General features: G+C 38.2%; 33 protein-coding genes, 6 long non-coding RNA genes and 1 other non-coding gene across 50 annotated transcripts; 34 read left to right on the forward strand and 6 right to left on the reverse strand.

Moving 5' to 3' along the window:
* The first annotated feature begins 27,438 nt into the window (after nucleotides 1-27,438).
* Nucleotides 27,439-34,106, forward strand: LOC139936167 (E3 ubiquitin-protein ligase TRIM33-like). Its single transcript, XM_071930923.1, has 3 exons — nucleotides 27,439-27,518; nucleotides 29,021-30,283; nucleotides 31,152-34,106. Exons 2-3 carry the CDS (start codon nucleotides 29,026-29,028, stop codon nucleotides 31,763-31,765), a joined length of 1,872 nt encoding a protein of 623 aa, XP_071787024.1. The 5' UTR covers nucleotides 27,439-27,518; nucleotides 29,021-29,025; the 3' UTR covers nucleotides 31,766-34,106.
* Nucleotides 34,107-55,801: 21,695 nt separating this feature from the next.
* On the forward strand, nucleotides 55,802-101,033 carry LOC139936576 (uncharacterized). Its single transcript, XM_071931418.1, has 6 exons — nucleotides 55,802-55,914; nucleotides 57,366-57,550; nucleotides 81,684-81,744; nucleotides 95,771-95,879; nucleotides 99,666-99,776; nucleotides 100,597-101,033. Exons 4-6 carry the CDS (start codon nucleotides 95,805-95,807, stop codon nucleotides 100,738-100,740), a joined length of 330 nt encoding a protein of 109 aa, XP_071787519.1. The 5' UTR covers nucleotides 55,802-55,914; nucleotides 57,366-57,550; nucleotides 81,684-81,744; nucleotides 95,771-95,804; the 3' UTR covers nucleotides 100,741-101,033.
* LOC139936575 (uncharacterized) lies at nucleotides 83,410-95,158 on the forward strand. 2 transcript variants are annotated; one of them, XM_071931417.1, is made up of 4 exons: nucleotides 83,410-83,784; nucleotides 85,239-85,451; nucleotides 88,800-89,291; nucleotides 90,478-95,158. In XM_071931417.1, the coding sequence occupies exons 3-4, from the start codon at nucleotides 88,805-88,807 to the stop codon at nucleotides 91,092-91,094; spliced, it is 1,104 nt and encodes a 367-aa protein (XP_071787518.1). In that variant the 5' UTR covers nucleotides 83,410-83,784; nucleotides 85,239-85,451; nucleotides 88,800-88,804; the 3' UTR covers nucleotides 91,095-95,158. The 2 variants fall into 2 exon arrangements, with proteins under 2 accessions (XP_071787518.1, XP_071787517.1); XM_071931416.1 differs by lacking the exon at nucleotides 85,239-85,451.
* An 18,250-nt stretch (nucleotides 101,034-119,283) lies between the features above and the next one.
* On the forward strand, nucleotides 119,284-129,269 carry LOC139936082 (uncharacterized). The gene is made up of 3 exons (XR_011785896.1): nucleotides 119,284-119,382; nucleotides 120,815-120,917; nucleotides 129,191-129,269. It is a non-coding gene; the product is annotated as an uncharacterized lncRNA (long non-coding RNA).
* Nucleotides 129,270-129,841: 572 nt separating this feature from the next.
* On the forward strand, nucleotides 129,842-146,714 carry LOC139936648 (E3 ubiquitin-protein ligase TRIM33-like). The gene is made up of 3 exons (XM_071931503.1): nucleotides 129,842-130,167; nucleotides 141,117-142,379; nucleotides 143,195-146,714. Exons 2-3 carry the CDS (start codon nucleotides 141,122-141,124, stop codon nucleotides 143,806-143,808), a joined length of 1,872 nt encoding a protein of 623 aa, XP_071787604.1. The 5' UTR covers nucleotides 129,842-130,167; nucleotides 141,117-141,121; the 3' UTR covers nucleotides 143,809-146,714.
* A 3,855-nt stretch (nucleotides 146,715-150,569) lies between these two features.
* Nucleotides 150,570-158,900, forward strand: LOC139936071 (E3 ubiquitin-protein ligase TRIM56-like). The gene is made up of 3 exons (XM_071930796.1): nucleotides 150,570-151,529; nucleotides 152,666-153,928; nucleotides 154,791-158,900. Exons 2-3 carry the CDS (start codon nucleotides 152,671-152,673, stop codon nucleotides 155,402-155,404), a joined length of 1,872 nt encoding a protein of 623 aa, XP_071786897.1. The 5' UTR covers nucleotides 150,570-151,529; nucleotides 152,666-152,670; the 3' UTR covers nucleotides 155,405-158,900.
* A 4,834-nt stretch (nucleotides 158,901-163,734) lies between these two features.
* LOC139936068 (E3 ubiquitin-protein ligase TRIM33-like) lies at nucleotides 163,735-175,479 on the forward strand. Of its 2 annotated transcripts, XM_071930793.1 has the most exons (3): nucleotides 163,735-163,860; nucleotides 171,239-172,501; nucleotides 173,392-175,479. In XM_071930793.1, the coding sequence occupies exons 2-3, from the start codon at nucleotides 171,244-171,246 to the stop codon at nucleotides 174,006-174,008; spliced, it is 1,875 nt and encodes a 624-aa protein (XP_071786894.1). In that variant the 5' UTR covers nucleotides 163,735-163,860; nucleotides 171,239-171,243; the 3' UTR covers nucleotides 174,009-175,479. The 2 variants fall into 2 exon arrangements, with proteins under 2 accessions (XP_071786894.1, XP_071786893.1); XM_071930792.1 differs by lacking the exon at nucleotides 163,735-163,860 and having other exon boundaries at nucleotides 171,169-172,501.
* Nucleotides 175,480-203,444: 27,965 nt separating this feature from the next.
* On the forward strand, nucleotides 203,445-211,455 carry LOC139936080 (uncharacterized). Its single transcript, XR_011785894.1, has 3 exons — nucleotides 203,445-203,528; nucleotides 209,856-209,962; nucleotides 211,082-211,455. It is a non-coding gene; the product is annotated as an uncharacterized lncRNA (long non-coding RNA).
* A 4,211-nt stretch (nucleotides 211,456-215,666) lies between these two features.
* LOC139936075 (E3 ubiquitin-protein ligase TRIM56-like) lies at nucleotides 215,667-221,240 on the forward strand. The gene is made up of 2 exons (XM_071930801.1): nucleotides 215,667-216,924; nucleotides 217,764-221,240. The coding sequence occupies exons 1-2, from the start codon at nucleotides 215,667-215,669 to the stop codon at nucleotides 218,372-218,374; spliced, it is 1,869 nt and encodes a 622-aa protein (XP_071786902.1). The 3' UTR covers nucleotides 218,375-221,240.
* A 38,570-nt stretch (nucleotides 221,241-259,810) lies between these two features.
* LOC139936174 (E3 ubiquitin-protein ligase TRIM56-like) lies at nucleotides 259,811-279,668 on the forward strand. The gene is made up of 3 exons (XM_071930937.1): nucleotides 259,811-259,890; nucleotides 273,464-274,726; nucleotides 275,598-279,668. Exons 2-3 carry the CDS (start codon nucleotides 273,469-273,471, stop codon nucleotides 276,224-276,226), a joined length of 1,887 nt encoding a protein of 628 aa, XP_071787038.1. The 5' UTR covers nucleotides 259,811-259,890; nucleotides 273,464-273,468; the 3' UTR covers nucleotides 276,227-279,668.
* An 8,335-nt stretch (nucleotides 279,669-288,003) lies between these two features.
* Nucleotides 288,004-293,578, forward strand: LOC139936177 (E3 ubiquitin-protein ligase TRIM33-like). Its single transcript, XM_071930940.1, has 2 exons — nucleotides 288,004-289,261; nucleotides 290,101-293,578. The coding sequence occupies exons 1-2, from the start codon at nucleotides 288,004-288,006 to the stop codon at nucleotides 290,712-290,714; spliced, it is 1,872 nt and encodes a 623-aa protein (XP_071787041.1). The 3' UTR covers nucleotides 290,715-293,578.
* A 7,075-nt stretch (nucleotides 293,579-300,653) lies between these two features.
* Nucleotides 300,654-308,556, forward strand: LOC139936108 (E3 ubiquitin-protein ligase TRIM33-like). Its single transcript, XM_071930830.1, has 3 exons — nucleotides 300,654-301,351; nucleotides 302,485-303,747; nucleotides 304,905-308,556. The coding sequence occupies exons 2-3, from the start codon at nucleotides 302,490-302,492 to the stop codon at nucleotides 305,519-305,521; spliced, it is 1,875 nt and encodes a 624-aa protein (XP_071786931.1). The 5' UTR covers nucleotides 300,654-301,351; nucleotides 302,485-302,489; the 3' UTR covers nucleotides 305,522-308,556.
* A 40,978-nt stretch (nucleotides 308,557-349,534) lies between these two features.
* On the forward strand, nucleotides 349,535-357,308 carry LOC139936076 (uncharacterized). The gene is made up of 3 exons (XM_071930802.1): nucleotides 349,535-349,763; nucleotides 354,573-355,835; nucleotides 356,690-357,308. The coding sequence occupies exons 2-3, from the start codon at nucleotides 354,578-354,580 to the stop codon at nucleotides 357,295-357,297; spliced, it is 1,866 nt and encodes a 621-aa protein (XP_071786903.1). The 5' UTR covers nucleotides 349,535-349,763; nucleotides 354,573-354,577; the 3' UTR covers nucleotides 357,298-357,308.
* Nucleotides 357,309-390,564: 33,256 nt separating this feature from the next.
* Nucleotides 390,565-393,294, forward strand: LOC139936577 (E3 ubiquitin-protein ligase TRIM33-like). Its single transcript, XM_071931419.1, has 2 exons — nucleotides 390,565-391,822; nucleotides 392,684-393,294. Exons 1-2 carry the CDS (start codon nucleotides 390,565-390,567, stop codon nucleotides 393,292-393,294), a joined length of 1,869 nt encoding a protein of 622 aa, XP_071787520.1.
* Nucleotides 393,295-403,398: 10,104 nt separating this feature from the next.
* On the forward strand, nucleotides 403,399-411,579 carry LOC139936637 (E3 ubiquitin-protein ligase TRIM33-like). Its single transcript, XM_071931491.1, has 3 exons — nucleotides 403,399-403,875; nucleotides 405,981-407,243; nucleotides 408,083-411,579. Exons 2-3 carry the CDS (start codon nucleotides 405,986-405,988, stop codon nucleotides 408,694-408,696), a joined length of 1,872 nt encoding a protein of 623 aa, XP_071787592.1. The 5' UTR covers nucleotides 403,399-403,875; nucleotides 405,981-405,985; the 3' UTR covers nucleotides 408,697-411,579.
* A 7,192-nt stretch (nucleotides 411,580-418,771) lies between these two features.
* On the forward strand, nucleotides 418,772-427,019 carry LOC139936168 (E3 ubiquitin-protein ligase TRIM33-like). Its single transcript, XM_071930924.1, has 3 exons — nucleotides 418,772-419,333; nucleotides 420,468-421,730; nucleotides 422,888-427,019. The coding sequence occupies exons 2-3, from the start codon at nucleotides 420,473-420,475 to the stop codon at nucleotides 423,502-423,504; spliced, it is 1,875 nt and encodes a 624-aa protein (XP_071787025.1). The 5' UTR covers nucleotides 418,772-419,333; nucleotides 420,468-420,472; the 3' UTR covers nucleotides 423,505-427,019.
* Nucleotides 427,020-459,460: 32,441 nt separating this feature from the next.
* Nucleotides 459,461-468,068, forward strand: LOC139936070 (E3 ubiquitin-protein ligase TRIM33-like). Its single transcript, XM_071930795.1, has 4 exons — nucleotides 459,461-459,751; nucleotides 461,254-462,516; nucleotides 464,016-464,653; nucleotides 468,019-468,068. The coding sequence occupies exons 2-3, from the start codon at nucleotides 461,259-461,261 to the stop codon at nucleotides 464,627-464,629; spliced, it is 1,872 nt and encodes a 623-aa protein (XP_071786896.1). The 5' UTR covers nucleotides 459,461-459,751; nucleotides 461,254-461,258; the 3' UTR covers nucleotides 464,630-464,653; nucleotides 468,019-468,068.
* Nucleotides 468,069-483,556: 15,488 nt separating this feature from the next.
* LOC139936067 (exosome complex exonuclease RRP44-like) lies at nucleotides 483,557-684,954 on the forward strand. Of its 4 annotated transcripts, XM_071930788.1 has the most exons (24): nucleotides 533,748-534,065; nucleotides 534,973-535,102; nucleotides 542,308-542,392; nucleotides 604,817-604,879; nucleotides 605,948-606,042; nucleotides 607,297-607,484; nucleotides 609,359-609,447; nucleotides 610,907-611,080; nucleotides 612,187-612,342; nucleotides 613,507-613,629; nucleotides 614,747-614,884; nucleotides 617,836-617,982; nucleotides 619,837-619,953; nucleotides 621,271-621,372; nucleotides 621,979-622,128; nucleotides 622,638-622,765; nucleotides 623,911-623,997; nucleotides 624,379-624,535; nucleotides 626,127-626,347; nucleotides 627,175-627,265; nucleotides 628,393-628,470; nucleotides 661,037-661,195; nucleotides 678,136-678,258; nucleotides 680,812-684,954. In XM_071930788.1, the coding sequence occupies exons 2-24, from the start codon at nucleotides 534,978-534,980 to the stop codon at nucleotides 680,908-680,910; spliced, it is 2,895 nt and encodes a 964-aa protein (XP_071786889.1). In that variant the 5' UTR covers nucleotides 533,748-534,065; nucleotides 534,973-534,977; the 3' UTR covers nucleotides 680,911-684,954. The 4 variants fall into 4 exon arrangements, with proteins under 4 accessions (XP_071786890.1, XP_071786889.1, XP_071786891.1 ...); XM_071930789.1 differs by lacking the exons at nucleotides 533,748-534,065; nucleotides 534,973-535,102; nucleotides 542,308-542,392 and adding an exon at nucleotides 483,557-483,617; XM_071930790.1 differs by lacking the exons at nucleotides 533,748-534,065; nucleotides 534,973-535,102; nucleotides 542,308-542,392 and adding an exon at nucleotides 595,943-595,983.
* Nucleotides 488,726-498,717, forward strand: LOC139936081 (uncharacterized). The gene is made up of 3 exons (XR_011785895.1): nucleotides 488,726-488,824; nucleotides 490,257-490,359; nucleotides 498,639-498,717. It is a non-coding gene; the product is annotated as an uncharacterized lncRNA (long non-coding RNA).
* Nucleotides 499,503-515,972, forward strand: LOC139936697 (E3 ubiquitin-protein ligase TRIM33-like). Its single transcript, XM_071931570.1, has 3 exons — nucleotides 499,503-499,615; nucleotides 510,375-511,637; nucleotides 512,454-515,972. The coding sequence occupies exons 2-3, from the start codon at nucleotides 510,380-510,382 to the stop codon at nucleotides 513,065-513,067; spliced, it is 1,872 nt and encodes a 623-aa protein (XP_071787671.1). The 5' UTR covers nucleotides 499,503-499,615; nucleotides 510,375-510,379; the 3' UTR covers nucleotides 513,068-515,972.
* LOC139936621 (E3 ubiquitin-protein ligase TRIM56-like) lies at nucleotides 520,468-528,375 on the forward strand. The gene is made up of 3 exons (XM_071931469.1): nucleotides 520,468-520,787; nucleotides 521,923-523,185; nucleotides 524,048-528,375. Exons 2-3 carry the CDS (start codon nucleotides 521,928-521,930, stop codon nucleotides 524,659-524,661), a joined length of 1,872 nt encoding a protein of 623 aa, XP_071787570.1. The 5' UTR covers nucleotides 520,468-520,787; nucleotides 521,923-521,927; the 3' UTR covers nucleotides 524,662-528,375.
* On the forward strand, nucleotides 528,804-531,388 carry LOC139936078 (uncharacterized). The gene is made up of 3 exons (XR_011785892.1): nucleotides 528,804-528,912; nucleotides 529,862-529,955; nucleotides 531,025-531,388. It is a non-coding gene; the product is annotated as an uncharacterized lncRNA (long non-coding RNA).
* Nucleotides 557,205-565,153, forward strand: LOC139936147 (tripartite motif-containing protein 2-like). The gene is made up of 3 exons (XM_071930890.1): nucleotides 557,205-557,320; nucleotides 559,350-560,612; nucleotides 561,448-565,153. Exons 2-3 carry the CDS (start codon nucleotides 559,355-559,357, stop codon nucleotides 562,059-562,061), a joined length of 1,872 nt encoding a protein of 623 aa, XP_071786991.1. The 5' UTR covers nucleotides 557,205-557,320; nucleotides 559,350-559,354; the 3' UTR covers nucleotides 562,062-565,153.
* On the forward strand, nucleotides 574,691-581,007 carry LOC139936678 (E3 ubiquitin-protein ligase TRIM56-like). Its single transcript, XM_071931544.1, has 2 exons — nucleotides 574,691-575,896; nucleotides 576,737-581,007. The coding sequence occupies exons 1-2, from the start codon at nucleotides 574,813-574,815 to the stop codon at nucleotides 577,348-577,350; spliced, it is 1,698 nt and encodes a 565-aa protein (XP_071787645.1). The 5' UTR covers nucleotides 574,691-574,812; the 3' UTR covers nucleotides 577,351-581,007.
* Nucleotides 581,492-586,791, forward strand: LOC139936079 (uncharacterized). Its single transcript, XR_011785893.1, has 3 exons — nucleotides 581,492-581,522; nucleotides 582,472-582,565; nucleotides 583,635-586,791. It is a non-coding gene; the product is annotated as an uncharacterized lncRNA (long non-coding RNA).
* LOC139936083 (uncharacterized) lies at nucleotides 649,055-671,950 on the reverse strand. Its single transcript, XR_011785897.1, has 3 exons — nucleotides 671,881-671,950; nucleotides 652,184-652,270; nucleotides 649,055-649,274 (listed from the first exon to the last, which is right to left on the reverse strand). It is a non-coding gene; the product is annotated as an uncharacterized lncRNA (long non-coding RNA).
* Nucleotides 665,295-665,487, forward strand: LOC139936764 (U2 spliceosomal RNA). The gene has a single exon (XR_011786019.1). It is a non-coding gene; the product is annotated as a U2 spliceosomal RNA (small nuclear RNA).
* A 2,291-nt stretch (nucleotides 684,955-687,245) lies between the features above and the next one.
* On the forward strand, nucleotides 687,246-716,420 carry LOC139936065 (UDP-N-acetylglucosamine--peptide N-acetylglucosaminyltransferase 110 kDa subunit-like). 2 transcript variants are annotated; one of them, XM_071930785.1, is made up of 21 exons: nucleotides 687,246-687,461; nucleotides 691,986-692,278; nucleotides 694,963-695,113; nucleotides 696,115-696,358; nucleotides 696,898-696,966; nucleotides 700,864-700,980; nucleotides 702,001-702,080; nucleotides 703,011-703,100; nucleotides 703,647-703,994; nucleotides 704,541-704,694; nucleotides 706,150-706,251; nucleotides 707,019-707,198; nucleotides 707,995-708,150; nucleotides 708,589-708,678; nucleotides 709,125-709,250; nucleotides 709,859-710,185; nucleotides 710,767-710,931; nucleotides 711,619-711,771; nucleotides 712,612-712,864; nucleotides 713,730-713,853; nucleotides 714,673-716,420. In XM_071930785.1, exons 2-21 carry the CDS (start codon nucleotides 692,248-692,250, stop codon nucleotides 714,875-714,877), a joined length of 3,165 nt encoding a protein of 1,054 aa, XP_071786886.1. In that variant the 5' UTR covers nucleotides 687,246-687,461; nucleotides 691,986-692,247; the 3' UTR covers nucleotides 714,878-716,420. The 2 variants fall into 2 exon arrangements, with proteins under 2 accessions (XP_071786886.1, XP_071786887.1); XM_071930786.1 differs by lacking the exons at nucleotides 687,246-687,461; nucleotides 691,986-692,278; nucleotides 694,963-695,113 and adding an exon at nucleotides 698,987-699,066 and having other exon boundaries at nucleotides 696,288-696,358.
* Nucleotides 716,421-718,633: 2,213 nt separating this feature from the next.
* Nucleotides 718,634-825,356, forward strand: LOC139935647 (phosphopentomutase-like). Of its 2 annotated transcripts, XM_071930129.1 has the most exons (17): nucleotides 718,634-718,721; nucleotides 755,580-755,686; nucleotides 770,904-771,003; nucleotides 801,315-801,382; nucleotides 803,116-803,204; nucleotides 804,454-804,538; nucleotides 804,966-805,073; nucleotides 809,139-809,308; nucleotides 810,980-811,103; nucleotides 812,575-812,842; nucleotides 813,793-813,869; nucleotides 814,932-815,025; nucleotides 815,523-815,652; nucleotides 816,917-817,016; nucleotides 818,753-818,839; nucleotides 819,751-819,881; nucleotides 821,386-825,356. In XM_071930129.1, exons 3-17 carry the CDS (start codon nucleotides 770,907-770,909, stop codon nucleotides 821,483-821,485), a joined length of 1,728 nt encoding a protein of 575 aa, XP_071786230.1. In that variant the 5' UTR covers nucleotides 718,634-718,721; nucleotides 755,580-755,686; nucleotides 770,904-770,906; the 3' UTR covers nucleotides 821,486-825,356. The 2 variants fall into 2 exon arrangements, with proteins under 2 accessions (XP_071786230.1, XP_071786229.1); XM_071930128.1 differs by lacking the exons at nucleotides 718,634-718,721; nucleotides 755,580-755,686 and adding an exon at nucleotides 765,866-766,142.
* Nucleotides 718,650-742,800, forward strand: LOC139935650 (alpha-N-acetylgalactosaminide alpha-2,6-sialyltransferase 3-like). The gene is made up of 6 exons (XM_071930132.1): nucleotides 718,650-719,290; nucleotides 726,016-726,104; nucleotides 728,486-728,914; nucleotides 732,160-732,560; nucleotides 733,621-733,728; nucleotides 738,114-742,800. The coding sequence occupies exons 2-6, from the start codon at nucleotides 726,060-726,062 to the stop codon at nucleotides 738,379-738,381; spliced, it is 1,251 nt and encodes a 416-aa protein (XP_071786233.1). The 5' UTR covers nucleotides 718,650-719,290; nucleotides 726,016-726,059; the 3' UTR covers nucleotides 738,382-742,800.
* LOC139935648 (DNA-directed RNA polymerase I subunit RPA49-like) lies at nucleotides 755,941-766,333 on the reverse strand. 2 transcript variants are annotated; one of them, XM_071930131.1, is made up of 11 exons: nucleotides 766,176-766,333; nucleotides 764,327-764,448; nucleotides 763,665-763,741; nucleotides 763,018-763,171; nucleotides 762,111-762,264; nucleotides 760,702-760,785; nucleotides 760,082-760,184; nucleotides 759,544-759,689; nucleotides 759,021-759,117; nucleotides 758,295-758,417; nucleotides 755,941-757,631 (listed from the first exon to the last, which is right to left on the reverse strand). In XM_071930131.1, exons 1-11 carry the CDS (start codon nucleotides 766,183-766,185, stop codon nucleotides 757,463-757,465), a joined length of 1,239 nt encoding a protein of 412 aa, XP_071786232.1. In that variant the 5' UTR covers nucleotides 766,186-766,333; the 3' UTR covers nucleotides 755,941-757,462. The 2 variants fall into 2 exon arrangements, with proteins under 2 accessions (XP_071786232.1, XP_071786231.1); XM_071930130.1 differs by lacking the exon at nucleotides 766,176-766,333 and adding an exon at nucleotides 765,611-765,678.
* A 1,707-nt stretch (nucleotides 825,357-827,063) lies between the features above and the next one.
* On the forward strand, nucleotides 827,064-904,109 carry LOC139935778 (inverted formin-2-like). The gene is made up of 19 exons (XM_071930358.1): nucleotides 827,064-827,225; nucleotides 830,057-830,530; nucleotides 859,262-859,377; nucleotides 862,003-862,196; nucleotides 864,775-864,789; nucleotides 868,861-869,014; nucleotides 870,776-871,760; nucleotides 873,979-874,002; nucleotides 876,661-876,815; nucleotides 885,458-885,625; nucleotides 887,383-887,468; nucleotides 888,911-889,011; nucleotides 889,580-889,650; nucleotides 890,525-890,703; nucleotides 892,395-892,515; nucleotides 893,568-893,732; nucleotides 894,468-894,641; nucleotides 895,530-897,323; nucleotides 903,653-904,109. Exons 2-19 carry the CDS (start codon nucleotides 830,152-830,154, stop codon nucleotides 904,094-904,096), a joined length of 5,325 nt encoding a protein of 1,774 aa, XP_071786459.1. The 5' UTR covers nucleotides 827,064-827,225; nucleotides 830,057-830,151; the 3' UTR covers nucleotides 904,097-904,109.
* Nucleotides 904,110-911,939: 7,830 nt separating this feature from the next.
* LOC139935776 (uncharacterized) lies at nucleotides 911,940-919,431 on the reverse strand. Its single transcript, XM_071930355.1, has 4 exons — nucleotides 919,294-919,431; nucleotides 917,098-918,244; nucleotides 913,084-916,627; nucleotides 911,940-912,494 (listed from the first exon to the last, which is right to left on the reverse strand). The coding sequence occupies exons 2-4, from the start codon at nucleotides 918,147-918,149 to the stop codon at nucleotides 911,940-911,942; spliced, it is 5,151 nt and encodes a 1,716-aa protein (XP_071786456.1). The 5' UTR covers nucleotides 918,150-918,244; nucleotides 919,294-919,431.
* Nucleotides 919,432-919,557: 126 nt separating this feature from the next.
* On the forward strand, nucleotides 919,558-925,318 carry LOC139935777 (uncharacterized). The gene is made up of 2 exons (XM_071930357.1): nucleotides 919,558-919,943; nucleotides 920,584-925,318. The coding sequence occupies exons 1-2, from the start codon at nucleotides 919,653-919,655 to the stop codon at nucleotides 921,715-921,717; spliced, it is 1,425 nt and encodes a 474-aa protein (XP_071786458.1). The 5' UTR covers nucleotides 919,558-919,652; the 3' UTR covers nucleotides 921,718-925,318.
* A 155-nt stretch (nucleotides 925,319-925,473) lies between these two features.
* On the reverse strand, nucleotides 925,474-943,421 carry LOC139935775 (uncharacterized). Of its 3 annotated transcripts, XM_071930352.1 has the most exons (3): nucleotides 943,194-943,421; nucleotides 941,677-941,937; nucleotides 925,474-933,457 (listed from the first exon to the last, which is right to left on the reverse strand). In XM_071930352.1, exons 2-3 carry the CDS (start codon nucleotides 941,763-941,765, stop codon nucleotides 925,852-925,854), a joined length of 7,695 nt encoding a protein of 2,564 aa, XP_071786453.1. In that variant the 5' UTR covers nucleotides 941,766-941,937; nucleotides 943,194-943,421; the 3' UTR covers nucleotides 925,474-925,851. The 3 variants fall into 3 exon arrangements, with proteins under 3 accessions (XP_071786453.1, XP_071786454.1, XP_071786455.1); XM_071930353.1 differs by lacking the exons at nucleotides 941,677-941,937; nucleotides 943,194-943,421 and adding an exon at nucleotides 940,823-941,226; XM_071930354.1 differs by lacking the exons at nucleotides 941,677-941,937; nucleotides 943,194-943,421 and adding an exon at nucleotides 936,208-936,314.
* Nucleotides 943,422-945,171: 1,750 nt separating this feature from the next.
* On the forward strand, nucleotides 945,172-969,160 carry LOC139935847 (START domain-containing protein 10-like). The gene is made up of 6 exons (XM_071930446.1): nucleotides 945,172-945,544; nucleotides 948,937-949,084; nucleotides 950,026-950,129; nucleotides 957,167-957,284; nucleotides 959,295-959,347; nucleotides 960,667-969,160. Exons 1-6 carry the CDS (start codon nucleotides 945,380-945,382, stop codon nucleotides 960,889-960,891), a joined length of 813 nt encoding a protein of 270 aa, XP_071786547.1. The 5' UTR covers nucleotides 945,172-945,379; the 3' UTR covers nucleotides 960,892-969,160.
* Nucleotides 969,161-975,117: 5,957 nt separating this feature from the next.
* Nucleotides 975,118-984,861, reverse strand: LOC139935973 (PDZ domain-containing protein 11-like). The gene is made up of 7 exons (XM_071930640.1): nucleotides 984,803-984,861; nucleotides 983,406-983,505; nucleotides 982,719-982,805; nucleotides 982,391-982,447; nucleotides 981,721-981,819; nucleotides 980,964-981,024; nucleotides 975,118-979,728 (listed from the first exon to the last, which is right to left on the reverse strand). The coding sequence occupies exons 2-7, from the start codon at nucleotides 983,475-983,477 to the stop codon at nucleotides 979,667-979,669; spliced, it is 438 nt and encodes a 145-aa protein (XP_071786741.1). The 5' UTR covers nucleotides 983,478-983,505; nucleotides 984,803-984,861; the 3' UTR covers nucleotides 975,118-979,666.
* On the forward strand, nucleotides 984,844-989,307 carry LOC139935972 (small ribosomal subunit protein eS1-like). Its single transcript, XM_071930639.1, has 6 exons — nucleotides 984,844-984,994; nucleotides 985,392-985,495; nucleotides 986,267-986,454; nucleotides 987,022-987,230; nucleotides 987,919-988,028; nucleotides 988,856-989,307. The coding sequence occupies exons 1-6, from the start codon at nucleotides 984,933-984,935 to the stop codon at nucleotides 988,984-988,986; spliced, it is 804 nt and encodes a 267-aa protein (XP_071786740.1). The 5' UTR covers nucleotides 984,844-984,932; the 3' UTR covers nucleotides 988,987-989,307.
* A 3,379-nt stretch (nucleotides 989,308-992,686) lies between these two features.
* On the reverse strand, nucleotides 992,687-1,006,470 carry LOC139936408 (uncharacterized). Its single transcript, XM_071931227.1, has 20 exons — nucleotides 1,006,373-1,006,470; nucleotides 1,005,235-1,005,378; nucleotides 1,004,564-1,004,611; nucleotides 1,003,835-1,003,981; nucleotides 1,003,545-1,003,616; nucleotides 1,002,930-1,003,009; nucleotides 1,002,428-1,002,547; nucleotides 1,001,771-1,001,856; nucleotides 1,001,493-1,001,523; nucleotides 1,000,924-1,001,023; nucleotides 1,000,350-1,000,487; nucleotides 999,878-999,994; nucleotides 999,054-999,158; nucleotides 998,589-998,681; nucleotides 998,273-998,369; nucleotides 997,120-997,262; nucleotides 996,675-996,836; nucleotides 995,694-995,900; nucleotides 995,071-995,221; nucleotides 992,687-994,381 (listed from the first exon to the last, which is right to left on the reverse strand). The coding sequence occupies exons 1-20, from the start codon at nucleotides 1,006,373-1,006,375 to the stop codon at nucleotides 994,299-994,301; spliced, it is 2,127 nt and encodes a 708-aa protein (XP_071787328.1). The 5' UTR covers nucleotides 1,006,376-1,006,470; the 3' UTR covers nucleotides 992,687-994,298.
* Nucleotides 1,006,471-1,006,713: 243 nt separating this feature from the next.
* Nucleotides 1,006,714-1,028,400, forward strand: LOC139936228 (pleiotropic regulator 1-like). The gene is made up of 14 exons (XM_071931010.1): nucleotides 1,006,714-1,006,865; nucleotides 1,008,396-1,008,502; nucleotides 1,009,303-1,009,436; nucleotides 1,010,433-1,010,489; nucleotides 1,011,299-1,011,395; nucleotides 1,012,729-1,012,816; nucleotides 1,013,990-1,014,205; nucleotides 1,015,181-1,015,318; nucleotides 1,016,187-1,016,381; nucleotides 1,017,072-1,017,190; nucleotides 1,018,561-1,018,700; nucleotides 1,019,966-1,020,159; nucleotides 1,021,229-1,021,296; nucleotides 1,024,902-1,028,400. Exons 1-13 carry the CDS (start codon nucleotides 1,006,860-1,006,862, stop codon nucleotides 1,021,286-1,021,288), a joined length of 1,551 nt encoding a protein of 516 aa, XP_071787111.1. The 5' UTR covers nucleotides 1,006,714-1,006,859; the 3' UTR covers nucleotides 1,021,289-1,021,296; nucleotides 1,024,902-1,028,400.
* Nucleotides 1,028,401-1,037,741: the final 9,341 nt, after the last annotated feature.

The following is a 1,037,741-nucleotide window of genomic DNA, read 5'->3' on the forward strand; positions in this document are numbered from 1 at the left end:
AGGAGAAATGTGAACATTAAACCAGATGTTTATATCTCAGTGTGAGGCAAGGAAGGTCAAGTGGAAGAGAGCAATTGGAGTACATCAGGTACGTGAATCAAATTCAATTTGTAGACATGTGCGCGCGCTCGGTTAACAGCAACAATTAAGGGCGCCCTCTGTTATTCTTGTGTATGTCCTTTCCGTAACCAAGGCTTGGGAACTGTAGCCCCTCGTATCTAATTGGAAACCTGTACCGAATGTGCACGTTTTCAAACTTACCGAAAGAAAGCCGAGCTTTTCAAAATGACCCTAGAGTGTTTATCTATAAGTGTGTATCTTAGTAGCGCTAAAAACAACAGGAAGTACATAACGTCAGATGCTGGTCTTGTTTAGAGTAAAGCAGCTTTGTCCTTAGGTTAGTTTCCTCGCTAAGCATGCTACGGAACAGGGGGTAACTTTTTAGCTTAGTGGTGGTCACTGACGTAACCAAACATTTCCAATCGGAAGGGGGGTGCAAGTAGGGGCAAAAACATAACTCACGGGGTGGGGCTAAGTATTGAACCATTCATTTTGAGGTGTTTTATGATCTCTTTTGGGTGGGTGGGGCTAGGGTTCTGGTACCGCCCTCACCCCCATTGCGCCACGGGTGCTGGTGGTTAACATTTTGTATTAATGTTTGAAATTGCCTCAAAAGACGTGATATTAGAGAATCAAATCCTAAAGCGAAAACTTAAAGTCATATTTGTGTAGACATAAGTGCGTGGACAGACATTTTATTTGCTGTTAAAACATTAGTTTGCAAGAAATAAGACCATGGACAAACTAAACAATTCTGGAAAGAATTACTTCAAAAATAAATAGGCCTACTTCAGTTCAATAAATTAGTACTAAACATTGAAATCTTTTAAAAACTCTTGTCCATTTTGAAGTATTTTTTCTGCTCCAGTATGGCTATTTTGGTTGTTAATTGGTTGATTTATTTCAAGTAAAAAAAAAAATTACTGTAATTTAAAATGAAAATCTGATCTTTTGTGTCGAGTCCGGCATTCGAACTCGGACATGACGTCTGAAATATGTCATCTACTGCACCTTAACTCACTGAGCTAGTGCGGTAGTGCTTCTATCAGAGAATAATTTAAGTCAGTTGTGGTCTGTTGTTCACGTCCAAGTGATCAAACGACCGTCCCACAATGCACGTGGATTTATTTTGCCTTATAAGAATTAAAATCGGATCTGGCAAGCACCAACGTGCTAGGGCGATTCGTTAGGCGCTGGTACTGTCTCTGAATTCCGGATCGGTATGAGCCACTGGTCCCGAGTTCGATCCCGGCCCCTCGCAATATTACGAAACAAGGCATTAATTACTGGGAAAGACACCAGTATGGTTTGGGAGCCGCTTTGTTTACCCTGAGCGAGGGGGGCAAGGACTGCTAGGGTTGAGAGATAGGGAAGGATATACTGTGAAGTCGGTTGTCATACCAGAAGGGTGCTATATGGAAGCCGGTAAGGGGCCTCTGTTAGTGGTGTATGTGTTGCGCGGACCATACATTGCAATGGGGGAATAACCCGAATCGCGGCTCCTGAATACCTGACAAATCGCAGAGTAACTTTTTGTTTTTTATTTTGATAGTGTTTTTTTTTTTTTTATTCCAAGTTGTATGTTTTATTTAATCAGAAACATCGACGGCAAAGAGAGGCACTCTCCCAAACATACAAATAATTGACGGGGATGATATTAAAACAAATCAAATAATAATATATCTCGTCGCGACAATTTATTTGTAATATTTGTTTGATCAATTAGGCGCTTACCACCTCAAGTAATATCCAACAAATAGATGTTTAAAGGCCTTGTAATCCTCAGGTGTTTCGGACAGTTTGAATCGTAATAAAGTATAAAAGAGTAAGTACTGAGTATACAGTGTAACACACATCGATTTGGAAGGGTAAAAATCAAAATTATTATTCTTTATCCCCCGATGCAAATTTAACATTTATTAAATTGTTTGTAATGCCCGCTGCTAAAATATAGGATTCGAACTGCCTCATCTTTCGAGCAGTCTCAGTGGTCTAGTTGGTAAGACACTGTCCTAGGATAGCTTAAGTCGTGGGTTCGAATCCCACCGGGGTCGTTTGATTTTTTTTCTTTTCACAAAACTTGGGTAAGTACTGATTATACAGTGCTAAATCATTATTTACCCCGATGCAAATTTAACATCTGTGAACGTTTTATTTCGACTTGTGTTTTCGCTTTTGAGTTATCCTCGAAACTCTGGTGCTAGTAATGTCCACGCAGAAAGAATAATCCCTTGAGGAATACGCAATCCGAGACGCGTTTGAAAACAAACTCATGGGGAGAATAAGTAATAATATCTGTTTCCATAACTGCAGTACTTCGTACTTTCTCAAAAAGATATACTATCAAAGCTGCTTTACGTCTCTTTATACCACGTACGTTTTCATGCTCATATTTTATGAGCATAATACTCACATTCCGTTTTCTATACTTTCCGCCCAGGTAGTAGTTAAAAATCAGAACAGTTATTTTCCGAACTTAGAAGTCTCCCGAAAATCCGATAAATCTACTCTGCGTTAGTAAAATAATAGCAAGGCAGTTCTCTAAAGAACAAACTCCATCTGGCATGTAGATACACACATGATGTTACAGCAAACCAAATTGATACCTCATCACCATGCAATGCCTCAAATCATATATTTTATTTGTTCATAATAATATTTCCAACAGATTTACTCATCAATGAATAATTATTTTGGCATTGCCGTAACAAGCAGAAACTACTTGACTATGACCACCAAAATCCTATACGTCCCCCCCCCCCCCAACCCACTTTCAACCGCGATTCTTCGAGCTAATAACGCTGTCCTAAACAAAAATTTATGTTGTCAAAATTAACCTTCTCATCAGCTCAAGTTAATTGTAGCACTTTTATTACAGGGGGAATCTAGCATGCTAGACTGTAGCCGGCAAAAACTTAAACCAAGTGGTTAACAACAGTACAACATGTAAGGACTGAATCTGTCTATGTCCCCGCTAGATACCCCGTATAGCGAAGTAAAAATGAGACCGTTAAGTTGGCATAGCGCCCTCACTTTGCTCTGTGATCCTCGATTTATGTATTGTTCTTTTCAGTCGTAGGGAGTCATAGAGTTGTAGGAGTCCTACAATGACCCAAATGTGATGTTGCTTTGAAATCATATCTTATTTAATTAATCACAGTTTCTATTGTGCGCTGTTGCCAGTCCAAACAGGCTTTACACATATTATTGGGGGGGGGGGGGGGTTGAGCTTTGAAAATGTTTTCGCATAGCTGGCCTCTGGACTTGGCATCTCTGGAAATGTGTATGGTTGTGTATATTCCCATTGACTTGTGTATGGTTGTGTAGTTTCCCATTGACTTGTGTATGATTGTTTAGTTTCCCATTGACTGGTGTATGGTTGTGTCAATTCCCATTGACTTGTGTATGGTTGTATAGTTTCCAATTGACTGGTGTATAGTTGTGTCAATTCCCATTGACTTGTGTATGGTTGTGAAGTGTCCCATTGACTTGTGTATGGTTGTGTAGTTTCCCATTGACTTGTGTATGGTTGTGTAGTTTCCCATTGACTTGTGTATGGTTGTGTAGTTTCCCATTGACATGTGTATGGTTGTGTAGCTTCCCAATGACTTGTGTATGGTTGTGTAGTTTCCCAATGACTTGTGTATGGTTGTGAAGTGTCCCATTGACTTGTGTATGGTTGTGTAGTTTCCCATTGACTTGTGTATGGTTGTGTAGTCATTAACCATCGACATATTCTGTGTACTTCATGTTAGTTTTAATTACTCTGAAGAGGTTTTTGATGCATTTTGGCACACTCTTATGTCCACAATTAAATTTCTGATTTTTTTTCATTAAAAAAAGAAAAAAAGTTGGGCGGCGATTCCGAAAGGCCTTCTACAACTGGCAATTTTTTTTCGGGGGGGGGGGGTTGAGCTTTGAAAAATGTCACGCATAGCTGGCCTCTGGACTTGGCATCTCTGGATGTCATGTGTATGTGCACGGAAAGTAAGGTGTTACATTGCCCTCATTGTAATGACTTTGCTGCCAATATTAACAATAAAAATCTCCCGGAGAAACTGAAAATCACTTTATTTACACCCTGAAATTATTTTATTAGAAGGGGAAGCTGTCAGACAACTTCGCGATCTCCCTTATCACAACCCGACTTCACGCCGTACACAACGCAAAACGGCGCTTGAGCTCGCTCAAATCTCAGTAATTTACGTTTAGTCTAGCCATACTCTCAAAAGAAAACCTCTTTTTAAGTAGAATACTGGAAATATCACACAGCAAATTTGATTTAAATCATTGTCACATAAAAAATAACAAAAAACTATTTGACTATGACCATCAAAATCCAAACAACGTTACCCCTCCCCCTTTTTCGGTTGCAAGTTTGAACAGGCTAAAACGCTGTCCCAAACAAATGTTTTTAAACCTTCTCATCGGCTTATGCTCATTTTTCGCACTTTAATTACATCGGGAATCTAGCATCCTAGACTGTAGTCAGCAAAATCTTAATCCAAGTAGTTGATAACATTACAACATGTAAGGACTGAATCTGTCTATGTCCCCGCTAGATACCCCGTATAGCGAAGTAAAAATGAGACCGTTAAGTTGGCATAGCGCCCTCACTTTGCTCCGTGATCCTCGATTTATGTATTGTTCTTTGCAGTCGTAGGGAGTCATAGAGTTGTAGGAGTCCTACAATGATCAATGTGATGTTGAATTCTGGAATTCTATTTTATTTAGTTATTCACAGTTTAGCACACGCGGTTACATTGAGTTGCAAGGACGGACCGAGGACAAAACTAACCATTGACTTAGTTGTGTTATACACAAAATTAGAACTATAATTTTTTAAAGGAAGAATATTCCGGAGTTTGTAACATGAGACCTTACCGGTCGCTGACGATGCCCGTAGTGAGTAAACACAGTTTGACCAATGTTCACTCGTTGTCATGTGTTTGTGCACGAAAAGTAAGGTGTTATGTTCCTCATTGTAATGGTTTTGCTGCCAATATTTTCAATACAAATGTCCAGAAAAAGCTGAAAATCCCTTTATTTACACCCTCAAATTAATTTATTAGAAGGGGAAGCTGTCAGACAACTTCGCGATCTCCCTCATCACAACCCGACTTCACGCAGTACACAACGCAACAAACCCGGCGCTTGAGCTCGCGCAAACCTCAGCAATTTACGTTATGTCTAGCCATACTCTCAAAGGAACCTCTTTTGAAGTAGTAAGCTGGAAATATCAAACAGAAAAAAAAAAAAACTACTTGACTATGACCACCGAAATCCAAACAACCTTACCCCTCCCTTCTTTTTTGTCGCAAGTTTCAACCGGCTAAAACGCTTTCCAAAACAAATTTGTCAAAACCTTCTCATCAGCTCTTGTTAATTAATAGTTTAGCACTTTAATCACAGAGGGAATCTAGTATCCTAGACTGTAGCCGGCAAAACTTAAACCAAGTGGATGACAATATTACAACATGTAAGGACTGAATCTGTCTATGTCCCCTGTATAGCGAAGTAAAAATGAGACCGTTAAGTTGGCATAGCGCCCTCACTTTGCTCTGTGATCCTCGATTTATTTATTGTTCTTTTCAGTCGTAGGGAGTCATAGAGTTGTGTGAGTCCTAAAATGACCAATGTGATGTTGAATTGAAATTCAGGAACTCTATACTATTAAATTGCTCACAGTTTATATTGTGCACTGTTGCCAGTCCAAACGAGCTTCACACAAATAATTGTCAGTTAATTAAACCAAGTATACCCTGGAGAGGATGCTAGTTGCAACGACGGGCCGAGCATTAAACAAACCATTGACGTAGTCTAGTCGCGTTATACACCGACTTAGAACTAGAATTCTAGAGTGAAAGAATATACACAGTAGCTAATTAATGTGCGACAATATATGAGTATTTCCACGCTAACAACTATTTCTTTTTCAACACGACCTGCCAAGTCCAAGACTATGAGCACCAAAAATTACACAATCGTTGGCCTTTATCACGAAATGATTATAGCATTTTCTTAGTAAGGAAAAAATTAAGTTCCTGACAATGTTCTCCAAAGTTCGAATAAAGTAACCAAGTTGAGCCCGCTAAGTTTGTTGTATAACGCTATTATTTTTTTAAGATTAAAACACTGTCCAAAACAGTTCATTTTGTCCACAAAACCTTCTCATCAGTGTATAATATTAACTTTAAGCATTTTAGAAGAGTTGGGGAAACAGGCATGCTAGACTAAAGCCGGCAAACCCTAAACAAGGCGTTGACATACATAAACATATATTATACTTGAATTTACGTCCCTGCATAACTCCACAGTAAGCGGAAGCGTGGAATTAGACCATGTATTTAATTGCCATCGCTAAGCTCACTCCACGAATTAAAAACTCTGGCTTACAATCTTAAACGTATCAGTTCATTCTTGTTTTTGTTTTGTTTCAAGAAGTCCTTTCAAGAAGTACGTGTCATCTTGAAGCGGCTAAGTTTCCCACCAGACATACCGACCTTCCAGGGCCCCTTACTCCCGGTCACGGAAATACTGTCGCTTTTTGAGATTCTCGGGGCAGAAAATCGAAGAGTTAGATGTCTCGACGAGATAGTCGTACTTTTTTGTCACCGTTAAACTGACATAGCGCCCTCACCGGGCTAGGTCATTATTCATTGTGCTTGTCGGTGCTTTTTGTTCAAGAAGTTGATGGAGTCCCATGAGGTCCAACTTGATTTGGACTTTTAAATTAAATCTCATTCCAAGGGAAATCCTTTGCTTGACCTCCATTGTATTTTCCTCTCAGCCTCGATATGAAGGTTCGCATAACGAGTGCAAAGATTGTTGTTTATCAGAAGTAAATGAAGAAGTGGGAAATGTTTTGTAATGTGAAATGGAATATATGCCAACTGTATGCGTGTGTGTTCCTCTGAAGGATTTAACTTGTATTTGACAAACTTATTGTTCACGCCTTAGAAGAAAACAAAATTAAATTAAAGTAAACAATATTGTGCTCATCAGCAAAGTAATACTGGGCGACTCTTCGTATCCTTATTCGTTTTACCAAGATGTAAACTCATGTGGTAGGCCTACCATTTTAATATTCTTTTGAAGTGTTATGTTCCCTATAGAGAAAACCTTTATTGGCTTTCCCTTTTACGACGTTGCAGTACAACTAATAATAATTAAAACTAACTCACTCATTTACAGAGTATCATGTAATTGCATTTTCAAGCTAATAATTGCAAGTTTACCGCTGGTAGTACTTAAAAACCATACCAATCGAATAGTTAGAAACTAGTGCCACTATTTGTTTCTCTACTATGAAACTCAATGTAACCAAACCGAGGCTGGAAGGGAAATTATTCTGGTCCCTTAGTTCTAACTAAACAATCCGTATGTTTTATTGTGAACGCAGATATAGGAACACGGGACGGCAAAGAATGATGGAAGGTGCTTCGATTACGGCTCAGTGGAAGATTGAAATGTTGGCTGTTGTAGTGGTAAGTAAAACAAGATTTGTTTTACATTAGCTAATTCGAAAGCTCTAAGTACGCTTTCTGGTCAATTGAATGGTTTAGAAAACAACTACATGACTTGTTTTTTGTACTCGGTGGCAATCACCTTTTCCATGTGCGTTTAGGGACTGTGAATAATTATGGACAGTAGCAGCTATGCATAGACCCTAGAACCAAACGATGAATCTTGCATTCATTCTTGTAGGCAAAGGAAATTATGTAACACTACAAAGGTTGGTTGCAGTTGGCATTGTTCTGATGTAGTAGTCAATCTGTACAAGTCTGAAATCGTACAGCAACCTATGGTTAGCTTGGTATGCAATAGGTTCATAGTGAATAGCATCCAGTGTAAAAGTATTGTATTTTAACTATTGTCTGTTTGCCAAGTGCTTCTGCCAGCTCGTCATTGCTTCCCGTAGCTATGTCAACCACTGCAGTACAGAAAAGGCACTTTGGCTGGTCCTTTCTTATTGGACTGGCTAAGATGTTTTGACCCTTAACCTCGACAGAACACATTCCATCTATAAATATCACATATGACATCCATTTACACCGAAAAGGGAAATAAATCATTTTCAAAATTGTTGAAAAAGCATTTGAAAAAATTGGCTAATAATATTATTCCTATAGAGAAGCGTGCCTTCTTTTTTCTAAAGCAGATTGCTGCAAGGGACCGTGTCCACATAGGGACCGTAACAAATTTTGTTGGATATGCTTACAGCTGGCTATAACTTGGAATTGTACTGGTCTGGTCTGTTATGTAATAATATAGAAAGGATGGTTTTAGTTGGCATGGTGATGCAGTACTCAATCTATAGAATTCCGAAAACGTACAGCAACATGTAACCCTATGCGTTTTCCTAGGATCTGATGTGCCTTGGTTCATTGTGAACGCAATCTAGTGACGAAGTATTGTTTTTAAACAATGGTGTGGTTGACAGTTCCCTCTAGCTAGTCTTTGCTTCCCATAGATATGTAGATCACTGCAAATAGTACAGAAAGGCACTTTGGCAGGCTTGGATATAATAACATAAAAAGAAAGAAACCAGTTTCCATTGATAAAAACTCTGAAAATTAATTGCATACAAAAATATTGAATTGTACAGTTAGCTTTAATAAGAAAGACTTTTACTCTTGGGACATAACTTTTTTGTTTTATCCGATAACAAAATGTACCTAAACCTATATGAAAGGGATATTGTCTGGCCCTTTTTGGTTCAGTATTTGACACTTTCATTTGCTGCGAGGGACTGTGTCCACGCAGGGACCGTAACAAACTTTTTGGATATGATTAAAGGTTGCCTGAACTTAGCATTGCACTGGTCTGAATTTGTTATATAATGCTAACAAAGGATGGTTTTAGTTGGCATGGTGATGCAGTACTCAATCTATAGAATTCCGAAATCGTACAGCAACATGTAACCCAATGGGTTTGCCTAGGATCTGATATGCCTTGATTCATTGTGAACGCAATCTAGTGACGAAGTATTGTTTCTAAACAATGGTGTGGTTGCCAGTTCCGTCTAGGTAGTCTTTGCTTCCCATAGATATGTAGATCACTGCAAATAGTACAGAAAGGCACTTTGGCAGGCTTGGATATAATAACACAAAAAGGAAGAAACCAGTGGCCATTGATAAAAACTTTGAAAATTAACTGCATACAAAAAATATTGAATTGTACAGTTCAGCTTGCCTTTCAATTTTAAATTCCATTAACAAAAGAATAAATGTTAATATATATAGATAATTTATTTTCATAAAAGCTTGAACTACTTTTTATTATGTATAATAATAATTATATGAAAGGGCTATTGCTAGGCCCTTTTGGTTCAGTATTTGACACTTTCATTTGCTGCGGGGGACTGTGTCCACGCAGGGACCGTAACAAACTTTTTGGATATGATTAAAGGTTGCCTGAACTTAGCATTGCACTGGTCTGAATTTGTTATATAATGCTAACGAAGGATGGTTTTAGTTGGCATAGTGATGCAGTACTCAATCTATAGAATTCCGAAACCGTACAGCAAGATGTAACCCTATGGGTTTGCCTAGGATCTGATGTGCCTTGGTTCATTGTGAACGCAATCTAGTGACGAATTCTACACAATGGTGTAGTTGCCAGTTCCCTCTAGCTAGTCTTTGCTTTCCATAGATATGTAGATCACTGCAAATAGTACAGAAAGGCACTTTGGCAGGCTTGGATATAATAACATAAAAAGGAAGAAACCAATTTCCATTGATAAAAACTCTGAAAATTAACTGCATACAAAAATATTGAATTTTACAGTTAGCTTTACTAAGAAAGAACTTAACTCTTGGGACATAACTTTTTTGTTTTATCCGATAACAAAATGTACCTAAACCTATATGAAAGGGATATTGCCTGGCCCTTTTTGGTTCAGTATTTGACACTTTCATTTGCTGCGAGGGACCGTGTTCACATAGGGACCGTAACAAACTTTGTTTGGATATGATTAAAAGTTGCCTGAACTTAGCATTGTACCGGTCTGAATTTGTTATATAATGCTAACAAAGGATGGTTTTAGTTGGCATGGTGATGCAGTACTCTGTAGATATCCGAAATCGTACGGCAACATGTAACCCAATGGGTTTCCCTAGGATCTGATGTGCCTTGGTTCATTGTGGACGCAATATAGTGACGAAGTATTGTTTCTTAACAATGGTGTGGTTGCCAGTTCCGTCTAGGTAGTCTTTGCTTCCCATAGATATGTAGATCACTGCAAATAGTACAGAAAGGCACTTTGGCATTTAAATTTTAAATTCCATTAACAAAAGAATAAATGTTAATTTATATAGATATTTTATTTTCATAAAAGCTTGAACTACTTTTTATTATATATAATAATAACTATATGAAAGGGCTACTGCTTGGCCCTTTTGGTTCAGTATTTGACACTTTCATTTGCTGCGAGGGACCGTGTCCACATAGGGACCGTAACAAACTTTTTGGATATGATTAAAGGTTGCCTGAACTTAGCAATTTACTGGTCTGAATTTGTTATATAATGCTAACAAAGGATGGTTTTAGTTAGCATGGTGATGCAGTACTCAATCTATAGAATTCCGAAATCGTACAGCAACATGTAACCCTATGGGTTTGCCTAGGATCTGATGTGCCTTGGTTCATTGTGAACGCAATCTAGTGACGAAGTATTGTTTTTAAACAATGGTGTGGTTGCCAGTTCCGTGTAGGTAGTCTGTGCTTCCCATAGATATGTAGATCACTGCAAATAGTACAGAAAGGCACTTTGGCAGGCTTGGATATAATAGCACAAAAAGGAAGAAACCAGTGGCCATTGATAAAAACTTTGAAAATTAACTGCATACAAAAATATTGAATTGTACAGTTTGCTTTATTAAGAAAGAACTTAACTCTTGGACATAACTTTTTTGTTTTCTCCGATAAAATATGTACCTAAAGCTATATGAAAGGGATATTGCCTGGCCCTTTTGGTTCAGTATTTGACACTTTCATTTGCTGCGAGGGACCGTGTCCACATAGGGACCGTAACAAACTTTTTGGATATGATTAAAGGTTGCCTGAACTTAGCATTTTACTGGTCTGAATTTGTTATATAATGCTAACAAAGGATGGTTTTAGTTGGCATGGTGATGCAGTACTCTGTAGATATCCGAAATCGTACGGCAACATGTAACCCAATGGGTTTCCCTAGGATCTGATGTGCCTTGGTTCATTGTGGACGCAATATAGTGACGAAGTATTGTTTCTTAACAATGGTGTGGTTGCCAGTTCCGTCTAGGTAGTCTTTGCTTCCCATAGATATGTAGATCACTGCAAATAGTACAGAAAGGCACTTTGGCATTTAAATTTTAAATTCCATTAACAAAAGAATAAATGTTAATTTATATAGATATTTTATTTTCATAAAAGCTTGAACTACATTTTATTATATATAATAATAACTATATGAAAGGGCTACTGCTTGGCCCTTTTGGTTCAGTATTTGACACTTTCATTTGCTGCGAGGGACCGTGTCGACATAGGGACCGTAACAAACTTTTTGGATATGATTAAAGGTTGCCTGAACTTAGCAATTTACTGGTCTGAATTTGTTATATAATGCTAACAAAGGATGGTTTTAGTTGGCATGGTGATGCAGTACTCAATCTATAGAATTCCGAAATCGTACAGCAACATGTAACCCTATGGGTTTGCCTAGGATCTGATGTGCCTTGGTTCATTGTGAACGCAATCTAGTGACGAAGTATTGTTTTTAATCAATGGTGTGGTTGCCAGTTCCGTGTAGGTAGTCTGTGCTTCCCATAGATATGTAGATCACTGCAAATAGTACAGAAAGGCACTTTGGCAGGCTTGGATATAATAGCACAAAAAGGAAGAAACCAGTGGCCATTGATAAAAACTTTGAAAATTAACTGCATACAAAAATATTGAATTGTACAGTTTGCTTTATTAAGAAAGAACTTAACTCTTGAACATAACTTTTTTGTTTTCTCCGATAAAATATGTACCTAAAGCTATATGAAAGGGATATTGCCTGGCCCTTTTGGTTCAGTATTTGACACTTTCATTTGCTGCGAGGGACCGTGTCCACATAGGGACCGTAACAAACTTTTTGGATATGATTAAAGGTTGCCTGAACTTAGCATTTTACTGGTCTGAATTTGTTATATAATGCTAACAAAGGATGGTTTTAGTTGGCATGGTGATGCAGTACTCAATCTATAGAATTCCGAAACCGTACAGCAACATGTAACCCTATGGGTTTGCCGAGGATCTGATGTGCCTTGGTTCATTGTGAACGCAATCTAGTGAAGAAGTTTTGTTTTTAAACAATGGTGTGGTTGCCAGTTCCGTGTAGGTAGTCTGTGCTTCCCATAGATATGTAGATCACTGCAAATAGTACAGAAAGGCACTGTGGCAGGCTTGGATATAATAACACAAAAAGGAAGAAACCAGTGGCCATTGATAAAAACTTTGAAAATTAACTGCATACAAAAATATTGAATTGTACAGTTTGCTTTATTAAGAAAGAACTTAACTCTTGGACATAACTTTTTTGTTTTCTCCGATAAAATATGTACCCAAACCTATATGAAAGGGATATTGCCTGGCCCTTTTTGGTTCAGTATTTGACACTTTCATTTGCTGCAAGGGACCGTGTTCACATAGGGACCGTAACAAACTTTTTTGGATATGATTAAAGGTTGCCTGATGAACTTAGCATTGTACTGGTCTGGTCTGTTATATAATGCTAACAAAGGATGGTTTTAGTTGGCATAGTGATGCAGTACTCAATCTATACAATTGCAAGGGACCATGCTCATTTATGGACCGTAACAAACATTTTGGATATGGTTAAAGGTTGCTTACACTTAGCATTGCACTGGTCTGTCGTGAATCATTTGAATCGTACAAATCCCTTACATATACAACAATGAGACTTCTACAATGGATGGTTCTATATGTTGTCATTGATATGCAGCCTGTATTTAATTCACAAAACTCCAACAAGTAAATCTATGTGTTGACCTTTGACATGGCATGGCTTGGTTCATTGTGGATATCATCAAGTGATAAAGAATTGAATTTTAACAATGGTGTGTATGTAAACCATGGCTAGATACAAAAGGCACTTTGGCAGGCTAGCGTATTATTTATCCTCATCCCCGCCCGAAAAAAAGATCAAATACGATATATTATATCGACCATAATTATTATCTTGGTTCATTGTTAATAATATCAAACAACGATGTTCATCCAAACCAGTGAAATCATTATCTTTACGTGTTCTTGTTTGCTAGTCCATATTAACCCCTAAATACAAATTTCAAGCTCTTTGCAGAGTTATTTTTCTTGGGTTTACAAAGTTCGTCTCCATTTTGTCAGCCCTTTTTGTTTGAGAAATCTCGTCCCGTATACGGAGCCTGTTTTTCTTTATCTGAAAGTCCAAACACAAAGCAAATTGTAAAACTACTTAATACAATGATATTTAATTCTTTAAGCCCATTAAATTTAAACTTGTTTAACTTGCTGACAACTACTTGATTTATGATTTAGTTTCGATAGCTAAGGTCATCTTCAAATCGGTGATAAACGTGACCGCCCCCACCCCTAATGAATGGTTGCAGGTTCACCACCACTCAAAATAAACTTTCATATCAACCAACGCTTAATGATACTCAAAAATATTCAACCAATATTTAAAGTGCCCCAGCCTTTAGGAAACCTATCGAACATTATTTTCCGACAAATAAACTTCAAATTTCCTTTAAACTTTTTGGGGTCAGCCGTTTTCAATATTTTATTTTGCTAATTACCCCGACACAATTTTTTGAAAACTTTCAAGTCTAAACTATGTATCCAGTCTCCTCAAACGTTGAAGCACAGAACGTCTTCAGGTTTGGATATATTGTTGTAAATATGACCCCAAAACGTTACTACTAAAACTCTTGTTTGTTTTGGTTTGGTGCGCCCCTGGATGGAAGATCCAGGCAAACTCATTATACCTCCCTCTAGTGGCGCAGCAAGGCCATGGGCAGGGGAACAGTCTACTGTCAGATGTGGTACCCAGCCTCTCTTGTCTAGCTTGTTAACATTACACTACTACCCAATGGTCATGTACAACTAATTAATGTATGTACATGTAAATCTACATGTACATGTGCGCAAACAGAAAATCACGGAACAAATGACTCCAAAACACACCTCTGTTTTGTGAGTTTTGGCGCTGAGTTGAGAGACAAACATTCAACAAAGTAACAGGTAAATTGTCACTTGAAATGGTAATGTACATGTACTTCAATTTGTTCATAATTCTCTGTTCCTTGCCTCTCTTTGTCACGTTTTTTAGTTTTTATTAGTTAGCTGTTTAGTTGGACTACCGGCCAAGTCCGTTGCATAACGCGTCAGTGGCAGGGTATGGGTCAGTGTATCTAGCCCCGGTCCAGTACTTACTGCATACAATACAATACATGGAGATGTAGTGGCCTGGTATTGGTAGGCTAGTCGGACGTCAATGCCATCGCACTGACATTCTAAGAATAAATATTCTCTACAATGTTAACACACAATTTTGTCCGCAATTTGTTTATGTTTGTACCTGTTTGAGAAGGTTAACATTTTGCATACTATAGGCATGCATCTTTTTTTTTATGTATGGACCGATTGATGTAAGTCTTAAATTCAGACCCTGATATTTTCATAAGTGAAAGCTATTTTGTTTATTTATGTAATAAACTAGAGGTACCTGGCATATGATATCTTACACAATTTTGACAGCCCATGCCTTTCAACTAAGTTGAGGTAAAACATTTTGAGTATGGAACGTCAGCATCAACACTGGTCAGCATTGTTGATGGACCTCAACAACCACTTAGAAAATACAGGCTAGGTATATTGGCAGGTAGTGAATATGTTTACAAATAATTAAACAGCAAAAGAAAATCAAAATCCCACAATTACAAACAAAAATGCTAACTTCCCTTCTGTATTTGTTTTTCTTAAACATTTCAACAATTAAGAGACATGTAAATTAATTAATTTGTTTACAATTAATAAGTTAAAAAAAAATCTGATGAAAGGTTCAAATAGGGATTGTTTTATAACAACAACAGCTGCAATACCTAGTCAACAACAAGAGTAATCAGTGTTTCAATTTTCCAGCGGAGTAATATTTTTCCTTGTACGTCAATGTTTTTGCGCGATGTCCCTGGATTTTCCAATTGACATGTAAGTTAAATGTTTGACACGAGTCGTACCCCCAGCCCTCTGTTGTCCTCTGGCAGTAAGGCCCGCTTCAATTTGTTAATGGATGAGTGCTGTGATTACAGGAATGATAGCGCCCTCTAGCTGTGACAAGGTTTTTTCATCTCGGTGATCATGAGACGTAGCTTGTTTTTGTGCTCATGTAAAAGCTTAATTTCATGGCATTGTTTTACTCATTTCTCAAACACTACAGCACCTCAGCAAGTAAATGTTTCCAGGGAAGCTTTCTACATCATTATTTTAAAACTGTGTAAGTTTAATGTAAATCTGTCAACATTGTGTTTTGTGTGCTACAAAAAGGACATAGACCGTTTAAATAAAACAAATGTTTTCGAGCGATAAAATAAGACAAAACTTGACACCTTTGTTGCTCACTGGTTTGTGTGACCTTCACAACAAGTAGCAAAATCTTTCATATTTTGACCTATTTTTGTCAACGTTGTTGTTTTCATAGGTGAGCTTGGTTGTCAGTTTGATGTACATTTTCTGCATCTGGAATGGGTGAGACTCGAGAGACTGTGGACTGGTGTTGGGCGCTTCAATACCAAGATGTGAATGTGGAACCTTGCTGAGGATCCAGCCTGTGACTCACACAATCGTACCATCGTATTAACCAGCAACATCTCCTGCGTACCTCAGGTGAGTTTAAAATATTTCATTATTTATTTCTTTAACATGTTTAATGACACTGGACACTATTGGTAATTGTCAAAGACTAGCCTTTACAGTTGGTGTATCTCAACATATGCACAAAAAAGTAAACCTGTGACAATTTGAGCTCAATCGGTCGTTGAAGTTGCGAGATACGAATGAAAGAAAAAACACCTTTGTCACACGAAATTGTGTGCTTTCATATGCTTGAGTTTGGGACTTCAAATTCTAAATCTGGGGTCTCAAAATCAAATTTGTGGAAAATTAGTTCTTTCTCTAAAACTACATTACTTCAGAGGGAGCCGTTTCTCACAATGTTTTATACTATCAACCTCTCCCCCAAACGTTTTATGCTAATAATTATTTTGAGTAAATACCAATAGTGTCCACTGCCTTTAAGGGTTTGGGGCCGTTTGTTTTAGGGACAGTTACAGGAATAGAGGAAAACCAATGAGAGATTGGTCAAAGGTTTACAAATGACAGTGGACGAGAAGATCCAACAAACAACTAACAAACAAACAAGGTAACAAACAAACAAGCAAACAAGGTAAGCACATTAAAACTAGTAGTGGGTGCCACGATTGCGTTCCCGGGGGCTAGAGGCAGTTTGAATCCTATGTGTTAGTAGTGGGTGCCAGGATTGCATTCCCGGGGGCTAGAGGCAATTTGAATCCTATGTGTTAGTAGTGGGTGCCACGATTGCATTCCCGGGGGCTAGAGGCAATTTGAATCCTATGTGTTAGTAGTGGGTGCCAGGATTGCATTCCCGGGGGCTAGAGGCAATTTGAATCCTATGTGTTAGTAGTGGGTGCCACAATTGCATTCCCGGGGGCTAGAGGCAGTTCGAATCCTATGTGTTAGTAGTGGGTGCCACGATTGCATTCCCGGGGGCTAGAGGCAGTTCGAATCCTATGTGTTAGTAGTGGGTGCCAGGATTGCATTCCCGGGGGCTAGAGGCAGTTCAAATCCTATGTGTTAGTAGTGGGTGCCACGATTGCATTCCCGGGGGCTAGAGGCAGTTTGAATCCTATGTGTTAGTAGTGGGTGCCACGATTGCATTCCCGGGGGCTAGAGGCAGTTTGAATCCTATGTGTTAGTAGTGGGTGCCAGGATTGCATTCCCGGGATAAAGTTATTGAATTTTGTTTTACTTACACTGTAAGCACTGTATACTCAGATGGTACATTGTACATGTACAATATCCAACCAATAGCATCAAAAGGTTGCAGGTCCTGTGCTGTGTCTGGTAATGTAAGTAAAACCCAGCAGCTTATGTTATGAAATGCTAGGATTAATCCTATCTCGAGTTAGGACGAGTTTTAGGATACATGCGTTCTATGATACGGAACTGAACTCGTCTGAAAGCCTATGTCTAATCATAAGTTAGGAAGAGTTTGATGAAATCAAAGGCAGTTACACTCAAAGCTAAGCTAAGAGAAGGGATTTGCCCCGGTGTTTCTAGCAGTGGCTGCTGAGTGCACCACAGAATCTAAAATACCCAATAGTCCTATCAGTACTGTATAAAAACATGAGCGTCAATCAGGGGGGGGGGGGGAGGGGGACAGTGGTTGGAGACATAATATCAAGTGTCCAGCCCATAATTTTGACCACCTTATCATGAAGCTCATGGGCACCATTCCCGGGGGGTGTCCCCACCCCACTTTTTGAATGTGGGGGACACTTTATCAAGTGCCCCCCTCAATTTGGCCTATGATTGCTCAACAAAGCATCCTACATGCAAAAATTTCCCGAGCCCTTCAGACATTCAGCGGGGCCCCGTATGCATACATGTACCCACCGCTGTATAAGGCCTTACGCCTGAATGTTCTTTTGTTAATAGATTTGCCCACCCCCCCTGCCTACTGGGGGGGGGGTGAAGAGTGGGGGACACTATATCAAATGTTCCCTTCCCCCCATGTTTGTCAGTTCAGGTGGGAAACGAACCCACAACCTTTGCATTGATAATTCAGATGGCTTACCACTAGACTATTGAGCTAGCCTGTAACATGACGGCTAGAGGCAGTTCGAATCCTACATAGTGTTAGCAGTGAGTGCCTCAATTGTATCTACAATTCTGGGATAAAGATAATGAATTTTATTTACCTCACACCGCTGTGTATTAATTACTCAGTAAAATGCCTCACCCATAGCAACAAAAGGTCGCAGGTCCTGTGCTTACTAATGTAAAAAGAGCCAAGCAGCCGATTTTATGAAATGCTCGACTTAAGACGAGTTATTGGTCCTAAATTATGATGGTTCAATGTATCCTAACTCTATGGTTACAAATTTTAACTTGTATGAAAGCCCAAGTCTAATCATAAGTGAGTTTGATGAAATCGAAGGCAGTTACACTTCGATCAGCTTTAACATTATGCTGAAGTATTGCACTGTGTAAGAGCAACCCTGTGTCCTGCCCTGGGCATCAATCCTGGGGGCGACAGGGGACACGTCCCTCACTTTTTAACGGATGTGGGAAACTATATAAAATGCCCACCCCCCAGTTTTTGATCACCTTTAACATGATACTCAAGTATTGTACTGTGTAAGACCAACCCTATGTCCTGCCATGGGCATCAATCCTGGGGGCGTCGGGGGACACATCCCATACTTTTTAAAGGGTGGGGTGACACTATATCAAATGCCCACCCCGGCCAGTTTTTGATCACCTTTAACATGATGCTCAAGTATTGCACTGTGTAAGACCAACCCTGTGTCCTGCCCTGGGCATCAATCCTGGGGGCGCTGGGGGCCACGTCCCTCACTTGTTAAAGCGTAGGGTGACACTATATCAAATGCCCACCTAATGTCCGTCGATATATCAAAAATACTCAAAAACTCGATATTTTTTTGACATCAAAATCACGATGTCACTTTTATAATCATATCGTAATATCGGATTTTAGATATATCGAAAATTTTGATGTTTTTAAAATTTCGATGTTCTTAAATGATATCAAAAATACCAAAAGAGTGTCCGATTATTTAAGAGAAATCTGTGTTTGAGTATTAGAAAAGCCGTCGTCGTTATGTAGTTTCATCATTTTGAGTTGCCGTATGAAATAAAACACGTTTTACAACCAAGTATGTCTGCTTGTTCTTTGGGATTTCGCCATCAGCCGCTAGCCCGCCGCAGAAGTTCACGACCCCGTGGCGAGCGTCGGTAAAACCTCAAAAGAAACCACCGCTACTTTGCAACAATACCCCGCAAAAATTTCCCCGAATCAACAAGACATAACAAAATAAGGAAGAAAACAATCTTACATTGTACAGAAAAATAATCTTTCTGTCAATCCAAGGTATCGTAATGGCGTCATTTTGGTCAAATCAAGCCTACACGTTGTGTTCGTAAACAAGCTAACATTTCCGAGGAACTATGCTTCGCAGACCACGTTGTCGGCGGCTATTGCGTGTGTACCCGCGAAGACTATGGTGTTGTACGGTTTAAGCGTGCACACCAGCGTGTGTGGTTATTTCAATTCGGGGGGAAAACCCGTTTGCCCAAGCATGCACAGACAAGTGCAGTCTTTTGTCAACGCGGTATCACGTGATGCACTGCGTTATTTTGACAATAGAGGGCGTTCTAGCATTCAATGTTTCATGCCTTTATAGAATGCTAAGTGCTACCAGCCTTTATTGGAGACTATGTGACTGCATGCTGTTTGCGTTGTATATTGTGAGCGCGGAATGGTAGGTCAGTGTTTTGCGGGACTTTCTAGTGATTTTTTTTTTGATGATTATCTCAACCATTTTCAACCGTAAAGGTAGTGTAACATACTAGCGGACATTTATAATGTATCTAACAATATTGCCGTGAATTGTCGTTATTTTTTAGGGCATTAGACTCTGAAAAAGTTTAGTAACTAATTCATTTAGTGTTGAAATTTGAAGCGCCACGCTCCCCTAACACACTTCACTCTCCACATAGAACAGCGGGCCTGTCGCACCAATTGTTTTTTCCACATCGTACCAAAGATCTCAACCCAAAGCTGCCCGCCCGCGCGCCCGTCAGACAACTTGATTGACACTTTTACGTCAATGCATCGGGAACTGACACCTTAATGTCGGCGACTCACGCCACTCACAAAGGCTGTGTGTCATTTTGAGACGGTCAATCATGGCACAATCACGAATCGAGAATTGTGGTGAGCGTTCACCAATATTGGCCAAGCCAGCGGTAGCGGCGATCATACTTTGTTGTAAACCAGAAATAATCGGGGCGCGGGACTACCCAATTTGAAATTTTTGAACTACAAACAAGGTCGGGGCCCCCCAAAACAGGTTTAAATGTAACCCTATTAAACTGTCAGTCTACGGTGTATATATTTCTACTCGCCATGAGTATACCAAGTGCTGTTTTTAGGCTTCATCTTGCGCGCAGGAAATACTCGATATATCGAGTATACTCGATATTAAATTTTCGATATATAGGTAATGGGAAAAACCATTATCGACGGATGTTATGCCCACCCCTCAGCTTTCGATCACCTTTAACATGATGCTCAAGTATTGAACTGTGTAAGATAAAACCCTGTGTCCTGCCCTGGACATCAATCCTGGGGGCGATTGGGGACACACCCCTCACTTTTTAAAGGGTGGGGTGACACTATATCAAATGCCCACTCCCAGATTTGACCAGCTTTATCATGAAGATTGCACTGTGTGAGGCCAAACCCTACCCTGCCATGGTAATTAATCCTGGGGCGATTGGGGACACCAATCAAAATGTCCCATCAGTTTTTGTTAACTCTTGGTATTATTCGGCAACTGCCATCACCAGAATATTTACTTTCAAAGTCTCAGTGTAGATACTGTATGTTATAAACAAATCATATTTTGAAGTTAAAATAGCATTTTTGTTAAAAATATTCTGCTCAAGTAGCTGTTTAAAGATGCTGGTATTCTAAGAGGCTCTACTGCTGCTTAAGTAGAAGATGCTCATGTTCTGTTTATTCAATTATGCGTCTATAAATGGCCTAAGATTGCACCTCAGAGCATCTACATTAGAATGCCACATTTTATCCCGGCCCTTAAATAGACCCAAACCCCAATCCGCAAAAGGCTTTGGTTCTGCACATACTCTGACACATGCTCCATCTTCTTGGCACAATCTCCGCCCACCCCGACCCCCCCCCAAACAAACAAAAAATAATAATAATAATAATTAAAAACTTCGTCCTGGAATCCCCCCCTCCCCCCCCCCCCCCCCCTTGGTGATGATTGGTACTAAACGCCGTCTGAGCACTAAATGCGCAAAAATAATATGGATACAAAGCTATAAATGAGTTGTTTTTCAAATATAATAACCAACATCATAGCAAAATGCTTTTGGCTTACAATAGACCTTAAATCCAAAAACTAAACCTTCTGAGGGAGGCAAATCACCCCATCAGACTCATCATCACTTTTGTGCACAGATTATATCAAAACAAAAAACAAAACAAAGACATGTTCAAACCATGTTTTTCTCAATGAATTTGCAATAGCACCCCCTGTTGAACATCACACCAAACGAAAGCTCAACAATTACTGTTTTGGTGGACGCTAGCGACCGTCTTGGTGCACCAAAGGGTTAAATCATTTCAGATGAATTGAAAGGGTCAAAAGATGTCTGAAAGGGTCTAGATTGCACCAGAGAGCATCTACGACCTAAACATCTTCAGGGCCTTAAAGCGGGCCTCGGGCCCCATGCCATAACTGCTATGACTAACGATGTCCCCCCCCCCTCTTTCAAGTCAGATTGGTACCCATGCATACAAAAAATTTCTTAATTCAAACATTAAACACATTAAAACTGTTGTGCTACATGTAAATGAGACTCCAGTTTGGGGTTTAAAGGGAACCCAAGATGCCTCATATAGCATCACTGCTATGACTTGATGTGTGGTGTGTCCCCCCCCCCCCCCTTCCCAATATTTCAACACAGATTGACACCCATTCATAAATAGATCTCTTACTTAAACATTTCAAAACACCTGTTGTGCTTAATGAGACTCCAGGTTTGGGTTTAAAGCGAGCCCCAGATGCCTCATTTAGCATCACTGCTATGACTTGTTGGTGTGTGGTGTCCCCCCCCCCTCATCTTTCAAGACAGATTGACAGTTTGACACCCATGCATAAAAAGATCTCTTAATTGAAACATTTAAAAAATACTGTTGTGCTAAATGAGACTCCAGTTTGGGGTTTTATTTTCTTCCTATGTTAATTTTCAAATGGTATTCAAGATGAGGTGGTGCTGTCTCTTAGATTTCCCAACTGTGGTTTTTCCAGTCATGATAAATTCAACAAATAAATAAGACGTAATATAGGTACAGGGCTAATGGTGTACAAACTGTGCACTAGAGCTACTTGCTGTTATAGTCAAAGATCAAACAAACAACCATTTATAATGATCAATGGCCAGATTATCCGTTTATTGGAGTATGGCTATTGATAATGGACTTGGACTTTAAACACGAAAACAGTTTGAAGTATGTCTAGCTTTGTTGCTACTGTCAGAGCACATCCAGTGAATATTGTATACATTGGATTAAAGTATAGGCACACTCTTTAGAATACTGATTTGAAGATATCCCATGATTTCAGTTTGTAGTTTTTTGTTTTTGTTTTTTTGTCAAGCTGTAACTTACATGTAGAGTGCGTTCGCTTAGCTTCCCTGGGTCGACCCGCGGTGTTCACTCGGGTGAGCCCCTGACAAGAGCAAATCAAAACGATCACTCACCCTCTCGTGGTGACATCCATGCACCTTGGGCCAGCCCAGAGTGACCTATCCACAAGCAGGGCACTTGGGGCTGACCCAGGGAAGCTAATCAAACGCAGTCATTAAAGGAACATTACAGATTCTTTTTTTGCTAATGAACTTAAACAGTTGCTGGCAGTGTAAGCACTTTATGTGATCCACCATGAACATGAACTGACACACCTGTAGAAGTTTGGCATCGATCGGCCATCTTTGACATGAGAAAATAGTGGAAAAATGATTATTTAAACAAAACTGAACAAAACGCCCACTGAGTTATTAACTCAAAACATGTAATTAGTTTTATTTATTTCTCATCAAAGATGATATTTCAGACAGTATATTTCAAGGGATGTTTTATTGTACATGTACATGTACCGTCATGATAAGTTTTGACCGTGTAAGTTTTTCGTAAATCTGTGAATTTAGGCGATTTTTGTTCCGACCAACCACATTTAAGCGTGACAAACAAACTAATTGGGTTCACACACAAAAAGAAATCAACAGGTTAGGCCCTATAATGGAATTTCATTTTAGAGGGTTTTTCCAAACTCGTTTAAAATGTTGAACACACAAGATGTATGTATAATCGATAATGGGCATCTTTTATAACAGGGATGCCAGTTTTCCGGCTATTGCCGGAATTCCGTTTTTTTTCAGATTTTCCCCGAGTTTTTCCGGCGCTCCGTGTTTCATCAGGCCGGAAAAAATATATTGATGTTCGCCGTCTAACATGTTTATTTTTATTTTTTTTGGGGGGGGGGGGGGGGTAACGTCCGTCGATATATTGAAAATACTCAAAAACTCGATATTTTTTTGACATCAAAATCGCCGATGTCACTTTTATAATCATATCGTAATACCGGATTTTCGATATATCGAAAATTTCAATGATTTGAAAATTTTGATATTCCTAAATGATATCGAAAATACCAAAAGAGTGTCCAATTATTTAAAAGAAATCTGTGTTTGAGTATTAGAAAAGCCGTCGTCGTTGTGTAGTTTCATCATTTTGAGTTGCCCTATTAAACAAAATAAATTTTACAACCAAGTATGTCTGCTTGTTCTTTGTGTTTTCGCCATCAGCCGCCGGCCCGCCGCAGAAGTTCACGACCGCGCGCCGAGTGCACAGTAAAACCTCAAAAGAAACCGCCGCTGCTGCCCCAGCCTATTGGCTGTTTAAGATGCAACTTCCCATTGCGCATGTGATCAAAATCAATGCGTCTTCATCACAGCATTATTGATTTTTGACTAACAAACCGAGGAACTATATGCTTCGCAGACCACGCTGTGGGCGGCTATTGCGTGCGTACCAGCGTAGACTATGCTGTTGTACGGTTTAAGTATGCACAGACATCTGCAGTCTTTGGTCAAGGCGGTATCGCGTGATGCACTGCGTTATTTCGACAATAGAGGGCGTTCTAGCATTCAATGTTTCTTGCCTTTATTATAGAATGCAAAGTAAAAAGACTACGAGCCTTTATTGGAGACTTTGTGACTGCATGCTGCGTGCGTTGTATATTGTGATCACGGCGTTGGTAGGTCTGTGTTTTGCTGGACTTTCTAGTGATTTTTTTTCGATGATTATCTCAACCATTTTCAACCGAAAAGGTAGTGTAACATACCAGCGGACATTTATTATGTATCTAACAATATTGCCGTGATCTGTCGTTATTTTTGAGGGCATTAGACTCTGAAAAAGTTTAGTAACTAATTCATTTAGTGTTGACAAATTTTGAAGCGCCACGCTCCTAACACACTTCACTCTCCACATAGAACAGCGGACCTGTCTACCTAATTGTAGTTCTAACCGCACCAAATTAGATTTTTTTCCACACCTTACCAAAGATCTCAACTCAAAGCCGCCCGCCCGCGCGCCCGTCGGACAACTTGATTGACACTTCCCTGTCATTGCATCGGCAACTGACACCTTAATGTCAGCAAGTCGATGACGCAACTCACAAAGGCTCTGTGTCATTTTGAGACAAGGGCTGCAATGTAAGCACTCGAGAACAGTCCCGGACTTGGAAACAACCATTTATAATGATCAGTTATCAAGATTATAAGTTTATTGGAAAATGGCAGTTAGTAATGAACAATTGTGGACTTTAAATACGAAACTTTAGTTTTGAAGTACTTTTACATTTAGGTCTGTTATCAGCTACTGTACATGTTATTGCATCCAGTGATTATTGTGTACATTAGATAAAAGTAGCGCCTACGTGTACTCTTTGGAATACTGATCGTAATGTTTCTCTTGTTTTCAGTATTATACGCTTCTTTACCTGATTTCAAATTTTATAAATAGTTTCATCATAATCCATTTAGTTTAGCAAGAGTTTTACACGTTCCAGCAAGCTCCAGGGTTCCTTTTTCATTCTTGTTGCATTCAATTATTTTGTTTTGGGGGGCAATAGAAACTCACATTGTAACATTTTGCCACTCAGTTTTTCACACAATGTTCAAAACATTGGGTGCGTAAGATTAGCTTCCCCGGGTTGACCCACGTTCATCCTGGAAGAAAAAAAACTGTCACACACCGGAGTCGACCCAGGGAAGCTAAACGAACACACTCATTGAGAGACTTAACCCAGTGTATCTGGCATGGTCTACTGCAGGTTATATAGGATGTTATATACATCTATAGAGCAAGGCCCAGCTTGCTCTATGGTACATCACATAGGTCTAATAGTTCAACAACTTAACATGCCTGTCTTACAAGGTAATAAGCACTGTGAGGCACCCATATAAAAGGTGCTGAAAAAGACCTTGATAAAACCTGAAATGATTGAAAATTAAAGTCCCCCCCCCTCCCCTTATGCTGCTTCCCGGTTGTATCGCAAAGTCATCCCCCACCCCTTTTAAGTTGAGTTGTATCGCAAACTTGGGTGTATTGCAGGTTGTATCGCAAACTTGGGTGTAATCCATTGGCTATACGGCAGTTAAAGGTTGTATGGCTTATGACTGGCACCCACAAGCAAAGGATATTGACAAAATAGGGAGACTACCACCTACATGTAGCTCAGTTGGTAGAGGGGGTTGCATTTTTTTCTGTGGTCATTGGTTCAATTAGCGCTCTATAGGCACTTTGTTTTTGTTCGTCTTAAACGAATGAAATGAAAGAACTGTTGTTCACTGTACAATGTATATTGTAAATGTACATGTATGTATATGAAACTCATATAATTAATTAAACGTTGTAAATTAAAAGAACATAATTTCCACAACCTTTGCCACACTTGCTGGAGTTCATTGGTTCCAGCTCCAAATGGTCCTTCAAATTCATAATTTAATCTTCATCCAATCTTTAGACAAAAATAAATAATGTCTGTCTTGAATGTTTCAAATATAACACCATTTACATTTAGGCTTGTTGTCTAGATTCACAATTTGTCCTCTTTTTAGGATTTCTGTTCATCACCTTCTTCATCAGTCTTGAAACTTGGAAGATAACACTTCAATTTCTTTCCAAAGAAGTGAATTAAACTTACCAAACATCTCTTTTATAAGTAACATTATAGAATACCTACATGTACAGTGTTTTAATCACAACTTCAATCAATTCAACGTTGATTTATTGTTCTTTTTGATTTGTTTCAAAGACTTGGTGCCGGAAGGAACTAAAGTAAAAGTAAAGGAACAAGAAGAAAGCTCCTCTTTATATTTGCACATTGAATGGTAAGTGCCATACAAATGAATCTTACATTTGAAGTAGTGATGAATTGGTTCACTCTGAATAAGTGTATCTTGACACATTCTTGCCTTTACCTCTTTAAAACATATTGAAGGGAATTTCAGTTTCCACTGTTCATTTAAAGGCACTGTACACTTTGGGTAAATGTCAAAGACCAGTCTTCTCACTTGGTGTATCTCAACATCAGCATAAAATAACAAACCTGTTAAACTGTTAAAAATAAAACTCAATGGGGTGTCGAAGTTGTGAGAGAATAATAGAAGAAGAAAAAAAAAACCTTGTCACACAAGTTGTGTGCTTTCAGTTCAGATGCTTGACTTCGAGACCTCAGCTAAAGTCTCGAAATCAATTCAAGTATTTTAGTGAGCATTTACTTTTTTCTCAAAAACTGTGTTACTTCACAAGAAGACGTTTCTCACATGGTTTTGTATTATCAACAACTTTCTTTGCTCATAACCAATTAAGTTTTTACGCTTACAATTATTTTGAGTAATCATCAATAGTGTCCAGTGTCTTTAAGTGTACAGTATCTTTACAAATCCTTGTCGTTGTCTCTTTAAAACATCAAAGGGAATTTCAGTTTCTACCGTTCATTCAAAAAGTTTTAGAAAACAAGAAATGATGAAACATCTTAAAGTACCCATAACATCAAATACGTGACCAGACAATGGACAAGTTGTTATCTGTCTTGCTTACTTTTAATATTTGCATTACACCTATATGCATGTTATAGATAACAAATCTTGTTGCGCAGCGCAGGCAAACAGCAAGGGTAGCTTCATGAAAGTTCACATCAAGTTTAGTTAAAAGTTCATGTACAAACACACCACAATAGGTTTAGCTTCAAGTCTTTTAATCTTCACGGATGTACCAAGTTGAAAGTCCACTACTGGATTGTTTGTTGTTTATTTGCTGTACCCGGCTGTACCAGACATCCAACTCTAGGGACCTTTTGTAAATATCTGCTACGTGACTCTTGGAGTCAAAAGGTAAAACAATTTGTCGCCAGTGCCATTTTCGCTTGGAACATTGTTCTTGAGAAGACCTCAGTAGTACGCATAGATGTGAGCAGCGATATTTGACAGTGTTTACAGTACACAGGGACAAGGTAAGTACAAACCATTAACAAAATTAAACCTTTGCTCAAAACTCTGGGCTTTGATAGGCCATGTACACGTAGTTATTTATTTATTTCAGGAATTAGCCTTTAACAATGTACTCAGCTTTTTTTGTGTAAATCAGAGGTGTCATGGGTGTCTTGTAGACTCTCTGGTTTGAATTTCGAAACTCAATCTCATCTTCAGTTTACATGTGCCTCATGTCATGGTGTTAGTCAGAGGGGTGTCTGGGTGTCTTGTAGACTCTCTGGTTTGAATTTAGAAACTCAACCTCATCTTCAGTTTACATGTGCCTCATGTCACGGTGTTAGTTAGAGGGGTGTCTGGGTGTCTTGTAGACTCTCTGGTTTGAATTTAGAAACTCAATCTCATCTTCAGTTTTTATGTGCCTCATGTCATGGTGTTAGTCAGAGGGGTGTCTGGGTGTCTTGTAGACTCATTGGTTTGAACTTTACATGTACACCATCTTTTGTTATACAAGTCTCAATATTTATTTAAAGTTTATTGAAGAAAACAGTTTGTGTAACTGGTATAGACAAGACTTATGTATATTTAATTTGTCATTTCTGTTTAAATATTCTCTTGACATTTCATGGTTAGCTTTGATCAAATGTTAATTACATCTTAGGCATAGGTACATTATTTGTTCTGGACACAATTGTAAAAAATTTAAGAGTTTGGACAAATACCCAGAAAGATATTATAACTTTAACTTTAATTTTAGGTTGATGTGTTTAACCAAACACTGATGTGTGATCGGCATTAATTAGGCATTCATAAATACCTTAGACAGTTTTGCTATTCCAATTGGTGGAGAGCGCGTCACGTTGGGGTGTATAAACCTTTGATAATGACCAGTAATTATAACCAGCTGGCTTCCGCGTGTCGTGTGCGCAAGATTATCATGCGGATCGCAATTCATAGCTGTAGTAACAGCTCGTAATCTAAGCACGTGCGCATACACACAACCCACACACATCAAACAGATTCTTCACAAAGTTTTTGAAAAAAATATTTCAAACCTTGAATTTTCAGTTATTAAAATGTCTATCATTGTATTTTTGAAATGTTTTTTAACAAAAGGGCATTTATGAAAGGGAATAAAAGAGTAGTGACTCGTTCTTAAACGTCCGTTTAAAACCGTGCAGGGTTGTTGCCATGCGATAAAGGCCCATCACAAGACCGCCGACTCTGCCGGCTTTTAACGGCCGTTGAAGAACTCGTCGCTACCCTTTTATTCCCTTATTAATTACAGGATTCTCATCACTCTGTGCTGGGATGCTCAGCGGGCTAGTAGTTTAGTTATCAGCTCTAGGATGCTGTGGGTCATGGGTTTGAATCCAACCTGAGTAGGTTGCTTGGGATTTGTTTCTGCATCACTCCGGGGAAAGCACTGAGTATACAGTGCTTATCACACATTGGTGAATGGTGAAGTACTGAATGCTTAATCTTATTTTATAGTAGTGTTTTGCTCCTTTGTCCCTGTTTTCAGATAAAATGGCTTTGTCAAACCCACCAAAGGTTTCAGCTCTTCAGAAAATTGTCCAGAATCATCTGGAGTGTGGTATTTGCTTCGAGCAATATAATGATCCCAGAGTTCTTGACTGTCTTCACAGCTTCTGTAAAATCTGTTTGCAGAATTACCAGTCTACCAACTACAAAGATGCTACGATGCTTATTTGTCCTCTGTGTCGAAAAAAGACACAACTTCATCAGAAAGATGTTCAAGCTCTCAAGACTAACTTCAACATAACTGGTCTTGCAGATCAACTGAAGCTGGTCAGCTTATCTGAAGACAACCAGTGGGTTTGTAAACTATGTAAGGACAAAAATGAGGCAACTCATTTCTGTTTTGACTGCCCGGCGATCTTTTGTGCAAACTGCTTCAAAGTGCACCAGAAAAGCCACACAGTAAACACTTTGAAAGACATAAGTGATGGGAAGATTGCAAGCAAAGACAGAAAACCAAAACGCCGTCCAGAATGCCAAACTCATGAAGGTGAAGTGATGAGGTTCTACTGTACAACATGTGATGTGATGATTTGTAGAGATTGCACTGTCATAGATCACCGTAATCCACAACATGAGTATATTGACTGCAACCAAGCCTCATCCACATACAAACAGTCAATGGCTCAACTCTTTACTCCCCTTGAAGAAACCATGAAGAAGCTTGAACAATCTCAAGCAACTGCCTCAACAATGAAAGACAACCTAAACATTGCAGTTAAGAGAACCATGGCAGACTTGAAGAACAGAGCTGATGAAATCAGGGCTGAGGTAACAGCTCAAGAGAGTCGCATCATGGATGAAATAAAAACCATCCTTAAAGATCGGAACAAGAAACTGGAGGAATTTGAGCAAGCAGTGAGTGTACACTTGCAGCAAATACAGCAATCACTGCAGAGCGCCAAAGATGTCAGCAAGAATTCATTAGCTCCTGACTTCCTTGCAGTCTATTCTACTATCAGTCAGGACTTGAAGGAACTTAGAGATCAAAATCAACCCAAGATAGATCCGACCCTTTCCCATCTGAGATTCACTCCAGGGGTTTGTAACATCTCCCTGGGTAATCTGATTAAGAAGGAGCCAAGGTGGGAGCTTTGTTTGGAGTATGATGTAGGAAATGATGGGGCTTGGGACATTGACGCCTCTTTACCTGGGGATGAGATGGCCGTGGCAGACTTTAGGAACAGCAGAGTGTTAATCTATGACACTAAGGGATGCCAGAAGAAAGCTATCAACCTACCAAAACGTAAGTGCTTTAAAATTTGAGTCTTTAGTTAGAGGTGTATTAATGCTGTAACTCTCAGTTCAAACAGTTTTTAAAACTGCAGTTGATTAGTTGTCAGTCGAACAGTATTCCGTGAAAATAAGCAGTCATTACTCTCCAAAACTGAAACCAAATCTGAGAAAGTTTAATCAAACTTGTCAACTCAAATCAATCAATAAAACCCTGCAGTGAGGGACCTGTTTGGTTGCAAGGCCCCTTTGGTCATTGTCATGCTGACATTTGTCCCCCACATAGGTTTTAAATGTTAGTTTTTTAAATTTATTTATTCAAACAATTGTAATATCTCAGTGTTTTGTTCACTCCTCCAGGTATTGCCTGGGTTCATTTTATTTTGTTTTAAATCAGTTCCAATATATGAGATTGATTAAATGACCTTGCAGGCTAGTGCTGTTGTTATACTTACTTTCTACATGATCCCTGAATCCACTCTATCTACTGTCATTCTGAATATTTACATTCTTCTATTCAACACCATCAACAAAGAAGTTTCTATTTTTAAATGAATGAATAAATAATTAATGAAATTTAAGTAAAGACAGGAAATAAGAGTTTACAAGACTATCTTCAAAACCAGAGTTCACTTGATAGTAGTCACCTTGCTAGTATGAACAGATTCCTGTTTATTATCCTACTGTATTTCAAAGTTGCACGTAGGTGCTTTGTGAGTTATTAGCAAAGTGATACTGACTTTTCTAATATAGGACAAAATTTAATAAAGCAAAGGTCTCTTTTGCATTTTTCACAATCATAAAATTAAACAGATTGAAAGTAATTTGCGAATTAATTATCATTGTATTGAGTCCTATTCATTTGTTCATTTGTTTTTCAGGTCCATTGGATGTTGCTGCATTCAAGAATCAGTTAGTGATTGTAGATCAGACCAACTCTGTCAAGATGTACAATAGGAATGGCAAGAAGATGTTTGAATTCCGCACAGTGCCTCATAGTGAAGTGGGCAAGACATCAGTAGACCTCCGCAGTGTAGCAGTCATAAAGGATACAATCATGGTCGGGGATGTGATGAGGTCAGTTATAACTAAACACAGATCCAGTGATGGTTCACTGATAGACACTGTTTTAATTCAAACTAAACCTTTCTTCTTGACCAATGACAGCAAGGACAGAGTTGTAGTCACTGGTGGGGAGAAAAAACAAGTACGCATTGTTGAACTCACTGGTACTACACTATTTAGCATCAATCCAAAGATCGATAGTCAACAAGTTGAATCCTGCAATGGTGTATGCTGTGACAGCTCAGCTATCTACATTGCAGTGTGCAATGAGATAGGCACTGGTCATATTCATCAGTATGACACTCAGGGTAGATTTCTCAGCTGTATTGCTCAGGGTCTGTACATTCCATGTGGAATCTCATTGACATCAGATGGTCAGCAGCTTGCAGTGGCTGACTGGGAATCAGTGAAGATTTATAACAAGGTGTAATGTTGTCTGATTATGATGATACTGGTAAGAGAAACAAATGCTACAAGTACAACATGTACATTGACATGTAATGACCACAGAGTGTCCATACAGCTCAATAAAAATAAATCAAGAATTAAAAAAGATGTGTGTTATTCATTCTTTAATCAAACAAACATCTTGTCAGTTTAAATTTGAAACTCACATTTAGTTTAATTGATCAATAATATCAGTAATACATTCACACAATTGTTTTATTTCGAATCACGATGTGAACTCTTAATGTTTAATAAACTCTTCTTAAAACACTTACAAATGTTTGGACATGTGAATGGACATGCAGGCTTTCACTGGAAATAATTTGATTTGATTCATTTGATGTGTTTACAGTTTTTTTTTTTTTCCTAAGTCACCCTCAGATTCTTCCATGAGAAATGTTACCAGCCTTTGCCCTCCCGTTTTTTATGAAATTGGAGAGTAATTTATTCGTTTCAGTATAAGCTTACATGTCCTTTCCAACATTTATGGGTGGTTTGAGGTTCTGAAAAGATTTACAACTGCTCTGAAAAAGTGTTAATGTAACGGTAGAAGAGTGGTCCCTTTATTGTTGTTCCTGTCTATTCACGATTGACCATGTATACTTTAATGACTTGTAATCTGAAAATAACACCTCTGTTAGTTGAGTAGAATTTGTTATTATAATATCATAGATGATTTGTAAAAGAACAACTACTTTTTTCCCCTTATCTTCCTCTGTTGTACTGTTTAACCAATCTTAACTTCAGGATTTTATATGACTGCGTTTTTTTGTTGTAAAATGCCAACAAATTGTCCCATGCATGGACCATAAAATTGTGAGGTAGAAATTGTCTATTCAAGATTGACAAGTCTACTTCATTGATTTGTAATCAGAAATATAACATGCTTTGCTAGTTGAGCAGAATTCGTTTTATAAACAACATGGTTTACTTGCAAAGGAACAATGGTTTACTTTGTTTATTGTTGTTCTTATAATGCTCTATGGCCTAATTGTATTGTATTGCAAATGTAATACATTTGTAGTATTTGTTGTTGTATAAATACATGTAGTAAGCAAACAAATTGCAGATCAGCCAAAATAACAAGGAACATTGAAAGGTCAACTCTGATACCAATTTTTCAACAAATACCGGAAAGACTTTGCAACAGACATCAGCTGAAAACACATTTAGAATTGTTTCTAACCTGTTGCTAGCGGGCTCTTGGGTTATTTATGACAGATATTTTTAGTTCATCAAACTTAACTTGATTGTAGCTCTGATATACAAAGTTTGAAATCCTATTTGTATGTAGTTGTTGACCAACTTACTGACATTACAATCTGAGAATGAGTAAATATGGAGGTTCCAACTTCCCTGGTAAGCTGGATGGCTTTATACTAAGCACTTTAAATACTCCTGGATGACCCTGAATGTGGGTCAGATTGATCCAAACATTGGTCAGGTCTAATTGGATCTAGAGTCAGGGTCAGTTCTGAGTCGGGAGTTCTTAGAGTACAGGGCAACTGTGAAGTAGGTTTACTCTTGTAGACACAATTAATAGTCTGATCATGGTGTGGAAAAAGTAGATCTAGAAATATTTGACTCTGAATCAATAAACACCATTGGTCACGGAATTGATCAAAGTTTCTGATGACATAACTTCTTAATGGTCTATGTAGATTGTTATGTTCCTATATCTTCATTTGACAATTGAACTTGTTATTATAAATGATTCTTCCAATTGACTGTGATTGCTTTGATGTTAAGAAACAAGTGTACATTATGATCAAGTCATATAAATATAAACATTTGTTTGGTATTAACCAATGAAGGAAGTTAAGTCTATTTTCTATAATCAAGATTTTTTTATGTAGTTAGTAAAAAGAAGTTTGGACTGATGTGTTAAACTTTCTGAATTTGCTTTGATGTTAAGGGACATGTGTAAAGTGATGTAAAGATAAATATAATGTTTTTCTTGTTTGACATTTATTGGGAGTAAATTTTACTGGACTAAGATTGTTTATCTGTAGTTAGTTCATATAAACAGTAGTTTAGTTAATGTTTCAAATTAAGTTTGATCTGTGTTTATATGTTTTATATACTGGAAACTATTGGTAATTACTAAAAATGTAGATTGTTGTATTCCTATATCTTCATTTGACAACTGAACTTAACTGCCGAGCGGTTATGAGCACCGAATTCAGACTCTGGTGTTTCTGATCAGCAGAGTGTGGTTTTGAATCCCCAGCCGCGACACCTGTGTCCTTAAGCAAGACACTTAAAGGAACACGATGCCTTGGATCGGTCGAGTTGGTCTTTGAAAAGCGTTTTTTAACCGTTTTTTTATAAAATGCATATGATTAGAAAGATAATTTAATAGTAGAATATAATGATCCACACAAATATCACTCGAAATTGCGTGGTTTTCCTTTTACCTTGTCGACTAACACCGTCGGCCATTTATGGGCATGATGGGAGTCAAATTTTTGACTCCATAAATGGCCGACCGTGTTAGTTCGCAAAGTAACAGGAAAACCACGCAATTTCGAGGCAAATTTGTGTGGATCATTGTATTCTACTTTTAAATCATCTTTCTAACCATATGCATTTTATAACAAACGGTTACAATTGCTTTTCAAAGACCAACTCGACCGATCCAAGGCAACGTGTTCCTTTAACCATTGCTTCGTCCTTCGGATGGGACGTAAAAGTCGTTGGTCCCATGTGTTGTGTAACGCATGTAAAAGAACCCGGTGCACTAATCAAATAGAGAAGGGGTTCGCTCCGGTGTTCCTGGTTGTGGCTGCCATTTGCGCCGTAGCACCTTGTATAGACCCTTATATGCTGCTAACTAATTGGTTCTGAGACTTCATCACTGTTATAACCTATCTTTCTGAAAGTTTGTATAAACTCAGCGCCTTGAGTACCTTGTTTGGTTGATTTGTGCGCTATATAAGACTTTGATATTATTATTATTAATGATTCTTCCAATTAACTATAATTGGTTGATCTTAAGAAACATGTGTACATTATGATCAAGTCATATAAAAACAAATACTACATACATCATACATGTATATGAGTTTGATATTAACCTATGAAAGGAGTTTACTTAAGTTTCATTGTATAATCAAGATAGTTTTCTATAGTTAATAGTGGAAGCAATTTTATTACTTCCAAGTTCCAACTATCTTGATTTGCTTTTATGTTAATTGCACTGGACACTTTTAGCAATTACTCAAAAAAATTGTTGGCATAAAATCTTACTTGGTAACGAGCAATGGAGAGCTGTTGATTGTACAAAACCTTGTGGGTAACAGATCCCTCTGAAGTAACATGGTTTTAGAGACAGAGGTATTTTTTCTCTCTAAAATACTGAACTACTTCAGGTCTAAAGCCTTGTTTTACGCATCTGAAAGTATGCAAAGTGTTGCAACAAGGGTGCATTTTCTTTCTTTATTCTCTTGCAAATTCGATGACCAGTTGAACCCAAATTTCCACAGGTCTGTTTTGTTATGCATGTGTTGGGATACACCAAGTGAGAATACTGGTCTTTAACATTTTACAAAACGTGTCCAGTGCCTTTAAGGAACAGGTGTACATTATAATCAAGTCATATAAATACAAACACTTTATACATCATTTATATGAGTTTGGTATTTACCTAAAATAAAGGGGTAACTTTAGTTTCATTGTATAATCAAGATTGTTTTCTGTAGAAGTGTCTTGGCCAAGTGGTTAAGAGCAAAGATTTCAAACTCTGGTGTTTCTGATTAGCAGAGTGTGGGTTCGAAATCCCCCAGTCGTGACACTTGTGCCCTTTACCAAGACACTTAACCATTGCTTCATTTTTCGAATGGGACGTAAAGCCGTTGGTCCCATGTGTTGTGTTCGCATGTAAAAGAACCCAGTGCACTTATCAAAACGAGAAGGGGTGTACCACGGTGTTCCTGACTGTGGCTGCTTTTATGCACCGTAGCACCTTGTAAACCTTTATAAGGTGCTACATAATTCATGATTTTCTATATAAAAAAGTTGGAAGTTAACTTTAGTTTCATTGTATATTCAAGATTGTGTTATAAAGCTACTGTGTTATAAAGCTATTAGAAGTAGTTGTATTGCTGATAGTTCCAATTATCTGGATTTGCTTTTATGTTAAAGGGAAGGTACACGTTTGGTTATTTTCAAAGACCAGTCTTCTCACTTGGTGTATCCCAACATAGGCATAAAACAACAAGCCTGTGAAAATTTGGGCTCAATCGGTCATCGAAGTTGCCAGAAAATTATGAAACAAAAAACACCCTTGTTAGACGAATTTGTGTGCTTTCAGACAGGAATAAAAGACTTCTAGCTAGAAGTCTTTTATTATTTAAGTGAGAAAATACCTCTTTCTCAAAAACTCAGTTACTTCAGAGGGTGTCGTTTTCCACAATGTTTTATACTATCAACTGCTCTCCAATGCACGTTACCAAGTCAGTTTTTAAGTTAACATTTGTTTTGAGTAATTACCAAACGTGTACCTTCCCTTTAAGAGACAGGTATGTTTTCTGATCAAAAGTGATTTAAAGACTTACTGTATGAGTTTGCTTTTTGACCCATATTGGGAGTACATTTTACTTGATAATCAAGACTGGTTAACGCTGTTGATAGTGCATACAAAAAGTAGTTTAGTTTGAGTTTGTTTGAGTAAGTTTGATTTGTATACTAAGCTTGTAATTGCAGTGGATTATGGCTTATGTAAAATTGCTTGGACCCTTTCGGTTCAGAAAAAAAAAAAAGTTCACAGATTTACAAATAACTTACAGGGTTTACAGAAGGCAATGTGAAAGACTTCTCTTGAAATATTCCACGAAATGCTTTACTTTTTGAGAAAACAGCAAAACAATATAAATTCTCGTTAACGAGAATTACGGATTTATTTGAAACACATGTCATGACACGTCGAAACGCGCGGAAACAAGGGTGGGTTTTCCGTTGTTTTCTCCTGACTCCGATGACCGATTGAGCCTAAATTTTCACAGGTTTGTTATTTGATATAGAAGTTGTGGTACACAAAGTGTGGGCCTTGGACAACACTTTTTACCGAAAGGGTCCAATGGCTTTAATGCTACTCTAACTTAAAAGCAAAGTATATTCAACTTTTGACATTGTCAATAAATCTTGAGATGATTCTTACTCTATTATTATTTCTGTCTAATGAAGATTTATTCCATTTTCTTTCTCCCTCATTTTGACTGTCTTGTACGAACTGCTCTGAGCTAAGAGATAATTCCTTGCTATAATTGAAGTTACTGGATCTTGAAGGAGCTCAAATCTTTACTGAAGTAAAAAAATGAAATTTAAAAATTTGAATAGTTACATACTTATATTTGTTGTCTGAAGTACAAACACCAATGGAAATTTTGCCTTGTAATATTTTATATGGATTTTGTTAGTAATGGCAGATTTGGAAAGCTTGTGCAATTTCCTTTCCAAAGACACCAATTTCAACCAATTTGACCAAGTGTTTATTGATTTATGATCAATTGAATTTTGGCGGTCGTGCACATTTTGACCGAAATCAGCAAGATAGAGTGTGCCGTAGCGCGAAAACTTTATCAGATTGAGCTAAAATTTGAAATTTGAGCTTATTGAACTGAAGTTAGACTATAAACCAATTCAAATGTAGCCATTCATTGATGTTTTGCAGCTCATCCCTTCCTTGGGTTTAGTGATGAGAAGTATCAATACAGCGCTGCCCATGATAGCCAGGCTGGGATAATGAATAATCTTGTTTTAGTTTGACCCTCTCATTGATGTGTGATAAGCGCTGTATACTCACTGCTTTCAGAGTCCTGTGGAGAGACAAATGAACCTCAGACAGAAGATGGTTCTCATGAATAAGATCCTGAACTCGGTGTAAGGATCATCATTGGTTGGATTCTACTGGATTTCACTTTCACATCATCTATCCTCTTTCTCATCTTTGTTCTTTACAGGAGAACTCAAGTCTAGTTCAGTGTCTTTAGGATGAGGAGTGTTGGGAGTCTAAAGTTGAAGCAGATGATGTCACTGCTGGAGCATGAACTAAACCAAAGTAATCAGGTATGAGATGAGAGGAACCATGAGGTGTGTCTTAGAGTCAAGAAATAGAAGTGCAGACAAATCCACTGCCAAATAATGTCTGCTAATGACAGTATTGCTTACAAATACTCTTTAAGCATAGATCTTAACTGCTAGGCCAATCAGCTCACCCAGTGACAAGAAGCAAGTTTGAATCATATTGAAATACTGAAGCAGTTGAGATGGTAGTCCACCTTCCTCATTCTAGAGTAGATCTTAATTGCTAGGCCAATGAGCTCACCCAGTGACAAGAAGCAAGTTTGAATCATATTGAAATACTGAAGCAGTTGAGATAGTAGTCCACCTTCCTCATTCTAGAGTAGATCTTAATTGCTAGGCCAATGAGCTCACCCAGTGACAAGAAGCAAGTTTGAATCATATTAAAATAGTGAGGCAGTTGAGATGGTAGTCCACCTTCCTCATTCTAGAGTAGATCTTAACTGCTTGGCCAATGAGCTCACCCAGTGACAAGGAGCAAGTTTGAATCGTATTGGTTAACTGTGGATAATGATTATTCTTTATATAACAAAAGGTGGCATTTGGTCTTATCGTTGTGGTGCACACACTCATTGGATATCGCTTTGTTCTAAGTTAAGAAAAATCATATTCTTCAACGTTGTAAAAATTACTGTGTTGACATTTGAAATCCGTGAAGCTTCGATGCTATACATTATGTGGACCTCTTTTGTTCCTCGCTGTTGAAGCTTGTACCACAAACTATCTCTGTCTTGGTTTTTATTCTTGTTGTCAAACATTATTGTGCCAACTCATCATTAAAGTCTACTAGTCTAACCCCATTCCCAAACCTCTTGACCCCAACAGTTAATATCAATGCATCATACCATCAGCGAGAAGAAGGATGTGAACTATCAGACAGATGATGAAGTATGAGGAGACTGCATCACGAAATTGATGAGGTAAATATATCCACAATTAATGCTCATTTTGTGGAAAACAAAGTTCATTTCTGTAGAAAAGAATACACAATAACTATGGATTTATTGCATCAGTGGGACCCAGGGTGGATTTCACAAAGAGTTAAGACTAGTGTTATCTCGAGTTGGCACGATTTACTCTTCCTAACTTATGACTGGGCTTAAGTGTTAAATATCTCCTAGGACATGGTCCTAAGTTAGGACTAGTCCTGACTCTTTGTGAACTTGAGCCCAGGTCATGTGATGAGGTATGAACTTGTGACAGTTGCAATGTCATACTTATATAGTAAAGGTTTGGAGTAACACCATGTAATCTCTAAATGAGTTGGGATGGTTCTGAAAAGCACCCATGGTTTTAACTCTGACGATTCGATCATTTAGAGATTATCATTACATGGTGTTAACCACAAATCTGTACTAATCTGTAAAATCCTACTTAATGTCATACTTGTTTTCTTATCACAATAAAAATGAATACACGAAACTGTTAAATTAAAACTGTCGTCTTTTCTAATAAAGACACTGGACACTATTGGTAATTGTCAAAGACCAGTCTTCTCACTTGGTGTATCTCAACACGTGCATAAAATAAAAAAAACCTGTGAAAATTTGAGCTCAATTTGTTGTCGAATTTGCGAGATAATAATGAAAGAAAAAACACCCTTGTCACACTAAGTTGTGTTCTTTTAGATGGTTGATTTCAAGACCTCAAATTCTAAATCTGTGCGCTATATAAGACTTTAATATTAATATTAATATAAATGCTTCTCTATGTTCACAGGTTGACAGAGAAACTGATAGTATCAAGAATGAGATAAATCACCACACTAAGTATGGTTGTCAGGGAACCAAGCAGGCTGTGGACTGTGGTGCCAGGGGTACTCATTGGTTGCAACTCCGGCCAGAAGTCCAACGAGATGGCTGAGATTATTGCTGCAGTTTAAGTGAGAGGAGAGCACCAGGGCATGAGTGTCTGACTGGAATCTGGATGAAGCTGTTCATGAATCAACAATCTCAACTGAGGTCAATGATGCAGACACCTCTGATATTACAGTAGCAGTGAAGGCGTACCGTGGACCCCAAAGTACTCCACAGCCATTGCTCAGAAAACTACTGTAGCTGAGAAGGCCACTGCAGCAACAGGATCCTAACCATCTCAACCAAAGTTAATGATGCAGACACCTCTGATATTACAGTAGCAGTGAAGCAGTGAGTATTTAATAATGAGTATTGAGTGTTGATCCCATGTATGCCACTTGCAGCTACTGTCTGCAGCACTCACCCTAGCCCTAGGAGGACTCTTTCTCTGTACACAGATACAGAGTCTTATTTTGGGGCGGAAAATTTTCAAAGCCTCATATCTCAAATCTTACCTGCATTAAGCCACTAGTTTCAAGATATTCACATTCCATGGCGGCATACATTTTTCTGCGGTGGGTTTTGGTCCTCATATATTTCTCCCAAATCCGGCATTTTGGAAATAATGCAGCTCCCAACGCTAAAAAATTTCCGTTTGATCATACTCTCTCACAGTGTTGTCTGCTGCCCTGCGTATGCGTATACATTCGCATGCAAGACGCAAGAACAGACGCATGAATTCAAAGTTTTGGTTTGCCATGAACGCGGTAAAAATTTCATGTTCGAAAGGCGACGCATATAAAATGAACACATGAGATAGGTTGGACTCGCTAAATGTCAAGTGCTGACGGCAACAAGTCACGTTCTGCCGGCAACGCACATAAATGAACACAGTAGATGGGCCAATGGCGGTCCCATGCCAGAACCGGCGTATGTACGCGCAGCCGATCTAGTTATTTTAATTCTATATTTATGGTCATTGTAGATTGACTGCACAGCGTTAACACGCAAATGCAACGCTGCTCTGGGTCTTGCGTATACACGGCAGACTGTGAGTGTACGAACAAATATGGGAATTCCTTTGACTACAAAAAGGCACAACCAATATTATTGTGATGATGACATCGGGTGAATTGGGCTAAAAGGGCAACTTTTCGAATGTTCAAATTTAAACAGTTATTGATCCAAAGGTGACTTTATGAAGAACATAATATTATACAAGCAGTGTTTGATCATGAGAACAAAGTTTATTGACAAATATATGTAAATTTAAGGCAGCTGATGATCAATAATGTTTTGCATTATAGCACAGTGCTGTAATATTTGTTGATGTGCAGGGCATTGTGCACCCCTTTGTGCCCATCTAAAATTTAACCCTAGTTTCGGTGTTGAATAATAAAGGCCTATATTTTGAGAATTCTTATAACTTATATGTTTCTTGAATACTAGAGGATTGGAATGGTGTACTCTTCCAATAACTAAATGATGTACCATCCCTTCACGATATGTGTTTTGAAACCTAGAGGATTGGAATTACTGTTCTCTTCCAATAACCATTGATGTGCAACCCCTTTAAGATGATGTGCCACCCCTTTAAGATATGTTTGTTGAAAACAAGAGAATTTGAATGAACATACTCTTCCAATAACCAACGATGTACCATCCCTTTAAGATATGGTTCTTTAATACTAGGGGATTGGAATGACCATCTCTTCCAATAACCAATGATGCACCATCCTTTTATGATATGTTTCTTTAATACTAGAGGACCAAATGTTCATGAAATCTAGAACATTTGACTACCCCCCCCCCCCATTAAAAACCTTGTACATAATCAGTCTTGTATGTATGCTAATGTTTATGTACTATTGGAAAGGCGTGTTTAAAATTTCAATGAACATTTTGAGGGTGTAAAGTAATTAAATGTTGCTTTATTTACACACGAGGTAACAATTGTTTGTGCATTGTAGCTGTTGTTCTAAAAAGGGCCCTTTTTTAGCCTGAATGTTCTCCGACTTTATCTATGGCTTATTCCAAATCTATTGAGGATAGATCTTGAACCAACTGCATTAAGCCTGTAAGCATGAACAGTTGCCAAGCACAGAAAAAGCTTGCTTAACAGAAACTGGTTACCAGCCAAAATTACACAAGGTTTCATTGCTGGTGTTAATCACTGGAGTTAATGTTACCTTCAGGGCCCAACTTCATAAAGCTGTTGAGCAGAAAAACTGCCAGACAAAATTGTTTGCTAAGCATAAATTGAGTAAGGCAACAGGCTGTCTAAACCTATTTCTAATGTAACTTTGGCTGGTGATATTTTTTTGCTAAACAATACTTTTCTGTTCTTAGCTAATTTTGTTGTGCCTTGCTCACTTTTGAATTAATTGTACTGCAGTTTTATTGTTGCTGTTACTAGTAACTACCACTATGTTTGGGGTAGAGGTTAAATCAATAAGCAATCCATCATGACACAACCATTTTATTTGTCTTTAATTCAAACCACAGTAACCAATAACAAGACAAACCAGACTTAATGAAATCAGCATAAGAACTGTCATTGTCACTGTGGGCGTCGGGGACCCGACTGTTGCAGCAAAGTCAATAATGTCAAGATGTCTGTATAAACATTCTCAGGTTGGTCTCAATTTAAACAAACAAAGTTCATTTATTCAACAGTTTTCTTTTATTTAACCCTGTTGGGTTTCTTTACCAGCTTGTTTGAAGTAGCGATAACTTTTTTATATTGCTGTGCCGAAATGATTGAGTTACAAATAAATAAGAATGACACAAGTTGTTTTTGTTTTCCCCTCGTGGTTATTTTCTGTTGACCAGTAGTGGCAAGCCAAGCCCCATTTTGTTATTCCGTTTTTGTTGATCTTTATTGTTGATCTTGTTTTACTTTTTAGTTAAAATTTCATTATACTTAGTTCCTTTTTTACTACTCTATTGTTTGGTTGTTGAGATTGTTGGTGTTTTTTGACTGGTTCTGGGTTTTGACGTTTCGTTCTCGCTTTTGTTTCGGTCATTGGGGAGGAGTAGAAACGTCGTCTGGGAAAAAATGCAAGAGACTTTTTTTCGTCGAGCATGCACAGAGGAAGCAAAAAGGATCAGTTGAATTTTAAAACCTTTAAATATTTCGATTGTTCCAAGAACACTCGATATAATTCATCACTACAACTTGACTATAGATTTAACTGTACGTTATTGATGACTTGAATACACAACTAAGTCAGCCTGTTTGTGTGTTTTTATTTAAACAAGGACTAAGTCAAATCTGAAAAATATCACTTATATATTACAACGATTTAATGTATACACTGTATGCTATTTAAATGAAACTTGCTAATCATCAACTTGGGGAATGGGTTTCAAAATTCGTCAAAGTAAAGTATTACCATAGATTCCTACATGTCTATAGCTTGGCCCCCTTCATTGTCATTTAGACCCTTTCCCATCACACATGCGTAGGGAACCAGACCCAGCGTTCTATGGCCACATTGTAAACACAACGTGCCTGCATCCTGTCTGTTAATTTTCGTACAGAATGCATGACTTTCTGAGCTGAAGAAGTGTTCAACTGGGAGGAGGAGAAATGTGAACATAAAACCAGATGTTTATATCTCAGTGTGAGGCAAGGAAGGTCAAGTGGAAGAGAGCAATTGGAGTACATCAGGTACGTGAATCAAATTCAATTTGTAGACATGTGCGCGCGCTCGGTTAACAGCAACAATTAAGGGCGCCCTCTGTTTTTCTTTTGTATGTCCTTTCCGTAACCAAGGCTTGGGTTCCAACTGTAGCCCCTCGTATCTAATTGGAAACCTGTACCGAATGTGCACGTTTTCAAACTTGCCGAAAGAAAGCCGAGCTTTTCAAAATGACCCTAGAGTGTTTATCTATAAGTGTGTATCTTGGTAGCGCTAAAAACAACAAGTACATAACGTCAGATGCTGGTCTTGTTTAGAGTAAAGCAGTTTTGTCCTTGGGTTAGTTTCCTCGCTAAGCATGCTACGGAACAGGAGGTAACTTTTTATCTTAGTGGTGGTCACTGACGTAACCAAACATTTCCAATCGGAAGGGGGGTGCAAGTAGGGGCAAAAACATAACTCACGGGGTGGGGCTAAGTATGAACCATTCATTTTGAGGTGTTTTATGATCTCTTTGGGGTGGGTGGGGATAGGGTTCTGGTACCGCCCTCACCCCCATTGCGCCACGGGTGCTGGTGGTTAACATTTTGTATTAATGTTTGAAAGTGCCTCAAAAGACATGATATTAGAGAATCAAATCCTAAAGCGAAAACTTAAAGTCATATTTGTGTAGACATAAGTGCGTGGACAGACATTTTATTTGCTGTTAAAACATTAGTTTGCAAGAAATAAGACCATGGACAAACTAAACAATTCTGGAAAGAATTACTTCAAAAATAAATAGGCCTACTTCAGTTCAATAAATTAGTACTAAACATTGAAATCTTTTAAAAACTCTTGTCCATTTTGAAGTATTTTTTCTGCTCCAGTATGGCTATTTTGGTTGTTAATTGGTTGATTTATTTCAAGTAAAAAAAAAAATTACTGTAATTTAAAATGAAAATCTGATCTTTTGTGTCGAGTCCGGCATTCGAACTCGGACATGACGTCTGAAATATGTCATCTACTGCACCTTAACTCACTGAGCTAGTGCGGTAGTGCTTCTATCAGAGAATAATTTAAGTCTGTTGTGGTCTGTTGTTCACGTCCAAGTGATCAAACGACCGTCCCACAATGCACGTGGATTTATTTTGCCTTATAAGAATTAAAATCGGATCTGGCAAGCACCAACGTGCTAGGGCGATTCGTTAGGCGCTGGTACTGTCTCTGAATTCCGGATTGGTATGAGCCACTGGTCCCGAGTTCGATCCCGGCCCCTCGCAATATTACGAAACAAGGCATTAATTACTGGGAAAGACACCAGTATGGTTTGGGAGCCGCTTTGTTTACCCTGAGCGAGGGGGGCAAGGACTGCTAGGGTTGAGAGATAGGGAAGGATATACTGTGAAGTCGGTTGTCATACCAGAAGGGTGCTATATGGAAGCCGGTAAGGGGCCTCTGTTAGTGGTGTATGTGTTGCGCGGACCATACATTGCAATGGGGGAATAACCCGAATCGCGGCTCCTGAATACCTGACAAATCGCAGAGTAACTTTTTGTTTTTTATTTTGATAGTGTTTTTTTTTTTTTATTCCAAGTTGTATGTTTTATTTAATCAGAAACATCGACGGCAAAGAGAGGCACTCTCCCAAACATACAAATAATTGACGGGGATGATATTAAAACAAATCAAATAATAATATATCTCGTCGCGACAATTTATTTGTAATATTTGTTTGATCAATTAGGCGCTTACCACCTCAAGTAATATCCAACAAATAGATGTTTAAAGGCCTTGTAATCCTCAGGTGTTTCGGACAGTTTGAATCGTAATAAAGTATAAAAGAGTAAGTACTGAGTATACAGTGTAACACACATCGATTTGGAAGGGTAAAAATCAAAATTATTATTCTTTATCCCCCGATGCAAATTTAACATTTATTAAATTGTTTGTAATGCCCGCTGCTAAAATATAGGATTCGAACTGCCTCATTGTCGAGCAGTCTCAGTGGTCTAGTTGGTAAGACACTGTCCTAGGATAGCTTAAGTCGTGGGTTCGAATCCCACCGGGGTCGTTTGATTTTTTTTCTTTTCACAAAACTTGGGTAAGTACTGATTATACAGTGCTAAATCATTATTTACCCCGATGCAAATTTAACATCTGTGAACGTTTTATTTCGACTTGTGTTTTCGCTTTTGAGTTATCCTCGAAACTCTGGTGCTAGTAATGTCCACGCAGAAAGAATAATCCCTTGAGGAATACGCAATCCGAGACGCGTTTGAAAACAAACTCATGGGGAGAATAAGTAATAATATCTGTTTCCATAACTGCAGTACTTCGTACTTTCTCAAAAAGATATACTATCAAAGCTGCTTTACGTCTCTTTATACCACGTACGTTTTCATGCTCATATTTTATGAGCATAATACTCACATTCCGTTTTCTATACTTTCCGCCCAGGTAGTAGTTAAAAATCAGAACAGTTATTTTCCGAACTTAGAAGTCTCCCGAAAATCCGATAAATCTACTCTGCGTTAGTAAAATAATAGCAAGGCAGTTCTCTAAAGAACAAACTCCATCTGGCATGTAGATACACACATGATGTTACAGCAAACCAAATTGATACCTCATCACCATGCAATGCCTCAAATCATATATTTTATTTGTTCATAATATTTCCAACAGATTTACTCATCAATGAATAATTATTTTGGCATTGCCGTAACAAGCAGAAACTACTTGACTATGACCACCAAAATCCTATACGTCCCCCCCCCCCAACCCACTTTCAACCGCGATTCTTCGAGCTAATAACGCTGTCCTAAACAAAAATTTATGTTGTCACAATTAACCTTCTCATCAGCTGAAGTTAATTGTAGCACTTTTATTACAGGGGGAATCTAGCATGCTAGACTGTAGCCGGCAAAAACTTAAACCAAGTGGTTAACAACAGTACAACATGTAAGGACTGAATCTGTCTGTGTCCCCGCTAGATACCCCGTATAGCGAAGTAAAAATGAGACCGTTAAGTTGGCATAGCGCCCTCACTTTGCTCTGTGATCCTCGATTTATGTATTGTTCTTTTCAGTCGTAGGGAGTCATAGAGTTGTAGGAGTCCTACAATGACCCAAATGTGATGTTGCTTTGAAATCATATCTTATTTAATTAATCACAGTTTCTATTGTGCGCTGTTGCCAGTCCAAACAGGCTTTACACACATTATTGGGGGGGGGGGGGGGGTTGAGCTTTGAAAATGTTTTCGCATAGCTGGCCTCTGGACTTGGCATCTCTGGAAATGTGTATGGTTGTGTATATTCCCATTGACTTGTGTATGGTTGTGTAGTTTCCCATTGACTTGTGTATGATTGTTTAGTTTCCCATTGACTGGTGTATGGTTGTGTCAATTCCCATTGACTTGTGTATGGTTGTATAGTTTCCAATTGACTAGTGTATAGTTGTGAAGTGTCCCATTGACTTGTGTATGGTTGTGAAGTGTCCCATTGACTTGTGTATGGTTGTGTAGTTTCCCATTGACTTGTGTATGGTTGTGTAGTTTCCCATTGACTTGTGTATGGTTGTGTAGTTTCCCATTGACATGTGTATGGTTGTGTAGCTTCCCAATGACTTGTGTATGGTTGTGTAGTTTCCCAATGACTTGTGTATGGTTGTGAAGTGTCCCATTGACTTGTGTATGGTTGTGTAGTTTCCCATTGACTTGTGTATGGTTGTGTAGTCATTAACCATCGACATATTCTGTGTACTTCATGTTAGTTTTAATTACTCTGAAGAGGTTTTTGATGCATTTTGGCACACTCTTATGTCCACAATTAAATTTCTGATTTTTTTTTCATTAAAAAAAGAACAAAAGTTGGGCGGCGATTCCGAAAGGCCTTCTACAACTGGCAATTTTTTTTCGGGGGGGGGGGGGTTGAGCTTTGAAAAATGTCACGCATAGCTGGCCTCTGGACTTGGCATCTCTGGATGTCATGTGTATGTGCACGGAAAGTGTGCTTTTACATTGCCCTCATTGTAATGACTTTGCTGCCAATATTAACAATAAAAATCTCCCGGAGAAACTGAAAATCACTTTATTTACACCCTGAAATTATTTTATTAGAAGGGGAAGCTGTCAGACAACTTCGCGATCTCCCTTATCACAACCCGACTTCACGCCGTACACAACGCAAAACGGCGCTTGAGCTCGCTCAAACCTCAGTAATTTACGTTTAGTCTAGCCATACTCTCAAAAGAAAACCTCTTTTTAAGTAGAATACTGGAAATATCACACAGCAAATTTGATTTAAATCATTGTCACATAAAAAATAACAAAAAACTATTTGACTATGACCATCAAAATCCAAACAACGTTACCCCTCCCCCTTTTTCGGTTGCAAGTTTGAACAGGCTAAAACGCTGTCCCAAACAAATGTTTTTAAACCTTCTCATCGGCTTATGCTCATTTTTCGCACTTTAATTACATCGGGAATCTAGCATCCTAGACTGTAGTCAGCAAAATCTTAATCCAAGTAGTTGATAACATTACAACATGTAAGGACTGAATCTGTCTATGTCCCCGCTAGATACCCCGTATAGCGAAGTAAAAATGAGACCGTTAAGTTGGCATAGCGCCCTCACTTTGCTCCGTGATCCTCGATTTATGTATTGTTCTTTGCAGTCGTAGGGAGTCATAGAGTTGTAGGAGTCCTACAATGATCAATGTGATGTTGAATTCTGGAATTCTATTTTATTTAGTTATTCACAGTTTAGCACACGCGGTTACATTGAGTTGCAAGGACGGACCGAGGACAAAACTAACCATTGACTTAGTTGTGTTATACACAAAATTAGAACTATAATTTTTTAAAGGAAGAATATTCCGGAGTTTGTAACATGAGACCTTACCGGTCGCTGACGATGCCCGTAGTGAGTAAACACAGTTTGACCAATGTTCACTCGTTGTCATGTGTTTGTGCACGAAAAGTAAGGTGTTATGTTCCTCATTGTAATGGTTTTGCTGCCAATATTTTCAATACAAATGTCCAGAAAAAGCTGAAAATCCCTTTATTTACACCCTCAAATTATTTTATTAGAAGGGGAAGCTGTCAGACAACTTCGCGATCTCCCTCATCACAACCCGACTTCACGCAGTACACAACGCAACAAACCCGGCGCTTGAGCTCGCGCAAACCTCAGCAATTTACGTTATGTCTAGCCATACTCTCAAAGGAACCTCTTTTGAAGTAGTAAGCTGGAAATATCAAACAGAAAAAAAAAACTACTTGACTATGACCACCGAAATCCAAACAACCTTACCCCCTCCCTTCTTTTTTGTCGCAAGTTTCAACCGGCTAAAACGCTTTCCAAAACAAATTTGTCAAAACCTTCTCATCAGCTCTTGTTAATTAATAGTTTAGCACTTTAATCACAGAAGGAATCTAGTATCCTAGACTGTAGCCGGCAAAACTTAAACCAAGTGGATGACAATATTACAACATGTAAGGACTGAATCTGTCTATGTCCCCTGTATAGCGAAGTAAAAATGAGACCGTTAAGTTGGCATAGCGCCCTCACTTTGCTCTGTGATCCTCGATTTATTTATTGTTCTTTTCAGTCGTAGGGAGTCATAGAGTTGTGTGAGTCCTAAAATGACCAATGTGATGTTGAATTGAAATTCAGGAACTCTATACTATTAAATTGCTCACAGTTTATATTGTGCACTGTTGCCAGTCCAAACGAGCTTCACACAAATAATTGTCAGTTAATTAAACCAAGTATACCCTGGAGAGGATGCTAGTTGCAACGACGGGCCGAGCATTAAACAAACCATTGACGTAGTCTAGTCGCGTTATACACCGACTTAGAACTAGAATTCTAGAGTGAAAGAATATACACAGTAGCTAATTAATGTGCGACAATATATGAGTATTTCCACGCTAACAACTATTTCTTTTTCAACACGACCTGCCAAGCCCAAGACTTTGAGCACCAAAAATTACACAATTGTTGGCCTTTATCACGAAATGATTATAGCATTTTCTTAGTAAGGAAAAAATTAAGTTCCTGACAATGTTCTCCAAAGTTCGAATAAAGTAACCCAGTTGAGCCCGCTAAGTTTGTTGTATAACGCTATTATTTTTTTAAGATTAAAACACTGTCCAAAACAGTTCATTTTGTCCACAAAACCTTCTCATCAGTGTATAATATTAACTTTAAGCATTTTAGAAGAGTTGGGGAAACAGGCATGCTAGACTAAAGCCGGCAAACCCTAAACAAGGCGTTGACATACATAAACATATATTATACTTGAATTTACGTCCCTGCATAACTCCACAGTAAGCGGAAGCGTGGAATTAGACCATGTATTTAATTGCCATCGCTAAGCTCACTCCACGAATTAAAAACTCTGGCTTACAATCTTAAACGTATCAGTTCATTCTTGTTTTTGTTTTGTTTCAAGAAGTCCTTTCAAGAAGTACGTGTCATCTTGAAGCGGCTAAGTTTCCCACCAGACATACCGACCTTCCAGGGCCCCTTACTCCCGGTCAAGGAAATACTGTCGCTTTTTGAGATTCTCGGGGCAGAAAATCGAAGAGTTAGATGTCTCGACGAGATAGGCGTACTTTTTTGTCACCGTTAAACTGACATAGCGCCCTCACCGGGCTAGGTCATTATTCATTGTGCTTGTCGGTGCTTTTTGTTCAAGAAGTTGATGGAGTCCCATGAGGTCCAACTTGATTTGGACTTTTAAATTAAATCTCATTCCAAGGGAAATCCTTTGCTTGACCTCCATTGTATTTTCCTCTCAGCCTCGATATGAAGGTTCGCATAACGAGTGCAAAGATTGTTGTTTATCAGAAGTAAATGAAGAAGTGGGAAATGTTTTGTAATGTGAAATGGAATATATGCCAACTGTATGCGTGTGTGTTCCTCTGAAGGATTTAACTTGTATTTGACAAACTTATTGTTCACGCCTTAGAAGAAAACAAAATTAAATTAAAGTAAACAATTTTGTGCTCATCAGCAAAGTAATACTGGGCGACTCTTCGTATCCTTATTCGTTTTACCAAGATGTAAACTCATGTGGTAGGCCTACCATTTTAATATTCTTTTGAAGTGTTATGTTCCCTATAGAGAAAACCTTTATTGGCTTTCCCTTTTACGACGTTGCAGTACAACTAATAATAATTAAAACTAACTCACTCATTTACAGAGTATCATGTAATTGCATTTTCAAGCTAATAATTGCAAGTTTACCGCTGGTAGTACTTAAAAACCATACCAATCGAATAGTTAGAAACTAGTGCCACTATTTGTTTCTCTACTATGAAACTCAATGTAACCAAACCGAGGCTGGAAGGGAAATTATTCTGGTCCCTTAGTTCTAACTAAACAATCCGTATGTTTTATTGTGAACGCAGATATAGGAACACGGGACGGCAAAGAATGATGGAAGGTGCTTCGATTACGGCTCAGTGGAAGATTGAAATGTTGGCTGTTGTAGTGGTAAGTAAAACAAGATTTGTTTTACATTAGCTAATTCGAAAGCTCTAAGTACGCTTTCTGGTCAATTGAATGGTTTAGAAAACAACTACATGACTTGTTTTTTGTACTCAGTGGCAATCACCTTTTCCATGTGCGTTTAGGGACTGTGAATAATTATGGACAGTAGCAGCTATGCATAGACCCTAGAATCAAACGATGAATCTTAATTCATTCTTGCAGGCAAAGGAAATTATGTAACACTACAAAGGTTGGTTGCAGTTGGCATTGTTCTGATGTAGTAGTCAATCTGTACAAGTCTGAAATCGTACAGCAACCTATGGTTAGCTTGGTATGCAATAGGTTCATAGTGAATAGCATCCAGTGTAAAAGTATTGTATTTTAACTATTGTCTGTTTGCCAAGTGCTTCTGCCAGCTCGTCATTGCTTCCCGTAGCTATATGTCAACCACTGCAGTACAGAAAAGGCACTTTGGCTGGTCCTTTCTTATTGGACTGGCTAAGATGTTTTGACCCTTAACCTCGACAGAACACATTCCATCTATAAATATCACATATGACATCCATTTACACCGAAAAGGGAAATAAATCATTTTCAAAATTGTTGAAAAAGCATTTGAAAAAATTGGCTAATAATATTATTCCTATAGAGAAGCGTGCCTTCTTTTTTCTAAAGCAGATTGCTGCAAGGGACCGTGTCCACATAGGGACCGTAACAAATTTTGTTGGATATGGTTACAGCTGGCTATAACTTGGAATTGTACTGGTCTGGTCTGTTATGTAATAATATAGAAAGGATGGTTTTAGTTGGCATGGTGATGCAGTACTCAATCTATAGAATTCCGAAAACGTACAGCAACATGTAACCCTATGCGTTTGCCTAGGATCTGATGTGCCTTGGTTCATTGTGAACGCAATCTAGTGACGAAGTATTGTTTTTAAACAATGGTGTGGTTGACAGTTCCCTCTAGCTAGTCTTTGCTTCCCATAGATATGTAGATCACTGCAAATAGTACAGAAAGGCACTTTGGCAGGCTTGGATATAATAACATAAAAAGAAAGAAACCAGTTTCCATTGATAAAAACTCTGAAAATTAATTGCATACAAAAATATTGAATTGTACAGTTAGCTTTAATAAGAAAGACTTTAACTCTTGGGACATAACTTTTTTGTTTTATCCGATAACAAAATGTACCTAAACCTATATGAAAGGGATATTGTCTGGCCCTTTTTGGTTCAGTATTTGACACTTTCATTTGCTGCGAGGGACCGTGTTCACATAGGGACCGTAACAAACTTATTTGGATATGATTAAAGGTTGCCTGAACTTAGCATTGTACTGGTCTGGTTTGTTACATAATGCTAACAAAGGATGGTTTTAGTTGGCATGGTGATGCAGTACTCAATCTATAGAATTCCGAAATCGTACAGCAACATGTAACCCAATGGGTTTGCCTAGGATCTGATATGCCTTGATTCATTGTGAACGCAATCTAGTGACGAAGTATTGTTTCTAAACAATGGTGTGGTTGCCAGTTCCGTCTAGGTAGTCTTTGCTTCCCATAGATATGTAGATCACTGCAAATAGTACAGAAAGGCACTTTGGCAGGCTTGGATATAATAACACAAAAAGGAAGAAACCAGTGGCCATTGATAAAAACTTTGAAAATTAACTGCATACAAAAAATATTGAATTGTACAGTTCAGCTTGCCTTTCAATTTTAAATTCCATTAACAAAAGAATAAATGTTAATATATATAGATAATTTATTTTCATAAAAGCTTGAACTACTTTTTATTATGTATAATAATAATTATATGAAAGGGCTATTGCTAGGCCCTTTTGGTTCAGTATTTGACACTTTCATTTGCTGCGAGGGACCGTGTCCACGCAGGGACCGTAACAAACTTTTTGGATATGATTAAAGGTTGCCTGAACTTAGCATTGTACTGGTCTGAATTTGTTATATAATGCTAACGAAGGATGGTTTTAGTTGGCATAGTGATGCAGTACTCAATCTATAGAATTCCGAAACCGTACAGCAAGATGTAACCCTATGGGTTTGCCTAGGATCTGATGTGCCTTGGTTCATTGTGAACGCAATCTAGTGACGAATTCTACACAATGGTGTAGTTGCCAGTTCCCTCTAGCTAGTCTTTGCTTTCCATAGATATGTAGATCACTGCAAATAGTACAGAAAGGCACTTTGGCAGGCTTGGATATAATAACATAAAAAGGAAGAAACCAATTTCCATTGATAAAAACTCTGAAAATTAACTGCATACAAAAATATTGAATTGTACAGTTAGCTTTACTAAGAAAGAACTTAACTCTTGGGACATAACTTTTTTGTTTTATCCGATAACAAAATGTACCTAAACCTATATGAAAGGGATATTGCCTGGCCCTTTTTGGTTCAGTATTTGACACTTTCATTTGCTGCGAGGGACCGTGTTCACATAGGGACCGTAACAAACTTTGTTTGGATATGATTAAAAGTTGCCTGAACTTAGCATTGTACCGGTCTGAATTTGTTATATAATGCTAACAAAGGATGGTTTTAGTTGGCATGGTGATGCAGTACTCTGTAGATATCCGAAATCGTACGGCAACATGTAACCAAATGGGTTTGCCTAGGATCTGATGTGCCTTGGTTCATTGTGGACGCAATATAGTGACGAAGTATTGTTTCTTAACAATGGTGTGGTTGCCAGTTCCGTCTAGGTAGTCTTTGCTTCCCATAGATATGTAGATCACTGCAAATAGTACAGAAAGGCACTTTGGCATTGAAATTTTAAATTCCATTAACAAAAGAATAAATGTTAATTTATATAGATATTTTATTTTCATAAAAGCTTGAACTACTTTTTATTATATATAATAATAACTATATGAAAGGGCTACTGCTTGGCCCTTTTGGTTCAGTATTTGACACTTTCATTTGCTGCGAGGGACCGTGTCCACATAGGGACCGTAACAAACTTTTTGGATATGATTAAAGGTTGCCTGAACTTAGCAATTTACTGGTCTGAATTTGTTATATAATGCTAACAAAGGATGGTTTTAGTTGGCATGGTGATGCAGTACTCAATCTATAGAATTCCGAAATCGTACAGCAACATGTAACCCTATGGGTTTGCCTAGGATCTGATGTGCCTTGGTTCATTGTGAACGCAATCTAGTGACGAAGTATTGTTTTTAAACAATGGTGTGGTTGCCAGTTCCGTGTAGGTAGTCTGTGCTTCCCATAGATATGTAGATCACTGCAAATAGTACAGAAAGGCACTTTGGCAGGCTTGGATATAATAGCACAAAAAGGAAGAAACCAGTGGCCATTGATAAAAACTTTGAAAATTAACTGCATACAAAAATATTGAATTGTACAGTTTGCTTTATTAAGAAAGAACTTAACTCTTGAACATAACTTTTTTGTTTTCTCCGATAAAATATGTACCTAAAGCTATATGAAAGGGATATTGCCTGGCCCTTTTGGTTCAGTATTTGACACTTTCATTTGCTGCGAGGGACCGTGTCCACATAGGGACCGTAACAAACTTTTTGGATATGATTAAAGGTTGCCTGAACTTAGCATTTTACTGGTCTGAATTTGTTATATAATGCTAACAAAGGATGGTTTTAGTTGGCATGGTGATGCAGTACTCAATCTATACAATTGCAAGGGACCATGCTCACTTTATGGACCGTAACAAAATTTTGGATGTGGTTAAAGGTTGCTTACACTTAGCATTGCACTGGTCTGTCGTGAATCATTTGAATCGCATAAATCCCTTACATATACAACAATGAGACTTCTACAATGGATGGTTCTGTATGTTGTCATTGATATGCAGCCTGTATTTAATTCACAAAACTCCAACAAGTAAATTTATGTGTTGACCTTTGACATGGCATGGCTTGGTTCATTGTGGATATCATCAAGTGATAAAGAATTGAATTTTAACAATGGTGTGTATGTAAACCCCGGCTAGATACAAAAGGCACTTTGGCAGGCTAGCGTATTATTTATCCTCATCCCCGCCCGAAAAAAAGATCAAATACGATCTATTATATCGACCATAATTATTATCTTGATTCATTGTTCATAACATCAAACAACGATGTTCATCCAAACCAGTGAAATCATTATCTTTACGTGTTCTTGTTTGCTAGTCCATATTAACCCCTACATACAAATGTCAAGCTCTTTGCAGAGTTATTTTTCTTGGGTTCACAAAGTTCGTCTCCATTTTGTCAGCCCTTTTTGTTTGAGAAATCTCCTCCCGTATACGGAGCCTGTTTCTCTTTATCTGAAAGTCCAAACACAAAGCAAATTGTAAAACTACTTAATACAGTGATATTTAATTCTTTTAGCCCATTAAATTTAAACTTGTTTAACTTGCTGACAACTACTTGATTTATGATTTAGTTTCGATAGCTAAGGTCATCTTCAAATCGGTGATAAACGTGACCGCCCCCACCCCTAATGAATGGTTGCAGGTTCACCACCACTCAAAATAAACTTTCATATCAACCAACGCTTAATGATACTCAAAAATATTCAACCAATATTTATAGTGCCCCAGCCTTTAGGAAACCTATCGAACATTATTTTCCGACAAATAAACTTCAAATTTCCTTTAAACTTTTTGGGGTCAGCCGTTTTCAATATTTTATTTTGCTAATTACCCCGACACAATTTTTTGAAAACTTTCAAGTCTAAACTATGTATCCAGTCTCCTCAAACGTTGAAGCACAGAACGTCTTCAGGTTTGGATATATTGTTGTAAATATGACCCCAAAACGTTACTACTAAAACTCTTGTTTGTTTTGGTTTGGTGCGCCCCTGGATGGAAGATCCAGGCAAACTCATTATACCTCCCTCTAGTGGCGCAGCAAGGCCATGGGCAGGGGAACAGTCTACTGTCAGATGTGGTACCCAGCCTCTCTTGTCTAGCTTGTTAACATTACACTACTACCCAATGGTCATGTACAACTAATTAATGTATGTACATGTAAATCTACATGTACATGTGCGCAAACAGAAAATCACGGAACAAATGACTCCAAAACACACCTCTGTTTTGTGAGTTTTGGCGCTGAGTTGAGAGACAAACATTCAACAAAGTAACAGGTAAATTGTCACTTGAAATGGAAATGTACATGTACTTTAATTTGTTCGTTTGTTCCTTGCCTCTCTTTGTCACGTTTTAGTTTTTATTAGTTAGCTGTTTAGTTGGACTACCGGCCAAGTCCGTTGCATAACGCGTCAGTGGCAGGGTATGGGTCAGTGTATCTAGCCCCGGTCCAGTACTTACTGCATACAATACAATACATGGAGATGTAGTGGCCTGGTATTGGTAGGCTAGTCGGACGTCAATGCCATCGCACTGACATTCTAAGAATAAATATTCTCTACAATGTTAACACACAATTTTGTCCGCAATTTGTTTATGTTTGTACCTGTTTGAGAAGGTTACCATTTTGTATACTATAGGCATGCATCTTTTTTTATGTATGGACCGATTGATGTTAGTCTTAAACTCTCATAAGTGAAAGCTAATTTGTTTATTTTTGTAATAAACTAGAGGTACCTGGCATATGATATCTTACACAATTTTGACAGCCCATGCCTTTCAACCAAGTTGAGGTAAAACAAAAGTTGGTGTAATGTTTCTTGAAAGGATGCTTTGCCTTTGCCGACTATAAAATTCAGATTCAGATTCAGAACATTTTGAGTATGGAACGTCAGCGTCAACACTGGTCAGAGCATTGTTGATGGACCTCAACAACCACTTAGAAAATACAGGCTAGGTATATGTGCAGGTAGTGGGGATGTTTACAAATAATTACGGCAAAAGAAAATCAAAATCCTACAATAACAAACTAAAATGCTAACTTCCCTTCTGTATTTGTTTTCCTTAAAAAATTTCAACAATTAAGAAACATGTAAATTAATTAATTTTTTTTACAATTAATAAGTTTAAAAAAAATCAGGTGAAAGGTTCAAATAAGGATTGTTTTATAACAACAACAGCTGCAATACCTAGTCAACAATATGAGTAATCAGTGTTTCAATTTTCCAGCGAAGTAATACTTTTCCTAAAACGTCAATGTGTTTGCGCGATGTCCCTGAATTTTCCAATCGGCATGTTAGTTAAACGTTTGACTTGAGTCGTACCCCCTCTGTTGTCCTCTGGCAGAAAGGCCCACTTCAATTTGTTCACGGATGAGTGCTGTGATTACAGGAATGATAGCGCCCTCTAGCTGTGACAAAGTTTTTTCATCTCGGACATTGTTTTATTCATTTCTCAAAAACTACAGCACCTCAGCAAGTAATATTTCCAGGGAAGCTTTCTACATCATTATTTTAAAACTGTGTAAGTTTAATGTAAATCTGTCAACATTGTGTTTTGTGTCCTACAAAAAGTACATAGACCCTTCAAATAAAACAAATGTTTTTTGAGCAATAAAATAAGACAAAACTTGACACCTTTGTTGCTCACTGGTTTGTGTGACCTTCACAACAAGTAGCATAATCTTTCATATTATGACCTATTTTTGTCAACATTGTTGTTTTCATAGGTGAGCTTGGTTGTCAGTTCGATGTACATTTTCTGCATCTAGAATGGGTGAGACTCAAGAGACTGTGGACTGGTGTTGGGCGCTTCAATACCAAGATGTGAATGTGGAACCTTACTGAGGATCCAGCCTGTGACTCACACAATCATACCATCATTTTAACCAGCAACGTCTCCTGTGTACCTCAGGTGAGTTTAAAATGTTTCAAAATTTATTTCTTTAACATGTTTAAAGACTCTGGACACTATTGGTAGTTGTCAAAGACTAGCCTTCACAGTTGGTGTATCTCAACATATGCACAAAAAAGTAAACCTGTGACAATTTGAGCTCAATCGATCGTTGAAGTTGCGAGATATAAATGAAAGAACAAGCACCTTTGTCACACGAAATTGTATGCTTTCATATGCTTGAGTTTGGGACTTGAAATTCTAAATCTGAGGTCTCGAAATCAAATTTGTGGAAAATTAGTTCTTTCTCTAAAACTACATTACTTCAGAGGGAGCCGTTTCTCACAATGTTTTATACTATCAACCTCTCCCCTTTACTCATAACCAACAAACGTTTCATGCTAATAATTATTTTGAGTAAATACCAATAGTGTCCACTGCCTTTAATGGTTTGGGGCCGTTTGTTTTAGGGACAGTAACAGGAGTAGAGGAAAACCAATGACAGATTGGTCAAAGGTTCACAAATGACAGTGGATGAGAAGTGTGTAGGATAATCAGTTAGAGCTGCAGCCAAAGAGTGAAAAGGGGGACAACAAGGCCCCCATTGAAAGTGAATATACTTCTGGGTGTTCAGACATTCTGTGATGTAAATGAGTGAATTCCATTTTTTGTACCATTTGGGTAATAACTGGGTGTTATTTCAAGATAAAGGAAACACAAGCCAATTGTGACACATTGAAACCAACAGAGTGTGCGTAGTTACAGTAACCAGGCTCTTGTACTTTGTGCTTAGATAGCCAGATACTAGCATTGTTCATGGCACTGTCGTCTGTATCTAATGTATCTGGATCCCAGGAAAGCTAAACCTTACTCATATATGGCAAAGAACACACAGACTGAAACACATACATGTAGTGCATGTATGTACATGTAGACCAGGGTTTTCCTGATTACCTTTAAAAGGCAGTGGATGGACACTATTGGTAAATACTCAAAATAATTATTAGCATAAACCCTAACTTGGTAACGAGTAAAGGGGAGAGGTTGATAGTATAAAACATTGTGAGAAACGACTTCCTCTGAAGTAACATAGTTTTTCGAGAAAGAAGTAATTTTCCACGAATTTGATTTTGAGACCTCAGATTTAGAATTTAAGGTCTCGAAATCAAGCAACTGAAAGCACACAATTCTGTGTGACAAGGGTGTCCCACCTCCAATTGGCCTATGATTGCACCACAAAGCATCATTTAAAAATGCAAAAATTTTCCCGGGCCCTTCAGCGGGGCACCGTGGCCCTTCAGCAGGGCCCTGCATGTACCCACCGCTGTAAAGGCTTTACGCCTGAATGCTCTTTCGTTGACAGATTTGCTCCACCCTGACTACAAAAAGGGGGGGGGGGGGTGTGAAGTGTGGGGGACACTATAAAATGTTCCCCTTACCCCCCATATTTTTCATTTTAGGTGGGAATTGAACCCACAACCTTTGCATTGATAATTCAGATGGCATACCACTAGACCATTGAGCTAGCCCATAAGCCCGATGGCTAGAGGCAGTTCAAATCCTGTTAGCAGTGAGTGCCACAATTGCATCTGGGATAAAGATAATGAATTTTATTTACCACACACCGCAGTGTATTAAATACTCAGTACAATATGCCTCACCCATAGCAACAAAAGGTCGCAGGTTCTGTGCTAACTAATGTATGGAGAGCCCAGCAGCCGATTTTATGAAACGCTCGAGTTAGGACGAGTTATTCGTCCTAAATTATGATGGTTCAATGTTTTCTAACGCTAATCTTAACTCGGCTAAGTCTAATCGTAAGTGAGAAAGAGTTTGATAAAATTGAAGGCAGTTAATAAACCTAAAACTTAGAGAAGGGGTTTGCCCCGGTGTTTCTGGCAAATGGCTTCTGAGTTCACCACAGAATCTTAAATTCCCTTCTCAGTGCTGCATAAAAATATGGGCGTCAATCAGAGGTTGGGCGGACAGTAGTAGGGGACATAATATCAGATGTCCCGCCCATGTTTTGGATCACCTTTATCATGAAACTCGAGGGCATCATTCCACTATGTCCCCCTTCAAATTGGGCTATGATTGCACCACAAAGCATCTTAGTGCAAAATGTTCCCAAATGAACCACACGCTGTAAAGGCTTCACGCCTGAATGCTCCAGCGCTGGCAGATAAAAAAGGAGGGTGTGCAGGGCGGGGGACACTACATGTATATCAAATGTCCGCCCCCCCCCCCCCCATGTTTGACCATCTTTATCTTGAAGCCCAAGTATTGCACTGTGTCGAACGAAACCCTTTGCCATGGGTATCAATACTACTGGGGCCGTCGGGGGACACGTTCCCCACTTTTTAAAGGGTGTGGGAAACTATATCAAATGCCCCCCCCCCCAGTTTTTGACCAGCTTTATCATGAGGCTCAAGTATTGCACTGTGTAAGACCAAACTCTGTGTCTTGCCCTGGGCATCAATCCTGGTGGCGACGGGGGACATGTCCCCCCCTTATGTGGGTCGACGGGGGACACGTTCCCCACTTTATAAAGGGTGGTAAAACTATATCAAATGCCCCCCCCCCTAGTTTTAACCAGCTTTGTCATGAAGCCGAAGTATTGCACTGTGTAAGACCAAACCCTGTGTCCTGCCATGGGCATCAATCTTTTGGCAGACGGAGGACACGCCCCTCACTTTATAAAGGGTGTGGGAAACTATATCAAATGCCCCCCCCCTAGTTTTTGACCAGCTTGATCATGAAGCTCAAGTATTTCACTGTGTAATTGACCAAACCCTGTGTCCTGCCATGGGCATCAATCCTGCTGGGGCCGTTGGGGGACACGTCCCAACTTTTTAAAGGGTGGGGGACGTTATATCAAACGCCCCCTCAGTGTTTATTAACTGGTATACTGTATATATCCAGCACGTGCCATTACCAGACTGTACTTCTAAAGTCTTGTAGATAGTGTATGTTCCTTATAAGGAACTGTCATGCCCCGAGTCTTTCCCCGACCTCGGCGGCCATGACCTTCGGTAGTTGTTGGACAAACAGAGAATTGAAGGCAAAGGAAACAAGTTTGTATATTACAAGAAAATATACAGATTTATTTACAATTTACATTAAGCGTGTCTTCACAAAATTAATAAAATAAACATTGTCCTATTAATGACTTTCAATAATGTTTGCCGGTTATTACGATCTTCTCTTGCTCTCTGTGTGTGTCTTTTTCTGTTCCTAGCTTAACATCACTCCCATCACGCCTTCCGAGTCTTCTTTAAGTTTAGATTAGTCTTTGGCACTGGGTCGTATCTCTGCCCGGCCTTCTGTTAGCCCTCAGTTTAGCACATCAACTTCAAGTATGGCGTTTTAACCCTTGCGGGAAAAACCCTGCAATAAGCAAATACACCCAAATCTACATTTACAAAACTTTAAGTAACATAACACAATATCAACTTATGATCAATGTTTTCTTTACGGTAGTTCAACAACGCACTTCCAATCTTTAAATTCAAATCAATGCTATGTACAAAACGTTCTTTCCACGACTTCCTCGAACCATTAAATCAAAGTAAATCACAGTTCTATTGAGAAGGGGTTCCACAATATAACAAAACTGAATTTCATTAACACAATCTCTTTGCAATAAATAACATTATCAATAGCTACTTACAGGTCGATTTGTCAATCCTGGTTTCTACAGTGGCTGGTCTCTTCAACAAAATTTCGGTGTGTCTCACTCGCCAGAGTAAACTGCTTTTGCAAAAACTCAGCAACTAAGGCTGGATGACTGTATACTTAGGGCTCTCAATAACCCATAAGGGCGATTCCATGGTTAGTCGCATTACACTTTTTAGTGTCATTTCTTGATCTTGGTGCTAGTAGTTCTATGTGAGATATTATTTCCACTAAGTTTATAGACTGATTTGTATTTGACACCCAAGGCTTTGAAGTGATGATATTAAAAATGTTGTGGGCGTTGTACTCTGGATGTTATAGCTTTGTAAAAAGCGGTTAGTCGCATTACACAAAAAGGACATGATAAAAAATACACTTGTCTCAATTCAAAAGTTTCCTCAAACTAAAAAACTTTAAAGGTTTTACTACGTTTAGCACACATCTCTTATACATTAGTATCCAACAGGATACTTATAAATAGTCAGCAACTTGAACTTTTAGGTTTACGTGGCAAAACCATGGTTAGTCGCATTACGGTTAGTCGCATTACAGTTTGTCCGGCCACTTAAGCCAAGCCCAATGGAGCCTAAACTGAGTTCTTGTTTGGCAAAATTGGGTTCATTCCTTATCAACAAACAAAATAAATTAATTTCACTTGTTTTTTACTAAAATAATAACGCCTTTTCTCTTAAAAATCATAGAAACAAGGCTGAAATGTGTATTTTTAGAAAAGCAAACTTACATTTTTTCGGAAATATTATTATTTCCCATTTTACTGACCACCTTTATTTTCAGAGTTGTGCATTCAACATAAAATGTTAAATATCTTGCCGAGTATGTACGAACTGAACAAAAATAAAATCGCAGATTTAAAGTGACTTACACACTGTACATAACATGTAACCATGTCCCTGAAAAATCAAAGTTTGGGTTATTGTTTAAAAGTGGACTGTGAATTTAAAATGGCCTTGTTGGTTATCACAAGTTCCTCAATGCAACAAACAATTTATTTTGTGTCGAAAAAGTGTATAAAACAAAACAAAAAACCTTCTTGATCACCCATCTCCTCGACTTTACCTGGATACATTTCACTGCATGTTACACCACACACCACTGACCATGCATTGCTACCCTTGCATCACTACCCTGGTTTGTAAGGCAGCATTTTGTAGTTATCATGTTTCTTCTTTCTAAAGGAAAATGGTGGCAAGAGGACATCAGCTTTTTGCTTTTGTTTGCTCTTTTTGGAGATTTTTCTGTGCTCTTCTTGAATTCCTTGTATTTTAACATCATTCTGCTTTTTCAGCCTAGGCAATGGTACAACATGTACATATGTCCACAATTTGTGAAGTAAATTAGTTCCATTACTTCACTTTTCTACTCAAAATTCTCAGAAATGTTGCTTTTTCTTTATTTTGTTTCATATGTTAATGATGAAACTAGATTGGAGTGGCACATGTACAACACATGTTATAGTTTTCAGCATGGAAAAATGCATTGTGGGTAGGGCATGAGTGGCATCTGCAGAGCCCCAGATCTCTTAATTCATGTAATATTGTCCTCTAGTAAGTCAAAACCAAGATATCCAGCTTTGCTGACCTCTTAGCGTCCTCCTCTTAAAAAAATATTTGGTTAGTCGCATTACATTGCATGGTTAGTCGCATTACCGGTTAGTCGCATTACACTTTTTGATAACTCGTTATTAAAATACACCAACTAGAGTGTTGATTTCTTTACTCATTTCAGACTTGGTAATAACGGTAGAAGCATATTTTGAATTGCCATGAGGAAAGTCAGTGGATTTTTCGTGCAATTGAAATAACTTCATCTCTCGGTTAGTCGCATTACGCCCTGTGGAAGCTCCCACAAGTACACTCACATATTGCTTAAATGAGAAACACAAGTTACAATTCATTCTGGATTTTAAATAGTTGTACCTGCTGCTAATCACAACTATTAAAGTTTTGCTGGAAGAACCTTTGCGGGGGACAATATTTAACTTTGAAGAAATCACCTTAATGTGCTCACTTTTTAGGGTCTGTTCACAGCTTGTGCAAACATGAGCTGAATTTGTACAAAATGGTACAGAGTGTGTAAAAAAAGTTAATGTCTGTTTCCTTTCATATGTTAGCTATAACTTTTACGTGGAAAGAAAGTTGTAACACAATTTTTATTTTTTGGTGTCATGTCCATGTTTGCTTGGAATCGCCCATAAGCAAAAATACAGGATTTCTCAATAACTCGATCGTCGAGGCTGACAGAGTCCTCTCCTCGGGAATCTCAAAATGCAAAGTGACACACCTAAATTTCTGTTCCCCTTAGATTAACACAAAATAACTTCCCGCTGTAAGATCTCGTGACTTGCACACATTCCAAACCTTTAACATAAAGGAACTATTGGTCAGATGCCTTCTTGGCCAATCATAACCTTTAAACTGCCCCAAAAGTTTACTAACCCTTACAGAACTTCAACACAATGAAAAGAAAATGCCCAATTCACGATTGTGGCACTTTGGCCATAACTATTTAGAACATTGTTTCTTCCTGTATTTTACATAACGGCCAGCAAACTGAGGAAACTTAAGTAATTCTTTAAAAGACTTATATCACTCCGTGACAGGAACAGTGATGCTCTTTTTCTGTCAGTCACTGCCGCTCTGTAGCCCCCATTGCTACACACACAATGTAGTTTGAGTAATGTTGGTCATTTCTTACCCAAGTGACTTCATGCCCAAGGCTGTTTTTTACTGTGTTCCTTTTAAAGGCAGTGGACGCTATTGGTAATTACTCAAAATATTTATTAGCATAAAACCTTTCTTGGTGACAATTAATGGGGAGAGGTTGATGGTATAAAACAATGTGAGAAATGGCTCCCTCTGAAGTGCCATAATTTTCGAGAAAGAAGAAATTTTCCACGAATTTGATTTCGAGACCTCAGATTTAGAACTTGAGGTCTCGAAATCAATCATCTAAACGCACACAACTTTGTGTGACAAGGGTGTTTATTTCTTTCATTATTATCTCGCAAGTGCGATAACCGATTGACCTCAAGTTTTCACAGATTTGTTATTTTATGCATATGTTGAGATACACCAACTGTGAAGGCTAGTCTTTGACAATTACCATTAGTGTCCACTGCCTTTAAGTCAATATTCATTGAGATGTTAAAATTAGAAAATTAAAGTTATTCCAAAATCTGAAAGGCGCAAATTATACTGCTCATATTTCTAATGCATATGATTCTGTTTCGTTCTGCTTTGATCAATTAGGCCTTTAATTGGCCTAAGATTGCACCACGGAGCACTTATTATGAAAAATATTTTCCCAGGCCCTTAAGCAACCCAAACCCATGACATAAAGGATTCACGCTCGCATGCTCTGTACAGATTTTGCCCCTCCCCCCTAAAATTTGTGTATAGTTCCACCCTTGAACATGCTGGTAATCTATAAGAGGCTCTACTGCTGCTCTAATTTGTGAGGCTTCATATTCTGTTTTGTTAATCAATTATTCATCTATAATTGGCCAAAGATTGCACCACATTATTTTCCCTGGCCCTTGTGTAGGCCTCATTTCTCCATCTTTAACAGATTTTCCCCAATCTTCCAAATCTCCCGCCCCAACCCACCCCCCCCCCCCCCGACCCTTGGCGAGCACTAAAATATGCAGAATTAATATGGATACAAAGCTGTAACTGAGTTGTTTTTTTGTGGAAGTGTCGTGGCCGAGCGGGTAAGAGCACCGCATTCAAACTGATCAGCAGAGTGTGGGTTTGAATCCCCAGCCGTGAAACTTGTGTCCTAAGCAAGACTCTTAACCATTGCTTCGTCCTTCGGATGGGACGTTAAGCCGTTGGTCCCATGTGTTATGTAACGCTTGTAAAAGAACCCAGTGCACTTATAGAAAAGAGAAGGGGTTCGCCCCAGGTGTTTTTGGTCCGATCGGCAGCAAACTGCGCCACAGCATCTTGTTAAGCATTACATGGTGCTATCAGAATTAGGTCTCATACTTTAAACATCTGGCAGGAAAAACTGTATGTTACGGCGCCAGGAGCGTCACTGGGTGACGGATAAGTGTGCTATTATATAAGAAGCCACAATTCTTATTCTTATTTTATATCATAGCAAAATGGTTTACCAAGTGGCTTACAATAGACTTTCCCAAAAACTCCAACTTCTGAGGGACTAACTTGTACTGCAACATTTTTACTACTGTACATGTGTACTACTGTACATGTGTACTTTTAAATCATGTCAGATGAATTGAAAGGGTCAAAAGATGTCTCTAAAAAGGTCTAGATTGCACCAGAGAGCATCTACGAGCTAAACATCTTCAGGGCCCTAAAGCAGGCCTCGGGCCCCACGCCATAACTGCTATGACATAACAATGTCCCCCCTTTCAAGACAGATTGACACCCATGCTTAAAAAAGTTACTTATTCAAGAAAAAACTAGATATAGTGTTTGTAAAAACAAACACTAGGTGTTCGGCTATTGTTGGGTCAGTGTTTGAATAAATGAAACGAGTATTGTAAGTATCCCGTCAAATTACAAAGAAATCAAAACCAAATAGTTTTCTTGATGTGTAATAATTTTATGGAAAAAGCATCAAAAAGTGTACATTTCAACCTAAAAGCCTTTAAATAATGCCTTTTCAAAGCATTTTACAGGCTCTTCCAGTTTAAAAAGGTCAAAAAGTCAAGTGAAGGTCACCAACATACCCAATTTTGTGGAATACGTGAGGCCCTTTCATATGATGTATATATTGTCAAAATAGCTTTTGTGTTTGAGGAAACGTGAACTGATGAATAATGACGACTGGAAAAGAGACTAACTAACCAGAAGGGAAATGTTTGCTGAAAACGCCTTGAAAACAGACTACGTACGTAAAGCCCTTTCATATGATGTATAGATTGTCAAAATAGCTTTTGTGGTTGAGGAAATGTGAACTGATGAATAATGACGACTGGAGAAGAGACTAACTAACCGGAAGGGAAATGTTTGTTGAAAAGCCTTGAAAACAGACTACGTACGTAGAGCCCTTTCATATCATGTACAGATTGTCAAAATAGCTTTTGTGGTTTAGGACATAGGAACTATGCATAATGACGACTGGAGAAGAGACTAACTAACCGGAAGGGAAGTGTTTGTTGAAAACACCTTGAAAACAGACTACATACGTAAAGCCCTTTCATATGATGTATAGATTGTCAAAATAGCTTTTGTGGTTGAGGATATAGGAGCTTAATGCATAATGACGACTGGAGAAGAGACTAACTAACTGGAAGGGAAATGTATGTTGAAAACGCCTTGAAAACAGACTAAAAACGAGGCCATTTATAGGAGAAAAAAAAAATTAAATACAAAAACAAACAGTTCAAATTTTGGTCGCCACGTGGTCTCCCATCGAAATACTGACTGGGCCCGATTTTGCTTAACCTCAGTGACCGGACGAGAACCGGTGTTATCAACGCAGTATGGTCGTAGATAAAACTAATAATTACTTTTGAAGAAAACTGACATTATGTTGAGAACGCCTCGAACGCAGACTAAAACGATCAAAACGTGGTGCAGAGCATGACTATGCTCCTCAATGCACCGCATACTTACACATAGTGACCGCAATGCACCGCATGCTTACACGTGGTGACAAAGTACGTGTACATGTAATCGTAAAATCTTTACGCGCAATCAATGGGGAAATTTGTAGTTCTTTATACATGAATTTTGAAATGTTCAACCTCTCTTTTGAGCCGGAAGACAAAATCAAAAAGGGGTCATGTCTGTGAGGTGGTTACGGAGTTTTTAATGCCCTTTCAGATGATGTATTGATTGTAAAAATCCCTCATGGAGATCAAAAGTTATGATTTTTTGAAATAATAAACTTTGAATTAGTGTATCTCGTCAACTGATTACGTCATCGTGACGTAACAACCTTTGCATCATCTACTGGTTATTGTCTACCTGTGTGCAAAGTTTTAACTTAATGCAAGCTTGGCATCTATGCTTTTTCTTGCGGACAATCGACAGCGAGAAGAATAAGAAAAAAAAAAAAAAAAAAAAAAAAAAAAAAAAGAACAAAATCAAAGAGTTGTTCGGACTGTTGCCCGAACACCTAAAAAAAAAACTGTTGTGCTAAAAGGTTTAAAGCGAACCCCAGATGCCTCATATAGCATCACTGTTATGACTTGTGTGGTGGCCCCCCCCCCCCCCCAATCTTTCAAGGCAGATTGACAGTTTGACACCCATGCATAGAAAGATCTCTTAATTGAAACATCAAAAAACTGATTGTGTGAAATGAGACTCCAGTTTTGGGTTTTATTTTCTTCCCACTGTTTGTTAACTTTCAAATGGTATTCAAGATTAGGTGGTGCTGTCTCTTAGATTTCCCAACTGTGGTTTTTCCAGTCCAGATAAAATCAACAAATAAATAACACGTAATATAGGTACAGGGCTAATGATGTACAAACTGTGCACAGAGCTACTTGCTGTTATAGTCAAAGATCAAACAAACAACCATTTATAATGATCAATGGCCAGATTATCAGTTTATTGGAGTATGGCTATTGATAATGGACTTGGACTTTAAATACAAAAACAGTTTGAAGTATGTCTAGGTTTGTTGCTACTGTCAGAGCACATCCAGTGAATATTGTATACATTGGATTAAAGTACATGTATAGGCGCACTCTTTAGAACATCGATTTAAAGATATCCCATGATTTCAGTTTGTAGTTTTTTGTTTTTGTTTCTTTGTCAAGCTGTAACATACACTACATGTAGAGTGCGTTTGATTAGCTTCCCATCGGTGTATGGGTCAAAATCAAAAATTAATGTTTTTTATCCCCGATGCAAATAACATCTCTTATATCCTTGCGATACCCGCTGCCAAAACATGTAAGTAAGATGTAAACATGTTGGTTAGATACTGCTCTAGAATGGCAAGGTTCGAGGGTTCGAATCCCATCCGAGTAACATGCCTGTGATATTTTTTCACAGGACTCTGGAAAGTACTGAGTATACAGTGCTAACACACATCGGTGTATGGCTAAAAACCAAAATAAATATTCTTTATCCCCGATGCAAATTAAACATCTCTTATAGATTCCCTTGGTCGACCCCGCGGTGCTCACTTGGCTGAGCCCCTGACAAGAGCAAATCAAATGATCACTCACTCTCTCGTGGTGACGTCCATGCACCTCGGGCCAGCCCAGAGTGACCTATCCACAAGCAGGGCACTTGGGGCTGACCCGGGTGAACCCCTGGAATGAGGTCTAAGCTATTCCAATGTACCGGGGACAGATCAGGGTCCACCCAGGGAAGCTAATCGAATGCAGCCATTACAGGAACATTACAGATTTGTTTTCTTGCTAACAAAACAGTTGCTGGCAGTGTTAGCACTATTATGTAATCCGTCGCTGTACATTTAACTAGACAAACCTGTAGAACGAGAAGTGAAAAACGCTAATGCATTTTGCATGACATATGTTTATAAAAAAAAATGAATAAAACTATCACTTAGTGATTAACTCAAAATGGGAATGAAGCTCAAGTATTGCACTGTGTCAGACCAAACCCTGTGTCCTGCCATGGGCATCAATCCGGCAGGCGACAGGGGGACACGTCCCTCACTTTTTAAAGAGTGGGGGACACTATATCAAATGCCCCCACCCCCCCCCCCCCCAATTTGACCAGCTTCATCAACAGTAAGCTCAAGTATTGCACTGTGTTAGACCAAACACTGTGTCCTGCCCACCGCTGTATAAAAGGCCCTGTGAGCGACATACGGTTTGCGCGCATGCGCGAGAATTCTGCGAGGTCACTGGGAAATTCAGCGTATTTTCGCCTTTACTTCATTGATCAAAAACGCCCTTTACATACTGAATATTCATACTAAAGACGAAATTAACCAATAGGATCATGAAGAAATGATATCCTCTGCATATTATGTAGTAAAGAAACATCAGATATGACGGAACCCCGCGAAATTCGGGGAAATCTGTGCCGAAGTTTGTGTCCAAACGAGACATGCGCAGTCTGAAAATTTACAGATTTGGAGGTGGATTTTCTTCATGAAGATGAGTTTTCCTTAATACGTGGAAAGTGACATATAAGAAATTAAACCTTCCTACACCAAACTGTAACTTTTTATAAGAGCAAACCCCGTACTTTGTCTTAAAATGGTGGGATTCCCCCTCGGGTTTTACCACGGCAAAACAAGATTTCTAGGTATTCCGTTGTGCGTTGCCCATACATTTGTACACAATCTCCAGGCCCTACGACATGTACCGTTTGTGTGTACAAAACTGCTCACTGTGCATTCGTTCCGACTTTCAGGGGAAAATTTTGATTTCTTTAAATATAAAATTAGGGTCAGCTGGTTTATATTAGATTTAGACCATGTTCGCCAGGATTTGGATGGTTGTTTCTAATATTCAAATTCACATTAAACTTCAACAAGTCATCAGATAAAACACTGTTGGTACTGTAGGCCTAATAAGTTTTTATTAAACAAATAGGGGCAGGATGGGGAAGAGAAAAAATTCCTGAAAAAATTGTTGGTGTTTTTTTCTAGTACACCTACACACTAGGTATGTTTAAAAGAGTCAACTGGATGTTCAAGTTACAATGTAGTGTATTCACGAGCCTCGTAGTCGTTGTGTGAGGTCAGATGTTCAGGCTAGGTTGGCAGCATGGTCGGAGGTTTAAAGACCGCTCCATTTATTTCAATCTTAGTTAACCCTTGATTTAAAAATTAATAACAACACATCAGTTAGAAAAATTACAAAATTTTAAATAAGTTATGGCAGACAAAATGCACAATTTATTCACTCAAAAACCAAACTCTACTGAAAGTTTGTTACATATTTTTTAAACACCAAGACAAGAAAGACCATACGTTAACTATTTTACTATTTTGAGGGCAAACAAGTCATCAGATACTATAACAATTCTTTGAATATTAACTGTTCACATTTTACCAAAATGTTGTCAGATCAAATCTCCATTAGCCCTGAATCTCAACAATTGAAGATCACATCAACAATTAGAAAAACAATTATGCAGAGTTTGTGGCAACCGGGACACATTCAGAGACAGTGGACACTATTGGTAATTGTCAAAGACCAGTCTTCTCACTTGGTGTATCTCATTATATCAGAAAATAACAAACATGTGAAAATTTGAGCTCAATTGTTCGTCGAAGTTGCGAGATAATAATAATAGAAAAAACACAGAAAGCTGTGTGTTCAGATGCTTGATTTCGAGACCTCAAGTTCTAAATCTAAAGTCTCTAAATCAAATTCATGGAAAATTACGTCTTTCTCGAAAACTACTCCACTTCTGAGAGAGCCGTTTCTCACAATGTTTTATACTACCAACCTCTCCCCATTACTCGTAATCAAGAAAGGTTTCATGCATTACCTAGTAAGGATTTGTGCTATTAATTATTTTGAGTAATTACCAATAGTGTCCCCTGTTCACGATATGCAGATAAAATTAACGTGAAGTACCAATTCAATTCAATTCAATTCAATTCAATTCAATTGACGTGACTTGAGATGAAAGTCTTCGCCATCCCCTTTTTATCTGCCACCTTTGTCCTTCTAATTTATTTCTACCTACATCATGGGTCATGCCCAATGACTGGAGTGTTCATCCAGTCAAAAGTGAATGCAGTGTTTGCAATGGAGTGGTGTGTAACAGAGGTGGTCGGCCAGCCAACACAAATAACGGAGACTGGATGAGCTATCTAGAAGAGACGGAAGAGAAAAACAAAGAAGAGGTGTTGGCTAGGTTTCATGAATTGTCTGAGATAACCTCTCCATACCCCAATCTGAACTTCTTTACTGATGACGCATTGTTTGTTTGCAAATGGAGAATAATTTGTGAAAACTTTTTTTTGCTTATCGTGCCTGTAGAGTATTTTTGTCTCAACATCATCTTGCGCTATTAAATGCACTGTATGCCAAAGCAATTTCAGTCTGAAAGAAATTAACCCCCCTAAACAATACTTCATGCATGTGCTACAAAATTTAAGGGTTAAATGCACAATGTGTAAGATGAGTAGCTGGTTAAGAACCGAACGAAGCATGGTTTGGGGCTGCTTGGTGAAGAGGGGGGGGGGGTTCATGCCTGCTGCATTCAACATTCTAAACAGACGATTCAATGGTGCCAAAAATTTAACTGAATCCCAACCTTCACAAACTCCTCTGTGTCATATGCGGGAACATCACCTGTGCGTCAACCCCATCCAAAACAAGTCTCCGTCCCAAGTCACGACCACGCAAGCGCTGCTCACAACCTGAAATCAAGAAGGTACATAGCTTTAAATAAATACCTCAACAAAATCCAAGGGAATAAAATATCTGTGAAAAGTAGGCAAGTCTGAATGTACTATATAGTATTTATATTTTGTCAGAACATTGTGACTTGAGTTGACATGAATTTATACACATACTCATCATCATCAGATGGTGTGTTTTGTTATTTAAATGCTTGTGTATATATATAGAACTGTTTTTATACCCGTGGCTTTAGGATAATTTATGATATAATAAGGTGAACTAAAAAATTGTTGATTATATTTCTGTGGGGGAAAGCTATTATTATACTCAAATTATAGTACATGTAGTAAATATGTCTGTTGGAGAAATTATTAACAATCAATAATAGAACCCCAAATAGTTCAAAACATTTAAAAGTCAAGCGTACTTCTACTTCTACTTCGCTACTAGGCAAAGTCCCATGATGGGATATCACGCCAAGAAGGACCAACATTACACGTTTGTAACCCACGTATACTGTGTCTTAAATAGAAAATTCATCAACAACAGTGAAAACGCGACCACGGTCGTGTAAAAATCCCTTTTTCTAAATGGCTGCCCACGAGGCTCCATTTTAGGTTTGCTCAGTGCTACCTATCATGTACGTGTTCACAATGAGTCAGTCTTCCCTCCAGAACTGATTATTTCACCAGGAAAACTCATTATCAACCCTTATAAACGCCAACAAATGTACCAATAATTACCTTGTTCCTCGATGCATCAAAAGCTCGCGGATCGCAACATATTTTTGGTGTAGTTTCAAGATCAGCTGTGCACCCCGGACATCGTCAAATGAAGCCATGCCTGGTGTCATTGTCTCCCCAGCTAATCAAACTATGACCTTTGTTGAATATTCATGAGACCGTCTTGCTTTAAATACGAGGCCGAATGACATCATCCGGTTGACTGGTCGACAACAAAACGCGATCGTGTTTACTCATAACCAAACCTAGCCACGAGAGGGTGCTAGATAGAACTAAAAATGCCGCGCGGGCGCGCAACCGCTTGTCGCACTGCAAACAGCGGTGTGCCGTGGGCATCAGACCTACCCCCACTATTTAATGGCTGGCGGACACTATACCAAAGATGTAAGACCAAAGCCTGTGTCCTGCCATGGGCATCCATCCTTCCCACTTTTTAAAGGGTGGGGAACACAATATCAAATGCACCCCCACAGTTTTTGATCAGCTTGACCAAGTATTGCACAGTGTAAGGCCAAAGCCTATGTGCTGCCATGGGCATCAATCCTGGGGTGACACATATCCCTCACTTTGTAAAAGGTGAGGGACACTACATGTATATCAAACGTCCCCCCCCCCTCCCCCCGCCCAATTATTGACACGCATTATCATGAAGCTATTTCACTTAGTAAAACCAAACCCTGTGTCCTGCCCTAGTCCTGCCATCGGCATCCTGGTGCCGAGTGGGGACATGTCCGCGACTTTCTTAAGGGTGGGGGACACTATATCAAATGCCCCCCACAGTTTTTGACGAGCTGTATTATGAAGCTCAATATTTCACTTTGTAAGACCAAAGCCTGTGTCCCGCCATAAGCATCAATCCTGGGGGCGACGGGGGACATGTTTACAACTTTTTAAGGGTGGGAGACACTAGGCCTATATTTGGTTTTTGAGGGTTTTTAGTCCATTCTATGTTTTTTTATTTTTTTATTGTTGTTCCTTACTCTTATTGCTACGGTGTTTTGTTGTGGGTGCGTTTTTTTTCCTTCCCAATAATGTGGATTTGCTCGTGTTTTAATGTTTTCTTTTGTGTGATTTTTAATGTTGCAGTGCAATCTCCTTTTATATTGTATAATTATATTTTGATCGAGAAAGATCGTTGGCAGGGGTCTGGTTTTACACATCTTTTGATGACATTTTTTATACTTTTGTTTTTACCTTGACAGCCCCTGTACAACTTGTAACTATTGTGTATGTCTAAAGATTTAAAATAAATAAAATAAAATAAATAAGTATATCAAACGTCCCCCCCCCAAAAAAAAAAAAAAAAAAACAGTTTTTGACCAGCTTTATCATGAAGTATGTCACTGTGTAAGACCAAAGCCTGATGTGTCCTGCCATGGACATCAACCTTTGGCGTGATGTGTCCCTTTTTAAAGGGTGGGGAACACCAAATCAAATATTCCCTCAGTTTTTGTTATGGTGTATATCTTATTCGGCACATGCCATCACCAGAATATTTACTTCAAAAGTCTTGTAGTTACTGTAGGCCTATGTTTATTTTACGTCCCCCAACTTTTTAAGGGTTGGGGGACACTCCTCCCAGTATTAGACAATATAAGACCAAACCCTGTGTCCTGCCCTGGGCATCAATCCTGCTGGGGCTGTCGAGGGACACGTCCCTCACTTTTTAAAGGGTGGGGGACACTATATCAAATGTGCCCCCCCCCCAATTTTTGACCAGCTTCATCATCAGGAAGTTCAAGTATTGCACTGTGTAAGACCAAACCCTGTGTCCTGCCATGGGCATCAGACCTACACGTCCTTCACTATTTAATGGATGGCGGACACTATACCAAATATGTAAGACCAAAGCCTGTGTCCTGCCCTGGGCATCTATCCTTCCCATTTTTTTAAAGGGTGGGGAACACAATATCAAATGCACCCCCACTTTTTTTGATCAGCTTGACCAAAGCCCAAAGCCTATGTGCTGACATGGGCATCAATCCTGGGGTGACACATATCCCTCACTTTGTAAAAGGTGGGGGACACTACATGTATATCAAATGTCCCCCCTCCCCCCGCCCAATTATTGACACGCATTATCATGAAGCTATTTCACTTTTAGTAAGACCAAACCCTGTGTCCTGCCCTAGTCCTGCCATCGGCATCCTGGTGCCGAGTGGGGACATGTCTGCGACTTTCTTAAGGGTGGGGGACACTATATCAAATGCCCCCCCCCCCCACAGTTTTTGACAAGCTGTATTATGAAGCTCAATATTTCACTTTGTAAGACCAAAGCCTGTGTCCTACCATAAGCATTAATTCTTGGGGCGACGGGGGACATGTTTACAACTTTTTAAGGGTGGGAGACACTAGGCCTATATTTGGTTTTTGAGGGTTTTTAGTCCATTCTATGTTTTTTATTTTTTTATTGTTGTCCCTTCCTCTTATTGCTACGGTGTTTTGTTGTGGGTGCATTTTTTTTCCTTCCCAATAATGTGGATTTGCTCGTGTTTTAATGTTTTCTTTTGTGTGATTTTTAATGTTGCTGTGCAATCTCCTTTTATATTGTATAATTATATTTTTATCGTTGGCAGGGGTCTGGTTTTACACATCTTTTGATGACATTTTTTATACTTTTGTTTTTACCTTGACAGCCCCTGTACAACTTGTAACTATTGTGTATGTCTAAAGATTTAAAATAAATAAAATAAGTATATCAAACGTGTCCCCCCCCCCAAAAAAAAAAAAAAAAAAAACATTTTTTGACCAGCTTTATCATGAAGTATGTCACTGTGTAAGACCGAAGCCTGTGTCCTGCCATGGACATCAACCTTTGGCATGATGTGTCCCTTTTTAAAGGGTGGGGAACACCAAATCAAATATTCCCTCAGTTTTTGTTATGGTGGATATCTTATTCGGCACATGCCATCACCAGAACATTTACTTCAAAAAGTCTTGTAGTTACTGTAGGCCTATGTTTATTTTACGTCCCCCAACTTTTTAAAGGTTGGGGGACACTCCTCCCAGTTTTGACCACCTTTATCATGAAGCTAAAGTATTAGACAATATAAGACCAAACCCTGTGTCCTGCCATGGGCATCAATCCTGGGGGCGACAGGGGACACATCCCCTACTTTTTAAAGGGTGGGGAAAACTATATCAAATGCCCCCCTCCCCCAGTTTTTGACCAGCTTTGTCATGAAGCTCAAGTATTGCACTGAGTAAGACCAAACCCTGTGTCCTGCCCTGGGCATCAATTCTGGTGGCGACGGGGGACATGTCCCCCAATTTTTAAAGGCAGTGGACACTATTGGTAATTACTCAAAATAATTATTAGTATAAAACCTTACTTGGTGACGAGTAATGGGGAGAGGTTGATCGTATAAAACGATGTGAGAAACGGCTCCCTCTGAAGTGCCATAGTTTTCGAGAAAGAAGTCATTTTCCACGCATTTGATTTCGAGACCTCAGATTTAGAACTTGAGGTCTCGAAATCAACCATCTAAACGCACACAACTTAGTGTGACAAGGGTGTTTATTTCTTTCATTGTTATCTCGCAAGTGCGATGACCGATTGACCTAAAATTTTCACAGGTTTGTTATTTTATGCATATGTTGAGATACACCAACTGTGAAGGCTAGTCTTTGACAATTACCAATATTGGCCACTGCCTTTAAGTCAATATTCATTGAGATGTTAAAATTAGAAAATTAAAGTTATTCCAAAATCCGAAAGGCGCAAATTATACTGCTCATATTTCTAATGCATGATTCTGTTTCGTTCTGCTTTGATCAATTAGGCCTTTAATTGGCCTAAGATTGCACCACAGAGCATCTATTATGAAAAGTATTTTTCCAGGCCCTTAAGCAACCCAAACCCATGACATAAAGGATTCACGCTCGCATGCTTTGTACAGATTTTGCCCCTCCCCCCTAAAATTTGTATTTAGTTCCACCCTTGAACATGCTGGTAGTCTGTTTTGGTAATCAATTATTCATCTATAATTGGCCAAAGATTGCACCACAACATTTTCCCTGGCCCTTTTGTAGGCCTCATTTCCCACGCCAAAAAAGGCTTCGCGTCCGCACACATGCTCCATCTTTAACAGATTTTCCCCAATCTTCCAAATCTCCCGCCCCAACCCCCCCCCCTACCCACCTAAAAAAAGTTGCAATGATTGGGATGAAACACTGATCCCCCCCCTTGGCGATGATTGGTATTAAACGCCGTCTGAGCACTAAATATGCAGAATTAATATGGATACAAAGCTGTAACTGAGTTGTTTTTTTGTGGAAGTGTCCTGGCCGAGTGAGTAAGAGCACCGAATTCAAACTGATTAGCAGAGTGTGGGTTTGAATCCCCAGCCGTGAAACTTGTGTCCTAAGCAAGACTCTTAACCATTGCTTCGTCCTTCGGATGGGACGTTAAGCCGTTGGTCCCATGTGTTATGTAACGCTTGTAAAAGAACCCAGTGCACTTATCGAAAAGAGAAGGGGTTCGCCCCAGGTGTTTTTGGTCCGATCGGCAGCAAACTGCGCCACAGCATCTTGTTAAGCATTACATGGTGCTATCAGAATTAGGTCTCATACTTTAAACATCTGGCAGGAAAAACTGTATGTTACAGCACCAGGAGCGTCACTGGGTGACAGATATGTGTGCTGTTATATAAGAAGCCACAATTCTTATTCTAATTCTATATCATAGCAAAATGGTTTACCAAGTGGCTTACAATAGACTTTAAATCCCCAAAACTCCAACTTCTGAGGGACTCGTCATATCACAGCAAAAAAGGTCAAACAATATAAATCGGGACTAACTTGTACTGCATCATTTGTTCTATTAAATCATTTCAGATGAATTGAAAGGATCAAAAGATGTCCCTGAAAAGGCCTAGATTGCACTCGAGAGCATCTAAGACCTACACATTTTTAGGGCCCTAAAGCAGGCCTCGGGCCCCACGCCATAACTGCTATGACATAACAATGTCCCCCCCATCTTTCAAGACAGATTGACACCCATGCTTAAAAAAATTACTTATTCAAGCATAAAAAAAAACCTGTTGTGCTAAAAGGTTTAAAGTGAACCCCAGATGCCTCATATAGCATCACTGTTATGACTTGTGTGGTGCCCCCGCCCCCCATCTTTCAAGGCAGATTGACAGTTTGACACCCATGCATAAAAATATCTCTTAATTGAAACATACAAAAAAAACTGATTGTGCTAAATGAGACTCCAGTTTTGGGTTTTATTTTCTTCCTATTGTTTGTTAACTTTCAAATGGTATTCAAGATGAGGTGGTGCTGTCTCTTAGATTTCCCAACTGTGGTTTTTCCAGTCCAGATAAAATCAACAAATAAATAACACGTAATATAGGTACAGGGCTAATGGTGTACAAACTGTGCACAGAGCTTCTTGTTGTTATAGTCAAAGATCAAACAACCAACCATTTATAACGATCAATGGCCAGATTATCAGTTTATTGGAATATGGCTATTGATAATGAACTTGGACTTTAAACACGAAAACAGTTTGAAGTATGTCTAGCTTTGTTGCTACTGTCAGAGCACATCCAGTGAATATTGTATACATTGGATTAAAGTATAGGCGCACTCTTTAGAATACCGATTTAAAGAAATCCCATGATTTCAGTTTGTAGTTTTTTGTTTTTGTTTCTTTGTCAAGCTGTAACATACAGTACAAGTAGAGTGTGTTTGATTAGCTTCCCATCGGTGTATGGGTAAAAATCAAAATTAATGTTTTTTATCCCCGATGCAAATAACATCTCTTATATCCTTGCGATACCCGCTGCCAAAACATAGGATTTGATATGCTTCTAGCTACCGGGCAACCTCGGTAGTCTAGTTGGTAAGATACTGCTCTAGAATTGCAAATGTTGTGGGTTCGAATCCCACCCGAGTAACATGCCTGTGATATTTTTTCACAGGACTCTGGGAAAGTACTGACTACACAGTGCTAACAAACATCGGTGTAAGGGTAAAAAACCTAAATTAGTGTTGTAGTTTTTTTGTTTTTTTTGTCAAGCTGTAACATACATACATTGTAGAGAGCGTTCGTTTAGCTTCCCTGTGATATTTGTTCACAGGACTCGGGAAAGTACTGAGTATACAGTGCTAACACACATCAGTGTATGGGTAAAAACCAAAATTAATATTCTTTATCCCGATGCAAATTAAACATCGCTTATAGCTTCCCTTGGTCGACGCGCGGTGCTCACTTGGGTGAGCCCCTGACAAGAGCAAATCAAATGATCACTCACCCTCTCGTGGTGACGTCCATGTACCTTGGGTCACCCCTGAGTGACCCAATCCACAAGCAGGGCACTTGGGGCTGACCTGGGTGAACCCCTGGAATGAGGTCTAAGCTATTCCAACATACCGGGGCAGATCAAGGTCGACCCAGGGAAGCTAATCGAACGCAGCCATTACAGGAACATTACAGATTTGTTGTCTTGCTTACAAAACAGTTGCTGGCAGTGTTAGCACTATTATATAATCCGTCAATGTTCATCTTACTGGACAAACCTGTAGAACGAAAAGTAAAAAACGCTAATGCCTTTTGCATGACATCTATTTATATAAAAAAAAAGTTAATAAAACGCTCACCGAGTGATAAACTCAAAACGGGAAATTAGTTTTATTTATTTCTCATCAAATATGACTTTTTATTTTAGACAGTAATATTTCAAGGGATGTTTGTTACTATCATCTTCATTAGACTGTGTAAGTTTTATGTAAATCTGTGATCTTAGACGATTTTGGAATTTCATTTTAGAGGGTTTTTCCAACCTCGTTTAAAATGTTGAACACACAAAGATGTATAATCGATAAGGGGCATCTTTTATAAGAAGGCTCACGTAAATTTTTTTTAAAAATCTTTGTAAAGGCTGCCAATGACTGCAATTAAATCGCTCGAGAACAGTCCCGGACTTGGAAACAACCATTTATAATGATCACCCAGCAGGCACAAGATGGTCATAGTAACGCTAAACCGACGTCAAATCCCGACGTCGGATGACGGTCGGCTCATGGTTCTATGTGAAAGTTTGTAGGACGTCTGTTACCGACCGTGATACAACGTAATTTTCCGACCGCAAACCGACGTCGACAGACCGTAAATAAATAAACGTCATTTGGACGTCGGCAAATTTCCCAAAACATGACGTCAAATCCCGACGTCGGATGATGGTCGGTTTATGGTTCTATGTGAAAGTTTGTAGGACGTCTGTTATCGACCATGATACAACGTAGTTTTTCCGACCACAAATCGACGTCGGCATATTGTCAATTAATGACATCGTTTAGAAGTCATTGGAATACACTGCAAATGATGTCGTGACGGTAAATTGCCGTCACAAGCTGACCATAATATGACGAAATACTGATGTACATATTATGACGTCATAATGATGTCACAGGTTGACCAAAATATAATGACGCTACTAACTGGTTATGATACAAACAATAATATGGCGTTTGTTTATGGTCGGCTTATGGTAATACAATTATGGTTACAAAGGGACATACAAAAAACGTCTATGCAACGTCTGCTCAATGACCTTACTATCTGGTTAAAATACAAATATTAATGCGACGTCTTATTATGGTCAGACTGTTGTAATAAAACGATGGTTAGACTATGACAATAAAATTACGTCTAAGCAACGTCTGGTCAATGACGTTACTATTAAGTTATAAATCTACCTAAAATGTAACGTTCATTTTCAGTTACATTTTAGCTATTATAGTCATGACCATCTTACGACGTCCATACGATGTTATTAATTTACGTTTGATTCTTGTCGCCAATCTGACGTTGTATTTTAGTCACTTTTTGGTAATCTGACGTTGCGACTCAAAATCAACCATAATATGACGTCAGAAAGACGTCGTGTGCCTGCTGGGCAGTTATCAAGATTATAAGTTTATTACAATATGGCTGTTGGTAATGAACAATTGTGGACTTTAAATACGAAACTTGAGTTTGAAGTACTTGTACGTTTAGGTCTGTTCTCAGCTACTGTACATGTTATTGCATCCAGTGATTATTGTGTACATTAGATAAAAGTAGCGCCTACGTGTACTCTTTGGAATACTGATCGTAATGTTTCTCGTGTTTTCAGTATTATACGCTTCTTTACCTGATTTCAAATTTTATAAATAGTTTCATCATAATCCATTTAATTTAGCAAGAGTTTTACACGTTCCAGCAAGCTCCAGGGTTCCTTTTTCATTCTTGTTGCATTCAATTATTTTGTTTTTGGGGGCATTAGAAACTCACATTGTAACATTATGGCACTCAGTTTTTCTCACAATGTTCAAAACTTTGGGTGCGTTCAATTAGCTTCCCCGCGTCGACCCCGGTGTATGGCATTTTCTTTTTCCAGGAGGAACATGTGCAGATAATTACCCATTTTTTTTCTGGAGAAAAAAACGCCACACACCGGGGTCAACCCAGGGAAGCTAAACGAATGCACCCATTGAGAGACTTGCCCCAGTGTATCTGGCATGGTCTACTGCAGGTTATATAGGATGTTATATACATTACATCTATAGAACAAGGACCAGCTTGCTCTATGGTACATCACATAGGTCTAATAGTTCAACAACTTAACATGCCTGTCTTACAGGTAATAAGCACTGTGAGGCACCCATATAAAAGGTGCTGAAAAAGACCTTGAAAAAACCTGAAATGTTTGAAGAATAAGGTCCCCCCCCCCTATGCTGCTTCCCGGTTGTATCACAAACTTGTGTGTAATCCATTGGCTATACAGCAGTTAAAGGTTGTATGGCTTATGACTGTCACCCACAAGCAAAGGATGTTAACAAAACAGGGAGACCGCCACCTACATGTATAGCTCAGTTGGTAGAGGGTGTTGCATTTTTGCAGAGGTCATTGCGTTTTTGAAGAGGTCATTGGTTTAATTACCTTTAAAGTCACTTTGTTTTTGTTCGTCTAAACGAATGAAATGAAAGAACTGTTGTTCACTGTATTTTGCAAATGTACATGTACATGTTATAAACTTAATATAATTAAGTAAACGTTGTAAATTAAAAGAACATCATTTCCACAACCTTTGCCACACTGGCTGGAGTTCATTGGTTCCAGCTCCAAATGGTCCTCCAAATTCATAATTTAATCTTCATCCAACCTTTAGACAAAAATAAATAATGTCTGTCTTGAATGTTTGGAATATAACACCATTTGCATGTAGGCTTGTTGTCTAGATTCACAACTTGTCCTCTTTTTAGGATTTGTGTTCATTACCTTCTACATCAGTCTTGAAACTTGGAAGATTACACTTCAATTTCTTTCCAAAGAAGTTAATTAAACTTTTCAAACATCTCTTTAATAAGTAACATTATAGAAATACCTACATGTACAGTGTTTTAATCACAACTCCTTTCAATCAATTCAACGTTGACTTATTATTCTTTTTGATTTGTTTCAAAGACTTGGTGCCGGAAGGAACTAAAGTAAAAAATAAAGGAACGAGAAGAAAGCTCCTTGAATGGTAAGTGCCATACAAATGAATCTGACATTTGAAGTAGTGATGAATTGGTTCACTCTGGAGAAGTGTATCGTGACACATTCTTGCCTTTACCTCTTTTAAACATATTGAAGGGAATTTCAGTTTCCACTGTTCATTTAAAGGCACTGTAAACCTTTGGTAATGTCAAAGACCAGTCTTCTCACTTGGTGTATCTCAACTCAGCATAAAATGTTAAACCTGTTAAAAATTAAACTAAATGGGTCGTCAAAGTTGCAAGAGAATAATTGAAGGAAATAACACACTTGTCGCACAAGTTGTGTGCTTTCTGTTCAGATGCTTGATTTCGAGACCTCAGCTGAGGTCTCAAAATCAATTCAAATGTTTTAGTGAGAGCTAACCTCTTTCTCCAAAACTATGTTACTACAGTCAAGACCCAAAAGCTAGATACACCTGTAGGTCATCACTTCAATCTTCCCAATCACTCAATTTCTGACATGATCTTACAGGGCATAGAGGCACTAGGCAACCACAGAGAGACTGTGCGTTTGAGTAGGGAGAAACTCTGGATTAGACGCCTCCAGACTATTCAACCCCATGGTCTGAACATCCAGGAAGGAAACGACTAATAAACCTTTTGTTTTGCCGTCTCCTTTTTTCCCCACAGCCTTTTAGCCTGAGCCTCATTCACTAATTAATTACTGTTTACCCAACCTCACCACCCTTGATGTTGTCCTTTGTGTTTCCATCCTCTTGCTTGTGGTCAAGCCAGTCCCTTCCCTTCAACCCCCCCCCCTTTTTGTCCCCCTATTCATTATTTACCCCCCTGCTTTTTTATGTATGCTTTCTAACCCCATTCATGTATTTCCACTTCACTGCTTATGTTTCACTTAGTTACCTGTTCATGTTTGTTGTGTTGTCATTTAGCCTTCGAGAAAGACTCTGCTAGGGTCGAAACGTCAGGCCATTAACTATTTTTTGCATTTATACTCTCGGTCCATTTGGTTGGTAAGTTGTTTGCAACAGCTAATTCTATTTTCTCAAGGTTTTATACTATCATCAGCTCTCTTTGCTCATAACCAAGTACATGTAAGTTTGTGCTAACAATTATTTTGAGTAATAACCAATAGTGTCCAGTGTCTTTAAGTGTGTCTACACATATTCTTGCCTCTATCTCTGTAAAACATATCAAAGGGAATTTCACTTTCCACTGTTCATTTAAGAAATTTTAGAAAACAGCAAATTATGATGAAACATAACATTAAATACGTGACCAGACAATGTACATGTGTTAGCTGCCTTACTTTTAATATTTGCATTACACCTATATATACATGTGATAGATAACAAATGTTGTTGCGCAGCGCAGGCAAACAGCAAGGGTACATACAATGTCAGTTCATGTACAAACACACCACAATAGGTTTAGCTTCAAATCTTTTAAAGACACTGGACACTATTGGTAATTGTCAAAGACCAATCTTCTCACTTCGTGTATCTCAAGATATGCATACAAAAACAAACCTGTGGAAATTTAAGCTCAATTAATTGTGGAATTGCAAGATAATAATAACAGAAAAAACACCCTTGTCACACGAATATGTGTGCGTTGAGATGGTTGATTTCGAGACCTCAAATTCTAAATCTGAGGTCTCAAACTCAAATTCAGGGAAAGTTACTTCTTTTCTCGAACACTACGTTTTTTCAGAGGGAGCCTTTTCTCACAATGTTTTATACTATCAACAGCTCACCATTGGTTGTTACCAAGTAAGTTTTTATGCTACCAATTATTTTGAGTAATTACCAATAGTGTCCAGTGCCTTTAAACTTTACGGATGTACCGAGTTGAAAGTCCACTTCTTTATTTGCTGTACCCGGCTGTACCAGACATCCAACTCTAGAGACCTTTTGTAAATATCTGCTATGTGACTCTTGGAGTCAAAAGGTAAAACAATTTGTCGCCAGCGCCATTTTTGCTTGGAACATTGTTCGTGAAAAGACCTCAGTAGTACGCATAGCTGTGATCAGCCATATTTGACAGTGTTTACAGTACACAGGGACAAGGTGAGTACAAATAATAAAACAAATTAAACCTTTGCTCAAAACTCTGGGCTTTGATAGGCCTACATGTAAGTTTTTATTTATTTCAGTACTCAGTCTTTTTAAAAAGTTATTAATTCACAGGTAACGTTATTGTGTAAATCAGAGGTGTGCATGGGTGTCATGTTGGTCTACTTCACTCATACTTACCTGTAGAGCACAATACTATTTTTGCATATTTCCCTATACCCAGGGCCCGAATTCGGGGAAAAAATCCACAAGACCGCAGGACTTGTTGCTCAGAATTTTTACTGGAACGGAAGATTTTTTACAAGACCAAAGTTTTATTATTATTAGAAGAAAAAAAGTTAGCACGACCGAACAGCAGGCCTTTTTCATCCCTTAGGCTTAGGAGGGGTTTTTTGGCTGTGAAACCCAATCAAGAAATTTCCACATACCTACTTCACGTCATTCTCGCTGCCTCAAAAAAAAATCATTCCGATTTGACAGACAAATTAACAACAAAACACTGCAACGTGCAGCAGCATTCATAAAAAGATCGTCATTTATATCATAAAAAGATTGACTGAAAATTTGACAGCAGTAGTCAGAAGCTCATCACTGTTGGTAGACATACTGAGCACGATGTTTGGCAACAAGACCTTACTTTTAATCCATGCAACACAGGGATTTGTGGTATTGCAACCAGACGTTCTTAATGCAAATTCAACACTCGTTTGTAAGGTATCAGACTTTACACATGGTCAGTGGTAAATCACATAGCACTGACTAAGGTGTGCTGCTGCGCCGGGTACCAACACATCACTCCCTCGTCCCCGCTCGCTCACTCCCCGCTCACATAAACATAAATGGTTTGAGCCCAGATGTACAAGGTGTGGGCATGAGTAAACTGAATGGAAAACTTGTATGCAGCCTGATGCACGTGAAAAACGGACAGATTGACGTTCCGCAGGCGCGCCCTGCTATACCGGCAGGTAATATCGCTAAGACGTAAATAACGCCCTCTATTGGCCACCCCATAGCACCCCGCGGCGCACCACGTGATCTTCCTCTTTTCTCTTAGCGGCAGGAAGGGTGAGACGCGGTTGTTTTAATAACTAGCAAAGATTTATTCTTAAACGTCCCAATAATTGTTTTGAGAAGCTTTATAAATAATACCCTACGACCATAACAGTTCGTGGAACTAGTTTGTGTTTTTTTATTGACATAGTTGTGTGAGAAGTATCAAGCGTTCTGTTCCCCCCCTCTTGCCCCCCCCCCCATATGAAATCAGAGAAAAGTAAATTCTTATAGGCCTAATGTATGAATCGTTTAAGGCTGCATAAAATGCTGCCGTAAAAAGGAAAACTTGTATTCACATCAGTAGGCCCTATGTGGACTATAACATGAAAAAATGCATGGAAACGCGCACGCGATCATATTGGCAGTAAATGTTTGTTGTGGTTTTGCGGTTACAGAGAGTGCAGGACGTGACAAAGTTCTGTTAAATACGTGGTGGTCTGAACGCAGACCAATAGCTCTGTTAACACAACTTAGTCAGATCATGGAGGTAGAAGTTTCAACCTCCATGGTCTGATGCACTACAGAGAAATTTACTACAGCAAAATGGCCAGCGAAAAAGGTTGCTTAGACCATTTCTTCTCCTTTGAAGCAAGCGGTGCAATTGAGAGGTAGGCCTGTTTTAAATATCCGTTTCATAACTAAAATGTGATTATTAAATACCCACAATTTCAATCCTGTATATTTTTTTTTGATGGCTTACATTTGCTACAATAAGGCCAAGTGAAAAAAAGAAACATGTTTAGTGTCTGGGTTTCTCAAAAAAGGAAGGAGGAGGGGCTTTTTATTTTTTATTTCAAGATTGCAGCCATGAATGTCAAATATCAATTGTTTTTTTCTGCTGCTGAAATACACAAAACATTAATGAAACAGTTTGGTCAAGGCATTCAGACAAAACATTCAGAATTTTTTTTTGCTGAGATCATTTAAAATAACCCTTTTCCTAAAAAATAAAATAAAAAATGTGCATAAAAAAAACTTCAGAAAAGAAAAAGGAGGTGTCCTGTAAAAAGGATGCGGGCGGGGACGCTAACAGTTTCTATTTTTCTATTTTTACTTGGCCTAATGTTATTATGTTTTGGGTATTTACACACCAACAAAGCCTATTTTAGAATGCCGTGTACAACTCTAAATTGGTACTTCCATGGTAATCACAGTTGGTAATTTAATCCTTTTATACAGTCGAAAAGTTTTATCTTATACAAAATGACAAGTTCTCTAAGATTTTGTTGTTTTCGCAATCTGTTGTTACCTTCTGACTATGTAGACTGTTTTAGAACTGCATTGGTGTGTATCAACTATATCAGTTAACATATTTAATAATAATCTTGCACTTCTTTGGCCCCCCCAAATTTAATCTTTGCCCCCACTTGCCCCACCAAATGAAAATGTCTAGTTACGCCGCTGGCTGCGGGTGCTGGCAGCCCCACTGGTGATGTTGCAGGGCCGAGTACTCGGTCTGTGGCATCGGCCAAGGATAGTGGGGCTGGCAAACGCAAGGCTGTTTCGAAGGGGCGAGTTACCCGAGCCCCCAAGACGGAACTTAAGCCTAAGAAAGGTCGAGTTGGTAAGCAAGACGTTGTACCGGGTCTGATCTTTGCCACCGATCAAACCCAGAGTACCGGGCAGCCCATTGTGGCTACCCGTCATGGCTCAATGGGTTCTGGCCTCTCGGGCCCCCCTGGCACAGTGCAATACAGCACGGGTGACCGGGGTGGAATGTTAACCACAGTGCCCGCCAACCCGATGGGTGTGGGGGCGTCGCTGGCCGGAGGGGCTAGACAGACTATTGTCCCTGAGAGGGTCACACTCTGACGGGCGCTCCACAGCATTGGGTTTCCGGTGTTCGGGGGTGCCCGTTCAACAGCGTCGGCTTTTTTGACCGAGGGGGTGGGGCCTCATGTGCGGGACCGGGACGCTGCTCAAACGAGTTCACACGGCTCCCAATCCCTGGTGTCGACCCATGCATCTCGCTCCGGCGACTCGGCTGGGGAGGATGAGGTGGCACAGCTGCAACAGTTATCCATAACAGAAACAGAGTTGCGCTTGGTACAGCCGGATATGGTAAAGGTGCTAGATCTCCCCACTGCAGACGAGTGGCCGTTGCCGACAAAGAAGTCATTCAAACGTCGCACTCGACTGGCGGCAGGAAAGGATAAAGTTTTTCCAAAACTGCCGCTAGATCAAGTGTGCATTGACCGGATGCAGTCAATCAAGGCCAATAACAAATGGCATCCATATTCATTGCTCGAGAGTGAATACTACCAACTTCTTTAGGCAGACTTCGAGGAGTTCTTTTCCTTGCCAGTGTTACATGACTCGGTGAAAGATAAATTAGTCGCCGATGCCAGGGCCACCGCATCCAGACAAGGTACATGATAAGTTTTAGGAGACTTTGAAAAAAGTCGATGTCGCCTCTAGATTTGGTATGCGGTCAACATAATTTTTGCTGCTCTTGACCGAATACTTGGCCATGGGATGCGAAGAAGACAGTGATGTTCCTGCGGACATGTTGCGGACATGTTGCGGCGCTATTTAATTGTTAACGATATTACCTGCCGATATAGGGAAATATGCAAAAATAGTATTGTGCTCTACAGGTAAGTATTCCCTCATAGACCCCACCCACACTTCTGTGGGGGGGGGGGATTTCTGGTTTGATTTTAGAAACTCAATCTCATCTTCAGTTCACATGTGCCTCCTTGGTTTGAATTTTACAACCCAAGATTTTTTTTTTTTTTTTTTTTACAAGTCTCAACATTTATTTAGAGTTTATTTGAGAAAAAGATGATTTTGTATTAGACTGGTATAAACAAAACTAATGTATATTTATAATTTCTCCATTGTCTCAGGACATTTCATGTTTTAGCTTTGGTCAAATGTTGCCATTTTCTGATTACATCTTAGGCTTAGGTAGTAGTTTTTTTTTTCTTGATACAATTGTACACAATATTGATGAGTTTAGACAAAAACCTGCATACAATAATGACTTTAAACTGATTTGTGTTTCATTAGGTTGATGGGTTTGACCAAACACTGATGTGTGATCAGCATTAACTAGGCATTCATAAAAACCCCAGACAGTTTCTCTACTCCTATTGGTGAAGAGCGCGTCACGTGGGTGTGCATAAACCTTTTGTTAATGCACACTGGAGCTTTGTTTATGCACAATGAAACATGGGCATGACATGCGAGGTTGCACCTCCCTGTGCTTATAAGACAGTTTCTTCATTCCTATTGGTCGAGAGCAACAGCCCGGATAGTTGTGCCACATCACGCGATACACAGCAATCTCCTTATAAGGAGTTGTTTACCCGGGGGTCTTACCATTTCATAGTTGGAGGGGTGTTGTGTTGAAAGAAATTATTGAACAATTATAATTTTTGCATTTATTTTACTTTTTGACCAACAAGTGTTGATGTTTTTTGACCAAAAAGGTATTTATGAATGGGAATAAAAGTGTGTTGAATCAGTTTTCAACTAGTCGACTTCGTCTCGGTAAAATTATCAAGAACCAGGCCTCTCTGGGTTTAAACCACTAGTTGAAAGCCTCTTCACCACACATTGATTCCCTTATTTAAAAAACTCGTCGCTACCCTTTTATTCCCTTATTAATTACAGGATTCTCATCACTCTGTGCTGGGATGCTCAGTGGGCTAGTAGTTTAGTTATCAGCTCTAGGATGCTGTGGGTCATGGGTTTGAATCTAACCTGAGTAGGTTGCTTGGGATTTGTTTCTGCATCACTCCGGGGAAAGCACTGAGTATACAGTGCGTATCACACATTGGTGAATGGTGAAGTACTTTTCTTTAGAAATTCAAACTGCTGAGTACAAGTGTGTTATTTGTATTGATGCCATGATCTATAAGTTTACAGTTGTGTACTGAAAGTGGTTCTAATAAACTGAATGCTTAATCTTATTTAAAAGTAATGTTTTGCTCCTTTGTCCCTGTTTTCAGATAAAATGGCTTCGTCAAACCCACCAAAGGTTTCAGCTCTTCAGAAAATTGTTCAGAATCATCTGGAGTGTGGTATTTGCTATGAGCAATATAATGATCCCAGAGTCCTTGACTGTCTGCACAGCTTCTGTAAAACCTGTTTGCAGAAGTACCAGTCTACCAACTACAAAGATGCTACGATGCTTATTTGTCCTGTGTGTCGAAAAAAGACACAACTTCATCAGAAAGATGTTCAAGCTCTCAAGACTAACTTCAACATAACTGGTCTTGCAGATCAACTGGAGCAGGTTTGTGACATCTCCCTGGGTAATCTGATTATGAAGGAGCCAAAGTGGGAGCTTGGTTTTGAGAGGTTTGAAGGACTCAATGGGGCTGTGGGTGTTGACGCCTCTTTACCTGGGGATGAGATAGCAATGACAGATCAAAGGAATAGCAGAGTGGTAATCTACGACACTACAGGACACCAGAAGAAAACTATCAAACTACCACAATGTAAGTCTTTTACAATTTAAGTCTTTAGTTTGAGGTGTATTAATGCTGTAACTAATGCTGCAGTTGAGTAATGCTGCAGTTGAGTAGTTGTCAGTCGAACAGTATTTCGTGAAATTAAGTCATTACTCTCCAAAACTGAAACCAAATCTGAGAAAGTTTAATCAAACTTATCAACTAAAATCAATCATTAAAACCCTGCAGTGAGGGACCTGTTTGTTTGCAAGGCCCCTTTGGTCATTGTCATGCTGACATTTGTCCCCCCACATAGGTTTTAACTGTTAGTTTTTTATTTTTTATTCAAACAATTGTAATATCTCAGGAAATCTGTTCACTCCTTCAGGTGTTGCCTTGGTTAATTTATTTTGTTACAAGTCGGGATCATAATTGAGATTGATAAAATGACCTTGCAGGCTCTAGTGCTGTTGTTATACGTACATACTTTCTACATGATCCCTGAATCCACTCTATCTACTGTCATTCTGAATATTTACATTCTTCTATTCAACACCATCAACAAAGAAGTTTCGATTTCTAATATAAATGAATGAATAAATATCAACAGTTAACATAGTTAATGCAATTTTACAAAAGACTGAAAATAAGAGTTAACGAGACTATCTTCAAAATCAGAGTTCTCTTGATAGTAGTCACCTTGCTAGTATGAACTGATCATAGAGTTATATATAAGAACTAGAGCGCGCACTGGCCTATATACGCGCCCCGGTATGCGAGCAGGCAGCCATTTTCTAAGTTGACAAAACAGCTGTCTCACAGCATATGTTTGTGCAGCCATTTTGTAAGTTGAACAAACAGCATCGCGTGAACGTTCAATAAAAAAAACCTCAAACGTGTATTTCATATTCAACGCGCTTGCAGTATGACGCGCTTGTCATCTTGCGGTCCCGTGGCGTTTGTGCACGAAGCATCACTCGTGCGCCCTCTAGTTCTTATATATAACTCTATGGAACAGATTCATGTTTATTGTCCTACTGTATTTCAAAATTGCACGTAGGTGCTTTGTGAGTTATTAGCAAAGTAATACTGACTTTTCTAATATAGGACAAAATTTAATAAGCAAACATCTCTTTTGCATTTTTCACAATCATAAAATTAAACAGATTGAAAGTAATTTGCGAATTAATTATCATTGTATTGAGTCCTATTCATTTGTTCATTTGTTTTTCAGGTCCATGGGATGTTGCTGCATTCAAGAATCAGTTAGTGATTGTAGATGAAACCAACTCTGTCAAGATGTACAATAGGAATGGCAACAAGATGTTTGAATTCCACACAGTGCCTCATAGTGAAGTGGGCAAGACATCAGTAGACCTTCAGAGTGTAGCAGTCATAAAGGATACAATCATGGTCGGGGATGTGAGAAGGTCAGTTATAACTAAACACAGATCCAGTGATGGTTCACTCATTAGCACGGTTTCAGTTCAGACACGACCTTGGTACTTGGCCATTGACAGCAAGAACAGAGTTGTAGTCAGTGGTGGGAGCAGACATCGAGTAGACATATTTAGAGTTGATGGTGCTACACTATTCAGCATCAATCCAAAGATCGATAGTCAACCGGTTCAATCCTGCAGAGGTGTATGCTGTGACAGCTCAGCTATCTACATTGCAGTGAACATTGGGTATCACTACATTGCTCATATTCATCAGTATGACACTCAGGGTAGATTTCTCAGCTGTATTGTTCAGGATCTGAACAACCCATGTGGAATATCATTGACATCAGATGGTCAGCAGTTTGCAGTGGCTGACGGTGATTCAGTGAAGATTTATAATAAGGTGTAATGTTAACTGATTATGATGATACTGGTAAGAGAAACAAATGCTACAAGTACAACATGTACATTGACATGTAATGACCACAGTGTGTCCATACAGCTCAATAAAAATCAATCTAGAATTAAAAAAGATGTGCGTTATTCATTCTTTAATCAAACAAACATCTTATCAGTTTAAACTTGAAACTCACAATTAGTTCAATTGATCAATAATATCAGTGAGGCATCCACACAATTATTTTATTTTGAAAGTGGACTCTGAAACACCTTCAAATGTTTGGACATGTGAACAGACATGCAGGCTTTCACTGGAAATAGTTTGAGTTGATTCATTTGATGTTTTTACAGTTTATTTTTTTTCTAAATCCCCCTCGGATTCTTCCATGAGAAATGTTACCAGCCTACGCCCTCTGCTGTTTTTTTAACGAAATTGGAGAGTAATTCAACACTTTCCAGTATAAGCCGGCATGTCCATTCAAACATTTACTGGTGGTTTGGCAACCACGTGGAAAAAGTGTTAATGTAACGGTAGAAAAGTGCTCCCTTTATTGTTGTTCCTGTCCCATTCAAGATTGACCATGTATACTTTAATGACTTGTAATCAGAAAATAACATCTCTGCTAGCTGAGTAGAATTGGTTTTCATACTATCAACGTTGATTTGTAAAAGAACAACTGTTTTACCTTGTTACTCTTTATCTTTCTCGACTGTTGAACCATTTTTAGCTTCAGGATTTTGTATGATTGCGATTTTATGTAAAATGCCAACAAATTGTCACATGCAGGGACCATAAAATTGTGATGGTAGAAATTGTCTGTTCAAGATTGACAAAGAGTCTACTTCATAGATTTGTAACGAGAAATATAACATGCTGTGCTAGTTGAGCAGAATTCATTTTATTTTGCAAAGGAACAATGGTTTACCTTGTTTATTGTTTATGTTCTTATGATGCTGTATGGCCTAATTGTATTGTATTGCAAATGTAATAAATTTCTAGTATTTGTTGTTGTATAGTAAGCAAACAAGGAGCATTGAAAGGTCAGCTCTGATACCAATTTTGAAACAATTACCAGAAAGACTTTGCAACAGACATCAACTGGAAACACATTTGGAATTGTTTCCAACCTGTTGCTAGTCGGCTCTTTGGTAATTTATGACTAGACAGATATTTTTAGTTCATCAAATTTAACTTGATTGTAGCTCTGATATACAAAGTTTGAAATCCTTGTATGTAGTTGTTGACCAACTTACTGACACTACAATCTGAGAATGAGTAAATACGGAGTTCCCCCAACTTCCCTGGTAAGCTGGATGGCTTTATACTAAGCACTCTAAATACTCCTGGATGACCCTGAATGTGGGTCAGATTGATCCAAACATGGGTCAGGTCTAATTGAATCTAGAGTCAGGATGAGTAAATATAGAGTTCCTCCAACTTCCCTGGTAAGCTAGATTGCTTTATACTAAGCACTCTAAATACTCCTGGATGGTCCTGAATGTAGGTCAGATTGATCCAAACATGGGTTAGATCTAATTGAATCTAAAGTCAGGGTCAGTTTTGAGTTTGGAGTTCTAATGGCAACTGTGAAGTATGTTTGCTCTTGTAGACACAATTAATAGTCTGATCATGGTGTGGAAAAAGTAGATCTATAAATATTTGACTCTGAATCAATAAACACCATTGTTCACTGACTTGATCAAAGTCTCCGATGACATAACTTCTTAATGGTAGATTGTTGTATTCCTATTGTCAATTGAACTTGTTATTATTAATGGTTCTTTCAATTAACTGTAATTTGATGTTAAGAAACATGTGTATATACTAGATCAAGTCATATAAATATAAACACTTGTTTGGTTTTAACCGATGAAGGAAGTTAAGTCTATTTTCTTTGTATACAATTTTTGGACTGATTTGTTGAACTATCTGAATTTGGTTTGATGTTAAGGAACATGTGTAAAGTGATTTAAAGATAACTTTAACGTTTTTGCTGCTTGACTTTTATTGGGAGTAAATTTTACTGGATAACCAAGATTGTTTAGTCAATGTTTCAAATTAAGTTTGATCTTTGTTTATATGTTTTCATGTACTGGACACTATTGGTAATTACTAAAAAAGAATTGTTAGCATAAAAAAGTCACTTGGTAATGAGCAATGGTGAGCTGTTGATACTTCAACAAATTGTGAGAAACTGCACCCTCTGAAAGAAAATAGTTTCTGAGAAGAGGTAATTTCTCAATACAATAATGAAGTACTTCAGGTCTGAAGCCTTTTATAACCTATCTGGAAGTACACAAATTGGTGCAACAAGTGTTTTTTTCTTTCTTTTATCAATTTCATGCAGTTTCGGTGACCAACCGAGCCCAAGTTTTGACATATTTTTTTAATGCATATGTTGGGATACACCAAGTGAGAATACTGGTCTTTGACAATTACAAGACGTGTCCAGTGCCTTTAAGGAACAGGTGTACATTATAATCAAGTCATATAAATACAATCACTTTATATATCATTTATAGGAGTTTAGTATTACCTATAATAGAGGAGTTAACTTTAGTTTCATTGTATAATCAAGATTGTTTTCTGTAGAAGTGTCTTGGCCAAGTGGTTAAGAGCAAATATTTCAAACTCTAGTGTTTCTGATCAGCAGAGTGTGGGTTCGAATCCCCCAGTTGTGACACTTGTGTCCTTAACCAAGACACTTAATTATTTCTTCATTTTTCGGATGGGACGTATAGCCGTTGGTCCCATGTGTTGTGTTCGCATGTAAAAGAACCCAGTGCACTTATCAAAACGAGAAGGGGTGTACCCCGGTGTTCCTGACTGTGGCTGCTTTTATGCACCGTAGCACCTTGTAATCCTGTATAAGGTGCTACATAATTCATGATTTTCATTATAGAAAAGTTTGCAGTTAACTTTAGTTTCATTGTATAATCAAGATTGTGTTATAAAGCTATTGTGTTATAAAGCTATTAGAAGTAGTTGTATTGCTGATACTTCCAATTATCTGGATTTGCTTTTATGTTAAAGGGAAGGTACACGTTTGGTTATTGTCAAAGACCAGTCTTCTCACTTGGTGTATCCCAACATAGGCATAAAATAACAAGCCTGTGAAAATTTGGGCTCAATCGGTCATCGAAGTTGCGAGTAAATTATGAAACAAAAAACACCCTTGTTAGACAGATGTGTTTGCTTTCAGACAGGAATAAAAGACTTCTAGCTAGAAGTCCTTTATTATTTAAGTGAGAAAGTACCTCTTTCTCAAAAACTACGTTATTTCAGAGGGAGTCGTTTTCCACAATGTTTTATACTATCAACTGCTCTCCAATGCACGTTACCAAGTCAGTTTTTAAGTTAATATTTGCTTTGAGTAATTACCAAACGTGTATCTTCCCTTTAAGAGACAGGTTTGTTTTATGATCAAAAATTTTTGGAAAGGCAGTGGACACCATTGGTAATTGTCAAAGACTAGCCTTCACAGTTGGTGTATCTCAACATATGCAGAAAATAACTAACCTGTGAAAATTTGAGCTCAATCGGTCATAGAAGTTGTGAGATAATAATGAAAGAAACAAACACCCTAGTCACGCGAAGTTGTGTGCGTTTAGATGGTTGATTTGAGACCTCCAGTTCTAAACTTGAGGTCTCGAAATCAAATTCGTGGACAATTGGTCTTTCTCGAAAAACTATGGCACTTCAGAGGGAGCCATTTCTCACTTTGTTTTATATCATCAATCTCTCCCCATTACTTGTCACCAAGAAAGGTTTTATGCTAATAATTATTTTGAGTAATTACCAATAGTGTCCACTGCCTTGAAGACTTACTGTATGAGTTTGCTTTTTGACCCATATTGGGAGTACATTTTACTTGATAATCAAGACTGGTGGATGCTGTTGATAGTGCATGCAAAAAGTAGTTTAGTTTGAGTTTGTTTGAGTAAGTTTGATCTGTATGTTAAGACGTTGCAGTGGATTATTGCGCATGAAAAATTGGTTGGATTAATGCTACTCTATCTCTAAAGCAAAGTATATTCCAAACTTTTGACATTGTCAATAAATCTGCAGATGATTCTTACTCCATTATTGTTTCTGTCAAGTGAAGATTTTCTTTCTCCCTCATACACTTTGATTGTCTTGTACAAACTGCTCTGAGCTTAGAGATATTTCCTTAATTAAAAATGTTTAGGAATTATTGAAGTTACTTTATAGATCTTGAAGGAGCTCACATCTTTTCTGAAGTAAAACAAATCTAAGTAATAAATTACAATGAGGAAGAGTGTGCCGTAGCGCGACCAATCAGCAGATCAAGCTAAAATTTAGAAATTTGAGCTTATTGAACCGAAACTACCCTACAAACAGATTCAAATGTAGCCATTCATCGATGTTTTGCAGCTCATCCCTTCCTAGGGTTTAGTGATGAGAAGTATCAATATAGCGCTGCCCGTGATAGCCTGGCTGAGATAATGAATAATCTTATTGTAGTTTGACCCTCTCATTGATGTGTGATAAGCGCTGTATACTCACTGCTTTCGGAGTCCTGTGGAGAGTCAAATAAACCTCAGACAGAAGATGGTTCTCATGAACGAGATTCTGAACACGGTGTAAGGATCATCAATGGTTGGAATTCTACTGGATTTTACTTTCTAATCATCTACCCTCTTTCTCATCTTTATTCTTTACAGAAGGAGAACTCGAGTCTAGTTCAGTGTCTTGAGGATGAGGAGTGTTGGGAGTCTAAAGCTGAAGCAGATGATGTCACTGCTGGAGCATGAACTAAACCAAAGTAATCAGGTATGAGAGGAACCATGTGGTGTGTCTTAGAGTCAAGAAATAAGAGTGCAGACAAATCCACTGTCAAATAACATTCTGCTGCTTAGGGTATTGCTTACAAATATTCTTTAAGCATAGATCTTAACTGCTAGATATTAACTGCTAGGCCAATTAGCTCACCCAGTGACAAGGAGCAAGTTTGAATCATATTGAAATACTGAAAAAGATGAGATAGTAGTCCACCTTCCTCATTCTAGAGTAGATCTTAACTGCTAGGCCAATGAGCTGAACCAGTGACAAGGAGCAAGTTTGAATCATATTGAAATACTGAGGCAGTTGAGATGGTAGTCCACCTTCCTTATTCTAGAGTAGATCTTAACTGCTACACTGTAAACAAATTGGGTAAAAAAATGCCCAACCTTTTACCCAATTAAGGGCGAATAGTGAACTCCAACTTTTGGGCAAAATATTACCCATCAAAGTTGGGCACTCTGATTGCCAAATAACTGGGTAATATTTCCTCATCAATAGTTGGGTATATTTTGCTAACCAACAGTTGGTTAATATTTTGTTTACCCATTTTCTGGGTATTTAATACATTATCAATAACCCACTTATTGGGCGATGATTTTATTAATGATTTAACCCTTTTCGGTGTTATCCAACAAATGGTGAATATATTTAACCCTTTGATTTACAGTTTCTCCTGTGATACGTCATACAACCAGGCATAGAAAATATCTTTTCCACGATGGCTAACGGTAGTGAGCTGTGACCTCGACATCTCTCTCAAAATCGAGAGGGTGCTCAGTGGTTTGTAGATGCTTTGGAAGGTTAGTTTTTAACTAAATACAGTTTGTTTCCTGTTCAGTTGTTGTACACAGTCGTGACAGTTGCAGCGCAAGCACACGCATACATGCCAAAACCGGCATTGCACATAATGGCATGATGAAACTGAAACTAAAAACTGAAACTAATTCAACAGTTGTGTCACTGTGTTGCTCCCTCTGCAACTGTCACGACTATGCACGACTGAATAGAAAACACAACTTCATATTTAGTTAAAAACTAACCTTCAAATTGGATCTATATCTACTGGACAACCCCACTCGTCACAGCCACTCCTCCACTCGCCATGTTGGAAAATATCGCTATGTTTTTTATACCATACCCAACTTTTGGGCAACTCTTTGATCGTAGTGCGCATGATCGGATGATTTTGACCAACTAATGTGCATCATTTTAACCAACAATCAAAGTTAATTAAAATTACCCAAAAAGTTGCCCAATAAATAAGCAAAAGTGTAACCAACAGTTATGATAAATTCAGATTACGAATTATTTGCCCAACACTTGGCCAACCTTTGTTCCGCTTTACAAATTGGCAAACAAAATGTTTGCCCAACAACACCAATTATTGGTGTTGTTGGGCAATTATCGACCAATAATTGTTGAAGTTACTTTGCCCAACAAATAATTTGACCAACGTTTTTGCAGTGTAGGCCAATGAGCTCACCCAGTGACAAAGAGCAAGTTTGAATCATATCGAAATACTGAGGCATGTGAGATGGTAGTCCTCCTTCCTCATTCTAGAGTAGATCTTAACTGTCAGGCCAATGAGCTCACCCAGTGACAAGGAGCAAGTTTGAATCATACTAAAATACTGAGGCAGTTGAGATAGTAGTCCACCTTCCTCATTCTAGAGTACATCTTAGCTGCTAGGCCAATGAGCTCACCCAGTGACAAGAAGCAAGTTTGAATCGTATTGAAATACTGAGGCAGTTTAGATGGTAGTCCAACTTCCTCATTCTAGAGTAGATCTTAACTGCTAGGCCAATGAGCTCTCCCAGTGACAAGAAGCAAGTTTGAATCCTATTGAAATACTGAGGCAGTTCAGATGGTAGTCCAACTTCCTCATTCTAGAGTAGATCTTAACTGCTAGGCCAATGAACTCACCCAGTGACAAGAAGCAAGTTTGAATCGTATTGAAATACTGAAGCAGTTGAGATAGTAGTCCACCTTCCTCATTCTAGAGTAGATCTTAACTGCTAGGCCAATGAGCTCACCCAGTGACAAGGAGCAAGTATGAATCATTTTGAAATACTGAGGCAGTTGAGATGGTAGTCCACCTTCCTCATTCTAGAGTAGATCTTAACTGCTAGGCCAATGAACTCACCCAGTGACAAGAAGCAAGTTTGAATCATATTGAAATACTGAGGCAGTTGAGATGGTAGTCCACCTTCCCCATTCTAGAGTAGATCTTAACTGCTAGGCCAATGAGCTCACACAGTGACACTGAACAAGTTTGAATCGTATTGAATAACTGAGGCAGTTGAGATGGTAGTCCACCTTCCTCATTCTAGAGTAGATCTTAACTGCTAGGTCAATGAGCTCACCTAGTGACAAGGAGCAAGTTTGAATCATATTGAAATACTGAGGCAGTTGAGATGGTAGTCCAACTTCTTCATTCTAGAGTAGATCTTAACTGCTAGGCCAATGAGCTCACCCAGTGACAAGGAGCAAGTTTGAATCATATTGAATAGTTGAGGCAGTTGAGATGGTAGTCCACCTTCCTCATTCTAGAGTAGATCTTAACTGATAGGCCAATGAGCTCACCCAGTGACAAGGAGCAAGTTTGAATCATATTGAATAGTTGAGGCAGTTGAGATGGTAGTCCACCTTCCTCATTCTAGAGTACATCTTAACTGATAGGCCAATGAGCCCACCCAGTGACAAGGAGTAAGTTTGAATCGTATTGGTTAACTGTGGATAATGATAATTCTTTATATAACAAAAGGTGGCATTTGGTCTTATCTTTGTGGTGCACACACTCATTGAATATCGCTTTGTTCTAATTTAAGAAAAATCATATTCTTCAACATTGTAAAAATTACTGTGTTGACATTTGAAAGTCCGTGTAGCTTCAATGCTATACATTATGTGGACCTCTTTTGTTCCTCACTGTTCAAGCTTGAATCACAATCTGTCCCTGTCTTAGATTTGACTCAAGTCCCAATCCCAAGCCATCCCCAGGAAACTACTGTTTTGTGATGCTCTGAATTCCAAAACCTGTTCCGCATGCGGGACAGGGACTTGACGATGTCGCAGTCGCCTGGTATATAAATGTATTCACTTATGAATATGTAACATTGTTACGTGATACGTTTTGACCAATTAAACGCACCCAAAAATATTACTAGTTCATTTGTCATTTGTGGGTTAAGTATTAAGTTGATGATTGAAATACGTTTTTTAATAACCAATTAATTATAAAAAAGAAAGCACTAAATGCTCATTTGAATTTAAGTAATATGTTGTAACATACATTGGGGTCGGTTTTGTTTGCAAAATTTGAATTTTGGGAAGTGCAATAAAACGACTTATGACACCGACACCCCCTTGCCTGCTAATGAGTTTACCCGCCCCACTGTCTTCCACACTGTGATGTCACAGAGTATAATGAATATTTTACCGACAGGGCAGCGCTTTCACGCTCCCATTGGTTTTGTATATCTCCTCATTTGGGGAGATTTTCCATTAACAACGTGCAGAGTATTAAACGACCTCGTCAAGTCCCATTCTCGGGACCACACTTTGACGGCGAGCGCGCACTGTACTGTGTATGCTACATGTACGTGTTGTTTTATAGTAAGTTGGGGTGTATGCTTAGGGACCTCTCACACGAGAATGGGACTTGAATCAAGTCTATCCCTGTCTTAGTTATTATTGTTGTCAAACAGTATTGTATCAACTCATCATTCTAGTCTACCAGTCTTACCTCATTCCCAAACCTCTTGACCCCAACAGTTAATGTCAATGCATCATACCATCAGCGAGAAGAAGGATGTGATCTACCAGACTGATGATGAAGTATATGAAGATGTGGTGGTGAGGAAACTGTATCACGAAATTGATGAGGTAAATATATCCACAATTAATGCTCATTTTGTGGAAAACAAAGTTCATTTCTGTAGAAAAGAATACCCAATAACTATGGATTTATTGCATCAGTGAGACCCAGGGTGGATTTCACAAAGAGTTAAGAATAGTCTTATCTCGAGTTGGGACGAGTTACTCTTCCTAACTTGGGACTCGCCTTAAGTTTTAAATATCTCCTAGGACATAGTCCTAAGTTAGGACTAGTCCTGACTCTTTGTGAACTTGAGCCCAGGTCATATGATGAGGTATGAACTTGTGACAGTTGCAATGTTATATAGTAAAGGTTTGCGGTAACACCATGTAATCTCTAAATGAGTTGGGGTGGTTCTGAAAAGCACCCATGGTTTTAACTCTGACGATTCGATCAGTATGCTCATTCAGAGATTATCATTACATGGTGTTACCACAAATCTGCACTATATCGTGTTTCCACTATGCAAAGTTTAAAATCCTACTTAATGTCATACTTGTTTTCTTATCACAACAAAAATGAATACACGAAACTGTTAAATTAAAACTGTCGTCTTTTCTAATAAAGACACTGGACACTATTGGTAATTGTCAAAGACCAGTCTTCTCACTTGGTGTATCTCAACATGTGCATAAGATAAAAAAACCTGTGAAAATTTGAGCTCAATTTGTTCTCGAATTTGCGAGATAATAATGAAAGAAAAAACACCCTTGTCACACAAAGTTGTGTTCTTTTAGATGGTTGATTTCGAGACCTCAAATTCTAAATACGTGCGCTATATAAGACTTTAATATTAATATTAATATAAATGCTTCTCTATGTTCACAGGTTGACAGAGAAACTGATAGTATCAAGAATGAGATAAATCACCACACTAAGTATGGTCGTCAGGGAACCAAGCAGGCTGTGGACTGTGGTGCCAGGGGTACTCATTGGTTGCAACTCCAGCCAGAAGTCAAACGAGATGGCTGAGATTGTTGCTGCAGTTTAAGTGAGAGGAGAGCACCAGGGTTTGAGTCTCTAACTGGAATCTGGATGAAGCTGTTTATGCATCAACCAATAACTGAGTTTGTGCTGCTGGAGTTTGATTTGAAATCTCAACAATCTCATCTGAGGTCAATGATGAAGACATCTCTGATATTACAGTGGCAGTGAAGGCGTACCATGGACCCCCAAAGTACTCCACAGCCATTGCTCAGAAAACTACTGTAGCTGAGAAGGCCACTGCAGCAACAGGATCCTAACTATCTCAACCAAAGTTGATGATGTAGACACCTCTGATATTACAGTAGCAGTGAAGGCGTACCATGGACCCCCACAGTACTCCACAGCCATCGCTCAGAAAACTACAGTAGCTGAGAAGGCCACTGCAGCAACAGGATCCTAACTATCTCAACCAAAGTTGATGATGTAGACACCTCTGATATTACAGTGGCAGTGAAGGCGTACCATGGACCCCCAAAGTACTCCACAGTCATCGCTCAGAAAACTACTGTAGCTGAGAAGGCCACTGCAGCAACAGGATCCTAACTATCTCAACCAAAATGGATGATGCAGACACCTCTGATATTACTGTAGCAGTGAAGCAGTGAGTATTTAATATTGAGTATTGAGTGTTGATCCCATGTATGCCACATGCAGCTACTGTCTGCAGCACTCACCTAGCCCTATTTATAGGACTCTTCCTCTGTACACAGATTCAGAGTCTTATTTTGGGGCGGAAATTTTCAAAGCCTCGTAACTCAAATCTTACCTGCATTAAAGCCATTGGACCCTTTCGGTTCAGAACAAAAAATAAAAGTTCACAGATTTACAGATAACTTACAGGGTTTACAGAAGGCAACGGTGAAAGACTTCTCTTGAAATAATTATTCCATGAAATGCTTTACTTTTTGAGAAAACAGCAAAACAATATAAATTCTCGTTAATGAGAATTACACATGTCATGACACGGCGAAACGCGCGGAGACAAGGGTTGGTTTTCCGTTGTTTTCTCCCGACTCTTATGACCGATTGAGCCTAAATTTTCACAGGTTTGTTATTTGATATAGAAGTTGTGGTACACAAAGTGTGGGCCTTGGACAACACTGTTTACCGAAAGGGTCCAATGGCTTTAAGCCACTAGTTTCAACAGATTCACATTCCATGGCAGCATACATTTTTCTGTGGTGGGTTTTGGTCCTCATATATTTCTCACAAATCGGGCATTTTTGTGAAATATAATGCAGCTCCCAACGCTAAGAACTTCCCGTTTGATTTCACGTTCGAAAGGCGACGCACATAAAATGAACACAGGAGATAGGTTGGACACGCTAAATGTCAAGTGCTGACGGCAGCAAGTCACGTGCTGCCGGCGACGCACATAAAATGAACATGGTAGATGGGCCAATGGCGGTCCCATGCCAGAACCGGCGTTTGTACGCGCAGCCGATCTAGTTATTTTAATTCTATATTTAAGGTCACCGTATCTTGACTGCACAGCGTTAACACGCAAACGCAACGCTGCTCTGCGTCTTGCATACACACGGCAGACTGTGAGTATACGAACATATGGGAATTCCTTAACGTTGGGAGCTGCATTATTTCATGAAAATGACGGATTTGTAAAGAATATATGGCGATCAAAACCAACCGCAGAAAAATATATGCTGCCATGGAATGTGAATCTGTTGAAATTAGTGGCTTCTTGCGGGTAAGATTTGAGTTATGAAGCTGTGACAATGTTTCACCCCAGAAATGTACCCTGATAACCAGGTCGTCACTGTAGTACAATACGAAAGTGTAAGACTACCAATCAAATTGCACATACAAGTTAAGGTAATACTGTAAAGGCCTCATTGCCTTAAGTGCACAGTGTATTGTGTAACAAACAGGAACACGGACTACAAAAAGGCACTACCAATATTATTGTGATGATGACATCGGGTGAATTTGGTCAAAAGGGCAACTTTTAGAATGTTCAAATTCAAACAGTTATTGATCCAAAGGTGACTTTATAAAGAACAAAATAATATTATACAAGCAGTGTTTGATCATGAGAATAAAGTTTATTGACAAATATATGTAAATTTAAGACAGCTGATGATCAATAATGTTTTGCATTATTGCACAGTGCACCCCTTTGTGCCAATCTAAAATTTAACTCTAGTTTCGCTGTGAATAATAAAGGCCTATATTTTGAGAATTCTTATAACTTATATGTTTCTTGAATAATAGAAGATTGGAATGGGAGAGTACATTGTACTCATTCCAATAACCAACGATGTACCATCCCTTCATGATATGTTTCTTTAAAACTAGAGAATTGGAATTGTGAACACTTCCTGTCTCCCAATAACTAATGATGTACCATCCCTTCATGGTATGTTTCTTGAAAACTAGAGGATTGGAATGAATGTACTCTTCCATTAACCAATGATGTACCATCCCTTCATGGTATGTTTCTTAAAAACTAGAGGATTGGAATGAATGTACTCTTCTAATATTAAACCAACGATGTGCCACCCCTTTAAGATATGTTTCTTGAAAACAAGAAGATTGGAATGAGCGTACTCTTCCATTAACCAATGATGTACAACCCCTTTAAGATATGGTTCTTGAAAACTAAAGGATTGGAATGAATGTACTCTTCCAATAACCAATGATGTACCATCCCTTCATGGTATGTTTCTTGAAAACTAGAGGATTGGAATGAATGTACTCTTCTAATATTAAACCAATGATGTGCCACCCCTTTAAGATATGTTTCTTGAAAACAAGAAGATTGGAATGAACGTACTCTTCCATTAACCAATGATGTACAACCCCTTTAAGATATGTTTCTTCAAAACTAGAGGATCGTATGAATGTACTCTTCCAGTAACCAATGATGCACCATCCCTTTATGATGTTTCTTTAATACTAGAGGATTGGAATGAATGTATTCTTCAAATAACCAAATGTTTCATGAAGTCTAGAACATTTGACTACCCCCCCCCCTTCCATTAAAAACCTCGTACATAATCAGTCTTTATGTATGCTAATATTTATGTATTATTGGAAAGGCGTGTTTAAATTTTCAATGAACATTTTGAGGGTGTAAAGTAATTAAATGTTGATTTATTTACACACTAGGTAACAATTGTTTGTGTACTGTAGCTATTGTTATAAAAAGGGCCCTTTTTTTGCCTGACTGTTCTCCGACTTTATCTCTGGCTTATTCCAAATCTATTGAGGATAGATCTTGAACCAATTGCATTAAGCCTGTAAGTATGAACAGTTGCCAAGCACAGAAAAAGCTTGCTTAACAGAAACTGGTTACCAGCCAAAAATCCACAAAGTTTCGTTGCTGGTGTTAATCACTGGTGTTAATGTTACCTTCAGGGCCCAACTTCATAAAGCTGTTGAGCAGAAAAACTGCTAGACAAAATTGTTTGCTAAGCATAAATTGAGTGGGGCAAAAGTCTGTCTAAACCTATTTATAATGTTACTTTGGCTGGTTATATTTTTTGCTAAGCAATACTTTTCTGTTCTTAGCTCATTTTGTTGTGCCTTGCTCACTTTTGAATTAATTGTACTGCAGTTTTATTGTTGCTGTTACTAGTAACTACCACTATCTTTGGGGTAGAAGTTAAATCAATAAGCAATGACACAACCATTTTTTTTGTCTTTAATTCAAACCACAGTAACCAATAACAAGGCAAACCAGACTTAATGAAATCAGCATAAGAACTGTCATTGTCACTGTGGGCGTCGGGGACCCGACTGTTGCAGCAAAGTCAATAATGTCAAGATGTCTGTATAAACATTCTCAGGTTGGTCTCAATTTAAACAAACAAAATTTAACCCTGTTCGGTTTCTTTACCAGCTTGTTTGAAGTGGCGATAACTTATTGCTGTGCCGAAATGATTGAGTTACAAATAAATAAGAATGACACAAAGTTGTTTTTGTTTTCCCCTCGTGGTTATTTTCTGTTGAGTAGTGGCAAGCCAAGCCCCTTTTGTTATTCCGTTTTTGTTGATCTTTATTGTTGATCTTGTGTTACTTCTTAGTTAAAATTTCATTATACTTAGTTCTTTTTTACTACTCTATTGTTTGGTTGTTGAGGTTGTTGGTGTTTTTTGACTGGTTCTGGGTTTTGACGTTTCGTTCTTGCTTTTGTTTCGGTCATTGGGGAGGAGTAGAAACGCCGTCTGGGAAAAAATGCAAGAGACATTTTTTTTTCGTCGAGCATGCACAGAGGAAGCAAAAAGGATCAGTTGAATTTTAAAACCTTTAAATATTTCGATTGTTCCAAGAACACTCAAAATAATTCATCACTACAACTACACTATAGATTTAACTGTACGTTATTGATGACTTGAATACACAACTAAGTCAGCCTGTTTGTGTGTTTTTATTTAAACAAGTACTAAGTCAAATCTGAAAATATCACTTATATATTACAACGATTTAATGTATACACTGTATGCTATTTAAATGAAACTTGCTAATCATTAACTTGGGGAATGGGTTTCAAATTTCGTCAAAGTAAAGTATTACCATAGATTCCTACATGTCTATAGCTTGGCCCCCTTCATTGTCATTTAGACCCTTTCCCATCACACATGTGTAGGGAACCAGACCCAGCGTTCTATGGCCACATTGTAAACACAACGTGCCTGCATCCTGTCTGTTAATTTTCGTACAGAATGCATGACTTTCCGAGCTGAAGAAGTGTTCAACTGGGAGGAGAAGAAATGTGAACATAAAACCAGATGTTTATATCTCAGTGTGAGGCAAGGAAGGTCAAGTGGAAGAGAGCAATTGGAGTACATCAGGTACGTGAATCAAATTCAATTTGTAGACATGTGCGCGCGCTCGGTTAACAGCAACAATTAAGGGCGCCCTCTGTTTTTCTTGTGTATGTCCTTTCCGTAACCAAGGCTTGGGTTCCAACTGTAGCCCCTCGTATCTAATTGGAAACTTGTACCGAATGTGCACGTTTTCAAACTTACCGAAAGAAACCTGAGCTTTTCAAAGTGACCCTAGAGTGTTTATCTATAAGTGTGTATCTTGGTAGCGCTAAAAAAAAACAAGTACATAACGTCAGATGCTGGTCTTGTTTAGAGTAAAGCAGTTTTGTCCTTAGGTTAGTTTCCTCGCTAAGCATGCTAAGGAACAGGAGGTAACTTTTTAGCTTAGTGGTGGTCACTGACGTAACCAAACATTTCCAATCAGAAGGGGGGTGCAAGTAGGGGCAAAGACATAACTCACGGGGTGGGGCTAAGTATTGAACTATTCATTTTGAGGTGTTTTATGATCTCTTTGGGGTGGGTGGGGCTAGGGTTCTGGTACCGCCCTCACCCCCATTGCGCCACGGGTGCTGGTGGTTAACATTTTGTATTAATGTTTGAAACTTGCCTCAAAAGACATGATATTAGAGAATCAAATCCTTAAGTAAAAACTTAAAGTCATATTTGTGTAGACATAAGTGCGTGGACAGACATTTTATTTGCTGTTAACAATATTTAGTTTGCAAGAAATAAGACCATGGACAAGCTAAACAATTCTGGAAAAAACATTACTTCAACAATAAATAGGCCTACTTCAGTTCAATAAATTAGTACTAAACCTTGAAATCATTTAAAAACTCTTGTCCATTTTGAAGTATTTTTTCTGCTCCAGTATGGCTATTTTGGTTGTAAATTGGTTGATTTATTTCAAGTAAAAAAAAAATTACTGTAACTTAAAATAAAAATCTAACCTTTTGTGTTAAGGCCTGCATTCGAACTCGGACATGACGTCTGAAGTAAGTCATCTACTGTACCTTAACTCACTGAGCTAGTGCGGTAGTGCTTCTGTCAGAGACTAATTTAAGTCTGTTATGGTCTGTTGTTCACGTCCAAGTGATCAAACGACCGTCCCACAATGCACGTGGATTTATTTTGCCTTATAAGAATTAAAATCGGGTCTGGCAAGCACCAACGTGCTAGGGCGATTCGTTAGGCGCTGGTACTGTCTCTGAATTCCGGATTGGTATGAGCCACTGGTCCCGAGTTCGATCCCGGCCCCTCGCAATATTACGAAACAAGGCATTAATTACTGGGAAAGACACCAGTATGGTTTGGGAGCCGCTTTGTTTACCCTGAGCGAGGGGGGCAAGGACTGCTAGGGTTGAGAGATAGGGAAGGATATACTGTGAAGTCGGTTGTCATACCAGAAGGGTGCTATATGGAAGCCGGTAAGGGGCCTCTGTTAGTGGTGTATGTGTTGCGCGGACCATACATTGCAATGGGGGAATAACCCGAATCGCGGCTCCTGAATACCTGACAAATCGCAGAGTAACTTTTTGTTTTTTATTTTGATAATTTTTTTTTGTATTCCAACTTGTATGTTTTATTTAACCAGAAACATCGACGGCAAAGAGAGGCACTCTCCCAATCATAAAAATAACAAATGAAATAATAATATATCTCGTCGCGACAATTTATTTGTATTTGTTTGATATGTTTGGTGTAAAACAAATCAATTGGGCGCATACCACCTCAAGTAATATCCAACAAATAGATGTTTAAAGGCCTTGTAATCCTCTGGTGTTTTGGACAGTTTTAATCATAATAAAGTATAAATAGTAAGTACCGAGTATACAGTGGTAACACACATCGATTTGTAAGGGTAAAAATCAAAATTATTATTCTTTATCCCCCGATGCAAATTAAACATCTATTAAATTGTTTGTAATACCCGCTGCTAAAATATAGGATTTGAACTGCCTCATCTCTCGAGCAGTCTCGGTGGTCTAGTTGGTAAGACACTGCTCTAGGATAGCGTAGGTCGTGGGTTCGAATCCCACCAGGGTCTTTTGATTTTTTTTTCTTCACAAAACTTGGGTAAGTACTGAGTATACAGTGTTAAATCATTATTTACCCCGATGCAAATTTAACATCTGTTATATATAATAGAATTGTACAACTGTGAACATTTTATTTCAACATGTGTTTTTGCTTTTGAGTTATCCTCGAAACTCTGGTTCTAGTGTCCATGCAGAAAGAATAATCCTCTGAGGAATACGCAATCCGAGAAGCGTTTGAAAACAAACTCATGGGGAGAATAAGTAATAATATCTGTTTCCATAACTGCAGTACTTCGTACTTTCTCAAAAAGATATACTATCAAAGCTGCTTTACTTCTCTTTATACCACGTACGTTTTCATGCTCATATTTTATGAGCATAATACTCACATTCCGTTTTCTATACTTTCCGCCCAGGTAGTAGTTAAAAATCAGTGGTGGATTTCACAAAGAGTTAGGACTAGTCTTATCTCAAGTTAGGATGAGTTACTCGTCCTAACTTAGGACTAGCTGTACGTTTATGATATCTCTTAGGACTAGTCCTAAGTTAGGACTAGTCCTAACTCTTTGTGAAATCGACCCCAGAACAGTTATTTTCCGAACTTAGAAGTCTCCCGAAAATCCGATAAGTCTACTCTGCGTTAGTAAAATAATAGCAAGGCAGTTCTCTAAAGAACAAACTCTATCTGGCATGTAGACACACACATGATGTTACAGCAAACCAAATTGATACCTCATCACCATGCAATGCCTCAAATCATATATTTTATTTGTTCATAATAATATTTCCAACAGATTTACTCATCAATGAATAATTATTTTGGCATTTCCGTAACAAGCAGAAACTACTTGACTATGGCTACCAAAATCCTATACGCCCCCCCCCCAACCCACTGTCAATTGCGATTCTTCGAGCTAATAACGCTGTCCCAAACAACAATTTATGTTGTCAAAATTAACCTTCTCATCAGCTCAAGTTAATTGTAGCACTTTTATTAGAGGGGGAATCTAGCATGCTAGACTGTAGCCGGCAAAAACTTAAACCAAGTGGTTGACAACAGTACAACATGTAAGGACTGAATCTGTCTATGTCCCCGCTAGATACCCCGTATAGCGAAGTAAAAATGAGACCGTTAAGTTGGCATAGCGCCCTCACTTTGCTCTGTGATCCTCGATTTATTTATTGTTCTTTTCAGTCGTAGGGAGTCATAGAGTTGTAGGAGTCCTACAATGACCAAATGTGATGTTGCTTTGAAATCATTATCTTATTTAATTAACCACCGTTTCTATTGTGCGCTATTGCCAGTCCAATCCAGCTTCACACACATTATTTTCAGTAAATTAACCAAGTTTACCTTTGACAAGATGTACCATGAGCTAAGCACACGCGGTTACATTGAGTTTGGGACCTACCGAGCACAAAACAAACCATTGACCTAGTCGTGTTATACAAAAAATTAGAACTATAATTTTGAAAAGGAAGAATATTCCGGAGTTTGTGACATGAGACCTTACCGGTCGCTGACGAAGCCAGTAATGGGTAAACACAGTTCCACCAACCAGGTCCACGAGAATTTCACTTGATGTCATGTGTTTGTGCACGGAAAGTGTGCTTTTATATTGCCCTTATTGTAATGACTTTGCTGCCAATATTAACAATAAAAATCTCCCGGAGAAGCTGAAAATCCCTTTATTTACACCCTGAAATTATTTTATGAGACGGGGAAGCTGTCAGACAACTTCGCGAACTCCCTTATCACAACCCGACTTCACGCCGAACACAACGCAAAAAGCCCGGCATTTGAGCTCGCTCAAACCTCAGTAATTTACGTATAGTCTAGCCACACTCTCAAAAGAGACCTCTTTTGAAGTAGAATACTGAAAAAATAAAACAGCAAATTTGATTTAAATCATTATTGCAAAAAAAGCACCATAAACTACTTGACCACTAAAATCCAAACAACGTGACCTCCTCCCCCCTCTTTTTCGGTTGCAAGTTTCAACAGACTTAAACGCTGTCCCAAACAAATGGTGTCAAAACTTTTTCATCAGCTTATGCTCATTTTAGGACCTTTATTACAGGGGGGTCGGGAATCTAGCATCTTATTAGACTGTAGCCGGCAAACACTTTAACCAAGTGGTTGACAACATTACAACATGTAAGGACTGAATCTGTCTATGTCCCCGCTAGATACCCCGTATAGCGAAGTGAAAATGAGACCGTTAAGTTAGCATAGCGCCCTCACTTTGCTCTGTGATCCTCGATTTATGTATTGTTCTTTTCAGTCGTAGGGAGTCATAGAGTTGTAGGAGTCCTACAATGACCAAATGTGATGTTGCTTTGAAATCATATCTTATTTAATTAATCACAGTTTCTATTGTGCGCTGTTACCAGTCCAAACAGGCTTCACACACATTATTGGGGGGGGGGGGGGTGGGGGGGGGGGGGTTGAGCTTTGAATATATTTTCGCATAGCTGGCGTCTGGACTTGGCATCTCTAGGAAATGTGTATGGTTGTGTATATTCCCATTGACTTGCGTATGGTTGTGTAGTTTCCCATTGACTTGTGTATGGCTGTTTAGTTTCCCATTGACTGGTGTATGGTTGTGTCAATTCCCATTGACTTGTGTATGGTTGTATAGTTTCCCATTGACTGGTGTATAGTTGTGTCAATTCCCATTGACTTGTGTATGGTTGTGAAGTGTCCCATTGACTTGTGTATGGTTGTGTAGTTTCCCATTGACTTGTGTATGGTTGTGTAGTTTCCCATTGACATGTGTATGGTTGTGTAGTTTCCCAATGACTTGTGTATGGTTGTGTAGTTTCCCAATGACTTGTGTATGGTTGTGTAGTTTCCCATTGACATGTGTATGGTTGTGTAGTTTCCAATTGACTTGTGTATGGTTGTGTAGTCATTAACCATCGACATATTCTGTGTACTTCATGTTAGTTTTAATTACTCTGAAGAGGTTTTTGACGCATTTTGGCACACTCTTTTGTCCACAATTAAATTTCTGATTTTTTTATATAAAAAAAAAATGACAGTTGGGCGGCGATTCCGAAAGGCCTTCTACAACTGGCAATTTTTTTCGGGGGGAGTGGGGGGGGGGGGGGTTGAGCTTTAAAAAAATGTCACGCATAGCTGGCCTCTGGACTTGGCATCTATGGATGTCATGTGTTTGTTCACGGAAAGTGTGCTTTTACATTGCCCTCATTGTAATGACTTTGCTGCCAATATTAACAATAAAAATCTCCCGGAGAAGCTGAAAATCACTTTATTTACACCCTGAAATTATTTTATTAGAAGGGGAAGCTGTCAAACAACTTCGCGATCTCCCTTATCACAACCCCACTTCACGCCGTACACAACGCAAAAACGGCGCTTGAGCTCGCTCAAACCTCAGTAGTTTACGTTAAGTCTAGCCATACTCATTTAAATCATTGTCACATAAAAAATAATAAAAACTAGGTGACTGTGACCACCAAAATCCAAACAACGTTACCCCTCCCCCTTTTTCGGTTGCAAGTTTGAACAGGCTAAAACGCTGTCCCAAACAAATGTTTTTAAACCTTCTCATCGGCTTATGCTCATTTTTATGCTCATTTTTCGCACTTTAATTACAGGGGGAATCGGGAATCTAGCATCCTAGACTGTAGTCAGCAAAATCTTAAACCAAGGAGTTGATAACATTACAACATGTAAGGACTGAATCTGTCTATGTCCCCGCTAGATACCCCGTATAGTGAAATAAAAATGAGACCGTTAAGTTGGCATAGCGCCCTCACTTTGCTCTGTTTTCCTCGATTTATGTATTGTTCTTTGCAGTCGTATGAAGTCATAGAGTTGTAGGAGTCCTACAATGATCAATGTGATGTTGAATTCTGGAATTCTATTTTATTAAGTTATTCACAGTTTAGCACACGCGGTTACATTGAGTTGCAACGACGGACCGAGCACAAAACTAACTATTGACTTAGTCGTGTTATACACAAAATTAGAACTATAATTTTGGAAAGGAAGAATATTGCGGAGTTTTTGACATGAGAGTAGTGAGTAAACACAGTTTGACCAATGTTCACTCGATGTCTTGTGTTGATGCACGAAAAGTAAGGTTTTATATTCCTCATTGTAATGGTTTTGTTGCCAATATTTTCAATAAACATTTCCAGAAAAAGGTAAAAATCCCTGTATTTACACCCTCAAATTATTTTGTTAGAAGGGGAAGCTGTCAAACAACTCCGCGATCTCCCTTACCACAACCCGACTGCACGCCGTACACAACGCAACAAACCCGGCGCTTGAGCTCGCTCAAACCTCAGTATTTACGTTAAGTCTAGCCATACTCTCAAAAGAAACCTCTTTTGAAGTAGAATACTGGAAATATCAAACAGCAAAAAACAAAAACTACTTGAAAAAAACTACTTGACTATGACCACCAAAATCCAAACAACGTTACCCCCCCCCCTTCTTTTTGGTCGCAAGTTTCAAACGGCTAAAACGCTTTCCAAAACAAATGTTATCAAAACCTTCTCATCATCTCTTGTTAATTAATAGTATAGCACTTTAATCACAGGGGGAATCTAGCATTCTAGACTGTAGCCGGCAAAACTTAAACCAAGTGGATGACAATATTACAACATGTAAGGACTGAATATGTCTATGTCCCCTGTATAGCGAAGTAAAAATGAGACCGTTAAGCCGGCATAGCGCCCTCACTTTGCTCTGTGATCATCGATTTTTCAATTGTTCTTTTCAGTCGTATGGAGTCATAGAGTTGTAGGAGTCCTACAATGACCAATGTGATGTTGAATTGAAATTCTGGAATTCTATATTATTTATTTGCTCACAGTTTCTGTTGTGCACTGTTGCCAGTCCAAACAAGCTTCACACAAATAATTGTCAGTAAATTAAACCAAGTATACCCTGGAGAAGATGCTAGTTGCAACGACGGGCCGAGCATTAAACAAACCATTGCAGTGTCAAACGTGCCCACTGGCCCGATCCCCATTTATGAGTATTTCCACGCTAACAACTACTTCTTTTTCAACATGACCAGCCAAGTCCAAGACTATGAGCACCAAAAATTACACAATTGTTGGCCTTTATCACGAAATGATTAAAGCATTTTCTTATTAAGGAAAAAAACTAAGTTCCTGACAATGTCCTCCAAAGTTCGAATAAAGTCACCCAGTTTAACCGCTAAAGTTTGTTGTACAGCGCTATTATTTTGTTTAAGATGAAAACACTGTCCAAAACAATTCATTTTGTCAACAAAACCTTCTCATCAGCGTATAATATTAATTTTAAGCATTTAAGAAGGGTAGGGGAAACAGGCATGCTAGACTGCAGCCGGCAAACCCTAAACAAGGCGTTGACATACATACACATAATACTTGAATTTACGTCCCTCCACAGTAAGCGGAATCGTGGAATTAGACCATGTATTTTATTGCCATCGCTAAGCTTACTCCATGAATTAAAAACTCTTGCTTACAATCTTAAATGTATAAGTTCATTCTTGTAATTGTTTAATTCCAAGAAGTCCTTTCAAGAAGTACGTATCATCTTGAAGCGGCTAAGTTTCCCACCAGACATACCGATCTTCCAGGCCCTTTACTCCCGGTCAAGGAAATACTGTCGCTTTTTGAGATTATCGGGGCAGAAAATCGAATAATCAGATGTCTCGACTAGATAGTCGTACTTTTTTGTCACCGTTAAACTGACATAGCGCCCTCACCGGGCTAGGTCATTATCCATTGTTCTTGTCGGTGCTTTTTGTTCAAGAAGTTGATGGAGTCCCATGAGGTCCAATTTGATCCGGACTTTTAAATTAAATCTCATTCCAAGGGAAATCCTTTGCTTGACCTCCATTGTATTTTCCTCTCAGCCTCGGTATGAAGGTTCGCATAACGAGTGCAAAGATTGTTGGTTATCAGAAGTAAATGAAAAAGTGGGAAATGTTTTGTAATGTGAAATGGAATATATGCCAACGGTATGTGTGTGTGTTCCTCTGAAGGATTTAACTTGTATTTGACAAACTTATTGTTCACGCCTTAGAAGAAAACAAAATTAAATTAAAGTAAACAATATTGTGCTCATTAGCAAAGTAATACTGGGCGTCTTCGTATCTTATTCGTTTTACCAAGATGTAAACTCATGTGGTAGGCCTACCATTTTAATATTCTTTTGAAGTGTTATGTTCTCTACAGAGAGAAAACCTTTATTGGCTTACCCTTTTACGACGTTGCAGTACAACAAATAATTATTAAAACTAAATCACTCATTTACAGAGTATCAAGTAATTGTATTTTGAAGCTAATTATTGCAAGTTTACCGCTGGTAGTACTTTAAAAACATACCAATCGAATAGTTAGAAACTAGTGCCACTATTTGTTTCTCTACTATGAAACCCAATGTAACCGAACCGAGGCTGGATGGGAAATTATTCTGGTCCCTTAGTTCTAACTAAACAATCCGTATGTTTTATTGTGAACGCAGATATAGGAACACGGGACGGCAAAGAATGATGGAAGGTGCTTCGATTACGGCTCAGTGGAAGATTGAAATGTTGGCTGTTGTAGTGGTAAGTAAAACAAGATTTGTTTTACATTAGCTAATTCGAAAGCTCTAAGTACGCTTTCTGGTCAATTGAATGGTTTAGAAAACAACTACATGACTTGTTTTTTGTACTCAGTGGCAATCACCTTTTCCATGTGCGTTTAGGGACTGTGAATAATTATGGACAGTAGCAGCTATGCATAGACCCTAGAACCAAACGATGAATCTTACATTCATTCTTGCAGGCAAAGGAAATTATGTAACACTACAAAGGTTGGTTGCAGTTGACATTGTTCTGATGTAGTAGTCAATCTGTACAAGTCTGAAATCGTACAGCAACCTATGGTTAGCTTGGTATGCAATAGGTTCATAGTGAATAGCATCCAGTGTAAAAGTATTGTATTTTAACTATTGTCTGTTTGCCAAGTGCCTCTGCCAGCTCGTCATTGCTTCCCGTAGCTATGTCAACCACTGCAGTACAGAAAAGGCACTTTGGCTGGTCCTTTCTTATTGGACTGGCTAAGATGTTTTGACCCATAACCTCGACAGAACACATTCCATCTATAAATATCACATATGACATTCATACATGCACCAAAAAGGGAAATAAATCATTTTCAAAATTGTTGAAAAAGCATTTGAAAAAATTGGCTAATAATATTATTCCTATAGAGAAGCGTGCCTTCTTTTTTCTAAAGCAGATTGCATCGAGGGACCGTGTCCACACAGGGACCGTAACAAACTTTGTTGGATATGGTTACAGCTGGCTATAACTTGGAATTGTACTGGTCTGGTCTGTTATGTAATAATAAAGAAAGGATGGTTTTAGTTGGCATGGGTATGCAGTACTCAATCTATAGAATTCCGAAACCGTACAGCAACATGTAACCCTATGGGTTTGCCTAGGATCTGATGTGCCTTGGTTCATTGTGAACGCAATCTAGTGACGAAGTATTGTTTCTAAACAATGGTGGGGTTGCCAGTTCCGTCTAGGTAGTCTTTGCTTCCCATAGATATGTAGATCACTGCAAATAGTACAGAAAGGCACTTTGGCAGGCTTGGATATAATAACACAAAAAGGAAGAAACCAGTGGCCATTGATACAAACTTTGAAAATTAACTGCATACAAAAATATTGAATTGTACAGTTTGCTTTATTAAGAAAGAACTTAACCCTTGGACATAACTTTTTTGTTTTCTCCGATAAAATATGTACCCAAACCTATATGAAAGGGATATTGCCTGGCCCTTTTTGGTTCAGTATTTGACACTTTCATTTGCTGCAAGGGACCGTGTTCACATAGGGACCGTAACAAACTTTTTTGGATATGATTAAAGGTTGCCTGATGAACTTAGCATTGTACTGGTCTGGCCTGTTATATAATGCTAACAAAGGATGGTTTTAGTTGGCATGGTGATGCAGTACTCAATCTATAGAATTCCGAAACCGTACAGCAAGATGTAACCCAATGGGTTTGCCTAGGATCTGATGTGCCTTGGTTCATTGTGGACGCAATATAGTGACGAAGTATTGTTTCTAAACAATGGTGTAGTTGCCAGTTCCCTCTAGCTAGTCTTTGCTTTCCATAGATATGTAGATCACTGCAAATAGTACAGAAAGGCACTTTGGCAGGCTTGGATATAATAACATAAAAAGGAAGAAACCAATTTCCATTGATAAAAACTCTGAAAATTAACTGCATACAAAAATATTGAATTGTACAGTTAGCTTTACTAAGAAAGAACTTAACTCTTGGGACATAACCTTTTTGTTTTATCCGATAACAAAATGTACCTAAACCTATATGAAAGGCATATTGCCTGGCCCTTTTTGGTTCAGTATTTGACACTTTCATTTGCTGCGAGGGACCGTGTTCACATAGGGACCGTAACAAACTTTGTTTGGATATGATTAAAAGTTGCCTGAACTTAGCATTGTACTGGTCTGAATTTGTTATATAATGCTAACAAAGGATGGTTTTAGTTGGCATGGTGATACAGTACTCAATCTATAGAATTCCGAAACCGTACAGCAACATGTAACCCTCTAGGTTTGCCTAGGATCTGATGTGCCTTGGTTCATTGTGAACGCAATCTAGTGACGAAGTATTGTTTCTAAACAATGGTGTAGTTGCCAGTTCCGTGTAGGTAGTCTGTGCTTCCCATAGATATGTAGATCACTGCAAATAGTACAGAAAGGCACTTTGGCAGGCTTGGATATAATAACACAAAAAGAAAGAAACCAGTGTCCATTGATAAAAATTTTGAAAATTAACTGCATACAAAAATATTGAATTGTACAGTTAGCTTTATTAAGAAAGAACTTAACTCTTGGGACATATCTTTTTTGTTTTATCTGATAACAAAATGTACCTAAACCTATATGAAAGGGATATTGCCTGGCCCTTTTTGGTTCAGTATTTGACACTTTCATTTGCTGAGAGGGACCATGTTCACATAGGGACCGTAACAAACTTATTTGGATATGATTAAAGGTTGCCTGAACTTAGCATTGTGCTGGTCTGGTCTGTTATATAATGTTAACAAAGGATGGTTTTAGTTGGCATGGTGATGCAGTACTCTGTAGAATTCCGAAATCGTACGGCAACATGTAACCCAATGGGTTTGCCTAGGATCTGATGTGCCTTGGTTCATTGTGGACGCAATATAGTGACGAAGTATTGTTTCTTAACAATGGTGTGGTTGCCAGTTCCGTCTAGCTAGTCTTTGCTTCCCATAGATATGTAGATCACTGCAAACAGTCCAGAAAGGCACTTTGGCAGGCTTGGATATAACACAAAAAGGAAGAAACCAGTGTCCATTGATAACAAATTTGAAAATCAACTGCATACAAAAATATTGAATTGTACAGTTCAGCTTGCCTTTAAATTTTAAATTCCATTTACAAAACAATTAATGTTAATATATATAGATATTTTATTTTCATAAAAGCTTGAACTACTTTTTATTATATATAATAATAACTATATGAAAGGGTTATTGCTTGGCCCTTTTGGTTCAGTATTTGACACGTACATTTGCTGCGAGGGACCGTGTCCACATAGGGACCGTAACACACTTTTTTGGATATGATTAAAGGTTGCCAGAACTTAGCATTGTACTGGTCTGATTTTGTTATATAATGCTAACAAAGGATGGTTTTAGTTGGCATGGTGATGCAGTACTCAATCTATAAATTCCGAAATCGTACAGCAACATGTAAATCAATGGGTTTGCCTAGGATCTGATGTGCCTTGGTTCATTGTCAACGCAATCTAGTGACGAAGTATTGTTTCTAAACAATGGTGTGGTTGCCAGTTCCCTCTAGGTAGTCTTTGCTTCCCATAGATATGTAGATAACTGCAAATAGTACAGAAAGGCACTTTGGCAGGCTTGGATTTAATAACACAAAAAGGAAAAAACCAGTGTCCATTGATAAAAACTTTGAAAATTAACTGCATACAAAAATATTGAACTGTACAGTTAAGCTTGCCTTTAAATTTTAAATTCCATGAACAAAATAATACTTTTTAATATATATATATTTTTTTCTTCTTAAAAGCTTGAACTACTTTTTAATATATTTTGCTGTCATGTTTTTTGTCTGCCGTTAAAACAAATGTATCCAAACCTATGAAAGGGGTTATGCCTATCCCTTTTTGTTCAGTATTCGACACCTTCACTTGCTGCGAGGGACCGTGTCCACATAGGGACCGTAACCAACTTTGTTTTGATATGATTAAAGGTTGCCTGAACTTAGCACAGTACTGGTCTGGTCTGTTCTGTTCTGTTATATAATACTACATTGGCATGGCTATGCAGTACTCAATCTATACAATTGCAAGGGACCATGCTCACTTTATGGACCGTAACAAAATTTTGGATGTGGTTAAAGGTTGCTTACACTTAGCATTGCACTGGTCTGTCGTGAATCATTTGAATCGCATAAATCCCTTACATATACAACAATGAGACTTCTACAATGGATGGTTCTGTATGTTGTCATTGATATGCAGCCTGTATTTAATTCACAAAACTCCAACAAGTAAATTTATGTGTTGACCTTTGACATGGCATGGCTTGGTTCATTGTGGATATCATCAAGTGATAAAGAATTGAATTTTAACAATGGTGTGTATGTAAACCATGGCTAGATACAAAAGGCACTTTGGCAGGCTAGCGTATTATTTATCCTCATCCCCGCCCGAAAAAAGATCAAATACGATCTATTATATCGACCATAATTATTATCTTGATTCATTGTTCATAACATCAAACAACGATGTTCATCCAAACCAGTGAAATCATTATCTTTACGTGTTCTTGTTTGCTAGTCCATATTAACCCCTACATACAAATTACAAGCTCTTTGCAGAGTTATTTTTCTTGGGTTCACAAAGTTCGTCTCCATTTTGTCAGCCCTTTTTGTTTGAGAAATCTCCTCCCGTATACGGAGCCTGTTTCTCTTTATCTGAAAGTCCAAACACAAAGCAAATTGTAAAACTACTTAATACAATGATATTTAATTCTTTTAGCCCATTAAATTTAAACTTGTTTAACTTGCTGACAACTACTTGATTTATGATTTAGTTTCGATAGCTAAGGTCATCTTCAAATCGGTGATAAACTTTCATATCAACCAACGCTTAATGATATTCAAAAATATTCAACCAATATTTAAAGTGCCCCAGCCTTTAGGAAACCTATCGAACATTATTTTCCGACAAATAAACTTCAAATTTCCTTTAAACTTTTTGGGGTCAGCCGTTTTCAATATTTTATTTTGCTAATTACCCCGACACAATTTTTTGAAAGCTTTCAAGTCTAAACTAAAATGTATCCAGTCTCCTCAAACGTTGAAGCACAGAACGTCTTCAGGTTTGGATATATTGTTGTAAATATGACCCCAAAACGTTACTACTAAAACTCTTGTTTGTTTTAGTTTGGTGCGCCCCTGGATGGAAGATCCAGGCAAACTCATTATACCTCCCTCTAGTGGCGCAGCAAGGCCATGGGCATGGGAACAGTCTACTGTCAGATGTGGTACCCAGCCTCTCTTGTCTCGCTTGTTAACATTACACTACTATACAATGGTCATGTACAACTAATTTATGTATGTACATGTAAATCTACATGTACATGTGCGCAAACAGAAAATCACGGAACAAATGACTCCAAAACACACCTCTGTTTTGTGAGTTTTGGCGCTGAGTTGAGAGACAAACATTCAACAAAGTAACAGGTAAATTGTCACTTGAAATGGTAATGTACATGTACTTCAATTTGTTCGTAATTCTCTGTTCCTTGCCTCTCTTTGTCACGTTTTTTAGTTTTTATTAGTTAGCTGTTTAGTTGGACTACCGGCCAAGTCCGTTGCATAACGCGTCAGTGGCAGGGTATGGGTCAGTGTATCTAGCCCCGGTCCAGTACTTACTGCATACAATGCATGGAGATGTAGTGTCTTGGTTTTGGTAGGCTAGTCGGACGTCAATGCCATCGCACTGACATTCTAAGAATAAATATTCTCTACAATGTTAACACACAATTTTGTCCGCAATTTGTTTATGTTTGTACCTGTTTGAGAAGGTTACCATTTTGTATACTATAGGCATGCATCTTTTTTTATGTATGGACCGATTGATGTTAGTCTTAAATTCAGACCCTGATATTTTTATAAGTGAAAGCTATTTTGTTTATTTATGTAATAAACTAGAGGTACCTGGCATATGATATCTTACACAATTTTGACAGCCTTTCAACTAAGTTGAGGTAAAACATTTTGAGTATGGAATGTCAGCATCAACACTGGTCAGAGCATTGTTGATGGACCTCAACAACCACTTAGAAAATACAGGCTAGGTATATGTGCAGGTAGTGGGGATGTTTACAAATAATTATACAGCAAAAGAAAATCAAAGTACCACTATTACAAGCAAAAATGCTAACTTCCCTTCTGTAATTTCTTTCCGTAAAAATGTAAACAACAAGAGACATGTAGTTAACAAATTTGTTAACAATTAATAAGTTTAAAAATCTGATAAAAGGTTCAAATAGGGATTGTTTTATAACAACAGCTGCAATACCTAGTCAACAATAAGAGTAATCAGTGTTTCAATTTTCCAGCGAAGTAATATTTTTCTTTATATGTCAATGTTTTTGCGCGATGTCCCTGATTTTTTCAATCAACATGTAAGTTAAACGTTTGACACGAGTTGCACCCCCTCTGTTGTCCTCTGGCAGTAAGGCCCACTTCAATTTGTTAATGGATGAGTGCTGTGATTACAGGAATGATAGCGCCCTCTAGCTGTGACAAGGTTTTTTCATCTTGGTGATCATGAGACGGAAACTATTGTAGTGCTCATGTAAAAGCTTAATTTCATGGCATTGTTTTACTCATTTCTCAAAAACTACATCCCCTCAGCAAGTAATATTTCCAGGGAAGCCTTCTACATCATTATTTTAAAACTGTGTAAGTTTAATGTAAATCTGTCGACATTGTGTTTTGTGTCCTACAAAAAGTACATAGATCGTTTAAATAAAACAAATGTTTTTCGAGCTATAAATTAAGACAAAACTTGACACCTTTGTTGCTCATTGGTTTGTGTGACCTTCACAACAAGTAGCAAAATCTTTCATATTTTGACCTGTTTTTGTCAACGTTGTTGTTTTCATAGGTGAGCTTGGTTGTCAGTTTGATGTACATTTTCTGCATCTGGAATGGGTGAGATGCAACAGACTGTGGACTGGTGTTGGGTTGCAGGTCCTGTGCTGTGTAATGTAAGTAGAACCCAGCAGCTTATGTTATGAAATGCTAGGATTAATCCTATCTCGAGTTAGGACAAGTAACTTGTCCTATATTAGGATACATATGTGTTCTATGAGTATGATACGGAACTGAACTCGTCTGAATGCCTACGTCTAATCATAAGTTAGGAAGAGTTTGATGAAATCGAAGGCAGTTACACTTCAAGCTAAGAGGAGGTGTTTGCCCTGATGTTTCCAGCAGTGGCTGCTGAGTGCACCACAGAATCTAAAATACCCAATAGTCCTATCAGTACTACATAAAAACATGAGCGTCAATCAGGGGGGGGGGGGGGGAGGGGGACAGTGGTAGGGGACATAATATCAAGTGTCCAGCCCATAATTTTGATCACCTTATCATGAAGCTCATGGGCACCATTCCCGGGGGGTGTCCCCACCCCACTTTTTTAATGTGGGGGACACTTTATCAAGTGCCCCCCTCAATTTGGCCTATGATTGCTCAACAAAGCATCCTAAATGCAAAAATTTCCCGAGCCCTTCAGCCATTCAGCGGGGCCCCGTATGCATACATGTACCCACCGCTGTATAAGGCCTTACGCCTTAATGTTCTTTTGTTAATAGATTTGCCCCCCCCCCCCTGCCTACTGGGGGGGGGGGGGGTGAAGAGTGGGGGACACTATATCAAATGTTCCCTTCCCCCCATGTTTGTCAGTTCAGGTGGGAAACGAACCCACAACCTTTGCATTGATAATTCAGATGGCATACCACTAGACTATTGAGCTAGCCCGTAACATGAAGGCTAGAGGCAGTTCAAATCCTACATAGTGTTAGCAGTGAATGCCTCAATTGTATTTACCATAATCTGGGATAAAGATAATGAATTTTATTTACCTCACACCGCTGTGTATTAATTACTCAGTAAAATGCCTCACCCATAGCAACAAAAGGTCGCAGGTCCTGTGCTTACTAATGTAAAAAGAGCCAAGCAGCCTGTCACGGAGTGATATAAGTTTTTTAAAGAATTACTTAAGTTTCCTCAGTTTGCTGGCCGTTATGTATAATACAGGAAGAAACAAGGTTTTAAATAGTTATGGCCAAAGCGCCGCCATCATGACTTGGCATTTTCTTTTCATTGTGTTCAAGTTCTGTAAAGGTTAGTAAACTTTTGGGGCAGTTTAAAGGTTCTGATTGGCCAAGAAGGCATCAGACCAATAGTTCTTTTATGTTAAAGGTTTGGAATGCGTGCAAGTCACGAGATCTTACAGCGGGAAGTTATTTTGTGTTAATTTAAGGGGAACAGAAATTTAGGTGTGTCACTTTGCATTTTGAGATTCCCGAGGAGAGGACTCTGTCAGCCTCGACGATCGAGTTATTGAGAACTCCTGTATTTTGCTTATGGGTTATTGAGAGCCCTAAGTATACAGTCATCCAGCCTTAGTTGCTGAGTTTTTGCAAAAGCAGTTTATTCTGGCGAGTGAGACACACCGAAATTTTGTTGAAGAGATCCGCCACTGTAGAAACCAGGATCGACAAATCGACCTGTAAGTAGCTATTGATAATGTTATTTATTTCAAAGAGATTGTGTTAATGAAATTCAGTTTTGTTGTATTTAATTGTGGAACTTCTTCTCAATAGAACTGTGATTTACTTTGATTTAATTGTTCGAGGAAGTCGTGAAAAGAAAGTTTTGTACATAGCATTGATTTGAATTTATGCGTTAAAGATGGAAGTGCGTTGTCGAACTTCCGTAAAGAAAACATTGATCATAAGTTGATAATGTGCTATTTTACTTTAAGTTTTGTAAATGTAGATTTGGGTTTATTTGCTTATTGCAGGGTTTTTCCCGCAAGGGCTAAAACACCACACTTGAAGTTGATGTGCTAAACTGAGGGCTAACAGAAGGCCGGGCAGAGATACGACCCAGTGCCAAAGACTAATCTAAACTTAAAGAATACTCGAAAGACGTGATGGGAGTGATGTTAAACTAGGAACCGAAAGAGACACACAGAGAGAGCAAGAGAAGATTGTAATATTAACCGGCAACCATTATTGAAAGTCATTGATAGGACAACGTTTATTTTATTAATTTTGTGAAGACACACTTAATGTAAATTGTAAATAAATCTGTATATTTTCTTGTAAATACAAACTTGTTTCCCTTGCCTTCAATTCTCTGTTTGTCCAACAACTACCGAAGGTCATGGCCGCCGAGGTCGGGGAAAGACTCGGGGCATGACACAGCCGATTTTATGAAATGCTCGAGTTAGGACGAGTTATTGGTCCTAAATTATGATGGTTCAATGTATCCTAACTCTATGGTTACAAATTTTAACTTGTCTGAAAGCCCAAGTCTAATCATAAGTGAGTTTGATGAAATCGAAGGCAGTTACACTTCGATCAGCTTTAACATGCTCAAGTATTGTACTGTGTAAGACCAACCCTATGTCCTGCCATAGGCATCAATCCTGGGGGCGTCGGGGGACACGTCCCATACTTTTTAAAGGGTGGGGTGACACTATATCAAATGCCCACCCCGGCCAGTTTTTGATCACCTTTAACATGATGCTCAAGTATTGTACTGTGTAAGACCAACCCTGTGTCCTGCCCTGGGCATCAATCCTGGGGACTGCTGGGGACACGTCCCATACTTTTTAAAGGGTGGGGTGACACTACATATATCAAATGCCCAGCCCGGCCAGTTTTTGATCAGCTTTAACATGATGCTCAAGTAATGCACTGTGTAAGACCAAACCCTGTGTCCTGCCCTGGGCATCAATCCTGTGGCAGACAAGGGACACGTCCCTCACTTTTTAACGGGTGTGGGAAACTGTATCAAATGCCCACCCCCCAATTTTTGATCAGCTTTAACATGATGCTCAATTATTGCACTGTGTAATACCAACCCTGTGTCCTGCCCTAGGCATCAATCCTCTGGGCGACGGGGGACACGTCCCTCATTTTTTGACGGGTGGGCTGACACTATATCAAATGCCCACCCCCCAGTGTTTGATCAGCTTTAACATGATGCTCAAGTATTGCATTGTGTAATACCAACCCTGTGTCCTGCCCTGGGCATCAATTCTGGGGGCGAGGGGGGACACGTCCCTTACTTTTTAACGGGTGTGGGAAACTCTATCAAATGCCCACCCCTCAGTTTTTGATCACCTTTAACATGATGCTCAAGTATTGCAATGTGTAAGACCAACCCTGTGTCCTACCCTGGGCATCAATCCTGGGGGCGACGGGGGACACACCCCTCACTTGTTAAAGCGTAGGGTGACACTATATCAAATGCCCACCTAACGTCCGTCGATATATCGAAAATACTCAAAAACTCGATATTTTTTTGTGACATCGAAATCGCAGATGTCACTTTTTTAATCATATCGTAATATCGGATTTTCGATATATCGAAAATTTTGATGTTTTGAAAATTTCGATGTTCTTAAATGATATCGAAAATACCAAATGCCAAAAGAGTGTCCGATTATTTAAGAGAAATCTGTGTTTGAGTATTAGAAAAGCCGTCGTCGTTATGTTGTTTCATCATTTTGAGTTCCGTATTAAATAAAATACGTTTTACAACCAAGTATGTCTGCTTGTTCTTTGGGATTTCGCCATCAGCCGCTGGCCCGCCGCAGAAGTTCACGACCCCGTGGCGAGCGTCGGTAAAACCTCAAAAGAAACCACCGCTACTTTGCAAAAATACCCCGCAAAAAATTTCCCCGAATCAACAAGACATAACAAAATAAGGAAGATAACAATCTTACATTATACAGAAAAATAATCTTTTCTATCAATCCAAGGTATCGTAATGGCGTCATTTTGGTCAAATAAAGCCTACACGTTGTGTTCGTAAACAAGCTAACATTTCCGAGGAACTATGCTTCGCAGACCACGTTGTCGGCGGCTATTGCGTGCGTACCAGCAAAGACTATGGTGTTGTACGGTTTAAGCGTGCACACCAGCGTGTGTGGTTATTGCAATTCGGGGGGAAAACCCGTTTGCCCAAGCATGCACAGACAAGTGCAGTCTTTTGTCAACGCGGTATCGCGTGATGCACTGTGTTATTTTGACAATAGAGGGCGTTCTAGCATTCAATGTTTCTTGCCTTTATTATAGAATGCAAAGTAAAAAGAACCACACAATGGGTCGTCCGTTGTGAGTTAAAACCGGAGGTCATTCTGTCCACACGCAGTTTTAAAAGATAAACCCGAACTGGTTTAGACTTAGACCGCCTCGCTGGACGATTAAGTTTTGGGGTTTAGACCCGATCCGGTCTAACTTTATTTGCGTTCACACGCACAAAAGTTGAACCCGAACCGGTCTAAGTGGACTTAGATCAACTTTAGTACGGCGTGTGAACGACCTCTTAGATTTCCCAACTGTGGTTTTTCCAGTCCAGATAAAATCAACAAATAAATAAGACGTAATATAGGTACAGGGCTAATGATGTACAAACTGTGCACTAGAGCTACTTGCTGTTATAGTCAAAGATCAAACAAACAACCATTTATAATGATCAATGGCCAGATTATCAGTTTATTGGAGTATGGCTATTGATAATGGACTTGGACTTTAAACACGAAAACAGTTTGAAGTATGTCTAGCTTTGTTGCTACTGTCGGAGCACATCCAGTGAATATTGTATACATTGGATTAAAGTATAGGCGCACTCTTTAGAATACCGATTTAAAGATATCCCATGATTTCAGTTTGTAGTTTTTTGTTTTTGTTTTTTTGTCAAGCTGTAACTTACATGTAGAATGCGTTCGCTTAGCTTCCCTGGGTCGACCCGCGGTGTTCACTCGGGTGAGCACCTGACAAGAGCAAATCAAAACGATCACTCACCCTCTCGTGGTGACATCCATGCACCTTGGGCCAGCCCAGAGTGACCTATCCACAAGCAGGGCACTTGGGGCTGACCCAGGTGAACCCCTGGAATGACGTCAAAGCTATTTGAATGTACCGGGGGCAGATCTGGGTCGACCCAGGGAAGCTAATCAAACGCAGTCATTAAAGGAACATTACAGATTCTTTTTTTGCTAACGAACTTAAACAGTTGCTGGCAGTGTAAGCACTTTATGTGATCCACCATGAACATGAACTGACACACCTGTAGAAGTTTGGCATCGATCGGCCATCTTTGACATGAGAAAATAGTGGAAAAATTATTATTTAAACAAAACTGATAAAACGCCCACTGAGTTATTAACTCAAAACATGAAATTAGTTTTATTTATTTCTCATCATAGATGATATTTCAGACAGTATATTTCAAGGGATGTTTTATTGTACATGTACATGTACCGTCATGATAAGTTTTGACCGTGTAAGTTTTTCGTAAATCTGTGAATTTAGGCGATTTTTGTTCTGACCAACCACATTTAAGCGTGACAAACAAACTAATTGGGTTCACACACAAAAAGAAATCAACAGGTTAGGCCCTATAATGGAATTTCATTTTAGAGGGTTTTTCCAAACTCGTTTAAAATGTTGAACACACAAGATGTATGTATAATCGATAATGGGCATCTTTTATAACAGGGATGCCAGTTTTCCGGCTATTGCCGGAATTCCGGCTTTTTTCAGATTTTCCCCGAGTTTTTCCGGCGCTCCGTGTTTCATCAGGCCGGAAAAAATATATTGATGTTCGCCGTCTAACATGTTTATTTTTATTTTTTTTGGGGGGGGGGGTAACGTCCGTCGATATATTGAAAATACTCAAAAACTCGATATTTTTTTGACATCGAAATTGCCGATGTCACTTTTATAATCATATCGTAATACCGGATTTTCGATATATCGAACATTTCGATGTTTTGAAAATTTTGATGTTCCTAAATGATATCGAAAATACCAAAAGAGTGTCCAATTATTTAAAAGAAATCTGTGTTTGAGTATTAGAAAAGCCGTCGTCGTTATGTAGTTTCATCATTTTGAGTTGCCCTATTAAACAAAATAAATTTTACAACCAAGTATGTCTGCTTGTTCTTTGTGTTTTCGCCATCAGCCGCCGGCCCGCCGCAGAAGTTCACGACTGCGCGGCGAGTGCACAGTAAAACCTCAAAAGAAACCGCCGCTGCTGCCCCAGCCTATTGACAATAGAGGGCGTTCTAGCATTCAATGTTTCTTGCCTTTATTATAGAATGCAAAGTAAAAAGACTACGAGCCTTTATTGGAGACTTTGTGACTGCATGCTGCGTGCGTTGTATATTGTGATCACGGCGTTGGTAGGTCTGTGTTTTTCGGGACTTTCTAGTGATTTTTTTTCGATGATTATCTCAACCATTTTCAACCGAAAAGGTAGTGTAACATACCAGCGGACATTTATTATGTATCTAACAATATTGCCGTGAATTGTCGTTATTTTGGAGGGCATTAGACTCTGAAAAAGTTTAGTAACTAATTCATTTAGTGTTGACAAAGTTTGAAGCGCCACGCTCCTAACACACTTCACTCTCCACATAGAACAGCGGACCTGTCTACCTAATTGTAGTTCTCACCGCACCAAATTAGATTTTTTTTCCACACCTTACCAAAGATCTCAACTCAAAGCCGCGCGCCCGTCGGACAACTTGATAGACACTTCTACGTCAATGCATCGGCAACTGACACCTTAATGTCAGCGAGTCGATCACGCAACTCACAAAGGCTCTGTGTCATTTTGAGACAAGGGCTGCAATGTAAGCACTCGAGAACAGTCCCGGACTTGGAAACAACCATTTATAATGATCAGTTATCAAGATTTTAAGTTTATTGGAAAATGGCGGTTAGTAATGAACAATTGTGGACTTTAAATACAAAACTTGAGTTTTGAAGTACTTGTACATTTAGGTCTGTTATCAGCTAGGGGATACATGTTATTGCATCCAGTGATTATTGTGTACATAAGATAAAAGTAGCTCCTACGTGTACTCTTTGGAATACTGATCGTAATGTTTCTCTTGTTTTCAGTATTATATGCTTCTTTACCTGATTTCAAATTTTATAAATAGTTTCATCATAATCCATTTAATTTAGCAAGAGTTTTACACGTTCCAGCAAGCTCCAGGGTTCCTTTTTCATTCTTGTTGCATTCAATTATTTTGTTTTGGGGGGCAATAGAAACTCACATTGTAACATTTTGCCACTCAGTTTTTCACACAATGTTCAAAACATTGGGTGCGTTCGATTAGCTTCCCCAGGTCGACCCACGTTCATCCTGGAAGAAAAAAAACTGCCACACACCGGAGTCGACCCAGGGAAGCTAAACGAATACACCTATTGAGAGACTTGCCCCAGTGTATCTGGCATGGTCTACTGCAGGTTATACATGTATAGGATGCTATAAACATCTATAGAGCAAGGCCCAGCTTGCTCTATGGTACATCACATAGGTCTAATAGTTCAACAACTTAACATGCCTGTCTTACAAGGTAATAAGCACTGTGAGGCACCCATATAAAAGGTGCTGAAAAAGACCTTGATAAAACCTGAAATGATTGAAAAATAAAGTCCCCCCCTGCTGCTTCCTGGTTGTATTGCAAAGTCATCCCCCACCCCTTTTAAGTTGAGTTGTATCGCAAACTTGGGTGTATTGCAGGTTGTATCGCAAACTTGGGTGTAATCCATTGGCTATACGGCAGTTAAAGGTTGTATGGCTTATGACTGGCACCCACAAGCAAAGGATATTGACAAAATATGGAGACTACCACCTACATGTAGCTCAGTTGGTAGAGGGAGTTGCATTTTTTTCTGTGGTCATTGGTTCAATTAGCGCTCTATAGGCACTTTGTTTTTGTTCGTCTTAAACGAATGAAATGAAAGAACTGTTGTTCACTGTACAATGTATATTGTAAATGTACATGTATGTATATGAAACTCATATAATTAATTAAACGTTGTAAATTAAAAGAACATAATTTCCACAACCTTTGCCACACTGACTGGAGTTCATTGGTTCCAGCTCCAAATGGTCCTTCAAATTCATAGTTTAATCTTCATCCAATCTTTAGACAAAAATAAATAATGTCTGTCTTGAATGTTTCAAATATAACACCATTTACATATAGGCTTGTTGTCTAGATTCACAATTTGTCCTCTTTTTAGGATTTGTGTTCATCACCTTCTTCATCAGTCTTGAAACTTGGAAGATAACACTTCAATTTCTTTCCAAAGAAGTGAATTAAACTTACCAAACATCTCTTTTATAAGTAACATTATAGAATACCTACATGTACAGTGTTTTAATCACAACTTCAATCAATTCAACGTTGATTTATTGTTCTTTTTGATTTGTTTCAAAGACTTGGTGCCGGAAGGAACTCAGCTAAAAATAAAGGAACAAGAAGAAAGCTCCTCTTTATATTTGCACATTGAATGGTAAGTGCCATACAAATGCATCTGACATTTGAAGTAGTGATGAATTGGTTCACTCTGAATAAGTGTATCTTGACACATTCTTGCCTTAACCTCTTTTAAACATATTGAAGGGAATTTCAGTTTCCACTGTTCATTTAAAGGCACTGTACACTTTTGGTAATTGTCAAAGACCAGTCTTCTCACTTGGTGTTTCTCAACTCAGCATAAAATATTAAACCTGTTAAAAATTAAACTCAATGGGTCGTCAAAGTTGCAAGAGAATAATTGAAGGAAATAACACAGTTGTCGCACAAGTTGTGTGCTTTCTGTTCAGATGCTTGATTTCGAGACCTCGGCTGAGGTCTCAAAATCGACTCAAATATTTAAGTGAGAAATATCTTCTTTCTCCAAAACTACCTTACTTCAGAGGGAGCATTTTCTCACAATGTTTTATGCTACAGAGACAATGGACAATGGACAATGTGTTATATAGCTGTCTTGCTTACTTTTATTATTTGCATTACACCTATATGCATGTTATAGATAATAAATCTTGTTGCGCAGCGCAGGCGAACAGCAAGGGTAACTTGCTTCATGAAAGTTCATGTCAAGTTTAGTTAAAAGTTCATGTACAAACACACCACAATAGGTTTAGCTTCAAGTCTTTTAATCTTCACGGATGTACCAAGTTGAAAGTCCACTACTGGATTGTTTGTTGTTTATTTGCTCTACCCGGCTGTACCAGACATCCAACTCTAGGGACCTTTTGTAAATATCTGCTACGTGACTCTTGGAGTCAAAAGGTAAAACAATTTGTCGCCAGCGCCATTTTTGCTTGGAACATTGTTCGTGAGAAGACCTCAGTAGTACGCATAACTGTGATCAGCGATATTTCACAGTGTTTACAGTACACAGGGACAAGGTGAGTACAAATCATTAAAAAAATTAAACCTTTGCTCAAAAGTCTGGGCTTTGATAGGCCTACATGTAGCTATTTATTTATTTCAAAAATTAGCCTTTAACAATGTACTCAGCTTTGTTAAAAAGTTATTAATTCACAGGGAACTTTTTTGTTTAAATCAGAGGTTTGCATTGGTGTCATGTAGACTCTCTGGTTTGAATTAAGAAACTCAATCTCATCTTCATTTTACATGTGCCTCATGTCATGGTGTTAGTCAGAGGGGTGTCTGGGTGTCTTGTAGACTCCTTGGTTTGAATTTAGAAACTCAATCTCATCTTCAGTTTACATGTGCCTCATGTCATGGTGTTAGTCAGAGGGGTGTCTGGGTGTCTTGTAGACTCCTTGGTTTGAATTTAGAAACTCAATCTCATCTTCAGTTTACATGTGCCTCATGTCATGGTGTTAGTCATAGTGGTGTCTGGGTGTCTTGTAGACTCCTTGGTTTGAATTTAGAAACTCAACCTCATCTTCAGTTTACATGTGCCTCATGTCATGGTGTTAGTCAGAGGGGTGTCTGGGTGTCTTGTAGACTCCTTGGTTTGAATTTAGAAACTCAATCTCATCTTCAGTTTACATGTGCCTCATGTCATGGTGTTAGTCAGAGTGGTGTCTGGGTGTCTTGTAGACTCCTTGGTTTGAATTTAGAAACTCAATCTCATCTTCAGTTTACATGTGCCTCATGTCATGGTGTTAGTCAGAGGGGTGTCTGGGTGTCTTGTACTCTCTCTGGTTTGAATTTAGAAACTCAATCTCATCTTCAGTTTACATGTGCCTCATGTCATGGTGTTAGTCAGAGGGGTGTCTGGGTGTCTTGTACACTCTCTGGTTTGAATTTAGAAACTCAACCCCATCTTCAGTTTACATGTGCCGCATGTCATGGTGTTAGTCAGAGGGGTGTCTAGGTGTCATGTAGACTCTGGTTTGAATTTAGAAACTCAACCTCATCTTCAGTTTACATGTGCCTTATGTCATGGTGTTAGTCAGAGGGGTGTCTGGGTGTCTTTTACACTCTCTGGTTTGAATTTAGAAACTCAACCCCATCTTCAGTTTACATGTGCCGCATGTCATGGTGTTAGTCAGAGGGGTGTCTAGGTGTCATGTAGACTCTGGTTTGAATTTAGAAACTCAACCTCATCTTCAGTTTACATGTGCCTTATGTCATGGTGTTAGTCAGAGGGGTGTCTGGGTGTCTTTTACACTCTCTGGTTTGAATTTAGAAACTCAACCTCATCTTCAGTTTACATGTGCTTCATGTCATGGTGTTAGTCAGGGGGTTTCTGTGTGTCTTGTACACTCCCTGGTTTGAATTTTACAACTCAATATCATTTGTATTATAAAAGTCTCAACATGTATTTCAAGTTGATTGAAGACAAAAAGTTGTGTGTATTTGTAGACTGGTATTTAAACAGAATTATTGTATATTTTATTTATTATTAATTTGTTTAATATTTTTACATTGTCTTTGGACATTTCATGGTTAGCTTTGGTCAAATGATGCCATTTTTTGATAACATCTTATGCTTAGGTACATAGTTGTTGTTTTTCGATACAATTGTACAAAATATTTAAGAGTTTGGACAAATACCCTGAAAGATGTTATAACTTTAATTTAGTTGGTGTTTCATTAGGTTGATGGGTTTGACCAAACACTGATGTGTGATCAGCATTAGTTGGGCATTAATTACAGGAGTCTACTTCACTCTACTTACCGGTAGAGTCGAATTACTAATTTGCATATTCCCTATGCCGCGAGGCAGAAATGCTAAGACTTTTACACACAATAGCGCCCTCCACCGTCCTACCCATAACGCCCCGCAACATGCCCGTCACGGAGTCAGCCTCTTTTCACTTAGCCGCGAGTGGGTGAGGTTGTGTTTTAAATCTGTTCCACAGTTCAACCGTTATCTAAACCTTTCCTCGCTAAGAGTGCTTAAAAAGACTTGAAAAATTGTAGAGTTGTAGTTGTTGTTGTTGTTGTAGTGAGTTGTGAAATAAAATATAGTTTGATTTCGTTGATAAAATAATGAGCAGTGTAAAGAAACTGGGGAGGGCTTCGGCTGTCACTACTGGGGTTACATCCGTTTCCCCGGACAGTCGGAGCTCTCGGGGGGCTGCGCCGGCGGCACTCTGTCGCCCGGCTTGCAGTCCTCCAGCCGGCCTACGCAGCCTCTGTCCGCTGCGTCGGCCGGAATACCCACCGATCAAAGAGGGGTTGCTTCCCGCTCCCCCTCTTCGGTCAGTGTGCGTGGGTCGACCCAGTCGAAGGTCAAACATCCCGGCAAGGCCAAGAAAACCGGTGCCGGGGCAGCGACCAAGAGAGGCAGGGCAAAAGGTGGCTCCGTTCCGGAGCGCACCGCCCACTCTCCCAGCACCGCCTCGGGGTCTCTGAAGCCGGAGGGCATCCCCCCTCCGCATGGCTCAGAATACCCGGCCTGCACCGACACCGTGGATTCCCCCACGACGGTTGGTGACGGCCTTTTGCGAGGCTTTAAGACCCACAAGGCACCTGCCCACGCCATAGGCTGTGGGGCGCTGGCCATGGGGAGAAGGATTATGGGTGCGGAGTCGGGTACCTGGGACTCCCCCGGGATACCCCACTCACAGGGCCCGCCCTCGTCTTCGGGTTTCACCCGTTGTTCGGGCATCCCTGTCACTCAGGTTTCGTCCCGTGAGCGGGTACCAAATAAGCGGCAGAGGATCAGAAAAGACCGTCATCTTCGGTCGTCTGACGACTCCTCACCTGACGGCCATAGGAAGCATCATTGGGGTAGGGAGCCGCTGTCCCGAAACGAATTCCTCACGGCTTTCCAGACCTTAGCGGCCTCAATATCCGGCTGGCGCGAGGTTCAGGAATTTTCCCAGTTTTCACGACCGTACACCCAGCCCGACCAGTCCGGTGGTGGCTGGGTGCGCCAGGATCGAGGCGGCGTACCGTGCACGGTCAGCTGGCCACCGGCCTCCCCTCCCAGCCATCGTCCCACAGTCACCACACAGGAGGTTGCATGGGGTGTGATGGATCAGGGTGATGTGCGGTCACGCACGGGTGCACGTCCACAATCCCAGACGGGGATTAGCATACACCCCTCTGGATTCTAACCGATCGGGATGCAGAACACCATGATTTGTTAGGCACAGCCCTGCCTTTGGGTGAACAATCAGTGAGTGTATCCGACCCCCCCGGGTCCGGCGACTCGTCCCCGGAAGAGGACGAGTTGACCGCGACAGTTCAACGGCTTTCGATTGCCGAAACTGAATTGCGCCTTGTCCACCGAGGAAGCGGGGGACGCCCCCGAGGAACGGCGGTCTTTTACGAGGAGGACTGGCCCTGCTCCGAGGAGTGGGAATATTTTCCCGGCTATGCCACTCGACCGTGTATGCGCTGACCGCATCGAGGGCATTATGTCGGCATCCTCTTGGACGGCCTACCCCAAGCGGGCGGATTTATATTACCGATTTCCCCCCGGGGATTTCGATAAATATTTTTCGACCCCAGTTCTAACGGACTCCGCGGCGGACAAGCTGACCGCAGACAGGGGGTCAACCTCTTCCAAACTTCCCTTCACCGACAAAGCGCGGGGGAAGATGGAGGAAGTAGCCAGGAAGATAGACTCAGCATCGCGCTTTGGCATGCGAACATCATTTTTTTTGCTCCTCTTGTCCGAGTACCTCACGCTTGCCGGCGACGAGGACTCGGCGATCCCAGCGGACATGATGGTGGCGGCCCTCCATTGCCTGGATAATGGCCTGCGCACTGTCCTAGATCAGTTTACGAGAGTATCCACCCTAGCAACATCTGCCCGTAGGACAAACGTCCTAGACGCTCTGTTCCTCTCGTCCGTCGGGGCTCGCAAACGACTTGATGCGCTCCCCCTAACGGGACGAGACCTGTTTGCAGGGAAATTCCAAGAGTCCATGGAGGCCGAAGCCAGGCGCCTCAAGGCCACGGATGAAATCAACTTAAGGAAGCCGCGAACCTCTGTACCGGCGGCAAGGAAAAGCAAGCAAGCCTCCTTTGTGATTCCACGTAGGTGCCCACAGAGACCCGCCCGTGGCTGTTTTCGTGGGAACCAAGGACCGCCAAACGCACGCACGCCGGCCCAAGGCCAACAGCGGGCCCAGCCGGGCCGTGGTTGTCGTGCCTCTAATCCCCTCTCATGTGCCCACCTTTCTCGGTGCGGCTCTCGACCTACAGAGGGGGCTAGCCCGCCCTTCGGCGGAACGGGTACAGAACCTACGTCGATGCGTGGCCCTTTTCCTGGGGGCTACGGTGGCGCCGGCGGTAGCCTGGCTCAAGTTACTCGGTCTTATGGCCAGCATGGTAGACCTAGTAGATTTCTGCAGGCTGAGGATGAGACCTATCCAGCTCCATCTCCTCTCCTACTTTTGGCCTAGCCGTCATTCGGTCAACCTCCCGGTGCCTACCACGCCTTGGCTGACCCCCCACCTTCAATGGTGGGTGGAGGACGCCAACACCCCGACCGTCAGCGACCGTCGTCACTGACGCATCTCTGTACGGCTGGGGGGCGACCCTCGACCCCCGCCAGATAGCGGGGGTGTGGAGCCCGGAACACCACTCGACCAACATCAATGTCCTGGAAATGCTGGCAGTCCGGAATGCCCTCCAGCACTTCCGGGCACAGCTAGTGGGGCAGGCCGTCCTGGTGCGCTCCGACAACGCTACAGTGGTAGCGTATATCAATCACCAGGGGGGCACCAGGTCGGCCCGGCTGTGTGCACTAGCCTGGGACCTAATCCACTGGTGCATACAGCAGGGGATCGTCCTGTCGGCGGTGTACATCCCGGGGAAGGAGAATGTCATGGCCGACGCTCTTTCCTGGGGCTGGATAAGCCCGACAGAGTGGTCCCTCCGCCCCTGTGTGGCCCAGTCGCTCTTCCTGCTTATCGACCGACCTCATGTGGATCTGTTCGCCTCTCGGACGAACAATCAACTGCCAATCTACTGCGCCAGGGGTCCCAACCCCGGGGCATGGCGGATCGACGCTCTGACTATGCGATGGGAGGGGCTGTTGGCATAAGCCTACCCGCCCATCTCCCTCATTCCACTGGTGCTGACAAAGATCGAGCAGGATCCCTGCAAAGTTCTCTTGATCGCCCCTTTTTGGCCCCAACAGCCCTGGTTCCCACGGCTGGTCAGGCTCCTGGTGCACAGGCCGGTAGTTCTCCCACAACGTCCGGACCTCATATACCAGCCCGGGTCCGGAGTGGTTCATCCGACTCCAAGGGACCTGCACCTGACGTGCTGGGTGCTGTTACACGATCCCTCAGAGCAGCGGGCCTTTCGAGACGGGCTGCGGAAGTTGCCGCCCAGTCCCGAAGGGCCTCAACCTGAAGAGTTTATGACTGCCGAATACGCCATTTCTTTAAATGGTGTAGGCGGCGAGCTATTCATCCCGTCGATACTTCTGTAGAGGAAGTCGGGGATTTCCTCCTAAATTTTTTTGATAGTGGCAACGGCCACGGTGAAAAATTACCGTTCGGCCATTGCGGCAGTCCAAGGAGGATCCGCCGACGGCTCACCAGTCTCGGATAACCGGGCGATTGGGCAGCTGACTAAGGGGATGTTTGTCACCCATCCCCCTGTGCGCAAACTGGTCCCATCCTGGGACCTCTTTAGGGAGCGTCTCAAAAGTCGGGCACGTTCCTAGCACAAAAGAACGTTCCTGCGGGCATATGCCCGCAGGATCGCAACATCATGACAAAGTATACGCGGAGCGTTCCAAAAGACCGGTCCTGTAGAACGAACAAAAGCGGCGGGGATACTCTTGCGATCCAAAAAGAACGTTCCTACCATTCCGACTTTTGAGACGCTCCCTTAGCGTGCTGTCAGCACTAACAAAACCCCCTTTCGAGCCACTGAGTGGGGCCACGCTGCTACATCTAACCGTCAAGGTGGCCTTTTTGTTAGCGGTCGCTGCGTCTCGCTGACGTAGCGAGCTACACTCCCTTACAGTGGCGGCGGGGCACATCCGGTGGGAACCCGGAGGAGTCCGCCTGATCCCTACGGCGGGGTTTTTAGCCAAAAATCAATCCAGTGCTTTCGAACCCCAGATATTTTTGTTCCCGACCTTAAAGCCTTTTTCGGCGGTTGTGGCGGACAAGCTTTGGTGCCCGGTACGGGCGCTAAAGTGGTACATTGATCGCACAAAGTCACTCCGAACTGTTCGTGTCCATGGTTCCACCATTCCGTCCAGCATCCTGCGATACAATCGCGCGTTGGATAGTTACAGCCATCCGCTCTGTGCCGGGCGGATGGCCAGCGACCGATGGTCCAGTTCATGCCCACGAGGTACGGGGAGTGTCGGCCTCATGGGCTTTCTTTAAAGGGGTCTCCATGAGTGACATAACAAGGGCGGCCTCCTGGAAGAGCCCGTCCACGTTCTCTGACTGCTACCTGAAGGATGTTCTACAGGTGGATGGGAGAGCGGGTAGAGCGGTTTTACAGGCGGCCAGCCAAGCTGCAAAGCCAGAACTAGCTCCACCTCGTCAGTCACGTGTTTAGGTGAGTTTTTTTCACGATAATACAGTGCTAACAATACTTATAATGTTTTGTTCACCCGTGGGACGATGCCCCCTGTACGTTTTGGGCATGGATCACTATCGGGCCTAGCGGCCGCGAAGCGTTCTCTGAATTTTGAGCGCGCCGGGGTCCTACCCCCCTTAAGACATGCAGTAGCACCGCGTATACCCACCGCCTTTCCTCGGTGCGAGTCTATGCAAATTAGTAATTCGACTCTACCGGTAAGTAGAGTGAAGTAGGCTCCCCCCCCCCACAGTAGTGTGGATGGGGTCTACGAACAAATACTTACCGGTAGAGTATCCCTCCCTCCTTCCCCACATACTTGGTCCTTGGGTGCTTACATTTAGTAGGGCTCATCGAAAAGAGGACGACTCCGTGACGGGCATGTCGCGGGGCGTTATGGGTAGGACGGTGGAGGGCGCTATTGTGTGTAAAAGTCTTAGCATTTCTGCCTCGCGGCATAGGGAATATGCAAATTAGTAATTCGACTCTACCGGCAAGTATTCGTTCGTAGACCCCATCCACACTACTGTGGGGGGGGATTCTCATCACTCTGTGCTGGGATGCTCAGTGGGCTAGTAGTTCAGTTATCAGCTCTAGGATGCTGTGGGTCATGGGTTTGAATCCAACCTGAGTAGGTTGCTTGGGATTTGTTTCTGCATCACTCCGGGGAAAGCACTGAGTATACAGAGCTTATCACACGTTGGTGAATGGTGAAGTATTTGTCTTTAGAAGTTCAAACTGCTGAGTACAAGTGCTTTCTTTGTTTTGATGCCATTATTTATAAGCTTAAAAATGTGTACTGAAAGTGTTGTTGGTAAGCTCATAGAGCTAGGGTAAGCTGAATGCTTAAAGTCACCTGGAAGTATTATTTTGTCAAAATAAAGCCTTGTCACTAAAATATGTGTTTTGATGAGTAGAATATGAATAAACAGTTAACTAAGGTTCTAAAAATTTAGTTTCCATTTTATTCAATCAATCAATCAATCAATCAACATTTATTTCCATACAAACACAATATACAAATACAAACAATAGGATGTTACAAGACTGAAAACTGTATGGAGGCATGGCCCATTAAAGCAAAGCTTGTAAGCTGGGATGCCTTTACAAAACAAAGGAAGGTAATAAGATCATTTAAATTATAAAACAATGCGTATAGTAACAACAATAACATCAAAACGAGACGGATAAACGAAACGCAAAAACAAAACACCCAACAAGACAAACAAACACCTCAAACTAACACCTCAAACAAAACCAAACAAACAAACAAACAAACAAACAATATAATTACCATAAGACGGCCACGACGATAGAACTAAACCAAAATAATGACAGAATCACAACTATGTTACATAATGGGAGACAATGTGTTTTTTGAAGGATTCTTTGAATCGACCAACAGAGGACTGCGAGCGAATTCGCCTATCAGTTGAATTCCAGAGGCGGGGCCCATGATAGCGAAGAGTGTTCATTGTGTAAGAAGTACGTGCAAAAGGGATATAGAGATTGTTACAGGAACGTGTGTTATAAAGGTGCGTGTTGCTGACAGAAGGAAAGTAATTGGAGAAAGTGTGGGGCAGAAGATTTTTTGTGTATTTGAACATGAAAATGGCTGTTTGAAGTTTGTTGATATCCGTGAGTGTGAGTGTGTTCAAGTTAGCAAACAAGGGCGCGGTATGGTCACGACGATGAGACATAGAAGCGATACGGATAGCCCTTTTTTGGATTAAGAACAGAGAATGAAGTTTGCTAGTGCTTGAATGAGCCCAAACAATATTGCAATAGTTAAGATAAGGAAGAATAAGAGTGTTGTAGAGAGAAAGTAATGTGTGTGTGGGAAGAAAGGAACGAAGCTTAGACAAAACGCCTGTGTTGCGAGAAACAATTTTCGAAACAGAGGATATGTGATCTTTCCAGGTCAGCTTATCATCAATTAAAACTCCTAAAAACTTTGTCGAGTGAACCTGTTCGATTGGAGTTTCATTAATACTGATGGTGAAGTTGTCGTTAGCGTTGCGAGTCCTGCTGAAAAACATGTATTTGGTCTTGCTCGAATTGAGTGACAGCTTATTAGATCTAAACCAAGACGAGGCCAGACTTAGTTCCCTGTTGATGATATTGCTTAAAGAAGATATATTAGAGTGAGAAAAAAGGATAGTGGTATCATCAGCAAATAGAATAAAAGACAAGACGGATGAGCAATGATAAAGATCATTTACATACAAAAGGAACAGTAACGGTCCAAGAATGGAGCCTTGTGGAACACCGCAGTCAATTGTCTTTAGAGGGGAATCACAGTTTTTGAAAACTGTATATTGTTTCCTGTCAGACAGATAATTAGCGAACCATTGGTTAGCCACACCACGCACTCCATAGTGATCTAATTTGGAGAGAAGAATGCTATGGTCAATGGTGTCAAAAGCTTTGGAAAGGTCTATAAAGACACCAATAGTAAACATTTTCTCAGTGAAAGAGTTGTTAAGATGATCAACAAGTTTAATTAGCGCCATATCTGTCGAGAATTTGCTACGAAAACCAAATTGAAGATCATAAAGAAGATGAAAGTCAGAAAGGAATTTAAAGAGTCGTTTGTAGACAAGTTTTTCAAGAATTTTAGAGAAACAAGGAAGAACTGAAATAGGGCGGTAGTTCCGCAAGTCATGGCGATCACCACTTTTAAAGATAGGAGTGACTCTAGCAATTTTGAGCTGAGAAGGCACCGAGCCACACAGAAAGGACAGATTGAAAATATGGGCAAGAGGCCAAGAGATAAAAGAAATTACAGATTTCACCACAGTTGAACTAATTCCATCAAAGCCACAGCTTACACCATTGTTGAGTTGTTTGCACACCTCATTGATTTCAAAGCGATTCGTTGGTACAAGAAAGAAAGAATGATTGTTTGAGGTTGTCAGGTAATCAGAGAACAATGCCTGTGTAGGTGAGATTTTGTGGGTGTTTCCTTGGTTGACCGATACGATGGGAACGGTCAATGTCATCCTGTTTGATGTTTAAGTTCAGCTTATCATTGATGGTCTGTATGATGAGCTTGTCAGTAACCTCGGTGGTGGATTCTCTAATGCCATGTAATAAAAGGCAGTTACGACGGCTGTACTGCTCCATGTTGTCAAGATCATCCGCCAGTTTACGGTTGAGTTTGGAGATTTCTTGGTGCTGGCGATCAAGTTTGGTGATATCTTTACGTTGGATCTCTGTATCCATAGAGGTGGCTTCATAAACCTCCTGAGCAATGGCATCGTGTACAGATGATGAAATGGATGCCAAAAAAGTCTTGTTTGTTACCAGATTATTGGCCAAATTGCTGATCAACTTGCTGCAGCTTGTACTGATAATTTTGTCCGCAACCATGGTGGCAATTGGCTCAATAATGGACTGCAAAAATGAAGGATCATTGACGATCACCGAAGAAATATGGTCCCTCAGTTCTTGAGCATTTTGGAGCGGGTTGGTGTTGTCATGAATAGGCGTCATTGGCAACGAGTCCATCGGGATAGACGGGGCAGGTCTTATTGTTGCACTTACGTCTTTCTTTTGTTTTGTTGCGTCACTGGAATGCGATGCCTTTGTGTTCTGCTGGTCAAGACATGGCGATCGTCCACTAGCTTCTAGATCTGTAGGTTCACTTTCAACTGACACAGTTTTTGATGGATTTCTGTGTCTTTTGGGTCTCATGTTGCAAGCCAAAGTGTCCTGGTGTGACGTTGGTAAGCAGATCTAACAGCTGGTAGCTTCAAAACAAAAGAATCCCGCTCCAAATATGAAAATTTAATGAGATTCTCGAGAGCTCGATAAGTGTGCTACATCAAGTCAGCCATAGCTTTCAAATATACAAGTAGGCACGACCCGAGAGGGCGCTGTTTGTGACGTCAATCAACGCGCGATATTTGAAGCACGACGACTCGAAGTGTTTGCTGCACAGGGCTGGAAAAGATGTCGGACCGGACCACTTTGCAAATTGACCCCGCTTTTGGTTGTTTTGCTGCCTCCAGCAGCAATACACCAGCAGCAATACACCTGGTCGATATTGCCGGAAAAATGAAAGAAATAAAACTTTTTTTGAAACATACAGACTCACGACTAGGACTTGCATGTACTTACATGTACGTGTGTTCAATGTTCGATCGACGCAAAGTCTGCCTCGATTGACATCACAAAAGGGGTAGGCGGAGTCAACCCCAAACAACTTTATCTATTTTTTAAACGTATAAATCGTTACAAACAATTACTCAAAAAATTGTATTGTTCATAAACATATACTCTTATGTTTGAAGAAACAAAAATTCTATTTCCAGGTGACTTTAATCTTATTTAAAAGTAATGTTTTGCTCCTTTGTACCTTTTTCAGATAAAATGGCTTCTTCAAATCCACCAAAGGTTTCAGCTATTGAGAAAATTGTCCAGAATCATCTGGAGTGTGGTATTTGTTTTGATCCATACAAGGACCCTAAAATACTTGACTGTCTACACAGCTTCTGTAAAATCTGTTTGCAGAAGTACCAGTCTACCAACTACAAAGATGCTACGATGCTTATTTGTCCCGTGTGTCGAAAAAAGACACAACTTCATCAGAAAGATGTTCAAGCTCTCAAGACTAACTTCAACATAACTGGTCTTGCAGATCAACTGAAGCTGGTTAGCTTATCTGAAGACAACCAGTGGGTTTGTAAACTATGTAGGGACAAAAATGAGGCAACTCATTTCTGTTTTGACTGCCCGGCGATCTTTTGTGCAAACTGCTACAAAGTGCACCAGAAAAGTCACACAGTAAACACTTTGAAAGACATTAGTGATGGGAAGATTGCAAGCAAAGACAGAAAACCAAAACGCCATCCAGAATGCCAAACTCATGAAGGTGAAGTGATGAGGTTCTACTGTACAACTTGTGATGTGATGATTTGTAGAGATTGCACTGTAATAGATCACTGTAAACCACAACATGAGTATATTGACTGCAACCAAGCCACATCCACATACAAACAGTCATTAGCTCAACTCTTTACTCCCCTTGAAGAAACCATGAAGAAGCTTCAACAATCTCAAGCAACTGCCTCAACAATGAAAAACAATCTAAACATTGCAGCTAAGAGAACCATGGCAGACTTGAAAAACAGAGCTGATGAGATCAGGGCTGAGGTAACAGCTCAAGAACGTCGCATCATGGATGAAATACAAACCACCCTTAAAGATCGTAACCAGAAATTGGAGGAATTTGTGCAAGCACTGAGTGTACACTTGCAGCAAATACAGCAATCATTGCAGAGCGCCAAAGATGTTAGCAAGAATTCATTAGCTCCTGACTTCCTTGCAGTCTATTCTACTATCAGTCAGGACTTGAAGGGACTCAGAGATCAAAATCAACCCAAGATAGATTCAACCCTTTCCCATCTGAGATTCACTCCAGGGGTTTGTGACATCTCCCTTGGTAATCTGATTAAGAAGGAGCCAAGGTGGGAGCTTTGTTTGAAGAATGATGAAGGAATCGGTATGGTTTGGGATATTGATGCCTCCTTACCTGGGGATGAGATAGCAGTGGCAGACAACAGGATTGGCAAAGTGGTAATCTACGACACTACGGGACACCAGAAGAAAATAATCAACCTACCACAATGTAAGTCATTTACAATTTAAGTCTTTAGTTAGAGGTGTAATAATGTTGTAACTCTCAGTTCAAACAGTGAACAAAATTACAGTTGATTAGTTATAAGGGTGACTGTCGGAGAGTATTCCATGAAAATAAGTAGTAATGTTCAAAACTGCAGTCAAATCTGAGAAAATTTAATTAAACTTATCAATTCAAGTCAGTCATTAAAACCCTGTATTGAGGGACCTGTTTGGTTGCAAGGCCCATTTGGTCATTGGCTCATTGCCATGCTGACATTTGTCCCCCACATAGGTTTTAATTTTTTTTTTTTTTTTTGTATTCGAACAATTGTAATATCTCAGGAAATTTGTTCACTCCTCCAGGTGTTGCCTTGGTTAATTTATTTTATTTTAAGTCGGATCATAATTGAGATTGATTAAATGACCTTGCAGGCTCTAGTGCTGTTGTTATACATACTTTCTACATCTACTGTCATTCTGAAGATTTATATTCTTCTATTCAACACCATCAATAAAGAAGTTTCTATTTCTAAATGAATGGTTAAATAACAACAAGTAATGCAATTAAAAAGTTTCTCTTGATATTAGTCACCTTGCTAGTATGAATAGATTCATTTTTATTGTCCTACTGTATTTCAAAATTGCACGTAGGTGCTTGTGAGTTATTAGCAAAGTAATACTGACTTTTCTAATATAGGACAGAATTTAATAAAGCAAACATATCGTTTGCATTTTTCACAATCATCAAATTAAATAGATTGAAAGTAATTTGCGAATAAATTATTGTATTGAGTCATATCCATTTGTTCATTTGTTTTTCAGGTCCAAAGTCTATTGCTGCATTCAAGAATCAGTTAGTGATTGTAGATGAGACCAACTCTGTCAAGATGTACAATAGGAAAGGCAACAAGATGTTTGAATTCCACACAGTGCCTCATAGTGAAGTGGACATGACATCAGTAGACCTCCGCAGTGTAGCAGTCATAAAGGATACAATCATGGTCGGGGATGTGAAGAGGTCAGTTATAACTAAACACAGATCCAGTGATGGTTCACTCATTGGCACTGTTTCAGTTCAGACACAACCTTGGTTATTGGCCATTGACAGCAAGGACAGAGTTGTAGTTAGTGATGGGGACAGACAACAAGTAGACATTGTTGGAATCGATGGTACTACACTATTCAGCATCAATCCAAAAATCAATAGTCGACCAGTTGGAGACTGCAATGGTGTATGCTGTGACAGCTCAGCTATCTACATTGCAGTGTGCAATGGGTTTGACACTGGTCATATTCATCAGTATGACACTCAGGGTAGATTTCTCAGCTGTATTGCTCAGGGTCTGTACCTTCCACGTGGAATCTCATTGACATCAGATGGTCAGCAGCTTGCAGTGGCTGACTGGAAATCAGTGAAGATTTATAACAAGGTGTAATGTTATCTGATTATGATGATACTGGTAAGAGAAATAAATGCTACAAAAACATGTACATTGACATGTAATGACCACAGTGTGTCTATACAGCTCAATAAAAATCAATCTAGAGTTGAAAAAGTTGTGTGTTATTCATTCTTCAATCAAATAAATAATCTTATCATTTTAAATTAGAAACTCACAATTAGTTAAATTGATCAATAGTATCAGTGAGACATCCACACAATTGTTTTATTTCAAATCATGAAGTGAACTCAATACCTTTGTAGTATTTGTTGTTGGATATAGTAAGCAAACAAATTGCAGATCAGCCAAAATAATGAGGAACATTAAAAGGTCAACTCTGATACCAATTTTAATACAATTACCAGAACAAATTTGCTACAGACATCCACTGAAACACATTTTCAATTGTTTCTAACCTGTTGCTAGCGGTCTCTTTGGTAATGTATGCCTAGCCAGATATTTTAGTTCATTAAACTTAACTTGATTGTAGCTCTGATATACAAAGTTTGAAATCCTACTTGTATGTAGTTGTTGACCAACTTACTGACATTACAATCTGAGAATGAGTAAACATGGAGTTCCCCCAACTTGCCTGGTAAGCTAGATGGCTGTATACTAAGCACTCTAAATACTCCTGGATGACCCTGAATGTGGGTCAGATTGATCCAAACATTGGTCAGGTCTAACTGGATCTAGAGTCAGGATGAGTAAACATGGAGTTCCCCCAACTTGCCTGGTAAGCTAGATGGCTTTGTACTAAGCACTCTAAATACTCCTGGATGACCCTGAATGTGGGTCAGATTGATCCAAACATGGGTCAGGTCTAATTGGATCTAGAGTCAGGATGAGTTATCATGGAGTTCCTTCAACTTGCCTGGTAAGCTGGATGGCTTTTGCTAAGCACTCTTAATACTCCTGGATGACCCTGAATGTGGGTCAGATTGATCCAAACATGGGTCAGGTCTAATTGGATCTAGAGTCAGGATGAGTTATCATGGAGTTCCTCCAACTTGCCTGGTAAGCTGGATGGCTTTTGCTAAGCACTCTTAATACTCCTGGATGACCCTGAATGTGGGTCAGATTGATCCAAACATTGGTCAGGTCTAATTGGATCTAGAGTCAGGGTCAGTTCTGGGTCAGGAGTTCTTAGAGTACAGGGCAACTGTGAAGTAGGTTTGCTCTTGTAGACAAAATTAATAGTCTGATCATGGTGTGGAAAAAGTAGAACTAGAAATATTTGACTCTGAATCAATAAACACCATTGATCACGGAATTGATCAAAGTTTCTGATGACATAACTTCATAATGGTCTATGTAGATTGTTGTATTCCTGTATCTTCATTTGACAATTGAACTTGTTATTATAAATGATTCTTCCAATTGACTGTTATTGCTTTGATGTTAAGAAACAAGTGTACATTATGCTCAAGTCGTATAAATATAAACACTTGTTTGGTATTAACCAATGAAGGAAGTTAAGTCTATTTTCATTGAATACTCAAGATTTTTTTCTGTTTGATTTGTTGAACTATCTGAATTTGGTTTGATGTTAAGAACATGTGTAAAGTGATTTAAAGATAAACATATTGTTTTTGCTGTTTGACCTTTATTGGGAGTAAATTTTACTGGATAACCAAGATTGTTTATCTGTAGTTAGTTCATATAAACAGTAGTTTAGTTAATGTTTCCAATACAGTTCGATCTGTGTTTATATGTTTTTATGTACTGGACACTATTGGTAATTACTAAAAAAGGTTGTTAGCATAAAAAACTCACTTGGTTATGAGCAATGGAGAGCTGTGGATAGTATAAAACATTGAGAGAAATGGCTCCCTGAAAGAAAATAGTTTTTTAGAAAGAGGTAATTTCTCAATAAAATGCTTAAGTGTTTGAGGTCTGAAGCCTTTTATTACCTATCTGAAAGTACACAAACTGTTGAAACAAGTGTGTTTTTTTTTCTTTTATCATTTTCTTGCAATTTCGGTGACCAACCGAGCCCAAATTTTGACAGTTTTTCCTATGCAAATGTTGGGATACACCAGTTTAGAATACTGGTCTTTGACATTTTACCAAACGTGTCCAGTGTCTTTTTATGGAACAGGTGTACATTATAATCAAGTCATATAAATACAAACACTTTATATATCATTTATAGGAGTTTGGCATTTACCTATAACAGAGGAGTTAACTTTAGTTTCATTGTATAATCAAGATTGTTTTCTGTAGAAGTGTCTTGGCCAAGTGGTTAAGAGCAAAGAATTCAAACTCTGGTGTTTCTGATCAGCAGAGTGTGGGTTCGAATCCCCCAGTCGTGACACTTGTGTCCTTAAGCAAGACACCATTGCTTCATCCTTCGGATGGGACATACATGTAAGGCCGTTGGTCCCATGTGTTGTGTAATGCATGAACCCAGTGCACTTATGAAAACAGGGTGTTCCTGCCTGTGGCTGCTTTATGCACCATAGTACCTTGTAAACCCTTATAAGGTGCTACATACATGTAATTTGGTCTCAGAATTCATAACTTTCAATATAGAAAAGTTTGGAGTTAACTTTGTTTTCATTGTATAATCAATGTTGTGTTATGAAGTTATTATATTTAGTTGTATTGCTGATACTTCCAATTATCTGGATTTGCTTCTATGTTTTATGATCAAAAATGATTTAAAGACTATTACTGCTTTTTGTTCCATATTGGGAGTACATTTTACTTGATAATCAAGACTGGTTGACGCTGTTGATATTGCATACAAAAAGTAGTTTAGTTTGACTTAGTTTGAGTGAGTTTGATCTGTATATTAAGAGGTTGCAGTGGATTATTGCTCATGAAAAGTTGCTTGGAGTAATGCTACTCGATCTCTAAAGCAAAGTATATTCCCAACTTTTGACATTGTCAATAAATCTGGAGATGATTCTTATTATTATTGTTGTCAAGTGAAGATTTATTCCATTTTCTTTCTCCCTCATATACTTTGATTGTCTTGTACAAACTGCTCTGAGCCTAGAAGTATTTCTTTAATATAAAAATGTTTAGGAATTATTGAAGTTACTTTATAGATCTTGAAGAAGCTCACATCTTTTCTGAAGTAAAACAAATCAAGTTATACAATTAGAATGGTTACTTACTTATATTTGTTGTCTTGTTCAAAAGTACAAACACCATCCAAACTTTTGCCATTAGATATTTTTTATACAGAGAAAGTAGTGGCAGATTTGGAAAGCTTGTGCAATTTCCTTTCCAAAGACACCAATTTCAACCAATTTGACCAAGTGTTTATCGATTTATGATTAATTGAATTTAGGCGGTTCTTGCGCATTTTGACCAGAATCAGCAAGAAAGAGTGTGCAGTAACGCGAAAACTCTTATCAGATTGAGCTAAAATTTGAAATTTGAGCTTATTGAACTGAAATTAGCCTACAAACCAATTCAAATGTAACCAATCAGCAATGTTTTGCAGCTCATCCCTTCCTTGGGTTTAGTCATGAGAAGTATCAATACAGCGCTGCCCATGATAGCCAGGCTGGGATAATGAATAATCTTATTTTAGTTTGACCCTCTCATTGATGTGTGATAAGCGCTGTATACTCACTGCTTTCAGAGTCCTGTGGAGAGACAAATGAACCTCAGACAGAAGATGGTCCTCATGAATGAGATTCTGAACATGGTGTAAGGATCATCATTGGTTGGAATTCTACTGGATTCCACTTTCACATCATCTACCTTCTTTTTCATCTTTGTTCTTTACAGAAGGAGAACTCAAGTCTAGTTCAGTGTCTTGAGGATGAGGAGTGTTGGGAGTATAAAGCTGAAGCAGATGATGTCACTGCTGGAGCATGAACTAAACCAAAGTAATCAGGTATGAGATGAGAGCAACCATGTGGTGTGTCTTAGAGTCAAGAAATAGGAGTGCAGACAAAACCACTGGTAGTTGAGATGGTAGTCCACCTTCCTCATTCTAGAGTAGATCTTAACTGCTATGCCAATGAGCTCACCCAGTGACAAGGAGCAAGTTTGAATCATATTGAAATACTGAGGCAGTTGAGATGGTGGCCTTCCTCATTCTAGAGTACATCTTAACTGCTAGGCCAATGAGCTCACCCAGTGACAAGGAGCAAGTTTGAATCATATTGAAATACTGAGGCAGTTGAGATGGTAGTCCACCTTCCTCATTCTAGAGTAGATCTTAACTGCTAGGCCAATGAGCTCACCCAGTGACAAGAAATAGGAGTGCAGACAAATCCACTGGTAGTTGAGATGGTAGTCCACCTTCCTCATTCTAGAGTAGATCTTAACTGCTATGCCAATGAGCTCACCCAGTGACAAGGAGCAATTTTTAATTGTCAATAATCCATGTATTTTTTTTAACCTACTATTAATGCTTGCAATGTGTAACAATGTTTTGTATTTGAGATTTTAGACCTAATTGCTTTTTAATACTTTGGGATTTCTATTGATTAAGTTTGTTGTTGAATGTTTTTAAGAATGTTTACTCCCGTTGTTATAATTCTGTATTTTCTTATGTTTTAGTTGTCCATTTTTCCATGTTCAGCGCCCTAGAGCATGTTTACACATGATTAGGGCGCTATACAAGTTTTGGTATTATTATTATTATTAAGAAGCAAGTTTGAATTGTATTGAAATACTGAGGCAGTTTAGATGGTAGTCCACCTACCCAAGTAACTTTATACCCACGGCTGTTATTAACTACCTGTACAGTATGTTCCCTTTAAGTCCATATTCATTAAGACAATTGTGAGATTGTTTTCCCTATAAACATTGTGTTCAAACATTGCAAGCATTCAGCTGCCTGAAGATACTTGTTTTGTCCCTGATGGATGATGTCTGGTTGTAATGTGTTCCAGTCTTTAACAAACTGTTTTGGGTATGAATGAATATTTGAAGCAGTCTTTGCTTGTAGGGAACAGTTGGTATGTCTCTTGCATGCTGTGAATTGTATCTGGATTGGCGTGTTACCCGTTGTTATGTAGAACATTCCTGCCAGGACATCAGCCTGACCATGGCATGGTGGAGAGTCAAGCCAATATTCCGTCTGCCATTACAGACAATAAGACTTTTTAAGGAGTTGTTATAACCCACCTACATGAATTGAAGCAACTAAAAACTATCCCGTGCACAGAAGTGACAGAACGTCAAGGATAATCACGTACCCAGAAAGTAAAATCATATTTTTAAGAGCGCCCTCACATGGTAAAAAAAACTTGGGAATTTAAAGCTGAATGGTTTGTGTAACCTAGACTTGGCCCCTGTCTTTCAGGTCCCTGCTTGCAGATCCAGTGATTCCATTGGATACAACGATCATTTGATAACCGTGCAGTGACATGAGCTTTCCATATACATGCCCAAATAGTACACTGCTGTCACGTCTGAAATAGAACTTGACTGCGTATCTCTATGTGAAATGACCGAGGTCAAAGGTGAAAATACACGCTGGTTTGGAGGTAGGTCTCTGGCGTTATTCACGAGCCTCAAAGCGTGATGTCAGATGTTCAGGCTATATGTAACCTTGCACAACAATTAGCAAACCTTTTATTTGATGAGTTTCTTTGTAAACATTGTTGTTTCCATAGGCGAGTTTGGATGTCAGTTTGATGCATCTGGAATGGGTGAGACTCGAGAGACTGTGGACTGGTGTTGGGCGCTTCAATACCAAGATGTGAATGTGGAACCTTGCTGAGGATCCAGCCTGTGACTCACACAACCGTACCATCATATTAGCCAGCAACATCTCCTGCGTACCTCAGGTGAGTTTAAAATATCAAACAGCTGTCTTTGATGGATTTTTGAACAATTTTGGTCACACCCTGGTTTATTATTTAGAATAGTGAACATTGGTACCAAGAAACGAATGAGGGTTCAATCAAAACCTACATGCGCCAGATAAAGTCAAAAATATTTATAAAAAAAAGTTTAGTTTGATGTACTTTGAGTTGATGAATTGGAACAGTATTGCTGTATTTGTTTATTTTGGCCAGCTTTCATGCAAATAGCAAGTTTTCTTTCAAAGCAAGGATAAAGACAGGTCCCTGCTCCTTAGATCCAGTGATTCCATTGGATACAATGATATTATTGGATAAACGTGCAGTGACATGAGCTTTCCATAGATGCCCAAACAGTACACTGCTGTCACATCCGCAATAGAATTTCAGGCCTTCATTTTAAAGGAGCGCGATGGCTCACGCTTCTCCGCGCTCCTTACAGTTTTTTAACTAGAGCATTTTTAAAGACAGTGGACACTATTAGTAATTGTCAAAGACTAGCCTTCACATTTGGTGTATCTCAACATATACATAAAATAACAAACCTGTGAAAATTTGAGCTCAATCGGTCATCGAAGTTACGAGATAACATTGAAAGAAAAAAACACCCTTGTCACACGAAGTTGTGTGCATTTAGATTGTTGATTTCGAGACCTCAAGTTCTAAACCTGAGGTCTCGAAATCAACTTTGTGGAAAATTACTTCTTTCTCGAAAACTATGGCACTTCAGAGGGAGCTGTTTCTCACAGTGTTTTATACCATCAACCTCTCCCAATTACTCGTCACCAAGAAAGGTTTTATGCCAATAATTATTTTGAGTAATTACCAATAGTGTCCACTGCCTTTAATTTCAATTTGCAGTATATATTTTGCAGCATTTATGCTTGAAACATGTACTAAAAATTGAAAATAAATATGTTTTAAATCTCGTTAAATTTAATTATCTCATTTTCAAATATTGGTACCTCGTTCCTTTAACCAAAGTGCTCTGGGCTGCCGGTCTATACTGTTTAAAGGCACTGATATGAACATGTTTGGTATTTACCCAGAATATATTTTAGTGTAAACTTACTTTGTACCAAGCCATGGAGGTATTAATGTCTATGGAGATAAAATGAAGATAAAATGTATAGTGTTAAAACATTGTGAGAAAAACTCCTTCTGAAGTAAAATAGTTTTTAAAAAAGAGTTAATTTTTCCATTAAAATATTTGAATCTGAGTAAGACTTCAGGCCTGAAGCCTTTTTTCAGGCATCTGAAAAGCACATAAATTTGTGCATCCAGGAACGCTTTTTTGACATAATTATTTTGCAACTTTGATGAAAAGCTGAGCCCAAAGTTTCACAGAATTGTTAGTTTATGTTGGGATACACCAATTGAGAATGATGGTCTTTGACAATTACCAAACATGTCTAGAGTCTTTAAGCAAATTACCATATATTTATGATTACTACATAACTCTGTGTGTAGGATTTCAGTACAGTTTAAGAGCAACACAGACAGGTAACAATGATAACTTGCAAACTGAAAGTTGATATAAAGTTCAATAGTCACCATACAATACACCTACACAGACAGACACCAATGGTACATGGAGCTTCCTGTACACTTGCAGTACATACAGACAACAATAGTAGCTATACATATATTCAAGTTCACTATTCACTACTAGGGTCAGTGGTTTCTCTGTATGCTGTGCCCTGTGGTAGCTGCAAAGTCAGCTAACTTAAGGGTGTGTGACGTACATGTACATGAACCTGCTGCATGACTCTAGGAGGAAGTAAACGCTTCATTTCCAGCGCCATTTTGGGAGGGACAAGCTCTGGTGTTACATGCTGCTGCAAAAAATTGTTCAAAATTCAGCAAGAAAACTTGACTTCATTTTGTGTTTATTCAATTTGGACAGTACTTCAGACATATTTACTAAGGAGAGTTGAGGTGAGTACAGATTACAAATGAATAATTTTGTTCAAGTCTCTTAGCTTGAGATAGGCCTACACCTACATGTAATTTGTATTGTGCAGTATGTACACACTTCCATAAGTGTTTAACTTTGTAATAGAATATGATACATTGTTAGTCAAGACTTTGCAAGGGTTTTTTGTACACAATAACTCAATATCGGTTTTTTTCTATACAAGTCTCAACATTCATTTAAAGTTAATTTAAGAAAAAAGTATTGGGTATGTATGATGTGTGATCAGCATTTAATTAGGCATTAATTACAGGATTCTCATCACTCTGTGCTGGGATGCTCAGTGGGCTAGTAGTTTAGTTATCAGCTCTAGGATGCTGTGGGTCATGGGTTTGAATCCAACCTGAGTAGGTTGCTTGTAATTTGTTTCTGCATCACTCCGGGGAAAGCACTGAGTAAACACCAATTCAGGGGCGCACCGGGCGAGCAGTTGCCAAGGTGTACATGAGCCTAGTTTTGTGTACAAAGACAAGATGAAATCATGTTTCTTTTCACTCTTTATGGAAATTAAATGTTTTCCTCAACGACTATCACAATTTCCTTAACAGGACACCATGATATACCATTGTAGATCACTGACCACAAATATTTGCAACTAAATAGAAACCGAATCATCTTGAAAACGGTGCATGTCTTAGGTTATTTAAGGGGAAAAGACGCGGAAACTGTAAAAAAAAGTCACTAAAATGAGATTTGGTCAGAAGATCAGTATTTTCCTCTGTGCTTAATTTTAAACAAAAGTATCAAGAATGTAGAAATCGCAAATATTGTCGAAGAAGACATTAAATTTCCATATTAGAGAAAAGGGAAACGATTTTCTCGTGTCTTTGTGCACAAAATTAGGCACAAGTACACCAAAGCAGTGGCGCGCGCTGCCCAGCACTTGTGCGCCTTAATTGGTGTATACACTGCTTATCACAAATTGGTGAATGGTGAAGTACTGTTTTTTTAGAAATTCAAACTGCTGAGTACAAGTGTGTTATTTGTTTTGATGCCGTTATCATCTATAAGTTTAAAGACGTGTACTGAAATGGTCTTGGTCAGCTGAATGCTTAATCTTATTTAAAAGTATTTTTTTGCTCCTTTCTACCTTTTTCAGATAAAATGGCTTCTTCAAACCCGCTAAAGGTTTCAGCTATTGAGAAAATTGTCCAGAATCATCTGGAGTGTGGTATTTGTTTTGATCCATACAAGGACCCTAAAATACTTGACTGTCTACACAGCTTCTGTAAAATCTGTTTGCAGAATTACCAGTCTACCAACTTCAAAGATGCTACGATGCTTATTTGTCCTCTGTGTCGAAAAAAGACACAACTTCATCAGAAAGATGTTCAAGCTCTCAAGACTAACTTCAACATAACTGGTCTTGCAGATCAACTGAAGCTGGTCAGCTTATCTGAAGACAACCAGTGGGTTTGTAAACTATGTAAGGACAAAAATGAGGCAACTCATTTCTGTTTTGACTGCCCGGCGATCTTTTGTGCAAACTGCTACAAAGTGCACCAGAAAAGCCACACAGTAATCACTTTGAAAGACATAAGTGATGGGAAGATTGCAAGCAAAGACAGAAAACCAAAACGCCGTCCAGAATGCCAAACTCATGAAGGTGAAGTGATGTGGTTCTACTGTTCAACATGTGATGTGATGATTTGCCAAGCTTGTACTGTCATAGATCACTGTAAACCACAACATGAGTATATTGACTGCAACCAAGCCTCATCCACATACAAACAGTCATTGGCTCAACTCTTTACTCCCCTTAAGGAAACCATGAAGAAGCTGGAACAATCTCAAGCAACTGCCTCAACGATGAAAGACAATCTAAACATTGCAGCTATGAGAACCATGGCAGACTTGAAAAACAGAGCTGATGAGATCAGGGCTGAGGTAACAGCTCAAGAGAGTCGCATCATGGATGAAATACAAACCACCCTTAAAGATCATAACCGGAAATTGGAGGAATTTGAGCAAGCAGTGAGTGTACACTTGCAGCAAATACAGCAATCATTGCAGATCGCCAAAGATGTTAGCAAGAGTTCATTAGCTCCTGACTTCCTTGCAGTCTATTCAACTATCAGTAAGGACTTGAAGGAACTTAGAGATAAAAATCAACCCAAGTTAGATCCGACCCTTTCCCATCTGAGATTCACTCCAGGGGTTTGTGACATCTCCCTGGGTAATCTGATTACAAAGGAGCCAAGGTGGGAGCTTTCTTTGAAGTATGATGAAGGAATCGGTTGGGCTAGGGATATTGACGCCGCTATTCCTGGGGATGAGGTGGCAGTGGCAGACTACGAGAATAGAGGAGTTGTAATCTACGACACTACGGGACACCAGAAGAAAACTATCGACCTACCACAAGGTAAGTCCTTTACAATTTAAGTCTTTAGTTAGAGGTGTATTAATGCTATAACTCTCAGTTCAAACAGTTTTAAAAACTGCAGTTGAGTAGTTGTCAGTCAAACAGTATTTCATGAAATTAAGTCATTACTCTTCCAAAACTGCAGTCAAATCTGAGAAAGTTTAATCAAACTTATCAACTCAGAGCAATCATTAAAAACTGCAGTGAGGGACCTGTTTGGTTGCAAGGCCCCTTTGGTTATTGTCATGCTGGCATTTGTCCCCCACATAGGTTTTAAATGTTTTTTTTTATATTTAGTATTCAAACAATTGTAATATCTCAGGAAATTTGTTCACTCCTCCAGGTGTTGCCTTGGTTAATTTATTTTATTTTAAGTCAGATCATAATTGAGATTGATAAAATGACCTTGCAGGCTCTAGTGCTGTTGTTATACAAACTTTCTACATGATCCCTAAATCCACTCTATCTACTGTCATTCTGAATATTTACATTCTTCTATTCAACACCATCAATAAAGAAGTTTCTATTTCTAAATGAATGAATAAATAACAACAATTAATGCAATTTTTAAGTAAAAACTGAAAATAAGAAAAAACTTCAAAACCAAAGTTCTCTTGATAGTAGTCACCTTGCTAGTATGAACAGATTACTGTTTATTGTCCTACTGTATTTCAAAGTTGCACGTAGGTGCTTTGTGAGTTATTAGCAAAGTAATACAGACTTTTCTAATATAGGACAAATTTTAATAAAGCAAACATATCTTTTGCATTTTTCACAATCATAAAATTAAACAGATTGAAAGTAATTTGCGAACTAATTATCATTGTATTGAGTCCTATCCATTTATTCATTTGTTTTTCAGGTCCATTGGCTGTTGCTGCATTCAAGAATCAGTTAGTGATTGTAGATGAGACCAACTCTGTCAAGATGTACAATAGGAAAGGCAACAAGATGTTTGAATTCCATACAGTGCCTCATAGTGAAGTGGGCAAGACATCAGTACACCTCCGCAGTGTAGCAATCTTAAAGGATACAATCATGGTCGGGGATGTGATGAGGTCAGTTATAACTAAACACAGATCCAGTGATGGTTCACTCATTGACACTGTTTCAGTTCAGACTGAACCTTACTACTTGGCCATTGACAGCAAGGACAGAATTTTAGTCAGTGGGGAGAGACAACAAGTAGACATTGTTGGACTTACTGGTACTACACTGTTCAGCATCAATCCCAATATCAATAGTCGACAAGTTACATACTGCAGAGGTGTATGCTGTGACAGCTCAACTATCTACATTGCAGTGGACAATGGGGATTACAACACTGGTCATATTCATCAGTATGACACTCGGGGTAGATTTCTCAGCTGTATTGTTCAGGGTCTGTACGACCCAGGTGGAATCTCATTGACATCAGATGGTCAGCAGCTTGCAGTGGCTGACTGGAAATCAGTGAAGATTTATAACAAGGTGTAATGTTATCCGATTATGATGATACTGGTAAGAAAAATAAATTCTACAAGTACAACATGTACATTGACATGTAATGACCACAGAGTGTCCATACAGCTAAATAAAAATCAATCAAGAATTCAAAAAGATGTGTGTTATTCATTCTTCAATCAAATAATAATCTTATCAGTTTAAATTGGAAACTCACAATTAGTTTAATTGATCAATAATATCAGTAAGACATCCACACAATTGTTTTATTTCAAATCATGAAGTGAACTCTTTATGTTTAATAAACTCTTCTTCAAACACTTACAAATATTTGGACATGTGAATGGACATGCAGGCTCTCACTGGAAATAATTTGATTTGGTCCATTTGATGTTGTTACGGTTTATTCTTTTCCTAAATCACTCTCAGATTCTTCCATGAGAAATGTTACCAGCCTTTGCCCTCCTGTTTTTTATGAAATTGGAGAGTAATTCAACTCTTTTCAGTATAAGCCTGCATGTCCAGTCCAACATTTATGGGTTGTTTGAGGTTCTGAAAAGATTTACAACTACTCTGAAAAAGTGTTAATGTAACGGTAGAAGAGTGGTCCCTTTATTGTTGTTCCTGTCTATTCACGATTGACCATGTATACTTTAATGACTTGTAATCAGAAAATAAAATCTCTGTTAGTTTAGAATTTGTTTTCATACTATCAACGTTGATTTGTAAAAGAACAACTGTTTTAGCTTGTTACCCTTTATCTTTCTGTATTGTACTGTTTAACCAATCTGAACTTCAGGATTTTATATGATTTCGTTTTTATGTTTTAAAAATGCCAACAAAATGTTCCACACAGGGATCATACAATTGTGACGGTAGACAAGTCTACTTCATTGATTTGTAATCAGAAATATAACATGCTGTGTTAGTTGAGCAGAATTTATTTTATAAACATCATGGGTGACTTGTAAAGGAACATTGGTTTACTTTGTTTATTGTTTATGTTCTTATGATGCTCTATGGCCTAAGTGTATTGTATTCTAATGTAATATGTATGTAGTATTAGTTGTTGAATATAGTAAGCAAACAAATTGCAGATCAGCCAAAAATAATGAGGAACATTGAAAGGTCAACTCTGATACCAATTTTGAAACAATTACCAAAAAGACTTTGCAACAGACATCAACTGAAAACACATATTACATTGTTTCTAACCTGTTGCTTGTCGGCTCTCGGCTAATTTATGACTGGACAGATATGTTTAGTTCATCAAACTTAACTTGATTGTAGCTCTGATATACAAAGTTTGAAATCCTACTTGTATGTAGTTGTTGACCAACTTACTGATACTACAATCTGAGAATGAGTAAATATGGAGTTCCCCCAACTTGCCTGGTAAGCTAGATGGCTTTATACTAAGCACTCTAAATACTCCTGGATGACCCTGAATGTGGGTCAGATTGATCCAAACATGGGTCAGGTCTAATTGGATCTAGAGTCAGGATGAGTAAATATAGAGTTCCTCCAACTTCCCTGGTAAGCTAGATGGCTTTATACTAAGCACTCTTAATACTCCTGGATGACCCTGAATGTGGGTCAGATTGATCCAAACATGGGTCAGGTCTAATTGGATCTAGAGTCAGGATGAGTAAATATAGAGTTCCTCTAACTTCCCTGGTAAGCTAGATGGCTTTATACTAAGCACTCTGAATACTCCTGGATGACCCTGAATGTGGGTCAGATTGATCCAAACATGGGTCAGGTCTAATTGGATCTAGAGTCAGGATGAGTAAATATAGAGTTCCTCCAACTTCCCTGGTAAGCTAGATGGCTTTATACTAAGCACTATAAATACTCCTGGATGACCCTGAATGTGGGTCAGATTGATCAAAGCATGGGTCATGTCTAATTGAATCTAAGTCGGGGTCATTTTTGAGTTTGGAGTTCTTAGAATACATGGCAACTGTGAAGTAGGTTTGCTCTTGTAGACACAATTAATAGTCTGATCATGATGTGGAAAAAGTAGATCTAGAAATATTTGAATCAACAAACACCATTGAGTTTCCGATGACATAACTTCTTAATGGTATATGTAGATTGTTGTATTCCTATTGTCAATTGAACTTGTTATTATAAATGGTTCTTTCAATTAATTGTTATTTGATGTTAAGAAACATGTGTACAATACGATCAAGTCATATAAATATAAACACTTGTTTGGTATTAACCACTGAAGGGAGTTAAGTATATTTTCTTTGTATACAATTTTTGGACTGATTTTTTTAAATTATCTGAATTTGGTTTGATGTTAAGGAACATGTGTAAAGTGATTTAAAGATATTTTTAACTTTTTGCTGCTTGACCTTTATTGGGAGTAAATTTTACTGGATAACCAAGATTGTATAGTCAATGTTTCAAATTAAGTTTGATCTTTGTTTATATGTTTTTATGTACTGGACACTATTGGTAATTACTAAAAATAATTGTTCGCATAAAAAACTCACTTGGTAATGAGCAATGGTGAGCTGTTGATACTTCAACAAATTGTGAGAAACTGCACCCTCTGAAAGAAAATAGTTTTTGAGAAAGAGGTAATTTCTCAATACAATAATGAAGTACTTCAGGTCTGAAGCCTTTTATAACCTATCTGGAAGTACACAAATTGGTGCAACAAGTGTTTTTTTCTTTCTTTTATCATTTTCTTGCAGTTTCGGTGACCAACCGAGCCCAAGTTATGACATATTTGTTTTATGCATATGTTGGGATACACCAAGTGAGAATACTGGTCTTTGACATTTTACCAAATGTGTCCAGTGCCTTTAAGGAACCAGTGTACATTATGATCAAGTCATATAAATACAAACACTTTACACATCAATTATAGGAGTTTGGTATTTACCTATAACAGAGGAGTTAACTTTAGTTTCATTGTATAATCAAGACTGTAGTTGTTAGAAGTAGTTTTATTGCTGAAACTTCCAACTACCTGGATTTGCTTTTATGTTAAAGGAACACGTTGCCTTGGATCAGACGAGTTGGTAGTAAAATACAATGATCCACACAAATTTGCCTCAAAAATTTGACTCTCATAGATGGCTGACCGTGTTAGTCAAAGAGGTAAAAGGAAAACCACACAATTTCGAGGCATATTTGTGTGGATCATGGTATTTTACTTTTAAAACATATTTCCAACCATATACATGTATGCATTTTATAACAAACGTTTAAAAACCTTCTCTGTTTTTTTAGACCAACTCGACTGGTCCAAGGCAACTGGTTCCTTTAAAGACAAATACTGTATGAGTTTGCTTTTTGACCCATATTGGGAGAACATTTTACTTGATAGTCAAGACTGGTTAACGCTGTTGCTAATGCATTCGAGAAAAGTAGTTTAGTTTTAGTTTGTTTGAGTAAGTTTGATCTGTATATTAAGACGTTGCAGTGGATTATTGCTCATGAAAAGTTGCTTGGATTAATGCTACTCTATCTCTAAAGCAAAGTATATTCAACTTTTGACATTGTCAATAAATCTGGAGATGATTCCTACTCTATTATTATTTCTGTCAAGTGAAGATTTATTTCATTTTCTTTCTCCCTCATACACTTTGACTGTCTTGTATGAACTGCTCTGAGCTTAGAGATATTTCCTTCATTTAAAAATGTTTAGGAATTATTTAAGTTACTTTATAGATCTTGAAGAAGCTCAAATCTTTTCTGAAGTAAAACAAATCAAGTTATACAATTAGAATGGTTACTTACTTATATTTGTTGTCTTGTTAAAAAGTACAAACACCATCCAAACTTTTGCCATTAGATATTTTTTATACAGAGAAAGTAGTGGCAGATTTGGAAAGCTTGTGCAATTTCCTTTCCAAAGACACCAATTTCAACCAATTTGACCAAGTGTTTATCGATTTATTATTAATTGAATTTAGGCGGTCTTGCACATTTTGACCGGAATCAGCAAGAAAGAGTGTGCAGTAACGCGAAACCGTTTATCAGATCGAGCTAAAATTTGAGCTTATTGAACTAAAATTACCCTATGAACCATATCAAATGTAGCCAATCAGCGATGTTTTGCAGCTCGTCCCTTCCTTGGGTTTAGTAATGAGAAGTATCAATACAGCGCTGCCCATGATAGCCAGGCTGGGATAATGAATAATCTTATTGTAGTTTGACCCTCTCATTGATGTGTGATAAGCGCTGTATACTCACTGCTTTCAGAGTCCTGTGGAGAGACAAATGAACCTCAGACAGAAGATGGTCCTCATGAATGAGATTCTTAACATGGTGTAAGGATCATCATTGGTTGGAATTCTACTGGATTCCACTTTCACATCATCTACCTTCTTTTTCATCTTTGTTCTTTACAGAAGGAGAACTCAAGTCTAGTTCAGTGTCTTGAGGATGAGGAGTGTTGGGAGTCTAAAGCTGAAGCAGATGATGTCACTGCTGGAGCATGAACTAAACCAAAGTAATCAGGTATGAGATGAGAGCAACCATGTGGCGTGTCTTAGAGTCAAGAAATAGGAGTGCAGACAAAACCACTGGTAGTTGAGATGGTAGTCCACCTTCCTCATTCTAGAGTAGATCTTAACTGCTATGCCAATGAGCTCACCCAGTGACAAGGAGCAAGTTTGAATCATATTGAAATACTGAGGCAGTTGAGATGGTGGCCTTCCTCATTCTAGAGTAGATCTTAACTGCTAGGCCAATGAGCTCACCCAGTGACAAGGAGCAAGTTTGAATCATATTCAAATATCATATCATCTCAACTGCCTCAGTATTTCAATATGATTCAAACTTGCTCCTTGTCACTGGGTGAGCTCATTGGCCTAGCAGTTAAGATATACTCTAGAATGAGGAAGGTGGACTACCATCTCAACTGCCTCAGTATTTCAATATGATTCAAACTTGCTCCTTGTCACTGGGTGAGCTCATTGGCCAAGCAGTTAAGATCTACTCTAGAATGAGGCAGTTGAGATGGTAGTCCACCTTCCTCATTCTAGAGTAGATCTTAACTGCTATGCCAATGAGCTCACCCAGTGACAAGGAGCAATTTTTAATTGTCAATAATCCATGTATTTTTTTAACCTACTATTAATGCTTGCAATGTGTAACAATGTTTTGTATTTGAGATTTTAGACCTAATTGCTTTTTAATACTTTGGGATTTCTATTGATTAAGTTTGTTGTTGAATGTTTTTAAGAATGTTTACTCCCGTTGTTATAATTCAGTATTTTCTTATGTTTTAGTTTGTCTATTTTTTCCATGTTCAGCGCCCTAGAGCATGTTTACACATGATTAGGGCGCTATACAAGTTTTGGTATTATTATTATTATTAAGAAGCAAGTTTGAATTGTATTGAAATACTGAGGCAGTTTAGATGGTAGTCCACCTACCCAAGTAACTTTGTACCCACGGCTGTTATTAACTACCTGTACAGTATGTTCCCGTTAAGTCCATATTCATTAAGACAATTCTGAGATTGTTTTCCCTATAAACATTGTGTTCAAACATTGCAAGCATTCAACTGCCTGAAGATACTTGTTTTGTCCCTGATGGATGATGTCTGGTTGTAATGTGTTCCAGTCTTTAACAAAACTGTTTTGGGTATGAATGAATATTTGAAGCAGTCTTTGCTTGTAGGGAAAAGTTGGTATGTCTCTTGCATGCTGTGAATTGTGTCTGGATTGGCGTGTTACCCATTGTTATGTAGAACATTCCTGCCAGGACATCAGCCTGACCATGGCATGGTGGAGAGTCAAGCCAATATTCCGTCTGCCATTACAGACAATAAGACTTTTTAAGGAGTTGTTATAACCCACCTACAAGAATTGAAGCAACTCAAAACTATCCCGTGCACAGAAGTGACAGAACGTCAAGGATAATCACGTACGCAGAAAGTAAAATCATATTTTTATGAGCGCCCTCACATGGTAAAAAATACAGCGGAATTTAAAGCTGAATGGTTTGTGTAGCCTAGACTTGGCCCCTGTCTTTCAGGGCCCCTCTGGCAGCTCCAGTGATTCCATTGGATACAATGATATCATTTGATAAACGTGCATTGACATGAGCTTTCCATAGATGCCCAAACAGTACACTGCTGTCACGTCCGAAATAGAATTTGACTTCGTATCTCTATGTGAAATGACCGAGGTCAAAGGTGAAAATACACGCTGGTCTTGAGGTAGGTCTCTGGCGTTTCTCACTAGCCTCAAAGTGTGATGTCAGATGTTCAGGCTATATGTAACCTTGCACAACAATTAGCAAACCTTTTATTTGATGAGTTTCTTTGTAAACATTGTTGTTTCCATAGGCGAGTTTGGATGTGAGTTTGATGCATCTGGAATGGGTGAGACTCAACAGACTGTGGACTGGTGTTGGGCGCTTTAATACCAAGATGTGAATGTGGAACCTTACTGAGGATCCAGCCTGTGACTCACACAATCATACCATCATATTAACCAGGAACATCTCCTGCGTACCTCAGGTGAGTTTAAAATATTAAACTTTGATGGATTTTTAAACAATTTTGGTCACACCCTGGTTTTATTTTTTAGAATAGTGTACATTGGTACCAAGAAACGAATGAGGGTTCAATCAAAACCTACATGCGCCAGATAAAGTCAAAATATAAATAAAAAAAAGTGTAGTTTGATGTACTTTGAGTTGATGAACTGGAACAGTATTGCTGTCAGAATATTTTGAAGTATTAAAGATCTACTTCAACAGCAAGATTGTTTAAACTTTCCTGAAATTCAATTAATTTGTGTTTCATGATTAGTGTATGTGATGGAAAATCCTTAGTGGTTGTTGAGTAATACATAATTTGTTTATTTTGGCCAGCTTTCATGCAGATAGCAAGTTTTTTTTCAAAGCAAGGATAGGCTCCTTAGATCAAGTGATTCCATTGGATACAATGATATCATTGGATAAACGTGCAGTTACATGAGCTTTCCGTAGATGCCCAAACAGTACACTGCTGTCACATCCGCAATAGAATTTCAGGCCTTCCATTTTAAAGGAGCGCGATTGCTCGCGCTTCTCCGCGCTCCTTAAAGTTTTTTAGGAGAGCAAAAAAAAAATCGCTCCTTAACTAGAGCATTTTTAAAGACAGTGGACACTATTAGTAATTGTCAAAGACTGTTGCGAGATAACATTGAAAGAAAAAAACACCCTTGTCACACAAAGTTGTGTGCGTTTAAAAGGTTGATTTCGAGACCTCAAGTTCTAAACCTGAGGTCTCGAAATCAAATTTGTGGAAAATTACTTCTTTCTTGAAAACTATGGCACTTCAGAGGGAGCTGTTTCTCACAGTGTTTTATACCATCAACCTCTCCCAATTACTCGTCACCAAGAAAGGTTTTATGCCAATAATTATTTTGAGTAATTACCAATAGTGTCCACTGCCTTTAATTTCAATTTGCAGTATATATTTTGCAGCATTTATGCTTGATACATGTACTAAAATTGAAAATTAATATGTTTTAAATCTCGTTAAATTTAATTATCTCCTTAAATCATTTTCAAATATTGGTACCTCGTTCTTTTAACCAAAGTGCTCTGGGCTGCCGGTCTATACTGTTTGGTATTTACCCAGAATATATTTTAGTGTAAACTTACTTTGTACCAAGCCATGGAGGTATTAATGTCTATGGAGATAAAATGAAGATAAAATGTATAGTGTTAAAACATTGTGAGAAAAACTCCTTCTGAAGTAAAATAGTTTTTAAAAAAGAGTTAATTTTTCCATTAAAATATTTGAATCTGAGTAAGACTTTAGGCCTGAAGCCTTTTTTTCAGGCATCTGTAAAGCACATAAATTTGTGCATCAAGGAACGTTTTTTGACATAATTATTTTGCAACTTTGATGAAAAGCTGAGCCCAAAGTTTCACAGAATTGTTAGTTTATGTTGGGATACACCAATTGAGAATGATGGTCTTTGACAATTACCAAACATGTCTAGAGCCTTTAAGCAAATTACCATATATTTATGATTACTACATAACTCTGTGTGTAGGATTTCAGTACAGTTTAAGAGCAACACAGACGGGTAACAATAATAACTTGCAAACTGAAAGTTGATAAAAAGTTCAATATTCACCATACGATACACCTACACAGACAGACACCAATGGTACATGGAGCTTCCTGTACACTTGCAGTACATACAGATAACAATAGTAGCTATACATATATTCAAGTTCACTATTCACTACTAGATTCAGTGGTTTCTCTGTATGCTGTGCCCTGTGGTAGCTGCAAAGTCAGCTAACTTAAGGGTGTGTGACGTACATGTACATGAACCTGCTGCGTGACTCAAGGAGGAAGTAAACGGTTTATTTCCAGCACCATTTTGGGAGGGACAAGCTCTGGTGTTACATGCTGCAATTTTTTTTTCAAAATTCAGCAAGAAAACTTGACTTCATTTTGTGTTCATTCAATTTGGAAAGTACTTCAGACATATGTACGAAGGACAGTTGAGGTGAGTACAGATTACAAATGATTAAATTTTGTTCAAGTCTCTTAGCTTGAGATAGGCCTACATCTACATCTACATGTAAATGAAATTGTGAAATATGTACAAACTTCCATGAGTGTTCACTGTGTAGTGAAGCGTATGATAAGTCAAGACTTTGACGATGGATCTGGGTCATGTGTTCTGTGCAATAACACAAAGAAGTTGCCAGAATGATTGTTTTTCACAGAAATTGGGAAATTCTAAATACACATTTGGGCACATTTGGACGTTTGTGTTTGTTGCCACACATTTCTTTCTTTACTTGTCTTCTTTTTACAAGAACGTTTCAAGGGTTTCTTTATGAAATGACTGATCAATATCTTATTCATAAAAACTGTTTCATCGGGTTTACCACCCATAGGGAAACCTCTGGCAATTTTTAATAAGGCTATTGTTTTGCCTTCTCTTTTTTGAAATGTTTGGCCTTGGTCATGTTGGTGCCCCCCAAAATTTGGCCTACTCGCTCCATGGCCAAAGTGGCCTTGCCCTAACAAATTGAAGTCCATGCCGGTACATGTGCCTCATGTCATGGTGTTAGTCAGAGGGGTGTCTGGGTGTCTTGTAGACTCCTTGGTTTGAATTAAGAAACTCAACCTCATCTTCAGTTTACATGTGCCTCATGTCATGGTGTTAGTCAGAGGTGTCTAGGTGTCTTGTAGACTCCTTGGTTTGAATTAAGAAACTCAACCTCATCTTCAGTTTACATGTGCCTTATGTCATGGTGTTAGTCAGAGGGGTGTCTGGGTGTCTTGTAGACTCCTTGGTTTGAATTTAGAAACTCAACCTCATCTCCAGTTTACATGTGCCTCATGTCACGGTGTTAGTTAGAGGGGTGTCTGGGTGTCTTGTAGACTCTCTGGTTTGAATTTAGAAACTCAACCTCATCTCCAGTTTACATGTGCCTCATGTCACGGTGTTAGTTAGAGGGGTGTCTGGGTGTCTTGTAGACTCTGGTTTGAATTTAGAAACTCAACCTCATCTTCAGTTTACATGTGCCTCATGTCATGGTGTTAGTCAGAGGGGTGTCTGGGTGTCTTGTAGACTCCTTGGTTTGAATTAAGAAACTCAACCTCATCTTCAGTTTACATGTGCCTCATGTCATGGTGTTAGTCAGAGGTGTCTAGGTGTCTTGTAGACTCCTTGGTTTGAATTAAGAAACTCAACCTCATCTTCAGTTTACATGTGCCTTATGTCATGGTGTTAGTCAGAGGGGTGTCTGGGTGTCTTGTAGACTCCTTGGTTTGAATTTAGAAACTCAACCTCATCTCCAGTTTACATGTGCCTCATGTCACGGTGTTAGTTAGAGGGGTGTCTGGGTGTCTTGTAGACTCTCTGGTTTGAATTTAGAAACTCAACCTCATCTCCAGTTTACATGTGCCTCATGTCACGGTGTTAGTTAGAGGGGTGTCTGGGTGTCTTGTAGACTCTGGTTTGAATTTAGAAACTCAACCTCATCTTCAGTTTACATGTGCCTCATGTCATGGTGTTAGTCAGAGGGGTGTCTGGGTGTCTTGTAGACTCCTTGGTTTGAATTAAGAAACTCAACCTCATCTTCAGTTTACATGTGCCTCATGTCATGGTGTTAGTCAGAGGTGTCTAGGTGTCTTGTAGACTCCTTGGTTTGAATTAAGAAACTCAACCTCATCTTCAGTTTACATGTGCCTTATGTCATGGTGTTAGTCAGAGGGGTGTCTGGGTGTCTTGTAGACTCCTTGGTTTGAATTTAGAAACTCAACCTCATCTCCAGTTTACATGTGCCTCATGTCACGGTGTTAGTTAGAGGGGTGTCTGGGTGTCTTGTAGACTCTCTGGTTTGAATTTAGAAACTCAACCTCATGTTCAGTTTATATGTGCCTCATGTCATGGTGTTAGTCAGAGGGGTGTCTGGGTGTCTTGTAGACTCCTTGGTTTGAACTTTACATATACACCATCTTTTGTTATACAAGTCTCAACATTTATTTAAAGTTTATTGAAGAAAACAGTTTTGTGTAACTGGTACAAACAAGACTTATGTATATTTAATTTGTCATTTCTGTTTAAGAGTCAGTTCAGGTAAATAATTGACATAGTTGCTCACGGTCAAAAAATGAATTTTTTTTATACTTTGTTGGTGGAAGGGCCTATATAGCCCGTTGCCATGGTTACAGCTCATTTTGTTTTTTGGCCATTTTAGGCCGATTTTGAGGTCTGAAAAACTGGTTTTTAGCTCATACTTACAACTCCACCCCACCAAAATGCAAAATTATTTCAAAAAACCTTTTATATCACTACAAAGTGTCATCCTTGGCCTTCCTTGAGAAAAAAGAATTATTGCTTTAAATATCACCCTTGTGCTATTTTTGCATCATGCATTACAGTATGGTTTTTGAACTTGCAAAATCGACATTTTTACCCTATTTTTGGACCCCAAAATGTCAACTTGCCAGGGGTCTCAGAAAACTCTCCTTTCGGCTGTGATTAGGGCAAACATTGGTCTTTCCATATCTGGTGTCAAAAACTTGGGCAATTGTATCCTGTTGTGACAGTACTGCCTCAAAACTAGACTTTTTTCCCCAAAACGTGAAAAATGCCTTGTTAAGGGTCTTTTCACATAATATCGACATATGTGTCCACGGTAAAAAAAAAGAGTATTTTTATTTTACTTTGTGGATGGTAGGGACTTGGGGTCCAAATAAACAGCATTTACATTTCAAATCATAATATAACACGTTGCCATGGTAACCGTTCATTTGTGTTTAGGCCACTTTAGTCCAATTTTGGGGTCTGAAATAACTTTTTTTTAGTTATTATTTACAACTCCACCCCACCAAAATAAAAAATATTTCATAAAACTTTTTCCATCATTACAAAGTATCATCCTTGGCTTTACTTGGGACAAAAAATATTGCTATAAAATTCACCGTTTTGTTATTTTTAGAACATGCATTAGATAGGTTTTTAGAACTTGCAAAATCAACATTTTTACCATATTTTTGTTCCTCAAAATTTCATTTTTTTCAGGGGTCTCAGAATATTTTCCTTTTGGTTTTGATCAGGTCCAAAATTTGTCCTTTTTTTCTGATAGAAAAACTTGGGCAAGTGTGTCCTGATGTTAACAGTACTGTCTCAAAAATAGACAGAAAAATGCACTTTGAACTGTTTTTTTTTCTTCATACTGAATTTTGAACATTAAAAAGTAATAATTCTATCAATCTTGAAGCTTTTCCTAAGCACTCTATAGGCTTAATGGATTACCCAACATTGATCAGGAACGAGTGATGACCTTAATTTGAGAATTTGCCCCGGCCCAGCCCCAATCATATATCTTAACATTGCATAATACAATGTTTTGTGAATAGCGCCTCTATTTTTAAAGTGTTCCCTTTCGGTTGTATTGGTATTTTCATGCCTTCTGGGTAGAAACACTGTGTTTATTGTATCCTGTTGTGACTGATCATGCCTTAAGTATAGTAATTTTTCCAAAAGCAATGCATGCTTCTTAAAAATCTGGCACTGTTTCCATGCCCTTTGAGTAATGAATACAAAGTTTGTATTTAAACATAATGGTATCCAACAAAACCATAACCAATGCTTTGCCACTGAGAGTTCTTGATTTGGCTACTTTACCTATTGTACAGGTATGATTCCCATTGCAAGTAGAGTGCGATGAGCATTCTCTACAAGTTGTCTTTAGTACAGGGCCTACTCACCTTGGTCCCTGCCTGCTACCAAATGTAAAACTTTTCATAGAGATAGAGATCATAAACAATGTAGTTTCTGTGCTTGAGCAAGATGGTTTGGAGCATCCAATCATGTCCAACACAAATGTGGGAAATTAAAAAGCCTGCTTAAAAGTGTTGGAAAAGTTTGCCAAGATCTTATTAAAAACAATGATACTAACGATTTGCATGACGAGCGTAAGAGATCATTTAAAAGGAACACGTTGCCAGGGATCAGTCAAGTTGGTCTTTGAAATGCGTTTGTAACCGCTTGTTATAAAATGCATGGTTAGAAAGATGTTTTTGAGTGATACTTGTCTGGATCATTATATTCTACTTTTAAAATATCTTTCTAATCATATGCATTTTGTAATAAACGTTTACAAACGCTTTTCAAAGACCAACTCGACCTATCCAAGGCAACGTGTGTTCCTTTAATGAAACAACACGGATAGAAGTTGTAAATACTTGCACCTGCTCAACATAAATAAGTAAGATGCATTTGCAGTGACAAAAGTTTGTTCGGGCTAGTTTGATTATTTTTTCCATTCACTATCTTACTAGTTCATAATTAGCATATATGTCTCTGAGAACGATCAACAAAAACATTGTCAAACATTACCTGCTGAACTCTTTTATTGTTTGCAACAGTACAATTGAAAGGAACCCCACCATGGTTGGGGGAACTGTTTACAGAAGGCCAAACCAGGTGAATTTGGAAACAGTACTTGCTCACCTTTAGAGCCTCTTTGTTCTGATAGGGATGAAAATGTTTAGTTTGTTAGCGGGCAGGGGACCAAGAAGACTGTTAAAAGGCTGTGTACAAATGTATAGACAAGAATAGTAAAGAATGCTCATCGCACTACTTCTCTTCTTGCTATGTGAATCATACCTGTACAACTAGGTAAAGTAGTCATGACAAAACAAGAACTCTGGCAAAGCATGGTTATAAACTTTTTATATGTTACTTAAAGAATATGGAAACAGTGCCATATTTTTTTAACAAGCATGCTCGTTTTTGTTTTTTATCAATTCAAACTAAGGGATAACTTCAAAATGCATTTTTATTGTTTTTGGAAAAATTACCATGTTTGAGGCAGAAGTGTCACAATAGGATACAATAAACCAAAGTGTTTCTCCCCAGCAGACATGCAAACCAAAATGATAGCCCAATCACAACCAAAGGGGAAATATTCTGAGGACCAATAATAAATTCAGACAGTACAAACTTTCTTGATGTGCAAGGGAAATTAAAAAATGTGACTTTCAAAAAAGAGGCGCTGTTCACAAAACTTTTTTATTTTTTTATGCAATGTCAAGAAATATGATTGGGCAGGGGCCGGGGTGGGGCCGGGGCAAATTCTAAGATTTAGGTCATTAACAAGTCCTGATCAATGTTTGGTAATGCACTAAGCCTACAGAGTGCTTATGAAAAGCTGCCAGATTGATGGAATTATTACTAACTTCTTAATGTTTTAAATTCAAAATGAAGCAAATATTTCAAAATGCATTTCTCTATGTTTTCGGGGAAAAGGGTTTTTTTTTGAGACAGTTCTGTTACATCAGGATACAATTGCCCGGGTTTTTCTTAAAAGAAATAAAAAGACAAGTTTTGGCCCTGATCAAAACCGAAAGGAAAATATTCTGAGACCCCTGCAAAAATGAAATTTTGAGGGCAAAAAATTTGGTAAAAATGTTGATTTTGCAAGTTCTAAAAACATACTCTAATGCACGATCTTAAAACACCACAAGGGTGAAATTTATAGCAATAATTTTTTGTCTCAAGTAAAGCCAAGGATGATTATTTGTAGTGATGGAAAAGGTTTTATGAAATATGCTTGTTTTTTGGTGGGGTGGAGTTGTAAATATTAACTAAAAAACAGTTTTTCAGACCCCCAAATCGGCCTAAAGTGGCCTAAAAACAAACAAACTGTTACCATGGCAACGTGTTATATTATGATTTGAAATGTAAATGCTGTTTATTTGGACCCCAAGTCCCTACCATCCACAAAGTATAAGAAAAATTCCTTTTTTTTTTTACCGTGGACACGTTTATCGATATTATGTGAAAAGACCCTTAAAAAGGCATTTTTCACGTTTTGGGGAAAAAAGTCTAGTTTTGAGGCAGTACTGTCACAACAGGAAACAATTGCCCAAGTTTTTGACACCAGATATGGAAAGACCAATGTTTGCCCTAATCACAGTCGAAAGGAGAATTTTCTGAGACCCCTGGCAAGTTGACATTTTGGGGTCCAAAAATAGGGTAAAAATTTCGATTTTGCAAGTTCTAAAAACATACTGTAATGCATGATGCAAAAATAGCACAAGGGTGATATTTAAAGCAATAATTCTTTTTTCTCAAGGAAGGCCAAGGATGATACTTTGTAGTGATATAAAAGGTTTTTTGAAATAATTTTGCATTTTGGTGGGGTGGAGTTGTAAATATGAGCCTAAAATGGCCAAAAAACAAAATGAGCTGTAACCATGGCAACGGGCTATATATGGAATTGAAAATGCAATTTTGTTTACTTGCACCCCAAGGCCCTTCCAACCACAAAGTATAAAAAAAATTCATTTTTTGACCCTGAGCAACTATGTCAATTATTTACCTGAACTGACTCTTAAATATTCTCTTGACATTTCATGTTTAGCTTTGATCAAATGTTAATTACATCATAGGCATAGGTACATTATTTGTTCTGGACACAATTGTAAAAAAATTAAGAGTTTGGACAAATACCCAGAAAGATATTATAACTTTAACTTTAATTTTAGGTTGATGGGTTTTACCAAACACTGATGTGTGATCGGCATTAATTAAGCATTCATAAATACCTCAGACAGTTTTGCTATTCCTATTGGTGGAGAGCGCATCACGTTGGGGTGTATAAACCTTTGATAATGACCAGTAGTTATAACCAGCTGGCTTCCGCGTGTCGTGCGTGCAAGATTATCATGCGGAACGCAATTCATAGCTGTAGTAACAGCTCGTAATCTAAGCGCGTGCGCATACACACAACCCACACACATCAAACAGATTCTTCACAAAGTTTTTGAAAAAAATATTTCAAACCTTGAATTTTCAATTATTAAAGTGTCTATAATTGTATTTTGGAAATGTTTTTTAACAAAAGGGCATTTATGAAAGGGAATAAAAGAGTAGTGACTCGTACTTAAACGTCCGCTTAAAACCTTGCAGGGTTGTTGCCATGCGATAAAGGCCCATCACACAACCGCCGACTCTGCCGGCTTTTAATGGCCGTTGAAGAACTCGTCGCTACCCTTTTATTCCCTTATTAATTATAGGATTCTCATCACTCTGTGCTGGGATGCTCAGTGGGCTAGTAGTTCAGTTATCAGCTCTAGGATGCTGTGGGTCATGGGTTTGAATCCAACCTGAGTAGGTTGCTTGGGATTTGTTTCTGCATCACTCCAAGGAAAGCACTGAGTATACAGTGCTTATTACATATTGGTGAATGGTGAAGTACTTTTCTTTAGAAATTCAAACTGCTTGGTACAAGTGTTTTATTTGTATTGATGCCATGATCTATAAGTTTAAAGACGTGTACTGAAAGTGGTTCTAATAAACTGAATGCTTAATCTTATTTAAAAGTAATGTTTTGCTCCTTTGTCCCTGTTTTCAGATAAAATGGCTTCGTCAAACCCACCAAAGGTTTCAGCTCTTCAGAAAATTGTCCAGAATCATCTGGAGTGTGGTATTTGCTTCGAGCAATATAATGATCCCAGAGTTCTTGACTGTCTGCACAGCTTCTGTAAAATCTGTTTGCAGACATACCAGTCTACCAACTACAAAGATGCTACGATGCTTATTTGTCCTGTGTGTCGAAAAAAGACACAACTTCATCAGAAAGATGTTCAAGCTCTTAAGACTAACTTCAACATAACTGGTCTTGCAGATCAACTGAAGCTGGCCAGCTTATCTGAAGACAACCAGTGGGTTTGTAAATTATGTAAGGACAAAACTGAGACAACTCATTTCTGTTTTGACTGCCCTGCAATCTTTTGTGCAAACTGCTACAAGGTGCACCAGAAAAGCCACACAGTAAACACTTTGAAAGACATTAGTGATGGGAAGATTGCAAGCAAAGACAGAAAACCAAAACGCCATCCAGAATGCCAAACTCATGAAGGTGAAGTGATGAGGTTCTACTGTACAACATGTGATGTGATGATTTGTAGAGATTGCACTGTCATAGATCACCGTAATCCACAACATGAGTATATTGACTGCAACCAAGCCTCATCCACATACAAACAGTCATTGGCTCAACTTTTTACTCCCCTTGAAGAAACCATGAAGAAGCTTGAACAATCTCAAGCAACTGCCTCAACAATGAAAGACAACCTAAACATTGCAGTTAAGAGAACCATGGCAGACTTGAAGAACAGAGCTGATGAAATCAGGGCTGAGGTAACAGCTCAAGAGAGTCGCATCATGGATGAAATAAAAACCATCCTTAAAGATCGGAACAAGAAATTGGAGGAATTTGAGCAAGCAGTGAATGTGAAGTTGCAGGAAATACAGCAATCACTGCAGACTGCCAAAGATGTCAGCAAGAATTCATTAGCTCCTGACTTCCTTGCAGTCTATTCTACTATCAGTCAGGACTTGAAGGAACTTAGAGATCAAAATCAACCCAAGATAGATCCGACCCTTTCCCATCTGAGATTCACTCCAGGGGTTTGTGACATCTCCCTGGGTAATCTGATTATGAAGGAGCCAAGGTGGGAGCTTTGTTTGGATTCTGATGTCGGAATCGATGGGGCTGTGGATATTGACGCCTCTATTCCTGGGGATGTGATGGCAGTGGCAGACTACATGAAAAGGAGAGTGGTAATCTACAATACTATGGGACACCAGAAGAAAACTATCAAACTACCACAACGTAAGTCCTTTACAATTTAAGTCTTTAGTTAGAGGTGTATTGATGCTGTAACTCTCAGTTCAAACAGTAAACGAATTTATAGTTGATTAGTTATCATGGTGACAGTCGGAGAGTATTCCATGAAAATAAGTAGTTATGTTCAAAACTGCAGTCAAATCTGAGAAAATTTAATCAAACTTATCAATTCAAGTCAGTCATTAAAACCCTGCAGTGAGGGACCTGTTTGGTTGCAAGGCCCCTTTGGTCATTGTCATGCTGACATTTGTCCCCCACATAGGTTTCATTTGCTGAATTTTATTTTGTATTCAAACAGATGTAATATCTCAGTGTTTTGTTCACTCCTCCAGGTGTTGCCTTGGTTAATTTATTTTGTTTTAAATCAAATCACATTTGAGATTTATTATAATGACCTTGCAGGCTAGTGCTGTTGTTATACATACTTTCTACATGATCACTGAATCCACTCTATCTACTGTCATTCTGAATATTTACATTCTTCTATTCAACACCATCAATAAAGAAGTTTCTTTTTCTAATATAAATGAATGAATAAATATCAACAGTTAACATGGTTAATGTCATTTTAGTAAAGACTGAAAATAAGAGTTAACAAGACTATCTTCAAAACCAGAGTTCTCTTGATAGTAGTCACCTTGCTAGTATGAACAGATTACTGTTTATTGTCATACTGTATTTCAAAGTTGCACGTAGATGCTTTGTGAGTTACTAGCAAAGTAATACCGACTTTTCTAATATAGGACAAAATTTAATAAAGCAAACGTACCTTTTGCATTTTTCACAATCATCAAACTAAATAGATTGAAAGTAATTTGCAAATTAATTATTATTGTATTGAGTCATATCCATTAATTTGTTCATTTGTTCTTCAGGTCCAAAGGCAATTGCTGCATTGAAGAATCAGTTAGTGATTGTAGATAAGACCAACTCTGTCAAGATGTACAATAGGAATGGCAATAAGATGTTTGAATTTCACACAGTGCCTCATAGTGAAGTGGGCACGACATCGGTAGACCTCTGCAGTGTAGCAGTCATAAAGGATACAATCATGGTCGGGGATGTGAAGAGGTCAGTTATAACTAAACACAGATCCAGTGATGGTTCACTCATAGACACTGTTTCAGTTCAGACTAGACCTCGCTACTTGGCCATTGACAGCAAGGACAGAATTTTAGTCAGTGGTGGGGAGAGACAACAAGTATACATTGTTGGACTTACTGGTACTACACTGTTCAGCATCAATCCCAATATCAATAGTCGACAAGTTAAATCCTGCAGAGGTGTATGCTGCGACAGCTCAGCTATCTACATTGCAGTGGACAATGAGGATAGCAACACTGGTCATATTCATCAGTATGACACTCAGGGTAGATTTCTCAGCTGTATTGCTCAGGGTCTGAACAACCTAGGTGGAATATCATTGACATCAGATGGTCAACAGCTTGCAGTGGCAGACTACGAATCAGTGAAGATTTATCACAAGGTGTAATGTTATCTGATTATGATGATACTGGTAAGAGAAATAAATGCTAAAAGTACAACATGTACATTGACATGTTATGACCACAGTGTGTCCATACAGCTCAATGAAAATCAATCTAGAATTCAAAAAGATGTGTGTTTAATCAAGCAAAAATCTTATCAGTTCAATTGATCAATAATATCAGTAAAACATCCACACAATTGTCTTATTTCAAACCTAAATGTAGGGAATTCTTAGTAATGTTTAATTAACTTTTCTTAAAACACCTACAAGTTATTTGTTTTCCTAAATCACCCTCAGATTTTTCCATGAGAAATGTTACCAGCCTTTGCCCTCCTGTTTTTATGAAATTGGAGAGTAGTTCAACATGTACATTGACATGAAATGTCCATACAGAATGTCCATACAGCTCAATTAAAAATAAATCTAGAGTTGTAAAAGTTGTGTGTTATTCATTCTTTAATCAAACAATAATCTTATCAATTTAAATTAGAAGCTCACATTCAGTTCAATCAATTTATCAGTAAAACACCCACACAATTGGTTAATCCAAACCTAAACGTAGTGAACTCTTAAAGTTTATTTAACTTTTCTTAAAACACCAACAAATATTTGGACATGTGAATGGACATGCAGACTTTCACTGGAAATAATTTGAGTTGATTTATTTGATGTTTTATGGTAAATTTTGTCTTAAATCACCTTAAAATTTCAATAATAAATGTTTAATACCGGCCTTTGCCCTCTATTGTTTATGAAATTGGAGAGTAATTCAAAGCTTTTCAGTATAAGCTTGGACGTCATTCAAACAGTTATGGGTAGTTTGTGGTTCTTAAAAGATTTCTGACCACTCGGAAAAGTACTAATGTGACATTAGACAAGTGTCTATTAAAAAGATTGACAAAGTCTACTTCATTGATTTGTAATCAGAAATATAACATGCTGTGCTAGTTGAGCAGAATTCATTTTATAAACATCATGGTTGACTTGTAAAGGAACAATGGATTACCTTGTTTATTGTTTATGTTATGCTGTATGGCCTAATTGTATTGGATTCTAATGTAATACGTGTGTAGTGTTAGTTGTTGAATATAATAGTAAGCAAACAAATTGCAGATCAGCCAAAATAATGAGGAGCATTGAAAGGTCAACTCTGATACCAATTTTTAAACAATTACCAGAACGACTTTGCAATAGACATCAACTGAAAACACATTTGGAATTGTTTCTAAAGTGTGGCTAGTCGGCTCTTTGGTAATTTATGACTAGACAGATATTTTTTAGTTCATCAAACTGAACTTGATTGTACATGTAGCTCTGATGAAATCCTACTGGTATGTAGTTGTTGACCAACCGACTGACATTACAATCTGAGAATGAGTAAACATGGAGTTCCCCCAACTTCACTGGTAAGCGGGATGGCTTTATACCAAGTACTCTAAATACTCCTGGATGAATGTGGGTCAGATTGATTCAAACATGGGTCAGGTCTAATTGGATCTAGAGTCAGGATGAGTAATCTTGGAGTTCCTCCAACTTCCCTGGTAAGCTAGGTGGCTTTATACTAAGCACTCTAAATACTCCTGCATGACTCTGAATGTGGGTCAGATTGATCCAAACATGGGTCATGTCTAATTGGATCTAGAGTCAGGGTCAGTTTTGAGTTTGGAGTTCTTAGAGTACAGGGCAACTGTGAAGTAGGTTCGCTCTTGTAGATACAACCCTCCTACAATCGGTGCCTTTTTATAACAAGTTGATACACCATTTGAAACAATTCAAGTGAATGGTTTGGAATGGTATGATAACTGTGCACACAGTTGGTTCCCCAAATGGTTTTGAATGGTGGTGCAGCTGGTACAGAATCCTATGAGGATTGTTTTAAGTGGTGCATCAAGGATCCCACTATGTCATGACTGAGAAATACCAGGCGGTGTGGGGGTGACCAATCTGTCCCTGGCTAGGAGGTTACCATACACTATGTCATAGACACTACAGGATTTGTTTAACAGCTTGCTGACCATCTGAAACCATTCGGCTATGGTAATGCACACAGGTACAGTGTATGCACAGCTCAAAACCATCTGAATGGTTTTGAGTGGTAGTATAGCTTATTATCATCAACCCTGCTAAAATGGTACTGCCATGTGTGTACAAAAACGATGGGGTTCGTGAATTTTGAATGGTTTTCAATGGTATATCAGTAGGAGGGTTGTCTGATCATAGTGTGGAAAAAGTAGAAGTAGAAATATTTGACTCTGAATCAATAAACACTATGAACTCAAAACCCTGCATTTTTGTGTGAAAAGTGCGTGAAAGGAAATACCCTGGTTAAAAAGTGTTTGAAAAGTGTGTCAAAGCTGTTTTAAAAATGTGTGTTTATTTTTTCACGCAGCAAAACTGCGTGAAACTGCTAAACTGTGTTTAAAATAAGTGAAAACTGCGTGAATTTAATGAGGGTAAGTAGGTTCTTATCAGTGTGTGAAACAGTTGACTGGCAGCATACATATGCAAGTTAATGGACTTTCTAACAGCCGTTGGCAATGGTGGCAGCAAGAGCAGGCTCTGTTTACACTGAGCGTGCATGAGTGAGCTAATTCCTGATAACAGAAAAAACCAAAGTTTAGAACAACCCACAGCTGCATAGACTCCCATTCACAGCCAGCCTACTATACATAGGCACCATGTAACCAAGCTAGTGTAAAAATAATGAAGGACGATTTCTCACCACAACATATAGGCCTACTTGAGTACTTTCCCCTGTAGTAATACCATGGAGCAATAAACTAGTAAAATAAACTAGTAAAATAAAAAGTTTATTGCTCCATGGTTATACCTCAATGGTCATACATCGTTTTAGGTTGTCCAAAACCAAAGAAAATCAAAATCACAATTTAGTGTTATGTATTATTATTGCTAATGCAATCAACATATTATACGATGTAGTTTGTCGAAGTCCAAATCATGACGATATTTTTTGATTAAGTACATCATTTATGCTGCAGTACTCGCATTCAGCATGCTATTGAGTGTTTTATTGACTGAAGGAAGTGAGAACCATAATCCAATATTAAATCTCTCATTTAAATTACAACCAATTATTATTTGTAACCGAATCCCAAATGTGTGTCATTGAAAACTTGTTTTGCTTTTGAAACATTAAAGATCCTGCCACTATTGATAATTGTCAAAGACCAGTTTTCTCACTGAGCGCATCGCACCATACATGTATAACATGACAAACCCGTGAAAATTTGACCTCAAATACGTCGCCAAAGTTGCTAGATAATAATGAAAGAAAAAAAAAACATCTTGTAAGTTGCGAGATAATGAAAGAAAAAAACCCATCTTGTAACACAAAGTTGTGTGCTTTTAGATGGTTGATTTCAAGACCTCAAATTCTAAATCTGAGGTCTCGAAATCAAATTTGCGGGAAAATAACTTCTTTCTCAAAAGTTATGTCACTACAGAGGGAGCCGTTTCTAACAATGTTTTATACTATCAACCTCTCCAAATTACTCTTTACCAAGTAAGGTTTTATGCTGAGAATTATTTTGAGTCATACCAATATAGCCTTTATTCTTTAATAAGCCTATAACATTTTTGGTGCAGTCTGTTGGTGGTTCACATTTATTTTCACATACATCAAGAATGGATAACAAGTAAATTAAAGGCATTAACCACTTGTTTTTCAAAACTAAAAGCATCTCTTCCGGCCGTAATCCAATCCATGGAATCTTACAAAGAGCACGGATCTCTGCTAGATCTACACATTGATTAGAAACGGTTTCTGTTGTAAATGAACTGCGTAATTACTATACAAAATTATTATGAAAGAAACAAATTGACTGAGTAAAACCATGGTAAAACCGAGTCGGAGGTGTAAACAATTACATTGATTCTGTAATAAAAGATTTTGATATTCCACTACTGATGTGCTGTGAAAACAATATAACGTTTAACGATCCATAAGAAAAGTATGCTAGTTGAAAAAAAGTTCAGAGTTAAAGCTTATTAAATTCTTAAAAGTTCTGAAACAACAAACGCAGAAATAGAGTTTTTAAATTGGTTGAAAAAAGGGGGAAAAAACAATAAGTAACAATAAATAAAAATCACAACCACAGGGCATTTTAGTTTAGCAAAAATTATAATTGCTCACAGGAAGGAGAGGTCAAGTTTTTTAATTCATTCCCAGTGCACAGTGTGATCAGTAGCTACCCTGTATAGCGACGCACCTGAGTTCCAATGGTTGTAAATACAACCATGCACCCGAGTTGCATAGGGGAATGGTACACTCAGTAGCTACCCTGTATAGCGACGCCCCCGAGTTCCAATGATTGTGAATACAGCCATGCACCCGAGTTGCATAGGGGAATGGTTACACTGTAGTTTCAATGCCCAGTGCACAAGCAGTGTATCAGTAGCTACCCTGTATAGCGACGCCCCCGAGTTCCAATGATTGTGAATACAGCCATGCACCCGAGTTGCATAGGGGAATGGTTACACTGTAGTTTCAATGCCCAGTGCACAACAGTGTATCAGTAGCTACCCTGCCCTGAATAGCGACACACTTGGGTTGAGGCCAGTTGCTCAGAGTGGCTCAATTGGCCCAATGTGAGCCAATCGTGGCTCATTTTGAGCAAGTATTTTGAGGCATTTGTAAGCACAAAGAGTATGCCTGCCTGTTTCATCAATTTTGACACTGCATTGTCAACAGTGTTGTAGTCATTTGTAATGTTATAAGCCTTTAATCTGTTTATCTTTAATTGTCAATGTCAAGCATGTTCTTACTTGCTTAACGTGTTAATATAATGTATTGGTCATTTGTAAACTTTCTTCAACACTTTTAATACGTTTTTTTTTCTTAATCTGCTTTTCCTTACATTGGTCTGTAATTGCTTAATATTATATTATTTTAGTGATTCTCAATCATGTAAAAAAGCATGACCGGCAAAAAATTATGAAGCCCCGTCACACAACTCCTTTCAACAATGTCAACAAATAGAAGGGTCTACGAGAATGTTCACACGATGTCCTGTCTTTGGGCACGGAAAGTGTGGTTCTACGCATTGCTCTCATTGTAAAGGTTTTGTTGCCAATGTTTTCAATACAAATCTCCTGAAGAAGATGCACAATCGTTGGATTAGAAGGGGGTCGGACAACTTCTCGGTCTTCCTTTTGCACAGCCGACTTCACGCCATCCACAGCGCAAATACCGCTGCGCGCGAGCTCGCTTAAACCTCAGTAACTCTCGGTAACTCTGTTTTGTATTACATAGATAACACAGCAAATGTGATTTAAATCACTGTCACAACATTAAACCTTAACAAAAAGAATCTATTTTAATCGTAAAAAGCCGATTGTGGTACATCGGTCGGTACAACTCCGAGTATACCCATCAAAACTAAATGTTATTATGATTGATTGATCTATCAAAGAGCAAGTATAAGGATGTAGCTTACCAAGATAATAAAATATTTCTTCCACTGTGACCAGCTAGTTTGCTGGATACATGCAGATCAGTGCATAGGTGACCATGATAACATGTCACTCCTGCAATGCCTGAAGCTGTGGTCAGTGTTTAGTATCAATTACATACATTAGTCAAGCTCCACCCGCCATCAAGCCCAAAGGGCAACCTCACTGATAAGGCTTCCACTACATGCTAATTTGTCTACTTTGGCCAAGATAAGGTGCATAAAGCTGCATAAAGGGGCCGGGCTTAAAAGATCAAATTCAAACACTTTACACCCAACATTCACACACTTTTAACCCATTGTTTCTTTTTCACACACTTTCAAAACCAGGTTGTTTCACGCACTTTGATTCATAGTGAAACACCATTGTTCACTGAATTTATCAAAGTTTCTGATGACATAACTTCTTATTGGTCTATGTAGATTGTTGTATTCCTATATCTTCATTTGACAATTGAACTTGTTATTAAAAATGATTCTTCCAATTGACTGTGATTGCTTTGATGTTAAGAAACAAGTGTACATTATGATCAAGTCATATAAGTATAAACATTTGTTTGGTATTAACCAATGAAGGAAGTTAAGTCTATTTTCTATAATCAAGTTTTTTTCTGTAGTTAGTAAAAAGAAGTTTTTGGATGGTTTGTTGAACTATCTGAATTTGGTTTGATGTTAAGGAACATGTGTAAAGTGATGTAAAGATAAATAAACTGTTTTTGCTGTTTGACCTTTATTGGGAGTAAATTTTACTGGACTAAGATTGTTTATCTGTAGTTAGTTCATATAGACAGTAGTATAGTTAATGTTTCAAACTAGGTTTGATCTGTGTTTATATGTTTTTATGTACTTGACACTATTGGTAATTACTAAAAATGTAGATTGTTGTATTCCTATATCTTCATTTGACAACTGAACTTAACCGCCGAGCGGTTATGAGCACCGAATTCAGACTCTGGTGTGTCTGACCTGCAGAGTGTGGTTTTGAATCCTCAGCCGCGACACCTGTGACCTTAAGCAAGACACTTAACCATTGCTTCGTCCTTTGTTGGGATGTAAAAGTCGTTGGTCTCATGTGTTGTGTAGCGCATGTAAAAGAACCCAGTGCACTTATCGAAAAGAGAAGGGGTTCGCCCTGGTGTTCCTGGCTGTGGCTGCTGTATGCGCTGTAGCACCTTGTAAACCCTTATAAGGTGCTACATAATTGGTTCTCAGAATTCATCACTGCAATAACCTATCTCTCCGAAAGTTTGTATAAACTCAGTGCCTTGGATATTATTATTATTATTAATGATTCTTCCAATTAACTATAATTGCTTTGATCTTAAGAAACATGTGTACATTATGATCAAGTCATATAAATACAAATACTACATACATCATACATGTAGCAATTTTATTACTTCCAAGTTCCAACTATCTTTATTTGCTTTTATGTTAATTGCACTGGACACTTTTAGCAATTACTCAAAAAAATTGTTGGCATAAAAACTTACTTGGTAATGAGAAATGGAGAGCTGTTGATTGTACAAAACCTTGTGGGTAACAGATCCCTCTAAAGTAAACATAGTTTTAGAGAAAGAGGTATTTTTTCTCTCTAAAATACTTAACTACTTCAGGTCTAAAGCCTTTTTTTACGCATCTGAAAGTACGCAAAGTGTTGCAACAAGAGTGCATTTTCTTTCTTTATTCTCTTGCAAATTCGATGACCAGTTGAGCCCAAATTTCCACAGGTCTGTTATGTTATGCATATGTTGGGATACACAAAGTGAGAATACTGGTCTTTAACATTTTACAAAATGTGTCCAGTGCCTTTAAGGAACAGGTGTACATTATAATCAAGTCATATACATACAAACACTTTATACATCATTTATAGGAGTTTGGTATTTACCTATAACAGAGGAGTTAACTTTAGTTTCATTGTATAATCAAGATTGTTTTCTGTAGAAGTGTCTTGGCCAGGTGGTTAAGAGCAAAGAATTCAAACTCTGGTGTTTCTGATTATTAGAGTGTGGGTTCGAAATCCCCAGTCGTGACACTTGTGCCCTTAACCAAGACACTTAACCATTTCTTCATTCTTTGGATGGGACGTAAAGCCGTTGGACCCATCTGTTGTGTTCGCATGTAAAAGAACCCAGTACACTTACCAAAACGAGAAGGGGTGTACCCCGGTGTTCCTGACTGTGGCTGCTTTTATGCACCGTAGCACCTTGTAAACCTTTATAAGGTGCTACATAATTCATGATTTTCTATATAGAAAAGTTTGAAGTAAACTTTAGTTACATTGTATAATCAAGATTGTGTTATAAAGCTATTGTGTTATAAAGCTATTAGAAGTAATTGTATTGCTGATACTTCAAATTATCTGGATTTGCTTTTATGTTAAAGGGAAGGTACACGTTTGGTTATTGTCAAAGACCAGTCTTCTCACTTGGTGTATCCCATCATAAGCATAAAATAACAAGCCTGTGAAAATTTGGGCTCAATCGGTCATCAAAGTTGTGAGAAAATTATGAAACAAAAAACACCCTTGTTAGAAGAATTTGTGTGATTTCAGACAGGAATAAAAGACTTCTCGCTAGAAGTCTTTTATTATTTAAGTGAGAAAATACCTCTTTCTCAAAAACTACGTTACTTCAGAGGGAGTCGTTTCCCACAATGTTTTATACTATCAACTGCTCTCCAATGCACGTTACCAAGTCAGTTTTTAAGTTAATATTTGTTTTGAGTAATCACCAAACGTGTACCTTCCCTTTAAGAGACAGGTATATTTTATGATCAAAAGTGATTTAAAGACTTACTGTATGAGTTTGCTGTTTGACCCATATTGGGAGTACATTTTACTTGATAATCAAGACTGGTTAACGCTGATGATAGTGCATACAAAAAGTAGTTTAGTTTGAGTTCGTTTGAGTGAGTTTGATCTGTATATTAAGACGTTGCAGTGGATTATTGCTCATGAAAAGTTGTTTGGATTAATGCTACTCTATCTCTAAAGCAAAGTATATTCCCAACTTTTGACATTGTCAATAAATCTGGAGATGATTCTTACTCTATTATTATTTCTGTCTAATGAAGATTTATTCCATTTTTTTTTCTCCCGCATACACTTTGATTGTCTTGTACAAACTGCTCTGAGCTTAGAGATATTTCCTGAATTTAAAAATGTTTAGGAATTATTGAAGTTACTTTATAATTCTTGAAGAAGCTCACATCTTTTCTGAAGTAAAACAAATCAGGTAATAAACAACAATGAGGAAAAGTGTGCCGTAGTGCGAAAACCAATCTTCAGATCAAGATAAAATCAAGATTGAAATTTGAGCTTATTGAACCGAAACTACCCTACAAACCAATTCAAATGTAGCCATTCATTGATGTTTTGCAGCTCATCCCTTCCTAGGGTTTAGTGATGAGAAGTATCAATACAGCGCTGCCCGTGATAGCCTGGCTGGGATAATGAATAATCTTATTGTAGTTTGACCCTCTCATTGATGTGTGATAAGCGCTGTATACTCACTGCTTTCAGAGTCCTGTGGAGAGAAAAATGAACCTCAGACAGAAGATGGTCCTCATGAGTGAGATTCTTAACATTGTGTAAGGATCATCATTGGTTGGAATTCTACTGGATTTCACTTTCTTATCATCTACCCTCTTTCTCATCTTTGTTCTTTACAGGAGAACTCAAGTCTAGTTCAGTGTCTTGAGGATGAGGAGTGTGAGAGTCTAAAGCTGAAGCAGATGATGTCACTGCTGGAGCATGAACTAAACCAAAGTAATCAGGTATGAGAGGAACCATGTGGTGTGTCTTAGAGTCAAGAAATAGGAGTGCAGACAAATCCACTGTCAAATAACATTCTGCTGCTTAGAGTATTGCTTACAAATATTTTTTAAGCATAGATCTTAACTGCTAGATATTAACTACTAGGCCAATCAGCTCACCCGGTGACAAGGAGCAAGTTTGAATCATATTGAACTACTGAAGCAGTTGAGATAGTAGTCCACCTTCCTCATTCTAGAGTACATCTTAACTGCCAGGCCAATGAGCTCACCCAGTGACAAGGAGCAAGTTTGAATCGTATTAAAATACTGAAGCAGTTGAGATAGTAGTCCACCTTCCTCATTCTAGAGTAGATCTTAACTGCTAGGCCAATGAGCTCACCCAGTGACAAGAAGCAAGTTTGAATCAAGTTGGTTAACTGTGGATAACGCTAAATATTTATTTTAATAAAGGGACCTTTGCATTGATAATTCAGATGTCTTGCCCGATGGCTAGAGGCAGTTTGAATTGTAGGTGTTAGCAGCGGGTGCCACAATTGCATCTTTTATAGGGATTAACACTGATTTTACCTTACACCAATGTGTATTGAGCACTTCAGTACAATGCCTCACCCCTAGCAACAAAGGGTCAGGTCCTGTGCTAACTAATGTAAGAAGAGCCCAGCAGCTGACAAATATGAAACTCCTACCAAATTATGATGGTTCAACATCTATGGTTACGGAACTTAAAAGGTCTGAAAGCCTATGTCTAATCATAAGTTAGAAAGAGTTTGATGAAATCGAAGGCAGTTACACTTAAAGCTATATGAGAAGGGGTTTGCCCCGGTGTTTCTAGCAGTGTCTGCTGAGTGCACCACAGAATCTTATAAACCCTTAGGCCTACATGTATCAGTACTGCATAAAAATCAATCAAAGTGGGAGGGGGGACAGTGGTAGGGGACATAATATCAAATGTCCCGCACATGTTTTTGACCACCTTTATCATGAAGCTCATGGGCATCATTCCTGGGGGTGCCCCCCAACTTTTATCAAGTTTCCCCCCTCAAGTTGGCCTATGGTTGCACCACAAAACATCTAAAATAAAGGTGGATTTGAGTTTTATCTTTGTGTGTGCTTTGTTCTTCATTTATCCTTAAACATTGTAAAAGTTACTGTGTTGAAAGTCCTGGTAGTTTTTCAATGCTGTACATTATGTGGACCTTTTTTGTTCCTGACTGTTCAAGCTTGTATCACAATCTGTCCCTGTCTTAGTTATTATTCTTGTTGTCAAACTATATTGAACCAACTTATCATTCTAGTCTACTAGTCTATAACCTCATTCCCAAACTTCTAGACACCCAACAGTTAATGTCAATGCATCATACCATCAGTGAGAAGAAGGATGTGAACTACCGGACTGATGATGAAGTATATAACGATTTGGTGGTGTGGAGACGAAGCTGCATCGCACATTGATGAGGTAAATACATCCACAATTATTGCTAATTTTGTGGAAAACAAAGTTCATTTCTGTAGAAAAGAATACACAATAACTATGTACATGTATTTATTACATCATGGAGTTAAGGTCATATAATGAGGTATGAACTTGTGAGAGTTGCAATGTCATACTTATATAGCAACGGTTTGCGGTAACACCATGTAACCTGTAAATGAGTGTGGGTGGTTCTGAAAGGAACCTGTGGAAGTGTCGTGGCCGAGCGGTTAAGATCACCGAATCCAAACTCTGGTGTTTCTAATCAGCAGAGTGTGGGTTCGAATCCCCAGCCGTGACACTTGTGTCCTTTAGCAAGACACTTGACCACTGTTTCGTCCTTCGGATGGGATGTAAAGCTGTTGGTCCCATGTGTTGTGTAACGCATGTAAAAGAACCCAGTGCACTTATCGAAAAGAGAAGGGGTTCGCCCCGGTGTTCCTGGCTGTGGCTGCTTAATGCGCCGTAGCACCTTGTAAACCCTTATACGGTGCTAACTAATTGGGTCTCAAAATTCATCACTGCAATAACCTATCTTTCTGAAAGTTTGTGTATACTCAGCGCCTTGAGTACCTTGTTTGGTAGATACGTGCACTATATAAGATTTGATCAGTATGCTCATTTAGATATTATCATTACATGGTGTTGCCTCAAACCTTTACTATAATTGTGTTTCCACCATGCAAAGTTTCAAATCTTACTTAAAGGCAGTGGACACTATTGGTAATTGTTTAAAGACTAGCCTTCTCACTCGGTGTATCTCAACATATGCATACAATAACAACCTTGTGAAAATTAGAGCTCAAACGGTTGCTGAAGTGGCGAGATAAAAATGGAAGAAAAAACACTTTTGTCACACGAGTTTGTGTGCTTTCAGATGCTTGATTTCGAGACCTCAAATTCTAAATGTGATGTCTCGAAATCAAACTCATGGAAAGTTACTTATTTCTCAAAAACTATGTTACTTCAGAGGGAGCCATTTCTCACAAAGTTTTATACTACCAACCTCTCCCTATTACTCGTTACCAAGTAAGTTTTATGCCAATACCTATTTGGCGTAATAACCAATAGTGTCCACTGCCTTTAATGTCATACTTGTTTTCTTATCACAACAGGAATGAATACACAAAACTGTTAAATTAAAACTATCGCCTTTTCTTTACATCAGTAAACAGTACTGTCCAATGGCCCACACTTCCTGTATCACAACTTATATATAAAATAACAAACCTGTGAAAATTTAGGCTCACTCGGTCATCGGAGTCGGGAGAAAATACCGGGAAAACCCGTTCTTGTTTCCGCACGTTTCGCTGTTTTATGACATGAGTTTAAAAGAAATCAGTTATCCTCAATATGAAGAATTGATAACTGTTGTATTGTTTTCTCAACAAGTAAAGCATTTTATGTAAAAATATTTCAATGGAAGTCTTTCACCATTACCTTCTGTAAACCCTTCTGTAAAGTTATTTGTAAATCTGTGAACTTTTAATTTTTGTTCTGTTCAGAAGTTGAATCTTTAGAATTTTAAAACACTTTTTTTTTGAGCTAGTTTTAGTCGATGGAAGTGTCGTGGCCGAAGGGTTAAGAGCACCGAATTCAAACTCTGTTGTTTCTGATCAACAGAGTGTGGGTTCGAGTCCCTGTCGTAACACTAGTGTCCTGAAGCAAGTCACTTGCTTCATCCTTCAGATGGGACGTCATGCCGTTGGTTAAGTGTGTTGTTTAATGTCACGCAAAAGAACTCGATGCACTTGTTAAAAAGAGACGGGGTTCACTCCGGTGTTCATGGCTGTGGCTGCTGTATGCCGTGTAGCACCTTGTAAACCCTTATAATGTGCTACATAATTGGGTCTCAGAATTCATAACTTCAAAACCTATCTTTCTTTTAAAATGTATATCACAAGTGCCTTGAATTCCTTGTTGGTAGATACGTGCGCTATATAAGACTTTAATATTAATATTAATATAAATGCTTCTTTAACTTCACAGGTTGACAGAGAAACTGGTAGTATCAAGAATGAGATAAATCACCATACTAAGTATGGTCGTCAGGGAACCAAGCAGGCTTTGGACTGTGGTGCCAGGGGTACTCATTGGTTGCAACTCCGGCCAGAAGTCCAACGAGATGGCTGAGATTATTGCTGGAGTTTAAGTGAGAGGAGAGCACCAGGGTGTGAGTCTCTAACTGGAATCTGGATGAAGCTGTTCATGCATCAACCAATAACTGAGTTTGTGCTGCTGGAATTGGATTTGAAATCTCAACAATCTCATCTGAGGTCAATGATGCATACATCTCTGATATTACAGTAACAGTGAAGGCGTACTATGGACCCCCAAAGTACTTCACAGCCATCGCTCAGAAAACTACTGTAGCTGAGAAGGCCACTGCAGTAACAGGATCCTAACTATCTCAACCAAAGTTGATGATGCAGACACATCTGATATTACAGTAGCAGTGAAGCAGTGAGTATTTAATAATGAGTATTGAGTGTTGAGTATTAAGTTTTGAGTGTTGATCCCATGTACAAGTGTCACATGCAGCTACTGTCTGCAGCACTCACCCTTGCTTTTGGGAATCAAATTGCACATACAAGTTATGGTAAGACTGTAAAGGCCTCATTTCCTAAAGTGCACAGTGCATTGTGTAACAAACAGAAACATTGACTACAAAAAGGCACAATCGGGGGAATTGGGTCTAAGAGAAAATTTGTAGATTGTTCAAATTCAAACACCCATCGATCCACAGTTGAATTTATAAAGGACAAAATGATATTATAAAAGCAGTGATTGGTTATTAGAATAAAATTTATTGACAAATAGATGTAAATTTAAGACAGCTGATGATCAAGTTCGTTTTGCATTGATAGCATCAGGCCTGCTACTTCAGGGAGACAACAAAGGCGATTGCCTCCATGCCCCTGGTCATTGTCTTGGTGCCCTTGAAATGCTCCAGTACAAATTTCCTTGTAGGGTGCCCTTTACCAAGGAGAAAATGCCTTAGTGCCCTTGCCCTTTCCAAAACAAATCATACAGGTCTGTATCATGATGCTGTAATATGCATAGATATGCTTAACTAGCAAATTTGCTGATCTTATGTTCCATTCCCAAACCAGGGCATTGTGCACCCCTTTATACCCATCTAACATTTAACCCTAGTCTTGGTGTTGACTGATTTAGGCCTATATTTTGAGAATTCTTAACATACTATAACATAATTTTTGTTTAAATTCACCCATATACATGTACACCGACCTGTGTTGGCATTGTATATGCTTTCCTGAGTTCTGTGAAAAAAATCACAGGCATATTACTTGGTTGGGATTAGAACCCAGAACCTTTTCAAATCTAAAGCAGTGTCTTACCAACTAGACCACTGAGATAAGACCACTGAGATAGCCGGGTAGCTAGAGGCAGGTTGAATCCTATATATTTATACAGCGAGTATGATTTCATAGAGGGAAACTCGGATAAAAGGATACTATTTTGTTGTTTACCCATAAACACTGATTTGTGTTGGCCCTTTGCTTACCCAAGCTCTGTAAGAAGAAAATCACAGGCATATTACTTGCGTAGGAATCGATCCCACGACCTTTTCAATTCTTAAGCAGTGTCTTACAAGTGTCTTGCCTCTGATTTTTTTTTTCACCAAGCTCCCGTAGGCACTGAGTATACAGTGCTAACTAGTGCTGGGCGAATAGTAAAATTTTGTTATTCGGATACCGCTGGCCAACTATCCGAAATTAACCGGATATTCAAATAATTTTTTCGCCGCTAGAGGGCGCTATTTAATAAAAAATAAAAAATAAAAAATAAAAAACTCGGTTCATTCATAAAAATGACCGGATCTAATTTAAAGATGGCGATTTGCTTTTTCTTTTGATCGTGATTGACTCTACGTGAAGGAAAACTTTTGTAATCTTTGAACAAATTACGTCAGAAATGTCATTGTTTTAAATCTTCACGGAGGTGAGCATAGTTAAATACTTAATATATGCTGTTTTATGCTATTTTAAAGGACGTTTCATAAGGATTCAGAGAAAACATTCATGTCAGTTGTCGCCCGACGTCCGCGGATATTCGGATATTAAAGAATATCCGGTTACTCGGTTGTAATTACAGAAATATCCGGTTTGTAAATAGGTATTCGCGCCCTATGCGGATATCCGGTTAAGAAAAAAAAGGCATTCGCGGTTACGGATAGGAAAACCTATTCGCCATTAACCGGATATTCGAATAATTCGCCCAGGCCTAGTGCTAACACACATCGGTTTTTATGGGTTAAAATATATTATATTAAAAAAACGAAAATTGAATTATTATAAGGTTTAAAACATCAATTATACCAATAACCAATGATGTGCCATCCCTTTTCGATATTTCTTGAAAACTTGAAGACTTGATGTATGTTAATACATGTATGTATGTATGGAAAGGCAGGTTTAAATTAAGAAGGGACAGTTGGGGGATCTAAAGTAATTAAGTGTTGATTTGTTTACACACTAGTTAACCATTGTTTGTGTAGCTCTTGTTCTAAAAAGGGCCATTTCTGACCCTCAGTGGTGTCTGACTTGAGCTCTGACTTGTTCTTAACCTAAAAAAGATGGATATTGATCCCATTGCATAAAGCCTGTAAGCATACAAAGTTGCTTAGCACAAAAAAGCTTGCTTAACAGAAACTGGTTACCAGCCAAAATTCCTAAAGTTTTGTTGCTGTAACTTGTGCCCAAATCGTGTTTTGCTTAGCAGCTTTATACAGTTCGAAACTGTAAGTTGAAAGGATTATAGTTAGGGCTGTGGTTTAGGAATGCTTACCAATAAGTTTCATATTAGACAACAAAGGACACAACACTGGTGTTAATCACTGGTGTTAATGTTACCATCAGGGCCAAACTTCATAAAGCTGTTAAAGACACTGGACACTGTTGGTAATTGTCAAAGACCAGTTTTCTCACTTGGTGTATCTCAACATATGCATATTGCATAAAACAACAAACCTGTGAAAATTTGAGTTTAATCAGTCGTCGAAGTTGCAAGATAATAATGAAAGAAAAAACACCCTTGTCACACGAAGTTGTGTGCTTTCAGATGCTTGATTTCGAGACCTCAATCTAAACCTGAGGTCTCGAAATCAACTTTGTGGAAAATTACTTCTTTCTCAAAAACTATGTTACTTCAGAGGGAGCCGTTTCTCACAATGTTTTATACTATCAACCTCTGCCCATTACTCGTTACCAAGTGAGGTTTTATGCTGATAATTATTTTGAGTAATTACCAATAGTGTCCACCGCCTTTAAGCATAAAAAAAACTGCTTAACAAATTGTTTTGCTAAGCATAAATTGAGTGGGGCAACAGTCTGTTTAAACCTAATGTAATTTTGGCTGGTGACCTTTTTTTGCTAAGCAATACTAATTTTGTTGTGCATTGCTCACTTTTGAATTAATTATACTGTAGTTTTAATGTCGCTGTTACTGGTAACTACCACTAGCTTTGGGGTAAAGGTCAAATCAATAAGCAATTCATCATGACACAACCATTTTATTTGTCTTTAATTCAAACCAGAGTAACCAATAACAAGACAAACCAGACTTAATGAAATCAGCATAAGAGCTGTCATTGTTACTGTGGGCGTCGGGGACCCGACTGTTGCAGCAAAGTCAATAATGTCAAGATGTCTGTATAAACATTCTCAGGTTGGTCTTAGTTTATACAAAGTACATTTATTCAACAGTTTTCTTTTATTTAACCCTGTTGGGTTTCTTTACCAGCTTGTTTGAAGTAGCGATAACTTATTGCTGTGCCGAAATGATTGAGTTACAAATAAATGAGAATGACACAAAGTTGTTTTTGTTTTCCCCTCGTTGTTATTTTCTGTTGACCAGTAGTGGCAAACCAAGTCGTTTTTTGTTGTTCCGTTTTTGTTGATCTTTATTGTTGATCTTCTTTTATGTAAAATTTCATTATACTTAGTTTTTTTTTACTACTCTATTGTTTGGTTGTTGAGATTGTTGGTGTTTTTGACTGGTTCTGGGTTTTGACGTTTCATTCTCGCTTTTGTTTCGGTCAATGGGGAGGAGTGGAAACACCGCCAGGGAAAAAATGCAAGAGAAAAAAATCGTTGAGCATGCACAGAGGAAGCAAAAAGTTTCAGTTGAATTTTAAAAAACCTTTCAATATTTCGATTGTTCCAAGACCACTCAATATAAAGCTTCACTACAACTTGACTATAGATGTAACTGTACGTTATTGATTACTTGAATACACAACTAAGTAAGCCTTTTTGTGTTTTTATTCAAACAAGGACTAAGTCAAATCTGAAAAAATATCACTTGTATACTAGCACGATTTGATGTATACATTGTATGCTATTTAAATGAAACTTTCTAATCATCAACTTGGGAAATGGGTTTCAAAATTCGTCAAAATAAAGTATTACCGTAGATTCCTACATAGTTTGGCCCCTTCATTTTCATTTAGACCCTTTCCCATTACACATGCGTAGGGAACCAGACCCAGCGTTCTATGGCCACATTGTAAACACAACGTGCCTGCATCATGTCTGTTAATTTTCGTACAGAATGCATGGCTTTCCGAGCTGAAGAAGTGTTCAACTGGGAGGAGGAGAAATGTGAACATAAAACCAGATGTTTATATCTCAGTGTGAGGCAAGGAAGGTCAAGTGGAAGAGAGCAATTGGAGTACATCAGGTACGTGAATCAAATTCAATTTGTAGACATGTGCGCGCGCTCGGTTAACAGCAACAATTAAGGGCGCCCTCTGTTTTTCTTGTGTATGTCCTTTCCGTAACCAAGGCTTGGGAACTGTAGCCCCTCGTATCTAATTGGAAACCTGTACCGAATGTGCACGTTTTCAAACTTACCGAAAGAAAGCCGAGCTTTTCAAAATGACCCTAGAGTGTTTATCTATCAAGTGTGTATCTTGGTAGCGCTAAAAACAACAAGTACATAACGTCAGATGCTGGTCTTGTTTAGAGTAAAGCAGTTTTGTCCTTAGGTTAGTTTTCTCGCTAAGCATGCTAAGGAACAGGAGGTAACTTTTTAGCTTAGTGGTGGTCACTGACGTAACCAAACATTTCCAATCGGAAGGTGCAAGCAGGGGCAAAAACATAACTCACGGGGTGGGGCTAAGTATTGAACCATTCATTTTTAGGTGTTTTATGATCTCTTTTGGGTGGGTGGGGCTAGGGTTCTGGTACCGCCCTCACCCCCTTGCGCCACGGGTGCTGGTGGTTAACGTTTTGTATTAATGTTTGAAACTTGCCTCAAAAGACATGATATTAGAGAATCAAATCCTAAAGCGAAAACTGAAAGTCATTTTTGTGTAGACATAAGTGCGTGGACAGACATTTTATTTGCTGTTAATAAATTAATATTTAGTTTGCAAGAAATAAGACCATGGATAAACTAAACAATTCTTGAAAAAATTACTTCAAAAATAAATAGGCCTACTTCAGTTCAATAAATTAGTACTAAACCTTGAAATCTTTTAAAAACTCTTGTCCATTTTGAAGTATTTTTTCTGCTCCAGTATGGCTATTTTGGTTGTTAATTGGTTGACTTATTTCAAGTAAAAAAAAAATTACTGTAATTTAAAATGAAAATCTGATCTTTTGTGTCGAGTCCGGCATTCGAACTCGGACATGACGTCTGAAGTATGTCATCTACTGCACCTTAACTCACTGAGCTAGTGCGGTAGTGCTTCTATCAGAGAATAATTTAAGTCTGTTATGGTCTGTTGTTCACGTCCAAGCGATCAAAGGACCGTCCCACAATGCACGTGGATTTATTTTGCCTTATAAGAATTAAAATCGGATCTGGCAAGCACCAACGTGCTAGGGCGATTCGTTAGGCGCTGGTACTGTCTCTGAACTCCGGATTGGTATGAGCCACTGGTCCCGAGTTCGATCCCGGCCCCTCGCAATATTACGAAACAAGGCATTAATTACTGGGAAAGACACCAGTATGGTTTGGGAGCCGCTTTGTTTACCCTGAGCGAGGGGGGCAAGGACTGCTAGGGTTGAGAGATAGGGAAGGATATACTGTGAAGTCGGTTGTCATACCAGAAGGGTGCTATATGGAAGCCGGTAAGGGGCCTCTGTTAGTGGTGTATGTGTTGCGCGGACCATACATTGCAATGGGGGAATAACCCGAATCGCGGCTCCTGAATACCTGACAAATCGCAGAGTAACTTTTTGTTTTTTATTTTGATAGTGTTTTTTTTTTATTATTCCAAGTTGTATGTTTTATTTAATCAGAAACATCGACGGCAAAGAGAGGCACTCTCCCAAACATAAAAATAATTGACGGGGAAGATGTTAAAACAAATGAAATAATAATATATCTCGTCGCGACAATTTATTTGTAATATTTGTTTGATATGTTTGGTGTCAAACAAATCAATTAGGCGCTTACCACCTCAAGTAATATAACAAATAGATGTTTAAAGGCCTTGTAATCCTCTGGTGTTTTGGACAGTTTGAATCATAATAAAGTATAAAACAGTAAGTACTGAGTATACAGTGGTAACACACATCAATTTGGAAGGGTAAAAATCAAAATTATTATTCTTTATCCCCCGATGCAAATTTAACATCTATTAAATTGTTTGTAATGCCCGCTGCTAAAATATAGGATTCGAACTGCCTCATCTTTCGAGCAGTCTCGGTGGTCTAGTTGGTAAGACACTGCCCTAGGATAGCTGATGTCGTGGGTTCGAATCCCACCGGGGTCGTTTGATTTTTTTTTCACAAAACTTGGGTAAGTACTGATTATACAGTGCTAAATCATTATTTACCCCGATGCAACCTTAACATCTGTGAACATTTTATTTCGACTTGTGTTTTCGCTTTTGAGTTATCCTTGAAACTCTGGTGCTAGTAATGTCCACGCAGAAAGAATAATCCCTTGAGGAATACACAATCCGACAAGCGTTTGAAAACAAACTCATGGGGAGAATAAGTAATAATATCTGTTTCCATAACTGCAGTACTTCGTACTTTCTCAAAAAGATATACTATCAAAGCTGCTTTACTTCTCTTTATACCACGTACGTTTTCATGCTCATATTTTATGAGCATAATACTCACATTCCGTTTTCTATACTTTCCGCCCAGGTAGTATTTAAAAAATCAGAACAGTTATTTTCCGAACTTAGAAGTCTCCCGAAAATCCGATAAATCTACTCTGCGTTAGTAAAATAATAGCAAGGCAGTTCTCTAAAGAACAAACTCCATCTGGCATGTAGATACACACATGATGTTACAGCAAACCAAATTGATACCTCATCATCACCATGCAATGCCTCAAATCATATATTTTATTTGTTCATAATAATATTTCCAACAGATTTACTCATCAATGAATAATTATTTTGGCATTGCCGTAACAAGCAGAAACTACTTGAATATGACCACCAAAATCCTATACGTCCCCCCCCCCCAAACCACTTTTAACCGCGATTCTTCGAGCTAATAACGCTGTCCCAAACAAAAATTTATGTTGTCAAAATTAACCTTCTCATCAGCTCAAGTTAGTTGTAGCACTTTTATTCCAGGGGGAATCTAGCATGCTAGACTGTAGCCGGCAAAAACTTAAACCAAGTGGTTAACAACAGTACAACATGTAAGGACTGAATCTATGTCCCCGCTAGATACCCCGTATAGCGAAGTGAAAATGAGACCGTTAAGTTGGCATAGCGCCCTCACTTTGCTCTGTGATCCTCGATTTATGTATTGTTCTTTTCAGTCGTAGGGAGGCATAGAGTTGTAGGAAGTCCTACAATGACCCAAATGTGATGTTGCTTTGAAATCATATCTTATTTAATTAATCACAGTTTCTATTGTGCGCTGTTACCAGTCCAAAAAGGCTTCACACACATTATTGGGGGGGGGGGGGGTTGAGCTTTGAATATTTTTTCGCATAGCTGGCCTCTGGACTTGGCATCTCTAGGAAATGTGTATGGTTGTGTATATTCCCATTGACTTGTGTATGGTTGTGTAGTTTCCCATTGACTTGTGTATGGTTGTGTAGTTTCCCATTGACTTGTGTATGGCTGTTTAGTTTCCCATTGACTGGTGTATAGTTGTGTCAATTCCCATTGACTTGTGTATGGTTGTATAGTTTCCCATTGACTGGTGTATAGTTGTGTCAATTCCCATTGACTTGTGTATGGTTGTGAAGTGTCCCATTGACTTGTGTATGGTTGTGTAGTTTCCCATTGACTTGTGTATGGTTTTGTAGTTTCCCATTGACTTGTGTATGGTTGTGTAGTTTCCCATTGACATGTGTATGGTTGTGTAGTTTCCCAATGACTTGTGTATGGTTGTGTAGTTTCCCAATGACTTGTGTATGGTTGTGTAGTTTCCCATTGACATGTGTATGGTTGTGTAGTTTCCAATTGACTTGTGTATGGTTGTGTAGTCATTAACCATCGACATATTCTGTGTACTTCATGTTAGTTTTAATTACTGTGAAGAGGTTTTTGATGCATTTTGGCACACTCTTTTGTCCACAATTAAATTTCTGATTTTTTTATATAAAAAAAAAAAGACAGTTGGGCGGCGATTCCGAAAGGCCTTCTACAACTGGCAAATTTTTTCGGGGGGGGGGGGTTGAGCTTTAAAAAATGTCACGCATAGCTGGCCTCTGGACTTGGCATCTATGGATGTCATGTGTTTGTTCACGGAAAGTGTGCTTTTACATTGCCCTCATTGTAATGACTTTGCTGCCAATATTAACAATAAAAATCTCCCGGAGAAGCTGAAAATCACTTTATTTACACCCTGAAATTATTTTATTAGAAGGGGAAGCTGTCAAACAACTTCGCGATCTCCCTTATCACAACCCCACTTCACGCCGTACACAACGCAAAAACGGCGCTTGAGCTCGCTCAAACCTCAGTAGTTTACGTTAAGTCTAGCCATACTCATTTAAATCATTGTCACATAAAAAATTATAAAAACTAGGTGACTGTGACCACCAAAATCCAAACAACGTTACCCCTCCCCCTTTTTCGGTTGCAAGTTTGAACAGGCTAAAACGCTGTCCAAAACAAATGTTTTTAAACCTTCTCATCAGCTTATGCTCATTTTTATGCTCATTTTTCGCACTTTAATTACAGGGGGAATCGGGAATCTAGCATCCTAGACTGTAGTCAGCAAAATCTTAAACCAAGGAGTTCATAACATTACAACATGTAAGGACTGAATCTGTCTATGTCCCCGCTAGATACCCCGTATAGTGAAGTAAAAATGAGACCGTTAAGTTGGCATAGCGCCCTCACTTTGCTCTGTTTTCCTCGATTTATGTATTGTTCTTTGCAGTCGTATGAAGTCATAGAGTTGTAGGAGTCCTACAATGATCAATGTGATGTTGAATTCTGGAATTCTATTTTATTAAGTTATTCACAGTTTAGCACACGCGGTTACATTGAGTTGCAACGACGGACCGAGCACAAAACTAACTATTGACTTAGTCGTGTTATACACAAAATTAGAACTATAATTTTGGAAAGGAAGAATATTGCGGAGTTTTTGACATGAGAGTAGTGAGTAAACACAGTTTGACCAATGTTCACTCGATGTCTTGTGTTGATGCACGAAAAGTAAGGTTTTATATTCCTCATTGTAATGGTTTTGTTGCCAATATTTTCAATAAACATTTCCAGAAAAAGGTAAAAATCCCTGTATTTACACCCTCAAATTATTTTGTTAGAAGGGGAAGCTGTCAGACAACTCCGCGATCTCCCTTACCACAACCCGACTGCACGCCATACACAACGCAACAAACCCGGCGCTTGAGCTCGCTCAAACCTCAGTAATTTACGTTAAGTCTAGCCATACTCTCAAAAGAAACCTCTTTTGAAGTAGAATACTGGAAATATCAAACAGCAAAAAAACAAAAACTACTTGAAAAAAACTACTTGACTGTGACCACCAAAATCCAAACAACGTTACCCCCCCCCCCCTTCTTTTTGGTCGCAAGTTTCAACGGGCTAAAACGCTTTCCAAAACAAATGTTGTCAAAACCTTCTCATCATCTCTTGTTAATTAATAGTTTAGCACTTTAATCACAGGGGGAATCTAGCATTCTAGACTGTAGCCGGCAAAACTTAAACCAAGTGGATGACAATATTACAACATGTAAGGACTGAATATGTCTATGTCCCCTGTATAGCGAAGTAAAAATGAGACCGTTAAGTTGGCATAGCGCCCTCACTTTGCTCTGTGATCATCGATTTTTCAATTGTTCTTTTCAGTCGTATGGAGTCATAGAGTTGTAGGAGTCCTACAATGACCAATGTGATGTTGAATTGAAAATCTGGAATTCTATATTATTTAATTGCTCACAGTTTCTGTTGTGCACTGTTGCCAGTCCAAACAAGCTTCACACAAATAATTGTCAGTAAATTAAACCAAGTATACCCTGGAGAAGATGCTAGTTGCAACGACGGGCCGAGCATTAAACAAACCATTGCAGTGTCAAACGTGCCCACTGGCCCGATCCCCATTTATGAGTATTTCCACGCTAACAACTACTTCTTTTTCAACATGACCAGCCAATTCCAAGACTATGAGCACCAAAAATTACACAATTGTTGGCCTTTATCACGAAATGATTAAAGCATTTTCTTATTAAGGAAAAAAACTAAGTTCCTGACAATGTCCTCCAAAGTTCGAATAAAGTCACCCAGTTTAACCGCTAAAGTTTGTTGTACAGCGCTATTATTCTGTTTAAGATGAAAACACTGTCCAAAACAATTCATTTTGTCAACAAAACCTTCTCATCAGCGTATAATATTAATTTTAAGCATTTAAGAAGGGTAGGGGAAACAGGCATGCTAGACTGCAGCCGGCAAACCCTAAACAAGGCGTTGACATACATACACATAATACTTGAATTTACGTCCCTCCACAGTAAGCGGAATCGTGGAATTAGACCATGTATTTTATTGCCATCGCTAAGCTTACTCCATGAATAAAAAACTCTTGCTTACAATCTTAAATGTATAAGTTCATTCTTGTAATTGTTTAATTCCAAGAAGTCCTTTCAAGAAGTACGTATCATCTTGAAGCGGCTAAGTTTCCCACCAGACATACCGACCTTCCAGGCCCTTTACTCCCGGTCAAGGAAATACTGTCGCCTTTTGAGATTCTCGGGGCAGAAAATCGAATAATTAGATGTCTCGACTAGATAGTCGTACTTTTTTGTCACCGTTAAACTGACATAGCGCCCTCACCGGGCTAGGTCATTATCCATTGTTCTTGTCGGTGCTTTTTGTTCAAGAAGTTGATGGAGTCCCATGAGGTCCAATTTGATCCGGACTTTTAAATTAAATCTCATTCCAAGGGAAATCCTTTGCTTGACCTCCATTGTATTTTCCTCTCAGCCTCGGTATGAAGGTTCGCATAACGAGTGCAAAGATTGTTGGTTATCAGAAGTAAATGAAAAAGTGGGAAATGTTTTGTAATGTGAAATGGAATATATGCCAACGGTATGTGTGTGTGTTCCTCTGAAGGATTTAACTTGTATTTGACAAACTTATTGTTCACGCCTTAGAAGAAAACAAAATTAAATTAAAGTAAACAATATTGTGCTCATTAGCAAAGTAATACTGGGCGTCTTCGTATCTTATTCGTTTTACCAAGATGTAAACTCATGTGGTAGGCCTACCATTTTAATATTCTTTTGAAGTGTTATGTTCCCTACAGAGAAAACCTTTATTGGCTTTCTCTTTTACGACGTTGCAGTACAACAAATAATTATTAAAACTAAATCACTCATTTACAGAGTATCATGTAATTGTATTTTGAAGCTAATTATTGCAAGTTTACCGCTGGTAGTACTTTAAAAACATACCAATCGAATAGTTAGAAACTAGTGCCACTATTTGTTTCTCTACTATGAAACCCAATGTAACCGAACCGAGGCTGGATGGGAAATTATTCTGGTCCCTTAGTTCTAACTAAACAATCCGTATGTTTTATTGTGAACGCAGATATAGGAACACGGGATGGCAAAGAATGATGGAAGGTGCTTCGATTACAGCTCAGTGGAAGATTGAAATGTTGGCTGTTGTAGTGGTAAGTAAAACAAGATTTGTTTTACATTAGCTAATTCGAAAGCTCTAAGTACGCTTTCTGGTCAATTGAATGGTTTAGAAAACAACATGACTTGTTTTTTGTACTCAGTGGCAATCACCTTTTCCATGTGCGTTTAGGGACTGTGAATAATTATGGACAGTAGCGGCTATGTATAGACCCTAGAACCAAACGATGAATCTTACATTCATTCTTTTAGGCAAAGGAAATTATGTAACACTACAAAGGTTGGTTGCAGTTGGCATTGTTCTGATGTAGTAGTCAATCTGTACAAGTCTGAAATCGTACAGCAACCTATGGTTAGCTTGGTATGCAATAGGTTCATAGTGAATAGCATCCAGTGTAAAAGTATTGTATTTTAACTATTGTCTGTTTGCCAAGTGCTTCTACCAGCTCGTCATTGCTTCCCGTAGCTATGTCAACCACTGCAGTACAGAAAAGGCACTTTGGCTGGTCCTTTCTTATTGGACTGGCTAAGATGTTTTGACCCTTAACCTCGACAGAACACATTCCATCTATAAATATCACATATGACATTCATTTACACCGAAAAGGGAAATAAATCATTTTCAAAATTGTTGAAAAAGCATTTTAAAAAATTGCCTAATAATATTATTCCTATAGAGAAGCGTGCCTTCTTTTTTCTAAAGCAGATTGCATCGAGGGACCGTGTCCACATAGGGACCGTAACAAACTTTGTTGGATATGGTTACAGCTGGCTATAACTTGGAATTGTACTGGTCTGGTCTGTTATGTAATAATATAGAAAGGATGGTTTTAGTTGGCATGGGTATGCAGTACTCAATCTAAAGAATTCTGAAATCTTACAGAAACATGTAACCCAATGGGTTTGCCTAGGATCTGATATGCCTTGGTTCATTGTGAACGCAATCTAGTGACGAAGTATTGTTTCTAAACAATGGTGTGGTTGACAGTTCCGTCTAGGTAGTCTTTGCTTCCCATAGATATGTAGATCACTGCAAATAGTACAGAAAGGCACTTTGGCAGGCTTGGATATAATAACACAAAAAGGAAGAAACCAGTGTCCATTGATAAAAACTTTGAAAATTAACTGCATACAAAAATATTGAATTGTACAGTTTGCTTTATTAAGAAAGAACTTAACTCTTGGACATAACTTTTTTGTTTTCTCCGATAAAATATGTACCCAAACCTATATGAAAGGGATATTGCCTGGCCCTTTTTGGTTCAGTATTTGACACTTTCATTTGCTGCAAGGGACCGTGTTCACATAGGGACCGTAACAAACTTTTTTGGATATGATTAAAGGTTGCCTGATGAACTTAGCATTGTACTGGTCTGGTCTGTTATATAATGCTAACAAAGGATGGTTTTAGTTGGCATGGTGATACAGTACTCAATCTATAGAATTCCGAAACCGTACAGCAACATGTAACCCTCTAGGTTTGCCTAGGATCTGAGGTGCCTTGGTTCATTGTGAACGCAATCTAGTGACGAAGTATTGTTTCTAAACAATGGTGTGGTTGCCAGTTCCCTCTAGCTAGTCTTTGCTTCCCATAGATATGTAGATCACTGCAAATAGTACAGAAAGGCACTTTGGCAGGCTTGGATATAATAACACAAACAGCAAGAAACCAGTGTCCATTGATAAAAAATTTGAAAATTAACTGCATACAAAAATATTGAACTGTACAGTTAGCTTTAATAAGAAAGAACTTAACTCTTGGGACATAACTTTTTTGTTTTATCCGATAACAAAATGTACGTAAACCTATATGACAGGGATATTGCCTGGCCCTTTTTGGTTCAGTATTTGACACTTTCATTTGCTGCGAGGGACCGTGTTCACATAGGGACCGTAACAAACTTTGTTTGGATATGATTAAAAGTTGCCTGAACTTAGCATTGTACTGGTCTGAATTTGTTATATAATGCTAACAAAGGATGGTTTTAGTTGGCATGGTGATACAGTACTAAATTTATAGAATTCCGAAAACGTACAGCAACATTTAACCCAATGGGTTTGCCTAGGATCTGATGTGCCTTGGTTCATTGTGAACGCAATCTAGTGACGAAGTATTGTTTCTTAACAATGGTGTGGTTGCCAGTTCCGTCTAGGTAGTCTTCGCTTCCCATAGATATGTAGATCACTGCAAATAGTACAGAAAGGCACTTTGGCAGGCTTGGATATAATAACACATACAGGAAGAAACCAGTGGCCATTGATAAAAACTTTGAAAATTAATTGCATACAAAAATATTGAATTGTACAGTTCAGCTTGCCTTTAAATTTTAAATTCCATTAACAAAAGAATAAATGTTAATATATATATGAATTTTATTTTCATAAAAGCTTGAACTACTTTTTATTATATATAATAATAACTATATGAAAGGGTTATTGCTTGGCCCTTTTGGTTCAGTATTTGACACGTTCATTTGCTGCGAGGGACCGTGTCCACATAGGGACCGTAACAAACTTATTTGGATATGATTAAAGGTTGCCTGAACTTAGCATTGTACTGGTCTGAATTTGTTATATAATGCTAACAAAGGATGGTTTTAGTTGGCATGGTGATACAGTACTCAATCTATAGAATTCCGAAACCGTACAGCAACATGTAACCCTATGGGTTTGCCTAGGATCTGATGTGCCTTGGTTCATTGTGAACGCAATCTAGTGACGAAGGTTTGTTTCTAAACAATGGTGCGGTTGCCAGTTCCGTCTAGGTAGTCTTTGCTTCCCATAGATATGTAGATCACTGCAACTAGTACAGAAAGGCACTTTGGCAGGCTTGGATTTAATAACACAAAAAGGAAAAAACCAGTGTCCATTGATAAAAACTTTGAAAATTAACTGCATACAAAAATATTGAATTGTACAGTTAAGCTTGCCTTTAAATTTTAAATTCCATGAACAAAATAATACTTTTTAATATATGTATATTTTTTTCTTCTTAAAAGCTTGAACTACTTTTTAATATATTTTGCTGTCATGTTTTTTGTCTGCCGTTAAAACAAATGTATCCAAACCTATGAAAGGGGTTATGCCTAGCCCTTTTTGTTCAGTATTCGACACCTTCACTTGCTGCGAGGGACCGTGTCCACATAGGGACCGTAACCAACTTTGTTTTGATATGATTAAAGGTTGCCTGAACTTAGCACAGTACTGGTCTGGTCTGGTCTGTTCTGTTATATAATACTACATTGGCATGGCTATGCAGTACTCAATCTATACAATTGCAAGTGACCATGCTCACTTTATGGACCGTAACAAACATTTTGGATAATGGTTAAAGGTTGCTTACACTTAGCATTGCACTGGTCTGTCGTGAATCATTTGAATCGTACAAATCCCTTACATATACAACAATGAGACTTCTACAATGGATGGTTCTATATGTTGTCATTGATATGCAGCCTGTATTTAATTCACAAAACTCCAACAAGTAAATCTATGTGTTGACCTTTGACATGGCATGGCTTGGTTCATTGTATATATCATCAAGTGATAAAGAATTGAATTTTAACAATGGTGTGTATGTAAACCATGGCTAGTTACAAAAGGCACTTTGGCATGCTAGCGTATTGTTTATCCTCATCCCCGCCCGAAAAAAGATCAAATACGATCTATTATATCGACCATAATTATTATCTTGGTTCATTGTTCATAACATCAAACAACGATGTTCATCCAAACCAGTGAAATCATTATCTTAACGTGTTCTTGTTTGCTAGTCCATATTAACCCCTACATACAAATTTCAAGCTCTTTGCAGAGTTATTTTTCTTGGTTTCACAAAGTTCGTCTCCTTTTTGTCAGACCTTTTTTGTTTGAGAAATCTCCTCTGGTATACGGAGCCTGTTTCTCTTTATCTGAAAGTCCAAACACAAAGCAAATTGTAAAACTACTTCATACAATGATATTTAATTCTATAGCCCATTAAATTTAAACTTGTTTAACTTGCTGACAACTACTTGATTTACGATTTAGTTTCGATAGCTAAGGTCATCTTCAAATCGGTGATAAACGTGACCGCCCCCACCCCTAATGAATGGTTGGAGGTTCACCACCACTCAAAATAAACTTTCATATCAACCAACGCTTAATGATATTCAAAAATATTCTACCAATATTTAAAGTGCCCCAGCTTTTAGGAAACCTATCGAACATTATTTTCCGACAAATAAACTTCAAATTTCCTTTAAACTTTTTGGGGTCAGCCGTTTTCAATATTTTATTTTGCTAATTACCCCGACACAATTTTTTGAAAACTTTCAAGTCTAAACTAAAATGTATCCAGTCTCCTCAAACGTTGAAGCACAGAACGTCTTCAGGTTTGGATATATTGTTGTAAATATGACCCCAAAACGTTACTACTAAAACTCTTGTTTGTTTTAGTTTGGTGCGCCCCTGGATGGAAGATCCAGGCAAACTCATTATACCTCCCTCTAGTGGCGCAGCAAGGCCATGGGCATGGGAACAGTCTACTGTCAGATGTGGTACCCAGCCTCTCTTGTCTAGCTTGTTAACATTACACTACTACCCAATGGTCATGTACAACTAACTAATGTATGTACATGTAAATCTACATGTACATGTGCGCAAACAGAAAATCACGGAACAAATGACTCCAGAACACACCTCTGTTTTGTGAGTTTTGGCGCTGAGTTGAGAGACAAACATTCAACAAAGTAACAGGTAAATTGTCACTTGAAATGGTAATGTACATGTACTTCAATTTGTTCGTAATTCTCTGTTCCTTGCCTCTCTTTGTCACGTTTTTTAGTTTTTATTAGTTAGCTGGTTAGTTGGACTACCGGTCAAGTCCGTTTCATAACGCGTCAGTGGCAGGGTATGGGTCAGTGTATCTAGCCCCGGTCCAGTACTTACTGCATACAATACAATACATGGAGATGTAGTGTCCTGGTATTGGTAGGCTAGTCGGACGTCAATGCCATCGCACTGACATTCTAAGAATAAATATTTTCTACAATGTAAACACACAATTTTGTCCGCAATTTGTTTATGTTTGTACCTGTTTGAGAAGGTTACCATTTACTATAGGCACGCATCTTTTTTTATGTATGGACCGATTGATGTTAGTCTTAAATTCAGACCCTGATATTTTTATAAGTGAAAGCTAATTTGTTTATTTATGTAATAAACTAGAGGTACCTGGCATATGATATCTTACACAATTTTGACAGCCCATGCCTTTCAACCAAGTTGAGGTAAAACAAAAGTTGGTGTGACGTTTCCTGAAAGGATGCTTTGCCTTTGCCGACTATAAAATTCAGATTCAGATTCAGAACATTTTGAGTATGGAACGTCAGCGTCAACACTGGTCAGCATTGTTGATGGACCTCAACAACCACTTAGAAAATACAGGCTAGGTATATGTGCAGGTAGTGGGGATGTTTATAGTTGCGATAACGTAACCCCTTCTCCCGACGGCCGCCCAGGCCGGAGGGTTACGAGTCTCTTTCGAGCGGAAACGGTTGATCTGGTCCAACACAAACAATTTGGACAGCTAGTCACCAGATTTGCCCCATTTTTACCACTTTCAAAAATCATGACACAAATTCTGAGGGTACTACCTTAATCCGCAATGTCTAATGCAGCCTGCCATAACACTCAAAACACCATTGAGGAACTATTTCGAAGAAAAATGGACAAAAACTTACCAGAATCGGAGCGAAATTCACAGGTTCAAATGTCGAAGAAACAACTAACAAACAAACAAGGAAACAAACAAACAAGCAAACAAGGTATGCACGTTAAAACTATGGACCTTTAATAAACGAGACCGTTAGGGTGACTCTCTAGTTTTGATGAAATACCCTAGTTGGAAAGTGTGTAGGATAATCAGTTAGAGCTGCATGTGATGTAAATGAGTGAATTCCATTTGTTGTACCATTTGGTTAATATACTAGAGTGTTATTTCAAGATCAAGGAATCACAAGCCCTTTGCTTAGTTGCCATTGTGACCCATTGAAACCAACAGAGTGTGCGTTGGTACAGTACCCAGGCTCTTGTACTTTGTGCTTATATAGCCAGATACTAGCATTGTTCATGGTACTGTATCTAATGTATCTGGATCCCAGGATAGCTAAAGTCACCTGGAAGTGGTATTTATTTTTTTAATAAAGCTTTTGTCACTAAAATATGTGTTTTTACGAGAGGAATGTGAATAAAAAGTTAACTAAGGTTTAAAAATATTAGTTTAGATTGTACATTACCCAGGCTCTTGTACTTTGTGCTTATCTGGCAAGCCAGATACAAGCATTGCTCATGGCACTGTATCTAATGTATCTGGATCCCAGGATAGCTAAACATTTACTCATATTATGGCAAATAAAGAACACACAGACTGAAATTCATGTACTTGTATGAAGCCCCTGAGGGCTTTCCTGATTACCCTAATAGAAGCTTGAGTAAAGTCATTAAGTCAAAGGTAGGAGCAGAGAACTGTTGCATCAAAAAACCACCCTCGACCAGTGAACTTACAAAGCAAGATGGTATTGTCTATAAAGTAAAGCACATGTGAAAGTCAACTGCTGTTAAGCTTGGGCGATATCGATTTATTTTATTCACGATATATCGCCGACAATATATCGCGATATTCGATATAATCGCGATTAATGAAATTTGACATCATCAGTCTTAAAACTCCAAGTGAAAGTTGTAGAAGAGACAGTCCTAGTATAAGAGAGGTGTTCTAATGACCTACTCTTCTGGTTTTACTCCAAACCTATGGGGTATCAGCTAGCAAATACATCGCGATATTTAATCGATATATCGATATATCGCAATTATCGCGATGTATCGCGATATATCGATATTTCGATGAAAACCAAATCCATCCGATATCGAAATCGTGTCCAAATTAATATCGCGATATTCGATAATATCGTGATATCGCCCAAGCTTAACTGCTGTCGCATGTCACAAATATAGAAATGTACAAAATCAATTGCTGTTGCATGACTTGTGTTTACCAATAAGTCACTACAGACTTTTAGGGAAACTACTAGCCTCTTACTCATTGGTTTTATTAATATTACAAATTGTTCCAATACCCTTACACCGATGTGTATCAAGCACTCTATACTCAGTACTTTCTTGAATGCTGAGAAAAAAAGTTCATTGGCAAATCTGTCAGACGGGATTTGAATCCAGGACCTTTGCATTGTTAGATCAGATGTCTTACCACTAGACCATTTAGTTAGCCTGGTGGCTAGAGGCAGTTCAAATCCTATGTGTTAGTAGCAGGTGCCACGATTGCATTCGGGCTCAAGATAATGAATTTTGTTTACCTTACACCGATGTGTAGTAAGCACTGTATATTCAGTCTGTACAATGCCTTACCCATAGTCTTACTCACAGTCACAGGTTCTGTGCTTTACATCATATGTAATGAGAACAGAGCCCAGTAGCCAATTTCATCAAACACTAGTATAAATCCAATCTCGAGTTAGAATATTTTCCATCCCTACCCTTTGCCTATCGTTGCTTTGTTCTTAACGTACCTCCCACCTCGTATCCCCATAGCCGGCACCAGGGTACTCTGTTTGGACCTAGAATATTTTCCATCCCTACCCTTTGCCTATCGTTGCTTTGTTCTTAACGTACCTCCCACCTCCTATCCCCATAGCCGGCACCAGGGTACTCTGTTTGGACCTAGAATATTTTCCTTCAGTTCCTCTTGCCTATGCATTGCTTTGTTCTCAACATACCTCCATCCCTGTATCCCCGTAGCTGGCACCAGGGTACTCTGTTTGGACTTAGAATATTTCCCATCCGTTCCCATTGCCTTTGTATTACATCGTTCTTATCGCACCTCTCAATCCGTATCCCTGTAGCCGGCACCAGGGTACTCTGTTTGGACTTATTTTCCATTCGTTCCTATTGCCTTTGTATCACATTGTTCTAAACGTACCTCCCACCCCGTATCCCCAGAGCCGGCACCAGGGTACTATGTTTGGACTTGGAATATTTTCCATCCGTTCCTATTGCCTTTGTATCACATCGTTCTTAACATACATCCCGTTCAGTTCCTGAAGCCGGCACCAGGGTACTCTGTTTGGACCTAGAATATTTTCTTTCAGTTCCCCTTGCCTTTGCATTGTTATTGCTTCAGTCTTAACATACCTCCCACCTCGTATCCCCATAGCTGGCACAAAGGTACTCTGTTTGGACATAGAATATTTTCCTTCAGTTCCCCTTGCCTATGCTTTGCTTCGTTCTCAACATGCCTCCAACCCTGTATCCCGTAGCCGGCACCAGGGTACTCTGTTTGGACTTAGAATATTTTCTATCCGTTCCCATTGCCTTTGTATTACATCGTTCTTATCGCACCTCTCATTCTGTATCCCTGTAGCCGGCACCAGGGTACTCTGTTTGGACTTAGAATATTTTCTATCCGGTCCTGTTGCGTTTGTTTCAGATAGTTCTTAACGTACATCCCACTCCGTATCCCCAAAGCCAGCACCAGGGTATTCTGTTTAGACTTTTTCTGTTTTAGAATATTTTCCTTCAGTTCCCCTTGCCTATGCATTGCTTCATTCTCAACATACCTCCCACCCCGTATTCCTGTAGTCGGCACCAGGGTACTCTGTTTGGACTTGGAATATTTTCCATCCGTTCCTATTGCCTTTGTATCACATCGTTCTTAACATACATCCCGTTCAGTTCCTGTAGCTGGCACCAGGGTACTCTGTTTGGACTTAGAATATTTTTTATCCGTTCCCATTGCCTTTGTACTACATCGTTCTTATCGCACCTCTCATTCCGTATCCCCGTAGCCGGCACCAGGGTACTCTGTTTGGACTAAGAATGTTTTCCATCCGTTCCCATTGCCTTTGATGGTTTGATTTCTGCCAGTGTCTTCATTGACTTATCTAAAGCTTTTGACACCATCGACCATAAAATCATGCTAGCTAAGCTCCACCATTATGGCATCCGAGGTATCGTCCTTTCATGGTTTTAAGACTACCTTAACAACCGGAAACAGTTCACTACATGTAAACAGAAGGATTCTTCCATGAATGATATCACCCACGGCGTTCCTCAGGGTTCTATTCTTGGTCCTCTCCTTTTTCTTATTTATTTCAACGATCTTCACCATTGTTGATCCAAATTGTCTTTTACTCTCTTTGCAGATGACACCACTATTCTTTTTTCTCATTCTGACTTGCCTACTTTGGCTAAAGGGCTGAACAATAAACTTGATGAACTAGTGAAAGTTTCCTCCTGGTTCAGTACAAACAAACTCTTTTGAAGGATTTGGGTACTTTTTCAAAATGTCCACAGATTTACATTAAACTTACAGGGTTTAAAGATAATGATAGTAGAAAGCTTCCCTTCAAATATTATTTACTGAGGTGCTGTAAAAACAATGTCATGAAAATACGTTTTTACATGCTTCAAATAAATTTCGTCTCATGATCTGTGAGACAAAAATTATTTTCATTACATTGTTTTACTCATTTCCCAAAAAATACAACACCTCAGCACGTAATATTATCAGGAAAGCTTTCTACTATCATTATCTTCAAACTGTGTAATTCTCAAAAAACTATATACATGATCTTTTCCAAATCTAAGTCTACCACCAATGACGCCAATATCAGCATTAACCATGTTCCTATTGAAAGGGTACATTCAACCAAATTCCTTGATGTTGTTATCGATGACAAACTTTCTTGGACTCAGCACATTTCCCACATCTCGAAAATTACTTCCCGCAATATTGGCATCATGTCTGAGCTTCGCTCCTTTCTACCCTCTGTTGCCATGGTCTCTCTTTACAACACTTTAGTTCTTCCTGATCTTAATTATTGTAATATTGTTTGGGCACGCACTAGCACCAGTAAACAACACTCTCCAAACCCTGTGATCACACATTACCTCTTTTCATCAAATTACACACCCTTACACTCTCAGATATTAATAAATCTCAAACAGGCACCTTCATGTACAAATACACTCACAACCTCCTCCCTCACCTTTTCACCTCTTACTCCACCTATAATAAAGACGTTCACAACCACAACACTAGATCTAGTAACAACATGGATGTCCCATTTGCATGCACATCATACACATCCAATACTCTCCGCCACTATGGTCCTCGTCTTTGGAATTCGGTTGACCAGACTATCAAAGCCTCATCCTCTGTGGCTAGGTTCAAAATATCTTATAAAAAGTTCCTTATTTCCCAGTATGTAACATAGTTTCTATACCTATATTCTCATTGAAGTTTTTGCTTACTTTGTCATTGTCAATTTCTCCAGTAGTTTGTTTGTATGTATGTATGTATGTCTGTTTGTCTGTCCGTCTGTCTGTCTTTTTGTCTGTCGGTCTGTCTGTCTGTCTGTTTCGTCTGTGTTTTGTCCTAAGCATGTACATTTAGTTTATGTATTTTTTAATGTAAAGGCAAGCGGCTACAAGCTATCTGGCTTATTTTGGGCCTTGCCTCCACGCGCTTCCAGCCAGTTTATTCTTTTTTTTGTCTTTTATATATACCCGTATGTATTACTATAATATTGTGGAAATGTTTTGAGGAAATAAATGTATATTGAATTGAATTTAATTGAATATTTGAAGCAGTCTTTGCTTGTTGGGAACAGTTGATACAATGTCTCTGGCACGCTGTGAATTGCATTTGGATTGGCGTGTTACCAGTGTTTTAATGTAGAACATTCCTTCCAGGACAACAGCCTGACCATGGCATGGTGGAGAGTCAAGCCACTTTCTGTATGTCATTACAGACAATAAGACTTTTTAAGGAGCCGTTATAACCCACCTACTTGAATTGAAGCCACTTAAAACCATCCCATGCACATAAGTGACAGAACTCCGACAATAATCAAGTACCCCGGAAGTAATAGCATATTTTAAAGAGCATCCTCACAGGGTAAAAATTACAGCGACAAACTAAATGGTTTGTGTAACCTTGCACCATACTTAGAAAACCTTTTGTTTGCTAACCTTTTTTGTAAACATTGTTGTTTCCATCTATAGGCGAGTTTGGATGTCAGTTTGATGCATCTGGAGTGGGTGAGGATCCAGCCTGTGACTCACACAATCGTACCATCATATTAACCAGCAACATCTCCTGCGTACCTCAGGTGAGTTTAAAATATTTAAGTTTAACAGCTGTCTTTGATGGATTTTGGAGCAATTTCGGTCACACTTTTATTTTATTATGTTGAATAGTGAATATTGGTACCAAGAAACAAATGAGAGTTCAATCGAAACCTACATGCACCTGATGAAGTCAAAATATTTTTTTTTAAAGTGTAGTTTGATGTACTTTGATTTGATGAACTGGAACAATATTGCCGTATGAATATTTTGAAGTATTAAAGATTTACTTCAACAGCAAGATTGTTTAAACTTTCCTGAAATTCAATCAATTTTTGTTTCCTGATTATGTGATTGGAAATCCTTAGCGGTTATTGAGTAATACACATTTTGTTTATTTTGACCAGTTCATGCAGATAGCAATTTTTTTTTAAAGCAAGGATAAAGATAGGTCCCTGCTCCTTAGATCCAGTGATTCCATTGGATACAATAATATCATTGGATAAGCGTGCAGTTACATGAGTTTTCCGTAGATGCCCAAACAGTACACTGCTGTCACATCCGCAATATAATTTCAGGCCTTCATTTTAAAGGAGCGCGATCTGCCCAAACAGTACACTTCTGTCACATAAAAATACTAGTTTTGATTGTATTTACAAATTTACGATTAGGCCCCGACCCGAGAGGGCGCTGTTCGTGACGTATTTCAAGGCGCAATATTTGAAGAGAAAATTTGTAGTCGGAGGCCCCCGTACATTACGTCTGGGATCATGGCACATCAAAACAAATTTAGACACGATTTTACACACATACGTACATTGAAACTTGAACATGTTGAACGCCTAGTGGTTTTTACAAAAGCTATTGCTGCTATTTTTATTTAACTATGCGACTTTTTAGTGACCAAATGGGTTGTAAGATGTGGGTCTGCCTACGTATTATTATAGAAATACGGCCACGGAGCAGACTGCACGCAAGCACTATGGCTGCTGTATAATGTGCGGACGGTCACATAGGACCTGCACGCACGGTGAATCGCATGCGGTACCAAAAAAAAAAATCGTGTCACTTGGCAAAAGCTAAAAACATACCCTCAAAGTTCAAACTTACCCAAATTTTTTCACGTTAAGCAAATGCTCCTCTGGGTTCGTCACGTTTTTCAGATACCTTCTTCGATTTCCCACTAGCTGGAAAAATTGTTGGGACGGCGTCGTGTTTAAGAATGGCTCTTCTCGTCATGTCAAATGAGTGGTGTATCCCGGATTCGAAGCACGACGGCTCAAAGTGTTCGCTGCATAGCGCTGAAAAAGACGTCGGACCGGACCACTTTGCTCTAGTTAATCTGACTTTCGCAGCCCACAACCGCCTATACTTGGGATCTGCAGGAAATAGATGAAGACTGACCCCATCTTTAGTTGTTTTGCTGCATCCAGCAGCAATACAACTGGTCGGCATTGCCGGAAAAATGCCAGAAAAAAAAACCTTTTTCGCAGCGTACAAACTCAAGTCTTAGAATTACATGTACTTTTGCACGTGTGTTTATCTACGCATCGAGGAAAAAGTCTTCCTTTTCCTACGTCACAAAAGGGGTAGGCGGAGTCAACCCCCAAAGCACTTAATTATTTTGTTTAACATATAAATCGTGACAAACAATTACTCAAAAAATTGTTTTATTGTTAATAAACATATACTCTTATGTTTAAAAGAAAAAAAATCCTATTTCCAGGTGCCTTTAAGTTGAAAATTTATATGTTTTAAATCTCGTTAAATTGATCTCCTTAAATCATTTTCTTGATTTAAGGAGAGCGATGTACAGCTCTCCTCAATTTTTCTAAAATGGATGCCTGGAATTTGACTGGGTATCTCTATGTGAAATGAATGTAGGTCAAAGGTGAATCATGCCTGTATCGAGGCAGGTCTCTGGCATTATTCACAAGCCTCGAAGTTTGACGTCAGATGTTCAGGCTAACTCTGATGAAGTACTTGGGTTGAAATAGCTTATTTACACCCTTGCAGCATAGTGTGATTATTGTACGCTATTCCCAAAGTAATGAAACAATGTCCAATACTCTATCGGACCGTGGAAGGAACACAGTGTGGACGAGCCTCATTGAGGAAGATTTCAAAGTAGATGATAATCTTGATAGTGGGAATAGCTCCGACTCCAAGGGTATTATACCGAAAACTCAAACACCTTAGTGTCTGAATAGATGACAGTTGTAATTACTATTCTACTTATTGAAATTTCAACTGTGAGTATACAAATTCAAATCATCAGAATACCTAATACCAGTTGATTCAACTACTAGACCGGCCCAGAGCACTTTGGTTAAAGGAACGAGGTACCAATATTTGAGAACAGGATTATTTAGTGGATAACCGGACATGGTCAGATATGGATGTCTGCCGGGGACCCCCCCATTGCGTGTGGCGCATGGACCCCCAACAAAGAGGCAAAATAATTTGTGAGAAGGGGGGGGGGGGTCAGAATTTTCTTTTTCTTTATGTTGTATTAAAAAAGTGCTGTTATGTGTTTTTTTTATAGTTTTTTGGTCTGGGGGGGGGGGGGCGGTGACCCCTTTTCCTCCAAAAAAATTGTTCAGGCTCTGAAGGAAAGAGCCACTGGCATCCCTGAAAATGAAGATACAATGTATAGTGTTAAATTATTGTCAGAAAAACTCCTTCTGAAGTAAAATAGTTTTTAAAAAAGAGTTAATTTTTCAATTAAAATATTTGAATCTGAGTAAGACTTCAGGCCTTAAGCCTTTTTCAGGCATCTGAAAAGCACATAAATGTGTGCACCAAGGATCGTTTTTTGACATAATTATTTTGAAACTTTGATGAAAAGTTGAGCCCAAAGTTTCACAGAATTGTTAGTTTATGTTGGGATACACCAATTGAGAATGATGGTCTTTGACAATTACCAAACATGTCTAGGGGTGGATTTCACAAAGGTAGTCCTAACTTAGGACTAGTCTTAGGCAATGCTAAGAGATAGGACCAGTCCTAAGTTAGGATGAGTTACTGGTCCTAACTTAGGACTTGTCCTATCTCTTAGCATTGCCTAGGACTAGTCCTAAGTTAGGACTACCTTTGTGAAATAGATAGGACCAGTCCTAAGTTAGGATGAGTTACTGGTCCTAACTTAGCACTTGCCCTATCTCTTAGCATTGGCTAGGACTAGTCCTAAGTTAGGACTACCTTTGTGAAATCCACCCCAGAGCCTTTAAGCAAATTACCATATATTTATGATTACTACATAACTCTGTGTGTATGATTTCAGTACCGTTTAAGGGCAACACAGACAGGTAACAATGATAACTTGCAAACTTAAAGTTGATATAAAGTTCAATATCCACCATATAATACCACTACACAGACAGACAACAATGGTACATGGAGCTACCTGTACACTTACAGTACATACAGACAACAATGGTAGCTATACATATATTCAAGTTCACTATTCACTACTAGGAACAGTGGTTTCTCTGTATGCTGTGCCTATGTGTAGCTGCACAGTCAGCTAACTTTAGGGTGTGTGACGTACATGTACATGAACCTGCTGCGTGACTCTAGGAGGAAGTAAAGGCTTCATTTCCAGCGCCATTTTGGGAGGGACCAGCTCTGGTGTTACATGCAGGAAAAAATTGTTCTAAATTCAGCAAGAAAACTTGACTTTATTTTGTGTTCATTCAATTTGGACAGTACTTCAGACATACTAAGGACAGTTGAGGTGAGTACAGATTACAAATGATTCAATTTTGTTCAAGTCTCTTAGCTTGAGATAGGCCTATATCTACATGTAAATTAAATTGTGAAATATGTACAAACTTCCATAAGTGTTCACTGTGTAGTGTAGCGTATGATAAGTCAAGACTTTGACGATGGATCTGGGTCATGTGTTCTGTGCAATAACACAAAGAAGTTGCCAGAATGATTGTATTTCACAGATCTCGGGAAATTCTAAATACACATTTGGGCACATTTGGACATTTGTGTTTGTCGCCACACATTTCTTTCTTTACTTGTCTTCTTTTTACAAGAACGTTTCAAGGGTTTCTTTATGAAATGACTGATCAATATCTTCTTCATAAAAACTGTTTCATCGGGTTTACCACCCATAGGGAAACCTCTGGCAATTTTTAATAAGGCTATTGTTTTGCCTTCTCTTTTTTGAAATGTTTGGCCTTGGTCATCTTGGTGCCCCCAAAAATTTGGCCTACTTGCTCCAAGGCCAAAGTGGCCTTGCCCTAACAAATTGAAGTCCATGCCGATACATGTGCCTCATGTCATGGTGTTAGTCAGAGGGGCGTCTGGGTGTCTTGTAGACTCCTTGGTTTGAATTTAGAAACTCAACCTCATCTTCAGTTTACATGTGCCTCATGTCATGGTGTTAGTCAGAGAGGTGTCTGGGTGTCTTGTAGACTCCTTGGTTTGAATTTAGAAACTCAACCTCATCTTCAGTTTACATGTGCCTCATGTCATGGTGTTAGTCAGAGGGGTGTCTGGATGTCTTGTAGACTCCTTGGTTTGAATTTAGAAACTCAATCTCATCTTCAGTTTACATGTGCCTCATGTCACGGTGTTAGTCAGAGGGGTGTCTGGGTGTCTTGTAGACTCCTTGGTTTGAACTTTACATGTACACCATCTTTTGTTATACAAGTCTCAACATTTATTTAAAGTTTATTGAAGAAAACAATTTTGTGTAACTGGTATAATCAAGACTTATGTATATTTAATTTGTCATTACTGTTTAAATATTCTCTTGACATTTCATGTTTAGCTTTGTTCAAATGTTAATTACATCGTAGGCATAGGTACATTAGTTTGAGTTGGACAAATACCCAGAAAGATATTATAACTTTAACTTTAATTTTAGGTTGATGGGTTTAACCAAACACTGATCGGCATTAATTAGGCATTCATAAAAACTTCAGACAATTTTGCTATTCCTATTGGTGGAGAGCCCGTCACGTTGGGTGTATAGACCTTTGATAATGACCAGTAATTATAACCAGCTGGCTTCCGCATGTCGTGGGCGCAAGGTTATCATGCGGAACGCAATTCATAGCTGTAGTAACAGCTCGTAATCTAAGCGCGTGCGCATACACACAACCCACACACATCAAACAGATTCTTCACAAAGTTTTTGAAAAAAATATTTCAAACCTTGAATTTTCAATTATTAAAGTGTCTATAATTGTATTTTGGAAATGTTTTTTAACAAAAGGGCATTTATGAAAGGGAATAAAAGAGTAGTGACTTGTTCTTAATTGTCCGTTTAAAACCTTGCAGGGTTGTTGCCATGCGATAAAGGCCCATCACACGACCGCCGACTCTGCCGGCTTTTAACGGCCGTTGAAGAACTCGTCGCTACCCTTTTATTCCCTTATTTATTACAGGATTCTCATCACTCTGTGCTGGGATGCTCAGTGGGCTAGTAGTTTAGTTATCAGCTCTAGGATGCTGTGGGTCATGGGTTTTAATCCAACCTGAGTAGGTTTCTTGGGATTTGTTTCTGCATCACTCCAAGGAAAGCACTGAGTATACAGTGCTTATTACATACTGGTGAATGGTGAAGTACTTTTCTTTAGAAATTCAAACTGCTGAGTACAAGTGTTTTATTTGTATTGATGCCATGATCTATAAGTTTAAAGACGTGTACTGAAAGTGGTTCTAATAAACTGAATGCTTAATCTTATTTAAAAGTAATGTTTTGCTCCTTTGTCCCTGTTTTCAGATAAAATGGCTTCATCAAACCCACCAAAGGTTTCAGCTCTTCAGAAAATTGTCCTGAAACATCTGGAGTGCGGTATTTGCTATGAGCAATATAATGATCCCAGAGTTCTTGACTGTCCGCACAGCTTCTGTAAAACCTGTTTGCAGAAATACCAGTCTACCAACTGCAAAGATGCTACGATGCTTATTTGTCCCGTGTGTCAAAAAAAGACACAACTTCATCAGAAAGATGTTCAAGCTCTCAAGACTAACTTCAACATAACTCGTCTTGCAGATCAACTGAAGCTGGTCAGCTCATCTGAAGACAACCAGTGGGTTTGTAAACTATGTAAGGACAAAAATGAGGCAACTCATTTCTGTTTTGACTGCCCTGCGATATTTTGTGCAAACTGCTACAAAGTGCATCAGAAAAGCCACACAGTAAACACTTTGAAAGACATTAGTGATGGGAAGATTGTAAGCAAAGACAGAAAACGAAAACGCCGTCCAGAATGCCAAACTCATGAAGGTGAAGTGATGTGGTTCTACTGTACAACATGTGATGTGATGATTTGCCAAGTTTGTACTGTCATAGATCACTGTAAACCACAACATGAGTATATTGACTGCAACCCAGCCTCATCCACATACAAACAGTCATTGGCTCAACTCTTTACTCCCCTTGAAGAAACCATTAAGAAGCTTCAACAATCTCAAGCAACTGCCTCAACAATGAAAGACAACCTAAACATTGCAGCTGAGAGAACCATGGCAGACTTGAAAAACAGAGCTGATGAGATCAGGGCTGAGGTAACAGCTCAAGAGAGTCGCATCATGGATGAAATACAAACCACCCTTAAAGATCGTAACCGGAAATTGGAGGAATTTGAGCAAGCAGTGAGTGTACACTTGCAGCAAATACAGCAATCATTGCAGAGCGCCAAAGATGTCAGCAAGAATTCATTAGCTCCTGACTTCCTTGCAGTCTATTCTACTATCAGTAAGGACTTGAAGGAACTTAGAGATCAAAATCAACCCAAGATAGATTTGACCCTTTCCCATCTGAGATTCACTCCAGGGGTTTGTGACATCTCCCTGGGTAATCTGATTATGAAGGAGCCAAGGTGGAAGCTTTGTTTGGATTCTGATGTCGGACCTGGTTGGGCTACGGATATTGACGCCTCTATTCCTGGGGATGAGGTGGCAGTGGCAGACGCAATAAATAGAAGAGTTGTAATCTACGACACTATGGGACACCAGAAGAAAACTATTGACCTACCACAAGGTAAGTCCTTTACAATTTAAGTCTTTAGTTAGAGGTGTATTAATGCTATTAATCTCAGTTCAAACAGTGAACAAAACTGCAGTTGATTAGTTGTCAGTCGAACAGTATTCCGTGAAAATGAGTAGTCATTACTCTCCAAAACTGAAACCAAATCTGAGAAAGTTTAATCAAACTTATCAACTCAGATCAATCATTAAAACCTGCAGTGAGGGACCTGTTTGGTTGCAAGGCCCCTTTGGTCATTGTCATGCTGGCATTTGTCCCCCACATAGGTTTTAATTGTTTGTTTTTTATTTAGTATTCAAACAGTTGTAATATCTCAGGAAATTTGTTCACTCCTCTAGGTGTTGCCTTGGTTAGCTTATTTTATTTTAAGTTGGATCATAATTGAGATTGATTAAATGACCTTGCAGACTCTAGTGCTGTTGTTATACATACTTTCTACATGATCCCTGAATCCACTCTATCTACTGTCATTCTGAATATTTACATTCTTCTATTCAACACCATCAATAAAGAAGTTTCTATTTCTAAATGAATGGATAAATAACAACAAATAATGCAATTAAAAAGGAGTTAACCAAAGTTCTTTTGATAGTAGTTACCTTGCTAGTATGAACAGATTACTTTTTATTGTCCTACAGTATTTCAAAATTGCACATAGGTGCTTTGTGAGTTATTAGCAAAGTAATACTGACTTTTCTAATATAGGACAAAATTTAATAAAGCAAACATATCTTTTGCATTTTTCACAATCATCAAATTAAATAGATTGAAAGTAATTTGCGAATAAATTATCATTGTATTGAGTCATATCCATTTGTTCATTTGTTTTTCAGGTCCAAAGTCTATTGCTGCATTCAAGAATCAGTTAGTGATTGTAGATAAGACCAACTCTGTCAAGATGTACAATAGGAATGGCAACAAGATGTTTGAATTCCACACGGTGCCTCATAGTGAAGTGGGCAAGACATCAGTAGACCTCCGCAGTGTAGCAGTCATAAAGGATACAATCATGGTCGGGGATGTGGGGAGGTCAGTTATAACTAAACACAGATCCAGTGATGGTTCACTGATTGACACTGTTTCAGTTCAAACTAAACCTTTCGTCTTGACCAATGACAGCAAGGACAGAGTTGTAGTCAGTGGTCGGGACAGACAAGTAGTCATTGTTGGAGTCGATGGTGCTACACTATTCAGCATCTATCCAAAGATCGATAGTCAACATGTTAAATCCTGCAGAGGTGTATGCTGTGACATCTCAGCTATCTACATTGCAGTGTGCAATGGGTTTGACACTGGTCATATTCATCAGTATGACACTCAGGGTAGATTTCTCAGCTGTATTGCTCAGGGTCTGCACAACCCAGGTGGAATCTCATTGACATCAGATGGTCAGCAGCTTGCAGTGGCAGACTTTAAATCAGTGAAGATTTATAACAAGGTTTAATGTTATCTGATTATGATGATACTGGTAAGAGAATTAAATGCTACAAGTACAACATGTGCATTGACATGTAATGACCACAGAGTGTCCATACAGCTAAATAAAAATCAATCAAGAATTCAAAAAGATGTGTGTTATTCATTCTTCAATCAAATAATAATCTGATCAGTTTAAATTAGAAACTCACAATTAGTTCAATTGATCAATAATATCAGTTAAACATCCACACAATTGTTTAATTCAAACCTTAACATAGTGAACTCTTAGTAGTGTTGAATTAACTTTTCTTAAAACACCAACGAATGTTTTGACATGTGAATGGACATGCAGGCTTTCACTGGGAAGAATTTTAGTTGATTCATTTACAGTTTTTTCTCCCTAAACCACCCTCAGGTTCTTCCATGAGAAATGTTACTAGCCTTTGCCCTCCTGTTTTTTATGAAATTGGAGAGTAATTCAACACTTTTCAGGATAAGCCTGCATGTCCGTTCCAACATTTATGGGTGGTTTGAGGTTCTGAAAAGATTTACAACTACTCTGAAAAAGTGTTAATGTAACGGTAGAAGAGTGGTCCCTTTATTGTTGTTCCTGTCTATTCACGATTGACCATGTATACTTTAAAGTCACCTGGAAGTGGTATTTTTTCAAAATAAAGCTTTTGTCACTAATATATGTGTTTTGATGAGTGGAATGTGAATGAACAGTTAACTAAGGTTTTAAAAATTCAGTTCTTATGTTATTTACAAATTTAAGAGTAGACCCCGACCCGAGAGGGCGCTGTTCGTGACGTCAATCGAGGCAGACTTTGCCTGTAATGCGTAGAGTAAACACTATTGCAAAGTACATGTACGGACCAAGTCGTGAGTTTGTACGTTTCAGAAAGAAGAAAAAAATGTTTTTTTCCGGCAATGCCGACCAGGTGTATTGCTGCTGAATGCAGAAAAACACTTTTTGAAATGTACCAACGCACGACTTGGACGCACATGTACTTTGCATGTGTGTTTACTATACGCATTGCAGGCTCGATTGACGTCACAAGAGGGGTAGGCGGTGTCAGCCCCCCAAACAACTTTATATATTTTTTAAACATAAATCGTGACAAACAATTACTAAACAAAATGTTTTATTGTCCGAAGCATATACTCTTATGTTTGAAAGAAAACAAATTCTATTTCCAGGTGACTTTAATGACTTGTAATCAGAAAATAACATCTCTGCTAGTTGAGTAGAATTTGTTATTTCAATATCATAGTTGATTTGTAAAAGAACAACTTCTTTTTCCCCTTATCTTCCTCTGTTGTACTGTTTAACCAATCTTAACTTCAGGATTTTATATGACTGCGTTTTTTTGTTGTAAAATGCCAACAAATTGTCCCATGCAGGGACCATAAAATTGTGAGGTAGAAATTGTCTATTCAAGATTGACAAGTCTACTTCATTGATTTGTAATCAGAAATATAACATGCTGTGTTAGTTGAGCAGAATTTATTTTATAAACATCATGGGTGACTTGCAAAGGAACAATGGTTTACTTTGTTTAATGTTGTTCTTATAATGCTCTATGGCCTAATTGTATTGTATTGCAAATGTAATACATTTGTAGTATTTGTTGTTGTATAAATACATGTAGGAAGCAAACAAATTGCAGATCAGCCAAAATAACAAGGAACATTGAAAGGTCAACTCTGATACCAATTTTTCAACAAATACCGGAAAGACTTTGCAACAGACATCAGCTGAAAACACATTTAGAATTGTTTCTAACCTGTTGCTAGCGGGCTCTTGGGTTATTTATGACAGATATTTTTAGTTCATCAAACTTAACTTGAATGTAGCTCTGATATACAAAGTTTGAAATCCTACTTGTATGTAATTGTTGACCAACTTACTGACATTACAATCTGAGAATGAGTAAATATGGAGTTCCCAACTTCCCTGGTAAGCTGGATGGCTTTATACTAAGCACTTTAAATACTCCTGGATGACCCTGAATGTGGGTCAGATTGATCCAAACATTGGTCAGGTCTAATTGGATCTAGAGTCAGGGTCAGTTCTGAGTCGGGAGTTCTTAGAGTACAGGGCAACTGTGAAGTAGGTTTACTCTTGTAGACAATTAATAGTCTGATCATGGTGTGGAAAAAGTAGATCTAGAAATATTTGACTCTGAATCAATAAACACCATTGGTCACGGAATTGATCAAAGTTTCTGATGACATAACTTCTTAATGGTCTATGTAGATTGTTGTATTCCTATATCTTCATTTGACAATTGAACTTGTTATTATAAATGATTCTTCCAATTGACTGTGATTGCTTTGACGTTAAGAAACAAGTGTACATTATGATCAAGTCATATAAATATAAACATTTGTTTGGTATTAACAAATGAAGGAAGTTAAGTCTATTTTCTATAATCAAGATTTTTTTATGTAGTTAGTAAAAAGAAGTTTGGACTGATGTGTTAAACTTTCTGAATTTGCTTTGATGTTAAGGAACATGTGTAAAGTAATGTAAAGATAAATATAATGTTTTTCTTGATTGACATTTATTGGGAGTAAATTTTACTGGACTAAGATTGTTTATCTGTAGTTAGTTCATATAAACAGTAGTTTAGTTAATGTTCAAATTAAGTTTGATCTGTGTTTATATGTTTTTATATACTGGAAACTATTGGTAATTACTAAAAATGTAGATTGTTGTATTCCTATATCTTCATTTGACAACTGAACTTAACTGCCGAGCGGTTATGAGCACCAAATTCAGACTCTGGTGTTTCTGATCAGCAGAGTGTGGTTTTGAATCCCCAGCCGCGACACCTGTGTCCTTAAGCAAGACACTTAAAGGAACACGTTGCCTTGGATCGGTCGAGTTGGTCTTTGAAAAGCGTTTTTTAACCGTTTTTTTTTTTAAAATGCATATGATTAGAAAGATAATTTAATAGTAGAATATAATGATCCACACAAGTATCACTCGAAATTGCGTGGTTTTCCTTTTACCTTGTTGACTAACACCATCGGCCATTTATGGGCATGATGGGAGTCAAATTTTTGACTCCATAAATGGCCGACCGTGTTAGTTCGCAAAGTAACAGGAAAACCACGCAATTTCGAGGCAAATTTGTGTGGATCATTGTATTCTACTTTTAAATCATCTTTCTAACCATATGCATTTTATAACAAACGGTTACAATTGCTTTTCAAAGACCAACTCGACCGATCCAAGGCAACGTGTTCCTTTAACCATTGCTTCGTCCTTCGGATGGGACGTAAAAGTCGTTGGTCCCATGTGTTGTGTAACGCATGTAAAAGAACCCAGTGCACTAATCAAAAAAGAGAAGGGGTTCGCCCAGGTGTTCCTGGTTGTGGCTGCCGTATGCACCGTAGCACCTTGTATAGACCCTTATAAGGTGCTAACGAATTGGTTCTCAGAATTCATCACTGTTACAACCTATCTTTCTGAAAGTTTGTATAAACTCAGCGCCTTGAGTACCTTGTTTGGTAGATTTGTGCGCTATATAAGACTTTGATATTATTATAAATGATTCTTCCAATTAACTATAATTGCTTTGATCTTAAGAAACATGTGTACATTATAATCAAGTCATATAAATATAAATACTACTTACATCATACATGTATATGAGTTTGATATTAACCTATGAAAGGAGTTTACTTTAGTTTCATTGTATAATCAAGATAGTTTTCTGTAGTTAATAGTGGAAGCAATTTTATTACTTCCAAGTTCCAACTATCTTGATTTGCTTTTATGTTAATTGCACTGGACACTTTAAGCAATTACTCAAAAAAATTGTTGGCATAAAAACTTACTTGGTAACGAGCAATGGAGAGCTGTTGACTGTACAAAACCTTGTGGGTAACAGATCCCTCTGAAGTAACATGGTTTTAGAGACAGAGGTATTTTTTCTCTCTAAAATACTGAACTACTTCAGGTCTAAAGCCTTGTTTTACGCATCTGAAAGTATGCAAAGTGTTGCAACAAGGGTGCTTTTTCTTTCTTTATTCTCTTGCAAATTTGATGACCAGTTGAACCCAAATTTCCACAGGTCTGTTATGCTATGCATATGTTGGGATACACCAAGTGAGAATACTGGTCTTTTACATTTTACAAAACGTGTCCAGTGCCTTTAAGGAACAGATGTACATTATAATCAAGTCATATAAATACAAACACTTTATACATCATTTATATGAGTTTGGTATTTACCTAAAATAAAGGAGTAACTGTACTTTCATTGTATAATCAAGATTGTTTTCTGTAGAAGTGTCTTGGCCAAGTGGTTAAGAGCAAAGATTTCAAACTCTGGTGTTTCTGATTAGCAGAGTGTGGGTTCGAATCCCCCAGTCGTGACACTTGTGCCCTTAACCAAGACACTTAACCATTGCTTCATTTTTCGGATGGGACGTAAAGCCGTTGGTCCCATGTGTTGTGTTCACATGTAAAAGAACCCAGTACACTTATCAAAACGAGAAGGGGTGTACCCCGGTGTTCCTGACTGTGGCTGCTTTTATGCACCGTAGCACCCTGTAAACCTTTATAAGGTGCTACATAATTCATGATTTTCTATATAGAAAAGTTTGAAGTTAACTTTAGTTTCATTGTATAATCAAGATTGTGTTAGAAAGCTATTGTGTTATAAAGCTATTAGAAGTAGTTGTATTGCTGATACTTCCAATTATCTGGATTTGCTTTTATGTTAAAGGGAAGGTACACGTTTGGTTATTGTCAAAGACCAGTCTTCTCACTTGGTGTATCCCAACATAGGCATAAAATAACAAGCCTGTGAAAATTTGGGCTCAATCGGTCATCGAAGTTGCGAGTAAATTATGAAACAAAAAACACCCTTGTTAGACAGATGTGTTTGCTTTCAGACAGGAATAAAAGACTTCTAGCTAGAAGTCCTTTATTATTTGAGAAAGTACCTCTTTCTCAAAAACTACGTTATTTCAGAGGGAGTCGTTTTCCACAATGTTTTATACTATCAACTGCTCTCCAATGCACGTTACCAAGTCAGTTTTTAAGTTAATATTTGCTTTGAGTAATTACCAAACGTGTATCTTCCCTTTAAGAGACAGGTTTGTTTTATGATCAAAAATTATTGGAAAGGCAGTGGACACTATTGGTAATTGTCAAAGACTAGCCTTCACAGTTGGTGTATCTCAACATATGCAGAAAACAACTAACCTGTGAAAATTTGAGCTCAATCGGTCATAGAAGTTGTGAGATAATAATGAAAGAAAAAAACACGCTAGTCACGTGAAGTTGTGTGCGTTTAGATGGTTGATTTTGAGACCTCAAGTTCTAAACTTGAGATCTCGAAATCAAATTCGTGGACAATTGGTCTTTCTCGAAAAACTATGGCACTTCAGAGGGAGCCATTTCTCACTTTGTTTTATATCATCAATCTCTCCCCATTACTTGTCACCAAGAAAGGTTTTATGCTAATAATTATTTTGAGTAATTACCAATAGTGTCCACTGCCTTTAAGACTTACTGTATGAGTTTGCTTTTTGACCCATATTGGGAGTACATTTTACTTGATAATCAAGACTGGTTGACGCTGTTGATAGTGCATACAAAAAGTAGTTTAGTTTGAGTTTGTTTGAGTAAGTTTGATCTGTATATTAAGACGTTGCAGTGGATTATTGCGCATGAAAAATTGGTTGGATTAATGCTACTCTATCTCTAAAGCAAAGTATATTCCCAACTTTTGACATTGTCAATAAATCTGCAGATGATTCTTACTCCATTATTGTTTCTGTCAAGTGAAGATTTTCTTTCTCCCTCATACACTTTGATTGTCTTTTACAAACTGCTCTGAGCTTAGAGATATTTCCTTAACTAAAAATGTTTAGGAATTATTGAAGTTACTTTATAGATCTTGAAGGAGCTCACATCTTTTCTGAAGTAAAACAATTCAAGTAATAAATTACAATGAGGAAGAGTGTGCCGTAGCGCGACCAATCAGCAGATCAAGCTAAAATTTTGAAATTTGAGCTTATTGAACCGAAACTACCCTACAAACCAATTCAAATGTAGCCATTCATCGATGTTTTGCAGCTCATCCCTTCCTTGGGTTTAGTAATGAGAAGTATCAATACAGCGCTGCCCGTGATAGCCAGGCTGGGATAATGAATAATCTTATTTTAGTTTGACCCTCTCATTGATGTGTGATAAGCCCTGTATACTCACTGCTTTCAGAGTCCTGTGGAGAGTCAAATAAACCTCAGACAGAAGATGGTTCTCATGAACGAGATTCTGAACATGGTGTAAGGATCATCATTGGTTGGAACTCTACTGGATTTCACTTTCTAATCATCTACCCTCTTTCTCATCTTTGTTCTTTACAGAGGGAGAACTCAAGTCTAGTTCAGTGTCTTGAGGATGATGAGTGTGGAAGTCTAAAGCTGAAGCAGATGATGTCACTGCTGGAGCATGAACTAAACCAAAGTAATCAGGTATGAGAGGAACCATGTGGTGTGTCTTAGAGTCAAGAAATAGGAGTGCAGACAAATCCACTGTCAAATAACATTCTGCTGCTTAGGGTATTGCTTACAAATATTCTTTAAGCATAGATCTTAACTGCTAGATCTTAACTGCTAGGCCAATTAGCTCACCCAGTGACAAGGAGCAAGTTTGAATCATATTGAAATACTGAAAAAGATGAGATAGTAGTCCACCTTCCTCATTCTAGAGTAGATCTTAACTGCTAGGCCAATGAGCTGAACCAGTGACAAGCAGCAAGTTTGAATCATATTGAAATACTGAGGCAGTTGAGATGGTAGTCCACCTTCCTTATTCTACAGTAGATCTTAACTGCTAGGCCAATGAGCTCACCCAGTGACAAAGAGCAAGTTTGAATCATATTGAAATACTGAGGCATGTGAGATGGTAGTCCTCCTTCCTCATTCTAGAGTAGATCTTAACTGTCAGGCCAATGAGCTCACCCAGTGACAAGGAGCAAGTTTGAATCATACTAAAATACTGAGGCAGTTGAGATAGTAGTCCACCTTCCTCATTCTAGAGTAGATCTTAGCTGCTAGGCCAATGAGCTTACCCAGTGACAAGAAGCAAGTTTGAATCATATTGAAATACTGAGGCAGTTTGAGATTGGAATTCCACCTTCCTCATTCTAGAGTAGATCTTAACTGCTAGGCCAATGAACTCGCCCAGTGACAAGGAGCAAGTTTGAATCATATCGAAATACTGAGGCAGTTGAGATGGTAGTCCACCTTCCTCATTCTAGCGTAGATCTTAACTGCTAGTCCAATGAGCTCACCAAGTGACAAGGAGCAAGTTTGAATCAAATTGAAATACTGAGGCAGTTGAGATGGTAGTCCACCTTCCTCATTCTAGAGTAGATCTTAACTGCTAGTCCAATGAGCTCGCCCAGTGACAAGGAGCAAGTTTGAATCGTATTGAAATACTGAGGCAGTTGAGATAGTAGTCCACCTTCCTCATTCTAGAGTAGATCTTAACTGCTGGGCCAATGAGCTCACACAGTGACAATAAGCAAGTTTGAATCGTATTGGTTAACTGTGGATAATGATAATGATTTATATAACAAGAGGTGGCATTTGGTATTTACTTTGTGGTGCACAAACTCATTGGATATCGTTTTTTTCTAGTTTAAGAAAAAACATATTCTTGAACATTGTAAAAATTACTGTGTTGACATTTGAAAGTTCGTGTAGCTTCAATGCTATACATTATGTGGACCTCTTTTGTTCCTTGCTGTTCAAGCTTGTATCACAATCTATCCCTATCTTAGTTGTTATTCTTGTTGTCAAACATTATTGAACCAACTTATCATTCTAGTCTACCAATCTAACCTCATTCTCAAACATCATGACCCCAACAGTTAATGTCAATGCATCATACCTTCAGCGAGAAGAAGGATGTGAACTACCAGACAGATGATGAAGTATGAGGAGACTGCATCACGAAATTGATGAGGGAAATATATCCACAATTAATGCTCATTTTGTGGAAAACAAAGTTCATTTCTGTAGAAAAGAATACACAATAACTATGGATTTATTGCATCAGTGAGACCCAGGGTGGATTTCACAAAGAATTAAGAATAGTCTTATCTCGAGTTGGCACGATTTTCTCTTTCTAACTTATGACTGGCCTTAAGTGTTAAATATCTCCAAGGACAAAGTCCTAAGTTAGGACTAGTCCTGACTCTTTGTGAACTTGAGCCCAGGTCATATGATAAGGTATGAACTTGTGACAGTTGCAATGTCATACTTACATGTATAAAGTAAAGGTTTGCGGTAACACCATGTAATCTCTAAATGAGTTGGGGTGGTTCTGAAAAGCACCCATGGTTTTAACGACGATTCGATCAGTATGCTCATTTAGAGATTATCATTACATGGTGTTACCGCAAATCTGTACTATATCGTGTTTCCACTATTTTCTGTTTTCTTATCACTGTTTTCTTATCACAACAAAAATGAATACACGAAACTGTTAAATTAAAACTGTCGTCTTTTCTATTAAAGACATGGACACTATTGGTAATTGTCAAAGACCAGTCTTCTCACTTGGTGTATCTCAACATGTGCATAAAATTTAAAAAAAACTGCTCAATTTGTTGTCCAATTTGCGAGATAATAATGAAAGAAAAAACACCCTTGTCACATAAAGTTGTGTGCTTTTAGATGGTTGATTTCGAGACCTCAAATTCTAAATCTGAGGTCTCGAAATCAACTTCATGGAAAATTACTTCTCTCTCAAAAACTATGTCACTTCAGAGGAAACCGTTTCTCACAATATTTTATACCATCAACCTCTCCGCGTTACTCGATACCAAGTCGGGGGATTGTCAGGGGATTGTCCACTGCCTTTAAGGTACAAAGTTGAATCTTTAAAATTTTAAAATGTTTTGTTTTTAAGCTAGCCTTTAGTCCATGGAAGTGTTGTGGCCGCATGGTTAACAGCACGAAATTCAAACTCTGTTGTTTCTGATCAACAGAGTGTGGGTTCGAGTCCCTGTTGTGACACTTTTGTCCTTAAGCAAGACAATTAACCATTGCTTCGTCCATGGGATGGGACGTAAAGCCATTGGTTCAGTGTGTTGTTTAATGCATGTAAAAGACCCCAGTGCACTTGTTGATCAGAGACGGGGTTCACCCTGGTGTTCCTGGCTGTGGCTGCTGTATGCCGTGTAGCACCTTGTCAACCCTTATAAGGTGCTACATAGTAGGCCTGGGCGAATTATTCGAATATCCGGTTAATGGCGAATAGGTTTTCCTATCCGTAACCGCGAATGCCTTTTTTTTCTTAACCGGATATCCGCATAGGGCGTGAATACCTACTCACAAACCGGATAATTCTGTAATTACAACCGAGTAACCGGATATTCTTTAATATCCGAATATCCGCGGACGTCGGGCGACAACTGATATGAATGTTTTGTCTGAATCCTTATGAAACTTCTATTAAGACAACATAAAACAGCATATATTAAGTATTTAACTATGCTTACCTCCATGAAGAGTTAAAACAATGACCTTTCTGACGTAATTTGTTCAAAGATTACAAAAGTTTTCCTTCACGTAGAGTCAATCACGATCAAAAGAAAAAGCAAATCGCCATCTTTAAATTAGATCCGGTCATTTTTATGAATGAACCGAGCGACACTGTCTGAAACTAATATCAATCCGCCCATAAGATCTCATTCACAAACGAACAGCGCCCTCTAGAGGCTTTTTTTTTTTAATTGTTTTTTTAAATAGCGCCCTCTAGCGGCGAAAAAAAAACTATTTGAATATCCGGTTAATTTCGGATAGTTGGCCAGCGGTATCCGAATAACAAAATTTCACTATTCGCCCAGCACTACTACATAGTTGGGTCTCAGAATTCATAACTTCAAAACCTATCTTTCTCTTAAAATGTATATCACAGGCGCCTTGAATTCCTTGTTGGTAGATACGTGTTCTATATAAGACTTTAATATTAATATTAATATAAATGCTTCTCTATTTTCACAGGTTGACAAAGAAACTGATAGTATCAAGAATCTAAGTATGGTCGTCAGGGAACCAAGCAGGCTGTGGACTGTGGTGCCAGGGGTACTCATTGGTTGCAACTCCGGTCAGAAGTCAAACGAGATGGCTGAGATTATTGCTGCAGTTTAAGTGAGAGGAGAGCCCCAGGGTTTGAGTCTGTGACTGGAATCTGGATGAAGCTGTTCATGCATCAACCAATAACTGAGTTTGTGCTGCGGGAATTGGATTTGAAATCTCAACAATCTCATCTGAGGTCAATGATGCAGACATCTCTGATATTACAGTAGCAGTGAAGGCGTACCATGGACCCCAAAGTACTCCACAGCCATTGCTCAGAAAACTGCTGTAGCTGAGAAGGCCACTGCAGTAACAGGATCCTAACTATCGCAACCAAAGTTGATGATGCAGACACCTCTGATATTACAGTAGCAGTGAAGGCGTACCATGGACCCCAAAGTACTCCACAGCCATCGCTCAGAAAACTGCTGTAGCTGAGAAGGCCACTGCAGTAACAGGATCCTAACTATCTCAACCAAAGTGGATGATGCAGACACCTCTGATATTACAGCAGCAGTGAAGCAGTGAGTATTTAATATTGAGTATTGAGTGTTGATCCCATGTATGCCACATGCAGCTGCTGTCTGCAGCACTCACCCTAGCCCTATTTTTAGGACTCTTCCTCTGTACACAGATACAGAGTCTTATTTTGGGGGCGGAAAATTTTCAAGGCCTCATAAGTAAAATCTTACCTGCATTAAGCCACTAATTTCAACAGATTCACATTCCATGGCGACATACATTTTTCTGTGGTGGGTTTTGGTCCTCATATATTTCTCACAAATCCGGCATTTTTGTGAAATAATGCAGCTGCCAACGCTAAGAAATTCCTGTTTGATCGAACTCTCTCACAGTGTTGTCTGCTGCTGTGCATACGCGTATACATTCGCGTGCAAGACGCAAGAAGAGACACATGAATTCTTGGTCACCGTCATAGATATAGAATAGAATAACTAGATCAGCCGCGCGTACACATGCGCCATTGCCTGTCTAGAAAAAGTTTTGGTTCGACATGGACGCGATAAAAAAGTCACGTTCGAAAGGCGACGCACATAAAATGAACACAGGAGGTAGGTTTGGACGCGCTAAATGTCAAGTGCTGACGGCAACAAGTCGCGTGCTGCCGGCAACGCACATAAAATGAACACGGTAGATAGGCCAACGGCGGTCCCATGCCAGAACCTGCGTATGTACGTGCGGCCGATCTTATTATTTTAATTCTGTATCTGTGGTCACCGTATCTTGACTGCACAGCATTAACACGCAACAGAACGCAATATATGCGCGTCATGCTGTTCTGCGTCAATTGCATACACCAGCAGACTGTGAGTGTACGAACAAAAATGGGATTCCTTAACGTTGGGAGCTGCATTATTTCATGAAAATGACGGATTTGTGAAAATATATTGGGATCAAAACCCACCGCAGAAAAATATGGAATGTGAATCTTTTGAAACTGGCTTCCTGCAAGTAAGATTTGAGTTATGAAGCTGTGAACATTTTCTGCCCCAGAAATGTACCCTGATATCCAGGACGTCACTGTAGTACAATACGAAAGTGTAAGACCGCCAGGGCTACACTCACCCTTGCTTTTGGGAATCAAATTGCACATACAAGTTATGGTAAGACTGTAAAGGTCTCATTGCCTAAAGTGCACAGCGTATTGTGTAACAAACAGGAACATTGACAACAAAAAGGCACAACCAATATTATTGTGATGATGACATCAGGTGAATTGGGCTAAAAGGGCAACTTTTAGAATGTTCAAATTCAAACAGTTATTGATCCAAAGGTGACTTTATAAAGAACAAAATAATATTATACAAGCAGTGTTTGATCATGAGAATAAAGTTAATTGACAAATATATGTAAATTTAAGGCAGCTGATGATCAATAATGTTTTGCATTATAGCACAGTGCTGTAATATTTGTTGATGTGCAGGGCATTGTGCACCCCTTTGTGCCCATCTAAAATTTAACCCTAGTTTCGGTGTGAATAATAAAGACCTATATTTTGAGAATTCTTATAACTTATATTTTTCTTGAATACTAGAAGATTGGAATGGATGTACTCTTCCAATAACCAATGATGTACCATCCTTTTATGATATGTTTCTTTAATACTAGAGGATTGGAATGGTGTACTCTTCCAATAACTAACCCTTCATGATATGTTTCTTGAATACTAGAGGAGTGGAATAAATGTATTCTTCCAAAAACTAACGATGTACAACCCCTTTAAGATATGTTTCTTGAAAACTAGAGGATGGGAATGAATGTACTCTTCCAATAACCAATGATGTACAACCCCTTTAAGATATGGTTCTTGAAAACTAGAGGATTGGAATGAATGTACTCTTCCAATAACCAATGATGCACCATCCCTTTATGATATGTTTCTTTAATACTAGAAGATTGGAATGAATGTATTCTTCAAATAACCAAATGTTTCATGAAATCTGGAAGATTTGACTACCCCCCTTCCTTTAAAAACCTTGTACATAATCAGTCTTTATGTATGCTAATATTTATGTATTATTTGAAAGGCGTGTTTAAGTTTTTAATGAACATTTTGAGGGTGTGAAGTAATTAAATGTTGATTTATTTACACACGAGGTAACAATTGTTTGTGTATTGTAGCTGTTCTAAAAAGGGCCTTTTTTAGCCTGAATGTTCTCCGACTTTATCTCTGGCTTATTCCAAATCTATTGAGGATAGATCTTGAACCAATTGCATTAAGCCTGTAAGCATGAACAGTTGCCAAGCACAGAAAAAGCTTGCTTAACAGAAACTGGTTACCAGCCAAAAATCCACAAAGTTTCGTTGCTGGTGTTAATCACTGGTGTTAATGTTACCTTCAGGGCCCAACTTCATAAAGCTGTTGAGCAGAAAAACTGCTAGACAAAATTGTTTGCTAGGCATAAATTGAGTGGGGCAAAAGTCTGTCTAAACCTATTTCTAATGTTACTTTGGCTGGTGATATTTTTTGCTAAGCAATACTTTTCTGTTCTTAGCTCATTTTGTTGTGCCTTGCTCACTTTTGAATTAATTGTACTACAGTTTTAATGTCGCTGCAATCAATAAGCAATCCATCATGACACAACGGTTTTATTTGTCTTTAATTCAAACCACAGTATACCAATAACAAGGCAAACCAGACTTAATGAAATCAGCATAAGAACTGTCATTGTCACTGTGGGCGTCGGGGACCCGACTGTTGCAGCAAAGTCAATAATGTCAAGATGTCTGTATAAACATTCTCAGGTTGGTCTCAATTTAAACAAACAAAGTTCATTTATTCAACAGTTTTCTTTTATTTAACCCTGTTGGGTTTCTTTACCAGCTTGTTTGAAGTAGCGATAACTTATTGCTGTGCCGAAATGATTGAGTTACAAATAAATAAGAATGACACAAAGTGGTTTTTGTTTTCCCGCCGTGGTTATTTTCTGTTGACCAGTAGTGGCAAGCTAAGCCCCTTTTGTTATTCCGTTTTTGTTGATCTTTATTGTTGATCTTGTTTTACTTCTTAGTTAAAATTTCATTATACTTAGTTCTTTTTTACTACTCTATTGTTTGGTTGTTGAGATTGTTGGTGTTTTTTGACTGGTTCTGGGTTTTGACGTTTCGTTCTCGCTTTTGTTTCGGTCATTGGGGAGGAGTAGAAACGCCGTCTGGGAAAAAATGCAAGAGACATTTTTTTTTCGTCGAGCATGCACAGAGGAAGCAAAAAGGATCAGTTGAATTTTAAAACCTTTAAATATTTCGATTGTTCCAAGAACACTCAATATAATTCATCACTACAACTTGACTATAGATTTAACTGTACGTTATTGATGACTAGAATACACAACTAAGTCAGCCTGTTTGTGTGTTTTTATTTAAACAAGGACTAAGTCAAATCTAAAAAAATATCACTTATATATTACAACGATTTAATGTATACACTGTATGCTATTTAAATGAAACTTGCTAATCATCAACTTGGGGAATGGGTTTCAAAATTCGTCAAAGTAAAGTATTACCATAGATTCCTACATGTCTAGTGCTTGGCCCCCCTTCATTGTCATTTAGACCCTTTCCCATCACACATGTGTAGGGAACCAGACCCAGCGTTCTATGGCCACATTGTAAACACAACGTGCCTGCATCCTGTCTGTTAATTTTCGTACAGAATGCATGACTTTCCGAGCTGAAGAAGTGTTCAACTGGGAGGAGAAGAAATGTGAACATAAAACCAGATGTTTATATCTCAGTGTGAGGCAAGGAAGGTCAAGTGGAAGAGAGCAACTGGAGTACATCAGGTACGTGAATCAAATTCAATTTGTAGACATGTGCGCGCGCTCGGTTAACAGCAACAATTAAGGGCGCCCTCTGTTTTTCTTTTGTATGTCCTTTCCGTAACCAAGGCTTGGGTTCCAACTATAGCCCCTCCTATCTTATTGGAAACTTGTACCGAATGTGCACGTTTTCAAACTTACCGAAAGAAAGCCGAGCTTTTCAAAGTGACCCTAGAGTGTTTATCTATAAGTGTGTATCTTGGTAGCGCTAAAAACAACAAGTACATAACGTCAGATGCTGGTCTTGTTTAGAGTAAAGCAGTTTTGTCCTTAGGTTAGTTTCCTCGCTAAGCATGCTAAGGAACAGGAGGTAACTTTTTAGCTTAGTGGTGGTCACTGACGTAACCAAACATTTCCAATCGGAAGGGGGGTGCAAGTAGGGGCAAAAACATAACTCACGGGGTGGGGCTAAGTATTGAACCATTCATTTTGAGGCGGTTTATGATCTCTTTGGGGTGGGTGGGGCTAGGGTTCTGGTACCGCCCTCACCCCCTTGCGCCACGGGTGCTGGTGGTTAACGTTTTGTATTAATGTTTGAAACTTGCCTCAAAAGACATGATATTAGAGAATCAAATCCTAAAGCGAAAACTGAAAGTCATTTTTGTGTAGACATAAGTGCGTGGACAGACATTTTATTTGCTGTTAATAAATTAATATTTAGTTTGCAAGAAATAAGACCATGGATAAACTAAACAATTCTTGAAAAAATTACTTCAAAAATAAATAGGCCTACTTCAGTTCAATAAATTAGTACTAAACCTTGAAATCTTTTAAAAACTCTTGTCCATTTTGAAGTATTTTTTCTGCTCCAGTATGGCTATTTTGGTTGTTAATTGGTTGACTTATTTCAAGTAAAAAAAAAAATTACTGTAATTTAAAATGAAAATCTGATCTTTTGTGTCGAGTCCGGCATTCGAACTCGGACATGACGTCTGAAGTATGTCATCTACTGCACCTTAACTCACTGAGCTAGTGCGGTAGTGCTTCTATCAGAGAATAATTTAAGTCTGTTATGGTCTGTTGTTCACGTCCAAGCGATCAAACGACCGTCCCACAATGCACGTGGATTTATTTTGCCTTTTAAGAATTAAAATCGGATCTGGCAAGCACCAACGTGCTAGGGCGATTCGTTAGGCGCTGGTACTGTCTCTGAATTCCGGATTGGTATGAGCCACTGGTCCCGAGTTCGATCCCGGCCCCTCGCAATATTACGAAACAAGGCATTAATTACTGGGAAAGACACCAGTATGGTTTGGGAGCCGCTTTGTTTACCCTGAGCGAGGGGGGCAAGGACTGCTAGGGTTGAGAGATAGGGAAGGATATACTGTGAAGTCGGTTGTCATACCAGAAGGGTGCTATATGGAAGCCGGTAAGGGGCCTCTGTTAGTGGTGTATGTGTTGCGCGGACCATACATTGCAATGGGGGAATAACCCGAATCGCGGCTCCTGAATACCTGACAAATCGCAGAGTAACTTTTTGTTTTTTATTTTGATAGTGTTTTTTTTTTATTATTCCAAGTTGTATGTTTTATTTAATCAGAAAAATCGACGGCAAAGAGAGGCACTCTCCCAAGCATAAAAATAATTGACGGGGAAGATGTTAAAACAAATGAAATAATAATATATCTCGTCGCGACAATTTATTTGTAATATTTGTTTGATATGTTTGGTGTCAAACAAATCAATTAGGCGCTTACCACCTCAAGTAATATAACAAATAGATGTTTAAAGGCCTTGTAATCCTCTGGTGTTTTGGACAGTTTTAATCATAATAAAGTATAAAACAGTAAGTACTGAGTATACAGTGGTAACACACATCAATTTGGAAGGGTAAAAATCAAAATTATTATTCTTTATCCCCCGATGCAAATTTAACATCTATTAAATTGTTTGTAATGCCCGCTGCTAAAATATAGGATTCGAACTGCCTCATCTTTCGAGCAGTCTCGGTGGTCTAGTTGGTAAGACACTGCCCTAGGATAGCTGATGTCGTGGGTTCGAATCCCACCGGGGTCGTTTGATTTTTTTTTTCACAAAACTTGGGTAAGTACTGATTATACAGTGCTAAATCATTATTTACCCCGATGCAACCTTAACATCTGTGAACATTTTATTTCGACTTGTGTTTTCGCTTTTGAGTTATCCTTGAAACTCTGGTGCTAGTAATGTCCACGCAGAAAGAATAATCCCTTGAGGAATACACAATCCGACAAGCGTTTGAAAACAAACTCATGGGGAGAATAAGTAATAATATCTGTTTCCATAACTGCAGTACTTCGTACTTTCTCAAAAAGATATACTATCAAAGCTGCTTTACTTCTCTTTATACCACGTACGTTTTCATGCTCATATTTTATGAGCATAATACTCACATTCCGTTTTCTATACTTTCCGCCCAGGTAGTATTTAAAAAATCAGAACAGTTATTTTCCGAACTTAGAAGTCTCCCGAAAATCCGATAAATCTACTCTGCGTTAGTAAAATAATAGCAAGGCAGTTCTCTAAAGAACAAACTCCATCTGGCATGTAGATACACACATGATGTTACAGCAAACCAAATTGATACCTCATCATCACCATGCAATGCCTCAAATCATATATTTTATTTGTTCATAATAATATTTCCAACAGATTTACTCATCAATGAATAATTATTTTGGCATTGCCGTAACAAGCAGAAACTACTTGACTATGACCACCAAAATCCTATACGTCCCCCCCCCCCCCCCCAAACCACTTTCAACCGCGATTCTTCGAGCTAATAACGCTGTCCCAAACAAAAATTTATGTTGTCAAAATTAACCTTCTCATCAGCTCAAGTTAGTTGTAGCACTTTTATTACAGGGGGAGTCTAGCATGCTAGACTGTAGCCGGCAAAAACTTAAACCAAGTGGTTAACAACAGTACAACATGAAAGGACTGAATCTGTCTATGTCCCCGCTAGATACCCCGTATAGCGAAGTGAAAATGAGACCGTTAAGTTGGCATAGCGCCCTCACTTTGCTCTGTGATCCTCGATTTATGTATTGTTCTTTTCAGTCGTAGGGAGGCATAGAGTTGTAGGAGTCCTACAATGACCCAAATGTGATGTTGCTTTGAAATCATATCTTATTTAATTAATCACAGTTTCTATTGTGCGCTGTTACCAGTCCAAAAAGGCTTCACACACATTATTGGGGGGGGGGGGGGGGGGGGGTTGAGCTTTGAATATTTTTTCGCATAGCTGGCCTCTGGACTTGGCATCTCTAGGAAATGTGTATGGTTGTGTATATTCCCATTGACTTGTGTATGGTTGTGTAGTTTCCCATTGACTTGTGTATGGTTGTGTAGTTTCCCATTGACTTGTGTATGGCTGTTTAGTTTCCCATTGACTGGTGTATAGTTGTGTCAATTCCCATTGACTTGTGTATGGTTGTATAGTTTCCCATTGACTGGTGTATAGTTGTGTCAATTCCCATTGACTTGTGTATGGTTGTGAAGTGTCCCATTGACTTGTGTATGGTTGTGTAGTTTCCCATTGACTTGTGTATGGTTGTGTAGTTTCCCATTGACTTGTGTATGGTTGTGTAGTTTCCCATTGACATGTGTATGGTTGTGTAGTTTCCCAATGACTTGTGTATGGTTGTGTAGTTTCCCAATGACTTGTGTATGGTTGTGTAGTTTCCCATTGACATGTGTATGGTTGTGTAGTTTCCAATTGACTTGTGTATGGTTGTGTAGTCATTAACCATCGACATATTCTGTGTACTTCATGTTAGTTTTAATTACTCTGAAGAGGTTTTTGATGCATTTTGTCACACTCTTTTGTCCACAATTAAATTTCTGATTTTTTTATATAAAAAAAAAAAGACAGTTGGGCGGCGATTCCGAAAGGCCTTCTACAACTGGCAAATTTTTTTCGGGGGGAGTGGGGGGGGGGGGGGGGTTGAGCTTTAAAAAATGTCACGCATAGCTGGCCTCTGGACTTGGCATCTATGGATGTCATGTGTTTGTTCACGGAAAGTGTGCTTTTACATTGCCCTCATTGTAATGACTTTGCTGCCAATATTAACAATAAAAATCTCCCGGAGAAGCTGAAAATCACTTTATTTACACCCTGAAATTATTTTATTAGAAGGGGAAGCTGTCAAACAACTTCGCGATCTCCCTTATCACAACCCCACTTCACGCCGTACACAACGCAAAAACGGCGCTTGAGCTCGCTCAAACCTCAGTAGTTTACGTTAAGTCTAGCCATACTCATTTAAATCATTGTCACATAAAAAATAATAAAAACTAGGTGACTGTGACCACCAAAATCCAAACAACGTTACCCCTCCCCCTTTTTCGGTTGCAAGTTTGAACAGGCTAAAACGCTGTCCAAAACAAATGTTTTTAAACCTTCTCATCGGCTTATGCTCATTTTTATGCTCATTTTTCGCACTTTAATTACAGGGGGAATCGGGAATCTAGCATCCTAGACTGTAGTCAGCAAAATCTTAAACCAAGGAGTTCATAACATTACAACATGTAAGGACTGAATCTGTCTATGTCCCCGCTAGATACCCCGTATAGTGAAGTAAAAATGAGACCGTTAAGTTGGCATAGCGCCCTCACTTTGCTCTGTTTTCCTCGATTTATGTATTGTTCTTTTCAGTCGTAGGGAGGCATAGAGTTGTAGGAGTCCTACAATGATCAATGTGATGTTGAATTCTGGAATTCTATTTTATTAAGTTATTCACAGTTTAGCACACGCGGTTACATTGAGTTGCAACGACGGACCGAGCACAAAACTAACTATTGACTTAGTCGTGTTATACACAAAATTAGAACTATAATTTTGGAAAGGAAGAATATTGCGGAGTTTGTGACATGAGAGTAGTGAGTAAACACAGTTTGACCAATGTTCACTCGATGTCTTGTGTTGATGCACGAAAAGTAAGGTTTTATATTCCTCATTGTAATGGTTTTGTTGCCAATATTTTCAATAAACATTTCCAGAAAAAGGTAAAAATCCCTGTATTTACACCCTCAAATTATTTTGTTAAACCTCTTTTGAAGTAGAATACTGGAAATATCAAACAGCAAAAAAAACAAAAACTACTTGAAAAAAACTACTTGACTGTGACCACCAAAATCCAAACAACGTTACCCCCCCCCCTTCTTTTTGGTCGCAAGTTTCAACGGGCTAAAACGCTTTCCAAAACAAATGTTGTCAAAACCTTCTCATCATCTCTTGTTAATTAATAGTTTAGCACTTTTATTACAGGGGGTATCTAGCATTCTAGACTGTAGCCGGCAAAACTTAAACCAAGTGGATGACAATATTACAACATGTAAGGACTGAATATGTCTATGTCCCCTGTATAGCGAAGTAAAAATGAGACCGTTAAGTTGGCATAGCGCCCTCACTTTGCTCTGTGATCCTCGATTTATTTATTGTTTATTTCAGTCGTAGGGAGTCATAGAGTTGTGTGAGTCATAAAATGACCAATGTTATGTTGAATTGAAATTCAGGAACTCTATACTATTAAATTGCTCACAGTTTATATTGTGCACTGTTGTCAGTCCAAACGAGCTTCACACAAATAATTGTCAGTAAATTAAACCAAGTATACCCTGGAGAGGATGCTAGTTGCAACGACGGGCCGAGCATTAAACAAACCATTGACGTAGTCGCGTTATACACCGACTTAGAACTAGAATTCTAGAGTGAAAGAATATACACAGTAGCTAATTAATGTGCGACAATATATGAGTATTTCCACGCTAACAACTATTTCTTTTTCAACACGACCTGCCAAGTCCAAGACTTTGAGCACCACAAATTACACAATTGTTGGCCTTTATCACGAAATGATTATAGCATTTTCTTAGTAAGGAAGAAAACTAAGTTCCTGACAATGTCCTCCAAAGTTTGAATAAAGTCACCCAGTTGAGCCTGCTAAGTTTGTTGTATAACGCTATTATTTTTTTAAGATTAAAACACTGTCCAAAACAATTCACTTTGTCCACAAAACCCTCTCATCAGTGTATAATATTAATTTTAAGCATTTTAGAAGAGTTGGGGAAACAGGCATGCTAGACTAAAGCCGGCAAACCCTAAACAAGGCGTTGACATACATAAAAATATATTATACTTGAATTTACGTCCCTGCATAACTCCACAGTAAGCGGAAGCGTGGAATTAGACCATGTATTTAATTGCCATCGCTAAGCTCACTCCACGAATTAAAAACTCTGGCTTACAATCTTAAACGTATCAGTTCATTCTTGTTTTTGTTTTATTTCAAGAAGTCCTTTCAAGAAGTACGTATCATCTTGAAGAGGCTAAGTTTCCCACCAGACATACCGACCTTCCAGGGCCCCTTACTCCCGGTCAAGGAAATACCGTCGCTTTTTGAGATTCTCGGGGCAGAAAATCGAAGAGTTAGATGTCTCGACGAGATAGTCGTACTTTTTTGTCACCGTTAAACTGACATAGCGCCCTCACCGGGCTAGGTCATTATCCATTGTTCTTGTCGGTGCTTTTTGTTCAAGAAGTTGATGGAGTCCCATGAGGTCCAATTTGATCCGGACTTTTAAATTAAATCTCATTCCAAGGGAAATCCTTTGCTTGACCTCCATTGTATTTTCCTCTCAGCCTCGATATGAAGGTTCGCATAACGAGTGCAAAGATTGTTGTTTATCAGAAGTAAATGAAGAAGTGGGAAATGTTTTGTAATGTGAAATGGAATATATGGCAACTGTATGCGTGTGTGTTCCTCTGAAGGATTTAACTTGTATTTGACAAACTTATTGTTCACGCCTTAGAAGAAAACAATATCAAATTAAAGTCAACAATATTGTGTTCATCAGCAAAGTAATACTGGGCGACCCTTCGTATCCTCATTCGTTTTACCAAGATGTAAACACATGTGGTAGGCCTACCATTTTAATATTCTTTTGAATTGCTATGTTCCCTATAGAGAAAACCTTTATTGGCTTTCCCTTTTACGACGTTGCAGTACAACAAATAATTAGTAAAACTAAATCACCCATTTACAGAGTATCAAGTAATTGTATTTTCAAGCTAATAATTGCAAGTTTACCGCTGGTGGTACTATAAAAACATACCGATCGAATAGGTAGAAACTAGTGCCACTATTTGTTTCTCTACTATGAAACCCAATGTAACCAAACCGAGGCTGGAAGGGAAATTAGTCTGGTCCCTTAGTTCTAACTTCACAATTCGTATGGTTTTTTTTGCGAACGCAGATAGAAACACGGGACGGCAAAGAATAATGGAAGGTGCTTCGATTATGGCTCAGTGGAAGATTGACATGCTGGCTGTTGTACTGGTAAGTCAAACAAGAGTGTTTCAATATTATACAGTGCGAAAGCTCTAAGTAAGCTTTCTGGTCAATTGAATGGTTTGAAAAACAACTGCATGACTTGTTTTTTGTACTCGGTGGCAATCACCTTTTCCATGTGCGTTTAGGGACTGTGAATAATTATGGACAGTAGCGGCTATGCATAGACCCTAGAACCAAACGATGAATCTTACATTCATTCTTGTAGGCAAAGGAAATTATGTAACACTACAAAGGTTGGTTGCAGTTGGCATTGTTCTGATGTAGTAGTCAATCTGTACAAGTCTGAAATCGTACAGCAACCTATGGTTAGCTTGGTATGCAATAGGTTCATAGTGAATAGCATCCAGTGTAAAAGTATTGTATTTTAACTATTGTCTGTTTGCCAAGTGCTTCTGCCAGCTCGTCATTGCTTCCCGTAGCTATGTCAACCACTGCAGTACAGAAAAGGCACTTTGGCTGGTCCTTTCTTATTGGACTGGCTAAGATGTTTTGACCCTTAACCTCGACAGAACACATTCCATCTATAAATATCACATATGACATTCATTTACACCGAAAAGGGAAATAAATCATTTTCAAAATTGTTGAAAAAGCATTTGAAAAAATTGGCTAATATTATTCCTATAGAGAAGCGTGCCTTCTTTTTTCTAAGGCAGATTGCATCGAGGGACCGTGTCCACATAGGGACCGTAACCAACTTTTTTGGATATAATTAAAGGTTGCCTGAACTTAGCATTGTACTGGTCTGGTCTGGTCTGTTTTTTATATAATGCTAACAAAGGATGGTTTTAGTTGGCATGGTGATACAGTACTCAATCTATAGAATTCCGAAATCGAACAGCAACATGTAACCCAATGGGTTTGCCTAGGATCTGATATGCCTTGGTTCATTGTGGACGCAATCTAGTGACGAAGTATTTTTTCTACACATTGGTGTGGTTGCCAGTTCCGTCTAGGTAGCCTGTGCTTCCCATAGATATGTAGATCACTGCAAATAGTACAGAAAGGCACTTTGGCAGGCTTGGATATAATAACACAAAGAGGAAGAAACTAGTGGCCATTGATACAAACTTTGAAAATTAACTGCATACAAAAATATTGAATTGTACAGTTAGCTTTAGTAAGAAAGAACTTAACTCTTGGGACATAACTTTTTTGTTTTATCCGATAAAATATGTACCTAAACCTTTATGAAAGGGATATTGCCTGGCCCTTTTGGTTCAGTATTTGACACTTTCATTTGCTGCGAGGGACCGTGTTCACATAGGGACCGTAACAAATTTATTTTGATATAATTTAAGGTTGCCTGAACTTAGCATTGTACTGGTCTGTTCTGGTCTGTTTTATAATTCTAACAAAGGATGGTTTTAGTTAGCATTGTGATGCAGTACTCTATAGAATTCCGAAATCGAACAGCAACATGTAACCCAATGGGTTTGCCTAAGGATCTGATGTGCCTTGGTTCATTGTGGACGCAATATAGTGACGAAGTATTGTTTCTTAACAATGGTGTGGTTGCCAGTTCCGTCTAGCTAGTCTTTGCTTCCCATAGATATGTAGATCACTGGAAATAGTACAGAAAGGCACTTTGGCAGGCTTGGATATAATAACACATACAGGAAGAAACCAGCGTCCATTGATAAAAACTTTGAAAATTAACTGCATACAAAAATATTGAATTGTACAGTTCAGCTTGCCTTTCAATTTTAAATTCCATTAACAAAAGAATAAATGTTAATATATATAGATATTTTATTTTCATAAAAGCTTGAACTACTTTTTATTTTATATAATAATAATTATATGAAAGGGCTATTGCTTGGCTCTTTTGGTTCAGTATTTGACACTTTCATTTGCTGCGAGGGACCGTGTCCACGCAGGGACCGTAACAAACTTTTTGGATATGATTAAAGGTTGCCTGAACCTAGCATTGTACTGGTCTGAATTTGTTATATAATGCTAACGAAGGATGGTTTTAGTTGGCATGGTGATGCAGTACTCAATCTATAGAATTCCGAAACCGTACAGCAAGATGTAACCCTATGGGTTTGCCTAGGATCTGATGTGCCTTGGTTCATTGTGAACGCAATCTAGTGACGAAGTATTGTTTCTAAACAATGGTGCGGTTGCCAGTTCCCTCTAGGTAGTCTTTGCTTCCCATAGATATGTAGATCACTGCAAATAGTACAGAAAGGCAACTTTAGCAGGCTTGGATATAATAACACGTAAAGGAAGAAACCAGTGTCCATTGATAAAAACTTTGAAAATTAACTGCATACAAAAATATTGAATTGTACAGTTAGCTTTAATAAGAAAGAACTTAACTCTTGGGACATAACTTTTTTGTTTTATCCGATAACAAAATGTACCTAAACCTATATGAAAGGGATATTGCCTGGCCCTTTTTGGTTCAGTATTTGACACTTTCATTTGCTGCGAGGGACCGTGTTCACATAGGGACCGTAACAAACTTTGTTTGGATATGATTAAAAGTTGCCTGAACTTAGCATTGTACTTGTCTGAATTTGTTATATAATGCTAACAAAGAATGGTTTTAGTTGGCAGGGTGATACAGTACTGTGTAGAATTCCGAAATCGTACGGCAACTGTAACCCAATGGGTTTGCCTAGGATTTGATGTGACTTGGTTCATTGTGAACGCAATATAGTGACGAAGTATTGTTTCTAAACAATGGTGTGGTTGCCAGTTCTGTCTATGTAGTCTTTGCTTCCCATAGATATGTAGATCACTGCAAATAGTACAGAAAGGCACTTTGGCAGGCTTGGATATAATAACACATAAAGAAAGAAACCAGAGGCCATTGATAAAAACTTTGAAAATTAACTGCATACAAAAATATTGAGTTGTACAAAAGAATAAACGTTAATATATATATATATATATTATTTTCATAAAAGCTTGAACTACTTTTTGTTATATATCATAATAATTGTATGAAAGGGCTATTGCTTGGCCCTTTTGGTTCAGTATTTGACACTTTCATTTGCTGCGAGGGACCGTGTCCACATAGGGACCGTAACCAACTGTTGTGGATAATTATGCTTAAACGTTGCCTGAACTTAGCATTGTACTGGTCTGGTCTGTTATATAATGCTAACAAAGGATGGTTTAAGTTTGCAACTTGTTTCTAAACAATGGTGTGGTTGCCAGTTCCCTCCAGCTAGTCTTTGCTTCCCACAATTATGTAGATCACTGCAAATAGTATAGAAAGGCACTTTGGCAGGCTTGGATATAATAACACAAACAGGAAGAAACCAGAGGCCATTGATAAAAACTTTGAAAATTAACTGCATACAAAAATATTGAATTGTACAGTTAGCTTGCCTTTAAATTTTAAATTCCATGAACAAAAGAATAAATGTTAATATATATATAGATATTTTATTTTCATAAAAGTATGAACTACTTTTTATTATATGTAATAATAACTATATGAAAGGGCTATTGCTTGGCCCTTTTGGTTCAGTATTTGACACTTTCATTTGCTGCGAGGGACCGTGTCCACATAGGGACCGTAACCAACTTTTTTGGATATGATTAAAGGTTGCCTGAACTTAGCATTGTACTGGTCTGGTCTGTTATATAATGCTAACAAAGGATGGTTTTAGTTGGCATGGTGGTACAGTACTCAATCTATAGAAATCCGAAATCGTACAGCAACATGTAACCCAATGGGTTTTTCTAAGATCTGATATGCCTTGGTTCATTGTGGACGCAATCTAGTGACGAAGTATTGTTTCTACACAATGGTGTGGTTGCCAGTTCCCTTTAGGTAGTCTTTGCTTCCCATAGATATGTAGATCACTGCAAATAGTACAGAAAGGCACTTTGGCAGGCTTGGATATAATAACACAAAGAGGAAGAAACTAGTGGCCATTGATACAAACTTTGAAAATTAACTGCATACAAAAATATTGAATTGTACAGTTAGCTTTAATAAGAAAGAACTTAACTCTTGGGACATAACTTTTTTGTTTTATCCGATAACAAAATGTACCAAAACCTATATGAAAGGGATATTGCCTGGCCCTTTTTGGTTCAGTATTTGACACTTTCATTTGCTGCGAGGGACCGTGTTCACATAGGGACCGTAATAAATTTATTTGGATATGATTTAAGGTTGCCTGAACTTAGCATTTTACTGGTCTGGTCTGGTCTGTTATATAATTCTAACAAAGGATGGTTTTAGTTGGCATGGTGATGCAGTACTCTATAGAATTCCGAAGTCGAACAGCAACATGTAACCCAATGGGTTTGCCTAGAATCTGATGTGCCTTGGTTCATTGTGGACGCAATATAGTGACGAAGTATTGTTTCTAAACAATGGTGTGGTTGCCAGTTCCGTCTAGGTAGTCTTTGCTTCCCATAGATATGTAGATCACTGCAAATAGTACAGAAAGGCACTTTGGCAGGCTTGGATATAACAACACATACAGGAAGAAACCAGTGGCCATTGATAAAAACTTTGAAAATTAACTGCATACAAAAATATTGAATTGTACAGTTCAGCTTGCCTTTAAATTTTAAATTCCAGTAACAAAAGAATAAATGTTAATATATATAGATATTTTATTTTCATAAAAGCTTGAACTACTTTTTATTATATATAATAATAACTATATGAAAGGGTTATTGCCTGGCCCTTTTGGTTCAATCAGTATTTGACACGTTCATTTGCTGCGAGGGACCATGTCCACATAGGGACCGTAACAAATTTATTTGGATATGATTAAAGGTTGCCTGAACTTAGCATTGTACTGGTCTGAATTTGTTATATAATGCTAACAAAGGATGGTTTTAGTTGGCATGGTGATGCAGTACTCAATCTATAGAATTCCGAAACCGTACAGCAACATGTAACCCAATGGGTTTGCCTAGGATCTGATGTGCCTTGGTTCATTGTGGCTCAATATAGTGACGAAGTATTGTTTCTTAACAATGGTGTGGTTGCCAGTTCCGTCTAGGTAGTCTTTGCTTTCCATAGATATGTAGATCACTGCAAATATTACAGAAAGGCACTTTGGCAGGCTTGGATATAATAACACAAAAAGGAATAAACCAGTGTCCATTGATAAAAACTTTGAAAACTAACTGCATACAAAAATATTGAGTTGTACAGTTAAGCTTGCTTTTAAATTTTAAATTCCATGGACAAAATAATACTTTTTAATATATATATATATTTTTCTTCTTAAAAGCTTGAACTACTTTTTAATATATTTTGCTATCATGTTTTTTGTCTGCCGTTAAAACAAATGTATCCAAACCTATGAAAGGGCTTATGCCTAGCCCTTTTTGTTCAGTATTCGACACCTTCACTTGCTGCGAGGGACCGTGTCCACATAGGGACCGTAACCAACTTTGTTTTGATATGATTAAAGGTTGCCTGAACTTAGCACAGTACTGGTCTGGTCTGTTCTGTTATATAATACTACATTGGCATGGCTATGGACCGTAACAAACATTTTGGATAATGGTTAAAGGTTGCTTACACTTAGCATTGCACTGGTCTGTCGTGAATCATTTGAATCGCACAAATCCCTTACATATACAACAATGAGACTTCTACAATGGGTGGTTCTATATGTTGTCATTGATATGCAGCCTGTATTTAATTCACAAAACTCAAACAAGTAAATCTATGTGTTGACCTTTGACATGGCATGGCTTGGTTCATTGTGGATATCATCAAGTGAAAAAGAATTGAATTTTAACAATGGTGTGTATGTAAACCATGGCTAGATACAAAAGGCACTTTGGCAGGCTAGCGTATTATTTATCCTCATCCCCGCCCGAAAAAAGATCAAATACGATCTATTATATCGACCATAATTATTATCTTGGTTCATTGTTAATAACATCAAACAACGATGTTCATCCAAACCAGTGAAATCATTATCTTTACGTGTTCTTGTTTGCTAGTCCATATTAACCCCTAAATACAAATTTCAAGCTCTTTGCAGAGTTATTTTTTCTTGGGGTTCACAAAGTTTGTCTCCATTTTGTCAGCCCTTTTTGTTTGAGAAATCTTCTCCCGTATACGGAGCCTGTTTCTCTTTATCTGAAAGTCCAAACACAAAGCAAATTGTAAAACTACTTAATACAATGATATTTAATTCTTTTAGCCCATTAAATTTAAACTTGTTTAACTTGGTGACAACTACTTGATTTATGATTTAGTTTCGATAGCTAAGGTCATCTTCAAATCGGTGATAAACGTGACCGCCCCCACCCCTAATGAATGGTTGCAGGTTCACCACCACTCAAAATAAACTTTCATATCAACCAACGCTTAATGATAATCAAAAATATTCAACCAATATTTAAAGTGCCCCAGCTTTTAGGAAACCTATCGAACATTATTTTCCGACAAATAAACTTCAAATTTCCTTTAAACTTTTTTGGGTCAGCCGTTTTCAATATTTTATTTTGCTAATTACCCCGACACAATTTTTTGAAAACTTTCAAGTCTAAACTAAAATGTATCCAGTCTCCTCAAACGTTGAAGCACAGAACGTCTTCAGGTTTGGATATATTGTTGTAAATATGACCCCAAAACGTTACTACTAAAACTCTTGTTTGTTTTGGTTTGGTGCGCCCCTGGATGGAAGATCCAGGCAAACTCATTATACCTCCCTCTAGTGGCGCAGCAAGGCCATGGGCAGGGGAACAGTCTACTGTCAGATGTGGTACCCAGCCTCTCTTGTCTAGCTTGTTAACATTACACTACTACCCAATGGTCATGTACAACTAATTAATGTATGTACATGTAAATCCACATGTACATGTGCGCAAGCAGAAAATCACGGAACAAATGACTCCAAAACACACCTCTGTTTTGTGAGTTTTGGCGCTGAGTTGAGAGACAAATATTCAACAAAGTAACAGGTAAGTTGTCACTTTATATGGTAATGTACATGTACTTCAATTTGTTCGTAATTCTCTGTTCCTTGCCTCTCTTTGTCACGTTTTAGTTTTATTAGTTAGCTTGGTTGGACTACCGGTCAAGTCCGTTGGATAACGCATCAGTGGCAGGGTATGGGTCAGTGTATCTAGCCCCGGTCCAGTACTTACTGCATACAATACAATACATGGAGATGTAGTGTCCTGGTATTGGTAGGCTAGTCGGACGTCAATGCCATCGCACTGACATTCTAAGAATAAATATTCTCTACAATGTTAACACACAATTTTGTCCGCAATTTGTTTATGTTTGTACCTGTTTGAGAAGGTTAACATTTTGTATACTATAGGCATGCATCTTTTTTTTATGTATGGACCGATTGATGTTAGTCTTAAATTCAGACCCTGATATTTTTATAAGTGAAAGCTATTTTGTCTATTTATGTAATAAACTAGAGGTACCTGGCATATGATATCTTACACAATTTTGACAGCCCATGCCTTTCAACCAAGTTGAGGTAAAACAAAAGTTGGTGTGATGTTTCCTGAAAGGATGCTTTGCCTTTGCCGACAATAAAATTCAGATTCAGGTTCAGAACATTTTGAGTATGGAACGTCAGCATCAACACTGGTCAGAGCATTGTTGATGGACCTCAACAACCACTTAGAAAATACAGGCTAGGTATATGTGCAGGTAGTGGGGATGTTTACAAATAATTACGGCAAAAGAAAATCAAAATCCCACAATAACAAACTAAAATGCTAACTTCCCTTACTGTATTTGTTTTCCTTAAAAAATTTCAACAATTAAGAAACATGTAAATTAATTAAATTTTTTACAATTAATAAGTTCAACAAAAATCAGGTGAAAGGTTCAAATAGGGATGTTTTATAACAACAGCTGCAATACCTAGTCAACAATATGAGTAATCAGTGTTTCAATTTTCAATGTCCCTGAATTTTCCAATCGGCATGTTAGTTAAACATTTGACTTGAGTCGTACCCCCTCTGTTGTCCTCTGGCAGAAAGGCCCGCTTCAATTTGTTCACGGATGAGTGCTGTGATTACAGGAATGATAGCGCCCTCTAGCTGTGACAAGGTTTTTTCATCTCGGACATTGTTTTATTCATTTCTCAAAAACTTCAGCACCTCAGCAAGTAATATTTCCAGGGAAGCTTTCTACATCATTATTTTAAAACTGTGTAAGTTTAATGTAAATCTGTCAACATTGTGTTTTGTGTCCTACAAAAAGTACATAGACCGTTTAAATAAAACAAATGTTTTTCGAGCGATAAAATAAAACAAAACTGGACACCTTTGTTGCTCACTGGTTTGTGTGACCTTCACAACAAGTAGCATAATCTTTCATATTATGACCTATTTTTGTCAACGTTGTTGTTTTTTATAGGTGAGCTTGGTTGTCAGTTTGATGTACATTTTCTGCATCTGGAATGGGTGAGACTCAAGAGACTGTGAACTGGTGTTGGGCGCTTCAATACCAAGATGTGAATGTGGAACCTTGCTGAGGATCCAGCCTGTGACTCATACAATCATACTATCATATTAACCAGCAACATCTCCTGCGCACCTCAGGTGAGTTTAAAATATTTCATTATTTATTTCTTAAAGCCATTGGATCCTTTCGGTAAACGGTGTTGTCCAAGGCCCACACTTTGTGTACTACAACTTCTATATCAAATAACAAACCTGTGAAAATTTATGCTCAATCCGTCATCGGAGTCGGGAGAAAACAATGGAAAAACCCACCCTTGTTTCCGAGCGTTTCGCCGTGTCATGACATGTGTTTCAAATAAATCCGTAATTCTCATTAACGAGAATTTATATTGTTTTGCTGTTTTCTCAAAAAGTAAAGCATTTCATGGAATAATATTTTAAGAGAAGTCTTTCACCATTGCCTTCTGTAAACCCTGTAAGTTCTTTGTAAATCTGTGAACTTTCTTATTTTTGTCTGAACCGAAAGGGTCCAATGGCTTTTTAAAAACATGTTTAAAGACACTGGACACTATTGGTAATTGTCAAAGACTAGCCTTCACAGTTAGTGTATCTCAACATATGCACAAAAAAGTAAACCTGTGACAATTTGAGCTCGCTCAATCGATCGTTGAAGTTGCCTGATATAAATGAAAGAAAAAACACCTTTGTCACACGAAATTGTGTGCTTTCATATGCTTGAGTTTGGGACTTCAAATTCTAAATCTGAGGTCTCGAAATCAAATTTGTGGAAAATTAGTTCTTTCTCTAAAACTGCATTACTTCAGAGGGAGCAGTTTCTCACAATGTTTTATACTATCAACCTCTCCCCTTTACTCATTACCAACAAAAGTTTCATGCTAATAATTATTTTGAGTAATTACCCATAGTGTCCACTGCCTTTAAGGGTTTGGGGCCGTTTGCTTTAGGGACAGTTACAGGAGTAGAGGAAAACCAATGAGAGATTGGTCAAAGGTTTACAAATGACAGTGAACGAGAAGATCAAACAAACAACTAACAAACAAACAAGGAAACAAACAAACAAGCAAACAAGGTATGCACATTAAAACTAGGGACCTTTAACAAACGAGACCGTTAGGGTGACTCCCTAGTTTTGATGAAAGGCCCTAGTTGGAAAGTGTGTAGGATAATCAGTTAGAGCTGCAGCCAAAGAGTGAAAAGGGGGACAATAAGGCCCCCATTGAAAGTGAATATACTTCTGGGTGTTCAGACATTAGAAAGTTCTGTGATGTAACTGAATGAATTCCATTTTGTGTACCATTTGGGTAATAACTGGATGTTATTTCAAGATTAAGGAAACACAAGACCCATTGAAACCATCAGAGTGTGCATAGGTACAGTACCCAGGCTCTTGTACTTTGTGCTTAGATAGCCAGATACTAGCATTGTTCATGGCACTGTATCTAATGTATCTGGATCCAAGGATAGCTTAACATTTACTCATATATGGCAAAGAACGCACAGACATAACAGGTACATGTATGTACATGTACATGTAAATGGGTTTTCCTGTTTACCCTAAACGAAGCTTGAATAAGTTATAAAGTCAAAGGTAGGAGCAGATAACTGTTGCATCCAAAAACCATCCTTGACCAGTGAACTTACAACACAAGATTAACGTCCGTCGACATATCGAAAATACTCAAAAACTCGATATTCTTTTGACATCGAAATCGCCGATGTCACTTTTATAATCATATCGTAATACTGGATTTTCGATATATCGAAAATTTCGATGTTTTTGAAAATGTCGATGTTCTTAAATGATATCGAAAATACCAAAAGAGTGTCCGATTATTTAAGAGAAATCTGCGTTTGAGTATTAGAAAAGCCGTCGTCGTTATGTAGTTTCATCATTTTAAGTTGCCGTATTAAATAAAATACATTTTACAACCAAGTATGTCTGCTTGTTCTTTGGGCTTTCGCCATCAGCTGCTGGCCCGCCGCAGAAGTTCACAACCCCGCGGCGAGCGTGCGGTAAAACCTCAAAAGAAACCACCGCTTCTTTGCAAAAATACCCCGCAAAAAATTTCCCCGAATCAACAAGACATAACAAAATAAGGAAGAAAACAATCTTACGTTATACAGAAAAATAATCTTTCTATCAATCCACGGTATCGTAATGGCGTCATTTTGGTCAAATAAAGCCTACACGTTGTGTTCGTAAACAAGCTAACATTTCCGAGGAACTATGCTTCGCAGACCACGTTGTCGGCGGCTATTGCGTGCGTACCAGCGAAGACTATGGTGTTGTACGGTTTAAGCGTGCACACCAGCGTGTGTGGTTATTGCAATTCGGGGGGGGAAATCCGTTTGCCCAAGCATGCACAGACAAGTGCAGTCTTTTGTCAACGCGGTATCGCGCGATGCACTGCGTTATTTCGACAATAGAGGGCGTTCTAGCATTCAATGTTTCATGCCTTTATAGAATGCTAAGTGCTACGAGCCTTTATTGGAGACTATGTGACTGCATGCTGTTTGCGTTGTATATTGTGAGCGCGGAATGGTAGGTCAGTGTTTTGCGGGACTTTCTAGTGTTGTTTTTTTCGATGATTATCTCAACCATTTTCAACCGTAAAGGTAGTGTAACATACCAGCGGACATTTATAATGTATCTAACAATATTGCCGTGAATTGTCGTTATTTTTGAGGGCATTAGACTCTGAAAAAGTTTAGTAACTAATTCATTTAGTGTTGAAGTTTGAAGCGCCACGTTCCCCTAACACACTTCACTCTCCACATAGAACAGCGGGCCTGTCGCACCAATTGTTTTTTTCACATCGTACCAAAGATCTCAACCCAAAGCCGCCCGCCCGCGCGCCCGTCAGACAACTTGATTGACACTTTTACGTCAATGCATCGGCAACTGACACCTTAATGTCGGCGAGTCACGCCACTCACAAAGGCTGTGTGTCATTTTGAGACGGTCAATCATGGCCAATCACGAATCGAGAATTGTGGTGAGCGTTCACCAATATTGGCCAAGCCAGCGGTAGCGGCGATCATACTTTGTTGTAAAACCAGAAATAATCGGGGCGCGGGACTACGCAATTTGAAATTTTTGAACTACAAACAAGGTCGGGGGCCCCAAAAACAGGTTTAAATGTAACCCTATTAAACAGTCAGTCTACGGTGTATATATTTCTACTCGCCATGAGTATACCAAGTGCTGTTTTTAGGCTTCATCTTGCGCGCAGGAAATACTCGATATATCGAGTTTACTCGATATTAAATTTTCGATATATCGGTAATGGGAAAAAAACATTATCGACGGACGTTATGCCCACCCCTCAGCTTTTGATCACCTTTAACATGATGCTCAAGTATTGCACTGTGTAAGACCAAACCCTGTGTCCTGCCCTGGGCATCAATCCTGGGGGCGATTGGGGACACACCCCTCACTTTTTAAAGGGTGGGGTGACACTATATCAAATGCCCACTCCCAGTTTTTGATCAGCTTTAACATGATGCTCAAGTATTGCACTGTGTAAAACCAACCCTGTGTCCTGCCCTGGGCGTCAATTCTGGGGGGGGGGAAGGGGGACACGTCCCTCACTTTTTGCTGGGTGGGGTGACACTATATCAAATGCCCACCCCCCAGCTTTTGATCAGCTTTAACATGATGCTCAAGTATTGTACTGTGTAAGACCAACCCTATGTCCTGCCATCTGGCCATGGGCATCAATCCTGGGGGTGTCGGGGGACACGTCCCATACTTTTTGCTGGGTGGGGTGACACTATATCAAATGCCCACCCCCCAGTTTTTGATCAGCTTTAACATGATACTCAAGTATTGCACTGTGTAAGACCAACCTTATGTCCTGCCATGGGCATCAATCCTGGGGGCGTCGGGGGACACGTCCCATACTTTTTAAAGGGTGGGGTGACACTATATCAAATGCCCACCCCCCAGTTTTAATCAGCTTTAACATGATGCTCAAGTATTGCACTGTGTGAGACCAACCCTGTGTCCTGCCCTGGGAATCAATCCTGGGGGTGACGGACCAACCCTGTGTCCTGCCCTGGGCATCAATCCTGGGGGTGACGGGGGACACGTCCCTCACTTTTTGACGGGTGGGGGGGGGGGGGGGGGGGAGGGCACTAGATCAAATGCCCACCCCCCAGTGTTTGATCAGCTTTAACATTATGCTCAAGTATTGCACTGTGTAAGACCAACCCTGTGTCCTGCCCTGGGCATCAATCCTCAGGCAGACAAGGGACACGTCCCTCACTTTTTGACGGGTGAGGGACACTATCAAATGCCCCACTCCCAATTTTTGACCAGCTTTATCATGAAGATTGCACTGTGTGAGGCCAAACCCTATCCTGCCATGTAGTGCTGGGCGAATAGTGAAATTTTGTTATTCGGATACCGCTGGCCAACTATCCGAAATTAACCGGATATTCGAATAGCTTTTTTGCCGCAAGAGGGCGCTATTTAAAAAAAAAAAATTTTTTTTTTTTTTTTTTTTTGCCGCTAGAGGGCGCTGTTCGTTTGTGAATGAGATCTTATGGAAGGATTGATATTAGTTTTAGACAGTGTCACTCGGTTCATTCATAAAAATGACCGGATCTAATTTAAAGATGGCGATTTGCTTTTTGTTTTGATCGTGATTGACTCTACGTGAAGGAAAACTTTTGTAATCTTTGAACAAATTACGTGTGAAATGTCATTGTTTTAACTCTTCACGGAGGTGAGCATAGTTAAATACATAATTTATGCTGTTTTATGCTGTCTTTTAATAGAAGTCTCATAAGAATTCAGACAAAACATTCATATCAGTTGTCGCCCGACGTCCGCGGATATTCGGATATTAAAGAATATCCGGTTACTCGGTTGTAATTACATAATTATCCGGTTTGTAAATAGGTATTCGCGCCCTATGCGGATATCCGGTTAAGAAAAAAAAGGCATTCGCGGTTACGGATAGGAAAACCTATTCGCCATTAACCGGATATTCGAATAATTCGCCCAGGCCTACTGCCATGGCCATTAATCCTAGGGCGATTGGGGACACGTCCCCAGTTTTTAAAGGGTGGGGAACACCAAATCAAATGTCCCATCAGTTTTTGTTAACTCTTGTATCATTCGGCAACTGCCATCACCAGAATATTTACTTTCAAAGTCTCAGTGTAGTTACTGTATGTTATAAACAAATCATATTTTGGAAGTTAAAATAGCATTTTTGTTAAAAATATTCTGCTCAAGTAGCTGTTTAAAGATGCTGGTATTCTAAGAGGCTCTACTGCTGCTTAAGTAGAAGAGGCTCATGTTCTGTTTCATCAATTATGCGTCTATAAATGGCCTAAGATTGCACCTCAGAGCATCTACATTAGAATGCACAATATATCCCGGCCCTTAAATAGACCCCAAACCCCAATCCGCAACAGGCTTTGGTTCTGCACATACTCTGACACATGCTCCATCTTCTTGGCACAATCTCCCCCCCCACCCCCCCCCCAAAAAAAAAAAATAATAATAATAATAATAATAATTAAAAACTTCGTCCTGGAATCCCCCCCCTCCCCCCCCCTTGGTGATGATTGGTATTAAACGCCGTCTGAGCACTAAATGCGCAAAAATAATATGGATACAAAGCTATAAATGAGTTGTTTTTCAGATATAATAACCAACATCATAGCAAAATGCTTTTGGCTTACAATAGACCTTAAATCCAAAAAACTGAACCTTCTGAGGGAGGCAAATCACCCCCTCAGACTCAACATCACTTTTGTGCACAGATTATATCAAAAACAAAAAACAAAACAAAGACATGTTCAAACCATGTTTTTCTCAATAATTTGCAATAGCACCCCCTGTTGAACATCACACCAAACGAAAGCTCAACAATACTCTTTTGGTGGACGCTAGTGACCGTCTTGGTGCACCAAAGGGTTGAATCATTTCAGATGAATTGAAAGGGTCAAAAGATGTCTGAAAGGGTCTAGATTGCACCAGAGAGCATCTACGACCTAAACATCTTCAGGGCCTTAAAGCGGGCTTTGGGCCCCATGCCATAACTGCTATGACTAATGATGTCCCCCCCCCCTCTTTCAAGTCAGATTGGTACCCAGCATACAAAAATTTCTTAATTCAAACATTAAACACATTCAAACTGTTGTGCTACATGTAAATGAGACTCCAGTTTGGAGTTTAAAGGGAAACCAAGATGCCTCATATAGCATCACTGCTATGACTTGATGTGTGGTGTGTCCCCCCCCCCTTCCCAATATTTCAACACAGATTGACACCCATTCATAAATAGATCTCTTACTTGAAACATTTCAAAACACCTGTTGTGCTTAATGAGACTCCAGTTTTGGGTTTAAAGCGAGCCCCAGATGCCTCATTTGGCATCACTGCTATGACTTGTTGGTGTGTGGTGTCCCCCCCCCCTCATCTTTCAAGACAGATTGACAGTTTGACACCCATGCATAAAAAGATCTCTCAATTGAAACATTTAAAAAAACTGTTGTGCTAAATGAGACTCCAGTTTGGGGTTTTATTTTCTTCCTATGTTAACTTCCAAATGGTATTCAAGATCAGGTGGTGCTGTCTCTTAGATTTCCCAACTGTGGTTTTTCCAGTCAAGATAAATTCAACAAATAAATAAGACGTAATATAGGTACAGGGCTAATGATGTAAAAACTGTGCACTAGAGCTACTTGCTGTTATAGTCAAAGATCATAACAATCAATGGCCAGATTATCAGTTTATTGGAGTATGGCTATTGATAATGGACTTGGACTTTAAATACAAAAACAGTTTGAAGTATGTCTAGGTTTGTTGCTACTGTCAGAGCACATCCAGTGAATATTGTATACATTGGATTAAAGTATAGGCGCACTCTTTAGAATACCGATTTAAAGAAATCCCATGATTTCAGTTTGTAGTTTTTTTAGAACATGCAAATATAATATCTCTTACAATATATCGATGCTTATATCGATGCAAATTTAACATCTCTTATGTTGTTGCGGTACTGGCTGCCAAAACATAGGATTTGAACTGCCTCTAGCTACCGGGCAACATTGTAGTCTAGTTGGTAAGACACTGCTCTAGAATTGCAAATGTTGTGGGTTCGAATCCCACCCGAGTAACATGCCTGTGATATTTTTTCACAGGACTCGGGGAAAGTACTGACTATATTGTACACAGTGCTAACACACATCGGTGTATGGGTAAAAAAACAAAATTAGTGTTGTAGTTTTTTTGTTTTTGTTTTTTGTCTAGCTGTAACATACATACATCGTAGAGTGCATTCGATTAGCTTCCCTGGGTCGACCCTGCGGTGCTCACTCGGGTGAGCTCCTGACAAGAGCTCGACCCGCGGTGCTCACTCGGGTGAGCTCCTGACAATAGAAAATCAAACGATCACTCACCCTCTTGTGGTGACGTCCATGCACCTTGGGCCAGCCCAGAGTGACCTATCCACAAGCAGGGCACTTGGGGCTGACCCAGGTGAACCCCTTGAATGACGTCAAAGCTATTTGAATGTACCGGGGGCAGATCGGGGTCGACCCAGGGAAGGTAATCAAACGCAGTCATTAAAGGAACATTACAGATTCTTTTTTTGCTAAGGAACTTAAACAGTTGCTGGCAGTGTAAGTATGTGATCCACCATGAACATAAACTGACACACCTGTAGAAGTTTGGCATCGATCGGCCATCTTTGACATGAGAAAATAGTGGAAAAATGATTATTTAAACAAAACTGAATAAAACGCCCACTGAGTTATTAACTCAAAACATGAAAATAGTTTTATTTATTACTCATCAAATATGACATTTCAGACAGTAATATTTCAAGGGATGTTTTTTATTCTACATGTACCGTCATGATTAGACCGTGTAAGTTTTTCATAAATCTGAGAATTTAGGCGAGTTTTGTTCTGACCAACCACATTTAAGCGTGACAAACAAACTAAGTGGGTTTACACACAAAATGAAATCAAAAGGTTAGGCCCTATAATGGAATTTCATTTTTGAGGGTTTTTCCAAACTCGTTTAAAATGTTGAAAACACAAAGAGGTATAATCGCTAAGGGGCATAGTTTTAGGCTCATGTGAATTGTTTTAACAAATCTTTCTAAAGGCTGCCAAGGGCTGCAATTAAATCGCTTGAGAACAGTCCCAGACTTGGAAGCAACCATTTATAATGATCAGTTATCAAGATTATAAGTTTGTTACAATATAGCTGTTAGTAATGAACAATTGTGGACTTTAAATACAAAACTTGATTTTGAAGTACGTTTACATTTAGGTCTGTTATCAGCTACTGTACATGTTATTGCATCCAGTGATTATTGTGTACATTAGATAAAAGTAGCGCCTACGTGTACTCTTTGGAATACTGGTCTTAAAGGAACACGTTGCCTTGGATCGGTCGAGTTGGTCTTTGAAAAGCGTTTGTAACCGTTTGTTATAAAATGCATATGGGTTGAAAGATGTTGTAAAAGTAGAATACAATGATCCACACAAACATGCCTCGAAATTGCGTGGTTTTCCTTTTACCTCGTGAACTAACACGTCGGCCATTTATGGGGGTCAAAATTTTGACTCCCATAAATGGCCGACCATGTTAGTCAAAGTAGAAGGAAAACCACGCAATTTCGAGGCTAACTTGTGTGGATCATTGTATTCTACTTTTAAAACATCTTTCCAACCATATGCATTTTATAAAAAACAGCTTTTGTTTTGACCAACAGCTTTTGTTTTGACCAACTCGTCCGATCCAAGGCAACGTGTTCCTTTAATGTTTCTCTTGTTTTCAGTATTTCTTTGCCTGATTTCAAATTTTATAAATAGTTTCATCATAATCCATTTAATTTAGCAAGAGTTTTACACACTCAAGCAAGCTCCAGGGTTCCTTTTTCATTCTAGTTGCATTCAATTATTTGGTTTTGGGGGGCATTAGAAACTCACATTGTCCATTTTGACACTCAGTTTTTCCCACAATGTTCAAAACATTTAGAGACTTGCCCCAGTGTATCAGGCATGGTGTACTGCAGGTTATATGGGATGCTATAAACATCTATAGAGCAAGGCCCAGCTTGCTCTATGGTACATCACATAGGTCTAATAGTTCAACAACTTAACATGCCTGTCTTACAAGGTATAAGCACTGTGAGGCACCCATATAAAAGGTGCTGAAAAAGACCTTGATAAAACGTTTGAAGAATAAAGTCCCCCCCCCCCCATTGCTGCTTCCTGGTTGTATCACAAACTTGTGTGTAATCCATTGGCTATACGGCAGTTAAAGGTTGTATGGCTTATGACTGTCACCAACAAGCAAAGGATGTTAACAAAACAGGGAGACTACCACCTACATGTGTAGCTCAGTTGGTAGAGGGTGTTGCATTTTTGCAGAGGTCATTGCGTTTTTGAAGAGGTCATTGGTTCAATTACCGCTCTATAGTCACTTTGTTTTTGTTCGTCTAAACGAATGAAATGAAAGAACTGATGTTCACTGTATATTGTAAATGTACATGTTAGAAACTTAATATAATTAAGTAAACGTTGTAAATTAAAAGAACATAATTTCCACAACCTTTGCCACACTGGCTGGAGTTCATTGGTTCCAGCTCCAATTTGTCCTCTTTTTAGGATTTGTGTTCATTACCTTCTTCATCAGTCTTGAAACCTGGAAGATTACACTTAAATTTCTTTCTAAAGAAGTTAATTAAACTTACCAAACATCTCTTTCTTTTCAGTAACATTATAGTAAGACCAACATGTACAGTGTTTTAATCACAACTCCTTTCAATCAATTCAACGTTGATTTATTATTCTTTTTGATTTGTTTCAAAGACTTTATGCCTGAAGGAACTAAAGTAAAAGTAAAGGAACAAGAAAGCTGCTCTTCATGTTTGTACATTAAATGGTAAGTGCCATACAAATGAATCTGACATTTGATGTAGTGATGAATTGGTTCACTCTGGAGAAGTGTATCCTGACACATTCTTGCCTTTACCTCTTTTAAACATATTGAAGGGAATTTCAGTTTCCACTGTTCATTTAAAGGCACTGTAAACCTTTGGTAATGTCAAAGACCAGTCTTCTCACTTGGTGTATCTCAACTCAGCATAAAATGTTAAACCTGTTAAAAATTAAACTCAATGGGTTGTCAAAGTTGCGAGAGAATAATTGAAGGAAATAACACACTTGTCGCACAAGTTGTGTGCTTTCTGTTCAGATGCTTGATTTCGAGACCTCAGCTGAGGTCTCAAAATCAATTCAAATGTTTTAGTGAGAGCTAACCTCTTTCTCCAAAACTATGTTACTTCACAGGGAGCCGTTTCTCACAAGGTTTTATACTATCATCAGCTCTCTTTGCTCATAACCAAGTACATGTAAGTTTGTGCTAACAATTATTTTGAGTAATAACCAATAGTGACCAGTGTCTTTAAGTGTGTCTACACATATTCTTACCTCTATCTCTGTAAAACATATCAAAGGGAATTTCACTTTCCACTGTTCATTTAAGAAATTTTAGAAAACAACAAATTATGATGAAACATAACATCAAATACGTGACCAGACAATGTATATGTGTTAGCTGTCGTACTTTTAATATTTGCATTACACCTATATTTATATACATGTGATAGATAACAAATGTTGTTGCGCAGTGCAGGCAAACAGCAAGGGTACATAAATTCATGTACAAACACACCACAATAGGTTTAGCTTCAAGTCTTTTAAAGACACTGGACACTATTGGTAATTGTCAAAGACCAATCTTCTCACTTGGTGTATCTCAAGATATGCATACAAAAACAAACCTGCGGAAATTTAAGCTCAATTAATAGTGGAAGTTGCAAGATAATAATGAAACAAAAAACACCCTTGTCACATGAAGTTGTGTGCGTTGAGATGCTTGATTTCGAGACCTCGAATTCTCAATCTGACGTCTCAAAATCGAATTCGTGGAAAGGCACTTCTTTCTCGAACACTACATTTTTTTCAGAGGGAGCAGTTTCTCACAATGTTTTATACAGCTCACCATTGGTTGTTACCAAGTAAGTTTTTATGCTACCAATTATTTTGAGTAATTACCAATAGTGTCCAGTGCCTTTAAACTTTAGGGATGTACCGAGTTGAAAGTCCACTTCTTTATTTGCTGTACCTGGCTGTACCAGACATCCAACTCTAGGGACCTTTTGTAAATACCTGCTACGTGACTCTTGGAGTCAAAAGGTAAAACAATTTGTCGCCAGCGCCATTTTTGCTTAGAACATTGTTCATGAGAAGACCTCAGTAGTACGCATAGCTGTGATCAGCGATATTTGACAGTGTTTACAGTACACAGCGACAAGGTGAGTACAAATTACAAAATTTATTAAACCTTTGCTCAAAACTCTGGGCTTTGATAGGCCTACATGTAATTCGCTGTTCCGACCATCCGTCGGAACAGGTATTGTTTTCGTCGAGATTTTTATTAGCTGTTCCGACCGTCCGTCGGAACAGGTATTGTTTTCGCTAGGTTTTTTATTATTTTTATTATTATTATTATTATTATTATTATTATTATTATTATTATTATTATTATTATTATTATTATTATTATTGTTATTGTTATTGTTGTTGTTGTTGTTGTTGTTGTTGTTGTTGTTGTTGTTGTTGTTGTTGTTGTTGTTGTTGTTGTTGTTGTTGTTGTTGTTGTTGTTGTTGTTGTTGTTGTCGTCGTCGTCGTCGTCGTCGTCGTCGTCGTCGTCGTCGTCGTCGTCGTCGTCGTCGTCGTCGTCGTCGTCGTCGTCGTCGTCGTCGTCGTCGTCGTCGTCGTCGTCGTCGTCGTCGTCGTCGTCGTCGTCGTCGTCGTCGTCGTCGTCGTCGTCGTCGTCGTCGTCGTCGTCGTCGTCGTCGTCGTCGTCGTCGTCGTCGTCGTCGTCGTCGTCGTCGTCGTCGTCGTCGTCGTCGTCGTCGTCGTCGTCGTCGTCGTCGTCGTCGTCGTCGTCGTCGTCGTCGTCGTCGTCGTCGTCGTCGTCGTCGTCGTCGTCGTCGTCGTCGTCGTCGTCGTCGTCGTCGTCGTCGTCGTCGTCGTCGTCGTCGTCGTCGTCGTCGTCGTCGTCGTCGTCGTCGTCGTCGTCGTCGTCGTCGTCGTCGTCGTCGTCGTCGTCGTCGTCGTCGTCGTCGTCGTCGTCGTCGTCGTCGTCGTCGTCGTCGTCGTCGTCGTCGTCGTCGTCGTCGTCGTCGTCGTCGTCGTCGTCGTCGTCGTCGTCGTCGTCGTCGTCGTCGTCGTCGTCGTCGTCGTCGTCGTCGTCGTCGTCGTCGTCGTCGTCGTCGTCGTCGTCGTCGTCGTCGTCGTCGTCGTCGTCGTCGTCGTCGTCGTCGTCGTCGTCGTCGTCGTCGTCGTCGTCGTCGTCGTCGTCGTCGTCGTCGTCGTTGTTGTTATTATTATTATTATTAGCTGTTCCGACTGTCCGTCGGAACAGGTATTGTTTTCGTCTAGATTTTTATTGTTTTTATTATTATTATTCTTTGTTTCTCCCCTTAATCCCATAGCGTTTGTACACGTTTTTGCGGCAGCCTAATCTCCTAAACCATAATTTGAAAGAGTGAGTTTATTATACCAAATTGAAGCTTAGAACATAAGCTTAATTCTTATCGTAAAAAAAATTAAAATTGTCAATTAATAAGCCTTAATTAAGCTTATGAATATTTAATTAGCAAACCGAGTTATCACCATATCTCAAAAAGTAGACCGCCAATCCTGAAACTTTTTTCAGCTATACACTAGTCAGGTCCTGTTAATGTGATTTCCGACATAAAATTCTGGATGACATCACCATGACGTCATGTAGGGCAGCTTTTGTGTCTGTGCACAAACACAATGGCTCTTGAAGTGTAAACAAACCCAGCTTTCGGAAACATAATTTATTCGATTAAAATTAAACTACATGTTGTACACTTCCCAAAACTGCTCTAGATTAAGATATATTTTATTGATGGTCATTTTAAAAGCATCAGAACTTATAGAAACAGAGTAATTATTTTTAAAAACCTGTATTTCCGGGGAAGTTTTTTCAAAGATCAAGGGTACGGCGTAAAATTTGATTTGAATAGTCAAAATTGTAAACTGTTAACTTGACCAAGTCCTTATCCCATTTTCGACCGGTGTTATTGCGTTTTTTTGTTCAATATACATAGATTTCTTACGGTCACTGACTAGCACAAGTCTAAACTTGTTCCCAAAATTTGACAAGCCTGAGCATGGTGCGTCGTGGACCAGGTTCATTTCAGGCGACGAGCGTGGACGACGAAAATAGACCGCCCGGGATTTGGAGTTATTTACGGGTAAAGTCACCTTGTTCAAGCCGGGGACCATTTGCCGAAACTAATTGTAGTATTTTGCGTTATGTTCGGAAATTAGACCGTGACAAACAAAAACGCTTTGACAGGAATACAAAAGCATAGATTTTTTTATGGTGACGTTTCTCTGGTGGTTGAGTGGCTCAGTTTTATAGAGCTGCTTATAATAAACAGGGAAATTATTTTGCTTTACAAAAAGTGCAGAAATTGAGCAGAACATCTGGATTCACAACTTGAACATGAGGCATGGTTAAGCTGTTTTTGTGTTTAAAAAGCTATTATGTAGTTTGGTCCTGGGCCAATGGCTTTTAAAGGAAAGAATCGCAGCGCTTACGTAATCAGGGAACTGTGCTTACGCTAAGCGTATTTTACAGCTTAGCAGGGAATGAGTTCTTCACGTCACAATTCGCATCAACAAATTTGCTACAGTTGACTAATTGTGCTCAACTCCTGCAAAACTTTCACTGCGAAAACAGTGACTAAAAATTTGATTTGCATTCGCAGGAAAAACCGTGCTTTACTTTAGACAAAAGTAGGCAGGGACGACTAGTGTGCTTGGTGTTAAAGTCGCGACTACAAATTATTATTTGAGTCGCGACTACTGTTTTTCTCTACTCCCGTTATAATCGTGTCCACACATCGACTACAAAATTTGTCCGGACTACCTGTTTGGTGAACCAGTTGTGTTGCTTAAATTAATATTGCCCTTGCGGCATAGCTGCACAAATCTTGAGAATCAGTACTTTATCTCGACAAGTGTCATAGTTAGGTTTGAAGTGCGGCTAGTCGAGTAGTAAATTTCACTAGTCACACCCACTCGCAACATAATTAATATTGCCTTTGCGGCACATAGCGGCACAAATCTTGACAATCCGTATTTTATCTCGACAAGTGTCGTAGTCAGGTTTGAGGTGCGACTAGTCGAGTAGTAAAATTCACTAGTCACACCCATTCGCAACATAATTAATATTGCCTTTGCGGCACATAGCGGCACAAATATTGACAATTCGTATTTTATCTTGACAAGTGTCGTAGTCGGGTTTGAGGTGCTACTAGTCGAGTAGTAAAATTTACTAGTCACACCCATTCGCAACATAATTAATATTGCCTTTGCGGCACATAGCGGCACAAATCTTGAGAATCTGTATTTTATCTCGACAAGTGTCGTAGTTAGGTTTGAGGTGCGACTAGTCGAGTCATGATGGGAATTTGCTTAATGAAAAAGATTCAGTGCTCTGCAGAAGAATTGAATTCTGCGCTTACGTCAAGCGAAATAGACTGCTTATTATAGCAGGGATTTCTTTTGTTTGACTGCTTTTCTAAGCTCGCATATTTCACAGCTTAGCAGGGATATTTTTGCTTGTGCGCGGGGAAACTTATCATATGTAATCTTTGCTTTGAACTAATTGCACAGATATTTCAGCGCCTGCACAGTAGTAGAATGGATGGTTGTATAATAAATGGGCAGAGTTTGGTTGAAGCAGACAGAGCCATAAAACTGGGCCGTGTTCTATAGGGGAAATTATTACTTGACATTTTATGACAGTTTTGGGCTTTGCGACGTACACATACAAATATAGTCTTGGTGCAAGAGATTTCTCTTTTTCTTTTATCATGCACACCGCGGCAAATGGGAAACTTTACACTATCTGCCATTCACCAAGAGAGGGCGCTCTTCACCAGGTAATGTCAACAACTTAGGAATAGGAGAAGCATGAGTGACGGTCACTGACAGCAAATACCATGTGTTTTGCGTGTTTTTGATTTTGTATTTAGATTTAGCCAAACTGTATTTTGTTTTTCATAACACAATGCCAGCATAAACCGCACTGTTCTGGAACAGGACGTACTGGACACGAGTTCCCCTATGATAACAAGCGGTGTGCATGAGGTTTTGGGAGTGTTTCTTCTTGGGTATTTAGCAAAAACTCCAAAATGCTGACCTACAAAAAAATTGAGAAGAAATCTAAAGTTTAGTGTATGACAATGTATGCGATTTAGTTTTCAAGAGGCTGAGAGACTTCTAAATATTTTTTGAGCATTTTTGAATTTTTAGCATTTACCATTGTTTGGTATAGGAGTTGTGCACCCTTACCTGGTATTTCTGCTGCCCTCTTGTGGCAGAGCTTTCGAAAAGTCTCCCATTCACCGACACCGCGCGCACTGACTCACCTGACTTATAGTCCACTCACCGCCGGAGAAACGTCTTGGTCCGTGTACATGTTTGAGTTATGTGACCTCACATACATATTCAACGTGTGGGTCAACAAAATACTACGCACGCGCACAACTGGAAACAGACAAGCGGGCCAGTCTGGTAACTTGCATGCACCCGACGTGTCAAGTGAAAGCCTCGCTCTATCATGCTACGGCGGGAACCCGGGAATATTCACCATGTGCGTTTTGTTGTGCATGCAAAGCTAGGCAATCACTGATCTTTATGTTATTATTAATTAGAGATCAGCGGTTGCGATCGATTGTTAGAGGGAAGAAATTGTCAGTCAATTAAAAAATACTATTACAATATTGCTGACCGCATCGGCAATACTCGAGGAGTCGAGTGTTTTATTTGCGGATGAGAGAACTTGTAACTTGTATGGGTATATTTGCACATTATTTCGAAAATAAAGAAATCTGCACTTTACTATAAAGCACAGTTTTGGGCGACAATTGTTATTCATTTCACGTCACGTCTAATTGTGGCCAAGTGTGTTGGCAAAGGATATGTCTGACATGTACATGTACCTTCTTGTACACATGCACACAGTACACAACCTAATGCCAACGTGGTGTTGTGGCTGGGCTTCTTATCTTCGCGCGAAGACGTGTCAAATTACTCGTAGGCTTAGATATAATGGTGGTCGACCACCGGTTGATTTTGACCAAGCTGTTAGCCTTGCTCAAGGCAGTCGAATTATTCACTCCAAAAAAAGACCGCCGCTGTATAAAAACCCACCCGTATTCACTGTGCGTAAAACCCACCCGTATTCACTGTGCGTAACATCACACGACACGATGCCCCCGTACACTATCCGCATCCCATGCGGAGGCCATAAGGCCGACAGCCTTGTAGGATCTGTGTTGAAGCCACTGACCTCATTACTATAATAAGCGAAGAGTTCCCACGGTCAGCTCATTACCATAATGCCCGCGAAAGACGAAACATGTTTACCTCACACACCACCACCACGGACGCATGATAGGGTCCAAAGGTCGTGATAAGGGAAGTGCGTGATTGGACGTCAAAATGAATTAATCATTTGCCTCACATCCTGTGTTGTCTGATAGGTCTGACGAACGATATACATATTCATGAGCTGCATATTAGCATATCCTCGAGCCCCCCCAATTTCGTCCACTATTGGAATTTTTTCAATACAACACATTAAAACGGGAAGATACAGACCCGACAAGGCTGTCGGCCTGACGGCCTCCACATGCGGTTAGTGGTGTACGAGTGCAATGACTTGTGTGAACAGTATTCGTGCGATGTCACAGTGTGTATACGGGTGGGTCATTCGGTGTGATCGCACACACCATGCACAGGGTATACGGCGGGTGGGTTTACAGCTGCGTCTTTTCGGAGCGAATAATGCGACTGCCTTGAGCAAGGCTACCAAGCTGTGTGAGTATGATACGGAAGTTTCGGGTGTAGTGTTTATTCTTTTCTGCATAAAAAGTACTTTCAGGCACTGTGACCCTATAATTAGTTGTACCTACAAAGTTACCATTTGGACTAAGACTAAAAATGCCAGAAAATCCCATGTTCGTGTACATCGATCTATTTTTGTTAGCTCTGTTGCTAATAAACATCCTCGTTCATAACATTTTAAGATTCCATTCCCCTCAATTAATTGCACTTACAAAAATTCTCAAAATCTCTCCTAAAAACAAATTTTAGGGCAAACTAAAATTCGCACATCGTTCAGCAGCAATCATGTTTACAAAAGTTAAAAGACGAACGTAAATTTACAAGCCCTACACACCAACATACGAGGAAGCCTGGCTGTTTCTGGTTGCATTGCACCGAAGACGTACAGATACCAGACTGTGGGAAATTGTGCTGATACTGCTACATCAGAGTTATGCAGGCCTAGCGCAGCATGGCATGATTGGAATGTGCTCGGAATTTCCCGAGCGATCTGTACACGGACCAAGACGTTTCTCCGGCGGTGAGTGGACTATAAGTCTGGTGAGTCGTTGCGCGCGCTGTCGGTGAATTGGCCGCGGTGTGTGAGAAAAGGAAACGAGAAACGTCTTGCACCAAGACTAATACAAATACAGAGTCAGATACAGACATTACCGTGCAGAAATCGTGCAATTGAAATGTCTCATAAGCGCCCCCTATCGGCAGGAGTAGGAAAATAAAGGAGTATCCTACAAATTAATAATGTGTTTTTAAACACGTCAAATAATATCAAATGGAAGCTTTAGGATGTTTAGCTTAATTCCTATCATAAAACATATTAAAATTCTTTATTAATTAACCACCAGTGACCCTCATTTGCATGTTAATTAGGAAATCTTTGCAGCATCATATCTCAAGAACCTCACGGCCGACATTTCAACTGTTTGTTCATAAAGACTGCTTGGGGGTTGGAGATTAATTTGAAAAAACTGTGACCTCAAGTTGACCTCTACTTCCGCGTCAACCGGAAGTGTCACCATATCTCAAGAACTATACAGCAGATTTTCAAAATATTTTCAGTTTTAAACTCCTTAGGCATAAAATATTAACTTTTAAAAAAACCGTGACCTCAAGTTGACCCCTACTTCCTGGTCAACCGGAAGTGGGACCATATCTCAAGAATTATTCAACAGATTATCAATTTTTGTTCAGTTATAGACTCCTTGGGCATTCACGATTAGTTTGAAACAACTTTGACCCCATGTTGACCTTTACTTCCGGGTCAACCGGAAGTGAGCTCATATCTAAAAAAGTAAAAAGCTAATGTTCAAACTTCAGTTATAGACTCTAAGGCAATAAATAATAGCTTTGGAAAACTGTGACCCCAAGTTGACACCAACTTCTGGGTCAACCGGAAATGGGACTGTATATCAAGATCTACACAACCGATTTTATAGAATCCTTGGCATTGCAGATTAATCTTTGGTAGCTGTAGGCCCATGTTGACCTTTACTAACGTGTCAACCGGGAAGTAAGACTTTATAACAAAAGCTACACAACTTTTTTGAAACTTTTTTTCAGTTGTATATTCCTTGGGCAATGAAGCACATAATCCAAGCAAAACAACTCGGAACAGCTTCGTGTTTGTTCACAAACACTTAAGAGTCAGTTCAGGTAAATAATTGACATAGTTGCTCACGGTCAAAAAATGAATTTTTTTTATACTTTGTGGGTGGGAGGGCCTTGGGGTGCAAGTAAACAAAATTGCATTTTTAATTCCATATATAGCCCGTTGCCATGGTTACAGCTCATTTTGTTTTTTGGCCATTTTAGGCCGATTTTGAGGTCTGAAAAACTGGTTTTTAGCTCATATTTACAACTCCACCCCACCAAAATGCAAAAATTTTTCAAAAAACCTTTTATATCACTACAAAGTATCATCCTTGGCCTTCCTTGAGAAAAAAAATTATTGCTTTAAATATCACCCTTGTGCTATTTTTGCATCATGCATTACAGTATGTTTTTAGAACTTGCAAAATCGACATTTTTACCCTATTTTTGGACCCCAAAATGTCAACTTGCCAGGGGTCTCAGAAAATTCTCCTTTCGGCTGTGATTAGAGCAAACATTGGTCTTTCCATATCTGGTGTCAAAAACTTGGGCAATTGTATCCTGTTGTGACAGTACTGCCTCAAAACTAGACTTTTTTCCCCAAAACGTGAAAAATGCCATTTTAAGGGTCTTTTCACATATATCGACATACGTGTCCACGGTAAAAAAATAAGGAACATTTTTGTTATACTTTGTGGATGGTAGGGACCTGGGGTCCAAATAAACAACATTTACATTTCAAATCATAATATAACACGTTGCCATGGTAACAGTTTATTTGTTTTTAGGCCACTTTAGGCCGATTTGGGGGTCTGAAAAAACTGTTTTTTAGTTAATATTTACAACTCCACCCCATCAAAATCAAAAATATTTCATAAAACCTTTTCCATCACTACAAAGTATCATCCTTGGCTTTACTTGGGACAAGAAAATATTGCTATAAAATTCACACTTTTGCTATTTTTAGAACATGCATTAGAATATGTTTTTAGAACTTGCAAAATCAACATTTTTACCATATTTTGGCCCTCAAAATGTCTTTTTTTTTTCAGGGGTCTCAGAGTATTTTCCTTTCGGTTTTGATCAGGTCCAAAATTTGTCTTTTTTTCTGGTAGAAAAACTTGGGCAAGTGTATCTTGATGTTAACAGTACTGTCTCAAAAATAGACTTTTTTCCCCAAACAGAAAAATACACTTTGAATTTTGTTTTCTTCATACTGAATTTCGAACATTAAAAAGTAATAATTCTATCAATCTTGCAGCTTTTCCTAAGCACTCTATAGGCTTAGTGGATTACCCAACATTGATCAGGAACGATTGATGACCTTAATTTTAGATCTTGCCAGGCCCAGCCCCAATCATATTTCTTGACATTGCATAAAACAATGTTTTGTGAATAGCGCCTCTTTTTGTGAAAGTGTTCCCTTTCGGTTGTTATTGGTATTTTCATGTCTTCTGGGTAGAAACACTGTTTATTGTATCCTGTTATGACTGATCATGCCTTAAGTATAGTAATTTTTCCAAAAGCAATGCATGCTTGTTAAAAATCTGGCACTGTTTCCATGCCCTTTGAGTAATGAATACAAAGTTTGTATATAATGGTATCCAACCAAACCATAACCAATGCTTTGAAACTGAGAGTTCTTGATTTGGCTACTTTACCTATTGTACAGGTATGATTCCCATTGCAAGTAGAGTGCGATGAGCATTCTTTACAGGTTGTCTTTAATACAGGGCCTACTCACCTTGGTCCCTGCCTGCTACCAAATATAAAACTTTTCATAGAGATAGAGATCATAAACAATGTAGTTTCTGTGCTTGAGGCAGATGGTTTGGAGCATCCAATCATGTCCAACACAAATGTGGGAAATTAAAAAGCCTGCTTAAAAGTGTTGGAAAAATTTGCCAAGATCTTATTAAAAACAATGATACTAACGATTTGCATGACGAGCGTAAGAGATCATTTAAAAGGAACACGTTGCCAGGGATCGGTCAAGTTGGTCTTTGAAATGCGTTTGTAACCGCTTGTTATAAAATGCATGGCTAGAAAGATGTTTTTGAGTGATACTTGTCTGGATCATTATATTCTACTTTTAAAATATCTTTCTAATCATATGCATCTTGTAATAAACGTTTACAAACACTTTTCAAAGACCAACTCGACCGATCCAAGGCAACGTGTGTTCCTTTAATGAAACAACACGGATAGAAGTTGTAAATACTTGCACCTGCTCAACATAAATAAGTAAGATGCATTTGCAGTGACAAAAGTTTATTCGGGCTAGTTTGATTATTTTTTCCATTCACTATCTTACTAGTTCATAATTAGCATATATGTCTCTGAGAACGATCAACAAAAAACATTGTCAAACATTACCTGCTGAACTCTTTTATTGTTTGCAACAGTACAATTGAAAGGAACCCCACCATGGTTGGGGGAACTGCTTACAGAAGGCCAAAGCAGGTGAATTTGGAAACAGTACTTGCTCACTTTTAGAGCCTCTTTGTTCTGATAGGGATGAAAATGTTTAGTTTGGTAGCGAGCAGGGGACCAAGAAGACTATTAAAAGGCCATGTACAAATGTATACACAAGAATAGTAAAGAATGCTCATCGCACTACTTCTCTTCTTGCAATGTGAATCATACCTGTACAACTAGGTAAAGTAGTCATGACAAAACAAGAACTCTCAGTGGCAAAGCATGGTTATAAACTTTTTATATGTTACTTAAAGAACATGGAAACAGTGCCATATTTTTTTAACAAGCATGCTCGTTTTTGTTTTTTATCAATTCAAACTAAGGGATAACTTCAAAATGCATTTTTATTGTTTTTGGAAAAATTACCATGTTTGAGGCAGAAGTGTCACAATAGAATACAATAAACCAAAGTGTTTCTCCCCAGCAGACATGCAAACCATAATGATAGCCCAATCACAACTAAAAGGGAAATATTCTGAGGACCAATAAGAAATTAAGACAGTACAAACTTTCTTGATGTGTAAGGGAAATTAAAAAATGTGACTTTCAAAAAAGAGGCGCTGTTCACAAAACTTTTTAATTTTTTTATGCAATGTCAAGAAATATGATTGGGCCGGGGCCGGGGCAATCTCTAAGATTTAGGTCATTAACAAGTCCTGATCAATGTTTGGTAATGCACTAAGCCTACAGAGTGCTTATGAAAAGCTGCCAGATTGATGGAATTATTACTAACTTCTTCATGTTATAAATTCAAAATGAAGCAAATATTTCAAAATGCATTTCTCTATGTTTTCGGGGAAAAGGGTTTATTTTTGAAACAGTTCTGTTGCATCAGGATGCAATTGCCCGGGTTTTTCTTAAAAGAAATAAAAAGACAAGTTTTGGCCCTGATCAAAACCGAAAGGAAAATATTCTGAGACCCCTGCAAAAATGAAATTTTGAGTGCAAAAAATATGGTAAAAATGTTGATTTTGCAAGTTCTAAAAACATACTATTACTATAATGCACGATCTTAAAACACCACAAGGGTGAAATTTAAGTAAAGCCAAGGATGATAATTTATAGTGATGGAAAAGGTTTCATAAATATGCTTGTTTTTTGGTGGGGTGGTGTGGAGTTGTAAATATTAACTAAAACACAGTTTTTCAGACCCCCAAATCGGCCGAAAGTGGCCTAAAAACAAATAAACTGTTACCATGGCAACGTGCTATATTATTATTTGAAATGTAAACTCTGTTTATTTGGACCCCAGGTCCCTACCATCCACAAAGTATAAGAAAAATGTTCCTTATTTTTTACCGTGGACACGTTTATCGATACCATGTGAAAAGACCCTTAAAAAGGCATTTTTCACGTTTTTGGGAAAAAAGTCAAGTTTTGAGGCAGTACTGTCACAAGAGGATACAATTGCCCAAGTTTTTGACACCAGATATGGAAAGACCAATGTTTGCCCTAATCACAGCCGAAAGGAGAATTTTCTGAGACCCCTGGCAAGTTGACATTTTGGGGTCCAAAAATAGGGTAAAAATGTCGATTTTGCAAGTTCTAAAAACATACTGTAATGCATGATGCAAAAATAGCACAAGGGTGATATTTAAAGCAAAATTTTTTTTTTCCCAAGGAAGGCCAAGGATGATACTTTGTAGTGATATAAAAGGTTTTTTGAAAAAATTTTGCATTTTGGTGGGGTGGAGTTGTAAATATGAGCTAAAATCCAGTTTTTCAGACCCCAAAATTGGCCTAAAATGGCCAAAAAACAAAATGAGCCGTAACCATGGCAACGGGCTATATATGGAATTGAACATGCAATTTTGTTTACTTGCACCCCAAGGCCCTTCCACCCACAAAGTATAAAAAAAAATCATTTTTTGACCGTGAGCAACTATGTCAATTATTTACCTGAACTGACTCTTAATGTCTAGTTATTTAATTATTTCAGCAATTAGCCTATAACAATGTACTCAGCTTTGTTAAAAAGTTATTATATTGCAGGCAACGTTTTTGTGTAAATCAAAGGTGTGCATGGGTGTCATGTAGAATTTTGAATTAGTTTGAATAGGTTTGAATTTAGAAACTCAACCTCATCTTCAGTTTACATGTGCCTCATGTCACAGTGTTAGTCAGAGGGGTGTCTGGGTGTCTTGTAGACTCCTTGGTTTGAATTTAGAAACGCAATCTCATCTTCAGTTTACATGTGCCTCATGTCATGGTGTTAGTCAAAGGGGTGTCTGGGTGTCTTGTAGACTCCTTGGTTTGAATTAAGAAACTCAATCTCATCTTCAGTTTACATGTGCCTCATGTCATGGTGTTAGTCAGAGGGGTGTCTAGGTGTCTTGTAGACTCCCTGGTTTGAATTTAGAAACTCAACCTCATCTTAAGTTTACATGTGCCACATGTCATGGTGTTAGTCAGAGGGGTGTCTGGGTGTCTTGTAGACTCCTTGGTTTGAACTTAGAAACTCAACCTCATCTTCAGTTTACATGTGCCTCATGTCATGGTGTCAGTCAGAGGGGTGTCTAGGTGTCTTGTAGACTCCTTGGTTTGAATTTAGAAACTCAATCTCATCTTCAGTTTACATGTACCTCATGTCATGGTGTTAGTCAGAGGGGTGTCTGGGTGTCTTGTAGACTCCTTGGTTTGAATTTAGAAACTCAAACTCATCTTCAGTTTACATGTGCCTCATGTCATGGTGTTAATCAGAGGGGTGTCTGGGTGTCATGTAGACTCCTTGGTTTGAATTTAGAAACTCAACCTCATCTTCAGTTTACATGTGCCTCATGTCATGGTGTTAGTCAGAGGGGTGTCTGGGTGTCTTGTAGACTCCTTGGTTTGAACTTAGAAACTCAACCTCATCTTCAGTTTACATGTGCCTCATGTCATGGTGTCAGTCAGAGGGGTGTCTAGGTGTCTTGTAGACTCCTTGGTTTGAATTTAGAAACTCAATCTCATCTTCAGTTTACATGTACCTCATGTCATGGTGTTAGTCAGAGGGGTGTCTGGGTGTCTTGTAGACTCCTTGGTTTGAATTTAGAAACTCAAACTCATCTTCAGTTTACATGTACCTCATGTCATGGTGTTAATCAGAGGGGTGTCTGGGTGTCATGTAGACTCCTTGGTTTGAATTTAGAAACTCAACCTCATCTTCAGTTTACATGTGCCTCATGTCATGGTGTTAGTTAGAGGGGTGAAGTTTAGAACCCAATTAACAATCAACATTTATTTGAAGTTTATTGAAGAAAAAAAGGTTGTGTAGGATAGGCTGGCATTAACAAAATTACTGTATATTTCATTTTTTAACATTCTCTGGACATGTCGTGTTTAGCTTTGGTCAAATGATGTCCTTTTGATAATATCTTAAACGTAGGTACATTTTTTTTCTTGATACAAATGTACACAAAGTTTAAGAGTTTGGACAAATACCCAAAATAATAATTATAACTTTAAATTGATTGGTGTTTCATTAGGTTGATGGGTTTTACCAAAAACTGTTGTGTGATCAGCATTAATTAGGCATTAATTACAGGATTCTCATCACTCTGTGCTGGGATGCTCAGTGGGCTAGTAGTTTAGTTATCAGCTCTAGGATGCTGTGGGTCATGGGTTTGAATCTAACCTGAGTAGGTTGCTTGGGATTTATTTCTGCATCACTCCGGGGAAAGCACTGAGTATACATTGGTTATCACTCATTGGTGAATGGTGAAGTACTTTTCTTTAGAAATTCAAACTACTGAGTACAAGTGTTGTTTTTTTTGTCTTATGCTAATATCTGTTAGTTTAAAGTCGTACGGTGAAAGTACGTCTGGTAAACTAAATGCTTAATCTTATTTAAAAGTAATGTTTTGCTCCTTTGTCCCTGTTTTCAGATAAAATGGCTTCGTCAAACCCACCAAAGGTTTCAGCTCTTCAGAAAATTGTCCAGAATCATCTGGAGTGTGGTATTTGCTTCGAGCAATATAATGATCCCAGAGTTCTTGACTGTCTGCACAGCTTCTGTAAAATCTGTTTGCAGAAATACCAGTCTACCAACTACAAAGATGCTACGATGCTTATTTGTCCTGTGTGTCTAAAAAAGACACAACTTCATGAGAAAGATGTTCAAGCTCTCAAGACTAACTTCAACATAACTCGTCTTGCAGATCAACTGAAGCTGGTCAGCTTATCTGAAGACAACCAGTGGGTTTGTAAACTATGTAAGGACAAAAATGAGGCAACTCATTTCTGTTTTGACTGCCCGGCGATCTTTTGTGCAAACTGCTACAAAGTGCACCAGAAAAGCCACACAGTAAACACTTTGAAAGACATTAGTGATGGGAAAATTCCAAGCAAAGAAAGAAAACCAAAACGCCGTCCAGTATGCCAAACTCATGAAGGTGAAGTGATGAGGTTCTACTGTACAACATGTGATGTGATGATTTGTAGAGATTGCACTGTCATAGATCACTGTAAACCACAACATGAGTATATTGACTGCAACCAAGCCTCATCCACATACAAACAGTCATTGGCTCAACTCTTTACTCCCCTTGAAGAAACCTTGAAGAAGCTTGAACAATCTCAAGCAACTGCCTCAACAATGAAAGACAACCTAAACATTGCAGTTGAGAGAACCATGGCAGAGGTGAAGAACAGAGCTGATGAGATCAGGGCTGAGGTAACAGCTCAAGAACGTCGCATCATGGATGAAATACAAACCATCCTTAAAGATCAGAACAGGAAATTGGAGGAATTTGAGCAAGCAGTGAGTGTAAACTTGCAGCAAATACAGCACTCATTGAAGAGCGCCAAAGATGTCAGCAAGAATTCATTAGCTCCTGACTTCCTTGCAGTCTATTCTACTATCAGTCAGGACTTGAAGGAACTGAGAGATAAAAATCAACCCAAGATAGATCCGACCCTTGACCACTTGGGATTCACTCCAGGGGTTTGTGACATCTCCCTGGGTAATCTGATTACGAAGGAGCCAAGGTGGGACCTTTTTTTTAAGTTTGATGAAGCATTCGATCGGGCTTTGGATATTGACGCCTCTTTACCTGGGGATGAGATAGCAGTGGCAGACAACAGGAATAGAAGAGTTATAATCTATGACACTACGGGACACCAGAAGAAAACTATCAACCTACCACAAGGTAAGTCCTTTACAATTTAAGTCTTTAGTTAGAGGTGTATTAATGCTGTAACTTTCAGTTCAAACAGTTATAAAGATTGCAGTTGAGTAGTTATCAGGGTGACAGTCAAAGAGTATTCCATGAAAATAAGTAGTTATGTTCAAAACTGCAGTCAAATCTGATAAAATTTAATCAAACTTATCAATTCAAGTCAGTCATTAAAACCCTGCAGTGAGGGACCTGTTTGGTTGGAAGGCCCCTTTGGTCATCGTCATGCTGGCATTTGTCCCACACATAGGTTTTAATTGTTTTTGTTTTTTATTTTGTATTCAAATAATTGTAATATCTCAGTGTTTTGTTCACTTGTTCAGGTATTGCCTGGGTTCATTTTATTTTGTTCTAAATCAGATCATAATTGAGATTGATTAAATGACCTTGCAGGCTAGTGCTGTTATACATACTTTCTACATGATAACTGAGTCCACTCTATCTACTGTCATTCTGAAGATTTACATTCTTCTATTCAACACCATCAATAAAGAAGTTTATATTTCTAAATGAATGAATACATAGCAACAATTTATGCAATTTAAGTAAAGACAGGAAATAAGAGTTAACAAGACTACCTTTAAACCAGAGTTCTCTTGATAGTAGTCACCTTGCTAGTATGAACAGATTACTGTTTATTGTCCTACTGTACTTCAAAGTTGCACGTAGGTGCTTTGTGAGTTATTAGCAAAGTAAAACTGACTTTTCTAATATAGGACAAAATTTAATAAAGCAAATATTTCTTTTGCATTTTTCACAATCATCAAATTAAACAGATTGAAAGTAATTTGCGAATTAATTGTCATTGTATTGAGTCCTATCCATTTACTCATTTGTTTTTCAGGGCCATTGGCTGTTGCTGCATTCAAGAATCAGTTAGTGATTGTAGATGATACCAACTCTGTCAAGATGTACAATAGGAAAGGCAAGAAGATGTTTAAATTCCACACAGTGTCTCATAGTGAGGTGGGCAAGACATCAGTACACCTCCGCAGTGTAGCAGTCATAAGGGATACAATCATGGTCGGGGATGTGGGGAGGTCAGTTATAACTAAACACAGATCCAGTGATGGTTCACTCGTAGACACTGTTTCAGTTCAGACACAACCTTGGTACTTGGCCATTGACAACAAGGACAGAGTTGTAGTCAGTGGTGGGAGCAGACATCAAGTAGACATTGTTGGAGTCGATGGTGCTACACTATTCAGCATCAATCCAAAGATCGATAGTCAACAAGTTGAATCCTGCAGAGGTGTATGCTGTGACAGCTCAGCTATGTACATTGCAGTGTGGAATGGGTTTGACACTGGTCATATTCATCAGTATGACACTCAGGGTAGATTTCTCAGCTGTATTGCTCAGGGTCTGTACCTTCCATGTGGAATCTCATTGACATCAGATGGTCAGCAGCTTGCAGTGGCAGACGGTAGATCAGTGAAGATTTATAACAAGAGAAACAAATGCTACAAGTAAAACATGTACATTGACATGTAATGACCACAGAGTGTCTAGAATTGAAAACGTTGTGTGTTATTCATTCTTTAATTCAAACAATAATCTTATCAGTTTAAATTAGAAGCTCACATTTAGTTTAAAGACACTAGACACTATTGGTAGTTGTCAAAGACCAGTCTTCTCACTTGGTGGATCTCAGCACATGCACAAAATAATAAACCTGTGAAGATTTGAGATCGATTGGTCGTTGGAGTTGCGAGATAATAATGAAAGAAAAAACACCAAGTTGTGTGCTTTCAGATGCTTGATTTCAAGACCTCAAATTTTAAATCTGAGGTCTCGAAATCAACTTCGTGGAAAGTTACTTCCTTCTCAAAAACTACATTACTTCAGAGGGAGCTGTTTCTCTCAATGTGTTATACTATCAACAGCTCTCCATTACTTGTAACCAAGTAAGTTTTTATGCTAAAAACTATTTTGAGTAATTACCAATAGTGTCCACTACCTTTAATTGATTCATAACTTAAGTAAAACATCCATGCAATTGTTTTATTCAAACCTAAACGTAGTGAAATCTAGTTGTGTTTAATTATCTTTTCTTAAAGCACCTACAAATGTTTGGACATGTGAATGGACATTTTTTGTTTTTACATTTAAAGACACTGGACACTATTGGTAATAAATTGTCAAAGACCGGTCTTATCAATTAGTGTATCTCAAAATATGCATAAAATAACAAACCTGTGAAAATTTGAGCTCAATTGCTTGTCGAAGTTGTGAGATAATAATGAAAGAAAAAAAAAACCCTTGTCATATGAAGTTGTGTGTTTTCAGATGCTTGATTTCCAGACCTCAAAATCTAATTCTGAGGTCTTGAAACCAAAATCGAGGAAAATTACTTATTTCTTAAAAACTACGTTAATTTAGAGGGAGCCGTTCCTCACAATGTTATATACCATCAACCTCTCCCCATTACTCGTTACCAAGTATGGTTTTATGTAATAATTATTTTGAGTAATTACCAATAGTGTCCACTGCCTTTAAGGAACATGTGTACTTTATGGTAAAGTGATTTAAAGATAAGTATTACGTTTATGCTGTTTGACCTTTATTGGGAGTAACTTTTACTGGATAACCAAGATTGTTTATCTGTAGTTAGTTCATATTAACAGTAGTTTAGTTAGTGTTTCAAAACTAAGTTTGATATGTGTTTATGTACTGTACACTATTGGTAATTACTCAAAATAATTGTTTATATAAAAAAACTCATTTGGTAAGGAGCAATGGAGAGCTGTTGATAGTACAAAACATTATTAGAAACAGCTCCCCCTGAAAGAAGATACTTTTTACTTTTAGGTGTGCAGCCTTTTATTACCCATCTAAAAGATCACAAATTGGTGATGTTATGCTTGTGTTGGGATACACCAAGCGAGATTACCGTTTGTTTGATATTTTAACAATTGTGTCCAGTGTCTTTTAGGAACAGGTGTACAATATGAGGATTGCAACACTGGTCATATTCATCGATATGGCACTCAGGGTAGATTTCTCAGCTGTATTGCTCAGGGTCTGTACCATAATGTTGAATCTCATTGACATCAGATGGTCAGCAGCTTGCAGTGGCTGACTGTTATTCAGTGAAGATTTATAACAAGGTGTAATGTTATCTGATTATGATGATACTGGTAAGAGAAACAAATGCTACAAGTACAACATGTACATTGACATGTAATGACCACAGTGTGTCCATACAGCTCAATAAAAATCTATCTAGAATTCAAAAAGATTTATTGATTCATTCTTAAATCAAACAATAATCGTATCAATTTAAATTAGAAACTCACAATTAGTTCGTTCAATTGATCAATAATACCAGTAAAACACCCACACAATGGTTTTATTTCAAACCTAAACGTAGTGAACTCTTAGTTATTTTTAATGAACTGTTCTTAAAACACCTACACATATCTGGACATGTGAATGGACATGCAGGCTTTCACTGGAAATAATTTGATTTGATTCATCTGATGTTTGTACAGTTTATTTTTTTCTAGTAAAACTAGAAATATTTGACTCTGAATCAACAATAATATTTATAATAGCATAAAAACTTACTTGGTAATGAGCAATGGTGAGCTGTCGATACACGTAGTACAAAATATTGTGAGACGCAGCTCCCTCTGAAGTAACATAGTTTTAGAGAAAGACGTAATTTTTCTCTCTACAATACTGAACTACTACTAGAGCCTTTTATTATGCATCTGAGAGTACGCAAATTGTTGCAACAAGGGTGTACTATTCTCTTGCAAATTCGGTGTCCAGTTGAACCCAAATTTTCACAGGTTTGTTATGATATGCTTGAATTGGGATACACCAAGTGAGAAGTCTGGTCTTTGACATTTTACAAAACGTGTCCAGTGCCTTTAAGGAACAGGTGTACATAATGATCAAGTCATATAAATACAAACACTTTATACATCATTTATATGAACTTGGTTTTTACCTACAATGAAAGGAGTTAACTTTACTTTTATTGTTTAATCAAGATTGTTTTCTGTAATTGTTAGAAGTAGTTTTATTGGTGATACTTCCAACTGTCTTGATTTGCTTTTATGGTAAGGGACAGGTGTGTTTTATGATCAAAAATGATTTAAAGTCACCTGGAAGTGGTATTTTTTCAAAGTAAAGCTTTTGTCACTAATATATGTGTTTTAATGAGTGGAATGTAAATAAACAGTTAACTAAGGTTTTTAAAAATCAGTTCTTATGTTATTTACAAATTTAAGAGTAGACCCCGACCCGAGAGGGCGCTGTTCATGACGTCAATCGAGGCAGACTTTGCCTGTAATGCGTAGAGTAAACACAATTGCAAAGTACATGTACGGACCAAGTCGTGAGTTTGTACGTAACAAAAAACAAAAAAAAGTTTTTTTCCGGCAATGCCGACCAGGTGTATAGCTACTGAATGAAAAAAAAAACACTTTGAAATGTACCAACTCACGACTTGGACGTACATGTACTTTGCACGTGTGTTTACTATACGCATTGCAGGCATAGTCTGCCTCGATTGACGTCACAAAAGGGGTAGGCGGAGTCAGCCCCCAAACAACTTTATATATTTTTTAAACATATAAATCGTGACAAACAATTGTTTTATTGTTGGTAAGCATACACTCTTATGTTTGAAAGAAAAAAAATTATATTTCCAGGTGACTTTAAAGACTTACTGTATGAGTTTGCTTTTTGACCCATATTGGGAGTACATTTTACTTGATAATCAAGACTGGTTAACGCTGTTGATAGTGCATACAAAAAGTAGTTTAGTTTGAGTTTGTTTGAGTAAGTTTGATCTGTATATTAAGACATTGCAGTGGATTATTGCTCATGAAAAGTTGCTTGGATTAATGCTACTCTATCTCTAAAGCAAAGTGTATTCCAAACTTTTGACATTGTCAATAAATCTGGAGATGATTCTTACTCTATTATTATTTCTGTCAAGTGACGATTTATTCCATTTCTTTCTCCCTCATACACTTTGACTGTCTTGTATGAACTGCTCTGAGCTTAGAGATATTTCCTTCATTTAAAAATGTTTAGGAATTATTGAAGTTACTTTATAGATCTTGAAGAAGCTCAAATCTGTTCTGAAGTAAAACAAATCAAGTTATACAATTAGAATGGTTACTTACTTATATTTGTTGTCTTGTTAAAAAGTACAAACACCATCCAAACTTTTGCCATTAGATATTTTTTATACAGAGAAAGTAGTGGCAGATTTGGAAAGCTTGTGCAATTTCCTTTCCAGAGACACCAATTTCAACCAATTTGACCAAGTGTTTATCGATTTATGAGTAATTGAATTTTGGCGGTCTTGCGCATTTTGACCGGAATCAGCAAGAAAGAGTGTGCAGTAACGCGAAAACTGTTTATCAGATCGAGCTAAAATTTGAGCTTGTTGAACTGAAATTACCCTATGAACCAATTCAAATGTAGCCATTCAGCGATGTTTTGCAGCTCATCCCTTCCTAGGGTTAGTGATGAGAAGTATCAGTACAGCACTGCCCATGATAGCCAGGCTGGGATAATGAATAATCTTATTGTAGTTTGACCCTCTTATTGATGTGTGATAAGCGCTGTATACTCACTGCTTTCAGAGTCCTGTGGAGAGACAAATGAACCTCAGACAGAAGATGGTCCTCATGAATGAGATTCTTAACATGGTGTAAGGATCATCATTGGTTGGAATTCTACTGGATTCCACTTTCACATCATCTACCTTCTTTTTCATCTTTGTTCTTTACAGAAGGAGAACTCAAGTCTAGTTCAGTGTCTTGAGGATGAGGAGTGTTGGGAGTCTAAAGCTGAAGCAGATGATGTCACTGCTGGAGCATGAACTAAACCAAAGTAATCAGGTATGAGATGAGAGCAACCATGTGGTGTGTCTTAGAGTCAAGAAATAGGAGTGCAGACAAATCCACTGGTAGTTGAGATGGTAGTCCACCTTCCTCATTCTAGAGTAGATCTTAACTGCTATGCCAATGAGCTCACCCAGTGACAAGGAGCAAGTTTGAATCATATTGAAATACTGAGGCAGTTGAGATGGTAGCCTTCCTCATTCTAGAGTAGATCTTAACTGCTAGGCCAATGAGCTCACCCAGTGACAAGGAGCAAGTTTGAATCATATTGAAATACTGAGACAGTTGAGATGGTAGTCCAACTTCCTCATTCTAGAGTAGATCTTAACTGCTAGGCCAATGAGCTCACCCAGTGACAAGGAGCAAGTTTGAATCATATTGAAATACTGAGGCAGTTGAGATGGTAGTCCACCTTTCTCATTCTAGAGTAGATCTTAACTGCTAGGCCAATGAGCTCACCCAGTGACAAGGAGCAAGTTTGAATCGTATTGAAATACTGAGGCAGTTGAGATGGTAGTCCTCCTACCCAAGTAACTTTGTACCCACGGCTGTTATTAACTACCTGTACATTATGTTCCCTTTAAGTCCATATTCATTAAGACAATTCTGAGATTGTTTTCCCTATAAACATTGTGTTCAAACATTGCAAGCATTCAACTGCCTGAAGATACTTGTTTTGTCCCTGATGGATGATGTCTGGTTGTAATGTGTTCCAGTCTTTAACAAAACTGTTTTGGGTATGAATGAATATTTGAAGCAGTCTTTGCTTGTAGGGAACAGTTGGTATGTCTCTTGCATGCTGTGAATTGTATCTGGATTGGCGTGTTACCCGTTGTTATGTAGAACATTCCTGCCAGGACATCAGCCTGACCATGGCATGGTGGAGAGTCAAGCCAATATTCCGTCTGCCATTACAGACAATAAGACTTTTTAAGGAGTTGTTATAACCCACCTACATGAATTGAAGCAACTCAAAACTATCCAGTGCACAGAAGTGACAGAACGTCAAGGATAATCACGTACCGAGAAAGTAAAATCATATTTTTATGAGCGCCCTCACATGGTAAAAAATACAGCGGAATTTAAAGCTGAATGGTTTGTGTAACCTTGACTTGGCCCCTGTCTTTCAGGTCCCTGCTTGCAGATCCAGTGATTCCATTGAATACAATGATCATTTGATAAACGTGCAGTGACATGAGCTTTCCATATACATGCCCAAACAGTACACTGCTGTCACGTCCGAAATAGAATTTGACTGCGTATCTCCATGTGAAATGACCTAGGTCAAAGGTGAAAATACACGCTGGTCTGGAGGTAGGTTTCTGGCGTTTCTCACTAGCTCAAAGCGTGATGTCAGATGTTCAGGCTATGTGTAACCTTGCACAACAATTAGCAAACCTTAATTATTTGGTAACATTCTTTATAACATTGTTGTTTCCATAGGCGAGTTTGGATGTGAGTTTGATGCATCTGGAATGGGTGAGACTCAAGAGACTGTGGACTGGTGTTGGGCGCTTCAATACCAAGATGTGAATGTGGAACTTTGCTGAGGATCCAGCCTGTGACTCACACAATCGTACCATCATATTAACCAGCAACATCTCCTGCGTACCTCAGGTGAGTTTAAACTATTTAACAGCTTTGTTTGATGGATTTTGGAGCAATATTTGTCACACTTTGGTTTTATTATTTACATGTAGAATAGTGAACGTTGGTACCAAGGAACAGGCATAAGAATCTTCCGGTTTAAACCGGAATTCCGTTTTTTTTTTCCTTTCAAAATTGTGGTCTCCGAGTTCGATGTGAATTTGCTATAAAGTTCGGGGGGTAGGTTTTTGGGGGTATACATTTGGATTTCTCTAATCCCTCTTCTGTAGTCAGACAATGTAAGTTTACCTTTGTAATTGTTATTATCGCGGATCCCCACACGTCGTTCATGAAATACCGGCACCTAAACAATAAATTGCCGTCCAGCAGCTGGCCCAATTTACGGCTTGTTGTCTTCCTGGCATCGCGCATGCATGCAGCAGCAGCGACAGATGTATAAACTTGCCTCATTCCTTGCTTCGTTTATAGTGGTACGGTTCAATAATTTTTGCGTGTAATGCGCTTGCCGCTGCAGCAAAGATAACACGTGTGGAGACATTTAATTGCAAAAGAATTTCTTTTACACAACCGAATTTCAAATCAAGAACCTATAAAAATGGTTGTTGGTGAGAAAAAAAGCATTTTCAAGGGCAGAAATAAGGGATAAGATCGTCAACAAAATAAAAATATTATTACTATTATTTTTTTCCCCCTTTCTTTTTCTGGAATTGTAACAAAATCGCAGGCGAACCCAAAATTGTTTGAATTGTTTGAGCTTTACATTCCTTATTTTCCCTTAAACCTATTATTAAAAAAAAAAAGGAAAAATCACACAAAAGTAGCTCATTTCTACCTGGAAAAATAGGTATCAGAGAGGGAAGGGGACGGGGCGGAGACCAGAGACCACCACAGAGCTTCTAAAATACCCAGAGCTCCCAGGGCCCTTAAGTGGGCCCTGGACCCCGGCCGTAAAGGACTTCGCGCTGCGCTCGTGTTGTGTGCTTCGCACACAAAAATGATGGAATATTGACATGTCCAATCAACTTAATTTTTTTTCCTGTTTTTTAATCATCACCCATTCTCATGCCTGCAAGAAAGGAATGAGGGTTCAATTGGAACCTACATGAGCCAGATAAAGTCAAAGTATGAAGGGGGAAAAAAATGTAGTTTGATGTTCTTTGAGTTGATGAACTGGATCAATATTGCCGTCAGAATATTTTGAAGTGTTTAAGATCTACTTCAACATCAAGATTGTTTAAACTTTCCTGAAATTAAAATCATTTGTGTTTCATGATTAGTGTATGTGATGGAAAATCCTTAGTGGTTGTTGTGTAACACACAATTTTATTTATTTTGACCAGTTCATGCAGATAGAATTTTTTTTTGTAAAGCAAGGATAAAGATGGGTCCCTGCTCCTTAGATCCAGTGATTCCATTGGATACATTGATATTATTGGATAAACGTGCAGTTACATGAGTTTTCCGTAGATGCCCAAACAGTACACTGCTGTCACATCCGCAATAGAATTTCAGGCCTTCATTTTAAAGGAGCACGATCGCTCACGCTCCTCCTCGCTCCTTGAAGTTTTTTAGGAGAGCAAAATAAAATCGCTCCTTAAAAGTTTAACTAGAGCATTTTTAACTTCAATTTGCAGTATATATTTTGAAGCATTTATGCTTGATACATGTACTTAAGTTGAAAATTAATATGTTTCAAATCTCGTTAAACTTATCTCCTTAAATCATTTTCTTGATTTAAGGAGAGCGATGTACAGCTCTCCTCAATTTTTTTTTAAAATGAAGGCCTGGAATTTGACTGCGTATCTCTATGTGAAATGAATGTAGGTCAAAGGTGAATCACGCCTGTATCGAGGCAGGTCTCTGACCTTATTCACAAGCCTCGAAGTTTGACGTCAGATGTTCAGGCTAACTCTGATGAAGTACTTGGGTTGAAATAGCTTATTTACACCCTTGCAGTGTAGTGTGATTATTGTTCGCTATTCCCAAAGTAATGAAACAATGTCCAATACTCTATCTGACCGTGGAAGGAACACAGTGTGGACGAGCCTCATTGAGGAAAATTTCAAAGTATATGATAATCTTGATAGTGGGAATAGCTCCGACTCCAAGGGTATTATACCGAAAACTCGAACACCTTAGTGTCTGAATAGATGACAGTTGTAATTACTATTCTACTTATTGAAATTTCAACTGTGAGTATACAAATTCAAATCATCAGAATACCTAATACCAGTTGATTCAACTACTAGACCGGCCCAGAGCACTTTGGTTAAAGGAACGAGGTACAAATATTTGAGAACAGGATTATTTAGTGGATAACCGGACATGGTCAGATATGGATGTCTGCCGGGGACCCCCCCATTGCGTGTGGCGCATGGACCCCCAACAAAGAGGCAAAATAATTTGTGAGAAGGGGGGGGGGGTCAGAATTTTCTTTTTCTTTATGTTTTATTAAAAAAAGTGCTGTTATGTTTTTTTTATAGTTTTTTGGTCTGAGGGAGGGGGGGGGGGCGGTGACCCCTTTTCCTTCAAAGAAATTGTTCAGGCTCTGAAGGAAAGAGCCCCTGGCATCCCTGAAAGTGAAGATAAAATGTATAGTGTTTAATTATTGTCAGATAAAAAATAGTTTTTAAAAAAGAGTTAATTTTTCAATTAAAATATTTGAATCTGAGTAAGACTTCAGGCCTTAAGCCTTTTTCAGGCATCTGTAAAGCACGTAAATTTGTGCATCCAGGAACGCTTTTTTGACATAATTATTTTGCAACTTTGATGAAAAGTTGAGCCCAAAGTTTCACAGAATTGTTAGTTTATGTTGGGATACACCAATTGAGAATGATGGTCTTTGACAATTACCAAACATGTCTAGGGGTGGATTTCTTAAAGGTAGTCCTAACTTAGGACTAGTCTTAGGCAATGCTAAGAGATAGGACCAGTCCTAAGTTAGGATGAGTTACTGTCCTAACTTAGGACTTGTCCAAACTCTTAGCATTGCCTAGGACTAGTCCTAAGTTAGGACTACCTTTGTGAAATAGATAGGACCAGTCCTAAGTTAGGATGAGTTACTGGTCCTAACTTAGCACTTGTCCTATCTCTTAGCATTGCCTAGGACTAGTCCTAAGTTAGGACTACCTTTGTGAAATCCATCCCAGAGCCTTTAAGCAAATTACCATATATTTATGATTACTACATAACTCTGTGTGTGATTTCAGTACAGTTTAAGGGCCACACAGACAGGTAACAATGATAACTTGCAAACTGAAAGTTGATATAAAGTTCAATATTCACCATACGATACACCTACACAGACAGACAACAATGGTACATGGAGCTACCTGTACACTTGCAGTACATACAGACAACAATGGTAGCTATACATATATTCTAGTTCACTATTCACTACTAGGAACAGTGGTTTCTCTGTATGCTGTGCCCTGTGGTAGCTGCACAGTCAGCTAACTTTAGGGTGTGTGACGTACATGTACATGAACCTGCTGCGTGACTCTAGGAGGAAGTAAAGGCTTCATTTCCAGCGCCATTTTGGGAGGGACCAGCTCTGGTGTTACATGCAGGAAAAAATTGTTCTAAATTCAGCAAGAAAGCTTGACTTTATTTTGTGTTCATTCAATTTGGACAGTACTTCAGACATACTAAGGACAGTTGAGGTGAGTACAGATTACAAATGATTCAATTTTGTTCAAGTCTCTTAGCTTGAGATAGGCCTACATCTACATGTAAATAAATTTTGAAATATGTACAAACTTCCATAAGTGTTCACTGTGTAGTGTAGCGTATGATAAGTCAAGACTTTGACGATGGATCTGGGTCATGTGTTCTGTGCAATTACACAAAGAAGTTGCCAGAATTATTGTTTTTCACAGATCTCGAGAAATTCTAAATACACATTTGGGCACATTTGGACATTTGTGTTTGTCGCCACACATTTCTTTCTTTACTTGTCTTCTTTTTACAAGAACGTTTCAAGGGTTTCTTTATGAAATGACTGATCAATATCTTCTTCATAAAAACTGTTTCATCGGGTTTACCACCCATAGGGAAACCTCTGGCAATTTTTAATAAGGCTATTGTTTTGCCTTCTCTTTTTTGAAATGTTTGGCCTTGGTCATCTTGGTGCCCCCAAAAATTTGGCCTACTCGCTCCAAGGCCAAAGTGGCCTTGCCCTAACAAATTAAAGCCCATGCCGATACATGTGCCTCATGTCATGGTGTTAGTCAGAGGGGTGTCTGGGCGTCTTGTAGACTCCTTGGTTTGAATTTAGAAACTCAACCTCATCTTCAGTTTACATGTGTCTCATGTCATGGTGTTAGTCAGAGGGGTGTCTGAGTGTCTTGTAGACTCCTTGGTTTGAACTTAGAAACTCAACCTCATCTTCAGTTTACATGTGCCTCATGTCATGGTGTTAGTCAGAGGGGTGTCTGGGTGTCTTGTAGACTCCTTGGTTTGAATTTAGAAACTCAATCTCATATTCAGTTTACATGTGCCTTATGTCATGGTGTTAGTCAGAGGGGTGTCTGGGTGTCTTGTAGACTCCTTGGTTTGAATTTAGAAACTCAACCTCATCTTCAGTTTACATGTGCCTCATTTCATGGTGTTAGTCAGAGGGGTGTCTGGGTGTCTTGTAGACTCATTGGTTTGAACTTTACATGTACACCATCTTTTGTTATACAAGTCTCAACATTTATTTAAAGTTTATTGAAGAAAAAAGTTTTGTGTAACTGGTATAAACAAGACTTATGTATATTTAATTTGTCATTACTGTTTAAATATTCTCTTGACATTTCATGTTTAGCTTTGATCAAATGTTAATTACATCGTAGGCATAGGTACATTAGTTTGAGTTTGGACAAATACCCAGAAAGATATTATAACTTTAACTTTAATTTTAGGTTGATGGGTTTAACCAAACACTGATGTGTGATCGGCATTAATTAGGCATTCATAAATACTTCAGACAGTTTTGCTATTCCTATTGGTGGAGAGCCCGTCACGTTGGGGTGTATAAACCTTTTATAATGACCGGTAATTATAACCAGATGGCTTCCACGTGTCGTGCGCGCAAGATTATCATGCGGAACGCAATTCATAGCTGTAGTAACAGCTCTTAATCTAAGCGCGTGCGCATACACACAACCCACACACATCAAACAGATTCTCCACAAAGTTTTTGAAAAAAATATTTCAAACCTTGAATTTTTTTATATGTCTATAATTGTATTTTTGAAATGTTTTTTAACAAAAGGGCATTTATGAAAGGGAATAAAAGAGTAGTGACGCGTTCTTAAACGTCCGTTTAAAACCTTGCAGGGTTGTTGCCATGCGATAAAGGCCCATCACACGACCGCCAACTCTGCTGTCTTTTAACGGCCGTTGAAGAACTCGTCGCTACCCTTTTATTCCCTTATTTATTACAGGATTCTCATCACTCTGTGCTGGGATGCTCAGTGGGCTAGTAGTTTAGTTATCAGCTCTAGGATGCTGTGGGTCATGGGTTTGAATCCAACCTGAGTAGGTTGCTTGGGATTTGTTTCTGCATCACTCCAAGGAAAGCACTGAGTATACAGTGCTTATTACATACTGGTGAATGGTGAAGTACTTTTCTTTAGAAATTCAAACTGCTGAGTTCAAGTGTTTTATTTGTATTGATGCCATGATCTATAAGTTTAAAGACGTGTACTGAAAATGGTTCTAATAAACTGAATGCTTAATCTTATTTAAAAGTAATGTTTTGCTCCTTTGTCCCTGTTTTCAGATAAAATGGCTTTGTCAAACCCACCAAAGGTTTCAGCTCTTCAGAAAATTGTCCAGAATCATCTGGAGTGTGGTATTTGCTATGAGCAATATAATGATCCCAGAGTTCTTGACTGTCTGCACAGCTTCTGTAAAACCTGTTTGCAGAAATACCAGTCTACCAACTACAAAGATGCTACGATGCTTATTTGTCCCGTGTGTCAAAAAAAGACACAACTTCATCAGAAAGATGTTCAAGCTCTCAAGACTAACTTCAACATAACTCGTCTTGCAGATCAACTGAAGCTGGTCAGCTCATCTGAAGACAACCAGTGGGTTTGTAAACTATGTAAGGACAAAAATGAGGCAACTCATTTCTGTTTTGACTGCCCTGCGATATTTTGTGCAAACTGCTACAAAGTGCACCAGAAAAGCCACACAGTAAATACTTTGAAAGACATTAATGATGGGAAGATTGCAAGCAAAGACAGAAAACGAAAACGCCGTCCAGAATGCCAAACTCATGAAGGTGAAGTGATGAGGTTCTACTGTACAACTTGTGATGTGATGATTTGTAGAGATTGTACTGTCATAGATCACTGTAAACCACAACATGAGTATATTGACTGCAACCAAGCCTCATCCACATACAAACAGTCATTGGCTCAACTCTTTACTCCCCTTGAAGAAACCATGAAGAAGCTTGAACAATCTCAAGCAACTGCCTCAACAATGAAAGACAACCTAAACATTGCAGCTAAGAGAACCCTGGCAGACTTGAAGAACAGAGCTGATGAGATCAGGGCTGAGGTAACAGCTCAAGAGAGTCGCATCACGGATGAAATACAAACCACCCTTAAAGATCAGAGCCGAAAATTGGAGGAATTTGAGCAAGCAGTGAGTGTATACTTGCAGCAAATACAGCAATCATTGCAGAGCGCCAAAGATGTCAGCAAGAATTCATTAGCTCCGGACTTCCTTGCAGTCTATTCTACTATCAGCAAGGACTTGAAGGAACTTAGAGATCAAAATCAACCCAAGATAGATTTGACCCTTTCCCATCTGAGATTCACTCCAGTTGTTTGTGACATCTCCCTGGGTAATCTGATTACGAAAGAGCCAAGGTGGAAGCTTTGTTTGGATTCTGATGTCGGACCTGGTTGGGCTACGGATATTGACGCCTCTATTCCTGGGGATGAGGTGGCAGTGGCAGACACAATAAATAGAAGAGTTGTAATCTACGACACTACGGGACACCAGAAGAAAACTATCGACCTACCACAAGGTAAGTCCTTTACAATTTAAGTCTTTAGTTAGAGGTGTATTAATGCTATTACTCTCAGTTCAAACAGTGAACAAAACTGCAGTTGATTAGTTGTCAGTCGAACAGTATTCCGTGAAAATGAGTAGTCATTACTCTCCAAAACTGAAACCAAATCTGAGAAAGTTTAATCAAACTTATCAACTCAGATCAATCATTAAAACCTGCAGTGAGGGACCTGTTTGGTTGCAAGGCCCCTTTGGTCATTGTCATGCTGGCATTTGTCCCCCACATAGGTTTTAATTGTTTGTTTTTTATTGAGTATTCAAACAATTGTAATATCTCAGGAAATTTGTTCACTCCTCCAGGTGTTGCCTTGGTTAACTTATTTTATTTTAAGTTGGATCATAATTGAGATTGATTAAATGACCTTGCAGGCTCAAGTGCTGTTGTTATACATACTTTCTACATGATCCCTGAATCCACTCTATCTACTGTCATTCTGAATATTTACATTCTTCTATTCAACACCATCAATAAAGAAGTTTCTATTTCTAAATGAATGGATAAATAACAACAAGTAATGCAATTAAAAAGGAGTTAACCAAAGTTCTCTTGATAGTAGTCACCTTGCTAGTATGAACAGATTACTGTTTATTGTCCTACTGTATTTCAAAATTGCACGTAGGTGCTTTGTGAGTTATTAGGAAAGTAATACTGACTTTTCTAATATAGGACAAAATTTAATAAAGCAAAGATATCTTTTGCATTTTTCACAATCATCAAATTAAATAGATTGAAAGTAATTTGCGAATAAATTATCATTTTATTGAGTCATATCCATTTGTTCATTTGTTTTTCAGGTCTAATGTCTATTGCTGCATTCAAGAATCAGTTAGTGATTGTAGATAAGACCAACTCTGTCAAGATGTACAATAGGAATGGCAACAAGATGTTTGAATTCCACACAGTGCCTCATAGTGAAGTGGGCAAGACATCAGTAGACCTTGAGAGTGTAGCAGTCATAAAGGATACAATCATGGGCGGGGATGTGGGGAGGTCAGTTATAACTAAACACAGATCCAGTGATGGTTCACTCATAGACACTGTTTCAGTTCAGACTAGACCTCGCTTCTTGGCCATTGACAACAAGGACAGAGTTATAGTCAGTTGGGGCATTCAACCACAAGTAGACATTGTTGGAGTCGATGGTGGTACAATTATCAGCATCTATCCAAAGATTAATAGTCAACCAGTTCAATACTGCAGAGGTGTATGCTGTGACAGCTCAGCTATCTACATTGCAGTGTGCAATGGGTTTGACACTGGTCATATTCATCAGTATGACACTCGGGGTAGATTTCTCAGCTGTATTGCTCAGGGTCTGCACAACCCAGGTGGAACCTCATTGACATCAGATGGTCAGCAGCTTGCAGTGGCAGACTTTAAATCAGTGAAGATTTATAACAAGGTGTAATGTTATCTGATTATGATGATACTGGTAAGAGAAATAAATGCTACAAGTACAACATGTTTATTGACATGTAATGACCACAGAGTGTCCATACAGCTCAATAAAAATCAATCAAGAATTAAAAAAAGATGTGTGTTATTCATTCTTCAATCAAATAATAATCTGATCAGTTTAAATTAGAAACTCACAATTAGTTCAATTGATCAATAATATCAGTTAAACATCCACACAATTGTTTAATTCAAACCTTAACATAGTGAACTCTTAGTAGTGTTGAATTAACTTTTCTTAAAACACCAACGAATGTTTTGACATGTGAATGGACATGCAGGCTTTCACTGGGAAGAATTTTAGTTGATTCATTTACAGTTTTTTCTCCCTAAACCACCCTCAGGTTCTTCCATGAGAAATGTTACTAGCCTTTGCCCTCCTGTTTTTTATGAAATTGGAGAGTAATTCAACACTTTTCAGGATAAGCCTGCATGTCCGTTCCAACATTTATGGGTGGTTTGAGGTTCTGAAAAGATTTACAACTACTCTGAAAAAGTGTTAATGTAACGGTAGAAGAGTGGTCCCTTTATTGTTGTTCCTGTCTATTCACGATTGACCATGTATACTTTAAAGTCACCTGGAAGTGGTATTTTTTCAAAATAAAGCTTTTGTCACTAATATATGTGTTTTGATGAGTGGAATGTGAATGAACAGTTAACTAAGGTTTTAAAAATTCAGTTCTTATGTTATTTACAAGTTTTAGAGTAGACCCCGACCCGAGAGGGCGCTGTTCGTGACGTCAATCGAGGCAGACTTTGCCTGTAATGCGTAGAGTAAACACTATTGCAAAGTACATGTACGGACCAAGTCGTGAGTTTGTACGTTTCAGAAAGAAGAAAAAAATGTTTTTTTCCGGCAATGCCGACCAGGTGTATTGCTGCTGAATGCAGAAAAACACTTTTTGAAATGTACCAACGCACGACTTGGACGCAAATGTACTTTGCATGTGTGTTTACTATACGCATTGCAGGCTCGATTGACGTCACAAGAGGGGTAGGCGGTGTCAGCCCCCCAAACAACTTTATATATTTTTTAAACATAAATCGTGACAAACAATTACTAAACAAAATGTTTTATTGTCCGAAGCATATACTCTTATGTTTGAAAGAAAACAAATTCTATTTCCAGGTGACTTTAATGACTTGTAATCAGAAAATAACATCTCTGCTAGTTGAGTAGAATTTGTTATTTCAATATCATAGTTGATTTGTAAAAGAACAACTTCTTTTTCCCCTTATCTTCCTCTGTTGTACTGTTTAACCAATCTTAACTTCAGGATTTTATATGACTGCGTTTTTTTGTTGTAAAATGCCAACAAATTGTCCCATGCAGGGACCATAAAATTGTGAGGTAGAAATTGTCTATTCAAGATTGACAAGTCTACTTCATTGATTTGTAATCAGAAATATAACATGCTGTGTTAGTTGAGCAGAATTTATTTTATAAACATCATGGGTGACTTGCAAAGGAACAATGGTTTACTTTGTTTAATGTTGTTCTTATAATGGTCTATGGCCTAATTGTATTGTATTGCAAATGTAATACATTTGTAGTATTTGTTGTATAAATACATGTAGTAAGCAAACAAATTGCAGATCAGCCAAAATAACAAGGAACATTGAAAGGTCAACTCTGATACCAATTTTTCAACAAATACCGGAAAGACTTTGCAACAGACATCAGCTGAAAACACATTTAGAATTGTTTCTAACCTGTTGCTAGCGGGCTCTTGGGTTATTTATGACAGATATTTTTAGTTCATCAAACTTAACTTGAATGTAGCTCTGATATACAAAGTTTGAAATCCTACTTGTATGTAATTGTTGACCAACTTACTGACATTACAATCTGAGAATGAGTAAATATGGAGTTCCCAACTTCCCTGGTAAGCTGGATGGCTTTATACTAAGCACTTTAAATACTCCTGGATGACCCTGAATGTGGGTCAGATTGATCCAAACATTGGTCAGGTCTAATTGGATCTAGAGTCAGGGTCAGTTCTGAGTCGGGAGTTCTTAGAGTACAGGGCAACTGTGAAGTAGGTTTACTCTTGTAGACAATTAATAGTCTGATCATGGTGTGGAAAAAGTAGATCTAGAAATATTTGACTCTGAATCAATAAACACCATTGGTCACGGAATTGATCAAAGTTTCTGATGACATAACTTCTTAATGGTCTATGTAGATTGTTGTATTCCTATATCTTCATTTGACAATTGAACTTGTTATTATAAATGATTCTTCCAATTGACTGTGATTGCTTTGACGTTAAGAAACAAGTGTACATTATGATCAAGTCATATAAATATAAACATTTGTTTGGTATTAACAAATGAAGGAAGTTAAGTCTATTTTCTATAATCAAGATTTTTTTATGTAGTTAGTAAAAAGAAGTTTGGACTGATGTGTTAAACTTTCTGAATTTGCTTTGATGTTAAGGAACATGTGTAAAGTGATGTAAAGATAAATATAATGTTTTTCTTGATTGACATTTATTGGGAGTAAATTTTACTGGACTAAGATTGTTTATCTGTAGTTAGTTCATATAAACAGTAGTTTAGTTAATGTTCAAATTAAGTTTGATCTGTGTTTATATGTTTTTATATACTGGAAACTATTGGTAATTACTAAAAATGTAGATTGTTGTATTCCTATATCTTCATTTGACAACTGAACTTAACTGCCGAGCGGTTATGAGCACCAAATTCAGACTCTGGTGTTTCTGATCAGCAGAGTGTGGTTTTGAATCCCCAGCCGCGACACCTGTGTCCTTAAGCAAGACACTTAAAGGAACACGTTGCCTTGGATCGGTCGAGTTGGTCTTTGAAAAGCGTTTTTTAACCGTTTTTTTTTTAAAATGCATATGATTAGAAAGATAATTTAATAGTAGAATATAATGATCCACACAAGTATCACTCGAAATTGCGTGGTTTTCCTTTTACCTTGTTGACTAACAACGTCGGCCATTTATGGGCATGATGGGAGTCAAATTTTTGACTCCATAAATGGCCGACCGTGTTAGTTCGCAAAGTAACAGGAAAACCACGCAATTTCGAGGCAAATTTGTGTGGATCATTGTATTCTACTTTTAAATCATCTTTCTAACCATATGCATTTTATAACAATTGGTTACAATTGCTTTTCAAAGACCAACTCGACCGATCCAAGGCAACGTGTTCCTTTAACCATTGCTTCGTCTTTCGGATGGGACGTAAAAGTCGTTGGTCCCATGTGTTGTGTAATGCATGTAAAAGAACCCAGTGCACTAATCAAAAAAGAGAAGGGGTTCGCCCAGGTGTTCCTGGTTGTGGCTGCCGTATGCACCGTAGCACCTTGTATAGACCCTTATAAGGTGCTAACGAATTGGTTCTCAGAATTCATCACTGTTACAACCTATCTTTCTGAAAGTTTGTATAAACTCTGCGCCTTGAGTACCTTGTTTGGTAGATTTGTGCGCTATATAAGACTTTGATATTATTATAAATGATTCTTCCAATTAACTATAATTGCTTTGATCTTAAGAAACATGTGTACATTATAATCAAGTCATACAAATATAAATACTACTTACATCATACATGTATATGAGTTTGATATTAACCTATGAAAGGAGTTTACTTTAGTTTCATTGTATAATCAAGATAGTTTTCTGTAGTTAATAGTGGAAGCAATTTTATTACTTCCAAGTTCCAACTATCTTGATTTGCTTTTATGTTAATTGCACTGGACACTTTAAGCAATTACTCAAAAAAATTGTTGGCATAAAAACTTACTTGGTAACGAGCAATGGAGAGCTGTTGACTGTACAAAACCTTGTGGGTAACAGATCCCTCTGAAGTAACATGGTTTTAGAGACAGAAGTATTTTTTCTCTCTAAAATACTGAACTACTTCAGGTCTAAAGCCTTGTTTTACGCATCTGAAAGTATGCAAAGTGTTGCAACAAGGGTGCATTTTCTTTCTTTATTCTCTTGCAAATTCGATGACCAGTGGAGCCCAATTTTCCACAGGTCTGTTATGTTATGCATGTGTTGGGATACACCAAGTGAGAATACTGGTCTTTTACATTTTACAAAACGTGTCCAATGCCTTTAAGGAACAGGTGTACATTATAATCAAGTCATATAAATACAAACACTTTGTACATCATTTATATGAGTTTGGTATTTACCTAAAATGAAGGGGTAACTTTAGTTTCATTGTATCATCAAGATCGTTTTCTGTAGAAGTGTCTTGGCCAAGTGGTTAAGAGCAAAGAATTCAAACTCTGGTGTTTCTGATCAGCAGAGTGTGGGTTCGAATCCCCCAGTCGTGACACTTGTGCCCTTAACCAAGACACTTAACCATTGCTTCATTTTTCGGATGGGACGTATAGCCGTTGGTCCCATGTGTTGTGTTCGCATGTAAAAGAACCCAGTGCACTTATCAAAACGAGAAGGGGTGTACCCTGGTGTTCCTGACTGTGGCTGCTTTTATGCACCGTAGCACCTTGTAATCCTGTATAAGGTGCTACATAATTCATGATTATAGAAAAGTTTGAAGTTAACTTTAGTTTCATTGTATAATCAAGATTGTGTTATAAAGCTATTGTTTTATAAAGCTATTAGAAGTAGTTGTATTGCTGATACTTCCAATTATCTGGATTTGCTTTTATGTTAAAGGGAAGGTACACGTTTGGTAATTGTCAAAGACCAGTCTTCTCACTTGGTGTATCCCAACATAGGCATAAAATAACAAGCCTGTGAAAATTTGGGCTCAATCGGTCATCGAAGTTGCGAGAAAATTATGAAACAAAAAACACCCTTGTTAGACAAATTTGTGTGCTTTCAGACAGGAATAAAAGACTTCTAGCTAGAAGTCTTTTATTATTTAAGTGAGAAAGTACCTCTTTCTCAAAAACTACGTTACTTCAGAGGGAGTCGTTTTCCACAATGTTTTATACTATCAACTGCTCTCCAATGCACATTACCAAGTCAGTTTTTATTTGTTTTGAGTAATTACCAAACGTGTGTCTTCCCTTTAAGAGACAGGTATGTTTTATGATCAAAAATTATTTGAAAGGCAGTGGACACTATTGGTAATTGTCAAAGACTAGCCTTCACAGTTGGTGTATCTCAACATATGCAGAAAATAACTAACCTGTGAAAATTTGAGCTCAATCGGTCATAGAAGTTGTGAGATAATAATGAAAGAAAAAAACACCCTAGACACGCGAAGTTGTGTGCGTTTAGATGGTTGATTATGAGACCTCAAGTTCTAAACTTGAGGTCTCAAAATCAAATTCGTGGACAATTGGTCTTTCTCGAAAAACTATGGAACTTCAGAGGGAGCCATTTCTCACTTTGTTTTATATCATCAATCTCTCCCCATTACTTGTCACCAAGAAAGGTTTTATGCTAATAATTATTTCGAGTAATTACCAATAGTGTCCACTGCCTTTAAGACTCACTTTATGAGCTTGCTTTTTGACCCATATTGGGAGTACATTTTACTTGATAATCAAGACTGGTTAACACTGTTGATACTGCATACAAAAAGTAGTTTAGTTTGAGTTTGTTTGAGTAAGTTTGATCTGTATATTAAGACGTTGCAGTGGATTATTGCTTATGAAAAGTTGCTTGGATTAATGCTACTCTATCTCTAAAGCAAAGTGTATTCAACTTTAGACATTGTCAATAAATCTGGAGATGATTCTTACTCTATTATTATTTTTGTCAAGTGAAGATTTATTCCATTTTCTTTCTCCCTCATACACTGTCTTGTATGAACGGCTCTGAGCTTAGAGATATTTCCTTCATTTAAAAATGTTTAGGAATAATTGAAGTTGCTTTATAGATCTTGAAGAAGCTCAAATCTGTTCTGAAGTAAAACAAATCAAGTTATACAATTAGAATGGTTACTTACTTATATTTGTTGTCTTGTTAAAAAGTACAAACATCATCCAAACTTTTGCCATTAGATATTTTTTATACAGAGAAAGTAGTGGCAGATTTGGAAAGCTTGTGCAATTTCCTTTCCAAAGACACCAATTTCAACCAATTTGACCAAGTGTTTATCGATTTATGATTAATTGAATTTTGGCGGTCTTGCGCATTTTTACCGGAATCAGCAAGAAAGAGTGTGCAGTAACGCGAAAACCGTTTATCAGATCAAGCTAAAATTTGAGCTTGTTGAACTGAAATTACCCTATGAACCAATTCAAATGTAGCCATTTATCGATGTTTTGCAGCTCATCCCTTCCTAGGGTTAGTGATGAGAAGTATCAGTACAGCACTGCCCATGATAGCCAGGCTGGGATAATGAATAATCTTTTTTTAGTTTGACCCTCTCATTGATGTGTGATAAGCGCTGTATACTCACTGCTTTCAGAGTCCTGTGGAGAGAAAAATGAACCTCAGACAGAAGATGGTCCTCATGAATGAGATTCTTAACATGGTGTAAGGATCATCATTGGTTGGAATTCTACTGGATTCCACTTTCACATCATCTACCTTCTTTTTCATCTTTGTTCTTTACAGGAGAACTCAAGTCTAGTTCAGTGTCTTGAGGATGAGGAGTGTTGGGAGTCTAAAGCTGAAGCAGATGATGTCACTGCTGGAGCATGAACTAAACCAAAGTAATCAGGTATGAGATGAGAGCAACCATGTGGTGTGTCTTAGAGTCAAGAAATAGGAGTGCAGACAAAACCACTGGTAGTTGAGATGGTAGTCCACCTTCCTCATTCTAGAGTAGATCTTAACTGCTATGCCAATGAGCTCACCCAGTGACAAGGAGCAAGTTTGAATCATATTGAAATACTGAGGCAGTTGAGATGGTGGCCTTCCTCATTCTAGAGTAGATCTTAACTGCTAGGCCAATGAGCTCACCCAGTGACAAGGAGCAAGTTTGAATCATATTGAAATACTGAGGCAGTTGAGATGGTAGTCCAACTTCCTCATTCTAGAGTAGATCTTAACTGCTTGGCCAATGAGCTCACCCAGTGACAAGGAGCAAGTTTGAATGATATTGAAATACTGAGGCAGTTGAGATGGTAGTCCACCTTCCTCATTCTAGAGTAGATCTTAACTGCTAGGCCAATGAGCTCACCCAGTGACAAGAAATAGGAGTGCAGACAAATCCACTGGTAGTTGAGATGGTAGTCCACCTTCCTCATTCTAGAGTAGATCTTAACTGCTATGCCAATGAGCTCACCCAGTGACAAGGAGCAATCCATGTATGTTTTTTTAACCTACTATTAATGCTTGCAATGTGTAACAATGTTTTGTATTTGAGATTATAGACCTAATTGCTTTTTAATACTTTGGGATTTCTATTGATTAAGTTTGTTGTTGAATGTTTTTAAGAATGTTTACTCCCGTTGTTATAATTCAGTATTTTCTTATGTTTTAGTTTGTCTATTTTTCCATGTTCAGCGCCCTAGAGCATGTTTACACATGATTAGGGCGCTATACAAGTTTTGGTATTATTATTATTATTATTAAGAAGCAAGTTTGAATTGTATTGAAATACTGAGGCAGTTTAGATGGTAGTCCACCTACCCAAGTAACTTTGTACCCACGGCTGTTATTAACAACCTGTACAGTATGTTCCCTTTAAGTCCATATTCATTAAGACAATTCTGAGATTGTTTTCCCTATAAACATTGTGTTCAAACATTGCAAGCATTCAACTGCCTGAAGATACTTGTTTTGTCCCTGATGGATGATGTCTGGTTGTAATGTGTTCCAGTCTTTAACAAAACTGTTTTGGGTATGAATGAATATTTGAAGCAGTCTTTGCTTGTAGGGAACAGTTGGTATGTCTCTTGCATGCTGTGAATTGTATCTGGATTGGCGTGTTACCCGTTGTTATGTAGAACATTCCTGCCAGGACATCAGCCTGACCATGGCATGGTGGAGAGTCAAGCCAATATTCCGTCTGCCATTACAGACAATAAGACTTTTTAAGGAGTTGTTATAACCCACCTACATGAATTGAAGCAACTAAAAACTATCCCGTGCACAGAAGTGACAGAACGTCAAGGATAATCACGTACCCAGAAAGTAAAATCATATTTTTAAGAGCGCCCTCACATGGTAAAAAAAACTGGGGAATTTAAAGCTGAATGGTTTGTGTAACCTAGACTTGGCCCCTGTCTTTCAGGTCCCTGCTTGCAGATCCAGTGATTCCATTGGATACAACGATCATTTGATAAGCGTGCAGTGACATGAGCTTTCCATATACATGCCCAAATAGTACACTGCTGTCACGTCTGAAATAGAACTTGACTGCGTATCTCTATGTGAAATGACCGAGGTCAAAGGTGAAAATACACGCTGGTTTGGAGGTAGGTCTCTGGCGTTATTCACGAGCCTCAAAGCGTGATGTCAGATGTTCAGGCTATATGTAACCTTGCACAACAATTAGCAAACCTTTTATTTGATGAGTTTCTTTGTAAACATTGTTGTTTCCATAGGCGAGTTTGGATGTCAGTTTGATGCATCTGGAATGGGTGAGACTCGAGAGACTGTGGACTGGTGTTGGGCGCTTCAATACCAAGATGTGAATGTGGAACCTTGCTGAGGATCCAACCTGTGACTCACACAACCGTACCATCATATTAGCCAGCAACATCTCCTGCGTACCTCAGGTGAGTTTAAAATATCAAACAGCTGTCTTTGATGGATTTTTGAACAATTTTGGTCACACCCTGGTTTATTATTTAGAATAGTGAACATTGGTACCAAGAAACAAATGAGGGTTCAATCAAAACCTACATGCGCCAGATAAAGTCAAAAATATTTATAAAAAAAAGTTTAGCTTGATGTACTTTGAGTTGATGAATTGGAACAGTATTGCTGTATTTGTTTATTTTGGCCAGCTTTCATGCAAATAGCAAGTTTTCTTTCAAAGCAAGGATAAAGACAGGTCCCTGCTCCTTAGATCCAGTGATTCCATTGGATACAATGATATTATTGGATAAACGTGCAGTGACATGAGCTTTCCATAGACGCCCAAACAGTACACTGCTGTCACATCCGCAATAGAATTTCAGGCCTTCATTTTAAAGGAGCGCGATGGCTCACGCTTCTCCGCGCTCCTTACAGTTTTTTAACTAGAGCATTTTTAAAGACAGTGGACACTATTAGTAATTGTCAAAGACTAGCCTTCACATTTGGTGTATCTCAACATATACATAAAATAACAAACCTGTGAAAATTTGAGCTCAATCGGTCATCGAAGTTACAAGATAACATTGAAAGAAAAAAACACCCTTGTCACACGAAGTTGTGTGCATTTAGATGGTTGATTTCGAGACCTCAAGTTCTAAACCTGAGGTCTCGAAATCAACTTTGTGGAAAATTACTTCTTTCTCGAAAACTATGGCACTTCAGAGGGAGCTGTTTCTCACAGTGTTTTATACCATCAACCTCTCCCAATTACTCGTCACCAAGAAAGGTTTTATGCCAATAATTATTTTGAGTAATTACCAATAGTGTCCACTGCCTTTAATTTCAATTTGCAGTATATATTTTGCAGCATTTATGCTTGAAACATGTACTAAAAATTGAAAATAAATATGTTTTAAATCTCGTTAAATTTAATTATCTCCTTAAATCATTTTCAAATGTTGGTACCTCGTTCCTTTAACCAAAGTGCTCTGGGCTGCCGGTCTATACTGTTTAAAGGCACTGATATGAACATGTTTGGTATTTACCCAGAATATATTTTAGTGTAAACTTACTTTGTACCAAGCCATGGAGGTATTAATGTCTATGGAGATAAAATGAAGATAAAATGTATAGTGTTAAAACATTGTGAGAAAAACTCCTTCTGAAGTAAAATAGTTTTTAAAAAAGAGATAATTTTTCCATTAAAATATTTGAATCTGAGTAAGACTTCAGGCCTGAAGCCTTTTTTCAGGCATCTGAAAAGCACATAAATTTGTGCATCCAGGAACGCTTTTTTGACATAATTATTTTGCAACTTTGATGAAAAGCTGAGCCCAAAGTTTCACAGAATTGTTAGTTTATGTTGGGATACACCAATTGAGAATGATGGTCTTTGACAATTACCAAACATGTCTAGAGTCTTTAAGCAAATTACCATATATTTATGATTACTACATAACTCTGTGTGTAGGATTTCAGTACAGTTTAAGAGCAACACAGACAGGTAACAATGATAACTTGCAAACTGAAAGTTGATATAAAGTTCAATAGTCACCATACAATACACCTACACAGACAGACACCAATGGTACATGGAGCTTCCTGTACACTTGCAGTACATACAGACAACAATAGTAGCTATACATATATTCAAGTTCACTATTCACTACTAGGGTCAGTGGTTTCTCTGTATGCTGTGCCCTGTGGTAGCTGCAAAGTCAGCTAACTTAAGGGTGTGTGACGTACATGTACATGAACCTGCTGCATGACTCTAGGAGGAAGTAAACGCTTCATTTCCAGCGCCATTTTGGGAGGGACAAGCTCTGGTGTTACATGCTGCTGCAAAAAATTGTTCAAAATTCAGCAAGAAAACTTGACTTCATTTTGTGTTTATTCAATTTGGACAGTACTTCAGACATATTTACTAAGGAGAGTTGAGGTGAGTACAGATTACAAATGAATAATTTTGTTCAAGTCTCTTAGCTTGAGATAGGCCTACACCTACATGTAATTTGTATTGTGCAGTATGTACACACTTCCATAAGTGTTTAACTTTGTAATAGAATATGATACATTGTTAGTCAAGACTTTGCAAGGGTTTTTTGTACACAATAACTCAATATCGGTTTTTTTCTATACAAGTCTCAACATTCATTTAAAGTTAATTTAAGAAAAAAGTATTGGGTATGTATGATGTGTGATCAGCATTTAATTAGGCATTAATTACAGGATTCTCATCACTCTGTGCTGGGATGCTCAGTGGGCTAGTAGTTTAGTTATCAGCTCTAGGATGCTGTGGGTCATGGGTTTGAATCCAACCTGAGTAGGTTGCTTGTAATTTGTTTCTGCATCACTCCGGGGAAAGCACTGAGTAAACACCAATTCAGGGGCGCACCGGGCGAGCAGTTGCCAAGGTGTACATGAGCCTAGTTTTGTGTACAAAGACAAGATGAAATCATGTTTCTTTTCACTCTTTATGGAAATTAAATGTTTTCCTCAACGACTATCACAATTTCCTTAACAGGACACCATGATATACCATTGTAGATCACTGACCACAAATATTTGCAACTAAATAGAAACCGAATCATCTTGAAAACGGTGCATGTCTTAGGTTATTTAAGGGGAAAAGACGCGGAAACTGTAAAAAAGTCACTAAAATGAGATTTGGTCAGAAGATCAGTATTTTCCTCTGTGCTTAATTTTAAACAAAAGTATCAAGAATGTAGAAATCGCAAATATTGTCGAAGAAGACATTAAATTTCCATATTAGAGAAAAGGGAAACGATTTTCTCGTGTCTTTGTGCACAAAATTAGGCACAAGTACACCAAAGCAGTGGCGCGCGCTGCCCAGCACTTGTGCGCCTTAATTGGTGTATACACTGCTTATCACAAATTGGTGAATGGTGAAGTACTTTTTTTTAGAAATTCAAACTGCTGAGTACAAGTGTGTTATTTGTTTTGATGCCGTTATCATCTATAAGTTTAAAGACGTGTACTGAAATGGTCTTGGTCAGCTGAATGCTTAATCTTATTTAAAAGTATTTTTTTGCTCCTTTCTACCTTTTTCAGATAAAATGGCTTCTTCAAACCCGCTAAAGGTTTCAGCTATTGAGAAAATTGTCCAGAATCATCTGGAGTGTGGTATTTGTTTTGATCCATACAAGGACCCTAAAATACTTGACTGTCTACACAGCTTCTGTAAAATCTGTTTGCAGAATTACCAGTCTACCAACTTCAAAGATGCTACGATGCTTATTTGTCCTCTGTGTCGAAAAAAGACACAACTTCATCAGAAAGATGTTCAAGCTCTCAAGACTAACTTCAACATAACTGGTCTTGCAGATCAACTGAAGCTGGTCAGCTTATCTGAAGACAACCAGTGGGTTTGTAAACTATGTAAGGACAAAAATGAGGCAACTCATTTCTGTTTTGACTGCCCGGCGATCTTTTGTGCAAACTGCTACAAAGTGCACCAGAAAAGCCACACAGTAATCACTTTGAAAGACATAAGTGATGGGAAGATTGCAAGCAAAGACAGAAAACCAAAACGCCGTCCAGAATGCCAAACTCATGAAGGTGAAGTGATGTGGTTCTACTGTTCAACATGTGATGTGATGATTTGCCAAGCTTGTACTGTCATAGATCACTGTAAACCACAACATGAGTATATTGACTGCAACCAAGCCTCATCCACATACAAACAGTCATTGGCTCAACTCTTTACTCCCCTTGAAGAAACCATGAAGAAGCTTGAACAATCTCAAGCAACTGCCTCAACAATGAAAGACAACCTAAACATTGCAGTTAAGAGAACCATGGTAGACTTGAAGAACAGAGCTGATGAGATCAGGGCTGAGGTAACAGCTCAAGAAAGTCGCATCATGGATGAAATACAAACCATCCTTAAAGATCGGAACAAGAAATTGGAGGAATTTGAGCAAGCAGTGAGTGTACACTTGCAGCAAATACAGCAATCATTGCAGAGCGCCAAAGATGTCAGCAAGAATTCATTAGCTCCTGACTTCCTTGCAGTCTATTCTACTATCAGTCAGGACTTGAAGGAACTTAGAGATCAAAATCAACCCAAAATAGAACTGACCCTTTCCCATCTGAGATTCACTCCAGGGGTTTGTGACATCTCCCTGGGTAATCTGATTACAAAGGAGCCAAGGTGGGAGCTTTGTTTTAAGTATGATGAAGGAATCAGTATTGCTGTTGATACTGATGCCTCCTTACCTGAGGATGAGATAGCAGTGGCAGACTACGGGAATAGCAGAGTGGGAATCTACAACACTACAGGACACCAGAAGAAAACTATCAACCTACCACATGGTAAGTCTTTTACAATTTAAGTCTCTAGTAATGCTGTAACTAATGCTGCAGTTGAGTAGTTGTCAGTCGAACAGTATTTCATGAAATTAAGTCATTACTCTCCAAAACTGAAACCAAATCTGAGAAAGTTTAATCAAACTTATCAATTCAAGTCAATCATTAAAACCCTGCAGTGAGGGACCTGTTTGTTTGCAAGGCCCCTTTGGTCATTGTCATGCTGACATTTGTCCCACACATAGGTTTTAATTGTTTGTTTTTTATTTTGTATTCAAACAATTGTAATATCTCAGGAAATTTGTTCACTCCTCCAGGTGTTGCCTTGGTTAATTTATTTTGTTACAAGTCGGGATCATAATTGAGATTGATAAAATGACCTTGCAGGCTCTAGTGCTGTTGTTATACGTACATACTTTCTACATGATCCCTGAATCCACTCTATCTACTGTCATTCTGAATATTTACATTCTTCTGTTCAACACCATCAACAAAGAAGTTTCGATTTCTAATATAAATGAATGAATAAATATCAACAGTTAACATAGTTAATGCAATTTTACAAAAGACTGAAAATAAGAGTTAACGAGACTATCTTCAAAATCAGAGTTCTCTTGATAGTAGTCACCTTGCTAGTATGAACTGATCATAGAGTTATATATAAGAACTAGAGCGCGCACTGGCCTATATACGCGCCCCGGTATGCGAGCAGGCAGCCATTTTCTAAGTTGACAAAACAGCTATCTCACAGCATATGTTTGTGCAGCCATTTTGTAAGTTGAACAAACAGCATCGCGTGAGCGTTCAATAAAAAAAACCTCAAACGTGTATTTCATATTCAACGCGCTTGCAGAATGACGCGCTTGTCATCTTGCGGTCCCGTGGCGTTTGTGCACGAAGCATCACTCGTGCCCCCTCTAGTTCTTATATATAACTCTATGGAACAGATTCATGTTTATTGTCCTACTGTATTTCAAAATTGCACGTAGGTGCTTTGTGAGTTATTAGCAAAGTAATACTGACTTTTCTAATATAGGACAAAATTTAATAAGCAAACATCTCTTTTGCATTTTTCACAATCATAAAATTAAACAGATTGAAAGTAATTTGCGAATTAATTATCATTGTATTGAGTCCTATCCATTTGTTCATTTGTTTTACAGGTCCAAGGGCTGTTGCTGCATTCAAGAATCAGTTAGTGATTGTAGATCAGACCAACTCTGTCAAGATGTACAATAGGAACGGCAACAAGATGTTTGAATTCCACACAGTGCCTCATAGTGAAGTGTGCAAGACATCAGTAAACCTCTTCAGTGTAGCAGTCATGAAGGATACAATCATGGTCGGGGATTTGATGAGGTCAGTTATAACTAAACACAGATCCAGTGATGGTTCACTCATTAGCACGGTTTCAGTTCAGACACCACCTTGGTACTTGGCCATTGACAGCAAGGACAGAGTTGTAGTCAGTGGTGGGAGCAGACATCAAGTAGACATTGTTGGACTTACTGGTACTACACTGTTCAGCATCAATCCCAATTTCAATAGTCGACAAGTTAGATACTGCACAGGTGTATGCTGTGACAGCTCAGCTATCTACATTGCAGTGGACAATGGGGATTGCAACACTGGTCATATTCATCAGTATGACACTCAGGGTAGATTTCTCAACTGTATTGCTCGGGGTCTGTACAACCCATTCGGAATCTCATTGACATCAGATGGTCAGCAGCTTGCAGTGGCTGACAACAAATCAATGAAGATTTATAAAAAGGTGTGATGTTATCTGGTTATGATGATACTGGTAAGAGAAACAAATGCTACAAGTACAACATGTACATTGACATGTAATGACCACAGAGTGTCCATACAGCTAAATAAAAATCAATCAAAAATTCAAAAAGATGTGTGTTATTCATTCTTTAATCAAACAAACATCTTATCAGTTTAAACTTGAAACTCACAATTAGTTCAATTGATCAATAATATCAGTGAGGCATCCACACAATTATTTTATTTTGAAAGTGGACTCTGAAACACCTTCAAATATTTGGACATGTGAATGGACATGCAGACTTTCACTGAAAATAGTTTGAGTTGATTCATTTGATGTTTTTACAGTTTATTTTTTTTCTAAATCACCCTCGGATTCTTCCATGAGAAATGTTACCAGCCTACGCCCTCTGCCGTTTTTTTAATGAAATTTGAGAGTAGTTCAACACTTTCCAGTATAAGCCGGCATGTCCATTCAAACATTTACTGGTGGTTTGGCAACCACTTGGAAAAAGTGTTAATGTAACGGTAGAAAAGTGCTCCCTTTATTGTTGTTCCTGTCCCATTCAAGATTGACCATGTATACTTTAATGACTTGTAATCAGAAAATAACATCTCTGCTAGTTGAGTAGATTTGGTTTTCATACTATCAAGGTTGATTTGTAAAAGAACAACTGTTTTACCTTGTTACTCTTTATCTTTCTCTACTGTTGAACCATTTTTAGCTTCAGGATTTTGTATGATTGCGATTTTATGTAAAATGCCAACAAATTGTCACATGCAGGGACCATACAATTGTGATGGTAGAAATTGTCTGTTCAAGATTGACAAAGTCTACTTCATTGATTTGTAACGAGAAATATAACATGCTGTGCTAGTTGAACAGAATTCATTTAATTTTGCAAAGGAACAATGGTTTACCTTGTTTATTGTTTATGTTCTTATGATGCTGTATGGCCTAATTGTATTGTATTGCAAATGTAATACATTTGTAGTATTTGTTGTTGTATAGTAAGCAAACAAGGAGCATTAAAAGGTCAACTCTGGTACCAATTTTGAAACAATTACCAGAAAGACTTTGCAACAGACATCAACTGGAAACACATTTGGAATTGTTTCTAACCTGTTGCTAGTCGGCTCTTTGGTAATTTATGACTAGACAGATATATTTAGTTCATCAAACTTAACTTGATTGTAGCTCTGATATACAAAGTTTGAAATCCAACTTACTGACACTACAATCTGAGAATGAGTAAATACGGAGTTCCCCCAACTTCCCTGGTAAGCTGGATGGCTTTATACTAAGCACTCTAAATACTCCTGGATGACCCTGAATGTGGGTCAGATTGATCCAAACATGGGTCAGGTCTAATTGGATCTAGAGTCAGGGTCAGTTCTGAGTCAGATGTTCTTAGAGTACAGGGCAACTATGAAGTAGGTTTGCTCTTGTAGACACAATTAATAGTCTGATCATGGTGTGGAAAAAGTAGATCTAGAAATATTTGACTCTGAATCAATAAACACCATTGATCACAGAATTGATCAAAGTTTCTGATGACATAACTTCTTAATGGTCTATGTAGATTGTTGTATTTCTATATCTTCATTTGACAATTGAACTTGTTATTATAAATGATTCTTCCAATTGACTGTGATTGCTTTGATGTTAAGAAACAAGTGTACATTATGATCAAGTCATATAAATATAAACATTTGTTTGGTATTAACCAATGAAGGAAGTAAGTCTATTTTCTATAATCAAGATTTGTTTTCTGTAGTTAGTAAAAAGAAGTTTGGACTGATGTGTTAAACTTTCTGAATTTGGTTTGATGTTAAGGAACATGTGTAAAGTGATTTAAAGATAAATATACTGTTTTTCCTGTTTGACATTTATTGGGAGTGAATTTTACTGGACTAAGATTGTTTATCTGTAGTTAGTTCTAAAACAGTAGTTTAGTTAATGTTTCAAATTAAGTTTGATCTGTGTTTAAATGTTTTTATGTGCTGGACACTATTGGTAATTACTAAAAATGTAGATTGTTGTATTCCTATATCTTCATTTGACAACTGAACTTAACCGCCGAGCGGTTATGAGCACCGAATTCAGACTCTGGTGTTTCTGATCAGCAGAGTGTGGTTTTGTAAAAGAACCCAGTGCACTTATCAAAAAGAGAAGGGGTTCCCCCCAGTGTTCCTGGTTGTGGCTGCTGTATGCGCTGTAGCACCTTGTAAACCCTTATAAGGTGCTACATAATTGGGTCTCAGATTCATCACTGCAATAACCTATCTTTCCGAAAGTTTGTATAAACTCAGTGCCTTGGATATTATTATTATTATTAATGATTCTTCCAATTAACTATAATTGCTTTGATCTTAAGAAACATGTGTACATTATGATCAAGTCATATAAATACAAATACTACATACATCATACATGTATATGAGTTTGGTATTAACCTATGAAAGGAGTTTACTTTAGTTTCATTGTATAATCAAGATAGTTTTCTGTAGTTAATAGTGGAAGCAATTTTATTACTTCCAAGTTCCAACTATCTTGATTTGCTTTTATGTTAATTGCACTGGACACTTTTAGCAATTACTCAAACAAATTGTTGGCTTAAAAACTTACTTGGTAACGAGCAATGGAGCAATGGAGAGCTGTTGATTGTACAAAACCTTGTGGGTAACAGATCCCTCTAAAGTAAACATAGTTTTAGAGAAAGAGGTATTTTTTCTCTCTAAAATACTGAACTACTTCAGGTCTAAAGCCTTTTTTACGCATCTGAAAGTATGCAAAGTGTTGCAACAAGGGTGAATTTTCTTTCTTTATTCTCTTGCAAATTCGATGACCAGTTGAACCCAAATTTCCACAGGTCTGTTATGTTATGCATGTGTTGGGATACACCAAGTGAGAATACTGGTCTTTAACATTTTACAAAACGTGTCCAGTGCCTTTAAGGAACAGGTGTACATTATGATCAAGTCATATAAATACAAACACTTTATACATCATTTATAGGAGTTTGGTATTTACCTAAAATAGAGGAGTTTGCTTTAGTTTCATTGTATAATCAAGATTGTTTTCTGTAGAAGTGTCTTGGCCAAGTGGTTAAGAGCAAAGAATTCAAACTCTGGTGTTTCTGATTAGCAGAGTGTGGGTTCGAAATCCCCAGTCGTGACACTTGTGCCCTTAAGCAAGACACTTAACCATTGCTTCATTCTTTGGATGGGACGTAAAGCCATTGATCCCATGTGTTGTGTTATGCATGTAAAAGAACCCAGTGTACTTATCAAAAAGAGAAGGGGTTCACCTCGGTGTTCGTGGCTGTGGCTGCATTATGCACCGTAGCACCTTGTAAACCCTTTAAGGTGCTACATAATTTGGTCTCAGAACTCATAACTTTCAGTATTGAAAAGTTTGCATTTAACTTTAGTTTCATTGTAAACTGCTCACAAAAAGTAAGGAAACATTTTTCAATCCAGTATATTTGTTAATATTTAATACTCGTTTTGTATATGATATATATCAATGCAAAGCGGAACTCTTCCTCTTTAAAATGATACCACATTTGCAATGATTACATTTTGCTGGACTTGGCTACACGAATAACAATGAGCAAAGTCACAAATCAAATGTGCCAAAAATACCGTTGTCTGTGAATGGTCAATAGGTAATGCTCAATAATCAAGCTTTTCAGAACCATGAATGGTTTACACAATGATTTGCACCAGTGAGCTCACCAGACACAAATTAACCCTAACCTCTTGAAAAACACCTTGTTTGATGGGTATTTGCAAGACGATATTCTACAGCCGGATGCAGTCCCATACTTGCAGACTCTTGTACCAAATGCCATCTTTCAAGAGGACAACGCTCGCCCCCATCGAGCCCGACTGGTGACTGACTACCTGAACAATGTTGGATGCACCGGATGGATTGGCCCGCTAACAGTCCAGATCTGAATCCCATGGAACATCTGTGGGACCATCCACTCGTTACTGAACTTCTTGTATCAATAAAGTGCATTAATATCAGCTAAGTTGTCTTGCTCTATACCAAACTTCTTGTCTCAATAAAGTGGATTAAGATCAGTAAGTAATGTCTTGCTTGTTTGAATTACAGTGTCAATTTGATTGTTCACCCATAACACAAATTGCAAATTTTGGCACATTTGATTTCTGACTTTGTCTCGTTCTCATTAGCGTGGTCAAGTTGAGCAACATGTAATCGTTGCAAATGTGGTGTCATTTTAAAGAGGAACAGTTCAGCTTTGCATTGATATATATCATATACAAAAAGAGTATTAAATAATGACAAATATACTGGATTTCCTTACTTTTTGTGAGCAGTTTATATAATCAAGATTGGTTTTATGAAGTTATTAGAAGTAGTCGTATTGCTGATACTTCCAACTATCTGGATTTGCTTTTATGTTAGGAGACAAGTATGTTTTATGATCAAAAATGATTTAAAGACTATTACTGTATTGGCTTGCTTTTTGACCAATATCGGAAATACAAATGCTGTTGTTACTGCATACAAAAAGTAGTATAGTTTGAGTTTGTTTTGAGTAAGTTTGATCTGTATATTAAGATTGACATTGCAGTGGATTATTGCTCATGAAAAGTTGCTTGGATTAATCTCTAAAGCAAAGTGTATTCCCAACTTTTGACATTGTCAATAAAACTGGAGATGATTCTTACTCTTATTATTTCTGTCAAGTGGAGATTTATTTCATTTTCTTTCTCCCTCATTTTGACTGTCTAGTACGATCTGCTCTGAGCTAAGAGATAATTCCTTGCTTTAAAAATGTTAAGAAATAATTTAAGTTACTTTATGGATCTTGAAGGAGCTCAAATCTTTTCTGAAGTAAAACAATGAAATTGAAGAATTTGAATGGTTACATACTTATATTTGTTGTCTGAAGTACAAACACCATCGGACATTTTGCCTTTAGATATTTTTTATACGGAAAAAGTAATGGCAGATTTAGAAAGCTTGTGCAATTTCTTTTCCAAAGACACCAATTTCAACCAATTTGACCAAGTGTTAATAGATTAATGATCAATTGAATTTTGGCGGTCGTGCGCAATTTGACCGAAATCAGCGAGAAAGAGTGTGCCGTAGTGCGAAAACCGTTATCAGATTGAGCTAAAATTTGAGCTTGTTGAACTGAAATTACCCTATTAACCAATTCAAATGTAGCCATTCAGCGATGTTTTGCAGCTCATCCCTTCCTAGGGTTAGTGATGAGAAGTATCAATATAGCGCTGCCCATGATAGCCAGGCTGGGAAAATGAATAATCTTATTGTAGTTTGACCCTCTCATTGATGTGTGATAAGCGCTGTATACTCACTGCTTTCAGAGTCCTGTGGAGAGAAAAATGAACCTCAGACAGAAGATGGTTCTCATGAATGAGATTCTGAACATGGTGTAAAGATCATCATTGGTTGGAATTCTACTGGAATTCAGTTTCACATCATTTACCCACTTTCTCATCTTTATTCTTTACAGAAGGAGAACTCAAGTCCAGTTCAGTGTCTTAAGGATGAGGAGTGTGGGAGTCTAAAGCTGAAGCAGATGATGCCACTGCTTGAGCATGAACTAGACCAAAGAAATCAGGTATGACATATGAGATGAGAGGAACCATGTGGTGTGTCTTAGAGTCAAGAAATAGGTGTGCAGACAAATCCACTGCCAAATAACATTCTGCTGCTGAGAGTGTTGCTTACTCATATTCTTTAAGCAAATATCTTAACTTTAAGATCTTAACTGCTTGGCCAATGAGCTCGCCCAGTGACAAGCTTGGCCAATGAGCTCACCCAGTGACAAGGAGCAAGTTTGAATCATACTTAAATACTGAAGCAGTTGAGATGGTAGTCCACCTTCCTCATTTTAGAGTAGATCTTAACTGCTCGCCAATGAGCTCACCCAGTGACAAGGAGCAAGTTTGAATCATATTGAAATACTGAAGCAGTTGAGATGGTAGTCCAACTTCCTCATTCTAGAGTAGATCTTAACTGCTAGGCCAATGAGCTCACCCAGTGACAAGGAGCAAGTTTGAATCATATTGAAATAGTGAGGCAGTTGAGATGGTAGTCCACCTTCCTCATTCTAGAGTAGATCTTAACTGCTAGGCCAATGAGCTCACCCAGTGACAAGGAGCAAGTTTGAATCATATTGAAATACTGAGGCAGTTGAGACGGTAGTCCACCTTCCTCATACTAGAGTAGATCTTAACTGCTAGCCAATGAGCTCACCCAGTGACAAGGAGCAAGTTTGAATCGTATTGGTTAACTGTGGATAATGATTATTCTTTATATAACAAAATGTGGCATTTGGTCTTATCTTTGTGGTGCACACACTCATTTGATATCGCTTTATTCTATTTTAAGGAAGTCATAATATCAACATTGTAAACATTACTGTGTTCAAGCTTGTATCACAATCTGTCCCTGTCTTAGTTGTTATTCTTGTTGTCAAACAATATTGAACCAACTTATCATTCTAGTCTACCAATCTAACCTCATTCTCAAACATCATGACCCCAACAGTTAATGCCAATGCATCATACCTTCAGGGAGAAGAAGGATGTGAACTACAAGACAGATGATGAAGTATATGAAGTATGAGGAGACAAAATTGCATCACAAAATTGATGAGGTAAATATATCCACAATTAATGCTCATTTTGTGGAAAACAAAGTTCATTTCTGTAGAAAAGAATACACAATAACTATGGATTTATTGCATCAGTGAGACCCAGGGTGAATTTCACAAAGAGTTAAGAATAGTCTTATTTCGAGTTGGCACGATTTTCTCTTCCTAACTTATGACTGGCCTTAAGTGTTAAATATCTCCTAGGACATAGTCCTAAGTTAGGATTAGTCCTGACTCTTTGTGAACTTGAGCCCAGGTCATATGATGAGGTATGAACTTGTGACAGTTGCAATGTTATACTTACATGTATAAAGTAAAAGTTTGCGGTAACACCATGTAATCTCTAAATGAGTTGGGGTGGTTCTGAAAATTACCCATGGTTTTAACTCGACGATTCGATCAGTATGCTCATTTAGAGATTATCATTACATGGTGTTACCGCAAATCTGTACTATATCGTGTTTCCACTATGCAAAGTTTAAAATCCTACTTAATGTCATACTTGTTTTCTTATCACAACAAAAATTAATACACAAAACTGTTAAATTAAAACTGTCGTCTTTTTTTATAAAGACACTGGACACTATTGGTAATTGTCAAAGACCAGTCTTCTCACATGGTGTATCTCAACATGTGCATAAAATAAAAAAACCTGTGAAAATTTGAGCTCAGTTTGTTGTCGAATTTGCGAGATAATAATGAAAGAAAAAACACCCTTGTCACACAAAGTTGTGTTCTTTTAGATGGTTGATATCGAGACCTCAAATTCTAAATACGTGCGCTATATAAGACTTTAATATTAATATTAATATAAATGCTTCTCTATGTTCACAGGTTGACAGAGAAACTGATAGTATCAAGAATGAGATAAATCACCACACTAAGTATGGTCGTCAGGGAACCAAGCAGGCTGTGGACTGTGGTGCCAGGGGTACTCATTGGTTGCAACTCCGGCCAGAAGTCAAACGAGATGGCTGAGATTGTTGCTGCAGTTTAAGTGAGAGGAGAGCACCAGGGTTTGAGTCTCTAACTGGAATCTGGATGAAGCTGTTTATGCATCAACCAATAACTGAGTTTGTGCTGCTGGAGTTGGATTTGAAATCTCAACAATCTCATCTGAGGTCAATGATGAAGACATCTCTGATATTACAGTAGCAGTGAAGGCGTACCATGGACCCCCAAAGTACTCCACAGCCATCGCTCAGAAAACTACTGTAGCTGAGAAGGCCACTGCAGCAACAGGATCCTAACTATCTCAACCAAAGTTGATGATGTAGACACCTCTGATATTACAGTAGCAGTGAAGGCGTACCATGGACCCCCACAGTACTCCACAGCCATCGCTCAGAAAACTACAGTAGCCGAGAAGGCCACTGCAGCAACAGGATCCTAACTATCTCAACCAAAGTTGATGATGTAGACACCTCTGATATAACAGTAGCAGTGAAGGCGTACCATGGACCCCCAAAGTACTCCACAGCCATTGCCCAGAAAACTACTGTAGCTGAGAAGGCCACTGCAGCAACAGGATCCTAACTATCTCAACCAAAGTTAATGATGCAGACACCTCTGATATTACAGTAGCAGTGAAGCAGTGAGTATTTAATTTTGAGTATTGAGTGTTGATCCCATGTATGCCACATGCAGCTACTGTCTGCAGCACTCACCTAGCCCTATTTATAGGACTCTTCCTCTGTACACAGATACAGAGTCTTATTTTGGGGCGGAAAATTTTCAAAGCCTCGTAACTCAAATCTTACCTGCATTAAAGCCATTGGACCCTTTCGGTTCAGAACAAAAAATAAAAGTTCACAGATTTACAGATAACTTACAGGGTTTACAGAAGGCAACGGTGAAAGACTTCTCTTGAAATATTATTCCATGAAATGCTTTACTTTTTGAGAAAACAGCAAAACAATATAAATTCTCGTTAAAGGAACACGTTGCCTTGGATCGGTCGAGTTGGTCTTTGAAAAGCGTTTTGTAACCGTTTGTTATAAAATGCATATGGTTGGAAAGATGTTGTAAAAGTAGAATACAATGATCTACACAAGAATGCCTCGAAATTGCATGGTTTTCTTTTTACCTAGTCCAATAACACGGTCGGCCATTTATGGGAGTCAAAATTTTGACTCCCATAAATGGCCGACCGTGATAGTTCGCGACGTAAAAAGAAAACCGTACAGTTTTGAGTTATACTCGTGTGGATCATTATATTCTACTTTTAAAACATCTTTCTAACCATATGCATTTCATTACAAACGGTTTCAAACCCTTTTTAAAGACCAACTCGTCCGATCCAAGGCAACGTGTTCCTTTAATGAGAATTACGGATTTATTTTAAACACATGTCATGACACGGCGAAACGCGCAGAGACAAGGGTTGGTTTTCCGTTGTTTTCTCCCGACTCTTATGACCGATTGAGCCTAAATTGTCACAGGTTTGTTATTTGAAATAGAAGTTGTGGTACACAAAGTGTGGGCCTTTGACAACACTGCTTACCAAAAGGGTCCAATGGCTTTAAGCCACTACTTTCAACAGATTCACATTCCATGGCAGCATACATTTTCTGTGGTGGGTTTTGGTCCTCATATATTTCTCACAAATCGGGCATTTTTGTGAAATATAATGCAGCTCCCAACGCTAAGAACTTCCCGTTTGATTTCACGTTCGAAAGGCGACGCACATAAAATGAACACAGGAGATAGGTTGGACACGCTAAATGTCAAGTGCTGACGGCAGCAAGTCACGTGCTGCCGGCGACGCACATAAAATGAACATGGTAGATGGGCCAATGGCGGTCCCATGCCAGAACCGGCGTATGTACGCGCAGCCGATCTAGTTATTTTAATTCTATATTTAAGGTCACCGTATCTTGACTGCACAGCGTTAACACGCAAACGCAACGCTGCTCTGCGTCTTGCATACACACGGCAGCCTGTGAGTGTACAAACATATGGGAATTCCTTAACGTTGGGTGCATTATTTCATGAAAATGACGGATTTGTAAAGAATATATGGCGATCAAAACCAACCGCAGAAAAATATATGCTGCCATGGAATGTGAATCTGTTGAAATTAGTGGCTTCTTGCAGGTAAGATTTGAGTTATGAAGCTGTGACAATGTTTCACCCCAGAAATGTACCCTGATAACCAGGTCGTCACTGTAGTACAATACGAAAGTGTAAGACTACCAATCAAATTGCACATACAAGTTAAGGTAATACTGTAAAGGCCTCATTGCCTTAAGTGCACAGTGTATTGTGTAACAAACAGGAACACGGACTACAAAAAGGCACTACCAATATTATTGTTATGATGACATCAGGTAAATTTGGTCAAAAGAGCTACTTTTAGAATGTTCAAATTCAAACAGTTATTGATCCAAAGGTGACTTTATAAAGAACAAAATAATATTATACAAGCAGTGTTTGATCATGAGAATAAAGTTTATTGACAAATATATGTCAATTTAAGACAGCTGATAATCAATAATGTTTTGCATTATTGCACAGTGCACTCCTTTGTGCCAATCTAAAATTTAACTCTAGTTTCGCTGTGAATAATAAAGGCCTATATTTTGAGAATTCTTATAACTTATATGTTTCTTGAATAATAGAAGATTGGAATGGGAGAGTACATTGTACTCATTCCAATAACCAACGATGTACCATCCCTTCATGATATGTTTCTTTAAAACTAGAGAATTGGAATTGTGAACACTTCCTGTCTTCCAATAATCAATGATGTACCATCCCTTTATGATAGGTTTCTTTAATACTAGAGGATTGGAATGAATGTACTCTTCTAATATTAAACCAATAATGTGCCACCCTTTAAGATATGCTTCTTGAAAACTAGATGATTGGAATGAATGTACTCTTCCAATAACCAATGATGCACCATCCATTTATGCTATGTTTCTTTAATACTAGAGGATTGGAATGAATGCAATCTTCAAATAACCAAATGTTTCATGAAATCTAGAACATTTGATTCCCCCCTTCCATTAAAAACCTTGTACATAATCAGTCTTTATGTATGCTAATATTTATGGTGTGTTTAAATTTTCAATGAACATTGTTAGGGTGTAAAGTAATTAAATGTTGCTTTATTTACACACTAGGTAACAATTGTTTGTGCATTGTAGCTGTTGTTGTAAAAAGGGCCCTTTTTTAGCCTGAATGTTCTCCGACTTTATCTCTGGCTTATTCCAAATCTATTGAGGATAGATCTTGAACCAGTTGCATTAAGCCTGTAAGCATGAACAGTTGCCAAGCACAGAAAAAGCTTGCTTAACAGAAACTGATTACCAGCCAAAATTCCACAAAGTTTCGTTGCTGGTGTTAGTCACTGGTGTTAATGTTACCTTCAGGGCCTAACTTCATAAAGCTGTTGAGCAGAAAAACTGCTAGACAAAATTGTTTGCTAAGCATAAATTGAGTGGGGCAAAAGTCTGTCTGAACCTATTTGTAATGTTACTTTGGCTGGTTATATTTTTTTGCTAAGCAATACTTTTCTGTTCTTAGCTAATTTTGTTGTGCATTGCTCACTTTTGAATTAATTATACTGCAGTTTTATTGTTGCTGTTACTAGTAACTACCACTATGTTTGGGGTAGAGGTTAAATCAATAAGCAATCCATCATGACACAACCATTTTATTTGTCTTTAATTCAAACCAGAGTAACCAATAACAAGACAAACCAGACTTAATGAAATCAGCATAAGAAGTGTCATTGTCACTGTGGGCGTCGGGGACCCGACTGTTGCAGCAAAGTCAATAATGTCAAGATGTCTGTATAAACATTCTCAGGTTGGTCTTAATTTAAACAAAGTTCATTCATTCCACAGTTTTCTTTTATTTAACCCTGTTGGGTTTCTTTACCAGCTTGTTTGAAGTAGCGATAACTTATTGTTGTGCCGAAATGATTGAGTTACAAATAAATAAGAATGACACAAAGTTGTTTTTGTTTTCCCCTCGTGGTTATTTTCTGTTGACCAGTAGTGGCAAGCCAAGTCGTTTTTGTTGTTCCGTTTTTGTTGATCTTTATTGTTGATCTTGTTTTACTTTTTAGTTAAAATTTCATTATACTTAGTTCTTTTTTACTACTCTATTGTTTGGCTGTTGAGATTGTTGGTGTTTTTTGACTGGTTCTGGGTTTTGACGTTTCGTTCTCGATTTTGTTTCGGTCATTGGGGAGGAGTGGAAACGCCGTCTGGGAAAAAATGCAAGAGAAAACAACATTTCGTTGAGCATGCACAGAGGAAGCAAAAAGTTTCAGTTCAATTTTTAAAACCTTTAAATATTTCTATTGTTCCAGAACACTCAATATAATTTATCACTACAACTTGACTATAGGTTTAACTATAACGTTATTGATGACTTAAATACACACCTAAGTCAGCATTTTTGTGTGTTTTTTATTCAAACAAGGACTAAGTCAAATCTGAAAAATATCACTTATGTACGACCACGATTTAATGTATACACGGTACTCTATTTAAATGCAACTTGCTAATCATCAACTTGGGGATGAGTTTCAAAATTCGTTAAAATCAAGTATTACCATAGATTCCTACATAGTTTGGCCCCTTCATTTTCATTTAGACCCTTTCCCATTACACATGCGTAGGGAACCAGACCCAGCGTTCTATGGCCACAATGTAAACACAACGTGCCTGCATCATGTCTGTTAATTTTCGTACAGAATGCATGGCTTTCCGAGCTGAAGAAGTGTTCAACTGGGAGGAGGAGAAATGTGAACATAAAACCAGATGTTTATATCTCAGAGTGAGGCAAGGAAGGTCAAGTGGAAGAGAGCAATTGGAGTACATCAGGTTCGTGAATCAAATTCAATTTGTAGACATGTGCGCGCGCTCGGTTAACAGCAACAATTAAGGGCGCCCTCTGTTATTCTTGTGTATGTCCTTTCCGTAACCAAGGCTTGGGTTCCAACGGTAGCCCCTCGTATCTAATTGGAAACCTGTACCGAATGTGCACGTTTTCAAACTTACCGAAAGAAAGCCGAGCTTTTCAAAATGACCCTAAGAGTGTTTATCTATAAGTGTGTATCTTAGTAGCGCTAAAAACAACAGGAAGTACATAACGACAGATGCTGGTCTTGTTTAGAGTAAAGCAGCTTTGTCCTTAGGTTAGTTTCCTCGCTAAGCATGCTACGGAACGGGGTAACTTTTTCGCTTAGTGGTGGTCACTGACGTAACCAAACATTTCCAATCGGAAGGGGGTGCAAGTAGGGGTAAAGACATAACTCACGGGGTGGGGCTAAGTATTGAACTATTCATTTTGAGGTGTTTTATGATCTCTTTGGGGTGGGTGGGGCTAGGGTTCTGGTACCGCCCTCACCCCCATTGCGCCACGGGTGCTGGTGGTTAACATTTTGTATTAATGTTTGAAACTTGCCTCAAAAGACATGACATTAGAGAATGAAATCCTAAAGCGAAAACTTAGAGTCATATTTGTGTGGACATAAGTGCGTGGACAGACATTTTATTTGCTGTTAAAACATTAGTTTGCAAGAAATAAGACCATGGACAAACTAAACAATTCTGGAAAGAATTACTTCAAAAATAAATAGGCCTACTTCAGTTCAATAAATTAGTACTAAACCTTGAAATCTTTTAAAAACTCTTGTCCATTTTGAAGTATTTTTTCTGCTCCAGTATGGCTATTTTGGTTGTTAATTGGTTGATTTATTTCAAGTAAAAATTTCAAGTAAAAATTACTGTAATTTAAAATAAAAATCTAACCTTTTGTGTCGAGGCCGGCAGTCGAACTCGGACATGACGTCTGAAGTATGTCATCTACTGCACCTTAACTCACTGAGCTAGTGCGGTAGTGCTTCTATCAGAGGATAATTTAAGTCTGTTATGGTCTGTTGTTCACGTCCAAGTGATCAAACGACCGTCCCACAATGCACGTGGATTTATTTTGCCTTATAAGAATTAAAATCGGATCTGGCAAGCACCAACGTGCTAGGGCGATTCGTTAGGCGCTGGTACTGTCTCTGAATTCCGGATTGGTATGAGCCACTGGTCCCGAGTTCGATCCCGGCCCCTCGCAATATTACGAAACAAGGCATTAATTACTGGGAAAGACACCAGTATGGTTTGGGAGCCGCCTTGTTTACCCTGAGCGAGGGGGGCAAGGACTGCTAGGGTTGAGAGATAGGGAAGGATATACTGTGAAGTCGGTTGTCATACCAGAAGGGTGCTATATGGAAGCCGGTAAGGGGCCTCTGTTAGTGGTGTATGTGTTGCGCGGACCATACATTGCAATGGGGGAATAACCCGAATCGCGGCTCCTGAATACCTGACAAATCGCAGAGTAACTTTTTGTTTTTTATTTTGATAATTTTTTTTTTGTATTCCAAGTTGTATGTTTTATTTAACCAGAAACATCGACGGCAAAGAGAGGCACTCTCCCAATCATAAAAATAACAAATGAAATAATAATATATCTCGTCGCGACAATTTATTTGTAATATTTGTTTGATATGTTTGGTGTAAAACAAATCAATTAGGCGCATACCACCTCAAGTAATATCCAACAAATAGGTGTTTAAAGGCCTTGTAATCCTCTGGTGTTTTGGAAACAGTAATTACTGAGTATACAGTGGTAACACACATCAATTTGGAAGGGTTAAAAATCAAAATTATTATTCTTTATCCCCCGATGCAAATTAAACATCTATTAAATTGTTTGTAATACCCGCTGCTAAAATATAGGATTTGAACTGCCTCATCTTTCGAGCAGTTTCGGTGGTCTAGTTGGTAAGACACTGCTCTAGGATAGCTTAGGTCGTGGGTTCGAATCCCACTAGGGTCTTTTGATTTTTTTTTTTTTTATAAAACTTGGGTAAGTACTGAGTATACAGTGCTAAATCATTATTTACCCCCGATGCAAATTTAACATCTGTTATATATAATAGAATTGTACAACTGTGAACATTTTATTTCAACATGTGTTTTTGCTTTTAAGTTATCCTCGAAACTCAGGTGCTAGTAATGTCCACGCAGGAAGAATAATCCCTTGAGGAATACGCAATCCGAGAAGCGTTTGAAATCAAACTCATGGGGAGAATAAGTAATAACATATTTTTCCATAACTGCCGTACTTCGTACTTTCGCAAAAAGATTACTATCAAAGCTGCTTTAATACTTATCCTTATACCACGTACGTTTTCATGCTCATATTTTATTAGCATAATACTTACATCCCGTTTTCCGCCCAGGTAGTAGTTGAAAATCAGAACAGTTGTTTTCCGATAAATCTATTCTGCGTTAGTAAAATAATAGCAAGGTAGTTCTGTAAAGAACAAACTCCATCTGGTATGTAGATACACACATGATGTTACAGCAAACCAAATTGATACCTCATCACCATGCAATGCCTCAAATCATATATTTTCTTTGTTCATAATATTATTTCCAACGGATATACTCATCCATGAATATTTATTTAGCATATCCGTAACACGCAGAAACTACTTGACTCTGACCACCAAAGTCCTTTACGTCCCCTCCCCCCCCCACGCCCATTTGGCCGCGATTCTTCGAGCTAAAAACGCTGTCCCAAACAACAATTAATGTTGTCAAAACCTTCTCATCATTAATTGTAGCACTTTTATTACAGGGGGAATCGAGCATAATAGACTGTAGCCGGCAAAAACTGAAACCAAGTGGTTGCCAACAGTACAACATGTAAGGACTGAATCTGTCTATGTCCCCGCTATAGCAAAGTATTAATGAGACCGTTAAGTTGGCATAGCGCCCTCACTTTGCTCTGTGATCCTCGATTTATGTATTGTTCTTTTCAGTCGTAGGGAGTCATAGAGTTGTAGGAGTCTTACAATGACCAAATGTGATGTCGCTGTGAAATCATATCTTATTTAATTAACCACAGTTTCTATTGTGCGCTGTTGCCACTCCAAACCAGCTTCACACACACATTATTTTCAGTAAATTTAACCAAGTTTACCTTTGACAAGATATACCATGAGCTTAGCACACGCGGTTACATTGAGTTGCAACGACGGACCGAGCACAAAATAAACCATTGACTTAGTCGTGTTATAGTCAAAATTGGAACTATAAGTTTAGAAAGGAAGAATATTCCGGAGTTTGTGACATGAGACCTTACCGGTCGCTGACGAAGCCAGTAATAGGTAAACACAGTTCCACCAACCAGGTCCACGAGAATTTCACTTGATGTCATGTGTTTGTGCACGGAAAGTGTGCTTTTACATTGCCCTTATTGTAATGACTTTGCTGCCAATATTAACAATAAAAATCTCCCGGAGAAGCTGAAAATCCCTTTATTACCACCCTCAACATATTTTATGAGAAGGGGAAGCTGTCAGACAACTTCGCGAACTCCCTTATCACAACCCGACTTCACGCCGTACACAACGCAAAAAGCCCGGCACTTGAGCTCGCTCAAACCTCAGTAATTTACGTATAGTCTAGCCACACTCTCAAAAGAGACCTCTTTTGAAGTAGAATACTGAAAAAATAAAACAGCAAATTTGATTTAAATCATTATTGCAAAAAAAAAAAACTACTTGACCACCAAAATCCAAACAACGTGGCCCCTCCCCCTCTTTTTCGGTTGCAAGTTTCAACAGGCTAAAACGCTGTCCCAAACAAATGGTGTCAAAACCTTCTCATCAGCTTATGCTCATTTTAGCACTTTTATTACGGGGGGGGGGTCGGGAATCTAGCATCTTATTAGACTGTAGCCGGCAAACACTTAAACCAAGTGGTTGACAACATTACAACATGTAAGGACTGAATCTGTCTATGTCCCCGCTAGATACCCCGTATAGTGAAGTAAAAATGAGACCGTTAAGTTGGCATAGCGCCCTCACTTTGCTCTGTTTTCCTCGATTTATGTATTGTTCTTTTCAGTCGTAGGAAGTCATAGAGTTGTAGGAGTCCTACATTGACCAAATGTGATGTTGAATTTAAATCATATCTTATTTAATTAATCACAGTTTCTATTGTGCGCTGTTGCCAGTCCAAACAAGCTTCACACACATTATTGGGGGGGGGGGGGGCGTTGAGCTTTGAAAAATTTCACGCATAGCTGGCCTCTCGACTTGGCATCTCTGGAAATGTGTATGGTTGTGTATATTCCCATTGACTTGTGTATGGTTGTGTAGTTACCCATTGACTTGTGTATGGTTGTGTCAATTCCCATTGACTTGTGAATGGTTGTGAAGTGTCCCATTGACTTGTGTATGGTTGTGTCAATTCCCATTGACTTGTGTATGGTTGTGAAGTGTCCCATTGACTTGTGTATGGTTGTGTAGTTTCCCATAGACTTGTGTATGGTTGTGTAGTTTCCCATTGACATGTGTATGGTTGTGTAGTTTCCCAATGACTTGTGTATGGTTGTGTAGTTTCCCAATGACTTGTGTATGGTTGTGTAGTTTCCCATTGACATGTGTATGGTTGTGTAGTTTCCAATTGACTTGTGTATGGTTGTGTAGTCATTAACCATCAATATATTCTGTGTACCTCATGTTAGTTTTAATTACTCTGAAGAGGTTTTTGATGCATATTGGCACACTTTTTTGTCCACAATTAAATTTCTGATTAACAAAAAAAAAAAAAAGTTGGGCGGCGTATTCGAAAGGCCTTCTACAACTGGCAATTTTTTTCGGGGGGGGGGGGGGTTGAGCTTTGAAAAATGTTACGCATAGCTGGCCTCTGGACTTGGCATCTCTGTACACAACGCAACTAACCCGGCGCTTGAGCTCGCTCAAACCTCAGTAATTTACGTTAAGTCTAGCCATACTCTCAAAAGAAAACCTCTTTTTAAGTAGAATACTGGAAATATCACACAGCAAATTTGATTTAAATCATTGTCACATAAAAAATAATAAAAACTATTTGACTATGACCATCAAAATCCAAACAACGTTACCCCTCCCCCTTTTTCGGTTGCAAGTTTCAACAGGCTAAAACGCTATCCCAAACAAATGTTTTTAAACCTTCTCATCATCTCTTGTTAATTAATTGTAGCACTTTAATCACAGGGGGAATCTAGCATTCTGGACTGTAGCCGGCAAAAGTTAAACCAAGTGGATGACAATATTATAACATGAAAGGACTGAATCTGTCTATGTCCCCTGTGTAGCGAAGTAAAAATGAGACCGTTAAGTTGGCATAGCGCCCTCACTTTGCTCTGTGATCCTTGATTTATTTATTGTTCTTTTCAGTCGTAGGGAGTCATAGAGTTGTGGGAGTCCTACAATGACCAATGTGATGTTGAATTGAAACTCTCGAATTCTATATTACTTAATCACTCACAGTTTCCGTTGTGCACTGTTGCCAGTCCAAACAAGCTTCACACAAATAATTGTCAGTAAATTAAACCAAGTTAGACTGGAGAAGATGCTAGTTGCAACGAAGGGCCCAACATTAAACAAACCATTAACATAGTCGCGTTATACACCAATTTAGAACTAGAATTCTAGAGTGGAATAATAATATACACAGTAGCTAATTAATGTGCGACAATATAAGAGAACAGTTGCAGTGTCCAACGTGCCCGCTGGCCCGATCTTCGTTTATGAGTATTTCCACGCTAACAACTATATCTTTTTCAACATGACCTGCCAAGTCCAAGACTATGAGCACCAAAAATTACACATTTGTTGGCCTGTATCACGAAATGATTATAGCATTTTCTTAGTAAGGAAAAAACTAAGTTCCTGACAATGTCCACCAAAGTTTGAATAAAGTAACCCAGTTTAGCCGCTAAAGTTTGTTGTACAACGCTATTATTTTGTTTAAGATTAAAAAACTTTCCAAAACAATTCATTTTGTCAACAAAACCTTCTCATCAGCGTATAATATTAATTTTAAGCATTTTAGAAGGGTAGGGGAAACAGGCATGCTAGACTGTAGCCGGCAAATCACAAACAAGGCGTTGACATACATTAATATATATTATACTTGAATTTACGTCCCTACATAACTCCACAGTGAGCGGAATCGTGAAATTAGACCATGTATTTTATCGCCATCGCTAAGCATACTCCATGAATTAAAAACTCTGGCTTACAATCTTAAATGTATCAGTTCATTCTTGTTATTGTTTAATTTCAAACAGTCCTTTTAAGAAGTACGTATCATCTTGAAGCGGCTAAGTTTCCCACCAGACATACCGACCTTCCAGGCCCCTTACTCCCGGTCAAGGAAATACTGTCGCTTTTTGAGATTCTCGGGGCAGAAAATCGAAGAGTTAGATGTCTCAACTAGATAGTCGTACTTTGTTGTGACCGTTAAACTGACATACCGCCCTCACCGGGCTAGGTCATTATCCATTGTTCTTGTCGGTGCTTTTTGTTCAAGAAGTTGGCGGAGTCCCATGAGGTCCAACTTGATTTGGACTTTAAATTAAATCTCATTCCAAGGGAAATTCTTTGCTTGACCTCCATTGTATTTTCCTCTCAGCCTCGGTATGAAGGTTCGCATAACGAGTGCAAAGATTGTTGTTTATCAGAAGTAAATGAAGAAGTGGGAAATGTTTTGTAATGTGAAATGGAATATATGCCAACTGTATGCGTGTGTGTTCCTCTGAAGGATTTAACTTGTATTTGACAAACTTATTGTTCACGCCTTAGAAGAAAACAAAATCAAATTAAAGTAAACAATATTGTGCACATCAGCAAAGTAATACTGGGCGACTCTTCGTATTCTTATTCGTTTGACCAAGATGTAAACTCATGTGGTAGGCCTATCATTTTAATATTCTTTTGAATTGTTATGTTCCCTATAGAGAAAATCTTTATTGGCTTTCCCTTTTACGACGTTGCAGTACAACAAATAATTATTAAAACTAACTCACTCATTTACAGAGTATCAAGTAATTGCATTTTCAAGCTAATAGTTGCAAGTTTACCGCTGGTAGTACTTTAAAAACATACCAATCGAATAGTTAGAAACTAGTGCCACTATTTGTTTTTCTACTATGAAACCCAATGTAACCAAACCGAGGCTGGAAGGGAAATTAGTCTGACCTCTTAGTTCTAACTTCACAATCCCTATGTTTTATTGTGAACGCAGATAGGAACACGGGACGGCAAAAAATGATGGAAGGTGCTTCGATCAGTGGAAGATTGACATGTTGGCTGTTGTAGTGGTAAGTCAAACAAGATTTGTTTTATATTATACAATACGAAAGCTCTAAGTAAGCTTTCTGTTCAATTGAATGGTTTGGAAAACAACTGCATGACTTGTTTTTTGTACTCAGTGGCAATCACGTTTTCTATGTGCGTTTAGGGACTGTGAATAATTATGGACAGTAGCGGCTATGTATAGACCCTAGACCCAAACGATGAATCTTACATTCATTGTTAAAGGCAAAGCAAATTGTGTAACACTACAAAGGTTGGTTGCAGTTGGCATTGTTCTGATGTAGTAGTCAATCTGTACAAGTCTGAAATCGTACAGCAACCTATGGTTAGCTTGGTATGCAATAGGTTCATAGTGAATAGCATCCAGTGTAAAAATATTGTATTTTAACTATTGTATTGTCTGTTTGGCAAGTGCTTCTGTCAGCTCGTCATTGCTTCCCGTAGCTATGTCAACCACTGCAGTACAGAAAAGGCACTTTGGCTGGTCCTTTCTTATTGGACTGGCTAAGATGTTTTGATCCTTAACCTCAACAGAACACATTCCATCTATAAATATCACATATGACATTCATTTACACCGAAAAGGGAAATAAATCATTTTCAAAACTGTTGAAAAAGCATTTGAAAAAATTGGCTAATAATATTATTCCTATAGAGAAGCGTGCCTTCTTTTTTCTAAAGCAGATTGCATCGAGGGACCGTGTCCACACAGGGACCGTAACAAACTTTGTTGGATATGGTTACAGCTGGCTATAACTTGGAATTGTACTGGTCTGGTCTGTTATGTAATAATATAGAAAGGATGGTTTTAGTTGGCATGGGTATGCAGTACTCAATCTATAGAATTCTGAAATCTTACAGAAACATGTAACCTAATGGGTTTGCCTAGGATCTGATATGCCTTGGTTCATTGTGAACGCAATCTAGTGACGAAGTATTGTTTCTAAAAAGTGGTGTGGTTGCCAGTTCCCTCTAGGTAGTCTTTGCTTCCCATAGATATGTAGATCACTGCAAATAGTACAGAAAGGCACTTTGGCAGGCTTGGATATAATAAGACAAAAAGGAAGAAACCAGTGTCCATTGATAAAAACTTTGAAAATTAACTGCATACAAAAATATTGAATTGTACAGTTAGCTTTAATAAGAAAGAACTTAACTCTTGGACACAACTTTTTTGTTTTATCCGATAACAAAATGTACCTAAACCTATGTGAAAGGGATATTGCCTGGCCCTTTTTGGTTCAGTATTTGACACTTTCATTTGCTGCGAGGGACCATGTTCACATAGGGACCGTAACAAACTTATTTGGATATGATTAAAGGTTGCCTGAACTTAGCATTGTACTGGTCTGAATTTGTTATATAATGCTAACAAAGGATGGTTTTAGTTGGCATGGTGATGCAGTAGTCAATCTATAGAGTTCCGAAACCGTACAGCAACATGTAACCCTATGGGTTTGCCGAGGATCTGATGTGCCTTGGTTCATTGTGAACGCAATCTAGTGACGAAGTATTGTTTCTAAACAATGGTGTGGTTGACAGTTCCCTCTAGCTAGTCTTTGCTTCCCATAGATATGTAGATCACTGCAAATAGTACAGAAGGGCACTTTTATTGAATTGTACAGTTAAGCTTGCCTTTAAATTTTAAATTCCATGAACAAAATAATACTTTTTAATATATATATATATTTTTTTCTTCTTAAAATTAACTGCATACAAAAATATTGAATTGTACAGTTCAGCTTGCCTTTCAATTTTAAATTCCATTAACAAAAGAATAAATGTTAAGATATATAGATATTTTATTTTCATAAAAGCTTAAACTACTTTTTATTATATATAATGATATTTATATGAAAGGGCTATTGCTTGGCCCTTTTGGTTCAGTATTTGACACTTTCATTTGCTGCGAGGGACCGTGTCCACATAGGGACCGTAACAAACTTATTTGGATATGATTAAAGGTTGCCTGAACTTAGCATTGTACTGGTCTGAATTTGTTATATAATGCTAACAAAGGATGGTTTTAGTTGGCATGGTGATGCAGTAGTCAATCTATAGAATTCCGAAACCGTACAGCAACATGTAACCCTATGGGTTTGCCTAGGATCTGATGTGCCTTGGTTCATTGTGAACGCAATCTAGTGACGAAGTATTGTTTCTAAACAATGGTGTGGTTGCCAGTTCCCTCTAGGTAGTCTTTGCTTCCCATAGAAATGTAGATCACTGCAAATAGTACAGAAAGGCACTTTAGCAGGCTTGGATATAATAACATAAAAAGGAAAATAACCAGTGTCCATTGATAAAAACTCTGAAAATTAACTGCATACAAAAATATTGAATTGTACAGTTAGCTTTAATAAGAAAGAACTTAACTCTTGGGACATAACTTTTTTGTTTTATCCAATATTAACAAAATGTACCTAAACCTTTATAAAAGGGATATTCCCTGTCCCTTTTTGGTTCAGTATTTGACACTTTCAATTGCTGCGAGGGACCGTGTTCACATAGGTACCGTAACAAACTTTGTTTGGATATGATTCAAAGTTGCCTGAACTTAGCATTGTACTGGTCTGAATTTGTTATATAATGCTAACAAAGGATGGTTTTAGTTGGCATGGTGATGCAGTACTCTGTAGAATTCCGAAATCGTGCGGCAACATGTAACCCAATGGGTTTGCCTGGGATCTGATGTGCCTTGGTTCATTGTAGACGCAATATAGTGACGAAGTATTGTTTCTAAACAATGGTGTGGTTGCCAGTTCCCTCTAGGTAGTCTTTGCTTCCCATAGATATGTAGATCACTGCAAATAGTACAGAAAGGCACTTTGGCAGGCTTGGATATAATAACACAAAGAGGAAGAAACCAGTGGCCATTGATAAAAACTTTGAAAATTAACTGCATACAAAAATATTGAATTGTACAGTTAGCTTTAATAAGAAAGAACTTAACTCTTGGGACATAACTTTTTTGTTTTATCCGATAACAAAATGTACCTCAACCTAAATGAAAGGGATATTGCCTGGCCCTTTTTGGTTCAGTATTTGACACTTTCATTTGCTGCGAGGGACCGTGTCCACGCAGGGACCGTAACAAATTTATTTGGATATGATTTAAGGTTGCCTGAACTTAGCATTGACTGGTCTGGTCTGGTCTGTTATATAATTCTAACAAAGGATGGTTTTAGTTGGCATGGTGATGCAGTACTCAATCTATAGAATTCCGAAATCGTACAGCAACATGTAACCCAATGGGTTTGCCTAGGATCTGATGTGCCTTGGTTCATTGTGAACGCAATCTAGTGACGAAGTATTGTTTCTAAACAATGGTGTGGTTGACAGTTCCCTCTAGCTAATCTTTGCTTCCCATAGATATGTAGATCACTGCAAATAGTACAGAAAGGCACTTTGGCAGGCTTGGATATAATACCATAAAAAGGAAGAAACCAATTTCCATTGATAAAAACTCTGAAAATTAATTGCATACAAAAATATTTAATTGTACAGTTCGCTTTAATAAGAAAGAACTTAACTCTTCGGACATAATTTTTTTGTTTTATCCGATAACAAAATGTACCTAAACCTATATGAAAGGGATATTGCCTGGCCCTTTTTGGTTCAGTATTTGACACTTTCATTTGCTGCGAGGGACCGTGTCCACATAGGACCGTAACCAACTTTTTGGATATGATTAAAGGTGGCCTGAACTTAGCATTGTACTGGTCTGAATTTGTTAACAAAGGATGGTTTTAGTTGGCATGGTGATGCAGTACTCATTCTATAGAATTCCGAAACCGTACAGCAACATGTAACCCTATGGGTTTGCCAAGGATCTGATGTGCCTTGGTTCATTGTGAACGCAATCTAGTGACGAAGTATTGTTTCTAAACAATGGTGTGGTTGCCAGTTCCCTCTAGGTAGTCTTTGCTTCCCATAGATATGTAGATCACTGCAAATAGTACAGAAAGGCACTTTGGCAGGCTTGGATATAATAACACAAAAAGGAAGAAACCAGTGTCCATTGATAAAAATTTGAAAATTAACTGCATACAAAAATATTGAATTGTACAGTTAAGCTTGCCTTTAAAATTTAAATTCCATGAACAAAATAATACTTTTTAATAATTTTATAGTTTTTTTTCTTCTTAAAAGCTTGAACTACTTTTTAATATATTTTGCTGTCATGTTTTTTGTCTGCCGTTAAAACAATTGTATCCAAACCTATGAAAGGGCTTATGCCTAGCCCTTTTTGTTCAGTATTCGACACCTTCACTTGCTACAAGGGACCGTGTCCACATAGGGACCGTAACCAACTTTATTTGGATATGATTAAAGGTTGCCTGAACTTAGCACAGTACTGGTCTGGTCTGTTCTGTTATATAATACTACATTGGCATGGCTATGCAGTACTCAGTCTATACAATTGCAAGGGACCAAGCTCACTTATGGACCGTAACAAACATTTTGGATATGGTTAAAGGTTGCTTACACTTAGCATTGCACTGGTCTGTCGTGAATCATTTGAATCGCACAAATCCCTTACATATACAACAATGAGACTTCTACAATGGATGGTTCTATATGTTGTCATTGATATGCAGCCTGTATTTAATTCACAAAACTCCAACAAGTAAATATATGTGTTGACCTTTGACATGGCATGGCTTGGTTCATTGTGGATATCATCAAGTGATAAAGAATTGAATTTGAACAATGGTGTGTATGTAAACCATGGCTAGATACAAAAGGCACTTTGGCAGGCTAGCGTATTATTTATCCTCATCCCCGCCCGAAAAAAGATCAAATACGATCTATTATATCGACCATAATTATTATCTTGGTTCATTGTTCATAACATCAAACAACGATGTTCATCCAAACCAGTGAAATCATTATCTTTACGTGTTCTTGTTTGCTAGTCCATATTAACCCCTACATACAAATTTCAAGCTCTTTGCAGAGTTATTTTTCTTGGGTTCACAAAGTTCGTCTCCATTTTGTCAGCCCTTTTTGTTTGAGAAATCTCCTCCCGTATACGGAGCCTGTTTCTCTTTATCTGAAAGTCCAAACACAAAGCAAATTGTAAAACTACTTAATACAATGATATTTAATTCTTTTAGCCCATTAAATTTAAACTTGTTTAACTTGCTGACAACTACTTGATTTATGATTTAGTTTCGATAGCTAAGGTCATCTTCAAATCGGTGATAAACGTGACCGCCCCCACCCCTATTGAATGGTTGCAGGTTCACCACCACTCAAAATAAACTTTCATATCAACCAACGCTTAATGATATTCAAAAATATTCAACCAATATTTTAAGTGCCCCAGCCTTTAGGAAACCTATCGAACATTATTTTCCGACAAATAAACTTCAAATTTCCTTTAAACTTTTGGGGTCAGCCGTTTTCAATATTTTATTTTGCTAACTACCCCGACACAATTTTTTGAAAACTTTCAATTCTAAACTAAAATGTATCCAGTCTCCTCAAACGTTGAAGCACAGAACGTCTTCAGGTTTGGATATATTGTTGTAAATATGACCCCAAAACGTTACTACTAAAACTCTTGTTTGTTTTAGTTTGGTGCGCCCCTGGATGGAACTCCAGGCAAACTCCCTCTAGTGGCGCAGCAAGGCCATGGGCATGGGCACAGTCTACTGTCAGATGTGGTACCCAGCCTCTCTTGTCTAGCTTGTTAACATTACACTACTACCCAATGGTCATGTACAACTAATTAATGTATGTACATGTAATTCTACATGTACATGTGCGCAAACAGAAAATCACGGAACAAATGACTCCAAAACACACCTCTGTTTTGTGAGTTTTGGCGCTGAGTTGAGAGACAAACATTCAACAAGTAAATTGTCACTTGAAATGGTAATGTACATGTACTTCAATTTGTTCGTAATTCTCTGTTCCTTGCCTCTCTTTGTCACGTTTTTTAGTTTTTATTAGCTGTTTAGTTGGACTACCGGCCAAATCCGTTGCATAACGCGTCAGTGGCAGGGTATGGGTCAGTGTATCTAGCCCCGGTCCAGTACTTACTGCATACAATACAATACATGGAGATGTAGTGGCCTGGTATTGGTAGGCTAGTCGGACGTCAATGCCATCGCACTGACATTCTAAGAATAAATATTCTCTACAATGTAAACACACAATTTTGTCCGCAATTTGTTTATGTTTGTACCTGTTTGAGAAGGTTACCATTTTGTATACTATAGGCATGCATCTTTTTTTATGTATGGACCGATTGATGTTAGTCTTAAATTCAGACCCTGATATTTTCATAAGTGAGAGCTATTTTGTTTATTTATGTAATAAACTAGAGGTACCTGGCATATGATATCTTACACAATTTTGACAGCCTTTCAACTAAGTTGAGGTAAAACATTTTGAGTATGGAACGTCAGCATCAACACTGGTCAGTGCATTGTTGATGGACCTCAACAACCACTTAGAAAATACAGGCTAGGTATATGTGCAGGTAGTGGGGATGTTTACAAATAATTATACAGCAAAAGAAAATCAAAGTACCACTATTACAAGCAAAAATGCTAACTTCCCTTCTGTAATTTCTTTCCGTAAAAATGTAAACAACAAGAGACATGTAGTTAACAAATTTGTTAACAATTAATAAGTTAAAAAATCTGATAAAAGGTTCAAATAGGGATTGTTTTATAACAACAGCTGCAATACCTAGTCAACAATAAGAGTAATCAGTGTTTCAATTTTCCAGCGAAGTAATATTTTTCCTTATACGTCAATGTTTTTGCGCGATGTCCCTGATTTTTTCAATCAACATGTAAGTTAAACGTTTGACACGAGTTGCACCCCCTCTGTTGTCCTCTGGCAGTAAGGCCCACTTCAATTTGTTAATGGATGAGTGCTGTGATTACAGGAATGATAGCGCCCTCTAGCTGTGACAAGGTTTTTTCATCTTGGTGATCATGAGACGGAAACTATTGTAGTGCTCATGTAAAAGCTTAATTTCATGCAATCGTTTACTCATTTCTCAAAAACTACATCCCCTCAGCAAGTAATATTTCCAGGGAAGCTTTCTACATCATTATTTTAAAACTGTGTAAGCTTAATGAAAATCTGTCAACATTGTGTTTTGTGTCCTACAAAAAGTACATAGATCGTTTAAATAAAACATATGTTTTTCGAGCTATAAATTAAGACAAAACTTGACACCTTTGTTGCTCATTGGCAAGGTTGTAGCTACCACGGTCGGAGCCGGTCGGCTATCACCGGCCCCAGCTTTTGCCGACCGGGATCCAACAAAAAATATCAAACTCCGACCGGCATAAATTAATGTAAAACTGTTTTAAATGCCATTGAAATAAGTGAAAAATAAAGAAAACAATCATGTAAAACTCCTAATTAGATGTGTATTTTATTTCTGTAAAAACAATCAAAACAATTTTCTCTCCAAAACCGCGATCTTCTCCGTGATTGTTGCTTAAAAATAAGCCGCTTGGATGCTGCGAGTTCATGGAGTACTAAAAAAAGCACGCACAATCTCCGGCGTGCGTGAAGTATCCATGATGCACAAAGCCACATGGTAATACTCACACGGTCACCCACTGGTTCATGCAGCATGCACAGCACATAACACACAAAGTCCGAAGTCCATCTTAACCAAGATTCCGCACGCTGTGATTGGCCATTGATGGCTGTTAATAAATCCATATTCATGATCTTCTTGGCTAGCCTTCTTCACAACACACGCTCACGAACGGAGTAAAGAATTGGCGAACGTTGTGCATCACGCCTGCAGACTGTATGCACAATGCACAGCCTTGGAGGAATTCTAGTAACATGGACAACTTCTGCCAACAGAGACGTTGCGGGCCAAAGTTCATTGAATTATTTCTCAATGTGTGTTGTTGACCGATCGTTGATTCACGAAGATTTTGTTGCAAACGGAGATCAGAACATGTTCAAAACAAACAATTCTCAAACAACAAGTTCATTCAAATGGTTGTTGATAATTTAGGGCATAAATTAAGAGATAAAGTCGTCCAATTTTAGGGACTTCACTTCCGTGTTTTTTTAAATAATCTTTTTAGTTTCATTTTTTTGTACCATACATGCAGCAGGCTAGTGAAAAAACCTGCGGGCGATCAAGAATTTTGGTTGACTCGCCTGGCGGGCGGTTGAAAACAAAGTTATTCTGATGGGCGGACAATGTTGGTGGAGTCGTCGAAGTTGCATTAAATTTTTTTTTTTTTTTGGTTTTTCTTATTCTTCTCGCTGTCGATTGTCCGCAAGAAAAAGCATAGTTGCGAAGCTTGCATTAAGTTGAAATTTTGCACACAAGTAGACAAAGTTGTTACGTCACGATGACCTCATCAGTTGACGAGATACACTAATTCAAAGTTTATTATTTCAAAAAACCATAACTTTTGATCTACATGAGGGATTTTTACAATCAACACATCATCGGAAAGGGCATTAAAAACTCTGTAAACGCCTCACAGACATGACCCCATTTTGATTTTGTCTTCCGGCTCAAAAGAGAGGTTGAAAATTTCAAAATTCATGTATAAATAACTACAAAATTCCCCCATTGATTGCACGTAAAGATTTTACGATTACATGTACATGTACTTTGTCACCACGTGTAAGCATGCGGTGCATTGCGGTCACCACGTGTAAGTATGCGGTGCATTGAGGAGCATAGTCACGCACTGCACCACGTTTTGATCGTTTTAGTCTGCGTTCGAGGCGTTCTCAACATAATGTCAGTTTTCTTCAAAAGTTTTAGTTTTATCTACGACCATACTGCGTTGATAACACTGGTTCTCGTCTGGTCACTGAGGTTAAGCAAAATCGGGCCCAGTCAGTATTTCGATGGGAGACCACGTGGGGACCAAAATTGGTACTGTTTATTTTTGTATTTATTTTTTGTCTCCTAAAAATAGCCTCGTTTTTAGTCTGTTTTCAAGGCGTTTTCAACAAACATTTCCCTTCCGGTTAGTTAGTTTCTTCTCCAGTCGTCATTATGCATTAAGCTCCTATATCCTCAACCACACAAGCTATTTTGACAATTTATACATCATATGAAAGGGCTTTACGTACGTAGTCTGTTTTCAAGGTTTTTTCAACAAACATTTCCCTTTCGGTTAGTTAGTCTCTTCTCCAGTCGTCATTATGCATAAGTTCCTATGTCCTCAACCACAAAAGCTATTTTGACAATCTATACATCATATGAAAGGGCTTTACGTACGTAGTCTGTTTTCAAGGCGTTTTCAACAAACATTTCCCTTCTGGTTAGTTAGTCTCTTCTCCAGTCGCCATTATTCATCAGTTCACGTTTCCTCAAACACAAAAGCTATTTTGACAATCTATACATTATATGAAAGGGCCTCACGTATTCCACAAAAATGGGTATGTTGGTGACCTTCTCTTGACTTTTTGACCTTTTTAAACTGGAAGAGCCTGTAAAATGCTTTAAAAAGCCATTATTTAAAGGCTTTTAGGTTGAAATGTACACTTTTTGATGCTTTTTCCATAAAATTATTACTCATCGAGAAAACTGTTCGGTTTTGATTTCTCTGAAATTTGACGGGATACTTACAATACTTGTTTCATTTATTCAAACACTGACCCAACAATAGCCGAACACCTAGTGTTTGTTTTTACAAACACTATATCTAGTTTAGAATTTTATTTAGATGATTTTCCTGTCTATTAATACTTGTTGAAAAAAAAATGAAATGACAAGAAACAATTTTTGAGTTTGTTGAATGCACTTCATTGAGAAATTGTCAATGAATACAACTCAGTGAAACATGGCTTTTCTATTTTACTGATGTGCTCCTTTTTGAAATGGAATAGTCTAGATTTTGCGGCAGTGTGTCCCGTCATCCTGTGTTTTTGAACTTGTCTCTCCACTCTGCATTGCCTTCTGATTAATATATGCAACTGCAAGCTTTTCAATTGATAAATTCAACACTCACAAATTCTGCCTAGTAGTCTACCTACCCTATTTTGAGATGGGATTTAAATCGTAAACAGAATATTAATTTTATTTATTTTACCCTAACATTTTACTTTAAAACTTAATAAGTATTTATTTTCTATGGCTCCCTGGACATGTTTTTTCCTTTGACAATAGCTATGTCAAGGCACAAATAGGCAAGAGAGAGCCTGGGGAACCCATCAAAGCTTAAACAAAACCTAAAAATCTTCAGCTTCCAAAGACGCTGCCCCTGTTGATCCCACCGGGTTGTGAGGCGCTACGCTGCCCCTACATGTACACCCACCCTCTCGACCATGCTCTCGACAAAATTAGCCGGCATCCAATTTGCCCTAGCTACAACCTTGCTCATTGGTTTGTGTGACCTTCACAACAAGTAGCAAAATCTTTCATATTTTGACCTGTTTTTGTCAACGTTGTTGTTTTCATAGGTGAGCTTGGTTGTCAGTTTGATGTACATTTTCTGCATCTGGAATGGGTGAGATGCAACAGACTGTGGACTGGTGTTGGGGGCTTCAATACCAAGATGTTAATGTGGAACCTTGCTGAGGATCCAGCCTGTGACTCACACAATCATACCATCATATTAACCAGCAACATCTCCTGCGTACCTCAGGTGAGTTTAAAACATTTCATTATTTATTTCTTTAACATGTTTAAAGACACTGGACACTGTTGGTAATTGTCAAAGACTAGCCTTCAAAGTTGGTGTATCTCAACACATGCACAAAAAAGTAAACCATGTAGTGACAATTTATGATATATGAGGTATAAATGAAAGAAAAAACACCTTTGTCACACGAAATGCTTTCATATTCTTGAGTTTGGGACTTAAAATTCTAAATCTGAGGTCTCGAAATCAAATTGTGGAAATTAGTTCTTTCTCTAAAACTACACTTCAGAGGGAGCCGTTTCTCACAATGTTTTATACTGTTAGTCTGTCCCCTTTACTCATTACCAACAAACGTTTCATGCTAATAATTATTTTGTGTAAATACCAACAGTGTCCACTGCCTTTACGGGTTTGGGGCTGTTTGCTTTAGGGACAGTTACAGGAGTAGAGGAAAACCAATGAGAGATTGGTCAAAGGTTTACAAATGACAGTGGACAAGAAGATCAAACAAACAACTAACAAACAAACAACTAACAAACAAACAAGCAAACAAGATATGCACATTAAAACTAGGGAACTTTAACAAACGATACCGTTAGGGTGACTCCCTAGTTTTGATGAAAGGCCCTAGTTGGAAAGTGTGTAGGATAATCAGTTAGAGCTGCAGCCAAAGAGTGAAAAGGGGGACAATAAGGCCCCCATTGAAAGTGAATTTACTTCTGGGTGTTCAGACGTCAGAAAGTTCTGTGATGTAAATGACTGAATTCCATTTGTTGTACCATTTGGGTAATAACTGAGTGTTATTTCAAGATAAAGGAAACACAGGCCCATTGTGACACATTGAAACCAACAGAGTGTGCGTGGGTAGAGTACCCAGGCTCTTGTACTTTGTGCTTATATAGCCAGATACTAGCATTGTTCATGGCACTGTCGTCTGTATCTACATGTAATGTATCTGGATCCCAGGATAGCTAAACATTTACTCATATCCATGGCAAAGAACACACAGACTGAAAAAAAGGTACATGTACATGTATGTACATGTAAATGGATTTTCCTGTTTACCCTAAACGAAGCTTGAATAAGTTCTAAAGTCAAAGGTAGGAGCAGATAACTGTTGCATCAAAAAACCACCCTCGACAAGTGAACTTACAAAACAAGATGGTATTGTCTATGAAAAAGTAAAGCACATGTGAAAGTCACTGCTGTTGCAAGTCACAAATATACAGAAATTACAAAATCAACTGCTGTTGCATGACTTGAATTTACCAATAAGTCGCTACAGACTTAAAGGGAAACTACTAGCCGCTATAACTCATTGGCTTTATTAATATTACAATTTGTTCTAATACCCTTACAACGATGTGTAATAGGCACTCTATACTCAGTACTTTCTTGAATGCTGTGCAAAAAAGCATTGGCAAACAATTAACCAGATGGGATTTGAACGCACAATCTTTGCATTGTTAGGTCATATGTTTTTACCAATAGCTGGCCCGGGGGCTAGAGGCAGTTTGAATCCTATGTGTTAGTAGTGGGTGCCACGATTGCATTCCCGGGGGCTAGAGGCAGTTCTAATCCTATGTGTTAGTAGTGGGTGCCAGGATTGCATTCCCAGGGGCTAGAGGCAGTTTGAATCCTATGTGTTAGTAGTGGGTGCCACGATTGCATTCCCGGGGGCTATCGGCAGTTCGAATCATATGTGTTAGTTAGTAGTGGGTGCCAGGATTGCATTCCCAGGGGGCTAGAGGCAGTTCGAATCATATGTGTTAGTAGTGGGTGTTACGATTGCATTCCCGGGGGCTATCGGCAGTTCGAATCATATGTGTTAGTTAGTAGTGGGTGCCAGGATTGCATTCCCAGGGGGCTAGAGGCAGTTCGAATCATATGTGTTAGTAGTGGGTGCTACGATTGCATTCCCGGGGGCTAGAGGCAGTTCGATTTCTATGTGTTAGTAGTGGGTGCCACGATTGCATTCCCGGGGACTAGAGGCAGTTCGAATCCTATGTGTTAGTAGTGGGTGCCACGATTGCATTCCCGGGGGCTAGAGGCAGTTCGAATCCTATGTGTTAGTAGTAGGTGCAAGGATTGCATTCCCGGGGGCTAGAGGCAGTTCGAATCCTATGTGTTAGTAGTGGGTGCCAGGATTGCATTCCCCGGGGCTAGAGGCAGTTCGAATCCTATATGTTAGTAGTGGGTGCCAGGATTGCAGTCCCAGGGGCTAGAGGCAGTTCGAATCCTATGTGTTAGTAGTGGGTGCCACGGTTGCATTCTCAGGGGCTAGAGGCAGTTCGAATCCTATGTGTTAGTAGTGGGTGCCACGATTGCATTCCCGGGGGCTAGAGGCAGTTCGATTCCTATGTGTTAGTAGTGGGTGCCACGATTGCATTCCCGGGGGCTAGAGGCAGTTCGAATCCTATGTGTTAGTAGTGGGTGCCACAGTTGCATTCCCGGGGGCTAGAGGCAGTTCGAATCCTATGTGTTAGTAGTAGGTGCAAGGATTGCATTCCCGGGGGCTAGAGGCAGTTCGAATCCTATGTGTTAGTAGTGGGTGCCACGATTGCATTCCCGGGGGCTAGAGGCAGTTCGAATCCTATGTGTTAGTAGTGGGTGCCATGATTACATTCCCGGGGGCTAGAGGCAGTTCGAATCCTATGTGTTAGTAGTGGGTGCCACGGTTGCATTCCCGGGGGCTAGAGGCAGTTCGAATCCTATGCGTTTGTAGTGGGTGCCACAATTGCATTCGGGATAAAGTTATTGAATTTTGTCTTACATACACGGTAAGCACTGTATACTCAGATGGTACATGTACAGTATCCAACCAATAGCATCAAAAGGTTGCAGGTCCTGTGCTGTGTAATGTAAGTAGAACCCAGCAGCTTATGTTATGAAATGCTAGGATTAATCCTATCTCGAGTTAGGACAAGTAACTTGTCCTAAATTAGGATACATATGTGTTCTATGAGTATGATACGGAACTGAACTCATCTGAAAGCCTACGTCTAATCATAAGTTAGGAAGAGTTTGATGAAATCGAAGGCAGTTACACTTAAAGCTAAGAGAAAGGGATTTGCCAGGTGTTTCTAGCAGTGGCTGCTGAGTGCACCACAGAATCTAAAACACCTAATAGTCCTATCAGTACTACATAAAAACATGAGCGTCAATCAGGGGGGGGGGGGGGAGGGGGACAGTGGTAGGGGACATAATATCAAGTGTCCAGCCCATAATTTTGACCACCTTATCATGAAGCTCATGGGCACCATTCCCGGGGGGTGTCCCCACCCCACTTTTTGAATGTGGGGGTCACTTTATCAAGTGCCCCCCTCAACTTGGCCTATGATTGCTCAACAAAGCATCCTAAATGCAAAAATTTCCCGAGCCCTTCAGCCATTCAGCGGGGCCCCGTATGCATACATGTACCCACCGCTGTATAAGGCCTTACGCCTGAATGTTCTTTTGTTAATAGATTTGCCCCCCCCCCTGCCTACTGGGGGGGGGGGGGGTGAAGAGTGGGGGACACTATATCAAATGTTCCCTTCCCCCCATGTTTGTCAGTTTAGGTGGGAAACGAACCCACAACCTTTGCATTGATAATTCAGATGGCATACCACTAGACTATTGAGCTAGCCCGTAACATGAAGGCTAGAGGCAGTTCAAATCCTACATAGTGTTAGCAGTGAGTGCCTCAATTGTATCTACCATAATCTGGGATAAAGATAATGAATTTTATTTACCTCACACCGCTGTGTATTAATTACTCAGTAAAATGCCTCACCCATAGCAACAAAAGGTTGCAGGTCCTGTGCTTACTAATGTAAAAAGAGCCCAGCAGCCGATTTTATGAAATGCTCGAGTTAGGACGAGTTATTGGTCCTAAATTATGATGGTTCAATGTATCCTAACTCTATGGTTACAAATTTTAACTTGTCTGCAAGCCCAAGTCTACTCATAGGTGAGTTTGATGAAATCGAAGGCAGTTACACTTCGATCAGCTTTAACATTATGCTCAAGTATTGTACTGTGTAAGACCAACCCTATGTCCTGCCATGGGCATCAATCCTGGGGGCGTCGGGGGACACGTCCAATACTTTTTAAAGGGTGGGGTGACACTATATCAAATGCCCACCCCGGCCAGTTTTTGATCACCTTTAACATGATGCTCAAGTATTGTACTGTGTAAGACCAACCCTGTGTCCTGCCCTGGGCATCAATCCTGGGGACTGCTGGGGACACGTCCCATACTTTTTAAAGGGTGGGGTGACACTACATATATCAAATGCCCAGCCCGGCCATTTTTTGATCAGCTTTAACATGATGCTCAAGTAATGCACTGTGTAAGACCAAACCCTGTGTCCTGCCCTGGGCATCAATCCTGTGGCAGACAAGGGACACGTCCCTCACTTTTTAACGGGTGTGGGAAACTGTATCAAATGCCCACCCCCCAGTTTTTGATCAGCTTTAACATGATGCTCAATTATTGCACTGTGTAATACCAACCCTGTGTCCTGCCCTCTAGAGGCATCAATCCTCTGGGCGACGGGGGACACGTCCCTCATTTTTTGACGGGTGGGGTGACACTATATCAAATGCCCACCCCCCAGTGTTTGATCAGCTTTAACATGATGCTCAAGTATTGCACTGTGTAATACCAACCCTGTGTCCTGCCCTGGGCATCAATTCTGGGGGCGAGGGGGGACACGTCCCTTACTTTTTAACGGGTGTGGGAAACTCTATCAAATGCCCACCCCTCAGTTTTTGATCACCTTTAACATGATGCTCAAGTATTGCACTGTGTAAGACCAACCCTGTGTCCTGCCCTGGGCATCAATTCTGGGGGCGAGGGGGGAAAGGTCCCTTACTTTTTAAAGTGTGGGGTGACACTATATCAAATGCCCACCCCCCAGTTTTAATCAGCTTTAACATGATGCTCAAGTATTGCACTGTGTAAGACCAACCCTGTGTCCTGCCTGGGCATCAATCCTGGGGGCAACGGGGGACACGTCCCTCACTTTTTAAAGCGTAGGGTGACACTATATCAAATGCCCACCTAACGTCCGTCGATATATCGAAAATACTCAAACACTCGATATTTTTTTGTGACATCGAAATCGTCGATGTCACTTTTATAATCATATCGTAATATCGGATTTTCGATATATCGAAAATTTTGATGTTTTGAAAATTTCGATGTTCTTAAATGATATCGAAAATACCAAAAGAGTGTCCGATTATTTAAGAGAAATCTGTGTTTGAGTATTAGAAAAGCCGTCGTCGTTATGTTGTTTCATCATTTTGAGTTCCGTATTAAATAAAATACGTTTTACAACCAAGGTTGTCTGCTTGTTCTTTGGGATTTCGCCATCAGCCGCTGGCCCGCCGCAGAAGTTCACGACCCCGTGGCGAGCGTCGGTAAAACCTCAAAAGAAACCACCGCTACTTTACAAAAATACCCCGCAAAAAATTTCCCCGAATCAACAAGACATAACAAAATAAGGAAGAAAACAATCTTACATTATACAGATAAATAATCTTTTCTATCAATCCAAGGTATCGTAATGGCGTCATTTTGGTCAAATAAAGCCTACACGTTGTGTTCGTAAACAAGCTAACATTTCCGAGGAACTATGCTTCGCAGACCACGTTGTCGGCGGCTATTGCGTGCGTACCAGCGAAGACTATGGTGTTGTACGGTTTAAGCGTGCACACCAGCGTGTGTGGTTATTGCAATTCGGGGGGAAAACCCGTTTGCCCAAGCATGCACAGACAAGTGCAGTCTTTTGTCAACGCGGTATCGCGCGATTCACTGTGTTATTTTGACAATAGAGGGCGTTCTAGCATTCAATGTTTCATGCCTTTATAGAATACTAAGTGCTACCAGCCTTTATTGGAGACTGTGACTGCATGCTGTTTGCGTTGTATATTAGGAGCGCGGAATGGTAGGTCAGTGTTTTGCGGGACTTTCTAGTGATTTTTTTTTCGATGATTATCTCAACCATTTTCAACCGAAAAGGTAGTGTAACATACCAGCGGACATTTATTATGTATCTAACAATATTGCCGTGAATTGTCGTTATTTTGGAGGGCATTAGACTCTGATAAAGTTTAGTAACTAATTCATTTAGTGTTGAAGTTTGAAGCGCCACGCTCCCCTAACACACTTCACTCTCCACATAGAACAGAGGGCCTGTCGTACCAATTTTTTTTTCCACATCGTACCAAAGATCTCAACTCAAAGCCGCGCGCCCGTCGGACAACTTGATTGACACTTTTACGTCAATGCATCGGCAACTGACACCTTAATGTCGGCGAGTCACGCAACTCACAAAGGCTCTGTGTCATTTTGAGACAGTCAATCATGGCCAATCTCGAATCGAGAATTGTGGTGAGCTTTCACCAATATTGGCCAAGCCAGCGGTAGCGGCGATCGTACTTTGTTGTAAAACCAGAAATAATCGGGGCGCGGGACTACGCAATTTGAAATTTTTGAACTACAAACAAGGTCGGGGCCCCCAAAAACAGGTTTAAATGTAACCCTATTAAACTGTCAGTCTACGGTGTATATATTTCTACTCGCCATGAGTATACCAAGTGCTGTTTTTAGGCTTCATCTTGCGCGCGGGAAATACTCGATATATCGAGTATACTCGATATTAAATTTTCGATATATCGGTAATGGGAAAAAAACAATATCGACGGACGTTATGCCCACCCCTCAGCTTTTGATCACCTTTAACATGATGCTCAAGTATTGCACTGTGTAAGACCAACCCTGTGTCCTGCCCTGGGCATCAATCCTCAGGCAGACAAGGGACACGTCCCTCACTTTTTGACGGGTGAGGGACACTATCAAATGCCCGACTCCCAATTTTTGACCAGCTTTATCATGAAGATTGCACTGTGTGAGGCCAAACCCTATCCTGCCATGGCCATTAATCCTAGGGCGATTGGGGACACGTCCCCCGTTTTTAAAGGGTGGGGAACACCAAATCAAATGTCCCATCAGATTTTGTTAACTCTTGTATTATTCGGCAACTGCCATCACCAGAATATTTACTTTCAAAGTCTCAGTGTAGTTACTGTATGTTATAAACAAATCATATTTGGAAGTTAAAATAGCATTTTTGTTTAAAAATATTCTGCTCAAGTATCTGTTTAAAGATGCTGGTATTCTAAGAGGCTCTACTGCTGCTTAAGTAGAAGAGGCTCATGTTCTGTTTCATCAATTATGCGTCTATAAATGGCCTAAGATTGCACCTCAGAGCATCTACATTAGAATGCACAATATATCCCGGCCCTTAAATAGACCCCAAACCCCAATCCGTAAAAGGCTTTGGTTCTGCACATACTCTGACACATGCTCCATCTTCTTGGCACAATCTGAGTGCCTCATGCCCTGGATGATCATCAGAACATATTATCGGATAAAAATGGCTCGATCGAACGCGGAAAACAGTTTTACCGCTGGGAGGATATGGGCACTTAAAACAAACATGAACACGACTCGAATTCTTTTTTTAAAAAAACAAAATATTGATACAAACCGGAGAGAAAACTCACCAAAATATTGTCCATATTCCATGAAACAGAACACGTTCATTTATGTGTTTTATACCACTGTTTCCGATTTAATAAATACTTTTAGTTTGTACTTAAATCGATTGGAAGTTGCGATCTCTCAAAAGCTGGTGCCGCGATTTTTATTCCGATTCGTTCATAAACATAACTACACACGTGCAAGTTACGTAAATACATGTACTTTGCAGTATTTTCCCAACTTCCCAACAACGTGGTGATATTGCTGGCGAAGGGAATTTCCCCTACACCCAGCCTCGCACCCACTGCAGTTCATTCTCCTAGATTGAAAGTACAGCACGCTAGTAACGGTGACGGCAATAGAGAGGCACATCCACGGGATCGGTGATGGATAACTATGGGATATCAGAGAGTGATCACTATGGGATGGCAGCTGTGCATGTGAGAAACATTAAAAAATATGCTTCTTCGCTGCGCTCGTAGTATACGCATGAAAAACAGTTTCAATTTAATGTTGGCAACAAAAAAAGCTTGGAAAATATAATTTTGTTTCAGAATTTAATAAATCATGGGCGTGGGCCTGTGTTAAACTGCGTACACCGATCGAGAGGGTCTCGCCAACTCGGTAAGCGGCAAGAAAGTAATATAATTATAAATACTCGGTGCTTTTCGGCATCAGAGACAACAGAAACCGTATACAAGCACTCCGGGTCCCGGGCGTGTGCATTGAACCACACAATGGGTCGTCCGTTGTGAGTTAAAACCGGAGGTCATTCTGTCCACACGCAGTGTTAAAAGATAAACCCGAACTGGTTTAGACTTAGACCGCCTCGCTGGACGGTTTAAGTTTTGGGGTTTAGACCCGATCCGATCTAACTTTATTTGCGTTCACGCGCACAAAAGTTGAACCCGAACCGGTCTAAATGGACTTAGACCAACTTTAGTACGGCGTGTGAACGACCTCTTAGATTTCCCAACTGTGGTTTTTTCAGTCCAGATAAAATCAACAAATAAATAAGACGTAATATAGGTACAGGGCTAATGATGTACAAACTGTGCACTAGAGCTACTTGCTGTTATAGTCAAAGATCAAACAAACAACCATTTATAATGATCAATGGCCAGATTATCAGTTTATTGGAGTATGGCTATTGATAATGGACTTGGACTTTAAACACGAAAACAGTTTGAAGTATGTCTAGGTTTGTTGCTACTGTCGGAGCACATCCAGTGAATATGTATACATTGGATTAAAGTATGGGCGCACTCTTTAGAATACCGATTTAAAGATATCCCATGATTTCAGTTTGTAGTTTTTTGTTTTTGTTTTTTTGTCAAGCTGTAACTTACATGTAGAGTGCGTTCGCTTAGCTTCCCTGGGTCGACCCGCGGTGTTCACTCGGGTGAGCCCCTGACAAGAGCAAATCAAAACGATCACTCACCCTCTCGTGGTGACATCCATGCACCTTGGGCCAGCCCAGAGTGACCTATCCACAAGCAGGGCACTTGGGGCTGACCCAGGTGAACCCCTGGAATGACGTCAAAGCTATTTGAATGTACCGGGGGCAGATCTGGGTCGACCCAGGGAAGCTAATCAAACGCAGTCATTAAAGGAACATTACAGATTCTTTTTTTGCTAACGAACTTAAACAGTTGCTGGCAGTGTAAGCACTTTATGTGATCCACCATGAACATGAACTGACACACCTGTAGAAGTTTGGCATCGATCGGCCATCTTTGACATGAGAAAATAGTGGAAAAATTATTATTTAAACAAAACTGATAAAACGCCCACTGAGTTATTAACTCAAAACATGAAATTAGTTTTATTTATTTCTCATCATAGATGATATTTCAGACAGTATGTTTCAAGGGATGTTTTTTATTGTACATGTACATGTACCGTCATGATAAGTTTTGACCGTGTAAGTTTTTCGTGAATCTGTGAATTTAGGCGATTTTTGTTCTGACCAACCACATTTAAGCGTGACAAACAAACTAATTGGGTTCACACACAAAAAGAAATCAACAGGTTAGGCCCTATAATGGAATTTCAAGATGTATGTATCATCGATAATGGGCATCTTTTGTAACAGGGATGCCAGTTTTCCGGCTTTTGCCGGAATTCCGGCTTTTTTCAGATTTTCCCCGAGTTTTTCCGGCGCTCCGTGTTTCATCAGGCCAGAAAAAATATATTGATGTTTGCCGTCTAACATGTTTATTTTATTTTTTTTTTTGGGGGGGGGGAGGTAACGTCCGTCGATATATCGAAAATACTCAAAAACTCGATATTTTTTTGACATCGAAATCGCCGATGTCACTTTTATAATCATATCGTAATATCGGACTTTCGATATATCGAAAATTTCGATGTTTTGAAAATTTTGATGTTCCTAAATGATATCGAAAATACCAAAAGAGTGTCCAATCTAAAAGAAATCTGTGTTTGAGTATTAGAAAAGCCGTCGTCGTTATGTAGTTTCATCATTTTGAGTTGCCCTATTAAATAAAATAAATTTTACAACCAAGTATGTCTGCTTGTTCTTTGTGTTTTCGCCATCAGCCGCCGGCCCGCCGCAGAAGTTCACGACCCCGCGGCGAGTGCACAGTAAAACCTCAAAAGAAACCGCCGCTGCTGCCCCAGCCTTTCGGCTGTTTAAGATGCAACTTCCCATTGGCATGTGATCAAAATCAATGCGTCTTCATCACAGCATTATTGACTTTTGACTAACAAACCGAGGAACTATATACTTCGCAGACCACGCTGTCGGCGGCTATTGCGTGCGTACCAGCTAAGACCATGCTGTTGTACGGTTTAAGTATGCACAGACATGTGCAGTCTTTGGTCAAGGCGGTATCGCGTGATGCACTGCGTTATTTCGACAACAGAGGGCGTTCTAGCATTCAATGTTTCTTGCCTTTATTATAGAATGCAAAGTAAAAAGACTACGATCCTGTATCGGAGACTTTGTGACTGCATGCTGCGTGCGTTGTATATTGCGATCGCGGAGTTGGTAGGTCTGTGTTTTGCGGGACTTTCTAGTGATTTTTTTTCGATGATTATCTCAACCATTTTCAACCGAAAAGGTAGTGTAACATACCAGCGGACATTTATTATGTATCTAACAATATTGCCATGAATTGTCGTTATTTTGGAGGGCATTAGACTCTGAAAAAGTTTAGTAACTAATTCATTTAGTGTTGACAAAGTTTGAAGCGCCACGCTCCTAACACACTTCACTCTCCACATAGAACAGCGGACCTGTCTACCTAATTGTAGTTCTAACCGCACCAAATTAGATTTTTTTTCCACACCTTACCAAAGATCTCAACTCAAAGCCGCCCGCCCCCGCGCCCGTCGGACAACTTGATTGACACTTCTACGTCAATGCATCGGCAACTGACACCTTAATGTCAGCGAGTCGATCACGCAACTCACAAAGGCTCTGTGTCATTTTGAGACAAGGGCTGCAATGTAAGCACTCGAGAACAGTCCCGGACTTGGAAACAACCATTTATAATGATCAGTTATCAAGATTATAAGTTTATTGGAAAATGGCGGTTAGTAATGAACAGTTGTGCACTTTAAATACAAAACTTGAGTTTGAAGTACTTGTACATTTAGGTCTGTTATCAGCTACGGGATACATGTTATTGCATCCAGTGATTATTGTGTACATTAGATAAAAGTAGCGCCTACGTGTACTCTTTGGAATCGTAATGTTTCTCTTGTTTTCAGTATTATACGCTTCTTTACCTGATTTCAAATTTTATAAATAGTTTCATCATAATCCATTTAATTTAGCAAGAGTTTTACACGTTCCAGCAAGCTCCAGGGTTCCTTTTTCATTCTTGTTGCATTCAATTATTTTGTTTTGGGGGGCAATAGAAACTCACATTGTAACATTTTGCCACTCAGTTTTTCACACAATGTTCAAAACATTGGGTGCGTTCGATTAGCTTCCCCGGGTTGACCCACGTTCATCCTGGAAGAAAAAAAAACTGCCACACACCGGAGTCGACCCAGGGAAGCTAAACGAACACACCCATTGAGAGACTTAACCCAGTGTATCTGGCATTGTCTACTGCAGGTTATATAGGATGTTATATACATCTATAGAGCAAGGACCAGCTTGCTCTATGGTACATCACATAGGTCTAATAGTTCAACAACTTAACATGCCTGTCTTAAAAGGTAATAAGCACTGTGAGGCACCCATATAAAAGGTGCTGAAAAAGACCTTGATAAAACCTGAAATGATTGAAAATTAAAGTCCCGCCCTCCCCTTATGCTGCTTCCCGGTTGTATCGCAAAGTCATCCCCCATCCCTTTTAAGTTGAGTTGTATCGCAAACTTGGGTGTATTGCTGGTTGTATCGCAAACTTGGGTTTAATCCATTGGCTATACGGCAGTTAAAGGTTGTATGGCTTATGACTGGCACCCACAAGCAAAGGATATTGACAAAATAGGGAGACTACCACCTACATGTAGCTCAGTTGGTAGAGGGGGTTGCATTTTTTTCTGTGGTCATTGGTTCAATTAGCGCTCTATAGGCACTTTGTTTTTGTTCGTCTTAAACGAATGAAATGAAAGAACTGTTGTTCACTGTACAATGTATATTGTAAATGTACATGTATGTATATGAAACCCATATAATTAATTAAACGTTGTAAATTAAAAGAACATAATTTCCACAACCTTTGCCACACTGACTGGAGTTCATTGGTTCCAGCTCCAAATGGTCCTTCAAATTCATAATTTAATCTTCATCCAATCTTTAGACAAAAATAAATAATGTCTGTCTTGAATGTTTCAAATATAACACCATTTACATATAGGCTTGTTGTCTAGATTCACAATTTGTCCTCTTTTTAGGATTTCTGTTCATCACCTTCTTCATCAGTCTTGAAACTTGGAAGATAACACTTCAATTTCTTTCCAAAGAAGTGAATTAAACTTACCAAACATCTCTGTTATAAGTAACATTATAGAATACCTACATGTACAGTGTTTTAATCACAACTTCAATCAATTCAACGTTGATTTATTGTTCTTTTTGATTTGTTTCAAAGACTTGGTGCCGGAAGGAACTAAAGTAAAAGTAAAGAAACAAGAAGAAAGCTCCTCTTTATATTTGCACATTGAATGGTAAGTGCCATACAAATGAATCTTACATTTGAAGTAGTGATGAATTGGTTCACTCTGAATAAGTGTATCTTGACACATTCTTGCCTTTACCTCTTTAAAACATATTGAAGGGAAGTTCAGTTTCCACTGTTCATTTAAAGGCACTGTACACTTTTGGTAAATGTCAAAGACCAGTCTTCTCACTTGGTGTATCTCAACATCAGCATAAAATAACAAACCTGTTAAACTGTTAAAAATAAAACTCAATGGGGTGTCGAAGTTGTGAGAGAATAATAGAAGAAGAAAAAAAAACTTTGTCACACAAGTTGTGTGCTTTCAGTTCAGATGCTTGACTTCGAGACCTCAGCTAAAGTCTCGAAATCAATTCAAGTATTTTAGTGAGCATTTACTTTTTTCTCAAAAACTGTGTTACTTCACAAGAAGACGTTTCTCACATGGTTTTGTATTATCAACAACTTTCTTTGCTCATAACCAATTAAGTTTTTACGCTTACAATTATTTTGAGTAATCATCAATAGTGTCCAGTGTCTTTAAGTGTACAGTATCTTTACAAATCCTTGTCGTTGTCTCTTTAAAACATCAAAGGGAATTTCAGTTTCTACCGTTCATTCAAAAAGTTTTAGAAAACAAGAAATGATGAAACATCTTAAAGTACCCATAACATCAAATACGTGACCAGACAATGGACAAGTTGTTATCTGTCTTGCTTACTTTTAATATTTGCATTACACCTATATGCTTGTTATAGATAACAAATCTTGTTGCGCAGCGCAGGCAAACAGCAAGGGTAGCTTCATGAAAGTTCACATCAAGTTTAGTTAAAAGTTCATGTACAAACACACCACAATACATTGTAGGTTTAGCTTCAAGTATTTTAAACTTCACGGATGTACCAAGTTGAAAGTCCACTACTGGATTGTTTGTTGTTTATTTGCTGTACCTGGCTGTACCAGACATCCAACTCTAGGGACCTTTTGTAAATATCTGCTACGTGACGCTTGGAGTCAAAAGGTAAAACAATTTGTCGCCAGCGCCATTTTCGCTTGGAACATTGTTCTTGAGAAGACCTCAGTAGTACGCATAGATGTGATCAGCAATATTTGACAGTGTTTACAGTACACAGGGACACGGTAAGTACAAATCATTAACAAAATTAAACCTTTGCTCAAAACTCTGGGCTTTGATAGGCCTACATGTAATTATTTATTTATTTCAGGAATTAGCCTTTAACAATGGTCTGAGCTTTGTTAAAAAGTTATTAATTCACAGCCAACGTTTTTGTGTAAATCAGGTGTCATGGGTGTCATGTAGACTCTCTGGTTTGAATTTCGAAACTCAATTTCATCTTCAGTTTATATACATCATGGAGGAATAACCTTTTATATCATTACAAAGTATCATCCTTGGCCTTCCTTGAGAAAAAAATTATTGCTTTAAATATCACCCTTGTGCTATTTTTGCATCATGCATTACAGTATGTTTTTAGAACTTGCAAAATCGCGATTTTTACCCTATTTTTGGACCCCTAAATGTCAACTTGCCAGGGGTCTCAGAAAACTCTCCTTTCGGCTGTAATTAGGGCAAACATTGGTCTTTCCATATTGGGTGTCAAAAACTTGGGCAATTGTTTCCTGTTGTGACAGTACTGCCTCAAAACTAGACTTTTTTCCCCAAAACAGGAAAAATGCCTTTTTAAGGGTCTTTTCACATAATATCGATAAATGGTCCACGGTAAAAAAAAAAGGAAAATTTTTCTTATACTTTGTGGATGGTAGGGACTTGGGGTCCAAATATACAGCATTTACATTTCAAATCATAATATAACACATTGCCATGGTAACAGTTTGTTTGTTTTTAGGCCACTTAAGTCCAATTTGGGGGTCTGAAAAACTGTTTTTTAGTTAATATTTACAACTCCACCCCACCAAAAAACAAGCATATTTCATAAAACCTTTTCCATCACTACAAATTATCATCCTTGGCTTTACTTGAGACAAAAAATTATTGCTAAAAATTTCACCCTTGTGGTGTTTTAAGATCGTGCATTAGAGTATGTTTTTAGAACTTGCAAAATCAACATTTTTACCACATTTTTTGCCCTCAAAATTTCTTTTTTGCAGGGGTCTCAGAATATTTTCCTTTCGGTTTTGATCAGGGCCAAAACTTGTCTTTTTATTTCTTTTAAGACAAACCCGGGCAATTGTATCCTGATGTAACAGAACTGTCTCAAAGATAAACCCTTTTCCCCGAAAACATAGAGAAATGCATTTTGAAATATTTGCTTCATTTTGAATTTAAAACATTAAGAAGTTAGTAATAATTCCATCAATCTGGCAGCTTGTCATAAGCACTCTGTAGGCTTAGTGCATTACCAAACATTGATCAGGACTTGTTTATGACCTAAATCTTAGAATTTGCCCCGGCCTCACCCCGGCCCCGGCCCAATCATATTTCTTGACATTGCATAAAAAAATACAAAAGTTTTGTGAACAGCGCCTCTTTTTTGAAAGTCACATGTTTTAATTTCCCTTGCACATCAAGAAAGTTTGTACTGTCTTAATTTATTATTGGTCCTCAGAATATTTCCCCTTTGGTTGTGATTGGGCAATCATTATGGTTTGCATGTCTGCTGGGGAGAAACACTTTGGTTTATTGTATCCTATTGTGACACTTCTGCCTCAAACATGGTAATTTTTCCAAAAACAATAAAAATGCATTTTGAAGTTATCCCTTAGTTTGAATTGATAAAAAACAAAAACGAGCATGCTTGTTAAAAAAATATGGCACTGTTTCCATATTCTTTAGGTAACATATACAAAAATTATAACCAAGCTTTGCCACTGAGAGTTCTTGTTTTGTCATGACTACTTTACCTAGTTGTACAGGTATGATTCACATTGCAAGAAGAGAAGTAGTGCGATGAGCACTCTTTACTATTCTTGTCTATACATTTGTACATGGCCTTTTAACAGTCTTCTTGGTCCCCTGCCCGCTACCAAACTAAACATTTTCATCCCTATCAGAACAAAGAGGCTCTAAAAGTGAGCAAGTACTGTGTCCAAATTCAACTGCTTTGGCCTTCTGTAAGCAGTTCCCCCAACCATGGTGGGGTTCCTTTCAATTGTACTGTTGCAAACAATAAAAGAGTTCAGCAGGTAATGTTTGACAATGTTTTTGTTGATCGTTCTCAGAGACATATATGCTAATTATGAACTAGTAAAATAGTGAATGGCAAAAATAATCAAACTAGCCCGAATAAACTTTTGTCACTGCAAATGCATCTTACTTATGTTGAGCAGGTTCAAGTATTTACAACTTCTATCCGTGTTGTTTCATTAAAGGAACACACGTTGCCTTGGGTCGGTCGAGTTGGTCTTTGAAAAGTGTTTGTAAACGTTTATTACAAAATGCATATGATTAGAAAGATATTTTAAAAGTAGAATATAATGATCCAGACAAGTATCACTCAAAAACATCTTTCTAACCATGCATTTTATAACAAGCGGTTACAAACGCATTTCAAAGACCAACTTGACCGATCCCTGACAACGTGTACCTTTTAAATGATCTCTTACGCTCGTCATGCAAATCGTTAGTATCATTGTTTTTAATAAGATCTTGGCAAACTTTTCCAACACTTTTAAGCGGGCTTTTTAATTTCCCACATTTGTGTTGGACATGATTGGATGCTCCAAACCATCTGCCTCAAGCACAGAAACTACATTGTTTATGATCTCTATCTCTAAGAAAAGTTTTACATTTGGTAGCAGGCAGGGACCAAGGAGAGTAGGCCCTGTATTAAAGACAACTTGTAAAGAATGCTCATCGCACTCTACTTGCAATGGGAATCATACCTGTACAATAGGTAAAGTAGCCAAATCAAGAACTCTCAGTGGCAAAGCATTGGTTATGGTTTTGTTGGATACCATTATGTTTAATTACAAACTTTGTATTCATTACTCAAAGGGCATGGAAACAGTGCCAGATTTTTAACAAGCATGCATTGTTTTTGGAAAACTTACTATACTTAAGGCATGATCAGTCACAACAGGATACAATAAACACAGTGTTTCTACCCAGAAGGCATGAAAATACCAATACAACCGAAAGGGAACACTTTACAAAAAAGAGGCGCTATTCACAAAACATTGTTTTATGCAATGTCAAGATATATGATTGGGGCTGGGCCGGGGCAAATTCTCAAATTAAGGTCATCAATCGTTCCTGATCAATGTTGAATAATCCACTAAGCCTATAGAGTGCTTAGGAAAAGCTGCAAGATTGATAGAATTATTACTTTTTAATGTTCAAAATTCATGATGAAAAAAAACACAATTTAAAATGCATTTTTCTGTCTATTTTTGAGACAGTACTGTTAACATCTGGATACACTTGCCCAAGTTTTTCTACCCGAAAAAAAGGACAAATTTTGGACCTGATCAAAACTGAAAGGAAAATATTCTGAGACCCCTGAAAAAAATGAAATTTTGAGGCACAAAAATATGGTAAAAATGTTGATTTTGCAAGTTCTAAAAACATATTCTAATGCATGTTCTAAAAATAACAAAACGGTGAATTTTATAGCAATTTTTTTTTGTCCCAAGTAAAGCCAAGGATGATACTTTGTAGTGATGGAAAAAGTTTTATGAAATATTTTTGATTTTGGTGGGGTGGAGTTGTAAATAATAACTAAAAAAAAGTTTTTTCAGACCCCAAAATTGGACTAAAGTGGCCTAAACACAAATGAACGGTTACCATGGCAACATGTTATATTATGATTTGAAATGTTAATGCTGTTTATTTGGACCCCAAGTCCCTACCATCCACAAAGTATAAGAAAAATATTCCTTTTTGTTTTACCGTGGACACGTACGTCGTTATTATGTGAAAAGACCCTTAAAAAGGCATTTTTCACGTTTTGGGGAAAAAAGTCTAGTTTTGAGGCAGTACTGTCACAACAGGATACAATTGCCCTAGTTTTTGACACCAGATATGGAAAGACCAATGTTTGCCCTAATCACAGCCGAAAGGAGAGTTTTCTGAGACCCCTGGCAAGTTGACATTTTGGGGTCCAAGATGGTAAAAATGTCGATTTTGCAAGTTCAAAAACCATACTGTAATGCATGATGCAAAAATAGCACAAGGGTGATATTTAAAGCAATAATTTTTTTTCTCAAGGAAGGCCAAGGATGATACTTTGTAATGATGTAAAAGGTTTTTTGAAATGATTTTGCATTTTGGTGGGGTGGAGTTGTAAATATGAGCTAAAAACCAGTTTTTCAGACCTCAAAATCGGCCTAAAATGGCCCAAAAAAAAAATGAGCTGTAACCATGGCAACGGGCTATATATGGAATTAAAAATGCAATTTTGTTTACTTGCACCCCAAGGCCCTTCCACCCACATAGTATAAAAAAAATTCATTTTTTGACCGTGAGCAACTATGTCAATTATTTACCTGAACTGACTCTTAAACGTCCGTTTAACACCTTGCAGGGTTGTTGCCATGCGATAAAGGCCCATCACACGACCGCAGACTCTGCCGGCTTTTAACGACCGTTAAAGAACTCGTCGCTACCCTTTTATTCCCTTATTAATTACAGGATTCTCATCACTCTGTGCTGGGATGCTCAGTGGGCTAGTAGTTTAGTTATCAGCTCTAGGATGCTGTGGGTCATGGGTTTGAATCCAACCTGAGTAGGTTGCTTGGGATTTGTTTCTGCATCACTCCAAGGAAAGCACTGAGTATACAGTGCTTATTACATATTGGTGAATGGTGAAGTACTTTTCTTTAGAAATTCAAACTGCTGAGTACAAGTGTGTTATTTGTATTGATGCCATGATCTATAAGTTTAAAGATGTGTACTGAAAGTGGTTCTAATAAACTGAATGCTTAATCTTATTTAAAAGTAATGTTTTGCTCCTTTGTCCCTGTTTTCAGATAAAATGGCTTCGTCAAACCCACCAAAGGTTTCAGCTCTTCAGAAAATTGTCCAGAAACATCTGGAGTGTGGTATTTGCTATGAGCAATATAATGATCCCAGAGTTCTTGACTGTCCACACAGCTTCTGTAAAACCTGTTTGCAGAAATACCAGTCTACCAACTACAAAGATGCTACGATGCTTATTTGTCCCGTGTGTCTAAAAAAGACACAACTTCATCAGAAAGATGTTCAAGCTCTCAAGACTAACTTCAACATAACTCGTCTTGCAGATCAACTGAAGCTGGTCAGCTCATCTGAAGACAACCAGTGGGTTTGTAAACTATGTAAGGACAAAAATGAGGCAACTCATTTCTGTTTTGACTGCCCTGCAATCTTTTGTGCAAACTGCTACCAAGTGCACCAGAAAAGCCACACAGTAAACACTTTGAAAGACATTAGTGATGGGAAGATTGCAAGCAAAGACAGAAAACGAAAACGCCATCCAGAATGCCAAACTCATGAAGGTGAAGTGATGTGGTTCTACTGTACAACATGTGATGTGATGATTTGCCAAGTTTGTACTGTCATAGATCACTGTAAACCACAACATGAGTATATTGACTGCAACCAAACCTCATCCACATACAAACAGTCATTGGCTCAACTCTTTACTCCCCATGAAGAAACCATGAAGAAGCTTGAACAATCTCAAGCAACTGCCTCAACAATGAAAGACAACCTAAACATTGCAGCTAAGAGAACCATGGCAGACTTGAAGAACAGAGCTGATGAGATCAGGGCTGAGGTAACAGCTCAAGAGAGTCGCATCATGGATGAAATAGAAACCATCCTTAAAGATCGGAACAAGAAATTGGAGGAATTTGAGCAAGCAGTGAGTGTGAACTTGCAGCAAATACAGCAATCACTGCAGACTGCCAAAGATGTCAGCAAGAATTCATTAGCTCCTGACTTCTGTGCAGTCTATTCTACTATCAGTCAGGACTTGAAGGTACTCAGAGATCAAAATCAACCCAAGATAGATCTGACCCTTTCCCATCTGAGATTCACTCCAGATGTTTGTGACATCTCCCTTGGTAATCTGATTATGAAGGGGTCAAGGTGGGAGCTTTCTTTGGAGTATGGTAAAGAAATCGGTATGCTTGTGGATGTTGATGCCTCCTTACCTGGGGATGAGATGGCAGTGGCAGACTACATGAATAGCAGAGTGGTAATCTACGACACTACAGGACAACAGAAGAAAATAATCAACCTACCAAAACGTAAGTCCTTTACAATTTAATTCGTTAGTTAGAGGTGTATTTATGCTGTAACTCTCAGTTCAAACAGTTATAAAAGCTGCAGTTGATTAGTTGTCAGTCGAACAATGAAAATAAGTCACTTCTGTCCAAAACTGAAACCAAATCTGAAAAAGTTTAATCAAATTGATCAACTCAAGTCAATCTTTAAAACCCTGCAGTGAGGGACCTGTTTGGTTGCAAGGCCCCTTTGGTCCCCCACATAGGTTTTAAATGTTTTTTTTATATTTATAATTCAAACAATTATAATATCTCAGTTTTTTGTTCACTCCGCCATGTATTGCCTGGGTTCATTTTATTTTGTTTTAAATCAGTTCCAATGTTGAGATTGATTAATTGACCTTGCAGGCTAGTGCTGTTGTTATACATACTTTCTACACGATCACTGAATTCACTCTTATCTACTGTCATTCTGAAGATTTACATTCTTCTATTCAACACCATCAACAAAGAAGTTTCTATTTGTAAATGAATGAATAAATAACAACAATTAATGTTATTAAGGTAATTCATTTTAAGTAAAGACTGGAAATAAAAGTTAACAAGACTATCTTCAAAACCAGAGTTCTCTTGATAGTAGTCACCTTGCTAGTATGAACAGATTACTGTTTATTGTCCTACTGTATTTCAAAGTTGCACGTAGGTGCTTTGTGAGTTACTAGCAAAGTAATACTGACTTCTCTAATATAGGAAAAAAATTAATAAAGCAAACATCTCTTTTGCATTTTTCACAATCATCAAATTAAATAGATTGAAAGTAATTTGCGAATGAATGATCATTGGATTGAGTCCTATCCATTTGTTTATTTGTTTTTCAGGTCCAAAGTCTATTGCTGCATTCAAGAATCAGTTAGTGATTGTAGATGTGACCAACTCTGTCAAGATGTACAATAGGAAAGGCAAGAAGATGTTTAAATTCCACACAGTGCCTCATAGTGAGGTGGGCAAGACATCAGTACACCTCCACAGTGTAGCAGTCATAAAGGATACAATCATGGTCGGGGATGTGAAGAGGTCAGTTATAACTAAACACAGATCCAGTGATGGTTCACTCATAGACACTGTTTCAGTTCAGACTAGACCTTTGTACTTGGCCATTGACAACAAGGACAGAGTTGTAGTCGGTGGGGGCATTCAACCACAAGTAGACATTGTTGGAGTCGATGGTGGTACACTTAGCATCTATCCAAAGATCGATAGTCAACCAGTTCAAAACTGCAGAGGTGTATGCTGTGACAGCTCAGCTATCTACATTGCAGTGTGGAATGGGTTTAACACTAGTCATATTCATCAGTATGACACTCGGGGTAGATTTCTCAGCTGTATTGTTCAGGGTCTGTACAACCCAGGTGGAATATCATTGACATCAGATGGTCAGCAGCTTGCAGTGGCTGACAATTCAGTAAAGATTTATAACAAGGTGTAATGTTATCTGATTATGATGATACTGGTAAGAGAAATAAATGCTACAAGTACAACATGTACATTGACATGTAATGACCACAGTGTGTCCATACAGCTCAATGAAAATCAATCTAGAATTCAAAAAGATGTGTGTTTAATCAAGCAATAATCTTATCAGTTCAATTGATCAATAATATCAGTAAAACATCCACACAATTGTCTTATTTCAAACCTAAACGTAGTGAACTCTTAAAGTTTTATTTCAAATCATGATGTGAACTCTTAATGTTTAATAAACTTTTCTTAAAACACCAACAAATATTTGGACATGTGAATGGACATGCAGGCTTTCACTGGAATTAATTTGATTTGATTTATTTGATGTTTTTACAGTTTATTTTTTCCTAAATCACCCTCAGATTCTTCCATGAGAAATGTTACCAGCCTTTGCCCTCCCGTTTTTTATGAAATTGGAGAGTAATTCAACACTTTTCAGGATAAGCCTGCATGTCCATTCCAACATTTATGGGTTGTTTGAGGTTCTGAAAAGATTTACAACTACTCTGAAAAAGTGTTAATGTAACGGTAGAAAAGTGCTCCCTTTATTGTTGTTCCTGTCTATTCACGATTGACCATGTATACTTTAAAGACTTGTAATCAGAAAATAACATCTTTGTTAGTGGAGTAGAATTTGTTTTCATACTATCAACGTTTATTTGTAAAAGAACAACTGTTTTACCTTGTTGTCCATTATCTTTCTCTACTGTCTAATCATTTTTAACTTATGTATTTTATATGATTGCTTTTTTTGTTGTAAAATTCCAACAAATTGTCCCATGCAGGGACAATTAAATTGTGACGGTAGAAATTGTCTATTCAAGATTGATAAAGTCTACTTCATTGATTTGTAATCAGAAATATAACATGCTGTGCTAGTTGAGCAGAATTCATTTTATAAACATCATGTGTGACTTGCAAAGGAACAATGGTTTACCTTGTTTATTGTTATGTTCTTATGATGCTGTATGGCCTAATTGTCTTGTATTGCAAATGTAATACATTTGTAGTATTTGTTGTTGTATATACATGTAGTAAGCAAACAAATTGCAGATCAGCCAAAATAACAAGGAACATTGAAAGGTCAACTCTGATACCAATTTTGAAACAATTACCGGAAAGACTTTGCAACAGACATCAGCTGAAAACACATTTAGAATTGTTTCTAACCTGTTGCTAGCGGGCTCTTGGGTTATTTATGACAGATATTTTTAGTTCATCAAACTTAACTTGATTGTAGCTCTGATATACAAAGTTTGAAATCCTACTTGTATGTAGTTGTTGACCAACTTACTGACATTACAATCTGAGAATGAGTAAATATGGAGTTCCCCCAACTTGCCTGTTAAGCTGGATGGCTTTATACTAAGCACTCTAAACACTCCTGGATGACCCTGAATGTGGGTCAGATTGATCCAAACATAGTCAGGTCTAATTGGATCTAGAGTCAGGATGAGTAAATATAGAGTTCCTCCAACTTCCCTGGTAAGCTGGATGGCTTTATACTAAGCACTCTTAATACTCCTGGATGACCCTGAATGTGGGTCAGATTGATCCAAACATTGGTCAGGTCTAATTGGATCTAGAGTCAGGGTCAGTTCTGAGTCAGAGTTTTTAGAGTACATGGCGACTGTGAAGTAGGTTTGCTCTTGTAGACACAATTAAAAGTCTGATCATGGTGTGGAAAAAGTAGAACTAGAAATATTTTACTCTGAATCAATAAACACCATTGATCACAGAATTGATTGAAATTTCTGATGACATAACTTTATAATGGTCTATGTAGATTGTTGTATTCCTATATCTTCATTTGACAATTGAACTTGTTATTATAAATGATTCTTCCTTGCTTTGATGTTAAGAAACAAGTGTACATTATGATCAAGTCATATAAATATAAACATTTGTTTGGTATTAACAAATGAAGGAAGTTAAGTCTATTTTCTATAATCATGATTTTATTTCTGTAGTTAGTAAAAAGAAGTTTGGACTGATGTGTTAAACTTTCTGAATTTGCTTTGATGTTAAGGAACATGTGTAAAGTGATTTAAAGATAAATATAATGTTTTTCCTGTTTGACATTTATTGGGAGTTAATTTGACTGGACTAAGATTGTTTATCTGTAGTTAGTTCATATAAACAGTAGTTTAGTTAATGTTTCAAACTAGGTTTGATCTGTGCTTATATGTTTTTTATGTACTGGTTACTATTGGTAATTACTGAAAATGTAAATTGTTGTATTCCTATATCTTCATTTGACAATTGAACTTAACCACCGAGCCGTTAAGAGCACCGAATTCAGACTCTGGTGTTTCTGACCTGCAGAGTGTGGTTTCGAATCCCCAGCTGCGACACCTGTGACCTTAAGCAAGACACTTAAAGGAACACGTTGCCTTGGATCAGTCGAGTTGGTCTTTGAAAAGCATTTGTAACCGTTTTTTATAAAATGCATATGACTAGAAAGATAATTTAAAAGTAGAATATAATGATCCACACAAGTATCACTCGAAATTGCGTGGTTTTCCTTTTACCTTGTCGACTAACACCGTCGGCCATTTATGGGCATGAGTAAATGGCCGACCGTGTTAGTTCGCAAAGTACCAGGAAAACCATGCAATTTCGAGGCAAATTTGTGTGGATCATTGTATTCTACTTTTAAATCATCTTTCTGAATTTGCTTTCTAACCATATGCATTTTATAACAAACGGTTACAAACGCTTTTCAAAGACCAACTCGACCGATCCAAGGCAACGTGTTCCTTTAACCATTGCTTCCTCCTTCGGATGGGACGTAAAAGTCGTTGGTCCCATGTGTTGTGTAACGCATGTAAAAGAACCCAGTGCACTAATCAAATAGAGAAGGCGTTCGCCCCGGTGTTCCTGGTTGTGGCTGCCGTATGCGCCATAGCACCTTGTATAGACCCTTATAAGGTGCTAACTTATTGGTTCTCAGAATTCATCACTGTTATAACCTATCTTTCTGAAAGTTTGTATAAACTCAGCGCCTTGAGTACCTTGTTTGGTAGATACGTGCGCTATATAAGACTTTGATATTATTATTACTAATGATTCTTCCAACTAACTATAATTGCTTTGATCTTAAGAAACATGTGTACATTATGATCAAGTCATGTAAAAATAAATACTACATACATCATACATGTATATGAGTTTGATATTAACCTATGAAAGGAGTTTACTTTAGTTTCATTGTACAATCAAGATAGTTTTCTGTAGTTAATAGTGGAAACAATTTTATTACTTCCAAGTTCCAACTATCTTGATTTGCTTTTATGTTAATTGCACTGGACACTTTTAGCAAATACTCAAACAAAATTTTGGCATAAAAACTTACTTGGTAACGAGCAATGAAGAGCTGTTGATTGTACAAAACCTTGTGGGTAACAGATCCCTCTGAAGTAACATAGTTTTAGAGAAAGAGGTATTTTTTCTCTCTAAAATACTGAACTACTTCAGGTCTAAAGCCTTGTTTTACGCATCTGAAAGTATGCAAAGTGTTGCAACAAGGGTGCATTTTCTTTCTTTATTCTCTTGCAAATTCGATGACCAGTTGAACCCAAATTTCCACAGGTCTGTTATGTTATGCATGTGTTGGGATACACCAAGTGAGAATACTGGTCTTTAACATTTTACAAAACGTGTCCAGTGCCTTTAAGGAACAGGTGTACATTATAATCAAGTCATATAAATACAAACACTTTGTACATCATTTATATGAGTTTGGTATTTACCTAAAATAAAGGAGTAACTTTAGTTTCATTGTATAATCAAGATTGTTTTCTGTAGAAGTGTCTTGGCCAAGTGGTTAAGAGCAAAGAATTCAAACTCTGGTGTTTGTGATCAGCAGAGTGTGGGTTCGAATCCCCCAGTCGTGACACTTGTGTCCTTAACCAAGACACTTAACCATTTCTTCATTCTTTGGATGGGACGTAAAGCCGATGGTCCCATGTGTTGTGTTCGCATGTAAAAGAACCCAGTACACTTATCAAAACGAGAAGGGGTGTACCCCGGTGTTCCTGACTGTGGCTGCTTTTGTGCACCGTAGCACCTTGTAAACCTTTATAAGGTGCTACATAATTCATGATTTTCTATATAGAAAAGTTTGAAGTTAACTTTAGTTTCATTGTATATTCAAGATTGTGTTATAAAGCTATTGTGTTATAAAGCTATTAGAAGTAGTTGTATTGCTGATACTTCCAATTATCTGGATTTGCTTTTATGTCAAAGGGAAGGTACACGTTTGGTTATTGTCAAAGACCAGTCTTCTCACTTGGTGTATCCCAACATAGGCATAAAATAACAAGCCTGTGAAAATTTGGGCTCAATCGGTCATCGAAGTTGCGAGTAAATTATGAAACAAAAAACACCCTTGTTAGACAGATGTGTTTGCTTTCAGACAGGAATAAAAGACTTCTAGCTAGAAGTCCTTTATTATTTAAGTGAGAAAGTACCTCTTTCTCAAAAACTACGTTATTTCAGAGGGAGTCGTTTTCCACAATGTTTTATACTATCAACTGCTCTCCAATGCACGTTACCAAGTCAGTTTTTAAGTTAATATTTTCTTTGAGTAATTACCAAACGTGTATCATCCCTAAGAGACAGGTTTGTTTTATGATCAAAAATTATTGGAAAGGCAGTGGACACTATTGGTAATTGTCAAAGACTAACCTTCACAGTTGGTGTATCTCAACATATGCAGAAAATAACTAACCTGTGAAAATTTGAGCTCAATCGGTCATAGAAGTTGTGAGATAATAATGAAAGAAAAAAACACCCTAGTCACGCGAAGTTGTGTGCGTTTAGATGGTTGATTTTGAGACCTCAAGTTCTAAACTTGAGGTCTCGAAATCAAATTCAGAGACAATTGGTCTTTCTCGAAAAACTATGGCACTTCAGAGGGAGCCATTTCTCACTTTGTTTTATATCATCAATCTCTCCCCATTACTTGTCACCAAGAAAGGTTTTATGCTAATAATTATTTTGAGTAATTACCAATAGTGTCCACTGCCTTTAAGACTTACTGTATGAGTTTGCTTTTTGACCCATATTGGGAGTATATTTTCATGATAATCGAGACTGGTTGACGCTGTTGATAGTGCATACAAAAAGTAGTTTAGTTTGAGTTTGTTTGAGTAAGTTTGATCTGTATATTAAGACGTTGCAGTGGATTATTGCGCATGAAAAATTGGTTGGATTAATGCTACTCTATCTCTAAAGCAAAGTATATTCCAAACTTTTGACATTGTCAATAAATCTGCAGATGATTCTTACTCCATTATTGTTTCTGTCAAGTGAAGATTTTCTTTCTCCCTCATACACTTTGATTGTCTTTTACAAACTGCTCTGAGCTTAGAGATATTTCCTTAATTAAAAATGTTTAGGAATTATTGAAGTTACTTTATAGATCTTGAAGGAGCTCACATCTTTTCTGAAGTAAAACAAATCAAGTAATAAATTACAATGAGGAAGAGTGTGCCGTAGCGCGACCAATCAGCAGATCAAGCTAAAATTTTGAAATTTGAGCTTATTGAACCGAAACTACCCTACAAACCAATTCAAATGTAGCCAATCAGCGATGTTTTGCAGCTCATCCCTTCCTAGGGTTTAGTGATGAGAAGTATCAATACAGCGCTGCCCATGATAGCCAGGCTGGGATAATGAATAATCTTATTGTAGTTTGACCCTCTCATTGATGTGTGATAAGCGCTGTATACTCACTGCTTTCAAAGTCCTGTGGAGAGTCAAATAAACCTCAGACAGAAGATGGTTCTCATGAACGAGATTCTAAACATGGTGTAAGGATCATCATTGGTTGGAACTCTACTGGATTTCACTTTCTAATCATCTACCCTCTTTCTCATCTTTGTTCTTTACAGAGGGAGAACTCAAGTCTAGTTCAGTGTCTTGAGGATGATGAGTGTGGGAGTCTAAAGCTGAAGCAGATGATGTCACTGCTGGAGCATGAACTAAACCAAAGTAATCAGGTATGAGAGGAACCATGTGGTGTGTCTTAGAGTCAAGAAATAGGAGTGCAGACAAATCCACTGTCAAATAACATTCTGCTGCTTAGGGTATTGCTTACAAATATTCTTTAAGCATAGATCTTAACTGCTAGATCTTAACTGCTAGGCCAATTAGCTCACCCAGTGACAAGGAGCAAGTTTGAATCATATTGAAATACTGAAAAAGATGAGATAGTAGTCCACCTTCCTCATTCTAGAGTAGATCTTAACTGCTAGGCCAATGAGCTGAACCAGTGACAAGCAGCAAGTTTGAATCATATTGAAATACTGAGGCAGTTGAGATGGTAGTCCACCTTCCTTATTCTAGAGTAGATCTTAACTGCTAGGCCAATGAGCTCACCCAGTGACAAAGAGCAAGTTTGAATCATATCGAAATACTGAGGCATGTGAGATGGTAGTCCTCCTTCCTCTTTCTAGAGTAGATCTTAACTGTCAGGCCAATGAGCTCACCCAGTGACAAGGAGCAAGTTTGAATCGTACTAAAATACTGAGGCAGTTGAGATAGTAGTCCACCTTCCTCATTCTAGAGAAGATCTTAGCTGCTAGGCCAATGAGCTTACCCAGTGACAAGAAGCAAGTTTGAATCATATTGAAATACTGAGGCAGTTTGAGATTGGAATTCCACCTTCCTCATTCTAGAGTAGATCTTAACTGCTAGGCCAATGAACTCACCCAGTGACAAGGAGCAAGTTTGAATCATATCGAAATACTGAGGCAGTTGAGATGGTAGTCCACCTTCCTCATTCTAGCGTAGATCTTAACTGCTAGGCCAATCAGCTCACCCAGTGACAAGGAGCAAGTTTAAATCATATTAAAATATGAGGCAGTTGAGATGGTAGTCCACCTTCCTCATTCTAGAGTAGATCTTAACTGCTAGTCCAATGAGCTCACCCAGTGACAAGGAGCAAGTTTGAATCGTATTGGTTAACTGTGGATAATGATAATGATTTATATAACAAGAGGTGGCATTTGGTATTTACTTTGTGGTGCACAAACTCATTGGATATCGCTTTTTTCTAATTTAAGAAAAAACATATTCTTGAACATTGTAAAAATTACTGTGTTGACATTTGAAAGTTCGTGTAGCTTCAATGCTATACATTGTGTGGACCTCTTTTGTTCCTTGCTGTTCAAGCTTGTATCGCAATCTATCCCTGTCTTAGTTGTTATTCTTGTTGTCAAACATTATTGAAGCAACTTATCATTCTAGTCTACCAATCTAACCTCATTCTCAAACATCATGACCCCAACAGTTAATGTCAATGCATCATACCTTCAGCGAGAAGAAGGATGTGAACTACCAGACAGATGATGAAGTATGAGGAGACTGCATCACGAAATTGATGAGGGAAATATATCCACAATTAATGCTCATTTTGTGGAAAACAAAGTTCATTTCTGTAGAAAAGAATACCCAATAACTATGGATTTATTGCATCAGTGAGACCCAGGGTGGATTTCACAAAGAGTTAAGAATAGTCTTATCTCGAGTTGGGACGAGTTACTATTCCTAACTTATGAGTGGCCTTAAGTTTTAAATTTCACCTAGGACATAGTTCTAAGTTAGGACTAGTTCTGACTCTTTGTGAACTCGAGCCCAGGTCATATGATGAGTTATGAACTTGTGACAGTTGCAAAGTCATACTTACATGTATAAAGTAAAGGTTTGCGGTAACACCATGTAATCTCTAAATGAGTTGGGGTGGTTCTGAAAAGCACCCATGGTTTTAACTCGACGATTCGATCAGTATGCTCATTTAGAGATTATCATTACATGGTGTTACCGCAAATCTGTACTATATCGTGTTTCCACTATGCAAAGTTTAAAGTCCTACTTAATGTCATACTTGTTTTCTTATCACAACAAAAATGAATACACGAAACTGTTAAATTAAAACTGTCGTCTTTTCTATTAAAGACATGGACACTATTGGTAATTGTCAAAGACCAGTCTTCTCACTTGGTGTATCTCAACATGTGCATAAAATTTAAAAAAACTGCTCAATTTGTTGTCGAATTTGCGAGATAATAATGAAAGAAAAAACACCCTTGTCACATAAAGTTGTGTGCTTTTAGATAGTTGATTTCGAGACCTCAAATTCTAAATCTGAGGTCTCGAAATCAATTTCATGGAAAATTACTTCTCTCTCAAAAACTATGTCACTTCAGAGGGAACCGTTTCTCACAATATTTTATACCATCAACCTCTCCGCGTTACTCGATACCAAGTCGGGGGATTGTCAGGGGATTGTCCACTGCCTTTAAGGTACAAAGTTGAATCTTTAAAATTTTAAAATGTTTTATTTTTAAGCTAGCCTTTAGTCCATGGAAGTGTTGTGGCCGCATGGTTAACAGCACGAAATTCAAACTCTGTTGTTTCTGATCAACAGAGTGTGGGTTCGAGTCCCTGTTGTGACACTTTTGTCCTTAAGCAAGACAATTAACCATTGCTTCGTCCATGGGATGGGACGTAAAGCCATTGGTTCAGTGTGTTGTTTAATGCATGTAAAAGATCCCAGTGCACTTGTTGATCAGAGACGGGGTTCACCCTGGTGTTCCTGGCTGTGGCTGCTGTATGCCGTGTAGCACCTTGTCAACCCTTATAAGGTGCTACATAGTTGGGTCTCAGAATTCATAACTTCAAAACCTATCTTTCTCTTAAAATGTATATCACAGGCGCCTTGAATTCCTTGTTGGTAGATACGTGTTCTATATAAGACTTTAATATTAATATTAATATAAATGCTTCTCTATTTTCACAGGTTGACAAAGAAACTGATAGTATCAAGAATCTAAGTATGGTCGTCAGTGAACCAAGCAGGCTGTGGACTGTGGTGCCAGGGGTACTCATTGGTTGCAACTCCGGCCAGAAGTCAAACGAGATGGCTGAGATTATTGCTGCAGTTTAAGTGAGAGGAGAGCCCCAGGGTTTGAGTCTGTGACTGGAATCTGGATGAAGCTGTTCATGCATCAACCAATAACTGAGTTTGTGCTGCGGGAATTGGATTTGAAATCTCAACGATCTCATCTGAGGTCAATGATGCAGACATCTCTGATATTACAGTAGCAGTGAAGGCGTACCATGGACCCCAAAGTACTCCACAGCCATCGCTCAGAAAACTGCTGTAGCTGAGAAGGCCACTGCAGTAACAGGATCCTAACTATCTCAACCAAAGTGGATGATGCAGACACCTCTGATATTACAGCAGCAGTGAAGCAGTGAGTATTTAATATTGAGTATTGAGTGTTGATCCCATGTATGCCACATGCAGCTGCTGTCTTCAGCACTCACCCTAGCCCTATTTTTAGGACTCTTCCTCTGTACACAGATACAGAGTCTTATTTTGGGGGCGGAAAATTTTCAAGGCCTCATAAGTAAAATCTTACCTGCATTAAGCCACTAATTTCAACAGATTCACATTCCATGGCGGCATACATTTTTCTGTGGTGGGTTTTGGTCCTCATATATTTCTCACAAATCCGGCATTTTTGTGAAATAATGCAGCTGCCAACGCTAAGAAATTCCTGTTTGATCGAACTCTCTCACAGTGTCGTCTGCTGCTGTGCATACGCGTATACATTCGCGTGCAAGACGCAAGAAGAGACACATGAATTCTTGGTCACCGTCATAGATATAGAATAAAATAACTAGATCAGCCGCGCGTACACATGCGCCATTGCCTGTCTAGAAAAAGTTTTGGTTCGACATGGACGCGATAAAAAAGTCACGTTCGAAAGGCGACGCACATAAAATGAACACAGGAGGTAGGTTTGGACGCGCTAAATGTCAAGTGCTGACGGCAACAAGTCGCGTGCTGCCGGCAACGCACATAAATGAACACGGTAGATAGGCCAACGGCGGTCCCATGCCAGAACCTGCGTATGTACGTGCGGCCGATCTTATTATTTTAATTCTGTATCTGTGGTCACCGTATCTTGACTGCACAGCATTAACACGCAACAGAACGCAATATATGCGCGTCATGCTGCTCTGCGTCAATTGCATACACCAGCAGACTGTGAGTGTACGAACAAAAATGGGATTCCTTAACGTTGGGAGCTGCATTATTTCATGAAAATGACGGATTTGTGAAAATATATTGGGATCAAAACCCACCGCAGAAAAATATGGAATGTGAATCTTTTGAAATTGGCTTCCTGCAGGTAAGATTTGAGTTATGAAGCTGTGAACATTTTCTGCCCCAGAAATGTACCCTGATATCCAGGACGTCACTGTAGTACAATACGAAAGTGTAAGACCGCCAGGGCTACACTCACCCTTGCTTTTGGGAATCAAATTGCACATACAAGTTATGGTAATACTGTAAAGGCCTCATTGCCTAAAGTGCACAGCGTATTGTGTAACAAACAGGAACATTGACAACAAAAAGGCACAACCAATATTATTGTGATGATGACATCAGGTGAATTGGGCTAAAAGGGCAACTTTTAGAATGTTCAAATTCAAACAGTTATTGATCCAAAGGTGACTTTATAAAGAACAAAATAATATTATACAAGCAGTGTTTGATCATGAGAATAAAGTTAATTGACAAATATATGTAAATTTAAGGCAGCTGATGATCAATAATGTTTTGCATTATAGCACAGTGCTGTAATATTTGTTGATGTGCAGGGCATTGTGCACCCCTTTGTGCCCATCTAAAATGTAACCCTAGTTTCGGTGTGAATAATAAAGACCTATATTTTGAGAATTCTTATAACTTATGTTTTTCTTGAATACTAGAAGATTGGAATGGATGTACTCTTCCAATAACCAATGATGTACCATCCTTTTATGATATGTTTCTTTAATACTAGAGGATTGGAATGGTGTACTCTTCCAATAACTAACCCTTCATGATATGTTTCTTGAATACTAGAGGAGTGGAATAAATGTATTCTTCCAAAAACTAACGATGTACAACCCCTTTAAGATATGTTTCTTGAAAACTAGAGGATGGGAATGAATGTACTCTTCCAATAACCAATGATGTACAACCCCTTTAAGATATGGTTCTTGAAAACTAGAGGATTGGAATGAATGTACTCTTCCAATAACCAATGATGCACCATCCCTTTATGATATGTTTCTTTAATACTAGAAGATTGGAATGAATGTATTCTTCAAATAACCAAATGTTTCATGAAATCTGGAAGATTTGACTACCCCCCTTCCTTTAAAAACCTTGTACATAATCAGTCTTTATGTATGCTAATATTTATGTATTATTTGAAAGGCGTGTTTAAGTTTTTAATGAACATTTTGAGGGTGTGAAGTAATTAAATGTTGATTTATTTACACACTAGGTAACAATTGTTTGTGTATTGTAGCTGTTCTAAAAAGGGCCTTTTTTAGCCTGAATGTTCTCCGACTTTATCTCTGGCTTATTCCAAATCTATTGAGGATAGATCTTGAACCAATTGCATTAAGCCTGTAAGCATGAACAGTTGCCAAGCACAGAAAAAGCTTGCTTAACAGAAACTGGTTACCAGCCAAAAATCCACAAAGTTTCATTGCTGGTGTTAATCACTGGTGTTAATGTTACCTTCAGGGCCCAACTCCATAAAGCTGTTGAGCAGAACAACTGCTAGACAAAATTGTTTGCTAGGCATAAATTGAGTGGGGCAAAAGTCTGTCTAAACCTATTTCTAATGTTACATTGGCTGGTTATATTTTTTGCTAAGCAATACTTTTCTGTTCTTAGCTCATTTTGTTGTGCCTTGCTCATTTTTGAATTAATTGTACTACAGTTTTAATGTCGCTGCAATCAATAAGCAATCCATCATGACACAACGGTTTTATTTGTCTTTAATTCAAACCACAGTATACCAATAACAAGGCAAACCAGACTTAATGAAATCAGCATAAGAACTGTCATTGTCACTGTGGGCGTCGGGGACCCGACTGTTGCAGCAAAGTCAATAATGTCAAGATGTCTGTATAAACATTCTCAGGTTGGTCTCAATTTAAACAAACAAAGTTCATTTATTCAACAGTTTTCTTTTATTTAACCCTGTTGGGTTTCTTTACCAGCTTGTTTGAAGTAGCGATAACTTATTGCTGTGCCGAAATGATTGAGTTACAAATAAATAAGAATGACACAAAGTGGTTTTTGTTTTCCCGCCGTGGTTATTTTCTGTTGACCAGTAGTGGCAAGCTAAGCCCCTTTTGTTATTCCGTTTTTGTTGATCTTTATTGTTGATCTTGTTTTACTTCTTAGTTAAAATTTCATTATACTTAGTTCTTTTTTACTACTCTATTGTTTGGTTGTTGAGATTGTTGGTGTTTTTTGACTGGTTCTGGGTTTTGACGTTTCGTTCTCGCTTTTGTTTCGGTCATTGGGGAGGAGTAGAAACGCCGTCTGGGAAAAAATGCAAGAGACATTTTTTTTTTCGTCGAGCATGCACAGAGGAAGCAAAAAGGATCAGTTGAATTTTAAAACCTTTAAATATTTCGATTGTTCCAAGAACACTCAATATAATTCATCACTACAACTTGACTATAGATTTAACTGTACGTTATTGATGACTAGAATACACAACTAAGTCAGCCTGTTTGTGTGTTTTTATTTAAACAAGGACTAAGTCAAATCTGAAAAATATCACTTATATATTACAACGATTTAATGTATACACTGTATGCTATTTAAATGAAACTTGCTAATCATCAACTTGGGGAATGGGTTTCAAAATTCGTCAAAGTAAAGTATTACCATAGATTCCTACATGTCTATAGCTTGGCCCCCTTCATTGTCATTTAGACCCTTTCCCATCACACATGTGTAGGGAACCAGACCCAGCGTTCTATGGCAACATTGTAAACACAACGTGCCTGCATCCTGTCTGTTAATTTTCGTACAGAATGCATGACTTTCCGAGCTGAAGAAGTGTTCAACTGGGAGGAGAAGAAATGTGAACATAAAACCAGATGTTTATATCTCATTGTGAGGCAAGGAAGGTCAGAAAGTGGAAGAGAGCAACTGGAGTACATCAGGTACGTGAATCAAATTCAATTTGTAGACATGTGCGCGCGCTCGGTTAACGGCAACAATTAAGGCGCCCTCTGTTTTTCTTGTGTATGTCCTTTCCGTAACCAAGGCTTGGGTTCCAACTGTAGCCCCTCTTATCCAATTGGAAACTTGTACCGAATGTGCACGTTTTCAAACTTACCGAAAGAAACCTGAGCTTTTCAAAGTGACCCTAGAGTGTTTATCTATAAGTGTGTATCTTGGTAGCGCTAAAAACAACAAGTACATAACGTCAGATGCTGGTCTTGTTTAGAGTAAAGCAGTTTTGTCCTTAGGTTAGTTTCCTCGCTAAGCATGCTACGGAACAGGAGGTAACTTTTTAGCTTAGTGGTGGTCACCACGTAACCAAACATTTCCAATCGGAAGGGGGGTGCAAGTAGGGGTAAAGACATAACTCACGGGGTTGGGCTAAGTATTGAACCATTCATTTTGAGGTGTTTTATGATCTCTTTGGGGTGGGTGGGGATAGGGTTCTGGTACCGCCCTCACCCCCATTGCGCCACGGGTGCTGGTGGTTAACATTTTGTATTAATGTTTGAAATTGCCTCAAAAGACATGATATTAGAGAATCAAATCCTAAAGCGAAAACTTAAAGTCATATTTGTGTAGACATAAGTGCGTGGACAGACATTTTATTTGCTGTTAAAACATTAGTTGGCAAGAAATAAGACCATGGACAAACTAAACAATTCTGGAAAGAATTACTTCAAAAATAAATAGGCCTACTTCAGTTCAATAAATTAGTACTAAACCTTGAAATCTTTTAAAAACTCTAGTCCATTTTGAAGTATTTTTTCTGCTCCAGTTTGGCTATTTTGCTTGTTAATTGGTTGATTTATTTCAAGTAAAAAAAAAAATTACTGTAATTTAAAATGAAAATCTGATCTTTTGTGTCGAGTCCGGCATTCGAACTCGGACATGACGTCTGAAGTATGTCATCTACTGCACCTTAACTCACAGAGCTAGTGCGGTAGTGCTTCTATCAGAGAATAATTTAAGTCTGTTATGGTCTGTTGTTCACGTCCAAGCGATCAAACGACCGTCCCACAATGCACGTGGATTTATTTTGCCTTATAAGAATTAAAATCGGATCTGGCAAGCACCAACGTGCTAGGGCGATTCGTTAGGCGCTGGTACTGTCTCTGAATTCCGGATTGGTATGAGCCACTGGTCCCGAGTTCGATCCCGGCCCCTCGCAATATTACGAAACAAGGCATTAATTACTGGGAAAGACACCAGTATGGTTTGGGAGCCGCTTTGTTTACCCTGAGCGAGGGGGGCAAGGACTGCTAGGGTTGAGAGATAGGGAAGGATATACTGTGAAGTCGGTTGTCATACCAGAAGGGTGCTATATGGAAGCCGGTAAGGGGCCTCTGTTAGTGGTGTATGTGTTGCGCGGACCATACATTGCAATGGGGGAATAACCCGAATCGCGGCTCCTGAATACCTGACAAATCGCAGAGTAACTTTTTGTTTTTTATTTTGATAGTGTTTTTTTATTCCAAGTTGTATGTTTTATTTAATCAGAAACATCGACGGCAAAGAGAGGCACTCTCCCAAACATACAAATAATTGACGGGGATGATATTAAAACAAATCAAATAATAATATATCTCGTCGCGACAATTTATTTGTAATATTTGTTTGATCAATTAGGCGCTTACCACCTCAAGTAATATCCAACAAATAGATGTTTAAAGGCCTTGTAATCCTCAGGTGTTTCGGACAGTTTGAATCGTAATAAAGTATAAAAGAGTAAGTACTGAGTATACAGTGTAACACACATCGATTTGGAAGGGTAAAAATCAAAATTATTATTCTTTATCCCCCGATGCAAATTTAACATTTATTAAATTGTTTGTAATGCCCGCTGCTAAAATATAGGATTCGAACTGCCTCATCTTTCGAGCAGTCTCAGTGGTCTGGTTGGTAAGACACTGTCCTAGGATAGCTTAAATCGTGGGTTCGAATCCCACCGGGGTCGTTTGATTTTTTTTCTTTTCACAAAACTTGGGTAAGTACTGATTATACAGTGCTAAATCATTATTTACCCCGATGCAAATTTAACATCTGTGAACGTTTTATTTCGACTTGTGTTTTCGCTTTTGAGTTATCCTCGAAACTCTGGTGCTAGTAATGTCCACGCAGAAAGAATAATCCCTTGAGGAATACGCAATCCGAGAAGCGTTTGAAAACAAACTCATGGGGAGAATAAGTAATAATATCTGTTTCCATAACTGCAGTACTTCGTACTTTCTCAAAAAGATATACTATCAAAGCTGCTTTACGTCTCTTTATACCACGTACGTTTTCATGCTCATATTTTATGAGCATAATACTCACATTCCGTTTTCTATACTTTCCGCCCAGGTAGTAGTTAAAAATCAGAACAGTTATTTTCCGAACTTAGAAGTCTCCCGAAAATCCGATAAATCTACTCTGCGTTAGTAAAATAATAGCAAGGCAGTTCTCTAAAGAACAAACTCCATCTGGCATGTAGATACACACATGATGTTACAGCAAACCAAATTGATACCTCATCACCATGCAATGCCTCAAATCATATATTTTATTTGTTCATAATAATATTTCCAACAGATTTACTCATCAATGAATAATTATTTTGGCATTGCCGTAACAAGCAGAAACTACTTGACTATGACCACCAAAATCCTATACGTCCCCCCCCCAACCACTTTCAACCGCGATTCTTCGAGCTAATAACGCTGTCCTAAACAAAAATTTATGTTGTCAAAATTAACCTTCTCATCAGCTCAAGTTAATTGTAGCACTTTTATTACAGGGGGAATCTAGCATGCTAGACTGTAGCCGGCAAAAACTTAAACCAAGTGGTTAACAACAGTACAACATGTAAGGACTGAATCTGTCTATGTCCCCGCTAGATACCCCGTATATATAGGTAAGATTCGCAAGTACTTGGACAAAAGTGCCACTGAAAAGGTCATTCACGCATTTGTTACTTCTCGTCTTGACAACGGCAATGCTCTTCTCTACAGTCTTCCTAACAACCAGATTTCCCGACTTCAACGGCTCCAAAATACTGCTGCCCGCATTGTGACACTGTCTAGAAAATCCTGTTCTATCACCCCCATTCTGAAACAACTACACTGGCTCCCTATCTCTCAACGAATCATCTTCAAGCTGATGCTCATTGTCCACAAAGCTCTAAATGGCAAGGCTCCCCACTATATTTCTGAACTGCTTCAAGTTTACACTCCATCAAGGAATCTTCGATCAAGTTCCATGCTTCTCCTCATTGAACCCAAGTCTCGACACTCATGGGGTGACAGGTCTTTTTCTGTAGCCGCGCCACGCATCTGGAACTCTCTACCACTTAATCTTCGATCTTGTCTTTGTACCGCAAAATTCAAGTCTCTTCTCAAAACTTATCTTATGTCACAGGTTTTCAATGACTAATTTTGTTGTGTCTGTTTTTCTTTGTGTTGTGTTTTTGTTTTGTTTTGTTTTGGTTTACTGCGCCTTGAACACCCAGCAGGGTGGATATGTGCGCATTACAAGTCTTATTATTATTATTATTTAGCGAAGTAAAAATGAGACCGTTAAGTATAGTCGTACTTTTTTGTCACCGTTAAACTGACATAGCGCCCTCACCGGGCTAGGTCATTATCCACTGTTCTTGTCGGTGCTTTTTGTTCAAGAAGTTGGTGGAGTCCCATGAGGTCCAACTTGGTTTGGACTTTAAATTAAATCTCATTCCAAGGGAAATCCTTTGCTTGACCTCCATTGTATTTTCCTCCCAGCCTCGCAATGAAGGTTCGCATAACGAGTGCAAAGATTGTTGTTTATCAGAAGTAAATGAAGAAGTGGGAAATGTTTTGTAATGTGAAATGGAATATATGCCAACTGTATGCGTGTGTGTTCCTCTGAAGGATTTAACTTGTATTTGACAAACTTATTATTCACGCATTCAAGAAAACAAAATCAAATTAAAGTCAACAATATTGTGTTCATCAGCAAAGTAATACTGGGCGTCTTCGTATCTTATTCGTTTTACCAAGATGTAAACTCATGTGGTAGGCCTACCATTTTAATATTCTTTTGAATTGTTATGTTCCCTATAGAGAAAACCTTTATTGGCTTTCCCTTTTACGACGTTGCAGTACAACAAATAATTATTAAAACTAACTCACTCATTTACAGAGTATCAAGTAATTGCATTTTCAAGCTAATAGTTGCAAGTTTACCGCTGGTAGTACTTTAAAAACATACCAATCGAATAGTTAGAAACTAGTGCCACTATTTGTTTTTCTACTATGAAACCCAATGTAACCAAACCGAGGCTGGATGGGAAATTATTCTGGTCCCTTAGTTCTAACTAAACAATCCGTATGTTTTATTGTGAACGCAGATATAGGAACACGGGACGGCAAAGAATGATGGAAGGTGCTTCGATTACGGCTCAGTGGAAGATTGAAATGTTGGCTGTTGTAGTGGTAAGTAAAACAAGATTTGTTTTACATTAGCTAACTCGAAAGCTCTTAGTACGCTTTCTGGTCAATTGAATGGTTTAGAAAACAACTACATGACTTGTTTTTTGTACTCAGTGGCAATCACCTTTTCCATGTGCGTTTAGGGACTGTGAATAATTATGGACAGTAGCAGCTATGCATAGACCCTAGAACCAAACGATGAATCTTACATTCATTCTTGTAGGCAAAGGAAATTGTGTAACACTACAAAGGTTGGTTGCAGTTGGCATTGTTCTGATGTAGTAGTCAATCTGTACAAGTCTGAAATCGTACAGCAACCTATGGTTAGCTTGGTATGCAATAGGTTCATAGTGAATAGCATCCAGTGTAAAAGTATTGTATTTTAACTATTGTCTGTTTGCCAAGTGCTTCTGCCAGCTCGTCATTGCTTCCCGTAGCTATGTCAACCACTGCAGTACAGAAAAGGCACTTTGGCTGGTCCTTTCTTATTGGACTGGCTAAGATGTTTTGACCCTTAGCCTCGACAGAACACATTCCATCTATAAATATCACATATGACATTCATTTACACCGAAAAGGGAAATAAATCATTTTCAAAATCGTTGAAAAAGCATTTGAAAAAAATGGCTAATAATATTATTCCTATAGAGAAGCGTGTTTTGTTCTAAAGCCGATTGCATCGAGGGACCGTGTCCACATAGGGACCGTAACAAATTTTGTTGGATATGGTTACAGCTGGCTATAACTTGGAATTGTACTGGTCTGGTCTGTTATGTAATAATATAGAAAAGGATGGTTTTAGTTGGCATGGGTATGCAGTACTCAATCTATAGAATTCTGAAATCTTACAGAAACCCAATGGGTTTTCCTAGGATCTGATATGCCTTGGTTCATTGTGAACGCAATCTAGTGACGAAGTATTGTTTCTAAACAATGGTGTGGTTGACAGTTCCGTCTAGGTAGTCTTTGCTTCCCATAGATATGTAGATCACTGCAAATAGTACAGAAAGGCACTTTGGCAGGCTTGGATATAATAACACAAAAAGGAAGAAACCAGTGACCATTGATAAAAACTTTGAAAATTAACTGCATACAAAAATATTGAATTGTACAGTTAGCTTTAATAAGAAAGAACTTAACTCTTGGGACATAACTTTTTTGTTTTATCCCATAACAAAATGTACCTAAACCTATGTGAAAGGGTTATTGCCTGGCCCTTTTTGGTTCAGTATTTGACACTTTCATTTGCTGCGAGGGACCGTGTTCACATAGGGACCGTAACAAACTTATTTGGATATGATTAAAGGTTGCCTGAACTTAGCATTGTACTGGTCTCAATTTGTTATATAATGCTAACAAAGGATGGTTTTAGTTGGCATGGTGATACAGTACTCAATTTATAGAATTCCGAAAACGTACAGCAACATGTAACCCAATGGGTTTGCCTAGGATCTGATGTGCCTTGGTTCATTGTGAACGCAATCTAGTGACGAAGTATTGTTTCTAAACAATGGTGGGGTTGCCAGTTCCGTCTAGGTAGTCTGTGCTTCCCATAGATATGTAGATCACTGCAAATAGTACAGAAAGGCACTTTGGCAGGCTTGGATATAATAACACAAAAAGGAAGAAACCAGTGTCCATTGATAAAAACTTTGAAAATTAACTGCATACAAAAATATTGAATTGTACAGTTTGCTTTATTAAGAAAGAACTTAACTCTTGGACATAACTTTTTTGTTTTCTCCGATAAAATATGTACCCAAACCTATATGAAAGGGATATTGCCTGGCCCTTTTTGGTTCAGTATTTGACACTTTCATTTGCTGCAAGGGACCGTGTTCACATAGGGACAGTAACAAACCTTTTTGGATATGATTAAAGGTTGCCTGAACATATCATTGTACTGGTCTGAATTTGTTATATAATGCAAACAAAGGATGGTTTTAGTTGGCATGGTGATGCAGCACTCAATCTATAGAATTCCGAAACCGTACAGCAACATGTAACCCTATGGGTTTGCCGAGGATCTGATGTGCCTTGGTTCATTGTGAACGCAATCTAGTGACGAAGTATTGTTTCTAAACAATGGTGTGGTTGCCAGTTCCCTCTAGCTAGTCTTTGCTTCCCATAGATATGTAGATCACTGCAAATAGTACAGAAAGGTACTTTGGCAGCCTTGGATATAATAACACAAAAAGGAAGAAACCAGTGGTCATTGATAAAAACTTTGAAAATTAACTGCATACAACAATATTGAATTGTACAGTTCAGCTTGCCTTTAAATTTTAAATTCCATTAACAAAAGAATAAATGTTAACATATATAGATATTTTATTTTCATAAAAGCTTGAACTACTTTTTATTATATATAATAATAACTATATGAAAGGGCTATTGCTTGGCCTTTTTGGTTCAGTATTTGACACTTTCATTTGCTGCGAGGGACCGTGTCCACATAGGGACCGTAACCAACTGTTGTGGATATGCTTAAACGTTGCCTGAACTTAGCATTGTACTGGTCTGGTCTGTAATATAATGCTAACAAAGGATGGTTTAAGTTTGCAACTTGTTTCTAAACAATGGTGTGGTTGCCAGTTCCCTCCAGCTAGTCTTTGCTTCCCATAGATATGTAGATTACTGCAAATAGTACAAAGGCTTTTGGCAGGCTTGGATATAATAACACAAAAAGGAAGAAACCAGCGTCCATTGATAAAAACTTTGAAAATTAACTGCATACAAAAATATTGAATTGTACAGTTAGCTTGCCTTTAAATTTTAAATTTCATGAACAAAAGAATAAATGTTAATATATATATAGATATTTTATTTTCATAAAAGTATGAACTACTTTTTATTATATATAATAATAACTATATGAAAGGGCTATTGCTTGGCCCTTTTGGTTCAGTATTTGACACTTTCATTTGCTGCGAGGGACCGTGTCCACATAGGGACCGTAACCAACTTTTTTGGATATGATTAAAGGTTGCCTGAACTTAGCATTGTACTGGTCTGGTCTGTTATATAATGCTAACAAAGGATGGATTTAGTTGGCATGGTGATACAGTACTCAATCTATAGAATTCCGAAATCGTACAGCAACATGTAACCCTTTGGGTTTGCCTAGGATCTGATGTGCCTTGGTTCATTGTGAACGCAATCTAGTGACGAAGTATTGTTTCTAAACAATGGTGTGGTTGACAGTTCCCTCTAGCTAGTCTTTGCTTCCCATAGATATGTAGATCACTGCAAATAGTACAGAAAGGCACTTTTATTGAATTGTACAGTTAAGCTTGCCTTTAAATTTTAAATTCCATGAACAAAATAATACTTTTTAATATATATATATATTTTTTTCTTCTTAAAATTAACTGCATACAAAAATATTGAATTGTACAGTTCAGCTTGCCTTTCAATTTTAAATTCCATTAACAAAAGAATAAATGTTAATATATATAGATATTTTATTTTCATAAAAGCTTGAACTACTTTTTATTATATATAATAATAATTATATGAAAGGGCTATTGCTTGGCCCTTTTGGTTCAGTATTTGACATGTTCATTTGCTGCGAGGGACCGTGTCCACATAGGGACCGTAACAAACTTATTTGGATATGAGTAAAGGTTGCCTGAACTTAGCATTGTAGTGGTCTGAGTTTGTTATATAATGCTAACAAAGGATGATTTTAGTTGGCATGGTGATGCAGTACTCAATCTATAGAATTCCGAAACCGTACAGCAACATGTAACCCTATGGGTTTGCCTAGGATCTGATGTGCCTTGGTTCATTGTGAACGCAATCTAGTGACGAAGTATTGTTTCTTAACAATGGTGTGGTTGCCAGTTCCCTCTAGGTAGTCTTTGCTTCCCATAGATATGTAGATCACTGCAAATAGTACAGAAAGGCACTTTGGCAGGCTTGGATTTAATAACACAAAAAGGAAGAAACCAGTGAGTGTCCATTGATAAAAACTTTGAAAATTAATTGCATAGAAAAATATTGAATTGTACAGTTAAGCTTGTCTTAAATTTTAAATTCCATGAACAAAATGATACTTTTTAATATATATATTTTTTTTTCTTCGTGGATATCATCAAGTGATAAAGAATTGAATTTTAACAATGGTGTGTATGTAAACCATGGCTAGATACAAAAGGCACTTGAACAAAACTTGAACTACTTTTTAATATATTTTGCTGTAATGTTTTTTGTCTGCCGTTAAAACAAATGTATCCAAACCTATGAAAGGGGTTATGCCTAGCCCTTTTTGTTCAGTATTCGACACCTTCACTTGTTGCGAGGGACCGTGTCCACATAGGGACCGTAACCAACTTTGTTTTGATATGATTAAAGGTTGCCTGAACTTAGCACAGTACTGGTCTGGTCTGTTCTGTTATATAATCCTCTATTGGCATGGCTATGCAGTACTCAATCTATACAATTGCAAGAGACCATGCTCACTTTATGGACCGTAACAAACATTTTGGATATGGTTAAAGGTTGCTTACACTTAGCATTGCACTGGTCTGTCGTGAATCATTTGAATCGTACAAATCCCTTACATATACAACAATGAGACTTCTACAATGGATGGTTCTATATGTTGTCATTGATATGCAGCCTGTATTTAATTCACAAAACTCCAACAAGTAAATCTATGTGTTGACCTTTGACATGGCATGGCTTGGTTCATTGTGGATATCATCAAGTGATAAAGAATTGAATTTTAACAATGGTGTGTATGTAAACCATGGCTAGATACAAAAGGCACTTTGGCAGGCTAGCGTATTATTTATCCTCATCCCCGCCCGAAAAAAAGATCAAATACGATATATTATATCGACCATAATTATTATCTTGGTTCATTGTTAATAATATCAAACAACGATGTTCATCCAAACCAGTGAAATCATTATCTTTACGTGTTCTTGTTTGCTAGTCCATATTAACCCCTAAATACAAATTTCAAGCTCTTTGCAGAGTTATTTTTCTTGGGTTCACAAAGTTCGTCTCCATTTTGTCAGCCCTTTTTGTTTGAGAAATCTCGTCCCGTATACGGAGCCTGTTTCTCTTTATCTGAAAGTCCAAACACAAAGCAAATTGTAAAACTACTTAATACAATGATATTTAATTCTTTAAGCCCATTAAATTTAAACTTGTTTAACTTGCTGACAACTACTTGATTTATGATTTAGTTTCGATAGCTAAGGTCATCTTCAAATCGGTGATAAACGTGACCGCCCCCACCCCTAATGAATGGTTGCAGGTTCACCACCACTCAAAATAAACTTTCATATCAACCAATGCTTAATGATATTCAAAAATATTCAACCAATATTTAAAGTGCCCCAGCCTTTAGGAAACCTATCGAACATTATTTTCCGACAAATAAACTTCAAATTTCCTTTAAACTTTTGGGGTCAGCCGTTTTCAATATTTTATTTTGCTAATTACCCCGACACAATTTTTTGAAAACTTTCAATTCTAAACTAAAATGTATCCAGTCTCCTCAAACGTTGAAGCACAGAACGTCTTCAGGTTTGGATATATTGTTGTAAATATGACCCCAAAACGTTACTACTAAAACTCTTGTTTGTTTTAGTTTGGTGCGCCCCTGGATGGAAGATCCAGGCAAACTCCCTCTAGTGGCGCAGCAAGGCCATGGGCATGGGCACAGTCTACTGTCAGATGTGGTACCCAGCCTCTCTTGTCTAGCTTGTTAACATTACACTACTACCCAATGGTCATGTACAACTAATTAATGTATGTACATGTAATTCTACATGTACATGTGCGCAAACAGAAAATCACGGAACAAATGACTCCAAAACACACCTCTGTTTTGTGAGTTTTGGCGCTGAGTTGAGAGACAAACATTCAACAAGTAAATTGTCACTTGAAATGGTAATGTACATGTACTTCAATTTGTTCGTAATTCTCTGTTCCTTGCCTCTCTTTGTCACGTTTTTTAGTTTTTATTAGTTAGCTGTTTAGTTGGACTACCGGCCAAGTCCGTTGCATAACGCGTCAGTGGCAGGGTATGGGTCAGTGTATCTAGCCCCGGTCCAGTACTTACTGCATACAATACAATACATGGAGATGTAGTGGCCTGGTATTGGTAGGCTAGTCGGACGTCAATGCCATCGCACTGACATTCTAAGAATAAATATTCTCTACAATGTTAACACACAATTTTGTCCGCAATTTGTTTATGTTTGTACCTGTTTGAGAAGGTTACCATTTTGTATACTATAGGCATGCATCTTGTTTGTATGTATGGACCGATTGATGTTAGTCTTAAATTCAGACCCTGATATTTTTATAAGTGAAAGCTATTTTGTTTATTTATGTAATAAACTAGAGGTACCTGGCATATGATATCTTACACAATTTTGACAGCCCATGCCTTTCAACCAAGTTGAGGTAAAACAAAAGTTGGTGTAATGTTTCCTGAAAGGATGCTTTGCCTTTGCCGACTATAAAATTCAGATTCAGATTCAGAACATTTTGAATATGGAACGTCAGCATCAACACTGGTCAGCATTGTTAAATGGACCTCAACAACCACTTAGAAAATACAGGCTAGGTATATGTGCAGGTGGTGGGGATGTTTACAAATAATTACGGCAAAAGAAAATCAAAATCCTACAATAACAAACTAAAATGCTAACTTCCCTTCTGTAATTTCTTTCCGTTAAAAATGTAAACAATAAGAGACATGTAGTTAACAAATTTGTTAACAATTAATAAGTTCAAAACAAATCTGATGAAAGGTTCAAATAGGGATTGTTTTATAACAACAGCTGCAAACCCTAGTCAACAATAAGAGTAATCAGTGTTTCAATTTTCCAGCGAAGTAATATTTTTCCTTGTACGTCAATGTTTTTGCGCGATGTCCCTGGATTTTCCAATCGACATGTAAGTTAAACGTTTGACACGAGTTGTACCCCCTCTGTTGTCCTCTGGCAGTAAGGCCCGCTTCAATTTGTTAACGGATGAGTGCTGTGACTACAGGAATGATAGCGACCTCTAGCTGTGACAAGGTTTTTTCATCTTGGTGATCATGAGACGGAAATTATTTTAGTGCTCATGTAAAAGCTTAATTTCATGACATTGTTTTACTCATTTTTAAAAAACTACAGCACCTCCGCAAGTAATATTTCCAGGGAAGCTTTCTACATCATTATTTTAAAACTGTGTAAGTTTAATGTAAATCTGTCAACATTGTGTTTTGTGTGCTACAAAAAGGACATAGACCGTTTAAATAAAACAAATGTTTTTCGAGCGATAAAATAAGACAAAACTTAACACCTTTGTTGCTCACTGGTTTGTGTGACCGTCACAACAAGTAGCAAAATCTTTCATATTTTGACCTATTTTTGTCAACATTGTTGTTTTCATAGGTGAGCTTGGTTGTCAGTTTGATGTACATTTTCTGCATCTGGAATGGGTGAGACTCAACAGACTGTGGACTGGTGTTGGGCGCTTCATCACCAAGATGTGAGAGTGGAACCTTGCTGAGGATCCAGCCTGTGACTCGCACAATCGTACCATCATATTAACCAGCAACATCTCCTGCGTACCTCAGGTGAGTTTAAAATATTTCATAATTTATTTCTTTAACATGTTTAAAGACATTGGACACTACTGGTAATTGTCAAAGACTAGCCTTCACAGTTGGTGTATCTCAACATATGCACAAAGTAGTGCTGGGCGAATAGTGAAATTTTGTTATTCGGATACCGCTGGCCAACTATCCGAAATTAACCGGATACTCGAATAATTTTTTTTGCCACGAGAGGGCGCTATTTAAAAAAATATATAAACAAAATATTTTTTTTTTGCCAATAGAGGGCACTGTTTGTTTGTGAATGAGATCTTATGGGCGGATTGATATTAGTTTAAGACAGTGTCACTCGGTTCATTCATAAAAATGACCGGATCTAATTTAAAGATGGCGATTTGCTTTTTCTTTTGATCGTGATTCACTCTACGTGAAGGAAAACTTGTGTAATCTTTGGACAAATTACATCAGAAATGTCATTGTTTTAACTCTTTACGGAGGTGAGCATAGTAAAATACTTAATTTATACTGTTTTATGCTGTCTTAACAGAAGTTTCATAAGGATTCAGACGAAACATTTATATCCGTTGTCGCCCGACGTCCGCGGATATTCGGATAGTTAAAGAAACACGTTGCCTTGGATCGGTCGAGTTGGTCTTTGAAAAGCGTTTGTAACCATTTTTTATAAAATGCATATGAGTAGAAAGATGTAAAAGTAGAATACAATGATCCACACAAACATGCTTTGAAATTGCGTGGTTTTCCTTTTACCTCGTCGACTAACACATCGGCCATTTATGGGGGTCAAAATTTGGACTCCCATAAATGGCCGACGGTGTTAGTTCGCACATTAGAAGGAAAACCAAGCAATTTCGAGGCAAACTTGTGTGGATCATTGTATTCTACTTTTAAAACATCTTTCCAACCATATGCATTATATAAAAAACGGTTACAAACGCTTTTGTTTTGACCAACTCAGACGGCAAAAAATCTCTTACGTAATTCAAATATGAAAAAACCAAAAACTGTTGTGCAAATGAGACTCCAGTTTTGGGTTTAAAGCGAACCCCATATGCCGCATATAGCATAACTGCTATGACTTGGTGTGGGGTGTCCCCCCCCCCCCCATCTTTCAAGATTCAACTATGTAAAAAAATCAAAAACTGTTGTGCTAAATGAGACTCCAGTTTTGGGTTTAAAGCGAACCCCAGATGTAAGCTTGGGCGGTTCCAGAAATTTGGGGCTCGGTTCCGGTTTCGAAAAAAAGCTCGGTTCTGAGACATACCCGGTTCCAATTCAATAAAAAACATAAGCCGCCCGTCCAGAGCTCACACACACACACAAATGAGCCGATCTATTTGAACTGAAAATAACCAAGTTAATCAGACATCGGTTCCGAGCTCACACACACACAATTGGAGCCGATCTATTTTTAACGAAAATACCAGAATACCCACCCCAATGATCAGACATCGTGCCACCGAGCACCTATTTTCCCTGCTCTGTCCTTACTCTACGATTTAAACAAGTCTTTGATTTAGCCGGCAGTACGATCGTTGTGTAGCAGTATGTCCGTAGTGTAGTACATCCGTAGTGCAGTACATCCGTAGTGCATGCAGTGTGTCGTCTCTGTACATACAAGTGTACTATGCCTGTACATGCCTGTACATACATACCTACAGCACTGTGTGTTTTGTGCACGGGGCTAGCTTTTATGAATATGGATATATCGGCAGCCAATCACAACGTGCTGTCTATACATGTACATGTGTATGCATGACATGTACATGCATACATGTGGTGGTTGTAGAAGATGCCTATGTGTGTGCACTGTGTATGCAGCAGCCACATGTGATAGTTGATACTCATGTCGGCTTGAAGCCTTTGCACACTGTATCTGCGGTCACCGCTTTCAACATCAAGCCTCAATTTCTAGAGCCGGTTCGTCGCAGGATCGGCTCCACAGAGCCTTTTTTAATTGGGACTCGGTCTTTTAAAATCGGAACCGACAAAAGCGGGTACCCGGTTCCACAGAAGAGTGGAACCGCAAGTCCGGTTTTCAACTTGGAACCGGGTAGAACCGGGTAACCGAAGGGACCGCCCAAGCTTACCCAGATGCCGCATATAGCATAACTGCTATGACTTGGTGTGTGGTCCCCCCCCCCATCTTTCAAGACAGATTGACACCCATGCATAAATACCTCTCTTACTTGAAACATTTCAAAAAACTGTTGTGCTAACCAGTGAGTGGTTAATTTTCTTCCTATTGTTTGTTAACTTTGAAAGTGTGTTCAAGATGAGGTGCTGCTGTCTCTTAGATTTCCCAAGTGGTTTTTCCAGTCAAGATAAAAATCAGCAAATAAATAACACTAAATATAGGTACAGGGCTAATGATGTACAAACTGTGCACAGAGCTACTTGCTGTTATAGTCAAATACCAAACAAATAACCATTTACAATGATCAATGGCCAGATTATCAGTTTATTGCAGTACGGCTATTGATAATGAACTTGGACTTTAAATACGAAAACAGTTTGAAGTACGTCTAGGTTTGATACAAGCTACTGTCAGAGCACATCCAGTGAATAGTGTTGGATTATGAATACTGATTTAAACATATCCCATGATTTCAGTTATTGGTTTTTTTGTGTCAATCTTTAACATACATGTGGAGTGCGTTCGATTAGCTTCCTTGGGTCGACCTCGCGAGAACACTTGGGGTAAGTCCCTGACAAGAGCCAATCAAAACGATCACTCACCCTCTCGTGGTGCTGTCATGCACCTCAGGCCAGCCCCAAGTGACCCGTTCCACAAGCAGGGCACTCGGGGCTGACCCGAGTGAGCCCCTGGAATGACGTCTCTTAGCTATTCGAACGTACCGGGGCAGATCGAGGTCGACCCAGGGAAGCTAATCAAATGCAGCCATTAGAGGAACATTACATATTTTGTTGTTGCTAACAAAACAGTTGCTGGCAGTGTAAGCACTTTTATGGTCCACCGCATACATATACACAAGCTGAATAACCTGTAGAAGTTTGAGATCGATCGGCCATCTGGGTCACGAGAAAAAAGTGAAAAAAACGATTATGCATTTTGCATGATATCTACATGTATTTAACAAAATTTATTTAATGTTATTTTATGGATATGTTGATATACAGCAAGTGAGGAGACTGGTCTTTGACAAAATACCAATAGTGTCCAGTGACTTTAAGGCTGCCGAGGGCTGCAAATAAAGAAGAATTGAGAACGGTTCCGGACTTAGAAACAACCATTTATAATGATCAGTTATCAAGATTATAAGTTAATTGGAAAATGACTGTTGGTAATGAAAAATGGTGGACTTTAAAAACGAAACTTGAGTTTGAAGTACTTCTACATTTAGGTCTGTTATCAGCTACTGTACATGTTATTGCATCCAGTGATTATTGTGTACATTAGATAAAAGTAGCGCCTACGTGTACTCTTTGGAATACTGATCGTAATGTTTCTCTGCCTACTTCAAACTTTTATAATAAATTTCATTATGATTCATTCAGTAAAGCAAGACTTTAACACATTCATGCAAATGAGGGTTCCTTTTTCATTCTTTGTTGCATTAAATTTTGTTTTGGGGGCATTAGAAACTCACACTGTAAAATTTGTACACAAAGTTTTTCTCACAGTGTTAAAAACATTGAGAGACTTGCACACACTTTTGGCATGGTCTACTGCAGGTTATACGTATAGGATGCTATGTGTATCACATAGGTCTTATAGTTCAACAACTTAACATGCCTGTCTTACAATGTAATAAGCACTGTAGGGAAACATGAAATGTGTGAAGATTTTACCCAGTCAGTTTTCCTTGAGGTTTTAAAAAGTCGTAACCCCCCCCCCCCCTTTAAGGTCAGTTGCTGCTTCCCAGGTTGTATCGCAAACTTGGGTGTAACCCATGGCTATACGGCAGTTAAAGGTTGTATGGCTTATGACTGGCACCAACAAGCAAAGGATATTGACAAAATAGGGAGACTACCACCTACATGTATAGCTCAGTTGGTAGAGGGGGTTGCGTTTGGGCAGGGGTCATTGGTTCCAATCCCCCTTAGTCATGTTTTCTTTGTCATCTTAAAAGAATGAACTGAAAGAAAAGAACTTTTGTCCACTGTATATTGTTAGGGTTAGGGTAGGGAGACCACCACCTATAGCTCAGTTGGTAGAGGGGGTTGCGTTTTTGCTGAGGTCATTGGTTCCAATCCCGCTGTAGTCTTCTTCTCTCTGGTCATCTTAAAAGAATGAAATGAAAGAACTGTTGTCCACTCTATATTGTTAGTGTACATGTGAGAAACTCATAATTCATTAAAAAGGGAATAAAAGGGTAGCGACGAGTTCTTAAACGGCCGTTTAAAGACGGCAGGGTCCAGTTGCCGTGTGATAAAGCCTTTAGCGCACGACAGCGACCTTGCAAGGTTTTAAACGGACGTTTAAGAAGGAGTCACTACTCTTTTATTCCCATTCATAAATGCCCTTTTGTTAAAAAACGTTACAAAAATACAATTACAGACACTTCGACAGTTACAAATATTTTTTTCAAAAACTTTGTGAAGGGTATGTTGCGCGTGGGTTGTGTGTATGCGCGTGCGCGCTCAGAAGTAGGTTACGCGCTGTTACTAAATGCTATGAATTGCATTCCGCGTGATAATCTTGCGCGCCTGACAGACACGCGGAAGCCAGCCGGTTATAAACACTGGTCATTATCAACCGTTATTAACACCCCATGTGTGTGCGCTCTCCACCAATAGGAGTAGAGAAACTGTCTGGGGTATTTATGAAATGTTATTAATTAAAAGAACAACATGTTTTCCACAACCATGGCCACGCTGGCTGGAGTTCATTGGTTCAAGCTCAAATGTTACTTCAAATTCATAATTTATTTATCAGTCTTGAAACTTGAAAGACTACACTTAAAAGTAACATAGAAAGACCTACATTATAATCAGATTTTAATTTTGACATTTTAAATTGAAATACATTTGGCATAGTTTGCATAATAAAAACTCATTTCAATCAATTTCAAGGTTGATTTATTATTCTTTTTGATTTGTTTGAAAGACTTGCTGGCAGAAGGAACTACATGTAAAGTAAAAGTAAAGGAACAAGAAGAAAGCTCCTCTTTATGTTTGCACATTGAACAGTAAGTGCCATACAAATGAATTTGACATTTAAAGTAGCGATGAATTGGTTCACTCTGAATAAGTGTATCTTGACACATTCTTGCCTTTTCCTCTTTAAAACATATTGAAGGGAATTTCAGTTTCCACTGTTCATTTAAAGGCACTGTACACTTTTGGTAATTGTCAAAGACCAGTCTTCTCACTTGGTGTTTCTCAACTCAGCATAAAATGTTAAACCTGTTAAAAATTAAACTCAATGGGTCGTCAAAGTTGCAAAGAATAGTTGAAGGAAATAACACCCTTGTCGCACAAGTTGTGTGCTTTCTGTTCAGATGCTTAATTTCGAGACCCAACTGAGGTGGAAATCAACTCAAATATTTTGGTGAGAAATTTTGTTTTTCTCAAAAACTACGTTACTTCAGAGGGAGCCATTTCTCACAATGTTTTATACTATCAACAGCTTTCTTTGCTCACAACCAAGTAAGATTTAATGCTAACAATTATTTTGAGTAATAATTATTTTTAAGTAACCAATAGTGTTCAGTGTCTTTATGTGTATCTTCATAAATTCTCACACATTCTTTATCTCTTTAAAACATATCAAATGGAATTTCAGTTTCCACTGTTCATTTAAGAAATTTTTGAAAACAACAAATGATGAAAGATCTTAAAGTACCCATAACATCAAATACGTGACCAGACAATGGATATTGTGTTACTTTTAATGTTTGCAATACAACTATATACATGTTATAGATAACCAATCTTGTTGCCTTCGCAGGCAATCAGCAAGGGTAACTTGCTTCATGAAAGTTCACATCAAGTTTAGTTAAAGTCACCTGGAAGTGGTATTTTTTCAAAATAAAGCATTTGTCACTAATATATGTGTTTTGATGAGTGGAATGTGAATAAACAGTTAACTAAGGTTTTAAAAAATCAGTTCTTATGTTATTTACAAATTTAAGAGTAGACCCCGACCCGAGAGGGTGCTGTTCGTTACGTCAATCGAGGCAGACTTTGCCTGTAATGCGCAGAGTAAACACAATTGCAAAGTACATGTACGGACAAAGTCGTGAGTTTGTACGTTTAAAAAAAAAAAAAAAATGTTTTTTTTTTCGGCAATGGCGACCAGGTGTATTGCTGCTGAATGCAGAAAAACACTTTTTGAAATGTACCAACTCACGACTTGGACGTACATGTACTTTGCACGTGTGTTTACTATACGCATTGCAGGCAAAGTCTGCCTCGATTGACGTCACAAAAGGGGTAGGCGGAGTCAGCCCCCAAACAACTTTATATATTTTTTCAACATATAAATCGTGACAAACAATGACTAAAAAAATTGTTTTATTGTTTGAAAGAAAAAAAAATCTATTTCCAGGTGACTTTAAAAGTTCATGTACAAACACACCACAATAGGTTTAGCTTCAAGTATTTTAAACTTCACGGATGTACCAAGTTGAAAGTCCACTACTGGATTGTTTGTTCTTTATTTGCTGTACCCGGCTGAACCAGACATCCAACTCTAGGGACCTTTTGTAAATATCTGCTACGTGACTCTTGGAGTCAAAAGGTAAAACAATTTGTCGCCAGCGCCATTTTAGCTTGGAACATTGTTCGTGAGAAGACCTCAGTAGTACGCATAGCTGTGATCAGCGATATTTGACAGTGTTTACAGTACACAGGGACAAGGTGAGTACAAATCATTAAAAAAATTAAACCTTTGCTCAAAACTCTGGGCTTTGATAGGCCTACATGTAACTATTTATTTATTTCAGGAATTAGCCTTTAACAATGTACTCAGCTTTGTTAAAAAGTTATTAATTCACAGGCAACGTTTTTGTTTTAAATCAGAAGTTTGCATGGGTGTCATGTAGACTCTGGTTTGAATTTAGAAACTCAATCTCATCTTCAGTTTACATGTGCCTCATGTCATGGTGTTAGTCAGAGGGGTGTCTGGGTGTCTTGTAGACTCCTTGGTTTGAATTAAGAAACTCAATCTCATCTTCAGTTTACATGTGCCTCATGGCATGGTGTAGTCAGAGGGGTGTCTGTGTGTCATGTAGACTCCTTGGTTTGAATGTAGAAACTCAATCTCATCTTCAGTTTACATGTGCCTCATGTCATGGTGTTAGTCAGAGGGGTGTCTAGGTGTCTTGTAGACTCCTTGGTTTGAATTTAGAAACTCAACCTCATCTTCAGTTTACATGTTTCTCATGTCATGGTGTTAGTCAGAGGGGTGTCTGAGTGTCTTGTAGACTTATTGGTTTGAATTTTAGAACCCAATTATTTTTTTTATATACAAGTCTCAACATTTACTTAAAGTTTATTGAGGAAAAAAGTGTTGTGTAGGATAGACTGGCATAAAAAAAATCAATGTACATTTAATTTTTTAACATTCTCTGGACATTTCATGTTTAGCTTTGGTCAAATGATGTCCTTTTTGATAACATCTTAAACATAGGTACATTTTTTTCTGGATACAAATGTACACAAAATTTAAGAGTTTGGACAAATACCCAAAATAATATCATATCTTTAAATTGGTTGGTGTTTCAATAGGTCGATGGGTTTGACCAAACACTGATGTGTGATCAGCATTTATTAGGCATGAATTACAGGATTCTCATCACTCTGTGCTGGGATGCTCAGTGGGCTAGTAGTTTAGTTATCAGCTCTAGGATGCTGTGGGTCATGGGTTCGAATCCAACCTGAGTAGGTTGCTTGTGATTTGTGTCTGCATCACTCAGTGGAAAGCACTGAGTATGCAGTGCTTATCACATATTGGTGAATGGTGAAGTACTTTTCTTTAGAAATTCAAACTACTGGGTACAAGGTGCTTTTTTTGTCTTATGCTTATATCTGTTAGTTTAAAGTCGTACAGTGAAAGTGGTTCTGGTAAACTAAATGCTTAATCTTATTTAAAAGTATTGTTTTGCTCCTTTGTCCTTGTTTTCAGATAAAATGGCTTCGTCAAACCCACCAAAGGTTTCAGCTCTTCAGAAAATTGTCCAGAGTCATCTGGAGTGTGGTATTTGCTTCGAGCAATATAATGATCCCAGAGTTCTTGACTGTCTGCACAGCTTCTGTAAAATCTGTTTGCAGAAATACCAGTCTACCAACTACAAAGATGCTACGATGCTTATTTGTCCTGTGTGTCTAAAAAAGACACAACTTCATCAGAAAGATGTTCAAGCTCTCAAGACTAACTTCAACATAACTGGTCTTGCAGATCAACTGAAGCTGGTCAGCTTATCTGAAGACAACCAGTGGGTTTGTAAATTATGTAAGGACAAAAATGAGGCAACTCATTTCTGTTTTGACTGCCCTGCAATCTTTTGTGCAAACTGCTACAAAGTGCACCAGAAAAGCCACACAGTAAACACTTTGAAAGACATTAGTGATGGGAAGATTGCAAGCAAAGACAGAAAACCAAAACGCCATCCAGAATGCCAAACTCATGAAGGTGAAGTGATGAGGTTCTACTGTACAACATGTGATGTGATGATTTGTAGAGATTGCACTGTCATAGATCACCGTAATCCACAACATGAGTATATTGACTGCAACCAAGCCTCATCCACATACAAACAGTCATTGGCTCAACTCTTTACTCCCCTTGAAGAAACCTTGAAGAAGCTTGCAAAATCTCAAGCAATTGCCTCAACAATGAAAGACAACCTAAACATTGCAGTTAAGAGAACCATGGCAGACTTGAAGAACAGAGCTCATGAAATCAGGGCTGAGGTAACAGCTCAAGAGAGTCGCATCATGGATGAAATAAAAACCATCCTTAAAGATCGGAACAAGAAATTGGAGGAATTTGAGCAAGCAGTGAATGTGAACTTGCAGCAAATACAGCAATCATTGCAGAGCGCCAAAGATTTCAGCAAGAGTTCATTAGCTCCTGACTTCCTTGCAGTCTATTCTACTATCAGTCAGGACTTGAAGGAACTCAGAGATCAAAATCAACCCAAGATAGATCTGACCCCTTCCCATCTGAGATTCACTCCAGGGGTTTGTGACATCTCCCTTGGTAATCTGATTATGAAGAAGCCAAGGTGGGAGCTTTGTTTGGAGTATGATAAAGGAATCGGTGCGGCTAGGGATATTGACGCCTGTATTCCTGGGGATGAGATAGCAGTGGCAGACTTAGGGAAAAGCAGAGTGGTAATCTACGACACTGAGGGACACCAGAAGAAAACTATCAAACTACCACAACGTAAGTCCTTTATAATTTAAGTCTTTAGTTAGAGGTGTATTTATGCTGTAACTCTCAGTTCAAACATTTTTAAAAGCTGCAGTTGATTAGTTGTCAGTCGAACAATATTTCGTGAAAATAAGTCACTACTGTCCAAAACTGAAACCAAATCTGAAAAAGTTTAATCAAATTGATCAACTCAAATCAATCATTAAAACCCTGCAGTGAGGGACCTGTTTGGTTGCAAGGCCCCTTTGGTCATTGTCATGCTGACATTTGTCCCCTGCATAGGTTTTAAATGTTTTTTTTTATATTTATAATTCAAACAATTATAATATCTCAGTTTTTTGTTCACTCCGCCATGTATTGCCTGGGTTAATTTTATTTTATTTTAAATCATTTCCAATGTATGAGATTGATTAAATGACCTTGCAGGCTAGTGCTGTTGTTATACATACTTTCTACATGATCCCCGAATTCACTCTATCTACTGTCATTCTGAATATTTACATTCTTCTATTCAACACCATCAACAAAGAAGTTTCTATTTTTAAATGATTGAATAAATAACAGCGATTAATGCAATTTAAGTAAAGACTGAAAATAAGAGTCAACGAGACTATCTTCAAAACCAAAGTTCTCTTGATAGTAGTCACCTTGCTAGTATGAACAGATTCATCTTTATTGTCCTACTGTATTTCAAAGTTGCATGTACATGTAGGTGCTTTGTGAGTTATTAGCAAAGTAATACAGACTTATCTAATATAGGAGAAAATTTAATAAAGCAACTGTATCTTTTTCATTTTTCACAATCATCAAATTAAATAGATTGAAAGTAATTTGCGAATAAATTATCATTGTATTTGTTCTTTTATTTTTCAGGTCCAATGGCTGTTGCTGCATTCAAGAATCAGTTAGTGATTGTGGATGTGACCAACTCTGTCAAGATGTACAATAGGAATGGCAACACGATGTTTGAATTCCACACAGTGCCTCATAGTGAAGTGGGCAAGACACCAGTAAACCTCTGCAGTGTAGCAGTCATAAAGGATACAATCATGGTCGGGGATGTGGGGAGGTCAGTTATAACTAAACACGGATCCAGTGATGGTTCACTGATAGACACTGTTTCAGTTCAGACAAAACCTTGCTTCTTGGCAATTGACAGCAAGGACAGAGTAGTAGTCAGTGATGATGACAGACAAGTAGACATTGTTGGAGTCGATGGTGCTACACTAATCAGCATCTATCCAAAGATTGATAGTCAACAGGTTAAATCCTGCAGAGGTGTATGCTGTGACAGCTCAGCTATCTACATTGCAGTGGGCAATGGGTATAAGAGCAGTGGTCATATTCATCAGTATGACACTCAGGGTAGATTTCTCAGCTGTATTGTTCAGGGTCTGTACAACCCAGGTGGAATATCATTGACATCAGATGGTCAGCAGCTTGCAGTGGCTGACAATTCAGTAAAGATTTATAACAAGGTGTAATGTTATCTGATTATGATGATACTGGTAAGAGAAACAAATGCTACAAGTACAACATGTACATTGACAATAAAAATCAATATAGAATTAAAAAAAGATGTGTGTTATTCATTCTTCAATCAAATAATAATCTGATCAGTTTAAATTAGAAACTCACAATTAGTTCAATTGATCAATAATATCAGTAATACATTCACACAATTGTTTTATTTTGAATCATGAAGTGAACTCATCTGCATCTGCATCTGCCAGCTACTGTACAAACGCCTGTTGTGGCTATCCCGTACAGATGCTTTATTAACTTTTCTTCAAACACCTCCAGGCTTTCACTGGAACTAATTTGATTCGATTTTTTTCATGTTTTTACAGTTTAATTTTTTTCCGAAATCACCCTCGGATTTTTCCATGAGAAATGTTACTAGCCTTTGCCCTCCCCCGTTTTTATGATATTGGAGAGTAATTCAAACATTTTTTAGTATAAGCCTGCATGTCCATTCAAACATTTACTGGTGGTTTGACAACCACTTTGAAAAAGTGTTAATGTAACGGTAGAAGAGTGGTCCCTTTATTGTTGTTCCTGTCTATTCACGATTGACCATGTATACTTTAATGACTTGTAATCAGAAAATAACATCTCTGCTAGCTGAGTAGAATTGGTTTCCATGCTGTCATGGTTGATTTGTAAAAGAACAACCGTTTTGTCTTGTTACTCTTTATCTTTCTCTACTGTTGAACCATTTTTAGCTTCAGGATTTTGTATGATTGCGATTTTAGGTAAAATGCCAACAAATTGTCACATGCAGGGACCATATAATTGTGATGGTAGAAATTGTCTGTTCAAGATTGACAAGTCTACTTCACTGATTTGTAATCAGAAATATAACATGCTGTGCTAGTTGAGCAGAATTCATTTTATAAACATCATTGTTGACTTGCAAAGGAACAATGGTTTACCTTGTTAATTGTATGTTCTTATGATGCTGTATGGCCTAATTGTATTGTATTGCAAATGTAATACATTTGTAGTATTTGTTGTTGTATAGTAAGCAAACAAGGAGCATTGAAAGGTCAGCTCTGATACCAATTTTGAAACAATTACCAGAAAGACTTTGCAACAGACATCAACTGGAAACACATTTGGAATTGTTTCTAACCTGTTGCTAGTCGGCTCTTTGGTAATTTATGACTAGACAGATATTTTTAGTTCATCAAACTTAACTTGATTGTAGCTCTGATATACAAAGTTTGAAATCCTTGTATGTAGTTGTTGACCAACTTACTGACATTACAATCTGAGAATGAGTAAATATGGAGTTCCCCCAACTTGCCTGGTAAGCTGGACGGCTTTATACTAAGCACTCTAAATACTCCTGGATGACCCTGAATGTGGTTCAGATTGATCCAAACATGGGTCAGGTCTAATTGGATCTAGAGTCAGGATGAGTAAATATAGAGTTCCCCCAACTTGCCTGGTAAGCTGGATGGCTTTATACTAAGCACTCTAAATACTCCTGGATGACCCTGAATGTGGGTCAGATTGAACCAAACATGGGTCAGGTCTAATTGGATCTAGAGTCAGGATGAGTAATCATGGAGTTCCTCCAACTTGCCTGGTAAGCTGGATGGCTTTATACTAAGCACTCTTAATACTCCTGGATGACCCTGAATATGGGTCAGATTGATCCAAACATTGGTCAGGTCTAATTGGATCTAGAGTCGGGGTCAGTTCTGAGTCAGGAGTTTTTAGAGTACATGGCAACTGTGAAGTAGGTTTGCTCTTGTAGACACAATAGTCTGATCATGGTGTGGAAAAAGTAGAACTAGAAATATTTGACTCTGAATCAATAAACACCATTGATCACAGAATTGATTGAAATTTCTGATGACATAACTTTATAATGGTAGATTGTTGTATTCCTATATCTTCATTTGACAATTGAACTTGTTATTATAAATGATTCTTCCAATTGACTGTGATTGCTTTGATGTTAAGAAACAAGTGTACATTATGATCAAGTCATACAAATATAAACATTTGTTTGGTATTAACCAATAAAGGAAGTTAAGTCTATTTTCTATAATCAAGATTTTTTTTTCTGTAGTTAGTAAAAAGAAGTTTGGACTGATGTGTTAAACTTTCTGAATTTGCTTTGATGTTAAGGAACATGTGTAAAGTGATTTAAAGATAAATATAATGTTTTTCCTGTTTGACATTTATTGAGAGTTAATTTTACCGGACTAAGATTGTTTATCTGTAGTTAGTTCTTAAACAGTAGTTTAGTTAATGTTTCAAACTAGGTTTGATCTGTGTTTATATGTTTTTATATACTGGACACTATTGGTAATTACTAAAAATGTAGATTGTTGTATTCCTATATCTTCATTTGACAATTGAACTTAACCGCTGAGCGGTTAAGAGCACCAAATTCAGACTCTGGTGTTTCTGACCAGCAGAGTGTGGTTTTGAATCGGTCGAGTTGGTCTTTGAAAAGCGTTTGTAACCGTTTTTTTATAAAATGCATATGATTAGAAAGATAATTTAATAGTAGAATTTAATGATCCACACAAGTATCACTCGAAATTGCGTGGTTTTCCTTTTACCTTGTCGACTAACACTGTCGGCCATTTATGGGCATGATGGGAGTCAAATTTTTGACTCCCATAAATGGCCGACCGTGTTAGTTCGCAAAGTAACAGGAAAACCACGCAATTTCGAAGCAAATTTGTGTGGATCATTGTATTCTACTTCTAAATCATCTTTCTAACCATATGCATTTTATAACAAACGGTTACAAACGCTTTTCAAAGACCAACTCGACCGATCCAAGGCAACGTGTTCCTTTAACCATTGCTTTGTCCTTCGGATGGGATGTAAAAGTCGTTGGTCCCATGTGTTGTGTAACGCATGTAAAAGAACCCAGTGCACTAATCAAAAAGAGAAGGGGTTCGCCCCGGTGTTTCTGGTTGTGGCTGCCGTATGCGCCATAGCACCTTGTATAGACCCTTATAAGGTGCTAACTAATTGGTTCTGAGACTTCATCACTGTTATAACCTATCTTTCTGAAAGTTTGTATAAACTCAGCGCCTTGAGTACCTTGTTTGGTAGATTTGTGCGCTATATAAGACTTTGCTATTATTATTATAAATGATTCTTCCAATTAACTATAATTGCTTTGATCTTAAGAAACATGTGTACATTATAATCAAGTCATATAAATATAAATACTACTTACATCATACATGTATATGAGTTTGATATTAACCTATGAAAGGAGTTTACTTTAGTTTCATTGTATAATCAAGATAGTTTTCTGTAGTTAATAGTGGAAGCAATTTTAGTACTTTCAAGTTCCAACTATCTTGATTTGCTTTTATGTTAATTGCACTGGACACTTTTAGCAATTACTCAAAAAAATTGTTGGCATAAAAACTTACTTTGTAACGAGCAATGGAGAGTGGTTGATTGTACGAAACCTTGTGGGTAACAGATCCCTCTGAAGTAACATGGTTTTAGAGAAAGAGGTATTTTTTCTCTCTAAAATACTGAACTACTTCAGGTCTAAAGCCTTTTTTTACGCATCTGAAAGTACGCTAAGTGTTGCAACAAGGGTGCATTTTCTTTCTTTATTCTCTTGCAAATTCGATGACCAGTTGAACCCAAATTTCCACAGGTCTGTTATGCTATGCATGTGTTGGGATACACCAAGTGAGAATACTGGTCTTTAACATTTTACAAAACGTGTCCAGTGCCTTTAAGAAACAGATGTACATTATAATCAAGTCATATAAATACAAACACTTTGTACATCGTTTATATGAGTTTGGTATTTACCTAAAATAAAGGGGTAACTTTAGTTTCATTGTATAATCAAGATTGTTTTCTGTAGAAGTGTCTTGGCCAAGTGGTTAAGAGCAAAGAATTCAAACTCTTGTGTTTCTGATCAGCAGAGTGTGGGTTCGAATCCCCCAGCCGTGACACTTGTGCCCTTAAGCAAGACACTTGACCATTGCTTCGTCCTTCAGATGGGACGTAAAGCCATTGATCCCATGTGTACTTATCAAAAGGAGAAGGGGCTCACCTCGGTGTTCGTGGCTGTGGCTATTACATTATGCACCGTAGCACCTTTTAAACCCTTTAAGGTGATACACAATTTGGTCTCAGAACTCATAACTTTCAGTATTGAAAATTTGCATTTAACTTTAGATTCATTGTATATAATCAAGATTTGTTTTATGAAGTTATTAGGAGTAGTTGTATTGCTGATACTTCCAACTATCTGGATTTGCTTTTATGTTAGGAGACAGGTATGTTTTATGATCAAAAATGATTTAAAGACTATTACTGTATTGGCTTGCTTTTTGACCAATATTGGAAATACATTTTACTTGATAATCAAGACTGGTTTACGCTGTTGTTACTGCATACAAAAAGTAGTATAGTTTACATGGTTTAAGTTTGTTTTGAGTAAGTTTGATCTGTATGTTAAGATTGACATTGCAGTGGATTATTGCTCATGAAAAGTTGCTTGGATTAATCTCTAAAGCAAAGTGTATTCCCAACTTTTGACATTGTCAATAAATCTGGAGATGATTCTTACTCTATTATTATTTCTGTCAAGTGGAGATTTATTTCATTTTCTTTCTCCCTCATTTTGACTGTCTAGTACGAACTGCTCTGAGCTAAGAGATAATTCCTTGCTTTAATAATGTTTAGGAATAATTGAAGTTACTTTATGGATCTTGAAGAAGCTCAAATCTTTTCTGAAGTAAAACAATGAAGTTAAAGAATTTAAATGGTTACATACTTATATTTGTTGTCTGAAGTACAAACACCATCGGACATTTTGCCTTTAGATATTTTTTATCCGGAGAAAGTAATGGCAGATTTAGAAAGCTTGTGCAATTTCTTTTCCAAAGACACCAATTTCAACCAATTTGACCAAGTGTTAATCGATTAATGATCAATTGAATTTTGAGGTCGTGCGCATTTTGACCGGAATCAGCAAGAAAGAGTGTGCAGTAACGCGAAAACTGTTTATCAGATCGAGCTAAAATTTGAGCTTGTTGAACTGAAATTACCCTATGAACCAATTCAAATGTAGCCATTCAGCGATGTTTTGCAGCTCATCCCTTCCTAGGGTTAGTGATGAGAAGTATCAGTACAGCACTGCCCATGATAGCCAGGCTGGGATAATGAATAATCTTATTGTAGTTTGACCCTCTTATTGATGTGTGATAAGCGCTGTATACTCACTGCTTTCAGAGTCCTGTGGAGAGACAAATGAACCTCAGACAGAAGATGGTCCTCATGAATGAGATTCTTAACATGGTGTAAGGATCATCATTGGTTGGAATTCTACTGGATTCCACTTTCACATCATCTACCTTCTTTTTCATCTTTGTTCTTTACAGAAGGAGAACTCAAGTCTATGCCAATGAGCTCACCCAGTGACAAGGAGCAAGTTTGAATCATATTGAAATACTGAGGCAGTTGAGATGGTAGCCTTCCTCATTCTAGAGTAGATCTTAACTGCTAGGCCAATGAGCTCACCCAGTGACAAGGAGCAAGTTTGAATCATATTGAAATACTGAGACAGTTGAGATGGTAGTCCAACTTCCTCATTCTAGAGTAGATCTTAACTGCTAGGCCAATGAGCTCACCCAGTGACAAGGAGCAAGTTTGAATCATATTGAAATACTGAGGCAGTTGAGATGGTAGTCCACCTTTCTCATTCTAGAGTAGATCTTAACTGCTAGGCCAATGAGCTCACCCAGTGACAAGGAGCAAGTTTGAATCGTATTGAAATACTGAGGCAGTTGAGATGGTAGTCCTCCTACCCAAGTAACTTTGTACCCACGGCTGTTATTAACTACCTGTACATTATGTTCCCTTTAAGTCCATATTCATTAAGACAATTCTGAGATTGTTTTCCCTATAAACATTGTGTTCAAACATTGCAAGCATTCAACTGCCTGAAGATACTTGTTTTGTCCCTGATGGATGATGTCTGGTTGTAATGTGTTCCAGTCTTTAACAAAACTGTTTTGGGTATGAATGAATATTTGAAGCAGTCTTTGCTTGTAGGGAACAGTTGGTATGTCTCTTGCATGCTGTGAATTGTATCTGGATTGGCGTGTTACCCGTTGTTATGTAGAACATTCCTGCCAGGACATCAGCCTGACCATGGCATGGTGGAGAGTCAAGCCAATATTCCGTCTGCCATTACAGACAATAAGACTTTTTAAGGAGTTGTTATAACCCACCTACATGAATTGAAGCAACTCAAAACTATCCAGTGCACAGAAGTGACAGAACGTCAAGGATAATCACGTACCGAGAAAGTAAAATCATATTTTTATGAGCGCCCTCACATGGTAAAAAATACAGCGGAATTTAAAGCTGAATGGTTTGTGTAACCTTGACTTGGCCCCTGTCTTTCAGGTCCCTGCTTGCAGATCCAGTGATTCCATTGAATACAATGATCATTTGATAAACGTGCAGTGACATGAGCTTTCCATATACATGCCCTAACAGTACACTGCTGTCACGTCCGAAATAGAATTTGACTGCGTATCTCCATGTGAAATGACCTAGGTCAAAGGTGAAAATACACGCTGGTCTGGAGGTAGGTTTCTGGCGTTTCTCACTAGCTCAAAGCGTGATGTCAGATGTTCAGGCTATGTGTAACCTTGCACAACAATTAGCAAACCTTAATTATTTGGTAACATTCTTTATAACATTGTTGTTTCCATAGGCGAGTTTGGATGTGAGTTTGATGCATCTGGAATGGGTGAGACTCAAGAGACTGTGGACTGGTGTTGGGCGCTTCAATACCAAGATGTGAATGTGGAACTTTGCTGAGGATCCAGCCTGTGACTCACACAATCGTACCATCATATTAACCAGCAACATCTCCTGCGTACCTCAGGTGAGTTTAAACTATTTAACAGCTTTGTTTGATGGATTTTGGAGCAATATTTGTCACACTTTGGTTTTATTATTTACATGTAGAATAGTGAACGTTGGTACCAAGGAACAGGCATAAGAATCTTCCGGTTTAAACCGGAATTCCGTTTTTTTTTTCCTTTCAAAATTGTGGTCTCCGAGTTCGATGTGAATTTGCTATAAAGTTCGGGGGGTAGGTTTTTGGGGGTATACATTTGGATTTCTCTAATCCCTCTTCTGTAGTCAGACAATGTAAGTTTACCTTTGTAATTGTTATTATCGCGGATCCCCACACGTCGTTCATGAAATACCGGCACCTAAACAATAAATTGCCGTCCAGCAGCTGGCCCAATTTACGGCTTGTTGTCTTCCTGGCATCGCGCATGCATGCAGCAGCAGCGACAGATGTATAAACTTGCCTCATTCCTTGCTTCGTTTATAGTGGTACGGTTCAATAATTTTTGCGTGTAATGCGCTTGCCGCTGCAGCAAAGATAACACGTGTGGAGACATTTAATTGCAAAAGAATTTCTTTTACACAACCGAATTTCAAATCAAGAACCTATAAAAATGGTTGTTGGTGAGAAAAAAAGCATTTTCAAGGGCAGAAATAAGGGATAAGATCGTCAACAAAATAAAAATATTATTACTATTATTTTTTTCCCCCTTTCTTTTTCTGGAATTGTAACAAAATCGCAGGCGAACCCAAAATTGTTTGAATTGTTTGAGCTTTACATTCCTTATTTTCCCTTAAACCTATTATTAAAAAAAAAAAGGAAAAATCACACAAAAGTAGCTCATTTCTACCTGGAAAAATAGGTATCAGAGAGGGAAGGGGACGGGGCGGAGACCAGAGACCACCACAGAGCTTCTAAAATACCCAGAGCTCCCAGGGCCCTTAAGTGGGCCCTGGACCCCGGCCGTAAAGGACTTCGCGCTGCGCTCGTGTTGTGTGCTTCGCACACAAAAATGATGGAATATTGACATGTCCAATCAACTTAATTTTTTTTCCTGTTTTTTAATCATCACCCATTCTCATGCCTGCAAGAAAGGAATGAGGGTTCAATTGGAACCTACATGAGCCAGATAAAGTCAAAGTATGAAGGGGGAAAAAAATGTAGTTTGATGTTCTTTGAGTTGATGAACTGGATCAATATTGCCGTCAGAATATTTTGAAGTGTTTAAGATCTACTTCAACAGCAAGATTGTTTAAACTTTCCTGAAATTAAAATCATTTGTGTTTCATGATTAGTGTATGTGATGGAAAATCCTTAGTGGTTGTTGTGTAACACACAATTTTATTTATTTTGACCAGTTCATGCAGATAGAATTTTTTTTTGTAAAGCAAGGATAAAGATGGGTCCCTGCTCCTTAGATCCAGTGATTCCATTGGATACATTGATATTATTGGATAAACGTGCAGTTACATGAGTTTTCCGTAGATGCCCAAACAGTACACTGCTGTCACATCCGCAATAGAATTTCAGGCCTTCATTTTAAAGGAGCACGATCGCTCACGCTCCTCCTCGCTCCTTGAAGTTTTTTAGGAGAGCAAAATAAAATCGCTCCTTAAAAGTTTAACTAGAGCATTTTTAACTTCAATTTGCAGTATATATTTTGAAGCATTTATGCTTGATACATGTACTTAAGTTGAAAATTAATATGTTTCAAATCTCGTTAAACTTATCTCCTTAAACCATTTTCTTGATTTAAGGAGAGCGATGTACAGCTCTCCTCAATTTTTTTTTAAAATGAAGGCCTGGAATTTGACTGCGTATCTCTATGTGAAATGAATGTAGGTCAAAGGTGAATCACGCCTGTATCGAGGCAGGTCTCTGACCTTATTCACAAGCCTCGAAGTTTGACGTCAGATGTTCAGGCTAACTCTGATGAAGTACTTGGGTTGAAATAGCTTATTTACACCCTTGCAGTGTAGTGTGATTATTGTTCGCTATTCCCAAAGTAATGAAACAATGTCCAATACTCTATCTGACCGTGGAAGGAACACAGTGTGGACGAGCCTCATTGAGGAAAATTTCAAAGTATATGATAATCTTGATAGTGGGAATAGCTCCGACTCCAAGGGTATTATACCGAAAACTCGAACACCTTAGTGTCTGAATAGATGACAGTTGTAATTACTATTCTACTTATTGAAATTTCAACTGTGAGTATACAAATTCAAATCATCAGAATACCTAATACCAGTTGATTCAACTACTAGACCGGCCCAGAGCACTTTGGTTAAAGGAACGAGGTACAAATATTTGAGAACAGGATTATTTAGTGGATAACCGGACATGGTCAGATATGGATGTCTGCCGGGGACCCCCCCATTGCGTGTGGCGCATGGACCCCCAACAAAGAGGCAAAATAATTTGTGAGAAGGGGGGGGGGGGGTCAGAATTTTCTTTTTCTTTATGTTTTATTAAAAAAAGTGCTGTTATGTTTTTTTTATAGTTTTTTGGTCTGAGGGAGGGGGGGGGGGCGGTGACCCCGTTTCCTTCAAAGAAATTGTTCAGGCTCTGAAGGAAAGAGCCCCTGGCATCCCTGAAAGTGAAGATAAAATGTATAGTGTTTAATTATTGTCAGATAAAAAATAGTTTTTAAAAAAGAGTTAATTTTTCAATTAAAATATTTGAATCTGAGTAAGACTTCAGGCCTTAAGCCTTTTTCAGGCATCTGTAAAGCACGTAAATTTGTGCATCCAGGAACGCTTTTTTGACATAATTATTTTGCAACTTTGATGAAAAGTTGAGCCCAAAGTTTCACAGAATTGTTAGTTTATGTTGGGATACACCAATTGAGAATGATGGTCTTTGACAATTACCAAACATGTCTAGGGGTGGATTTCTTAAAGGTAGTCCTAACTTAGGACTAGTCTTAGGCAATGCTAAGAGATAGGACCAGTCCTAAGTTAGGATGAGTTACTGTCCTAACTTAGGACTTGTCCAAACTCTTAGCATTGCCTAGGACTAGTCCTAAGTTAGGACTACCTTTGTGAAATAGATAGGACCAGTCCTAAGTTAGGATGAGTTACTGGTCCTAACTTAGCACTTGTCCTATCTCTTAGCATTGCCTAGGACTAGTCCTAAGTTAGGACTACCTTTGTGAAATCCATCCCAGAGCCTTTAAGCAAATTACCATATATTTATGATTACTACATAACTCTGTGTGTGATTTCAGTACAGTTTAAGGGCCACACAGACAGGTAACAATGATAACTTGCAAACTGAAAGTTGATATAAAGTTCAATATTCACCATACGATACACCTACACAGACAGACAACAATGGTACATGGAGCTACCTGTACACTTGCAGTACATACAGACAACAATGGTAGCTATACATATATTCTAGTTCACTATTCACTACTAGGAACAGTGGTTTCTCTGTATGCTGTGCCCTGTGGTAGCTGCACAGTCAGCTAACTTTAGGGTGTGTGACGTACATGTACATGAACCTGCTGCGTGACTCTAGGAGGAAGTAAAGGCTTCATTTCCAGCGCCATTTTGGGAGGGACCAGCTCTGGTGTTACATGCAGGAAAAAATTGTTCTAAATTCAGCAAGAAAGCTTGACTTTATTTTGTGTTCATTCAATTTGGACAGTACTTCAGACATACTAAGGACAGTTGAGGTGAGTACAGATTACAAATGATTCAATTTTGTTCAAGTCTCTTAGCTTGAGATAGGCCTACATCTACATGTAAATAAATTTTGAAATATGTACAAACTTCCATAAGTGTTCACTGTGTAGTGTAGCGTATGATAAGTCAAGACTTTGACGATGGATCTGGGTCATGTGTTCTGTGCAATTACACAAAGAAGTTGCCAGAATTATTGTTTTTCACAGATCTCGAGAAATTCTAAATACACATTTGGGCACATTTGGACATTTGTGTTTGTCGCCACACATTTCTTTCTTTACTTGTCTTCTTTTTACAAGAACGTTTCAAGGGTTTCTTTATGAAATGACTGATCAATATCTTCTTCATAAAAACTGTTTCATCGGGTTTACCACCCATAGGGAAACCTCTGGCAATTTTTAATAAGGCTATTGTTTTGCCTTCTCTTTTTTGAAATGTTTGGCCTTGGTCATCTTGGTGCCCCCAAAAATTTGGCCTACTCGCTCCAAGGCCAAAGTGGCCTTGCCCTAACAAATTAAAGCCCATGCCGATACATGTGCCTCATGTCATGGTGTTAGTCAGAGGGGTGTCTGGGCGTCTTGTAGACTCCTTGGTTTGAATTTAGAAACTCAACCTCATCTTCAGTTTACATGTGTCTCATGTCATGGTGTTAGTCAGAGGGGTGTCTGAGTGTCTTGTAGACTCCTTGGTTTGAACTTAGAAACTCAACCTCATCTTCAGTTTACATGTGCCTCATGTCATGGTGTTAGTCAGAGGGGTGTCTGGGTGTCTTGTAGACTCCTTGGTTTGAATTTAGAAACTCAATCTCATATTCAGTTTACATGTGCCTTATGTCATGGTGTTAGTCAGAGGGGTGTCTGGGTGTCTTGTAGACTCCTTGGTTTGAATTTAGAAACTCAACCTCATCTTCAGTTTACATGTGCCTCATTTCATGGTGTTAGTCAGAGGGGTGTCTGGGTGTCTTGTAGACTCATTGGTTTGAACTTTACATGTACACCATCTTTTGTTATACAAGTCTCAACATTTATTTAAAGTTTATTGAAGAAAAAAGTTTTGTGTAACTGGTATAAACAAGACTTATGTATATTTAATTTGTCATTACTGTTTAAATATTCTCTTGACATTTCATGTTTAGCTTTGATCAAATGTTAATTACATCGTAGGCATAGGTACATTAGTTTGAGTTTGGACAAATACCCAGAAAGATATTATAACTTTAACTTTAATTTTAGGTTGATGGGTTTAACCAAACACTGATGTGTGATCGGCATTAATTAGGCATTCATAAATACTTCAGACAGTTTTGCTATTCCTATTGGTGGAGAGCCCGTCACGTTGGGGTGTATAAACCTTTTATAATGACCGGTAATTATAACCAGATGGCTTCCACGTGTCGTGCGCGCAAGATTATCATGCGGAACGCAATTCATAGCTGTAGTAACAGCTCTTAATCTAAGCGCGTGCGCATACACACAACCCACACACATCAAACAGATTCTCCACAAAGTTTTTGAAAAAAATATTTCAAACCTTGAATTTTTTTATATGTCTATAATTGTATTTTTGAAATGTTTTTTAACAAAAGGGCATTTATGAAAGGGAATAAAAGAGTAGTGACGCGTTCTTAAACGTCCGTTTAAAACCTTGCAGGGTTGTTGCCATGCGATAAAGGCCCATCACACGACCGCCAACTCTGCTGTCTTTTAACGGCCATTGAAGAACTCGTCGCTACCCTTTTATTCCCTTATTTATTACAGGATTCTCATCACTCTGTGCTGGGATGCTCAGTGGGCTAGTAGTTTAGTTATCAGCTCTAGGATGCTGTGGGTCATGGGTTTGAATCCAACCTGAGTAGGTTGCTTGGGATTTGTTTCTGCATCACTCCAAGGAAAGCACTGAGTATACAGTGCTTATTACATACTGGTGAATGGTGAAGTACTTTTCTTTAGAAATTCAAACTGCTGAGTTCAAGTGTTTTATTTGTATTGATGCCATGATCTATAAGTTTAAAGACGTGTACTGAAAATGGTTCTAATAAACTGAATGCTTAATCTTATTTAAAAGTAATGTTTTGCTCCTTTGTCCCTGTTTTCAGATAAAATGGCTTCGTCAAACCCACCAAAGGTTTCAGCTCTTCAGAAAATTGTCCAGAATCATCTGGAGTGTGGTATTTGCTATGAGCAATATAATGATCCCAGAGTTCTTGACTGTCTGCACAGCTTCTGTAAAACCTGTTTGCAGAAATACCAGTCTACCAACTACAAAGATGCTACGATGCTTATTTGTCCCGTGTGTCAAAAAAAGACACAACTTCATCAGAAAGATGTTCAAGCTCTCAAGACTAACTTCAACATAACTCGTCTTGCAGATCAACTGAAGCTGGTCAGCTCATCTGAAGACAACCAGTGGGTTTGTAAACTATGTAAGGACAAAAATGAGGCAACTCATTTCTGTTTTGACTGCCCTGCGATATTTTGTGCAAACTGCTACAAAGTGCACCAGAAAAGCCACACAGTAAATACTTTGAAAGACATTAATGATGGGAAGATTGCAAGCAAAGACAGAAAACGAAAACGCCGTCCAGAATGCCAAACTCATGAAGGTGAAGTGATGAGGTTCTACTGTACAACTTGTGATGTGATGATTTGTAGAGATTGTACTGTCATAGATCACTGTAAACCACAACATGAGTATATTGACTGCAACCAAGCCTCATCCACATACAAACAGTCATTGGCTCAACTCTTTACTCCCCTTGAAGAAACCATGAAGAAGCTTGAACAATCTCAAGCAACTGCCTCAACAATGAAAGACAACCTAAACATTGCAGCTAAGAGAACCCTGGCAGACTTGAAGAACAGAGCTGATGAGATCAGGGCTGAGGTAACAGCTCAAGAGAGTCGCATCACGGATGAAATACAAACCACCCTTAAAGATCAGAGCCGAAAATTGGAGGAATTTGAGCAAGCAGTGAGTGTATACTTGCAGCAAATACAGCAATCATTGCAGAGCGCCAAAGATGTCAGCAAGAATTCATTAGCTCCGGACTTCCTTGCAGTCTATTCTACTATCAGCAAGGACTTGAAGGAACTTAGAGATCAAAATCAACCCAAGATAGATTTGACCCTTTCCCATCTGAGATTCACTCCAGTTGTTTGTGACATCTCCCTGGGTAATCTGATTACGAAGGAGCCAAGGTGGAAGCTTTGTTTGGATTCTGATGTCGGACCTGGTTGGGCTACGGATATTGACGCCTCTATTCCTGGGGATGAGGTGGCAGTGGCAGACACAATAAATAGAAGAGTTGTAATCTACGACACTACGGGACACCAGAAGAAAACTATCGACCTACCACAAGGTAAGTCCTTTACAATTTAAGTCTTTAGTTAGAGGTGTATTAATGCTATTACTCTCAGTTCAAACAGTGAACAAAACTGCAGTTGATTAGTTGTCAGTCGAACAGTATTCCGTGAAAATGAGTAGTCATTACTCTCCAAAACTGAAACCAAATCTGAGAAAGTTTAATCAAACTTATCAACTCAGATCAATCATTAAAACCTGCAGTGAGGGACCTGTTTGGTTGCAAGGCCCCTTTGGTCATTGTCATGCTGGCATTTGTCCCCCACATAGGTTTTAATTGTTTGTTTTTTATTGAGTATTCAAACAATTGTAATATCTCAGGAAATTTGTTCACTCCTCCAGGTGTTGCCTTGGTTAACTTATTTTATTTTAAGTTGGATCATAATTGAGATTGATTAAATGACCTTGCAGGCTCAAGTGCTGTTGTTATACATACTTTCTACATGATCCCTGAATCCACTCTATCTACTGTCATTCTGAATATTTACATTCTTCTATTCAACACCATCAATAAAGAAGTTTCTATTTCTAAATGAATGGATAAATAACAACAAGTAATGCAATTAAAAAGGAGTTAACCAAAGTTCTCTTGATAGTAGTCACCTTGCTAGTATGAACAGATTACTGTTTATTGTCCTACTGTATTTCAAAATTGCACGTAGGTGCTTTGTGAGTTATTAGGAAAGTAATACTGACTTTTCTAATATAGGACAAAATTTAATAAAGCAAAGATATCTTTTGCATTTTTCACAATCATCAAATTAAATAGATTGAAAGTAATTTGCGAATAAATTATCATTTTATTGAGTCATATCCATTTGTTCATTTGTTTTTCAGGTCTAATGTCTATTGCTGCATTCAAGAATCAGTTAGTGATTGTAGATAAGACCAACTCTGTCAAGATGTACAATAGGAATGGCAACAAGATGTTTGAATTCCACACAGTGCCTCATAGTGAAGTGGGCAAGACATCAGTAGACCTTGAGAGTGTAGCAGTCATAAAGGATACAATCATGGGCGGGGATGTGGGGAGGTCAGTTATAACTAAACACAGATCCAGTGATGGTTCACTCATAGACACTGTTTCAGTTCAGACTAGACCTCGCTTCTTGGCCATTGACAACAAGGACAGAGTTATAGTCAGTTGGGGCATTCAACCACAAGTAGACATTGTTGGAGTCGATGGTGGTACAATTATCAGCATCTATCCAAAGATTAATAGTCAACCAGTTCAATACTGCAGAGGTGTATGCTGTGACAGCTCAGCTATCTACATTGCAGTGTGCAATGGGTTTGACACTGGTCATATTCATCAGTATGACACTCGGGGTAGATTTCTCAGCTGTATTGCTCAGGGTCTGCACAACCCAGGTGGAACCTCATTGACATCAGATGGTCAGCAGCTTGCAGTGGCAGACTTTAAATCAGTGAAGATTTATAACAAGGTGTAATGTTATCTGATTATGATGATACTGGTAAGAGAAATAAATGCTACAAGTACAACATGTTTATTGACATGTAATGACCACAGAGTGTCCATACAGCTCAATAAAAATCAATCAAGAATTAAAAAAAGATGTGTGTTATTCATTCTTCAATCAAATAATAATCTGATCAGTTTAAATTAGAAACTCACAATTAGTTCAATTGATCAATAATATCAGTTAAACATCCACACAATTGTTTAATTCAAACCTTAACATAGTGAACTCTTAGTAGTGTTGAATTAACTTTTCTTAAAACACCAACGAATGTTTTGACATGTGAATGGACATGCAGGCTTTCACTGGGAAGAATTTTAGTTGATTCATTTACAGTTTTTTCTCCCTAAACCACCCTCAGGTTCTTCCATGAGAAATGTTACTAGCCTTTGCCCTCCTGTTTTTTATGAAATTGGAGAGTAATTCAACACTTTTCAGGATAAGCCTGCATGTCCGTTCCAACATTTATGGGTGGTTTGAGGTTCTGAAAAGATTTACAACTACTCTGAAAAAGTGTTAATGTAACGGTAGAAGAGTGGTCCCTTTATTGTTGTTCCTGTCTATTCACGATTGACCATGTATACTTTAAAGTCACCTGGAAGTGGTATTTTTTCAAAATAAAGCTTTTGTCACTAATATATGTGTTTTGATGAGTGGAATGTGAATGAACAGTTAACTAAGGTTTTAAAAATTCAGTTCTTATGTTATTTACAAATTTTAGAGTAGACCCCGACCCGAGAGGGCGCTGTTCGTGACGTCAATCGAGGCAGACTTTGCCTGTAATGCGTAGAGTAAACACTATTGCAAAGTACATGTACGGACCAAGTCGTGAGTTTGTACGTTTCAGAAAGAAGAAAAAAATGTTTTTTTCCGGCAATGCCGACCAGGTGTATTGCTGCTGAATGCAGAAAAACACTTTTTGAAATGTACCAACGCACGACTTGGACGCAAATGTACTTTGCATGTGTGTTTACTATACGCATTGCAGGCTCGATTGACGTCACAAGAGGGGTAGGCGGTGTCAGCCCCCCAAACAACTTTATATATTTTTTAAACATAAATCGTGACAAACAATTACTAAACAAAATGTTTTATTGTCCGAAGCATATACTCTTATGTTTGAAAGAAAACAAATTCTATTTCCAGGTGACTTTAATGACTTGTAATCAGAAAATAACATCTCTGCTAGTTGAGTAGAATTTGTTATTTCAATATCATAGTTGATTTGTAAAAGAACAACTTCTTTTTCCCCTTATCTTCCTCTGTTGTACTGTTTAACCAATCTTAACTTCAGGATTTTATATGACTGCGTTTTTTTGTTGTAAAATGCCAACAAATTGTCCCATGCAGGGACCATAAAATTGTGAGGTAGAAATTGTCTATTCAAGATTGACAAGTCTACTTCATTGATTTGTAATCAGAAATATAACATGCTGTGTTAGTTGAGCAGAATTTATTTTATAAACATCATGGGTGACTTGCAAAGGAACAATGGTTTACTTTGTTTAATGTTGTTCTTATAATGGTCTATGGCCTAATTGTATTGTATTGCAAATGTAATACATTTGTAGTATTTGTTGTATAAATACATGTAGTAAGCAAACAAATTGCAGATCAGCCAAAATAACAAGGAACATTGAAAGGTCAACTCTGATACCAATTTTTCAACAAATACCGGAAAGACTTTGCAACAGACATCAGCTGAAAACACATTTAGAATTGTTTCTAACCTGTTGCTAGCGGGCTCTTGGGTTATTTATGACAGATATTTTTAGTTCATCAAACTTAACTTGAATGTAGCTCTGATATACAAAGTTTGAAATCCTACTTGTATGTAATTGTTGACCAACTTACTGACATTACAATCTGAGAATGAGTAAATATGGAGTTCCCAACTTCCCTGGTAAGCTGGATGGCTTTATACTAAGCACTTTAAATACTCCTGGATGACCCTGAATGTGGGTCAGATTGATCCAAACATTGGTCAGGTCTAATTGGATCTAGAGTCAGGGTCAGTTCTGAGTCGGGAGTTCTTAGAGTACAGGGCAACTGTGAAGTAGGTTTACTCTTGTAGACAATTAATAGTCTGATCATGGTGTGGAAAAAGTAGATCTAGAAATATTTGACTCTGAATCAATAAACACCATTGGTCACGGAATTGATCAAAGTTTCTGATGACATAACTTCTTAATGGTCTATGTAGATTGTTGTATTCCTATATCTTCATTTGACAATTGAACTTGTTATTATAAATGATTCTTCCAATTGACTGTGATTGCTTTGACGTTAAGAAACAAGTGTACATTATGATCAAGTCATATAAATATAAACATTTGTTTGGTATTAACAAATGAAGGAAGTTAAGTCTATTTTCTATAATCAAGATTTTTTTATGTAGTTAGTAAAAAGAAGTTTGGACTGATGTGTTAAACTTTCTGAATTTGCTTTGATGTTAAGGAACATGTGTAAAGTGATGTAAAGATAAATATAATGTTTTTCTTGATTGACATTTATTGGGAGTAAATTTTACTGGACTAAGATTGTTTATCTGTAGTTAGTTCATATAAACAGTAGTTTAGTTAATGTTCAAATTAAGTTTGATCTGTGTTTATATGTTTTTATATACTGGAAACTATTGGTAATTACTAAAAATGTAGATTGTTGTATTCCTATATCTTCATTTGACAACTGAACTTAACTGCCGAGCGGTTATGAGCACCAAATTCAGACTCTGGTGTTTCTGATCAGCAGAGTGTGGTTTTGAATCCCCAGCCGCGACACCTGTGTCCTTAAGCAAGACACTTAAAGGAACACGTTGCCTTGGATCGGTCGAGTTGGTCTTTGAAAAGCGTTTTTTAACCGTTTGTTTTTTAAAATGCATATGATTAGAAAGATAATTTAATAGTAGAATATAATGATCCACACAAGTATCACTCGAAATTGCGTGGTTTTCCTTTTACCTTGTTGACTAACAACGTCGGCCATTTATGGGCATGATGGGAGTCAAATTTTTGACTCCATAAATGGCCGACCGTGTTAGTTCGCAAAGTAACAGGAAAACCACGCAATTTCGAGGCAAATTTGTGTGGATCATTGTATTCTACTTTTAAATCATCTTTCTAACCATATGCATTTTATAACAATTGGTTACAATTGCTTTTCAAAGACCAACTCGACCGATCCAAGGCAACGTGTTCCTTTAACCATTGCTTCGTCTTTCGGATGGGACGTAAAAGTCGTTGGTCCCATGTGTTGTGTAACGCATGTAAAAGAACCCAGTGCACTAATCAAAAAAGAGAAGGGGTTCGCCCAGGTGTTCCTGGTTGTGGCTGCCGTATGCACCGTAGCACCTTGTATAGACCCTTATAAGGTGCTAACGAATTGGTTCTCAGAATTCATCACTGTTACAACCTATCTTTCTGAAAGTTTGTATAAACTCTGCGCCTTGAGTACCTTGTTTGGTAGATTTGTGCGCTATATAAGACTTTGATATTATTATAAATGATTCTTCCAATTAACTATAATTGCTTTGATCTTAAGAAACATGTGTACATTATAATCAAGTCATACAAATATAAATACTACTTACATCATACATGTATATGAGTTTGATATTAACCTATGAAAGGAGTTTACTTTAGTTTCATTGTATAATCAAGATAGTTTTCTGTAGTTAATAGTGGAAGCAATTTTATTACTTCCAAGTTCCAACTATCTTGATTTGCTTTTATGTTAATTGCACTGGACACTTTAAGCAATTACTCAAAAAAATTGTTGGCATAAAAACTTACTTGGTAACGAGCAATGGAGAGCTGTTGACTGTACAAAACCTTGTGGGTAACAGATCCCTCTGAAGTAACATGGTTTTAGAGACAGAAGTATTTTTTCTCTCTAAAATACTGAACTACTTCAGGTCTAAAGCCTTGTTTTACGCATCTGAAAGTATGCAAAGTGTTGCAACAAGGGTGCATTTTCTTTCTTTATTCTCTTGCAAATTCGATGACCAGTGGAGCCCAATTTTCCACAGGTCTGTTATGTTATGCATGTGTTGGGATACACCAAGTGAGAATACTGGTCTTTTACATTTTACAAAACGTGTCCAATGCCTTTAAGGAACAGGTGTACATTATAATCAAGTCATATAAATACAAACACTTTGTACATCATTTATATGAGTTTGGTATTTACCTAAAATGAAGGGGTAACTTTAGTTTCATTGTATCATCAAGATCGTTTTCTGTAGAAGTGTCTTGGCCAAGTGGTTAAGAGCAAAGAATTCAAACTCTGGTGTTTCTGATCAGCAGAGTGTGGGTTCGAATCCCCCAGTCGTGACACTTGTGCCCTTAACCAAGACACTTAACCATTGCTTCATTTTTCGGATGGGACGTATAGCCGTTGGTCCCATGTGTTGTGTTCGCATGTAAAAGAACCCAGTGCACTTATCAAAACGAGAAGGGGTGTACCCTGGTGTTCCTGACTGTGGCTGCTTTTATGCACCGTAGCACCTTGTAATCCTGTATAAGGTGCTACATAATTCATGATTATAGAAAAGTTTGAAGTTAACTTTAGTTTCATTGTATAATCAAGATTGTGTTATAAAGCTATTGTTTTATAAAGCTATTAGAAGTAGTTGTATTGCTGATACTTCCAATTATCTGGATTTGCTTTTATGTTAAAGGGAAGGTACACGTTTGGTAATTGTCAAAGACCAGTCTTCTCACTTGGTGTATCCCAACATAGGCATAAAATAACAAGCCTGTGAAAATTTGGGCTCAATCGGTCATCGAAGTTGCGAGAAAATTATGAAACAAAAAACACCCTTGTTAGACAAATTTGTGTGCTTTCAGACAGGAATAAAAGACTTCTAGCTAGAAGTCTTTTATTATTTAAGTGAGAAAGTACCTCTTTCTCAAAAACTACGTTACTTCAGAGGGAGTCGTTTTCCACAATGTTTTATACTATCAACTGCTCTCCAATGCACATTACCAAGTCAGTTTTTATTTGTTTTGAGTAATTACCAAACGTGTGTCTTCCCTTTAAGAGACAGGTATGTTTTATGATCAAAAATTATTTGAAAGGCAGTGGACACTATTGGTAATTGTCAAAGACTAGCCTTCACAGTTGGTGTATCTCAACATATGCAGAAAATAACTAACCTGTGAAAATTTGAGCTCAATCGGTCATAGAAGTTGTGAGATAATAATGAAAGAAAAAAACACCCTAGACACGCGAAGTTGTGTGCGTTTAGATGGTTGATTATGAGACCTCAAGTTCTAAACTTGAGGTCTCAAAATCAAATTCGTGGACAATTGGTCTTTCTCGAAAAACTATGGAACTTCAGAGGGAGCCATTTCTCACTTTGTTTTATATCATCAATCTCTCCCCATTACTTGTCACCAAGAAAGGTTTTATGCTAATAATTATTTCGAGTAATTACCAATAGTGTCCACTGCCTTTAAGACTCACTTTATGAGCTTGCTTTTTGACCCATATTGGGAGTACATTTTACTTGATAATCAAGACTGGTTAACACTGTTGATACTGCATACAAAAAGTAGTTTAGTTTGAGTTTGTTTGAGTAAGTTTGATCTGTATATTAAGACGTTGCAGTGGATTATTGCTTATGAAAAGTTGCTTGGATTAATGCTACTCTATCTCTAAAGCAAAGTGTATTCAACTTTAGACATTGTCAATAAATCTGGAGATGATTCTTACTCTATTATTATTTTTGTCAAGTGAAGATTTATTCCATTTTCTTTCTCCCTCATACACTGTCTTGTATGAACGGCTCTGAGCTTAGAGATATTTCCTTCATTTAAAAATGTTTAGGAATAATTGAAGTTGCTTTATAGATCTTGAAGAAGCTCAAATCTGTTCTGAAGTAAAACAAATCAAGTTATACAATTAGAATGGTTACTTACTTATATTTGTTGTCTTGTTAAAAAGTACAAACATCATCCAAACTTTTGCCATTAGATATTTTTTATACAGAGAAAGTAGTGGCAGATTTGGAAAGCTTGTGCAATTTCCTTTCCAAAGACACCAATTTCAACCAATTTGACCAAGTGTTTATCGATTTATGATTAATTGAATTTTGGCGGTCTTGCGCATTTTTACCGGAATCAGCAAGAAAGAGTGTGCAGTAACGCGAAAACCGTTTATCAGATCAAGCTAAAATTTGAGCTTGTTGAACTGAAATTACCCTATGAACCAATTCAAATGTAGCCATTTATCGATGTTTTGCAGCTCATCCCTTCCTAGGGTTAGTGATGAGAAGTATCAGTACAGCACTGCCCATGATAGCCAGGCTGGGATAATGAATAATCTTTTTTTAGTTTGACCCTCTCATTGATGTGTGATAAGCGCTGTATACTCACTGCTTTCAGAGTCCTGTGGAGAGAAAAATGAACCTCAGACAGAAGATGGTCCTCATGAATGAGATTCTTAACATGGTGTAAGGATCATCATTGGTTGGAATTCTACTGGATTCCACTTTCACATCATCTACCTTCTTTTTCATCTTTGTTCTTTACAGGAGAACTCAAGTCTAGTTCAGTGTCTTGAGGATGAGGAGTGTTGGGAGTCTAAAGCTGAAGCAGATGATGTCACTGCTGGAGCATGAACTAAACCAAAGTAATCAGGTATGAGATGAGAGCAACCATGTGGTGTGTCTTAGAGTCAAGAAATAGGAGTGCAGACAAAACCACTGGTAGTTGAGATGGTAGTCCACCTTCCTCATTCTAGAGTAGATCTTAACTGCTATGCCAATGAGCTCACCCAGTGACAAGGAGCAAGTTTGAATCATATTGAAATACTGAGGCAGTTGAGATGGTGGCCTTCCTCATTCTAGAGTAGATCTTAACTGCTAGGCCAATGAGCTCACCCAGTGACAAGGAGCAAGTTTGAATCATATTGAAATACTGAGGCAGTTGAGATGGTAGTCCAACTTCCTCATTCTAGAGTAGATCTTAACTGCTTGGCCAATGAGCTCACCCAGTGACAAGGAGCAAGTTTGAATGATATTGAAATACTGAGGCAGTTGAGATGGTAGTCCACCTTCCTCATTCTAGAGTAGATCTTAACTGCTAGGTCAATGAGCTCACCCAGTGACAAGAAATAGGAGTGCAGACAAATCCACTGGTAGTTGAGATGGTAGTCCACCTTCCTCATTCTAGAGTAGATCTTAACTGCTATGCCAATGAGCTCACCCAGTGACAAGGAGCAATCCATGTATGTTTTTTTAACCTACTATTAATGCTTGCAATGTGTAACAATGTTTTGTATTTGAGATTATAGACCTAATTGCTTTTTAATACTTTGGGATTTCTATTGATTAAGTTTGTTGTTGAATGTTTTTAAGAATGTTTACTCCCGTTGTTATAATTCAGTATTTTCTTATGTTTTAGTTTGTCTATTTTTCCATGTTCAGCGCCCTAGAGCATGTTTACACATGATTAGGGCGCTATACAAGTTTTGGTATTATTATTATTATTATTAAGAAGCAAGTTTGAATTGTATTGAAATACTGAGGCAGTTTAGATGGTAGTCCACCTACCCAAGTAACTTTGTACCCACGGCTGTTATTAACAACCTGTACAGTATGTTCCCTTTAAGTCCATATTCATTAAGACAATTCTGAGATTGTTTTCCCTATAAACATTGTGTTCAAACATTGCAAGCATTCAACTGCCTGAAGATACTTGTTTTGTCCCTGATGGATGATGTCTGGTTGTAATGTGTTCCAGTCTTTAACAAAACTGTTTTGGGTATGAATGAATATTTGAAGCAGTCTTTGCTTGTAGGGAACAGTTGGTATGTCTCTTGCATGCTGTGAATTGTATCTGGATTGGCGTGTTACCCGTTGTTATGTAGAACATTCCTGCCAGGACATCAGCCTGACCATGGCATGGTGGAGAGTCAAGCCAATATTCCGTCTGCCATTACAGACAATAAGACTTTTTAAGGAGTTGTTATAACCCACCTACATGAATTGAAGCAACTAAAAACTATCCCGTGCACAGAAGTGACAGAACGTCAAGGATAATCACGTACCCAGAAAGTAAAATCATATTTTTAAGAGCGCCCTCACATGGTAAAAAAAACTGGGGAATTTAAAGCTGAATGGTTTGTGTAACCTAGACTTGGCCCCTGTCTTTCAGGTCCCTGCTTGCAGATCCAGTGATTCCATTGGATACAACGATCATTTGATAAGCGTGCAGTGACATGAGCTTTCCATATACATGCCCAAATAGTACACTGCTGTCACGTCTGAAATAGAACTTGACTGCGTATCTCTATGTGAAATGACCGAGGTCAAAGGTGAAAATACACGCTGGTTTGGAGGTAGGTCTCTGGCGTTATTCACGAGCCTCAAAGCGTGATGTCAGATGTTCAGGCTATATGTAACCTTGCACAACAATTAGCAAACCTTTTATTTGATGAGTTTCTTTGTAAACATTGTTGTTTCCATAGGCGAGTTTGGATGTCAGTTTGATGCATCTGGAATGGGTGAGACTCGAGAGACTGTGGACTGGTGTTGGGCGCTTCAATACCAAGATGTGAATGTGGAACCTTGCTGAGGATCCAACCTGTGACTCACACAACCGTACCATCATATTAGCCAGCAACATCTCCTGCGTACCTCAGGTGAGTTTAAAATATCAAACAGCTGTCTTTGATGGATTTTTGAACAATTTTGGTCACACCCTGGTTTATTATTTAGAATAGTGAACATTGGTACCAAGAAACAAATGAGGGTTCAATCAAAACCTACATGCGCCAGATAAAGTCAAAAATATTTATAAAAAAAAGTTTAGCTTGATGTACTTTGAGTTGATGAATTGGAACAGTATTGCTGTATTTGTTTATTTTGGCCAGCTTTCATGCAAATAGCAAGTTTTCTTTCAAAGCAAGGATAAAGACAGGTCCCTGCTCCTTAGATCCAGTGATTCCATTGGATACAATGATATTATTGGATAAACGTGCAGTGACATGAGCTTTCCATAGATGCCCAAACAGTACACTGCTGTCACATCCGCAATAGAATTTCAGGCCTTCATTTTAAAGGAGCGCGATGGCTCACGCTTCTCCGCGCTCCTTACAGTTTTTTAACTAGAGCATTTTTAAAGACAGTGGACACTATTAGTAATTGTCAAAGACTAGCCTTCACATTTGGTGTATCTCAACATATACATAAAATAACAAACCTGTGAAAATTTGAGCTCAATCGGTCATCGAAGTTACAAGATAACATTGAAAGAAAAAAACACCCTTGTCACACGAAGTTGTGTGCATTTAGATGGTTGATTTCGAGACCTCAAGTTCTAAACCTGAGGTCTCGAAATCAACTTTGTGGAAAATTACTTCTTTCTCGAAAACTATGGCACTTCAGAGGGAGCTGTTTCTCACAGTGTTTTATACCATCAACCTCTCCCAATTACTCGTCACCAAGAAAGGTTTTATGCCAATAATTATTTTGAGTAATTACCAATAGTGTCCACTGCCTTTAATTTCAATTTGCAGTATATATTTTGCAGCATTTATGCTTGAAACATGTACTAAAAATTGAAAATAAATATGTTTTAAATCTCGTTAAATTTAATTATCTCCTTAAATCATTTTCAAATGTTGGTACCTCGTTCCTTTAACCAAAGTGCTCTGGGCTGCCGGTCTATACTGTTTAAAGGCACTGATATGAACATGTTTGGTATTTACCCAGAATATATTTTAGTGTAAACTTACTTTGTACCAAGCCATGGAGGTATTAATGTCTATGGAGATAAAATGAAGATAAAATGTATAGTGTTAAAACATTGTGAGAAAAACTCCTTCTGAAGTAAAATAGTTTTTAAAAAAGAGATAATTTTTCCATTAAAATATTTGAATCTGAGTAAGACTTCAGGCCTGAAGCCTTTTTTCAGGCATCTGAAAAGCACATAAATTTGTGCATCCAGGATCGCTTTTTTGACATAATTATTTTGCAACTTTGATGAAAAGCTGAGCCCAAAGTTTCACAGAATTGTTAGTTTATGTTGGGATACACCAATTGAGAATGATGGTCTTTGACAATTACCAAACATGTCTAGAGTCTTTAAGCAAATTACCATATATTTATGATTACTACATAACTCTGTGTGTAGGATTTCAGTACAGTTTAAGAGCAACACAGACAGGTAACAATGATAACTTGCAAACTGAAAGTTGATATAAAGTTCAATAGTCACCATACAATACACCTACACAGACAGACACCAATGGTACATGGAGCTTCCTGTACACTTGCAGTACATACAGACAACAATAGTAGCTATACATATATTCAAGTTCACTATTCACTACTAGGGTCAGTGGTTTCTCTGTATGCTGTGCCCTGTGGTAGCTGCAAAGTCAGCTAACTTAAGGGTGTGTGACGTACATGTACATGAACCTGCTGCATGACTCTAGGAGGAAGTAAACGCTTCATTTCCAGCGCCATTTTGGGAGGGACAAGCTCTGGTGTTACATGCTGCTGCAAAAAATTGTTCAAAATTCAGCAAGAAAACTTGACTTCATTTTGTGTTTATTCAATTTGGACAGTACTTCAGACATATTTACTAAGGAGAGTTGAGGTGAGTACAGATTACAAATGAATAATTTTGTTCAAGTCTCTTAGCTTGAGATAGGCCTACACCTACATGTAATTTGTATTGTGCAGTATGTACACACTTCCATAAGTGTTTAACTTTGTAATAGAATATGATACATTGTTAGTCAAGACTTTGCAAGGGTTTTTTGTACACAATAACTCAATATCGGTTTTTTTCTATACAAGTCTCAACATTCATTTAAAGTTAATTTAAGAAAAAAGTATTGGGTATGTATGATGTGTGATCAGCATTTAATTAGGCATTAATTACAGGATTCTCATCACTCTGTGCTGGGATGCTCAGTGGGCTAGTAGTTTAGTTATCAGCTCTAGGATGCTGTGGGTCATGGGTTTGAATCCAACCTGAGTAGGTTGCTTGTAATTTGTTTCTGCATCACTCCGGGGAAAGCACTGAGTAAACACCAATTCAGGGGCGCACCGGGCGAGCAGTTGCCAAGGTGTACATGAGCCTAGTTTTGTGTACAAAGACAAGATGAAATCATGTTTCTTTTCACTCTTTATGGAAATTAAATGTTTTCCTCAACGACTATCACAATTTCCTTAACAGGACACCATGATATACCATTGTAGATCACTGACCACAAATATTTGCAACTAAATAGAAACCGAATCATCTTGAAAACGGTGCATGTCTTAGGTTATTTAAGGGGAAAAGACGCGGAAACTGTAAAAAAAGTCACTAAAATGAGATTTGGTCAGAAGATCAGTATTTTCCTCTGTGCTTAATTTTAAACAAAAGTATCAAGAATGTAGAAATCGCAAATATTGTCGAAGAAGACATTAAATTTCCATATTAGAGAAAAGGGAAACGATTTTCTCGTGTCTTTGTGCACAAAATTAGGCACAAGTACACCAAAGCAGTGGCGCGCGCTGCCCAGCACTTGTGCGCCTTAATTGGTGTATACACTGCTTATCACAAATTGGTGAATGGTGAAGTACTTTTTTTTAGAAATTCAAACTGCTGAGTACAAGTGTGTTATTTGTTTTGATGCCGTTATCATCTATAAGTTTAAAGACGTGTACTGAAATGGTCTTGGTCAGCTGAATGCTTAATCTTATTTAAAAGTATTTTTTTGCTCCTTTCTACCTTTTTCAGATAAAATGGCTTCTTCAAACCCGCTAAAGGTTTCAGCTATTGAGAAAATTGTCCAGAATCATCTGGAGTGTGGTATTTGTTTTGATCCATACAAGGACCCTAAAATACTTGACTGTCTACACAGCTTCTGTAAAATCTGTTTGCAGAATTACCAGTCTACCAACTTCAAAGATGCTACGATGCTTATTTGTCCTCTGTGTCGAAAAAAGACACAACTTCATCAGAAAGATGTTCAAGCTCTCAAGACTAACTTCAACATAACTGGTCTTGCAGATCAACTGAAGCTGGTCAGCTTATCTGAAGACAACCAGTGGGTTTGTAAACTATGTAAGGACAAAAATGAGGCAACTCATTTCTGTTTTGACTGCCCGGCGATCTTTTGTGCAAACTGCTACAAAGTGCACCAGAAAAGCCACACAGTAATCACTTTGAAAGACATAAGTGATGGGAAGATTGCAAGCAAAGACAGAAAACCAAAACGCCGTCCAGAATGCCAAACTCATGAAGGTGAAGTGATGTGGTTCTACTGTTCAACATGTGATGTGATGATTTGCCAAGCTTGTACTGTCATAGATCACTGTAAACCACAACATGAGTATATTGACTGCAACCAAGCCTCATCCACATACAAACAGTCATTGGCTCAACTCTTTACTCCCCTTGAAGAAACCATGAAGAAGCTTGAACAATCTCAAGCAACTGCCTCAACAATGAAAGACAACCTAAACATTGCAGTTAAGAGAACCATGGTAGACTTGAAGAACAGAGCTGATGAGATCAGGGCTGAGGTAACAGCTCAAGAAAGTCGCATCATGGATGAAATACAAACCATCCTTAAAGATCGGAACAAGAAATTGGAGGAATTTGAGCAAGCAGTGAGTGTACACTTGCAGCAAATACAGCAATCATTGCAGAGCGCCAAAGATGTCAGCAAGAATTCATTAGCTCCTGACTTCCTTGCAGTCTATTCTACTATCAGTCAGGACTTGAAGGAACTTAGAGATCAAAATCAACCCAAAATAGAACTGACCCTTTCCCATCTGAGATTCACTCCAGGGGTTTGTGACATCTCCCTGGGTAATCTGATTACAAAGGAGCCAAGGTGGGAGCTTTGTTTTAAGTATGATGAAGGAATCAGTATTGCTGTTGATACTGATGCCTCCTTACCTGAGGATGAGATAGCAGTGGCAGACTACGGGAATAGCAGAGTGGGAATCTACAACACTACAGGACACCAGAAGAAAACTATCAACCTACCACATGGTAAGTCTTTTACAATTTAAGTCTCTAGTAATGCTGTAACTAATGCTGCAGTTGAGTAGTTGTCAGTCGAACAGTATTTCATGAAATTAAGTCATTACTCTCCAAAACTGAAACCAAATCTGAGAAAGTTTAATCAAACTTATCAATTCAAGTCAATCATTAAAACCCTGCAGTGAGGGACCTGTTTGTTTGCAAGGCCCCTTTGGTCATTGTCATGCTGACATTTGTCCCACACATAGGTTTTAATTGTTTGTTTTTTATTTTGTATTCAAACAATTGTAATATCTCAGGAAATTTGTTCACTCCTCCAGGTGTTGCCTTGGTTAATTTATTTTGTTACAAGTCGGGATCATAATTGAGATTGATAAAATGACCTTGCAGGCTCTAGTGCTGTTGTTATACGTACATACTTTCTACATGATCCCTGAATCCACTCTATCTACTGTCATTCTGAATATTTACATTCTTCTGTTCAACACCATCAACAAAGAAGTTTCGATTTCTAATATAAATGAATGAATAAATATCAACAGTTAACATAGTTAATGCAATTTTACAAAAGACTGAAAATAAGAGTTAACGAGACTATCTTCAAAATCAGAGTTCTCTTGATAGTAGTCACCTTGCTAGTATGAACTGATCATAGAGTTATATATAAGAACTAGAGCGCGCATTGGCCTATATACGCGCCCCGGTATGCGAGCAGGCAGCCATTTTCTAAGTTGACAAAACAGCTATCTCACAGCATATGTTTGTGCAGCCATTTTGTAAGTTGAACAAACAGCATCGCGTGAGCGTTCAATAAAAAAAACCTCAAACGTGTATTTCATATTCAACGCGCTTGCAGAATGACGCGCTTGTCATCTTGCGGTCCCGTGGCGTTTGTGCACGAAGCATCACTCGTGCCCCCTCTAGTTCTTATATATAACTCTATGGAACAGATTCATGTTTATTGTCCTACTGTATTTCAAAATTGCACGTAGGTGCTTTGTGAGTTATTAGCAAAGTAATACTGACTTTTCTAATATAGGACAAAATTTAATAAGCAAACATCTCTTTTGCATTTTTCACAATCATAAAATTAAACAGATTGAAAGTAATTTGCGAATTAATTATCATTGTATTGAGTCCTATCCATTTGTTCATTTGTTTTACAGGTCCAAGGGCTGTTGCTGCATTCAAGAATCAGTTAGTGATTGTAGATCAGACCAACTCTGTCAAGATGTACAATAGGAACGGCAACAAGATGTTTGAATTCCACACAGTGCCTCATAGTGAAGTGTGCAAGACATCAGTAAACCTCTTCAGTGTAGCAGTCATGAAGGATACAATCATGGTCGGGGATTTGATGAGGTCAGTTATAACTAAACACAGATCCAGTGATGGTTCACTCATTAGCACGGTTTCAGTTCAGACACCACCTTGGTACTTGGCCATTGACAGCAAGGACAGAGTTGTAGTCAGTGGTGGGAGCAGACATCAAGTAGACATTGTTGGACTTACTGGTACTACACTGTTCAGCATCAATCCCAATTTCAATAGTCGACAAGTTAGATACTGCACAGGTGTATGCTGTGACAGCTCAGCTATCTACATTGCAGTGGACAATGGGGATTGCAACACTGGTCATATTCATCAGTATGACACTCAGGGTAGATTTCTCAACTGTATTGCTCGGGGTCTGTACAACCCATTCGGAATCTCATTGACATCAGATGGTCAGCAGCTTGCAGTGGCTGACAACAAATCAATGAAGATTTATAAAAAGGTGTGATGTTATCTGGTTATGATGATACTGGTAAGAGAAACAAATGCTACAAGTACAACATGTACATTGACATGTAATGACCACAGAGTGTCCATACAGCTAAATAAAAATCAATCAAAAATTCAAAAAGATGTGTGTTATTCATTCTTTAATCAAACAAACATCTTATCAGTTTAAACTTGAAACTCACAATTAGTTCAATTGATCAATAATATCAGTGAGGCATCCACACAATTATTTTATTTTGAAAGTGGACTCTGAAACACCTTCAAATATTTGGACATGTGAATGGACATGCAGACTTTCACTGAAAATAGTTTGAGTTGATTCATTTGATGTTTTTACAGTTTATTTTTTTTCTAAATCACCCTCGGATTCTTCCATGAGAAATGTTACCAGCCTACGCCCTCTGCCGTTTTTTTAATGAAATTTGAGAGTAGTTCAACACTTTCCAGTATAAGCCGGCATGTCCATTCAAACATTTACTGGTGGTTTGGCAACCACTTGGAAAAAGTGTTAATGTAACGGTAGAAAAGTGCTCCCTTTATTGTTGTTCCTGTCCCATTCAAGATTGACCATGTATACTTTAATGACTTGTAATCAGAAAATAACATCTCTGCTAGTTGAGTAGATTTGGTTTTCATACTATCAAGGTTGATTTGTAAAAGAACAACTGTTTTACCTTGTTACTCTTTATCTTTCTCTACTGTTGAACCATTTTTAGCTTCAGGATTTTGTATGATTGCGATTTTATGTAAAATGCCAACAAATTGTCACATGCAGGGACCATACAATTGTGATGGTAGAAATTGTCTGTTCAAGATTGACAAAGTCTACTTCATTGATTTGTAACGAGAAATATAACATGCTGTGCTAGTTGAACAGAATTCATTTAATTTTGCAAAGGAACAATGGTTTACCTTGTTTATTGTTTATGTTCTTATGATGCTGTATGGCCTAATTGTATTGTATTGCAAATGTAATACATTTGTAGTATTTGTTGTTGTATAGTAAGCAAACAAGGAGCATTAAAAGGTCAACTCTGGTACCAATTTTGAAACAATTACCAGAAAGACTTTGCAACAGACATCAACTGGAAACACATTTGGAATTGTTTCTAACCTGTTGCTAGTCGGCTCTTTGGTAATTTATGACTAGACAGATATATTTAGTTCATCAAACTTAACTTGATTGTAGCTCTGATATACAAAGTTTGAAATCCAACTTACTGACACTACAATCTGAGAATGAGTAAATACGGAGTTCCCCCAACTTCCCTGGTAAGCTGGATGGCTTTATACTAAGCACTCTAAATACTCCTGGATGACCCTGAATGTGGGTCAGATTGATCCAAACATGGGTCAGGTCTAATTGGATCTAGAGTCAGGGTCAGTTCTGAGTCAGATGTTCTTAGAGTACAGGGCAACTATGAAGTAGGTTTGCTCTTGTAGACACAATTAATAGTCTGATCATGGTGTGGAAAAAGTAGATCTAGAAATATTTGACTCTGAATCAATAAACACCATTGATCACAGAATTGATCAAAGTTTCTGATGACATAACTTCTTAATGGTCTATGTAGATTGTTGTATTTCTATATCTTCATTTGACAATTGAACTTGTTATTATAAATGATTCTTCCAATTGACTGTGATTGCTTTGATGTTAAGAAACAAGTGTACATTATGATCAAGTCATATAAATATAAACATTTGTTTGGTATTAACCAATGAAGGAAGTAAGTCTATTTTCTATAATCAAGATTTGTTTTCTGTAGTTAGTAAAAAGAAGTTTGGACTGATGTGTTAAACTTTCTGAATTTGGTTTGATGTTAAGGAACATGTGTAAAGTGATTTAAAGATAAATATACTGTTTTTCCTGTTTGACATTTATTGGGAGTGAATTTTACTGGACTAAGATTGTTTATCTGTAGTTAGTTCTAAAACAGTAGTTTAGTTAATGTTTCAAATTAAGTTTGATCTGTGTTTAAATGTTTTTATGTGCTGGACACTATTGGTAATTACTAAAAATGTAGATTGTTGTATTCCTATATCTTCATTTGACAACTGAACTTAACCGCCGAGCGGTTATGAGCACCGAATTCAGACTCTGGTGTTTCTGATCAGCAGAGTGTGGTTTTGTAAAAGAACCCAGTGCACTTATCAAAAAGAGAAGGGGTTCCCCCCAGTGTTCCTGGTTGTGGCTGCTGTATGCGCTGTAGCACCTTGTAAACCCTTATAAGGTGCTACATAATTGGGTCTCAGATTCATCACTGCAATAACCTATCTTTCCGAAAGTTTGTATAAACTCAGTGCCTTGGATATTATTATTATTATTAATGATTCTTCCAATTAACTATAATTGCTTTGATCTTAAGAAACATGTGTACATTATGATCAAGTCATATAAATACAAATACTACATACATCATACATGTATATGAGTTTGGTATTAACCTATGAAAGGAGTTTACTTTAGTTTCATTGTATAATCAAGATAGTTTTCTGTAGTTAATAGTGGAAGCAATTTTATTACTTCCAAGTTCCAACTATCTTGATTTGCTTTTATGTTAATTGCACTGGACACTTTTAGCAATTACTCAAACAAATTGTTGGCTTAAAAACTTACTTGGTAACGAGCAATGGAGCAATGGAGAGCTGTTGATTGTACAAAACCTTGTGGGTAACAGATCCCTCTAAAGTAAACATAGTTTTAGAGAAAGAGGTATTTTTTCTCTCTAAAATACTGAACTACTTCAGGTCTAAAGCCTTTTTTACGCATCTGAAAGTATGCAAAGTGTTGCAACAAGGGTGAATTTTCTTTCTTTATTCTCTTGCAAATTCGATGACCAGTTGAACCCAAATTTCCACAGGTCTGTTATGTTATGCATGTGTTGGGATACACCAAGTGAGAATACTGGTCTTTAACATTTTACAAAACGTGTCCAGTGCCTTTAAGGAACAGGTGTACATTATGATCAAGTCATATAAATACAAACACTTTATACATCATTTATAGGAGTTTGGTATTTACCTAAAATAGAGGAGTTTGCTTTAGTTTCATTGTATAATCAAGATTGTTTTCTGTAGAAGTGTCTTGGCCAAGTGGTTAAGAGCAAATAATTAAAACTCTGGTGTTTCTGATTAGCAGAGTGTGGGTTCGAAATCCCCAGTCGTGACACTTGTGCCCTTAAGCAAGACACTTAACCATTGCTTCATTCTTTGGATGGGACGTAAAGCCATTGATCCCATGTGTTGTGTTATGCATGTAAAAGAACCCAGTGTACTTATCAAAAAGAGAAGGGGTTCACCTCGGTGTTCGTGGCTGTGGCTGCATTATGCACCGTAGCACCTTGTAAACCCTTTAAGGTGCTACATAATTTGGTCTCAGAACTCATAACTTTCAGTATTGAAAAGTTTGCATTTAACTTTAGTTTCATTGTAAACTGCTCACAAAAAGTAAGGAAACATTTTTCAATCCAGTATATTTGTTAATATTTAATACTCGTTTTGTATATGATATATATCAATGCAAAGCGGAACTCTTCCTCTTTAAAATGATACCACATTTGCAATGATTACATGTTGCTGGACTTGGCTACACGAATAACAATGAGCAAAGTCACAAATCAAATGTGCCAAAAATACCGTTGTCTGTGAATGGTCAATAGGTAATGCTCAATAATCAAGCTTTTCAGAACCATGAATGGTTTACACAATGATTTGCACCAGTGAGCTCACCAGACACAAATTAACCCTAACCTCTTGAAAAACACCTTGTTTGATGGGTATTTGCAAGACGATATTCTACAGCCGGATGCAGTCCCATACTTGCAGACTCTTGTACCAAATGCCATCTTTCAAGAGGACAACGCTCGCCCCCATCGAGCCCGACTGGTGACTGACTACCTGAACAATGTTGGATGCACCGGATGGATTGGCCCGCTAACAGTCCAGATCTGAATCCCATGGAACATCTGTGGGACCATCCACTCGTTACTGAACTTCTTGTATCAATAAAGTGCATTAATATCAGCTAAGTTGTCTTGCTCTATACCAAACTTCTTGTCTCAATAAAGTGGATTAAGATCAGTAAGTAATGTCTTGCTTGTTTGAATTACAGTGTCAATTTGATTGTTCACCCATAACACAAATTGCAAATTTTGGCACATTTGATTTCTGACTTTGTCTCGTTCTCATTAGCGTGGTCAAGTTGAGCAACATGTAATCGTTGCAAATGTGGTGTCATTTTAAAGAGGAACAGTTCAGCTTTGCATTGATATATATCATATACAAAAAGAGTATTAAATAATGACAAATATACTGGATTTCCTTACTTTTTGTGAGCAGTTTATATAATCAAGATTGGTTTTATGAAGTTATTAGAAGTAGTCGTATTGCTGATACTTCCAACTATCTGGATTTGCTTTTATGTTAGGAGACAAGTATGTTTTATGATCAAAAATGATTTAAAGACTATTACTGTATTGGCTTGCTTTTTGACCAATATCGGAAATACAAATGCTGTTGTTACTGCATACAAAAAGTAGTATAGTTTGAGTTTGTTTTGAGTAAGTTTGATCTGTATATTAAGATTGACATTGCAGTGGATTATTGCTCATGAAAAGTTGCTTGGATTAATCTCTAAAGCAAAGTGTATTCCCAACTTTTGACATTGTCAATAAAACTGGAGATGATTCTTACTCTATTATTATTTCTGTCAAGTGGAGATTTATTTCATTTTCTTTCTCCCTCATTTTGACTGTCTAGTACGATCTGCTCTGAGCTAAGAGATAATTCCTTGCTTTAAAAATGTTTAGGAATAATTTAAGTTACTTTATGGATCTTGAAGGAGCTCAAATCTTTTCTGAAGTAAAACAATGAAATTGAAGAATTTGAATGGTTACATACTTATATTTGTTGTCTGAAGTACAAACACCATCGGACATTTTGCCTTTAGATATTTTTTATACGGAAAAAGTAATGGCAGATTTAGAAAGCTTGTGCAATTTCTTTTCCAAAGACACCAATTTCAACCAATTTGACCAAGTGTTAATAGATTAATGATCAATTGAATTTTGGCGGTCGTGCGCAATTTGACCGAAATCAGCGAGAAAGAGTGTGCCGTAGTGCGAAAACCGTTATCAGATTGAGCTAAAATTTGAGCTTGTTGAACTGAAATTACCCTATTAACCAATTCAAATGTAGCCATTCAGCGATGTTTTGCAGCTCATCCCTTCCTAGGGTTAGTGATGAGAAGTATCAATATAGCGCTGCCCATGATAGCCAGGCTGGGAAAATGAATAATCTTATTGTAGTTTGACCCTCTCATTGATGTGTGATAAGCGCTGTATACTCACTGCTTTCAGAGTCCTGTGGAGAGAAAAATGAACCTCAGACAGAAGATGGTTCTCATGAATGAGATTCTGAACATGGTGTAAAGATCATCATTGGTTGGAATTCTACTGGAATTCAGTTTCACATCATTTACCCACTTTCTCATCTTTATTCTTTACAGAAGGAGAACTCAAGTCCAGTTCAGTGTCTTAAGGATGAGGAGTGTGGGAGTCTAAAGCTGAAGCAGATGATGCCACTGCTTGAGCATGAACTAGACCAAAGAAATCAGGTATGACATATGAGATGAGAGGAACCATGTGGTGTGTCTTAGAGTCAAGAAATAGGTGTGCAGACAAATCCACTGCCAAATAACATTCTGCTGCTGAGAGTGTTGCTTACTCATATTCTTTAAGCAAATATCTTAACTTTAAGATCTTAACTGCTTGGCCAATGAGCTCGCCCAGTGACAAGCTTGGCCAATGAGCTCACCCAGTGACAAGGAGCAAGTTTGAATCATACTTAAATACTGAAGCAGTTGAGATGGTAGTCCACCTTCCTCATTTTAGAGTAGATCTTAACTGCTCGCCAATGAGCTCACCCAGTGACAAGGAGCAAGTTTGAATCATATTGAAATACTGAAGCAGTTGAGATGGTAGTCCAACTTCCTCATTCTAGAGTAGATCTTAACTGCTAGGCCAATGAGCTCACCCAGTGACAAGGAGCAAGTTTGAATCATATTGAAATAGTGAGGCAGTTGAGATGGTAGTCCACCTTCCTCATTCTAGAGTAGATCTTAACTGCTAGGCCAATGAGCTCACCCAGTGACAAGGAGCAAGTTTGAATCATATTGAAATACTGAGGCAGTTGAGACGGTAGTCCACCTTCCTCATACTAGAGTAGATCTTAACTGCTAGCCAATGAGCTCACCCAGTGACAAGGAGCAAGTTTGAATCGTATTGGTTAACTGTGGATAATGATTATTCTTTATATAACAAAATGTGGCATTTGGTCTTATCTTTGTGGTGCACACACTCATTTGATATCGCTTTATTCTATTTTAAGGAAGTCATAATATCAACATTGTAAACATTACTGTGTTCAAGCTTGTATCACAATCTGTCCCTGTCTTAGTTGTTATTCTTGTTGTCAAACAATATTGAACCAACTTATCATTCTAGTCTACCAATCTAACCTCATTCTCAAACATCATGACCCCAACAGTTAATGCCAATGCATCATACCTTCAGGGAGAAGAAGGATGTGAACTACAAGACAGATGATGAAGTATATGAAGTATGAGGAGACAAAATTGCATCACAAAATTGATGAGGTAAATATATCCACAATTAATGCTCATTTTGTGGAAAACAAAGTTCATTTCTGTAGAAAAGAATACACAATAACTATGGATTTATTGCATCAGTGAGACCCAGGGTGAATTTCACAAAGAGTTAAGAATAGTCTTATTTCGAGTTGGCACGATTTTCTCTTCCTAACTTATGACTGGCCTTAAGTGTTAAATATCTCCTAGGACATAGTCCTAAGTTAGGATTAGTCCTGACTCTTTGTGAACTTGAGCCCAGGTCATATGATGAGGTATGAACTTGTGACAGTTGCAATGTTATACTTACATGTATAAAGTAAAAGTTTGCGGTAACACCATGTAATCTCTAAATGAGTTGGGGTGGTTCTGAAAATTACCCATGGTTTTAACTCGACGATTCGATCAGTATGCTCATTTAGAGATTATCATTACATGGTGTTACCGCAAATCTGTACTATATCGTGTTTCCACTATGCAAAGTTTAAAATCCTACTTAATGTCATACTTGTTTTCTTATCACAACAAAAATTAATACACAAAACTGTTAAATTAAAACTGTCGTCTTTTTTTATAAAGACACTGGACACTATTGGTAATTGTCAAAGACCAGTCTTCTCACATGGTGTATCTCAACATGTGCATAAAATAAAAAAACCTGTGAAAATTTGAGCTCAGTTTGTTGTCGAATTTGCGAGATAATAATGAAAGAAAAAACACCCTTGTCACACAAAGTTGTGTTCTTTTAGATGGTTGATATCGAGACCTCAAATTCTAAATACGTGCGCTATATAAGACTTTAATATTAATATTAATATAAATGCTTCTCTATGTTCACAGGTTGACAGAGAAACTGATAGTATCAAGAATGAGATAAATCACCACACTAAGTATGGTCGTCAGGGAACCAAGCAGGCTGTGGACTGTGGTGCCAGGGGTACTCATTGGTTGCAACTCCGGCCAGAAGTCAAACGAGATGGCTGAGATTGTTGCTGCAGTTTAAGTGAGAGGAGAGCACCAGGGTTTGAGTCTCTAACTGGAATCTGGATGAAGCTGTTTATGCATCAACCAATAACTGAGTTTGTGCTGCTGGAGTTGGATTTGAAATCTCAACAATCTCATCTGAGGTCAATGATGAAGACATCTCTGATATTACAGTAGCAGTGAAGGCGTACCATGGACCCCCAAAGTACTCCACAGCCATCGCTCAGAAAACTACTGTAGCTGAGAAGGCCACTGCAGCAACAGGATCCTAACTATCTCAACCAAAGTTGATGATGTAGACACCTCTGATATTACAGTAGCAGTGAAGGCGTACCATGGACCCCCACAGTACTCCACAGCCATCGCTCAGAAAACTACAGTAGCCGAGAAGGCCACTGCAGCAACAGGATCCTAACTATCTCAACCAAAGTTGATGATGTAGACACCTCTGATATAACAGTAGCAGTGAAGGCGTACCATGGACCCCCAAAGTACTCCACAGCCATTGCCCAGAAAACTACTGTAGCTGAGAAGGCCACTGCAGCAACAGGATCCTAACTATCTCAACCAAAGTTAATGATGCAGACACCTCTGATATTACAGTAGCAGTGAAGCAGTGAGTATTTAATTTTGAGTATTGAGTGTTGATCCCATGTATGCCACATGCAGCTACTGTCTGCAGCACTCACCTAGCCCTATTTATAGGACTCTTCCTCTGTACACAGATACAGAGTCTTATTTTGGGGCGGAAAATTGTCAAAGCCTCGTAACTCAAATCTTACCTGCATTAAAGCCATTGGACCCTTTCGGTTCAGAACAAAAAATAAAAGTTCACAGATTTACAGATAACTTACAGGGTTTACAGAAGGCAACGGTGAAAGACTTCTCTTGAAATATTATTCCATGAAATGCTTTACTTTTTGAGAAAACAGCAAAACAATATAAATTCTCGTTAAAGGAACACGTTGCCTTGGATCGGTCGAGTTGGTCTTTGAAAAGCGTTTTGTAACCGTTTGTTATAAAATGCATATGGTTGGAAAGATGTTGTAAAAGTAGAATACAATGATCTACACAAGAATGCCTCGAAATTGCATGGTTTTCTTTTTACCTAGTCCAATAACACGGTCGGCCATTTATGGGAGTCAAAATTTTGACTCCCATAAATGGCCGACCGTGATAGTTCGCGACGTAAAAAGAAAACCGTACAGTTTTGAGTTATACTCGTGTGGATCATTATATTCTACTTTTAAAACATCTTTCTAACCATATGCATTTCATAACAAACGGTTTCAAACCCTTTTTAAAGACCAACTCGTCCGATCCAAGGCAACGTGTTCCTTTAATGAGAATTACGGATTTATTTTAAACACATGTCATGACACGGCGAAACGCGCAGAGACAAGGGTTGGTTTTCCGTTGTTTTCTTTCGACTCTTATGACCGATTGAGCCTAAATTGTCACAGGTTTGTTATTTGAAATAGAAGTTGTGGTACACAAAGTGTGGGCCTTGGACAACACTGCTTACCAAAAGGGTCCAATGGCTTTAAGCCACTACTTTCAACAGATTCACATTCCATGGCAGCATACATTTTCTGTGGTGGGTTTTGGTCCTCATATATTTCTCACAAATCGGGCATTTTTGTGAAATATAATGCAGCTCCCAACGCTAAGAACTTCCCGTTTGATTTCACGTTCGAAAGGCGACGCACATAAAATGAACACAGGAGATAGGTTGGACACGCTAAATGTCAAGTGCTGACGGCAGCAAGTCACGTGCTGCCGGCGACGCACATAAAATGAACATGGTAGATGGGCCAATGGCGGTCCCATGCCAGAACCGGCGTATGTACGCGCAGCCGATCTAGTTATTTTAATTCTATATTTAAGGTCACCGTATCTTGACTGCACAGCGTTAACACGCAAACGCAACGCTGCTCTGCGTCTTGCATACACACGGCAGCCTGTGAGTGTACAAACATATGGGAATTCCTTAACGTTGGGTGCATTATTTCATGAAAATGACGGATTTGTAAAGAATATATGGCGATCAAAACCAACCGCAGAAAAATATATGCTGCCATGGAATGTGAATCTGTTGAAATTAGTGGCTTCTTGCAGGTAAGATTTGAGTTATGAAGCTGTGACAATGTTTCACCCCAGAAATGTACCCTGATAACCAGGTCGTCACTGTAGTACAATACGAAAGTGTAAGACTACCAATCAAATTGCACATACAAGTTAAGGTAATACTGTAAAGGCCTCATTGCCTTAAGTGCACAGTGTATTGTGTAACAAACAGGAACACGGACTACAAAAAGGCACTACCAATATTATTGTTATGATGACATCAGGTAAATTTGGTCAAAAGAGCTACTTTTAGAATGTTCAAATTCAAACAGTTATTGATCCAAAGGTGACTTTATAAAGAACAAAATAATATTATACAAGCAGTGTTTGATCATGAGAATAAAGTTTATTGACAAATATATGTCAATTTAAGACAGCTGATAATCAATAATGTTTTGCATTATTGCACAGTGCACTCCTTTGTGCCAATCTAAAATTTAACTCTAGTTTCGCTGTGAATAATAAAGGCCTATATTTTGAGAATTCTTATAACTTATATGTTTCTTGAATAATAGAAGATTGGAATGGGAGAGTACATTGTACTCATTCCAATAACCAACGATGTACCATCCCTTCATGATATGTTTCTTTAAAACTAGAGAATTGGAATTGTGAACACTTCCTGTCTTCCAATAATCAATGATGTACCATCCCTTTATGATAGGTTTCTTTAATACTAGAGGATTGGAATGAATGTACTCTTCTAATATTAAACCAATAATGTGCCACCCTTTAAGATATGCTTCTTGAAAACTAGATGATTGGAATGAATGTACTCTTCCAATAACCAATGATGCACCATCCATTTATGCTATGTTTCTTTAATACTAGAGGATTGGAATGAATGCAATCTTCAAATAACCAAATGTTTCATGAAATCTAGAACATTTGATTCCCCCCTTCCATTAAAAACCTTGTACATAATCAGTCTTTATGTATGCTAATATTTATGGTGTGTTTAAATTTTCAATGAACATTGTTAGGGTGTAAAGTAATTAAATGTTGCTTTATTTACACACTAGGTAACAATTGTTTGTGCATTGTAGCTGTTGTTGTAAAAAGGGCCCTTTTTTAGCCTGAATGTTCTCCGACTTTATCTCTGGCTTATTCCAAATCTATTGAGGATAGATCTTGAACCAGTTGCATTAAGCCTGTAAGCATGAACAGTTGCCAAGCACAGAAAAAGCTTGCTTAACAGAAACTGATTACCAGCCAAAATTCCACAAAGTTTCGTTGCTGGTGTTAGTCACTGGTGTTAATGTTACCTTCAGGGCCTAACTTCATAAAGCTGTTGAGCAGAAAAACTGCTAGACAAAATTGTTTGCTAAGCATAAATTGAGTGGGGCAAAAGTCTGTCTGAACCTATTTGTAATGTTACTTTGGCTGGTTATATTTTTTTGCTAAGCAATACTTTTCTGTTCTTAGCTAATTTTGTTGTGCATTGCTCACTTTTGAATTAATTATACTGCAGTTTTATTGTTGCTGTTACTAGTAACTACCACTATGTTTGGGGTAGAGGTTAAATCAATAAGCAATCCATCATGACACAACCATTTTATTTGTCTTTAATTCAAACCAGAGTAACCAATAACAAGACAAACCAGACTTAATGAAATCAGCATAAGAAGTGTCATTGTCACTGTGGGCGTCGGGGACCCGACTGTTGCAGCAAAGTCAATAATGTCAAGATGTCTGTATAAACATTCTCAGGTTGGTCTTAATTTAAACAAAGTTCATTCATTCCACAGTTTTCTTTTATTTAACCCTGTTGGGTTTCTTTACCAGCTTGTTTGAAGTAGCGATAACTTATTGTTGTGCCGAAATGATTGAGTTACAAATAAATAAGAATGACACAAAGTTGTTTTTGTTTTCCCCTCGTGGTTATTTTCTGTTGGACCAGTAGTGGCAAGCCAAGTCGTTTTTGTTGTTCCGTTTTTGTTGATCTTTATTGTTGATCTTGTTTTACTTTTTAGTTAAAATTTCATTATACTTAGTTCTTTTTTACTACTCTATTGTTTGGCTGTTGAGATTGTTGGTGTTTTTTGACTGGTTCTGGGTTTTGACGTTTCGTTCTCGATTTTGTTTCGGTCATTGGGGAGGAGTGGAAACGCCGTCTGGGAAAAAATGCAAGAGAAAACAACATTTCGTTGAGCATGCACAGAGGAAGCAAAAAGTTTCAGTTCAATTTTTAAAACCTTTAAATATTTCTATTGTTCCAGAACACTCAATATAATTTATCACTACAACTTGACTATAGGTTTAACTATAACGTTATTGATGACTTAAATACACACCTAAGTCAGCATTTTTGTGTGTTTTTTATTCAAACAAGGACTAAGTCAAATCTGAAAAATATCACTTATGTACGACCACGATTTAATGTATACACGGTACTCTATTTAAATGCAACTTGCTAATCATCAACTTGGGGATGAGTTTCAAAATTCGTTAAAATCAAGTATTACCATAGATTCCTACATAGTTTGGCCCCTTCATTTTCATTTAGACCCTTTCCCATTACACATGCGTAGGGAACCAGACCCAGCGTTCTATGGCCACAATGTAAACACAACGTGCCTGCATCATGTCTGTTAATTTTCGTACAGAATGCATGGCTTTCCGAGCTGAAGAAGTGTTCAACTGGGAGGAGGAGAAATGTGAACATAAAACCAGATGTTTATATCTCAGAGTGAGGCAAGGAAGGTCAAGTGGAAGAGAGCAATTGGAGTACATCAGGTTCGTGAATCAAATTCAATTTGTAGACATGTGCGCGCGCTCGGTTAACAGCAACAATTAAGGGCGCCCTCTGTTATTCTTGTGTATGTCCTTTCCGTAACCAAGGCTTGGGTTCCAACGGTAGCCCCTCGTATCTAATTGGAAACCTGTACCGAATGTGCACGTTTTCAAACTTACCGAAAGAAAGCCGAGCTTTTCAAAATGACCCTAAGAGTGTTTATCTATAAGTGTGTATCTTAGTAGCGCTAAAAACAACAGGAAGTACATAACGACAGATGCTGGTCTTGTTTAGAGTAAAGCAGTTTTGTCCTTAGGTTAGTTTCCTCGCTAAGCATGCTAAGGAACAGGAGGTAACTTTTTAGCTTAGTGGTGGTCACTGACGTAACCAAACATTTCCAATCGGAAGGGGGGTGCAAGTAGGGGCAAAAACATAACTCACGGGGTGGGGCTAAGTATTGAACCATTCATTTTGAGGCGTTTTATGATCTCTTTGGGGTGGGTGGGGCTAGGGTTCTGGTACCGCCCTCACCCCCATTGCGCCACGGGTGCTGGTGGTTAACATTTTGTATTAATGTTTGAAATTGCCTCAAAAGACATGATATTAGAGAATCAAATCCTAAAGCGAAAACTTAAAGTCATATTTGTGTAGACATAAGTGCGTGGACAGACATTTTATTTGCTGTTAAAACATGAGTTTGCAAGAAATAAGACCATGGACAAACTAAACAATTCTGGAAAGAATTACTTCAAAAATAAATAGGCCTACTTCAGTTCAATAAATTAGTACTAAACCTTGAAATCTTTTTAAAACTCTAGTCCATTTTGAAGTATTTTTTCTGCTCCAGTATGGCTATTTTGCTTGTTAATTGGTTGATTTATTTCAAGTAAAAAAAAAATTACTGTAATTTAAAATGAAAATCTGATCTTTTGTGTCGAGTCCGGCATTCGAACTCGGACATGACGTCTGAAGTATGTCATCTACTGCACCTTAACTCACAGAGCTAGTGCGGTAGTGCTTCTATCAGAGAATAATTTAAGTCTGTTATGGTCTGTTGTTCACGTCCAAGCGATCAAACGACCGTCCCACAATGCACGTGGATTTATTTTGCCTTATAAGAATTAAAATCGGATCTGGCAAGCACCAACGTGCTAGGGCGATTCGTTAGGCGCTGGTACTGTCTCTGAATTCCGGATTGGTATGAGCCACTGGTCCCGAGTTCGATCCCGGCCCCTCGCAATATTACGAAACAAGGCATTAATTACTGGGAAAGACACCAGTATGGTTTGGGAGCCGCTTTGTTTACCCTGAGCGAGGGGGGCAAGGACTGCTAGGGTTGAGAGATAGGGAAGGATATACTGTGAAGTCGGTTGTCATACCAGAAGGGTGCTATATGGAAGCCGGTAAGGGGCCTCTGTTAGTGGTGTATGTGTTGCGCGGACCATACATTGCAATGGGGGAATAACCCGAATCGCGGCTCCTGAATACCTGACAAATCGCAGAGTAACTTTTTGTTTTTTTATTTTGATAGTGTTTTTTTTTTTTATTCCAAGTTGTATGTTTTATTTAATCAGAAACATCGACGGCAAAGAGAGGCACTCTCCCAAACATACAAATAATTGACGGGGATGATATTAAAACAAATCAAATAATAATATATCTCGTCGCGACAATTTATTTGTAATATTTGTTTGATCAATTAGGCGCTTACCACCTCAAGTAATATCCAACAAATAGATGTTTAAAGGCCTTGTAATCCTCAGGTGTTTCGGACAGTTTGAATCGTAATAAAGTATAAAAGAGTAAGTACTGAGTATACAGTGTAACACACATCGATTTGGAAGGGTAAAAATCAAAATTATTATTCTTTATCCCCCGATGCAAATTTAACATTTATTAAATTGTTTGTAATGCCCGCTGCTAAAATATAGGATTCGAACTGCCTCATCTTTCGAGCAGTCTCAGTGGTCTAGTTGGTAAGACACTGTCCTAGGATAGCTTAAATCGTGGGTTCGAATCCCACCGGGGTCGTTTGATTTTTTTTCTTTTCACAAAACTTGGGTAAGTACTGATTATACAGTGCTAAATCATTATTTACCCCGATGCAAATTTAACATCTGTGAACGTTTTATTTCGACTTGTGTTTTCGCTTTTGAGTTATCCTCGAAACTCTGGTGCTAGTAATGTCCACGCAGAAAGAATAATCCCTTGAGGAATACGCAATCCGACAAGCGTTTGAAAACAAACTCATGGGGAGAATAAGTAATAATATCTGTTTCCATAACTGCAGTACTTCGTACTTTCTCAAAAAGATATACTATCAAAGCTGCTTTACGTCTCTTTATACCACGTACGTTTTCATGCTCACATTTTATGAGCATAATACTCACATTCCGTTTTCTATACTTTCCGCCCAGGTAGTAGTTAAAAATCAGAACAGTTATTTTCCGAACTTAGAAGTCTCCCGAAAATCCGATAAATCTACTCTGCGTTAGTAAAATAATAGCAAGGCAGTTCTGTAAAGAACAAACTCCATCTGGCATGTAGATACACACATGATGTTACAGCAAACCAAATTGATACCTCATCACCATGCAATGCCTCAAATCATATATTTTATTTGTTCATAATAATATTTCCAACAGATTTACTCATCAATGAATAATTATTTTGGCATTGCCGTAACAAGCAGAAACTACTTGACTATGACCACCAAAATCCTATACGTCCCCCCCCCCAACCACTTTCAACCGCGATTCTTCGAGCTAATAACGCTGTCCTAAACAAAAATGTATGTTGTCAAAATAAACCTTCTCATCAGCTCAAGTTAATTGTAGCACTTTTATTACAGGGGTAATCTAGCATGCTAGACTGTAGCCGGCAAAAACTTAAACCAAGTGGTTAACAACAGTACAACATGTAAGGACTGAATCTGTCTATGTCCCCGCTAGATACCCCGTATAGCGAAGTAAAAATGAGACCGTTAAGTTGGCATAGCGCCCTCACTTTGCTCTGTGATCCTCGATTTATGTATTGTTCTTTTCAGTCGTAGGGAGGCATAGAGTTGTAGGAGTCCTACAATGACCCAAATGTGATGTTGCTTTGAAATCATATCTTATTTAATTAATCACAGTTTCTATTGTGCGCTGTTGCCAGTCCAAACAGGCGTTACACACTTTATTGGGGGGGGGGGGGTTGAGCTTTGAAAATGTTTGCGCATAGCTGGCCTCTGGACTTGGCATCTCTGGAAATGTGTATGGTTGTGTATATTCCCATTGACTTGTGTATGGTTGTGTAGTTTCCCTTTGACATGTGTATGGTTGTGTAGTTTCCCATTGACTTGTGTGGTTGTGTAGTTTCCCATTGACTTGTGTATGGTTCTGTAGTTTCCCATTGACTTGTGTATGGTTGTTTAGTTTCCCATTGACTGGTGTATGGTTGTGTCAATTCCCATTGACTTGTGTATGGTTGTATAGTTTCCAATTGACTGGTGTATAGTTGTGTCAATTCCCATTGACTTGTGTATGGTTGTGAAGTGTCCCATTGACTTGTGTATGGTTGTGTAGTTTCCCATTGACTTGTGTATGGTTGTGTAGTTTCCCATTGACTTGTGTATGGTTGTGTAGTTTCCCATTGACATGTGTATGGTTGTGTAGCTTCCCAATGACTTGTGTATGGTTGTGTAGTTTCCCAATGACTTGTGTATGGTTGTGAAGTGTCCCATTGACTTGTGTATGGTTGTGTAGTTTCCCATTGACTTGTGTATGGTTGTGTAGTCATTAACCATCGACATATTCTGTGTACTTCATGTTAGTTTTAATTACTCTGAAGAGGTTTTTGATGCATTTTGGCACACTCTTATGTCCACAATTAAATTTCTGATTTTTTTTTCATTAAAAAAAGAAAAAAAGTTGGGCGGCGATTCCGAAAGGCCTTCTACAACTGGCAATTTTTTTCGGGGGGAGGGGAGGGGGTTGAGCTTTGAAAAATGTCACGCACAGCTGGCCTCTGGACTTGGCATCTCTGGATGTCATGTGTTTGTTCACGGAAAGTGTGCTTTTACATTGCCCTCATTGTAATGACTTTGCGGCCAATATTAACAATAAAAATCTCCCGGAGAAGCTGAAAATCACTTTATTTACACCCTTAAATTATTTTTTTAGAAGGGGAAGCTGTCAGACAACTTCGCGATCTCCCTTATCACAACCCGACTTCACGCCGTACACAACGCAAAACGGCGCTTGAGCTCGCTCAAACCTCAGTAATTTACGTTAAGTCTAGCCATACTCTCAAAAGAAAACCTCTTTTTAAGTAGAATACTGGAAATATCACACAGCAAATTTGATTTAAATCATTGTCACATATAAAATAATAAAGACTATTTGACTATGACCACCAAAATCCAAACAACGTTACCCCTCCCCCTTTTTTCGGTTGCAAGTTTCAACAGGCTAACACGCTGTCCCAAACAAATGTTTTTAAAACTTTCTCATCGGCTTATGCTCTTTGTAAGCACTTTAAATACAGGGGGAATCGGGAATCTAGCACCCTAGACTGTAGTCAGCAAAATCTTAAACCAAGGAGTTGATAACATTACAACATGTAAGGACTGAATCTGTCTATGTCCCCGCTAGATACCCCGTATAGCGAAGTGAAAATGAGACCGTTAAGTTGGCATAGCGCCCTCACTTTGCTCCGTGATCCTCGATTTATGTATTGTTCTTTGCAGTCGTAGGGAGTCATAGAGTTGTAGGAGTCCTACAATGATCAATGTGATGTTGAATTCTGGAATTCTATTTTATTTAGTTATTCACAGTTTAGCACACGCGGTTACATTGAGTTGCAAGGACGGACCGAGGACAAAACTAACCATTGACTTAGTCGTGTTATACACAAAATTCCTATAATTTTTTAAAGGAAGAATATTCCGGAGTTTGTAACATGAGACCTTACCGGTCGCTGACGATGCCCGTAGTGAGTAAACACAGTTTGACCAATGTTCACTCGTTGTCATGTGTTTGTGCACGAAAAGTAAGGTGTTATATTCCTCATTGGAATGGTTTTGCTGCCAATATTTTCAATATAAATGTCCAGAAAAAGCTGAAAATCCCTTTATTTACACCCTCAAATTATTTTATTAGAAGGGGAAGCTGTCAGACAACTTCCCGATCTCCCTTATCACAACCCGAATTCACGCAGTACACAACGCAACAAACCCGGCGCTTGAGCTCGCTCAAACCTCAGCAATTTACGTTAAGTCTAGCCATACTCTTTTGAACCTCTTTTGAAGTAGAAAACTGGAAATATCGAACAGAAAAAGAAAAAAAAACTACTTGACTATGACCACCGAAATCCAAACAACCTTACCCTTCTTTTTGTTCGCAAGTTTCAACGGGCTAAAACGCTTTCCAAAACAAATTTGTCAAAACCTTCTCATCAGCTCTTGTTAATTAATAGTTTAGCACTTTAATCACAGAGGGAATCTAGTATCCTAGACTGTAGCCGGCAAAACTTAAACCAAGTGGATGACAATATTACAACATGTAAGGACTGAATCTGTCTATGTCCCCTGTATAGCGAAGTAAAAATGAGACCGTTAAGTTGGCATAGCGCCCTCACTTTGCTCTGTGATCCTCGATTTATTTATTGTTCTTTTCAGTCGTAGGGAGTCATAGAGTTGTGTGAGTCCTAAAATGACCAATGTGATGTTGAATTGAAATTCAGGAACTCTATTACTATTAAATTGCTCACAGTTTATATTGTGCACTGTTGCCAGTCCAAACGAGCTTCACACAAATAATTGTCAGTAAATTAAACCAAGTATACCCTGGAGAGGATGCTAGTTGCAACGACGGGCCGAGCATTAAACAAACCATTGACGTAGTCGCGTTATACACCGACTTAGAACTAGAATTCTAGAGTGAAAGAATATACACAGTAGCTAATTAATGTGCGACAATGTATGAGTATTTCCACGCTAACAACTATTTCTTTTTCAACACGACCTGCCAAGTCCAAGACTATGAGCACCACAAATTACACAATTGTTGGCCTTTATCACGAAATGATTATAGCATTTTCTTAGTAAGGAAGAAAACTAAGTTCCTGACAATGTCCTCCAAAGTTTGAATAAAGTAACCCAGTTGAGCCCGCTAAGTTTGTTGTATAACGCTATTATTTTTTTAAGATTAAAACACTGTCCCAAACAGTTCACTTTGTCCACAAAACCTTCTCATCAGTGTATAATATTAATTTTAAGCATTTTAGAAGAGTTGGGGAAACAGGCATGCTAGACTAAAGCCGGCAAACCCTAAACAAGGCGTTGACATACATAAACATATATTATACTTGAATTTACGTCCCTGCATAACTCCCCAGTAAGCGGAAGCGTGGAATTAGACCATGTATTTAATTGCCATCGCTAAGCTCACTCCACGAATTAAAAACTCTGGCTTACAATCTTAAACGTATCAGTTCATTCTTGTTTTTGTTTTATTTCAAGAAGTCCTTTCAAGAAGTACGTGTCATCTTGAAGCGGCTAAGTTTCCCACCAGACATACCGACCTTCCAGGGCCCCTTACTCCCGGTCAAGGAAATACTGTCGCTTTTTGAGATTCTCGGGGCAGAAAATCGAAGAGTTAGATGTCTCGACGAGATAGTCGTACTTTTTTGTCACCGTTAAACTGACATAGCGCCCTCACCGGGCTAGGTCATTATTCATTGTTCGTGTCGGTGCTTTTTGTTCAAGAAGTTGGTGGAGTCCCATGAGGTCCAACTTGATTTGGACTTTTAAATTATATCTCATTCCAAGGGAAATCCTTTGCTTGACCTCCATTGTATTTTCCTCTCAGCCTCGATATGAAGGTTCGCATAACGAGTGCAAAGATTGTTGGTTATCAGAAGTAAATGAAAAAGTGGGAAATGTTTTGTAATGTGAAATGGAATATATGGCAAGTGTATGCGTGTGTGTTCCTCTGAAGGATTTAACTTGTATTTGACAAACTTATTGTTCACGCCTTAGAAGAAAACAAAATCAAATTAAACTAAACAATATTGTGCTCATCAGCAAAGTAATACTGGGCGACCCTTCGTTACCTTATTCGTTTTACCAAGATGTAAACTCATGTGGTAGGCCTACCCATTTTAATATTCTTTTGAAGTATTATGTTCCCTATATGGAAAACCTTTATTGGCTTTCCCTTTTACGACGTTGCAGTACAACAAATAATTATTAAAACTAAATCACTCATTTACAAAGTATCAAGTAGTTGCATTTTCAAGATAATTGCAAGTTTACCGCTGGTGGTACTTTAAAAACATACCAACTGAATAGTTAGAAACTAGTGCCACTATTTGTTTCTCTACTTAAACCCAATGTAACCAAACCGAGGCTGGAAGGGAAATTAGTCTGGTCCCTTAGTTCTAACTTTGCAATCCGTATGTTTTATTGTGAACGCAGATAGGAACACGGGACGGCAAAGAATGATGGAAGGTGCTTCGATCAGTGGAAGATTGACATGTTGGCTGTTGTAGTGGTAAGTCAAACAAGATTTGTTTTATATTATACAATACGAAAGCTCTAAGTAAGCTTTCTGGTCAATTGAATGGTTTGGAAAACAACTGCATGACTTGTTTTTTGTACTCAGTGGCAATCACCTTTTCCATGTGCGTTTAGGGACTGTGAATAGTTATGGACAGTAGCGGCTATGTATAGACCCTAGAACCAAACGATGAATCTTACATTCATTGTTAAAGGCAAAGCAAATTGTGTAACACTACAAAGGTTGGTTGCAGTTGGCATTGTTCTGATGTAGTAGTCAATCTGTACAAGTCTGAAATCGTACAGCAACCTATGGTTAGCTTGGTATGCAATAGGTTCATAGTGAATAGCATCCAGTGTAAAAGTATTGTATTTTAACTATTGTATTGTCTGTTTGGCAAGTGCTTCTGCCAGCTCGTCATTGCTTCCCGTAGCTATGTCAACCACTGCAGTACAGAAAAGGCACTTTGGCTGGTCCTTTCTTATTGGACTGGCTATTCGACAGAACACATACATCTATAAATATCACATATGACCTTTGTTTACACCGAAAAGGGAAATTAATCATTTTAAAAATTGTTGAAAAAGCATTAAAAAAAATTGCCTCATAATGTTATTCCTACAGAGAAGCGTGCCTTCTTTTTTCTAAAGCAGATTGCATCGAGGGACCGTGTCCACATAGGGACCGTAACAAACTTTGTTGGATATGGTTACAGCTGGCTATAACTTGGAATTGTACTGGTCTGGTCTGTTATGTAATAATATAGAAAGGATGGTTTTAGTTGGCATGGGTATGCAGTACTCAATCTATAGAATTCTGAAATCTTACAGAAACACGTAACCCTATGGGTTTGCCTAGGATCTGAAATGCCTTGATTCATTGTGAACGCAATCTAGTGACGAAGTATTGTTTCTAAACAATGGTGTGGTTGCCAGTTCCGTCTAGGTAGTCTTTGCTTCCCATACATATGTAGATCACTGCAAATAGTACAGAAAGGCACTTTGGCAGGCTTGGATATAATAACACAAAAAGGAATAAACCAGTGGCCATTGATAAACACTTTTAAAATTAACTGCATACAAAAATATTGAATTGTACAGTTTGCTTTATTAAGAAAGAACTTAACTCTTGGACATAACTTTTTTGTTTTCTCCGATAAAATATGTACCCAAACCTATATGAAAGGGATATTGCCTGGCCTTTTTTAGTTCAGTATTTGACACTTTCATTTGCTGCAAGGGACCGTGTTCACATAGGGACCGTAACAAACTTTTTTTGATATGATTAAAGGTTGCCTGATGAACTTAGCATTGTACTGGTCTTAATTTGTTATATAATGCTAACAAAGGATGGTTTTAGTTGGCATGGTGATGCAGTACTCAATCTATAGAATTCCGAAACCGTACAGCAACATGTAACCCTATGGGTTTGCCTAGGATCTGATGTGCCTTGGTTCATTGTGAACGCAATCTAGTGACGAAGTATTGTTTCTAAACAATGGTGTGGTTGCCAGTTCCCTCTAGCTAGTCTTTGCTTCCCATAGATATGTAGATCACTGCAAATAGTACAGAAAGGCACTTTGGCAGGCTTGGATAGAACAACACAAAAAGGAAGAAACCAATTTCCATTGATAAAAACTCTGAAAATTAACTGCATACAAAAATATTGAATTGTACAGTTAGCTTTAATAAGAAAGAACTTAACTCTTGGGACATAACTTTTTTGTTTTATCCGATAACAAAATATACCTAAACCTATATGAAAGGGATATTGCCTGGCCCTTTTTGGTTCAGTATTTGACACTTTCATTTGCTGCGAGGGACCGTGTTCACATAGGGACCGTAACAAACTTTGTTTGGATATGATTAAAAGTTGCCTGAACTTAGCATTGTACTGGTCTTAATTTGTTATATAATGCTAACAAAGGATGGTTTTAGTTGGCATGGTGATGCAGTACTCAATCTATAGAATTCCGAAACCGTACAGCAAGATGTAACCCTATGGGTTTGCCTAGGATCTGATGTGCCTTGGTTCATTGTGAACGCAATCTAGAGACAAAGTATTGTTTCTAAACAATGGTGTGGTTGCCAGTTCCGTCTAGGTAGTCTTTGCTTCCCATAGATATGTAGATCACTGCAAACAGTACAGAAAGGCACTTTGGCAGGCTTGGATATAATAACATAAAAAGGAAGAAACCAGTGGCCATTGATAAAAACTTTGAACATTAACTGCATACAAAAATATTGAATTGTACAGTTTGCTTTATTAAGAAAGAACTTAACTCTTGGACATAACTTGTTTGTTTTCTCCGATAAAATATGCACCCAAACCTATATGAAAGGGCTATTGCTTGGCCCTTTTGGTTCAGTATTTGACACTTTCATTTGCTGCGAGGGACCGTGTCCACATAGGGACCGTAACAAACTTATTTGGATATGATTAAAGGTTGCCTGAACTTAGCATTGTACTGGTCTGAATTTGTTATATAATGCTAACAAAGGATGGTTTTAGTTGGCATGGTGATGCAGTACTCTGTAGAATTCCGAAATCGTACGGCAACATGTAACCCTATGGGTTTGCCTAGGATCTGATGTGCCTTGGTTCATTGTGAACGCAATCTAGTGACGAAGTATTGTTTCTAAACAATGGTGTGGTTGCCAGTTCCCTCTAGGTAGTCTTTGCTTCCCATAGATATGTAGATCACTGCAAATAGTACAGAAAGGCACTTTGGCAGGCTTGGATTTAATAACACAAAAAGGAAAAAACCAGTGTCCATTGATAAAAACTTTGAAAATTAACTGCATACAAAAATATTGAATTGTACAGTTAAGCTTGCCTTTAAATTTTAAATTCCATGAACAAAATAATACTTTTTAATATATATATATTTTTTTCTTCTTAAAAGCTTGAAATACTTTTTAATATATTTTGCTGTAATGTTTTTTGTCTGCCGTTAAAACAAATGTATCCAAACCTATGAAAGGGGTTATGCCTAGCCCTTTTTGTTCAGTATTCGACACCTTCACTTGCTGCGAGGGACCGTTTCCACATAGGGACCGTAACCAACTTTGTTTTGATATGATTAAAGGTTGCCTGAACTTAGCACAGTACTGGTCTGGTCTGTTCTGTTATATAATACTACATTGGCATGGCTATGCAGTACTCAATCTATACAATTGCAAGGGACCATGCTCACTTTATGGACCGTAACAAAATTTTGGATGTGGTTAAATGTTGCTTACACTTAGCATTGCACTGGTCTGTCGTGAATCATTTGAATCGCATAAATCCCTTACATATACAACAATGAGACTTCTACAATGGATGGTTCTGTATGTTGTCATTGATATGCAGCCTGTATTTAATTCACAAAACTCCAACAAGTAAATCTATGTGTTGACCTTTGACATGGCATGGCTTGGTTCATTGTGGATATCATGAAGTGATAAAGAATTGAATTTTAACAATGGTGTATGTAAACCATGGCTAGATACAAAAGGCACTTTGGCAGGCTAGCGTATTATTTATCCTCATCCCCGCCCGAAAAAAGATCAAATACGATCTATTATATCGACCATACTTATTATCTTGGTTCATTGTTAATAACATCAAACAACGATGTTCATCCAAACCAGTGAAATCATTATCTTTACGTGTTCTTGTTTGCTAGTCCATATTACAACCCCTACATACAAATTTCAAGCTCTTTGCAGAGTTATTTTTCTTGGGTTCACAAAGTTCGTCTCCATTTTGTCAGCCCTTTTTGTTTGAGAAATCTCCTCCCGTATACGGAGCCTGTTTCTCTTTATCTGAAAGTCCAAACACAATGCAAATTGTAAAACCACTTAATACAATGATATTTAATTCTTTTAGCCCATTGAATTTAAACCTGTTTAACTTGCTGACAACTACTTGATTTATGATTTAGTTTCGATAGCTAAGGTCATCTTAAAGTGCTTTTAAAAACCGTATCTTCAAATCGGTGATAAACGTGACCGCCCCACCCCTAATGAATGGTTGCGGGTTCACCACCACTCAAAATAAACTTTCATATCAACCAACGCTTAATGATATTCAAAAATATTCAACCAATATTTAAAATCTCTCAGCCTTTAGGAAACCTATCGAACATTATTTTCCGACAAATAAGCTTCAAATTTCCTTTAAACTTTTGGGGTCAGCCGTTTTCAATATTTTATTTTGCTAATTACCCCGACACAATTTTTTGAAAACTTTCAAGTCTAAACTAAAATGTATCCAGTCTCCTCAAACGTTGAAGCACAGAACGTCTTCAGGTTTGGATATATTGTTGTAAATATGACCCCAAAACGTTACTACTAAAACTCTTGTTTGTTTTAGTTTGGTGCGCCCCTGGATGGAAGATCCAGGCAAACTCATTATACCTCCCTCTAGTGGCGCAGCAAGGCCATGGGCATGGGAACAGTCTACTGTCAGATGCGGTACCCAGCCTCTCTTGTCTAGCTTGTTAACATTACACTACTACTCAATGGTCATGTACAACTAATTAATGTATGTACATGTAAATCTACATGACAGGTACATGTACATGTGCGCAAAGTGAAAATCACTGAACAAATGACTCCAAAACACACCTCTGTTTTGTGAGTTTTGGCGCTGAGTTGAGAGACAAACATTCAACAAAGTAACAGGTAAATTGTCACTTGAAATGGAAATGTACATGTACTTTAATTTGTTCGTTTGTTCCTTGCCTCTCTTTGTCACGTTTTAGTTTTTATTAGTTAGCTGTTTAGTTGGACTACCGACCGGTCAAGTCCGTTGCATAACGCGTCAGTGGCAGGGTATGGGTCAGTGTATCTAGCCCCGGTCCAGTACTTACTGCATACAATACAATACATGGAGATGTAGTGGCCTGGTATTGGTAGGCTAGTCGGACGTCAATGCCATCGCACTGACATTCTAAGAATAAATATTTTCTACAATGTAAACACACACTTTTGTCCGCAATTTGTTTATGTTTGTACCTGTTTGAGAAGGTTACCATTTTGCATACTATAGGCATGCATCTTTTTTTTTATGTATGGACCGATTGATGTAAGTCTTAAATTCAGACCCTGATATTTTTATAAGTGAAAGCTATTTTGTTTATTTATGTAATAAACTTAGAGGTACCTGGTTTATGATATCTTACACAATTTTGACAGCCCATGCCTTTCAACCAAGTTGAGGTAAAACAAAAGTTGGTGTGATGTTTCCTGAAAGGATGCTTTGCCTTTGCCGACTATAAAATTCAGATTCAGATTCAGAACATTTTGAGTATGGAACGTCAGCATCAACACTGGTCAGAGCATTGTTGATGGACCTCAACAACCACTTAGAAAATACAGGCTAGGTATATGTGCAGGTAGTGGGGATGTTTACAAATAATTACGGCAAAAGAAAATCAAAATCCTACAATAACAAACTAAAATGCTAACTTCCCTTCTGTATTTGTTTTCCTTAAAAAAATTCAACAATTAAGAAACATGTAAATTAATTAATTTTTTTAAAAATTAATAAGTTAAAAAAAAAATCAGGTGAAAGGTTCAAATAGGGATTGTTTTATAACAACAACAGCTGCAATACCTAGTCAACAATATGAGTAATCAGTGTTTCAATTTTCCAGCAAAGGAATATTTTTCCTAAAACGTCAATGTGTTTGCGCGATGTCCCTGAATTTTCCAATCGGCATGTTAGTTAAACGTTTGACTTGAGTCGTACCCCCTCTGTTGTCCTCTGGCTGAAAGGCCCACTTCAATTTGTTCATGGATGAGTGCTGTGATTACAGGAATGATAGCGCCCTCTAGCTGTGACAAGGTTTTTTCATCTCGGACATTGTTTTATTCATTTCTCAAAAACTTCAGCACCTCAGCAAGTAATATTTCCAGGGAAGCTTTCTACATCATTATTTTAAAACTGTGTAAGTTTAATGTAAATCTGTCAACATTGTGTTTTGTGTCCTACAAAAAGTACATAGACCCTTCAAATAAAACAAATGTTTTTCGAGCGATAAAATAAGACAAAACTTGACACCTTTGTTGCTCACTGGTTTGTGTGACCTTCACAACAAGTAGCATAATCTTTCATATTATAACCTATTTTTGTCAACGTTGTTGTTTTCATAGGTGAGCTTGGTTGTCAGTTTGATGTACATTTTCTGCATCTAGAATGGGTGAGACTCAAGAGACTGTGGACTGGTGTTGGGCGCTTCAATACCAAGATGTGAATGTGGAACCTTACTGAGGATCCAGCCTGTGACTCACACAATCATACCATCATATTAACCAGCAACGTCTCCTGTGTACCTCAGGTGAGTTTAAAATGTTTCAAAATTTATTTCTTTAACATGTTTAAAGACTCTGGACACTATTGGTAGTTGTCAAAGACTAGCCTTCACAGTTGGTGTATCTCAACATATGCACAAAAAAGTAAACCTGTGACAATTTGAGCTCAATCGATCGTTGAAGTTGCGAGATATAAATGAAAGAAAAAACACCTTTGTCACACGAAATTGTATGCTTTCATATGCTTGAGTTTGGGACTTGAAATTCTAAATCTGAGGTCTCGAAATCAAATTTGTGGAAAATTAGTTCTTTCTCTAAAACTACATTACTTCAGAGGGAGCCGTTTCTCACAATGTTTTATACTATCAACCTCTCCCCTTTACTCATTACCAACAAACGTTTCATGCTAATAATTATTTTGAGTAAATACCAATAGTGTCCACTGCCTTTAAGGGTTTGGGGCCGTTTGCTTTAGGGACAGTTACAGGAGTAGAGGAAAACCAATGACAGATTGGTCAAAGGTTCACAAATGACAGTGGATGAGAAGTGTGTGTAGGATAATCAGTTAGAGCTGCAGCCAAAGAGTGAAAAGGAGGACAATAAGGCCCCCATTGAAAGTGAATATACTTCTGGGTGTTCAGACATTAGAAAGTTCTGTGATGTAAATGAATGAATTCCATTTTTTGTACCATTTGTGTAATAACTGGGTGTTATTTCAAGATAAAGGAAACACAAGCCCATTGTGACACATTGAAACCAACAGAGTGTGCGTAGTTACAGTAACCAGGCTCTTGTACTTTGTGCTTAGATAGCCAAATACTAGCATTGTTCATGGCACTGTCGTCTGTATCTAATGTATCTGGATCCCAGGAAAGCTAAACCTTACTCATATATGGCAAAGAACACACAGACTGAAATACATACATGTAGTGCATGTATGTACATGTAGACCAGGGTTTTCCTGATTACCTTTAAAAGGCAGTGGATGGACACTATTGGTAATTACTCAAAATAATTATTAGCATAAACCCTAACTTGGTAACGAGTAAAGGGGAGAGGTTGATAGTATAAAACATTGTGAGAAACGACTTCCTCTGAAGTAACATAGTTTTCGAGAAAGAAGTAATTTTCCACGAATTTGATTTTGAGACCTCAGATTTAGAATTTGAGGTCTCGAAATCAAGCAACTGAAAGCACACAATTCTGTGTGACAAGGGTGTCCCACCTCCAATTGGCCTATGATTGCACCACAAAGCATCATTTAAAAATGCAAAAATTTTCCCGGGCCCTTCAGCGGGGCACCGTGGCCCTTCATCAGGGCCCTGTATGTACATGTACCCACCGCTGTAAAGGCTTTACGCCTGAATGCTCTTTCGTTGACAGATTTGCCCCACCCTGCCTACAAAAAGGGGTGGGGGTGTGAAGTGTGGGGGACACTATCAAATGTTCCCCTTACCCCCCCATATTTTTCATTTCAGGTGGGAATTGAACCCACTACCTTTGCATTGATAATTCAATTTTCCCGGGCCCTTCAACGGGACCCTGATACCCATCGCTGTAAAGGCTTTATGCCTGAATGGTCTTTCATTGACAGATTTGTGTGTCCCCCCCCCCCCCCCCCGCCTACAAAAGAAGGGGGTTGTGAGTGGATGTGGGCACTATCAAATGTTCCCTTCCCCTCCATGTTTGTCAGTTCAGGTGGGAACTGAACCCACCACCTTTGCATTGATAATTCAGATGGCATACCACTAGACCATTGAGCTAGCCCGAAGCCCGATGGCTACAGGCAGTTCAAATCCTGTTAGCAGTGAGTGCCACAATTGCATCTGGGATGTCCGCCCCCCCCCCCATGTTTGACCATCTTTATCTTGAAGCCCAAGTATTGCACTGTGTCGAACCAAACCCTGTGCCATGGGCATCAATACTACTGGGGCCGTCGGGGGACACGTCTCTCACTTTTTAAAGGGTGTGGGAAACTATATCAAATGCCACCCCCCCCCAGTTTTTGACCAGCTTTATCATGGGGCTCAAGTATTGCACTGTGTAAGACCAAACTCTGGGTCTTGCCCTGGGCATCAATCCTGGTGGCGACGGGGGACATGTCCCCCCCTTATGTGGGTCGGCGGGGGATACGTTCCCCACTTTATAAAGGGTGGGAAAACTATATCAAATGCCCCCCCCCCCCCTAGTTTTTGACCAGCTTGATCATGAAGCTCAAGTATTGCACTGTGTAAGTCCAAACCCTGCGTTCTGCCCTGGGTATCAATCCTGCTGGGGCTGTCGGGGGACACGTCCCAACTTTTTAAAGGGTAGGGGACATTATATCAAATGCCCCCTCAGTTTTTGTTAACTGGTATACTGTATATATTCAGCACATGCCATTACCAGACTTCTAAAGTCTTGTAGATAGTGTATGTTCATTATACAGTGATGCTCTTTTTCTGCACAATACTGTGCTAAAAGGTTTAAAGCGAACCCCAGATGCCTCATATAGCATCCCTGTTATGACTTGATGTGTGGTGGCCCCCCCATCTTTCAAGGCAGATTGACAGTTTGACACCCATGCATAAAAAGATCTCTTAATTGAAACATCTAAAAAACCTGTTGTGCTAAATGAGACTCTAGTTTTGGGTTTTATTTTCTTCCTATAGATTGTTTGTTAACTTTCAAATGATATTCAAGATGAGGTGGTGCTGTCTCTTAGATTTCCCAACTGTGGTTTTTCCAGTCCAGATAAAATCAACAAATAAATAACACGTAATATAGGTACAGGGCTAATGATGTACAAACTGTGCACAGAGCTACTTGTTGTTATAGTCAAAGATCAAACAAACAACCATTTATAACAATCAATGGCCAGATTATCCGTTTATTGGAGTATGGCTATTGATAATGAACTTGGACTTTAAGCACGAAAACAGTTTGAAGTATGTCTAGGTTTGTTGCTACTGTCAGAGCACATCCAGTGAATATTGTATACATTGGATTAAAGTATAGGCGCACTCTTTAGAATACCGATTTAAAGAAATCCCATGATTTCAGTTTGTAGTTTTTTGTTTTTGTTTCTTTGTCAAGCTGTAACATACAGTACAAGTAGAGTGCGTTTGATTAGCTTCCCATCGGTGTATGGGTAAAAATCAAAATTAATGTTTTTTATCCCCGATGCAAATAACATCTCTTATATCCTTGCGATACCCGCTGCCAAAACATAGGATTTGATATGCTTCTAGCTACCGGGCAACCTCGATAGTCTAGTTGGTAAGATACTGCTCTAGAATTGCAAATGTTGTGGGTTCGAATCCTACCCGAGTAACATGCCTGTGATATTTTTTCACAGGACTCGGGAAAGTACTGACTACATTGTACACAGTGCTAACACACATCGGTGTATGGGTAAAAAAACAAAATTAGTGTTGTAGTTTTTTTGTTTTTGTTTTTTGTCTAGCTGTAACATACATACATCGTAGAGTGCATTTGATTAGCTTCCCTGGGTCGCCCCTGAGGTGCTCACTCGGGTGAGCTCCTGACAAGAGCTCGACCCGCGGTGCTCACTCGGGTGAGCTCCTGACAATAGAAAATCAAACGATCACTCACCCTCTCGTGGTGACGTCCATGCACCTTGGGCCAGCCCAGAGTGACCTATCCACAAGCAGGGCACTTGGGGCTGACCCAGGTGAACCCCTTGAATGACGTCAAAGCTATTTGAATGTACCGGGGGGCAGATCGGGGTCGACCCAGGGAAGGTAATCAAATGCAGTCATTAAAGGAACATTACAGATTCTTTTTTGCTAAGGAACTTAAACAGTTGCTGGCAGTGTAAGTATGTGATCCACCATGAACATAAACTGATGACACACCTGTAGAAGTTTGGCATCGATCGGCCATCTTTGACATGAGAAAATAGTGGTAAAATGATTATTTAAACAAAACTGAATAAAACGCCCACTGAGTTATTAACTCAAAACATGAAAATAGTTTTATTTATTACTCATCAAATATGACATTTCAGACAGTACTATTTCAAGGGATGTTTTTTATTCTACATGTACCGTCATGATTAGACCGTGGAAGTTTTTCATAAATCTGTGAATTTAGGCAAGTTTTGTTCTGACCAACCACATTTAAGCGTGACAAACAAACTAATTGGGTTCACACACAAAATGAAATCAAAAGGTTAGGCCCTATAATGGAATTTCATTTTTGAGGGTTTTTCCAAACTCGTTTAAAATGTTGAAAACACAAAGAGGTATAATCGCTAAGGGGCATAGTTTTAGGCTCATGTGAATTGTTTTAACAAATCTTTCTAAAGGCTGCCAAGGGCTGCAATTTAATCGCTTGAGAACAGTCCCAGACTTGGAAACAACCATTTATAATGATCAGTTATCAAGATTATAAGTTTGTTACAATATAGCTGTTAGTAATGAACAATTGTGGACTTTAAATACAAAACTTGAGTTTGAAGTACTTTTACATTTAGGTCTGTTCTCAGCTACTGTACATGTTATTGCATCCAGTGATTATTGTGTACATTAGATAAAAGTAGCGCCTACGTGTACTCTTTGGAATACTGGTCTTAATGTTTCTCTTGTTTTCAGTATTTCTTTGCCTGATTTCAAATTTTATAAATAGTTTCATCATAATCCATTTAATTTAGCAAGAGTTTTACACACTCAAGCAAGCTCCAGGGTTCCTTTTTCATTCTTGTTGCATTCAATTATTTGGTTTTGGGGGGCATTAGAAACTCACATTGTCCATTTTGACACTCAGTTTTTCCCACAAAGTTCAAAACATTGAGAGACTTGCCCCAGTGTATCAGGCATGGTGTATTGCAGGTTATATGGGATGCTATAAACATCTATAGAGCAAGGCCCAGCTTGCTCTATGGTACATCACATAGGTGTAATAGTTCAACAACTTAACATGCCTGTCTTACAAGGTAATAAGCACTGTGAGGCACCCATATAAAAGGTGCTGAAAAAAACCTTGATAAAACCTGAAATGTTTGAAGAATAAAATCCCCCCCCCCCCCCATTGCTGCTTCCTGGTTGTATCACAAACTTGTGTGTAATCCATTGGCTATACGGCAGTTAAAGGTTGTATGGCTTATGACTGTCACCCACAAGCAAAGGATGTTAACAGAATATAGACCGGCAGCCCAGAGCACTTTGGTTAAAGGAACGAGGTACCAATATTTGACTACGGGAACTTTTAGTGGATAACCTGACATAATCAGATATGGAGGTCTGCCGGGGACCCCCCGCTGCATGTGGCGCATGGACCCCCAACAAAGAGGCAAAATAATGGGCTGAATCAAACATTCTAGGTACCACATGAAACCAAGTGGAAATGGTCATTACCATGATACTAAGTAAACAAAATCAACCGCCAGACAAATTTTCTGCTGCATTAGGCCTGCCAGACACCCCCTTCCCCAAATATTTAGTGTACAAACCTATGGGTTGAAAATAACCAGTTGTCAAATTACCTTAGATTTACATGAAACTTTGTTTAACTGTTCCACTATGGCTAAAATGAACACAAACCAAAAATTAAATCCATACTCCATGTCGTTTCTGAGATACAGCCTCTTACAATATACTAAAATCTCCCCCTTTTGGAGCTCCCCCCCCCCCCCCCCCGGCCGACACCGCGAGTCGTGGTGGTATTCTTTCAAACGTTAAGCCCGTAATTTAATAACGACACCAGCTGTGCGGCTGAAAGGTGTATACTTTTTAAGTTGTGGCCCTTGATTCATAATTTGGCTGCATTGGGCCTACCAGACACCCCACCCCCGGGGTTCAACATCGGAGGAACAACCTAAAACCAAGTTGAAATTACCAATAGGCCTATTCTTAACACAAGACAATATCAGGTGCCGGACAAATGTTTTGCGCGGCAGACACCTCCCTTACCCAGGTTAAACATCAAAGGAATCACCTGAAACCAAGTAATGACCAACCACACTATTCTTTGACGTCCAGTATCAATCACCAGACGAAAGTTTTGCTGCATTGGGCCCTGCAGACACCTCCCTTCCCCCGGGTTAAACATCTGAGGAACCACTGAAACCAAGTTGAAATGTGACCAATACAATATTATTCTTAATACAAGTATCAACTGCCAGACGAAAGTTTTGCTGCATTGGGCCCGGCAGACAACTCCCTCCCCCTGGGTTAAACATCAGAGGAACCCCCTGAAACCAAGTTGAAATGATCAATAACAATATTCTTTAGTATCAACTGCCAGACAAAAGTTCGGCTGCATTGGGCCTGGCAGACAACTCCCCCCCCCCCCCCCCCCCCCCCGGGGTTAAACACCAAAGGAACCACCTGAAACCAAGTTGAAATGGCCAATAACAATATTCTTAATACAAGTATCAACTGCCAGACGAAAGTTTTGCTGCATTGGTCCCGGCAGACAACCCCACTCCCTCTGGTTTTAGAAGAACCGCCTAAAACCAAGTTGAAATAACCAATAACAATATTCTTAATACAAACGGAAGTATCAACCGCCAGACATATGTTTCTTCATTGGGCCCGGCAGACACCTCCCAAACACTGAGGTTAAACTTCGAAGGAACGACCTAAAACCAAGTTGAAATTACCAATAACAATTATCTTAAACCAAGGGGGTGGGGGTGTCTGGCGTGCCCAATGCACCAATTTTTTTGTCTGGCGTGTTGTTATGATACTTGTATTAAGAATAGTGTAAATTGGTCATTTCAACTTGGTTTGAAGTGGTTTCTCTGATGTTAACCCGGGGAGGGAAGGTGTCTGCCGGGCCCAATGCAGCAAAACTTTCGTCTGGTGATTGATACTGGTATTAAGAATATTGTTATTGGTCATTTCAACTTGGTTTCAGGTGGTTCCTCTGATGCGTAAAACCCGGGGGAGTGGGGTTGTCTGCCGGGCCCAATGCAGCAAAACTGTTGTCTGGCAGTCGATAATGGTATTAAGAATATTGTTATTGGTCATTTCAACTTAAATTCAGGTGGTTCCTTTGATGTTTACCCCGGGGGAGGGGAGGTGTCTGTCGGGCCCAATGCAGCAAAACTGTTGTCTGGGAGTTGATACTTGTATTAAGAATATTGTTATTGGTCATTTCATCTTAAATTCAGGTGGTTCCTTTGATGTTTACCCCGGGGGAGGGGAGGTGTCTGTCGGGCCCAATGCAGCAAAACTGTTGTCTGGCAGTTGATACTTGTATTAAGAATATTGTTATTGGTCATTTCATCTTAAATTCAGGTGGTTCCTTTGATGTTTACCCCGGGGGTGGGGGTGTCTGTCAGGCCCAGTGCAGCCAAATTATGAATCAATGGCCACAACTTAAATAGCATACAATTTTTAGCCACACAGCTGATGCCGTTATTAAATTACGGGCTCTTAACGTGTGAAAAGAATACCACCACGACGCGCGATGTCGTTCGGGGGCGGAGCGCCAAAAGGGGGAGATTTTAGCATTTTTTAAGAGGCTGTATCTCGGAAACGATATGGAGTATGGATTTAATTTTTGGTTTGTGTTCATTTTAGCCATAGTGGAACAGTTAGACAAAGTTTCATGTAAATCGGAGGTAATTTGACAACTAGTTAATTTCAACCCATAGGTTTGTACACTAAATATTTGGGGAAGGGGGTGTCTGGCAGGCCTAATGCAGCAGAAAATTTGTCTGGCGGTTGATTTTGTTTACTTAGTATCATGGTAATGACCATTTCCACTTGGTTTCATGTGGTACCTAGAATGTTTGATTCAGCCCATTATTTTGCCTCTGTGTTGGGGGTCCATGCGCCACATGCAGCGGGGGGTCCCCGGCAGACCTCCATATCTGATTATGTCAGGTTATCCACTAAAAGTTCCCGTAGTCAAATATTGGTTACCTCGTTCCTTTAACCAAAGTGCTCTGGGCTGCCGCTCTAATAGGGAGACCACCACCTACATGTGTAGCTCAGTTGGTAGAGGGTGTTGCATTTTTGCAGAGGTCATTGCGTTTTTGAAGAGGTCATTGGTTCAATTACCGCTCTATAGTCACTTTGTTTTTGTTCGTCTAAACGAATGAAATGAAAGAACTGATGTTCACTGTATATTGTAAATGTACATGTTAGAAACTTAATATAATTAAGTAAACGTTGTAAATTAAAAGAACATAATTTCCACAACCTTTGCCACACTGGCTGGAGTTCATTGGTTCCAGCTCCAATTTGTCCTCTTTTTAGGATTTGTGTTCATTACCTTCTTCATCAGTCTTGAAACTTGGAAGATTACACTTCAATTTCTTTCCAAAGAAGTTAATTAAACTTACCAAACATCTCTTTCTTTTCAGTAACATTATAGTAAGACCAACATGTACAGTGTTTTAATCACAACTCCTTTCAATCAATTCAACGTTGATTTATTATTCTTTTTGATTTGTTTCAAAGACTTTATGCCGGAAGGAACTAAAGTAAAAGTAAAGGAACAAGAAAGCTCCTCTTCATGTTTGCACATTGAATGGTAAGTGCCATACAAATGAATCTGACATTTGATGTAGTGATAAATTGGTTCACTCTGGAGAAGTGTATCCTGACAAATTCTTGCCTTTACCTCTTTTAAACATATTAAAGGGAATTTCAGTTTCCACTGTTCATTTAAAGGCACTGTAAACCTTTGGTAATGTCAAAGACCAGTCTTCTCACTTGGTGTATCTCAACTCAGCATAAAATGTTAAACCTGTTAAGAATTAAACTCAATGGGTCGTCAAAGTTGCAAGAGAATAATTGAAGGAAATAACACACTTGTCGCACAAGTTGTGTGCTTTCTGTTCAGATGCTTGGTCTCAAAATCAATTCAAATGTTTTAGTGAGAGCTAACTTCTTTCTCCAAAACTATGTTACTTCACAGGGAGCCGTTTCTCACAAGGCTTATACTATCATCAGCTCTCTTTGCTCATAACCAAGTACATGTAAGTTTGTGCTAATAATTATTTTGAGTAATAACCAACAGTGTCCAGTGTCTTTAAGTGTGTCTACACATATTCTTGCCTCTATCTCTGTAAAACATATCAAAGGGAATTTTACTTTCCACTGTTCATTTAAGAAATTTTAGAAAACAACAAGTTATGATGAAACATAACATCAAATACGTGACCAGACAATGTACATGTGTTAGCTGTCTTACTTTAATATTTGCATTACACCTATATATACATGTGATAGATAACAAATGTTGTTGCGCAGCGCAGGCAAACAGCAAGGGTACATAAGTTCATGTACATGTACAAACACACCACAATAGGTTTTGCTTCAAGTCTTTTAAAGACACCGGACACTATTGGTAATTGTCAAAGACCAATCTTCTCACTTTGTGTATCTCAAGATATGCATACAAAAACAAACCTGTGGAAATTTAAGCTCAATTAATTGTCGAAGTTGCAAGATAATAATAAAAGAAAAAACACCCTTGTCACACGGACTTGTGTGCATTGAGATGGTTGATTTCGAGACCTTGAATTCTAAATCTGAGGTCTCAAAATCATTCGTGGAAAGTTACTTCTTTCTTGAACACTACGTTTTTTCAGAGGGAGCCGTTTCTCACAATGTTTTATACTATCAACAGCTCACCATTGGTTGTTACCAAGTAAGTTTTTATGCTACCAATTATTTTGAGTAATTACCAATAGTGTCCAGTGCCTTTAAACTTTGCGGATGTACCGAGTTGAAAGTCCACTTCTTTATTTGCTGTACTCCGCTGTACCAGATATCCAACTCTAGGGACCTTTTGTAAATATCTGCTACGCTACTCTACGTGATTCCAAAGGTAAAACAATTTGTCGCCAGCGCCATTTTTGCTTAGAACATTGTTTGTGAGAAGACCTCAGTAGTACGCATAGCTGTGATCAACGATATTTGACAGTGTTTACAGTACACAGCGACAAGGTGAGTACAAATCATTAAACAAAATTAAACCTTTGCTCAAAACTCTGGGCTTTGATAGGCCTACGTACATGTAACTATTTATTTATTTCAGGAATTAGCCTTTAACAATGTACTCAGCTTCGTTAAAAAATGATTAATTCACAGGCAATGTTTTTGTGTAAATCAGAGGTGTCATGGGTGTCATGTAGACTCTCTGGTTTGAATTTCGAAACTCAATCTCATCTTCAGTTTATATTCATGTACCTCATGTCATGGTGTTAGTCAGAGGGGTGTCTTGGTGTCTTGTAGACTCTCTGGTTTGAATTTAGAAACTCAACCTCATCTTCAGTTTACATGTGCCTCATGTCACGGTGTTAGTCAGAGGGGTGTCTTGGTGTCTTGTAGGCTCCTTGATTTGAATTTATAAACTCAACCTCATCTTCAGTTTACATGTGCCTCATGTCATGGTGTTAGTCAGAGGGGTGTCTGGGTGTCTTGTAGACTCTGGTTTGAATTAAGAAACTCAACCTCATCTTCAGTTTACATGTGCCTCATGTCACGGTGTTAGTCAGAGGGGTGTCTGGGTGTCTTGTAGACTCTCTGGTTTGAATTTAGAAACTCAATCTCATCTTCAGTTTACATGTGCCTCATGTCATGGTGTTAGTCAGAGGGGTGTCTGGGTGTCTTGTAGACTCCTTGGTTTGAATTTAGAAACTCAACCTGATCGTCAGTTTACATTTGCCTCATGTCATGGTGTTAGTCAGAGGGGTGTCTGGGTGTCTTGTAGACTCCTTGGTTTGAATTTAGAAACTCAACCTGATCGTCAGTTTACATTTGCCTCATGTCATGGTGTTAGTCAGAAGGGTGTCTGAGTGTCTTGTATAATCATTGGTTTGAGTTTTAGAAAAAAATGTTTTGTAGGATAGACTGGCATAAACAAAATTAATGTAAATTTAATGTTTTAACATTCTCTGGACATTTCATATTTACCTTTGGTCAAATGATGTTCTTTTTTGATAATATCTTAAACATGTGTACTTTTTTTTTCTTGACACAAATGTACACAAAATATAAGAGTTTGGACAACTACCCAAAACAATGTTATAATTTCAAATTGATTGGTGTTTCATTAGGTCGATGGGCTTGACCAAACACTGATGTGTGATCAGCATTAATTAGGCATTAATTACAGGATTCTCATCACTCTGTGCTGGGATGCTCAGTGGGCTAGTAGTAGTTATCAGCTCTAGGATGCTGTGGGTCATGGGTTTGAATCCAACCTGAGTAGGTTGCTTGGGATTTGTTTCTGCATCACTCCAAGGAAAGCACCGAGTATACATTGGTTATCACACATTGGTGAATGGTGAAGTACTTTTCTTGTCCTATCTTCCAGTCCTATCTTCCAGTGTTTTATTTGTGCCATTATCTGTTAGTTTAAAGACGTGTACTGAAAGCGGTTCTAATAAATTTAATGCTTGATCTTATTTAAAAGTAATGTTTTGCTCCTTTGTCCCTGTTTTCAGATAAAATGGCTTCGTCAATCCCACCAAAGGTTTCAGCTATTGAGAAAATTGTCCAGAATCATCTAAAGTGCGGTATTTGTTTTGATCCATACAAGGACCCTAAAATACTGGACTGTCTGCACAGCTTCTGTAAAATCTGTTTGCAGACATACCAGTCTACCAACTACGAAGATGCTACGATGCTTATTTGTCCTGTGTGTCGAAAAAAGACACAACTTCATCAGAAAGATGTGCAGGCTCTCAAAACTAACTTCAACATAACTGGTCTTGCAGATCAACTGGAGCAGGTCAGCTTATCTGAAGACAACCGGTGGGTTTGTAAATTATGTAAGGACAAAAATGAGGCAACTCATTTCTGTTTTGACTGCCCAGCGATCTTTTGTGCAAACTGCTACAAAGTGCACCAGAAAAGCCACAGAGTAAACACTTTGAAAGACATTAATGATGGGAAGATTGCAAGCAAAGAAAGAAAACCAAAACGCCATCCGGAATGCCAAACTCATGAAGGTGAAGTGATGTGGTTCTACTGTACAACATGTGATGTGATGATTTGCCAAGTTTGTACTGTCATAGATCACTGTAAACCACAACATGAGTATATTGACTGCAACCAAGCATCATCCACATACAAACAGTCATTGGCTCAACTCTTTACTCCCCTTGAAGAAACCATGAAGAAGCTTGAACAATCTCAAGCAACTGCCTCAACAATGAAAGACAACCTAAACATTGCAGTTAAGAGAACCATGGCAGACTTGAAGAACAGAGCTGATGAGATCAAGGCTGAGGTAACAGCTCTAGAGAGTCGCATCATGAATGAAATAAAAACCATCCATAAAGATCGGAACAAGAAATTGGAGGAATTTCAGCAAGCAGTAAGTGTGAACTTGCAGCAAATACAGCAATCATTGCAGAGCGCCAAAGATGTCAGCAAGAATTCATTAGCTCCTGACTTCCTTGCAGTCTATTCTACTATCAGTCAAGAGTTGAAGGAACTCAGAGATCAAAATCAACCCAAGATAGATCCAACCCTTTCCGATCTGAGATTCACTCCAGGGGTTTGTGACATCTCCCTGGGTAATCTGCTTATGAAGGAGCCAAGGTGGGAGCTTTGTTTGGAGTATGATGAAGGAATCGATGGGGCTAGGGATATTGACGCCTCTTTACCTGGGGGTGAGATGGCAGTGGCAAACTCTGGGAATAGCAGAGTGGTAATCTACGACACTACAGGACACCAGAAGAAAACTATCAAACTACCACAACGTAAGTCCTTTACAATTTAAGTCTTTAGTTAGAGGTGTATTTATGCTGTAACTCTCAGTTCAAACAGTTATAAAAGCTGCAGTTGATTAGTTGTCAGTCGAACAATATTTCGTGAAAGTAAGTCACTACTGTCCAAAACTGAAACCAAATCTGAAAAAGTTTAATCAAATTGATCAACTCGAGTCAATCTTTAAAACCCTGCAGTGGGGGACCTGTTTGGTTGCAAAGCCCCTTTGGTCATTGTCATGCTGGCATTTGTCCCCCACATAGGTTTTAAATGATTTTTTTATATTTATAATTTAAACATTTACAATATCTCAGGTTTTTTTTTTCACTCCTCCAGGTATTGCCAGGGTAATTTATGTTGTTTTAAATCAGGCTGTAGTGCTGTTATCCATACTTTCTACACGATCACTGAATCCACTCTATCTACTGTCACTCTGAATATTTATATTCTTCTATCCAACACCATCAACAAAGAAATTTCTATTTCTAAATGAATGAATAAATAATGTAGCGGATTCACCTTGGTATCTCGCAGGGTACCTCTGGACTTCGGCCCCTGGATGAGCGGTTACCACAGAGACCAGTGGGGCGGACTCGTTTCGGGTGAAATCTACCCCCAGGCGCCTAGATAAATCACCCACACACACACACCACACACAGGGCTAAGACTCCAATTAGTTCACACTTGACACTGATTAATATTCGGAATTGGGCTGGTTTATTGAATCATTACTGGCGTTGCTAAGGGTTCCTGATTAGGTGCTAAGGCTGATTGGTTGTTAAATGAGAGACAATCTATAGAATCACTAGAACTTGGTTATTAATCATGAATGGACATCGGGACTGATTTACGAGGTGCAGCTACTCACCCTAGTCCGGCAGCGCTTCCAATGCAACAATTTGGTCCATAACTTGCTCCCGGACAACTAAACAGAACACCACCAAGCAGCAACACAGCCGGCAGCAGAAACAGCAGAGATCGAAGCAGCTACACTAAATGAACAGCAGGGAGAGAAGCCATGAGTGAGCACGTGCGACGCGCTTGTATACCCGCGCGAGGTACCCGCAACGCTATCTGATGCACGGACCGCAGCCCAAGCACCAGCGCCAAGCAAAAGGGAAATTCCCTCTAGCACGCAATGCATATTCCGCTACAATAACAACAATTAATGTTATTAAGGTAATTCATTTTAAGTAAAGACTGGAAATAAAAGTTAACAAGACTATGTTCAAAACCAGAGTTCTCTTGATAGTAGTCACCTTGCTAGTATGAACAGATTCATGTTTGTTGTCCTACTGTATTTGAAAATTGCACGTAGGTGCTTTGTGAGTTATTAGCAAAGTAATACAGACTTTTCTAATATGCGACAAAATTTAATAAATCAAATGTATCTTTTGCATTTTTCACAATCATCAAATTAAACAGATTGAAGTAATTTGCGAATTAATTGTCATTGTATTGAGTCCTATCCATTAAATCACTTATTTTTCAGGTCCAAGGGTTGTTGCTGCATTCAAGAATCGGTTTGTGATTGTTGATAAGACCAACTCTGTCAAGATGTACAATAGGAATGGCAAAAAGATGTTTGAATTTAACACAGTGCCTCATAGTGAAGTGGGCAAGACATCAGTATACCTCCGCAGTGTAGCAGTCATGAAGGATACAATCATGGTCGGGGATGTGAGAAGGTCAGTTATAACTAAACACAGATCCAGTGATGGTTTACTCATTGGCACTGTTTCAGTTCAGACACAACCTTGGTTCTTGGCCATTGACAGCAAGGACAGATTTGTAGTCAGTGGTGGGGACAGACAACAGGTAGACATTGTTGGAATCAATGGTACTACACTATTCAGCATCAATCCAAAGATCAGTAGTCAACCAGTTGGAGACTGTAATGGTGTATGCTGTGACAGCTCAGCTATCTACATTGCAGTGTGGAATGGGTTTAACACTGGTCATATTCATCAGTATGACACTCAGGGTAGATTTCTCAGCTGTATTGCTCAGCGTCTGTACCTTCCATGTGGAATCTCATTGACATCAGATGGTCAGCAGCTTGCAGTGGCAGACTGTAAATCAGTGCAGATTTATAACAAGGTGTAATGTTATCTGATTATGATGATACTGGTAAGAGAAACAATTGCTACAAGTACAACATGTACATTGATATGTAATGACCACAGTGTGTCCATAAATCAATCTAGAATTGAACAGAGACGTGTGTTATTTATTTCTTAATTCTAACAATAATTTTAATCAGTTTAAATTAGAAGCTCACATTTAGTTTAATTGATTCGTAACATCAGTAAAACATCCACGCAATTGTCTTATTCAAACCTAAACGTAGTGAACTCTAGTAGTGTTTAATTATCTTTATTTTTAATTAACTTTTCTTAAAACACTCACAAATATTTGGACATGTGAATGGACATGGAGGCTCTCACTGGAAATAATTTGAGTTGATTTGGAGTAACTTTGACTGGATAACCAAGTTTGTTTCTCTGTAGTCAGTTCATAATAACAGTAGTTGAGTAAGTATTTCAAATAAAGTTTGATCTGTGTTTATACATGTACTGTACACTATTGGTAACTCCTCAAAATAATTGTTTATATAAAAAGCTCACTTGGTAAGGAGCAATGGAGAGCTGTTGATAGTACAAAACATTATTAGAAACAGCTCCCCTTGAAAGAAAATGCTGTTTAAGAAAGAGGTAATTTTTCACTTTAATAATAAAAAAGCATCAGGTCTATTACGGATCTAGAAGATCACAAATTGGTGCAAAGAGGGTGTTTTTTTATTCCATTTGTTTTGTATTGCAATTATGTGACCAACAGAGCCCAAGTTTGCACAGGTTTTTTATGTTATGCTTGTGTTGGGATACACCAAGTTAGAATACTGGTCTTTGATAATTTACCAAATGTGTCCAGTGTCTTTCAGAAACAGGTGTACATTAAAATCAAGTCATATAAAAACAAACACTTTACACATCAATTACAAGAGTTTGGTATTTACCTATAACAGAGGAGTTAACTTTAGTTTCATTGTATAATCAAGATCGTTTTCTGTAGAAGTGTCTTGGCCAAGTGGTTAAGAGCAAAGAAATCAAACTCTGGTGTGTGTGATCAGCAGAGTGTTGGTTCAAATCCCCCAGTCATGACTTTTGTGTCCTTAAGCAAGACACTTAACCATTGCTTCGTCCTTGGGATGGGACGTACATGTAAAGCCATTGGTCCAATGTGTTGTGTAACGCATGTAAAAGAATCCAGTGCACTTATCAAAACAAGAAGGGGCTTGCCCGGTTTTCCTAGTTGTGGCTGCTTTATGCATCGTAGCCCCTTGTAAACCTTTATGGTGCTACATTTTCAGAATTCATAACTTTAAATTTTGAAAAGTTCAAAGTTAACTTTAGTTTCATTGCATAATCAAGTCTGTTTTTGTAGTTGTTAGAAGTAATTTTATTGCTGATAATTCCAACTACCTGGATTTGCTGTTATGTTAAAGCCATTGGACCCGTTCGGTTCAGAAAAAAATAATAAAGTTCACAGATTTACAAATAACTTACAGGGTTTACAGAAGGCAATGGTGAAAGACTTCTCTTGAAATATTATTCCATGAAATGCTTTCCTTTTTGAGAAAACAGCAAAACAATATAAATTCTCGTTATCGAGAATTATGAATTTATTTGAAACGTATGTCATGACACAGCGAAACGCGCAGAAACAAGGGTGGGGTTTTTCCGTTGTTTTCTCCCGACTCCGATGACCGATTGAGCCTAAATTTTCACAGGTTTGTTATTTGTTAAAGAAGTCGTGGTACACAAAGTGTGGGACTTGGACAACACTGTACTGAAAGGGTCCAATGGCTTTAAAGGAATATGTGCCTTGGATCGGAGAGTTGGTCTATAAAAAACATTTGCAACCGTTCGTTATAAAATGCATATGGTTAGAAAGATGTTATACAAGTAGAATACAATGATCCACTCAAATTTGCCACGAAATTGCGCGATTTTCCTTTTGCTCTGTGAACAAACACGGTCAGCCAAGTTCGACTCCCATAAATGGCCGACCGTGTTAGTCAAGAGGTAAAAGGAGAACCATGCAATTTCGAGGCAAATTTGTGTTTATAGACCAACTCGACCGGTCCAAGGCAATGTGTTCCTTTAAAGGCAGTGAACACTATTGGTAATTGTCGAAGACTAGCCTTCACAGTTGGTGTATCTCAACATATGCATAACATAACAAACCTGTGAAAATTTGAGCTCAATCGGTCATCGAAGTTGCGAGATAATAATGAAAGAAAATTAACTCTTGTCGCAAAAAGCTGTGTGCATTTAGATGGTTTATTTCGAGACCTCAAGTTCTAAATCTGAGGTCTCAAAATAAAATTTGTGGAAAATTACTTCTTTCTCAAAAACTGTGGGACTTAAGATGTAAGAGGGAGCCGTTCCTCACAATGTTTTATACCATCAACCTCTACAAATAACTCGTCACCATGAAAGGTTTTATGCCAATAATTATTTTGAGTAATTACCAATAGTGTCCACTGCAGGTGTGTTTTTAAAGTTTGCTTTCTGAGCTATATTGGGAGTACATTTTGCTTGATAATCAAGACTGGTTAACGCTGTTGATAATGCATACAAAAAGTAGTTTAGTTTGACTTAGTTTGAGTAAGTTTGATCTGTATAGTAAAGACATTGCAGTGGATTATTGCTCATGAAAAGTTGCTTGGAGTAATGCTACTCTATCTCTAAAGCAAAGTATATTCAACTGTTGACATTGTTAATAAATCTGGAGATGATTCTCACTCTATTGTTATTTTTTTCAAGTGAAGATTTATTTCATTTTCTTTCTCCCTCATTTTGACTGTCTAGAAGAACTGCTCTGAGCTAAGAGATAATTCCTTGCTTTAACAATTTTTAGGAATAGTTGAAGTTACTTTATGGATCTTGAAGAAGCTCAAATCTTTTCTGAAGTAAAACAATGAAATTGAAGAATTTGAATGGTTACATACTTTTATTTGTTTTCTGAAGTACAAACACCATCGGACATTTTACTTTTAGATGTTTTTTATACAGAGAAAGTAATGGCAGATTTAGAAAGCTTGTGCATTTAGCGCAAACACTGTTATCAGATTGAGTTAAAATTTAAAATTTGAGCTCGTTGAACTGGAATTACCCTGTGAACCAATTCAAATGTACCCAATCAGCGATGTTTTGCAGCTCATCCCTTCCTCGGGTTAGTGATGAGAAGTATCAATATAGCGCTGCCTGCAATAGCCTGGCTGGGATAACGAATAATCTTATTGTAGTTTAACCCTCTTATTGATGTGTGATAAGCGCTGTATACTCACTGCTTCCAGAGTCATGTGGAGAGAAAAATGAACCTCAGACAGAAGATGGTCCTCATGAATAAGATTCTGAACATGGTGTAAGGATCATCATTGGTTGGAATTCTACTGGATTTCACTTTCTCATCATCTTTGTTCTTTACAGAAGGAGAACTCAAGTCCAGCTCAGTGTCTTGAGGATGAGGAGTGTGGGAGTCTAACGCTGAAGCAGATGATGTCACTGCTTGAGCATGAACTAGACCGAAAAATCAGGTATGAGATGAGAGTAACCATGTGTTGTGTCTGAGAGTCAAGAAATAGGATTGCAGACAAATCCACTGTCAAATAACATTCTTCTGCTTAGAGTATTGCTTACAAATATTCTTAAACATAGATCTTAACTGCTAGATCTTAACTGCTAGGCCAATCAGCTCACCCAGTGACAAGAAGCAAGTTTGAATCATATTAAAATAGTGAGGCAGTTGAGATGGTAGTCCACCTTCCTCATTCTAGAGTAGATCTTAACTGCTAGGCCAATGAGCACACCCTGTGACAAGGAGCAAGTTTGAATCATAATGAAATACTGAGGCAGTTGAGATGGTGGTCCACCTTCCTCATTCTAGAGTAGATCTTAACTGCTTGGCCAATGAGCTCACCCAGTGACAATAAGCAAATTTGAATCATATTGAAATACTGAAGCAGTTGAGATGGTAGTCCACCTTCCTCATTCTAGAGTAGATCTTAAAAGCTAGGCCAGTGAGCTCACCTAGTGTCAGGGAGCAAGTTTGAATCATATTGAAATAGTGAGGCAGTTGAGATGGTAGTCCACCTTCCTCATTCTAGAGTACATCTTAACTGCTATGCCAATGAGCTTACCCAAAGCCAAGAAGCATGTTTGAATCATATTGAAATACTGCGGTGTTGAGATGGTAGTCCACCTTCCTCATTCTAGAGTAGATCTTAACTGATAGGCCAATGAGCTCACCCAGTGACAAGGAGCAAGTTCGAATCGTATTGGTTAACTGTGGATAATGATTATTCTTTATATAACAAAAGGTGGCATTTGGTACTATCTTTGTGGTGCACACACTCATTGGATATCGCTTTGTTCTAATTTAAGGAAGTCATATTATCAACATTGTAAAAATTACTGTGTTGACGTTTGAAAGTCCTGGTAGTTTTTCAATGCTGTACATTATGTGGACCTAATTTTTTCCTCGCTGTTCAAGCTTGTATCACAATATTGAACCAACTTATCATTCTAGTCTACCAATCTAACCTCATTCTCAAACATCATGACCCCAACAGTTAATGTCAATGCATCATACCTTCAGGGAGAAGAAGGATGTGAACTACCAGACTGATGATGAAGTATATGAAGATGTGGTGGTGAGGAAACTGTATCACGAAATTGGTGAGGTAAATATATCCACAATTAATGCTCATTTTGTGGAAAACAAAGTTCATTTCTGTAGAAAAGAATACACAATAACTATGGATTTATTGCATCAGTGAGACCCAGGGTGGATTTCACAAAGAGTTAAGAATAGTCTTATCTCGAGTTGGGACGAGTTACTCTTCCTAACTTAGGACTGGCCTTAAGTTTTAAATATCTCCTAGGACATGGTCCTAAGTTAGGACTAGTCCTGACTCTTTGTGAACTTGAGCCCAGGTCATATGATGAGGTATGAACTTGTGACAGTTGCAATGTTATACTTACATGTATAAAGTAAAGGTTTGCGGTAACACCATGCAATCTCTAAATGAGTTGGGGTGGTTCTGAAAAGCACCCATGGTTTTAACTCGACGATTCGATCAGTATGCTCATTTAGAGATTATCATTACATGGTGTTACCGCAAATCTGTACTATATCGTGTTTGCACTATGCAAAGTTTAAAATCCTACTTAATGTCATACTTGTTTTCTTATCACAACAAAAATGAATACACGAAACTGTTAAATTAAAACTGTCGTCTTTTCTAATAAAGACACTGGACACTATTGGTAATTGTCAAAGACCAGTCTTCTCACTTGGTGTATCTCAACATGTGCATAAAATAAAAAAACCTGTGAAAATTTGAGCTCAATTTGTTGTTGAATTTGCGAGATAATAATGAAAGAAAAAACACCCTTGTCACACAAAGTTGTGTGCTTTTAGATGGTTGATTTCGAGACCTCAAATTCTAAATCTGAGGTCTCGAAATCAACTTCATGGAAAATTACTTCTCTCTCAAAAACTATGTCACTTCAGAGGGAACCGTTTCTCACAATATTTTATACCATCAACCTCTCCGCGTTACTCGATACCAAGTCGGGTTTGATGCTAATAATTATTTTGAGTAATTGCCAGGGGATTGTCCACTGCCTTTAAGGTACAAAATTGAATCTTTAGAATTTTAAAATGTTTTATTATTAAGCTAGCCTTTAGTCCATGGAAGTGTTGTGGCCGCATGGTTAACAGCACGAAATTCAAACTCTGTTGTTTCTGATCAACAGAGTGTGGGTTCGAGTCCCTGTTGTGACACTTTTGTCCTTAAGCAAGACAATTAACCATTGCTTCGTCCATGGGATGGGACGTAAAGCCATTGGTTCAGTGTGTTGTTTAATGCATGTAAAAGACCCCAGTGCACTTGTTGATCAGAGACGGGGTTCACCCTGGTGTTCCTGGCTGTGGCTGCTGTATGCCGTGTAGCACCTTGTCAACCCTTATAAGGTGCTACATAGTTGGGTCTCAGAATTCTTAACTTCAAAACCTATCTTTCTCTTAAAATGTATATCACAGGCGCCTTGAATTCCTTGTTGGTAGATACGTGTGCTGTATAAGACTTTAATATTAATATTAATATAAATGCTTCTCTATTTTCACAGGTTGACAAAGAAACTGATAGTATCAAGAATCTAAGTATGGTCGTCAGGGAACCAAGCAGGCTGTGGACTGTGGTGCCAGGGGTACTCATTGGTTGCAACTCCGGCCAGAAGTCCAACGAGATGGCTGAGATTATTGCTGCAGTTTAAGTGAGAGGAGAGCCCCAGGGTTTGAGTCTCTGACTGGAATCTGGATGAAGCTGTTCATGCATCAACCAATAACTGAGTTTGTGCTGCTGGAATTGGATTTGAAATCTCAACAATCTCATCTGAGGTCAATGATGCATACATCTCTGATATTACAGTAACAGTGAAGGCGTACCATGGACCCCCAAAGTACTCCACAGCCATCGCTCAAAAAACTACTGTAGCTGAGAAGGCCACTGCAGTAACAGGATCCTAACTATCTCAACCAAAGTTGATGATGCAGACACCTCTGATATTACAGTAGCGATGAAGGCGTACCATGGACCCCCAAAGTACTCCACAGCCATCGCTCAGAAAACTACTGTAGCTGAGAAGGCCACTGCAGTAACAGGATCCTAACTATCTCAACCAAAGTTGATGATGCAGACACCTCTGATATTACAGTAGCAGTGAAGCAGTGAGTATTTAATATTGAGTATTGAGTATTAAGTATTGAGTGTTGATCCAAGCTACTGTCTGCAACACTCACCCTTGCTTTGGGGAATCAAATTGCATATACAAGTTATGGTAAGACTGTAAAGGCCTCATTGCCTAAAGGGCACAGTGTATTGTGTAACAAACAGGAACATTGACTACAAAAAGGCACCATCGGGGGAATTGGGTCAAAGAGAAAATTTGTTAGATTGTTCAAATTCAAACATCCATGGATCCGCAGTTGACTTTATAAAAGACAGTGTTTGGTCTTAAGAATAAAGTTTATTGACAAATAGATGTAAATTTAAGACAGCTGATGATCAAGTTCGTTTTGCATTGATAGCATCAGGCCTGCTACTTCAGGGAGGCAACAAAGGCGATTGCCTCCATGCCCCTGGTCATTGTCTTGGTGCCCTTGAAATGCTCCAGTAAACATTCACAATTTCTTTGTAGGGTGACCTTTACCAAGGACAAAATGCCTTGGTGCCCTTGCCCTTTCAAAAACAAAGCAAACAGGTCTGTAGCACAATGCTGTAATATTTATAGATATGGGCAATTCCAAGCAAACAATAGACATGACACCAAAAAATCTAGTTTTCTTTCCACTTAGATGTTATAGCTAACATATGAAACCAATTTATTTTTAGTTGTTGACAAGGAATGAACTCAATTTTGCCAAATAAGAACTCAGCTTGGGCTCCATGTAGACGTGGCTTAATTGACTGGAAAACTGTAATGGGACTGACCGTAATGCGACTGACCATGGTTTTGCCATGTATACCTAAAAGTTCAAGTTGCTGACCATTTATAAGTATCCTGTAGGATACTCATGTATAAGAGTTGTGTGTTATAAATAGCAACATTTTCGCAAGCTTTTTGGTTAGAGGAAATTTTCGAATTGTACAAGTGTTTTTTTACCATGTCCTTTTGTGTAATGCGACTGACCGCTTTTAACAACGTTATAACATCCAGAGCACAAAGCCCACAACATTTCTAATAATCAATTAAAAGCCTTGGGTGTCAAGTACAAATCAGTCTATAAGCCTAGTGGAAAAAATATCTCACATAGAACTACTAGCACCAAGATCAAGAAATGACACAGAAAAGTGTAATGCGACTGACCATGGAATTGCCCATATGCTTAACTAGCAAATTTGCTGATCTTATGTGATGTTCCATTCCCAAACCAGGGCATTGTGCACCCCTTTATACCCATCTAAAATTTAACCCTAGTTTTTGGTGTTGACTGATTTAGGCCTATATTTTGAGAATCATTCACATACTATAATTTTTTTTATTTTTTTATTCACCCATATACATCAATGTTTGTTAGCATTGTAAATGCTTTCCTGAGTTCTGTGGAAAAAAATCACAGGCATATTACTTGGGTGGGATTAGAACCCAGGACCTTTTCAATTCTAGAGCAGTGTCTTACCAACTAGACCACTTACATGTAGATAAGACGACTGAGCCTGGTAGCTAGACGTAGAGGCAGTTTGAATCTTATATATTTAAGCAGCGAGTACGATTTAATAGAAGGAAATTTGCATCAGGGATAAAGGATACTATTTTGTTGTTTACCCATAAACACTGATGTGTGTTAGCCCTGTGCTTACCCAAGCTCTGTAAGAAGAAAATCACAGGATATAGGAATATTACTTGCATATTATAGGCGTAAGTGTCTTGCCTTATTTTTGTTTTCACAAAGCTCGCGTAGGCATTGAGTATACATCCCTTTTGGATGTTTCTTGAAAACTAGAAGATTTGATGTATGTTAATACATGTATATATGTATGGAAAGGCAGGTTTAAATTAAGAAGGGACAGTTGGGGGATCTAAAGTAATTAAGTGTTGATTTGTTTACACACTAGTTAACCATTGTTTGTGTAGCTCTTGTTCTGAAAAGGGCCATTTCTGACCCTCGGTGGTTTCTGACTTAAGCTCTGACTTATTTTTAACCTAAAAAAGATGGATCTTGATCCCATTGCATAAAGCCTGTAAGCATACAGAGTTGCTTAGCACAAAAAAAGCTTGCTTAACAGAAACTGGTTACCAGCCAAAATTCCTAAAGTGTTGTTGATGTAACTTGTGCCCAAATCGTGTTTTGCTTAGCAGCTTTATACAGTTCGAAACTGTAAGTTGAAAGGATTATAGTCAGGGCTGTGGTTTAGGAATGCTTACCAATAAGTTTCATATTAGACAACAAAGGACACAACACTGGTGTTAATCATGGTGTTAATGTTACCATCAGGGCCAAACTTCATAAAGCTGTTAAAGACACTGGACACTATTGGTAATTGTCAAAGACCAGTTTTCTCACATGGTGTATCTCAACATATGCATAAAATAACAAACCTGTGAAATTTTGAGCTTAATCAGTCGTCGAAGTTGCAAGAAAATAATGAAAGAAAAAACACCCTTGTCACATGAAGTTGTATGCTTTCATATGCTTGATTTCGAGACCTCAATCTAAACTTGAGAGGGAGCCGTTTCTCACAATGTTTTACAGGGTGTCTCAAAAAAAAGGTAATCCTACTTTAAATGGTTTTTATGGCCAGACTATTATGTTTACCAGCAGAAAGCATGGCATCATCTTAAAGCTGAAACCTTGTGCTTTCCAATGATACATTTGGTTACATTCCAGGGTCATGCATCAGCGAGCACCATTGTCTTGAAAATGTGGTGCAAAAATGCAGTTGGTTCACTTTTAAACCCTTGTCATTCTGGCCTTCAGACAGTGTGTAAACCTTAGGTTGTCACAATGGTTCAGCTAACGGCAGAACAGAGAATATTTGTGGTCAAGAAATGGTATGAAACCAGAACTTTTTGCAGGCTACACAGGATGCATTTGGAGAACAATTCCCAGATCGTCAACCACCAGCAAAGAAACAATCTGGGCCAACAATGTGAGAAAGTGTGAAGCACATCAGGAACCAGCCTCAATCGCAACAAAGGAAGTTTATCAAGGCCAAGGACAGCGATATCTCAGGAAAACATCGCTATCCTACGACAGCAACTGATTGACCACCCACGGGAGACAAGTGCAAGACGGAATGGTGTTGGACTGAACCGCACCACTTTTAATCGGATCACTCATCTTGACCTTCACTTCCATCTGTTCCACATCTTCACATCCGTCATGAACTTCTGCTTCCTGATTTTGCAAGAAGACACACTTTCTGTGAGTGGCTTCTTGAGCGGTGTGAGAGAGATCCCAGCAAACTTCTGGTTTCATACCTTTTCTTGACCACTCTGCTGTTATTAGCTGAACCATTTGTGACAACCCGAGGTTTACACTCTGTCTGAAGGCCAAAATGACATGGGTTCAAAAGTGAACCAACTGCATTTATGCACCACAACTTCAAGACGATGGTGCTCGCTGATGCATGACCCTTGAATGTAACCAAATGTATCATTGGAAAGCACAAGGTTTCAGCTTTAAGATGATGCCATGCTTTCTGCTGGTAAACATAATAGTCTGGCCATAAAAACCCTTTAAAGTAGGATTACCTTTTTTTTGAGACACCCTGTATACTATCAACCTCTCCCCATTACTCGTTACCAAGTGAGGTTTTATGCTGATAATTATTTTGAGTAATTACCAATAGTGTCCACCGCCTTTTGTTTTGCTAAGCATAAATTGAGTGTGGCAACAGTCTGTTTAAACCTATTCCTAATGTAATTTTGGCTGGTGACCTTTTTTTGCTAAGCAATACTTTTCTGTGCTTAGCTAATTTTGTTGTGCATTGCTCACTTTTGAATTAATTATACTGTAGTTTTAATGTCGCTGTTACTAGTAACTACCACTATCTTTGGGGTAAAGGTTAAATCAATAAGCAATCCATCATGACACAACCATTTTATTTGTCTTTAATTCAAACCAGAGTAACCAATAACAAGACAAACCAGACTTAATGAAATCAGCATAAGAACTGTCATTGTCACTGTGGGCGTCGGGGACCCGACTGTTGCAGCAAAGTCTATAATGTCAAGATGTCTGTATAAACATTCTCAGGTTGGTCTTAATTTAAACAAAGTTCATACATTCAACATTTTTCTTTTATTTAACCCTGTTGGGTTTCTTTACCAGCTTGTTTGAAGTAGCGATAACTTATTGCTGTGCCGAAATGATTGAGTTACAAATAAATAAGAATGACACAAAGTTGTTTTTGTTTTCCCCTCGTGGTTATTTTCCGTTTTTGTTGTTCCGTTTTTGTTGATCTTTATTGTTGATCTTGTTTTACTTTTTAGTTAAAATTTCATTATACTTAGTTCTTTTTTACTACTCTATTGTTTGGCTGTTGAGATTGTTGGTGTTTTTTGACTGGTTCTGGGTTTTGACGTTTCGTTCTCGATTTTGTTTCGGTCATTGGGGAGGAGTGGAAACGCCGTCTGGGAAAAAATGCAAGAGAAAACAACATTTCGTTGAGCATGCACAGAGGAAGCAAACAGTTTCAGTTCAATTTTTAAAACCTTTAAATATTTCGATTGTTCCTAGAACACTTAATATAATTCATCACTACAACTTGACTGTAGGTTTAACTACGTTATTGATGACTTAAATACACACCTAAGTCAGCCTTTTTGTGTGTTTTTTATTCAAACAAGGACTAGGTCAAATCTGAAAAAAAAATATCACTTATATACTACCACGATTTAATGTATACACTGTATGATATTTAAATGAAACTTGCTAATCATCAACTTGGGAAATGAGTTTCAAAATTCGTTAAAATAAAGTATTACCATAGATTCCTACGTAGTTTGGCCCCTTCATTTTCATTTAGACCCTTTCCCATCACACATGCGTAGGGAACCAGACCCAGCGTTCTATGGCCATATTGTAAACACAACGTGCCTGCAACATGTCTGTTAATTTTCGTACAGAATGCATGGCTTTCCGAGCTGAAGAAGTGTTCAACTGGGAGGAGGAGAAATGTGAACATAAAACCAGATGTTTATATCTCAGTGTGAGGCAGGGAAGGTCAAGTGGAAGAGAGAAATTGGAGTACATCAGGTACGTGAATCAAATTCAATTTGTAGACATGTGCGCGCGCTCGGTTAACAGCAACAATTAAGGGCGCCCTCTGTTATTCTTGTGTATGTCCTTTCCGTAACCAAGGCTTGGGAACTGTAGCCCCTCGTATCTAATTGGAAACCTGTACCGAATGTGCACGTTTCCAAACTTGCCGAAAGAAACCTGAGCTTTTCAAAGTGACCCTAGAGTGTTTATCTATAAGTGTGTATCTTGGTAGCGCTAAAAACAACAAGTACATAACGTCAGATGCTGGTCTTGTTTAGAGTAAAGCAGCTTTGTCCTTAGGTTAGTTTCCTCGCTAAGCATGCTACGGAACAGGGGGTAACTTTTTAGCTTAGTGGTGGTCACTGACGTAACCAAACATTTCCAATCAGAAGGGGGGTGCAAGTAGGGGCAAAAACATAACTCACGGGGTGGGGCTAAGTATTGAACCATTCATTTTGAGGTGTTTTATGATCTCTTTGGGGTGGGTGGGGATAGGGTTCTGGTACCGCCCTCACCCCCATTGCGCCACGGGTGCTGGTGGTTAACATTTTGTATTAATGTTTGAAATTGCCTCAAAAGACATGATATTAGAGAATCAAATCCTAAAGCGAAAACTTAAAGTCATATTTGTGTAGACATAAGTGCGTGGACAGACATTTTATTTGCTGTTAAAACATTAGTTTGCAAGAAATAAGATCATGGACAAACTAAACAATTCTGGAAAGAATTACTTCAAAAATAAATAGGCCTACTTCAGTTCAATAAATTAGTACTAAACCTTGAAATCTTTTTAAAACTCTAGTCCATTTTGAAGTATTTTTTCTGCTCCAGTTTGGCTATTTTGGTTGTTAATTGGTTGATTTATTTCAAGTAAAAAAGAAATTACTGTAATTTAAAATGAAAATCTGATCTTTTGTGTCGAGTCCGGCATTCGAACTCGGACATGACGTCTGAAGTATGTCATCTACTGCACCTTAACTCACTGAGCTAGTGCGGTAGTGCTTCTATCAGAGAATAATTTAAGTCTCTTATTGTCTGTTGTTCACGTCCAAGTGATCAAACGACCGTCCCACAATGCACGTGGATTTATTTTGCCTTATAAGAATTAAAATCGGATCTGGCAAGCACCAACGTGCTAGGGCGATTCGTTAGGCGCTGGTACTGTCTCTGAATTCCGGATTGGTATGAGCCACTGGTCCCGAGTTCGATCCCGGCCCCTCGCAATATTACGAAACAAGGCATTAATTACTGGGAAAGACACCAGTATGGTTTGGGAGCCGCTTTGTTTACCCTGAGCGAGGGGGGCAAGGACTGCTAGGGTTGAGAGATAGGGAAGGATATACTGTGAAGTCGGTTGTCATACCAGAAGGGTGCTATATGGAAGCCGGTAAGGGGCCTCTGTTAGTGGTGTATGTGTTGCGCGGACCATACATTGCAATGGGGGAATAACCCGAATCGCGGCTCCTGAATACCTGACAAATCGCAGAGTAACTTTTTGTTTTTTATTTACATAATTTTATTTTTGTGTATTCCAAGTTGTATATTTTATTTAACCAGAAACATCGACGGCAAAGAGAGGCACTCTCCCAAACATACAAATAATTGACGGGGATGATATTAAAACAAATTAAATAATAATATATCTCGTCGCGACAATTTATTTGTAATATTTGTTTGATATCTTTGGTGTAAAACAAATCAATTAGGGGCTTACCACCTCAAGTAATATCCAACAAATAGATGTTTAAAGGCCTTGTAATCCTCTGGTGTTTTGGACAGTTTTAATCATAATAAAGTATAAAAGAGTAAGTACTGAGTATATAGTGGTAACACACATCAATTTGGAAGGGTAAAAGTCTAAATTATTATTCTTTATCACCCGATGCAAATTTAACGTATATTAAATTGTTTGTAATACCCGCTGCTAAAATACAGGATAAGAACTGCCTTAACTTTCGAGCATTCTCGGTGGTCTAGTTGGTAAGACACTGCTCCAGGATAGCTTGGGTCGTGGGTTCGAATCCCACTGGGGTCCTGTGATTTTTTTTTCTTTACAAAACTTGGGTAAGTACTGAGTATACAGTGCTAAATCATTATTTACCCCCGATGCAAATTTAACATCTGTTATATATAATAGAATTGTACAACTGTTAACATTTTATTTCAACATGTGTTTTTGCTTTTGAGTTATCCTCGAAACTCAGGTGCTAGTAATGTCCACGCAGGAAGAATAATCCCTTTAGGAATACGCAATCCGAGAAGCGTTTAAAATCAAACTCATGGGGAGAATAAGTAATAACATATTTTTCCATAACTGCCGTACTTCGTACTTTCTCAAAAAGATTACTATCAAAGCTGCTTTAATACTTATCCTTAAACCACGTACGTTTTCATGCTCATATTTTATTAGCATAATACTTACATCCCGTTTTCCGCCCAGGTAGTAGTTAAAAATCAGAACAGTTGTTTTCCGATAAATCTACTCTGCGTTAGTAAAATAATAGCAAGGTAGTTCTGTAAAGAACAAACTCAATCTGGTATGTAGATACACACATGATGTTACAGCAAACCAAATTGGTACCTCATCACCATGCAATGCCTCAAATCATATATTTTCTTTGTTCATAATATTATTTCCAACAGATATACTCATCCATGAATATTTATTTAGCATATCCGTAACACGCAGAAACTACTTGACTCTGACCACCAAAGTCCTATACGTCCCCTCCCCCCCCCCACGCCCATTTAGCCGCGATTCTTCGAGCTAAAAACGCTGTCCCAAACAACAATTAATGTTGCCAAAACCTTCTCATCATTAATTGTAGCACTTTTATTACAGGGGGAATCGAGCATAATAGGCTGTAGCCGGCAAAAACTGAAACCAAGTGGTTGCCAACAGTACAACATGTAAGGACTGAATCTGTCTATGTCCCCGCTATAGCAAAGTAAAAATGAGACCGTTAAGTTGGCATAGCGCCCTCACTTTGCTCTGTGATCCTCGATTTATGTATTGTTCTTTTCAGTCGTAGGGAGTCATAGAGTTGTAGGAGTCCTACAATGACCAAATGTGATGTTGAATTGAAATCATATCTTATTTAATTAATCACAGTTTCTATTGTGCGCTGTTGCCAGTCCAAACAAGCTTCACACACATTATTGGGGGGGGGGGGGGGGTGAGCTTTGAAAAACTTCATGCATAGCTGGCCTCTGGACTTGGCATCTCTGGAAATGTGTATGGTTGTGTATATTCCCATTGACTTGTGTATGGTTGTGTAGTTTCCCATTGACTTGTGTATGGTTGTGTATGGTTGTGTAGTTTCCCAATGACTCGTGTATGGTTGTGTAGCTTCCCAATGACTTGTGTATGGTTGTGTAGTTTCCCATTGACATGTGTATGGTTGTGTAGTTTCCAATTGACTTGTGTATGGTTGTGTAGTCATTAACCATCAACATATTCTGTGTACCTCATGTTAGTTTTAATTACTCTGAAGAGGTTTTTGATGCATTTTGGCACACTTTTTTGTCCACAATTAAATTTCTGATAAAAAAAAAAAAAAAAAAAGTTGGGCGGCGTATTCGAAAGGCCTTCTACAACTGGCAATTTTTTTTCGGGGGGGGGGGGGGGGTTGAGCTTTGAAAAATGTCACGCATAGCTGGCCTCTGGACTTGGCATCTCTGGATGTCATGTGTATGTGCACGGAAAGTGTGCTTTTACATTGCCCTCATTGTAATGACTTTGCGGCCAATATTAACAATAAAAATCTCCCGGAGAAACTGAAAATCACTTTATTTACACCCTGAAATTATTTTATTAGAAGGGGAAGCTGTCAAACAACTTCGGGATCTCCCTTATCACAACCCGACTTCACACCGTACACAACGCAACAACCCGGCGCTTGAGCTCGCTCAAACCTCAGTAGTTTACGTTAAGTCTAGCCATACTCTCAAAAGAAAACCTCTTTTTAAGTAGAATACTGGAAATATCACACAGCAAATTTGATTTAAATCATTGTCACATAAAAAGTAATAAAAACTACTTGACTATGACCACCAAAATCCAAACAACGTTACCCCTCCCCCTTTTTCGGTTGCAAGTTTCAACAGGCTAAAACGCTGTCCCAAACAAATGTTTTTAAACCTTCTCATCGGCTTATGCTCATTTTTCGCACTTTAATTACAGGGGGAATCGGGAATCTAGCATCCTAATCTGTAATCAGCAAAATCTTAAACCAAGGAGTTGATAACATTACAACATGTAAGGACTGAATCTGTCTATGTCCCCGCTAGATACCCCGTATAGCGAAGTAAAAATGAGACCGTTAAGTTGGCATAGCGCCCTCACTTTGCTCTGTTTTCCTCGATTTATGTATTGTTCTTTGCAGTCGTATGAAGTCATAGAGTTGTAGGAGTCCTACAATGATCAATGTGATGTTGAATTCTGGAATTCTATTTTATTTAGTTATTCACAGTTTAGCACACGCGGTTACATTGAGTTGCAACGACGGACCGAGCACAAAACTAACTATTGACTTAGTCGTGTTATACACAAAATAGAAATATAATTTTGGAAAGGAAGAATATTCCGGAGTTTGTGACATGAGACCTTATGGCAGATGGTGCCAGTAATGGATAAACATTGTTTGACCAATGTTCACTCGATGTCTTGTGTTTGTGCACGAAAAATAAGGTTTTATAATCCTCATTGTAATGGTTTTGCTGCCCATATTTTTAATAAAAATCTCCAGAAAAAGCTGAAAATCCCTTTATTCACACCCTGAAATTATTTTATTAGAAGGGGAAGCTGTCAGACAACTTCGCGATCTCCCTTATCACAACCCGACTTCACGCCGTACACAACGCAACAAACCCGGCGCTTGAGCTCACTCAAACCTCAGTAATTTACGTTAAGTTTAGCCATACTCTCAAAAGAAAGCTCTTTTGAAGTAGAATACTGGAAATATCAAACAGCAAAACAACAAAAACTACTTGACTATGACCACTAAAATCCAAACAACGTTACCCCCCCCCCCTTTCTTTTTGGTCGCAAGTTTCAACGGGGGCTAAAACGCTTTCCAAAAGAAATGTTTTCAAAACCTCATCAGCTCTTGTTAATTAATAATTTAACACTTTAGTCACAGGGGGAATCTAGCATCCTAGACTGTAGCCGGCAAAACTGAAACCAAGTGGATGACAATATTACAACATTCAGGACTGAATCTGTCTATGTCCCCTGTCTAGCGAAGTAAAAATGAGACCGTTAAGTTGGCATAGCGCCCTCACTTTGCTCTGTGATCCTCGATTTTTTAATTGTTCTTTTCAGTCGTAGGGAGTCATAGAGTTGTGGGAGTCCTACAATGACCAATGTGATGTCGAGTTGAAATTTTCGGATTCTATATTAATATTTAATTGCTCACAGTTTTTGTTGTGCACTGTTGCCAGTCCAAACAAGCTTCACACACAAAATTGTCAGTAAATTAAACCAAGTATACCCTGGAGAAGATGCTAGTTGCAACGACGGGCCGAGCATTAAACAAACCATTAACGTAGTCGCGTTATACACCGACTTAGAACTAGAATTCTAGAGTGGAATAATATACACCGTAGCTAATTAATGTGCGACAATATAAGAAAACAGTTGCAGTGTCCAACGTGCCCGCTGGCCCGATCCCCATTTATGAGTATTTCCACGCTAACAACTATATCTTTTTCAACATGACCTGCCAAGTCCAAGACTATGAGCACCAAAAATTACACATTTGTTGGCCTTTATAACGAAATGATTATAGCATTTTCTTAGTAAGGAAAAAACTAAGTTCCTCACAATGTCCTCCAAAGTTCGAATAAAGTCACCCAGTTTAACCGCTAAAGTTTGTTATACAGCGCTATTATTTTGTTTAAGATTAAAACACTGTCCAAAACAATTCATTTTGTCAACAAAACCTTCTCATCAGCGTATAATATTAATTTTAAGCATTTTAGAAGGGTAGGGGAAACAGGCATGCTAGACTGTAGCCGGCAAATCACAAACAAGGCGTTGACATACATTAACATGATACTTGAATTTACGTCCCTACATAACTCCACAGTGAGCGGAATCGTGAAATTAGACCATGTATTTTATCGCTATCGCTAAGCATACTCCATGAATTAAAAACTCTGGCTTACAATCTTAAATGTATCAGTTCATTCTTGTTATTGTTTAATTTCAAGCAGTCCTTTTAAGAAGTACGTATCATCTTGAAGCGGCTAAGTTTCCCACCAGACATACCGACCTTCCAGGCCCCTTACTCCCGGTCAAGAAAATACTGTCGCTTTTTGAGATTCTCGGGGCAGAAAATCGAAGAGTTAGATGTCTCAAGTAGATAGTCGTATTTTGTTGTGACCGTTAAACTGACATACCGCCCTCACCGGGCTAGGTCTTTATCCATTGTTCTTGTCGGTGCTTTTTGTTCAAGAAGTTGGCGGAGTCCCATGAGGTCCAACTTGATTTGGACTTTAAATTAAATCTCATTCCAAGGGAAATCCTTTGCTTGACCTCCATTGTATTTTCCTCTCAGCCTCGATATGAAGGTTCGCATAACGAGTGCAAAGATTGTTGGTTATCAGAAGTAAATGAAAAAGTGGGAAATGTTTTGTAATGTGAAATGGAATATATGCCAACTGTATGCGTGTGTGTTCCTCTGAAGGATTTAACTTGTATTTGACAAACTTATTGTTCACGCCTTAGAAGAAAACAAAATTAAATTAAAGTAAACAATATTGTGCACATTAGCAAAGTAATACTGGGCGACCCTTCGTATTCTTATTCGTTTGACCAAGATGTAAACTCATGTGGTAGGCCTACCATTTTAATATTCTTTTGGAGTGTTATGTTCCCTATAGAGAAAACCTTTATTGGCTTTCGCTTTTACGACGTTGCAGTACAACAAATAATTATTAAAACTAACTCACTCATTTACAGAGTATCAAGTAATTGTATTTTCAAGCTAATAATTGCAAGTTTACCGTTGGTGGTACTTTAAAAACATACCAATCGAATAGTTAGAAACTAGTGCCACTAATTGTTTCTCTACTATGAAACCCAATGTAACCAAACCGAGGCTGGAAGGGAAATCAGTCTGGCCCCTTAGTTCTAACTTCACAATCCGTATGTTTTATTGTGAACGCAGATAGGAACACGGGACGGCAAAGAATGATGAAAGGTGCTTCGATTACTTCTCAGTGGAAGATTGACATGTTGGCTGTTGTAGTGGTAAGTCAGACAAGATTTGTTTAATATTATACAATACGAAAGCTCTAAGTAAGCTTTCTGGTCAATTGAATGGTTTGAAAAACAACTGCATGACTTGTTTTTTGTACTCAGTGGCAATCACCTTTTCCATGTGCGTTTAGGGACTGTGAATAATTATGGACAGTAGCGGCTATGCATTGACCCTTGAACCAAACGATGAATCTTACATTCATTCTTGTAGGCAAAGGAAATTATGTAACACTACAAAGGTTGGTTGCAGTTGGCATTGTTCTGATGTAGTAGTCAATCTGTACAAGTCTGAAATCGTACAGCAACCTATGGTTAGCTTGGTATGCAATAGGTTCATAGTGAATAGCATCCAGTGTAAAAGTACTGTATTTTAACTATTGTCTGTTTGCCAAGCGCTTCTGCCAGCTCGTCTTTGCTTCCCGTAACTATGTCGACCACTGCAGGCACTTTGGCTAGTCCTTTCTTATTGGACTGGCTAAGATGTTTTGACCCATAACCTCGACAGAACACATTCCATCTATAAATATCACATATGACATTCATACATGCACCAAAAAGGGAAATAAATCATTTTCAAAATTGTTGAAAAAGCATTTGAAAAAATTGGCTAATAATATTATTCCTATAGAGAAGCGTGCCTTCTTTTTTCACAAGCAGATTGCATCGAGGGACCGTGTCCACACAGGGACCGTAACAAACTTTGTTGGATATGGTTACAGCTGGCTATAACTTGGAATTGTACTGGTCTGGTCTGTTATGTAATAATAAAGAAAGGATGGTTTTAGTTGGCATGGGTATGCAGTACTCAATCTATAGAATTCCGAAACCGTACAGCAACATGTTATCCTATGGGTTTGCCTAGGATCTGATGTGCCTTGGTTCATTGTGAACGCAATCTAGTGACGAAGTATTGTTTCTAAACAATGGTGGGGTTGCCAGTTCCGTCTAGGTAGTCTTTGCTTCCCATAGATATGTAGATCACTGCAAATAGTACAGAAAGGCACTTTGGCAGGCTTGGATATAATAACACAAAAAGGAAGAAACCAGTGGCCATTGATACAAACTTTGAAAATTAACTGCATACAAAAATATTGAATTGTACAGTTTGCTTTATTAAGAAAGAACTTAACCCTTGGACATAACTTTTTTGTTTTCTCCGATAAAATATGTACCCAAACCTATATGAAAGGGATATTGCCTGGCCCTTTTTGGTTCAGTATTTGACACTTTCATTTGCTGCAAGGGACCGTGTTCACATAGGGACCGTAACAAACTTTTTTGGATATGATTAAAGGTTGCCTGATGAACTTAGCATTGTACTGGTCTGGCCTGTTATATAATGCTAACAAAGGATGGTTTTAGTTGGCATGGTGATGCAGTACTCAATCTATAGAATTCCGAAACCGTACAGCAAGATGTAACCCAATGGGTTTGCCTAGGATCTGATGTGCCTTGGTTCATTGTGGACGCAATATAGTGACGAAGTATTGTTTCTAAACAATGGTGTAGTTGCCAGTTCCCTCTAGCTAGTCTTTGCTTTCCATAGATATGTAGATCACTGCAAATAGTACAGAAAGGCACTTTGGCAGGCTTGGATATAATAACATAAAAAGGAAGAAACCAATTTCCATTGATAAAAACTCTGAAAATTAACTGCATACAAAAATATTGAATTGTACAGTTAGCTTTACTAAGAAAGAACTTAACTCTTGGGACATAACTTTTTTGTTTTATCCGATAACAAAATGTACCTAAACCTATATGAAAGGCATATTGCCTGGCCCTTTTTGGTTCAGTATTTGACACTTTCATTTGCTGCGAGGGACCGTGTTCACATAGGGACCGTAACAAACTTTGTTTGGATATGATTAAAAGTTGCCTGAACTTAGCATTGTACTGGTCTGAATTTGTTATATAATGCTAACAAAGGATGGTTTTAGTTGGCATGGTGATACAGTACTCAATCTATAGAATTCCGAAACCGTACAGCAACATGTAACCCTCTAGGTTTGCCTAGGATCTGATGTGCCTTGGTTCATTGTGAACGCAATCTAGTGACGAAGTATTGTTTCTAAACAATGGTGTAGTTGCCAGTTCCGTGTAGGTAGTCTGTGCTTCCCATAGATATGTAGATCACTGCAAATAGTACAGAAAGGCACTTTGGCAGGCTTGGATATAACAACACAAAAAGAAAGAAACCAGTGTCCATTGATAAAAATTTTGAAAATTAACTGCATACAAAAATATTGAATTGTACAGTTAGCTTTATTAAGAAAGAACTTAACTCTTGGGACATATCTTTTTTGTTTTATCTGATAACAAAATGTACCTAAACCTATATGAAAGGGATATTGCCTGGCCCTTTTTGGTTCAGTATTTGACACTTTCATTTGCTGAGAGGGACCATGTTCACATAGGGACCGTAACAAACTTATTTGGATATGATTAAAGGTTGCCTGAACTTAGCATTGTGCTGGTCTGGTCTGTTATATAATGTTAACAAAGGATGGTTTTAGTTGGCATGGTGATGCAGTACTCTGTAGAATTCCGAAATCGTACGGCAACATGTAACCCAATGGGTTTGCCTAGGATCTGATGTGCCTTGGTTCATTGTGGACGCAATATAGTGACGAAGTATTGTTTCTTAACAATGGTGTGGTTGCCAGTTCCGTCTAGCTAGTCTTTGCTTCCCATAGATATGTAGATCACTGCAAACAGTCCAGAAAGGCACTTTGGCAGGCTTGGATATAACACAAAAAGGAAGAAACCAGTGTCCATTGATAACAAATTTGAAAATCAACTGCATACAAAAATATTGAATTGTACAGTTCAGCTTGCCTTTAAATTTTAAATTCCATTTACAAAACAATTAATGTTAATATATATAGATATTTTATTTTCATAAAAGCTTGAACTACTTTTTATTATATATAATAATAACTATATGAAAGGGTTATTGCTTGGCCCTTTTGGTTCAGTATTTGACACGTACATTTGCTGCGAGGGACCGTGTCCACATAGGGACCGTAACACACTTTTTTGGATATGATTAAAGGTTGCCAGAACTTAGCATTGTACTGGTCTGATTTTGTTATATAATGCTAACAAAGGATGGTTTTAGTTGGCATGGTGATGCAGTACTCAATCTATAAATTCCGAAATCGTACAGCAACATGTAAATCAATGGGTTTGCCTAGGATCTGATGTGCCTTGGTTCATTGTCAACGCAATCTAGTGACGAAGTATTGTTTCTAAACAATGGTGTGGTTGCCAGTTCCCTCTAGGTAGTCTTTGCTTCCCATAGATATGTAGATAACTGCAAATAGTACAGAAAGGCACTTTGGCAGGCTTGGATTTAATAACACAAAAAGGAAAAAACCAGTGTCCATTGATAAAAACTTTGAAAATTAACTGCATACAAAAATATTGAACTGTACAGTTAAGCTTGCCTTTAAATTTTAAATTCCATGAACAAAATAATACTTTTTAATATATATATATTTTTTTCTTCTTAAAAGCTTGAACTACTTTTTAATATATTTTGCTGTCATGTTTTTTGTCTGCCGTTAAAACAAATGTATCCAAACCTATGAAAGGGGTTATGCCTATCCCTTTTTGTTCAGTATTCGACACCTTCACTTGCTGCGAGGGACCGTGTCCACATAGGGACCGTAACCAACTTTGTTTTGATATGATTAAAGGTTGCCTGAACTTAGCACAGTACTGGTCTGGTCTGTTCTGTTCTGTTATATAATACTACATTGGCATGGCTATGCAGTACTCAATCTATACAATTGCAAGGGACCATGCTCACTTTATGGACCGTAACAAAATTTTGGATGTGGTTAAAGGTTGCTTACACTTAGCATTGCACTGGTCTGTCGTGAATCATTTGAATCGCATAAATCCCTTACATATACAACAATGAGACTTCTACAATGGATGGTTCTGTATGTTGTCATTGATATGCAGCCTGTATTTAATTCACAAAACTCCAACAAGTAAATTTATGTGTTGACCTTTGACATGGCATGGCTTGGTTCATTGTGGATATCATCAAGTGATAAAGAATTGAATTTTAACAATGGTGTGTATGTAAACCATGGCTAGATACAAAAGGCACTTTGGCAGGCTAGCGTATTATTTATCCTCATCCCCGCCCGAAAAAAGATCAAATACGATCTATTATATCGACCATAATTATTATCTTGATTCATTGTTCATAACATCAAACAACGATGTTCATCCAAACCAGTGAAATCATTATCTTTACGTGTTCTTGTTTGCTAGTCCATATTAACCCCTACATACAAATTACAAGCTCTTTGCAGAGTTATTTTTCTTGGGTTCACAAAGTTCGTCTCCATTTTGTCAGCCCTTTTTGTTTGAGAAATCTCCTCCCGTATACGGAGCCTGTTTCTCTTTATCTGAAAGTCCAAACACAAAGCAAATTGTAAAACTACTTAATACAATGATATTTAATTCTTTTAGCCCATTAAATTTAAACTTGTTTAACTTGCTGACAACTACTTGATTTATGATTTAGTTTCGATAGCTAAGGTCATCTTCAAATCGGTGATAAACTTTCATATCAACCAACGCTTAATGATATTCAAAAATATTCAACCAATATTTAAAGTGCCCCAGCCTTTAGGAAACCTATCGAACATTATTTTCCGACAAATAAACTTCAAATTTCCTTTAAACTTTTTGGGGTCAGCCGTTTTCAATATTTTATTTTGCTAATTACCCCGACACAATTTTTTGAAAGCTTTCAAGTCTAAACTAAAATGTATCCAGTCTCCTCAAACGTTGAAGCACAGAACGTCTTCAGGTTTGGATATATTGTTGTAAATATGACCCCAAAACGTTACTACTAAAACTCTTGTTTGTTTTAGTTTGGTGCGCCCCTGGATGGAAGATCCAGGCAAACTCATTATACCTCCCTCTAGTGGCGCAGCAAGGCCATGGGCATGGGAACAGTCTACTGTCAGATGTGGTACCCAGCCTCTCTTGTCTCGCTTGTTAACATTACACTACTATACAATGGTCATGTACAACTAATTTATGTATGTACATGTAAATCTACATGTACATGTGCGCAAACAGAAAATCACGGAACAAATGACTCCAAAACACACCTCTGTTTTGTGAGTTTTGGCGCTGAGTTGAGAGACAAACATTCAACAAAGTAACAGGTAAATTGTCACTTGAAATGGTAATGTACATGTACTTCAATTTGTTCGTAATTCTCTGTTCCTTGCCTCTCTTTGTCACGTTTTTTAGTTTTTATTAGTTAGCTGTTTAGTTGGACTACCGGCCAAGTCCGTTGCATAACGCGTCAGTGGCAGGGTATGGGTCAGTGTATCTAGCCCCGGTCCAGTACTTACTGCATACAATGCATGGAGATGTAGTGTCTTGGTTTTGGTAGGCTAGTCGGACGTCAATGCCATCGCACTGACATTCTAAGAATAAATATTCTCTACAATGTTAACACACAATTTTGTCCGCAATTTGTTTATGTTTGTACCTGTTTGAGAAGGTTACCATTTTGTATACTATAGGCATGCATCTTTTTTTATGTATGGACCGATTGATGTTAGTCTTAAATTCAGACCCTGATATTTTTATAAGTGAAAGCTATTTTGTTTATTTATGTAATAAACTAGAGGTACCTGGCATATGATATCTTACACAATTTTGACAGCCTTTCAACTAAGTTGAGGTAAAACATTTTGAGTATGGAATGTCAGCATCAACACTGGTCAGAGCATTGTTGATGGACCTCAACAACCACTTAGAAAATACAGGCTAGGTATATGTGCAGGTAGTGGGGATGTTTACAAATAATTATACAGCAAAAGAAAATCAAAGTACCACTATTACAAGCAAAAATGCTAACTTCCCTTCTGTAATTTCTTTCCGTAAAAATGTAAACAACAAGAGACATGTAGTTAACAAATTTGTTAACAATTAATAAGTTTAAAAATCTGATAAAAGGTTCAAATAGGGATTGTTTTATAACAACAGCTGCAATACCTAGTCAACAATAAGAGTAATCAGTGTTTCAATTTTCCAGCGAAGTAATATTTTTCTTTATATGTCAATGTTTTTGCGCGATGTCCCTGATTTTTTCAATCAACATGTAAGTTAAACGTTTGACACGAGTTGCACCCCCTCTGTTGTCCTCTGGCAGTAAGGCCCACTTCAATTTGTTAATGGATGAGTGCTGTGATTACAGGAATGATAGCGCCCTCTAGCTGTGACAAGGTTTTTTCATCTTGGTGATCATGAGACGGAAACTATTGTAGTGCTCATGTAAAAGCTTAATTTCATGGCATTGTTTTACTCATTTCTCAAAAACTACATCCCCTCAGCAAGTAATATTTCCAGGGAAGCCTTCTACATCATTATTTTAAAACTGTGTAAGTTTAATGTAAATCTGTCGACATTGTGTTTTGTGTCCTACAAAAAGTACATAGATCGTTTAAATAAAACAAATGTTTTTCGAGCTATAAATTAAGACAAAACTTGACACCTTTGTTGCTCATTGGTTTGTGTGACCTTCACAACAAGTAGCAAAATCTTTCATATTTTGACCTGTTTTTGTCAACGTTGTTGTTTTCATAGGTGAGCTTGGTTGTCAGTTTGATGTACATTTTCTGCATCTGGAATGGGTGAGATGCAACAGACTGTGGACTGGTGTTGGGTTGCAGGTCCTGTGCTGTGTAATGTAAGTAGAACCCAGCAGCTTATGTTATGAAATGCTAGGATTAATCCTATCTCGAGTTAGGACAAGTAACTTGTCCTATATTAGGATACATATGTGTTCTATGAGTATGATACGGAACTGAACTCGTCTGAATGCCTACGTCTAATCATAAGTTAGGAAGAGTTTGATGAAATCGAAGGCAGTTACACTTCAAGCTAAGAGGAGGTGTTTGCCCTGATGTTTCCAGCAGTGGCTGCTGAGTGCACCACAGAATCTAAAATACCCAATAGTCCTATCAGTACTACATAAAAACATGAGCGTCAATCAGGGGGGGGGGGGGGGGGGGGAGGGGGACAGTGGTAGGGGACATAATATCAAGTGTCCAGCCCATAATTTTGATCACCTTATCATGAAGCTCATGGGCACCATTCCCGGGGGGTGTCCCCACCCCACTTTTTTAATGTGGGGGACACTTTATCAAGTGCCCCCCTCAATTTGGCCTATGATTGCTCAACAAAGCATCCTAAATGCAAAAATTTCCCGAGCCCTTCAGCCATTCAGCGGGGCCCCGTATGCATACATGTACCCACCGCTGTATAAGGCCTTACGCCTTAATGTTCTTTTGTTAATAGATTTGCCCCCCCCCCCCTGCCTACTGGGGGGGGGGGGGGTGAAGAGTGGGGGACACTATATCAAATGTTCCCTTCCCCCCATGTTTGTCAGTTCAGGTGGGAAACGAACCCACAACCTTTGCATTGATAATTCAGATGGCATACCACTAGACTATTGAGCTAGCCCGTAACATGAAGGCTAGAGGCAGTTCAAATCCTACATAGTGTTAGCAGTGAATGCCTCAATTGTATTTACCATAATCTGGGATAAAGATAATGAATTTTATTTACCTCACACCGCTGTGTATTAATTACTCAGTAAAATGCCTCACCCATAGCAACAAAAGGTCGCAGGTCCTGTGCTTACTAATGTAAAAAGAGCCAAGCAGCCTGTCACGGAGTGATATAAGTTTTTTAAAGAATTACTTAAGTTTCCTCAGTTTGCTGGCCGTTATGTATAATACAGGAAGAAACAAGGTTTTAAATAGTTATGGCCAAAGCGCCGCCATCATGACTTGGCATTTTCTTTTCATTGTGTTCAAGTTCTGTAAAGGTTAGTAAACTTTTGGGGCAGTTTAAAGGTTCTGATTGGCCAAGAAGGCATCAGACCAATAGTTCTTTTATGTTAAAGGTTTGGAATGCGTGCAAGTCACGAGATCTTACAGCGGGAAGTTATTTTGTGTTAATTTAAGGGGAACAGAAATTTAGGTGTGTCACTTTGCATTTTGAGATTCCCGAGGAGAGGACTCTGTCAGCCTCGACGATCGAGTTATTGAGAACTCCTGTATTTTGCTTATGGGTTATTGAGAGCCCTAAGTATACAGTCATCCAGCCTTAGTTGCTGAGTTTTTGCAAAAGCAGTTTATTCTGGCGAGTGAGACACACCGAAATTTTGTTGAAGAGATCCGCCACTGTAGAAACCAGGATCGACAAATCGACCTGTAAGTAGCTATTGATAATGTTATTTATTTCAAAGAGATTGTGTTAATGAAATTCAGTTTTGTTGTATTTAATTGTGGAACTTCTTCTCAATAGAACTGTGATTTACTTTGATTTAATTGTTCGAGGAAGTCGTGAAAAGAAAGTTTTGTACATAGCATTGATTTGAATTTATGCGTTAAAGATGGAAGTGCGTTGTCGAACTTCCGTAAAGAAAACATTGATCATAAGTTGATAATGTGCTATTTTACTTTAAGTTTTGTAAATGTAGATTTGGGTTTATTTGCTTATTGCAGGGTTTTTCCCGCAAGGGCTAAAACACCACACTTGAAGTTGATGTGCTAAACTGAGGGCTAACAGAAGGCCGGGCAGAGATACGACCCAGTGCCAAAGACTAATCTAAACTTAAAGAATACTCGAAAGACGTGATGGGAGTGATGTTAAACTAGGAACCGAAAGAGACACACAGAGAGAGCAAGAGAAGATTGTAATATTAACCGGCAACCATTATTGAAAGTCATTGATAGGACAACGTTTATTTTATTAATTTTGTGAAGACACACTTAATGTAAATTGTAAATAAATCTGTATATTTTCTTGTAAATACAAACTTGTTTCCCTTGCCTTCAATTCTCTGTTTGTCCAACAACTACCGAAGGTCATGGCCGCCGAGGTCGGGGAAAGACTCGGGGCATGACACAGCCGATTTTATGAAATGCTCGAGTTAGGACGAGTTATTGGTCCTAAATTATGATGGTTCAATGTATCCTAACTCTATGGTTACAAATTTTAACTTGTCTGAAAGCCCAAGTCTAATCATAAGTGAGTTTGATGAAATCGAAGGCAGTTACACTTCGATCAGCTTTAACATGCTCAAGTATTGTACTGTGTAAGACCAACCCTATGTCCTGCCATAGGCATCAATCCTGGGGGCGTCGGGGGACACGTCCCATACTTTTTAAAGGGTGGGGTGACACTATATCAAATGCCCACCCCGGCCAGTTTTTGATCACCTTTAACATGATGCTCAAGTATTGTACTGTGTAAGACCAACCCTGTGTCCTGCCCTGGGCATCAATCCTGGGGACTGCTGGGGACACGTCCCATACTTTTTAAAGGGTGGGGTGACACTACATATATCAAATGCCCAGCCCGGCCAGTTTTTGATCAGCTTTAACATGATGCTCAAGTAATGCACTGTGTAAGACCAAACCCTGTGTCCTGCCCTGGGCATCAATCCTGTGGCAGACAAGGGACACGTCCCTCACTTTTTAACGGGTGTGGGAAACTGTATCAAATGCCCACCCCCCAGTTTTTGATCAGCTTTAACATGATGCTCAATTATTGCACTGTGTAATACCAACCCTGTGTCCTGCCCTAGGCATCAATCCTCTGGGCGACGGGGGACACGTCCCTCATTTTTTGACGGGTGGGCTGACACTATATCAAATGCCCACCCCCCAGTGTTTGATCAGCTTTAACATGATGCTCAAGTATTGCATTGTGTAATACCAACCCTGTGTCCTGCCCTGGGCATCAATTCTGGGGGCGAGGGGGGACACGTCCCTTACTTTTTAACGGGTGTGGGAAACTCTATCAAATGCCCACCCCTCAGTTTTTGATCACCTTTAACATGATGCTCAAGTATTGCAATGTGTAAGACCAACCCTGTGTCCTACCCTGGGCATCAATCCTGGGGGCGACGGGGGACACACCCCTCACTTGTTAAAGCGTAGGGTGACACTATATCAAATGCCCACCTAACGTCCGTCGATATATCGAAAATACTCAAAAACTCGATATTTTTTTGTGACATCGAAATCGCAGATGTCACTTTTTTAATCATATCGTAATATCGGATTTTCGATATATCGAAAATTTTGATGTTTTGAAAATTTCGATGTTCTTAAATGATATCGAAAATACCAAATGCCAAAAGAGTGTCCGATTATTTAAGAGAAATCTGTGTTTGAGTATTAGAAAAGCCGTCGTCGTTATGTTGTTTCATCATTTTGAGTTCCGTATTAAATAAAATACGTTTTACAACCAAGTATGTCTGCTTGTTCTTTGGGATTTCGCCATCAGCCGCTGGCCCGCCGCAGAAGTTCACGACCCCGTGGCGAGCGTCGGTAAAACCTCAAAAGAAACCACCGCTACTTTGCAAAAATACCCCGCAAAAAATTTCCCCGAATCAACAAGACATAACAAAATAAGGAAGATAACAATCTTACATTATACAGAAAAATAATCTTTTCTATCAATCCAAGGTATCGTAATGGCGTCATTTTGGTCAAATAAAGCCTACACGTTGTGTTCGTAAACAAGCTAACATTTCCGAGGAACTATGCTTCGCAGACCACGTTGTCGGCGGCTATTGCGTGCGTACCAGCAAAGACTATGGTGTTGTACGGTTTAAGCGTGCACACCAGCGTGTGTGGTTATTGCAATTCGGGGGGAAAACCCGTTTGCCCAAGCATGCACAGACAAGTGCAGTCTTTTGTCAACGCGGTATCGCGTGATGCACTGTGTTATTTTGACAATAGAGGGCGTTCTAGCATTCAATGTTTCTTGCCTTTATTATAGAATGCAAAGTAAAAAGAACCACACAATGGGTCGTCCGTTGTGAGTTAAAACCGGAGGTCATTCTGTCCACACGCAGTTTTAAAAGATAAACCCGAACTGGTTTAGACTTAGACCGCCTCGCTGGACGATTAAGTTTTGGGGTTTAGACCCGATCCGGTCTAACTTTATTTGCGTTCACACGCACAAAAGTTGAACCCGAACCGGTCTAAGTGGACTTAGATCAACTTTAGTACGGCGTGTGAACGACCTCTTAGATTTCCCAACTGTGGTTTTTCCAGTCCAGATAAAATCAACAAATAAATAAGACGTAATATAGGTACAGGGCTAATGATGTACAAACTGTGCACTAGAGCTACTTGCTGTTATAGTCAAAGATCAAACAAACAACCATTTATAATGATCAATGGCCAGATTATCAGTTTATTGGAGTATGGCTATTGATAATGGACTTGGACTTTAAACACGAAAACAGTTTGAAGTATGTCTAGCTTTGTTGCTACTGTCGGAGCACATCCAGTGAATATTGTATACATTGGATTAAAGTATAGGCGCACTCTTTAGAATACCGATTTAAAGATATCCCATGATTTCAGTTTGTAGTTTTTTGTTTTTGTTTTTTTGTCAAGCTGTAACTTACATGTAGAATGCGTTCGCTTAGCTTCCCTGGGTCGACCCGCGGTGTTCACTCGGGTGAGCACCTGACAAGAGCAAATCAAAACGATCACTCACCCTCTCGTGGTGACATCCATGCACCTTGGGCCAGCCCAGAGTGACCTATCCACAAGCAGGGCACTTGGGGCTGACCCAGGTGAACCCCTGGAATGACGTCAAAGCTATTTGAATGTACCGGGGGCAGATCTGGGTCGACCCAGGGAAGCTAATCAAACGCAGTCATTAAAGGAACATTACAGATTCTTTTTTTGCTAACGAACTTAAACAGTTGCTGGCAGTGTAAGCACTTTATGTGATCCACCATGAACATGAACTGACACACCTGTAGAAGTTTGGCATCGATCGGCCATCTTTGACATGAGAAAATAGTGGAAAAATTATTATTTAAACAAAACTGATAAAACGCCCACTGAGTTATTAACTCAAAACATGAAATTAGTTTTATTTATTTCTCATCATAGATGATATTTCAGACAGTATATTTCAAGGGATGTTTTATTGTACATGTACATGTACCGTCATGATAAGTTTTGACCGTGTAAGTTTTTCGTAAATCTGTGAATTTAGGCGATTTTTGTTCTGACCAACCACATTTAAGCGTGACAAACAAACTAATTGGGTTCACACACAAAAAGAAATCAACAGGTTAGGCCCTATAATGGAATTTCATTTTAGAGGGTTTTTCCAAACTCGTTTAAAATGTTGAACACACAAGATGTATGTATAATCGATAATGGGCATCTTTTATAACAGGGATGCCAGTTTTCCGGCTATTGCCGGAATTCCGGCTTTTTTCAGATTTTCCCCGAGTTTTTCCGGCGCTCCGTGTTTCATCAGGCCGGAAAAAATATATTGATGTTCGCCGTCTAACATGTTTATTTTTATTTTTTTTGGGGGGGGGGGGTAACGTCCGTCGATATATTGAAAATACTCAAAAACTCGATATTTTTTTGACATCGAAATTGCCGATGTCACTTTTATAATCATATCGTAATACCGGATTTTCGATATATCGAACATTTCGATGTTTTGAAAATTTTGATGTTCCTAAATGATATCGAAAATACCAAAAGAGTGTCCAATTATTTAAAAGAAATCTGTGTTTGAGTATTAGAAAAGCCGTCGTCGTTATGTAGTTTCATCATTTTGAGTTGCCCTATTAAACAAAATAAATTTTACAACCAAGTATGTCTGCTTGTTCTTTGTGTTTTCGCCATCAGCCGCCGGCCCGCCGCAGAAGTTCACGACTGCGCGGCGAGTGCACAGTAAAACCTCAAAAGAAACCGCCGCTGCTGCCCCAGCCTATTGACAATAGAGGGCGTTCTAGCATTCAATGTTTCTTGCCTTTATTATAGAATGCAAAGTAAAAAGACTACGAGCCTTTATTGGAGACTTTGTGACTGCATGCTGCGTGCGTTGTATATTGTGATCACGGCGTTGGTAGGTCTGTGTTTTTCGGGACTTTCTAGTGATTTTTTTTCGATGATTATCTCAACCATTTTCAACCGAAAAGGTAGTGTAACATACCAGCGGACATTTATTATGTATCTAACAATATTGCCGTGAATTGTCGTTATTTTGGAGGGCATTAGACTCTGAAAAAGTTTAGTAACTAATTCATTTAGTGTTGACAAAGTTTGAAGCGCCACGCTCCTAACACACTTCACTCTCCACATAGAACAGCGGACCTGTCTACCTAATTGTAGTTCTCACCGCACCAAATTAGATTTTTTTTCCACACCTTACCAAAGATCTCAACTCAAAGCCGCGCGCCCGTCGGACAACTTGATAGACACTTCTACGTCAATGCATCGGCAACTGACACCTTAATGTCAGCGAGTCGATCACGCAACTCACAAAGGCTCTGTGTCATTTTGAGACAAGGGCTGCAATGTAAGCACTCGAGAACAGTCCCGGACTTGGAAACAACCATTTATAATGATCAGTTATCAAGATTTTAAGTTTATTGGAAAATGGCGGTTAGTAATGAACAATTGTGGACTTTAAATACAAAACTTGAGTTTTGAAGTACTTGTACATTTAGGTCTGTTATCAGCTAGGGGATACATGTTATTGCATCCAGTGATTATTGTGTACATAAGATAAAAGTAGCTCCTACGTGTACTCTTTGGAATACTGATCGTGATGTTTCTCTTGTTTTCAGTATTATATGCTTCTTTACCTGATTTCAAATTTTATAAATAGTTTCATCATAATCCATTTAATTTAGCAAGAGTTTTACACGTTCCAGCAAGCTCCAGGGTTCCTTTTTCATTCTTGTTGCATTCAATTATTTTGTTTTGGGGGGCAATAGAAACTCACATTGTAACATTTTGCCACTCAGTTTTTCACACAATGTTCAAAACATTGGGTGCGTTCGATTAGCTTCCCCAGGTCGACCCACGTTCATCCTGGAAGAAAAAAAACTGCCACACACCGGAGTCGACCCAGGGAAGCTAAACGAATACACCTATTGAGAGACTTGCCCCAGTGTATCTGGCATGGTCTACTGCAGGTTATACATGTATAGGATGCTATAAACATCTATAGAGCAAGGCCCAGCTTGCTCTATGGTACATCACATAGGTCTAATAGTTCAACAACTTAACATGCCTGTCTTACAAGGTAATAAGCACTGTGAGGCACCCATATAAAAGGTGCTGAAAAAGACCTTGATAAAACCTGAAATGATTGAAAAATAAAGTCCCCCCCTGCTGCTTCCTGGTTGTATTGCAAAGTCATCCCCCACCCCTTTTAAGTTGAGTTGTATCGCAAACTTGGGTGTATTGCAGGTTGTATCGCAAACTTGGGTGTAATCCATTGGCTATACGGCAGTTAAAGGTTGTATGGCTTATGACTGGCACCCACAAGCAAAGGATATTGACAAAATATGGAGACTACCACCTACATGTAGCTCAGTTGGTAGAGGGAGTTGCATTTTTTTCTGTGGTCATTGGTTCAATTAGCGCTCTATAGGCACTTTGTTTTTGTTCGTCTTAAACGAATGAAATGAAAGAACTGTTGTTCACTGTACAATGTATATTGTAAATGTACATGTATGTATATGAAACTCATATAATTAATTAAACGTTGTAAATTAAAAGAACATAATTTCCACAACCTTTGCCACACTGACTGGAGTTCATTGGTTCCAGCTCCAAATGGTCCTTCAAATTCATAGTTTAATCTTCATCCAATCTTTAGACAAAAATAAATAATGTCTGTCTTGAATGTTTCAAATATAACACCATTTACATATAGGCTTGTTGTCTAGATTCACAATTTGTCCTCTTTTTAGGATTTGTGTTCATCACCTTCTTCATCAGTCTTGAAACTTGGAAGATAACACTTCAATTTCTTTCCAAAGAAGTGAATTAAACTTACCAAACATCTCTTTTATAAGTAACATTATAGAATACCTACATGTACAGTGTTTTAATCACAACTTCAATCAATTCAACGTTGATTTATTGTTCTTTTTGATTTGTTTCAAAGACTTGGTGCCGGAAGGAACTCAGCTAAAAATAAAGGAACAAGAAGAAAGCTCCTCTTTATATTTGCACATTGAATGGTAAGTGCCATACAAATGCATCTGACATTTGAAGTAGTGATGAATTGGTTCACTCTGAATAAGTGTATCTTGACACATTCTTGCCTTAACCTCTTTTAAACATATTGAAGGGAATTTCAGTTTCCACTGTTCATTTAAAGGCACTGTACACTTTTGGTAATTGTCAAAGACCAGTCTTCTCACTTGGTGTTTCTCAACTCAGCATAAAATATTAAACCTGTTAAAAATTAAACTCAATGGGTCGTCAAAGTTGCAAGAGAATAATTGAAGGAAATAACACAGTTGTCGCACAAGTTGTGTGCTTTCTGTTCAGATGCTTGATTTCGAGACCTCGGCTGAGGTCTCAAAATCGACTCAAATATTTAAGTGAGAAATATCTTCTTTCTCCAAAACTACCTTACTTCAGAGGGAGCATTTTCTCACAATGTTTTATGCTACAGAGACAATGGACAATGGACAATGTGTTATATAGCTGTCTTGCTTACTTTTATTATTTGCATTACACCTATATGCATGTTATAGATAATAAATCTTGTTGCGCAGCGCAGGCGAACAGCAAGGGTAACTTGCTTCATGAAAGTTCATGTCAAGTTTAGTTAAAAGTTCATGTACAAACACACCACAATAGGTTTAGCTTCAAGTCTTTTAATCTTCACGGATGTACCAAGTTGAAAGTCCACTACTGGATTGTTTGTTGTTTATTTGCTCTACCCGGCTGTACCAGACATCCAACTCTAGGGACCTTTTGTAAATATCTGCTACGTGACTCTTGGAGTCAAAAGGTAAAACAATTTGTCGCCAGCGCCATTTTTGCTTGGAACATTGTTCGTGAGAAGACCTCAGTAGTACGCATAACTGTGATCAGCGATATTTCACAGTGTTTACAGTACACAGGGACAAGGTGAGTACAAATCATTAAAAAAATTAAACCTTTGCTCAAAAGTCTGGGCTTTGATAGGCCTACATGTAGCTATTTATTTATTTCAAAAATTAGCCTTTAACAATGTACTCAGCTTTGTTAAAAAGTTATTAATTCACAGGGAACTTTTTTGTTTAAATCAGAGGTTTGCATTGGTGTCATGTAGACTCTCTGGTTTGAATTAAGAAACTCAATCTCATCTTCATTTTACATGTGCCTCATGTCATGGTGTTAGTCAGAGGGGTGTCTGGGTGTCTTGTAGACTCCTTGGTTTGAATTTAGAAACTCAATCTCATCTTCAGTTTACATGTGCCTCATGTCATGGTGTTAGTCAGAGGGGTGTCTGGGTGTCTTGTAGACTCCTTGGTTTGAATTTAGAAACTCAATCTCATCTTCAGTTTACATGTGCCTCATGTCATGGTGTTAGTCATAGTGGTGTCTGGGTGTCTTGTAGACTCCTTGGTTTGAATTTAGAAACTCAACCTCATCTTCAGTTTACATGTGCCTCATGTCATGGTGTTAGTCAGAGGGGTGTCTGGGTGTCTTGTAGACTCCTTGGTTTGAATTTAGAAACTCAATCTCATCTTCAGTTTACATGTGCCTCATGTCATGGTGTTAGTCAGAGTGGTGTCTGGGTGTCTTGTAGACTCCTTGGTTTGAATTTAGAAACTCAATCTCATCTTCAGTTTACATGTGCCTCATGTCATGGTGTTAGTCAGAGGGGTGTCTGGGTGTCTTGTACTCTCTCTGGTTTGAATTTAGAAACTCAATCTCATCTTCAGTTTACATGTGCCTCATGTCATGGTGTTAGTCAGAGGGGTGTCTGGGTGTCTTGTACACTCTCTGGTTTGAATTTAGAAACTCAACCCCATCTTCAGTTTACATGTGCCGCATGTCATGGTGTTAGTCAGAGGGGTGTCTAGGTGTCATGTAGACTCTGGTTTGAATTTAGAAACTCAACCTCATCTTCAGTTTACATGTGCCTTATGTCATGGTGTTAGTCAGAGGGGTGTCTGGGTGTCTTTTACACTCTCTGGTTTGAATTTAGAAACTCAACCTCATCTTCAGTTTACATGTGCTTCATGTCATGGTGTTAGTCAGGGGGTTTCTGTGTGTCTTGTACACTCCCTGGTTTGAATTTTACAACTCAATATCATTTGTATTATAAAAGTCTCAACATGTATTTCAAGTTGATTGAAGACAAAAAGTTGTGTGTATTTGTAGACTGGTATTTAAACAGAATTATTGTATATTTTATTTATTATTAATTTGTTTAATATTTTTACATTGTCTTTGGACATTTCATGGTTAGCTTTGGTCAAATGATGCCATTTTTTGATAACATCTTATGCTTAGGTACATAGTTGTTGTTTTTCGATACAATTGTACAAAATATTTAAGAGTTTGGACAAATACCCTGAAAGATGTTATAACTTTAATTTAGTTGGTGTTTCATTAGGTTGATGGGTTTGACCAAACACTGATGTGTGATCAGCATTAGTTGGGCATTAATTACAGGAGTCTACTTCACTCTACTTACCGGTAGAGTCGAATTACTAATTTGCATATTCCCTATGCCGCGAGGCAGAAATGCTAAGACTTTTACACACAATAGCGCCCTCCACCGTCCTACCCATAACGCCCCGCAACATGCCCGTCACGGAGTCAGCCTCTTTTCACTTAGCCGCGAGTGGGTGAGGTTGTGTTTTAAATCTGTTCCACAGTTCAACCGTTATCTAAACCTTTCCTCGCTAAGAGTGCTTAAAAAGACTTGAAAAATTGTAGAGTTGTAGTTGTTGTTGTTGTTGTAGTGAGTTGTGAAATAAAATATAGTTTGATTTCGTTGATAAAATAATGAGCAGTGTAAAGAAACTGGGGAGGGCTTCGGCTGTCACTACTGGGGTTACATCCGTTTCCCCGGACAGTCGGAGCTCTCGGGGGGCTGCGCCGGCGGCACTCTGTCGCCCGGCTTGCAGTCCTCCAGCCGGCCTACGCAGCCTCTGTCCGCTGCGTCGGCCGGAATACCCACCGATCAAAGAGGGGTTGCTTCCCGCTCCCCCTCTTCGGTCAGTGTGCGTGGGTCGACCCAGTCGAAGGTCAAACATCCCGGCAAGGCCAAGAAAACCGGTGCCGGGGCAGCGACCAAGAGAGGCAGGGCAAAAGGTGGCTCCGTTCCGGAGCGCACCGCCCACTCTCCCAGCACCGCCTCGGGGTCTCTGAAGCCGGAGGGCATCCCCCCTCCGCATGGCTCAGAATACCCGGCCTGCACCGACACCGTGGATTCCCCCACGACGGTTGGTGACGGCCTTTTGCGAGGCTTTAAGACCCACAAGGCACCTGCCCACGCCATAGGCTGTGGGGCGCTGGCCATGGGGAGAAGGATTATGGGTGCGGAGTCGGGTACCTGGGACTCCCCCGGGATACCCCACTCACAGGGCCCGCCCTCGTCTTCGGGTTTCACCCGTTGTTCGGGCATCCCTGTCACTCAGGTTTCGTCCCGTGAGCGGGTACCAAATAAGCGGCAGAGGATCAGAAAAGACCGTCATCATCGGTCGTCTGACGACTCCTCACCTGACGGCCATAGGAAGCATCATCGGGGTAGGGAGCCGCTGTCCCGAAACGAATTCCTCACGGCTTTCCAGACCTTAGCGGCCTCAATATCCGGCTGGCGCGAGGTTCAGGAATTTTCCCAGTTTTCACGACCATACACCCAGCCCGACCAGTCCGGTGGTGGCTGGGTGCGCCAGGATCGAGGCGGCGTACCGTGCACGGTCAGCTGGCCACCGGCCTCCCCTCCCAGCCATCGTCCCACGGTCACCACACAGGAGGTTGCATGGGGTGTGATGGATCAGGGTGATGTGCGGTCACGCACGGGTGCACGTCCACAATCCCAGACGGGGATTAGCATACACCCCTCTGGATTCTAACCGATCGGGATGCAGAACACCATGATTTGTTAGGCACAGCCCTGCCTTTGGGTGAACAATCAGTGAGTGTATCCGACCCCCCCGGGTCCGGCGACTCGTCCCCGGAAGAGGACGAGTTGACCGCGACAGTTCAACGGCTTTCGATTGCCGAAACTGAATTGCGCCTTGTCCACCGAGGAAGCGGGGGACGCCCCCGAGGAACGGCGGTCTTTTACGAGGAGGACTGGCCCTGCTCCGAGGAGTGGGAATATTTTCCCGGCTATGCCACTCGACCGTGTATGCGCTGACCGCATCGAGGGCATTATGTCGCCATCCTCTTGGACGGCCTACCCCAAGCGGGCGGATTTATATTACCGATTTCCCCCCGGGGATTTCGATAAATATTTTTCGACCCCAGTTCTAACGGACTCCGCGGCGGACAAGCTGACCGCAGACAGGGGGTCAACCTCTTCCAAACTTCCCTTCACCGACAAAGCGCGGGGGAAGATGGAGGAAGTAGCCAGGAAGATAGACTCAGCATCGCGCTTTGGCATGCGAACATCATTTTTTTTGCTCCTCTTGTCCGAGTACCTCACGCTTGCCGGCGACGAGGACTCGGCGATCCCAGCGGACATGATGGTGGCGGCCCTCCATTGCCTGGATAATGGCCTGCGCACTGTCCTAGATCAGTTTACGAGAGTATCCACCCTAGCAACATCTGCCCGTAGGACAAACGTCCTAGACGCTCTGTTCCTCTCGTCCGTCGGGGCTCGCAAACGACTTGATGCGCTCCCCCTAACGGGACGAGACCTGTTTGCAGGGAAATTCCAAGAGTCCATGGAGGCCGAAGCCAGGCGCCTCAAGGCCACGGATGAAATCAACTTAAGGAAGCCGCGAACCTCTGTACCGGCGGCAAGGAAAAGCAAGCAAGCCTCCTTTGTGATTCCACGTAGGTGCCCACAGAGACCCGCCCGTGGCTGTTTTCGTGGGAACCAAGGACCGCCAAACGCACGCACGCCGGCCCAAGGCCAACAGCGGGCCCAGCCGGGCCGTGGTTGTCGTGCCTCTAATCCCCTCTCATGTGCCCACCTTTCTCGGTGCGGCTCTCGACCTACAGAGGGGGCTAGCCCGCCCTTCGGCGGAACGGGTACAGAACCTACGTCGATGCGTGGCCCTTTTCCTGGGGGCTACGGTGGCGCCGGCGGTAGCCTGGCTCAAGTTACTCGGTCTTATGGCCAGCATGGTAGACCTAGTAGATTTCTGCAGGCTGAGGATGAGACCTATCCAGCTCCATCTCCTCTCCTACTTTTGGCCTAGCCGTCATTCGGTCAACCTCCCGGTGCCTACCACGCCTTGGCTGACCCCCCACCTTCAATGGTGGGTGGAGGACGCCAACACCCCGACCGTCAGCGACCGTCGTCACTGACGCATTTCTGTACGGCTGGGGGGCGACCCTCGACCCCCGCCAGATAGCGGGGGTGTGGAGCCCGGAACACCACTCGACCAACATCAATGTCCTGGAAATGCTGGCAGTCCGGAATGCCCTCCAGCACTTCCGGGCACAGCTAGTGGGGCAGGCCGTCCTGGTGCGCTCCGACAACGCTACAGTGGTAGCGTATATCAATCACCAGGGGGGCACCAGGTCGGCCCGGCTGTTTGCACTAGCCTGGGACCTAATCCACTGGTGCATACAGCAGGGGATCGTCCTGTCGGCGGTGTACATCCCGGGGAAGGAGAATGTCATGGCCGACGCTCTTTCCTGGGGCTGGATAAGCCCGACAGAGTGGTCCCTCCGCCCCTGTGTGGCCCAGTCGCTCTTCCTGCTTATCGACCGACCTCATGTGGATCTGTTCGCCTCTCGGACGAACAATCAACTGCCAATCTACTGCGCCAGGGGTCCCAACCCCGGGGCATGGCGGATCGACGCTCTGACTATGCGATGGGAGGGGCTGTTGGCATAAGCCTACCCGCCCATCTCCCTCATTCCACTGGTGCTGACAAAGATCGAGCAGGATCCCTGCAAAGTTCTCTTGATCGCCCCTTTTTGGCCCCAACAGCCCTGGTTCCCACGGCTGGTCAGGCTCCTGGTGCACAGGCCGGTAGTTCTCCCACAACGTCCGGACCTCATATACCAGCCCGGGTCCGGAGTGGTTCATCCGACTCCAAGGGACCTGCACCTGACGTGCTGGGTGCTGTTACACGATCCCTCAGAGCAGCGGGCCTTTTGAGACGGGCTGCGGAAGTTGCCGCCCAGTCCCGAAGGGCCTCAACCTGAAGAGTTTATGACTGCCGAATACGCCATTTCTTTAAATGGTGTAGGCGGCGAGCTATTCATCCCGTCGATACTTCTGTAGAGGAAGTCGGGGATTTCCTCCTAAATTTTTTTGATAGTGGCAACGGCCACGGTGAAAAATTACCGTTCGGCCATTGCGGCAGTCCAAGGAGGATCCGCCGACGGCTCACCAGTCTCGGATAACCGGGCGATTGGGCAGCTGACTAAGGGGATGTTTGTCACCCATCCCCCTGTGCGCAAACTGGTCCCATCCTGGGACCTCTTTAGGGAGCGTCTCAAAAGTCGGGCACGTTCCTAGCACAAAAGAACGTTCCTGCGGGCATATGCCCGCAGGATCGCAACATCATGACAAAGTATACGCGGAGCGTTCCAAAAGACCGGTCCTGTAGAACGAACAAAAGCGGCGGGGATACTCTTGCGATCCAAAAAGAACGTTCCTACCATTCCGACTTTTGAGACGCTCCCTTAGCGTGCTGTCAGCACTAACAAAACCCCCTTTCGAGCCACTGAGTGGGGCCACGCTGCTACATCTAACCGTCAAGGTGGCCTTTTTGTTAGCGGTCGCTGCGTCTCGCTGACGTAGCGAGCTACACTCCCTTACAGTGGCGGCGGGGCACATCCGGTGGGAACCCGGAGGAGTCCGCCTGATCCCTACGGCGGGGTTTTTAGCCAAAAATCAATCCAGTGCTTTCGAACCCCCAGATATTTTTGTTCCCGACCTTAAAGCCTTTTTCGGCGGTTGTGGCGGACAAGCTTTGGTGCCCGGTACGGGCGCTAAAGTGGTACATTGATCGCACAAAGTCACTCCGAACTGTTCGTGTCCACAGTTCCACCATTCCGTCCAGCATCCTGCGATACAATCGCGCGTTGGATAGTTACAGCCATCCGCTCTGTGCCGGGCGGATGGCCAGCGACCGATGGTCCAGTTCATGCCCACGAGGTACGGGGAGTGTCGGCCTCATGGGCTTTCTTTAAAGGGGTCTCCATGAGTGACATAACAAGGGCGGCCTCCTGGAAGAGCCCGTCCACGTTCTCTGACTGCTACCTGAAGGATGTTCTACAGGTGGATGGGAGAGCGGGTAGAGCGGTTTTACAGGCGGCCAGCCAAGCTGCAAAGCCAGAACTAGCTCCACCTCGTCAGTCACGTGTTTAGGTGAGTTTTTTTCACGATAATACAGTGCTAACAATACTTATAATGTTTTGTTCACCCGTGGGACGATGCCCCCTGTACGTTTTGGGCATGGATCACTATCGGGCCTAGCGGCCGCGAAGCGTTCTCTGAATTTTGAGCGCGCCGGGGTCCTACCCCCCTTAAGACATGCAGTAGCACCGCCTATACCCACCGCCTTTCCTCGGTGCGAGTCTATGCAAATTAGTAATTCGACTCTACCGGTAAGTAGAGTGAAGTAGGCTCCCCCCCCCACAGTAGTGTGGATGGGGTCTACGAACAAATACTTACCGGTAGAGTATCCCTCCCTCCTTCCCCACATACTTGGTCCTTGGGTGCTTACATTTAGTAGGGCTCATCGAAAAGAGGACGACTCCGTGACGGGCATGTCACGGGGCGTTATGGGTAGGACGGTGGAGGGCGCTATTGTGTGTAAAAGTCTTAGCATTTCTGCCTCGCGGCATAGGGAATATGCAAATTAGTAATTCGACTCTACCGGCAAGTATTCGTTCGTAGACCCCATCCACACTACTGTGGGGGGGGATTCTCATCACTCTGTGCTGGGATGCTCAGTGGGCTAGTAGTTCAGTTATCAGCTCTAGGATGCTGTGGGTCATGGGTTTGAATCCAACCTGAGTAGGTTGCTTGGGATTTGTTTCTGCATCACTCCGGGGAAAGCACTGAGTATACAGAGCTTATCACACGTTGGTGAATGGTGAAGTATTTGTCTTTAGAAGTTCAAACTGCTGAGTACAAGTGCTTTCTTTGTTTTGATGCCATTATTTATAAGCTTAAAAATGTGTACTGAAAGTGTTGTTGGTAAGCTCATAGAGCTAGGGTAAGCTGAATGCTTAAAGTCACCTGGAAGTATTATTTTGTCAAAATAAAGCCTTGTCACTAAAATATGTGTTTTGATGAGTAGAATATGAATAAACAGTTAACTAAGGTTCTAAAAATTTAGTTTCCATTTTATTCAATCAATCAATCAATCAATCAACATTTATTTCCATACAAACACAATATACAAATACAAACAATAGGATGTTACAAGACTGAAAACTGTATGGAGGCATGGCCCATTAAAGCAAAGCTTGTAAGCTGGGATGCCTTTACAAAACAAAGGAAGGTAATAAGATCATTTAAATTATAAAACAATGCGTATAGTAACAACAATAACATCAAAACGAGACGGATAAACGAAACGCAAAAACAAAACACCCAACAAGACAAACAAACACCTCAAACTAACACCTCAAACAAAACCAAACAAACAAACAAACAAACAAACAATATAATTACCATAAGACGGCCACGACGATAGAACTAAACCAAAATAATGACAGAATCACAACTATGTTACATAATGGGAGACAATGTGTTTTTTGAAGGATTCTTTGAATCGACCAACAGAGGACTGCGAGCGAATTCGCCTATCAGTTGAATTCCAGAGGCGGGGCCCATGATAGCGAAGAGTGTTCATTGTGTAAGAAGTACGTGCAAAAGGGATATAGAGATTGTTACAGGAACGTGTGTTATAAAGGTGCGTGTTGCTGACAGAAGGAAAGTAATTGGAGAAAGTGTGGGGCAGAAGATTTTTTGTGTATTTGAACATGAAAATGGCTGTTTGAAGTTTGTTGATATCCGTGAGTGTGAGTGTGTTCAAGTTAGCAAACAAGGGCGCGGTATGGTCACGACGATGAGACATAGAAGCGATACGGATAGCCCTTTTTTGGATTAAGAACAGAGAATGAAGTTTGCTAGTGCTTGAATGAGCCCAAACAATATTGCAATAGTTAAGATAAGGAAGAATAAGAGTGTTGTAGAGAGAAAGTAATGTGTGTGTGGGAAGAAAGGAACGAAGCTTAGACAAAACGCCTGTGTTGCGAGAAACAATTTTCGAAACAGAGGATATGTGATCTTTCCAGGTCAGCTTATCATCAATTAAAACTCCTAAAAACTTTGTCGAGTGAACCTGTTCGATTGGAGTTTCATTAATACTGATGGTGAAGTTGTCGTTAGCGTTGCGAGTCCTGCTGAAAAACATGTATTTGGTCTTGCTCGAATTGAGTGACAGCTTATTAGATCTAAACCAAGACGAGGCCAGACTTAGTTCCCTGTTGATGATATTGCTTAAAGAAGATATATTAGAGTGAGAAAAAAGGATAGTGGTATCATCAGCAAATAGAATAAAAGACAAGACGGATGAGCAATGATAAAGATCATTTACATACAAAAGGAACAGTAACGGTCCAAGAATGGAGCCTTGTGGAACACCGCAGTCAATTGTCTTTAGAGGGGAATCACAGTTTTTGAAAACTGTATATTGTTTCCTGTCAGACAGATAATTAGCGAACCATTGGTTAGCCACACCACGCACTCCATAGTGATCTAATTTGGAGAGAAGAATGCTATGGTCAATGGTGTCAAAAGCTTTGGAAAGGTCTATAAAGACACCAATAGTAAACATTTTCTCAGTGAAAGAGTTGTTAAGATGATCAACAAGTTTAATTAGCGCCATATCTGTCGAGAATTTGCTACGAAAACCAAATTGAAGATCATAAAGAAGATGAAAGTCAGAAAGGAATTTAAAGAGTCGTTTGTAGACAAGTTTTTCAAGAATTTTAGAGAAACAAGGAAGAACTGAAATAGGGCGGTAGTTCCGCAAGTCATGGCGATCACCACTTTTAAAGATAGGAGTGACTCTAGCAATTTTGAGCTGAGAAGGCACCGAGCCACACAGAAAGGACAGATTGAAAATATGGGCAAGAGGCCAAGAGATAAAAGAAATTACAGATTTCACCACAGTTGAACTAATTCCATCAAAGCCACAGCTTACACCATTGTTGAGTTGTTTGCACACCTCATTGATTTCAAAGCGATTCGTTGGTACAAGAAAGAAAGAATGATTGTTTGAGGTTGTCAGGTAATCAGAGAACAATGCCTGTGTAGGTGAGATTTTGTGGGTGTTTCCTTGGTTGACCGATACGATGGGAACGGTCAATGTCATCCTGTTTGATGTTTAAGTTCAGCTTATCATTGATGGTCTGTATGATGAGCTTGTCAGTAACCTCGGTGGTGGATTCTCTAATGCCATGTAATAAAAGGCAGTTACGACGGCTGTACTGCTCCATGTTGTCAAGATCATCCGTCAGTTTACGGTTGAGTTTGGAGATTTCTTGGTGCTGGCGATCAAGTTTGGTGATATCTTTACGTTGGATCTCTGTATCCATAGAGGTGGCTTCATAAACCTCCTGAGCAATGGCATCGTGTACAGATGATGAAATGGATGCCAAAAAAGTCTTGTTTGTTACCAGATTATTGGCCAAATTGCTGATCAACTTGCTGCAGCTTGTACTGATAATTTTGTCCGCAACCATGGTGGCAATTGGCTCAATAATGGACTGCAAAAATGAAGGATCATTGACGATCACCGAAGAAATATGGTCCCTCAGTTCTTGAGCATTTTGGAGCGGGTTGGTGTTGTCATGAATAGGCGTCATTGGCAACGAGTCCATCGGGATAGACGGGGCAGGTCTTATTGTTGCACTTACGTCTTTCTTTTGTTTTGTTGCGTCACTGGAATGCGATGCCTTTGTGTTCTGCTGGTCAAGACATGGCGATCGTCCACTAGCTTCTAGATCTGTAGGTTCACTTTCAACTGACACAGTTTTTGATGGATTTCTGTGTCTTTTGGGTCTCATGTTGCAAGCCAAAGTGTCCTGGTGTGACGTTGGTAAGCAGATCTAACAGCTGGTAGCTTCAAAACAAAAGAATCCCGCTCCAAATATGAAAATTTAATGAGATTCTCGAGAGCTCGATAAGTGTGCTACATCAAGTCAGCCATAGCTTTCAAATATACAAGTAGGCACGACCCGAGAGGGCGCTGTTTGTGACGTCAATCAACGCGCGATATTTGAAGCACGACGACTCGAAGTGTTTGCTGCACAGGGCTGGAAAAGATGTCGGACCGGACCACTTTGCAAACTGACCCCGCTTTTGGTTGTTTTGCTGCCTCCAGCAGCAATACACCAGCAGCAATACACCTGGTCGATATTGCCGGAAAAATGAAAGAAATAAAACTTTTTTTGAAACATACAGACTCACGACTAGGACTTGCATGTACTTACATGTACGTGTGTTCAATGTTCGATCGACGCAAAGTCTGCCTCGATTGACATCACAAAAGGGGTAGGCGGAGTCAACCCCAAACAACTTTATCTATTTTTTAAACGTATAAATCGTTACAAACAATTACTCAAAAAATTGTATTGTTCATAAACATATACTCTTATGTTTGAAGAAACAAAAATTCTATTTCCAGGTGACTTTAATCTTATTTAAAAGTAATGTTTTGCTCCTTTGTACCTTTTTCAGATAAAATGGCTTCTTCAAATCCACCAAAGGTTTCAGCTATTGAGAAAATTGTCCAGAATCATCTGGAGTGTGGTATTTGTTTTGATCCATACAAGGACCCTAAAATACTTGACTGTCTACACAGCTTCTGTAAAATCTGTTTGCAGAAGTACCAGTCTACCAACTACAAAGATGCTACGATGCTTATTTGTCCCGTGTGTCGAAAAAAGACACAACTTCATCAGAAAGATGTTCAAGCTCTCAAGACTAACTTCAACATAACTGGTCTTGCAGATCAACTGAAGCTGGTTAGCTTATCTGAAGACAACCAGTGGGTTTGTAAACTATGTAGGGACAAAAATGAGGCAACTCATTTCTGTTTTGACTGCCCGGCGATCTTTTGTGCAAACTGCTACAAAGTGCACCAGAAAAGTCACACAGTAAACACTTTGAAAGACATTAGTGATGGGAAGATTGCAAGCAAAGACAGAAAACCAAAACGCCATCCAGAATGCCAAACTCATGAAGGTGAAGTGATGAGGTTCTATTGTACAACTTGTGATGTGATGATTTGTAGAGATTGCACTGTAATAGATCACTGTAAACCACAACATGAGTATATTGACTGCAACCAAGCCACATCCACATACAAACAGTCATTAGCTCAACTCTTTACTCCCCTTGAAGAAACCATGAAGAAGCTTCAACAATCTCAAGCAACTGCCTCAACAATGAAAAACAATCTAAACATTGCAGCTAAGAGAACCATGGCAGACTTGAAAAACAGAGCTGATGAGATCAGGGCTGAGGTAACAGCTCAAGAACGTCGCATCATGGATGAAATACAAACCACCCTTAAAGATCGTAACCAGAAATTGGAGGAATTTGTGCAAGCAGTGAGTGTACACTTGCAGCAAATACAGCAATCATTGCAGAGCGCCAAAGATGTTAGCAAGAATTCATTAGCTCCTGACTTCCTTGCAGTCTATTCTACTATCAGTCAGGACTTGAAGGGACTCAGAGATCAAAATCAACCCAAGATAGATTCAACCCTTTCCCATCTGAGATTCACTCCAGGGGTTTGTGACATCTCCCTTGGTAATCTGATTAAGAAGGAGCCAAGGTGGGAGCTTTGTTTGAAGAATGATGAAGGAATCGGTATGGTTTGGGATATTGATGCCTCCTTACCTGGGGATGAGATAGCAGTGGCAGACAACAGGATTGGCAAAGTGGTAATCTACGACACTACGGGACACCAGAAGAAAATAATCAACCTACCACAATGTAAGTCATTTACAATTTAAGTCTTTAGTTAGAGGTGTAATAATGTTGTAACTCTCAGTTCAAACAGTGAACAAAATTACAGTTGATTAGTTATAAGGGTGACTGTCGGAGAGTATTCCATGAAAATAAGTAGTAATGTTCAAAACTGCAGTCAAATCTGAGAAAATTTAATTAAACTTATCAATTCAAGTCAGTCATTAAAACCCTGTATTGAGGGACCTGTTTGGTTGCAAGGCCCATTTGGTCATTGGCTCATTGCCATGCTGACATTTGTCCCCCACATAGGTTTTAATTTTTTTTTTTTTTTTTTGTATTCGAACAATTGTAATATCTCAGGAAATTTGTTCACTCCTCCAGGTGTTGCCTTGGTTAATTTATTTTATTTTAAGTCGGATCATAATTGAGATTGATTAAATGACCTTGCAGGCTCTAGTGCTGTTGTTATACATACTTTCTACATCTACTGTCATTCTGAAGATTTATATTCTTCTATTCAACACCATCAATAAAGAAGTTTCTATTTCTAAATTTATGGTTAAATAACAACAAGTAATGCAATTAAAAAGTTTCTCTTGATATTAGTCACCTTGCTAGTATGAATAGATTCATTTTTATTGTCCTACTGTATTTCAAAATTGCACGTAGGTGCTTGTGAGTTATTAGCAAAGTAATACTGACTTTTCTAATATAGGACAGAATTTAATAAAGCAAACATATCGTTTGCATTTTTCACAATCATCAAATTAAATAGATTGAAAGTAATTTGCGAATAAATTATTGTATTGAGTCATATCCATTTGTTCATTTGTTTTTCAGGTCCAAAGTCTATTGCTGCATTCAAGAATCAGTTAGTGATTGTAGATGAGACCAACTCTGTCAAGATGTACAATAGGAAAGGCAACAAGATGTTTGAATTCCACACAGTGCCTCATAGTGAAGTGGACATGACATCAGTAGACCTCCGCAGTGTAGCAGTCATAAAGGATACAATCATGGTCGGGGATGTGAAGAGGTCAGTTATAACTAAACACAGATCCAGTGATGGTTCACTCATTGGCACTGTTTCAGTTCAGACACAACCTTGGTTATTGGCCATTGACAGCAAGGACAGAGTTGTAGTTAGTGATGGGGACAGACAACAAGTAGACATTGTTGGAATCGATGGTACTACACTATTCAGCATCAATCCAAAAATCAATAGTCGACCAGTTGGAGACTGCAATGGTGTATGCTGTGACAGCTCAGCTATCTACATTGCAGTGTGCAATGGGTTTGACACTGGTCATATTCATCAGTATGACACTCAGGGTAGATTTCTCAGCTGTATTGCTCAGGGTCTGTACCTTCCACGTGGAATCTCATTGACATCAGATGGTCAGCAGCTTGCAGTGGCTGACTGGAAATCAGTGAAGATTTATAACAAGGTGTAATGTTATCTGATTATGATGATACTGGTAAGAGAAATAAATGCTACAAAAACATGTACATTGACATGTAATGACCACAGTGTGTCTATACAGCTCAATAAAAATCAATCTAGAGTTGAAAAAGTTGTGTGTTATTCATTCTTCAATCAAATAAATAATCTTATCATTTTAAATTAGAAACTCACAATTAGTTAAATTGATCAATAGTATCAGTGAGACATCCACACAATTGTTTTATTTCAAATCATGAAGTGAACTCAATACCTTTGTAGTATTTGTTGTTGGATATAGTAAGCAAACAAATTGCAGATCAGCCAAAATAATGAGGAACATTAAAAGGTCAACTCTGATACCAATTTTAATACAATTACCAGAACAAATTTGCTACAGACATCCACTGAAACACATTTTCAATTGTTTCTAACCTGTTGCTAGCGGTCTCTTTGGTAATGTATGCCTAGCCAGATATTTTAGTTCATTAAACTTAACTTGATTGTAGCTCTGATATACAAAGTTTGAAATCCTACTTGTATGTAGTTGTTGACCAACTTACTGACATTACAATCTGAGAATGAGTAAACATGGAGTTCCCCCAACTTGCCTGGTAAGCTAGATGGCTGTATACTAAGCACTCTAAATACTCCTGGATGACCCTGAATGTGGGTCAGATTGATCCAAACATTGGTCAGGTCTAACTGGATCTAGAGTCAGGATGAGTAAACATGGAGTTCCCCCAACTTGCCTGGTAAGCTAGATGGCTTTGTACTAAGCACTCTAAATACTCCTGGATGACCCTGAATGTGGGTCAGATTGATCCAAACATGGGTCAGGTCTAATTGGATCTAGAGTCAGGATGAGTTATCATGGAGTTCCTTCAACTTGCTGGTAAGCTGGATGGCTTTTGCTAAGCACTCTTAATACTCCTGGATGACCCTGAATGTGGGTCAGATTGATCCAAACATGGGTCAGGTCTAATTGGATCTAGAGTCAGGATGAGTTATCATGGAGTTCCTCCAACTTGCCTGGTAAGCTGGATGGCTTTTGCTAAGCACTCTTAATACTCCTGGATGACCCTGAATGTGGGTCAGATTGATCCAAACATTGGTCAGGTCTAATTGGATCTAGAGTCAGGGTCAGTTCTGGGTCAGGAGTTCTTAGAGTACAGGGCAACTGTGAAGTAGGTTTGCTCTTGTAGACAAAATTAATAGTCTGATCATGGTGTGGAAAAAGTAGAACTAGAAATATTTGACTCTGAATCAATAAACACCATTGATCACGGAATTGATCAAAGTTTCTGATGACATAACTTCATAATGGTCTATGTAGATTGTTGTATTCCTGTATCTTCATTTGACAATTGAACTTGTTATTATAAATGATTCTTCCAATTGACTGTTATTGCTTTGATGTTTAGAAACAAGTGTACATTATGCTCAAGTCGTATAAATATAAACACTTGTTTGGTATTAACCAATGAAGGAAGTTAAGTCTATTTTCATTGAATACTCAAGATTTTTTTCTGTTTGATTTGTTGAACTATCTGAATTTGGTTTGATGTTAAGAACATGTGTAAAGTGATTTAAAGATAAACATATTGTTTTTGCTGTTTGACCTTTATTGGGAGTAAATTTTACTGGATAACCAAGATTGTTTATCTGTAGTTAGTTCATATAAACAGTAGTTTAGTTAATGTTTCCAATACAGTTCGATCTGTGTTTATATGTTTTTATGTACTGGACACTATTGGTAATTACTAAAAAAGGTTGTTAGCATAAAAAACTCACTTGGTTATGAGCAATGGAGAGCTGTGGATAGTATAAAACATTGAGAGAAATGGCTCCCTGAAAGAAAATAGTTTTTTAGAAAGAGGTAATTTCTCAATAAAATGCTTAAGTGTTTGAGGTCTGAAGCCTTTTATTACCTATCTGAAAGTACACAAACTGTTGAAACAAGTGTGTTTTTTTTTCTTTTATCATTTTCTTGCAATTTCGGTGACCAACCGAGCCCAAATTTTGACAGTTTTTCCTATGCAAATGTTGGGATACACCAGTTTAGAATACTGGTCTTTGACATTTTACCAAACGTGTCCAGTGTCTTTTTATGGAACAGGTGTACATTATAATCAAGTCATATAAATACAAACACTTTATATATCATTTATAGGAGTTTGGTATTTACCTATAACAGAGGAGTTAACTTTAGTTTCATTGTATAATCAAGATTGTTTTCTGTAGAAGTGTCTTGGCCAAGTGGTTAAGAGCAAAGAATTCAAACTCTGGTGTTTCTGATCAGCAGAGTGTGGGTTCGAATCCCCCAGTCGTGACACTTGTGTCCTTAAGCAAGACACCATTGCTTCATCCTTCGGATGGGACATACATGTAAGGCCGTTGGTCCCATGTGTTGTGTAATGCATGAACCCAGTGCACTTATGAAAACAGGGTGTTCCTGCCTGTGGCTGCTTTATGCACCATAGTACCTTGTAAACCCTTATAAGGTGCTACATACATGTAATTTGGTCTCAGAATTCATAACTTTCAATATAGAAAAGTTTGGAGTTAACTTTGTTTTCATTGTATAATCAATGTTGTGTTATGAAGTTATTATATTTAGTTGTATTGCTGATACTTCCAATTATCTGGATTTGCTTCTATGTTTTATGATCAAAAATGATTTAAAGACTATTACTGCTTTTTGTTCCATATTGGGAGTACATTTTACTTGATAATCAAGACTGGTTGACGCTGTTGATATTGCATACAAAAAGTAGTTTAGTTTGACTTAGTTTGAGTGAGTTTGATCTGTATATTAAGAGGTTGCAGTGGATTATTGCTCATGAAAAGTTGCTTGGAGTAATGCTACTCGATCTCTAAAGCAAAGTATATTCCCAACTTTTGACATTGTCAATAAATCTGGAGATGATTCTTATTATTATTGTTGTCAAGTGAAGATTTATTCCATTTTCTTTCTCCCTCATATACTTTGATTGTCTTGTACAAACTGCTCTGAGCCTAGAAGTATTTCTTTAATATAAAAATGTTTAGGAATTATTGAAGTTACTTTATAGATCTTGAAGAAGCTCACATCTTTTCTGAAGTAAAACAAATCAAGTTATACAATTAGAATGGTTACTTACTTATATTTGTTGTCTTGTTCAAAAGTACAAACACCATCCAAACTTTTGCCATTAGATATTTTTTATACAGAGAAAGTAGTGGCAGATTTGGAAAGCTTGTGCAATTTCCTTTCCAAAGACACCAATTTCAACCAATTTGACCAAGTGTTTATCGATTTATGATTAATTGAATTTAGGCGGTTCTTGCGCATTTTGACCAGAATCAGCAAGAAAGAGTGTGCAGTAACGCGAAAACTCTTATCAGATTGAGCTAAAATTTGAAATTTGAGCTTATTGAACTGAAATTAGCCTACAAACCAATTCAAATGTAACCAATCAGCAATGTTTTGCAGCTCATCCCTTCCTTGGGTTTAGTCATGAGAAGTATCAATACAGCGCTGCCCATGATAGCCAGGCTGGGATAATGAATAATCTTATTTTAGTTTGACCCTCTCATTGATGTGTGATAAGCGCTGTATACTCACTGCTTTCAGAGTCCTGTGGAGAGACAAATGAACCTCAGACAGAAGATGGTCCTCATGAATGAGATTCTGAACATGGTGTAAGGATCATCATTGGTTGGAATTCTACTGGATTCCACTTTCACATCATCTACCTTCTTTTTCATCTTTGTTCTTTACAGAAGGAGAACTCAAGTCTAGTTCAGTGTCTTGAGGATGAGGAGTGTTGGGAGTATAAAGCTGAAGCAGATGATGTCACTGCTGGAGCATGAACTAAACCAAAGTAATCAGGTATGAGATGAGAGCAACCATGTGGTGTGTCTTAGAGTCAAGAAATAGGAGTGCAGACAAAACCACTGGTAGTTGAGATGGTAGTCCACCTTCCTCATTCTAGAGTAGATCTTAACTGCTATGCCAATGAGCTCACCCAGTGACAAGGAGCAAGTTTGAATCATATTGAAATACTGAGGCAGTTGAGATGGTGGCCTTCCTCATTCTAGAGTACATCTTAACTGCTAGGCCAACGAGCTCACCCAGTGACAAGGAGCAAGTTTGAATCATATTGAAATACTGAGGCAGTTGAGATGGTAGTCCACCTTCCTCATTCTAGAGTAGATCTTAACTGCTAGGCCAATGAGCTCACCCAGTGACAAGAAATAGGAGTGCAGACAAATCCACTGGTAGTTGAGATGGTAGTCCACCTTCCTCATTCTAGAGTAGATCTTAACTGCTATGCCAATGAGCTCACCCAGTGACAAGGAGCAATTTTTAATTGTCAATAATCCATGTATTTTTTTTAACCTACTATTAATGCTTGCAATGTGTAACAATGTTTTGTATTTGAGATTTTAGACCTAATTGCTTTTTAATACTTTGGGATTTCTATTGATTAAGTTTGTTGTTGAATGTTTTTAAGAATGTTTACTCCCGTTGTTATAATTCTGTATTTTCTTATGTTTTAGTTGTCCATTTTTCCATGTTCAGCGCCCTAGAGCATGTTTACACATGATTAGGGCGCTATACAAGTTTTGGTATTATTATTATTATTAAGAAGCAAGTTTGAATTGTATTGAAATACTGAGGCAGTTTAGATGGTAGTCCACCTACCCAAGTAACTTTATACCCACGGCTGTTATTAACTACCTGTACAGTATGTTCCCTTTAAGTCCATATTCATTAAGACAATTGTGAGATTGTTTTCCCTATAAACATTGTGTTCAAACATTGCAAGCATTCAGCTGCCTGAAGATACTTGTTTTGTCCCTGATGGATGATGTCTGGTTGTAATGTGTTCCAGTCTTTAACAAACTGTTTTGGGTATGAATGAATATTTGAAGCAGTCTTTGCTTGTAGGGAACAGTTGGTATGTCTCTTGCATGCTGTGAATTGTATCTGGATTGGCGTGTTACCCGTTGTTATGTAGAACATTCCTGCCAGGACATCAGCCTGACCATGGCATGGTGGAGAGTCAAGCCAATATTCCGTCTGCCATTACAGACAATAAGACTTTTTAAGGAGTTGTTATAACCCACCTACATGAATTGAAGCAACTAAAAACTATCCCGTGCACAGAAGTGACAGAACGTCAAGGATAATCACGTACCCAGAAAGTAAAATCATATTTTTAAGAGCGCCCTCACATGGTAAAAAAAACTTGGGAATTTAAAGCTGAATGGTTTGTGTAACCTAGACTTGGCCCCTGTCTTTCAGGTCCCTGCTTGCAGATCCAGTGATTCCATTGGATACAACGATCATTTGATAACCGTGCAGTGACATGAGCTTTCCATATACATGCCCAAATAGTACACTGCTGTCACGTCTGAAATAGAACTTGACTGCGTATCTCTATGTGAAATGACCGAGGTCAAAGGTGAAAATACACGCTGGTTTGGAGGTAGGTCTCTGGCGTTATTCACGAGCCTCAAAGCGTGATGTCAGATGTTCAGGCTATATGTAACCTTGCACAACAATTAGCAAACCTTTTATTTGATGAGTTTCTTTGTAAACATTGTTGTTTCCATAGGCGAGTTTGGATGTCAGTTTGATGCATCTGGAATGGGTGAGACTCGAGAGACTGTGGACTGGTGTTGGGCGCTTCAATACCAAGATGTGAATGTGGAACCTTGCTGAGGATCCAGCCTGTGACTCACACAACCGTACCATCATATTAGCCAGCAACATCTCCTGCGTACCTCAGGTGAGTTTAAAATATCAAACAGCTGTCTTTGATGGATTTTTGAACAATTTTGGTCACACCCTGGTTTATTATTTAGAATAGTGAACATTGGTACCAAGAAACGAATGAGGGTTCAATCAAAACCTACATGCGCCAGATAAAGTCAAAAATATTTATAAAAAAAAGTTTAGTTTGATGTACTTTGAGTTGATGAATTGGAACAGTATTGCTGTATTTGTTTATTTTGGCCAGCTTTCATGCAAATAGCAAGTTTTCTTTCAAAGCAAGGATAAAGACAGGTCCCTGCTCCTTAGATCCAGTGATTCCATTGGATACAATGATATTATTGGATAAACGTGCAGTGACATGAGCTTTCCATAGATGCCCAAACAGTACACTGCTGTCACATCCGCAATAGAATTTCAGGCCTTCATTTTAAAGGAGCGCGATGGCTCACGCTTCTCCGCGCTCCTTACAGTTTTTTAACTAGAGCATTTTTAAAGACAGTGGACACTATTAGTAATTGTCAAAGACTAGCCTTCACATTTGGTGTATCTCAACATATACATAAAATAACAAACCTGTGAAAATTTGAGCTCAATCGGTCATCGAAGTTACGAGATAACATTGAAAGAAAAAAACACCCTTGTCACACGAAGTTGTGTGCATTTAGATTGTTGATTTCGAGACCTCAAGTTCTAAACCTGAGGTCTCGAAATCAACTTTGTGGAAAATTACTTCTTTCTCGAAAACTATGGCACTTCAGAGGGAGCTGTTTCTCACAGTGTTTTATACCATCAACCTCTCCCAATTACTCGTCACCAAGAAAGGTTTTATGCCAATAATTATTTTGAGTAATTACCAATAGTGTCCACTGCCTTTAATTTCAATTTGCAGTATATATTTTGCAGCATTTATGCTTGAAACATGTACTAAAAATTGAAAATAAATATGTTTTAAATCTCGTTAAATTTAATTATCTCATTTTCAAATATTGGTACCTCGTTCCTTTAACCAAAGTGCTCTGGGCTGCCGGTCTATACTGTTTAAAGGCACTGATATGAACATGTTTGGTATTTACCCAGAATATATTTTAGTGTAAACTTACTTTGTACCAAGCCATGGAGGTATTAATGTCTATGGAGATAAAATGAAGATAAAATGTATAGTGTTAAAACATTGTGAGAAAAACTCCTTCTGAAGTAAAATAGTTTTTAAAAAAGAGTTAATTTTTCCATTAAAATATTTGAATCTGAGTAAGACTTCAGGCCTGAAGCCTTTTTTCAGGCATCTGAAAAGCACATAAATTTGTGCATCCAGGAACGCTTTTTTGACATAATTATTTTGCAACTTTGATGAAAAGCTGAGCCCAAAGTTTCACAGAATTGTTAGTTTATGTTGGGATACACCAATTGAGAATGATGGTCTTTGACAATTACCAAACATGTCTAGAGTCTTTAAGCAAATTACCATATATTTATGATTACTACATAACTCTGTGTGTATGATTTCAGTACAGTTTAAGAGCAACACAGACAGGTAACAATGATAACTTGCAAACTGAAAGTTGATATAAAGTTCAATAGTCACCATACAATACACCTACACAGACAGACACCAATGGTACATGGAGCTTCCTGTACACTTGCAGTACATACAGACAACAATAGTAGCTATACATATATTCAAGTTCACTATTCACTACTAGGGTCAGTGGTTTCTCTGTATGCTGTGCCCTGTGGTAGCTGCAAAGTCAGCTAACTTAAGGGTGTGTGACGTACATGTACATGAACCTGCTGCATGACTCTAGGAGGAAGTAAACGCTTCATTTCCAGCGCCATTTTGGGAGGGACAAGCTCTGGTGTTACATGCTGCTGCAAAAAATTGTTCAAAATTCAGCAAGAAAACTTGACTTCATTTTGTGTTTATTCAATTTGGACAGTACTTCAGACATATTTACTAAGGAGAGTTGAGGTGAGTACAGATTACAAATGAATAATTTTGTTCAAGTCTCTTAGCTTGAGATAGGCCTACACCTACATGTAATTTGTATTGTGCAGTATGTACACACTTCCATAAGTGTTTAACTTTGTAATAGAATATGATACATTGTTAGTCAAGACTTTGCAAGGGTTTTTTGTACACAATAACTCAATATCGGTTTTTTTCTATACAAGTCTCAACATTCATTTAAAGTTAATTTAAGAAAAAAGTATTGGGTATGTATGATGTGTGATCAGCATTTAATTAGGCATTAATTACAGGATTCTCATCACTCTGTGCTGGGATGCTCAGTGGGCTAGTAGTTTAGTTATCAGCTCTAGGATGCTGTGGGTCATGGGTTTGAATCCAACCTGAGTAGGTTGCTTGTAATTTGTTTCTGCATCACTCCGGGGAAAGCACTGAGTAAACACCAATTCAGGGGCGCACCGGGCGAGCAGTTGCCAAGGTGTACATGAGCCTAGTTTTGTGTACAAAGACAAGATGAAATCATGTTTCTTTTCACTCTTTATGGAAATTAAATGTTTTCCTCAACGACTATCACAATTTCCTTAACAGGACACCATGATATACCATTGTAGATCACTGACCACAAATATTTGCAACTAAATAGAAACCGAATCATCTTGAAAACGGTGCATGTCTTAGGTTATTTAAGGGGAAAAGACGCGGAAACTGTAAAAAAAAGTCACTAAAATGAGATTTGGTCAGAAGATCAGTATTTTCCTCTGTGCTTAATTTTAAACAAAAGTATCAAGAATGTAGAAATCGCAAATATTGTCGAAGAAGACATTAAATTTCCATATTAGAGAAAAGGGAAACGATTTTCTCGTGTCTTTGTGCACAAAATTAGGCACAAGTACACCAAAGCAGTGGCGCGCGCTGCCCAGCACTTGTGCGCCTTAATTGGTGTATACACTGCTTATCACAAATTGGTGAATGGTGAAGTACTTTTTTTTAGAAATTCAAACTGCTGAGTACAAGTGTGTTATTTGTTTTGATGCCGTTATCATCTATAAGTTTAAAGACGTGTACTGAAATGGTCTTGGTCAGCTGAATGCTTAATCTTATTTAAAAGTATTTTTTTGCTCCTTTCTACCTTTTTCAGATAAAATGGCTTCTTCAAACCCGCTAAAGGTTTCAGCTATTGAGAAAATTGTCCAGAATCATCTGGAGTGTGGTATTTGTTTTGATCCATACAAGGACCCTAAAATACTTGACTGTCTACACAGCTTCTGTAAAATCTGTTTGCAGAATTACCAGTCTACCAACTTCAAAGATGCTACGATGCTTATTTGTCCTCTGTGTCGAAAAAAGACACAACTTCATCAGAAAGATGTTCAAGCTCTCAAGACTAACTTCAACATAACTGGTCTTGCAGATCAACTGAAGCTGGTCAGCTTATCTGAAGACAACCAGTGGGTTTGTAAACTATGTAAGGACAAAAATGAGGCAACTCATTTCTGTTTTGACTGCCCGGCGATCTTTTGTGCAAACTGCTACAAAGTGCACCAGAAAAGCCACACAGTAATCACTTTGAAAGACATAAGTGATGGGAAGATTGCAAGCAAAGACAGAAAACCAAAACGCCGTCCAGAATGCCAAACTCATGAAGGTGAAGTGATGTGGTTCTACTGTTCAACATGTGATGTGATGATTTGCCAAGCTTGTACTGTCATAGATCACTGTAAACCACAACATGAGTATATTGACTGCAACCAAGCCTCATCCACATACAAACAGTCATTGGCTCAACTCTTTACTCCCCTTAAGGAAACCATGAAGAAGCTGGAACAATCTCAAGCAACTGCCTCAACGATGAAAGACAATCTAAACATTGCAGCTATGAGAACCATGGCAGACTTGAAAAACAGAGCTGATGAGATCAGGGCTGAGGTAACAGCTCAAGAGAGTCGCATCATGGATGAAATACAAACCACCCTTAAAGATCATAACCGGAAATTGGAGGAATTTGAGCAAGCAGTGAGTGTACACTTGCAGCAAATACAGCAATCATTGCAGATCGCCAAAGATGTTAGCAAGAGTTCATTAGCTCCTGACTTCCTTGCAGTCTATTCAACTATCAGTAAGGACTTGAAGGAACTTAGAGATAAAAATCAACCCAAGTTAGATCCGACCCTTTCCCATCTGAGATTCACTCCAGGGGTTTGTGACATCTCCCTGGGTAATCTGATTACAAAGGAGCCAAGGTGGGAGCTTTCTTTGAAGTATGATGAAGGAATCGGTTGGGCTAGGGATATTGACGCCGCTATTCCTGGGGATGAGGTGGCAGTGGCAGACTACGAGAATAGAGGAGTTGTAATCTACGACACTACGGGACACCAGAAGAAAACTATCGACCTACCACAAGGTAAGTCCTTTACAATTTAAGTCTTTAGTTAGAGGTGTATTAATGCTATAACTCTCAGTTCAAACAGTTTTAAAAACTGCAGTTGAGTAGTTGTCAGTCAAACAGTATTTCATGAAATTAAGTCATTACTCTTCCAAAACTGCAGTCAAATCTGAGAAAGTTTAATCAAACTTATCAACTCAGAGCAATCATTAAAAACTGCAGTGAGGGACCTGTTTGGTTGCAAGGCCCCTTTGGTTATTGTCATGCTGGCATTTGTCCCCCACATAGGTTTTAAATGTTTTTTTTTATATTTAGTATTCAAACAATTGTAATATCTCAGGAAATTTGTTCACTCCTCCAGGTGTTGCCTTGGTTAATTTATTTTATTTTAAGTCAGATCATAATTGAGATTGATAAAATGACCTTGCAGGCTCTAGTGCTGTTGTTATACAAACTTTCTACATGATCCCTAAATCCACTCTATCTACTGTCATTCTGAATATTTACATTCTTCTATTCAACACCATCAATAAAGAAGTTTCTATTTCTAAATGAATGAATAAATAACAACAATTAATGCAATTTTTAAGTAAAAACTGAAAATAAGAAAAAACTTCAAAACCAAAGTTCTCTTGATAGTAGTCACCTTGCTAGTATGAACAGATTACTGTTTATTGTCCTACTGTATTTCAAAGTTGCACGTAGGTGCTTTGTGAGTTATTAGCAAAGTAATACAGACTTTTCTAATATAGGACAAATTTTAATAAAGCAAACATATCTTTTGCATTTTTCACAATCATAAAATTAAACAGATTGAAAGTAATTTGCGAACTAATTATCATTGTATTGAGTCCTATCCATTTATTCATTTGTTTTTCAGGTCCATTGGCTGTTGCTGCATTCAAGAATCAGTTAGTGATTGTAGATGAGACCAACTCTGTCAAGATGTACAATAGGAAAGGCAACAAGATGTTTGAATTCCACACAGTGCCTCATAGTGAAGTGGGCAAGACATCAGTACACCTCCGCAGTGTAGCAATCTTAAAGGATACAATCATGGTCGGGGATGTGATGAGGTCAGTTATAACTAAACACAGATCCAGTGATGGTTCACTCATTGACACTGTTTCAGTTCAGACTGAACCTTACTACTTGGCCATTGACAGCAAGGACAGAATTTTAGTCAGTGGGGAGAGACAACAAGTAGACATTGTTGGACTTACTGGTACTACACTGTTCAGCATCAATCCCAATATCAATAGTCGACAAGTTACATACTGCAGAGGTGTATGCTGTGACAGCTCAACTATCTACATTGCAGTGGACAATGGGGATTACAACACTGGTCATATTCATCAGTATGACACTCGGGGTAGATTTCTCAGCTGTATTGTTCAGGGTCTGTACGACCCAGGTGGAATCTCATTGACATCAGATGGTCAGCAGCTTGCAGTGGCTGACTGGAAATCAGTGAAGATTTATAACAAGGTGTAATGTTATCCGATTATGATGATACTGGTAAGAAAAATAAATTCTACAAGTACAACATGTACATTGACATGTAATGACCACAGAGTGTCCATACAGCTAAATAAAAATCAATCAAGAATTCAAAAAGATGTGTGTTATTCATTCTTCAATCAAATAATAATCTTATCAGTTTAAATTGGAAACTCACAATTAGTTTAATTGATCAATAATATCAGTAAGACATCCACACAATTGTTTTATTTCAAATCATGAAGTGAACTCTTTATGTTTAATAAACTCTTCTTCAAACACTTACAAATATTTGGACATGTGAATGGACATGCAGGCTCTCACTGGAAATAATTTGATTTGGTCCATTTGATGTTGTTACGGTTTATTCTTTTCCTAAATCACTCTCAGATTCTTCCATGAGAAATGTTACCAGCCTTTGCCCTCCTGTTTTTTATGAAATTGGAGAGTAATTCAACTCTTTTCAGTATAAGCCTGCATGTCCAGTCCAACATTTATGGGTTGTTTGAGGTTCTGAAAAGATTTACAACTACTCTGAAAAAGTGTTAATGTAACGGTAGAAGAGTGGTCCCTTTATTGTTGTTCCTGTCTATTCACGATTGACCATGTATACTTTAATGACTTGTAATCAGAAAATAAAATCTCTGTTAGTTTAGAATTTGTTTTCATACTATCAACGTTGATTTGTAAAAGAACAACTGTTTTAGCTTGTTACCCTTTATCTTTCTGTATTGTACTGTTTAACCAATCTGAACTTCAGGATTTTATATGATTTCGTTTTTATGTTTTAAAAATGCCAACAAAATGTTCCACACAGGGATCATACAATTGTGACGGTAGACAAGTCTACTTCATTGATTTGTAATCAGAAATATAACATGCTGTGTTAGTTGAGCAGAATTTATTTTATAAACATCATGGGTGACTTGTAAAGGAACATTGGTTTACTTTGTTTATTGTTTATGTTCTTATGATGCTCTATGGCCTAAGTGTATTGTATTCTAATGTAATATGTATGTAGTATTAGTTGTTGAATATAGTAAGCAAACAAATTGCAGATCAGCCAAAAATAATGAGGAACATTGAAAGGTCAACTCTGATACCAATTTTGAAACAATTACCAAAAAGACTTTGCAACAGACATCAACTGAAAACACATATTACATTGTTTCTAACCTGTTGCTTGTCGGCTCTCGGCTAATTTATGACTGGACAGATATGTTTAGTTCATCAAACTTAACTTGATTGTAGCTCTGATATACAAAGTTTGAAATCCTACTTGTATGTAGTTGTTGACCAACTTACTGATACTACAATCTGAGAATGAGTAAATATGGAGTTCCCCCAACTTGCCTGGTAAGCTAGATGGCTTTATACTAAGCACTCTAAATACTCCTGGATGACCCTGAATGTGGGTCAGATTGATCCAAACATGGGTCAGGTCTAATTGGATCTAGAGTCAGGATGAGTAAATATAGAGTTCCTCCAACTTCCCTGGTAAGCTAGATGGCTTTATACTAAGCACTCTTAATACTCCTGGATGACCCTGAATGTGGGTCAGATTGATCCAAACATGGGTCAGGTCTAATTGGATCTAGAGTCAGGATGAGTAAATATAGAGTTCCTCTAACTTCCCTGGTAAGCTAGATGGCTTTATACTAAGCACTCTGAATACTCCTGGATGACCCTGAATGTGGGTCAGATTGATCCAAACATGGGTCAGGTCTAATTGGATCTAGAGTCAGGATGAGTAAATATAGAGTTCCTCCAACTTCCCTGGTAAGCTAGATGGCTTTATACTAAGCACTATAAATACTCCTGGATGACCCTGAATGTGGGTCAGATTGATCAAAGCATGGGTCATGTCTAATTGAATCTAAGTCGGGGTCATTTTTGAGTTTGGAGTTCTTAGAATACATGGCAACTGTGAAGTAGGTTTGCTCTTGTAGACACAATTAATAGTCTGATCATGATGTGGAAAAAGTAGATCTAGAAATATTTGAATCAACAAACACCATTGAGTTTCCGATGACATAACTTCTTAATGGTATATGTAGATTGTTGTATTCCTATTGTCAATTGAACTTGTTATTATAAATGGTTCTTTCAATTAATTGTTATTTGATGTTAAGAAACATGTGTACAATACGATCAAGTCATATAAATATAAACACTTGTTTGGTATTAACCACTGAAGGGAGTTAAGTATATTTTCTTTGTATACAATTTTTGGACTGATTTTTTTTAACTATCTGAATTTGGTTTGATGTTAAGGAACATGTGTAAAGTGATTTAAAGATAATTTTAACGTTTTGCTGCTTGACCTTTATTGGGAGTAAATTTTACTGGATAACCAAGATTGTTTAGTCAATGTTTCAAATTAAGTTTGATCTTTGTTTATATGTTTTTATGTACTGAACACTATTGGTAATTACTAAAAAGAATTGTTAGCATAAAAAACTCACTTGGTAATGAGCAATGGTGATCTGTTGATACTTCACAAAATTGTGAGAAACTGCACCCTCTGAAAGAAAATAGTTTTTTGAGAAAGAGGTAATTTCTCAATACAATAATAAAGTACTTAAGGTCTGAAGCCTTTTATTACCTATCTGGAAGTACACAAATTGGTGCAACAAGTGTTTTTTTCTTTCTTTTATCATTTTCTTGCAGTTTCGGTGACCAACCGAGCCCAAGTTTTGACATATTTTTTTAATGCATATGTTGGGATACACCAAGTGAGAATACTGGTCTTTGACATTTTACCAAATGTGTCCAGTGTCTTTAAGGAACAGGTGTACATTATAATCAAGTCATACATATGCAAACACTTTATATATCATTTATCGGAGTTTAGTATTACCTAGAATAGAGGAGCTAACTTTAGTTTCATTGTATAATCAAGATTGTTTTCTGTAGAAGTGTCTTGGCCAAGTGGTTAAGAGCAAATAATTAAAACTCTGGTGTTTCTGATCAGCAGAGTGTGGGTTCGAATCCCTCAGTCATGACACTTGTGTCCTTAAGCAAGACACTAAACCATTGCTTCATTCTTCGGATGGGACGTAAAGCCATTGATCCCATGTGCTGTGTTATGCATGTAAAAGAACCCAGTGCACTTCTGAAAACAAGAAGGGGTGGGCCCCGGTGTTCCTGGCTGTGGCTGCTTGTAAACCCTTATAAGGTGCTACATAATTTGGTCTCAGAATTCATGAATTTCAATATAGAAAAGTTTGAAGTTACCTCTAGTTTCATTGTATAATCAAGATTGTGTTATAAAGCTATTAGAAGTAGTTGTATTGCTGATACTTCCAATTATCTGGATTTGCTTTTATGTTAAGAGATAGGTATGTTTTATGATCAAAAATGATTTAAAGACTTACTGTATGAGTTTGCTTTTTGACCCATATTGGGAGTACATTTTACTTGATAATCAAGACTGGTTAAGGCTGTTGATAATGCATACAAAAAGTAGTTTAGTTTGACTTAGTTTGAGTAAGTTTGATCTGTATATTAAGAGGTTGCAGTGGATTATTGCTCGTGAAAAATTGCTTGGAATAATGCTACTCTAGCTCTAAAGCAAAGTTTATTCCCAACTTTTGACATTGTCAATAAATCTGGAGATGATTCTTACTCTATTATTATTTCTGTCTGATGAAGATTTATTCCATTTTCTTTCTCCCTCATACACTTTGATTGTCTTGTACAAACTGCTCTGAGCTTAGAGATATTTCCTTCATTTAAAAATGTTTAGGAATTATTGAAGTTAATTTATAGATCTTGAAGGAGCTCACATCTTTTCTGAAGTAAAACAAATCAAGTAATAAATTACAATGAGGAAGAGTGTGCCGTAGCTCATCCCTTCCTAGGGTTAGTGATGAGAAGTATCAATACAGCGCTGCCCATGATAGCCAGGCTGGGATAACGAATAATCTTATTTTAGTTTGACCCTCTCATTGATGTGTGATAAGCGCTGTATACTCACTGCTTTCAGAGTCCTGTGGAGAGTCAAATAAACCTCAGACAGAAGATGGTTCTCATGAATAAGATTCTGAACATGGTGTAAGGATCATCAATGGTTGGAATTCTACTGGATTTCACTTTCACATCATCTATCCTCTTTCTCATCTTTGTTCTTTACAGAAGGAGAACTCAAGTCTAGTTCAGTGTCTTGAGGATGAGGAGTGTGGGAGTCTAAAGCTGAAGCAGATGATGTCACTGCTGGAGCATGAACTAAACCAAAGTAATCAGGTATGAGATGAGAGGAACCATGTGGTGTGTCTTAGAGTCATAAATAGGAGTGCAGACAAATCCACTGTCAAATAACATTCTGCTGCTGAGAGTGTTGCTTACTAATATTCTTTAAGCATAGATCTTAACTGCTAGGCCAATCAGCTCACCCAGTGACAAGAAGCAAGTTTGAATCATATTGAAATACTGAAGCAGTTGAGATGGTAGTCCACCTTCCTCATTCTAGAGTAGATCTTAATTGCTAGGCCAATGAGCTCACCAGTGACATGGAGCAAGTTTGAATCATATTAAAGTAGTGAGGCAGTTGAGATGGTAGTCCACCTTCCTCATTCTAGAGTAGATCTTAATTGCTAGGCCAATGAGCTCGCCCAGTGACAAGAAGCAAGTTTGAATCGTATTGAAATACTGAAGCAGTTGAGATGGTAGTCCACCTTCCTCATTCTAGAGTAGATCTTAATTGCTAGGCCAATGAGCTCACCCAGTGACAAGAAGCAAGTTTGAATCATATTAAAATAGTGAGGCAGTTGAGATGGTAGTCCACCTTCCTCATTATAGAGTAGATCTTAACTGCTAGGCCAATGACCTCACCCAGTGACAAGGAGCAAGTTTGAATCGTATTGGTTAACTGTGGATAATGATTATTCTTTATATAACAAAAGGTGGCATTTGGTCTTATCGTTGTGGTACACACACTCATTGGATATCGCTTTGTTCTAAGTTCAGAAAAATCATATTCTTCAACATTGTAAAAATTACTGTGTTGACATTTGAAATCCTTGAAGCTTCGATGCTATACATTATGTGGACCTCTTTTGTTCCTCGCTGTTGAAGCTTGTATCACAAACTATCTCTGTCTTGGTTTTTATTCTTGTTGTCAAACATTATTGTACCAACTCATCATTAAAGTCTACTAGTCTAACCCCATTCCCAAACCTCTTGACCCCAACAGTTAATATCAATGCATCATACCATCACGAGAAGAAGGATGTGAACTACCAGACAGATGATGAAGTATGAGGAGACTGCATCACGAAATTGATGAGGTAAATATATCCACAATTAATGCTCATTTTGTGGAAAACAAAGTTCATTTCTGTAGAAAAGAATACACAATAACTATGGATTTATTGCATCAGTGAGACCCAGGGTGAATTTCACAAAGAGTTAAGAATAGTCTTATCTCGAGTTGGCACGATTTTCTCTTGCTTACTTATGACTGGCCTTAAGTGTTAAATATCTCCTAGGACATAGTCCTAAGTTAGGACTAGTCCTGACTCTTTGTGAGCTCGAGCCCAGGTCATATGATGAGGTATGAACTTGTGACAGTTGCAATGTCATACTTACATGTATAAAGTAAAGGTTTGCGGTAACACCATGTAATCTCTAAATGAGTTGGGATGGTTCTGAAAAGCTCCCATGGTTTTAACTCGACGATTCGATCAGTATGCTCATTTAGAGATTATCATTACATGGTGTTACTGCAAACCATTCACTATATTGTGTTTCCACTATGCAAAGTTTCAAATCCTACTTAATGTCATACTTGTTTTCTTATCACAACAAGAATGAATACACAAAACTTTTAAATTAAAACTAGAGTCTTTTCTATTAAGGTACAAAGTTGAATCTTTAGAATTTTAAAATGTTTAATTTTTGAGCTAGCTCTTAGTCCATGGAGGTGTCGTGGCCGAAGGGTTTAGAGCACCGAATTCAAAACTCTGTTGTTTCTGATCAACAGAGTGTGGGTTCGAGTCCCTGTCGTAACACTAGTGTCCTCAAGCAATTTATTAAACCATTGCTTCGTCCTTCAGATGGGACGTCATGCCATTGGTCAAGTGTGTTGTTTAACGTCACATAAAAGAACTCTGTGCACTTGTCAAAGAGAGACGGGGTTCACCCCGGTGTTCATGGCTGTGGCTGCTGTATGCCGTGTAGCACCTTGTAAACCCTTATAATGTGCTAAATAATTGGGTCTCAGAAATCATAACTTTAAAACCTATCTTTCTATTAAAATGTATATCACAGGCGCCTTGAATTCCTTGTTGGTAGATACGTGCGCTATATAAGACTTTAATATTAATATTAATATAAATGCTTCTCTTTTTTTCACAGGTTGACAGAGAAACTGATAGTATCAAGAATGAGATAAATCACCACACAAAGTATGGTCATCAGGGAACCAAGCAGGCTGTGGACTGTGGTGCCAGGGGTACTCATTGGTTGCAACTCTGGCCAGAAGTCCAACGAGATGACTGAGATTATTGCTGCAGTTTAAGTGAGAGGAAAGCACCAGGGCACGAGTCTCTGACTGGAATCTGGATGAAGCTGTTCATGAATTAACCAATAACTGAGTTTGTGCTGCTGGAATTGGATTTGAAATCTCAACAATCTCAACTGAGGTCAATGATGCAGACACCTCTGATATTACAGTAGCAGTGAAGGCGTACTATGGACACCAAAGTACTCCACAGCCATCGCTCAGAAAACTACTGTAGCTGAGAAGGCCACTGCAGTAACAGGATCATAACTATCTCAACCAAAGTTGATGATGCAGACACCTCTGATATTACAGTTGCAGTGAAGGCGTACCATGGACCCCCAAAGTACTCCACAGCCATTGCTCAGAAAACTACTGTAGCTGAGAAGGCCACTGCAGCAACCGGGTCCTAACTATCTCAACCAAAGTTAATGATGCAGACACCTCTGATATTACTGTAGCAGTGAAGCAGTGAGTATTTAACAATGAGTATTGAGTGTTGATCCCAGTTATACCACATGCAGCTACTGTCTGCAGCATTCACCCTAGCCCTATTTATAGGACTCTTCCTCTGTACACAGATACTGAGTCTTATTTTGGGGCGCAAAGCCTCATAACTCAAATCTTACCTGCATTAAGCCACTAGTTTTAACAGATTCACATTCCATGGCGGCATACATTTTTCTGTGTTGGGTTTTGGTCCTCATATATTTCTCACAAATCTGGCATTTTTGTGAAATAATGCAGCTCCCAACGCTAAAAAATTCCTGCTTGATCATACAGTGTTGTCTGCTGCCGTGTGTATACATTTGCCTGCAAGACGCAAGAACAGACGCATGAATTCTTGGTCATAGAATAGAGTAGAAAAAGTTCCATGGACGCAGTAAAAATTTCGCGTTCGAAAGGCCACGCACATAAAACGAACGCAGGAAATTGGTTGGACTCGCTAAATGTCGAGTGCTGACGGCAACAAGTCATGTTCTGCCGGCAACGCACATAAAATGAACACGATAGATGGGCCAATGGCGGTCCCATGCCAGAACCGGCGTATGTACGGCAGCTGATCTAGTTTTTTTAATTCTATATTTATGGTCATCGTTTCTTGACTGCACAGCGTTTGTACACTCAGTCTGCACGGCAGACTGAGTGTACAAACAAATATGGGAATTCCTTAACGTGGGGAGCTGCATTATTTCATGAAAATGACGGATTTGTAAAGAATATATTATGGCGATCAAAACCCACCGCAGAAAAATTTACGCTGCCATGGAATGTGAATCTGTTGAAATTAGTGGCTTCTTGCAGGTAAGATTTGAGTTATGAAGCTGTGAAAATTTTCCGCCCCAGAAATGTACCCTGAGAGAGTAAGTTTATTTACAAATATATGTAAATTTAAGACAGCTGATGATCAATAATGTTCGGCATTATTGCACAGTGCTTTAATGTTTGTTGATGTGCAGGGCATTGTGCACGCTTTGTGCCCATCTAAAATTTAACCTTAGTTTCGGTGTTAAAGGCAGTGGACACTATTGGTGAAAAATTATTAGCATAAAACCTTTCTTTGTGACGAGTAATGGGTAGAGGTTGATGATATAAAACATTGTGAGAAACGGCTCCCTCTGAAGTGCCATAGTTTTCTTCCACGAATTTGATTTCGAGACCTCAAGTTTAGAACTTGAGGTCTCAAAATCAACCATCTAAACGCACACAACTTCGTGTTGCAAGGGTTATTTTTCTTTCGTGATTATCTTGCAACTTCAATGGCCGATTGAGCTCAAACTTTCACAGGTTTGTTATTTCATTCAAATGCTGAGATACACCAACTGTAAAGGCTAGTCTTTGACAATTAACAATAGTGTCCATTGCCTTAAATAATAAAGGCCTATATTTCTTAACTTAAATGTTTCTTGAATACTAGAATATTAGAATGGATGTACTCTTCCAATAACCAATGATGTACCATCCCTTTATGATATGTTTCTTGAATACTAGAGGATTGGAATGTATGTATTCTTCAAATAACAAAATGTTTCATGAAATCTGGAAGATTTGACTACCCCCCCCCCTTCCATTAAAAACCTTGTACATAATCAGTCTTTATGTATGCTAATATTTATGTATTATTGGAAAGGCGTGTTTATATTTTCAATGAACATTTTGAGGGTGTAAAGTAATTAAATGTTGATTTATTTACACACTAGGTTTAACAATTGTTTGGGTACTGTAGCTGTTGTTCTTAAAAGTGCCCTTTTTTGTAGCCTGAATGTTCTCCGACTTTATCTCTGGCTTATTCCAAATCTATTGAGGATAGATTTTAAACCAATTGCATTAAGCCTGTAAGCATGAACAGTTAGTTGCCAAGCACAGAAAAGCTTGCTTAACAGAAACTGGTTACCAGCCAAAATTCCACAAAGATTGGTTGCTGGTGTTAATCACTGGTGTTAATGTTACCTTCAGGGCCCAACTTCATAAAGCTGTTGAGCAGAAAAACTGCCAGACAAAATTGTTTGCTAAGCATAAATTGAGTAAGGCAACAGGCTGTCTAAACCTATTTCTAATGTAACTTTGGCTGGTGATATTTTTTTGCTAAACAATACTTTTCTGTTCTTAGCTAATTTTGTTGTGCCTTGCTCACTTTTGAATTAATTGTACTGCAGTTTTATTGTTGCTGTTGCTAGTAACTACCACTATGTTTGGGGTAGAGGTTAAATCAATAAGCAATCCATCATGACACAACCATTTTATTTGTCTTTAATTCAAACCACAGTAACCAATAACAAGACAAACCAGACTTAATGAAATCAGCATAAGAACTGTCATTGTCACTGTGGGCGTCGGGGACCCGACTGTTGCAGCAAAGTCAATAATGTCAAGATGTCTGTATAAACATTCTCAGGTTGGTCTCAATTTAAACAAACAAAGTTCATTTATTCAACAGTTTTCTTTTATTTAACCCTGTTGGGTTTCTTTACCAGCTTGTTTGAAGTAGCGATAACTTTTTTATATTGCTGTGCCGAAATGATTGAGTTACAAATAAATAAGAATGACACAAGTTGTTTTTGTTTTCCCCTCGTGGTTATTTTCTGTTGACCAGTAGTGGCAAGCCAAGCCCCATTTTGTTATTCCGTTTTTGTTGATCTTTATTGTTGATCTTGTTTTACTTTTTAGTTAAAATTTCATTATACTTAGTTCTTTTTTACTACTCTATTGTTTGGTTGTTGAGACTGTTGGTGTTTTTTGACTGGTTCTGGGTTTTGACGTTTCGTTCTCGCTTTTGTTTCGGTCATTGGGGAGGAGTAGAAACGCCGTCTGGGAAAAAATGCAAGAGACTTTTTTCGTCGAGCATGCACAGAGGAAGCAAAAAGGATCAGTTGAATTTTGAAACCTTTAAATATTTCGATTGTTCCAAGAACACTCAATATAATTCATCACTACAACTTGACTATAGATTTAACTGTACGTCATTGATGACTTGAATACACAACTAAGTCAGCCTGTTTGTGTGTTTTTATTTAAACAAGGACTAAGTCAAATCTGAAAAATATCACTTATATATTACAACGATTTAATGTATACACTGTATGCTATTTAAATGAAACTTGCTAACCATCAACTTGGGGAATGGGTTTCAAAATTCGTCAAAGTAAAGTATTACCATAGATTCCTACATGTCTATAGCTTGGCCCCCTTCATTGTCATTTAGACCCTTTCCCATCACACATGTGTAGGGAACCAGACCCAGCGTTCTATGGCCACATTGTAAACACAACGTGCCTGCATCCTGTCTGTTAATTTTCGTACAGAATGCATGACTTTCCGAGCTGAAGAAGTGTTCAACTGGGAGGAGAAGAAATGTGAACATAAAACCAGATGTTTATATCTCAGTGTGAGGCAAGGAAGGTCAAGTGGAAGAGAGCAACTGGAGTACATCAGGTACGTGAATCAAATTCAATTTGTAGACATGTGCGCGCGCTCGGTTAACAGCAACCATTAAGGGCGCCCTCTGTTTTTCTTGTGTATGTCCTTTCCGTAACCAAGGCTTGGGTTCCAACTGTAGCCCCTCTTATCTAATTGGAAACTTGTACCGAATGTGCACGTTTTCAAACTTACCGAAAGAAACCTGAGCTTTTCAAAGTGACCCTAGAGTGTTAATCTATAAGTGTGTATCTTGGTAGCGCTAAAAAAAAAAAAAAAAGTACATAACGTCAGATGCTAGTCTTGTTTAGAGTAAAGCAGTTTTGTCCTTAGGTTAGTTGCCTCGCTTAGCATGCTAAGGAACAGGAGGTAACTTTTTAGCTTAGTGGTGGTCACTGACGTAACCAAACATTTCCAATCGGAAGGGGGGGTGCAAGTAGGGGCAAAAACATAACTCACGGGGTGGGGCTAAGTATTGAACCATTCATTTTGAGGTGTTTTATGATCTCTTTGGGGTGGGTGGGGCTAGGGTTCTGGTACCGCCCTCACCCCCATTGCGCCACGGGTGCTGGTGGTTAACATTTTGTATTAATGTTTTAAACTTGCCTCAAAAGACATGATATTAGAGAATCAAATCCTTAAGTAAAAACTTAAAGTCATATTTGTGTAGACATAAGTGCGTGGACAGACATTTTTTATTTTTATTTTTTTGCTGTTAAAACAATTTGCTGTTAAAACAATATTTAGTTTGCAAGAAATAAGACCATGGACAAGCTAAACAATTCTGGAAAAAAAATTACTTCAACAATAAATAGGCCTACTTCAGTTCAATAAATTAGTGCTAAACCTTGAAACCTTTTAAAAACTCTTGTCCATTTTGAAGTATTTTTTCTGCTCCAGTATGGCTATTTTGGTTGTAAATTGGTTGATTTATTTCAAGTAAAAAAAAAATTACTGTAATTTAAAATAAAAATCTAACCTTTTGTGTCGAGGCCGGCATTCGAACTCGGACATGACGTCTGCAGTATGTCATCTACTGCATCTTAACTCACTGAGCTAGTGCGGTAGTGCTTCTGTCAGAGAATAATTTAAGTCTGTTATGGTCTGTTGTTCACGTCCAAGTGATCAAACGACCGTCCCACAATGCACGTGGACTTATTTTGCCTTATGAGAATTAAAATCGGAACTGGCAAGCACCAACGTGCTAGGGCGATTCGTTAGGCGCTGGTACTGTCTCTGAATTCCGGATTGGTATGAGCCACTGGTCCCGAGTTCGATCCCGGCCCCTCGCAATATTACGAAACAAGGCATTAATTACTGGGAAAGACACCAGTATGGTTTGGGAGCCGCTTTGTTTACCCTGAGCGAGGGGGGCAAGGACTGCTAGGGTTGAGAGATAGGGAAGGATATACTGTGAAGTCGGTTGTCATACCAGAAGGGTGCTATATGGAAGCCGGTAAGGGGCCTCTGTTAGTGGTGTATGTGTTGCGCGGACCATACATTGCAATGGGGGAATAACCCGAATCGCGGCTCCTGAATACCTGACAAATCGCAGAGTAACTTTTTGTTTTTTTATTTTGATAATGTTTTTTTTTTGGTATTCCAAGTTGTATGTTTTATTTAACCAGAAACATCGACGGCAAAGAGAGGCACTCTCCCAAACATACAAATAATTGACGGGGATGATATTAAAACAAATGAAATAATAATATATCTCGTCGCGACAATTTATTTGTAATATTTGTTTGATATGTTTGATGTAAAACAAATCAATTAGGCGCTTACCACCTCAAGTAATATCCAACAAATAGATGTTTAAAGGTCTTGTAATCCTCTGGTGTTTTTGGACAGTTTTAATCATAATAAAGTATAAAAGAGTAAGTATTGAGTATATAGTGGTAACACACATCAATTTGGAAGGGTAAAAATCAAAATTATTATTCTTTATCCCCGATGCAAATTTAACATATATTAAATTGTTTGTAATACCCGCTGCTAAAATATAGGATAAGAACTGCCTTAACTTTCGAGCAGTCTTGGTGGTCTAGTTGGTAAGACACTGCTCCAGGATAGCTTGGATGCGTGGGTTCGAATCCCACTGGGGTCCTGTGATTTGTTTTTTCTTTACAAAACTTGGGTAAGTACTGAGTATACAGTGCTAAATCATTATTTACCCCCGATGCAAATTTAACATCTGTTATATATAATAGAATTGTACAACTGTGAACATTTTATTTCAACATGTGTTGTTGCTTTTGAGTTATCCTCGAAACTCAGGTGCTTGTAATGTCCGCGCAGGAAGAATAATCCCTTTAGGAATACGCAATCCGAGAAGCGTTTGAAATCAAACTCATGGGGAGAATAAGTAATAACATATTTTTCCATAACTGCCGTACTTCGTACTTTCTCAAAAAGATTACTATCAAAGCTGCTTTAATACTTATCCTTAAACCACGTACGTTTTCATGCTCATATTTTATTAGCATAATACTTACATCCCGTTTTCCGCCCAGGTAGTAGTTAAAAATCAGAACAGTTGTTTTCCGATAAATCTACTCTGCGTTAGTAAAATAATAGCAAGGTAGTTCTGTAAAGAACAAACTCCATCTGGTATGTAGATACACACATGATGTTACAGCAAACCAAATTGGTACCTCATCACCATGCAATGCCTCAAATCATATATTTTCTTTGTTCATAATATTATTTCCAACAGATATACTCATCGATGAATATTTATTTAGCATATCCGTAACACGCAGAAACTACTTGACTCTGACCACCAAAGTCCTATACGTCCCCTCCCCCACGCCCATTTAGCCGCGATTCTTCGAGCTAAAAACGCTGTCCCAAACAACAATTAATGTTGTCAAAACCTTCTCATCATTAATTGTAGCACTTTTATTACAGGGGGAATCGAGCATAATAGACTGTAGCCGGCAAAAACTGAAACCAAGTGGTTGCCAACAGTACAACATGTAAGGACTGAATCTGTCTATGTCCCCGCTATAGCAAAGTAAAAATGAGACCGTTAAGTTGGCATAGCGCCCTCACTTTGCTCTGTGATCCTCGATTTATGTATTGTTCTTTTCAGTCGTAGGGAGTCATAGAGTTGTAGGAGTCCTACAATGACCAAATGTGATGTTGAATTGAAATCATATCTTATTTAATTAATCACAGTTTCTATTGTGCGCTGTTGCCAGTCCAAACAAACTTCACACACATTATTGGGGGGGGGGGGGGTTGAGCTTTGAAAAACTTCATGCATAGCTGGCCTCTGGACTTGGCATCTCTGGAAATGTGTATGGTTGTGTATATTCCCATTGACTTGTGTATGGTTGTGTAGTTTCCCATTGACTTGTGTATGGTTGTGTATGGTTGTGTAGTTTCCCAATGACTTGTGTATGGTTGTGTAGCTTCCCAATGACTTGTGTATGGTTGTGTAGTTTCCCATTGACATGTGTATGGTTGTGTAGTTTCCAATTGACTTGTGTATGGTTGTGTAGTCATTAACCATCAACATATTCTGTGTACCTCATGTTAGTTTTAATTACTCTGAAGAGGTTTTTGATGCATTTTGGCACACTTTTTTGTCCACAATTAAATTTCTGATAAAAAAAAAGAAGAAGTTGGGCGGCGTATTCGAAAGGCCTTCTACAACTGGCAATTTTTTTCGGGGGGGGGGGGGGTTGAGCTTTGAAAAATGTCACGCATAGCTGGCCTCTGGACTTGGCATCTCTGGATGTCATGTGTATGTGCACGGAAAGTGTGCTTTTACATTGCCCTCATTGTAATGACTTTGCGGCCAATATTAACAATAAAAATCTCCCGGAGAAGCTGAAAATCACTTTATTTACACCCTGAAATTATTTTATTAGAAGGGGAAGCTGTCAAACAACTTCGGGATCTCCCTTATCACAACCCGACTTCACGCCGGACACAACGCAACAAACCCGGCGCTTGAGCTCGCCCAAACCTCAGTCATTTACGTTAAGTCTAGCCATACTCTCAAAAGAAAACCTCTTTTTAAGTAGAATACTGGAAATATCACACAGCAAATTTGATTTAAATCATTGTCACATAAAAAATAATAAAAACTATTTGACTATGACCACCAAAATCCAAACAACGTTACCCCTCCCCCTTTTTCGGTTGCAAGTTTCAACAGGCTAAAACGCTGTCCCAAACAAATGTTTTTAAACCTTCTCATCGGCTTATGCTCATTTTTCGCACTTTAATTACAGGGGGAATCGGGAATCTAGCATCCTAATCTGTTATCAGCAAAATCTTAAACCAAGGAGTTGATAACATTACAACATGTAAGGACTGAATCTGTCTATGTCCCCGCTAGATACCCCGTATAGCGAAGTAAAAATGAGACCGTTAAGTTGGCATAGCGCCCTCACTTTGCTCTGTTTTCCTCGATTTATGTATTGTTCTTTGCAGTCGTATGAAGTCATAGAGTTGTAGGAGTCCTACAATGATCAATGTGATGTTGAATTCTGGAATTCTATTTTATTTAGTTATTCACAGTTTAGCACACGCGGTTACATTGAGTTGCAACGACGGACCGAGCACAAAACTAACTATTGACTTAGTCGTGTTATACACAAAATAGAAATATAATTTTGGAAAGGAAGAATATTCCGGAGTTTGTGACATGAGACCTTATGGCAGATGGTGCCAGTAATGGATAAACATTGTTTGACCAATGTTCACTCGATGTCTTGTGTTTGTGCACGAAAAATAAGGTTTTATACTCCTCATTGTAATGGTTTTGCTGCCCATATTTTTAATAAAAATCTCCAGAAAAAGCTGAAAATCCCTTTATTTACACCCTGAAATTATTTTATTAGAAGGGGAAGCTGTCAGACAACTTCGCGATCTCCCTTATCACAAGCCGACTGCACGCCGTACACAACGCAACAAACCCGGCGCTTGAGCTCACTCAAACCTCAGTAATTTACGTTAAGTTTAGCCATACTCTCAAAAGAAAGCTCTTTTGAAGTAGAATACTGGAAATATCAAACAGCAAAACAACAAAAACTACTTGACTATGACCACTAAAATCCAAACAACGTTACCCCCCCCCCCTTTCTTTTTGGTCGCAAGTTTCAACGGGGGCTAAAACGCTTTCCAAAAGAAATGTTTTCAAAACCTCATCAGCTCTTGTTAATTAGTAATTTAACACTTTAGTCACAGGGGGAATCTAGCATCCTAGACTGTAGCCGGCAAAACTGAAACCAAGTGGATGACAATATTACAACATTCAGGACTGAATCTGTCTATGTCCCCTGTCTAGCGAAGTAAAAATGAGACCGTTAAGTTGGCATAGCGCCCTCACTTTGCTCTGTGATCCTCGATTTTTTAATTGTTCTTTTCAGTCGTAGGGAGTCATAGAGTTGTGGGAGTCCTACAATGACCAATGTGATGTCGAGTTGAAATTTTCGAATTCTATATTAATATTTAATTGCTCACAGTTTTTGTTGTGCACTGTTGCCAGTCCAAACGAGCTTCACACACAAAATTGTCAGTAAACTAAACCAAGTATACCCTGGAGAAGATGCTAGTTGCAACGACTGGCCGACCATTAAACAAACCATTGACGTAGTCGCGTTATACACCAATTTAGAACTAGAATTCTAGAGTGGAATAATATACAAAGTAGCTAATTAATGTGCGACAATAATATAAGAAAACTGTTGCAGTGTCCAACGTGCCCGCTGGCCCGATCCCCATTTATGAGTATTTCCACGCTAACAACTACTTCCTTTTCAACATGACCTGCCAAGTCCAAGACTATGACCACCAAAAATTACACAATTGTTGGCCTTATCACGAAATGATTATAGCATTTTCTTAGTAAGGAAAAAACTAAGTTCCTGACAATGTCCTCCAAAGTTTGAATAAAGTAACCCAGTTGAGACGCTGAAGTTTGTTGTATAGCGCTATTATTTTTTTAAGATTAAACACTGTCCAAAACAATTCATTTTGTCAACAAAACCTTCTCATTAGCGTATAATATTAATTTTAAGCATTTTAGAAGGGTAGGGGAAACAGGCATGCTAGACTGTAGCCGGCAAACCCTCAAACAAGGCGTTAACATACATTAACATATTATACTTGAATTTACGTCCCAGCATAACTCCACAGCAGGCGGAATCGTGGAATTAGACCATGCCATCGCTAAGCTCACTCCACGAATTAAAAACTCTGGCTTACAATCTTAAATGTATCAGTTCATTCTTGTAATTGTTTAATTTCAAGAAGTCCTTTCAAGAAGTACGTATCATCTTGAAGCGGCTAAGTTTCCCACCAGACATACCGACCTTCCAGGCCCCCTTACTCCCGGTCAAGGAAATACTGTCGCTTTTTGAGATTCTCGGGGCAGAAAATCGAATAATTAGATGTCTCGACTAGATAGTCGTACTTTTTTGTCACCGTTAAACTGACATAGCGCCCTCACCGGGCTAGGTCATTATCCATTGTTCTTGTCGGTGCTTTTTGTTCAAGAAGTTGGTGGAGTCCCATGAGATCCAACTTGATTTGGACTTAAATCTCATTCCAAGGGAAATCCTTTGCTTGACCTCAATTGTATTTTCCTCTCAGCCTCGCAATGAAGGTTCGCATAACGAGTGCAAAGATTGTTGGTTATCAGAAGTAAATGAAGAAGTGGGAAATGTTTTGTAATGTGAAATGGAATATATGCCAACTGTATGCGTGTGTGTTCCTCTGAAGGATTTAACTTGTATTTGACAAACTTATTGTTCACGTCCAAGAAGAAAACAAAATCAAATTAAAGTAAACAATATTTTGCTCATTAGCAAAGTAATACTGGGCGACCCTTCGTATCCTTATTCGTTTGACCAAGATGTAAACTCATGTGGTAGGCCTACCATTTTAATATTCTTTTGAAGTATTATGTTCCCTATGAAGAACATCTTTATTGGCTTTCCCTTTTACGACGTTACAGTACAACAAATAATTATTAAAACTAACTCACTCATTTACAGAGTATCAAGTAATTGTATTTTCAAGCTAATAATTGCAAGTTTACCGCTGGTAGTACTTTGAATAAACATACCAATCGAATAGTAAGAAACTAGTGCCACTATTTGTATTTCTACTATGAAACTCAATGTAACCAAACCGAGGCTGGAAGGGAAATTATTGTGGTCCCTTAGTTCTAACTAAACAATCCGTATGTTTTATTGTGAACGCAGATATAGGAACACGGGACGGCAAAGAATGATGGAAGGTGCTTCGATTACGGCTCAGTGGAAGATTGAAATGTTGGCTGTTGTAGTGGTAAGTAAAACAAGATTTGTTTTACATTAGCTAATTCGAAAGCTCTAAGTACGCTTTCTGGTCAATTGAATGGTTTAGAAAACAACTACATGACTTGTTTTTTGTACTCAGTGGCAATCACCTTTTCCATGTGCGTTTAGGGACTGTGAATAATTATGGACAGTAGCAGCTATGCATAGACCCTAGAACCAAACGATGAATCTTACATTCATTCTTGTAGGCAAAGGAATTTATGTAACACTACAAAGGTTGGTTGCAGTTGGCATTGTTCTGATGTAGTAGTCAATCTGTACAAGTCTGAAATCGTACAGCAACCTATGGTTAGCTTGGTATGCAATAGGTTCATAGTGAATAGCATCCAGTGTAAAAGTATTGTATTTTAACTATTGTCTGTTTGCCAAGTGCTTCTGCCAGCTCGTCATTGCTTCCCGTAGCTATGTCAACCACTGCAGTACAGAAAAGGCACTTTGGCTGGTCCTTTCTTATTGGACTGGCTAAGATGTTTTGACCCTTAACCTCGACAGAACACATTCCATCTATAAATATCACATATGACATTCATTTACACCGAAAAGGGAAATAAATCATTTTCAAAATCGTTGAAAAAGCATTTGAAAAAAATTGGCTAATAATATTATTCCTATAGAGAAGCGTGTTTTGTTCTAAAGCAGATTGCATCGAGGGACCGTGTCCACATAGGGACCGTAACAAACTTTGTTGGATATGGTTACAGCTGGCTATAACTTGGAATTGTACTGGTCTGGTCTGTTATGTAATAATATAGAAAGGATGGTTTTAGTTGGCATGGGTATGCAGTACTCAATCTATAGAATTCTGAAATCTTACAGAAACATGTAACCCTATGGGTTTGCCTAGGATCTGATATGCCTTGATTCATTGTGAACGCAATCTAGTGACGAAGTATTGTTTCTAAACAATGGTGTGGTTGCCAGTTCCGTGTAGGTAGTCTTTGCTTCCCATAGATATGTAGATCACTGCAAATAGTACAGAAAGGCACTTTGGCAGGCTTGGATATAATAACACAAAAAGGAAGAAACCAGTGGCCATTGATAAAAACTTTGAAAATTAACTGCATACAAAAAATATTGAATTGTACAGTTCAGCTTGCCTTTCAATTTTAAATTCCATTAACAAAAGAATAAATGTTAATATATATAGATATTTTATTTTCATAAAAGCTTGAACTACTTTTTATTATGTATAATAATAATTATATGAAAGGGCTATTGCTAGGCCCTTTTGGTTCAGTATTTGACACTTTCATTTGCTGCGGGGGACCGTGTCCACGCAGGGACCGTAACAAACTTTTTGGATGTGATTAAAGGTTGCCTGAACCTAGCATTGTACTGGTCTGAATTTGTTATATAATGCTAACGAAGGATGGTTTTAGTTGGCATAGTGATGCAGTACTCAATCTATAGAATTCCGAAACCGTACAGCAAGATGTAACCCTATGGGTTTGCCTAGGATCTGATGTGCCTTGGTTCATTGTGAACGCAATCTAGTGACGAATTCTACACAATGGTGTAGTTGCCAGTTCCCTCTAGCTAGTCTTTGCTTTCCATAGATATGTAGATCACTGCAAATAGTACAGAAAGGCACTTTGGCAGGCTTGGATATAATAACATAAAAAGGAAGAAACCAATTTCCATTGATAAAAACTCTGAAAAATAACTGCATACAAAAATATTGAATTGTACAGTTAGCTTTACTAAGAAAGAACTTAACTCTTGGGACATAACTTTTTTGTTTTATCCGATAACAAAATGTACCTAAACCTATATGAAAGGGATATTGCCTGGCCCTTTTTGGTTCAGTATTTGACACTTTCATTTGCTGCGAGGGACCGTGTTCACATAGGGACCGTAACAAACTTTGTTTGGATATGATTAAAAGTTGCCTGAACTTAGCATTGTACCGGTCTGAATTTGTTATATAATGCTAACAAAGGATGGTTTTAGTTGGCATGGTGATGCAGTACTCTGTAGATATCCGAAATCGTACGGCAACATGTAACCCAATGGGTTTGCCTAGGATCTGATGTGCCTTGGTTCATTGTGGACGCAATATAGTGACGAAGTATTGTTTCTTAACAATGGTGTGGTTGCCAGTTCCGTCTAGGTAGTCTTTGCTTCCCATAGATATGTAGATCACTGCAAATAGTACAGAAAGGCACTTTGGCATTTAAATTTTAAATTCCATTAACAAAAGAATAAATGTTAATTTATATAGATATTTTATTTTCATAAAAGCTTGAACTACTTTTTATTATATATAATAATAACTATATGAAAGGGCTACTGCTTGGCCCTTTTGGTTCAGTATTTGACACTTTCATTTGCTGCGAGGGACCGTGTCCACATAGGGACCGTAACAAACTTTTTGGATATGATTAAAGGTTGCCTGAACTTAGCAATTTACTGGTCTGAATTTGTTATATAATGCTAACAAAGGATGGTTTTAGTTGGCATGGTGATGCAGTACTCAATCTATAGAATTCCGAAATCGTACAGCAACATGTAACCCTATGGGTTTGCCTAGGATCTGATGTGCCTTGGTTCATTGTGAACGCAATCTAGTGACGAAGTATTGTTTTTAAACAATGGTGTGGTTGCCAGTTCCGTGTAGGTAGTCTGTGCTTCCCATAGATATGTAGATCACTGCAAATAGTACAGAAAGGCACTTTGGCAGGCTTGGATATAATAGCACAAAAAGGAAGAAACCAGTGGCCATTGATAAAAACTTTGAAAATTAACTGCATACAAAAATATTGAATTGTACAGTTTGCTTTATTAAGAAAGAACTTAACTCTTGAACATAACTTTTTTGTTTTCTCCGATAAAATATGTACCTAAAGCTATATGAAAGGGATATTGCCTGGCCCTTTTGGTTCAGTATTTGACACTTTCATTTGCTGCGAGGGACCGTGTCCACATAGGGACCGTAACAAACTTTTTGGATATGATTAAAGGTTGCCTGAACTTAGCATTTTACTGGTCTGAATTTGTTATATAATGCTAACAAAGGATGGTTTTAGTTGGCATGGTGATGCAGTACTCAATCTATAGAATTCCGAAACCGTACAGCAACATGTAACCCTATGGGTTTGCCGAGGATCTGATGTGCCTTGGTTCATTGTGAACGCAATCTAGTGAAGAAGTATTGTTTTTAAACAATGGTGTGGTTGCCAGTTCCGTGTAGGTAGTCTGTGCTTTCCATAGATATGTAGATCACTGCAAATAGTACAGAAAGGCACTGTGGCAGGCTTGGATATAATAACACAAAAAGGAAGAAACCAGTGGCCATTGATAAAAACTTTGAAAATTAACTGCATACAAAAATATTGAATTGTACAGTTTGCTTTATTAAGAAAGAACTTAACTCTTGGACATAACTTTTTTGTTTTCTCCGATAAAATATGTACCCAAACCTATATGAAAGGGATATTGCCTGGCCCTTTTTGGTTCAGTATTTGACACTTTCATTTGCTGCAAGGGACCGTGTTCACATAGGGAACGTAACAAACTTTTTGGGATATGATTAAAGGTTGCCTGATGAACTTAGCATTGTACTGGTCTGGTCTGTTATATAATGCTAACAAAGGATGGTTTTAGTTGGCATAGTGATGCAGTACTCAATCTATACAATTGCAAGGGACCATGCTCACTTTATGGACCGTAACAAAATTTTGGATGTGGTTAAAGGTTGCTTACACTTAGCATTGCACTGGTCTGTCGTGAATCATTTGAATCGCATAAATCCCTTACATATACAACAATGAGACTTCTACAATGGATGGTTCTGTATGTTGTCATTGATATGCAGCCTGTATTTAATTCACAAAACTCCAACAAGTAAATTTATGTGTTGACCTTTGACATGGCATGGCTTGGTTCATTGTGGATATCATCAAGTGATAAAGAATTGAATTTTAACAATGGTGTGTATGTAAACCCCGGCTAGATACAAAAGGCACTTTGGCAGGCTAGCGTATTATTTATCCTCATCCCCGCCCGAAAAAAAGATCAAATACGATCTATTATATCGACCATAATTATTATCTTGATTCATTGTTCATAACATCAAACAACGATGTTCATCCAAACCAGTGAAATCATTATCTTTACGTGTTCTTGTTTGCTAGTCCATATTAACCCCTACATACAAATGTCAAGCTCTTTGCAGAGTTATTTTTCTTGGGTTCACAAAGTTCGTCTCCATTTTGTCAGCCCTTTTTGTTTGAGAAATCTCCTCCCGTATACGGAGCCTGTTTCTCTTTATCTGAAAGTCCAAACACAAAGCAAATTGTAAAACTACTTAATACAGTGATATTTAATTCTTTTAGCCCATTAAATTTAAACTTGTTTAACTTGCTGACAACTACTTGATTTATGATTTAGTTTCGATAGCTAAGGTCATCTTCAAATCGGTGATAAACGTGACCGCCCCCACCCCTAATGAATGGTTGCAGGTTCACCACCACTCAAAATAAACTTTCATATCAACCAACGCTTAATGATACTCAAAAATATTCAACCAATATTTAAAGTGCCCCAGCCTTTAGGAAACCTATCGAACATTATTTTCCGACAAATAAACTTCAAATTTCCTTTAAACTTTTTGGGGTCAGCCGTTTTCAATATTTTATTTTGCTAATTACCCCGACACAATTTTTTGAAAACTTTCAAGTCTAAACTATGTATCCAGTCTCCTCAAACGTTGAAGCACAGAACGTCTTCAGGTTTGGATATATTGTTGTAAATATGACCCCAAAACGTTACTACTAAAACTCTTGTTTGTTTTGGTTTGGTGCGCCCCTGGATGGAAGATCCAGGCAAACTCATTATACCTCCCTCTAGTGGCGCAGCAAGGCCATGGGCAGGGGAACAGTCTACTGTCAGATGTGGTACCCAGCCTCTCTTGTCTAGCTTGTTAACATTACACTACTACCCAATGGTCATGTACAACTAATTAATGTATGTACATGTAAATCTACATGTACATGTGCGCAAACAGAAAATCACGGAACAAATGACTCCAAAACACACCTCTGTTTTGTGAGTTTTGGCGCTGAGTTGAGAGACAAACATTCAACAAAGTAACAGGTAAATTGTCACTTGAAATGGTAATGTACATGTACTTCAATTTGTTCATAATTCTCTGTTCCTTGCCTCTCTTTGTCACGTTTTTTAGTTTTTATTAGTTAGCTGTTTAGTTGGACTACCGGCCAAGTCCGTTGCATAACGCGTCAGTGGCAGGGTATGGGTCAGTGTATCTAGCCCCGGTCCAGTACTTACTGCATACAATACAATACATGGAGATGTAGTGTCTTGGTATTGGTAGGCTAGTCGGACGTCAATGCCATCACACTGACATTCTAAGAATAAATATTCTCTAGGACATTCTCTACAATGTAAACACACAATTTTGTCCGCAATTTGTTTATGTTTGTACTGTTTGAGAAGGTTAACATTTACTATAGGCATGCATCTTGTTTATATGTATGGACTGATTGATGTAAGTCCTAAATTCAGACCCTGATTTTTTCATAAGTGAAAGCTATTTTGTTCATTTATGTAATAAACTTAGAGGTACCTGGCATATGATATCTTACACAATTTTGACAGCCCATGCCTTTCAACTAATTTGAGGTAAAACAAAAGTTGGTGTGATGTTTCCTGAAAGGATGCTTTGCCTTTGCCGACTATAAAATTCAGATTCAGATTCAGAACATTTTGAGTATGGAACGTCAGCGTCAACACTGGTCAGCATTGTTGATGGACCTCAACAACCACTTAGAAAATACAGGCTAGGTATATGTGCAGGTAGTGGGGATGTTTATAGTTGCGATAACGTAACCCTCCTCCCGACGGCCGCCCAGGCCGGAGGGTTACGAGTCTCTTTCGAGCGGAAACGGTTGATCTGGTCCAACACAAACAATTTGGACAGCTAGTCACCAGATTTGCCCCATTTTTACCACTTTCAAAAATCATGACACAAATTCTGAGGGTACTACCTTAATCCGCAATGTCTAATGCAGCCTGCCATAACACTCAAAACACCATTGAGGAACTATTTCAAAGAAAAATGGACAAAAACTTACCAGAATCGGAGCGAAATTCACAGGTTCAAATGTCGAAGAAACAACTAACAAACAAGGAAACAAACAAACAAACAAACAAGGTATGCACGTTAAAACTATGGACCTTTAATAAACGAGACCGTTAGGGTGACTCTCTAGTTTTGATGAAATACCCTAGTTGGAAAGTGTGTAGGATAATCAGTTAGAGCTGCATGTGATGTAAATGAGTGAATTCCATTTGTTGTACCATTTGGTTAATATACTAGAGTGTTATTTCAAGATCAAGGAATCACAAGCCCTTTGCTTAGTTGCCATTGTGACCCATTGAAACCAACAGAGTGTGCGTTGGTACAGTACCCAGGCTCTTGTACTTTGTGCTTATATAGCCAGATACTAGCATTGTTCATGGTACTGTATCTAATGTATCTGGATCCCAGGATAGCTAAAGTCACCTGGAAGTGGTATTTTTTTTTAATAAAGCTTTTGTCACTAAAATATGTGTTTTTACGAGAGGAATGTGAATAAAAAGTTAACTAAGGTTTAAAAATATTAGTTTAGATTGTACATTACCCAGGCTCTTGTACTTTGTGCTTATCAGGCAAGCCAGATACAAGCATTGCTCATGGCACTGTATCTAATGTATCTGGATCCCAGGATAGCTAAACATTTACTCATATTATGGCAAATAAAGAACACACAGACTGAAATTCATGTACTTGTATGAAGCCCCTGAGGGCTTTCCTGATTACCCTAATAGAAGCTTGAGTAAAGTCATTAAGTCAAAGGTAGGAGCAGAGAACTGTTGCATCAAAAAACCACCCTCGACCAGTGAACTTACAAAGCAAGATGGTATTGTCTATAAAGAGTAAAGCACATGTGAAAGTCAACTGCTGTTAAGCTTGGGCGATATCGATTTATTTTATTCACGATATATCGCCGACAATATATCGCGATATTCGATATAATCGCGATTAATGAAATTTGACATCAGTCTTAAAACTCCAAGTGAAAGTTGTAGAAGAGACAGTCCTAGTATAAGAGAGGTGTTCTAATGACCTACTCTTCTGGTTTTACTCCAAACCTATGGGGTATCAGCTAGCAAATACATCGCGATATTTAATCGATATATCGCAATTATCGCGATGTATCGCGATATATCGATATTTCGACTAAAACCAATTCCATCCGATATCGAAATCGTGTCCAAATTAATATCGCGATATTCGATAATATCGTGATATCGCCCAAGCTTAACTGCTGTCGCATGTTACAAATATAGAAATGTACAAAATCAATTGCTGTTGCATGACTTGTGTTTACCAATAAGTCACTACAGACTTTTAGGGAAGCTACTAGCCTCTTACTCATTGGTTTTATTAATATTACAAATTGTTCCAATACCCTTACACCGATGTGTATCAAGCACTCTATACTCAGTACTTTCTTGAATGCTGAGAAAAAAAGTTCATTGGCAAATCTGTCAGACGGGATTTGAATCCAGGACCTTTGCATTGTTAGATCAGACGTCTTACCACTAGACCATTTAGTTAGCCTGGTGGCTAGAGGCAGTTCAAATCCTATGTGTTAGTAGCAGGTGCCACGATTGCATTCGGGCTCAAGATAATGAATTTTGTTTACCTTACCCCGATGTGTAGTAAGCACTGTATATTCAGTCTGTACAATGCCTTACCCATAGTCTTTCTCACAGTCACAGGTTCTGTGCTTTACATCATATGTAATGAGAACAGAGCCCAGTAGCCAATTTCATCAAACACTAGTATAAATCCTATCTCGAGTTAGAATATTTTCCATCCCTACCCTTTGCCTATCGTTGCTTTGTTCTTAACGTACCTCCCACCTCGTATCCCCATAGCCGGCACCAGGGTACTCTGTTTGGACCTAGAATATTTTCCATCCCTACCCTTTGCCTATCGTTGCTTTGTTCTTAACGTACCTCCCACCTCCTATCCCCATAGCCGGCACCAGGGTACTCTGTTTGGACCTAGAATATTTTCCTTCAGTTCCTCTTGCCTATGCATTGCTTTGTTCTCAACATACCTCCAACCCTGTATCCCCGTAGCTGGCACCAGGGTACTCTGTTTGGACTTATTTTCCATTCGTTCCTATTGCCTTTGTATCACATTGTTCTAAACGTACCTCCCACCCCGTATCCCCAGAGCCGGCACCAGGGTACTATGTTTGGACTTGGAATATTTTCCATCCGTTCTTATTGCCTTTGTATCACATCGTTCTTAACATACATCCCGTTCAGTTCCTGAAGCCGGCACCAGGGTACTCTGTTTGGACCTAGAATATTTTCTTTCAGTTCCCCTTGCCTTTGCATTGTTATTGCTTCAGTCTTAACATACCTCCCACCTCGTATCCCCATAGCTGGCACAAAGGTACTCTGTTTGGACATAGAATATTTTCCTTCAGTTCCCCTTGCCTATGCTTTGCTTCGTTCTCAACATACCTCCAACCCTGTGTCCCGTAGCCGGCACCAGGGTACTCTGTTTGGACTTAGAATATTTTCTATCCGTTCCTGTTGCGTTTGTTTCAGATAGTTCTTAACGTACATCCCACTCCGTATCCCCGTAGCCAGCACCAGGGTATTCTGTTTAGACTTAGAATATTTTCCTTCAGTTCCCCTTGCCTATGCATTGCTTCATTCTCAACATACCTCCCACCCCGTATTCCTGTAGTCGGCACCAGGGTACTCTGTTTGGACTTGGAATATTTTCCATCCGTTCCTATTGCCTTTGTATCACATCGTTCTTAACATACATCCCGTTCAGTTCCTGTAGCCGGCACCAGGGTACTCTGTTTGGACTTGGAATATTTTCCATCCGTTCCCATTGCCTTTGATGGTTTGATTTCTGCCAGTGTTTTCATTGACTTATCTAAAGCTTTTGACACCATCGACCATAAAATCATGCTAGCTAAGCTCCACCATTATGGCATCCGAGGTATCGTCCTTTCATGGTTTTAAGACTACCTTAACAACCGGAAACAGTTCACTACATGTAAACAGAAGGATTCTTCCATGAATGATATCACCCACGGCGTTCCTCAGGGTTCTATTCTTGGTCCTCTCCTTTTTCTTATTTATGTCAACGATCTTCACCATTGTTGATCCAAATTGTCTTTTACTCTCTTTGCAGATGACACCACTATTCTTTTTTCTCATTCTGACTTGCCTACTTTGGCTAAAGGGCTGAACAATAAACTTGATGAACTAGTGAAAGTTTCCTCCTGGTTCAGTACAAACAAACTCTTTTGAAGGATTTGGGTACTTTTTCAAAATGTCCACAGATTTACATTAAACTTACAGGGTTTAAAGATAATGATAGTAGAAAGCTTCCCTTCAAATATTATTTACTGAGGTGCTGTAAAAACAATGTCATGAAAATACGTTTTTACATGCTTCAAATAAATTTCGTCTCATGATCTGTGAGACAAAAATTATTTTCATTACATTGTTTTACACGTTTCCCAAAAAATACAACACCTCAGCACGTAATATTATCAGGAAAGCTTTCTACTATCATTATCTTCAAACTGTGTAATTCTCAAAAAACTATATACATGATCTTTTCCAAATCTAAGTCTACCACCAATGACGCCAATATCAGCATTAACCATGTTCCTATTGAAAGGGTACATTCAACCAAATTCCTTGATGTTGTTATCGATGACAAACTTTCTTGGACTCAGCACATTTCCCACATCTCGAAAATTACTTCCCGCAATACTGGCATCATGTCTGAGCTTCGCTCCTTTCTACCCTCTGTTGCCATGGTCTCTCTTTACAACACTTTAGTTCTTCCTGATCTTAATAAATGTAATATTGTTTGGGCACGCACTAGCACCAGTAAACAACACTCTCCAAACCCTGTGATCACACATTACCTCTTTTCATCAAATTACACACCCTTACACTCTCGGATATTAATAAATCTCAAACAGGCACCTTCATGTACAAATACACTCACAACTTCCTCCCTCACCTTTTCACCTCTTACTCCACCTTTAATAAAGACGTTCACAACCACAACACTAGATCTAGTAACAACATGGCTGTCCCATTTGCACGCACATCATACACATCCAATACTCTCCGCCACTATGGTCCTCGTCTTTGGAATTCGGTTGACCAGACTATCAAAGCCTCATCCTCTGTGGCTAGGTTCAAAATATCTTATAAAAAGTTCCTTATTTCCCAGTATGTAACATAGTTTCTATACTTATATTCTCATTGAAGTTTTTGCTTACTTTGTCATTGTCAATTTCTCCAGTAGTTTGTTTGTATGTATGTATGTATGTCTGTTTGTCTGTCCGTCTGTCTGTCTTTTTGTCTGTCGGTCTGTCTGTCTGTCTGTTTCGTCTGTGTTTTGTCCTAAGCATGTACATTTAGTTAATGTATTTTGTAATGTAAAGACAAGCCGCTACAAGCTATCTGGCTTATTTTGGGCCTTGCCTCCACGCGCTTCCAGCCAGTTTATTCTTTTTTTTTCTTCTTTTATATATACCCGTATGTATTACTATAATATTGTGGAAATGTTTTGTGGAAATAAATGTATATTGAATTGAATTTAATTGAATATTTGAAGCAGTCTTTGCTTGTTGGGAACAGTTGGTACAATGGGCCAGATAAATAAAAACTAGCATTTGCTTTTACTAGTCTTTTACTTAAATCCTTATAAATAAAAGTAAGCCTTAATATTGCTAGTAATTGGTCGAACTAGTAGGTAAAATCAATGCTTGAGGAACTCTTCTTATTGAGATGTAAATAAAACCGAAATTTTACTATTACCTGATGGTTTCACAAGATACTGGGCCGTGTACAGGCCAGCATTAACAAAATGTCGACAAGTTTAAGATCAGGCATGAGAATTTGCTAAAATCTCTATAAATAACCTTTTACTGGAAAAACACCATTTACTTGAACGGATTAGTAAATGGTCAGAGAAAAGCACAATAGCGGGGTATTCAGGAGTATAACAATAGAGGCATGGACTCGCTGATCAATAGCGATTAACTGAAATGCAGGCAGGGCAGTTTCCACTTAGTCAAGTTTTTGATTGCGGCAGTGGCTATGATGAGGAAACAGCCAGCCTCTCCACGCCAGCGCTCCAGAGATGGTTCTTTTAGAGCAATTAAAGTACACAACAAATTTATAAGTAACATTTATCGTTGGATCATGAGACCAAGGGAAAAATAACACTTTAATACTGACCCGATACCGAGCCATATATGCAACACTGTTGTTCAAGTAAAATCTCAAGCTCCTCATGCAGTAGCTTGTAAAAATACAAGTAATTGCTACAGTATGTTAGTAAACTGTCGTTTTTATTTATATGTCTATAAGTGAAAGGTAATCCAGCGAGCAAAATGTTCATGCCTGATCTTTTACTTTTCAGTCTTCTTTCTAATGCTGAACCTTTAACTTGATAAGTAATTGCTAGTTTTTATTTATCCGGCCCAATGTCTCTAGCACGCTGTGAATTGTATTTGGATTGGCGTGTTACCAGTGTTTTAATGTAGAACATTCCTTCCAGGACAACAGCCTGACCATGGCATGGTGGAGAGTCAAGCCACTTTCTGTATGTCATTACAGACAATAAGACTTTTTAAGGAGCCGTTATAACCCACCTACTTCAATTGAAGCCACTTAAAACCATCCCATGCACATAAGTGACAGAACTCCGACAATAATCACGTACCCCGAAAGTAATAGCATATTTTAAAGAGCATCCTCACAGGGTAAAAATTACAGCGACAAACTAAATGGTTTGTGTAACCTTGCACCATACTTAGAAAACCTTTTGTTTGCTAACCTTTTTTGTAAACATTGTTGTTTCCATCTATAGGCGAGTTTGGATGTCAGTTTGATGCATCTGGAGTGGGTGAGGATCCAGCCTGTGACTCACACAATCATACTGGATCATATTAACCAGCAACATCTCCTGCGTACCTCAGGTGAGTTTAAAATATTTAAGTTATATATTAAGCTGTCTTTGATGGATTTTGGAGCAATTTCGGTCACACTTTTGTTTTATTATGTTGAATAGTGAATATTGGTACCAAGAAACAAATGAGAGTTCAATCGAAACCTACATGCGCCTGATGAAGTCAAAATATATTTTTTTAAAGTTTAGTTTGATGTACTTTGATTTGATGAACTGGAACAATATTGCCGTATGAATATTTTGAAGTATTAAAGATTTACTTCAACAGCAAGATTGTTTAAACTTTCCTGAAATTCAATCAATTTTTGTTTCCTGATTATGTGATTGGAAATCCTTAGCGGTTATTGAGTAATACACATTTTGTTTGTTTTGGCCAGCTTTCATGCAGATAGCAATTTTTTTTTAAAGCAAGGATAAAGATAGGTCCCTGCTCCTTAGATCCAGTGATTCCATTGGATACAATAATATCATTGGATAAGCGTGCAGTTACATGAGTTTTCCGTAGATGCCCAAACAGTACACTGCTGTCACATCCGCAATATAATTTCAGGCCTTCATTTTAAAGGAGCGCGATCTGCCCAAACAGTACACTTCTGTCACATCCGCAATAGAATTTCAGGCCTTCCATTTTAAAGGAGCTCGATCTGCCCAAACAGTACACTTCTGTCACATCCGCAATAGAATTTCAGGCCTTCATTATAAAGGAGTGCGATCGCTCGCGCTCCTCCACGCTCCTTGAAGTTTTTTCGGAGAGCAAAAGAAAAATCGCTCCTTAAAAGTTTAACTAGAGCATTTTTAATTTTAATTTGCAATATATATTTTGCAACATTTATGCTTGATACATGTACTTAAGTTGAAAATTTATATGTTTTAAATCTCGTTTAATTTATCTCCTTAAATCATTTTCTTGATTTAAGGAGAGCGATGTACAGCTCTCCTCAATTTTTTTTTAATTGAAGGCCTGGAATTTGACTGCGTATCTCTATGTGAAATGAATGTAGGTCAAAGGTGAATCACGCCTGTATCGAGGCAGGTCTCTGGCATTATTCACAAGCCTCGAAGTTTGACGTCAGATGTTCAGGCTAACTCTGATGAAGTACTTGGGTTGAAATAGCTTATTTACACCCTTGCAGCGTAGTGTGATTATTGTACGCTATTCCCAAAGTAATGAAACAATGTCCAATACTCTATCGGACCGTGGAAGGAACACAGTGTGGACGAGCCTCATTGAGGAAGATTTCAAAGTATATGATAATCTTGATAGTGGGAATAGCTCCGACTCCAAGGGTATTATACCGAAAACTCGAACACCTTAGTGTCTGAATAGATGACAGTTGTAATTACTATTCTACTTATTGAAATTTCAACTGTGAGTATACAAATTCAAATCATCAGAATACCTAATACCAGTTGATTCAACTACTAGACCGGCCCAGAGCACTTTGGTTAAAGGAACGAGGTACCAATATTTGAGAACAGGATTATTTAGTGGATAACCGGACATGGTCAGATATGGATGTCTGCCGGGGACCCCCCCATTGCGTGTGGCGCATGGACCCCCAACAAAGAGGCAAAATAATTTGTGAGAAGGGGGGGGGGGTCAGAATTTTCTTTTTCTTTATGTTTTATTAAAAAAGTGCTGTTATGTTTTTTTTTTATAGTTTTTTGGTCTGAGGGAGGGGGGGGCGGTGACCCCTTTTCCTCCAAAAAAATTGTTCAGGCTCTGAAGGAAAGAGCCACTGGCATCCCTGAAAATGAAGATACAATGTATAGTGTTAAATTATTGTCAGAAAAACTCCTTCTGAAGTAAAATAGTTTTTAAAAAAGAGTTAATTTTTCAATTAAAATGTTTGAATCTGAGTAAGACTTCAGGCCTTAAGCTTTTTTCAGGCATCTGAAAAGCACATAAATGTGTGCACCAAGGATCGTTTTTTGACATAATTATTTTGCAACTTTGATGAAAAGTTGAGCCCAAAGTTTCACAGAATTGTTAGTTTATGTTGGGATACACCAATTGAGAATGATGGTCTTTGACAATTACCAAACATGTCTAGGGGTGGATTTCTTAAAGGTAGTCCTAACTTAGGACTAGTCTTAGGCAATGCTAAGAGATAGGACCAGTCCTAAGTTAGGATGAGTTACTGTCCTAACTTAGGACTTGTCCTAACTCTTAGCGTTGCCTAGGACTAGTCCTAAGTTAGGACTACCTTTGTGAAATAGATAGGACCAGTCCTAAGTTAGGATGAGTTACTGGTCCTAACTTAGCACTTGTCCTATCTCTTAGCATTGCCTAGGACTAGTCCTAAGTTAGGACTACCTTTGTGAAATCCACCCCAGAGCCTTTAAGCAAATTACCATATATTTATGATTACTACATAACTCTGTGTGTATGATTTCAGTACAGTTTAAGGGCAACACAGACAGGTAACAATGATTACTTGCAAACTTAAAGTTGACATAAAGTTCAATATTCACCATACAATACACCTACACAGATAGACAACAATGGAACATGGAGCTACCTGTACACTTACAGTACATACAGACAACAATGGTAGCTATATATATATTCAAGTTCACTATTCACTACTAGGAACAGTGGTTTCTCTGTATGCTGTGCCTATGTGTAGCTGCACAGTCAGCTAACTTTAGGGTGTGTGACGTACATGTACATGAACCTGCTGTGTGACTCTAGGAGGAAGTAAAGGCTTCATTTCCAGCACCATTTTGGGACGGACCAGCTCTGGTGTTACATGTAGGAAAAAAATGTTCTAAATTCAGCAAGAAAACTTGACTTTATTTTGTGTTCATTCAATTTGGACAGTACTTCAGACATATGTACTAAGGACAGTTGAGGTGAGTACAGATTACAAATGATTAAATTTTGTTCAAGTCTCTTAGCTTGAGATAGGCCTATATCTACATCTACATGTAAATTAAATTGTGAAATATGTACAAACTTCCTTAAGTGTTCACTGTGTAGTGTAGCGTATGATAAGTCAAGACTTTGACGATGGATCTGGGTCATGTGTTCTGTGCAATGACACAAAGAAGTTGCCAGAATGATTGTTTTTCAAAGATCTTGGGAAATTCTAAATACACATTTGGGCACATTTGGACATTTGTGTTTGTTGCCACACATTTCTTTTTTTACTTGTCTTCTTTTTACAAGAACGTTTCAAGGGTTTCTTTATGAAATGACTGATCATTATCTTATTCATAAAAACTGTTTCATTGGGTTTACCACCCATAGGGAAACCAATTTTTAATAAGGCTATTGTTTTGCCTTCTCTTTTTTGAAATGTTTGGCCTTGGTCATGTTGGTGCCCCCCAAAATTTGGCCGACTCGCTCCAAGGCCAAAGTGGCCTTGCCCTAACAAATTGAACTCCATGGCGGTACATGTGCCTCATGTCACGGTGTTAGTCAGAGGGGTGTCTGGGTGTGTTGTAGACTCCTTGGTTTGAATTAAGAAACTCAACCTCATCTTCAGTTTACATGTGCCTCATGTCATGGTGTTAGTCAGAGGGGTGTCTGGGTGTCTTGTAGACTCCTTGGTTTGAATTAGAAACTCAATCTCATCTTCAGTTTACATGTGCCTCATGTCATGGTGTTAGTCAGAGGGGTATCTAGGTGTCTTGTAGACTCCTTGGTTTGAATTAAGAAACTCAACCTCATCTTCAGTTTACATGTGCCTCATGTCATGGTGTTAGTCAGAGGGGTGTCTGGGTGTCTTGTAGACTCCTTGGTTTGAACTTTACATGTACACTATCTTTTGTTATACAAGTCTCAACATTTATTTAAAGTTTATTGAAGAAAACAGTTTTGTGTAACTGGTATAAACAAGACTTATGTATATTTAATTTGTCATTTCTGTTTAATTATTCTCTTGACATTTCATGTTTAGCTTTGATCAAATGTTAATTACATCGTAGGCATAGGTACATTATTTGTTCTGGACACAATTGTACAAAATTTAAGAGTTTGGACAAATACCCAAAAAGATATTATAACTTTAACTTGAATTTTAGGTCGATGGGTTTAACCAAACATTGATGTGTGATCGGCATTAATTAGGCATTCATAAATTTTGCTATTCCTATTGGTGGAGAGCGCATCACGTTGGGGTGTATAAACCTTTGATAATGACCAGTAACTATAACCAGCTGGCTACCGCGTGTCGTGCGCGCAAGATTATCATGCGGAACGCAATTCATAGCTGTAGTAACAGCTCGTAAACTAAGCGCACGCGCATACACACAACCCACACACATCAAACAGATTCTTCACAAAGTTTTTGAAAAAAATATTTCAAACCTTGAATTTTCAATTATTAAAGTGTCTACAATTGTATTTTGGAAATGTTTTTTAACAAAACGGCATTTATGAAAGGGAATAAAAGAGTAGTGACTCGTTCTTAAACGTCCGTTTAAAACCTTGCAGGGTTGTTGCCATGCGATAAAGGCCCATCACACGACCGCCGACTCTGCCGGCTTTTAACGGCCGTTGAAGAACTGGTCGCTACCCTTTTATTCCCTTATTAATTACAGGATTCTCATCACTCTGTGCTGGGATGCTCAGTGGGCTAGTAGTTTAGTTATCAGCTCTAGGATGCTGTGGGCAATGGGTTCGAATCCCACCTGAGTAAGTTGCTTGTGATTTGTGTCTGCATCACTCAGTGGAAAGCACTGAGTATACAGTGCTTATCACATATTGGTGAATGGTGAAGTACTTTTCTTTAGAAATTCAAACTACTGGGTACAAGGTGCTTTTTTTGTCTTATGCTTATATCTGTTAGTTTAAAGTCGTACAGTGAAAGTGATTCTGGTAAACTAAATGCTTAATCTTATTTAAAAGTATTGTTTGCTCCTTTGTCCCTGTTTTCAGATAAAATGGCTTCGTCAAACACACCAAAGGTTTCAGCTCTTCAGAAAATTGTCCAGAATCATCTGGAGTGTGGTATTTGCTGCGAGCAATATAATGATCCCAGAGTTCTTGACTGTCTGCACAGCTTCTGTAAAATCTGTTTGCAGAAATACCAGTCTACCAATTACAAAGATGCTACGATGCTTATTTGTCCTCTGTGTCGAAAAAGGACACAACTTCATCAGAAAGATGTGCAAGCTCTCAAGACTAACTTCAACATAACTGGTCTTGCAGATCAACTGAAGCTGGTCAGCCTATCTGAAGACAACGAGTGGGTTTGTAAACTATGCATGGACAAAAATGAGGCAACTCATTTCTGTTTTGACTGCCCTGTGATCTTTTGTGCAAACTGCTACAAAGTGCACCAGAAAAGTCACACAGTAAACACTTTGAAAGACATAAGTGATGGGAAGATTGCAAGCAAAGAAAGAAAACCAAAACGCCGTCCAGAATGCCAAACTCATGAAGGTGAAGTGATGTGGTTCTACTGTACAACATGTGATAAGATGATTTGCCAAGCTTGTACTGTCATAGATCACCGTAATCCACAACATGAGTATATTGACTGCAACCAAGCCTCATCCACATACAAACAGTCATTGGCTCAACTCTTTACTCCCCTTGAAGAAACCATGAAGAAGCTTGCACAATCTCAAGCAACTGCCTCAACAATGAAAGACAACCTAAACATTGCAGCTAAGAGAACCATGGCAGACTTGAAGAACAGAGCTGATGAGATCAGGGCTGAGGTAACAGCTCAAGAGAGTCGCATCATGGATGAAATACAAACCATCCTTAAAGATCGGAACAAGAAATTGGAAGAATTTGAGCAAGCAGTGAGTTTACACTTGCAGCAAATACAGCAATCATTGCAGAGCGCCAAAGATGTCAGCAAGAATTCATTAGCTCCTGACTTCCCTGCAGTCTTTTCTACTATTAGTCAGGACTTGAAGGAACTTAGAGATCAAAATCAACCCAAGATAGATCCGACCCTTTCCCATCTGAGATTCACTCCAGGGGTTTTTGACATCTCCCTGGGTAATCTGATTACAAAGGAGCCAATGTGGGAGCTTTCTTTGAAGTATGATGAAGGAATCAGTTGGGCTAGGAATATTGACGCCTCTATTCCTGGTGATGAGGTGGCAGTGGCAGATGTACGGAATAGAAGAGTTGTAATCTACGACACTACGGGACACCAGAAGAAAACTATTGACCTACCACAAGGTAAGTCCTTTACAATTTTAGTCTTTAGTTAGAGGTGTATTAATGCTGTAACTCTCAGTTCAAACAGTTTTAAAAACTGCAGTTGAGTAGTTATCAGTCAAACAGTATTTCGTGAAATTAAGTCATTACTCTTCCAAAACTGCAGTCAAATCTGAGAAAGTTTAATCAAACTTATCAATTCAAGTCAGTCATTAAAACCCTGTAGTGAGGGACCTGTTTGGTTGCAAGGCCACTTTGGTCATTGTCATGCTGGCATTTGTCCCCCACATAGGTTTTAATTGTTTGTTTTTTATTTTGTATTTAAACAATTGTAATATCTCAGGAAATTTGTTCACTCCTCCAGGTGTTGCCTTGGTTAATTTATTTTATTTTAAGTCGGATCATAATTGAGATTGATTAAATGACCTTGCAGGCTAGTGCTGTTGTTATACATACTTTCTACATGATCCCTGAATCCACTCTATCTACTGTCATTCTGAATATTTACATTCTTCTATTCAACACCATCACAAAGAAGTTTCTATTTCTAAATGAATGGATAAATAACAACAAGTAATGCAATTAAAAAGGAGTTAACCAAAGTTCTCTTGATAGTAGTCACCTTGCTAGTATGAACACATTCATGTTTATTGTCCTACTGTATTTCAAAGTTGCACGTAGGTGCTTTGTGAGTTATTAGCAAAGTAATACTGACTTTTCTAATATAGGACAAAATTTAATAAAGCAAAGGTCTCTTTTGCATTTTTCACAATCATAAAATTAAACAGATTGAAAGTAATTTGCGAATTAATTATCATTGTATTGAGTCCTATTCATTTGTTCATTTGTTTTTCAGGTCCATTGGATGTTGCTGCATTCAAGAATCAGTTAGTGATTGTAGATCAGACCAACTCTGTCAAGATGTACAATAGGAATGGCAAGAAGATGTTTGAATTCCACACAGTGCCTCATAGTGAAGTGTGCAAGACATCAGTAAACCTCCGCAGTGTAGCAGTCATGAAGGATACAATCATGGTCGGGGATGTGGGGAGGTCAGTTATAACTAAACACAGATCCAGTGATGGTTCACTCATTGACACTGTTTCAGTTCAGACACAACCTTGGTACTTGGCAATTGACAGCAAGGACAGAGTTGTAGTCAGTGGTGGGGACAGACAACAAGTAGACATTGTTGGACTTACTGGTACTACACTGTTCAGCATCAATCCCAATATCAATAGTCGACAAGTTAAATCCTGCAGAGGTGTATGCTGTGACAGCTCAGCTATCTACATTGCAGTGTGGAGTGGGCTTAACACTGGTCATATTCATCAGTATGACACTCAGGGTAGATTTCTCAGCTGTATTGTTCAGGGTCTGTACAGTCCATGTGGAATCTCATTGACATCAGATTGTCAGCAGCTTGCAGTGGCTGACATGATATCAGTGAAGATTTATAACAAGGTGTAATGTTATCTGATTATGATGATACTGGTAACAGAAATAAATGCTACAAGTACAACATGTACATTTACATGTAATGACCACAGAGTGTCCATACAGCTAAATAAAAATCAATCAAGAATTCAAAAAGATGTGTGTTATTCATTCTTCAATCAAATAATAATCTTATCAGTTTAAATTGGAAACTCACAATTAGTTTAATTGATCAATAATATCAGTAAGACATCCACACAATTGTTTTATTTCGAATCATGAAGTGAACTCTTAATGTTTAATAAACTCTTCTTAAAACACTTACAAATATTTGGACATGTGAATGGACATGCAGGCTTTCACTGGAAATAATTTGAGTTGATTCATTTGATATTTTATGGTAAATTTTGTCTTAAATCACGTTAAAATTTCAATAATAAATGTTTAATACCAGCCTTTGCCCTCTGTTGTTTATGAAATTGGAGAGTAATTAAAAGCTTTTCAGTATAAGCTTGGACGTCATTCAAACATTTATGGGTAGTTTGTGGTTCTTAAAAGATTTCTGACCACTCGGAAAAGTACTAATGTGACATTAGACAAGTGTCTATTTAAAAGATTGACAAAGTCTACTTCATTGATTTGTAATCAGAAATATAACATGCTGTGCTAGTTGAGCAGAATTCATTTTATAAACATCATTGTTGACTTGTAAAAGAACAATGGTTTACTTTGTTTATGTTCTTATGATGCTGTATGGCCTAATTGTGTTGGATTCTAATGTAATACGTTTGTAGTATTAGTTGTTGAATATAGTAAGCAAACAAATTGCAGATCAGCCAAAAATAATAAAAACATTTAAAGGTCAACTCTGATACCAATTTTGAAACAATTACCAAAAAGACTTTGCAACAGACATCAACTGAAAACACAATTTACATTGTCTCTAACCTGTTGCTTGTCGGCTCTCGGCTAATTTATGACTAGACAGATATTTTTAGTTCATCAAACTGATATACAAAGTTTGAAATCCTACTTGTATGTAGTTGTTGACCAACTTACTGATACTACAATCTGAGAATGAGTAAATATGGAGTTCCCCAACTTCCCTGGTAAGCTGGATTGCTTTATACTAAGCACTTTAAATACTCCTGGATGATCCTGAATGTGGGTCAGATTGATCCAAACATGGGTCAGGTCTAATTGAATCTAGAGTCAGGGTCAGTTTTGAGTTTGGAGTTCTTAGAGTACATGGCAACTGTGAAGTAGGTTTGCTCTTGTAGACACAATTAATAGTCTGATCATGGTGTGGAAAAAGTAGATCTAGAAATATTTGACTCTGAATCAATAAACACAATTGATCACAGAATTGATTGACATTTCTGATGACATAACTTTATAATGGTCTATGTAGATTGTTGTATTCTTATATCTTCATTCGATAATTGAACTTGTTATTATAAATGATTCTTCCTATTAACTGTAATTACTTTGATGTTAAGAAACAAGTGTACATTATGATCAAGTCATATAAATATAAACATTTGTTTGGTATTAACCAATGAAGGAAGTTAAGTCTATTTTCAATAATCAAGATTTTTTTCTGTAGTTTGTAAAAAGAAGTTTTGGGCTGATTTGTTGAACTATCTGAATTTGGTTTGATGTTAAGGAACATGTGTAAAGTGATGTAAAAACAAATATACTGTTTTTGCTGTTTGACCTTTGTTGGGAGTAAATTTTACTGGACTAAGATTGTTTATCTGTAGTTAGTTCATATAAACAGTAGTTTAGTTAATCTGTGTTTATATGTTTTTATGTACTGGACACTATTGGTAATTACTAAAAATGTAGATTGTTGTATTCCTATATCTTCATTTGACAATTGAACTTAACCGCCGAGCGGTTATGAGCACCGAATTCAGATTCTGGTGTTTCTGATCAGCAGAGTGTGGTTTTGAATCCCCAGCCGCAACACCTGTGTCCTTAAGCAAGACACTTAACCATTGCTTCGTCCTTTGTTGGGACGTAAAAGTCGTTGGTCCCATATGTTGTGTAGCGCATGTAAAAGAACCCAGTGCACTTATTGAAAAGAGAAGGGGTTCGCCCCAGTGTTCCTGGTTGAGGCTGCTGTATGCGCTGTAGCACCTTGCTGTAAACCCTTATAAGGTGCTACATAATTGGTTCTCAGAATTCATCACTGCAATACTCCAATAACCTATCTTTCTGAAAGTTTGTATAAACTCAGCGCCTTGAGTACCTTGTTTGGTAGATTTGTGCGCTGAATAAGACTTTGATATTATTATTATTAATGATTCTTCCAATTAACTATAATTGCTTTGATCTTAAGAAACATGTGTACATTATGATCAAGTCATATAAATATAAATAATACATACATCATACATGTATATGAGTTTGATATTAACCTATGAAAGGAGTTTACTTTAGTTTCATTGTGTAATCAAGATAGTTTTCTGTGGAAGTGTCTTGGCCAAGTGGTTAAGAGCAAAGATTTCAAACTCTGGTGTTTCTGATCAGCAGAGTGTGGGTTCGAAATCCCCCAGTCGTGACACTTGTGCCCTTTACCAAGACACTTAACCATTGCTTCATTTTTCGGATGGGACGTAAAGCCGTAGGTCCCATGTGTTGTGTTCGCATGTAAAAGAACCCAGTGCACTTATCAAAACGAGAAGGGGTGTACCCCGGTGTTCCTGACTGTGGCTGCTTTTATGCACCGTAGCACCTTGTAAACCTTTATAAGGTGCTACATAATTCATGATTTCTATATAGAAAAGTTTGAAGTTAACTTTAGTTTCATTGTATAATCAAGATTGTGTTATAAAGCTATTGTGTTATAAAGCTATTAGAAGTAGTTGTATTGCTGATACTTCCAATTATCTGGATTTGCTTTTATGTTAAGAGATAGGTATGTTTTATGATCAAAAGTGACTTAAAGACTTACTGTATGAGTTTGCTTTTTGACCCATATTGGGAGTACATTTTACTTGGTAATCAAGACTGGTTAACGCTGTTGATAGTGCATACAAAAAGTAGTTTAGTTTGAGTTTGTTTGAGTAAGTTTGATTTGTATACTAAGCTTGTAATTGCAGTGGATTATTGCTCATGAAAAGTTGCTTGGTTTAATGCTACTTGATTTCTCAAAGTATATTCCCAACTTTTGAAATTGTCAATAAATCTGGAGATGATTCTTACTCTATTATTATTTCTGTCAAGTGGAGGTTTATTCCATTTTCTTTCTCCCTCATACACTCATAAAATGTTCAGGAATTATTAAAGTTACTTTATAGATCTTGAAGAAGCTCACATCTTTTCTGAAGTAAAACAAATCAAGTTATAAAATTAGAATGGTTACTTACTTATATTTGTTGTCTTGTTAAAAAGTACAAACACCATTTAAAATTTTGCCATTATTTATTTTTTATACAGAGTAGTGGCAGACTTGGAAAGCTTGTGCAACTTCCTTTCCAAAGACACCAATTTCAACCAATTTGACCAAGTGTTTATCGATTTATTATTAATAGAATTTTGGCGATCTTGCGCATTTTGACCGGAATCAGCAAGAAAGAGTGTGCAGTAACACGAACCCATTTATCAGATCGAACTAAAATTTGAGCTTGTTGAACTGAAATTACCCTATGAACCAATTCAAATGTAGCCAATCAGCGATGTTTTGCAGCTCATCCCTTCCTAGGGTTAGTGATGAGAAGTATTAATACAGCACTGCCCATGATAGCCTGGCTGGGATAATGAATAATCTTATTGTAGTTTGACCCTCTCATTGATGTGTGATAAGCGCTGTATACTCACTGCTTTCAGAGTCCTGTGGAGAGTCAAATGAACCTCAGACAGAAGATGGTTCTCATGAATGAGATTCTTAACATGGTGTAAGGATCATCATTGGTTGGAATTCTACTGGATTCCTCTTTCACATCATCTACCTTCTTTTTAATCTTTGTTCTTTACAGAAGGAGAACTCAAGTCTAGTTCAGTGTCTTGAGGATGAGGAGTGTTGGGAGTCTAAAGCTGAAGCAGATGATGTCACTGCTGGAGCATGAAGTAAACCAAAGTAATCAGGTATGAGATGAGAGCAACCATGTGGTGTGTCTTAGAGTCAAGAAATATGAGTGCAGACAAATCCACTGGTAGTTGAGATGGTAGTCAACCTTCCTCATGCTAGAGTAGATCTTAACTGATATGCCAATGAGCTCACCCAGTGACAAGGAGCAAGTTTGAATCGTATTGAAATACTGAAGCAGTTGAGATGGTAGTCCAACTTCCTCATTCTAGAGTAGATCTTAACTGCTAGGCCAATGAGCTCACCCAGTGACAAGGAGCAAGTTTGAATCATATTGAAATACTGAGACGGTTGAGATGGTAGTCCAACTTCCTCATTCTAGAGTAGATCTTAACTGCTAGGCCAATGAGCTTACCCAGTGACAAGGAGCAAGTTTGAATCGTATTGAAATACTGAGGCAGTTTAGATGGTAGTCCAACTTCCTCATTCTAGAGTAGATCTTAACTGCTAGGCCAATGAGCTCACCCAGTGACAAGAAGCAAGTTTGAATCGTATTGAAATACTGAGGCAGTTGAGATGGTAGTCCACCTTCCTCATTCTAGAGTAGATCTTAATTGCTAGGCCAATGAGCTCACCCAGTGACAAGCAGCAAGTTTGAATCATATTGAAATACTGAAGCAGTTGAGATAGTAGTCCACCTTCTCTCATACTAGACATGCTAGAGTAGATCTTAACTGCTAGGCCAATGAGCTCACCCAGTGACAAGCAGCAAGTTTAAATCATATTGAAATACTGAAGCAGTTGAGATGGTAGTCCACCTTCCTCATTCTAGAGTAGATCTTAACTGCTAGGTCAATGAGCTTACCCAGTGACAAGAAGCAGGTTTGAATCATATTGAAATACTGAGGCAGTTGAGACGTTAGTCCACCTTCCTCATACTAGAGTAGATCTTAACTGCTAAGCCAATGAGCTCACCCAGTGACAAGAAGCAAGTTTGAATCATATTGAAATACTGAGGCAGTTGAGACGGTAGTCCACCTTCCTCGTACTAGAGTAGATCTTAACTGCTACGCCAATGAGCTCACCCAGTGACAAGAAGCAAGTTTGAATCATATTGAAATACTGAGGCAGTTGAGATAGTAGTCCACCTTCCTCATACTAGAGTAGATCTTAACTGCTAAGCCAATGAGCTCACCCAGTGACAAGAAGCAAGTTTGAATCATATTGAAATACTGAGGCAGTTGAGATGGTAGTCCAAATTCCTCATTCTAGAGTAGATCTTAACTGCTAGGCCAATGAGCTCACCCAGTGACAAGAAGCAAGTTTGAATCGTATTGAAATACTGAGGCAGTTGAGACGGTAGTCCACCTTCTCTCATACTAGAGTAGATCTTAACTGCTAGGCCAATGAGCTCACCCAGTGACAAGGAGCAAGTTTGAATCATATTGAAATACTGAGGCAGTTGAGATGGTAGTCCAACTTCCTCATTCTAGAGTAGATCTTAACTGCTAGGCCAATGAGCTCACCCAGTGACAAGGAGCAAGTTTGAATCATATTGAAATACTGAGGCAGTTGAGATGGTAGTCCACCTTTCTCATTCTAGAGTAGATCTTAACTGCTAGGCCAATGAGCTCACCCAGTGACAAGGAGCAAGTTTGAATCGTATTGAAATACTGAGGCAGTTGAGATGGTAGTCCTCCTACCCAAGTAACTTTGTACCCACGGCTGTTATTAACTACCTGTACATTATGTTCCCTTTAAGTCCATATTCATTAAGACAATTCTGAGATTGTTTTCCCTATAAACATTGTGTTCAAACATTGCAAGCATTCAACTGCCTGAAGATACTTGTTTTGTCCCTGATGGATGATGTCTGGTTGTAATGTGTTCCAGTCTTTAACAAAACTGTTTTGGGTATGAATGAATATTTGAAGCAGTCTTTGCTTGTAGGGAACAGTTGGTATGTCTCTTGCATGCTGTGAATTGTATCTGGATTGGCGTGTTACCCGTTGTTATGTAGAACATTCCTGCCAGGACATCAGCCTGACCATGGCATGGTGGAGAGTCAAGCCAATATTCCGTCTGCCATTACAGACAATAAGACTTTTTAAGGAGTTGTTATAACCCACCTACATGAATTGAAGCAACTCAAAACTATCCAGTGCACAGAAGTGACAGAACGTCAAGGATAATCACGTACCGAGAAAGTAAAATCATATTTTTATGAGCGCCCTCACATGGTAAAAAATACAGCGGAATTTAAAGCTGAATGGTTTGTGTAACCTTGACTTGGCCCCTGTCTTTCAGGTCCCTGCTTGCAGATCCAGTGATTCCATTGAATACAATGATCATTTGATAAACATACAGTGACATGAGCTTTCCATATACATGCCCAAACAGTACACTGCTGTCACGTCCGAAATAGAATTTGACTGCGTATCTCCATGTGAAATGACCTAGGTCAAAGGTGAAAATACACGCTGGTCTGGAGGTAGGTTTCTGGCGTTTCTCACTAGCTCAAAGCGTGATGTCAGATGTTCAGGCTATGTGTAACCTTGCACAACAATTAGCAAACCTTAATTATTTGGTAACATTCTTTATAACATTGTTGTTTCCATAGGCGAGTTTGGATGTGAGTTTGATGCATCTGGAATGGGTGAGACTCAAGAGACTGTGGACTGGTGTTGGGCGCTTCAATACCAAGATGTGAATGTGGAACTTTGCTGAGGATCCAGCCTGTGACTCACACAATCGTACCATCATATTAACCAGCAACATCTCCTGCGTACCTCAGGTGAGTTTAAACTATTTAACAGCTTTGTTTGATGGATTTTGGAGCAATATTTGTCACACTTTGGTTTTATTATTTACATGTAGAATAGTGAACGTTGGTACCAAGGAACAGGCATAAGAATCTTCCGGTTTAAACCGGAATTCCATTTTTTTTTTCCTTTCAAAATTGTGGTCTCCGAGTTCGATGTGAATTTGCTATAAAATTCGGGGGGGTAGGTTTTTGGGGGTATACATTTGGATTTCTCTAATCCCTCTTCTGTAGTCAGACAATGTATGTTTACCTTTGTAATTGTTATTATCGCGGATCCCCACACGTCGTTCATGAAATACCGGCACCTAAACAATAAATTGCCGTCCAGCAGCTGGCCCAATTTACGGCTTGTTGTCTTCCTGGCATCGCGCATGCATGCAGCAGCAGCGACAGATGTATAAACTTGCCTCATTCCTTGCTTCGTTTATAGTGGTACGGTTCAATAATTTGTGCGTGTAATGCGCTTGCTGCTGCAGCAAAGATAACACGTGTGGAGACATTTAATTGCAAAAGAATTTCTTTTACACAACCGAATTTCAAATCAAGAACCTATAAAAATGGTTGTTGGTGAGAAAAAAAGCATTTTCAAGGGCAGAAATAAGGGATAAGATCGTCAACAAAATAAAAATATTATTACTATTATTTTTTTCCCCCTTTCTTTTTCCGGAATTGTAACAAAATCGCAGGCGAACCCAAAATTGTTTGAATTGTTTGAGCTTTACTTTCCTTATTTTCCCTTAAACCTATTATTAAAAAAAAAAAGGAAAAATCACACAAAAGTAGCTCATTTCTACCTGGAAAAATAGGTATCAGAGAGGGAAGGGGACGGGGCGGAGACCAGAGACCACCACAGAGCTTCTAAAATACCCAGAGCTCCCAGGGCCCTTAAGCGGGCCCTGGACCCCAGCCGTAAAGGACTTCGCGCTGCGCTCGTGTTGTGTGCTTCGCACACAAAAATGATGGAATATTGACATGTCCAATCAACTTAATTTTTTTTCCTGTTTTTTAATCATCACCCATTCTCATGCCTGCAAGAAAGGAATGAGGGTTCAATTGGAACCTACATGAGCCAGATAAAGTCAAAGTATGAAGGGGGAAAAAAATGTAGTTTGATGTTCTTTGAGTTGATGAACTGGATCAATATTGCCGTCAGAATATTTTGAAGTGTTTAAGATCTACTTCAACAGCAAGATTGTTTAAACTTTCCTGAAATTAAAATCATTTGTGTTTCATGATTAGTGTATGTGATGGAAAATCCTTAGTGGTTGTTGTGTAACACACAATTTTATTTATTTTGACCAGTTCATGCAGATAGCAATTTTTTTTGTAAAGCAAGGATAAAGATGGGTCCCTGCTCCTTAGATCCAGTGATTCCATTGGATACATTGATATTATTGGATAAACGTGCAGTTACATGAGTTTTCCGTAGATGCCCAAACAGTACACTGCTGTCACATCCGCAATAGAATTTCAGGCCTTCATTTTAAAGGAGCACGATCGCTCACGCTCCTCCTCGCTCCTTGAAGTTTTTTAGGAGAGCAAAAAAAAATCGCTCCTTAAAAGTTTAACTAGAGCATTTTTAATTTCAATTTGCAGTATATATTTTGAAGCATTTATGCTTGATACATGTACTTAAGTTGAAAATTAATATGTTTCAAATCTCGTTAAACTTATCTCCTTAAATCATTTTCTTGATTTATTTATGGATGTACAGCTCTCCTCAATTTTTTTTTTAAAATGAAGGCCTGGAATTTGACTGCGTATCTCTATGTGAAATGAATGTAGGTCAAAGGTGAATCACGCCTGTATCGAGGCAGGTCTCTGACCTTATTCACAAGCCTCGAAGTTTGACGTCAGATGTTCAGGCTAACTCTGATGAAGTACTTGGGTTGAAATAGCTTATTTACACCCTTGCAGTGTAGTGTGATTATTGTTCGCTATTCCCAAAGTAATGAAACAATGTCCAATACTCTATCTGACCGTGGAAGGAACACAGTGTGGACGAGCCTCATTGAGGAAAATTTCAAAGTATATGATAATCTTGATAGTGGGAATAGCTCCGACTCCAAGGGTATTATACCGAAAACTCGAACACCTTAGTGTCTGAATAGATGACAGTTGTAATTACTATTCTACTTATTGAAATTTCAACTGTGAGTATACAAATTCAAATCATCAGAATACCTAATACCAGTTGATTCAACTACTAGACCGGCCCAGAGCACTTTGGTTAAAGGAACGAGGTACCAATATTTGAGAACAGGATTATTTAGTGGATAACCGGACATGGTCAGATATGGATGTCTGCCGGGGACCCCCCCATTGCGTGTGGCGCATGGACCCCCAACAAAGAGGCAAAATAATTTGTGAGAAGGGGGGGGGTCAGAATTTTCTTTTTCTTTATGTTTTATTAAAAAAGTGCTGTTATGTTTTTTTTTTTAGTTTTTGGGTCTGAGGGAGGGGGGGGGGGCGGTGACCCCTTTTCCTTCAAAGAAATTGTTCAGGCTCTGAAGAAAAGAGCCCCTGGCATCCCTGAAAGTGAAGATAAAATGTATAGTGTTAAATTATTGTCAGAAAAACTCCTTCTGAAGTAAAATAGTTTTTAAAAAAGAGTTAATTTTTCAATTAAAATATTTGAATCTGAGTAAGACTTCAGGCCTTAAGCCTTTTTCAGGCATCTGAAAAGCACATAAATGTGTGCACCAAGGATCGTTTTTTGACATAATTATTTTGCAACTTTGATGAAAAGTTGAGCCCAAAGTTTCACAGAATTGTTAGTTTATGTTGGGATACACCAATTGAGAATGATGGTCTTTGACAATTACCAAACATGTCTAGGGTGGATTTCACAAAGGTAGTCCTAACTTAGGACTAGTCTTAGGCAATGCTAAGAGATAGGACCAGTCCTAAGTTAGGATGAGTTACTGGTCCTAACTTAGGACTTGTCCTATCTCTTAGCATTGCCTAGGACTAGTCCTAAGTTAGGACTACCTTTGTGAAATAGATAGGACCAGTCCTAAGTTAGGATGAGTTACTGGTCCTAACTTAGCACTTGTCCTATCTCTTAGCATTGCCTAGGACTAGTCCTAAGTTAGGACTACCTTTGTGAAATCCACCCCAGAGCCTTTAAGCAAATTACCATATATTTATGATTACTACATAACTCTGTGTGTATGATTTCAGTACAGTTTAAGAGCAACACAGACAGGTAACAATGATAACTTGCAAACTGAAAGTTGATATAAAGTTCAATATTCACCATACGATACACCTACACAGACAGACACCAATGGTACATGGAGCTACCTGTACACTTACAGTACATACAGACAACAATGGTAGCTATACATATATTCAAGTTCACTATTCACTACTAGGAACAGTGGTTTCTCTGTATGCTGTGCCTATGTGTAGCTGCACAGTCAGCTAACTTTAGGGTGTGTGACGTACATGTACATGAACCTGCTGGGTGACTCTAGGAGGAAGTAAAGGCTTCATTTCCCAGCGCCATTTTGGGAGGGACCAGCTCTGGTGTTACATGCAGGAAAAAATTGTTTTTAAATTCAGCAAGAAAGCTTGACTTCATTTTGTGTTCAATCAATTTGGACAGTACTTCAGACATACTAAGGACAGTTGAGGTGAGTACAGATTACAAATGATTCAATTTTGTTCAAGTCTCTTAGCTTGAGATAGGCCTACATCTACATCTACATGTAAATAAATTGTGAAATATGTACAAACTTCCATAAGTGTTCACTGTGTAGTGTAGCGTATGATAAGTCAAGACTTTGACGATGGATCTGGGTCATGTGTTCTGTGCAATAACACAAAGAAGTTGCCAGAATTATTGTTTTTCACAGATCTCGAGAAATTCTAAATACACATTTGGGCACATTTGGACATTTGTGTTTGTCGCCACACATTTCTTTCTTTACTTGTCTTCTTTTTACAAGAACGTTTCAAGGGTTTCTTTATGAAATGACTGATCAATATCTTCTTCATAAAAACTGTTTCATCGGGTTTACCACCCATAGGGAAACCTCTGGCAATTTTTAATAAGGCTATTGTTTTGCCTTCTCTTTTTTGAAATGTTTGGCCTTGGTCATCTTGGTGCCCCCAAAAATTTGGCCTACTCGCTCCAAGGCCAAAGTGGCCTTGCCCTAACAAATTAAAGCCCATGCCGATACATGTGCCTCATGTCATGGTGTTAGTCAGAGGGGTGTCTGGGTGTCTTGTAGACTCCTTGGTTTGAATTTAGAAACTCAACCTCATCTTCAGTTTACATGTGTCTCATGTCATGGTGTTAGTCAGAGGGGTGTCTGAGTGTCTTGTAGACTCCTTGGTTTGAACTTAGAAACTCAACCTCATCTTCAGTTTACATGTGCCTCATGTCATGGTATTAGTCAGAGGGGTGTCTGGGTGTCTTGTAGACTCCTTGGTTTGAATTTAGAAACTCAATCTCATCTTCAGTTTACATGTGCCTCATGTCATGGTGTTAGTCAGAGGGGTGTCTGGGTGTCTTGTAGACTCCTTGGTTTGAATTTAGAAACTCAACCTCATCTTCAGTTTACATGTGCCTCATTTCATGGTGTTAGTCAGAGGGGTGTCTGGGTGTCTTGTAGACTCCTTGGTTTGAACTTTACATGTACACCATCTTTTGTTATACAAGTCTCAACATTTATTTAAAGTTTATTGAAGAAAACAGTTTTGTGTAACTGGTATAAACAAGACTTATGTATATTTAATTTGTCATTACTGTTTAAATATTCTCTTGACATTTCATGTTTAGCTTTGATCAAATGTTAATTACATCGTAGGCATAGGTACATTAGTTTGAGTTTGGACAAATACCCAGAAAGATATTATAACTTTAACTTTAATTTTAGGTTGATGGGTTTAACCAAACACTGATGTGTGATCGGCATTAATTAGGCATTCATAAATACTTCAGACAGTTTTGCTATTCCTATTGGTGGAGAGCCCGTCACGTTGGGGTGTATAAACCTTTTATAATGACCAGTAATTATAACCAGCTGGCTTCCACGTGTCGTGCGCGCAAGATTATCATGCGGAACGCAATTCATAGCTGTAGTAACAGCTCTTAATCTAAGCGCGTGCGCATACACACAACCCACACACATCAAACAGATTCTTCACAAAGTTTTTGAAAAAAATATGTCAAACCTTGAATTTTTTTATTTGCTATAATTGTATTTTTGAAATGTTTTTTAACAAAAGGGCATTTATGAAAGGGAATAAAAGAGTAGTGACTCGTTCTTAAACGTCCGTTTAAAACCTTGCAGGGTTGTTGCCATGCGATAAAGGCCCATCACACGACCGCCGACTCTGCTGGCTTTTAACGGCCGTTGAAGAACTGGTCGCTACCCTTTTATTCCCTTATTAATTACAGGATTCTCATCACTCTGTGCTGGGATGCTCAGTGGGCTAGTAGTTTAGTTATCAGCTCTAGGATGCTGTGGGTCATAGGTTTGAATCCAACCTGAGTAGGTTGCTTGGGATTTGTTTCTGCATCACTCCAAGGAAAGCACTGAGTATACAGTGCTTATTACATACTGGTGAATGGTGAAGTACTTTTCTTTAGAAATTGAAACTGCTGAGTTCATGTGTTTTATTTGTATTGATGCCATGATCTATAAGTTTAAAGACGTGTACTGAAAATGGTTCTAATAAACTGAATGCTTAATCTTATTTAAAAGTAATGTTTTGCTCCTTTGTCCCTGTTTTCAGATAAAATGGCTTCGTCAAACCCACCAAAGGTTTCAGCTCTTCAGAAAATTGTCCAGAAGCATCTGGAGTGTGGTATTTGCTATGAGCAATATAATGATCCCAGAGTTCTTGACTGTCTGCACAGTTTCTGTAAAATCTGTTTGCAGAAATAACAGTCTACCAACTACAAAGATGCTACGATGCTTATTTGTCCTGTGTGTCGAAAAAAGACACAACTTCATCAGAAAGATGTTCAATCTCTCAAGACTAACTTCAACATAACTGGTCTTGCAGATCAACTGAAGCTGGTCAGCTTATCTGAAGACAACCAGTGGGTTTGTAAACTATGCATGGACAAAAATGAGGCAACTCATTTCTGTTTTGACTGCCCTGCGATCTTTTGTGCAAACTGCTACAAAGTGCACCAGAAAAGTCACACAGTAAACACTTTGAAAGACATAAGTGATGGGAAGATTGCAAGCAAAGAAAGAAAACCAAAACGCCGTCCAGAATGCCAAACTCATGAAGGTGAAGTGATGTGGTTCTACTGTACAACATGTGATAAGATGATTTGCCAAGCTTGTACTGTCATAGATCACCGTAATCCACAACATGAGTATATTGACTGCAACCAAGCCTCATCCACATACAAACAGTCATTGGCTCAACTCTTTACTCCCCTTGAAGAAACCATGAAGAAGCTTGCACAATCTCAAGCAACTGCTCCAACAATGAAAGACAACCTAAACATTGCAGCTAAGAGAACCATGGCAGACTTGAAGAACAGAGCTGATGAGATCAGGGCTGAGGTAACAGCTCAAGAGAGTCGCATCATGGATGAAGTACAAACCATCCTTAAAGATCGGAACAAGAAATTGGAGGAATTTGAGCAAGCAGTGAGTGTACACTTGCAGCAAATACAGCAATCATTGCAGAGCGCCAAAGATGTCAGCAAGAATTCATTAGCTCCTGACTTCCTTGCAGTCTATTCTACTATTAGTCAGGACTTGAAGGAACTTAGAGATCAAAATCAACCCAAGATAGATCCGACCCTTTCCCATCTGAGATTCACTCCAGGAGTTTTTGACATCTCGCTGGGTAATCTGATTACAAAGGAGCCAATGTGGGAGCTTTCTTTGAAGTATGATGATGGAATCGGTTGGGCTAGGGATATTGACGCCTCTATTCCTGGTGATGAGGTGGCAGTGGCAGATGTAGAGAATAGTAGAGTTGTAATCTACGACACTACGGGACACCAGAAGAAAACTATTGACCTACCACAAGGTAAGTCCTTTACAATTTTAGTCTTTAGTTAGAGGTGAATTAATGCTGTAACTCTCAGTTCAAACAGTTTTAAAAACTGCAGTTGAGTAGTTGTCAGTCAAACAGTATTTCGTGAAATTAAGTCATTACTCTTCCAAAACTGCAGTCAAATCTGAGAAAGTTTAATCAAACTTATCAATTCAAGTCAGTCATTAAAACCCTGTAGTGAGGGACCTGTTTGGTTGCAAGGCCACTTTGGTCATTGTCATGCTGGCATTTGTCCCCCACATAGGTTTTAATTGTTTGTTTTTTATTTTGTATTTAAACAATTGTAATGTCTCAGGAAATTTGTTAACTCCTCCAGGTGTTGCCTTGGTTAATTTATTTTATTTTAAGTCGGATCATAATTGAGATTGATAAAAATGACCTTGCAGGCTCTAGTGCTGTTGTTATACATACTCTCTACATGATCCCTGAATCCACTCTATCTACTGTCATTCTGAAGATTTACATTCTTCTATTCAACACCATCAATAAAGAAGTTTCTATTTCTAAATGAATGGATAAATAACAACAAGTAAATGCAATTAAAAAGGAGTTAACCAAAGTTCTCTTGATAGTAGTCACCTTGCTAGTATGAACACATTCATGTTTATTGTCCTACTGTATTTCAAAGTTGCACGTAGGTGCTTTGTGAGTTATTAGCAAAGTAATACTGACTTTTCTAATATAGGACAAAATATAATAAAGCAAACATCTCTTTTGCATATTTCACAATCATCAAATTAAATAGATTGAAAGTAATTTGCGAATAAATTATCATTGTATTGAGTCCTATCCATTTATTCATTTGTTTTTCAGTTCCATGGGATGTTGCTGCATTCAAGAATCAGTTAGTGATTGTAGATGAAACCAACTCTGTCAAGATGTACAATAAGAATGGCAACAAGATGTTTGAATTCCACACAGTGCCTCATAGTGAAGTGGGCAAGACATCAGTACACCTCCACAGTGTAGCAGTCATAAAGGATACAATCATGGTCGGGGATGTGATGAGGTCAGTTATAACTAAACACAGATCCAGTGATGGTGCACTCATTAGCACGGTTTCAGTTCAGACACCACCTTGGTACTTGGCCATTGACAGCAAGGACAGAGTTGTAGTCAGTGGTGGGGACAGACAACAAGTAGACATTGTTGGGCTTACTGGTACTACACTGTTCAGCATCAATCCCAAGATCAATAGTCGACAAGTTAGAAACTGCACAGGTGTATGCTGTGACAGCTCAGCTATCTACATTGCATTGTGGAATGGGTTTGACACTGGTCATATTCATCAGTATGACACTCAGGGTAGATTTCTCAGCTGTATTGCTCAGGGTCTGTACAGTCCATGTGGAATCTCATTGACATCAGATGGTCAGCAGCTTGCAGTGGCTGACTGGAAATCAGTGAAGATTTATAACAAGGTGTAATGTTATCTGATTATGATGATACTGGTAACAGAAATAAATGCTACAAGTACAACATGTACATTTACATGTAATGACCACAGAGTGTCCATACAGCTAAATAAAAATCAATCAAGAATTCAAAAAGATGTGTGTTATTCATTCTTCAATCAAATAATAATCTTATCAGTTTAAATTGGAAACTCACAATTAGTTTAATTGATCAATAATATCAGTAAGACATCCACACAATTGTTTTATTTCAAATCATTTCACTGGAAATAATTTGATTTGGTCCATTTGATGTTGTTACAGTTTATTCTTTTCCTAAATCACTCTCAGATTCTTCCATGAGAAATGTTACCAGCCTTTGCCCTCCTGTTTTTTATGAAATTGGAGAGTAATTCAACTCTTTTCAGTATAAGCCTGCATGTCCAGTCCAACATTTATGGGTTGTTTGAGGTTCTGAAAAGATTTACAACTACTCTGAAAAAGTTTTAATGTAACGGTAGAAGAGTGGTCCCTTTATTGTTGTTCCTGTCTATTCACGATTGACCATGTATACTTTAATGACTTGTAATCAGAAAATAAAATCTCTGTTAGTTTAGAATTTGTTTTCATACTATCAACGTTGATTTGTAAAAGAACAACTGTTTTAGCTTGTTACCCTTTATCTTTCTGTATTGTACTGTTTAACCAATCTGAACTTCAGGATTTTATATGATTTCGTTTTTATGTATTAAAAATGCCAACAAAATGTTCCACACAGGGATCATACAATTGTGACGGTAGAAATTGTCTATTCAAGATTGACAAGTCTACTTCATTGATTTGTAATCAGAAATATAACATGCTGTGTTAGTTGAGCAGAATTTATTTTATAAACATCATGGGTGACTTGTAAAGGAACATTGGTTTACTTTGTTTATTGTTTATGTTCTTATGATGCTCTATGGCCTAATTGTATTGTATTCTAATGTAATACGTGTGTAGTATTAGTTGTTGAATATAGTAAGCAAACAAATTGCAGATCAGCCAAAAATAATGAGGAACATTGAAAGGTCAACTCTGATACCAATTTTGAAACAATTACCAAAAAGACTTTGCAACAGACATCAACTGAAAACACATATTACATTGTTTCTAACCTGTTGCTTGTCGGCTCTCGGCTAATTTGTGACTGGACAGATATGTTTAGTTCATCAAACTTAACTTGATTGTAGCTCTGATATACAAAGTTTGAAATCCTACTTGTATGTAGTTGTTGACCAACTTACTGATACTACAATCTGAGAATGAGTAAATATGGAGTTCCCCCAACTTGCCTGGTAAGCTAGATGGCTTTATACTAAGCACTCTAAACACTCCTGGATGACCCTGAATGTGGGTCAGATTGATCCAAACATGGGTCAGGTCTAATTGGATCTAGAGTCAGGATGAGTAAATATAGAGTTCCTCCAACTTCCCTGGTAAGCTAGATGGCTTTATACTAAGCACTCTTAATACTCCTGGATGACCCTGAATGTGGGTCAGATTGATCCAAACATGGGTCAGGTCTAATTGGATCTAGAGTCAGGATGAGTAAATGTAGAGTTCCTCCAACTTCCCTTGTAAGCTAGATGGCTTTATACTAAGCACTCTGAATACTCCTGGATGACCCTGAATGTGGGTCAGATTGATCCAAACATGGGTCAGGTCTAATTGGATCTAGAGTCAGGATGAGTAAATATAGAGTTCCTCCAACTTCCCTGGTAAGCTAGATGGCTTTATACTAAGCACTATAAATACTCCTGGATGACCCTGAATGTGGGTCAGATTGATCAAAGCATGGGTCATGTCTAATTGAATCTAGAGTCGGGGTCATTTTTGAGTTTGGAGTTCTTAGAATACATGGCAACTGTGAAGTAGGTTTGCTCTTGTAGACACAATTAATAGTCTGATCATGATGTGGAAAAAGTAGATCTAGAAATATTTGAATCAACAAACACCATTGAGTTTCCGATGACATAACTTCTTAATGGTATATGTAGATTGTTGTATTCCTATTGTCAATTGAACTTGTTATTATAAATGGTTCTTTCAATTAATTGTTATTTGATGTTAAGAAACATGTGTACAATACGATCAAGTCATATAAATATAAACACTTGTTTGGTATTAACCACTGAAGGGAGTTAAGTATATTTTCTTTGTATACAATTTTTGGACTGATTTTTTTTAACTATCTGAATTTGGTTTGATGTTAAGGAACATGTGTAAAGTGATTTAAAGATAATTTTAACGTTTTGCTGCTTGACCTTTATTGGGAGTAAATTTTACTGGATAACCAAGATTGTTTAGTCAATGTTTCAAATTAAGTTTGATCTTTGTTTATATGTTTTTATGTACTGAACACTATTGGTAATTACTAAAAAGAATTGTTAGCATAAAAAACTCACTTGGTAATGAGCAATGGTGATCTGTTGATACTTCACAAAATTGTGAGAAACTGCACCCTCTGAAAGAAAATAGTTTTTTGAGAAAGAGGTAATTTCTCAATACAATAATAAAGTACTTAAGGTCTGAAGCCTTTTATTACCTATCTGGAAGTACACAAATTGGTGCAACAAGTGTTTTTTTCTTTCTTTTATCATTTTCTTGCAGTTTCGGTGACCAACCGAGCCCAAGTTTTGACATATTTTTTTAATGCATATGTTGGGATACACCAAGTGAGAATACTGGTCTTTGACATTTTACCAAATGTGTCCAGTGTCTTTAAGGAACAGGTGTACATTATAATCAAGTCATACATATGCAAACACTTTATATATCATTTATCGGAGTTTAGTATTACCTAGAATAGAGGAGCTAACTTTAGTTTCATTGTATAATCAAGATTGTTTTCTGTAGAAGTGTCTTGGCCAAGTGGTTAAGAGCAAATAATTAAAACTCTGGTGTTTCTGATCAGCAGAGTGTGGGTTCGAATCCCTCAGTCATGACACTTGTGTCCTTAAGCAAGACACTAAACCATTGCTTCATTCTTCGGATGGGACGTAAAGCCATTGATCCCATGTGCTGTGTTATGCATGTAAAAGAACCCAGTGCACTTCTGAAAACAAGAAGGGGTGGGCCCCGGTGTTCCTGGCTGTGGCTGCTTGTAAACCCTTATAAGGTGCTACATAATTTGGTCTCAGAATTCATGAATTTCAATATAGAAAAGTTTGAAGTTACCTCTAGTTTCATTGTATAATCAAGATTGTGTTATAAAGCTATTAGAAGTAGTTGTATTGCTGATACTTCCAATTATCTGGATTTGCTTTTATGTTAAGAGATAGGTATGTTTTATGATCAAAAATGATTTAAAGACTTACTGTATGAGTTTGCTTTTTGACCCATATTGGGAGTACATTTTACTTGATAATCAAGACTGGTTAAGGCTGTTGATAATGCATACAAAAAGTAGTTTAGTTTGACTTAGTTTGAGTAAGTTTGATCTGTATATTAAGAGGTTGCAGTGGATTATTGCTCGTGAAAAATTGCTTGGAATAATGCTACTCTAGCTCTAAAGCAAAGTTTATTCCCAACTTTTGACATTGTCAATAAATCTGGAGATGATTCTTACTCTATTATTATTTCTGTCTGATGAAGATTTATTCCATTTTCTTTCTCCCTCATACACTTTGATTGTCTTGTACAAACTGCTCTGAGCTTAGAGATATTTCCTTCATTTAAAAATGTTTAGGAATTATTGAAGTTAATTTATAGATCTTGAAGGAGCTCACATCTTTTCTGAAGTAAAACAAATCAAGTAATAAATTACAATGAGGAAGAGTGTGCCGTAGCTCATCCCTTCCTAGGGTTAGTGATGAGAAGTATCAATACAGCGGATAACGAATAATCTTATTTTAGTTTGACCCTCTCATTGATGTGTGATAAGCGCTGTATACTCACTGCTTTCAGAGTCCTGTGGAGAGTCAAATAAACCTCAGACAGAAGATGGTTCTCATGAATAAGATTCTGAACATGGTGTAAGGATCATCAATGGTTGGAATTCTACTGGATTTCACTTTCACATCATCTATCCTCTTTCTCATCTTTGTTCTTTACAGAAGGAGAACTCAAGTCTAGTTCAGTGTCTTGAGGATGAGGAGTGTGGGAGTCTAAAGCTGAAGCAGATGATGTCACTGCTGGAGCATGAACTAAACCAAAGTAATCAGGTATGAGATGAGAGGAACCATGTGGTGTGTCTTAGAGTCATAAATAGGAGTGCAGACAAATCCACTGTCAAATAACATTCTGCTGCTGAGAGTGTTGCTTACTAATATTCTTTAAGCATAGATCTTAACTGCTAGGCCAATCAGCTCACCCAGTGACAAGAAGCAAGTTTGAATCATATTGAAATACTGAAGCAGTTGAGATGGTAGTCCACCTTCCTCATTCTAGAGTAGATCTTAATTGCTAGGCCAATGAGCTCACCAGTGACATGGAGCAAGTTTGAATCATATTAAAGTAGTGAGGCAGTTGAGATGGTAGTCCACCTTCCTCATTCTAGAGTAGATCTTAATTGCTAGGCCAATGAGCTCGCCCAGTGACAAGAAGCAAGTTTGAATCGTATTGAAATACTGAAGCAGTTGAGATGGTAGTCCACCTTCCTCATTCTAGAGTAGATCTTAATTGCTAGGCCAATGAGCTCACCCAGTGACAAGAAGCAAGTTTGAATCATATTAAAATAGTGAGGCAGTTGAGATGGTAGTCCACCTTCCTCATTATAGAGTAGATCTTAACTGCTAGGCCAATGACCTCACCCAGTGACAAGGAGCAAGTTTGAATCGTATTGGTTAACTGTGGATAATGATTATTCTTTATATAACAAAAGGTGGCATTTGGTCTTATCGTTGTGGTACACACACTCATTGGATATCGCTTTGTTCTAAGTTCAGAAAAATCATATTCTTCAACATTGTAAAAATTACTGTGTTGACATTTGAAATCCTTGAAGCTTCGATGCTATACATTATGTGGACCTCTTTTGTTCCTCGCTGTTGAAGCTTGTATCACAAACTATCTCTGTCTTGGTTTTTATTCTTGTTGTCAAACATTATTGTACCAACTCATCATTAAAGTCTACTAGTCTAACCCCATTCCCAAACCTCTTGACCCCAACAGTTAATATCAATGCATCATACCATCACGAGAAGAAGGATGTGAACTACCAGACAGATGATGAAGTATGAGGAGACTGCATCACGAAATTGATGAGGTAAATATATCCACAATTAATGCTCATTTTGTGGAAAACAAAGTTCATTTCTGTAGAAAAGAATACACAATAACTATGGATTTATTGCATCAGTGAGACCCAGGGTGAATTTCACAAAGAGTTAAGAATAGTCTTATCTCGAGTTGGCACGATTTTCTCTTGCTTACTTATGACTGGCCTTAAGTGTTAAATATCTCCTAGGACATAGTCCTAAGTTAGGACTAGTCCTGACTCTTTGTGAGCTCGAGCCCAGGTCATATGATAAGGTATGAACTTGTGACAGTTGCAATGTTATACTTACATGTATAAAGTAAAGGTTTGCGGTAACACCATGTAATCTCTAAATGAGTTGGGATGGTTCTGAAAAGCTCCCATGGTTTTAACTCGACGATTCGATCAGTATGCTCATTTAGAGATTATCATTACATGGTGTTACTGCAAACCATTCACTATATTGTGTTTCCACTATGCAAAGTTTCAAATCCTACTTAATGTCATACTTGTTTTCTTATCACAACAAGAATGAATACACAAAACTTTTAAATTAAAACTAGAGTCTTTTCTATTAAGGTACAAAGTTGAATCTTTAGAATTTTAAAATGTTTAATTTTTGAGCTAGCTCTTAGTCCATGGAGGTGTCGTGGCCGAAGGGTTTAGAGCACCGAATTCAAAACTCTGTTGTTTCTGATCAACAGAGTGTGGGTTCGAGTCCCTGTCGTAACACTAGTGTCCTCAAGCAATTTATTAAACCATTGCTTCGTCCTTCAGATGGGACGTCATGCCATTGGTCAAGTGTGTTGTTTAACGTCACATAAAAGAACTCTGTGCACTTGTCAAAGAGAGACGGGGTTCACCCCGGTGTTCATGGCTGTGGCTGCTGTATGCCGTGTAGCACCTTGTAAACCCTTATAATGTGCTAAATAATTGGGTCTCAGAATTCATAACTTTAAAACCTATCTTTCTATTAAAATGTATATCACAGGCGCCTTGAATTCCTTGTTGGTAGATACGTGCGCTATATAAGACTTTAATATTAATATTAATATAAATGCTTCTCTTTTTTTCACAGGTTGACAGAGAAACTGATAGTATCAAGAATGAGATAAATCACCACACAAAGTATGGTCATCAGGGAACCAAGCAGGCTGTGGACTGTGGTGCCAGGGGTACTCATTGGTTGCAACTCTGGCCAGAAGTCCAACGAGATGACTGAGATTATTGCTGCAGTTTAAGTGAGAGGAAAGCACCAGGGCACGAGTCTCTGACTGGAATCTGGATGAAGCTGTTCATGAATTAACCAATAACTGAGTTTGTGCTGCTGGAATTGGATTTGAAATCTCAACAATCTCAACTGAGGTCAATGATGCAGACACCTCTGATATTACAGTAGCAGTGAAGGCGTACTATGGACACCAAAGTACTCCACAGCCATCGCTCAGAAAACTACTGTAGCTGAGAAGGCCACTGCAGTAACAGGATCATAACTATCTCAACCAAAGTTGATGATGCAGACACCTCTGATATTACAGTTGCAGTGAAGGCGTACCATGGACCCCCAAAGTACTCCACAGCCATTGCTCAGAAAACTACTGTAGCTGAGAAGGCCACTGCAGCAACCGGGTCCTAACTATCTCAACCAAAGTTAATGATGCAGACACCTCTGATATTACTGTAGCAGTGAAGCAGTGAGTATTTAACAATGAGTATTGAGTGTTGATCCCAGTTATACCACATGCAGCTACTGTCTGCAGCATTCACCCTAGCCCTATTTATAGGACTCTTCCTCTGTACACAGATACTGAGTCTTATTTTGGGGCGCAAAGCCTCATAACTCAAATCTTACCTGCATTAAGCCACTAGTTTTAACAGATTCACATTCCATGGCGGCATACATTTTTCTGTGTTGGGTTTTGGTCCTCATATATTTCTCACAAATCTGGCATTTTTGTGAAATAATGCAGCTCCCAACGCTAAAAAATTCCTGCTTGATCATACAGTGTTGTCTGCTGCCGTGTGTATACATTTGCCTGCAAGACGCAAGAACAGACGCATGAATTCTTGGTCATAGAATAGAGTAGAAAAAGTTCCATGGACGCAGTAAAAATTTCGCGTTCGAAAGGCCACGCACATAAAACGAACGCAGGAAATTGGTTGGACTCGCTAAATGTCGAGTGCTGACGGCAACAAGTCATGTTCTGCCGGCAACGCACATAAAATGAACACGATAGATGGGCCAATGGCGGTCCCATGCCAGAACCGGCGTATGTACGGCAGCTGATCTAGTTTTTTTAATTCTATATTTATGGTCATCGTTTCTTGACTGCACAGCGTTTGTACACTCAGTCTGCACGGCAGACTGAGTGTACAAACAAATATGGGAATTCCTTAACGTGGGGAGCTGCATTATTTCATGAAAATGACGGATTTGTAAAGAATATATTATGGCGATCAAAACCCACCGCAGAAAAATTTACGCTGCCATGGAATGTGAATCTGTTGAAATTAGTGGCTTCTTGCAGGTAAGATTTGAGTTATGAAGCTGTGAAAATTTTCCGCCCCAGAAATGTACCCTGAGAGAGTAAGTTTATTTACAAATATATGTAAATTTAAGACAGCTGATGATCAATAATGTTCGGCATTATTGCACAGTGCTTTAATGTTTGTTGATGTGCAGGGCATTGTGCACGCTTTGTGCCCATCTAAAATTTAACCTTAGTTTCGGTGTTAAAGGCAGTGGACACTATTGGTGAAAAATTATTAGCATAAAACCTTTCTTTGTGACGAGTAATGGGTAGAGGTTGATGATATAAAACATTGTGAGAAACGGCTCCCTCTGAAGTGCCATAGTTTTCTTCCACGAATTTGATTTCGAGACCTCAAGTTTAGAACTTGAGGTCTCAAAATCAACCATCTAAACGCACACAACTTCGTGTTGCAAGGGTTATTTTTCTTTCGTGATTATCTTGCAACTTCAATGGCCGATTGAGCTCAAACTTTCACAGGTTTGTTATTTCATTCAAATGCTGAGATACACCAACTGTAAAGGCTAGTCTTTGACAATTAACAATAGTGTCCATTGCCTTAAATAATAAAGGCCTATATTTCTTAACTTAAATGTTTCTTGAATACTAGAATATTAGAATGGATGTACTCTTCCAATAACCAATGATGTACCATCCCTTTATGATATGTTTCTTGAATACTAGAGGATTGGAATGTATGTATTCTTCAAATAACAAAATGTTTCATGAAATCTGGAAGATTTGACTACCCCCCCCCCCTTCCATTAAAAACCTTGTACATAATCAGTCTTTATGTATGCTAATATTTATGTATTATTGGAAAGGCGTGTTTATATTTTCAATGAACATTTTGAGGGTGTAAAGTAATTAAATGTTGATTTATTTACACACTAGGTTTAACAATTGTTTGGGTACTGTAGCTGTTGTTCTTAAAAGTGCCCTTTTTTGTAGCCTGAATGTTCTCCGACTTTATCTCTGGCTTATTCCAAATCTATTGAGGATAGATTTTAAACCAATTGCATTAAGCCTGTAAGCATGAACAGTTAGTTGCCAAGCACAGAAAAGCTTGCTTAACAGAAACTGGTTACCAGCCAAAATTCCACAAAGATTGGTTGCTGGTGTTAATCACTGGTGTTAATGTTACCTTCAGGGCCCAACTTCATAAAGCTGTTGAGCAGAAAAACTGCCAGACAAAATTGTTTGCTAAGCATAAATTGAGTAAGGCAACAGGCTGTCTAAACCTATTTCTAATGTAACTTTGGCTGGTGATATTTTTTTGCTAAACAATACTTTTCTGTTCTTAGCTAATTTTGTTGTGCCTTGCTCACTTTTGAATTAATTGTACTGCAGTTTTATTGTTGCTGTTGCTAGTAACTACCACTATGTTTGGGGTAGAGGTTAAATCAATAAGCAATCCATCATGACACAACCATTTTATTTGTCTTTAATTCAAACCACAGTAACCAATAACAAGACAAACCAGACTTAATGAAATCAGCATAAGAACTGTCATTGTCACTGTGGGCGTCGGGGACCCGACTGTTGCAGCAAAGTCAATAATGTCAAGATGTCTGTATAAACATTCTCAGGTTGGTCTCAATTTAAACAAACAAAGTTCATTTATTCAACAGTTTTCTTTTATTTAACCCTGTTGGGTTTCTTTACCAGCTTGTTTGAAGTAGCGATAACTTTTTTATATTGCTGTGCCGAAATGATTGAGTTACAAATAAATAAGAATGACACAAGTTGTTTTTGTTTTCCCCTCGTGGTTATTTTCTGTTGACCAGTAGTGGCAAGCCAAGCCCCATTTTGTTATTCCGTTTTTGTTGATCTTTATTGTTGATCTTGTTTTACTTTTTAGTTAAAATTTCATTATACTTAGTTCTTTTTTACTACTCTATTGTTTGGTTGTTGAGACTGTTGGTGTTTTTTGACTGGTTCTGGGTTTTGACGTTTCGTTCTCGCTTTTGTTTCGGTCATTGGGGAGGAGTAGAAACGCCGTCTGGGAAAAAATGCAAGAGACTTTTTTCGTCGAGCATGCACAGAGGAAGCAAAAAGGATCAGTTGAATTTTGAAACCTTTAAATATTTCGATTGTTCCAAGAACACTCAATATAATTCATCACTACAACTTGACTATAGATTTAACTGTACGTCATTGATGACTTGAATACACAACTAAGTCAGCCTGTTTGTGTGTTTTTATTTAAACAAGGACTAAGTCAAATCTGAAAAATATCACTTATATATTACAACGATTTAATGTATACACTGTATGCTATTTAAATGAAACTTGCTAACCATCAACTTGGGGAATGGGTTTCAAAATTCGTCAAAGTAAAGTATTACCATAGATTCCTACATGTCTATAGCTTGGCCCCCTTCATTGTCATTTAGACCCTTTCCCATCACACATGTGTAGGGAACCAGACCCAGCGTTCTATGGCCACATTGTAAACACAACGTGCCTGCATCCTGTCTGTTAATTTTCGTACAGAATGCATGACTTTCCGAGCTGAAGAAGTGTTCAACTGGGAGGAGAAGAAATGTGAACATAAAACCAGATGTTTATATCTCAGTGTGAGGCAAGGAAGGTCAAGTGGAAGAGAGCAACTGGAGTACATCAGGTACGTGAATCAAATTCAATTTGTAGACATGTGCGCGCGCTCGGTTAACAGCAACAATTAAGGGCGCCCTCTGTTTTTCTTGTGTATGTCCTTTCCGTAACCAAGGCTTGGGTTCCAACTGTAGCCCCTCTTATCTAATTGGAAACTTGTACCGAATGTGCACGTTTTCAAACTTGCCGAAAGAAACCTGAACTTTTCAAAGTGACCCTATAGTGTTTATCTATAAGTGTGTATCTTGGTAGCGCTAAAAAAAAACAAGTACATGACGTCAGATGCTGGTCTTGTTTAGAGTAAAGCAGTTTTGTCCTTAGGTTAGTTTCCTCGCTAAGCATGCTAAGGAACAGGAGGTAACTTTTTAGCTTAGTGGTGGTCACTGACGTAACCAAACATTTCCAATCGGAAGGGGGGTGCAAGTAGGGGCAAAAACATAACTCACGGGGTGGGGCTAAGTATTGAACCATTCATTTTGAGGTGTTTTATGATCTCTTTGGGGTGGGTGGGGCTAGGGTTCTGGTACCGCCCTCACCCCCATTGCGCCACGGGTGCTGGTTAACATTTTGTATTAATGTTTGAAACTTGCCTCAAAAGACATGATATTAGAGAATCAAATCCTTAAGTAAAAACTTAAAGTCATATTTGTGTAGACATAAGTGCGTGGACAGACATTTTATTTGCTGTTAAAACAATATTTAGTTTGCAAGAAATAAGACCATGGACAAGCTAAACAAGTCTGGAAAAAAAATTACTTCAACAATAAATAGGCCTACTTCAGTTCAACAAATTAGTACTAAACCTTGAAATCTTTTAAAAACTCTTGTCCATTTTGAAGTATTTTTTCTTCTCCAGTATGGCTATTTTAATGGTAAATTTGTTGATTTATTTCAAGTAAAAAAAAATTACTGTAATTTAAAATAAAAATCTAACCTTTTGTGTCGAGGCCGGCATTCGAACTCGGACATGACGTCTGAGGTATGATATCTACTGCACCTTAACTCACTGAGCTAGTGCGGTAGTGCTTCTATCAGAGAATAATTTAAGTCTGTTATCGTCTGTTGTTCACGTCCAAGTGATCAAACGACCGTCCCACAATGCACGTGGATTTATTTTGCCTTATAAGAATTAAAATCGGATCTGGCAAGCACCAACGTGCTAGGGCGATTCGTTAGGCGCTGGTACTGTCTCTGAATTCCGGATTGGTATGAGCCACTGGTCCCGAGTTCGATCCCGGCCCCTCGCAATATTACGAAACAAGGCATTAATTACTGGGAAAGACACCAGTATGGTTTGGGAGCCGCTTTGTTTACCCTGAGCGAGGGGGGCAAGGACTGCTAGGGTTGAGAGATAGGGAAGGATATACTGTGAAGTCGGTTGTCATACCAGAAGGGTGCTATATGGAAGCCGGTAAGGGGCCTCTGTTAGTGGTGTATGTGTTGCGCGGACCATACATTGCAATGGGGGAATAACCCGAATCGCGGCTCCTGAATACCTGACAAATCGCAGAGTAACTTTTTGTTTTTTATTTTGATAATTCTTTTTTTTTTGTATTTCAAGTTGTATGTTTTATTTAACCAGAAACATCGACGGCAAAGAGAGGCACTCTCCCAAACATAAAAATAACAAATGAAATAATAATATATCTCGTCGCGACAATTTATTTGTAATATTTGTTTGATATGTTTGGTGTAAAACAAATCAATTAGGCGCATACCACCTCAAGTAATATCCAACAAATAGATGTTTAAAGGCCTTGTAATCCTCTGGTGTTTTGGAAAGTTTTAATCATAATAAAGTATAAAAGAGTAAGTACTGAGTATACAGTGGTAACACACATCGATTTGTAAGGGTAAAAATCAAAATTATTATTCTTTATCCCCCGATGCAAATTAAACATCTATTAAATTGTTTGTAATACCCGCTGCTAAAATATAGGATTTGAACTGCCTTATCTTCCGGGTAGTCTCGGTGGTCTAGTTGGTAAGACACTGCTCCAGGATAGCTTAGGTCGTGGGTTCGAATCCCACCAGGGTCTTTTGATTTTTTTTTTTTCACAAAACTTGGGTAAGTACTGAGTATACAGTGCTAAATCATTATTTACCCCGATGCAATTTTAACATCTGTTATATATAATAGAATTGTACAACTGTGAACATTTTATTTCAACATGTGTTTTTGCTTTTGAGTTATCCTCGAAACTCTGGTGCTAGTAATGTCCACGCAGGAAGAATAATCCCTTTAGGAATACGCAATCCGAGAAGCGTTTGAAAACAAACACATGGGGAGAATAAGTAATATATCTTTTTCCATAACTGCAGTACTTCGTAGTAGATGTACTATGAAAGCTGCTTTACTTCTCTTTTTACCACGTACGTTTTCATGCTCATATTTTATGAGCATAATACTCACATTCCGTTTTCTATACTTTCCGCCCAGGTAGTAGTTAACAATCGGAACAGTTATTTTTCGAACTTAGAAGTCTCCCGAAAATCCGATAAATCTACTCTGCGTTAGTAAAATAATAGCAAGGCAGTTCTCTAAAGAACAAACTCCATCTGGCATGTAGATACACACATGATGTTACAGCAAACCAATAATTGATACCTCATCACCATGCAATGCCTCAAATCATATGTTTTATTTGTTCATAATAATATTTCCAACAGATTTACTCATCAATGAATAATTATTTTGGCATTTCCGTAACAAGCAGAAACTACTTGACTATGACTACCAAAATCCTATACGCCCCCCCCCCCACCCACTGTCAATTGCGATTCTTCGAGCTAATAACGCTGTCCCAAACAACAATTTATGTTGTCAAAATTAACCTTCTCATCAGCTCAAGTTAATTGTAGCACTTTTATTACAGGGGAAATCTAGCATGCTAGACTGTAGCCGGCAAACACTTAAACCAAGTGGTTAACAACAGTACAACATGTAAGGACTGAATCTGTCTATGTCCCCGCTAGATACCCCGTATAGCGAAGTGAAAATGAGACCGTTAAGTTGGCATAGCGCCCTCACTTTGCTCTGTGATCCTCGATTTATGTATTGTTCTTTTCAGTCGTAGGGAGTCATAGAGTTGTAGGAGTCCTACAATGACCAAATGTGATGTTGCTTTGAAATCATATCTTATTTAATTAACCACCGTTTCTATTGTGCGCTATTGCCAGTCCAATCCAGCTTCACACACATTATTTTCAGTAAATTAACCAAGTTTACCTTTGACAAGATGTACCATGAGCTAAGCACACGCGGTTACATTGAGTTTGGGACCTACCGAGCACAAAACAAACCATTGACTTAGTCGTGTTATACAAAAAATTAGAACTATAATTTTGAAAAGGAAGAAGATTCCGGAGTTTGTGACATGAGACCTTACCGGTCGCTGACGAAGCCAGTAATGGGTAAACACAGTTCCACCAACCAGGTCCACGAGAATTTCACTTGATGTCATGTGTTTGTTCACGGAAAGTGTGCTTTTACATTGCCCTTATTGTAATGACTTTACTGCCAATATTAACAATAAAAATCTCCCGGAGAAGCTGAAAATCCCTTTATTAACACCCTCAAAATATGTTATGAGAAGGGGAAGCTGTCAGACAACTTCGCGAACTCCCTTATCACAACCCGACTTCACGCCGTACACAACGCAAAAAGCCCGGCATTTGAGCTCGCTCAAACCTCAGTAATTTACGTATAGTCTAGCCACACTCTCAAAAGAGACCTCTTTTGAAGTAGAATACTGAAAAAAATAAAACAGCAAATTTGATTTAAATCATTATTGCAAAAAAACACCAAAAACTACTTGACCACGTAAATCCAAACAACGTGACCCCTCCCCCTCTTTTTCGGTTGCAAGTTTGAACAGGCTAAAACGCTGTCCCAAACAAATGGTGTCAAAACCTTCTCATCAGCTTATGCTCATTTTAGCACTTTTATTACAGGGGGGATCGGGAATCTAGCATTTTATCAGACTGTAGCCGGCAAACACTTAAACCAAGGAGTTGATAACATTACAACATGTAAGGACTGAATCTGTCTATGTCCCCGCTAGATACCCCGTATAGCGAAGTGAAAATGAGACCGTTAAGTTGGCATAGCGCCCTCACTTTGCTCTGTGATCCTCGATTTATGTATTGTTCTTTTCAGTCGTAGGGAGTCATAGAGTTGTAGGAGTCCTACAATGACCAAATGATGTTGCTTTGAAATCATATCTTATTTAATTAATCACAGTTTCTATTGTGCGCTGTTGCCAGTCCAACCAAGCTTCGCACACATTATTGGGGGGGGGGGGGGATTGAGCTTTGAAAAATTTCACGCATAGCTGGCCTCTCGACTTGGCATCTCTGGAAATGTGTATGGTTGTGTATATTCCCATTGACTTGTGTATGGTTGTGTAGTTTCACATTGACTTGTGTATGGTTGTTTAGTTTCTCATTGACTGGTGTATGGTTGTGTCAATTCCCATTGACTTGTGTATGGTTGTATAGTTTCCCATTGACCGGTGTATGGTTGTGTCAATTCCCATTGACTTGTGTATGGTTGTGAAGTGTCCCATTGACTTGTGTATGGTTGTGTAGTTTCCCATTGACATGTGTATGGTTGTATAGTTTTCACATTGACTTGTGTATGGTTGTGTAGTTTCCAATTGACTTGTGTATGGTTGTGTAGTCATTAACCATCAACATATTCTGTGTACCTCATGTTAGTTTTAATTACTCTGAAGAGGTTTTTATGCATTTTGGCACACTTTTTTGTCCACAATTAAATTTCTGATTTAAAAAAAAAAAAAACAGTTGGGCGGCGATTTCGAAAGGCCTTCTACAACTGGCAAATTTTTTCGGGGGGAGGGGGGGTTGAGCTTTGAAAAATGTCACGCATAGCTGGCCTCTGGACTTGGCATCTCTGGATGTCATGTATGTGCACGGAAAGTGTGCTTTTACATTGCCCTCATTGTAATGACTTTGCGGCCAATATTAACAATAAAAATCTCCCGGAGAAGCTGAAAATCACTTTATTTACACCCTGAAATTATTTTATTAGAAGGGGAAGCTGTCAGACAACTTCGCGATCTCCCTTATCTCAACCCGACTTCACGCCGTACACAACGCAAAAACGGCGCTTGAGCTCGCTCGAACTTCAGTAATTTACGTTAAGTCTAGCCATACTCTCAAAAGAAAACCTCTTTTTAAGTAGAATACTGGAAATATCACACAGAAAATTTGATTTAAATCATTGTCACATAAAAAATAATAAAGACTATTTGACTATGACCACCAAAATCCAAACAACGTTACCCCTCCCCCTTTTTCGGTTTAAATTTCAACAGGCTAAAACGCTGTCCCAAACAAATGTTTTTTAAACCTTCTCATCGGCTTATGCTCATTTTTCGCACTTTAATTACAGGGGGAATCGGGTATCTAGCACCCTAGACTGTAGTCAGCAAAATCTTAAACCAAGGAGTTATTAGACTGTAGCCGGCAAACACTTTAACCAAGTGGTTGACAACATTACAACATGTAAGGACTGAATCTGTCTATGTCCCCGCTAGATACCCCGTATAGTGAAGTAAAAATGAGACCGTTAAGTTGGAACAGCGCCCTCACTTTGCTCTGTTTTCCTCGATTTATGTATTGTTCTTTGCAGTCGTATGAAGTCATAGAGTTGTAGGAGTCCTACAATGATCAATGTGATGTTCAATTCTGGAATTCTATTTTATTTAGTTATTCACAGTTTAGCACACGCGGTTATATTGAGTTGCAAGGACGTACCGAGCACAAAACAAACCATTGACTTAGTCGTGTTATACACAAAATTAGAACTATAATTTTGACAAGGAAGAATATTCCGGAGTTTTTGACATGAGAGTAGTGAGTAAACACAGTTTGACCAATGTTCACTCGATGTCTTGTGTTGATGCACGAAAAGTAAGGTTTTATATTCCTCATTGTAATGGTTTTGTAGCCAATTTTTTCAATAAACATTTCCAGAAAAAGGTGAAAATCCCTGTATGTACACCCTAAAATTATTTTGTTAGAAGGGGAAGCTGTCAGACAACTCCGCGATCTCCCTTATCACAACCCGACTTCACGCCGTACACAACGCAACAAACCCGGCGCTTGAGCTCGCTCAAACCTCAGTAATTTACGTTAAGTCTAGCCATACTCTCAAAAGAAACCTCTTTTGAAGTAGAATACTGGAAATATCAAACAGAAAAAGAAAAGAAAAAAAAAACACTTGACTATGACCACCACAATCCAAAAAACGTTACCCCCCCCCCTTCTTTTTGGTCGCAAGTTTCACCGGGCTAAAATGCTTTCCAAAACAAATGTTGTTTAAACCTTCTCATCATCTCTTGTTAGTTAATAGTTTAGCACTTTAATCACAGGGGGAATCGAGCATCCTAGACAGTAGCCGGCAAAACTTAAACCAAGTGGATGACAATATTACAACATGTAAGGACTGAATCTGTCTATGTCCCCTGTATAGCGAAGTAAAAATGAGACCGTTAAGTTGACATAGCGCCCTCACTTTGCTCTGTGATCCTCGATTTATTTATTGTTCTTTTCAGTCGTCGGGAGTCATAGAGTTGTGGGAGTCCTACAATGACCAATGTGATGTTGAATTGAAATTCTCGTATTCTATATTGTTAAACTGCTCACAGTTTCTGTTGTGCACTGTTGCCAGCCCAAACAACACACAAGAGTTCCCTGGAGTTATAAGTATTTCCTCGCTAACGACTATTTCTTTTTCAACAAGACCTGCCAAGTCCAAGACTATAAGCAAAAAATACACAATTGTTGGCCTTAATCACGAAATGATTATAGCATTTTCTTAGTAAGGAAAAAATTAAGTTCCTGACAATGTCCTCCAAAGTTCGAATAAAGTCAACCAGTTGAGCCGCTGAAGTTTGTTGTATAGCGCTATTATTTTGTTTAAGATTAAAACACTGTCCAAAACAATTCATTTTGTCAACAAAACCTTCTCATCAGCGTATAATATTAATTTTAAGCATTTTAGAAGAGTAGGGGAATTAGGCATGCTAGACTGTAGCCGGCAAACCCTAAACAAGGCGTTCACATACATACACATAATACTTGAAGTTACGTCCCTCCACAGTAAGCGGAATCGTGGAATTAGACCATGTATTTTATTGCCATCGCTAAGCTTACTCCATGAATTAAAAACTCTTGCTTACAATCTTAAATGTATAAGTTCATTCTTGTTATTGTTTAATTCCAAGAAGTCCTTTCAAGAAGTACGTATCATCTTGAAGCGGCTAAGTTTCCCACCAGACATACCGACCTTCCAGGCCCCTTACTCCCGGTCAAGGAAATACTGTCGCTTTTTGAGATTCTCGGGGCAGAAAATCGAATAATCAGATGTCTCGACTAGATAGTCGTACTTTTTTGTCACCGTTAAACTGACATAGCGCCCTCACCGGGCTAGGTCATTATCCATTGTTCTTGTCGGTGCTTTTTGTTCAAGAAGTTGATGGAGTCCCATGAGGTCCAATTTGATCCGGACTTTTAAATTAAATCTCATTCCAAGGGAAATCCTTTGGTTGACCTCCATTGTATTTTCCTCCCAGCCTCGGTATGAAGGTTCGCATAACGAGTGCAAAGATTGTTGTTTATCAGAAGTAAATGAAGAAGTGGGAAATGTTTTGTAATGTGAAATGGAATATATGCCAACTGTATGCGTGTGTGTTCCTCTGAAGGATTTAACTTGTATTTGACAAACTTATTGTTCACGCCTTAGAAGAAAACAAAATTAAATTAAAGTCAACAATATTTTGCTCATCAGCAAAGTAATACTGGGCGTCTTCGTATCCTTATTCGTTTTACCAAGATGTAAACTCATGTGGTAGGCCTACCATTTTAATATTCTTTTGAATTGTTATGTTCCCTTCAGAGAAAACCTTTATTGGCTTTCCCTTTTACGAAGTTGCAGTACCACAAATACAACTAAATCACTCATTTACGGAGTATCAAGTAATTGCATTTTCAAGCTAATAGTTGCAAGTTTACCGCTGGTAGTACTTTAAAAACATACCAATCGAATAGTTAGAAACTAGTGCCACTATTTGTTTTTCTACTATGAAACCCAATGTAACCAAACCGAGGCTGGAAGGGAAATTAGTCTGGCCTCTTAGTTCTAACTTCACAATCCCTATGTTTTATTGTGAACGCAGATAGGAACACGGGACGGCAAAGAATGATGGAAGGTGCTTCCATCAGTGGAAGATTGACATGTTGGCTGTTGTAGTGGTAAGTCAAACAAGATTTGTTTTATATTATACAATACGAAAGCTCTAAGTAAGCTTTCTGTTCAATTGAATGGTTTGGAAAACAACTGCATGACTTGTTTTTTGTACTCGGTGGCAATCACCTTTTCCATGTGCGTTTAGGGACTGTGAATAATTATGGACAGTAGCGGCTATGCATAGACCCTAGAACCAAACGATGAATCTTACATTCATTCTTGTAGGCAAAGGAAATTATGTAACACTACTAAGGTTGGTTGCAGTTGGCATTGTTCTGATGTAGTAGTCAATCTGTACAAGTCTGAAATCGTACAGCAACCTATGGTTAGCTTGGTATGCAATAGGTTCATAGTGAATAGCATCCAGTGTAAAAGTATTGTATTTTAACTATTGTCTGTTTGCCAAGTGCTTCTGCCAGCTCGTCATTGCTTCCCGTAGCTATGTCAACCACTGCAGTACAGAAAAGGCACTTTGGCTGGTCCTTTCTTATTGGACTGGCTAAGATGTTTTGACCCTTAACCTCGACAGAACACATTCATCTATAAATATCACATATGACCTTTGTTTACACCGAAAAGGGAAATAAATCATTTTCAAAATTGTTGAAAGAGCATTAAAAAAAATTGCCTCATAATGTTATTCCTATAGAGAAGCGTGTTTTGTTCTAAAGCAGATTGCATCGAGGGACCGTGTCCACATAGGGACCGTAACAAACTTTGTTGGATATGGTTACAGCTGGCTATAACTTGGAATTGTACTGGTCTGGTCTGTTATGTAATAATATAGAAAGGATGGTTTTAGTTGGCAGGGGTATGCAGTACTCAATCTATAGAATTCCGAAATCGTACAGCAACATGTAACCCTATGGTTTTGCCTAGGATCTGATGTGCATATTAAAAAATGAAAAAAGCTGGATTAATAAATAATGCCAAACTCAAGTGTTTACTTAGATGAAAGCTTCAAATAAAGTTTTACATAGTTTTTTCCCCGTGGAATGAACCATATCCAACTTGTGGTTGTAAGGAAAATGACCGGACATTGAAGTATTCATGTGACGTCACGCTACTGCTGTGAGGGACCGTGTTCACGTAGGGACCGTAAGCAACAACTTTAAAGATTGCTGAAACGAATTCACTACATGTATCTTTTCCTGGTTCTCACATCAAATGGTTAGGTCTACACCTACTAGTCTATGCGATGGGAATTATATAAGAATACAATACATGGCTTCGGTTGTCATGGTTAAGCAAAACTTAATCACCGTTATTCCCAAACCGCATGTCCTGTACTTTAACCTTTCTGTAGATGGTCTGGCCGCTATGCTTTGGTTCATTGTTAACAACAACGGTGCGCTTGCCAGTGTAGAAAGATACCACAAAGTGTCCCTGACAAGCAGTCAATACTGCCCATCTGTAAACCATTGCCAGTGGAGCCTTCATAAAATGCGTTGGCAGTCTAGTTTAAGAAAGAACTTAACTCTTGTGACGTAATTTTTTTGTTTTATCCGATACAAAAATTTACCCAAACCCATATGAAAGGGATATTGCCTGGCCCTTTTTGGTCTAGTATTTGACACTTTCATTTGCTGCGAGGGACCGTGTTCACATAGGGACCGTAACAAACTTATTTGGATATGAAAGGTTGCCTGAACCTAGCATTGTACTGGTCTGAATTTGTTATATAATGCTAACAATGGATCGTTTTAGTTGGCATGGTGATGCAGTACTCAATCTATAGAATTCCGAAATCGTACAGCAACATGTGACCATGCTCACTTATGGACCGTAACAAACATTTTGGTTATGGTTAAAGGTTGCTGACACTTAGCATTGCACTGGTCTGTCGTGAATCATTTGAATCGCACAAATCCCTTACATCTATACAACCATGAGATTTCTACAATGGATGGTTCTATATAGCTGTCATTGATATGCAGCCTGTATTTAATTCTGAAAACTCCAACATGAAACCTATGGGTTGACAGATGAAATGGTATATGGCTTGCCCCAAAGAAAGATAATCCGACCCATAAAATCGACCATAATTATTTCCTTTTTCAGTAAACGAACAAAAGTCAGCAGAATTCATTTTTAAAAAAACCGTAATTAAAATTTAATGACGAGATTTAGTTTATACATTTCAAGCATTTTTAAGATCTACATTTTGTTTTATACTTTGTTGGCTTGTTTTTTCTTTTCGTTGGATTAATAAATTGTATGCTTTACTCAAGTGCTTACTTCTGAACACCTTATCCACCTTGTGGTTGTAAGGGTCATAACCGGACATTAAACTATTCACGTGACGTCACGCTATTGCCGTAAGGGACCGTGTTCACGAAGGGACCGTAAGCGACAACTTTTAAGATTGCTGAAACTTATTCACTACATGTATACATATCTTTTCCTGGTTCTCACATCACATTGTCAGGCCTACACCTACTAGTCTAAGCGGTGGGCCATTATATAATCACAACACACGGCTTCGGTTGTCATGGTTAAGCAAAACTTAATCACCGTTATTCCCAAACCGCACGTTCTATACTTTAACAAGTAAACCTTTGTGTTAGTTGGTCTGGCCGCTATGCTTTGGTCCATTGTTAATAACAATGTTGGTTCATTGTTAATAACAATGGCTCAAATCCTATAAACAATGGTGTGCTTGCCAGTTGTGGAAAGATACCAAAAAGTGTCCCTGCCAACCAGTCAATACTGCCCATCTATAACCACTGCCAGTGGAGCCTTCATAAAATGCGTTGGCAGTCTAGTTTAAGAAAGAACTTAACTCTTGTGACACAACTTTTCTGTTAATATCAAATTTCATGAACAAAATGATAACGTTCAATTTGTTATTTTCTTCTTATTCTTAAAAGCTTGAACAACGTTTTGTAATAATACGAAATAAATGTATCTAAACCTATATGAAAGGTATATTGCCTGACCCATTTTTGTTCGATATTTGACACTTCCGTTTGCTGCGAGGGACCGTGTTCACATATAGGGACGGTACAACAAACTTTTTTGGACATGATTAGAAATTGCCCGAACTTAGCATTGTACTGGTCTGGTCTGTTATATAATGCTAACAAAGGATGGTTTTAGTTGGCATGGTGTTGCAGTACTCAATCTATAGAATTCCGAAATCGTACAGCAACATGTAACCCTATGGTTTTGCCTAGGATCTGATGTGCATATTAAAAAATGAAAAAAGCTGGATTAATAAATAATGCCAAACTCAAGTGTTTACTTATATGAAAGCTTCAAATAAAGTTTTACATAGTTTTTTCCCCGTGGAATGAACCTTATCCAACTTGTGGTTGTAAGGAAAATGACCGGACATTGAAGTATTCATGTGACGTCACGCTACTGCTGTGAGGGACCGTGTTCACGTAGGGACCGTAAGTAACAACTTTAAAGATTGCTGAAACGTATTCACTACATGTATCTTTTCCTGGTTCTCACATCAAATGGTTAGGTCTACACCTACTGGTCTATGCGATTGGAATTATATAAGAATACAATACATGGCTTCGGTTGTCATGGTGAAGCAAAACTTAATCACCGTTATTCCCAAACCGCATGTCCTGTACTTTAACCTTTCTGTAGATGGTCTGGCCGCTATGCTTTGGTTCATTGTTAACAACAACGGTGCGCTTGCCAGTGTAGAAAGATACCACAAAGTGTCCCTGACAAGCAGTCAATACTGCCCATCTGTAAACCATTGCCAGTGGAGCCTTCATGAAATGCGTTGGCAATCTAGTTTAAGAAAGAACTTAACTCTTGTGACATAATTTTGTTGTTTTATCCGATACAAAAATTTACCCAAACCCATATGAAAGGGATATTGCCTGGCCCTTTTTGGTCCAGTATTTGACACTTTCATGTGCTGCGAGGGACCGTGTTCACACAGGGACCGTAACAAACTTATTTGGATATGATTAAAGGTTGCCTGAACTTAGCATTGTACTGGTCTTAATTTGTTATATAATGCTAACAAAGGATGGTTTTAGTTGGCATGGTGATGCAGTACTCAATCTATAGAATTCCGAAATCGTACAGCAACATGTAACCCAATGGGTTTACCTAGGATCTGATGTGCCTTGGTTCATTGTGAACGAAGTATTGTTTCTAAACAATGGTGTGGTTGCCAAATCCTTTTACCTAGTCTTGCCATCCCATAGATATGTAGAAAACTGCCAAATGTACGAAAAGGCACATTGGCAGGCTTGGGTAGAATAACGCAAAAAACAAAACAAAAAACAGTGTCCATTGATAAAATCTTTAGAAATTAATTGCATAATTAATAATTATGAAATAACTATTTCCTTTTTCAGTTACTTTTTCAGTAAACGAACAAAAATCAGCATGAATTCATTTTTTTAAATCCGCAATTAAAATTTCATGACAAGATCATATATTTCCAGCATTTTGTAAGCTAAGATCTACATTTTGTTTTATACTTTGTGAGCTTGTTGTGTTTTTTTCGTTGGATTAATAAATTGTATGCTTTACTCAAGTGCTTATTTCTAAACACCTTATCAAACTTTTGGTTGTAAGGAAAATGGCCGGACATTAAACTATTTATGTGACGTCACGCTACTGATGTAAGGGACCGTGTTCACGTAGGGACCGTAAGCAACAACTTTAAAGATTGCTGAAACGAATTCACTACATGTATCTTTTCCTGGTTCTCACATCAAATGGTTAGGCCTACACCTACTAGTCTATGCGATGGGAATTATATAAGAATACAATGGATGGCTTCGGTTGTCATGGTTAAGCAAAACTTAATCACCGTTATTCTCAAACCGCATGTCCTATACTTCAACAAGTAAACCTTTGTGTTAGATGGTCTGGCCGCTATGCTTTGGTTCATTGTTAATAACAATGGTGTGCTTGCCAGTGTAGAAAGATACCACAACGTGTCCCTGTCAACCAGTCAATACCGTCCATCTATGTAAACCACTGCCAGTGGAGCCTTCATAAAATGCGTTGGCAGTCTAGTTTAAGAAAGAACTTAACTCGTGTGACATAACTTTTTTGTTTTATCCGATACCAAATTTACCAAACCAATATGAAAGGAATATTGTCCGGCACTTTTTGGTTCAGTATTTGACACTTTCATGTGCTGCGAGGGACCGTGTTCACACAGGGACCGTAACAAAAAACATTTGGATATGGGTAAAGGTTGCCTGAACTTAGCATTGTACTGGACTGGTCTGTTATATAATGCTAACAAAGGGTGGTTTTAGTTGGCATGGTGATGCAGTACTCAATCTATAGAATTCCGAAATCGTACAGCAACATGTAACCCTAAGGGTTTGCCTAGGATCTGATATGCCTTGGTTCATTGTGAACGCAATCTAGTGACCAAGTATTGTTTCTAAACAATAGTGTGTTTGCCAGTTCCGTCTAGGTAGTCTGTGCTTCCCATAGATATGTAGATCACTGCAAATAGTACAGAAAGGCACCTTGGCAGGCTTGGATATAATAACACAAAATGGAAGAAACTAGCGCCATTGTACCAACTTTGAAAATTAACTGCATACAAAAATATTGTACAGTTCAGCTTGCCTTTAAATTTTAAATTCCATGAACAAAAGAATAAGTGTAAATATATATATATATATATTTTATTTTCATAAAGGCTTGAACTATTTTTTATTATATATAATCATATTTGAAAGGGCTATTGCCTGGCCCTTTTTGTTCAGTATTTGACACTTTCATTAGCTGCGAGGGACCGTGTCCACATAGGGACCGTAACCAACTTTTTTGGTGTAAACTGATCCCTGAGTGTCTTGGGTCAATACCCGCCATTCATAACTTATTCAAATGAGAACTTAATAGTTTAGTGATTGAACAATAATACTAAATGTTGCATTAACATATAGAAAAAAGGAGAAGCAAATGTTTACTGTCTCCCGTCCTTTTAAAGACAAATTCAAAAGAACCCCACTTAACATTTTGTTCATGTTGTGTGGGGATATCTGATGCTGTAACTGTAAAAAGCAAGATGACGGCCGACGGCTTCTTAGGCCTACATATTCATTTTTCCACGAGAAAAAAAAACATCAGTTTTTATAATCGAAATGTAACATCAAACTTGTGAAAATTATCTTTTAGCTTGTATAGTCTAAGTATTCTTTTCTGCTAGAAGCAGACGACCGCCGAAAGTGCAGCGGCCGAAAACCTCGGACCAGTCAAAACACAGATACGAAAGCTTACGTCACTGCATATTAATTTATCCAATCATTATAATCATTGTATCCGATGAAAACACTGGTCTGTAAAACCACTGCCTTTATCGTCATGGATAAAGACGGGACGCAGGGCCCAATTTCATAGAGCTGCTAAGCACAACAATTTGCTTAGCATGATGATATTTTTGCCTTGATTAAAACAGGATTACCTACCAAATTTCTACGTGATTTTCTGGACAACAGTTGAATACCAGTAACAAGCATTATTCAACAAATGGAAATTTGGTTGGTAATCCAACTTTTATCAAGGAAGAAACTTCATGCTAAGCAAATGTTCGTGCTTAGCAGCTCCATGAAATTGGGCCCAGTCAAACGATACCTAGCCTACCACCTCTTGAGGGCGCTACTTTGCTAGACCACTAACAAATAAATTTCAACGAACACGACGTAAACGCATGTGAAAACATCACACATTGAAGCTGACTTAGCTCGACAAAAAATGGGGTTTTAACTCCTTGCAAATACATTGTGTTGGTGCTGTCAAATCTAGACGTTTTTCTTATTCAGCTGAACAATGCTGACGTCCAAGAGTTTTGTGAAAAAGACGAAAAGAGGAGCTGTGATAAAGATAGTGCGAGAGCACTATCTTCGCGATGACATTTGGTGTGGATCAGAATTATGTGAACTTTGTCAACAGGAGTCGCCAATTTTGCAACGTGAACCGCACATAGACAGTACATTGTGTAACTTTCCGCACTATATCCTGCCTGATACCAACGTGCTTTTACACCAGGTAAATTCTGATTTTTATTGCATTTTTTTTATCGAACAATGAGCAACAACATCACCTCGAAATTCACCACGGCACTGATCTGATCACGTTCACTGTGTTGTGCGCAATCTTTGAAAGTGGACGGACATTTTGTTTAATCAGCGCGGTGTGCCTATTTTATTTACTTGCAAACTTTGAGGCCTTGTATAATTTGCGCAGGATGTCTTGGGCGCAAACTTCGAACCGCGCAATCTTTGTCGTTCAACAACTGACCATAATTCTCACCACTCACTTGTCATTTTACTCATGGAATATAAACAAAGTTTATGCCTTATCATGTTATAATTATCTGGGGTTTTTTTTGTGTGAGAATAGATTTTGCCTCCATAAAAGGGTAAGGGAAGATTACTGCCACCACAATTTCAGTGTTTCAGTTTTCACTCTACTATTACTAATCTACGCCTACACGGTACAGTACTACGAGTACTACTACTAGTACTCGGTCCTACTATTTGCTGTCAACTCGCCGTCAACTCATAAAATGTACATCAAAAATTTATAAATGGGCCATGGAAGTGTTAATTCTGGACTAAACTATATTATTTCCTATCAGTGGTCGAAATTAAGTGTATTTCCATGGTAGTCAGCAGGGCTAGTGACCAATAATTTTTAGTAGCCCTGATTAGATTTTGGTAGCCCGAAAGATACATTATGTCTCGCGTCACGGCTCAAACTTTACAATACACCAATAACATAGTTCTTTATTGTTTGTGATGATGATTTTTGCATTATTTTTCCACTAGCCCGTTGGGCTATCAAACTGGAAAAATCAGTAGCCCGGCTGAAAATCTGGTAGTCGCGGGCTAGCGGGCTAGTGGCAATTTCGACCCCTGCCTATGGTTTTTCGGTAAAATTTCTTTTACCATAAGTTAACGATCTTGTGTTGATAAATACATAGTACCAACCATTCACATCTTGGGCCAAGACTAACCCATTTGCAGGAAAAGCGCCCTCTGTTGCCATGTTGTGCAAGCTGTGTAAAATAGCAAGATGGCGGCCGACGAGATAATGTTTTAACGAGAAAAAAACTCAATTTTTATTCCGAAATGTAACCTAAAACATATGAGAATTCTCTGTTGGCTAATACTTTACAGTTCTATGCTTCTTTTGTGGGTTTTAACGGTTTATTGGAGGAGTTGACGGTGAGTTGACGGCAAGTAGTAGGACCCCTAGTAGCACTAAACTTAAATTAGACCTACATATTTAGAGAATAACGCATTAATAGTAAAAACAAATATGAACTTAAGTTTAAATTGTACTCACTATTGGTTTGTTTTCCTGCGATTAAAGACATTGGACACTATTGGTCATTGTCAAAGACCAGTCTTCTCACTTTGTGTATCTCAACATATGCATCTTATAATAAAAAACTGTAAAAATTTGAGCTCAATCGATCGTCGAAGTTGTGAGATATTAATGAAGAAAAAAAAACACCCTTGTCGCACCATGGTCACACCAAGTTGTGTGCTTTCAGATGCTTGATTTCGAGAGCTCTGAAGTCTGAAGTCTAGAAATCAAATACACTGAAAATTACTTCTTTCTCAAAAACTACCATACTTTAGAGGGAGCCATTTCTTACAATGTTTTATACTATCAACCTCTCCCGATACTCGTTACCAAGAAATGTTTTATAAATGATAATAATTATTTTTAATAATTACCAATAGTATCCAACTGCCTTTAAAGGCATGTGTGGCCTCTTGATATTGCTAGGTGACTCATACTCAAAAATCAAAATAATTTCATCAGTCTGGTATTATTTTTAATGACTGTTTCTAATAATGATTTGTGTCTTTTTGTGATTAGATTGACATATTAGAAGACAACATTATCAAGAATGTTATCCTTCTACAGACGGTACAGCAAGAGGTAATTCCCAATAAGCATAAATGGGGTGTCGTTGCCGAGCGAATAAGAGCACCGAACTCAAGCTGTGGTGTTTCCGTTCAGCAGAGTGTGGGTTCGAATCCCGGTCGTGACACTTGGGTCCCTGAGCCAAATTGCTTCTCTCCACCCAGGGGTAAATGGGTACCTGTGAGGGCAGAGATGGTTCTTGTGGTGGCAGAGGCTGTATACTCCCAGAATTCGTCACTGCAATAACCTATCTTTCTGGAAGTTTGTATATATACTCAGCGCCTTGAGTACCTTGTTTGGTAGATACGTGTGCTAAATAAGACTTAGCCATTCATAATAGTCATGTTCAAACAAAAAAAAAATTTCAAAATGTTTTGACCCACCCATCCACCCCAAATTTTTATTTTTAAATATGTTGATTTACCACACAAAATACTGTATAAACTAAGAACAAAGTAATGCCTCAAAAGATGCCTCAGATTTATCAGGTCAAAGGACTCCAACATAAAGCAGATCGAGCAGCCTTCTTAAAGCCATTGGACCCTTTCGGTAAACAGTGTTGTCCAAGGCCCACACTTTGTGTACCACAACTTCTATATCAAATGACAAACCTGTGAAAATTTAGGCTCAATCGGCCATCAGAGTCGGGAGAAAATAACGGAAAAACCCACCCTTGTTTCCGCGCGTTTCGCCGTGTCATGACATGTGTTTGATATAAATCTGTACTTCTTGTTAACGAGAAGTTATATTGTTTTGCTGTTTTCTTAAAAAGTAAAGCATTTCATGGAATAATATTTCAAGAGAAGTCTTTCACCATTGCCTTCTGTAAACCCTGTAAGTTATTTGTAAATCTGTGAACATTTTTTTTTTTTCTGAACCAAAAGGGTCCGATGGCTTTAACTATATCATGTAGAAAAATTAAAAATAAATGATTTACGATTTTCAGTTATTTCTTTTGACCCACCCGCCCACAATTTCGAAAAAAAAATGAAATTTGTTAACATTGACTATTTTGAATGGCCCCTTAGATATTATTGTTATTATCATACTATAATTTTTATTATTAATATTCCTTTATCACAGGCCAAACACCGCAATCTTCCTGTTCATAAGAGGACACGAGACCTTGTTGCAAATAAAGACAAGAAATTCTACGTCTTTACAAATGAACACCACAGGTAAGGGAGCAAATAAAGAGGTTTCGCAAGCATGCGGATACAGATACAGATACGAATATGATAATTTACCGTATCCATTCAGGTCAGCCGCTTGTTGGAATTGCTTTCATGAGTGTTTTTCCGGACAAGCATGAGTAATAGAGACCCTGTGTTTTATACACTGCATTTTTTGATTGTTTTGCTTGCAAATGACTAAACAATTTCTATCGATATCAAGCATGATACCAGTGAAAGCGATTCCGTGAGAAATGTTTTTGATCTGGGACAAAAAGACAACTAAACGTCTGTAAAACAGTATCCGTTTTTTCTACAAAGTGTATGAGCTCCTGTATCCGTTGCTAACGTGTTTGCAAAATACGATAGTCGCAGACACGTGTCACGTGAACACACAAAGTGTCAACGTGTCGGTATCTGTATCTGTATCCGTACACTTGCGAAACCTCTCTACTGTCTGTACTAATATACAAATGTTGATGTGCTATAACCATGACGCTGGAGGTGATCCCCAGAGTATTCTATTTTCCCGAAGTTAGGAAAATAGAACAGTCAAGGGATCAAAGAGAGTGTCGTAGTTTTAACTTTTGAATGAAAAAGATCTGTTGCATGGCCTTGCCAAAAATTATTTATTTCAGTTTAAGTTGATCATCAATAAAAAATACCAAACTAACAAGGTATTTGTACTACATGTAGACAAATGGTAGATGAAAAGATACAATTTCACTAACCCTAAGACGCCTAGACAGGTAAAAGGGTATTATACAGACTAAAAAAACCTGTAAATTACAGCAACAAAAATGTACAAAAAACAATACACGGAAAGACAAAACAGGAACGAGGGATAGGCCATAGGTGACATGGATTTTAAAGTACGAAGCAAGTCATCTAATAAAATTGTTGTTAAAATAAGAAATTGCACTGGGTAAGAAGGAGAGGCGATGATGATTAGTGTTGGATTTGAGTTGATGCAATAATACGACTTCTTATCACCAGCTGTGTCTGAGATCATTGCTAAGTAGACATATTGTAATTTATTCTACAAATCTGAAGTGACCTTCAGGCCTTGTGTGTCTGGCGACTTGCATAAAACAAAATATGAAAAAAAAAAAAAAAAATCTGTGTTGGCAGCACAGTGTATTTTGTAGTGTGCTGGGCAAAAGTTGAAAGTTCTGGGCCCACCGCCGTCCACCCTGGCTACAACACTGTCTAGACAAAATGTCAATAATTTTAATTTTCATGTTTCGTTTGTTGTTGTAGGGCAACGTACTCTGAAAGAAAACCTGGCGAAACTGCGAACGATTACAGCGACCGTTTGATAAGAAATGCAGCCAAATGGTACCAAGATCATCTCCAACAAGGGAAGAAACCTGTTTCTGTAGTCTTGTTGTCAAATGACAAGGCCAATAGAGACAAAGCCTTGGAAGAAGGTCTGTTGGCTTATACAGGTAAGCTCAGTCATAGTAGACAATCAACTTCAATCAACTTTCATTAGCATGAAACCTTTCTTGGTAACGAGTAATGGGGAGAGGTTGATAGTATAAAACTTTGTGAGAAACTGCTCCCTCTGTAGTGATATAGTTTTCGAGAAAGAAGTAATTTACCACGAATTTCATTTCAAGACCTCATGTTTAGAATTTGAGGTCTCGAAATCAACCATCTTCACACAACTTCATGTGACAAGGGTGTTTTTTCTTTCGTTATTATCTAGCAACTTTCGACGACCAATTGAGCTCAAATTTTCAAAGGTGTTTTATTTAATGCATATGTTGAGATACACCAAGTGAGAAGACTGGTCTTTGACAATTACCAATAGTGTCTACTGTCTTTTAAAACACAGGGCTCCAATTTGGGGTAAAATTCCACAAGACCACAGGGCTTGTAGTTAAAAATGTTTACTTGATCAGAATTTATTTCACTTGACCAGAATATTTATGAGAAAGAGCTTCCTCAATGCTTTGATCAAAAAGCTCCGATCGTCTTCTTGAGAAAGCTGTTATCCAGAAGACGATCAGAGCATACTAATCCGAAACGTCGAGTTGAAACCAGACCAATGGTTCTTTTTAGAACCACCCCAACTCATTAGAGATAGTCATTACATGGTGGTACCGCAAACCTTTCTATATCACATTTCCACCATGCAAAGTTTCAAATCCTACTTACAAACTTCAAATTGTAAAAACAAATTTCAGTTGAACAAGCACTGAGAGATGATCTATCCCATAATTGTCACATGGGTTAGTATTTTTGTACACAACGGAATTGACTTAAAGCCATGGACCCTTTCGGTAAACAGTATTGTCCAAGGCCCACACTTCGTGTATCACAACTTGTATACAAAATAAAAAACCTGTGAAAATTTAGGCTCATTTGGTCATCCGAGTCGGGAGAAAATAACGGAAAACCCATCCTTGTAACCGCGCATTTTGCCATGTCATGACATGTGTTTAAAATAAATCCGTAATTCTCGCTATCGAGAATTGATATTGTTTTAATTGTTTTCTCAAAAAGTAAAGCATTTCATGGTATAATATTTCAAGAGAAATCTTTCACCACTTCTGTAAACCCTGTAAGTTATTTGCAAATCTGTGAACTTTTATTTTTTTCTGTACCGAAAGTGTATAATGACCCCAACTCATTAGAGATAGTCATGACATGGTGTTACCGCAAACCTTTCCATATCACATTTCCCACATGCAAAGTTTCAAATCCTACTTACAAATATAAAATTGTAAAAACAAATTTCAGTTGAACAAGCACTAAGAGATGATCTATCTCATAAATGTCACATGGGTTAGTATTTTTTTACTCAATGGAACTGACTGAAAGTCAACATTTAAACTTAATTTCTTTCTGTGAAAAATACTACACAGTGACTTGAATTGAAAAACACATGGCAGCCGGACTTGTCCAGTGCGAGAATACTATGAAAGAAAAAACACCCTTGTCACTGTGCTTTCAGATGCTTAGACATTAAAAGTATAAAACATTGTGAGAAACAGCTCCCTTTGAAGTGACATAGTTTTGAAGAAAGAAATAATTTTTCACGAATTTGATTTTGAGACCTCATATTTAGAATTTGAGGTCTAGAAATCAAGCATCTGAAAGCACACAACTTCGTGTGACCATGGTGCGACAAGGGTGTTGTTTCCTTTCATGAATATCTCGCAACTTCGACGACCGATTGAGCTCAAATTTTCACAGGTTTGTTATTTTATGCAAATGTTGAGATACACCAACTGTGAAGACTGGTCTTTGACAATTACATGTACAATAGTGTCTAGTGTCTTTAAGTAACCTTATTATTCAATATTTGTTGCAGTTCATGATTATGTGAAGTCACTTACTGCCAAGCCAGAGCTGGTAGACAGGCTAGCTCAACTTGCTAATGCTGAGAAGGATAGAAAACAGGTAAAGAATCAAATAATAATAATAATAATAACAAATTCTTATATAGCGCATTTCACAATAACCGGATCAATGCGCTTTACATAAGTGCCCTGGGGTGGATTTCACAAAGAGTTATTATGACTTGTCTTATCTTGAGTTAGGACGAGTAACTCGTCCTAACTTAGGATTAATCTTAAGGTCTGCATGCTACAGTGCAGGGTTGGGACTCGTCCTAAGTCCTAAGATTAATCTTAAGTTAGGAAGAGTTTTGTGAAATCGACGTCTGGTCATAGGGCCAATTACATAACATCCCTGTTAATGTTTCTCAGCTCCCTTGGGAGCATACAACCTGGGCAACAGTTTATATCGCTCCAAAGGCTTTTTCATTCACAATACCAACCCGTACCCTCGCAGGTACCCATTTATACCCCTGGGTGAACTGAAGTAATTATAGTAGAGTATCTTGCTCAAGGACACAAGTGTCACAACCGGGATTCGAACCCACACTCCGGTGACTTAGCACCACAACTTGAATTTGATGCTCTTAACCACTCGGCCATGACACTCAGCGATAATACTCTATACTTGTTTAAGACAACACAGGATGCATACTATTTGCTTGAACCCACGATGTGCTCATGAGAGTTAGCCCCTGACATGACCTAATCAAACGCCAACTTCCCTCAGAATTAAAACTAATGCATCTTGGGACAGCTGACTGGAACTACATTCTTTGTGCATGACGTGTAAAAGTGTTACTGTGGATTCACGAAAAGACCAGAAAATAATGAATGAATTTACAAATCCACAGTAACACAAAAGTACCCGTCTTCAAATGAAAGAATACTCACTGCTCACAAAGTCGTCGATTTAAAGGTGAAAATAAGTGTCAAACCCTGTGAAAATATCCCGCTGATTTACAAACAAAATGTTGTCCATTGAGGAAGTTTTTCATTGTGATGTCATGCACTTCTATCAGCCCCCAAGTGAACCATTCCCCAATGGGGCACTTGGGGCTGACCAGGGTGAGCCCTGCCTATGACATCAAACCTATTCCAACTTAATTCATAATGTGAATTCATGAAAAATAGTTAGTGAAAACAATTGGCAATTTTAAACTATCTTAGCTATAGACGATGTGACCTGTGACATCACATGTTGTACACAGCCTAATATAAGAAAACATAAAGTCTTACATTTTATGGAGATTGCACTGTGGAGATTATCAACTTTTGATATGATGAAAGGGGGCACATCTAAAAACTTGTCCAACTTTTACTTTCATAATTCTTGGATTTATGTGGAAATTATGACACAAAAATGTAAATTTTCCTTTATGACCTTTGCGGTATTTTGCCTGCCAGAATTCCCAAAGAATGTACAAGGTCACAATAATTGTAAACAAAGTTCACATGGTCTATACAAACTAATAGTCCATACTTGTTACATGTAACTCCTTTTTTCCCCTTCCTCGTTGTAGAAGGATAGTGACATAAGTTCTGATGGTGGACGTAAGGTTCTATTCCCTGAACACATGTCATCCACTCAGCTTCAAACAGCCATCAAGAACAAAAAGATCAAGCAGGGAACTTTCCACGCTAGCACAGAAAACTTCAGGGAGGGCTTTGTCAGTATACATGGTGAAGAACAGATGGTAAGTATGCAGAAATTTGACTCAAAATGTTCCTTTAGTAGTAAAAGCGTTTACTTTACAATGGCTCCACTAGTCTTTGTTAATGACACTGGACAGTATTTGTTATTGTCAAAGACCAGTCTTCTCACTTGGTTTATCTTAACATACGCACAAAATAACAAACCTGTGAACATTTGAACTCAGTTGGTCATCGGAGTTGCGAAAGATTAATGAAAGAAAAAAACACCCTTGTCACACAAAGTTGTGGAATTTCAGATGCTTGATTTCGGGACCTCAAAATCTAATTCAAAGGTCTTGAAGTCAAATTCAAACACTTAAGTGGAAAATAACTTCTTTCTCGAAAACTATGTTACTTCAGAGGGAGCCGTTTCTCACAATGTTTTGTACTATCAACAGCTCTCCACTACTCGTTACCAAGTAAGGTTTGATGCTAACAATTATTTTGAGTAATTACCAATAGTGTCCACTGACCTTTGCAATTCTAGAGCAGTGTCATACCAACTAGGAATGTGAAAGTGGAAACACCAAGAAATGCAATTGAGAATAAAACTAAATAAAAACGGCTAACAAATTTTGAGTTGTTTATTGAAAGTACATCCAAAAGTTGGCCTTAAAAAAGAATATATATTTTGTTTTGACAGTTTTGGCTTGTTTCTCAATACTGATTTTGACAAACATTCCGGGATGTAATTTCTTTATTTAACTCTTCATTAAAGGGAAGGTACACGTTTGGTAATTACTCATAACAAATATTAACTTAAAAACTGACTTGGTAACACGCATTGGAGAGCTGTTGATAGTATAAAACATTGTGGGAAACGACTCCCTCTGAAGTAACGTAAGAGGTAATTTCTCACTAATTCAAAGTCTTTTATTCTTATCTGAAAGCACACACAAATTCATCCAACAAGGGTGTTTTTTCTTTCATCATTTTCTCGCAACTTGGATGACCAATTGAGCCAAAATGTTCACAGGCTTGTTAATTTATGGTTATGATGGGATACAGCAAGTGAGAACACTGGTCTTTGACAATTACCAAACGTGTACCTTCCCTTTAACTGCAGTGAAGTTTATTTAACTTTTTTTCTATTACTTTTTGTTAATAGATATTCATCAAGGGTTTAGCCAATCAGAATCGAGCTGTGAACGATGACATAGTAGCTATAGTGATATTACCAAAACACCAGTGGACCTGCCCATCATCTGTCGTTGCCGTTGACAACGCTAACAAAGAGGAAGATGCTGAGAAGGATTTAGAAGAAGTAAGTATTACCTTTTTTTTATTTTCAAAGTAGACCATAACATGGCCCAATTTCATGGCTCTGCTAACCATAAGCACAGAATCGGCACTTAAGGAAGCAGGGAATTCTGTGCTTTCGGCAAGCGTATTTCACAGGTTAGCAGCGATTTTGGCTTCTGCGTGTGCATACTCCGCGTTACTAGGCAGTCTACGCTTATAAGGCTAGCGCAGAAATTCGGCGCTTGTTGCACGTAAGGAGGGAATCATGATCAGAACCGCAGAATTCAGGGGTTTGCAGAGCCATGAAATTGGGCCCCGGTCATGCCGATTGACGGACTTATGAATTTAGAGCAAGTTTGAGTGCGCACATGTAGTCGACTTCTGACCAGCAATGTACATGCGCAGTGATGCACTCACTTGAACGACTTGTTTAGAAGTCTAGTCAACTGTCGGTACCATGGCCGCCCTCTTTGCGCTTTACACGTGTTAGAATGGAACTTGTCGTTTGGACCACTGACGAAACCATGGTCCTCAGGCTGGTTTTAAATAGTCGACCATTTGTCGACCAATGGTCGACCAGCCTTGGTTCGAGTCAAAATAGTCGACCTTAAGTTTAAATAGGATTTGAAACATTGCATTGTGGAAATACGATATGGAAAGGTTTGCGGTAACACCAAGCAATGACTATCTCTAAATGAGTTTGGGTAGTTCTGAAAAGAACTGTTGGTTTGAACTCAATGAAAACCTTAAAGACATTGGACACTATTGGTAATTGTCAAAGACCAGTCTTCTCAACATCTGTGAAAATTTTAGCTTGATTGGTCGTTGGAGTTGCGAGATAACTATGAAAGAAAAAAACACCCTTGTCACACGAAGTTGTGTGCTTTCAGATGCTTGATTTTGAGACCTCAAATTCTAGACTTGAAGTCATGAAATCAAATGCATGGAAAATTACTTCTTTCTCGAAAACTACGTCACTTCAGAGGGAGCCGTTTCTCACAGTGTTTTATACTATCAACAGCTCCCCATTACTCGTTACCAAGTGAGACTTTATGGTGATAATTATTTTGAGTAATTACCAATAGTGTCCACTGCCTTTAAGTTTACCATGGTGCACACTTGCTCTTAGTTGTATTGTATTATTTATTTTGTTTATCGAAATATAATGGAATCATTTTGCTTTCAGGGTGATGAACTATCAGGGTCGAGCCAACCTGAAAACTCTCGTCCAACTGGGAAGATTGTTGGTATTGTAAAGCGTAACTGGAGACCCTATTGTGGTGTACTTCAGCCATCAAATAATACTGGGGTAAGTTTGTTATTATACATACATACATACATACATATCAGCATTTATAAGGGGCGTCTTTTTCCCAAGGTTACAAAGCCTCTACAGAAGATGCAATAAAGAAGTCCAAACTCAAGATGTTATAATGAAAAGTGCAATAAAACAGTCGGCTATTTCTGTATAAGTGAGTCTTTATTAGGCTCTTGAATTGTTTATGTGAAGTTGCATGGCGAAGATGTGATGGTAATGAGTTCCATAGATTTGGAGCAGCTCTTTAGACAGTGCGAGGTTCGGCCAAGAGGTTCTCTGAGGAAGAGCGTAGGGAATGTGGTGGAACGAAAGTAGCATGTCAGATTTGTACAGTGTATGATGGTGACTGGTTATTATTATCTTCCAGTACGCGCTAATCCACCAATCAGATGCTTGAACTGGAGGGTGTTATAAAAATCGTATATACAACTTTCTCTAATTTGATTGCACAGTGCGTATTATGAATGTCAATGCGTCACGCTCCGTATACGGACAGTGCAAAAATTACATTTTAAACGTACATTTGTGCGCGTACATGCTTCGTCGCAAAATAATGTTCTGAAATTTTAAACTTTGCGCGTTGCACGTGAAACTGGAAGATAAATTCGTTATAACATGCGCTCGTGGAACACAAAAAAATATGGCGCGTCTGCATCCCATATCCATTGGCCTCGTTGGATATGGGACGCAGAAGCACTATATTTTTCCGTATTCCACTGGCGCTTGGAATGTGTGATAACTTATATTATTTTTTTTATGCAAGTCGCCAGACACACAAGGCCTGAAGGCCACTTCGAGGTATGGGCTACAATTTGTTTTTGCCAGGGGCTGTTGCCACCTACTCCTGTTTTCGGCCGCTCGGCCCGATATGCCACTCGATTACACAGAGTTTTGACATCTGGAACTTCTATTGTAAAGCATTCCAACAGTACCACAAGGAAAATATAAAACCCCAAAAAAACTGTATGTTAGTTTTCACAGGACTCGGGGAAAGTACTGAGTTTACAGTGCTATTACACATCCTTGTATGGGTAAAACCAAAAAATTAATATTCAAAGTCCCCGATGCAAATTTAACATCTATTTTAAACTCTATGTTTTTTTTTTAGGGAACACGTCACTTGTTCATGGCTGCAGAGAGAAAGATTCCAAAGATACGAATTGAAACGAGACAAGCCGCTACACTACAGGGACAGAGGATTATTGTCGGCATCGACAGCTGGCCACGAAACTCTAGGTATCCTCTGGTGAGTCAAGAAAATACTGATTTTAATTTAAAGACAGTGGACACTATTGGTAAATGTCAAAGACCAGTCTTCTCACTTGGTGTATCTCAACATAATGCACAAAATAACAAACCTGTGAAATTTTGAGCTTGATTGGTCGTAGGAGTTGCGAGATAACTATGAAAGAAAAAAACACCCTTGTCGCACGAAGTTGTGAGTCAAGAAAATACGTATTTTAATTTAAAGACAGTGGACACTATTGGTAATTGTCAAAGACCAGTTTTCTCACTTGGTGTATCTCAACATAATGCACAAAATAATAAACCTGTGAAATTTTGAGCTTGATTGGTCGTAGGAGTTGCGAGATAACTATGAAAGAAAAAAACACCCTTGTCACACGAAGTTGTGAGTCAAGAAAATACTTATTTTAATTTAAAGACAGTGGACACTATTGGTAATTGTCAAAGACCAGTCTTCTCACTTGGTGTATCTCAACATAACGCACAAAATAACAAACCTGTGAAATTTTGAGCTTGATTGGTCGTAGGAGTTGCGAGATAACTATGAAAGAAAAAAACACCCTTGTCACACGAAGTTGTGAGTCAAGAAAATACTGATTTTAATTTAAAGGCAGTGGACACTATTGGTTATTGTCAAAGACCAGTCTTCTCACTTGGTGTATCTCAACACAATGCACAAATTAACAAACCTGTGAAATTTTGAGCTTGATTGGTCGTAGGAGTTGCGAGATAACTAGGAAAGAAAAAAACACCCTTGTCACACGAAGTTGTGAGTCAAGAAAATACTGATTTTAATTTAAAGACAGTGGACACTATTGGTTATTGTCAAAGACCAGTCTTCGCACTTGGTGTATCTCAACATAATGCACAAAATAACGAAGTTTGCGAGGTAATAATGGAAGAAAAAGACACCCTGGTCTTACGAAGCTGTGTGCTTTCAGATGGTTGATTCCGCGGACTCAAACCCACACTCTGCTGATCAGGAACAACAAAGCTTGAGACCAATGCAAGGCTTGAATTTAGGGGGGGGGGGGGTGGACCTGAAAATTGCTCACAAGACTAGAAGCAAACTGAGAAGAAAACTATGCACAGTGTCATATATAAACGTTTTATTTGAACACGCACTGAGATAATATGTATTCCTATAGACGATGTGACCTCTGACGTCACACGAAAACCATAACATGATTCGCGCGCATACCGCCGGGCACAGTCTTTGTGTTTTGGCAGCCAGCTAGAAAGTGTATGCAATCTTACCATGACTATGTGTCTTTTTGCCCGACGAAACATGACGTATACAGTGTTTTTTCAACAGAGGGCGGTTTGAATGTAAACATAGGTCACATCGTCTATTCAACTTATAGGGAAATCCTCCATACTCAAAACCAGAAGATTTTGATTGGATTCAAATCTAAAATTTGAATCTAATTTTTTAAAATAAAAGATGAGGTGAGGTACTGTTCTTCATGGACACAAGACCGTCAGACTTGTTCGGTTGTAAGTTTACTGGCCCGACACTAAAAATACTGGCCTCGTTCATGTGTTCATTTCGAGCCCTGCGGTGCTCTTAAAGACACTGCCGTCAATTTCACAAAACTCTTCCTTAGCTAAGACTAATCTTAGGACTTAGGACGAGTCCCAACCCTGCACTGTAGCATGCAGACCTTAAGATTAATCCTAAGTAAAGATGAGTTACTCGTCCTAACTCGAGATAAGACGAGTCCTAACTCTTTGTGAAATCGACGGCTGGACACTATTGGTAATTGTCAGTCTTCTCACTTGGTGTATATCAACATATGCATGAAATAACAAACCTGTGAACATTTGAACTCAATCGGTCATTGAAGATGCTAAATAATAATGGAAGAAAAAAAACCCTTGTCACACGAAGCTGTGTGCTTTCAGATGCTTGATTTCGGGACCTCAAATTCTAAACCTGCGGTACTCTTAAAGACACTGGACACTATTGGTAATTGCCAGTCTTTTCACTTGGTGTACATATCAACATATGCACGAAATAACAAACCTGTGAACATTTGAGCTCAGTTGGTCGTGAAGAAAGAACACCCTTGTCACACGAAGCTGTGTGCTTTCAGATGCTTGATTTCGGGACCTCAAATTCTAAATCTGATGTCTTGAAATGCCACTACAAAGAGCTTCATACATTGTCTCACCTCCCTGTTTAATTCAATCACCCAAACCAACCCTTCCATCGCTGATGGATGTTGTATAAAATAAAAAATAAGTTTGTAGAAAGTTACTTCTTTCTCAAAAACTATGTTTCCCACATTGCCAGTTGTCACAGTGTTTTATACTATCAACAGCTCCCCATTACTCGTTACCAAATGAGGTTTTATGCTAATAATTATTTTGAAGCCTGACTTGTAGACGAGAAAGCACTACCTCCCAAACTTTACGAAGCAATCATGGTTAAGTTTCTTGCCTTGGCGCCAGGTGTCACAACCTGGACTCGAACCCGCACTCTGCTGATCAAACACCAAAGCTTTAAAGGCAGTGGACACTATTGGTAATTGTCAAAGACTAGCCTTCACAGTTGGTGTATCTGAACATATGCATAAAATAACAAACCTGTGATAATTTGAGCTCAATCGGTCATCGAAGTTGCGAGATAATAATGAAAGAAAAAAACGCCCTTGTCACACGAAGTTGTGTGCGTTTAGAGAGTTGATTTCGAGACCTTAAGTTCTAAATCTGAGGTCTCGAAATCAAAATCATGGAAAATTACTTCTTACTTGAAAACTATGGCACTTCAGAGGGAGCCGTTTCTCACAATGTTTTATACCATCAACCTCTCCCCATTACTCGTTACCAAGTAAGGTTTTATGCTAATAATTATTTTGAGTAATTACCAATAGTGTCCACTGCCTTTAATTCGGTGCTCTTAACCGCTCAGTCATAACATGCTTTCTTTTGTTGTTGTTGTTTTGCTAGGGTCACTTTGTCCGTCAGCTTGGTGAGATTGGAGACAGAGACACAGAGAATGAAGTTCTTCTTCTTGAGCATGATGTACCTCATCTTCCTTTCTCAGAGGCAGTGCTGAGTTTCCTTCCATCACTTCCATGGGGCATCACTCAAGAGGTATGCAATCATTTGTTTATTCAGTTCCTAGCTTCGAGTCTCCAAGGACTAGTTCTTAGTCCCTTGTGAAACTTACCTCGGAACACCCCCTTGTATAGTGTCTTGCTCAAGGCCACAAGTGTCACGACTGAGACTCGAACCCTCACTCTGCTACTAAAAAAACACCAGAGCTTGAACAGTGCGAGTGACTCAGTCATTAAAGGCAGTGGACACTATTGGTAATTGTCAAAAACTAGCCTTCACAGTTGGTGTATCTAACATATGCATAAAATAACAAACCTGTAAAAATTTTGAGCTCAAATGGTCGTTGAAGTTGTGAGATAATAATGAAAGAAAAAACACCCTTGTCACACGAAGTTGTGTGCTTTCAGATGCTTGATTTCGAGACCTCAAATTCTAAATCTGAGGTCTCAAATCGTGAAAAATTACTTCTTTCTCGAATACTACATTACTTCAGAGGGAGCCGTTTCCCACAATGTTTTATACTCTGAACCTCTCCCCATTACTCATTACCAAAGAAAGGTTGTATGCTAATAATGATTTTGAATAATTTTGTCCACTGCCTTTAAAACATATCAAACAATGTAAAATTTTGGTGGGCAACAGGTTAAGGTTTAATGCAGCGTCGCCTAAAATGTGCACTTCACTGAATAATGCACTTCACTGAATAATGCACAGTGACATTGCCCACCAAATGGCGTATCCAAGATTATTCTGATGATGACGTCAGGTTTATTGGGTCAATAGAGGATGCGGGCCAAAGTTCATTGGATTTTTTTTTTCTCAATGAGCCTCTCTGACTGATTGTTAAACACAAAGAATTCATTGAAAAAGAAGTTCTATTAAACCGATCCTCAGAATCCATGAAAATGGTTGTTGATGAAAAGAGTATTAAGGGTGGGAATAAGGGGATAAGACCATCCTAAAATTTTCGGGCAACCCAGAATTTAAGTTTACTCTTCTGGCGAGCAATGGGGGGAAAAAAGTTAATGGAAACCATAATGTGTTTTTTTTTTTTAACAACTTCCAATTATATGTGCAGTGTGTGCAACATTTATTTTGTGCATGTAATTTTTTTGAGTTGCATGTGCAGATGCATGTCTGTTTTCTTGTAAATCAGACACTGACTTGAAAATGATTTACACCCGAGCCAAAAAGATCAGGAGCGACTCTAGGTCGACCCAAATAAATGTTGGTTTTAGATTGACAAACTTAAAGCCATTGGACACTTTCGGTAAACAGTATTGTCCAAGTCCCACACTTCGTGTATAAAATAACAAACCTGTGAAAATTTAGGCTCAATCGGTCATCAGAGTCGGGAGAAAATAACGGGAAAACCCACTATTGTTTCCGCGCGTTTCGCCGTGTCATGACATGTGTTTTAAATAAATCCGTAATTCTCGCTGTCGAGAATTGACATTGTTTTAATGTTTGCTCAAAAAGTAAAGCATTTCATGGAATAATATTTCAAGAGAAGTCTTTCACCATTACCTTCTGTAAACCCTGTAAATTATTTGTAAATCTGTGAACTTTTTTTTTTCTTTTCGGTACCCAAAATGTATAATGGCTTTAACCAAACACTGACGCTTATTTTTGTATTTTATTGTATATAATATGAATGTTTGTAATGCAATTTGTTACTAAATTTCTGCTTCTGTTTTAACTGTTGTATATTTTTAAAGCCATATTGCTATTTTTGCTCATGTTTTTTATCCTGAATTTTAATGTTTTATTCTTGGCTGTACAGCGCTTTGAAACAGTGTTAAAGCGCTTTATAAATGCATTTAAGTTAAGTCATTGTAAGAATTAGTCTTTGATACTGATGAGTTGTGCGTTTTGTGATGTCTATCGTAGGATGTGGCTGTTCGTGAAGACCTACGCCATCTAGACATCTGCAGTGTAGATCCACCAGGATGTACAGATATTGACGATGCATTACACTGTAGAAACATTGACAATGGTAACCTAGAGGTAAGGCAATGTTATTATTATTGGTTTAGGGAATGTTCAACACTTGAATATGTTTGTGTCATCTCCCACCGGTGATGTGTGTTAACCGTTAATACCTTTTTGAATGTTTCTTTACGTCCATCAGTTTATACTTTTTTGCATAAAGTCAAAGTTCAGTGTCCACAGCCAATCGCCTGCTGGCATCCTAGGAATTTTGTTTAGGGTGTGGCAAGCCCATCTGTCTGTACACAGGTACTGGGGTGCCGTAATTTCTAAGGCATTTCTGCTCCTGGTTTTTGTTTGGTTAAGTTCGCCAGATTTTTTGTAGTCAACCCCACCTAGTTTTCATTGCCGATTTCTTTTGTTCTATCAGTATGCTGCTTTAAACTCCTGTAAACCTAACTGTACATCACTGTTACGTCCCACTGTGTTGGAAGTGATTTTCCCCGGTAACAATCTTTCACTGTCACTGTGTTGGAGTAACTATAAATATAAATATGAATAGTAAACTTGCGGGTACAACCATGAGTAAAATCTCTTTTGAAGGAGTGGTGGCTCTGAAAAGAGCCGGTTTGGTCTCGACGTTTTGAACAGTATATTCTGCTCGTCTTCAGGAGAAACCGTGTTGATTTACCCAATTTATCTTCGACTGTTCATTGTTTACATCAACATGGTGAAATGTTGTAATTATGAGAATAGTCACTCCTTGTACAGTGCTCAGATTCATCTAAGGACACAAGTGTAAAGACTGGGACAGGAACACGTACTCTTCTAATCAGAAATACCTGAGCTTGAGTTCGAATTGACCAATGTGCTTGACCGCTCAACCACCTGTGTTTTCTCTGTTCATTCTACCAACATTTTAAAACACCTTTAAAGTTATACACAGCCTCTGTTGGTAATTGTCAAACACCAGTCTTCTCATTTGGTGTATCTCAGCATACATGTATGCATAAAATAACAAACCTGTGAAAATTTGAGCTCGATTGGTCGTCGGAGTTGCGAGATAACTATGAAATAAAAACACCCTCGTCACACAAAGTTGTGTGCTTTCAGATGCTTGATTTCGAGACCTCAAATTCTAAATCTGAAATCAAATTCGTGGAAAATAACTTCTTTCTTGAAAACTACATCACTTCAGAGGGAGCAGTTTCTCACAATGCTTTATACTATCAACCTCTCCCCATTACTTGCTACCAAGTGAGGTTTTATGCTAATAATTATTTTGAGTAATTACCAATAGTGTCCACTGCCTTTAAACGTTGAAACCTTTGGACAGCCTGAAGTGTTCTTGGGTTCGTTGATTGGTTCCTCATACTTATTGTGATTAATCTACAGGTAGGTGTACATATTGCAGACGTTACACATTTCATTCGGCCAGGGAATGCACTCGATGATGAAGCATCCAGTCGAGGTACAACTGTCTATCTTGTGGATAAGGTAATAATAATAATAATAATAACAACAATATTTATAAAGCGCCAAATTGCCAAAGGATACAAGGCGCTGAGAAGGAAAGAAGAGGGAAAAGACAGAACAAAGATAAAGACGACCAGCTACGAAGAGGCAAAAAGGTGGGTTTTGAGAGCACGTTTGAAAGCTGGGACACTGTTTGAGCTTCTGGTTAGGATAGATTACGGGTAACAGCAGTAGAAAATCCCCTGTCATCTGCAAGTTCGTGGGTTTTGTGAACTGAAAGGGATTTACCAGTGGAAGAGCGAAGAGAGTGAGAAGATTGGTCGAGAGCCAATCACGTGATGCTTGTTATATGCCTCGGTAACAAATTGTTAGGTTTGATTCGTTATATTCTTTTTTAATTGATGTTATGCAAAATTTGTAATCGGTTTTTCATTATTTTCTTGTGACCCAGATGGCCGATCGATCTCAAACTTCTACAGGTTTTGACAGTTTATGTGTATAGTGGATTACACTCCCAGCTACTGTTGTTAGAAAAAAAAAAATTTTGTAGTGCTCCTTTAAATCTAGTTCCTCTAACATTAAAACAAACCGTCTTGACCATTTTGTTGATGTGAATGTTTGTTTCAGAGGATTGATATGGTTCCTGAGTTACTGAGTTCTAACCTGTGTTCTCTAAGAGGTAAATTAGAGAGGTTCGCTTTCTCCTGTATCTGGGAGATCACTCAACAGGCTGAGATTGTTAACGTCAGGTTTACGAAGAGCATCATCTGCTCAAGGGTAAGTTTCAAGTCATTCTCATTGATCTAATATTCATAAATACCCCTGACAGTTTCGCTACGTCTATTGGTGGAGAGCGCGTCACGTGGGGGTGTTTAAACAGTTGATAATGACCAGCTGGAGCTGTTTATAACCAGCCTTCTCACTTGCTGTATCTCAACATATGCATAAAATAACAAACCTGTGAAAATTTGAATTCAATTGGTCAACCAAGTTGCGAGATAATAATGAAAGAAAAAACACCCTTGTCACACGAAGTTGTGTGCTTTCATATGCTTGATTTTGAGACCCCAAATTCTAAATCTGAGGTCTCGAAATCAAATTCTTGGAAAATTACCTCTTTCTCGAAAACTACTACACTTCAGAGGGAGCCATTTCTCACAATGTTTTATACTATTAACCTCTCCCCATTACTCGTTACCAAGTAAGGTTTTATGGCAATAAATATTTTGAGTAATTACCAATAGTGTCCAGTGTCTTTAACATTGATTGGTTTGATTTCCTTACAGGCTGCATTTACCTATGAAGAAGCGCAACTTAGAATTGATGATGATTCAATGCAGGACAACGTTACTCTTGGCCTTAGAGGTCTGAACAGACTAGCCAAGATACTCAAGAAGAAACGCATGGACAATGGGTAAGTAACTCACTCACTATGTGTGCGCTCGTTTAGCTTCCCTGGGTCGACCCTGGACTGCCCCGGTACGTTTGAATAGCTTTGACATCATTCCAAGGGCTCACCTGGGTCAGCCCCCAATGCCCTGCTTGTGGAGTGGGTCACTTGGGGGTGACCTGTGGTGCATGCCGTCACCACGAGAGGGCAAGTGTGATAGCTCGGTTAGCTCTTGTCAGGGGCTCACCCGAGTGAGCACTGCGGGGTCGACCCAGGGAAGCTTATCGAACGCATACTATATAAAACTGTTCACCATAAAAACTGTTATCAACACGGACCAGTATCAACCCAAACCACAGGGAAACCAAACTCTCACTTGGAAATCATCATCAAATTCGTTCACCCACCCTTCAACCAATAAGGACTGTTTCCACATTTTCCTTTGTTCCAAGAACCCTTGTTAAATGGAACCGCCTACCAGTATGTATTTAGAGTAGCCTGAACATCTGACGTCACACTTCGAGGCGTGTGAATAACGCCAGAGACCCGCCTCGATACTGGCGTATAAATTCACCTTTGACCTAATACTCTCATTTCACATAGAGATACACAGTCAAATTCTATTGCGGACGTGATAGCACTGACTGTTTGGGCATCTATATGTCACTGCACGTATCAAATGATATCATTGTATCCAATGGAATCACTGGATCTAGACAGGGGCCCAGTCTAGATCCAGTGGTTCCAGTCGATACAAATAAACTTGCAGTGTCATAAAGAGAAGAGGTTCATCTTTTTTGTTCCTGGTTTGATTGGCAGCATATAGCGCCACAGCACCTTGTGAACCATTACATTGTGTTATGTAAAAGAACAGGGGCGGATTTCACAAAGAGTTAGGACTAGTCTTATCTCGAGTTAGGACGAGTTACTCGTCCTAACTTGGGACTAGCCACACATCTCCTAGGACTATCTCCTAACCCTAACTCTTTGTAAAATCGACCCCAGTTCTTATAATTCTAACATAGTCCCAGATACCTTGGAGGAAAATACTGTAAGTAAAGCGCCTTGAGCATCACTGAGTGATCGATATACGCACTATACATGTATAAGAAGCTTCTATTACACTATTATTCAAGTTTGCAGTTTCTTGTATTGTTTGTCTTTTGCAGAGCACTAGTACTGGCGTCTCCGGAGATTCGCTTCAGTATGGATAGTGAGACACATGACCCTATTGAAGTCCAGCAGAAAGAAATGAGGTATAGTGTTAATCATGTTCTTTAGCATTATTGGTATAGAATTCCTCCTTGTGAGCTAAAGGCTTTTTGATGAAGATGTAATAAATTTGCGTTTCTATACTAATGTTTTTGGGCTTTGAAGATTGGCTTTTAGGAGTGAATCAAAAGACTGTTCAGTATTTAAAGGCAGTGGACACTTGTGGTAATTGTCAAAGACTAGCCTTTACAGTTGGTGTATCTCAACATATGCATAAAATAACAAATCTGTGAAAACTCGGCTCCAATGCGTTGAATAGAACATTCCATTTTTCCACTCATGAAAGTATGCGCACCATTGCGCATAAACATTCATTTTTTATATATTATTACGCGTTTTATTTACTCTTTAATGTTATTTTGCAGAGAAACTAACTCCATGGTGGAGGAGTTCATGTTGCTGGCAAACATCTCAGTAGCTAAGAAGATTCATGAAGAGTTTCCTCAATGTGCTTGCTTACGTCGTCACCCTACACCATCACCCTCAAGCTATGAACCCGTCATTAAAGCTGCTCTGGCTAAGGTAGATACGAGACCATCCAATTTGTATTTATTTTTATTTTATTTATTTTTATTATTTTTATGCAAGTCGCCAGACACACAAGGCCTGAAGGCCACTTCAAGGTGTGGGCTACAATTATTTATTTTTCCAGAGGCCGTTGCCACCTACTCCTAGGGCTGAAACAGGGTTACCCCTTTTACAGTCCATATGGCTTGGGTATTATCAATCCGAAGCCTGGCCGGTAGAGCAGAAAGCACTACCTCCCCAATTTTACGTAGCAAGTGTCAAGACCGGGACTCGAACCCACACTCTGCTGATCAAACACCACAGCTTGAATCCGGTGCTCTTAACCGCTCCGCCATGACACGCCACAAAGGTGGGGTAAAGTTACAGAATACACTGGTTGCAATGGAGAGGATTACATGAAAACTGGGTGTGATAACACAATATACAAGAACTGTGTGCTATTATTATTATTATGAATCCTGTGCTGTTAACCGCTTGCCCATGACAAGCCCTATTTATTGTACATTGTGGACAGCAAACAATTAATGTGTCAATATATATTTGGTTTGCGGTAACACCACGTGTGAATTTACATGTACTTGCAAGGTAGATTGTGTTCTTTTGAGAACTAGTCTTGCTTTACATTCTACTACCACAGAATATATAAATTTTCAGAATTTGGGAGACTTCTCAGTTCTGAAAAGAACTGTCCTGCGTTGTAACTTGCAAAGGCTTCTCCTGTTGTACGAGCATGTCGTCAACTAAGGTCAAGTGATGCCAACTTGCTTGCCGTTCCACCTTCCAGGTTGAAAGCTTATGGGGATTAAAGTTTCTCGGTTGCAGCCCCCCGTGTGTGGAACGGCTTGCCTCTCGCCCTTCGATCACAACCTGACATTTCTTCAATCAAATCCAATCTCAAAACTTACCTCTTCAGTCAAGCCTACCATTTATTTTGCCCTTGGTCATAATTTTAGCGCATTGAATAGTTTTTTCTAGATACCACCGCTTTATTATAATGGAATCAATGTGTGGTGAAGAGGTTTTCAACTAGTGGTTTAAACCCAACGAGGCCTGGTTCTTGATAATTTTACCGAGACGAAGTTGAGGTAAATTATCAAGAACCAGGCCTCCACTTGTTTAAACCACAAGTTGAAAACCGATTCAACACACTTTGATTCCCGTTCATAAATACCTTTTCGGTCAAAAAACATTAAGACTTTTGGTCAAAAAGTAAAATAAATGCACAAATTATAGTTGTTCGATGATTTCTTTCAACACAACAGTTCTCCAGCTATGAAATGGTAAGGCCCTCCGCCGCCCTCGGGTAAACAACGCCTTATAAGGGAATGCTGTGCGCGTTGCGCGTATTGCACAACTGTCCTGGCCGTTGCTCTCGACCAATAGGAATGTAGAAAATGTTTTACAAGCACAGGTGCAAGCTCGTGTGTCACGCCCATGTTTCAACACTTTTTACTGGTCATGAACAAAGGTTTATACACACCCACGTGATGCGCTCTCCACCAATAGGAATAGCAAAACTGTCCGAGGTATTAATAATTTTTTATATATTATTATATTAATATATTATTATCTTGATGATCCACAGGGTGTTGAGCTGGAGGTTGACAGTGGTCGTGCTTTAGCTGAATCCTTAGATAAAGCAGAGTTACCCGACGAACCTTTCTTCAATAAGCTTCTACGTATGATGACAACACGTTGCATGACCCAGGCGCTGTACTTTAGTAGTGGCACTTTACCATATGAAGATTTCTTCCATTACGGATTAGCTGCACCTATCTATACACACTTCACATCGCCCATTCGAAGGTAAGCATCAAGTCTTACACTATTCAGGGTGTCGTGGCCGAGCGGATAAGAGCACCGAACTCAAGCTCTGATGCTTCTGTTCAGCAGAGTGTGGGTTTGAATCCCGGTCGTGACACTTGGGTCTCTGATGCTTTACTATATTTGCTTCTCTCCACCAAGGGGTAAATGGGTACCTGTGAGGGCAGAGTTGGTTGGTGTGATTGGTTTAGCCGAGTAGCGCATATAATTGTCCCACGGGCTGTATACTCCCCAGGGAGTTGAGATGGTTTAAGGAGTGATTTAAGGCCCAGTGACCAGGGGTAACAATGTTGAAGCGCCACTGAGTGACGGACCTGAGCGCAGTATAAGAAGCCATTATTATTATTATAATGTTAAAGCCATTGGACACTTTCAGTAAACAGTGTTGTCTAAAGCCCACACTTCGTGTATCACAACTTATATATAAAATAACAATCCTGTGGAAATTTAGGCTCAATTGGTCATCGGAGTCGGGAGAAAATAATGGGAAAACCCACCCTTGTTTCCGCACATTTCGCTGTGTCATGACATGTGTTTAAAATAAATCCGTAATTCTCGACAACGAGAATTGATAATTGTTTTAATGTTTTCTCAATAAGTAAAGCATTTCATGGAACAATATTTCAAGAGAAGTCTTTCACCATTACCTTTTGTAAACCCTGTAAGTTATTTGTAAATCTGTGAACTTTTATTTTGTTTTCTGTTCCGAAAGTGTCCAATGGCTTTAACAATGAATGACAGCATTGTTTATTCATATAGAAATGATTAAATTGATATATATGTGACTCTTTTTTCTGTGTTGTGTACAGATACTCTGATATATTGGTTCATCGAGCTTTGGCAGTAGCGATTGGTGCAGATAAGTCTTATCCATCATTGCTTGACAAACAGAAAGTTCAGGTAATCAGTTCTTTATTTGCTTACCTAATAAGAAACACGTTGCCTTGGATCAGTCGAGTTGGTCTTTAGTGTTTGAAAACATTTGCTATGAAATGCATATGGTTAGATAGATAATTTAAAAGTAGATCATAATGATCCTCACAAACATGCCTCGAAACTGCACGGTTTTCCTTTTAAGTCAAAATTTGGAGTCAAAATTTTCTAACTAACCAATATATGCATTTCATAACAAAACAGTTTTAAATGCTTTTCAAAGACCATCTTGCCCGATCTAAGGCAGTTTGTTCGTTTAATGTCAGGCCTGGTCTACGGTCCTTGTCTCTCGCACTCAACGTACCTACATGTATATCTTAGCCTTGCTAGTTATTAGGGACAGAGCTTTCTCTAACATTGAACTCACTTCCATCATTGTACCTCAAAATGTGTGTGATGTTTTTTGTCCTAGCTTTTAATGAAAAATCAGTATTTACGATTCGTTTGTTTTTTGGGGTTCAACTCATTTTGTGCAATTTATTTGTTCTTTAGCTTTATAGCTTTGGCTTTCTTGGTATAATAGTAACAATAATAATGATAATAATAATAATGACGTCTTCTATAGCACCAAATAGAAATATGCCTTCTTTCCAAGGGCTATGTCAGTTTGGAACAGGCTCCCACCATCTGCTGTCCTACACATAACTCCATCCATACAGGTCTTCCAAACATCAGCCATCCCTGCCATCAGAGCAATGCAGCCTCTGCATGGCAATATTGTCCTTTAAATTCTTTCCATCTTTTCCTGCACCTGTAAAAAAGTGCACCTTTAATAATCTTTTTTCTTTTGGCACTTTATCCGCCTGGCTGTTGATGTCACTTTCCCACAACATCCCAGTTTAGCCCAAATGGGGCTCTGTAAAGGGATTAAAGAACCAAGTACCAAGTACCGGTAGCAACAATAGTCGCTCGCGTCGAATAAAAGTTCCCTCTCGGTTGTCCTCCAGCGGTGCAAAGATCAAGAACAGTTTTTAAAAATCCACTCCTATGGAATGTTTCTGTAATGTTTTTTGAAAAAGATGAGTCTTCAGGATCAGGAATCAGAAATTTGTTGGAAATGAAAGCTTATTGTGAATTGTTGTTTCTTTGTGCAGTCAATGTGTAACCAACTCAATATGCGTCATCGTATGGCACAGTATGCAGGACGGGCATCAGTAGCTCTCCACACACAGGTAAGCTTGCCAAGTCCTTTTTATTTTGTGTTTCAATTCTTTGTAGCCCATCATAGTGAATTTGTTCTCAGTAGAGTTTTGGCACTGGCCATCTTTGAAATGGTATTAGTTTTTAGTTGTATTAGACTTTACACTGGCATAAAAGTATACAAATCGATATATTGACCCATTTCACCTGACGTCATCATCAGAAAAATCTTGAAAGCGCCATACTGGTGGGCAATTTTACTTTGCGTTGCATTTGTATATATAACTCTATGCTGTGCGTTATGCAGTGAAGTGCGCATTTTAGGCGACGCGGCGTTGAGACACTAACTGCCCACCAACATGGTGAGCGTGGCATCAGTCGCCATGTGTGACGCGCAGGCAAGGGGTCAATAAAGATGCAAAGAAGCAAAATAGCTAAAAAATACCAAGCCAGTGAGTGGCGAGGAGGAACAGGTAACCAGCACCTCTACAAAGCCGTTCTGCCACAAATTGTGTGTATATATTTTCTTGTTTACTATTATATATGTTTATTGACCAAACCAACAGCTGACGAGCCACCAATTACAGGAAAAGATAATACCCAATTAAAAATAATGTATGTACAATTCAGGATGGTTATTAGATGATATATATTTGGTCTGCAGTAACGCTATGTGTGTATCTACTTGCCAGGTAGATTTTGTTCTTTAGAGAACTGTCTTGCTATATCTTCTACTATCGCGGAGTAGATTTTTTTTTAATTCGGGCAGTTCTGAAAAGATCTGTCCTACATTTTAAGTACTCCCTGGGCGGAAGGTAAACAAATCAGATAAGACTCTACTACTTAAGCTTTATAAGATCGTTTATAAAGGTACTACCGTGGAGTGAGTTCTTAAATTGGTCTCAACGCTTCGACGAGCTTTCTCTAGTCATCATCAGGAGACTGAAGTCATTTAAAATTATTTTTTTGCATATTATTGATATTAATTTTGGAAAGAGGTTCTGTTTTGAGATTCCTTTTATTTGTAGAATTGTTTTTTCTTCAAAATAAATATCCAGTGACCTTTTTTTAAAGTATTGTACTGAAGATTAAGCCTGGGTGACTAGTTTTAAAGGCCGGACTCTTGATTGTTTAGTCGAGTCGCGACTACCAATTTTTCACTACTCGATTAATCGTGCTGAAGATGTGTTGTGTAGACAGCGTTTTTGTAGCCTATGCTGTATTCCTGGCTCTAGTTTTGTGAAGAGGTTCTGTTTTGAGAATTCCTTTCCTTGTAGATTTTTTTGTTTTTAAATAAATATCCATTGTCCATTGTTTGAAGTATTGTACTGAAGATTAAGCCTGGTTGACTAGTTTTAAAGTCTGGACTCTTGACTGTTTAGTTGAGTCGCGACTACCAATTTTCCACTACCCGATTAATCTTGCTGAAGATGTGTTCTGCAGACAGCTTTTTTGTAGCCTATGCTGTATTCCTGGCTCTAGTTTTATGAAGAGGTTCTGTTTTGAGATTTCCGATTATTGTAGATTTTCTTTTCAAAATAAATATCCATTCTTCTTTGTTTAAAGTATTGCACTGAAGATGTGTTCTGTAGACAGCGTTTTTGTAGCCTTTGCTGTATTCCTGGCGCTAGTTTTGTGGAGAGGTTCTGTTTTGAGATTTCCGATTATTGTAGATTTTCTTTTCAAAATAAATATCCAGTCTTCTTTGTTTGAAGTATTGTACTGAAGATGTGTTGTGTAGACAGCGTTTTGTTCTCCCACAATTAGTTCTCTGTTGCATTCCTGGCTCTAGTTTTGTGTAGAGGTTTTGTTTCAAGATTCCCTTTTCTTGTAGATTTGTTTAAAACAAATACCCAATCCAAGTTTTGTCTTGAAGACTAAGCCTGGGTGAGTAGTTTCAAAGTCTAGACTATTGATTGCATAGTCAAGTTGCAACTACTGTTTTTCAAACTACTCGGTTAACCATAAAAATATACACATATACAGTGAAATTCACGTTGGTTTGCAAGTCTAAAAACATAAAAATTACAAAAATTCAGTATACACTAAGGCTCGCATTAAGGCTACGCAGTAACAAATAAAGAGTAGAAATTGCAGACCCAAAGAATAAATTATTATTGTGATGCAACGAAAATTACTTTGAATTGGTTTTTTTTTGCTGCTTTTTGTATACTGGGGAATCAGGTCCAACTCTTTAATTTTTTTTCTGGCTTGCCGGGACTACTTTTTTATGCAAATCAACTGCGTCATTATTAATGCAACATCAGACATTGCACCAACCTTGCAGTGCGGTCAGAACATGACTGTCAAGAAGACAGAATAAGCTCATAAATATTTTATCTAGGATGACCTTGTTTGCACAACAGGATTATTTTCAAACCTTCTGATAAGTAATACTTGTACGATCAGAGATAACATCAAGTCCTTGGTTTGAAATGAGTCATCTCTAAACAACAACAGATTTAGCCTTTAACTTTTTCATTGATGATTTAAAGTTTAGATATAAAACGCTTAAAGCCATTATACACTTTCAGTACAGAAAAATTTACAGGGTTTACAGAAGGTAATGGGGAAAGACTTATCTTGAAATATTATTCCATGAAGTGCTTTACTTATTGAAAAACCATTAAAACAATATCAATTCTCGTTAGCGAGAATTACGGATTTATTTTAAACACATGTCATGACACGGCGAAACGTGGGGAAACAAGGGTGGGTTTTCCCGTTATTTTCTCCCAACTCCGAGGTCCGATTGAGCCTAAATTTTCACAGGTTTGTTATTTTATATAGAAGTTGTGATACACAAAGTGTGGGCCTTGGACAACACTGTTTAGCAAAAGTGTCCAATGGCTTTAATGTTTTATGCCCGTTTGATATTGTTTATCTGATGTTTAGATGTCTAGTTGATACTGTATAGTCCTTGGCCTTTTGAATCTGAGAAGATTTGTTTGTCAGTAACTTTTCTCAGATTATGTATTCCTATTTTTGCGTGGACATAATCACTCTGAATTTTAAGCGATATCTCAAAACTTGACAACTTGAAATGAAATGCGTCTTAACAGGTTAATTTTATCGAACACAACTACATAGGATTAAAACAGTTGAGCAGTTCCCAAAACCAAAGCCTTAACTTCGCCTTTAAGAATACATTTCTGTAGGTACATGTATGTTATAATCATCACATGCTGTAACAAGGGTGTATGAAGTTAATGAAGAACAGGTTTTTCTTATAAATTAACAATTCTTCTAGTAAACATTTTGGGTAAAATAACGTGAAGTGGGACTTGTGTTTTCTTCACATGTTAGTTTAATGTATAGACATCTACAGATATATAGGATCAAAACGTTTCCAAAACCAAGACACTTTGAGTGCCCTGATACCTCTTTGATCTCATCTGTATTACTTGATAGTAATAGGAGCCCGTTTGCCATTACAATCACCATCTGACTCTTCTGCTATAATTAAAGGCAGTGGACACTATTGGTAATTACTCAAAATAATTATCAGCATACAACCTTACTTGGTTACAAGTAAAGGAGAGCTGTTGATAGTATAAAACATTGTGAGAAACAACTCCATCTGAAGTAACATAGTTTTTGAGAAAGAAATAATTGTCCATGAATTTGATTTCGAGACCTCAGAATTAGATTTTGAGGTCTCGAAATCATGCATCTGAAAGCACACAATTTCGTGTGACAAGGGTGTTTTTTCTTTCATCATTATCTCGCAACTTCAACAACAAATTGAGCTCAAATTTTCACAGGTTTGTTATTTTATGCATACGTTGAGATACACCAAGTGAAATGACTGGTCTTTGACAATTACCAAAAGTGTCCAGTGTCTTTAAACCCCATGTAGCAGTGCATGAGTCATGATATTTGCTACACTCCTACAGTCTGTTTATAACATATGGCATAATTGTAACGAGAAACGAGTTGAACCAAGGGGGCTAATTAAGCTCTATAATGAAACACTCTGACTATTCTCAAAGGACCTTATGAATCATCCTTTCTCAGAATCAATCTTATTTTGACGAAAACGAGAAAACAAATCAAAATTAAAACAAAATAGGATGAAAAACATGGATGAACAATGAGATAATTTAATTGTCTGTTGATCTTCTTTGTTTAGGTTTCTTTTCCTCTTCAGCGCCTCAGATTAGTTTTCTAGATAGATGGCGCTATATAAATGCTTATTATCATTATCATTATTATGGATAAATTTTCTTCTGAAATAGTTATGTTTTCAAGAAAGAATTTTATATTCTCTCGGCCTGGCTTGGCCTGCATGTTCTCGTCATAGAGACACCGACGTTTGCTGGACTTTCTTTGGCTCAATGCTGCGGGCTTGGCTTGGTCGTAGTTTCCCTCTTGTTTTTTTTGTCGTTCGCATTGTTGTTTTTTCTTGTCATTCTCTAAAATTAAAACAAAGCACTAAAATTAACAGCATAGTTTCCTCTTGTTTCTTTTTTTTTTGTCATTCGCATTTGTTGTTTTTTCTTGTCATTCTCTGAAATTAAAACAAAAGCACTAAAATTAACAGCATAGGGCAGCCCTGTTTGCTTCATTTTCAAAAGGGCAAGAGCTCCAAGGCATTTTTTGTTTCTGGTTAAGGGCACCCTATTTTTAATTTTTTTTCAAAACCTCTAAAATTGGAGAAGATACAAAGATAAAAGTACATGAGTAAATTTCTACTTGAGCATTTCAAGGGCCCTAGACAATGACCAGGGGGCATGGAGAGATCGCCTTTGTTGGCTCAGGGATGTATCAGGTCTGATAGGGTGCAATTGTCTGTTGATTTTCTTCTGAAAAATCTTTATTGTTTTTTGAAAAAGATTTCTACATGGGATGTTGCGATTGGGACAATATTTAGAATTTAAACCTCCATGATTTGTGTGCAAGTATAAAATTATATGAAGCTAATTTTCTTTGTAATTTTGAGTATTTTCACTCAGCTGAAAGTTACTTTGTGTTATTTCCTGTTTATAAGAAAAGCTCATGGGTTAAAGGTCAATGTAAGGTCAATCAAAAGTAGTTCCAGCATTTATGTTAATTTAAACAAAAAATGTTGAATTAGAACTCATTTTGTATGCAAGAATTATTTTGATAGAAATTCTGATACTTCAAATGAATAGAGTGATACAAGTGTATGTGTAAACACCATTTGTGTAAATAAAAGAAACAATTTCAGTGATTTTTATCCTGTTAAAGCGGCCTATATGTGCTTACGTAAATTCTGCTACCATTATGCAGTGGTGTCAGCATACAGAGTCCTATTCCATGAACACACCCATATATGTCACATTTTGATTGGTGGAAATGGCTAGAAAGTAGTTCCGGCATTATTTATTTTGCCATTACATGTATTTCCTGGTGCCTGGAGCCAGCTAATTCCACCACCACCACCAGCAGGAAGTATGGCTAACTTTGGAACTATGCTTTGTACATGTAGTTGTGTTGGTTTGGAGTTTGTACACAGACTACTATAGATGTCCTTGACGGAATTTGCACAGCTAACTGAACTAGGATTTTTCACCCAGGGTTTTGGATGGCTCGTGTTGAGAAATGGATTAACAAATTCTTACAAAAGTTAACCATGGTTAACCTTAGTTAGAATTTTCTACAGAAACTTGTAACCCCTCTGGTTAGAATGCGTGTTGAGAAATGGGTTAACAAATTCTTACAAAAGATAACCTGACCATGATTAACCTTAGTTAGAATTTTCTACAGAAATTTGTAACCCTCTCTCATAGTCATAGAGATAAGTAAAGTTTTGTTTAATGTACCTAAAGGAGAGGAGTTGATTTTGAGTTGTCTGTTGTACACTGACTACACAGATGTCCTTAGTGGAATTTGCACAGCTATACTGAACTAGGATTTTTTTTCCATGGGTTTTGGATGGCTTGATTAGAATGCGTGTTTTTAAATGGACTGAAAGTTCCTATCAAAGTTTAACCATGGTTAACCATAGGTAGAATTTTCTACAGAAACTTGTTAACCCCTCTCTCATTGTATTATTTGAGATAATTTAAGTTAAATTCATGTTCATAAAGGAGTCTGTTTGGAGTTGTCTGTTATTACACCGACTACATAGCATGCATATATGTCCTTGTGGAATTTGCACAGCTATAATACTGAACAAGGATTTCCATTCACGTTTTGGGATGGCTTGATTAGTTAGAATGCCTGCTATGAAATCGACTGAAAATTCCTGTCAACCGTGGTTAACCATAGATGTCCTTGGTGGAATTTTCACAGCTATACTGAACAAGGATTTCTATTCATGTTTTTGGATGGTTGGTTAGAGTGCATGTTTAGAAATGGATTAAAAAGTCTCGTAAAAGTTTACCTTAGATAGGATTTTTTACAGAAACTTCTACAGAACCTTCTCTCATTGTTTGTTCGGAGAAGTAAAGTGTCGTCCATATTCTTACATCTCTATTTTGAGTTGTCCAACCAACAAATTCAACTGTTTATTTGTGGGGGGTTTTCTTAATCTGGACATTTATGAAATAAAAGAACCCGTTTTATAGGGGTTATAAATACCATTTTCAGCATGGTGACGCTGTAACAAAACTGTGACAGTATATTTTTACAACATACACAAAATCAATTGGGGTGGGGTTTGTCTATGGTTTGAGTGGGCTGAATTCATTTCCTGTTACATACAAAGTGCCATAGCAAAATGAAGACTTCTACCAATTGTTGACAGTGCTTTCTGATAATATGATAATTTGGAGCACTGGAACTTTGTAAAAAGATATGACTGAAATGGTAATGCTTTTCCCTTCATGTATCTATATGAAAACTGCTCAATTGTTTTCATTACAAGTGTATTTTCACAACATACACAAAATCAAATTGGGGTGGGGTTTGTCTATGGTTTGAGTGGGCCGAGTTCATTTCCTGTTACATACAAAGTGCCATAGCAAAATGAAGACTTCTACCAATTGTTGACAGTGCTTTCTGATAATATGTTAATTGGGAGCACTTGAACTTTGTAAAAAGATATGACTGAAATGGTAATGCTTTTCCCTTCATGTATCTATATGAAAACTGCTCAATTGTTTTCATTACAAGTGTTGTCTTGTGCTATTCTTCCAACTTTGGTATGGATTCCTGTTGTTTTGGGGTTTTTTGCCCTTGGGTTAAAATCAGAAAAGCTGTGATCAAACACCCTGAATATTGTATTAAATCCTGCACCACATGTTCATGTAGGTCAGACTTTGTAATACAATTTTAATACTTGTTTCCAAGGACGAAATGTAGACCTATATATTTTGATCCTTGTATATTTTATGTGCATCGCTAGTGCAAAGTTTCCATGCATTAACAGGGCTAGAATTTTGTGAAAATATCCACAAGATTGCAGTGTAGGACTGGTAGCTCAGAATCTTAACTGGACTGGGATATTATTAACGAGACCGGAATCAAAATGAGAAGAGACTAGAACCAAAATGAGAACATGGTTTTTATCATCTAAACTGTTTCATAACTAAACAATAAGAGAAGATTTATTTCTTCTGTTTAAAGGCAGTGGACACTATTGGTAATTACTCAAAATAAGTGTTAGCATAAAACCTTACTTGACCAATGATAGTAGTATAAAACATTGTGAGAAACGGCTCCCTCTGAAGTGGAGTACTTTTCGAGAAAGAAGTAATTTTCCACGAATTCGATTTCGAGACCGCAGATTGAGAATTTGAGGTCTCAAAATTAAGCATCTGAAAGCACACAACTTTGTCATGGTCTGACAAGGGTGTTTTTTCTTTCATTGTTATCTCACAACTTCTATGACCGATTGAGCTCAAATTTCCACAGGTTTGTTATTTTATGCATGTATATGTTGAGATCAAATTATTCCTCCATGTTGAGATAGGTGTCAAGTGTCTATAAATGTTGATACTCGGCAGAATTAAAAGATATTTGTTGAGACTCAAACTCAACATTTGAACATCACGTTTTTGAGACAAAGATGTTGACTTGAAAAAAAAAACAAGAAAAAAAAACAATGGACTTACTGGCCCGACGCTAAAATCACTGGCCTTGGGCAAGTGGTCCAGTGTAAAATTTAAGCCCTGAATCTCTAACACTGAGAGGAACATAGCAATTTAGTTTGTAGTGCCTTTTTCTATGAACTTCAGTGGCAAACAGGAGGAGGAAATAACTGCCATAATAATACTAGAGCTGGTCCTTTCTCTATGATAATACACATGGGGTAATCACTGATAACAAGCTTAAGGTGTGGCCTCGGTGGTGTGCCTGGCCTGCTTTGTTGTGTGGTTCAGTGAGAAGCTATGTCATATGTCTACCTCCATTGGTGTTGGATGACTGTTTCTAAATAAAATAACATTACTGTAATATAGCCAAGATGAAGTTTGCCTTAGAGGCAATGGAAACCTTTGGTAATTGTCAAAGACCTATACTCTCACTTGGTGTATCCCAACATGTGCATAAAATAACTAATCTGTGAAAATTTTGACTCAGTTGGTCATCAAAGTTGCAACAACAAAAATGAAAGAAAAAACACCCTACATTTAGTTGTCTTTTAAGTTGTGTCCTTTCAGATGCCTAATAAAATGCTTCAGGTCGGAAGTCTTTTAATATTTGAGTGAGAAATTACCTCTTTCTCAAAACATTTGATTTGAGTAATTACCAATAGTGTCCAGTGCCTTTAAATTCAGAAGAGAATTTTGTGTTTTAACTGTATGCATTGGTCGACAATCGTCTTTTCAACATACACTTTGGAATATAGCAAGTAGCTTCTATGTACGTGTACATAATCAGCCGATTGTAATTCTTCTTTATGGGTTATCCAGTGTTAGTCGCACCCATAGATGGAATGGACTGGTCCAGTAGAGTCACCTGATTCCGTGCTTATTATTGAACAACAAAATCCCTGGGAACATGGCCTCTAAAAACCATAAACAAGAATGAAACCTCTGATCATGACCTCACCTCTGCTACTCCGCAAACAAACTCTTATTTGCTTTGGTACTTCATAAGATTATCAGTCTGGCTACATTTTGATGGTCTTCTTTATGGTCAAAAATACCCCAGGAAAGATAGGATTGTTTGTTAGTGCTGCTTGGCCACTAGACCTTATCCATTGCCTGGAAACAGTTTTAAAGATTGAATTGTATCTAGAGCCTTTTTCACACGACAGCAATTTAGCAGGGGTCCCTTGTTTAATTTGAGCATGGTTGTGAAAGTTGCACTTCGTGTGAAAGGACCACAATGTTTGGACTGTCCAAGGTCCCTTGTTGAATTGATCTCAAATTTTGGTGGACAGTTTCAACATTATTTTCCTTTCACACGAGAGCAATTTAATTTAGCAAGGGTCCCTTGCTAAGTTGTAGCATGCTTGTAAAATTTTACAAAATGTACCTCGTGTGAAAGGACAACAATTTGTTTCTACTGTCCCAAGTTCTCTTGCAAAATCTTGTCAAACATTGCTACATTTCACAACCATGCTAAAATTAAGCAAAGGACCCCAGTTAAATTGATGTCGTGTTAAATGGAGAGCAGCTGGTAAAATTTTGTAACCGTGCTTAAATTAAGCAAGGGACGCGTGTTTAATTGCTGCCATGTGAAAGGGCTTTAAGATTCTCATGGCTTGGTCTCTCCACCACACAAGGGACCCATCATTCTATCAAATTGTTGTCTAGGATCACCAGGGAATTCATGATCACATTGTATGAAAACAACAACTGTTGTTATTGAAGGGTTATTTTTTGTTCAATTTTATTATTTCTTCCTGTCATAAACTGTCATAAAAAAAATAGTTGGTACATAAAAATTCCTCAATGATTAATAGCCTGTTTGTGTGAGTTTGTGTGTAGCCGTGCTTGGAATTACACGCAGGCCACAAGGCCTCTGTTGCCCCCTGGTCTTTGTCTTAGCCTTGGTGCCCCTTCAAAAGTTTCCCATTGACTTGCAGAACAGAAGTGCCCTTTGCAAACTGAAAACATCCTTGCCCTTTTAAAGGTGAAATTGCAGGCCCATCATGTCATATCCACAATAATCCCTGTACTGAAGTATTCTCAGACTTTATTCATCCGTATACATTATTCAGTTGCCATTTCGCCTTGTGCCAGCTTGATAGCCAGTTAATTGAATTCATCATACATTTAGTAACTTTGGAAAGGGCAACTCTGCCCCTGATTAATTTTGTATTAAGATAAGACTCAAATCGAAGGATCATGCATGGATAGATGCAAAGGAAAAAGTAAAATGTACATCCGAGAATGATTTCATCAAGCAATTTACGCTAAAAAATTTGAAGACAGCATATTCATGGGAAACACCAAGACGAATATTCTTCATCCCCGATGCAAATTTAACATTTATTAAATCGTTGCGGTACCTGCTACTAAAACTTAGGATTCATACTGCCTCTAGCTACCGGGCAATCCTGTAAATCCTGGATCTGCGCTTGATATTGGTTGATATTTTGGCTTCATACCGTTTAGTTTTGTTAAACTTTAACCATACATGTTTAAAGGCAGTGGACACTGTTCATAATTACTCAAAATAATTATTAGCATAAAACCTTACTTGGTAAGGAGTAATGAGGAGCTGTTGATAGTATAAAACATTGTGAGACGCGGCTCGTTTTTGAGAAAGAAGTAATTTTCCGTGAATTTGGTTTTGAGACCTCAGAATAAGATTTTGAGGTCTCGAAATCAAGCATCTGAAAGCACACTACTTCGTGTATCAAGGGTGTTTTTCTTTCATTATTATCTCGCAATTTCAACGACCAATTGAGCTCAAAGTTTCACAGGTTTGTTATTTTATGCATATGTTGAGATACACCAAGTGAGAAGACTGGTCTTTGACAATTACCAATAGTGTCCAGTGTCTTTAAATGTACTTTCTAGGCTGATCAGATTAAGGCAACATTTCCTTGTTTCTCTTCCTCTCTATACAACAATCAGGATTGACAGGATATCCTTGAGAAACTCACTATTGTGTTCTGTCATTATAACACGTTGAGAGAAGAGTTCCTGTGTAACATAATCGCAAAATGCTAGATAAAATGCGTTTCTCAAATATTGTCATAAACTACTGCTCTCTTTTACCATTAAATGAGCTCAAAACATGCTCAGTCTCTAAATAGATGTTTAATTTGCATCGGGATAAGGAATATTTTTTTTGGTTTTGCCCTTACATCTATGTGTGTTAGTACTGTATAACGCAGTACTTTCCCGAGTTCTGTGAACAAAATCACAGACATATTACTCTGGTGGGATTCGAACCCCCGACCTTTGCAATCCTAGAGCAGTGTCTTAACAACTAGACCACTGAGATTGCCTGGTAGCTAGAGTCATTCCATAACAAATACCTTTTATTGTGCCACAAAGTTGAATCCAAGCATTTCACAATGCCCACCAAACCACCCCATCATTTTTGTTTTTGTTACAAATCATGGATAAACAAACAGAAAGTGCCGGATATGTAGCCTTAGTTCAGGTTTCCCGCAAACAAGTATCTCACTTTCTCTCTTAATTTACTGATGTTTTTTTTTGGCTTCCTGTTGTATGTTATTTCAGTGTTATCGTGACATCCTTGATCTCTGACACACTTTCGTTTAGTTAATCATTTTACTACCTACCTAGGCCTACACCGATCTACACCAGACTTGAAAGTGGTTTAAACCTATTCAATTTGGTTTTGCATCGATTTGTAGCCTACTCCTAATCAAGATAATTCTTATAAGAGATGTTAAATTTGTCATCGGGGATAACAAATATTAAATTTGTTTTTTTTACCCATACACAGATGTGTGTTAGCACTGTATACTCAGTACTTTCCCGAGCTCTGTGAACAAAATCACAGGCTTATAACTCGGGTGGATTCGAATCCATGACCCTTGCAATTCTAGAGCAGTGTCTTACCAACTAGACGCCAAGATTGCCCAGTATAGATGTTAAATTTCCATCTGGGATAATAAAAATTAATTTTGGTTTTACCTATACATACACTGATGTGTGTCAACACTGTATACTCAGTACTCTCCAGAGGATGGGATTCGAACCCCTGACCTTTGCAATTTTAGAGCAGTTCTCAAAAACTACATCACTTCAGAGGGAGCGGTTTCTCGCAATGTTTTATACTATCAACCTCTCCTCATTACTCGTAAGCAAGAAAGGTTTTACGATGATAATCATTTTGAGTAATTACCTATAGTGTCCACTGCCTTCAACACAATGTGAAGCTTTGTCCAACTTATCCAATGATTTTGTCTTTTGTTATTTAAATATGAAAAGGAATGTTTAATGGAATTGAAATCATTTGTTGCGCGATTCCATAGGATTTGAGGCATTGCATGGTGAGGTATCAATATAATTTTTGGTGTGTGGTAACACCATGTGTGTATCTACTTGCCAGGTAGAGTTTGTTCTTTAGAGAACTGTCTTGTATAAATATGAGTCGATCAGATTTTTCGTGAGACTTCTCAGTTCTGAAAAGAACTACTCAAGGTCGGAAGGTATAAAATTGGCTGGGACTACTACTTTAGCTTATAGGATTGTTATAACTGCACTATTGCGGAGTGAGTTCTTAAGTTGGTCTCAACGTTTCGACTAGCTTGCTCTAGTCATCATCAGTGATTCCAATACATTACTTGAAAACAGGAAATGTAGAAATATAAACAAAAGACCATCAAACAACAAGTGGTACTAGTAAAATAATAAAATGTGTGCTTTATCTTTGTAAACATCACATGTCATGACCTTGCTCAGTTGAAGTACATTTTGTACAAATAGCCATTTGTGTTGCAGTGACAATAGCTGAAGGCCGGAATATCTGTCTTCTATTTACGGAGTGCATGTCAAAAAGGGTGGGTGTTAAACAGCTGCAGACATCATAAATGAATAGTTCTACATTATAGTAGAATTCTTGCCTTTGGATGTCCCACAGGTAGACTATAAGGGATCATACACGTATACTGTACATTGTAATGATGCATACATTCCATTTCCACACCAGGAAGTACTGACAGTTGTTTAATGGTCTTTTCAGATGGTTTTTATTTTGACTCTTTAAAGTAAAACAAATCAATTAAAGGCAGTGGACACTATTGGTAATTACTCAAAACAATGATTAGCATTTGCTTGGTAACAAGTAGTGAGGAGAGGATGATAGTATAAAACATTGTTAGAAACGGCTCCCTCTGAAGTGATGTAGTTTTCAAAAAAGAAGTAATTTTCAGTGAATTTGATTTCAAGACCTCAGAATTGGATTTTTTGAGGTCTCGAAATCAAGCATCTGAAAGCACACAACTTCGTGTGACAAGGGTGTTTTTTTTCCTTTCATTATTATCTCCCAACTTCGATGACCAATCGAGCTCAAATTTTCACAGGTTTGTTATTTTATGCATATGTTGAGATACACCAAGTGAGAAGACTGAGCTTTGACAATTACCAATAGTGTCCACTGCCTTGGATGGAGACATTCAGTCTTTTAATATTTTGGTGAGAAATTACCTCTTTCTCAAAAACTACGTTACTTCAGAGGGAGTCATTTTCCACAGTGTTTTATACTAACAACATCTCTTCAATGCTCGTTACCAAGTCCGTTTTTTAAGTTAATATTTGTTTTGAGCAACTACCAAACGTGTACCTTCCCTTTAAGGATAGAAACATCAGAACAGAGAAATGTAATAAGCCAGTGTTTCTAATTTGTTGCAGACAAACATGACACTTGATGTTATGGTTGACCTTTTGGCTGATTAGATCATAGATTGTATGCTCTATTTGCATCGATGGCCATCTGTCCAATGACAAGGTCCCAGTCATATAATGTTCATACATATTGAGTTGTTTATCACCAATGCTGCACATACATAAAATTACAGAAATTATGGGTAAAAACCAAAATGAATATCTTATCCCCGATGCAAATTTAACATATCGTTTGCGGTACCCACTGCTAAAACATAGGATTCGAACTGCCTCTAGCCACCGGGCAATCTCGGTGGTCTAGTTAGTATGACACTGCTCTAGAATTGCAAAGGTCATTGGTTCGAAACCCACCCGAGTAATATGCCTGTCATTTTTTGTTTTCACAGAACTCGGGTAAGTACTGACTATACAGTGCTAACACACACCAGTGCATATGGGTTAAAACCAAAATGAATATAAAAACACCCTAGTTGCACAAACTTGTGGGCTTTCAGATGCCTGAGAAAGCCTTATGGCTTGAAGATTCAAATATTTGAGTGAGCAATTACCTCTTTCTGAAAAACTATGTGACTTCAGAGGGAGTCTTTTCTCACAATCTGGGGGTCTGGAAGGTCGGGGTGGGGTCTAGGCTATTTCTAATGATTTTCTTTCGTTGACCGCCCCCCCCCCCTCCTCCTCTAACTCTGTTTTTGACCACCATCTGTTATACCATGGAGGAAGGGAAAATACCTCTGTGGTTATACTAGCCCTGGATTATGGATTGTTAGTCGAACTGTAAAATTGTATTAGCCACCTCTACTCTACATAAAAAGATTAGGCAGCTGTTTTGGGTTTGAAAAGTTGAAGCGGTCTCCATTACCGAGGACAGGAATGTGTGTGGGAGTGGATTATTTGACACATTTATTCTATGCCTACATAGGGCTGTGGTGTGACATCTCTCTGGTTGTATTCAATGTACAATGGTTGGCCTACTATACATTGAGGAATCAAAGAAACTTTAGTACTGAAGGGTCTTTGTGTGTGACCATTTTTGCCCAAGCGAAATCGACCGCGAACTAACAATCATGTCTGTGGAGCAATTTATTTGGTTGCTTGTTTAGTTTACCTTATTTAATTATCCACATGAGGTATATAATTACTGATGTAATTTTTGTATGTGGAAATAATAACGGCTTGATTTTCTGTCTTACACCTGTTTGTTTTGTCCTGTATTATAATGTCTCTCTGTCTTGTTTGTCTGTCCGTTCAAAGGCTGGGGAACAAAAGCTGTGCTTTTCCACGGACCTAGATGATGCATTTTGTTTAAAGTTTCAGCTTTTAGTCTCTTTTATATTTGCTATAATTTTGACCATATTACTCCGTATTATATACTATTTGCAACATTGAATAAATGTATCTCAGGCCTGTATGCTTTGTTTTTGAAAGGGCAAGGGCGCCAAGGCGTTTTTCCTTGGTAAAGGGCACCCTATGATAAAATTGTAAATTTCTACAGAAGCATTTCAAGGGCACGGAGGCAGTGACCAGGGGCATCAAGGCAATCACCTCTGTTGCCTCCGTGAATATCCTAAATATCTATCTATAATCTATCTATCTATCTAGATTTAGAAAAGAAATCAATCAATCGTTAAATTTACAGGGCACTAATCCAACACTCATTGCTCATAGCCATTGCTCAAAGAAACATATTGACTGATGTAGTATCCGTGCAAAGAAAGTCCTTTCTCTATTGTGTGCAGTTTTATTCTAAGAAGGGAGGGGCATGTGTAGGGAGTCAGAGGTCCACGCACCTTAAGGCCTCATCCTTACGGTATTTCTAATAATAGTATTAGGTTAAACCCTTGCTCTATGGTTAAAGGAACATTACAGCATTTTTTGCTAATAAAACAGTTGCTGATAGTAAAGGCACTTTATGCAATCCACCATACATAAACTGAGAAACCTGTAGAAGTTTGAGATCGATCGGCCATCTGAGAAAATAATGGAAAAAATTATTAGATATTTTGCACGGTTAAAAGAAAAGGAAGAATAAAACGCTCACTGAGTGATAAACTCCAATCAGGAAATTAGCTTGATTTATTTCTCATCCAATATGACATTTAAGACAGAAATTGAAAGTTGTGTTTTAGAACTTTGCAAAGGGCACCACAGCAAAAGCACAGGGCACCATGGCAATTGCTGTGGGTGCCATAGGTGATATCATTCAAGGCATAGGTGATATCAAGGCTTGTAGGCCTTAAACATGTACATTGTAGCCCTTAATCTTTAGGATGGGATCCTTTATGTAATGTAGATGACCTATCACCCATGCCAGTGATACCCCTTCCCCCCCTGTTGTTGTTTTGTTTTCATTGTATTCTGGAAATCTCAGGGATTCTTCAGTAGGCTTTTAAAGGGGGTTTACATGTACTTAAATGTACAATAGGAAAAGTACATTGTGTTTTAAGTACATTGTTTGGATTCAGGGACTCACTCTGCCACATCAGCAGACTTGCAAAGGGAATAAGGACTGGAGTATGGTTGACTGACTGTGTAGGTTCTATTGTGTTTAGAGATGTTTGGAAACTGCTTTAGCATTTAACTGTTGTGTTGGGTAAGAGTCCTTACCAGGAAAAGAAATGCAATGAGCCTTACCCATAAGCAAATCTTTGTGCTTACGATAGCAAAAAATATGTGCGTAAGCATAAATATATTTTACATTCCTCAACTCAAGTAAGCAGACAATTTCTAGGCGCGCTTTTACGTTGCGAAGAAACACGGTCGGCCATTTTGCAAAATTTTGACTCCACAATATGGCCGACCGTGTTAGTTCGCTACGTAAAAGGAAAACCGTGCAATTTCGAGTGACTTGTGTGGATCATTATATTCTACTTTTGAAATATCTTTCTAACCATATGTGTTTCATAACATAGGGTTACAAATGCTTTTTATAGACCAACTCTTCAGGTCCAAGGCAACGTGTTCCTTTAAGTTTTGAAATAATAGGCTAACTGTTAGTTGTCAACAGCAACTAATTATGAATGCCTAATTGCACCTAATGATGAAGGTGTGAATCTCGCCAAGGGTGTACTACTACCAGACAAGCACCAAGGGATGTCCAGACAAATGTTCACCTGGCCAAAAAAAAAACATGTTTAGCGTATCCCCTTTTTGAAAAAAGGAAGGACGACACTTTTTTTTTATGGCTTCCCATTAAGACAAACAGCAGGGCTTTTCATTTAAAACAGTTTTTCCTTGCTGAGATTGTTAAAATATGGAGAAAAAATTCTGTTCACAAAAACAAATTTATATGATAATGATAGTTCTTGTATGTATAGTGCATTTCACAATAACCATCGCAATGTGATTTTTTTTTATCATAAGTGCCCTGCAGCCGATTTCACAAAACACTAGGATTAATCCTATCTCGAGTTGGACGAGTAACCCGTCCTAACTTAGGATGAGTTCAATGTTTCTTAAAGCCATTGGACACTTTCGGTAAACAGTATTGTCCAAAGGCCAACACTTCGTGTATCACAACTAATATATAAAATAACAAACCTGTGAAAATTTAGGCTCAATCGGTCATGGGAGTCAGGAGAAAATAACAGGAAAACCCAACCTTGTTTCCGCACGTTTCGCCGTGTCATGACATGTGTTTACTATAAATCCGTAATTCTCGATGTCCAGAATTGATAATTGTTTTTTCGTTTTCTCAAAAAGTAAAGCATTTCATGGAACAATATTTCAAGAGAAGTCTTTCACCATGACCTTCTGTAAACCCCGTAAGTTAATTGTAAATCGGTAAACTTTTTTTTTTCCTGTTCCGAAAGTGTATAATGGCTTTAACGTTGTTACTGACCTTAACTCATCCTAACTCTTAGGATTAATCCTAAATAAGGATGAGTTTGGTGAAATCAATGGCTGGTCATTGGGCCAATAACATTCCTCTTTCATCTTTGTCAGCTCCCAAGGGAGTATCTAACCTGTAATGGGTAACAGTAATCCTCCAGAGGCTGTATCATCCACAATATCAACCTGAAGGTCTACCCATTTATACCCCCAGGTGAAATAGTAAAGCTTTCTCAAGTGTCAGGACTTAGGGACCTGAACCCACACTCTGATGACCTATTCACCAGAACTTGAATTCAATGCTCTTAACCACTCAGACCTAGATAATAATAATATGATAAATAACATTTGTATAGCGCTTTCCACTGTCGTTTCAAAGCGCTTCAGAGTTGTCTGAAAAGATTTTTTTTAACCGAGTCTTGAATGAGCTGATTGAGGATGAGTCACGGATGTGAAGAGGGAGCTTGTTCCAGCAAGTTGGTGCAGCTACTGAGAATGCTCTATCCCCATAGCGGGTATTGGTGCATGGGCCATTTGAAAGTTGAGGATGAATGTTAGATGTTGATTGAAGGCTCATGGATGAAGAAGGCAACTTGACATGACATCCTACTAAAACAAAAAATTAAAGGAGGCGGCCTCTAAAAAGGAAGCGGGCAGGGACCATTCACATGTTTTTATTTTGATTTGGCCTGATAGGAATACAGCAGAGAGAAAAACCCCCTATGGTCCTCCCAGACAGCTAAGGCTAGACAGAGCTAGGCATTTCAATGCAATGAGATCATAGTGACTCATGGTCTGGCATGATCATGTGTGCCAGCTGACACACACATTCTCATCATTATTTCCATTTAAGTGCTGCCTATTAGTGCGCTCTCTCATAAACCGCATTGTTTTCTAATTCTAGCGAGTTTCTCATCTCTCAGTCATTCGGGAATTTAGTTGCCTCAGAATTTGTTGACCAGGTCCCAATTTATAGAGCTGCTAAGCACAAAAATTTGCTTAGCATGAAATTTCTTTCTTTATAAAAACAGGAGGATTACCAACCAAATTTTCACATGATTTTTCACAAAAGAAAATAACAGCTGAATACCAGTAACAAGCAATATGCAACAAATGGAAATTTGGTTGGTAATCTTGGAGTCTCCTGACGATGACTAGAGCAAGCTAGTCGAAACGTTGAGACCAATTCCGAACTGACTCCGCGGCAGTACATTTATTACGATCCTATAAGCCAAAGAAGTAGTCCAGTCAAATTTCTATACCATCCGCCCTGGTAATAGTTATAAAGCAGGACAGTTCTTTTCAGAACTGAGAAGTCTTTTCGATTTTCTACTCCACGGCAGTAGAATAAAGCAAGACAGTTCCCTAAGAACAACTCTACCTGGCAAGTAGATATACACACATGGTGTTACCGCAAACCAAATATATATAATCTTGTTTTTATCAAGAAATAAATTTCATGCTAAGCAAATTTTTGTGCTTAGCAGCTCTATGCAGAGTTGCTTATGAGGCACACTATTGCGAACTACTCAAAATATAGATGAGCATAAAAACTTACTTTGTAACGAACAATGGAGAGCTGTTTGATAGTATAAAACATTGTGAGAAATGGCTCCCTCTGAAATAAATGTTGTTGTTTTTTGAGAAAGAGGTAATTGCTCACTCAAATAATAAAAGACTTCAGCTGAAGCCTTCTTGTGCATCTGAAAGCACACAAAGTATCACAACAGAACAATTGTTTTTTTTATTATTCTCTTGAAACTTCGATGACCAATGGACTCGGAGTTTGGCATATCATTAACAATCAATAATTTTGTAAAACCTAACAGCCAGAAAATACTGCAGGGATGCATTTAACTTGTTGTGCCCAAACCTTTGCAAAATATGTAGCTACTTCACTGTATTGGATGCAAGACACATAATCAGAGTTACCTCCTTACGTATTTATAACTTAAAACAATTAATAAAAAAGCTGTGTGATCAATACATTCCAGATGCACCAGCCAGCTTTGTCATTTTGACGTGTTTTATACCGGAATAAATATTTTAATCGATACCATTCAGTTATACAGCAACTAATTCAGTAACAGCATGGAGCTATAAAATTAAAAAAACATGTGGTGCTGTACTTTGTACTGCTTGCCATACCATCCCATTTATCTAGACTAGCCTGATGGTTAATCCGAATGTAGTAAAACTTAACGAGCCTAGAAAATGTAATGTGATGCTTTTTAGAGATAATGAGCTGATGGTTTTCTTTGAAGGTCTTTCTTTGTGTTGATCTGATGGGAGGGGAGGGGGGGGGGGGGGGGTCGATGATAGATTGGTATCATGAACCTTTTAGTGGTGTTGGTAGGGACCGTAGGTCCCGAGACCGAAACTTGGATTTGGTCTCCCCACTTGGGGTCTTGAACTCTCGGTCATGGTGTTGGTCTCGGACCAATAAGGTCTCAAACATTTTACTGCTGGTCTCAAAACAAGACCTGGGGTGGATTTCACAAAGAGTTAGGACTAGTCCTAACTTAGGAGACTACTCCTAATTTAGGACTAGTCCTAGGAGATACACAAATTGCATGGATAGTCCTAAGTTAGGACGAGTAACTGGTCCTAACTCGAGATAAGACTAGTCCTAGCTCTTTGTGAAATCCACACCAGCTATCTTAAAAAATGCACGTAATATTACCGCAATACCACCACAGCCGATTAACTCTTGCTCAGTCTCGAACCCTCTGGTCTTGGTCATACGTTCTCCCCCCCCCCCCCCCCCGCCCCCCACCCCCCCCCCCCCCATTTGGGGTCTTGGTATCGGTATCGAGCAATGAGGCCTCAAACATTTTTGGTTGTTCTCGAAAACGAGACCGACTTTTTACCTTATATCCATTTATTTATTTTATTTATCTTCTATCTATTACACTTACACACAATGATTACAAGTTAGGACAGTTACATGGGTGAGTTTCATATCCCTCTCAACAATGCCAGTTATTTGGCTAATTGTTAAATCAAATATTTAATATACCCCCCCCCCCCCACAAGTTTCAATTATGCAAGATACTAATACATAGTTTTTATCGACTGAAAAAGATACCTCTTTCATGCCTTTCCACGCCTTGGGACCTTGAAGCACCTTTTAAAGGAAAACAGATTTTGTCCGCTTAACAATTTATTTTGCCCATTTCGGTTGAAAACGATCCCTTAGTAGTCTCGTTATCTACAGCTGAAGTCATTCATGCTGAAAGCATGAAGCCAGACTCAGGATATTAGCACTTCCGCTGGGACACCTCCATAAGTGGCACCCTCCAGCTGTACTATCTTGTTAGCATCTAAGATTCGGTAGAGAATCATTTTATACATATTAAAAGGCAGTGGACACTGTTGGTAATAACTCAAAATAATTATTAGCATAAAACCTTAATTGGTAACGAGTAATGGCGTGAGGATAGTGTAAAACATTGTGAGAAACACTCCCTCTGAAGTGAAGTAGTTTTCGAGAAATGAATTTGATTTCAAGACCTCAGGTTTAGAATTTGAGGTCTCGAAATCAAGCATCTGGATGCACACAACTCCGTCCGACAAGGGTGTTTTTTTCTTTCATTAATATTTCGCAACTTCAACGGCCGATTGAGCTCAAATTTTAACAGGTTTGTTATTTTATGCATTATGTATAGTCTTTGAAAATATGACCAAAAGTGTCCAGTGTCTTAAAACACTGCTCTAAAATTGCAATGGTCGTGCATTCGAATCCAACCCAAGTAATATGCCGTGATTCTTTTTCACAGAACTCTGAAAAGAACTGAGTAGACAGTGCTAACAGTAACACACTTCAGTGTATATGGGTAAAAACCCAGCTGAAAAATCTTTAACCCCGATGTAAACTTAACATCTATACACGATAAATACTACTATATCTTGCAAAATAGTAATAATGTGACCAAATATCAATTGATATTAAGTACAAAGTTTGACTCTAAAGTGTAGATTTGTTACTATGTACTCCCCTTTGGGCCGTACATTCTATCCAACATCACATCAATTCTCGTTTTGGAAAGCTACATGTATAATCTATTGATGGAATAAAGGGATGGGTGACCCCCTGGGATATCTTATCTGCTTGTCTGCAGGCTGTATTTCCTTGTTTCTGGTTTCCTTTTTGTTGGCAAAAGGCCAGGAACGGGATGTGGATTTGGTTAAAATTTCAGGAACAAATACCAGCTGGAGATACTGTGTTGTCACCAGAACCAGGAAGGTACTGTTTGTGACCTCTACGTTCTAGGATATTGGCAGGAGCACAAAAAGCTCACAGTATTTGGCCAAAATAATAGTTAAGCGATTCTGTCTCTTTTTAAAGGCACTGGACCCTATTGGCAATTACTCAAATTAATTGTCAGCATAAAACCTTACTTGGTAACGAGTAATGGGGAGAGGTTGATAGTATCATTTAGAGAAAAGGCTCCCTCTGAAGTAACGTAGTTTTCAAGAAAGAAGTAATTTTCCACGAATTTGATTTCGAGACCTCAGAATTACATTTTGAGGTCCCGAAATCAAGCATAAAGCACACAACTTCGTGTGACAAGGGTGTTTTTTCTTTCATTATTATCTCGCAACTTTGATGACCAATTGAGCTCTAATTTGCACAGTTTTTAAAATTTTATGCAGTTGTTGAGAAACGCTATAAAGTGAGAAGTGGTCTTAGACAATTACCAATAGTTTCCAGTGTCTTTAAAGGAACATTACAGAATTTCTTTTTGCCTACAAAACAGCTGCTGGCAGCTAGTCTGCAAAGGGCACCCTACTAGAAAATTGTAAATTTCTACTGTGGCATTTCATGGGCACCAAGGCAATGACCAGGGGGCATCCAGGCATTGCCTGCATGAAGTATGAGGCCTGGCTTACAAATCACATAGCACCCTATGAGGAAATTGTAAATTTCTACTGTGGTATTTTATGGGCACCAAGGCAATGACATGGGGCATCCAGGCATTGCCTCAACTCAATGAAGTATCACGCCTGGCTTACAAATCACATAGCTCCCTATGAGGAAATTGTAAATTTCTACTGTGGTATTTTATGGGCACCAAGGCATGCAATCGCCTTCGTTGCATCAATGAAGTATCACACCTGGCTAACAAATCACATAGTTCCATGCTTGTATTTTAAAGAAAATCCCAAAATACAGACAACCTGTGAAAATTTAGGCTCAATCGGTCATCTGAGTCGGGAGTAAATAACGAGAAAACCCACCCTTGTTTCCGCCCGTTTCGCCGTGTCATGACATGACTGTGTTTAAATTAAATCTGTTATTCTCCATATCGGGAATTGATAATTGTTCTAATGTTTTCTCAAAAAGTAAAGCATTTCGTGTAATAATATTTCAAGGGAAGTCTTTCACCATTACCTTCTGTAAACCCTGTAAGTATTTTGTAAATCTGTGAACTTTTAATTTTTGTTCTGTTCAGAAAGTGTCCAATGGCTCTAAAGCAATCGCCTTTGTTGCCTCCATGAAGTAACATAGCCTAGGGGACATACAAAAGAGTTTCATATAAATTTGTAGGGCAGTAATGATAGCAAATTGCATCAAGCTGAGATCACAATGGAGTCCAGGCTTTCCCCACACTGTGAATAATATTCAAATGAGACATTTACCCACAGTTCAGTTGACCTTGTTCCAGATAACAACTATTTTGGAAGTAGGCCACGCATTATTATGCTGTCTCTGTAGGCCTACATGCCTAATGTTGACTAACCACAAGCTTAAAGGAACATTACAGAATTGGTAAAAAGAAAAAGAAATGTCTAAGATCACAGATTTAAATCAAACTTACACGGTCTATGATGATAGTAGAAAACATCCATTGAAATAATTCTGTCTGAAATGTCATATTACATGGTAAACAAAACTAATTTCCCGTTTGGAGTTTATCGCACAGTGAGCGTTTTATTCTTCTTCTTTTTTTAAATTGATGTCATGCACAATGTGTAATTGGTTTTTCACTATTTTTTGGTGACCCAGATGGTCGATCGATCTCAAACTTCTATAGGTTTGTCAGTTTATGTGTAGGTGGATTACATGAAGTGCTTACACTGCCAGCAACTGTTTTTGTTAGCAACAACCGATTCGGTAATGTTCCTTTAACATTTTGCAATTCCTTGAAGCAGCTGAAAGTCTAGAATAGATTGTCTGTGCAGCTATAACCTTCCTGGTTGAAAAGCTTGCATGAGCTTAACCACGTACCCTTTGTGACAATTTTCTTCCTCCATGTTGAGGCTAACCTTGCATGTGTTTGTCAATGTTTTGTCCTCCTCTTAAAGCCATTGGACCCTTTCGGAACAGAAAAAAAAATAAAAGTTCATACATTTACAAATAACTTACAGGGTTTACAGAAGGTAGTTGTAAAGACTTCTCTTGAAATATTATTCCATGAAATACTTTACTTTTTGAGAAAACATTAAAACAATATAAATTCTTGTTAGCGAGAATTACGGATTTATTTTAAACACATGTCATGACACGGCGAAACGTGCGGAAACAAGGGTGGGTTTTCCCGTTATTTTCTCCCGACTCCGATGACTGATTGAGCCTAAATTTCCACAGGTTTGTTATTTTATATATAAGTTGTGATGCACGAAGTGTGGGCCTTGGATAATACTGTTTACCGAAAGTGTCCAATGGCTTTAACAAAATGTGACATTTCTAAAGCTCAATTTTTTTTCTGAAATACAAATTCTTGAGGCACTACATTCCTAAATTTTGGACTGCAGAAAATACTCTAGTCATTTTCGTTGGAGACTTGGTGTTAGATGCTCTAAACAGAAAACACAAAAAATTCAAATTTGATTATATTTTCAATATATCCATACATTCCCATGATAGACATTTTCCTGTTAGCAATATTGCACAATTTCTGGGAAAATTAATGCAAATAGTATAATATTTCTGAGGAACTATGAAGAACACTAGAACTGAAATTCCTTATCATGATAAATTGTTTTCTTATCAGTTGTTGGCTGGCACAGTGTCAGCATTCCAGAGAAATTTCTTTCAGCCATAAAAGTTTCAGGTCAGAAATTTCTGGATTTTATCACACCAGAGATTTGTTTTGTCTGGCCGTCATGTAGGTTTATTTTTCTTGTTCTATAATAAGTAGCAGTTATGAATATGAGGAGTAGTACTACATATTTGGAAGTCTTTAGTTGTTAAAGACACTGGACACTATTGGTAATTGTCAAAGACCAGTCTTCTCACTTGGTGTATCTCAACATATGCATAAAATAACAAACCTGTGAAAATTTCAGCTCAATTGGTCATCAAAGTTGGTCAAACAACCTTGTCACACGAAGTTGTGTGCTTTCAGATGCTTGATTTCGAGACCTCAAATTCTAATTCTGAGGTCTCAAAATCAAATTCAAGGAAAATTACTTCTTTCTCGATAAACTACGTTACTTCAGAGAGAGCTGTTCCTCACAATGTTTTATACTATCAACCTCTCCCCAATACTCGTTACCAAGTAAGGTTTTATGCTAATAATTATTTTGAGTAATTACCAATAGTGGCCACTGCCTTTAAAGGGACTGTATACATTTGGTAATGGCTGTGAAAATTAATGTCAATAAAACCTACTTGGTAAGAACAGGTCTGGTATTACACACAGACCGCAGAGGCCATGGCTTTATTGCCCCTGCCCTGCCTTGGCCTCGCTGCCCCTTTATAAACTTCCCCATAGACTTAAGATTTTCCAATGGAAGCGCCTTTTCAAAATGAAAATGGCCTTGCCCTTTCTAAGATGAAATTCCATGCCTGTAAAGGTCTGTATACGTTTGATAATGTCTCTAAAAATTTACGACAATAAAGACCTACTTGATAAGAAGTACAGCGGCTTTGGACGGTAAAATGCATTTTTTTTAAATCACTTCAAGTACTGCGGTTATCTAAAAAAAAAATTATCACTTTTTATCCCACCAAATGTTGATATACGTGCTTTAAAAAATAATGTTTGTTTTTTTTCAAGAGAAATTGGTGACAGAACTAGCTGCTAATTTTTTTTATTGGAAATGTCTGTGTTTTATGCTGTATCATATTTCCCAGGGTTTATATTTGTTAATAAAAGTCTGCTGGTACCTTTTTATTTGATAATTGTACCATGTGATTTAAAAAAAATGTCGAGGGTTGTGCTGCATTATAGATTGTTTAAGACACGAGACACTGCTCAATTGGTCATCAAAGTTGCAAGATAATAATGAAAGAAAAAACACCCTCGTCACACGGAGTTGTGTGAGAACTTTCAGATGGTTGATTTCGAAACCTCAAATTCTGAATCTGAGGTCTCAAAATCAAATTCATGGAAAATTACTTCTGTCTCAAAAACTACTGCACTTCAGAGGGAGTCGTTTCTCACAATGTTTTATATTATAACACCCCTTGCAAGTATTGTGCCTGCTCATTGGTTTAGAGCGCGTCACATGACATGTCTTAGTTTTGCTAGACGACGGCCGTGTGATAGAGCGTCGGTTTGCCATGCGCTAGTCCGAAGACTAGCACATGGCGCCGTGCGCTAGTCCGACAGACTAGCACACGGCGTGCAGTACCCAGACGTCCGTTGCGTGTACGAGGATGATAAATTAATAGTCTGTAACCATTTCGGATTGTCCGACACTACATGCAACACAGTAGGTAAAAGTGTTTGCAATCTGTGTTCGCGTCGTCCGTGGATTGTAGCATTCAGGTCTGTAACTTAATAATAATAATACAGGTTTTAGAAATGTTTGGGGTGTTATAAAACAAATATTGACTGCTTTTACTCGTGCAATGGTTAAAAACTATGACTCCCTCGGTGATCCCCGGAGCGTTCTATTTTCCCTCGGCTTCGCCTCGGGAAAATAGAACGCTCCGTGGATCACCTCGGGAGTCATAGTTTTAACCATAGCACTCGAAGCAGTCAATATTTGTATACTACCAACCTCTCCCGTTACTCGTTACCATCAAGTAAGGATTTATGCTAATCATTATTTTGAGTAATTATCAATAGTGTCCACTGCCTTTAAAGTTCAATAACACTGACAGTTTGTTCATGTTTCTTTATTGAACAAAGTGATCATACATTATACAAAATGGATTTAATGTGTCACATGACATCATTTATATTTATTTTTGTATGTGTGCTGTCCTTTATTATAAAATCCATCATGAATCAAATGAAAGAGCTATCACCAGTTCTTAGAAATTTAAGCCTGTAATGAAATGGTACTTTTAAACCTTTAGGACATTTTTCATTTTTGTTTATTATCGAGGTGCTTTTATAAACTACACAACCTTGCTTCCATAAATCAACCATAATTGAGGCAAAATGGTCAGATTCAAAACTGCATACTTAAAGCAACACATTGCCTTGGATCGAGCGAGTTGGTCTTTGAAAAGCATTTGAAACCATTTGTTATGAAATGCTTATATGGTTAGAAAGATATTTTAAAAGTAGAATATAATGATCCTCGAAGTTGCACTCGAAGTTGCACGGTTTTCCTTCTTCGTCGTGAACTAACACAGTCAGCCATTTTATGGAGTCAAAATTTGACCAAACAAAATGGCCGATCGTGTTTCTTCGTGACGTATAAAGAAAACCGGGCAATTTCGAGGCATGTTTGTGTTAGTGGATCGTCATATTCTACTTTTAAATTATCTATCTGACCATTTGCATTTCATAACCAACGGTTTCAAATCCATCCATAAATAATGTACAGACACTACAACTTTCTGTTCAGCCAGCAATGACCAAATATGGTTTAACCATGAGTTTACTTAATTTCACAAAATGAAAGTACACTTTGACAAGTCATGTGTTTTCCCGATTTGTATGGCTCTATCAATTTCAGTAGCAACACTTCTGCACTAGCGAACTCAGGGTTTTCTTTTGTTGAAGCATGGAGGAATGAAATGGTTGAAGCCCAGGTCTTTGGGAAATGCTCCTTGCACCAATGCTTAACAACAGTACCCCTGGGGCCTATATGTAGACACCTATTTATGTGTGACCATGAAGCGAAGATTTGGTGTTGTGTTGGTTATTGTAGGGTTATTTAGTTGTACAGGCTACTGGTTGTACCTTGTCTACTGTGGTAACTTGTCCTTGCTGTCTGGTCTATGTTGTAGCAATGGTGGGCGGTGGTAGGCGGGCCTGCCCAGAACTATGAACATATCTAGTTTATTGCTCCATGCCAGAACTAACAAAATTTCGCCCAGCACTCTGAGCAAAACACACTGTGCTGCCCAGCACAGATTTCCCCATGATTACACTTCAGCAATGGTTGGCCCCATATCTAAACATGAATAATTTTGTTGAACCGCTCGCCCTTGGTGGACTAAATTGGATTTAGAGCCCACCACTCAAACTGGTCTAGCTACAACACTGAGCTCTATGCCAGTTCTAGTCAACCTCAGCCACTTTCCATCGATGAACATATTTTGTTGAAGCAACTATTTCCCTTTAAACACAGTTTCCTTGTTACTGCAGTGTATTTTTTGCCCAACTGTTCGCTCATTGTCAGTAATTTCTTTCTGCTAGGGTGGTCCATACCTCCATACGGTGTACCTCAGGCACAGACTTCATAAAGGGTCAAACGTTAACGTCAAATTGTTTTCCGCCTTTCATGTTCATCATACAGTACACTACATCAGTTTGTCATTGTGTTTAACGAACATACATGTCATTCAACTGCCAGTAGTTCCAAGATTCAAACCTAAACGGGAATCTGACTGGGTCAATTTGAAATAATTTGTGTACGAACAAAGAAAACTTGTTTAGTTCCAAGATTGTGTATTAATTTCTTGTGTATACCTTTTTATTCTACACAAACTTGTCATTCAACTTCCAGCACTTCCAAGATTCGAACCATAACGGAAATAAACTTACTTGGTAAATTTTAAATAATTTGAGTTCGAACACAGAAAACTTTACTAGATCCAAGACAGTGAGGTAAAAGTACATAATGTACATGTACAGTGTATATGTTCCAAGATTCATAACTACAAATATAGTACACAAACGATTGGTTGGTTCTACCTCCGTTGGAGCATTGGCCCTTTTCGAAACCATGGCTTCGGCTTTGGATTTGCTCAGGCTAGCTTGGCCCTGCGGTTGTTTTGACAATTTGCGTGTGCTTTGCGTATACGCGCTCAGGGCTTCAGACGAGAGAATGGAGCCTGAAGCCGAACCCAAAGCTGAAGCCGTGGTTTCAAAAAGGGCCATAGAGAGGACCTAGTTGAAGTATGCAGGCCTACATGTATACCATACTACACCCACTGTCACAAAATACCTATTGTACACCAACTGTCACAAAGCAGCCCCACTGCACATATTTGCCCTTGATTGCCCTTTGCTACCAGCGTCACCAAAACCAAGTGTTTTCTTTTATTATCCTGATCATTTGAAGTGCTTTTGTGCACTATATGATAGAAGATCCTTATTAGGGCAGTAGGGTTTACACTACATGTCTGATATTCAACTCTGAATGCTTGGGTCTGAACACCAATGAGACCAAATTAGGAGCCATGCCAAGCCTATGTATAGTAGCTTGATGTACTTCCTTGTTTGGATCCGCTAGCATGGTTCCAATGCTAGTGTTTATTGTATGACTTCACTCTGTATCTATAGTGCTATTCACACGGCAGCAGTTTAACCGGGGTCCCTTGCTTAATGAGGAGCTTTGCCAAGCCTATGTACATGTATTGTAGCTTGATGTACTTCCTTGTTTAGATCCGCTAGCATGGTTCCAATGCTAGTGTTTATTGTATGACTTCATTCTGTATCTATAGTGCTGTTCACACGACAGCAGTTTAACCAGGGTCCCTTGCTTAATGAGGAGCCTTGCCAAGCCTATGTATTGTAGCTTGATGTACTTCCTTGTTTGGATCCGCTAGCATGGTTCCAATGCTAGTGTTCATTGTATGACTTCATTCTGTATCTATAGTGCTGTTCACACGACAGCAGTTTAACCAGGGTCCCTTGCTTAATGAGGAGCCTTGCCAAGCCTTGTAGCTAGCTTGATGTACTTCCTTGTTTGGATCCGCTAGCATGGTTCCAATGCTAGTGTTCATTGTATGACATCACTCTGTATAGTGCTATTCACACGACAACAATGAGAAGACCGTGTCTTAGGTCTTTGACAATTACCAATAGTGTCCAGTGTCTTTAATTCCTAGTTATTTATTTATTAAGATTTTTGTACAATTTTATGCGCTTTTGATTTTGTTACATTTCTATGTACTGTTTAATTCTCACAATTGTTCTCTTTTCTCCAACACGAGTATGGAACAAACGTATCATTGAATTGAATTGAATTAAATTGAATTGAATTTTGCAAGAGAACTTGGACAGTGGAAACTATCGTTGTCTTTTCACATGTGGTACGTTTTGTAAGATTTTACAACCATGCTACAATTTAGCAAGGGATCCTTGCTAAATTGCTCTCGTGTGAAAGGAGCTTAAGGCTACACCAGTATGGATATGACTTTGATCTAAGCCGGACAGAAACAGAATGTTCTTACCACTATATAAGCCCTACCACATTGAAACTAAAAGTTACAAGTTATTAAAATAAAACTGGTTTCAGTTTCAACAAGTTAAGCTGTTGATAAACACAACTTAGATAAATTGTCGGAGTACATTATAAGTAAAGGGAGAAAATTTTTGTGAATCAATATGATTCAATTGTCAATCAAGTAGGCCCTATATTTAACATTCATAGTTATCTATCAACTTGTGTGAATAAAGCTATGGAGACTACATATAGTAAGAACCCGGGCCCAATTTCATAGAGCTGATTAAGCACAAAATTTTGCTTAAGCGAAAAATACCTTGCTTATAGTTAAATCAGATTACCGGCCAAGACTCCGCTCAATTGTTATACTAAGTAAACAACAGCTTAATAACAGTCACAAGCAATGTATATGGCATGAAATTTTGGCCAGTAACAAGTGTAAAATAAGCGAGCTATTTTCGTGCTTAAGCAAATATTTTGCTTGAGCAGCTCTATGAAATTGGCCTTGTGTCCTTAAGAAAGGCACATAACCATTACCCGTCCTTCGGATGGGACGTAAAGCCATTGGTCCTGTGTGTTGTGTAACGCACATAAAAGAACCCAGAGCATTTATCGAAAAGGGGTTCGCCTTGGTGTTCCTGGTCTGATCGGCAGTATATTGCGCCACTTCTTTTTCTACTTCTTTTCAAATCATAGCTCCACATACCTTGGAGTGGAAAAAATACTTTGCACTTTGATACATTCCTTTTGCTGTTGTACATGTAAAGCACTACACAGGAACCAGTGTAGTGTACATGCATGGTACATGTACATGTATAGCAACTTTTTATACTTGGTTTAAGCAGGTCTATGAAATTGGGCCTAGATGTGACCACCACAGAGCAATGTACAACCATGGTACTGTAGTGTAAAGCTCTGAATCCCATCAGTACACACCAAGGATAATCTGAGACAGTTATATTCTAGTCCTATTTGCTATACACACAGTGTTTGTCTACAGTCTACATATGGACCAGCCAAGGCTAAACACTCCCCTTGTTGTTGTGTGTGCTCATGTCCTCGGTCCTTTCTCTGTTGTTTGGTAGTTCCTAGATTTGACCTCAAGGCTTCCAGCACTAGACAATCTTATTATCTCAAGGTCAAATAGTTTCTTATTACATGTTTCAGTCAATGGGGAGTTTTCTCTATAGTATAGGCCTACTGCATGTACTGCTATGGTGTTAAGCCAGTGAAGGTTAAATATAGACATGTTGTTTGGCGCAGGCACTGGAAACTATAGACCATTCTTTGAGTGTTCTGGCAGGCAAGATAATACACTGGTCCTATGGGAAAAATGACATTTTGTGTCATAATTTCCACACAAAACCAAGAGTTACGAAAGTAAAAGCTGGACAAGTTTTGAGATGTGCCCCTTTTCATCATATCAACAGTTGATAGGAATTAGACTGTGCAATCTCCGTAGATTTTATGTTTTCTTCCATTAGGCTGTGTACAAATCATGCCTGCAGGAAGTCCAGGCGCTGTGGCTCTTTTGTAAACATGTGATGTCACAGGTCAAATCGTCTTGTACTGAAACTTTGGTAACGAGCAATGGAGAGCTGTTGATAGTATATTGTGAGAAAAGGCTCCCTCTGAAGTATCATAGTTTTTGAGAATTAGATAGCCTACTTTCTTACTCAAGTATTTGAATCTAATTTAAAAGCCCTTTAAGGCAACTGAAAGCACACAATGTGTGTACCAAGAGCGTTTGTTTTTCTCATGCAAATTCGATGACCAATTGAGTTCAAATTTTCACATGTTTGGACGGCCCCTGCCAACAAAGAATTATGTCCAAAGATTTAAAATAAATAAATATTATGCATACACTGGATGTTGGGATACACCAAGTGCGATACTGGGGCCAATTTCATAGAGCTGCTTTTAAAGCAAAAAATTTGCTTAAGCACGGAAATAGCTCGCTTATTTTACACATGTTACTGGCAAAAATTTCATGCCATATACATTGCTTGTGACTGGTATTTAGCTGTTGTTTACTTAGCATAACAATTGAGTGGAGTCTTGGCCGGTAATCTGATTTTACTAAGCAAGGATTTGTTTGCTTAAGCAAAATTTTGTGCTTAAGCACTAAGCAGCTCTATGAAATTGGGCCCTGGTCTTTGACAATTACCTTAGGTGTCCAGTGGCCGGTTTCACAAAACTTTAGTAGAATTATCCTATCTCCAGTTAGGACAAGTAACTCTGGGTTCAATGCGTCCTAACGTCTTAGGATACAGAACTTAACTCGTACTAAGTTCTAAGATTAATCCTAAGTTAGGAAGAGTTTGGGGTTACGACGGCAGGGTTCACACCCAAAATACGATACAACATGGGGGTTAGTCCCCTGACCGGCGCTTCCCAGGTTGTATCACTTGTCAGTTGGTAGAACACCAGCACGTTAATCCCTAGTTCGTTGGTTCGAGTCCCATTCTAGTCAATTAAAATCATTTAAAATTTACCTAGTTAGTTTCCTCTGTGGTTTATAATAATCGATGCCTGTTTTGCTTTCATTTTCCCGATTTAGATCTTTTTCAAGAACAAGATCGTTGACGAGGATGGATTCATCATCTTTGTCAGGAAGAATGCAGTACAGGTCTTCATCCCAAAGTTTGGTTTTGAGGGGACGCTCTTTCTCAAGGGGCAAAACAAAGAGATGGATGGACTTTTCAAGTACAACGAAGAGGTAAGTCACAATTACATAATCTGTTTGTTTACCTTGTTAAGTTAAGCACTACTAATACACTTGTGGTGTGTCTTGGCCTAGCGATTAGCGCACCAGATTCAAGCTCTGGTGTTTGATCAGCAGAGTGTGGGTTCGAGTCCCGGTCGTGACACTTGTGTCCCTGAGCAAGACACTTACCCATGATTGCCTTGTAAAGTTCGGGAGGTAGTGCTTTCTGCTCTACCAGCCAAGCTTCTGATGGATGATACCCAAGCCTACATCTGTATGGACTGTAAAGGGGGTAACTCTGTTTCAGCCCAGGAGTAGGTGGCAACGGCCCCAGGAAAAAAATAGTTAATTGTAGCCCACACCTTGAAGTGGCCTTCAGGCCTTGTGTGTTTTGCAACTTGGTTGTGTGTTTTTTGTTTTGGTAACTTACATGTACTCTAAAATAAGTGACCATAAACACTTACTTGGTAAAGAGCACTGGACCCTGGAGAGCTGTCAACATTATAAAACATTGTCAGCAACAGCTTCCTTTGAAGTAATGTAGTTTTAAAGAAGGGACATTTTTCGCCCAAATATTTGAATCTGGGAAAGGCTTCGGCATGAAGCTTTTTTTCTGTGGGTTTGAATCTCGGTCGTGACACTTGTGTCCTTTAGCAAGATGCTTTACTATAATTGCTTCTCTTCACCCAGGGGAATAAATGGGTACCTGCAAGGGTAGAGGTTGATGTTGTGTATGAAAAAGCCTTTGGAGCGATATAAACTGTTGCCCAGGTTGTATGCTCCCAAGGGAGCTGAGAAACATTAAAAAGGGATGTTATTGGCCCTATGACCAGGGCACTAATGTAACGCCCATTGATACGGTTATTGTGAATTGCGCTATGCAAGAATTGGTTATTATTATTATTTTTATTATTATTTCTTGGTCATCTGAAAGCACACAATTCAATACAAGGGTGATTTCAGGAGAGTTACATAGTACATGTACATGAATAATGTTTGCGACACTGTTTTGCTCATTTCTCAGAAACTACAGCACCTCAGCAAGTAACATTTTCATTATCTTCAAACTGTAACTTTTATGTAAATCTGTGGATGTAAATCTGTGTCCTACAAAATTACCTACTTGTAGACCCTTTAAGTTAAGTTGTACTTTTGTAGCATGGAGGTTCTTCCTTCTTCTGTTATATAATAAGCTGGAACTCAGTTTAGTCTGTTAAGCATTACAGGGGATAATCCAGTGCAGTGGTTGCCCTGGCCCCCTACACGTGCTTTAGATTGAGTGACTGAGGCGGAAATAGTAAAGGAACAACACTGCTCACTGCAAGAGAAATAGCCATAGAAATTACCCATACAATTTGAGTTCTAGATATGCACCTTTAGCCTTTTCGAAATAAGGTGGCCTCTGTTTGGATTTGGGTAGATGCTGATGACAACTTTACCCAAACCTAACCGTGCCATAGCATTGTGTCCACCGTACCTCAAAAGGAAATGGTCCATGGTTCTACTATGTGGTAGGGGGTGGTGGAGGGGTTGTTGTTCACAAACAATAATAATAGCATTCCAGAAGAAGTAATAAATGCACTCATAAAAGACAGGCTCTGCTTGTAGTACTATATATGGAATGTGGTTGTTAGAAACCAACTTGTGTGACCACTTGTACGTAGCGGTGGGCGGTGCTGGGTGGGCCTGCACAGGACTCACAATTTTGCCCAGCACTCTGAGCAAAATACATTGTGCCCCCTGCACTGATTTCCCTTAGAATAAATCAAAATACTGTCCGCTGTGCATTGATCTGAAACATAGCTAATGATAAGGATGTCACAGAGAAAGAACACAGTCAAAGTGCCATTCAACTGATTGCATGGCCCCATAACATGAACAGTTTGGGAAACCTGGCATCATGCCTGGAGCAATAATGGCCCTAAACATGAATAATTTTGATGATCTGCTCACCCCTGGTTGACTTCCCCAAAAAAGTGATATATTGCCCACCTCTAAAATTGGTCTAGAGCCCCTTTCACACCAGAGCAATTTAGCAAGGGTCCCTTGCTAAATTGTAGCATGGATGTAAAATTTTACAAAATGTACCTCGTGTGAAAGGATAAACACAAATTCTACTGTCCAAGTTCTCTTACAAAATCCTGCCAAACATTGTTACATTTTACAACCTTGCTAAATTTAAGCAAGGGACCCAAGTTAAATTGCTGTCATGTGAATTGCACTTAGGACTACATACAATTGTAGATGTACAGAATGAGCATTTTAAATCAGGGCAATTTGTTGGAAGTATAAAAGAAGAAAGAAGTTGTCAAGTACATGCGTGGAGGTAGGATAGATAGATTTCATTTATTAATTCAGGGCCCAATTTCATGGCTCTGCTTACCGCCGAATTCTGCGCTTACGATCGCGATTCCCCGTTTACGTGCAAGCGCCAAATTTCTGCGCTAGCCTTGTAAGCCTAGAATGCCTAGTAACATGAAGTACGCACGCGCAGAAGCCCAAATTCGCCGCTAACCAGTGAAATACGCTTGCCGTGAGCACAGAATTCCCTACTTCCGTAAGCGCCGATTCTGTGCTTACGGTAAGCACAGCCATGAAAATGGGCCCTGGTTTTGAAGCCTAATACTCTCAGAAAAGCAAACTTGATTGATGAATTGAATTTATTCAGATAAAAATACAGCAAGAACATGCCAAAAATGCATACACAAACAACAACAGAAAAGACAATGAAATAAGATTTGAACCAAAATAGAACACAAGATAGAAGTACTGCACAAAATTATCCAAGAATAGCCCAAGAAAAAAAAAAACCCATAGACTTATTTCCACTAAACTTGCCAAGAACCCAATGGGGAGAAGACGAGGAAGGAAGTTTCAGTTTTAGATGTGGGAGGAATATACCCCAGGGAGTTATTCACAGGAAAAACCCACGCAGTCAGGTAGTTCCTGTAAACCCAATCCACATATAGTGCCTCAAAGGTGTTGAATTGAAAAAATAAGACCATCGGACTTGTCCTGTCTTTGAGTTTACTGGCCTGACACTGAAATCACTGGCCTCGGGCAGGTGGTCCAGTGTAAAACTCCAGCCCTGCCAATATATTGTAAGTTATATACTGGCCCCAATTTCATAGAGCTGCTAAGCACAACAATTTGCTTAGCATGAAATTTCTTCCTTGGTAAACACAGGATTACCAAGCAGATTTCCATGTGATGTTCGGGATTAAGCAATTAACAGCTGAATATAAGTAACGAGCAATATGAAACAAATGGAAATTTGGTTGGTAAACCTGTTTTTACTAAGGAGGAAATGTCATGCTAAGCAAATTTGTGTGCTTAGCAGTTCTGTGAAATTGGGCCCTGGACACAGGTCACAAGTTGTACATGTGGCATGGTAGTTTGGATGGTAACCTTAGTCTGGTAAGCACGCTTTTGTTTTGCTTTCAATGCAGCTCTATGAAGTTGGGCCCAGGTTAACAGTACATGTACAAGCATGAATGAAGTGCTAGTTGGTGCTCTTGTTATATCTTTGAGCAGTGTTGTGTGTGTGTGTGTGTGTGGGGGGGGGGGGAGCTGGATGTTCATGTATGGTCTGTGTTTTCTTTGTACTGTACTGTAGACACACAGTCAACATGCATACAGAACATGTAGGGCCTACAGTATTTACATGTACTGTGTACATGTACATGTACCTGCTGTTGTAGTAATAATATGCCATAATCCACAAAGAGGAAGGAAATTAAAGGCTCAAGGCAGTGTGCTCTATTCCCCAATGCACTAAACATTCCTTGAGCTGTTATCCGCATAACCTTTGTCTGGAATTAGCATAGCAAACAGTACACACATGCGCAGTAGCGTTTTTTGACCTTCTACTAGCTGAATATTAATTTCCTACAAATTCTACACACATGAAATGCTCATTTTGGAAAAATTTAAAACTTGTTTTCAAATCGGAAAAGGTTGTCTGGTGTGTTTTTGTGGGTTGCGTTTAAAAGTGTGTTGAGAAAGATAGTGCTCAGGTAATTATGTATTGAAATTTAGTTTGAAGTTTGGCAACCATGGGTGGAATGAGCACTGTTTCGATACCCATGGGTCGACGAGGGAATTATTTGGTATCGCTTCTCGGCCTTTTGGCTAAGATCATGTGTAGTATCTGTTCTTTTCAGCTTAATATCTGAAACGCTGCTCATTGAGTAGCCAGTATATTAAACTGATTTTTGGATTTGGGCCATGGAATAGGGGCTTGCCTCGTCCTGGCCACGGGTTGGCCTGGTATTGCACTACCTCCAGGATTCGGCCCACTCCCCATATGGGGAAATAATCAAATCAAAAATAGATTTATGTCAGTCTCCTGAAGATGACTAGAGCTAGCTAATCAAAGATGACTAGAGTAAGCTAGTCAAAACGTTGAGACCCATTAAGACTTCACTCTGCGGTAGTGAAGTTAATAACAATCCTATAAGCTAAAGTAGTAGTTCCAGCCGGTTTCCTACCTTCTGCCCAGGTAGTATCTGTAGTTAAAAAGCAGGGCAGTCCTTTTCAGAACTGAGAAGTCTCAAAAAAAAATCTACTCCGCAGTGTAGTAGAATATAAAGCAAAACAGTTCTCTAAAGAACAAAATCTACCTGGCAAGTAGACACATACTTACATGGTGTTCCCGCAAACCAATTATAGATAAATATTCTTTCACTAAATTTTATTTTTCCATATCTTTTATTGTAACGCTTATTTCTTTCCTTTTTATTGGTGGTCACGTTTTTCTTGTTTAGGTATTTGCATTTTGTAAATAAATAAACAAAACTTTGTGTAAAAGCTTTTCCTTCCAAAGTCCTCATTATGAAGCTTGTATTCAAAATGAGCCATTCAAGTATTAGATGGTAGTCTCACTTTAATAGCAAACAATACTTTATTCACAACGGATATTTGTTTGCTCTGTGATGAACTTCAGTATGTGTACTTTTGAGAACTCCTTAAAAGGGAAGGTACACGTTTGGTAATTGTCAAAGTCCAGTCTTCTCACTTGGTGTATCCCATCATAAGCATAAAATAACAAACCTGTGAACATTTTGGCTAAATTTGTCAACAAAGTTGTGAGAAAATGATGAGAGAAACAACACCCTTGTTGGACGAATATGTGGGCTTTCAGATAGGAATAAAGGACTTCTGGCTAGAAGTCTTTTATTATTTTAGTGAGAAATTTCCTCTTTCTCAAAATCTATGCTACTTCAGAGGGAGCCGTTTCTCACAATGTTTTATACTATCAACAGTTCCCCAATGCTCGCTATCAAGTCAGTTTTTAAGTTAGTATTTGTTTTGAGTAATAACCAAATGTGTACCTTCCCTTTAAGGGTGAATACCTTCATGTGCTTATACAGTGTGAACTCTGACACTAACTGTAATGAATCGTATATCCACAAACAGTCTGACAAGCCTTGCGTATAATGAGATCACAAGTAGAGTGACAGTTACAATCAGATCTTAAACAAAACGCTGTACGAGTTTGACAACATATCTGTTTCCTTTTCGATACGTGTCTGTGTGAAGGAAATCTCAATGGCATTCCATTCTGAGATTAATCAAAGCAGACACCTTTGGTAGTTGTCAAAGACCAGTATTCTGAAGTATTGTTTGAAGCTTTGCGTGGTGTGGAGACATAAGAAGAAACTATCCGCAAGTTTACTATTTATTTATAGTTTCTTCTTAACAGTATTCTTATTTGGTGTATCCCAACATACGCATAAAATTTTTTTTATGCAAGTCGCATGACACACAAGGCCTGTAGGCCACTTCAAGGTGTGGGCTACAATTATTTTTTTTTCCAGAGGCCATTGCCACCTACTCCTAGGGCTGAAACAGGGTTACCCCTTTCACAGTCCATACGAATGTAGGCTTGGGTATCTTCAGTTCGAAGCCTAGCCGGTAGAGCAGAAAGTACTACCTCCCCAATTTGGTCATTGAAATTGCAAGAGAATAATGAAGAAAAAAAGCACCCTTGTTGCAAAAATTTTGGGCCTGAAGTCCTTTATTATTTGAGTGAGAAATTATCTGTCTCCTACTACGTTACTTCAGAGGGAGCCGTTTCTCCCAATATATTTTACTATCAATAGCTTTCCATTGCCCATTACCAAGTAAGTTTTTATGCCAACACTTTTTTTTTATAGTAATTACCAATAGTGTCCAGTGCGTTTAACAGGAGTGGCATAAGATATTGAAAGGACATCTTTGTGTGAATCTGTAATGATCTTTAACCTTCAAGACAAACTACCAAACAGCCAATAAGTAATTACCTATAGAGACCAGCCCCTGATTTCACGAAGCGCTGCTACGCGTCGCAAGTGCAAGTTGCGACCGGTTACACGTCAGAAGTTGCGAACTCGTCGCAGCCGCGACGTGTCTTATAGGTCTGCGACGCATCATAAACCCTACCATGCGATGAGTTTCGTGAAATCGGGGGCTGTGCCTCTAAGTAAGTAAGGCATAGGATCTTAAAATAAATGGTCTGTGAATGTTTGGTAAGGAATCTGAAAATTAACAAAAATAAAAAATTCTTGGTAAGAAGTATCCTCCAGCAGCTTTAGAAATTGTAGGCCTAATGCAATTTTTGAAACTTTTAACTTTGAAGTACTGTGGTCTTGGGAAAAGGGTATCCCTTTTTACCACCCCCCCCCCCCCCCCATCAAAATTGAATCTGAGAAGCTTCAATGACAGTACACTTCTTAGATGAAGCATTCCAATTGCAGATTATTCTTCCTGCATGGCATTACTGCTCCAGATGTTCAGCATTATCTCAAAAACGCTTCCACCTTTGGAAATGAAATGTTAATAACAAGCTAGTTAAATATTGCTCATTATAATATCAAAGTTGGATTTGAAACTGGGAGTGGTGTGTGTAATCAGAGATTATCATTACATGGTGTTACCGCAAATCTCACTTTAACACTACATGGTATAGTTGTAGATAATAATCTACAACTATTTAGGATTGAAACAAACTGGGGCTGGGGGTTCCTTTTACCAAATGTATAGACTATGTGACCTGTGACATCACATGTTTACAAAAGAGCCACAGAGCCTGGACTTCCTGCAGGCATGATTTGTAAACAGCTCAATGGAAGAAAACATAAAATCTTATATTTCATGGAGATTGCACTGTCTAATTCTTATCAAATTTTGATATGATTAAATGAGGCACATCTCGAAACTTGTCCAGCTTTTACTTTCATAACTTTTGGTTTTATAAGTGGAAATTATGACACAAAATGTAGTACAGTGCCTGCTAGAATACTCAAATAATGTACAAGGTCATACTTATTGTAAACAAGGTTCACATCATCTATATAATCCCTGTAGATTTTCGACAATATCTCAAAAACCCTTCTACCTTGGGAAATGAAATTTTCACAGGCTAGTTTAAAGGCAGTGGACACTATTGGTAGTTACTCAAAATAATTATTAGCATAAAACTTTACTTGGTAATGAGTAATGGGGAGAGAGGTTGATAATATAAAACAGTGAGAAACAGCTCCCTCTGAGGTAACATAGTTTTCTAGAGAGAAGAAATTTTCCACGAGTTTGTTTTCGAGACCTCAGATTTAGAATCTGAGGTCTCAAATACAACCATCTAAACGCACACATCTTTGTGTGACAAGGGTGTTTTGTCTTTCATTATTATTTTGCAACTTTGAGGACCAATTGAGCTGAAATGTTCATAGGTTTGTAATTTTATGCATATGTTGAGATACACTAAGTGAGAATACTGGTCTTTGACAATTACCGAACGTGTCCAGTGTCTTTAATGGTATATTATCTACAACTATATTGGATTGAAACAAACTGTGGGTTCCAAGTACTTAATGAATACAATCCCTTTAAATGCGCGGAGAAAGCAAAGGAGCGACTTTGAAATGGCAGATGGCTATCATCGCCAAATCAAGTTTGCGACTGAGGAGTCAGCTAAGCGTAAATATCGATCATTGAAGCATAACTCTGAATAAAAATTTAATTTACTAGATTTCTATAGCCACAAAAAAATGACATGTGCATATGATTTCAGGTTATGAGTTTATTATTCGAGAAATAATAAGAAATTATTTGCAAGATTTTATAGGTTTTTGTTATGTGCCCCTTACATGAACTAGGTTTCTCCCCACGCACAAGTTAGCAAATCGAGCTGATACGCGCAAATTGTTTGACAATACCCGTGCATTTCATACGTCCCAAATTTGTTTCAATAATGTTGTATTTTATTAATAATTATTATTATTTTTATTTATTTTTTTGAGGGGGGTTGTTTTTTTAATACTAATTTGCCAAAAAAAAAACCATTATAATGCTCCAGAAAGCACATTTTAAAACAAGATAACCACCTTTTAGATAACATTTAGAAGACGTGTTTTCAATGCAGCATCCTCAGGGGTCGAAATTAAGTGTATTTCCATGGTAGTCAGCAGGGCTAGTGACCAATAATTTTTAGTAGCCCTGATTAGATTTTGGTAGCCCGAAAGACACATTATGTCTCGCGTCACGGCTCAAACTTTACAATACACCAATAACATAGTTCTTTATTGTTTGTGATGATGATTTTTGCATTATTTTTCCACTAGCCCGTCGGGCTATCAAACTGGAAAAATGAGTAGCCCGGCTGTAAATCTGGTAGTCCCGGGCTAGCGGGCTAGTGGCAATTTCGACCCCTGATCCTTTAGCCACGCTCAGGCCTGATACTTCACGGAGGCAACAACAGTTTTTGCCTCCGTTGCCCCTCGTCATTGCCTTGGTGCCCTTGAAATGCTCTCTAGAAATTTACAATTTCCTCACAGGGTACATATGCCCTTTGCCAAGGAGAATATGCCTTGGTGCCCTTGCCCTTTCAAAAGCAAAGCATACGGGCCTGCAATTTCCAAAATTTTGGTCCAGCATGCCCACAGTTTTGTAAAAAATTCCCTTGGAGTACCCTGCATGAACATTGATATTCATCTCTCTTCTTTATGAAGTAATTGAAAACAAATATATCTCAGGGTTTCATGTGTATGTACAAGGGGTCGAAATTGCCACTAGCCCGCTAGCCCGAGACTAGCAGATTTACAGCCGGGCTACTCATTTTTCCAGTTTGATAGCCCGACAGGCTAGTGGAAAAATAGTGGAAAAATAGTGGGAAAATAATGCAAAAAGCAACATCTCAAACAACATTGAACTGTGCTGTATTGTAAAATGAAAGACTTTCGGTGACCAATTTGTGCCATGACTCAAGATGAATGTGTTTTATTCAGGCTACAAATATCTCATCATTGCTAATTCTGGGTTACTAGCCCTGCTGACTTGCTATGAAAATACTCTTAATTTCGACCCCTGATTTACAAACTAAATTGATCAACTGCAAAATATAAACTCTGATTAATCATTTCATTATACTAGATCATGATCTTCAAATTACGTTTATGAATATTACATTAAAATACTTTACAAATAAATTTTCCCAATGATGAGGTATATGAGGAAAAAAAAACATCTCTCATGGTTTGCTGTGCATATACAGACCAAATTAATCGCTGCAAAAATTAATTTAAGTCTGATTAATCATTTCATCATACTAGATCATGATCCTTGAATTACCTTCATTACATATAAATGCTCTACAAATAAATCCCAATGCTAAAGTATCTGGGGAAAAAAAAAACATATCTCATGGTTTGCTGTGCAGTGCAGACTAAATTAATTACTGCACAATTAATTTAAGTCTGATTAATCATTTCATCGTACTAGATCATGATCCTTGAATTACCTTCATTACATGATGTAAATGCTCTACAAATAAATCCCAATGCCAAGGTATCTGAACAAAACCATATCCCAGAAAAATAACATCTCTTAAGTTTGCCGTGCAGTACAGATCAAATTAATCCCTGCAAAATATAAACTCTGATGATAAATCATTTCATCGTACTAAACTGCTCACAAAAAGTTAGGAAACCTTTTGCAATCAAGTAAACATGTATTTGTATCATGTATTACTCTGTATTAAGTTATACACCAATGCAAAGCTGAGGTGTTCTTCTTTAAAATGATACCACATTTGCAATGATAACATGTTGCTGAAATTGGCTGCATGAATTACAATGAGGCAAAGTCACAACACAAATGTGCCAAAATTACCGATATCTGTACTAAACAGTCAATGCAATAATCAAACCGGTCAAGCTTCAGAACCATGAATGTTGTACACAAAGATTTACCCCCATCTCTTGAAAAACACCTTGTTTGGGTATTTGCAAGACGTGTTACTGAACTTCTTGTCTCAATATAAAGTGGATTAAGATCAGTAAGTTGCCTTACTTGCTTGAATTACAGTGTCAGTTGTTTGTTCATACAGTAACACAAAATTGCTAATTTTGGCACATTTGATTTGTGACTCTGTCTCTTTCTCACACATGTGGCCATGTCCAGCATCATGTCATCATTGCAAATGTGGTATCATTCTAAAGACGAACACTTCAGCTTTGCTTTGATATATAACTTAATACAAACAGAGTAATAAATAATAAAAGTATAAATGATTGATAAAAATTTCCTAGCTTCTTGTGAGCAGTTTAGATCATAACAGTACCCTTGAATTACCTTCATGAATATTACATTAAAATGCTTTACAAATATATCTCAATGCTAAGTTGCAGACACTGTATAGCATCTCTGTATGCCATACATACCATTGTGATTAGTCACAACTACGAATGCACTACATCTGTTGGGACGCACAAGTCCAAAACTGCTCTGTAGAAATGTGAACTTGTTTATTCAGGAGCTGTCTGGCTCGTTTAAAGGCATGGTCAGGGAACGATTTTGTTTAGCAAATTTGCATGGCAGAATATTTTGACTGGAAAGTTTTGTGCATAATGAATTCTAATGTTGAGTAGCAATTGATGGTTTTTGAACAGCAACTGATGCTTTTTTCCTGAGCATTTTGCTCTGCTTTGCTTTACAAATGAAATCTTTGGTATTTACTCCAAAAATTGATGACGATAAAAACGTCATTGGTATAGACGATGTGACCTATGTTTACATTCAAACCGCCCTCTGTTGACAAAACACTGTATACGTCATGTTTCGCCGGGCAAAACGACGCATAGTCATGGTAAGATTGCATACACTTTCTAGCTGGCTGCCAAAACACAAAGGTTTTGCCCGGCGGTATGCGCGCAAATCGTGGTATGGTTTTTCAAGTGACACCAGAGGTCACATCGTCGATAAGAAGCACTTCACAAGCTTATCAAGTATAACATTTTTGAGAAACTTTTTCCCTTCTAAGTTTCAGAGAAAGGAATTAAAAAACATTTCAATCTGAAATCTCAGACTGTAATTCATTTACCGCTTATTCTACCTGTGTGGACACAATCACTCAAAATTTTCGGCAAAAAAGCACTCACCTTTTGAAATGAAATGTTCACAGGTTTGTTGTATTGTATACATGATTGAAATAATCGAATGTTAAAAAAAAAAACTCTAGGTAGACTTTGCCTGTAATGTCTACAGTGTGCATTGTTAGCAACTGCTATTGATGCGTCATGCTGGCCCAAAGTCTACGATAAAGCATGACCCGCTTCTTTAAAGAAGTATAGCCAGACAGCATTCATGGATATTTACTTTATCTGAAAATACTCTCAAATAAAGACATTCCCATGTGACAGTATTAACTTAAAGGCAGTGGACACTATTGGTAATTACTCAAAATAATTATTAGCATAAAACCTTACTTGGTAATGAGTAATGGTTGATAGTATAAAACATTGTGAGAAACAGATCTCTCTGAAGTAATGTAGTTTTCTTCCACTAAAATATTTGAATTTGATTTGAGACCTCAGAATTAGATTTTGAGGTCCCAAAATCAAGTATCTGAAAGCACACAACTTTGTGTGACAACAAGGGTGTTTTTTCTTCCATTATTATCTCTCAACTTCGAAGACCGATTGATTGTTATTTTATGCATGTTGAGATACACCAAGTGAGAAGACTAGTCTTTGACAATTACCAATAGTGTCTACAGTGTCTTTTCAAAAGGCAAAGTATACCTTAATAGGAATACACAGTCTGACAAAAGTGTCTGAAAGAAACACTTATACGATTCAAATTGTTGGGCGTTAAAAACCGACAGAACAAAAAGACTGAACAACAAGTCAGGCCTCTTCTTTTTCAGATGAAATTTATTTGTAAAATGAACAAAGAGCAAATAAACTCAAAACATGTTTAGAAATAGAGATATTGCTGGAGTACATGTAGATAGATGAATACGAGTTACATGTCTAAGGAACTTTGATTCACTTAAGTTCACATTGTGCCCAGTCAGTGTTTGAAGAATTTAAAAGGAGTGGTCATACTTGTTCAGACCTGTATGCTTCGTTTTTGAAAGGGCAAAGACACCAAGGCATTTTCTTCTTGGTAAAGGGCACCCTTTGAGGAAATTGTAAATTTCTATTGGAGCATTTCAAGGGCACCGAGGCAGTGACCAAGGGGCATGGAGGCAATTGTATTGTATCAGGCCTGCATTTCAGTAATTGTGTGTCAGTCAGAGCTCTACCATTGTCTGAAGTGAATCAAAGTTTAAAAGTCGACAAAAACTGTTGAGACTACAACATGGGTAGATCTCACATCCGAAGCAGTAGACCTTTATCGTGGTCTGGTCATCTTGATATTACTCCATTCCAATTCATTTTAACCAAACTGAGACTAGGCGAAATAATAGTCTGGTGCCATGCGCAATGAAGTTAGCATTCATTACTGTTATTTGAAACGGGGAACATGACCAAGATGGTGACAGCGTGATAAATGTATAAGTCTCGCACATTGAACTTTTAGAACCATTGAACCCATTGAACTTTTAGAACCATTGTGGTCCGAAATCTCGTCTTGAAAAGGGCAAGGCCTTTTGCAATTTTCTTGTTTCAATTGGAAAATGTGAAAATCTATGGGAACTTTTGTAGGACAACGAAGGCCGCCATGGTCAGCATGTAAATCCAGGCCTGCATTGGCCAATCTTTGGTACTGTTGGAAGCTGGCCTTTAATAAAGATTCTCTTTGTCTGGATCACCTCTCTCTGTTGTCATGACATTAATCCATCTGATGCAGGCATTTTATTTCTAACATTAAAGGAACATTACGGGATTGGTTTTTGCTAACAAAACAATTGCTTGCAGTGTTAGCACTTTATGTAATCCACCATATACATAAACTGACAAACCTGTAAAAGTTTGAGATCGATCGGCCATCTGGGTCACGAGAAAACAGTGAAAAACGGATAACACATTTGACATGACATCGATTTTGAAAAAAAAAATTAATCAAACGCTCACTGAGCGATAAACTCCAAACGAGAAATTAGTTTTTATTGATTTCTCATCAAATATGAAATTTCAGACAGATATATTTCAAGGGGATGTTTGCTATTAGTATTATCATGTTTAGACCGTGTAAGTTTTTTTTCTGACCAATTCTGTATTGTTCCTTTAAGTTTCACATAATCAACTGCCACTACAGCTAAGCTACTTATTTGCATTTAAATATGTCTGCCGTACAGTGTTTTGTCATTTTGGTAATTGTGTTCATACAAAACTGGAGACCAAGTCTTAAATTATGTTGATTGACAGAAGAAATTAATAATGTATTTGCAAACAGCATGAGAATCTAATGGAAATTTCTACATTTGCTGGTTGATTAGGAATTTACATTAAAAAAATGTTTATATAAATGCATTATTTTAGAAATACATACAAATGAGTCTGATGTGATTACTTAATCTACACAAGAACAACAACAAAGTTGCCAAAACATAGGATTCGAACTGCCTCTAGCTACCGGGCAATCTCGGTAGTCTGGTAAGACCCTCTAGAATTGCAAAGGTCGTGGGTTCAAATCCAACCCGAGTAACATGCCTGTGATATTTTTTTCACAGGACACGGTGAAGTACTGAGTATACATTGCTAACACACATCGGTGTATGGGTAAAAACCAAAATTAATATTCTTTATCCCTGATGCAAATTTAACAACTATCATGGCATTTATTTTACTGATTTACAAATTATCTGATGGGGTGCAGTGAACGATTTCCCTTGTGTAGCATAGCAAAATGCATCGATTGCTACTAAAAAAAATCATCATTTCCTAGACAATAATTAGCATCCAGTGTGCCCAAAACTTGTCCAGTCTATATATTTTGCTATGCAAAATTGCTGGACGAAATCGTTCCCTGGTATGTTGGCTTTCATCGACTTGTGGTTTTAGGTTATGAAATCAAAATATTTCTAACCATTGTGAAAGCCAATTGAAATAAACCACTGTTTAAGGCTAGAAGATAAATAAGACCTGTTTAGGTTATAAAAACACAACAGCTCTGGCATGATGTTTCAGGCCTGTATGCTTTGTCTTTGTAGGAGCAAGGGCACCAAAGCATTTTCTTCTTAGTAAAGAGCAGCATAACTGTATTTCTATGCCACAGGGTTTTTGGTTTCATGTTTCAAGAACACCTTGGTAGCTTGCCCCTACTCCAGAGCAGGGCTGGGTATGACCATTTGTTGGTGCAGACTGGGGGTGAAGTGATCATAGTATGTGAAAAGGGCGGCCAACACATAAGTAAAGTAAAAAGGGCTATTGAATATGAAAAAGTTCAGGTCGTGAGACTGTTTTCATTTTAGTCTCAAAGAAAGAACTTCAAAGAAAGATACTTTACTCTCACAGTGCTGTGCAGTAGATTCTAAAGCTTCTTAAAAGTAATCAAATAAATAAATAAATAAATAGTAGTAGTTAACTAACTACAAATAATAAATTGTACAAGCTGCTAGCGAAGGTCATGTTATCCCATCTTCTCTTGCTGGATTGCTGAAAGAAAAAAGACAAAAACCCAACATTTATCTATTTTGCTTCCAATTCATTTCTTTGAAACACGACAGCCAACATATTAGGAACAGTGGAACAGTACTGAGGGTTTGAGTCCCAGTCGTGAAACCTGTGTCCTTAAGCAAGACACTTAACCATGTTGCTTCATCCTTTGGATGGGATGTAAAGCTGTTGGTCCCGTGTGTTGTTGAACGCATGTAAAATAACCCAGTGCACTTAGCGCAAAGAGAAGGCATTTTTGATAACATTAAAGCTTCAAGGCATTGGACACCTTTGGTAAACGTCAAGGTCCAGTATTCTCACTTGGTGTATCCAAACATTTGCGTACAATAAAAAACCTGTAACAAAATTTGGGCTCAATTGGTCATTAAAGTTGCAAGAGAAATGAACAAAACAAATAAAACTTTGTGTGCTTTCAGATGCCTTAAAAGGGCTTTAGGCCTCAAATCTTTGAACATTTGAGTGACAAAATAACCTCTTTCTCAAAAATTACGCTCCTTCAGAGAGAGCCGTTTCTCACAATGTTTTATACTACTAACAGCTCTCCATTGCTCGTTAATACCAAGTAAGTTTTTATGCTAACAATTATTTTGAGTCGTTACCAATAAGGTACAGTGCCTTTAAGATAGCCATGCAGTTGCATACTCACTTTCTTTTGTCGGAAGGGGGTTCTTTTCAACTGTTTCTGTTTTCTTCAGTTGCTTCTTATCAAACGATTTAACTCCCGATACGTCTGGCTTTTTGTCACCCATTTTGATGGTTCTGAAGATGTTAAAGAAGATGTTATAGATGTGTTTTAGTTTTTAAAAAAAGAACCACAAAGAACTACCCATCTGGGCCATATCTCATGGCTCTGCTTACCGTAAGCAAAGAATCAGCGCTTACAGAAGCATTGAATTCCGCGCTTACTTCAAACGTATTTCACGGGTTAGCAGGGAATTTTGTCTTTTGTGCGTGCATACTCACCTTTTTTGGCATTCTTCGCTTTCACAGCTTGTCCCTTACATGGTAAGCGGAGATTGGTGATTGTAAGCGCAGAATTTGTCAGTAAGCAGAGCCATGAAATTGGGCTCGTGTGTATTTAAAAAAGCAAACTCTGAATTTAGTTGGTAAAATATTTTATTTGTGAAATAGACTTTTAGTGCTGGAGAAGTCTAGCTTTAGCTTACACAGCTAGTGCAAAATTTTGCGCTTGCACAGTAAGCGGAGAATAGTGATAGCAAGCGATGAATTTGGCGGTAAGCAGAGCCATGAAATTGGGCCATGGTGTGTTTAAAATAAACTCTGAATTAGTTGGTTAGAAATCATTTGTGAGATAAGCTTTTAGTGCTGGAGAAGTCTAGCTTACACAGCTAGTGCAGAAATTTTGCGCTTGCACAGTAAGCGAAGAATAGTGATAGCAAGCAATGAATTTGGCGGTAAGCATATCAAACTGAATGAGTTTGTAAGAAATAATTTGTGAAATAGGCTTTTAGTGCTGGATAATGATTATAGCAAGCGCCATGTTTGGCGGTAAGCAGAGCTATGAAATGCGGCCCTGGTGTTATAAAAATAAACTCTGAATTAGTTAGAAATCATTTTGTGAAATAAGCTTTTAGTGCTGGAGAAGTCTAGCTTACACAGCTAAGAAATAGTTGATAAGAAATAATTTGTGAAATAGGCTTTTAGTGCTGGCAAAGTCCAAAGGCTTGATGGAGTTTATCTCTCGTATCACATTGCAGCCAACGCCCATCTTAGGTGATAACCCATGGAGTGAAACAAGCAGGGTCCCTCTTAATGATGCTCCGTAGAATCTTGATCCCAAGTGAAAAATACACAAATGTAATCCATCTGAGAGGATTAGAACAACTCCAAATAAATAACCAGTACTCAAAAGTATAATTCCTGAGGATAAAATCCATGTTAGTTACCGAGTCAAGTAGCTGAAGCTAGACTTGAATTCTTGAAGCTTGTCTCGCCCTGGTAAGTGTCCTGACGATAAAGAGTGAGCAAACTGACAAACATTCCGCTTTTATATTGCTCGGCCCCGTCCAACTCTCAACACATGTTTCTTCGTTATATCTTCTTTCACTTCAGGAATGTACCCAGATAGCTGGAGATGTCACCTTGCGCGGCTTCGATAAGGTCAGAGTTCAAATCAGTGCAGAGACATCTAACATCCAGCATCAGAGGCTGCGGTTGCGACTAGTTGAACCAAAGGTAATTGTGTTCCAATACAGAGAAGGAGGCAGCAATGGCCATGACCTGTGTTGCCCCTGGTCTTGGCTTTGGTGCCCCTTCAAAAATTACTCATAGATTTTCCAGTGCAAAGGCCCTTTGAAAAAAATGAAAATGGCCTTGCCCTCTTTAAGCTGAAATTACAGTCCTGGAATAACATGGAGGCCACTAAGGCCTGTGTTGCCCCTGGTATTGGCCTCGGTGCCCCTTCAAAAGATACTCATAGACTTTGAGATTTGCAAAATGAAAATGGCCTTGCCCTCTTAAAGCTGAAATTCCAGGCCTGGAATTACACAGAGACAATGAAGGCCCATGGCCTGTGTTGCCCCTGGTCTTGGCCTTGTTGCCCCATCAAAAGTTTCTCAGAGACTTTAAGATATTCCAGCGCAAATGCCATTTGCAAAATGAAAATGGCCTTGCCCTCAAAAGCTGAAATTCCAGGCTTGACAGAGTCATGTTCAACTTGTGATTCATTTGCACTAAAAGTCTCGATTACAATACATGTACAGCCATCTGTTATATATAATTGAATGAACTAACACGCCCCTCCCCCCCCCATGTCAGAAGAGAACTAGTTCATGTATGTCATGAGTGATTTTGTACACATATGTTGACGAACACCCGTTTTAGGCAGGCGCACTAGAGTCACGCCGAACCAAATAGATTACAAGCCTGATACTTCACCGAGGCAATGAAGGCCTCCATGACCCCTGTACATTGCCTTGGTGCCCTTGAATAGCCCCAGTAGAAATTTACAATTTCCTTATAGGGTGCCCTTTACCAAGGAGAAAATGCCTTGATGCCCTTGCTCTTTCAAAAACGAAGCATACAGCCCTGAGATTAGGAGCGACTTTAAGTCGCCCAAAATAAATTTACATTGGCTCAGCTCATGACCTGATCGACGTCTGAAACCATGTGCTACAGAGTCGTTCCGAACGACTGAAGTTGTGTTTCACGTTATGCAAGGATTCAACACTTGAAATTAGTATTTGGCACTTGTTGCATAACTGCAGAGTCAGTCTGAAGCACTTATCAAGATCAGGGCCCAATTTCATAGAGCTGCTTAAGCAGAAAATATTGCTTAACAATTTTCGGCTAAGCAGAAATGAGCTGGATACCAGCCACAAATTGTATGTGTGACATGCTAGTTTGGCTGGTAACCTTATTTGGGTAGGCGAAATTCTGTTATGCTTAGCTACTTTTTGTGCTTAAAGGAACACGTTGCCTTGGATCGGTCGAGTTGGTCTTTGAAAAGCGTTTTGTTTGTTATAAAATGCATATGGTTAGAAAGATGATGTAAAAGTAGAATACAATGATCTACACAAATATGCCTCAAAATTGCGTGGTTTTCTTTTTACCTCGTCCAATAACACGGTCGGCCATTTATGTGAGTCAAAATTTTGACTCCCATAAATGGCCGACCGTGATTGTTCACGACGTAAAAAGAAAACCGTGCAATTTTGAGTGATACTTGTGTGGATCATTATATTCTACTTTTAAAACATCTTTCTAACCATATACATTTCATAACAAACGGTTTCAAACGCTTTTTATAGACCAACTCGTCCGATCCAAGGCAACGTGTTCCTTTAAGCAGCTCTATGAAATTGGTCCCAGGCTTTCACAAGCCTACTGATAGTGTTACAGAATAGTTGACATTTTAGATGTCATCGCACACCATGAGATAAATATATCAAATTGTTCTCTTACTCTTGAGTCTATAAATTATCATTTTGGGAGAAGAATTTATATCTAATGGTCAACGCATCGTGTCTGTGGAATGCCAAGCACGGCGGTACTTAATTTTGAAGTTGACAGACATTTTTGGTGAGGGCTGCCAGTGGAAAAAGTGTTTACCAAGCTGGTCTTGCTATGTAAAGTATTTTGAGGTCGGTGTAATTAAGAAATTATTAATAACGAATAAAAAACCCATAAATACCATTATTTTTCCAAAATCAACTCTGCGGTGGTAGAATCACAAGCAAAGCCCATACAGCAAAGTAGATACACTTTGGTGTTAAAGACAGTGGACACTATTGGTAATTGTCAAAGACTAGTCTTCACAGTTGGTATATCTCTACATATGCATAAAATAACAAACCTGTGAAAATTTGAGCTCAATCGGTCGACGAATTTGCGAGATAATAATGAAAGGAAAAAACCCTTGTCACACGAAGTTGTGTGCTTTCTGATGCTTGATTTCGAGACCTCAAATTCTAAACTTGAGGTCTCGAAATCAAATTCATGGAAAATTACTTCTTTCTTGAAAACTATGTCACTTCAGGGGGAGCTGTTTCTCACAATGTTGTATACCATCTATCTCTCCCCATTACTAGAATTTATGACGATAAATATTTTGAGTAATTACCAATAGTGTCTACTGCCTTTAAAGAAACTCAAATATACATTGATACCTAACCAAGAAATGCTATACTTTGGTTTGATTTATATTATGTTCAATATAATTGCAGCGTGAAAAGGGCAATTATAATATTCGTCTCCATCATTACCGGTTATTTTGTTATTTCTCTTCAGGTTCCAGGTTTCAGCGTTGATCCACAACCAAAGTCCAAGGATGAGTTCGATATCAAGCCACCTCCGACCAAGAAACAAAAATGCACCAACTCTTCATAACAATGAAGATTAGTCTCAATAGTCGGTTCTACCATCTCATAACCATCTCGCATGTCGCGGTCAAGTAGATAAGAACACCAGACTCAAGCTCTCTGGTGTTTTTGATCAGCAGAATGTGGGTTCAAGTCCCGGTCATGACTCTTGTGCCCTTCAACAAGACACTTCACCATTATTACTCCGCCTTCGGATCGGCCATAAAGCCGTTGGTTCCGTGTTTCTGATCAGCAGAGTGTCGGTTCGAGTCCCGGTCATGACTCTTGTGTCCTTCAACAAGACACTTCACCATTATTACTCCGCCTTCAGATCGGCCATAAAGCCGTTACTTCTGTGTTTCTGATCAGCAGAGTGTGGGTTCGAGTCCTGGTCGTGACTCTTGTGTCCTCAAGCAAGACACTTCATCATTATTGCTCTGCCTTCGGATCAGCCATAAAGCCGTTACTTCTGTGTTTCTGATCAGCAGAGTCTGGGTTCGAGTCCCCATCGTGACACTTGTGCCTCAAGCAAGACACTTCACCATTATTGCTGCATCCTTCGCATGGGACGTGAAGCGGTAGGTCCTCAGTGTTGTGTAATGCTCGTATAAGAACCTAGTACATTTAACGTCAAGATAAGGAGTTCGTCTCAGTGTTCGTGGTTTGATTGGCTGGATATTGTGCCACAGCACCTTGTAAACCATTAGGAAATGTAGGATTTGAAGTTTGCATGGTGGAAATATGATAAAGAAAGGTTTGTGGTAACACAATGTAATGACTATCTCTAATGAGTTAGGGGTGGTTCTGAAAAGAACCGTTGGTTTCAACTCGACGTTTCGATCAGTATGCTCTGATCATCTCATATTCTAAATCGAAGCTCCACATACCTTGCAGGACACAAATTCTGAGCGCTTTGATGCTTTGTCGCAAGACAGTGTCTAAAATCTTTTTAAAAAAACAATTCCTGGCACAAACTTTCATTTAAAAGTTTCATCATCGATTTCTTTACATATAAAGCATCAAAATCTCACTGTTTTAAGGGAAACTGTTTTTATTTATGAAAAAAGTTTCCCAAGAAAATGTTGTCATCTGGCCTTCAAGAAAGACTCTGCCAGAGTCGAAATATCAGTCCATTAATAATTTTACAAAGAAAAATAAGGAATAAGAAATCTTGGAATTGTTTTCTTAGCAGCACAAATCTGGCTGGATTCTAAAGGTTGTCAAGAGTTCAATTGAACTGGTTTTTATGGGGGGTTTTCAATGAGGGTACACTCGTTATATTTTTCTAGTAATTTTTTAATAATCATGATTTTTAATCGGTCATTCCTGCGTAATTTTTTAAGTGATTTTTGTTAAGAGAAAGTGGAACAAATGTGGTCAAATGCTATCAAATGTTCCCAAGTTAAAAAAGTTATAATCTTTTCATCATTTTGAAGATTTTGTTTAAGGTACTTTTGAAATCTATTAAAAAAAATGCCAGACTAAAAATCTTTGTATTGATCCAGTCATCTTGTGTTATAATTAAATGAAAAGAGGAAATGGTTTAGGGTTCCATTTCTCAAAGAACAAAGATTGATCTTTACTGCAAGTAAGCATAATTGCTAAGCATGCGAGTAAGCATAATTGCTAAGCAAAGTGTTAAGTCACACTGCGATCCACTAAGGTAATACTGACAATCTTTGTACTTTATAAAAAAAGAGCCCAGGGTCAAATTTCATTAAGACGTTAAGCAAAAAAATACCAGCTACCGGGCAATCTCGGTAGTCTAGTTGGTAAGACACTGCTCTAGAATGTCAAAGGTCGTGGGTTTGAATCCCACCAGAGTAATATGCCTGTGATATTTTTTAACAGAGCTGGGAGAAGTTCTGAGTATACAGTTCTAACACACCACGGTGTAATAGGTATACAAATAAGAAAAATACTGCTTGACAAATTTCTTTGCTGAGCAAAACTTAAATGGGGCACCAGTCACAACACTGTTATGTCAATGTAATTTTGGCTGGTAACCTGTATCTGTTAAGCAGTACTTTACTGTGCTTAGCAAGTCGCTTGAATTTGGGCCCTGTTCTCGATTTCACACAGATTGATACCTGAATATTGCTAAGCAAAGTGTGACGTCACAATACAGATCACCATGCTAATTGCTTCTCTCCACCCATGGTTCTTGTGATTGATTTAGCTTTATAAGCACAGGCTGTATACTCCCCAGGGAGCTGAGATGGTTTAAGGAATGAAAGGCACGGTGATGAGGGGTGATAATGTTGGAAGCGCTTTGAGATGCCCTCAAAGAGATGCCCTCGGGTGTGAAAACTCTCAGTGCTTTGTGAACTTGATCCCTGGGCCCAATTTCATAGAGCTGCTTAAACACAAAAATACGCCAAGCAAAACAAAGTTATGCTAACCAGAATAAGTTTACCAGCCAAAACACTGTTTTTTTTGTGTACAATTTGTGACTGGTAGGATGCTCATTCTTGCTAAGCATGATTTTTAAGCAGTATCCTTTGCTTAAGCAGCTCTATGAAATTGGGCCTAGGTCTTTCTTGAATATACTTTGTGTGTATAGCATCAACATTTAGTTTGATGTATTCATGAATACATGGTTATAAAATGGTTATTTGCATTTACAAAAACATAAACCAACTGTGACAAAAACAAGCGAGGGCACAAAATTTCCTTTTTCCAAATTTTATTCTTCACCAGGATTGGTGAAAGAGAGAACGAGTATCCCTTAACCATTATTGTAGCATGTAAATTAAAGTGCATTATCGCAGCCTTAATTTACTTAAGTAGCAGTGGGATAAATACAACTTTGTTTTTGTACTGATTTCCTATTCGATGTTAGGATTTCAAGCTTAAACCGTATCGAATATGACGTTGCCATTTCAAACACCTGCCCGGAACATGGCGTCTTTGAGCATGTGCTATAGAAATCAAACAAGGAGCACTGCGTGTTTCATTGTTGTACGCTTTTAGACCAGCATACGGCCTGTCCTACAAAATGTCCTCTTTCATAGCAGCAAAGGTGTTATTCGATACGGTGTATTAACTTATCCCACTACTTTACATTGTTGTTTTATAACCATAAGATACATATTAATGTCAGCCGACAGACTTTTTGAGACCTCAACATATAAACAAAGTGAACTTAGTTGTCATGAATGCTTTGTTAATGCACAGAGATATAGATAAACATCATGTATTGTCGATCATACAAAAGCAGGTAACTAAAGGCTGTTCATTAGAATGAATGCATTTGATGTCCAGCTCGAGTTGTACCGTGGCGTTTTGTAACACAACATTAGTCCAGGTTTCTGTGACTGCAGTACGAGCCATATCGGCACTCGTATGGCGGAAGACAACAACATATCATGCTGTTTATTTCACGGGGAAGGCACACAGATGAAGAATGTCAAATCAAATGTTTGTCTGGATTCTTGCCGATTCCAAAACCATTCCACACACAAATACGGGCAAATCTGTGTTGACTCCAAAAGGCGACAGACTCCGTGTCCAATGTGTGTCTGATGGCATTATTTAACATGGCATTACTCCATCATATAAAGCATGTATTACAAAAAAAACTTTCTCAACTTTTTTAAAATACTCTACCAGTTAACAGCTGCTAGGGATTCACTAACTCTGAGCAAGTAAGATTAATATCTTAAAAGTCATCATTTTTTTTCAGCAGAATAAACCAGGTGTTTCTTAGAGTGTTTTATATTTACTGCATAGCTAGAAATGCATTAAGACACTTTTGTTCAACAGCAGACGATACAGCAACTTATACGTATATAATTCAGTATTCGGAAATGGATTATTTTGGAAAAATTACAATATACAAATAAAGTTAATATTTTATTACAACTGATAACAGTACAGGTTGCGCTTTTGGAACCAGTATGGCATGTTTTAGGCTGAAATGTCCCAATTTGGTCAATTGACATTTGATACAAAAGTTGCAACTATATTTACTCTTTGCTGTTTTTGTAACTGTTGTTTTAAAAGGATCAGCTTTTCACATTGGTTTGTTAATATGAAGCAATTTTTCAGTTTGCTGTTTTGTTTTTAGAACCACAAGACTTCAGCGCAGTAGTCTTCCATCAAATCCAATCCCTAATACATGGGTGTTAGTAATAATAAGGGTTTTACCAAAATCCCTTTTATTTCCAAAAAGTGTTTCCCAACCCATGCTTGAAAGAACATTGGACGCTCTAACCAAAATGGGCTTTTAGAAAATTACATCTTTTTAAAGCTATATAGAAAAAAAAACCTAAAATAACAAGTTTCTAACTACATGTCTGGAGTAATGCCATGTTATGCGCTCTTTTCTTGTTGGATTGCTGAAAAAGAAAAAACCAATAAGTAAAAGTTATTAAATATTAATTCAAAATAAGTCGCTGGTGAAATGCAGTCAATTTTAGAGGTATTCTTCAACCACTTAATGTTTTGTTTACATGACACATCAAAATATGATATTTAAATGAGAACTAGTGGAACTGTAAATGCATTTATATGTGCTTAGCAATTTGCTCAGCGATTAACCAGAGCCCATGTATACAGCTTTGTGCAGGACAGATGTACAAAAATGTATATTCATATTTGATTCATAAATACTTGCTCTCAATCCTAAACTATTGTATTTGCTTTATCATCAATCAAGTAAATCAAATTTGATTAAGTGATTTCCACATAACTCTGATTACCATACAAATGTACGAAACAATTGTCAAGTCAAACTTAATAGAAGAATTAATTACTTAGATCTTAATTTGAAACAAAGGATTTGAACTGCCTCTAGCTACCGGCAATCTTGTTATAGTAAGAGTAAGACACTGCGCTAGAATCGTGGGTTCGAATCCCACCTGAGTAATACGCCTGTGGATTTTTTTTCACAGATCTTGGGGAAAGTACCGAGTATACAGTGCTAACACACATCGGTGTATATGGGTTAAATTATATTACTTGTTATGAACATGCCTGGCACAGTGATAAGTCAATCAAAAGAACTTGATGTCATAATTCCTGGATATTTTAACTAAAACTCACTTTCTTTGTCCGGTAAAGTGTTCTTTTCTTGGGTTTCCGTTTTCTTGAGCTTACTCTTGTCAAAAGTTGAGACCTCTGAGATGTCGGGTTTGTCTCCCATATTGATGATTCTGTGGCAAAACAAATGACAAACTTTTAATTGAGAATTGTTAAATTGGTGAGAATATTAAGGTTAACATTGGAATTTTTAAAGATGATTTTAGCAAAATTTACCGCATCCTGCCATCACCTTTTCATATGGAAAGTTTCCCTGAAGTTATGTTTGAGTTTAATGTAATTTGGAAACAATTTCTTTATCCTGATTCATGCCACCATTTTTGTCTCTCATTTTTACCAAAATGAATATCTTATTTGAGTCAATTTTATACTAATTTATTTTAAAACAAATTTAGAAATGGTGGCAGGATACGGATATTTTCCTTTTTTAAGTGTAAACAAAAAGTGCCACATTTTGCAAACTAAATTGGCCTTGATTCAAGGTTGCTCATAAAACAATGGAATGGAAGATCTCATTGCGACATACCAGGAAATAAGACTTTAAAAAAATAACAAGCGAGCCAAAACATCAAACCAATCCTTTTTGCTTCAAACTGAGATAAGAAAACGAAAACCAAAAGTAACTGTGGCCGTTTTTGGATTGTGTTTTGGTTTAAACAGCAGCTCTGTATGTGGTAAATACTTGTCCAGACGAAAATTAATTGTGACATTGTTTTACTACTTCCTCAAAAATTACAGCACAACGGCAAGTAATATTTTAAGGGAAGATATCTACCATCATAATCAGTTTAATGTAAATATTGTGAAATTTTGTTTTATTTTGCACAAAAAGTTCCACTGCCCTTTAAATTGGTACATTTATCACCCATGCTTCTTGCGTCGGCCAACGCCCAACCTCGTGTGCCATTTTCGCATAACCAACTACAAGCACACAAAAATCCATATAAAGCTTACATATTTTGTCCACATATTTTCTAATATAAATACCATGCATTGTATAAAAGCTAGACAATTTATTTACCGGGTAGCTTCAGCAAGTAGACTTGAAGTAACGGCGAAGTTTGTGTCCTGTCTCTGTGTTTAATCACCGGTAGGTATGTGGTTAGATGACAAGGAAAGCTGTGGGAAAGTATGAATTATCCTGCCTCATTTATATCCTGTTTTAGTGGGCGGGGCCTGAATTGATATTCACATCACCGCTCCTATATCATTATGTGGGTTTACCTCAGTGCCCAAAAGACCTGTCACAGGTTCTCAGGTGGTTATATTCATCCGAGGTCATTGAACCGTGCCGAACCGATCATCCGGAATGTGGCACTATCTCGGACATGCATGGAATTACTTGCCAATGGAATACCGATAACAACAAATGCAAGAATGCTGGACATTGTTTACCACATCACAAGCAAAATGTATGCAGTGCCCATGCAGTGCTAAATTTTCTTGCAGTAAAGCCTATCCCAAGGAAACGGAGCAAGCTGTTTTTCAAAGCATCTCCAATAATTTGAACTCCAAGGCTGTTGAGCCACCCCATTAGTAAGTCTATTTTTTTTGTTATCGTTTAAATCAAATAAATTGAGGGTATGGTGTACCTTTGGTATATACCTCAAAAATTAGTGACCATAAAACTTACTTGTTTAAGGGCATTTGGAAGATGTTCATACTATAACACATTCTTGAAGACGACTTCAATTGAATTCGAGTAGTTTAAGAGAAAGAGGTGATTTTTCACTACCAACTTCGAAACTGAGGCATGAGGCGTTTGTCAGACATTCGAAACCACGATATTCTATATGCAACAAGGTGATTTTTTCTTTCATTATGTTCTTGCAAATTCGATGACCTTATTGAGCCCACATTTGCACAGGTTTGTTATTATATGGAAAGTGTTTGCGGTAATACCATGTAATTTGTAATGATAATCTCTAAATGAGTTGGGGTGGTTCTGCAAAGAACCTTTGGTTTTCAATTCGACGTTTTGATCGGGTTTTTTTTTTTAGGTTTTTTTTTTTAGAAAGGCCTATCCGATCGCCGAAAATCCAGAGCGAATATTTCCACGCAGGAATACACAATCTGAGAAAAATACATTTCTCGGATTCGATTTTGGGGCCATAATAACTTATAAATTTGTTCATAACTTCATTACTTCGAAGTGAAATCATTCTCAAAATGCTTGACACTCTCGAAAGCTGCGTTAAGCTTCCAACCAATGATTTTTTATAGGCATTAATTTTAAGATTAAAACTGGATTCGACCATGGTCCAAACAGGCGAAAGGCAGCAACCACTAAGCTAACCTAAGTGTCGTTATATTGACAATGACACGAAATTACTTAGACACAATTTTTTCTATTCAAAAGTTTATTTGTAAGCTCAGTAACTGTAAATAAATGAACAATAGTTTATGATTCGTTACACGTTCATAACTTTGATTACAGTTGTGGAATACAACGAGCACTTGGAACAAAACACAGCATTACTCATGACGCAGTTGTATAAATACAATTGTATACATACAACTGTGAACTGAGTTAATGTGGTTATTGTTCAAGGGCTCGTTGTCCACTTGTGTACAAAGCTCTTTCCAAACAGACAAGAAGAATGTATGAAAACGATCTCAAACTTCAAAACAACCAAAGTTCGAAAAATTTGCGTTGTTAATTCTGCCTTTTTGAGACCGTATATAAGTCAGTGTTTTTCTGGACGATTTCAAATGATGCAGTTCATTGTTTTGATGATTAAGAAGTCCGATCAAAGGTGTAGCTGCCCCAAAACGGTGGTCGTTAGCTTTTGGTTCTCGTGTGAAGGGGGCTCTAGTGGTATCACAAAACACCGGGTGGGTCGAACAAGTGTCAACATTATCAGTTTGTCTGGAAGACCACATCGTGACAATGAGAAAGGCACACCGGTGTTGATCCGTCTTAAAGAAAGCCCCAATTGTAGACAAGGAATGTGAACTCGTGTGAACAATCGTCTTGGTGTCTGGCTGGTTACTTGTGGTAGGGTCACTTCCACTTGGTGAACACAACTCAAGTTTTCTCATTCCGTGTGGCGAGATGCATTATAATTGTGTACAAAAGTAATGGAAGCTTCAGCCTAACTTACTCCAAGCAAATAATAAACTTAATTTGTATTTTGTTATTCGATTTGCAGAATTGTGTTTTAGTACAAGATCACCTTTTTTACATTACATCTTATTCAAACAGAGTTTTAGGAATGTAAGCTTTAGGACTGTTTGAGTCTTTTGTTCGGCAACCCATGGGCAAACCTAATAACAGGTCTAGACTGTTAGTTAGAAACATGTTTTTAAAAGGTTACAATATACAACAAGTAATTATACAAATTAAGCTATTTAAATGTGTGGAATGAACTGTTTAGTGGAAGCCATTTCGAACGGACGTTCGTAATTTTCAAGGAATGCCACAAACATCATCGTAATTGGCTACACAGCTGGCGAGCATTCTGGTTCGAGCCATTATGGTGGCCTTATGATCGTGTTGATAATAACATTGCAATTGAAGTAGTGACAATGCTTAACCAACAAACAGTTTTCAATTCAACGATGTAGCTTTGTTCTCCGTTTATAATTGCTATAAAAGGTTATTGGACCACATACAAAGATGCAATAAAAAGCCTGAATGTTTCAGAGCCAAAAAACAAAAAAACAAAAAAAGTTACAGCTAACTACATGGTGCTAAATACATTTCAGATGCTGGAGAGTACGATTATCCCGACTTCTCTTGCTCGATTGCTGAAAGAAAGAACACAAACAACACTTATTTAATTTGTGAATAATATAATTTTGTAGTTTCCGCTGCGGGAAAAAAATCCCGGAAGGGGCACTTGCAAGATACCCATGCACCAGTTCAATTTTCTTCACAAAAACATTTTATCTTAAAAAAAAAAAAAACGCGGCGACCGGATTACTTTATAATGCATCATTAAAACTAAAACAAATTCCGCACTTCTTGTAAACTTTCTATACATGATTGGAAGACCACTTGCTCGATAAGAATTCAAACTTGACCGCAATACATGTTTCAAAGTTTACACAAGTTGAATGATCTATGATTTTTTTAAGTTGGGGGCAGTTAGATCTTCAGCTTGTTGGTAAACATTATTGGACAGAAATCGCGGTAGGCACTAAGAAAAAAACGCACAGTTGTACTGCGATAATACAACAAAAAATAGATATAATACTGCACTAACAAAAGTTAAAAGACAATTCTGCAAAACAAATATTATGCCGACTTTGTTTTACTTTACTCACTTTCTTTGGTTGGGAGCGTGTTCTTTTCTTGTACTTCTGTATGCTTGAGCGAGTCCTTGTCGAAAGAGGTAACTGCTGATACATCTGGTTTGTCTCCCATTTTGATGATTCTAGAAAAAGAAGAAACGGATGTTTAGATCAAAATAACAGTTTTTAAAGGCTGGCAATGAAGTAAAAACTTTCTTGAAAATAATACTATGTACCTCAGAGTTTATTGAATCAGTGAATGTTTATAGATGATATAAATTTTAAAGGCTGGTAATAGGGAATCGTAACACTGTCTTGAAATGTACTATAAAAGCCGTTTTGAATCTAGAACCCACTGCACAAAATCTCACAACAACAACAACACCACCACCACCAACAACAACAACAACAACAATACTGTCATATTCATAAAACGACATTATAACAACTTCATCAAAGTAAGGTTTGGAACTTTGCATGGTGGAAATACGATATAATAAGTTTTGAGTTGGGGTGGTTCTAAAAAGAACCGTTGGTTTCAACTCGACGTTTCGATCAGATATGCTCTGATCGTCTTTTGGAGAAAGCATCAACAAACAAAAAACACCGCGTCACCACCACCACCACCACCCCACCACACAAAGAACAACAACAATGAAAACAAACAAAAAACAATAACAACAACAAAACACCTAATACAATAATAACGAAAATACGTTTTCATTATAAATGTGACTGTGGACCTGTTGTGACCAAAACCAGTCAACTGTGGAGGTCATTCTTCTCGATCTGTAAAGCTCCCGTTATATCTTGCGGTCCCCGTGAAATAGCATTGTACCCAAATTATGCATCCTTCACCAGTGGGTTGCCACATCAAATCATTCAGTACTGTTCGTTAATGTAAAATGATATTTAGAAAAAGCCCTTTACCTGGTATTGCTGCTACACAAAGTTTCACTTGAGTTGAGTACTGGATTTTAGTTTGGTCCGCTTTGAAACTAGTTTCCCACACAATGCCCCAAAGGAGTGCTGGTGCAGCGTTTTTATCGGGGCACTGTTATCAGTTGCACTACATTTTGGTGGTGTAAGCTTATTGAGTAAACTCAAGTTCAATTCAGATGTGTGTGATATTTATCCGCAGTGGCGGATTATTCATTTGTTTGTATTGTGAAGTTGGGAGCTATTAATTGCCTATTAAACGTTTACATCTAGGCTACTCATTTTGTTCTGATAATTATAGTTCCCTACATGCAAGGATGCATTTTCGTATTTAATTACTACTACTACTACTAATAATACTAATATTAGTAATTAGTTGATTTATTTTGCGCCCGTTCCATAAAAACGTACACAAGCGCTTAAAAAAATCAGCAATAATTAAAAACAACTGGTACAAGGAAATAGCGCAACACCCCCCCCCCAATAAAATAAATACATGAATAAAATTTAAAAAAATAACTAAATAAATAAAATAATGAAAACACAAGACTGAAGTTAATCTTATTACAGCATGAAAAGAAAGCAAAACTTCTATAAATATTGTTATGTCTTCTGGCGTAAAACTTTTAAGATGTGTCTTGGATGGTCTTGGGGCAGGGAGGTCTTCGCTTAAGCCGCCAGATTCCTATATTTTGCCCGTTGTTCCATTTTCCCAAGACCATGTACTCGGTCTTTCTTTGGGGCAGGGAGGCCTTTCTCATTTTAAGCCGGCCAAATTCTTATCTCTTGCCCGTTGTCCCATCCCCCTCCTCCCCCGTTTCTTTCACTCTTATAGTTCTACCTCCATGTTCTTATCCATGTATTTGGAACTATTTTGCTCTGCAGGTTGGTGCCCATCAACCACCATCTAGAAACGACGCTGGATAGCAAGCACGGGTACCAGCCACGCCTTTGTCTCATCCCTTGCGTATTCACATTTTATGCAAATTTACAGGGAGTAGTCCGGTCTGGATCGAACGCTTAATGCATGCAGCAAACTGATGACGTCACATACTTCGCCGCCGACCGCCGCCATTATTAATTTCGACAGCTGCGTTGTAATCCTACGAAGCACAAAGACTGGACGAAAATCTTCAAAATATCGAAAATGGGAGAGCCTACATCCACCACAGGAACAGGTAACAGAATAAGTGTTAATTATAGTTTCATGAGGATTTGTTTTTGTAGACATTTTGGACACTGGTAGCTCAAATTTAATGTCGGAAGATTGTCGGAAGAAGTGAAGTTTGGAGTAGGCCTACGTGCGTACTAGCAGACTAGTGCGTAGTGCGTGCGACGAATTGTCTGATTGTCGGAAACTCGCACTGAAGTTTACCTTTTTTATTTAGTTTTTACTTGGTTGGGTGTCCTTATTATTGTTTTATTTTGTTCTTTATATGTTTCTACCCATCAACTGTTGTATACAGCGTAACTCGTATTGAAACTGAATTGAGACTTGAATGAAACTTTTGCCTTGGATTCGCCGACCGGTTTGGCTTTTTTAATTTTATGGCTTTGCAAAAATTATGGAGGCTGACGTCACGAGGACTGGGAGCTCAGCTCAGTTTGACCACACAAACATGACAAGTGGGACTAGCTAGGCAAATGTTTCTGTATCCTGCCACCACTTTTTCATTTGGGATAACTTTCCGTATGGCGCCACCACTTTTTTAACCCTTGTTTACAAAAAGGGATATCTCATTGAGGTAAATTAGATACTATATTATTTCATATCGAATGAAAAAGTGGTGGCGCCATACGGAAACTCTTCCTTCATTTGTTATGAAATAAAACAATAGGGAAAAGTTTCAAAATTCTGCAATTAGGTTTTCATTCATTATGAAATTAAAAAGGGAAAACATTCTGTATTCTTCAACCACTTTTTCATTTGTTATGATGAAATTAAATTGGGAAAAGTTTCCATAGTCTGCAATAGTTGCGATAACATAACGCTCCTCCGGTCATGCGGAGGGTTGTGTTTTCGCAACTGTTCAGCATTTAGTTTTTCATTTGGTATGGAATAAAAAGGGAAATTTTCAGTATCCTGCCAGTGCCACCACTCTTTAATTTGTTTTGAGATAAAATGGGGAAAAGATATCCTGCAAAAAGCAACCAGTTTTCATTTGTTATGAAATAAAATAGTATTTAAAAGTGGGTGGCAGGATGGAAAGTTTTCCTAAAAGAAAAAAGTAGTTTATTTTCTCAAATGAGATTATACTGGGATAACTTTCCGTATGGCACCACCACTTTTTCACTCATTTTTACAGAAAGGGATATCTCATTGAGGTAAATTAGATACTATATTATTTCATATCGAATGAAAAAGTGGTGGCGCCATACGGAAACTTCTCCTTATATTGTGTTATGAGAAAATGATGGAGGGATTATGGATACGGAAAGTTTTCACTAGCTAGACCTAGAAATGACTGGGGCACTGGACTTTGTGTGCAAAATCTTAACATCTGGGGTTGGTTGGACTAGCACCCCAGTTAGACTCAGGACACACAACTGTAATTTTGCCATGATTCTCCGGGCACCCAGCCACAACAAATGCCTAAAAATTAACCCCCCCCCCCCCCCCCCAAAAAAAAAAAAAAAAAAAAAAAAAGAAGCTAAAAACCACCTACTGCAAATTCAAGCTGCATTGTTAGACATTCAGTGCATTAGGACAATCTGGACCTGATACTTGCCGGAATCTGGACCTGATACTTCACGGAGGCAACGGAGGCGATTGCCTTGGTCCCCTTGAAATGGTCTAGTAGAAATTTAAAATTTCCTCATAGGGTGCCCTTTGCCAAAGAGAAAATGCATTGGTGCCCTTGCCCTTTCAAAAAAGAAGCATACAGGCCTGGACAATTTTTTATTCACAAAAATAAATAAATAAAAAACAATGCTCCAGACTGCACAGTAGGACTTTTGAAACCAATATAAAAAAAATCATGTTCATGTGCTTGGAAGTTTAGTTCAAGCCTTGAATTTCACGCAGGCTATAAAGGCCATGGCTGCCATTGCTCCTGGTCTTGACCTTTATGCCCCTTCAAAAATTCCTCACCGACTTGAAGATTTTTCAATGGCAATGCCTGTTGAAAAATTATAATGGTGGTTTAAACTTCTGGTAGCATTGTAAAAATGTCTTGTTAATGCAGGGGTCGAAATTAAGTGTATTTTCATGGTAGTCAGCAGGGCTAGTAACCAATAATTGTTAGTAGCCCTGATGAGATTTTGGTAGCCTGAAGGACATGTCTCGCCAGCTCGCGTAGCGGCTCAAACTTAACAACACACCATAGGTTAGTCAGGGGTCGAAATTAAGTGTATTTCCATGGTAGTCAGCAGGGCTAGTGACCAATAATTTTTAGTAGCCCTGATTAGATTTTGGTAGCCCGAAAGACACATTATGTCTCGCGTCACGGCTCAAACTTTACAATACACCAATAACATAGTTCTTTATTGTTTGTGATGATGATTTTTGCATTATTTTTCCACTAGCCCGTCGGGCTATCAAACTGAAAAAATGAGTAGCCCGGCTGTAAATCTGGTAGTCCCGGGCTAGCGGGCTAGTGGCAATTTCGACCCCTGGTTAGTTCTTTATTGTTTGTGATGATGATTTTTGCATTATTTTTCCACTAGCCAGACATCAAACTGAAAACATCAGTGGCTGGTAGTCTCGGGCTAGCGGGCTAGTGGAAATTTCGACCCCCTGTTAATGTGCATGCTTTTTCAATAACAGGTTTTGGCTTGGAAGCTTAATTGCCAGCCACTACAACAATTTTACGATATTTTGAATAAAGTTGTTATAAGTAAGTTTCTATATGATTTGTTTCAGGTCTTGCTGAATTAGCACACCGTGAATATCAAGCAGGGGATTTTGACAATGCCGAGAGACACTGTATGCAGTTATGGTCACAGGAGCCTGATAACACAGGGGTCTTGTTGTTACTGAGTTCAATACACTTCCAATGTCGGAAGCTTGACAGGTAAGTCTTATATAATTACGATCTGTTAGGTATGGCAGTCCCAATGTTCGTATTTAGGGTAAAAATCCACAAGACTGTTAGGCTTGTAGTGTAAAACTTTTACTAGACCGGAGAATTTATTACACGACCAGACTCATAATGAAAGAACACTATCTACACAAATGGTGTTGGAAGCTTTGCATGGTGTGGAGAATATAAAGAGTTAAAATAAATATAAATATATGACTAGTAAACTTGCGGGAACAACCATGAGTATAAAAAAAAAAAAAATTAAGGAGTGGTGGCTCTGAAAAGAGCTGGTTTAGTCTCAATGTTTCAAACCCTATACTCTGCTTGTCTTCAGGAAAAGGGAATACAAGCAGAGAATCCCGTTTGAAATGTCGAGACCAAACTGGCTCTTTTCAGAGCCGCCACTCCTTCAAAAGAGATTTTACTTGTGGTTATTAATACTTATAGTTACTCTTACTATCTACACAATTTCATATTTGAGCAGTTTTTTTAAACAATAATAAATTTATAAATTTCTTCTCTTGAGAAATATTTATAAAATTTTTATGGTTAATACTTCAATACTAAATGGAATTAAAATAAACTTTTATTTCTCAGTTTTTAAAAATAAAAAAATGCAGTGAGGTGTTGTTGAAAATACAAGACGCCGGTTTTTGGACGAAAGCACTCAGAGAAGATTTATCTATTATTTCTTATGAGTTACTTCAATACTCCATACAACTAAAAACTTAAAAAAATATTGTATTTATCTGTCTGAATAAAAAATGCATCAAAGTGTTATTATTGTAGCAGACATGACGGCTGGATTTGTGCGGTCACAAGTTTGCTGGCCCGACACTAATTACATCATGGGCCTGCCGTCCAGTGTTAAATTCGAGCCCTGTGGTATCATCATTTGACAGAAGATATTGCATATACTTGCTAACTTGCAGGTTATTGGTATGCAATTTCCATTGATAAGTTTTTAACATTTGCATTGGCCTTTCCATTAGGTCAGCACATTTCAGCACACTGGCTATAAAGCAGAACCCCATGCTAGCCGAAGCCTACTCAAACCTGGGAAATGTATTCAAGGAGCGGGGCCAGCTGCAGGAGGCGCTTGAGAACTACAGACATGCTGTGAGGCTGAAGCCAGACTTCATTGATGGCTACATTAACCTGGCAGCAGCATTAGTGGCAGCAGGAGATATGGAAGGGGCTGTGACAGCATACATACAAGCATTACAGTATAACCCTGTGAGTAGCATTGGAATTGTAACTATGGTCTCCCTTCACAGTGGTCTGCTGGTCGAATGCTTCAAAACACCCGAGGACCAGTTAAAATTCACTCCAAAGAGACTGGTTGGCTAGCTCAGTGTTGGAAAGCATCCTTATTTATTATGAAATATGGGTTTGTGAACAAGTTTGAGCCAAGTGAAATGACCAGCTTAGTTATCTTGCTGGCTAGTCACTTACAAAGTTCAGGGCAATCCCTGAACTGACATGCCCGTTTCAGACAGGCACCCTAGAATCGGGCCGAACCGAATTCTTCATTAAGTACATGAAACGTTCAATAACTGAAACAGTTAGGAGCGACTAGACACACTAGAAGTCGAAAGATCGACTGTTCTCTTAAGCGCCTTGGTTTCAGACGTTGTTCTTGACATGAGCTGAGCCAATGTAAATGTTATGTAAAGGTCGCATGTCTAAAACCAAAATGTATTTTGGTCGACCTAGAGTTGCTCCTAATCAATGGTTATCATCACTTATAGACTTTCGACTTCTTTCTTTTGCAGGACCTTTACTGTGTACGGAGTGATCTTGGCAATCTTTTGAAGGCCCTTCACCGTCTTGACGAAGCCAAGGTAAAACCAGAGCTGCCATGTTAATGGGGTCTCAAGAAACACCAGCCAAAATTAAATTCAACCACAAACCCAAATGGAATACCGCATAGAACTATGGTCAGGTTTTTTGTGTCTGTTGTTGTAAAGTGTTTGTTAAGTGTGATTTGTTAGTTTTTTTATAGAAAATTAGATACTTTTTTCAGATCGTACTCTCTGTTGTTGTGGTGGTTGTTGTGGTTGTTATAGGTTTTTATCAACTCATATAGCAGCTCTATTGTTAACATTATTCAAAATTTGATCGGGTTTCGAAAGTTTATTTTGAGATGAAATACTTTTTTTTTTTTCACTACTGGTTTCATCAATCATGGTTTCATAATTTTTTTTTTACATGATTAGTTTTTGATAATTCAATGTAAAGAAACTTTAACACAAACTTATATTTAGAAATGTGAAAAAGTAACTTTTCTCTAAAGTACGGTTGTTCAAAAAAAAGGACATTTTCCGGTAGTTACGCTTTCATAGTTTTTATTCCATTTGTTAGGTTCTAGAGCGGTTTTCCTGATGGGTTTGTTACACTCGAAAACAAAACTAAAAGTCTTCAGTTAATTTTTTTTGGATATTTTTCTGGCATGTATACAACAAATTCTTGAACATTGTAGGAAAACCTTTGCTTGTTTTGTGGTCTTTGCTTACAAAAGCAGCGCTGCGCGGCAGCAGGCAAGGCTACATGCAAGCACCATGTTGTGTGCTTACTGCAGCAGCAAGTCAGCGGCGAGCAAACCAGAGGTCCTGCGGCCTAGCGATGCTGCTTAGACTCCCCCAAGCACGCAATTGGCGAAGCTGCGATTCGAAGCGCTAGGGATCGACATATTTATGCATGTGCAATGACACATGCATGATTTATTTTGTCCCTCATGCAACGACGCACAAGGACCTCTGACGTGCACGGTTTCTAGGTGGTTGGGAGTTTGCAAAACTCCACTTCCGAGACAATGGTACAAATTCTGCCTACTCCAAGAAACGACAGCCTGCATTGCATTGGTTTGTACCGTTGTCTTGGTGGAATCACCTCAGAAAATAGGGCTAGGGGTTCTTTTCTGAAAACATGCAACCTATTGGTACAACCATTTAAGAAAAACCTGCTTGGAATGATTTTTAAATGAAGAAAATCTTTCAAATGTTGATTAAAAAGTGACTAATATACACTGTTTCATAAAAATACCTGGAACCAAATGACCTTTAAAGAAGATAAAAACAGATATTGTTGGCAAAATAACCAGTATACGCTGTAACAAGAGTTTGACAAGTCTGTTATTAAATTAGCACAGTTGTCGGAAAAGATCCCTGGCCAAATGCTTATCATACTTGGGCTTGTTTTCTTTCATACATAACAAAATTACTTGCAGGTTCAACTAGCTGATTTACAAGATACCTGCTAGGGTTTAAAGGAGTTATACCAATATAAGTCCAACTCATCCATCGTACAGTTTCAAAATGTGTATAATATATACAGGAAGTTGCTTTAAGACATGTTACTGACTAACGAGTAAAGGATGTTGATCGCAAGATCTTGGACACCATATTGGTATGGCTCCTTGTGTGCTGCTGTGTGCGCGGAGCAAAGTTTGGTGGAAGCCACATCCATTTTCAACAACAGAAAATCAATTGACCAAGAAATAAAGTTCAAACCAAATCAGCACTTTGTATTGCTGTATAAAATTATTTTAAATTGTTATATAATATTTCTAGTTGCCACGGTGGATGTGGTTTTCACCTCGTACGCAAGCGTACCCTCCCCAGCCTAGATCACAAACCTCGCAATAACTACTCAAAATAATTTGATAAGATCTGAAGTTCGCGTAAATTTCTTGCTGCTTTTTTAGGCCCAAGCAGTTTATTTGGCTTATATCGGGGGGGACAAAAAATTTCATATACTTGACATATCTTTTCTTCCACTGCAGGCATTAATTCTTATCACCCCAACAGATACCACTAATGAAATCTTCTTTTTAATCTTCCTTATACTGATGTATTTATCAAGGCTTTTCCCGTTGATGCTTCATTGTCGCAACCAACAGTTTTAACCATCAGATGGACTCAAGACCAGCTTCAGAGCACCCTGTGAGTGGGTTGTACATCCTTCGGTTCTCCTCATGTATATAACTGTTCTTGCTTCTTGCGTGCTTCATCAACGAGAGAAAATGCCATGCTCGCTTGGTTTGTATCAGTGAAAAAAAAACTGATTGCGCACTCGAACAAGCTTTTTTTGTACCTCTGCGATTTTGACAAATGTTTACATGCAATCAAACATTTTTAAATCTTAAAATAAAAATGGTTCAAAGAAAAATGAAATAAAATTGACATTGAGATAAATTCAGAAACTTTTTTTTTTTTTTTTTAAGAGTTTCATCAAAGATGAAGAAGTCGTCTGATGTTTAGCAACAACCTCTTGTGTAATTTGTTTATCGATTGTTTTTGTAGTAAACAAGGAGAAAATCTTAAAGAAATCAATGAATGATTACCACTTGTGTGAAATGTTTTTTTAAATTCTGTCGATGCTAGTAGCAACTGAATCGCCAGTAGCGGTTGCAGCAGCAGCAGCATAAGCAGCAGCAGCATCAGCGGCATCATTAGCAGCAGCAACAGCAGCCGCTTTTTTTTCTAGCTGGTATAAGCATTTATGAATCGTGAGAATATGCATCGTTGATGCAGGAATTGATGTGAAGCTTCAATGACATATACAATTACAAAAATAATCTTGCCTATTTCAAATTCCTCAAAATATAATTCATCATTTTTAATTTTGCTCATTATTTTTGTTGACAAAGCAAAGAGATTGAAATTAGAAATGTCAAGGAGCAATATCCAATTTTTGTTTTGATGCATATTGCCAGGTTTTGCGCAGCGCGTTCCAAGCGCTTAAGCTCAGTATGCGGCGAGCGGTGTATCTGTGACAAGGAAACCTGGGTTTAAACATTTCTGGTCATTTGATAAATTGGTAAAATATTCAGATTTATTGCCATGATTTTGCGAAGGCTTTGGGTGTTAAAGAAGTCCACATTAATTTTGAGGGTATGCAGGGAGGATTTGATGATACAGAACAATAAAAACCCACATGATAAGTCACAGATTCATTACAGGTTGCAGGAGCGATGCGCTTTCTGGCGGTGCGGCGCAAATGTTCGCAGCTCGCATTAACCGAACTCATCTGCTTATACAGTCCTTAATAACAACTCCAACCTATCCTTTTGGATGACGTCAATGCTCAGGATCTTGCATTTAAAACATACTTTGAAAGATATCCTAACTTGGAAATGAGCTCAACTGATAATGGGTTATATTTGTTAAAGGTTTTTATAAGTCATGAGTACGGATGTACCGCGCAGCAAAACGCACTGGTAAGTTTGCATTACAGCAGGCAGTAATATTTACATATAAATATGCGGATTTGCACTTTTATTACACACAAACAACTGAATGCAAACAGGCATTTTAAATTATGGCTTATTTAGAATAACTAAAGGTATGCCTTCATTAGTTTTAAGTTGGCCATGAAACTTAACAGATGCAATGTTGGTAAATTGCCCCTGTCTTTACTATGGTGCCCTTAAAAATGTTTCCATAGACGTTTGAATTTTGAAATGGATGTCTTTTTTTTTAGTTTATCACTCCAAAGAAAGACAATCCCTGTCTGGTTACAGCCTGTATAAACCTCAGTCTTGTGTAATGGTTTTTCTCCTAGTTTACTCTTTTACACCTTACCTATTATAAGATACTAATACTTCTTTTTATATCCCCTCCCTTTTCCGTCTTTGTTTTTTTGTTTTCCTCTTGTGTTTCCCTCAAATTGGTCGACCTGAATCCCTTGACCTGCTGATCCCTCCCCCCATGCATCCTACCCCGGGTGTTTGTCAACAGGCATGCTACTTGAAGGCCATTGAGACTCAACCTAACTTTGCTGTTGCTTGGAGTAACCTAGGATGTGTCTTCAATGCTCAGGGAGAAATATGGTTAGCTATACATCACTTTGAGAAGGTAAGAGTCCTCGTCTGGCAATCTTATCTCATAATGATCCAATGCATTCATTTCACTTGCTCCCTGTGAGGAAAGAATTGTGTTTGAAATTCTTCTGTTTGTATAGAAAGCCTTCCAAGGCCCAAGTCTGGCAATCTCACATTATACTATATAGATGGACCAGTGCCCAATTTCATAAAGCTGCTTAAGCACGAAAAGTAGCTAAGCACCAAAACATGCTAACCAGAATAAGGTTAAACTACCAACTCAAAACTAATCTATTTCCCGGCTTATCATTGTTTTAATGCCTATGATTGATCGTTTGATTAATTGTTTTTCTGTTCTTGTTTACTAGTTGATTGTGATGCACTATGTGCTTGGTAGAGCGTCATACAAATGCATTGCATTATGGTTATCAATATAAATTGTACATATCTTGAATCTTTACAAACTTGCCATCATTACTTTTCTTGTCAGTGCTCTTTATGTCACTTTCTTTTTGTTAACTTGTCAATTGTGAGGCGCAGGGTTCGAAATTAGCGGTCACCCGATCGCCATATGCAATTATCAACAGGGGTAGGCGAGCCAAAGCCCTTCCCGCACTAGCCTGCCAGGCAAGCCAACAAGATGTTCCATCCCACAATAATTGAGGAATTTGTTAGTCAAATCCCAACAAGAGTTTATTTGCAAGTTTGTAAAATGGTTTGACAAGTCTTACCTGGTATTACCGGGTGTTACATGCGGGCTAGTGAAAAAAATTGCGGCTGACCCACGATTTTGGTTGACTCATCTGGCGGGCGAATGAAGAAAAAAAAAAGTTAAGGGAAACCCCTGAGGCGTAGAGTGCCATATGGAATGCATTGCATTCCTGTTTTCAATATAAATTGCACACTTGAATTTTCACAAACTTGCCATAGTTACTTTTGTTGCGAGTGGTCTTTATGTCCCTTTCTGATGTGAATGTAAACATGCATTCTACCTGAGAGAACAAATGCATCTGAACATTGTTTCTAAACCAAAGCTAAACACTTTTCTTAACAGGCTGTAACATTGGACCCCAACTTCCTTGATGCATACATCAACCTTGGAAATGTTCTAAAGGAAGCCCGTATCTTTGACAGGTAAGACCACGTTTACTTCTTGGAAGCTGGATGGATTACTCGGACCCATTACATACCTGTAAACTGATCAGATTAAATTGGAATTATTCGATTTTTTTCTAAGGCCGCAAACAAAACAAAAACATTCCTGTTACTGACAAGAAACAACAAAATCTATGTACAAATCTATGTACACAATCAGGCATGCAACTTTTCAGTTGATCAGCTGATGTCCTCTTTTTCTTTTCAAAACAGTGCCATAGAAATCGGTACACTGTACAACAGTGAAGTGTGATCGGCCATTTCCTCGTTTTCTATACCATTTCCTCTTTTTTTATGGCAGTTAGAAAGGTGCATGTCTGCAGGATGCAATGGTTTATCTATATTCTGTCAAATACATACATCATTGTATGTGTTCATGTAATGAGTTTTACTTGCACAACTTTGTGCGACGCTATCTATGGACTTGTAAACTAGAGTTCCTATTTCTGAGGTATCAGTGTTTGTAGGTTTGCCATTGTACTTTAAAGCCATTGGACACTTTCGGTAAACAGTATTGTACAAGGCCCACACTTCGTGTACCACAACTTATATATAAAATAAACCTGTGAAAATTTAGGCTCACTCGGTCATCGGAGTCAGGAGAAAATGACGAGAAAACCCACCCTTGTTTCCCCACGTTTCGTCGCGTCATGACATGTGTTTAAAATTAATCCGTAATTCTCGCTATCGAGACTTGATATTGTTTTAATGTTTTCTCAAAAAATAAACCATTTCATGGAATAATATTTCAAGAGAAGTCTTTACGACTACCTTCTGTAAACACTGTAAATTATTTTTAAATCTGTGAACTTTTTTTTTCTGTACCGAAAGTGTGTAATGGCTTTAAACAACATTGTTAATTTTATCTGTGTAGACATTACAGTGTTATTATTGTATCTCTTTCCACAGGGCGGTCGGAGCTTATCTAAGAGCACTGCAGTTGAGTCCAAACCATGCTGTTGTCCATGGTAATCTTGCCTGTGTCTACTACGAGCAGGGGTAAGTGAATCTGCTCATTATTTTCATGGTTTTCTTCTGTTGTGCTTGGACATAATAATGTGATTCTGTTAATTTAATAACTAGTCATACTTGTGATGTCTTTTGAACAATAATTGTGAAATGGTCTTGAATTTAAATGGAAGATTTGGCAATATAAAGAATCCAACAATTTTTCAAAATACTTTGGCATGGTTTGATAATGAAGATTATGCTGGTGTTGTATTTTATTTTGATGAGGATTTGTGTATTGGTAATAAGGGTAATCTATATGTGTTTTGATTGTAAGATACACACTGGGAAATAGTGTTCATGATTGTTTAAACCTGATCTCAGGCCTGATACTTCACGGAGGCAATGAAGGCCTCCATGCCTTGGTGCCTTTGAAATGCTCCGCCAGTAGAAATTCACAATGTTCTAATAGGGTGCCCTTTACTAAGGAGAAAAAGCCTTGGTGCCCTTGCCCTTTCAAAAATGATTCATGAAGGCCTGTGACGTTTATAATCAATTGAATTGAATTGAATTGGTTTTTATGTTTATTACTCCCAGGTTGATAGATCTTGCCATCGATACCTACCGCCGAGCCATCGAGTTGCAGCCCCACTTCCCCGATGCCTACTGCAACCTCGCTAACGCTCTCAAGGAACAAGGAAAGGTAGCCGAGGCAGAAGAATGCTACAACACAGCCCTCCAGCTATGCCCGACCCATGCAGACTCTCTCAACAACTTGGCCAACATCAAGAGGGAGCAAAGCTTCACAGAGGAGTCTATCAAGCTGTACTGTAAAGCACTGGAGGTGTATCCAGAGTTTGCTGCTGCACATTCTAACCTGGCTAGCGTGCTCCAACAACAGGGCAAACTGCAGGAGGCTTTAGTACACTACAAAGAAGCTATTAGGTGAGCGTATAGATAAGTTGCTATAGACGCCATCTTTACGGGCAAATTGCATTTTGGCTTGCAGCAACGCTGTTGCTTTTTTGTTTTTTTGTGTAATGCGACTTACTGCTTTTTACATCTTAGTAACGTCCAGAGCACAAGATTTCTAATAATATCATCAATTCAAAGCCTTTGATGTCAAGTACAAATTAGTCTATAAACTTTAGTGGAAAGAATATCTCACACAGAACTACTAGCACCAAGATCAAGAAATGACACAGAAAAGTGTAATGCGACTTACCATGGAATTGCCCATAACTATAACTAAGTGGAAAGAAAGTTATGACAAAAATTGTAATTTTTGATATCATGTCCATGTTTGCTTGGAATTGCCCACATGTAAGATTTATCGTTTGATCCTATCCCTGAATCAAATTGATTGACATTGATTGCTTTTTGTGTCGTTTATCCTTGACAAAAACAAACATGTAAATGTTCTTTGGTATAATAACATATAATATTATGATCCTTTCTCTAAACTGAATCTATTGATCTTGATTGACGCAGGATTGCACCCACATTCGCCGATGCATACTCTAACATGGGTAACACATTGAAGGAGATGCAAGACATCCAAGGAGCACTGCAATGCTACACCAGAGCAATCCAGATTAATCCTGCCTTTGCTGATGCACATAGTAACCTGGCTTCAATTCACAAGGTAAGAACCAGGCTTTGGTAATGCCAATCAAACCAATCGGGGCCCAATTTCTTGCTTAAACATCTTCTGCTTAGCAAAAAAATAAGCAGCAAACCAGTCACAGATTGTACATGTGAAATGGTATTTCGTTTGATAATTTTATTGTGGTGAGCATAAACGGTTGTGCTTGGCTACTTTTTTTGCTTAAAGCAGTTTTATGACATTGGTCCCAGATCTTGTAGACATTTACATTCTGGGCCCAATTTCATAGAGCTGTTATGCACAAAATATTGCTGAAACAAATTTCTGCTAAGCAGAAATGAGTAGGATACCAGTCACAAATTGTACCTCACATAGTAGATTGGCTGTTAATCTTCGTCTAGTAAGCATAATTTTGTTGTGCTTAGCTGGTTTTTGTGTGTAAGCAGCTCTTTGAAATTGGGTCCTGATTATTTCAGTTATGCATTTGGAAAGAGCCTTTTGTAGTAACTCGGTATGCACACTAAAAGAAGTGTTCATTTTGTTGAGATAACTTGACTTGAAGTGTATTGCATTTTTATGAAGATGTTGTAATATGATTGTTTATTTTAATTATTTTTACATTATTTGTTCTATTCTTCATTGGGTGTCATATTATTCTTGAAATGCATTTTTTCTGTACATTGTGTGATATTGACTTGTGACCTGCTTACAATCTGCATTGTTTGTTATACTCGATGTATACATTTGTTTGATTGTTCTCTGCCTTTGCTTTTGCAAAACTTTACTTCTGTACCTTCCTTTCAAAGTCATACAATTTTTCATTATTTTTTAAATATCCACTGTAGATTTTAGGGTTGTTTAACTTTGTACTATTCTTTAAGAGTCGCATGGCTTTTCATTAAGTAATATTACTTACAGAAGTGTTGAATTGCATTCTTTCTGTACATTGTTTGATTTTTCTCTGGCCTTGCTTCTACAAAACTTTTTCTTCACCTCTCTACCTTCCTTTCAAAGTCGATCAATTTTTCCCGATTTGTTTCATATTCAATGTTGATTTTAGTGTGTTTAACTTTGTACTTTTCAATTAAGTGTTATGTCTTATTACCAGTTGTACATTGTTTGCTAGAGATTTTTTAAACTGCATTACATATCATGCTCCTGGTTACACGTTTGATTAGTTTTTTATTGGCCTAGCTTCTACGTAACTTTGTAAACTGTTTAAATCTATATTATATATCATGCTCCTGGTTACACATTTGATTAGTCCTTCCTAGGCCTAGCTTGTACGTAACCTTTGTTTACTTTGGTACTTTCAAATCGGTACAATATTTCATGATTTATTTTTTATACACACCATTGAAATACATTCTTATACATTTTTCATAGTAGTTTTTTGTTGAGTATGATACCTAGGCCTAAAACTTATAAGTGGTTGTAGGATATGATATCTATGAATTGTGAAATTAATTTTATTGTGATGTTTCTTTACCTCAGGACTCTGGTTCAATACCTGATGCAATTGCATCCTACAGGACTGCTCTTAAGCTCAAGCCAGATTTCCCAGATGCTTATTGCAACCTCGCTCACTGTCTACAGGTAAGGATCACATGTCAGATGTAAAATCATCAAAAGAATACTCAGAACTTAGTAAAAATCATTGTTTTTTGTATAGTTTTTTTTCTTGTTGAAGATACATTTCATTATTTATTCTAACAACCTTTCAAATCTTTTTATTGTTGAGATTTTCAAGAATAATTCTTAATAGACAGTATTAAATAACCCCTTTGCTGCTATGAATGTAGGTCAAACCTTATGCGCGTCTAAAGAGCACGCAATGTTCCTGGTTTGATTTCTACGGCACAAGCACGCCTAGCTCGCAGACGCCATCTTGTAGGGCATATATTTGAACAGTGGTGTCATATTCAGTACGATCTATATGTATACGATCTGAGAAATGTTACTGACAGTAAAGCCTGGTTCAAATTTCCTGTGAATGTGATACGAAACATTCTCTGCGAAAACTGCGATGTGAGGTCAAAATTCGCTTCGCATTTGCAGGAAGTATGAATCGGTTAGGGGTAAAACAAATTGGAATGTTAGGCCATGGAAACTGACAGATTTTTACATTAACCACGTTACTTCAAAGTGAATAGTTTCTATTGCTATGAATTTTAAGAGTGATAACCAAAAGATAACCTTGCCTTTAATCGTTTTGCTTATTTTTACTGGTGTACTTTTTCATGAACTATTTATGAGTAATTTCCGTGTGTCATTTTCAGTTACGCGCCCTCGAACAGGCTGGTCCTGGAGAGAGCGTAATATTATCTCAATACATTATTATTACTTATTATTATAATCATCAGATTGTGTGTGACTGGTCTGACTATGAGCAGCGTATGAAGCAACTTGTTACTATCGTTGCTGACCAACTGGATAAGAACAGACTCCCATCTGTCCATCCACACCACAGTATGCTCTATCCACTATCTCCTGATTTCCGTAAAGCCATTGCCAGTCGACATGGGAACCTTTGTTTAGAGAAGGTGAGTTAAGTTTCTTGCATGAGATAGGTACAAGCGTGTGAGACTTCCTTTTTTCAGCTGATTTCCTCTTTTTGGTTTTGGAATTATTCTTTTTGTGTACAAAAGGATAGGAATGTTATCTTTTCCTTCTTTTTTTCTTGCCTGTTATTCTCTTTTCCTTTTTATTCATGGGTAGTAACTCACATGCCTCTAGGTACTGTACCAAAATGCAATGCTTGTAAAACATTCAGAACTTGTTTGGATTTCATACTTGTCTTTAAAGCACTTCATGATTTGGCACCCACCTACATCAATGATTTTAAGTGTTTCAAGCTTTGCATCGTGTGGATAAATATGCAGAAACTATAAATAAATAGTAAACTATCGGGTTCAACCATGTGTACATCTCTTTTGTGTGAGTGTTTGGTTTGAAAAGAGTCGGTGTTGTCTTGACATTTCAAACAGTCCACTCTGTTGTCTTGAACTTACTATTTGTTTGTAGTTTCTTCCTATCAATGATCTTTAAATAAGGCACTGTCATTATTCTCTGCATTTTTTCACATTACTCCAGTCTTGTTGAACAAGCTACTTAGCGACATCAGCAAGTTATTAACAATCCTGTTTGGTGTATTTTTCAGTAGAGAGTTTGATACTTTTGTAGTAACTTTAATGTAGCGCCTTGAGTAATCTTTTCTTAAAAAGTGCTTAATTTATAAGTTTGTGTTCTTGATTTATCAATATTAAACTTGAGACACATTTTCTCAAGGGAATGCCATTGTGAAATGTGTTCATTGTGATGTTTTCATTGACTTCACAGATAAATGTGTTGCACAAATCCCCCTACCAGTACCCCAAAGATTTGGTAGCGTCTGGTGGTAAGCTGAGGATTGGTTATGTCAGCTCCGACTTTGGCAACCATCCAACATCTCATCTCATGCAGAGCGTCCCAGGCAAACACAGTGAGAATGTGGAGGTATGTACCGTGCACAAAGATACCAGAAGAGTTAGAATTACAACTAAAGGGTTTTGTGATGCACATTCTCTTGTGGCGTGTCGTGGCCTAGCGGGTTTATTAGAGTACCAGATTCAAGCTGTGGTGTTTCTGATCAGCAGAGTATGGGTTTGAGTACTGGTCGTGACACTTGACCATGATTGCTTGGCGAGGTAGTGCTTTCTACTCGGAAATAGTTGGCAACGGCCCCTGGAAAATTAGTTGATTTGTAGCCCCCACCCTGAAGTGGCCTTCAGGCCTTGTGTGTCCGGCGACTTGCATTAAAAACAAACTAGTTCCTTTTTGATGTTGGAATTGTACAATAAGTATTGGCTTTGTATGGGTCAAATTTATTGGGAAACAGGTTTGATGGACAACTAAAGGAGTGTATCTGAAAACATCTCTTGTTTTGTTTTTCAGGTATTTTGCTATGCTCTTAGTCCTGACGATGGAACAAACTTCAGAGCTAAGGTGTTGAAAGAAGTTGGATCATTTGTGGATCTTTCCCAGGTAAGTGTTTTAATAAAAACAAAAAAAGTTTAATTATGCCAAATAAAAAAGGAAAGAGGAGGCCACATATTTTAAGACAACCTGCTAAGCTTTTTCTTTCAAAATATATTTGTTTTCATCGGAGATAGTAAAACAAAATGTTTCAATGGAGAAAAAGGGAGGTGTGCTCTAAAAAATAAAGTGGAAGGGGCTTTAAACATAATTTGTTTTTTGGGGCCTTATTGCGTAATGATGAATTTTTGTAAATCAGGTTGATGTACTCTGTGAACCAACTTGACCTTTGATTTGTCTTTATGTCTGTATATTCTCAGCGCCTTGAGTATCTTTGGTAAATACGTGTGTTTTGTAAGACTTTGTAGCCCCTTGAGTACCTTGTTTGGCAAATACATGCGCTATATAAGACTTCAATATTATTATTATTATTCTTATTATTATGTGATCCACAGATACCATGCAATGGTAAAGCAGCAGACAGAATCAATGCAGATGGCATCCACATCTTGGTCAATATGAACGGCTATACAAAAGGCGCACGCAATGAGATCTTTGCACTGAGACCAGCTCCAATCCAGGTAAGCACAAAGTACTAGAAATGTCAAGAAATTCATTTTTTATTAAAACCCAAGCAGATTCTTGCCATTCGATTGGAGGATGGTCCGTCACGTGATAGCAAATAAATGTACCATTATCATTCACCGTGCATTTTTCATTCCATTCACTGTGCATTTTTGGTTGCATCTGTTTTGTTCTATTGCTTGGTTCGTACCACATCTCTGTGTGTGAGTGTTTTGATAATGCAGTGGTAGTTATTGCGGCACATAAACATTGACGGAGGGTCTCAAATATGCAGCAGTACCAGAATGCTCAAAACAAGCTGAACCAAAAGAAATGGGTGTATCGTCATATTTTCAAAGTTGTATCCTCCAATCAAATTTACAAAGATTTACCCACCTAAACACCTTTACCTAAACATTACCCACTTTTGTGTATGTATGATTTACTTACTCCGCATGTATGGTTTATTTACACTGCCTCGTTGAAAAGAACATTCCATCTTTCAACTCATGAAAATGTTTGTATAATAATTTATACTTCCCTAAAAATTACCCAATTTTGTGTATGTATGGTATGTATGGTTGGTATGTATGGTTGACTTAATTGAGTGATTTTTCCCTTGCAGAGCATGTGGCTTGGTTATCCTGGTACAAGTGGAGCTTCGTTCATGGACTACCTGATCACAGACGGTGTGACATCACCAAATGATCTCAACCCCCATTACTCTGAGAAACTAGCTTACATGCCGCATACCTTCTTCATTGGGGATCACTGGAATATGTTTCCCCATCTCTTGGATAAAGTCATCATTGAATCCAAGGAAGGACTGAAGAGGGACACCGTTGGTATCATCAATGCATTGGATGTCAAAGGGTTCATGGAGAAGGTCAATGCTGTGGCACCTGCTACAGTTGGTGGAGCCGTTGCTAACGGCGTCTCATTATCAGATAAGGTAATTATGAACAAGATTCATTATCTCGTCCTTAATATGGGACGAAAATCCGTTGATCCCATATATTGTGTAACGCATGTAAAAGAACCCAGTGCTCTTATTGAAAAGAGGGGAACTCATCGACTAGTCACCCGAAATAAAACATGTTATATTTGTTTTACTATACTTCATACATATTCAGTTACCGGAACATGAGTTTTGAGCAAGAGAAAATGATTACTGTGAAACAAAATGCACATGATAAGTTTGTTCATGTGTTGTATGTTGCGTAGAGAGCGCTGTTCGAGCATGTATATTATACAAAACAGTGCCACGATCAATAGCGCCGGGGATGGCGTCGCGCAATGGTAGTCCGCATGACAAGTACAATAGCTCCCGGGGAAATTTTACTTGTCCTGCCCATTTACATCTTTCGTGAATACTCACGTGCGCTTGGTAGTTAGCAAAATTAACACCTGGCACGTGATGATGAATGGACCAATGAGAACTCGACTCTCTGTCATGAATATGTATGAGGTATAGTAATGACAAATAAAACGGTAATAAATTAATAATTTATTTTTATTATCTGGATTATTCAGGTGGATTTGAGCAACAGCACAAACCAAAATGGTATGGCAACGAAACTGACGTTTCCCTGTCTAGATAATTCCATTTCACAAGCACTGAACACCATGGTACTTCAGGGACATGCCCAAGCATCAATCAATGGAATGAATATCACACATGGACTGGCTGTTAACCAGGTAAGAGCAGTTCCATTCTGAATGGTAATCATTATTTAAGGCAGTGGACACTATTGGTAATTACTCAAAATATTTATTAGCATAAAACCTTTGTTGATAATCAGTCATGGGGAGTGGTTGACAGTATATAGATTATAGCGCTTTCGGAATACATAAATATATCATACATGTAGGATCTTGGCACGAAAATAGTTTGAGACACTGGATACTATTGGTAATTGTTAAAGATCAGTCTTCTCACTTAGTGTATCTCAACATGTGCATGAAATAACAAACCTGTGAAAATTTGAACTCGGTTGAGTTGGTCTTCAAAGTTGCGAGATAATAATGGAAGAAAAAACACCCTTGTCACACAAAGTTGTGTGCTTTCAGACGCTTGATTTCTGGACCGGAAATCTAATTCTGAGGTCTCAAAATCAACTTCAAATATTTTAGGGGAAAATAACTTCTTTCTCAAAGATTACGTTACTTCAGAGGGAGTAGTTTCTGACAATGTTTTATACTATCAACATCTCCCAATTACTTTTTATGCTAACAAATATTTTGACCAACAGTGTCCACAATAGGGCACAATAGGTTTTGTGCACTTCTAAAAGTTGTTGTTAATAAGAACAAGCTTTGATTGATATCTATGAATTATTGCTTTAATTATGACATTAATGTTGTTGATCTTGTTTAACTTTAAAGGTGCAGGCCAAGGCAGCTACTGGGGAGGAAATCCCATCAACTCCCATCATCACCACTCGCTCAATGTACAACATCCCTGATGATGCAATTGTCTACTGCAACTTTAATCAACTGTACAAGATCGACCCAGCCACATTGCAGATGTGGGTTTCTGTGAGTATTCCTTTCTTGTTTGCCCTTTGTAAGTCCTATATTGCAGAATTAATTTCAGGGATGTGATTTCTCCATTTTTAACCGGAAACACCACCCCCATCCCTACCCAACCCCCCAAAATTAATAATGATGATAATAATAATACTACATAAAGGAGAAGGAAAAAAAAACGTTTTTATTCAGATCAAGTTCTTAAAAAAAAAAGGGAAGTTAAAACCAAAGATAAATGTTTGTTAAAGGAAAGGTACACGTTTGGTAATTACTCAAAACAAGTATTAACTTAAAAACTGACTTGGTAACGAACATTGGAGAGCTGTTGATAGTATAAAACATTGTGAGAAACGACTCCCTCTGAAGTAGCATAGGTTTTGAGAACGAGGTAATTTCTCAGTTAAATAACAAAAGACTTCTAGTTTGAAGTCTTTTATTCCTATCTGAAAGTGCACAAATTCATCCAACAAGAGTGTTTTTTCTTTCATAATTTTCTCGCAACTTTGATGACCAAATGAGTCAAAATTTTCACAGGCTTGTTATTTTATGGTTAAGATGGGATACACCAAGTGAGAACACTGGTCTTTGACCATTACCAAACGTGTACCTTCCCTTTAAAGCTGGGTTCGCTCTCGCAAGCTCTAGCGCTCTCTAAAGCTTTCATGGTTTGAGCTCACAGTTCAGGGTGTTTTTTTAACAGCCCATCACACCCCTGTTATTCGCACATTTGAAATTGCACATTAAATGTAAGAAAAAATTATTAATATAAACGCTTGACCTCTGAATTCCTTTAACTTCTTGATTCATACCTCACTTTTTGACATTGTGTGTATTGCCTTTCTTTTACAGATTATCAAAAAGGTACCCAATAGCGTTTTGTGGCTTCTCCGCTTCCCTGCTACTGGTGAACCACACCTATCAGCAACTGCAACCCGTCTAGGCATGCCGGCTGGCCGTCTCATCTTCTCTCCTGTTGCTTCAAAGGAAGAACACGTCCGTCGTGGTCAAGTTGCTGATGTGTGTTTAGATACACCACTCTGCAATGGTCATACGACGGGAATGGATGTACTGTGGGCAGGTACCCCAATGGTCACCCTACCTGGTGAGTCACAGTGTTCATAGCTATAATAATAATAATGGCTTCTTATATAATGCGCATAACCCATCACTTTCTTGAGGGGGTATGTTGGTCTAAGTTTGAAGTATGACAACTACTACTTTTACATAGCAGGTGCTGTGGCGCAAAATGCTGCCTATCAAACCAGAAACACTGGGGCGAACCCCTTCTCTTTTTGATAAGTGTACTGGGTCTTTTACATTGTACACAACAGTAGAGTGTGGGTTCCAGTTCCATTTGTGACACTTATTTTCCTTAGCAAGACACTCGACCATTTTTGTTTGTCAATATGACGGGATGTAAAGCACTAGGTCCCCTGGCTGCGAAATGCATGTTCAATTTCATAAAGCTGTAAGGCAGAAAATACTGCTTGACAAATTTCTTTGCTATGCAAAAGTTGAGTGGGACACCATTCAGAGCAATGTAAACTTATTGTTATTTTGGCTGGTAACCCATTTCTGTATTTAAAGCAATATTTTTTGCTGTGCTTAGCAAGTTTTTGTGCTTGCAGGTTTTATGAAATATTGGCCCCGGTTACACTTTTCGCTTAGAGAAGGGGTTTGCCCTGGTGTGTCTGGCAGTGGCCTGGCTTTTGCGCCGCAGCACCTGTAAACCATTATATGGTGCAACATCACTTGGGTTTCATAATTTAAACAAAATTAAAAATCCTGTCTTGGATTGTTTTGTTTGTTCAGGCTCCTTGAATACCTTATCAGTTGAAACGCGGGCTATAAGACTATATAAATTATATTTTTTAAATAAATTACAATTGTGATCAAGTGTTTAATGTCAACAAAATTATTACTTGCTAGGACAACACTAATAGTAAATTGATTGTATTTTGTTACAGGTGAAACTTTGGCATCTCGTGTCGCTGCATCACAGCTCAATTGTCTAGGGTGCACTGAATTGGTTGCCTCTTCTAGGCAGGAATATGAGACCATTGCTACAAGGCTGGGAACAGACCTAGAATTGTAAGTACTTATTTACATGCTTAGAGACACTGGACACTATTGGTAATTGTCAAAGACCAGTCGTCTTACTTCCTGTATCTCAACATATGCATAAGATATGAATCTTGATGAGCCATAATAGGTGAGACAGACTTAACTAACACTTTTGGGCCGGTATTAAAGTTTAATTTTCCAAGTTTACTCTAGGTGTAATAGTTGTTTCATTATTTGAGTTGTGTTATAAGAAACTTTGGTTTTAATCGAGTAAAAGGCACGGGACACTAATGGTAATTACTTAAAATAATTATTATCATAAAACCTTTCTTGATTACAAGTAATGAGGAGAGGTTGATGGTATAAAACATTGTGAGAAACGGCCCCCTCTGAAGTGAAGTAGTTTTCGAGAAAGAATTAATTTTTCCACGAATTTGATTTCTAGACCTCAGATTTAGAATTTGAGGTCTCAAAACCAAGCATCTGAAAGCACACAACTTCGTGTGACCATGGTGCGACAAGGGTGTTTTATCTTTCATTAATATCTCACAACTTCAACGACTGCTAAAATTTTCACAAGTTTGTCATTTTATGCATATGTTGAGATACACCAACTATGAAGACTAGTCTTTGACACTAACCAATAGTGTCCAGTGTCTTTAAGTACTAGGTGTTTGTTTTTTTCAATTGTGTATCAATTTCTAAAAGATAAGCACATACATTTACAAAAATTGTAATTGTTTGTTTTTTTACAAATAAAATATTGTCAATTTCTTAAAGATGTACTCATACATTTTTTTTAAAGAAATACAAATTAACTCATTATGTTTTTTGTTTTCTTTACAGCCGTGAGCAAATGAAGTTCAAAGTGTGGAAGGGTCGTACCGAGAGTCCACTCTTCAATGTCAAGACATACACCATGGGCCTCGAAGGACTCTTCTATAAGATGTGGGAGAAGTACGAGAACGGAGATAAGCCAGATCACATCAAACAAGTCGACATACCAGCAGTAGAGAATGGCTCATCACTCAGTGTAGAAAAGTGCAAGTAAATACTATACAAAGATTGGGAGTTGTATTAAGAAGTGGTTAGGAGAAGATTTTCTATTTCTGTTCGACAGTTTGAGCCTTATCAGGGCCCAATGTCATAGAGCTGCTTTAAGCAAAAAAATATTGCTTAAAATTTGTTGGCTCAACATAACTTAAAGCATGACGCCAAAACTAAGCATGATGACAGTTACATTTTGTACATTTAAAATGATAGTTTAGCTAGTAAACTGGTTCTGGTAAGCATAATTTTCTTGTGCTTTGCAACTTTTGATGCTTAAGCATTCTAATGCGATGAAGTGAGGTGTAGTCTATTCTACACCAATTCGGGATTTGGTCGCAACCCTCCACTCTCCCTGTCCAGCATTAGGGTCCTTATCTCCCCTCAATCTTAGGAGACCTTTTTGAAGTGATCTTTTACTTGTTGGGGGAGATTTTGAATGTTTTTGACGGCCTAAAATCTTCATTAAAAATACAGAAAGCATTGTAAGACGGTTTGTATATACAGATATTATGCAGTACACGCACAGGTTTATCCAGGAAAGTTAGCTTGGAATATATAGACCATGGCCCAATTTTATAGAGCCACTACGGTATGCAAATTTTCGTGCTTACTGTAGCAGTTAAATTTGCTGAGGTGTTATTGTATTTCACAGGTTAGCAGGAAAGTTAGGCGGCCATCTAGCACGTTCACAATGGATTTGTAATCTTACGTCAGTCATTGTGATAATATAGTACCGGAAGGTTAGCACGCCTTTTCGTGTGCTTAAGGAGGGAAAAAAAGGCCTCGGTGCCCTTGCCCTTTTAAAAAATCAAAAGCATACAGGCTTGAACACTTGCCATAATACACGCTCTGGGTATTGGAGGTGCCCAGAAGCCCAGATTAGCGTACCATTCTTGCGTGCTGTCTATGGAACATCTCCTGAACATTTAAATGTACAAAGCGTTAAGGATTTTCATTGCAGTGTAGATAGCTGTGTTTAGTAGGAACTAGTCTAATGCTTTGCCTGATAAACCAAGATGCTATTTTTCTGTTGAAGCTTCATTAGTTAATCGAGAAGAATGTTCCGAATTATCTTGTAATTTTTCTGTTGTAACTTTTTATTTAACCGATCTCGTAAACCATTGATGTGGATATGTCATTTAATGGTGATATTCCCTCTAATGGTTATATTACATATTTTTTGTTTGTGTTTTTTTTTGGTAACAGTCTGTTTGCATTATAATGATCTGAAATGTACATATGTCATATAACAGTAAAGATTTACAAAGGATACCCCATTATTTCCTGAGGATATCGATATATTGGTTTATTTTAAGGATTATTTAGTGTAATACCGAGCATGGAGGGTGAATTATTATTTTTTTTATTCTCAAGTTTTGTTGGTGAATGTAAGGCTGTATAATACAAAACAAAATGTAATGTTGTGATCCATACTAAATACATGTATATTGAAAATTTCACCGCTTAAGTTGTCAGTGTGTAAGAATCACACAGTTAAAAGTTTTCTGCAATCAAAACTTGATAAAGGTCTTTATTTCCCCCCCCCCCCAAAAAAAAAACAGTTTTTCAGGTTCCAAACTTTTACCGTCAAATTCTTGCATGCGCGTTTGCGAAAGTTTTTATATTAAAGGGTTATGGTATGAAGAACAATTTTGTGTTTAATGCATTTGGATTTTAATAAGTTTCCACATCACAGTACATTGATGACACGTATTGTATAAATAAGAAATTCATGAATTCATAATCACAGAAATTCTAACGATCATTTTAAAATTTGTTTCGGCATTTGGGACTCTGATTCTGTCGAATGCTTGTCTGGCAAATACAACGTAATAAAATCAGTACTTGCGTATTGCACCATTTTTAATTTAAGCACAGTGCTGTATTTTAATTTGGTATCTTTAGCCCGCCTTATACAATAATCTTCCTGATTCAAATAAAACAAGATAAATGAATACAGGTGTATGTATGTCACTTATTAATTTTGTCTGTGTATGCTTGTAAAAAAAAACACATTTGTTTTGGGCTTTTGTGTTAGTTCATCTTGAAGGAAAATTATACTTTGTTTTTGGAACCATTCAATTGTTTTTATCCTTTATAATGTGGAAGTATAGACGATGTTACCTATGTTTCAAATCGCCCTCTGTTGACAAAACACTGTATACGTCGTGTTTCGCCGGGCAAAAAGACACGTAGTCATGGTAAGATTGCGTACACTTTCTAGCTGGCTGCCAAAACACAAAGGTTTTCGAGCGACGTCCGAGGTCACATCGCCTATACGATGAATTAACACGTGCAAATTTATTTTCAAAAGGTGGTTGTGTTTAAGAGATATCACCGAAAATCTAGAGCGAATGCATGTATGTCCACGCAGGAAGAGTAATCCCTAATTGGAATACACAATATGAGAAGCATAACCGACAGTAACGCTTCTCAGATTCAAATCTAAGGGCAAACAAAATGGTATCTTTGTACATGATCGCATTACTTCCAAGTAAAAGGTTTCTCAAAATGCTTTATTTTATTATTCTGTATTGGTACATGTACTTCATACTTTTGAAATCTGCTGTAGGCTTCTAATCGATTTCCCATTGCCATTCATTTTAAGACTGATCCAAATGTATGTCTTCTTTATACAGCGCGCATATTTGTCACTCGGTGCACTCAAGGCGTTAACATAGTGTTTTTTCCTGCAAGGTGTGTGGGAGCTAGGGTTATGATACCTACTTCTTTACCATAGCACCATGTAATGGTTTACAATGTGCTGTGGCGCAATATGCTGCCAATCAAACCATGAACACCTGGGCGAACCCCCTTCTCTTTTCTTCGATAGTGCACTGGGTTCTTTAACGTGTGCTGCGCACCACACAGGGCCAATGGCTTTATGTCCCATCAGAAAGACGAAGCAATGGTTAAGCGTCATGTTTAAGCCCAAGTGTCACGACTGGGACTTGAACCCACACTCTGCTGACCAGAAAGACCATAGGTTAAATTCGGTCGCAAGTTTAAAAGCAGTAGCTGTATTTATTTTCAAAATGAGTATGGGAAAAACAAGAATAAAATGCAAACCTAAAGTGTAAAAATTGAATCAGAAGGAACCATGTAGTTACTCGCATACAGATTTCATACAGATAGAGATACAGCAGTCAATTGTGTTCTGTAATCAACGGCTCAACTGAGGTCGTTGGGCTGAATTGAATTGTATTGTTGACTTGATCGCACAGCAAGAGGCCAAGTTAAGAAGAAAAAAATATTTACAAATAATATATTTGAATATCCACCAGAATGAATTGTGCATTGATTGGTCTCCGGGATAGGAAATCTGCAAAACTGTTTTTAAAGGGCATAGAAGTCTATTAAAGCCTATACCGTAAATGTACGTTCATAATAGTGGCTTCTTATATAGCGTGGATATCAGCCACTCGGTAGCGCTCCTGGCGCTTTAACACAGTATTTCCTGCAAGTGTATGTGGCTTTTCATTTGAATTATGAGACCTAATCCTTAGCACCATGTAATGGTTTACAAGGTGCTGTCGGCCGGGCAATATGCAGAAATGTAAAATGTTACTGTCTTAAACCAAGGTGCAAATATGCCAAAGTGAGCACCCCTTTAAATATAAAGGTAGTTCCGCTACGCCCCGCCCCTCACCTTTTTCCTTTTTACTCCAATACTGCGCATGATCAGTGACGCGTGAGCGGTCTATTTTTTTTCAGGGAACCCCTGTGCGCATGCGTGTAGCATTAGAGAAGTTTGACAGGATAATGGTCGACCATTGAACAACGCTGGACTAAATTACTTTTCTTCGCTGGAGATTACAGCCTACTTATGTGAAGAAGTTGTACCGGTGAGCTGAATAATTAATATCTAACCATAAGGGAATATCGAACGAGTGCATTATTTAAGTTGTATTTTCACTGTATCACGAACAATAAAGGCCTGTCTAGCGGGGAACTTGTCTTCGATCGCTGCACAGGTCTACCGTGGCCAGCGCTGGACAACCCCCCGTGCTCCGCTCTTTAATAACCCCATAGTCATCTGCTCTGTTCTGGCCGATAGCCCGAGGTGTCGGATAGGAATAATTTCACTTTACTCGTTTAAATTCGTGTGGGTTCTGTACCGAGCAGCGGTGTATTTTTAGTCGTCTGAATCATCAGATACAGTCCGTGTGTGTGTGTGTGAACTTGCCGGGGATTTGTGCTGCATATTTGAGGGTGTTCAAAGGGTAGTCGGCGACCCGGGAAAAACGCAACTGGACATCAACTGCGTGTCGTCTGTTTCCTTGATGTCAGATTTTGGTTGGCTTCTTTCTTCCACCGAATTGGCTCGACGGCAAACTCCTCATTTAAAAACAACTAAGAGTTATAACGAGGAGCGGATACAGTTAACAAGGATGGTTCTTCATATGTTTACAAGGTGAGTACTGCATTGTTTCTAGTGTTATAGTAGAGGGCTCAAAGTCTAATAAATTTAACCATGCTTTTTGAGATATGGTGAACACTACTGTTCTGTTTGGTTTGGGTGTATAATAGATAATTTTACCCAAACTAATTAGGGTTACTGTTATAGTAGTCCTTATGTGTCCGCCATATCTCAAAATGGCTTATTATATTGCTTAACCTTAGCGAAAAATAGGGATAACTTTCCGTATGGCGCCACCACTTTTTCACTCATTTTTACAAGGGATATATCAATCAGGTAAATTAGATACTATATTATTTTATTTCGAATGAAAAAGTGGTGGCGCCATACGGAAACTTTTCCAAAAATAGGTTTATTCAAAGGTAAACTATGAGCTTGTCTCAACAAATTTAGTTTAGTTAGTGTATTATTTATTACTAGGCTTTGTTAGATTTTTTTTATTATTTTTTTTCTGTTATTCTATCATGTCCCATAACTGAAACAAAATACTGATAAAGAAAGGATTAGTTATGTGAAACTACCATCGCTTTATTTCCTTTCTATTTTTAGTTACCATAATCTATATCCCATTGCGACAAATGATTTCAATCACAATAATACCTTTGAGTTAGTGACAGAGTTCCCATTTAAAATAAAATAGAAAGTAAAATGGATTTATGATTTTTTCTTTTTTAAACATGCATAGTACACGATCAATTAACTTAATTTGGAAGATTACAAAAAGCAGCGATGTTATAGAGCTAGGAACATATCGGGTATCTTCTTTCTAAAATTACAGAATAAAAACGGACAATGAAGTACTATTTTTAAGAAACATTCTATCCTGCTGTGAATATTTCAATTAAATTTTCAATTCAATAATATTCATTCAAAATTCCTCAATCAATATAAATACAACAAAGTGATACAACAATTATAGGAGTCGGGGGCACAACCCAGTAAGCACAGGTTGTGTTAGGGAGTACCCATACGAAAACAATCACACAGAACAGACTAATAAGCACATTCTACTTTAAATTTACAAGAAATTAACATTTTGGTCAGAATTGCAATCTAAGGAGTCATCTGACACCGACCATTCTATAATGACATGTCTGAGTCAGGGTAAATTACTACTTGCATCTGTAGCAGTGTATTTGTAATATGCATACCAACCGATGAGCAAGTCAAATAAGTAGTGATTCATCGGTAGCCAGTCCTAAATGACACTTCACCCTGGAGCTGCATTACTTAAAGGCAGTGGACACTATTGGTAATTGCCAAAGACCAGTCTTCTCACTTGGTGTATCCCAACATATACATAAATTAACAAACCTGTGAAAATTTGGGATCAATTGGTCATTGACGTTGCAAGAGAACGTGGAATAGCCACCATGTGCGCTTTCAGATGCAAAATAAAAGGCTTTTATTATTTGAGTGAGACCAGTATTCTCACTTGGTGTATTTCAACATATATGCATACAACAACAAATCTGTGAAAATTTTGTCTCAATTGGTCATCGAAGTTGCAAGAGAATAATGACAGAAAAAACACCCTTGTTGCATTACTTTGTGTGATTTCCAGTGCAAGGCTTTGGCTGAAGTATTTTATTATTTGAGTGAGAAATTGCCATTTTCTCAAAAAACTATGTTACTTCAGAGGGAGCCGTTTCTCACAATGTTTAAATACTATCAATAGCTCTCCAATGCTTGTTCGCAAGTAAGACTGTTCAATTGTATTAAACCTATATAAATATATAATGAATAGGGTAGATGGCCTTAGCTTTCGATCCAAACCGGACCTTCTTCAGAGGCATAAAACAAGTACAAACAAATACATATCCATTTATAGAAAAAGAGAGGGGGAAAGGGATTGAGGAAAGGATCCAAAAGAAGCGGGAAAATAACAGCCAATCAAAGTTTCTATTTCAGAGACAATGTGTGGCTGTGAACCAATAGGAGTAGAGTGGCGAGGACAAAGGATGTTTAGAATGAAAGGATGGGTTACTGGACCATAAAAGTGGTAAATGTATTGTTCGACAACAATGCCGGACAACATGAAAGGGTAGGATTAGAGAGCAAGTTGCATCATGATATAAATATAGATATACACAAAAGAACTAACCAGCTGTGAAAATTTCATTTCAAAAGGTGAGAAATTGCCGGAAATCTGGAGCAATATGTCCATGCAGGATGAATAATCAATATTGAAAACACAATCTGAAAGACTTTACTGCTGGGGGGAAACAAACTGATATATTTTTCCATAACCACATTAATTACTTCAAAGTGAAATGATTCTCAAATTTCTTTATAATCAAACTGCTGTTCTTTCAACAAGTAAGTTTCCATTGCCATTTATTTTAAGATGTGATTACTAGACATTTCAACATTTTGATATAAAAAAAATTATTTTATTTCCACTTAATCGAACTATACTAGCCTACATACATGGTTGATTACAAAATATAGAAGGTGAATGAGTGGTGGGGTCTCCAAAAAGCAAAGCTTGTCAAAAAAAAAAAACGCCTTAAAGGCAGTGGACACTTACTCAAAATAATTAGTATAATAAAACCTTTCTTGATAACGAGTAATGGGGAGAGGTTGATGGTATAAAACATTGTGAGAAACAGCTCAGGTCTCAAAATCAAGCATCTGAAAGCACACAACTTTGTGTGACCATGGTGCGACAATGGTGTGTTTTCCTTTGATTAATATCTGGCAACTTCGATTGAGCTCAAATTTTCACAGGTTTGTTATTTTATGCATCTATGTTCAGATACTCCAACTGTGAAGACTAGTCTTTGACAATAACCATTAGTGTCCAGTGTCTTTAAGCCATTTTGAGATATGTCGGACACAATACTTTGACACTATATTAGGTTTTGATAAAATTAATTTGTATGTATAACACCCAAACCAAATGATGCACTCCTATTCCACCATACAAATATGTACACGTACTCAAAAAGGCTAATGACATGTGTAGCTTAAAGATATTATTTGCATACAAAATTTTTGTTTCTATAGTACACACTAAATGGAAGGAAAAAAAAGAAGATAGTTCACAAACAGGGTCTAAATGTATAACTTCTTTTGTAAAACTATATCAAAGAAATTCAAGACCTTGCCTTTGTAGAGATTTGGTGTTTTTGTTAACAGAGAAGCGTTTAATTTTGTCCGCTTGTGAATTCCGGTATGCCTCTAATGACCATCTGGTACTCTGCGAAATTAATATCTGGAATTCTTAAAACAACATTCATGGTCAGTGAGGCACAAAATTTACAGAGTATAAATTTAGAACATTGGATCGTTTTGCTGCACTGCTGTTGTTGTTTTATTCATTTTTAATATAATTTTGAGAAGGAGCATCTGTTACTCTGTTTAATCAATGGAATGCTTAAAAGCACTGGACACCTTTGTTAATTGTCAAAGACCAGGGCCCAATTTCATGGCCCTGCTTACCGCCAAATTCTGCGCTTACGATAAAGATTCCCCGCTTACGTGCAAGCGCCGAATTTCTGCGCTAGCCTTGTAACCGTAGAATGCCTAGTAACGTGGAGTACGCACACGCAGAAGCCCAAATTCGCTGCTAACCCGTGAAATACGCTTGCCGTAAGCACAGAATTCCCTGCTTCCGTAAGCGCCGATTCTGTGCTTACGGTAAGCAGAGCCATGAAATTGGGCCCTGTATTCTTACTTGGTGCATCCCGATACATTCATGATAAAAAATCTGTGAAAATTTGGGCTCAATTGGTCATCCAATTTGCAAGAGAATAATGAAAGAAAAAAAAAACCTTGGTTGCATTTATAACTTTGTGTGCCTTCAGATACATAGTAGAAGGCTTCAGCTGAAGTCTTTTATTACTTGGTGAGAAATAACCTCTTTCTCAAAAACAATGTTAATTAAGAGGGAGCCTTTTCTCACAGTGTTTTATACTATCAACAGCACTCCGTTGCTCGTTACCAAGTAACTTTTTATGCTAACAATTATTTTGAGTTATTACCAATGGTGTCTGATGTCTTTAAATCAATATCTGGAATGCTTAAGCCAACACTTTCATGGACACTGAAACACACACAAATTTGCACATTTTTTAATTCAGAACATTTGATTTTGATATTGTCTTAATTGCTGCGCAGCTGTTGTTTCATTCTTGTTTATATAGGAAAACAACTGTAAATTTTCACAGACAAAAAAAATTAAACATTTATTTTTTTAATTCAATTAATTTTAGTCTACCATACTCAACTTGGAACTTCCAGATGTAGTAATTAATGTACTATTTTTAAATAATTGTAACTCCATAATTTTTATAATTTGAGATTCCAAAATAATTAAACCTAATACACTCAAACTAATTTAAGAATAAATCAATTCAATTCAATCAATTCAATTCAATCCAACAACATTTATTTCCAAATTCCCCAATCAATATAAATACATCATAAACAAAGTGATACAAGAATTTTAGGAATTGGGGGCACAGCCAAGTCAGGACAGCTTGCGTTAAGGAGCGCCCACACACAAACAATCACAATAGAGTAAGTTTAGGCTTAATAATAAATTCTGTAGGAACGTGAGAATACTTTTCAAAGCAAATTTACTCTAAATATATTTAAATTGTTAAATTTTAATAGTAGATATGGGATTGGGTTTTTTTCTAACTTGATATTTGTTTTCATTTGAGATTCCTGAAATAATGAAACCCAATACAGTCACAGTAAGCATAAAATAACAAGCCTGTGAAAATGTGAGCTAAATTGGTCATCGAAGTTGCGAGAAAATGATGAGAGAAAAAACACCCTTGTTGGACAAATTTGTGTGCTTTCAGATAGGAATAAAAGACTTCTAGCTAGAGGTCTTTTATTATTTTAGTGGGAAATTACCTCTTTCTCAAAATCTATGCTACTTCAGAGGCAGTCGTTTCTCACAATGTTTTATACTATCAACAGCTCTCCAATGCTCGTTACCAAGTCAGTTTTTAAGTTAATATTTGTTTTGAGTAATTACCAAACGTGTACCTTCCCTTTAAGAATAGCTTAATAATAATTATACCACCGACTGCAACAAGTGGGATTTTTTCCCAAAGCAAATTTGCTTTAAATAGATTTAAACCTTTAAATTTAATAGATAGGCCTATGTGAACAGGTTTGTTTTGTAACTTGATAATTTGTGTAGTTTTAGATTAAGATTTTGTGTAGCCGCTTTGTTGCAGCGTGGAGGTATAACAAAGCAAACTCCCACGCATGACGTCAAAGTATTGTCATATTGACGCACACCGTCAATGGCAGAAGTGTTTATAGTTTTTTACTCAGACTTGAGGTTGGGGCCTGATTTTTTAATCGATAATTACCAAAAATTCAGAAGTGTACAAATATCAAAATTTAACATTTAAATGGTAAACAAACACGTTATAAACAAGATTAAATAGCACTCCCGTCAAAAGCAAATTCGCTCAAGTACTCGTTTAATCAATGTGTAGCTTAATCAACAAGTGTAATTGATTAAAAGACAAAACAGTGCTAGACCACATGTCTGACACACAGACATATTCAGGTTGATTGATTAAAAAGCTTTGCCTGTCATTGACTTGATAATAGAGATACAATAAGAGTCACTATGACTCACCATAGAGTAAGGACAGAGTGGGATTCACCAAGCAATGAGGAGAACACAAAGCAGAATACGTGAACCATCGTAAAATGTATCACATTATTACCCAGGGCTTGAATTTTACACTGGACCCGTCCGGTGGCCTGAGGCCAGTGATTCAAAGGCAGTGGACACTATCGGTAACTACTCAAAATAATTTTTAGCATAAAACCTTACTTGGTAACGAGTAATTAGGAGAGGTTGATAGCAAAAAAACATTGTGAGAAACGGCTCCCTCTAAAGTAACGTAGTTTTCGAGAAAGAAGTAATTTTCCATTTCGAGACCTCAGATTTAGAATTTGAGGTCTCGAAATCAAGCATCTGAAAGCACACAACTTCGTGTGACAAGGGTTTTTTTTTTCTTTCATAGTTATCTCGCAACTCTGACGACCAATCGAGCTCAAATTTGCACAGGTTTGTTATTTTATGCATATGTTGAGATACACCAAGTGAGAAGACTGGTCTTTGACAATTACCAATAGTGTCCAGTGTCTTTAATCATCGGGCCAGTAAACTCATGACTGAACATTTCTGTTCAAATGTTGACTTTCAGTGTGATAAATATAATTCCATTGATTATCGCAGGCTACTTATACCCACAATATACGAATAAGATAAATCTCCTCTGAGTGCTTAACCTATGTAGGCATTTTCTCTTCTCATTTCATTTCATGGTCTTGCACACAAAATTCGTTAGCTAGAAGCAGTTTGAATCCTATATTTTTAGCAGCTGGTACCGCAACGATTTAATAGATGGAAATTTATATTTAGGATAGTGGAATATTAATTTTAGTTTTACCAATAATAATAATAATAATAATAATAATAATAATAAAAAAACAACGCTTATAAAGCGCCTTACATCCATGACTGGACCCAAAGGCGCTGTACACATTAAAAATAGCTGCAAACAAGAGCAAAAATAACCAAAGAGCATAAAAGATTTCTAAAAATATAAACCACAAAATGGACCAGCCAATAGTTAAAACCACAAACCGCGAAATTAAAAAAATTATGGAAAAGCACTAGAGAATAGTATGCACTATTTGTTTATTTAAGCTGTTTATTTTTGTTGACTTTTCAGAAGCACGCTATTTTGTCTTCATCTGATATAAATCTTCAATCAGAATGGAAAGTGAAGTCAGGTTAACCTCTCTTGCCTGCTTCTCTCATGTGAGTATTCTATTTATAGTCATTTTTTATATAGCGCTTTTCACACCCGAAGGGCATCTCATAGCGCTTCCACATATCATTCCTCAAACCATCTCGGCTCCCTGAGTAGTATACAGCCTGTGCTGCCAAATATGTAGCGCACTAAGCTAATCAATCACAAGAACCATCTCTGCCCTCACAGGTACCCATTTACCTCTTAGTGGAGAGAAGCTTATGGTTAAGTGTTTTGCTTAACGACACAAGTGTCAGGACCGGGATTCGAACCCACACTCTGCTGAACAGAAACACCAGAGCTTGAGTTTGGTGCTCTTATATGCTCAGCCACGACACCCCACTGCAAACTTGAACAATATATTTTCGACATCCCAAAAGTTGTTTGTTTTTTTCTACTAAAAAAACCCTAGTGTAAGGGATGCTCTTGATGGTTTTACTGAACAATTCTGCACATTTATTTCCAAACCTGGTGAAAATCCTCTTGAACACACATCAACATTTGTAGAACTCATAATTTATGCAGCTTTTTCTGATATAGCAAAAGTAAAACAATTTAGTGACCCTTAAGTGCTATTCACACGACAGCAATTTAACTGGGGTCCCTTGCTTAATTTTAGCAAGGTTGTAAAATGTAGCAACGTGTGACAAGATTTTGCAAGAGAACTTGGACAGTATACAAAATTGTTGTCCTTTCACACAAGGTTCATTTTGTAAAATTTTACAACCATGCTACAATTTAGCAAGGGACCCTTGCTAAATTGCTCTTGTGTGAAAGGGGATTTATCGTTAAATGTTCATTTAGCATTTATAACAGTGGTTAACTGCAAGCTTATAGATAAACTTCAAATGGGAACACTAGGCCTAGTGAACACCCTTAAGTAGAAAAGCTGCAGAAGTTTATTTCATTACTAAACAGAAAAAAAAGACAAATTTGTACGATCAACTCAACACAAGATTACATTGATTTTAAAGACACTTGACACTATTGGTAATTGTCAAAGACCAGTATTCTCACTTGGTGTATCCCAACATAAGCATAAAATAACAAGCCAGTGAAAAATTTTGACTCAATTGGTCATTGAAGTTGCAAGAAAATGCTGAAAGAAAAAACACCCTTATTGTACAATAGTAATACAAGGTTTCTGGCCAGAAGTCTTTTATTATTTTAGTGAGAAATTACCTCTTTCTCAAAAACTATGTTACTTCAGAGGGAGTAGTTTCTCACAACGTTTTATACTATCAACAGCTCTCCGTTACTCGTTACCAAGTACGTTTTTTATGCTAATTTATATTGTGATTAATTACCAAACGTGAACAGTGCCTTTAAAGGAACACGTTGCCTTGGATCGGACGAGTTGGTCTATAAAAAGCGTTTGTAACCGTTTTTTATAAATTGCATATGGTTGGACAGATGTTTTAAAAGTAGAATACAATGATCCACACAAGTTTGCCTCGAAATTGCGTGGTTTTTCTGTTACTGTGCCAACTAACACGGTCGGCCATTTATGGGAGTCAACATTTTGACTCCCATAAATGGCCGACCGTGTTAGTCGACGAGGTAAAAGGAAAACCGTGCAATTTCGAGGCATGTTTGTGTGGATCATTGTATTCTACTTTTACAACATCTTTCTACCCATATGCATTTTTATAAAAAACGATTACAAACGCTTGTCAAAGACCAACTCGACCGATCCAAGGCAACGTGTACCTTTAAGTCTGTCTAGGTCTACTCTATCTACCATGGGGATCACAGTTATTAAACCTTTTCAGAAAGGTAATTACAGCCCAAGGTATCTCAGGGGTATCTTTAACATAACGTGAATGACCGTGGAATTGCCCTGAACGCTCATTGCTCCCAAGACTTTCTAGCGAAATTGTTCTGACACATAGAACATTGAGTAATGAAAATTTTGACTAAAGCAGTAAACGCCCACTTAGAAATCTGCTGAATGTTGTATACTTTGGTTATGTTTGTGTGTACAGAAGATTAAAAAAACGCAATTTCTCTTAAGCTTGGGTGATACCATGATATTATTGAATATCGCGATACAAATTTGGAAACGATTTCGATATTGGATCGATTTGGTTTTAATCGAAATATCGATATATCGCGATATCGATTAAGTATCGCAATATCGCGATGTATTTTCTAGCCAAGACATCTTGCACCCCATAGGTTTGGAGTAAAACCAGAAGAATATGTCATTAGAACACCTCTCTTATGCTATGAATGTCTCTTTCACAACTTTCACTGGGAGTTTGAAGACTGTTGATGTCATATTTAATTAATCGCAATTGTATCGAATATCGCGATATATTGTCGGCGGTATATCGTGAATAAAATAAATTGATATCGCCCAAGCTTAATTTCTCTTCTTTTTTTTCAGCGGGGCTGGAAAATTTTCCGTGCTCTCCTCTTGTACTCCTTCGCAGCTAGCCTCATCATCATGGTTATATTAAACTCAACCAACACCATGAAAGTGCTACAATTCAGCAAGAGAATACCTTTCAAACTTTACAATCTCTCCTCAGGAACTCTCAGAGCTCCTCAGTCCCCTGAGAACAAGGCTGTCAAGCCCGAGAACGAGGTTGTCGAGCCTGAGAACGAGGCTAGTGAAAAGGACTTTATGTTTGTTCATAAAACTGGAACTAAACACGAGCCGTCAAAGAGGAGAATGCCATATAATGAAACGAACAGAGGAAATTTGAACACCAGAAGAAAGTATATTGTCCACAATGGAAATAACAGAACTGAGGATGAAAATTCTGAACTTTACTCTGTGAGAAGTCATTACAAGTCTATGATTGATCTGCAGGTAAGATGATCTTTGCTATTTTTTATTTATTCACAATTATTTTCTAAAACCACTAGGACATCCTTAGGGATAAGACAACGGTTTGCTGGCACCAATGGGGGACTTTTTGACGCTTGGTGGCAGCAGACTTACCAGGTAAAGTTTATTGTTCTCGTTAATGTGCGCAGGTTCAGAACTACGTAAACAATTGGCATTTACCTGGTAAGTCTGCTGCCACCTAGCACTCCTAAGTCTCCCATTTACAGCTTAGTACCTTTTTTAAAGGCACGTCAAAAGGAACATTACATAATTGTTTTTTGCTAACAAAACAGTTGCAGACAGTGTGAGCACTTTATGTAATCCACCATATATAAACTGACAAACCTGTAGTTTGAGATCGATCGAGTCATCTGGGTCGTAAGAAAATAGTGAAAAACCGATAACACGTTTTGCATGACATCAATGCAAACAAAAAATTTGTAAAACACTCACTGAGCGATAAACTCCAAACAGGAATTAGTTTAATAATAATAATAATAAACAACGCTTATTAAGCACCTTACATCCACGACTGGACCCCAAGGCGCTGTACACATTAAAAAAAGCTGCAAACAAGAGCAAAAATAACCAAAGAGCATAAAAGATTTCTAAAAATATAAACCACAAAATGGACCAGCCAATAGTTAAAACCACAAACCGCGAAATTAAAAAAATTATGGAAAAGCACTACTTTAAAAAAGATTAGTTTGATTTAAATTGCTCATCATCAGATGTGACATTTCAGACAGAAAACTTTTAAGGGGTGTTTTCTACTATCATCTAGACCTTGTAAAATCTTTTTCATCTACCTGCATTCATAATAATAATAATAATAATATCGAAGTCTTTTATAGCGCACGTATCTACCAAACGAGGTACTCAAGGCGCTGAGTATATACAAACTTTCAGAAAGATAGGTTATTGCAGTGATGAATTCTGAGACCCAATTATTTAGCACCTTATAAGGGTTTACAAGAAGCTACGGCGCATTAAGCAGCCACAACCAGGAATACTGGGGTGAACCCCTTCTATTTTCGATAAGTGCACTGGGTTCTTTTACATGCATTACACAACACATGGGACCAACGGCTTTACGTCCCATCCGAAGGACGAAGCAATGTTTAAGTGTCTTGCTCTAGGACACAGTGTCACGGCTGGGGATTCGAACCCACACTCTGCTGATCAGAAACACCAGAGTTTGAATTCGGTGCTCTTAACCGCTCGGCCTTGACACTTCCTTTCATGACCCCACTCAGTAAAATAAGCACACCATAGTACATTACAAGACTGTGTTGTCCAGTTAAAGGAAGGACCCTGGACTCATAAAACATAATGACTCACATACGTACAGTCTCTGACTGAACTTTATGCTTGTTTTTACACTGAAGGAACGGGATATTGAAATTACCTACCCCTTCCGTCTGTGTATCTTTGACACGGTTAAGACTAGGTTCAAGTCGTTTGGGAAAATAATCAAATGTATGTATGGATCTTAAAGGCAGTGGACACTATTTGTAGTTGCTCAAAATAATTGTTAGCATAACAACTTACTTGGTAACAAGCAATGGAGAGCTGTTAATATTATAAAACGTTATGAGAAATTGCTCCCTCTGAAGTTACATAGTTTTTGAGAAAGAAGTAATTTCTCACTAAAATAATTATTTGAATCGAATTTGAGACCTCAGCTGAGGTCTCAAATTAAAGCATCTGAAAACACACTTGTATGAAAAGGTTGTTTTTTCTCCCATTGTTCTCTCGCAACTTCGACGCACAAATTCATTTTTTTACAGGTTTGTTATTTTATGCATGTTGAGATACACCAAGTGTGAAGACTGGTTTTTGACATTATTACCAAAGGTGTCCAGTGTCTTTAAAAGCAGTGTTATTTAATTTATTTCCTGTGGAATACTGCATACACAAAGAATTCAACAATCTGAACACTGTGTCATTTGCACAGTTAATTAAAGGGACACTTTGCCCGAGGGCAAAGTAACCCGTTGGTTATGAAATATATGGTTAGAACAATGTTTTAAATGTAGAACGCATTGTTCCACACAAATATGCCTTGAAGTTGCATTGTTTTCCTATTAGTTCTTGTGGAGTCAAACATTAATTTACTCCACAAAATTTTGTGTCGCGTTAGTTCACGCTGAATTAAAGGAAAACCGTGCAATTTCAAGGTATAATTGTGTGGATAATTGTATTCTACTTGCAAAATGCAATTTTTTTAAGAAAACAAAATTCCCCCATTTATTTTTGCTCAATATTATCAGGTAGAAGAAAATGTACAGAAAAAAAATATATTATAAATCAGGGAATAAAAGGGTAGCAATGAGTTCTTTAAAGGTCAATTAAGACCAGCAGGGACGTTGCTGTGTGATAAAGGCCTGAGCAGCGAGGGCCTTTTTTGCATGGCAAGACCCTGCAAGGTTTTCAACGGGTGTTTAAGAGCGAGTCACTACTCTTTTTATTCCCATTCATAAATGCCTGTTTGTTAAAAAAGTTTTTAAAATACAATTATAGACACTTTGACAATTGAAAATTCCAGGTTTGAAGTATTTTTTTTTTTAACTTTGTGGAGAATCTGTTTGATGCGTGTGGTTTGTATGACACGCGCTCGCTTAGAAATAGATTATGCTTGACTTAGAAATAGATTACGCCCTGTTACTAATAGCTATGAATTACGCGCGAATATTGGCGTACACACGCGCCCGACACGCGGAAGCCAATTGGTTATAAACAGCTCCAGCTGGTCTTTATCAACCGTTTAAACACCCCCGCATGACGTGCTCTCCACCAATAGGAGTAGCGAAACTGTCCGGTTTAGTAATTTGAATAAAATAAAAATGCTGGTAGTTTTAAAATTACAAATTCTTTTAATAATTTAATTTAATTACAAAACATTTCAAGGTCACATTATACATTGTAGTGAGCAATCACTGATAATAACCTGGGCCCAATTTCATAGAGCTGCTTAAGCACAAAAAGTAGCTAAGCACATACAGATTGATACTTAGCAGAAAAAGGTTGTTTGCCAAACTAACATGTACAACTTGTGACTGGTGTCCTGATCATTTCTGCTTAGCAGACAATTGTTAAGCAAGATCTTTGCTTATTCTGCTCTATGAAATTGGGCCTGTTATATTGTGGCTGTGAACATTAAAACTTGGTTGAACCATAGCTGGAACCATAATTGAGTTTTCCTTTCTATCTGTTCTACTCCCCAGCCTCTAGATTTCCATTGCGATACCTGTGCAATAGTATCCAGCTCCGGTCAGCTCTTATCGAAAAAAGCCGGTCGCGAAATCGACAGTCATTCCTGTGTACTACGAATGAATGTCGCTCCGACCAAAGGATTCGAACAAGACGTCGGGTTCAAAACAACAATTCGTATTATCTGCTTCATATCAACGATAGGACTTAAGGTTCACGCTCAAGAGTTCTTGAGGGGCGAGCAACTCGCTGATAGGATACTCTTCTGGGGTTTGAACTCGCCCAAACATCAGGAGGCACTTGGGCGGGTTAAGATGATCGCTAAAGGTTTCCAAGATGTAGAGTTCTTCTCTCAGGACGCCTTGGGAGAACTGGAGGCGGAGCGACTGTTTGAGAGGGCGACGGGGAAAAGCAGGTAAAAAATGAAAATTTATAATAAAATCAACCCTCTAGTAACGTTATTGAGTTACTCCTGGTGGATTTTAGTGTTCAGAATTTTAAGTGGGGAATATGAAATAAACTAAAGACACCTACTCATGTGAAAGAACCCAGTGCACTTTATCGAAATGCATATACCCCTGTACGATCTCTCCGATCTTCTAATACTTGCATAGTAAATCATGGGGCGATAAGTCATTTTACCATGCTGGACCCACACTCTTGAATGATTTGCCTCTTCAACTTCGCAACATTTCTAGTCTCGATACTTTCAAGATTAAGTTAAAAACCACATTGTTTAATATCACTTATATGTAATTGTTTTACGTCTTATTTTACTTGCTGTGTGGGGTTTCCCCTCTTGTGCGCTTTTTGGTGGATTTTTGCGCCATATAAATATTCTTTATGATTATGGGTTTGCCTTGATGTTTCTAGTTTGATAGACAGCATTGAGCCACAGCACCTTGTAAACCATTACATGGTGCTATTGGGATGGTTCAGAAAAGAACCGTATAGCTTTAACATTTAGTTCTGAATAGCTTTCAACTTTCAGAACCACCCCAACTCAATTACAGATTATCATTAAATGGTATTACCACAAACCTTACTATATCCTGTTTCTCCCAAGCAAAGTTTCAAACCCTACTGAAAGGGGTGTCATGGCTGAGCGGATAAGAGCACCAAACTCAAGCTCTGGTGCTTCTGTTCAGCAGAGTGTGGGTTCGAATCCCGGTCGTGACACTTGTGTCCCTGAGCAAGACACTTAACTATAATTGCTCCTCTCCACCCAGGGGTAAATGGGTACCTGTGAGCAGAGGGCAGAGATGGTTCTTGTGATTGGTTTAGCCGAGTAGCGCATATTAATGTTGCACAGGCTGCATACTCCCCACCAGGGAGCTGAGGTGGTTTAAGGAGTGAATTAAGGCCCAGTGACCAGGGGTAATAATGTGAAGCGCTTTGAGACAACCTATGGGTGTGAAAAGCGCTATATAAAAAAAACGTATTATTGTTATTATTAAAATATTTTTTACTTTCAGGCAAAAGACCAACTCTTGGTTATCTACAGGCTGGTTCACAATGATGTTGGCCATTGATACGTGCAATGAAATACATGTATACGGCATGGTACCCGAAGACTATTGCAGGTAAATATTACATTCTGTTGCACTTCAAGTTTGCTTTCTTAGATGATCTTCTTGTTTAAGGCACTGGTGGCGATTTCACATAGAGTTCTTATGCTAGAAACTTAAAGACACTGGACACTATCAGTAATTGTCAAAGACTAGCCTTCATAGTTGGTGTATCTCAATATATGCATGAAATAACAAACCTGTGAAAATTTGAGCTCAATCTGTCATCAAAGTTGCGAGATATTAATGAAAGAAAAAAACACCCTTGTCACACCATGGTCACATGAAGTTGTGTGCGTTTAGATGCTTGATTTCGATACCTCAAATTCTAAATCTGAGGTATCGAAATCAAATTCGTGGTAAATTACTTCTTCTCGAAAACTACATTACTTCAGAGGGAGCCGTTTCTCACAGTGCTTTATACCATCATTACTCGTTACCCAATAAGGTTTTATGCTAATAATTATTTTGAGTAGTTACCAATAGTGTCCACTGCCTTTTAGGCACTGGGGTCGATTTCACAAAGAGTTCCTAGGAGATGCTAGAAACTTGAGGCTTGTCCTAAGTTTGGATAAGTATTCATCCTAACTCAATATAAAACTAGTCTTAACGCTTTGTGAAATCCACCCCAGGACACCTTTGGTAATTGTCAAAGATTAGTCTTCTCACTTGGTGTATCCCAGCATATGCATACACAGGGGTCGAAATTGCCACTAGCCCGCTAGCCCGGGACTACCAGATTTACAGCCGGGCTACTCATTTTTCCAGTTTGATAGCCCGACGGGCTAGTGGAAAAATAATACAAAAATCATCATCACAAACAATAAAGAACTATGTTATTGGTGTATTGTAAAGTTTGAGCCGTGACGCGAGACATAATGTGTCTTTCGGGCTACCAAAATCTAATCAGGGCTACTAAAAATTATTGGTCACTAGCCCTGCTGACTACCATGGAAATACACTTAATTTCGACCCCTGATACAATAACAAACCTGTAAAATAATTTGGCTCAATTGGTCATCGAAGTTGCAATAGAATAGTGAAAGAAAAAATATCCATGTTGTACAAATTTGTGTGCTTTCAGATTAATAATAAAAGGCTTCAGGCCTGAAGTCTTTTAATATTTGAGTGTGAAATAACCTTATTATCAAAAACTATATTACTTCAGAGGGAGCCGTTTCTCACAATGTTTTATAATATCAACTCTCCATTGCTTGTTACCAAGAAGTAATGCTAACAATTATTTTGAGTAATTACCAAATAGTGTGGAAATAGCTACAAAGTTTAAAGGGAGGGTATACCTAATTTGGTTATTGGCTGTCAAGTTGGTGTGGTGTTATCTTGCCTCGCCTGCTCCCTCTGGGACCCCGGTTCAAATCTCACCAAGGGCATTATGTGGATTGGGTTTTCAGTCCCTTCATGATTGCGTGGGTTTTCCCTGGAATAATTCTTGGGGGTTTTCCTCCCGAATCTGAAACTGAAACTTCCTTCTTTGTTTTCCTTCTATATGGGCCTCTTGGTTGTAGTACAGTGACCAAATTCGCTTAGGCCACATAAAACAAAATTGTTGATCGTCCCCTCCCGACCGTTCAAAACCCCCCGACCCCATTTTTTTTTTTTTCCTTGTCTGGATATCTCTTTATACTTTTAATGCACAGATTTTTCAGCTGATATGTTGGCAAAGCAAGAACAATTCTTCAAATATTTACTTGGCCTACACTGTGCTTAGTTGTTTGAAAAAGTTTACAGAAAATGTCATCTAGGAGTAAAATTTGTTTGACAAAACATGAAATAACTCTTAAAAATATTGACAATACAAATTAACTTGGTTTCACATTCAGAAGCACTGTAGCTGTGTTGATTGTATATTTGAGAAACAATTCACAGGAATTTGGTTTTAGAGAAGGGAATTCCAAACAACTTAAAAGGAACACGTTGCATTGGATCGGACAAGTTGGTCTATAAAAAGCATTTGTAACCAATTGTTATAAAATGCATATGGTTGGAAGGATGTTTTAAAAGTAGAATACAATGAACCACACAAATTTGCCTCGAAATTGCGTGCTTTTCTTTTTACAGTGCGAACTAAAACTGCTGGCCATTTATGGGAGTCAAAAATTTGACTCCCCATAAATGGCCGACCGTGTTTGTCGACGAGGTAAAAGGAAAACCACGCAATTTCAAGGCATGTTTGTGTGGATCATTGTATTCTACTTTTACAACATCTTTCCAACCATTGCATTTTATAACAAATGGTTACCAGTGCTTTTCAAAGATCAACTCCACCGATCCAAGGCAATGTGTTCCTTTAATCTGAAAAACCAAGCAATGTAGCTGTTTTTATTGTACATTTTAGGAAACAATTATCCAGGAATGTGGTTTTAGAGAAGGGAATTCCAAAACAACTTTAATCTGAGAAATATTTCATGCATGAAACATTTCTTAGATAGTGATCTATTTACAGATTACTCTTCCTGCTTGGAAATATCAAATTTTTGATGATATCTAAAAACAATATACCACTGGTTTTCCATTGCTTACTAACAGAAATGTGGAGTATCCGGTGGTTCATCAGTCTTCCGACTTCCTCTTTAAAGGGACACGTTGCCTTGGACCGGTTGGTCTTTGAAAAGCGTTTGTAACCTTTTGTTATAAAATGCATATGATTAGAAAGATATTTTAAAAGTAGAATATAATGATCCACACAAGTATCACTTGAAATTGCATGGTTTTCCTTTCACCTCGTCGACAAACTCGGTCGGCCATTTATGAGAGTCAAATTTTTTAATCCCATAAATGGCCAACCAGGTTAGTTTGCAAAGTAAAAGGAAAACCACGCAACTTCGAGGCAAATGTGTGTGGATCATTGTTTTCTACTATTAAAACATCTTTCTAAACATTATGCATTTTATAACAAACGGTTACAAACGCTTTTTTGAGACCAACTCAACCGATCCAAGGCAACATGTTCCTTTAATATGCGACCTCCTGGACTGGTTGATTTATCAGGGAGCAAGTTGGCCAAAAGAATGTATATCTATTTTGGCATGTAAATTTCAAAAATTTAATATTTGTGAAAATTTCAACCCTGTCGGCCTGTTTTGGCTTGTTTCTCCATACTATATTTTCGACAAAGGACTCATTTAAATTGATCGCATCACAAATATGTACCCATGATTGTGGCCTGTGTGCACATGACAAGATGTTGATATATTTTATTCATTCACACTGGCTAAAAAGCCACCCTTGGGTGTAAGTCGACGTTATCCATAGTTGAACCCGCAGGCAATGAACTTAAGGTTCTCTGACAAGATGCGTCTTGACATGATCAGTGACGTTAACTCTTTTATATATTCACTACAGCATAAGCTATTCACCATTAGTATGTTACGGTGCTAGAACAAAGCAATTTAAACTCAGGAAGCATAATTTATTTATTACATTTGCGGCTAGTTGTGAAAAGGTGATAGGCTTGGAGGTTGAATTATCCTTATTTTGGTCCTTAAAGACAGTGGACACTATTGGTAATTACTCAAAATTGTTATTAGCATAAAACCTTACTTGGTAACGAGTAATGGGGAGAGGTTGGTATTATAAAACATTGTGAGAAATGGCTCCCTATGAAGTAATGTAGTTTTTGAGAAAGAAGTAATTTTTTACTAATTTGACTTCGAGACCTCATAGTTTAGAATTTGAGGTCTCAAAATCAAGCATGTGAAAGCACACAACTTCGTGTGACAAGGGTGTTTTTTTCTTTCATTATTATCTCGCAACTTCGACGCCGATTGAGCTCAAATTTTCACAGGTTTGTTATTTTATGCATATGTTGAGATACACCAACTGTGAAGACTATTCTTTGACAATTACCAAAGGTGTCTCGTGTCTTTAAAGACACTATTGGTAACTAGTACTCACATTAACTTTTAGTTTAAAAACTTACTCAGTAACGAGCAACAAAGAGCTGTTGATAGTATAAAACTTTATGAGAAATGGCTCCCTGTGAGTTTTTGAGAAAGAGGTAATTTCTCACTCAAATGTTTAAATACTTCAGGTTTGACGCCTGTTATGTATTTGAAAGCACACAGTTTGTGCAACAAGGATGGTTTTTTCTTTCATTATTTTCTAGCAACTTTGATGACCAATTGAGCCTAAATGTTCACAGGTTTGTTATTTTATGCATATGTTTTATAGTAATTATGTGTGAATTATTATTTCTTACCATATGTCTTGCTCTTGTTTAATTGAAAGATATTACAAAAATTACCTAAATAACAAAAGAGCATAAACATGGAAAACATTATATTAGATTTGTTTTATACGGCAAATAGAAAGGTGAAGAAAAAATTGTATAATTTCATAACAATTCTTAATTCTGTTTTTATTTTATTTTCTTTTTTAAGTAAATATGGCTACAAGCCTGTGAAGTATCACTACTGGCAGAACGCTTGGGATCCTAACGAATGCGGCTACTACAAAGCCAACGAAAACACCCGAAAAGGTGGCCACCGCTTCATGACTGAAAAGGCGATTTTCCGACAATGGGCGCAGAAATATAACATAACATTCCACTACCCGTCGTGGGACAAGCCAAAGTATACATGGCAACGACCAATAAATACACCTTTCATGCGAAAGTATAGCAATGGGAAGAAGGTTGAAGCTCGTTAGAAATACGAAGACTAAAGCTGCCTTCCCTTTGTACTTTGTCTTTCGCTGCCACGCGGAAAGTTACCCAATTTCATGGCTCTGCTTACCGTAAGCAAAGTATCGACGCTTGCATAAGTAGGGAATTATGTGCTTACACAGGTAGCTTGCACATAAGCGATGAATGTAAGCACAGGGTTTGGCGGTAGAGTCATGAAATTCTATGCTTGCATAGCTAGCACAGAAATTTGGCGCTTGCAAGTAAGCGGTTAACCGTTAATGATATATGATGGCCATAAGAGCAGAATTTGGCGGTAAGCAGAGCCATGAAATTAGGCCCTGGTGGTTTAGCCATCAGAGTGTGGGTTCGAATCCCGGTCATGACACTTGTGTCCTTGAGCAAGCTTTACTATAATTGCTTCTCTTCACCTGCGAAGGTATAAATTGACAGTGTGGTTGAAAAAACCTTTGAAGCGCCACTGCAGCTCAGGGCTGTATTCTCCCCAGGGAGCTGAGAAAGATGACAGGAATGTTATTGGCCCAGTGACCAGGGCACTAAAGCGCATTGATACGATTTATGTAAAATGCGCTTTCTAAGAACTAGTTATTAAAGGAAAGGTGCACTTTTGGTAATTACTCAAAACAAATATTAACTTAAAAACTGACTTGGTAACGAGCATTGGAGAGCTATTGATAGTATAAAACATTGTGAGAAACGACTCCCTCTGAAGTAACGTAGTTTTTGAGAAAGATGTATTTTCTCACTAAAATAATAAAAGACCTCTAGCTAGAAGTCTTTTATTCCTATCTGAAAGCACACAAATTTGTCCAACAAGGGTCTTTTTTTTCTTTCATCATTTTCTTGCAACTTAGATGACCGATTGAGCTCAAATTTTCACAGGCTTGTTATTTTATGCGTATGTTGAGATGCACCAAGTGAGAAGACTGGTCTTTGACAATTACCAAACGTGTACCTTCCCTTTAATGTAAAATGCGCTTTCTAAGAACTAGTTATTAAAATGACAAATACTCATTTATTTTCCGGGACTGAAACCGTAGGACATTGGTTTAGTCAAGTACTTTATCAAACTTCCTTGTAAGGTTAGAGAGTCTATCATTTTCGTCTCCTGTAAGGAGACATTTTAATTAAAATTGACAAAGTGTTTTATTATATAAATATTTATTTGTAAATCATACAAAGCAATATTGTTGTTCAATGTCTGATCTTAGATTTTATACAAAAAGTGTTTGTAAAATGTTTTTGTTTCCAATAAATTCACTATTCAACTCAATGAATAGGTATGTGGGTTTTATTAGATTCTGGTTGAGTTGACCAACTTTTAAATATTGGCTCCATGAAGGCCTATTGAGCTTTAAAGGCAGTGGACACTATTGGTAATTACTCAAAATAATTATTAGCATAAAACCTTATTCGGTAACAAGTAATGGGGAGCTGTTGATAGTATAAAACACTTTGAGAAATGGCTCCCTTGGAAGTAACATAGTTTTCGAAAAAGGAGTAATTTTCTACGAATTTGATTTTGAGACCTCAAATTTAGAATTTGAGGTCTCGAAATTAAGCATTTGAAAGCACACAACTTCGTGTGACAAGGGTGTTTTTTCTTTCATTATTATCTCTCAACTTCGACGACCAATTGAGCTAAAATTTTCACAGGTTTGTTATATTATGCATATGTTGAGATACACCAAGTAAGAAGACTGGTCTTTGACAATCACCAATAGTGTCCAGTGTCTTTAAAAATATTATAATACATAATATGTCGCAGGCCTTAAACTCGGCTCTAGAAGGGGTCACAGTAATTTTCCTCTGGTAATCGCGGTCTATGGGGAAAATTTAACAATTGCTGTGGGTGTCGCAGGCTATTTCAAGGCATGCGTTGGTCTTAAATATTGTTATTTCTTAGCATTTATCATAATCCACAGTTGCCATATGTACTTAAATCATTCTTGGGAGTTGCTCAATTCCTATTACCATTTCTTCATCCTTGGATGGGACGTAAAGCTGTTGGTCCCATGTGTTCTGTAACGCATGTAAAAAGTGCACTTGTCGAAAAGAGAAGGGGTTCACCCTGGTGTTCCTGGTTTGATTGGCAGCATAGTGCGCCACAGCACCTTGTAAACCATTACATGGTGCTGTATGTAAGAAGGAGTAGATCTCATAATTCAAACGTAGTCCCACATACCTTGCAGGGAAATACCGTCTGTTAAAGCGCCTTGAGCGTCACTGAGTGACGGATATGCGCGCTATATAAGAAGTCACTATAAAAACTAAAGTCAATTTTGAACATTCATTGCAACCTTGAAAAGTCTACAATCATTATTATTGTCTGCATGTGGTTTTACGCGTTGTGTGTGAAGAACTGTTTACTCAGTACTTTCCCGAGCCCTACAAAACCTTTGCTATTCTAGAGCAGATGTCACACCACCAGACTAAACTAGAGACACAGTATTTTTTTAACAGATGGTATTGAAACAGTTTGAACAGATTTTAAATTAGTGCTTAAAAAACAATAATAATATTCTTTGTTCTCTTTGCAAACTAACATCTATTTAACCATATGTGAAAACTTGTCTATTTGTACACGTGGAGTTTATTGATCAAAAACTGTCTTTAAAGCCATTGGACACTTTCGGTAAACAGTATTGTCCAAGGCCCACACTTAGTGTATCACAACTTCTATATAAAATAACAAACCTGTGAACATTTTGGCTCAATTGGTCATCGGAGTCGGGAGAAAATAACGGAAAAACCCACCCTTGTTTCCGCATGTTTCACCGTGTCATGACATGTGTTTAAAATAAATCCGTAATTCTCGATATCGTGAATTGATATTATTTTAATGTTTTCTCAAAAAGTAAAGCATTTCATGGAATAATATTTCAAGAGAAGTCTTTTCACCATAACCTTCTGTAAACCCTGTAAGTTATTTGTAAATCTGTGGAACTTTTAATTTTGTTTTCTGTACCGAAAGTGTACAATGGCTTTAAAGTAGCTGTTTGGCAAAAAGAAATCTTCATTTTCCAAGAAAAACATTCAGGGCTCGCCCTTAGCACTTGGCCTAGCTAAAAGTTGCATTATCTGTCGACCAGAGTCACCTTGACAAACGTCTTTCTGAAGAATTACAGTGGAATATTTGGTGTATAAGTTCAAGCAATAAACATGTCAGACGCAAATGACTTGTCTATAAAATCACATTTTTAAATAAAACTTACATGGTCTAATGATGATGATAGTAGAAAACATCCTTTGAAATATTATGTCTGGAATGTCATATTTAATGAGAAATAAACAAAACTAATTTCCCATTTGGAGTTTATCACTCAGTGAGTATTTTATTCATTTTTTTTTAAAATCAATTTCAGACAAAAATGTGTAATCGGTTTTTCACTATTTTCTTGTGACCCAGATGGCTGATCGATCTCAAACTTATACAGGTTTGTCAGTTTATGTATATGGTGGATACATAAAGTGTGTACACTGCCAGCAACTGTTTGGTTTGCAAAAACCAAATCTGTAATGTCCTTTAAAAGTTGCAGTATTCACTATCTGTCTACCATAGTCACATTGACAAAATAACTATTGCTTTCCGAAGAATTGTCTGTGGAATACGAGGTGTAAAAGTTCAAGCAACATATGTGTATCCATCTCAATGTCAGACGCAAATGACATTTTATCATGCCCAATGAAAGTCATTTAGGTCAGCCAGGTCAGACACTATTCTCTCAATAAAAAAAGAGTGAAAAATCACTCTTTGAAGAGCCATATGAGAGACAACTCTTTTTTGAGTGGTCTTCCACTCTTTTAGATTGAAGTTTGCATCTTTTTGAGTGATTTTCACTCTGTCCTGGAGTGAAACCCCTTTAAAGAGTGAAATAACCACCACTCTTTTTAAAGAGCCATATATGAGGGACAACTCGAAATGCAAAGAGTGGTGTTTTTCACTCTTTTACATTTAGAGAGCATGTTGGCTTATTCCAATCATTCACACAACTTTAACTTTTTCTGTGATGAAATTGTTCGATTAATTTTACAAATCTAATTGTAACTGATCAATACAAGGTACTCGACAAGCACTTAAAAATATGCTTGTAAATTTTGCAAAATAGAAATGTGACCAAATGTCGATTGACAAAGTACAAAGTTTTTGGAAAATAGTTTTTGGCTCGTACATTCTATACACGAATGTACACTTTCTTGTCCATTCTTTTTAACAGGCATTAGTTGTTAAAGTGTACCTTTATTCTATTTTACTTTAATTTTTTTGTACATATTTTAAATTTACCAATAAGAATTTTGAAGGCACAAGTCATAAAAAGTCATAAAAAGGCACTTAATCTATTTTAAAGGATTTGGGTACTTTTTCAAAATGTCCATAGATTTACATTAAACCTACAGGGTTTGAAGATAATGATAGTGGAAAGCTTCCCTTCAAATATTACATATTGAGGTGCTGTAGTTTTTGAGAAATGAGTAAAACAATGTCATGAAATTATGTTTGTAAATGCTTTAAATAATTTTCGTCTCATGAGACCAAAATTATTTTCATGACATTGTTTTACTCATTTCCCAAAAACTACAGCACCTCAGCACGTAATATTTCCAGGGAAGCTTTCTACTATCATTATCTCCAAACTGTGTAAGTTTAGTGTAAATCTGTGGACATTGTGTTTTTTTGTCCTACAAAAAGTACATACACCCTTTAAAGAAGTCATAAATTATTACAAAAGGTGTAGAAAAAGGTAATTATGTCTTAACAAACTTTATACTTTATATTAAGAAGATTATTTTAGAGAACATATGACGTGATCAAGCAAAATGAGTTGTTTGTCAACCCATTTCATGTTTCTAGTTTGTCAACCTAGTTCACGATAGGGCCTATAGGCACTGGACACTATTGGTAATTACTCAAAGCTATTGTTAGCATAAAAACTTACTTGGTAACAAGCAATGTAGAGTTGTTGATAGTGTAAAACATTGTGAGAAGCGGCTCCCTCTGAAGTAATGCAGTTTTCAAGAAAGAAGTAATTTTCCACGAATTTGATTTGAAGCCTCAAAATTAGATTTTGAGGTCTCAAAATCAAGCATCTGAAAGCACACAACTTCGTGTTACAAGGGTGTTTTTTCTTGCATTATTATCTCGCAACTTCGACGACCAATTGAGCTCAAACTTTCACAGGTTTGTGTTTTTATGCTTATGGTGAGATACACCAAGTGAAGTAACATAGGTTTTGAGAAAAAAATACTATCTTTGGTTTCAAAATTGTGAAAGTAGAAACACTAAGAAATGCGAGAGATTAAAACTGAAAAAAAGGGGGCTTAAAGTCGAGCTTTTTATGGAAAATACATCAGCACATTTTTCTCCAATGCTAATTTTAAAGGAACATTACAGAATTGTTTTTTCTAACAAAACAGTTGCTGGTAGTGTAAGCACTTTGTGTGATCCACCATATACATAAACTGACAAACCTGTAGAAGTTTGAGATGGATCGACCATCTGGGTCACAAGAAAATAGTGAACAAACGATTATGCATTTTGCATGTCATCGATATAAACAAATGAATAAAATGCTACTGTATATGAGTGACCAATTCCAAACAGGAAATTAGATTATTTATTTCTCATCAAAAGTTACATTTCAGACAGAAACAATTTGAGGGATGTTTCCTACTATCATCATCATTAGACCTTGTAAGTTTTATGTAAATCTTTGATCTTGGCAAGTGTGTTTCTTTCCAACTATGTAATGCTCCTTTAACCACTTTTTTCAATTTAATTTCTCAAAATATATTTTGGCATTCAAATTTACCTCCCAAAATATTTGTGAAAATAACACCCCTGTTGGCCTGGTTTGGCTTGTCTCACCATACTGATCTGACAAGCAACTTATTTAGCTGGATCGCATCACATTACATTAACATGGCAAGTGCACTCGCCCACCCAAACAAACTTACCAGGCTCTCTCTACAAAAACAAACCAACCATCCGTCTGATCTGCAAATCTTACAACAACACACACACTTTCCATGTACGTGCGACATGATTAAATTCCAGACATTTATGTGAAAGCTTTGCGCTTGTGTCATGCGTCTACATTTACCGAAAGCGTGAGAGGCCAACTTGAATGAAAGGCACCCGGTGGAAAAAAATAACAAACAAGTCGCAGGAAATTTGATAACACAGCCCAAGGTGCGATCCCTTCACACTGCTGCATGAAATCTTATTACTGTCAGGGCCCAATTTCATCTGCTAAGCACACAAAATTGCTTAGGATGAAATTATTACCTTGATTAAAACAGGATTACCAACCAAATTTCCATGTGATCTTCAGGATTCAAGCAAACAACAGCTCAATACCAGTAACAGATGCATTAAATGGAAATTTGGTTGGTAATCCTGTTTTTATCAAGGAAAAAATTTCATGCTAAGCAATTCTGTTGTGCTTAGCAGCTCTATGAAATTTGGCCCTGATCATTTCACACCTCGCTAGAGCTGGCTTCCAAATAAAAAATCCCTTCTTGAAAGATCCGATTTGGTGTTACAATCAACAATGCCAGGGGCTAAATTACTTAACGTATGAAGTGATAAAAAGAGGTTGTCCACCAATATATTTCAGCCATTACTTATCTTGTGTGATATTAAAATGATACTGAAATAAAGCCACAGTCAAACTTGGTGAATATTAACCATTGTTGTTGCAATTATTGACCAGTTTTCGTATTAATAATTCCTTTTTTTGTTTTTAAGAATAAGAAGTGTTTTATAAATAAAACAAATTACTAGTAATTTGTTTAGTATGTGTGATATTTTGCATATAGGATTTGAGGCATTGCATGGTGAGGTATCAATATGCGGTAACACCATGTGTGTATCAACTTGCCAGGTAGAGTTTGTTCTTAGAGAACTGTCTTGCTTTATTCTTCTATACCGCGTAGTAGATTTATCGGATGTCGGGAGACTTCTCAGTTCTGAAAAGAACTGTCCTGCTTTTTTAATTATTACCCGGGAGGATGGTATAGAAAATAGGCTGGGACTACTACTTTAGCTAATATAGGATCGTAGTCTTGAAGTCAAGACGGTAATTTTTAAGCGCGGTGTGTAGTTACAGCGCGGCGTAGCTACGGGGATGATACACACACCCTCGATCCCAGTATGTGTGTGTGAGTCAGTCGCGCTACCTACGACTGTTGCATGTGTAACATCGCACTGTGACTGTTGCATGAACAGCAGACAAATAGGCAGCGCCTAACGACTTGTCATCAAGTCTAATAGGATCGTAATTAACAACACAACCGCGGAGTGAGTTCTTAAATTGATCTCAACGTTTCGACTAGCTTGCTCTCGTCATTTGTGGAGACTGATATTTTGCATGTAACTAAATGATACATTTTGATCTTGACTTGTACACTGGCCCTAGGCCACCAAGTAAACCTATACTGGACAAGTCAGGCAGTCTAGTGTGGGTTTTTTTATGGTTCGAAACGCCGAGTTGAAAAACGGTTCATTTCAGAACCACCCCAACTCATTAGAGATAGTCATTACATGGTGTCACCGCAAACCTTTCCATATCGTATTTCCACCACGCACAGTTTTGAATCCTACTTATTGGTAATTACTCCAAATAATTGTTAGCATAAAAACTTTCTTAGACCTATAACCACTATAGAGAGCTGATAGTATAAAACTTTGGGAGAAATGGCTCCCTCTGAAGTAACGTAGTTTTTGAGAAAGAAGTAATCTCTCACTAAAACATTTGAAGTGAATTCAAAACCTCAGTTGAGGTCTCGAATTCAAGCATCTGAAAGCACAACTTTTGCAACAAGGGTGTTTTTCTTCCATTCTTTCGCAACTTCGACAGTTCAAATTTTCAAAGGTTTGTTATTTGATGCATGTTGAGGATACACCAAGTGAGAAGACTGGTTTTGAACAATTACCAAAGGTGTCCAGTGTCTTTAAGCAAAAACATTAGGTAACAAAATTATGTTTACCAGAAAAAAGGTTACCAGCCAAACTACCATGGCACATGTACAATTTCTTACTGGTGACCTGCTAATTTCTGCTGAGCAGAAAATTGTTAAGCAATATTTTTCTGCTTAAAGCCATGATACACTTTCGGCACAGAAAAGAAGAAAAAAAAGTTCACAGATTTACAAATAACTTACAGGGTTTACAGAAGGTAATGGTGAAAGACTTCTCTTGAAACATTATTCCATGAAATGCTTTACCTTTCGAGAAAACATGAAAACAATTATCAACTCTCATTGTCGAGAATTACGGATTTATTTTAAACACATGTCATGACACGGCGAAACATGCAGAAACAAGGGTGGGTTTTCCCCGTTATTTTCTCCCAACTCCGATGACCGCTTGAGCCTAAATTTTCACAGAGTTGTTACTTTTTATATCAGTTGTTATACACGAAGTGTGGGCCTTTGGACAATACTGTTTACCGAAACTGTCCAATGGCTTTTAGCAGTTCTATGAAATTGGGATGTGGTCTTGAACCCTGGAGTTGCACAGGATTGTGAGACTAACCAGCTGTAATAATAATCATGTCTAAGCTCTTGCACATTTGAAATCAGTCCTTTGGGAAACTCAAATGACAAAACGTAATATCCGACTTGAACGTTTACTTCCCTTTGACATCTGGAAAGTAACATTAATACCGAACAGAAACTAAAGGAAAGTAATTCTATCTACATCCAACAGATGTTTTTTAGGATTTGTTTTACATTAAATAGTTTCACTTGTGATACAAAAAATGTTGATTGAAAACTTGTCAATTTGTTTTCAACAAAAACAAACTATACTGAATTAGTATACACTGCCTATGTTGGTAAGACACTGCTCTAGAAATGCAAGGGTCGTGGGTTTGAATCCCACCCGAATAACATGCCTGTGATATTTTTTCACAGGACTCGGGAAAGTACTGAGTATACAGTGCTAACACACATCGGTGTATGGGTAAAACCGAAATTAATATTCTTTATCCCCGATGCAAGTTTAACATCTATTATCATTGCAGTACGTGCTGCCAAAACATAGGGTTCGAACTGCGTCTAGCTACCGGGCAATCTCGGTAGTCTAGTTGGTAAGACACTGCTCTAGAACTGCAAAGGTCGTGGGTTTGAATCCCACCCGAATAAACATGCCTGTGATATTTTTCACAGGACTGTGGAAAGTACGGAGTATACAGTGCTAACACACATCGATGTTTGGGTAAAAAAATATATTTAATATTTTTTACCCCCGATGAAAAATTTAACATCTCTTATAAGAATTATCTTGATTAAGAGTAGGATAAGCATTAGGCCGATACTGACAGTAACTGAGTGATAAACTCTAAACAGGAAATTAGCTTTATTTATTTCTCATCAAATATGACATTTCAGATACAAGGGATGTTTTCTACTATCATTAAGACAATTTTTTTTCTTACCAATTCTGTAATGTTCCTTTAATATTTGATTAAAACAGTCGTCGGTTGCCAAAACCAAGGGGATACCTTGCCTTTAACGAGTATTGCTTGAAAGAGTCATTAATCTAATGGTTATTGTTGTATGCATACGTGAGCAGTTTAATCCCCATCCAATTCATGACACCATGTTTAATACGCAGAGGTCCCCAGGGAATTTCTCCTGTCACCCTATTGGGGTTAACTATGAGCTATGTAAAACCTTGCTTGAGAGAGAGAGTGTCATGTGTGAATCCAAGCTGGTCATTACTTGATAAATATTCCATTGTGGTTAAATCCCCAGCCAATTCATTAGAGACGAATGTTCAAAACACAGGTCCCCAGGGAATTTCTCCTGTCACCCTATTGGGGTTAACTATGAGCTACGTAAAAACTTGCTTGAGAGAGAGAGTGTCATGTGTGAATCCGAGCTGGTCATTCTTGATAAATATTCCATTGCAGTTTAATCCCCATCCAATTCATTAGAGACGAATGTTCAAAACACAGGTCCCCAGGGAATTTCTCCTGTCACCCTATTGGGGTCAACTATCTAGCAACATAAAACCTTGCTTGAGAGAGAGAGTGTCATGTGTGAATCCAAGCTGCCCCATCCTTTATAAATATGCCAATGGAGTTTAATCCCCATCCAATTCATTAGAGACGTCATGCAGAGAATTTCTCCTGTCTACCCTTTGGGGGTAAACTGTCTAGCAACATAAAAACTTGCTTGAAAGAGAGAGAGAGTGTCAAATGTGAATCCAAGCTGGTCATTCTAGATAAATATTCCATTGTCATTAGACACATCATGTTTAAAACACAGAGGTCACCAGGGATTTTCTCCTGTCTAACCTATTGGGGTTAACTATCTAGCATTATAAAACCTTGCTTGAGAGAGAGAGAGTGTCATGTGTGAATCCAAGCTGATCATCCTTGATAAATATTCCATTGGAGTTTAATCCCCATCCAATTCATTAAAGACACCATCTTTAAAACACAGAGGTTCCCAGGGAATTCCTCCTGGTTACCCTATTGGGGTCAACTATCTAGCATTATAAAACCTTGCTTGTGAGAGAGAGTGTCATGTGTGAATCCAAGCTGATCATCCTTGATAAATATTCCATTGGAGTTTAATCCCCATCCAATTCATTAAAGACACCATCTTTTTAAAACACAGAGGTTCCCAGGGAATTCCTCCTGGTTACCGTATATTGGGGTCAACTATCTAGCATTATAAAACCTTGCTTGTGAGAGAGAGTGTCATGTGTGAATCCAAGCTGATCATCCTTGATAAATATTCCATTGGAGTTTAATCCCCATCCAATTCATTAAAGACACCATCTTTAAAACACAGAGGTCCCCAGGGAATTCCTCCTGGTTACCGTATATTGGGGTCAACTATCTAGCATTATAAAACCTTGCTTGTGAGAGAGAGTGTCATGTGTGAATCCAAGCTGATCATCCTTGATAAATATTCCATTGGAGTTTAATCCCCATCCAATTCATTAAAGACACCATCTTTAAAACACAGAGGTCCCCAGGGAATTCCTCCTGGTTACCCTATAGACTATGTGACCTCTGACGTCACAGGAAAACAATAATATGATTCACGCGCCTACCGCTGGGCAAAACCTTTGTGTTTTGGCATCCAGCTAGAAAGTGTACGCAATCTTACTGTGACTGCGCAACTCGGTGCCCGGCGAAACATGACGTATAGAGTGTTTTGTCAACAGAGGGCGGTTTGAATGTAAACATAGGTCACATCGTCTATTGGGGTCAACTATCTAGCATTATAAAACCTTGCTTGTGAGAGAGAGTGTCATGTGTGAATCCAAGCTGATCATCCTTGATAAATATTCCATTGGTGGTATATGCTGTTAGACTTTCAGTCACCAGTTTGTGATCATGGCTCATTATCAAGCATTCATTTTTTATGAGGATGAGAGAATGGCGATTAGCTGATGGAGTGATGCTGTGAAAAAATTTAAATATAGAACAGGTTCATATTTAACTGTATTTTTTTAGATTTGGTTATTTTTCAAATTTACAGCTTAAAATTGTCATTATGGTCTGTAAATTGCTCTCGAAACAGGATTTTAAAGCAACAAATTTTTGTTTTACCATTTTTTCCTCCAAATCGTGAAAAATATGCTGTAGATTTTACGACTCAATCTAATTTTGCTATGCTAACTTTTTTCAAAATGGATAAATCACACGTATTTATTGCATTATATCACACTCGTTGTCGTGTTTTAGTTTCAAGGGATACAACAATCTATCCCTTCCTTTTTTTCGGTCGGTTTTTAGCAGCAAAGGATAAACAAATCTATCCCTTCCACTTTTCAGCTTGACTTGAGCACCAAAGGATAAACAAATATTTCCCCTCCTCTTTTTGGCTAAGTTTGTGCACCCGATATTGACTTTGTTCTCCCAAAGGTATTTTATGGAGAAAAACAGTATAGTTTTAACATTTTGAAAACATCTTCAAGAAAAGTTGCTATATATTACCAAAACAGTACAAAACTACAAATTGTTTATTTAATTGTGAACCTGTTTATATTTGGTTATTTGTCAAGTATCTTAAAATATTCATTATGGTCTGAGAATTGCTCTCGATACAGGATTTTAAAGCAGTAAGTTTTTGTTTTACCATTTTATCCTCCAAATCGTGAAAAACATGATGTAGATTTTACGAATCAATCTAATTTTGCTATGCTAACGTTTTAACCCTTTAGTCCCTGCACCGCCTGAGTTTGCTGAAATCCAATTTCTCAAGATTCTTGCAGTAAATTACTGGAATCGTAGTTCAAATTTTGAAAGATAGCCATGGCTTAATGTGTATGCACAATTTTTAACCCTTTCGGTAATAGTACAAGTTCTCATGGGAACAATAAATGCCTCTCGTTAAACGGCTACGGTAATTTTTATGGCGAATATTTTTGTGCACGGATAAAATGAACACAATAGCTTTTCAAGGCTTTTGTCTGGCTCAATGCTCATACTGATTAAATGCGAAGCATTAATTTTCGAAAATATCATAAATGATGAACAGTTTCCTGTTTACTAATGAGCGTTTTCGTAAGAGCTAAATTATTTCATCATCATTAGCTCCGACAAGTCAACTGTGAAGGGAGAATTAATAACGATCAGTAACAACTAGATATCAAATGCGTAGACCTACTAATGACTATCGAGTTTTCTTTTGATGTTCCTTTTATTTCTACAAACACAAGCTAGCAAGGTTTCCTCGTACCGCATATAGTGTATCGCTATATGCGGCTGAGCGGTACAGTGGCTAAATGGTTAAAAATAGATAAATTCCACTTATTTGTTACAATATATCGCACATTTTGCCGTGTTTGAGTTTCAAGGGATAAATAAATCTACCCCTCCTACTTTTTGGTTGGTTTTGAGCACCAAAGGATAAACAAATCTAACCCTCCTTTTTCTTGCTAAGTTTGTGCACCTGATACTGAGTTTGTTCTCCCAAAAATATTTTATGGAGAAAAACAGCATAATTTCAACACAATTTGCTATATATTACTGAAAAGGGCAAAAAATAAAAAATCATAGTTAATTGTGAACCTGTTATAGTGTAATCTTATTATTTACCATCATTAAAGACCCTGGACACTATTGGTAATTGTAAAAGTCCAGTCTTTTCACTTGGTGTATCTCAACGTATGCATAAAATAATAAACCTGTGAAAATTTGAGCTCAATTGGTCGTCGAAGTTGCGAGAGCATAATTATAGAAAAAACACCCTTATCACATGAAGTTGTGTATTTTCAGATGCTTGATTTCGAGACCTCAAAATCAAGTTCGTGGAAAATTACTTCTTTAACGAAAACTGCCGTTTGTTTTATACTATCAACAGCTCTCAATTGCTTGTTACCAAGTATGTTTTAAGGCTAACAATTATTTTGAGGGGTCCAGTGCCTTTAAGCGCGCCTACCTCGTTGACTAAATTAATCAAAGTAGGCCTACATCAATATAACCATGTGCTAATCTTCAAACACACCATAGAGTAAGCTTTTTGCAGTAAAGTACAGTTTATTAAATTACTTTGTTTGAGGAAATGAATAATCAGGATCCACATTAGATTATTTACTTTACAACCAACAATTCAAAATTATGATCTGTATCAACAAAATAATAGGATGTAACCATTTAACTTTTCAAGAAGTAATACAAGTTGCGCTCAGTTGTACAATGGTGTACCACCTAGAGTAAATGCTTTGGAATATCTTTGGTCTTTGTGATCCATTTATTAAAGGAACATTACAAAATTGTTTTTTTACTAACAAAACAGTTGCTGTCAGTGTGAGCACTTTAAAGACACTGGACACTATTGGTAATTGTCAAAGACTAGTCTTCTCACTTGGTGTATCTCAACATATGCATAAAATAACAAACCTGTGAAAATTTGAGCTCAATCGGTCATCGAAGTTGCGAGATAATAATGAAAGAAAAAACACCCTTGTCACACGAAGTTGTGTGCTTTCAGATGCTTGATTTCGTGACCTCAAATTCTAAATCTGAGGTCTCAAAATCAAATTTGTGGAAAATTACTTCTTTCTCAAAAACTACGTTACTTCAGAGGGAGCCGTTTTTCACAATGTTTTATACTATCAAACTCTCCCCATTTCTCGTTACCAAGTAAGGTTTTATGCTAAAAATTATTTTAAGTAATAACCAATAGTGTCCACTGCCTTTAATCCACTATACACAAACCTGTAGAAGTTTGAGATTGGTCGGCCTTCCGCTGGGTCATGAGAAAATAGTGAAAAACCGATGACACATTTTGCATGACATCGATTACAAACAAATGGATAAATTGCTCACTAGCAGCGATAAACTCCAAACAGGAATAATTTTTATCTATTTCTCATCAAATATGTATGACATTTCAGACAGACATATTTCAAGGGATGTTTTCTACTGTCATCATTAGACTGTAAAGTTGTATATAAATCTGTGATCTGAGACGATTTGTTATCTTACCAATTCTGTAATTTCCTTTAAGTGTAAATTAACAAATCACTGAGACAGAAGGCATGCTTTGGTTATTTCTGGTCTGAAATAGTTCACTGGAAAGTGCTGATGACGCATAAATACCAACAGGTCATGGATGTCAGATTCTGGTTTGCGGGATTTGAAGGAAATGTTTTTTTATTATGTGGGGGGTAACTGCTCAGCCAACATCAATAATGAAAACTATGTGTTTATAATGAGGGATCCGACCCACATACCTTTCCTCTTGATCCCCTCTAACCCCCCACCCCCCCCCCAAATAATGGTGATGAAAGAATTTTCGCGCAAGCAAGAAGTTGTAGAGTTGATTAAAGGGTTTGAGTACTCTTTGAAGAACACAAAACACAATGTCCACAGATTTACATTAAAGCCATTGGACCCTTTCGGTACAGAAAAAAAATAAGTTCACAGATTTACAAATAACTTACAGGGTTTACAGAAGGTAGTGGTGAAAGACTTCTCTTGAAATATTATTCCATGAAATGCTTTACTTTTTGAGAAAACAGTAAAACAATATCAATTCTCGATAGCGAGAATTACGGATTTATTTTAAACACATGTCATGACACGGCGAAATGCGCGGATACAAGTGTGGGTTTTCCCGTTATTTTCTCCCGACTCCGATGACTGATTGAGCCTAAATTTTCACAGGATTGTTATTTCATATATAAGTTGTGATACACGAAGTGTGGGACTTGGACAATACTGTTCACCGAAAGGGTCCAATGGCTTTAAACTTGCACAGTTTGAAATATTTTTCAGGGCAAGCAAGAAGTTGTAGACTTGGGGTTTGGGTACTTTTGTAGGACACAAACACCATGTCCAAAGATTTACATAAAACTTACACGGTTTGAAAAAATGAAGGTAGAAAGCTCCCCTTAACATGTTACTTGCTGAGGTGCTGTAGTTTTTCGAGAAATGTGGGGAGTAATTGGCTAGCATAAATAATGAAAACTGTGTGTATAATAACCCACATCCCTTTTCCTGTTGATCCCCGAATAACCCCCTCATGTGTTGACAGAGTACAAAGTTGTAGGGTAGGTTAAAGACACTGGACACCTCTGGTAATAGTCAAAGACCTGTTCTTACTTGGTGTATATGCATGTCATGACCGCATTCAAACTTTGAGCAGAGTGTGGGTTCGAGAGTTGTGACACCTATGTCCTTAAGCAAGACACTTAACCATGATGCTTTGTCCTTTGGATGGGACATAAAGCTGTTGGTCCCGTGTGTTGTGTAACCCATGTACAATAACCCAGTGCACTTATCGGACAGAGAAGGGGGTTCACCCAAGTGTTCCTGGTTTGATTGCCAGCATATTGCACCACAGCACCTTGTAAACCATTACACGGTCCTATCAAAGAGTAGGTCTCATAATTCAAACATAGTCCCACATACCTTGCAGGAATTACTCTATGTTAAAGAGAAGAGGTTCACCCCAGTGTTCCTGGTTTGATTGTTAGCATATTGCGCCACAGCACCTTGTAAACCATTCTAGTGCTTTAAAGGAATACTTTAAAACCGTAGCTCCACATACCTTGCAGGACAAAATACTGAGCGCTTTGATACGTCCCTTGGGGTAGGATAAAGCACTTTATAACACACCTCTTGCTTGTTCTGTATTCTGGTTGGCTGAAAAACTGTCACGTGGGATGAACTAATATAGTCTAGTGATCGCGCGCGCATGTTTTGCGGGAACTAGTCTTTGAAAATAGTGCCCGGTTGCAGCGCCCTCTCTTGACTTGAACCGTGAACAACAACTACAAAACTTCCTTTCTTTTCCAGATTTCTGTTTTTATTTGACATTTAAGACCGAGCTGTGTTATAAAACACATATTAACAGGCATAATTCGGCCTCGGGAAATAGGTCGCTCTTCTGGTCACTCAATGTCCCTCGGGGAAATAGACGTACACTAGTTACCGAATTGCCAGTCAATATGTGTATAATATAAGAACTGAGTAGTATTCTTGTTCTTATTATTAAAGGCACTGGGGTTGATTTCACAAAGTGATAAGACTAGGTCTTGTCTCGAGTTAGGACGAGTTACTCATGCTAACTAGAACCTTATTTAAGTTTTTAATATCTCCTAGGAATAGTGCTAAGTAAGGACTAGTCCGAAGTTAGGAATAGTCCGAAGTTCGGACTAGTCCTAAGTTAGGAATAGTCCTAAGTTAGGACTAGTCATAAGTTAGGAATAGTCCTAAGTTAGGACTAGTCCCAAGTTAGGAATAGTCCCAAGTTAGGACTAGTCCTAAGTTAGGAATAGTCCTAAGTTAGGAATAGTCCTAAGTTAGGAATAGTCCTAAGTTAGGAATAGTCCGAAGTTAGGAATAGTCCGAAGTTAGGAATAGTCCGAAGTTAGGAATAGTCCGAAGTTAGGAATAGTCCGAAGTTAGGAATAGTCCGAAGTTAGGAATAGTCCAAAGTTAGGAATAATCCTAAATAGGAATAGTCTGAAGTTAGGAATAGTCGACTAACTTAGGACTATAGTCCTAAGTTAGGAATAGTCCAAAGTTCGGACTAGTCCTAAGTTCTTTGTAAAATCGACCCCTGGACACCTTTGGTAATTGTCAAAGACCAGTCTTCTCACTTGGTGTATCCCAACATATGTATCAAATAACAAATCTGTGAAACTTTGACTCATTTAGTCATCGAAGTTGCAAGAGAATAATGTAAGAAATAAAACCCCTATTTGCATTACTTTGTGTGCTTTCAGATGCTTCAGGCCTGAAGTGAGAAAATTACGTCCTTCTCAAAAGCCATGTTACTTCAGAGGGAGCCGTTTCTCACAATGTTGTATAGCTCTCCACTGCTCAATACCAAGTAAGTTTTTATGCTAACATTTATTTTGAGAAATTACCAAGGGTATCCAGTGCCTTTAACAGGAGTGGCATCAGACATTGAAAGAAAATGTCTTTGTGTGGGTCTGTAATGATCTTTAAGCTTCAAGACAAACTACCAAACAGCCAAACAAACAAACAAACAAACAAACAAACAAACAAACAAACAAACAAACAAACAAATATCGTATAATTGTACAAGAGAACTTTTATTGAAGGCAACGAATACCTTAGTTTTGGAACAGTTTGATTGTTTTAATCCTATATAAATGTAGATGTATACAAAAAAACTAACATGTTAAAGTTTCATTTCAAAAGGTGGTTACGTTTTTGAGATATCGCCGAAGATCCACAGCGAAATATCCATGCATGAATAATAATCCCTAACAGGAATACACAACCTGAGAAACTTTACTGTCATCAACAAAATTCTCAGATCAAACTTTTAGGGCATCAAAACTTGTATCTTTTTCTTTACCCACATTACTTGAAACGAAATGTTTTTAAAAATTTATTATACTGTTGAACATTGCTGTAGGCTTCTAGCCAAATGTTTTGTTGCCAATACCTTTAAGAGTGATTACAAACACCTTCCCTATGAGCATCGTTGAAGTGGGAATATTTTAGGAAATAGTTTTTGGAAGTGTCGTGGCCGAGCGGTTAAGAGCACCAAATTGGTGTTTCTGCTCAGCAGAGTGTGGGTTCGAATCCCCTGCCGTGACACTTGTGTCTTTAAGCAAGTCACTAAACCATTGCTTCGTCCTTCGGATGGGACATAAAGCCGTTGGTCCCATGTGTTGTGTAATGTGTGTAAAAGAACCCAGTGCATGCACTTATCGAAAAGAGAAGGGGTTCACCCTGGTATTCCTGGCTGTGGCTGCTTAATGCGCTGTAGCACCTTGTAAACCCTTATAAGGTGCTACATAACTGGGTCTCAGAATTCATCACTGCAATAACCTATCTTTCTGAAAGTTTGTACATTCTCAGCGCCTTGAGTACCTTGAAGACTTCGATATTAATATTGTTAATAATATACCAAGCATGGTTGAATTGGAACTATTTTAGGAAGTAGTTTATCAAATAACAAGCCACAAATATAGTTTACAAAGATTTTAAAGCGTGCAACCATTGGTAATAGACTGTGCATGCCTCACACCTTTATTCCAATTCCGGGACCAAGTTGGTCAAAACCACATTAAGTTTTACATGTGCAGGATTAAGTTTCTTTAAATACTTTAGTTAAACGTATTTTGTTATGTGTCAAAAAATACTTTTGGGAAAGTAACATTTTGCCATGAAATAATATGAAAGTAAAATCAACTTTAAACAAATCACCAAAGAAACCGGAGAACAAAACTTGAACGCTGTTTCTGCTTATATTACTTGTAAACAACAGAATACGTTCCCTTAAAGGAAACAAGTGACTAATTGCTTTGCTCATTCCTCAAAACTAGCATAACAGGCAAAATATTTAAAGGGAACATTTCCACTTTGAAAGTTACGTGCAAATCTGTTCAAATATTACCAATGCTGCGCCCACACTTAAAGGCACTGGACACATTTGGTAATTGTCAAAGACCAGTATTCTCACTTGGTGTATCTTAACATATGCATAAAATAACAAACCTGTGAAAATTTTGGCTCAATTTGTCATCAAATTTGCCAGAGAATAATGAAAGAAAATACAACCTACATGTAGTTGCTCTACTTTGTGAGCTTTCAGATGAACTATTGAGTGAAATATATCACTTCCTTGTTATCAATTTGAACTTGGCCGTTTTGATGGACGTTTTTTGAATTTTCTTGGAAGTTGTAGCTCGGCCGTTACACAATTCAGCATACTCTGTTTTTCGAGGATTGACTTTTTCGGGGTCGCTGATTTACTTTCTTTGACTCTACATCCCAAAGCTTTGGCGTGGTTCCGCAACCTGTATGAAGCAATGAAGAAAAAATATATCAAACGTTAACACACGAGAGTTTCCATCTGTTAATCTGTGTAAATTTATTGTTTTCGATCGCAAAGAATCAACGCTTGCGGAAGCAGAGAATTATGTCCTTACGTCAAGCGTATTTCATGGGTTAGCAAAGAAGTTTGGCTTGTGCGCATGCATACACGTTACTAGGCATTCTACGCGGACACAGCTAGCGTAGAAATTTGACGCGTGCACGTAAGCGGAGAATGGTGATCTTAAGCAATTTGAGATGCCTTTCAGGCTGTGATAAAGCGCTTTATAAAAATCAAACCCTGGGGCGAATTTAAACAGCCGATAACCGCAAGTTGTTTTATAGTTTTTCCAGACTAAAATCTGTAGTTACTGAATTTCTCACTAAGAAGGAAGCATAACTTAATAAAATTGCATATGTTATCTGAGAAGGATCATAGGTTTAACAGTTGTTAACTATGCTTTAAACTTCTGTGTGTTAACTCTAACCTCATTGATTTTAAACCAGGTAATAACCATACACATTTACAATATAAAAAATTATTAAAATAAAGTATTGAAAATTTGTTGGAATTCAGTACCACATGGGTTTTAAGTTAGAATAAACAATTGCAATAAAAAAGAAGTAAATGAAAGTCTAATACTCACATAGTTAGGTGTGCCGTAAGACCCTTTTGTAGTAGGCTCAAATCAGTCTTGAATTCATCAACTATCAGTGCAAGCGTCAGCATCTGTATCAGAGACTTCTCTTTTAGCTGCTTTGGAAATAATCTAGGAACAAGAAAAGACGTACATGAATTAGTACTGGTCAAATCAGTACTGTGATGACATTCGCCCTGCCCACATTCATGGTTAGTTTAACTCTGTGGTTTAATGGCTCACTGGTCAAGGTAGTTAAAGTGCACCTGGTCAAATGTGACTGCACGGTAGGGCAGTCAAATAGGCTGTTTTTTTAATGGTCGGAAACCAGACAGTAGAAAGAGACCTAACTTTCAACCTATTTTTGGGGGATGACTATTATTAGTCTAATACTTTCAACTAATCAAAATTACAGGCCTGATGCTTCATAGAAACAATGAAGGTGATTGCCTCTACGCCTGCTTTGCCTCAGTGCCCTTAAAATTTTCCTCATAGGGGTGCCCTTGCCCTTTTGAAAAGGAAGCAATACAGGCCTGAAATTAACCAATCTATTTTAGAGTAACTTTGCATTTTATTTACTCATTCTCTTGAGATGCTGCCGCCATTTTGTAAAGCGAATTGTTCTTGTTCCGATTGTACTAGGGTCGTGTTCTCATAGTTTGGGCGTGAGAACAGCGAAGTTGGGCTAAGAACACACTGCCCAAACTCAACCTAAGATAACTCTAAGAATTTTACCTGCGTGATCTGACTCCATCCACTGATGCTGATGTTTTTGTAAACATATTTACAAGATGATCGTTGAAAGATTCCGGCAAATCCTTGTCAATAATCACTGAAAACAAAGAACATGATTTGATTAGTTTAAGAACATCACCCATCATTAGCTGTCTAACAATAATAACATTAAGTTCTTACATAGCGCATTTCACAGTAACTGTCTCAATGCGCTTTTACATTAGTGCCCTGGTTATTGGGCCAATAACATTCCTTTAATCTTTCTCAGCTCCCTGGGGAGTATACAGCACGAGCTGCCTGTAAGGCGCTTGTGGCTTTTCATACACAATATCAACCTCTACCCTCGCAAGTACCCATTTAAACCCCTGGGTGAAGAGAAGCAATTATAGTAAAACATCTTGATCAAGGACAGATGTGTCATGACCGTGACTCTAACGACTTAACCACCAGTTCCATGCTATTAAACCACTCAACCACAACATAATACCAGAATAAATTTTGGCCAATGTTCTTGAATCTTTACCTTGTTTGGTTTTCATGTCTTGGTAGCCCATGGCGGATATTTTACGCAGGTAGTGAATATATGCCAAGATGCACGCTGCTTCTTGTCTTTCCTCTGCTGCTGAACTTGGAAGTCTTGAAAGACGATCCAAAATATACTCACAGTACCTAACAGAATAAAGATAAACCATAAAAATGCTTTACTCTGCAGATCTCGCCCTTGCCTTGCATACATTGTCTAGTAAAAACTGCTTCAGGCTAGTAAACACAACCTCTCAACTTTCAAGTTACTGACACAGTCAACAACACCGTTACCAAAACCCTTGCATAGGTATTAGACTGGTACCTTGCATATGATGACATAATTCGCACAGAAGTCTTCATCATTAACTAATTAGTAACTAATATTGGGTCTCAAAATTTATCACTGCAATACCCTATCTTTCTAAAAGTTTGTATATACTCAGCGCCTTGAGTACCTTGTTTGGTAGATACAGGCGCTATATAAGACTTCGATATTATCATGAACTTCAGGTACATGTCTGTTTTTGTTAACTTACTTCTCCTCAGTCTTCCATTCTGTAATCTGTTCATCAGTAGCGTCAATAAACTCACTGGTCAAAGGAAGTTTCAGCACTTCCTCCATCCAATACGGGGCAATAACTAGTGTTTAACATTAAGGAAAATGATTTAAAACTCACACAATGATGTCACATAGCAAAGGATGTTGTTTTAAAAAGAAACTTGCCCTCATGTGGCGTGTCAAGGCCTAGCAGTTAAGAGCACCGGATTCAAACTCTGGTGTTTCTGATCAGCAGAGTGTGGGTTCGAGTCCCAGTCATGACACCTATGTCCTTAAGCAAGACACCTTACCATTGCTTCGTTCTTTGGATTGGAGTAATGCATGTAAAAGAACCTAGTGCACTTATCGAAAAGAGAAGGGGTTTCGCCCTGGTGTTCCTGGCTGGATTGGCAGCATATTGCGCCACAGCACCTTATAAACCATTACATGATGCTATGCAAAAGGAGTAGGTCTCATAATTCAAATGTAGTCCCACATACCTTACAGGAAAGTACTGTATGTTAAAGCGCCTTGAGCATCACTGAGTGATGGATATGCGCGCTATATAAGAAGCTATTATTATTATTATTAAATTTATAAAAATTGATTCAAGGATACTATCATCAAGATTGTACACATCTCGAAGAAACTCTGCTTTTTGGTTGCAAGGTGGGAGGATACCTCCACTGTCTGCCTCGTCATCTGAGCCAGAAAGAAAACAAAACCAAACATTAGCTCTTAAAACACAATGAAATTAACACAACAACAAAGTCTGTGCAACAATACGCACCATAATGGTAATAGTTGTTGTAATCTTTTGCATTTGGCAGTCAACTCAGATGTCATTCTTTGACTGAAATTGTTGCATTCGGCAGTCAAGCGACTTTATTTTGGTATTGCATTTTGTTGTATTTGGCAGTCAACTCAGATGTCATTCTTTTGACTGAATTTGTTGCATTTATCAGCCAAGTGATTTGGCTTAGGGGTTGCTTTTTGTTGTATTTGGCAGTCAACTCGGCTGTCATTCTTTTGACTGAATTTGTTGCTTTTATCAGCCAAGTGATTTGACTTAGGGGTTGCTTTTTGTTGTATTTAGCAGGTTATTTCATTGGGCATGATTCTGTTGTACTTGACGGGGTAGTTCAACACCATGACGTTTCTTGTATGGTGAACTTAAGTGCATATCCATAGTGTTGCATTTCGCAAGTCAAACACCCTTGCTCAGTCCTTACACAAACAACTTGTCTGCACAATGCAACAAAATCCCTTGTTGCATTTTGTTGTATCTGGCGTTCAACCTGTTCCATTTGGCAGAGAGTTCATGGTCCCACATCTAAGCCAAGTCACCACTACACTTACACTGTTTCATACACAAACAACATGTCTGCACAATGCAACAGAATCCCTCGTTGCATTTGGTTGCTTTTGGCATGGTTCTCATTTCAACTGTGTTGCATTCTGTTGCAGGCCTGTACGCTTCGTTTTTGAAAGCGCACCAAGGCATTTTCGGAGGATGTTTAGAGTTGCTGGACATTTCAAAAACTGGGTGTCCAAATTTTTCACTTACAATATATTTACAGTAAATAAAAGATAAAACAGCAGGCATGTATGCTTCGTTTTTAAAAGGGCAAGGGCACCAAGGCATTTTCTCTTTGGTAAAGGGCACCCACTGAGAAAATTGTACATTTCTGCTGGAGCATTTCAAGGGCACCAAGGCAATGATCAGGGGGTATGGAGGCAATCACCTTCGATGCCTCCTTGAAGTATCAGACCTGATGTTGTATATGGCAGGGTATGTACGGGGACCCTAGTGGGGGTGACTAGTCAGAAGAAATTTCACGCGTTTAGACGGGCATACAGTTTAAACTACAAGATGGCGACTTTCATAGCAGCAAAGGGGTTTTATCAATCAAACTATTGTGCATTGCCTAATGTTTATTTTAAAATATTTTTCTGTATATATTGACGCAATTTAGCCATTGGCTACAAGTTCAATTTTAATAAACCATCAATAATAATAATTTTACCGGATGGATAAGCGCTCTGAGGTTGTGTCTGAGCATGCTCGATCGCTTTGTTAGCGAGAGTTTCCAGAGCCTTTGGAGTAACTGCGCTACGTAATCGCGATTCCAACGCCCTCTGTTTCCTGGAGCTCCCAAATGCTTCAGTTAAGCGATCATTCTGAAAGATTCAAAGATAATTTAAATCAATTGATTTGTCTGTAAATGATGCTTTGTACAAAATAATGTTTAATTAGTTTTAAATAACCTAAACAGTAACACAATGTAGTTTGAATGTAAAATTTATGATGTAAATGTTTTAGAGTTGGTTGAACAATGGGATTTGAGGCATTGCATGGTGAGGTATCAATATATATTTGGTTTGCGGTAACACCATGTGTGTATCTACTTGCCAGGTAAATTTTGTTCTTTGGAGAAATGTCTTGCTTTTTGTTCTACTACCGCGGAGTAGATTTTTGTAATTAGGGAGACTTCTCAGTTCTGAAAAGAACTGTCCTGCTTTTGAACTACTACCTGGTCAGTAGGTAGAAACTCGGCCAGAACTACTACTTTAGCTCTTTTGTGGATCGTTATTAACTTCACTACCACGGAGCGAGTTCTTAATTGGTCTCAACGTTTCGACTAGCTTGCTCTAGTCATCGTCAGGATACTTTTTTTATTTTTTAAACATTCATATGGGTTGTACTAATAAACACTGTGCTTTCACTACGCTTTCCTTGAAAAATATCTTTGCAGGCAAGCTATTAGAGTTTGTAGGATTTGAAACTTTGCATGGTGGAAATACGATATGGAACGGTTTGCGGTAACACCATGTAATGACTATCTCTAAATGACTTGGGGTGGTTCTGAAAAGAACCGTTGGTTTTCAACTCAATCTAATAGAGTTTGTACAAATTACAGTTTGTACAAATACCTTTTCTGAGTAGGTCAATTTCTCCTGTTCTCCTCCCTCAGTGATACATTCACTTGCTTTACTACTGTCTCCAAACCATGGTCTCAACTGATGAGATTTTGCGTCATAAACTTTCATTTTACCGCTCTCCTTGTCCAAGACACCCACTAAATATCTTAAAGAAAATAAAACAAAAGACTTTACATTCATAACTGACTTGAGGAAAATGCTTCGGCATTCCTAGCCACAGAAAAATTGCCATGGGAGAGACCTGGGCACAATTTCATTAAGCATGTAAGCACAAAAACTTGCTTAGCACAGAAAGGTTTTGCTTAACAGAAACAGGTTACCAACCAAAGTTACAGAAGTTTACATTGTTGTGTCTGGTGCCCCACTCAGTTTTTGCTTAGCAACAAACAATTTCAAGCAGAATTTTCCAATGCTGGGCTCAATTTCATAAACTGTTAAGCCCAAGTCTTCACTTTATGATGATTGAGCAAAAATACATTAAGTTTACATTGTTGTGATCGGTGCCCCACTCAGTTTTTTGCTTAGCAACAAAATTTGTCAAGCAGAATTTGCTGATGCTGGGCCCAATTTCATAAACTGATAAGCCCATTTCATAAACTGTTAAGCCCAAGTTTTCACTGTATGATGATTGAGCTTACTTGCAATGTGAGCTGAGCCTTAGCGCATGAACACCAAAGTTCTGTCCGATGTACTGCATAGAGTTTGACTCTGCAACCTGAAAAGCACCAAAACAAAATTGTATTATATAGGAATAGGTTCAATCTTGAAGTAAAATAAGCATAATTATTTGCATTGTACTATTCAAAACCCAAAACACACACAAGTGTGTTTACCCCTGCAACCATGGACCTCCTATTGTCCCTCTTTTGTTTATACTCTAAACTTTTTTGCAAAAGCTCCCATTTGTTTTTGCACACATTTTCCAACTGTGGACCTTTCCCTAACCGTGGACTCTATTGTCTTCTTTTTTAATAGGTCCCCGGTTTGAATGTGTAAACCTACTCACCTACAACCTAGTGTATAAACCTGCAACCGTTGACCTCCTATTGTCCCTCCTTTGTTTTTTTTCTCTTAACTTTTTGGCAACAGCTCCCATTGGTTTTGTACATCTAATTCTTTTCCAACTGTGGACCTTTCCCGAACCGTGGACCCTCTTTTGTTATATGTCCCCAGTTTTAATGTGCAATGCACAAATATAAAATAAAGTATTTATAGTGTAGGATAGTTGCGATGATCGTAAACCTCGATCCTCCGGAGGGGAGGATGGAGGATGGAGGTTACGATCATCGCCAAAACTAACCAGTATTCTTTGGTTTTTCCTTCTCTTGTCTGCTTGGTCTCTGTGTTTAAAGTAGGAGAAACTTGGAGGTTGCAAACAGGCGCCGTCATCATTTACGTTCAGTCTTCCATGGCTGAAGTTAGCTTCGAGCACAAAAACAGAATTGTGATTAATAATTAAAGTTGAATAAAAAATAAACTGCACTTGATGGGCAAAGAATCTAAATTGAAAATCTGCATCATTACTTCAAGTTCAAGGCAGTCAGTTGGTTGTATGATGAGATAAAGTTACCCTCCTCCCGATGGCCGGTAGGGAGGAGGGTAGTTGCGATAACGTAACCCTCCTGCCGACGGCGTAGCAGGAGGGTTACGTTATCGCAACTAGGAGGAGGGTTACGTTAAAATCACAACTATCAAGTGATAAACTAGGCATGGTCTTACTAATACTAGTCTTAGCCCCGATGGCCAAAGTGGGACTAGGTCTTACTTAACTTAACACCGAGTTTGTTGCTTGTGTATGAATCTAAATTGAAGTCATTCATAAACAGCATTGACTTGACTGTCATTAACTTAGCAACACAAATGACTTTTTGAGTATTTTAAAGTACTGAAATTTAGGCTAAGCAGTAGCTGTAGTTTAAAGCAAATCATCCATAGATTATGCAAAGACAGATGCAGATGTGCGATCAGTCGGAGCTTTTGTTGAGGGGACTTGAGCAAGTACATTTGTAAACCTTCCTTTGTCTGGTTGCTATAACGTAACCCCCCTCCTCCTGACGGCGGAGGGGTTACATTATCGCAACTAATCCTTGTCATGCTTGTTTGTGGTGAGAGATCTAGGCATAAAAAAGGCATTGAACACCTTTCCTATGATGACCTTTTTATGAAGTATATTATAATTAGTGAATAATTGCTGTCGCAGGGCAAAAAAAACACACACAAAAAACAGACACTAGACAGCATAATCAACATTTATAAATAAGACTAAAACTAAGTAAAAGAGCCACTTCCCTAAGTAAGCTAGTTTAGTGTGTGTTACATCATGGAGGTAGACAATGAGACAATTCTACCTCCATGTTTACGTTATGATTGGAAATATGTGTTGCTTGCAATGGGAATGCATGTGTTGGACTGTTGACTGTTGTGGCATGTGTTTGTTGTTTACTTTGTTCCGTGTCAGCGTGTACAAAAATGATCGCTAGTGGCAATCTGTACATAGCCAGAGTACAGATCGCTACTAGCGAGAAGTATCACTTCCTCATCATAACTTAGAAGTAAAAAAGCAGAATGTAACTGTAATGTTTACCAAGTATGAGCTCATCATCGCCTTCCTCGCCACGTGGGAAGTACTCCATGGAGGCCGCCATATTGTAAATAATGTAAATAATGCATTTCTGCCACTTGAGGGGGCAATTTGTAAGACCGCAAAAACTGGACCGCAAGACCGTTATAATAATTGCCAGCAACGTTCGTCAATAGAGGGGGTGATTTTGGAGACCGTTAAATTTCGGCTGGTATGTTTACTATGCACACACAGTACACGTACACATGTAATGTTATCGTCAGTAACACGTATGCTGCATACACTCGCCTCCCGGGGACCCACAATTTAAAAAGTGTTCGGAGTTCAAACTTTAACAACAGACAGCAACTTTCAAAGTATGGAATTCTTCGTCTGAAACAGTTAGTTAGTTTGGACTGCAATTAGAGACACCTTTTAGTTATTTCGACACATGCGACGGAAAGACGAAAATCCAAGCTGAATAATGGCCGTGCATGTAGACACCGGAGATGCAGAATTGGACTGCAAAATACAACAGTGGCTTGAATGGGATAAGGTCAGTGTTCAAAGAAAGTGACGCTTTACTTACTTTCTTGCATGCTTCATTTTGACTTTCAGCGGGTACTTTGGCTTCATCTTACTTCATGGTGGGTTGTCCGGACCAGGCAAAGTGGAAATTTCAAATGAATATCTACAAACACAGTACAAATTCTAATATGTGTTTATGTTCTAGAATCTAGGATTACTCCTAGGCCGTGTTTGTTTAGGTAGGGAGTATGACTGACTGTGTAGTTTTGCTTACATACAGTTTTACACTTGAACTTTGGAGTATAATTATAAAAGACAATTTGCTGTCTCTACATTTTCATATTGACAGTTGGCACCCATGTAATTGTCTTCTTGATATTTGCTACTGTTTATGACTGTATTCCCCTATTCTTTTTTGGTGGGTGGCCCACATCCACAAAACCAGAAAATGCAATGTTTAAATTGTTCTACTGCTGCAATGCAAGAAGAGGGGTGGAGGGGAAGTTCTTAGTCTTTAAAATGCTGTAGGGCCGATATGAATATTACGTATTACGAAAAAGAAACAACAGGTTTTGAGATTTCATAATTAAGGAACAAAATGTTTAAACCATACTCCCTAGCAATGTTGTACTCTCCTACACAAGCGTTGTTGTACTGGAGAGGGTGGGTTGCAAATTCCTACAAAACGAACATCAAAGTTCTACTTTGCTCTGTGCTTGTTCTGTTAAGATTGTGGTTTTAAAATGTGCCTGATATTTTCAGAGATTGGAAGCTCCATCCCTCTTATTTTATGGCAGTGCTTCTCTCTGGGCTCTCTTGCCTACTCTACAGCACAGTGAAACCTCAATCATCCAGTACCCTCCACTGGTGTCACTCCACACCAAAGGGTTTGGTTTGATATTTATTTAAAGGCAGTGGACACTATTGGTAATTGTCAAAGACAAGCCTTCACAGTTGGTGTATCTCAACATATGCATAAAATAACAAACCTGTAAAAATTTGAGCTCCATCGGTCATCGAAGTTGCGAGATAATAATGAAAGAAAAATCCCCCCTGTCACACGAAGTTGTGTGCGTTTAGATGCTTGAATTCGAGACCTCAAATTCTAAACGTGAGGTCTCGAAATCAAATTCCTGGAAAATTACTTCTTTCTTGAAAAAGGCACTTCAGAGAGAGCAGTTTCTCACAATGTTTTATACTATCAACCTCTCCCCATTATTCGTCACCAAGAAAGGTTTTGTGGCAATAATTATTGTGAGTAATTACCAATAGTGTCCACTGCCTTTAATTAACAAGACAGCACTGTTGTTATACTTGGGCCTACTACAGATAATTGGTTTTTGAATTAACATAAATTAATAATTTGCCTGCATTTTTTGTAAATTAGCTTAAAAAGGAATTCATAATTTAGTTGAATCACAGGTCAAGTTTTACTAGCTGAGTGATAAAATATATTAAACTTTGTGTTTACTGATTAAAATGTTGAAGGGTAAAAATACCAATGACTTTCCTTTATATGGTTGTATTTAATTTCTTTTATTATTATTAAATAAAATATTGTTTTTTAAGCATTTTACTCATTAATCATATTTTTATGATAGAAGATTTAAGCTTAAATTGCAAACTGCCCACCACCAACCAAGTGTAAACAAATAGTTAGTGGCCCGACGTTTTCGACCCTAGCAGAGTCCTTCTCGAAGGCTAAAATGAAAACACATACAGATCTACTGGTGTAATAGAAGCAGTTGAGCGGAAATAAATGTAAAGAGGTCGTTCTGACATCCAGTACTAAAGTTGGTTCAACTCGTGATTCAACCTGATCGAGTTCAACTCAGTGGTCTGAGCGGTTCTAAAGACCGAATCGGGGTCAACCCATAAAAGTTTTACTGTCCAGCGAGGAGGTTTATCTTTAGACCGCTTCGGATGTATCTTTTAACGTGTGTGGACAAAAAAAGACCACATCCGGTTTAAGGCACTGACCACGATTGGTAATTGCCAAAGACCAGGACCCAATTTTATAGAGCTGCTAAGCACAAACATTTGCTTAGCATGAGATTTCTTCCTTGATAAAAACAGGATTACCAACCAAGTTTAAAAGTGATTTTCAGGATGAGCAAACAACAGCTGAATACCAGTAACAAGGAATATGCAAAAAATTGAAATTTGGTTGGTAATCCTGTTTTTATCAAGGAAGAAATTTCATGCTTAGCAAATTTTTGTGCTTAGCAGCTCTATGAAATTGGGCCCTGTATTCTCGCTTAGTGTGTCCCATCATGCATTATAAAATAACAAGCCTGCGGAAATTTTAGACTCAAATGGTCATTCAAGTTGCAAGAAAATGATGAAAGAATAAACACCCTTGTTGCATAAAATGGTGTGCTTTCAGATAGTAATAAAAGGCTTCTGGCCAGAAGTCTTTTATTATTTTAGTGATAAATAACCTCTTTCTCAAAAACTACATTACTTCAGTTAGAGTCGTTTCTCACAATGTTTTCTATCAACAGCTCTCCATTGCTCGTTACCAAGTAAGGTTTTATGCTTATATATATTTTGAGTAATTACCAAAGGTGCACAGTGCCTTTAACTCACAAAAGATGACCCATTGACCTCCGTGATTGTTGCTTTTAAAAATACACGGTGACCAATAAATATGACAGTAAACCGGATGTTGGAGTAATTGAGTCGCGTCTGCTTTGACCTCTGGGTCGCGTCTGCTTTGACCTCTGTAAACTCTAAGATAAACCATAGAGGGTTTAGTTCAGTGCTGTCTGGGGAGGTAGTGCTTTCTGCTCTACCGGCCAGGCTTCGGACTGATGATACCCAAGCCTACATCCGTATTGACTGTAAAAGGGGTAACCCTGTTTCAGCCCTAGGAGTACAGTGTAGGTGGCAACGGCCTCTGGAAAAAAAAATATTGTAGCCCACACCTTGAGTGGCCTTTAGGCCTTGTGTGTCTGGCGACTTGCATAAAAATAAAATAAAAAAATAAAAAAAAAATAAAAAAGGGGAACAACTTGTTATAATTATGACAGGTTTAGGTCTGACATGGGCTAACTTAGTACGCTGTCTGAATATACCCCCGAAAAAAGAGGCAGAAAGCACACAGAAAAGTCTAGGGGTAAACAATAAAGAGGGTGACAATCAACAGCCAGTGACAATGGCAATATTTTTGATCTGTGAATAAGAAATCCTTGATCAAGCTGACCTTAATATCAGATGAGTTATGTGGTTTCAAAGGTCAAAAATAAAACATAAATCATTAGGGTTTAGTGAATTCTTTCCCTGCCTTTCACCTCTGTAGACCCCAATAAAAACGCACCATTTTTGTGATATGGCGGAAACAATACTACATATAACACTCTTGGGTTTGGGTAAATTTCTCTGATAGTCCTATTGAAGTAAGAGTTTTGTGGATTTTGTGTTCAGTCTCAACACAGCAAAATATTATTTCTGTGTGAACTGAAAATCTCTGCACTGTTGGTCCCTTGCAACAAACACCATAGTTATACATTGAAGCCTGGCTGTGGAATACTGTCAATGTATCCTTTTGTAATTTTCATACACATTTTGAAGTGTAGCAAGAATTTTGCAAGAAATAGTGTACACATTTGACCTTAGCCCTAATGTAAACACACACCTGTAGTTCTATCATTCTCTAGAATTTCTTTCGCTTTGCAATTGTCATGTCACAATAAATTATGTACATGGTTGGAAAGATTTACAGATACCAGCTGCTGATGTCACCAAACTTTTCCTAACTTAGGATTAGTCTTAGGACTTAGGACGAGTATAGTTCCGTATCCATAGACGTTATTAGGATGCGTTGAACCCATCCTAAGTTAGGACGAGTTAGTCGTCCTAACTTGTGCTTGGTGAATCGGCTGCAAGCTATAATCAAGATCGAAACTGTACAAAACAAAATGGCTTTGAACTACATCGTACAGTGCACTGTCTCACAAAACAAAACTGTCAAGCTGAGACAACAGTCAGTAATATGAGAAGATCATGACCCACTCAGATAGCTTCAAGAATAAGCCAAGTCTAGGCCCAATTCCGAAGAGCCACTTAAAGATATTGGACACTATTTGTAGTTATACCCTTTATAATGAAAGTAGCCTTGCCCTCTCAAAGATGAAATTCCAGGCTTGCACAGGCCTGATACATACTTCACTGAAGCAACAAAGGCGATTGCCTCCTTGCCCCCTGTACATAGTGCCTTGGTGCCCTTGAATTGCTCCAGTAGAAATTAACAATTCCTCATAGTATGCCCTTTACCATAGAAAATGCATTGCTGTCTTTGCCCTTTGAAAAACGAAGCGTACGGGCCTGCCTGCAACTATGTGCTATTAAAGACAGTGGACACTATTGGTAATTACTCAAAATAATTATATCATAAAACCTCACTTGCTAACGAGTAATGGGGAGAGGTTGATGGTATAAAACATTGTGAGAATCAACCCCCTCTGAAGTGACGTAGTTTTCGAGAAAGAAGTAATTTTTCACAAATTTGGTTTCGAGACCTCAAGTTTAGAATTTGAGGTCTCAAAATCAAGCATCAGAAAGCACACAACTTCATGTAACAATGGTGTTTTTTCGTTCATTATTATCTCGCAAATTCAATGACCGATTTAGCTCAAATTTTCACAGGTTTGTTATTTTATGCATCTATGTTGAGATACACCAACTGTGCAGACTTGTCTTTGACAATTACCAATAGTGTCCCCTGTCTTTAATGCAACCTTTCAAAAACCCTCTTTAAATTTCTCTATCTCTCTCTCTCTCTTTTCAGAACATGTCTACGAGACAAGAGGTGACTGAACTTGTTAGCAACCATTGCGTTAAAGAGTTACATGATAGATTTGACGTCCGGGTTGCATTTGGTACAGCAGGTGAGTTTCAGTATGTCGCACATTTGTCTTAAAAGATTTGTTGATTTCTAACGTCTAATATTAACCATCTGGTTTCACAAAGAGCTAAGATTGATCTTAAAAATAATAATAATAATTTTTTTAAAGATTAAAGGGAAGGTACACCTTTGGTAATTGTCATAGACCAGTCCTCTCACTTCGTGTATCCCATCATTTAAAGCATAAAATAACAAGTCTGTGAAATTTTGGGCTCAATCGGTCATCAAAGTTTTGAGAAAATGATGAAAGAAAAAACAGCCTCATTGGACGTATTTGTGTGCTTTCAGATAGGAATAAAAGACTTCTAGCTAGAAGTCTTTTATTATTTTAGTGAGAAATAACCTCTTTCTCAAAAACTACGTTACTTCAGAGGGAGTCATTTCCCACAACGTTTAATACTATCAACAGCTCTCCAATGCTTGTTACCAAGTCAGTTTTCAAGTTAATATTTGTATTGAGTAATATTACCAAACGTGTACCTTCCCTTTAAATTCATAACAGCAAATCAATCGTAGTTGACCCCCCCCCCCCCACCAACAACAACAAATAATACTTTTTTTAAAGATTAAATCCATACAAAAATGGAATTGATAAAACCATATAATCCTGACCCAGATTGCAGAATGCAGAGTAGGGCTTTTTAAAACCAAGTAAAAATTTGCTTCATGCTCGCAAGTTTTGAGCTCGCATGCTTTGGGCTCAGAGCTCAGGTTTTTTTCTCAGCAGCCTATCACATCAGTAATGTAGCTGTTTAGAAATAGGGGGTTGGATTGGCGTAGGGCTATCTTTCTTCCCCCTTCAACCTCTAGGTTCAAATCCCACCGGGGGCTCCGCGTGGATTGGGCTTTCAGTCCCTACCTGATTATGTGAGTTTTTCCTGGAATATTTCCCGGGGGCTTTTCCCACATCTGAAACTGAAACTTCCTTCTTTGTCTTCTCTCCGCTGGGTTTTTGGCTTGTACTATGTATCAGGGATTGAGTTCGCTTTTCTGTGAGTCCTTGGCTTCACAACCAGAAATTAATTTTGAAATAAACGATTACTCTTCAAAGATGAACGGTCGTGATACGTGCTTGAAATTGTAAATGTTTTGTTGATAGTACCTGTTCAGTGTGTGTTTTCCAGGGAATATTTCTCTTGAGTTTTCCTCCCACATCTAAAAGTGAAACTTCCTTCATTGTCTTCTCTTCATTGGGTTCTTGGCTAGTGTAGTGATTATAAGTTCGCTTTGCTGTGAGTCCTCGGCTTCACAACCAGAAGTTAATAAATCAAATTAAATCTAGACTATTATCCTTCAAAGATGAAACGATCATGACACTTGTCAAATATTGTAAACGTTTTGTTCATTGTGTCTACAATACTTGTCTGAAATTGTTTGAAATGTTGTACTTGTCTGAAATTATATTATTTGAGGCATTGCATGTTGAAGTAATGGTTTGAGGTAACACCTTTAAATGTGGATCTGTGTACTTGTCAGGTAGAGTTTGTTCTTTAGAGAACTGTCTTGCTGTATACTCTACTATCGCAGAGTAGATTTATCGATTGTTCCAGACACTTCTCAGTTCTGAAAAGAACTGTCCTGCTTTTTAATTACTACCTGGGCGGAATAAACAATTGGCTTGGACTAACACTTCAGCTTAAATACACTGTAGGATTGTTATAAATGTACTATCGGGGCGTCAGTTCTTAAATTGGTCTCAACGTTTCGGATAGCTTGCTCTAGTCATCTTCAGGAGATTGAAATTGTCTGAAATTTTAAATGGTTTGTTAATAGTGCCTACGATACTTGTTTGAAATTGTATTGTTTGAAATTAGTACTTGTCTGAAATTGTGGTAATGTTTTGTTCATAGTGCCTGTTCATGTGTGGGTTTCCCCTTGAATGTTTCTCCAGGGTTTTCCTCTCAAAACCAAAACTTCCTTCCTTGTTGTGGAATCTATGTCTTGGCAGCCGGAAAAAAAATGTTTAATAATAAAATAAAATTCACTTTAATAGAGTTGGTAATCCAGTAGTAACTTGTGCTGCATTCTGTTTTGTAAACAAATACTTCACAAAGAAATCAACTATTTAAAAGGTAACATTAAAAGCACTGGACATCTTTGGTAACGTTGTCAAAGACCAGTATTCTCACTTGGTGTATCCCGACATAATGCTTTTGAAAAATGACCTGTGAAAATGTTAACTCAATTGGTCATCATAGTTGCAAGAGAATAATGAAAGAAAAACGCCCGTGTTGCACACATTTGCTTTCAGATGTCTTAACAAATACTAAATATTTGAGTCAGGAATTATCTCTTTCTCAAAATCGATGTTACTCAGAGAGAGCTGTTTCTCACAATGCTTTATACTACCAACAGCTTTCCATTGCTCGCCCACCAAGTAAGTTTTTATGCTAATACAATACAATACAATACAATGGGTTTTTTATATAGCGCCATTTCATTTAGACCACAGCGCTTTAAACGAACAATAGCAATGCAGATAATACAACAAATGAGCAATAAAGCAACAAACAGATACTAAGGAAAAAGATGTTTTTTAAGTGCTTTCTTGAAAATAGGCAGTGAAATTGAGGTGCGTATTGTGATGGGAAGATGGTTTCCACAGTCCTGGAGCGGCTAAGGAAAATGATTTAGATGCAGCGGATTGAAGAGATTTGCTGTTCGATTTATTTTCAGCAAGACGGGTTTTGTCTGATGCTGAGCGAAGCCCAGCCCTAGTTTGAATGTGAAAAGAAAAACAAACAACTATTTTGAGTAATTACCAATAGTGTCCACTGCCCTTAATATGACATTAACATGTTTCTAACTCAAAATTTAAAGCTGGACGATTTTAGGAGATTCAGGGAGGAGATTCCTCAAAATTTAAACATAATTTTATTTATTTTTTATTTTTTTGGGGGGGGGGGGTCCCTAAATAAAATTTTAAAAAACATATTTTTTTTTTATTTATTTTTTTTTTATTCTTCCCCCATTTTTTTTTCATGATCGATCAAATTCTAAAAAGAAATGGAGATTTAGACATTATAATAACTCCCCAGATTGCAGAGTAGGACTTTTCAAACAAATGATCAATGTTAAAGGAACACGTTGCCTTGGATCGGACGAGTTGGTCTATAACTGAGCGTTTGTAACCGTTTTTTATAAAATGCATATATGGTTGGAAAGATGTTTTAAAAGTAGAATACAATGGTCCACAAATTGCGTGGTTTTCCTGTTACTGCGTGAACTAACACGGTTGGCCATTTATTAGAGTCTATGGACGACTGTGTTAGTCGACGAGGTAAAAGGAAAACCGTGCAATTTTGAGGCATGTTTGTGTGGATCATTGTATTCTACTTTTACAACATCTTTCTACCCATATGCATTTTATAAAAAACAATTACAAACGCTTTTTAAAGACCAACTCGTCCGATCCAAGGCAACATGTTCCTTTAATAATTGGGCTTCATGCTCGCATGCTTCTGCGTTTTCACTCAGATTTCTTTGTCTCAACAGAACAGCCTGTCCCTTCCCTGTAGATTGTACATTAGGCCTGTAAAACATTTGTTCAGCCAAGCGTACTTTTAATCACAATAGACTGCAATTTTAAAATATAGCGCAGTACACTATGCATTATGAGCATGCAAGAGCTCAACTTCCGAAGCAGCTGTTGTTTTAAGATTACATTCATCTATAGATCACTGCATAGCCAGTGACCTTTAATTATTTTTTATTTGGCTGTTTTAAAAGGGAAAAATTAAACAGAAAACACTTCAGAATGAGTTGTTGTTTTAGTAATGAATTTCTGCGATATGGAAAGCTCACCACATAAAATGACTATAAAAAAAAATATTATAATATTATTTCGTTTTGAAGCGCGCTTTACACACCACGTATCAATCAAACCGCTTCTAACATTACTACCCCTGCCTAGATGCATTTTGGTTATTCTATTGGTTGACATTGTGTGATAATTTTTATCGTCAATGATCAAAATCATACCCGCATACATGTACATCACTCCAAAATATTTAAAAAAATTGACAGGGCTTCAACTTATTTGTGTTTATTCATTTATTTATTTATTATTTCGGGGGGGGGGGGGGGGGGGGGGGAAGAAAGGGAGAATTTGTTAGACTGCAGGGTTTGTTCAAAGCTTTCTGGACCAGATAATTTGTTACAAGAGCGGAATCAAAATCAGGCCTGACACTACATGAAGGCAATATGGATCGCCTCCATGTCCTGTAGTCATTGCCTTGGTGCCCTTGAAATGCTCCGCCAGTATAATTTAACAATGTGGGTAAATGCCTTGGTGCCCACAGAGTTCGGTGCTCATAATCGCTTGGCCACAACACTCCATTTGTAACACAAAACACAATGTCTACAGATTTACATTAAACTTACAACGTTTGAAGATAATGATAGTAGAGAGGGTACCTTAAAATATTAGTTGCTGAGGTCCTTCAGTTTTTGAGAAATGAGTAAAACAAAGTCACGAGAATATGTTTTTACATGCTAAAATAGTTTTCATCTCATGATCAATGAGACGGAAATTATTTTCATGACATTGTTTTACTCATTTCTCAAAAAATACAGCACCTCAGCAAGTAATATTTTCAGGGAAGCTTTCTACTATCATTATCTTCAAACTTTGTAAGTTTAATGTTAATCTATGGACATTGTTTTTTTTTTTCTTACAAAAAGTACATAGTCCCTTTAAGGCCTGTTCTTTTATTTGAATACTACGTATACATACTTTCCTGAAAGGCTTATACATTCAATTAACATAGTGATTTCTGGCTGGATTTGATGGGGCTTTGTGCATTATTCAATGGACTCAAGTTTAGAGTCCAGACCATACCAATGAATAATTGATTCCAATAATGCAGTATCGTTGATGATAGACACATGCACGTAGCTGACCTGTATACCTACATGCATGGTAGGTGTGGTATTTTAAAGTCTGCATTGAGGGCAATGAACTTTTGTTTACTCTGACTAAGGGAATAAAAGGGCCGCGACGAGTTCTTCAACGGACATTTAAAGCGGGCAGGGTCGGCGGTTGTGTTGGCAACGACCCTGCAAGATTTTAACCGGACGTTTAAAAACAAGTCACAAGACTTTTATTCCCGTTCATAATGCCCTTTTGTTAAAAAAACATTAAAAAATACAATTATAGACCCTTTAACAATTGAAAATTTGAGGTTTGAAATATTTTTTTCAAAAACTTTGTGAAGAATCTGTTCGATGTGCGTGGGTTGTGTGTACGCGCGCGCGCGCGCTTAGATTACGCGATGTTACTATAGCTATGAATTGCGTTCCGCGTGATAATTTTCGCGCCCGACACGCGGAAGCCAGCTTGTTATAAACGGCTCCAGCTGGTCATTTTCAAAGGTTTAAACACCCCCACGTGATGCGCTCTCCACCAATAGGAGTAGAGAAACTGTCTGGGGTATTTATGAATGCTTATTAAAGCCATTGGACACTTTCTGAACAGAAAAAAAATTAAAGTTCACAGATTTACAAATAACTCACAGGGGTTTACAAAAGGTAACGGCGAAAGACTTCCCTTGAAATATTATTCCATGAAATGCTTTACTTTTTGAGAAAACATTAAAACAATTAAGTATCAATTCTCGATATCGAGAATAACAGATTTATTTTAAACTCATGTCATGACATGGGCGAAACAAGCTGAAACAAGGTGGGTTATCCCGTTATTTTCTCGCGACTCCGATGACCGATTAACCCTAAATTTTCACAGATTTGTTATTTTAGTTGTGATACACGAAGTGTGGGCCTTTGGACAATACTGTTTACCGATGTTGTGCGATTGCTTTAAAGGGTTTGGGTTTGTCCACAGATTTACATTAAACTTACGCGGGGTTTGAAGATAATGATAGTAGAAAGCTGTGTCAAAAAATATTTCTCACAAATTGCTTGTTACAAACCTGTAGAAGTTAGAGATCGATCCGCCATTAGGGTCACGAGAAAATAGTGAAAAAACGATTCCACATTTTGTATGACATCGATGCAAAAACAAAAATCACTAAAACGCTCACTGAGCAATAAACTCCAAACGCAAAACTAGAATATTTATTTCTCATTAAATAAGACATTTCGGACAGAAATATTTTAAGGCATGTTTTCTACTATCACCATCATTAGACCGTGTAATTTGTACGTAAACTGTGACCTTCACGATTTTTTGTTTCTTGCTAATTCTGTAACGTTCCTTTAAGTGAATTTAGTCTGGTGTTTAAACTGGCATTGACCAGCGGACTGTTAAAGGACTGGACGCTGTTGGTAATTACTCAAAATAATTGTTAGCTTAAAAACTTTCTTGGTAACGAGCAATGGAGATATGTTGATAGTAAAACACATTGTGAGAAAACGACTCCCTCATAAGTAACATAGTTTTTGAGAAAGAGGTAATTTCTCACTCAAATGATGAAAGACTTTAGCTTAAGTTTATTTTGCATCTGGAAGAACACAAAGTTGTGCAACAGTGGTGTTTTTTTTGTCATAATTCTCTAGCAACTTTGATGACCAATCGAGTCAAAACTTTCACAGGTTTGTTATTTTGCGCCTATGTTGGGTTACACCAAGTGAGAATACTGGTCTTTGACAATTACCAATAGTGTCCACTGTCTTTAACAGAGACTGCTGTAGAGTGTGGAGTGCATTTATAACCTACACACATTTCCAAAGAGAAATAACTGACTGTCATCACATCCTATGACACCAAGTGCTAATTTTTCCCCTGATAAGGAAAAATAAACAAAAAGGTATAACCCCTTTTAAAAGCACATTTAAAGGCACTGGACACCTTGTCAAAGACCAGTCTTTTCAAATGACAAACCTGTGAAAATTTGAGCTCAATTTGTCATCGAAGTTGCAAGAAAAGACAAAAAAAACACCCTTGTCACACGAAGTTGTGTGCTTTCAGATGCTTGATTTCGAGACCTCAAAATCTAATTCTGAGATCTTGAAATCAAGTTCGCCGAAAATTACTTCATTCTCTAAAACTACATTAAACTTCAGAGGAAGCCGTTTCTCACAGTGTTTTACACCATCAACAGCTCCCCATTACTCATTACCAAGTAAGGTTTTACATGTATGCTAACAATTATTTTGAGTAGTTACCAATAGTGACCAGTGCCTTTAATTTTGCTTAGATTTGTAAAGTTTCAATTGAAAATTCTTGTTCTTCTTTGTGTTCAAATATGGTGGCTGTAACGGGGCATTCTGACGACGCTTGCACCGGAAATATATCATTATAGAAATGATACAAATTAGTATCGGTTTGTAAACAACTGAGGAAGTTACCGATTCTGTGATTACAAAGAAGTGGCTCCAAAACTCTGCTCAGGCCAGATTTGCTAGCATGATTTTCCCAGAATTTGTTTTCTAAGTTGGATATATTTTTCTTATCAATAAACAGCATTATTGACTCCTTAGCCATCTTTTTGCAAATCATCTTCAGTCATGGCATGTCAGTGGGATTACGAGTAATGTTGTGCACATGGGAGTAACCCGTAACCATAGTAACGATGTGTGCCTCACTAACCGCCTTGCGTACTCCTTCAGGAAGATCGCCAGTTTCTAGAAGGTCACATAACTCGTACGAAACTTCAAGCTGAAAATTCTCTGGTTTGTCAGGAAAGTCCTTCCGGATTTTCTCCCATGTTTCCTGCCACTCTATGTCCTTGTCAATGATGGTGCAGTGCAATTTTGTGGAAAGCATTTCTTTCGCTTGGAGAAATATGATCAATGCCACCAAATCAGTCCCTGGCCCACCACCAATGCAGCAAACTTTGAACTCTTCTAATGACTTGAACTTGGCGTTGATGTATTGTCGGAAGTGACAAAGCATGGAGTATACAATGAAGCATTATACAATTGTTGCACGCTGTGACGGGTTATGGTGTTTTGTACACTCGAAGGGGGAAAATGGAACCCGAGGCGAAGCCGAGGGTGCCATTTACCCTTGAGGGTGTACAAAAACCATGGACCCCAACGCCGGGAACGATCAAGGTGATGTACACCGGTGTACATCACTTTTCATGTTACCCGGCTCGTCGAGCCATGTAACATGCGTTTTTGTTGCGCGTCACATGATTGGTTCTCGACCAATTAAACTTCACAATTTGTAAAGAGTTATAACAATGTTGCAGTTGCAGGCTCGAATCTTCCAATTCTGAGGAACGTTTTCCAGTGGTGTCCAGGGCTTGTGCAATTTTGTGCTGCCACAGATTCAGCAAATGCACCCAACCTAGTACATGTAGTTATGTCTGATATCGCAAACCTATAGGTTGCACATCATGGGAAAACCCAGACGCAGTACTTGTGTTTTGGAGGTCAAAAGACAGGACGTGCAATACTGAAGACATTTACTTCATTACTACGATGTACAGTATAACAGTAGACCCTCCGCCTAGTTTTGTAAAGACCATGTTTTTATGGCTAGTCTTTTGTGATCATAACAATTTTGATTGGTATACATAATCTCCTTCATAAATAGCAACATATCTGTGGAGTCTTAGCTTGATGACCTATGTGTCATGTGGTATTGCTTTAAAGACCTTTGTGCACTTTTCAAAGCTGTGTGTCTGCCAAACCAAAAGTTCGACTGAGGTGAAATGTGGTGTATTGCTAGTCAAGGACATTAAAGGCAGTGTGGACACTTTTTGTAGTTGTTAAAGACCAGTCTTCTCACTTTGTGTATCTCAACATGCATAAAATAACAAACCTGTGAAAATTTGAGCTCAATTGGTCGTCGAAGTTGCGAGATAATAATGAAAGAAAAAACACCCTTGTCACATGAAGTTGTGTGCATTTAGATGGTTGGTTTCGAGACCTCAAATTCTAAGTCTGAGGTCTCGAAATCAAATTCGTTGAAAATCACTTCTTTCTTGAAAACTACGTTACTTCAGATAGAGGGGGCCGTTTCTCACAATGTTTGATACTATCAACCTCTCCCCATTACTTGCACCAAGTGTAATTACCAATAGTGTCCACTGCCTTTAACTTCTAGTTTTTGTTTTCAAGAGGCTGAGAGACTTTAAAATAGTTGTTTAGAATTTTTGCTAATTACCCCATAAAAAAAACACCCCGGAAAGTGTTTTTTTGTTGTTCCCCAAACCGACTTGCAGCCAGTTTTCATGAGGCGCACTCCTCCAATTCCCAAGCTAAATACGACCAACTTTTAAGACCAAATTGATCAAAGGTACTCCAGAGTTGAAAACCCAGAACCTCAGGTTGTGATAGATTCTTAGCTGACCTGCCAAATATTGTAAAAAAAATCAGAAGTTTAGTGGTCTGAAAATTTATCTGATTGGTTTTCAAGAGGCAGAGAGACTTTAAAATAGTTTTTGAGAATTGTTTTTAAAATATAAGAGCATTTAGCATTTGTTACCACATGTATGGGAGTTTATTTTAGTGTGGTGGCACTCCACAGTGACATCCATGTAACATAAATAGCGCCCTCTGTTGTCATACCTCTACAATTGTGTAGCCTTAGCCTCAGTGTTGTTGACTTGAGTCAGTGACTTGGACTCGAGTCAGACTTAAGTTGCCAATTTCACCAACTTGTGACTTGAATTGACTTCGGGGAAAATAACCTGAAAGTTTACAATTGACTTGAAATCATTTGATTTTAGGACATTGCAATTATTGTTGAAAATAAATGTGGCAAAATTGAGTCTTCTGCAAGGATGCCACCTGGGCCCAATTTCATAGAGCTGCTAAGCACCAACAATTTGCTTAGCATGAAATTTCTTCCTTGATAAAAACAGGATTAACAACCAATTTTTTTGTTGTTGCATATTGCTTGTTACTGGTATTCAGATGTTATTTGCTTATCCTGAAAATCACGTCGAAATTGGGTTGGTAATCCTGTTGTTATCAAGGCTAAAAATTTCATGCTAAGCAAATTTTTGTGCTTAGCAGCTCTATGAAATTGGGCCCTGATGTTTTTGAGTGCATGCTCTTGTCACCTTGTCATAAATCTTTCGTTCAGATTTTGGCAGGTCAGCTGTATAGAATTTTTGCTAATTACCCCATAAAAAAACACCCCGGAAAGTGTTTTTTTGTTTGTTCCCCAAACCGACTTGCAGCCAGTTATCATGAGGCGCACTCCTCCAATTCCCAAGCTAAAGTCAACCAACTTTTAAGACAAAATTTATCAAACCTCCTCCAGAATTGAAACCCAGAACCCCAAGTTGTGATAGATTCTAATAATTAATTACACAATCCATTATTTGCTCGACTCCCCCACCCCCCCCCCCCCCCACAAAAACAGTTCTTATTCCAAAGATTTTTGATGGTCTACACATTATGATAGTCAGCTTGGTACATGAATTTTAACCTATTTTAGTCTGGTGTACACTGTGGGCTAGTGGGTGTTGGATGACCGATGTTTAGACCGTATTGAATAACCACTTTGTTGCTATGAAAGTCGCCATATTGTAGGGCAGGCCATATGCGCGTATAAACGCGTACATCAATGAAACACGCAACTTTCCTGGTTTGATTTCTACGGCACACGCTCGCATACCCACATCCTCAACAAAGGCGCTATGTTATAGGACAGGTATTTGAATGGTGACATCATATTCAACACAGTCAAAAGCAGGGTTTGCATTGGGCCAAATGAAAATAAAGGCCCCCTGCTTTTTTTTCTTTTTTTGGGTAACAAACCAAATAGGATATACATGTATTTAAATGATCTCAGCAAAACAAATAATTTTGAAAAAATAACCCAGCCTTTTGTACTAAAAAATATGTTGGGCAGCCATTTAAAAAAAGAAAAATCTTCTTCTTTTTTTTCAAAAAGGGAGGACCATAAACATGTTTTTTTGTCTTAATTATGAAGAAAGAATTGACAATATTGACTACATGTACAAGCTGTTCTATAGTTTTAATGAGCAAAATTGTTAAATGGTTACAGACTTACTATTGGTATTATTTAATCATGTTTATAAGGCAATTGACATCTTAAACAGATAGATAATATCAAGTCAATGCTTATTAGGCCAAATAGAAAAAAATACCAGTTGATCGTCCTGATTTTTCATTGACAATATTGACTACATGTACAAGCTGTTCTATAATTTTAATGAGCAAAATTGTTAAATGGTTACAGATTTACAATTGGTATTATTTAATCATGTTTATAAGGCAAGTGACATCTTAAACAGATAGTGTTTAAAACTCTTTTGGGAGGCGTGTTGGTTCTGAAAAGATCTGGTGTGGTCTCAATAACTCACTCTGGAAATGCACGGAATTACACACAAATATCAGTAGATTTTACCAATTTCCCATGGAAATTTGGGATCCAGTTTCAGAAAAACATGATTGTTAGCCTACACCTTGTCATGTATAATGGGAAAGTATTCAGAAAAACAAGTTATAGATTCAGTTGCAAATTACATTTTCATTAAAGTTACAAATGCAAATGGCCATATTTTCCTAAACTTCAATTACATATTCTAGGGAAACCAATTAAGTTATTGAAAATTGATTTTCAGGTTCATTAAATATGTTTTGCTGTGTGTAAATCTTTGGAAATTGTGTTTTTTGTTCTTCAAAAGTTACATACACCCTTTAAAGGCAATGGACACTACAGGTAATTACTAAAAAAAAATTATGAGCATAAAACCTTACTTGGTAACGAGTAATGGGGAGCTGTTGATAGTATAAAACATTCTGAGAAACGGCTCCTTCTGTAGTAACGTAGTTTTCGCAAAAGAAGTAGTTTTCCACAAATTTAATTTTGAGAAATACAACTTTGTGTGACAAGGGTGTTTTTCTTCCATTATTATCTTGCAACTTTGATGACCAATTGAGCTCAAATTTTCACAGGTTTGTTATTTTATGCATATTATTGGTGAGATACATGTCTTTAAAGCCCTGTTCGCACTGGATTAATATTTTGGGTAACTTAACCATGACGCTGGGTAAGATTCCAACGGGTTAACTTTCCCACCGTCGGCACTTCGATTTATTTGACTCGGGTAAACTTACCGAGACCGTGGGTAAACTAACCGAGCTGGCTCACTGCGTAATCTTTGATCGCACTTTTCGGTTTTCGGCTCGATCTTTCGCAATTATTGTTTATCTAAACAATTCGATATCAAATTCACCACTCTGCTTTTTCGTTTAACTTGAAAAGATGACGCACCCACATGCTAGAGCATGCATGCCGATGCCCGCACTGAGGGCCATGAGGCATGCTCTGACACAAAGGTCCCATTATGAGGCTAGGAAAACCTGCTACATTATTTTCTGCACAGTCAGGCTCCGTTGTGTTAAAGACATAAAGGGACCAATTCTCGACTAGCTTGTACATGCGATCTAGCGGTTGTTGGCTGCATTTGCTTATTGCTGCTGTACAAATCGGCGTCATATTGAAACTTATGATTGCAACTTCTGAACGGGTTATTTCTCGAACTTATAAACTTGCGTACGGGAAAATTATTCTGCGTTTTTCAGCTTAAGAACTGCATTCCTGACTTTTCTACATTGAATAGTTTGATAATCACAAATATCTTATTCTTCCATGACAAAACATGTCAGCTTCTCAGGCCATTGACGGATGAGAGATTTAACTGAGTCGTCGCGTCCGCATTGGACTTTCTGGCGCGGTTAAACTGACCTTGTCAATCTTCGTGGGCACCTTTGGCTCGGTTAAACTACCCATTCGGGTCGGGTAAGTTACCTGGGAGGAAAACTTCCTGGGCTGTTCGCATTGGACTTAAAAAGGGTAAGTTACCCATTGGCTCGGTTAGTTTACCCAAATTAAGTCCAATGCGAACAGGGCTTAAGAGTAAAAGTCAAATTCGTGCGGTTTAAATATGTTGACAATAACTTCACAATGTTCCACGGGTTTTGGCGTCAACCCATTATAAATAACAAAAATGTTGGAATAATCAAAATAAGGTTTGGTGAATAGCTTGATGCTACCATTGCATTTGAATGGCTCCAAAACTCTGGTCATGCCAGCTGGTACAGCGTGAGACTCCCAGAAGTGGTTTTCAAAGTTAAACTCATTGTCCATATCAATGAACAGCATTACGGACCCCCTGGTCATCTCTTCCAAAATTTTCTTCAGGCCTGGCATGTCAGAGGGATTAGTACTAATGTGGTACGCATGTGAGTAAGCCATAACCATAGTAACGATGTGTGCCTCTCTGACTGATGTGAGCAGTTCTTCAGGAAGATCGTCGGTTTTCAAAAGGTTACATGACATGTACGAAACTTCAAGCTGAAAATTATTTGGTCTGTTAGGAAAGTTCTCCCAGATTGTCTCCCATGTGTTCCGCCACTCTATGTGCTTGTCAATGATGGTGCAGTGCACTTTGGGGGGAAGCATGTTTTTCTCTTGGAGAAATATGATCAATGCCACCAATTCAGTCCCTGGCCCACCACCGATGCAGCAAACTTTGAGCTCTTCTGTTCCTGTGAATCTGGCTTTGATGAGTTGTTGTAAGTCACAAAGTACCTTGTAGACAACATAGCAGTATCGCATGAAGTACATAAGCATATAACCAATGCAGAATTTTACATTGTTAAAGTCAATGTCACTGTGCGTGGTGTCCATGTTTTTATATGTATTGAGAACAGGGGTCACAAAAGGACTTAAAATGCCGTCTACTTGTGCTGAACGTTTTAGGCCACCCAGATATCCGTTGTGTACTAAACGGATCCTGACATCTGCTGCTTGATTTCTATTCATTTTGTTAATTTCTGAGTTGAGAAAAGCTTCAAAATCCAAATCTGAGGAACACTTTCCAGTGGTGTCTGGGGCTTGTGTCGTCCTGTCCTGATGCAGATTCAGCAAATGCACCCAGCCCAGTGGTTATGTCTGTAATAAGGGTGTGATATTACACAGTAGTACACGTCAGCTATAAATACCATGGACAGTTAACAGACTCTGATTGGTTGCAACTTGATCACATGGGGATGTATTAAGAAGGGATATACTTGGAAACTTGCTAATAGATGGCCCCTAAACCAGCATTGTGTACAAGTAGACTTTTCGCTTTGCGCTGTATGACGTTATTAGCTGTTTTGTAGCGCAGCGAAACAGCCCTTGTTTTTGTTTAAAGTTTTTTTTTTTCTTTCTTTTTTTTCTTTTATTTGTCTGTTTCAGTACAATTAATTGTTTGCATAGTTCCTAAAGAGCAATTGCAATGAAACTTTCAGGGATGGAAGGTAATGATGCAATAATTATCCTAAAGCAATGCTGTCATGATGACATCATCATCGGTCACGTCATCTTAAAGGTGTTTTATGATGAATGTTTGAAAATCTATATCAAATCAGCCAAAAGAGACCGTAGGTTTCTGTTTGCGGGATTGGGTAGGGATAAATTAGGTCTTCATTTTGTTCTGTGTGCGTGACCTCACATGACCTCTACTTCCGGTCCAAACCGGAAGTGGCCCTCTAATTCAAAATTGGCAAAAGTTATGAAGTTGCTTTCAACGATGTTAGTGTTTGGCAAGGGTGGGCAGTTCAAAAAAAATATTGATGACTTCACAAAATGCAACAGCGCTCTCTAGCGGCAGGTTGAAAACTCTGGAAAATGGACTTTTTGAAGATGTGTGTGGTGAAGTTTTTTGTAATAACTTCAAATTTTACTGACACGTTTACTGACTGATTAATGACGTCATCGGGGGTCACATGACGCGGCCTTTAAGGTGACTTTTTGAACTAATCTAACTCCCGAAGTAATTATGCGATCATGTTGAAACTTGGTAGGTTGTTGAATATTGACAAGTTCTTGTGAATTGTAAATTGACGTCATGATGATGTCATCACATGATTTTTTATGATTTATTTTTTATTTTTCCACCTTTAAGTCATAAATTGCTTTCTGAACATGGTATAATCCAAATTATTTTTTTAAATAGGCTGGATTGGTCATAATTGCTTTGATGCCAAGAGAATTTCAAATTCAGTTGAGAAATTAATTTGGAAATGTTATTAACGAAACAGCTCTGCATTTGCACAAATGCAGAGCTGTTTCGTTAATAACATTTCTAGTTCATCTTAGTTTTATTGAACTCCTGATGAACCTTGTGCCACCTTGTCCTGCCGCAAATTCCGCAAATGCACCCAGGCGAGTAGTTATATCTGATATCACATATTAACCCAAAGGTAATATTGAACATCATGGAAAAACCCAGACCCATTCACTGAAGTTTCCAGGGTCTTAGGTTTTCCCAGGATGTGCAATACTAAAGGTAATTCAATACTCTAGTGTACCATGGAGGTAGACCAATTTGCAAAGTTTTGTAAAGGTGGTTTTTATGACTAGTCTTTAGTCCATGAGTACAGAAAAGTTGATCAACATCTAGTACAGGGTTATAGACTTTCCAGGTCACTTCATCTCAGTTCTTGTTGATTTATTCTGAGTATAGTTTTAGTGTAATAACCTTTTAAAATTGAAAGTTAAATGGTGCTCAAATGTTGACTTTGAGTCAGGTACATTGTATTTATACAATTCCATTGGGTATAAAAAGCTACGTTCAGTTAGGACAGTTGAGATAATCTTCGCTTTTTTATTGATCAGGACATTGTTGTTTTTTTCTGTTTGTTTTTTTTTTATCTTTTTTTTACCCCCGTTTTTTATTTTATTTTATGTATTTCCTTTTATAAGCTTGGCATGCCTTAAGCTTTGCAACAATATATACAACTACAATTATGTGAGATAAGCCCAGTTACTTGGTTAATGGGGTGCCCAAATTCGACCAACTTAAATGTGTGACGCCCTCTCACTTGATGTTACGCGATCATTCTTACATCATGTAGTGTTTCAGCTCTTTTTTTAAGGGTCCACTAACAACCCTGTACACTGAACATGGGCAATTCCACAGAAAATTAAACATCAAGGTTGAACATGAACTTTTTATAAAAGCTTAGGTTTTAACTGAAACTCAATGAAGACAGTCTGTATTTTGATGATTAAGTGAAGAAAGTAAGAAATTGCATCATTTCAACACTTTTTCAGCTACTGAAAGAAAACAGTGGTCAAAAGTGTAATGTCCAAAACGCTCCAGATGTAATGTCCATGTTTTGTGCACTAGAGACCAAATTTGCAACAAATTCTGTCAAATGTACCTCTACATGTTCATCTACAAAAGTAGACGTGGAAGTGTTGTGGCCGAGCGGTTAACAGCACCAAATTCAAACTCTGGTGTTTCTGATCAGCAGAGTGTGGGTTCAAATCACCAACCGTGACACTTTTGTCCTTAAGCAAGACACTTAACAATTGCTTGGTCCTGCGGATGGGACGTAAAGCCGTTGGCCCCATATGTTGTGTAATGCATGTAAAAGAACCCAGTGCACTTATCGAAAAGAGAAGTGGTTTGCCTGGTGTTCCTGGCTGTGGCTGCTGATTGCGCCATAGCACCTTGTAATATTTGTCTTTTACACTAGGCTTTTACTCCTGGAAACCAAACACCTAGCAAACTCTCAATGTCTAGTGTTAAATTTGTTATTGTCACATGTAAAAAATAATTGTACAGTGAAATGCATTTTGGATTTGCGTGTCTAAAAATATGTTATAAAAAAATACACACTAAAAATTTACCATGTTACAAAAATACATCAGTCAATTCTTTGTTCAACCCCAAAAATCATTTCAAAATTTACCCAGTCAGTTTCCCTTGTGGTTTATATTGATATCTGAAACAAAAAGTCGCATCCCCTTAAGGTGATTCCCTGACTGCCACTTCCCAGGTTGTATCCTAATTTGGGTGTGATCCCTGGCTACATGGCAGTTAACGGTTGTATGGCTTCTGACTGGCACCCCGAACAAAGATATAGACAAAATAGGGACACTGACAATATAGGGCTAGATAGCTCAGTTGGTAGAGCGCCAGCACGTTAATCCGGAGGTCGTTGGTTCGAATCCCACTCTAGTCAATTCTTTGTTCAACCCCAAAAATACATCGAATAAATAAACATTTATAAAAAAAATATTACAATATCATGCGAAATACAAAAGATAAAAACAGTATGAATGAATTAAATCAGAAATAGACATTTGATTAAACTCGTCGTTAAGAATTCGAATAGCTGTGGGATAAAAACTCTGTAAAGTATGATTAGAACCAGATTTAAAGGATTTGGGTACTTTTTCAAAATGTCCATAGATTTACATTAAACTTACAGGGTTTGGAGATAATGATAGTGGAAAGCTTCCCTTCAAATCTTACTTACTGAGGTGCTGTAGTTTTTGAGAAATGAGTAAAACAATGTCATGAAAATCCGTTTGTAAATGATTAAAATAATTTTCATCTCATGAGACGAAAATTATTTTCATGACATTGTTTTACTCATTTCCTCAAAACTACAGCACCTCAGCACGTAGTATTTTCATGGAAGCTTTCTACTATCATTATCTTCAAACTGTGTAGGTTTAGTGTAAATCTGTGGACATTGTGTTTTTGGTCCTACAAAAGTTACATTAGACCCTTTAATTGAACGGAATCAATTCTTTTACCGAGTAACCTGGAATGGCAGAAGTAGGTCATCACTATAAGGCAATGTTGCCCTATCCAAAGGGCGATCGAAGCGAGCACAAAATTCATTCAGTTGGTCTGGCAATAACGGATCATTAGTTGATACACCTATGGACTTGGGTTTGTATCCAGTCATTTTATTGAAACTCTTCCACACTTGTTTGCAGTGGGAGACTCCTGAACGCTAGGTGGCAGCAGACTTACCAGGTAAATGTCCATTGTTTACATAGTTCTGAGCATGCGCACATTCCCAAGAACAATGGATTTTACCTGGTAAGTCTGCTGCCACCAAGCGTCCCAAAAGTCTCCCATTGGTTGAAGGGGTGGGATGGTTGTTTTGATTGCAATTGGTGAAGTTTGGGTTGTTTACTTGCGTCAGCTCCTCACATTTATGTAGGCAAGTTAGTCCAAATAACCAGCCCCAGCTGATGTCATGAATCCTTTATCACATGGTTTATTGGACCTTATGTTTTTCAGATTTTTGGCTCGGAGTGTTTTCTGAGAAAATTAATTCTTACCCTGTTTTATTGTGAGGTAAGGGACTCATGGTAATTTTTATGTATTTCTTGTGGACTCCATGTACTGGAAACATACAGAAACTAAGTATTTCAGAGCATCTTGCAGAGCCATTCCTTAGAAGAAACTCGAACAATAAAAGAGTGAGTCTTTTAAATAGAGGACATTTTAAAAGCTAAATACGACCAACTTTTTGCTAATTGCCCCATAAAAAACACCCAGGAAAGTGGTTTTTGTTGTTCCCCAAACCGACTTGCAGCCAGTTTTCATGAGGCGCACTCCTCCAATTCCCAAGCTAAATATGACCAACTTTTAAGACCAAATTGATCAAAGGTACTGCAGAGTTGAAAACCCAGAACCTCAGGTTGTGATAGATTCTTAGCTGACCTGCCAAAAATTGAAAAGAAATCAGAAGTTTAGTGGGCTGAAAATATATCTGATTTGTTTTCAAGAGGCTGAGAGACTTTAAAATAGTTTTTGAGAATTGTTTTTAAAATATTAAGCATTTAGCATTTGTTACTACATGTATGGGAGTTTATTTTAGTGTGGTGTGCACTCCACAGTGACATCCATGTAACATAAATAGCGCCCTCTGTTGTCATACCTCTACAATTGTGTAGCCTTAGCCTCAGTGTGGTTGACTTCAAGAGTCAGTGACTTGGACTCAAGTCAGACTTAAGTCGCCAATTTCACCAACTTGTGACTTGACTTGACTTCAGGGAAAATAACCTGAAAGTTTACAATTGACTTGAAATCATTTGATTTTAGGACATTGCAATTATTGTTGAAAATAAATGTGGCAAAATTGAGTCTTCTGCAAGGATGCCACCTGGGCCCAATTTCATAGAGCTGCTAAGCACCAACAATTTGCTTAGCATGATATTTCTTCCTTGATAAAAACAGGATTAACAACCAATTTTTTATTTGTTGCATATTGCTTGTTAACTGGTATTCAGATGTTGTTTGCTTATGCTGAAAATCACGTGGAAATTGGGTTGGTAAACCTGTTGTTATCAAGGCTAAACATTTCATGCTAAGCAAATTTTTGTGCTTAGCAGCTCTATGAAATTGAGCCCTGATGTTTTTGAGTGCATGCTCTTGTCACCTTGTCATAAGTCTATCGTTCAATTTTTGGCAGGTCAGCTGTTTAGAATTGTTGCTAATTACCCCATGTTTTGTTCCCCAGCCAGTTTTCATGAGGCGCACCGCGCACTCCTCCAATTCCCAAGCTAAAGTCGACCAACTTTTAAGACAAAATGTATCAAACCTCCTCCAGAATTGAAACCCAGAACCCCAAGTTGTGTCGACCAACTTTTAAGACAAAATGTATCAAACCTCCTCCAGAATTGAAACCCAGAACCCCAAGTTGTGTCGACCAACTTTTAAGACAAAATGTATCAAACCTCCTCCAGAATTGAAACCCAGAACCCCAAGTTGTGATAGATTCTAATAATTAATTACACAATCCATTATTTGCTTGACTCCCCCTCCCCCCCCCCACCCCCCCCCCCCCCACAAAAACGGTTCTTATTCCAAAGATTTTTGATGGTCTACACATTATGATAGTCAGCTTGGCACATGAATTTTAACCTATTTTAGTCTGGTGTAACCTGTGGGGCTAGTGGGTGTTGGATGACCAATGTTTAGACCGTATTGAATAACCACTTTGTTGCTATAAAAGTCGCCATATCGTAGGGCAGTCCATATGCGCGTCTAAACGCGTACATCAATGAAGCACGCAGCTTTCCTGGTTTGATTTCTACAGCACACGCTCGCATACCCACATCCTCAACAAAGGCGCTATGTTATAGGACAGGTATTTGAATGGTGACATCATATTCAACACAGTCAAAAGCAGGGTATCCATTGGGCCAAATGAAAATAAAAACATGATTAGCGTCCCTACCCGCTTCCTTTTTGGAGGCCGCCTCCTTTTTTCTTTTCCTTTTTCTTTTTTCCTTTTTTTTAATGATCATTTTTTGGTTACAAACCAAATAGGATATACATGTATTTTAACGATCTCAGCAAAACAAATAATTTTGAAAAAATAACAGCTGTTTGTCCTAAAAAAATGTGTTGGGCTGCCAATTAAAAAAAGAAAAATCTTCTTTTTTTTTCAAAACGGAGGACCATACACACGTTTTTTGGCATTAATTATGAAGAAAGAATTGACAATTTTGACTACATGTACAAGCTGTTCTATAATTTTAATGAGCCAAATTGTTAAATGGTTACAGATTTACTATTGGTATTAATTAATCATGTTTATAAGGCAAGTGACATCTTAAACAGATAGATAATATCAAGTCAATGCTTATTAGGCCAAATAAATAAAAAAAACAGTTGATCGTCCTGATTTTTCAAAAAAGAGGAGGATGAGGGCCTTTTTATTTTTGTATTATTTTTTTTCTTCCAAGATGGGCGCTTAGTATTTCAAATCAAACAGTCCACCAATTCTTCAGTTTGAATCCACCGCAAACTTATTTTCTGGCTATTTGATGCATGAGGACCCGGGTGACCATGGTTGAAATGAAACTGTTGGTTGATTTTTATGGTGTCTACAAATGGTGGGTTAGAATTACCAATATACTGTACAGACCCTTTAAACAGATTGATAAAATATCATTATGTCAATATGCTAAGTACATGCTACATCTCTTGTTTAAACTATATTTGTTAATGAAGCAGTTAAAACATTACAAAAATCTTTTACAGTACGCTGTGTACTAAAATAATCAGGGTATTTACAATAATCGGACAAGATTGTTACAATTCTAACCAATAGGCCTGGGCGACAAGTGCAATCCCCATGGTGAAATTTACTGTCGCGCCTCAAATAGTCACGACTTTGACACTAGTCGCTACTAATTTTTAATTCCCAAGATGCGTTGCGGGATATTGTGTGCAACAGGTGCAATATAGTCACAATCACGCTGAATGGATTGAAGGATTGTGTCAATGATGTCCGATTGTGTTTGGTATGTTGTCGAGAACGACACAATTAACCAGGTAGTTGTAAAACGGTAGTCGCGACTCGACTAAGCAATCAATAGTCATGACTCCAACACTAGTCGCACTAGCCGCACAGGACTAGTACAGACCCTTTAAACAGATAGATAATATATCATAATATGCTACATGTATTGTTTAAACTATTTATTCATAAATACTCCAGACAGTTTTGATATTCCTATTGGTGGAAAGCGCGTCACATGGGGCTGTTTAAACAGTTAATAATGACACAGCTAGACTGGCTGGCTTCGCGTGTTTGTCGCGCAAGCTCATGTACCCCAATTTTACTTCCACCAATGGTGTGTAATCTATTTGTACATGCACATATACAAAACCCAACGTGCACAAAACATTTTTACAAATTGAAAATTCGCAAAAGAAACAGATTGTCACAGACTGTCCATAATTGTGAAACTATTTCGCCTTTTAACATACAAGGGCATTTATGAATGGGAATAAAAGAGTTGTGTCTCTTTCTTAAACGGCCGTTTAAAACCTTTCGGGGTCATGGCCGTGCGATAAAGGCGCTTGCGCTCGTCTCGGGCCTTTATCGCGCTGCCACAACCTTGCCGGTTTTTAACGTCCGTTAGTGTTGTAGAACTTGTCACCACTCATTTATTCCATTATTAATAAAGCAGTTAATGTTACAAAAAACATTTACAGATCATGCTATCTACTAAAAAGTTACAAATTGTTATAATCCTTACCATAGAGGCAAGGATAATTTTAAACATAGATAATATGTCGTGCTAATATGCTATTGATTATTAAACAGATAGATGCAAATGTATTATAATTGTGTAAATTCTAAGTTAGTATGTTATTGTTGGTAACAACCTGCCTATCTATTAATGAAGCAGTTAACATTACAAAAATCACTAATACAAATGCTACCTACTAAAAAGTTTTTTTTTTAATAGTTTTTTTTTAAATATATTAAAGAGTATTTGAAAATATTACCATCCTTAAAATAAAATGGCCGCCACCCCAACTTTAGCCTAATATTTAATGTATTGTGTACACACAGTGTGTGTACGTGCAGGCCTTGAATTACACAGTGTGTGTACGTGCAGGCCTTGAATTACACAGTGGCCTTGGCCTCTCTTGCCCCAAGTCTTGCCGCACAAACACTCGCTGTGAGATGGCTGTTTTGTCAACTTAGAAAATGGTTCTTTTATAACTCTATAGTGTACACACAGTGTGTGTACATGTACATGCAGGCCTTGAATTACACAAAGGCCTTGGCCTCTCCGTTGCCCCAAGTCTTGCCCTTGGCGCCCCTTCAAAAGGTCCCCAAAGACAAAATGAAAATGGCCTTGCCCTCATTAAGGGAAGGTTTACGTTTGGTAATCACTCTTAAAGGCAGTGGACACTATTGGTAATTACTCAAAATAATTATTAGCATAAAACCTGATTTGGTAACAGGGAGATGTAATGGGGAGAGGCTGATAGTATAAAACACTGTGAGAAATGGCTCCTTCTGAAGTAAAGTAGCTTTCGAAAAAGAAGTAATTTTCCACGAATTTGATTTCGAGACCTCAAGTTTAGATTTTGAGGACTCGAAATCAAGCATGTGAAAGCTCACAACTTCGTGTGACAAGGGTGTTTTTTCTTTCATTATTATCTCGCAACTTCAACAACCAAATGAGCTCAAATTTTCACAGGTTTGTTATTTTATGCAAATATGTTGAGATACACCAAGTGAGAAGACTGGTCTTTGACAATTACCAATAGTGTCCACTGTCTTTAACAATAATTGTGGTAAAAACCTGCCTACAGCAGCGTTTGATAGTGTTCAAGTTAAGCATTCTGAGAAATATTTCAAGTAATGTGTTTATGTCAAAAGATATCAGTTTTTATGTATGAGAAGCATTACTGCGGTAACGTATTTTAGATAGCGTATTCCTATTAGTAGGGATTATTCTTCCTGCGTGGATATATTCGCTGTGGATTTTCCTTAATATCTTAAAAGTGTGACCATCTTTGAAATAAACTTTTCTCATGCTAGTTTTATTTTGTACATCTACATTTATATTGGATTATACTTTGCCTTAAAAGATCAGATTAAATTTAGGCCTGTTAATGAATAAATGTACAACATACATACAAGAAGAAAGTTTGAAAAAGTCAACTTGCGGGTACAACCAAGTGTTTAAAACTCTTTTGGGAGGCGTATTGGTTCTGAAAAGATCTGGTGTGGTCTCAATAACTCACTCTGTGGAAATACACGGAATTAAAACATGTCGAACGTCACAGTCCCGCAGCTAAAGAAGCCACTCCATTAAAGGTGAAGGACGAGGATGGCCGCAATCCTCACTCATATAGCGAAGCCTGAGTTCTCGACATTCTCCAAACTCTGCGAATTCCAATATTCTGTTCATGTGTTTGTGTGGCATAGGAAGAAAGTTCCAAACGATTAACGAGTTTAAAACACGTGTGACTACTCACCCCAAACATAAAGTATGTGTGCTCGCTCCACCAAGGAGTACTACATGTATGACCTTCTATAGTAATTCTTAAATAAACATTACATGTACTTAACTGCTACTTTAATTCACCAGCTGTTAAACATGGGATTTGAACTGCCTCTAGCCACCGGGCAATCTCGGTAGGCTAGTTGCTATGACACTGCTCTAGAATTGCAAAGGTCGTGGGTTCGAATCCCACCCGAGTAATATGCCTGTGATTTTTATCACAGAACTCGGGTAAGTACTGAGTATACAGTGCGTACACACATCGGTGTATAGGTAAAAACCAAAATTAATATACTTTAATCCTAACGTTAACTTACAAAACCGGATATTTTACTCAGGACCATGACATTTAGGATATTTTGGATTAGTCTGGATTTGCTTAAAGGAACACGTTGCCTTGGATCGGTCGAGTTGGTCTTTGATAAGCGTCCTGTAAGAGATACACCAAGTGTTAAGACTGGATTTTGGCAATTACCAATAGTGTCTACTGTCTTTAAGAGTAAAAGTCAATTTCTTGGGGGTTTAAATATGTCGGCAATAGCTCTACAATCTGAAATGGGATATTTTGGCACACAATGATATTGAGCAATTTGGTGATAAGTAATGTGAGGATTGTCGAAATCACCGATGCCACCATTGTAATTGGATGGCTCCAAAACTCTGGTCATGTTAGCTGGTGCAGCGTGATGTATCCAGAAATGGTTTTCAAAGTTCACTTTGTCATTTTCAATATCAATAAACAGCATTCTGGACTCCTCGTCCATCAAGGAAAAAACAACCTCCAGCCGAGGTATGTTGGTGGGATCTGCACTAATGTTGTACAAACGGGAGTAAGCCGTAACCATAGTAACGATGTGTGCCGCACTAACCGCCAAGAGCACTCCTTCAGGAAGATCGCCATTTTCCAGAAGGTCACATGACTCATACGAAACTTCAAGCTGAAAATTATTTGGTCTGTTAGGAAAGTTCTCCCAGAGTTTATCCCATGTTTTCTGCCACTCTATGTCCTTGTCAATGATGGTGCAGTGCAATGTTGGGGGAAGCATGTTTTTCTCTTGGAGAAATATGATCAATGCCACCAATTCAATCCCTGGCCCACCACCGATGCAGCAAACTTTGAGCTCTTCTATTTTTGTGAATATGGCTTCGATGTGTTCTTGTAAGTTACGAATCAGGCGGTATGCAACAAAGCAGTACTGCCTGAAGTACACATACATATAAGCAATGCGGTTATTTTCATTGTTAAAGTTGAGCCCATACATGTTGTACTCGAACCTTACCCTATTTAACGGGAATTCATAGAAACACCTGAATTCATGACTTGTTGCCACTGGTTGTGGGTTGAGGCCCCTCAGATATTCATTGAGTCCTGAACGGATCCTGTCAGCCACTGCTTGATTTCTATTCATTTTGTTAATTTCGGAATTGAGAAAAGCTTCAAAATCCAAATCTGAGGAACACTTTCCAGTGGTGTCTGGGGCTTGTGTCGTCCTGTCCTGATGCAGATTCAGCAAATGCACCTAGCCCAGTGGTTATGTCTGTAATAAGGGTGTGATATTACACAATAGATAACCTGCAGGTAGTACACGTCATGGAAAAACCCAGTTTTGTTTTGTGTTTTGATTGGTCAGCTATAAATACCTTGGACATTTAACAGACTCTGATTGGTTGCAACTTGATCACATGGGGATGTATTATTAAGAAGGGATAGACTTGGAAACTTGCTAATAAATGGCCCCTAAACCAGCATTGTGTACAAGTAGACTTTTCGCTTTGCGCTGTATGACGTTATTAGCTGTTTTGTAGCGCAGCGAAACAGCCCTTGTTTTTGTTTAAAGTTTTTTTTTCTTCTTTTTTTTTCTTTCTTTTTTCTCTTTTATTTGTCTGTTTCAGTACAATTAATTGTTTGCATAGTTCATAAAGAGCAATTGCAATGAAACTTTCAGGGATGGAAGGTAATGATGCAATAATTATCCTAAAGCAATGCTGTCATGATGACGTCATCATCGGTCACGTCATCTTAAAGGTGTTTTATGATGAATGTTTGAAAATCTATATCAAATCAGCCAAAAGAGACCGTAGGTTTCTGTTTGCGGGATTGGGTAGGGATAAATTAGGTCTTCATTTTGTTCTGTGTGCGTGACCTCACATGACCTCTACTTCCGGTCCAAACCGGAAGTGGCCCTCTTGTTCAAAATTGGCAAAGTTATGAAGTTGCTCTCAACGATGTTAGTGTTTGGCAAGGGTGGGCAGTTCAAAAAAAATATCGATGACTTCACAAAATGCAACAGCGCTCTCTAGCGGCAGGTTGAAAACTCTATAAAATGGACTTTTTGAAGATGTGTGTGGTGAAGTTTTTTGTAATAACTTCAAATTTTACTCACCAGTTTACTGACCGATCAATGACGTCATCGGGGGTCACATGACGCGGCCTTAAAGGTGACTTTTTGAACTAATCTAACTCCCGAAGTAATTATGCGATCATGTTGAAACTTGGTAGGTTGTTGAATATTGACAAGTTCTTGTGAATTGTGAAATGATGTCATGATGATGTCATCACATGATTTTTTATGATTTATTTTTTATTTTTCCACCTTTAAGTCATAAATTGCTTTCTGAACATGGTACAATCCAAATTATTTTTTTAAATAGACTGGATTGGTCATAACTGCTTTGATGCCAAGAGATTTTCAAATTCAGTTGAGAAATTAATTTGGAAATGTTATTAACGAAACAGCTCTGCATTTGTGCAAATGCAGAGCTGTTTCGTTAATAACATTTCTAGTTCATCTTAGTTTTATTGAACTCCTGATGAACCTTGTGCCACCTTGTCCTGCCGCAAATTCCGCAAATGCACCCAGGCGAGTAGTTATATCTGATATCACATATTAACCCACAGGTAATATTGAACATCATGGAAAAACCCAGACCCATTCACTGTACTTTCCAGGGTCTTAAAGCCATTGGACCCTTTCGGTACAGAAACAAACAAAAAAAGTTCACAGATTTACAAATAATTTACAGGGTTTACGGAAGGTAATGGTGAAAGACTTCTCTTGAAATATTAGTCCATGAAATGCTTTACTTTTTGAGAAAACAATATAAATTCTTGTTAACGAGAATTACGGATTTGTTATAAACACATGTCATGACACGGCAAAACGCGCGAAAACAGGAGTGGGTTTTCCCGTTATTTTCTCCCGACTCCGATGTCCGATTGAGCCTAAATTTCCACAGGATTGTTATTTTATATATAAGTTGTGATACACGAAGTGTGGGCTTTTGGACAATACTGTTTACCGAAAGTGTATAATGGCTTTAAGTTTTCCCAGGATGTGCAATACTAAAGGTAATTCAATACTCTAGTGTACCATGGAGGTAGACCAATGTGCAAAGTTTTGTAAAGGTGGTTTTTATGACTAGTCTTTAGTCCATGAGTACAGAAAAGTTGATCAACATCTAGTACAGGGTTATAGACTTTCCAGGTCACTTCATCTCAGTTCTTGTTGATTTATTCTGAGTATAGTTTTAGTGTAATAACCTTTTAAAATCGAAAGTTAAATGGTGCTCAAATGTTGACTTTGAGTCAGGTACATTGTATTTATACAATTCCATTGGGTATAAAAAGCTAATTTCAGTTAGGACAGTTGAGATAATCTTCGCTTTTTTATTGATCAGGACATTGTTGTTTTTTTCTGTTTGTTTTTTTTTAATCTTTTTTTTACCCCCGTTTTTTATTTTATTTTATGTATTTCCTTTTATATGCTTGGCATGCCTTAAGCTTTGCAACAATATATACAACTACAATAATGTGAGATAAGCCCAGTTACTTGGTTAATGGGGTGCCCAAATTCGACCAACTTAAATGTGTGACGCCCTCTCACTTGACGTTACGCGATCATTCTTACATCATGTAGTGTTTCAGCTCTTTTTTTAAGGGTCCACTAACAACCCTGTACACTGAACATGGGCAATTCCACAGAAAATTAAACATCAAGGTTGAAAATGAACTTTTTATAAAAGCTTAGGTTTTAACTGAAACTCAATGAAGACAGTCTGTATTTGATGATTAAGTGAAGAAAGTAAGAAATTGCATCATTTCAACACTTTTTCAGCTACTGAAAGAAAACAGTGGTCAAAAGTGTAATGTCCAAAACGCTCCAGATGTAATGTCCATGTTTTGTGCACTAGAGACCAAATTTGCAACAAATTCTGTCAAATGTACCTCTACATGTTCATCTACAAAAGTAGACGTGGAAGTGTTGTGGCCGAGCGGTTAACAGCACCAAATTCAAACTCTGGTGTTTCTGATCAGCAGAGTGTGGGTTCAAATCACCAGCCGTGACACTTTTGTCCTTAAGCAAGACACTTAACAATTGCTTGGTCCTGCGGATGGGACGTCAAGCCATTGGTCCCATATGTTGTGTAATGCACGTAAAAGAACCCAGTGCACTTATCGAAAAGAGAAGGGGTTCGCCTGGTGCTCCTGGCTGTAGCTGCTGTAGTAAGCGCCATAGCACCTAGTAAACCCTTTTAAAGTGCAACATTATTGGGTCTCAGAATTCATCACTGCAAACCTTTCTGAAAGTTTGTATATATTCAGCGCTTTGAGTACCTTGTTTGGTAGTGTATGCACTTTATAAGACTTTGATACTATTATTAAAATTACAACCGGGCGTTACCCTATTTGTCATGCGCGTTTACCATGTTACCATGAGCGTGACCGGGCAACCTGGGCAATAATCTACTTGTCATGAGCATTTACCATGTTACCATGAGCGTGACCGGGCAGCCTTGGCAATAATCTACTTGTCATGAGCATTTACCATGTTACCATGAGCGTGACCGGGCAGCCTGGGCAATAATCTACTTGTCATGAGCATTTACCATGTTACCATGAGCGTGACCGGGCAGCCTGGGCAATAATCTACCTGTCATGAGCATTTACCATGTTACCATGAGCGTGACCGGGCAACCTGGGCAATAATCTACTTGTCATGAGCATTTACCATGTTACCATGAGCGTGACCGGGCAGCCTGGGCAATAATCTACCTGTCATGAGCATTTACCTTGTTACCATGAGCGTGACCGGGCAACCTGGGCAATAATCTACTTGTCATGAGCATTTACCATGTTACCATGAGCGTGACCGGGCAGCCTGGGCAATAATCTACCTGTCATGAGCATTTACCATGTTACCATGAGCGTGACCTGGCAGCCTGGGCAATAATCTACTTGCCATGAGCTGTTACCATGTTACCATGAGCGTGACCGGGCAGCCTGGGCAATAATCTACTTGTCATGAGCATTTACCATGTTACCATGAGCGTGACCGGGCAGCCTGGGCAATAATCTACTTGTCATGAGCATTTACCATGTTACCATGAGCATGACCGGGCAGCCTGGGCAATAATCTACTTGCCATGAGCTGTTACCATGTTACCATGAGCGTGACCGGGCAACCTGGGCAATAATCTACTTGTCATGAGCATTTGCCATGTTACCATGAGCGTGACCGGGCAGCCTGGGCAATAATCTACTTGTCATGAGCATTTACCATGTTACCATGAGCGTGACCGGGCAGCCTGGGCAATAATCTACTTGTCATGAGCATTTACCATGTTACCATGAGCGTGACCGGGCAGCCTGGGCAATAATCTACTTGTCATGAGCATTTACCATGTTACCATGAGCGTGACCGGGCAGCCTGGGCAATAATCTACTTGCCATGAGCTATTACCATGTTACCATGAGCGTGACCGGGCAGCCTGGGCAATAATCTACTTGTCATGCGCACTTACCTTGTTACCATGAGCGTGACCTGGCAGCCTGGGCAATAATCTACTTGTCATGAGCATTTACCATGTTACCATGAACGTACCGGGCAGCCTGGGCAATAATCTACTTGCCATGAGCTGTTACCATGTTACCATGAGCGTGACCGGGCAGCCTGGGCAATAATCTACTTGCCATGAGCTGTTACCATGTTACCATGAGCGTGACCGGGCAGCCTGGGCAATAATGTACTTGTCATGAGCATTTACCATGTTACCATGAGCGTGACTGGGCAGCCTAGGGGCAATAATCTACTTGTCATGAGCTATTACCATGTTACCATGAGCGTGACCGGGCAGCCTGGGCAATAATCTACTTGTCATGCGCATTTACCATGTTACCATGAGCGTGACCGGGCAGCCTGGGCAATAATCTACTTGTCATGAGCATTTACCATGTTACCATGTGCGTGACCGGGCAGCCTAGGGGCATTTATCTACTTGTCATGAGCATTTACCTTGTTACCATGAGCGTGACCGGGCAGCCTAGGGGCAATAATCTACTTGTCATGAGCATTTACCATGTTACCATGAGCGTGACCGGGCAGCCTGGGCAATAATCTACTCGTCATGCGCATTTACCATGTTACCATGAGCGTGACCGGGCAGCCTGGGCAATAATCTACTTGTCATGAGCATTTACCATGTTACCATGTGCGTGACCGGGCAGCCTGGGCAATAATCTACTTGCCATGAGCATTTACCATGTGCGACCGGGCAGCCTAGGCAGTAGTCTAATTGACCTGTGCTTTACGATCCTGCTAATATTGTACACACGCACGAGCATCGCTCTAGCAGCATCCAACACATGAACAAACTTTTCATGAAGCATTCTATTTCACAGTCGTGTTTCCCCTTGCTCCAAATAATATTTAATATGTGAAGTATAGTAACCCAAAATTCCAACTTCTAAATTTGTTATCAATTTCTGTTTGTTTTCTTGTTAGGTTTAAGAGCAGGCATGGAGGCTGGCCCTGCAAGAATTAATGATCTGACAATCATCCAAACTAGCCAGGTAAATAAATTTTAATTATAATAACAAAAAAATTGTATTTAAAGTGTTACTTTTCCAATGGATACAAAGCGCCAAGTAATTTTACTCCTGGTGAGTGGGACAAAGTTATATAAATTTAAGAGACCTAATCCTTATTTGCACCATGTAATGGTTATTACAAGGCGCATTCAGCAGCCGCTCCATGAACATCGGGGCGTACCCCCCTTCTCTTTTCTAAATGTGACCATAGAGATGTTGTTAGAAGTCACTGTTTATTAAGGCACGGGGAAACTGGATTTGCAGATCTCTTGAATATGGTTTATTGTCAGATCGAATCTGTAAATTGGATGAACACAGATGTTGATGATAGTTCGGCCAATTTAAGAATTTTCATTAAGCAAAATAGTTTAACAATAACAGTTAAACAATAATAGTTAAACAATAATTACGAATAGCTTAAATGGAAAATAAATAAAACTAAATCCCGGTCGCCATCTTGGCGATTCACATATCTCATGTTTACCAAAAGAACGTTGATTAAAAATACACTAAATAGCACAAATATATGTTGATTTAAAGAAACAATCAATTCTCATGCATTCTATTGATAAATAGGTAAGACTTGAAAGTTTAAGAAATAATGCATGAGGATATAATAAAATAAATAAGAATTATACCTGTAAATTGGACGAACAGAGATGTTGATGATAGTTCGGCCAATTTAAGAATGACGCTAACGGCGAGAAATACAAATGAGAACGTAGGGGGCGCTACGCAAAACAGGAATTAACCAAAATTAAACGGGGGTGTTATTTTATGAACACCTGGCCGTGACATAAAGGTGCATTGGGTTCTTTTACATGCCTTACACAACACATGGGACCAACGGCTTAACGTCCCTTCCCAAGGACGAAGCAATGGTTAAGTGTCTTGCGGGGAATTCAAACCCACACTCTGCTGATCAGAAACACCAGAGTTGCTTATCATGAACACCTCTATGTTTTCCCAGCGAATGTTTTGTAGGAGTTGAGCACAAGTCAACTGATGCGAATTATTCATTGCGAAATTGTGACAACAAGTTTGTATCGCATTCGCAGAAATTATGAACCGGGCTTAAAGGGACACGTTGCCTTGGATCGGGCGAGTTGGTCTCTGAAAAGCAATTGTAAACTGTTTGTTACACAATGCATCTGGTTGGAAAGATGTTTTAAAGGCAGTGGACACTATTGGTAATTACTCAAAATAATTATTAGCATAAAACCTTACTTGGTGACGTAATGGGAAGAGGTTGATGGTATAAAACATTGTGAGAAACGGCTCCCTCTGAAGTGACGAAGTTTTCAAGAAAGAAGTAATTTTCCACGAATTTGATTTCGAGACCTCAAGTTTAGAATTTTAGGTCTCGAAATCAAGCATTGGAAAGCACACAACTCCGTGTGACAAGGGTGTTTTTTATTTCATTCATATCTCGCAACTTTGACGACCAATTGAGCTCAAATTTTCGCAGGTTTGATATTTTATGCATATGTATACACCAAGTGAGAAGACTGGTCTTTGACAATTACCAATAGTGTCCACTGTCTTTAAAAGTAGAGTATAATAATCCACACAAAAATGCCTCAAAATTGCACGGTTCTCCTTATATGTTGTGAACTAATACAGCGCACCTTTTTGTGTAGTCAAATTTTACTTGTTTCTCAAAAAAAGTACCTAGACCCTTTAACTCCAATATTATCTTTTTTGATTTCTTGCAGGGCCTTCTTCGTTATGTGGAATCCATGAATCCTGAATGTAAATCCCAGGGTATCGTTATTGGATATGATGCCAGGCATTGCAGTAGAAGGTAAATCAGCAAGGCATTGTGTGCACTAAAGCCCTCCTACTGTTACACCATTCAAAACCATTCAAAATTCACTAACGTTTGCAACCCCATTGTTTTTGTACACACATGGCAGTACCATTTGAGCAGGGTTGATGATAAGCTGTACTACCACTCAAAACCATTCAGATGGTTTTGAGCTGTGCATACACTGTACCTGTGTGCATTACCATAGCCGAATGGTTTCAGATGGTCAGCAAGCTGTTACACAAATCCTGTAGTGTCTATGACATAGTGTATGGTAACCTCCTAGCCAGGGACAGATTGGTCACCCCCACACCGCCTGGTATCACTCAGTCATGACAAAGTGGGATCCTTGATGCACCACTTAAAACAATCCTCATAGGATTCTGTACCAGCTGCACCACCATTCAAAACCATTTGGGGAACCAACTGTGTGCACATCTATCATACCATTCAATACCATTCACTTGAATGGTTTCAAATGTATCAACTTGTTACAAAAAGGCACCGATTGTAGGAGGGTTCTCATAGAATCATAAAGGATTAGTTACTGAATCATTTCATCATCATTCATCATCATTGGAATCATGTTTGTGAGTTCACATGTTTTAAAATGCCAACAATTTGGAAAGGTTTGCGGTAACACCATGTAATGACTATCTCTAAATGAGCTGGGGTGGTTCTGAAAAGAACCGTTGGTTTCAACTTGTTGTTTCCATCAGTATGCTCTGATTGTCTACTGCAGAACTCCAGAAGACGATCAGAGCATACTGATGGAAACGTCGAGTTTAAACCAACGGTTCTTTTCAGAACCACCCCAACTCATTAGAGATACATGTAGTCATTACATGGTGTTACCACAAACCTTTCCATATCGTATTACCACCATGCAAAGTTTTAAATCCTACTTACATAAACAATATTAATAATAGTGGCTTCTTATATAGCGTGCATATCCGTCAGTCAGTGACGCTCATGTCGCTTTAACATAGAGTGTTTTCCTGTAAGGTATGTGGGACTACATTTGAATTATGAGATCTACTCCTTTTACATCGCACCACGTTATGGTTTACAAGGTGATGTGGGGCAATATGTTGCCAATCAAACCAGGAACACCGGGGCAAACCCCTTCTCTTTTCGATAAGTACACTGCGTTCTTTTACATGCGGTATCATCCAACTTTGCTCACTGAGAAACTTACTCACATTAATGACAGAAATTTAAAAGAAGCCAACTATTTTCTCCACAGATTTGCAGATTTGACGGCAGCTATTTTCTTAAACGCTGGTGTACGGGTTTTCTTGTTCTCGAAGATTGTACCAACGCCGTTTGTGGTAAGTCTACCATGTGTCAATGGCCATTAATGGACTTGATAATTCTGTGATTCAACAATGTTGTAGTTTGTAGGTTTCTTTGAGTTATTCTAATCTTAAAGGCACTGGATTCTATTAGTAATTGCTCAAAATAATTGTTAGCATAAAAACTGACTTGGTAACGAGCAATGGAGAGCTGTTGATAGTATAAAACATTGTGAGAAACAACTCACTCTGAAGAGAAAGACGTAATTTCTCACTCACTCAAATATTAAAAGACTTCAGATAGAAATATTTCAAGGGATGTTTTCTACTCATCATCATTAGACCCTGTACGCTTTATGTAAATCTGTGATCTAATACAAGTTTTTTCTTACCAATTCTGTAATGTTCCTTTAAATGTTACCACATTAATGCTTTGAATTTGTGTACTTGTGTTTTATTGTAGGCGTATGCGATCAAGAGGTATAAAGCAGCGACTGGCGTGATGGTTACCCCTTCCCATAATCCCAAGGGTGATAACGGATACAAAGTCTACTGGGCAAATGGTGCACAGGTATGTAGTCCAAATAAATTATCCATTTATTTTGATTGTTTGTGAAAGGATGGGATAGTGCTGTTTTTGTGATGCTCTATAGACCAATCCGACGAAACAAAATTGGTAGCCCCCTCTATTGAAAATTACCAACTAGTGCACAATCTAGGCATTGAAGACACCACAGAAAATGGCGCGCGGTGCTCAACACTTGCTCGCCCGGTGCGTGTCGGATTGGTCTATAGTCAGTTGTGTCTACCATGGAGGAAGGAAGAGAAGGAGCTCGAACGACCTGCAAAACCACATAGTAACAAAAGAATACACTGACAATGCCCCTGTCTGACCAGTGGAAAAAGATAGGAGACCTCCAGCTACACGGTCGACTAATGAGCAGGATTAGATCTCTTTGTACAGAACCAGTGGTACCGCTGCTCTGCACCGTTGCTTTCGTGTAAAAATGGATCATTGGAGACAAGAATTGTGAATACACACGTTTTCATTGACCGTTTGTGGTGTTTACATGAAAATATCATAGCATATTTTACATTTTTGGCAACTTTCCGGTCACTAGCGGTGGATCAAAATTTGGGTATAAGCACACGAGGGTGGTTGGTATTCAATTGTGTTCATCGTTTAGGTGTCCGGTAGTGTCCAAAAATGTTATCGCGTCTCCAAAAAAAGGAGTTTTTCCTTTATTATATCCATACGACATACGATGCCATAGTTTGGTGAAGAACCAAGTGCGCACGCGCAAACTCACATACGCCAGGTCGCCCATTGTTTGTATAAGGTATGTGGGTGATTACGAGGTGTCGTTAAACTACCGCGGTACCACGGGTTCGACTTTTGAACTCCTTCTCTTCCTTTCTCCACGAGTCTACAAAGCTCAGTCTGGGTTTCGGACATTTAAAAAATCGTGGGTTCGAATCCCACCCAAGTAATATGCCTGTGATATTTGTTCCCAGAGCTTGGGAAAGTACATAGGTGTAAATGGGTAAAATCAAAATTTATATTTTGTATCCCTGATACAAATTCCTATCTATTAAATTGTTGCGGTACCCCCTGCCAAAGTATGAGACCGATTTCTTTACATTTAGCACGATTTGCAGCCAATTCTTTTTTTACAATAAATGTACTGGGTTGACGTCCCATCTGAAAAATGCAGCAATAGTTGTTAATTGTCTCGCTGATAAGGACACGTTTGGGTCTCAAACCCACACTCTGCTGATCAGGAACACCAGAGCTTGAGTCCAGTGCTCTTATCCGCTCGGCCAAAGTGGTTTCTTTGCAAAATATGCAACCGTAAGAATGTTTGATGGAAAGGTTTGCGGAAACACCATGTAATGACTATCTCTAAATGAGTTGGGGTGGTTCTAAAAAGAACTGTTGGTTTCATCTCGGCGTTTAGATCAGTAAGTCATTTTGAAACAAAGTTAAAACAACAAATAGCTCGTCTGAAATAGCTAAACTAAATCAAATGTTGTCCAAAACATGAATGCATTTTGGAAAACTACCATTGACTTATAATGGACCCTTCCCATGAAATATGCTAATTACATTCACGCATGCGTACAGACCCTGTTGGTTGGCAAACGCCACAGAGTTGTGCACTAAGCAGGCGCGCAATTGCGTCACGCACCCATTACCAGTGTACAGAACAGCGTAATGTTCACTCATTTTGCCAACCAAAACGTTAGTGCGCACGCGCTATGTGTAATTTACATATTTCATGGGAAGGGTCTATTACAACCTATGCTTCGATTGCGTGTTTGTTCAAAGCAATTTTTATCAAGTTGTCACAACGTGTACGGAGTGCTTGTTCAAATACTTGCTGGTATAACTATTTGTAAATCTGTTTTGAGGGAGTGATGGCTCTAAAAAGAGCCAGCTTGGTCTCGACATTTCAAACAGTATACTCTGTTTTCTTGAAGATGAGCAGAGTATACTGTTCTAAACATTGAAAGCACCTGAGGACGAGCAGAGTATGTATACTGTTCCAAATGTTGAGATCACACCGGCTCTTTTTAGAGGTGACCCGCTACGTGAACATGAGTCAGATGTCGCCCAATGCATTATTAAGTAATGGACAGTTTAATGTGGAAAAAATAAAAAATAAACATTTTTTTTTTTACTTTTTAAGATCTATATTTGCATGGTTAACCTTTAGAACACTTACTTTTAGGCAATAAATCTATGAATACAACAATTTTGTGATCATACTTATGTCTAATTTGTATCCTTTTGCATGAAATGGTAGTTTAAACATCACTTTACTTGTAATTCGTTTTTCAAAATGGTGTAATGGCTTATTTCAAAAGAAAGTAAACTCAGCAACGCGATACACCCCCAAAGCTAAGACATATACCAACATACTGCTGTTGGTGTGTTCTTTCCAGCCATGCATAGAACTCAATCCTTGAAATTGTCAACATCTGACTCATTTTCACATAGCGGGTCACAAATAAAGAAGAGGTTTACACATGTTTGGTTGTACGGCAAGTCTACTATTTATTTATAGTTCCTTCCTAATGGATGCATTGTTCAGTGTTTTTTAAGATGCATGTAACTCAATAAAACTGTAACTTGAAACAGGTCATGGCCTTTCTTAAAAGCTTTAGCTTTCTAACAATCATAGATCTTAAAAATGTCTCAACTTTTCTGAAGAATCTAAATTGGATTACACACACAGATGGCCTTTTTGGGTGTTCCTTCAAAGAAAATATCTTTTATAATTTTACTTATTTTTTGTACGTGGATAGGTACATACATACATGTACATGTATGAAATTATGAACGTTATAAAAGAAGAGTATATAACACAACATAGTTTTCGCAGTAGCCTTTTGATTTATTTGTGTGAGCAATTCTGAATGGATCTTGCAGTAAAGCATAAAAGGCAAAGTATACCTTTGGTTTTTTGGTACCGCTCGATTGTTTTAATTAAGGGAATAACAGTGTTCGGACTCGGTCTTCACTGCGCGGTAATGACCGGGTTGGTGGCTGGCGCTGTTAACGGACCGAGCCGGAGGCGAGGTCTGTTAACAGTACAGCCACCAACCAAGGTTATTACCACGCAGTGAAGATCGGGTCCGAAAACTATTATTCCCATTAATAAATACCTTTTTTTAGCGAATTAAACGGCTAAAATTGTCCAAAGTTTGTGACTTTTCTCTCGGCGGTACTTCCAGACATGTTCAGGGGCCATATTTGAGCTTTTGATGGTTCCCATCTCTTTCGTGCGTTAATCACATTACTGATCTTTGAGACCAGGGACTCTTTTAAATAATGATCTGTTCAGCGCCTTCACTGGGGTCAAAGGAGGCAAATGATTGGACGATAGCTGCTACACGCGCGCACTAAAAATTGATACATTTTCAGCGCGCGTACGCGCAAGTGCGTGAAGTTGCAATGAAACTAACATGGATATAAATAAGCATGTGATACAGAGCAACGCGCAAGGTTTACACAATGTATGCTGATTTAGGGGCCACTTATTCGCTATTTTCCAAAGCCAGTCTTTATACCACCGTTAACACTCCCACACATGACCGGGTTTTGACCAATCAGAGACTTGAAACCGTCCAAGGTATTTATTAATCCTATTTACATGAATGTACACAGAAAATGTACTTAATCAAACTTAAAGACACTGGACACTATTGGTAATGTATTTATCAAAGACCAGTCTTCTCACTTGGTGTATCTCAACATACATGTATACATAAAATAACAAACCTGTGAAAGTTTGAGCTCAATTGGTCGTCGAAGTTGCGAGATAGAAATGAAAGAAAAAACACACGTGTCACACGAAGCTGTGTGCTTTCAGATGCTTGATTTCGAGACCTCAAATTCTAAATCTGAGGTCTCAAAATCAAATTCGTGGAAAATTAATCAAATTCTTTCTCGAAAACTACATCACTTCAGAGAAAGCGGTTTCTCACAATGTTTTATAATAACAACAGCTCCCCATTACTCGTTACCAAGTAAGGTTTTATGCTAATAATTACTTTGAGTAATTACCAATAGTGTCCACCGCCTTTAACCCTTCACATATTCACGTTCTGGTCAATTTGTTTGTGTGTACAGATTATTCCTCCGCATGACAAAGGTATCGCCAGTTCTATTGAGTCCAATCTGGAACCATGGAAATCATCTTGGGATACATCACTAGTTGAATCCAATCCCTTGACGACGGACCCGCTGGATGACATCATGGAGGCATACCTGGCTGATCTACAGAACAAGATATATGACAGGTACCAAGCCTAAAGTTAGCTTTTGAAGTCCCTTCGTTCGAACTCCTTCTGTTCCTTCCTCCATGGTTGAACCATGGAGCTACATGTATATAGCTCCATGGTTGAACGTTGGATGGTGCAGCTGCACATACATGTTGTGTAGCTCTTTAAGAATGCGTACACCGCAGGGTTTGCCCTTAACTGTTTTTAGTGACTGGCCAGCAGGACCAAGACCCAATTTCATGGTTCTGCTAACCGCCGAGTTCAGCGCTAAGGATCACCATTCTACGCTTGAATTGCACGGCAAGCGCCAAATTTCTGTGCTAGTTGTGTAATCGTAGAATGCCTAGTAACGTGGAGTACGCACGCACACAAGCAGAACTTCCTCGCTAACACGTGAAATACGCTTGACCTAAGTGTGGAACTCCCTGCTTCCTCAAGCACTGATTGTTTGCTTACAGTAAGCAGAAATATGAATTGGGTCTGGTTATTCTTCTATAATCCTTTACCACGTTTGTATGTAATGAATCTGTTTTAATATTTGTAACCTGATAACACTCTTTTTACAAAAAGTTTCAAAGCACTGTACAGAGCATCTCTGAATAAGCGAGAATGATAATAACTAAGCATAAAAGCAAATGGGTTTTTAACTTGAATCTGCAGTAACGTTTCTCAGATCTCCAAACTCTCTTGTAGGAAACCAGCAACCTTGTTCCCGGGGTTGATGGTTCTCGTCAACCCCATTTGTCCACAGCATGCCTTGCTCGCTCATAACTTGGGATTTGGTTCATCAAAACGTGCTAGAATCTAGCACATTTTAATTAGGCCTGTGGCAGATCCACATCAGAGGGAGCTGCTTCTTACAATGTTTTGTTTTATTAACAGCTCTCTATTGCTCGTTACCAAGTCTTAAGCTAACAATTAGTTTGAGTAACTACCAGTAGTGTCCAGTACCTTTACGCAAAGAAAGGATATGTGGTTTTGATATACATCGTGACACTTGTGTCCCTGAGCAAGACACTTAACTATTATTGCTTCTCTCCACCCAGGGGCAAATGGGTACCTGTCAGGGCAGAGATGGTTCTTGTGATTGATTTAGCCGAGTAGCGCATATTAATGTTGCACAGGCTGTATACTCCCCAGGGAGCTGAGATGGTTTAAGGAGTGATTTAAGGCCCAGTGACCAGGGGTAATAATTTGAAGCGCTTTGAGACACCCTTTGGGAGTGAAAAAGCGCTATATAAAAACTTAAAGGCAGTGGACACTGTTGGTAATTACTCAAAATAAATATTAGCATAAAACCTTTCTTGGTGACGAGTAATGGGGAGAGGTTGATGGTATAAAACATTGTGAGAAACGGCTCCCTCCGAAGTGCCATAGTTTTTGAGAAAGACGTAATTTTTCACGAGTTTGATTTCGAGATTTCAGATTTAGAACTTAAAGGTCTCGAAATCAACCATCTACACGCACACCACTTGGTGTGGCAATGGTGTTTTTTCTTCCATTATTAAATAAGCAAGTTCGATGACCGATTGAGCTCAAATTTTCACAGGTTTGTTATTTTTTGCATATGTTGAGATACACCAACTGTGAAGGCTAGTCTTTGACAATTACCAATAGTGTCCACTGCCTTTAATATTATTATTATTATTATTATTTATTTCATGTATGATTTCTATTCTCCCAATACAGAGACTTGAATACAAACTGCCCAGTCCGCATCACATACACCGCTATGCATGGAGTAGGCACAGCGTTTGTCAAGAAGTCCTTCGATGCTGTGGGTTTACCACCTCTGATTGATGTTGTTGAACAGGTTAGACTAGAGTCCAATTAAGCAGAGAATTATGCTTAAAAACTTTCTACTAAGCAAAAGTGAGCAGGATACCAGTTATAGATTGTACATGTGACATAGTATTTTGGCTGGTAAAGTTGTTATGGTAAAAGTGTATTTTTGTTATGCTTAGCTACTTTTTGTGCTTAAGCAGAGAATTATGCTTAGCAACTTTCTGCTTGCAAGCTTTCATGCATCGCATTCACAGTTCAGGTTGTTTTCTTCAAAATCTAGTCGAAAACGTTTAGATCAATTAATAACTCACTCCGCAGTAGTGAAGTTAATAACAATCCACTAGTAAGCTAAAGTAGTAGTCCCGGCTGATTGTCTACCTTCCGCCCGGGTAGTAGTTAAAAAGCAGGACAGTTCTTTTCAGAACTGAGAAGTCTCCCGAATTCAAAAAATCTATTTTGTTGTAGTAGAAAATAAAACAAGGCAGTTCTCTAAAAGACAAAATTTACCTGGCAAGTAAACACACACATGGTGTTACTGCAAACCATTGTATTTTGATACCTCACCATGCAATGCCTCAAATCCCAATAGCCAAGAAAGATTCGCTCCTCAAACAAACTGCGTCTGAACGTTCCACGTTGCTGGCACTCCTTGGGTGAGTGCTGTTTTTCAGGGCCATCTCTTTCAAACAGCGTCCCACTTCAGCTCAGAAAAGCAGATACATGTACTTGTTCCAAATTCAAAACGAATCTCAAAACGAATCTACATGTATTTTATTTTGGAAACAATAGCCTTCAAACTTATGTTGTTTTTGTGTATAGCAGAGTTCTTGTTTTTTTTCTTGTCGACAAACATGGCGCACTCGAAATGTTCAACATTATTATTATACTAATTTTTATTTATTTATTTTTTTTTTTTTACCTACCCATATACAGCGATGTGTGTAGCACTGTATACTCAGTACGTCTGTGTATATGGGTAAACCCCCCCCCAAAAAAAAAAAAAAAAAAAAAATTAATATTCTTTATCCCCGTTGCAAATTTAACATCTATTATCATTATAATTATCCAGTGCTGTACACACTGCCAAAAACATAGGATTCGAACCGCCCTCTAGCTACCGGGCAATCTCGGTAGTCTAGTTGGTAAGACACTGCTCTAGAATTTCAAGGGTTGTGTGTTCCAATCCCACCCGAGTATACTGATATTTGTTCACAGGACTCGGGAAGTACTGAGTATACAGTGCTAACACACATCGGTGTATGGGTAAAAACTAAAATAATATTATTATTATTATTATTATTTCATTTTATCACAGCATGCAAAAGAAAGATGTCATATTCCTTTGTGCCGGTAACTCCTCGAGTCGGGCTACGTCCCGTAGCCTTAGATCTCAAGAGTCTTTCTCAGGATCCTCGCTGTTCCCAAAAGCGCTGCCTTCTGTAACAGATCTACCCTCACATTTGTCCCTATATAAGGAATCTACTGTCACTTTTCTGCAGGTCGATCCCGATCCGGATTTTCCGACCGTCAAATACCCAAATCCCGAAGAAGGTAAAAGTGCGCTCGATCTAGCCATCAGGACGGCCAACGCCAACAATAGTAACGTGATCTTTGCCAACGACCCCGACGCGGACCGGTTCGCACTGGCAGAGAAACAACCCAACGACAACTGGAAGATCTTCACAGGGAACGAACTTGGAGCTGTTTTAGGATGGTGGCAATGGGTTTGCCACATGAAGAATAATCCCGAGTGCACCGATGGGAAAGGTTAGTCTTTCAAATCTTAAAATGTGGACGAATGATGCCAATATATTTACACCAACGCATGGTCGTACAGTCCCTGTACTGCTTAAAGGCAGTGGACACTATTGGTAATTACTCAAAATATTTATTAGCATAAAACCTTTCTTGGTGACGAGTAATGGGGAGAGGTTGGTAGTATAAATCACTGTGAGAAACGGCTCCTTCTGAAGCGGAGTAGTTTTCCACAAAGTAAGAAATTAATTTTCCACAAATTTGATTTCGAGACCTCAGATTTAGAACTTGAGGTCTCGAAATCATGCTTCTGAACGCACACATCTTTGTGGGACAAGGGTGTTTTTTTCTTTCAGTCATATCTCGCAACTTTTACGACCGATTGAGCTCAAATTTTCACAGGTTTGTTATTTTATGCATATGTTGAGATACAGCAAGTGAAAAGACTGGTCTTTGACAATTACCAATAGTGTCCAGTGTCTTTAAATTGCTTGTAAAACTTTTGATATTTTTCGATGGATGAAGGAGGTATTCCAAAATCAAATTCTCAAACTCCCTAAGGAAATTTGAGAAAGTCTCTTTTGGGTCTGTATACAATGAAAATGCGGACAGATATACAGTTTTCGGAAACCTCAGCATGAAGAGATTCAAAAGTTGTGTACTGGACGTCATTACTTTTCACAGAGACAGATAAAGTAGATCTGTGTAGGATTGCAACTCCTCCACCAGTCTTGTGAGGTCTTGGGATGTGATGAAAGTAGTAGCTAGCAGGGGTACACTGACGACTTGTTAAGTTGTCATCTGGTCTCAGCCATGTCCTTGAAATGGCAACAAGGTTTAAACCTGTTGACGTATTATGCCAACATAACATATTTACACCAGCGCATGGTCGTACAGTCAACGGTTGTTCTGCGTAAATTGATTGTAAAACTTTTTTCTTTTTTTCTTTGTTGATTAAACAGATGTGTACATGCTGGCAAGTACAGTGTCATCTAAGATTCTCAGAACCATCAGTTTAAAAGAGGGCTTTCAATTTGAGGTAAAAAGAATAATAATAGATAATAACAACGTTGATATTAATAAATAAGTCTTATGTAGCGCACGTATCTACCAAACAAGGTACTCAAGGCGCTGAGTTTATACAAACGTTCATAAAGATAGGTTATTGCAGTGATGAATTCTGAGACCCAATTATGTAGCATATGGGTTTACTACGGCACATACAGCGGCGCATAGCAGCCACTGCCAGGAACAACGGGCAAACCTCTTCTCTTTTCGATAAGTGTACTGGGTTCTTAACGCCCCATCCTTCTTCCTTGATAAAAACATGATTACTAAACACAATGTCCATTTGTCGCATATTGCTTGTTACTGGTATTCAGCTGATGTTTGCTCATTCTGAAAATCATCAGGAAATTTGGTTGGTAATCCTGTTTTTATCGAGGCAGAAATTTCTTGCTAAGCAAATTTCAGTGCTATTCTATGAGATTGGGCCCTGATGTTTGGATCCAGCATGCAGGAGCGTAGTTCCTCAGCGCTGGCCGAGCCAGTGTCTCGTTTCAGGGTGTCTAGGAAGGAAAGACATCTTCTACTACGAGCAGCCTTGCCTTGTGTGGACTCCTAGATGATGGTTGGGCAAGCGACAAGATCCGAGTGGTGGATTCAATTATATACCTTGCCTTTAAAGGAACATGTTGCCTTGGATCGGTCGAGTTGGTCCTTGATAAGCGTTCCGTAACCGTTTGTTATCAAATTGGTATGGTTAGAAAGATGTTGTAAAAGTAGAATACAATGATCTACACAAATATGTCTCAAAATTGCGTGGTTTTCGTTTTACCTCGTCGACAAACGCGGTCGGCCATTTATGGGAGTCAAAAATTTGACTCCCATAAATGGTCGACCATGTTAGTTCGCGACGTAAAACGAAAACCGTGCAATTTTGAGTGATACTTGTGTGGATCATTATATTCTACTTTTAAAACATCTTTATAACCATATGCATTCCATAACAAACGGTTTCAAACGCTTTTTATAGACCAACTCGTCCAATCCAAGGCAACGTGTTCCTTTAAACTTTCTTGTCTTTAATTTTAAAATCCAGGAAACGTTGACAGGTTTCAAGTGGATGGGAAATAAAGCAGATGAGCTCATCAAGCAAGGAAAGACGGTCCTATTTGCATTCGAGGAAGCTATTGGTAAATAGAATTTTGATTTTTTTTAAATACTTTTAAAGGAACATTACAGAAGTGTTTTTGCTAACATAACAGTTGCCGGCAGTTTAATAATAATAATAGTGGCTTCTTATACAGCGCTCAGGTCTGTCATGCAGTGACACTCATGGGCACTTCAACATTAATACCCCTGGTCACTGGGCCTTAAATCATTCCTTAAACCATCTCAGCTCCATGGGGAGTATACAGCTTGTGCAGCCAAATATGTAGCGCAATCAAGGCTAATCAATCACAAGAACCAACTCTGCCCTCACAGGTACCAATTAACCCATAGGTGGAGAGAAGCAACTATAGTAAAGTGCCTTGCTCAGGGACACAAGTGTCACGACCGGGATTCGAACCCACTCTCTGCTGAACAGAATCACCAGAGAAGCTCCCCCAAAATCACGAACCAAAATGGTTTATCTTCTTATTATTCAGTCGTTTCCTTAAACTTGAATCTGATTTGAATCCCTGTAAAGGTTTCATGTGTGGTACGGACGTACTTGATAAGGATGGAGTAAGTGCAGCTACCATGGCTGGACAACTTGCAGCTTTCCTTATATCGACAAACACAACCTTCACAGAAAAACTGCAAGAAATCTACCAAACGTAAGTGTAGACTGGGCCCCTGTCTTTATCCACAAGGATAAAGACAGGTACTTGCTTTTCAGAACCAGTGATTTCATTGGAAACAATGATGTCATTGGATATACAAACATCACCTCGAACCAATCAAAACACACTTAAGCCATGTTCGCATTGGACTAACATTTTACCGAGACAGTGGTTAACATTCCAAAAGGGGAAACTTACCAGCGTCCGCACTTGGATTTATTTGACTCGGATAAACTAACCGAGACCGTGGGTAAACTAACCGAGCTGGCCCCCTGCGTGACATTAAATAGTTTGATAATTACGAAAATATTATTCTTCCATGACAAAACATGTCAGCTTCTTCGGGCCACGGACGGATGGGAAATTTAACCGAGTCGTCGCGCCCGCATTGGACTTTCAGGCCTGGTTAAACTGACCCGGTCAATCTTCCTGGGCACCTTTGGCTCGGTTAAACTACCCATTCGGGTCGGGTAAGTTACCTGGGAGGAAACTTCCTGGGCTGTTCCCAATGGACTTAAAATGGGTAAGTTACCCATTGGCTTGGTTAGTTAACCCAAATTAAGTCCAATGCGAACAGGGCTTTAGGGAAAGCTTACTTTTGATCGTCTGCATGCAGTGTGTCCCTTTAATTACATTGTTTATAGGCAGGTTATACTTTTGGTAATTGTCAAAGACCAGTGTTCTCACTTCTCACAGAGCTTTGGAAAGTACTGAGTATTCAGTGCTAACACACATCAGTTATATGGGTAAAACCGAGGTGAATATTCTTTATCCCCGATGCAAATTTAACATCTATTAAATCGTTGCAAATCCTGCTGCTAAAACGTAGGATTTGAACTGCCTCCAGCTACTGGGCAATCTCAGTGGTGTAGTTGGTAAGACATTGCTCTAGAATTGCAAGGGTCGTGGGTTTGAATCCTGTCCAAGTAATATGCCTGTGATATTTTTTTACTGGCCTCGGGAAAGTACTGAGTATACAGTGCTAACACACATCGGTGTATTGACCCATTTCACCTGACGTCATCATCAGAATAATCTTGGACGCGCCATACTGGTGGGCATTGTCACTGTGCATTATTCAGTGAAGTGCGCATTTTAGGCGACGCAGCGTTTACACCTAAACCTATTGAACACCAAACGGTGAGCGTGGCACAGTCGCTGCGTGTGACGTGCGTGCAGGAGGTCAATATGGATAAAACCAAAATGAATTACCCATCCTCCAACTTATAAAACCACTTCCATTGTGTTTCTATTGCAGATATGGTTTCCACTGCTCCAATAACTCCTACTACTTGTGCATGAATCCTGCCACGATGACAAATATATTTAATAGAATACGAGCTTACGATGATGGTCAGGTGAGATAATAAACATTGTAAATGTAACACTTTGACGAAAAATACATGCTCTCTGATATCCACACAAAGATGCAGCCGATGATTTCGCCAAACTCATCGTAACTTAGGATTAATCTTAGGACTTAAAGGCAGTGGACACTATTGGTAATTACTCAAAATAATTTTAGCATAAAACCTTACTTGGTAACTAGAGATTGAGAGTTTGTGGACAAACTCAAGGTGTTCGGTTTCCGGGAGTAAAAGCCTGGATTAAAAAACAAGTAGTTACACCTCGCTTTGTTCTCAAGATTTGTAATAAATGATTCAAATTGCAAAAACTGTCAAAACAACCTGATTACTCTAGTAAAAGATGTTTGGTGATGTCATCGGTAATATTTGTTTTAAACCAGACCTTTGCCAGACTTGTATACTGTGATGGTAAAGCATCAAAGGATGTATATTTCTTTACTCCTCCATGATTTCAACCTAAAAGGCATTAAACAACGCCCTTTCAAATCATTTCACAGTCACTTCCGGTTTAAACAGGTCAAAAGGTCAACGAAAGTTCACCAACATATCCATTTCTGTAAAGTACGTAAAGCCCTTTCATATGATGTATAGATTGTCAAAACAGCTTACGTAGTTTTGGAAATATGAACTTAGGAAATATTGACGACTGTAGAAAAGATTGTAATGGGCATGTATGTTTTAACCGCCTTGAAGGAAGACTATTTTTCAGGCAGCTTTTTCGCACATACCAATGGGGATTTACGTTCTGTTCTTTAGACGTGAATTTTGAAATTTCCAACCTCTTTTTTGAGCCAGAAGACAACATCGAAATGAGGTCATGTCTATGGGGCGTTTACGGAGTTTGCAATAACGATTCCGATGATGTTTCGATTGTAAGAATCCCTCATGTAGATCAAAAGTTATGATTTTTTGAATTAATAAACTTTGAATATTCATAACTCAAGAATTGATGACGTCATCATGACGTAACTCACACGGTTTCTTCTCCTAATAAATATCTAACTATGTGTGAAGTTTCAAGTTCATACGATGTTTGGAAAGATGTTTTTGTAGGGGGACAAAGGACGTACAGAAGAAGAAGAAGAAGAAGAAGTATCAATAAAAAAAAAAAACCGAACAAAAATAAGAGGTGTTCCGGGCTGTTGGCCCGAACACCTAATAAGTAATGGGGAGAGGTTGATAGTTTAAAACATTGTGAGAAACGGCTCCCTCTGAAGTAAAGTAGTTTTCGAGAAAGAAGTAATTTTCCACGAATTTGATTTCGAGACCTCAGATTTAGAATTTGAGGTCTCAAAATCAAGCATAAGAAAGCACACAACTTCGTTTGACAAGGGTGTTTTTTCTTTCATTATTATCCGCAACTTCGATGACCGATTGAGCTCAAATTTTCACAAGTTTGTTATTTCATGCATATGATGAGATACAGCAAGTGAGAAGACTGGTCTTTGACAATTACCAATAGTGTCCAGTGTCTTTAAAGCACGGGTACAGTTCCCTATTCAAAGAAATCGGCTACTGTACTCGTATGGGAAACTTAAAATTGTGACGGTGACCGTCTTATCACGCAATCTTTCGCCTACCTCTAAACCTCGGTTGATGCCTCGCACGTGCTGCACAGCCTCGGCTTTAATTGTGACTTAGGTATAAGCTGTTGTTGTGTTTGAGAAGTATTGTTATAATTGACTTAACTTGACTAACTTGAGCGGTGTGTTGTTATTGTTTTTCAGTATCCTAGTTCTTGTGGGAGTTTTCAGATTACTGGCATCAGAGACCTGACGACGGGTTTTGATAGCAATCAGCCTGATAACAAAGCAGTAAGTATGGGTTAGCAGACAAAAAGACCAGGGGTGGGATTCATCACAAAGAGTTAAGACTAGTTTCTATCTCGGTCCTAACTTAGGACTAGCCATACGTTTTTAATATCTCCTAGGACTAGCCCGAAGTTGGAACTAGTCCCAACTTTTGTGAAATCGACTCCTGGGCTGTAGCTAGACCAACTTTTTCTAAATCCTCTAAAGTCCACTGAGGGGAAACGGATCAACAAAATTACTCATGTTTAATAACGGGGGCCAATCATTGCTGAAGTACAAGCTTCAGTTAGGCATGATGCCTGGTTTCCAAACTGTCCATGTTAAAGGCAGTGGACACTATTGGTAATTACTCAAAATAATTATTAGCATAAAACCTTTCTTGGTAACGAGTAATGGGGAGAGGTTGATAGTACAAAACATTGTGAGAAACGGCTCCCTCTGAAGTGCCATAGTTTTCGAGAAAGAAGTAATTTTCCACGATTTTGATTTTGAGACCTCAAGTTTAGAACAAAGAATTGACTAGATTGGGATTCGAACCAACAACCTCCGGATTAACATGCCGGTGCTGTACCAACTGAGCTATCTAGCCCTATGTTAGCGGTGTCCCTATTTTGTCAATATCTTTGTTCAGGGGTGCTTGTCAGAAGCCATACAACCGTTAACTGCTGTGTAGCCAGGGATCACACCCAAATTAGGATACAAGCTGGGAAGCGGCAGCCAGGGGATCACCTTAAGGGGATGCGACACAAAACAAAAAAGGAACAAATTCTTTTATGGCCATTTGTTACTTGAAAAAGTACTTTGTGTGTGCCTGGAAGTAGGGCGAGGAACCTTATACCTTTCTTCCAGGCACACAATAATTTGGTCTAACAATTGTTAATTTGTTTCTTATTTAATTTGTTTGTTGTTTGCAGGTCCTTCCAGTAAGTTCTTCAAGTCAAATGATAACTTTTAATTTTGCCAATGGTTGTGTGGCGACACTAAGAGCTAGTGGAACGGAGCCAAAGATCAAATACTACACTGAGATATGCACAGAACCTGCCGGGTAAGTCACAAACTATCAAATTTGAGGCCAATTTCATGGCTCTGCTTACCGCCGAACTCTGCGCTTACAATCATTATTCTCCGAGTACAGGAACCAATTTCATAGAGCTGCTAAGGACAATAATTTGCTAAACATGAAATGTTTGCATTGATAAAAACAGGATTATCAACCAATTTTCCATGTGATTTTCAGGATAAGCAAACAACAGCTGAATACCAGTAGCAAGCAATATGCAACACATGGGAATTTGGTTGGTAATCCTGTTTTTATCAAGGAAGACATTTAATGTTAAGCAAATTTTTGTGCTTAGCAGCTTTATGAAACTGGGCCCTTTCTGTAAGTTTCTGCGCTAGCTGTGTACGCGAAAATGCCATGGAGTATGCAGACGCACAAGCGGATATTCCCTGCTAACTCGTGAAATACGCTTGATGTATGCGTGGAATTCCCTGCGTCTGTAAGCGCTGATGCTTACGGTAAGAAGAGCCACGAAATTGGGCGCTGATCAATCACAAGACTGGAACACTGATTAAAAGATGTGAGTAACATTTTGTAATTATTGGTAAAAATGAATGAAAATATTAATGTCAACAAATAAACATACAATTTACATGGTATAAAGACAAACTTTTTGACAACCTTTTGAATTACGGGTCAAAAAATCGTGATTTTTTTTTTTTTTTTTTAGAATAGTGAAAACAATGATGGGGGTTTTCACTATTTTCTTCTGACTATGATGACCTAGGTCTAACTTTCACAGTTGTTTTTTTTTTACTTTTGTAATTTTTGTTTGTACAAAGTGCAGATTCTGGCCTTTGACAATTTCCAATGGTGGCCCCATGCTTTTAAGTTATGGGCGTCAAAATGTCTTGAAAGATAGGGGGGGTGGGACATCGTTAATCATAAGATTTACAGCTTGGGGTCCTTTAAAGCTCTATTGTCCGTGGTGGATTTGATGTCTGTGGTGGTAATGTGTTCCTATATATGAATATATTTCGAAAGAGATACAAATATGTTTAAAGGCAGTGGACACTATTGGTAATTGTCAAAGGACTAGCCTTTACAGTTGGTGTATCTCAACTTATGCATAAAATAACAAACCTGTGAAAATTTGCGCTCAATCGGTTGTCAAAGCTGGGAGATAATAATGAAAGAAAAAACACCCTTGTCACACTAAGTTGTGTGCGTTTAGATGGTTGATTTTGAGACCTCAAGTTCTAAACCTGAGGTGTCGAAATCAAATTCGTGGGAAATTACTTCTTTCTTGAAAACTAGTCACTTCAGAGGGAGCCGTTTCTCACAATGTTTTATACCATCAACCTCTCCCCATTACTCGTCACCAAGAAAGGTTTTATGCTAATAAATATTTTGAGTAATTACCAATAGTGTCCGCTGCCTTTAAGAGCACCCTCATGAAGTCAAAGATACGGCACATTCAGTGCTCTAAACCGCTCGGCCTCGACACTTCATTCCTTTTTGATGAAAATTATTTTATCTTTGTTGACAGTGATCAAGAAGCAGCAAAGAAGGAATTACAATGTCTTGTTGACAGTATTGTGGATCTATGGCTGCAGCCAGAAATTAACCTGCTAGTACCCAAAGAATAAGTAACAAAACACCTTAGGCCCCCAAAAAATAAAACATGGTTAGCGTCCCCCGACCGCTTCCTTTTTAGAGGACACCTCCTCCTTTTTTTTCTCCTTTTTATTTGTTTTATTTGTTAATAATAATTACAAAAATAAAAATTACGATCTCAGACGAAAAAAAAATGGATTTAAAAATTAGCCCAGCTGGTTGCAAAAAAAATGAGCCCTCCTTCTTTGAAAAAAAAAGGCAAGACGCTAAACATGTTTATTTTTTTTCTCGGCCTTACTACATCAATCAACTGACAGGTCTGTGCCTAATTTCATCAATGAGCTGTATACCAGTCACAAATTGTACATGTGGCATGGTAGTTTGGCTGGTAACCTTATTTTGGTAAGCATTATTGTGCTGTGCTTTGATGGTTTTATGCTTAAGCAGCTGCCCAATTTTATACAGCCTGTTTAATGCACAAAAACTCACAAAGCACAGAATTGTATTGCTTAGCAAAAACAGGTTACTGGCCCAAATTACATTAAGTTTGCATTGTCGTGGCTGGTGCCCAACTCATATTTTGCTTAGCAAAGGAAGTTTTCAAGCAGTATTTTGTGCTTAACAACTTTATGAAATTGGACCCAGGTTGATAAGCTATCTCCGTACAATACACCATTTGTAGCTTGAAGTATGCATAGTTTGCTTTGATTCAAAGAGAAGTGTGCAGCCTATGTTAAAACTAAACATCGTTCTAAACTATTGTTAAAACTTTTAAAGCATCATTTGGAAAAGCAATCGTTTTGTATGTAAACAATAATATGTCATTTGCATCGATTTATAAACTGAACAAAACAATAACCATAACTGTGTGTCGTTTTTTTTGAAACACAAAGTATTTTTCGATAAAGCCATCTCACAAACATGAAGTTATAAATTTGTTAACTTTTGGTAAGAATAATAATAATAGTGGCTGCTTAGATATATCTGTGCATATCCATCATTCAGTGACACTCACGGCGCAATTTTCATTGTTCCGTTCCCTTGAACCAACTGTGGGAACGTTCAAGGTAATTTACGCAGGTGAACAAACCTCATGTTACCCTCTGTGCTGTGCATTATGCGTAGCATGCATCCTTAGCCATGGTACATGTACATGCGTCTTTGTTCTGCGCTGTGCATTATGCGTAGCATGCATCCTTAGCCATGGTACATGTACATGCGTCTTTGTTCTGCGCTGTGCATTATGCGTAGCATGCATCCTTAGCCATGGTACATGTACATGCGTCTTTGTTCTGCGCTGTGCATTATGCGTAGCATGCATCCTTAGCCATGGTACATGTACATGCGTCTTTGTACCACATCACGTGATTGGTTCCAATCAAACTTAACAATTTGTTACCGACATATAACAAGTGCATGTAGATGAACATACATTGTGTGCGCTCATAAAACAGCACTCTAATCTAGATCCATAGAGTTATTTATAAGAACTAGAGGCTGCACTGGCCTATATACTTGACCCAGTAAGCGCACAGGCGGCCATTTTCTAAGTTGACAAAACAGGCATCCCACAGCGTGTGTTTGTGCGGCCATTTTGTAAGTTGACAAAGCCGCATCGCATAGTGTTCAATAAACACAAACTCAAACGTGTGTTTCATATATTCAACGTGCGTACAGAATGGCGCACGCGTGTCTCCTTGTGGTCCCGTCGCAATTGTGCAAGAAGCATCACCAGTGCGCCCTCTAGTTCTTATATATAACGCTATGTTTAGATCTTACACTCGACATCTAGACAGTATTATGAGAACTTTTTAAACACATTTTAGGTTAATATGTTAAAAGCAAAAAATTACATAATTTGTTTTAGCTCTAAAAACATAAAGATTTTGGAAGTGCACCTGAAGTCGAACCAAATGTGTCACTGATTTTTCAAAGAGAAATTAATTACAATTGCTACATTTGCTTCTTCAAGACAGAGAATTACATAATTTGTTTTTGTCTATATGAATATATTGATTTTAGAAGTGCACTTTAAAGCAGAAAGCCTTGTCTATATATGTCACTTATTTTGACAAAATTTACCAAATCCTCAAGCAAATCACTCCAAGATGACTGAGTTTACAGAAATAAATATTCATCAGGAAATTTGGTGCCAGTATAAAAAGTAACTTTGAGAATTAAGAAGTGTCTTCTTTTTTTTCTTTTTTTTTTGCTTACTGGAGTTATCAATTGCATACTAAAACCTTTTAATACTAAAAACTTCAATTTTGTTTGGTTACGGGAAAAATAATGACAATTATGCATAACTATGCTAACAGTGGCTTGATTAATAGTACCATATCATATTTTGTGGTTGGTTTTACATGAACATTTTATAAAGGAAATAATCTTTTTGTAAGCTGTTTGGGTGAAAGAAGTTGTATGTCAAATGTCTCATGATTATTTATCCATATCTTTATAATAGGTCAGCTGTTACTACCAATAAACAGAGTGATATGTATAAACTTGTGGACAAGTCCTTAAATGTCTGTCGCGGTGATAGCGTCTTGCTCTCAGCCCCCACGCGATTCCGACTCGCTCCCCGTGTTTACCAGGACACTGGCGGTGTTCTCGTGAGACTGCTGGCCTCTGCGAGACTACTGCTCTCATGACTAGGGAGTAAGTAGTCGTCAACCAGCAGCTCCGCGCAAAAGCAGTGATCTTGCGAGAGCAGTTTTCGATCGTGGAAGCCTGAATCATTACATCGCCACCATGACTCGACTATCTCACCGCGACAGACCACTAACGACTTGTTCACACGTCTAAGATATGTACTAAACTAAATTTATTTTAAGACTCCCGTTTGAGAGGTAAGTTTATGCAAAAACCTGTCGAACTGTCAACATAATTTTAATATGGTGAATGGTTGGATGAGTTTTAGAGGTCTTGAATATAAAATTGACTGAAAACATTTTACCAATTGGTAGCCATTAGTTCGAGAGATTAATTTGAATCTGGAATTGTATATTTTGAATACGAAAGCCACTGCATTCTGCTTGTAAATTTTAATTTGAAATTGGAAAATGGAAAAACATTTTCAAACCAATTTGTTTGTGTGCAACATTGTGCCTCTTGAACACTTTTCGACCATTATTACCTAATACAAACAAACAGACCTCTTGATTTGTTTTTGATTTAAAGGCAGTGGACACTATTGGTAATTACTCAAAATAACTATTAGCATAAAACCTTATTTGGTAACAAGTAATGGGGAAAGGTTGATGGTTTAAAACATTGTGAGAAACAGCTCCCTCTGAAGTGGAGTAGTTTTTTGAGAAAGAAGTAATTTTCCACGAATTTGATTTCGAGACCTTAAGTTCAGAATTCGAGGTCTCGAAATCAAGCATCTGAAAGTACACAACTTTGTGTGACAAGGGTGTTTTTTTCTTTCATAGTTATCTCGCAACTCCGACGACCAATCAAGCTCAAATTTTCACAGGTTTGTTATTTTATGCACACGTTGAGATACAGCAAGTGAGAAGACTGGTCTTTGACATTTACCAATAGTGTCCACTGCCTTTAACTGACAGAAATTTTGATTATGTGATAAGAGTACCTGTATCAAGTTTACATGTGGCATTAATTCACGCCTTCGGCTCGGTCGTTTATTGCCTGACTACAACCAGTTTTATAAGGCCACTCAAGATGTTATTGCCTACTCTTTTAATCCTTTACTATGAAAGGACTACAAGTTATCTCTATCTTATCAAATCTTATCTCTAATACTTTCACTTCAACTTTCACTGGTTATAAACTGCTGTTGTGTCTTTGAAGCAGTGGAATGTTGCAATGTTGCATTTATATCTGTATGATTAAATGCTGCACTAAATGTTTTCTTTGATTTGCCTTTTCTGTGCTCAAATAAACAGATGTATTTTGAACCAGAAATTCCTTTGCTTGTTGTTTGCTAATTTTACGTATTTGATAAGGTTTTATTGGTATGTTTTTGTGATGGTATCATGACTTTGTGACCAAAAGGTCAAATAACTTGACAATTTACAAGATAAAAACATCAAAATTTAAGTAAGCACGAGCGTTACAACCAGGGATTATACACTGGTTAAACTTTTGCAGTCTTTTTGTTTTACAGATGAAGAAAGTCCTTTTCGATGTGGTTTAAATAGTTACATGTGCCCCTTATTGTATTTATAAATTTAGTGCCAATCTATCATTGGTAATTACTCAAAATAGTTTTTAGCATGAAGCCTTACTTAGTAACGAGTAATGGGGAGAGGTTGATAGTATAAAACATTTAATTGCGAGAAATGGCTCCCTCTGAAGTGAAGTAGTTTTCGAGAAAAAAAAAGTATTTTTCCATGAGTTCGAGACCTCAGATTTAGAATTTGAGGTCTCGAAATCAAGCATCTGAAAGCACACAACTTCGTGTGACAAGGGTGTTTTTCTTTTGAAGTTATCTCACACAACTTCAAGCCAAATTGAGCTCAAATTTTCACAAGTTTGTTATTTTATGCATATGTTGAGATACACCAAGTGAGAAGAATGGTCTTTGACAATTACCAATACTGCCAGTGTCTTTAATTTAAAGTACATTCAGTCTAAAAAAGTTCTAACAAGTAATATTTTTAAGCACACCTATATGAATAGAATTTTTTTTTATCCTTACATCAATGTGTTTTAAGCACTGCATACTCGGTACTTTCCCAAGATCTGAGTTGGGTGAACAAAATATCCACAGGCAAATCACTCGGTTGGGATTCGAACCATCGACCTTTGCATTGTTTAAGAAGGGTGTTGCTTTGATAGTATTGAAAACAGTGGGGCTCTGTAACTTGTCGAGTCTGTAAGTTGTCAATGTTAGCCCAATTTTATAAAGCTGTTAAGCAGAAAATACTGCTCAGCAAAGAAATTTCTTTGCTAGGCAAAACATTAGTGTGGCTCTTGTATCAGTGTAAAACCACAGAGCAAGGAAGAGTAAAACTTTTGCTGGTGACTAGTTTCTGTTGAGCAATATTTTTCTGTGCTTAGCGAGTAAGGTTTTAGGCTAATAACTATTTCTGACTTTAAGAAGAAAATACTGCATAGCAAATTTCTGAGGGCTCCAGTTGTATCAGTGTAAAACTTATGAAATTGTTGCTGGTGACTAGTTTCTGTTGAGCAGGATTTTTCTGTGTTTAGCAAGTTGTTATGCTTACAGGCTTTATGAAATTGGGGGCTGTGACGAATACTGCTTAGCAATTAATTTTGTTGCTAAGCAAAAATTGATAGAGGTACCAATTGGATCAGTGTAAACGTTATGGAATTTTGGCAGGCAACCAGTCTCTGTTATTAGCAAGATTTTTCTGTGCTTAGCAAGTTTTAATGCTTACATGCTATTAATAGAGCTGCTTTAAGTATAAATTATGCTTAACATTTGTCTGCTTAGCAAACAAATAGCAGGATAGCTCGTATGAACAGTGGGTGTACTTTTGTTTGCCTCGAGGAGGGACTTGATTTGACACCACCACTGTCAGTGTGTAGCGCCCCCACACTGTCAAAAGTCAACTCTTCTTTAAAAAGAAACCCCCTGCAATAAGAGTGGATTAGTCCACGGAGGGGTGTGCGTGAACGACAGTTCGCAAAACACACGCACGGTACGGCCACATGCTTCACACACAGTACACACATGTGTATGGGATTTAATGTACACACTATTTCTACACGCACTCGACGTTGACTGACAAGATTTCCACACACGAAGGGACACCTTACACTGGAAATATCTCGCCTTTTCAGGTAAAGTAAGCACACATTTTCCATATGTTTAATCGTAAAACTACTCTTGCATTCTTATAGACTACTTCTGCAAGCAGTCTGGTGCATTTATATCAAACTAAGTTCGTTAGTAACAAGACAACGTATGAAACACAAAATGTGAACGGAAGTTTTTCAACTTGTCGTCTGCAAACTTTTCTGCCCAACCCATTTTGTGTTGTGTGTACTTTAGCTATGGGGTCGTTTACTCGGCCGTGACACGAGGGGCATGTTTATGTATACAAACTGACCGTACTATAAACTACTAGCTATAGCTAGCCCTTAAATGATAGACCAATACAAGTCATTTTAGTCTTTACTGCCGTGTATTTTTGGGGAGTTGAATAATAAAACTGAATGAATTGAATTTAAATTGAAGAGAGTAGGAAGAAATACTGCAGTGCTTTTTTTTATCGACGATAACAAGTACTAATCTATTTTTCACTGTATACGAGCAGAAAACCCTCATCTCTAAAACTAACTCACTTTTTTACCTATGTTCACATCACCCACAATTAAGCGTCCACTTTTGTGACAAAATACACCAAATGAACGACAAATATGCATACTGAATAACTTTTTGCAAATCTCGACCTGTCACCTTGTATAGTGTAAGCTGTAGGGAAACTTCAGTATCCTGCCACCACTTGTTCACTTATTTTTACAGAAAGGAATATCTCATTTGAGAAAATTTGATATTGTTATTGTACTATTTTATTTCATAACGAATGAAAAAGTGGTGACAGTGAGTGATGATACAGAAACTTTTCCAAGCTGTATTCGACAAACTCAAGCACTTTATGTATCATTTTATACCCGTGTGATTGTTTATAAATGGATAAATAACATTGAGTTAACTGCTATGTGGTTTTCAAACTGTTGTTCATAAAATGAACACAAAAAAATGTGTACCCATGATTGTGGCTGTGTTACATAACCAATGGGCTTGCTGAACTCGCTAATAATTGAATAGTATACAAATAGTCAACAGTTTTGATAACACTACAGACCAAACATAGCATAGAGATTAGCAACACTTCACTTAACAACATTGATATAGACCATTCCAAGTGAGCAATAGCACCGCATGCTGCAAGTGGCTGCGCCGACATTGCTGGGTTGCGGCAGCGCAAGATTTTGTATATGAAGGCATGGTAAAATCGTCTTCTTTTTAACTTTGTTAAGTGTCTTCCTCGAAAGTCTTATTTTTTTTAATGCAAGTCGCCAGACAAACAAGGCCTGAAGGCCATTTCAATAGCCACCAGTGTCACGACTGGGACTCAAACCCACACTCTGCTGATCAAACACCAGAGCTTGAATCCGGTGCTCTTAACTGCTAGGCCATAACATGCCACAATGATTTACACACTTTCTCTGACAGGACAGCCTGTCAAAATTATGTTGAATATAATACCTATAATGAAATAATATTTGAAACTAAATTGAAAGTAATACTGAAATTCTGTTGAAAAACCTTACATTTTAAGAAACACATTTTAGAGAACCTACCATACAGTTTCAGAGTCTATCACACTTCTAATTTAACTTGCCTATTGTCTGCTCAGTTTTCAGGTTACAATTTCCGTTTAGTATTACATATAATGGTCAGTGTTCTAGATACATCGTTGTGTCATAATGTCCTGTCATGAAAGTTTGTTTAAATCTTTGAAAAAGACACCGAAAATAAAACAATCAAAGAGTCTTTCTCAAATAGGATTTGAACTGCCTCTAGCTACTGGCAATTTCGGTGGTCTAGTTGGTAAGGCACTGCTCTAGGACCGCCATGGTTGTGGGCTCGAATCCCACCCGTGTAATATGCCTGTGAATATACTGACCTACACACATCAGTGTATGGGTAAAACTCAAATTAATATCCAATAAGGAAATGACTAATATGTTGTCTTTGCTTTCTCCTTGACCCCTACCCCTATTTTTGTTTAGTCTGTCTCATTCACAATTTAATTGCCTTTCTCCATCTTCCCAGCTTTGATTTTGATCAAACTTCTTGAGGTCAAACCTTTGTCTCATCATTCATCTCTTGTTTTGTCTGTGTGCTTTCTGCCTCTTGCTCATTCTATCTCTTCATCTTTTTCCACTTGACTGCTTCTGCTGCACCATTAAACCGTTTCTGTGTTTGTTATCCACAGGCCTTGAATTTCATCTTTGAAAGGGCAAGGCCATTCCATTTTGCAAAAGGCATTTCCTTTTTAAAATCTTGAAGTCGAGGGGCACTAAGGCCAAGACCAAGGGCAACGGAGGCAGTGGCTTACATGTGGCCTGTTTTTAGCCTTAGAGATGAACCTATAGATGGTCAAAATGTCAGGTCACTAGCTATTTTTAGCAATCGGTCCTGTGGGTGTTTTTTTCTCTTCATTCATTCCAAGATATTTCCATGAATCCATTCCAACAGATAATCAAAATAACAAATGGGGGGATTTAACCAGAAAAGTCAAAGCTTGTGGTAGGTTCACCAAACAGGTAGTCGTGACTGTTTTTGTAGTAGTCGTGGTGGCACGATTAATCAATTTAAAAACTGGTAGTCGCGACTTGACTGAGCAATCAACTATCGCAACTTATGACATTATTCACACAAGTCGCCTAGGCCCAGGCCTGTATGCTTCGTTTTTGAAAGGGCAAGGGCACCAAGGCATTTTATCTTTGGCAAAGGGCACCCTACATGTAAGAGGAAATTGTAAATTTCTACTGGAGCATTTCAAGGGCACCAAGGCAATGGCTAGGGGCAACGGAGGCAATCGCCTATATAGTTACAAGCAGTTTGCAATCAGCTAAATATATTTTGTTTTCTACTTCAGGAATCAAAGCTATGTACAACTCCTGATAGTCATGTGTGGTTGTCGTAGTTCAACCTCCTCTTGATTACTAAGGAACAACCTGTTCCATAGTCACCATGTTCAAGAAGCTAGCCCAGCGAGTGAGCAAAGCCAACAGGCCAGAGGAGCTTGTCATCTTAGATCATGGAGGCAACTTGGAGAATAGCGAGCCGGAGCTCTGCATCCGGCTCCTTCAGCTCCCGACCCTTCATAACTACACCGGTCTGAAGAAGCGCATAATGAACAGCGACAGGGAATGGCTGCAGCGTTTCCTGGAGCTGGATGGCCTGGACGTCCTCTTGGAGTCTGTTGTGAGACTGTCCAGCAGGGGGATGAACCTGGCCTATGCATATCTTCAGATCGAGGTGGTGAATTGTATCAAGGCGGTTATGAATTCCAAAGCGGGACTGGAGTACATCTGTGAGAATGAGGAGTACACACGCAAACTGGCTGAATGTAAGTTAAATTTTTGATTTCTTTTATTTGAAAATAAACACATTTTACTCACATTGTTTTTCACAGATCAACCTGTTAGCTTTTTGTCTTCAGGCATACTCACATTGTACTCATTTTTTTTTTGAACTGATTAATCTGTAGTTTGTTTTCATCAGTATAAATTAGACATCCAAACAAGTCTCCTGTAATATTATTGAAATGATTTGGGGGATTGAACAAAGAATTGGCTTAAGTGAAATTCGAATCAACGACCTCCGGAATAATGTAAAATTATTTAGACACAAACTAGCAAGAAATTAGCAAGGTTGCAAGAAACCTGCATAAAACAACAAGGGCATCCAACGCAAAAATTTTCCACCAGTACCTTCGTAACCTTTTTCATAAACAGACCGTAAAAAGTTGCCGAAATGTCTACTCCGTTTGCTTACAGTTTAAGCCCATTCGGCTACTTTTTTTTCAGAACGTAGCGAGAACGAGTTTGGTGTGATGTGGGCTTTTTGAAGTTATCATTTTAACAGTCATTAGTCTTTAAAAAACGGTTAGGTCAAAACATTTTTAATTGGACATTTAAACAAATACTGTTATAAGAGTTGTTAGTTCTATAAGGCCCAGTGACCAGGGATAATAATGTGAAGCGCTTTGGGACGCCCTCCGGGTGTGAAAAGCGCTATATAAAAACGGGTTATTATTATTATTATTTTTATTCTTTTATGTTTCACAAATTTGCAACTAGTGATCTTTGAATGACCTTACAGTTCATCACTTTAATGGCTTGGTGATATATTTTATTGGAGCCTTTGGTGTCACCGGGCACTAGTCCTGAAGAGGTTGCTGGACAATTATATGCAGATAAGAGTAGTCTGATTGAAGCAAACATTGCCCTGGTTATAGGGTTGAACCACCCAGCGACATGTTTGTTCTGTGGCGCTTACAGAAGTGATAAGCCTTTGGTTCCAGTCCAGGTTGGGTTTGGCCTACCCGTGTTGTTTGGTATTCCTGATAGATTCTTTTACATTGTCCCAATGCCTAACACTTTATTGTAAACCAGCACAAAGGTTTTCTTTGATTGATAAATGGTCTAATGTACTGCAGCCCCGGGGCGGCAGTACTGATTTATTTGTCCGTTTCATAAGTTTACTAACTTCATCCTGCAGAGTGGTTGGGGATCAATGACTGAAACTGCTCCATTTTTCCGAATCACAAAAGAGATTTCTCGAAAGATTTCTTCTGACACTTGGGTGTATCAGCAAATTGATCTTAACACTGATGCATCAGTGCATGTCAATCGAATTGAGTCAGAATGCTACCCGAGTTGTGAAATGCAGTGCGAAAAATTGAATTATGAAAGTATAGTGCCCTATATCTAAAAAGCAAAAAACTCAAGAACTCATTGAACTAGTTGTCATGCAGGCCCGTACTTCAAAGGTGATTGCCTCTTTTTCCCCCTGACCATTGTGCCCTTGAAATGCTCTTGACAGTAGAATGTACAATCCCCTCATAGGGTGCCCTTTACCAAGGAGAAAATGCCTTGGTGCCCTTACCCTCAACAAAACCGAAGCACACAGGCCTGGTCATGAATTGAACACTTTTTTCATTGGTTCCAAACTGTTCATAAAATGGACACGATCAAAATGTGTACCATTATTGACACTGCACGTTTGCAAAATTTTCAAAATTTTACGAGGTAATTTATTGATGGAGTACTGTATTCCCAACCATAGTGCTACTGACTGATTTGTAGATAAAAAATATGAAACTCATAAAAAAGAAAAATCATAATTTATAAGTATGTTGATTCCAGTTCAAAAAAAAAGAAGTAATTTCCTGACAAAGCTTTTGATACATGTTCCTCTTCTCTAAATAAACAATTTTAGCAAGTCTGCAGAGTCGTTGAGCGTCACATGCATCTTGACCCTTCAACCATGTGTAGGTAAATGTCTTTTGTGTGAGTGTTGGTTCTGAGAATGACATTTGTGAATGGGAATAAAACAGTCACATGGTGACTCAGTCTTTAGTGTTTGTTTAAAACCTTGCAGGGTCATGGTTGGGGGTAAAGTACTTTGTCTTCTGGTTTGGTCTTTTATCACACGTCCGCGGTTTAAGACCTTGTCCCAATATTTTATTCCCTAAAACCAGGGTTGTTACTTGTGGTCATGCGATAAAACTTCTTTCAGTTCTTTATTGCACGGCCTCCATGCAGCTTGTTTTAAACTGCCCTTGAATACTTCGTTGCGATTCTTGTATTTCCTTATTACAAAGTAAACATAAAGTTTTATTATACATGAGCCACATTGCTTGAGCTGCAAAGTTTGTACCGATAGGTTTACATGGCAAAATGTGTTTACTCTGTGAGATATGATAATTTGTTCAGGTACTATAACAATTGCTGTTGACTTGTAGTTTTTCTGATGATTTCTTATTTCGAGACTAAAGTGAAGTTTCCTAAAGTGATGTTGTATCCTATGAACGAAGTTGAATCAAATTACTTTTTCTGGATCTGAAATCGTCAGCTATACTGACAAACAAGTGACGCATTAGGCAAAATACAAAGTGGTTTACTGTGTAATTTAGTAGATTAAGACAGAAAAGTTGAAAAAGTTGAAATTGTTAAAGGTCAGAATCGGTATGAGCTAACAAAATTGGCCCAGACAGTTTTAATATTTTGTGTGATTAGCCATAATACCAGCACTTGTGCGAGGCACAGCAAAACAGTTCCTAAAACGAGCAAAATATATTTGGTTGTAACAACCAAAATCAGCTATGCAGACTTTTTTTCAGATAGATTTCTTAAAAATCAGTAAGCTTTCAAACAAGATTTCAAAATAAGATATTTTTTGTCATGCAATCCTGTATCATACATTCAAAGTGCTGATTAAGGAATGGCACCCTTTTAAGAAAGTCTCAATAACACTCCATGTCACTCAAGATACAGTTTCTATTCATCTTTTTAGCTTCCTATTTACATCAAATAATACCCGAGATGAAACCAACACTTTCCATCAGGATAACAAATCTAGCCCTTTTTGTACACAATTCCCTTTACCTTGTTTGATTATGAGGATATTTGTTACTCTGAAAGCTATTTTTATGGTACAAAAAGATTATTTTTTCCATACTCTATTTTATCGTACATCTTTTTAAAGACACTGGACACTTTTGGTAATTGTCAAGAGACCAGTCTCCTCACTTGGTGTACCTCAACATATGCAGACAAAAAACAAACCTGTGAAAATTTGAGCTCAATTGGTCGTCGAAGTTGAGAGATTATAATGGAAGAATAAACACCCTTGTCACACTAGCAATCTATTGGAGCCCCACTTTAATATTGAATTGACAATCAAAATAATTTGACCTTCCTTACTACCTACTGTTTTTCCTGCGATCATGTCGGTTTCAAGGTGTTCAGTTTGAACTTGATCTTCTAACCCGCTGTGCATCCCCTGGTGTAAGGAAACCAGCCTAATTGCAAAACCATGTTTCACAAGGTGGTCTCTGATAAATACTTATATGCTTTTAACTAAGCCTGGGTGACTAGTGCAACTAGTGACATAGTCGTGACTATTGATTGCTTAGTCGAGTCGTGACTACCATTTTTCAACTATTCTGTTAATCATGCCGCCACGACTACCACAAAAATAGTCGCGACTACCTGCTTGGTGAGCCTATTGTGTCGCTCACGACTATTCACGATAACATAATATACTTCTGAAATATAATCAGACATCAGTGACACAATCCTTCAATCTTTTCAGCTTGAATTTTACTATATTGCGCCTGTAACAAACATATGCCGGAAGGTGTTTTGGGAATTAAAAATTAGTCGCGAACTAGTGTCAAAGTCGCATCTATTTGAGACAAGTCTAGTCGCGTAGTAATTTTCTTTTTTCTTTTTTTATCAGAGTGGGAAATAATTGCAGCTCGGTTTTTTGGATAAAACTACAAAACAAAATAACAGTGACCAAACAAAAACGGTCAAGAAGCTATCAGCAACATTATGTTTTTAAAGGGATTAACTCCAGCATTTAAAGGAACACGTTGCCTTGGATCGGACGAGTTGGTCTATAAAAAGCGTTTGAAACCGTTTGTTATGAAATATATATGGTTTAAAAGTAGAATATAATGATCCACACAAGTATCTCTCAAAACTGCACGGTTTTCTTTTTACGTCGCAAACTATCACGGTCGGCCATTTATGGGGGTCACAATTTTGACCCCCATAAATGGCCGACCGTGTTATTGGACGAGGTAAAAAGAAAACCACGCAATTTCGAGGCATATTTGTGTAGATCATTGTATTCTACTTTTACATCATCTTTCTAACCATATGCATTTTATAATAAACGGTCAAAAACACTTTTCAAAGACCAACTCGACCGATCCAAGGCAACGTGTTCCTTTAATGGAAGTTCTGTTTTTGGGTTTTTTTTTTTTATGAAGTAAAGTTTGTATGGTTAAATGAGGTTTGTGCCAATAGAACCATGTTTTTAAAATCTCTCCTGAGTAGTGCTGGTTCTGAAAAGAACCAGTTGTTGACAACAACTAGTGATTTGTCATCAGTTTTCATGATTTAAGTAACATTTGTGGGTTAGATCAACAATGTAAAACCGATAAACCATAAAATAATTACCCTTTACTACATCCTGACCACAGGGAATCATTGGCACTCTTTAACTTCCGTAGGAACCACAACCAGTGTACTTATAAATAGCTTGTTTGTTTAAACTTCAAGCTTTCAGTAAGATATTAAATTGCAGATGTCAAGTTTGTTTATTTGCAACATTTCTTGTCTGAGGCTGTTGGATGAAGAAGCCACGCACAGTGCCTGGACAGTAATGTTATGAATTGCGCTTTGCATATTGCTCAAGCTTGTTGTACTTAAAACACTCTTGAACAATGTGGTTATTATTTTTGTCACCACCCAAAGGATTTGAGTACTTTTTGTATGACACAATACACAAATGCCACACCTAATTTACATTAACCTTACAAGGTTTAAAGATAACAATGGTAGAAAGCGTCCCTTAAAATATTACTTGCTGAGGTGCTGTAGTTTTTGAGTATAATGAGTAAAACAATTTCATGAAAATACTTTTGAAATCAATTTAGCATATACAACTGATATACGCGACTCTCCTGAAAACATTGCTCTGTAGTTTTCACCTTTTTCTCAGACACTCGACGACTAATGAAGCTGAAACGGCACCTCGATCTACAAAGGTATCAAAACCCTTTAACACAATATGCCACCAGTAGAATTCATTTGGTTTAAAATGAATCATTTATAAGTGAATTACTGGAGTGATCTTTATAAGTAGTTGACCGTACCATGGCGAACTTGTGGATGAGCAATCAGCAAATGTGTAGTTTTCCTTTAAAGGATGGTGTTGTCTTTGTGTCATTCAGACAATGCTGGTGTCTAGACACAGGGTGACTATCACATCAGAGCACAATGCCAAGGTCATAGTGTGAAGCCTCAGTATTTAAAGGGAAGGTATGGGTTTGGTCATCACCTTTAACCAAACTGCATTTGGCTAGAAGCCTATACATCAGCTTTTGACTGTAAAAAGGCACTTTGAGAATCATTTCAGTACAAGTAATTTGGTTATGTTAAAAGATATCAGTGTTAAAGCTCAAAAGTTTTAACCTGGGAAGCGTATGTATTCCTATTAGAGATTATTATTCTTCCTGCTTGGACAAATTTGCTCCGGATTTTCAGCGATATCTTAAAAGCACGACAACCTTTTGAAATGAAATTTCACTCCTTTTTTTTCTTCTTTTGAGTGGAGCTCTAAGACTCCGTTTATTCATCACCAGTGACAACAAAATACCATCATCTTCAATGGAACATTAACACACTATGGTTAGATCAATACATTTTAGTACATTGAGGATACAAGAGGCTAATTAAGATGACAATGAACAAAATAAACATATCAAACAACAAGAACATCAAAACAGGTTTTTTAAATTGTATTATCTACATTTATACAGGATTAAACCAATCAAACGGTTCCAAGAATCAGAAGTAAATTTTAAAAAATAAGATTCTAAACTTAATCTTGAAATTTTAGACGAACGGTCTAATACCATTATGTCAGGCCTGATACTTCACGGAGGCAATGAAAAAGGCGATTGCCTCTGTGCCCATTGGTCATTGCCTTGGTGCCCTTACCGACAGTAGCAATTTTCAATATCCTCTATGAGTGCCCTTTCAGGCCTCAAAATAACCCTCGGCACCCTCGGCAATTGCCGTGGTGCCCTTTGCCTCTGCTGTGGTGCAATGTGCAAGGTTCCTGTACAAATGTACATGTTCCTCATAAGGTGCCCATTTACCAGAGGAAAATTTGTGTGCCCCTTCATGAGCGAAGTTCAACACCCTTGTCGCACAAGGTGTGTGCTTTCAGATACTTGAATTTGAGACCTCATCAGCTGAGGTTTCGAAATAAACTAAAATATTTGAGTGAAAAATTACTTCTTTCTCAAAAACTACATTACTTCAGAGGGAGCCGTTTCTCACAATGTTTTATACTATTAACAGCTCTCCATTGCTCATTACCAAGTAAGTTTTTATGATAACAACTATTTTGAGTAGTTACCAATAGTTTTCAGTGCCTTTAAAAGCAAAAATCACTCATACATTTTTTTTTCAGGAAACAGAATTCGTGTAAAGAAGACGTCAACGGTTGTTGACCTAAATGTTGGTGAATTAAGTTATCAAGGAGGAAATGCCTTAGTGCCCTTGCTCTTTCAAAACGAAGCTTACAGGCATGTAAATGTTATTTTTCTTGTGTATTCTGAATTGCTTAATATAAAAACTTTGAAAAAAAAACAATCTTTGGACTTTTGAAAAGAGCAGCAGGAATATGGGATCAGGCCTGATACTTTAGGATGCCTCCTGGTCATTGCCTTAGTGCCCTAAAAATGCTCCAGTAGAAATGTACAATGTCCTCATAGGGTGCCCTTTACCAAGGAGAAAATGCCTTGGTGCCATTGCCCTTTCAATAACGAAGCATAAATTGTTTTTCTTACAAGTGTATTTTGGATTGCTTAATTTACAAAACTTTGAAACAAAACAATCTACTGACTTTTGAAAAGAGCAGCAGTGATACTCAATGAGATACTGTCTGGGAATTTGAAACATACATCTTCATGGTATTAATATGGGGTGAAGAATTTGAAACATGAATCACAATGGAACAGATGCTGGTCTTGTCAAAGGTCTATTTCCATATCATGCCACAGTCTTCCAGAAAGAATGGTGAACTTGATATGAGTTGCCATAAATTAATTCACCAACATTTAGGTCAACAACCGTTGACGTCTTCTTTACACGAATTCTGTTTCCTGAAAAAAAAAATGTATGAGTGATTTTTGCTTTTAAAGGCACTGAAAACTATTGGTAACTACTCAAAATAGTTGTTAGCATAAAAACTTACTTGGTAACGAGCAATGGAGAGCTGTTAATAGTATAAAACATTGTGAGAAACGGCTCCCTCTGAAGTAATGTAGTTTTTGAGGAAGAATTAATTTCTCACTAAAATATTAGAATTTATTTTGAGACCTCAGCTGATGAGGTCTCAAATTCAAGTATCTGAAAGCACACAACTTGTGCGACAAGGGTGTGCTCTTCCATTTTTCTCATCCATTTTAACTCTCTCATCTTTGACGACCGATTGAGCTAAAAATGTTCACAGGTTTGTTATTTTATGGATACACTAAGTTAAAAGACTGGCCTTTGACAATTACCAAAGGTGTGCAGTGTCTGGAAATGGTTTTCAGAGTCCGCGAGTTTCGATATTTTACTAATGACAATGACATTTCAGCACTACATGTATGTCTCTTATATTCCATTCTTAAATACCCCCAGACAGTTTATGCAGTCCGTTTGGTTAAAAGGTGGTCACATGACCAAGTTTAACCTGATTAAACAGCTGTTAATGACATTATTGGTGAAGCTGTTTAAAGACCTTCTGTTTGTGTATTACTCTTTTCTGGAAAAAAAAACAGGTTTATTAATGTGATTTTTGCTTTGAACGAAATAACCTCTGAAAATGGTTTTCAGAGTTGGTGGGCTTCAAAATTGTATAAATGGCGATGACAGTTTGGCTAATAGATAAATTTCATTCATAAATACCCCCAGACAGTCCGATTGGTTAAAAGGTGCGCAGGCCTGATACTTCACAGAGGCAACTGAGGCGATTGCCTCCGTTGCTCCTTGCCATTGCCTTGGTGCCCTTGAAATACTCCAGTAGAAATTTACAATTTCCTCATAGAGTGCCCTTTGCCAAAGAGAAAATGCCTTGGTGCCCTTGCCCTTTCAAATACGAAGCATACAGGCCTGGTCACATGACCATGTTAATTTTTAGTAATCTTTTTCCTGTGCCTTCTGCCAAGTCTTGTCATTTTTGTATTATTTATTTTTGATGTATTTTTATAAAATGTGAGGGCCCCAAATGATCAGCTGTGACAGATGGGTCACCCTTGTTGAATATCATTTTAAAGGCAGTGGACACTATTGGTAATTACTTAAAATAATTATTAGCATAAAACCTTTCTTGGTGACGAGTAATGGGGAGAGGTTGATGGTATAAAACATTGTGAGAAACTGCCCCCTCTGAAGTAGTTTTCCACGAATTTGATTTTGAGACCTCAGATTTAGAACTTAAGGTCTCGAAATCAACCATCTAAACGCACACAACTTGGTGTGACAAGGGTGTTTTCTTCTTTCATTATTAGCTCGCAACTTTGATGACCAATTGAGCTCAAATTTTCACAAGTTAGTTATTTTATGCATATGTTGAGATACAACAACTGTGAAGGCTAGTCTGTGACAATTACCAATACTGTCCACTGCCTTTAAATAAATAAAATATAAACAGCTGATAAAGATATCAGACCTGGAGGTGTTTTGAATGGATAGTTAAAGCGCATTCAGCGATCACAGCCTAGGCCTGGGATAACATGCAGTCCACAGAGGCCATGACCTTCGCTGCCCCTAGTCTTGGCCTTGGTGCCCCTTTGGAAGTTCCCCATAGACTTTCCAATTGAAGTGCCCTTCGCAAAATGAAAATGGCCTTGCCCTTTCCAAAATAAAATTCCAGGCCTGATAGCCACGCGCGTGTTGGCGCACAAGTTCAGGTGGTCACTAATAATGCGCAACGTAATCTCTACAGTATGGTTTGACCTTGGGTGAAACGGTCTGAGGACTAGGAACTGCACAGTTTTACAAAAAGACAAGTTCAATGACAGCTTATTCCTTTATTCTTACGCTTTTTAACAAAAAGGAGTATGAGTAGGTCTTAAAACCTTGCAGGGTCGTGGCCATGCAATAAAAGACAAAGCCTGGCCTCGACCTTGCCGGTTTTAAACGGTTGTTTAAGACCAAGTCGCCACTCTTTAATTCCCTTAGTTAAGCCGATTTATTGAGGTAAGCATGTTGAAGGTTTTGGTTTATATTTTACATGTCCATTTTCCGAGTACTTTCTCCCTTTATCCATCTTGATGACACAAGTCGGCAATTTTTTCTAAAATTCTTCATAGCCCTTCAGACAAAATTCCTTTCTAGAAAAGTACTGAACATTATCATCTAAAACATAATTCATATCAACGTAAAAAGATATCATCTTGAAAAAGTGTCAACTATTTGAAATATTGTTGATGCCCTTTATCTTTAAAAAATAGCCAAATTAAATTTATTAAAAAAGATCTGGGCAAATACTTAAAGCTTCCCCATCTGATCCAGAGCAAATAACCTGATTTACTACTACATTAGTGTACTTGAGTTTGGACACATAGGGAGTAGGAAGAGGTAAAACCTGTCAAATAAGAAGTCCAACTTGCTATGTCAACAGATTATATATTGATGTCCTTTAGGTCAGGATTATTAAAGGCACTGGACACATTTTGGTAACTGTCAAAAACCAGTATTCTCACTTGGTATCCTAACATCCCCAATTGGTCATTGAATTTGCAAGAGAATTAATGATCGAAAAAACACCCTTGTTGCATCACTTTGTATGCTTTAAGATGTTTAATAATGTTCATTTTTGTATCCGTCCTGTTAATGGCACTTGCACTGTTTGGATGTTGAATAAAATAAAATACAAAAATATTCAAAGGCTTCAGCTGAAGAATTTAGTTATTTGAGTGAGAAATTCCGTCTTTCTCAAAAAGTATGTTACTTCAGAAGGAGCTGTTTCTCATAATGTTTTATACTATCAACAGCTCTCCATTGCTTGTTTCATACCAAGTAAGTTTTTATGCTAACAGTTATTTTAAGTGTAGTGTCAAGTGCCTTTAAAGGCAGTGGACACTCTATGTAATTGTCACAGACTAGCATTCACAATTGGTGTATCTCAACATATGCATAAAATAACTAACCTGTGAAAATTTGAGCTCAATCGGTCATCAAAGTTGCGAGATAATAATGAAAGAAGAAAACACTCTTGTCACACGAAGTTGTGTGCGTTTAGATGGTTGATTTTGAGATCTCAAGTTCTAAATCTGAGGTCTCGAAATCAAATTCATGGAAAATTACTTCTTTCTCAAAAACTATGGCACTTCAGGGGGGGGCCGTTTCTCACAATATATTATACCATCAACCTCTCCCCATAACTCGTCACCAAGAAAGGTTTTATGTTAATAATTATTTTGAGTAATTACCAATAGTGTCCACTGCCTTTAAGGGACATCATGCACTTTCTAATATTCTTGTAATGTTCTCACTGGAGGGATCTAGGTTATGATATACACATTTGTCCTAACAACCTAAAGGTGATGTGACAAATGAAATGTGATCACTTTGTAATGGATATTTTGATTCATCTATTTCACCATGATGGGTAAAGCGAGAGGGTGGTCGCGATCTGGAAATGTGTCTAGCTGTAAACAACTTCAAGCAAGTAATGTAGATAGGTTTCGTTGGCATTCGGTTAGTGGCTTTGACGTCATCACTCTTTGCGCGTTCACACAATCTGGTTAAAGGAACATGTTGCCTTGGACCGGTCGAGTTGGTCTTTAAAAAGCATTTGTAACCGTTTGCTATAAAATGCATGGTTGGAAAGATGTTTTAAAAGTAGAATACAATGATCCACACAAATATGCCTCAAAATTCAGGGTTTTCCTTTTACCTCGTCGACTAACACGGTCGGCCATTTATGGGAGTCACACTTTTGACTCCCATAAAGGGCCGACCGTGTTAGTTCGCAAAGCAAAAGGAAAACCACACAATTTCGAGGCAAATTTGCGTGGATCATTGTGTTCTACTTTAAAAACATTTTTTCCAACCATGCATTTTATAGCAAATGGTTACAAATGCTTTTTATACCGCCAACTCGTCCGATCCAAGGCAACGTGTTCCTTTAAGTGTAAAGATTTTCTCGACACAGGTAGCAGCAGCACTGAACGTATGCAAAACAGGAATAGTATAACTTTGTGACTAAAATTCTGCAATGTCCTCTAACTTTCGAGAAGAGACTCATTTACCGAAAGACAGATACTATGGCCCTTTTTAACTCATTTAAGATTGGATTTCTTTGGTGATGTGTTAGTTTTGGTTGTCTGTTTTTCCATTTTCAAGTATGTGCCCTCTGTAGTTTTTCAAAGTATAATCGGGTCGTCATTAAAAACTACACACAGCAGCATCAGAACGGTTACACGGACAGATAGCTTCACAACTAAACCTTGCTAATATGTAGCTTCAGACAGCTTTGATGATAATATTTGTTAACAGTGTGTTGCACTAAATCTCTACACATTTGTGACTCATCTTCGATCAGCTCATTCAAGTCTCATTTAAAAACACATCTTTTCTGACAATATTTATAGGAACACGTTGCCTTGGATCAGACGAGTTGGTCTATAAAAAGCGTTTGTAAACGTGTTTTATAAAATGCGCATGGTTGGAAAGATGTTTTAAAAGTAGAATACAATGATCCACACAAGTTTGCCTGGAAAATGCGTGGTTTTCCTTTTACTGTGCGAACTAACACGGTTACAAAAATGTTACTTCCACAAATGGCCAACCGGGTTAGTCGACGAGGTAAAAGGAAAACCGTGCAATTTCAAGACATGTTTGTGTGGATCATTGTATTCTAATTTTACAACATCTTTCTACCCATGCATTTTTAAAAAAAAAACGATTACAAACGCTTTTCAAAGACCAACTCGACCGATCCAAGGCAATGTGTTCCTTTAAGCGCTTTGAAACGCCTGTGGAAAGCCCTATACAAATGTTATTTTTATTATTTAATTATTATTTATGAATTTTTGTGCATTCCTTTTTCATAATTTTGTGATTATTTGTGACCTTCAGTGATGCTGTGCTGATGCATTACATACGTTTCCTGCGAAGCAGAGTTTTATTAACACAACATCGACAAATTGATTTTTGAAGATGATGTAGGTCTACATGCAAAATGTTGATTGAATTTTTTAAAATAGAAAGTCTGCCTTCTTGGTTGCCTTGACCTCGTTCAGCTTCATTGATTGATGTCTAACATCTACTAGGCAGTAGAGCTATCATTTAATTAACTGGAAAGAAAAATAACATGGGCATTTATGATGATTTGTAACTTTCTAGACGTATGGAATTTGAGGCATTGCATGGTGAGGTATCAATATATGTGACGATGACTAGAGCAAGCTAATCGAATAGTTGCGACATATTAAGAACTTACTCCACGGTAGTGAAGTTAATAACGATCGACTATAAGCTAGAGTAGTAGTCCCAGCCGACCTTCCGCCAAGGTAGTAGTTAAAAAGCAGGACAGATCTTTTCAGAACTGAGAAGTCTCCTGAATTTTGAAAAATCTACTCCCTGGTAGTAGAATATAGCAAGACAGTTCTCTAAAGAACACAATCTACCTGGCAAGTAGACACACACATGGTGTTAACACAAACCAAATATTTATTTCTAGAAGTAGTTCAACAAAGACCGCAGACTTCTCCAACATTGCATTTTATTTGACATTTGAAAGCAGAAAAAGCACAGGTGTTGGCAGTGGGAAGTTTAGTTGAGATGAGTTTATTTTTTACTTCATTGCTGACATCTGTAGTCAAAGTTTCCACTTCATTAAGTCACTAAATCATTTACAACACTACAACGTCAATGAAAATACAGTCCAGGGCTCGAGAATGTACACTGGAGCGCAGACCCCAGGCCAGTGATTTAAGTGTAGGGCCAGTAAACCCACGACCAGGCAAGTCCAGCAGGCTTTCGTTTTTCTAATGAAGAATTATCTTTTTAAAAACAAAAACAGTGTTTAAATGTTGACTATAAAGACCCTGGACACTATTGGTAATTGTGAAAGACCAGTCTTCTCACTTGGTGTATTTCAATGTATGCATAAATTAATAAACCTGTGAAAATTTGAGCTCAATTGGTCGTCGAAGTTGCAAGAGAATAAGGGAAGAAAAACACCCTTGTCACACGAAGTTGTGTGCTTTCAGATGCTTTCAGAAGTTGTGTGCTTTCAAATTCCAAACATGAGGTCTCAAAATCAAGTTCGTGGAAAATTACTTCTTTCGCAAAAACTACATTACTTGAGAGGGAGCCGTTTCTCACAATGTTTTGTACTACCAACAGCTCTCCATTACTCATTACCCAAGTAAGGGTTTATGCTAATAATTTTTTTGAGTAATAACCAACCAACACCTGCCTTTAAGTCAGATAAATATCTTTCAATTCTGTTGTGAAGTTATTACCCATTATAAATCTTCTCTAGTGCATGTTCAATTAAAATCAGTTTTAAAACTATGTAGCTTTTTCCTTTTGTCTTAGTGGTCTAGTAAAAAAAATTGGGCTAGATACAAGCTATGGGCCCAATTTTAAAGAATTGCTTTAAAATCACAACAAATAGCTAAGCAGAATTAGTAGTCCCTAATAAAAAGAAATAATAATAATGTATTCCTATTTGTTTTGTATATTGGCCGAAATGTGCGCGTATCCACACGCAGTTAACGCATGGGCCCGATAAGCTTGTTTGTGCATGGGGTGAGCCCTGACTGTTTATTTTGAAACTAATGAACCTTTTTGACAGAATTTCGTCAAACCTGTGCCATGCATAACTTAAACTCTTGTCGATATTCATTATCCATCCTGCCTGTTTTGCAGTGTTATGATAGCCATGCAGTCCAGTGATGCTTGGCTAGAATTTCCAGACCATTAAACCACATCGCTGTGGTCTGTAGACGTCATCATCAGCTCACCTGTAAGGCTAAATGATGGTTGAAAGCCACTGCACCATTTTGCTTTGTACCTATATAGCGCGCATATCCGTCACTCAGTGACGCTCAAGGCGCTTTTACATACGGTGTTTTCCTGCAAGGTATGTGGGACTACGTTTGAATTATGAGACCTACTCCTTTAAGATAGCACAATGTAATGGTTTACAGGGTGCTGTGGCGCAATATGCTGCCAATCAAACCAGGAACACAAGGGCAAACCCCCTTCTCTTTTTCGATATGTTCACCTTGGGTTCTTTTATGTGCCTTACACAACACACATGACCACTGGCCTTACGTCCCATCAGAAGGATGACACGAAGCAGTAAAGGTTTTGTCTTGCTTTTAAAAGGACACATAGTGTCACGACTGCAGGCCTGGAATTTCATCTTCGAACATGGAAAGTCTTCAAGTCGATGGGAAACTTTTGAAGGGGCACCAAGGCAAAGACTAGGGGTAACGGATTAAAGGTTGTGTCACTGATGTCTGATTGTGTTTCGTAAATAAATTATGTTGTCATGAATAGTTTGAGTGACACTATTGGTTCACCAAACAGTTAAGTTTGTGACTATGTTTGTAGTAGCCGTGATGGCATGATTAACCGAGTAGTTGAAAATTGTAGTCGCTACTCGACCAATGATTTAAAAGTCGCCACTATGACACTCTAGTTGCACTAGTCGCCCAGACCTAGTCTTGTTAAAACGATTCTAAACGAGTAAACATTTTGGGCAAAAAGCCCCTTGGTCTTGCAGATTTATTTAGCCCTGCAGTTCTGAACAGCGTTGATATGTAATTTAAGAATGGGACTATATGTTACTTAGAAACATGTTTTTGTTGACTAGATTTGAAATGTGATATAATTTTATGTCATGATAACACAGTCGTTATCTTTCGTTGAATGGTGACTATTTCTGAGGTTATCAGTAGAGGCTACGATGTGTCAATTATTACCTTTGAATAATGTATGCACCAGGATACACTTATACGATTTGGGTGAATTCAACGATTTGTAATAAAAAAGGTACTCCAAATCCATAATTTCAAATGTAGTTTTACATTTGGATTTCAATTTGCATATAGATATAAAATAAAATGTAAACAAAAAATTGTCTTTGAAGTATACTTTTGCACATTGCAGCTTGCACATTCTGTAGTTTTTACATGAATGATCAACTTATCAAAATGACTTGCATAAGTGTAATTCTTTGGCACTGTGTGGTACTCTTTTGTTAGATTATTATTTCAGGTCAAATTCTGTGAATTTTGCTTTAAAGGAACACATTGCCTTGTAACAAACGGTTACAAACGCTTTTTATAGACCAACTCGACCGATTCAAGGCAATGTGTTCCTTTAATAGATGTACTATGACACTATGTTCCTTTAAGATTCGGGGAATGGAACCGATAAAATGTAACCACAAACGGAGGTTTGTTTATCAGTGACTCAGATAACCGGTTACCCCGAACAGGCTTTTGTTATTTGAAGCCAAGTTCTGTGAATTTGGCTTTATAAGCAATTTGTTTACAAGTATATTAACAATGTACTGTGTACAGTGTTCTGCTTCTTGTCAAACTGCTTTCAGTGAAGTGTTGACAAGGCTAGGGAGTGCTTCAGTGAAGGACTAAAACTATTGAACACAGTAGTATGTTGTTGAACATTCCTGTTATTTAGCACTTTATATTTCCCTTTTCTAAAATGTCCTTCATAGCCTCAGATTTCGTAAAATAAGTCAGAATTTGTGGAGTAAGTCATGTTTTGTGGAATAAGTCAGGTTTCGCGAACTTAACTCGGTCACAGGTTTTTGTTATTGTTATCACTTTATACGTCCCATTAATTTCTAAAATAACCTTCAAAGCCACATGTTCCGTGTAGTAAGTCAGGTTTTGTGGATTAAGTTCGGTTTTTGTGGGCTAACATTTTTTTCTTTTTCTTGTCCCTCCCCCAACACTTTTCATAATGACCTAAATTGAGCTTTATATATTTTGATTTCCTTCCCTTTGATCATGCCGAGTTTATTCCATGTCTAGACCTTTTATAACTAGTCAGTACACTCACTCTATACAAGGTTTAGCAGGCATGTGAGACTTCCTCTTTTCAGCTGATTTACTCTTTTTGGGTTTTGATTTTCCTCTTTTTTCCTTCACTTTCTGTGTACAAAAGTATAGGAATATTATCTTTTCCTCTGTTTGTCTTGCTCGGTTTTCTCTTTTCCTCTTTTTTTCATGGATAGTTACTCACATGCCTGGTTAAGTGATGTTCCTGTTACCCTCGATTGTGTCTTTAACGTCTTGTATATTGTGGGGTTTACCGTAGGGCAGTTAGACTATAGTATAGGTCTTCCTTATACAACAACAATTAGGGAGTGCTTCAGTACAAAAGACCGAAACTATCAAACACAATACTTTGGCAAATTACCTCATATTCTTTACTTCAAAAGCATAAACATAATACTTACAACAACATTGACACTCTTTCGTTGTTTGAAGCCAAATTCTGTGAATTTTCGCTTTATAAGCTACAAAGCTGTAAGCACAGGACATTTTTAGTTTGTTTGTATATTAACAATGTACTGTATTATGTTCTGCTTCTTGCACACGCTGCTTTTAGTGAAATGCTGAAAAGACTAGGGAGTGCTTCAGTACAAAGGACCAAAACTATTGAACACAATACTTTGGCAAATTACCTCATATTCTTTACTTCAAAAGCATTTAAACATAATACTTACAACAACATTGACACTCTTTTGTTATTTGAAGCCAAATTCTGTGAATTTTCACTTTATGAGCTACAAAGCTGTCAGCAAGGACATGTTCAATCTGTTAGTATATTAACAATGTACTGTATTTCTGCTTCTTGCACCGATGCTTTTAGTGCCAGGCTGAAAAGACTAGGGAGTGCTTCAGCACAAAGGACCAAAACTGTTGAACACAATACTTTAGCAAATAACCTTACATTCTTTACTTCAAAAGGTTTTCACCTGTTTAGCACTGTTCAAATATGAGATCATAAAGAATGGTACACAGCTGAGCCCATGGCCATTTAATATCTCTAAAAAATATGTCTACCCACCAGTATTTATTTTTTACTGTTTTACATTCATATTTGTTATTAGTTTGTTTTTAATTTACCATCTCATGTGTCTACTAGGAACATTAAAGGCACTTGACACGCTTTGTAATTACTCAAAATAATTGTTATCATAAGAAGTTACTTGGTAACGATTAATGGAGAGCTGTTGATAGTATAAAACATTGTGAGAAACGGCTCCCTCTGAAGTAACATAGTTTTTGAGAAAGAGATCATTTCTCACTCAAATATTACAAGACTTCAGGCCTGAAGCCTATAATTTAGGCATCTGAAAGCACACTCATTATTATTCTCTTGCAATTTCGATGGCCAATTGAGTCAACAAATTTCACAGAGTTGTTATTTTATGCATATGTTGGGATACACCAAGTGAGAATACTGGTCTTTGACAACTTGATGTCCAGTTCCTTTAAGCAGCATTTATAAAGTAATGCAAAGAAGTTGAACAAATAGCAATATTTACACAAAGTGGTTTGACTGCAGGACTTGCTGTCACAAGGTTGTTGGTTCAAATCCCACAAGCTAACCCCTGATTTCACAATGACTATAATATTAGTATTGTCGTCTAGTTACTTAAAGGCAGTGGACACTATTGGTAATTACTCAAAATAATTATCATCATAAAACCTTTCTTGATTACGAGTAATGGGGATAGTATAAAACATTGTGAGAAACTGCTCCCTCTGAAGTGACGTAGTTTGCGAGAAAGAAATAATTTTCCACGAATTTGATTTCAAGAATTTGAGGTCTCGAAATCAAGCATCAGAAAGCACACGACTTCGTGTGACAAGGGTGTTTTTTCTTTCATTATTATCTCGCAACTTCGACGACCGATTTAGCTCAAGTTTTCACAGGATTGTTATTTGATGCATATGTTGAGATATACCAAGTGAGAAAACTGGTCTTTTATTATTATTATTGGTTTATTAAAAATGCAAACATGGCGGCCAAAAAGCTGAATTGCGGATGCATATATACAAAGAGTAAAAATACAATAATTATTACTATAAATCTATTAAAATTTAGGTCTTTGACAATTACCAATAGTGTCCAGTGTCTTTAACTACAATTTCTTGATTTGTGCTATTCATAATCATAGATGTTAAACCAATGTTTGTATGAGAGAGATTGGCTGTTGCCAGCTTGGTGATCCCCTTGTGGGAGTTTGCCGAGTTCCCTTGATGGGAAGATCATCTAAACTTACTTACAAACAAACAAAAACATTTTTTGTTAAGTATTATAACCAAAATACTATTAAAATGATTACACCTCATACACACTAGTGAGTGAATTTGTGGTTTGGGGATTGTGAAATCAAACACTGTTTGGTAATTGTCAAAGACCAGTATTCTCACTTTGTGCATCCCAAAAATGCATAACATAACAAACCTGTGAAAATTTGGGCTCAGTTGGTCATCAAATTTGCAAAAGATTAATGAAAGAAAAAGCACCCTTGTTGCATTACTTTGTGTGCTTTCAGATGCGTAATAAAAGGCTACAGCTGAAGTTTTTATTTTTGTTATTTGAGCGTGTAATTACCTCTTTCTTAAAAATATTATGTACTTCAGAGGGAGTCGTTTCTCACAATGTGTTAAAACTATACAGCTGTCCATTGCTCGTTTAGCAAGTAAGTTTTTCTGCTAACAATTATTTTTGAGCAATTACCAATAGCGTCCAGTGCCTTTAAGGTTTTTAAATTACTGTAACGGTAGTTCCAAATGATTAGTTTCTGACCTACAAATATTTTTTCGTCACAATACCGTCATCAGTACTTCGTACAGTACCAGCAGTTTTCATTTTAAATTCCAAGGCTACGTAGAATGTGCTGTTTTTATTATTTTTTAAGAGGACTGGGGATTATGATATGGAGAAATATGGAGGATCGTATGAAACTGAATTTTAGTATAAATTGGAGATCAACTTTCATTCTATGTTAGTTTTTAACATTTTAACTTCCATTATTTAACTCCTTTATTTGTGTTTTTTGTTTGTGATTTTATTACTCAAGATGAATTGATTTTCCCTGCAAGAAACTGAATTTGGGGATTTTTTCCCTTAATAATTTTTACAAAAATGTGGAGTTTCAAAAGGAAATTAATTAATTAGTGTCTCTATATTGAAAATTTTATGGGGAAAATATGTTTAAGAAATGCTGAAATGTAATTTTGTTGGTATAGTTTTGATTATCACATCAAGCCATTCCCAAAAGCTTGTCTCATCCTGACGATGACTAGAGCAAGCTAGTCAAAACGTTGAGACCAACTCAAGAAGTGACTCTGTGGTAGTGCAGTTAATTACGATCCTATAAGCTAAAGTAGTAGTCCCATCCAATTTCCTATACCTTTCGCCCGGGTAGTAGTTTAAAAGCAGGACAGTTCTTTTCAGAACTGAGAAGTCTCACGAACATCCGATAAATCTACTTCGCGGTAGTAGAATAAAGAAAGACAGTACTCTAAGAACAAACTCTACCTGGCAAGTAGATACACACATGGTGTTACCGCATATATTGATATATATTGATACCTCACCATACAATGCCTAGAACCTATACACAAAAAAAAAAACGCCAAAAATAATGTTCATGAATGTGCATTATAGCTGCTAGATATTGCACACGCACCAAGCAATAACGCCATCACTCTAGGCAGTCAATTACAATGTGAATGTCACTTGCAAAATAATTGCAACATGTGAAATGTTTATGAACCATTGTGTCATCTACCATTCATCATTGACAATTTTGTTTTTATTAAAGAATTTATGACCTTAAAGATATACTAAGGTTTGTGGTAACACCATGTAATGATAGTCTCTAATTGAGTTGGGGTGGTTCTGAAAAGAACCGTATGTTTCAACTCAATTAGATATTAACATAATACATGGTGTTAGTGCAAACCTTAACAATAATATACTGTATTGTATTTCCACCTTGCAAAGTTTCAAATCCTACTGACATTAAAGATGTTAAATTTGCATCAGGAAGAATATTATCTGGTTTTACCCACACACTGACGTGGGTAAAGCACTGTATACTCGGTACTTTTCCCTAGTCCTGTGGACTGTTGTATTACTTGGGTGGGATTCGAACCCACAAAATTTGCCATTCTAGTTGTTAAATTTGCATCAGGGATAAAGAATACTATTTGGTTATTACTTGTACACCGGTGTGTGTTAAGCACTGTATACTCAGTACTTTTCTCTTTTCTCTAGTCCTGTGAAAAAAACTCAAGTTGTATTACTCGGATGGGATTCAAACCCACAGCATTTTCCATTTTAGACCTAAATAGATGTAAAATTTGCATCGGGGATAAAGAACATAATTTGGTTTTACCCTTACACGGATGTGTGTAAAGAACTGTACGCTTGGTACTTTCCCGAGTCCTGTAAAAAGAAATCAAGTTGTATTACTCGGATGGGATTCAAACCCAAAACATGTTCCATTCTAGACCTAAATAGATGTTAAATTTGCATTGGGGATAAAGAATATAAGTGGTTTTACCCGTACACCAATGTGTGTATACTCAGTACTTTCCCGGGTCCTGTGAACAAAAATAAATTAGTTGTATCTACCGGGCAATCTCGGTGGTCTAGTTTAGTAAAACATCTGTTGCCTGAATGACAAGGGTTCTGTGTTCGAATCCCACCCCCAAAATATTCCTGCTGGTCTGTTATCACAACACTCTGGAAAAGAACTAAGGTATACAGTGCTTGTTGGTTTTACCAGTGTAAAACCAATTAAAAATGTATTACCTGGGTTTTTTTTCACAGTTAAGGGAACATTTCAACAATAAATTTTGCTAACATTTGCTGGCACTGTATTGTAAGCACTTTATGTAATCCACCCTATATACATAAACTGACAAACCTGTAGAATTTTGAGATCGATCGGCCTCTGGGTCAGGAGAAAACAGTGAAAACTCGATTACACATTTTGCATGACATGAAAACAATGATTCATAAATACCTCAGACAGTTTCACTTTTCCTATTGGTGGAGAGCGTGTCATGTGGGTGTGTATAAACCTTTGTTTATGACCAGTAAAAAGTGTTGAAACATGGGGGTGACACGCGAGCTTGCACCTGTTCTTGTAAGACAGTTTCTCCATTCCTGTTGGTTGAGAGCAATGGCTGAAACAGTTGTGCCACCTCACGCGATACGCACCACGCGCACAGCATTCCCTTATAAGGAGTTGTTTACCCAAGGGCGGCGGAGGGCTTTACCATTTCATAGCTGGAGGGGTGTTGTGTTGAAAGAAATCATTGAACAATTATAATTTTTGCATTTATGTTACTTTTTGACCAAAAATTTTTGATGTCCAAAAAGGTATTTATGAACGGGAATCAAAGTGTGTTGAATCGGTTTTCAACTAGTGGTTCAAGCCCGCCGAGGCCTGGTTCTTGATAATTTACCTTGACTTTGTCTCGGTAAAATTATCAAGAACCAGGCCTCGTTGGGATTAAACCTCTTCACCACACATTGATTCCCTTAAAAAAACACTCACTGAGCTAACTCCAAACTCCAAATGGGAAAATTTGTTTTAGTCTTTTTGTTGGAAATTGCAAGTGGAAAAGCCAAATACAAGGCTTTCTTGATCGGAAGTTTCTTGGTCATAGTATGAAAACTTTGAGGAAAGCAATCTCTAATTTTCAACATAGTCACATTTTTTTGTTCTGCTGGGTGATATAGTTTTTGCATGGGTGATGGTTGTGCATGTTCAGGACCTTAGTAATCATGCCATGTGTCTTTTCACATACTGATCATGGCGACTCTAAGCAGGACTGCAATTTTTTGAGGAGGTTTTGATCCTGGTTGTTAGTTCACACGATACAAATTTGCGATTTTATTACACCGATATGATTTCGTTGCAAAGGACCATCTCTTAGTGAAACAGGCTTTAGTCACAAAAGGAGGGTGCCTTTAAATATCTTGAAAGCAAACAAATTTTTGCAAACAATTTATTTGCATTATGTCACAACTAGTTTTGAAAACTATGTTTAGGAGCTCATTAAAGTCGTATTTACTACCTCCATGTTTAAACCGAGCACTTATGGAACTGAAGCCAATTGGGCATTTCTAATTATGTCATGCTTTTGGACGAGCAAAATGATCTTGCTTATTGGAGCTAATGTACTAGCCGAACTGTGCACGAATTTGCACCTGTGTGTGCAGCCCTGTTATCCCAGATGGCTGGTTGAATAAGTAGGTCAGATGGAAGAATCACAACAGTCTAGGGTTATAAGGATTAGGCAAATCCAATTGAATGTAGAGGTATTTGGGGTCCACATGTATAATGGGTGGGTGTGTTTGTGTATGGTCTGCGCCTCTATGGTTTGTGTCAAACATTCTGAAGGTATTTTGTAGGTACTAGGGGCTAATAGGAATAAATATAAGCAAGCAACTGAGTGCAAAGGTGTTGTGGATTTCTGAAAAAGGGAATGTATTATGAATTTTCAACCCAATTCAATTCAAGTCAAGAATACATTTATAAAGTAATAACAACAGTTACATGTATTACGGAGTAAAGCAAAACATATCTTTAAGTAAGAGTAAACAGCCAGACAAACAAGAAAACAAGACAACCAGACAGACAGACAGACAGACAAACAGACAGATGAACATAATACATGACACAACAAGTTTGTAATAAAAGCGACATGAATAAAAAATACAACCAGCTAATGCTATAAATTTTCATCCACGGTAGTTCAAATCATTGCATGCCTTGTACTTGAGCTTTTTGTTAAGTAGCCAACCGGGCTAATATTGATAAACCTTGGTTTTAACTTGATCACACAATAGACCCTTCCCGTGAAATATGTAAATTGCACATCGTTTTGGTTGGCAAAATAAGGGAACATCGCGCTGTTTTGTACACGGCTAATGGGTGCGTGACGCAGACGCGATTACGCGTCTACTTAGTGCACAACTCTATGGCGTTTGCCAACCAACAGGGTCCGTACGCGTGCGTGAATGTGATTAGCATATTTCATGGGAAGGGTCCATTTTTCAGTAGCCCTGAAGTTTTAAACATATTTCTGATGTATTAACGGTAGCAATCACAACCAGTATAATAGGCAAATAAAGTGGCACTCATCAAACACTCAAAAATTAACACATTTAAAAGGTGTATTCACATATGAATGGAAAAAAAGAATCAGAGTATTTTAAACGTAAGTAGGTTGCACAGTTTTTAATAACCCACTGGGCAAGTTGAGAGGTGGTGTTTACTAGCCTGGGCCCAAAGCAGTTTTTTACTAGACAATGTTCGGGCTTAGTGTTAAGGGTGAGACCTGATTGAAATCCATTAAAATGAGATTTTGATAGTTGAATTGCCTTTTACTTCATTCACATACACGCAAAGCATCACAAAGCTAGCTGCAGAAAAGCCCCATACAAATTATTCATGCAGCCTTCTAGCCTATGAGCCTATTTCTTCACGAACGTTGTTTCTTGCCCCATTTCTTCTTGGCATATTTTCTAGTTGAAGCATTCATGCGTATATTTGGCTGCCTTTTTATGGCTTGGCAAGACACTTCATTCTATTGAAACCCTTACAAACAAGAAGAGGGTTCACCATAGGCAGAATAATGCAACGGAACAACATTGCAGCCAATATAAATCTTAAAGGCACTGGACACATTTGGTAATTGTCAAAGACCAGTGTTCTCACTTGGTGTATCCCAACATGTGCATAAATTAACAAACCTGTACAAATTTGGATTTAATATATAAGTTGCAAGAGAATAATGAAAGGAAAAACACCCTTGTTGCACAAATTTGTTTTCTCTTAAATGCATAATAAAATGCTCCATGCCTGAAGTATTTTATGATTTGAGTGAGAAATTACTCTTTTCTCAAAAACTATACTACTTCAGAGGGAGCCATTTCTCACAATGTTGTTATACTATCAACAGCTCTCCATTGCTCATAACCAAGTAAGGTTCGGACACTTGGTAATGACTCAAAATAATTATTAGCATAAAAACTTACTTGGTAACGAGCAATGGAGAGCTGTTGATAGTATAACAACATTGTGAGAAATGGCTCCCTCTAAACTATTCTACTTCAAGTTTTTATGCTAATAATTATTTTGAGTAATTGCCAATAGTGTCCTGTGCCTTTAATTTAAAGCAGGTTATTCACTACATGTTGCTGGAAGGCCTGAAACAACTCGGTGGTAAAATGAGACTGTATTGCCTTCTTGAAGCGCTAATAGTAACTAGTTAGGGGTGTCTCACGCTTCCTGAAGGCACAGTTGACTAGAACAGGGCCATGATACCTGAGAGTTGATTTATATCGTTTCATCGGAGTATGGTGAAAGAGATGATTGACAAAAATTGATTTATCTTTCTGGGTCAGTTTGTTGTGACTGCACACGCTGTACTCCTCACACTGGAGGGTGTCTCTTGGAAAAGGGCCATTTTATGTTCTTTTAATCTCTAGTCAGTGTGGACCATTGGTTTTTTTAAAGGAGACTTGTAACGCTTTAAAGGCAGTGAACACTATTAGTAATTACTCAAAATAATTTTTATCATAAAACCCTACTTGATTACAAGCATTGGGGAGAGGTTGATAGTATAAAACATTGTGAGAAACGGCTCCCTCTGAAGTAATGTAGTTTTCGAGAAAGAAGTAATTTTCCACGAATTTGATTTTGAGACCTCAGATTTAGAATTTGAGGTCTCGAAATCAAGCATCTGAAAGCACACAACTTCGCGCGACAAGGGTGTTTTTTTATTATCTCGCAACTTCAACGACCGATTGAGCTCAAATTTTCACAGGTTTGTTATTTTATGCATATGTTGAGATACACCAACTGTGAAGACTAGTCATTGACTCTTTAATGAGCAAGCATGCAAAGATTTTTCTTGGTTTTATTCATAACTAGAAACAAACTTGTTCTATTTAATCATCACTCTAGCCCTATATAGGACTCTTTCTCCGTACTCAGATACAGGGAGGGCATACCTTTGGAATTACTCAACAATAACTCAACAAAATAGTTTTCTTGTTATATCAAGCCTCTTTGATGGTGGCACGGTTGGCTTGTGCATAAAGGCCGAGTTATAGTCGGTCGCGCGATGGTCGGGCGTCGGAAATCTAGACGCGCGATCATAAAAAGACACGGTTTTTAGGCCTCAGTCTTAGGATTGCGCGCAAGATTTCCGTCGCGCGACCATCGCGCGACCGACTATAAACCGGCCTTAAAGCGCTCACCTCTCACCAAGGTGACCCGGTTCGATTCCCGGCCAGGGACATATGTGAGTTGAGTTGTGCATTGGTTCTCTGTTATGCCACCAGGGTTTTCCAGAGTATCCAGTTTTCCTCCATGGTCATAATGGGTTGATGTGGGTGGCAGCTGAATGCGCCCTTGCATGCCTGCTTCTCGAACACGTTGTAGCCGCGTCCTTCGCAATGGACCGATCCGGCCTGTCAATCAAACTGTGCGCGTTCACCCATTTGACCAATCACAGCAATGATTGTGGTCGGACAAACTCGGTCTCGCGTATATTTGGCACGCGCGGCAGAATCGTGCAGAATGTCATTGGGAGTGCTCGTACACGTGTCTTGCTCACGTGCGCGGTGGGCGGAGCTAAGTGGAAAGCCGGAACAGTCCATTCAGCTCTTAGCTACGAGTAAGGATGATTAGCCCCCCAAATTAGAAGTTATAAACAATTATTGTTATATTTTGATACGTTGGTACAACAGTCATCTTACATCCCTCTATCTGGTCTGTGTCATTGATTTGTCCTGGTCATGTCCAAGTCATTGTCAGTCATAGGGAAAAGCATCATTTTAACCACGATGCTTCAATTTTTTCATAAATGTTGTCTATGATTGTGTAATGCTCTATGATTTAAAGAATTCTTGATATTTTCGATGGTTGAGTTTTTGTTGCGTTTTTTGTTCTGTTTTTTTGGTATGTGACATTTGCTATTCACACCTACTTATTAAACAAGCTGTACTTGTCTTTGTGCGTGCCATCATGAAATAAGTGTTTATTGAAGACGAGCAGAGTATACTGTTCGAAAGGTTGAGACCACACTGGCTCTTTTCAGAGCCAACACTCCCTCAAAAGTTAACTATTTAGTGGGTGCGTTCGTTTAGCTTCCCTGGGTCGGACCCCGGTGTGTGGCGTTTTTTTTTCCCAGGACGAACGTGGGTAATTATCTGCACACGTTCGTCCTGGAAAAAGAAAACGACACACACCGGGGTCGACCCGGGGAAGCTAATCGAACGCACCCTACATTAATAGTTACTTCTTGTTATTGAATTGAGTTGAACGTAATGCAAAGGGTACCACAGTCACATCATTATAGCTTTCTTGAGATATGACGGACACAATTAAACATTAGTTTAAAGTTACTCACAATGCCTTTGGCTTCGACACCGCTTATCCTTGGGTCCGAGATTCCCGGGAGGATTTGCGTTACTGATGGGCCTTATAAAACACCCGCCGGACCCCTACCCGTGCTAGACGGGTCGACACGACACAGCCTCAACGCTGGCCTAGCTGTCCGCTGGTTCACACCCAAACAGTACCCTTCTCAGCACCCGCAACGCAAATCTCAACCACAATATAAAATTCCTTTGGTTTTATAGTGTACTCTACGAGACCCATTACAAAAGCAGCCCAAATGCATGACGGGACATTCCAACCATAGCGATTCAAACAATTATTTCCCCTCCCATGTTATGCCTATAACAATGCACATTAACTATCCGCCATTTAAAGAAGTAATTTTCCCACATACTGTTACAGCTGGAAACTTTATAAGGTTTGGGTAACTTTGTGTGTAAACACCTAAGCCAAACACTACACTCCTATCAGGTCTGCCATACCTCAAAAAGGCTTATTGCTGTGGTGCCATGGGCAGTTGCTGTGGGTTAAAAATCCAGGCCAGTACTAAAGTGACAAATCCATTTGATTGATATACTGGTAGTGATGTAGAAGCAAATTTGTTACCCCAAACAAACTTCGCTACTATTCAATGAAATTGACGTTTCTTGGGTCATTAGATAATGTGACGATACATTGCAGGGGCCACTGAACATAGATGCCACAGCCAGTCTGTACTACAGAACCAGACTTCACACAATTGTTCAAAGATGTCGATTACATTCGGAAATGGTCATGGTGGTTGAGTTCCAACCATATTCTGCCCTGGGCTCAGTTTCATAGAACTGCTTAAAGCAATCGCACAACATCGGTAAACAGTATTGTCCAAAGGCCCACACTTTTTGTATCACAACTTATATATTACCCTTGTTTCCGCACGTTTCACGTATCATGACATGTGTTTAAAATAAATCTGTTATTCTCGATATCGAGAATTGATTATTGTTTTAATGTTTTCTCAAAAAGTAAAGCATTTCATGGAATAATACTTCAATGGAAGTCTTTCACCATTACCTTCTGTAAACCCTGTAAAGTTATTTGTAAATCTGTGAACTTTTAATTTTTGTTCTGTTCAGAAAGTGTCCAATGGCTTTAAGCACCAAAAGCAAGTAAGCACAATTAAATAAAGCTTACCAAATATTTTTCAAGATTGGGAGGTAGTGCTTTCTGCTCTACCAACCAGACTTCTGATGGATGATACCCAAGCCTACATCCGTTTGGACTGTAAAGGGGGTAACTCTGTTTCAGCCCCAGGAGTAGATGGCTACGGCCCCAGTAAAAACAGTTGACTGTTGCCCACACCTTGAAGTGACCTTCATGCCTTGTGTGTCTGGCGATATTTTAATAAAATCCCACACCCGAGTGATTTGCCTGTGGTTTTTCACAAAACTCAGGAAAGTACTGAGTATATCATGTGTACATTGATGGTGGTACGCAATTTGATAAAGCAAATTATAAATCAGTCATAACTTTTAAATTTGGGAAGTTATCGAACTGGTGTGCAATTTATATTTTTGCGGGATATAAGACAAAAACTATAAATATATACATCAACAACACTGTGTTATAAAAGTATTTTTCTTCCCAATACAGTCGGAAGGTCATCTTTCATTAGATTAATTTTAAAGCAATATTTAAAGACCTGGACACTACTGGTAATTACTCAAAATAGTTATTAGCATAAAACCTTACTTTTTAACCAGTAATGGAGAGCTGTTGATAGTATGAAACATTGTGAGAAACGGCTCCCTCTGAAGTAAAGTAATTTTCCACGAATTTGATTTAGAGACCTCAGAATTAGATTTTGAGGTCTAAAAATCAAGCATCTCGAAATCAATCAAGGGTGGTTTTTTCTTTCATTATTATCTCGCAAATTCGACAACCAATTGAGCTCAAATTTTCACAGGTTTGTTATTTTATGCATATGTTGAGATACACCAAGTGAGAAGACTGGTCTTTGACAATTACCAATAGTGTCCAGTGTCTTTAACGACCGGAAATCTTTTCTATTTGCCCGTAGCTCTCGACACCAACAACACTCTTGTCAAGAAGGCTGTATTTGAGCTCCTATCCGCACTGTGCTTATACAATGACTTGGGACACACGCTTGCCATTGACGCTCTGGAAAATTATAAGGTATGTAAAAGGTTATTCTTGGATCAGTCGTGTGACAGATATTGGATGAATGATTGTGTGTGGGTGGCAGGCTTTATACTTCGGACTTATTTCTTATTCCAACTTGCCATGGGGATGTTTTAAAAAGACCAGACAAAGCATTGGTTTGATCGAAAGCAAGGGTTTTAGTTATAAGATGTCATTTTAATTGGAAAACAGAGATGGATTTGGAAGCTAAATTAAAAGTTTGCAGTGATGTCCGTTTAATGATGATTGGGTAACTGCGAGGGTAGAGGTTGACATTATGGTTGAACAAACCAATGGAGCGCCACAGCAGCTCAAGATTAAAGTAATAATATTGGCCCAATGACTAGGGGTCGATCTCATAAAGCCTGTAAGCACAACAACTTGCTAAGCACAAAAAAGTAATATAAACAGGTAACCAGCCAAATTTACATTAAGTTTACATTGTTGTGAGTGGTGCCTCACTCAATTTTTGCTTACCAAAGAAATTTGTCAAGCAGTATTTTCTGCTAAACAGCTTCATGAAATTGCACAAGCGGAACTATAATGTAAAGCGCATTGAGACAATATTGTGAAATTGCGCTATAAGAACTTGTTATAATCCTTATTTTTATTAAATCAAATTCCTTCATTTTAAATAGGAATCACAGGGCAGTATTCTTCATGTTTACCTGTAAAAATTGCCACCATGCCCCCTGGTCATTGCCTTGGTGCCCTTTAAAAGGGTGCCCATTACCAAGGAGAACACGCCTCGGTGCCCTTGCCCTTTCAAACGAAGCATACAGGCCTGAACTAGTTGTTATTATTTTGATTATTAAATCAAATTCATTCATTATAAATAGGAATAACAGGGCAATATTCAGCATGTTTACCAGCAACACACTTCTATTAATAGTACACATGCATTATCTACAGGCCAAAAGGTGTCGTTCACCAATTCAAATAGCTCTGATTCGCTCACAACTTCCCTTTTGTTACTCGGTATTTACAAAGAGGACAAACTAGCCAGTAAACAAGGTAGTTTAAAGCCCCTTTCACACAGGAGTAATTTAGCAAGGGTTCCTTGCTAAATTGAAGCATGGTTGTAAAATTTTCCAAAATTACAACAATTTTTTATTTTTACTGTCCAAGTTCTCTTGCAAAATCTTGTCTAACATTATTATATTTAACAACCATGCTAAAATAAAGCAAGGGACCCCAGTTAAATTGTTGTCGTGTGAATAGCACTCAGTCCCTCTTCCCCACCTAAGGTGATGTGTCTTGCAGCATGATACCCCATCACACAGTGCCTTACATCCTTTTTTTGTTAAGCCGGAGAAATCCGATGATCCCAGAGGGGAAAAAGAACACCTGGAAACAGCTCCTGCAATTTCTTTATTGGTATCAAATAATCCGTTGCCTCGGAAACAAACCAGCTTTCTGTGTGAAGCGCTGAGGGCTTTGAATTGGGAGGTTATTCATAGAGGAGATGTTGAACTGCTATAGATAGATGCTTTGTGCAGTAATTGTTTAGCATCCCTCGCGTCTTGTAGGAATGTGAACTCTGTGTGTAATGATTTTCACGTTCATTTTTGGCCAACTGCGTTTAAAGGATTTGGGTACTTTTTCAAAATGTCCATAGATTTATATTAAACTTACAGGGTTTGAAGATAATGATAGTGGAAAGCTTCCCTTCAAATATTACTTACTGAGGTGCTGTAGTTTTTTGAGAAATGAGTAAAACAGTGTCATGAAAATACGTTTGTTAATGCTTAAAATAATTTTTGTCTCATGAGACAAAAATTATTTTCATGACATTGTTTTACTTATAACCCCAAAACTACAGCACCTCAGCATGTAATATTTTCAGGGAAGCTTTCTACTATCATTATCTTCAAACTGTGTAAGTTTAGTGTAAATCTGTGGACATGGTGTTTTTTGTCCTACAAAGAGTACATACACCCTTTAAAGAAGAAATTTAACAATGTCTTTTTCTCAGGATTTAATCAAAAGAAAATGTTTCAATTTTTTTTTCGTGGGTTGACTTAAAAGATTTATGTTTTCAGTAAACAATTTAATGGAATAGTTTTTCGCAGGCCTGTATGCTTCATGTACAAAACCAAAGGGGACGTCGCTTAAAAACTTGATTCCAGACCACGGGATGTCCTCAGTTTACACCATTACATGCGCGTGTGTGGTGATTGGTCCTGACGGACGCCATGTACATATGTACCGTCCTTGCGTGTGTGGACCTTATGCGTTTGCACGTGTACGGTGTGTAGCATCGCTGCTGACTCTGTGCGTGGACTTTGCGCATGCATATCATCAGTTCAGACTCTAAGCATGTATAATACTGCTGGGCTAAAGTAATGTCTCCATGCCCCATGGTCATTGCCTTGGTGCCCTTGAAATACCCTTGAAATTTACAATAAATTTACAATTTCCTACATAGGAAAAAATGCCTTGGTGCCCTTTTAAAAACTAAGTATAATACAGGCCTGATCTACATGTACATGTACCTGCCATCAGAGTTTCACCACAGTCTATTTTCTTCTCCAGCTTTTTTGTCCTGTTTTCCACCGTCAAGCAAAAACAGGAAGTCTGCTCGTTGAATCTAAGACGTTGATTTGTGTGTTATTTCAGGTGTCTAAGAACCAGCGTTATCGGTTCAGTCTTATTATTAATGAGCTACGCAATGCTGAGATCATTCCCTACAAGATTTGTCTTCTATCCTTCATCAATTGTATCATAATGAGCACCGAGGAGTTTGAGGCGAGAGTACGTCTTCGTAATGAGTTCATCGGACTACAACTTCTAGACATTCTATCGCAATTCAGGTTAGTGTCCTTTACAGCTGCTCTCATCAATGTAATCAATTGTCATTATTCGTGTCTGATCTGATAATTAGAATTCATTTTTTAGTCATTTTCACTTTAAAGGCACTGGACATGTTTGGTAATTGTCAAAGACCTGGGCCCAATTTCATAGAGCTGCTTATAAGCACGAATAGTAGCTAAGCACAAAATAATTATGCTTTCTAGATAAAATGGTTACCAGCTTGATTATCATGTCACATGGACAGTTTGTGACTGGTACTCTGCTCATTTCTTCTTAGAAGACAATTGTTAAGCAATATTTTGTGCTTAAAGGCGGTGGACACTATTGGTAATTACTCAAAATAATTGTTAGCATAAAACCTTACTTGATGGGGAGAGGATGATAGTATAAAACATTGTGAAGTAACGTAATTTTTCGAGAAAGAAGTAATTTTCCACGAATTTGATTTCGAGACCTCAGATTTAGAACTTGAGGTCTCAAAATCAAGCAACTGAAAGCACACAACTTTGTGTGACAAGGGTATTTTTTTTCTTTTTTTCTTTTGTTCTATCTCGCAACTTTGAGTACCAATTGAGCTCAAATTTTCACCGGTTGGTTATTTTATGCATATGTTGAGATACACCAAGTGAGAATACTGGTCTTTGACAATTACCAATAGTGTCCATGGTCTTTAAGCAGCTCACAGAAACCGGGCTCAGTAGTCTCACTTGGGTGTGTCTCAACATACATATAGAGCTATAGATGCATAAAATAACAAATCTGTGAAAATTGGGCTCAATTGTTCATCAAAGTTGCAAGAAAATAAGGAAAGAAAAACACCACTGTTTGCGAAAATGTGTGTGCTTTCTCGGATGCCAGGAAAAAGGATTCAGGCCTGAAGTCTTTTTCAGATTCAAGTATTTTAATGAGAAATTACCTCTTTCTCAAAACTACGTAACTTCAGAGGGAGCCGTTTCTCACAATGCTTTAAACTATCAACAGCTCTCCATTACTCGTTACCAAGTAAGTTTTTATGCTACTATATGTTTTGAGTAATAACCAAAAGTGTCCAGTGCCTTTAAGATCATCGTGTTGGACTGTGTGAGCGTAGTCATGAATTTCACATTGCAGTCTGCCTTTGCGTAGGTCTGTATTATAATATGTTCTTGAATTTTGCATTAGCAGGAGCCTCGACCGTCTGTAGTGGCACTGCCTCATTTTGATGTTGAACCTATCAAAAATATTTCATGTGGTTTAATCAGGCCTGGAATTACGTTCATTGCCCCTGTTCTTGGCCTTGGTGTCCTTTAAAACTTTCCCATTGACTTTAAGATTTTCCAGTGGAAGTGCCCTTTACAAAATGAAAATGGCCTTGCCCTTTTCAAGATGTTCAAGGATGAAATTCCAGGCCTGTTTTATACCTTTCAGTTTGAAATCAGGTTTATTTCATAACATTATTTTGACTTTGATCTTTTCAGTTTGTTAAAGGAACACGTTGCCTTTGATCGGACGAGTTGGTCTTTGATAAGCGTTTTAAACCGTTTGTTATGAAATGCAAATGGTTAGATGGATGATTTAAAAGTAGAATATAATGATCCACACAAGCATGCCTCTAAATTCCACTGTTTTCCTTTTACGTCGCGAAGAAACACGGTGGGCCATTTTGTGAAGTCAAAATTTTGACTCCATAAAATTGCCAACCGTGTTAGTTCGTGGCGTAAAAGGAAAACAGTGCAATTTTGAGTGATACTTGTGTGGATCATTTTATTCTTCTTTTAAAATATCTTTCGAAACCATATGCATTTCATAACAAACTGTTTCAAACGCTTATCAAAGACCAACTCGACCGTTCCAAGGCAAAGTTTTCCTTTAAGTTTAAGATTGCTTCCTTGTAGAAAAACTGTAATTCTTGTGTGGGGATCTTTTGTTGACTTGCATATTTTAGCTAAATAACTAACCATGATGCAGGGGAAATATTTTACCGCAAAATAACAATCAATTTGACATGCTTAATCCAATTGTGAAACCCCTCCAAAGGAAGTAATGAAGTCATATTTAAGGGCACTGGAGACTTTTGGTAATTACTTAAAGTATATACTAGCATAAAAACTTACTTTGTATCGAGCAATGGAGAGCTGTTGATAGTACAAAACATTGTGAGAAACGGCTCCCTCTGAAGTAATGTAGTTTTTGAAAAAGAGGTAATACATCACTCAAATAAAAAAAGACATTAGGCCTGAAGCCTTGCATCTGAAATCACACATTAGTGCAACAAGGGCGTTTTTTCTGTCATTATTTTCTTCAATGACCAATTGTCACAATTTTATGCATGTTGGGACACGCCAAATGAGAATACTGGTCTTTGACAATTACCAAACATGTCCAGTGCCTTTAAACAAATTTTCTACCATAACAGAACTTCAAGACTCTTCAAAATTCTGATTTTTAAACAAGAAGTTTGTCATCCTGACACAATGTATTTTCTTCTTAACTCAGGGCTAATACCAAATTAAGAATCTTAAAAAAGATCAACTTAAATATTTCCCTTTCAACTTGGTATCTAGATTCATCTTTTCCTCCATTCTTTCCTTTTGCCAGACTCGAAGCCGCAAGGTAAGGTGTGGTCTGTCGCAATCCGCAAAAAAAAATGCTTTTCATTCATTCCGCTGGCCATCCATTTTGCTGGACCTAATTTCATGGCTCTGCTTTCAGCTTAATTCTGTGCTTATGGTCATTGTTCTCTGCTTACGTGTAAGCGCCGAATTTCTGCGCTAGCTGTGTAGGCGTAGAATGCCTAGTAACATGGAGTATGGCGCGCAGAAGCCAAAATTCCCTGCTAGCTCGTGAAATACGCTTGACGTAAGCACAAAATTCCCTGCTCCCACAAGCGCCGATTCTTTGCTTCCACAAGCGCCAATTCTTTGCTTCCACAAGTGCCGATTCTTTGGTTCCACAAGTGCCGATTCTTTGCTTGGTAAGCAGAGCCATGAAATCAGGCCCTGGTGTTTTTTCTTTTAATTCTCTCTCTCCCCCTTCCTATGCAAGATTCATGAAGTTAGGGTTCTTTTTTGTTCAACATTATGCTGTGAGCAAATCTGCATGACTCCCATTTTTTAGTCTGTGGTTGGATATTGTGAGCATGATTTGCTACTTTGGCGAGAATGAAACCATCAGTTTGTTTTTTTAAAGACCTAAAAAGACTGGGTTTTTTTTTTAAATAATTTTTGTAATAAATTAACGCTGTTCCAGCAGGTTTTGAGAGTTTTGTAATGGAATAGTTGCATCGGAATTAAGTTTTTAATTTACTCTTAGGGGCCCACCATTCGGAATAATCAATGTGTAAAGTTTAGATTTCTTTTCAAAATTGTTTCGACCCAAAGGTTTTTTGCTCAAAATGTTAAGTGGCCCAGAATTGTTGTTCTAACCAGACCATACCGACGTTGATTTCACCAAACTCTTCCTAACTTAGGATTAATCTTAAGACTTAGGACGAGATAATTTCCAAAAACACAAACCGGCCATGAAGTAGCTCTGTGAAATTTGGCCCTGGTCTTGTCAAATGACAACCACGAAAAGTTCAGTTAAATTCAAATCAATTAAGAAATACTTCAATGCTACATTTTCCACAATGTGAATTCAGATGTCATTATATGTTGTTATACCTCGGTAACAAACTGTGAAGTTTGATTGGTCGAGAACCAATCATGTGATGCGCAACAAAAACGCATGTTACATGGCTCGACAGGTCGGGTAACATGTAAAGTGATGTACACCGGTGTACATCACCTTGATCCTTCCCGGCATTTGTCGATTTCCAGCGCTGTGTACGAAACAGCCGCGGGTTCTAGGGAATTGTTTCTTGTTTGTCTGCTTATAAAACAATGAATAGTCGGTCGTAATAATGTTTGAATATGACAATAGAACTTTGAGAAGAGGAATAACAATTATACAAAGGTATAACAAAACAATTGTTGCACGCTGTGACTGGGGTCCTTGGGTTTTGTACACCCTCGGGGGGAAATGGCACCCTCGGCTTCGCCTCGGGTTCCATTTTCCCCCTCGAGTGTACAAAACACCATGGACCCCGTCACATCGTGCAACAATTGTATTTTGATGTTTTTTGTACCATAACCTTGAACAAACAATTACCAACAATAGTTTGAAACATGAACACTCGTATACAGTACTACCTTTACATAAAAAGGTCTCATAAATTAACAACAGCAAAAAGCTGCGTAACCTGTTGTTAAAATGATGAACACCTTCAAACTTCTGTCAGGTCTGATAAAGCATGATATAAGAATGACTCATTATTGATATTTTGTACATGAGTCATTGAGGTTAACATGAAGCTTGCAGAGTTTTCAGTCTGTGTTGAATAGTACCAATTGTTTACTGGTTCTGCGAGTAACTGTCACCTGCAAAATACATCATTGGTGCTTTGGGTTTGTTCAATCATTTCCTGTCATTTCCAGTCACCACATACAAGGGCCCAATTTCATAGAGCTGCTTAATAGAAAAAGTCGCTAAGCACTTCAAAATTTTGCTTGCTTGAAAAAAGTTAAACAGTCAAACTACCATGTCATGTGTAATTTGTATCCTGCTCATTTCTGCTTAGAAGAACATTCTTAAGCAATATTTTGTGCTTAAGCAGCGCTATGAAATTGGACCAAGGGTTCTGCCCACAGTAGTTGGTGCTGGAAAACCCTCCGGCACTCAGGATTCCCCAAACACCAGTGGAAGAATTTCCTCTGTTTCCGACCACCACATATTTTCCAAATGTTTAAACTACACTTTCCAATTTCCTTTCAAAGGTTTTCAGTGAAATGTAAAATTGGGTATTTACCAGTAAAAAGGTATCCCAGGCCTTTTACATTTTGAGCGCTTCTTTGATTTGAGTATATTTTTATGATCTACCATTTCCAGGGAAACGTTTTTCCACCACTTAAGAAGTTCTGGGCAGAACCCTGACATACCTTCAAAAAATTATACTTTAAAATGATTTCTGCTCTGATTCCCTTTATGTTATGCCTATTAAAAAGTACTGACATTTTGTATGAATGTGTTTTTTTCTTTGAATGTGGGCTAAGGTAATTTATCGTTGCATATTAATGTGGACTAAGGTAATTTATCGTTACATTTGAATGAGGGCTGAGGTAACTTATCGTTGCATTTGAATGAGGGCTGAGGTAATTTATCGTTGCATTTGAATGTGGGCTAAAGTGCTATTCACACGGAAGCAGTTTAACTGGGATCCCTTGCTTTCTTTTAGCATGGTTGTAAAATGTAGCAACGTGTGAAAAGATTTTGCAAGAGAACTTGGGACAGTAGAAACAAATTGTTGTCCTTTTACACGAGGTACATTTTGTAAAATTTTACAAGCATGCTACAATTTAGCAAGGGAGCAAGGCTTGCTAAATTGCTCTCATGTGAAAGGGGCTTAAAGGATTCGGGTACTTTTTCAAAATGTCCACAGATTTACATTAAACTTACAGGGTTTGAAGATAATGATAGTGGAAAGCTTCCCTTCAAATATTACTAACTGAGGTTGTGTAGTTTTTGAGAAATGAGTAAAACAAGTTGCAAAATAATTTTCGTCTCAGGGAGACGAAAATTATTTTAGCATGAAAAATCCCATTAACTAGTTATGATATTATACCAAAACCATAGCATAACTGGTTAATGCGTTTTTACATGCTAAAACTGAGACGAAAATTATTTGTTTTACTCATTTCTCAAAAACTACAGCACCTCAGTATAGTACAATTTCAAGGGAAGCTTTCTACTATCATAATCTTCACACTGTGTAAGTTAATGAAAATCTGTGGACATCGTGTTTAGTGATAGGAAAAGGTACATCGAGAACCTTTAAGGTAATTTATTGTTGCATTGTTTACTCATGGTGATTTTGGTCAGTCATTTATGACATTTACGTAGGAGTTTATGGTGGGTGTTACTGCATTATGTTGAAGCTATTGGCATGTAATCATAAATAAAGGCTTCCACCGGAAGTATTTTTAGCATTAAGTAATTTGTTGGGGTTTAATAATATGTGCATTGGAAGCATAAACGTCATGTTTACCTGAAAGCTTCAATTTGTTTTTAAACTTATCATGAGACAGTGCCATTACCATTCATATTTACCACACGGAATAATACCAATAAATATGATTGAAATTCATTTTGGTTTAACCCACATACATCGATGTGTGTTAACACTGTATACTCAGTACTTTCCTGAGTTATGTGTAGGCATATTGCATGTACTTGGGTTAGATTCGAAGCCACAATTCCTTAAAGAAGTGTTCCAAGCAAATAGTTCACCTAAGATCACAGATTTTGATCCAACGTACACTGTCTAATGATGATTATACTAGAAAACATCCCCTGAAATGTTTATGTCTAAAATGTGATATTTGATGAGAAATAAATTAAACTAATTCCCAAATTGGAGTTTATTAAAATAAAATAAAAAACAAAAAATTGATGTCATGCAAAATGTTTGATCGGTTGTTCACTATTTTCATGAGACCCAGATGGTCGATCGATCTCAAACTTTTACAGGTTTGTCAGTTTATGTATATGGTGGATTACATAAAGTGCTTGCACTGCCAGCAAATGTTTTGGTACCAATTCTGTAATGTTTCTTTAAATAAATCAAATTGTTATTTCTCCATCTTGTAGGCAAGATGACTATGACGATGGAGATCTTACAATTCAACTCAACGTCTTTGATGAGAAGAAGTTAGAAGATGATGAAGAAATCCAAACCTACTTCCCTGATGATGGCGTTGATCTTAACAGCCCTATGGATGTCTTTGATGCCATTTTCAAAAAGGTATGTTAAAGGATTTGGGTACTTTTTGTAACACAAAACACAGTGTCCACAGAATTACATTAAACTTACACTGTTTGAAGCTAATGATATTAGAAAGCTTCCCTGAAAATATTACTTGATGTGGTGCTGTAGTTTTTGAGAAATTAGTAAAACAATGTCATGAAAATGCGTTTTTACATGCTAAAAAAGTTTTTGTCTCATGATCACTAAGACGAAAATTATTTTCATGGCATTGTTTTACTCATTCCTCAAAAACTACAGCACCTCGGCAAGTAATATTTTCAGGGAAGCTTTCTATTATTATTATATTCAAACTGTGTAAGTTTAATGTGAATCTGTGGACATTGTGTTTTTTGTCCTACAAAAAGTACATAGACCGTTTAATAATAACAACAATAACAGCTACATGTAGTTCTTATATATAGCACATTTTACAATACCTGTATCAATGCGTTGTAGTGCTAAGGGTAACTTTTTTGTCCAATTTAATAGAACATCAAAGTCTAAAAATAGTGTTGTCCATCGTTTAGCAAAATATTAAACCATGGTCGCTTTGTCCTTCGGTTTGGTCGTTAAGCCGTTGGTTCTGTGTTTCTGATCAGCAGCATGTGGGTTCAAGTCCCAAGTCTTGACACTTGCTGTGTCCATGGATGGGACATAAAGTTGGTCCTGTGTTGTGTAATGCACATAAAAGAACACAGTGCACTTATTGAAAAGAGAAGGGGTTCACCCTGGTGTTCCTGGGGTGGATTTTACAAAGAGTTAGGACTAGTCCTAACTTAGGACTGACTAGTCCTAACTTAGGACTTGTCCTAAGAGATATAAAAAACGCATTGCTAGTCTTAAGTTAGTCGAGAGAAGACTAGTCCTATTAACTCTTTGTGAAATCCACCCCCGGTTTGATTGGCTGCATAGTGCGCCACAGCATCTTGTAAATCATTACATGGAGCTATCTAAAAGAATCGGGCATGGTCTCATACTCCAAAACATAGCTCCATAATACTGTACATGAAAATACTGAATGTGTAAGCGCCTTGAGTATCAATAAGTGACAGATATGAGCGCTATATAAGAAGCAAGTATTATTAACATTTTAAATATTATTAAACTTTTGTTGTTACTAAAACAGAGCTCCACAATACCTTGCTGGAAAATACAGCTTAAAGCGCCTTTTGCATCACTGAGTGATGGATATAATAGTAATAATAATAACATGTTCTTATAGAGCGCACAAATCCACAAAAGTACTTAGGGCGCTATTCTAACAAAAATAACAAAAAACAGGTTAAATTTAAAAGAATGGATCTATTGACATGAGGTGTGTTTTGAGAGATGATTTGAAAGAGTGAATGGAATTGGATGTTTTGATGTGAAGAGGTAGTTGATTCCAGAGATGAGGTGCTGCAAAAGAAAAAGATCTGTCCCCCCAGGTCCTATTAGACTTGATTTCTTGAAGAAGATGTCTGTTTGCAAAACGAAGGTTGCGAGATGGTTTGTAGATCTTGAGCATGTCTTGGATGTAAGCAGGTGCTTGCCCATTTAGAGATTTGAAAACAATGAGCAAGAGTTTATAGATGATTCTAGAAGATACTGGGAGCCAGTGAAGATCTAAAAGAGCAGGTTTGATATGAGAGTATTTTGTTGTTAAGGTGACCACACAAGCAGCACTGCTTTGGATATGAGCACTCTATAAGAAGCAACTATGATTATTATTACTATTAACCCTTTTTGTTACTGTCTAATTGTTCTGCTTGTTTTCAGGTGTCTAGCACCCCAAATTCTGCACCTTTGTTGTCCCTCCTTCATACCCTCCTGCAGTTTGAACCTGATGATCCTTCCTCAGATATACTTTGGGATGTGTCCGATAATCTGGTCGGCCAACTTTTGGTCTTGGATCAACCAGAGGATGTCAAGGAGATCTTAAAATGCGGACTTTCAGAAGTAGTCAAACTTGTTCGGAGGAAAGACATGAATGCAGCCCTTCCGGCTGTGAAGGTAGAGAAGAAAGTTGCCATGGTGCATGTTGAAGTTCAGACTGATGAACAAGAAGTTCTGATTAAACCGGGGAAGCACAATGGTAGCACGGTGAAAGAGGCAGTCGTCATGCAAAGAGAAATGGGAAATGGAGATGGGACCAGTGTAGATACTGGGATGAGCAGTGGTATTGGAGCACCTCCACCTCCCCCTCTCCCACCTCTTCCCTCAGGGGCTGGAAGTGTTCCTCCCCCACCCCCTCTTCCAGGCATGGGTGGGGCTCCCCCACCACCCCCACTACCAGGAATAGGCGGTGCACCTCCTCCTCCTCCCCCACTTCCAGGCATGGGTGGGGCACCTCCTCCTCCTCCCCCACTTCCAGGCATGGGCGGGGCACCTCCACCACCCCCTCTGCCCGGTATGGGCGGGGCACCTCCACCACCACCGCTCCCTGGCATGGGCGGGGCACCTCCCCCACCACCGCTCCCTGGCATGGGCGGGGCACCTCCCCCACCACCGCTCCCTGGCATGGGCGGGGCGCCTCCACCACCCCCGTTGCCAGGAATGGGCGGGGCTCCTGCCCCACCACCCCTCCCTGGCATGGGTGGACCACCCCCACCTCCACCCCCAGGGGGTTTTGTACGAGCAGCATCACTCCCCGTCCAGTATGGAACCCCACCTCCAACAGCACCGAAGCCGAAGGTCAAGCTAAAGATCCTCAACTGGTCTAAGATTCCTCAGAACAAAGTGATGACCCCACCCAATGTATCTGGTGAGTAGCAATCTCAATTTTAAGCTCATAGTTGATTAATAACTCTACCATTGGTCTACCGTTGGCTCGCTTTCATTACTTTTATAAGCATAATATTTAGCCCTTAAAGGCAGTGGACCCTTTTGATTTACTCAAAATAATTTTAGCATAAACAAAAAATTGGATACAAGTAATGGAGAGCTGTTGGTAGTATAAAACATTGTGAGAAATGACTCCCTCTGAAGTACATAGTTTTTGAGAAAGAAGTAAATTTTCCACGAATTTGATTTCGAGACCTCAGATTTAGAATTTGAGGTCTCAAAATCAAGCATCTGAAAGCACACGACTTCGTGTAACAAGGGTGTTTTTTCTTTCATTATTATCTCGCAACTTCGTCAACCACCTGAGCTCAAATTTTCACAGTTTTGTTATTTTATGCATATATGTTGATATCCAAGTGAGACTGGTCTTTGACAATTACCAACAGTGTCCAGTGTCTTTAAAATATCGGAAATCAGACTAGAATTTGAGGTATCATGCCTGCTTTTATTAACAATAGATGGCGTATTTTTTTATAGATGATTCTATTGGGAAGGTTGAAGCAGCTATACTCATTTTCTTTCACCATTTCTTTGACGGTTCATGGTTGAATACAATACAATCACAATTATTGCTTTTCTAACCGAAAGAACTGAAACGCCAATGTGCAGGACTCAATGCAGTGCTTTATAAGGCATGCAATTAATGTGCTATTTTTAGAAAGTTAAATCGTCATGAAAGTGAGTTCTGTTGTGTGCGTTATTTATCTAGAACGGATGTTCAAAAGAAGTAAAAATATTCATGATAATATGAACTTGAGGCATGTTTCTTCTGAAAATAATGAAATGGGATCAAAGTTTCAAACCCTACAGAATCAGACTCAACAATTGAACATCATTTTTTTTTTAGACAAAGATGTGGAATGGAAATAAACAAATAAAAATAGACATGCAGACTTGTCCTATCTTGAGTTTAGTGGCTGGATACTAGAACCACTGGTCCAGTGTACAATTTGAGCCATGAAATATTTGATTTTAATTGGTTTGTTAAAGCCATTGGACCCTTTCGGTAAACAGTGTTGTCCAAGGCCCACACTTTGTGTACCACAACTTCATATCAAATAACAAACCTGTGAAAATTTAGGCTCAATCGGTCATCGGAGTCGGGAGAAAACAACGGAAAACCCCACCCTTGTTTCTGCGCGTTTCGCCGTGTCATGATGTGTGTTTTTAAAATAAATCCGTAATTCTCGTTAACGAGAATTTATATTGTTTTGCTGTTTTCTCAAAAAGTAAAGTATTTCATGGGATAATATTTCAAGAGAAGTCTATTACCACTACCTTCTGTAAACCCTGTAAGTTATTTGTAAATCTGTGATTTTTTTTTGATTTTTTTTCCGAACTGAAAGGTTCAAATGGCTTTAAAACATTTCAAAAAGGAAAGCAAAACGCTGTATTGTATTTGAGTAAATAGAATTAGCTGTTGCAAACAATATATCAACCAAATGGATCGATGGTATAAATGCAAAAAATAGTAAATGGCCTGACGTTTCGACCCTAGCAGAGTCTTTCTCGAAAGCTAAATGACAACACAACAAACATGAACAGGGGCCAATTTCATAGAGCTGCTTAAGCAAAAAATTTGCTTATGCAAGAAAATGGCCATAATTGAATGACATATACATTACTTGTGACTGGTTTTTAGCTGTTGTTTGGAGTCTTGGACAGTAATCTGATTTTACTAAGCAAGTTTTTTTTTTATTAAGCAAAATATTTTGCTTAAGCAGCTCTATGAAATTGGGCCCAGGTAACTCAGTGAAACATAAGCAGTGAAGAGGAATACATTAATTGGGTTAGAACCAACAATTGTATTTGAATTACAAACATTACAATAAATATGTTAAAATTAAAGAAACAAAAACACAAGTAAAGGCCACAAAAGCCAGATGATAAAAACACAGAACATCAAGAGAAAAACACAAAAAGGTATTATAAGTTTACTCAAATATATTTCATGTACCGGTAGTTTGAGTTAAAAAGATGTCATACTTCAAGAATTTTTAGGTATTTTTTTTATTCATACTTCATAAATTTTGTGGTATGAATTATTACATTAAAGTATGATTCAACTTTTATATTATGTAGTTTGAGCCCGAAATTTCATATATTTTGTGGTATTTTTTGTAAACTTGATACTTCAGGATTGATGAGATCTAAGTCCTTGCGTAAGTTAACAACTTTTTGTTTTGCTACTAATCATTTTGAATCTCATGCGTTTATGATACATCAAATTTATTTATCATATTTAACGGTGAAGGTTTTCTATCTATGATCCCCACACAGCTGTTTTATTTTTCATTTCACTCCATACCATTCAAATTATTGTTTGAAAATCTTTAATCGTTTGAAGTTAACTACAAAACATCTTTGTATCTGTATGCAACTTTTTTCCTATTGTATTCTCTTGAACATTATTCAACAAACGTTGTCGTGAATATGTATTTTTATTTCCCTAGTGAATTTTTGATTAATTGAACTTTTAATATTTACCTGCTATTCACAAAACCCGAACAGCTAGTTTCTGTCATGTCACAAAAACAGGTTGTCTAAGTTTTCTTTTCTTTTTACACTATTTAACAATACTGTTGTGTACTAAAACTCCAATTTTCAGTGTGTTTGACCCAAAGATAATACAATTCAAATTGATAAATGAATTCTATCTGGTACTAAAGGAACACGTTGCCTTGGATCGGACGAGTTGGTCTTTGAAAAGCTTCTGAAACCGTTTATTATGAAATCGATGTGGTTAGAAAGATGTTTTAAAAGTAGAATATAATCATCCACACAAGTATTACTCAAAATTGCACGGTTTTCCTTTTACGCCGCGAACTAACAGTCGGCCCATTTTATGGAGCAATGGCCGACCGTGTTTCTTCGCGACCTAAACGGAAAATCGTGCAATTTCGAGGCATGTTTGTGTGCAGCATTATATTCTACTTTTAAATTATCTATCTAATAATTTGCATTTTATAACAAACGGTTCCAAATGCTTTTCAAAGACCAACGCGACCGATCCAAGGCAACGTGTTCCTTTAATATTAAGCGGTGGTCGGTATCCTTCCTTGCCTCCCACCTCCTGGGCCTTGGTTCCAATCTCACCTGGGCACTATGTGGATTTGGTTTTCAGCCTCTAACTGACCTGGATTTTCCCTGAAACAATTCTCTGTCTTTTTCCCTCCCACACCTAAAACTAAAACTTTCTCCTTGTCTTCTCCCAGTTAGCCTTTTTGAGATATGGTAGACATTAAAGGAGTTGACTGTTTGTTTTGGGTCCATACAGACAAATTACCCTAATCCAAATAGTGTTATAGTATTTGGCCACCATAATATCTCATGAAATGGCTCATGGAGTACATTGGCTAGTGCATTGATGAGGCATCTGAGAGTCCTTGGTTTCACAACCAGAGTCAATTAATAAAATGAAATAAAATGAAAAATAAGCTTTTCACACCACAGCAATTTAGCAGGGGTCCCTTGTTTAATTTGAGCAAGGTTGTGAAAGTTGCACTTCGTGTGAAAGGACCACAATGTTTGGACTGTCCAAGGTCCCTAGTGAAAGTCTCAGCAATTTAGCAGGGGTCCCTTGTTTAATTTGAGCATGGTTGTGAAAGTTGCACTTTGTGTGAAAGGACCACAATGTTTGGACTGTCCAAGGTCCCTAGTGAAAGTCTCAGCAATTTAGCAGGGGTCCCTTGTTTAATTTGAGCAAGGTTGTGAAAGTTGTACTTTGTGTGAATCGAGAACAATTTTTGGACTGTCCAAGGTCCCTAGTGAAAGTCTCGGCAATTTAGCAGGGGTCCCTTGTTTAATTTGAGCAAGGTTGTGAAAGTTGCACTTCGTGTGAAAGGACAACAATGTTTGGACTGTCCAAGGTCCCTAGTGAATGTCTCTCAAATGTGCCTTTGTGTTGGGTTTTTTTTACACGGGGAGCATTTTGGTAAAATTTCGTAACTGTGCTAAAATTGAGCAAGGGACCCGTGTTTAATTGCTGTCAAACTATCTTTCAAAGAGTCAACTTTTTTATTCCATGCTTCAAAACCTTTGACAAGGTACTATTATTGTTGGGCCATGTACGACCTTGCGCTAAACTGCCATTGAGAGTCAAGCTTGATTGCTTAAGCAATAACTCCAAATGGCACGGGTGTGTGGGTTGTTGTTGTTTCTTTTCTTTTCATCATATAGGATGTCATGGATTTACTCAAATTTGTTTACAAATATGTCTGTTTTCATTCAGTATTTGTTAGTTGAATTCTTCGAAAGGCACAGCTCTTTTGAAGTTACCATGAATTCTTCACTTATTGACATTAGTATTGTATTGGTACATGGGATGCATGCATAGACCTATATTAAAAATTGTAATTCTCTTGTGTTATTTTCCATGACTAATTTTTTGTTTACATTTTATTTCATGGCAACATCTTTATGCTAGAACTTTTAAAAAGCAATTGCCAATATAGTTAAACACAACTTATTTATGAATAACTATGAACAACAACTAATATATTTTTAATACTCCTTAAGAAAATATGGAGAAGAATCATTCTCTCTTTCCGTCCTGTCGCATAGGGGTAGTTTTTTGATGACCCCAAATCTTTGACAGGAAAGTTGCTTTGATTGCAGAGAAAATATTTCTTATCTTTTATTTTCCTTCAACAAAAACCAGTGTAGTATCAATCTTCACTCTGCTTTTTATGTAATTTTTATTGTTTGTAATTTTTATGGAATTTTAGTGTAACTCACGCCTTTGAACAACCTCGAATGTAGACGCCACATAAGAAATGCAATAAATTATTATTATTAATTTGATTTGTTATGTTTTTCAGCCAAGAAGAACATCTGGCGTTGTATCAGTGAGAATCCAGAGCAGCAGAGTGTACTATCACCGGAATATCAAACTATTGAAGATTTGTTCAGTCAGAAAACCAAGAAAGCACCAGATGCTAATCAGCCAAAAGCCAAGAAGAAAGAACCCACAGAGGTAAAAAAAATTAATAATTTTATGCTCATTTTTTATCTTTATCTGTGATTTTGATTGCATGCAAATAATACTTGAGGAAGATGATTGGTAATGGCAAGTCATGGTCTAGCGGTAAAGAACTCCAGATTCAAACTCTGGTGTTACTGATCAGCAGAGTGTGGGTTAGAATCCCAAGCCGTGACACTTGTGTCCTTTATTAAAGCCATTGGACCCTTTCGGTAAAGAAAAAAAAAAAAAAGTTCACAGATTTACAAATAACTTACAGGGCTTACAGAAGGTAGTGGTGACAGACTTCTCTTGAAATATTATTCCATGAAATGCTTTACTTTTTGAGAAAACGGTAAAACAATATCAATTCTCGTTAACGAGAATTACGGATTTATGTTAAACACATGTCATGACACGGCAAAACGCGCGGATACAAGGGTGGGTTTTCCCGTTATTTTCTCCCGACTTCGATGACCGATTAAGCCCAAATTTTCACAGGTTTGTTATTTGATATAGAAGTTGTGATACACGAAGTGTGGGCCTTGGACAATACTGTTTACCAAAAGGGTCCAATGGCTTTAAGACACTTAACTATTGCTTCGTCCTTCGGATGAGGCGTAAAGCCGTTGGTCTCGTGTGTTGTGTAAGGCAAGTAAAGAAAGTGCAGCAGAATTCACGAAATACTAGGATTAATCCTATCTTGAGTTAGGACGAGTAACAGTCCTAACTTAGGATGGGCTTAAAGCGCCCTATGTCTTCGGATACAGATCTTAACTCATCCTAAGTCCTAAGATTATTGATCCTAAGTCAGGAAGAGTTTGATGAAATCGCTGGCAGTGCACTTGGCTAAAGAGAAGGGGCTCGGCCCGGTGTTCCTGGTTTGATTGGCAGCATGTTGTGCCACAGCACCTTGTAAACCATTACATGGTGCTATGTAAAGGAGTAGATCTCTTAGTTCAAACGTAGTCCCACATACCTTGCAGGAAATACTGTATGTTAAAGCACCTTGAGCGTCACTGAGTGAAAGATATGCACGCTTTATAAGAAGCCATTATTATTATTATTATTAATAATAGATGTCAAATTAGCATAGGGGATAAAGAATATTATAACACACCTCTTGCTTGTTCTGTATTCTGGTTGGCTGAAACACGGTCACGTGGGATGAACTAATATAGGCTAGTGATCACGGGCGTGTTTTGCGGGAATAGTACCAGAGCGGGCACTAGTCTTTGCAAATAGTGCCCGCGGTATAGTGCCCGCGGTAACAGCGCCCTCTCTTGACTTGAACCGTGAACAAACTACAAAATTCCTTTTTCTGTTATTATTTGACATTTTAAGACCGAGCTGCGTTATAAAACACATATTGACTGGCATAACTCGGTAGCTAGTGTACGTCTATTCCCCCTCGGACCTGTGAGTGACCAGAAGAGGGGCCTATTTCCCTTAGGTCGCTCTTCTGATAACTCAAAGTCCCTTGTGGGAATAGACGTATACTAGTTACTCGTTGCCAGTCAATAATTCTAGTTTTACCCTTACACCGATGTGTTAGTACTACATACTCGGTACTTCCCTGAGTTCGGTGAAAAATTTTTTTGTTACTGTTATGAGATAGCTTTGAGTTAGACCACATGAAGCGTTCTATATTTGGATTTACCAAAGCGTGAACAAGATGCTGTTAATAGAGGTAGGTGGTGCCGCGTTAAGACAAGTATCAAGGGCAACGTATCTGCTATAATAATGACAATCTTACCAATCACTAGCAGACCTGTGGTCTCCGTCAGTTAGCAGGTGGGCTCTCATATAATTAGCTGTTTGAAATATTAAGTAAAGAGCCTTGTTTATTATTAGCACAAATTTTGAAAGATTTGTTCGTTGGTGCATATATTTGGATACACCAAGTGAAAATATTGGTCTTTGAGAATAGACTGTGCAAGTCTCGCCCGCACTGGAGCGAGGAAACAAGGATGGGACAAGGATGTTTATTTGATCTTGAACTGTTTGAAACCCCTGTTGTAAATCTACGCCCGAATGTGAAACTACTAAAAGCTGGTTTATACGCGGGCGCACAGTTGTCGCGAGGGCGTTAGATTGAGCCCCTGTTCAACTTTCATGTTTACACTTTGAATGCTTACAGAATCAAGTTCTGAAAAGTATATGAAGTGTTCTCACTTAATTTTGCGCTCAGTGTGGGGTCATTGACATCTTGTATCAAGTAACTACAGTACAGTCTACTTAGAATAGTGTCATCAACAAAAACACTGTATTACTGCTGTGTTAGAATTCTAATCAGGATTATCACACCAACCCTGCTAAGTTCATCAAGAACATAATTTGGTTTGTTTGTTTGTTTGTTTAGATGACCTTCCCATCAAGGAAACTCCCTGGTTGCTGTAAGACACTGCCCTAGAATTGCAAGGGTCGTGGGTTTGAATCCCACCCGAGTAACATGCCTGTGGTATTTTTTCACAGGACTCGGGAAAGTACTGAGTATACAGTGCTTATACACATTGGTGTATTGGTACAAACCAAAATGAATATTCTTTATCCCCGATGCAAATTTAACATCTATTATATCATTGCGGTACCCGCTGCCAAAACATAGGATTCGAACTGCCTCTAGCTGCCGGGCAACCTCGGTAGTCTAGTTGGTAAGACACTGCTCTAGAATTGCAAGGGTCGTGGGTTCGAATCCCACCGAGTAACATACCTGTGGTATTTTTTCACAGGACTCGGGAAAGTACTGAGTATACAGTGCTTATACACATTGGTGTATTGGTACAAACCAAAATTAATATTCTTTATCCCTGATGCAAATTTAACATCTATTATATCGTTGCGGTACCCGCTGCCAAAACATAGGATTCGAACTGCCTCTAGCTACCAGGCAACCTTGGTAGTCTAGTTGGTAAGACACTGCTCTAGAATTGCAAGGGTCGTGGGTTCGAATCCCACCCGAGTAACATGCATGTGATATGCCTGTGATATGCCTGTGATATGCCTGAGTATACAGTGCTAACACACATAGGTGTGCGGGTATAAAAAACAAAATTAATATTCTTTATCCCTGGTGCAAATTTAACATCTCTTATATCTCTAACTTCACGTTGAAATTAAGCCAACGGTGTAAAATATCATTTTTAGAGCCAACACTACACAAAAGAGATTATACTCCCATGCATGCCAAGTTTCAAATCCTACTTAATTTCCTTTTCTCTTACACACTCTTTCAGAGCAAACTTTGAATGTACATGTCCATTTGTTTTTGCTGTCAGATGATGTCAGCAAAAACAAATGAAAGGGGAAGTTCTGTACAGCCCTAAGCTCAGGTTCAATGCCAAAAACTTGGGCATTATGTATTGGAATTGATTACAATGAGGCTTTCAGGAAGTAATTATCTTGTCAACAGTTTTGTGTTTTTCACAGGTGACAATATTTATGTTGTGTCCGGTTCCGGAACAGGCTTCAGGGTAGTTACAATTAAAGTGCAGTTGTACAGCAACTTTGTTTTTATTGCAGAAAGTTGCTTCACCCACCCGTATTGCTTCTCTCTCCATCCTCTCTTCCTTCCTGATCTTCCAGGCCTGGAATTTGAATATTTTGAAAGGGCAAAGCCATTTTCAATTTCCAAAGGGTACTTCCATTTGAAAACAAATCTTAAATTAAATTAGAAACTTTTGAAGGGCACCAAGGCCATGACCATGGCCTCCGTTGCCTGCGTATAATTCCAGGCCCTCTTTATTGGTATTTTTCGTCTTAACATCTTAAAATAGGGCACGTGTCCTCTGCCCCCCCCCCCCAATTTGTGCCTACTCTTGATCAATAAACTCCAAACAAGAAGCTAAAACAAATGTATAGCAATAACAACCTTAATATAGTCCTCATCAGCTGATGAACTGGGTGTTATACTAACGTCCACCTTGACGTACAATTAACCTCACATCTCATGATAATTATCAGTCATGTCTGATGACAGTAAACTCATCAAAGGCATTGGCACCTTTGGTAAATTGTTACAGACCCATATTCTCACTTGGTGTATCCCAACATATGTATAAAATAACTAACCTGTGTATTTGACTCAGTTGGTCACCAAAGTTACAAGAGAATCATGAAAGTAAAAACACAACTTTGTGTGGTTTCAGATGCCTAAGAACAGGCTTCAGACCTGAAGTATTTCATTATTTGAGTGAGAAATTACCTCTCTCAAAAACTACATTACTTCATAGAGAGAGCCATTTCTCACAATGTTTTATACTATCAACAACTCTCCATTGCTTGTTACCAAGTAAGTTTCTATTTGAACCATTATTTTGAGTAATTACCATTATTGTCCAGTGCCTTTAATTGCTTAGTGTTGCAGCAGTAACCAGTCATCAGTTCAAACTAATTACATAAATAAAGAAGCCAGTGTTAAATTCCTAACACTCTCCCCTAACCAACTGTTAGTCTAATAAGTAGATCACATCTCAGCAGGGCATTTTTTAATGAGATCATTCGGATCAAGTAATATCATATTCCTCATGCCTCATCTATCTTACTCTTGAAGATGTATCTCCTATATCAGTGTAATTGTCATGGTGTTTATATTACATTTACCTTTCATAGGGTCTTGTTGTGATAATCCTATTAAAACTTGTGTTGTCCGTGAGGCATTGCATGGTGAGGTATCAATATATAAAGAGAATAAACCAAGAAATTGTGAGTCGGTAACTAGAGGACAATATATGATTTCAGGCATTGCATGGTGAGGTATCAATATGTATTTGGTTTGCGGTAACACCATGTGTGGATCTACTTGGCAGGTAGAGTTTGTTCTTTAGAGAACTGTCTTTCTTTATTCTACTACCACGGAGTAGATTTATTGGACTGTCAAAAGACGTCTCAGTTCTGAGCCAACCAACCACTGGTCTTATTTTAGGAGAACCAATCAGAGCATTGATTGACACTACACGGAAGCCTCTTAACCCCTAAAAATAGGCCCACTCTTCTCTTACCTCGAAATTCAAGGAATCTGAAAGCACACAATTTGTGCAACAAGAGTGTTTTTTCGTCCATTGTTATCTCACAACTTCAATGACCAATTGAGTTCAAATTTTCACTGGTTTGTTATTTTATGCATATCTTGAGATACATCAGACTGGATAAAAGACAACTCAAAATTACATTCTGTCCGGTCCCCAACAAATACTTTTTTTTGCTGCTCATGCAGAGATTATTTCAGATAGGTTGAAGACTGAAGAACAAATAATAGAAAAGTCTGGTTCGTGTTGTTTTTTGTACTGAATAAAAGAATGATCCACTGCAAAACTCATTGGAAAATGTCAAGAACCTTTTAAACCACTTCACGTCAGATTTCACGTCAGAGACATGAATACTTGCAAAGAATTTCTGCGTAGTAATAGGGTTTTCAATGTATGTTCTTTTTACATGTATTAAAGCCATTGGACACTTTCGGTAAACAGTTTTGTCCAAGGCCCACACTTTGTGTATCACAACTTATATATAAAATAACAAACCTGTTAAAATTTAGGCTCAATTGGTCATCGGAGTCGGTAGAAGATAGCGGGAAAACCCACCCTTGTTTCCGCACGTTTCACCGTGTCATGACATGTGTTTAAAAATAATCCGTAATTCTCGATATTGAGAATTGATATTGTTTTTAATGTTTTCCTCAAAATTAAAGCATTTCATGGAATAATATTTCAAGAGAAGTCTTTCACCATTATCTTGTGTATACCCTGTAAGTTATTTGTAAATTTGTCAATTTTTTATTTTATTTTTTTTTGTTCCGAAAGTGTCCAATGGCTTTAATGCTCAGAACCAATGTTGGAGCGTCCCTTTCAATTTGCATTTAGCACTACAAAATTATGACTATCAGAAAAAAGTTACAAGCTAAAATGCCATTTCTCATGTACAATCTATGAGAAATTCTGCAAGATTTTGCTTGTCTGAAAATTGTAAGCATTATTTTCTGCTTTAAGCAGCTCTATGAAATCGGACCCTGTCGGAGAGATTCCAGCATACAATGGAAGATTATCAGCCATGGCTTATGACTGAGGTTTTGTCATTCAATACATTTTCATATATTTGAAAAGGGTTTGGGTACTTTTTGTACGAAACAAACATTATGATGGTAGAAAGCTTCCCTTAAAATATTACTTGCTGAGGTGCTGTAGTTTTTGAGAAATCAGTAAACAAAAATATATAAAAATAAAAAATAAAAACATTTTAGCATATACATGTACCATGCTACTCTCCTGAAATCATTGCTGACTTTTTCTGTCTTAAAAACTTGACATCTAATGAAGCTGAATCTTCTACAGCTAAATTATATTACATACGTCTATTTTCACATTGAGTAGGAGTTCATGTCATGATTTACAAAAGATCACTATCCTTCAAAGATAAAAATAAATCTTTTTTTTATGAGAGGTGTCCTTAGGCAAGTTAAGATTTCATTGTGACATGGATTCCTTTGCAGGAAGCATTGATATCAAAATTTAATACAGTGCAGAGGCCTAGTATTTTAGTAAACATTTCTTAAAGACACTGCAAACTATTGTCAATTGTCAAAGACCAGTCTTCTCACTTAGTGTAGCTCAACATATGCATCAAATAACAAACCTGCGATAATTTGAGTTTAATTGGACGTCGAAGTTGCGAGATTATAATGAAAGAAAAACGCCCTTGCTACACAAAGTTGTGTGCTTTCAGATGCTTGATTTCCAGACCTCGAAACCTAATTCTGAGGTCTCGGAATCAAATTCAAATATTTTAGTGAGAAACTACTTCTTTCTTAAAAACTACGTTACTTCAGAGGGAGCTGTTTCTCACAATGTTTTATACTATCAACAGCTCTCCATTGCTTGTTACCAAGATAGTTTTTATGCTAACAATTATTTTGAGTAAATACCAATAGTGTCCTGTGCCTTTAATATCTACGAGTTGAAGTGGTTGAAATGAACAAGCACAATCCTTCCTACCGGCCACAGTCTACTAGGTTTATTTCATTTACAAGTCTTTTTGTTTTGCATCACTGATTCAAGAATAGTATATTATTATTTTGTAGAGTGGGTCAGAGAAACTATAACTAGTCAATTTGTATTCATGGATAGAAGGAAGTAGGGATTCTTGTACTAATACCATCTAAATGGAACACTTTAAATGAAACTAAATGACAAAACCAGTTATATATTTTTAATTGTTTTTTATAATTTTTTGCTGAGGTAGAAGAAGGCAGGTTTTATTTAAATAAAATTCTCAAATTGTATGTCAATTTGTATGAAAAGATGCATAGAGATTCATTTACTAATACCATCTAAAACCAACACTAAATGAAATTAATTGACAATTTTTTTATTATTTTTAAATTGTACACATGTATTTTATATATTTTTTTCAGAGGTAGAAGGCAGTTTTTATTTTATTTGCATTTCAAAATGTATATCAATTTGTATGAAAAGGTTGTTAAAACATTATTACATTGGCTTATCTTCCATGACCTGAAGAAATATGAGGGTATGTATAAAATGCCATACATGTGACTCTGCCATAACTTTGAGTCTGTAACCAAAATAGATTCAAATAGTCTAAACAAATAAAACAGGAAGAAAAAAACAGTAGGGACATTAGTCAAAGCAGTGTAAAACAAAGAGTAAAGCCCGGTTCATACTTCCTGTGAATGCTTCGTGCTAAGCGAACTTGACTTCACAGCTCTGTTTTCGCTGTGAATGTTTCGCAGTTCAGCACAGATGAACTCTTCGGAATTGTTTGTTGAGGATTTGTGACGTCAATGTTCGCATCGCTTACGCAGGAAATTCGAACCAGGCAAAGTTTATGAAAATTGAAGGAAATTTGTTTTTCTTATAAATAAAGGCTGGTGACAAAAATAGACCAAGGCTTTAATCTTGGCTTGAGGCATATACTTTAAAGGGTTTGGGTACTTTTTGTAAAATGCAAAACACAAACTTCCACAGATTAACACTGAACTTTGTTTGAAGATAATGATGATAGAAAGCTTCCCTTTAAATACTAATTGCTTAGGTGCTGTAGTGTTTTTGAAAACAATATTTGTTGGTCTCAGTGAGATAATTTTTTTGTTAGCATGTACAATGGTTTTACGTTACTCTCCTAAAAACAATTGCACTGTGTTTTTCACTTCTTGAAAAGCTGAAACTTCTACATTTACATTATTTTTAAGCCTTCGAGAAAGGCTCTGCTAGGGTCGAAATGTCATCCCATTAACTTTTTTTTTTTTTTTTTTCACTTGTACCGCCGGTCCTTTTGGTTGGTAAGTTGTTTGTAACAGCTTATTTCAAGTTACCGTGAATTATACATCTTCATTCGCAGTGAGGAGGGATTAATGTCATGGTCAAAAACTTGATTTGCAAAATTTTAAAAAATCCTTTAAATTTAGTAAAATAATTATTATTGGACTGAAAAGAGACATCTTCAAGCTACATGTAACCCACATCACCAGTACTTAAGCAGCATGCAGCTTCAGAGTCCAGCTTTCTCTAGAAGACAATCAGAGCAAACTGATCGAAACATGGAGTTGAAACCTACGAGAACCACCCCAACTCAATTAGCGATTATCATAACATGGTGTTACAGCAAACTGTTCTACATCTTTGTTTTATTTGTGATTGCAGATCAACCTTTTGGACGGTAAGAGAAGCTTGAATGTGAACATCTTCTTAAAGCAGTTCCGTATGCCGAATGATAAGATCATTGAGCTTATCCTGAAAGGAGATCCAGAGGAATTTGGAGGAGCGGAGAGATTAAAGGGGTTAATGAGAGTCATGCCTGAAAAAGATGAGGTATGGGTCAAAGTATCAATCTATTATTTAATCATAAATTTAATTTCATTTATTATGGTTATAAAGCCAAGGACTCTTAAAAATTGTCACTTTTTAGGCATCTGAAAGCACACACATTTGTGAAACCGACGGCTGGACTTACAATTTACAAGGTTGTAAGTTTGAACATGGAGGTAGAAATAGATTCTACCTCCATGGTTTGAATCCCCCAAGCCAACCGCAGATTTCACAATGATAAGAATAAGTAGTGTCATCTAGTTACTGATTCACAATTTCACAAGTATTTTCTTCATCTCAGGCGTTAAAGGCACTGTACACGTTTGGTAATTGTCAAAGACCAGTGTTCTCACTTGGTGTATCTCATCATAAGCATAAAATAACAAGCCTGTGAAAATTTGGGCTCAATTGGTCATCAAAGTTGCGAGAAAATGATCCTTGTTGAACGAATGTGTGTGCTTTCAGATAGGAATAAAGGACTTCTAGCTAGAAGTCTTTTATTATTTTAGTGAGAAATTACTGCTTTCTCAAAAACTACGTTACTTCAGAGGGAGTTGTTTCCCACAATATTTTATACTATCAACAGCTCTCCATTGCTCACTTACCAAGTCAGTTTTTAGGTTAATATTTGTTTGGAGTAATTACCAAACGTGTACCTTCCCTTTAAACCAACATTTGTATGAAAGAGATTGGCTGTGGCCAGCTTGGCGTTCATATCCCCTTTGCCGAGTGAACTTATCATTACACACCAACAGCCAAGAACCCCTTGGCACCAAGACAAAGAAGGAAGTTTCAGTTTTAGATGTGGGAGGAAAAAAACAGAGAATTATCATAATCAAGTAGGGACTGAAAACCCAATCCACATAGTGCCCCGGTGGGATTCAAACTGGGGTCCCAGAGGTGGAAGGCGAGGCAAGACACAACTACGCCAACCTGACCATTGGTGTGTTTCATCTGCTTAAAGACAGTGGACACTATTGGTAATTGGCAAAGACCAGTCTTCTCACTTAGTGTATCTCATCAAATGCAGAAAATAACAAACCTGTGAAAATTTGAGCTCAATTGGTCGTCGAAGTTGCGAGATAATAATGAAAGAAAAAAACACCTGTCACACACGAAGTTGTGCGCTTTCAGTTGCTTGATTTCGAGACCTCAAATTCTAAATCTCTAAATCAAATTCGTGGAAAATTACTTCTTTCTCGAAAACTATGTCACTTCAGAGGGAGCCGTTTCTCACAATGTTTTATACTATCAACTTCTCCCCATTACTCATTACCAAGTAAGGTTTTATGCAAATAATTATTTTGAGTAATTACCAATAGTGTCCACTGCCTTTAAAGGATTTGGGTACTTTTTGTAACACATAACACAATGTCCACAGATTTACATTAAACTTACACCTTGAAGATAATTATTGTAGAAAGTGTACCTTAAAATATTAGTTGCTGAGGTGATGTAGTTTTTGAGAAATGAGTAAAACATAGTCAAAAAAATGCATTTTTACATGCCAAAATAATTTTCGTCTCATGATAACTGAGATGAAAATTGTTTTCATGACATTGTTTTACTCATTTCTCAAAAACTACAGCACCTCAGCAAGCAATATTTTCAGGGAAGCTTTCTACTATCATTATCTTCAAACTGTGTAAGTTTAATGTAAATCTGTGGACATTGTGTTTTTTTTTGTCCTACAAAAAGTACCCAGACCCTTTAAGGGAAATGAATTTAACTCGTTTTGAATGCATGGTTGGGTTTTGTAGATTGAAATGCTGAAAAACTTTGATGGCGACAAAGCTAAGCTGGGATCTGCAGAGACATTCTATCTTCTGTTGTCAAGTATTCCAAAGTAAGTCATTTGTTTTGTCAGTATCACTTGATCAAATTATCTTGTCAGAAATGAAAATGAAATTAATTTGTTTTTCTTCACATTATTAACTTAAAATGGGCAATAGTCTCTGTTGTTGGCCCTAAGAAAAGTCAGCAATTTTGTTTAAAAGGTGTTATTTTTGTATCATGGATAAAGAATATAATTTGTTTTTACCCTTACAATGTTTTTTAAGCACTATATACTCATTACTTTCCCGAGTTCTGTGGGAAAAAATCCACAGGCAAACCACTTTGGTGGGATTCGAACCCACGACCTTTGCATTGCTAGAGCAGTGTCTTACCAACTAGACCACAAGCTAGCCCGATGGCTAGAGGCAATTCCAGTGTACATGTAGCAGGTTAGGCATACTCAGTACTTTCCTGAGGTCTGTGAAAACAATCCACAGGCAAATCACTCGGATGGGATATGAACCCATGACCATTGCATTGCTAGAGCAGTGGGGACCACTAAGCAAGCCTGATGGCTAGAGGCAATTCCAACGTACAGGTAGCAGGTTAGGTATACTCAGTACGTTCCTGAGGTCTGTGAAAACGATCCACAGACAAATCACTCACATGGGATTCAAACCCATTACCATTGCATTGCTAGAGCAGATGTTTTACCACTAGACCACAGGGCTACGTAGCCTGATGTTTATAGGCAGTTCCAATGTACATGTAGCAGGCTAGACTAGGTATACTCAGTACTTTTCTGAGGTCTGTGAAAAAAATCCACAGGCAAATCACTCGGGTGGGATTCAAACCCATTACCATTGCATTGCTAGAGCAGATGCCTTACCACTAGACCACTGAGCTAACCCGGTGGATAGAGGCAGTTTGAATCCTTATGTGTTAGGTGTGGGTACCACAACAATTTAAAAGATGATATTTTTGCATTAAAGGATAAAGAATATAATTTTTTACAGGTAAAAACAAATTGTAGCAAAATTGCTATGAAACAGCTAGAGCAGATCTATAAAAAACCTACACCATATAATTTGTTTTTACCCTTGCATTGATGTGTATTAAGCACTGTATACTAAGTACTTTCCCGAAATCTGTGAACAAAAATCAACAGGCAAATCACTCGGATGGGATACAAACCTTTGCCATTGCTAGAGCAGATGTCTTACCACTAGACCACAGAGCTAACCCGGTGGCTAGAGGCAGCTTTAATCCTATGTGTTAGGTGCGGGTACCACAACTATTTATTGGATGATATTTTTGCATAGAGAATAAAGAATATAGTTTTTACATGGTAAAAACAAGTTATAGCAAAATTGTATTAAATAGCCAGACTGTCCATAAAAATCTACACCATTTGGCATGTAGGCCAGCCCTTGTACTCAACAAACTGTTTCTTCTTTTCTCCAAGGGCCAAATATCATGACTGTTAAAACTGTTTATCTTCTTTTTACCCAGCTACCAGCTTCGCATTGAAGGCATGCTCTTGAAGGAAGAATTCACGGCCAATGTGGCATACTTGAAGCCTGCACTTGCAACCCTACAGAAAGCAAGCAATGGTAGGTTGTTATGTAGCGTTACAAAATAGCAAGTGAATTGGCTTCGAACAAAGACAAATTAACTAGAGTGGGATTTGAAGCAAAAACCCCTGGATTAAGGCGTCGGCACTTTACCAACTGAGCTATCTAACCCTTTGTCGGGGTCTCCCTATTTCAGCAATATCTTTGTTTGGGGTGCCAGTCAAAGATTAGTGTGACAAGATCAGGATTTGAGGCTGCAACCTCCAGACGAACGTGCTGGCACCTTACCAACTGAGTTTTATCTATCTAGCCCTATGTTGGCAGTCTCCTATTCGGGGTGCCATTCAGAAGCCATACACTGTGCAACCCTCAACTGCCCTGTAGCCAAGGATCACATACAAATATACAATACAACCTGGGCAGTAGCAGCCAGGGGATCACTTTAAGGGGATGCAACTTTTTATTTCAGATATCAAATATTAAAGTACAATATAAAAATTGTGGGTAAATTTTAAATGATTTTGGGTTGAAAAAGGAAATAATCGGTAATCTCTTACTAGTTGTCTTGTTCATAATTCTTACTGCATTATTGTTTCTTTCGTTACAGACATCCTGAACAGCAAAACTTTGGAAGAATTCTTGACATTGATTCTATTGACGGGAAACTTTATGAATTCGGTAAGTTCTTTAATAAAATGTAATGTGGTCCTTAGGAGGTGAAAACTGAGGGGGGGGGGGGACCAGGAGGTTTTTATTTTTATTTTACATTATAGGCAGCATATATAGGGGAATATAATTATTGTTATGTTATTGCCTTGTTTATAGGGTGGTTTTGCGGGGAATGCAGCAGGATTCAAGAATGCTTCCTTGATGAAGCTGATTGATACTAAAGCCAACAAACTTGTATGAATCTAATGCACTACATAGTGGATGTAGCTGAGCAGAAGGACAAGACGATGTTGTCATTTCCTTAACTAGTTATTGCTTTGTTTCTATCTGATATTAGGGTGGTTTTGCCGGTAATGCAGCAGGATTCAAGATTGCTTCCTTGATGAAGCTGATTGATACTAAAGCCAACAAGCCTCGTATGAATCTAATGCACTACATAGTGGATGTAGCTGAGCAGAAGGACAAGACGATGTTGTCATTTCCTTAACTAGTTATTGCTTTGTTTCTATCTGATATTAGGGTGGTTTTGCCGGTAATGCAGCAGGATTCAAGATTGCTTCCTTGATGAAGCTGATTGATACTAAAGCCAACAAGCCTCGTATGAATCTAATGCACTACATAGTGGATGTAGCTGAGCAGAAGGACAAGACGATGTTGTCATTTCCTTAACTAGTTATTGCTTTGTTTCTATCTGATATTAGGGTGGTTTTGCCGGTAATGCAGCAGGATTCAAGATTGCTTCCTTGATGAAGCTGATTGATACTAAAGCCAACAAGCCTCGTATGAATCTAATGCACTACATAGTGGATGTAGCTGAGCAGAAGGACAAGACGATGTTGTCATTTCCTTAACTAGTTATTGCTTTGTTTCTATCTGATATTAGGGTGGTTTTGCCGGTAATGCAGCAGGATTCAAGATTGCTTCCTTGATGAAGCTGATTGATACTAAAGCCAACAAACCTCGTATGAATCTAATGCACTACATAGTGGATGTAGCTGAGCAGAAGAACAAGACGATGTTGTCATTTCCAAGTGAGATGAAATACCTCAATGAAGCATCAAGGTCAGTTTTGCTTAGCGAAAGAATTTTAAGCTGAACATCTTTATGAAATGTAGCTAAGCAGAAGAATACAGAATACATCTTAGTATCATTTCCCAGTGTTTTTGTAAATGGAAGTTAAACAAATAGTCCTGACACATGTTTCACCTTAAAGGCAGTGGACACTATTGGTAATTACTCAAAATAGTTATCATTATAAAACCTGTCTGGATTATGAGTAATGGGGAGAGGTTGATAGTATAACACATTTTGAAAAACAGCTCCCTCTGAAGTGAGGTAGTTTTTGAGAAAGAAGTAATTTTCCACGAATTTGATTTCGAGACCTCAAGTTTAGAATTTGAGGTCTCAAAATCAAGCATCGGAAGCACACACCTTCGTGTCACCACGGTGCGACATGGGTGTTTTTTCTTTCATTATTATCTCGCAACTTCAACGACCGATTGAGATCAAATTTTCCCAGGTTTGTTATTTTATGCACATGTTGAGATACACCAGCTGTGAAGACTAGTCTTTGACAATTACCGATATCGCCACTGTCTTTAAATGTCAACTTATCCAAGTGTGCAATGCTTGACCATGTGGAACCACTGGTCTACCTAACCACCTTCTACATGTAGGGTGTCATGGCCGAGTGGTTTATTTGAAGAGCATCAAATTCAAGTTGTGGTGGTTAAGTCATCGGAGTGTGGGTTCCAATCATGACTCTGGTCTTTGAGCAAGATACTTTACTATGATTGCTTCTCTTCACCGAGGGATATAAATAGGTACCTGCAATGGATATGTGCGCATTACAAGTCTTATTATTATTGAGATTGAAATTGTGTATGAAAAAGCCACTCGCCATACGGCATCTCAGGGCTGTATACTCCCCATGTAGCTGAGAAAGATTAAACAAATGCAAAGCGCATTGATTTTTATTGTAAAATGCGCTGCAAAGAACTAGTTTTATTATTTTAATTATTACAGTTTCCTGACGATGGCTAGAGCAAGCTAGTCGAAGCATTGAGACCAATTTAAGAACTGACTCCGCGGTAGTGCAGTTAATAACGATCCTATAAAGCTAAAGTAGTAGTCCCAGCTGATTTTCTACCTTCCACCCATCCAGGTAGTAGTCGATAAGCAGGACACTTCTTTTCAGAACTGAGGTGTCTCCCGAAAAATCTACTTCGCAGTAGTATAGCAAGACAGTTCTCAAAGAACAAACTCTACCTGGCAAGTAGATACACACATGGTGTTACCACAAACCAAATATATGTTATAATTGTTATCATATTAAAGGAACACATTGCCTTGGATGGGTCAAGTTGGTCTTTTAAAAGCATTTGTAACTGTTTGTTATAAAATGCATGGGTAGAAATATATTTTAAAAATGGAATACAATGATCCACACAAATATGCCTCGAAATTGCGTGGTTTTCTTTTTACCTCGTCGACAAACACAATCGGCCATTTATGAGAGTCAAATTTTTTATTCCCATAAATGGCTGACCCTGTTAGTTCGCAAAGCAAAAGGAAAATCACGCAATTTCGAGGCATGTTTGTGTGAATCATTGTATTCTACTTTTAAAACATCTTTCCAACCATTTGCATTTATAAGAAACGGTTACAAAAATTTTTTATAGACCAACTCGTCCGATAATGGTACACCTGTTTTCTCTCTGTTTTTGAGTATATTCTTGCTTGACTCACTGCAGATTATCTGTGGACTATCTGACTGGAGAGATCAATATGCTGAATAGAAGTCTGGATAAAATGCAGAAACAACAAAAAAAAGCAGTCAAACAAGTCCAGGAACAACTCCAAAGTTTTTTGGAGGTAAGCTTCGTGCTCGTTTGGAATTATAAACCTTGAATTAAGAAGAAAAAAAATGGAATTATAGAAGTTCAAATGTAGAAAAAATCTGCTGTGTCACTGAGGAACAACTCCAAAGTGTTCTTGAGGTAAGCTTCGTGCTTGTTTGGAATTATAAACCTCGAATAAAGAAAACAAAATGGGAATTATAGAAGTTCAAATAAAAAAAAAAACGGCTGTGTCACTGAGGAACAACTCCTAAGGTTTGTTGAGGTAAGCTTCATGCTTGTTTGGAATTATAAAAGCTGTCACTGTCAACATCTTGAAAATTCATCATTTATTAATTATTTTAATTGGTCTGTGAATCATAATGTTACACGATGTTAATTGTTTTAGGGTTGCATAAAAACCGCTTTAACTTACTAGCAAAGACTCCATAGGAGTCTGGGTTTGAGTCCCGGTTGTGACACTTGTCCCTAAGCAAGAAACAAAACCGTTATTGCTTTGCCTTTGGATGGGATGTAAATCCACTGGTCCCGTGGGTTGTGTAATGCACGTAAAAGATCCCAGTAACACTTATCACTAAGAGAAGGGGTTTGCCACTGTGTTCCTGGCTGTGGATGCTAAATGTGCCATAGCACCTTGTAAACCCTTATAAGGTGCTGAACAATTGGGTCTCAGAATTCATCACTGCAATAACCTATCTTTCTGAAAGTTTGTATTTACTCAGCGCCTTGAGTACCTTGTCTGGTAGATACGTGCGCTAATAAGTCTTTGATATTATTATTATTATAAGGTGCTACATAATCGGGTCTCAGATTTTCTTACTTCAATAACTTTCTTTCTTCAGCGCCTTGAGTACCTTGTCTGGTAGATACGTGCGCTAATAAGTCTTTGATATTATTATTATTATAAGGTGCTACATAATCGGGTCTCAGATTTTCTTACTTCAATAACTTTCTTTCTTCAGCGCCTTGAGTACCTTGTCTGGTAGATACGTGCGCTATATAAGAATTCGGTATTAATATTATTTGAAATTCGCAGTAACATGGTGTCTATATTTATTTGTACTGTAGGATGCCAAGAAGCAAGTTGAAGACTTGAAGGAAGATCTTGAGACCATCAACAAGCTAGCAGAAGAACTTGCCATCTACTTTGTTGAAGACATCAGCAAATTCAAGCTGGACGAGTTCCTACAGATCTTCAAGACATTCGCGGAGAGAATTAAATCTTCACTGGAGGTGATTATTGTCTCTTTGTGTTTGAACTCACAACCCTAGTTGTTTTGTTTCATTCGTTCCATAATAATGTACTGAATTTTGTACTGTTTGTGGTTATTTATTTTTAAAAAAAATTAAATTACACAAAGAAAACAAACCTCATTAATCAATATGTCGTGTCAGGGCTGAGCGATCTAGTGTAGTTTACCGGGTGTTGTCAGCAGCAGAGTGTTAAGCCCGGTTCATACTTTAGGCTGCAGAATTCGCAAGATAGTTGAGCACAACTCAACTGTTGCGAATTATTTGTTGTGAATTTGTGGCGTCAAAGTTCGCTTCACATTTGCAGGAAGTATGAACTGGGCTTGAGTTTGATGCCCGGTAATGACACTTGTGACCTTGAACAAGGCGCTTAACAAAAGTTGCTTTGTAAAAGGTTAGGAAGGTAGTGCATTCTGCTCTACCATCCAGGCTCCTAGTGGATGATACCCATGCCTAAATCTTTACGGACTGGGAAGGGGGTAACCCTGTTTTAGCCCCAGGAGAAGGTGGCAAAATGCCTCTGGTGGCAGTTGATTTGTGTCGGCAGCCCAAATTAGTTAGGTGTATAGCCCTCATCTTAAAGTGGCGTTCCGTAGCCTTGTGTGGTTAGGTAACGTCTAATGAAACAATTTGTTAACAATCAATAATGTCAAAATGTAAGTTGAACAAAAAGCCAAAATTTCATAAATCAATTATCAATTAATTCTCAATCATTAGGAGAATGAGAAGCGCCGCATCCTTGAGAAAAAGACCGAGCAGAGACGGATCCAGAAAGAGGAAGCAGAGAAGAAAAGAGCAGCTGGAGGAGGCAGTGGGAGGAAGGTTGGAGCCCCGCCCCCAATAGAGGAAGATGGTTGTATTGTGGATAACCTACTTAAAGATATCAGAAAGGTAGGCAGATGTTGTATTGTTAATAACCTACATTGTACTTACCGGCAGTGGACACTATGGGAAATTACTAAAAAATATTATTAGCGTAAGAACTTATTTAGCAATGAAGAGCTATTGATAGTGTAAAACATTGAAAGACGCGGCTCCATCTGAAGTAACATACTTTTTGACAGAAAGATAATTTCTTACTCAAATATTTGAATCTGATGAAAGACTTCAGGCCGGAAGCCTTTTTCAGGCATTTGAAAGTACCAAAGTTTGTGCAACAAGGGTGTTTTTTTCTGTCACTGTTCTCCTGCAACTTCGACGACCAATTGATCTCAAATTTTCACAGGTTTGTTATTTTGTGCATATGTTGAGATAAACCAAGTGAGAATACTGGTCTTTGACAATTACCAAAGGTGTCCAGTGCCTTAAAAGATATCAGAAACGTATGGAGATAGAGTAAGGTTTTTCTAGCAGTATAAGAGGGAGGGAATACCTTTGGTACCACTTCAAAAAATCAATGACTGTCAAAATTTACTTGGTAAAGAGCACAAAGAAAGTGAACATGCTGTTAGAAACGACACCCTTTGCAGTAATTTAGTTTTAGAGAAAGAAGTGCCCCTTTGGAAGTAATGTAATTTTAGAGAAATAAGTGATTTTTTAGCCCGAAATTTGATTCTGAGAGAGGCTTTTTTTTGTCCACATCTCCATTGTTTATCTTGAAATATGGCAGTCAAAGGTGCTATCAATCCATCTGTTCAGCCTTGTGCTGCAAGGAGTGTTTTGTAAATAAATATACAAAATACCAGGAAATACACATGGGCTTTGGAAAAAAACATTTTGTTGCAATACCAATTAGAATAATATAATAACATACTGATTTTTACATTTTTTTTTTTACAGGGATTCACATTGAAGAAGACTCAGTCTGCATCTGATAATGATCCATCAAGTCCTGGCATCGACCCTAAAAGACGATCCAGACTTTCACGTCGTTCTCGTCAATCCACTAGGCGATCAGAAAATGGATTATCACCGAAAGTTTCCGATGCAAACAGTGATTCGACTACAACCTCTGACAACCAACCACCATTTCACACTACTAATAGCTCATGTAGCGACGACGTCTTCAGCAATCCAACTCCAGAGGAATTACGTGCCGCAACAGAGAAGGTCAAGATTGATAGACTTAGTAATGGAGTTACTCATGTCCTAAATGGTGACTTGTCTGAAGGAGAGAAGAAAGAAGCAACTCATGTGGAAAATAAGAAGATTGAAGTTCCTAACACTGAAAGTGCACCAGAACAGCTTTCTGAAGTGAGCGTAAAACCTTCTGAAACAGCAATACTGCCTGTACCAGTGAACCAAGAACAGACATACACTGAACCGTGTACTGAACTTAAAGCAAGCGGAGATACTGTCACTGTCAAGGATGTAGCCCAAAGTGTGAGGCAAGAAAACGGCGACACAATCGCACAAACTTTAAGTACCCAAGTTACAGCTGAAGTTAAAGCAAGCGGAGATAATCTCACCATCAAAGACGTAGCCCAAAGGTTGCCGCAAGAAAACGGCGACAAAATCGCACAAACTTTAAGTACCCAAGTTACAGCTGAAGTTACAGCAAGTGAAGATAATCCTGCTGTCAAAGATGTAGCCCAAAGTGTGCGGCAAGAAAACGGCGTCACAATCGCACAAACTTTAAACACCAAAGATGTAACAACTGAAGATATTCCAAGAGTGCCTCAAGAAACAGCCGGAGATATTTCAAGAGTGCCTCAGAGACCTGTACAGCAGCCTTTACAAGAACAGACCGCACCTCTTGAAGAAGCAGTATCGTTTTCAAAAGGCCATCAGCAAAATCTTGAAACTGATCATCAGTTGAAGAAAGCCTCTTCCATGGCGGCAGAAGTGCAACTTGAGGAGGTTGCAATCTCTATGCAAGATGATATTACTATGCAAGACCAAGTTCCCGTATCCTTGCCTGAAACTGTCGAGGGAGACTTCACCATGCCTTTACAACTGAGTCAAGTAAATGGCGATCAATCAATTCAGAAACCTTCACAACCGAGTCTGATAAATGGAGATGTTCAGAAGCCGTCTGAGCTTCGGTACGCTAGCGCCCAGGTTGGTTCATTAGAACAAGCGGAAGAACATGAACTGATGGTAGATTTAAGTCCAATGGAAGAGATAGAAAGACCTCGCAGTGAGGTATTCCAACTGTCCCCGTGGCAGGCAAGCATGACAGCTCGTACAAGATACGCTAAACCAGAGAACCTACACAACGGCTCTTCTGAAGGTGTCTCGGTCGACTTTGCCGCCGCCGAAAGCTTTACGCTTGTTCAGCAGTCGGAAGCAATCAATCCATCAGATATGCAAGGGAAGGTGGAGACATTTAAGCCGGAAATCAAAGTAAGCCCTAAGAAATCCTATCCTGCTAAGCTGCTTACTAAGTCCGGTAATCCAGGCTCCCCTACTAAGCAGTGTTACGTTACCGAGGATGTTTGGGAGGTCCTGCAGGCGCCGGAAGAATCGCAGGCAAATCCCACGAATGCTTCTAGCTCCGACCCAACTCCTAACCCTCCAGAAAGTACACCATCCCAAGTTAACTCGGATACCGTTGTGAAAAACCAAGATAAAGCAAGGACGGTAGTCCAAGCGGAGGAGAGCAAAACAGAGACACCCAAACTTGCGCCTAAGGTAACTTTTGCACAGAGAATACTCTCCTTTTTCCGCTAGCCCGCCATTGTTCGCTCCATCTTTGCTTTGCTCAACTCTTCCGCATTTTGTGTTGTGTCATGTGTTCCTTTTTGTGCGGATTGTTAAATGTATTGTGATCAACCGAGAATTGTGATCAGGCTTGCTAATGACGTCATGATTTTTTTAGTTTGCATCACTGTGTCATTCATTGACGACTCATTTTCAAGCTCAACATTAATCAACCAGGGCCCAATTTCATAGAGCTGCTTAAACACAAAAGTAGCTAAGCACAACAAAACCATGCTTACCAGAATAAGGTCACCAGCCAAACTACCATGTCACATGTACCATTTCTGACTGGTAACCTGCTCATTGATGCTAAGCAGCAATTCATTAAGCAACATTTTCTGTTTAAGGAGCTCTATGAAATTGGTCCAGATCATGTGATCTTGGAATTAAAACCTTAACCAATCACATCACTGGGTTTTATTTGTATTTATAAAAAATGTTTTTACGAAATTTGAAACTTTGATAATCGCTCAGATTATTGATGAGTCTGCAATATATTTCCACGTAATCGTAGAGATGTATTTATTATATTGCACATAATTGCTAATATTATTCATGCTAACAGTGTCACGCATTACGAAAAATGTTTCTTTGATTCTTCAAAGTTTCATTTAAACTCGCAAGATTATTTGATATTCGTATCATAATACTTCTGTAATGGTAAGAGGGGTTCTAATACAATCGATGAGTTCGTTATGGATGTCAGTTTTCATATTTGCGCATTGAGCTACACCACAGTCAAGCTCGTGTCATGTGCAAACATAATCATTAAAAACTAAACGCTGACTGTGCAGAAATAAGTGGTTTGTAGGATTTTACAAAGATTGAATACTAATACTGTATTTACAGAAGTACATTGTAAGTAAGGTTTGCGGTGACACCATATACAAATCTCTTTTGTGAGTAGTGGTGGCTCTGCAAAGAGCTGGGCCCAATTTCATACAGCTGCTTAAGCGCAAAATGTTGCCTAAGCAAACAAAATCTGTGCTTAGTAAAATCAGATTACCGGCCAAGACTCCACTCAATTGTTATGCTAAGTAAACAGCAGCTAAATACCAGTCACAAGCAATGTATATGGCATGCAATTTTGGCCAGTAACAGGTGTAAAATAAGCAAGGTGTTTTCATGCTTAAGCAAGTTTTTTTCTTAAGCAGCTCTATGAAATTAAGCCCCTAGTTTGTACTGCTTGCTGTTTCGGTCTATGTGCTCTGACCATCTTCTGGAGAATGTAGGAAAAGTATAACTGATTTGATTTGAATTGAACTAAACTGGACTGGTTCTTTCATTCATTCATTTTTTTTTTTTTTTTCCACACACAAAGAAAAGTGATATAATTTACATTATATTATGATGATTAAAGAAAACATAAGTACAGTAGGATTTTGTGTGAGGATGGAGGTCTCCAAGAAGCATCAGCTTGTCGAGTAGAGACCCCACTCATACAATAGACCTTATGCATTGACGTCATCCAGCGGCCATCTTAGTGGAAAAACGGTGACGAAACGATCGAAACGCACAGATTTGTACGCGTGGCGCACAGGATTGGCCTTTGACCTCTAGGTGAGGGCGCCCTACTTAAATGACACCATGTGCATACGGTCTATAACAAAACATATTCACATGAGTGAATAGATGGTGGTACCCACTGCTAAAATTATAGAGTTCAAACTGCCTCTAGCTACCGGGAAATCTCGGTGGTCTAGTTGGTATAACACAGCTGTAGAATTGCAACGTTTGCGAGTTCCAATCCCACTCGAAAATGGTTCGAAGACGGTCAAAGCACACTGACCAAAGCGTCGGGCAGAATGAACCAGCTCGTCTCAGACAAAATAGTTTTTACATGGAGTCACCGCAAACCTTACGTATTTTTCCACCAAGTTCTTATCTTCTGGTGAAATTTAACATTAAAAGCTATACACTAACTGATGGCTTATAACATCAAACTAAGAGTGCGCGGTAAGGATCAGTGCAGTTCCAACCAGTACAAACATAAACCAAGAAAGAGAAATTATGCTTTTTGCAAACTTTAAGCAACGTTTAAGAATAAACTGGGTATAATAGCAAAGTGCTTTAATACATGTGTGTCAATCATGCAGTTGCTCAAGAAAGTGCAAATAATTCTAAGCCTGATAAGCTCTTAAATATCACTTGCACAACATCACCTCCTTAAAGCTCAAAGTACTGACTGACATGGTAGGAAGCTTGTGACTTTTAAAAACACATCACTGTTTCATTAGTCTCTCTCCTGGATGGAGATGCGCAAAAGTAATGAAAAGTTGACATGGGGGACTTGACAAGGATTCCACAACACAGATTACCAGGCCTTGAATGTCGCTCTTTAGAGGGGTACAGCAATTTCCCTTTGGTCAGGGGCATGCATCTCTATGAGGAAACTTTAAATTTGAATTGAAACTTTGCAAAGGGCACCACAGCAAAAGCACTGGGCATCACGGCAATTGGTGTGGATGCCGTGGGTGATTTCGATAGATGCCAAACCGAAATAAAAAAGACCCCCCCCCCCAAAAAAAAAAAAAAACATGCTGCTTTTGAAAGCTTTGCTACCAATCTTCTTTATGTACACTATTGTGAATTGTCTATGCACCTGCTAATATTCAGTTAAGTGTAGCGTGGAAATCAGGACCACTTAATCCAGGTGACAGAATTTTGTTTTGATTTTTGAGTCCATTTTCAAAGCAGTTACAATTGTTTATGTGTGTAGGAGTTTGAAGATGAAAGTATCTCCTGATGAAGGGAACAGCTTCATTCAGTTGGACTTCTTCTTTTGCTGGATGCAAAGAGAACAGCTTTGATTCACTGTGTACAATTCAGGGGGATGTATTATGCAGGCCTGGAATTTCATATTTGAATACGTTGCAAGAGCAAAGCTATTTTCATTTTGCAAAAGGGCACTTCAATTAGAAAACCTTAGGGCAATGGGAAAATTTTTGAAGGGCTCCAAGGCCAAGACCAGGGGCAACAAAGGTTGGCCTCCATGGACTGTGTGTAATTCTAGGCTTGGTAGTGTATGTTTGAGACTCATGTATCCTTATGAGGGGACTCCAGCATTCTGCTAGCACCTGGGGCCAATTTCATAGAGCTGCTTAAGCAAAAAATTTGCTTAAGCACGAAAATAGATCGCTTATTTTTCACATGTTACTGGCGAAATTGTAATGCCATATAAATTGCTTGTGACTGGTATTTAGCTGTTGTTTACTTAGCATTACAATTGAGTGGAGTCTTGGCCGGTAATCTGATTTTACTAAGCAAGGATTTTTTTGCTTAAGCAAAATTTTGTGCTTAAGCAGCTCTATGAAATTGGGCCCTGATTTCTCTTGAAAGTGTTTACCATTTGTAACTGGTTGAAAGACAAAATCAAAATGCAGAAACTTCCGTTGAGCTTAATTGCTCTCGTATATTTCTGAAGCACTCATGTTTAATTCACTATTAAAAGGACTAAATGTATACAGTTGTTACTGTATTTGCACTCAAATTAAGTCATATTCATGAACTAGTCTTGGTGCAAGTCGTTTCTCGTTAACCTTTCAAGCACAGTGCGACCGACCCGCTCATTCAACTTACACCAATAGCGCCCGCCACGAACCTATGGTATAGCGCACAAACTGCCCGTATACACTAACCGCGTGGCAGGCGCCATTGGTGAGTTGAATAAGCAGGTCGGCCGCGCTGAACATGAAAATTACGAGAAACGCCTTGCACCAAGACTAGTTCATGTTTAACTATCACTATCAATGTTAACATTAGCAGGTAACATTTATAAGACATTTCTGTGATGAGGATGAGCTATTTCATTTGTGGAAGTATTTGAAGAGGTTTGGTCATGTTTTACTCCTAGTCCAAAACACTCTACAAGAGCAGTATGATTAGAAAATTTAGTTTTCTCAAATCCATGTCCTAAAAAAAGACAAGTAAAACTTGTCATCATTTAAAGTATATGCAAATCATTTTGTAATGTGCGTAGACCAAGTTTTAACCAGGATTTGGTAAAAGGCACCCAGGCGAGATGATCACGGAATGTTCGTGAATATTCATGAATAGTTCAAGATTGTTCATTGACATCAGTTTACAGACTGGACATCTTGATGATGCTCATGAACAGTTCATGAAGTGGTTGATGAATTTTTCCTGAACATTTAAATTAAGATCGGTAATGTCTAAATTTGCTAGAAATTTAAAAACTGGGTGTCCAAACTGTTCACTAACAATACATTTACATGTAAATGACAGATAAAATAGGGTGTACAAATTTAAAACAGGGTGTAAAAAAGACACCCAGACACCCCTCTTGCTAATAGCTCAGACAGTATCAAGACTTTCATGTTCCGCTTCCATCATTTGAGAAACTCATTCCACTTCATAACCTACCACCTTTATTTAATTTTGTTCATTTTGTTCATTTTGTTGATCCATGCCAACCTGGTTTGCAGGAGTAGATGGTAACCTATCATTAATTTTTATCAGTTTGATTTCGTTTTCATTATATATTTATATGTTGCGACCTAAAACAGCTTCTTTCAATAACACATTATAGTACTATATATTGGTACTTTCCCGAGTCCTATGGACAAAAAATCACAGGTACATGTACACAACGTATATTATTTGGGATTCGAACTACCACGACCTTTGCAATTCTAGAAAAAAGAAAGAGAAAAAAACAATATTTTATTTCAAGACCTGCACCAGATGGTAATGCACCCTTGAAATTCTCTGAACTGTTTCGGACATTAACTTTGATTAGTGGATTAATTGTGTGACCACACTAAAATTACAAAATTATGAATCTACCCTAAGGTGCTGTTTTAGGTCATAGACATAGCTTCTTAACCATTATAACAAACTTTACACTTTGTACATTTTATAGTTCTTTTATTTTAATTCATTATTAATATACCAGATTTCTTATATACAATTTTAATTTGATTTATTTTGTTGCACAATACCCCTATTTGTATTTCGCCTTTCAGTTACGTAGTTGAAATGTTTGAGCGATTTTATTTTAAATTTTCATTTGCCTTTTTAGTTTCAGACACAGTGTATTGATTTATATCCTATACAGTGCTTATGATAGTTATTACTGCTTGCATAGTATCTTTCTATTTTTGCTACTTTTGCATTATGTTTTAAAAGTAACTTTGTCTCTGCTCTTTTTGTGCAGCTATGTTTATCTTAAATTCAATATAAATATGCTTGTATTTAAATATTCCTTGATAGTTATGCACGCAACTTTCACTTGCATGGTCTGCACAACAGTCTATATGTCTTAATATTAATATGATCAATATTAATTGTATTTTATTGATAGCTATACAAGAGTGTAGGTCTTTGCTTCACTCATCCGCATGAAAAACAGTTTCATTCTCAGAGCAACCTCAATGACTTCACTTAGACAAAAACAAACCTTTTCTGAATTCTTTTAATGAAAACTTGGAAGTGTCGCGGCCGAGTGGTTCAGAGCACCAAATTCAAACTCTGGTAATTCTGTTCAGCAGAGTGTGGGTTTGAGTCCCAGTCATGACACTTGTGTCCTTAAGCCAGACACTTAACCATTGTTTCGTCCTGCGGATGGGACGTAAAGCCTTTGGTCCCATGTGTTGTGTAACGCATGTAAAAGAACCGAGTGCATTTATCGAAAAGATAAGGGGTTCGCCCCGGTGCTCCTGGTTTGATTGGCAGCATATTGCACCACAGCACCTTGTAAACCATTACATGGTCCTATCAAAGAGTAGGTCTCATAATTCAAACAATAGTCCCACATACCTTGCAGGAATTACTCTATGTTAAAGAGAAGAGGTTCACCCCAGTGTTCCTGGTTTGATTGGCAGCATATTGCGCCACAGCACCTTGTAAACTATTACACAGTCCTATCAAAGAGTAGGTCTCATAATTCAGACATAGTCCCACATACCTTGCAGGAATTACTCTATGTTTAAAAGAGAAGAGGTTCACTCCAGTGTTTCTGGTTTGATTGGCAGCATATTGCACCACAGCACCTTGTAAACCATTATAAGGTGCTATTGAAAATTCAAAGAGAGTCCACATACATGTACCTTGCAGTGTTTTGAGGGGTGTGATCTTCTTATCGTGTCCAGGGGTGTGATAAGCGCTATATAAGAACCTAGTATTGAGTATTATTATTATTAACTTTGGATATCAGTCTCAAAATTCGACTTTATTGATAGCTATTCAAGAGTGAAGTCTTCGACTTCTTTTAACCTCATGAGTACTTCTTTTCCATTCAGGGAGTACCAACTTTTTCAGCAGGTTCAGAGTCCATAAAGCCAGTCCAAAACCCCCATCAGCCAACCCCGTCCCCACATCCTCATCAGCAAGTGTTACCCGGTCACCACGAACAGTCCAGACCAAACCCCACGCACGACGTCACCCATAAGGGATCGCCGATCCCAGAAGCAACCAAACCAACCAAAGGCAGGGAAGTCAAGAAAAGTAAAAGTTTCTTTAAATGGCGCAAACCAAAAGAGCATAAACCCACTCATGCTGCCGGTCCTGACTGGATGGATTTGGCCGTAGTTGACGAACAGAGCAATCCAGACCATAAACGAAAAGACAACCTTAAGGCCAGCCCAGAACTTTCTAAACAAGTCTCCATGAAAGAACCGCCCAAAGAGAAATCCAAAAAGAGTTATTTCTGGAAAAGGAAGAAGAAGGAAAAACAGGACAAGTAAGTTTGTTTTTTAGTATTTCAACAGATTACTAAACTGAGGCCCTTTTCGAAACCACGGCTCGGCTCCAGATTTGGCTCAGGCCTAGCTTGGCCCGAAGTTGTTTTGACAATTGCGCATGATTTGTGTATGCGCTCAGGGCTTCAGACGAGAGATCGGAGCCTGAAGCCAAAGCCAAAGTCGTGGTTTTAGAAAAGGGCATGAGTTTCTTCAAACTTCTTCAAACATGCCCCAAATAACCCCCTCCACCTACCTCCCTTCCCCTGCAAAAGGTTTTCTATCATATTGAAACTTCATTTAATTTCAGACTTGTCAAGAAACTTGTGGACATTTAAAATCTTCTTAACGCATAACAATATATATATTTTGTGTACTAATTGTAAATAAGCTTGCAAGGTTCCACATCTTTAAAGGGTATTTTTTTATTATCTTCTAGGGATGTTTTCTCAAGTTTTGCATTAATTACTGAGTGATGTAAGATGCATGAACCAAATACTTTCAAACAGGCAAATAGAAACCCTAAGATTCATATTTTTATTCACAGTTTCAGAATATTTAAACCTTTCTAGATTTTATACTTTTTAATAAAATCTGATTGCTTTTAAAAAGGTAAAAAATAATCAGTACAACGGAAATATTTGAATGAATTAGTAAAGAGAAACAAATTATAGCACTGTTTTCATAAAATTTTCTCTTTTCAAATTGTTCAACGTTGAAGTGTACAACTTTAGTTTAACTAACTAATTAAAAAACTTGTTGACGTTGAATTGGTAGCTTTTTATTGTTTTTATTAACTGATTATTTTCAAACAGACTGTAGCTTACAATAACCATTTACCAGGAGGCATATCTGCTCCAAGATTTCACTGACTGAGAGCTTAAAGGCACTGGACACTATTCTTCAGTGTCACTGGTTCCCTTCTGCGCTTTACACATGTTAGCGTGGAACAGGCTATCATATCAGGACCATGGAAGAAACCATGGTCCTGAGGCTGGTTCCAATGTTCGACCAGCCTGGGCTCGAGTCAAAATGGTCAACCTTTAGTTAACCATGGCCGTGTATACTCAAACTTGCTTCATTGTCTCGATGCTGGTTCCAAATGGTCAACCACAGTAGTCAACCAATGTTCGACCAGCCTGGGCTCGAGTCAAAATGGTCAACCTTTAGTTAACCATGGCCGTGTATACTCAAACTTGCTCCATGGTCTCGAGGCTGGTTCCAAATGGTCAACCACAGTAGTCAACCAATGTTCAACCAGCCTGGGCTCGAGTCAAAATGGTCAACCTTTAGTTAACCATGGGGGTGTACACTCAAACTTGCTCCATGGTCTCGAGGCTGGTTCCAAATGGTCAACCACAGTAGTCAACCAATGTTCAACCAGCCTGGGCTCGAGTCAAAATGGTCAACCTTTAGTTAACCATGGCGGTGTACACTCAAACTTGCTCCATGGTCTCGAGGCTGGTTCCAAATGGTCAACCACAGTAGTCAACCAATGTTCGACCAGCCTGGGCTCGAGTCAAAATGGTCAACCTTTAGTTAACCATGGCGGTGTACACTCAAACTTGCTCCATGGTCTCGAGGCTGGTTCCAAATGGTCAACCACAGTAGTCAACCAATGTTCGACCAATGTTCGGCCTATGGTGCGTTCCACTCGCGCAAACGATCGCAACTGTTCGCGCAAACGGTTTTTATCTTTTGAAGGATTGGTGCTCATTAAGCGATGTCAATATGGCGGCTCCCTGAAATGAAGATTGCACGCACCATACCTAGTATTTTTTTGAACTTAGTATTTCCTGTATGTAGTCCTCTTTTCTACATCATTTCTTCAACTAATTAACTTTGTTGCTTTAAATCTTCATATAAATCACCGAAAATACAATGAAATTATGTTTGTGACAAAGAAATAATACCATATGCTTGTCCGACACACAACTCGTTTCACTTGAAATTGTTGGCGAACGTGCGTAACTGTTGGCAACAATTGCGTGAATGGAACGCACCCCAGGGTTCGAGTCAAAATAGTCAACCTTTAGTTAACGTTGTGCACTCTCGAACTTGCCCTAGGGCTTTGACTACGGCTCGATTGCCATATCATCATGCACTGAGGTATAGAATGACCTAAGCAAAATCCTTAGCAACAATCAGTCGTAGCTGTAGACACCAATTAGAAAATTGCTCACATATTATTTTATTTATTTTGTTTTATAAATCTATACCAAATGTACTGCATTTGCTCATTTTTTGTATACATGTAATCCTTGGAAATTACCAAATATTTGTTGAATAGAATCTAGAGGTGTGGACAAGTCATTATTGGTCCCACATGGTGAAATGGTTGAGTTGTGGCGGTACTCTCGCAAGATCACTGCTCTCACGCAAACTGCTGGTTGCCCGACTTCGACTCCCTGTTGAATGGGATCGTAGTCGCGAGAGCAGTATTCTCGCGACAAAACCGCGGGGAGAGTCGGAATGCTATCTTCGCGACAGGCATTTAGCAACTTGTCCAGAAGTCTAAATAGAATCGTGTTATACAAGCAATGATAATACATATATATTTTTAGTAGTAGATAAATAATTGCAGCTCAGTGTTTGGCAGACAATTTATAACGAAATATGGCATATTGTTCCATTTAATATTCATGTTACTAATCATTCAACAGTACTACTAATATATTTTATTGATGACAAATGGTTTTTTATTTTATTTGCACTAACACAATTATTGATTGCTTATAATAATGAATAGTCTTTCTATTGTTTTTTAATATTGTATTATATGAAGTATATTGTACACAGATTAATTTAGCTTTAGCTGTTTTGGTGTAACAAACGAATTGTATGTCAACTTGGTCCAATTTCATATAGCTGCTTATAAGCTCTAAAATTAGCTAAGCATAACAAAATCACGCCTCCCAGAATAAGTTTACCAGCCGAACTACCGTGCACTAGTACAATTTGTGACAAGCATCCTGCTCAACTCTGCTTAGCAGAAAAGTGTTAAGCAATATTGTTTGCTTAAGCAGCTTTATGACATTGGGCCCTGGTGTGTTTAAGGTGTCTGATAATAACTAATGTAAGAGGGAAAGCAGCCATTGAAAAGCGGTGTACTGATCAAGAAAGACTCTACAATACTCGACACACAGAAACATTGTAAAAAGCAATTTTATCTTAAAGGCAGTGGACACTATTGATAATCACTCAAAATAATTATTAGCATAAAACCTCACTTGGTAACAAGTAATGGGGAGCTGTTGATAGTACCTTGTGAGAAACAGCTCCTTCCGAAGTAATTTAGTTTTCGAGAAAGAAGTAATTTTCCACGAATTTGATTTTGAGACCTCATAATTAGATTTTGAGGTATCAAAATCAAGCATCTGAAATCACACAACTTTGTGTTACAAGGGTGTTTTTTATTTCATTCATATCTTGCAACTTTGACGACCAATTGGCTCAAATTTTTACATGTCTGTTATTTTATGCATTTATTGAGATTACACCAAGTGGGAAGACTGGTCTTTGACAATTACCAATAGTGTCCAGTGTCTTTAAGAAAATATATGTAAAAGGCATTGCGTTAAAAAGTAATAAGGATAAACTTTAAAACTTGTATACTTATTGTTATACCCAATTTCATGGCTCTGCTTACAGTAAAGGCTTGCGGAAGCATGGAATTCTGTGCTAACGTCAAGCGGATTTCACAGGGTAGCAGGGAATTTTGGCACGTGTGTGTGCGTATTCCGTGTGGTTAGGCATTCTTTGCTTACACAGCGAGCGCATAAATTTGGTGCTTGCACAGTAAAGGCTGAGTCACACTGCATCGATAACGAAACAATCACAACGCAAAGAGAACACACTCTGTTGGTTGAGTTGCTCCCACAGAATATGTCCACGCTCATTCAACCAATTGAGGGTGTGCATTTTTGACGCTTTTGATTTTGTTCTCGTTATTGAGGCCTGTGTGACCGGGCCTTTAAATGTGAATGGTGATCCTAAACGCAGAATTCAAAGACAAGCAAAGCCATGAAAGTTGGCCCTGTTGGTGTTTTGGCTTATGTGTTTTGTTGTGAGGCATAATTACATTGTGTAGCTCTTCCCCCGGTACGTTCGAATAGCTTTGACGTCATTCCAGGGGCTCACCGGGGTCAGCCCCAAGTGCCCTGCTTGTGGATTGGGTCACTTGGGGGTGACCCGAGGTGCATGCTTTTACCACGAGAGGGCGAGTGTGATCGTTCGATTAGCTCTTGTCAGGGGCTCACCCGAGTGAGCACCTTGGGGTCAACCCAGGGAAGCTAATCGAACGTCTTTGACGTCATTCCAGGGGCTCACCCAGGTCAGCCCCAAGTGCCCTGCTTGTGGATTGGGTCACTTGAGGGTGACCCGAAGTGCATGCTTTTACCACAAGAGGGCGAGTGTGATCGTTCGATTAGCTCTTGTCAGGGGCTCACCCGAGTGAGCACCGTGGGGTCGACCCAGGGAAGCTAATCGAACGTCTTTGACGTCATTCCAGGGGCTCACCCAGGTCAGCCCCAAGTGCCCTGCTTGTGGATTGGGTCACTTGAGGGTGACCCGAGGTGCATGCTTTAACCACAAGAGGGCGAGTGTGATCGTTCGATTAGCTCTTGTCAGGGGCTCACCCGAGTGAGCACCATGGGGTCGACCCAGGGAAGCTAATCGAAAGTCTTTGTTGCATTCCAGGGGCTCACCCAGGTCAGCCCCAAGTGCCCTGCTTGTGGATTGGGTCACTTGAGGGTGACCCGAGGTGCATGCTTTTACCACAAGAGGGCGAGAATGATCGTTCGATTAGCTCTTGTCAGGGGCTCACCCGAGCGAGCACCGTGGGGTCAACCCAGGCAAGCTAATCGAACGCACCCATTGTTTTATTTTGTCTCCCCACATGTTTGTATTATATCATTGAGCGTTTTTCAAGAGAAACATTTGTAATATTATCATTATATTGATTTTGTTTTGTCAGCACTTAACACCTCCAGTAAGTCGTGCCTTATTATATTCAATTAATGATTGTTTTTATAATGTTATTACCTTAATTTTAACATCTAAGGAAAAACTTTTAAATTAAGTCTAAATGCCTGCTATATAAGAAGCCATTATTATTATTAAACACCCACAATTTAATGTTTCTCAACAATTAATTAAAGCAAACTTTAATTGTAAAACTGGACAAGCTTTTATCATTTTGTTTAATAGTCGCAGAGTAGTTTTTAACAAAACATAATACAGACACAAAGCATTGTGGAGATTTTAAACAGCATTGTTGCTTTCAAATACCATAAAATTCCATGTGAGCACATGCTTTTTTGTCACATTCTGCCAAATTGTTTTTAGATGTAAAGGTACTGTTTTAACAACAATATCAAAAATATATATTTATAGATTATGTAAACAACATAACTTTCAATCAAAATGATGGAAAACAAACAAAACCAAATAGTGTAAATTTTGGTTTTTACCCATACATCGATGTGTATTAGCTTTGTATACTCAGCACTTTCCCGAGTCCTGTGAAAAATATCCGGGTGGGATTCGAACCCACGACCCCTGCAATTCTAGAACAGTGTTTGAGGTTTGCCCGGTAGCTAGAGGCAGTTTGAATCCTATGTTTTGGCAGTACACGTCGGTGTATGGGTAAAAACCAAAGCGAATATCCATTATCCCCGATGCAAATTTAACATGTATTATAAAAACCAAATAGGTTATCATAGCTTAAGTTTTGATTATGAGAGTTGATAACATTATTTATTATCATGTTCTTGAAGTAAAACAAGAGTGCGATATGTTATAAATGATGATCATGTTCTTTAAGAGTAAGAGAGCGCTTTTTAATGTTACAGTGGAAATTTGCATAAAGGTTGAATAATAAAATAAGAGGCTAGCTGCATTTTTATATAAGAATTATAAAGTATGTGTATGTGTATGTAACTTTATTTTGTATGTTTTGCAACCCTTTGAAATGTACTTGGATTGGAATATCATCACTGTTAATTTTTATCCTAAATTGATTTGAGAAATCTAACATGTTAAAAAGAAGACCTGTTCAGCCAATACTTCATCTACACCACTCAAATTTAAGTCAAAATGGGTCATAGAATTGTGGGTCCAAATATTGCCATTCGAGCCTGTGTGGTACAATTTATCTAGATTTATTTTGAGATAACCTGTAATATGTATTTTCCCAAAAGAAAGCCTGTCAGACCATGGAGGAATAAATTTATTCCTCCATGGTCAGACGGAGACACAAAACTGTCACTAAGTTTGTGTATATTATTTGAACAATTGCAAAAAACATTTACAAGAACAGCAAACAGCAGTCGATAAGTTGTCAGACACTTAATATTTTGTGCAGATCACAACACGCGTACACCTGTTGACAAAAGCCACGCTTTATGCAAATTCTTAAACTTTTGGTCATCAGCACTTTCCTCATGGGGGTGTTTGTCCTCCGTTTATTTTATTATCTTCTGTGTGAAGGTCCTTTTAGATGTATTTTTGTTATTTTTATGACAATTTCTTATTAACAAAAAAATAGTCGGTTTTGATTAGTAAAATCTAAAAGAAACAATAAAACGGAAATTAGTTATTTGGGGAAACTAAACACCTAGGATTCATCACACACCCCTGCAGCGTAATGCAATCGTCCAAGAAGACACGTGGGTTGGGGCCCGGGGGGAGGGTCACTGAGCAGACGACATTTGCCGATATTTACCTGTATTTGGCACGCTCATGGATTTTTACCTCGTTTCCTTTGGGAAAATGGACGATTTGGACCACAGTTTCCTTTGAATTATGTCGAAATGGAGGATTGTGAACACTCAAGAAGGGATATATTTATGTGGTAAGTGTTTGACGTCTATTTTTATGTCTCTTTAGACACTGAAAAGGGGGGGAAATAACATTGCATTATTGACACCGGGAAATCACACTCGGCTCCAAGTTGGCAAGCTTGCTTGTATTTTTGTCACAAGTGTTTAAAAAAACAAACCACTGGTACTATTTTGTTGTTAGAACGTACGTTATGTATGGGGGTTTTATTAGAAGGGATTTTTTATGTGGCAGTGGTAAGGGTTTGGCAATTATTTTGTATGGTATTTTTAGATACCGAAATAAGAAAAACACTTTGCATTGCCAATAAATTGATGTCCATAAAAATTTCACTCGGCTCCGATAACGTGCACTTGGCTTGCTTGTATTTTTTTTCACTTCACTAGTTGTGTTTTTAGAACGTACGTTAAGTCTCAATAATTCACTAGAAAGGATTTGTTTATGTGGAAAGAGTCGACTGACATCTTATTTAATAATTCTTTAGATACTGAAAAAAAAAAGAGGGAAAAAAAACATTGCATTGCCAATTATTGACCCACACACGGGAAAATAATGACATTGGGCTCAGATAACGTACGTTTGGCGAGCTTGGTTGTATTTCGGTTTCTACACTGTTGTAGCCTGTGTTTAAAAACACTACTCTTCATTGTATGCATTGCCCTTAATTGGTTCTTTTATTAACATTTTTGCATTTGAATTGACTGCCAAACACAATTGTTATGAAGTATGTGCCCAATTGACTGTGTTCCATTTTTTTGAATGCACCAACCTTAGTTCGACGCTAACGTCCACCACAATGAAAGCTAGTATTTGAATATTTATCAAAGATAGACTAATGTTGTCATGACTGAGGAAGTGGGGTTAAGAATTACATTATCATGTGGTTCCTATTTAAGTCCACATAGGCAAATACTTTTCCCTGCTAATGCATTTAAATTTGTGAATAAATCGTATAAAGCAAGTTGTATCAGTATAGTGTACATTGTGTGCACACGATAATATTGCCGTTTCACAGTGATGTCGCCCTCTGTTGTTGTCTTGTGTTGTATCTTCTCCTTGGTGTTACGGGCATTGAGCGGCGAGTCTGTCCTTTCTTGCTACACTTCTCAAGTTTGTTTGTGTTTTCTAATGATTCAGATATTTGTGTGACATGCCCGGTGTTAACTGTTGTATCTAGCCTTTGGGGATCAGATACACTTGAATAATTTTGTTCATTATCAGAATTATTTCTTGAAAAGTTGCCTTTCACATTGTCGTTTGTTTCCCCCTTGCATTTATTCTGCAAAATTGGCAGTGCATTTAATTTATCATTAGGACTCGACTTAGCACTTTTGGGAAACTCATTACTGCAAGTCATATCCAAATCTCCGGTCTGTGGTGAAAGACTTTGTTTGTTGTTGTTGCTGACTCCTGATATAGTCGGCTCAGTGTCAGGCTTCACCGCTGCATTTGTTGTCTTCAGTGAACTCGATGAGATATTGTCTTGGTCTTTTCTAAATCCCCCAGTCTTTGGATTCGATGATGTTGTCTGAACTTTGTCGCCTTTTCTATTCTCAAGTTCCGTCTGTAAGGAAATTGTGTTAACAGAAGGAGTAAACTAGTGACATTGTTTTAAAGCAGCTGAGCTAGTAACATTTGTTTATTTGATAAAAAAATTATATATATTTTTTTTTTTCCAACATAACTATTTTTTGTCGTAATCTTTTTTTTTCCCAAAACAAGCCACAAGTAATTAATATATAAAATAGTTATTATCATACCCATCCCTCATCTAAAACCATTTTAGGCAAGCCATAGGATACCAGGGGCAAATTGCATGAAACTGTTTAGCAGAAAATAGTACGGTTCAATTTTATCTGCTATAAAGCACAAATTTTGCGGGGCACTAATCTAATCTATTTTTGTTAAGCAATACTTTCCTGTGCTTAGCAAGTTCTTGTGCTTACAGGCTTTGTGAAATTGAGCCCTGGTCCCAATTTCATAAAGCCTGTAAGCACACAAAAAACGCACTAAGCACATACAAGTGTTGCTTAACAGGAACTGGTTACCACCCAAGACTAAATTAATCTTAACTCCTTGTTAAATCCACCAGGTATGTTTTTCCAAAACAATCTAAGAGGATGATATGAAACATAAATTGTTGTAAGTTTTACCCTGCATGTTGGAGAACTGTTGTGTGGTATTAGCTCTGGTAAAGAAGACTCATTCATTTGTGGGAATTCCGGGTCTTTCTTATCCCTTTCACAAGGCTCCAGTGATGAATATTCATGATCAATATTTGCATATTCTTCTTTAACTCCACATTCTTTATGCGTCTGTTGGGCTCCTTTGAATGTGTCACTCTCCTGTTGCATGCTATTGGGACTTGTGGATGAGTTTTCTTTTGAAGTATGAGAGTTATCAAGATTCTCATCGGCACCAACTGTTTTCTCATCGGCCACAACTGTTTTCTCATGGGTCACAACTGTTTTCTTATTGGCCACAATTGTTTTCTTATGGGCCACAACTGTTTTCTCATCGGCCACAACTGTTTTCTCATCGGCCACAACTGTTTTCTCATCGGCCACAACTGTTTTCTCATCGGCCACAATTGTTTTCTCATGGGCCACATTTGTTTTCTCATTGGCCACAACTGTTTTCTCATCGGCCACAACTGTTTTCTCATCGGCCACAACTGTTTTCTCATCGGCCACAACTGTTTTCTTATTGGCCACAATTGTTTTCTTATGGGCCACAACTGTTTTCTCATCGGCCACAACTGTTTTCTCATCGGCCACAACTGTTTTCTCATCGGCACCAACTGTTTTCTCATCGGCCACAATTGTTTTCTCATGGGCCACATTTGTTTTCTCATTGGCCACAACTGTTTTCTCATTGGCCACAATTGTTTTCTCATTGGCCACAACTGTTTTCTCATTGGCCACAACTGTTTTCTCATCGGCCACAACTGTTTTCTTATTGGCCACAACTGTTTTCTTATTGGCCACAACTGTTTTCTCATCGGTCACCACTGTTTTCTCATGGGTCACAACTGTTTTCTCATTGGCCACAACTGTTGTTCCTTTGGAGTGTACATCGATAACGGTATTCGTACTGGTTCCTGTGGTTTGTTCATCAATAGATACGTCTTCAGAAATTAAAGTATTTAATGAAGAGTACGACTCCGTAATATGATAATCGTTGTACATGTCACTAGTTTTCGTGCTGATGTCTGACATTTTCTGTTTGTGATCTTGTCCGTCTTCAATCACCGACGCCTTCGTGATGCTCGACTGACATTGTGAGTCTTTGATGTCGAGTTCTCCATTCTCAATATCCTTCTGTTTCTGGCTGTTCACATCAGGATGGTTTCCATTATCATTGTTAGTGACAATCAGTTCATCTTCACCGATTAGAGACGTGGAATTGGGTAAAACTGGGCAGATTTTCTGCTCTGCGTTTCTTTTTTTCTCAGTTGGTTTGACCCGCGGAGGTTTGAGAACGATTCTCAATTTCCATTGATCCCCTCTTACAGATGTTCTAGTTGTTCTATTTCCTTTGCTTGTCTCAACCGCAGTTAATTTATCCTTTTTCTGATCTCTCTCAATACAGTAGTTTTCTTCATAATCCAGCTGATTTACAATAGTTTTTGATGATGACACACATCTGTGTACGCCATTTGTCTTGTTGTCGCATTGTGAAGTTTCACACGTTGTCTTCTTTAATGCGGATGCAGGTTTTACTTTTCGATGGCGCTTCTTCACTGTTGGTATTATTGCAGTCTCATACTTTGAACCCATACAGTCAGATTCACTTTTTGAAGCATTTTTAGTTGTTGTCTTGTGTTTCGACCTGCTTTTCCTTTTACAAGCTTTGTCAGTGTCTGCTTCCTTTGGTGTGCAATTTGCGTAAGACGCTTTCTCGTCAATGCGTTTGTGTTTTTCCCTTTGATGTTTATGAGCCTTTTTCCTTGTCTTACGTTTGAGTTCATTGTCAATCATTTCCATGTTCGGGCCCTTTGTTGATTCTTTATGTCTGTGCTTTTTATGTTTTCGATGTTTTGCTGTATTTAGTGGTGACAATGACCGTCTAGCTTGCTTGTCTCCTCTGCGTTTGCTTTCTGCCTTCTTGAGGAGGTAGTCACCATTTTGTTTCTTATCTGATGTTAAGTCTCCCTCTTCCATTGACGTATTTAAGATACTTGGGTTAGCTTGTGGAACATCCTCAACTTTTCTTAAGAACTCTTCAACATCCTCAGCGCAATTCACCAAGTTGGATTTCTTCCAAGGGGGAAATAGATGACAGAGGAGGTTCCACATTTTCGTTTCTGGGATTAAGTCAAGAGAAACCAGATCAAGGGTGTCATCAAACCGAATAATTGGCTCAAGTGTTCTTCGGTATCGTTGACTTGTGTTGTCAGGTTGTTTGCAAGCAAGTGACGTTTTTCGAAGAAGTTTCTGCTGTTCGTACTTTTCTTCTAATTGTCTGATGTTTTCATCTTTGTTTTGGGGGAGTGGGACTTTTTCTGCCTTTGTGTCGGTGAGCGTTTCATGCGTGCCACTTGAACTGCACTTTGGAACACGTCTCACTTGGTGGGCGTTTTTTGCAACTGTGCCATTGCCTGGCATGTTTGGTCTTTTCGGTGAACTAATAGCTTGCGAATTATCAAATCTGTTCCCCAATGACGAAGACCTTAGCTGCTGTTCCTTCCCTTTCCTCCGAATATCAGCGTCAATGATGAAATCAGACAGTAGGTCAGGTAAAGGATTTTGTTGTAGTTTTTGGTTCCTCGCCACTTCCTCGTAAAGATCGTCCATGCCTTGTGGGTCGTTTGATAAAAGATGTTGCATGAAGCGGTTCTCAATGAACCGATCAAGGTTCATCATGGTGTAATTAAAATGCTTCATCATTTTACAGAGTGTTGAGTTCCCTGGACGGTCAGAAACCTGTGTCAGTTTGGGTTTTACAGGTGAAAGAACCGGATACAACCTTCTGTTAAGTATTGGCACCAACGCAGTGCCGACAATGTTTCGTTCCAAGTTTGTTGTTCTCTTTGATTTGGGTGTGGTCTCCGTTGAAAACATTCGCTGTTGAGACGCATTGGTCTTCAACTGGTGCCCATCTTGCCTAGAAACTGGAGAAGTGATGGAACCCACTTTTGGACCCTGTCTTCTTTCCAAGTTTGTTGTTGGAACCTTTGATTCGGGTGTGGTCTCTCTTGAAAACAACTTGTGCTGTGACATCTCGGTCTTCAACTGGTGCCCATCTAGCCTAGAAACTGGAGAAGTGATGAAATCTCCTTTCATGTCCTGTCTTCGTTCCAAGTGTGTTGTTGGAACCTTCGATTTGGGTGTGGTCTCTCTTGAAAACAACTTCTGCTGTGACATATCGGTCTTCAACTGGTGCCCATCTTGCCTAGAAACTGGAGAAGTGGTGAAACCCACTGTGTGAGCCTGTAGTACTGATACAGTGGATGGCGATACGATGGTTGTGTTTTGTACCTTTTGGTTCGTTGGGGTAGAGGGGTTCTTTGGGGTGGAGGGTTTTGTGGGGGTCGTAGGGTTGGGGTGTATACCCAAAGGAACAATGTTGTAACTCGGCCATCCATACTGAGCCCTCTCTGCGTTTGTCATTGTATTCCAACGGTGATAAAGAAGCCCCGTGATCTGTTGATCATTTGCTTTGGGAATCATCCCCCTCAGAAACATCGAGTATTTGCTGGAGAAGACGAAAATATAACGAAAGAAAGATTGCTTATTGTTTTAGATTTGTTTTTGTATAGTGACTATTTACGATGATCAAGTTCTTTTTAAAACTCTAAAACTCAGGGCCAAATATATACTTCAAAGAATTTCTTTGTGTAATGAAAATTTGTCAAAGACCAATATTCGCACTTGCACTGTGAACATTTAGGGCAAGAAAATAGAAAAAACACCTTTGCTCCACAAAAGTGTGTTCTTTCATCTGCCTATAACAAAATCGTTTCAGCTGAATTATTTTCATATTTGAGTGTAAAAAATACCTATTTAAAAAAAACCTATACGTTACTTCAGAGGGAACCGTTTCTCACATATCCACATCTCTCCATTACTCTTTACCAGGGTCGTTTTATGCTAACAATTTTTTTGGGGACAGTGTCCAGTGCCTTTAAATTATACAAATGAGTAAGACTAATAATATACGTTTACCTTGCCCACTTGGTGTACGCCTCGACAGCAGAAATTATTGCAGGATTTGTAGATGATTTTACATCTGATGCTTGTTGTTTGACTGCATTACTATGAAGAGGTGTCGTCACTGTCGAGGTTGCGAAATTTGCCTTATCTCCATGGATGATGTTTCTTATGGATGATAGTATTAAGTTCTGTTGAATCTGTTGCTGTTGCTGTGGGGATAGGACGATTATTGTCCTCTTACTTGATGTTGTTGCCGTTTCTTGTTTCCTCATTGGTATTCCAGATGAGGATGACGTGGATGAGGATGACGTGGGTGATGCTATTGGCGTCTTCGTGTGGATGTTGTTAAGACAATCAGTGATTGGCAAAGATTTCTCGATAGTGCATTTTGCCTGTTTGGATGTTGGTGAGAAAGTTGGACAAACCACATCACATTTAGAAGAAACACATGCTGTAGATGAAACACCTGCTTTACAACTCTGTAACGAATCTTGAGAGGTTTGTCTATGTGGCTTTGAAGACACCTCCATTTCAGAAACGGGTGTATTTCCCTGATGAGGTTTCACAACCATTTCTGACCCGCTCATTGGGCGGGGGGAGTTTTTAGCGATTTTTGTACAAGGGGAAGTTCTCGCACATGAGCTTTGCTGGTGGAGCAAAGATGGCGTCTTGTCACAACAATTGAAGTTTATTTCTTTGCTCGAAGTCCCTGGTGTTTCCGAACTGATTATATCAGAGCCCATCTTGGTAGCAGCAATGTTACACACAACTTTGGTCTCACACGAATATGACAACGTATCCTTAACAGCCGAAAAATCAGGAAGGTTTTTGACGGTTTTCATTGTCTCAGTTGTGTTCAAAATGGTCGATGTATTTTGTAGCATATTTTTGTCACTAGCTGCAATTGCTCTGACTGGTGTGACGTTAGCATCCTCACTGGGTTGGTGAATGGTCGCCTGTTTGTAGACATTGCCTGTAGCCCTCTCTGGTTGCGACCCAAGAGGTACATTTAAGGCACATTTATCGGCAGTCCTTGAAGAGGTTACTGCACGGCTACTCATCATACAATGCTGGTCTTTTCTCTTCTCTGCCTGTTGGTGTATTGATGATTTAGCTTGTAGGTAGAGTGTCGAGTTTGCTCCAAGTATCTTTCTTCAAACTTTTTTTGGTGTTAGCAATTGGAAAACAAATACATTATTTTACAAGAAGTGTCAATATAATAGTTCATACTGGAAAATATGCATCAGACATGATGCGATCATATGAATATTTATTACTTCAATTGTTTTTCGAGAAGAATATATGAAGGTTGTTTAATCATTCGTATTTTAAATTTGTTCACAGCTCGGACTGACGCTTTCTCGGCACTGCATGGAGGATGAAGGACTTGGGCTACATTGCTTGGATGTCAGGTAAGCCTATAATGGTTACAACTTTCTCACTACCGCAATTAACAATTTGTCGTTTTGGTTGATTCCATGTGCTCACAAGTCAATAATCGTGATAATACTAGTAAATCATTTCAGATTGTAAAGAAAAGAAAACAATTTTTTTTTAATACAAAGATAGCCTTTTTTAGGCAAATAGGACTTTTCTATTTCTGTTGCGCAAGCGATGTGCCTTCTTCCATCACAAAGACCGGAAAATACTTGGTAGAAGTCTCACATCTCTTTACTACAGTAATAAGGGAAATAATGCATTGACTCTTGAACTTTCGTCTTCTGCTCAAGTTGATATTGGGAGTCCCAGCGATAATCGTTATTTTTTTCTCTCCCTCAAAATGAAAACATCCCTACTCCAATGTAATTTTCTAAACGTCCGAGTATCAGTCTTGAAAACGTCCCTACACTTTCTCGGCAAATAGGTCTCATCCGTTGGCTGAGTAATTTGGCCTTCTTCCATCACAAAGATCGTAGGTTTAACACAACTAAACAATATTGGTTCGAGTTTTCCTTTTTTTTAGCTACACAAATATGTTGGTTAATCCAGAAAGTTTTAACTGAACACGAATCCAAATATTATAGGGAAAAACTTAAAAAAATAACTTGTGCTATAGAAAGGTTTGCAGTAAACACCATGTAATGATAATCTGTAAATGAGTTGGGGCTTTGGTTTGAAATTTAGAAGTTTTTTATTTCCAAGAAAACTAAGTAAAAATCATAAAATATTTCGCTTTAGGAAGAGCTCAAAGGTTTTGTTTCAACCTACCTTTTTCTGTGTACGTTCTGAGCATTGAGGCTTGCATAACTTCAAGATTGTCGGATGTCTTCATGCCCTGCAAGCAATCCCGTCACAATGATCCTTTTGTCAATGTAGTCTACATAATTATTTAAGAATTTTATGTTGATGTCAAAACCCGCGAAATTCTGTTTCGCGGGTGTTTTATAGTAATTTCGAACGCACGGACGCGTCCGCGTTCAAAGCGCAACGCTCACGCGGGTGCGAAAGTATTTGAAAAAGTCATGACGAAATGTTAACATTCAGCATGCATGATTCTTATCATTTGAACTTGTTACTATTGAACCTTTTAAAAAACTGTCAATTTGCGAGATAACTCAACCACAATCATGTCGAGTGACGAGAGTTTCGATTTCATTGAGGAGGACGATAGTTCAGCCGAGTACGTAGCGGCCCTTCCAAGCGCAGTGCTTAGCGTCCATACCAAACTACTGAAAAACTTAGATAATAACCTAATCGAATCAGTCGATGACCCCGAGCTCTATGTAAGAATTAAGGTTGGGTCTTTCATCAAGTCGACTGCCACTGTCATAGTTGAGAAAGATGAGAAAATAGTACTGGATGATCTCAAACACTTCTCCATTAAAGTGTCGAGGAAACGTTCCGACCCATCAAATGAGGTAAATATATTATTAGTTTCTTGATACGAAATAAACTTCCATCCAAAATACATGGATGATGTAGCCTAGTCGATACTAAACATGCTACTATTACTAAACGAGTTTTGTAATCAAGAAAACAGTGATGGAAAATGTACTTATTTTATTAGAAATATATCATTTATTAACGAAGGCTTAAACCATATTTTGCAAAGGGGTATATGAATGGTGAAGTCACTTTTTCGAATCATTTGAATCATCATTCGGGAAATTAACATGGGAGGAAAGGGAGTTTATTCAGAAGAGGGCGCTATCACTATCAGAATATTATTTGTACACAGTTCTCCGTATGGGGGAGGGGTGTGGGGGGGGGCATAATCTCCTATCGCATCGCCGTCTTTGTTTTACTAGAGACGCCATCATGGGATGTCTTGATAATTTTTATTAATATAATGGGAAGGATTCCACACAGCACTGATTCGTCAGAGAATGAGTTATCAGTATTACCATGGTGATTTATATTTTGACATCATACTTTGCTAAGCGGTTAAGATCGATTTACATTTAAGATAAGGTAAATTTTACCTCCAGAAATCGGCTTCCAGCTAATGACAACTTTCAAATCAAGCTATATTAATGTTCACATCTCATTCCCCAACAGGTTCGTTTCGACTTAGTCCTCGTGGAGAGCCCTCATGTGCATAGAATCGTTGGCCACAAAGACATGCATCTGTATGACATCATTAAGAGTTTGTATGTAGCCGGGTCACACGACCTTCAGTACAGACATAAAACCATTGCTGTACTTGATCTCGAGATGTGCTTCACTTATGGTATATTCGGTTATGGGTGCTGTCATCAGCTTCAAAACAGACAAAAGAATATTTCAGACATTGTCAGTCACTCACTTCTCCTTCGAGTTGAACCGCCCAACAACAGATGCCAGCCAAATGCCGGCCATGTGATGACATCAATGCCTATTGGTCATCCGGACTTTATCAACTTCACCGTCAAGAGTGATCTTGGGTCATCCACTACCTCTGCTTCAAATACTCCTGGTGTTTTCAGTGGTTTGAAGATGCAGGAACCCGTAGTTCTGACTCGTACTATGAGGAAGAGATTGAACCGGATCCAGACGGATTTTTCCCAGCTTGGGAACCGCGTGCAAAGGAAGAGATTCCTCGAGAGGCTCATTCTCCAGAACATTCACGACCACCAAGCCTTGGATACTGACTCAAACGCCCCCAACGACAGAGACACTCGGCCAGAATCATCAGCAGGACCCGGGCGGATTGGTGAAAAAAATGAAGACAAGGTTCGCGTGAATGACGAAACGTATGGTACTGACAGCGACTATGCCGAGTCAGCCACTGACCTGAATGAATTGATGAACGCCATGTTGATGAATGCGCCTGGTCTTGTAAGCAGAGGCACAGCTCGACCTAGACAACTCTCTCTACTAAGCATTGGAGAGGAAAACTCAGACGCAGATCTCACAGATGATGAACTGACAAATCCTACAGTTAGTGCCACAGCCACCATAAGTAGTGCACAAGAATCGTCATCAGTCGAACCAAGAGAAAGAAGAAGAAGTACACTCACAGAATTACCAGGGATGTTGATCCGATCATTCGCCAACCGGATTAATTCATGGAAGTCGAACCGTAACCGGCCCAATGTGAGAGAGACACCAGTGGTCATAGCAGAGGGACAACCGTCCCCACAGCCGACTGATTGGAGCTCGTTCTCCATGGCAAGATTCAGAAATCGGATGGCCAAACATGACGCTGACTGAGAATGACATTTCATTTTTGTTTTAATGAATTCTAACTTCAAAATTCAATAAACGCTTTCTCCTCGGGTTAAATATGTCCTCTAAAAGAAGAAGCATGTTTTAAATTAATAAAAAGGGAATATAATTCGATTATACTTATAGGCATCGATGGTTGGCAATACTTGTTCTCATCACCAATACAAGTCACTTGCGGAATTTCAAAGACATTGCAGTGTATGCCATTTAAATAAGATGGTACTTTTGTTGTATTTAAATGCAGCGTATATCTTTGGTTTTTGTTACTTTTCGTTTGTTTTAAACATACAAATGAAGATAGTACAAATGAAGAATAAACCCCGATAAGAAAACACAATCTGAGAAGCGTTACGCGGTATCGCTTCTCAGATTCAAACTGTGAGGCATAAAAAACTGTTAGCTTTTTACAAAACAACCTCACCTCGAAGTAAAATGTAACGGTATCTAACCAAATGTTTTTACAGCCATTACTTTTAAGAGTGATTACTGAACGTATACATTACATAATTTTGAGGGATAGCTCCTATATAAAATAAACAATCACTCTTCGTTTTTCTCATTGATTTATGTTTTAATTCTTACTCACTCTGAACTTTATGTAATAACACACAGTTTCCCCTTTAAGGTTACAGAAGTGATTATAAAATCTATCCGTATACAAATGTATTGTGTGAACTAAATATACACTACTTGAAAATATATAAGCCAAGGTGTGAAAGAGTAATTACATATATTTGTATGGGCCTATAAAATGCATGAACATATACACTGTGCTTTTACTATGTGGAAACAAGAACAACCATAATCCCTAAACAAAAAGTTACAGTTTGTACAATGAATTTCAGAAAACATGATTCTGGTAAAAAAGATAAAATTGAAAATATTGAGCCAATGTTAAAGGAATATTACAGATTCGGATTTTGCTAACAAAACAGTTGCTGGCAGTGTAAGCACTTTGTGTAAACCACCATATAAACTGACAACCTGTACAAGTTTGAAGTTGGTCGGCCATCTTGGTCAAAACCCGATTCAAATGTCTTTAAAAAAACGCTCACTGAGCGATAAACTCCTTATTTATTCCTCATCAAATATGGCATTTTAGACATAATTATTTCAAGGGATGTTTTCTACCATCATCATCGTGTAGACCGTGTATTTGTATGTAAATCTGTGATCTTAGACGAGTTTTTTTTTTAATAACAGTTCTGTAATGTTCCTTTAACTCAAGAATTGAGTGAAATTAAAGTTGAAGATTGTACTCGTACATTATAAATGCAGTTTCATTCATTCTAAACTCTGGTATATATAATGCCCATTCGTTATTTAAGAAGGTGAAGGGAGCAATGCATGTAATAACGCCAAAAAGTTTAACGCGTTACATTCTGATTTGTAAATTTTTTGCAGCGATTTTCTATATATACAAGAACATTTCTCAAAAAATACCGCTCGAACCGTTTCGTATATACAGAATAATTTGTACACTAAATATAATTATGTAATTGAATATTTGATTGCGAAACTAAAGAGGAAGCACTAAATGTAACATACTTAAACATAATATTGTCAATAAATCCTAGAAAATACACTTAAATTATACTTTCCAAAGTTCGTATGAAAATACCATTTTGCACCTACAATTATGATTATCAAGTATAGTGTACACAGCGTGATATTCTATTATACAATGCAGCATTTGTCTTCGCAGAATTCAAGAAAGTAAAACACGAAAATTATTTGCTGCAAATAAAATTATTAGCAAATACCATCGAATTTCATTCAGTAACACACATTGTTATACATGACAAATGCTCAGTGCAAATTAACCCCAGTTCAGAAATTGTCACAACATTTGAATTGAATATTTCATATGTTTTGCAAGATGGAACATATTTAGCAAAGGCCATCGGATTTCATTCAGTAACACAAATTGTTACGTATGCCATATACATGACAAATGTTCAGTACAAAATGAACCTCATCAAAAGATTTCACGACATGAATATTTATCATGTTTTGCAAGATGGTACATATTTAGCAAAGACCATCGCATTGTTACTAAAACATTGTTACAGATGCTATGTACGACAATGGCTCAGAGCAAATTAACCTCAGTTCAGAAATTGTCAAATTGAGCATTAAATATGTTTTGCAAGATGGAACATTATATATAAAGCAGCTGCTATAAAATGGAAACTATATTTCATTACTGTATAAATCCAATCTGCAGTCCTACTTGTTTTTAAAAGCACGAAGCTTCTAATAAAGGCAAAGTAAACCTTTTGTTTTTGAGCCATTTGATTGTTTTTAATGCCATCTGAACATTTCAATTCAAAAGGTGGTCTTGTTTTTAAGATATCGCCGAAAATCCGGAGCAATATTATGTCCACGTTATAGGAAAAATAAGCCCCCAAATAGGAATTCACAATCTGAGAAGAGTTACGGAAATTTTTGGTGCACAAAAAATTGTAACCTTTTTACATAGCCACATACTTCGAAGTGAAATGCTTCTGAAAATGCTTTCTACTATCAAACGCTGCTGTATAGGCTTCTAACCAAAGGTTTTTATTTCCATTAATTTTAAGTGTGATTACCAAACTATACCTTTCCTTTAAACTCTAAAATCATTGACTTTGTTTGAACAAATAAAACACTACACCACGTGCAGTAAAGAAACTAATAGTTAACGCATGTATGTAAACATACTTTGGCTAAAATATTGTGGCAACTGATTTAAGAAAACATTGATAAATCGTTTAAACAAAGTTCTGAAATAAAAAATAATATTTGATACTTCTGATGATCATGTCATTATATTATTTCTCATGTCAATGAACACAGTGGTCTATAAACAGCATAAGCAATAATTTGTATGATTTAAAAAAAATTTAAAATGCGATGCGTCTCGTGACATAGCTTCAATATAAATTCGTATGCTGGAGCCTTGGCTCACGATGTAATTTTGTTTTCAGGCAATTTAATGAAATCAACTGCACCATCACATGTTCATAAAAAGGAGCAATAATATCCTCAAGGAACAATTTAGAAATTTTGAATGTGAAGGAGTCTCATGTTTAAAACACCACTGTGCATCACTGCAAACATTTAGTTGAGCCGCCAAAGTTAATAACATGAATACAATGCGAACACAAAAATATATACGCTACAGATACATTTATTTCGTCAACCGAGTGCCCCCTAGAAAAAGTGCACTAAATTTTCCCCCAAACGAGGCACCCTAAACCCAAAAGCTCTAAATATTTACGAATTTCAGACTAATCAGAGAACTTTCAATGTTACACCTACTATTTAAGCGATTGGCGAGCTTCGCGCTAATTAAAGACCAATCTAGGCCCTACTGGTGGATGATTACTGAAACAGATAAAATGCTGTCATACTGGCCAACACAATGTTAGGGCCCAATTTCATAAAGCTATTTAAGCAGAAAATATTGCTTAACAAGTTTTTGTTCGGCAACAATGATCAAGTTACAAGTAACAAGTTGTACACGTGATATGATATTTTTGCTGGTAACCTAATTCTGTAAGCATAACTTTGTTGTGCTAAGCTACCTTTCGTGCGTTAGCAGTCCTACCTGGTAACCTTTTTCTGGTAGGCATGTCTTTTGTGCTTAGCTAGCTTTTGTACTTATGAGCAGCTCTATGCAATTTGGCCCTGACGTTGTTTGCGTTTTACTCTCTTTCTCTCTCACAATTGCTGTTGTTTTTATAACTTTGTCAGTTGTTTTGACATACTTTTGTGACAATGAAATGTAAAAAAAACATTGTATGTAACACTCAGATGAACAATATTTATATGCTTCACATTATTAAAATATGTAACCGTCTGAACTGATTGCCATCTTTAAAATATTGGTTATCACTTTTTGTGGTTATATAAAACAACGTACTCCATTAAATTTCATTTTTGTATATTATGGCTATAAAACAATGTGATCAATTAAATTTCTTTTTTTCCCTGATGAACACAACATGTTGTAATGACATTTCAAATTTCATCATACTGCTGCTAAAAACTTGATTATCAATCGTGCGTTTCGATTACCGACGGGTGCACGGTAGCACATTTTAATACAACTTAGTGGCACTTTGTGTATTTATTTTATTTTTCGTGTTTGGCAAGCCAAATGAGTCTTTTCCTTAATCCAGTACACTGATTAGTCAGTCTTTTTATCTCTTCCTCCTTGTGTCTGACCTTATTCTTAAAATCTAGTATCTCGTGCATCAATCTCCGGAAGTCGGGCTCCGGGAGACGATCAAAGAACTTCTTGTACTTTTCTAGCTCTCTCTTATTAGGTGCCTCTGGGGTAGAGAGAATTCTGCCATCTGGGCTGATCAGCTCCCCCCGGCTACCTCTTATTGGAATGTGATATTTAATGGATGGGTTTAGTAGATTAATCTGCTTAAGTTCACCTGTTTTGATTTCAATCTGTTTGCTGATGAGTACAAGTTGGTGTTTAAGTTTCTCCAACTCGTTGTCACGGGGTAGCCGAGGCAATATCCTGGCTGGTAGTGACTGGGTGCTGGAGTAGCTCGAGACCGAGACGGGTGATGAAGGCCGACCAGACCTGGCACCTGTAGGCGGTGGACGGAGACCTTTTGCAGGGGGGCGATGTCGATGCCTATGTATAGCTTCCGCGTCAGGTATTACAGATTTCGAGACTGCCTTCTTCTTCGGCGGTGGTTGATTGATTCCTATTACACTGTGAGCTTTCCGGGATGTGCCCCAATCTTGAGGGGGAGGTGGTGCCAATTCAGCATTCGATGAGGAACTTGCACTCAGCATATGAACTCCTAAGTGTTGCGTAGCTGGCGCTGGTTGTGCATATGGTGCGTGGATGTCTGCAGCGATTACTAAACCGTTTTTCTTAGGGCCACGAGGAGGTAGAGATGCTTCTTCGGGCAAATTCGGGGCCGGCTCTGCAGATTGAAATCTCTGACGCCCCGCTAACGGTAAAGAATGTCCCCTTTGCTGGGCACTTACAACACCAGGGTCATTATCCCACGTGTCCATTTTAGCACGACGAGTCCCATTATCACTGGCGGTTGATAGATTCTCCCATGAAGCCGCTGCAAGCTTGTATTCATCTCTGGAGCTTAATGGAGCAACATCAGGCACCTCCCTTGGAACATTATGCCTTCCAGGTCGGTTTGAAGGATGTGTTGTTGCTGATTCGCCTCTTTCTGGCTGCGCTGCCAAAATGGGTTCAGGGAAATCCGGTTCTTGGCCCATACTAATGTGAGGTTCAGAAGTGAAATGCGTGCGTGTTTCTTTATACATGTAAGAGGTTTTTTCGTTTACAGCTTGTGGTAGAGCATTATAACTTCTTGTACTGTCTTGCCTCCACTGGCTTGTTGAACCATGACCTTTGTTTAACTGTTGAGGTGGTGGCATACTATGGTCTCCCCGGACATTATACGATACATTAGATGTGTCATCTTGAAATTCATCATCTGGGACGAGTGAGTCCAGCATGTTCTCGATTTCCCGCCTTGACTTATCTGTGACTGAATACCTGCTGTTCTGATCCTTACGATCTCTACCACGTGTCATTCTACTATCATCTCCAGAGTCCCATACTACACTCTCACCTGTGGGTTGGACAGTCTCACCCACGGGTTTCCACGCTGATGAAGCTAAAGCATACTCTGCTTTTGGACTCAGTGTTTCATCTACGGTACGAGAGGTCTCTTGCCCCTTTGCTTCGCCTCTACCTGGCCTCCTCGGCTTAGCCTGTTGTTCGTCATCACTGCTGGAAGGTACGCTGGGTTTGCTTAGACGAGGCTTCGGCTGAGGAGGTTGTACGGTGTTCATTCTACCTGCTGGTACATGAGAGTTTTGGCTTCCTACACGACGGGCATCATCACCGCTGGCGTTCTCTGAGTCATCACTCCACGTCCGTCTCATGGCCTCTCCGGATGTTGCGCTTACATCGGCAAGGGAACCAGAGGTCCGGCTGCTGCTGTTACTGTTATTCCGTGATGAGCTACCGGAGATACTGTCCCGTGATGGTTTTCTTCCCGCTGGATCTGTGACGACCAAACCAGTACGAGAGGTTTCTTCTCTGGGATAATACAAGTCGTCGCCAGAGCCAGACGTCAATGGTCTTGGGTCTTCTTCTGGTCTGGAAATTGTGAATGTTTCAGAAGTCTCTGTTGGTGATGTGCTCTCACTCCAAGTGCTGTAAATGTACTGTCCTGCGAGTTGACGTTCACGAGAGTCTCGTTTCTTCTCATCAGGTGCACTACTTGTTGTTTCCTCAATTGTTCTAGAAATTGTAAAGGTGTCACTCGGCTCGTTTGAAGCTGGTTTCTCGTCATACCAAGTACTGTATTTGTATTGTGCTTCATACTGCATTTCGCGGGATTCTCTTGCGAGAGCCTCACGCAGGAGTCTCTCCTGTCTCGTATTGGTATCGGGTTTTCTTGGAAGCTGTGCTGTTTCAGTAGATGGTTTTGAAATAATAAAAGTATCCTCTTCCTGTGGTTCTTCGATCTTTTCTGGTTGAACATTGTCCAGATCGCTTGGTCTGTACCGTTGCCTCGAACGTGTATCATCAGAGCTTTTCTTCTTCGACGTGTCAGAGTCTGATATGTCATCACTTACAATTGGGGTTGAAAGGACAAAGAAGTCCTCAGTTGGTTTATCCGTAGGCTCTTCATACCAGGAGCTATACGAGTAGCTCCCTGGCTCTCTGACAGGCGAGAGGGGTGTTTCCTTTTGAGGTGAGTTCGGGTCATTTGCATCGTATGAAGAAATTACAACTACATCATCAATACTCTCCTTCTTTTCTTCTTTGGGTTCTTCGTACCAAGTGGAATATCTGTATGGACCATCTTTAAGAGGAGAAGTTTGTTGGGTGTTAACCACAACGGGTTCAACCTTTGGCTCGGGTTTAGGCTCGGGTTTAGGCTCGGGTCTGACGAACGTTTCCCCAACGACTGCATCATTCGAACTCTCCTCATTTTCTTCAGTAGGGGCTTCGTACCAAGCTGAATATTTGTATGGACCCTCTTTAAGAGGAGATGTTGGTTGAGTGTTAACTACAATGGGTTCAACCTTAGGTTTTGGGTCGGGTTTTGCGACTGTTTCTCTGATTGGTAGGTTGTCACTCGGCAATTTGATGTCACGTTTTACCAATGCAATCGCAATAGCGGGAGCCTCTTCACTTGGCTCTTCATACCAAGAACCGAATCGGTATGGACCTGAATCTTCGGGTTCGGCTCCATCGCCCCGTCGTGTTGAAGGCTGTCTCTGTGGTCTCTGCTCTCTAGACGAAACTGAAAAGACAGATACACCCGAGTTCAGTTCAGTTTTCCTTACTATAGTTTCACGGTTTCCTGGTTTCTGTTCTTTCGGCTCTGAGGAAGTGTAGTTGTATGGCCCAACCTCATGCACAGGAATGAACTTGGAGCTTTTAAGGTGATCATCAGTGCTTGCATCTTGCGAAGAAAGCGGTTCTTGTTTCGCTGTCTTGTTATCAAATTTGTCGACATCAGACTCATGTTTTGGGACATTGTCAGAATGATTTGTTCCATTTTCCTCCGGCTTTCCTGATCCAATGGAATTGGTTTCGTTGTTATATGGTTCAAACTCTGGGGTTGATTCATCATAATCTTTGTTTCTCACTGGAAAGTTTTCATATCGTGGTTCGCTTGGTGATGATTGAATCTCACGGTCTAGCGTGGGTGTTTTCCTTGTGTGAATCACGGTATATGTCACCGTGACAGAGTTCACCTCTTTAGGTTTATTGTCCGGTTCTCCGTGTTGACTGCTATTTTCAAGAGTGCGGTTTGGATCGTTGATATGCATAGGTTTCTCCTGTACAATCGATTCAGATGTAGAGGACATGACTTCTGAAATGGGTTTGAAGTATCTATCTGGTTCTAGCTCGTGGTTGTTTGGGCCGACCATGTTCTGCAGTTCCTCTTCATACTCTTTATACTCTTTATCATCGATATACTTCACATCTCGTTCAAACGCATCATCTCTGACAGCATCTCGGGTTCTTTCTTGGGGAGGATTTGAATTTACTTTGACGTCTCTTGTTTCGTCAGCCTGTGGCTCTACTCTAGTAGGACGGAACATATTTGCTGTAAGAACAAATACGCGAGCACCAGAAGATGGTGGAGGAGGTTGCCATTCTGGCTCATCGGAATATTCAGAATATTCCTCTTCCATTTGCTCACTGTTTTCAGACTCCTTTTCCACTTCTGAGTCATTCTGCGGCTCATCATTTCCAGAGGACGTATCCTCCTCATTAGAGAGGGCCGCCACAGGAATGCTTTCATCTGGATAGGCCCAAGGTTTGGGTTGAGGAGGGCGTTCCAAATCCACGGTCTTACTCAATGCATATTCAGTGTGTGGTTCAATGTCAGATTTATCTATAGAAATGTATCGAGGGTACCGTGGCACTGCAACTGGAATGTTATCGAGATTGTTTGCATCTGTTAATTCAGATTGTTCTGTTTGTGGTGTTTGTAAAACCTGAGGATCCTTTACATTTGGACTGCTCTCCTTTTCTTGTTTTTCAGTATCATGTGTATGTTCATCGGGTAGGTCCATCTTAAATCCCTGCTTGTCTTCATTCACACTTCCGCCTTCATCACTACTATCTCCACTCTCCTCTTCTACTTCGTCTTCTTCTTCCTCGTCTACCTCTTCAATAACCTGAGGTAGAGATGACCTATGACCCTCATCATAATGACCTTCAAAGACATCCTCACTCTCCTCAGTAACGACATACGTGTGCTCTTCAGCGGACTCAAAGCTACTGTCATCAGAATCAATCGACCCAGACGAGTCAGAGTCACTTGATATAGATGTTGACGATGAATCTTCAAGGTGATGTGTATTCTTAGCTGCCTCCATTTTACGCATAGTTATATCCGCCACGGTTAAAAATTCGTCCGGTGAGGAACAGCTCGACGAGCGAAAGTCAGATGCTACAAGTGGAAGTCTGGACCCCTTGAATGAATCCGCACGCGAAGGCAGGGAACCAGACGATTGGTAGCTGTCTTCAGTACCAGACCTGCTGCCATCCCGCTCACTATCCGATAATCTGTTTATATTGTCCTTATCCTCATCAAGAACACCACTCGGTGGCTCTTCGGTTTCTGGTTCTGCAGTCTGCTCATCTACATCATCATCTTCATGTTCCTGGATGGATACCACAGTTTCCATTAAATGCTCTCCAGATTCCAGACGGTGCAAAGAAAGTGAAGCGCTCATTCTCCTCACACCTTCTGTTGTAGATGTCATTACAGAACTTGGCTCAGTGTCATGTCCGTTGTTAGCTGTAGGGTTAAATGACTCTTCACCAATGTCTGATATATGCAAGGACGAAGATCGTGCTTGTAGTGGTGCCGGAAATTCTTCATGAGATGGTCGACGATAAACAGAAATTCCTGCCTGAATTATCACAACATCGTCTTCATTGGTTGTTTCTTCTTCTGTGTGGTGGTGGGCGGTCACCATTTGTGGCTCCAGTTCTGGTAGAGTTTCCTTTGACGGCTCTCGTCTCTCGAGGATAGACAAGTCAATAGAGCTTTGAACAATTTGGACTTTGGTTGGAACAGCATGTTTCTCATCAACTTCAACTCTCCTTCGGAAACTTGGCTTCGGAGGCACTTTAGGGGGAATCTTTCGCTTGGGAACAAGATTCTCTAGCTCAGACATGACAAGCTCTTTCTGAGCTATTGAAATTACTGGATATTGTTCATCTACTATTACCGCTCCTCTGTACGTTGGCTGGACTTTCATTGCTATTGGGGTTCCCAATGAAGGTAAATTAAAGACACCCTGGTGTTTGACTGATGCTGAAATGTATGGTTCAGGGGACATTGGCAACTCATCTTTGTTATTAGAGGGTTTAGCTTCTAAACTAGAGAGATCAACACAAGATTCTTCTTGAGCAATCAATGATGGGGCGATAGGTTTTTCCTCAACTTTTCTTTTGAGAAAACTTGGTTTGGGTGGAAGTGGTGGATATTTTGGTTTTTCAGGCAATATATTCTCAAGCTCTGCAAACTCTATCTCTTTTTGTTTCATTGATAGTACTGGATATTGCTCTGTCTCTGCAATGTTGTGTTTGGATATTTTTTGCTTTGGTGAAATTCGAGGATGAAATGTTTGTGGATATTTTACTCTAGCAGCAATGTACGGCTTAGGGGACTTGGGATACTCATCTGGAACAGTTGGTGGACTTTCTGGTTTCGGGTCCACCTGTTCATCGGTTGCTCCCGAATGCATAAAGAATGTAGGTCTTTCAGTTACGGGATATACAGAAGCTCTGACGGAATGCACGCTGCCACGGGGAACGTTGCTCGGGTTCGGGTTAAGTGGTGCTTCCAAAGGATCGACCGATGTTTCTGGGGATGGTGTGGAATAAACAATGGGAGACGACTTCACGATTGCTTTAGGAATTGTCTTTTGACCCGACAGCTTGGAAAATTGTGGTATTTCTTGGATGGGTTCATTGGTCAGCGTTTCATCCAATTCAGAAGGGGGCGAAGGTAGCACATCTTCATCTGATATCAGTGTCAATTCCAAAGGATTTTGGGGGTTGGAACCAACAATTTCTGGAGCATTTGTGGAACCTGGCAAGGCAAATTCTTCCTCCGACGGTGTGTCAGGAATGTGCAACTCATCAAATCTCCATTGGTCATTAACATAATATAAAGCACTTTGTTCATCTGGTTTCGGAAATCCAAGTATGGAATTTTTCTCTGGTAAGCTGATACAGTCATCATCTGATGAATTCCTCCTGCGTCTTGACTCTCCATTGGTGTAATAAAGAGCAAAAGTCCGGTTTGGTTTGGAGATGTTGTCCAGGCTATACCATGATCTCTGTGCTGGAGGTCTTCCACTGCGAAGGATTTTCAATGCATTTTCTAGTTCGTCATCTGTAATTGGTTTTGGAGTGTGTCTTCCTTCTTGTTGTTTCTGTGGCTCAAGTGCTGCTTTCTTATCCATGTTTTCTAAAATAGTGTTCAAATCAACTGGATCAAGTTGCACTGTGCTTTTATGGAATGGGAATTCGAGATCAGGGGCGATGTACACGTGATCCAGTGCCGGTTCATTGCTCCTATCATTATATTCATTACCATCACCAGGATCTTCTAAATCACGGTTTTCAGTGTTTTCTTTCACAGTTGACATTGTTTCACCACTCGTATTAGACGAATCACTACCTGATTCCGGATCAGAGTCAATGTGTAACTCGCTATGTTCATATACGGCTGTTTCAGAATAGCCGTCGGATAATGGAGTGTTTATAGCGCCCGTATCATTATCTTGCAGTCCACTTTGAGATGGTATTTCGTTGTCCTGGTGAGGATGCAACGTATGAGTATTTATATCCCGCGGTATAGTTTCTTCACTTGACTGAAAGTCTTTTAGTAAGCCGCCTGTATCTCTATCAGCCGTACAATCTCGGTTTTCTGATGATGAAGTCATTTTGTCCTCGACTGCAATATCGGCTTGAGGGAGTACAGCCAACCGGGCCGCAAACTCGTCCTGTTTGAACGAGTACTCATTGGCCGCTGTATGTGGTGAAATCATCTCCGATTCAATGATGGGGCTGCAGTCGACTTCCTCCAGTGTCAATGCTCGATTTACAGGTACTCCAGGCCCAGGGGTGTCCGCTGACGTTCCTTCATCAGATTCACTTCCGCTACTGTGGTTATTCCTCTCAGTGGAATCCTCTCTGAAAAAAACCATAACAGAGACGAAGATGATCAGTTGCGTGCCAAATACATATAAAATGCACAGCACAAAATCAGTTTGATTTGAGTTTTGTTATCACCTTTTACGATCAACCCACAGGGCCCAATTTCATAAAACTGTTAAGCAGAAAATACTGCTTGACAAATATCTTTGCTTACAAAAAAATATCCGGGCACTAGCAACAACAACGCAAACTGAATGTAATTTGAGCTGGTATAGCCTGTATCTGCTTAGCAATACTATTCTGTGCTTAGCAAGTTTTGTGCTTATTACAGGCTTTTTGAAATTGGGCCCTGGACGATTATTAATATTATTTTACCACAAAATTTCGTGCCACTGCTTTTGAAAGAAGCTATTGTCGGTGAGCTGTTATTTAAAAGTCATCGCTGTTTTAAATAATCATTTTTTTTTTGATAAGAGTTTCTATTTACATGCGTATAGGACACCTGCAGGTCAAAATACTTCTACATAGTACCATGACCGTGCTCCCCAGTGGATCGCTTAGTAATATACATGTCTCCTCACGTGTAAAGCTTCCCGAAGGGGATGACAGAAACGAAAATGCACCCATCTAGTTATGCTACGGCTCTATCGATCAAAGCGGTTAGTTAATGCAGTATGCCAGCATCATTCAATGTCTTGGGTGAACTGGCAGTGTGTACATCATGTACAAACAAGAATCCTATAGCCCATGTAAATTTGTAATGCAGTTTCAATGCATATACTTTTGGTAATTGGCAAAGACAATATTCTCCTCACTTAGTGTACTTGTATCCAAACAAGTTCATAAAATAATAAATCTGTGAAAAATTTGGGCCCATTGGCCATCGAAGCTGCAAGAAAAACACTTGTTGTATTAAAGGCACTGGACACGTTTGATCGTCAAATATTCTCACTTGGTGTATCTCAACATATGCATAAAAAAAACAAATCTGTGAAAATTCGAGCTTAAACGGCCATCGAAGTTGCAAGAGAATAATGGAAGAAAAACACCCTGTGCTATCGGATGCATAATAGAAGGCTTCAACTGAGGTCTTTTATTATTTGTGTGAGCTAGAAATAAACCTCTTTCTCAAAAACGATGTTACTTCAGAGGGAGCGTTTCTCACAATGTTTTATAAAATGTTTTGTAACAGCTCTCCATTGCTCGTTTTATGCTAACAATTATAGTGTCCAGTGCCTTTAAAAGGCATGATATAGCCTACTTCTGGTATTTTTGTCAAAGACAATTCTCCTCACTTAGTTATGATGTGCATAATCAATAACTAACTTGTGAAATTGCCACCGAAATAAAGATCCTCGTTGTATTAAGTTGTGTGCTTTTAGATGCATGGGAAAGCCTTTCTCAATTTTAAAACTTAGGGTGAAAATAAAACTACATTACTTTAAACGACCCGTTTTTTTACACAATATCAAAAGCCCTCGGGTGCTTATACAAGTAAGTTGTTATGGCCGTTTACCAACAGTTTCCATTGCCTTAAGAACCAAAAATACATTATTGCCTCGATTTCGTTCTCAGCACGACATTATTATAGTCAGATTATGGTGGAAACTCAACACGACCACAGATATTCTGAGTAGGCTAGCCAGCTTAAACTATTTATGTGACGTCACTTTATTGATGAAAGTGTAGTTCCGTTACGAATCTACACTTAGCTGTAGATTTGTTTCACCATGAAAGTGACTGTCTTTCATAACTGAAAGATAGCATGGTGTGCAAAATACAGCTGAAAATATTTCAAATTCCAAAATCATTTTCAAATTGTTTTTTTTTTTTTTTTTATAGTTAAAACACAAGTGTAAACTGATCAAATCATACTCAATAATATTGCAAGCACTAAAAAATAATCTGGAAAATTTGGTTAAATAGTTATAAATGTGACCAAACTTCGTTTGACGACGTACCCAGTTTGGGGGAAATAGTTTAAGTCGGAGAATAATACTCTAAAGTTGGCTCGTAACATTCTAACCACGAATCTTCACTTTCCCGTCTCCTAATTTTAGTGGAGTTTTGGACTTTACACATGCCAGTCAGAATACTATAACAATACACCTGCTCATTTGTATGGAGAATACCCTTACATGTGGACTTGTCTACCCGCAAGTTTACCGTTTATAAAGTTATTTCTTATCTTATGTCGTTATGAGAGTGAACGTTTGCCCGAGCAACTGCCTTTCAAATTCTCTCCAACGAAACAAATTGTTGGAAGATTTTGCAAAACTTTCATATATTATATATATATCAAATTAACTAAGCCAATTTGAAACTTAAACACGGTATGCATTTACATATGGCGATTGAATCACCAACAACAGTGTGATAAACACATCTGTACATCATTTATGACCCCATCAAACCTTCCATAGAAAACATATTCATACTTACTAGTTCCTGTTTAAATATCCAGACATACAGAAATATGTCTACATCGCCCATTATTAACCCGCATATTTCGACGCCGTGTCATAACAATTGATTATACACACCGTTGATGTAGGACAAAGCTCAACCGCCATTTTGAAATGCCGATTCGCTTACACAGACCATGGAGCAGACCACCAATTCAATAACTTATAATTTGATTTCTAGGTTAAACTAACATTAACGGTATTCAGAGCGTTCGTGGTTGTTCAATAATCACACTATACCACCTATGACTATTGACTATGTTCATGTGAACAAAATATGAAAAGCAATATTAAAAATTCATTAGAAATGTTGATATTTACCAGATAAATAACAAACTTCATCTTCATGATGTCGGCAAGCTTGCTGGTATTAAAGGTTCAAAGTTTATTTCCAAACAGCTGTAAATGATTAACGGCTGATACCAATAGTTACACAGGCTTGAGTCATTGTTAACAGCAAAAATGGCGGCAATGTAGCCCGCAATCATTGGGTCGAGTGAGCTAACTAAAAGAAAAGGTTAAGGGTCCGGCAAATCAGCGAAGCGTTATTAAAGTATTAAGTTCAAGTGTGTAAAGGCCTACGTTCGGTTATGAACATATTAACTCGTGTAAGAAAAACAAACCATACTATACAGAACCATGGAGCAATAACAGAACACAGCTATAACCGTCTAGTGCCCAAATAATATTTTAATGAGAATGGACGAGAAAGTGTGGATAGACTGGATTAAACTATTGCCCCTAAACTTTTAACTTTGACGTATTGTTTATTGCTATAGATTAGACATTTTCTTCAAGCATTACTCCTAAGTTGTTGAACCCCCTAAAACAGTATCATGTAAATATTTACAAAATACTGTATGAGCCTACATTAGTAACAAATATTCGTGTAAGAAAAAAGCAAACAATAGAACAAAGATGTCTACGGCCTATAATATTGTGGGTTAACTTTGACGTACTTTCTGCTAGTTGGGCATGTTCTTTAAGCTTTACCATATCGTTGAACCATCTAATTTAGCATCATGTCCACGAACATGTATACACAATACCGCACAGTCCTTTGGAAGGGCAAGGGCACTAGGGCATTTTCTCTTTGGTAAATGGCACACTATGAGAGTATTATAAATTTCTACTGGAGCATTTCAAGGGCACCAATGCAATGACCAGGGGGCATTGAGACGATTACCATAGTTGCCTCTGTGGAGTTTCAAGCCTGACTGATAATATTCAGATCATTTTTTTTTTTTGCAGATATTAAGTAGTCAAAGGCGCGGTATCTCCCACCCCTCACAAAAAAGAAGAAGATACAAACCCAACAAAAACCTCTTGAAACCACAGCGGTGTTATTAATCTGCTTAATGGATTATACAGGAAAATACAGGGTGTATCATCACCACAGATCCCCTTGAGTGTGGATAATCGAAACGATAATCCGATTGTAGAGCCACTTAATCCGGCGAGAAAATTTCTACAGGTGAACCATCTGAAAGTATACATGATTCTTGTAATCAAATGCCGCATGTTGACACGTCTATTTTTAAACATTTCTCTTTCAGAAAAGAACGATTATAGACTATGATGTTGGCATGATACTAACACGGAAGCAACATATGGGATTGCCTCCATGCCCCCTGGCCGGTGCCCTTGAAACTCTACACTAGAAATTTACCATATCCTCTACCAAGTAGGACACACATGTCCTTTCGAAAACGAAACATACATCCCTGTAACTTTGATTGACTATGATTGTTTTGTGTCGTGACTTGAAATATTTGGGGGGAAAATTCTGTTCCGTTGCGATACACGGAAATTCATAAAACCCAATTCGATATTTTGTTTGTAATTATTTAGCATTGTAAGTGTCTTGCTTGCCCTACTGAACACGCTGACAAACTAACCGAAACTAAAATATTATTATCTTTAGATTAAACCATAACTTTCATACCATTCAGTTTTCTGGTTGTTTACTCTGACATTGTTTTGCACCAACCAATGGCGAATAAATGAAGGAAAAAATATCAAACATATCGTGGAAGTTGGTGCTGAACGGAGATACCTCAGGTCAAATAGCTCCTGTTCACCATACTTTGTTGTGCAAAGAAGGAGTCACACAATTTCTGCTGATACAGCCTTCTCGGTGCATGATACATAAACTCTGGAATAACCTTCAAAATCACATCAGAGAAACACCATCCTTTAACTCATTCAAGTCACTTCTGAAAGCACACTTGTTTCAGGAGGCCTACTATCAATTTTTAATTTATTTCTTCTGTGCCTCAGCGCCTTTGGGCAAACCTTTGATTTATGCGCTTTATAAATTACTCATGATTGATTGGTTGATTGATTGATTGATTGATTGAAATAAATAAATAAGACAAATAACTAGTTCCTTCCTTTATATTACTATAAATTCAAATATTCATTCAAATGAATGAGAGAATAACTTATTATTTCCTATAGGGTTACTTTATTAAAATATGCAGTCATCTTGTATATATCCCTCGCCAAGAACACCGCGAACCCAAGGCATAACCGTTTCCCAACCTTGGCCGCCTTTTCGATCAAGTAGACGGCGATAAATTCAATCCTTTTCACGGTCGTCTTATATTGAGTGATGAGGGACAGTAACGATAACTGACGTGTCTACTGAACCTCACATTTTGTTTAAAGGGAAAATGCATCTTACTGAGTATTAACATTGGATAAACATTTTATCAATAATAAAAAGTGGTATTATTTGTTTGCAGAATTCGTAAATATACCTACTTCGTATCAAGTACTTATAAAGACCAAACAGTTGCTGGCAGTGTAAGCACTTTATGTAATCCACCATATACATAAACTGACAAACCTGTAGAAGTTTGAGATCGATCGATCATCTGGGTCACGATAAAATAGTAAAAAGCCGATTACACATTTTGCATGACATCGATTTGAAAAATAAATGATAAAAAAGGCTCACTGAGCGTTAAACTCCGAACGGGATGTTGTGTTTTTTTTTCTCATCAAATATGGCATTTCAGACAGAAAGGGATTATATGATTTCTACTATCATCATCATTAGACCGTGTAAGTATTGTAAATCTGTGATATTCGACAATTTTTTTCTTACCAATTATATAATGTTCCTTTAACAGAATAAAACTCATTGAGTATTTGTCACAGACTTTGTATCAGTATGCCTACTTCGAAGTTTTCGAAAAATGCCGAAAATGTTTTCGTTTTATCAGTTTTAAACAAATGTTGTCAAAGACGGCCAACAAATTACATTTTAAATCATTAAGTCAGGTATAATTTGTGTATAACTTTATCCCCAAATTCTGTACATTTCTTTTTGAACATCTCGATTGGTTTTAAGTTTCCGAAGCAACTTTTTACCAAACGTGGTTGAACTATTTTATCCAATGCAGGAACACATGACAAACCGGAGATGCAACTAACCTGAGAGCATGCAGGCTTTACTGAGACGGTTAGTTTAAAAGTACAAAATACATCGAGGATGGGGTAAGCTAAACTTCTATTTCGTTTAATAATCATCACTTTCTCATTTCTGAATTTATGTATATGACCCTTTTCAATTATAATGGATAATGGATTTTGCCAGCTGTTGCATTTGACAGGGATGGTTTTATGATTCGATTTTGCCATTTATGTATTTGTGTTACCATATGTGTGTCACTACTCACTATAACATGTATAGACTCTGAACATGTGTTTACGTTTGATATTAAGTTCGTATTAGGCCCATGGATGAACTTGTGTAGCTGAACATTTTCGACGGATTGGGTGGGGGGGGCTGCAGTGTCTTTTAAATGAAATTGTACTTTCAACTTCAACAATTCAATAACAATTCAACACAGTATCAAGTAGTTTCACGTATACAACCATGGAGGTTTTTATGCAGGCAATACGTGATCAACATAAAACAACAGCACTATCAACTATTTCGTTCTAAAATCATCACTTTTCAGTTGAGATAGATTTCCCTTTTCAATTAAAGTCATAGATTTCGCCAAGCTGTAGTGCATTTGATAGAAACGTTTAGTACCCTGTATTTTGTGTACCCACAATAAAGATAATATAAAGACCTGAACATGTGTTCATGTTTGCTATATTTGCAATGGGCCCACATTTTATACATTTTTGTCTAGCTGAAAATGTCGACGGATAAGGCCATATAGGGGCATGCAATATCTTTTATATGAAATTGTAATTCAAAATAATTGGAGTTTCCATGGAGGAAATGATATAGCCTAGGCAATGTGGAATAATTTGAATCTGATAGTATTGCACAAATTCTAGAACATGGACCATAGAATCTGGAAGATGGCACACATTCTAGTAGTCTATATGGACTCAAGATAGGATTGGAAACTGTGTGATGTATTGTATGTAGAATCTGGAAATTCTAGTGCATTGACCTAGGATTGAAAACTGTGTGAAGTATTTTATGTAGACGTTGCCTTTTGACCGTAGCTGTCAAAGGTCTGTAGTATATCCCAACCCCATACTGTGACAATCTGTAGAAATATATCAATTTATAATATGCCCATAATATAGGCCTAGTGCATTTACATCAGCATCACTCATACATGACAACGCCTTTCATGCGTATGTCAAGGTCTCACTGTTTTTTTATCAACGGTCTGATGGATTCAAGTTGGCCCACAGTCGACCCACACAGTCCCTGAACTTAGGAATGCGATTTCTTTGTAGCCTTAAGCATGGCCTTAAGCTAAGAAATATACTTGTTTAGTAATGACAAAAACATAATTTTGTGTACAGGTTATAGGTCCACCCATGTATAGTGTAATATTATAATTACATGCACTTGTTCATTACAGGTGCACGTTTGCTCCATGTTTGCAAAAATGTTAATTGATCTGACCTGAAACTAATCACAAAAACAATGGACAACCCAATGAAAAGTACTTACATAATTGGTGGTAATCCATACATGAATAAATATTCATCATATTGCGACAAACGTGTTCTGGAAGACATGACGTTAATTATAATAGATTGCCTGGAAGACGCAGTTCATTCACAACATCATCAACATATCAAAATGTTCAGTTCGTTCATAGGATGATGTCACGTTGGTTTGATTTTATAGCTCCATACACTAACTGTAGGCCTAATACACATCGCGATTTTGCCTAGTTCATTGTTCTAACCATGGAGGTAGAAATAGATAACCATGAGGCAGGCTCATCCAAAACATTCATCCAAAATACGTTATCCACGATGACTGCATTAGGCAATACTTGCAAAGAAGTAGGAAACACATTACATCAGATTATCCTTTGATGCCTCGTGTGATATTCCAACACCCTCCACATGAACATGCAAAACCCAAGTGCAAACAAAATCCACTGTGATGTATACAATTTCATAGGCATACAACGTGTGCATTATGTACATGAGAAGGGTCATATATCTGTTGTTCAACGCAGATCTCTGGCTCCCAATACAAAGCTATTATGACATCTGCATGGTGCATAGCGAACCACACAGGTGGTTCGAGGCTGTATTCATAACTGAGTAATAAATCTACCCAGTAGGTATAATTTAACGGGAATATGATACATGATTGGGGGGGGGGGAGTATGCCCTGACTAGAGGCTGACTAACAACTTGTATTTGTAATAATAAATGCATATCATCTGATAAGCAAACGTTATGATTACATCATGACTACAAGAATGTACAAATGACGTGTCTTGTTGACGTTGGCATTATAACAAACCCAAATCATCGCATTGTAGTGACTCCATTAATAATACCCACCTTTCAGCATCCCCTCCTTCTTCATCCGCATCTTCCACACCAGTTATCTTCTGTATGAGATACGCTCCTACTGATATAGGAGAAAACATGATGATGCTTTACGTTCCTTCTCATCCGAATTCGGCAGTAAAATCCAACCCTCTTTCGAATAGTCGATAACCAAGGAGGAAGCTGGTGACTCCCGGATGTACACAGAAGGCGTTTGGTATTCTCTTCTTTATGATGGAGCACGGTAGTGGCGATCGAAGCTTTCCATCCTCACTGTGGAAGCATAGAGCAAGGATATGGTAGACGCTAAAAAATAAATCCTTCAGATGGAGACGTGTAAAACAGTTGGCAGGTTTTTAACACTGTTCTAAGGGTTGTTGCGGACGCCATGCTCGCCGCGTCATGGTTGTGATATTGGCTCCCATGTTTACTAGCACCCTTTAGTTAGCATCCATGTGATGAATAGGTGGCCATGAATGGTGCTCAGCTTTTTTTGTCATAATAAAAGTAGGGCAAAAGAAATCCTGTCTGTGTGTACCCCGCATTTGCGTGACAATAGAATGAGTCACGTGACAACTCAGCTCAAGGTTGGTTTTCAAAGGACTGCTGGAGGGTCTTTTTAACAAACACTCACCACTCATAAGTTTATAATATCAAACTGCTATTATTAATGCATACAGGTAACTACTTTCAAGTGGTGTACGTATAGTGTCATAGTATACACAGCGATACTTGACTTTGGTTTACACGAGCCCTTCACATTATACAGCAGGCTCCATAAAACAGTGACCGCGCCCATAATTATTGTAATTAGGCGTGAGATTATGCATCACTTATTTATAGCACAGTCATTAAGAAGGGACTCATTAGCAAAGTAAAGTCATTGTGGGATCGTCTTGACATCTTGATGATATACCTTGCATGGAGGAACAAGTTATCCTTCCTCCATGCTTGTACTAGGGCCTATGCCTACCTGCATAACGCTTACACGACCAAAACATAATCATTTTGTAAGTTAGTTTCAACCTTTCGTTCCATAGTTACTTTGAATGTTAACCATCAGGCCTGATTACGGAGGCAACGAAGGCGATTGCCCCCATGCCCACTGGTCAAAGCCTAAGTGCCCTTGAAATGTTCAAATAGAAATTTAAACGATTTATATGAAGACGAGCATAGGCTACTGTTCGAAACTTCGAGACCAAACCAGCTCTTTTCAGATCAACACTCACTAAGAAGAGATTTGCACATGGTTGTACCTGCAAGTTTACTATTATTTTGGTCATAGTTTATTATTATAAGTTTACAGTTTCCTCATAGGGTGCCCTTTACCAAGGATAAATGCCTAAATGCCTTGATGCCATTGCCCTTTCAAAAACAAGGCACACAAGCCTGAGCCTTAGCTAAACACCTAACGAAAATAATTATTGAAATAGTTTTGCCGTGATGCAAAAACCACCGGTCTTTGTTCTAGTAGACAGTGATGTCATGTTAATTACACGATTTTCATAATAAACTACAAGTTCACTTACCGGTTGCAGTTAGCTTACATTCTGTAAGTTAATTTCAACATTTCGTTCCTAGTGTGAGGATTGATTTCACAAGACTATAAAACTTCTCTTTTTCCTTAAAATAATGAAACTATCCTATTGGAATCGTTTTTTTCCTCGATGCAAAAACACAAATCATGTTGTCAATATAATGATGTCGTGCTACATTACGCGATTTTCATAAATAAGCTGCACCTTTTTTTCCTCCTCAATTTTGAACTTCTACTCCATGTATCATACTACACTGCCAACAAACCCAACGACTAAGTTCAAACTTTTGAAGTATTTCAACATCTACTAGTGCAGTTTTGCTTACAGCTTGTGTTTACACACTGGTCAATATTTAATTTGCCGTTTTAGTTATTTCTTTTTATTCCAAACACTTATTGTGGTTACAGCATACGTTGCAGTATCACAATTGTAAGAAGCGTTTATGCGTATCAAAGTTCAAGATATACTGATAAGGCTGGTTGTAAATAGTGGGTGGGTCCCCAAGGCTTTTTAAAGGGAGTGTATACCTTTGGCTATTACTCCAAAAATTACTGATCAATGATACTTGTAATGAATGAATAGCATTTTGTGAAACAGCTTGCCTTTAAGGAAATGTATTTTAAGAAAGAGGGTTTCGAGAAAAGTTTCTGCATACAACGTTTCTCAGATGGTGTATACGAAACACGCCGCATTTTTCTCCTTGGTTGACATAACCGCTCTAGATTTTCGGCAATGTATTAACAACGCTTTCTTCATTTAAAATAACAATTTTACAGGTTGGTTTTGTTGTAACCAATGTTTACGATGATTAAAACAATCCAACGGTTCCAAAAACCAAAGGATACAGTTTTGTTCACCTTTAGAGGTGATCTGTTTGTGAGTGTTTTGATTCGACGCACACAATTTACGAAATGCATCTTGTCAACATTTAAAACTTGGTATTATAATTACAGGAACTTCTTAAATACTTTATTTGAGTGACGTGGTTAAAGCTCTGACACTGGCGATACCAACACAATAAATAGTCCTAGAACTTGCTGCCCAAAGCAAAATTGTCTGATTATTTTAACGATGAGTATACATTACTATGTAGGCCTATACATAGATTTTGTGAAATAATATTTTGCATTTCGCTGTCGTGTTTATCGAGTCATCGACCTTGCGAGAGGGCGCTGTTGTTTATTTTTTCGTCATACCTTTTAGTCATTTTGGGTCAATAACTATTGTTTGTAAGTTACAAAACTTGGTTCAATTGTGATGCATGTAAAGATATCTAATGTTTTTGCACCCGAATAGTCGCAGTTTATGAGTGGCAGAATGATTTTTTTTTTAGTAGTACGGTGCTCTCGCCATCCCCAGCACACTGACTCAGAAGTTTTGTGTGAGCGATGAGTAGACCTACCGAAATGAGGAACAAACGGTAGCAAAGTGAATTGTGTGTACTTCTGTTCAATAATTCTGTTTATTTTAGGGACCTTTAAAACTTAAATCTTGCGTGAATGAAAACTCCCAGCATATTTAAGTAAGTACAACACAGTGATGTCAGCTAAACATTTTTCAAGGCCTATTAGTATTAGGCCCTCCAATCAAAGATCGTACGTAGTTTTAGAATCAGACCATGAAGGAGCCATTTCCTTTCATGTTAGAAGATATTCTTTATCCACAATGCCAATTTAACATCTATTAATAAGAATAATTTGTTTAAAATTAAAAGTCGTTTCCTTTATTTTGAGCCGCCTTTTTACTTCGGTAGCCAAAGTTGCCTTGACGATGTTATGCGAAAGTTTAAAGGGAACTGATTGGTGGCGCTATTTGCAATCACCGTTATCTGACATGTAATCTGGCATCCAAATGTTAAAGGATATTTTACACTGAAACCAATTAAGTTGTAGGGTATCCGACTATTTTATTAGTTACACACGCAAATTACACGCAACCATCTGAAACCAACTAAATGCACACACAGCAAACCAGACGGCAATAACAGATCGTCGCATTTATTTTTACTTTTAAGAATAGCTGCATACCTTCCATTTGGGAAAAAGATGTTAAAAAGTATCTGATGTTTGCATACCTCTTCACGACTGATCTAATCAACGAAGTAATTATCATTAAAAACACGAGTTGAAATTGGTGTTTGGTTCTAAACTATAACTATACGCGTACGGGAACGGGCCATGGATCTTGGCGTAGTTCGCGTGGCAGACGATGAGGATTTCACGGCGTTTCGTCGGCTGGTCGATGGGACGGATGGCTGGGCCAAGAAATTTGACAAAAATGGCACCCGTGTTTGGCTGCACAACAATTCGGACACAGAGACTGCAAGAGTACGAATGATAAAGGTTGGTACCTTCTACTGAATAGTGTTCTGTTTTCTCTCTACATATATAATAATTAAGTCTTTAAATTAAAATTAGCAAATTAATTTAAAACTTTAAAATTAAAAGGGATGGTTTATTCTGTCATGATCTGGCTCGAGCCACTTGTAAACACAAAGTTTATAAGGTTGATTTGCCATACATAGGACACTATGAACACTAAATGTTTGATGGCTTTTCGGATTTGAAAGTAGTGTAATTCAACTAATTTATCATACTGGTTTTTTTTAATTTTTCCTAAATATAAGGATTAACAAATTAATTTACTAAAAAAATAAAATACAAAGTGTATGACAAGATAAGATTTGTATTATAAGAAGTTTGACTGGCTGTACATATTGCTAAGTTCTTCTATTCTATCAAATTAATAAGATTTGGTAAAACAAATTGTTGTTTTGTTAAAAATTAAATATAAGAGTAGGCTTATTACTATTAGACTTATTTTTTTAACGCAAACATAGAAATATGTGAACCTAAATAATAGCTAGGGTAGTGATTGAATTCTTGATGAATGCATTTTATTGTAGTGGCTCACTTCTATTATTTACTAAATGTAAAATTTAGACTAGCATGCCTCTTACTGCTAGTAGCAATGGTTTGTGAAACTGTAGGCAGTTTTGTTGACTTCAGAATGTGATGAAATATAGACATACAGCATTATCGCATCACTTGATACGTAAATCACAATTTTTTGCCATGCAGTAGTACAATCCAAATCTTTCTTAGTTTATGATTTAAATTGAAACAATGTCTGTAAAAACACTGATTAATTGCATTTATCCACAATGCTGAAAGTCACTCATGCGTTACTATTTCCTGAATTCTGTCTTGTTACTATTTCCTGTCCTGTTATTGTACATAAAGAACTCATCTCAACTCAACAAACCAATGCCCAAAAAACAGGCAAAAGTTTTGAAAGTTTTGTGTGTTAAAAGTAGACCGATTGTAACCGCAAGTACAAAATAGTACCATAACACAAAGACAGATTATATGGATTTTGTGCACTTCTCCAATACTGTGAGTGGGCTGAATTGAGACGGGTCAATAAAGCTGTTTATTTGAACCTTGTACAGTATTAGCATACCTGCATACATACACTGAGCAAAAAAGAACACCAAATTAAATATTTATTCAGTGCATGTAGACACGATGTGTTTACTAGCACATTTGAGGACTTACTTTAAATAAAAATAAAAATTAACAAGCTGCAACACTATCAGGGCTCCAATTTAGGAAGAAAAACCTAAAGGCGGCAGGGCTGTAAGTTACAGTTTTACTGGGCAAAAGTTTTACAAGAAAATAACAATACTTTACCAAGACCAAAACCAAATGAGAAAGAACTTTCTACTACACAGAAACTGTCTTTTTTTGTAACAAGCAGACAATTACAAATAAGAACTCATTTGTCTATGCTTCGATAGGCTAATTAACACGATTGAAAGATATTGACGAGACTCAAAGTCATCATATGGAAGTGTCGTGGCCGAGTGGTTAAGATCACTGAATTCAAACTCTGGTGTTTCTGATCAGCAGAGTGTGGGTTCGAGTCCTAGCCGTGACACCTGTGTCCTCAAGCAAGACACTTAACCATTGCTTCGTCCTTCAGATGGGACGTAAAGCTGTTGGTCCCATGTGTTGTGTAACGCATGTAAAAGAACCCAGTGCACTTATCGAAAAGACAAGGGGTTCGCCCCGGTGTTCCTGGCTGTGGCTGCTGTATGCGCCTTAGCACCTTGTAAAACTCTTATAAGGTGCTAACTAATTGGGTCTCAAAATTCATCACTGCAATTAACTACATGATGTATCTTTCTGAAAGTTTGTATATTACTCAGCGTCTTGAGTACCTTGTTTAGTAGATACGTGCGCTATATAAGACTTCGATATTATTCATCCGTCACATCATTGAACAAAACAGGAAATAACATCTAGATGAATGAAAGGAATCTAATCAGGACTGAAACAATCTTTGCGGGTTTTAAGAGCTCCTGAACTGATTATGTGAACAAGCGTTATAACAAGTTTCATATTAAATATTAGTTCTGAGGTTTAGTGTACTGCTTTTGGCATGTGATAAAAAACCAATTAGGTCTTTTGAAAAACACTGGTACCTGTATGTTATACAGGAACTGAATGATTAAAATAAAAATAGTACAAATAACATTTTTTATTTTTATTAGCAGGAACAGAATATATAATTTGCATTAATTTCCTCTAGGGATGAAGGGTTGGATCAATTTGAACTTGAATTCTAAACTTGGGGCTCGAATTTGGGGGGAAAATCCACAGTGTTAAATTTGATCTCTGTGAATAAAGTGAAATTGTGTTTAACATAATTGTAAACTATGTTACTATTCAAAAGTTAGTCTATGGAAAAGTAGCATCTTCATCGCAGCATACAAAGTTATAACAAATTTAATAAAAATAAAACAATAAGTGAATAACTATTGTTTCGTACATATATTTAATTTAGAGAGTGATAGTTACTGTAACATTGTGCCTGTTTCTTCTCGGTTTAAAACATGGACTTAAAACATTTGTTAAGTACTATTCAAAAGTTACTTATTCTTCATCGCAATATACAAATTAAGAAATAAATAACTGTTGTTTCTTAATATTTAACTTAGAGAGTTGATAGTTACTTATTAAACAATGTGCCTGTTTCTTCTCGGTTTAAAACATGGATTTAAAACATTTGTTAAGTACTATTCAAAAGTTACTTATTCTTCATCGCAATATACAAATTAAGAAATAAATAACTATTGTTTCTTAATATTTACCTTAGAGAGTTGATAGTTACTTATTTAAACAGTGCCTGTTTCTTCTTGTTTAAAACATGGGTTTGAAACATTTGTAAAGTACTATTCAAAAGTTAGTCTGAGAAAAAGTTACTTATTCTTCATCGCAATATACAAATTAAGAAATAAATAACTGTTGTTTCTTAATATTTACCTTAGAGAGTTGATAGTTACTTATTTAACAATGTGCCTGTTTCTTCTTGTTTAAGATATGGATTTAAAACATTTGTTAAGTACTATTCAAAAGTTACTTATTCTTCATCGCAATATACAAATTAAGAAATAAATAACTGTTGTTTCTTAATATTTACCTTAGAGAGTTGATAGTTACTTATTTAACAATGTGCCTGTTTCTTCTTGTTTAAAACATGGGTTTGAAACATTTGTAAAGTACTATTCAAAAGTTAGTCTGAGAAAAGTTAATAAAAAGTTAAAGCAACAAAATAACATGCGAACAACTATTTTTTTCTTTATTTATTTTATAGAGCAATAGTTACTTTAACAATGTGCCTGTTTCTTCCGAACTCTTATTACATTTTACTCTTGTTGTTGTACTTGCAGGTCAGTAAAACATTCCAAGATGTAAGTGCGGCAGTAACATATGATGTTCTCCATGATGCTGCCTATAGGAAAAAATGGGATCGCATGATGGTAGAAGGTTACGAACTGTGCAAAGTCAACTGGACTAATGATATTAGCTACTATCAAAGTAAGTAGCCGTAGGCAACTCTATTTAAAGGAACACGTTGCCTTGGATCGAGTCGAGTTGGTCTTTGAGAAGCATTTGGAGCCATTTGTTATGAAATGCAAATGGTTAGATAGATAATTTAAAAGTAGAATATAATCATGCACACAAACATGCACGGTTTTCTTTTTACACCGCGAAGAAACATGGTAGGCCATGTTATGGAGTCAAAATTTTTACTCCACAAAATGGCCAACTGTAATAGTTCGCAAAAAGGAAAACTGTGCAATTTCGAGTCATAATTGTGTGGATGATTATTTTCTATTTTTTAAACAACTTTCTAACCACATGCATTTCATAACAAACGGTTTAAAACGCGTTTCAAAGACCAACTCGTCCGATCCAAGGCAACGTGTTCCTTTAATTTTGTGTTTATTAATTCTATTCCAAAAAGCTGCATGATACTTCACGGAGTCAATGGAGGCGATTGCCTTCATGTCTTCTGGTTTCCTCATAGGGTGCTCTTTACCAAGGAGAAAATGCCTTGGTGCCCTTGTCCTTTCAAAAAAAAAAAAACATACAGGCCTGTTCAGGAAATGGCTTAACTATCTTCTTCTTTTTTTCGAAATCTTTTTTTTTTTAAATGTTCTGCTTGTCAGATTGTCTGTATTCCTTAAAAAAAAACAGCGCTGATCTTATCGTAAATTATTTCTGAAATATCAAACAAAGTGTTACCCAAAGGTGTGTCTGGGTGTCTTTTTGACACAATATTTTATGTATCATATGTAAATGTTTGGTAATTGAGCAATTTGGACACCCAGGTTATAAGTTGCCAGAAACTTGGACTCTCTTTACCAAATCCTGCCTAAAACCTTGTTCTCAAACCCATAGGCCTACACCTGGCCTACGACACATTTCTTTCTTTTAAGTTTCCATACGTAACAAATCTCATTTTACCCATGCAGTGAAGTGTCCATCACCTCTGAAGAACCGGGACTTTGTCATGCAAAGAACATGGTTAGAAACTGGCAATGAATTTATCATCTTCAATCACTCAGTTTTTCATAAGGTAAATATTCTTTCTTATCTATAACCTACTTTGCAGGTTTTTTCCTTTACTTTTTTTAGTGACTAGCCAGCAGCTACGTTAGCTAGTTTTGTTTACATGTAATGTAGCTTGTCTTTGCACAGTGGTTACATGTGTGAAGTCCTTTTAAAGTTTTTTTCATCAAGGCCATGTTTCATAGAAACACTTTTCAAAACTGAAGAGCATCAGGTTTCAAGCTCTGGTGTTTCTGATAAGCAGAGTGTTCAGATCCCAGTCGTGATACTGTGTCCTTAAAGCAAGACACTTATTAACCATGATGCTTCATCCTTCGAATGGGACATAAAGCTGTTGATCCAGTGTGTTGTGTAAATAGGTCAAACAAAATATCAATGTGTTGAATTCTTATATTTGGTTCAAAGAGAGTTACCTTGCCTAACCTTACCTAGAATTGCTGTTGGGCACTTACATGTAGAAGTAGGCCCTACGCTTTACTTGGTATTTGGTGTCCAAAATGTCAAATGTTATTGATGACAATACATTCTGAAATGTTGCTGGTACGTGTACAGTACGTTCTAGGAATGTTATATTATAACATTTTTGCTCTGCTTGAGTCATAACATTGGGGAGGTAGTGCTTTCTGCTCTACTGGCCAGGCTTCGGATTGTTGATACCCAAGTCTACATGTACGTATCCGTATGGACTGTAAAAGGGGTAACTGTGTTTCAGCCCTAGGAGTAGGTGGCAACGCCCTCTAAAAAAAAAAATAATTGTAGACCACACCTAGAAGTGGCCTTCAGGCCTCGTGTGTCTGGCGGTTTGCATAAAAAAAATTAAAACATGAGACCTTCGAGTGACAACAATTTGTTTGGTAAACAGTTTGGTAAACAGTAAACAGAAAAAAGTATTATTATTATTGTTATGGTTTAAAAAAATTAATTTCTTGACAATTTTGCAGCATATTGGTCTCACAGCACCTTGGAAAACATTACATGGTGCTATCAGAAGAGTACATGTAGGTCTCATAATTTAAACAAAGTCCCACATACCTTGCAGGAAAATACTGAATGTTTAAGCGCCTTGAGCGTCACTGAGTGACAGATGAATCGTTTCTCAGATTCAAATGTTTTGGGGTGAAAAATTATCTAAACCATACACCGATGTGTGTACTGTAAGCACTGTATATATACTCAGTACTTTCCCGAGTTCTGTGAACGAATTCATGGGCATTTTACTTGGCTGGGATTCGAACCCACACCCCTTGGAATTCTAGAATAGTGTCTTACCAACTAGTCTACCGAGATTGCTGGTAGCTTCAGGCTGTTTGAATCCTATGTTTTTAGCAGCGGCATACCATATTACTTCAAACATGTCAAAGGGAATCCTTTTTTTCAGTCTACCGAGGTTGATATAGATGGATTGCACTAAGCATCATTAAGGCCAAATAAAAAAATAAAATACCAGCTGATCGTCCGGATTTTTCAAAAAAGAGGAGGATGAGGGCCTTACTATTTACTATTTACTATTTTTCTTTCAAGATGGCGGCTAAGTATTTCAAATCAAACAGGCTGCCAATTCTTCAGTTTGAATCAACCACAAACTTATTTATACCTCTTAGTTGCATGAGGACCTGTGTTAACACTAACACTAACAGGATCGGATAACACTAACAAGATTTGCTGGTAGGCATTCACTCATATTGTTTTATGAAACAGACGGTTACAAGTGTTCGAGAGCATCAAGTTAGATCAGGGAAAAGCACCTAGGCCAGTCCTTTTGAAAAGATGGATAAAAAAATATATATAAAAAAACCTTTTTGCATCGTTTATACATCAAATATGGCGGTTGATGATGCTCTTAGTGCAATCCATCTATTGTCAACAGCTGCAGTGTTTCTTTACAAGTATGGTAATTCATTTATGGAGTATTTACCAATCTATGACCCAACCTTCTGTTGTTTGCAAGTAGGTTATTGTAAATGTGCAGGATTGCATGAAAACAATTTAGTCCACTCAGTCAATCAGATCAATGACTGTTAACCTTGTGTTTGATGTGTTTACAAAAATTATTTTGCACAAGGTTTTCCAAGAACTGTGTTGAATGTGGAAACATTATCACCCACTTTTACAGGGCATGTTTTGTTAAATCTGTTAACCAATTTTAAGCCAAAAAAAACAAAAACATGTTAATATCAAAAAGGTAGGATGTGGGCCTTTTTGTGCCTGCCTGACACATTTCTTTTAAAAGTTAACCGGCTGGGCTTTTTCCCCATAATTTGTTTTGTCTGCGATCATTAAAGTGTATCCTTTTTTTTTTTCGATTTAAAAAGGAAGCAGGCAGTATGCTAAACATGTTTTATTTTATTGTTTGGCCTTTAAACTGTTTCAAGTAAATATGTTGATTTCATCTTTATTCAAATAGAACTTTTTTATCAAAACTGAATTTGAAAAGGGAAGGTTTTATCATCAAGCTTGATGGCAGCTCTGATAAACGTGCTGGTATGATGTGGACATTATTTCTTGAGATGATTAACTGAATATTAACTATGAGTTATGACTTTTAATGGAATTCAAATACTCTGCCAGAAACCTACAGGCATTTCACATACATTGCAGGATGGTTGTCTAGCTGAACAACAGCACATAGACCTTAATATCACAAATACTTGGTACGCCCACAACAGGCATGGAATGAGGTGCATGCTGGTCTAGCTAGTGATCAAGTTAAACCAGCATGCACCTCATTCAACAGTTAGCGCTTGCGCAATGGGTATTTGCCGAAAGGTCTATTATGGCCAATTTGCAGAAATGTTCAACTGTTGTTTTGTCTTGTACCCTCTTGTAGGATTGAATATGTACCTTAAGTTACTCATGGCACATGAATACATTGTTATGGGCATCCATGGTCTATTTCTACCTCCACTGGGCATCATAGGGTATGTTCAGACAGCGTACTAAGTTAGACCTGAACCGGTTTAACTTTTACGAGCAGCAGGGGGTAATCATAAAAACAAAACCCCTTTGTGTTCAGACAGCACTGAGTTAAACCTGATCCGGTTTATCTTTGGTTTTAAGAGGTCAAAGAAAACACGACCCCATTACTCTAACATCCTGTTTATTGTCCTGCGGAGGTCAATGGGTCGCCTGTTGTGAGTTAAACCGGATGTGGTCTTTTTTATTCTGTCCACACCGGGGTTAAAAGATAAACCCGAAGCGGTCTAAAGATAAACCCCCTCCCTGGTCGGTTTAGTACCGTGTCTGAACGCACCCATAGTTATCGCTATAATAAAGTGTAATGAACTCTAACCCTGTTTATACTAATTGTAATTACATTAAAGTCCTGCACAGCTCAATGCATTGATCACTGGCCCATAATCCAATAGGTTGATCAATGATCAACCAAGGTACAAACAGTGAACAATAGTTACTTTGAATTGACTGGTCTCTAAGAAGCCTTTCATAGTTCACAGAACCTGTGCTTAGTAAAGCTTACACAGTGTACAATGTGTGTGGGTGATCTTGCACTTTGCTGGGTGTCATCTGTCCAATCTTATAATAGATAGCTGGGTATCATCGGGGCCCAATTTCATGGCTCTGCTTACCGTAAGCACAGAATCGGCGCTTACGGAAGCAGGGAATTCTGTGCTTACGGCAAGCCTATTTCACGGGTTAGCGGCGATGTTTGGCTTCTGCGCGTGCGTACTCCAAGTTACTAGGCATTCTACGCTTACAAGGCTAGCGAACAATTTTTGCGCTTGCACGTAAGCGGGAATCGTGTTCGTAAACACAGAATTCGGCGGTAAGCAGAGCCATGAAATTGGGCCCTGATGATCTGTCCAATCTTGCTGAGTACCCTGAAGCATTTTATGTTGTCGGTTTTTGACTGGTATTTCAAAATTTAGTTTAGATATAATCTAATGTATAAATTGCATCACGATATACAACATGTAAAAGTAAATACTACATTTGGTTTTTACTCTTTACTTGCAAATGGTTGATAGCACTGTATTGGTAAGACATAGAATGGCAAATATGTGGGTTCGAATCCCAGGGGGGGGGGGAGTACTGAGTATACAGCATTTCACTTTCAACAGTGAACCACATGTAGGGGTGAAACCAAATGATTTTACAAAACTCTGTTATCTCCCTGCTCTAAACATCCCATGGAAAATAAGAGCAAAGACCAGTAGAAATCAGTGCACAGAAATAAGATTGACATGTTGTTGCAAAGATAAGCTCTGGTGTTTCTGATAGGTTTGAGTCCTGGTCATTGCCCTTGTGCCCTTCTGCAAATTGCTTTATTATTTGCTTTGTGGGATGGGACATTGTAGGTCCTATGTAATATAATTGGTAGTGCAGGTAAAAAAAATACCCCAAAACACTTATGTTATCATGGTGTTTCTGTTTCACAAAGGAATTATTGTTTTAGAAATAGGTTTCTTTAGGCTTGAGAGCTTCATGTACAGTGAAGACAAGCTCTGGTGTTTCTGAACGGCAGAGTGTGGGTTTGAGTCCTGGTCATAGCCCTTGTGTCCTTCTGCAAATTGCTTTACTATTTGCTTTGTGGGATTGTACATGTACTGTATGTCCCATGTACATTAGGATTGGTAGTGCAAGTAAAACAAAATACCCCAAAACACTTATCTTATCATGGTGTTTCTGTTTCTTTAGGCTTGAGAGCTTCATATACAGTGATTAATCTCACATTTATGAGGTGTTCTTGGTTTCATTAACAGAGATAATAATTTACAATCAATAATAGTTTTAATAATTTATGTATTCCTTGAGTTTCAATGACACTCATGCACTTTGTTGTATTTTAAAGGTTTTTATTTCTAAACAACTTTGTTAGTGGAATAATCAACTTAATGAAAAACAAAGAATTGACCGAATTGAGGTTTTTGTTTTTCTCTGAACATATTAATTAGTTCCCATCTGTACCATATGGTAAAAAGTTCTGATGTTTGTAAACAGAGTTGAATGCATAGCTATTATAAAAGTGTAGTGTGCCATTCGGCTCAGTACAAAGTATGTGGGTGGTTATTCAAAGGGATGTACCACGTTGAGTGGGTTGGTGCCCGCCCGCTCCTATAGTCATTCTGGGAAATTTAAAGGCACTGGACACTATTACTCAAAATAATTGTTAGCATAAAAACTGAGTTGATAATGAGCAAAAAACCCAAGCTGCAAGGCTCCCTCTGAAGTAACATCGTTTTTGAGAAAGAGGTTATTCTCACTCAAATACATGTAATAGAAGGCTTCAGCTGAAGCCTTTATGCATCTGAAAGCACACTGTGCAACAGGGGTGTTTTTCTTCCATTATTTGCGTGCAAGTTCGATGACCAATTGAGCCCAAATTTTCGTAAGTTTGTTATTTTATGCATTGGTGAGAGTACTGGTTTTTGACAATTACAAGGCCTGTATGCTTTGTTTTTGAAAGAGCAAGTGCACCAAGGCAGTTTCTCCTTGGTAAAGGGCACTCTATATTTCAAGGGCACCATGCCAAGGCAATGACCAGGAGGCATGGAGCGCAATCGCTCCGCTGCCTCCATGAAGTATAAAGCCTTAAAGACACTAGACACTATTGGTAATTGTCAAAGACCAGTCTTCTCACTTGGTGTATCTCAACATATGCATACAATAACAAACATGTGAAAATTTGAGCTCAATAATATTTGTGGTCGAAGTTGCGAGATAATAATGAAAGAAAAAACACCCTTGTTACACGAATTTGTGTGCAGTTAAATGGTTGATTTTGAGACCTCAACTTCTAAATCTGAGGTCTCGAAATCAAGTTCGTGGAAAATTTCTTCTTTCTCAAAAACTATGGCACTTCAGAGGGAGCCGTTTCTCACGATGTTTTATACCATCAACCTCTCCCCATTACTCGTCACCAAGTAAGGTTTTATGCTAATAATTATTTTGAGTAATTACCAATAGTGTCCACTGCCTTTAAACTCTTTGTGGGTGTCTGGAAGCAGCGACAAACAGGATTGCTAATACTCTGCGGAAGCATAGGTTGTTTCTGAAAAGGGATGAATGATGCCTGACGTAGTGACAACGGAAATGGGTATTGAAGCAAAAAAACAAACATGTTCATCCGTCCTCCCTTTCTGAAAATAGGAAGAGCCAAGAGGGCCTTTTTTCCTTTCTTTCTTCAAAACACCTACATGACACATTTTTTTTAAGACAAGCGGCTGGGTTATTTTTTCAAAGCTTTTCCTTTTTTGTGGAGATTGTTAAACTATACCCCCTTTTTCTGCTTAAAAAAAGGAGTCATAAAAAAAGGAGTAGGCAGCCTCTTAAAAGGAAGCGGGTGGGGATGCTAAACATGTTTTAATTTTTATTTGGCCCAATTGCAGTAGGTGGGTGACTCCAGGAATGGGAAATTGATATCTATTTTATTAATGACAGTGGGGACCTTAGTAATTGAACGACCTGCTTCAGTCATCATTAATTTTAATCTCTCACTGTTGATGAAAAAACGATTGACATAAAATAAAATAAAGGTTGTCTTTTCTGTAAAAAACAATTGTTAACTTTCATAGCTCAAACATGTCAATCTCCTGCTTATTTATCTGAACTTGTTCATCATTATCCCCCTACCCGGACTTAATGATCATCTCAACAGTCATTGCTTTCAACTACTAGAGTTTCTTCCATTTTTTATGACCACAGATCGTTTTCTTAGGCCGCACCGTTTCTTTGGAATAGTCTTCCTGTGCATATTCGCCAGGCTAGTTGTTTACAATGTTTTAAGTCATTGTTAAAAGCTCATTTGTTTGAAGCTGCATATTATTTGTACTCTTCTTATTTGTAACTGTATATTTCACTCATATTTTATTAAGTAGGATTTGAATTGTTGCATGGTGGAAACATGATATAGAAAGTTTTCCATTACAGCATGTAATGATAATCTTTAAACGAGTTGGGGTGGTTCTGAAAAGAACTGTAGGTTTCAACACGACGTTTGCGATCAGTATCAGTGACAAAAGGTATTTGTGCACAAATGCAGTATGTAGGCCTATAGTTTATTTATTGTTTCTTTTGTTTTCTTTCCAGAAAATACCACCCAAGAAAGGTGTTATTAGAGGCCATTCCTATTTGACTGGGTACATGATAAGACCAAAGGGAGCCAACTCCTGCGATATCACATATGTAACAAGATCCGATCCTAAAGGTAAAGGTAGTTACTCTAAAGGGAGCCATTCAAAATTGTCAATATGTTTTTTCTTGAAGTTATGGGTGGGTGGGTCAAAAGAAATATCTAATGACATTCAGTTAAAAAATAAGAAAATAAATATATTATCTACAATCAACAAACTTTAGGTAAATATACTCTAAGGGCCTATTCAGAACTGTCAATATTTTGTCAATATTTTTCCAAAATTGTGGGTGGGTGTGTCAAAAGAAATATCTGAAAATCAACATTAAGTTTTTATTAAACATAAGAAAAGAAACATTTATAACCAACAAACTAAAGGCTCATACTCCGAGGGGCCATTCAGAATTGTAAATGCTTTGTTGATTTTTACTTGAAATTGTGTGTGGGTGGGTCAAAAGAAATTGAAAATTTAATTTCAGTTATTATGAAATATAATAAAAGAAATATCTATTGGCCTACTGGCTGTATGCTTCGTTTTTTGAAAGGGCAAGGGTTAGGGTTCACCAATCATTTTCTTCAAACTTTGTTCTTCAGTGTTACAAAGCCATTCAATATTTATCAAATCAAAATATGGGTGGGTGGTTGGGTCTCAATTTTTTTTTTTTTACATTGAACTATTCTGAATGGCCCTTAGACAAAAAGTTATTTTAATTTTTTTTGTATCTAATTGTCTAAAGAATGATACAGTTTGAATCCAAGAGACTTTTATTCAGTATGCTAACTCATATGGCAAAACACTTGCACCGGCATGGTGCCAGTAACGTAGGGGTGCCGTTTCGGGGTCGTAACCAATAATTGCTTTGGTTGAGTATTATACACATAATGAATGTTTATGAGTGCAATGGTGCGAATATGTTCATGAGTTGAAAGATGGAATGTTCTATTCAACGAGGCGGAGCCGAGTTGAATGGAACATTCCAGCTTTCAACGAATGAACATATTCGCACCATTGCACGAATGAAAAACATTCATTATTTGTTTTATATAACATCCAAGTAGATCTTTGTCATTTTGATTGAAAGATACAACTTTCAAAACAAACAAGCGTAGGCCTACAATTTTTAATTGTAGAAGCCGAATGCTAGTAATTTTACATAATATGCCTTGCAGTAACACTGCTGCGTTACCAAAGACACGCGCACGCAGTGATGTTTTTACTCAGCTTTTTCGTTCCATCCGAAAAGTACCATTGCACGCTGGCAGCGTGCAATGGTACATTTCGGATGGAACGAAAAAGCACGGTGAGTGACTCAGCGTGCAATGGTACTTTTATTTGCTATAACGTGACGGACAATCCTCCAATCAAATGGCAAGGATCTGCTTGGGTGTTATATAATATTGGTTAATCACTGGCCATTGACCAAAACAGTTTGGTTACAGCCGTAAAAAAATCACAACTCTGGTAATGCTGAACCTGGTGTGAAAAAAAATTGACCATTGATTTCTTTACAGGCAGTGGACACTATTGGTAGTTATTCAAAATAATTGTTATCATAAAACCTGACTTGGTAACGAGTAGTGGGGAGTTGTTGATAGTATAAAACACTGAGAAACGGCTCCCTCTGAAGTAACGTAGTTTTTGAGAAAGAAGTAATTTTCCACAAATTTGATTGCGAGACCTCAGAATAGAATTTGAGGTTTCAAAATCAAGCATCTGAAAGCACACAACTTTGTGTGACAAGGGTGTTTTATTCTTTCATTATTATCGCGCAACTTTGACGATCAATTGAGCTAAAAAAATTTACAGGTTTGTTATTTTATGCATATGTTGAGATACACCAAGTCAGAAGACTGGTCTTTGACAACTACCAATAGTGTCCAGTGTCTTTAAACCCCAACTGACTAAAAAATTAAAATATACTAACTCTGATTAACATGGTCTGCTAGATTCTGTAAAGCATGGTTTTCTAGTCCACTAAAACACAATACTTTTAGCTGGATGTTGATAGCTTTGGGTGGGTAGAATTAGGGTTGAATTAATGTAGTTTTATAATGTTGTTTTTATTTGTCCTTTTGTTTGTTAAGGTTCCTTAAAAGCCTGGGTCATCAACAGATTAGCTCATTTTGTAGCACCAAAGGTATGTAGAATTGTTCAAAAGTATCTAACAGCGTGTAAAAATTAGTATGATTTGTTACCCTTTATGTAAATATAGCATAATTGTTCACCTGTCAACTTCCAATATTTCGGGGAGCTAATATCGACTGTCGAGACGGAATAAACCAAGTTAGTTTACTACATCTCATTCTTCTCTAGGTGGGTATCATTTGAGCTCAAAAAATACACATAGGGAGTGACATTTACACATTGTTCCAGTATCTTTTCATTTGTACATGGGCAGTTCCACACTAATGGACCAAAGAGATAACTTTGTAAGATAGGCATGTGAGGCTGGACAAAAGTAACTACTTTGTTACTGTCTTTTCCTTTACATTGAAATCATATTTTGATTGTTCATAGTAAAACAACAAACAATTACTCTGTGACCTCTAGGAATTACAAGGTCATTTGAAATGTGTTACGTATGCAACAGAAGACAGACATCTGGCCTAGACAGTTAGACAGTAAAGAAAGAATTTGAAAACAATTACAAAATATTGTATTTAGTTAATTTCCTTACTCTTAAATATTGTAAGCTATAAAACTGACATGTTGCTGTGGGTATTAAAGGCAGTGGAGGCTATTGGTATTTAGTTACCAAAATAATTATTATCATAAAATCTTTCTTGATCACGAGTAATGGGGAGAGGTTGACAGTATAAAACATTGTGAGAAACAGCTCCCTCTGAAGTGACGTAGTTTTCGAGAAAGAAGTAATTTTCCACGAATTTAATTTTGAGACCCTAGATTTAGAATTTGAGGTCTCAAAATCAAGCATCTGAAAGCACACAACTTCATGTGACCATGGTGCGACAAGGGTGTTTTTTTTCTTACATTAATAACCCGCAACTTCGACAACTGATTGAGCTCAAATTTTCACAGGTTTTTTATTTCTCTCCTTGTTTGTACATAGACATTTGTTTTAAATACATAAATTTTTTAAATAGCCAGGAAAGAAAATTTCTTAATTTTGGCTGGTAACTATCCATAAGGGTCTGTAGCATTGGGCAATAATGGAAAAAAAACAACACTTGTTGCACAAGTTGTGTGCTTTTAGATGCTGAGGTCTCGAGTTCTATTCAAATATTTTAGTGAGAAATTACTTCTTTCTCAAAAACTACGTTACTTCAGAGGGAGCCGTATCTCACAATGTTTTATACTATCAACCAAGTAAGTTTTTATGCTAACAATTATTTTGAGTTGTTACCAATAGTGTCTAGTGCCCTTAAAACACATGTGTATAGAACACAATAACATTAATTTGTTATGATAAATATTTGTTTGTTTCAATACATACAGGTTGTTGATAAACTGCAGCAAGCTTGTCGAGACTACCCAAAATGGAAAAGTAAACATGACCCAAGATACAAGCCCTGGCTCTACCCCGAACAGATGTCTCTTCCCCCTCTTGATCCGAACGACCTGCTCGCAAAAGAGGAAAACATTTCAGACAATTCGCTGGACGAGAGCGAAATCAAAGAAGAGGATTTCAGGGAAGGTGATTTACAAGATGGAGAATTTTGATGCCAGTGATGAGAAAAGCCAGCTTTGTTCATAAACAGGTGAACCATTTTCTAGCCTAAATTAATAGCGTCTTCGACTTTACAAAACAAATGAAACTATTTTTATATTTGACATGAAGTAATTCTAAAATATTTGCGATAATTTAAAGGAATGCTTAAGGTGGTATGCATTTAATCTTTGTTATTATTTTGATGGCTTCCATAAAGCTTGGTTCATACGTCTTGCGAATGCGATATAGATTTTGACGTCACAATTTCACATTGAATAACTCGCAATAGGTGACTTGAGCTGAACATTTGCTGCGAAAACAGCCCTGCGAATTCAAAATTTGCTTCGCATTCACATTTGCAGGAAGTATGAACCAGGCTTTACACTAAGTGTTTGTGTTAAATAAACCTGCGCAAAGATGAATTGTACTTTTAATTGGCAACCAACTGAATAGCTGAGATCAATTTCACAGAGCTGCTTAAGCACAAAAAGTAGCTAAGCACAACAAAATTTGCTCACTAGACTAAGGTTACCAGCCAAACTTCCGTGTCACATGTACAATTTGTGACTGGTATCCTACTCATTTCTGCTTACCAGGTAAATGTTACACAATATTTTCTGCTTAAGCAGCTCAATGAAATTGGGCCCTGGTAGCCAGTACTATGTTTTTCCTGTCATCTCAAAGTTACTGACATGAATTGAAATTCAAGGAACAGTTATCAGTTGGTTACCTCTGAAATTTATATTAAATGAAAACCAGTTTGTATTTTTCTTTTCTATTTGACTTAGTGTTCACTTTATCTTAGCTGAGGTAGTGATCTGTTGTTTAACATAGTTTTATTGTTTATTGGGAAGAATTTGTGTTCCACGTACATCTGTACATGTGATTGAACTACTGCCTCATTCAAGATTTAATACAAAAGGATTCAAACTGCCTCTAGCTACTGGGCAATCTTAGTGGTCTAGTTGTTAAGACACTACTCTAGAATGGCAAAGGATGTGATTCGAATCCCACCCAAGTAAAATGCCTGTGATTTGTTCACAGAGCTCTGGAACTTACCGAGATACAGTGCTGACACATCGGTGTATATGGGATAAACCAAAATGATTAAGATTTATTATATTTGTATCTTCAAGTACGCGCAAATCCACCAATCAGATGCTCGAACTGGAAGGTGGTATAAAAACCTATAACCTAATCCCAGTTTTTATATTGCACACTGCGTATTAATAAATACGCCTACAAATACAATAAAATACAATAAAATGATTACAGAAATAAAGCTGATGTTTAAGTTTAGTTGTTTCTTTGTTTCTTTGTAATTGAGACTGGAAGATAAATTTGTTATAACAAGCACGAGTGGAATACGTCTGCGTCCCATATCCAACTCAGCCTTCGGCCTCCTTGGATATGGGACGCAGAAGGGCTATATTTTTCCGTATTCCACTCGTGCTTGTGTGATAACTTATAATAAATTAACAATTCCAAAACAAATACTATTGGTTGAGGTGATTGAAACATTTTTAGATACATCACAATTCTTTTGAAATGCAAACATAATCATTACACAATTACACACTGTAGTGCAATTCGTTGTATTAATTTACCGCGTGAGTGCGTATGTGGACCAATTGACATGATGAAAAACAGGTTTTGGTGGGTTTTGGTTGTGGGAAAGTTTAAAATTCACATAATTAGGGTAAGATGGGCATAATCATATTTAGAACACCATGATTTCTTTTTACAACATCTAGTGGATGACAATAACATATTTTCAGATAAAATCCGCTGCAAGTAAACACCCAGATAATGGACTATTTTAAACAAAAATCAATACATTTTAATTTTATCAGTAATTTAGAGATTACCATGGCTTGAAGTACAATTTAAAACAAATCTGATTTGTATAAATTTATGAATTAATTCGATCTACACATATTTTTGTTTTTACTCCAAGTGTCCATGAACTCCTAATTAAAAAATATATGAGCAATACAAATCTTTGAATATTTAATTCTTGCAGATTGTAGTTTTTTCAACACTCTGTAATTATATCATATGGACATAATAAAGTTATTTGAGGTCACATGGGTTGAGCATGTGTACTCGAAAGTTCTTCTTAACGGTGAAAGATAACAATGACACTTAAGTATTATACATATCGTCACAAACACCAGCTACCAATTATTTTTCCAGGAAACACGGATCAAAGAAACAACCCAATGATTTTATTTATTTGTCAATTAGCTTACACAAAGAAAACATAACACAAAGAAAACATAACACAATGACATATGACAACTGTCTACAGTTGTAAATATATATTTTGTATTTCCACAATTCTAGTTAGTTATAGTATATTTGAATCGTATGATATTATATTTGAATCGTATGATTTGACACTTTATACATATTGTCACCAAAGACCTTGGGTACCAATTCCCCTCAGGAAACACGTATCAAAGCACACACCATTCCGTTTGAAATTTGTTGTCAATCAGCTTACAGAAAGAAAAAAAAACTACATTATTTACAACTGTCTACAGTTGTAACTTATTTTGTATTTCCACAATTCTAGTTAATTAAACTATATTTGAATCTAAAGTTTTGACAGTGAAATCATACACTTATAATAGGGTTGATAAAAAAAACAGTACAGAGTATTTTAAACATGACCAAATTAACTAGCACCCTGAACATTCTGAATATAGCAAGACAGTTCTTCTCTAAAGAACAAAATCTACCTGGCAATGAGACACAGACATGTTATCGCAACCCAAATTTATATCGGTCAAATTTATGAACCATTCTCCAATGTGGGTGTCAATTAGTGTATCACTTTAAATAACGAATCGGATATTGAAAAAGGAAGTTGATGTCAACTTGAGCTATTTTAATGGGCTCAGATACAGGTTGAGTTTATAGCTAATAAGCGCATCTGTATGCTAGAATTGTTTTTTTTTTATTGTACTTCAAAGGTTTTTGATGTATTTGTAATCATTGTATTCCAGAATAAACATTCCATTAAATTCATTCCAAGAAATTATTAATTAGATGTTAAGTTCACATCCGGCATAAAGAGTATAGTTTTTTTTTTGTAACCAATACACTGATGTGTATTAGCACTGTAAACTTGGTAGTTTCCCAAATTCTTATGGGATTAAAACCCATGACCTTTGCCATTCCAAAGTCTTACTGCTAGACCACTGAGCTAGCACGGTGGCTAGTGGCATCTGCAAAGGTTTTGGGTTTGAATCCCACCTGAGTGAATTGCCTGTTGATTTTGTTCTCAGAATTCAGGATACACTGAGTATACAGACAGAGTTTGATACACATCATTTATTGGTAAAAAACAAATTATATGAGATATTAATTACCTACCGAAAAAAATATATGTTAGCAGCACTATGATGATTATAAAAGTCAGTTGGCATAATTTCCAGAAATAGATTTCTATTTACTTTGCCAATTGATTAAAATTATCATAATTAATTCAAACAGGTGGAGGTCAATATTTAAACATGCTGTATGATTTGTGGAATGGTTTAAAATATGAATGTCAGTATAAGACATTCAAACTTAATTAATGCATTCATGAATTGGCACTGGACACCTTTGTTTATTGTCAAAGACCAGTATTCTCACTTGGTGTATCCCAATATATCCTTAAAATCACAAATCTGTGAAAACTTGGGCTTAATTGGTCATCAGAGTTGCAGAAAATGATGAAAGAAAAACATCCATGTTGTACAAATTTGTGTTCGTTCCGGTAAAAATAAAAGGCTTCAGCTGAAGTCTCTTATTATTTGAGTGGAAAATTACTTTAAAGAACTGCATTCAATCAATCAACATTTATTTCCATACAAACACAATATACAAATACAAACAATAGGATGTCGTTAATACGCAAAAGCTTGCCTCGCATCATGTGAGGTATAGCAACTGTCTCTATAGTCTGATGAGTTCATATTTAAGGGGTAACCTGCGATCAAACATGTCATTGTACAAAACAATATTCAAATCTAACACACATTACTTCAGAGGGAGCTGTTTCTTACAATATTTATCAATACTATCAACAGCTCTCTACTGCTCATTACCAAGTAAGTTTTAATGCTAATAATTAGTTTGAGTAATTACCAATAGTGTCCAGTGCCTTTAAGTTAAAGGACATTATACTTATTTGTCAATGACAATCAACGCTCAGGCAAGATCTTATAATCATAATCTGAAGGGCATACAACAAGACATTAGCGAGTTAGATTTGAATAATGTCTAGTACAATGACTTGCTTAGTCACAAGTTACCGCTTACACTTGAATTCCTCAGACTATACGAGACAACTACTATGTCAAAGGGTTCTGCTGCCGATTTCACCAAACTCTTCCTAACTAAGGATTAATCTTAGGACTTCAGTTCCGTATCCAAAGGCGTAGGACTCATTGAACCCATCCTAAGGACGGGTTACTCGTCCTAAGTCGAGATAGGATTAATCTTAGCGCTTCGTGAAATCGGCTGCTGGGCAAGCATCATTCATAATTGTGTATGGGTTTTCACTGTCTCTTTCGTTAATACGCAAAAGCTTGCCTCACATCATGTGAGGTATAGCAACTGTCTCTATAGTCTGATGAATTCAAATTTAAGGGGTAACCTGCGATCAAACACGTCATTGTACAAAACAATATTCAAATCTAATACGCAAATGCTGATGGGTGCAAATGAAGGTTATTTTAAGTGCATTAAGAAACCACTCTGCAATGTAAATTTGCTCAAATTGTAATTTTTTCTGGTTAATAACTGTTTCAAGAATCTTAACAAGGCCCAATTTCATAGAGCAGCAAATATTGCTTAACAATTTTCTGCTGAGCAGAAATGAGCAGGATACCAATCACAAATAGTACATGGTAGATTGGCTGGTAAACTGATTATAGTAAGCACAATTTGATTGTGCTCAGCCACTTTTTGCGCTTAAGCTGCTCTAAAGCTGCTCTATAAAATTGTGCACTGATAGTATTGTTTTGAGATCAATGATAACAACTTTTTCTAAACCATCTTTCAAACATCTATCTGATAGTGGTTGTCAATTGACTAATTGTAGCATCAGTCAATTTGTGCCTGGCGATATTTTATACTCTTGATGCACCTGTTCCCTTGCTACGTACACGGATCATACACAGTTGAAACCTCGGTGACAACAACTGTAGGGGATGGTATGCTGTATGCAGTCATGCATGGCTTGCATGTATCAGCTAACCATGTCAGAAATATTGCATATACAAATTATAATTCATTTAGATGTACCGGTACATGTCCACTGTCATGTATCTTTTTAAAATATATTTATTTCAGTTTAAAACACATTGTCGGTAGCATTCCATGGCAACACTAAAATGACATGTTTACACAAATTTTATTCAAAACACATGCAAAATTTGGACCAGCCAGATGTTAGGATAAAAGGTATTATATCCACAAAATATCTTCTCACAAAAAAACTAAAGTTGTGACTTACACGATAGTATTAGTCGATTTTGCTGTTGTCGACATCAGATTTAGACATGATATTTTGAACATTTAATTTCTGATAGAATTTTGTTTTTAGTTGATACACTCAACTATGAGATAGTTAATTATTCCTTTCTTTAATTGTATTCTCACAAAATACAATACTTTTCTAATTAGTGTACTTGTTATAAATATAACCATGAACTCTTCATGCTTCCTTTGTCAATGAAATTTATTGTTGTTGTTGTTGTTTATAATGCATTGGGCTTCAGAGACTATTCACAGTTCATGCACATCCAAATTAAGCATTTAATTTACTGACGATTAACTGGTTGTATAAAATGGATTTATGTTGCCTTTGTAGTTATTATCGTGCCTTTTTGTATATATTTTGGAGCCTTTATCTTTAAAAACAGAAACTATTATTGTACACAATATTGAAAAGGTTTTCCCTTAAAGACACTGGACACTACTGGTAATTGTCAAAATAACTGTTAGCATAGTGAATTACTTTGTAACAAACATAGAGAGCTGTTGATAGTACATGTATATACACATTGTGAGAAACAGCTCCCTCTGAAGTAACGTAGCTTTTGAGAAATAAAAACTCTTCCACTAAAATATTTGAATTTGATTTTGAGACCTCATAATTAGATTTTGAGGTCTCAAAATCAAGCATCTAAACGCACACAACTTCGTTTGACAAAGGTTTTTTTTTCTTTCATTATTATCTCGCAACTCCGAAGACCAATTGAGCTCAAATTGTCACAGGTTTGTTATCTTATGCGTATTTTGAGATACACAAAGTGAGAAGACTGGTCTTTGACAATTACCAATAGTGTACAGTGTCTTTAAGGTGTGAACCCTACTGCACTGTATGCAGTTTTATTACATAGTCCTTGTAATTATAGTTTGTTAACTTGATCGCTCAGTAATTTGAAACACTCTCTCAAGGAAATTATCATAATTCTTTCTTGCTATCCTGCACTGAGCTCTTGATACAATATGGTACACAGTTTATAGTTTGAAAGATACATATATGTGGCCTTACATATTAAAGCCAGTGTACACTATTGGTAATTGTCAAAGACTACCTTTCACAGTTGGTGTATCTCAACATATGCATACAATAACAAACCTGTGAAAATTTTAGCTCAATCGGTCATCGAACTTGCGAGATAATAATGAAAGAAAAAACCCACCCTTGTCACACGAAGTTGTGTGCGTTTAGACAGTTGATTTCCAGACCTCAAGTTCTAAATCTGAGGTCTCAAAATCAAATTCGTGGAAAATTACGTCTTTCTTGAAAACTATGGCACTTCAGAGGGAGCCGTTTCTCACAATGTATTATACCATCAACCTCTCCCCATTACTTGTAACCAATAAAGGTTTTATTTTGAGTAATTACCAATAGTGTCCACTGCCTTCAAAGGATCAGTGTTTTGGTTTGCTGTACATTATGTTGGTAATCTTACTATCACTAAATGGTATTTACCATGTACTGTAATTGCAAAAATCTTATCACTGTTATTTACACTCTCTTTTTTCTCTGTGGAGCTTGAATGATACCATACATACCATGGAAATCTAACAATTTGTGTCAATACTAGTAAGCTAGAACAATTTGAGTTGTTGCAGAAATGATGGACAGACTAGCGATGCTACAGGGTAGTTTTTGTTGAAATTTAGATACTCAATCTGTATTATTAGATTATTATATTATATTAGATTATATTAGATTAAATTTCTTTATTCTGTCTGCATTACAAATACAGCTGATTGTAGTCCATGGGCAACATGGTTGCAGTGCATTCGCAAAGCACGCGCAATTATCAAAGCAACCGCAGGGCCAAGCTAGCCTGAGCCGAATCTGTGGTGTTGAAAAGGTACTGAGTTTCAGTGATAGCAAGGTTACCGAACTATTTCAATGACAAATCAACACCCTTACATTAAAGGCAGTGGACACTATTGGTAGTTACTCAAAAAAATAATAAACATAAAACTTTTCTTGATTACGAGTATTTGGGAGAGGTTGTTAGTATAAAACATTGTGAGAAACAGTTCATCTGAAGTGACGTAGTTTTTGAGAAAGAAGTAATTTTCCACAAATTTGATTTCGAGACCTCAGATTGAGAATTTGAGGTATCGAAATCAAGCATCTGAAAGCACACAACTTCGTGTGACAAGGGTGTTTTTTCTTTCATTACTATCTCACAACTTCCACGACCAATTGAGCTCAAATGTTCACATGTTTGTTATTTTGTGCAAATGTTGAGATACACCAAGTGAGAGACTGGACTTTGACAATTACCAATAGTGTCCAGTGTCTTTAATTTGTCTGCTTGTTTCGAAGTCAAACTGTACATACAGAACAAACACATCAAATCAAGATTAAAACTTATATTTTGCATTCAACAAACAAAAAAGTGTCCTTAAAGACAAAACACAAGAAGCATTTGAGTTCAGTGAACTGCGTCATACGAAATGCTGTACTTCAGTACAAATAGCATACATGTACTATAGCGGAATAATAGCAATAATTAGCTATACTTTATTGAATTTTTGAGGTTGATGAAGTTTACTACATACAGGCATGCAACTTTCAGCTGATAAGCTAATTTCCTTTTTTTTTCTTCTTTAGTAATAGTTGGCTGGACATATTATCTTTTTTTCCAAATAAAGTTGCATGTCTGTCTTTAAATCCGTGATTTGAATTTTCTATTATGCAAACTGTATTCTCTCTATATTCTTCACTCTCTGTAAATATTGAGAAAAATAAATTAGCATTCAATTTTTTCAACAAAGTGAAATGATTTGTGTATTTGTTACTGATTTATTATTGAATGTGCAATAACCTAGCACATTTGAGATTCTTATTTGAACCAGTTTATACTGGGTGCATTCGATAAGCATCCCTGGGTCTACCCCGCGGTGCTCACTCGGGTGAGCCCCTTACACGAGATAATCGAATGATCACACTCGCCCTCTCTACTGGGGACGGCATGCACCTCAGGTCACCCCCAAGTGACCCACTACACAAGCAGGGCACTGGGGGCTGACCCGGGTGAGCCCCGTCAAAGCTATTCGAGCGTACCGGGGCATACCGGGGTCGACCAGGGAAGCTAAACGAACGCACCCATTGTTCCGCACTAGTGACATGTATGTTGCAAATAGTTCTAATATACATTTCATTTTCGACTTGTATTAAATTTTAAAGTATACTTGAAACGCGTTTGTATGTTTTGCCAGAGGGGTACACATCAAAGTGTAGGACCGAAATATTGAGTTTTGTTAAAACTCAACGATTACTGGTTTAAGGGTGTCGTGGGCGAGTGGATAAGAGCAACAAATTCATGCTCTGGTGTGTCTGTTCAGCAGAGTCCCGGTCATGATACCTGTGTCCCTGAGCAAGATACTTAAGTATAATTGCTTCTCTTCACCTAGGGGCAAATAGGTACCTGTGAGGGCAGGGATGGTTCGTGGGGGGAATATACTTGTACTTTACACACATCACTGGTGCATGTGTAAATCAATACAGTATTTTTGATCTCCACTTTAACATCTACTAAATAAATGTATGTCTTGCAAGCTGCATCCACTTCCAGGGCTGTATGCTTCGTTTTTGAAAGGGCAAGGGCACCAAGGCATTTTCTTCTTGGTAAAGGGCTCCCTATGATGAAATTGCAAATTTGTACGGGAACATTTCAAGGGCACCAAGGCAATGACCAGGGGACACAGAGGCAATCGCCTTCGTTGCCTCCGTGAAGTATCAGGCCTGCACTTCAATATCTCAACCCATTTTCCATTTGTAATCCTAGAGTACCAAGTAGGGAGTTATTCATAATATGAGGATCCCATTACCATGAGAATACCCCGTCCTTCAGGCATTCTATACATCCTCTTGTTTCCTATAAATGATACAATCATAGACAATAATGCTTCACACAATGCTGATGTCATGTGGCGCTTTGTGTTGTTAGCACGTACGTAATTCATGCTCTCCGCAACTGTATATTGACGTCATTTCAGCACCTCCATCAGCCTTGTCATCAAAACAGCTTCTAACCAGGGAAGGGTTTTGTTTTTCTAATTTAGTATCAACTGGATTTTAAAGGAACATTACAGAATTGGTAACAAAAAAACCTGTGAAGATCACAGATTTACAAAAAACTTACACATCCTAATGGTGATGATAGTAGAACAAATCCCTTGAAATATATCTGTCTGCAATGTCATATTTCTGGGAGATAAATAATATAATTTGGTGTTTGGGGTTTATCGCCCAGTGAGTATTTTATTCATTTTTTATATTGATGTCATGCAAAATGTGTAGTAAGTTTTCAACTAATTTCTCGTGACCCAGATGGCCGATCGATCTCAAACGGGTTTGTCAGTTTATGTGTATGGTGGATTTCATAAAGTGCTTACACTGCCAGCAAATGTTTTGTTAGCAAAAACCAATTCTGTAATGTTCCTTTAAGATGGTGGTTTTTACTGTGGGATGTTCACACTTTGTTGCCAGTTAGTGTAGTGAGAGAGAGAGAGAGAGGTGGTTATCTCAATGATATGTGACAGTATAACCAGACAGTGCCTCAGGCTAATTGCTACTTGATGCAAAACATCATTGGTTAATCTAATGCTTCAAATACATCAGTGTGGAGAGAATGTCCTAATAACGTCTGTGTGAATATACCTATTGATATTACCCAACGTGACATTTAAAGGCACAGGACACTATTGGTAACTACTGTTAGTATAAAACATTGTGAGAAACGACTCCCTCTGAAGTAATGGGCGGTTTTCTTGCATGTTGTTGATTCCAAATGAAAATTGTTCCTTGGGACAATTTTGAAATGGTACCAAGTGTGTAGTCCTAAGAGGTATAGCTTGCTCGAGCTGTATAGAGGCACTGTGAACACTATTGCAACTTTGTCGGTTACGAGCAATGGAGAGCTGTTAGTAGTATAAAACATTGTGAGAAACGGCTCCCTCTGATGTAGATTTTGAGAAAGAGGCAATTTCTCACTCAATTAATGTTAAAAGACTGAAGCCTTTTATTATGTATCTGAAAGCATTATCGCACAAGTGTGTCTTTACTTTCACTATTCTCTTGCATCTTCCATGACCAATTGAGTCAACATTTTCTTAGATTTGTTATTTCTTGTGCATATTTTGGGATACACCAAGGGAGAATAGTGGTCTTTGACATTGGCCAAAGATACCTAGTGCCTTTAAAGACGTCATTCGGTTTTCCAGTGTCAGAAAGCGGTGAATGACTCTTTCTTTATGCTCAGGGAAATTGAGTGTGGGCCCCTCCCCCAGGAAATTGCTTTTAATCAAATGATACTCTAGATGTTCCTTGGCTTAGATAAGGACATTTAAAAGTAACCCTAACTATTTCAGTTCAGGGCCCAATTTCATAGAGCTGCTTAAGCACAAAAAGTAGCTAAGCACATCAAAAGTATGCTTACTAGAATATGGTGACCAGCTTAAATACCATGTTACATGTACAGTTTGTGACTGGTGTCCTGCTCACTTCTGCTTAGCAGAAATGTGTCAAGCAACATTTTGTACAAAGACTCCCCCCAGGGAAGTAATCATAACCGCTGCTTTTACAGAAATTGGAAATACGATTCTTGTCATGAAATGATGTTGGGTTGAAATAGATTAAACGGAACCATGATGACGTCTTGAAAGGTATTACAAATTGATAAGCAGACCTATGGATAGGGCTTATGCTTTGAAAGTCTTTTATGCGGGTTGGCGGTTAAGTTTCAATGACAGATTAGTTTTGTCACATGGCGAACATTGATTGAGTGTTGTAAAGGTGTCTTTCCTCACTTTCCACCTCTGGGACCCCGGTTCGAATCCCACCAGGGGCGCTATGTGGATTGAGTTTTGTCCCTACTTGACTGCATGGGTTTTCCCTGGAATAATTCTCTGGGGTTTTCCTCCTACATCTTAAACTTAAATTGTTAATCATCTTCTCTTCTCGTTTTGGCTGTTATTAGTTATCGTTCATAATTGTCAGGCCCAACTTCCAGCCCCCCCACTTTCCCCCTTTCTTTTTCTGAGGGATGGGTGGTTTTTAAACAGAAGGTCGGGTATTAGGGGACATTCTTTGTGGCAGGGCTTCCTCCTGGCCACTCACTGGCTTGGTATTTTAAATCTATTTTGTATCTTAATGTATCTATTAAATAATAAGTAGGGTAGATCTGGCCTTAGCTTTCGATCCAAACCGGACCTTCTTCAGAGTTGTATATTCAGAGTCATCAGAGTCGTAGTTAAACTAAAACTAATTAGAGTGTTGAGAATATTTATCCAGATCCCGACTAATGATAACATGCAACTGCCGAGTTGCAATTTTACTTTAAAAAAATCTGCCATTAAAAATAGAATAATGATTTTAAATAGCAGTTGTGAAAGGTTGTTTTGATAAATATTCAAAATATGCCTGAGAATCCTCTCCATAGTCTCGTGTGCAAAGATTTAACACCTTCCTTATAAAGGGACCCAAACCACTTACCATCAGACTATACAACATATGTCACAAGAGTTGTATCACACTAAATCCATCAAGTGAATCAATATCTTAACAATTTAACAGTAATGGCTTGGTATGCTTATTTGCATAATTGATTAGTGAGCAAAAGTAGCCTGTGAAAACTATACAGTAATGTTTGGCCAGCTGTCCCCATGGTCATGGAGTAAACACTACAGGCATACAGTGTTATAGAAAATTGGTCTAGATGTTTCAAAAATAATGTCTGAGAACAGACCGTGGTTAAAGGATTTGGGTACTTTTTCAAAATGTCCTTAGATTTACATTAAACTTACAGGGTTTGAAGATAATGATAGTGGAAAGCTTCCCTTCAAATATTACTTTTAATGAGGTGCTGTACTTTTTGAGAAATGAGTAAAACAGTGTAATGAAAACACATTTGTAAATGCTTAAAATAAGTTTGGTCTCATGAGACCAAGATTATTTTCATGACATTGTTTTACTCATTACCCAAATACCGCAGCACCTCAGCAGGTAATATTTTCAGGGAATCTTTCTACTATCATTATCTTCAAACTGTGTAAGTTGCGTGTCAAATATGTGGACATTGTGTTTTTTTTCCTACAAAAAGGACATACACCCTTTAAATGCACTGTAATTAATAAATGTTTAGCATAAAAACTTACTTGGTAATAAGCAATGGAGAGCTGTTGATAGTATAAAATAATGTGAGAAATGGCTCCCTCTGCAGTAATGTAGTTTTTGAGAAAGAGGTAATTTCTCACTTAAATAATGTAATAGTTCAGCTGAAGTCTTTTAGTATGCATCTGAAAGCATGCAAAGTTGTGCAACAAGGGTGTTTTTTCTCTTCATTATTCTCTTGCAACTTCGATGTCCAATTGAACCCAAATTTTCTGGTCTTTGACAATTACCAAACGAGTCCATGATAATAAATTACCTTAGGCAAAACATTTTTTTAAACTGAGGCTGGTTTTAAAGGCAGGGTGTACTTTTGGTTTACTCCACAAGTTAATGACCATAAAAAATTACACATGGGAGAGCTGTCAATATTATATAACATTGTTAGAAACGATCCCCTTTGAATTTTAATAAAATTTCAGAGAAGGGTAATTTTCCACCCAAGTTTTTTTAATATTAGAAAGGCTTCTGGCATGAAGCAACCTACTTTCCCTTGGCTTCATCTCAGGAAAATAGAATGCTACAAGGGTCACCTCTGGAGTTGTAGTGTTAAAGGCATTGGGAAAAAAACTTACTTGGTATAATATGAGCAATGGAGAGCTGTTGATAATATAAAACATTGTGAGAAACGGCTCCCTCTAAAGGTAGTGGACACTATTGGTAATTACTCAAAATAATTATTAGCATAAAACCTTTCTTGGTAACGAGTAATGGGGAGAGGTTGGTGGTATAAAACATTGTGAAAAACGGCTCCCTCTGAAGTAACGTAGTTTTCGAGAAAGAAGTAATTTTCCACGAATTTGATTTCGAGACCTCAGATTTAGTACTTGAGGTCTCGAAATCAACCATCTAAACGCACACAACTTTGTGTGACAAGGGTGTTTTTTCTTGCATTATTATCTCGCAACTTTGACGACCAATTTAGCTCAAATTTTCACAGGTTTGTTATTTTATGCATATGTTGAGATACTGCTAGTGAGAAGACTGATCTTTGACAATTACCAATAGTGTCTAACTGTCTACTGCCTTTAATGGACGAGAAAGTGTAGATTCGTGAATCTACACTTAAGAGTCTATTCTCTGACATAAACTTTTTCCCCAATTGATTTCCTAACAGTTTCAACAATTTTTTGTTCTCAATAATATTCAGACTTTTAAGTCTAATTAAAATTAGCCTATCTCATTTCGTGTACTTTGTCGAACGACAGAATTTGTGACATGTTGTCACCATTTTGCAAAATATATTGGCAAACTTAATAGTGCTTGCAACATCATTAACAATAAATAAATGCGTTACTAAAGTGAATTAAAATATAACATTTTTTTAGCTGTGTTTTGCTGCACATGTTATTTTCAGCTTGGAAAGACAGTAATTTTCAAGTTGGATTTGAAACTAGTAACTTAAGTTTGTACGAATCGACCGTTTAGGAGTGTAGATTAAAAAGAAAATGGTACACTTTCATCAATAGAGTGATGTCAAAGAAATAGTTTAACACAAGATAGTTGTTTAGTTACAAAAAATAGCATTTATTTCAGATTCACACACATGCAATAACCAATGTTAAATTCTACTAACATACAGTATGGACGTAGCCAACCTCCACCGACATCCAACATTTTTAACTCTCAATAAATTATGAACAGGTCGTTTCCCTAAGCCTTCAACCCCCATCCCGAAGGATAAGCCCATTCATAGTTGGTAATGAACTACGGGCATAGACCTTCTGTATTGAAGGAGGGTTTAGCTGTAGATTAATGATGTATGTAACGGCTTTACACATTATACATTGGGTCACTGACGTTCGTTATTTAACCCTCACCAATTAAAAATTACTCACGCTTTGTTTCACTACTATATAAGAGGCAAAACATTGAAGTACTGTGTTGTACATTTAAGTTCTTCTCAAGAAGACATTTGTTTATTTAAATTTCACTTAAATTTAAAGGCACTGGACACTTTTGGTAATTGCCCAAGACCGGTATTGCATCAATTAACAAATCTGTGAACATTTGGGCTCAATTGGTCGTCAACAATTGCCAGAAAATGATAAAAGAAAGAACACAAATCTGTGTGCTTTCAGATGCAATATAAACAGCTTCAGGCCTGAAATATTTTATTATTTGAGTGAAAAATTACCTCTTTCTCCAAAGCTATCTTCAGAGGGAGTCGTTTCACACAATTTTTTTTGTTTTTTTACCAAGTAAGTTTGTGTGCAATTTATTTTTAGTAATTACCGTTAGTGTCCAGCGCTTTAAATTTAAAGACTGTATGTGGGTAGAGATTGTGTTCGTACCAATGAACCATTTCACATAGCTTAGGCTGTATTTATGATAACCATATGACAATCATTTAAACCAGCCAAGGAAATGGCTCATAATCGGGTTTTTTTATATAAAACCAAATTAAACATTGGGCGCCGAAAAGCTCAACGGGATGGCAGTGTCCAACAAACTATTAATAAAACCATGGAGGAAGCGTACAAAGAAAGACTCAATATATTGAACTATTATTAGTAAAAACCATTAATTATCAGATAAATAAGTTATAATTGCCAAAAATACTACCATAAAAATTGAAAGACGGAATACACTTCTAAGTAAAAGCCATCACAATTAATTAATTAAAAAATACACACACAATTAAGTTATTCATACCATATAGTCATTAACATTATGCAAACACTGATTAACAATAACAAAATATCACCATTATGTAATCACGCAGTTTACTTCAATAAGGCATTTGCGAGTTAGATTTGAATAACGTCTGGTACAATGACTTGCTTAATGACAATGTACCGCTTACATTTGAATTCCTCAGACTACAGAGACAGTTGCTATGTCAAATGGTTCAGGGCAAGCTTTTGTATAGCAACCTCCAGATGAGTAAACCTGTGTACCATTGTGCAATACACATCCATTCAGAATTGAGTATGGGGGTTCACCGTCTCTTACGCAACGCAACTACGCATAAGCTTGCCCGACTCATAGCAACTGTTTCTATAGTCTGATGAATTCAAACTTAAAGGGAAGGTACACGTTTGGTAATTACTCAAAACAAATATTAACTTAAAAACTGACTTGGTAACTAGCATTGGAGAGCTATTGATATTATAAAACATTGTTGGAAACGACTCCCTCTGAAGTAACGTAGTTTTTGAAAAAGTGGTAGTTTCTCACTAAAATATTAAAAGACTTCTAGCTAGAAGTCTTTTATTCCTATCTGAAAGCACACAAATTCGTCCATCAAGGGTGTTTTTTTTTCAACATGTTCTCCTAACTTTGATGACCAATCGAGCTCAAATTTTCACAGGATTGTTATTTTACGCGTATGTTGAGATACACCAAGTGAGAACACTGGTCTTTGACAATTACCAATAGTGTACCTTCCCTTTTAAAAGTAGTAACTTGTGATCAAGGATGTCATTGTACCAGACAATATTCAACTCTAACTTGTAACTGGCTTAAGTGTCTCAGTTCAACACCAACCATCCTCTCTGCAAGACTCAAGTACATTTAAAAGTGCATTCTGAAATCGTAATATTCATCATTACCATCAGAATATTAAGTAGTGTATAATAATGGAATATTCTTGTTTAAAAGTCCTGAAGATTTATGTTTTTTTTTGTGTCTGTCAGAAACTTTGCTCTTGTTAACTTCCATGTTTTAAAATTAAAATTTAGTTGAAGACTCGCTAAAATACAGAAAGTAGTTCATTCATCAGGCACTGCCTTTTGAATTAGTGTAAAATATTGGAATATTGTTTTTTTTTAGATAGAATTATAGAAGATTCACCAATCCTTCCAGCGGTCTGAATCTTTGTTCTCATTAACTTTGATGTCCATGTCTTTCAATTGAAAACATTTAACTTGAGATTCTCTAAAATACAGAAAAAACTTCATGCTGGCATTGTGGTTATTTTGGCATGACAAACTTTCAAAAGCACAGCCATAAACTTGCACACATAATAAAATCACACAAGTGGCAAAACACCGCATTAACACTTTGGGCCCCTACTTTAGCTTTGTATCTTAGGTACCAGCAATCTAACAGTCAATGAAAACATCTTCAAGGTGACTCAAAGCCTTGTAATATGAAATTAAATCTTCTAAGTTTCTTTGCGCCATTAAACTACCAAATGATCATTACAGTTATTAAAAGCAAAGTAGGGTATTCAAATGCAGAGTTAATCTTCAATTTTTACGCTGGAGCAGTCACTAGTATTGAATTCATGCATTGCGTGTCAAAGACTTATCCAGACTACAGCAGACTCTCTGACCATTGTTTGTTAAGGTTTTGCCTGAAAATCATATTCAAATGTCTAATATCAAGAATGAAATACATTGCAGACCATAGCATCCATTGCCCCTGGTCTTGGCCTTGGTGCCCCATATACTTTATAGATTTGGTCTGGCTAGAACATACAGCCTTGGACGGAATATTTCTATAATGTGACCCTAGTTACTTAAATTCTGGTATGAGTTAGGTATGTCTGTAATCGGGATGACTGTGCTACAAACGGACCCGGTCTGCACACGTACATCCAAACACCCGCCGCACCACGTCTAGTCTGTCCGTAGTACGATCCTACCTCCTTCTCATTTTAAGTACGTTGCCACTCCGGCTCATTGCAGGACGGGTTGGTCACCAATCAATTTTGAGCAGGCTCAAAATTCTTGAGCACCTTCCAGATCAAACCCGTCCATGAAGTTTGTAAACAGACCGTAAAAAGTTGCTACTGCAACCACTTCCTTTGCATACAGTTTTGGCCAGTTCAGCTACATTTTTCAAAACGTAGTGAGAACGAGTTTGGTATGATGGGGGTATTAGATAAATTCTAATACAAACATGCAGTAATGGTGGATAAACCAATGATTTGTTGAAATACTCTCTTGAAACATTCCTCTATCCCATTCAATGTAAATCCCTTTGCTCAAAAGTCGCAATTGTACATCCATATTACAGTGAGTGCGTTCGTTTAGCTTCCCTGGGTCATCCCCCGGTCTTCCGCGGTGCGTTTGAATAGCTTTTGACGTCATTCCAGGGGCTCACCCAGGTCAGCCCTCAGTGCCCTGCTTGTGGAGTGGGTCACTTGGGGGCTGGCCCCAGGTAAACGATGTCACTATGAGAGCGGTGAGTGGTATCGTTTAGCTCTTGTCGGGGGCTCACCCGAGTGAGCACCACGGGGTAGACCCAGGGAAGCTAAACGAACGTACCCAGTAGCATCATGTATGCTTATGAGGTAGATAAGTATTGTATTTCACTAATTCCAGAGAGACTCACCCTGTAGATCGTCCATGTGATGCAATCTGATCCACCCTTGGAGCTAATGGAACCCTCTTAGACTTTCAAAGTTTTGAAAGAAGCCTGCTAAATTGTTGTTATTATGTATTCATAACTGTCAGTACATGTATGTCACAGTACGAAGTTTACATCACCTTCACTTATTGTCAATGTAACAGATTTAAGTTTTGTCACATTCCTAAGTACTTGACCCATGTTATTTGAAAAAAACCATTGCTGTTTCAGAACATTTATGATGTTCTTTACAAATTTAAATCTGACAAGTGCTACCGACAGTCACAATTCTCAGATTTTGTATTCCATTTGCATGTATAACTATAAAGGATTGACACAGTCAGTTGGTTTCAATTACCAAACAGACACAATCCCTTTATCATGGACGGCAACCGAAGACTCAATTTACAAACTTTCCCAGATTTATTAGCCCAGCCTACACCTAATATATTTACCTTAAAAACACTATTAAAAACATTCCCAAAGATATCTTCTGTTAGTTCAAAGTAATACAAGTGATGATGGGCCTTGAATTATAATTCTCCATCTCACAATGCAAGAACTGCAAAGATCTACCCGTTAGTGTAAGTACATTTACTGTGTGCTATAGTAACAAATTAGTAAGCCTTTGAGAAAGACTCTGCTAGGGTCGAAATGCCAGGCCATTAACTATTTTAAAAATTGTTTACTCATCTACTTTTGTTTGTGACTCATCCTCGTTGAAGACATAAGACATTTTGTGGGTGTTTCTCAAGGCGTTTAGAATCAGTCTTACGTCATGGTCAACTTCCATTGTTGGAATGATGCTGTGGTGTCTCCACTCGCTCATACGTCTTGTTGTAACCTACACAATCAGGAACATAAATGGCAGAAATGAAGTGCTATTACTTGAGGTTGTAATGCACCTTAGGGAATCAGTGCCAATTTATGTTAACAACACCAAAGTAATGGACAGTACATCAAAAGTACAAGAATTTTATGACGGTGGCAACTGGCAATAATGCCTGATCTAATAATAACAATATAACGCGCCTTTTGCCAAAGGATACAAAGTGCCAGGTATTATAACTGCAAGGAGTGGGGTGAATTTTGAGATATAAGACCTAATCCTTAAGCACCATGTAATGGTTTACAAGGTGCTGTGGCGCAATATGCTACCAATCCAGCCAGGAACACCGGGGCGAACCCCTTCTCTTTACGATAAGTGCACTGGGTTCTTTTACATGCGTTTACACAACACATGGGACCAACAGCTTTACGTCCCATCCAAAGGACGAAGCAATGGTTATGTGTCTTGCTTAAGGACACAAGTGTCACGGCTGGGGATTCGACCCACACTCTGCTGATCAGAAACACCACAGTTTGAGTTCCGTGCTCTTAACCGCTCGGCCAAGACACTCCCACATCTACAGAATATTCTTGTTCACTAATTTAGGGAGTCTGGAAAGAATGTGTTAAATTAAGTAGTGTTTTGTACCACCCCCTTACATTTAAACGACAGTAACCACTACCTTCACCCCGACCCCCAGCAGTACAGCCAGTCTGGATGTAGATCTTTCTCGCCCAGTCAGCCACCATATGTGGGATGACTGTTGGTGAGGAATGCACTAAACAATTTGATTCACCAAAACTGGTTGTGTCATATTTTCATTACAGAATCTTCCCTGGCCAGTAAACTCTTGATTGACCGCACAAGTCTGGCAGTCTAATTATACCCCAGTAACAAAATACACTACAAATAAGTGCTTGTTTAACTTAGAACCCTGATGGTGGTTTTTGTGTGAGAATTCATTGGCACCCCGAACAAAGATATTGACACAATAGGGACACCGCCAATATAGGGCTAGATAGCTCAGTTGGTAGAGCGCCGGCACGTTAATCCGGAGGTCGTTGGTTCGAATCCCACTCTAGTCAATTCTTTGTTCAACCCCAAAAAGAATTAATTTCTCACACAAAAACCAGTGTATGTATACCTCTTATGTTTACTTGTAAACAACACCAACAATAAGTTGATTTGGATTTCAAATAAATCTTTGAAGAATCCCTAACTAGGTTCGGAAGACGTAACAAACAACTTACCGAATGGACTATATTTCAGCTTCAACTCTATTTCCTTGACTATCTTGAGTTTCTTAACTGCCTGGGAGAAAACAAAATCATACATTTATTTTAAAAATCAAGCTCATTACTACAACAAAACCAAATTAATGTTTGTACATCCTGTAAAATGGTCAACAATTTTGCCTAGTTTTGGATGATTGTATTCCACTAACTGTTACAAAGATGACAGAGTCAAGAAACCAAACAAATTTATACGTGAAACTTATCTCAGCGCTTCAGCTAGTTCCACTGCACAAACATTTGTACCAATCATGCATGTCATCTCACTGTACCAAGATATCCCTTGACAGAGAAGTTGACTGCACTTTGTAGTTTGTTTCTCATCTCCTTACTTAAGAATGCAATTATTTTGCATAGTTTGATCTCATCTCCTTAGTTAAGAATGCAATTATTTTGTAAGCCGTATGTGATGTGTGTTAGCACTGTATACTAAGTACTTTTCAGAGCTCTGTTAAACAAAATTACAGGCATATTACTCGGGTGGGATTCAAACCCATGACTTTTGCAATTCTAGAGCAGTGTCTTACCAACTAGACCACTGAGATTACCCAGTAGCTACAGGAACTTAGAATCATATATTTTAGCAGCGTATACCGCATTGATTTAAAAGATGTAAATTTACAAAAATAAAATGAATATTAAGTTAGTATCTTTCTATCTAGAGACATAGCTTGAATGTTTTGTTCATGGTTTTGATTTAGAGAAACTCCTATACCTCATCATGGGTGATATTTGTAAAGTCTTCTCCATTCACACTCAGTACAAGGTCTCCTCGTTTCATACCCACTCTGAAAGCGCTGGAATCAGGAATAACCTATAGACAGAAAAACAATCAAACTTAAGATTTGTAGTTGTGTCTTGCCTTGCCTCGCCTTCCACCTCTGGCACCCCGGTTTGAATCCCTTCAAGGGCATTATGAGGAGTGGATTTTCCCTGGAATAATTCTCTGGGGTTTTCCTACCACATCTGAAAGTGAAATTTCTTCATCATCTTCTCGTCTCGCTTGGCTCTAATTAGAGCGTTGAGAATATCTATCCAGATCTACAAGACTCTATGAAAGTCAAAGCCTTTACATATTTGGGAAGATAATCACTCTTAGTAGTAATGGCAATACAAACTTAATAGGATGGCGTATTGTGAGAACCATTTCACTTGAAGTAATGTGGTTATGGAAAAGGTATCAGTTTTTATCCCAATTATATGAATCTGAGAAATGTTGCTGTCAGATACGATTCTCAGATTGTGTGTTCCAATAAAAAATTATCTTAATAGGTTTAAAAGTTTGATCTTTTAGACCATGTGTCATTTTATTACATTATTGAGCAATTTTCCTTGCTGTACAAACTGTCCAGACTGTACGCAGATAGATTGTGATCTTTACTTACTTTTGAGACGTAAATTCCACAGCGATGTTCTTTACCTCCTCTGATGTTAAAACCAAGCTACAATTGAGACAACAATCAAGTAAGGGCTTTAGTTACATCATATCATAATTTCAGGGACATTAACTCTAGCAGGATGGAATCAATGTTCGTGTGATAATACCATCACAGTTATTGCTGTGACACTGTATTCATTTGAAACTTTTACAAGTGACTTTTATTGTATACTGTTTTTATAATTTTGCCTGATGTATAGGGTACATAATGAAGGACCATAGTTTGCCACAGGCAAATTTGAACCAAGTTTCATTTTGGTAGCTGTGATAATTACCTGTCCTGTGTGCCTATTCCTAGTAAAGCGAACTGATCGTAGAAGAAATTGAGTCAGATTATTGTCATAATCAGGGTGCCCAATCCTCTGTTGATAAAACAAAACGGTTTAATAGATTCTGATGAGAGTGATGTGTTTGATATGCGTAAACTTCTTCTTATATTTCGAATGTGGTGTCCTCGGTCAATGATAATATGATCAATGTCCCTGTTCCTTATGCATTTATTTCATCTACTGTCACAAACCCAATGTCCTGTTCCTAGTATGTCTACATAAGTCAGATGACCTCTTTGGGCTCGACCTTGCTTGGGCTCACAAAGGACATAGTCTGTACTTCCCACTGTACAAATAAAAGTGTAGATTCTTTATCAAGAGAGCTTGGCAATATCGATTCCAATATCACTTCTAATAAAATAAGTGGTCTTCGTCATAGGAGACTACTTGATTTTCTTCGACTAAAGAATGTTAAGGTTATTCTTTGCGTTTGAAGACAATATCACTACCCGTTGGTTCCTGAGTTCTGTCTAAGCACAGATTAAAGCCTGGTTCATACCTCTGGGAAGGCGAATGTTAAAATTTTGACATCACAAGTTGCAAAACATTTGCTGCGAAAACAACCCTGTGACATCAAAATGCGCTTTGCAACTATAGGAAGTTTGAACCAGGCTTAAGAACCAAGACCCGTACCTCTTCAATAGGAATCCATGCTGGTGGATAGTCATATTCTGGTAGCTCCACTGCAAGCTGTTCTCTCCTCATCTTGAAATACAGTGCAGAAACTTATTCACTTTAAACAAAAAAAATAGTGTTAGATATCAAATTATAGATAAATAAGGGAATAAAAGGGTAGTGACGAGTTCTTATACGGCCGTTCAAAGCCGGCAGGGTCGAATTGCCGTGTAATAAAGGCCCGAGCCTGAAGATTCTGTTGCGCGTGGGTTCAGTGTACGCGCGCGCTTAGAAATAGATAACGCGCGCTTAGAAATAGGAAGTGCTGTTACATAGCTATGAATTGCGCGTTCCGCGTGATAATCTTGCGTGTCGACAAGTGGAAGCCAGCCGGTTATAAACACTGTTCATTATCAACCGTTTAAACACCCCCACGTGACGCGCTCTCCACCTATAGGAGTAGAGAAACTGTCTGGGGTGTTTATGAATAATGGATTATACGTAACAGTTGGTGACATTAGTTGCAATATCTTAACCCCCTCCTGCAAACATCGGGAGGACGGAGGGCTCCGATTATTACATCTTATAAGATGTATTTAGGGTGTAATACTAATAATCCAAGAAGGCCTCAATCCATCCAAAATAATAAATAATATTATTATTAAAGATTCACACTCACTGTAACTAAAAACAAGTAAACTCGGTGTGTTTTATGATGAGCTGCAAGCATTTTAAAACAATCAACTGTCATGACAGTCATTTATGATGATAGAAGTTTAAAACAAAAGAGGAAAAGAGGAACACTCCTAATCATGGAGGTAGTAAACGTGGAATGCAAATCTTTCTGGGTCTGGCCAATTCAAAATTGTTACCACAGAGGCCTCAATTATTTTTCCAACTAAGGGCGACTTTGCTCAGGTGACATTGTTTACGGGCGCTTTGTCAGGGGGCGACTTTGAAACAACCTGGGACAAGCCGGTTAGGGGGCAACTTTGCAAGGGGCAACTTTGCAAGGGGCAACTTTGCAGGGGGCGACTTTGCAGGGGGCGACTTTGTTGGGGCCGAGCTGGAATTAAATGACCAACCCCCGTGCCAGACCCACGAGCCATTTTGAGATATGGCAGACACAACTACTACCACAGAAGGTTTGGTTGGGTTAATGTATCGCCCAAACCAAACAGTACACTCATATCACGTCCGCCATACCTTAAAAAGGCTAATGCCACAGCACCAGTCAGTGCATGTGCGATTTGACACTGCACTCTCAAATGTAAACAAACAGTAATTTCTCTGTAAAAACCACTTTCTAAAATCTGTCAATACTTGGCCCTACACATATGGAGACAGTAATATGTCAGCTACCGAGTCATACATTGTACAACAAAAAAGATCAAAAGCAAATAAAGAAATCTTACCATCATGTTTTGATCAGCCCGACCGAGAAAACCAAGTGAGTTTTAATTTCAACAAAATTCGCCGCAAATTGTCGGTGTCATCAAGAGAGGGCGTCCTTCACAAGGCCTCTTTCGTCCTCACGGTCTCAACATGGCGGTCGGCAAGAATAAGCGACTGACTAAAGGAGGCAAAAAAGGTTCCAAGAAGAAGATGTAAGTTGAAAATACACAAATAAATGTTTTCTTTGATATTTGTAATAAGCTACCATGAAAGTTTGAAGAATTTTGATGTGTGATTGCGAAGATGTTGAGAGATGAAAATTTTCGATCGACGTTTGTGTTTTGTACCATACACTGCCTATGCACAAATCGGTGCTCGTTTATGGCTATCAGCTAGTGATCGCAGGGCCTACCATTTTATTTTAAAAACCTGTCTTTCATTTTGGTAAAATCATGATGGTAGGAATATAAGTTGTCCAACCAAGTACCAGGCCTTATTTACTTACACTTGCTATAGCAGTTATCTGAAATTTGTCAATTTTTATCATAATCAAATTCAATGTCGATATATTTTAGTATTTTATTTTTTGGTTGTAATTTTACTTTGTAGTGTGGACCCTTTCACCAAAAAAGAATGGTATGATGTGAAGGCACCAGCTATGTTCAATGTCCGTAACATTGGCAAGACACTCTGCTCAAGAACACAGGGAACAAGTGAGTTCTTGTATTGCTTTTAAAAGTTATAAAACAATTTAAGTCCAGTTGTCGACTTAAAATTAAATCATTAAATTATACACAATCTGCTGAATATAAATATAATGAACGTGTTCATTCCAATGTTATTGTTGATTATAATCAGCTTTAATGTTATTTTTTGCAACATATAGGCCTTATTATTGTTAGTTTGTAAACCTTGAAAAAAATTATATTATTTAATTATTACATGTCCGTTTGCTTTAATAATCGGAACCGACATGACCGATGGTCACTAACAATCTTGTGTAGAAACCCTACCTGTGTAATTTTGACAATTTTTGTTGGACCTAGTCCTAGCTAGTGACCTGATTTGACAAATTTATACCTTTTTTTCCAAATCATGACACACTCTTAAAACACAGATTCGATCTTCAGTTTGTATATTTATAATTTTCAATGATGAATCAATTTAGAACACATTGCGAAAATCTTGTTAAAGAAAAAATGAAAACATTTTTACCAGAGATTGACTGACCGAAATGACCTGGAACCTTGCAAAATGCAAAATATGCAACCAATGCAAAACATTAACTGCACACATAAAGACAAGCGCCACTTTTCGCTGATTGGTCAATATATTGAGTGCTGGGTTTATAACCTCGACCTGCCATCCACATTTCACCAACATTTTGGTTGATCTTTTTGCATTTGTTTTTTTCAAGATTGTTTCTTTAGACGTAATGTGTTTTGTTATTAATGAACCCGGATTTTGAAACTTGTTTCTTTCAGAGATCGCTTCTGATGCACTGAAGGGGCGTGTATTTGAGGTGTCCCTGGCCGATCTGCAGAACGATGAGGTTGCATTCAGGAAGTTCCGTCTGATGGTTGAGGAAGTACAAGGCAAGAGCTGCCTCACAAACTTCCACGGAATGAACCTCACCAGAGACAAGTACTGCTCCATGGTCAAGAAGTGGCAGGTAAGGCATTTCAAAAGCCGAGTTGAACATACATTTCTTGATCAAGCTAGACACAATTGACAAGGTTCCCCATAATATTTAAAAACTGGGGCATTCTGGATCAACATTTGGGAATTTTTGCCAAAGGAAGCTAAATTGCATTGAGGTCAATGAAATGTTTTCTACTTAAAAGCCCTAAGGTGCAGTCCGGAGCATTATAAATGGTGGTTTTTTGGTGTAACTGCTGACATTTGCACATATTTTATCAGCAAGCGGCTTATGCTTCGGGAGAACCCTAATTACGGAATGATATTTTCTTTCCCAGTTTCATTTTCAATCGGTCAGCTCTAAACAGATTTTTCATTCAAAAGAATTGTTTGAAAGTTTACTAGAACTGGGAAAAGCTCATTTGTGAAAGTTACAGATAGCAACTTGGGTTGTTTGAAAAAACTATGTTAATGATAATAATGAACACAACAAACAGATGTAAAACACCCCAACTAAGTTGAGATTAGTGTTAGTTTTAAGCGCAGTGTTCATAATTACTCTTATTTTATGAGGGTATTTTGGGTCACTGTTCTCCAACAGACAATGATCAACGCCAACCTGGATGTCCGTACCACCGACGGATACCTCCTGCGTCTGTTCTGCGTTGGTTTCACCAAGCGTCGTCAACATCAGATCAAGAAGACGGCGTACGCTCAGAGCACACAGGTCCGAGCAATCCGCAAGAAGATGGTTGAGATCATGCAGAGGGAGTGCAGCACCAGTGACCTCAAGGATGTCGTCAACAAGTTGTAAGCACTGATCATGAATACTTTCCAATACCAATGGTTTTCATAAAGCCTGTAAACACAAAAACCTGCTAAGCCAAGTAAAATCTTGCTTAGCGAAAACATTTACCAGCCTGCATTTCATAAAGTTTACATTGTTGCGACTGGTGCCCCACTCATTTTTTGTGTGTATTAGCAAAAAGCAAAATGGAGAAACAATGGTTGGACACTATTAACAATGTTTCTTTGGGGTTCCCGCTGCTAACACATAGGATTCAAACTTTCTCTAGCCACTCGAGCCTGATACTGAGGCAACAAAGATGATTGCCTCCATGCCCCTAGGTCATTGCCTTGGTGCCCTTAAAATGCTCTAGTAGAAATAATTGGTGCCCTTGCCCCATTCAAAAACGAAACATACAGGCCTGTGGTGTAGTTGTAAGACATCTGCTCTAGCAATGCAAAGGCTGTGGGTTCAACAGAGTGATTTGCCTGTGGATTTTTCACAGAACTCAGGGGGGGGGGGGACTGAGTTGCTTCATACACATCGGTGAAAGGGTGGCAAACAAATAATATTCTTTAGCCCGATGCAAAACTAACATCTATTAAATATTGTTTGTGTCTAATATCTGGTTGATGCAGACATTTTTTAATTGCATATTTATGTCCTTTTTACAAGTATTCACAACATTTCATGTGATTGTTTTAATGATAGGATCCCAGACAGTATCAGCAAAGAGATTGAGAAGTACTGCCAGGGCATCTACCCCCTCCATGAGGTCCATGTACGCAAAGTCAAGGTTCTCAAGAAACCAAAGTTTGACAGTAAGTTATTCTGTGATTTTGTTTGTTTATTTTCCATAAGCGATGAACACCTTTGGTAATTGTCAAAGACATGTATTGTCACTTGCTGTATCCCACTTGCATAAAATAACATATCTGTGAAAATTTTTGAGAGAAACAAAAACACCCTTGTTACACAAATTTGTGTGTTCAAATTACCTCTTTCTCTGAAACTATATTACTTCAGAGGGAGCCGTTTCTCTCAATGTTTTATACTACCAGCAGCTCTCCATTGCTATATTGGGGCATTTGTTATAAAAATAATATGGTTGGAAAGATCTTTTAATATAATGATTCACACAAACATCTCAATTGGTTCTACTAAGTTGCAGACTTTGTTAGTTCATGATGTAAAATAAAAACCACACAATTTCAAGGCGTATTTGTGTGGATTAAATTATTCTTTTCAAACATCTTTCCAGCCAAAGCAAATGCTTTTTTCCAGCCAAAGCAAATGCTTTTTTCCAGCCAAAGCAAATGCTTTTTATCGCTCAATCCAAGACAGTGTCCTTTTAAAGCTCTATAGATGATTTATTTATTTCGTTCCAAGGAAATGCTTTTAATGAATTGCATAAAATTCTCCAGAAGACGATCAGAGCATACTGATGGAAATGTCATTTTGAAACCTACGGTTCTTTTCAGAACCACCCCAACTCAATTAGAGATTATCATGACATGGTGTTACCGCAAACCTTACTAGATCCTAATTCCACAATGCAAAGTTTCAAATCCTACTTAACAAAACTTTACTATGATTTCTTTTAAACAAGCCATGACTAAAACCTTTGTCTTTTGTTTTTGAATTTCAGTTGGTCGTCTTATGGAGCTCCATGGAGAAGGAAAGAACGCCGCTGCCCCCGCTGTGCCTGCTGTAGCAGCCGACGGTGCCACAGTAGAGAGACCTGATGGCTACGAACCACCAGTGGTTGATAGCGTTTAAATAATCAACACACATATACCACAACCGCATGGCAGGTTAGAAAACAGCTGCCAGAAATATTGCTCAAACAATGAACTCACAGTATCAGAAATATCACCGAACTGCTACAAGCAAAGAAGCAAACTTTTCAGATAGCGTCAACAAGTAAACCTGACGTCTTTGTGTCTCTTATTACATTAGTCAGATGATAAAGATTGAGAATATCCTTCCTCTCTTCCCTAAAATTGTGATATCTTTAAAGGGTATCGTTTACAAGAGATATCTGGCTTTGTATATTACTGTGGAGTTTGGATGAAATAAAACAAATCAAGTCTATCTGCAGATATTTGTTTGTGTTGTTGATTGATGTCTTGAGTCACTCCTGCTTGACTTTTTAAGGCTAATTCATTCATTCAGTCGATGCGGTCTCCCATTGCTGTATGCAGCTCCTCTCATTGAAGGCCTGAGTCCCGGCACATAGGTGTCCACATAGGTGTCGACAGGTGGTTTTTGGTCTGCCACTAGAACAATGTCACTGAGTAGGTGCCCATAGACTAATACAAAATTGTCACACCATAACTAAGGGCAACAGGAAACATTATCGTCCAGCAATTTTGTGTAGCCAAAAATAACCCAAATCGTGATTTGTGAGTAGCAAGCAACCGATTCTTTTTGTATAGAAAAATGTGTAGACAACTTGTTTTGTACACACTAAATGCCAAAATTGAGTAGTAACAGTTACATTTTGTGTATTATTTTGCTCGCCTGTACAAGGGAAATCGATCGCCGGGTAATGTACAATGACTGAAATGAGAGGTTGCAACTGTTCAATGAAAAAAAAAATTGTAATTTGACCGTGGACAACTCAGAATTTTGACAAGTGTTACAAAATGTGGCCATCTGGTTTTGTTTTGCATTTAATTCAAGGCTTTCATAGTGTTCCAACCTCAGTTGGCAAAAACTTGGGCTGTGATATTGCAAAAGAGAGACATTTGCAAGTCTTACAAAATGATTTCTTAGGTATTCTGTAATGAAGGAGTTCAGATGGTATGCCATATATAAGGAAGACACTGAGTGTGGGAATTAAATTGTATCAAATAAAAATTGTGATGAAAATTTCATGCAGAAATGTTTCTCAGATTGACAACTTGCCAAAGGTATTCCCTTCCGTTCCATAAATTATGGAGGTTATTGGTTCCTAGTCGAAATCCAGACAACTGAGAATTTGATACATGACAAGTGAACAAGTTGTGTTTAAAGGATTTGGGTACTTTTTGTTTAGTGTAAATCTGTGGACATTGAAAGCTTACCCCTTTAAGTATTACTAGCTGAGGTGCTGTAGTTTTTGAGATGCTAAAATATTTTTCGTTTAGAGCCAAAAATTATTGTTGTGACTTGTTTCACTCATTCCTCAAAAACTACAGCACCTCAGTAATATTTTCAGGGAAGCTTGGACACAATTTGCAAAATGAAAAATATTTAAATCATGTCTAACATGGTTTACAAAGTGATTTCTTAGGTGTTCTGTAATGAAGGAGTTGAGATGGTACATTGTAAAGGCTTTCTTGTTAAAAAATACAAGTTGTAGAGTGGTAACCAGTTGCAAAGATGAAAAATATTTGAATGACGTCTTATGAAATGATTTATCAGATATCCCCCTTTTAGCCTGAGCCTCATTCACTAATTAATTACTTTTTTACCCCACCTCTACCCAACCTTGATATTGTCCTTTGTGTTTCCATCTTCTTGTGGTCAAGCCAGTCCCTTCCCTTCAACCCCCCTTTTGTCCCTTGCTTTTTTTAGGCAAGCTTTCTAACCCCATTCATGTATTTCCACTGCACTTCTTATGTTTCACTTAGTTACCTGTTTATGTTTGTTGTGTTGTCATTAAGCCTTCGAGAAAGACTCTGCTAGGGTCGAAACGTCAGGCCATTAACTATTTTTTGAAACAATTGAATATTCTGTAATGAATGCTTTGAGATGGTACACTGTACACATGTATACATGGAAGACATTGCATAGTGCAAATTAAATTTGTATCAAATGCAAATTTTGATTAACCATTACAAAATAGTTTGGCCTTGGATGTAACTAACCAACAAAAGTTATCAACTAAACTACAAACTTGCATCTAGTATAGGCTACCTAAGTTTTCCCCGAAAATCTAGAGCGGATATGTCCAAGCAGGAAGAATCGTTGGTTATTGGAGAAATCAATCTGAGAAGCGCTGCAGAAAGGTTTCCCAGATTGAAAATTCATAATTATCGATTTAAAAATCAGGCCCCTGCCTAAAGGTTTTTGAAAAACTAAAAACACTTCTGTCGTTGAGAGCGGGCGTCAAAGGACAATGCCGCTGACGTCATTTGTGGGAGTTTGCTTTGTTACACATCCACGCTGCAACAAAGCGGCTTTATCTACTTATGACGTTTTGAGAGTGATTACGTAACGGGGCTTTTCGCAAATCTCGCAGAAAAGCTCTGGACAAGGGCATACAAAATGATTGTTTTTTTACACAATTGAAACCTATTTATAATCAGATGACTCGGTTTCCTTATTCATCGTAAACATTTTAAGTGGAATTCAGCAAAGTTCACGACTTTGGTCTTTAACCAAAAACTTTTTAAACATACCTGTTCAGTTTCCCAAGTGGTATATTACTTGATTAGGTATAATACGTTGCATCCCCTCACATGCCTTAAAGTTATCCCCTGGCTGCTGCTTCCCAGGTTGTACCAAAAACTTGAGTGTGATCCTTAATAATAATAATAACAATAATAAGACTTGTAATGCGCTTATATACAACCTGCTGGGTGTTCCAAGGCGCAGTAAAACCAAAAACAAAAAAAGCAGACACAACAAAATTAGTCCTTGAAAACCTGTGACATAAGATAAGTTTTGAGAAGAGATTTTAATTTTGGGGTACAAAGACAAGATCAAAGATTAAGTGGTAGAGAGTTCCAGATGTGTGGCGCAGCTGCCCCATGAGTGTCGAGACTTGGGTTCAATAAGGAGAAGCATGGAACTTGATCGAAGATTCCTTGATGGAGTGTAAACTTGAAGCAGTTCAGAAATATAGTGGGGAGCTTTGCCATTTAGAGCTTTGTGGACAATGAGCATCAGCTTGAAGATGATTCGTTGAGAGATAGGGAGCCAGTGTAGTTGTTTCAGAATGGGGGTGATAGAGTAGGATTTTCTAGACAGTATCACAATGCGGGCAGCAGTATTTTGGAGCCGTTGAAGTCGGGAAATCTGGTTGTTAGCAAGACTCTAGAGAAGAGCATTGCTACTAAGCAGTTACAGATTGTTTGGCTTATGACTGGCACCCTAAACAAAGAAATTGGGTAATATACGGGCTATGATAGAGCAGCGGTATGTTTATCCTGTGATAGTTAGACTTCCATGTTAATCCTGTAGCAGTTAGACGCCCAAGTCTGTGATCGTGGCTTTTAGTCGACTTGATACCCAATACATTATTGCCTGAAATAGCGCCCTATTGTTAGATTAACCTCTGTCATTAGCCTTGCGAGTTGGTGAGGGCGTGATAGCTAATAATGTGGGGCGTTTAGGGGGCTGATGCAGATGAATAACTGCAATCTCAGACTTGAAATCAAGTCTATGTTGTAGTTGGTTCTAGTCCCACTCAAGTCAATGTTTCTTTGTTCAACCCAAACTAAATTAAGAAAGGTCTTTTGATCTACTCCACCATTAGTACTTGTATCAATAGTTGCACTTTATCTCTCATTTGGAATGACATGTCTGAACTCAAATTATAAAGAGCCATCATTTATTTTGAAAGTTTTTTATTTATTACTACCATCTAAACATACTTAACAGATACAAAATATTTTCAAAGCAAAATGCGAACAATAATTCCCAAATGGAACAAAACATACAATCTAAATACTTCCCTCACTCTTTGATAATACATTGTTGTTCTAATCCCACTAGAATAATTTTTGATGTAATGAAATAATTCGGAAAAGCATATGTAAATTCACCTTAAAGACACTGGACACTAATGGTAATTGTCAAAGACCAGTCTTCTCACTTGGTGTCCATCATATGCTCAAAATAACAAACCTGTGAAAATTTGAGCTCAATTGGTCGTCGAAGTTGCGAGATATTGACGAAAGAAAAACACCCTGGTCAAAACGAGTTGTGTGCTTTCAGATGCTTGATTTCAGGACCTCAAAATCTAGTTCTGAAGTATCAAAATAAAATATTTGAGTGGAAAATTACATCCTTCTCGAAAACTGCGCTACTTCAGAGGGAGCCGTTTCTCACAATGTTTATACATGTACTATCAACAGCTCCCCATTGCTTGTTACAAAGTAAGTTTTTTGCTAACATTTTTGGGGAGTAATTATCCATAGTGTCCAGTGCCTTTAAAACTTCCAGATTGTTCTCAAAGCACAACATAATTTGATAGGAAGACAATACAGGAAAGCAATACATACAAACGATAGAAAAGTTTAAGCAAGTAATTGGTCTTCTCACAATACAATTATTTTACAACTCTTACAAATATTTCATCTAAGTAAATATCTACACATCTATAGTACACAGAAATCATCTTTTAAATTAAATTACAAAATGAGTGATAATTGAAATGAAGAATTTTGTTTGTATAAAAATAAATGCGGACGGACACATTTTAGCATTTCAAAGTTATGGGACGGATTTTACTTACAATTCATTTTGGTACATGTATTTGTTCATTATTTGATTATAAAACTAGTTGACTCATGCTTGATCGCATCGCGTATAGTTTTGTTGGTAAACAATCATTTGAGTACATACATTGGACCTCCTATTTAATCTCTGGAATATAAACTAGCTAATTAATGTACATGTTTAAATATTTCGGTAGGAATCTGTTTCTGCTCTTCAAAGAGTGTACCAGTCTGTAGTCACTATTAAAGCATTTGTAGGGTATATATTTGGCAATTGTCAAAAACCAGTATCCTCTCTTGGTGTATCCCTACAATGCATAAAATAAAAGTCGGTGAAAATTTTGCCGTTGAAATTGCGAGAGCATAGTGGAAGAAAAACACCCTTGTTGCATAGATTTGTGTGCTTTCATATCCCTGTGAAAGGTTTCATCCCCGCGAAGCCTTTCTCAGATTCAAATTTTTTGTTGAGAAATTACCTCTTTCTCTTAAACTACAATACTTCACATTCAAAGGGTGTAATTTCTAATAATATTTTATGATATCAACACCTCTCCGGAGCTCTTCTAACCAAGTAAATTTTTACGCTCATTATTTTGTTGGAGGAATTACCAAAAGTATTCCCTTCCATAAACACATAACGACTGGATCAGTTCTATGCTTCTAGGGACGGATCACAGATGCAGCTGAACTTGGGCGACTTCTTCCACCCATCATGGAGATCTTGTCCTTGCATTCAGCATTCTCTGTGGAAAGAATCCAAAATAAATAAATATTAACTAAAGAGATTTCAAATCATACAAGTTTTTTCTCTAATTCAATAAACAGACATGACAGAGCATGGCTTTTGAAAGTACATGTACAGTGAACTGTTTGTATCGGACTGATGATACCCAAGCCTACATCCGTATGGACTGTAAAGGGGGTAACAATGTTTCAGCCCAAGGAGTAGGTGGCAACAGCCTCTGGAAAAAAATAATTGTAGCCGACACCTTGAAGTGGCCTTCAGGCCTTGTGTGTCAGGCGACTTGCAAAAACAAAAATAACCAAATAATAAAAAAATACGCTGGCTGCATATCGTCAACACTTTGCTCTTGTTGATACATTGTCATCACACATGAAGATAAATGTACAATGTGATTATCATCTTGAACCATATCCATCGTAAAAACTTGTGCATGATGAGAATCGCATCCTTAATAAACAACATGTTTTGTACCCAGATTCAAATTTGGGGCATAAAAACTAATTTATATCTTTTACATATAAAACCACATTACTTGAAATACATGTGTTTCTCAAAATGCTTTATACTATCAAAAGCTCCTGTAGGCTTCTATAACCATAGGGTTTTATTTGCACTAATTTCAAGAAAGATTACATACACCGTCCCCTTCAAATAAATACTGATAGACAAATCAGTATTGTTACGTACCATGCTTAAGAGCCTGATTTTCCTGCTCAAGCTCTGAGTTACGGCTTGAGAGGAACACAGCATCTTGTATGGCATCTTCCAACAGACTACGATAACGTTGCTCAAGGGCTGCTTTCTGCTCCTCAAACACCTCACGATAGTTGCGAAAAGTCTGAGAAAAATAGATAAATAAAGTCAGTCATTTTGTTTGAGTGATTTTTATTAAGTAATGTTTGCGATTTACCATGTGTAAATCCCTTTTGGGTTGTGTTGTATTTGTAAAGAACCGGTAGAAAACACATCAACATTTTAATCGGTATGCTCTGATCGCCACCATGCAAAGTCTAAAATCCTACATAGTGATTTTGTTTTACTTTTCCAACTATTGGAAGAAAAAAAGAACGTACCCCAAGCAACCCAAAACTATTTCACTTTGTATGCGCCGTAGCACCTTGTAAACCCTTATAAGGTGCTAAATAATAGGGTCTCAGAATTCATTACTGCAATAATCTTTCTGAAAGTTTGTATACACTCAGCGCCTTCAATACCTTGTTTGGAAGATACGTGCGCTATATAAGACTTTGATATTATTATTTTAAAGCACACTAATAAAACCAAATAATGCTACGATAAATTTAATTTACCTGGAAGTTCTGTAACTGTTGTATCTCCATTTCCTCTCTGTGTTTGATATATGCCTCACTGAGCTCCTGACCTAAGAGACCCTTTTCTTCATCTAGCGCTTGTAGCTGCATTGTTACAACACGACGTTCTTCTCTTTCCTTAACCAACTCTGTCTCAAGTTCAATGGATTCCTCTTTACTGTAAGTGTAACCCTCCGCAGCCTTCAACTGAAAAACAAAACAAAAAAACTCCTAAATGTTACCATTGAGTTCATTCGAACAGACTTGCACATGACGTGAGTCGGGTGATGAACCAAACACAGATTTGGAAAGTTTTGCGGTAACGCCATGTAATGACTATCTCTAAATCAGTTGGGGTGGTTCTGAAAAGAACTGTTTCAACTTGACATTTCGATCAGTATGCTCTGATTGTCTTCTGATGTTACTGGAAACCTTTCCATATCGTATTTCCAATCCTACAAATACAGATTCATTACCAATGGTAACTGGCATTAGTAAAACCAACTGAAAACAAATGCAATCCAATACTACATGTACTGCCCGTATGAAATTACAGTTTAACATACCTAGCTACATTGAGCTATCATTGGACATAAAATCTATTACATTGATGAGGATTGAAAATGACCTTTCAAATTGTATGATGACATTGTCCAGTGGTTAGAACATAGGCATGTTGTATGGGTTCAAATCCCCAAACTAACTCCTGATTTCACAATGACTATAATAAGTAATGTTGTCTTATTACTGAGTCACAATTTTTTGACTTGTGCGATTCATAATCATAAATGTTTTAAAACTAATAATTGTATGAGAGAGATTGGCTGTGGCCAGCTTGGTTTATTTCCCCTTGTGGGTGTTTGCAGAGTTCCCTTGACGGGAAAATCATCTAAACAAACAAACAAACAAAACATGTTTTGATGAACACTGAATGTTGTTACATTATTCTTTGATTGTTTGTACAATTGGTCGATACTATACCTGTATTTCTGCTTTCTGATGGTCCAACTCCATCCGCATCCTATCTAGTTCCTCCTCCAACATGTGTACATTCTCTACTTCTTTTCGTTTCCTCTCCTCTGCCTTGGCCAAACGCCACAGCTCAGAGTTAGTCTGGAGATCAGAGTGTTGACATCTCATATCCTGTCATGATCAATAGAGTAATATTATTAGAGCATTGCAACTATAATGGCAGGCATAATATATACATCACAGACTAGTTCAGACCATTCAACTCTGAATTTCTAACATTGAAAAAACCCTTGGTCACTAGTTCAGCTCGAGTAACGTCAACTAAATGTAGGACATAACTTTATTTTTTCATTTATACAATTTGGTTGTAAGCAGTTCGCAGCAGCTAGTTCTACTTTCTCAAATTCAAAATATCTCAACAGTCTCTGTAAGGAATTTTTGTTGATGTACATACCTCTTTCTCTCTCTTCTGTCGATCGAGCATCTCCTTCAGCTCTCGCTTAACTTCATTCCGATTCTCACTTTCTTTCTTCACTTGTTCTTTCAGTTCATGAATTGCCGTCACGCGAGACTTGGTTTCTGCCTCAGTGGCTTTTCCTAAAAAGGGGATTATTTAAAAGATGAATATTCAAATATATTAAAATAAATGTAATTTAATTTGAGTGAGCATTGAACAATACTTGTCATCATGTTCCATCATCTCTGTGTAAAGCTTTAAAGATTACAGTTAAGGAGTTTACACTAAGTTGGGAAGGTAGTGCATTCAACGGGGCTCCTAGTGGATGACACCCATGCCTACATCCTTACGGACTGTGAAGAGGGTAACCCTGTTTCAGCCCCAGGAGTAGGTGGCTCCTAGTGGATGATACCCATGCCTACATCCTTACAGACTGTGAAGGGGGTAACCCTGTTTCAGCCCCAGGAGTAGGTGGCTCCTAGTGGATGATACCCATGCCTACATCCTTACAGACTGTGAAGGGGGTAACCCTGTTTCAGCCCAAGGAGTAGGTGGCTCCTAGTGGATGATACCCATGCCTACATCCTTACAGACTGTGAAGGGGGTAACCCTGTTTCAGCCCCAGGAGTAGGTGGCTCCTAGTGGATGATACCCATGCCTACATCCTTACGGACTGTGAAGGGGGTAACCCTGTTTCAGCCCCAGGAGTAGGTGGCTCCTAGTGGATGATACCCATGCCTACATCCTTACAGACTGTGAAGGGGGTAACCCTGTTTCAGCCCCAGGAGTAGGTGGCTCCTAGTGGATGATACCCATGCCTACATCCTTACAGACTGTGAAGGGGGTAACCCTGTTTCAGCCCCAGGAGTAGGTGGCTCCTAGTGGATGATACCCATGCCTACATCCTTACAGACTGTGAAGAGGGTAACCCTGTTTCAGCCCCAGGAGTAGGTGGCAACATGCTCCTGGTGGCAGTTGATTTGGGTCGACAGCCTAAAATAGTTATGTACATTTTTATAGCCCTCACCTTGAAGTGGCCATTCAGCCTTGTGATGTTAGGGGAATTCACATGCAAACTATTTGTACAAAAAACAAATAAGGCTTGACTTGTTTACATTGACAAGTTTGTTCTATTTTAATGAGAGTTTACCACTTTCAGCCATCTTAGTATATTCCATGATTTTGAGTTGTAGTTCATCCTTGAGGTTGTCCACAAGTTTCCGTCTCTCTTTGTACTCTTGTTGGAGCTAAACAAGAAAAACAACAAATCCAATTACATATGAGAAAACCTTTCAGTTTGATAAGTTAGGATTCTGCACTCAACTCAAGAAAACAAACCAACATTTTGTCTGTATCAATCTTGTGTTGACACAATGCTACATTTTAATTTTCCTTCTGAACGACGTTCGCATTCGATTACTACAAATAAATAATACTGTGTCTATACATCGGACAGTCATAAATACCTGATCTTTTTCTTTCTGCATTGCCAGGAATTTCTCTTGCACCTCTTTGTTTCCCTTCTTCAGGCTGTCTGCCATGACCCACTGCAAAATACCCTGTGAAAAGAAAAAAAAGTTCAATTCAAAACTTTCGTTTACAAATTTATAAAATACAACTACAATTCAATTGGTTTCCCTAACCCTTTAAAAATGACTACACAATTTTATCATCTTCTACCAAGCGAACCTCTGATTTCTCAATGACTAGAAAAAGTTCTTTTGTCTAGTTACTGAATCACAATTTCTTGATTTGTGTAATTCATAATCATAAACGTTAAACCAATGTTTGTCTGAGAGACTAGATTGGCTGTTGCCAGCTAGTCGTTTAAATCCCTTGTGGGAGTTTGCCGAGTTGCCTTGACGGGAAGTTCATCTAAACAAAGAAACAAACAAACAGACAGACAAACAAACAAACAAACATTCCCAAACCTTTTTAGCAAAGTTGAGTTTCCTGTCCTCTTCATGCTGAGCTGACATCCTCTCCTTCTCATCCCATGTCTGACTCTTAGCAATCTGAAGATCTTTGATCAATTCCTTCAAAGATAAATCAATTAAACAAAATGTCAACAATACACACCTATAAATTTACCCTCCCCCAAATTTGCCTAAATAAAAAGAATTGACCTAAAAAACTCCCACGACCAGATCTTGTGACTATCCCACATCCTAAATCTAAAACATGCAAGAATTATCAGTTTGATTCCATATTGACCAATCCGTTATGTTCCAACGTAATCTTAAGTTCATACCTTCTTCAAAATTGATTTTCTTGTTTTTCCTTGTAATCTCCTTTTTATTTTTGTTCTTACTAAACCAATGGAGTGATGTGTCTTTGTTGTCTTAGGTCTTTGTTGGTCATGTGCTTTTTGCTTGGTCTTTTCTGTCTGTATTAACTCTGGGTGCATTCGATTAGCTTCCCTAGCTCGACCCTGCAGTGCTCACTCGGGTGAGTCCCCGACAAGAGCTAATCGAACGATCACACTCGCCCTCTCGTGGTAACGTCATGCACCTCGGTCACCCCCAAGTGACCCACTCCATAAGCAGGGCACTGGGGTCTGACCTAGGTGCGCCTCTCCAATGACGTCAAAGCTATTCGAACGTACCGAGGGCAGACCGGGGTCGACCCAGGAAAGCTAAACAAACACACCCCCAATTGTGATTGTTTTTGTAATGGGCATTCCCACACACAAGCTGTGCATGCTCCAACAATCTTTAATGAGTAGTTTCATATCGCTCATTGTGTCTGACTTTACCTGCATGCGTATTACATCATCTTTGCTCGAAGCTTCAGTCAAATTACTGTCGGCTAACTTTTCTCTGAGACGTGAAATCTCCTCACGAAGCTCATTCATTAAACGCTCACTATCATCCTAGGAAAAATGAAAGAAACATTTGTGAAATGTTTTTGTTTGTATGTCATCAATAATGTCTTTGTATTAACTCCCGTAGCTCTCTGTATCTGCTATATAATAGCAGTATTTATTGCAGCTTGTTTTATTGATGTATGTTGTTGCTGAAGTTTGTTGTTGAATTAACGGAGCTGCATAACTCCACATCAAGAGGAAAAAAAAAACAATAATCAAATGTTTAGCATGTATTCCACGGGTAGAAGATAGGTAAATTAGATACAACTGAAACTCAAGGGGTAGGGTAAAACATTTCCCCTTTACTAGTCCAGCTACAGGGCTTAAGCTCAACTTTTTTGTTGTCACAGTAAGTTCTTACAATATTCTTCTTGACCGTGTTTGAGATATTCTTGCAGAACTGTGCATACTGAAATGTAGTGAGTGTTTCTGTGTAGTTAGAATCAGCTGGTGATGCCAAGCCAAACATCAGCGTAAAGGAATTCCCACCAATTGCATCCTGGTAAAAAAAAAAGACAGGAATTTAGTTAATATTTTTCAAAGAAAGATTTTTTACTACAAAGAATACAGAGACAAGAGACGCATTATTGAACTTACTTCAGAGTACATCAATACAAAATGACTTGGGTGCTTTGGGCATTTGTGAAACATGGCACAAGGAGAATTTGTCCCGTGTGTTGTGCAATGCACATAAAAGAACCCAGTGCACTTAGAGCTAAGAGAAGGGGTTTTCCCCCGGTGTTCCTGGCAGAGGCTGCTGAATGCGCCATAGCACCTTGTAAACCCAAAGGTGCTACATAATCGGGACTCAGAAGCTCTTTAACTTCAATAACTTAAATGAATACAAAAAGTAATACTAAGCGCCTTGAGTGCCTTGTTGGTAGATATATAAGACTTTGGTAATAAGACGACATTGTCTATGTACTTAAACTCACTTGAAGAAGTCTAGTGATTCTTGATTCTCTGTATGGTACATGACCTCCTTTCTTCTTGGGGTCACCCAGTGCTGAGATCACAGTAGTCAGGGCCATCAGACTGCAGGAAAAGAACAGACATGTAATAACAATAACAATAACAATAACAATATTCAGTTTTTATATTACACTTTGTACACCAAAGCGCTTCCAACATTGTTACCCTGATCACTGGGCCATGGCATTCCTTAAAGACACTGGACACAATTGGTAATTGTCAAAGACAAGTCTTCTCAATTGGTCATCGAAGTTGCGAGATAATTATGAAAGAAAAAACGCCTTTGTCACACAAAGTTATGTGCTTTCAGATGCTTGACTTTGAGACCTCGAAATCTAATTCTGAGGTCTCAAAATCAAATTTGTGGAAAATGTAAGCAACAGCAAAAACACCAAAGAAGCTAAAGACATTCTTCAAGAATTTCACTCAAACTTTTTTACAGAAAATGTGTTGATTTCAAATGGATTTTGTTGCTATATAACAAATATTAAAAATTTGAACTAAAGATTGTTGAATTCATGGATCAACCCACCTTTTGTCTTTATTGTGTACACCCTCGGAACCTGAAAGAAATTATTACCAAACAAAATGTCAAAACACACTTGGAAATAGTTAAATGTTTTTAGAACTGCTTAACAGACAAAGAGAAGCTAAGGACAACAGCATTTCGCTTACCAGAATAAGGATACCAGCCAAACTATTATGTTATATATGTACAATTTGTGACTGGTATCCTGCTCATTTCTGCTTAGCATACAATTGTTAAGCAAAGGTTGTGGATTACTGTTGACATTGGAACCGATGTCTTACCTGCAACATCTACAATCGCTATCTTGCCTCTGATGCAACGATTACCATCCTTCTGTTGTACAGTTATGGTGAAAATAGAGTGTGCCCTAAAGAAGAAAAAATCAGAAATCAGGTTTACTTCATAAACCAAGAAATGAATTTGATAATACAAATAAAAAATTTTAGCACCATGTATGATTTGCAGTTTAAAATACAAAGTATTCTTTGCAACTGCTTGATTTTTTTACACCTACATTATATGTACAAAAAAAAAATGTGAATTTTGTTATAACTAAAAGGTGGTCACATTTTTAAGATAGGCCAATCTCCGAAAACCAATAACAATTATGTCCACGCTTTGCAGATTCAGCTTTGCATATTCGAATTTTGGGGGATGAAAACATTTTCCACAACCACATTTCTTCAAGTGAAATGCAAAATGCTTTATACTCAAAATGCTATACACTGGATGCTGTTGTTCTTCTAACCAAGTAAGTTCTTATTTATTAAGAGTTTTTAAATTTTAAGAGTGATTACCATAGATTTTATTGCCAAGAGCTTCCCAACATAAATCTCTGAAAAGGCATTGTTTGTTTACAACTGTGAACAAGAAAATTAAAGTCTACACATGTACCACAAGTCACACGCGTATACCTTCCCTTTAATACTAACACTTACCTTTCTCTGTGTGCTTTGACGTCAGATGATCCCATCTTTCTGGCTCTTGTTCCTTGATCGTAATACTTAGCAATATCATCACCATTCCTGCAGACAAGCTCAGATAGTCCATCAACAAATCTGCATAGAGAAGATTATTTGACTTAAAGTACATAAATTTATTGATTTATCCATATTTATATCATGGGGTCTATTTCACAAAAATAGTCCTAACTTCTAGAATAGTCCTCGCAGTTAGTACAAACTTAAGGCTAGTCTAAAGCCTAGTTCATACTTGCTGCAAATGCAAAGCCAATTTTGATGTCACATGGCTGTATTCACAGCGAGTGTTTGGCAGGAGTTGAACACATTTCAACTGTTGCAAAATATTTGTTGCATTCACAGGAAGTATGAGCCGGGCTTAACTCGTCATAACTTGTCTTAGCTCTTTGTGAAATCCACTCTTGATTCCTCCTGGTAATTTTTTTTTTACAAGCTTTAAAATTCCTTGCTTTTTACTTACACTCCAACTTGTGGATGTTGCCTGATTGTCATAGGGCTACTGTGTGGGTTGAGTAGATCTATAAAGATCTCATCCATAATCTATAAGAAAAACAATTAAAAACAACATCCATTCAAATATCTGTGGTCACCGTGGTCCAGTGTTTTAGACTGCAGGACTTGCAACCACAAGGTTGTGGGTTCAAATCTGGCAAAGCCTGTCTGTTGCTGTGCTGGACAGACTTAGAGTTATTTATTCTTTGATTAGTAAACATGTGGTCAATAAATGTAGATATTAAACACCAAGGTCCGGAGGTTAGGCTGCATGACTTGCAATCACAAGATTTTGGGTTCCAATCTGGCAAAGCTAAGCATTGATTTCACAATGACTAGAATAAGTACTGCCGTCTAGATACTAAATCACAATTTCTTGATTTGTGCTATTCATAATCATAGACATGAAACCAATGTTTGTGAGCGAGATTGGCTGTTGCCAGCTTGGTGTTTATATCCCCTTGTGGGAGTTTGCCAAGTTCTCTTGACAAGAAGATCATCTAAAAAAAAAGCTTGAAAAAAAACATATGAATGATGCAAAATCTATTTAAATAATACCTTGACTAGAGAAATATTTACCTACCTCAACAAATGAAATTGTAACAAAGGATGTACTGCTAGCTTCATTAATGTGCTTGAAGAGACTGCGATTCAACTGCAATAAATACGTCAAACAATGTTTAAATGTTTAAAAGTGAACCGTTTCTCAAAATGCCATTTAACTATCAAAATCTACTGTAGGTTTTTAACCAAAGGTTTTTATTGCCATTAGTTTAACGATTTTTAAAATAGTTTTTATCACCAAACGCACACGTTCCCTTTAAGTGTCATTTGTCAGTAAATGATTAATAATAATGAACAGTAAAGTTATACCATAGAGACAACGCCAGGGTCCTCAGTAGTTCCTGACATGAGGTGGGTTTTGCCGCTTCCAGTTTGTCCAAATGCCATCAGAGTCACATTATAGCCTTCTAGTGCTTTCTTCAACAGCGGTTCAACCTGCTCCTTGTAGATCTGACTCTGAGAAACAAACACAAAGAAAACTTCAAGCATTATTAACTGACACCTTGCAAATCATGGCAAGTACACATTCACAATGCCACTATGCCTGATTAAATATTATCAAATGTTGTTTCTTTTTATAAAAAAAACCCATTCTGCTAAACAAAAAACTGGGGTCGATTTCACAAAGATAGTCCTAACTTAAGGACTAGTCCTAGGACTCCTTTGGAGTTATTAACAACTTAAGGCTAGTTCTTACTTGATGTAGGCTAGTCTAAACTCAAAACTCCAGGGTCTGATAGATTCACAAGAATCCCATTGTTCAAATTTTATACAAAAACAAAAGTGAAGTAAATTCTCATATACTTATATTTTCATTACGATGAAAGGAAATTGTCAACTCTGGAAATTCATCTTTGAGTGGGCAAGGCAATTATCCATTGGCAAAGGGCACTTCCATTGGAAAGTTCTATTGGAAACTTTGAAAGAGGCACCAAGGCCAAAACCAAGGCAAGAAGGCGATGGTCTCATTGTAATTCAGGCCTGCTTTGCGTTGCAATTTGTGTGGAGAATAAACCATGCTTTTCTTCATTAACTTACAGCTCGCACATCCCAGAAATAACTTGCATCAAAGGTGAAAACACTCTCCTGTAAAAATGTAGAAATTATAAGATATTAATTATCAGAATTCAAAGTTAGCATCGCACCAGTTCATCACCAGTTCATATGGGATATATTTGTAATTCCCATCTTTACGGTCCAGTTATCCACCCTTTCATACTGACCATCCTGTCCTCACTGTACTTTACTCTTATTGGTTCTTAGCCAACCCACTGTTTCTAAATAACTTTGATTGGCTACAAGTTTCCCGCCTTTTCCTAGATACGTTTCCTAATCCTTTGCTCCTCTTTTTTCTATAAATTTATGTACTTTTTATGTCTCTGACCAAGGTCCAGTTAGGATCAAGGCCACTTATGAGGAGAGTGCTAAAAGGTAATGGGATAAGGAAAAAAGAAAAGAACAAAATGACATTGCATTTCAATTCTGGGACAGTTAGGAGGCAGGAAATTAGGATAGAGGTTGTAAAATCCAAAGTAAGGCAGTCAAATTTAGGAATGCCAAAATATAAAGAGAAAAAAGTAGGTGCTGAAACTTTTTTAAATAAAAATAACACATTTATGGGAATATCATTTGCTCAACCCTAAACAGACAATATAAAATGAAAAAATTCAGACAGATTTGGAAAAAAAAAGCTTTTTGACAATACTAACCTTTCCAGCCCCTCCCTGTTGAGGGTTCTGCAGTGTAGTCTTGTCTCCAGTCATTTTCACTATTCTTGTTGCTCCTTTTCCCTGTTCTGGCTCTGTAAAGGGACGGCATCGTGCCACCACCTTAATTCCAATCTTCTCAGAAGACTACAGTTGAATCAATAAAATAAGAAAAAAATAAAAATAAATTAAAAAGCGTAAACGTTGATTTCAGATTTTCTTGAGCTCCCTTCTAAGTAAACCTAAGGCAAACACAATAAAAATGTTGGTAAAATGTAACATCATTCCAAAATAACCAGCTATTTCAGTATACAATGTCAGTAAATCAAAGTAGGTTTTTTTTCAAAGTAGTTTTTTTTTGTCATGCAAAGTTCAAAGTATTTAACTTTTTGCCAAACTTATAAATAAAAGTTTTGATATTTTTGCCCCACCATCCTCCTGATGGTCATACTGAAGGGGGGGGGGGGAGATTATCACCTAAAGACACACTTGAGAGGATTTGCGATGATTATAGCCCTCCACCCTCTTCTCCAACTGTCAGGAGGATGGAGGATTATGAATATGATCATCACAACTAACTTGATTCCTTGATTGAAACTTTGAAAGCACTCGCACAAAAAGTACTTTCCAAATACTATAACCTTTCTTTAAACCTTGGCAGGTTTGATTTGTGTGGGCTAGTTCCTCCTTCATTTTAAATCGAAGTTTCTTAACAGACTGACAGACATTAATTTTTTGACCCCCCCCCCCCAGACACCTTCCCCCCCTCCCCCATTCCCCAACGCATTGACCGAGTTTCCCCTATGGTTTATCCATGGAAATTGGTATTTTCTTTGATCTAGCCCTTGCCCAAATTATCTACAGCCACACCAGCTACATGTATGTGCTTTATGAGTTAATATTCATCATCATAAATATCATGCAATACAGATAAGGCCAAATGGAATCAGCCAAACACAGCAGCAGTGTACTGGCAGTGACGACGATGCGCGTGTGATGCGATGCGATGCGATTGCGAGTCAACAATAACCGAGTCAAAACATTGACTGGCTTCTCACATTTTCCACTTTAAATTGATACAAATTCAGGTCTGAAGAAATATATGCGAGAGTTAAGAACAATCGCTTCAATTTCATCTTACCATTTTGACTGATCTTTATTTTGAAGGGATATAAGCGAGTTTTTTGTGTGAAAAAAAGTTCGCGATGCACTGAAGTGTCAGGTAGTTTACTAGAGCCTGGCAACTTGTGACGTAATTGACCCAATTAAATATGTCTCGAACAAAGTGTTGTAAATAATTTTGGAAGTTATTCATTAAACTATTTTGTTTTTAAACTTATGATTAACAAAAATGTTTGAATAAAATACACGTATTATTTTCTTTCATAATATTTTGTACATAATGTTCAAATACATTTAAATATAATTTTACTAAAAACAAGCGCGTTTAAGTTTGCAACGAGGAATTCTGGGAAACAAAATGGCGACGTCCACAAATGTGTTTTGTGCCGTGTGAGAATTTTTAACTAAAAGTTTACGTTTCGGGTTATTTTTGCATTGGTTTTGAATAAATATCCTTATGGTGTTTTCCTGAGCTTGTATCGATATCTTTGAGTGTAATTTTTAAGATGGAGGTAAGTGGATTTATGTTGCTTTTGACTTCCGTTTTAACGAAGCGCGGCCGCGGTCTTGTCCGTTATTGTTTTGTGGTTGTCCACGGCCGCTGCGCGTTGGTTGCATAGCTTTTGCATAGGGTCGGGTTTGCTGAAACCTTCGGCGCACCTGGCTGGCAAACTCGGCACCATTCAAACTCGGCACCGGCCTATTTTTTGACTAAATAAAACGAATCACCAGTAAAATAAAACATAACAAACATTAACAAACTCGACTGACGACACAAAACAATCTTGAGCTTGACACCTGTTTTGTTTTAAATTAAAAAGCGCACTGCCATCATAGTTGGACTTGGACTTTTTGGGAATTGCAATTGTATTGTATTTGTATTTTGCTTTTTAGTTTTCTCTTTTAAGTTTTAGTTATACTGAAAAGAAAAGATTGGCTCAAAATGAACCAGTCTTGGCTTTGCAAACAGCCATTTAACCATTAATTGAACCAATTAATTAATTAGTTAATTCAAATTAAAGTCTTAATTTTCGAAAGTAATCGGAAAAGTTTCCGTATGGCACCACCACTTTTTCATTCAATATAAAATTTACCTCAACTCAACTCATTGAGTGATCCCTTTTGGTAAAAATTAGTGAAACAAATGGTGGCACCATGTGGAAAGTTATCCAAGTAATCAACAACAAAGTCATGATTCACAACCAAAAACGAGTGATTTACAATAAATTGATTTGTTGCTTATTTTAAACTGACTAATTATGGTAATTAAATCTATTTGTAATCTTAGTTAGTATTTATATTTGTTTTAAAGGCAGTGGACACTATTGGTAATTACTCAAAATATTTATTAGCGTAAAACCTTTCTTGGTGACGAGTAATGGGGAGATGTTGATGGTATAAAACATTGTGAGAAACGGCTCCCTCTGAAGTGCCATAGTTTTCGCATGCGCCAGCGGTATGACTCAGATACAAAATGACTTGAGTACGAAATCACATAATATTTTGGATTTAAAGAGACTTTGGGTAAGAAGTGACAACTGTCGCTAGAACTAGCCATGTAGGCTGCAGAACAGCAGTGACAGACAGCAAGCGATAGTCCAGCGTTTATGGTGCGATTCTAAAGACTGACTGAATTGTCCGAATGTTTTGACAAAAAAACTGTTTATTTACTCAAGGCCTGGTTCTTGATAATTTACCTCGACTTCGTCTCGATAAATTATCAAGAACCAGGCCTCGGCGGGTGTAAACCACTAGTTGAAAACCGATTCAACACACTTTGATTCCCATTCATAAATACCTTTTACTGGTGTTATATCATCCGTTCAAACAACCCCTCGTGATGCCCACTCTACCAATCAGAATAGATAAATTGTCTTAGGTATTTATGAATGTTTATTTACAGGTGGGGATAAGTTTCAACTTTAGACTTTACACATAAAAGTTGATCAGATGATTCATTTATCTATGTCAATACTTCCATTTAGTTGATTTCATACAGTGCACTCTTCATTTGTGCTGATTCTATGTGTTTTTGTTTACAGGAAGTTACAAAGCATTCCGTGCACACACTGGTGTTTAGGTCTTTGAAACGTTCACATGATATGTTTATATCGGACAATATTCAGCCGCCACCGATTGATGAGAAAAGGTTAGTTTATTTTGAACCAAGATATATGGAAGTTGTAAAGATAAGTTGTAATGATATGTTTATATCGGACAATTTTCAGCCACTTCCGATTGATGAGAAAAGGTTAGTTTATTTTGAACTAACGTTTATGGAAGTTGTAAAGATTACAAATGCAAAGGAAGTTTAATTGCAATAAGTTTTAATTACTTTTCTCTCTCTATTCCCACTCTTGATTTTGTCCTTTGTGTTTCCATTTTGTTTTATAGTTGTATATCCCTTGTTCTGTGTATTGCTTTTTTCTACAGGGCCCCCACGGAGAACGGTGTTTTAACACTGATGGGGCTTCCCTGAATATATTATAACATAAAGGAACATTACAGAATTGGTTTTGCTAACAAAACAGTTGCTGGCAGTGTAAGCACTTCATGTAATCCACCATATACATAAACTGACAAACCTGTAGAAGTTTGAGATCGATCGGCCCTCTGAGTCACCAGAAATTAGTGGGGAAAAAAAACGATTACACATTTTGCATGACATTGATGCAAAACAAAAAAATGAATAAAACGCTCACTGAGCGATAAACTCCAAACACAAAGATAAATTATTTATTTTGCATCAAATATGGCATTTCAGGCAGAAATATTTCAAGGGATGTTTCCTATTATCATCATCATCATCATTAGACCGTGTCATTTTGATGTAAATCTGTGATCTTCACGATTTTGTTTTCTTACCAATTCTGTAACGTTCCTTTAATAATAATCATGTTTGCCAAAGCTTGAAATTAATTATCTTTTCCATAATTGAATGTCTAACAGTGAGAGAGTCAAGCTAGCCTGTAAAGTTAGAGATGAGTATGGAATGGTGCAGCATTTACCACAACCTAAAGAAGTTAAACCACCAGCCATCAAACAGAATAACAGCAATCACATTCCACAGGACAACAGACCAGGTAATATACCACCTTCCCACCTTTTACATAATATCAAAGTCTTATATAGCGCTAAGCTTTATAGTCTTATGTAGCGCTAAGCATTTACCACAACCTAAAGAAGTTAAACCACCAGCCATCAAACAGAATAACAGCAATCACATTCCACAGGACAACAGACCAGGTAATATACCACCTTCCCACCTTTTACATAATATCAAAGTCTTATTTAGCGTTGTGTGTTGTAATATCAAAGTCTTATATAGCGTTGTGTGTTGTAATATCAAAGTCTTATTTAGCGTTGTGTGTTGTGTAGTACACGTTCAAGAACTCAGTTACACTTATGGCTAGGAGGAGGGAGTTCGCCCAGTGTTTCTGGCAATGCCTGCTAAATGTGCTGCAGCACCTTGTAAATAAGGTGCTACATAAATGGGTCTCATAATTCCGAAAAAAATCGAGAAGCTTTCTGAAAATGTTTTCACTTGTTCTTTAGTACCTTATTGATTGAGTGCATGCCTACTATATTTTGTTTATAAGTAATTTGGCAGATTTAAAAACACTGGACACTATTGGTAATTTTCAAAGACTAGTCTCCTCACTTGGTGTATCTCAACGTATGCATAAAATAACAAACCTGTGAAAATTTGAGCTCAATCGGTCGTCGAAGTTGCGAGATAATAATGAGAGAAAAACACCCTTGTCACACGAAGTTGTGTGCTTTTAGATGGTTGATTTCGAGACCTCAAATTCTAAGTCTGAGATCTCTAAATCAAATTCGTGGAAAATTACTTCATTCTTGAAAACTATTTCACTTCAGAGGGAGCCGTTTCTCACAATGTTTTATACTACCAACCTCTCCCCACTACTCGTTACCAAGTAAGGTTTTACGCTAATAACTATTTTGAGTAATTACCAATAGTGTCCACTGTCTTTAACAAACCATGTTTTTGTGTCACGCTACCATGTATGGTGGTTGGACAAATGATTTTGATTTGATTGATTGGCTTTCTCTTGCAGGTTTTGAGGACATGCCAACACAAATAACTCCAGGTTTTCAGTATCCAAATGCACCAGGTAACATTTAGCAATAGATGCATAACTATTGATTAAACTTTCATCATCTTTTTCAACAGATTATAAATCTTTTGCAAAATCCACCATGATTGTCTTCATACTTTAAATGAGCCAATGAACAGCTGGCCTTTATATTTGCAACTTACACCTTTGTTAATGGTACATCTGCCAAATGGTAAAACCAACAAGATTGAAATGTGTTTTTAATGTTTTGGTATGTTTGACTTAATTGTAGGCCTAGTTCACTGTTAAACATGTGACAGTGTGCTACGCATGCGTATTTACCACATGCATTACTGTTGCCCATACGACGGTCTACTTTGCGAGTGTATTTAACCTGTGTGTGAATACTAGTGGGCTCCTCAAAAACAGCAACAACAGCAGCTGGCTTTTTGACGGTGAATAACGCTCGATTTAGACAGGCGTTCCAGAGTCGCGCCAAACAAAATTCTGAATTAAGTACATCAAAAGTTCGACGTCTGAAACAGTTAGGAGCGACTGGACGTGCTAGAAGTCGAAAGATCGACTGTTGCAGTCATTCGGAACGACTCTGGAGCGCCTTGGTTTCAGACGTCGATCTTGTCATGAGATAAACCTAATTTAAAAGTAAGGTTTAGTTTGCCTGTCCGGAACCCAAATTTATTTGTGTCGACCTAGAGTTGCTCCTTATTAGTTTGGTTCGGCGCAACTATGGTGTGGCCGACTGAAACGAGTGTGAATCAGTGAGAATTTGACTCTAGATCATGAATAGTAAAATCGACTGTCCGCCCTCAAACCATGTTATATTTGTTTTTGTTTTTTATCCTTAGGTGTGCCGCTATCTGCAGGTACTGCTGCCCATCAAACTCCACTCAGTCAAAAGGCAGTACAGGGTGTATTAGCAAACCTACCACCATCTCAAGCATGGTGAGTATAAACATACAGGGATTTTCCCTTAACCTTTTCAGTGACTAGCAAGCAGGACAAGTTAGCTTGTCACAGTGCCCCGACTTTTTCACCAAGTCCATAATTCACATTAAGTAGGGATGTTTTCAATACAGAATGCAAGTCAATTTGTCACAGAACTCTGGAAAGTACTGATTATACAGTGCTGAAACACATTAGTCGGCTTCAAGTCGCACATTCCCTAATTTTGCTCCACACACCTGGAATGCACTCTCCACCTCAATCAGGAAAGCCGACTCTCTTTGAACATTTAAGAAGTGTATCAAACATTATCTGTACCTATCTAAAGTGCTGCGTTCTTGACGTAGTGGCGCTATGTAAATGCCCTATATGTATGTATGTATGTATGTATGTATGTATCAGTGTATGAGGTTAAAACCAGAATTGAATTAAGATTGAATAGCCATCCAGTCTACTTGGAGAAATTTTTGACTGGTCCTTAGGTGTTTAACGAGCGTTTGGCAAGCGGACCAATGTTCAGGGAGAACACCGAGTTATAACACACAAGCATGTTGTGTTAAATGAACATTTTTGCTTTGTTTGTGGCTGTACATAGGCAAACATAAGAAGATAATTAATAAAGAAAAATATGTTAAGCGCAAAACAATTGCAGTTTGACTCCCCCTCAGGGCGCTGTAAGGTAACAAAATATAAGTCTGGACCAGACAAACATTCACACCACAAATTAATGTAGTTCTCAACACGAAATTCCCACCTATTGACTGACTGTGAACAAAGATCTTTCATTTAAACAGTAGGCCATTAATCCAAAATCCTGTTCTTTCTGATGATAATCAGAGCATACTGATCAAAACGTTAAAAGGCAGTGGACACTATTGGTAATTACTCAAGATAGTTATTAGCATAAAACCTTACTTGGTAACGAGTAATGGGGAGAGGTTGATAGTATAAAACATAGTGAGAAACGGCTCCCTCTGAAGTAACATAGTTTTTAAGAAAAAAGTATTTTTCCACGAATTTGATTTTGAGACCTCAGAATTAGATTTTGAGGTCTCAAAATCGAGCATCTGAAAGCACACAACTTTGTGTGGCAAGGCTTTTTTTTCTTCCATTATTATCTTGCAACTTTGACGACCAACTGAGCTCAAATTTTCACAGGTTTGTTATTTTACGCATATGTTGAGATACATCAAGTGAGAACCCTGGTCTTTGACAATTACCGAAGGTGTCCAGTGCCTTTAAGTTAAAACCACCAGTTCTTTTCAGAACCAACACTACTCAACAGAAATTTACAAAACCCACCTGCTAAATGTGATGCTGTTTTGAATCTCAGGTTGGATAATGAAAAGACGGCAGCTGGTGTTGAAGAGATTCAGAGGCATGCTGGGATACCAGAGAGGGCCGGACCACCCACATCCAAGGTAAGACTCACCATTTACAAAACAGTTATAGAAGTAAATGTCTTAAAGGAACATTACAGAATTGGTTTTTGCTAACAAAACTGTTGCTGGCAGTGTAAGCACTTTATGTAATCCACCCTATACATTAACTGACAAACCTGTAGAAGTTTGAAGTCGATCGGCCATCTGGGTCACGAGAAAATAGTGAAAAATTGATGACTTATTTTGCATGACATTGATGCAAACAAAAAACTAAGGATCAGGACCTGTACTCAGTAGAGATTTATGTACATATCGGTTAAGAGAACCGGATTCAAACTCTGGTGTTTCTTATCAGCAGAATGTTGGTTCGAGTCCCAGTCTTGACACTTGTGTCCTTAAGCAAGACACTTAACCATGATGCTTCCTCCCTCGGATGGGACGGAAAGCCACTGGTCCTGTGTGTTATGTAACACATGTAAAAGAACCCAATGCAGTTATTGAAAAGAGAAGGGGTTCGCCCCGGTGTTCCTGGTTTGATTGGCAGAATGTTGTGCCACAGCACCTTGTGAACCATTACATGGTGCTATGTAAAAGGATTAGTTTTCTTCAAACTTCAAACATAGTCCGACATACCTTGCAGGAAATACTGTATATTACAGCGCCAGGAGTGTCACTGAGTGACGGATATGTAAGCTATATAAAAAGCCACTTCTATGATTATTATTATTATTATTACACGTGTCGCCACACTTGGAACTTGACTATATCTGTCAGTGTTATTGATGCTAGTGTGGCATTGCTTCGTTGATTTTTTTTTTACCACAAAACTCACTTGAAACCATAGAGTTATATATATAAGAACTAGAGGGCACACTGGTGATGCTTCTTGCACAAACGCGACGGGACTGCAAGATAACAAGCGCGCCATTCTGTACGCGCGTCGAAAATGAAATACACGTTTGAGTTTTTTTTTATTGAACGCTCACGCGATGCTGTTTGTTCAACTTATAAAATGGCCGCACAAACACATGCTGTGAGACAGCTGTTTTATCAACTTAGAAAATGGCCGCACAAACACACGCTGTGAGGTGGCTGTTTTATCAACTTAGAAAATGGCCGCCTGCGCGCATACCGGAGCGCGTATATAGGCCAGTGCGCCCTCTAGTTCTTATATATAACTCAATGCTTGAAACTTGTCTCTGTTTTTTTCAGGCACTGGTTTCAATGCAGGGACAGGGAGGAAAGCAGTCTGGTGCTCTAGTGAGCAGAAAAGCACCCATCATGCCCAAGCCACAGTGGAGACCTCCATGGAAGCTGTACAGGGTTATCAGTGGTCATATTGGTTGGGTCCGTAGCATTGCTGTAGAGCCTGGGAATCAGTGGTTTGTTACAGGGTCTAGCGACAGAGTCATCAAAATATGGGACTTGGTAAGTTCATCAGAAAGTATATTCCCTAATGCCATATTGACCCAATTCACCTGGCCCAATTTCATGGCTCTGCTTACCGTAAGCGCAGAATCGGCGCTTACGGAAGCAGGGAATTCTGTGCTTACGGCAAGCGTATTTCACGGGTTAAGGGTGAATTTTGCTTCTGCGCGTGCGTGCTACACGTTACTAGGCATTCTATGTCATCATTAGAATAATCTTGGCTGCGCCATATTGGTAGGCAATGTCACTGTGCGCTAGTCAGTGAAGTACGCATTTTAGTTTTACATGTAAACCTATTAACAACCAAAATGGTGATGGTGGCACAGTTGCAGCGTGTGGCGTTCGTGCAAGGGGTCAATACGCTACATGGTTTTGAATGTATTGTAAAAAAAAAAGTTTTTTCTTCAGGCGGTCAGGTTGGTGTAACCTCTAGGACCCCGGTTCGAATCCCACTGGGGGCACTATGTGGATTGGGTTTTCAGTCCTTACTTGACTGCGTGGGTTTTCCTTGGAATAATTCTCTGGAGTTTTCCTCCCACATCTAAAACGGAAATTTCTTCGTCATCTCCCCTTCTGGTTTGGCTCTGATTAGAGCATTGAAAATATTTATCCAGATCTAGTTCTTTTCTCTGGAAATATCAGTTTATTTACTTTCTTATTGTGTCAAACTTTGTTGTTGATATGGAAAGACACGAGGACTCTTCTTACAAACACCCAATGCCTGAATTAAAGGAAGACATGGAAGATGTATTTATCTTTTAAAGGCAGTGGACACTATTGGTTATTAGTCAAAATAATTTTTAGCATAAAACCTTACAAATAATGAGGAGAGGTTGATGGTATAAAACATTGTGAGAAACAGCCCCCCCTGAAGTAATGTAGTTTTTGAGAAAGAAGCAATTTCTCACTAAAATATTTGAATTTGATGTTGAGAACTCATGTAACATAATTATATCCTTTTGGCTTACTTTTCAGGCAAGCGGTAAGCTGAAGTTGTCCCTGACTGGTCATATCAGTGCTGTGCGGGGCCTTGCTGTTAGTAAACGTCAGCCATATCTATTCTCATGCAGTGAAGACAAACAGGTCAAATGTTGGGATCTTGAACAAAACAAGGTAAGAAGAATAGGCTTATGCATAAATCAAACCGGCTCGTATTCATTTATACCCTATCCTTTGCAAACATGTCGTCTAAACTTCAGCAAGTCTTCAAGAAAAAGTTTATTTAAGGGCATCTGCTGTTCCAGTCTCCAGTTTAAGAATCTCCTGCCCAAGAATCTGTCTTAAGAAACCTTAGTTCGGGTTTGGGCGGTGTGTTCTTGGATGCTCTATAACACGTAGGATCGCTGTTCATGTATGTTCCACCCGAATGTTGATGATGATGTAGCACCATTTTGTACAGTGTTGTATTTTATGGTAATATTTGATTAAGTACATGACACATAGCTTAAACGTAAGGTTGGGGCGTTGCCCTACTCCATTTGGTAATTAAATAACTTTGGTACTTGGGAGGACACACCTGGCAAAGAACACACGGCCCGACCTGGGCCTTTACCTAACCCACAGTAACCTACCAATACCTTCACAAATTCTTGTCTCACCGCATTCATTTCGGGGGATACCCTCTATTTTGCAAGAATCAAAAGCAACAATGAGGATAGCTCTGTTGATTGAGTGCCAGAGCTGAGGTCTTTGGTTCAAATACCACGTTGGTCAATTTGTCTTCGCTCAACCCAAAATTGTTTAAGGAACTCCTTGCCCATCAATTCAATGCAGCAATCAACCGTTTTTTCCTTGATTTTAATCAAGGAGAAATTTCTTGATCGCCAAACTGAACCTTTATGATATAAGGAAATGTATATTTTTTCTCCTTAGTCTTCCCGCTCCATATCTTTTTCATTTATATTTTGTGTGAAATTTGATTGAACTTGTGGGGAGAAATAAAATAATTATAATAATTTAATATTTAAAATGACTTTTCCAGGTAATCCGGCATTATCATGGTCATCTTAGCGCCGTCCATGCTCTGGACATTCATCCAACCATTGATATCCTCGCTACCTGCGGCCGTGATTCAACTGTACGTATCTGGGACATGAGAACAAAGGCCTGTATCCATACATTAGCTGGACATACAAATACAGTCGCCACAGTCAAATGCCAGGCTGCAGAACCACAGGTATGTACAAATAAAGCTAATAATAATAATATAAATTTTTGGGGTTTTTACCCATATACACCGATGTATGTAGCACTGTATTCTCAGTACTTTCCCGAGTCCTGTGAAAAACATTACATGCATTTTACTCGTTTGGGATTCGAGCCCACGACCTTTGCAATTCTAGAACAGTGTCATACCAACTAGACCACCGAGATTGCCTGGTAGCTAGAGGCAGTTCGAATCCTATGTTTTAGCAGTGGGTACTGCAAACGATTTAATAGATGTTTAATAGATGTTTTAACATCTATTAAATAATAATAATAATATAACTTTGCTTTGCAGTCTCCTGACGATGACTAGAGCAAGCTAGTCGAAATGTTAAGACCAGATACGAACTTATGCCATGAAAGTGAAGTTAATGACGATCTTCTATAAGCTAAAGTAGAAGTCCCAGCCAATTTTTCTATACCTTCTGCCCAGGTAGTATTAAAAAAGCAGGACAGTTCTTTTCAGAACTGAGAAGTCTCCCGAAAATCTGAAAATCTACTCCCTGGTAGTATAGTATAAATGTAAAGTGCATTAATATGGTTATTGTGAAATGTGATAAAATAAAAGTTGATAGACGTTTAGTAAACGTTTTTAAGAAATCTTTTCAAGGTAAAACAATTTCCACAATCCAAGGTCAAAATGATAACATTTTGTTTTCAGGTTGTGAGTGGCAGCCACGATTCAACAGTACGTCTCTGGGATCTTGCAGCTGGAAAAAGTCGTGCAACTCTCACCAATCACAAGAAGAGTGTCAGAGCTCTGGTCATCCATCCAAAGCTGTGAGTACTAGAGTTGTTTTGTAGTAAATGGTGTTTGAAGAATTTTTACACATGGTTGTACCCGCAAATCTACTATTCATATTTATGTGTATAGTTAAGTAACTCTTGTTTAATTCATTGACAATTGTGCTACTTTTGCCTTTTTTGTAAATCAAGAATAAGAGGGCAATACTTGTGTCACAGAAAGTATTTTCCTACAAGGTTTATTGGAGCTACATGTTGAAGTATGGGACCTACCCCTTTACATAGCACCACGTTATGGTTTACAAAGTGCTGTGGCACAATATGCTGCCAATCAAACCAGGACCCTGGTGCGATCCCCTTCTCTTTTTGATAACTGCACTGGGTTCTTTTACAAGTATCAGGGCTGGGGATTCGAACCCACACTCTGCTGATCAGAAATACCAGAGTTTGAATTCGGTGCTCTTAACTGCTCAGCCATGGCATGCCAGAGTGTTCCTGTCCAAAAAGCTCATTATGTGAGCATTGCATATCATGTACATGTTAAATCTCATCACTTTCAAAGCTCTCCATGGTCTATATCCTCTCTATATATCTAATCTTCTACATAAATATTTGCCTGTTCCCCCTATTCAACCTGCTGGCCAATCCCTACTGTTGTAGACTACCTTTTTTTCACTAAATTCTATGGTCAAAGAGCATTCCACTTTATTGCAACTTCATTATGGAACAACTTACCCCGTCAGACTTGCCAATCTGACTCTCTTCAGATTTTTAAGGGACCTTTGAAGACTCATTTGCTTGAATCTTAGTTTATGTAACTATTGCATTGATATATTTCATGTCTCTGTTTAATGTTAAAGCTTGCTCAGGGAACCATATCCTTGTTACAAGATTTGCTTCTTTATTGGTCCCCCACAGTTTCACGAATGTCAATGCTTATTATTCATTTAATTAATCTTTTCAAACAATTATTTATTTATTTATTTCCAACTAATACATTGCCTATGATTTGATACTGATTGTGATTTTGAAATTGTGGAAATAAACTGATTGATTGAAACTGATTGGTTATGTGTTGCGCATAGAGGCTCCTGCATTATGCTCTATATAAATATTTTGTATGATTGTTGTTTAGTAGAATTTGAAACTCTGCATGGTGGAAGTAACTGAAGACAATCAGAGCATACTGATTGAAACGTTGATTTTTGCTCAGAACCAACACTACCCAAAAGAGACATACGCAAACCTCCCTTAATTATTATTATCGATAAAAAAATAATCAGGGTTTTGAATCTTATTGTTTACAGACACATGATGTCATCTGCTTTCCCAGACATTATCAAACCTCTCGTAATTATTATTGTTGATCGAACATTAATCAGGGTTTGAAATCTTATTGTTTGCAGACACATGATGGCATCTGCTTCTCCAGACAACATCAAACAATGGAAGTTTCCTGATGGTAACTTTGTCCAGAACCTGAGTGGTCACAATGCTATTGTGAACTGCCTGGCTGTCAATTCAGACGGTGTTCTTGTCTCTGGGGGTAAGCGTATTCAAATCATTTGTTATATTTTTTATTTTATTTAAAGGCAGTGGACACTATTGGTAATTGTCAAAGACCAGTCTTCTCACTTGGTGTATCTCAACATATGCATAAAATAACAAACTTGTGAAAATTTGAGCTCAATTGGTCATCAAAGTTGCGAGATAACAATGAAAGAAAAAACACCCTTGTCATACGAAGTTGTGTGCTTTCAGATGGTTGATTTCGAGACCCGAAATTCTAAACATGAGGTCTCGAAATCAAATTCGTGGAAAATTACTTCTATTTTGAAAACTATGGCACTTCAGAGGGAGCCGTTTCTCACAATGTTTTATACCATCAACCTCTCCCCATTACTCGTCGCCAAGTAAGGTTTTGTGCTAATAATTATTTTGAGTAATTACCAATAGTGTCCACTGCCTTTAAGGTTCTCCCCTGGATTTTTCGAAACCCTGGGCCAAATTTTGTTGATGTTTGGTTGAAGGGCGCTGAATTGAAACAAGTTATTTGGAATGTTTCTACTAGTATTTATCTTGGCTGGAAATGCCCAACTGCGCAATCTGGAGCATTATATATGATTTTTCACTTGATGATTTTTGTGAACTTATATTAAAAGGGTGGTACAATTTGGTTAGTGACATAGACCAGTATTCTCACTTTGTGTATCCCAATACATACATGTATAAAAAAACAAATCTGTGAAAATTTGGACTCGATTGGTCATCGAAATTGAAGAAAAAAACACCCTTGTTGCACAAATTTGTGTACTTTTAGGTGTCTGAAGTCTTTTGTTATTTGAGTGAGAAATTGCCTCTTTCACAACGCTTACATTACTTCAGAGGGAGTCGTTTCTCACAATGTTTTATACTATCAACAGCTCTCCATTCAAGTAAAATTCCTGTGATTTTTTTTCACATAACTCTTGAAGTTCTGAGTAAGTAGACAGTGTTAACACACATCAGTTTATATCGTTGCGGTACCCGCTGAGAAAAACATAGCAATCGAACTGCCTCTAGCTACCGGGCAACCTCGGTAGTCTAGTTGGTAAGACACTGCTCTAGAATTGCAAGGGTCGTGGGTAGGAATGCCACCCGAGTAACATGCCTGTGATATTTTTTCACAGGACTGGGGAAAGTACTGAGTATACAGTGCTAACACACATTGGTGTATGGGTAAAAACCAAAATTAATATTCTTTATCCCCGACACAAATTTAACATCTATTCTAAATTATGATGAATTATTCTAAATTATGATTGTAAATAGGTGACAATGGGAGCCTACATTTCTGGGACTGGCGGACAGGCTACAATTTCCAGCGAACCCAAGCCCCAATCCAACCTGGTTCGATGGACAGCGAGGCTGGTATATTTGCTTGCATGTTTGATAACAGCCAGAGTCGACTCATCACAGCCGAGGCAGATAAAACTATTAAGATATACAAGGAGGACGAAGAAGCGGTGAGCAAAATGTCGAATAATAATAATAATAATAGTGACTTCTTTTATAGCGCGCATATCAGTGACGGTCAGTGCACTTTAACATAAAGTATTTTCCTGCAAGGTATGTGGGACTACCTTTGAATTATGAGACCTATACCCTTTTTACATAGCACCATGAAATGGTTTACAAGGTGCTGTGGCGCAATATGCTGCCAATCAAACCAGGAGCTTGAGTTTTGTTTTCTTATCCACTGGGTCACAAATAGCTGTTATCCTTCTTGAAGTTAGGGTTCAGACCTAGACCTTCTTAAGCACCAAAGATAAGATCCAGAGAAACGTGTCATGCATGATAAGCAAGACACACAAAATTGGTTACTAACGCTACATTTTCGGACACATTTAATGTGAGAACCAATATACTGGATTTCATCTTAAGTGCTGAAGTAGGTCTAGGTCTACCCTAACTTCTTTGGAATAACAATTACTTTTGAGAAATCCAATTCATTGAAATTGTTATATAACCAATTGGGGAAATAGTTTAAGTCGGAGAATATTTGATTACAATGTATGAGCCGAAGGTGAGTACATTCTATCCACGAATCTACACTTTCTTGTCAATTCTCCTTAATGTAAACCGTTTCAGTAAGGTTATTACAGCCCAATGTATCTCAAAAGTACATCAAAAACATTATATTAGTAACCATGGAATTGCTCTGATGATTGTTTTAGTTATGAAACTTATTACTATCACAGTCCATCTTAAAAAACAAGGTCTGTTTTCATGCTAAATATTACAGCACTTTTATCCCGAGTCAAAATTTTACCTAACTTCGGTTTGTAAGTGCAGTCGACACAGTTTGCGTAACACAGTTGACCTAAATTCCTTGACATACTTCTGACTAATGAAGCTCTTTGGTAAATCACAATTCCTCTTTTCCATCTTGATCAGAGTCTTTGAATGGTTTGCTAATAGACTAAAGTGTGCCTCTACAAATACTGTGTAATTATTATTATAATTATTTTTATTTGACTATACTCTTATTCTTGATTGGTCAATTCTGACTGAGCTTTGTTATTGTTTCTACAGACGGAAGATACACACCCAATCAACTGGAAGCCAGAAATCATGAAGAAGAAGAAATACTAGAACATCAGGTACTTAAACTAATATATCTGTTTCTTTCAGTGTTTTATACTATCAGCTCCCCATTGCTCATAACCAAATTAGTTTTAATAATGATTTGTTAGCAATTACCAATAGTGCCCAGTGCCTTTAAGGGCAGATTTTACAAAGCTTAAATGCTAAGCAAAAGATGTCACAATATAAATCACAATGGTAATATCGGCAACCCAGCTTAAGATGAATCTTAGTGCTTTATGAAATCGAGCCCAGATGTATTACCCCCTTCATGTATGACATTGACTACTTGGAAAGTTAGTTAGAGCAAGGCAAATATTGTTTTGTACATAATTAATTTATTTACATTAGACTGTGTAAGTCTGGCGCATAGCGAAACATGAAAACACGTAAACGAAGAACGTATCTTTTTCTGAAATCAAATCTTCGTTAAAAAAATGTATTTAGATTTGGAACGAGAATATAAACTTAGTTTTTGTTTTTATAACAAATACAAATTTTTGCTTAAATATTGTTGAAACAAAAATAAAACTCTGGGACACGGATGCGTCCCATAGTTTCTAAAAAGTTTTTTTTAGAAACAACTTTTGTTTAAATTCGTGCAACCACATGAAGCTGGTTTATACGCGGACGCGCAATGGTCGGACAGTCGTAAAATTTACGCCTGACGCAGCTTATAGAAGACGCTGATGTCTCAAGCCAAAAGCAAGAATGAAAAGGCTTAGCGTCTGGTAATTACAGCAACTGGCCATTATCATCACGTCCAAAACAAGCGTGATCAGGTAGGCACAAATTCTTCATTTTTTTTTGCAATTAAGTTGAGTTTAATTCTCAGATTTTCTTTGTTATTTTGTTGAGTTGACTTTGCTTTCATTTCATTTTTTATTTTTTTTTCACTTAGCAAAAAAATTAAATTCATAACAAAATATGTAAGTTTCGTGGCCATGAACTTTATTAAGGTAACATATTTGACGAAACAAAATCTCATCTATGAAATGGTTCCAGAAGTTTGAATACGCGCGAGACTTACACAGTCTTTTGTGAATAGAAATTTTAATTCAGAGTAGGCAAACTTAGCATAACATTTACATTGAAACCAAGGCGCTCCGGTTGATCTTTCGACTTCTAGCACGTCCAGTTGCTCCTAACTTTGTCAGACCTTGAACTTTTCATGAACTAAATTCAGAATTTGGTTCGGTGTGACTCTGGAGCGCCTGTCTGAAATGTATGTTACTTGGTTACTTGGAGTCCCATGACTAAACACACCCAACAGAATAGTTGAATCTCAAAGTTTCATATGTTGTTAATATTTTGAGGTGACTTCTTTGCCCGATTTGCACAAATATCAGGTGTTGTTTAACGTTACAGGCACTGGACACTTTTGGTCAAAGACCAGTTTTCTCACTTGGTGTATCACAACGTATGCATATCTGTGAAAATTTTGACTCAATTTGTCATCACAGTTGCAAGAGAATAATGAAAGAAAACGCACCCTGGTTGCACAACTTTGTGTGTTTTCAGATGGCTAATGAAAGATTTCAGGCCTGAAGCCTTTTATTATAAGAGTGAGAAATAACCTCTTTCTCAAAACATATGTTATAACAGAGGTAGCTGTTTCTCACAGTTTGTTATACCATCAACAGCTCTCCATTTCTCAATGTACCAAGTAAGATTTTATGCTCACAATTATTGTGAGAAATTACCATTAGTGTCCAGTGCCTTTAATGTTTGTGTGTTCATTTTATTTTTGTTGAGTTATTTTGGTTCAAGTTTGTGTTAATTATTTATATGTTGTGTTTATTGTTAATGATTGCTTCAAGATTTAATGAAGGATTGTATTGCACTGAGTGGTTTAACCAAGTGGGGCAAGAGATGGCTGGACCCCCCTGTTGTCCATCCCCCAAATGAGATCGAAAAATATAAATTGTTGATGCATCGCATAGCCTTCAAGATTATGTCTCTGGTCCCACTTGCCTCCCGCAAAAAAATGAAAATGTCTAGTTACGCCACTGGTTGTAATGTACGTAGAAACCAAAGATTATAGAGCGTCGCAAGGCGCAAGATGCGGAACTCGGGCTGAAATGTGAAATCCCACTGGACGCCATTTCGGCAAGTAACTCTTTTGATACAACAGTAGATCAGTGCAGTTCAGTACAGACAATGACCATTCCTATCGATGGGAAACAAAACATTTACTTGCTGAAATGGCGCCCATGCGTATTTCACGTTCCAACAATAGATAAAGCTTCAGTTCTGCATCTTGTGCCTTGCGGCGCTCCATAATCTTTGGTAGGAACCCAAACTATAACTTTGATTGGGGATAAAAAATATTATTTGGTTTTACCCTTACACTGATGTAGTTACTTTCCCAAATTCTGTGAACAAATCACAGGCATGTTACTTGGGTGGGATTCGCACCCACGACCCTTCCCAATCTAGAGCAGGTTTCTTACCAACTAGTCTGTGCAAAGGTAAAACCAAATAATATTCAAACTATAACTTCAAATATCATGTTGTACTACTTTATATTCATTAATAGAAAACTTAAAACCAAACTTGAAATTTTCATGAGAATCTGGGTTATTTTAAATTAAACTATTTTATGACGCCACATCATCAAGGAATCTATATTCAACAGTAGATTTGTTACAAATATAAAGAAAACTGTTTTGTTAAAAGAAGCTACACTTTGTTTAAACATAAAATCAGATTTGTTTGTTTTCCAATGTGGAAAACTTGTTTCAATAATCTTGCATCGTATACAAACATGTCCATGAAAATGACAACAAAAATCATTGGTTTGAGGGAAATGGATTAAGTCAGAGATTAGAGGCACTAGACATTATGGTAACTGCTCCAAATAATTGTTAGCATAAAAACTTACTTGCTAATGAACAGTGGAGACCTGTTGGTAGTATAAAACATTGTGAGAAACGGCTCCCTCTGAAGTAACATAGTTTTTGAGAAAGAGGTCATTTCTCACTCAAATAATCAAACACTTCAGCTGAAGCCTTTTATCATGCATCTGAAATTACACAAATGAATTCAACAAGGGTGTTTTGTCTCTCATTATTCTCTTGCAACTTTGATGACCAATCAAGTCCAAATTTGTCACAGATTTGCTATTATGTTGGGATACACCAAGTTTGAAAACTGGTGTTTGACAATTACCAGACGTGTCCAGTGCCTCTAAGTCAGTGATTAGACTAGTAGGTGTATATTTACAGTGCACAAATCCACAGTGCCTCATCAATATACTGTTCCTAATAATGGACCCTTCCCATGGAATACGCTAAATACCTTCACACATATGTACAGACCCTGTCGGTTGGCAAACGCCATAGAGCTGGGCACTAAGCAGACACGCAATCGCATCTGCGTCACGCAGCCATTAGCCGTGTACAAAACAGCACGATATTCCCTCAGTTTTGCCAACCAAAATGTTAGTGCGACGCGCTAAGTGCAATTTAAATATTTCATGGGAAGGGTCTATTACGCTTTGGCATTGAACCTGCTGGCAGTAAATTTCAAGCAATTTCATACCAGTAAAATAAAAACTGTATAGAAATCAAAATTGTTGTTTTTGTTTTCTGATGTCCACTCTCTATTCTTGACTTCACAGGGGAAGCCCACAGACTGCCCAAATCTCTTCATGCCTACCAACAGATGCAGAGTTGACCAAAGAAGATTTTTACATTCTAGTCGAAACAAAGTTTTAGCCGGGATTTGGTTAAAGGGTAGCATAATTTGCCCGGACATTTCAAAACTAGGTGTCAAAATTGTTCACTCACAATACATTTACAGTAACTAAAAGATGAAACAGCAGGCCTGTATGCTTCGTTGGGCACCAAGGCATTTTCTTTTTGTGAAAGGGCACCCTCTGAAGAAATTGTAAATTTCTACTGGAGCATTTCAAGGGCACCAAGGAAATGACATGAGGGCATGGAGGCAATCGCCTATGTTGCGTCCGTTAAGTATCAGGGCTAGAACATGGTGTCCAAACTTCAAACAGAGTGTCCTAAAGACACCCAGTCACCCCTCTTGATAACACTAAAGCTGAAGTAAAAACAAAATGCACAGCAATTACAATAATGATATGTAAAGACAGTGGACACTATTGGTAATTACTCAAACTAATTGTTTGCATAGAAACTTACTCTCTGAAGTAACATATTTTTTTGAGAAAGAGGTAATTTCGCACTAAAATAATAAAAGACTTCAGCTGAAGCCTTTTTATTAAAGGGAAAGGTAAACGTTTGGTAATTACTAAAAACAACTATTAACTTTAAAACTGACTTGGTAGCGAGCATTGGAGAGCTGTTGATAGTATACACCTTTGTGAGAAGCGGCTTCCTCTGAAGTAACGCAGTTTTTGAGAAAGATGGAATTACTCACTCAAATAATCAGAAACTTCAGCTGAAGCCTTTTATTAAGCATCTGAAAATTACACAAAGGAATGCAACAAAGCTGTTTGTTCTTTCATTATTCTCTTCCAACTTCGATGACCAATTGAGCTCAAATTTTCACAGGTGTGTTATTTTATGCATATGATGAGATACACCAAGTTAGAAGACTGGTCTTTGACAGTTATCAAACATGTCCAGTGTCTTTAATCATCTGAAATTACACAAAGGAATGCAACAAAGCTGTTTGTTCTTTCATTATTCTCTTCCAACTTTGATGACCAATTGGGTACAAATTTTAACAGGTTTGTTATTTCATGCATATATTGAGATACACCAAGTGAGAATACTGGTGTTTGACAATTACCAAACGTGTCCACTGCCTTTAAGTAAGTGTGTTTGCTAGATGAACTTTTTCTATGCAATTTTAATTAACTTTACCCATGAGCCTATTTCAATTAAAGTTTGTGTAAATGTTGTCACTTGCTAATTTGAAGAAACCATTTTGTTGACTTAGCTTAGTAGTTAAGAGGTTGGTGGGTTACCGGTGATGATTGCACTGTCATACCACACAATGATTGTTACGTGTGAAAGCTTTCTAACTCAGTTCACACGACAACTTCATAAAAGCAATGAGGGCATGTAAAATTAAAAGCAAAGGACCATGGTTATTTGTTGTCGGTGTGAAAGGGGCTTAAAGGCAGTGGACACTATTGGTAATTGTCAAAGACTAGCCTTCACAGTTGGTGTATCTCAACATATGCATAAAATAACTAACCTGTGAAAATTTGAGCTCAATCGGTCATCAAAATTGCGAGATAATAATGAAAGAAGAAAACACCCTTGTCACACGAAGTTGTGTGCGTTTAGATGGTTGATTTCGACACCTCAAATTCTAAACTTGAGGTCTCAAAATCAAGTTCGTGGAAAACTATTTCTTTCTTGAAACTATGGCACTTCAGAGGGAGCTGTTTCACACAATGTTTTATACCACCAACCTCTCCCCATTACTCGTCACCAAGAAAGGTTTTATGCTGATAATTATTTTGAGTATTTACCAATAGTGTCTACTGCCTTCAACATTGGCATCACAATGTAGCATTGTTAGGAATAGACCTTATTCACATGACGCCATTTGGAAAGGGCGCCCTTGCCTAGTGATCAAAAGACCACGACTGTTAATTGGCCAATCCTGTTGGTTACGCGTACAAATATGTGCGTTTCCATTGACTCAACAGTGGTTTACCTCTGATGCTTGACGTTATGCATAAAGTCTATTAACGGTTGATCATGGTTTATGACTTCCACCTGTTTCAGACAGGCGCTCCAGAGTTGTGCCAAACCGAATTCTGAATTGACGTCTGAAACTATTATTATCATTATTATTGTTGCAACTGGTGCCTCACTCATTTACTGTTAGCAAGGAAATTTGCTAAGTAGTATTTTTTTTGTTTAATATATTTAAAGCTGTTAAACAGAAAATACTGCTTGATTTGCTAAGCAAACATTAATTTTGGCTTGTAAATTGTTGCTGTTAAGCAATATTTCTCTATGCCTAGCAAGTTTTTGTGCTTACAGGCTTTTATAAAATTGGGTCCCGATCATTACTGATCCAGAAATTGGTAAGGCCCACTGATACCCCGTTCACACAGCCCTACAACCTAACGATCACCGCGATCTCAAAAATGTATCAAGTCAGGACACGATCGACGTCAAAATCAAGCAATAATGCAAATTAAAGACTGCACGCAACATTTTCATTTCAATGCATTTAAGTTGTACAAAAGTACTGCTTCTACGTCAACACTGTTGCTGACTCGCTGTCACTAGGATTAAACCTAGACCGATGCTGATCTAGTAGTTTTCTACTTTGAAATGGATGCTGACAGTGCTGCGATCTTACCACGATGCTACCACAATGCTTGTGCGATTAATGGCGTTTCCACTCATTGTTGGTGCGGGGAGAGAAGGCAGCTTCCCACCCCGACCAAACCATGGAGATCCTCCCACGTTTGGCCAACGATTGGTCCACGATTTGCCACGCTCTCGACCAATTTTTCCATTGTAGTAGAAGCGGCGCCTATGTGTGAACGGGGTTTAAGTCTGGATCCAGGTTAAAGGCCCGGTCCCACTGCAGCGATAACGAGAACGATAACGATCATGACACAAAGATAACGCGTTCTATTGGTTGAATTGCTCCACGCAGAATACGCACACGCTCATTCAACCAATAGAATGCGTTCTCTTGGCGTCGTTATCGTTCTCGTTATCGCTGCAGTGGGACCGGGCCTTAACTCTGACTGGGAAGTTTATATAGAATGCATTTTCTTGAAATAAGTGTCCCTGCATAAGTTGCAGCTGACTCCCATCTCACTTTTCTAACTTTGTTTATATCCAAAGATTCATTTCATTGACCATCCAATAGACCCTTCCCATGAAATATTTAAATCGCACATAGCACGTGCGCACCAACAATTTGGTTGTGAACATTGCACTGTTTTGTATGCATGACATACACAGATACAATTGTGTGTATGCTTTATAGTGCATGTGTCTGTGGCGTTTGCTAACCAATAGGGACTGTACGCATGCGGGAATGAAATTAGCAAATTTCATGGAAAGGGTCTATTGAGGTTTTTTTTTTTATTTCCATTTTCAAGTTGAGCTTGTTATTTTTTAAGGTCATTTGAACTAGTGTATTTCAGTTGAAAAAATAAAGACTACGATAAACAAAAATAATCTGATGTTTAGTGTTTTTATTTTGTGTTTTATTGAAGGGAATTTAAAACGTATGATTAAATGCTGTGTTGTGTCCGAGCAGTTATTAAGAGAACAAGACTCAAGCTCTAGTGTTTCTGATCATTTGAGTCCTGGGGTCGATCACACAGAGATAGTCCTAACTTAGGACTAGTCCTAGGACTCTTTAGAAGTTAAAACTTAAGGCTATACATTTCTAAGTTGGGACGAGCTATGAATTAAATCCAGCCCTGGTCTTGACACTTGTGTCCTTGAAGGCAGTACCTTTTGTTTTTGGAACTGTCGATTGTTTAAATCTCATAAAGATGTATCTTCAATATTACAACCAACATTTGAAAATTTCATTTTCAAAGGCGATCTCGTTTTTGAGATGTCGCCGAAAATCCGGAGCAGTTATGTCCTTGCAGGAAGCATAATCCCTGATCGGAATACTCTCGGATGGAAATTCTGAGGCATAAAAGCTGATACCTATTTGCATAACTTTCTCAATATGCTTTACACTATGGAGAGTTGCTGAAGGCTTTTAACCAAAAGTTTTACCCATCAAATAAGAGTGATTACCTAACGTTTAAAGGAAACACGTTGCCTTGGATCACGGACGAGTTGGTCTATAAAAAGCGTTTGAAACCGTTTTTTATAAAATGCATATGGTTGGAAAGATGAATACAAAGTAGAATACAATGATCCACACAGGTTTGCCTCGAAATTGCGTGGTTTTTCTTTTACTGTGCGAACTAACACGATCGGCTATTTATGGGAGTCAAATATTTGACTCCTATAAATGGCCGACCGTGTTAGTCGACGAGGTAAAAGGAAAACCGTGCAATTTCGAGGCATGTTTATGTGGATCATTGTATTCTACTTTTACAACATCTTTCTAGTCATATGCATTTTATAAAAAAATGGTTACAAACGCTTTTCAAAGACCAACTCGACCGATCCAAGGCAATGTGTTCCTTTAAAGTTCCCTTAATGCAAGACACCATTTTTGCCTCGTCCTTCAAATGGGTCGTAAAACTGTGAGTCCCTTGCAGCATAAAATGTTGTGATAAAACAGTTCTTCTCAAATTTGAAATTTTTAGAAAAGAAAAGAAAGCTCAAAGACTAAATAGATCATACATGTCATACATAGAAATTAAAACAAAAATAGCATATTTGTTCATTAATTTGGCAGAAATGCCGTTTGAGTTATGATACACACAGTGGCACTGGAATTGGCTCTTAAAGTCACTGGACACTGTTGGTAATAACTCAAAATAATTGTTGCCATTAAAACTAACTTGGTAATGAGCAATGGGAAGGTGTTGATAGTATAAAACATTGTGAGAAACGGCTTCCTCTGAAGTAACGTAGTTTTCGAGAAAGAAGTAACTTCTCGCTCAAATATTAAAAGACTTGAGGCCGGATGCCTGTTATTATGCATCTGAAAGCACACAAAGTTTTTCAGCAAGTGTGTTTTTTCTTTCATTATTCTCTTGCAACTTTGACAACAAATTGAGCTCAAGTTTTCACAGGTTTGTTATTTTATGTATTTATATGTCGAGATACACCAAGTGAGAATTCTGGTCTTTGACATTTACCAAAATGTGAACTTTGCAGGGTTTGGTTCCTGCTGGCAACATTTGTAAATCTTTGGCTGGATTTGTCCATCTAAGTGTCAATCTCAGACGACTGGATTGTAGTGTTAGTGTTAAACGTCTTCATTTGGAACAAATACAGGTGAGCAAAGAAATTTCCCCTATGGGTGCGTTCGATTAGCTTCCCAGGGTCAATTCCGGTCTGCCCCCGGTACGTTCAAATAGCTTTGACGTCATTCCAGGGGATCGCCCGGGTCAGCCCCAAGTGCCCTGCTTGTGGAGTGGGTGGGTCACTTGGAGCTTGCCCCAGGTGCATGACGTCATCACCAGAGGGCGAGAGTGATTGTTCCATTAGCTCTTGTCAGGGGCTCACCCGAAAGAGCACCGTGGGGTTGACGCAGGAAAGCTAATCAAACGCACCCATTATGTCTCTCTATTCAATTTCATTCATTGTTACAATGCCTCAAAGGCACTGGACACTATTAGTAATTACTTAAAATGATTGTCAGCATAAAAACTAACAATTAATGAGCAAGGGAGAGCTGTTGATAGTATAAAACATTTTGAGAAACGAATGTATCTGAGGTAAGTTAGTTCTTGAGAAAGGGGAAATTTCTTTAGGCATCTGAAAGTGTACTTTCTTTCATTATTCTCTTGCAACTGCGATGACCAATTGAGTACAAGATTTCACAAATTTGTTGTTTTATGCATAAGTTGAGATACACCGAGTGAGAATACTGGTCTTTGACAATATTACCAAACGTGTCCAGTGTCTTTAATAGCGATAAGCTTTCAACAGCAGCTGTACAATTTTACCCCACTGAGGTCACCACCTCACTGAGGTCACCACCTCTCTGAGGTCACCACCTCACTGAGGTCACCACCTCACTGAGGTCACCACCTCACTGAGGTCACCACCTCACTGAGGTCACCACCATAATGAGCTTAAGGGATCCCAATCTGGGCAAGGGTAAGATGCCCCCCCCCAACCTCAAACCCCCAATCATGCCAAAAGGTGAATTTCGGTACTCTCATCCCCTAAAAAAGATAAGACAGTTTTATGCAAAATGTTTCATAGACATACTAAGTATAAATGTTTCTCGCACTTATGTTCAAAGTTTGAAGTTGGAGGTTAAACAGCGTTTTTCCACCAACATTTTTTGTTGATGATGTTTAGTTTGTTGGTTGATTGGTTATCAATATACATTTGGTTTGCGGTAACACCATGTGTGTATCTACTTGCCAGCTAGAGTTTGTTCTTAGAGAACTGTCTTTCTATATTCTACTACCGCGGAGTAGATTTATCGGATGTTCGGGAGACTTCTCAGTTCGAGAAAAGAACTGTCCTGCTTTTTAACTACTACCTGGGTGGAAGGTATAGAAAATTGGCTGGGACTACTACTTTAGCACAGATTTTTCTAATTGATGTAGAGTTTGCATCTCTCCAAACTCATGAGAAAAGAACTGTCCTGCTTTTTAACTACTACCTGGGTGGAAGGTATAGAAAAGTGGCTGGGACTACTACTTTAGCACAGATTTTTCTCATTGATGTAGAGTTTGTGTCTCTCCAAACTTAGGATAAAGTCTGTATGACGGCACAGATGTAGAGTTTGTGTGTCTCCAAACTCAGGAGAAAGTCTGTATGGTAGCACAAATTTGTAAAGTCTGTATGATGGCACAGATTGTACTCATTTATGTAGAGTTTGTGTCTCTCCAAACTCATGAGAAAGTCTGTATGGCGGCACAGATTTTATTGTTGATGTAGAGTCTGTGTCTCTCCAAACTCAAGAGAAAGTCTGTATGACGGCAAAGATTTGATTACTGATGTAAAGTTCGCTCTCTCAAACTCACAAGAAAGTCTGAGTGATGGCACAGATTTCGATTATTGAGGTTGAGTTTGCATCTCTCCAAACTCAGGAGAAAGTCTGTATGACGGCAAAAACTTTCCTCAATGATGTGGAGTTTGTGTCTCTCCAAACTCAGGAGAAAGTCTGTATGACGGCACAGATATTTCTCATTGATGTCAAGTTTGCATCTCTCCAAATTCAGGAGAAAGTCTGTATGACAGCACAGATTTATCTCATTGATGTAGAGTTTGTGTCTCTCCAAACTCAGGAGAAAGTCTGTATGACGGCACAGATATTTCTCATTGATGTCAAGTTTGCATCTCTCCAAATTCAGGAGAAAGTCTGTATGACAGCACAGATTTTTCTATTTCATGTAGAGTTTGTGTCTCTCCAAACTCAGGAGAAAGTCTGTATGACGGCACAGATATTTCTCATTGATGTTCAGTTTGCATTTCTCCAAACTCAGGAGAAAGTCTGTATGACGGCACAGATATTTCTCATTGATGTCAAGTTTGCACCTCTCCAAATTCAGGAGAAAGTCTGTATGACGGCACAGATATTTCTCATTGATGTAGAGTTTGTGTCTCTCCAAACTCAGGAGAAAGTCTGTATGACGGCACAGATATTTCTCATTGATGTTGAGTTTGTGTCAATCCAAACTCAGGAGAAAGTCTGTATGACGGCATAGATTTTTCTTATTGATGTAAAGTTTGTGTCTCTCCAAACTCAGGAAAAAGTCCGGTATGACTGCACAGATTTTTCTACTTGATGAAGAGTTTGTGTCTCTCCAAACTCAGGTTGAAAGTCTGTATGACGACAAAAAAAATTCTAATTAATGTAGAGTTTGTGTCTCTCCAAACTCAGGAGAAAGTCTGTATGACGGCACAGATTTTTCTTGTCAATGTTCAGTTTGTGTCTCTCCAAACTCAGGAGAAAGTCTGTATGATGGCACAGATTTTACTAATTTATTTAGAGTTTGCATTTCCCCAAACTCAGGAGCAAGTCTGTATGACGACACAGATTTGTGTCTCTCCAAACTAAGTAGAAAGTCTTTATGACGGCACAGATTTTTCTCAATGATGTAGAGTTTGTGTCTCTCCAAACTCAGGAGAAAGTCTGTATGAGGGCACGGATTTGTGTCCCTCCAAACTAAGTAGAAAGTCTGTTTGATGACACAGGTTTTTCTCAATGATGTAGAGATTGTGTCTCTCCAAACTCAGGAGAAAGTCTGTATGACGGCACAGATTGTTCTTGTCATTGTTCAGTTTGTGTCTCTCCAAACTCAGGAGAAAGTCTGTGTGACGGCACATATTTTTCTAATAATGTAGAGTTTGTGTCTCTCCAAACTCAGGAGAAAGTCTGAATGACGGCACAGATTGTTCTTGTCAATGTTCAGTTTGTGTCTCTCCAAACTCAGGAGAAAGTCTGAATGATGGCACAGATTGTTCTTGTCAATGTTCAGTTTGTGTCTCTCCAAACTCAGGAGAAAGTCTGTGTGACGGCACATATTTTTCTAATAATGTAGAGTTTGTGTCTCTCCAAACTCAGGAGAAAGTCTGAATGACGGCACAGATTTTTTTTTGTCAATGTTCAGTTTGTGTCTCTCCAAACTCAGGAGAAAGTCTGTATGACGGCACAGATTTGTGTCTCTCCAAACTCAGGAGAAAGTCTGTATGACGGCACAGATTTACTTATTGATGTAGAGTTTGCATTTCTCCAAACTTAGGTGAAAGTCTGTACGACGACACAGATTTGTGTCTCTCCAAACTAAGTAGAAAGTCTGTTATGATGACACAGGTTTTTCTCAATGATGTAGAGATTGTGTCTCTCCAAACTCAGGAGAAAGTCTGTATGACGGCACAGATTTGTGTCTCTCCAAACTAAGTAGAAAGTCTGTATGACGGCACAGGTTTTTTTAATTGATGTAAGTCTGCATGATGACAAAGATTTTTAATATTGATGTAGAGTTTGCGTCTCTCTAAACTCAGGAAAAAGTCTGTATGACAACAACGATTTTTATTATTGATGTAGAGTTTGTGTCTCTCCAAACTCAGGAGAAAGTCTGTATGAGTGCACAGATTGTTTTACTTGATGTAGAGTTTGCATCTCTCCAAACTCAGGAGAAAGTCTGCATGACGGCACAGATTCTTCTATTTGATGTAGAGTTTGTGTCTCTCCAAACCCAGGAGATAGTCTGTATGACGGAACAGATTTTTCTAATTGATGTAGAGTTTGCATCTCTCTAAACTCAGGAGAAAGTCTGTATGATGGCACAGATTTTTTTACTTGATGTAGAGTTTTTGTCTCTCCAAACTCAGGAGAAATTCTGTATGACGGCACAGATATTTCTCATTGATGTAGAGTTTGTGTCTCTCGAAACACAGGAGAACAGTCTGTATGACTGCACAGATTTTTCCTAACATTGTAGAGTTTGCCTATCTACAAACTCAGGAGAAAGTTTGTATGAGTGCACAGATTTTTTTACTTGATGTAGAGTTTGCATCTCTCCAAACTCAGGAGAAAGTCTGCATGACGGCACAGATTTTTCCATTTGATGTAGAGTTTGCATCTCTCCCAACTCAGGCGAAAGTCTGTATGAGTGCACAGATTTTTTTACTTGATGTAGAGTTTGCATCTCTCCAAACTCAGGAGAAAGTCTGCATGACGGCACAGATTTTTCCATTTGATGTAGAGTTTGTGTCTCTCCAAACTCAGGAGAAAGTCCGGTATGACTGCACAGTTTTTTCTTATAGATGTAAAGTTTGTGTCTTTCCAAACTCAGGAAAAAGTCTGTTTGACGGCACAGATTTTTCTCATTGATGTAGAGTTTGCGTCTCTCTAAACTCAGGAGAGAGTCTGTATGACGGCACAGATATTTCTCATTGATGTAGAGTTTGTGTCTCTCCAAACACAAGAGAACAGTCTGTATGACGGCACAGATTTTTGTTAACGTTGTAAAGTTTGTGTCTCTCCAAACTCAGGAGAAAGTCTGTATGACGGCACAAATTTTTTTACTTGGTGTAGAGTTTGTGTCTCTGTAATCGCAGGAGAAAGTCTGAATGACGGCACAGATTTTTTTACTTGATGTAGAGTTTGTGTCTCTCCGAACTCAGGAGAAAGTCTGTATGACGGCACAGATTTGTCTAATTAATGTAGAGTTTGCATTTCTCCAAACTCAGGAAAAAGTCTGAATGACCGCACAGATTTGTGTCTCTCCTAACTAAGTAGAAAGTCTGTATGGTGACATAGGTTTTTCTCAATGATGTAGAGATTGTGTCTCTCCAAACTCAGGAGAAAGTCTGTATGAGTGCACAGATTTCTTTACTTGATGTAGAGTTTGCATCTCTCCAAACTCAGGAGAAAGTCTGCATGACGGCACAGATTTTTCTATTTGATGTAGAGTTTGCATCTCTCCAAACTCAGGAGAAAGTCTGCATGACGGCACAGATTTCTCTTATTGATGTAGAGTTTGTGTCTCTCCAAACTCAGGAGAAAGTCTGAATGATGGCACAGATTGTTCTTGTCAATGTTCAGTTTGTGTCTCTCCAAACTCAGGAGAAAGTCTGTGTGACGGCACATATTTTTCTAATAATGTAGAGTTTGTGTCTCTCCAAACTCAGGAGAAAGTCTGAATGACGGCACAGATTTTTTTTTGTCAATGTTCAGTTTGTGTCAATCCAAACTCAGGAGAAAGTCTGTATGACGGCACAGATTTGTGTCTCTCCAAACTCAGGAGAAAGTCTGTATGACGGCACAGATTTACTTATTGATGTAGAGTTTGCATTTCTCCAAACTTAGGTGAAAGTCTGTACGACGACACAGATTTGTGTCTCTCCAAACTAAGTAGAAAGTCTGTTATGATGACACAGGTTTTTCTCAATGATGTAGAGATTGTGTCTCTCCAAACTCAGGAGAAAGTCTGTATGACGGCACAGATTTGTGTCTCTCCAAACTAAGTAGAAAGTCTGTATGACGGCACAGGTTTTTTTAATTGATGTAAGTCTGCATGATGACAAAGATTTTTAATATTGATGTAGAGTTTGCGTCTCTCTAAACTCAGGAAAAAGTCTGTATGACAACAACGATTTTTATTATTGATGTAGAGTTTGTGTCTCTCCAAACTCAGGAGATAAGTCTGTATGAGTGCACAGATTTTTTTACTTGATGTAGAGTTTGCATCTCTCCAAACTCAGGAGAAAGTCTGCATGACGGCACAGATTCTTCTATTTGATGTAGAGTTTGTGTCTCTCCAAACCCAGGAGATAGTCTGTATGACGGAACAGATTTTTCTAATTGATGTAGAGTTTGCATCTCTCTAAACTCAGGAGAAAGTCTGTATGATGGCACAGATTTTTTTACTTGATGTAGAGTTTTTGTCTCTCCAAACTCAGGAGAAATTCTGTATGACGGCACAGATATTTCTCATTGATGTAGAGTTTGTGTCTCTCGAAACACAGGAGAACAGTCTGTATGACTGCACAGATTTTTCCTAACATTGTAGAGTTTGCCTATCTACAAACTCAGGAGAAAGTTTGTATGAGTGCACAGATTTTTTTACTTGATGTAGAGTTTGCATCTCTCCAAACTCAGGAGAAAGTCTGCATGACGGCACAGATTTTTCCATTTGATGTAGAGTTTGTGTCTCTCCCAACTCAGGCGAAAGTCTGTATGAGTGCACAGATTTTTTTACTTGATGTAGAGTTTGCATCTCTCCAAACTCAGGAGAAAGTCTGCATGACGGCACAGATTTTTCCATTTGATGTAGAGTTTGTGTCTCTCCAAACTCAGGAGAAAGTCCGGTATGACTGCACAGTTTTTTCTTATAGATGTAAAGTTTGTGTCTTTCCAAACTCAGGAAAAAGTCTGTTTGACGGCACAGATTTTTCTCATTGATGTAGAGTTTGCATCTCTCTAAACTCAGGAGAAAGTCTGTATGACGGCACAGATATTTCTCATTGATGTAGAGTTTGTGTCTCTCCAAACACAAGAGAACAGTCTGTATGACGGCACAGATTTTTGTTAACGTTGTAAAGTTTGTGTCTCTCCAAACTCAGGAGAAAGTCTGTATGACGGCACAAATTTTTTTACTTGGTGTAGAGTTTGTGTCTCTGTAATCGCAGGAGAAAGTCTGAATGACGGCACAGATTTTTTTACTTGATGTAGAGTTTGTGTCTCTCCGAACTCAGGAGAAAGTCTGTATGACGGCACAGATTTGTCTAATTAATGTAGAGTTTGCATTTCTCCAAACTCAGGAAAAAGTCTGAATGACCGCACAGATTTGTGTCTCTCCTAACTAAGTAGAAAGTCTGTATGGTGACATAGGTTTTTCTCAATGATGTAGAGATTGTGTCTCTCCAAACTCAGGAGAAAGTCTGTATGAGTGCACAGATTTCTTTACTTGATGTAGAGTTTGCATCTCTCCAAACTCAGGAGAAAGTCTGCATGACGGCACAGATTTTTCTATTTGATGTAGAGTTTGCATCTCTCCAAACTCAGGAGAAAGTCTGCATGACGGCACAGATTTCTCTTATTGATGTAGAGTTTGTGTCTCTCCAAACTCAGGAGAAAGTCTGTATGACGGCACAGATTTCTCTTATTGATGTAGAGTTTGTGTCTCTCCAAACTCAGGAGAAAGTCCGGTATGACTGCACAGATTTTTCTTATAGATGTAAAGTTTGTGTCTTTCCAAACTCAGGAAAAAGTCTGTATGACGGCACAGATTTTTCTCATTGATGTAGAGTTTGTGTCTCTCCAAACTCATGAGAAAGTCCGTATGACAGCACAGATTTTTCTAATTTATGTAGAGTTTGCGTCTCTCTAAACTCAGGAGAAAGTCTGTATGACGGCACAGATATTTCTCATTGATGTAGAGTTTGTG

This window comes from Asterias amurensis, chromosome 4 (genome assembly GCF_032118995.1).
Source record: "Asterias amurensis chromosome 4, ASM3211899v1".
NCBI lineage: Eukaryota > Metazoa > Echinodermata > Asteroidea > Forcipulatida > Asteriidae > Asterias > Asterias amurensis.

Excerpts from the sequence above, each read along its gene's own strand:
- LOC139936108 (XM_071930830.1), top strand. The coding sequence starts at position 302,490 with ATGGCTTCTTCAAACCCGCTAAAGGTTTCAGCTATTGAGAAAATTGTC. Across the intron at positions 303,748-304,904 it reads AACTATCAACCTACCACATG|GTCCAAGGGCTGTTGCTGCA; the intron begins GTAAGTCTTTTA and ends TTTGTTTTACAG.
- LOC139935648 (XM_071930130.1), bottom strand. The coding sequence starts at position 765,671 with ATGGCGGCCTCCATGGAGTACTTCCCACGTGGCGAGGAAGGCGATGAT. Across the intron at positions 763,742-764,326 it reads GGAAAAACCAAAGAATACTG|GTTGCAGAGTCAAACTCTAT; the intron begins GTTAGTTTTGGC and ends GGTGCTTTTCAG. Across the intron at positions 762,265-763,017 it reads AATTGACCTACTCAGAAAAG|AATGATCGCTTAACTGAAGC; the intron begins GTATTTGTACAA and ends TGAATCTTTCAG.
- LOC139936071 (XM_071930796.1), top strand. The coding sequence starts at position 152,671 with ATGGCTTCTTCAAACCCGCTAAAGGTTTCAGCTATTGAGAAAATTGTC. Across the intron at positions 153,929-154,790 it reads AACTATCGACCTACCACAAG|GTCCATTGGCTGTTGCTGCA; the intron begins GTAAGTCCTTTA and ends TTTGTTTTTCAG.
- LOC139936147 (XM_071930890.1), top strand. The coding sequence starts at position 559,355 with ATGGCTTCGTCAAACACACCAAAGGTTTCAGCTCTTCAGAAAATTGTC. Across the intron at positions 560,613-561,447 it reads AACTATTGACCTACCACAAG|GTCCATTGGATGTTGCTGCA; the intron begins GTAAGTCCTTTA and ends TTTGTTTTTCAG.
- LOC139935972 (XM_071930639.1), top strand. The coding sequence starts at position 984,933 with ATGGCGGTCGGCAAGAATAAGCGACTGACTAAAGGAGGCAAAAAAGGT. Across the intron at positions 984,995-985,391 it reads AAAGGTTCCAAGAAGAAGAT|TGTGGACCCTTTCACCAAAA; the intron begins GTAAGTTGAAAA and ends TTTACTTTGTAG. Across the intron at positions 986,455-987,021 it reads CCATGGTCAAGAAGTGGCAG|ACAATGATCAACGCCAACCT; the intron begins GTAAGGCATTTC and ends GTTCTCCAACAG.
- LOC139936228 (XM_071931010.1), top strand. Across the intron at positions 1,008,503-1,009,302 it reads CCACCGATTGATGAGAAAAG|TGAGAGAGTCAAGCTAGCCT; the intron begins GTTAGTTTATTT and ends AATGTCTAACAG. Across the intron at positions 1,012,817-1,013,989 it reads CCGGACCACCCACATCCAAG|GCACTGGTTTCAATGCAGGG; the intron begins GTAAGACTCACC and ends TGTTTTTTTCAG.
- LOC139936177 (XM_071930940.1), top strand. The coding sequence starts at position 288,004 with ATGGCTTTGTCAAACCCACCAAAGGTTTCAGCTCTTCAGAAAATTGTC. Across the intron at positions 289,262-290,100 it reads AACTATCGACCTACCACAAG|GTCTAATGTCTATTGCTGCA; the intron begins GTAAGTCCTTTA and ends TTTGTTTTTCAG.
- LOC139936167 (XM_071930923.1), top strand. The coding sequence starts at position 29,026 with ATGGCTTTGTCAAACCCACCAAAGGTTTCAGCTCTTCAGAAAATTGTC. Across the intron at positions 30,284-31,151 it reads AGCTATCAACCTACCAAAAC|GTCCATTGGATGTTGCTGCA; the intron begins GTAAGTGCTTTA and ends TTTGTTTTTCAG.
- LOC139936637 (XM_071931491.1), top strand. The coding sequence starts at position 405,986 with ATGGCTTCGTCAAACCCACCAAAGGTTTCAGCTCTTCAGAAAATTGTC. Across the intron at positions 407,244-408,082 it reads AACTATCGACCTACCACAAG|GTCTAATGTCTATTGCTGCA; the intron begins GTAAGTCCTTTA and ends TTTGTTTTTCAG.
- LOC139936076 (XM_071930802.1), top strand. The coding sequence starts at position 354,578 with ATGGCTTCGTCAAACCCACCAAAGGTTTCAGCTCTTCAGAAAATTGTC. Across the intron at positions 355,836-356,689 it reads AATAATCAACCTACCAAAAC|GTCCAAAGTCTATTGCTGCA; the intron begins GTAAGTCCTTTA and ends TTTGTTTTTCAG.
- LOC139936070 (XM_071930795.1), top strand. The coding sequence starts at position 461,259 with ATGGCTTCGTCAATCCCACCAAAGGTTTCAGCTATTGAGAAAATTGTC. Across the intron at positions 462,517-464,015 it reads AACTATCAAACTACCACAAC|GTCCAAGGGTTGTTGCTGCA; the intron begins GTAAGTCCTTTA and ends CTTATTTTTCAG.
- LOC139936577 (XM_071931419.1), top strand. The coding sequence starts at position 390,565 with ATGGCTTCGTCAAACCCACCAAAGGTTTCAGCTCTTCAGAAAATTGTC. Across the intron at positions 391,823-392,683 it reads AACTATCAAACTACCACAAC|GTCCAATGGCTGTTGCTGCA; the intron begins GTAAGTCCTTTA and ends TTTATTTTTCAG.
- LOC139935778 (XM_071930358.1), top strand. The coding sequence starts at position 830,152 with ATGTTCAAGAAGCTAGCCCAGCGAGTGAGCAAAGCCAACAGGCCAGAG. Across the intron at positions 889,012-889,579 it reads CCTACAGAAAGCAAGCAATG|ACATCCTGAACAGCAAAACT; the intron begins GTAGGTTGTTAT and ends CTTTCGTTACAG. Across the intron at positions 897,324-903,652 it reads CACCCAAACTTGCGCCTAAG|GGAGTACCAACTTTTTCAGC; the intron begins GTAACTTTTGCA and ends TTTTCCATTCAG.
- LOC139936067 (XM_071930787.1), top strand. The coding sequence starts at position 602,753 with ATGCTGACGTCCAAGAGTTTTGTGAAAAAGACGAAAAGAGGAGCTGTG. Across the intron at positions 604,880-605,947 it reads TACAGACGGTACAGCAAGAG|GCCAAACACCGCAATCTTCC; the intron begins GTAATTCCCAAT and ends CCTTTATCACAG. Across the intron at positions 609,448-610,906 it reads CTGAGAAGGATAGAAAACAG|AAGGATAGTGACATAAGTTC; the intron begins GTAAAGAATCAA and ends TCCTCGTTGTAG.
- LOC139936621 (XM_071931469.1), top strand. The coding sequence starts at position 521,928 with ATGGCTTCTTCAAACCCGCTAAAGGTTTCAGCTATTGAGAAAATTGTC. Across the intron at positions 523,186-524,047 it reads AACTATCGACCTACCACAAG|GTCCATTGGCTGTTGCTGCA; the intron begins GTAAGTCCTTTA and ends TTTGTTTTTCAG.
- LOC139936408 (XM_071931227.1), bottom strand. Across the intron at positions 997,263-998,272 it reads TACTAAGATGGCTGAAAGTG|GAAAAGCCACTGAGGCAGAA; the intron begins GTAAACTCTCAT and ends TCCCCTTTTTAG. Across the intron at positions 994,382-995,070 it reads AAATCAGGCTCTTAAGCATG|AGAATGCTGAATGCAAGGAC; the intron begins GTACGTAACAAT and ends TTCTTTCCACAG.
- LOC139936168 (XM_071930924.1), top strand. The coding sequence starts at position 420,473 with ATGGCTTCTTCAAACCCGCTAAAGGTTTCAGCTATTGAGAAAATTGTC. Across the intron at positions 421,731-422,887 it reads AACTATCAACCTACCACATG|GTCCAAGGGCTGTTGCTGCA; the intron begins GTAAGTCTTTTA and ends TTTGTTTTACAG.
- LOC139936174 (XM_071930937.1), top strand. The coding sequence starts at position 273,469 with ATGGCTTCGTCAAACCCACCAAAGGTTTCAGCTCTTCAGAAAATTGTC. Across the intron at positions 274,727-275,597 it reads AACTATCAACCTACCACAAG|GGCCATTGGCTGTTGCTGCA; the intron begins GTAAGTCCTTTA and ends TTTGTTTTTCAG.
- LOC139935650 (XM_071930132.1), top strand. The coding sequence starts at position 726,060 with ATGGAAAGTGAAGTCAGGTTAACCTCTCTTGCCTGCTTCTCTCAT. Across the intron at positions 726,105-728,485 it reads CTCTTGCCTGCTTCTCTCAT|CGGGGCTGGAAAATTTTCCG; the intron begins GTGAGTATTCTA and ends CTTTTTTTTCAG. Across the intron at positions 732,561-733,620 it reads AGGGCGACGGGGAAAAGCAG|GCAAAAGACCAACTCTTGGT; the intron begins GTAAAAAATGAA and ends TTTTACTTTCAG.
- LOC139936065 (XM_071930785.1), top strand. The coding sequence starts at position 692,248 with ATGGGAGAGCCTACATCCACCACAGGAACAG. Across the intron at positions 692,279-694,962 it reads TACATCCACCACAGGAACAG|GTCTTGCTGAATTAGCACAC; the intron begins GTAACAGAATAA and ends GATTTGTTTCAG. Across the intron at positions 707,199-707,994 it reads GGAACCTTTGTTTAGAGAAG|ATAAATGTGTTGCACAAATC; the intron begins GTGAGTTAAGTT and ends TTGACTTCACAG.
- LOC139936075 (XM_071930801.1), top strand. The coding sequence starts at position 215,667 with ATGGCTTCATCAAACCCACCAAAGGTTTCAGCTCTTCAGAAAATTGTC. Across the intron at positions 216,925-217,763 it reads AACTATTGACCTACCACAAG|GTCCAAAGTCTATTGCTGCA; the intron begins GTAAGTCCTTTA and ends TTTGTTTTTCAG.
- LOC139935647 (XM_071930128.1), top strand. The coding sequence starts at position 766,071 with ATGGCCGTGCATGTAGACACCGGAGATGCAGAATTGGACTGCAAAATA. Across the intron at positions 801,383-803,115 it reads CAATCATCCAAACTAGCCAG|GGCCTTCTTCGTTATGTGGA; the intron begins GTAAATAAATTT and ends GATTTCTTGCAG. Across the intron at positions 813,870-814,931 it reads AAGAGGGCTTTCAATTTGAG|GAAACGTTGACAGGTTTCAA; the intron begins GTAAAAAGAATA and ends TTTAAAATCCAG.
- LOC139935973 (XM_071930640.1), bottom strand. The coding sequence starts at position 983,477 with ATGAGGAGAGAACAGCTTGCAGTGGAGCTACCAGAATATGACTATCCA. Across the intron at positions 982,806-983,405 it reads CATGGATTCCTATTGAAGAG|AGGATTGGGCACCCTGATTA; the intron begins GTACGGGTCTTG and ends TTTTATCAACAG. Across the intron at positions 979,729-980,963 it reads GCTGAAATATAGTCCATTCG|GTTACAACAAGACGTATGAG; the intron begins GTAAGTTGTTTG and ends CTGATTGTGTAG.
- LOC139935776 (XM_071930355.1), bottom strand. The coding sequence starts at position 918,149 with ATGATGAGTAGCCGTGCAGTAACCTCTTCAAGGACTGCCGATAAATGT. Across the intron at positions 916,628-917,097 it reads GCGTACACCAAGTGGGCAAG|CAAATACTCGATGTTTCTGA; the intron begins GTAAACGTATAT and ends CGTCTTCTCCAG. Across the intron at positions 912,495-913,083 it reads ACAGTTCTCCAACATGCAGG|ACGGAACTTGAGAATAGAAA; the intron begins GTAAAACTTACA and ends ATTTCCTTACAG.
- LOC139936697 (XM_071931570.1), top strand. The coding sequence starts at position 510,380 with ATGGCTTCTTCAAATCCACCAAAGGTTTCAGCTATTGAGAAAATTGTC. Across the intron at positions 511,638-512,453 it reads AATAATCAACCTACCACAAT|GTCCAAAGTCTATTGCTGCA; the intron begins GTAAGTCATTTA and ends TTTGTTTTTCAG.
- LOC139936068 (XM_071930793.1), top strand. The coding sequence starts at position 171,244 with ATGGCTTCGTCAAACCCACCAAAGGTTTCAGCTCTTCAGAAAATTGTC. Across the intron at positions 172,502-173,391 it reads AACTATCAAACTACCACAAC|GTCCAAAGGCAATTGCTGCA; the intron begins GTAAGTCCTTTA and ends TTTGTTCTTCAG.
- LOC139936678 (XM_071931544.1), top strand. The coding sequence starts at position 574,813 with ATGCTTATTTGTCCTGTGTGTCGAAAAAAGACACAACTTCATCAGAAA. Across the intron at positions 575,897-576,736 it reads AACTATTGACCTACCACAAG|TTCCATGGGATGTTGCTGCA; the intron begins GTAAGTCCTTTA and ends TTTGTTTTTCAG.
- LOC139935775 (XM_071930352.1), bottom strand. The coding sequence starts at position 941,765 with ATGTTTTCTCCTATATCAGTAGGAGCGTATCTCATACAGAAGATAACT. Across the intron at positions 933,458-941,676 it reads GAAGGAGGGGATGCTGAAAG|AGAGGATTCCACTGAGAGGA; the intron begins GTGGGTATTATT and ends GGTTTTTTTCAG.
- LOC139936575 (XM_071931417.1), top strand. The coding sequence starts at position 88,805 with ATGGCTTCGTCAAACCCACCAAAGGTTTCAGCTCTTCAGAAAATTGTT. Across the intron at positions 89,292-90,477 it reads AACTATCAAACTACCACAAT|GTCCATGGGATGTTGCTGCA; the intron begins GTAAGTCTTTTA and ends TTTGTTTTTCAG.
- LOC139936648 (XM_071931503.1), top strand. The coding sequence starts at position 141,122 with ATGGCTTCTTCAAATCCACCAAAGGTTTCAGCTATTGAGAAAATTGTC. Across the intron at positions 142,380-143,194 it reads AATAATCAACCTACCACAAT|GTCCAAAGTCTATTGCTGCA; the intron begins GTAAGTCATTTA and ends TTTGTTTTTCAG.
- LOC139936576 (XM_071931418.1), top strand. The coding sequence starts at position 95,805 with ATGAGGAGTGTTGGGAGTCTAAAGCTGAAGCAGATGATGTCACTGCTG. Across the intron at positions 95,880-99,665 it reads AACTAAACCAAAGTAATCAG|TTAATGTCAATGCATCATAC; the intron begins GTATGAGAGGAA and ends TGACCCCAACAG. Across the intron at positions 99,777-100,596 it reads TGTATCACGAAATTGATGAG|GTTGACAGAGAAACTGATAG; the intron begins GTAAATATATCC and ends CTATGTTCACAG.
- LOC139935777 (XM_071930357.1), top strand. The coding sequence starts at position 919,653 with ATGTCGAGTGACGAGAGTTTCGATTTCATTGAGGAGGACGATAGTTCA. Across the intron at positions 919,944-920,583 it reads GTTCCGACCCATCAAATGAG|GTTCGTTTCGACTTAGTCCT; the intron begins GTAAATATATTA and ends ATTCCCCAACAG.
- LOC139935847 (XM_071930446.1), top strand. The coding sequence starts at position 945,380 with ATGGATCTTGGCGTAGTTCGCGTGGCAGACGATGAGGATTTCACGGCG. Across the intron at positions 949,085-950,025 it reads TGATATTAGCTACTATCAAA|TGAAGTGTCCATCACCTCTG; the intron begins GTAAGTAGCCGT and ends TTACCCATGCAG. Across the intron at positions 950,130-957,166 it reads ATCACTCAGTTTTTCATAAG|AAAATACCACCCAAGAAAGG; the intron begins GTAAATATTCTT and ends TTTTCTTTCCAG.